Genomic DNA, 1,137,829 nt, shown 5'->3' with positions numbered 1-1,137,829 from the left:
GGGTGAGCAAGAAGTGGGCGAGACGGGCTGGTACATGTGCCGAGAAGTGCCTGCATGGTGTCGAGACCAAGCCTGACCGAAATGGAAGCCTATCTTATCCTGCGCTCTTCAAGGCACCTCCTCGCAACACGGATATATACGGTTGTTTTGGGGGACGTCAAACACGAGATATTGTCGTTATGTCACTGCGCGCCGGTCGGGTGTATCTGTTGCCCTGTCCGGTGACACGCTTCGTGGCACTGCACAGCGCGGCCGACGGACGCTATCTGCGCTGGCCATTGTCTGCGATAAGACCGACGACGCAGGCTGTTGTCGTCGGCTCAGCCGGAGGCTTTGCTTGGGACGCCGCAGGTCATCCAAACAAAATGCTTCTAGGACTCGGAAAGAACAAAAAAAAAAAGAAAAATTGCCAGAGAGACGTTCTAATTAGTGACTGCGAAGGAATAAAAAAGAAGTGCTGACCGCGACTGCTTGCACCTGAACATCGCGGTCAACTTGCTGCGGTGGCTCAACCCACTGTGCAATTTATGGACGTTCAACTCGCAAGTTAGCATCAGCCAGATGTATAGTGACCTATGAAGGAAGGTGTATAGCGAAGAAAGTGATCGAAAAGTGCGAGTGCTGCACGAGTGAAGTACCGCGTGAGCACGAGGTCACAGATTCGATCCTCGTGGCACGTTTCGATGGGCCAGAATGTAAGAACGCTCGTGCACCAAAGTTTCACTCTATACACTCAGACAAAGGTACACCCTTTGGGATGTATATCTGCCACACTTAATATGGTTGCACCCTTTGGGGTGTAAATTTGTCCCAAAACAATAATAGTCGTCTGCCTTGCTTGCGTTTCCTTTCCTGAAAACTAGACGCTCGCTACTTTCCTTTCAAGAATGCTGCGTCACACTGATAACGCGCATGCCGTTTGTGACTGGGAAGTACCGGGCTCGCCGCGTTAGAAAAAGGAAACGCGGGCAAGACGGATGACGATTATCGTTGGGGGACAAGATAAGCCCCAAAGGGTGTAAATTTTTCTAAGAGTGCACACAACAATAATTGTGATCTGCCTTTTGCGTTTCCTTTCTCGAAAACGCCGCGCCCGCTACTTTCCTGTCGGGAAGGCTATGTCATGCTGATAATGCGTATGCCGTTCGTTACTGGGAAATACAGGGCTCGCAGCGTTAAAGAAAGGAAATGCGGGCAAGACAGATGACGTTTATCGTTGTGTGGCAAGATACAACCCAAAGGGTGTGATTTTCTTTCAGAGTAAGAACAGTTTGCACCCTTTGGGGTGTATATTTGCCACACAACGATAATTGTCATCTGTCTTGCACGCATTTCCTTTCTTGAAAACGCTGCGCTCGTTACTTTCCTGTCGAGAATGTTCTGTCATGCTGATAACGCGCACGTCGTTCGTGACTTGGAAGTACCGGGCTCGCAGCGTTAAAGAAAGGAAATGCGTGCAAGACAGACGACGATTATTGTTGTGTGGCAAATATACACCCAAAGCGTGTAAACTTTTCTTAGAGTGTTCGGTGCACGTTAAAGAACCACGTGTGATCAAAATTAACCTGGAGTCATCAAAATTACGGCTTCACCCCCTAACATACTGTATTTAATTTAGCTCAGCTGAATTACGTAGACAAATGTACGACAGGGCGAACACTATAGAGACGGCGCTGCGCTGAATCACCGATATAAATATAAGAAGAGGCCCGACGCCAGCGGAATGATGCGTAGATAAGAAACGGTACGGTCACGCGCAGACAAGTCATCGTTAAGGATAGATGTTTATGTTGCTGAGCAACACATATTTCTGTTTACACGTTAAAAGAATATTTGGACATCGATGTTGTTTTACAGTATCGCAAGTTATGCTACAGAATTATGTCACTGATACCTTCAGTAAAGATGGTAGTGTGCGGCGCTAAGTTCAATGATCAACACGCGCTTTAGCAGTGAGTTCATGAACTATTAGGCGATGTTGAACCGCATACTCTTAGATCGACAGACCTATTAGGTTAGAATGAAATTCCGATATCTGCTCTAATGTCGTACATATCGGCGGTCATTGTGCGTGCATTAAATTGTACAACACCGCGAGCCTTGCTGCAATGCCCACAATAGGGTATGACGGGTGGTCAGCAGCGCCCCGAGTTGGGCGATTGCTCGAGTAAATTTCCGATTAATCGGCAATTGCTATCGTCGCGATACGTGACTGTTGTTAAAGCGAAACTTTCTTCGCCTCTTCCTTCGACTTTCCCAGTGCTGCTGCTGCTGTGGGTTGCTGCTGTCGCCCACACCGCGTCGGGGGGTGGGGAGGGGGGCTCAGAGCGTGTAAATGACAGGCGCGAGTCGGAGAGGAAAGGCGACAGGAGAAACTCTTTTTCACTCCACCGCATGGATGGATGGATGTTATGAGCGTCCCCTTTGGAACGGGGCGGTGGGTTGCGCCACCAAGCTCTCGCTATTATACTGTCTAATGCCCTACCGAGGTTAGGAAAAAAAAAGAAAAACACTATGAACTCCCACAACCAAATTTTCTGACCCCCTATTGCGAACTTTGCTTTTGTACGTTTCCGTTTTTTGTCGTTTCCCTACATTTCTTCCACCAATCTTCAAATCGACTCTTACTATTCTCTATTGCGGACATGTTTACTTTTCCACTGCTCTCGCTGAACCCAAGGGCTTCAAGGAGGCCAGTGGTGACTAAACATAACCGCGTCGAATGTCCACAATGCCCTCTGGAGCTTTCTGGCCGTCGCCACATTAGACGCTTGACATCTGTAATTATCCGTGACTCCCCTCAGAAGCATTGCAGAAACTGCAGCGCTTCCCATTATACTAACGTGCGAGGCCAGAGGGGACACAGATAAAACTGTAGAAAGGAGAAGAGAAGAAAGAGAGGGAGGAGAAGAGGCAGTTCCGATACAAGAGAGGAGGGGGGGGAGGTGACGTGAGAAGGCAAGGAAACACCACTACTATACGACGGCAGGGACTTGGAGACTGACAAAGAAGCTTGAGAACAAGACCGCGCAAAGAACGATGGAACGAAGAATGCTAGGCATAGCGTTAAGAGACAGAATGCGCTGGTTAGATAACCGTTGGACCACTAGGGTTACAGAATGGGTACCAAGAGAAGGGAAACGCAATCGAGGACGACAGAAGACTAGGTGGAGCGATGAAATTAGGAAATTCGCGGGTGCTTGTGGGAATCGGTTGGCGCAAGACAGGGCTAATTGGAGATCGCAGGGAGAGGTCTTAGTCCTGCAGTGGACATAAAAAATGCTGCTGCTGATGATGATACGACAGCGGTTGCGGGGAAACAGGATAAGCTTAAGTTCAAAGTACGGTACAGTACGTTGCTGCTATTTCTGAAAAATAAATGCCATGCAAATATGTCAAGCGGGCAACTTACGCAGGGCGTGCAGAAGCAGAGCCGCATTAACTAAAGCGCACCGCAGGGTCCAGGAGACACCACGGAAGCGATCGACCGTCAAATCAATACTTCTGTGCCCGGCGCGTTAGCTTTGTGGCTATGGCATTGCTAGAGGTCGTGGATATGATCCCAATCGCGGCAGCCACATTTCGACGGGGACGAAATAGAAAACGCACGTGCACCTAGATTTGGGACACGTTAAAGAACGTCGCGGTGTCAAAATTAATCCGGAGTCCGCCACTACAGCTTGCCTCATAATCCGAGTGTGGTTTTGGCAAGTACAGCCCCATAATCCAATTCAAGTTTAATACTTCTGCCACAATGCGATGTGCCATGTGAGGCAATGACAACGCTCAACCCTCTCGGAGGTTATAAAACATGGCGCACAACAACGCCTCAAGCAGACACCTCTCCCGGTGTGTTGTGTGTACTGCGCAAACAGCAGTGGTGCACGCAAGGTAACGTTTAACAACTCGCCACTCTCGTGTTAGCCTAAACGTTGAAGAAATTAAGCTTTAGCCGTCAGCATCACTGCTAAATATCGTCACTCGAAGCATCCAGCACGGAAAGCTTCGCTTACATCGATTCCCACAGTGCGTGGGATCTTCATAATTTTCTTTAATCAGTTGCATTTCCTGGACTAAATATGCTCCTCCATTTCTTCACGGCTCGGATACTCTACAAAAGAATTCGTGATAATGTGGCTCCGGCTAGATTCCATTTCGTTGGCGGGTTGGCGCGAGGTCACGATTTTGATTCCCGGCCTACGTGGCCGCATTTCGATCGCGGCGGAATGTAAAAACTTCATTATATTCCTTTATTATGTCGGAACGGGACGGCTAGACTAAAAATAAAGCGGATGCAGCGTGCAGTCCTCCGATTTGTATGCACGTGCACCGCTGGTGGTTCCGGTGTAACCAAGAATTCTTGCTTAAAGTCTCACTCCTGTGTTGAAAATGCAAATGTATTTAAATGACAGTTGTCTTCCGTAAGCCGCCCGTCTTCCGTAAGCCGCCCGTGAATTGTCGCTGTCCGCGAACGGCGTGTGGTCGTCGTTGTGGTCATACGTGTGGTGAAACAACTTGCACGAGATCTTTGAGTGGCGCCCTCTCACGTGTGACGTCACCGGGGAAGGGGGGGGGGGGGACTCCGCTGCCGCGCCGCGCTCGCTACGTGAACGCAACTTGAAGCTGTCGGCCGACCTGCTCTGCTCGGGTTTTTGAGATGCGAGTCTGCAGGCTTTTTCGACCAGTATGTACAGAATGTTCCAGAACACTGTTTCCTGCGAAATCGAGCGTAGTAGTAGTCGTCACCACGCTCAGTGTGGATTGCACCTGGCGTCGTCTGCCAGTAATCATACGCGCGTGTACGGCGTTGGCTTCTCGTGTTCCATTTTCATGGCCCACTCATGATGATTTGTCGTCCCTTTTTTGACAATCATTAACTCGGAATTCATCTACTGTGTCTGCGCTGCAACAGTGTTTGTCTGTTCAGCGCGTGCTGCGTTTTCGGTGGCCCACTCCGTTTGCCACAGACATTCAGATTTTGTTGCTGCCCAGCGCGTTAAGCATATCACGAAAGAAGTTTGGTGCTGTTCTCAGAAAACTAGGTGGTCACTGCGGTGCGTTAATGTGTTCACTGCATTAGCGGCATTACAGCAAAGTGAGGTCTGGAAAGTCTAATGGAATAGCGGACAAAATTAGTGAGCAAAGCAAAATTACGTAGTCTTGTGCTGCATTACTGACCTTCGCATAATTTTTAATTAAAATTGATTACTTCCACCGTGACACAGCTTGGCCCTGCATGTTAGTCGGCTCAGCGCAATCCTTTGTGTCCTTGCTCCTATCGTGGGTATCGTGCACATTCCCCGGGCTCGATTCGTCCAGCGATGAGAATTACGGCTATCGTTTAACAAAAACAGGCGACCACCTTTTCTTAGCTCACCGGCTCCAATATATTTTGTTCTGTAAGCGGGTTTAGGTTTGCTGGTGCTTGAGCGAATAAGTAGCCGGAGCGCTAAACACACAGAAAAAAGAAGTGGGGGGGGGGGGGCAGACGTGTAAAAGTAGGATGTTCACAGGCTTTCCTGCGTTTCCGGTAGTTGGAAAGCGCGTTGAACAGAAATAGTATTATACTGACCTAAAAAAAGACATTATTTCTTTCTGCATCAGAAAGTGGTAATGAGATTTATTTGCAAGAAAATAGTGCAAAGCATGCTTGACGATTGGGAACGATAGCGCGTGGTGCCCCGCTAATGTTCAAGGTAAACCGCTTGTTAGTAAAATAATGTTTTTTTTTTAATATACAACACCGATTGGCTGGAATTATGAGCCGACTGTGAAATTTGTGTGGACTCATTTACTCGCTCGGCGCGATGTTTTATGACTGAGTCACGAGATCGTGTCCCTGCCCGCGAAAGATATGGTCACACACACACACACACACACACACACACACACACACACACACACACACACACACACACACACACACACACACACACACACACACACACACACACACACACACACACACACACACACACACACACACACACACACACACACACACACACACACACACACACACACACACACACACACACACACACACACACACACACACACACACACACACACACACACACACACACACACACACACACACACACACACACACACACACACACACACACACACACACACACACACACACACACACACACACACACACACACACACACACACACACACACACACACACACACACACACACACACACACACACACACACACACACACACACACACACACACACACACACACACACACACACACACACACACACACACACACACACACACACACACACACACACACACACACACACACACACACACACACACACACACACACACACACACACACACACACACACACACACACACACACACACACACACACACACACACACACACACACACACACACACACACACACACACACACACACACACACACACACACACACACACACACACACACACACACACACACACACACACACACACACACACACACACACACACACACACACACACACACACACACACACACACACACACACACACACACACACACACACACACACACACACACACACACACACACACATCAGAGAGCAAACGGGTATAGACGATATTCTAATTGACATCAAGAGAAATAAATGGTGCTAGGCAGGTCATGTAATGCGCAGTTTAGACGACCGTTGGACCATTAGGTTTACAGAATGGGTACCAAGAGAAGGGAAACGCAATCGAGGACGACAGAAGACTAGGTGGAGCGATGAAATTAGGAAATTCGCGGGCGGTAGTTGGAATCGGTTGGCGCAGAACAGGGGTAATTGGAGATAGCAGGGAGAGGCCTTCGTCCTGCAGTGGACATAAAACAGGCTGATGGTGATGATATATTTGGGATTTTACGCGCCGAAGCCACCATATGATTCTCAGGCACGTAGTGGAGGACTACGAATTAATTTTGGCAACCTTGGGTTGTTTACTGTGCATAGTAATCTAAGTATACTCCACACGAGCGTGTTTGCATTTCGCCCTCCATTGAAATGCGGCCGCCAGGGAAGTGATCGAATCGGCGACCTCGAGCTTAGCAGCGCTACGCCATAGCCACTGGACTACCACATCGGCTGTCACATCGGGCGGTTATATGGAAGATACATTTAATATACGAGGTTTGTTGTCCCCCTAATGCTGGCGATAATAAAACTACCGCTAGGAAAAGAAAAATAAACACACACACGTATAGTAATTGGAGAGCGCCGTCATCGGTCGCGCACGAGGCTAATAGTGGCGGTGTTCTGTCGAGGGGGGACCACGGCGCGGAGTTGTTTGGTCTGGGCTTTAAGAGGAAGCTTTAGCTCGGGTGCTCCTATCTAAATACATGTAAAAGGAGAATCCGTTTTTCTCGGCAACCACTGCACCAAATTTAACAAGGTTTGTTGCATTTAAAACAAAAACTTAAAATCTAGTGGCTGTTGGTCTCGGAGTATTGATTTAGGTCGTCAATTTTTTATTAAAAATTGGCGAAATCGAAAATTTTTCGAAAACGAAACTATCAAGTTTACAACTCTGTAACTCAACTACAAAAAATGATAATACAATTATGTGAATTGCATCTAATAGTACATCTAAAGCGGACAAAACTGATATGTTACACATGAATATAAAAAAATTTAGTAATATGGAAATACAGCTTTTGCAAAACCCTTGTAACCGACGGAACAAATTCACGTAAGATGTAAAATGGAATATCGGCTTTGTCCGCTTTGAACCATCTAATGGATTCCGTTTACAAAACCGCGATATCTGTTCTTGAAGCAGAGCTATGAATTTGTAAACTTCGTGCTTCTATTTTTTTTCGAACGATCGAATATTTGAAAATCTTTTAACAAAATTCAAGCCCTAAATCGAAATTTCGCTTCCAACAGTCACTAGAATTTAACTTTATCTCAAATGCAACAAATTTCATTAAAATCGGTCCAGGGGTTATCTCACAAAAACGTTTTTGCGTTTTACATTTATTTGAATAGGCCGCGTCGGAGTTGGGCCCGAGCTAAAGCTTCCTCTTAAAAGGTGATGGGGGGCGTTGTTTACCTTAATTTTGGACCAACTACGCTGGTTTTGTTGCATTTCGCTGTGAATGATGCGGGATATTCCGCAAACTGCGGCACTGCCGCATGCCCAATTACCTGCAACTATTTTGTAGCCCAGCAACTGTGGGTCTCAAATTGTTATGAAAGCTTTTCCGCCGAAACAAGATACTATATTGAGGAATATAACCAGCAACTTTCGTCAAGCATGCGGGCTGAGTTTATCCCCGTAGTTATCTCAAATTTCATGCTCGGACCTACAGTTGGGTTTTGTATACACGCTTAACGCGTCGTTTTCTCCAGCTAACTTTATTGCTGTGTTTGCCGCGTGTAACAGAAGGCAGCACGGAAATTGTGTGCGCGTGTTTGTGTGCGATGGTTGCGCCGTTAACGATGATATAGCTGGTATAACGGTAAATGCTCTAGGGCACTAGCAACACCAGAATAAGAAGGGATGGGGGGAGAGGAAAGAAACACGATGCAAAGGTTTCAGACCGTGGCGCTGATTCGATTCAGTATTCTTCTTGGTAGTTGTAAGGTTGGGACCCGTATATCAAGCGAATGACCTGAATCTCGACCTGTATATGTAGCGCACTATATTCGCGACCGTCATAACCCGGCCGCTCATGTTTCAACTCTTTTGTTTTTTGCTTTTCTGACACCTGTTGTGAAAGCAGTTCAGTGCACCTCTGAATGTAGCACTTATTTTTACATCTATATAACGAAAAGGTGCGACATACTCATTTACGCGGAGCACTAATGTACGTCTTCGCCGAACTCTCGTCTGCAAGCTAGAGTGCTTTTCTCGCTGTGTGAGCAAAAGCGCGTTGCACTTGAGAGCGTTGCTTCCGGTCTGTCCGCGCGTTACTTTTATAGCAGCTGGCTGTATCTCTCCAGATGCGCAATAACTGCTTATCAGCCGCAAGCAAGTACGAAAGAGAGGGAGGAAGAAAAAGGCCGAGCACGTGCACGTGTTTAGGGGATTGCCCTCTCGACAATGGGCACGTAGAAACGTCTAGCTGCGCCGGAATTCATTCCGACGCGCCGATATCGCCGAGTGGCTCTCCTTCGGGCAAAGATAAAGCGCGAATAAAGAAGAGCGCGCCTCGTCTAATCAGGCGCGCGCTTCGCTCTCCTGTCCAAATAGGGCTGCGGCGACAAGCTCATGAATGGCTGGGAACGCGCTCGGCGAACGCAATCCATTATTCGGGCTACAGCTGTTAAATACGTGCCTCGCGTGGCGGCCTCGACAGTTTAGTCCAATAGCGGCAGACGACATATGTGCGGTGTTTTGCCGCAACATATGCCGCCGTGGGGGGTGAGGAGTCCATTGCGGGACCCCGCCGGTGGCTCCACCTGTCGACGCAGCGCAAGTGAAGGGCGGACGGGCGGGCGCGCACGCACGCAGGCAGGTGCACGCGACCGCACTTTTGCTGGCGCGGAGGGGGAGAGCGTCGCCGGCTGCGGCGCTGTTTCCGCTCGCCGGCGCACGCAGCGGGTCGCGTGAGGCGTTGACGTCAGCGCTGGCACGTGAGCGGCGGCGTGACGCGCCGCGTGACCGGCGCCGCAGCAGACCTCGACGGCGGCAGAGCGCAGGTTGGCTATCGTGGCACACGGCAGCGGCGCGAGTAGCGCAATGGACGCCGGCTGGGAGCAAGCGCTACGGCTCAAAATGGAACAGCGGTGAGGCCCCGTGTGCGCGCGCGCGTTTGCCGGCCGCGCTCTGAGCTGCGTCGGTGCTCGCGCAGGAGCCTCAACTTCTGCGCCCTGGAGCGGCGGCGGCCCCAGGCGGGCGACATGCTCGAGGACGCCGAGGAGCTGGGCCGCAAGAAGGCCGCCCGGGTGAGTGTGCCCAGCAGGAGGGCCTGGACGAGCCTCTGCGGGAGACGTGGTGCCCAGGATTGCAGTCCAAGCTGCGGACGCCCCCGCCCAGGAGCCCGCCGCTTGGACTGGGATCGAGGGCACCACCGCTTCGGCAGAGTGAGTGCTGCGACTACACACCGCAGCCGCGCCCTGCTGCTGGGCATTCTCTTTTATCACTTCCTCTACTTGTTTACCGCCGCCCGGTCGCGCCAAGGACGCGCCGAAGGCCGTCGCACGTGACTCGGCCGCCGTCACGTGGCGGCTGCTCGCGCGAGAGAGCCATCGGCGCTGGCCCGACCGGCTCTCCTTGGCGCTTCTTCCGGGACGGTCAGACGAATCGATCCTGCGCCGACCGCGCCAAGGTCGCGCGCTGCCGCTCACGTGGCCGAAACCCGACACCCGCGGCTCGGAATGGGCGCGCCCCGAAAATAGGGGGCCGCACCTCTATTCCGGGTCGCACGTGCATGCCGGCACCGCCCGGGGCGCCGGCGGCCCCACTTATGCTAACGTTCTGGATGCACGGCGCGCAGGACCCCATGTCTCACCGGATCATCGAAAAGCGTCGCCGAGACCGCATGAACAACTGCCTGGCCGACCTGAGCCGCCTCATTCCAGCCGTCTACCTCAAGAAGGTAGCTGCCGCACTCGCGCGCACCCACGGGCTACCACCGGCCCACATGGAGCGCCCCCTCGCGCATTGGCCGCCCGCTCAGATGCTTGTCTCGCTTGTGTGTCGTCTCGCTCGGTGAAGTCCGGCAGCTGTGTGCTCTCTCTCACAGTGCACGTGCGCCGCAGCACAGATGCGGCGAGAGAGCGGCCTTTCTTGCAGCAGGTGAACGCACTGCTCCTGTAGGCCGGCATCAAACGTAAATGTCTTGTGTCGTCACGTCACACGTTTCTTGTCCAAAAAAAAGCATCTGCCCAGCTGCCCGCCAAAGCACCGAGAGAGCGCCGCATGTGGGCCGTCCCTAGCAGCGTGCCATCCTCGGGCCTTCACCCTCCCTGGTGTCCCCATTTGCAGGGCAGAGGCCGCATTGAGAAGACAGAGATCATCGAGATGGCCATCAAACACCTGCGGCACCTGCAGGCACACTCCTGCAAGGACCCCAGTAAGTAAATGTGCAGACACTGTCGTTACCCTTCCCTTCTGCAGTGCTGGCTTTCCCCCACCACAGCCACCTGTGAAGTAGTCCAGAGGGTGGACAGCGACCACCGGCTCCAGTACCGGCTGGGCTTCCAGGAGTGCCTCTCGGAAACGGCGCGCTTTCTTGTGGACCTGGATGGTGCGGGGGACGACATGTGCCTACGGCTGGTTGCCCACCTGCAGAAGCACTTCGACAAGATCTCTGGAGCTGGTGAGCATCTCAACAGAAAGGCAGCGCTATGGGCATGCAGTGGCAAAGAAGATTTGGGGTATGCAAATTTCTCGTAGCGGAGAAGGGCAATGACCAGTTTTGCATTGTTGCAGTGCTCACCAGATTCTGCCGAAGTCAATGCCTTGATGCAACTAAAGGCCAGTCGTTGTGCATGCTTGTAGCTCTGCTATTTAGAATTGACAGAGGGTTGGTGCATGCAAAAACAAATAAACTCTGTGTTAGCAACAGAATGCTATTGACAGATATTGTAATTATTTTTCTCTATGCAGCCAGTGCTGTCCAAAGTGTCTTAATGTTTAATGGCCCCTCTTAACTGCACTGTTGACATTATGTACCAATGCATAGTGAATGTCAGATGGGCTAGTTGGTTGAATTGTCATAATTACAGTGCTGAAATTGGAAAGCAACATGAAATAGACCAAGTTGAAAGGGGTTGTTTTATTGACATGCTCATTAATCTGCAGGGCCATGCTTCCCATCAGGCCTGATGCTTTCTGATGAGGACACGCCGACAGAGCCTGAGCCCCTTCTCGAGCGGCTAAGGAACAACCCGGATCGCCAACCAAAGCAAGAACCGACAGCTCCGCACCCAGACAACTCGTGTTCATCCTCGTCGTCCTGCTCTTCCGTCAGTCAGTTGAGAGAAATGTTGCAGAATCCAGGTCTTAGTGTACAAGAGGTCATGCGGCGCTCTGACTATCTTCTCCCAAAACCGATGCCTGTGACTCCAGCCCCAACTGAGGAGACCTACAAGTTCAAAAATGACATCAAAGACCGCTTCCACAAGGATGCTCAGTGGAGTACTATTGAACGGAATTCCACCCCCACCGAGGAGCAGCGGCGTCACTCCCACACCCAGGGACCGCTGGCACCTGCCCAAAGTCCCACCAGATTAACTGTATCAGCACCTCCTCCCGAAGTTCCCCCTGAGCCAGCCGGTAGCCCTGCGCCACCTGGTGTTGCTGCATTTGCATTGCACCCACGCGGCGCATACTACATTCCCGTGACCCTAGACCCCGCCGTCGTTGGACCTGCCTTTTCGTGCATGGGCGATGACCCCAGCCCTCTGCACCCAGTCAGCATCTCTGTGCACTTTGGCCGGCAACGTGTGCTAGGCCCACCCCCGTGGTCACAGTGCCCATGGCGCCTCCGCACGGGCGAGCCCAATGGCTATGCCTGATGGACACCTCACACCTAGGTGATGCGTTGCGTACAGAGTGCTTAAGCTCAGTTTTTACTTTTGAGAAGGAGCACGACTGCCCAGAAAGATGCCCAACAAAAGGGAGGGTGCTTTTTTTGGCAGGCTAAACATGTGTTGACATTGAACCATCATGCTCCACCATTGTTTCAAACTAGCCACAGGCTTCACATCTCTGCTGCATTTGCATACAAACACACAGTCAACAGTGTTGGTTGTACAGCTTCATAAATGATTTTTTTTTTCAGTTCGGGGCACAAGTTCATCACTGCGCGAGGTAACCACTGTCCAAGAGATCTCGACAGGGCAGGAAACATCCAGTCACTTCCTGCATAAGCCATCAACTTCTCATGTTTGTCCTTTGAGGCCTTTTACCTTCGAAGGTAGTCGCAAGGCATGCGCCTCTTCTCGGCATTCCTTGTCGCCTTGATCAACACTGTGAGGCAAGCAGTCCCTGCACTCTGTACAAAATGCAGAAGCTAGTCCAGTTCATTAGCCCTGTGCCTTCCTGTTCCCACATTTTAATTTTTTGTCCCTGGACAGGCAACCAATTTAACTTATTGCTCCCTATTTATGCTGTTGTTGAGTTTGCCGAGTTTATTGTTTGCGAGTGCATGTCCACCAATAAAGGCAGCCCTGTTGGACCTCGTCTTTTTCTATTTTACTCTATTGCCCCACTGTGTGTGGCCTTGATGGGCAATAACCATTTAGTATATAACCTCAAGCTATGTTACCAGCTATTGGTAACTTGATAAAGTGGGTGGTTTTCCATATATGCTTGGTACATGGTAAATTCGCTCCAATAGTCAAACTTGTAGTTGCCTAGAGAGAAGTCCGATAAGAAAAGCTGAGAGTTCTGCCTTACGCACATTCCTCCATCTAGCTACTCTGCACTGGCGGAGGAGGGAAAGGAAGAGTAAACGTGGGTGACAATGTAGGAAGGAAAAGGCAATAATGGACGAGCCTACTAATAGCCTAGATCTGACCTGCGCTTTTTAAACACTTGAAAGGCTGGCCTGAAAACTAACTTCTCTTTGAGCATGCATTGCAAGTGCCTAGAAAGCACAATTGCCTTTTGAGGCTTCTGTACTGTACGGCCTTTCATTACGGCCTTAGCTATAAAATGTTAACATAAGGCTACTCTGTCAAGAAATAATCTCAATTTGTTTTCTGATATTCAGGCATGAGAAAGCTTTGAAACCTGCAGATACAATAAAATGATTTCATACATTTTCTACTCCCACAGTGTAGTCTAGGTGCCAGGTATATGTACCCAGCGGGTGTGGGGTGGGTGGGAAATTGAGCGCCTTTCTCATTATTTCAATGTTTCGAAATCTCAAGGTGCTCCCGCTGGAAAGGCCCCACTGATATCTTTTCAACGATTTACGTTTCACAGCCTTCCCAAATAACTTTGAGACGGTTTGGCACCTAACTTGGTAGAGCAGTAAACGAGGGATACAATAGAACTGTGATTGTTCCGAAAATGTATCTTTCTCGATAATTCTTCCAGAGCTAACTAGAAAAACGCTCCTAGAAATTTTCATCTTACACTTTCGTTTGTTTACTTGTTCTTGGCTGTGTCCTTCCTGTGTTTGTTCCCTGCGCGAGTCAATTTGATGTGGTTCCTGGTTTGCCAAGTAAAGGATATGTGTATATCACAGGCGCACTTGTGATATACACTATTTCATTTCTCTTGCGGGTTTACGCGCCTTTGTACCGAACAGTGGGAATTATTAACATTTGTATTAGTGAAAGCACCCCCCTCCCCTGAAAAAAAATCCTGGGTACGTGCTTGCCAGGTGCCCTACCCGCAATTTTGCATTCAGATGGCAGCATTGAATATACTTTGATGCAATCTGAACGTAAAGAATATGCTTCACTGGATAAACATTCAGCAATTAAGAAAATATTCAGAGGTTATATATGCCACAGATGGTAAGGAAACATTAAAACTAATGCAGGAATATTGGGAATAATGAAGTGTCCATAAGAAATTGGCCTGTTCAGCAACAACTTCCAACATTTCAACATGTGCCTATATTCAAAGGCGCATACAAATTGCTTAAATATGAACTTAAATGGCAAGTTCAGCATTTATGCGTCAGTTTTACAGACTTCATGCAAGGCTCCGTCTGTACAAGCATGGAACTGACATGGACTGGTTCTTTAAGTGCAGGGTGATTCAAGTAAACCTGAAACTACATGTTTTGTCATGCTGTCACAAATGAGCCAATTTCGTTTTCATTTATATGAATTATCGTTGGAGGGTTTTTCACTAAGGCAGAAGACTTGCATTCAATGCCTGCCGAGAAGCATCAACATTAAGAAAGGGTCATTCTATAATGGAAACATTGGCCGCGTAGAATTTCTTTTTCAGGCAAACATAGTAACACCCTCCGGCAGCCAAATATATGCTATCGCATTAAAATACCAGTTAGTGTATTTGTGTTGGTTTTAAGAGTAATGGTGACTGTTATGAAAAACATGCCCAAATTTAATATAGATGAAATTCGGAGCTTTGCAGGCATTCTCTGTACAACTTTAATGTGTACAAAGCAGGGAAGGTGTTTGAGCTCTGCTGTTCTTGCTGTTGGTGTGCAAGTCTTGACTCATTCCCTTCTTGCAAGAGCAGAAAGGCCAGGTTTTCTTTCTATCTCTCCTTGAGTACAAGCATGATCATTTTTGAGGTTGCCATTTGTGTGGTTAAGCCTGTTTGGACAGTTTTATTGGACTCCGTAGTCTACTGCTTGCAATAAATTACAATAAATTGCAGTACATTACACTGAATTTCTTAATGTATATTTGCAGTTCTAGAAATGTGGATTAGGCAACTGCATCTACCTCCAAAAAAGTTTTGCTTTTCTTCCTCCATGGAAAGCTTACGCTGAGGTGTCCCACTTTCAAGTGTAGAATAGACGGAAGTAAAAATATAGCTAGGGAATAAAGTTCCAATGTGGTTTTGATAACCCAAGTTACTGCGAGTTTGGTTTCATTCAAGCACCAGCTGCCATTTGACATGCTACAACAGCCACCACTGCAACTTCGGAGACCTGCTTAGTGCGAGACTGAACTATTTCGTAACTATCATGGTTATATTGCACTTAGTTTTACAGTGAAAATATTAAGTGAAGGACAGGACGTGGACGTACGTAGCGCAAGTGTAACCAAGTGTGTTAACTTCGTAACCCTTTCAGTGTCTTGTTTTTTGGGAGGTGACGCACCTCCGGCATCAGGGCTTTTTTTCTTTGATATTGCAAAACAAACACAATGGTTTATTTTTGGTTATGCAAAAAGAAAGAAATCATACGGATAATGACAAATGCTCTTTTGGTATGATCCTCTCATTGCTATCTGATTTCTGTGACATGGTAGGACAGAAACGTGAAAAGTACGTCAGTGACACTGAAAGGGTTAAAAAAAGAATGAGAAAGAACAATAGGTATTTGTATGCTCTTTATATGAAATTGAAGTGTGCTTTTCTCACTTAGCTATATTGGTTGTTTTTCTATTTCATGCAGTTTTTAGACTGTGTAGCTGCATGATGTTGTAATCAGTGAACCTATATGTGCTCTTCCACGTGGAATGGTCGAAGCTGTGTTGGCTGAAACTACCTGATAACATGCTCAGATCAGCAGATGCTAGGCAACTAGTTAGCTTCTTCATTCCCTCAGCTCAGTGATGTTTAGTAGCCATGGCATTTTTGGTTTAAGTACATATTTCCTAAAAAGTTAGTTTGGTGCAAACTGCTTAGGATGCCAATCCCTTTTCCTTATCTCAACTAACCAAATGCCACCATTGATCATTATGTTATATAATAGGTTCACTTTCACGCTTCTTTATTGTGTGCTGTAATTTGCAGAACTGCTTTGCTTCCTTTGCACATTCACAAATACCCTCTGGCAGTGAATCCATATTAAATATGGGTTCTTCCGTGTTCAACGATGAAGGTTGATGAGTAAACCCCACTTTTTAATACATTATTATTCTTTAATACATTATTATTATTATCGGTATTATACTAAAAGTTCCCTGTGAAATAAAATTATTTCACTGTGTAGAAAAGCAGGGCTAGACAGCTTCAGACAGGGTGAAAACAAACAGGTGAAAAGACACAACCTAATGATTTCTTTGTTCAACATTCCATCATCAGGTTTGCATGTTCAAAACAGCACCACTACGAAAATATTAGTAGTGAGGAAATGGAATGTGAAATTATGCAATTGTGTAATGTTCACCATGTTCTTTAGTGGTCCAACCAAAGTCTTTACTGTTTCAATGGTAAGATAAGGCAGTAATTATACTTCACAGATGAAAATCTTGCTCAACAACTAGCCTAAAAGTTCCGACAGTGTCTTGTCATGCATTTCATGTTAAGCGGTGCAGTCAGGTGATTTCAGCTCGTAGCACAAGACGTACTTTAAAGGAGGTGCTAAGGTTAAGCCATTGCTAGCAGTTCTGAAGACAGCATATCTTGTAGGCACATTCTAACAACTTAATTACACTCTACAATACGTTCTATTGTCATCCTCCATCAAATAAATTTAAAAAATTTCAGACATACCATTGCCAGCAGGTCTTTCGAAAGGTATGTCTATCTGCAACCAGCAGCACTCCTCAAATACTGAAGGGCTCCTTAGCGATGATACTGGGCCTTTTAAGATTGATTTTTAAGGGTAAAATATTTTAACCATAATAGTGCATGCAGATGAAAACAGACTCTTGCGGAAGCACACGGACCATCATGATAGCAACATTCTTGACGAGTCACATATTCTCTCTTACTGATGTTACAGGAACATGACTGTGTTGTCTTAACTTACGGGTATGTATGTAAGCATTCCATTTATAACATGCTAAGATACTATGCAAAGCTGCTTTACCTGCAAAAGAAAGAAGTGAGCATTTGCCTGTTCGAATGTAGTTGAACTTCACTTCTGCAAAATAATGTTACAGAAACGTTCAGTTCCCTACTAAAATTCATACAAATCTGCACATAGAAACATGTGTTAATAAAAATATCAGTTCTTGCATACTCTGCAAAGCCTCACCACTAGTACAAAATAAAATCACTGCATCCACTTTTCAGTGCTGTACGGTTCTCCATGCTGTCAGAGCAGTGAAGGTCCCTTTGAAATAATCACTCATCTTTGGCTTTACATAACGCTTTTCAAGGAATGTTTTTGTTAATCCAACCGTAACATTTAGAATTATGCCTGCAGTTGAGCTGTGTGTCGGCAACTGCAGCTGAAATTACTACACTTGGCTGTTTCTTCCCTCCTGCTTTCTTCAGTCTTTTCACTCTTTCCTGTTATTTACATTTTTGCTTCTATCTCTCTGCAATATCACAATGGTTGAGGTACCCATGCCTGAAGCCCATTTCTACTCAAAGCAGCCATGCCATCTGACATCAGCTGGCAGTTGGCTGGCATTTCGAAAAATAGCAGAGGAGCCAACTGTTAGAAAAGACGGAGAGCTATCTTAACATCCCACTTGTTAACTACACGTGCCATGTATAACCACACAACTAGGCGAATCAAGATTGAGAGGTGGTTCAAGGGCATTTTTAATACGTGTTCCATCCAGTTGCCAAGTGATAGGTGGTTCTTTGCTTGCTCACACAGTCATAAATACAAGAAATAATTTTTCTTGGTCATGTTATTCAGCTTGTGTTGCATGCAAAATCAAACTGCTTGAAGAGGCTCAAGAACGTTAGTGAACGTTATGATGCTCCAGTTAATATAAACCCTACAGCAAACGTTCCAGCCCTAGTAGGAGCTGAAGGATATAAGAAACTTTACTGGCATTTGAATGAAAATGAAAAAAATTCACCGACAATTACGATACTCCCTAATGTGAAATTCGAGCGGAGCTTGATACGTATCATACGTATGTTCATTTCACGATATATTGTCTGGCGCGGACACTTTGTCTCATGCACCACATTGCAAACGAAGCCAGGTGTGCCGAGACTGCCTTGCTAATTGGGAGATCGTGAGAGGCAGCACATGGGCGATGTGCGGGTGCAATTCACAGCAGCCATCACAGACAGACATCCACTCATGCAGAGCTTTGTTTCCATATATGGCATTGGTGGACGCACTCGCCGCATGCCATCGGTGAACAGACCACAGCGCGCTACTCTGGTGCCATCTCATATAGCTGTTGCCGCAGAGCTCGTGTTGCATGGCGCTACGCTTTTAAAGCGAAGCTTTCTTTGCCTCTTCCTTCGACTTTCCTGCTGCTGCTGCTGTTGCTACTGCTGTCGTGGTCAGGGGTGGTTCAGAGCATGTATATATATGACAGGTGCAAGTAAATGTATGAGAGGAAAGGCGACAGGAGAAACTCGTTTTCACACCACCGCGTCGAATGTGCACAATGCCCTCTGGAGCGCCCTGGCCGTCGCCACATTAGCTGCTTGACAGCTGTAATTATCCGCGACTCCCCTCAGAATCATTGTACAAACTGTAGCGCTTCCCTTTCTACTAATGTGCGAGGCCAGAGGGGATGCAGATAGAACTGTAGAGAGGAGAAACAGAGGGAGGAGAAGAAGGAAGTTCCCATACAAGAGAGTGGGGGGAGGTGACGTGAGAAGGCAAGGCAACCCCACTACTATACGACAATGGTTGCAGGGAAACACGATAAGCTTAAGTTCAATGTATAGTACAGTACATTGCTGCTATTTCTGAAAAAGAAACACCATGCAAATATGTCAAGCGAGCAACTTATGCAGGGCATGCAGAATCAGAGCTGCATTAATTAAATGCACCGCAGGGTCCAGGAGACACTACGGAAGCGGTCAACTGTCAAATCAACACTTCTGTTCCTGCCGCATTAGCTTTGCGGCTACAGCATTGCTAGAGGTCGTGGGTTTGATCTCAGTCGCAGCAGCCGCATTTTGACGGGGCCGAAATAGAAAATGCACGTGCACTTAGATATTTGGGCATGTTAAAGAATGTCACGGTGTCAAAATTGTCAAAATCCGGAGTCTGCCACTAGGGCTTGCCTTAAGATCTGAGCGTGGTTTTGGCAAGTACAGCCCCATAATCCAATTCAAGTTTAATACTTCTGCCACAATGCGATGTGCCATGTGAGGCAATGACAATGCTTAACCCTCTCAGAGGTTATATATATGGCGCCCAACAATGCCTCAAGCAAACACCTCTCCCTGTGTGTTCTGTGTACTGCACAAACAGCAGTGGTGCACGCAAGGTAGCACTGGTAACAGCAGTGCTACAGACAAGGTAACGTTTAACATCAACTCACCGCTCTCGTGTTAGCCTAAACGTTGAAGAAATTAAGCTTTAGCTGTCAATATCACCGCTAATTATCAATCAAAGCATCCAGCATCAAAAGCTTCGCTTACATAGATTCCCACAGTGCGTCGGATCGGCATAATTTTTCTTGTCACTCTTTCGCCATACCCTCCTCTTCAGCTTTACACTTCATGGTTCCGCTGCACCCTCCTCCTCTGCTTTCAAACGCTGCGCTCAGCGTTGGCTCTTTCTCCTTTTGCTGTGTTTGTTCGCTGCGTTACACCAACTTTGAACGCAGGAACTAGCACCCAACAGCAGCGCTCTAAAATGTGCAGTTGTGTTTCTTCTACCAACTGATGAGCTGTTCATATGTTTAAATGATCTCGATGCTGCTAATAATGCAATACCCTGTAACAAGGTATTGTTATAATCATTCCTGGCATTAAGTGCCCTATAATTACCATACCTTTATTAATAGTAGGAGGTATTTCCATTATTCATTGCTCTAATATATCTGAACCTTTATTTATTCCTAATGTGCCTAGATATTTTTTTTCAGCTGTGCGATGACAGTTCGAAAAAACTAGCACTCGCATTACTAGACGTACTTTAACACATATTAGAGCGCAGCTCTTGGGCACCCGTTCCTGGGATGAGCATCAGTGTCCCTCGGCCTAGCCGCACTTGTGCCACTGCTCGCGCATTCGCTGTCTTCTTCCACAGCTGGCTCCGAAGCCGCTCATCATGCCAGCATTCCCATACTGCTCCTCCCTCTGCGAAGGCACTGACGGTCGTTGCCAGTCTGTGCAGTATATCACGAAATGAAAGCACGTATTGAGCTATGCTCAAATTTTGCATCGTGGAGTACCGTAATCGTCGGAGTTTTCTTGCTTTGAGAAACACAGAAAAAGAAGATGCCCATTACAAATAATTTCAATATATGTAAATTATTCAAACCTTTAAAGAAATGTTCAATTCATATTTAATTCAGCATCATAAAATTTGTGGGATGCTCGACTTTCACGGATCCCCTAATATTGTTTTCCCTACATGGCTCGTGCCTCCTGTAATTTGGCTTAGCGCTGAGGGCAGTTGGTGTGGTTGCAAACTAGTATCAGAGATGGCGCGAGTGTTGCGCTGCTAATGCTACCCAACAGTGGGGTTTCTTGGGTAAAAGAAGGAGTACCTTGTTCCTATTTGGCTTGGGACCAGCTTGCTGCGTGGACGTATTGCGTGCTCACAGGTCATTCGCAGGACCATCCTGTGGAAGGCTTAGGAGCAGGACACCGGAATGGACGAACACAATCATTCGAATGCGCCACCGTTCTCGTTGCAGTACACAATGAGAGAACAATTACCTGTTGGTGTCCAGCATGGGAGCCAACATATTCGCTCACTATCTGGTCGTGGGCAGTCAGATTTCCTTGATTTGTCGTGCACCCATCGGCATGTTCTAATGGTAATAATTTGGCTGGCTGGATTGGCGTATGCAAGGTGCAATAAATGCACTAAATGTTGCACTACTGCACTACTGTGTTGTCGTTCCTTTGTCCCAAGAGTATGTTTGAGACCCCACAAATTTTTATCTGTATGGAATATGGTTTCAAAAATTTATTTCTACACCTGCGGTGGTGTTGCTTACTGGATAGTGCAGTAATATTTAAGAATGATTGCAGAGTATTGATGAAGACAAAAGGACATGAATACAAGGACTGCAGTTTAATTCAGTCAAATGACAGTATGAAACGCACATGAAACAGCAGACCTAAAGAAAATTCCCCAACTGGAAAAGTGACCAAACCATGCTGTAAACCAAGGACAGCTTTGGTTGTGATACACTAGGCACTTCTAATTTCCACCAAACTTATACAAAAGTATACGAGACTTGCTTGCTTTTTCCTTGCGCACTCAATGTTTAGTTTCTCATGGCAGCAAAATAGGGTCAATCCAATTCATACTATTAAGCAATTACTGCAGTGAAAGTCGCATCTCTAGAAGAAAAGAAAAAAATTGCACCAGATGGTTCTGTGTACTCAAACTGAACCTAACATTTTTCAGTACTATAGCAGCAGCGAGAGAACTGGCTTCTACAGCTTAGTTGTCCTTCCTCAGAATGGCATTTGCCAACAGCTTACTTAAAGCACAAACAGCAACTTAAGTTTAACACTAATCAGCAAAAGCAGTTTTGATAAGTTCCACATGGCTCCTGCAAAAAATCCCATTTGCGAGCTCCTGAATCTGCAATTTCACTTGTTAATTGCACAAGCCCAACACAGCAATCAGCTCCTCCAGCTTAGTTGTAAGACATGTTTACAGTGGTAAAAACTGACTACAATATGAAACAGATGTTTTTTATCTTTACCACTATAATTAGGTCACACAACTTAAGCAACCAACAAGTCCAAGCTTTATGCGTTAACCTTCAGCATAGTAATCTTTCTACGGAATTACATCTTCCAGCAGCTTTACCAGAGTCGAATGTGCACCCTCTTAAATCTTCTTTTAATAGCAGCGGCACTCTAGGATATTTTCAGGTGACTACTGCAGACTCCTGTAAACAACCAGAGTATAACAGCACCGATTGATGCAAATTCATTTGCTAAACCCAACACAAAAAAGGAGGAGAATAAAATAAAGGAAAAGGTTGGCGTGCTCCTTTGGAATGCTTCCAGAGAAGTCATACAATATCTGTAGGTGTGGTGAAAGTAGGGCCCGTATTCTGAAATGTTCGCCTTACGCGAAATTATCGCCTTGGCCACGCCTCCGCCAACGGCGCGTGCTAATTGGCGGTTTTAGCAAAACCAAACTAGTAGTTCCGGCCTACATCATTTTAACGTCAGTGTCAATGGGTGCTCTTGACATATATTGAATAAACGAACATGACTTTTGGCATTCGGTTGGTGGTGGAGTGTAGTAGAGATAAGATAGGTGGTAGTTTACAGTAGCCTTTTTGGTGGCATCTTACACGCGTTGTTTCGCGGTGATATTTGTTCATTCATTTAAAGTAAAACATTTCACACTTCCTTATTCAATTTATTTTACCTAAAGTGGCCATAACCAACCATAGTCAGTGTGCAGAACCCGTACTGCAGCCACTACACTCGAAAACAACACACCCGAGCAGCTCTGCGCTCGCACGGTGCGCTCTCTCATGCAATGTGAAGCGGTCGACAGTGCGCGTTGGTAGTGCACGCCGACGTCACGGGTAAGCAGTCGCTTGATTTATTGAATGTGACTATCGCGGAAGGTGAACGTTTCAGAATACGGCCCCAGGGGTGCTGTTTAGTCAGAGTCATTCCACTCAGTGTCTGTGGTGCTGGCTTCCTCGGACTCCACCTTGGGTGGTGGGATCATCTCGAGCACTCTGTCCAAAGGCGATGTGACTTCAGTTGTGGGCCTGCTTGCATGATCTGTCTCACCCGAGATACCTCTGCGCCGCAGCTGCAGCTTGCTCTTCAGGTCAGACATGAGATCACCACCAGGTGGTGCCACCTACAAAGGGAAATTTCAGTTAAGCTCATCTAGCTGGTTGTTGAACTTTTACGATAAACCAGTTCTGAGCTCCTAAATCAGCACGGGATCCTTAAGAAAGACAAAAGTAGTTTCTAACATAACATGTAATTGTCCATTAAAAACATGCTGTCACATTGCCATCTTTCACTTTGAAAACAAAGCTCTGCACATGCATCTGCTAATGGAGGCTGAGCTCTCCTTGAAACTTTTACAGCTGCACCTATTCACAAGTACAAATTTCAGACACTGTCTTTTCAATACCAACATTTTTTATACGCAGCAATAAGATGCGAAACAGTTTGCCTTCTATGTCAAAGGACATACCGTGAGAAAACATGCAGCATTCTCTTCACTAGTGCACTATACGCCCAGTTCAGTTTTTCATAAGAAGCTTACAAATTTCACCCTGCAGTAGTAAATGGTGGGATGCTCTAACCCCACATACAAGAGCAATTCATGTTTTTCTCTAGGTAAAAAAGAAAAGAAATTCAGGTGATAAGAGTTTGAGAATGTATAAGTTTACAACCACACAAGACCACACAGTGGAAGCCCACTTGCTTTAGAGTGTCTGCTAGCAGTCCTAACAGCGACTATTTCTGGTAGCTATGCTGATATCCCCGACACTAAGAAATCAATATTCTTAGACTGTGTGGCAAATTTTCTTAATTTCTCCAAAACTGACCTAGCTAAGTGCTTTTGTGCAAGCTTTTCTTTTTTCACTTATTGCACATAATGATTAGTATCTCTATAGCTACCTGTATTTCATTTCAATTTACAAACCAAAGGCAATGCGATCAGGTTTTACCAGTGTGACTACATATTAATAATTACAGTGCAGCATTAAACACAGATGTACTAAACATAGCACACGTTACGGACCACAGGATTTCAGAAAATGCTGAATTTCCAAGCAGTTTCTGACCATAGCCAGTAAAATTGCACACTGTTGTTCACATAAAATAGTACAGGCTGTAAACCTGAATACAAGGCTGCATGGGACAAGTAGTTTTATAAACTTTTGTGATTAACTGTACAATTCACTCCAACTTCCAATAACAGGTACATTATGGCATGGTCTAAAGGTTGTGCCAATGCGAGCCATTTTACCTCTTATATGATGCTTTCAAATGGAAAGACAGAATGTGTGCGAATACGGCTGCATTCCTATGTGGCATGCAAAATCAGTGATGATGATGAGCCACAATAAACCGTAGCACATTTTTACTGTGCAGAAGGCCCTAGCTGACTGTCATTCCTCGGCGGATAAATCACCTGGCCCTTGCATCCGCTGCACGTGATCTGAGCCACGCGCTCGATTCAATTCCTATGCAATGGCCTGTTCCTAGCCAGCCACCATTCTCCTCATCTTCCTCGAAGTCGATGTTGCTACAACTACAACTGAATAATGACCTAAAAGAAGAGGAACAGGCAAAGGTGGTGAACACACCAGGGCATATGACCGCCAACAACAAACAATTAGTCGAATAATGCTATAGCAAATACAGATAAAAGAAACTATCAGGTAGTATAACAAAGTACTAAATCTAAAATGTTTCTTGCCGATATCAGTGGGCAATGAATCTATGCTTTATAGTAAGGAATATAGGACATAATGGAGGTACATGTGTCGGGTGAGACTCTTATAATAAGGTTTGACTGTAACTGAAGTCTGTGCAATAGAATGTACAATAGACGCAAATTTAGTCCCCCGTGGTGTGTAGGCATAGGCGATTGTGTCCACAGAAAAAGAAAATCTAGCCAGTGCACAGATGCTTTATGACCTAGTATTTCATCATAGGTAGACTAACATGTGTTCATAGAGAACTGAAGTGTTCTTGCTGTTTGGAGTAAAAATCTCAAGACCACAAGCCATCAACATTGCTTCCCAGCAGTACACACGTGAAGATTACTTTCTGTGCCAATGAAAGGAAATCTACGAGTGTGCGTTACTTGTACATGTATTCAATTGCCAAAGAGTCGCAAATTGTTTCCCAATACTCCCAGCTTTGCCTAAAAGGCAAAGCAGATAGTATTTAATTTTGTGGTATGTTATATTGTAACAACCGAAATAAAGCAATAGATGGCAAGGAACAATTTAATTCGATCATTTTTTTTTATAGTTATGAAAAATGAAAATCGCAGCTTTTATTAATAACTAGTTCTAACAAGTTTACATGGCAGCACATTCCTATAGACCTTTTTCACAACTTGGGTACACCTGCTGCCTTTAAAATTGTGCAAGCTACACATGGGGGTCTTGTGCATATGCCACTTCTTGGTACAAACAGTGGCGGATGCTTGCCACAGCCCAGTCTCTGACATTGGAGCCACACACAGCCTTTTTTGAAAAGGCACAGTAAGCTTGCAGCCGCTGTAATATCACAATGCTAATTTAAAGAACACTGGCATTTTATAGCTTAAGCTTTGCGAATTAGGAGAAAGGGAAAGCCTTTTGCATCATCACAACATTATACTGTATTTACACATAGTATACAATTATGGGGCATTACTCCTACAAAAGTTATGCCCTCATTAATCCCATACTGCTGTCACAGTTCTACTACATTGTACTGCTTTGCATTCTAGACATGTGGGAAAGTAGTTGCGAAGAACCATGTGTGGGAATCTGGCTTTCTGCATTCTAATTGCTTTACGGCCAGCCACAGTAAATCAACATTGTTTTAGAATTCTTTTCAACTGCAGGGCTGCTGACCTGACTCACGTACGCAGTGATGCTCCTTGTACTGTGCGTGATGTGATGAATTTTTCTGTGCCTTTTTCTTCTCTTATTCCTTTCATTCATTACTCCTCTTCACAGTGGTGAGCATGGTGTCCTTATCAGAAGACAATCACTGACCTATTTTTCTTTCTCCTTTGTGTGGTGTTTATGTGTCTCCACGAAATAATTATATACCTAGTACCACTCTGAATATTGCACAATGCATGCTTCGTGTGAGAAACAAAAGGGGAAGGTAAAAACTCAAACAACTCGGTGCCACACTCATGAAGACCACTATAACACAAACATAGGGCATGGGAGGTTGCGCCACCTGCTTGCGTTGCTGCTGTGGACGACGCACACTCTTGAGGCCTGCCTTGCCGCCGGCCTGTCGAATAGACTCCAGCAGGCTGGCGCGGGCACTGCCATCTTCTGTCACAGGCAGCGACAACTCTGCATGTGGTTCTGCATTGCTTGACCTGCAAGGTAGAGAGCCATCAATCAGATCGGCACCATGACTCACTTCCCACATGTCATCGACCCCTCAAAAGCTTCAGGATGAAATCACTTCGATGCAAAAAACTACAAAGCCCCAAAAGTTCAAAGCTGGGCTAGTTGGTGTTCGCTTAACATGGTGAACAGCAGAGACAACTACATATGACACCTACAACCATAATTATGTTGGGCTCGTCTGGGTGCCTCAGCATACATCTTGCTGAGCTCAAGTAAAGCCGTGTCAATTTGCACTCCCTCTTTGCTTTTCTCCAAATCTGCAAATGAAAACAGCCATATATACTGGACTGAAATGTGTGGCTGCTTTTGTTTGTAGGGTATGACAGGTGGTGCAGTAAAGCTAACCGTACTTGTAGACTTCCGTTAATTTGACTCGGGCTAATTTGATTTTTTTTTTTGGGTTAATTCGATCTCGGCCGAAGGCCCCGCCCGAGGGTCCCGGCTGGTGCCCATGCATTTCTATGGGACCAAACTTTAGTTATTTCAATCCTAAAATTGGCCTTCGCCAGCTAATTCGAAATTGACCAGCCAGCACGCATGCGCCTGACCTCTATAGTGACCCATTTAGAGGCAGTGCCTGTCTTGGTGGAGCTTACGAGACAGCGAATGCATTGAACTCGTCATCTCCAGTCGAAAATACTTATTTTCAGCTGACCATAGGAAAATTTTCAAGCAATAATCGTAGTTAACAATGTGTGCTTACGGTACTTACCCGATTCTAATATGAGAGTTTTTCTGTTTTCTACGAAAATTGGGCTGAAAATTGTCTGCGCGGTGCAATTGGACACGATACCAAAAACAGCTTTTGCGGCTTTCGTATGCTTTACCGCATAACACAAATGTACTGCGGCAACGTTGACTTTAGAAAACTGGCTGCCATTATGCAAGAGATTAAGCTCTTGGGCATTTTTTTTTCTAAAAAATGAGGAGCAGGTTAGATTTCTACTTTGTTTAGGAGCGTTAGTGTCATATCTTTAGGTTAGTATTTTTTTACTTTGGACACAAAGAAAGTGGGTGCACATTTGATTCGGGTGCGTGTTAGAATCGGGGAAATACAGCCAAATGAATCAGTAGTGTGCTACGGCGTTATTTCTGGATTTTGTTTGATTAGACCCGCCGGATAATTTCATCTTTTCGTCGGTCCCGCCAAAGTCGAATTAACGGCATTCGACTGTATCTGTTAGTGTTGCTCACGCCTATCTCCAAGCTCGCATCTCTCGTTTTTTTGCCATAGCAGACTGGTGCAAGAAGCCTGTGCAGTTTTTGAATGATGCATAAGTTCAGAAGCTTCTTGTGAACTCTGACTTGCAGAATTCCTATACAGACAAAGGTATGTTTTTGAGTGACTATGATAGCAATGAAGAGGCATATGATAAATGAAATTAATTTGCCTAATGATTAATTTTTTGTGTGAATAGTCACATCAAGAAACTTTGTAAAAGGTTCAGCAACATACTGCCAATACATACCATAAGAATCTAAACCCTGCTAATGTGTTATTTAGACAGAAATCGAATTTGATACATTTGGGAAAATCTTCCAGCAGACAGCAGCTGGATATGCTCAAAACACCTGGCACTCGAAGGGTTAGAAACCTAAAAGCCTTGCATCAGCCACTGAGGTACAACAGCCCGTGCCATAGTGGCTATCCAGTAAGATAGACACTGATATTTGGTGTGACGAGAATGAATTGTTGATGGTGGGACATCAAAGTGGCTAGCAACTGTCTTTAAAGCTTTGTTGGAGTTGCGCTACGTTGAAATGCATCATCTTGACTTCAAAACAGCAGTCACTGTTTCTTAATTAGCAAGTATGCACTAACAAGGAATTCATGAGAGATGTATTTTATGATATTGCTGGATTTTTCGTGCAGGCTATGCAAGATTTCAGAGTCCACTCCACGTTTCATCACGAGAACATTATGCAGTGTCTAGCTGTACTCCAGGTGCCAAGACCATGCAAAAACATAGCTTTACTATAAAACCCACATCCTGTAAACTCTTGGCATTGATTGTGCATTTCTGTGCCCGACTAGCATCACATAAAATGTGGAAGAGCCAGCAACGTTGGTTACCTTTTTATTCATGCCCCTGCACAGGGTGTCTACCAAGTTGACATTTCCAAATTCCCCAAGTTTTCAAGCTTTTCCCCGAGTGCCATTGCAAAATTCCCCGAGTAATACAGAACTTCGCTTTTTGTCAAGATGGGCTGACATGTCACTCAATGTTGTCACTCTCTAGTAAGCATGCTAAAAAATTAAAAAAAAAAAAGACAATCCAGTTTCAATAGTAAGGAGCAGCATTTACTTTATTCAAAAAGAAATCAGAAGGGAGGGGTTAGTAAAATTCACAGCAAATAAAATATCTATGAAAAAAAATGGTAATGCTTATTGCAAATCGAATCAAACATTCTCAAATATGAATTAAATGAGATGCACAGAGAAACAGGTATTTTCAAATATACCATTCAGGCACGAATTATGATTGACTGTCGATACATACGTGAAGCATAGATGGTGTTTGAGACTTCAATGAAAGCAAATTAAGGTGGCAGAATGACTCTTTGAGCATGTTATGATGAGTTATCAGAATTAGAGTAATTAAATATTTGAATATTATAAAGTCAGCCATGCTATGTTTCTTCATAAAAAGGATTAAATCCCCCGCTCGAATTCAAGAAAGAAAAAATATATTTCAAGGTTGCTACCGGCATGCCACACGTCAAACGTCACATAAAACATGGTAGTGCCTTTACTAAAGCAGTACTCTGTAACAATACATATCACTCGGAAGTAAAATAGAAGTAAATTAGGTTAACAGAATGATCAATTTACCCTAAGCTTAATGCCTGTGCTCTATTCCTTGCTACCACTGCACAGAAATACGAAAAATAGGTCGCGTCCACAAATGTGGATGCTGTGACGCATCCACATTTGAGCTATGATATGATATGATATGAGCTATTTCTATTAACTGATAGCAAGCTCATTGGTATGAGGCCCGAACATTGTCGCAAGTGAGATTCTGTCTCAACAGCTGGTATGTCAACCTGAACTGTCCTGACATACTCGCAGCACGCGCACGATGCCTCAGTGTTGCGTTTCACTACTTTAATGAGTTTATTTTGGTTTGGATGAGGGACACCTACATCTCGGCGTCAGCCAACACTGTTTTTTGAGCTCAAGCTCCTTGGAAGAAGCAGTGGCACGGTTCCTTTCCTGTTAATTCCTCAATGCGTAGGTCCTTTCTGTTCTCGTCCTCCTTCCACCGTGCGTTCGCACCACGGGCTATTTGAAGCATCCTCATGGTCGGCTGTATAGTCAACATCCGTTTTTTCGGACTTCCTAGGTGCCACAAAAACGTCCGAAAAATGGAGCAGTTCGAAAAAATGAATGCATGTCTTTTACTGCCCTTAATGGCTCAAATCGTCGCAGGCAAAACCAAAAGGCCTACTAGTACACTTATTACACAAGTCGGTGCTCGTACTCTGACAGGATATTGTGGGTGGACGTGTGTATAATTAAGGAATACATACTGTGTCCTGTGACAATTGCCCCCTTCCCACGCTTGTTATGCTTCACCGCAATACTTTAGCGTATGCTTCACCGCGTAACATTGCAGTATACAAGCGAAGCTGACTTTTGGGAACCTGCATTATGCTATGCAACGCGTCGTGCTTTCCAAGCTTTGAAGCCAACTGCGAGGACCACAAAGTCGGAGTCGGTGCCATTGCTGACAGCGGCGAATCCTTTCAATGAAAAACACGGCGCCGAACAAAGCAGCTAGGACTAGCGTTTGCCACGGTGGTAGATCAGTAGATCCGCATGCGAAAGCGCCGAAGGGTTATCGGGCGCCGAAGGGTTATTGCGACCGAAATTTCAGACATTTTTATACATTGACTCTGTGGGGTATGTAGTGGTTCCACGAAGCCGTCCAAATTATCGGGCGTCCGGAAAGTCGGTCGTTGACTGTACACTGGCCACTCCTCCAGCCGACGACATGGCGTCAAATACGATAGATCGTTAGATCCCTCTCTGTTGCTCGAGCCAGCATTAGCGCAACTTTCGTTCCCTTTTAATAAAATTACAGCAAATTTTTCCTGATAGAAGCAAAAATTCCCTGAGTTTTTTCTGAGTATTTCCAGACTACTCAAAATCCCTGAGAATTCCCGGTTTTCCCAGTTGGTAGACACCCTGACTGCACCAGAGAGCCCTATGTGGAGTACTTGCCTAGTACTTGATTCTAGCACACTCGCGGCATCTTGACTGGGCACAGCCTCTTCAGATTGCACCTCTGGCACTTCATCTGGCTCCAGGGGAGGCGGACACTCCACCACTGGCTCAGAAGTGGTACCTAGTGGAGGTAGGTCAGTGGTATCCCCTTCAGGAAGGGGTGGTGGAACATCCACAAAGCTATCAGCCGGCACTTCAGGCAGTTCTGGAAGCCACGATGGTGCAATAGATGGCCCCAAGTCTTCTGAATAGGACAGGTCATCAGCTATGCCTGCAGAGGTGCCATCCACAAGATCTTTAGTAGGCAATGTCATTCAAATTAATCTGTGAGGTTTAATGTGACAAAGCGACACACAGGCTATGAGAGATGCCATGGTGAGAAATAATTTTGACCACCTGGGGTTTAACACACATCTCAATCTAAGCACACAAGTGTTTTTGTATTCCACCCCCACCAGGATGCATCTGTGGTGGCCATGAATTGAGCACATAACCTCGTGGTAACACCACAAGAAATGGTTATGCAGCCAGGTTTTATTCAGTAATGTAAGCATTTACACTTTGTACCTCTCGCAGAAGAAGTTTAAAGAAACATGGTTACCAGGCTAAGTTGCAGTTTGGACAAGCCCTCTTTTTGTTGAAGTTATCACTTGCTTCCATTCACACCTGCTCAGGCACAAGGTGCCGTTTTGCTAGCCACAGTGTCACAAGCACAGCTCACAAGCGTCGAATGAACAGAACTTTATCTTGGCGAGATGGTTCATCAGTGTAGTAAACAAGGACAGTGTGTATGTATAATACTGTCTCCAACCTTGCCTAATGCACTGCAAAAGCTTTTGCACTGGAACAAACAACTAAGCTTTATGAGGTGGTTAAACCTCACCACAAACAAAATGGGCATCAGCATGTATTTTGGGTGCCACACATCACATTGGCTGCTGAACCAGCACCTTGTACAGCCCCCACATCTACAACACATCTACATCTAGACCTAACGACTATATACATCACATCTGGTCATTTCATAAAGCATTTCGCGCTGATATCTGCCTTGTTACTCTGTCAAAAATAACTGGGTTAGTCTAGGCAGCTTCCTGAACAAAACATAGCAAGCAGCTGCGAGATTGCTTTGTTTCTGCTTATACGACAGGGGGCGATTTTAGACCAAGAACCTCACTTTTCCAATAGTAGGCTACACTGACATCATACATGACAATGCTTTTTTAATCTTGAACAAAATCGGTAAGTACAAACGGCAAACACATCGCCAAACAAAGCTGACAAGTGTGGTTTCTATCCTGGATTTTGAGGTAGACATGTACTGACTATGTGAAAGTATAGTTGCTAAAGTCAATACAATAAGTCACACATCATTAAAGTTGCAATTTTATTAGGGTATTAGTTCAATCACCTCATCTAAATAAATTATACATCAAATTAGTGAATATAGAGCCGATGTCACATATACTTAAGATCAACAGTGTTTTTACCAAAACAGTGCAAACTAAAGAATAAAAGCTCTTTTGTTAGTTTATTTTGTTAAGTAAGAGGTTAAAAAAAGGAAGGTATTACAGGCCGAAACCACAATCTGATTATGGGGCACATAGTGGGGGACTCCAGAATCATTTTGACCATCTGGGGTTTTTTAATGTGCATCCAACGCATGGTACATGAGCGGTTTTGCATATTTCCCTGTGTGGAATGCAGCCACTGAGGCCGGGATTTGATCCCGTGGCCTCATGCGTAGCAGCGCAATGCCATAGCCACTAAGCCACCACATCAGATATAGTTATAGTCAGTTTGATAGTTCAGATATTTTTAAAATACATTTTTTGTTCACTTACAAACAGCATGTCAGTATTACAACCCTTACACGTCCAAACCCACTGATGTACTTTATTGTGACCCATTCCTCACATTGCCTCCCTTAGTAACATTCGCTTACCATGCTGCAAGTGAAAAGGGTCAACGTTTTCTTGCTTGACAAGCACCTATTCTGACTGAAATTACTGTACCAACTTGGCAATGCCTATAAATTCTGTTCACTTGTGTGCTCAGGGAAGTGCGTAGAGAATGCATACTGCTTAATTCAACTGCTGTCTATGGTTTGTGTACACTCCTTACGATGAAAAGTGTAGGAAGTTTATGAACTTGAACTTCAGAAGTTCGCCCCAGTTTATTTCGAGTGTGTAGTAGTGGCAGCCGTTCAAATAGCATCAACACATTCACAGCATGCTCACATTTCAACCTAAACCAGTGCTCAGCTTGACATGCTAGTACCAGCCAATGTCTGATGGATTAAACTGAGACCTGCCACAATGATGATGTGTCCCAGTCTGCTTGCTTGGGCACCTGCCAAGACCTATGGGCCCCTTAATCGCATACATCTTAAGCAACAGTGCAAAAAAGACACTGACAAGAATGAAAGCTGTTACCTACTTAAGATGAGGCTACATGAAGTCGCTCAATTGTCATTTCTGGGATCCAGGCAGGCTCTTTGTCTAACAACATAGGATTACAAGGGTGTTTCGTGATGAAAATCGGAAAATTTTCAGGACGATTCACAATTTTCACATTGACAAATTTCTCTGAATATAATATTTGAGAAGTTAATTAGTACTAACTAATTATGTAATTAGGCAAAATAGAAAAACAGTCTGACTTGCCCTTGGTTAACCCAGGTTAACCTTGGTTCTGTCTGGTTACGTGGGACACATATATTAGCCACAACCATATGAAGCCAAGGAAAACATAAGCGAAATTATCTGTTTAACAGCAAAGCTGTATATGGCTAGGGTTCCATGTATTTTTGTTTGCCGTGAACAAAAACTATCACAATCAATGGCCCGTACCCCTGTAAGCATGCAAGCACTCTAATCGCTCATAGCCCCGTAAGGCAGAGGCTACAAGCACTCAGCAATAAGAAGTGAACAGTGCATACATTCTTCGGAATCACACATACAACACACAGAACAGCATTTCGAAAACTCATTAATCAGTGGCTCATACCCCCGTAAGGCAGAGGCTACAAGCACTCAGCAAAGTGCAGCGAACGGCACACACATTCTTTGTTTTGTTTTGAAAACATATATACACTTGACAGGAAAGAGGAAGCGAGGAACAGGCTGGCAACTGCCACTGGAAGGGGCACAGCGCCTGCCTACTCTTCAGAAAGGAGGGTACAGAAACAAAAAATCACGCATACAACATACAAACATCTTACGTTTACAGCTTACAGGTACACAGCTTACAAGGTAAAAAAAAAATACGAACCACATAATTGATAAGGCGCTCGTGATAGCAATGTGAAGCACATAGTGCTCTCCGCAAGCTTTTCCTAGTAAGGATTACTGTTGCACAAGCTGCACCGGCAACTCCAGCTTTCAACATGGGGTGCGATGACCCTAGCCCTTCGTATATAAGATAACCAGCTTATCAACTGTTTTGAATGTTGTTGCAGCACCGCTTTGGGCCGTGGTTTACTGTCAAAATTATGATTACTCTCATTCCCACCATTACTATGACATAGCACTACTACCACTACTCTAAAGCCATAAAGCATTGCATACCACCCTCAGCAGTTGTAGTGGTGGTTTTCAACAGCTTCACTAATCATGCACCTTCACAGAGTGGAATGGCTCATGTTTCTTTTTAAATTGAAGTGTAGAAATGATAAGGTACAGGAAAATGAAAGTGAACAAAAAGACAGCTTGCTGTACTCATAAGTGGGTTCAGCTCCTACTGTCTTCCATACACTTTCATTCCCCTTTTCATTTCTACACCTCAATTAAAAATAAAATATAATTTCCCCTATGCTTTCCTTGGCTTTATTATCTGTTGGTTTCATATGGTTGACTTTTAACTGATGATCCTAGCTGAGTTTCTAGTTTCTAGCAGAGTTAGGAAGCATGTTCGTCACTGAAATTCTCTGTGCATCTCTTATTGTTTGTTGTGCATTTATGCAAGGTCAAGCATGTCATGTCTTGTGATTCAACACATTTTAATGCTGAAGGAAACTTAATTTTGCTCTGCAAGGGTCACCATGGTGGCTGAGGGAATTCACAGCACATCTCTCATCTCACTGTGGCACCACAGTACTGTAAATAAAGAGTGCTGCACTTTGTTCGTACCATGTGTTGTGTTTCAATGGATTGTTCTCCAAATCTAAAAAAGCTTTGCGTACATGGACAGACATCAGGTATGCACTCTGTATAATTTTTTTTTAGGTGTTTTCATAGCATCATGGGTCACTGGAGTTTAGTGTTGCCGAAGGGTAACTGCAGGTCAACTGGTGATATCTAAACTGCACCAAAGAGCTTCCAGTTACACCATGCAATGGTGCAGCCGCTCCTTCGTTCTGCATGCCATGGGTTCCATGGCATGCAGAACGAAGGAGCGGCTATGTTTTATGGCGAGGCATGCCATAGTACAATGTGCCAGAAAGCAAATCACAGGTATTTCACTTTTATCTACCACTTTCAAACTTCTAACACTCTGTTGAAGTTGCCTGCAAAATTCTGATCTCGGAGGTCATGGTTCTCTCAAACTGCAGTCGTCGCTGCCTGCTGTCACAGAAGTGGAACAATTTGTTTGCAAGCTGAAATGCTTAGCAAAAGAAGAGTTAGCTCCACTGCATAAAATTTTCCAGATCGAAGTTTTTGAAATAGGAGAAACCAAAAACACACAATGGCATTTGAACACCAAGGCAACAATACCCACAAACAGGCTCTGGATAGGCCTGATGAGCTATTGGTGGCATTTATGATGTCATGCATGTACACTACTTACAGAAAAATGCACTGGTAGCTAAGCCTGTTCATTTGGAGGGTTCTTGATCTACTGCGACAGGGCACGGCAAAGTGTGGACATCCCCAACACCCTCACCTGGCAAATGAGGAAGGGCAGCTGGTGCATCCATTTGTGGTACCTGGCCCATGCCTGGGCTGTACAGGAAGCCCTCCTGTGGTACCCCACGTTGTCCTGTGCCACTCATGGAAGCTGGAGCTGCCCCAAGGAGCCCTGGCCCTGTGGGTGCCTCTTCTGTCCGAGTTGCTGTTCGCTTGGCTCCACCCAAGGGGTCTTGCTGTACATACCTTGTGTACCTGGAGACATAAGTGCGACATCCAGTGTTTTTTGGTGTGGTTGTAGAAGCACGGAAAACACATGTAAGTAATAGCACTCGATTTAGTAAGCCCATATCAAATGAAATGATAATAAAAAAATTAAATTCTGCGGTTTTACATGCCAAAACTATGATCTGATTATGAGACACCATTGCGGGGAACTTCGGATTAATTCCGACCACTTGGGGTTCTTTAATGAGCACCCAATGCACAGAACAAAGGCATTTTTGCATTTCACCCCCTATGAAATGCGGCCGCTGTAGCCAAGACTAGATCCCGCGACCTCGTGCTTAGCAGTGTAACGCCAAAGCCACTAAGCAACCACAACAGATATGTGATAATTTCTCATTTCCCAACCTCGCTTTCTTGATACTGTTATTTCCTGCCTACTTTTCAGCTAAAGGAAGTGTACAGAGTACTCTGGTGTAGACTGCTCCGATGATAAATACACTCACTGGCAGAATTAATGCAAACCTGCCTTTGTTTCTGTCGCGGAAGGTGTTGGAGACTTGTTTGGAGTGACTTAAATATGTTAGCTTAATGTGTCTTCCTTCAAAAGCTCTTGAAGTTTACTCCTTAATGCCTGTGTTTTTAAAGTTAAGCTGCTATAGATACGTCATCATTTTTCGAATTGTCTTACGGCAGGTGTACTTCAATTTATGGCAGTTGTCTTTATCTTAATGTAAACTCAATTCAATTCACCTGGGCATTCAGGAAGTGCAACATGGCAGGATCTAGACATCGCCATTCATTTTATAAAGCACAGACAGGCTTAATCCAAGATGAGTTCAAAATATTCCCTGTACTTGTGAAGGAGGTAATGCAGGGCTCATGCCAGACTGGTTCAACACAAGTTGGCTACTGCACTGCTGTAAGCTATGAAGTACAGGAAAGTCAAATGCAACTGTTTGCTCACTAACTTCATAAATTAAAAGCAGGGGAGTACACAGGCACAATCATCAGCTAAACACTGTGCATTATTTGAGGAACTGCTATGTTTCCTCCACAAGGTGGAGGAAAACTCACGTGTGGAAAAGTTGCTATTGACAAGACTAACAGAATGCTACAAAGAAACCTATCTCAATGCTCCACACCACCACTGGTCGCTTAGAAGTATCTTGCTATGATCACACCGATGGCAGTTTTTTCCTACATAGAAGTATATTAGCACGACACGAGTTTTTGCTTTTGCTTTTATGTGTGGTTGTATCGAATGGGCATGTCACACAGCAATGAATAACTCTCAGGTGAGAGTATAGAATGCTTCTTTTTACTCAATTAACATTCTTTGCAGTTTGGAAATGGGAGCATATGTGATAACAGTTTTTGCAGTAAAAATTAAAAGGCGCCAGCATAATGATAACAGCCTTGGTACTATCTTCCACTTGTAACACTGTTTACCAGATTGGGGTGAGGCCATGCATTATATACTTATGTGGCTGTAAGACAGTGTAAGATATAACAACTTTGCAAAATTGACAGATTCACTTTTAAATGTGTGCAGAAAGTCACCATGACATCAATACAAAGCCAACAGAAGGAATTCTCTGATTCTGCAAGCCAACTTGTTTGCAACACATCTGACCTATACTGTTTCTATGTTTTGCTTCTGCTGCTTCATCACTTCGTGCAAATGTTGAATGGCACATGCATTATAAAGAAGCGTAACATGCAATGCAATGCAAGCATGAAACATTCCTTCTTTCCAGTATCAAAACACTTAACTCAAGAGATGCATCTAGGACAGGGCTCTGCATCAGGACTTCAAGTACAAGAAAATTGTGAACTCTGATTGTCATAATTTGTCGTTATTGACAAATTTCAGTCAAGTAGCTTTTGCAGTCTATCAAGAGCAGTAAACGAGTACTGCCATGACATTTCTGACATATTTCTTTTTATATGTTAAATGAACATCCAATTCCTCCAAACTACAGAAAAATACTAGTTAGTACCAGAGCACTCTGAACAATTTACTACAATACCTGCTTCTGTGAAACAGTTTTGCTTTCAGTACCAAGGAAGTGAATGCATCATGACATCATAATACACTGGTTTGCTTCATTTCTGTGATTGTAGCAGCTGCCCCATGTGAGCGTAGCATTAAGAAATGTGTGCAGCAATCTTATTTTAAGAGCAACATTTTCATACCTAGCCTTACTGCTACACGATGTCAGCAAATTTAGCTCAACGCCATGATGTCACGATAATATCAATGACGTTCAGTCTGGCATTGCTAGACAACTTTAGTATAGAGTTTAAATGTGTTTCCTAACGTTTATACTTGCTAAATGTGATCGCATTACATTTGAAAAGCTTGTGGTAGTTTTCACAACTTTGAATATGTGCATAAGTAGTTCTATAAGAAAATACCAAGGCACACTGCTCATGCCATTCCTGAGCAAAGCAGCCCAAATGGCAACTACTATACTGCAGATTCCTTACGGGTTTTCCCCAGTGTTGAACAAAAGCAAGCTCCCAATGCTCTCTGTGCTTTCTGGCAACCTGCCAAGGCCTTCCTCATCCTGCCAGACAGGCTTCGTGGCAGTAGAGTTAGCCTTGGCAGGTGGACGGACGTTGAAGAACTGTAATTTCTCCTTGAGAAGTCGCTCATCGGGGGCCAAGTATTGACTTCGCACTCGACAGTAAGTCGGCTGGAGTGGCACGGCTGGCAAAGAGGCCAGCAGCTCTTGGGCAGGTTCTGGATCACTTGCAGGATACTTGTAACTGGAGAAAACCTGACAAATACAATGGGAACATGAACACTGACAGAGTAAAGCACTACAAGAAGACTGCACAATCATGCTCAAGCTTCACGTGTTAGATAAGGAGAAGGAATATCGCCACAGATGATGGCATGTGCAAACTGCACAAAGTGGAGAAATAACTGCATTAAGACATATGGCGACATATAGTTTACCACCAAACAGTATATCAACATAAGCTCACCTTAGGTTTAGTGCCAGTACAAAAGCATATCAATGTACAGTTGCATTTGCCAGCACTAGTGGTAGGACACAAATACAAAAGTACAACTTTTTTAAAAGACGAAGTTTCCTTTGCCTCTTTTGAAACGATGGGCTTGTGAAAAGCTATAATAGATAATGCTACAGAATATATTTTCAGAGCACTGCAGGAGAATCTGCTCACAGACAAACTTTAGCATTACCAGATAAGCTTATTCACTTATAATTGGTATTCTTATGAAGGCACAGCCTGGGATGCTTCGGATTTCCGAAGCAGAGTGTGATGCAGCTACTCTGACGTTGTGCGTTTGTTTAAACTCGACGAGGTGTTCGGTACCCAGTGGAAAAAGGAAGGTCCAAAACAGCCACCAATTAATGCCCCATCAATTGCTCACCTTTGTGGCTTTGCTGCTGCCACGTATGACCGAAATCTTGGCTCTTGCCAAGTCTGCACGATTCTGAATGCTCTGGAGGCGGCCCTTGTATTCATTCAACCGTTCCTGCAAACCGTCCAGAATTGTGTTGGCGACTCTGCTGAGGTGATCGAGACTGTCCGCCACTTGTAGAATACACTCATCGTGACGAAGGTCCGAGGGTATTAAACGTGCTTCGTAAGGCTGAAACTTCATGCTGTGAAACACGCCGGGACGACAGCCGAAACACTTGGGTCAGACAGCCGAAACTGCTGACGAACGAGCAACCGGAGCACCACAGTTCCAAAAACAGAAGCTGGTGCTTTAAGGCTCTGAATGTAAACTGCACACACCTACCAGCCGCCAGCTACATAACATCACCGAGCTTGTTTCAAGCACGCAAAGCCAGATAATCACATGCTCATCGTCCTCCAGAGCACGCACCTCCCAAACCTCCCCGCCCTCCCAAGTTAGGCCACGTGACTCGTTCGTAGTAAGTTTCTTACTTACCATTTTACCATTCTTCTTCTTACCATTTTACCAGCCAAGACAAACGAAAATATGCGTAATTATTCACTTAGTAAAAGCAGTAGCGCTTAACTTTTGAATACGAAACTGACGGAACAACGGATACATGTCCGATGCTGATTGCGCGAAAGTAGTTGATTCGTCGTGCGCGAGTTCATTTGCCTGTTTGACTCGTGAGCTCGGTGGAGCGGCTACACGCCACGGATTAATGTATGTGTGTGTGATGTTTGCATTATGACTCTGCCAAGAAAGTGATGGGGCCGCTCTTCGTCCTTCACTATGACCGAAGGTGTAAGCTGTCCACAACTAGACCTTGTTGAACGTCTGCGCAAGCTCCGAGAGAGCGCAGCGGAGAAAGACAAGCTCATCGAGGCCGATTGCTTGAGGATACAGGAGTTACAGAACAGAGTGCACTTACTTCAGCAGGAAAAAGCAGCGTTGTTATGCGACATAAACGACATTTGTGCGCAGCTTGGATACGCCAACCTGGAGGCGCTCGAGCATGAAAGGTGACAAAGATTTGTTGTATATCGTCTTTCAACAGACGTGCTGTTGTGAATAACGGTTGCAATCGTTCCTGAATTTTTACGAGCTCTACGCCCGCAAATGATCGTGTAGCAGACGCGAATTGGAATGCATGCCCGAAGTGGCAAAAAGACATGTGCATGGAAAGTACTGTTTACCTGACCTACACCGTAGGCCTAACAGTTTACGATCATATATTTTTCATATCTTGTAGGTTCTGTAAGGTTGAAATATGCCAGTAGAAGTTCTGTCCGATGTGCTTGCCCTCGCACTGTTTAAAACTTGCGAAGACAAAATCTGATTGGTGCCTTGCCATCATCATGCGTGGAAGGAAACCCCTCCTAATTGAATCTTGCATGGGAGACTACATAAGCTCACGAAGCAGTCTCCTAATCGCATTAAGCTTGGTTATTGCATTTCCGTGCGCCAAAGGTGAGCAAATTCCACGTCTGGAAACGATCGTGTCGAGAATTGACGTTTGTGCTGAAGGGCTGCACGGTTGGATATGCTTTGTGCATCAGTTCCAATAGACTTCAGAAAGGAATGCGATGCGCGACGGCGCAGCAGCTGCTCCGTGAGGGTGTCATCTGATATGCGCAGAGTAGGTGGAGAAGCGCATCATGTCGCACTGCTCAGCTGACGCGAGCGATTTCACGATGTCCTGCAAAGCCTTTTGGAGTCCCGGCCATTATGTGTCTGCGTGTACCTGGTGGAGGGCTTTTAAATCGTGAGCGACTGCCCGCTGGGCGTTTTTCGGGTGGCGGCGGCGTCACGCCGCCGCCAAGGAGACTGCTGTTGACGGCATGCAGCTGTCCGAGAGCAGGTGCATGTTGCGACGGCGGCGAGGAGGAGTGGCCGGCGGCACGCGACAGCTGTCTTGCGGCGGCGAGCGCGCTTCAAGGCTCGATTAGGAGAGGGCAGAGGAGAGGGGAGCGCTTTCATTTAACCGACTGACCGCGCCGTACGCGTTTTCCTCAAAGCGTTGCCGCCGCTCGGAAGAAGACGTCAAACTGAGGCGCCGCGTGATAACGGCTCCCGGAATAACGGGTATCGCGCGCGTGTGGATGGCCGCGGCGTTCGGCGGAGCCTGGCAATGGAGATCGCTACCTGCAGCATGACGCTTCGCTTATGCGTTGTTGCCTGGGTGGACGGGCGCACCCCGCGGTGGTGGTCGTCCGTAGCCGGGAGCTGCCAGGCGTAGCCGCGGGCGCACCGCCTCTCATGGCCTCTCGGGCGTCGCGGAGCGCAGAGGGCGCTGCGGACGCCAAGGACGCTAGAGAGGACTCCGAACGACGGCGGCGGCTGGTGGTGGTGGTGCAGCGACAGCGGGAGCAGCGGTGGGCAGCCGTCATGTTCGGCGTCGGCGAGCCCCCGCTCGTCTGTCAGGAGGCAGTGTTCACTCGGGACCGCGGTCCGCGGGCATTCCTGCACCCGTTCAGCCCGTACGGCCGCGCCGTGCTGCGCGTCACCCAGCACAGGTAGGCTGGCCGCCTGACCCAGATCGCGGTCGCCATTGCGCGCTGCTACTCGGGAGGAAACCATGAGGAAACGGCCGTCGGCCAGCTCGGCGTTCGTGGTTAGCTGTAGCGCGTGGCGGGTGCGCGGGCCCGTGCGCGCCATGTGGCCGCCCTCGCAATGTGGATGCCCCCCGCGAGCCGCTGCGACGAGCTGCTGTTGCTGTGGCGCTGCCTGGCCCTCCAGGCGGGCCTGGCGGGGCCCGGCTCGGCACTGCGGGTCTGCCGCGACCGCCCGTCCTTCCGCCGCTATCCCGCGGTCGACCGGTGAGCCGCCCATAGGGGGGAGCTCGGACTCTGAAGCGCTCCAGCCTGTCCAGTGGTCGGACACACATACAGCCCGCCACTGAAAAGGGAACGCGCCGCGTATTAACCGACAACCGGTCTGAGATAAAACGAAACTGCTGGTCTCTGCCAACGCGACGCTCCGTGTGCCAAGCGCTGAAGGAGCGAAATAACTGCCTTCCTTGTACACGCACAACGCTGCCGTTGCTCGAGCAATTAGTTTACCGCTTACATCGATCGTAGCTGAGTGAACAGGTCTCCCCATTGGCAGTTTTGCAACTCCAAAACTCATCGGTGCACTGCAGGCAGTGTAAAAGTGCATGCATGGCTGCTCATGTTTCTGCTCATTGATGCATTTCAAGTGCCCTCATTCGCGTGTTTTCTGTTTACGTGTTTATAATAAAACGGGGCAATTTCGCTTGGTAGCGTGCTACTAAACATGTTGGCGGACCGTGCCACAGATTTTTCATTGCTTGAGGTATTTGCTAGTTAAACGAGGTAGACGAGAACCATCAATTCATTAGCGCTTTATTACTCATTAGGTATGTCTCATTTACAGTAGTGTTCCAAGTATGACGTTATTAATAAACAGTGTATGAACTCGTGTTCGTGACAGTTGGGCTTGATCTCATGCTAGCACAGCAGTGCGCAACACCGACTTTCATTGATGCGGCATACAAAAGTAATGGTGTTAGTCAAGACTGCGCACTAAAATTGTTCATTCTTGTATGATTAGTTGTAAATAAGCGCATTTGGAACTACACAGCAAATAGATTAAGGAAGTTTTGCGTTTCCCACAAAATGTTCAATGTCCAAACTGCCTGTATTGCTGCTCCCTTGTAATTTGTATATTTTTGATGAAAAAAATGAGCATCAGAAATGAAACTTGGCGACTGGCGACCAGTATGTCACTATATCTGAAAATTCTCCCTGAACACATGCACGCCCAGTTTGCATGTTTTGTTCCAAGTCGCACTTCAAAAGCACCATTATTGCATCCAGAGAATTGCTGTTTTTGAACCCATTTGAGGCCCTCTTTAAATGCCTATTTGTTGCATTAGCAATAGTTTAGTTTATCATCTGACCACAGGATCTTGTGTTAGTGCACCAATGCTTTTTATAGGGAATATACTAAAGTGTTTGTAATAGGTTTGATCGTACCTATTTCAAACATGGCCTGTTTTCTTTTTTTCATAAGTACTCCAGTTTAATTGTACAAGGTAGCAAACAGCAGATGGCTGAAATATCTCTCAGCTTAAACTGCATTAACATCTGCATTTTACTGGGCTAGTGCCAGTTAAAACCTGTTTTAAGGGGAGATGCTCCTTAAAACTTTTTTTTTATTACTTGTACTAGAGGTTTCAAAATTCCATCAAGTGTAGAGTTTTCTATGCAGGTTTCAAATATGGCACTACTTTTTGTGTAGCTGTTATAGTTTTAGAGTTATGTTTTAGAGTTATGTGATGAGTTATGGGCACTCTTCTATGTAATAAATTTCACAAAAAGCATCGTGTTGTAGCTTGTTTAGCTCTTTGTAGATCGCAAAGTGCAGATATCTAGCCAAACAGTTTGTACAATTACTGAAACTACGCAAATAAAGTTAGAACATTTCAACTAATTCTTTTTTCTGAATTCTCTGAAATATAACCATGTACTTTTGCAACTTACTGTTTGTAGATATTGCAATTTCAAGTAGATAATAGCACTGTACTTATCTTCAAGAGTATGTATGCTGAATTTAATTATTATAAGACAATTGTAAGTGTACAAGGTTAATTTCATGTGATTGTGAAAAAAATTTGTTAGTGTCCGAATTTTTATTTTTTATAGTTTCAGCAATTGTACATGCTGCTTGAATAGATATTGGCACTTTGCAGTCTACAAAGAGCTAAATAAGCTACAGCACAATGCGTTTTGCAAAAATTTATTACACAGTAAAGTGCCTGCAAAATCACTCTATTCTGCAATTGTGTAGGAATTAACTGAAGAACTATAGCAGCTACACAGAAACGAATGGCATATTTGAAATCTGCTTAAAATGCTCTATAAGTGAGTGGGTTTTCAAATCTCTAGCACAAATGTTAAAGAAATTTTTTTTTTTTTCTTTGAGGAGCGTCTCCCCTTAAGAGTAAGGGCAAACCAAACTGAGTATACAAACATTCTTTTCTGTCAGCTGGTTTTGTTGACAACTGCTTTCTTATCCATTGCAGTGCTGTGTGTTCTTTGTTACTTATTCTCTCCAATATAGCTGAAGCCACTGCTGTTGCGATAGTACTCCAACAAATTTTGTCGTTGTCAGGGTTTGTGATAGTACGGTCTTTATTGAAATGGAATATATTAATGGATGTACACATTTATGTTCACGTGAGGTGAACAAGATCTTGCTGTCAGTAATTAGGCATGTGGTGTTGTACAGTGTTCACAATTATGCCACATAGTGACTCTCATTATTACGAAAGACTCAAACTGTGGCCAGTTTTTATTAGGACCAATATTTTTTAAGGAACTTACTCTCTTATAAAACGTATTCAAGTTATGGATAGTGCAAGAACTTGAGAAGCCTCTGTGTTTCATCCTTATTCCTAGGGCAGCAGTGGTGTTATCAGAACCTCAACTTCTATGAAAGGGGTTGTAGGAGTAAAGGTCTCAGCAGTGTCCTTTTCTTGTGCTGCGGTTTTGTTCTTTACAGCATGAAATATTCAACTCGCGCATGTCTTTCACAACATATTCCACAAAATGAATACCAAGAAGGCACTTGTCAAATCTGAGTTATACTGCATGCGTAAATGTGAAGGTAATACTGACATACTTTTTTGGGAAGTCCGTATCTTGAAGGATGACTTGCTTTCTGAACAGTCACCATCCAGTATCAGTGGTTTCATGTGAGTAAGCCTTAAACGTAAACTGATGGCTTGACCCTTTTGTCCTATTAATGGTATTGAGTGTAATATATATAAGCAGCTATTTCAAGAGGACCTGGGTCACTTTTTGACGAGATGAAGGTGGAAGCATGATTGTTGACAAGCTATCTTCTCCATGTGATCAAGTGACTTGTACATGCCATGAAACACCACCATGCGCATTCCAGTGAATGACTAGCTGTAACTGGCATGTTCGATCACATATTTTCATCACTCTTGGTTTAGTTATCCGCACCATCCATACCTTTGTCTTAGTGAAGCTCAACGGCAATGGCTCTCATTTGTATTAGTCAGTCTTCTGAACCTTATAGTACCTTTGCACTGTATGCTCACCATGTAATCCGTCTTTAGACAACGAAAACTGTCCTTAGGGGCCAAAGTTGTAGCTAATGAATCTGGTTGAAAAAGTGCACTGATGCTAGCGATTGTCACATAATGCGTGTGAATGCTGCTCACCTATGCAAAGTCAGCCCTTTCACTTTGCTGGTGCATACTTAGTTTAGCAATGTGAGAGATCAGGCTAGTTGATGTTCCATGATCGAACTTTTCTTACTAATGAAATTTAGTTGGAAGTTAGCACTTATGCTTGTCTTACCCCTTGTGTGTCTGTTGCTTTTGCAACAGACGCACAAGTTGGGCCATGATTCGTTGTATTTTGCTGGATATTGCAATCGAGTTGGACATTTCTAGTGGTTGTTTATTATATTTTAGTGGCCGTTTACTGTGTGTGTTGACACTATGTTGTTAAGCCTTTACTGTACTGCTCAAAAGCAAATTAGGGGATTTTGTGTCAACTCTCGTTCACGGCTGCTTCTTTCTCAAAAGCAAATTAGGGGATTTTGTGTCAACTCTCTTGTTCATGGCTGCTTCGTTCACTGCCTTGAGGTTCTTTGTCTTTTTACTGGTACTGTCAGTGTCTGGGGTTCTTGGAGTAACAATTTTCTCCAATTTGTGCTGTGGTGTTGTAGCCAGCCGCCTGAGCTGCGGCCAGGTCCTCCCCAGAAGCAGGCTCGGCCTGAGGATGGTGTCGATGGGGCTGACCAGGGGGGTCTCTCCACCCGTGGCAGTACACCGCCCCGCAAAGCACCCCCACTGCGGCGCCTTGACGATGAGGCTCTCAAGCGGTCACGACTGCACTCCAACCAGTGAGTATGGTTTCTTGCTTCTTTTTGGGAGGTCTCATAACATTCATTATATTTCTTTCCCGAAAAAATGAAAGAAATAAAGGAAAGAATGGGATCATAAAAGCAAGGACAGACAAAACAGCAGTACCGGATGCGTTACTACAAACTTTGTTTCAGGATGAATGCATTCAGACTTTTCCAGCTACCAGTTTTTTTTCTGCGATGTATTCTTGATCATACAGAATACCACTGCAAGTTTTCACTGATTGGCAAAATTAACGACAGTGCATGGATAAGTAGAACTTCTTGATAGGTGGGCATACTGCAAGCATTAATTTTTACACTGTGTAATTGAGTGTATCAACAAAAGTGGCAGCTGAAACATTTACTGCACCTGCCACTGCAAGTGTGCTTTGTGTTGATGGCCATGCCATGTGACATGGAAGATATCACAGGAAATAACCCTGGGAGTGTTAGCCAGTGCCACCACTCACAAACCTTGGCGGCAGATGTGGAACATCTTTTCTGCCGCAGGCGTCACGAGTCACGCGTCCCAGGGTTCTAGTAGGAAACATAAATGCCCAAGAAAGTGGATGGGGAAACATCGCCGCGGTAGCCCAATTGGTAGAGCATTGCATGCGTAATTCAAAGACATGGGATCGTTCCTCGCCTGTGGCAAGTTGTTTTTTCATCCACTTTCATTTGCATTGATTTATAATTTCATTAATTCATTTAGTAGGTACAAGTAATTTCCCCTATCTTGTCCTTGGTGTCAATGCTTGTTGGCTTCTTATGATTGTAGTTAAACACGTTGCTTTAGGTTGTCGTAAGTTTTGAGCTATACTCGAAACTTGCCTCAGGCAGATGTTTCCGAACTTTTTGAATGTAGTAGCGAAGGCTTGGGGACCCAGTGTAGATTGAGACGTCTGCTCTTTGCTCTTTCATGTGTTCTTGGTAGTGCTCTGTTTCTTGGGCCATCTGGCCATCTTCAGAGCTAGCTCAGACTATAGCACCATTGTATCAAACAGGCATGGTCACATACAAAGCCTAACCTTAGAGCAATAGCAAAGTGAAGGTTGCTCATAATTGAGTGAGGTGTACGGATTCTAGTTGGTTAAAAGCCCCATGGAAAATGCCCCATGGTTATCCGCTGGAAGTTCTTACTTGTCCTATAGAGAGTGTTCTATCAGAAGAATTTTTCAAATTGGTTCATTAATAGCAGAGATAAAAACATTTGAAGGGTCGCGAATTCCTGCATTCTCCCATACTGAAGTCGAAGGATCACGTCTCGTATACGCAACAAGCCCCGTCTTCTTCCTCCTTACCCCCCCCCTCCTCTTTTGTTTTTGCTTCACGGGGCACTTCCAGGGAGTCTCGTGTGTAAGGTGTTTCATTTGCCTGGTTTTGCGCTGTGCACAATTTTGCAAGCTGTGCATGAGATCATCTGCATCGTTGTCTGGCTGCTTCTGTACTACACTGAATTGGATCCCTCTGTGCACGCACATTTGTAGATAGTTTTGTTTTCTGCTCACACAACTACACCATGTGGGAATGAGCAGACAAAGCACAAGTACTTACTCTTGCTGCAGAAGTACAGCATGAAGTAAAATGAAGACTTGCGGACATTCGGTTTGCAGGTATTAAGGCAAAAGCCTTAAGTGGCTCGTTACAATGGCTCATACCTAAAAAAAATGCGACATCTAGTCAAGTGGTACAAAAATATCACCATCAGCAATGGCTCGTACTCTCGTAAGCAAGCAAAGATGCAATGGCTCACACCCCTTTAAGCCAGAGGCTACAAGCTCTCAGCAAAATGAAGCGAACAGTGCATACATTCACTGAAATCACCCATACAACACACAGAACAACGTACGTGTCTATAAAGAACAAGCTCAAAACAAACATCCGAACCATCAATAAAGAGTTGCAAACCCCCTCTTTAGAAGTACGCTATGGATGAGGATGCTCGCCAAGCGATAAACGAGGTGCGACGTGAGAAGCGGCAGTAGCAAGGCATTCGACTGCGAGTGCTGCTTTCTCCTGCTGAGAGGATGCAACTTAAAGTCGAAGAGAAACGGCGTGAGTCTGACCCTGCTATGCGAGTGCGTGAAGCCGCAGCTAAGCATAAAAAACGAGCCGAAAACGAGCCAGACTGCAAAAGCAGCAACGAAACAATGCGAGACGGCAACATAGAGAGGAGGCTGAAGCTCATTATGCCGTGCAAGAAGTCTGACTCCTTCGACCGTATAACTCAATGCATTACCAGGTGTGCAGCAGGCTTTTGCCTTCGTGTGTTACGCAAGTGTAATGGGCTGCCAAACTTTTTATTTCTCATTACCTTAAATTGCCTTGGATAATTCTCGAAGCAGCGTGTCACAGTGAGTGACACTTCAGCACTGTGAATTTTGTAGGCACATTTGTGCATCTGACCTCGAATCATTGACTGGGAGTGAGGCTCCCTCAAGAAGGGCGCGCACCGATTGATTCGAAATTTCAGCTGTTCTCACGGCGCGCAGTGGTGTAATAATTTGCAGACACGATCATCAGCGCGGATTGTATACCCTGTGCTTGTCTGTTTAATATAGCCAAACCTGATGAGGGGCCTTTCAATTATAATATAAGCAGCACAAAAATGGAACAAAGAAGGCAAGCAACATTAGCACTGTCTGACAACTGATAGCCTATTTTCAGTGTGATGGTATAAAGAAAATGAATGAAAGAAATGCATAAGATGCCTGAACAGCCTGTGGGCTCTCAGGTGTGCTGTTGGGACAAAGGAATGACAACACAGTAGCGCAGACAATCACAAGGGCAATTATTGCACCTTTTATACACTAGCAGCTGAATCACTACCATTGTTCAAAGGGCGCTGAAGAATCTAGGAAGTTCAGCTCACTGTGACAGGAGAGAGAGCAAATATGTTCGCTCTTGTGCTGGACACCTAATCATTTGTGTGTACAGTCATGCGAATGGTGTTGTGTTCGAAGGATTGAGTTCGTTGATCACGGTCACTGCTCCGAAGCCTTTCTTGGGACGGTCCCGCAAAGCATGTAGGTGCACGCGCGGAACATCCGCGCCGCTTGCTAACTCTAAGCCAACGAGGAACAGGCTACTCCTTTTTGCGCCTGAGTGACCCGGCATTAGGTGGCATTAGCAGCGCAACACTTGTGCCATCTCTCGTAATAGTATGCAATTACACCAATTGTCGTCAATACAAAGCCACGCCACGAAGCCGGATTATAAGATAACGAGCCTTGCATGGAAAAGATCAGTTTTTTTACTTCTTGTTTCTTTCACATCAAGTCAGTCGCCTACATCTAAAGTGGGAAGCCTTGCTTATAGTGGAGCTGACTTCTTCAGAACAGATGGCGTGCTTGCTGTGTTGTGTAAAAGGCCCCAAAGAACACTCATATGTGAATATTCCATTACCTATTCAATGATACCATTCTCCTCAAAACTGAGTCTGCTCCCATGTTACTTTCAATGCAGTGTAGGTTTACTGCTGCTAGCTGATGACTTCAGCAAGTGCATGTTCTGCCTTTGAGAGTGGATGACACAGTGGATTAGGTGGACAAGAAATGCAAGCTCACTTGTGCATAATGTGTGTATTTTCCAAAGTTGTGACCCACACACTCTTCCTTCTTTGTTGTCCTTTTCCTCTGTTTCATTCTTGGCAAATTGAAGGACCCCTGCTTCCCGCACAGAATGCAAAGGCAACGCCATTCTCTATGTGTAACCTGACTGCTTTTGCAGGTTGTGCTGTAATGTCCAAACTCAGTTCCACATGAAGGAAAATTGGAACAAATTGTTGATATTTATTTCTAGCGATGGAGAGTACATTAGTAGAAAAAACAAAAACAAATGTTTTTCAGTTAAACATTAATTACTGTGTTAATTAATTAGGAAATGGTTTGTAACGATGCCTGCAGCTAAAACTTCACCCCAGCATATTAAATACACAATTATGGGCTTTGGATTAGGTTTCCTACACTTCATTCAGCATTTTGAGGCATCAAACTCAGCGTAGCATACATGATTCATTGAGCATTAAAGGGTTAAAAGATGCACTCTACTCCCTACTTTCTCTTTTCTGTGTGCAGGTATGAGTTGTCGCAGGACCTTCTGGACAAGCAGGTTGAGATGTTGGAGCGCAAATATGGGGGCGTGCGGGCACGCACGGCGGCGCTGACCATCCAGCGAGCCTTCCGCAGCCACTGCATGCAGAAGCGCTTCCTGGACTTGGCCAGTGCATCCAAGGGCGAACGTAGACTTTCGCGGCGCATCCATGCACTGGACCTGCTCGCCCCCTCCGGTGCCAGTCCACCGTCCTCTGAGGGTGCCCTGCCATGGCCTGCCCACCATCGCACGCCCACTAAAGGGGCCTTGGCGGAAGCGGCGGCGGCGGCTGCAGCCGCCAGCAGGCGGGTGCCCCCGCAGGTGCCCCGGCGATCTTCCTCCATTCCTGGCACCACCACCACAACTGCTGCCAGCTCAAAGGAAAACTCTGGAAGCTGGAAGCATAGCAGCACGGTAAGTCTTGAAATGAAGTTTTTGGGTTAGTGTCTTCTGTTGTAGCACTGTAGACTGTACTCGGGCCTGCGAAAAGTTGATTACGCGGTTGTAACAGCAAGTATTGTTTTTCTACTGAAGGCTTCTGTTGACTTCTGTGCCATTAAACAATGGGTTTCACCAGAAACATTTGGATAATGTATTTTACAGTAGGTAGATGAGAGAACTATGGTGCCTTTTGGTTAGACTAATTAGGTGCTTCAGCCAGCATGCAGCCCTGCTCTGCTTGTTAAAGTGCAGATTGGCCATAATTTCATCATATTGAGTTCTGGTGCACAGTAATTGAAGCGAATGGTAGAAGTGTTTGCTTCCTGAACTGTAGTTGAGGTGAAAGGTCTTGTCTGATAGCTGCCAGCAGTAATTTCTGTGGGAAAAATGTTGACCTAGGTGCCCATGTGAGCTGAACTGATAGTACACACTCATTCATTATTTTCCAGCATAGAACCATGGTCAACTTAATGCTTTGCTGTGCAAAATATGCATTACACTAAATGTCATGCTAGATGAATAGCACAGCATTGTCATGCATGAATAACAGTATTAGGAGTGTGCTTGCTAAAACTTCAGTGGCATTTTGAGTATACAGCAGCTGTCAGGACAAGTGCTGCGCTTTTATCATTCTTAAAAGCAGCGGAATATTAATGGCAGTGTTTCAGAGAACATCACCCTGAATTGCCTTGACATTGTTCCTGCAAAAGCTTAATGTTTCACTTTTGTAAAAGTGGGGTGTTGTTTCACCAGTAAAGATAATGGAGCACAGCTAATAGAGCTCAATTCTTCTGTCCTGCCTGTCAGCAGCGAATATATGTTGCAGATTTAATTTCTGTTTAGAAGAGGATGGACATCTTATTTTACTGTTTATTCATGGGAGCTAACAAAACTTGGCATGTGTGGTTTATATGACTCTGTTAAAAAAGAAATAGTTCGAAGAATGCATATTATCAGGCTTTTCACTTTATGAGGATAAGTCAGCTCACAACATTAGTTGCAAGTACAGTCGCCGACCGATTTTCCGGACTCCAAAAATTCGGACATGCCCGATTATTCGGTCAGCTTCGCGGCACCGCCGTTCTCCCCATAGACCATAATGTATAACAACTGCCGAAAGTTCGGACACCTTGCAGCCTCTCGTCTGATTTTTCGGACACTCCTTGAGTCAACTCGATCGAGGGCATCATGCACCGACTCTGACCGGCGCATAGTTCGACTTGCTGAACGCCATTTTTGTTTTGAACGGAGCCTCCTTGCTGCCCCACGAAGCGGCGCTACTGGAAATCCCCGCTCATCATCATCGTTTCTGCTTGGTTCGATAGAATGGCCGTACAGCAGTTCCGGTTTCAGCTTAGTAAGCCATGTCAAGACAATCCAGCAGCTGATTTGTTTCTTTCGCGCACGACGATGCGAGCAGGCCGCGTTTTTCGTTTGTGCGACTGGTGTCGGCACGATAGTGTTTGCTTTGTGTGCTGTGTCGAGGTTTCGGTGTTCCAACGCGGCGTACGGAAACATCGCGTCAAGTGTCTAATGGCGCCGACAGTGCGGGTGCCGGGGGGCCTAAGATTTGTCGCCTTCCGATGTGCTCCCTACTGACGCGGAAAAAGTTCTGCCGAGACCTGCGCAGTGGTTGCATTGCGATTCCGGACACCGTCTCATTTGAGAGTTTCACAGGTGCTGACACTGCTGTACTGACATGCGCAGAACTCGACGACGGCGAGATCATTCGTCAGGTTTCTGCTGCACCCATTCTCTATGCTGCACCGCCGGACGATGACTCCGAGTCGGAAGATGACGCACCATGTGCTACGCTGCTTTCGCATGCGGAATGTGCACAAGCAGTGACTGTGCTTTCAGCCGCCTATAGTGACCGTTCGACCCTCTCCGAGATTCAGGTTTATCTGATTGCGCGTAAACGGAACAGCGTGCAACGGCGCACTCACGATTTCTTCAAGCCTACTGCAGAGCCCGAATAAGTGCGTGGAAATAAAGGATTTCATTTTTTTTTCTTAATCTGCTTTTTCGGACACCTGTTTATTCGGACATTTCCGCAGTCCCCGTGAGGTCCGAATAAACGGTCGGCGACTGTATCTACACATTTCCACATTTGTACGCATGTACGGCGCAGTCCACTCAGTGATTTTAAGAATGAAAAATCCGATCGTTATAACCATTTAAAGAAAAGGTGCCATCATACCTTCGTAGCTCTGAAACCAAATTTGCCATTTGCGCTGAAAATTAGATGCAAAAGTAGGCTGTGAAAACTAAAAACTTCTGTTTGTATCTCTAAACAACATGTCAAGCGTTAGCCGTACTGAAATGGTCAGGAATCTTCATTTGCTTTCACGGAAGTTTTGAGATTCACAACCACGGTGTGCATCGCTTCCAGCTGCTGTGCAAACACTGGCGGTAAATCAATGAGCGACTCGATCAACAACAGTGCACTTTGCGGGAACATTGGGGTTGGTGTCAAAGACGGGCCATTGTTAATGTTTTCCTCGCTGCTGCTGCTGTCGTCGCCTCTGTCGCACAATATCGCCATCTGTTGTTACAATAATTGCCTCTTCGGAGATCTCTTCGCAGAACAAGGCCACACTATCTGCACTTAGAAGCTCCTCCATTGAAGCACCACCTGTTTCTTCTTCAGTAGCGACATGCTCCCAGAGGTCAGAAATGTCAGTGGCTTCCACCGGGTTGATTTCACCCATGGGGGTTTCCACTCTGCTGCATAAAGTTCGCCTTTTTCATTGATCTGCATGGCCACTTTTCCCAGCCTTCATGATTGCAACGATCCCGGTTTTCAGGATCTTCAATATCATTGACTGCGCAAGCTCGTACTTTTTTGAGTCTTGCAAAATTTGCAGCTTCCGTCGCATATTTCTGCATTCGCTGAGAGAGAGAGATTGTAGCAAAGGTGGGTGTAGGTTTGCTTTTCACTTTTTTCTTTTTCTTCTGTTCTTTGGACATGCAGAGCATGATCGTTGATGTGGACGCAAAGCAGCTGGCGCCATGTTGTGGCACGCTGCGCCAACTCGTGATGCTTTCCATGGCTTTTGCAATTGGTGCCTGGGCGGGACACGCTGTGCGATAATGGCGGCACATACGAACTCACGTAGGCAAACTTTTGGCCCTGTCTCAGCATTGCTTGTGTAAGGGAAACTTAGCAATGCAGTGTCACCATTATTCTGCATAGAAAACGCCATCCAGAAGCATAGTTTTGATTGTGATATCTGATATGCAGTTAGTAATGTATTGTTATTCAGTCGAATCTCGTTAATTTGAACACGCTTAAATCGAACATCCAGTTTCTCGAACTGATGTTATGGTCCCGTCAAAGTTATGCATATTCCAATGGGCAAGAACACCCGGTAATTTTAACGCACAAGCATTTGCGACGGTTAATTTGAACATACTGCGTTCCAGCAATGCTCTCAACAGCGTGCCAAATCATGCGGCGGTGCCTCCGACCAGCATTGCTCTGACCTCATCATAGAGGAAAGGCTTAGGAGAGACCCCTCAACACCGTGTCCGAAAAAGAAAAAAAAAAAAAAGAACATGGCGGCAATTTCACCTTCTCTCAAATGGCAAGGTAACCATTTCTGTGTCTCACCGTAATGCCCCAGCCACACTAGCAGCGAAACGCGCACGGTGGGAGTCAAACCTGGGCCGATTTTTCGGGGCTTGCCGTAGTGGCAAGCGAGCTGCAAGAGTGGCCCTTACACTGATGTAAACGTGGGAAATTGGTATTATGCGGACACGAGACCGACCACATTATTCGTACTCATGTCTGGTTCAGCCGGACCGCTTGTTTCGCAATGTGATCTGCTTGCGTCAACTTTCACTCGCTGTTGTTTTGGTTGGCTTAGTTGCTCTCGTTCGCGCTTGTTTTCTTTTACAATGATGCGTTTAGACGCATCATTGTAACGTTTGATGGAAAGGCTGTTGGAGACAGTGCGCCCTATCCAATTCTGTATGAGAGACACCTTGAATACGAGGACGTCAAGGCGACACCCAGTACCTCATTCTCATTGTCTTTTAAATGTGGCGACGCCCCAACAGAAGGGCGCACACCAGTATGATTATGATCAGTGGCAACAACTTTGTCATCTTGATAAGACATGAGTCACATTAAGAATGCAAGACGAGGAACGTAAACATAGCGCCGATCTATCGGCAGACAAAGGAAAAAAACATGCGAGCATGCAGAGGGAAGCAGCAGTGGAGGCCCAGTCTGGCCTCGGCAAATCCACTGCTTCGGTGGCAGTAGGTGGCAGAGCTAAGTAGCGCCATCCAGCAAGCTGGCATGAAAGCAAATCCGCATCCCTCCCGCCCTTGCTCGCAATTACGCTCGCCTCGCCCTCCCTCTTAGCTCCCTCGTAACTTCCTCACCTTCGACAGCCTCTGTGCCAGTGCCAGCTTAGACTGCTCCTTGAAATTTTGTTTTTTCCCGGTATTGGGAAGTAAGTGTTGGCCGGCTTGGGCAGTTTCGTGGTCCTCAATCGCTGTGTGCTTGTGTGCTGCGATATTTCACGACTCGCACCATTCATGCCTCCAGCTAGGTGCACGAATACTTCAAGAGCAACTCCTTCTTTTAATTCGAACTAATTTTTGAACTCCTTCGAGTTTGAATTATCGAGATTTGTCTATATATGGTATTTTTCCTTATGGCCCTAATGCATAAGTTGCTACCCCTAAGTCGACTCATCGTTATAACCGATACGTTGTTATATGTGGTGTCGTTATAAGTTGACTGGTCTGTATTCTGCCAGAGAACACTATGAAGTTTCTTTGTTTTTTAGGGGGATCATATGCAAGAGTTCTGTGAATTGGCGCCCTCTTAACATTCACGAAAACTGAAATACAGAAACACCTAAGTTCTCACATTTATTGTCCTCTTTGTCTAAGGACCAATTTGCTAGAAAACAATGTTTTGATGTCATTTGTTTTGGAATAGTGAGGCATCGTGTAAATGGCTGCACAGAACATGATGGCTGAGAAAATGGTGCAATGCATTATTCACACAGCTCTATTCGTGCACCACAGTCTTTTATTTGGCTTGTGTTTTGTGTTTTATTATGATGCATAAGCTGCCAAGCATGATAAGAAAAAAAATAAAGCGAAAGTGAGAAGTAAAAAATTATACTGAATCCTGCTGTTTTAATTGTAATGGGATGACCCTCGCACATTATTCTCCTGCAGCCAACAGGAAAGAAGTGTATGGTATTGCACCTCTTGCACTTACCTATGCAATTTCACAATTTACCCCGGATATATCAAGCTCGGGTATATTGAATCATTGTCTTTATTAAACAGTTGTAAAATCCCCTTGAATATCATTTGCAAAGGTATACCAGTGTAATATGCAGGCATTGAACTCACGTCCACCGGCATATTCGATATATTGAACATGCTGTGCCGTACCATACCCCTGCAAGTGCTCTTCTAATACACAATCACTTTTCACGTCGGCGTAAATTTTTAATGGCGACAAATTTTAAATGGCAATGTTTTCACAGATGCTGTCAAACAAGATATTGAATCTGAAAGGCAGTACATGCCGTGGGTGAAAAATTAGCAGGGTGCTCCAATTTAGCTCGCTTCGCATATTGATGGCTCATGGAAACTGTGGCTGTTCGTTATCGGCAAGTGCAGATCGCCACTCTGCTTCAAGAATGCGAAAGGTCTGATAGCGTTCCACAAGAAAGCATGAATGATACTCCACATGTTCACTGAGTGACGCCACGAATGGGATGCTGAAATGAAGATATTGCACTGTATGGTTTGTCTTCTTGTAGACAGAAGTTTTCCACGAACAGCATTTTAGGATTCTGTGAGTACCCAAAATAATCTGACCCCAACTTCCACTTGGACTGATCTTTACATTACTTTGAATTTAGCAAGACTACTATTTGCGCTTGTATAAGACTACTATTTGCTCTTGTATAACCGAACATTTCATTGCAAAGCTGACAATAGTGTTTAGAGGGACTCTAAAGGAAAACATTAAGTTGAGTTAACTTGATGGATTATCTGTCTAAAAGTGTATCATGGTTTTCTGGGTGCCAGTGTACATCTTTGTGTTGCATAGAAAACTGCCACCAAATGTTATGCTGCTGCTCTTCAGTTTGAATTGACCCCGCCAAAACTGAGACCACAATGTAATCTTCGCGTCACCACCTCTGCCACTATCTCCGAATCAGCCACTCCTCTCTCAACTCACATTGGTGGCGTTCCTTGAACCACCTGCCTCCCACTTCTCCATCTCCCGGTTAGTGCTGCCTGGTGCCCTGACATCACATCACGCGTTAGACGAGAGAGGTACCATAGTCATCGACAGGTGGCACCACTCTGATTTTCCATTTTTCATCATTTTCACGCTTGCAAAAGTGTTGCTCTCGCTGCAAATGACGAATTTGTTATTACAAAAGTTTAATGTTTCAATCTAGCGACTTAATATTTCCATTTAGTGTCCCTTTAGGGCCACAGCATCCTCACAGATAACGGAGGGTAGCTGTAATGTAAATGCTTTTTGCTCACATTTCATTGAGGAGGAGTCCTTACTTTTAAGTAGCTGCATTGTGCCTGCCTGCTGGGCATGAGGTTTAACTGGAGATGTGCTTCCCTTCTTGATTCATGATGCCAGGCTTCAACAACCCAGGCAGCAGCGGCAACAGCCCCGGCAAATGGTAGTGGCCAGCCTACGTTGCCCTCGACTCGGCCGGAGGACAAGCGGCTTAGCAACATTTCGGAAAACAGTGAAGACAGTGTGGACTGCCCGGCCTACTCATGTTCACCACCAGCCTCTGACGTGCTTCTGCTCTACCCACATCAGGGTCCGGGTAGTCCCAAGGACTCCTTGGGCTCTAAGGTGGGCAGCACACATGCCTCTACTGTTCAGTTATTTATATAGTTCAGTGTTGTCTTGCATTGTCAAAAGAAAAAAGAAAAGAAGGAATTATGTAGATTGCATGCACTGTGGGAATCCAAGTAAGCGAAGCTTTCTGTGCAGTTTGCATTGATTGACAATAATTGGTGGTGATGTACATGGTGAATGTACAAGTTCATCAGCATTTAGGGCAATACTTGCATCCACTACTTGTTTGTCCACATAGTACAAAGAACACGGAGTGAGAAGTGTTTGCTTGAGGTGTTGTGCACCATTGTTCATAGCCTGCAAGAAGGTCAAGCATTGTTGTTGCCTCAGACGGTGCACTGCATCGTGGCGGAAGTGTTAAACTTTAATTAAATTATGGGGCTTTACGTGCCAAGTCCACAATCTGATCATGAGGCATGCAGTAGTGGGGGACTCTGTTTTAATTTTGACCATCTGGGATTTCTTAACAGCAACCTAAATCTTGCACGAGCGTTCTTGCATTTTGCCTTCAACAAAATGTAGCTGCTGCTGCGGTCGCGATAGAACCCGCAACCTCGAGTGATCTGCACGACTTGTTTTTCTTCATTCTTTTTTCTTTCTTTTTTCCAAGAATAGTAAACATGTGCCATGGCGTACCCTAACCGTTCGTGGGTCGAATTTTTTTATTGCAGATATAAAATCTTGAGACTGACCTATTTCGAAAAAAATTTACCGCATTTCTTTTTTGTGACCATAAAATATTTTTCGTAGGTTAACATGCATTGTTTATTCATGAATGCAGATGGGCTTCCATAAATACTTATAATAAGAATAAAAGATCAGATACACTGAAGTAGATGTACAGTCAATGTTTGATTTTTCGGACTCCCTAGGGGTTGCAAAAACCTCTGAAAAATTGAGCAGTCCAAAAACATGAATGCATGCCTTTTAATTGCCCTCAAGGGCGCAAATCTTCTCAGGCACATACGAAATAGCTTTGATGGCTTGCCAGTGCACTTATTAGGTGTATCGGTGCTCATACTGTGACAGGAGATGGCGGGTGCACATGTGTATAATTAAGGAATACATACGGTGTCCCGTGACAATTCCCTCTTTCCACTTTTGATATGCTTCACTGCAATACTTTGTGTATGCTTCACCACTGCCTAACACTGCTGTATTGAGGCGAAGCTGACTTTCGAAAACCGGCATTATGTAATGCGTCGTGTGCTCTGAGCTTCGAAGCCATTGGCGAGGATTACAAAGGTGCATTTGGTGCCATTGCTAACACGCACGAAATGAAAAAACTGCACCGAACAACAAGAAGCTTCGTAGTGAACGTCGAAGTAGCTAGACTTAGCTTTGCCGCGGTGGTGGCTACGGCTGCCAGCATATCTGCGTGCGAGATAATCAAAATGGCAGCGGTGGCGGCCTCGATCAATGTCGTTTCGGATCTGTAGTCCTGGCAAAAAGTCCGGAAAATCAGGCAGCGACGGGTTTTTGCATTCCAAAATTTCAGATGTTCTCATATACAGTCGAACCCGGCTATATAAAACTCTCAAAAAACGCCTATCAGTTCGATACATAGCATAATTCGATATAAGCCTGCTAAAGAATTGGATGCCATAAAAGCTCATACCATTTATAAAATCACTTTATTGATGAAACTAACTAGCTTAGTGTGCATGAAATAGTCCTGTATTTTCTTCTGCTTGGACAATTTCGTTGCCTGCGACGCACGCAATCTCCACATTGCCTAAGGAGTCGAGCAGCTGGGGCCGCCGTCTTCCACATTCTCGCAGAAGGACCAGACTAGTGTGAGTGCATCAATCACCTTGGAAGATGTGGGCAAAGGTTGCTTTCCTCATTGTGCCCACTTTCACATGTGCTCGGTACGATGTTGGCAATGTCGTTTTCGGGCTCTCCCGTGGTCGCAACACCATCACCTGCACTCACAAACTCGCCGACCATTGATTTGTCAACAGCTTCTGGAAATTCTGACAGCTTGCTCCAAACTTCAGCAACACCAGCAGCGGCTTCGTCACATTCATCAGAATTTACAGCCATCACTGAGCACGCGCAAGCCGGCATGTCTGAAGCAATTTTGGATGAGCCATTTGTACACGGCCGGGTCGCAAGTTTGGCCACTTTAGCTATAACTTCCCCCTTATTCTTCAAGATAGGGCTGCGAGTGCTCCTTGGATATCGATTTCTCACTGTGTTCGACCCGATTTACGATTTTGAGCTTCACGACGAAAGGCAAACCCTGCCGCTTCATCACGGCAACACTGCGGGAGAAGGCCCACAAGGCGGAAACACAATGAACTAGAAATGCAGCGAGACAACTCGCACTTGCACCATCTTGCACGACTAGGGCACAAGAGCCTCTCTGATTGGCTGTCTGAGTAAGCGCTGCGGGTGGGTCAGGATCATATGGTTTCATGGGTTTATGATTTCAGCATAATGAAATCTCACTGCCGCCGCAAAGGACTACAGAGACAAAAAATGGAAACTTCTGTGGACACAGATGGTCAAATGGTTGACTTACAAGCTGCTGCTTGCGAATGCACCTTTTCTTTCAAATCGCACGATGCCCAACAAAGAGAAGCGGAGTGGCATTATGTTCTGTATAAACTAAAGTGCTAGTGCGATAAAATATTATTGCTCCCAGCGTGCTTAATTCTTTTGATGTGAATGAAAGCTTGTGAAGATGAGCCAACAGGATGGTGGCAAGGAAATGGAGAATGGAGTGAGCTCATGGTAACGCGGTTAGTTGCACTAGAGCGATGGAGGGGAGGAAGGGGGGGGGGGTACAGGTTGGCACATGTCTCCTTTTCTAGCACGGCCATGGCGACACTATCAGATGCAGGGGCAGAGTGGATGCGAAAGTGTGGCTGGCTTTGATTCGTTCCACCGATGTCAACATGCATGAAATCGTATCTTTCATCATCGACTCTCATATTCAACAAAATTAATTTATCATTCAAGTTTGCTTTCTCTGTTTGCCCAATAATTTGGGAAAACCTGCCATCACCGGCAGCTGTACTTATTTTGCTAAGAGGTAAAGTTTCACTATAATGAAGGAAATTGCCAATTTTACCAACCTTATTATATTGAGGTTTAACTGTGTTTGTAATCATAATGTAGGCTTGTATCATCAGGAAGACATCAGGAACCCTGAGAAATTGTGCCATGTGAATCAGAGCTGTGCATCAACACACACCACCTGTATAACGGTTGACTTGAACATTGTTTAGGGCTTGTGCATCTCCTTGCCTGTAAGTGCCAGTTTAAGTTGCCAACCACAAAACAGCACACAGAAGAAAACAAACTATTCTCACACTGAGAAAGCATTGATAGGTGAAGTTTGACGAGTGAAACTGTGGGTCTCCTGCCCTATCTGTTTGCGGCAGATTCAATTCCCGTCTTGTGCTGCTCATTCCTAGGGGAGCGAGGCGCAGCGCAAGCGCCAGTACCGGGTGGGGCTGAACCTGTTCAATAAGCGGCCTGAGAAGGGCATCCGTTATCTGGTGGAGCGTGGCTTCCTGGACCCCTGCCCTCGAGCTGTAGCCAGATTCCTCATCTCGCGCAAGGGCCTGAGCAAGATGCGCATTGGCGAGTACCTGGGTGACCTGCAGGGTCCGTTCAATGCCCGTGTGCTCGAGTGCTTTGTCGAAGAGCTGGACTTCGCTGGAATGCAGGTGAGTGTTTTTTCCACCGTCTGGTATGTAATTCAACCATTCTAGGTATGTAGTGGAAGGTTTTAAGAAAATTTTTGTTCCAAGTGCTCATGCATTATGGGTAACTGACCACAAGTCCTACATTCTTTGTACAAACTGTATACTTGAGGATTAAACCACTTTTTCTTTTTAAGAGGTAAATAAATTTAGAGACGATTATAAAAACGAAAACGAGGGTGGCTTGCATGCCTTCCTTGTTAAAGCTCTATTATCGAAATTTCAAGCTTTGACAGATTTTGCATTGCTGCTTGTGCTGGGCGATTTAGTACCTGAGACACTCTTGAGGTCTGTCTTACAATAAAATGGACATAATATTTAATCGATTCTTTAAAATTAAATCGGAAGCAATTAAAAAAAATTAATTCATCCCAGATTTCCAGATGTCAATGGCTTAATTGATGTCACCAGTCTTCAAGAAAATCCATGCTGATTGGTACGAGTTTGTTGTACTGTCACGAATGAGGGAAAAGGCCCTTGAAGTATGTTTAGAGTTTCATGAGTTGATGTCGCAGTCCAGGATGCAGCATGGACGTAATCAACTGTCTGAGCTTCTATCTTCATCGCTGTGCTTAGGTATAAAAACCCTCGGGGGCTTTTAGCAGAAACGACCTGGTGGAGATGGTCGCTCTTTTCACGTACATGTAGATGCTAATTTGTGTACCCAAATGTGCTATTTCAGCAAATTATGGATTTTTCAGGAGTGATAACTAGCATGAAAAGCCGTTGTATCACTTGGCTTTTTGTCTTGGCAAGATACACAGTATTATATGGAAATCCAGGTTTCCTTTTTATTTTGTTCTTTAGGTTTTAAGTTTGTGTGTACGCAAGGTCAGCATTGCTTTTATGCTGTGATCTACTTATGCGTGTTTTAAGAGTTTTCTATGAGTTAAAGTAAAGGAATTGTCTGTACTGACCATTGCTACAGGTGGACCTGGCCCTCCGGCGTTTCCAGAGCCACTTCCTGTTACCAGGGGAGGCCCAGAAGATTGAACGGCTAGTCGAGGTGTTCAGCCAGCGGTACGCACGCTGCAACCCGGATGTTGTGGCCAAGCTGGCCAGTCCCGATACTCTCTTTGTCCTGGCTTTCTCAGTGGTGCTACTGAACACTGACTTGCACACGCCCTCGGTGAAAGCCGACAAGCGTATGAAGCTGGAAGACTACGTCCGTAACCTGCGAGGGGTCGACGAAGGCCGGGACCTGGACCGGGACATGCTGACGGGCATCTATGAGCGCATCAAGGTGCACCCATTTCGGCCTGGTTCCGATCATGTCAGCCAGGTGCTCAAGGTGCAGCAGTCCATTGTTGGAAAGCGACCAGTAGGTTGTTCCTTCATAGTGGTTTCCAAACTCCCCTTTGTGCTCTGGGTATGCTTGGGTACATTCTTTCTTTGGGAACTGATGTGCCACACCAGTTAGTGACAAGCTAAAGCTTGTCATCATCCATAGCCTACTAAGTTGGACTTGAAATGTTTGATCTGACAGAAAAAATGTACAGGTCCCATGCACTATGGGAATCTATGCCATCGGAAGCATTTTGCAGGTAGCTTGCTATCTAACTTTGTTTTGTTGTTCGACCAACATGATGGGTAATGCAAGCAGTTGGGTGTGATGACAGTAGCAAGGCAATGACTGTAATGGCATAGCAACTGATTTATTGTACTCCATCAAAGAAACGTTACAGCCTGTTCCTTTATAACCAAGGCTCATCTCGAAGACAACACAATGCAACAACACATTGAATCTTAGATTAACTGCCGTAAGGGATGGTCTGTAGTAAGTGGCCAATCCCAAAGGGGATGCAGTGTCACATAGTGTCTCAAAAGTGTTAGCTGCCACAAGAGAAGAATGGAGGAAATGCGTGCTCTTGCTTTCTTAACCCTTTGAAGGTTTTTGCCGTACATGTACGGCGGCGGTTTTCTGTCCCGCAAGGTCTTTGCCGTACGGGTACGGTTCCGACCCTCCATTTGAAATTTCGTGCCATGATGACAATGCTTGCTCACCGGGAGGTGCTGCCACCTCTTAGCACTTACAAGATGCGTTTGAAGTTGGTGCTACCTTCTTGGGGAGATAAACAGAGCTTACTGCTAGCTTCAGCGCGTCGCTCAGACTGCGGCAACGCCCCTTTAGCGGTTTCGGTTTCGCCGCGTGATCACAACGGAGGCGCGCGAAACGTCATTTTTTTCTTTGTCGGCACTCTCTTGCAGGGCGGTAGAAGTTGATTTCTATCGTGATTGGCGCTGCTCTTAGCTTGCTGATCAGCGCCGTTCGCGAGGTATTCTCGCTCTCAGTGGCAACGCCCTTTCAGTTTCGGTTCCGTCGCGTGATCGCAACGGAGGCGCGCAAAACGTGGTTTTTCTCTTTGTCGCCACGCTCTCGCAGGGGCGGCAGAAGTTGATTTCTATCTTGATTGGCACTGCTCTTAGCTCGTTTATCACCACCGCTCACAAGGTATTCTCGCTCTCCGCGGAAACGCGCTTACGCGAGAGGGTGCCTCAGACCTCTGCCCAAGGCAGCCGCAAGCAGAGATGTTGTGTGTGTGCCAACACAACTCCTTGCTCCAAGAGAACCGACACACATTTTAGGTGTGCAGACTGCGATAAGGCGCTGTGCATAGACCCATGTTTCAAGGAGTACCACGCTCGGAAATACTATTGAACATTTTGCATATCTGAGTGATGCCGACACCAAAATACTGTTCCTAATTATTTTTTACTATTTATTCTCGACTTTATACATTTTGTACATTCAAGATCCGCAATAAAGTAATTTGGACCACCTGGGAAAGTTTTTTTCAAAATAATTCAACCCTCAAAGGGTTAAGCAACTTGTTGCTGTGCGATGTGATGCGCGTGAAGGACAGTCGTAACATTGACGGTTATTCTCAGGTCCTATTCCTTCGTTTGTGAACTAATGGAAACTGTCACGTACACATGTGATCTTAGGCTGAGAGTGCGCTGCCTCGAGAGTGAAGGAGCATGGCTTTTGCGCAGCGAGCAGCACCGTAGTACCTACTTTGCAGACATAGTTGTCAGTGCGTCGTGTATACGCTAAGCTTGTTTATTAAAAATGGCCAAACCTGATGAGGAGCCTTTTAAAAGATGCCATTTGAAAACACTCCTTATTTGGCTTTGCCTATAGTGTGTTCGAAGATCTTATTTTATTGCTGTGCTCAAAAGTGTCACTTATGGTAGTTAAGTTTGTTGTCCATAGGTGAAAAAACAATCGGCACATACCTTGCATTATTCACCAATCAGTCTCTACATATTGAAACATGGAGCTTATTCGGAGTTTAGCTAAGTGGTATGACTGAAGGGCTTTGTTCATTTGCAGTGTAACTTTCAAGGGCGACACATTTGTCAGCTATAGCATTGTCAGTTGGAGCCAGACATGTGCTACATGGTGTTTCATGGTTTGTGGACAGAGGGCAGGCACAAATCCTGCCGTGTCCCTTTTGTTATTGGTTGGTTGGGGTTTTGTTTGTTTGTGTGGACACATGCATATGTGCGTGAAGGAGAGAGAGATTGTGTGAAGAAGTGAAAATATTTCCGAGGTTGGAAATTTTGACAAGAATTGCACTTAGGTTGTGAGCTACTGCTTCAGTTCTTTGCCTATAAATTAGTACAGTCATTGTGCCCTCAAGTGTACACTTGAAAATTCATTGTATGGCAGACATGAAAAATGAAAAATAAACTGCAGCTAGTTCATTACCTCAAGATTCTGCACCAGAATATAGATGGTATAGTCTTCAAGCGCCTTTTGCTTTAACACTTTTTTTCTCTCCCTCAAAATGAAGAAGACCAATGAACAGAAGGGGACGACAGAGTCACTGACTGCATATGTATGCATTAATGGAATTCTCGCAATGCTTTTTTTTTTTTATGTAAACTAGCGTCTGAAGCATAGCACGTTCTCTTGGAAGAGAAAAGCTCAGAACACAGCCTCTTGACGCATGTGTTCACATACAAAACACCTCTCATATATAAGCTGTCGTACTGTCTTCATGTCCAACAGTTCTAGCTGTACTTTATCTGATGCATGCTTTGTGCGCAGAACTTGGCTCTTGCCCATCGTCGTCTGGTGTGCTACTGTCGTCTCTACGAGGTCTATGATGTTCACAAGAAAGAGCGCCCCGGTGTTCATCAGCGCGAAGTGTTTCTCTTCAATGACCTCCTGCTGGTGAGTTTGGCTGGCATGCACTTTAAGATGTTCAGTGATATCCCCTGCTAAAAAAAAAAAGTTGGCAGCCATATGTAATTCGAGTTTTTCACCAATACTATTAATTCTAGAGTGTGATAGAGATGAAATGATTATTATTATTATCAATTGCTGCATATTTGTGGCTGTATAAAGAGCCTCGGTAACCACTGGTTGCCTCATTAATTAAAGTTTAATTAAAGTTGACTGATTATCTTTATTTTATCAGACATGTTGAGGTTTTGTAATTGAACCTAGTGCTCAAAGCATGTCCAGCTTGCGTAGCTGGTACAGTAAGTGGACATGCTCGGTGTAACTACTAGGTACATGCTCTTGGTATGTTTACTAGACGAACCTACTAGATGTGCCAAAGCTAGCTCTAGTTTCAAGAGCCTCTGCTGCACTGTTTTCAATAATGATTTTAGCTTAAACGTTAATCGAAGTAAAATGAGGCATCCACTCAATTGTAGCAATTGCTGCAAAGGAAACCCATGCAGCTTCCTCGGAAAAAAAGCCTCGCAGTTGAAGAAAAATTCGTCCTGGTTTGGGACTCGAACCCGGGACCACCGCCTTTCTGGTGCAGCCGCTTTACCATCTGAGCTAACAGATGGCAGGGCGAAGTAGAATTTATCAACAACTCGAAGCAAAGGCAAGAGTTTGGCGTAATAGTTCTGCGGAGACCCACAAAGTGGAGAGAAGTAATTAATCAAAGGAAAATGATTCATTTTTTTTACTCATTTTCCTTACCTTGAAAGCGATCTGCGATGGAGACAACAGCCTGCGCCTGTAGGCACACCGCGCTGTGTTCTCGTCACTTAGTTCGCGTCGAAGCAAGAGGCCACACCTAGGTCAACTTCCTTGCTCCTGCTACCACACTTCTTCACTCCAGCGTTTAAAGAGTTTCCGCGATCGTTGATTGAAACGTGTTCATGCTTGTCTGCACATGACACCATGCTTGTTAATTTAGTTAGTAATCGAATGTTTAAAAGTTTATACGGCTTAAAAAACTACTACCCTTACTTTTTGTATAGCTGTCTACTAAATTGCTATCGTAATCGATGCTTTGCATTTCATGCGAAACTGTGGCTTTTTTTATTTATTGCAACTTTAGTGCATTCGGAGTAAATCTTTGTTTTTCCAAATGAGAGAAAGTTGTATTTCTGTATGAAAGAATGAGGTGCTCGGTACTGCAAAGGACTTTTCTTTCTATAGGTCACGGCAAACAGGTGCGCGTTACAATCGAGGGTGGGGTTCTTTTTCCCTTTTTCTGGTCAGTTACAAGCGAGGGCACGTTATAATTGAGTAAATACGGTATCAACCCTTCAAGGGTCAATGACGTAAATATAACTGCGCCGCGAACAAGTCCAAAAATGGTCGATGCCGTATATTTACGGCACCTTCTGTGTGTTTAAAGAGCACGCCAATTTCCTATATTTTTCTTTGCTGTCATGTGCTGCCACTATGTGGGAATACAGGGAATTTTTTTCGCGTGCCTCCCTCTCTCAGTTTTTGTTACATGGTTTGTTTTAGAGCTAGTTTGTTCCCGTGCGTCTATATACTACTGCTCGCGCATTGGCTCGCACGTGGGCGGGCGGCGGTTTGGGTTTTGTTCCGCGGGCGGTTTCGGCTTCTTGCGCTTGCAAAACTGATGGCTATCTGGTTACTAATCACTCAAAGATCGACCGCCTGTCTCTCGTTCGTTTAGTGCCAAGAGAATGCTGCCGTTCATGCATTTCCGTTGCCTTTTTTTTTTTTTTGGACACTCGCGAAAGCTAATTGCCTCTGGTTGGTGATAATACGACGATTAGCGGATGTTTGTCACACGTTTTGCTTTTTTGATGGGCACACAACCACGCAGTTTTTTTGAGTGCGCTCAGTTACACAGTTCTATTATGCTATGGACGTACATGTTAGTGTAAGAGCAGGAACATCTGAGTCTTGCGAAATATTCTCGTGTGCGCATTTTCAAAGCCTTGAACTATGTGTATAACAATGCATCAAATAATAATTCTTATAAGTTTATTTCCTTTTTTATTGTTCTTCATGAATGAAGAGTACATATATACCAACTGAAAATATTATTTTCTCACTTTATGGTCACCCTAGAAAAATTTCAGTAAATTTTTTTCTAAGTAAGTCCCTAAGAAGAATTGGAATCTGCAGTAAAAAACAATGTCTGGACAGCTTGCTCTGGAGATTCTTACTCTTTTATCTACCACGCACGAAGTGCAGTTCTTAGCTGAGCACACATTCAAACTTGTTTCGCTTTATCCTACTACGATGCTATTTCTCAGAATGACATCTTTTCTGTGCACTTCCTGCTGTGAGCCGACCATAACAAGTTCCGAAATTTCGCACTTCTAGTGGTTATGAATGTTTGTGAACCAACCTTGTAATGTAGGAATTGGCAGAACTTTTTTATTGTCAGTATCTGTAAATAACTCCCAAGATTGCTTCAACATCATCTGACCATAGGAAATGAAAGCCTTACACATTTTCTTCAGTGTGTGATTCAGCGTTTCGTAAGTTTAGTTGTTTTCCCACTGACCATCTATGTCTATAGCTTGAGGTGTGTGTACAGCAGACAGGGTCATGTAAAAAAGCCAGGTGTGTGACGAGACTTCTCCTCTGCCCAGGTGACTAAAATATTCAGCAAGAAGAAAAACAGTGTCCAGTATGCCTTCCGACAGTCACTGCCCCTGTGCGGCATGAATGTGGCCCTTTTCGAGGCACCCTGTGAGTACAACTTTCAGCGTGACCTTGTGCAGTTGGCACCGCCCATTTCACCTGTGCACGTGTTGTGGACTTAATGAGAGCAGCATTCTGGGCAAGTTGGTAATCCATTGCTCAAGTATTATTGTGGAAAAAAAGAAAGAATGACACTGTGTGTCTTCTCTTACGTCCGTGTCATATTTTTTTTTTGCAATATTACTTGGAGTGTTGTAGACCTTCAGTGGCAAGGCACTGCTCCAAGATGCGTAGTAAGGCTTCAGTGTTTTGTTAGCTGTGCATAACCCCCTTTGCCTGCAGATTACCCGCATGGGATCAGCCTGACCCAGCGAGTGGACGACAGGGCATTGATGACCCTGAATGCTCGGAATGAGCACGACCGGTGCAAGTTTGTTGACGACCTGAGGGAGTCCATTCTTGAGGCAAGCAGGCTTGTTTTCAGCGATTTCGCAGATGTGGTCGTAGAGCTCTACATACCTCCTGATCTCAGGTTTAACGTGTAGGCCTGGTTATCAGTTGCACGTGTGTCTGTTGCTTGTTGAACGTCAGCTCTGCACACGTGCTCTCCAATGAGTGCCAAGTGTCCACAAATATCCACAGTTTGCAGGGAACATAGTTGCGACAGACATGGCCAGTCATTAGTATTGTATAGTGCTTAGTGATTGAAATGATACTCAAACAGCATGGCGGCCGCCACTTTTTGCACCACCGGTGATCAGTGGCATAGCCGGAAATTTCGTTCAGAGGGGGGCTCACATTGCAGCTCGGACTTTTCCTTATTGAATTTGTCGAGATATCAAATACGTGAATAACTGCATTGCCATTGCCAAAGATGCTGCAAACTAATTCTTGAACGCTATGCACTGTCAAGACAAGTAAAATATGTATTTTTTTTTTATAAAAGAATATACTTGTATGTTCCAAAAATTGTGCCTGAAATAACTGATATCAATGCTTCCATGTTTTTTGTCTATTTAATAACTAAAGAAAATATCACACAAACTTATGAAATATATCAGTTCGAAACCAGCAAAGCAGTGCATGCTGCTGACATGAAAAATGTAAAGGCCATGAAATGAACAAGTTGAGGACAAATATTTTAATGAAACTTAGTCATTCAAGAACTGTTTTTACATTTTTATACATATGCAATGGCCAGGGAAAAATCTCCATGACGCTGTCCTTTGTTCCAACGTATTGCGCAGGAGAAGCTATCACTGGTCGTGTATTGTGAGTAATTGCACTGAAATTATAGTCTCAACAGAGAGAATATATAAAAAGCAGAAGTTCTGCAACATATATGAGGGCAAGGCAAATGAAAGTGAGCCAATGCGAATATATGACAAACGGTGTACTTTATTTAAAAGTAGCCTCCATGAGCATTTAGACATTTGTCCCACTGAATAACGAGCCGCGTGATTCCCGTCTTATAAAACTCCTTGTGTTGCAGCTTCAAAGTCTGTAACTGATTCTTTCACGTCATTGTCCGACGCAAATCTGGTTCCCTTGAGCTGCTTCTTCTTCTCCTTTCTTCTTCTTCTTCTTCTTTTTTTTTTTCTTTTTTTGAATGCTCCAAAATGTGGAAGTCGCAAGGCGACAGGTCTGGGCTGTATGGCAGATGTTGCAGCATTTCCCATTTGAACTTCACCAGTTTTGAGTTAACCACATCAACGTTGTGGCAACGAACATTGTCGTGGAGCAACATGTCCTCATTCCTAAATTTTCCGCGTCGCTTGTTCTTGCTTGCGACACGCAGCCGAACCAGCGTTTCACCATACCGGAAACAATTGATAGTCTCTCCAGGTTTAGCAAATTCGATCAGTAATGGTCCCTGACGATCTAAAGAAAAAGTCAAGAACACCTTTCCTGCAAAAATGATGGCCTTTGCTTTGTTTGGGGGTGGTGAATTCGAATGTTTCAGGCTCATAGTAGTGGCACCATGATTCGTCCCCGGTCACAATTAGAAGTCGTCACACTACCGGATCGGAGAAGTCCAGGCAGCGCCGAACCCCTCAGTCTTCTTCAAAATGTTGGGCATTCATTCCACACACAAGAGCCATAAACCGAGATATCCATGAATTATGGTGTGACCCGCACCGTGACTGATGTTCACATGCCTTGCCAATTCATCTATGCTTATCCTCCGTTCTTGTCTAATCAGTCTTTGCTATTGTGTTGGGGGTGATGGCACGATGGCTTTGGTCCGTTCTTGGATCGTCTTTGCTACTTCACGTCCTGCTTTGAACCGTTTCCTCCATGTCACGACACCACGCTGTTCAACTTTTTGAGCGTCCATTATGTCACGTAACCATGTTCAACCCAGTGTAGGAGAGCAGTAAAGAACATTTATCCTCACACCTACGTATCACTTTTGTAAGTGAGAGATGCCTGTGTGCTACACGCATGCCTCGTAGATAATTAACCGAATTATTATTGCGTGGGATGGATTGGCTCACTTTCATTTGACTTGCCTTCGTACATTAGAAATGCGAAGATACAATGGAATATACAAATGTGAAGATAGAGCTTGATAAAGAGCAAAAGAGTGTCACTGGAAACAAAGTTCACTGCACTTATACACAAAACCTCGCAACGAAAAAATTTAATATACATATAAGCCTCCAATAGATCTAGGTATCCAATAAATAGTCACTATATATACCGCGTTAAACAAGGCAAGTAAACGTGTTGCGAAATCGCAGAATTCTAAGGCCTCCCCCTAATAAATGCGCGTGACGGAAGGCGGCTCACAGAAGACTGAGCCACCATTGTCGGCTCACCCATGCCACCCCCCCAGCTCACCCATGCCACCCCCCGGCTCACCCATGCCAACCCCTCCCCAACCCCTCCTAAGCTTTCACTCGCACATGCAGCATGCTGTATGCGTTCACGATGTTATCGCCCTTGGACTTTATACGAAACATGAGGGAGACGGTGATGGTAGGAATGCGCCTGGGGTGTCCACATAATTGCTATCGTAATAATATAATACGAGTATCCGGCAACGGAAGCGTCGCATGGCCCATTACTTTCTGCAAAAGAAGAAGCAGCAAGAAAATCTAACTTTCAGCATGCGACAATTTGCTGCACTGCAGCAATGTGCTTACTTTTTCTTTTGTGGGGCAGTGGCACTGAAATGAAAAAACGTAAAGGAAAGCATGTTGACCACAGTCGAATGCCTACTTTGGGCACCTACCATTGGTATATAGAAGAAAATGTGAGACGCTTGGTACACAGAGAACCATACGCATACTGCTCAGTATCTCACACCAGCGAGACAAGACTTTCTGGAGAGGTTGTGTAAAGCGAACACATTGCAATCGATCGAGTTCCCACACTAATTGCGGCAAGCGACGATTGTTTCTTTTACTTGTCTGCTAGCCAGAAAGCGTCTAAAATTCTGCCAGGCGAAAATCCACTCAGCCAGAGAAAAACGAATGCACATTGAAGTGCGTCGCACGGTGGTCTGGGCAATACAAGGAGAAGGCATGTGCTCTGGCTGGCTCTGGCAGCCCGCAGATAGCGAGAACAAAAGAATTGAAGAGGCTCAATGTGTCCACGAATAAAAGTCAAAGTAGAAAAATAAATAAAAACGTAGTTACCTTTGCTGGCTTTAGTGTCTTCACATTGATGCTTTGGCACAGATGAAAAAAAATGTTGATATTCTTTTTTGTGACATGACGGCACAAGTGAACCACCACAATGCTTCGTCTCATCAGACTTCGCTGTATGCTTTGTCAACTTTAGAGTAGTACACTCTATTCAACTTCTATGATAGTGTGCTGATTTGGCTTGTCTCATTGTATGGTCCGATGTACGACTTTAGAAAAGTCAGTGCACCTTTGGCATCAAGTGTTTAGAACAACATTAAACCCAGAAAGTTCTGGAATGGAAAATTTAACGCATCACTTTGAAAATGTCAATGCACCTTTCGCATCGAAAGTTTATAAGAACTTTATGCCCATAAAGTTTTGGAATTGAAATCTATGCACTCCGCAGATTTCGCGACGAGCCCGCTTGCCATTGAAACACCCTTGAAACTTTGTGCTTGGATGGGGCTCCTTGCTTGATGCGACTCCTGGTGCATAGGTGTTGCCACAAAATCCAGCCAGAGTTCGCAATGATCGCGCCGAAATGTCCTTTCGAGCGTAAAAACGACATTCTAGACAAAATTGAGAATGCTGTCATGCACCGCCAGCCAAAATAAGCTGGCATTACATGACAGCACGAAAAAATTTCGGGGGCGGGGAGGAGGGGGACGTGCTGAAGCCCCATAAGCGACCCCCCCCCCCCCCCCCGTTTATCCCCCTGCCGGTGACTGCCTTCATGTGACACAAAAATGCATCATTGCAGTGCCACCAGCGCCCCACTGCTGATGCAAGAAAGTGCTGGCCGCAGTATTGTCCGAGTATCACATTTAAATCGCTGAGCACTGTACATGTTGCAGAGAGCTCACATTCACGTGAAAAGAACAGCATGCATTTAGGCACTTGCATGAACTTTATGTTCTGCTGCTATGTGCCGTACCTAATCCAATATAGGCCAGCCTCAATTCTGAACCAACTCCGCAAATTCGGAAGGGCAGAAAATTAAAAAAGAAAAGCTTTCCTTGAATCCAAGCCGACCAAGGTAGCAGTAAACAACAACCGCGGCGAAAAGCAAACGACATTTATTACAATCTTCAGTGCCAGCGATGCACTTAAACTGATTCACAGTAGGCACCAGAGTACTGACACCACATACTTGATACCATGGTCTCGGTAAAAGTGAACTCTGAAAAAAACAACGGCTGTGCCCATGCTGCACACATTCATCGCAATCAAAAGGTTGTGTTGTTACTGTGAGCTCTAACAATGCGCTGTAGTACTGTGTGACTGTGGCAGCGATTAGTAATGGCTACAGTGCTGTCTTTTGGCATTGGCGTTAGCACAGTGCCATTTTTCCATTTCCAGTGGTTCCTAACAGAATCCTAGAACCTAAGCCAACTTACGAGTTTCGTAACTCCTGTTTTAGTTAAAAGGAGCTATCTGCCTAGATTCAAATAAACACTTCATTGAATGTGCCATACCATTTGGTCACATTGGCAGAGGCAATGTGCAGAATTGCCACAGTTAGAAATGTAAAGCAGATTCACCAGACACAAAATGACGTGGAGCGAAGAATGTTGTGGTGTCGTGCTTTTACAGTGCACTGTGATAACAAGGTGTCTGCCAACCAGGAAAACTGGGAATTCTCTGGGATATTGAATAGTCTGGAAATACTCGGGGAAAATTGAGTGAATTTGTGCTTTTATCGGGGAAAATCAGCTGTAATTTTATTTGAAGGGACCGAAAGTCTCGGTACTGCTGGCTCGAGTAACGGATAGGAATTGTAACGAATCATCTTTGACACTGTGTCGTCAGCTGGAGGAGTTGCCAGTGTACAGTCAACGACCGACTTTCCGAATGCCTGATAATTCAGACGGCTTCGCGGCACCACCATGTACCCCATAGAGCCAATGTATTAGAGCGTCTCTAATTTCGGACGCAAGAACCCTTTGCCGTCCAATTTTCCAGACTTATTGCTGTGACCGTAGATCCGAAATGGCAATAATCAAAGCCACCACTGCCGCCATTTTGATTACCTCACCGCCTTGAACCGGTGCTCTCGCATGCAGATCCGCTGGCAGCCGAAGCCACCACCGTGGCAATGCTAGGCCTAGCTGCCTCAACGTATGCTATGAAGCTTCTTGCCATTCTGTGCCGTGTTTTTCTTTGAACGAATATGCCGCTGTCAGCAATGGCATCTACTCCCCCTTTGTGGTCCTCGTGATTGGCTTCGAAGCTCGGAAAGCATGGCGCGTTGCATAATGCCGGTTCCCTAAAGTCGGCTGGTCAGCTTTGCCTCAGCACAGCATTGTTAAGCGGTGACGCATAACAAGCGTGGGGAAAAGCAATTGTCACGGGGAACAGTATCTATTCCTTCATTATACGCGCATGCACCCGCCATCTCCTGTCATGGTACAAGCGCCGATATGGCTAATGAGTGTATTGGCAAGTGTTCAGTGCTTTTTGAGATGTACCTGCGGTGAGTTTAGCCCTTAAGGGCAGTAGAAGACATGCATTCATTCCTTCGAACTGCCCAATTTTTCGCACGTTTTCGTGGTCTCTAGGGAGTCGGAAAAATTGGACGTTACTGTACAACTGAGCAAGATGCTTCAAATGGTCTGTCGGGCAAACACGCGGCGGAAGCAAGACGAGAGCTGAAAGGACAGGACCTACGCATTGAGGAATGAACGGGCGAGGAAGTGTGCTGCCACTTGTTTGAAGGAGCTTGAGCTAAAAAAAAAGAAAAGTGTCGGCTGACGCTGAAAGGAAGATGTCCCTAATACAAACCAAGGCAAACTCTTTAAAGCAGTGAAATGCAACTCTAAGGCGTTGTGCGCGGGCTGAGAATATGTCAGGACAGTTGAGGTTGCCACCTGTTAGAGAGAATATCACTTGTGACAAAGTTCGGATCTCATACCAGTGAGCTTGCTATCAGTTGATAGAAATAGCTCATCTTCGAAAATATTTGCTTCTGTAAGCATCTCCTTTTTATTCGCATCTGGGAATGTTTGACAATGGGTTTTACCATTTTTTCGAATAAATATTTTTTTGCTATGCATTTTACTAACTCGTCCCTTCTGTTTTCTTTTTGAATAAAACAGATAATACAAAATTTAGGAAGTCTTCTATTATTTTTTAACATGCCTACTGGAGTGACACCATCAGGCGACATGGTGTCAGCCCATCTTGACATAAAACAAAGTCCTGTGTCACTCAGGAAATTTCGCAAAGGCACTCGGGGGAAAACCGGGAAAACTCAGGGAATTTGGAAATGTCAACTTCGTAGACGCCCTGCCAATTGAAACTAAGTAAGGAGGAGAAGATTGAGAGAACATCTCTCGCACAGTGTTTGGTTTCGTGGCACGTTGCACACCGATTCACAGTTGCACAAGTTCACAACTCTCCATGATTCCCACTGTCTGCACCCTTTTTCATTGATGAATGTGAAGCTGCAGATTAATGTGATCTTTTTATGAAATTAGGGCATCGGGAACTGCTATTGGGTAGGTCTTGGATCTGATCATCGTATTGGTAGTTTATAAGTGTTAGATGATGTTAAAGTATAAGCAACATGACTACTAACAAGGCAATGAGACCACAAAACTGAACATTTCATACCTGTGTAAAATCCGCCGTGGTGGCATAGTGGCCACCACGGTGTTGCTAAGTCCTAAGGCGCGGGATTAAATCCCAGCTGTGGTGGCCGCACTTTGATGGGGGTGAAATGCAAGAACACCTGTGCATAGAATGCACATTAAAAAAAACCCTGTAGTTAAAATTTATCTAGAGTACCGTTACGGCGTGCCTCATAATCAAATCGCGGTTTTGGCATGTAAAACCCCAGACTTTCAATTAAAATATTTAACAACCCTATAATACATTAATTGTTCTAACCTTTGTCATCAGTGTATGCCTTCTTTATTTATCATGTATTGCCCCAACGAAACTGGATTCTGTCATATTCTAAATTTAACTTGAAAGATCTCTGAAACACTGCCTTCCTTGCTTCTTTGCTAAGGTGCCAGTCACAGGTAAAGACATTCTAGTGGATATGATACAAGGAGGCCCACTTGGCCACCATTGCTGTGCACAGATGGATGAGATGGAGAGCCTGCGCATTGAAGGGGAACTGGAGAAGCAGCAGGCATTGCGCAGCCCCTGGGACCAGCGGGACTCTGGGCTCGCCGACATGGAGGCCACGGGGGAGGGAAATGGAGGCGGCAGCACTTTACTGGCCCAGAGCCCCTGCCTCAAGCGGTCAGCCCTCTCCAACTCCCTGCTTGACTTGCACGACCAGCGTGAGTATGGCATGCGCACTTTGTCATGAATTCAAAACAGCACTCGAAGGAGGAGGCATTCTCATCAGTAGCTATATATTCACAGCATGTGGCACACACAAAAAAGAAAAGGAACTGTAAAAAAAAGTTGCTTTACCTTATTAGAGATAAGAAATAGCCAAGCCACTGTTTTTCTTCGTTCTTCCTGACCGCCTGTTGTGTTATTGGGCACAGTTGTAAGTCCTGGTTTACAACATCCTTTGTCTCATAGTGAATTTGGGTTTGGTAAATAACCACAGCAGTAATGCATCAATCTCAAAATTCCATGAGGGATTATGAACACTTTTGCAACAGCTCATGTATGAGAAATGGTCCCATGCAATTCATGTTGCGCTTCCTCCCCTGTACTTTACTGTGTCAGTCTTGCATCATGTGGCCGACAGTCACAGGGCCATGGTGAGTTTCTTATACGTGATTCTGTCAAGTTATCACTGGTGCCAGGCTCTTTGCTAGTGTCTCCAATTGGGGTTTAAACCTTGCAGAGACAGCGGCACGCCCAGTTCGTCGAGGCAGCGCGGGTTCTCTGGACAGTGGCATGGTGAGCTGGCAGCAGACAGAGCGGCTGGCAACGGGCCCCGCCTCCAGTCCGTCTCCTTCCAGTCCTCGGCGGCCAGTTCGGTGAGCCGGGAGTCGTCACCCCACACGGTCCAGCATCCGGATGGTGCAGCAGCAGCAGTAGCCACCAGCTTGGGCGACGGGACCCGGCATGGCTTCCTGGGGAACCTGTTTGGCAAGCGTGGTCGCCACGTGGCAGTTACCACCACCACCACTACACCCCAAGCGGCAGCTATGGTGACCTCAGAAGTGCCAGCAACGACAGAACCACCAGGATAGGTGGTGGGTTACACACCTGCCCGCCTTAACCCCCAGTGTATATACGCGATAGGCCATTTTATTTTGCAAATTGACTCTCAATCTGCCTCTCCTTTATGTACAGCAGAAGATTCGCATTTTAAGATATATATATATATATATATATATATATATATATATATATATATATATATATATATCTCACACCCTTCCCACTTCTCCCTTGCCCCTTTTGTATGAGAACTTTTCTGCTCTTATATCATACCTTCCCCTCCTCACCCCACCCCAACCTCACAATAAAGGCCCCACTCCTCTTGCTCAGTCTGCACAAGTGTGGTGCAGGTGGCCTGCTTTGGGTGTTGCTAGTGTGGCCCGGTGGCCACAGTCATGGCCTGTCCATCAAAGGAGAGAGCAGACAGCCGAATGGTGCCTATGTCATAGTGGCACTCATGGCCTTGTGCAGAGGAGCTTTCTTCCGCCACCACGTTTATTGTATTGGTGCCATCATGGCACCTGTGCCTGTTGAGGGGAGGATGATGTATGCTGGTGCTGTAACTGTGCATGTCAGCATGTGTACATAAAAGAAGAAAAACAAAGTGTGTACTATGCAGCAGAGTGCAAGTCTCCCTTGTGGTATAATTGAAAGCTGCACATTTTCCCTGAGCACAGAAGCAGTCGAACAAATTGTGTGGACTGTCCACAGTATTAAGACCACATTGCGTGCTTCTAGGAAGTGGCACATTTGTGAATGTTAGTGGCACAAATCTGGCACGCACGAATTTGCTTATTCTGTTATTCTATCAAGAAATCTGCTTAGAGGGCTTCACTGGTGTTCATAAAGCGCCGAGAAATTGAACTGGTGAGCTTGTATACGAGATGGTGGGTGAACATACTTCGTGCAGTTTACCACTTTCTTCTATATATCTCGAACATTCTTATTAACTCGTATGATGCTGGAAACTTGCCTTCTTGGCGTACTCCAAAATACATTTAATGTGCTGCTACATGCAAGAAGTTGTCTAGTGAGTGTTCAGAGTATTTTAAATGTGCAAGTATTGATACTTCACCCTAACGTATGCTACGAAGAGTATGTGAATACCGTGTGACAATATAGTATATGGAGTCTGCAGGATTTGCTTCCAGTCAGTGCATGCAAGCAGCCCATTTTGGGCTAAATGTTTGTAAATGTTTCACATCTTGATATGTGTGCACATAAAGAAGCTCACCAATGCATATTTTGATGTGATGATTACACCTCTGTATGACTCAACTTATGTGCGGCATGAACCACTTTTTACTGAAGTCCAAGAAATTCATTTGAAGTTAAGTTATACTACAGTTAAACCTCGATATTATGAAGTTGGTAAAATTGGCAATACGCTTTGTTATAACAAAATTTCATTCTATTGAACTTGGACCTTATGTGCAAATAAGTACAGTTGCCAATTTATTTTTCTCACACGAAAAGGGGCTGCAGAATTTTCCGAATTATTGGGCAATCGAAAAAACCAAATTTAAATGAGAAAGCAATTCATTTTGATAAATTTGGGAGTCAGCGACGAATTATACGATTTAATGCCATGCACGTCAATGATATCTTCTCGGTGGTACGAATCAAGCGAAGCCAGCCATGCTTTTGCGTGCACTCTGCCCCCATGGCTGATAATGTCACCTGCACAGTGAAGCCACCAGGAAAAGCGCTGGCTGTTGGGAAGGAATGCATCATCTGCCTCTCGCTCTAACGGGTCACTGAAACTTGAGATTACGCAACCGCCAATAATAAGTGCACGGTAAGACAGCTTACATGACCCTTTACACAAACGGCAGATTACCTCTAAAGCAGGGTGTGCGGCTGCGTATGTGCTCAGCCATGCTTAGAGCCATGTGCAGCCTCAGCCGGGAGCCGTGCTTTTGAAAGAAAGATCTTGCGCTGACCGCAAAATTTTGCTGAAAGATAGCATTTTGGAGTCTGTCATTTGCTATAACAGTTGGCACATTTAATTGCCTGGTTTTAAGAAAAAAAGTGCAAATTTGCCTGAACTTACGGGAATGTGAGCTGCTGCCGTGACAGTGCAAGCTTAAACTTGTCACTGCCTGCCGGCAACTGTGGGTAGTAGTGTTTCAGGGAGGGCTGCCACGTGTTCCCCGCTCCTGGAACACGCTGCTTTTTGCACCTACCAGCAGGCAACGACACAAGTTTAAGCTTGCGCTGTCGTTTTCTGAGGTTATGAAAGACAAGAGGTTATGAAAAGTTAAATACCTTGTTGTATAGAGAATTTCTTTATATTGAAGTTCCTTTTATCGAGGTTTAACTGTATTATTTCAGAAATATTTTGCCACAAAAAGTTCTCCCATGGGTTCAGCAGAAGCGGAGTTAGTGAATATCAAACATACGTTCGCGGTGCTTCAGCTCCTCCTTCAATCATTCGCACTGCGAAGGCTACGGTGGAGCGGAGTGTGCACAAAACGCTTCGCCTACTGAGCGTTACCATGGTGCGCAGTTCAAATTTGATTCTGGATGTTCACGTAGACGCTACTTGTATTTCCGATTATGGCGCCTACGATGCGCCAAACGCGGTTGTCCTCAGCGAACCGCAGTGCGATCGGTCAGTGGACCTGTCGCGGCGTATATATGTAGCAGATCACAGCTAAATGTAACTGCAGCGTCTGCTTTGTGCATGACAGCGCTAGGGTGCGTGTGTGTGCTCGTATGCTCCTGTCTGGCTGTACTTCGTGGTGCAGTCCGGCTTTGTACTGCACCATCTTGACCGACGGATAGTAGCCTCATCCAACTTGCTCATTTCGAAGCAGTCTGCCAAGGTGTCTAACCAAGAGTGACCAGGAATGAGTGTGTGCTGGCAAGCGTGTGTGTGGTCTGACCTTGTAAGTTTCGCGTGGTTCAAGGCTACTTGAGTGTTCAAAACTAGTTAAAATTAGTGGGACCCGATGGCTACGTCACCAATATGCAGGGTGGCCAAAGTTTAATTCTTACACGGGCAGCTGCAGCCGAGCATGAGCAGACAATAGTCTGCTTCTTCTGGAAGTACATAATTATCGGAATTAGAAAGCAGGTTTTCGTTTACTTCAGCCTGTTTATTGAACTACGTCCATAAATATACACAGTAACAGCAGGAAGAAGTGAACTGATCCAAACACTCTTTAATTGATGTCAAATATTGGCCAATAGCAGCCGTGTATGGGAATCTGCTATATTGCGAAATAAAGCATCCAGAAAAGAGTGAGGAGCAGGTTTTTGTTGAACAGAGAGCGTTTGAGAGAAAGGTTACTTCGCCCTTCGCTTGCAAGATCCGCATGCCATGCACAACTAAAATTTGGCCAAGGTGTTCACTGCAGCGTATGCTACCTGCGCAGCTTTTTTTTTTTTTTTTTTTCGCCAAGCCTGCGGAGTGGTGAAATGTGGCAAACTTAATGTATCAAATGATCGAACAGCACAAGATGTGTTCCTACGCCTTGTTCACTTGGCTGTGCAAGTCTGGCAAGTCTGGCTGGGAGCTGTGTCATGGCCCTGTGGCAGATAAAGCAGAAGAAAGTTTATCCGAATCTCACGGAGGCTTCAAAATTTACAGATCAACAAGGTACATACTAGTAAAAATAGTAGGACAGCCCCATTTTGTATTGGAATGATGGATGTCGTTCGTTTGGGAAACTGAAAATTCTGCGCGTAAAGGGTGAGCATTGGGGGAATTCAGGTATCCTTAATTTCAATTGTAGATGAAGCTTTGTACCAGCAGTGCATAAACACCAATGCCAGATTTTCTTCAAATATGGAGTTTCCAAGCTGGAGGTTGCCACCAGAAGAGCCAGTGTGACTCCCTGCCCTAGTGGAGAATTCGGAATGTTTCGTCGCCGCCATGCGCTCACGAATTTGTACCACGCATGCTCAGTTTGCCATTGTTCCATGATGGCTAAACCTGCTGCATGAGTGTGGGCTGGCCGTGGAAATCAGTACTGTTACATTGCGAATTGCCACAACATCCAAGAAAACACCCCTAATCTGGTTCCTGAGCACCTTTCAAATTGCAGCTATTTTGCAAATATTGTGATCTTTCTGTTAAAGGTAACAGGATTTTTGTTTTATAATTCTGTTTTTAGTTGAGGGCTTTGTTATTTGATGCACTGGTATTGCAGTGATAGGGTGGTAACATTTTACAACTATGAAGATGTGTACCCAAATAGTGAATAATTCAAGGTATCTTCTACTGCCAGATTAGCTTACCATGTAGTTAAGTTTTTCGGTCACTGAATGTGCAGATAAACTGTCCGAAGTGAAATACCCACGTGGATTTGTATTCTGATAACACTACCCAAGTGTACAGCGAAGAAACATTGAGGAGCTATACTTAAAAGTAATCCACAACTTATATGCCACCTTACGTCAAGTAGTCCGGCAGAGGCCTTATAGTATGTCAATAACAGACTGAAATCTAAAACCAGGAGCACTACCTGACCTCTTGCTCGAAGCTATCTACAAGTGGCAACTAACCATTGTCTTGAGTTGTATGGCAGATAAAATGGAGGAGACCATGTAGTTCTGTGCTAATGAACTTACATTGTAAAACAGGGCCTGTACTTGACATTTCACCCACAGGTCTTTATGCTACAAGCAGTAATTAATGTACAAATCGTTTCAAAGCAAAGCTTTTTTTTTGTCTACTTCTGCCTCGGTGACTAAGAATAAGTAGCAGTGTACATGGCATTCACTCTGAAGTACACTGACGGGAGGCCAGGACTGCAGGGCCATCTGCCTGTCAACCGCTGAGCAGCAATAGCTTTCTCATTTTCTCTCTCACCGAGGTTTACTGTAGGTCAGTCGGTGGGGTTCTTTCCAAGTAGGCTGTCACTGGATAAAGAAGTAAAACGTAAGTGCCATGTGATGGGATTTGAACTGAGGCCCCAGGGCACTATCCTCCCGAGTTCCGGCTATGGAGCATTTGTACAATATATTGGACATCAAATACTCCGCCACTACCCAGGTCACAGCATGTTTTAGCCTGTGAAACCAAATCGTAAAATATTTTAGACACCTACTGGCGCCACCTATGACGTTTTGTTGAAGGTGCATTAGTAGTTTGGCCACCAGGGCTGTTTGCAATGGCGGCATTCAGCAGCACGGCTTTCTACGGTGACCGCCGAAAAAGTAAGTTCTATTTCTCATACTTCATCGCTCATTCTTTTTCTGTGATGAAATTTTGATTAATGAACAGATTTTGCACTTTTTAAACCATTTTTAATATTAAAGTTGCCCTTGGCTTACTGCATACCCACTACCCTGAAAATGACCGGGTAGAGTTCCAGTGTCCAATATATTGGACATCATGCTGTGCTAAAACAGCCGATAATTGTGAAACACTAAAATTCACTTTTCATCTCTGTAATGTAAACATCAATTTCTGAAAAGCTCACGAAAATCTGTGAACTTTAATACACCTTGGAACTCTGGAGGCTATAGGATGTATGCACCAAAACTCTGCCATGACGCGGCACTGCATTGTCTAGACCGAAACTGGCGCCAGTCATATTTTTTTCAGTGTGCATGATACCTGACATATAGACCCTTTTCATGGTGATCCCTCGGGTGCCGCCATGTTTGATCACGTGGTGACTTGTCATGTGCCTGCCTCAGCTGCCTCCGTGTTTACAATCGATGTGGATGACACCCCGATGCAGCTTGGCAAACCTGTTTCGGCAGATATCATAGACAGTGGTTGGGTGAATGACACGAAGCTTTGGCCACAGCTTCAGAGGACATGTAAGCACTTTTGGTGCTCAGTACTCTAAGTGCACTGCGATTCTTGTCATTGCCACTATTTGTCGTAGCAGCTAGCGATTTGAATGCTCGGAGCCAATTTTTTGTTAGTAAAGCGATAAATACGTTAATTGCATGCTTTAGATTTTGTTTTCTCTTTGAACACCAGTACAAAATAGTGCATACAGAATGTTTACACTGTCAGCTTCGCACTAGGACAAGGTTGGCAGTATTCATTGCTTAAAATGCCGCCATATTAAGGACAAACGAATCACCAATAATATGTGGCTAAACAGTGTTCATTCGTCAGCCTAGTATGTTTTTCAATGTACATTGGCCTCGAATTTTGTACAAACTTTTCTCGATCTGTTGAAAATTAGAATCGCAGAGGTAAAGCCCATTTGTGATGGAAAAAATTAGCATAATTTGTAGATATTTTTCCAAGTAACGCAAAACACCTACTGTACCGAATGGTAAGTGCTACTCTACAGGATTATTTAATGAAATTTCAAACAAATGTCATAACAGCTGATGCCACACAGCATGAATAAAAATGTGGTATTGGTATTATCAGCCCTATTCTCTATTGGTCCATATTCCCTGCAGCTTCCAGACTTTGTACCAATCTTTCTTGCAGAACTTTTAGAGGTAGTACCGGCCCTTTGTAAATTAAGCCGATCCATAGATTATGTAGTCATTGTTTCAGTTTATTGATGCAATTGAAATGTTTTACAGAAAAAGTAACTCTAGGAGGTCCCGTAGTCAAAGACTGGGACCTCCTACAATAAATACAATAAATACATAGAAAAAGTACACTTAATACGGTTAACTACAGCAGTAGCAATCCTATGGAACTGAAAGTATTAACGAAGTCAAGTCGTAATAATAACAATAAAGTATAAACACAAAAGGCAGATCCTAGGAGTATTATTCCACATACAGAAACGTAAAAAAAAGATAAAGAACACAATCACTTTCCCAACAAGTGGTGACGAAGCTTCCTCTTAAATAAATGAATGAGACGAGATGATTTAATGGAGGGCGGTATTGAATTGCATGTTGATTTTGTCAAAAAGTTCGCAGTAAATTTGCCGTAGTTAGTCCTTAGTTTCGGTAGGAGGTAGTTATTATGGTGTAAAAATTTAGTGCCAGTGAAATGCGGGGTTTGTGGGGTTTGGTCTTTTGTTATCAACGAAATTGGTAATTCTCCTCGACAAAATTTGTATGTCGGGACATTAAGGGAACATTTATTTAAATCCACCACTGAAAAAAATATATGTGTAGAGTAATGGCAGAGCACTAGATGAAAAATGGCTGTAAGTGATTAGTATTCTCAAAGCTTGGTTTTGTGTGTGCTGCAGGGGCGCCAAGCGAGTTGCGTAGGTGTTGGCCCAAGTAGATATGCAGTAAGAGATGTGACTGTGAAGAAATGCGTAGTAGAGTGAAATTAATATATGTACAGGAAAATAGGGGCGGACTTTGATTAGTATTCTGATACCATATGCCGCTTTACGGGTTAATAAAGATATGCGAATTGTAAATTTCAAATGATTGTCCAGTTCAACTCCGAGAAATGTTGCATGGTCAACAGTCGGACCAATTTAGTGCATGGCTTCTCCTGTACACTTTTTTGCGGGGATTAAAAAATTACAAATTTCGATTTAGTAGCATTAATATCGAGCATATTATCTCCGCACCAATTAATGATATTAGCCACGTCAGCATTAAGGTAAGATATTAGCGATTCCAAGCAATAGTTAGAAGAATAAATTGTTGTGTCATCAGCATATAAAATACAACTAGAATGTGTAATGTATTCTGGAAGGTCATTGATGTACGTGAGAAATAAAATTGGTCCTAGTATTGAGCCTTGTGGAACCCCTATGTTAGTTTGGTACGGGAATGAGTATCAGAAATAGAGACATGTTTTCGATCATGTAAATAACTTCGAATTAGGGAAAGTGCTGGACCACATATGCCAACAGCATTTAGTTTAGCAAAAGGTATGTCATGATTTAATGAATCGAAAGCTTTAGAAAAATCAATAAACAAGGTACCAGCCAATTTACCTTTGTCAATGGCTGTTTTAAGATGATCAGTTAAAGTAATGAGTGCTAATTCAGTTGAGCAACCAGATCGAAAGCCAAATTGATTAGATGACAAAATACTGAACTTTGTGAAATAGCTAGTTAAACGTACTACGAATAATTTTTCAATTACCTTGCTGAAAAATGATAAAATAGATATAGGGTGGTAGTTTAATAGTGAGTTTTTGTTGCCATTTTTGAAAACAGGAATAACATTGGCGATTTTTAAGCAGCTAGGAAAGACGCCAGTTTTGAAAGTTAGATTTATGTGTGAGAGTGTCACTGATAAGATGAGCTATAAGCTTTACATGAGATGAGTTATCTAAACCAGCTCCCGTGTTTTTTAAGCTTAGAATGGTCATGCGCACTTCTTCTGGGGAAACTGAACAGAGAAAAGAACTGTGTGGCAGACGATAAGCCTTGTCAATGTGAACTGAGAGACTTGGCTAGTCGGGGCAAAATGAATCGACAAAGGCATTAGCAATGGCTGATGGATTATTAAGGGTTTGTTCACCAACTTGAATAGCAGTTATGGCGGGCTTTGGCGATGTTCTATTTAAAGACGCATTAATAATCTACCACTGTTTTTTAGAATCGTTGCCAGCACAGTCAATTTCCTTTTCCTAATACTCTTTTTTAGCGTTTTTAAGAAGCCTGCTCAAGATATTCGAGTAGCACTTGTAACAAGTCAGCGGGGTCAAATTAAATGGCTTCTCCTTTCGTTTTTTTAGAAAGATTATCTTTTCTGTGCACGCATTTTAGAAAATTGTCAGTCATCCATGGACAACGAGGAAAAGCGAACCTTTTCTTACTCGTGGTTATTGTAGTTGATTAGGAAGTAGCGTTAGAAATTATATTGCAAAACAATTCGAAGGCGATTTCTGGATTATTTTGCGACGTAACCGGGTTCCAATCAACATTGGCGATTTTCCTAACAAATGAAGTTTTGTCGAGATTTTTTCTTTTAACATGCATATCCTGAATATTCATATTGGAATTTATACGCACAAATATTGGATAATGATCAGTTAGTGAAACTTCAATGACACCAGATCCAGGAGTAATCATGAGGTTCGACAATGCGTGGTCAATTAGTGTATCCGGACCATTAATATTCCGCCAAGTAGGTACAGTTACAAGTGATTCGAGGCCATGTCCATTCAAAGTATCTGTATAAGCAGTGTATGATGAACTGTGAACATCTAAAAGGTTAATATTGATGTCACCCATAATAATGATGTTTTTACGTTCTAGCGATAGCGTGTGCAAAACATGGTTTAGTATTAAACAAAAATCATTAATGAATGACGAAGGTGATCGATAAATAGAACCAACCACTAAACTTTTGGCGTCAATATTGAGAAATGATGCATTCAGCTCAATCCACACTGATTCGCAATTTACTTGATTAATTGTTAAGTCCTGAAGCCTGGAATATTCTAACTCTGATGAAATGAAGACAGCTGCACCGCCATGACTGCTGTCACCCCGGTGACAGTATTCTGGTGTATAAGATGAAAAATAGTACAAGTTGTTATCGGCTTCGCTGAGCCAGGTTTCATTTACACATATGATCGAGAAGTGGTGTTGACACGATGATAGCAAATTATAAATGTCATCAAAATGTTTCCGTAATCTGCGTGCATTAAAATGTACGAGGGATCGGCAAGGAGGTTTAAGATAAGAATCTAGTTCGGACGGTATGAAGTATGAAGCCATAAGGTGTCTGTTGAGGACGGATTGACATTATGCATGTGATTCAGGTTAAGAGATAACAGAGAGGTTCGCTTCACAGTTAATGCAATGAACTCGGCTGTCTTCGGACTTGCATGCAGTGATACGGCAATTCTTAGTCCAGAGGAAGCGCCATCCTTTTGCTTTCTTGAGCGCTAAGGCCTGAGCAAACAGCCTCTTGTTGTCAGGTGTAAGGTGTTTGTTAATGAAGATGGGTTCTTTGTTCTTGTGTACTTCACTCACAGCACCTAATGGATCTCATGTTTTGCAAGTGTTTAAATCATTAGTACCTCAACTAATATTAATTTAGTCTGGATACCTGGGCATACAGGCCTAGTTCTAAATGAAACGGCAGATTCATTGGCGAAGGCGTCGATAGTTGGCCCTACCATTCAAATTCTCCCTGCATCAGCATTGATCGTAACTGCAAGATTTCGGAGGCAAATGATGCTGCGAGAATTCTTCGTACCATGTATAACAATTCCCTCTAATTTTAAACATTTGCGGTAACCGTGGAAAAATTTGAGAGAAAAAGAAAAATTGAAGTATCATTTCAATGAAGTATTGAAATCGAGAAAAATTGAAGTAACTGTTAATAGGCTTCGCTGGCGCATTCCTTTAAAATTATTTATACGGGACTGGTCTGGTACCCTGACTGATTTGTCGTGTGTAGGGAAGATGAGACCATAGAAAATGTTTTTAATTTCTTGTCGACGAGTTATTAGCCTAAGGGGTGACGCGGCTTTCGCATCACGAAAAATTGCCAAAAAAATCGATTTCTTTGAAAATCACTGTTTCAGTTTCTATAACCATTTTTCTATCTGATACCCAAATATCATCACTGTATACCACTTAGAGTGCTATAAAAAATTAGTTTTATCAGCCAAGGTGGCGAGAAATCTCGCGGATATCAAGAAAGAACAGTGTTTTTCAAGCCACAATATCCGGAACGGCGCGATCGAGCGCCGCCATCTTGGTCTCGTTGGAGAGCGCGTTTCTCCGTCTTCAAATTTGCCGCTTCAGCGATCTCCTCCATACAGAAACAAGCGCACAAAAAGCAAATTGAAGGTCGTGCCGGAGTCTGCGATTGGCCGCGCCTGCCACGTGACTCCAGCGCGGTTCGCCATTGGTCTGGTGCTCGCGTCGTCTGCTCGTCTTTTTGCACCTCGCGAGTCTGGACATCACTCGCCGTAATCTCGACGTCAAAACGGGCGCTACGCGGACATCGCAGTAGCGTGGCCGATGCCTGCGCTTGTGGACGTTTCAGACTCGCTGCCAAGCATTCCGAGCATCGGCGACGCGGACTACGCCACCAAGATTCACGCGCGGAACCCTTGGACATGCGGCTAAGCCTTCCCACGAAACACGCAAGCAGCTATTTGATGTCTAAAAGATGTCTTGAACGGCTAATTCAAAAGCCTAGTAGCTGTCTTGATCAAGACATTTTGTAGCCATGGACGTCTAGAAGTACTTCAGTAAGCCCTGCTAACGTTACGCTAAAAGTTGGCTAATGGACAGCTTGACAAGAACAACTGAAGACATTTATTAGACATTCCCTCAAATTTTTCCGGCAGCTGTTACAGTAACGCGACGTTTTCCCACAGTTACAATTTATTTTAAACGAGGCATGGACATCAGAAAAAAAAAAGTTTATATTGTCGGATAGAGTGATGCACAGGTAGTTTTTCCAGACGTGAACCATGGGAATAGTGTAGTAAGACCTCATTGGTCAATTAGTGCTTTTTAATTAGACCAATCAATTGAATGCCGCCTGTCAGAATTATTTTGCAAATGAAACAAGATCTGTATTGTATGATGATATCATTCCAATGTTCACCCATTGACCTAAACAAAAACATCTCTGCATGAAACACGTCATTATTGACAAAACTTCGCCCTGCTGGGTTCCACCAAATTGAAATAGCCTCTAGCAAAGAAAAATTGTCAGTGATGCTGCAGTTCAGGCAAAAATTACATCCTGGTTTCAGCTACAGGGGGCACAATAGCATTACACCAGTATACGAAACAGAACACTGTGCTGCAATGAGTTAAGAAATAAAGGATAGTACACATCTGGAAAAACACTCTGCAAACCACTCTAACTAGCAATATAAATATATTTTTTCTGATGTCCATGCTTCATTTAAAAGTAAATTGTAACTTACTTTGTGGGTGCCTCTTGTAAGTAACGCCACATGCTTGCACAGCATCACGCAGAAATAATGGCCAGTTCTCGGCATATCATCCATTAGTGAATTCCTTGTACGTTGCATGTTACCAGAACTGAAAGATAAATCATAATATGCTGTTATCTTTTTTCATAAACTGTACGATGAGCTTTTCATGCATAAAAGATGAGTGCAAGCGAAAATGCAGCAAGACATCAACTTCACACCATGTCACATACTCATACTTTATTACCTAATAAATTAGAAAAGACGCAGAAAGTGTAATCAACAAGAGTGACAAAAAGCAGCAAAGGTGATTATGGATAAATCTTGAAGATGATTGCCGCCGCTGCCAGAGTAGGCCAGCCTTCGTAGGAGAGCACTTGCTGCCCACAAAAGCTTGCTGTCACAGGCCACGCGTGATGGTTCTTGTAGACATAGGCAAGCAATACCTGCACAGAAGAGGAAAAAGAAGGCGAGGGAGGAAATGGGAATATTGAAATCGGAATTTCAATTAGTAATATGTGCTAAGTAAGAAGTTTGCTCACATTAAAAATAAATTTAAGCACTCCTTTCTCTTAAATTATGGGTATCTTAAGGTAAAAAGGTTAAGGTTAAAATGACTAGTATATTTCCTATCATAAGAAGCCAACAAACACTGACACTAAGGACAACATAGGGGAAATTACTTGTGCTTAATAAATGAAATAAAGAAACGATAAATTAATGGAAATTAAAGTGGATGAAAGAACACCTTGCAGCAGGTGGTAACCGAACCCACAACCTTCGCATTTCGCATGCTATGCTCTACCAATTGAGCTACAGCTGCGTCGTTTTCCCATCCACTTTCTTGGGTATTTATGTGTTCTAGTAGAACCCTGGGAGTGTTAGCCAGCGCCACAACTCGGAGACCTTGTTCCTGCCATATAGTCATTAAGTTGCATAGCAGAGTCAGCCTTTAAATTATTATATGGTGTTTTGTGGCTAAAAAGCCACTTATCAACCTGTGAAACAAGTCTGAGAAGCTTCCTGCAAAATATAATCAGTTTAAAACAGTAATTCACTCTGCAGGTAAATGATGTACTAACTTAATTAAAAAGTTAAATAGCATTTTATATTGTTAAACTAAAAGCAAGTTTGACATTTTGCACTGCCTAGCTGTTGCCTTCTTTTCAAACTTAAACATGACACAGTACAGAGTAAGCAGGTAGCATGCAAAGGAGGACTGGTGATAAAATAGTGTTCCAAAGCAACACTCCTAGCTGGATCAATCACTTTTGTTGATATATTTTCATGTGACCCCAATTGGTTTAGGGCAATACCTCACACAAATGATGCAACACCTTGGATGATGCGTCACACAAAATTGAAAGTATCTCATGATGTGATCAAACGATAACATTACCCACTGTCTTGGAAGTGTTAACATGCTGTTTGCGCAAGAAAGTGCAAAGTGATTCATATAGGTAGCAAATTCATCAGTGCATCTATAGCCTCAGGTAATTCTGAGAATCTATGTTGACTCGCAGTTGAGAAGCCACTGCACACAAAAAGGTGTATTCAAGTAATGGTCCATGCTGAATAATTTCCCACCTAGTGAAAAGGCAAATGTGGCAGGCTAATGGGCTAGGGCAAATAGATTGCTAAATTCTGACAACACCTCCAATGATATTATTGAAATAGGTGATAAAAAACAGCACAGGTAAAATTGCAGTTATGACAAAATTTTAAAAGCACCTCTGCAAACTGCTGGAACCCTGAGCATCATGCCTGTTCTACACGCACATATGTTGCAGCGCAATCTACATCTCAGACGCAGGCGCCTCCACACATCACTTTGTGATCTCCTGACAATAAGGTTAAAAAACAGTCTGGCACAAGCTACCTGATGCGATTCATTTTGCAAGCGCCAGCCAAGTGCTGATGGTGGTAGAGCGAAATTGAAGTTTGTCCTTGTATGGAAGCCTCGGCCCATGTTTTATCAATTCTAGCGGCAAAGCACACCTTTTACAGCACACATAAATCTTAAATTACACTGCTTGCTGATGCTGTACAGTAAATTCCTGTAAAGAAACTAAATCACACAGAAAACATTTAGAATACCAAACTATTCAAATACTGGCTTGAATACATTTGTGCACTAGGGAAGCAAGGTGTAATGTACACTGTTGTAGCAAATTTTTACTCATGTATGGTACACTTGTATGACACAGCAGAGTTAATTTTTGAGTTCTTACATAGCAATGACTACCTACAGGTACATTTTGTAAGGCTTAGGGAAACTAATTATTAGTAGAACTGTGTATGTACAGTGGCACTGAGAAATTGGTTATAATAGTGGCAGCTTATAATGGACCAGCGCAAAAAAAAATGCCCGTTTGTGAGACACCAACTAACTATTTTACCACGAAGCACTCCCTGGCCTTAACCCATATAAAAAGCACTGGGAGGACCAGAGAGGGTACAGTACATTGGCTTACACTGATCATGATGTCCGTCATCCAGCTAGCGCCAAGGTACAAGAAGGATGTCCAGCTGTCTATAGAGTGAAAGGAACAAAATAAGATAGCATCAAGTCAGTTGAAAGGCAGATTTGCAATTACAACTAAGGTGACCCAGTCACAGTCATTCAATAATAAGTGCCAAGCTGTCGTGTTTTCACTCCCAGATGAAGCACCTACTAGGTTAAAGGTTTTGCTGCTTATTTAGAACAAAACACAAGTGAAATTTGTACATCAGCAGACGATTTAATTTGGAATTGTATAGATGAAGTAAACATAGCAGTTATATTTTTTGTTTTGCTATAAAGTGGGAACGCTACAAACTGCATAGTCACTGACACACACGCGCGCACACGCAAGAACAAAAGGACAAAAAATAGGGCGAGTTCAGCCTGGTTCAGCATTACAGCCAGCGCGTCGTCTTCGAATGCACTCCTTTCGGTTGGTTCGTGCTACGTCAACCACAAAGACTAACAAGCAGGGCAAAGTTCTGACTGGTGTTGCGGAAGTCGTGGAGCGCGGTAGTGCTGAACGGCTGAACACAAGCAGAACCCTCGTATAAGGGCTCATTCACACCGGCGACTGACAGTGGTCGCGCGACCAAGTTGGTCGCAAAGCGACCAGTCGCAAATGGTCGCAAACGGTCGCCTTTCTTGAAAAGCGACCATTTTGGGCCAGTCGCTCTCTGCGCGATTTTTCAGTCGCGCGACCGTGGTCGCAAAACTGATAAACCAATCAGCGGCGCACCGGAAGTGATCTTTCGTGTGTCTACATCCGGCCTCCTCCGGCGTCGCGTTCAAATTCCGCGTAGATTCCGAGAGTTCTCGCTGAGAACGATAATCTCCGGGATTGCGACTTGCGGGTCGCGCTCAGCCGGGCTTGCCGGTGTGAGCATCAGTCGCCTTTCGGTCGCTTTTTGATTGCGAGTCGCAAATGGTCGCGCGACCTCCTCAAGTCGCCGGTGTGAATGTGCCCTAAAAGTAATGACGAAAACTCGCAGGGCAGAAGAGCCCATATATCAAGAACTGTCGCGGGTAACACCTAAAAATATTCACATTGTTGACGAAAAACGAAGTGCAATGTATTTCACTTACCGGAAAAAGTGTTATCCGAACGTGCGCCGTACAAAGACGCACCGAGACACGAAGGCGGCGAACGCAGATCCCGCCATTGTGGTAGTAAGCCGTCGGCGAAAAAACACAATACAGCCGATGTCACGAAGCACTGATGCAAAACACACGGCAAACAGCATCAGCACAGCTAAATGACTCCAATTAATATCCAGTATAAATGTACAGAACGGCTTAGAATGACGCACAACTAGCATAACGAACCCACGACCAGCCCACGACCGAGACATTGCGGGCGGCAGTGGCCGTTTTTTCAAACTTCCTGCCTCCCAGTGTTTCCAGCACAGAATGAGATGTCCGACAAATTTGGATTGTGTCGCCGAAGTGATCGCAGCGCGGTGGCTCTGTGACACCGCTGTGCAACGCCGGCGTTTCGCTCCTGCTGCTGTCAGTATACCTGCTGCGCGAGCATAGAATGGCTTCCAGGCGTCGTGCGCGCCCCGTATGGAAAACAATAACACGCCCTTGATTGTTGAAGTTTTGGTGTGAAATTATTTAATATCAAAGCCAATAACTTATGTTGCTTCCAACGAGTTCCATTTGTCTGTGGCGTCTTTTATTCGCTAACGCCGACGGCCAACGGTAACCGCACTTTTAACACGCCGTTTGGCATTTTATGCACTTTTAGACAAAAAGATCTAGAAAAGTTCTTGAGTTAGACATTCTGAATGCGTTTACCAAAACAGACTCTAATGACACCAGTAGTGGGTTTTGCCGCAGATAGAATATATACTAGCATATTCCAAGTGCTGAGGTTATGTTTAGAAGAAATTCTATTTTCAGTCTTATCATAGACCAAGACGTCTATAGCCGTTTGTAGCCGTTTCAAGAAGTTTTTAAGAGGTTCTGTGTTTCGTGGGTTTCAGCACTCGGTGTTTCGGAATTCGTGACGAAACACATCGCGCACGCAATCCTCGGGCACGCGGCCAAGCATTTGGAGCATAGGGAGTCTCCGACTCGGCGATCATGCACATCGCGCGCGGACTTCTCGGACCCTCACCTAAGCATTTTGTGCATCGGCGCCTCCGACTGCGCGATAAGCGCATCGAGTGTCGACTCCTCGAGCCCGCGACTAGGCATTTCGCGCGTCGGCAGCTCGGACTGCGCGGCTAGGTACTTCGCGCGTCGGCTCCTTGTATCTGCGGCTAGGCATTTCGCGCGTCGTCATCTCAGACCCGCAACCAAGCATATTGCGCGTTCCCCTTGCCCAGCACAGGGTAGCCAGCCGGTACTGACACTGGCTAATCTCCCTGTCTTTCCTCCCCTTTGTCTCCTCCTCCTTGCGCGTTCACTCTATTGTCACGATAGCTCGTAGCAATATCTGTCATATCACCCCTTCAAAAAGAGAACCTCATCATGAGCTCTGTTCACTAGGCCCCTTGGGCTGGCACAGACACCTGGCTGCAGAAGTGATCGAGGCATCATACAAAAGTACAATTCTGGAAAGCAGCTAGCAGCTGCATATCTATCACTGGCTCTCTGATCCTAAGTTCTACAGCCATTGTCAAGTAAAGATGACTTGGGAGGCTGCTGACACACGGAGCCTTCATTCAGTAACATGGTCAATTCTACAAAAAAAAAAAAAAAAGCCTCACCGATTGTACTGGAGATTGCTATCAATCGGGCAGCCTGCGGGTACAGGCTGCTTGAATGTACACTGGAGCTATATTCATGCCCACATCGAGTTGTGCACGTCGCTTGGTTTGAAACCTAGGCACCATGCTCTTTGTAGAGCAAAAGCAGCAAAGAATGCCCTATAAAAAAAGGGGGGGGGGGGGGAGCGCACCAGCCCTGAGGCCACATGTACAAGAAGCCCCACGTCACAAAACACCCCAAAGACTACAAATTTGGTGCCTTTTAGAGAACTGAAGAGAAGGTGAAACTTTTTCTCAAAACTGTTTTTCTGCCTGTCTTCTCAGTTTCTGGAGCTGATTTCTTTGTTACCGTATAACATATTTTACGCCGTTTTTTTTTTTTTTTTTTTTTTTGTCTTGTCACGTTCCTTGGGCTGCAGTGCAGGTCGTGACATCGTCGCTTTCTTATCTTGACCCTTTGTAAGTTTACAATAAGGCTATTCGTCTACCCTGAAAGTATGCTTGATGTGAAGGTAACATAAAATATGGCACTCCAAAAAATTTGTGTTGCGAAAAATAATGCAAGAATGTCGCAACCTTCAGCACGCATTTAGCTATGCAGTCAATACTTAACAAGCCTTCTATCACGTTTTTTTTTTAAGTTCCCCAGGCTCTCCAGAAAGTAAGAGAAAGAAAAGTTCTGCTCAATAAAATTGAGCAAAATGTTCTCAAGATATCGCTCTGAAACTTTTATGGAAGCATCAGGGAGAAATTCTATACATTTGCGCCAATTTTCATCAATATCCACGAAGAAATAAGGAAGTTTATTTTCAAAGCCACGTCCTCCCTTAAGACGATGAAGATACACTTTGCCTTTTGGATTAAATTTAAATAAAATAGCGACTGGAAGGTTAGCACTGCCATCCAGGATATTCTTTTAGGGTAATTGAAATTTAATCTGAATACAAAATTTTAAGCCCCCTTTCACCCAAATTGAATATGAATTGATTTATTTTTTACGGTTATGGTGGAATTTTCACTGTCGTAAAATCATGCAGGCTCTCCAATCTCTTTCTTTCGATTCTAACTTGCACATTATAAAACTTTGACCTCTTATTTTGCACTCTGACCTACCCGATTCTGTGCCGGTCCCCCAGAGTGAGTACGTACCAGTATATCACAAGGATGTACATTTGCATTTCGGCAGTGAACGCGCGGCTCCCCAGAATGACATTGAGATTAGCGTGACCGCTAGCAACATCGCGCCACTGAAAAATCTTTTAAAATCTCGGAAGTGACGTGATGGGACTGAAATAAGGCTCGCGTTGCATCAGCTAACCACCAGGTGGTCACGTCATATGCTAATTGCCATTCCTGAAGTTGTGCCAAGATTGTTGCACCTAGCATATGCTACTCGTTAAGGTTCAATTTATCCAGAATATTTCTTCCTTTATTTCTTTAGAGGAAGCTCTAGGGCTCCATGTTATATTCCGTCAGTCTTGGCTGATCTTTCATAATGTATGCGCCACAGTTCTCGATACCAGCCCTGCTTCTCCTGTTGCCTGAATTCATCTAGCCACCCTACGTGAATGCATGGAGGAAGGAAATGAACTGAGGAAGCATTCACTCAGCCAGCCTTCGCTAGCCAACACTCTGTGAAGCTACAGTGGAGCCACCCACTGTGCTTTCTCTCATTTAGAAAACCGGCCCAACATGTAACTAGGTTGCACTCGGTGGTCGGCCCAGTGTGCCTGCATGGTTCCCGATAGATTTCAATGGACGCACACTTGTTCGGGTACTTTGTTGCCAACAGCAGTGTGCACATTTTCTCCCAACACTGCAACGTGCGAGCGCGGCAATTGCAAGCTGCCGCACGCCACGTTTCCTGTTTGAAAGAGCGCCGCTAGACAGCGATAGAAGACAAACTTGCCGCGGCTTAATCATGTGTTGGGCCGACATTTCCCTGGTTCAATGTGTCGAGGTGTGGTTTTGCGACAAAGCAGAGGTCAGGAAATGAACAGCGCAAGCATGGCTTGCTGCCACTTATGCATAAGACCCCTTCGCGACAATCCCGTGGGCGCTGCCATGTTTAATCACGTGGTGACCGTGACTGCCGTGACTGTGATTGCAGACGGTGGCTGGGTGGACGACTTGAAACTTTGGCGACAGCTTCAGAGAACACGTAAGCTCTTTCGGAGCTCATTACGACTTGTCCAAACGGCGCAAGCAGCGTATACGGTGCTTGTACTAAAATTAAGCGTCACTAGAAATGCATTCCAATTGGCTGTGCAAACTTTCTGCTATAGATTAAATCAGGATCAGTCTTTCTGCTATTTCTTTATTTCGCAAACACTTTGAAGCTGTGACGTCTGATGTTTTTGACTGCTTCTGCTTGTTTTCTACCTAATCACTTACAAGTGTGCTTAGTTACGATAGATTTGTTCTTGCTACGCACAAGGCTTGGGACTGAGATGTTCTGTACTTTAATAGCCTGTAGCAAAAACGTATTATATCGCTAGTCACTCGCTTACTCTGGACCGTTAAGGAACGTTCAGCTTCGAAAATTTCTGTGGTGTCTGTGTAGCCGCCGTCACCTATGCCTTGGCGCATTGATTCAAGAGTGCACCCATTCACTTATTTTCTATATGTTGGCGTAAGATTGAGTGTGAGTTGAGGTAAATGTGTGTAGATAATGTGCTAGAAGCTTACTACGCCAGGAAGCTGCGCTATTTCCTAACGAGCGGTACTCGCTCTTGCTAACGTTCCGAGATTGAACTCCTTTGCTTGGAAGTTAACGATACAACGCTGGCGGTTGAGTGAATTCGTTTATCCTCGAGGAAAGCTGCGCATCACAAAGCCGGTAACACAGGCAGTTCCTATGTAGCAGCAGTCCATGAGCTTGGTCACACAGATTCATTCCATTTCTTAATATGCCACTCACTATTTCTGCAACCAGCTACTGCACACATATTTCCTCTCCCGTTCCACATTTTGCAACACAAAGGGAGCACAGTTCGTTAGCGCTCACCCAGTTTTAGATCTCTAACAGCTGATTGCACAGTATACCAGGGCAGAAGTAATGGTTTTGTATGTGTGCGCTTTCGCTGAAGCAATGTGCGGTGCACCGCCGAAGGTGCCATCTCGTTCCTCGAGTGAAAACTGCGCCGCGAAAAGAGTATGAAATCTCGTGGGCGCCGCCATACTTGATCACGTGGTGACGTGTCCATTACTTGCCTTTGTTGCCTCCATGTTTACAATGTATGTGCATGGCACCGCGGTGCGACTTGGCAAACCTCTGTTTTAGCAGATATCGTAGACTGTGTGGTTGGGTGGACGACACGAAACTTAGGCCACAGCTTCAGAGGACGTACGCATAAGCACTTTCGATGCTCTTACGCCTTGTCCAAGCAGCGCGAGCAGTATATACACTGCTTAATTAAAGTGGGGCTAGAGATCTATTACAAGCCTTCCAAACTTTCGGCTTATGAAATAAACCAGGATCAGTATGCTTTGCTTTTCGTTCTTTATTTGGCAAACACATTGAAGCAGCGGCTTGTCGTGTTTCTGACTCTGTAAAGTTCCTCGGTGGAGTCACCATCTGATTATTTTCTGCTTAATCGCTCACGGGTGTGCTCAGTATCATAGATTTGTTCTTGCTGCACACAAGGCTTGGAACGTAGATGTTCTGTACTTTGTAATAACTTGTAGCAAGGATGTATTAGCGCTAGTCACTCGCTTACTCTTTAAACCATCACAAACTTTCAGCTTCGAACATTCTAGTGTTGTCGGCGCAGTCGCCGTCACCCATGCTACGGCGCATTGATTCAAGTGTGCACCCATTCACCAATTCTTGATATATGAATGATAGTGTGGGCATAAGTTTGCGTGCAAGTTGGAGTGGATGTGTGCTGATAACGTGCAAAAGACGTACTGTGCCAGGAAGCGGCACTTCTCCCTTTGTCACTGTGTAACGAGCGGTACTCACTCTTCCCGACGTTGAGGGGTTGGTGTTCTTTGTTGGGACGTTAGCAATGTACAAAGCTGGCAGATGAGTGAATTTTTTTAGAGCGAAGCTGTTTACCTGACGGACCTGCATGAGTTAAACGTATGGGTGATCCCGTAGGGGGGGGTATCTTAAAGTTCCGTAAAGTGAACAAAAGAAAGAAAAGAAAGAACGGACACGGGATTTCATGCTTGCCGCACCTGCGGAGTGGGGGAGTGCACCCGCGCTGGCCGCCGTTGCTGCCGGCTGCGTCTGTTGTCGTGATCGTGTCACCCAAAGCCACTAACTAATCCACCCCCACCTACCCCCTCTACAGCGATTTTTCCGCACGCCTAATTTTTTGGTACCGCTGCGGCGACCATCGCTGTCCGCGGAGAGCAAAGCACCCCTCACTTCTACCTTTTTGTTAGGCGCGAAACTGGCTAACGCAACCGCTAGTAGAAGGTCGTTTAAGTGGAGCCATCATCGCCGCAGCAAGGAAGGAGCCTTCCGTTCTCCCTTGCGAGCTCCCTTGCTCCGCACTGCTACGCTGGGAGTCCGTACTGATACGAGTCACCTTTCACTGTCAATAGATTTGAAAATGTTCAGTGTCATTAAAACTCGCGCCTTTCTCTCACGGTGTGCTTTACTCATGCTCCAAGAGAGCGTAGCGCAAGTTGTCTAGCGGCTGATATAAAACGAACTGGCGGCGACGAACTCGCGCCGTAAGTTTTTGAAATTTTCGCAATATCTTTTATATGGAGTACAGCGTGTAAACTTTATGGCAATGTCCTTAGTGAATCACTTAACAAGCTTTCTAGGCGCTGAAAACGAAATATCGCATTTATCAGACGCGTTGAACGCGTGTCCACGTTTGTAGCCAGATGTTCTGAAAGTACAGCACTCGGTGCCCCATTTGTGGACATAAGTTGTCAGTGCAGAGATTTTGGTGTCTCTTTTTCCGTGTTTCGCAGCACGTTATCAAACGGATTTTTTTAAATATATACACTGCGAAAGGTATACACAGTCATTACAGCTTGTGGAGACAGCTGCGCAGTAGTCACATATTTTCACAAATCGATATTTTACTGTGTTGAAGATTTTTGATTGCGTGCTTCAAGAGAAAAAGTTCATGTCTGGAAGAGTAAATTCAAACTGCACTAAAGGCGCTGCTGTAAACGTTCCCAATGACAGTACAGTGAACCGTGGAGAATCGACCTTCCTCACGTGTGAGAACAGAAGTCTGTGCCTAGACAAATGGAAAGATAAAGGCGTACATTCCTTTTCCAGTGCTGTCGGAATAGACCGTATGCCTTCATGCAAGTGCTGGTCGAAGGATGAAAAAAAAAAGAAAACAGTACCGCACCTGGGAGGCGTATCGGAATAAAAACAATTGAGGGGAGCGGACCTCATCGACAGGTATATTTTATGTGCTAGGACGAAGGTCGGATATAGGAAATGGGCCGTTAGGATGCTCCCACATTTTCCCGATATTGCCGTCTGCAATGCGTGGGTCGAATACCGTCGTGACACCACAGCTTTGCACGCACACAACAAAGCGAGCATGCTGTCTATCTTTCAAGCATGATGTAGCCGAAACATTAACCAGATCTAACCCAAATCGAAATGGTACCAGGGAATAAACGTACGAAAGTAGACCGGCAGCTCCAGAGACCAAACCAGCCTATATAGCTAACGGAAGGCGACACCGGAAAAGGCAAGTGGCTTTGGCCACTTGCCAAAATTTTGTAAAACTGAAAATGCAATGCGATGCAGGAACAAAGATTGCAAAGCAGAGTTTGGTGCATGAAATGCAACATCTTGTACATGGAAGGGTAAAATTGTTTATTTTTGCCATGCTTACAACTAATGTTTGTGGACGCTGTACCGTCCGAAAATGAATTTTTTTTCACGAATTTTTTCTCTGCACTTCTGAAATAATTTCATATGAAATGTTGAAAGGTTTGTTTTTCTTGCCTACATTTTTTTTTGTAGTTGAGAGGTTAGGTGGGATTTGTTCCTCCCTTTTCTGCTTCCTTACAGTTTTTAGTACTATTACGAGGTTTGACCCACCGGTGTCAATTTGTTTTCAAGCTGGTCACATAGTTGTCTGCAAGATGCGGTTGATGAAAGGCACTAAGGCATGCAACTGAGAACAAATCATGACCAGTTGGTTACAGACGTGTGGTTAATTGCACAGTCCCCCCCCCCCCCCCTAACCACATTAAGGAACCGCCTTCCCCAAGGTAGGCACCTGGATCCGCCCCTGGCCTTATCCACTCCGCTCGTTGGGAGAGAAATGTGGCGAAAGTCACGTGGTACTTTTCGCTATAACGGCCATGTCGTCGGGGCACAATGCGGTTTTAACGCGGTGGCGTTAAGAGTCGCGTCGCAGAAAATTGGGTGCCGACGTCGGCGGAGTTGTCCGTGAGCGAAAATTTCCCTATATATTTAGGTATATGTATATATGTATGTGCCATGTCTTGCATATGACATGCGGTATATGCGGGTTATATTGCCACGCCATTCTATCACTAACGTTGCTCCTACTTTATCTTGCATTCTTGGCATTGTAGTACTTTGTCAAGAATGCGACTCTCTCCTCCGCGCTCGCAGAGGAGAGAGTCGAGTCCGGCCGCGCACAAAGTGCGAAACAATAACATAAATCTGAAAGTGATGTATCATTTTGGCGCGGCTGTGCACCACCTCCGGGATCGGTCCACGCAAGAGGCCGCGTTTCTACCAGAAAGCTCGCCTTCGTGCGTCGCGTCCGCCGCCAGCGTTTCCCGGTAAACATTACGGTTACACAAGCTGCAGTTGCCGGGGAGCGTGAGAAGCAGTCGGAGATATTTGAATGCTATGCGAAGCTAATCGTAATAAGTTTTTAGCTGTATCGGTTTTCACTCGACGTGGAGAACCGGCGTTTGTCAGCGTGAATTCGAAAATCTTGTCACTGTCTGATCGCTTGGCGCGGTAACTAAAGCATAAGAGTGCTCATGGACGGCCAACCCAATGCAACCCCGAAACATCGAAGCGTCAATCGTTATAAAACATTTGCGTCAGCCGCCGGCATTGTTTTCGCGCATTTCAAGTCTAGTAGAACTAAAATCACCATACAATGTCTACCTTAGCTTCCTGTATGAGGACGTGCCTTGCTCAACACAGCGATCACTGTAGTTGGTGAACCAGCATGATACATATAAGCTTTGTGCTTCGGCATTGCCTTTTTACACTGTAAGGCATAATATCCAAAGAATATCGCATTAAAAGAATCGGGCGGCTATTTGTGAGGACACTATTTCCGCACGTAAAATGGGTGAATGCGTCGTGGAGGATGGAACGAACAATACAGGAAGAAAATAAGAAAAATGTCGGTTCTCACTCTCTTGCATCTCAAAATAATAATAAAAAAAAGCTGGCTAATGTCACAATTAGGCCTCGCATGGTCATGCCGCGTGCTTGGACCATACGCTATTGTTACGACTTTGCACCGGTGCCACCACTATTTCGACTTTGAGGTGGTCCTGTAGAGCTCGTCACCCGTTTCGTGACAGAGCGTTGGTAGCGAAGACTCCGAGTCAGGCGTCGGTGAGAATAACGAAAGGGACTTTATACATTATATACAGGTCATTATACAGGACAAGATCGGATCGGCACGAGGGCAGAGAGCTCACAGCAAACGCGACTGTTCCCGCACGGCGACGTCCGGCGAAAACGCGTGACACATCTCACTCCAGTCGAGAGCGGCACTCAGCTCCCGGTGGGTCGGCGGATCCGGTTTTCCAGGCGGCGCGTCGCGGCTTATAAGCCCCGAGAAACCATTGTCACTCAAACGGCCCAATACAAAGCGAGCACTCGACGGTCGTCCGAGAGGTCCAACCAGCGACCGCGCTGGCCACCCGGTTCAAAGTTCGCGCGCGCGGTGACCTCCAGGAAAAGGAGGTGCGGCGCCGGGCTGTCTGGCACTTGGTGGCACGTTTGGACACGTTGCTCGCCGATACTTCTCCGCAGGACACCACTGCCTGACGGCTCAAGGGAGAATTAGGGAGAATTGTGAAGGGAGAATTAGGGCGCTGTGCCTTTCGGCGCAGCCCCGGGTTTGTCCAAAGGGCGCTCGCAGGATAAATTCTGCATCTTGTAGATTCGGAATCCGGGCTGGTGGTAATGGCACAACACTATATAGGGTCCTGAATATTTGGCTGCGCGCGTTCAAAAAACGATTTTGCGCTCACCGCTGCACTGTTCCTGCTCAAATTTTGCAGAACGGGCGCATTTTGGCGTCGACTTCGTTTAGTATAACACTTGGCACAGTTAATTGCCGTGTTTCTAAAAAAACAAAAAAGTGGAAATTTGCGCTTATGGGAATGCGAGCAGCTGCCGCGACGGCGCAAGCATAAACTTTTGTCGCCACCTGTCGTCATCTGTAGAAAGCAGCGTTTCAGGGAGGGCAGTCCAGTCACCTGTTCGAGGAGCGGGCAACACGCGGCTATTCTAGTACACTAACGCGGCAGACCTCTCCTCAGTTTTTTTCCTTCCTCCATGGCCGCCGACGACGAAGGATGACGCCGTCTGTCAAAGCCGACACGGCGCTATAGTGTGTACTAGAGTACTAATCTAGTACACTACAACGGCGCACACCTCTAACCTCAGGCCGATGCCGCGTCTACTGGCGTCACGTGGGCCCTCGCGCCGTATTCGTTTCATTACAGTCAAGCCAATGTTATAGTTACAGTCAGGGTGTCGAAACGAAATGTTTTTTTGTTCTGATTTTAGTTCCACTGAAAAACGTTCCGTTCCGTTCTGCTTCGGAACGAAAAAAAAAAAGACATCCGTAACGGATCATGACAGTCTTGCTTCGCATGCAAAAATTTTCGAAGCGAAAGCACGATAAAAAACATAGTATTTATTTTTCGAATTATGAATTCTGATATCATGCTCTGTGTCATGAGTCAAGGCACTGAGCATGATTTCAGAAGCAGCCATATAGAGTATAGTAACTCTGTGGAAGTAGCACAACACCGAATGTATTCGCAGGAAAGCGAGACCACTGTTCCGATAAAACGAACTTAGGGACGATAACACTTATAGGTAACAAAGCGTTGTGTCCGTAGAAAACGAAACGACAAGCCTTTCTGCGCGCAAGCCCCGGGTTTTGTTACGATGCCAATGTGCTAGTGCACATAGCGACTTATTAAGATTAGTGGAGCGCTTGACTGGCTATCGCTCGACCTATCCCTGCCTGAGATTCACGCTGTTTTGACGTTGCCTGACGTCTGTTGCGGATTGCCGACTTTTCCCCTTGAACCGAAAACCGATCAAAAATATTTCACTCCGAAACAAAATAATAAATAACGTTTCAGTTACGTTTTTGTACCGGTCAAAAGTATCGTTATTTTTCGTTTTTGTGTTCGTTCTGTTCAGACACATCAATCGCGCTCCAGTGCCATTTATGGTGATTTATGCTTGAAAAGCGTCGACCTATACTGCGGGTAGCGCATGTTCGCGCCGCTTACCTTCCGTGTGCGTTCTGTTTGTTTTGTGAACTCCTGAGAATAGCTTTATATGGCAAGTGCGACCTCGCTTCACGCCGCTTTCCATTACAATGAAGTGCTGCGCTTTCGGATGTCGAAATATATTAGGTGAAGGCAAAACGCCCTTCACGATATCGCCCAGTAAGCGCGATGGATTAAGAAGAAAGACGTGGGTTCATTGAATTGGGACGGAGAAATTCAGACCGACATCGCCCACACGACTATGCGTGGCACGCTGCGAGTCTCTCGTAGTGGAGTACGTGCCGAGGCTTGCATGACAGATGTGTCACACCTCACTGAGCATGTTGCCATTTATCTGCACGTTTTAACACAATTCTTACGCTACGTGTTTTTTGCTTATATAGGCACTACATGGTCGCGTTTTGTGCGCCTAATCGTTATCCAACAGGCTTGAATTCGCGGGCACGCGAGACTGCGTGCGAAAGCTTGATTACGAAACTTTTAGATTCAGCACAGTTTTTTTTTTTTTTTTTTTTTTTACTAAATTTGAGGCTCGAGCGTGAAAACTCTACTTAGAAAAGCAAATCTCTGCCTTTTGTAGTTACTTACTGGCATTCTTTAGAGCGAATAGCATTGCTTGCCTCTTTCGTGTTCGTCGTTGTCGGTCGGCCGGTGGATTCGGTATACAAAGGCACCGATGAAAACAGTCCGTGCTCTCCCTTCGCCGAACGACACCATCATATATCTTTGACACGTATACGTGCTAATTCGCGCGAGCTTTAAAGTGTGCACGTGAAGGTTTAGATGCGGCAGTGGAGCACTCGCAAGGAAAACGTGCGGTAACCCGCTCGTTCGCTGGCTCGTATAGTCGTCGCTTGTTTAGTCGGTTCGCTCAGTCGTAACTTCACATAAGTCATATCTCGCAAATGTTATTGGAGAGCGATCGCAACCGTCCTCAATGCATGCACCTCTAAATTACTGTTGGAGCAACTCGGTTCGCGACAAGTGCGTCACTTCGTGAACAGACGCGCTAACGCACGATGAAATGGTGTTTCTAAGTGATCAGTAACTAACCTGAAAGACTGAAGATATTTACTCAACGTAAGCTCACTATTCTCTCGTTAGAGCCCGAGTGAAACGCTGTTACCGCGTTCCCACTTCGTGAACGAATGCTAAAAAACTAATTTCATTTCTGTCGTATTACTGTATTTCTGTCGACTTTAAGGCACGAGAGAATAACATCAGTGCCCATCTCTGAGCCTTTGCGGGTGCTTAGGAGATTGACAAGCATGCACGAAGGTTAGCACGTAGGCGGCATTGTAGCTTATAATATTCTGTCGAGCCTTCAGAGCGGCTATCGTTCGTGCCTTCTGCCAGCCTTTGTCCGTCATATAGTTGATACGCGCCGCGAATTCACCTCGTAAGGAACGGCGCGGATTATGTAGGTTACTGAGGGCTTGCTGGAGGCGGGGATGCTAGCGTTCGATTGTAAATGTGTTATTCACAACCATTTGCAACAAGCGCTTGACAAATTTTGCGTACCTAATCGTAGCGTATATACGCGATACATTCGGAGTCGCCATGGGACGGCGTCAGCGCTTGTTTATGTACTTAAAAAAATACTTATCAAAACAAGAAAAAGAAAGCTGCAGTCACTGAATTTGGATAACCCTCCATATAGAAATTCTGTGCTGTACTCGGAGTTACTCGGAGCTAGAAAGCCAACGCGAACGCTCAAAGCGCACCGCTTCGCTGTGCGTGCATTCACTCTGCGAAAGGTCGTCTGCTACGCTGAAGCATTGTAGGCGGCGCCACGGTCGAGAAGGGAGCGCGAAAGAGAGGAGAAACGAGGAGGAGAGTGTTGCTACTTTACGAAGTTTGTCTAGGCACCATAGTTTCAATCCCTCAAATGACTGTCCGCACGTCCAGTTATGTCTAGTTTCATCGTAGACGCCAACGCTCATTTTTCACCTGGCGGAACGATTTCACCTCCCACGGGTGTACGTTTCCGCCGCTTCCCTTCAAGGTCGCGCCTGCGCTAAGCTCGCGCTGCGCGCGAAACGTCACCTGTTTGCGATGGCGTCTCTTCGAAAGACTGGAAATTACTATTTTGTTGTTAACTGCCACAACAGCAATGTAAACGCGAAAGGGTTGATGCCACCAGTGAAATTCAACCGATTCCCAACAAAATGGTACGTAGAAAGAAGGCATACGACAGACGTATGGATTACTACGGTGTGCCGAACACAGTAAGAGAACTGGCAAACGAAGAGATCTCGTTCATGATCGCTCGTGAGTGTATGACGATTTTTACATGCAATCCACATTAATTTCATTATTACTGGGTATATCATATTTTTCTTCAAACAAAAACTTTCGGTTGTTAGACCAGCGCTTGTCCTGTGTTCTTTCTCGTGTTTCGTTTGTGTGCGCGCTGCCCGAGAATGGAAACAACTTTTGTTGCATGCGCTAGCAGTGGTCGGAGTTCACGCGTGCCGAGAAATTGAATATGTGCACGATGCACTGACCATGAGCCAGTTCATTCCTGCAACACCACTGCATCGATTGATCGAGTTACTGGTATAACACGACAGCGTCTTGGTCGCACCGGCATTACTGAAGGAGAAATGATTACTAATGCATTTAACTTCAGTCTCATGATCACTTAAAAAATTACCAAGCTATTTACGCTGCTTGCTCTATTCTATATTGTAGTTAAATTGTAGTTCTATATTGTAGTAGTTAAAGTTGTGTACGCATGTCGTATTTGTGCTGTGCAGCGGTATACGCATATTTCCGCACAGTACCGAAGGAAGTCCATGGTCGCCAACCAACGCAACACGGATTTGTAGCAGACATTTTGTGGGAAACTGCAAAAATGACTTTAGCGAGCACGCGTCGTCTGTGCCGACGATTTTCCCGGCGGCACATACGATGTTGTTTTCGATTGACTGCTCCGCGTCACCTACATGGCTAAGCAGACGCTGCCCTTTCGCCACATTGCAGCCACGAAAATAGACGTCAACCGCACAGGTCTTAAACGCAGATAGAAGCGTGTACATCGTGCACATGCCCTTCGAATGAAACGTCCAAACACACACACAGGCACACAAAGCGTGCAACACAACCTGCGGAAACACGCGCGGTGCAGCAGGCAATCAAGGCAGTGGGGAGATTGGAGAGATGTACACCCGCCGGCTGAAATGTTACCCCGCATGCAGCGCGGCCGCGCCGCCTCGCGGTGCCGTTGTTGTCTATAGTTTCAGGGGTTCTACGCAATATGTCAGCGTCCTTGGAAGGACGTTCTATATGTGGACAGCAAAGACAATGTTGGCAGAAAAAGCGGGAGTCAGAGAACGCTCTCTCCAGGGCGGGGTGCTGGCGCATCGCCGTCACCCACAACATCTGTCACGTCGCGACGAGCGCCGCCGGACCGTGTCTAAAGACTGAACATGTCGCGGTTATAGCTTTGCTCGTATTGAAAGCACGCATTTCGGCGCAGTGGCGCGGCAGTCGAGGGCGTGCGATCAGTGGGGGAAGAATTCACAGCCATACTTGAAAAATCGAGGCTGGAAGCTATACGTGGCTATATCGTGGTAATGCAAAGCCATTCCCCACTGTCGCTATAGGATATGTGCGAATTTAATAAATCATGGTCAGTTCATTTCGTATTAGTCAACGGCACTCGCGCATTCGTTGTATAGTACGAGACCACGCGCTGTTCATGGCACGCACTAGGCGTGTGCGTCGAGCAGCGTGCACCGCTTCGGCGCCACCATGGGTTCTCCGTCGATGCAGCCGAAGTGCTTAGCGAACGGGGCCCAGTGGCGGAGCGGCCCGTTGACGCGCTCCTGCCCGCCGAGCGCCCACGGCAGCCGGCGCTGCGCCTGCGCGTCCGACCGCTGGCAATTGTCCAGTGCGTAGTACACGAAGAACAGCTGGTCCGAGGAGAGATTCTCGAACCCCTTCAGCCGTAGGTCCTTGTCCCAAATGCGCCGGGTGTCCAGCATCTCCTGCGTATCAGACCAACTCGTCTTCTGGCGGCGTCGACAGACACAATTTGACATATAGAACTGTCGCCGGTATATGCCGGAGATTTAGTTGTCGTTGGGAATATGGGCTATAGTCTGCAATACTTGCACCGACCATCGTGAGGCAGGAAGAGCACGTGTCCAGTTTGCGCACGGCATCTTACGAAAGCTACGGGAAGACGGCGTATCTAGGCTGTGGCTGGAAATGAGCGCGCTTTCCCAACGACCGTTCTGCAGGGGGAACATGTTGAAATAATGACCCGGCTAGCTGTCAAGAGTGCTGCTGCGCCGCCCAAGAGCGCAGCACTGCTGCAACAACATATGTTTCGACGTCGGCGAGCACCAATGTTTGTTTTCCACCATCGCCTTAGCCACAGCTGCGATTTGTCTGAGGTCAGCTTGCTTATATGTCGCATCAAGATTGGCTTCTTAATCGTTGTCGCGACATTTATCACATGAACTTGTTTTTCTATTGAGGGCGGTGGGGGTATGTGGTGAAGGAGGCAGTACCCCTCTTCAGAGCCGCCCGTGGCTTGTCGGGTGTTCACATCACATAGCAGAAATTGTAGCGGTTCACTCAGTGCCATGTACCAGTGGGCCAGTTTGCATTCAAGTATACCGCCAACAAATCTGGCGATTCTGGCGGCTGTATACACGTACCGCGAGGTTATCGTGCGCCAGGGCTAAGCCCACCGCCTGGTCAAAGAGGGCCCAGGGCTGGCCCTTGGCAGGCGGAAAGCCGCTCTTGAGCGCCGGCGGCATGGCATCCAAGTCGTTGCGGAGGCAGTCGGCCACGCTCCGGAGATTCGCCGCCTCAGACTCGCGCACGGGGGAATCGAACACGCCCGGAATGTCCCTGCGTGCACGCGCCGCGAGGCAGGTCGGATCGGAGCTCACGTACGCTGGAATGCCCGCTCGGACAGGGCGATATGTAATAAGTAAATATAGGACGCGACAATCGCAAGACTGCAGGCGCAACAGGACGTGCTTGCTCCTTTCGTGCGTTGATACGTGGCGCACCTGAGTCGCGCGGCCAAGGCGGTGTACAAGCGCACTGCCACCCGTGCCATTTGCAGAGTGCGCAGCGAGCTGTTGAGCGGCAAGATGGAGCCGAACAGCCCGGGTGGCAGCCGCAGGGCCCCTCCGGGTATCCACGCAGGCCGCATGTCCAGGGCCCAGCCGCCCGAGCTGCATGCGAAGACCGCCCGGCGTATACGCGGACGCCAGGTCGTCAGCGGTCCGACTGACCAAAGCCGCAGCGCGACATGTGTGCAGCACCGGAGCGGTCACGTCGACAGCGCTCCAAGTGTGCCGTTATGCGCACATGCATTGTTTCATTTGAAGTATCTATAGTTATAAGGTTTCATGGCGTGAAATCGTGCACGTGAAGCTATAACGAAGCGCCGCCAGCACACGCACCGGTCGGCGGCAGCGGCGGCCATGCGGACCTTGAGCATCGCGTTGTTCCTGTGGCCCGTGGTGTTGGCCATGGCGGCGGCCAGCGCGAGCAAGTGGGCGCTCCAGCGCTTGGAGTCCGCGAGTAGCGCCGGATAGAAGCGCGCCAGCGGAGTGTCTCGCACACTGTGCGCCACCAGGTGCGCGTCGGGGCCCGGCTGCGGGAGGAGCCGCGGCAGGCTGCGCAGGAAGCGGTCCTCCAGCTGGTCGGTCCACATGCGCGCCAGAGTCAGCGGACCCAGAGCGCCGCGCACCGCCCGCAGGTACACCAGCGGCACTGCGTGGCCCACGGCTCGGCTGCACGCACGTTTCCTGCGCCGGGAGTACACTCTCGCACTTTACCTTTATTACGGTACTTTACCTTTATTTTACCCATCGTTAACAGCACTCCCAAGTGTCAGCGTCGCATGTCCCCGTTTTATGTTTTCGCCTGAGATGCCTGCTTATGCCCACAACAATTCGACCTGTGGAGAAGCATCCTTTGAGGAAGGCACTTGAGTGAGCGGCACTGCATTCGTGTTTAAAACAAGCGCGAAAGACGCCACATTAAAGAAAAGGGCAGTCAGAACGACATAGTTATCGGAAATTGGATATAAAAATGCGCAACGACCTGCGTTGCCCTGCAGAACTAGCGGGTCAGCCTGTCCGTTATACTCTTTCATAGCTCCACTCGATTCTCCTACACCTTCTTATAATTAGTTCAGAAGGATCGTCACTTCTATATTATTATTATTATTATTATTATTATTATTATTATTATTATTATTATTATTATTATTATTATTATTATTATTATTCAGCTCCATAGGAGGGCTATTGCAGGAGTAGGTTAGTACAGTGGTGAACAAAAAATAAAGTAATATCAACAATGACTTTTACAACATTGGCAACTTTAAATATTATAACAACAGTAAAAGCACTGGAAAATTGTTTTCTTCAATTCTAAAAGCAGCGAAACAGTAAAATACATATACATAAAGCATAAACTAAGCACAATTTAGGCAGGTACACACACTGGGCTTCATAAAGAGCACTTTCGAATTAGCTTATCGGGAGTGAATGATGGCAGCACGTAAGGAATTCCATACAGCTATAGTGGGGGGAAGGATCTGTACTTGAAAATATTTGTACGGGGATAGAAAGTGATAAGATTAACCTTGTGTAAGTTACGCGTGGAAGAAGGCTTGACGAAAGATAAGCAAGCTGTGTTCGAAGTATGACAAGACATGTTAATTATGTTGCGTGGAAATTTCAATGATTCCACGTCACGACGCACGGAAAGCTAATGTTAGGCTCAGCGCAGGGAGGGCAGATGAGGGTGAAAAATAGCGGTCATATGTATCGGTGAAAATTGAAGCGGACGGCTTACTTTTGAACGGCTTCTAGTTTTATTATGTTATTTTGGTTATAGGGTAATCACACTATGTCGGCCTGATCGATAATGGTGCGAACAAGAGTTTTATACCTGTGAACAAGAGCTTAGTAGGCCATGGAGCCTTCTGCATAGTACGAAATGATCACACAAGTTGTTTTAAGGGCATAGAACATGTTTGGTCAATGTGTGCAGACCATGAGAGATTGTGAGTAAATGTTAGGCCAAGGTATTCATATTATATTTAGTATTCGTTTCACCAGTTCAAGATGGCGCCGCCTGGACGCCACCATTCGTCTCGGCCTGTACATGCTTCGTGCCGGAGGAGTAACGCTCGTCAGAGAGGCTCTGCAGGGCGATCGTGACGTATTTCTGCACCAGTAACATTGCTGACACTGAACTAAGGAGATTGTGCAGTAGTTCACCAAGGGGAGGGTGAACCAAGCGCGAAAGACGCCACATTAAAAATGTATGTGGTGTTTTCCGCGCTTGTTTTAAACTTGAACGAGAAGCCGCTTAGCTCGTGGTTGTTCGGGAAACTTCCAGGCATTTCGCATGTCGCAGGTATGCACATGTGCACAGGTACGTGTGCAACCGCGACTTAATTCCACACTCCATGCTCGTTTTGTCGCGCGCGTTAACGCAAAAGCGACGGAAAGGAGACGGACACGCGAGGAGGGACGCACTTGTCGGCGATCGGCGGCTGACGCGTTAGCATGTGCGCCGTGATGAGCTTGTGGGGCGGGGTCGACACGAACGGTGCCGCCCACAGCGCCGCTCTGAAGCCGACGTAGTGGAGCACCCGTCTCGCACCACCAGACACGAGCGCCGAGAGGGACCCCAGGTCGACTCCGGGCAACACCAGCACCGACGAAGGCGTGAAGCTCGGAGATGAGCTTGCGGTACGCACCAGCGTAGCTAGGCCGGCGCTCAGGTTGGACAGCGGCAACGTGTCTTGCACAGGCCCACGCGCCGACAGGGCTGCGTCCTGAATCTGTGCATGCGAAGGCCAAACACGGAAGAATTCACTGAGGAGCTCCTTGCGCCGAAAGATCGCACGCTTCCTTTCGCTGTAATGTTCAGTAACGTTATTTTAAACGCCTAAGTCAAGTTTAAACGTGTAATTTAAGCGTGTATAGAACACACAGAAAACAGGCACTCGTGCGCGCACGCACGCTATCGCGTGTGGTAAAGGTGGTAGTAACACAAATAAATGTGATATGGCTCGGTCGCGAAACGGATAGATTTGTCGAAGCTGGCTTCTCCGCACAATAGCTCTTACTGCGAAGAAGCCACGTGTATGACGCGCGCTTTGAGTGGGATTGTTGCTAGTACGGCCTTGTGGAAGTAAAACTTTTTGCGCAGGACAGCGCCCACCTTGGATAGGTCGGACAGCACTTTCAAGACATCGTCGGCGACCGTGCGTGCGTCCGCCGAGGGCGCCACGAATGCGACCGCGGCGCGCACCGCGTCCGAGAGTAGCTGCCGGTGCGAGGCGTCGTCCCCTGGCTTGAGCAGCAGCTCCGCGGGACCCAGGGCGACTGTGGCCGTGCGCCTGGCCACAGGCGCCGCGGACATCAGCGCCGCCACGTCCAGCTCGCGAAGCAGCCGTCCGGCGGCCTCCCACACGGCGAGGTCGCTCGACACATCGCTGGTTGGCCACGACTGCGAGGCGCAGGGATTGTAATTCATTTGCTCTGTTTCAATGCAAAACCATATCATACAAGATGGTAGCTAGCGGAGGGCAGCGAAATGATTATATCGCCGAAAACATCTGCTGAGCACGAGGTCGCGAGTTCAATTCCCGGCCGCGTCCAGGTAGCAGCAGAATGCAAAAATGCTCAGGCGTCCATCATAATCCACTGTGAAGATTTAAGAACGTTAAATAATTAACGTCTTCTTTCTTATAAGAAGCCGGGCAATTGATCTTCCTACGTGGTTTGTAAAACACGCTTGTAAAGTTGTGGGACGGTTGTAAAAGTAATTTGCCGCAGATGGCTCGTGTTTAACCTACATACAGTCCAAGCGCGCTCGTGCGTTTATTTATACATTTGTCACGCGTGCGCAATACTTCCTAAAAGTGATCGCTCGCTTGGTCAATCGCTGCCAGCATTTATCGCTATCGCGCGAGAAATGCTTGCTCTGTCGTACACTTCGTGAACGTCGTCGCCAATTCGATAACGAGGTTTACGCGCCACTAAACAGATTGCACGCGCGACGGGAATGCTGTCGTACAATCTCGAATCGACGCGAGCACCAGTGATTGCTCTGGAATGTATACACGGTGACACATGTGGACGGACTTGAGTACAGTATGATCGTCCTGGCCTAAAAGGTGGACAGTCTCGTCACATACGTCTTCCCGGTAGTGTTTCCGCGCCGTCAGTGCATCCTGTACAGTGACAAGCGCACTTGCCGGCCTCACGTAGGCGGCCACAAATTCGCTCAGGTCCTGCGCCGAGCCGGTGCCGCAGGCGGCCAGCAGTTCGCGCGCCGGCGCCACGTCGCCGTGCGCCGTGTCGCGCACGTAGGCGAGTAGCGTGTCTTCGAGCGCGTCGGCGAGTCGCGTGTCCGCCGATGAGGCGGTGCCGTGAATGGGCAGCGGCGGCGCGTCGTCCACCCGCTGGCAGGCGTAGTCGTAGAAGTTGCGACACGGCTCGCCCTCCAGCAGAGCCGCGAGTCGGCTGGCCTCGCTCAGGCACGGCGCCGAGTCGCACACCAGCCACTGGGCGCTCGCACGCGAGCGCGTCGGCGGCCCTGAAGTGCCTGGGGGAAGGCGAGAAGGGCTGAGACACTCCCTACGCCAGCTCCCGTAAAGCAGGTTAGCCCAGCCTCGCGCAGGATAGCAGTTAAGCCTCCTACGTATGCAGTTCTCGAATGCGCTACCGTGCACTCTAATTAGCTAGACCTCTCGGTACGTTGTGAGTACACTTGGCGCAGGTAAACACTTTTCTAACTGTCAGGCGAAAAACTGCTTTGGTTTACTGTTTGGTTGGATCGGGCCGTCCAACGAACGTGCTATGCGCATGCATGCGACGCTCGTGGCAGTCCAATAAGCAATCGTGCGCGCCATTCTTCGGGTTATTTTTCTTTCTTCTTTTTATGACGATATACGCGGTGTTTAATGGCGCAAGGGCCAGTTCTGCCCAAAGAGCGCCATACAAATGATTGTGACTTTTCAATAGAACAATGCAGTGCAAAGCATATACGGAACATGGCTGTACATGGGGGCCTAAAATGTAGTCGCTGTAGGGTGCGTAAAATATAAATATATTAAAATTATTATAGTAACTTGGGATCATAAAACATGAAAGTATGGTATAAAATTATGTATGTGCCAGTAGCTCTGCTGCCTCGTCAAAAACCTTGGATGCAAGGCTTTGGAGGCACGTATACCATATATACAAATGCCGTGATCGCAGCAGTAACCTCTGTTGAGAGCTCATGCTACAAATTGATAACTTGCAATGAATGAACATCATGTAGATAGGTCAAAAATGATTTTCGACTGAAAAATGAGTTCACATGAAGGAACATTGTTCTGTCGGTAAGCCGGTATAAGTCGATTCACCATGCATTTAGGTATTCGCCTGGCCACAGATGCCTTCAGAACAACTCCTGTACAGAGTTTATACGTAAAATCAGATGAGTGGTCACTCCGCCTGCAAAGAACATAGTTAAGCTTCTCATATTTCCTCAAGGTGCATTCTAATCCTGAACACCCATGCTATGAAGCCATTAACAATTTGACGTCTGCCATACTACTTCAAAACCGACCGTCAATGAAAACGCATTTCTCACTACACGTGAGGAAGCTGACCGAAGAAACGAATGTCCCACTGCATGTGCACCCACTGGTGGCTCCAACAAGCTTGTTGCCACCGTGGCTGTGTCAAATGATAGAATGCGACACGTAATTTGTCGCAGTTAAAAAGTACGTTCCCAGAGGAATGCATCCGAATGTACTTCCTAGAACTTAAATAAAGTACTTATGCCCGGAATTTTATACTGACGCATCAAAGTCACATGCTAGCGTGTCTTATGCAGCGGTTGGACCATCTTTCTCAGGATATGATGTTTTGCACCCGGAAACAAGTATTTTTTTCGCGGAGGCATACGCAGTAATGTCGGTTGTTAAACATATCAAGAAAGTCAGCATATACCAAAGGCCATCATATTCACTGACTCTTTGAGTGTAGTAAGGTTTTTGAATGTCACTCTGCAAACATAAAAGTCCCACAGTCAACGAGTTTTATTCACTTCTATGCACTGCGTACATATCTAACCAGCTTGTTGTAATCTGCCGGGTGCCCGGCCACAGATGCATCGATGGGGACATGACCAGATGGCTTGAAGCCTTTTCTGCGCAGGAAAATTAGAACACACTGGCAGTTGAATGTGGGACGCTGAGCCGTCGAATAAGCTTTATTTAATCAAGCCTCCATTAGGTACCTTGCGACCGTCAACGAAAATTAGGAGAACTGAAGTAAATGTGTCTCGACTTAAGATGGGCCGCAACTGCGGGACCCACTCTTACTTGCTATATGGTGGTGAACTCCTGCTAACTGCGAAGCATTAACCGTAGACCAAGACCACATACTTTGGAGGTGCCCATCCAAACCCCCGCCAAAGGCAATTCTTCGGCAAGCCCCTGCGCTCGAGGCCTGGGAGCGTGCCATCAAGACGGGTGACCCAAAATGCCAGTTCAGGCTGGCAGAGTGGGCTAACCGCGTCGCGGCCACATGGCATCCACACTAGCTCCTCTGCCAGGGTCTCGTATAGTAATTTACGCCTCCAATAAAGTTTACTTCTCTCTTTCTGGTGGTGAACTTCCTGTCTGCGTTAAATGTGGAGAAACGCTGACCATCCTGCATGTCCCGGTGGAGTACTGCAAATCAGAAGCAGAAAGCACACTATCCTCTTTCTTTTAATGCGAAATCATTATATTCGCGAAAATCCGTCGGCGTTGGCGTGACCGAAACATGGTACCAAAAATGGCCGATGCCGCAGAGTGAAAACAAGTAAAAAAAATGCTCGGACTGACGTCAAATTTCTCAGGGAGGTTCCTGTAAACAAAGTAAATTTGGCTTTGAAAAGAAAACTTGGTGCACTTTGGTCTGGGTGGGAATCGAACCCGGGCCTGCGAGGCGAGCAGGCTTCCCCGACACCACGGCGACTGCACGGTCCTGGCTGTCTAAAGGTGCGCCTATAGTGTGTCTGTTCATGAGCGCGTCCAAGACGTTCCGAGGTCTACAAACGGTATAATGTTTTCGCATTCCCACACTTAAGCAGTCTTAAGTGCTTCTGCCGAATTTTTGCAGTGAAGCTGTATATGGCTAGGTTCCCGTTTTTTTTCTGCGTGCGTAGATGCTCGGGTAGACCGACCAAGAAGTCGACATATGCGAATCCAATATGTGCGCCTATATATTACACACATATTGAATCAATATAGTCATCCCTATAACCAGCTTCGCTGATCATCCACCTTCGAAGAGTGGAATGGCACTGAATTTTTTTTTTCACTACTGCGCTTGGGACAGTATACCCTGCTGCTGTGATGAAAAGAGAATGCCAATATTGGGTTTCAACGTGACTTATATGGCACTGTACGTGGCCATATGTTACTTCATTACGCCGCCTATTTCTCTCTCTCTAACACACACACACACACACACGCACGCACGCGCGCGCACACGCGCACACACACACGCACGCACGCGCACGCACGCACACGCGCACACGCACGCACAGAAAGAGAGAGAGAGAGAGAGTTAAGACGGCAATTTCGACATGCTTAGATATATAGAAGACTATACCTTTATATTTTCAGGTCAGACATCGAGCAACGAAGTATGGACGGAACGCGCGGAGTGATACATTTTAGTGACTTCTTGCGTAACTTCCGTAGCTTCGTAACTGACGACTTCAAACGCGTCGGTGCGCCGGTTGCCCCCATGCATATGCTTCGGCGTCTCTGTGTTCTGGAGAAAAGCCAATTTTATACACACCCAACACGATGCATTGTCAGTTATTGCGCACCACAACCTGAGCTCGTGCACTGGGTGAAGAATTTAGCACAGAGGCGGCGGCTCTGCCTAAAGACGCTGTGAGCGTCATATCAACGCAGCTGCGCCGTCGTAAGAACTTACGTGCAGTCCTATACGTTGTAGGCCGTCCAGTCGGAGGCCATGGCAGCGTGCTGTGGGAAACAGGTGCGTACAGGTGATTTATGCATCTCGTTCTTGTTTGAATGTATACACACAAGAGCGTTATTGTGAAGCTGTGTACGGATGCGCACTAACTGTGTTCTTGGTCAATTAGTTCTGCTAAAGTCCGCAAGGTGAAAGAAAGTTCGTGAAAGGGAAAATTGTGATATACCCGATTGCAGCTCTAAGATAGAGTCGATCGGGTGGATGAGACGCATGTTAAACCCATGGCTTTCCTCTTGTTTTCGAAGCAAACAAATAACACCCTAGGGAATCCCTTTTTGTACACATTTGCGCCAGTCGGGGGATGAAAATTTTCTCTTTACCTTGCGATCTTCCGCAGAACTAATTGAGCAGGAACACTGCCAGGTCGCAGCCGTACAAATATTTATTTATTTATTTATTTATTTTCAGGTGTCTGCGTACTACACATCACAAGAACACGGCCACAGCGAGTTTTCCTGCTCTCCGTGCAGAAGTGCCCATGACCGAGTAAGGCAAATATATACACCGTGTATAAACATTGCATTTGCTCCAGAGCACCTCCATTCGCTGCTTCACGAGGGCAGCTGCAAAAGTAAACTCTTGTTTCCTTCCCAAGCATATTTGGCTTAAGCCAAGTTTTCTGCGTGCTGATCTTAAACCTGCTTTCAAGCTGTGCCCGCGGCAGCGGCATCTGTGCATCATCTATAGCACGCTTAAGCAAACAATTGCATCTGCAAGATCTTGATGGGGGCTATAGTTGGTTCGTATTTAGAACTGAGGTTGAGCAGCGCGAATAAAAGAAAGACACGAAGGAACAAATACCACAGACAAGCGCTGACTGCCTAGTGGAAATTTATTTGAAATTCTCCAGCCATTCTATATCTAGGTGTGCTTATATTCTATATATAGGTATAAGATGACTGAAGAATTTCCAGTATAGCAGTCAGCGCTTGTATGTGGTATTCGTTTCTTCGCGTCCTTCTTTTATTCGCGCTGTTCAACCTAAGTTCTACAATACATCTGTAAACTTCAAGTTGCCAAGATATACCGATTTAGTGCTTACGCCTTTCATTTCACACTGTAGAATTTCCAGTACCTTCTGCGGGCATGCTGCGAATAGCACTGAAGATTATCACTGAAGATATTGCCGCGGGGCAGAATTAGTGAAGCGTACAGGTGTATTTACAAAGTATTTACAAACTGCAGCAACGCTGAATACACAATTAAGAGGGCTGCCCGAACCAGCCGCACACTCTCCTCGACAAATCGTCTTCAATGTTCATAGTCACACCATGTCCCACTTATTGTTTCCCTGCCTAACAACCTTTCTTGACCTGATTCGTTCTCCCTTTTGTTATAAAAAATATGCTACCTGCGATATCCCTGCAGACATTTACTAAGATATTCACATATATATACCTTCCTGAAAGTTCACTTTCTCAATTTGTGTCGCACCTGTATATGCATTATTCCCATCTCTTGATGTCTTATAGCAACATTGGGTACTGGTAAGCTAATAGTTTGCAGAAGTTGCCAGGCTGAATTTAGTTTGTTTTTCTTTTTCAATGCAGTACTGCTCATTTTTCAATAATAAAAATAAGCCTCGGTCAGCCATTTGTGACGCCACAGGAAGCTATGTACTTCGAGAACTATAGTCTCGCCGCTTGCCCCACTTCTGCGCTGCCTTTTGTAATGGTGACGCCGTTTACGTTCTCGCATAGGTGATGCCTGTGCGTTGCCTTCCCATCGGTGTCTGGCGTAACAGCGGTACACAACCTTTTCTCGACGTGAAGCATCGGCGGCCCCGATGCATGGGCGCGTACCTGTGTTCGTCATCCGGCTTGCTGCGTCCCGTTCTGGCGTCGTCCGTCACCCAAACGGAGCCGTGGTGCGCGCTCCCGGCGAACACCATCACGGCCAGCCAGACCAGGCAGGCGATCAGGAAGAAGGCGGCCACGCCAGACTCGGGGAACATGTGCACCGAGCTCTCGGCGAACTTCGACATGTCGGCTTCGACGTTGTCCTCTGGGGCGCCTTCCATCTCCGTCGTGTCGTTCTGCCCCGGTTCTGGAAGTCCGACATCCAGTTCCGGAGGCCTGACGTCACCCTTCAATGGCGCCTCAAGCGCCATTAGGTTCCCCGTGCTCTCGCCCGTTGTATCGTTCCACTCGTCAGCCTTGAAACGTGCGCGCGGGAACATGGTTCAGGGGCGGAATTCACTAAGCGAACTTACGAACAAATTTTTACCAAAGAACTATTTAAAAAAATTAAATGTATTCACAGCAAAGCTAAAACCGTCCGTAAGCTAGATCAGCAAGCTTGCAATGCCCGCCGATGTAAAGACGGGCGCTGTAGTTATAGTTGTAAATATAATGAAGTTCGCGCCCATAGGCGCGAACTTCAGTATATTTGCACTAATAGCTTACGTGTAAGTCGATTCCCAATACTTAAACAGCTGTCGCTGCTGGCGACGTACGAAGCCATTTCTACGATAGGGGGTAGCCGTCTTACGAACATAGTTATGTATAGCTCCACCGCTCGAGCTAATGCGCATAAGCGTTGTAACGTGCTGTGACGGCCGATTGGCCAGACATCACAACTGATAGCCAAGGATGGCGCGTGCTTTCATTTCTGTGGTGCTTTTTGATTTGTCATCTCAAAGTGCATTGATCATTTTTAGTGCATAACTGTATTGCGCGTGCGCTGCTGTGGAAGAGAGTAACATTATTGATGTGCAGCGAACTTCTGCTTAATGTCTGATAAGCTGTTTTGTTTTTTTTTTCTATGCGCGCAAGATCCTGACTTATCATAGTCGTCATGAAACTCTGTTGGGATAGGGGTAGGCTGGAGGGGTAACTGTGGCCACCTCTGTCTGAATTGGGCCGCCTGAAACTTCAAAACGAGCCCTTGTCTTGGTGCGAGGTATCATCGTGTTATGTAAGCTGAGCAGAAGCGATAGAGGAGCGATGAACAACGACGTAAAAGTGTGATAGCTTTCTAAACTTGCACGTCAGGATTTTACGTAGCGAAGTTTTCTGTAATAAATTTGACAGTGTCGGTAGCCACGGCTTCTTCCTGCACTTTTCTTTCATGGTTGCTTTCACAGCACTCCGCGCACTCAGCGGGGATCCTATGCGAAGGGAGCGCGCGTTTCATCGTTGGCGCGCGCACTCGACGTGTTGCCGAAGGAGTATGCGCGGCATTAGAACACCTGCAACCGTGTGCAGCGCAATCACATACCATCCCGATAGACTTGCGGAGGCTGATGGCTTTGCCTTGAGGCCATATGAAATATTTATTATGCAGTTTTCATTTTCATTATTTTCCCTAATTCGTATCGACATGTAAAGCAGTTTAGTCCCCTTGTATTAGAGTGGCGGTGATAGTGGTGATCATGCTATACAGGCGGGGGTAGCCTGGCAGACTTGGCCAGCAATAGCTCCGCCTGGGCGTATCTTTCTGCGCAAAATATATGTCACCATCTGTCGATCAGTCCTGCCTCTCGCAGAAATGTGAGAAAAATGCGTGACGCTTCTATTGCCATTCTTTTGACGGCGATGCGATGAACGAGCGAGCGCGTTTGCCATTGTCGGCGCTGTAGCAGACGCCCGGGAAGGAAGCTGTCGAAAAGGAGTGTGCAGTATTTTGCCGTCAACTACAGATGTATTTTCTACAGATGCAGCAGTGGGAAAACTGCAGCGGTGGCGTAGAGGTACAGCATGCGCCTCGCGTGCAAGAAGACCGTGGTTCGAGTCCCGGTGCCGCGCAATTTTCCACCGGATTAAAAAAAAAAATTGGTGTTGATGCAATTGCATAAACAGACCTGGAGTGCGGCCTGATCACGGTGACTAGAACTGGTAACGCACTCCCTCACCAGAGCAGGATTGGCCACCCTGGTGCAGTACTTGGCCACAACCTCCTATATGAATACAACAATCAAACCCCGGCCCTCAGTCCCCAGCAGCTGCGAAGCAACTGACCGCAGTGGCGGTCAGACCTGTGCCGCAGCAGAGGGTGCTAAGAATCCCTGACTCCGGACAGGCCGCCATTGGGATCTGAACCTGGCAACGTTTAACGCTAGAACGTTATCTAGTGAGGCGAGTCTAGCAGTGCTATTGGAGGAATTAGAGGGCAGTAAATGGGTTATAATAGGGCTCAGTGAAGTTAGGAGGACAAAAGAAGCATATACAGTGCTAAAAAGCGGGCACGTCCTGTGCCACCGGGGCTTACCGGAGAGACGAGAACTAGGAGTCGGATTCCTGATTAATAAGGATATAGCTGGTAACATACAGGAATTCAAGAGCATTAACGAGAGGGTGGTAGGTCTTGTTGTGAAACTTAACAGGTACAAATTGGACGTCGTACAGGTCTACGCCCCTACATCCAGTCATGATGACCAGGAACTCGATAGCTTGTATGAAGACGTGGAATCGGCGATGGGTAAAGTCAAAACAAAATACACTATACTGATGGGCGACTTCAATGCCAGGGTAGGCAAGAAGCAGGCTGGAGACAAGTCAGTGGGGGAATATGGCATAGGCTCTAGGAAAAGCAGGGGAGAGTTATTAGTAGAGTTTGCAGAACAGCTAGAATAATATGCGGATAATGAATACCTTCTTCCGCAAGCGGGATAGACGAAAGTGGACATGGAAGAGCCCGAATGGGGAGAAGAAATAAAATAGACCTTATACGCTGCGCTAACCCTGGCATCATGCAAGATGTGGATGTGCTCAGCAAGGTGCGCTGCAGTGACCATAGGATGGTCACTGCAGCCTAGATGGTCAAAGCCTAGATTTGAGGAGGGAACGGAAGAAACTGGCACATAAGAAGCCGATCAATGAGTTAGCGGTAAGAGGGAAAATAGAGGAATTCCGGATCAAGCTACAGAACAGGTATGCGGCTCTAACTCAGGAAGTGTTTGATTCTTTCTGTAAAACTGTGCCCCCCACCCCCTGCTTTGGTCTCACTGAGACTGGCAGTAGTGCCAGTCTATCGGAAGCAGGGTAATATCATCAGCAATCTCGAAGGTATAGTAAAAGCAGCAGAAGAATTCTATACTGACCTGTGCAGTACCCAAAGCAGCCACGATATCTCCATTCGAAGTATCAATGAACAGGTTACAGAGACTCCTTCTATAACCAGCGATGAAGTTAGAAGGGCCTTGCGAGACATGGAACGGTGAAAAGCGGCAGGAGAAGATGGACTACCATTTGACTTAATCAAAGATGGAGGAGACATAATGGTTGAAAAACTAGCGGCCCTTTATACGAATTGTCCATCGACTTCAAGGGTCCCAGAGAACTGGAAGAATGCCAACATTATACTAGTCCACAAAAAGGGACACGTTAAAGAATTTTAACAAATTATAGGTCCATTACCTTACTTCCAGTATTATATAAAATATTCACCAAGATAATCTCCAATAGAATAAGGACAACACTGTCCTTTGGTCAACCAAGGGAGCAGGCAGGTTTCAGGAAGGGATACTCTATACAATGGATCACATCCGTGTCGTCAATCAGGTAATCGAAACATCCGCAGAGTACAATCAGCTTCTCTATATGGCTTACCCGCCGTGATTGCTCAGTGGCTATGGTGTTGGGCTGCTGAGCACGAGGTCGCGGGATCTAATCCCGGCCACGGCGGCCGCATTTCGATGGGGGCGAAATACGAAAACACCCGTGTACTTAGATTTAGGTGCACGTTAAAGAACTCCAGGTGGTCGAAATTTCCGGAGTCCTCCACTACAGCGTGCCTCATAATCAGAAAGTGGTTTGGCACGTAAAACCCCATAATTTAATTTTTAATATGGCTTTCATAGATTACGAAATTGCATTTGATTCAGCAGAGTTACGAGCAGACATAGAGGCATTACATAATCAAGGAGTGCAGGAGGCGTACGTGAATATCTCGGAAAATATCTACAAAGATTCCACAGCTGTCTTGATTCTACACAAGAAAAGTAGAAAGAGACCTATGAAGAAAGGGGTCAAGCAAGAAGCCACTATTTTTCCAGTGCTATTCACTGCATGCTTGGAAGAAGTATTCAGGCTATTAAAGTGGGAAGGCTTAGGAGTGAGGATCAACGGAGAATATCTCGGCAACCTTCGGTTTGTTCCTGTTCCTGTCAGTGTCCTGTTCAGCAACACTGGGCACAAATTGCAACAAATGATTGAGGACCTTAACAGAGAAAGTGTAAGAGTGGGGTTGAAGATTAATATACATAGACAAAGATAATGATCAATAGCCGGGCAAGGGAACAAGAGTTCACGGTCGTCAGTCAGCCTCTACAGTCTGTGAAGGAGTACATTTACCTATTATAGGACAATTACTCACAGGGGACCCTGATCATGAGAAGGAAATTTGCAGAAGAATGAAAATGGTTTGGAGCGCATTCGGCAGACATTGTCAGATCCTGACTGGAAGCTTACCATTATCATTAAAGAGAAAAGTGTACAATCAATGCATTCTACCGGTGCTGACATATGGGGCAGAAACTTGGAGACTGACAAAGAAGCTCGAAAACAAGTTAAGGGCAGTGCAAAGAGCGATGGCACGAAGAATGCTAGGCATAACGTTAAGAGACAGAAATAGAGAGGTGCGGATAAAAGAACAAACGGTTATAGCCGATATTCTAATTGACATTAAGAGAAAGAAATGAAGCTGGGCAGGTCATGTAATGTGTAGGTTAGATAACCGGTGGACCATTAAGATTACAGAATGGGTGCCAAGAGAAGGGAAGCGCAGTCGAGGACGGCAGACGCCTAGGTGGGGTGATTAAATTAAGAAATTCGCAGGCGCTAGCTGGAATCGGTTGGCGCAGGACAGGGGTAATTGGAGATCGCAGGGAGAGGCCTTGGTCCTGCAGTGGACATAAAATAGGCTACTGCGGCTGCTGCTGATGATTATGATAATCGCGCACAGGACTGTCGCGAATGTTTCCGTCTTGTCAGTGGCGAGGTCGGCGTTGTCTTCTGATGGCTGCCCGCGAAATGGTGCGTTCATGACGAAGGCGAAGGTTTGACGATGGAACATGGTTATCTTATTAGTTGCACAAAAAGAAAGAGGGGTGTGTGCAGAAAACAAAGCTAGAAGAGCGTATATTTCCAATAGAAAAGCATTGCCGCCTGTTACGTGCTAACCGACCTATGGTCGGAGTCTCGCAGAGTCGTGTCACCCAAAGAGTATATCTTAGACTATCTAATTGGCATATTTCTCTTACGAACAGATGCTAGCGTAAGAACTTATTTGTGAATACAGGCCCAGCTTCGTTGAGATGTCAGCGCAGCGTAGCGGGATGGACGACATATTGGGCGGTAAACATAGTTTCCAACAAAATTACTAGAAGTAGCTCTGGCGCTGGTGTCTACGGGAGTTGTAGGCATGACGCTTCAGCCAGCGTGGAAATGGTATGCATGAACTTCGACCTTTTGGCTTCGAACGGCTTTGCGACAATGCGAATGAATAATTTTGATTATTGATACAGAGCTACCGAAAAGGACAAAAAACGGCGAGCATAATTCGGTGTTCTATAAGGCTAGTAGAAAGCACATATATACAGTACACTTCATGCGAACATTTGACCCATATTGACCGAATATATACAAATATAGTTGAGCGAATAGTCAATAGACACGACTATACTTAACCGACTTTAGAACCAGTGGGCGATTTGCGCAAAGGAAAGCAAAGAAAAATAAGATGTCATTCTTCCGATCGTGTCCCGTTGCCCACTACCGCTTGTTACGTCTCAACACCACCAAGGGTGTTAACTGAACGTTTGCCACGTGTCAAATCACCGCACCTCCTATCCAGACGACAACGCAGCGTGGACACTGACTGCTGAAGGGCGCTCACCCCACCATTACCTGGAAACCCGAGAAAAGGATGAAACGGAGGGAACCACGACAACGAATTGATATGCGCAGTTAATTAGGTGAGTCAAATCACCACCCATCCCTCGGCACTTAACCAGCCGTCAAGACAGCGTGTAAACCAGCTGTTGCAGGGTTCCACAAAAGACCCCTCAGCCCGCCCTTCACCTGGAAGCCGGAGCGAACAAGAAGGGGGGGTCAACGACGAAAGGACTAGGTGTCGCCGGCTCATTTCTTTCCAAAGATTCCAAACCAGTTTCTTCGGGGCAGAGTTACAGCGGGTTATGGCGAGCATGAGCGTGGTATTGCCACGGAGTCGACGATGGTGATTTGCTGCTGGACAGTCTTCAGATTCCCTAGTCGACTCGCCTAGGCAAGACGACGGCATTAAAAGCAGATACTTTTCGAGAGTGAGGACAGAAGGTCCTGATGTGAACTGAGACGTTTAACTACCTCCTGCATGGAGTGGACTTCCGCACTAAAGCCGTGCAACTAAGCTAAATAAACCCCTTTTCCTTCATTTCCTACAACCTGACGTAGTAGTCGTTGGGCTTGACGGATTCCATGCCCTGAACGTCACCCTCTCCGTGACACGCTGAACGAAGAGCGGTGACAGTTTAGGGAAGTGGATGACCAGCTACTAGTGGCCAGCTGACGGAGCCTGTCAACGCTATGTAGTCTTCTTTGGTAGTTCTGATGGTCAGGGACGCCTTTTTGCCTACAATTTTTCCCAGCCCGGGTCACGACTGTGGTTTCAGAAGTATAACTTAAAAAAAAAAGTCGCAGCTTCGCCTGAAAGGCGAAGCATCGAATGCGATAGCAAATTAGTGGACAGCTATACGAAGTCAGGATAGTAGTTTCACCGGTCGTATAAACATGTAAATATAGGCACAGTAACTTAATAACAAGCACGGTCTCACGCGCGCCCACTTTATTCTATGCGCGCCCCAGAAGCGCTGCGTCTCACATCAGCCGCGAAAACACAGCGCGCGGCGGACCCGTCGCAGATGGCTTTCGCGCCCGCACGGACAGCGGAGCGTGGCGTGGCGCTCGAACGCTGGCTGCCGGCGCGGTGAAACAGGGGAAACAGCGGGCACTGACGCCCCATTTGGGGTACGCTGTGTGTGCAGGTGCGTCGGACAGACTTTCTCACGCGTGCCGAGGGGGGGGGGGGGGGGGGGGGGAGAAGAAAAAAACATCACTGATTTTTTTCGGGGGAGGGATGAGGCCGTACAGGGCCTGCTCTCCTGGACTTTTCAGGAGCATATTTTAGTGGTGCCCTTTGAGTTAAATAAACACGCAGTGCCTCAGCAGCCACGGTTGAATGCGATTGCCTGATGTCACGCCGTAAGGACTATTGGCTTTGCGTCTCGTCCACGTTAGGTTAGCTCAGCTCAGGTTTAGGTTAGGTTAGGTTACGTTAGGTTAGGGTGAAAGCCGTTAGGGTGCCGCAGCGTATTCTCACAGTGGTTACGCCATGCGGATTATTGTATTTGCCGCCTTAAATTATGTTAGGTTAGGTTAACGTTAGTTTAAGTTGGGTTAGGTTGACATATTACGCTACGCTGGCGTGAAAGCCGTTAGGGTGGCGCGGTGTATTCTCACAACGGTTACGTCGTGAGCATTATTGTCTTTCTGGAGATGTGCTGAAGCACCAAGGCGCCAAAGAGGAAGTACTTCAAATAGTGCATGCCCTTAACAGTTCAAAGTACACAGATAAATAAAACTACGGCCTTATGGGCTGACAGATGTTTTATTAAATATGGCAATAACGAAAAAGGTGGGTCCGTGGCGTAATGGTTTCAATGTTGGGCTTCTGTGCTAGAGGACATGTGTTCGAATCATGCCGGCGGATTATCTTAATAATGTTTATTTAATTATTTATTACACAGTGCTTTGTTGAAAAGCACGAATCTACAAAGTCTACGAGACGTTTAAAGCCAGAAGGACGAAACTTAGACACATCCATGTACTTCCCGGAATTCCCATGCTGGCTGCCGCTCCCGTCACTTACAGTCACTAGCGCCAGAGTTCCGTCTAGTAATTATTGTATAAAACTGTGGTTTCTTAGCTATTCCTTACCCCTATCTTAGGCCACGGGCCATTCTAATAAAAGTTTCAATCAATCAATCAATTTCCTCTTGCTATGCCTAGCTACGCCAGGTGTCAGCACATGCCTTACTGCTTTACTTTGCCTCCTCATAGAGGGCGCGGGAGCCTTGAGGCACGGACATTGAAAAATCCATGGCAGCTGGGTAGACATATATACAGCTCCGCTGTAAAACTGTTCGTACATGGACGTCTCCTTTGCCGGCGATCGACGCCACCAAGTCTCTGGAGATTGCCCGGAAGCCCTCTAGCGGCAACGGCATGTGCTCTTCGATGTCGCCAGGCTTGTCGGGGAGCTCGTGCTTCGGCTTCTCGGACGGCCGCCTGTGGCTTCCCCTGCGCGCGGCACTCAGCACGGTCACCGTGGCCACGGAGCTGCGCTTCTGGCTGCCCGGACAGCTCAGTGGCCACGTCACCGGACCGCTGATGCGACCGCCCAGCTCCAGCACTTCGTCAATCTGCAAGCGAGCACAAGTTCGTCACGACACTGAAACGAAATAGAACATCTACGCGAGTCCCATCAAAGCTTACTTCTACAATCCGAATTCCTTCAAGATATCATGTTTCCCACGTTTCTACGTGAGCATGAACTCATGGCGTGTTTTATTAATCTATGGACAAGTACGGCGACGAGAAGGCAGCGAAGACGCGTCTTATTTACGATCCACAGAATACTGTCGCTCTGGATTTCCACCCGAAAGCTGAATCGAGGGTGCAGTTTTGTGGCATAATTCTGCTGATTGGTGCTCTTCAATGGCGGGCTTGCAGATGGCTGTGTGGCCGTTTACTGTACTTCGTATTATGCTGCTGACAAAAATGCGATAGGAGGTCGCCATCTTCGTTAGTGAAAAGCGCGTTTGTTCGGTAATCACAAGTCGCCACATAAAGACACACAGAAGCGTAGATTTGAGAAAAAAAAAACTGTGGGCTGGCGTGCCTACTACCGGGTACAAGCAGGACCTGTCCAGTGAATGAAGAGTACAACTGTCGACGTTAACTCATGGGCACGTCGGAGCGGAAAATGAAGTCGCAATCGTTTAGATACTTATATATTAAAGCGAAGCTATTTTCGTCATACCTTCTCGGAACTGGCGTGGCTGCTTCTGCTGTTTGCCGTCTGCTTCTAGGTCGGTATGTATCTCGGCGGGCGCATTCGGGAATATATACACGCAGTTTATATGGGCACTGAACGCTAGCACCAGGACACGGATTTATATAAACCCTGTGTACTGACCGACGAAGTGTATACTCTAAGGGAAGAGAAATGAATAACCCTTATTACATATACAGAGAAACGGTGATGTGAAATAGAGCGATTTGCCTCCCTCGTTCATGGGATGAAGGCTTTCTCTCTCTCTCCGAAACAACATGACGTTACCAACATGCCGGACGTCATGCGTTTATATAGGAAACTGTGGAAGCATCACGTAACATGCACTTATCTGGTAACATTCACAAAATAGGCGCACGCGTCTGCACGTTCGATAACAACAGGTGCGCTAGTTTTGATGTCTTCAATATCCTTCGTCAGGTCTCTATTAAAAAATAATAATAATAGTAACTAGCCGACAACTTCTTGTGGCAATGAAGGGAAAGCTACGGAGGTAAAGCGCGCCAAGTGAGAGTGCTTCTGAAAAGAGTCCCCTGTTTTTATCGACGTTAGTTTAAGCTGGGGAGGAGAAAACAAACACCTTATTAGCAACAGTCAAATAAGATAAAACACACCACTGAGTGTAAAAGTTTACTTATTTCGCGGCTTTTTCCTCCCGCGCCTGGGCAAACGTGGAACAGTCGCACGTGAAGCTGTGTCGATTCAGCATCTGTTCCGAGAAACCCAAAGCACTGTCAAACGCTGGCGGACTACTTGGCGCCGTAACACGTGTGAGCAGCCACGCGCCCGTAGTTTCCCTTCATTGTCACAGAAAGTTGTCCGAATACTACTTGTTGCCTGGCTCCATGTCATAACATGTATGACACATGCAGCTAGCGTCTGGCGACAATATTATTTCGCGTCCCACTGATGTTTGTCTATATGTGAAGAATGTAACGAATACTACCAAACCGGTAGGCTGTCATAGTTAAGGTAAAAGCTCGGCTGTTACTTTTAAATGTTAGAATGCACGCCTTGTAAAGGTTACCATGAGAGTGCACTGCAGCTTGCCGGAAAATGGCCAATAAATGCGCGAACATTCGCTCGATGCGCGACCCGATGCAAACGCCGAGAACGATTCGAGGCACCGGCCAATCACGAATAGCGCTAGCCTTCGCAAATATCCTAGCAAGTTTTATTTTATTTTATTTTTTTCTTTTGCTTGCTACACGTGTTGCTGACATACAAAGACCTTACGGGTGTTGAAATTAATTTGTTCCTCCTCTGGAGCGCGTGGAGTCAGCGAGGTGCGTCTGTCAGTCGCCCGTCTCGGCAGCAGCCAGAGAACCGAGAGCTGCGAATCCCTAACCGCAAACGCGCCCTAAACGCGATCGGAGCCTGTTGACGAGGGCAGCCACTTGTCTGTCACCTCTGTCACGGCGATGACAGCGGCGACAAGCCGCAGCAGCGCAGAGTATGCACACACCGCACGCCAGGGGCGAACGTAAAAGTTGCCGCTTCATAGCACTGCGCTTTTTATACAGAGACGCTATATGTTTACGCGCGACATATTTTTCCGGACTATAGCCCGCACTTTGTGTATAATCCTGAGGGACCACTTAGGGTTCAAAATAACAAGTTTTTATTAGATAGTCTGCACACGCTTTATAGTCCGCTAGAACGAACGACGAGTGGACATAGCTTTTTGGCTTGTCTGCTATACCAGTATGCAGTATAGGTAATCGCAAATTTTATTGTCAACCAGTAAAAACATGGATTACTTATTAGACGTCATAATGGAGTTCAAGCTAAATAGGCGTATTACTCTTGTCGGGGCTTTTAGAACTAAACAAGCCAAGAGTGTTGTTCCGAAGCATGCGCCAATATTTAAAAAAATATATATATCACGTCCATTCCCAAAGATAATCCGCACCCCGCCAAATTTTAGCTTTTGGACGTGCACATTCCACGGACTGAATTCCAGGAAATACGATTTTTACAAATAAGTGGTTATTCCACCATAAACAATTCATATTTTCTCAGAGTGACTCGCTAGCCTAGGGGCTGCAGGGGACAAGCGGTCGCAAGCTCTGTCAGACGGTATCGTGAAATCGGAATACAGTTGCTTTATCTCTTACGCTAGCGCCCACAACGAAAGAAGAAACGAAGCCATCGTCTCTAGAAAAAATATGGGCTGCAACCGTTTCGATTGCTACTTGGCTTCAGAACCTCATAAGACGCCTTCAGGCGCGCCTGGCTAACCTTCGCAAGCGCTTAATTACGCAGCTGCTAATAAGGCGAAGCGTGGTGACCCCACGTATATGTTAAAATCCTCGAACCCTTAACCTGTGGTAACGAGCTCTCCTCGGATGGGGCTTCGCGCACCAGGCCCCGCCACAGGCCTCCACACATGTCGCATCCGCTGCCCTCTGACGAGGAAGACTCCGACACGGCCGCCAGGGAAGCCCGCGAGGGCATCCTCACTAAGGCGCTCTTTGACGTGGCCTTGCGCATCGCCGGCATTGCCGCGGCTCCCGAGCTGGTCGCATGGAACGAGAAGTGCATAGACTCGGAGCCGCGGCATTCCCGGGCTGGTTCCGACAGCAGTGCGCCCTGAGCACGATGCGCGCGATGAGAAGTCTTGTCGCGCTGCACTTTTTGTTCGCCAGCGGGTCCTGCCGCAGGGCGCGCCGGCATCTCAGCTGCTTTCCTGCTGACATCCGACCATAGTCTGCGCTTCCGTTCTGCCAGCGACATCGTCTCGGGAGGAAAGATGTTGTCCTCCGGTACCGCATACGGCACCGCAGAGCGCGGCTCGGGGTACATGGCCGCCAGGGCCATGGAAGCTCTGCGAACCTCGCTGCTGGCGAGAGCTGCCCTCATCATTAGCTCAGTGGCTAGGAAGTCTCGTCGGCGCCGTTCCGTCTCGGTGTCGTACTGCAGCCTCCGGAGTGCCAGCGAAGCTATCCGAAGGTCCTCGGCGACTGCGGCCGTGTACTTGATGTGCTGCGTTGTGTCCGCGGCGCAGCGGGTTTCCCACGGCTGGTAAAGCCTCGAAGCGCTCTGAGCACGCCGAGGGGACTCTGCAGATTTCTCCCTCCAAGAAGAAGAGCATCGGCTCTGAGAAGTATGTTCGTAGTCTTCTTCCTCAGGTTGCCAATGTGCATCCTCGCCTCTCGCAGCGGGCGACCTGCTTTCCGAAATGCCCCTCTGTGAAATGCGTCGCGTGTAACAAGTCTCGACCGGCTCCGTGACGCCGTGGGCCTCTTGTGGGGGTGGCAGGCTTTCGTAAATTGCTCCCGAAAGCGTCTCATGGCCGGCATGAGCATAGTACCGTGTTCGCGATGACCTCCTAGTTGACGATGACCGAGAGGCTCTCCGAGGCGGGAGTTCCACCGCGTGCTGGGGCCAGCTCCTGGACGGCCTTCCGGAAGCTGCACGAGACATCTCCCTCTGGCCTAACATGGAAAACGTTGATGGCGGACTTGGGGGCGATTCGCTCTGCCACATCTGCGCGACGGACGTTCTTTCAGACGCCAACCGCCTAGGAAGCACTAGAGAGAGCCTTTTCCCTTGCTGGGCCTGCGGGTCAGCCAATGCGACGCTCTGGTAGAAGGACTCATCTTCCTGGCTGTCTTGCAAGTATGATGTTGGTCCAAAGGGCCCGCCTGACGTACCGGTGGAACGTGTGAAAATAACGCTAGCTCTTCTGCTAGGAGTCAGCAATGATGCTTGCGAAGCGGATAATGGGATAGTCTGAGCCATTTCTCTTTGCAAAATTCGTTGTGGCTCGGCATAGATTGTCTCCTGGTCTAACGTCATCTGTGACTGTACCTCATATGGAATAGTCATTTGTTTGCTAGTTACTTTCTGACCTGGGCCTGAGATCTCCTTAGCAGGAAACGGCTGCAATGACATAGGCTGGCCTGGAAGTGCTTGTGTTGGCACGGGCTGGTCTGCAAACGATGCAGTTTGTTCCGGCGTATATTGTGACGCCATAGACTGAGTAGGCCTCGGCTCTTTTGGCATAGGTTGCGTTGAAATTAGCTGACTAGGCAATGTATGGCTAGACGCTAAGTTCCCTTGCATCAATTCAGCAGGGGTAGGCTGAATAAGCGTGAACTGTCCTGACATTGGCTGACTAGACGGTGAATGGCTAGGCGCCATATGACCTTGTATCGTTTGAGCAGGTATATATTGAGCAAGCGTAGGCTGTCCTCGCATTGTCTGATCGACTGTTATCTGCTGATCAGCAATTTTGTCATCAGGTGTCGGCTGACCGAGAATTGGCTGGCCAAGGTTCGGCTGAACAGTAATCAGGTGCGTTTGTTGATCAGAGATAACGGGTGCAGGCTCTTCACCAGCGTGCACAGGTTGACCAGCTATCAGTTGGGAAGGTCCAAGATGTGGAGGTGGTGGGGGCACTTGTGAACCCTGAGTGTCCAGGAACGGCAGGGGATGCAAATGAGAAGTGACCTGAGGTGCTGCTATGGGCCCCGCGGCGGGATACTGCGATGTGTCCGCCCGCTCGCCGTACCCAAAAAAAGCTTCCAGATGCGAGAGAATACCTGAACTGGGTGCCGATTGTGTGGCGCCCGCTGGCTGGATCGCAGGCTGCGCGCCTAAAGGAAGCGTGCCCGGCGGGTGGGCGTGGTGCGGCTGCTGGGTCGCTTCGGAATATGAGCGCGGGAGAAGTTCCGCGGGACTGCTGGGCAGCTGAGACGCGACGGGTTCTTTTTTCTTCTTCTTCTTCTTCTTCTTGGCTTTCTTGCCCTTGATGGCGTCCTTTGCTTCGCTCCCGTCCAACTTTTCCGCGCCGGCTTTGGGGTGGAGGACCTTCTTGGAAACGCTGGCCTTGCCATCGGACCTGCCTTCTTTGCTGGAGGACTTCTTAGGAGCCTTCGGCTTCTTCAGCGAGACCGTGCTGAGGTCTTTGCTGGAGGCAGCTAGCGAAGCAATCTTTCCGACGCCGTCATGCGTTGCTGCGTCGTCGATGACCTTCTTTTTTTTCTGCTTCTTCTTTGATTTCTTGCCACTCGCCGACCCGTCCTCCCTGGGAATCTTCATGGCACTCTTCTTCGGTTCGGAGCCCGCCGGCTGCTCCTCGCCTGGCTTGGCGTCACTTCCTTTCACGGCTTCCGCCATGGCAAATCGCACACTGGGGAGCTGTGAGGGACGCCGGCCGCGATCACAAAGGCAGAAGAGAGATCGAGCTGTTCGCGTGCGATCGTTCTTGTTCTCTTTCTTGTTCCCGAGCAGTAATTACCCACTACGGCGGAAGAAGCATGTTAAGTATGTTTGATAAATCAAACTAAAACTTACCTAGGAAAGGGCGGAATAATGCCTTTCTTCAACCCAATTTCCTTAATTATCCAACCCAATTAAGTTGTCTGCATTCCTTTGCGTAGGCTTACCGCGAACAGATTTGTACACGTCATTAAAAAAAAAGTTACCGATTACAATTACTTCATTGAAAAATGTAGCTGATTACAGTTACCAATCATGAAAGTTATTGACTTGTATTGACGTTGCCTTACGTTAGCATTCTTTGCGAATTTCATGCAGTGCCTTTCAGAATGATGTCCATTTGTAGCCATTTTCACGTCAACTGATGCTTCTGGGTATGCTGTGGTTGCTGGATATGTGCTCGAATAGACAGTTTGGGAATAGGCAAATTGGGCCATTGGGTATGTGCGGCTGGGCATGTGACACTGAAGGTACGTGAACGTTTGGGCAATCCTCCAGAATAGGTTTTTGCCACTGCGTAGGTGGCCCGCATAGATAAGCAGAACAAGGGGCAAGGAGAAGTCGATAGCAGAAAAAATCGACGAAGGCACTCCCCCTTCGTGTGGCAAGTCACCGTTTCAATAAAAGTTCATTCATTCATTTAGGTCAGCTACAGAGAAGTGAAAAGGTTGGCATAGAAAGCAGCCGTGTGTGGAGAAAGAAGTGAGCAGAATGGGACCACGAAGAGCGTGCACTGAACCAGGGCAGGCTGTTCCAGCGAAAGTTCCAGCTCTGTGGACTGACGCGCTGACGTGGCCTGGTTCCTGAGCTCCCGAACACTGGTTCTGGTCAAGTAGCTGGCGGTTTTCTTTTACTCTGAGCATTTTACGTATTTGTTTTTACCTTTTCTTTCAATATCTGCTAACCTTACAGAGTAATTTCCTGTTTTTTTTTTGCAATGTCACTCTCATCGCCAGGCCAGGAGGCTTCCTCCTGGCCGGCTTCTGTTCCTAACTCTGATTTGCCGGTGGAGCTTTTCTTACGCAGTGGGACAAGCAGCGTACCTGTGGCTTTGGTTCCGAGTGATGGCGGTGCGATTCGCATGAAGAATCCCAAAGCAATTCAAAGCGAACTCCGGATGGCCTCGGCCAATTTTCAACAAATCACCGAGGTTCGACAGTTCGGCCGAGGGGGGATTCTTTGCTGCTCGTCAGACCAGGCTTGTGTTCAAGATTTACTGAAGTGCGATGTTTTCGCGACACATCCGGTGAGCAGTTTCATTCCTCATCACCTTGCATGTACCAAAGGCCTAGTCCGCGGTGTCGACATAAGTCTATGTCCGGCAGAAATTTTGGAAATGTTTTCAGCAGCAGGCGTGATTTCTGTGTATCGTTGCAGCCGTGTCGTTGACAATAAGCGCATGTCCACTGAAACAGTCATTGCTACTTTCGCTGGAATGAACCGCCCATCGGAAATCAAGGCATGGCCACTGATATACCGAGTTGAGCCTCTATCACCTCGCGTTCTTCAGTGTCTAAAGTGCTGGCGGTTCGGGCACTCGATAAAAGGCTGCAGATCCAACACACGATGCCGAATTTGTGGAGAAGGCCATCACTCAAATGATTGTTCTTCCCGAAATGAGTCCTGCTGCCTTTGCAGTGGTCCCCACCCCGCAAATGAACCTAATCGCCCTGCAAGGGCAAAAGAAATGCAAATCCTCGAAATAATTGACAGACGTCGATGCTCTCGTCGTGAGGCCATTGGAGAAATTCAGAGCAGATCTCAAGGGTATGCTGGTATAACGGCCCGTCAAACATTGTCCATGGAAAACTCAATCTCTGAGGCTGTGGCAGCTTCCGTAGAAAAGGCATTGGAGAAAGCAATGGAGCGTATCATGACAAATCTCACCGACTCCCTTGTTCAGGTGCTGTCCTCCCAACTAACTCAATGGCTTCAACTAACTAATAAAGCCAATAGTGAGGATCCGGTGTCAGATCTACCGCGGAGTCCACCAATTGGAATATCGACCGCGCAGACATCCACAATAAACGAGCCATCTAAGCCATCAACTTCTAAGAAAATCGACCAGATCTGTCTTTCCGACACAGACGGGATGGAAAATCAAGATGTAGATATGGACCCCCGATCTCTTAAACGAACAAGGTCACCGACAGAGAAAAAACCTAGCTCTCCCACCAAGTCCAATTCAAAGAAGTACGATAGAGAGATTCCTACTAAGAAGGACTTCTTAAAAGAGAGCGTTTTAGACCAAGCAGTTTCTACTGCTCGGATTTATTCACCATAGGAACTTTAACAGTAATTCAGTGGAACTGTCGTTCCATACTTTCCGCTGCAACAGATTTGTTATATCTTATTTCTAAATATTCTCCAGATATTATTATTTTACAGGAAACTTGGCTTGTTGCAGGTCAGGCTTTTCATCTAAAAAATTTCCGATGTTTTCGATTGGATCGCCTATCCCGAGGCGGTGGTTCAGTTTTGTTTATCTCATCAAAAATCTGTCATAGAGCTACTATAACATACCAGATAATGTCCCCAGACTGTGAAATCTTAGCACTGGATATAATACTCCCTGGTTGCACACCTTTTTCTATAATTAACACGTACTTCCCCGCTGGAGTGCAAGATACCCGCTATCTGGATACCTGTATTGCACGTAGTCAGAAAAACATCCTACTGGTGGGAGATTTCAATTCTCATCATGTATCGTGGGGTTTCCGAACGGACACTTGTGGCAAACGCTTGTGGGATTGGGTCTTAACGAATCAATTCTCTTGTTTAAATTCGAGAGCACATACTTTCGTACGGGGTCAGTCGCGATCTGCCCTAAATCTTACGTTTGCTACCTCGAGCATGTCTGTCACCTCCTGGAAGACTGTAGACTCCGGAACTAACAGTGATAACCTCCCTATAATTTTTGAACTGCTTACCCCGTTAACTAGTTTAGATAGTAATGTGCGCACTTTTGTTAATTACGAAAAATTTAAAAATGCATTAAAATCAGCTTTACACGCTCAGGAGGGCATGGAGAGGGATATTAAAGCAATGAGCCTATGTTCCATTCTAAAACAGTCATCGAAAAAAGCTCAGTTTGTTGTGCAATCCACTAAGGGTGGATCATATTGTACCTGGTGGAATTCTGACTGCGAACGAGATTTTAGACGTAGAAAAGCAGCGTGGAAGAAACTTTTATTCAACCAAAGTCCTGTTAATTGGGCTGATTATACATATATAGCTACTACATTTAAACAAACAGTCTCAAAAGCTAAGGAGGATTATGATTCCAAGCACTACACATACCTTTCAAAGTCTTGCAATAAAAAGGCCCTGTTTAAATTTCTTAGATCTCGTAAAGTTGTACCGGCGCCCGTGAATGTCGATTCTGTCGTTTTAACTACAAAAGAAGTATCGGAATCACTTGAAAAAATTGCTCAAGGACTTGCGCAACGTTTCAAACATAAATTGCACTTAAACCTAAAGAAACCTCCCTTGGCAGACGACTTTTAGATAATAACAGCGACAGAGATTGAACGCATTATTAGTTCGCTGCCAGCGTCATCCCCCGGTCCAGATGGAATTACAACAGGAATGCTAAAAGTCTTATTTGATAATGCACCTCAGGACCTCCTAAACATAATAAATTTCTCTCTCAAGAATGCATGGGTTCCAAGAGAGTGGAGAGTAGCTAAAATTATTCCACTATTAAAGAAAAAATCAGCTGGACTTGACTTAGACAACATACGACCAATTTCTCTTACTTCCAATGTCGTCAAATTAATAGAAAAAGTTCTTCACGGCCGTATAACAAATATTATGGAAGATGACACCCTTCTCAGTCCTTGCCAAATCGGATTTCGTCCCGGCCACTCCATATGGTGCGCCCATGTAGACTTAGAGAGCCGCGTTAAACTTGCTCGCCGCAAACGAGAGTACGCAGTTTTGGTGACGCTAGATGTAGCAAAAGCATACGACTCTGGAGAACATTGTATTCTATTCGATAAACTTCAGTCTACGAATATCCCAAAATATATAACCGCTTGGATCTATGAATTTATAAGAGATAGAGAGTTTTATTGTTACCAACGCGGTATTTCGACGTCCACACACAAGCAGACAAGAGGTGTACCACAGGGTTCCGTTCTTTCCCCTATATTATTTAATATTTTGCTAAGCACAATTCCTTTGTGTCCTGAAGTACATGTTTATGTTTACGCGGACGATATCGCATTTTTTACGTCCGCAAATAATATACATTCACTACAACAGTCGTTGCAGAATTACTTAGGAATGCTGGAGACATGGCTAGAGGGGTTATGCCTGTCGTTAAATATTAGCAAAAGTGCGGTATTGGTATTCCCATTAACTGCACAGGTGCAAATTACTTTACAATACCGACAGGAAATCATTCCTCAAGTTGACGAAGTCAAGTACCTTGGTGTCATTTACGATGGCAAACTCACCTGGCGCAGTCACATTGAACATATTAAAACAAAGGCAGAACGAGCCGTAGCTATGCTCCGCCGGCTCAGCCACCGTCGCTCTGGACTATGCAGGGATACCTTATTGATGATCTATAAAATGTATGTTCGGCCCATATTAGAATTCGGCTGCGTGATACTTTCCGGTGGCCCCGCCTACAAAATTAAACCTCTCATACTTTTAGAAAGAGAAGCTCTACGGTCATGCCTCGGGCTTCCTAGATTTGTTGCCAATGCTGTTTTATATCAGGAAGCTCATATACCCACCCTAGATTGCAGATTCCGCATGCTTACGGTTCAGACATTTTTAAAAATTTATGAGTTTTCAAAAAGACGTACGCAATATGCCTTTATCACTGAACCTGCTGAGTTTTTCCAAGTATCGTGGTCGAGATTGCACAGCCCTCAGATAGTATTCGTACAAGCACAGTTACATAAACTGGATGTATCCATACGCCAAGTTTACCATTCAAATGATGCCTTTACAGACCTCAAAATTGAGTTCGAGGACATATTTCCTAATCATGCTAAACTATTACCAAGGCGATGTTTAATTAATATCTTACACGGCCACCTGCACCAGCTAACCACTGACAATGTGGTAGCTACTGACGCTTCTGTTTGCAATGAGAAGGCAGGAGTGGGGATCTTCTCTGAATCTCTTCAATGGTCCTACTCCCTTCGCCTTCCCGACTTCACACCTATATTTCAGGCAGAACTATTAGCGATTATATTAGCATTACGAAAACTCCCCCCAAAAGACCCATTAGCTGTTATCGTGACCGACTCGCTATCTGTATGCACCGCACTAACTGCATCATTAAATTCAGCAATTCAAAGAACATTTCGTTCGATGATACCTCCGTACTTACGAAAAGTATGTTTGCTTTGGGTACCGGGACATCGTGGGTTGCACTTGAATGAAATGGCAGATTCACTCGCACGAGCATCCCTTAACGGCCCTATCATATCTGTTTTGCCGACATCAGCTTATGTCACCGCGGCAAGGTACAGAAATTTCGCTATATCTCAAAATTCTGCAATATCCATGCTAACACCGTGTTCTGAATTCCACCATCTTGGCTTCCCATGGAATATTAATTGGTGTCCTTCAAGGCAATTGGAAGTATCTTTTACAAAATTGAGATGCCGTATACCTCCTCTCAATTTTTACTTACACAGGTCTGGTCTCGCGATGTCCCCTCTATGTTCTTATTGCAGTGCGCCTGAAACTATCGAACATTATTTTCTCTCATGCCGCCGCTTTCTAAGACAAAGAAGAATTTTAGAATGCTCATTTACCAAACTTGGCCTATCACTAACCTCGACAAACATTCTTTCTTTTGGGGCAACTTCACTGGGAACCAGCCACAGGGATGCTTTTCTTGCTGTTTACAATTTTATTAGAGAGACAAAAAGAGTACCTTGCTGATTTTCTACAATTATCCATAGTTTCTATTACTTAATTTTTTTACGTTAAATTATTTTATCAAAATTCTTACCAATACTTTCATTGCAAGTCTAAATTACAGTTCTATCGTCCCACGCTCCACTATTCAAATCTATAGTTTCTCTATACTTCTAACCTTACGGAAAACCGCCTGCTTCTTGGCCAATCCCCCATAGTGGGTACGCGCCACTGTCTGGGACACAAGACAAGACAAGACAAGAACTGCGCCCGGTTCTTGGCCAGTCCCCCCAGAGTGGGCGTGTGCCACTGACAACATCTGGCGCGGATATGCAAAATGTCATAAGGTAGAGGGACGTAAAAAAAATTGTTTCTTTCATGTCTTTTTGCAGAAAAATTAAAAAGAAGTGAAAAAAAAAGACGATTCCACGCAGAGCTATGAAAAACCTGACACATTTATTTTTTTAACACTAAAAAGAATATAATTGTTACATTATTGCATCACAAAAGTCCCAGCAGAACTTCAGGGCTCAAAATCTAGGCGCGATTGTCACAACCGCTGCTAGTACACGGTCCAACAATCCGAATCGAGTGTAGCCAGAGGCTTAGCTCACTCGACATGACGGTGCCGACGACAGCCTTTTAAAAAGAAACCTTTAGATCCGTCGAAAGGAGTCGCATCGTAACAGGATTCCGCGGGGAAGCTCTGTTTTCTTCTTTCTTTTCCAATTTTATTCTGATTGAAAAAAAAAAAAAAACGAGAAGAACCTGTTCATTCCCCGAAATTTTCAATGTATTTTTCAACCGCTTACATCTCTAATCTAGCGTGCGTTGAGCTTGAGAAGTGAAGGAGATGTCGGTAGCGGAAGTTTGAAGAAGTCGACCACACAGGAGTGAAGAATTGGGCGCTGCATTGGTGTGTCGCTACGTTGAATCAATGCTATAATCGCATTACCGTCGACATTTATCGTCCAAGGGGCTCGCGGGATTTCTTTCTTTCTTTCTTTCTTTTCTTCTTTCTTTCTTTCTTTCTTTCTTTCGTTCTTTCTTTATTATTATGCGCTGACTGATTCTTTAGTTTTGCTTAAACAGCGCAACAAGATTGCATTGTTTAGTCTGTGTCGTTCGACAAACTATCGGCCATTTTCGTTTGCCCGGTTTCCCATTATAGGCGGCGAAAGGAGACCTTATTACAGGTGGCGACAACATGCAGTCTTCACCTCTGCAGCAGCTCACTTTCCCGCTGTCGAAGTTACAAATGCAGCCATGCTGTTTTCTTTTTGTTTACTTTTTTTTTTACCTGGATAGCTTCCTTATGGGCATGTTTACCTGGCCAAATGGGCCCGCTCGGGAATTCCCGTTTGTGTTGCGGGCTGAGCGCGAAGCTTCACGGGCGTTTTAAAAATAGCCTACCCAAGCGGCTTTCAGTACGCAAAAACCCAAACTCCATTGTAGACTCTTCATGAGGTGATGAGAGGAGGCGTCACTCCCTGGCGCGCACCAATAGGACTATTGGTGCGTGTGCGTCACCGGTGTTACGTTTCGCCTCCGACGTGCGGTATAGCCGGCGCGGATGCAACGGACGCCGGGGCTTCGCTCACAGCGGCGGACATTTTGGCCAGTTCAGCGCTGCCCGAACACCTCCTGCTAAGCGTGTCCAGGCATGTTTCAATGCCACGTGTCTTCGCGCGTGTGTGTGTGTGTGTGTGTGTGTGTGTGTGTGTGTGTGTGTGTGTGTGTGTGTGTGTGTGTGCGTGTGTGTGTGCGTGCGTGCGTGCGTGCGTGTGTGTGTGTGTGTGTGTGTGTGTGTGTGCGTGTGTGTGTGTGTGTGTGTGTGTGTGTGTGTGTGTGTGCGTGCGTGCGCCCACGCTTTGACAAGCGTGGGCACCAACACACACACACACGAGGAGGTCTGACCGGCGCCGGCCCAGCGGATACTTGTCACTTGTCACAACGTATCCGTGCGCCGCCGTCACGTGCGCCTCTTCCGAGCCGTTCCTTCTTGCCCTCGACTCCAAGAGTATAAAAGCAGCTGCCCCCGGACGCCAAGAGAGAAGCTTCGATTTATTCAGTCGAGTAACGTGGTCTCCCGTTTCTCCACTTCGGTCGACCTGACCGGCCGCTCTTTTGCGATGCTAGAATAAACAAGTTGTTCTGTTAGCAGTCGACTCATCCTTTGCCAGGACCTTCGGATGCTTCCAGCTGTGCCCCAGGCCGCCAGGCCAACGCTACCCTTGGGGCTTGCGACCCATTTGCAACACCGGGTAGCAAGCACGCTATAGCGTTCCTTCTCGCGTCCGTTCTGCAGCGTTGTCAGTGTTCGCCTCGCATCAGTTATATAAAGAAAGGCGTTCCGAGGTTTCCGCAGTGCTACAGCTAAAGAAAAAGATAGCGCGCACACACACACACACGCGCGCGCGCGCACAAGTAGTGCGTGCAGGGCAAGTTCGTGCGCTTTATTAACATCAAAACCAAGAGTAAAGAAAAGCTTCCAGGCAAAAATAAAATTACTCTTTCATTGGGTCCCCAGGAGTCGCTGCCTTTACCCGTCCAAAAGCATTACACGATATTACATCATTCTTTATAAGCAAACACTGTTTATATCGTATACATGCGATCTTCATAGTCTTGCTGCTTCGGTGCATTTCAGTGATCCACAAAGTAGCGGGGACCGAAAGCTTGTCACTTACTTAGATAATCAGCTTCTGCTTTCTGCATATAATTCTCGTGTTTTCTACCTCAGGCACTTACGGGGGTATTCTAATCATCATCCCAGAGATTCATGGTTGCGCTCACCTCGTCTAGAAAATGTCGGTTTCGCCTGAAACACTAACACTGAAAGCAATGTATTAGGCTATTACACGAAGTAATATAACGCTTGTTTTCGCGCGCTGCTCGGAGCGAGCATCGCGCGAAAGCGAGCGTGCGCATGGAAGTATGTGTGGACAAAAAATGGGTCCATTTTCGCGCGTCGCACCGACACGTCTCCCGTACAGTTGATTCAGCGTGAAAGCGACATTGAGAAGATTATTAGCACAGACACTTGAGTGAGGCTTTTACGCCCAGGTATGCAGACATCAGCATTTTAGATGGTCATGGCTGAAAACAGCATTTCCCTAGAAGAACTTGCGCATATAAGAATCAAGAAGGCAATCTCATGGTTGAAATTTTTCCATTTAAATGCAAGGTCTGTCTTGCCAAAACGGGATGACCTACTGCCTCTCTTGGATTCCTGTGGTACTAATTTTGATGTGCTGATGTTTACCGAGACATGGTACAGCGAGGATTCTGAGCATTTTGTGCTCCCAGGTTATAGCCATTTCTATTTGAATTGGCGGGACCGACGTGGCGGTGGTGTGTCATTGCAGATAAATCTTCCAGGTTTCCAATTATTGAATTATTTTACTACGACTATTTTAGACCATGAAATTTTGGGCATTAGAAACGGTAAAAACATGTTTGGCGTTGTGTACAGGCCACGAAATGGGAGTATTCCAGCATTTCTTATTTTCCTTAGCAATTTGTTTTCACATGCAAATGAAAATGAATACACGCTAACACTAGGTGGTGATTTCAATATTGATATCTTAATTGACTCCGGACCTGCTATAGATTTACTACTGATTTTACAATGCATTGGTTTTCGGAATGAAATGGCATCTCCAACACGAATTACGACTTCATGCACATCTCTATACTAGACATGTTTATCACGAACACTCGTGCCGAAAAATCTATCTCCAAAGTCCTCAGCTCAGATTTGAGTAATCATTTGCCCATTGTATGCAGCCAATCGAGAAACGATCGAGAAGCTGCAGAAATAGAGTATATCGCGATATTTCAACATTCACATTAGAAAATTTCCTAGAGAACGTCAGGCATGTTGACTGGAGCGAAGTGCTGGTGATTACAGATGCAAATGCGTCCTATGATAAATTCCTAGATCTTTTCAAACAGTGTTATTATGCCTCTTTTCTAATGAAAGTTTTTCGTAAGAGTAAAAAATCAAGGGAACCTTGGGTTACTCGACACCTGCTGAAAATTATTAAAATCAAAGATAAAATGTTTCAGATGTTTCTTCAGTCTCGTGACCACAGTAAGTTCATAGAATTTAAGTCATTTAGAAATCAGCTTACTAAGGCAATTAGGAAGTCGAAGGAAGAATACTACAGACATATTTTCGGTAATGATTGCCTGCATAACAGTGATGTTCTTTGGAAGAAACTAAATACAATCTTAAACCGAAAGCCTATGTCTAACTGTATTGATCCTGAGCACAATGTCGCGGGATCGAATCCTGGCCACGGCGGCCGCATTTCGATGGGCGCGAAATGCGAAAACACCCGTGTACTTAGATTTAGGTGCACGTTGAAGAAACCCAGGTGATCGAAATTTCCGGAGTCCTCCACTACGGCGTGCCTCATAATCAGAAAATGGTTTTGGCACGTAAAACCACATAATTTAACTGTATTGATCACCTTGTCGCTGATAATACCATATTTAAAGGAGAGGAACTTGCGAACCGCTTTAATGAATTTTTTGCACATATAGTTAACACAGCGAACACTTCTGTATCTGCTGCGTGTATCCCTAGAACTCAGCATTCTCTTTTCCTTCAGCCTACTTCGATCGCAGAAGTTATAAGGGTTATCGAAGGCCTTAAGAATAGCCATAGTCGAGATACCGATGACTTTCACATATCACATATCTTTAATATCGCAATTTCTACTGGAATTTTTCCAAATAACATGCAGGTAGCTATCCATAAAGGTGGTGATAAAAACACTTTTTCTAACTATCGTCCAGTCTCAATATTACCTGTTTTCTCGAAAGGGCTTAAAAAGGTGATTAATGCGCGAATTGACAGTTTATGTAGCAAACATAACCTTATAACAAGTCATCAATTTGGGTTTAGGAAACATCGTTCCACACGGAGTGCTCTTTTGCTGCAAAAAGAAATTATTTTAGAGAACATGGAAAATAAATTGATGACACTCGGACTATACTTGTATTCCAGTAAAGCTTTTGACCGTGTAAATCACACCATTTTATTAGATAAAATGGAACGCTATGGATTTAGAGGAGTAGCGCTGGAATTAATTCGTTCATACCTCGCGGGTCGATCACAATATACTGAAATAGGAAGATACAAATCGCGCGTGATAAAGATGGTATCAGCGGTGCCACAGGGAAGTATGTTGGGGCCTATCCTATTCCTCTTTTATATCAATGATATAGTACAAATAAATAAAACTTGCAAATGTGTTATGTACGCAAGTGATTGCTCCGTGTTTTTTGCAGGAAAAGATTTAGTGCACGTTACTGTCGAGGCATATGCGTTTTGTTCCTAGAGCAAACGAATGGTGCAAGACAAATTGTTTGACACTGAACGAATCGAAAGCAAAGTGTGTGTTGTTTCGTGCGTTAGGAACATTGCTTAAGGTACCTGATTCCCTTATGCCTTGACTCGTTCAATGTTTCGATTGAAAAATGCGTAAAAACACTTGGCATTATATTTAATGAACATATGTCCTGGAACCTGCACATTCAGTCATTATTGCTTAAGTTAAGCAAAACAGTGGGCATAATGAATAGGTGCCGACAAGATCTCCCGGTGGCGATTAGAAGATTGTTTTATGATGCCCTGTTTAGTTCTTATTTGTGTTATTGTGTGCTAGTTTGGGGTAACACTACAGCTGAGAACCTATACAAACTTGTTTTAGTACAGAAAAGGGCAGTCCGCGCGGTATCAAGTGCTTCTTATTTAGAGTACACCACGCCTCTTCTTGAAAAACATAAAATCCTTAAAGTTCGAGATTTTGACACTTACACTCTACTGTGTTCCTATAAGAAAGCAGTTCAGGGCAGATTAGATGCTTTTCTCGATATTGCACAACTTGAGCACACCCCGACAACATATCCTTTTCGGTATCAACCACCATGGCACGTTCGTTTTTCGCGCACACAGTACGGCCGACAGAGAATTCGGCATACATTGCCAACGACATTAAATCACAATGACACACTGAATATTGACATCACAACGTTAGCGAAGAAAGACATAAGGAGTTTATTCACGCAATAAAAAAAAATTGTTTTGTTTTGTTGTGTCTAGCCATTGCACTATGTATGTACATTATGAGTACTTAGCCTTTCTATTTCATTCTTACTTCCTACATCTCCTTAGAGAGGCGTGTTTGATTGTAATGCAATCTAGGATTTATTGCGTGTCTGGTACAGTGCTTTTTATGAAGGTTTAGTAATGCTAAATGTGTTTCGTCTCCATTGCTGATGGGTGGCTGGAGCCCATTCAAGCTGCAGTGTAGCAGCTTTTTCTTCGGCCACCTTTTTCGCCTTGTAATGTTGCGAAATAGAGTTGCTTTGATTGAATACTTGTTTTATAGGCAGTATAAAATGTTGTAAGCATTCTCTAACTAACTAAACACATGTAGTGTTACGGGCCCAAAGTTACGCCTGAGAGTTTACTCACGGCCACAACGCTGGCGTGACGGGCACGGGTGCGCTTGTCTCAAAGCGAAGGTTCCGTGCTGCCGCTCTCTTCACCATTCCAACTGCGCCACGCCTCCAGTAGTCAGAACATCACATGACCTACCATCAGGGTGTCAAACCGTAACCAGAAATTAACTGTTCCAGCAAAGCTGTTAGCCTCTACTTGGTCGGCATTGTTCCCGTCCCCGTCCGTCAGCAAAAAAAATGTGGGCCGATCCCGGCGGCAGTGCAGGGCCGGGAGCAGTGGCTCGATAGTAGCCCCGTAATGCAGAGGCCTCAAGCACTCAGCAAAGTGAAGCGAACAGCGCATACATACAACATACAGAACAGCACGCGTTTCTATAAAGAACAAGCACAAAACAAGCATTCGAACCGCATAATTGATGATAAAGCGATCCTGATAACAATGCAAAGCACATAGCTCCCCCCCTCCCCCGCACGCGTTTCCCGGTATGAGACTACTGTTGCGCAACTGGCCGCGCCGACGGCAACTATAGCGACGTGTGGAGTGACGTGCGTAGCCCCTTTCTTATTTAGGTATAAACGAACCAGCCTGACAATTGATTTCCGTGTTGTTGCAGCACCGCTATGTGCGGTGGCGTGCTGTCAAAATTACCATTACTCCCATTGCTACCATATCTCTAAATACGATTACCACCATTACTCATTATTTAGCAATAAATAAGCGTTGCATATCCCCCTCAGTAGTTCTAATGGTGGCTTTCAACAGCTTCGATGGGCATCCACTTTCGCAGGGCTGAGATGGAGAGTGTTTTTTTTTTTTTTTTAAGGTTTTGTCGAACCAGAACTGTACATCCAAAACTGTGCATTCTCCTCATATGTGCGTATAACAGCTAAGGTCCAGCGTTCTCGATCTTATTTTTTGGAAAGTCTGCGTATATTTTTCCTGCAAGTTATTTGCTTTCTCTTTTTCTCATTTGTGAATACAGCCGACCCTCGATTTAAAGAAGTTGTACTTGCAGCGAAAAACTCGAAAAACTTCGTTAAGTTGCGAATTTCGATAATTCGAGGTTTGGAAGTTTCAGCGTTAAAAACAACTTCACAAATTCCCGGAGCATTCCTGGTGGATAGTATCTTGTTAGTAAGCGCTTATAAACATATTGCAAGAAGGTCGGTCCATAATAGCGTGGTTATGAGCGCCAGCGCATGCGGTGGCGCATACAGGCACTTGCGAAATCTCTCGCTCTTTCGAAAGGCTGCGTCGGCTGTCACGATTGCTGAACGTCTTCAAGTACATTTAAGCCAGTGCCTCCTTTACTAGATGCCCGCCGCTTTGCTCGCTTTCCCATTGTAACGGCGGTTCCCTTAGTTCAGCATAAATTTCGTGAGGCGACACTCGTTGCCTTTTCAACTTAGAAACCCCCAGGTGCACGTGGCGCTGCGCAGGAACGCTAGCGTTTGCGTGCGCAACGCTCAAGACAGAAGTGGCAGCTGCCAATGTTTTTAGATTTGGCCCCGGCAGAGCCGATCGAGCGGTGCGTGAGGGTGACCCATATCAATTTCGTTACACAGCGCGCCGAACAAGTTGGGACACCATGCATAGCTAGTCCAATCTCATATCCTGCGTGAGAATAACTTGGTTTCGACGCTTTTTTGCAGTTACATCACAGAACATCACATCACAGGTATATATTACATGCACTCGTCGTTTTCATATACCATTTCTAACCCTATACACGCACGTTAAAGGGACGCTAAAGTGGAAAATGATTTCTTCTGCATCAGTAAATTACCGTTCTACAACACCAAAAACACCACTCTTACAACAACAAGATGTTTGGTAAGCCAGAAAAAGCGCAAGAACGAAATACGGGTGGCGACGCCTACTTAAGTTCCCGCACCTGGGGGCTGTGACGTCTTGGATTTTGATGGCATCTTTTAGGGCCTACTAATTATATATAGCGGTACACATTGACTACATTGTGTTCTAAAGGAACCAAATATTAAACATGGCAAGTTTCGGGAGCCTTTATTCAGCCAACGCGGCCCAAATGCGAAAACATACTTTGGAATCCCTGACGTCACGCTGACGTACCGGCGCTGGGATTTCGGCACGAAATTCAGATACTGATACTTGGACCTTCATTTTCTCATCTAATAATCAAACTATTTTTTTTAAATGGCTGTCTGCAGGGTTCTCAAACAATGCTTCATTAGTCTAAACTGATTTATTGTTTCGCTTTAGTGTCCCTTTAAGGTTGAGTGGGACGAGCGGCTGGGGCTTGCTTGCTTGCTTGAAAGCTTTTATTGAAAACAAAAACAGAGGTGGAGCCCTTAAGGGGCTCCGCAATTGGTGGAATCCCTATTCCGGGACCCCATTGGTACGAGCCGCCAGCTTAGCCCTCTGGACCAAATCCTTTTGGGCCTGAAGGCCCGAGCAACCGAGCAGCGTCGCCTCCCACTCCTCTCGGGTTGGGTTAGGGTTGAGGGAAAGAGCTGAATTTAGCTGACAAGCCCATACCATGTGGTAGGTGTGGTAGGTGTCAGCCACTTCCCCACAGTATTGGCACTTGCCAGTGAAGGAACAATCGAAATGTTTCAAGATTGCCGGGCAAAATAAAGTGTTAGTGAAAAGTCGGATCAAGATTCGTTCATTGGCCTTGCGAAGCCCTTTTGCAAGAGTTGAGTATTGGCGATGCCTATCTTTGTAAAAGGTCGTTATATCTTTGAATGTAACAAGATATCTGTCTTCGGATTCCAGGTACTCATGGTCTAACTGGCACACCCGGTAGATGAGTGTTCGGGCCGCCGTGCTCGTGGCTTCATTCCCTGCTAGGCCCTGGTGGCTCGGAGTCCAGACCAGGCAATGGGGGGTAGGATCAATTCTCCCGTTGCTATAGTTCTCCAATATTCGTTCCGCTAGTGGGGTGACTCAACCAGCTTCATAATATCGACAAGACCCGCACGAGTCGGTTATGATATATTGAGACCGGGGGTCAGAGGCAGCTGGGGCAATAGCTACTTCTTCTGCATATGTTGAGCCCGAGGCTTTGAAAGTGAGCCCATCTACTTGCTTTTCCTCGTGGATGATCGCTGCCGTATACCACCCCCCGCGCCATGGACCAGCCACATCCACGTAGAAGACTCCGCGTTTGTTGCCATTGTGGCGTTGCAAGGCATCCGCCCTCGCCTGGCGACGACCACTGTGGTCTTCCCTATCCATCTTTGTGGGGAGGGGTCGAACTCTGATGGCGCGCCTCCAGAGTTCGGGCACTCGGACCTGCTCCTGAATGTGAAAGCTGTGTTTCAAGTGGAGCCGGTCCAGCAAATGCCGTTTGTCTGAGCTAGACGTGTGTATTGGCTGGTAAGGTGGGCTTCCTTGAGCTCCTGAAAGGTGTTCACTACTCCCAAAACGAGAAGTCTCGAGTTCGAAGTTGCGACAGGGAGGTCAAGAGCCCTCTTCATCACTTTGCGAAGGATGACCTCGAGTTTGGCTTCATCATGTTTCCGCAGATGGAGATAGGGGACCGAATATATGATTCGGCTGGTTACGAAAGCATGAGCTAGCCGCACAGCGTCCCTGCTTCGTAATCCCCCTCTCTTGTTCGAGACACGCCGGACCATTCGGCCCACTTGGTCCCCAACCTTGCGGAGCTTTTCTAGTGTTGTGTCTACTCTTCTTTGATTGTGGATAAAGAGGCCGAGAATTCGGAACTACTTGGCCTCATGTATGGGACCACTAGCCAAAGAGAGACGAATTTGTGTAGTTTCCATAGGTGTTGGCCTAAGGTGCACAAATTCTGATTTGTTTGGTGCACACTGGAGTCCACAGCGCTCTGCGTAGCGATCCACTACGTGGGCGGCTGCTTGCAGGTTTTCCTCCATATGCCCTATGTTTCCCTCTGTGGCCCAGATGGTGATATCGACGGCGTACAGCGCGTACCGCACGCCTTCAATGCCGTTTAGGTGGGCCGGGAGATGCACCATCGCAAGGTTAAATAGCAGCGGGGAAAGCACAGCGCCTTGTGGCGTCCCCCTAGTACCCATTCTGACGGGTGCGGCTCGATACGTCAAGAAATCCTTGATATACTTCAATGTGTTTTTGCCACAGTCGGTCTCACTGAGGTGTGCCAAGATAGTGCTGTGTTTAACGTTGTCGAAAGCTCCCTTTAGATCTAAGGCCAGGAAAACTTTGTCGTTGTGAGGGTGCTCCGTTGGCTGTAGTATGTCGTGATTGAGTTGTAATAATATGTCTTGTGCCGACTTGTGTGGGCGGAAGCCGAACATGGTGTCTGCAAAAGTGTTACGCTTTTCCAAATATTCTGAGAGCCTATCTCGCACCATCGTCTCCATTAGTTTGCCCACACACGATGTGAGCGAGATGTGTCTCAGGTTGTCCGTGTTAATTTCCTTTCCTGCTTTAGGAATGAAATTGACAAGGGATGTTTTCCAATCGAGGGGTATGGGAGTCTCCCCTTTCCATATGGCATTAATGTAGTCAAGAAGGGCTTCATACGCGCGATCCGGGAGGTTGGCCAGCAGTTTCACTGTGACCTTGTCCCGACCAGGCGCAGTGCCTCTCTTCATTTTGGCTAAGGCTGCCTTGAGGTCGTAAAGTTGGAACGACTGATCCATCTCTGGATTACCTCTGCCTGCATAGAGATATTCCTGACCTCGAGGGTCCTGTTTGGTGCAGAGATACTTGTCCCTTAAGGTCTCTGCCAGTTGTATTTTGTTGTGCCCTGGAAATTGTGTAAAGCACGTTGTAAGTGTTTCTGTGTTTCTCCTCACGATTGAGCGGGATCAATCAAGCTGCGGAAGAGCTTCCATGTATTCTTCCCTGACATCTGTCGGGCTGCCGTGTTGCAGCGATCAACCCAGTTGGAATCAGCTAATTGAAAGGCGCATACTCGGCAGCCTGCTGGGTCAGGTCTGTTATACGTCTTTTCAGTATTTTGTTATGTTTTTGTCGTTTCCATCTTTTCGTGAGACTGCGGCGAGCTTCCCCGAGATGGAGTAAATGATTATCCACCGCTGGACAGTCCTCCGCAATCTGCAGGTATGCATGTCACATGTTCCTTGAGCGTTGTCATGAGATTCTGAGCCCACGAGCTGTACCCTTCTTCGAGAAGACTGGCCTGCGGCAGGGACTTACGGAAAGCAGTCCAGTCTGGCAATTTCGCCTGAGTTCGGCGCATGCTTTGCAATCAGGCGCGCGACGACGAAAAATACTTTGGCGGCGCTGCGATCGAACTGGACTGGGCCGCATCAAGGCCGCGCCGCAGTGGAGGCGCGACACGCCGGTGACGCCGTTCTGCAGGCATTCCTGATAAGGTTGCTTCGCTCGCTCGCCGCTGGAAACAGCTGGCGATACTTCGGAAGGGTAATTCATTTTACTTCGCGCGCTGGTATGTGCGTACAGGCCGCTCAAATGGTGTTTATAATTGCACATGACATGTATTTTTGCCTTCGGAATAGATGCCTTTCTTTCTCTTTATTTCATTTTATTTTTTGTAATGCCGCTCGGTGATAGCGCGTGCGTTGCGGCCGCAGTGTCGGCTTTCATTCTACTACCTTACTGTACGGTTTCCTTTGGAGAACAAATATTTTTCGTGTCCTTCAAGCAGCATGTATCTCACGTGTATATTTTAGCGCATATAGTTTTCCATCAGTAGGTCTTGCAAAACGCAGACAGAAAAACATGTAAGCTTCCCGCTTGCCGCTTCAAACAAATAAAACATATCTTCCCCATTCGGCGCCCTGTAATCAAATTTACTGGAAGCACTCCTATAGAAAAAAAAAAGACTGCAGTGCAACATTCCATTCACGTTTCTGTCTTCCTCACGTAACAGAATGAGGAGTAATTGGTACCGGTTCTTTTATTGGGGCTGGACCTCGGGCGCCGAAAGCAGTTTTTGGCCCATACGCCTCGTGAAATTTTGTTTCCAGTCCATGCTTAACAAAAAGAAAAAGAAAGAAAAAAGGAGGTGCGGAAGCCTAATTAATGGCTACATAGTGGATATCTGGGCCATAGATATCTGGGCCAGCCCCCTCCGGAGTTTTCCGGGGGGGGGGGGGGGGCGATGTGCACGCACACACGCACACACGCACGCACGCACACACGCACACACGCACACACACACACACACACACACACACACACACACACACACACACACACACACACACACACACACACACACACACGTCGACTATCATCAGAAATGATGAAAACCTGGGACAAACCGTAGCTTCAAGAAACAGCAGCGTATGAATCCATCTCTGAGTCCTAGCCTACGTTCTAGCATTTATGGCATCGATCGAACCCTCATGCTAGCGTGCGGGACGTGGCCGCCCAGGTACCAATTTCCAAGTCATCAGTATGGAGGATTCTAAACGACGGCCTTCCACCCGTACCACCTTAACCAGCACCAATGCTTGGAAGATACCTGTAGAATCATCTAGATTTCTTGAATTGGGTCCTCGCAAAAGCCGATGAGTCACCGGACTATTTGAGTAACATCATGTGCACAGATGAAGCCAATTTTCCCAGAAACGCCCAGGTAAATTTGCATAATGCACACTATTGGAGTAACTACAATGCAGACTGGATAAAGCGCAATCGGCACCAGTTCAATGTGGGGTGCGGAATTTACGCCGGTGCTAAAAATCAGTCGCATCTTTTTCGATCACACACTGACTGGACAGCGTTACGTGGACGAAATGTCACGTCTTCCACTTCTGTGGTATCAGCAAGATGCATGGGGCTCCAGCGCACAGCAGCAGCCGAGCACGAAACTGGCTGTATGCGACTTTTCATGCGCACTAGATTGGAAGACATGGGCCTGTAAACTGGCCGGCTAGGTCACCTGACCTCTTTTCACTCGATTTCTTTCTTTGGGGTTATGTGAAAGGTCGTGCTTACATGATTGAGACGGACATCAGATTAGCTCAAGACAATGATAACGGATGTCTGCTGTAGAATTCGAGTGTCGGTCATCAAGAAAGCCACTGAAGAGGTAATGAAGCGGGCTCAGAACTGCATAGCTGCAGAAGGACACCTATTCGAACATGTCCTCTAAACAGCAGCTGGTGTTCAACGGTGCTGACGAATTCACAGATAATAAGGGCACACTGAAATTTGATGGTCTTTTTTTTTTCTGTCGTTTTTTGTGCAGCCGTCCCGATTGCCCATTCAGCTCATTTAGAAGTGGTACATTTACTTTCTTGAACACATTGGTTTTGTCTTTTCTCTACATGTGGGTCGCTTCAAGCTCTGTTTACTCACTTTTATTTTTTTTGCCACGAGCTTGTTTTTGCAGCAGGTACACACTCTCGAAAAATAAAACCGTAATTTTAATTTGACTTTGGTCCGAAGCAAGTTTCTGGCACGAAGCCATATAGCTGCGCGAGCACTCTTTCGATGCGGTGCGAGCAGAGCCAGGATTTTGAAACATTCTATCCTATTGCAATGCCTTTCGCATTCCGTCCGTGGTCAGAACGGCGCTTCGGCCGCGTTATAAAGGGGCTTTTGTTTTCAACGTGATCAGCCAGCTTGGAGAAAAGGATAAGTGTGACGTAGAAATGAGGAAGGAATAGTTGCGAAGCCGCGAAACCTGCTGTTGATGCTCCTTCCGTGCCATTATCAAGGGGATGCGCTATCTCTTGGGGTTTGCGACAGGCAATTCAGTTACGTTCAATCAGTTTATTTGAGGGCGCTGCTTTATGATGCGGGTGGGAGCGCAGTCACGTGGTATTTTTCATATTTTGCGAAGTTTGTTTGCCAGTCGGGAAAAATTGCACCTAATTAGTACGTCGCTGAAAACACAGCAGTTAGATGTCGTTTGGGGGTGTCTGGAGATGCCTACAGATGCCTCATTTACACCTTGCTAATCAAAACAGTCCTTCTCGAATTAGCTAAATAATTGCAACTGTCAAATTAAATTTCAAAAACGAAAGAATTACTGGTGGCTACTTCGCTGTACTGGAAACAATATGCACTAGGTTTTCTTCGAGTAACGCAACTGCTCTTTCTTTAAAGGGCCCCTCACCAGGTCTGGCAATCTTGAGCTGACAAGCGCAGAGCATGCATTGCGCAATAACAATCGTGTCTGCTAAGTATTACATCGGTACGCGCCGCGGAATGATGATGATGATGATGATGATGAAGCCTCAGTCAATGGCACAAACCCACTGAGGGGGATAGGCCACGAATCGGGTGGTAATATGATTCAATAAATAAATAACCCGAAAAAAGAAAAGAAAACAAATAATCCAAGATGCAAAATGAACTATGAATACATGAGATAAAGTATTGATCAATACTATAGTAAGCCTTGCGTTGATAGGAATGTTAAAAAAAAAAGGTTTTCAATTTTCGTGTCCGCAGTGTGACGTCGCTCGTGGTGACACGTGACTTCGAGAATTATTCAAGACAACATCTGTCATCTGTGCGGTCTGTTGCTTGAATTGACGAATTGAAGTTTAGAGAAATAATAAAACACACAAACGGAATGTCTGCGTGTTTTTTGTTTTACTTCGCACCGAAGCAAGAAAGATGTACTTCCGCTTCGTCTGCTTGTTCCCACGGTCGTGCGGTCATGTGCGCAGGTACCGAAACTATGTTTTTTTATGCCGTGTTCCAGTGCCGTGATGATGCTTTGCGATCCTCTTGTTCTGCCTCAGTATTCGTGTAGCACTGAATTATACCGCTAGTCATGTTTCCTTGTGCACAGGGCGCAAAATCGTGCGCTGCGCGAACGAGACAACGGCTCGCGCGCGACGCCGAAAAAAAAAGGGGGGGGGGGGGGGAGGAGCAAAAAATATGAAGGTGGGGCCTGTGATGCATGCGTCACGCGATCCTCGAGGTCCGGTGCGGGAGAACGCAGGGAAGGAATTTTGCTTGCGTAGGTTAGACGGCGCAAGTGGAGAGAGCGTCTTGCTTGGCAGTGGAGCCCGCCTGCTGAAATCAGGGGTAATATTTCTATCTCGGCTACTCATGAGCCGATATGAAAAATTTTTGCGGCAAAACGCTCCCTAGAGGACACGTAACAACTTCCAGCGTATAACCAAAATTTGCTATGGGGCCTGGTGAGGGGCCCTTTAAGTCTTGGTGCATGATAGTTGGGGCACCCTGTATGATTCACTCAGTAACCGAAACGAGGCCAAGCCGGATTCACTCGAAATCAGAATCAACAGCAGTCACGCGCAGGAGCGCTTATATTCGGGCTCACAGAAAACGAAAAAAAAAAAAAAAACGAAGAGAGAGAGGCTGCAGTTTTGCCGGTAAGGCGAAGCAGTACTAGTGATAGCGAAATATACGATAATTATACGAAGGAAGATTACGCCACCGATAGACGCCAAATGCTTGGCGCTGGGAGAGGACTCAGGCCGTGAAACTGAACTGTCTCCAACTACCAGGTCTTGTGGATTCTCTTATAAGGCCGTCACTTCAGTGAACAATTCTTCGAGGTCACACGAAGTTTCCTCAAGTGCAAGACATATATATATATATATATATATATATATATATATATATATATATATATATATATATATATATATATATATATATATATATATATGTCTTGCACTTGAGGAAACTTCGTGTCATATATCTATATTGATATATGACACGATATATATTCGTCGCATATATATATATATATATATATATGCGAAATGCGAAGGTTGTGGGTTCGGTTCCCACCTGCGGCAAGTTGTTTTTTCATCCACTTTAATTTCCATTAATTTATCGCTTCCTTATTTCATTTATTAAGCACAAGTAATTTCCCCTATGTTGTCCTTGGTGTCAGTGTTTGTTGGCTTCTTATGATATGACTAATAAAAAAAATCGGGCCCCTCGGTTAACCCCCTTTCTTCTCGTTCATTACATAACGAGGGTCTCGAATCCGGCTACATTGATGCCTTCAGGTAGCATATGTGGGTTTATTGACCAGTTAGTTGCCTTCACCCAAAAAAGATCACGTTCTCGTGACGCCTGTGGCAAAAAGGACGTTCCACGTCCGCCGCCCAGGTCTGTGAGTAGTGGCGCTGGCTAACACTCCCAGGGTTCTACTAGGACACATAAATACTGTTACGTTTCGCCTACGACGCGCGGTATAGCCGGCGCGGATGCAACGGACGCCGGGGCTTCATTCAAAGCGGCGGACATTTTGGCCCGTTCAGCGCTGCCGAAACGCCTCCCCGCCAAGCGCGTCCAGGCATGTTTCAATGCCACGTGTATTCGTGTGTGCGTGTGTGTGTGTGTGCATGTTGGTGCCCACGCTTGTCAAAGCGCGGCAGCCGGGGAGAGGAGCTCCCCAAGTGTGAAGCGAGGAGGTCTGACCGGCGCCGGCCCGGCGGATGCGTCACTACACTCGTCTCAACGTGTCTCTCAGCGTGTCCGTGCCCCGCCGTCACGTGCGCCTCTGACGAGGCGTTCCTTCTTGCCCTCGACTCCGAGAGTATAAAAGCAGCTGCCCCCGGACGCCAAGAGAGAGGCTCCGATTTCTTCTGTCGAGTAACGTGCTCTCCCGTCTCTCCACTTCGGTCGACCTGACCGGCCGCTCTTTTGCGATGCTAGAATAAACAAGTTGTTCTGTTAGCAGTCGACTCATGCTTTGCCAGGACCTAAGGACGCTTCCAGTTGTGCCCCAGGCCGCCAGGCCAACGCTACCCTTGGGGCTTGCGACCCATTTGCAACAATACCCGAAGAAAGTGGATGGGGAAACAGCGCCGCGGTAGCTCAATTGGTAGAGCATCGCACGCGAAATGCGAAGGTTGTGGGTTCGTTCCCCACCTGCGGCAAATTGTTTTTCATCCACTTTAATTTCTATTAATTTATCGCTTCTTTATTTCATTTATTAGGCGCAAGTAATTTCCCTTATGTTGTCCTTGCAATGGTGTCAGTGTTTGTTGGCTTCTTATGATATGACTAATATATATATATATATATATGGGGCTTGGAAAGCTGGTCGGGCCCCAGCCCCCCTCTCCCTCCCCTTCGCCCCTGGAAAAATAAACTTTCCGCCTATGGTCTCCCCGATTCAGTCTGGGTACATAGACAATATCTTTTCCCTAACACTGTTGTTCATATTAACGTCCAACGATTGCCTTGATTCCTTTTCTCGGAACATCGATTGGCTTACCTGGTGCTGGTGCAGCTTTTAAGAGAGACACGCTTACTCACGTCGGGAGAATTCATTTTTTTCAATCAGTGCATTTAGAATATTTGATATTTTTTTCTCTTACATATATGTCGGGGATATATATGTCTATGTACCCTTAGATATGCCTCGAAGTACATTGCTCATCTGCATCCCTTCGCGCCACGCAGTTAATAAACCTGGTTTATTTCACTATAATATTGTTTTCTTTGATCATTGTCCCTGATGAATATTCTACCAGCAAGAAACGCGCGTAAAATGACACGATATCAACAGAATTTTCTTGCGTAGCTTCATGTTGCAGAAAGGCGGCTTCTGTGGCAAAAATGACGAGTTGCTTTTAGAAAACAATGTTAAAAATAACAGTTCACCTGGCTGAAACTACAATTGGTACCAGCTGACAAAACTCGCGGGCGCACCTAAGCAACTAAAGCCACAAAGAATTTTACCGCGCAGACTTTCTTCATGCTTTCTGCGAGAAAAACTGGGCGTCCGCCAGCGTCCGCGCAACGAACGCGAACTCACTAGCAGAGTGAGAAGAGCAAGGCGCAATAGACCAGGACAGGACGGGACTTCTGTTCTTCTTCTGTCCTGGTCTACTGCGCCTTGCTCTTTCCATTCAGGCATGAACCAACTAGCCCAAGCAAGAGTTTTACTTACTCACTAGCAGACGACGCACTTGACGACAGCTAAACTGAAAGCGTCACATTGTATAACCCATGCTTCATATATGTATACGAAGCAAAAAGGTGTCAATATAAATTAGCAGTTGAAATAAAGCAGCATTATAAGAGCTTACCGGCGCAATCGGTCTCAGCGCCCTCAGCGAAATTACGTTGAATATGCCGCGAAGCTAGTCTCCGCCCCAATGAATTGATGGTTGAATGGATGGAATGGAAGGTAGGAGCGTCCCCTTTGAAACGGGGTGATGGCAGTTTCCACCATGCTCAGCTTTTTATTTTTGTTGAACTGTGTTGTAAGTTATTAAAATTCGCCATTTTCTTTAAATACTTCTCCCTACACTTTTAACGTTATGTCACCTCTCTGCTTTTGAGACACCAATTTTCCAATCGCTTTTTGCTAATTTCGATCTCATATTTATTTACATGACTATTGTTATCTCTAAACCCTAGGACCCCAGGAAGCGTGACTCTGCCTGCATCGACATCGGGATGGATACCATCACATTTTAGTGTGAGGGGTTCTATTGTTTCTACAGATTTACTACTTATGTCCAGGAAGGCTAAAAACAGAGGTCTATTTTCCGCCTTAGCTATTTCTGTGCACTGGGTAAGTACGAACAGGCTATCATCTAAGCGCCTACCACTTCTGAACCAGCTCTTAAGTTCTCAGAGTATTCTATTACTTTCTACCCATGACTGCATTTTTAATTTCACCGCCTGCATCGCCAGCGTATATATAACTGATGTTATCGTAATTGGTCGGAAGGATTTTATGTTCGTCTTATCGCCTTTCCCTTTATAAATCAAATTCATTTTACTCTGTTTCCAGCTGTGCGGAATTTGCTTATTTGTTATGACTACCTCCAATGCTTTTATCAGCGTTTCCTTGCTTCTTGGGCCAAGTTCATTAATTAACTTGATTGGAATTTCGTCTATTCCTGCGGACGTGCATTTTGGAACGTTTGCTTCTGCCTTTTTCCAGTTAAGATTGGTCAGTTCCAAGTTGTTTTCTATTGTGCTATCCTGTGTTGCTCCCTCATTTGAGGCGATTACCCTATCGTCTTTCCTAAATGACTCAGCTATAACTGAACCAATGTAGTTCACAGCGTCATCTCCCTCTAAACATTTTCTCTCGGCATCGTGAATCTGTTCGTGCTTTCTGTGATTCGCTTTACCCAGCCAGCTTATATGGTTCCAGAATTTTCTTGACCCCCCTTTAGTTGCATCGCGAACTTAGCCAGCAATCAGAGGACTGCTTTATTTTAGCCTGAACGAGGACCTGCACTTGTTTCCTTTGTCGATAAGATTCCCATTTCTGGCCTATTTCCTCTTCAGATAACTGTGCCCTCTTTGCTTCTCTGTGTTCCAGTGATGCCAACCGTCGTTGTTCGATGACCTCCCTAATTTCCTTATTCCACCAGCTTCGTGGGTTCCTCTTTCCTCTGCAGCGGTTTACTCCTTTTACTTATCTTATTTTTGTACTAATGAGTAGTTCTAACTGATTATAATCCCACTTTTCCATGGGATGTTTCTCTATTGCTTCCTCTATGAAAGCCGCTATTTGCGCTATTTGTTCGTCATTTAATTTTGCGTACTCTTTTTGACTTCCCTGCATTTCTCTTTTGAGCAGGGAAGTCAAAATCCACTTCAGTTCGATCACAGCGCCCTTGCACAATTTTTCCACACTCGGCACCTCAGCGTTGTGCATGGATGGATGGATGGAGCGGCCTCTTTGGAACGGGATGGTGGGCTGCGCCACGAAGAAAAAAAAAGGACGCTATCAACTCCCACAACCAAATTTTCTGACCCCCTATTGCGAACTTTGCTTTTGTACGTCTCCGTTTTTTGTCGTTTGCCTACTTCTCTTCCACCAGTCTTCCAATCGCCTCTTACTAATTTCTATTGCGGACATGTTTACTTTTCCCCTGATCTCGCTGAATCCAAGGGCTTCAAGGAGGCCAGTGGTGCCTAAATCGACCGCTGGGCAGACGTCTGCGCATTCTAATAAAACTTGCTCCATCGTTTCCCTAGCTTTACCGCCGCAAGAACATGCTTCTTCTTCCTTCTTATATCTCGCTTTATAGGTGCGTGTTCTAAGGCTTGTTCTCGCTTCGAAAAGCAATGAGCTTCCCTTTGAGTTATCATGAACTGTTTCTTTCCTAATTTCGTTTTTTCCTCTTAAGTAGTTACTCACGGCAGGCTTCTTTTCCATTGCCGCCGCCCATGTGGACAAATTCGATATGTCATTTTACATCTTACGTGAATTTGTTACGTGGGTTACAAGGGTTCTGCAAAGCTGTATTTCCATATTACAATTTTTTTATATATATTCATGTGTAACATATCAATTTTGTCCGCTTTAGATGTGCTATTAGATGCAATTCACAGAATTGTATTATCATTTTTCGTTGTTGAGTTACAGAGTTGTAAACTTGATAGTTTCGTTTTTTGCAAATTTTCGATTTTTGCCAATTTTTAATAAAAAGTTGACTACCTAACTAAACAATTCGAAACCGACAGTCACTAGATTTGAAGTTTTTCTTTTAAATGCAACAAACCTTGTCAAATTTGGTGCAGTGGTTGCCCAGAAAAACGAGTTCTCCTTTTACGTGTATTTATGTAGGAGCGCCCGAGCTAAAGCTTAAGTGCTGTCAGTGCGTTTCTTTTGCGTGCATCGTGCGAGCTCCTGATAGCAGACGACATAGCGCTGCGCTTTGCCAACTCATTTACGCTTGCGATACCGCCTGTCGGCTGAGAATGAAAAAGAATGACGCCACCAATCTGGCCGCTCACGTTTACGTGAGCGGCCAGATTGTGGCGCAAAGCTCAACCACACAAACACAAAGCTAATTACTATATTCTGCTTAGCTGCTGGTGCAAATTTTCGACAGCAGCGTAATCGTGTTCACAATTACACCGCTGCCACAAATTTGCACCAGCAGCGAAGCAGGGTATAGTGGGTTGCTGCAGTTTTAGCTCTGTGTTTGAGTCTCTAATAAATTACTTCTGCATTTCGTAAACGCGCGGTACACATGTTTATACTTCAGAACTTGCCGTATAATATTTAATTTATATTTTATATTTATTTAGCTAGCAGAAACCTTCCGCAGTACCTCGATTAGCTCGTCATATAAATGACGTACACTTCAGAGGTGGCACCCTCTCATCTCTTGGTCGTGTCCTTCCCTTCTTCCACCACCGGCTTGGGAGTGGCACATTTAGTGACGTAAGCGGCAACACGAACTGTTCGTATTTCGAACAGTTATACGATTCGGCCCCTGCTGAAAAGCAAGGTGACGTCATTTTGTTCTTGAAGGCGCGAAATTTGTTTTGGTGGACTGCCATTAGAGCTGTATATTCAAATGCCCCGCCATTCGACTTGACCGTTTCGAGCTTTCAGCGCGGAAAGCAATGCAGGAAAAGGCCATCCGTACGGGTGTCGAAATCGCACCAGTGCACACAGCATACTTTCTTTGGAGGCCGACGAAAGCTTTAGGTGTGGAGTGCTGGTCCTATGGGCGTCTTGCGCTTGACGATGGATGGATGGATGGATGTTATGAGCGTCCCCTTTGGAACGGGGCGGTGGCTTGCGCCACCAAGCTCTTACTACTATGCTGCCTAATATCCTACCTATGTTCACCAATGATAAAAAAAAAAAAAAAACCACTATGAACTACCACGTCCAAATTTTCTGATACCCTATTGCGAACTGTGCTTTTGTACGTCTCCGTCTTTTGTCGTTTCCCTACTTTTCTTCCACCAATCCTCCAATCGCCTCTTACTGATGTCTATTGCGGACCTGTTTGCTTTACCACTGCTCCCGCTGAACCCAAGGGCTTCAAGGAGGCCAGTGGTGCCTAAATCGACCGCTGGGTAGACGTCCTCACATTCTAATAAAATATGTTCCGTCGTTTCCCTAGCTTTACCGCAGCAAGCACATGTTTCTTCTTCATTCTTATATCTCGCTTTATAGGTGCGTGTTCTAAGGCATCCCGATCTCGCTTCGAAAAGTAATGAGCTTCCCTTTGAGTTATCATAAATGGTTTCTTTCCTAATTTCGTTTTTTCCCCTTAAGTAGTTACTCATGGCAGGTTTCTTTTCCATTGCCGCCACCCATGAGATTAATTCAGCCTCTCTGACTTTCCGCTTGACCTTCTTTGTTGCTGTGTTGCCCACCCCACAGGCCGCATACTTGCTGGTAAGCTTCCTAGTTCTTTTCCTCCACTGTGAATCAATGTTTTGCCTGTACAGATACCTGAACACTCTCCCAGCCCATTTACTTTCCTCCATATTCCTCAGCCGTTCTTCGTACTCAATTTTACTGCGGGCTTCCCTCACTTCAAAACTAGTCCAGCCCATATCCCCTTGCACAGCTTCATTTGTAGTCTTCCCGTGAGCGCCCAATGCGAGGCGACCCACTGACCTTTGGTTCCCGTCGAGTCCTGATTGTACCCCTGATTTAAAGCAAACAACCGCATTTCCAAAAGTAAGTCCTGGAACCATTACCCCTTTCCACATACCTCGGAGGACCTCGTACCTATTGTATCCCCATAGCGCTCTGTGCTTCATTATGGCTGCATTTCTCTTCCCCTTGACTGTTATGGTTTTTTCCTGTGTTTCCATATATCCGTTGCCTTCGTTTATCCATATACCAAGGTATTTATATTCTGTTACCCGAGGTATTTCTTGGCCCTGTATCTCCACTGTCTGTTCACTGTTTTCATTGAATACAATAACACCTGATTTTCTAACACTAAATTTCAAACCTAACTTGTTGCCCTCCTGTCCACAGATATTAGCCAGACGTTGCAAATCACTTTGCTTGTTTGCGAGCAACACAATGTCGTCCGCATAAAATAAACCTGGGAGTTGCTGCTCTATTACTGTACCTGCCTGTTTGTATGAGAGATTAAACCCGATATTACTCCCTTCTAGCGCCCTCTCCATCCTCACCATGTACATCATAAACAGCAGCGGGGATAAAGGGCACCCCTGCCTCAGTCCCTTGTTGATATGAACTTTCTCCGCGCTCCTCATCCCTTCCCATTCAACGCAAACAGTATTTTCTAGGTAAATCTCTCTCAAGAGCTGTATACAATCGTTACCTAAGCCTTCCCCTTCCAGAATATCCCACAAAATGCTGCGGTCTACGTTGTCGTATGCTCCTGTAATGTCCAAAAAGGCTACATACAACGGTCTGCTTTCTGCTTTTGATATTTCAATACACTGAGTAAGAACAAACAAGTTATCATCCAAACGCCTACCTATTCTAAAGCCATTCTGAAGCTCTCCCAAAATGCCATTATTTTCTGCCCATGCTTGAAGCTTTAATTTCACTGCCTGCATTGCTAGCCTGTATATTACCGATGTAATGGTCAACGGTCTATACGAGTGAATTCTGTCTTTCTCCCCCTTACCTTTATAAATTAAATTCATTCTACTTTGTCGCCAACTGTCTGGTATTCGTCTATCTTTTAAAGTTTTTTTCAACTGCTTTCACGAGAGCTTCCTTACTTTTTGGTCCCAGTTCATTTATCAGCCTAACGGGAACCTCGTCTAGCCCTGTGGCTGTGCGCTTAGGAATTTTCTCTTCCGCTTTCTTCCAGTTTAAATTTGTAAGCACTAGCTCCTTTCCCCCTTGGGTCTCTTTCATGCTCTTTTTTTCTTCAAATACAACCTTGTCCTTGCCTTGGAAAGATTCGGCTGTTACTTTTTGGATGTAATTTATTGCTGCTTCTCCTTCCAGTCTGTTTTCATCTTCGTCTAGGATATGTTGTTGTATTGTTGTTGCCTTCCTGCCTAATAATTTTATGTGATTCCAAAATATTCTAGGTGCAGCCTTCTTTTTCTCACGTATTTCTGACAACCAACGTTCACTTTCACCTTTTAATTTTGCTTGCACCAGTATTTGAACCATGGACTTTTTCTCCCGGTATATTTCCCATTTACTGGTTACTTCATCCTGTGGCAACTGCGCCTTCTTTGCCTGCCTGTGCTCTCGAGATGCTTTCTGTCGTTCGGCGATGGCTTCTCGTATCTCCTTGTTCCACCAGCTTTTCGGTTTCTTTTTTCCTTTCCAATGAACATGTTGTTTCTCTTTCCGTATTTCTGTCGTTACTACACTTAGAAGCTCACCATATTCCCACCCCTTACTTGGCAACTTGCCAATTTCTTCCTCCACTCTAGTGACTATATTTGCTATTTGTTCAGCGTTCAAATTTGGACTGGCCATTTTGCTTTCGTTGCTCTCTTTCCCAACTACATATCCCATTTTCAAAATGATGCGTTTATGGTCACTCCCTATGCTGCTAAACCCTTCCTCATCGATGACCATTTCTCTCAACTTATCATGAATTCCTTCTGTCATCAGACAGTAATCAATGGTCGATTGCCGGTTTCCCACTTCCCACGTGATCTGTCCTTCACACTTAGGCCCTGTATTCACGATCACGAGATTATGTTGCTCGCAAAGGTCTAGCATTGACTTCCCGTTATTGTCGGTATAGCCGTCTAAATCCTGTATGTGGGCATTCATGTCACCTAATAGGACTATCTCAGCACCATTCCCGAAACCCCTGATATCAGCGCTTATGCATTCCACTAACTCTTTATTCTTCTCTGTGCAATTTATTCCGGTCCACAAATACGTAACTCCAAGCCAAGTTTCTTTCCCACTCATTGTACCTGATAACCAAAGATGCTCTTGACATTGTGAATTTACTCTTTTCCATTTGGCTCCCTGATGGATGAGCATTCCGACTCCCCCTCCCTTTCTTTCCGACTTAGTTCTGTTGCACCCTTCCCATACATAATTCCCAATAACTGGCGGCTCTTCTGAGTCTCTAAGGTGCGTTTCTGTAACCGCATACACCCCTATTTGTTCTCTATGTAACTGCTCCTCAATCTCTGCCCACTTTTCCTTTCTTCTGCCGCCCTGCATGTTTATGTAGCCTATTGCATGGCGAGCTCTTGTTCTTGTTTTCCTCCTTTTCCTGTTATCGACGGCGATGCTCTTCTGATGTTCCCCTAGGGGACCTTCTTTATTACTACCTACTCTGACCTCCTGAGCGCCCGCGGGCCCCCTAAAAAAGCAACAGCGCGACCCCCAAGTCGCCAGCCCACTTCTCGTGCTAGCCTGTAATTGAAGTGGATCCCATCTCGTTTAAAACCACCACAACTTCTCACTTCCCTGTTTACCTCGACAACTTCAAATCCTTTCTCTCGGCTCATTTTCCATATTGCCTCATTGGCAGCCATTACGGCTCTTTGTACATGACTGTCACGCACAGGCACCTCCGGCACCGTGCACACCACGATCTGCACCTGAGGGGATAGCTCGCGCAAGTCGTCCACCCCCTTCGCCAAGCGCTGGGCTAGTCCTGGCCCTTTCCTGTTCAGGACGTCATTTAGCCCACCTGCTACTACGACAAGGTTGCGCACGTGGGCATTTTCCGTGAGCTTTTCTTTTACTCGCTCCATGACAGAACCCAGTGTCTGCCCTGGAAATGTCCCTACCGCCACTCTTTTGTCGCCTTTCACCCTCTCCACAATTGCTTTTGAGCACCCAGCCATGTTTGAGTCGCCAGCGATAATCACTCTTTCATTCTCTCCTACCTCTCCCTGCTTACCGGCTTCCTGTGGCTGCAGCGTCGCCTCACTCGGGGCGTGTTGCGCTGCTTCGCTATAGCTACGCCGATTCACCGGCGGCGAGCTGGCGACCGCTTGCTTTGGCTCCCTGCCTTCCACTTTGCCCTCGCTTTGGTGCCCTGACCCGACATTGTCCGCTGCCCGAGTCTCAAGAGCGTCGAGCCGCCTTTGCAGTTCGGCGCTCCGTTCTTTCGCCTCCCCAAGCTCGGCCACAGTCCTCACCAACTGCGCGGCCTGGGCCGCCTCCACCTTCACGAAATTTTCAACCTTCGCCTCCAGTGCTACCCGCTTCTCCTGCTCCTCCCTCAGGTTTGCCTTAAGCTCTTCAAACTTAGCCGCCCAATTCCCTTCCAGTTTTTGGACGGCTTCCCTGACGCCCTCGCACGACCTGCACGTGAAGCTAGACCCCACCGCGTCTGCTAAATTCTGGAATTTAGTCTCGTCGAGGAAGCACCAGCGCAGGCACTCGTCGCACTGCACTTGCTCCCCGTCCCCCGCGGCCTTCACGTTTTTCGATGTCATCGCTAGGCCTACGTCCCTAGACCCAACGAGCAAGTTCGCCAAATCACTCACGCAAACCCGACCACGACCGCTATCCCAAACAAAAACAAAGAATTATCACTCCCTACTCCATGTAAGAATCCGAAGAGCTAGCTGAAAGAAATACCCCCTAGGCCTAACGGGGGATCCGCCAGACCTAGACAAAGCCGGTACGTTTCCTACTCCTACCAAAAATTCAAAATTTCAAAATTTGCGCCCCTACTCCATGCAAAAGAAAACACTTCAAAACACTAGCTAATAAAGATAAAAGAGTACTTAGCTACGAACGAAGTCGCTGAAGCCTCGTCCACAGGAGCGTCCGCGAGCCACGACCAACCACCACGGCGACCACCACGCTGTCGCTGGTCTACTTTGAGGTATAGTAGCGGCGCCTGGTGGCAGCGCGCCGAACGTTACCAGCTTGGGTAGTATTGAGCCCTGCCCAGCGTTGCCATCTGGTGAAATTGGCCACCAGATTTCGGAAATCTGGTGAAAATGTAGAGCTCCTGGTGGCCAGTCCAACAAACTACTACACCAGACAAAATCTGGGAATATCTGGGGAAAGCCACTCTACCGAAATTACCGTCTACCCGCGCTGCTCATCCAAACATTTAACACTAGGTAGCGCCTGCGGCCGCCACGATTCTAAGGCCTATATTTGTATTTGTTTATTCCTCATGAAATCCCTGTGTTCCTGTGCTACCGCTAGAGTACAGTGAACTATAAAGCTTACTGTAGCTAAGGTTTGTGCTAGCGTGTGATGCTAGCGCTAGGTTTCAACGCACGTATCTTTATAAGTCGTTTCAATAGATGGCACCGGCTGTTCTAGTGGAGGAATGAATTTACCGTGGGAAGCGCGGGAAGAGCAACGCCGGGCCATCGGCAATGCGTCAAGTGGCCAGCCAACACACGTGCTGACGCTCCGCTCGTTTCGCTGTCACAAAAACCTGTTGCGCAGGCCGTCTTCGACGGGAAACTTCCTGAGGATTCTGCAACATTCTGGGCTAGAATTTTGAAGTTTAAAAATGCCATGGGGGAAAAGCCCTACCAGGACCTTGCATTGTATGCACTGGCATGTCTTTCTTGCCCAGTGTCGAATGCAGCGTGTCTTCAGTCAGGTCACGTGTGTTAAGACGAAGTACCTGCAGGAACAAAATGTTGCTGAAAACTTTGGATTCCATTGTACGAATTCGCACAACGTTGGCCTCCAGAGAGGGGTGTTGCGTGAAGTTCACTATCACAGACGATATGCTACGCAGGTTTCGTTCAGGCATCTACGATGCTCCAAGCGATGATTACAGGCTCCTCATCATCACAGACGATATGCTACGCTGGTTTCATTCAGACATTTACGATGCTCCAAGGGATGATTAAAGGCTTCTCATCGTGATATTATATTCATAATAAAATGAGTGCTTGACGAATGTTAATTCTTGGCCATTTTTGTGCATTTTAAGACAATTTTATTTTCTGGTGAAATCTGGGGAAACTTTAGCGAGTTTCTGGTGTCGTGCCGGCTTTCCAATCTGGCAACGCTGGCCCTGCCCGCCCTGCCTGTGGCGAAGCACATTTCTTGCCCGAGTTTTGCGTCGATTAGCGTTTTTTTTTTTTTTTTCTACCCTGTTGCGAGTGCGAAAAGGCTCGTCACTTCTCACAGACCACGCCGACTACGCTGCGAGCTCGCCGCAGCCTATAGTTTAACGAAAACGGACTCTCCGTGAGACGTAATGCTGGAAGCAGAAGGAATCGGCGACGCCGATCCGGAGAGACCTAGCTCAGCCTCGAAAAAGCGTCACCGTCGTCACTTTTGCGTCGTGGGCTGCCATGAACATGAAGGCCTGAATCCCAACATCAGATTCTACCGTTTTCCTTCAAGGCCTCACGAAGCGGAGCGTCGGGCGCGCTCATAGCTGCACTTCGTCGCGCTGTGTAAGCGAAACTTCGTGCCTTGCTGACTGCTTCGTCTGTCTTGAAGGTTGCTTGATTATCTGCGTTCTAAAATTCGGTCTTTTGCACCTACAATCCCGACGGCAGACCGACATAGCAGCAGGCATGGCTGATGATTCACGATTCGAGACCCGGCCACAACGACAATTAAACATTCGACCGGTGCGAAGTGGTACAAATGAGCACAAATGGTCGGGCTGATCGGTGACAATTCACTACCCCACTACGAGCAGCACAGGTTATAGAGTTAAATGTGCTCATCCTTGACCTAAATTAAGACAGCACGTTGAGGCAGCGTAGCAAGGTAGTATTGATTGCAGCACATGGATGTTCGAGCGCTGTCATTAAAAGCTACATCAAGCGAGCAGCGCACGATCGAGCTCGCGCTGCAGCGCGATTCGCACGTACGTTACTGCGAGCTCATATGCATTGCATCAGTTATTTATCAGTTATTTGCTAAATAGACAGATGGCCGCTACTACAGTGCAGGCATAACTACTTGTCTAGCGGCATGCAGTCAACAAAGATTGCAGGAGGCCCGCTGTTTCGCGGCATTTCGAAAGACTGCTGCCGTCGCGGCGCGTGCGATCGTACGCTCGAGCAGTTCGTACATCGCAGCATGCTGAAAGACCGCTGCCGTCGCGGCGCGTACCGTCGTGCGCTCGAGCATATCCGTACACATGATGTCTGCTTATCGCTGCTGTGAATTCATTTATAGCATGCATTTCCTCGCGTTTCTGCGACTGAATCTAGCAGCGTGCAAACCTTACCTGAAGTTCAACTTCGTACGCGACTGGCTCCACTTGCGATTGACACCGCGCTTAAACTTCGCCGCTTATTTCTTGAATGGTGTACGCGTATTCGGCGTTGCATAATTTATTGCCTTTACGCAGCGTGCCACCTCTGAAAAAATCTTCGGCGCCCGATATTCGCTGCAAGCCGTGGTACAACAAAACCGAAAGCGGCGGGTCCATATTGTAAACGTGCTTTCCGAAGCAGACGACCGAGCTTAGTACTACCCAGTTCACGACAGAGGACGCTTTTTAGCTCCAGTAAGCTGTTCGTACGGACGCTCCTGTGGTCGAGGCTTCAGCGACTTCGTTCGTAGCTAAGTACTTTATTATCTTTATTAGCTAGTGTTTTGAAGTGTTTTCTGTTGCATGGAATAGAGGCGCAAATTTTGAATTCTTGGTAAGAGTAGCAAACGTACCGGCTTTGTCTAGGTCTGGCGGCTCCCCCGTTAGGCCTAGTTGGTAGGAGGGACCTATTGATAGGCTTAGTTAATTCTTTCAGCTAGCTCCTCTGATTCTTACATGGGGTAGGGAGTGATAATTCTTTATTTTAGTTTGGGACAGCGGTCGAGGTCGGCTTTGCTTGAGTGATTTGGCGAACTTCCTCGTTGGGCCTAGGGACGTAGGCCTAGCGATGAAATCTAAGAACGTGAAGGCCGCGGGGGACGGGGAGCAAGTGCAGTGCGACGAGTGCCTGCGATGGTGCTTCCTCGACGAAACTAAGTTCCAGAATTTAGCAGACGCGGAGGGGTCTAGCTTCACGTGCAGGTCGTGCGAGGGCGTCAGGGAAGCCGTCCAAAAACTGGAAGGGAATTGGGCGGCTAAGTTCGACGAGCTTAAGGCAGACCTGAGGGAGGAACAGGAGAAGCGGGTAGCAGTGCAGGCGAAAGTTGACAATTTCGTCAAGGTGGAGGCGGCCCAGGCCGCGCAGTTAGTAAGGACCGTGGCCGAGCTTGAGGAAGAAAAAGAAAGGAGCGCCGAACTGGAAAGGCGGCTCGACGCGCTGAAGACGCGGGCAGCGGAGAAGGTCGGGTCAGGACAACAAAGTGCTGGCAAAAACTCAGAAAGTAGGGTAAAACCTACAGGCGAAGTGGGAGGCAGGGAGCCAGAGCAAGCCGTCCTCAGCTCGCCGCCGGTGAAACGGCGTAGTAATAGTGAAGCTGCACAACGCGCCCCGAGTGAGGCGACGCTGCAGCCACAGGGGCGCCAGCGGGCGCAAAGGGAGGGGCAGCGGACACAGGCTGCAGTCGAACGGTTTGCACGTAGAAGGGTCCTGGTGATAGGGGACTCCAATGTGGGGAGGGCCGAACAGGGCGTGATGGCGAGAGTGAAGGCGGACGGGCGAGTACAGGTGGAGGTGCAAGCGGGCAAGGGCATGGCGGAAGCCATGACCAAGGCGCGGGAAGTAGTTGGGGTCAGCACGGAGAGCGACAGCTTGGTCATTATGCCTTCTGGGCTCAATGACGTGCTTAAGGGGAGAAGCCAGGACCTTGAGAGGCACATTGAGACTGGGCTGAGTAAGCTTAGAGAGGCCTCCGGGAGGGTGCATGTGACCATATGCCCTATCCCAGAGGTCCAGGGCCAGGCTTACCAGGTAGAAAGGAGGGTGGTTGAGGCCAATCGGGTCATTAGGAGTCTGAGCGGACGACGCGGGTACAGCGTGATGGAGGTCAACAGGGACGTGTACGGAACCGGCTTCCGGCCTTTTGTGCAGGATGGCATTCACTACAGTGGTGCCACTGGCAAAAGGATAGGGGGCAGGATGGGTCGCCAGGCAACAGCTTTTTTAGGGGGACCCAGAGCCCTGAAAGAAGCAGTGTAGGCGTGGACGATTCGAGGCAGGAGCCACAAACACGCAAACATCGGTACTGTAGGAGAGGTGACAGGAATAAGCGCAAGAGCCAAATTAAGTCAGACATAGGGTTCATTAACATGCAGGGTGGCAGAAATAGGCTAAAATGGGAGGAAATCGAGAACAACTAAGACAGGAGAACTTAATGGTTTATGGGTTTGTAGAGACACATCTTAGGGACATGGAACAACCGCCCTGTAACCCTGATTATGCATGGGAATACTGCAACAGAGTGCAGGGTAGCAGAAAGGGTGGGGGAATTGGAGCACTCATTCATAAAAATACAAATTGGCAAAGGGTCAAACAGGAATGCAAGGAGCATTTATGGCTAAAAGGAAAAGTAGCAGGGGCGAAAACACTTCTAGGCTTTGTATACCTTTGGACAGGATCAAATGCTAAAGAGGAAAACAAAAAAATGTTGGACTGTATAGCAGCGGACATCAATGAGCTAGGAAAAGGATGTGAAGTAATTGTATTAGGAGACATGAATGCGCATGTTGAAGATATGGATGGGTACACAGACTCCACAGGTAACATGCTGCTGGATATGTGTGAGAGGCTTAACTTAGTTGTCTGTAACTCTACTGAAAAGTGTGACGGGATCATAACATGGGAGGTAGGGGGTCGACACTCGACAATAGATTATTCGTTAATGTCACATAGGATGTACGATAGATTAGGAGCCATGATTATAGATGAACAGGGCTCCAGAAGTATAGGTAGCGACCACAAACGTATCAAGTTGAGTTTTAAGAGGGAAACTAAAGCACGAACGACGCGCGAGGAAACGCCAGGTGTGATTTTTTACTCAGAAGACCAAGTGGAAATAGCGGCCAAACAAATTGAAGAGGAAATATCAGAGGGTACTGAAACTGATTGGACTTACCCAAAGTTAATGAGACTATTTGAGCGTGAGCTAGGTAAGGCGCGAGTCAGGAAAACAAGGCAAGGGATACGAAAACTCAAGAGCTGGTGGGATGAAGAGGTTAAGAAGGCCATAAAGAAACGTCAGGAAGCCTCCAGGGAACACAGGTATTCCAAAAGTAAGGGAGAACCTGAAGCATAAGTAGAGAGGAAATGGGTAAACTACGTAAAATGCAAAAGGGAAGCATCCTATTTGATCAACGAGAAAATCAAGACAAAAGGGTCCCAATGGCTGTCAAAAATAAGCAATAAAAAGATAAACAGGCAGCTAGAAAATTCTGGCAACATCTGAACTCCTTGGGTAATAGGACAAGCCTAGAGCAGAGGTATATAGTAACAGCTCAAGGTACTCGGTTAGAAGGAGAGGAGGCAATGGAGCATATAGGAACCATGATGAGGGGAAAATTTACAAAACAGAGAAATGGTACATGCAGTACGTCGGAGAGGGATAGCCCGGTCAACCCACTGCTTTCGCTTGGACAAAAAGAGTGGGAAAGGGCTGAGAAGAGGGTACCAAGTAGCACATCGGCAGGCCCCGATGGTATTCCAATTACGTTAATAAAGAAATTGGGCCCGAAATCTAAGAAAGCATTGAGGGAGGTGGTGAGCAAAATGCTAGTGGATGGTAAAGTACCTGACGAATGGAGGCTAAGTAGGATGAGAATGATATATAAGGGAAAGGGGGACAAAGCTGACATAAATAACTACCGGCCTATAACAGTGACGTCAGTGGTTTACAGGGTGGTTATGCAGATTATAAAGGACAGACTGCAGGCATGGGTAGAGAACGAGGGGGTACTTGGAGAGCTACAAAATGGGTTCCGGAAGCATAGGAGGCTAGAAGACAATCTGTTCTCGCTAACACAGTGCATTGAAATAGCTGAAAAGGAACACAGACCCCTATGGCTGGCTTTTTTGGACATCAAGAGAGCCTATGACAGTGTACTTCAAGAGGGCTTGTGGGGCATTCTGGAAGAAACTTTAGGAGTGCAAGATGGAGTAACCAATTTCTTAAAAGATATCTATAAAGGTAACCGGGTGATTATACAATGGGAAAAGCAGGTTTCGGAGCCTGTAATGATTCGGCGGGGGCTTAGGCAGGGGTGCCCATTGTCACCTCTGATGTTTATGCTGTACCTACAAGGTTTAGAGGCCAAAATACTGCAAAGCGGACTCGGCTTCAACCTATCATTTTTCAAACTAGGAAAATTGATTGAACAGTCATTACCAGGACTGATGTACGCGGAGGATATTGTATTAATGGCTGACAATGCAGAAGATCTGCAGGAATTAATGGACATATGTGGTACAGAAGGAGACAGATTAGGCTTGAAGTTTAGCAAAGAAAAATCAGAAGTCATGATTTTTAATGATAACATTTGCGGCGAGCATAAGATACAGGAGGCCACGCTGGAGATAGTCGATAAATACAAGTACCTTGGGGTGTGGAAAAATAATGGCATTGAGTATCTGACAGAGTACGAAAAATATCTAACGACTAAAGGTAACAGAAGTGCAGCGATTATGAAGAGTAGGGCACTGTGGAACTACAATAGGTACGAGGTAGTACGAGGGATATGGAAGGGGGTAATAGTACCAGGCCTGACGTTTGCCAATGCAGTTCTATGTATTAGAACAGAGACCCGGCAACAGTTGGAAATTAGGCACCGTGGTGTGGGTAGGCTCGCTCTGAGAGCACATGGCAAGACACCAAATCTTGGAGTGCAGGGGGATCTGGGATGGTCTTCTTTCGAGGGCAGAGAGGCTAGTAGCAAGATAGCATTTGAGGAGCGATTGAGAAAAATGGGGGAAATTCGGTGGGCTAGGAAGGTTTTCAGTTACTTATACACGAGGAATGTTGACACGAGGTGGAGGAAGTGAACTAGAAAATTGACAAGCAAATACTTGGGCAGTAGCGGAGGGACAAGTAAGGAATCATCTGTCAAGAAAAAGGTTAAGGAGACAGAGAGGGGTATGTGGAGTACAGAGATGCAAACCAAATCGGCATTGGAGACATACAGGACGTTTAAGCAAGAAATAGCCAAAGAAAATATTTACGATAACTCTAAGGGAAGCTCATTGATGTTTGAAGCCAGGACAGGTGTACTGCGGACTAAAACGTACCGAGCCAGATACCAGGAGATAGATTTGGTGTGCGAGGCGTGTGGAGAGGAGGAGGAAACGGCTGAACACCTGATACTTGCTTGTAAACAACTTCACCCTGCAGTTGAATCTAACGGGGAACTATTCAAAGCTTTGGGTTTTAAAGACAGTGAAAGTAGAATAGACTTTGAACAGGTAGAAATAACTAAACGGAGACTATCTGATTGGTGGATAATATCAACGCAAAAGTAAAGGAGTAAATACATAGGTATGCATGCATATAGAACCATTAAAGGCTAGGTGGCGCGCGCCGCCGCCGCCCGATTCAAAGGGTTGAGCCTCAATCATCCATCCAACCATCCATCTTCAATGCAGGATAAATTCAATGGAAAAGAAGCATAGTGTGCAACTATATCGATACTGGAAACAGCAGATCAGGAAGGAAGCGTTTTATGATAACTCAAGAGGCAGTGCCCTACTCTTTGAAGCTAAATCAGGATGTCTTAGAACGCGGAGCTATAAAAAGAAATTTAACGAAGAAGAAGACACATGTACTGTGTGTGGTAAATATGTAGAAACAATGGAACATCTCATACTAAAAATGTGATGGTATCAAGCCCGATGTCGATGCGGCCACAGTCACCCTTCCTGAGGCCGTAGGGTTCAGAGATAATAATGGTCAGGTAAATAAATATGCGGTGGAAATTAGCAAAAGGCGATTGGAGGATTGGTGGCTCAAAAGCAGAGAGGTGACATAAGGTTAAAAGGGTAGGAAGACGTATTTAAAGAAAATCGAGAAATTCAAAACACGCAACACAGATAAAAATAAAAATAAAAGGCAAAATAAAAATGTGAGCATGGCGGCAACTGTCATCGCCCCGTTTCAAAGGAGACGCTCCTACCTTTCATCCATTCATTCGCAGCGCCACCTGGGCAATGCAAGAGCCCGATGCCAACCAGTTGCACGAAAACAACTAAACAACTGTCTGGCGGTCGTAATTCACTACTTTTGTCTGAGAGGTTAAGAAACGATGAAGCTACACGCGTCACCAAATACAGACAAGCGTAGACAAGCAAACAGAACAACGTGCTAGGGGCGTATTGTAACAGATGAACTTTCCGACAGCGCCTTTCTGCACACTTCAAGAACTGCATTGCATTGCAAATGATAGCGACGTAAATCAACGTTCTTAGACATACTTCAGTTTCACAGCTCCACTTGGGAAGCGACCGAAGTGGTGGTCACGCGAACTAGTGGCGCTGCGATCGCATCTCTCGCCCCTTCTACCTTTTCTGGTTTCGCTTCTGCTTTCATTTCGGCTTTCATTTCGGTGGTGCTGCTTCGTCTGTCGCTACTGTGGTCATGTTGTTGGCGCCGTGCGATGTGCGGCGGTTTCTTCTGGTGAAAAGCTTCGCGCTGAAGCGTTCCGGCGTCTCATAACAGGAAAAAGTTTTCTATGCAGTTCCGCTTTGCCCACGGCTGCTCCAGCGGCCAGATTCAACGTGATGCTGGTGGTCACTATTTTTTTCGCACCGTGACGACGGCAGAGAGTTTTTTATATGGAAATACATGCTGTGCCGAAAGAAAGAATGTCTCACTGTTAAGTCCGACGTGTGTGAACGTCATGTTGTGGACGGCGATCTATATTTTAATTGTTGAGAACAAATATATATTAATTCAATCGCTGGAAACATGGACGCTTTTTCACGGCGCGTTTCCACGACTTAGTCATTCCCGGTCTTCGCGAACACATCTCGAAGCGAATAAATGTGATGCAAAAGCAAAAATCACCAACATAAGCAGCTCGAGTGTTGGCAGGCACTTCGGCAGAAGCTTGCAGGGATGCGCAATTCATGCAGGTAGCAAACCAATTGTACTTGAATGTTGTAGCGCTTGCCTTCGAAATATGCGCTACTGACTGTGATCAACAAGCTCACGACCGTGATTTTGCCTTCTGTACTCTGAAAGCTTTAAAGGGACACTAAAGCGAAATAATAAATCAGTTGAGACTAATAAAGCATTGTTTGAGAACCCTGCAGGCAGTCATTTGAAAATAATAGTTTGATTATTCGATAAGAAAATGAAGGTCGAAGTATCAGTATTTGAATTTCGCGCCGAAACCCCGACGCCGGTACGTCAGTGTGACGTCAGAGATTCCAAAGTATGTTTTCGCATTTGGGCCGCGTTGGCTGAGTAAAGGTTCCGGAAACTTGCCATGTTTAATATTTGGTTCCTTAAGAACATGATGTGGTCAACCTGTACCGCTACATAATTAAGTAGGCCCTAGAAGATGCCATCAAAATCCATGACGTCACAGCGACCAGGTGCTGGAACTTCAAGGAGGCGTACGTCGCCACCCGCCTTTCGTTCTTGCGCTTTTTCTGGCTTACCAAGCGTCTAATCGGGGGAATAGTGGTGTTTTGGTGTCATAGAAAGGTAACTTACTCATGCAGAAGAAATCATTTTTCTCTTTAGTGTCCCTTTAATATGTTCAAGATGACGCCATGCAGCAGCGACATGTGAATCGTTTCACATAAAGCAACACGTAGGTGGAATCTTTTGAGTTATGAAAAGTGTTGTCCGTGAAGAGTATCGCACCTAATTTACTGCATGAAAAGCTACAACAAAATCCACAAAGTGCTATTTCGAGCGGCTATACTACCTTCAAAAGCATAACTGAAATCCTCCTCAGAGGAGCAGGTGGCTTGACAGTTAAGCATGGCCAGGTGTGCATAACATCAAGCCAAAGTAAAACAACAACATACAAAATCATATGTGCACCACAAACAGTGTAGTGCAGTACTTGCAAAAGCTTGTGAACGTTATGTCTTGCTGTAGAGGCAACTTTGTTCGAGCAAGCCTCTGAACACAACCCTTAAACAGAAACATAAGTATGGGCAATACGATGAAGAAAAATGCCTGTAGCTTCAAATGTGCGTGATTCTGTACCCCCACAGGTCTCTTTATTCGCAGTGATATGAGGTTGTTCAAAACAATCCTGGCATATTCACCGTTATTGAAAGCGTGCAGAATTAAACAATAATTCATCACACTTTACTGAATCCTGCTTCTGGCAATTTATTCTGGAACACCCCAGCCAGGCTGGAGAAACAATCTGTGCCTGCATTTGGATGTGAAGACTTGTAATCGTTGACATGACCAATCAAGTTTTGTGTGATCATGCGCATTCGCTTGACAAAAAAGAAAATAAAGAGAACGATATAAAACGACCGTTTACAGAGAACGTGCACGTGACCCGCTAATACAAAAGGCAAAATTACTTTGAGAAAATGTTTCTCAAATAAATAAAAGACTTCACAATGTTAGTTGCGAATTTTATTCGTAGAAAATAATATAATGCTTTGACCTATGAATTTTCACTCATCGAATCAGTTCTTTAGACTTCCTGCCGATCACATTGAACGTACATATCTTTATATGCGTGAAGGACGTGTAAAAAGGCATGCACAAATTAGGCTTATTGGACACGGAACAGATGGCGAGCGGAGAAATTCACCGAGCACATTCAGTTTCCAGACAGAAATTTCGTTTGTTTACGGTTTTATAGCTTATACAGATACCAATCATATACATTTACACTGCTTTAACAATGAAATGTACGTCTTAAATTCGCAAATTACGCGTTTTTGTGCCGAAACAAGGCATTATAGACTTTTCGCGTGACAGATTTTGCAAGGGTACTCGCCAAAGAACGTTTATGCATTAAAATAACGAGAGCTTGCTTATCAGCAGTGGAGTATAGCATTTGATGCGCCTTACAATACAGGCGCTCGTCTTTATTACACACGGTATGAATACGCTGCCAGAAAAAAAGCACTGAGCAGAGCAGTATGGTGCTCCTGTCTAGGACAAGTTGGTTGGAAAACCCAATCGTCGCACCCGGCCGCTCATTTTCGCCGTACAGCTACAGCATTGATACGCCACCCACACGTGCATATCGAGGTCGGCACAGGCAAATATCGTTTTTGCATTTACCTTGGCATAAAAATTTGAGCGGGCAGCTAAACCACGTTCACTAACGAGCAAGCGGTACAGGTTAGGTGGGGCAAATGATGCATCGCAGCAGTCATAGTAGACCAAGCACCGTGCGTGAAGAGAAACGCGACTGCAAGACCACTCAGATACACCGACACAGTAAAGTGGCAGTTGCTTAAGGGCGGCCGGTTTGTCACATAACTCAGAGTGCGTATCTAAACTACATTTACCTACGGATAAGCAGTACAGGCCAGTTGGCGCAAACGACGCATCGCAGCAGGAGCAGACGACGCGCGGCGCGTGACGAAAGACGCGACTGCAGCGCCGGTAGTTCTAGTGACAGCCGCTGCAGCCACGTCGGCCACTGGGCTCGCATAGGAAGCTGTGAAACTGAACTACGTAACCCTAACGTAACTAGTTCATAAGTAAGTAGCGGTAAAATGAAGCAATTGCAATAAAATCGTATCGTGAGCGATAAAATAGTTAACTCACAAAAGCAGTACGTAACAGTCCGATCGCATCAAGAATTATTTTAGTATATATATATATATATATATATATATATATATATATATATATATATATATATATATATATATATATTCTTTCGCGAGAACAAATTTTGTTTTTGTAGAAACAAGAATTAATTAGAAACGTGTTCACTCGTCCTAGAGAGGCCTAGAATATATATCATCTGATTGCTCTGGAAACAGGTAAACGTTTGCATGGCCTTCGCGATTGCTGACGACGCAGATCGCGCGCGCGCTATCTCAAAGGCCATGGCTGAGACAGGCTTTCTCCGCCTCCAATCTCTAAAGGGCTCCGCATCGCTGTTATGAGGGAGTGTTGAGTGCAGTGGTCGAGTGTACCATGAGACTCATTTATTGCTACTCAGAAGAGAAAAGTAGAGAAATCCTATTGATGACTGTGAAACAGAGTTTTGTCGCAAAAAAAGAAACACTCAATTAAAATGTTGAGTAATTGGTCACGCAACAACAGCTTGAGTTCTTCGGACTCTTATATAAGCCGCATCAACACGCATTGTATATTTTATATATTACTGCGTTATTTGTCTGTTACTGACTGCATACCACTTTCGGCTACTATATTTAAGATACTAGTTTTCACGGCAAATTTAGCGCACAGAAGCCTCGCTTCCAAATAAATATTACTGATGCACTGCGCATTTTTCGCCACCACTGGCTAGCCTAAGCTGCAGTGTTATAGAATATATATTTAATGTAGTACTTAGGGCTGGTAGAGTTTCGTTATGCTTTAGTAACGAAGAAACTCGTGCGCCACACGACGTACGCGTCTACTGTAATAACACAAACCGTGCCTTTTCCTCGCCACTGTATACTTTAGTATATCTAGCTTCATCAAAGGGTCAAAAACCTGGCCGGCGTTAAACATGTGGTTTGCATATTGTACGTCGACCAAACTTCAAAGCTCACGAAACGAAAACTCGCGGGCCGTCATTGGAGCGCAGGACGGCGGCACTCGTAGCATCTTCCTGCGAACTGTTGCTCCCGTAGTAGCGAGTATGCAACGGAAGTGATGTGCGGTTGCACTTAATGCAACGAGATTTTAAAAACGGCGTGGACCGATGTGTCAATTGGGATGTAAACGATTAAATGTGATGTGGCAAATTGCAGGTATATTTTTTCAAAAGACAAAGGAGGCGGGTTATAATAACACGCCTGTGAAGCATAGTAGCAAAATGGGTAGCGTAGCGCGTCGCTAGCTACGGTAGCTTGCCGGGCTTGCCCGCTCCTCTCAAAATCGCCAATCAAAACAAGGATGGCGCCTTTTCTTGGGTAGCGCCCCTTTGCGCAACGAAAAGTAGTTCCCCTAACATCTGTGTTTTTTAACTTATACAAAACTATTATCGTGAAACTGTGATAGCAGATTTTCACAAAACACCGAGTCATATACAGGTGTTCAATTTAACCCGAAACCTGTGCTGTTTTACTTGCCAGTCGAAGAACGGCGTGGCCCTTTGCAATACTCCGGCCACCCCGTGCATGTGTCACTCACGTTGTTGCCCATTCCCATTAGGTTGGGACTGGGACAAATTTTGTCCCCTCGAATCGGGATCTAATTTTTTCTCGTTTTAAGTAATCGGCTTCCAAAGTGAGTACAAGAAAGTTTTCTACACGTTGTTTGCGTTGCTTTAATAGTCACGAGCTGCATGAAGTGCTGTTCGCGCTGTTGAGGCGCGCTCACCGACTAGAGCCGGTCAGTCCTACGCCGGCCCTTTGTTTTGCCTGCCCTTGCGCGCGTTTCACTGAGAGTGAACGACAAAGATTTACAGGAGTCCGCGCTCTCCCAGCCAAGCGGAGTTAGGAAAGTGGCGGTAGGATGCAACGGAGCCGAGTGTAGTTGCAGCAACGGTAGTACCTAGCGTGCGATGCTAGCGAGGCCTAATTTGGCAGTTCGCCTTTTTGACTAGCGCCATGGCGGGATAGACGCCGGTGCACTTGGGTAGCGTGCGTGCAGTGATTCCCGGCGACCCGGGTATGCCCAGTTGAACTATGTGCTGCGATTGGCGTCCCGCTCTCGATTTGGGGCGTCGGTGAGGCACCTGGCTTGCGCGTCATCAGTGGCGTTTCCTTTCCATTTTCGTGACGCAGAAAACGATGGCCGAGGGTAACGGGGACGCAGCGACGGTGGAGCCCATGGACGAGTCGAGCGCGACGGAACACAGTGCCGACTACGCCAAGCTTGTGGGCCACGGGCTTCAGGAGAAAGTGGCTGCTCAGCTGGATGCCATCTTCCAGACGGGCAAGCTGGCCTACGCCGACTTGGACGAGCGCGCGCTGGACGCGCTCAAAGAATTCCCCGCCGACGGCGCCTTGGCCGTTCTGAAGCAGTTTTTGGACAGCAGTCTGGAGCACGTGTCCAACAAATCTGCCTACCTTTGCGGCGTGATGAAGACGTACCGACAAAAAAGCAAGCTGCCCGGGGCGTCGGGCTCGGGCGCCAACAAGGGCCCGGACGAGGAGAAGATCCGCGCCATTCTCGACCGTACGGGCTACTCGCTGGACGTGACGACGGGTCAGCGCAAGTACGGCGGTCCACCCCCCGGCTGGACGGGACCGCAGCCGAGCAGCGGCTGCGAGGTGTTTGTCGGCAAAATCCCCAAGGACATGTTCGAAGATGAGCTCATACCCCTGTTCGAAAAGTGCGGGAAGATCTGGGATCTTCGGCTCATGATGGATCCGCTCTCGGGCCTCAACCGAGGCTACGCCTTCATCACTTTCTGCAACCGCGAGGGCGCCCACAACTCTGTACGCGAGGTGAGTACCGTGAATCAGCCTGCACGCCCAGCATGCTCATTGATTGTGCTCTTTGCTCGCCCCGCAGCTGGACAACCACGAAATCCGGAAGGGCAAATACATTGGGGTCACCATCTCAATCAACAATCATCGGCTTTTCGTGGGCAACATCCCAAAGAACAGGGGCAAGGAGGAGCTGTTTGAAGAATTCTCCAAACATGCACGTGAGTGTGCTTTTGCTTGATCTTGGGCAGAAGATTTTAAACTGGCGAACACGAGGGTTATGAGCTTTTTTATCGCCACTACGTTGAGTAATAAGGTGCAGCAGTTAACAGCAATGATATTGGTTCTCTCGTTTGACAATAATTAGGCAAATTAAGGTTTGGGGGCTTCTGTATCAGATTTGGTTAGATTGCAGTGGAGCTGATACATTTCTTTAGTTAGGTTGTATTGTCAGCCAATTTCTGTTTCTGGTGCACTGTTATTGGTGCAGCTCAGGCTCAGCAGTCGTCCCTGATGTAGCACAAATAGTGCATCAGCTTTGTTTTGAGTTTCAGTGTACATATTGTTTGTTTGAATGTGCACAGCAGGTCTTCATAACTGGTGAGATAAAAGGTCTCAATAAATGCTCTGAGGCACACTGATAGATGGACTGAGGTTTTTTGTATTTGGAATTGACAATTTAGTAAGTTCCAATGTAAATGGCCTTCCAACGATTGACATTTGAATGATCTTTCCTTCTTTTTGCTGCTGCTATTCTCAGTGGTGCAAATGTTTGCATGCTTTTATGTCAGCACCTCTGCTGCTCCAGTTGACTAACTGTTTCCGTACTGACAGGAAATCGGGAAAGACCTGCAAGCTATTCTCAAAATTTTCAATGAAGGATGGCAGTGACTGGCTTGACCTGCAAAAAGCAAAAAAATGCTATTTATTGTAACGCCTCCTAAAAAGCCATACACATTTCAGCAATCCAAGATCCACAGTGTGGCAATAACAGTTCTGGACTACACAATAAAAGAAAATGCCATGACGAGCTGCACTCATCACACATTTCAGCAAAAATTGGATAGAGGAGCTGATCACTTGTGGACAAATATGTGCTCATTCTGTAGGTATCTGCCTCAGTGGCATTGTGCTGGAGAGCACAAGGTTGTGGATTCTACCATGGCAGCTGTATTCTGACAAGAACGGAATGCAAAAAAAAAGGAATAGGGTGTTGTGTGTTGGGTGCCCAAGAACTCCAGGTGGCCTGAAGTGGCATTACTGTGCATTTTTTAAAAATTAGATGCAGTAATTTAATTCTATGGTGGCATCTGTAAGCACTTTGCTTTGCCATTCACAACTGCAACAGTGTCTGGAACAGCAGCACAAAAAGGTAGAATGCTTGAATATTATAGCAATGCATTTGGGTGATTTCTTAGAGCAAAATAACATTACTGGTACGAAGTAAGGGTTTTGGATGTGGTTATTCCTTATTAGTTACTGTACACTAGTTTGCCAGAGTACTCAGGAATGGTGTTCAGATTGGTGTTATTTTTCTTGAGTTCCTTGTTCAAAGCTTGGTTTGCTGAAACATGAGGTGAGTAAATCTGCTGTAGACCACTACCTCGTGTTGTGGCTATAAACACTTTAATCTGCAGGACATCATGGATATTGCAATTTTCGAACCTAGCAACCTTGGCGCAGAGAACAGCCAGGCAGTTTTAATGCGATTGGCATTCTTTGGGAACTTCACGCAGTTTGTGGTATGTCTTTATGTCCATTTGTCCACGGCTAACTGTTTTCCCGCCAACTTGGGTCACTGGGTAGTCCATGGTCTAATGGGTAGAGCATCGGGCAGCTGCACTGAGGAGGGAACCGGGTTCGAAACCAGCCATCGGAGCAACTTGGGTCACTGGATATGTAACACTGGGTATGTGCTGCTCTTCAATGAACCTCTTTGACACTAACTTGGCTCAGTACTGCTTGCATCCGCGAGCAGTGGGAGCTCGAGGAGGAAGGCTTTGTCTGGCTGGATGCGCCCCTCATACACGACACATTTCGGCCGTGGCCATTCAGTGGGGCTACATTGCTTCAATGCGAGTAGTACTAATGTCGACATTCATTGTGCGATGGGCTCAGCCACAATTTATTTTCTTATACAAACATCTAGTAAAACACACCTAGGGCTCGACCATGAACTGGAACGTACTTCCCAACAATTTATGGCTAATGATACCTGCTTGACATTAACTAGTATTTGGTGTTTACTATATACTTTTAAATGTTCCAATATATTCAGCATACTTTCTTTTTTCATTTTGTTTGAATTACTCTTTCTTTTGTTGTCAGGAATGCTGGATATGCTCTCCTGAAAAAACTGCTGCATCTGGTGTTCGTCCCTCCATGCTAGTGGGAAAATGTAGATTGCACTGGTGCAGAGAGATGCCTTGGCTATTTCGCAACATTGAACATACCATGGTAACATGCAAACAGCCAAGATTGGAAGGTGTGGGGGCGAACAGTGCTTGCACCAGAAACACGCTAATACAGAAATCAAAGAAAATGCACTATTGTGGCCTTGTGTCCAACCACCCTTGCAATCTGTACTGACAGCGTAGGCAGCAAGGTCTGTACTGCAGATGTGTATTGAGAGTGCTCATTTATGATGATCTCTACCACTACAGTGGTTCAGGAAGGCACATGCGAATTGCAAGGATGGGTTGAATGGGTAGATGTCATCGGCTGCCACATGTGCACATATTTTTTTAAAGGGGATTTTCTGCTGCCTCTACCTTTGTGGGCATTGTGCGCCTCTCTACCTTTGTTATTGGTCTGCACTTGGCACTTGTTGCTTTTCAGTTCTGTTTGCTGCTCCTGAATATTTGATGGTCTATACACATGGCACAACAGAAGGTTCGACGGTCAATGCACTCGCAGACATGTGACATTGCTGTTTACTTTTCATTATTGCAGTACAGTGTATGGCGGCTGGCAAGCGCAAGTAGCTTTGCACAGTAGCCTCCTGCTAAGCCAAATATTTGGATATGCAGAAGGAAGCTCACTTGGTTGGTCTTTCGTGATCATGGGCATGAAAAAAAAAAAAATCCCCCCCCCCCCCCTCATTTTTTTCAGTCAATTCAAACTTTAAGCTGACTGCAGTTCCAGGAGTGCCTTGTGATTGTGCCTTAGTCGGGGATGCTGAGCATGGAACTTTTAATGACTGTAATCTTGGGGGGGGGAAAATCTTTTTTCTTGGAAATGATTTAGTACGTCTAAAAAGCTCATCCATCCTTATAATGTGTGCAAATGTTCCTCGCAAGATAGCAAATGAAATCTGATTCACACAAACATGCAAGGAGTTTCCTGAATGTAAGAAAGAAAGGTTGTTTTGTCTCGGTCCTAAAAAGTTTTGTTTATTGAACCCACTGAAACATAGTATCACTGTCATCAGAACTGAAATAGAGAGCTCATGACTTACCAGGTTCGTCTATGGCCAGTTCGATATCCCTTCCACTTCGGGGCAGTGATGTTTGGAAAGGACATGTTTTCTTTTTGTATGAACACCACATGCTGATTTATTCGTGCTTCACACAGAGTGTAGCTGGTGCAACCAGCTCCATTCAAAGAATCTATCTTTGCTGGGCATTGTGCACCATCTGGCATTGTTTTTTACAAATGCAATGCAATGGATGAGCAAGAGCTGTCTCCAGTACTGGATTATATATAAGGCCAAGCACCTTTGAACGAGCTTGGCTTGACTTCCACATTTTCTGCGAATAAACCCTCTGAAGAGCTGAACTTGTCTTCTACTTGGAGAGGGTTAAAGAGCACAAGGAAACGGAAAAAAAAAAAATTGTTTCGGTGTCATGAGGGCTGCAACATGAGTCATAACTGCTACATAAGCAAGGGATGAGGCAATAGAAAATTAAAGTGATCATCATGCTATAATTAGACTGGTCAGGTAGGTGGGCAAAGGAGTTTGTAAATACAGATATGCGAACTTTGATTGCTGTGCGCCATGCCTGTTTCAAAAACAAAGGTTGTGCAGTTCAGATACCTTTTGTAGTGTTGTAAATATTGCCAGGTGTGCAAAGTGCATGTCCAAGTTTTTGGAAGACTTGTCACATACAGTGCAGCTGGTGTGGCTCTGACTTGACTTTTTTTTTTTTTTTTTTTCGGTGAGCATGAAGGCACAGAAGGGTTCCCAAGTAGTCCGAGGTGGTGGTTTGCATGCCGATTCAATCAGAAATGCAGTTGAATATCACAAGTTGGTCCAAGTCAGGCTTGCAGTTACCCAGTGCAAAATTGGCTGTTTCAGCATAGAGCAACTGTCATTTGTAACATGCCAGTCGAGTGCTGCCTTTCTTGCTAGTTCCCCTGCTTGTTCACACAGCCCATACAGGGGTGGCATAGACCATAGGGTTTCCTTGATAGATTGCTAGAGGGAATTGAGACACTGGTGACTGTGGGAGCTGCAAGTTTAGCGAGCAGTTCAGCAGACAGCATGGAAATAATACTTGAATTTGCCTAAACTTTATCCTTGCTTCAAATGACATTGCAAATTGATCATTTAAAATTAGTGTTGTAAATGCAACAATTAGCTATAATTATGCACATGCACAGATACTTGTTGCCTTCGTGTGTTTAGAAAACTAGAATTGCTTGGAAATTTAGAGAGCATCATAAAAAATTTACTCACCATCCCGGCCCTGCGAAAGTGGATCTCCAGCGAAGCTGTTGAAAACGCCACTAGAGCTGCTGAAGAGGGTATGCAATGCTTTATGCTTTGGAGTAATGGTAGTAATGCCAATTTTGACAGCATGCTGCCACTGGCCATATTGCCATTTCTTTTTCCCTTTGCCGCTCCTCGTATTCATGCTGCACCTCGGGAGTCCTAGCAGTGCGTTGCATACCCATAGCGGTGCTGCAACAATGACGAAATCAGTTGCTAGGCTGGTATTTTTTTTTTTTTTTTTCATATATATATATATATGAAAAGCTACTGATGGCACTCCCCGTGTTGCAAGCTGTTGTCGCCATAGCAGCTTGCGCAACAGTAATCTTTACCAGGAAATCTATAAAGGGGGCTACAGCGTGCTTTGCATTATTATCAGGAGCACCTTATCATCGCTTATGTGATTCGGATGCTTGTTTTGTGCTCTCTTTATTGAAACGAATGCTGTTCTATATGTTCTATGCGTGATTCCTAAGAATGTATGCACGTTTTGTTTCACTTTGCCAAGTGCTTCAAGCCTGCTTCAAAGCACCTTTGCGCGGGTTGGCCTGGTATTGCACTACCTCCGGGTTTGGCCCACAGTTTTGCCTATGGACAATGATATGAAGAATGCCGACCAACTAGAAGCTAACAATTAGCTTTGCTGTAATGAAGCCACAAGCACGAAGATTTGATAAATCTATGTGCTACCCGTCATTCACATGGTAGAACGGTCACAGCACCACATTTCCCTTATGTAATTTTAGCAGAAAACGCTGATGGCGTAGACTAGTAGCTGACATCCGCCATGGTATCCCAGTGGCTATGGCGTTCTGCTGCTGAGCCGGAGGTCGTGGGTTCCCGGTCACATTTCAAAGGAGGCGTAATGCAAAAGTGCTCGTGTACCGTGCATTGGGTGCACATTATGGAATCCCAGTTAGTCAGAATTGTTCCAAAGCCCCCACTACAGCCTGTGTCATAATCGGATCGTGGTTTTGGCATCCAAGACCCCAGATATCTTTTGGTAGCTATCATTGGCAAAGCTGCAGGTGGCCGAGAGAGTAATTGTAATGTCACTCCACGATGTTTAAATGCCTTAATTGTTTCAGGTATCGCATTTCGTTTGTGAAGGAGTGGGCACTGGGAAATCCCTACAGGTGTTTGAATATTCTTTTGAGCCGAACAACCCGGTATCATTTCATATGGGGCTAGTGCTTTTATGCATCTAGCCGCACCATCTCTGCCATCATCAGCACAGAAGTTCCTGACAAACAAGCCTGCTGTGGAGCAGCTGGCTGTGCGTGTAGCCATGCATCCCCTACCTTGAGAATCATGGATGCCAGTCACTTTTCTGCTTACAATTCCCAATTTGTAGGCATTTTCCTCTTGCATATGCTTGTTGATGTTGACCAGGAATATTGTAAGGGGCAAGCAACAAGCGGTAGTAATACCCGTGCTCTGCTGTTGACATCTAACAAGTAGCTTTGAAAATCGGCTGTCATTAGTTGTGATTACCGAGATTCATTCGAAGGCTGCATGCTAACTTGACGTTCAGTCTTTTTCTTCTTGAATTTGCAAGTAATTGATTGATGGGTTTTGTGTGATAGCAAGAAGCTTTGGGTTTGACGACATATAGGTGTGGCCAGAAGGGGAAGCTGTCGTGGCCACGGCTTATTCACAACGGCTAGTCATGAGAGCGGCAGGCAGATGTTACAGCTCAGGCTGAGTGCACTAGCATGTTCTATATATAAGATCTACACACAGCAGTATTTTTATATGTAGTTTTGTAGCTGAGTATTGCACTGGCTCACTGCGATTTCTTAGCATTCAGTACTTTGGGCTCCTCAACTATGATTTATTAAGAAAGCTGAGGTGCACAATGAAATTTTTACCTGCCCATGACTAACGCAGTGTCCCTTGTGTTTTTCCAGCGGGCCTGACAGAGGTGATCATCTACAGTTCACCTGACGACAAGAAAAAGAACAGAGGCTTCTGCTTCCTGGAGTACGAGTCACACAAGGCAGCCTCGCTGGCCAAGCGCCGCCTGAGCACAGGCCGCATTAAGGTGTGGAGCTGTGACATCATAGTGGACTGGGCAGACCCACAGGAGGAGCCTGATGAGGAGACAATGGCCAAAGTGAAGGTCCTGTACGTTCGCAACCTGACAGCGGATGTGACGGAAGAGAAGCTCAAAGAGCTGTTTGAGGCACATGGCCGGGTGGAGCGGGTCAAAAAGATCAAGGACTACGCATTTGTGCACTTCGAAGAGCGGGACCACGCTGTGCATGCCATGGAGCAGCTTCAGGGCAAGGACTTGTGCGGGGCCCCCATGGAGGTCTCGCTGGCCAAGCCCCCGTCAGACAAGAAGAAGAAGGAGGAGGTGCTGCGCAACCGGGAACGTCGCATGATGCAGATGATGCAGCAACGCATAGTGTGAGCACTCTATCCTCTCCCACCGCTGGAACTTGAATGGTGGCCCATCCATAGGGCCGCATAGTAAAGTGCCCTGTGCATGATGTCATAACACCGCCAACTACTGCCAAATGGATTACATTGTGCTACACCACAAAGTGTGTGTGCCAGCTAAATGGGATAAATATGCACTCCAATGGTGCACTTGCATCACGTTCCTGTTGCATGGAATTGGTGCAAGCCTTGGGTGCTTCTCATTGTTAAATGAAGCTCCAGTTTAAAAAAAAAATATTTTTTTTTGTTGCAGGGACGTGTCGGACTACCGCATGATGGGCTGCATGCCCCCGCCGCCGCCCCTTCGGGGGCCCCGGGGCGGCGGGGGCGGCCGGGGCCCCCCCGTGGGTCCCAGGAGCTACGGTGAGTGTGGGGGCACCTGGGGGCACGGGGGTGTGCGTTTTCCCGGCTGGCTCAATCCTGATCCTTGTTGGTCTCTATGCTGCTCCGTAGATTACGACTATGACTACTATGGGTATAGCGACTACCGGGGCGGCTATGCGGATCCGTACTATGAGGACTATTACGGCCGCTATGATGACTATTATGACTACGGCTACCCAGCTGCGGCACCCCCCCGTGGCCGGCCTGCTCCAGAGCGGGTGGGTGGTTCCTCTTTTCCTTCCTTCTCTTGCCGACGGTTAGCATATCCGAGCGGCCGGGAAAGCGGGCGCCCCCGCGGTGGTTGAGGTGCTCGCTCTCGGATATGGTAGCCCGGCGCGCGCCTTGCCCGTGGCCGGGAGAGCAAGCCCCTAAGTCGGTGGGCCCTGATTAGTGTGGTGTTCGTGTTGCAGGCTCGTGGTGGCCAGCGTGGGGTGACGCGTGGGGGGCGCGGCCGTGGGCGGGCCCCCCGCGCTCGCGCTGGCCGGGGGGCGGGCCCTGTCAGCCGTGGGGGCCGTGGGGGCGCCCCCCCCCGGGGAAGCCTGGCCGGTAAGCGCAAGTTCGACGGGGGCCACCAGAACCAGGGCGACTCGAAGCGCCGCTTCCACAACAGCAACCAGCAGCAGCAGGACGACGGGCAGCAGTGGTACCAGGACTCCTTCAAAGAGACCTGGGGCTGACCGCCACCGCCGCCGCTCGTGTGTGTGTCTTCCCGCCGCCAAGCACTCCTCCTTCTCGCGGGGGGGCCGGACTGTGATGGACAGGCGACGTGTAACCTGACAATGTGTGGAAAATAAAAGTGGCCGTTTTAAAAACTCCGGGCATTCTCTTCCCTGACACGGCTGTGCGCGAACAGCGCTCACAAGTGGACGGACGACGACGACGACGACGCCCACCAGGCACAGGTTTGGTATCGGCGACCGGAGACTTATGTTTCTACTTACTGTAGTGCATAATGCTTGTTGAGTGTACCGCGCAACGCGAACAGCTGTTAAAATGTCGGCTGGTCCAATAGAATGCTGTGTACAACGGCCCGGTGCGCGCCGTAGTGAAATGTAGGTGGCGTGGACGTACGACTTGTTTTGGAGAGGTGAAAGTACTTGGGACAAGTTTTTCCTCCTGTGTCCATTCAACGTGTAGCCGCCTTGCAATGGCGGTTTTAAGCAAGTTGCTGGAAACTAGCCTGCCATTTCGTTGCTATGAAATCGCGCACCCGTGGGAGCCTTCGTGCACTGCTAGCTGGGTGACACTGTTTTTCGACACCTTCAGCAACTCCATCAAGCTCTACAGTGTGCTCTACCTGGTCAGTGCGTTTACTTCCCACCACATATAAGCTGTTGTGCTTGAAGCGGAAAAAAAAAAAAAAAAAAGTCTGCGTAGGTCTAATACGCTGTGATCTCTAATACAGATGGTCGAACATGTGCATGATCGGCAAAGGTTCGCTGCATCGTTTTTCCTCTTGAGGTGCTGCGTCGTTACGCCGTATGCGCGAGTCAGCTGACCGTGCGGACGCGCGTTCTAGTACGTCCAAAGAGCCTTGCTAGGTCGCCCCGTACGTAAGCAACTCGCGCGCACGTGTGAAAGCGACGCCGTAGGCTACTGCTGAAAATTTGTGTGACGTTTTTTTTTTAGCGGATCTCCCGCAACGAAACTTTTGACCAGCCACTGTAACCCGATAGAGGATACTCGGATATCTGTGAGATTCGGTTGGAAACTGGCAGAGCCTAGGAAACGTTCACGCATGCAGTCTGTACCCTTGACCGCTTTTAGGCGCCTCGGGGTTTGAATTTAGGTTTAGAGTACGACTGGAGCGCCCGAGCGGTAATCTGAGGCGTCTCTCTTGCGAGCCACCGATGTGAGAGAGATACGACGAGTGCGCCTTCGTTCATGCACACCAAACAAGCGCCACAATTAAATGGCGTTAGGTTAATAAAATGTACATTGCGCGGTGTCTTTGGTATTGATGTTATGGGCACTGTCGAACATTCTTTGCCTCTTTTGTCTCTGCTAACGCTAGCGCCCTAGCACCGTGTGGAGCGTGCGCCAATCAATATTTCGTGCTCGGAAAAAAAAGGAAGCGGCAGTAACTGTACAGTGTTGCTTTGACTATAATACCATGAACGCAAATGTTAAAACATAAAAAGAACAAAATCCATCTATGTAAGAACTGAGCTGAGTGCGCGCCTGTAGCAGCGCCTGCGAAAGCGTTTTATCTCGCCTGCCGTTTATTGCCAACAGCAGACGTGAAAAGCACATGTTCGCACATTTGCTGTAATAAACTTAGCGTTTTGCTCTTGGTGTGCTGTGTGAATTTCACTTTGTGTAGAATTAGCTGATCAGAACTAATGCTAAAAATGCGAACAAGCACGAGATAATATTTTGCTTTTATAATGCGTGGGTTATCGATCCATTATACAGCAAAACTGCTCCACCTCATTGCACATGACTAAACCCCGTTTTCTTTTTCTTTTTTAATAGTATTTATGCCTCGACTATAGCTACCTTAAAAATTGTGCACAGCCCACATCCAGCGACACTTAGTTATCACAAAATAGAATCCCCAGTATTGTGTGTTTGTTTGTTTTGGTGTGTGTGCATGCATGCACTTGTTTGCTGGATTTTTATGCTTTATGTGAAACTAGAACGCGGTCTGGTTGATTGCAAACATCACTTCCAGTGCATACATAGACGGGGACCAAAAGAGCGACGAAGACAAGCGCTGGTTGATTGACTGGGTAATGCACCAAATATTCTGGCAGTAAAAGTAAATGAAGACTGCAGTAGAAATAAAGCAGACAGAGGGGATGCTGGACTTGCACAACTAGGATTTACTGGAGAAGTGCTGCTGTGGACGTGAAAGAATTGGCAAAATGGAAACATAATGATGCTCATGATGCTTTCTGCATGCAAAGGAGGCTTTAAACACTTCTGTTGGTATGACACATGTTTGGGCTGACACATGCTTGTTAGGTTTCATTTTGTTCTGTCTTCATTCCTGCACATAGCAGCATTGCTTCAGCAAACCCTCACAAGTTATAGGCCCACCATCCTTTCTGTCTGCCTCATTTCTTCCGGAAACTATTTTTACCCCTGGAAAACATGGGACATTACTTGACCTTTGTGTATTGTGGAAGTGAAAAGTATCTCTTCTGACAATGAAGGCAATGCAAGTAAAAGCACTATTTTATAACAATGGCTCATAATATAGTACAGTTCCTGGATGTTACTGCTTGCTTTGGTCCAGCAAAGCATTTTTTCATAACTTAGTTTAATTGATGTCTCTGAGAGGTCTCATTTCCACTTTCCTCTTATCACTTCTCCACTTCAAAGAGCAGGAGTGACATACCCCTTTCCTCATTTTTCTGTTGGGGAAGAAAAAGATACTGGCTGCACTACTTTGCCAGGCTATGTGGCAGCTGTAGAATTCATGCAGGTGGCGCAGCTTGTTAGCCGCAGGACCTCCAGACGGGCATTTGCAGAGACAGTGCTGAGTAGTATACGGTCAGCATCCTTCCTCAGCTATAATGTGATGCTCTTCATGTTCGTCATCTGTGCACTGAGGTGAGTAAGTGTGATAGCAGTGGTACACGCTCGCCTCCATCCTCAGGTGGGGCTTTGGCCGCCTTTATCTGCAGAATTCCACCTTCGTGGCTGGGCTTGCCTCAGGCTTTCTTTCCATTTTCGTCGAGCATCCGAGCAGGTAACACAAGCCTTTCTTGTCTGTCCAAGATGTGTTTTTCTGTGTCTATCACTGTTTCAAGTTTCAAGCCATCAAGCATTTCGTTCAAATGTTTGGCACATCTTCTCTTTTTTAAATTTTCAGCATCAATGCCACCTGATTAAGTTAGCTTTTAAGTATGAAACGCTTACATGTAGTGTTAGCCAGCTCTCGGAGAGAAAAAGATAAGTGAGATGCAAAAAGTGAAATCTCAGCTGTGCCCATATATCTGAGCTGTTCCATATCAGTCTTTGGATAAGAGATTAGTGCAAGGAAAAGACTATTCTGTGACAATGGTTGAAGTGGGTGTTGAAGCCCAAGTATCTTGGTTCAAAGGCTGCCAATCTACCGCCCATGCCACTAGCTGATCAATATTGGCACGCACCGTACGAAGTGACCACTTCTAGTTGCAGTGACATTTTGCTATGTATTTCTTTCCATCTCATAAACAAACTTTGTCCCTAGGACTCTGTCTATTACTGCACAAAACTCTGTGTTGCCTCTCAGAATGCAGAAAAAAGAAATCGAGAGCCACTTGATGTTTTTAATTAAAGCTGTGAGCATAAGTGTAACTTTTGGGTGAACTTTCTTGGTGCTTGCTTATTTTGCTAGGAATGAAAATCTCAACTTGCTGTTCTATAAGCAAATTTGTGCAGCTAATATTGTAAAATTGTAGAAAACTGGGTAAGTTGCTACGCTCACACCTTGAAGATAACAGGGCCATCAGTTAAAGCAGGAAGTGGAAAAGAAAATATGGGTGTTAAATGTGATGTCGCAGCTATGTGCAGAGCATATTGTGCCATTGATCTATAAGCTGTGTAACATGGACTTTCATTTACAGTTGATAGCACTATAAGTGTGAGAGAGGGAAGGAAAGAGGGTGCGTGCTGTAAGAAAGTGAGAAATGTGCTGCTGCAGTCATTTTGCAAAATGAGAGGAGAGCAACAAAAAAATTGTGAGAGTAAGACTTCCATCCGGCTGAGCACCACGAGGGTACTGGTATGTTCTGTGGACAGTTACTACCATGTCTCTCTTGTTTCTCATTGTGAATGCTACCCACCATGGTATGGCGTTGTGCTGCTAGGCTCATGATTGTGGGTTCCATCCCGCCCACAGTGGCCACATTTAATTGTGGGCGAAATGCAAAAACACCTGTGTGCTTAGATTTAGGTGCTCCTTAAACCTCCCGCCCCCCCAAGTGGTCAAAATTATTCCAGAGCCCCCCACTACAGCATGCCTCACAATCAGATCGTGGTTTCAACTTCTAAAATGCCAGAATCTAATTTCCTTATGAATGTTACGCTGGCATGTGGCAGGCTTGAGGCTTCACACTTGGAAATAGTGCAGGGTCCTCCACTAGTGGACTAAAATTCTTCACTCTGTCATGTTCCCCATGGCCCTTGAAAGGTGTCAATTCCCACCTTGGATGAATGTGATCAATAAAACAACTGACAAAGCTTGTGGTTGTTTCACTTGTTATTATACTCAATCCTGTAACAGAATACACGGTTTCCACATTCCCTTTGTCACCAGCATCATAGTTGTGACACAAAGCACTGTCAGACAGCAGGGTACACACTATGGATGCTCTGAATTATTCTGCAAACATAGGAGGAAACTATACCCACACAAGACCTGATAGGCAAAATGTCGGCATGGACAGGTGCGTTATGCTCCATCTCTCGATGAAATCGGCTATGCATTGGCTAGTAACTACGTTTCATTGCCAGGTGTGACAAATTTCAAGTTTGTTTAAAACACAGCATATGCTTACCATTATATAAGGGATATGCTTACAGACTTCATTGGCATAATTGGCATAAATTTGCTGTGTGCATATACAAGGATGACTGATTGTGATGCTGGTGACAGCACGTTGAGAGCTATGAACTGCCTAAGACAGGATGTGAGAGTAATTGCTTAGGCTGTGCAGAATTTTGGGGTAGAATTTTAAAGAATTTGTTTTCCCCTTTAGCTGCACGCACGCTGTGGGTTCTTTGAACCGACTTATACCCATGAAGTAGATGCCTTGAAACTCACCAGACACGTCGGCGATGGTGTAATTCCAGGCTCTTAGACCATTCGGCAACTGTGCCGAGAGGTTGAGAACCAGCGTCCCTGCCCTACTCGCATGGAAACTGAGGTCCTGAGCACACAGGCAGCCTGAAACAGCCAACAGACATGCAGTTGAAGTTCCCTCCAAATCGGCAACTTGAAGGCACATGAGAGCTTGACGCGTAGGAGCTGTGATAGTGCACATTGTTTTTGGTGCTTCTTGAACAACGGCCACTTCTTGATGCAGAACAGGAAGCTGGCATTCACCAGCACTGACACGCCAACACTGCCTCATCTGAAGGTTAAGTGAACTGAAAGTTTCAGTAGAATTGAATTCGATACTAATATCGAATTCAGTGCCAAGGTGTGTAAATTTTCTTCAATGTCATCTGTGTTGCTATCTATAATGGCCAGCAGCCTGCCATGTTTGCTACAACGAATTCATCTTGTATGTCTGGAGCATTACTCTGCCTAGACACTATACTGCAACATATATTGCAACATTCATATTGTGAGTTTGCCAAGCTGCAAGCGTAATTCCTGCGCTTTTTGCTACCATGTCTTGCACATTCCCCTAGTACCTCATTTAGAGTTGCTGGTTGTGGCTTTTATATTAAGTACCTCCATGAAATTTGGGGATATCCTTCTTGGTGGCTTCAGACAACAAAGTTGTTTCGTTGCTAGTGCATATCCTGATGGCAGATCTTGCTTTGCTAACAGCCGTGTCTGTTAGTGCAGAGCCTACTGGAGCACGCTATAAAAATTGAAGATGTCAACAATTTGATTAATACTCACCAATTAACTCTTGAATTTACCGCCTGGTTAGCAGTGTTGGAAAAAGCAGAAGTCGAGTCTCATGGCATTTTGGAGTCATATTACTTCCAAGATATTTACATTGCCTGCATATGTCACTGAATGCATGTGATTATTGCTGCCATATTCTTTTTGGACAACTTAGCACCAGTTGTCCAGAAGTAAGCATCTGTTGTTATGACATAACCTTTCAGTTGTCTCTTCCATTGATAAAAAAAGAAAATTATGGAGTATTATGTGGCAAAACCACGATCTGATTATGAGGAACGCCATAGTGGAAAAACTCTGAAAATTTGGACCACCTGGGGTTCTTTAACGTTGAAGTCTGGAAATCGCTGGTGTGCTGTCATTGATACTTAGTGTGTGAAAACTGCATTGCTTGATCCTTGGCTTTTAAAGGCTTCTTGCTGCCACTATTACATCACACCTATTCACATAAACTGAAAAGCTGCAACATAAAAGTTATGAGCATAGGTGGGAAAGATTATTTTTCCAGGTGGGCCAACTTTCTTGAAGAAACTACGTGTAACCTCGAAGCATTGTTCACTGATAGATAGATATATATATATATATATATATATATATAGATATATATAGCTCCCCAGGCAAGAATCGTGTTTTCCTTCTGCTCATTAGAGAAAGACATGAAAACTGGGACGAAACAAAACGCACCTTTACACCTTTGAACTGACATTGTCAATTCACTTTTGTGGTGGTAGGTATTGTGGGAAAAAAAAAACGGCTATCACAGCTTGTTTCCAACTAACACCAAATGCAACGTGTTACTTCAGCCGGGGCACAGCAGCTAAGGCTTGATAATGATGTTTTCTTTATTTCATTCTGACTAACACAGAGGAGCCTGTTTGATGGCGTTGCTTTATGATGCCAGTGGGAGTGCAATGGTGGTATTTTTCATGTCTCTGGGTTTATTTATCAGTCGGAAAAGATTAGTCTACAATTAGTACGTCGCTGAAAATATCGCAGTTAGATGTCCCTTGGCTGTCCCTACAAATGCCTCATTGACACTTTGATAATTAGGATAGTACGTCTCGAGTTAGATAATTAATTACAATTAACTTAAAGAACTCTCAGTAATGAAAAAAATTACTGGCAGCTGCTCTACTGTACTGGAAACAATATGCACTAGGCTTTCTTCGAGTAACGCAATTGCTCTTTTTAAGATCTTCGTGCATCATAGTTAATTGGGACACCATGTATATATTTATGACCTCTGCATGCAAGTGACGATGTTTCTATCCCTAATAAATGTTGTAACTTATTAAAAGAGTTCTTTTTTTTCATGAGTCATTGGCATTGCTTACTGGAAAGAGAAGCAATACTGAAACACATAACATTCACATGCATTTCACATGCCATTGATAAAAAGCCTTTGCCGAAGGGGTCACTGAAGTCTGCACGTTCTTTTCAGGGTAAAAAAGCAAGCAAAGGAATTTGGGGCGAGGTTAACATACAGCAACACATTCATTCTCTAGGCTTAGGCTATCCATACCTTTAGAAATAATTGTTAATTGGCTACCTCCTCCTCTTTCAAAAATATAGTAACCTTTGCCCTGTGTGTACATTTAAATATATTGTGCATGTGCAGGGTGTTTACAGTGAAAATTTAAAACAATGTTGAAGTGAAAAAATACAGATGAGGCAGCTGCCGCTGATGTTTCTAATGCATTTGCTATCCTATTGACAGGATTTGAAGAAATAAAGCAAAATTATGAACTAAAAGCCGTCGACGTCCATGCCAACAATGCTGCAGTAAGCGATTAGCCTTAATAAAATTTTAGGTGGAACAGCAGAGGCAAGTTAAAAGAAACCTCAAATGATTTGGGTGACAAAACTCTGGTAATGACATTTTAGGTGAGTGGTGGAGGGGGGGGGGGGGGGGGGGGGAGGGGAGGAGGTAGGCTTCGGCCCCGCTGGTAGGGCAGGTGCTCTGGGCCTGGAACCCCCCTCTAGTCGGCACCTATGGTTATGTGTTCAAAGTGTGCTGGACACAAGGATTTTTTTTCTCCTATGGAGGTTCCTTTAATGACTTAACTGGCTGAAGGAAGAAAGGCACTATGTGAAGACCTGTGTTTGATCTGTGAGTAGCCATTGCTACTGAATACATACACAGTGACTGCAACTACTTTTCTGGGTACATGCGACACCAAAAGTTGTCCAGGCCACATGCAACACATGTGATACATGCTCTAAAGGCAACCAGATTTCTTATTAAATAGCACAACTGAGGGCTGGCTAACATAGTTTTCACACTTTACATGTAGTTTTGTGTTTCCCATTTTGCAGTATCAAACTGCACCAACTAGCCTAGCTATCAATTCTGCCTGTAGAAAATGAATCTTTAGGCACTGTCTTGGAGCAGAGCAAATATTTTCTGTGTTGCGCATGGTAGTAATTCAGTATAGTTGGCCTGTCATACTGGAACACATGTGTTTTCGTACTTCATGAACAGCCTTGACCTTTCAGTGCTATTTCAGTTCCCCAGAGTTGTGCATGCTATATGTTAAGCCATGTGCTAGACTTTAAGATGAACAATAAAGAATGATAGAAGCCTGTTTGCCTTATCAGAAGTTCTGCTTAAAGGCAGTGCACAGAATCTGTGGGAAACAACAAAGCCAGCTTATCGGGGAAATTATTTCAGAGGGGAGTCCACATAGGTCACTGTACCAGCAGTGAAAGAATACACCACAAGCAGTGTCTTGGAGTAAAATCACCTTGTTTCACATTTTACATGCCATGCTTCAACCTCTGTACTGTCCTTGGCGACTGCATGAAGCGCTCAAAATTTTGTTTTCTTACCTGTCACTTTCAGGCGTCGAGTTCTCTCTGTGTACATGCTCAATCAGGTGAGCTGGAATCAGTGTGTCTAGATGGGGTGGTGGGACATCCTTGACTGAGTGCTAAGAGAGACGAATTTGGAACCACTTACTTCCCTCTAGTGCTCGGAGATCGTGTTCAACAGCCTGCGCAGCCGCAACATTGTACACGATGTTCCTCAGGGAGAGGTATGTCACCATCTTGAATTTCTTTAAGAATGACATTGCCACACAACTAAAAAAATTGTTTGCTTGTCAGTGCAACATTTCTAGAAAGCACCCACGTAAAGAAAAGTGCTCTCACTGTTAGTGGCTGTAAGCCAAGCATCCTTGATAACTTATTATTCCCCAATTCTTAATCCTTTTCTGCAGTAAAATTTTATTTGTTTATCTTTAAAGGCAAATCGCTGCTGCCAACATTTTGTTGGCACATCAGTGCTTTCACATTTATCATCCCTGGTGTTCTAAAATTCAAGGATGCGGTACTATCCACTTCTCGATAGCTGCAATTGTTAGACACAAATTCTGGCATACTTGTTCGCCCTTTACAAACCTCATGTGACAAAATCATCTGTTTCACAATGCTGCATGCAGAAGCTTTGTACGCCAGAGAAAGTGCTCAAGAATATGGTAATTTGCTGTTGCAGGGCACACAAAACAAAATTGTAATAATCACACTGCCCACTGCTCAATGGCTGCAGCATTCTGCTGCTAAGCATGAAATAGCAGGTTAGGTTCCTGACTCTGACAGCTGCATTTTACTTGAAGGCAAATGTAGTTTATGTGCATTCATGAGGCCCAAAAATAATTCTAAGCCCACAACTATGACTTCTTTCTTGCATTACTGTACATATTTGAAACAAAGAACTTCATCAGTTATATAGTCAATTCCATTTAGATTTTACTCACAAAAAATTGCTCATTAGTTCAATATGGCATGTAATTAGATATAATGCTTTATGAAATTTGATAGCTAAAAACATGTCTGAATCTAAGGTTTATTACATTTCTTAAATGCTTTTTTTTTTACAAAGAGAGATGCTGGTTAGCTGTTATGCAAAATCTCTAACAATATAAAATTGCATGCTCATTGACCGGGCCACATGAACTCGTGCATGTCACACCAAGTTGCTCACCAAGTTGTACCTGATGCCACCTGATGTTGTGGCCTGGCAACAACAGGAAGTAGTAGAAGGCAATTGAAATGGGTGGCCGACTAGAAGCCTAATGTTTTTATTTGATGTAATGCGATAGAATTAAAGGCGAACTGTTGCTTGATCACACAATGTTATCATGTCCAGATAATTGTGAGTGCATAAAAAACTGCAGGAGACAAATAGTTTCCTGAGAGCACACCTGGAGGAGTTCCTTCCCATACAAAAAATGAAAATGTATTGTTGCTCCAGGCATTTATCTTAGCAGTGGCATAAACAGTCAGAAAGAAAAATAGAAGTTTGTCATCCTGGAGGGGCAGTGACGCTTCATTCGCTGCTTTTACTTGCACTCGCCTTGTCTCCAGCTATATGGTGAACATCTTATAAGGCATGTGCACTTGCTTAAGGAAACGGCTGCCTTGTGGTTAAATATTTCATCCGCGGTCTGACTGTTTTAATGTGTCTCTTACATGCCATGACAGTTGGCCTTTAATTCTGCCACGTTTGATTAAACAAAAGCACTAGCCTTCTCACTGGCCGGCCAGTGCTTCTTCCTCTTGATGCTAGGCCACAACATCAGGTGGCATTATGCAAATTCTTTGTAATGAAGGTGTGCCATGTTGGCATGATACGCCCTCGTGCATGGCCGTAGCACTGAAAAGCTGTGCATGATGCACACCATGCCAAGAGAAAAATTTATTCTCCAATTTTTTTCTCTCCTAATAAGCCCCTCACCAGGCCCCATTGCAAATTTTGGTTATATACTGGAATTTGTAGGGTGCCATCTAGAAAGCGTTTTACTGCAGTCATTTTTTAAATTGAATAATTAATAGAGGAGACAGGAAAAATTTAGATGTTTGTCTTGCTAGCAGCCAGAATGCAAGCTTCACTGCCAGCATAGACACTTTCCCCCTTTACCTCGAGTATTGTCTGCAAGTGACATTCCTTCTCTGCCTTCTTCAATACCGGACCCAAAGGATTGTGTCATGTTTACATCACGAGCCCCGCTCCCACTTCTTTTCTTAATATTTTTTAGTCTCTTTCTTGCTGCACTGCTCACTTCCAGTGGTGGCATTGTGCGTTCTGCATTGGATGATTTACTGAAGTCATGTGTCATAAATCGATGAAGTTTCAGGCAGTGCATCTTAGCTAGTGCTTTGTGCATGTGACCTTGACTCTATGGGCGGAAGCGGGGCGCCCTCAAGAATGGTTCGCATGACACGTGTCTTGCACAATATCTAATGATAGTGAAAAAAATAAGATCAAGATGGCTTGATGACACAGCTACTGTATTGTGTGCATTGCTGTGCCATCTTCAGAGCTGTCATTGCAACGTTGAACTTGATCCAACTAACACAACTTTATACACTTTTGTCTTAAAAGTCTGCAAATTTATATTTTCAGGTGGCTATGTTTGCTGTGAGTTTGGCAGGCTTCCTATATTGCATTCGGTAAGCATTCTAACATGTGCAAAGCATGCTTGAAATTGACAAAAAATGTGCTTCACACGAAAAGTCACAGGTGTCTCTTGAACGGGTATTATAGGCAGTAGCTAAGCGTGGGAACTCATAAAGCAATCTGTTGGTTCGTTATGGCATGGAATAATTGTGAAAAATGAAATGTTCTTTGGCTTTAATGAGATTTGATCTTGTATCCTTTGTGCTTTGAAGCCAACAAACAATACTCGGTCCGCCAAACGTGTCTCGCCTTACTGGCACCACACGCCTGTCCGAACGGAACGCATTGTTGGCTTCATGAAGCGATTTGTTGCAATGGGGCAGGAAAGGCTAGAAGGTCACTACCCCCACTGGCCCATCGTAACAGCTCCTCCATGGCCCGAAAAATCTCGACAGGCCAGTGCTGATAACCGCTGGGCAGGAAGAGAATGCCTGGTGGCAAGGGGGACGACTTGGCTTGCAGTAATCAGTTGCAAAATGCTGACACTCACCCCAGAATATCTCACTATGACAGGCAGCAGTAAAGCAAACCCCACAACACGGCTCTGCGCAGAGGTGAAGTATCTTGGATCTCGCTTTAGACACGCCAGGCTTCAAAGAAAACATGAGTGCAAAAACAACAAATACTACATTTCGCTATGCATATTTTGAAGGAATTTAGTGCCGACAAAGTTAGCAATCATGGATAAAGTCCTGCTAAATGAAAGGGGATTGTCTTGGTTTAACAACAACAACAACAACAAAAAACAACCTAGTCAGGATCTCTAAGCGCAGAACGAGTTTCATATTAGCCTGCTCAAGCCATCTGTATTGCTATGCAGCTTTCCCTTTTTACTATATCTAACAGAGAAGTTGTACTGTTGGATGGTGAGGCTCTATCGGAGCAAGCAGCCATTTTTTTTGGATGTTTGACTTAGCCATGTCAAAGATGAATCTCACTCCATACAAAGAACATGATAACTTCTGGGCTCCCCATTCATTCTCTGAAGTGCTATAGGCTTCCTCTGTTACAATTAGTTTACGACTGGCATAGAGAATACAACGTTCCTCATTATCATCTCCGATCTGACTAAGTACTGCACCCATTCCCCTGTTGCTTCCTTCACACTGAACTATGACTTCCTTTGTATAGCTTGGTGCATGAAGCACAGGACGAGAAACTAATAACGTTTTCAAACCTTGGAAAGTGTTCTATTTGTTCTTATTCCAGTGCACGTTACTCAGTGCTCCCTGTCTGAGTGACTTGCTAAGGACTTGCTATTTGCGAATAATTCGGAATGTACCGTTGATAGTACACAAGTCCAAAAAATGAACAAATGTCTGTTTTTGTGCACGGCTGTGAAAAATCTACAATCATAGCTGTTTTCAGCTCGACCGGCCGTCTCATGCACTGGCTGACAACATGGCCCAGATAACTTGCAAGCAGCCAAACCTACATTTCTCCGCCTCCATCATTAAGCCTGCTTCCTTCAACCATGAGAACACCTGCTTTAGGTGCGATAGGTGCTGTTTCCACATGTCAGAAAAAATTGTGACATCATGAAGATATGGCAATGCGAACTTCTGCAAGTCTTTTAGGACAAGATCCATCAACCTAGAGAAGCTAAACAGTGCATTTTTCAGCCCGAAGCTAAGAACAAGAGGGTGAAAAGCGCCTACAGGTGAGATAAATGTGGCATAGCAGGCTGGCACTTTCTGAAAGGGGAACTTACCAGTACCCCGCCTGAGATCTAGAGTCGAAATGTATTTAGCAGTGTTGACTCTTTTGATTTGTTCCTCAATGTCGGGTATCGGGTACAACTGATCTCTGGTGATGGCATTTAACTTCCTGTAGTCAACACACGGACAAGGGTCCTTATTAGGGGTTTCCACAAGTATTAGCAGTGACATGTAGTCACTCTCAGCGCGATCAATAACTCCCAACTCTAGTATGCGCTGTATCTCTGCCTCCATAATTTCTTTCTTTCATGGAGACACCCTGAAGGCTTTGATCTTACAGGTTCGGTTGATGTGAGCTCTATTACATGCATTATTAGTTCGGTTCTACCTGGCCGATTGTTGAATCCATCAAGATATTCTCCTAGCAGCTCCTTTAGCTCATCTAGCTGCTCAGGTTTAAGAGCGTCCGTACTTACCGAGTGTTCTACAACTTCTTCCAGGCTGATTTCAGAGTTGGAGGTTGCTTTACACTCATTAAACTCAGTATTAATGTCATCTGGCTCTTTGATGGTAAAGTTAACAACTCTGCTCCGCTCCACGTGCGGCTTCATCAAATATTCTCACCTCCTTCCTGTGACCGGGCACTTTCAGAGTACAGTTAGTATCTGAAAGTTTGTGCAACACTTTAATGGGTCCGTCCCAGTGAACTTCAAGCTTGTTCTTTCTTGAAGGTCTGAGGATCATTACCTGGTCCCCAGCATTAAACGTTAGAAGCCTCGCATTCTTGTCGTAATAAAGCTTGGCGTCCTTTTGTGGCACGCCCATGTTCTTCTCGACTAATTTTTGTGTTGCACTTAGCTGTTCCAGCAGATTTAGCACATACTCTACCACTGTTTGACTATCTCCTCTTTCCTCCCACATCTCTCTCAACATTCTCAGTGGGGAACGGAGTGTTCTCTCATACACTAGTTCTGCTGGTGAAAACCATGTAGCCTCATGAGGAACTGTTCACAAAGCAGACAAAGTAGCCGAAAGACAATTATCCCAGTCCTTGTGCTCTTAACAGAGTGCTCATAAAACTCGCTTCAGCACTGGATGCCACCTCTCTGCACTATTTGCATGTGTATTAACTTTACCCCGCACTATTATAAGAATGTGGAACTCAGTGAGCTGGTGAATACTGACCCTTGATCCACCTGAATTTCTGCTGGAAACCAGACTCAGGTGAATACTGTCAAAAGTGCATCTACTACCTTGGTGGAACTGAGTTCTTTCGGGAGGATTGCCTCCAGAAACTTTGTAGCCGGACACAGCATGGTAAACAGGTACTTGTAACCCGACTTTGTCTTTGGTAGAGGCCCTACCTTGTCTATCACAATTCGTCTGAAAGATCGGATACTGAGGGCACTACCTTTAGTGGAGCTTTCCATGTTACCCCTAGTTTACCCGAGCGCTGGCAGGCGTCGCATCATCTTACAAAGTTTTCTACATCCTTGAAACGGCCAGGCCTGTAGTATTCCATAATCAATCTTTCTTTCGATTTGTTTACGCCTAGGTGGCTAGACCACCCATTTCCATGACTGAGACCCAAAAGGTCCTCCATGTACTTAGTAGGTATGACTAACTGATCCAGAATCCTGACCTTTTGGTTTTTGTAGTGCCGATATAATAAGCCTCCATTCTCGTGCATCGTCACGTTGTACCTTGCAATGCTTTCTTTAGCTGTTACATGTAATTTAGCTATGCTGACATCATTCTTTTGCTCGGCTTCCAGTGACTCTCTGTCCACACTCAAGAGCCGATCAAAGTTCTTTGAGACCAGTGACAGTAACGACCCTGTCTCGCTTGCAAGTGCGTCAACTGGCTCTCTGTGCAGGCGTGAACTTTGACACATGCCTTGTGATACACACTCGTTGAGCAAGTAAGCTGGCAGGATTTCTTCAACCACATTTTCATCCCTCAAGCCTAGCTCGGTTTCTGTTGCCGAGGCTACTTCTTTTGCTACTTCTGCTGGAGCGGCTTTGCATTTTCAGGTGAAAGCGATGCAATTTGACGAGCTTGGGATCACGTCAATGCCTGTACTATGCCCTCTCCAAGTTTCAGCTCCTTCTCATGCAGTAACTGATCTGACTGATTCGAAAAAATGTAAAGGTACTGCAGTGACAACAATTTGGAAACTGCAGCTTCGGTCAAGAGCTCCCCGAACGGCCCACTGATTTTGACTTTCGCCATCGGCAGAGACACGCTGTGTTCTTCCACAACCTGTTTAATCCATGCTACTTCTCCAGTGAAGTCATCTACCGTCACGCAAGATGGATGGACAATGTCCATGGTGGCGGCACTGTCTCGTACTACTTGGCATGGTTTTCCACTAATATGCAGGTCGTGAAGATACGGGCTTAAAAGTTCCATGTTCTTGCCTCTTTCGTCCACGTAGGAGAAAACTATGCTAGACTTCCCACAGTTCGCAGTGATATGTCCGAGTTTGTGACACTTATAGCAGCGGATCGGTCTAAAAGACTCGAATTCCTTTTTCTGCTCTTTTTCTATGGATTCACCATTTGACTTCTCTTTGCTCTTTTCTGACATCCTTTTCTCTGTGTCTACATGCTCCGGTCGTTTCGTCTGCATTCTCTTTTTAAACAGAAATTGTTTCCGCGGTCCATTTTGACCGTCCCAATTTCCATCCTCGGCACTTTGCTTTCTACGTTTTACGTACTCTTCGGCTAATTCGGCCGCCCTTTCCACAGTGTTTACATTTCCTCTGCCTTGCACCCACAGCTTCGCAGATTGTGGGATGCTTTTGTAAAACTGCTCTAGACACATGCATTCAATAATCTTGTCGCTGTTCTCGTATGCTTCCGCGCTTTTCAACCACTCGACTAGGTTTGCCTTTAAGCCATATGCAAACTCCGAATATCCCTCACTATCCATCTTGCCTGTGCTTCGAAACCTTTGTCGAAAAGCTTCAGGTAAAGGCAGTACTTTTTCAAAAGGCTAGCCTTAAACCTTCACGTAATCATATGCATCTTGTGCACCGAGTCTGGCAATTGCTTCAGCATCTTCACATGACAACGTAGACAGCAACCGATGTTGCCATGTACCCGGAGTGAAGTTCATCTTCTGGCAAGTCCTTTCAAAATTTTCTAGGGACAACCCTATGTAGTTCCCGACGTCAAATGGCTTTAACAACCTGTCCATACGGTATGATTCTGCCTCACTTGATCGTTCTAGAGCCCCTTCACTCACTCGAGACAACTCCAAACGTTTAGTTTCAAGGCCAAGTTCCATATTTCTTAACTCGTGTTCTGTTCTGTCCTGTTCTTCTCTCTCTCTCTGTCCTATTTCTCTCTTTTCCTAAAAAGTTCTAACCCAATTCCAATGTCCCCCTCACTGGCCTGTTTGGAAATCAGCTTTAATATTCCCAATTTCTTCATTTCCTTGTGTACCTCTAGGCCCAGTTCCTCACTGACAACCAACAATTCATCTGTCAGCAGTGTCCTCAAATCCATGATTGCTGCTTTACTGCCTTGGTTCTGCTCACTAAACATAACTAGGTAAACACAACCTAGCTAACCATCAATAATCCAGCTTCCTTATTGTTCTAAAGTGGACAACCACAAAATGAAGCCTAGACAGTCAAAGCAAAAACCAAGCACTCAGTGCGGACACAGCACCACATTGCAAAGTCAATCCAACTGCTGCCACCAGTTGTAAGAGTTGGGGTGAAGCATATAAAAAGGGGTAGCTGGCCCATGCCATCGTCCGATTCATTCACGCTAAGCACGTTGTTGGAGGGAGGAACTAGGAGTACTGGGTTTATTTACAAAATTACATAACTGAAGTGAAGCACCCCAAGGAGCCGAAAACATCAGCTTAAATCCCCTCTGTCTTCCCTAGATCTCTAGGCCAGGGAAATTGTCGTCCAACCTTCATCTAATCGGAGTGTCCGAAGTCGTCAAAGGACCTGTGTTGATGGGGAGGGTTCACACACTCACACCTGCACCTTTGTTCACTCACAGAAAGGAGGGGAGCCTCTCAGACAGGGTTGTCACGCCCGACTCAAGCTGGCACCTCTTGGTTACTGGGATGACCGACCAGTTAGCTGGGGCATACGTCAAACGAATGTGGCGGTTACAAGGGTCCGTGAGGAAAATTCCTTAGAACACCCTTTTCCAGGAGTTTTTTTGCTCCCATAGGTCCGTGAAGGCGACAGTGAAACAACAAACAATACTCGGTCCGTCAAATGTCTTTGCCTTACTAGCGATGAGCAAAACGAGAACACGGTGAAAACAGGAGCGAACATTTCGACAAGTGGACTTGTCTTCTTCAAGGTGTGTGGCGCCAGTAAGGCGTGTGGCACATTACTGGTGCCACATGCCTGTCCGAAGGAGACGCATTGTTGGCTTCACAAAGCAGTTCGTTGCAGCGGGGCAGTAGAGGCTAGAAGGTCACTACCCCCGCCAGCCGATTGTAACAGCACCCAAAATTGGCACTCAGCAGTGCAACATTCCTGGCAATGAATGCCGCATTGGTTCACCTGATCAGAGGGTGCCTGCAACACTAACCTGGATGATTGTGCACACAGTGAAGTGTGCACCAGTTGTTTTTGCTCTGGCGAAATGTGAATAATGACAAGAATGCAGGCCAACCAAATGCAATGTTGAGTTTTCAGCCCTATTCTTGAAAAGGCAACAGACAAATATGAAGTATAGGAAAGAAAAGGGCAAGCACTTCCAGAAGGCCCTACCGGGCACCACAACAAGCCATTGTACGTGAGGGCATACAGGAGTACCTTCCCTTCTGCTGCAAGAATGGGAGAGCAGTGCATTGTGCTTGCAGTGGAGAATACGTAAAGACAAGAAAGAAGATGACCGGACAGGGCCAGCCCTATTCCTGACATTCATTACTGTCCATTCGTTTTCTTACTTTATTTTGCATCTTTTGCATCAAAATACATATGAACCAACTAGCCCAGTGACAAGTAGTAGTAAGTGCATTGTAAAGGGTCATGGATTAATCTATTGATATTTTATTAAAGTTATTGATTGAACACGCTGCTGCCGTTTGGTCATTGCAAAAAGCCTTGCTGTTCTTTTTCTTTTGCTCTGATAATTTTTGTACAAGCACAACTCCTGGCATTCATATTGGATGTACTGTCATTTGTTGCAATGAAGCTTTCTCGTTATGGGGGGGGGGGGGTTGCATCTTTCTATTGTAGTCATCACAGCTACACATCTTTATCTCATGCAGGAACAACAACAAGCTGAAGGACCCTGTTTGCAGAGCTTTAAGGTTTGTATAAAGCACATACAAATACAACTACATCCATGTTCTATACTACATCTTTGCTGTGCATGCCACAGTGACCATACAGCACCAATAGGTGCTCTTTATTAGGCAGTCTCTTTAATCAACCAGCAGTGACTGTATATGTTGACAGTCTGTACTGTACTTATCATTCTGCAATACACCTTGTCACGTGGTGCAATGGAAGAGCAGTGAGACAAATTTGGTGGCACTCTCTTTTAAAGAGGTCTTTGGCAATAATTACGTTGCCTAGTCGCAATGCTTAAACAAAACAGCTTTCCTGCTGGATCCAACTGTGGATCCATCTGTGTTGCAGTAGGATGTCAAATGCAAAAGCACAGGCCCTTACAGTAAGGTTCTGTGATATCCTTGCATTCCAAGTATGAAATTTACCACAAGGAAGTGGAATCTTACATGGTATGCTCATGAAATAATAAGACTTATTCTTGAAAATTTGCTTAACCCCTTAACTGCCGTGTAATTAAAGTGTGGAATTTTTTTAGGCCTGCATATCTTGCGCCAATTCTTTCTAAAAAATATTATACTAGAAATGCCTATCGCATTTTTACTGGTCATGTTGAAAAAAGATAGCAAAAGTAATTGTATATTATTCCTAAAAATTACAAGAAACTGCACAAATACATATGTGCAAAAATAGCGGAAAGTTCACGACGAGTTCATCAGCAGTTAAAGGGTTAATTGAAGATGTGCTCACATACAGAAATTATTCTTCAAAATAGCATAGCATTCTTGTGCATCAATATGCAGTTACCAAAAATTCTGCCATGTGTCATAGCCTGCCTGGAAGCTTTGAACAGGGATCTCTTTCAAAGTACTCATCGAAGCAGCCGTGGAGGGGTGGGGGGGGGATTTAAGAGGGCGTGTCACACGACAACCTTAAAAGCCTAGTCATACAAAAAATAAAAAGGACGATTAATGGAAAAAGCACCCAAACACGTCACCATTCACATGATGGCAAACGATTGTTTCTAGCCAGCCTGCACAGCCTTGGTGGGTTCGTCATCTACTCATCTGCTGTGTCCCTTGGAAATTGTAATGCATGGTTAATCATGTGAGCACTCTGGAGCAACCATTGCTGTTGCAATAGCGACAATGTTTCCATATGCCAAGGGAGAGAACTAGCGGCCTTAAATGAGGCAAGCAGAAAGCGAGTGGCAAGGGCTGGAGAAAGCGGCGCCAACTCCAGCAACCAGCGGCCATGAAACTTGCCATTAACCAACACAACATTGAGATATGTCTGGAAGCTCTGGAAGTTAGGGAAGATATGTCTGGAAGTTCCTAGGATTAAATGTGCAATGCACATTGAGCAAGTGAAGGAAGAGAGAAAATCACATCATAGAAGGATGTCATGCTCCTCTCCTAAGATTTTTTTTTTCTTTAATGTAGTGCGCAGCTTGCATGTTTTCAAAAGTCCCAGAATGGTATCCTTTCAAGCGAGGTTTCAGCTGGGCAAAAGCCAGCCTGGGCAAAAGCCAGCCTGGGCAAGATCTGAGCTATAGGAAGGTTGGGGTAGTGTTACAACAGCTTGTATTGCTAGAAACTGCATTGTGTAAAGCTGATCAATGACACACTGCACTTTCATTCATGACACATTGCTCAAACAGCCTTCAGTGATAGTCTTCAGTAATGCATTGCTCTGCTATCTGTTTCATGCATTTTCCAATGGCGAATGGGAAGGTTCAGTTCAAGTGAGATAATAGAAGTTATAGAACTGATTGTACTGAAATTTGAGAACATTTTCAAGCTTCATCTCAGAATCTCAGAACACACTGCTCTACTGTCTGTAGCTGCAAAAGCACTGCTTGTGTCTGCCTCTGTTCATCCATTTGTGCTTTTCTGTTGCAATGTGGGAGAAATTCGTGCCAAGAAGTGTGCTAATCTACCCACTTTTCAATCTGCTTGGTTTTAACTGTGACAGCTGATGCACAGTGAACTTTTCCGCAGAATTATGTTGAAAGCTGGATGGGCAGCAGGTTCATTTCCATTTAAAAAAAATGACTATGGGATTCATTGCACTTATCTGGGACTGAATTTCCTCTATCACAATTTAAAGAGCCACATAGCCATATTACTCTGCACCAAGAGGAAGTAACGTGCCAGATTCAGTACCACTGGCACCAGTATCTTGCAGCCTCACATCTCTGCAGTATGGTGCACATATTTTGGTGGCAAGCTTGAAGACAGTTTTTGCAAGCAAGCATGCTTATAAATGGGGATAACCAGTCTGAACAGGCTGTTGTGTGGTAAGATGAAAAAGACTTTGCCCATCTGCTGAAACAACACGGTAAGCTACAGTGTGAGCATCACTTGATGAAAGAGCAGCGGAAGTAAGTGGCTGGGTTTTAGCAAAGGCTTATATATGATTAAGGAGATGCGTATGATTTAGTGATGTAGGCTCTACATGGTGTGAATGCATGCAATCAAACATTGAATTTCATTAGTAAGGAACTAGACAGTGCTCTTGGACCTGAATTTCATTAGTAAGGAACTAGACAGTGCTCTTGGACCTTCCTGCATTTCCCACAAAGAATAACAGTATGCATCTCTCCCTTTTCATCCTTGCTAGATCGCATTGCGTCTTTCCTTTAACATAGTAAACCAACCTATCCCAGCATCAAGCTCCATTGAATAAAAATAAACTTGTGGCTACTACTATAATTATTCATTGATGCTAGGCTTCAAAGCGATCTCTTATTTTTTTCTTTCAGTATATCAGCTTTATCTTTCCTCTACCATTTTTACACCTGTTTGTTCTTGCATGCAGCATTTCACCTATATCACGAGAGCATAAATCAAGATGCACCAGTATTGAGGCAGGCATCCGCCTGTCATTGGATGTCCCATTTAAAAAAAGAAACGAATAAGTGATAGTGTTTCTTAAAAGCTTACTTGACAAAATATGTTTTGCTTGAAGATTTTGTGCACAAGGTACATTGTTCACAATGCAGACTCCTCATGGGTGCAGAGGAATTTGCGGCCCCCACAGCCGCGACTGACACGGGACAGCCATGTTGGCACTTGGGAAGCTGTTGGCGGCATGCTGCTGAGGTTAGTGCTGGGGAGCAGAGCCACCTGCATGTCCCGCTGTCACTCTCAAACATAAAACCCTCTCATCTTATCATCATCCTCACTTTGTTAAATTTACCAACCAGCCCACCCTCCTCTTAACTACTGAGAATTTATCAGCCTTCCCTCATCCTTCACCCATTAGCCGTTCCGTGCCCTCACATTTAGGCAGATAGACATTTTCAGGATTGCTTGCTTTCTTGATGGCATCCCTATCATCAATTGTCTTCACTGCTACACTGCAAGGTGAGGATGGGTATAGCAAAATCACTGAGGGAAGACGGAAATGGTACAAGGTAAGATACCACAGGTGCACACTATTTCTCATACAATCTGGTATGAGAGATGATACAAGGCACACTCCAGGAAAAATTTGCACTCTTTGGGACTTATCTTGTTCCCAGGCAGTAATCTTCATCTATCTTGCATGCGTAATGTTATCTGCCCGGTGCTTTCAGGTCATGAATAGCACCCATGTATCAGCACAACAGAGCACTGTTGACGGGAAAGTTGCGAATGCAGAATGTCAAAGAAAGGAAATGCATGCAAAATGGTGCTTATTGTTTGTTGTCAAGATAAGCTCCAATACATTTTAATGCGAAGCATCTTTGACAACTTCAGGCACCTTGAGTGTGTCTATCTAGCCTCCTACGCTGCGGTGGTGGCATGGCCTACCAACTTGAGCCCCACATATAGGCTCGTGTTCGCAGTGCCGCCGTGGCCACCGCATCATGTCATTTGATCTCCGTCATCTGACTCTTGCCTCTTATTCTTGGGTAATACCTGTGCTCAAGCCAAGTGGTGCACATAAGAAGATCCGGGCATATTGGCTGCGGAACACCAGATGGTGGGTGCCTGCATACGAACTATAATTTAAAAGCAAGTTTGTCATGACTGTTGATTTCCGATTGCCGTACAGCAACACGCTGCCTCTTCCTTCCTCCTGACACTCGCACCAGACTTTCATGGCCCTTGTTGTATTTACCAGGCCATTTAATCAAGCCTTGAGGCCTGCTTTTTCGTGCTGCACATGTCGTTAGAGTTTAAAGACATGGCACAAAAACTAGCAAATGCTTGAATCTGCATCTGCAGTCCAATATTAGAAATCAAAAGTTGTGCAAGTCCCAAACGCTGTTCAACAGGCCTTGTCATGTTTCTGCACTTGCACATTTTGCTTCTTTCTCCTGTGCAGGGCATGCCTGCACCATTTCTGATAGGCTATGGGCTGCAAGTCCTGCTGTCGCTAGCATCACCTCATCTGCGTCGCAGACCTTGGCGGATACTTGGCCGGTGGGCTCCCCTTGCACAGGGGGCATTTCTCGCCAGCGCAGTTGGGCTGTTCCGGGTGGGTCTCTCCAACCCGCTTGCTTTTCTGTGCTTCACACATTGTCACTTCACTGTAGTAAATGAATTTGCAATGTTGTAGGGGTGTGCAAATATTCAAAACTTTCTAATAATGAATTTAATATTGTCCTATTCAATTCAGTCCGAAAATCGAATAATCACTATTTGCAAATTTTAATACTTTAATAGTTTTCATACATTTCACATAGTCAACCGTGTGCTATCAAACATAAAACTGAAACAAAAGTGCAATAACTTTCATCCCAACGGCCATAGTGGACGTATATAAGTGGAAAAAGAGATACATTATTTTGCATTTTGGGTCTTATGAGCTAATCTGCGCAGGAAGTTGGAGGTACATTATGCCAGACTGCTAGCCTTCGAACGTTCACCGCCATGTTATTTGCACGAAGTACAATGGTTACCTATTGTACAAAAAACTTGTGTACTCTAGGAATGCATCAATAGGAAACTGTACATGTCAACCAGTATGTCTAAAAATATGCACACGCTAGTGAGAGAAAGATTATTGATAACTAGAGGCGTTAGCTGAGTAAGAGGCTTGGCAAGAAAGTGCAGGTTTAATGTATGGTAAGGGAAAGGAAAACAACATGCGCATGCACTTGCACTTGCACACAAACTTATAAATATGGACAACAGTGAGCATAATAAAATGAACAAAGTGGAAAGCAAAGCTACATGGCACCAGCAAAACAAAATATTATCGATCTCTGCCCCATGGTGGCAGCAATATACATCCTGTTTGACAATATAGAAGAAAGCAGCAATTGATAAAATTGTGGAATGAGCCTAAATTCGTAAACCTTACGGATAACTTGGAAGAGTTGGCAAGTATGTAACAGTGAAAAGGCCTATTCATTATTTGAAAACCATTCAAATGTATTCCATATTTGATTTGATTAGACTCTGGCACAGTTGTATTTGTGTTTGATTTGATTTCAAGCATTACTAATTCCTGCACCCATATGGTATTGTGTTACATTCCAAGTCCGTTTACTTACTTTTTGTTCCTTTCAAAACTTTTTTTCACTGTGCACTTGTATGAGCAGATGATGCGGGACACAGTAGCATGCTATTCTTGGAATACAGTTATCAAACAATTTCACCTTAATGAGGACTTCTTATATGAGGCAAAAGACATCTGTTGTACGCTTGACACCAATGTGTAAGAGGAACTGCTCAAAAGGAAAGAAACAGAAAATGGACCCTCAGAAATATTACATGATTAGAATGGAATAAAGCACCACGTTTGCTTGAATATAATGAGACCATCTCTACAATGTTGGACAGACGTTTCTTGAGGTATGAGAAACAAAGGTGCATTATGAAATTATAATGCAACCAACTGTTGCATACGTCAAAGAGAGACATACACTTGGGAAAACAGAAGAAATGCAAACAGCTATTTATAAAAGGGTTCCTGTAGCTTTTAATGATATTGACCCTCTGCCTAATTTCTCACTGCTCTTACCCTGCTCCTGTCGTAGTGCCGTGCTGCATGCCTTAGGCACAAAGTGGTGCAGCCCATTGTGCACTCACAGAATATTGAATGATGCGTGGGTTGACTTCATTCTATTGTTCAGATGGCTTGTGGCACAGCTGTGTGTTATATGTGATGCGTGCCATACTTTATGTCAATCTTTTACCCAAGAAAAGCCTAGTGTCCAGCTCAGTCTGACCCTCTGGTGTTAATCAACTAGCTTTTAATTTTTTTTTTAGAAAGCATTAATATTACCTGCACAAACAGTCTCATTTATTTAAGCCCTCTGGACAGATCTGGTGGAAAAGAACTATGACGATGGCCGGTGCGCAGGCCACAGCACTGACAATGAGGCAAGAAAAAGCAAGCATAAAGCTTAAAGTTACAGGCACCAGTGTTAGGGAAGATGGAAAATAAGACATTAAATAAAAGCTACAATATAGGGAATAAAGAAGTTAATGGGAAAATATTTTACGATAACTGGAGAGGCACTGCACTTCTTTTTAAGGCTAAGGCAGGTCTAAGGATGTAAATTTATAAAAGGAAGTTTAACCCTTTACTGCACAATTTTTTGTTTCCTCAAAATATTTTTCATGGAGTTGTAGGGAAGGATAACAGTATCTGTACTCCCATGGAAACTAACTTTAGCGAATTTCTGTGGTTTAAATTTGCAGAAAAAGGGTATGTTGCATATTTGCAACGACATGCATATAAAGAAGTTGAAGGTGAAAGATAGACTTAGTGCGATTCGTACTCAGATGCTTATTTGCACATCACAATCATTGGTGCACCCATGACTTAGTGTGGAACAAAAAGAAGCAATTGTACTTGCTTGTGCACCACAGGTGGTTCCCACACTTCGTGCACTACGTCATGCAGATTCCCGTGCAGCCAGGAAACAATGCAGTGCTTTCGCGTTAATGTCAAAATTTAGAACATAGAAGCACAGACATAAGGCTGTGCCCATGACGACGTGACACAGCAGCGTGCGGATGCACCGCATCCTTCTGAAAAAAAGATCGACCAGAAAACATTTTGCACACATATTGAATCGAAACGAATTTACACTCGTGGTTGTCATCACTCCTGAAAAGGTCGCTGCGTTCATTATCAGGAGAAATTGCTCGGCCATCAAAGCGTTTCGGAGCCATTTCACTTTTCTGAAGAAAATAAACCATGTACAGTACACATTGTTGCATTTGCGCAACATAGCAGTGTTCCGTCGTCAGGAACAAACTATTCCGAGATAGCAATGTTTTCTTTAATCTACAGAGTCATGAGGATGTGGACCTTAGCATAAGAATGTTTTTGGGGCTTTGTCTTATGGAGAGATACATTTACAATCGGCAAATCTTATCCGTGTCACTGCTGACGGGCGCGCGCAGCCTCTGCCACGTTTCTTTTCGTAGAAGATGCGAAGGATTAGCACTGATGGCAGCACAAGGCGGCTCGCTTTTTAGACTAATGTTGCGGAAATGCAACAACATATACAGGCTGCTCTAAATGGACTTTGCTTCTGTGTTTAACGCCATTCATCGGAATGTTGCATAAATGCAACAAGGTGCAGTAAAGGGTTAAAGAAGATGGCCTGTGCATAGCGTGCAAAAATGCTGCGAAAATGAATAGCACACATATCTTGTCAGAACATCAAAATATAGATTTAAGTGTGCTTAAAAATGTGGTCACTCTCGATGAAGCCACAGGATTTTAAGACAGTAATGAAGGGGCAAATATATTCGTGTAGTAAACAGAAGCAAGAGACGTTTGGATAATTAGTGGGCATAGGTAGGGAAGGACCAGAGTGATGTTGAAGAAAAGTCGGTGCTTAGCTGCAGGATGATGTAATCAAGCACTTATTACAGACAACAAGGAATGGATAATCTAAAAAAAAATATTTAGTGACATCAACGCTGCATGTGGACTTAAATAGTATTCTGGAGTGTATTGACACATGCCAACACCCAATTTCATAGGGGAATTCATTCATAATAATCATCATCCTGGCCCCTTGCACCACTAAGAACAACCAGTCATCAGACCTACTGGTGCACCATCCAGGAGCCCCTCAACTATCTTGCTTCCAGAGAAGCTTATCCAGCATGTCTGCTATGCAGAGACAGCAGTGGAGTCAAAATGAGCTTTTTTTCTTCTTTGAGTGATAACCAAGGAATTCCTTCTTATCAGCTTTATGGAGTGACTGCTTCTCCACATGGAACATGCATCTTAGCAGCTAACTTTATTGCCCAGCAAAGCTCACAGTAATTTTAGCATTGCTTGACTCACAGGAGCTTTAACATACAACTATGGTGCAGAGTGCTAGTTTGCTAATCACATAATAAACGTGTTTTGCGCCAAAGCTACACACACAAGAAAGGAGACAACACGGGCGCTTACTTCAGCTGTTTAGTGAATGTAAAAGCATCCTACATATACAGCCCTCCCAGACCCCGAGTACATGTGCATGCGTACAAGGCATCAAGTAGATTCAAGTAAAAAACACGTTATTGAGTAAGCATGAAAAAAATTTCTGCTCAGCCTCGTACAGAAAAACAGATGTGTCACTGACGATATTTGGACAGCTTTTCTAATGTAAAAAACTTCCAAGGTTTCACGTGCTGTTTGCTGCCTGCCTCTACCCAAAATCCTCACATCTCGGAACCATGGAATACAATTGGTGCAAGCCCTGTAGTGTTCTACTGGCTGTTCACCATCATTATTTTCTATATGTTTTGCATGTTCTCTAAGTCGGTCATTCATGCAACTCATGCAATTAACGTCTGTCCAATATAGGTTCTTCCGCAGGGCAGGGGAATTTCATTAACGGCGTTTGTGGCACACTTTATGAAACGTTGGGCATGCCTTTTCTGACAGCCAACCTTCTGGCCTTCGCAAAATATGCGCCGGCTAAGCTTAAAGACTATTAACATTAAAGACTATTGTAAACTTTGTGCAGTTGCTTCCATAGTTTTGAATCCTTGTCACATGCTTTTAAATTCACTTCTCACTGCCGAGTTGAGGTGCCATATAAGTGCACCACAATGGATTGACTGTACAGGAAGAAGCCCCGGCCAAATTTAACACAAAGCTGGTGTTCAGTGTTCTAGTAGAGAGGACTGATGCCATGACTTGCTTATATTGTTAAAGTAACAGATACAAATATGGAATAAACATGCCTGTTATAAAAATGGAATGAAACAAGATGGCATTGCACGTCAGCCAGGTCAACAAAATTATGACTATATCAACCGACCACCTGTGTGTATGTGACATTTCTCACAGCACTTCATCATCCATCATCTCCAGCATCATCACCGCCAACCATCTCCACATCATCTGTGTATTGTGAATAAATTAGAGCTCAGAATCTGTGCAGAATGCTGCGTTAGTGACCTATATGGTGTGGCCTACAAAATAGCTAAAACTAAAACTAAAATTAGCATTAGCATTCTTTCAGGGTGTGTCAAGGTTGCTTTCTTCACTTGTTCCACATTACTAAGCTTTCTTTAGTCTTCTGTCTTCACAGTTACTAAACTGGGCATTTCCACAAATGACAAAATGTGCTTGCAAGTGCAAAAGGGGAGGCAATCAAGAAGGGGGAGTGAACCGGACAAGTGAGGCTACGTTTCTTGTGCACAAAATTCCTGCATCTCGTCTTTCGCTTTCATGCTTAAAGACATATCTGATCATTTTCATCATGTGCGTGTCTGTTCCGTGACATCTGTTTCAGAGCTGCCGCTGCCTCCTGCGCCACTACTGTGGCTATGAGTCCCCCTGGCAGGTGTTTGCCAGCGGCCTTGTGGCTGGGCTCAGCATGGCTGCCAGCCCCAATACGACCCTTGCACTCTACCTCACCTGGAAGCTGATCGAGGTCAGAGTGCAAAGGACGAGTGCGGCCAAGCCTGGCCACTCTAGCTGTCTCATACAGGGTGTATCACAGCTAGAAGCAACTAGAGGACCTTCTCACTATTATCACACTTGCCATTAATTGACAAACTGAGGAGGCTATGCAGTGTTCAGTTTGCTCAGAATGCACTGCTTGAAAGGAGGGGACAACCGCTTTATTTTTTTCTTTCAGGGCTAGACAACACTAACTTTTCAACACAAGAAAGGGCAGCTTCTGCTCAAGTCACATCAGGCAGCTGTACCAACTCACCCAATTTCAATTTTGCTTCAAGGCTGTGCACAGACCTTTCATTGTTGTGGATGCAGTGCAGTCTACACTTTCCCATAATTTGAATGAATTTGTTTTCTTAAAATCTAGTCTGCCTCCGAAGCTAATTTTGCTTGTTTATTGTTTTAAATTATACAAGCAGTTACGAAGTTACAGAAAGGTTGAAAATAACCCGTACCTTTAGTGAATTGCATGGTCAAAACTTGCCAAAACGAATTCAACAATATTTCAGCTGCAACAGATGTCCGCTTGCTGGCCCATGGGAGCTAGTGTAGAAAAGCCTCACAACAGCAAACAAAATTTTATTCACTGTGCCATTTCAGTTAAGTTTCTAAGTAAAACTGAATGCTTGCTTAGACCATACTGTGAAACCATGCTTGTTTGGCTAAAACTACAACCAAAACATGAACGGTACCTTTAAAGGGCCCCTCACAAGGTCTCGCCATTTTTAGCTGACAGGCGCAGTGCATACATGCGCGCACTAACGATGGTGTCAATCGCTCAAGTGCACCTACATACATGGCTGTGCTGTCTTCAAGAATTATTAAAGACACCATCATTTATATGTTTAATCTGATGCATCGATGGATGAATTAAAGTTTAGAGAAATAACAAAGCACACAAACTAAATGTCTGTGTGTTTTTGTTTTACTACGTACCGTAGCAAGAGAGATGTACTTCTGTTTCGTCCGTTTGCTCCCACATTGTGCAGTCGCACATGCAGAGAACGAAACTATTTCATTTTCTAGCATGCTCCAGTGCCACGATCATGCTCTTTCATCCTCTCACGCTTGCCTCATTGCTCATGATTGTAGTACTGATCAGCGGTCCTCGTGCAGAGCGTGTAAAATTGTGCGCTGTGCGAAATGAGAAAAACGCAATAGCTTGCATGTGAGATTGTAAGTGGACGAGTGCCATGCAGCAAAAATGCAAGGAAAAAAAAATGAGAAAAGGCGGGGCTAGTGACGTATGCAACATGTTAGCCTCCAGCTTCGGTATAAGAGAATGCAGGGAAGGAAGGCTAGACGGGGCAATTGGAGAGTGTATCTGTGTTGGTGGCGACTTTCGCCTCTGGAAATGATAGGTTTGCGGCACTGAAATATTTCTATCTCTGCTATTACTGAACCAATTTGAAAAATTCTTCCGGTAGAACGCTCCCTAGAGGTTATGTAACAACTTCTACTGTATAGCTAAAATTTGCCACGTGGCCTGGCGAGGAGCATTTTAATCACAAAGCGAGAATATCTTCCCTGTCGTTAACATGGTACTTTCAGACTACTTCTGCACCTGCAATATCCTGCTGAACCTGAAAGTCGTTTCATACTCACGCAGAAGCATGCAGTTTTGTTACAATTTCACTGCGTGCCTGATACAGTACTAAGGGGCATAGCTCAGCTTCTTAGAAATTGTTCGGACAGAAGTTAATCGCTGCGCTATTTAGTGCACCCTTTGTAAAGCTCAGCATGTAATGCATCCTTTCTAATGCACTGGCCAAGTTGCTTGCTTTGAGCTGGCATGCTAATACTTAGTGGGACTCCCTTTTGAGAGACAGCTGTCGTAATTCTGCCAAGATATGCAGTACTTGCCCAACAGACTCGTTTGCATGCATTGCAAAGCAGACTGCCATCATCTGCACAAAATTTTGTGAGTGGTGCCACAACCAATGAGCAAATTGTTTGAAAATTATATACTGTGCTCATGGAGCAGGTCACTTGTTCAGTCTGGGTGAGGTGGTAGATGTTAAACAGCACCAAACCACAAGAGAGAAAAAAAGACTCGGCAAGTGCTGACTCGCAGGATTTGTTTAGGAAAAACAGTAACTTCCTCCAGAGAAAAGCAATATTTTGAAAATGTGTGTGTGACCGAACAAGACGACGAAAGCTGAAAGGTGACGATGATGATTGCATACATGTGAAAGCAATGAAGTCCACATTTAGCACTCTCTCTATAATCCAGGATATCATGCGTACCGTGCACTGAATGCAAACATTCCTACTGGATGAAAGGACCTACCAGCACTGGAAAGATTGGCCAGCACCACTCACAGCCTGGCACTGGATGTAAAACATGCTTTAACCTGCAGGCATATGTTGCACATGATCCTAGGCACAGTCAACTAGGTGGCCAATAAACATTGGTGTCCTACCTCAAGGCACAAAGCTCCCAGAGTGAAGACCCCATGTATGCAATGAGCTGTAAAGCTTTCCGACACTCCTACTGGTGGTTCTTAGTGATGTAGCTGTTCAGTGTAGTGGTCAGAATATTCTCCTATGTGCCTTTGCTGGTCAGACATACCATGAAGAAACATATGTCATAATCTGGCTGTCCAAGTTGTATAAATGGATGACATTCATTGTAACACTTGCTGGAAGCACTACCAAGCAATATTTAAGTAAAATCACAGCCATTATGTGACATCAATTCCCATGCCTGCTTTTTCTAGGTGCTGTACGGCCAAGCAGCAAGAAAAGGCTATGCACCCACATTAGCATGGGGCTCTGAACTACTGTTTGCCCTTGGATGTGGAGTCATGATGTTCTGTGTAAGTTAAAGCCTTGGGGTTGCAAACCATTGTCTACATCACATGTACAATGGCGTCCAATATGAGCTGCAACATGGTGCCCTCAGTCGAAGGAGTCCCAAGACTGCACGGTGGCGCCAACTTTACGAAATTGGAAAACTACGCACTGTTCCAATTACTGGCATTTATTATATCAATATTTTTTTTGTCAGCACTGCCGTGCAGTCTTTGAGCCCGTTTGACCATGGCCACTGTGTTGAAGCTCATATTGAACACAACTGTACATCACAGTACAGATTATATTATGGAATCAGCTGGAAATATAGTGTGGCTTTTAAGATTACTAGTAGAGCTGGTAACTCCAAAAATAGGCACTCGAAATCTGCAGGGAAATGCATCGTTGTTCCAGTAATATGTTTCTGCACTGTGGAAAACTGTTAACTGAAACAGCAATTCATTTCAGAGTACACTTTGAGAACATATTTCACGAAACTGGTGCTAGGCACAAAGTTTGGAGCAAAAGGCTGTGCTTTGAGTACTGGCTGACATGAATTGCATTTACAATGTGCCTTCTAAAGTCAGTAACACTTTCACAGACAGTAGAAAGCATGCTTCCCACCTGCAGCAAGGCCATAGAAAGCATTATTCCCCCAAAAGAATATGTTGCCAACTTACAAGAACTTCGAGGAGGGATGGTGAGGAAGGAAGGAAGGAATCTGCTCGTGGCCTATGTTGTCGCAAAAATGGATCTACACTGTTTCAAGCAATCTTGACAATGCTGTCTACTTGGATCATTTTGTGTGCATTGCAACTTCTGAATGTGTGGAAACATTTTCGAACAATTTTATTAGCAACAAAAGAGCATAATTTATTTGGAATTTTGTGAGAGTCGGCTTTGTTGTGAATATATGCCAGCACTACAGCATAAGTCAGCAGAGAAGTGGACACAGTACATTTGCCAGAGCTGTGCTGTGCCACTTTGTACAGACCTCTGCATTTGCAGTATCAGGAAGGTGAAGAACTGTTTAAGAATGTTTTCCTTGCTTTGTGAGCCATAAGAAGTCACTGCAAATGGGTAGCCCCCCCCCCCCCTCTTTTTTTATTCAGTAATTCAAACATTTGTTTGTGCACTTGTTGGGCAGTGCAATGAATATTTCCCACCAGAGTATTTACTCAAATTTGACAAAATCTGAAATTTTGCAGCATCTGCCGTAGCTTTGACCAGCATGTATTGCGACTTCAAAGTGCTCTGTTGTAGCACCTACAATAACAGAATTAACATAATCTCTTAGTGAAACATTCTTGGGAAAAACCAAAAAGCAACCTACTGTTATCATCCGAAGCTCCTTGTACTGTAAGAGAGTATACTATGAAATGTGGTGGGGGATTTGGATTGTTTGCAGCATTGTTCATGCAGCTCAGACAGGATGATGAGCTTCAAGAAGATCCCCAAAGAAATACCATATAGACTCCTGTGAGGGCTACACCCATGTAATGTAAGGGCAGCATTTCCAGCATGGCAGCCCAAAATATTGAAAAAAAATTTCAACGGAGAAGCAATCGCGTTCTGTACCCCAATGATGTGCGCTTGCATCGGCAAATTTTCACTCACTGCGTACTTCCAAATGCCACTACTAGATGGCAAGAGCTGTGTGTTTGTGCCAGCACCATTTTGACAAAAAGGTTCAGTCCTGTGTAAGAACCGTACCTCACGAAAATTGTGGAAAAATAGTGAGACCCTTACACGAGTCTATACAGTAAGCTACCAGAGAGATGTACATTTATAGCTGTACTTGGAGCCTTTGAAAGAATGGCTGTTAAGGATTGCAAATTTTTTTGAAAATCCATGCCACCAGTTCTTGACTGCATTATTTGCAGTGCTTCTTATGGCTGTTGATGGCAAATGACCTGGACCTTAACATTGTGCAAGTTTTCTCCTTTCTTTCAGGCCGTGGTGGAGCCTCACAACATGCGTCCATCGTATGCAAAATTTCTCAACGACATGACAGGTGATCGGTGAGTCAGCTTTGCTTGTCTGTTACCCGACTTGCAAAAATTGGCAACTTTACATCAAATACACAATGAAAGCTTTGAAGTAATGACAAGTAGTAGGGCTTTATTTCCTTCAGTTCAAAGAAGAAATATATATTTTGGGCTCTTATAAGCAATAACGACTAGTTTGAAGGCCACAAGTACAAGTTAAGAACATTGCATGAGCGTACTGCAAAGCATCATTCAGTGTAAGGACCGTACAGCATGTGGCATTCCTAAACATGAAATAGATGCCAAATTAACATTTTTATATGGTAATATTATCAACAATAAATTGTACTTCAAGTCTGGCATAGAAGGCTAACTGTGCAGTGGCATGTGCAGCACAATTTTTTTCATGATTTCTGTACACGAGGGCAAATGGCTTGGGCAAAGCTCTAAGCTGCAATTTGTTAATGCAGGTTGCGTCGGGTCAATCGCCATCCGCTGGAAGTGCTTGGCTTCCACTGCTCCTCTGTGTACCCAGAATACTTTCCACAGCTTGATCAGCGATATGTCTCTCGGCATTTTGTGGAGCGTGTGCTTGTTTGGAGCTGACCCGAGGCCGCTGCAATAGATGTGCACCCGCCTTTACTTTTATGGCTGTTTCACTCTGACGTGGACACGGTACCAGGCATTGTTCAGGACACCTCGCAGGTTCCAGACACCGGCAACACCTTCAGGTTGCGAATTGTATGAAGAGTCGACGGCTTTGCACACAATCTCCAGCTTGTCTGCGCCCTTGGGCACTGGAAGATCGAGCTGTAAAGCAGAAACATTTCACTTAGCCGTCAAGTATTTCTATGCAGCGGCCAGCCACACAGATTTCTACGTAAAACAACGAGTAACATTCAGCCTAGTCAAGGTGCCGGCCTGCATAGCAAGGCTAATAAAAAGAGGCCTTGTGTCTTAATTCGTAGTTTGCAAAGACCAGTGACTATGCTGCAAATAGCTGTAACAGAATAACAGGAAACAAATAAAGCAGAAGATTATACAGAGTGCAACTAAATTTGTCCTTAGTAGTTATGCTGGTAATATAGTACAGAGAAATTCAGCGCACTTCGAAAACACACTTGGATAGACAAGTGCAACATATCAGATGACTGCTGAAACTTAACAGCAAGGTCTGAGTGGCACATTTCACAAATTCTAAACAATGGAGACTCTTTTTTCATTCTACTGCAATTGTTTGCAGTTGAAACTATGTAGTTGTGTTTGTTTCTGGCATCACTGTGTCATAACCCATGACCACAAATACACGTAGCCATGGCAAACTTGTCTGCAAGAAGTTGTACTGTCACAGCACAATGTGTCATGTTAGTCCTATCAGACTGGCTTGTAGTTTCTTTACTCCCATGTCCAGTTTAATTGACTCACTTAATCAAGTAGCTTGTGTGCAGTAAAAAAGTTAAGTGGTCCTGGAATTTGCACAGCCACTTGCATTGCATTGGTGGAGCTGCAATACCCACGTAGGACTACAGAACATATCTAAACTTACTAGCTTGTACTGATTGCTGAACTCAAAGAAAATGAGAGAGTTGAAAACATTTTAACTTCAGGTGGTTACCGATTTCTCCTTGTATTGTACACAAAGTGAAAAAAAGCAGATTACCTTACAGCTATCGACAAAATTGAGCCCTGAATGTCTGCATGTAACATGCAAATGATGCAGTTTAGGCAAATCCAGCAGAAATATAAGAACAGCTAGTGATGAAGCTAAATGGTGCAGCAATGTACACAGTATGCAGTCATTTGAGTTCAGCTGCCACTACTGATTTGCTATTTTCAACTTAATGTAAGACAAAGAAAAAAATGAAGAACGCACAATTACTGAAATTTTCATATATAGTACGACTACAGTCAACGTCCAATTTTTCGGACTCCCTAGGAGCCGCGAGAACGTCCCGAAAAATCAGGCAGTCGGGGGGGGGGGGGGGGATGCATGCCTTTTAGTGCCCCCAAGGGCTCAAACCGCCACAGGCACGTCCAAAATAGCTCTGAAGGCCTGCCAGTACACCTATTAGGCATATTGGTGCTCGTACAGTCACAGGAGACGGCAGGTGCAAGCATGTATAGGGAATACATACTGTGTCCCGCGACAATTGCCTCTGTCCACTCTTGGTATGCTTCACTGCGTAATGCAGTGACAGGTGAAGCTGACTTTTGGGAACCGGCATTATGCTATGTGTCGTGCTTTTCAAACTCCGAACCCACTGGCAAGGGTTACAAAGGCGAAGTCAGCACCATTGCTAACAGCAGTGAATTGTTTTAATGAAAAACACGGCACAGAACAGCAAGTAGCTCAGTAGCGAACGTCAAAGTAGCTAGGCCTAGCGTTGTCGAGGTGGTGGCTACGGCTGCCAGCAGATCTACGTGCGAGAACGCCTGTTCAAGCAGCAAGATAATCAAAATGGCAGCAGGGGTGGCTTTGATCAATGCTGTTTCGGACCTGCAGTCATGGCAAAAAGCCCGAAAAATCGTACAGAGAAGGTTTTTTGCGTCCGAATTTTCAGACGGTCTTATACATTGACTCTATTGTGTACTGTGGCGGTGCTGCAAAGGCGTCCGAATTATCGGGAATGTCCGGAAAATCAGTCGTTGACTGTACTGTAAAAAGCTGCCTTTATTTTATTTGTTAAATTGAATACACGATATTTTCTATACAGTAAGTATAGAAAAATGTTCTCGAGCACAGAAAAATGTGAGGTGGCCTAATGGGTAAACAAAAAACACTTGACACCACTGACGAGTGGAAGAAATAAAGATGCAATAAAGAGTGGGCAATGCGTAAGTGAACATCAAGAGAAAGGTCACTGCTATGAGACCATGACAATGTGGAAGATGCATATGGAAGGTTTGATTAATTACATACCACAAAGGAATGAAAACAACTGCTAATAATAAGTAGCAAGTAAGAAATAAAACCGAACTCAACACTGCACATAGGTGTTTCTAATGTGCTGTGCAAGTTACTCAAACTTTGGTGATAAATCTGCACACACTGCGGGAAGACAGCATCCTTATGGTGCACAAAAACACTAACTGCTCACTCTGTGACACCTCCTGTAGTAGGTACTGCATCACTCAGAAAAGAACTTGTAGGAATACATAGTTATTGCCACGTCCATTGGCTGGCTGATAGCCATCATTTACACAACAGTCTTCAGCAAACCTACCATAAAATACTTGGCAAGCATACATGCTTGAATAAAGCATGCATGTTGTCAGCAGCTTGTGCAACTATACTTTCCAGGTTGCCCATTAACAGTGGCAACAACAAAAGTGCCAACTTTTAGCGATCGCTACTCACGTCCCGTGCCCATCATTACTGCTGTTGACATTTGTGGCAGAATATGAACGGTTGCCAGGCTGAATGAACTGATGCCTGCCATCAAAAGCGTTTGCACCTGTTGAAAAAAAAATCCTTGCCCAATCTTTGCAATGAAGCTACGATTACAGTGGAACGTATCAGTCATGTCATGTGTGATCACTGTGAGCACCCCTTGGGAGATTTGTGCTGCTCATGGGTTACCTTCCAGAGTGTCCAGGCCCATGCCCTAAACAGAGAAGTGTCCTCGCTCTCCAATTGGGCAGGTATCCAGTTCTGGCCACCGTCTGCACTCACATCTACACGCACCACCTTGCGGCCTCCCCCGCTCCAAGCGTAGCCCTTGACATGTATTTTGCCATCCTTGGGGGCCAACACTTCACCCTCTAGTGGCCTGCACACCACTGACGTGATAGGCAGCTCCTGGATTGCAGGTGCACTCTTGAAGTCCACCGTGTCCCAGTCAGTTGATGGGCAGAAGCCTGCGCACAGAATGAGTTCCCACTATGTTTATGCAAAAATAGGCTAGAAAGCTTCTCTAAAACACTGAGCGAGAAGATTAGAGGAAACCAAGGGACTCGATTTTCTGTAACTCACAATCACACAATATGACAGACAATGAAGCCAGAAATGGCATAGGGGAAGTTAACTGTTGTGTTGAATTAATATGTGGCTATAATAAGGGAAATAAAAATGAAAGTGGATGAAAAGATAGCTTGCCGCAGGTGAGGACCCCGAGACTAAATGAACATACACTTTACGCGCGCTATACATAGGAGATGATCAGTTCTTGCAGGAGTGGAAGCTCAAACCTACCTGCACCATTAAGACCCCACAAACTCCAACCATCCAGGTCAACCGCGTACAATCAAGTCAGTTGGCAAGCTGGATTGCATTTGCAAGGATACTTCAACATCTGCTCATCTGGAGCATCTTTGAGCAAAACCTGGCCTCAGCTATGACGACGTATACCTGTGCTGTTGCATTGTATGCTTATGGCATCTGAAGCATTTCTAGCACTCCCAATACACCTCTGCTCCAGCACAAATGGCAGCGCTTTTGCATCAGGTCATTTCCTTAAATGTGGCAAAATGACAAAATTTTTCATGGTACATGGTCAAGTCCCAAAATGCCATGCGGCTGACCAAGTGGCTGCCCAAGGATCAAAGCAAGATTTGACTGAAAACATGCTCTGCCACCATTTTCTTGCATCGAGTACATACAACCAACTCTCACGACAGCCTACTGGGTTCTCAAGGAAATGTATGGCTGTTATGAGACATGCGAACTACTCTTCTTGTTCCATTAAGCCTTGGGGCCTTTCAATTTAACTGAGCTTGAAGCATCAGGTGAGGCTTTCTAAATTTATCCCTTCCATCTGCCACTTATCTCTAGTAAGTTTGCACACACCAACCTTTGTAGTCGTTCTGTTGCCAGTGCGATTCACTCTCTGCAGGGCTCAACTGGATGCGTGAGAGCCACTTCACATTGCGAGCACCCACAATTCCCGGCACAATAGCTCGCAGGGGAAAGCCATGGTCACGAGGCAACTCTTTGCCATTCATCTCATATGCCAGCAGTACATCCCCCTAGGGATAGGAAAAGAGGAAAACAGAGTACAACACATTAAGCTGACCATCACCATGAGAACACTTAAGGCTTGATTGGATCCTTCGAGGTCATCCCCTTTTCTGCATGTTCATACGAAGAGACGGCATGAAACGGTTGAAGAAGGAGCGTCACTATAACAACAACCACATGGCTATTAACACCTAATGCTCTTAGCAAGCCAACAAAGTCGCTAATCGATGGCACTGCAAACATCCAATGCATATTTCCCTCTAAAGTCTTTCAGAAAGCGTGAAGATGTCTTCATTTTGTGCAGAAATATTTCTATACATAACCACTAAGGCTATTATGTTTTATCCTCGATATATACAGTTAAACCTTAATATAACGAAGTCGGTAAAATATAAAATTTGCTTTGTTATATAGAAATTTAGTTACATTGAAATTCGACCTTTTATGCAAATGAGTACAGTCGCCGATGAATTTTTCTTACATGAAAGGGGCTGCAAGATTTTCTGCATTATCGGGCAATTAGAAAAGGCAAATTAGAATTTTTAAAAAAAATTGTATTGTTCAATTTGAGAGTGGGCGACGAAAGATGTGGTTTCATGCCATGTCAACGGTATCTTCACATCAGTGGTATGAATGAAGTGAAGCCAACCATGCTTTCGCGTTCACTCCACCCCTGTGGCTGATAGGGTCGGCCACAGTGGGACGACGCTATCATGAAAAGCGTCGACAGCAGAGAGCAAATGGTTTGTCTGCCTCTCGCTTCAACGTGTCTCCAAAACTCGAGATTCCACAACCTCCTGTACTAAACGTGCAGGAAGACAGTGCACATGATGCCTTGCCACCTTGACACACCCACTCCTTGCACACGTGGCAGATTACCTCTAAAACGGGGCACAAGCTGCCTATGCGGTTGTGGCTGACAGCCATGCATTTGCAGCCTTTGCATGGCTGACAGCCATGCAAAGCCACGGCCATGCCAGAAAAGGAGATGTGCACCAACCTGGCCCCCACTTCCTTCCCCCTCTTCTCCCCTCCTGCGATCCTGATCGCATTATCGCGAGCAAGCTCGCCTTTCTCGCTGTTCGCGCAATAGGCCGGCACTCATCAAGCCACCATCCTCCTAGGCTTACCCTGCGCTTGCTGTCACTTATCAAATGCGTACAGTGATGGGGGTGCAATAGTATCTTATCGTACTTGGACTTTAGACTGAACATGATGCTGCTCTGCTTTGGCTGTCACTCTTGGTCGCGTGTTGCTCGATTTGAGAGGTGTGTTCGCAAGCAGCCGCTTGTAATTCAACCACTTCACCATCTGCATCCGCGGCAGTTGCCATTTATTGTCTCGGTATTTCTTGGCAGTGGCACTGAAATTTCGTTATATTGAAATTGTGTATCACACTTTGTTATTTTGAATGTCTAAATACATGATGTTCTATGGACTATAAATTATAAAAAATTAAATAATTATACTGAGAACTTCGTTATATTGAAGTTTGTTATATCGAGATTTAACTGTATTCTGGCAACACCGTGCCATTTCACTTACAAGTACTGTTGTATTTCTGATTAGTTAATTAATCTCTCAATATAACAAAAGTGAAGCAAAGCTTGTGTACTGTGACTGTTCAGGTAATGCAAATAGCATTATTTTTTAGATGAAGCTGTTCTCTTGGGGAAACTCGGGCTGCAGCAGGGACGCGAAACTCTTTAGGACAACACATGCAACAGCCGAGGCAAAGCAAAGGCAGTTGCAAATGCTGCAACACATATCAAACCGCAGCTCAACATTCATGTTCGGCAGCCCGCTTTTGCTCAAGCCAAGCAACTTGGGTTTCTGCGTTCTTCACATTTTTCTTGGCATAGCAATGGCGGCCAGCCTTGGCAAATTGCCGCTTGTGCTCATTCTTTGAGGGTATGCACCTTCGTGGGGAGGGGCATCTTGCTGCACAGCGGAGTGCTGGGAACTTTTGGTGGGAAACAGCCTTGTAGAGTGACATGGACTCAATGCCACATGCGCTCACTAATTCCCACACACCTCGATGTGTGTGTCTAGAAATCCACAGGCGCCTAGGGCAGAGCGAGCACAATGTATTTCTCTAGAGTGTTCTTGGAGCGACGCAAACACAGCAGGACTACACTCGAGCAGACCCTCACGCTATCACAAGGCTTGCTGTTTTTTCCAATGTAAATTATTCACTATGTATGTTCTTAAGAGGAAGCTTTAGCTCGGGCCCAACTCCGACGCGGCCTATTCAAATACATGTAAAAACGCAAAAACGTTTTTCTGAGATAAGCCCTGGACCGATTTTAATGAAATTTGTTGCATTTGAGAGAGAAAGTTAAATTCTAGTGACTGTTGGAAGCGGAATTCTGATTTAGGGCTTGAATTTTGTTAAAAAGATTTTCAAAAATACAGAAGTTTGAAAAAAAATAGAAGCACGAAGTTTACAAACTAATAGCTCTGCATCAAAAACAGATATCGCGATTCTGTAAACGGCATCCATTAGGCCATTCGAAGCGGACAAATTTGATATGTCATTTTACATCTTACATGAATTTGTTACGTTATTTACGAGGGTTCTGCAAACGTTGTAATAACACATTTACACATTTTTTGAGGTTCATGTGTAACATATCAATTTTGTCCGCTTTAGATGTGCTATCAGATACAATTCACAGAATTGCGATATCATTTTTTCTTGCTCGGTTACGGAGTTGTAAACTTGATAGTTTCGTTTTCTGAAAATTTGCGATTTTTGCCAATTTTTTATAAAAGATTGACAACCTAAATCGAAAATTCGAAACCAACAGTCACTAGATTTTAAGTTTTCCTTTTAAATGCAGCAAACTCCGTCAAATTTGGTGCAGTGGTTGCCGAGAAAAACGAATTCTCCTTTTGCATGTATTTAGATAGGAGCGCCCAAGCTAAAGCTTCCTCTTAATTCAGCCCACCAGCTAACTATTCATGCGTATTATTCTTTATTCAAAACTTAAGTGCCAGTGTGCAGTCTTGCAGAACATTGGTGCTCCCGCCAGTTCTGGGTGCTTTGCGAAAATGGGTCTGACACTGCCAAGAATGCTATTTGCAGTAATATAAGTTACTTTCAAATATACTCGCTCAGTGGCCTAACATAGTGTGACAAATACCAGTAAAGTTGTTTTCAAGTACACATTTGAGGTACAGACTTTACAGAGGTAGAAACCTAACCTAAACAACTCGGACATGAATTAGATTTCTTTGTTCATCCTATCAACAGTCACAGTGCTAAAGCAGATGACTGCAGCAAATTGATAACTGTTTTGCAGAAGTAACAGCCTCTAGTGTCCATCAGTATGTTGTAAAGAGTCTATTTTCATTGGGTTAAACGGCACTAAAGAAGAATATCAAGTTAGGGTTACTCTAACCATGAGGAGAGGATTGCTCATCTACAAAGAAATGCAAAAAAAAAAAAAAAAGTGATGATGTCACTTTGCTCTTCTCATGCCAGCTTCTTGTGTCTTTGTGGGTTCTTAATCCTAAAACAGGCCCTGAAACACTTTTCTAACTAATCATAAAATGGCCTCACTATTAAAGGATGTCGTGTCACGAATCTACTGCAATTTTTTTCTCTTTAATCCTGCAAAATAAGCATAGCTGGAGTTAGTTATCACACCGATTTGAGGCTTTCTCTCTCCTTTCTTCTCCATTAGCACATTGGAAACAACACAGGAGGAATGGCAAAGAAGCAAAGTCTCGACCAAAAGGTTTTTTTTTTTTTTCCTTTACGATGCTACTTTTGGTTCAGGCGTGCACAGTACTCTTTTGGCGCAAGATGGGCACTTGAGCTGTGTCGATCATAGAGACCATCAGAGCAAGTAGTTGACGGTGCGTTTTGCTGGCGAGACACTCTGTGGCACAATATCTATGCTATGCAACGAACGCAGCCACACGGAACTGTGTTGTGTATACATTGTGGAAGGTAGGGCTGGGCATGCTACGTGGTGTGGACTGGCTTTGTCCTGCACCAGCTTACGCTTTTTGAAGCGTAAGGCACTTAGCTAGGAGTGAGTGCATGCTGCTGTTCGCAAGGTGCAGCGGGCGCAAGGCATAACTCGAACTCTGATATCTTGAAAGATCTGTCAAGTCGAATTTTTTTATGGCTGTGGTGTCAACCTATGCGTTTTTCACCTCTTATCCTAAAAAATATTTTGTGCCGAACTCCGGATAGCTTGAAATCTTCACTCCTAAAAGATTTAAAAAAAAGAAAAGCTATGGGGCAGCCTCGGCAGCACTCGTTTTCCACCTGGCGGCAGCTCACTAGCTGAGCCAGACACTGCGCCAGGCCACGCTAGTCAGTGACGTAACAATGTGGTCATCATGATCATCATCAGCCTGGCTACACCCACTGCAGGGCAAAGGCCTTTCCCATACTTCTCCAACTACCCCGCTCATGTGCTAATTGTGGCCATGTTGTCCCTGCAAGCTTCTTAATCTCATCCACCCACCTAACTTCCTGCCACCCCCTGCTACGCTTCCCTTCTCTTGGAATCCAGTCCGTAACCCTTAATGACCATCGGTTATCTTCCCTCCTCATTACATGCCCAGCCCATGCCCATTTCTTTTTCTTGATTTCAACTAAGACATCATTAACTCTCATTTGTTCCCTCACCCAATCTGCTCTCTTCTTATCCCTTAACATTACATCCATCATTCTTCTTTCCATAGCTCATTGCGTCATCCTCAATTTAAGTAGAACCCTTTTCGTAAGCCTCCAGGTTTCTGCCCCGTAGGTGAGTACTGGTATGACACAGCTGTTATACACTTTTCTCATGAGGGACACCCCAGCCCATTTTTATTCTGATTATTTCAGTCTTATGATCCGGATCCACAGTCACTACTTGCCCTAAGTAGATGTATTCCCTTACCACTTCCAGTGCCTCACTACCTATCGTAAACTGCTGTTCTCTTCAGAGACTGTTAAACATTACTTTAGTTTTCTGCAGATTAATTTTTAGACCTACCCTTCTGCTTTGCCTGTCCAGGTCAGTGAGCATGCATTGAAATTGGTCCCCATGAGTTGCTAAGCAAGGCAATATCATCAGCGAATCACAAGTTACTAAGGTATTCTCCATTAACTCTTATCCCCAATTCTTCCCAATCCAGGTCTCTGAATACCTCCTATAAATACGCTGTGAATAGCATAGGAGAGATCGTATCTCCCTGCCTGATGCCCTTCTTTATTGGGATTTTGTTGCTTTCTTTATGGAGGCTACGGTGGCTGTGGAGCCGCTATAGATATCTTCCAGTATCTTTACATATGGCTCATCTACACCCTGATTCTGTAGTGCCTTCATGACTGCTGAGGTTTCGACTGAATCAAATGCTTTTTCGTAATCAATGAAGGCTATATATAAGGGTTGGTTATATTCCGCACATTTCTCTATCACCTGATTGATAGTGTGAATATGGTCTATTGTTGAGTAGCCTTTACGGAATCCTGCCTGGTCCTTTGGTTGACAGAAATCTAAGGTATTCCTGATTCTATTTGCGATTACCTTAGTAAATACTTTGTAGGCAACGGACAGTAAGCTGATCGGTCTATAATTTTTTCAAGTCTTTGGCGTCCCCTTTCTTATGGATTAGGATTATGTTAGCGTTCCAAGATTACAGTACGCTCGAGGTCATGAGGCATTGTGCATATAGGGTGGCCAGTCTTTCTAGAACAATGTTCCCACCATCCTTCAACAAATCTGCTGTTACCTGATCCTCCCCAGCTGCCTTCCCCCTTTGCATAGCTCCCAAAGCTTTCTTTACTTCTTCCGGCGTTACCTGTGGGATTTCAAATTCCTCTAGACTATTCCCTCTTCCATTATTGTCATGGGTGCCACTGCTACTGTATAAATCTCTACAGAACTCCTCAGCCACTTGAACTATCTTATCCATATTAGTAATGATATTGCCGTATTTGTCTCTTAACGCATACATCTGATTCTTGCCTATTCCTAGTTTTTCCTTCACTGCTTTCAGGCTTCCTCCATTCCTGAGAAGATGCTCAATTCTATCCATATTATACTTTCTTATGTCAGCTATCTTACGCTTATTGATTAACTTGGAAGGTTCTGCCAATTCTATTCTAGCTGTAGGGTTAGAGGCTCTCAAACATTGGTGTTTCTTAATCAGATCTTTCGTCTCCTGTGACAGCTTACCGGTATCCTGTCTAATGAAGTTACCATCGACTTCTATTGTACACTCCTGAATGATGCCCATAAGATTGTCGTTCATTGCTTCAACACTAAGGTCCTCTTCCTGAGTTAAAGTCGAATTTATTTTATTTGCAATACTGCCAGTCTCAGTGAGACCAAAGCAGAGGGGCAGAGTTTTACAGAAAGAAACAAACAGGTCATGTTGCATGGTACAGTAAAAGAAAGAAAGAAAAAAGGAAAAAGCTTCCTTAACTACTGCAGAAATCACCAATGATACAATACTTTTGGTTGGTATAACAATATGGCTTTAACAATATAACAATGTAGTTGGTATAACAATATAACAATATTGTATTACTACAATTTATATAAAAAATAGCGAATGCGTGACCCCTGTAAGATTAGAGAACTTGTACAGCTAACAGATAACCGCGCAGAAGCGGCCAGTTTGGTGGTTGAAATGCAGAAATTCCACGCACAGAAATAAGTATTACAGTTTAAGATATGTGGCCGTGTTAAGTGGCGTCTTCTCTGTTTGATGTTTCTAGTAGGTTGATGAACGATGAAAGTGATGGAGAAGAAACTATGTCTGAGTGGAGAAGATTCCATTCTCTGATCGCACGTGGGAAAAGTGAAAACTTGAACATGTAACTGCGAACACTGTACTGGTTTAGTGTAACTGGGTGATTTTTTCGCGATAGACGTGATGTAGACAAAGTAACGTGCTTAGTTCGGTCTATCTTACAACTGTCGTGCATTAGTTGGTAGATTAATTTTAAGCAGGCTTGTCTGGCCCTAACAGATAGTGTTTTGAAACCTGCATCAGCTAAGAGGTTTGTAGGGAAGTCATAGGGCCTGTATTTGTTAAAAATGAACCTCACACCTTTTCTTTGCACCTTTTCTAGTTTTGATCTGTTAGTTGATGTGTGCGGAAACCAGATGATGTTAGCGTATTCTAAGACGGGGCAAACAAAAGTTGTATAGGCTAGTAGTCTGGTGTGTTTCGGTGCAAGGAGTAAACATCGTCTAAGGGAAAAAAGCTTGCGTAATGCGACTGAGGTAATATTATCAATATGTAAGTTCCATGAAAGGTCAGAAGAAAATGTCAAACCTAGGTATTTGTGGTTATTTACTTTATTCATGCAAGTGTCACTGAGGGTGTAAGAAAATTCCGAAAGCTTCTTTTTTGTTGTAAAGGACATGCATACAGATTTAGTGGTGCTAATTGACATTTGCCATTCTTTACACCAACTGGACACCAAATCAAGTGTTCTGTTTAATAATAAGTGGTCTGCGCAACCGACAATTTCTTTATAAATAATATAATCATCCGCGAAGTGCTTAATGTCACATTCAATGTTAGCAGCAATGTCGTTAATAAAGATAAAAAATAGCAATGGGCCCATTACTGACCCTTGGGGAACACTGGAGGTGACAGCTACAGACCTGTAAGGGGTGTCATCTACAATAACATACTGCGTTCGATGTGATAAGAAGTTTTTTATCCACGCAGTAATCTGACCACCTCCGATTGCAGACTCTAGTTTTGCAACTAATTTTACATGGCTTACACAATCAAAACTGAAGTCGAGGAGGATCATGTCTGCCTTGCTTTGGTTGTTAGGTTGAGCGCAAGGTCATGCACCACTTCGGTTAGTTGCGTGACCGTTGAGAGGCCACTTCTAAAGTCGTGTTGTTGAGGTATTAATATATGTTCTTGCTCATGCCTGTTCTGTAGCTTAATCCGGAATTCCTCTATTTCCCCTCTTACCACTAACTCATTGATTGGCTTCTTATGTACCAGTTTCTTCCGTTCCCTCTTCAAGTCTGGGCTAATTCGAGATTTTACCATCCTATCGTCACTGCAGCACACCTTGCCAAGCACGTCCACATCTTGTATGATGCCAGGGTTAGCACAGAGTATGAGGTCTATTTCATTTCTAGTCTCGCCATTCGGGCTCCTCCACGTCCACTTATGGTTATCCCGATTGCGGAAGAAGGTATTCATTATCCACAAATTATTCCGTTCTGCAAACTCTACTGATAACTCTCCCCTGCTATTCCTAGAACTTATGCCATATTCCCCCACTGACTTGTCTCCAGCCTGCTTCTTGCCTACCCTGGCATTGAAGTCGCCCATTAGTATAGTGTATTTTGTTTTGACTTTATCCATTGCCGATTCCACATCTTCATAGACGCTTTCGACTTGCTGGTCATCATGACTGGATTTAGGCACGTAGACCTGTACGACCTTCAATTTGTACCTCTAATTAAGTTTCACAACAAGACCTGCCACCCTCTCGTTGATGCTATAGAGTTCCTGTATGTTACCAGCTATGTCCTTATTAATCAGGTATCCAACTCCTAGTTCTCGTCTCTCTGCTAAGCCTCAGTAGTACAGGATGTGCCCGCTCTTTAGCATTGTATATGCTTCAGTTGTCCTTGTAACCTCACTGAGCCCTATTATATCCCATTTAATGCCCACTAATTCCTCCAATAGCACAGCTAGACTCGCCTCACTAGATAACATTCTAGTGTTAAACGTTGCCAGGTTCAGATTGCCAGGTTCAGTTGGTGCGCGTCTCCGCTGTGGCTGTAAGCGTGGCTGAGCGCATACGCAGCAATGCACCCTGCTTTAAAGCTAATCTACTGCGTGTGCAAAGAGCGGACGTGCCGAGATGGCGTGGCATCACATAAGCTGTCTTACTGCGCGTTTAGTATTGGAGGTTGCGTAATCTCGAGTTTCCGTGACACATTGGAGTGAGAGATGAAGCATTCGCTCCCCGCTCCCACGACAGCGTCGTCCCAGTGCGGGCAATGCTATCAGCCACGGAGGCGGAGTACACGCTAAAGCGTGGCTGGCTTTGCTTAATTCATACCGCTGATGTGAATATATCGTTGAAGTGGCATGATACCGTATCATTTGTCACCGACTCCCAAATTTATCAAAATGAATTGTTTTATCATTAAAATTTACTTTTGTTGTGATGGAAATTATATGGACACTCCAGGCACATTTCTGCCATCGCCGTCACCGTGATGATATGTATGAGTGAAAGCATGTGAGGGTGAGCTGGCGAACGCAGTTAAATCTCGCCTGCACGAGGAACAGGGCCCGGATGCGTGCCCTCTCCAGTGGTGTGCGAGGCAGGGGGTGAGGCGAGGGAGAAGGGGCGTTCTTCTCCGGTGGCTGCTATGGTGCCTCGATGTCCTCCTCGCCCACTGCTCCATACAGATTGGACACAACTGCAGAGTCTACTACAGCGTTGACCACATGAATCGCGGAAGCCATAGTAGACGCCTTTGGTGGACGCCGTATGGACGCGTTGCCAGCACTCGTGTCTTGAAAGCGTTCTGTGACGTGGCTAAAGCGCACGCGTGGGCCTCATCTTCAAAGCAATCTGCAATGTTTGCAGAGTGAGCGTAGTGCCGGCAGCTTCGTATGTGCTGTGCTTTCGACGTTTTGTACGTGTTGAAGTGACACATGCATGGAGGTCAATTGGCTCGCAGCTGCTGCCACGATTCCTAATTCCAGCGTTTTCACCAACGGTTTCCGCTGTCATCGAGCAATGTGTGTTCATGTTTACCATTGCGCACGTGACACCATGCTGGTAATTTAGTTAACACGTTGACGGGCTAGTTGGTTTGAATCCATGATAGAATGTGTAAGCACAACTGAACAAGGACATAGAAAGAAGTAGACACACAAAGACAGTGTTGTCTCCGTGTGTCTGTTTCTTTCTACGTCTTTGTTGAGTCACACTTACATATTCTATCATTGTTAATTTATTTAGTAAGTGAATGTTCATAACTTTATAAGGCCGATAAAACTACTATCCTTACTTCGTACAGCTATCTACTAATTTGCTATCGCGATCAGTGCTTCACCTTTACGATGGAACTAAGATTTTTTTCGGATGTTTGATGATTAGGAAAATTCTGCGGCCACTTTCCATGTATGAAAAATCGGTCGGTGACAGTACTTATTTGCATAAAAGGTCGAATTTCAATACATCGAATTTTCGATATAACAAAGCAAATTGCCAATTTTGCCTTCTTTGTTATATCGAGGTTTAACTGTAGTGCCACTCTTTAGTGTCACTTTAGAGAGCAATCTCAACTGCTGCAGTGCAATGTGGGAAGCAAGGAAGATTAGTGTTGCAGAGGAGTCCATATTTTCAGTCCATCTCCTCATGCTGCAAAAGAGAAGAATCGTACTGCCTTTGTGATTTAACTGTTGTGCTACGCTGTAGCAGCAAATATTACAAAACATTTTTCAGCCAGCTGGACTGTTAGATAGGCAGTTCATAAGTCCCTAAATTTCTAAGACCATCATTTATTCCACAAACAATGCACAAAACTTCTAAGTACCAGTGTGTTGTGTGCATTTTAACTGCAACTGGGCAAAGGACTGCAGTGGTGTGGTATTTGTAAATCAAGGTACAGAAAATGACAGAAGAAAGGACAGTATGATCAGATGATGAACGTAGAGCCATGTTTTCAGGAATTTCTTTTGCAGAATACTGCAAACATTATGTAGTTTTAATCGTAGTACTTAAGAAGAATCAATAGCAAAGTACTGTACTCCATACACTGGACAGTCAGACCATGACATTAAATAGGTCTTAAATATGTCATGCCAAAATGACATTTACTGCATTGGTAGAGCAATGTGGTTCTTCCCTGACAACACTTATATTTACCGTACTAGTTCTGCAGAAACCCGCAAGGTGGAGAGAAGTAATTAATGAAGGGAAAATCAGACATCCACCCATTGCTATAAACGGGTGGATGTCTGATTTTCCCTTTATTATTTACTTACATTTACGTTTCTGTGGAAGGTACAAACATGCGTACCAATCTTAAAATATACGCTTACCATGCTGTATTAATTATACACATTATTTCTTTTGACACCAATCTCACAGAAAAGGGAGTGCTATATTCTATACTATAATTTCCTGGAGCAACAAAATATTGTGTGGGTACACCAATATAAGAGTGCATCAATGAAAATTTGTATGCATCAATGATATTTGCATGTTCTTTGCCATGATGATAGTAACACTTCACTGAACACGTATGTGTACTTAGTTTGCAGAGGTAGCTAAAACATTCTACAAGTCTCAAGTCTTAAATTTTGAAAAACATTATGCGCTGACCTTTGGATCCAGACCCTTATTTGCTGGAAAAGAGGAACCGTAGGGTGTCCCCGTAGGGTCCGTGTCCAAGCCCTCCATGACAATGTGCTGGATGCGCTCATCGGAAAGGTCAACTCCAAGATAATGCAGTACATCCACCAGTCTTGCCCCAGACCAGGTCGCATTGCCAATGGCACAAGGACCCCAGTCAAGGCCTTTAACTTTTTTTATCTGCATGGAAAAAACACTGGCTGTGTCATCAATGGCTCCTCTGATCTGGCCTGCATTGACCACACAGACGTTGGCTCACTTATTCTGGTAAATTAGCTATGCTTAGTCATCACAGAGAGGTAAACTGCCTGCCTATTTTATACATTCATAGTTAAGTTAGGCTGAGCGCTGTTGACAGTACTCTTTAGACAGTAACAAGTGCCATGTCAACAGCATGTGATATAACCAGTACTCCAAATGCTGGATTGCAAAGATTGCTTTGGTGAATCGACTTCCCAGCCATTTTGTATGAAATCTACAATTTGCAGCAGCTTTCTCCTGGTATTTCTTGTCCGAGCAGCTGGCTTTAGTTTATTATTACTCCATGTCATAGACAAATTAAAAATGCCATTTGAACTGGTAGTGATAACGTTTATTAAATACAGTCTACACTGGAAGCTAAAAAATGATCAACACTAATTTACCCCCTCAATTGCTGTTCTACAATAATGAATGTCAAATCAATACACAGTCTTCAAACTTCCTCATGTGATTAGTTGCCCAACAAAAGTGAGCAACCTTGCATCTCTGCGATTTCATGCATTACTGTAAATGCGATAGAGAGAGCAATGTTCATCAAACCCTGGCCTGTGGGCCCCTAGGATTCTGCATAATGTTGAGCGCCATTGTGTAACAACCTGACAGTGTGACTGACACAGAGTGACTGACACATAGTCAAGTGTCACCTATTAACATTAAAGGAGTACTGGACACAATATATTTGCCCTTTTTCTTGTTTCTTTATGGCTAATCGACCCAGTAACTGCAGTATAAAAGCTCAATTTCTAGAGAGTGCAATAAGACGATAAATTGCATTAACGTTTCATTCAACCAGTTTAATGTGTGTGCTAAATGCAGCATGGCTTCATACGTCAAGCAGGAGGATGGTTACATCTCCAAAAATGGCAGTGGTGGTCCTGCAGTCCATGACTGCACCATTAAAGGCCAACTACACTGAGCACTCGAGATTAGGACGTGCGAGGAGGTGAGACAGAAGACCCCCTGAGTTGCCAGAGAAGCGACAGCGGTAGGGCACTGAGTCGAATGCGAAGTGTAGAATGAAAAAGGGTGGAAGGGCCAGTATAGCAGCATGCGACCAGCTTTCAGCCACACAGCCCAAGTGTGGTCTTCAACCACTACACTGAGATAAATGGTACATGAACGAGACATCTGACATAGAATATTCTATATGATGCAACACTGTACACATTGATTCAGGTGTAGGTGTAACAGGAAACAAAAAGCAGACACGGCTGTTCTTATACAAAATCACAAGTGGCTTCATGATTAGAATATGGTGCAGGCAGCTTTGTTCTGAAGGTGCAACACTGGCTTCCTCATTAATCACAGGGCGCAAATGTTAAAGGACTTAATATAACCATGGCAAGATAACACACTTTCAGCTGTTGTGCATCATGCACTTAGCATGATGTATGTTTTGTTTTTATGCTTTCATTCTTTCAAAAAATTAAGAATAGGTAACATTTGAGAGGTTCTGTGGATAACTTGTGAGCAGATCAAAGGACCCATGACAGCTAAAAAGTTGGAGAACTACTGATTTACACTACTAACTGCACATTAGCACTGCCAACTTGCCTTGTTCTGTTCAGAGCGTCGATTGCCAGCACACTGGATAACAGAAGTGACGGACACCTTGGAGAACTTGGTTTTGATATCATCCAGGGTCAGCTCATGGCATTTACCATCTGGGTCCTCTATCTCTAGAACATAGTCCTTTGGGTCCACGTAAGGCACAGGCATGTGGTTCCGCACGTAGAATAACTCACTGTGCTGGCAAAGGCAAACACCAACGTTACTTCCTGCTTAGCAACAAAAGACCAGTAACCCTGCTTGCTTTTACAACTTTTCCTTAACTGATCTTTGCCATCTCAACTAACCATAGATTGCTGCCAATGAACAAATCCCCATTGCAAAGCTACAAAAGCATATTTGATAGCTTTAGCTTCCATCGTAGAGCACAAGGACACAATGACCTTTCATGTGCAGTCACTGTAGAAAATTTCAGCACACCGACCTAGCATTTGTATTTATAGAAAAAAAAATAAAAAATCAGCCATAAAAAAGAAAGTCAGCATCCACCTAAAAAAGAAAAGAGCGTAACACTACAAAGTAATTCTATATGGATTCTTCATATGGGTTTCCTTTGTATCATCACAGTGACATGACATTTTGAGCGACTGCTAACATTTCCTTTTATGAAACTTTCTTTACCTTGTAAATTTAGGCAGAAATGGTTTTGTTACACCAGCCATGTTGCCTTTTTCACATGACTGAGTTAAAAGGCTTAAGTTGAACAAGACTGCTGTGGGCCACAGCCTGTGGCAACGGCACAGTTGCTATAAAACACTGTGTTCTAGAGAAACCATGATTATTCAGGTAAAATCTATGTGCAAAGCAGGTGCAGGGTTGAGTGGAGAACAAGGCCCGCCCCATGTTTTATGAAGGATGGAAATGGGAGTGTTGGCTAAGATTATACATGCAATGATCTAGATTGAGCAGTAAACAGAATGAAGAGCGAGAAAGTATACAAAGATACAGTGGGCGCATAATTTGTCAATATCCTTGGAGTGCTTTCACAGAGCCTAAAACTCAAAGCGTAACACAGCTGAATCCTCTTAACACAAACTTTGTTCAGTCAAGTTCTTTAATAAGTGAAACAGTAACATGGCATTTGCTTAGTTTCCCATAGATTCAGTGTACCTCTGTTATGCTAAACATTTAATGAAATTAAATCCCACGATGCTCCTCTTAAAGAGAGTCAACTGTATATGGTAAAGGTAAAGAAAATATCAATGGTCCACTTTCAGTTAGTGTTTCAAATGCATAGACAGAGACATGTTCAGTTGTTATCCCAGCATAAGGTCTTGGTGCAACATGTGTTTATAAACATGTGCTACCCAATTGACAATGTCGAGTGTGTATGTCTATGGCTTTGTAAAGACTAAGATAATCTCGCACTATAAGCTCCATCAGTGATGAAGCCTACCCTGGCTAAGAGAACCAAGCAAAAATGAATATATGAACAATGTGCAGCCCTGGCCCTGGCCCTGGCTGAGAGAACCAAGCAAACATGAATATGTGAAGAATGTCCTTGTAAAAGGCTGCTAAGCTGACCCCATCAAAGCACTTGGCGATTGTGGTTACCTTGATCGAGATAAGTTGGCAGAATCTGTCAAGTTCAGTCAACTAAATAAATTTATTGGGGACTGTGAAGTGTGTCTTTGAGGTACACATTCGTGGTGTGCACTGTTATTTAAGAGTTGCAAAGCTCGCAGTCCATGTGCACATGTACATAGCCTTTTTTGTTTACACTGCCATTGTTGTGAACTAGAGGACAATCTAAACTCTCCTACTTTTGTTTCGAAACTATCAATTTGTGTTGTTTATGCTGATGCTGGTGGCTGAACGTACATTTTGTTTCATGCTCCCCATTCTATGCTTGTATCTAGTATTCTTTCCATTACTGCAGCATGACCATAATTTCAGCAAAGTGGTGCTGTGACCGCAGCATTTTCACCACAAATGCAAAGCATGATCAGGCATAGCCACATGTGCTGTAAGCCACACAGTAAACAACAATATAAAGATGGTGCAAGTGTGTACATTGAGGGGTGCACTGGGTCAAAAGTATATAGGGTAGCAGTAACAGTAAATGAAATTAAGCTGTGCCTGAATTATTGATTATTCAACAAAAATTATAATCAGAAGCAAGAATAAACTTAATGCAAACAAAATTTACTTTTTCGGTTATATCTGAGTATTGCGTTGAAACAAAGTACACACTTTAGCCGTAAAGGAAGGTCACCAAACACTTTAAGAAGGTGCTTAAAACAAAGGACAAGTAATCGTGATCAGAGGGTAGGGGAAATAGCTGAGGGTTTTGATATTCAACGAGAAGATATGTACATCAGCCGTGTGTCTGCAGTGCTACTTTATAGTGAACTTAAGCTGCCAGCTATGCAAAGACTGATCTTGTTTTGGTTGTTTTGTTGCCTTGCCTTGCCTGGCATGTAAGATAGAGGGAGTGGTGGGGATGTTCGGGTGGCGCATATGAACTGTCATGGCATGGTGTTTAGGTACATTATTTTTTTTTTTTCAGTGAAAGCTCAGTTGTAGCCAGTGCATGTGTTCTGTCTCCCTTCTTCAAATTGTCCTTCAATTTACGTGTTTTCTTAGAAATGAACCTGTACCAACTCGTCCCAGTCTGCCACTATTATTGAAATCACCTAACTCACTTCATAAAAAGCACCATTAAACTCCCTTGGCTTCCACCAAGGCAAGTATGTGACAGTGAGTTCATATCCCTTGAGGTAAGAACAAGAGAGTTGAAAGGAGTTCACAGGCACCTGTGTGACAGAAGTATTAAGCTGCGCTACACAACTTGGTATGGTAGCAAGCTGGTAATTATAATGAATGCAGTAAGAACAGAGCCTTTGCGCACTTTGGTGTCCTATAGTTGTCTGCAAGAGTGCCTAGGGGAGGCTCTGCATTGAACGGTTTGGTGGAGGCCGGCTTCAGGTCACGGTGCCGCTTGGGGTCCAGCAGGTAAGGGTCCTCAATGCCCGCAGACGCAGCACCGACATCTTCTGGTGCCAGGTTGCCAATGCGAAATGTCTCCAACAAGGCGAGTATCTGCACAAAAGTAGCAATCAGTGCATGTAGAGGCTGGTGGCCCATTTTGAGGTTGCTCTAGGGCGTCAGGATAAGTCTACCATTGCTTGCAGATGATTGCATCCATTTTGTTACTGCAGTGGCTATGACATTCTGTTGTTGAGCACAAGTTTGCAGGCTTGATTTCCAGCTCAAAAGCCCATGCCGCCACACCAGTGCGACATCACAAATTTCAAAGTACTTTTTTGTATTTGAGCCAGTGAGGCTCAATAGAACTTCTTGAAACATGCTAAGTTCAGTCTATGGATTTTTTACAATGCAATGTAGTCCACCTTTACTGATAAAAATTTTGCAGGCTCGAGCAGATGTCAAAATCTATGACACCACTGCAAGCCGGTGCAGAAATTTCAAGGCGACATATCGCCACTAGTCTTTCATTTCTGGATCTTTTCTTGTTTACCAAGCCTACTCTCATGGTAAGAGGGGCCTTTCTGATATTGCAGGAGCATAGCCTACTAATACAGCATAACATATATTTTCTTTAATATCCCTTTAAAGACTCAAATCTAAAGTGATCAACACTGACCTGGAGCCCTACAGTACAACACACCTCATGTCATTTCATAGCTCATGTTTATATACTGAGCTTATATATTGGATGTTGCCTCCTCAAATAAGTTTAGCTGCAAGCTTGGTGCTCTTTCTGTCTCCTTTTTTTTTCTTGCTCAGGTTTTTCACCTGACACCACAGTACATCAGATTAGCTACGCACCAACTCGCCTAACATAATACTCTACTATCCAAGCTGGAGCCCCTCACACTGGTCTATTTAACTGCCTATTTAATGAAGCTTCATCAATTAGAGGCTGCTGTGGCTGTTGTGTACGTTTGTTTTGGCTGTAGCTAACTTTGTCAACACTGTATCTCAATGATACAGAAAAAGCCATATTTAGGTATTTGTTTATGGACGGTGCTTACTACGTCAGTAACAATGTACAAATTTGCACAACAATAAATAACAAACTGTATCAGTTCTTAAATGGAATATGAAAATTCAGGAAATGCTGCACTCAAAAGTTTTCTTATTCATTTATTCATTTCAAATACTGTTAACTCCAATGATAGGGGTTCTGGCAGGGTGGAACAAACAATACAAGAAATACATGAGGAATATATAATTTAAACTTGTCGAGCAATAAATTCTATGAATAAGGTATCATCCTCGGTAAAAACAAGAAAGGAAAGCAAGCACATAACAAAGAAAAACAAGAAAGAACATGCACACATCAAAAGCACTTCAGCATTCAAAAAGATCCTGAAATTTCTAAAATGTATTTTGTTTGACGATGTTAGTGTTAAGAGCATTCTACGCAATTATTGTTCAAGAAATGAAGGAGTACTTAAAGTTATTATTTTGGAAGGGGAGAGCTAATGTAAATTGATGTCAGTGCCGAGTAGCAAATCTGGAATAAAATTTAAGATTGTTCATTGCTTGCGTGTTCAGCAGACTCTTGCCTACCTTAAACATAAGTGGTCCACTCGATTTCTCTGTGATAGTTGCTTCAGATTAGCTTTCGTCAGCAGTTGAGCAATTGACATTCATCCCATAGCTATTAAAAATAAGTCGTACTGCCTTATTTTATATTAATCTAATTTGTTTATATTAATGTTTGTAAAAGGGTCCCAAACAATGTTTGCATAATCAAGAATTGATATTATAGAAGATTTATAAGCAAGAAGTTTAGTGCGACTTGAACTGTCACAAATAAAATGTTTAAAGAATGTGAAGTTTAGTCATTGCCTTAGAACAGATGCGAGCAATATGCCGATTCCATTTGAGATCATCACAAAAGTGGAGACCGAGGTATTTAATATCCTTAACACAAGGCAGTGCGCTACCATTCACTGTGCCATTCAAGAAAAAGTCAGAGGTTGTTTATTATGAGTTACAGACATAATTACATATTTCTGGTAATGAATGGACATCTGCCAAGCCTTACACCAATTCATCAATTTGTTTACTTCTGATTGGAGCTTTTACTGAACACTAACAGACCTTATCTATGAATGCACGACATAATCATCAGCATACAATTGGACAGGGACCATTATATTGTTAACAATGTCATTAATGTAAAGCACTCCGCTCTTTGAAGAGCCATTCGCCTTTGGAACTATCTTCCTAACGTCATCGCTTATGAGAGTGACCAAGAAAATTTCCGGCACCTTCTAACTACGCATTTTGCTAACTCTACATAACCTAATGTGTTATTTTTTTCTTGCCTTTCCCGTTATTAATGTGCTACTATCCCTTAAATACTGTTTTGTTATAACCAAAAATGTACCACTCGCTCTGTAATTCTATTGGTTACATTTTACTTTGTGAAAGTTTCTTGTTCAGTGATCTCTCGTGTTCAAAAGCATTCGGTTTGTCCATTATACAATTTTAACACCACATTACTGTATATTAGCGCATTTCTTACACTGTATTTTTTGTATATGCATTCACATATGTATTCTAATTATTGTATATTATAATCTTTGAGTGTACTCTCCCCCCTTAAACAATACTTTTAGGGGCCTGTAAGGTGTCTTTAAAGAAAAAATAAAATAAAAATAAGAATAATAACGGGCCAAGCAATGAACCCTGTGGGACTCCTGAGACTCCCTGTAACACTTTCAAGGGTGTTTATGATAAAGGACCATATTTCTGCCTCGGAGTAAGGTATGACTCGATCCAGTAACAGATCTGTGTATCATTTAAGCTATGATGTAGCTTTAAAACCAGTTTAGAATGAGAAATCTTATCGAATGCTTTGGTGAAGTCAAAGAAAACTGCATCTGTTTGTGTTCTGTTGTTAATAGCCTGAGTGAAGTCATGAGATATTTCAACGAGCTGTGCGGTGGTAGAAAAACCTCTACTAATGTCATGGTGAGATGGAGACAGGAGTGAATGCTTATCTAAAAAAAATTGATATGTTTATGAATAATGTGTTATAAAAATTGAATGAAATATTGAATATTCTTCTGTTAAAATTACAGGGGCAACAACAAGTTTATTAAAGATGCTTAGTACCCCTTCATATATGCACTGTGCTTACAAGTTTAATTGGACAGCTTGCATTTGAGCAAGGATTGGAAGGCCACAGAATTCTGTTAATAATGACACTTAAAATAACAGAAGGCAAAGAACATCAAACAAGTGCAACCAAAGTTATGCTAATTGCACACTAATATAGAGCAGAAAACACCAGTTACTATCTTGTGTGACATTCACAGAACAAAAAGCAAGCGCAAAGTGCAATATAAACAAGCCTTCCTGTCCACTAATGTCTTGTGCCACCTACCTGCACATGGGCCAAGTCAGTATCACATACAAAAAGATTAAGTATAACAGCAACATGTGAAAGAAACCTGCAAATACACACAAAGTGCCTCAAGCAACCATTCTTTTGGCAATGTTGTGTACATTCGAGGGCTTCTTTCATGCTTGGAAAAACATTTTTATGTAGCACGTAGTGAGCAACAGAAAGCTGTATCGGGAGTTTTTCATGTTGCTCTACAATTTTCCCAGTGACACTTTTCATCTAAATATAATATTTGAGAAGTTGATTAATTAATGAAAACTATTTCTTTAATTAGGCAGAATGTGAAAAATAGTCTTGGTATCTCCAAGCGACGGCAAACAATATTACCTTGGTTCTGTCTAGCTACATAGCATTTGCATATTTTTAAATCTTGGTGCATGATAGTTGGGACACCCTGTATGGGGTGCTTTCTTTCTTTTTTTTAGACTGCAAAGTTTTAAAAATCACCCGTGGCAGATAGCACAACTCTAATCCTAGAACTGGATTACTCAATGAGGCGGGCATTACTTCCACAAGAAACCAAAATGCATAAGTGACTAATTGGCAAATTTTTTGCTAATCCACTAAGGCATATCGACTAGGAATCGTGCCTCAGGTTTAGAGATATGTGCTGACAAACTTGCGGTAAAAATGCACTGCTGTCCCACTTCTTTAGGAAACCCCCTTTTATGCAATGAGGCACAAAAGTAACTAAAGCATCAACGCATTTTGTCGCACACTTTGCAAATGAATATCTTGAAACTGGTGTCATCCTGAGAATTTGTTCCAAGTGGATACATCTTGCGAACTCACCGGCTACAAATCGTAAATTGCTATATGTGCCATAATGCACCGTATAAACTAGAATATAGGTCTAGGTTTTTTTCCCAAAAAGGAACATCTAAAGCTGCCCCTCGTCTTATATAGTGGTCTTTAGCACATTGTATGTGGTTGTCTGGCCAATACAAAGTGAGGGGTCGACTATATTCGAGGCTGACCTACATTCCAGTTTATATGATAAGTAATTAAACTTAATTAGTGAGTTTCTTTAATTTTTTGTGGAAAGATGTCCACTTCTTCAGGCAATCCAGTTTAGGGATTAGAGCTGTGCTATCTGCCACAGACGATTTTTAAAAATTCTGTACAGTCTAAGAATAAAACACAGTATATAACTGCTTAGAACTACTCCTTCAAGCATGTCTAACTTTGAATCTGGCACACTCAATTGTGTGATGGCAGATTAAAGAATGTGCCAACAGTAAGAACCTTAGCCAGGCAGTACACAGCAGTCACATGCACAGACCAGCCATCCTTAAAATTTGAAAAACAAGCACCATGCATACAACCGAAGCCAAATAATGTTGAAATTTGGTGAAAAATACTAAAAGGTGCTTCCTTACTGAAGCTGATGACTATCAAAGACTCTGCGACTTTCTTCTGCAGTGATGCTATGAACAGATGCATTGCTCTTATTATCACAGCTACAATGATCTGCGCCTTGGATAAATATATATATTCATGAAGTTTGTCCATGCAATTTTCATACGACAGCCAAAATTTCCATTGCCATTATACTTTGTTTCTATGTAGCAAGTGGAGGTGTTGCAGGTAGACCTGAATAATTAATTTTTTATTCGGTATACCTACATCGCCTGTACGGCATTATCATAAGAGGTTCAAAATACAGGGGGTCACAATAGAAAAATGTTCGTCAATATCAAAAGAATAGATCAGTAAATGCAACATCAGTTAAGCACTCAAATTCGCAATAGCGGAAGACAAACTAACAAAGATAATAATCTGGCATGTCGGAAAAATCTGGCTGTGAAAAATTGATCACTGAGTGTATTTGTATTCATTTGAAAATAGTCTTGCTGGACACAAACAAAATATCAAAAAAATTTTGCTATCTTACGACAATCATAATCGAGCTCTAAAAATCTGGCATTTTTACAATAAATTAGCAAAAATAGGCAAGTATGCATGCGTGGTGTTCCCCAACCAGGCTCCAATACTTGTCACTCGATGCATATTGCCAAGTACAGTACCTCTCCAGGCTTGGAGTGGCACCTGACACCGGCATTAAATGCCGAGAGCCAGTGGGGCTATACTAGTCTACGTGCAACCAAATTAGGAAGGCCCACTAGGCTTCAACAATAGATACTCCCTCAGCAGAACAGGAATTGGCCTCCCTGGTGCAGTATTTGGCCACTACTTCCCTCATGACTCCTTCAATAAACCTATGGCCCTCAGTCCCCAGCAGCTGCACAGCACTTGACCAAGGCGGCGGTCAGACCTGCAACACAGCTGAGGGTGCTAAGAATCTCTGGACTCGGACAGGCCGCCACTGGAAACTGAACCTGGCAACGTTCAACACACGCACCCTCTCGAGTGAAGCTATCTTAGCAGGACTCTTTGAGGAACTATCATGCATTATGTGGGATCTTATTGGCCTTAGTGAGCTTAAAAGAACTGGTGAAGCTTATGCAGTGCTGAATAATGGCCACGTCCTCTGCTATAGAAGACTGCCAGATAAGAAGCAAAACGAGGTAGGATTCCTAATCCATAAGGACATAGCGGGCAACATTGACGAATTCTACAGCATTAGTCAAAGGGTAGCTGTAGTTGCTCCAACATCCACTCATGATGATGATGAAGTAGATCAGTTTTATGAAGATTGTGGATTAGCAATGAGAAAAGTGCAAACTTAGAATACTCTAGTCATGGGTGACTTCAATGCAAAAGTGGGCAAAAAGCAGGCTGGTGAACAAGCAATTGGCAACTATGGCGGCGGCTCTAGAAACACCAAAGAAGAGATGCTAATAGAATTCACGGGAAGGAATAACCTACGAATAATGAACACCTTCTTCAGAAAGCGTAGCAACCAAAAGTGGACCTGGAAAAGCCCTAATGGTCAAACAAGGAGTGAAATCGATTTCATACTTTCTGCCAATCCCAGCATAGTGCAGGATGTAGAAGTGTTAGGTAGAGTAAATTGCAGTGATCATAGGTTAATGACGTCTGTGATTCACTTGAATTTGAAGAGAGAAAGAGTAAAATTGGTCGAGAAGAAACAGGCCAACCTAGACGCAGTAAGGATAAAAGTGGACCAATTCAGGCTGGTACTTGCAAACAAATGTGCAGCCTTAGAACAGCGAAATGTAGATGACATAGAGGTAATGAATGAAACTGTAACTAGGCTGGCTTCAGAAGCAGCACTTGAAGTGGCAAGCAATGCACCAAGGCAAATGAGTAGGTAAGCTTTCCCAAGCAACGAAGGACCTAATAAAAAAACGAAAAAGAATGAAATAGTCCAACTTGAGAGATCAAATAGAATTCACGGAATTGTCAAAACTGATCAACAAGGAGAAAATAAAGGATATTCGAAATTATAACGTAAGAAAGAAGTAATAAATGGATGCAGCATGAAATCGGTGAGAACAAAACTTGGCATGGGACAAGCCAAGCTGTATGCACTGAAAGATAAGCAGGGCAATATCATCAGCAATTTCAAAGATATCGTAAAAGCAGCGGAAGAATTCTGTTCTGACCTGTACAATACCCAGAGCAGCCAGGACACCTCCTTTGAAAGTAGTTATGTACAATTTACGGAGGCTCCTTCTTTAACTTGCGATGAAGTTAGAAGGGCCTTCGAAGACATGAAATGAGGAATGAGGAAAGGTGGCAGGATGGAATAACAGTCTATATATTCAGAGATCGAGGAGACATCATGCTTGAAAAGCTTGTGGCCCTTTATCCGAAATGTCTCACGACTTCGAGTCCCAGAAAACTGGAAGAATGCCAACATTATACTAATCCACAAAAAGGGACACGTTAAAGAATTGGAAAATTATAGGCCCATTAGTTTACTTCCACTATTGTATAAAATATTCACGAAGATAATTTCCAATAGAGTAAGGACAACACTTGACTTCAGTTAACCAAGTAAACAGGCTGGCTTGAGGAAGGGAAACTGTGCAATGGATCACATCCATGTAATCAATCAGGTAATCCAGAAATCTGCAGTGTACAATCAACCTCTCTACATGGCTTCCATAGATTACAAGAAGGCATTTGATTCAGTAGAGATACCAGCAGTCATAGAGGCACTACGTAATCAAGGAGTAGAGGAGGCTTACGTAAATATCTTTGAAAATATCTACAAAGATTCCACAACTACCCTAATTCTCCACAAGTAGCAAGATACCTATAAAGAAAGGGGGCAGTCAAGGAGACACAATGGAAGAAGCTTGGAAGAAGTGTTCAAGCTACTAAACTGGGACGGCTTACGGGTAAGCATCAATGGCGAATATCTCGGCAACCTTCAGTTCGCAGATGGCGTTGTCCTGTTCAGCAACACTGGGGACAAATTGCAACAAATTATTGAGGACCTTAACAGAGAAAGTGTAAGAGTGGGGTTGAAGATTAATATGCAGAAGACAAAGAAATGCTCAATAGCCGGGCAAGGGAACAGGAGTTCAGGATCACCAGTCAGCCTCTAGAGTCTGTGAAGGAGTACGTTTACCAAGGTCAATTACTCACAGGGGACCCTGATCATGAGAAGGAAATTTACAGAAAAATAAAAATTGGTTGGTGTGCATACGGCAAACATTGCCACATCCTGACGGGAAGCTTACCACTATCATTGGTAAGAAAGGTGTACAAGCAATGCATTCTACCAGTGCTAACATATGGGGCAGAAACTTGGAGGTTGACAAAGAAGCTCGAGAACAAGTTAAGGATCATGCAAAGAGCGATGGAACAAAGAATGTTAGGCCTAACATTAAGAGACTGGAGGAGAGCAGTGTGGATAGGAAAGCAAACGGGAATAGCTGGTATTCTAATTGACATTAAGAGAAAAAAATGAAGCTGCGCAGGCCATGTAATGCAGAGGATCGATAACCGGTGGACCATAAGAGTTACAGAATGGGTGCCAAGAGAAGCAAAGCGCAGTCGAGGATGGAAGAAAATTAGGTGGGGTGATGAAATTAGGAAATTTGCAGGCGCTAGTTGGAATCTGTTGGCGCGAGACAGGGGTATTTGGAGATCACAGGGATCATTTGGAGATGCCTTCGTCCTGCAGTGGACATAAAATATACTGATGGTGATGATTATGTATATTGCCACTAGCAGGTATACAAAGTGTTTAATTCTCCAAACCAATGTTGGGAATCAACTTTTTTGTTTGTGTTTGAACTATGTGGAGAACCTCGCTTTGCAGTTGTTTTTACTGGATATATCCGTCACAGCGCAGTAAAAAATGCGAGACAAGTAGACAAGGAGAGGCACTGCAGTGCACCTATCTAGTCCCTTCGTAAAGTGTGGAAGTGGTGTTACAGACATGATGGGGTTACAATGTGGGAAGACCTATATGCAGGTCAAAAGCATAAACTTTCAATAAAAAACGGAAGTAATGACATTCTGACAAGTTAATTTTTTCACCCATTTCATGTTAAGAGGCATAGATTGTATTATCAATACATCTGTTTATATTTTCACCAATGGATTCCACTTCGACAGATTGCCGTCAAGGACACTCGAGTCAGAATCAGAATCAGTTTTATTCAAAACAAAAATGGGGATAATTACATGATAAGTATATATATAGAAGGAGGTCCCGTAGTTAGAAACTGAAATGGGACCTCCTGTGCATGATGGCTAGAATTAATAAAACAACAATGGCAACATGTGAAATTTCCGATAATAAAGGTTTCAGGAGACAAGGCATAAATGAACAGAAAAGCAGCAGATGAGTGTATTAAGCAATAACAAGGCTTTGGATTAGACAACAAAAGGTGAAACTACAAAAAATAGCTTAAGAAGAAAAAAAAAAGAAGTAAAAAAATGCAAGAGACATATATAGAAACAAAGTGAAAGTTTAAAATACAACACATATTAGTACACTCCAATGGGAAAGTCGGAGGAAGCTAAAAGAAAATACTTAAGTTCGGTACAAAACCTGTGAGCTTTGAACAATTTTAAAGGGAATGGTAATGTGTTCCACAGAGATAAAGCTGAAAAGCATAATGACTGCTTACCATAGTTGGTGCGAACGATGGGTAAAATGAAGTCCATATTTCTTGCAAATCTAGTATTATTTACATTAGTAAGGGATGTCTTTGGTACGATGGTTACTGGAATATCATTGTTTAATGCCCTAAAAATAAATATGGCCAGGTTATATTTAACAAGATCAGTCACATTCGAAATATGTGCATGAAACAGCTGATTTGCGTTAGTGCTACGAGGTGAAAATGTTATTAGTCGAACAGCTCGATTCAGAATTACTTGCAACGAAGTTAGGTGACTGTTATAAGTGTTTCCCCATGATTCAATGTTATAGTTAACATGAGAAAAAGTTAATGAAAAAATTATGAGTGCCGAACACATGGCCCTGAGACTTTAGCGTATGAATATATCTGGAGTTTGATTTCTGCGCTGATTTGTCCACGTGCATAGTCTTTCAAGCTGTAAGCAAAACTTGTCCCTCCATAACTTCGAATGGCGGTACTTTTCACTTGAGCAACGAATCCGAAAACAGAAAAAGAAATCGAATGAAGCAGCGTTCGCGTAACCTCATAGCTTACGCGACCTCGATTAAAATATTGTAAGGGGGTAATTATAAAAGACCACTCTTTGGTGCCTGTTAGCAGCTAGGCGGCGGCAACTGTTCACAGCGGCCCGGTCCCGTACCCTTGAAGCTCTTACCGCCTTCAATCTTCGGATGATGGTTGTGTTCTGAATTTGCGAGACGAAGAGCGCTAATCAAGCAGTGCAGATCAATCCCAGCTAATATGCACTGAGAGGTGTCAAGAGAGGTACATCGTCTACATTACTGTGGTTTAGGTAGGCGCTGTGACACCGAATAAGTCCACATACCTCAGGAGTCTTGTGGACTGCGTAAATATTCCAAAACGGGTCGATGCCGCCTCCGGCGCCGAGCAGTATCTTGTCTCCACCCGGGTGCTCGTCCACGAAGTCGGTGACGTCGTACACGCCGCATTTGAACGAAATCCATATCCTTGTCGCCTTTGTGTCGTGCTTGGCGACTTCATCAGCGGTGTAGACTGGCAAGCCGTCCACGGCTTCGTCTGCTTTCGTTTCTGCAAACCAAGCTTTTAAACAAACGAGCCGGCAACGCTTTCACTGCTTTTACCTTGCTTGGCGTGGACCGGAGATAACGTCCAGTATGAGAAAAGCCCCAGTGTTATGCCGCCGCCAAGGAGAGCCCATGCGCGCCCGCTGCTGCGTCGAAATTCATCATCGTCCGTTCTTCCTTGTGGACAGGCTAAAGTTAGCCGGCTGGTGACGCGGTGCAGCGTACTTTTTGGTTGCGCAGCGCTCCTCGCGAAGACGTGCATCAGACGGGAATAGCGTGTGCAAAGTGCCATCTTCACCGGCGTGTAGACGGCCAACTGCAACACGTCAGAATTTCCGTAGCCCCGGTGCCATATGTCTGTTAAAAAAACCTTTAACCTTAAACCACCAGTTCGAATAGCAGATGTAGATCCTTGATGGATTGCGCTAAAGAGATATCTTCGACCGCTTTGATTCAGTTGCCAGACTCGATTCGCAAATGTGCGGATGGGAGGTGATGTGTGGAGCAAGGCGATGATGGCGATGGATGGCGATGGTGATAACAACGTGACGGCGGGGAAGTGTGTCGAGACGTCGAGTGCTCCTTCAGCATCATGCGATGTGACCTATATCTTGCACGACAGCCACTTTGAACCACTGCTTATCATCTGAGAACTCGCGTAGACAAGTTGCAGACTACACCTTTTCCTTGTGGGGTTGAAGCGGTTGTGCGGTCAAAGCTGCTCATTCAAGCACCCACATCCGAGATTTTATTGCACCAGCCATCCCCGTCATGAGTACCAACGACCATACCGGTGTTACATACTCAACAAATATATTTTCTGCACTCGTACGGTCAACTGCTAGCGTAGAACTGGTAAGAAGTCCGCAGTACATTTACAGACCGATAGAATGATTGCTACTGCGACTGCTCTTGTACCGAGCATGCAGTGAAATGTGCATTGCGAAGAGACTAGAAAAATTTCCTTATTCCTACATTATGAAAGCAATTCGTGCAGCCGAGTAACGTGGATTTCGGTGCACATAGCCTAATTCTCTGTTTGTTTCTTGCACAAGACACAGGGAGACAATGTGAAGCAGTGTAAATGTGTTCTGTAGTCAATGGTGGCACAGAGTGTCGCCTCAGAATATCCGAATGCCAACTAAGTGATGTCACCTTGTAATGTAGTTGTAACATATGCACTGAAAACCCAGATTCAGCCACCAGCCTAACTGATTCACAACTGGTTGTTCCTACTTGCCCCATGCTGGTGCTGTGGAAGCATATAAAAATTGGATTTGTAGGTCTTACCCAAATGTTTTCATCTTTTCACACAAGGTAAAACTTTGACACACTATCTTTCCTGGTATAAGGACTTATTATTTAGATATTCATCTTCCAATTATTAGTAAGCATCCCTCACATATGACTTCAACAGAAATGCAGTGGTAATGTGCTGGAGGACCTTTATTAGAGTGAAACTCTGAGACTTAATTTTGTCTTCATATTGTGTTTAGGACAAGCTGTGAAAGCTGCAAATGACAGTACATAATGACATCTGTCATGTCTTCTATCACAGCTTACCATTTTATCATTAGAGTTCATTGATAATAAAGGGTACCATGCACATAAATGTTTGTCGTGCAATTGGGAGAGTCCAAATGCTCCAATATGGCATTCATCATGTCACATGCGAACTGCTATAGTATAAAGCAGCTTATTATACCAACCATCACAATTTGTCAGTGAAACTAGTTAGAAGCCCTAGGCTTATATAGTAGTAAACAAAAAGTTGTTTTCTGCATTCTAGGTCCCCGAAGTTAAATTTCTCAGAAAGTTGGTGCTGCATTATGCCAGACTGCTAGCCCACAGCAATGGCGTCTTGAACACTGACTGGCATGTTACGTTATTTGCACTGCATAACCCTGCATAGTCAACAGATCTGCATAATCAACAGATTGCATAGTCGACAGATCTGTTGACTACACCTCCCAGTTTGTGTGTAACTGAAAGTGTGCATATTTTTTTTATTTTCTCTCCATTGAGCTGTGCCGATACATTAAACCTACAATGGCATGCCCTGCCTTTAACTTGGCTAACCTCTCTAGTTATCATTAAAGTTTCTCTCGACAGCACGCACATATTTTCTCATACTAGTTTATCAAAGCACAGTGAAATGATGAAATTGGAAAATGGAGCTTTATGGCACCATCAATAAACAAAATGTTCTCCCCTGGCCCTTTGGCTGCAATAGTGCACACCGGTTTGTTTAACATTATCAAAAAAAAAAACAATGTACCTAATAGCTTAGAAACATAGGTATTAAATTTTTCACAGAACACAACAATATAATATTGTTCACTACTGTAATCATGTGTTAGATGCATAAAGGGTAAGTTTCTTATTCTCATGTTTGTTCCTTATTTTTCAGCATAATTCCATGCTTCATGCTGCAGCTTCAGAATCGCATGGCCCATTTGCAAGAAGCTCAGATCCAGCATTGGACATTGTTATGCACTACATCAAGCCCGTAAGGTGTGGTGGCCGTGAATCTCCCGTAGTAGTGGTCGACCTTGCGAGACGATTTAATGTCCTAGCCTTGGCACAGCAAGTTGGCGAGCCACATCTGCTGGACAGCCTATCACGTCTGCATGTGGTACACTGCCCTTGCCCAGAGTCCATATTCTGCACAGTAGAGAAACTGCTGCTCAGTGTTGTGCCTATTGCACTGCTTGCTATGTATGCAGTACCCATGCATCGCTGGCACAGCCCTCACGGAAACTTGCTGGTGGCACGCCTTCAAGAGCTGGCCACTGCTCATGGAGCCAAATTCTATGCGACACGACCCACAGTGCGTCTTTGGAGCAGACCTAATGAAGCACGTCTTGCGTGTGAATCTGGCATCTCTGAGGCGTAAATTAAACTGTTCTGGAGGAAACAAAGTACATTACTGCACTTAACAAAACTGTTGGTGCCCAGGTATGGCTAGAGATATCAGAGAATTTTAATTTGTCCATAAACTTGTATGAATGAATGAGTGAACCAGCACTTAAGCAGTACACGGGGTGATCATCTTTAAGTTCCTCAGAATTTTTAAAAATCGCTTGTTGCAGATAGCATAGCTTTTAGTCCTTGTGCTGGATTATTCAGAGAGGTGGACATTACTTGCACAAGAAATCCAAACATATTCAGCTTAATAAAACATCACTAATTAATTTCTCAATTACATTAGGTCATATATTGCAAGTTACTAATTGTAGCCGGTGAGTTTGCAAGGCTATCCACTTGGAATGAACTTCCAGAATAACACTGATTCGAAGATATGCACCATCAAACACACCGTAAAAATGCACTGTTGTTCCTCTTACTTTAAGAAAATGCTCTTTTGTGCATTGAAGCACAAAAGTAACTGGAACACCCATGTTCGTCTAACACTTTGGGAAATATATTGAAGCTGGTGTCATCCTGGAGATTCATTTCAAGTGTATATGTATTGCAAGCTCACCACCTGCAATTTGTAAATTGCAATATGTGCCAAAAAGTAGTTAATTATGAAGTTAATTCGCGAGTTTTTGTTAATTCGTTGAATATGTGTTTTGCTTTCTCGTGCCAGTAATGTCAGCCTCTTCAAATAATGCAGCTCGGGGCCAAGGATTATGCTATTTGCCGCAAGCATCTTTTAACAATTTTGGAAAACTTAAGAATCATCACCCTGTATGCAAGTCACTACAGTATGAGCTTTGTGTGTGCTCTGGTTAAATTCTGCATCATCAGATGTTGCTACCAGCATCATTGCTGTAAAGCCCCAGGGGCTTTATGTTGCTGCTGTATACCTCTCTAGTAACCAGGTATTTCGCAAATGGCAGTACATCTACAGATACACAAACTCTCTATTATAGCCTTTGTGCCCCATGAACATCTCTATGAGGCATTTTGTATGCTAGATGTGACGTGTTTTAGCTGCTCCCACTGTAGTGTCATCTTCATCACTGCTGCTACTTATTCTTACATAAACTACATCCCATATCTACATCTGGTAACTGTCCTTAACAAGTACCTTCCACTTTGCCCATCAGTCACCCACTCCTTCATTAGCATGTTGGTGTTTAGCTCCACCTATATTGTCACCAATATTGTCTCATCACCTCTTTTCAGGCTGATCTCATTTTCTTGTCACCAGAGAAGGTGATCATTGCAGATACAGGTCTAACAAACAAACAAACACACCATCTTCGTCTTCCTTGATTAACACAACGCTAAAGATCAACAAATCATTTTATAATGGAAACATATTCTCTCAAGACTGTTTCATCCATTTGGCAGAAAAAGGATGATTACTATTGCTGCACAAAATGAAGACCAAATTTGATTTTGTGCATAATTGTGCATTTTCACAATTTTTTTCCTTCAGCACTGAAACTTATGCCTGTATGCATGTCATCGCGACATCATGGATTTGAATCTGTTTTCTTCTACATGGGTTGTTTTAGACCAGAAAAACTTAAACTTGCTAGGTTGTATCTTTGGTTTCCTTGGAATGCAATGCAGCCCATCTTTATCGATAAACAATTCAACTGGACCTGATTAGACACTGAAAATCCACAACATCACGGTGAGCTGATGCGAAAACTTCGTGGTAGTGCCGTCACCAGTCTTTCATTTTTGCACCTTTTCTATATTCCCAAGCTTCCTTTCGCACTAAGAGCAGAGGTTTTGCTAAGCAGAAGTGTAGTTTATCAGTACAGTTTAATACTTCTCTTTACTGTCCCTTTGACATTTGCTACAATGCCTTGGACAATGTTTCATGAACAATGCAATCACAAACATTCTTGATGAACCATCTACTTAGTGTCTGCAGTTCAGCCACTTGAAACTTCTGTAGATTGCATTTCTTCACATCCTTGCAAAACTACAAGTTATACGACTCATAAACTTGTCATATTTACTTAGCTAGTGCCTTGTTGCACCAAACTCCTAAAACAACTTTGCCATCCTGTCTTGACTCTACAGCCACCGACATCCCATGCTACTTTCTTTATCCACCACAGCACTGAAATACATGAACAAAGTCGTTGCCTCGACTGTTGTGCCATCCAATGTTAGGTCCTTGTTTAGGAGGAAGCTGTAGTTTGATCCCAACTCCGATGTCGCCTATTCAAATACATGTAAAACACAGAAACGCTTTTCTGAGATAACCACTGGGCCAATTTTAATGGAATTTGTTGCATTTGAAAGAGAAAGTTAAATTCTAGTGACTGCTGGAAGTGGAGTTTTGATTTATGGCCTGAATGTTTTAAAAGGTACTTTCAAATATTGATAAGCTTGAAAAAAAAAAAATGGAAGCATGAAGCTTACAAATTGGTAGCTCTGCACTAAGAACAGATCTCGCAGTTTTGTAAACTGCATCCATTAGAGAATTCGAAGCAGACAAATTTGATATATCAAATTACATGTAATGTGAACTTTTTGCAGCTTTAACAAGGGTTTTGCAAAGTCCTACTCGCATACTACTAGTCTATTTGAGAGCCACCTATAGTACATCAATTTTGTCCACTTTAGATGTACTACTAGATGCAATTTACAGAATTGTGATATCGTTTTTCATTGCCGAGTTAGAGAGTTATAAACTTGATAGTTTCGTTTTCTGGAAATTAGCGATATTGAACAGTCTTTATAAAAGATTGACGGCCTAAATCAGAAATTGGCGACCAACAATCGCTAGAATAACCCTTTATTTTAACTGCAACAAACCGCAACAAATTTGGTGCAGTGGTTGCTGAGAAAAACAATTTCTCCTTCCCATGTATTCAGGTAGGAGCGCCCGAACTAAAGGTTCCTCTTACGGCCTTTCCGTATTTATTTTATTTATTTACAATCATCATCATCATCAGCCTGGTTATGCCCACTGCAGGGCAAAGGCCTCTCCCATACTTCTCCAACTACCCCGGTCATGTACTAATTGTGGCCATGTTGTCCCTGCAAACGTCTTAATCTCATCCGCCCACCTAACTTTCTGCTGCGCCCTGCTACGCTTCCCTTCCCTTGGAATCCAGTCCGTAACCCTTAATGACCATCGGCTACCTTCCCTCCTATTTACAATACTGCTACTCATTTGAGTCTTTCAGTTGGGCAATACAGTATATCTTAATGTATGTCAGTACGCAGGATTTAAGTATAAAACATGGTTAAAGCGCATCTAGGCAGAATAGTTAAATGAAAAAAAAAAATGCACGATACTTCAGGCCAGGCACTCCATTTTGCATCTGTTAAGCTCTCAAACAGCATTTTATCCAGTGCTCCAGCTTTCTTCTGATGAAGTGCAGAGGCAAACTGACAACACTTGTGAATTCATATTACAAGAAAATAAAATATGTCAACCATAGCCAATTGTTCTAACAATAGAAGGGCATTTTCATTTTTACATGAGAGCTTTGTCCACAAAGAAGGAAGTGGCACAATATACCAGGCTGAAGTTTAACTTCAGCTATGTTGAACACGCAGGCATGGAAGGATAGAGAAACAGCTCACATCCCTATTGCACGACAACCCTTGTAAGGTAATTTCTGCTATACTGTAAATATCAAACCTTTTTATTTTCACAATGTTCCATACCTATTGACAACTTCAAGGTAATGGGACACAAGTAAGGGCCTATTTCTTTATCAGCTCTGTTAACACATAGCAGCACTGCTCACACAGCAATGAATCAGGCAGACATCAGGTTTTGCTTGAAATAAAACTTTTGTTCCTTTAAATTTTTTACAATGCTTATTTTTGGCTTCCAAGTTAACCACATTTACACCATCCAAGGTTAACAAACACACTGATACTTAGCAGTCAGGTGCCTCTGGAAGTCCACTGCATATTTGCATTCTCCTCAACATTGGCTCAGTATATGACTACCTCTAGAAACTTTAAAGTAGCAACTTACACAATGCGACCTTGTGTCTAAGCACAGCTTCAACCATTCCATTGATTATGGTCATGACATGCAAGCACGGCTTGAGTATGTCCTTCACAGAAATCTTAAGAAAGCAGTATTCAGCAAATAAAAAATCCATTATGGATAGCCAGATCAGCTGGATAAGGGCGAGGTTCGCTCACATGCAAAGGATGGAGCTGGAATGCAAATTTAATGTAATGGAGTCGTAAGGCCTTTGAAAAATGTTTAAAAAATAAAACTGAAGTGATTGTCTGCTTCAGAAAACAGTTTAGCAAATAACCACAGTGTTCCTCTAAGCTGCATTTAAGCACACTGGGCTTAAGCGTGCTTGAAACTTCACAGTGCACACTCTATTAAATAAACAGTGAATGTCACATTTTTCAGCGCTAATGTACTGTTCATTCATACATTCTACATCATTTACAGACAGTGCGTTCACAAGTTCCAGGCATCCCTTGCATGAAAGCAAACACGACGATATGCAACTGCTGTATCGCCATCAATGGCGATATAATGAAAAGCAAACGGGATGCAATGTGCCAGAGTCGCACGCAACATGTGTTGATATTTAAGAAAAAGATAATGTTACAAAGAAGCAAAATTCCAGATTTCTTTTGATGTTTGAGTGACATTACCCAATTATTTTCACACACATTCCGATGTCAAATTGTACAGTGCCTCTGAGCACAAAGGCAACAGCCGCTGGATAAATGAATATCAATGCAAAATGCTATCGTAACCCAACACTGATTTGCATGTGCAAGTGGTGGCTTGAGAGGAATTTTGACCCAATAGAAGATACAGCCATGACCTCAACCTCCTAAAGCCATTGCACACAAGATGCCACCTGTAAACACTCTTGTGGCTTCATTATCACGAACTTCATATATACATTAAATAAGAATAGTGCCACAAGAGGCTGCAATGCTGACACGTATGCCTGGTACTATTATCGCACTTTCTTAGCACCCACAGCCAGTAACAGCTAGAAGTGGTGCATTGTATAGTCGAAGTCAACTGTTTGGGTGTAATAATTTTTGCAGAGACAGTGTCACTTGCTCAAAGCTTCACGATGCAAATTACATTTAGAACCAAAAGGTGGTGCTTTAATATGCTGAATGTCAGCCATGTCAATTACCCATGTCGCTGCTAAGGGTTTGTCATGTATGGGCTGCTAGGGGCAGAGCCAAGCACAACAGTCAATTGCTGGGTACGGCTGCAAGCAAAACTAAAATGTGGCACAGTGCACGTAATCCTCAAAGCCAATATTAGCATATTCTACTCTGTATCAACATAGTTTATTTTTTGCTACAATGAAGCATGGAAGGTGTGACACATCAACAACTGCATATGTAAGTACACATGCATGGGAGAATACCAGCTCTTTGCCTGAGCGCTGAATGAGAACCTTTGGCAAGATTAAAATACCATTTATCCCAAGAATTGGGGACATGAGCAAGAAGTAGCGCCGCCTTCAGAACAACGGTGAAGAAGCTTGTGACACCGTAAGTGCACCGGGCCGTATGCGGAGGTCACAAGCACACATGGACAGCTTGGCCGCCTTGAGCACATTCAGTTGCACAACGTCCGGAAGCACACAACGTACAGGCCGCAAGAAGCTGGGAAGCTCCCGCAGAGGAGTTCTGCCTAGTCGCATATGGCCATTAGTCCAAAGCGCCACCTCCGACGGTGTCAGACGGCGCAGCTTGACACGCAAGTCTCTGCACCTGTCCAACTGGTGCAGAGCCCGGCGGCTCAGACCAGTGCGGAGTTCACGCACGCGCTTCCAACGCTCTCGCTTGTTGAAACTGTACAGGTGACCTAGGTAACGGTGCTGTTTCGTGGCACGGTAGACGACGGGGTAGCACACTGGCAACGCTGGTGCGTGCAGGCGACCTCGCGAGCAGCAGTACTTGCTGTAGTTGGCGACCGCCGCTTGGGCACCGGGCCACTCACCGCCATCGCAGTCAGCTGGCAGGCGCTCGACCACGGCCCGGGGACCACATTCACCGCTGATCGGCTGCAGCTCTAAAAGTGACAAGAAGCGCTCCTTGCTCAGCTCAAGCGGCTTGTAGTTGTTGGTGCCAGGAGTGCATCGGCGAGGACAACGCAGGCGAGACTGATATGTTAAGGACAACGGGACATTGGTCTTGCTTGTACTTTTCTCTTTCACGGTGCAGACGAGCTCGTTGGTACTAATCCGGTAGACGTGCGTTACGCCCTGCTGCCCCTCGACGACCCGAAACATGATCTCATCAGCGGAAAGGCATACGTAAAGCCGGACTGCCTTACAGTAGCAGAAGATCCACCTGTTGGCCAAGTCACGGCCTACGCCATTGCTCCACTGGCTACATCCTGCTGGACTTGTCGAAGACGACGTGCAGCCTTCGAAAATGCCGCGAGCACTGACCGAAGGCGACAGCAGCTCCTCGTTTCCGCTTTCGTACTCATGAGGAGTCTCCAAGTCCACACTTTGGTACCATCAAAAAACTGAAAAGGTCAATGTACACGATGGATGTCAGGAACCGAGCTCTTTTCGGTGAACATAATGACTCCCACAGCGCATTTGGGTCACTCACGTAGTGGGCCGCGACATGTCGCAATGACACGGTGAAGCTCTGCAACACCACGCTACAAGATGCAGATATACTCGGAATGGTTTCAGGGAACCACCGTCCCATTCAACTGTCACCGTACCATAGTTCAAAACCACTAGGCCTATCCAGCATCTGCCAAAAGAAGTGCGAGTAGCTTTCCAGGCTTTCCACTGCCCTTTCGCTCGTTCTTTCGCCCTCGCTCGTCTTCATCTGTCTATCTGTTGGTTCTCGGATCGGTGGCTCGGTTCCACTTGCGGGGTGAAAAAATACCACCCACAACCAAATTTACGCAAATCAGCCCATTTACTGAAATTAAACTACCACCGTTACATGATGTTCCCCAATAGCTCTATAAGTAAAATTTAACTTGTGCTTTAATCATTTAATAAATCGTAGTGGTCTTATTGACAAATAGCACTTCGCTTATGATGCCGACGATCGCACATCATTTGCATTTTACACGATAGCGGCAGTATGCAAGGAAGAGGTTGAGACAAACAAATGATCTGGGGTGCGTTATGCTTCTGTTGCTGTCTGCGATATATATCGATACACATGTTTCGTGGCGTCCTTTAAATTTGCCTATGGTTGCATTTTGAAACGTCACTTGCGCCATCTCGCCGCTGCTAGAAAAAACTGCAAAAAGCGCGAATTTCAAATGTTCAGTACTGTGACCCACGAAAAGAACGGAGTAAAACATTCTGGAAAAACTCAACTCACAATTGACTGTCGATAGTAATGCGATTAGCATTCAAGCAATGTAGCGACACACTGTATTCCAGTCCTCATTTATTTTCTTTTACCTACATCTTCGCTTCTCTGTATCTCGACGCTTATCGCCCAAAGCTGCTCCTATGTTGTTCACTTCGTTCTCCACACTCGGCTGCTTTTCATGCCGACTATTATTGCGATGAGCTTTCTTACCCTCCTTAAGCAACTGTGTGTAGCTATATATCTAGTCTCCTTACGGCGCTCTTCCTTCTAGCACGCCACCTTATCCTATTAAGCCATGCAATGATTACCACTTTTTGCCTGATTGGGTCACATACGTGCTGGATGTTGTCTTGCCGAACAGGCAGCATGGGTAGAGTGTACTAGATAGGGAAGAAGGGGGGGAGGAGGGGGGACTCCCCGCTTTTTTTTTTAAGTGATAAGTTTATGGTGCCACCGTCGAGGCTATCGCTTAATCAGAGACGACGACGCTTCCTTTCCGTGTGGCGCCGCCAAAGATGCTGACGCACTGTGCGGCCGCTCACTTCGCCACGGTCCGCGCGCACGGTTCTTTGCACGAACCGCGATTGAGAGCTAGCGCGTGCGCGCAGTCACGCGGTTTTATTTCATATATCACGGGCTTTCTTTAAACGCCAAAAAACATCACCGCTCAGCATGTACGTTGCCAGAAAAAATTGGATCGGTCGTTTCTGAGCCCTCTCCACAACGCAACGAAAGACACTTGGCCCTAAAGTGAATATTAATTTTTTTTTGCATAATTCATATTAATTAAGTAATCAAGTGGAATATAAAAAATACACTAAAAAGGAGTGCCACATGACGTCAAACCATATGCCGTTGGTTTCATTCAGCTGCTGCTAGCCACTTTTTTTTTTAATCCTTGGCACAAGTTACGTGAAATCATGCGTGAAACCACGGAGGAAGGAAACCATAGAATAAAGAAAGGAAACTAAGGAGAGGCCCTGACGTCACTCTTTGTGAAGCTAAAGTGAAGCCGGAAGTTGGCGTTGCTCATGGCGTTGCTCCGCCTATCGGGCCAGCTCTCCTCTCTTGTTTATATTTCTCGCGAAACCATGCCGCGCTGCGCGCAACAGTGCTGCTCGGACCCGTGCGCTCCGCAGCAATACTAAGCAATAATTAGCACGTTAGCATGATTCCGCGAAAGAGGGCAACATTTCCCGCGAATATTCCTTCGTCCGTAGCCATCGCCGTGGCGCGGTACGTAGCGTACAGCGTTGCATGCGCGTTGATTTCACGAACTTTAGTTCCTCCTGTCCCATCTGGCCACAGCAACATCCGGTAGAGCACCGTGCAGATAACGCAGCGCAACAAAACACGGAGACCAACGCAAACCCGCCCGCACGGCGCCTTTGACACGGTACGAAACCTACGGAGCTACACGTGTGAGCGCACAGAACAATAACAAAGCCGCCATTGTGGCCCGAAAGGCGGGGCCACTACAGCAAAGAAATAAAAAAACAGCAAAACAAAGGAGAACCTACTACGTCATTTCCTCCACACTTTTCTCCTAGCGCGCGGAGGGGGTAGAAGCTCTCCTCAGTTTCCTTCCTCCATGCGTGAAACACACGAGAAATTCATTTGAGGGATCGCCAGCCGTCTGTGCGCAGGCGCGAGCAAGAGCAGGCGCGTAGGCACTACTATAGTAGCACTACGGAGGAGGTTTCTTGGCGCGTGTTGTGTGAGTTTGTCCCTAGGGAGTGGGGTCGAGTTTGCGCTCGGACGCTTATCGCTGTGTGGCAGAAGGGGCACTCCAAAGGGTGTAAACTTTTCTTAGAGTGAATAATCGTCCCTTGATGCGTTTCCTTTCTTGAAAACGCCGCGCCCGCTACTTTCCTGTCGGGAATGCTATGTCACGCTGATAACGCGCATGCCGTTCGGCAGATATACACCCCAAAGGGTGCAAACTTTTTTCAGAGTGTAGGTTAAACAATAATAAAAAAAAACACTATGAACTTCTACAACCAAATTTTCTGATCCACTATTGCGAACTGTGCTTTTGTACATCTCTGTTTTTTGTCGTTTCCCTACTTTTATTCAACCAATCCTCCAATCGCCTCTTACTAGTAGAGTCGGCAGCGAGCGCAATCTCTCCGCGACTACCCTGCTGATCCCTTTTGACTCAGGGCAGGCGTTTGTCAACGCCACAGGAGATCACTTACTTACTTGCTAACTACAGGAACCTCCGCTCCAATGGGAAAACTAGCGACGCGGCAGGCATCTAGTAAAGGAGGCATTGGCTGAGAGCATGGCTGAGAGATAGCGTTGCGACGTGTACACCATACGCCGGCGCTGCCATCTCTTGTTCAGTTCGCTGGTTACTCGCACCGCGTGAGGAAACTTCAAGCAGCCGCTAGGCGCCGCCTTACGTACATTCCTTGAGCACGACAACTGTCGAGGTACACAAAGGATTAAGGCAAGCTTGTCCTCTATCACCGCTGCTGTTCATGCTTTATATGATAAGTATGGAAAGAAGGCTACAAGGAAGCAATCTAGGGTATAATCTGTCGTACAGATTAGGCGGAAAGGTTGTTGAGCAACGACTACCGGGTTTAATGTATGCGGACGATATTGTACTGTTAGCAGATAGCCAGGAAGATTTGCAAACTGTGGTAAATTACTGTGGAGACGAAGGAGACAGTCTAGGTTTCAGTTTTAGTGCAACTAAGTCCGGTGGAATGTTTTCTAACGATACAACTGATCAGGAGCTTACAATACAAGGCCATGAAATACCCCAAGTAGCGGAATACAAATATCTCGGGGTATGGATAAACAAAGGGCGTAGCAAAAGGGCGAAGAGATGTCGGGATAATGAAACATAGGGCATTGTGGGGTACAACAGGTATGAAGTACTGAGAGGTATTTGGAAGGGAGTAATGGTGCCGGGGCTTACTTTCGGGAATGCGGTCGTGTGTTTAAGGGCAGAGGTTCAGTCGAGACTAGAAGTAAATCAGAGCTGTTGGAAGATTAGCACTAGGTGCCCACGGGAGAACCGCAAACGAAGCAGTACAGGGGGATATGGGCTGGGCATCGTTCGAAGCACGGGAAGCTCAGAGTAAAATCCCATACGAAAAACGCCTGAAGAAATTGGATGACAACAGGTCGGCAGCTAAGGTATTTAAATACCTATACAGAAAGAGCGTTGACTCACAATGGCGGAAAAGAACTAGGAAGCTAACCAGTAAATATGCCAGACACGAGGACGGAGAAAGAGCATTAAACGACAGGTTAAAACGCGGAAGGTATAAATTGGATAAATTCAATGGAACAAAACATATATAGTGTTGAACTACATCGAGACTGGAAACAGCAGATCAGGAAGCGTTATAACTCAAGAGGCAGTGCCCTTCTCTTTGAAGCTAGGTCAGGATGTCTTAGAACGCGGAGCTATAAAAAGAAATTTAACGAAGAAGAAGACACACGTACTGTGTGTGGTAAATATGTAGAAAGAATGGAACACCTCAGACTAAAAACGTTGCCTCAGACTAAAATGTGATGGTATCCATACCGATGTCGATGCGGGCAGTCACGCTTCCTGAGGCCCTAGGGTTCAGAGATAACAATAGTCATGTAAATAAATATGCAGTGGAAATTAGCAAAAAGCGATTGGAGGATTGGTGGCTCAAAAGCAGAGAGGTGACATAAGGTTAACTGTGTAGGAAGACGTATTTAAAGAAAATGGCGAATTTTAATAAATTCCAACACAGTTAAACAAAAATAAAAAGCTGAGCATGGTGGCAACTGCCATCACCCCGTTTCAAAGGGGACGCTCCTACCGTCCATCCATCCATCCATCCACTTCTATAAATGAAAAAGACGCCGTTGTCATAATTTGTGATTGTGCGAAGACATTAATCTTGATTACAATACAAATGCAGCAGTGAAAAGTGGACAACATTACAGAAAATTTGCTGTGTTTAACCAATATTATTTCAGAAAAACGCGTTGTTTTAAAAAATGATGGCCCAAAACACAAATGCTAACACCACCCGAGAGCGATGCAAATACTATGAGCACGCGTTATGAACAAAAGATTTTCACACCGCCAAACGACGGGGAAAACGTGACGACACGAATTCCTCTCGGCCGCCATTGCATGTGGCTGCTCATTAGCATAATTCGCGCGGCTCGCGCACCTCTATGCGTCGCACCACAATATCTAGCGGAAAATCTCTGCAATGGCGGCCCAGCGCAACGTCACGCAACGTCAAATTGACGTTTACGAAACGGTCCTTCCTGTGACGCTCGCCACGGAAAATTCATTCATCCATAGAGTTTCATTGTAAGAAACTCTATGCATTTAGCCAGTCAGCAAGCCGACATGGCGCCTATCATCGATCACCACCAATCACAATCACATATTCGTGAAATTGCAGATGCATTGCGCTGGCTTCTGTTCGCTACCGCTCACTTTCTTTTTGAAGCGCCAACGTCGCAATATAGCTGCCAAGGACAAGCAAAATGTATAAAATTTGCAGCTCCACGTTACGTTTCGTCATCTTGATGAAAACGCAAAATTGCATTTTGCAAAGCTTCCGTTTCCCGGCACAAATTTCAATACACGCGAGCTCTCGACAGCCAATCAGTGTCGTCATAGCGGATAACGGCGGCCGTGCAGCCGCTATTCGTGTCGAGAACAGAGCTTTTGTTTAAGAGTGTAGGATTTCTCGTCCCAACAATAATCGCACTGTAACTTCACCCCCCTTGGCGACTTGTCTTGATTGTCCTCCAAAAATTATCGCCATCTATCTTGCAGGCCTTTCTTTAACGCTGCATGCCCGGTACTTTGTCAAGAACTGCATGCACGTATTTACATAGCATTATTGTTAGGCGTGCGTTGGTCTTACCCTCTCCCGACTCTAATTACAGGGAGCTATCTTGCTGCGCTCCAAGGGGTTGATTATGTCGCAGTCATAAATATGACGTAGGTTTCTTTTTAGAACTCGATATCTCCACGGCACAAATAAAGGGACATAAAGGTAACATCTTCCTAGAAATGGAAAGCACCAGACTTGCTTTGTACTTTTTAAGGTAGAATCCATTACCAAATCAGGATGCGATCAGGAGCGTAGGATCAGAAACGTAGACAATTTGAAGAAGGTTCTCGCGCTTACACATCATGTCCCTTTATTTAAATCAAAAAGCCTGCAAGCTTCTTTTGACCAATGATCGAAGCTGGTACGCAGTGCAATGCCCTGCTCAAAGAAAAGAAATGCAGACGCAACCACTGATGTCGCTCATGGGATATGGCGCTAACGACCTCGCCTTTATTTGAACACCTTTCCAAAGCAGGCCATTGGGCACCATGGCAACACTGGCACCCCATGAGCCTGCTAGGGCATAGCAGCTCGCCACTGAGCTCGCCACTTTCCTGTCGGCATAGGTAGCCACCCTACCTATGCCGACAGGAAAGTGGCGAGCTCAGTTAGTGTGGCTAGCCACCCTAGCTCAGTGTGCTAAAGGAAGGAGAAGCAAGATGGATGACGATTATTGTTTGGTGACGAGATAAGTCCCAAAGGCCGTAAAGAGTAATGATGTCAAGCTACATTTATGTATACAATCCTACACAATGTCGCCTGCTACACAAAAGTAGACCAAATCTTAACGTTCGTTACGAAAACATAAGAAACATCACTTCCTCAGTTGTAACCCCTAGAGAACCGAAACAGTGAGCGAATGACGTCCACACCAAGCAGACATATGTGTTTCATCACATGTACGACGTCGTCCACGTGGAGGGGCAACAATAACACTTAATTATTTTTGATGGTCAAATTCCAAACGTACACAATGCACAATCTCTCTAATTCTTTCACTGGCGCTCTGTACGTTCCTACTTCTTTTTAATGCGACGTGCACAACTATATCAGGCCGGAACAGCGTCTTTATTTCGGTACAAAAGCCGCGAAATGGTCAGGCTACTGAGGCGCTCGTGACGTGACCACGGATCCATGCCAAGTAACTGTCCACGCGCGTGTACACGCCGAAAGTGAAGGGCCTCGCACATGCGTGCCCCCAGCTAACGACGCCCAAGAGTACGGGTCGCCCGTCCACGAATCCGACCAGGGGCCCCCCGCTGTCCCCTTCGCAGGCGTCGGCGCGGTAGGCCTCGCCAAATCCGGCGCAAAACGCCGTGGGCGCCACGTGCTCCACGGCCGCCTCGCAGCGCTCGCGGCTGGTGATGGGCAGTAATGCCTCCTGCAGCTTAAGCGCGGGGCCACCGCGGGGTCCGACGCGGCCCCAGCCGAAAAGGATGCCGTGCGAGAAGCGCTCGAGGTAGGCGTCGGTCGGTGGCAAGCAGGCCACGGTCAGCCGCTCGGCACGCCGTTCCAGCAGCAGCAGGGCGACGTCGTGCTCCCGCGACGGGGTCCCGCGCACGTAGTCCGGATGCGGCACGGCGCGCAGCACGCCGATCCGCGGGCCGCTCTGGCGCGTCGCTCCCAGCAACACGGCCAACTGGGTGTCGGCCCGTTCTGGCAGGCAGTGGGCGGCCGTGAGGGCCCACCGCTGGGCGATCAGGCTACAGCCGCACACGAAGCGTCCGGACAGCAGCAGCTGCGCCACCCAAGGTGCGTGGCGCGCGCGGACGCCGTCTGCCACGCGACGGCGGCGACTTCGGTTTTCGTGGGTGGGAGGGCCCGCGGTGCAGAGACCGCGGTCGTCCTCTTCTGTCACGAGCAGGGCCCGCTGCAAGCTGGCCGTGAGGTTCCCTTCCCGCACACACAGGTAGGCGCCGGGCTCCCAGAACCGGTCGGGCGTGGGTGGCGGCAGCCGCTGGCCGTTGCGGAGCCAGTAGAGCCGGTCGCCCGAGCCGGGCGCCGAGTCGCACGCTTCTGTGGAAACACCGGGCGCCACTCGCGACCAGGGCAGCTCGGAGTGGGCAGACGCGGCGGTTGGCCCCAGGAGGGCGGCCACGAGCACGACCAGCATGACGACCGCCTGGCGGGACTCGTCACGCGCCTTCCTGCTGGTTGACCTCGATTGCAAAAGTTGCTTCGGTCGAACAGGCGTTTTTAACGACCTCCAGCAGGGCGGCATGAGCGCGCCGGGTTTCATGCATCGCACGCTCTTGGAGTCGACGCGCGACGGTGTTCGCATCTCTGGGACCGGTGATGAAGCACAACTCGAGAGGGCCTTGTCGCGCCGTCCTCGTCGCGCCCTCCAACACTTTTTTTCTTCTTAGCGAGTTAATGGAAGGCACGAAGTGTTGATTTTTTATCCTAGCTGCTGTCTGTAGTCTTGCAGCTTTAATTCTTTGGCAAATTTGGCCGCGCCCAATTAAACGGACGCGTGCGATGCATTTGCATCTAGTGTGAATTATTCATTACAGACACATGTGTCCATATTCACGGTTGTTCTTGCAGTAATTTTACGGCAGCCTCACTGTATAATTTTTGCCCCTCTCTTTCTGGTTGGATGCAATATTCATTACCTCCAGACTGCCTTATACAATGTAATTTCATCCATTAACTGGAATAATGGCAGAACAGCATGCCTGTGACTGTTGTTTTAATTTACCCTGTGTTTTGCTGTTAAAAATATATGTATAAATAAAAAATATTAAAGAAATTTGCTCTTTGACTGGCATATACTCAGAAAATAAAAGGAGAAAGAAAGCTTAGATAAACCACTTTGTTGCTACTTCACCTACATGAGATGGGAGGCAAAAAGCTGTGGCAACTGCAGTTAAACAAGCTTCATCATCATAAACACATGCTATTCACAGAGGTCATCAGGTTGAACCCACCATGTTTACAAGCTTACAGGCACTTGCAAGAGATACAACCACAGCGCTAAGGTCCTGTACATTAACAGCTTGTTGTTTGCTGCATCAGTACACTAAAATGAAAACTGTCAGTCTCAAGGTTTAATTATCACTTGGAAGTGAATTTTAGGGCCACATTCACTAATTTCCTATGCAACCACCAGCTATAGCCAAGCGATTTTGCCTTTTGTCACTGACAGAGCAGCTGCTGGCAACAATTGTAAAGCTTCTGATTAATCAGCGCACTTCACCAATAACTGCATCACTTTTAACATGCTGTCCAAACAGCCTGCTCAATGTGGGAGGCAATAGAAAGAAGCAGCTGAATACAAGGATGAGGCACTCTGGTAGATGGGACAAAGTTTCATCGTCAATTTGAAACAGCGTGTGCTATGTCACTTGTGCAGAGTGACTTGGCCTTCAGTAGGCCGCTTTAAATGCTTGTTGTAGCTTCAGCTGATGCTCAGGTTAAAATCTGCTATGCCATTTCAGCCTTTCCTGGCACGATCTGTATATAGAACATGACCATGCTTCCAGGAAATGCTTAAGTTGACCATTCCTGATGAAAGCATGGTTCTGGCATTCTTTTGCATTTGTAAGTTCACATGCTGCCATTGTTTGCTTGGTAATATGGGGCGCGATCGGTGATCATTGTTCGGAGCACGCGGCTGACGAAGTCGGTGCAGCCTGGGCCAATTGCTCGCGGCGCTACCGAGCGTGTGCTCCGAACATTGTTCGGAGCACGCGGCTGACGAAGTCGGTGCAGCCTGGGCCAATTGCTCGCGGCGCTACCGAGCGTGTGCTCCGAACAATCATCTCCAATCGTGCCCATGGTCTCTGTAATCGTCATCATCATCAGCCTGGTTATGCCCACTGCAGGGCAAAGGCCTCTCCCATACTTCTCCAACTACCCCGGTCATGTACTAATTGTGGCCATGCCGTCCCTGCAAACTTCTTAATCTCATCCACCCACCTAACTTTCTGCCGCCCCCTGCTATGCTTCCCTTCCCTTGGAATCTAATCCGTAACCATTAATGACCATCGGTTATCTTCCCTCCTCATTACATGTCCTGCCCATGCCCATTTCTGTTTCTTGATTTCAACTAAGATGTAATTAACTTGCGTTTCTTCCTTCACCCAATCTGCTCTTTTTCTTATCTCTTAACGTTACATCCATCATTCTTCTTTCCATAGCTCGTTGCGTCGTCCTCAATTTAAATAGAACCCTTTTCGTAAGCCTCCAGGTTTCTGCCCCGTACGTGAGTAGTGGTAAGACACAGCTGTTATACACTTTTCTCTTGAGAGATAATGACAACCTGCTGTTCATGATCTGAGAATGCCTGCCAAACGCACCCCCGCCCATTCTTATTCTTCTGATTATTTCCGTCTCATGATCTGGATCCGCGGTCACTACCTGCTTTGAGTAGATGTATTCCCTTACCATTTCCGGTGCCTCGCTACCTATTGTAAATTGCTGTTCTCTTCCAAGACTGTTAAACATTACTTTAGTTTTCTGCAGATTAATTTTTAGACCCACTCTTCTGCTTTGCCTCTCCAGGTCAGTGAGCATGCATTGCAATAGGTCCCCTGAGTTACTAAGCAAGGCAATATCATCAGCGAATCGCAAGTTACTAAGGTATTCTCCATTAACTCTTATCCTAATATATATATAATATTTGTCCATTGTGATGAGAAAATGAAGAAAAGGTAGAGGGGTCAGGCTAAGGAGCCAGCCTAGAGGGATGGGGGACAGGAATAAGAAAGGAAGGTGAGCCATGGAAAACAGTACTAAAGTCTACGGTTAAGGTGACATGAACAAAATACGTTAGGAGTGCTCCTGTTACACAGCACATTCACGCTCTTTTGCCAGGCTCCCAGCATCTGCTCTGAAAGTGGGTCCTCATCTGAGCACCAAACACTTTACTAGACATTTGTTTATTGTGATGAGGTGTGTGAGAAAGGATCTCTCAAATACAGCTGCAACATTACCATGGTGACTTCTTCCGGATGTCTTTTTGCATGGGAGTCTGCGACCATGTAGCCTGGTGCACCAAGACCTTGGACACGAGCACGATGTTACGAGGAATGCTGTACACTGACCCCAGACTTGCACTAACCTGTTTATCTATCTCTTGAAACAGCTGCCTATGGGCATGAGGGCCCCTATTTTCTCTGTATTGTTTGTGGCTCTGCTCTTTGTCTTACAGACCTGGCCAGTCTAGCCACATTGAAGGCATCTGGACCATCTGACCGCAGTGCCATAAGAGAGGTCATTATCTTTATACAGCGCCAGAAGCTTGGCATGAATCCCTTTGATATTTTTTCTTTTCAAATGTGGAAAATTGACAAATTCACAACACAAGCGTAGACATTCCAGAGTGCTGGCACCACTTTGTTTCTGCCACCCCAATGGCGTTCTATGGTGCAATAGCATGCAATACTTATATGGTACCAAAACTAGAAGGTTGTGTTTGATGCCGGTTGTGTAACACTATTGCCTTTTTTAAAGGGGCTGGTAATTTGAACTCTGAGTGACCCTGGTATTTGTCAATGCATGGTCAGTGTAGCGTAAAACTATTCTGATCTTGTCTTTATTCCAAATCTGCCATTAGCTCTCCTTGATAGATCAGAATGGTTCGGGTACAGCACATGTGGCCGAGCGCCATGCCTATATAGACAGAGCCCAAGCCATCTTGACCTATCAGGGAGGGCTAATGGCCAATTTGGAATAAAAATGGACTGAAATATTTTCACGTTATACAGGCCCATGTCTACCACAAAGAAACAAAATATTTTGCAGCAAGGCTTGTCATTTGTTATGAATATGTGACTACATACAGTTATTACATTTCTTGCTTTCAACAGCACTTTTTAAGCATTAATAGTGCCATTTTCACTTGTCAAGGGCTTGCACTCATGGATTTTCCAGCAGATAACTGTTTAGAAATGGGATAGAATGCATAGATTACAATCACTGCAGGGGAGTCTCTTCAGGCTGAATACTAAATTTAGAGCTCCCACTGTGTGAAGTGAAAACAAACACAGTGACCTGGAAGTGAGGAACATTTATGACTTGCTAAATTAGTTTCAGAACAAAAACAACGAGACTGAGCAAACTGATGGAGAAATAAATTTACAGTGTTGCTACTAGTCATCCTCTTCATCATCGGAGTGCTGCCGGCGGTTTCCAGCATTAAGGCGAAGTACAGCACCGGGACTCGGGTATGGGCGCATCTGGTAAAGTGGTCCACTTGCAGTCGTGTCGGCACCCGTTTTGGCTTCATTGCTCTTCTCCAGGCCTGTGGACCACTTCCCTCTGCACATACACATGGGAAACATTCCTTCTTTGCAACATTGGCTCAAATCAGCAACTTTAGCGGGCTCCCATAATGACGAATTCAATTAAGTCATATTCAAACATGCCGAACAATATGCCAAGTGATTGGTTGGTTTCTCATAAATTCTATGCAAAAGGATTTGCTTAACACGAACTGCCAGTTCTCTCAAGCCGAACTTCTGTGGCCGCCACTGATGCTTGCTAATTGGCTCAGCAAGAGGCTTGGAGTGACCTCTCACTCCTGCTAAAGCAGGCAGTTTTTTGTGTATTTAAACACTGCCAGTATTGACAATGATATGAAAACATGCAGTGTTGACACCATGGAAACATGAAGTCGGGAGATCCTCGAGGTGCCTTTACAGGCTGATAGCAATGGTGAGCACACTGCCAAAGAGCCGTGAACAAATGGCGCTCACACATGATGTTGCTGACAATGCTCTATTTTGACACATTGCTCCAACATGAGGGCAATGGATGACTTTTTAACAAACTAGGTGAAATGTCAGCTTCAAGAGAGCACACAGGTTTTAAAAGTGTCAGCATGCAAATATTACTAACCAATAAAAGTACATAAATCAATGCTTCGAATCATGGAAGCGCAATAAATTTTTTTTTTTTTCACATTTGCTTTCTGATTTTAATATTCGTGTGCGCTTAGAATGGTGTTTGTTTTCCTCCATAATGGTAAACTTCTGATAAGATGAAAAAATTTTATTGGCTCCTTCGAGCTTGCCTTAACAGGCGTTTACACTATCAAGAGTACAAATGTGACAAAATTATGCTCACCTCAGTAATAAAGTTCTCCCAGGGCTGATGATACAATACATATGGCGAGCATAAAGTTCTAAGCAAGTGCTCCTGCTCCCACAAACACCTGGTACCCCCATTTTCAGAGGTGGTGAGTGAGTGAGTGAAACAACTTTATTTGGTCCACTATAGACGTAAGAAAACTCCACGTCACCTGGCTAGGCCCACTCAGGGAAATTTTCTCATGACGATAGAAAATTTTTAAGTGGGACCGAGCAAGAGTGCCCTTTTAAAAAAACGGTGGGGATGGGGAGTGCACGGAATATTATTGTGTATACAAAATAGACATCTGCTAGGTATGGGACATGATTATTTTTCTGTTGCGATATTAACACTTCCACCACAATTACCTGTCTTTACCATTTAACTGGTTTAAGTCAAGCGAACCATGGCTGCACTTCTGCACATGCTTGTTTGAGGTTTTTGTTTTCAAGTAATTTGTTCATATACACAGCAGGGTGTACTGTTCTATGTAAATAATTGAATTAGTCAACTACGTGAGCAATTTAGGGCTTAGTACAGTTAGACGTTTTAAACCAAATGAAGCTCTCATGTACGCAAATCTTGCTTGCATTTGAGCTCTGTGGTATGCCTCCGTGCCACATATAGAACTTTGATAACATTATTAGCTTACATAACTGCCATCTACTAGTGGTCTCAACATATTAAAGAAAAAATACATGTATTTAATATAGTATCCTAAGAAAAAAAAAGAATGGTGTGCCAAGACTGATAGCTCGTTTTGTACCGTGGAACGTCTGAGTATGCAGCAGGATCCATGGGGTCAAGGTCGTTGCTGCGTGATCGGTCACCTGGAAGCAAAAGTGTGACAGATACATGCACATGTGCAAATGCTGATCTATCTATAGCTTGTATAAGAACATACTGCTTATTTCCATCATTTGCATCAACATATCACATGAAAATTTCTTGACTCTCTTTATTTTTTGTGACTGCTTCCTCTCTTTCCCTAACCATTTTAACTAGCACCTGAACAATAATCTGCATTAGGGCTCATTGACTAAACATTTTAATGTGAATAATCAGGACTTTTTAATGATTAATTAACATAATAATCAAATTTATTGATTTATGTGCGTGAGCTAAGAAATCAAAACTGGTGATTTAAGTAGCACATAATCTTTGAAGCAAAAGTAAACCGTGGCACAAAGTGGCAGTTGCCTATAATATTATGTTAACAACACTTTGTTAGTGGAAATACCAAGCATATCGAAACTTACTATACCTCATCTAATAGCCCTTAAATAAGGGCTCTTTGGGTAAAAAATAAATACATAAATTAATCACAAGCTGTGAAGGGAAAGAAGCTTGTTAATGTTCTCTGGCAGTCCAATCATGGAATATGCGAGCCTTCCTAATGCAGCTCCAGCAGTTTGTTTAATATTCATACAATAGCACATGCTATCAGTGACAGGTCACAAATTTTAAAATATTTTTTTTTATTTGGGCAAGTTTCAGTAATGTTCTTGAAACTTGCTGAGCTCAACCTTTGGCTCCTTTAGAATGCAATGTAGTACATCTTTACTGATAAGAGACTTAAATATGCCTGGGCAGACACTGTCAAAATCCCTCACGTTACGGCGAACTGGTACAGCAACTTCAAGGCGGTGTTGCTACCTGTCTTTCCATATTTGCATCTTCTTAGTATTGTAGAAAGGTAATTTACAAGGCAGCACAACAGATTTTTTTCTTAAACGTTTCTTTAAAGAAAAAAAAGTAATAATAAATTTGTAGCTCTAGAACAGAGATATTTGCACAACTCACCACGACGGTCTGAACGGCTATGAGATGATCCTTTAGAGTTCGCAGACTCACGAGAGCGCCGGGGTGGAAGTGGAACCTCATCGTCATCTAGCATGTCTTCTTCTGAGCCCTGCCAAATAGAGAATGCGTGGTACACTTGTACGAACAACAGCTGTCCCGACACCTCAACTATCGAACACAAGAGAATGCAAAGTGTGTGGTTAGTGCAAATTCTTCCCTAGCAGCCCGTTATACCGAATGGGAGGAAAAAGCTTTCATACAGCTTTGGCCTGCTTACATCTTTCAAATTTGGAACTTTAAAAGTGAGAACATGTTTTATTATGAAGCTAAAAGCAAGGCACTTCACTTCAGATATTGTACAGCATGCATAAGATTTTGTTAATGTAGAGATTATGTTTTGCTATATTTACTTTTGAGGATACTTCACTGCAGAAATTTTAATCACAGCACTTTCTCTGCACCTTTTAAATGTTTGAACCCAAAGCCTTTCTGCTGATGTTCTTCACAGAAACGTAAGGATGCAAATTTTACTTACAGCACTGTCCAGTTCCTGGCCATCATCAGCATCAGATATGAGTTCTGAGAAAAAAAAAAAAGCATGAAAGTAAACATTTATGTAGATTTCATTGATCTTTTTACAAGGAAGAGGAAAAAAGTGTACCTCGGAGCTTCTCAGCTGGCAGCGAAATCTTTGCCCTTGGGTGCCGAGGTGGCATCCAAGTGACGTCCTCGCTCCCCTGCCTCCAGTAATAGTGCCTGCCCCTACATACACAATCAGGGGTCACAATGGAGGGATTTCAGTACCCAATGGTATCAATACTCGCAGAACTGCATAACAAACCTGTACAAATACAGTTAGGCCTCTATATAACAAAGTCGGTAAAATTATCAATTTGCTTCGTTACATCGAAATTTTGTTCTATTGAAATTCGACCTTTTATGCAAATAAGTACCGTCGCCTATGAATTTTTCTTAGATGAAAAGGGGCTGCAGAATTTTCCGCATTATCGGGCAATCGAAAGATGCAAATTTGAATGAGAAAACAATTAATTTTGATAAATTTGGGAGTCGGCGACGAATGATGCGGTTTCATGCCACGTACGTCGACGATATCTTTTTGGCAGTATGAATTAAGCGAGGTCAGTCACGCTTTCATGTGCACTCCGCCCACGCGGCTGATAGGGTCACCTGCACTGGGACGACGAGATCAGAAAAAGCGCCGACAGCGGGGAGCGAACGCTTCATCTGCTTCTCGCTCCAACGGGTCACCGAAACTCGAGATTACGCAACCTCCAATACTAAACGTGTGGAAAGACAGCTTGCACGGTGTCACGCGGTCTCGGCATGCCCACTCAGTGCATACGTGGCAGATTACATCTAAAGCAGGGTGCGCGGCTGCGTATGCGCTCAGCCGCGGTTACAGCTGAGCGCAACCACGGTCAAGACGCGCGCCAACTTAACCCCCACTCTGCCCCCTCGCATGTGCTGGAAGGCGGCACTGGTGAAGCCGGCGAAACCACCATCTTTCTTCTCTCACCCTCGCACACTTTCACTCGCACCTAAAGCACAGAGTGTGTGGGGCGCAATAGAATCTTACCGCACTTGGACTTTATACGGAATATGATGGGGCCCCACACCGGCAGTCCCTCTTGTCATGTGATTTGAGAGGTGCGTTTGCATACAGCCGCTTGTAATTCAATCATTTGATCATCTGCGTCCGTGGATGTTTCTATTTATTGTCTCGGCATTTCTTTGTGGCAGCAGTGCAATTTCGTTATATCGAAATGGCATACAAACACGAGGTTTAACTGTATAGCTTAAATCTCCAGCTATAAATTGGGAGCCTTACTTTTTTTATGTGTATATTGGCAGAACTATGTGCGCACTTCATTGTAAAGTGTATATATTCATCATCCTTTACTGTCTACTTCTTCGGTGCTGCTTCACAGTACACTGTATATATTCCTATGCTTTTATTATTTGCTAGCTGATGGTTCAGGTGCCAACCTCAATGTTAGTTACAGCGTGGCCAGCAGCCACTTCCTTTTTCTTCCATATATTCTTTTATTGCTGCAATAAATAACTACTTCTCTCTCTCTACACAGTGTGTACACAGATAGGCACTCTAGCTATGACGCTCTTATAGCACCACTTTACCGCAAATGACGTACTTTTGTTTCTATTGCCTGCCTGATATTTAAAACAACTAAACTGAATATAAAATCCATTTCTGCAGCCTATAGGCAGGCATTCTGGAATGTTGCAATAATTGATGACAAACTCAAAGCAGACAAAACTGGTTGATTTGGTAGTTTTTACATAATTTATGTACAAAAGAGAGTGATGTGGATCAGAGAGCAAATGGGGATGGCCAATATTCTAGCTGACATTAAGAGAAACAAATGCTGCTGGGCAGGCCCTGTAGTGTGTAATAATTGGTGAACCATTAGAGTTATAGCATCGGTGCCTAGGGAAGGGAAGTGCAGTCAAGTACAGCAGAAAATTAAGTAAGGTGGTGACATTAGGAAATTTGCAGGCCTGAGTTCGAAGCAGCTAACGCAAGACAGGGATAATTGGAGATTGCTGAGAGGGGCCTTTATCTTGCAGCGGACATAAAGATAGGCTGATGGTGATGATGACATGATTTATGTATATATGCGAACCGCCCTACAAGAATCAGACATAAGCATGAATGGCATGCATAAATGCTGACATTTATTGCAGCCACTATTATTTCCTAACTGCCTGAAATTAACAAGGCTTAACAGGTGTCAATCTTATTCACAAAAATTCAACTTCTTGAAGCAGAAGAGATACAAATGCAGTACTCATCTACGGCACTAACTTTTTCTTATATAAGTCTCACTTATAATTTAATATATTTGGTTATAGGAACAAGTACCTCAACCCCTTCCCCTATTTGATGATGCATCCTGTTCTTGTACTGCAGTTTCTATGCTGACACAGTTCATTATCATTAGAAGTTGTTGCTTTTCTTTGTACATACGTGCCAGGATCATACAGCTCACTCCAGCCCTCTGGCAGTGGGTACTTTCGCAGCATTCGCAAGCGCTTGCGCTCGGTGTGCGGGGACTCCTTTAATTTGCCAGCACCCCACTGCTGTTGGCAAAATGCACTGCATTCGTGGTACAAGTTCCACTTGTTGGGACATCCTGGGATGGGCCCGCCTACTCCGGTCTCGCCACCTCCCACAGGTCGACAGATGTCATCGTAGTCTTCAGCGATGACCTCTTCCTCTGGTTGATCAGCTGCGCAGGTGCAGTGAGTCAGAGTGATTTGCTTCCCAGAAAAATGCTTCTTGGGTAAACAGACTACAAACTTTTAGTGGAGGCAATAAGCAGCACAAACAGGTAGCACACACAAGGGCAGATGGGGTATGCTCTGCTCATCACCTCTCATGATGAATGAGCCCGCCCAACAAAAAGTGGTTAGCAAAGGAATGATGGGGCCTAAGAAAACATAGCGAGCCACCATGCAACCAATGCTACAAACATCATACTGATGGAAAATAAAAGAATGTATACCAGCATGAACTTTAACTGCAAGAGAAAAAGAAAGGAGAAACGTGAGAGCTACATTAGGCAATGCATTCCACGGAAGGCCATTATAAAAAATATGATACATTGCAATTGAGAATGCACTCATACATAGTGTTCAATCGCCATCACACAAGCACAGAACACTGGCTTACTCGATCGCAGTAATAAAGGATGTAGTCAATACTGTAGCAAAAATAAATGATATACTTTCACAAGAATAATTTTAATCATCAGACTAATCATCATGCGCTGTTGAGAAGCATTATACACGCTAGGAAATTTTTACGGCGAAAATGCGTGTTCCAACAGTAGCATGGATTCTGCTCTCAATATATGCACCGTCCGCTCCGCATGGTTGATCAGTTTTCTTTGTTTCTCTCATTTTTTTAAAATCAGAAAGCATGGTAGAAAGACTACTAATTTGTGCTATGCCAATTCTGCCTTGGGTTCATCTGGAGTGTGGCACTAGGTTATTTTCATAACTATTAGCATCAAAGTGAATCAGTACTAAACCAAAACTCTCACTGCAGGGACATCAATCAGGCATACAGACATGCCAGCTCCCGAAATGATTCAACATATCTCTGTCACAAAGTTGCGGCAGACAGCAGCACAACAGGTACGGGTGACATTTGTTATTGCGCTTTGGACGCGCTTACTGTTGGAACACAATTATAAGTAGCTTACGCATGAGTGGCACAAAGATCGACAAATATTATATTTTGAAGCGATTTGCGCGGTGCTCACCTGCCGACGGTTCGGCTTCACTAGCTTTTACAATTCCCCGCTTCTTCAATCTTGCAAGAAGGGCTGGTGGAAGAGGCATCAGGCCACCTATCCAAAATCAACAGCGAAGAGAACAAACAATATAAGTTTAAAGAGAAGCCACACCACACGTCATACTGCAGTAGCAGCAACAACCGCAAAATAAATTTCGAAGCACCGAAACTACAAACTACCGCTTGCTACGCACTTGTCTCGCCCATACACTTGCCGCAGTTACCGTACTCACGACCAGCGTGCACGCTCACTTTCATCGAGCCGCTCACTAATAAGTTCTATAAATATATCATATTGTCAAATTTAGACACATATTTTTCCGATTCTTAATTAGTGAGTGAACGACCAGTTACCTCTAATTAAGCGCCTGAACACATCTCTTCAAATAAGCGCTGGTAAAATTTAGTACAGCCAAAAGAAGACCAAGCTAGCCAAACCATGCCAAGCCAAGTCTCTTTTGAGCTGGAGTTCAGCTGCCGAAGATTTACGGGCCCGGTGTCGGTCTGGCAGCTCTATCACGAAGACGTCAGAAAGTGTGCCATTCGCTCACAAAAACCAAATACAGTGCCCAGCTGGCTTGTGGTGCTGTGGATATGCCGTAGCTCTCACTTGCATTCTTGCGCACAGCCTGCTCAGTCCGTTTTCAGATCCCGTGCGCACTTGCGCCCCAACACTGCCAAGTTTCGATGGGAGGTGCGGCTCTAACTTTCCTGAATGGACTGCTTGCTAACTCCTTACGTTGAATTGTACGCTGGGAAAATCGCTACAGCCAAAAGGCTTCGTGGAGGTGTCGGAGAAGTTCGGCAACACTTCTTGGCAATTGGCCTTGATGTAGCCCGTCCTGTGGAAAAAGCAGTGACCAAGCCGCCCTGGCTTGAATCAACTGCATTCTCACTTGTGCAACGCTCGGGTAAACACATCAAATATGTGCGACTTGATCGGCACTTCGAGCTTGCTCCACATTGGAGACATCGTTTCTCTCTACGCCGAGGGCACCGTCTCCGGTTTCCTGTGCACCTTAGGGTGAGTTCTCGTGCGTCGCACCGTTTCCTAAACCGACTCGTAACGTATTTCTGACTCGCAACCTGTGTCCTTTCTTCTGCAGCCTGGTCGATGACCGGTGCGTGGTGCAGCCAGAGGCTGGGGATCTGGCCACCCCGCCCAAAAAGTTTCGAGGTTAGACGGCAAACGGCCAGTGCTCAGTATTAAAGCGAAAATAACTAAACGTAGTTCCCATATTTTCGATGGTCTTAAAGGCTGCGCGTCTGTATTTCAGATTGCCTTTTCAAGATGTGCCCCATGAACCGGTATTCGGCCCAGAAGCAGTTCTGGAAAGCAGCCAAGCAGAGTGCCTCCAGCGCAACAGATGCCGTGCTGCTGAAAAAACTGCATGTGAGAACTTTCATATCTCATATAGTAGTAATATTCCACCGTCGTATAGAAAAGCGCGCAACAAACGGCAAAGAATATTAATTTTGTGGAATTTAGGTTTTCAGCGTTTCTTCCTCCGTTCAGTTTCCATAGGCTGAAGACATTCTGGATAATTTTGGCATACTTTTACATTTGTTAGAGCAAGTTGCTACAATTGAAGTCAGAGTTGCATGCATTGTACCAGTGAACCTGGATGTGGATCGTGTGTCTTCTTTGTTCTGTTTAGTTTTTAGATATCAGTTATTTAGCTTCAACTGTGTTTTAGTAGTAAGTCATGCATGCATGCATCTGTACGTGTGTGCATATAACGCTGCTTTTGCAGAAGAGCTGTAAAGTCTCAATGAGAAGGTTGTACCCACTTGCTGATTGAGTATGCACTGATAATTAAAACAAGTACAGTGACATGGGTTAAGGTCAGATGGTTATGGCACTCAAGTGAAATGTGCATTTATTGAGTTTTTACTAGGGCATGTGTTACTAATAGAAGATGATAATGTTAGTGACAGCTGTAGCTGAAGGTAGTGCATCTGAGGTGTGGTAAGCAGAAAGTGATAACTTATAGATAAATCATTGTTGTTTCCACACTCCTTTTCTAAAGCCTTCTTGAACTCATTTTGATGCGAGTTAAATATTTTTCTGCTGATGTTTTGTCCAGTTTCTTTCTCTCCAGAAAAACCTTTAAGAACCACACAACACCTGATTTGATCACTAATTAAATATAAACCTGTATTTAAAGCCTATCTTTATAATTGATTGTAGAGCTCGTTGATCACAGCACAAAAGCGAATTCCATCTACACAAATTAGTAGGGCTGCTCTGTGCTTAAGTTATTAAAAATAATGAAAAACCATATTTTAGACAAATATATACCGGACGTTTTTTTATCTGCACCAAGTTTTTGAAAATTGCCTGGCTGATAGAACAATTCTGACTATTGATCTGAATTACTTGATGAGGGAGCCATTACTTATATAAGAAATCAAAATGCTCAATCCAATAATTACCGTAATTATGCTAATTATATTTCTAATAAATTACTTTACCACACTATGAAGTGTAGCTAGTGAGTATGCAAGGCATATCAGGTTAGAACAAATTCTCAGGACTACACCAGTTTCAAGATATTAATTTTCGAAGTCTCTGACAAAATGCACTGGAATTCCAGCTACTTGTGTGCTTCAATTCTTAAAGCAGCATTGTCTTAAAGAAGTGGAACAACAGTGCATTTTTACAGCAAATTTGATGGTGCATATCTCAAAACAGGTGCCACTCTATGAATTCGCTCCAAGTGGATACACCTTGCAAACTCACTGGCTATAATTCATAGGTTGAAATATGTGCTGTAAAGTAATAATTAGTATAAGTATGTTAATTATTCAATTAAGCATATTGATTTTTCTGAGCAGTAATGGCTGCTTCATTGACTAATTCAGATCAAGAGTTAGAATTGTGCTATCTGTCACAGGCACTTTTTAAAAATTCCGTGTAGCTAAAAAAAAAAAAAACACACCCTGTATATATTTGTTCCCCCTCACATACCTGCTATACCTTAATGATGTTTGAGCTTAAATTAAAATGAATAATAAGTTCAACAGAACTTTTATTATGCTGACCAATTCCTATTTGTCATGTCATTCCCTCAAGGTGCTTGTATTCTATATATACAACTTTGTTTAAAGATACACTTATGGAAGACTTACCAATGAAAGAGGTACGTTTATTTTTACTTGTTTGCACAGAGAGCTTTGAATGCAGCTTTAATTTTAAATAACTGTGAAAGTTTGGAATGTTCTGGATAATGACATGATTGTCCAATCAACATTGCCCTTTTGGTTCGTCACTTGGTGATGTTTTTCACATTGAATGCCAGTGCTGTTATTAAAGCAGCACATGCAGTCTCCTTCAAAAATTGGTATTGAAAAATTTTTTTTTCATGTCATTTCAAAACATCAGTCTTGAATCCTGTGCGGTAGGACCCACCAGTAGGTCACTTGTCATATTGCTCTGATGCGTCGTGACCCACTGGTGAGTCACCAGGGGTTGTGCTCCATTGAAATTTCTTCATCAATGTGCAGACAGATGACACTATGATGCATCAAACCAGAAACAATGACTTATTATTTTCCTTGGTTTCTAGAAAAGGTGTCACTTGTGCACTGCCGGAAAGCCCTGCACAAGTGCACAGTAGGAATAACTGCTGTGACCCACACCGCAATGAACATATTAAAATGAATTGACAGCTCTGAGCTCATATGAGACCTGCAGTGGTAACTCAGCAGTGCCTGAATAAGGGAAGCCTCCCACTATGGTCACTCAGTGGCTATGGTGTTGTGTTGCTCATACCTACCAACTCTAGAATTTTTCATATCATTTATGAATTGGGCTTCATTCTATGATTTTATGAATGTTCTGTCAATTTTTACAATAAATAAATGCTATTCACAAAATAGCTTCATTTGTCGACCTCCAGTAATTCACTTTGAAGCCTTTTGATGGTGAAAGAACACCAGGAGGGTACTTGCTTGGAGCAAGTTTATTCAGATACGTTCCCGAAGCAGGCGAAATTAGCAACAGCATAGTCCCTCAGAATGTTGCTGTGACATAAAAACAGTGTTGCTTGTCAGTTCTTGCCGATCCAAGTTCACAACTGCGTCTGTGCTGCATCTTAACGTAAATCATAATTAATAAAGTGCAAATGTATCCCACAAAAAAGATGTATTGTGCTCAATGCAAACTTCAAGAAAAAGAAAACAATGCATGCTATTCTCTGTTTCCTTATTGATGTCATGTCCATAGGATTCTTAGAAATTTTAAATTTCACTTGTTGGCAGGTATGGTTGCTGAACATCAGCTTGTGGGTTCGATTTCTAGTCACAGCGACTGCTTCCTAGCAAGGGTAGAATGCGAAAATGTTTGTGTATGAGGCTTTAGGTGCACATTTGAGAACCCCAGATGATCAAAATTAATATGGAGCCGCCTGCTACGGTGTCTCTCATAGCTCCTGTGTTGCTTTGGGCTGTTAAACCGCATCAACAATCAAATCACTGGTGGCTGGTGTGGTTGCAGCACGCTGCCGAGTTGGAGAAGAAGCAGAATGAGAGCGAGAAGCGAAAGCTGGTGGGAGAAGTGGTGCAGTACGGAGGTGTCGTGCAGCTGCTGCATGTTAAGAGCAACAAGTACCTGACCGTCAACAAGCGGCTGCCTGCACTGCTTGAGAAGAATGCCATGCGTGTCTCCCTTGATGCCAATGGCAATGAGGGCTCTTGGTTCTATGTTGTCCCCTTCTACAAGTTGCGTTCGACTGGTGACAGTGTAAGTGCCCTTGGCAGCTGATGACAATGTAGATAGTGCAGTGCACCATGCTAACTATTGCTCTCCGATTCTTTACTCTATTAGAGGAGGCTCATGAGAGCTTGACATTTTTAGGCATCCATTTAAGTCAAGGTTTGTTTATTTATACAAATTAAGTCTGGCAAATGACCTGAAAGGCACTCTTTTCTGATGCACAATAGTTGTGCACATTTATACAACTGATTTTATGTACACTTCCTGTTTAATGATGAGTTCTAAAAGCCATTTTCCTCCATGATAACTTAAAAAAAAAATGCTACCTTGTCCCCATTCTTCTTCTGTTGCCCTGTCCGTTATAAACATTAAAAAGTAAAAAAAAATGAAGAGTTATGTCCAGAAATGTTCTTTGAAGTTATATGCTTCAATTTACATGATACAGTTCCCTCTATGAATATGACTACATTGTCAGTCTTTCTGCGTGGTGCAGCACTGTTCTGCATGCCTTGTTATGGTTTTAGGAACAGCCTTGGTTCATTTTGTGCGTGTCAGGAGACGATGACCACGTAACCTAGCACTAAATTTTATGATTACATTTGCTTTTTGCTTCATCTCATGTAAAGTCCTGAAGACCCGAAGATAGTGTTTGCTGATGCTGGACAAAACGTTTTAGTATGGAGCTGTGTCAAATATCCACGTTTTCAACATCTGCTTGCAACTGGAGATTTGAACTTTATGTCTTTGTTTGAACTCCATGCCAATTTGTTAATGCTCTACCCAAGAAAAAAAAGAAAAAAGCGTGGCAGAAGATCGGGCCAGTGTACATGGCCAGTTAAAATATAGATGGTCCGATCTTGGCCATCTGGGTCAGGCCCAGGCTTGGTTTTTGCGTATGGCCAGCCTGTTTGCCGACCACCAGCTGGTGATGGGCAGAATACATCAGGGCGATGTCATGGCTGCTGGTTTATTCATTGTGGCTGCGTTCGGCTCACGCATGGGCCAATGACTACCCCATGACGGCAACAGCGTGGCCTGTCTGCAGCCAACGTTTTTTTGCCGATAGTCATGCCCAGATGTTTTTTTGTCAGATATACCTAGTGTATTTTTTTTTATTTTGATTTTTTGAGGCACCTGTCGCACATACAAGCTTATTCCGCTGCTTCAACTGGGTTTCCTTAACTGGTAGACATTACATTCTGAATAAGTCACAAGTGCAGAAGTATTTAATGGAAATAATAATGCTAATTATGTTTTTAATTAATGGCTTGAGGGCACATGTTATAATGGCGGAATTGGAGCCCGTCAACATGCAGGGCCTATTCATGGAAACACAAAAATTTGTAACTAGCATCAGTTTCAAGATATATACCATAAGTCAAAGTCAGCAAATCGAGTTGGTGTCCTAATTCTTTCCCTTGAGCTTCGCATATATTCGCTGTGTAGCAGGAAAATAGCTAGGACACCAATGCATTTTCGCTGCACACGTTGATGTTTATCTCGAAACTGGTTCTAGGTACAAAATTGGTTCTAACTGAATAGGCCCAGCATGCTGATGGACTCATTTCTGCCATTGCCACTTATGCACTAAAGTTATTAACTAAAAGGTAATTAGCACGATCTTCTCAATTAGCAACTTCTGCTATACTACTCATGTGGAAAGTAATGTCTGCCAATGAAATGTAAAACCCAGCTGATGAAGCGGAATGCTGGTATCTATCAAAAAATGCTTCTCTTGCCTTTGCTTCGAGTTGTTGACAGATTCGACTTCACCCTGCTATCTGCTAGCTGCCTGGTTAGCTCTGAGGCGGTGGTCTCGAGTTCGAGTCCCAGACCAGGACGAATTTTTCTTCAACCGCGAAGCTTTTCTTTTGAGGAACTCGTATAGGTTTCCTTTGTAAGAGTTGCTATGATTAAGTGGATGTCTCCTTTTCCCTTAATTAATTACTTCTCTCCACCTTGCAGGTTTCCGTAGAATTATTACGTCAAACTCTTGCCTTCGCTTCGAGTTGTTGACAAATTCGACTTCGTCCTCTTAATTCGCTTGCCCAACAAGCTCTGGCATGTTAACTCTTGCCCATTAAGTGCAGCTACAAAGACCACAAGGCATTGATTTTAAGCCACGCTGTTAACATATCACTTTCAACAGATTGAAAAGTGCAGAAGAGCTCTCAAAACAATCAGAAACGCAACCTCAACAGTACTTGTGCACTTTCTTTCCAAATTAATTCTAAAGAAATGTAGGCTCGAATAGCGTAAATAGCACATGTGACTTACGTGTAAATATGGGGGCACATTTACATGTGGGAGGTAGAAATCTGCAGGCTGGAAAGTTCGCGGACCTTTCACAAACAAGAAGCACAGCGCTGAAAAAACTGTGTGAGGCTGCACCGATCGAGCAGCCTCTGAACATTTCTTTCCCACTAAAGGTCCCCCAGCCCCCCTTGTCTTCTTACCGCTCTTTCTCATTGGGTAGTGGACAGAAGAGGAGAAAAGAAGTTGAACAGAAGAGAAAAGTCACATCTAAGTGCATGCATATTGCTGGTTCCTTCCCTATTAATGCTGCCCGACCCGACTGCCATAGACGATTGAGGCGACCTGCTGCTCTCTCTTCTTTTGCTCCCCAATCCCCTTTCTCCAAAGGCACTGCACCACATGTGCCCGCTTGTAGCAGAAATCAGCACTTTTTCAACTACCACCACCACTTCTAGAATAGGAGAAATGAAGTCGACCCCAACTGGTGGATCCTACATGGTTGAGCAGCGGTGTTGGACCAGCATCAAGCCGATGTCTGTGGCCAGCCAAAACTTTCGCGCTTGGCATTAGGCTTCCCTACGCATCCATGCTGGCATTCGTGGCTGAGCCAGTGCCAGTGAGGTCGGCAACATAGATTGGCCTTTTCACGGCCCAAGCTCTTCATGCTGACATGATTGGCTTTCAACGATCTGCCGAGCACTGATATATGGTTGGCACTCGGCCAATTTTTCTTGGGTATTTAGCATTGATTTTATTCAACAAGCTACGAATTTTAGTGGAAAGAGAACATTTGATAACAATGAAACTAGCATTATATACTTATTTTTGATTAACATGCTACTTCTGCAGCTCGTTTGTTTTTCAATCACTGATTCCTGATAGGTACTTAAACATCAACAACCTAATCAATTTTGGTTGTCAGCTTTATCCTAATGACCAACGTAGAGTTTACTTGTTTCGTGCTTACTTAGTGGCTTGCATCTTTTGTACTAGGTGGTGGTAGGTGACAAAGTGGTGCTGACGCCAGTGAATGCAGGACAACCGCTGCATGCCAGCAACCAAGAGCTGCCCGACAACCCAGGCTGCAAGGAGGCAAGACATATTCTTTAGTCCCATTCTCTGTTGATGCTTGCAGGGGAAGATTGATTTTAATTCTGTATGCATTTTACTTGACAAATGTCCTTATTCTGTACACAACATAAAAAGGCTATGAGCGTAGCGTACATGGTGTGTTTGCAAAGTAAGTGTAAGGTAAGGCTTACATACTTTGTGGCATTAACGTATATTTGAGAAGACTTTAGAACTGCTTTCTGAGCTGTTGCTTCTTCCACATCAAGTACATGATTTTTGTATGAAGGGCTTATCAGAACTTGTTCATTCATGAAAATGCATGAGCTGCTAAATAAGTAATGATGCACCTATTACAAAATGAAAGTAATTTGCCAAGCAATTTGATTATGCATTGCTGCTATGTTACTTTTCAGGTAAATGCTGTCAACTCAAACACGAGTTGGAAGATATCACTGTTTATGGAACACAAGGAGAATGTGGATGATGTACTCAAAGGGGTATGTGAGCATAATTTATTTTTATTTTTTGTTCTCCACTTATATCATTCGTGCATATATAATGTTTATCATGATTCATCTGCGTGCACCATTTCTTGTGCGCATTACTAGTGCATTTGCTTCATATTAATTTTGCAAATTGATATTGCCTTTATAAGCAGAAAAAGTGCACATTATTTACAGTCGAATCTCAATATAATAGACACGGATATAACAAAATAATTAGTATAGTAAAGTAAGCATCAAAGGTCTCTCTGATACCAATGCAAGTAATATATGATTATAGTGAATATTTGATATAATGAAGGCATTTTTGTGTCAGATGTGATTTAGTTATAATAAAGAGAGTCAGTTGTAATTTTTCCAACCTTTGTCTATATTTATTTAATTGGATCTTTAGGTCTGCAATGTGTGTCATACACCAGTGCCAAGGTGAGGTCATGGTGAAGCTTTGTACAAATGTTCATAGCTATATGTGGGCAGCATGACGAAACATGGGCAAAAGAAAAGAGACTCTTCTTTTGGCCTTGTTCTGTTGTCCGTGCCTTGTATAACTATGAATTAGTTTCTCATCTTTTACTTGTTTTCCATCAACGCTGCCCACATATATATATGAATTTGTACCAACTCGCTTGCCTTTCAGTCATTGTACATTGTGCAAATGTGGTCATTGCACTTAACATGCCAGCTGACAGTTAATGAGGGAAAATTTCAATTAAGCACAGGGGATAATGATACAACCGCTGAAAAGTGGCTTGCCTACAGAAGTTGGTCCTGTTACTGAAGCATTACATGCTATGAATTTTTACATTTCTGGCTTGAATATTGTCTGAAAAGTTAACTTTGTTGTAATGGTACAACATAAAATATGTTCAGAGACCCACACAGACGGTCATGATGGTGTGATGGGGATAAATAATATGATGATGATGCTAATAGCAATTATGTATGGTCGGACGACACAAGGGGGTGAAGGACTTGGACGCAGGCCTTGGCATAACATCTGCTTGTTCCTAATGTCTTCCTGTTTCCTTTGCCTGTGCCTTCTGGCCACATTTTTTCATCGTTATGTTTTTCTTCACTGGTGCTGGTGGCAGTGAGGCTGTTGTTTGATTGCTGATTATGATAAGAAAGAGGATGACACGAAGTAATCATTTAGAACAAAATACACTTGCTTGCATGAGCTGCTCATCATGGTTAAATACCAATGATGGGTCTGACTGTGCCTCAGCTAGAAACTGCTTCATGTTTTATACATGGTACTCAAGCTTATTAAATACAGATTTGAATGTAGTGCTTCTTCATGTGGTTCCCAGAAAAATATTATTTGGCTGATACTGTGTGACACTGTAGGCTCTCATGTATATGGCTCAGCTACTATAGGTTTATATTCTTGTTTATGTTTATAATATAACATTTGATGAGGCAATCTCTGTCAACAACATTGCCTGCTCGGGCTTTTAGATCAATATGTCCTTTTGATCAATGTGTACTAAGTGAATAAATTTTTAAGTGTAGCCTTTGGGCAAAGCACATGCTGGTGTATCTAGCACAAAAATGTAAAGGAAGCTCAACTCTGTCTGTGTACTCATGCAGGGAGATGTGGTGCGACTGTTCCATGCGGAGCAGGAGAAGTTCCTGACGATGGACGAGTACCGAAAGAAGCAGTATGTGTTTCTGCGGTCCACAGGACGCACCACTGCAACAGCAGCCACCAGTTCCAAAGCCCTGTGGGAAGTGGAAGTGGTACAGCATGACCCCTGTCGTGGTGGGGCAGGGCATTGGAATAGCCTCTTTCGCCTCAAGCACCTCGCTACAGGCCAGGTTTGTTGGGTGCCTTTTATTGTGATAGCAACTATACATGCAAGGGCAAGCCAGGCTTGATGTGCATTGTCTTCCCGCGCACCTAACATAGCGCCCATTGTTGGATGGCACGTGATCTGCTGAGTTTTGAATGAATAGCGCAGTTGAATTTGTGAATAGTGTGGTAGTTTGGAATGTTTGATCAGGACAAGTGCGCACTCCCAGCTGAAGATGTTTCTAATCATGCCAGCATTGTAACCGCAAGTGTCCAGTGGTGTGCGACACCACATTTATTTATTAGTAATCTAATTTTGACTGCAATTTATAGTGCCCATGGAACTGTGTACCTTTACTTCATTTAATAGACTAATACCTTGCTATTGCTGTGAGTGCTTCGCCTTTTGAACAAAGCTGCTAAATATTTCTTGTGCTGCCTAAGCATTTTCATGGTTGCCAGTGAGGGCTATAGGGGCTAATGTGGACTGTGCATTTATGCAAGCTGGGATGAAAGCTCTTGAAAGTGATTTTCACAGATCATAGTTATTTAATAGAGCATACAGCTGCTTGATGAAACGCTCTTGATTCTGCAACCATAGTTTGGGTATGGCAGAATAGAATTATTGCATGTAATTCACATGTGGCCCTTGAATTTTCCTGTGCTAGAGTGAACAATTACAAAATAAAAAAAGTAACAGGCCTGTACGACACACACAGCACAGTCACAGCGTAAACAGGAGGAGCGGCTGCATGGGAGCTCCATTTTTGGCACCACGCACTACATGTCTCCGTGGCGAAGTATCTTCAGATAGTTTTTACGAGAACGATCTGAATTGTCCGCCCAGTGTTGATGGTGAGCTTCGGCTTGTCCTGCTCTATGCACAGCAGTCTGCTGAGCTTGATGTTGCCTGGTTGCAGCCACGCACATAGCTCTACGAATCACTTCTTCAGGTTCGTCTCTTGCGAGGAGGTGCCATAACGTATACCGATGAGTAAACACAGGTATTTAGACTGCGTGGCTCACATGTCACATCTCTTTACGCGGGGCATGGTATGTTGCTGTTGATGGTGGTGATGATAATAATGACATCCCCTTCGAAATGGATGGTGACAAATAGTCACCTAGCCTGCTACATCCAGGGTCAGTTACATGCAGCATGCAACAGCTGTATGCAGCTGCTACATGTCGGGATACCTTGTGAAATATAACAGAACTGCAATGCAAAGTTTTTACGTATCGACACTATGCGGCCCGCATGTCAAATGGCATGATGTGATGGTAATGATTATGCTTACTTAATGGCATTCCCTTTGAAACGGGACAGCCTGTTTGAATTAATCAGGCATGTTATATATGTTTTTTATTATGTCAATATTTATACATTTCCATAATCTTCTTTTCCTTCCTCAAGTCTTCTCTAACTACCTTGCACCGCTACCTATACAGCTGCTACATGGGTTGCCACCTGCTTTAATAATACGCAACTGCAATGTAAATGGAGTACGTATAGACATTACGTGGCGCGAATCTCACATTGCGAGGCAAGTTGCACAACACAGTGTTAATGATGAGGGTGATTTATCGGCATCCACTTTGAAACGCGGCGGTGGCATAGTCACCTTGGCAGCTTGATTTGATCAGGTACGCAACGTATATTTTTTCTAGCATTCTTGTACACATCTCCGTAACCTTCTCTTTCTTCCTCAAACCATCTTTAACTGCCTTGTATCACTACATGTGCATCTGCTACATGGTGTAATAATACATGGTGTAATAATAGTTGGTGTAATAATATGCAAGTGCAATGCAAAATGTGCACATATTGATGCTACGCAGCTCCCATGTCACATCGCATGTCTCCTCGCGCACTAGGACATCGTTACAGGGCATTTTTCTGCTGCATGCTAGCAAGCGCTGGCATGGCTCAGTGGTATAGAAGCTGACTCCTACGCAGCTGGCCCGGGTTCGATCCCGGCGGGAACTGGGTATTCTTTTCTCATTCCCGGCAATAGCTGCTATGGACACCGGACACTGGTGGTGGACACCATTGCCACCCAATATGGCTGTTGGAATGAGCCCATAACAACTTATGCTGTAAAAGCCTCAGAACTTGTTCCCGTGAGTAAACATAGAGATATAGGTAGAAATGCACGGAGCTTGGCTCTTTGTTCTGTTGTGTGCAATAATGATTGCAAATTACCTACCCAGTGCTCTTCTTTTATTGTCATAGAACTCGGGACAACCATCTACATAAATAAGCACTTGAAAATTTAATTTTCACCTTTTCATTGAAAGGTGAAAACACCTTGCACCATGCTGTTTATGCTGTATGCCTCTGCCTTGAATGCGAGTGACCTTCCATATCTTCTTTGCCATGTGCAGCAATTGCTTGCTAACCTCAAAAGCAGTATCATCGTCGCAGTTCGATCGCAGCGGGGCGCGTGCTGCTGTGTGCCCAGTTTGGTGCCCAGTTCGCCCACGCGTGCCCTAGCTCTTTTTACCGTGACCAGGTATAAAGCGTTCATTATAACAGTGTGGTGATCTAAAAAATTTGTTATATCTGGAAGCAATTTCAATAAGCATGCTTGGAAAAAATCACTAATGCACTGAAATGTGGTTGTTATAACCGATAGATCATTATATATGGGATCGTTATAAGGTCTGACTGTATTAATAGAGACTTTCCATCTGCATTTGCAGGATGGTTTTAGATTGTCGTCAATGCAGCTTTCTGGTAAAGATCATTGTCATCATGTTGTTATGCCAGAGGTAAAATAAAAATTCAATGCGCACTTAGTTATCTCTATGCGGATGAATGTGAAAGCATTGTGACCACCGCGCAATGCCTATGCTCTTTCACACGTTGAGATCGAGGGTTTGACTCCCAACAAAGGTTGTGGGCTTGAGTGCCTTAATTAACTGTGCCTTAATTACCTTCATTTTAATGAACATCAAAGGTACTGGGTTCGACTCCCTCCAGTGGTCGTAGGCTCGACTCCCACCAAAGGTTGTGGGTTCAAGTGCCTTAATTAAATCTACCTTAATTAACTGTGTTTTAATTATTTCCACCTTATTTAACACTAAAAGTCGTGGGTTTGACTTCCACCAAAGGTGGAGGGTTCGTAGCCTTAATTAACACCAAGGGTCGTGGGTTCAATTCCCACCAGAGGTTGAGGGTTTGTAGCCTTTTTTGTACCATTCTGTGGTCACGCCTACGTGGACAACTACTCCGGATTTCGTGCCTCGTGAACCATATAATGCTTTTGCATCAATAAAAGGATAGAAAGAAAGAAGGTGCCTTAGCCGCACACATTTTGTGAAGCGGTCCCCCCGACAGTTTTCTAACTTTGGGGCCTCCGGATTTAATTCTAATACTGTGCTGTCCCTGTAATGAGTTGCTGAATAAACTTGAACCTGGGCTTTAAACTTCTGAAAATTGATGTTCTTATGAACTGCGCCACCTGCATATTGACTAAGTTTACGCACCAAGAGCAGCTTTATATCTAGTTAAAGGGCCCCTGAAACAGTTCGGACAAATTTTGTAAACGTGTAGGATACAGCTACAGTTAATCATACGCACCAGAATTTGTTTGAAGCGTCTCATATTAAAGAGTTACGCACGATTATAAGTTACCCTCCTCCACAGCCATGCATTTTCTCAACTCATTCGCCGAGTGATCAGGGCTAAGCTCCGCCTTCACTGGCTCTGCGTCATGATGGCGCATGGTGTCGTCTACTTCCGGTTGTCTAGGAGCAAGCGCGAAGCCTCTCCAACCTCTCCGCCAGCTGCTTGGCAGTCGACCCCAAGCGAGAGCTATCGAAGCCACGAGCAGTGAAGAGTTATGAGCTTTCGATCCCAGCACAGAGTGTGTCCGGTATCCGGTAGGCACAGGCGAGATGGGCGTTTAAACCAGGGGCATAGCCAAGGGGGGGAGGGGGGTTGCTTGTGGGGCTTCAGCCTCCCTCCGAAATTTTTTTCGTTCTGTGATGCGCCGCCGACCAAAACAACCCCTGGCGCCGAAAATCATGCTCGATTTTGTCTAGAATGTCCTTTTCACGCTCAGAAAGACATTTCAGCGCGAACATTGCAAAATCGAGCTGGATTTCGCGGCAACGCCCATGCACGAGGAGTCACATATCGTAACACAAGGAGCCCCATGCAAGCACAAAATTTCAAGGGCGTTTTGATAGCGAGCAGGCTCGTTGCGGCGTCTTGTGGAGGCCGTGGCATCTACGGAGCGTATGGATTTCAATTCTGAAACTTTATGGGTATAAAGTTCTCATGAACTTTTGATGCGAAAGGTGCATTAACATTTTCAAAGTCGTGCTTTAGATTTTCAATTCCAAAACTTTGTGGGTTTAATGTTGAACATTTGATGCCAAAGGTGCATTGACTTTTCTAAAGTCGTACATTGGGCCGTACAATGACACAAGCCAAATCAACACACTATCAGACAAATTGACAAAGTACGTAGCGAGGTTCGATGGGACGAAGCGTTGTAGTGGTTCATTTGTGGCGATGCAAATGAGAGAAAGGCAGAGAGGTTAACAATGCTCCATTGAAATGTTTCTCCTCTACTTTGTCATTTCATGGCCTTTACATTTTTCAAACCAGCGCCATGCACTGCTTTGCTGGTTTCAAACTGATGTAGTTATAAAGTTCGTGTGATAGTTTCTTTACTTATTAAATAGACAGAAAACATGGAAGCATTGATATCAGCTATTTCGGGCACATTCAAGAATTCGTTTGCAGCATCTTTCGCAGTGGCAATGCAGTTATTAATAATGTATTTGATCCCTCGACAAATTATATAAGGAGGAGGCTGAACTGCAATGTGAGCCCCCCCTTGAACGAAATTTCTGGCTATGCCACTGGTTTCAACGGGTGGGTGCAGGCATAAACTCAAGCTGATGGAGTTTTAGCGTAGGCATATGTGAGCGGCCTGGTCAGTCTGCATGGTCCAGCCACTTGGTGGTGCAGAGCTTGACCAGCCAAACAAAGAGCTAATATTGCCTTAACCAAGTGTAAAACATTTCAAACATTTACAAAAACATTGTGTTCACAATTACGCTCCTGAGGAAAATTTATATCAGCAGCAAAGTAGAATACACTTCGTTACAGCTACTGTGTTTGGTTAAGCTCTTGCCACCAGGTGGCTGCACTGTGCAGACCATTCACATTTGCGCCTCTGCTCATCCCGTAAAACGGCACGGTCAAATGGCCAGGTCCAGTCTGCTTGCGTTTGTGTTTACCCTAATACCGGACATGCGAAATACTATTGTGGTAGTAATTCTCCGACGTAAAGTGACGGCTGCAAACGTGCAAATCCTGGCGCCAATTGGATAGCAACAGTTTGATGCGCTGCAGCCGCTCCGCTTGTCTGCTGCCTTGCAGAGGGCCGTGATGTTGCAGCTTGACAAATTGCCAGTAGCTACGTTTGTAGCCCACAACATAACAAGGGTGAATTATGGCGCTTGTGAAAATAAAGACTCAGATCAATACTGACCGCGGAGCTTTCGTCAACAAGCATACAAGCAGACGACACTGTGATACAAGCAGACGACACTTGCTTTTTGTCGGAAGTGCTCAAGTGTAGTCTTCGTGCATTCCCTTTCTGTTACTTTCTTTTTGTAGAAACAAATTAACATTCCAACTATTATGAACAACATTTGCTCACCGTAAAATTAGAAAAATTATCTATGACGCACCCTGGGCAGCCGTTCGAATAGCTCGCCCTATTGGTGTCATTAGGGCAACTTGCATCAAATGGTCGAGGGCGGCTGAAAATTCAGCCAAGTGACGTGCTGCGATTGGTAGTGATGTATGTTTTTAAATCTTTATATTAAACTACAGGCTTTACATGGAGCACTTAGATCCATAAATTAACAATCACAAGGACCTACCTTAACGATGCAGTATGTTTGTACAAAATCGTTTCAGGATGTTTTTAATTTCATGCGGGGGTGTGACATCATGTGTTGCAGTATCTAGCTGCTGAGGTGGATGAAGACCCGACCCCTGACCCAACACGGGCCAAGCTGCGGGGCCCACCAGGGAGCCCTGTGTACTGCCTTGTAGCTGTGCCACAGAGTAGTGACATTGCCTCCATCTTTGAGCTGGATGCGACCACACTCTCCCGTGCTGACGACCTGGTGCCCCAGTCTTCCTATGTGCGCTTGCGCCACTTGTGCACCAACACCTGGGTGCACAGCACTGCCATTCCTATTGACCGAGATGAAGAACGACCTGTTATGTGGCGCCTGGGATGTGCGCCGGCGAAAGAGGATCGGGAGGCCTTTGCAGTGGTGCCAGTGTCAGCATCTGAAGTGCGAGACCTCGACTTTGCCAATGATGCTTGCCAGGTGGGTGCTATTGTGCAAGGCTTGAAGCCCTGCAATTAAAGTTGTGCGAATGTTCGAAAATTTTGAGTACCATCCAATAGTATATATGTAATAGTTGTATTCGATTCGAAAACCAGGTATTTGAAAATTTTTGAATATTCGATTCGGATACAAATGTTTTAAACAAATTGGATATACTGTATTGCTGGCTGTGTGGGAGCAAACACGGTACCTAGCATTTTTTTCTATCTAATCTAAGAATATGTTCTGATATTGTGCTGAATTTCATGATTTCTTGCGACCTCGCAGGGGCGTCTGCATCAGCAGGCCTTTGTTGCGTTGCGACACCACGTACACCATGCACATGAGGGTTAGACCCTCCCGCATGTAGCCGTGCGCGGCTTAGCTGTCTCTGGGGAAAGGGGAATCTTGGGGGGGGGGGGTTGAGCCGATGCCGGGTGTTCGGACCTTTAAGCCTCCCCGCCAGAGGCAACACATCTCTTTGGCCTCGGCTTCACATAGATGGCACCTCCAGACTGACCCACCTGGAGGAAACTGGCAGTTGCCATTTCTTGTCGCTCTCTCCTGAAATCTTCGCCTCTCTCTCCCTCTTTTTGGCCTTTCCTGTCTTCTTCTTTCTTCCATTCAGTTCCTTTCTCCTTGGCTGCAAGAGTTAACCTTGCGTGGCGATGCAACCTTGGGTACACCATGTTTGGTTATAGTGACAGCATACAACTGGCGTCATCCAGACTTGATTGCAAGCTCTGCCGCGTCCCCCCATTGGGCTCCGTGGTCGGCGGTCGGTGCTGTTGCCGAATTTTTATGTTTATTCCTGGAAACTTCCTTTCCCCCACTACCTAATTGCCCTTTTAAATGATGGCGCACCGAAGTCTTTCAATTTTCAGGCAACCGAACACACAACTTTCCCCGCTTTCATGTCGTTCACTCTGATCAAGCTGGAAAGACGGTGAGAATGATCTAACCGTTTCTCGTATCGAAATTTCTGGCTGAAGTCTTTGGACCAGGGTACAAAGCATCGAAAATGGCAAGCGGTGACCTGCTACTGGAGCTCCGCGATCAGAAACAGCATGAAGAACTAGCTAATCTAGTGTCCCTTGTGGATGTACCAGTGACAGTTGCCCCACACCGTACCATGAATACCAACCGCAGTGTTGTTCTCTGATGCCGATTTGTTGGAGCTACTAGTATCTGAAGCTGAACTCCTGGAGGGCTGGGGTGATCAGAACGTTATCAGTGTCAAACGAATTAAGATGAGGCGGGATGGAAAAGAAATTGAGACCAAACACCTTATACTTACTTTCAGTTTTAGTGTTTTGCCCGAGACCATCGAGGCCGGGTCCCTCAAGATTCATGTTAGGCTGTATGTGCCAAATCCCCTCAGATGCTTCAAGTGTCAAAGGTTCGGCCACAGTTCACAGAACTATTGAGGCTGGCTGACTTTTGCCAAGTGTAGTGGCAATAGAGAGTTTTAGCCCAGCGGGTTTACGGCCAGCGGAGTGGAGGCGCGACTGCACAGGCGCACAACGCTTAGGCGACCAGCGGTTTTACGGAGCAGCGTTTACGCCCGCTGGAAAGCACTCCCCAGCGGAGGGTATACGGAGCGCGCAAGCATGCGTAAGCCCGCGCGGGCGTGTATGGGAAATGCAAGATGGCAGCCGTGAACATGAACACCGGCAGTTCTGCATCGACGACGGCAACTGCGACGCTGACCCGTACATTAGTACTTAGTACATTATTAACAAATAATGTACTGAGAACATGTAATATATATTTATTCAACATCTCTTGCATTATAAAAACAAGCGTAATTCAGATTCATTTCTCACTAACTTCTATTCTGACCACTAGGTGGGGCAGCAGAGCGCCCCGCTCTAGGGTGCCTCGATGCGTGCCCGCTGGCGTCCATCGAGGCACCCTACCTCGCTGTGCGGGTGAGTGATCCGCTGGGTTAAAACTCTTTTTTTTCGCGCGCCGCTCCGCTGGCGCAATGGTGGAGACCGCGAGCAGAGCGAAACGTAAACCCGCTGAGCTAAAAGTCTCTAATGAACACTCCTCTGAAACCTGCCAGAACACTCCACACTGTGTCAACTGTGATGGCAAACATGCCGTATACTCGTGGTCCTCCTTGTCTTGGACAAAAGAAAAAGAAATCATCACAATCAAAGTAAAGGAAAATATAATGTTTAAGGAGGCTTGCAGGTGGGTGTCATACCTGCCAGCAAACAGCTTTGCCAAAGTGGTGCGTCAAGGGGTGGTGCCGCAACGGCTCCCGGCGACTGTCCGGCCCATACGCAGTGATCCGGTGGTGACGCCATCTGCCCCCTTGGCAGTTGCAGCTAGCGCTGCTCCACCACCTCAGCAGAAGGGGCCATCGACCTCCAGGCTGGTGGCCTCAAAGGGCTCTTCCAAAGTTTCGAGGCCTTCAGGTCAAGCACAGAGCTCGGAAGAGCGCATGTCCAGCACCTCGCAAGAGGCAATGGACACAACCACCAGCCAAACGGCACCACCAGCGCCTAGGGAGCGGCGAGGCTCTCGCGGTCGCTCCAAAAAAGACAAAGCTCGTGTCACGATGCCTGGAAAGGGCCCATGAGCTAATCTTTGTCTCTTAAACACACATCACACAACACATTTATCATTAGGGAGACACAAATACTACACTTAAATGTTAGGGGACTCATCATAACCTTGATGATATTAGAGAACTCCTACACAAACATAATCCAAAGTTACTGTGCGTTCAAGAGATGCATCTAAAACGCACACAAACTTCCTTTGTCGGTATGCCATCTTCCAAAAGGACCGTGACGAGGCTAACGCCTCATGCGGCGGTGTAGCAATCCTTGCTGACAAGTCTGTAGCTTGTCGTCACGTAGCCTTACAGACACCACTTGAGGCAGTGTCAGTTAGAGGGGTTCCTTTCAATAAGTTGGTAACTGTTTATTCCATGTATGTACACATCCCCAAACTATCACTTCCAAAAAACAGATTTCTATAAACTCATAAATCAATTTCCGGAACCCTACATACTTGTGGGTGATCTTAACGCCCACAACACTTTATGGGGAGACGTGCGATGCAACGCAAGAGGCCGACTCATTGAAAATTTTGTTCTTACATCTGGTGCCTGCCTGTTTAATAAGAAGGAACCAACCTATTATAGCATCCAACACAACTCATATTCATTGAAACATCTAGCAATGGGCTCTGCTTCTCTTCTGCCTCATCTGGAATGGAATGTCAACAATAATCCTTTTGGAAGTGACCACTTCCCTGTAACTTTGAACTTATTAACGCAATACGACAACCCTCCCCCTGTTCCTTTTTGGAAATTGGCATCGGTAGACTGGGAGAATTTTAAAGAACCATCTTATAGACATTTTATAAATGATTTTACTACAGATGATACTGTTGCATATTTTACTGCTTTTATTATTGATGCAGCTGAAAAGTTTATCATGCAAACGAAAGGTGGTTCACTTACAAGACATGTTCCCTGGTGAAACGAAGACTGTAGAGGTGCGAAAGAGGCAGAACAAGGCATGGGGCGTATTTTGCAGATTGCCAAATGCCGAAAATCTAATTCAGTTTAACCAAATTAAATCACAATAAAGGCAGACGTGACGTCAGGCAAAGAGAGAATGCTGGGTGAGGTTCCTCTTGGGTATTAATTCATACACCCAGGACGTGAAAGTGTGGAATGGCTTAAGAAAGCTAAAAGGGCAACTAATCCATCCGTTGCCTGTGGTGAACCAGCAACCCTCGGCCACTTTTTATTCCGTCTATGTGGACAACATTCAAATAGGCTTCAAATCCTGTAACCTCGCAGTATGCAAGAGACAGGAACAGCAAGGCTTGAACAAGGTGTCCTAGTGGGCAGACAAAAATAGATTTAAAATCAACTCCCCCTCCCAAATGTTCTTTTCACAATAAAGAGAGGCCTGGTTCCAGATCCTTGTGCAGAACTGTGTGGACAACGAATACCTGTCAACAAAGAGAATAAATTTCTAGGTATTATACTTGACTCCAGGCTTACTTTCATTGCACACATTATATATCTTAAAGAAAAATGTCTAAAAACAATGAAATTACTGAAAATTCTATCCCACACAACATGGGGTAGCGACAAGGACTGTTTGATGAATCTTTGTAAAAGCCTGATTCGATCACAATTTAACTATGGTGCCATCATATATAACTCTGCCACTTCGAGTGCGCTAAAGATGCTAGATTCTGTCCATCATCTAGGTATCCGCTTAGGCACTGGCGCATTCAGGACAAGCCCTATTGAAAGCTTATATGCAGAATCAAATGAATGGCCACTCCATCTGCAGAGAACTTAGATAAGCCTCACACATTTTTTCAAAATACACTCCAATCATGAACATCCATGTTTTAATACCATTAAAGATAAGACGTGTGCTACACTTTTCTGTAATTGTCCCTCTGTAAGACAGCCTTTCTCGCTGCGCGTGAGGGAGCTTAGCGATGAAATGCATGTCCCCCTCCTCGAGCATCGATTAATGCATCCAACCAAGCTGTTACCTCCTTGGTAGTGGCAGGTGGTTGAATGTGACACATTCTTTCTAGAAGTCGCAAAGGACACACCAGAGGTCGAAATCCAAATGCATTTCCTAGAACTCCACTGCAAGCACTCCTGTACAGTTTTACGCAGACGCATCGAAGTCACATGCAGCCTATGCAGCCATCGGTCCATATTTCTTGGAATCCGATGTACTGCATCCGGAAACAAGTATCTTTACGGCTGAAGCCCATGCTCTATTGTCGTCTTTGAAGCACATTAGGAAATCAAAACTCCAAAAAGCAGTTATATATACAGACTTTCCAAGTGTCGCGAAGGCCTTGATGTCACTCTGCAAGCATAAACATCCAGTACTTAATGAACTCTACTATGTCCTGTGTAAAGCATAAATATCTAACCAGCATGTCATTATATGCTGGGTGTTTGGCCATAGGGGCATCGAGGGTTATGCTCTGGCGGATGAGATGACCACGTCAATTGCATCGCAAGCAATAAATCCTACCGCTGCTGTCCCTGCCACAGATCTGAGGCTTCCTTACGAAGGAAACTGTGAAACCATTGGTAACGCTTGTGGGATGTGGAAACAAATAATAAGCTGCACGTAATAAAGCCACAATTAAGCTTTTGGCCCTCCACAACAAAATCATGGCGAACAGATGTCCTGTTTTGTCATTTCAGAATAAGACACACATTTGGTACTCGTAATTTTCTACTTACTGGAAATGAACCTCCAACCTGTGGTAGATGTGGTGAGAGGCTGACCATCCTCAACAACCTCCTGGAGTTTGGGGAAGCCGAAGCTGAGAGAAGGAAACATTTTCCTCTTGCATGCTGTTATTGCGTCCCTCTTCACCCGGCTATGTTCCTTCGTAAAGAACCGCTCTTTAACACCTAAGCGATCCTCGATTTCTTGAATGATGTTGTCCTACATGTTCTAAGCCCATTAACTTCATAGTGCATCCTCTTTCCAGATGCTGCTGCTGCGATAGTTGTGTTGTATGGCACATGCCTTCAGGCCCTTGTGTTTCAAGGGCTCTAATGAGGCAATAGTGCTCTAGCCAATTTTAGCATCAGACATATTTTGTATATCATATCATTCTCTTGCAATGCATCTTAATGCTCATAGTGCCCGTCATTTGTCACTGCCATCATCTTATTACACATACATTTTATGCACTTCATAGCAACAATCTCTAAGGCCCCTTTACAGCCACGTCACATCAACTTCATAGAAATCATAACTCCACTGCAAACTCATGAACACTGGCATGGCGCTCTTTGGCCATACCTGGCCCTTGCACCACTAAACACAGCACATTCATTCATTCATTCATTCATTCATTCATTCATTCATTCATTCATTCATTCGTTTGGTGAAATCTTGCATGTAAAGTGCGCTCAGCCATTGGACGCCTAAGCTGTGCGGAAAAGGCAGCCTCTCAGTAGCGAAGGTCACGGGTTTGCAGACGAGGGTGCACTTGTAGCTTCGCTAAAGAGGATGGAAGTGACTGTGCAAGAGAATCCAACTGCAGTAAGATTGTTTTTTCCGGGAGTACATATAGTCCCAATAGGCAGGTCCTCAGCAGCGATGACCATTCACGCGGCCTCACTACGCAAATACATCAGCTCCCTGCTGCATGCCCATGTCGTGCTTCTGTGCAGCATATTGGATGCCTGTTGCAACATTTCATACTAGAGCGATGACCGATCTACTATCGCAATGCCTGCTTGCATTATAGTATGGTAAATGGCGCTATTCTAAGCGAATATGGACGCATTACACATGCTTACTTGGAGTTATAATCAAAACACTTTTTTTCATACAATTGAAGGTGCTCTCTCCCTTCTTCATATTGTATGACGTAGTATACCTCGCATTATAGTATTGGTTGCGTTATATTCTTGTAAATGCTCTACTCTAGCAACAGTGAGTCGATCAAGTGTCGCACACTGAAGGAAAATAACAGAAGGGGCTTGTCGCACAACCTGTGCTGCAGAAGTCTTGCTTGCTTGTGGCATAAATCATAGTGTCACATTATGGGTATGTGAGACTCTCACGTGTCCCCTGATATGTTGTTTTCCCGCATAGCTCCAGTTTCCTGTAATTCGGCTTCGCCGCGTGGCCTGATGCCCGCGGCAGATGGTCTGGTTGAAGTGCAGTACGAGAGATGGTGCGAGTGTTGCGCTGCTAACGCCACCTAATGGCGGGGTTACTTGGGTGCGGAAAGGAGAAGGCTCTTTGGCTCAAGTTCGGGAAGTGACGCGGATGTCCCGCGCGTGCGCTGAACCATGCTTCTGCGAGACCGTCTTACGAGGCCTCGTTCGGACGCGCCACGATTCGCGTGACCGTACATGCGAATGACCAGGCGTTGGTGTCCAGCATGGGGCGAACATATTCGCTCGTTATCTGGTCGCGGTGAGTGGGATTTCCGCGATTTGTCTCGCGCCCATCGGCATGTTTTGTGGATAGCAACTCGGCTAGCAGGCATTCGTCTATGAAAGGTGCAATAAATGCCCTTGTGATTGTTTGCATTACTGTGTTGTCGTTCCTTTTTCCCAAGAGCACGGGTGAGAATCCCACAACGTAGTAGGGACCGTTAATAATACAGTGGTAAAACTGGGAATGACGGAACTAAATTTTTATTGGGCGAACTTGTAACCACAAAAGCAAGTTACACTTAAAGCACAGCAATAGCGGCGAACACGGTCGGCAGTCATTGAAAATCTAGTCAGCGGATCAAGCATGTCGGCTTTTATATATCAGTCATCGAAGGTTCCAGAGTAAGTGCTGGTGCCCATGTGTCTTCCAGAAAGTTCTACACCATTTACGTCGCGCATAGTGAAACCTCGTTAAAACCGTAGTTGACCAGAGCTTGGAAAAAAGTATGTACTAAACGGTAGTACTGCTTAACTGAAATAGCATGAGATTGCCCACTTACCTGTCAAAAAACGGAACTCGGAGAGAGTGCGATGAAAGGGGGGGCAAAAAACATGGCAGTATTCCTTCACTTCGCATGACAAAAGCTTTATTTTCGTTTGATGCCGTGGCGGCCCAGCAGCGACGACAGCGGCCTGTCATCGGCTCAGTCATAATTGGCTCCTTTGCACAAGATGCGCAAGGCAGCCAATCGCAGTTGACAATTCTGATTTCTGATGTGCGTCGGGCTTGATCATGATCAAAAGTGTTCACTGGTATTACTGAAGCTGCGAGCCAGCTTTTTCCGCCAGCCCCCTCTTCTCGCCAAGCACTTGCATTGCAGATTCCTTGTTGGCATTGCATGTTCTCTGTGCACGCAGGTGGTTACGCTGCAGAAGTCGCGGGGCGCCCTTTTTCATTGCAGGGTGCTGTTCTCGTCACGGCAATTGCATTCATGAGGCTGACGTAACGCACAGCTTCTGCCACTGTCGGGCCTGAATCGTCCATGCTGTCGCTTTTCGTATCGTCCTCGTCACTGTCGCTGGTGGACACTTCGGCAACAACAGAGGCAACGATGGCGAGAAGTCGAACCTCGTAGCTGACATCTCTTCGCGGTCGCAGCAGCGCTGCTGAGCAACTTCTTCGCATTCCAAATGCCACACACCGTAGTCAACAGTAGACCTATGTCGCGTGCCAGCGCTGACTTCTTTATGGCACGTTCGATAGCACGAAAGATGTCTAATTTTTCTTCTATGCTGAGCATCCGGCATCTTCTTTATCTGAGCTTCGGCATGACGCAAATCCTTTGCATGACGCCACTATGCTCTCTAGCAGAGCTTCAAAATGATGTTGATGTGGCTTCACACGCAAATGCACAGGGTGCTTGGTAGCCGTTCTGATCTCTGAGGCTTGTTGTTCTGCCAGGCCACCCGGGCCATCCATTCGATGGAGACCACGCACCGCTGTGTTTGCACGACGAAAAGTGGAAATGCTACATGTTAACTGATATGTACGCAATAAGCTGGTACGGTTTATGCGGATACAAGACACATTATTTTCAATGGCCACTGAGTTGGCAATTTGACTTTACTACTTTTAAACCGAAACTACTGTTTAAGTGGGTATGGGTTAACAAGGTTTTACTGTATATGCAATCAGAATACACACGGTTCGGTGACAACAAACAGCGGATAGAACCATCGCCACAATAACATTGCAGAAAACTTCCGATACATGTAGGTGCGTCCTGCGCTGAGCGATAACGTTTGTTAGACGATGCAATACGGTCATTCGATAAACAAGTACACGTGTCAATAGGAAAAAGAAAAGACAACGTTCTTGCTGTTCTTTTCTAAGCAATGGTCATAGCAAACAGTACAGCACCATTATGTTTTGGTTAGGTGTGAGTGCATCTTTTGCCTTGCTCATTTGTTACTTTTGCAATGTCACCCCAGTCCTGAGCTTATTGCTTGATAATTAATGCAATTAATGATGTATGACACAAGGTCAAATGCCTATGATTTCACGGGCATTTGATGCTGTACAAGAAGGCACAGATTGGCCCCCACAGGGGCGCCTGCGTCAGCAGGCATTTGGTGTGTTGCGACACCACGTACCCGAGCACGAGGGTTGGACCCTCCCTCATGTAGCCGTGCACGGCTTAACCGTGTCTGGGGAAAGGCGGATCCTGGGGGTTGAACCGATGCTGGGTGTTTGGACATTTAAGGCCCCCCGGTGAACGCAACACACCTCTTTGGCCTCTGCTTCACATAGATGGCACCTCCAGAGTGACCCACCTGGAGGAAATTGGCAGTCACCTTTTTCTGTTCTCTTCTCAAATCTTTGTCTTCCTCTCTCGCCTTTTTATCTTTTGTCTTCTTTTCACTTCTCACTTCCGTATTCTGGGCAGGAAGGGTTAACCTAGTGTAATTATCCAACCTTGGGTATTTTATATTAAGTTATAGTGGCGATTCATGGCTGGCGTCTGCTGGTATTCTCCCAACCTTGTAGCGTCCCCTTGTTGGGCTCGGTGGTGGGTGACCACCACCGCTGCGGAATTTTCCAACTTTGTATGGCAAATGCTTTTCCCCCGCTGCCTGATCGCTTCCTAAAGAGGGGGCGCACCGATGAACCATTCAACTTTTTTATGCAACCGAAAGAATATTTTCCCAAATACCATGTTGTTCATAGTCAGCACAAAACTAAGACAGTCCGAATGATCTCACTATTTCTCGTAGCCAAATCTCTCACTGAAGCTATAGGCCCAGGTTATAAAGTAACGAAGATAGGAAGCGGCAATCTTCTTCTCAAAGTCGTGACAAGCCACAATACAACAAGCTCTCAGAACTTGTAGCGTTTGGGGACATTGCCATTTCAGTAGGCCCACACAGATTGATGGACACAGTGTGCGGTGTCATCTCGGAAGATGACCTTCTCCAACTTAAGGAAAGTGAACTACTAGAAGGATGGCAAGAACAGACCGTGTTAGACCTGTGGGATTCTCACACCTGTGCTCTTGGGATAAAGGAACGACAACACAGTAAAGCAAACAAACGCAAGGGCATTTATTGCACCTTTCATAGATCAATGCCTACTAGCCGACTTGCTATCCACAAAACATGCTGATGGGCGCGCGACAAATCGCGGAAGTCCGACTCACCGTGACCAGATAGCGAGCGAATATGTTCGCCCCATGCTGGACACCAACGCCTGGTCATTCGCACGTATGGTCACGCGAACGGTGGCGCGTTCGAAGAAACCCTCGCGAGACGGTCTCGCAGAAGCATGGATTGGCGCGCGCCAGCACGTCCACGCTGCTTGCCTACCTCGAGCCAAAGAGTGTGGGGTTCTCCTCTGTGCTCTTGGGACAATGGAATGACAGTACAGTAGTGCAAACAATCACAAGGGCATTTATTGCACCTTTCATAGATCAATTCCTGCTAGCCGAGTTGCTATCCCCAAAACATACCGATGGGCGCGCGACAAATCTAGAAGTCCGACTTACCGCGACCGGATAACGAGCGAATATGTTCGCCCCATGCTGGATCCCAACGCCTGGTCGTTCGCGCGTACGGTCACGCGAACGGTGGCGCGTTCGAAGACGGCCACGCGAGACGGTCTCGCAGAAGCATGGGTCGGCGCACGCGCGGCACGGCACGTCCGTCCTGCTTGCTGTCCCGACCCCAAAGAGGAAGCGCCTTGTCTTTCGGGGCCCAAGTAACCCCGCCTGTCGGCGGCGTTAGCAGCGCAACACTTGCGCCATCTCTCGTACTGCGCCTCAACCACTCCGACCGCCGCGGGCGCCAGGCCACGCGAGCCGTGCGGGAAAACCAACATATCAGGGGACGCGTGAGAGTCGCGCATCCCCACATCCTCCCAACCTTAAATCACTACATATTCCGGTGAGACATGACACACGCTCTAACATCAACGCGTGCTTCGCGAACAAGGTAGTACATGCAACATTGGCCGCGCCGAGTAAATGTCCACACGCTGTCCAAACATGCGAGCCGACATTATCCCCGGGTACACCGCTGGCGTCCGCCGGTCACAGCAGCAGCTTTGCAGACTCGACGGCACGATTCCAGGCCAGGACTCCGGAAACGACGACGCAGTAGTCGGTACGAGCAAGCGTCGCTCGCGACGACGCGCCCTGCTGGCAAGAGCCGCCGTAGCTGTCGGTGACCGCCGGCTCTTTTGTCCGCCGCCGAAGTCGCTGCGCCGAACTGGCCACAGCATCACCATCGCCCGGGGTGGCTCGATCGTAGTCCGGGGCAGCAGCGCAGACGATGTGCAGGTGACGGCAAACCAAGGGTGACTCCAATGACGCTGCGTACACTCAACACACTGGGCAAACACTACAGTAGTGCAAGGGAGAGGAATTCTGCATGCGCATCGCCCACGTGGTACGATGTTCAACTCGGCTAGCAAAAGATCGGGCAGCTACTCAGATGCTAAGTTCACGTGAACGAAGCTCGCTTCCTTAAGTCGAACGAGTAATTTCAATTCTTGCGAGGCCAAATAGAATGAGGGAAGCAAATTGCAACACCTCAACGCCACGGTCCACCAGGTTGTGTCCCTCCACGTGCGACAGGCAGCTTCGTAAAGCCTTAGGCCTAAAGCGTCGCTACCCTGACAACAACCGGCATCCAAAAACAAAACAAAAAAAAAAAAACACCCAAAATGGGCGCAAAACAGACAGCCGCGAGGAGACGTCAGCTCTGTGAGGTGGTCCTACTCCGCTCGGTGCACACAACATCCGAGTTCACGGCGCCCACCGTCCCAGACGGTGTCGGAGCGCCCGGTGCCAGGCCGCAATACCAGTCAGCCCGTAGTGGCACCCATGGCCCGCGGCCACCCGGCTCCCAGAGCCGCGACTTCATCCGAGTCAAAGAGATAGAAGAAGCTATATTTACATAAGAAATTCGGACCACCCACGAGGCTTCCGTACTCACTCGCTTCAGGCTTGCCAATGCTCCGCGGGCGCTGAGCCTCGCTCTCCCAGGATGCAGACCACGTGGCTCTCGTACCGACGAATGTCATTAAAAAAAAACACTTGCGAAAAGGCTTAGCATGTTGACAAGTTCAAACACACTGCAGCCACCGTCGCCTCTCTCAAGAAAGGCCTACGCTTCGGTTCAAACAAACGTCTCGAACGAAGCAAAACTGTTAAAACTATCGTCCGATGCCCCAAGAGCCCCACGTTGGGCAGCCAGATGTGGGGTTCTCCTCCGTGCTCTTGGGACAAAGGAACGACAGTACAGTAGTGCAAACAATCACAAGGGCATTTATTGCACCTTTCATAGATCAATGCCTGCTAGCTGAGTTGCTATCCCCAAAACATGCCGATGGGCGCGCGACAAATCTAGAAGTCCGACTTACCGTGACCGGATAACGAGCGAATATGTTCACCCCGTGCTGGATCCCAACGCCTGGTCATTCGCGCGTACGGTCACGCGAACGGTGGCGCGTTCGAAGACGGCCACGCGAGACGGTCTCGCAGAAGCATGGGTCGGCGCACGCGCTGCACGGCACGTCCGCACTGCTTGCTGTCCCGACCCCAAAGAGGAAGCGCCTTGTCGTTCGGGGCCCAAGTAACCCCGCCTGTCGGCGGCGTTAGCAGCGCAACACTCGCGCCATCTCTCGTACTGCGCCTCAACCACTCCGACCGCCGCGGGCGCCAGGCCACGCGAGCCGTGCGGGAAAACCAACATATCAGGGGACGCGTGAGAGTCGCGCATCCCCACAAGAGGAAGCGCCTTCTTCTTTCCACGCCCAAGTAACCCCACCTTGAGGCGGAGTTAGCAGCGCTACACTCGCGCCATCTCTCGTACTGCGCTTCAACCAGGCCGACTGCCGCGCGCATCAGGTCACGTGGCAAAGCCGGATTACAGGAGACGGGAGCTATGTGGGAAAACAACATATCAGGGGACGCGTGAGAGTCGCGCATCCCCACAGACCGTACATCCCAAATCCGCGTCGATGCTTGAAGTGTCAGCATTTTGGACATGGGTTATAAGCCTGCAGTGGGTGTGCTACTTGTGCTAAGTGTAACTCCATTGAACACTCTTCCGACGCTTGCACTTCAGCAACCCACTGTGCCAACTTTGAAGGAGACCACCCTGCTTACTCGCGATCCTGCCGCTCGTGGAAAAAGAACAAATAATAGAACTCAAGGTGAAACTAAATCTGTCTTTCCCAGAGGCATGTAAGTGTTTCTATTCAAACAATCAGTCCAGTCCTTTCTACATCGATGTGGCGCGCTGGGGGCAGCACCACATCATTCGGCGACCGCCCAAGTCACACAGAGTGACGGCAGTCGCGCCATCAGCCCCCCTTATTGAAACAGCCGGCGGTGTTCCGTCCCCCACAAAGGAAGGCCAGCAGACCCCCAGGGCTGCCAGTCCTGGAGCCACTGCCCGTGCAGATCGGCCCAAAACTCCCGTGAAAGTGCCCTCTGCGCAAGAAGTATCCACTGCCACAGACAAGGGGATGGATACGAACACAACTCCGGCGTCTCAGATGCTCAAGGAATGGCGCAGCTCCCTCGAGCGCACCGGGAAAAAAGAAAAATCCCATAGCACGGGGCCTGGAAAGGTCTCGTGAGCTAATCAAATCTCTTAGACACACAGCACAAAACACATACATTATGGATACACAGATATTACAGTGGAACGTCAGGGGGTTAGCTCCACAACCTAGACGACATAAGGAACTCTTACATAAGTACAATCCAAAGGTGCTGTGTGTTCAAGAAACACATCTTAATCCTTCACGCGCGACCTTTCTCCGGCAGTATGCTATTTACCGAAAAGACCTCAACGAGGCCCTTGCCTTGTCGGGAGGTGTGTCAATAGTAGTAGATAAGAGTGTTGCTTGCCGACAATTACAGCTTAAAACACCCATAGAGCCAGTTGTGGTCCACGTGGTACAAGTTGATAACAATTACCTCCCTACACATCCTCCCAAACTACCATCTTTCAAAAACAGAATTTGACAGCTTGATTAAGGAACTGCCCGAACCTTATATTGTCGTAGGAGATTTTAATGCACACAACACCCTTTGGGGAGGTTGTCGTTGTGATGCCAGGGGACGCTTAGTAAAACAAATTCCTCTTCACTACAGGTGCATGCTTACTAAATAATAAAAAGCCTTCATTCTATAGCATGACAAACATTCTCATCTATCGATTTAAGCATTGCATCTGCTACACTTGTACCGTATCTATAGTGGAACGTGATTAAGAGTCCATATGGGAGCGACCATTTTCCGATTGTCATAAAACTAACAAAACGTGATGAATGCTGTCCACACGTCCCCCACTGGAAAGCAGAGTCAGCCGACTGGGAACGCTACAAAGAACTCGCGTGCATGACCTGGGAAGACATTTTTACACTTCCTATTGATGATGCAGTGGCATATTTGACAGCATTTATTGTTGATACGGCGTCATTATGTATCCCTGAATCAAATGGATCGCCCTCCTAACGACATGTTCCCTGGTGGAATGCAGAGTGTAAGGAAGCTCATAGAAATAAAAATGAGGCTTGGAGTCACCTTCGCGACTCTCCAACTGCTGAGAACTTGATCAGTTTCAAGAAAATAAAGCCACAAGGTAGAAGAACACGCCACCATGCTAAACGGGAAAGTTGGGAACAATACATCAGTAGCATCAATTCATATACAGAAAAACAAAAAGCGTGGAACAGGGTGAACAAAATAAAAGGCCATGAAACTCATCCTCTACTTTTAGTAAACACACAAGGAGACACTATTGAGGACCAAGCTAACTATCTAGGGGCACATTTTCAGTACATCTTTAGTTCATCCCATTACTCAGATGCATTCCTAAGATACCAGCGACAAGTGGAGCGACAGCCTCGGGATGAAAAAGGAAATAAAAATGAACCTTACAAGTGTCTTTTTAACATGGTGGAATTTCAGGCTGCACTAAATTGTTGCAGTAAAATTGGCTCCTGGAAGCGATCGAATAGTTTACGAGATGATCGAATACTTATATGTCGAAACACACAAAACACTACTATCACTTTTTAACGCCATATTCCCTGCCAGTCATATTCCATCTGCCTGGAAGCAAGCAGTCATAATTCCTATTCTCAAAGAGGGCAAGGATCTGACTTCGGCCAGCACCTACAGGCCTACAGCCCTGACAAGCTGCTTATGCAAACTCTTTGAGAAAATGGTAAACAGACGCCTAATCCATCATCTTGAAAGCAACAAAATACTAGACCCCTTGCAGTGTGGTTTTAGGGAAGATAGATCCACAACAGATCACCTTGTCCGCATCGAGGCGAATATCTGAGATGCCTTTTGTGCACAAACAGTTTTTATTATTGGTATTTTTAGATATTGGAGAAGGCATATGACACAACTTGGTGTTTTGGAATTCTTCGTGTTCTGGCTGGTATGGGTGTCCGAGGCAACCTCTTGAACGTGATTTAAAGCTACCTCTCTAATCATACGTTCCGTGCCAGGGTTGGTAATGTGTTATCTCGTCCATTTACACAGGAAATAGGTGTACCACAAGGTGGTGTGCTGAGCTGCACCCTATTCATTGTAAAAATGAATTTTCTTTGTAGGGTCATACCATGCACAATGTTTTATTCTGTATACGTGGATGACGTGCAAATAGGATTTAAATCATGTAATATTTCTATCTGTGAACGGTGTGTACAGCTTGGCCTAAACAAATTGTATAAGTGGGCTGACGAGAATGGATTTAATTAAACCCCCCAAAAAGCATGTGCTTTCTATTCTCAAAAAGGAGAGGTATACTACCTGACCTTGCTATCTTAATGGACAAGGCTATCTGTCAGCCACAAACATAAATATTTAGGAACTACCTTAGACTCCAAACTAACATTTGTTGAGACCTTAGGTATCTGAGAGCGAGGTGTCTGAAGACAATGAATTTACTGAACCTTTTGTCATGCACATCTTAGGGAAGTGACAGGAGATGCCTTTTGAGCCTCTACAAAAGCCCTATATGGTCCCGCCTCATCTATGGAGCTATAGTATATAGCTCTGCTGCGTCTAGTGCTTTGAAGATGCTAGATCCCATTCATGACTTGGGTATACGCCTGGCTACAGGCGCTTTTAGGACAAGTCCTGTAGAAAGCCTCTATGTGGAGTCTAATGAATTGTTATTACATCTCCAAAGGACATATTGTAAGTTTTTCCCAGACGTGGAGCATTCATGTCATTCATCAATTTGTAACGTGTCTACTGCCAGGCTATTTCGTAACCGCCCAGCTATTAGGGCTCTGTTGAACCTTTGTTTGATCGCACTGGCAGAAGAAACAGGTGTTCTAGTTCCAGAGAATGTCCTAATGGCGCCCACTCACCTGCCCCCACCATGGGAATGGCTGACCATTGAATGCGACATCTCTTTTCTAGAAATATCAAAGCGTGCACCAGAAGCACATATACAATTCTATTCAGGAAAAGTACTCCTATACAGAATACTATACAGATGCTTCCAAGTCCTCTAATGGAATTCCTTATGCAGCTCTTGGACCTTCATTTTCAATATCCGGGGCACTAAATCCACACACAAGTATCTTTACAGCGGAAGCCTACACTATACTCTCGGCTATTCAAAACATAGGGCTCACAAATCTCACTAGGGCTGTTGTGTTTACAGATTCATTAAGTGTAAGCAGAGCCTTACATAGTCCAAGAAAACATAAGAACTCAGTTTTTAGTGAGCTGTACAGTCTGTTCTGCTCTGCATATATGTGCAATCAAGTGATTTTCATGTGCTGGGTATAAAAGTATAAAAGGCAATGAAGCTGTTGATGAAGGCGCTACGTCAGTAACTTTTAGCAACACAGATACAAAAATTCCTGTCCCTTCCACAGATCTCAAGTCTTTTCTGCACCATAAGCTAGGGAAACATTGGCAAGGACAGTTGAATACCCAAGTATTGAATAAGCTGCACATGATAAAACCCAAACTAGAAAACTGGATAACTGGAAAAACAGCACGATATAAGGAAGTACTTCTTTGTCAATTAAGAATAGGACACATACAGTACTCACTCTTACCTGTTGACTGGCAGCGGTTCTCGGACTTATAGTAAGTGCGGCAATAATCTCGCAGTTCTCCATGTTCTTATTCAATGCCCTGCAATAGAAGCAGAGAGGAAAAAAATATTTCCCTTCTGCATATCGCGAAAACATACCCCTACACCCGGCATTTTTTCTTAGCAATGAACCGCTTTTTATTCTGCAAATCATCTTGGAGCTATTAGCTGAAATGGAAACCCTGAAAATCATTTGGCCAGGTAATTTTAGCACATGATTAACAGCCCTTGTATGCAAGAGCTCTTTTGAAGTTCTTGTGTCACTGTTATGCTTTGCTGTATCATGTTTTAACGAAACCTTGTTGCCACAGCCTACGTCACTCACTAGACAGTGTCATTATTTTAGTACCTATATGTTTTACGCAATTTACAGCCATGTCACTTCCACCATGACGATTCATTGTCCATGCTATCCACAATACATTGTTAACATTACCATGTGTCGTGGTGCTCTTTGGCCATAACTGGCCCTTGCACCATAAAACACAACACATCAAGGCACAGATTGGCGAGAACAAATAGCGGGAATTACTCCATTTCTCAAGTAAACATGAGTCAAATACACAATCTTTTAGAATAACGGCTTACTAGCCTAATTATTTATTGTTGACAACATAATTTTGATGTTCCAACATGTTAAAATAACTAAACTTGCTAATAAATTCATGTGGACGTCATTATTCGATATTTGAGGCCAAGTATTCGTATTCTATTCATATCCGGAAATATTTATTTTCGTGCACCCTGACCTGCAATGCAATAGATAACTTTACTGACGATTGAAAGTTGCTGTTTGAATCCTCTAGTAACCAGCAGCTGGGTTAGGTGGAAGAATTGTGCTGATTCAAGCTGCCGACCATGGCTGTTAGTTAGGGTTAAGAGTACACTGATTGGGAAATCCAGAGTACTTGCTTCGCATGAACAATCCTGCAGCTTTTACACTGCGGGAAAAAATGGTTGGAATTGAATGGGGCAAACGATGAATTGTTCAGATAAAGTAATGCTCCATGAAACCTTCATTTGGAAGTTGACAACTGTACTTCCTTTTCTTCATCATTTATTTTTTCTACAAAAAAGAAAACCCAGAAGGACATCCGGGACTTCTTCCATCGGGAATAAATTTCTAAAAATGAGTTTCTGGGTCTGTAACATGCTGATGTCATTTGTTTTTTGGGGATAAGAATTTCGGATGATACGAATATTTTCCGCAACCCCTTGAGATTCCTATCACCGAGGTTTTACTGTAGACCAGTATGATTCTTGGGAAAAGATTTTGCCTCCTGTTCTTTCATTTATGTGCATGTGTTTAGGTTCCAACTCAGTTTTCTTGCCAGAAAATGTATAATTCAGAGAAATCTTGGTATCAGAAAACATAACATCCACAGTAGTGCAGCACATAGTACACCATGGTTTGCCATTATATCATGCGTTGAATATTGCTTTCTCTTGGAAGCGTGATGTGACATTGCTATCAGTGCTGTTCCTGTAGCCCTTGTTGTCATGTCATGTCTAGGTTTTGCAGACACTGGTTGGTGCTTTGGAAAGTGGCCGTGCAGGTGTCACGGAGCGTCGTTCGCTGCTGCAACTGCTTCAGGAGGTCATCTATTTCACGGCCAGTCGTGAGGGAGATCCAAACAAATCCGACCCTCTCGAACTAGTAGTGACTAAACCCAACCGGGAACGGCAAAAGCTGCTGCGTGAGCAGAATGTTCTTCGGCAGCTGTTCCACATCTTGCAGGTACTCCTTCATTGTACTTTTGCAGCCTTGAACTCTCTGTTACGAGGTTTTCCATAGAGTAATATTTCTTCTGCGACAAGTCTACATGCTGTAGCTTAAGATACAGAAGTTCTTATCAGTCAGCACAGAAGTTAAGCAATAGTTGTTATAGTGTTTAATGGCACAATAATTCTAACACCATCTTGTGTCAGGTCAAGCCATCATCATCATCATCATCATCATCAGCCTGGTTACGCCCACTGCAGGGCAAAGGCCTCTCCCATACTTCTCCAACTACCCCGGTCACGTACTAATTGTGGCCATGTTGTCCCTGTGAACTTCTTGATCTCATCCACCCACCTAACTTTCTGCTGCCCTCTGCTACGCTTCCCTTCCCTTGGAATCCATTCCGTAACTCTTAATGACTATCGGTTATCTTCCCTCCTCATTACGTGTCCTGCCCATGCCCATTTCTTTTTCTTGATTTCAACTAAGATATCATTAACTCGCATTTGTTGCCTCACCCAATCTGCTCTTTTCTTATCCCTTAACCTTACACCCATCATTCTTCTTTCCATAGCTCATTTCGTCGTCCTCAATTTTTTCCTTTTCGTAAGCCTCCAGGTTTCTGCCCCATATGTGAGTACTGGTAAGACACAGCTGTTATAAACTTTTCTCTTGAGGGATAATGGCAACTTGCTGTTCATGATCTGAGAATGCCTGCCAAACGCATCCCAGCCCATTCTTATTCTTCTGATTATTTCAGTCTCATGATCCGGATCCGCAGTCACTACCTGTCCTAAATAGAGGTATTCCCTTACAACTTCCAGTGCCTCACTACCTATTGTAAACTGCTGTTCTTTTCCGAGACTGTTAAACATTACTTTAATTTTCTGCAAATTAATTTTTAGACCCACCCTTCGGCTTTGCCTCTCCAGGTCAGTGAGCATGCATTGCAGTTGGTCCCCTGAGTTACTAAGCAAGGCAATATCATCAGCGAATCGCAAGTTACTAAGGTATTCTCCATTAACTCTTATCCCCAATTCTTCCCAATCCAGGTCTCTGAATACCTCCTGTAAGCACGCTGTGAATAGCATTGGAGAGATCGTATCTCCCTGCCTGACGCCTTTCTTTATTGGGATTTTGTTGCTTTCTTTATGGAGGACTACGGTGGCTGTGGAGCCGCTATAGATATCTTTCAGTATTTTTACATACGGCTCGTCTACACCCTGATTCTGCAATGCCTCCATGACTGCTGAGGTTTCGACTGAATCAAACGCTTTCTCGTAATCAATGAAAGCTACATATAAACGTTGGTTATATTCTGCACATTTTTCTATCACTTGATTGATAGTGTGAATATGGTCTATTGTTGAGTAGCCTTTACGGAATCCTGCCTGGTCATTTGGTTGACGGAAGTCTAAGGTGTTCCTGACTCTATTTGCAATTATCTTAGTAAATACTTTGTAGGCAACGGAGAGTAAGCTGATCGGTCTATAATTTTTCAAGTCCTTGGCGTCCCCTTTCTTATGGATTAGGATTATGTTAGCGTTTTTCCAAGATTCCGGTACGCTCGAAGCCTTGAGGCAAGGCTTGAGGTCAAGCCATGTGAGAAGTTAAACAGACAAGGTTTATTGTCACATCATTACCAGTCCGCATGCCATCAGTGTACTTGTACAGTCAACTCTTGTTACAACGAACCCTGATAATCTGACAAAAAATGTCTGTTTTATTAAAGTCCGTAATATCCGAAACGTCTCACTTCCGAAACTTTGGTCCCGATGTGTAACAATGATATTGCAATGAGTGAGTGACGTACATACAAAGTAAAAAACAAACAAGAAAGGTTGCAGTTTCACCCGAGAGGCGAAGCATCGATTGTGATAGCAAATTAGTAGACAGCTATGCGAAGTAATGATAGTAGTTTTATCGGTGGTATAAAGTTGTGAACATTCGCTTACTAACCAAATTAACAAGCATGGTGTCACGTGCTTGCAGGTAAACATGAACACATCTTGCTCGGTGAACGAAGAAATTAGCTGTCAGAACGTTGAAGTGAGGAATCGTGGCAGCAGCAGCGATTAAATTGACCTTCGTGTATCTCTCGCTTCAACGCAGACAAAGCGTTGAAAGCAAAGCAGATACGAAGCTACCGGCACTACGTGCACTCTGCAAGCATTGAAGATCGCTTCCAAGATGAGGCCCGTGCGGGTGCGCACTTTGTCCACATCGCAGATCACTTTCAAGATGTGGCCCCCGCACAGCCGCGCCGTAAGCAGCAGTCGCCGGAGTAGAATTCCCCTCTCCCTCGCCTCCCCTCATGCCTCGCATGCAAAAGACGGAGCACTTTCCACCTGACTTCCTCTCTCTCTCTCTCTTTCGCACACGCGCGCAATGTTGAGCCACGATTGTCCGCTGACCCTAGCAAGTCAGTTGCCAGCCTGTGTTTACCTGCCAAGAAGTCTGTTTTATACACCCGATTTTGACAAAAATTGCCACTTATTTCATCCTCTGTAGCCGGTAGTCCATTGTAGTGTGGTCCGTTAAAAGCAAACTTCATTGCATTAATAATATAGGTAGAGCAAACTAAGGTTGAAATATGGTCCGTTATATCCAAAAGTCTGTTGTACACGGGTCCGTTGTAATCTGCGTAGACTGTACATACTTATTGAAATTAGGGAAGTTCACAGAATAGACCCTTTTCCTCGTTCACAAGCTTGCTTCTCTGCTTTGCACATTTGCCCGACTAATGGCAGCACTGGTCATGGTGCAAATGAAGGTAACATGCTAGCTGCACATGCTGGGGCTTGTCTTTTGTATGGTCGCATTGCTAGAGACATGTCTGCATTTCTTTTTCTATTATAAGACAAGCAATCTGCGCATGTACCCACTGTGTGTAATCATGACTATGTCACCACTAGTTTGACAAACTCCCTCACAGGAAAACTATCATTAACTGTGAAAGAGGTTCATTGCTACTGTGGAGACACTGAGGTCAGTCAGACTGTCTCCAGTTTATTGAAGGGTTCTGTGGCAGTGCATGGCGTCCAAGTAGAAATAGAAGAGAAGACAGTGCCTCGGTTGCAGCCATAGCGTTCGGGAACTGGCTTTGTTCATTACACGTGCCTCGCGTCCTCCCTGTGTTGGTAGCAGTGGGGTTGTCACACCATGAAGACTATTCATACAATTGAAAACAGGTGCGAACATCTGTGAGTTTAGTGTTTGATTTATTGACTTCCTGATGTCATGGTAGTAGCCATATTTTTTCATCTGAACCATTCTCATTGTCTGAAGCTTTCTCAAGTAATGCTAATGAAAACTTGCATGTTCTTCAGGTGGCCCAGTTTCACTAATTCTGTGGGATAATGGAAACAAAGTATTATTGTTTCATTCTTTCAGATTGATTTGGATGTTGGAAAAGCTATTGTCCTTGGCAAACAGTCACATTCTCTATTTTCTGCATTACATATGGTGTAAAAGTGTTTTCAGTCAGGGATTTAGCTTTGACATATACTATTAAGCACACAGTTTAAAACCTTCTGTGCTATGCACTCTTTATTTTTTGCTCTGTCAGGTCTTATATGGGAAAGAGGAATATGCAGCACACAGCCACAGTGCACATTTGCATAAAGTGAATGATATGGAGATTTGTGAGTGGTATGTCAGTGTTCTGCAAATTGTGCAGAAAATGAATTGATTCCATTGCCTAGTAAAGCACTACAAATTTCACTTTGATTTCTGTGTACTAAGTACCCGTACAATTTTGCAGATATGTAATCTCATGTCTTGGCTTATTGATTAACAGGCGCCATTCACAGACAATGGGCAGGGCCCACTGCTGCGCATGGAGGACCTTGCAGACCCACGCTATGCACCTTACAAGCACATGTGCCGTCTCTGCTATCGTATCCTGAGACTGTCCCAGCAGGACTACCGCAAGAACCAGGAGTACATTGCCAAGTGGTTTGGGTTCATGCAGAAGCAAATTGGCTATGATGTGCTGGCTGAAGACACTATCACAGCGCTGTTGCACAGCAATCGCAAGCTTCTTGAGAAGCACATTACAGCAGCTGAAATCGAGACATTTGTCAGTTTGGTGCGGCAAAACAGAGAGAGTCGTTTTCTCGACTACCTTTCAGACCTCTGCATTTCCAACAAGCAGGCCATCCCTGTCACCCAGGAGCTCATCTGCAAGGCCGTGCTTTCACCCCACAATGCTGACATCTTGATTGAAACCAGGTAGGATCTGCAGGAGATGCATTTCTTGGTGTTATACCCTAGCATAGAAGCTGCAATTGAGGGAACAACTAACATCAGCTGGATTTCGGAGCACGATACATTAGCCTAGCGGGGACAATGCTTAATGCACAACTGATGTGCTGCTGAGCTTGAGGCTGTGTGTTTTATCCGGGCTGTGGTGGCCTCATTTCAATAAGGACGAAATGCAAAAACACTTGTGTACTTAAATTTAAGTGCATGTTAAAGTACCCCCGGAGTCCCCCAATATGTTGAGCCTGACAATGAGATTTGTGTTTCGGCATGTAAAATCCCAGAATTTAATTTTTAATTTTGGCACTTCTGCTAGGGGAAATTGGTCTCACTTTTACGAATAAAGTATTGCTATGTGACATGGCACATGTGGCCAGGTGTTTGAAAGCGCTGCTTGCACGAGAGATGAACTGGTAAGGTTGTCATTCTTTTGAGCTGTACATGTGTCTGTGACTTAGTGGGTAGTGCAATTGCTGCTGTGCTGATGGACTTGGGTTCAAAACCCACCATTGGACACATACACTTTATTGTTCTTAGTATTGAGACTAATCAGCTGGACGTATAAAAATGTACGACAGAAACCCGTGCATCTATCCTAACAATGCTTTGCATTAAAATGCGGAAACACTTCATTGCAGTTTCTGGCCAAACCACCTCCACTGCTGTACGATAGTGCGAATTGTGTGAGTGTCGTGAAGAGGGACGTTCCCTCTGTTTTCAGGGTGGTCCGCAGCCAGGTTGAGCTGGAGATGGAAGGGGGCCCACCAACCTTAGCTGTGGAGGAGCAGGTGCTGCTGCTGTGGGACAGCGGCCGGGAGGCGCGCAGCATCGTGGAGTTGGCACAGGACACCGAGTGCCTTAGTGCACGAGCCACACTCGACTACTACAGGTTAGGCTGGGCTGGCAGCTGTTAACAGCCAACGATCTTGGCCAGATAAAAATAACACTTCTACAATTTTACGAGTCAAGGCCCCATGGGGAGTGGACAATGAAAATAGCAAATGAGTGGTCACAGCAAAAAGTAAACATTCGAGGAAAAGCTTTTTTGCTGGTTCACATCTTGTGTATCTGCGAGGTGTTTTCTTCCTCCTGTTTTATGCAGACAAGAGATTTTGCATTTTATTGCTGTAACGTACAATGGGATTGTGGCAGGGGACAACTATGCATTTTTCTTTCTCTGTTACGGACGGAAGAAATCATCGGCTCATGGTGAAGTGCCACATGCCATGCATTGCGAGGTCACTGGATGTTCAGATGGCCTTCACAATACAGCATGGGGCTGATGAACTGCATGGTTCCTTGCATTGGGCATTCTTTGAGATGGGCGTGTGATGATTAGATTCTTTGAGGTGCTGTATTACATCGGTGCATTTTATAAATGACAAGGCTCCTTGCAAACATACAAAAGATGACTTTATCAATAACAGAAACTGACACTCACATTTTAAAACATCACACAAACTTGGAGTTAGGTTACGCTAACATTACATATAATATACAGAAAGATGGCTAAGGCATGTGACACATCAATAAGCTACGTAGTCAACAAAGAATTCACTAAGTTATCAAGGAATAACAAAAGCAAATAAAATCAGGAGCAAATATCAGATTCACCAGTTAGCTCTGATGATAGCCTTTGAGCAGTACAGATCAGGAGGGCATGAACCAAAATAAGCAATAGTCGGAGGTGAGTAGCCAGCTAGGGGCAGCCTACATTATGATGCATTCGACTTTCAGCTTGTGTCCGGCAAGTCGTCTTAGCAAAACATCCCAGGCTCTGCAGAAGACAAGCAGCAATCGAGTGGAAGTCGCTAGGGTACAAGTTCAGACACCTGGCAATCCGCTCTTCCGCACCTCGTTGCCCTGCTTCAGGAGAGTTGTGTCGGCTCTCCTGAAGCAGGGCAACGAGGTGCGGAAGAGCGGGTTGCCAGGTGTCTGAACTATGGTTGCTATGCAGACTGCAGCCTGCTACGAAGAAGACGCCAGGTTGTCGGAAGGTGCAGATTGGCCAGGTGGAGGCATCGCGGGCTCGGGCCCAACGCCCGTCAAGCTGACATCTCTGCACCCTAGCTGCCTTCCCTTCTTCCAGCCCTTCTCCCTTCTCCTCTCTCCTTTCTTCTTCACCTTCTGCATTTGCACCCCGTGTACTGTGCCAGTTGGTGCTTCTCTTTTTTTTTCGTTGTGACACCTGGCGCAGTCGTTTCAAACTTGTGCAGCACGTCGTCTTTGTCATCATCTATTGCTCCCAGCCATCCGATGCACTAGACTTGTGTCGTCTCATACACTTCACCTATTACATGGCATTGCTCAGCTTCTTCACATAGGCCGAGTTCATTCTGCCCTTCAATCTTGTCTGCACTGTGAGGCAGTGATGCACTGATGTCCTCCTGCGTGAGAGCATTGGGAAAAGTAAGGGTGATGCAGACGAGCTCTCCAGATGCTGTGCACCAGTATGAACATTTGATTTAGATTAAATTTATGGTTCCTGCAGGCACCACACTTTTTGCTACTGCTACCTGCAACATATTTCTCATGAGGAATTGTTAGTCTCGTGATACTTTTCCAATTTCAGCACAAGGATAAGCAAACTGATGTGTATCAAATGCAAATATAGTGTTATTTTTCATATTGGCATGCCATTATATGAAGTCACTGAGCATGTGCTGGTGGGCGAGTTGGTTATGCATGATTACAATGAAGGCGACAAATAAACGAAGGCGTCATTATATGCAAGGTGGTGTGGCAGTAACCTTACTCAGCATCATGAACTAGGAAAGGGGGTAGGGCTGTCTTGGCTGGTAATGTAAAGCTATTAGGAAGTTTTGATTAGAGGATGCAAGCAGCTTGCATACTGAAACACCCAAAGTCTGCTTAGCTCTTGCTGGGACCTAAGTGGCTTGCGTACGCAAGCGGAACTCAAGCCATTTCCATCCCAGATTCTAAAACTCTCTATTTTGCCTTTCCTATAAGCCCCTTTTGGCCTTTCACTTTTTTGTGCTTTTCTTGAGGAGGCTCTTGATTGACCTCCAACAGTCTTGTTCGGGACACCAGTCCTCTCAAGACAAGGAGCCCGTAACAAGTGTTTTAAGCAATCCCATATTTTTTGTCCTTCTGTACAGGCACCAACTCGACCTATTCTCAGGCATGTGCTTGGACAGGCAGTACTTGGCCATCAACAGCCTGTCGCCTCACCTGGATATTGAGCTGATCCACAAGTGAGAATGATTTCCCTGGCAGCAGCCTAATTTTCGGTAGCTGCATGTAACACCCTGAACTGTTTTATTAGATGATTTCTAAATTGTAGCAGAATATTGCCACTTGTTTCTAGCAGTTTCTCTTCTGTTAAAACGGAAACAAGGTCAGTGCTTTTGCTAGGATAAAATTTTGTTTAAGCTTCGAAAAAAATGTACATAATTTCTTTTGTAGATGAAACTGGGAGGCTGGTAGTGCAAAGTATCGGACATGAAAATGAAAGGCCCGAGATGAAACAGTGGATATTGCACTGGTTCTTTCTTTTTGCCTTTCTGAAATGTATTTCTCAAACACATTGTTTGTGGGATTGTTGATGTGCTTTCTATCTCATAGTTTGCCTTCTGATATGTATGCTGGTTGAGAATGCAAAATGTAGCTGCAGTGAGAAAACTATGCATGAAAAGCATGCATAGATTATATGAACACAAGATCAAAAAATTTTTTCTTGACAGTCATTGGCATTATGTGTTGCACAAGCTGCAGATGTGTGAAAATGAGAGTGGAGAGCAATGGTAAGGCTTAATGTCACTCTTTTGTTTTGTTGATAAATTGAATGTATTTATATAGAATCACCTTTGATGGATGGCCTGATTCTGTTTCTTCAGCTTGATGGCTTTCAAGAGGGGACACAAAAATGAAACTTGTGGTGTGCGATTTAACAAATTGTAGCAGATCATTTGGGGTGGTGGTGGAATGACAAGCGGTGAAGCAGATGCAAACAAAAGTACCATGCAAAACTTCAGTTTCGGTTTCAGTTGCGGGGATTACATGCAGTACATGCACATGATGTAAAAATGCTTTGACCACGTGTGTTTCATTGTCCCTGTGTATAGTGCTCTGCTCTTCTTTAGAGGAATACCAGCACACCCTAGCCTACACTATTTAACAAAGTTACGCATGTAAATCCCATAATTACTTCTGTTTGAATTTTTAAGAAATAGGCAGTATATTGTAACTGTGTCGCAGCATGCTGATTGCTTTTTTGTCTGGTTTGCACGTCATTTCTCTTGTATTAAAATTCATTGACTAACTTATAAGATGGGCAAAGCATAGTCCTCAACCCATTTTTTGATGCTTATCGATTCTAAAGCGTGGTCTTTGGGTGCTATCAATGCTTGCAGGTGCATGGCAGATGAAAACCTGCCATATGAGTTGCGGGCAGCATTTTGTCGACTCATGCTGCACATGCATGTGGATAGGGACCCTCAAGAGCTGATCACACCTGTCAAGTACGCACGCCTCTGGTCCGACATTCCTGAGCAGCTTTCCATTCAGGAGTGAGTAACCCTGTGCCAACCTTAATTTCCTTAATGCTTTCTCAATGCCTTCTTTGGTTGGCATATTTACATTGGGCATTTTTTCAAGCTGATAGCACTCAATTTTTTTTTTGCCAACTTCTATGCTGCAGGTTGCTTTCCAAAACAATGAAACAGTAGAGGAGTAACTGTGGTATGTAATTAAGATATATGTATTTCTTTAACTATCTACTTCTAGCAATGCACACACAAGAGGCAAAATGTACATGCCCCTTGCCTTAATTGTTGTCCTTGTTGCTATTTTAAAATTAAGTATATTTATAGGCAAATAGAATTGTCAGTCAGACAGCTTTGCAGTAGACCTGCTGACATGTACTCCATACATTTATTGGTTATTTCTATTGGTTATAATGCTATGAAGCATGTGGGTGCCCAGGGTCAAGGGTAGGGTCCTACAACTGCAAGGCTTCAATTCATGAATAAGGCACAGATGGAGACTGGCAAATATACCCATAAATTCCTTGAGCAGAGCCCCTCGTCAGTGTGAAGACCACCCAAGTGACAGTCTGCATGAGGAAGTTCATTGCTGCTCCAGAACCTTAAGCTAAAATTACATTTGAGCAAGTAGAAGTAGCCTTGGAAGGGAATGCCAGACCCTTAGGTGACACAGGACGGCTCACCCAGGAACAGGCTCTTGACAGCCGTCTTTCAAAACTGAAGACCGTGGTCCAAGGAACTAGGCTTACAAGTTCAGACCCTGATAACCAAGGTCGTCTTCATGATTTGGCAGAGAAAACAGAACTGGAGCCAAGCAGACTGCTGGTTCAGCAAAGAAGTAACAAGAAGGTACCATGGCTACCTGATCCCCTCTGATACCTGGCACTGGAGAAGGCACACTGCCACTCAACTGCAGGCCATGCCGGATTTTTCAAAACCATGAGACGTGTCTCAGCACAGCTTGTCTGGCTGGGCATTTGGGCTGACATATCAAAGTATGTGCAGTGCTGTGCTGACTGTCAGCGCACAAAAGCTCGAAGCCAGAAGCCTGAGGGCCTCATGAGCATTCAGTGGGCCACAGCTCCCATGGAAGAGCTTAGTGTCGATATTATCGGGCCCTTGCCATCTACACCTCGTGGCCACTAATACTTGCTGGTGATTATCGAAAAATTCGCTAAGTTTCCAGAGCTGTTCCCCCTGCAAACCGGCAACAAGTACGAAAATCTTAGAGTGTACGGTTGCAGTTTTCTGTCGCCGTGGCACACCTGTGGCCATCACAAATGACAATGGAAAGCTCTTCGTGAGCACTTCATGGTGTAATCTCCTAAAACACTGGCACATCAAAGACCGTCACACGGTGCCATACTGACCAGTGAGACAATTGGATGAGCGCCACAATGGCACCATTCAGCAGTGCCTATGAGCATACTGCTCAAACCACAAGGACTGGGACCAGCACATAGCTGACGTCGACCTTGCCATGCGTACTGCAGAGAGTGCGGTCAGTGGATATACTCCAGCCTTGCTCTGTTACGGTCATGAGCACCACACCTCATGGGAACCTGCAAGTGACAAGATAAGAGCCTCTGGCAGCAGCACACCCTGCCTTTGCATAAGAATTCCAGCAGTGCCTTGGAGAGGCCCTCAAGTTTGCTCAGAAACATCAAGCAGCTGCTTGGCAAGTGCAGAAGTCCAGTTACCTACAACTGTCATCGGCAGCCAACAGCCATTAGGATGATGGCATCATGCTTTTGGATAGTCACGCCTTGAGTGATGCTATGAAGGGTCTCCCAGCCAAGTTGACACCACAGCGATGTGGACCTTATCGCGTGGTCAAGCGGTTAGGTGACATTGACTTTGTTTTGAGTGGCCCTACTATGGGACATCGTTGAACTATTGCCCACGCAGACCAGTTGGTGCTTTACTATGAACCACAGCTTCTCTCTTCCCGTACTCCTTCACGTTCTGAGGGGGGAGAGCCATGAGGAGAGAGTGGTGGCAAAAGTGGACTGAGAGCTCCAAGTGAGGCGAGGCAAGGCGAAAGAGGAAGGAAGATGCGGGTGGTATGCAGTGTGTGTTGTGAGTGACGTGCACGGATGGTAGGAAGAGGGAAAGGAAGATGCGAGTGGCATTAAGTGTGTGTGTTGTCATGTGCGCGGATAGACAGAATGTAGACACTGTGGGTGAAAAGCCACTAAGTGCGACTCTTACACCAATAAAGTGAATGTTTGCGACAAACATGTCTGCCTGTAGTTGTTCGTAACTTACGTATACATACACAAAGAGCATGATGCCAACGCTGACACTGCAAGTGTGGCTGGAGTGTCTCTATAATTGCTATCACAATAAAACAGTCCAACTAAAAGCAGATTCTCAAGTTTGTATGCTTAACTCTAAAGCTGAACACCTTGAGTCAAGTTCACACTTGGAGTGTGGAGGTAAAACGAGCCCAAGAAAATTTGTTTCTTTCGAACCCAAATTTGTTTCCACACCTCTATTGATTATTTCAAAATACTGCAAGCCAGAGCTATAGCTAAGTGGCAAACAGATAGAACAGAGAAGAATAACAAAAAGAGTAAAAGCAGTGTAGATAATGCTGTTTAGAGAAGAGCACAACTAATAAGTTGAATCATTCATAAAGGCCACAATACGAGTACTTCTTTTAGCTAACTGTGCTCTAGGTTTCCCGAACTTGTTACACTTCCTAACTTAAAATAAGTTTTGTATTGTTATTACTATTGTGTGAAAAGCTGCAGCTGCCATCATTAAAGGGTGAAATAAACGTCTTTCCTTTATTTTCATTAAAAAGAGAGAGAGAGAATGTACAATAAAGACCACAAAGACGGCAATAAGAAAAGTGATCAGCAATTGATAATAAATGCTTTGCAATAGCTATTTGGCAAAATCATGAGACATAAATACCACCTGTTGCTGCTAAAAAGCAATACAAGCCAGTGAACACTATTTTTTTAGGTATGGAGCTGTGTACTTTATTTAATTTTCTGCCTTCCCATTTCATACTGCTTCAGTACAAAGACGTTGCTTAGCAACTTTCATTGGGCAGGGTGACGTCAATGCTGACATCAGCCGAGGCTGGTTGCAACAGTAAAATTCCAGAAGAGCTTGGGCAGTGGCATGCAACATGCTTCGTGCTCTTTGATTTGGTGTCAACAGCTGGCACTGAATTAACTCCTATTCTGAAGATTTTATGGATAAAGTGACATTTTACTAGGTGATCTCTAAAATAAAAATTTGGTTATTCTATGGAGAAAACCAAGCAATCTCTGATTACCTATTATACCTTATTTGATAATGGTTTTGAAATTAGAAGTTCCAGCTCCCAGCATTGTGATGATGCTACCTGAAATCCAGACTTCTTGTTTTTTCTTGCACTTGAATGACTGTTAACAAAAATCACCAGCATTGGACACATTTGCAGTGTTGTATCCAGTTAGCTCATGCGTGTGTTATGTGACCTCTTATGACTTTGACGCAGCTATGATGCAAATCGCCATCCTGACTTAGGGAAGGAAGTGGTGCAACGCAAGTTCAAGCCCACCATCACCTTTGTAGAGGACTACCTTTGCAATGTGGTTGGACACGTGTGGTCTTTTGCAGATAGGGAGCAGAACAAGCTCACCTTTGAGGTTTGTTTTGTCTTTGTATTTAGTAGTTTCAAAGGTGGTGTAGCAACATCTCTGTCCATGAGAAAAATTTAGAAGGGAAATATGTTCCTTCATTCTATTGAACCCTAGGTCACAACATTAATGTATTTTGAAAAGTGTGTAAAATTTTTTGCAATAATGTAATGTGTCAAGTCCTTTTTTGCACTAATAAATGGCTCTACCTTCATCTGATGGGTTGGATCGCATATTGCAATTCTAGGAGAAGGAATGTAGTGAAACAAGTGTTTTCGTTTATCACTTGCCTTTTAATTCATCTTGTCATTTTCATCATATGGCAGCTCCACTTGTGCTATAGAGGTAATGGATGGTGGTGTGTTCTTATATGACCCCTTATAGTGGTGCAGCTTGTGAAATTTTGACATTATACATATATGACCAGTACATAGTGGTATATTTAATGTATCTATAATGTAAGATAAGCAAGCCCAAGGTAATGCTCTCTAAGTGCATTTTTTAAAGCACAACATAAAGCATTGTATGGCAATTTGGATATAATAGTGTTGAATAATCTAATCTGCAAGATAAATTAAGGCCTGGGCAATTCATTGCAAAAATTCATTCTAGTGGTCACTCCTTTTTTCAGGTTGTTAAACTTGCTCGAGAGCTCATCTACTTTGGTTTCTACAGCTTCAGTGACCTACTCCGCCTCACTAAAACGCTCCTCAACATACTTGACTGCGTACCTGAAGCTGCCATTGCCAATGGTGAGTGCTCACTTAGAATCCTTCAGCTGACTTTGCTGATGTCTGATCTACTTTCTTGATAAACAAGCCCCTGAAAAGGAGTTGCAAAGTGAGTAGGATGGATATCCTGTCCATATTTGCCTTTGTCATTGCATGTGTTTGGTCGTCACTAATGTGTCATTGCTCTTGTTTGTGATCCTGAGAACTTAATTGGTAAATGTGAAGAAATTCACAGGCAGTTTTTTTTCACGACCAAGCAATGCTGTATCTGATAGCATGCTTGTCGTGTCCTGACTGGGAGTGTCGTGTCCTGACTGGGAGTGCATTGCTCTATGGCATTTTTGTCTGTCTTTTAAGTATAATTTCTTCCTTATTATGTTGAAATGCCCATCTCTATTGTGTCTGATGCTGTATCATAGTTTCACTGCAGCTGCAATAATTTGCATATGGTTGAATGAATTGTCTAAATTGCCTCTTGATTTCCCTGTCCATCTCAACCATGCAACTGTGAGTGCCATTTGATTGTGCTCTTCCTGCATGCTGTTAAAGGCAGCCAGTTGAACAGGCAGCATGAATATGGCTGTTATTGCCCTTTCTTGAATTTCACAGCTCTGTTTGACTGCATGTAAAGATATGCATTTTACTTGCAGCATCTTGCTTGAGAAGCAGCCTTCTTGTGTAGTTACTAATATGTGCTTATTTGCCTGTGGTATGCTCAATTGAGGATGTGTTAAATCCAAACAGTTCTGTGGAGACCTGTAAGGTGCTGGGAGTTTCATGAAAGAAACATTTGCTTCAATGCATTGAGCTTCCAGTGGCCCGAGTTTTCATTTCATTCAGCTGTACACTACTATCTGCTTGCCTGATGTGACTGGCAAGTAGCCTGCCGGCAACCAGTATAGCAGTTTTACAAGCTTTGATCCCTACCTAAACCAAGATGAATTTGTCCTCAGTTGCAAAGTTTACTTTTTGATGAACCACGGGGCTGCAGTTGCACCATTCTGCTACCACTCAGGCAAATGTAAATATTCCACTTTTGAATTTTGTATGCTTGCTGAATTCTGCAAAAGTTTATAAACCTTTGAACATTGTTAGCTTGTGTACCAAATGAATGCTGTTGTCATTTCTACATTGACTGCACTGACTACTTCAGTATGTGTCTATTGTCGTTCTGCGGTATGTTTTAGCATGTGTCTCATCTTATCAGTGACTCTGAAGCCTTTTGGGTACCTGTGCAGCCCAGGGCAGTGTATTGAAGTCTCTGGGAGATGTTGGCACAGTTGTCACAAACATGGTGCTTGGATCTAACACCTTGGCCAAGGCACCTACGCCGGCACCACGAAAAAGTGCTGCGGAGGACACCCTTGTTATGGACACGAAGCTCAAGATCATTGAGATTTTGCAGGCAAGCATACATTATTTTTAGTCTTGTAATCGTACTCGAAGTTTTAGCATGTGGCTTTTACCTAATATTGTATTCCTGCCCGTGTGCCAAAAATGCAGTTTGCGAGAGGAAATAGCAGTCTTTTTTCCTTTAATTGCTAAATACAATATGTGGTGTTCTGCTCAACACTTGTTTGGTGGAAGGGCAGTGCAGCTCTTATTCTTATTGCATTTATTTTAAGTATTTAATCTCATTTGTTTCCATCATCATAGCTGCTGTATTATGTTTTCTTTTAATATACATTAACATATCTTTTTCAGTCCGTCACACAATAATGAACATTAGTAGCTTGTACCTTCTACAGGATCACACCACCTATTTGGACTGTCCTAAATGGAAAATGAAGGAAGGAAATTGTTAAACCAAGCTGGATTAATATATGTTGCACTTCTAAAATAGAAAATAACATACTGAATCTGCTATGTGTGCAAGAAAATGATGCAGAAATGAAAGGCAGGAGTCAATACCACCATTGAATTCCTGCAGCAGCTTGGTGTGATTTCACTGATAGTGCCAACAACAGCCCTATGCTAATGAACTCTTTTTAGAAATAAAAGCGATGTTGCATTCAGAGAACAAATAAAAAATTGGTCTTGGATTCGTGTTTCAAGCCAAAGATAAACCCAAACTTAGGAAGGCACCAAAAAGGCTACGACATTTTGCAGTGATGCTTCCATTATAGCATTGCTCATAAAAAGAATTGTGAGGGCCAAATTCTACGTTCAGTCGAAAAGATGTCTTTTAATCAGCTGTATTTTTTTTCCGCCCAATAAATGCTGAGAGAGTTTCATAAGTGCATTTTACCAGCCTGGTCGGATTTAGTGTTTCACTTTAGTACCTTTTAAATAGATGAGGAAAGGTTCCGTGCTTATTTTTGTGGCCACTGTTTTGCACTCAGTTCATCTTGAATGTGAGGCTTGACTACCGCATCACGGGGCTGCTGACTATCTTCAAACGGGAATTCCAGCAGAGTCATGAGAAAGCTGATGAGACCATTGTTGTTGGTGACAAAGGTGTGTATGCATAGCTTGAAATTTTTGCCTAGCTTTTTGCTGCCATCACAAGAACAACACAAAATGGATAGATCATTTATGTGAAGAGCACTCCAGACAAAACACAACTCCACATATGGGCGCATGACTAAGGTCATATCTGATAAAGCTCAACAGCCAACTTAATTTACTTACTTTCTCTTGATACAGTGAAAATGTTGCTGGTTTCTCTTTTATACACATGATGTTGCTTTTATAAAGAACTCAAAGATAAGAAGTTATTGCCTGTAATTCATAATTGTGCAGTCAAACTGTATTTTACAAATCTTGGTTTAGTGGAATTTTTGGGGTGATGAACTTTGTGAATTCACCATGAGTGCTTCCATATGAGACCATATATGACCTCCTCTGATTCAGCAATGTATTTCTGGAGTGAATACCTTTGTTTAATGAAGCCTTCAAGCATTGTACCCATGCATTGTTTGGCTCTGTAAGGATTCGCATGGACATGCAATGCAAATTGCATAGCTCTGCTGTTTTCCAGCCAGGCATCTTCTTTGCACCCACACTGGGCATGTCCAATTTATGCAGATGAGGACACTCGGGTACAATAAAATGGGCAAAGGAGTAAGCCTTGGTGAGCTTATGGTGACAGCTGAACCTAGCTGTGTCTGTTTGATTTTTGATAGGCTTTTATGGCCAACTGATGGTGTCTGGGTCGTAATAATGGATCAGTAAGTGAGATGTGGCATATGTCTTCTCACATGATTTGTGTTTGTGCTGGCATATGCAGCTTAGCTAAGCTTTCCTGCAGACTTTGACGCCTAGCTTGCCTCAACATATAGCTAGAAAAGTGTCAGCTAAGTATCGACGTTAAAGAAGACAAGCTTGATGTACGTGGTTGTTCAAATGATCCGATGATTAAATGTTTAGCATATGTCTCTGTTCTGTCTCTTTTTGATGTTTATTATTCACCTAATTCGTATCCTAATCGTATCGTAACTCACGCGTAGTTACCATGATGACCATCAGGTCTCCTCCTTGTCCGTCCTGCAATGCAGAAGGCGCTCGTATTCTTCAGAAGTTTCGGTCGCCACGAATCTGTTTTGGGTGACTCTCTTCTGCTAGGGTCCCCCCATGCTGCTTGACGTCCTGTGGTTCCTGGAGATGCATATCACACATTTGGGTAACGCGAGCCTTAACGATCCTTGGCTGTCTTCTTGCTGTGGCTGGCACGTGCATCGACACTCTCATTGGCTCGTTGAACATGCACAGCCTTGGTGCGATTGTGTTTCCTCTCTTCAGTATTGACAGCTGTGTTTCAATGTGATGGCATATCGCTGTTACCAATCTCTCGGGGGCAATTTATATAGCCTGGCATTTTCAGCATCAGCGGTTGGTGAAGTCGAATATGTCACACCGGTGATGCCAGAATTACCAAAGAGTTGCCTACTGTATAGTTTGGTGCGTTGAACGTGGCCCACAGCCGAGCGGTGATCAGTTGTTGCCGCAGCGCATGCACACAGGTGCGTGGCGAGTGAGCCCTTTTTTATATTTGGTGAAGCCACGAACTCAGCACGCTCTCTTCAATGCACCCAATGTTTAGGCCTGCAGGCTGCATACCAGCCAAGCTAGAGCATGAGCGACAGCACCCACTCAAGCAGTTCTGTATTGTGTTTTTTTAAATCTTATTTTCTTCTTTTTCTCTCATCTTTCGCATTCCTTTCCTCTTTGCTCTGTACAGGGTAGCCAACTGGAGATATCCTCTGGTTAACCTCCCTGTTTTTCCTTTGCCTTTATCTCTCTCTCTCTCCCTCACTCCGGTCTAGTGGCTTTGGCTTGAGATAGGACAGATTCTATTTCTGTGCCAAAGCCCACCGAATGCTGCTGGTCACGCTAACTGTGTCAAACTCTAGACTGTATGAGCGGCCATTTTTCACCAATGTAGCAGAACTGCTGCGCCCAAGGCATGCGTCCGTGCTATGCTGGAGTATAACTTGCCCTTCACAGAGTCTGAGATACTGTGCAGCGCTAGGGTTTCAATAAGGCCGGTGAATGAAAACACATTACTAAGGCCGGCGCACCGCTTTTGCCTCCCCACGTGTTCAAGGATGACAGGGTGCATATGCACTCAGATGCACTTCTCCAACTCAGCTCTTATCCCTCCTGAACTCTAGGGTGCCTCAGTGTGCGCACCCTCTCTCCCCGATAGGGTGCGGGGCACCCTGTTGAACTCTAAAGTCAACTGAACTTTTTCAAACTTCAGCACTCCATGCCATCTGTCAGAGGGCGCGACAGTTAAATTAGGTGGCACTTGATGGTGGCACGGCAGAGAGTGACAGTGACACAGGCTCACATCCCATGCTTTTTATGGCTACTTACACTCGTATTTTATTATATCCTTAGTTGCTGACGATTGCTACATATTCTCGGCATGATGAGGTACAATTTAATATCATTGTTACATTTATTTATAAATACCTTACAGCAGTTTGTCGGGACGGAACGAAAACAAAATGAAAAACTAAAAAAGAATGTAATTTTTGATTGGAACAAAAACTACCAAAACGTTATTTATTGTTTTGTTTTGGAGGGAAACTGAAATATTTGTTATTGGTTTTCGGTTTAAGGGGAAAGTCGGCAATCCCAAACAACCGATGTAAGGCAACGTTGGAATAAGTGCGCATCTCAGCGGTCCGCATTAGCACTTGTCTCAGGCAGGGATAGCGCGAGCAATAGCCACGGTCAAGCACTCCACTAATCTAAGCCTACTGCTCGGTGTATTTGCAGATTGGTAGCGTAGCAAAACCCAGGGCTTGCGCGCTGGAGAGCTTATCGTTTCATTTTCTATGGGTACAACGTTTTGTTATGAAAGTTTTATCGTGAGTTCATGTTCGTTTAAGTTGATTTTATCGTAACAGTGGCCTTGCATTTCAGCGAGTACACTCAATGACGTACTGCTTCTGAGATCAAGATCTCAGAAATCATAATTCACTTATTCCTACTGCTCGGTGCATTTGCAGATTGGTAGCGTAGCAAAACCCAGGGCTTGCGCGCTGGAGAGCTTATCGTTTGATTTTCTATGGGTACAACGCTTTGTTATGAAAGTATTATTGTGAGTTCATGTTTGTTTAAGTTGATTTTATCGTAACAGCGGCCTTGCATTTCAGCGAGTACACTCAATGACGTGCTGCTTCTGAGATCAAGATCTCAGAAATCATAATTCACTTATTGAGAAAAATAAATACTATGTGTTTATCGTTGCTTTGCTTAGAAAATTTTAGCATGTGAATCGAAACCGTTATGAACCGTTACAGATAATTTTTTTTTTTCATTCCAGAGCAGAACTGAAACGGAACTTCTTTAAGTCGAATGCAACTAAAACCATAATGAAAAACTTTGTTCCAACACCCTGCCTTTGGAGAGCCCTCGCTCATGGGGCATTGTGTAAAGAAGGCAGTACAATAAACACATGCGTAAAGATCAAAATACATTAACACTTTAACAAAGTAAAACATTGATTAGTGCAATAGGATGCAAATGAACCCAATAATTAAAAAGGTACACTGTAAAAGCAAGAGAGTAACAGTAGCATTCAAAATTGAAAAAACAAGAATGAAAATGCTATGACGAACAAAAAAAGCAACTTTAACTCAACGGCAGCAATGATATAAGCAAAGGCAGTGGTGAAATTGGCCAATGAAAACATCAGACTTTGGAGCATAGATATTTTTTTAGATTATCGTAAAACTTTTCGTGATCTTGCTCTTATACAAGGTTATCTAGAAAGTCATTCCAGAAATGGATAGCTTGTGGAAGAGCTGATAGGTTAAGTGTGTCAGTATCACTGTAGACGCACACTAATTTAAGGTAGTAATGCAGTCTGCATGAGGTTCCATGAGTGAGATCATACTGCACATACATAGAAGCTTCAGTTGAAGGAATTTTTCAACTTCAAAATGTTTAGAAGCAAGTATGAGCATATCAAGTTGACGTTTGACTGTGCCTAGATTTTGCCACTTGCAGATTTTACATTTATAATTATATTTTTCTTTTGACCAAGTTATCTTATAGTCACATAATTTTTTGCATTGTTTATTACTTTTCTATAAGTATGCCAATGCCTTCACAGCATATGCTACTCGGAAATAAAGACTCTGTCAGTGCTAGCTTTACATGGGAATGAAGACAACAATGCCCTCGATGGTGGTAGCTGATCTATTGTTTATCACTACAGGTGTGGATATGGAGCGTATTGGCAGAGAAGCTGAGGCCATCTTTGGAGGCACGTGAGTAGCAGCTGACCGCATTGTCATTGTCTTCTACTGTGAGAAATGATGGCAAATGAACTGTCAGGGATTGTTTGTTTATTTTTGTTTCATTCAGTATGCTGCAACCCTCAAAGGCTATCGCTGGAGTGTGGAGTAGAAAATACAGGGATGACAAAGAAGGAAAAAAAGCAGAAAACAAACCAACATGCTATAAAAATCAGTGGTTAACAATATAAAAGAGGAATTAGCAGACAATGAAGATCGAACATGACCGGGTAAAGCATGTAACAGTTGTATAGTGTGGTAAAAAAAACTGTATTTGAACACATTGGTGTGGTGATGAAAAGGAGACACATTCAACTCATGGTGGTGTTTGGTGAATAGGTCTAGCAGGTGTGATGTAGCTGCTAAGTACAGGAAATTGTGGAGAGTTAGTCAAAGTGTGGAAAAACTTAGAGAATTTGACGTGACAGTGGCAAGAGAGAGTGGCAAGCTTAAGATTTTGAAAATTGGAACTAAGTGAAAAATACCTGTCGTAGCGATAAGTGAAGCTTACAGCTTTCTTGTGGGCATGCTCAATTTTATTGATATCAGATATTTTGTCTGGGTTCCATACGACCAAGCCATACTTGAGTACTGGATGAAGTAGTGCTATATAAGTGAGGAGCCTTGTGTTGATAAGGGCCGAACGTAGGGTACATTGCAGGTATCCTAGCTATCACACGCGGTTGCACATCTGTTCAGTGTGATGTGACCAAAACAGATCCTTCGAGAATATAAGACCAAGGTACTCATACTGTGGCACATTTTCTAATGGAGAACCATTAGTCTGCCTTCAATACACTGTCATTGTGCTGACAGTGACAGTGTATTGAAGGCAGTTGTTATTGCAATGCCGTTGACTATGTAGGTCAGCGGCTGTGTTACTCAATAAAAGGTTGTACTATTTACACTGTGAAAAGTCCTTGAAGGCTGTATACTCCTCGATTTTCCATATTTGATAATCTTCAAGTTCGCAAGGACAACTTGCCTGAATTTTCATGACAGGCTTGTTTACTCCTCTGTGTTGCATCATATTGCCTATTTTTTTATTTCACTTCATCACAATTGATGTCTGGTAAGGACACTCAGTAGATTACATCAAGAAATGCTATTGTTCCTAATTTGTTGTCTGTTAAACTTAAAAAATAACAGCCTGCAAATAAATCAACTTGCAGACAGTTGCTTGTTTTTTGTTATGTATCATTATTTGTTTACTGTCATGGCAGTGAAGTAACATAGTCAGGAAGTACATAGTTGCAGCTTAAATCTCTTAGAATGCGTGTTGATAAGTCATGCAGTCTGTCGCATCATGCAGTGAAGTAGCACAAGGCAATGGTACATATCCAGTGCAGCTCAAATTTTCCATTATCTTTTGGCAGAACTTGTCTCAGACTTTCTCAAGATCCTGGCTGTTTCTGGTGATATGCTGGGACATTCATATGACATTCTTTCTTCATACTTCCTTGTTTGTTGCATAAGGGATGCTCACTTCTGACATCTTTCTCTTCTCTTGACTCTGACTTCTCTTGACTCTGACTTCTCTTGATTCAACCACCTTCAACATGGCGCTTGCTATTTAAACAGGATGTTTTTCATCTAGTTAGAAGTGGAATCCGCTAAAATACTGGATGCAGTAAACTTCTGTTAGTTCAACTGTGGTTAATTCCATTTTTTGGTTGATTCGATCCTGACCTAAGTTACTTGCCGGCATCCACGCATTTCTGTGAGCCCAAACTTTTGTTATTTCGGTCCTAAAATTGGCCTTTGCCATATAATTCGAACTTGACCAGTCAGCATGCATGTGCCTGACCTCTATGGTGACCCCAATAGCGACCACTTGCAGCATCTGTCTTGGCAGAGCATACAGGACAGTGAATGCAGTGAACATACGTCTCCTCCCGTAGAAAACTCCTATTTTCAGTCTGCCCTGGGAAGATATTCAAGGAACACCGGACGCTCATAATGTCTGATTACGGTATTTACCTGTTTCTAACGTGTGCCTCTTGTTTCTTATTTTATTTTTTAAAGAAAATTGGGCCAGAAGCCGCGTTCGCGGCGTTCGTATGCTTTGCCGCATAACTGGCAGCATTGCGGCGAAGCTGACTTTGAAGCCCCAACCAGACATATGCGTTGGGACGCGTCTGCATGCGCCGCGCTCACTTGTCGTCGCGACGCACCCGGCGGAGGAAGAGGGCGCGCACCCAAATGATGCACGAGTGGCCGCGCGTTTAGTCGCGGCGGTGAAGTGTTGATAGGTTTCAAGGTAGGCCACCCTTCGCTTAATGGTCACATTAAGCAATGTGTTAAAGATGGCAATAAAACACAATAAGCTTTAACTTAAAATTTGTTTCTACATATTAAAAAAGGATCGATATTGCAGGACTCCTAGTGGTTCAGTCAGCTCAACTGCGACATAATAGCCAGTATTGCGAACCCAGTGAAACTTGCAGCAGCGTCGGCATAGCATCACTCATGTGCTCTGTGCCTTACGCGTGCTGCACGCCGTGTCATGTCCCAAACTTCGGCGATGAACATTTTGTTAATAGAGAGGTTTAGCTTGTCCGGTATTCGGGTAAACGCAAGCGGACAGGGCGTTGGCGGAGGCATAAACGGGAGCGGCCTGCATGGTACAGCCACCTGGTGGCGCAGAGCTCAGACCAAAAACAGCTAATATTGCCTTAATCAAATGTATTCTAGTTTGCTGCTAGTGTAAATATTCGGCAATGGCGTAATCGTGTTGCTGCCCAAAAATTTACATTGACAGCAAAGTAAAATACACTTGCTTACTGGAATATTAGCTGTTTCTGTCTGTTTGAGCTCTGCGTCACCAGGTGGCTGCACCGTGCAAGCCTCTCCTGTTTACACCTCCACCCCGACGCGCCGTCCACTGGCATTTACCCGAATACTGGACAAGCTAAACCTCTCTAGCAATGCACCCGTTATGGCTTAAGACTTCAGTGGCTGCCATCATAAAATACCAAAACCCGCGCGGAACTCCGATCACAACGCACGCAGCTTGCCTGGGCTTGCCTGCACGCCGCGTGAAGAATCGTTCCGGAAGTCACGTTGGTTCGCCGTCGTCACGTACACTTGCTTACTGGAATATTAGCTGTTTCTGTCTGTTTGAGCTCTGCGTCACCAGGTGGCTGCACTGTGCAAGCCTCTCCTGTTTACACCTCCGCCCTGACGTCCGTCCGCTTGCATTTACCCGAATACTGGACAATCTAAACCTCTCTAGCAATGCACCCGTTACGGCTGAAGACTTCAGCGGCTGCCATCATAAAATACCAAAACCCGCGCGGAACTCCGATCACAACGCACGCAGCTTGCCTGGGCTTGCCTGCACGCCATGTGCACGCCGCGTGAAGAATCGTTCCGGAAGTCACGTTGGTTCACCGTCGTGACGTGAGACTCGTCGGGCCGGTGACGCGAGCGGCAGCTTCCGGTGCGGGCGCAAGAAACCTAGCAGTGCAAGGTCTCCACGCCGCCGCGCGTCAACATGCGATGCAGCCTCCGTGCCTGACGCCGTGTGCTTTCAGACGCGGCGCTGCACGTGCGGCCGTGTACCAGCGCGTACGTCTGGTTGGGGCTTAAGAAACCAGCTGCCACTGTGCGACACATATTAAACCTTTGCCAGTTTTTCTTGCTAAAGGGCTGGGCGTGCGTTTGATTTCTGCTTTGATTAGGAGCTTTAATGTTATCGCTACGTTTTCTTTTTTTGGACACATAGAAAGTGGGCGCGCATTAGATTTGGGGGTGTGTTAGAATCGGGCAAATACTGTCAAATTAATCACTGGTATGTTTTGACATTTTTTCTACATCTCATTTAATTCGACCCGCCAGATAATTTGATCGATTTTTTCGGTCCCGTCAGCGTAGAACTGACAGAAGTCTACAGAATTAGATTATACACACACGCGCGCACACGCACCCACACACACATGCACACACGCACGCACGCACGCGCGCGCGCGCACACACACACACACACACACACACACACACACACACACACACACACACACACACACACACACACACACACTATAGCGGTAAAATAGGTTATAGGATACATCATTTAATAGTGAAATGCAGGGATAGGTTTTTGGCACAGTGTACTGTGCATAGTGTAATGTGCACACCAATTATTGTGTGACTCGTGCCATGACTTACAGTATTTTAATATTTGGGCATCAGTTGCATGTGCAAAGAACTGTGCTCTTTAGACTCCTACCTGGCTATCTGTGTTACAGTTGTAGTGTTCCTAAGATGCAAAACTAAGGGGAATACAAAGCTTAATAAAGACTAATGTATTCTGCAGGGAAATCCTTGCCCTGTCTTCTTCACCTGACCTCTTGTTCTCCCCTTTAATCGTTTAAACACAGCACACTTCAGCAATTATCTAACAACCCGCACCACTGTAAACCCCGCAATATGTGCTCATTATACAGCTACCACTGTAGAACACATAAATAGTGTCTCTTTAGTATGAAACACTTTCGTTGCCCTGTGCTCTTCCTTGTGTTAATGTCTGTCATCTTGTTTGCCAACATGCAGGGAAGACTTGGGTGATGTTGACTTGGATGGCGAGGGTGGGCGCACATTCCTCCGAGTGTTGCTGCACCTGACCATGCACGACTACCCTCCTCTTGTATCGGGGGCCCTCCACCTGCTCTTCAAGGCATGTTTGGCTTTATGTATGGTGCAGCATTACTGACTGCCCCATAGCAGTTGCACTGAAGGAGTCATCTAGTCATCTTAACCCTTTTTGAAATACAAACAACTCCTGGTTATTTTTGCTGCTACTGGTGCCCTATTTTTGTTAGTATAATGTGACTTCTTTTTTTGGTGCAGTTACAGCTTAAGCTCATGCTTTTCTTGTGGTAAGCTCAGCCACGAGGTGACTGAGCTTTTTGTGAATGCCAAAATCAGTGAAAACACTGACATGCATATGCAGGAGGGGGAACATGTCTTTTAGAAAATAAACTCTAGGAAAGGGAAAGAGGTGGATATGGATGATTGTGCCAATCTGTTGAACAGCCTCATTAGTGCAATCACATTTTTTTATAGCATCATCCATGTATGTACCCATGTGGACCTCTGTGCAAGTGCAGCTAGCACAGGGCATTTATATCTGGTTCCTTGATGCAGTTCATCATAACCTGTAGCATAATGCGCAATGTGGTGCCGTCATGCATGTCTACACAGGCTCAGATCTTTTTAGTGGATTGTGCATCACAGTGTGCTAAAATATTTCATTCTATGCCCATGTCAATGGTTGAACTGTGCATTAATGATTGATATCAGAATCGTAATACACTAAAACCTTGTTGTCGCAAAAGTTGAAGAGAGAGCCAGAATTACTTCGTTATAGCATCTATTACTTGTTATAATCAGTATTGCATCTACCGCAGTATGAATATCTATGGGGATTTCAAGGAGAATTTCATTTACTTTGTTATATTCATTATTGCATTATATCCTGATTCATTATAACAATGTTTGACTACCTGCCGTGGTTGCTCAGTGGCTATGGTGTTGGGCTGCTAATCATGAGGTTGCGGGATCGAATCCCGGCCACGGCGGCCGCATTTCGGTGGGGGTGAAATGCGAAAACACTCGTGTACTTAGATTTAGGTGCACGTTAAAGAACCCCAGGTGGTCCAAATTTCCGGAATCCTCCACTACAGCGTGCCTCATAATCAAAAAGTGGTTTTGGCACGTAAAACCTCACAATTAATTAACAATGACTGTATTATTATTTTGATCTCCACTGGGTATTGCGGATTCATAAATGAGGACTTTTTCTGGGTCATGGAATATTTGCGCTAATACTGTGTTAACATTGTTAATCACTTATTCATGTGCTGCTCACCAATGGAAGCAAGTAACGATCTTTACTTATTACTGGGTAATGTGGCTTATTACTGGGTAATAATTGTGGCTTTTGTCACACGCTAAGGATGCTTGCTCTGCTGTGGTATATCACGTCATTTTGTTGTGGTATATCGCGCCTTACTTTATTTTGTGACTTGCATAAAGAAGCACTATTGTTTATGCACAAACATGCATGCGTACAGCAAATGTTGTTGCACCAGTTTAAGCAACCGCGAATGGGATGTGAGGTCACGTGTATGACCAGAGAAATCACTAAGCCACCTATTTACTGGACATTTTTTTTTGTGCCGTTGTGCTGCTGAACCATTATTATGTGGTGCAGAGCTGTGTGCTGCTGTGTTTATAAAAAGCAATGCTTTGCACTTAGTCTGCAAGATTCTTTATGGAATTATGCTCTTGGCCACTGCTTAGTGCATAATTTTATTTACTTATAGCACTAGGGTGTTATTGGCCAAGTGTAGAGAGTAGCAGTTGCACTGCTGGCTGACAGCACTGCCACCATTTTTTCTTCTCCTTGACTTTCTGTTGCAGCACTTCACCCAACGTCAGGAGGTGCTGCAGGCATTTAAGCAGGTGCAACTACTGGTGTCTGCCAGTGACGTGGACAACTACAAACAGATCAAGGCCGATTTGGACAAGCTGCGTAACCTGGTAGAAAAGTCTGAACTGTGGGTGTTCAAGGCTCGTGATGAGGACCCTGACCACGACCAGGAGCTTGACAAGAGGCTTGTGCTTCAGGGTGATTCACTGCGACCTGTGAGCCTTAACCTAGCCTTGGATTTTATTTTCTTTTATTGCGGTTCATGTTCACAGTGTCTGCACTGCTGTTTGTGTTAATGTATGCTTAACTGTGATATGCACATTTCTCAAGTTGTGGAGATGGGTTTTCACAAGGCTCACCCTACGAGCGATGGTCATGAAAGGGCATGGCGCTCCTCCGCTCCGTAACGCACAAAGGTGCTACGGCAGGGTTTGTCGACTCTCCAACACAGCGCGGAGAAGGCTCCAGAGTCAGATGGCCAACAAACACGGGTTTATTCACCCAAGATACAGCACAGTGCGACAGTCACAGTGCTTACGGGCAAAGGCTGATCGAGTGTGTGTGCCCACTGCACTAGGGCTAACTGGGAAGCGGTCCACCAAGCGTGAGAATGAGAAATCGCGGGAGCAAAGGTCCCATGTAGTCAACTTGTTGTGGGCCTGTGAGCGCCTGCTGTGGCGATGAAGCGCTCAGTGGAAGAGAGCTAGGGTGGAGAGGGTGCCTGGGGGCTGCCACTCGAGAATCCAATGAGGGCACATCCCAGTGACGTATGCTTGTGTAATGACTCGACATTGGTGGATAGAAGCATGGTTTGCATGGGAAATTAACTCCGGTGTGCTAGCTGTGTCGGCCATGTTTCCATTGCAGTGGCAGTTCCAGGAGATTGAGCTAATCATAATGTGCGAGGTGGGAAATGAGGCGGGGGAAGGCACCTTAGTCCCCACGCCCTAAAGGCTACCAACAATGCTTTCTTTTGTTCGTGTACGTGTAAAGTTCGGAGAGTGCATAGAGCTGTGCTAGAAACTGACATTAAATGTTATTTCTAGGCAGCATTTCTGCCATTTCCTGCATTTTGTTGAAAATAACATTTGATCATGGAGCAGTTGTGGTTGTGGCAGCTGGCATGATGTATGCATTTTGAAGGGTACTAAAACAAAACAGCAGTTTTGATGCTCTAAGTTTATTAATGAGGCACTAAGGAGGAAAACAGTCAATGTTAGATTTTTTTTTTACTCTCGTGGGACCACCGTGGAAATGTCCAAAAAAATTGAATGGATGCCTTTTATTGCCCCCGTGGGCTCAAATCGGCACAGGCATGACCAGAATAGCTCTGAAGGTCTGCCAGTACACATATAAGGCGTATCGGTGCACACGTGTATAATTAAAGAATGCATACTGTGTCCCGTTACAATGACCCCTTTTCGCTCTTAGAATGTTTCACCGCATAGCACCGCTGTATTGCGGCCAAGCTGACTTTTGGGAACTGTCTTTATGTGACAGTTGACTCTTGCCGTGCCTTTTGCGCTTCGAAGCCATCGGCGAATATGACAAATGCGGAGTTGGCGCCATTGTTTACAGTGGCAAATCTTTTCAATGAAAAACGTGGTATCTAAAAGCAAGAAGCTTAGTAGTGAACATCGAAGCAGCTAGGCGTAGCATTGGCGCGGTGGTGGCTACAGCTGCCAGCAGATTGGTGTGCGAGAGTGCTAGTTCGAGGCTGCAAGATAATCAAAATGGTAGCAGTGGTGGCTTAGATTAATGTCGTTTCGGGCCTGCAGTCATGACAGAAAGTCCAGAAAATCGAATGGCTAAGGGTTTCATCGTCCATAATTTCAGACGTTCTTATACATTGGTTCTGCGAAATACTTGGCGGTACCGTGAAGGCGTCCAAATTATCACCCATGTCTTAAAAATCAGGCATCTGAAATATCAGTTGTTGAATGTATTACATTAAGCTCGATTGGCAAATTGCAATTCTGTAACACCAAGAAGGTCAGTTTTACTGTGAATGGAGTCCTTCTAAAGCAGAAAAGGATGCAAACGTAAAACTGGTAGTGATGCCACCTTGAAGTATCTTGTGTCATCATGTACTGTAAAAGCATCTGCTGGGTATTACTTAATAGTTCATCAATAAACTATTAAGTAAATACTATAATCAGGCAGACATTTTAAGCTATGGTTATTGCTAGAAAATCTTCCCGGGCGAGCTGAAAAATAGGTGTTTTCGATGAAAAATGATGTGTGCTCAATGCATAAACTGTCCCATAAGCTCCACTGAGACAGACACTGCAACTAAATGGGTCGTTATTGCGGTAACTATAAAGGTCAGGCACGTGTGTGCTGACTGGTCAAGTTTGAATTATCCGGCAAAGGGCAATTTTAGGATCGAGATAATGAAAGTTTGGGCCCATATAAATGCATGGGCACCGGCTGGGATTTTGGGCCGGGATCAAATCAACCAAAAATCGAATTAACTAGAGTTTAATTAACAGAAGTCTGCTGTATTCAGTTTGAATCAGAAATTTCACTATTCTAACACCCCTATAACCTTCTGGTATAGCACCCGCCGTGGTTGCTCAGTGGTTATGGTGTTAGGCTGCTGAGCACGAGATCGCGGGATCGAATCCCGGCCACGGCAGCCGCATTTCGATGGGGGTGAAATGCGAAAACACCCGTGTACTTAGATTTAGGTGCACGTTAAAGAACCCCAGGTGGTCGAAATTTCCGGAGTCCTCCACTGCGGCGTGCCTCATAATCAGAAAGTGGTTTTGGCATGTAAAACCCCATAATCTAATTTTTAATTTTTTTCTGGTATAGCTTAACTCATTTTTCTCTTTAGTGTCTCTTTAAACATGCATGTGTGATTTCATGAAATCGCGTTGTTGTGGCTTCAGGAGCTGGTTTCAGCAAAGGAGGCTGGAGAGCATGAAGGTGCGCCTGCAGCAGCGGACAACTACTCAATCATTCGTGAAGTAAGTGGAACACGTGTGTGAGGCCTTGATAATGGTGTTTCACATCAGCAGTGATGAGTTGTAATTATGACTGCCTTTCACTTATCGAATGGATGTGGATAAAATTACAATACTTACCGGAGTGTACAAATTGTTTGACATGGTGTAGAAGAACAGGCTGATGTACCCATCTGTTGAGGTTACTGTGAAGCACCCACCGCTTTGTGCTTGCTTTGTTCACTCTATGATCATGAGCCATGCGCTTTGACAATGATATTTTTTTTTGTTTCCTTTGATATTTTATCTGATTCTATATTCCAGTACTCATCAATATATTAAATAGCCTTGCTTGAGGTGAGAGTTTCAGTAGTGAGTAGGAACTATAAAGAAGGCTGTATTCTACAGTGTCAGCTGTACTTGTAAATTTGAATATTGTGTAGCTATTTGCCTCCTATTATCGTAAAATTAGTGTAACTATGCATGTTTCAAATGAGAAGCACATGTGGCTGCTAAGTGGTGGTACTGCTGTGCTGAGCAGTGGAAGGTTTGTCTGCTGATGTCTTCAAGAGTATAAGAAGCACACCACATTGTGCCTGGCACCTTTCATAAGAATAACATTATTGTGGAAGGTAGTTACTATAGATGAAATTGCTACAGTCAAGCCTGGTCATAACGAACATCTTCATTGCACAAAATGTGTTTGCTATATAAAATATTATTATAATTCGATTTACCTTCCAATCTACCGATAAAGAACAGAGTAAGGTGCGGAAGAGCTGCTTTATTCCCAAAAGTTATGTGCACTATGCTACACTAGTAGAAATTGGTATTTGTCTTAGTAATGTCGACCCAATAACAGCACTCTCCAAGATGCACATGGTCTTAGGAAAGTCCCTTGCATATACATATGCTTGAATATGGTGCTTGAACAAGGCGGTTCAGCAGTGAATGCCTGTATGATGTCACATTTGCGGCAGCACATGTGTGAGCCAGAAAGAATAAACAAATAAACTAGAAAGAAAACTGAGGTGCTGCACTGATTGGCTCTTTCATGCGGCATGCGCTGTGGAGGCACCATGCAGCCTTTCCCCAGCCCACGGCCCATCAAGACACAGTCATGCCATAGTTTATTTTGTTCTTCATTGTAACCAAACTGAGTAGGATGCCTGGTCGTTATAAGTGGACAGCTCTCCCGTAGACAGCTTGTGAAACATTTTGGGTGTACAAAAACTGTTTGTAGTAGCAGAAAGTTCACTCTAAATGGGATTGTTATATGTCTGCTCAACTATAAGGAAAGTAAAGAAGACACCTATGAAGAGCCTGTTGAGCTGGAATGAGTATGAAGGGTAGGTAGAAGTATACAACTGAAATGATCTTAGGCAAGCTTAGCGAGAAATGAAAAGAAGGCTTGGTGTGCAGCAAGTAACACAAGCAAGTAATACGCCAGGAGCGAAGTAACATCTTTGACACCATCTATGGGCTGAACAGTGGCTTCTTGCCATTTCTGCATTCCAGATCTTGGAACGCTTCACCAAGTTGTGCTACCAGATTGGAGCGGGTGGTACCAAGAAGCAGCGCAAGCATGAGCAGCGTCTGCTTCGCAACATGGGAGCACATGCTGTGGTCCTTCAGTTGCTGCAAATTCCCTACGACAAGGTATACCAGGGGTCCCGCCTACATATTGCAGAAGGCTGGGTGCCCAATTAGCTGTGGAGGAAGTAGCATAAAGATTTGGTTAAATTTTCACGGTGAAGCTGTTATTGTGGATGGGGTGAAGAATGTCTGCTGCAAAACATACACTTTAAACATATGTTCTAAAAGTTGGTAAAAATTAAACAAGAAGGTTCTTGGAGCTAGAGCAATGAAATTTGAAGGAAATGTTCAGGGTACTTCACTGCACATGCATGGCAGTGACAATAAGCTTTAGGGTCACATAGGGTACATTCCTGTAGGCTGTCATATATTTGTACATTTGCAATACTTGTGGTGCCATTTGTGTGCAATATTTAATTGTTCCATTCTGTGCAGTTTGGAATTTGTGAACTTGGTGAATGGTTTTCTTGCTGGGGCCATACGTTGACTTCAGCACCTTTTGGCAACCAGTGTAATTTGCTGTGTTACAACAATTTACTTGATATGCTAATTGAGTAAAATCAGTGTGAAATTTTGTTATGCAACGAAATGTTATGCAACGAAAGAGTTGTTGCATAAATAAATTGTCTTCTGTGTGGCTTTGTTGCAGCCATGTAAATGCTACTACAGATGGCAGCAAGGTTTACATTGCCAGTACCACTAGGTATTACAGCCTTTTGGTATACTCATAAATCTGCTGTTTATTTTTAAATGGATGACACTTTTGTTCGTAACAGTAACATTTTTATTGATATTTCAGTGTTGTTGCAAGTAAATGAAAATGTTTGAATTAACTCTCTGTAATTAGGAAAGTGTGTTGATGATAGCATATTGTGTGCTTTGCAGATGTTGAATGAAAAAATGGTAAGCATTTGGACGCACTTTGATGTCCAGGTAGCATCACAGTGCCAACAGATTCACAGGATGAGACAGAAAATTTATTATCTCTGAAAAATGTCGTGCACTGTATTTGCATTGCTCGATTCTGATGCACCTTCTTTTTCTTGGAAAAATCACTTTAATGGTGACTTGGTGATTGGCTCACACTGCATGAGGAGCAACATGTAGCAATGGCTGTGGTGCTGTTTATGTGCTAAAGAAAGGTGAAGTTTCTTTACTTAGTTCATTGCACAGTTACAAAATAACACCTTAGTCACTGCTGTAGAGTAGTTTATTTCAGTACATAGGCGATCTGATTTTATCATGCTGTTGGTTTAAATTTATCAGTGTTTCAAGTAAACCTTCACAGAACTTGAGCATCATATTGAAAGAAGTTGTCTTAATACTTGAAAAGTATTCGATTCATATTCGTGCTCAATTTGGTTTTAAAATTTGCCATTTGCATGCACTATACTCGTGGGCAACTTTCTGTGGCTTTGAAGGAAAAGCTGCAGAGGCAAAGTATGCAAAAGTGAGAGCGCTTATGAAAAGAGTCCCGCGTTTTAATCCACATTAGTTTAAGCTGGGGAAGAGCAAACATAAACACCTTATTAGCAACAGTTGAATAACACAGAATACACCACTGAGTCTAAATGTTTAATTATTTTGTGGCTTTTCTCTTCCGCGTCTGGGGAAACATGAAATCGTTGCACGTGGAAGCTGCGTCGATTCAGCGTCTGTTCCAAGCAACCAAAAGCACTGTCAAATGTTGCCAGAGTACTTGGCACGGTAACACATGTGCAGCAGCCACGTACCCATAGCTTTCCCTTCATAGCCACAAAAAGTCGTCCACGAGTATAGCATATTCGCTGAAAGATATAGTATTTAAACTAAAAAAATGCACACCATAGCCACAAAACTTGGACAGTGACATGGATAGTAACTTCAAACAACTGATTTATTGAAGCTGCAGATTTGTGATTAAATACAAAGAATCACGTACACACATCAGAGTACTCAATGCCTAATGGGACAACCAACCAATGTAAGAGACCTCTGAGCCGCGCAGCATATTTGGTGTGTGAGTTACGCAGTCACTAGCTTTCTTTTTTATGTGTTCTGTACCTCCATTAGTTCTCATGCAGTTTGATTTTGTGGCCTTGGTCAGAATCATTACCTCATATACGTATACTACAGGTTTACATATGCAATCCTTGTGGTGTCGGGGCAAGTTTGCTACTTCATTTCTCAAATTGAGCAAGTAGGCTTGCTCATTCAAGCATTCTGGCAGAGGCCTATCTGTCCAATGTTGTGCTTTAATGGCACTAATATTCCTCTATGAAATATTGTGAATCACATTAGGTCACACAGTTAACAGTGAGAAATATTTACCTGAGAGACATGCAGCGTTGGACACAGATCAATCTTTGTTGGGGCAATTTCTTGTTCTGCAGAAAGAGGATGTACGGATGGGCGAGGTGATGCGGTTGGCACATGACTTCCTGCAGCACTTTTGCCTGGGCAATCATCAGAACCAGGGACTGCTGCATAAGCACATTGACCTCTTTCTCACACCTGGGGTAAGCACAAAAGACATTTTGTGGACTCTCAGGGAGGAGGCAATATTTAAGGACTGCATGGCAGTGATGAAGACTGCAAGTGCAGGGTTTGGTCTAGCTTGAATTCTGGGATTTTTATGTGCCAAAAGCATGATTTGATTATGAGGCACACCGTAGTGGGGGACATTGGATTAATTTTGATCACCAGGGGGTCCTTAACGTGCCCCCAGTGCACGGGACACGGGCGTTTTTGCATTTTGCCTCCATCAATGGTTTGGTCTAGCTAGAGGAAAGGCTGAGAGATGGCAGTTTTTGTTCCTTGTCCCATGTTTAGTGCTGTTTGCTTCCCAAACACAGGAAGAGCCGCAAGTGCCGGCAGGGCCACGGGAACAGTGAATAATGGAGTGTGGATGTGAAAGGACACGCTGTGTACACACTTTATTTTCTTTCAATGGGGGGCTCTTCTAACATAGTGTCAGTGTTTCGGATGAAGTCATGCAGCTTCTCGTAACCGCCACACAGTCCTTACAACTCATTGCTGTAAGCAGCAGATAATTCATTAATCTACAGGGCTATGATATACAAGTCTTTGAGCTTTGTTGATAGGTTATTAAAGTATGATTGCTGTAAGGCAGTGTTGGTAGTACCCTGATATTGTTCCTGCTTTAAGAGTGATGAGCTGGTTATTACCATTGCATGACATGTGTGTCGAAGAGAGGCGAAGGGTTAAGGGACCCTACAGTGACTAAGAATAAAACCTTATACTCAGAATTAGACATAGGCAACAAACATATGTTTCCTGTTGCATTGTCCCTATGCATTTTACTTTCAAGTTTCTCCATAATCAAGCCAGCCTTATGCACCAAGATGCCAGGGCAAGATTGTGGCTTTAAGGCAAACTGTTGATTAAGATGCTTTCTCATCCTCTAAAACTTGCCGTGTGGTTTGCAAACACTATTAGCTGAATGCCGGCCCAAATATTGCAGTTTCCAGATTGTCCAAAGCAGACAAGTTCTTATCACTGAGAGCTTTTGCTACAGATGAGCTGTTTTAGCGACACAATTCACTTGACTCCAGTTGGCACTCTTACAGTGATATCAGTTCTGAGGTCGCTTCACTGCCTTCATCCGGTTCATGGCTGACAAAAGGTAGCTTTAGAAATAGTGTCCCCAAGCAGCTTTGGTACTCAAAAACCCAAGCTCTTTTGTATGCCTTTTGCCTTTTGTTCTCTGTTTGCATTGTTTTGTACACCTGACCAATGGTGTCTTCCAACTTGGGTCCCCTATTTCTAAAGCTCCCTAAAGCCTTGCACCTTGCAGATGATGCCCTCATCTGCATACATGACTAATTTCCTTTCTCTGCAAGTGCTGAAAATGTCATTCCAGCTAGCGCAGTTTTCACCTGGTAATACCGAGTGTAAACCTTGAAGATGTCTCAGGACCCAAGGGAGTCTTGATGAAGGAGGCAGCAAACGCTTGAAACACACTGTTACATAAATTAAAGCTGCAAGAAAAACAAACGAGTTCAATCGTTCAATCCACAGTGCCAAATAGTTCAATCCATAGTTGAATCCACAGCGCCAAATAGATAGCCAAACATTCTCATTGAATGTTTTGCAGAGATTGTTTAAAAGCTTCACTCCGAGTGACACAGATTTAGGGGTTCTTTCTGACGTTTCCTTTGGCATGTAAAGTTTTCTGCGCTCTGTGATGTTTATCGCATCATTGGTTTGGCCGTTTATATTACAAATCGCTTCCATGCTTTTGTGTGCAGCTGCTGGAGGCTCAGACACTGTGCAGTGTCTTCAAGGACAATGTAGGGCTGTGCACCGAGGTGACGGAACGAGTGGTGCAACATTTTGTTCACTGCATCGAGACCCACGGGCGCCATGTGGAGTACTTGCGTTTCCTCCAGACTGTTGTGAAAGCAGAAGGCCAGTATGTCCGAAAGTGCCAGGACATGGTCATGCAGGAGGTTTGTGCGCATGGATTTTGTGTTATTTTGATCTTGTTGCATCATTTGAAGACATATCTTAAGTTTAAAAAGCATGGGCTGCTTGTAAGGAGCAACCATCAAGTGTCTTGGAAGAAAAATGCATTAACTAGCACCATGCAAGGTGCCCAACCAGAAATCTCCAGCACCCTTCACAGGAGAAACTAAAAGGCACTGAGGGGGTGTTTGTGCTAAGTATGACAATGACTGTATGTGAAATACAGTGAAATTCCTGATAATCTGAAATCTCTTAACTTAAATTTAAGGAAAATTCGAACTGCTCTGTTGTTTCCAGCAAAGTCTCGTGTAATTTAATAGAGAAAAACTCCTGCAAATTCGAACTTGGAAGTACCGTGGAATGGTTATTTTGGACAAACTCTCTCACTCCCATGCACTGCTTTTCGGAAAAACCCGAGCCAAAGGTAAAGGTTTGATCCATTGCTAGCTACCGGAATGTCGTGTGTTGTAAAAATTACGAGAAAAAATGTGCAGGAAGTCGTGACTGAACCAGCAAGCAGAGCAGTGCACACTTGATCACGTTATTGCATGCCTCCCCCCCCTCCCTTCCTCTCCTTCCCAGCATGCGTTTGATCACATTACCGCGCACTCACCTACGCCCTCCACTTAGTATGCGCTAGATCATGTCATGTGTAACATTGGGCACGGGGGAGTGTGGCGCACAAGCCACCATCCTTCTCGGCTCACCCTTGTACACTTTCCTAGGCGTGATCTTATCACACTTGGACTTCATATGGAACCTGGGCTTCTTCCGGCACATGTCGCACGCTGATGGAGGAAAGACAACACCTTTTCAATGCAAGCCCAGCGATGATTTTGGTTTTGCACACTGCACCGCAGAATTTATCGGGCACTATATTTAAAGGGCTCTCCTTCGTTCGAACTCCGTTTTATTTGAATAAACTTCTAGTCCCCTTGGAGTTCGAATTAATGAGTCTACTGTAGTTACTGCGAGAGCACTCCTTCACTTCAAATAGTGGTGCGTCATGTCTACCTGCCGCAGTGACTCACTGGCCACTTCTGCTGCTGTGTTCTGCTGCTGAGCAAAAGGTCAGGGTCTTGACTCCTGGCTTTGGCAGCAACATTTCGAGGTCGGCTGAATGCAAGAATGCTCATGTACCATAATTTGCTACATGAGCAGGTGATCCCAGGTGATCACGATTAATTTCCCCCTTTGCAGTCTCTCTCATAGCTTGATTATGGTTCTGGGATGTAAAATTGCATAATTTAATTGTTTGTGATAGTGCTGTAATCATCTTGTGTCAAGCAGCTTTATGTGTATTTTGGAACTGATTTAAAAGTTATCAGACAAAAACGTTTAGTGTGAAGTTTACGTTGAGTTCAGCATGCCGGAATGCTATGCTCCTCATGTTGCATATTGCTTGTTAAGCCAGTGGTATCGTACAGTACATTGAAAAGGAACTGAGCAGCTTGGCATGGAGTAACTTGTATGCTCTTGTGTGGGGCTGCATAGTTGGTGGGCGCTGGGGAGGAGGCTCTGGTCCTCTACAACGACAAGGGTACCTCGGAGCAGCTGGTGGAGTTAATGCGCTCCGAGAGGCAGCGGCTTGACCCTGGCGGACCACTTCGTTACCACATCGATTTGGTCCGGCTCCTCGCCAGTTGCACCGAGGGCAAGAATGTGTTCACTGAGATCAAGTGCCACTCCCTGCTCTCCCTAGATGACATCTGCAGGTACGGTACTCAACTTCCTTCATCCACTTGCCATTGTACAGCTAGTGACTTACCCAAGAAGGCAGGTTTTACTGTAGTGTTCTTTTATATGTGTATAGGAATGGAGAAGTACACTGATTTCACAACTTTTGTGCCAATACTCTGATGTTTGGGTTCATTGTGGCATTAGTTTTTTCTTTTTTCCATCTTGTTAGCACTGCAAGCTCATGCTAGTAACTATATTTTGATGTTTCACACGGCAAGCACACTTTAAGTGACTGTCTCTTCTCTAGAGTTCTGGTCTCTTTCTGATTTTACTCTTCTGATAGCCTAGGAAGGTGCCAGGAATGGGCTAGGTATAGCAAAAGCTGTTTCAGACTTGGTAGTGAACATGGTCTGGATAAGCAGCTGTGATTTGCTGATTCAATGTCTATCATAGATTTAGACGTATTGTACTATTTGAAACTATGATACGTGTAGATGGTTTGTGTATATAGCACATGCTTTCATATATGTACAGTGAAACCTTGTTAAACCGTAGTTGGCCGGAGCTCGGAAAATGTATGTACTAAACGGTAGTACTGCTTAACCGAAATAGCGTGAGATCGCCCACTTACCTGTCAAAAATGGAACTCAGAGTGCGATAAAAGGGGAAAAAGACATGCAGTATTTATTCACTTTACGCGACAAAAGTGTTACTTTTGTTTGATGCCACGACGGCCTAGCAGCGATGACAGCGGCCTCAAACTTAACTGAAACTGCGAGCCAGCTTTTCAGCCAGCCCCCTCTTCTTGCAGATTCCTCGTTGGCGTTGCATGTTCTCCGTGCACACGGGCAGTAGCACTGCAGAAGTTGCAGGGCGCCTTTTTTATTGCGGGGTGCTGTTCTCGTCGCGACGATTGCATTCATGAGGCTGACGTAACGCACAGCTTCTGCCACTGTCAGGCATGAATCGCCCGTGCTGTCGCTTTCCCTGTCGTCCTCATCACTGTCGCTAGTCGATACTTTGGCAACAACAGAGGCAATGATGGCGAAAAGTCGAACTTCGTAGCCGACATCTCTTCGCGGTCAACGCTGCCGAGCAACTTCTTCGCATTCCAAATGCCACACACCGTAGTCAACAGTAAACCCATGTCGCGTGCCAGTGCCGACTTCTTCGTGGCACGTTCGGTAGCACGAATGATGTCTAATTTTTCTTCTATGCTGAGCACCCGGCGTCTTTTTTATCCAAGCTTCGGCATGATGCGAGTTCTTGTTTACACAACGCCACAACGGGCTTTGGCATGGTGCTGAAATCATGTTGATGTGGCTTCACGCGCAAATGCACAGGGCGCTTGGAGGCCGTTGTTCTAATCTCTGAGGCTTGTTGTTCTGCCGGGTTACCCAATGGAGAAGACACACCACCGTGTTTGTGCGACGAAAAGTGGAAACACTACGTGTTAACTGATACGTACGCAATAAGCTGGTACGGTTTATGTGGGTATGAAGCACATTATTTTCAATGGCTGCTGAGTCGGGGATTTGACTTTACTACTTTTAAAACGAAACTACTGTTTAAGTGGGTACGGTTTAACGAGGTTTTACTGTATATGTATAGCTTTAGTGTTATGTGTATAGATAGTGCGTGTGTCTGTGTATAGTGTACATCTTCTTGTTCATTCGTCAGGGACACTGTTAAGTATGGCATCATACAGCAGGTGGCTTAGCTTACTGTTTTAATATATCATCACTCTTCTTGCTCTTGTCTACTTTCCTATGTTCTTCCCTTAGCACCAGTGTGGAGTAGCTCCACCAGTGTGGAGTAGTAGTGGTATGCTCCATCCAGTCAACCTCCATCTTTCCATTCATTCAACCTCTCTCTTGGCACAATGATTAATTTTATATTGGCTTTGCCCTTGTTTGTTTGGTAGGAAGGAAGAAACCTGCCAACGCTTGTTAATTCACGTTTCTTGTTGTTAATTCAGTTCAGCTAAGTGTGCTGGTGTCATGTTCACAAGGGGAGTGAATATTATAGGGTAGTGTGAATAAATAGGGGAGTGTGAATATCAAATTTTCAATTTTTAATCAAATGCAAATAATAAAAACCAAGTGCGAATTGAATAGAATATTTTTGTGATACAAATACTATTGGTTATCAAAAGTGAAATTTTTTTTCGCCAACCAGAGGTATGAGAAAAAAAGAAAGAAAAAGGAAGTATAGTCTATAGCCTACAGTAGAATCTCGTTACAACAAACTTTACGGGACCGCTGAATTTAATTTGTTAATTTGAATTATTGTAGTACTGAAAAACCAATATTTTCATATCAGTAATGTAACACAACAATGGAAATTACATGCCTTCGCAGCAGATGCGCGTGCTCACACGTAAATAATAAACGAGAATGCTGTGCACAGTTTAACTACAATTTATTGCTTGAAGAAGTCTGTAATCTTCTGGTGAGTAGACAGCAAGCGCTGCAGGACGAACACCTTGACATTCTCGATCTTCCTCTGAACGTCATCGGGGACACCTTTACAGCGCTCGAGGAATGATCACGTCTTTTCTAGAAAAACTAAAACATCCGAGTTGGAAACAGTCTCTTTCTCTTCGCGTGTTGATCAAGTATCGGCATCGTCTTCGTCACTACTGCAATCTTCTTGCTCACGCACTTTATTCACGATGCCTTCGTTGGTCAGCTCTGTGGATGTAGCCGCTGTGCTGTCGCTGTCAATGTAATCACCGAAGGTCAGTGCGGTGTGGACTGGAGCTTCTCGGTAAGCCTCTCGGTAAGCTCATTCCACAGTTCTGGGTTGAACTCCCTTTTGTCCTCGCAGTCTTGTGGCATAGGTCAAGCCTTTAAAAGGCCTGCCTTTTGCCAGCAGTTGCTGATCGTGCTTGCCTTCACGTTCCACCATGACCCTGTAAGCCTTTCTGCAGCTTGACGGATGTTTACCTGTGTGGGCAGCTTCAGTCGAATATTGATCAGGCGCTGCACAAGACACTTCCAAAATTCGGCGTTCACACATCTGATGGTGCCCGGTTCCAAAGGTTGGAGCAAAGAAGTACAATTAGGGGGTATAAATTCAAGTTGCACATTGCTCAATCGCACATTCACGATATACGCCGAGCGATTGTCAACAATGAGGAGAATTTTTCTGTCTTTCTTTTTCATTGTGTCATCGAGCTGCAGCAGCCACTGAGTGAACAGTTCTCGCATTATCCACGCTTTTCTGTTGGCTCGCTAGTCGCAAGGCAAGGAGACAACGTTTTTCAAGCAGTGCGGCTTAGCAGACTTGCCAACAACTAGTGGCTTGAGTTTTTCTGTGCCCGTGGAGTTGCAGCAGAACAGAACCGATACCCGGAGACGTGATTTCTTTCCGCCCTTGCACCTGTCACCTTTGAAGTTCATCGTTTTATCAGGCAACAACTGATAAAAGAATACCGTTTCATCGTCATTGAAAACGTCGTCTGGAGAGAAAGACTCGATGATCTCTTGAAAGCGCTCGTTCCGCCAGGTAACCGCACTCTTGGCATTTGCTGCCTTTTCTTCGCCACAAGCAACCTGCCACGCAATGCCATTCCTTTGCCAGAAGCAGTAAAGCCATCCGGCACTTGCATCGAAACCGGAGATGTCCAAGGCGGCCGCGAACTGTAGCGCCTTCTCTTGAATAATCGGGCCTGACAAGGGCACATAGTTTTGTCTGGCATCCTTAAACCACGTGAGGACGGCATCGTCGACGTTCTGGTAGTTGCAAAGCCACAAGCGTTTTCTTGAGGGAACCAGCTGTGACTCTCGATGCAATTTCATGATCTTTTCCCGATCCTTGAGCATCATTGCCATTGTTGACGGGGAAATATCACACTCCCTGCACAGGTCTACTTGTTTTCTTCCAGCATTCAGCTGCGTCAAAATGCCCACTTTTTGTTTGAGCGAAAACTGGCGCTGCTTCTTTTTAGCGGGGGCCAGGAGAACTCATTGTCAGCAAAGCGAACGCACAACACAATCACAGCACCAATAACTTTGCACCTCCTGCCAATCACTATCAATGTGGTGATGCTAGGCCTATGACGTAGTAGGAGAGTCCGAACATGACCATACGCGATGCTCATGCTGATGCCAATGCTGCTGGGGTTGTACCCATTGAAACGGGTTCCCCAGTGCATGGCTGCTGCTGCTGCGGATGGTGATCATAGGTGTAAGCCTCAGGGATTCGGTACCAAAACTTCAACGGAACTTTGTAATAACAAAGCATCTTGGTGATCACAGGATTGAATTACGTATGTTATTCTGAAATATTCGGTAATCTGAAATTTGTAGTATTGAAAGTTTTTTTACATTGAAAATATACGCATTTTGGCGGGGATCTAAAAAAATTCATAAATCTGAAAAGTTTGTTAATGTGGTGTTCATAGTAACGAGATTTTACTGTAATACCTTACACCAAAGATAGGCTTTCCAGTCAACAAAATTCCCTAGTACAAAACTTTTGCTTGACAGTATCATAACTGCAGTCATGAAGGAAGGGTAGCTGCTTGACATGTTCGAGGAGCAGTGACACCCTCCTGCATGTCACAGTTCCTTCAGACACCAAAAAGAGCTGCTCACAGGACACACTAGTGTCTGGTATCGGCAAGTATCTGTTCACAAGCCAAGCCAAAAGCTTCTTTTTGTCCCAAAATGTCATCATGCACATAGCTTTCAACCTGTGCTTTTGGAAGTGAAAATTGTTGACAGAAGCAATTGAATATTGCTACTGGTTGATGAATTTATCAAAGTCTTTTTTAACAGTGCTGAAATGGCAGGAGCCTCTTCAGAAGCTCTTGTTGTTGAGGGCATGTCTGGGTTCCTTGGTGCTGAAATTTTGCTTCTTCCAAAGCCAGGTTTTTTTATCCAGATTGCCATTGAAGCATTCTGGTGGTACTTAACTACTTTAAAATGAGGGTCTAAAAACATTGCCTGGCTTGCTACTTCATCAAGTTTGCTGCTTGTAAATCGTGTTTTCAGGCACTTAGCTAGATTAGTAGCAGACACAGAGGTTTATGCGTGGCAGCTGGTGTTGTCCAGGCAGTGTGGATACTTCAGCTTATAATGTCGGCTCCGTGGCAGTTCGCCTTCTTTCTCTGATATGCTTCACTTCAGGGCAAATATGCTTCACCATAATAACTTCTGTATGCATCGCTGTTTAACACTGCTACGCTGTGGCGAAGCTGACTTAAAGAACTAACAACAATTTGGGGGGGATTCGAATATTTATAATGGCAAATGTTTATTTTGAATGAGTAATAATATATTCAAATTGATTATTTGAAGTTTTGAATATTCACACGCTACTCCAAATAAGCATAAGAAGAAATATATGGATTTGTGGGGTGATGAACCCTTTCATGCTGTAGGGACTTTGCAGGCTGACAGCACCATCTGGCTGGGTGGACTGACTTTTCGAGCTCCTTTTTTCGCAGCTGCATTTTTGTTTTAGTTCGACCAATTTCTGTGCAATTCCTGAGCTCAGACATACCATTGCTACGCTCACTTATCTGTGTAGGCCAGTAGTAAAATGTTGTTACGTCTCAACACCACCAAGGGTGTTAATTAAACGTTTGAAAGCACCGCACCTCCTAACTAGATGTCTGCACAACGTGAACGACTAAAAGTGCCCCCCCCCCCCCCTCCTATAACCTGGAAACCGAAGAAAAGGATGAATGAGAGGGAACCCGTCAACGAATAGTTAAGCGCAGTTAATTAGACAAGTCAAATCACCTGGCAGGCTAAGCAAAGAAGAAAGACAGTGTGCAATCCGGCTGCTGCAGGATTCCACAAAAGGCCCTCAGCCCGCGCCTCACCTTGCAGGCTGAGCAAAGAAGAAAGACAGCATGCAAATTGGCTGCTGCAGGATTCTACGAAAGGATCTCAGCCCGACCTTCACATTGCAGACAGGGCAAAGAACGGGGTGGGCCACGACGAACCAACCAGGTGTCACCGCATGATTTCTTTTTGCCACAAATTCCAAACCAGTTTCTTCGATGCAGAGTCATTTGACTGTCTTGCTGTGGGTTATGGATAGCGTTGGCGTGGTATCGCAATGGAGTCGACGATGATGATTTGCTGCTGGACAGTCTTGAGATTCCCTGGTTGACTCACCTAGGGAAGACGACGGAATTAAAAGCAGATACTTTTCGAGAATGTGGACAGAGGGTCTTGATGTGAACTGAGACATTAACTTGCTTCTGCATGGAATGGGCTTCCGCCCTGGAGCCATGTAACTAAGCTAAATAAACCCTTTTTCCTTCATTTTCTACAACTTGACGTTGTAGTCAATGGGCTCTTGGTGGATTCCATGCCCTGAACGCCGCGACAATATATACATGACAAAAGTCACATACTTTTATCTGATTATTGTTAGATCTAGACTGACTTTAAGAATGTTGTTCAAAAATATTTATGCATTGATATAAGGGCAACACTTTTACACCGTTGTTCTGGCAGCATGCAGCAAGAAATATCAAGGGTTCAAGTTTACTTAGTTTTACAACTATGCAGAAACTTACACCCAGTGGTGCATAGAAGATATATAAAAATGAGGCTGCAAGGAGTAAAACCTTGATCTTTGGGTTTAAATAGCTGTGAATGGGTTTAACTGCTTTAGGCATTCTGCTCTTTAGGTATGCTTAAGGTTGAATGGCGTCCCCTTGAGTAGTGAATAGTGCAGATACATCATAGGAAGTGGTAACTTGCCGTAGATGCAAACACAAATTATGGTGAATAATTGACAAACTAGCACCAGTGTGTATTAATGCTTCCACGTGTACTACTTCTACTAAAACAGATAGCATATTATGCTGACGCGCTCGAGGAATTTTTGTCCTGTTGTGTAATGCAACATTTCCTCCAAAAGCTGCGTAATTTATTTTTCTGGGCAACGCTCGGTGAATTGAGAGGCTGGCCAAAGTGGCAACATAGAGTGACAAAGGGGTGACGGCAAGCAGCGGCTGGCAGGACAACAGCTAGGAGCCATTTCAGACATTGCAGGTGGCGATGGAGAGTGGCTGGGACGCAGAGCATAAGGACGGCGCTGGAAAGTGGCCCCAGCAGAAAAGTCATCCCATTCGTATGTGTCAAATCCGCAACACTCGGCTTGCTGATGCTTGTTACAGAAACATGCAGTGTGGCCATGATATGCACAGTAATAGCACATAGGTTGAGTCAGACGCCATGGCAGATACTAAGGTTGGTTAGATGTGTGGGAAGACACCGAAACCAAGTGGGCTGGCGTAGGTTTTGGAGGCATCAAAGGAATGATGGCTGGGGTAACTGCGGTTATGTGCACGTATGTTAGTGGGGGCCTAGGAGCTAGAGGGTATATGCAGTACCAGCCATGGTCACCAACTCCTCCTTGACAACTTCATGCAAAATAGTACTGGAGGCATGGGAAGCAATGGGACCTGCCACGAAGCCAAGAGACTGCAGCTCTTCTCGTATGATTGTGCGGACCATTGCGTGCAATGAGGGATCGGCAGTGGAGTTGTTTTCAGGGGTGTCCAGCGGCACTCGTGCAGATTCGAGTTCGTCAAGGCACTGGCACGTAGCTAAATATCAACGATGGTAGCCGGGTCCTTGATGGCCAATGCATTGAAGGCGATAGGCCCGATGCCTATGAGTATGTGGCATACTCTTTCTGACTCTGTCATGGAAGCATTGATGTGGCAACAAAGAGTGAGGACATCCTCTATATATAAGGTATAGAACTCTCTGAGTTGTTGCTTGCAACTGTCAAGTGTCTTCTTCGCGAGGGCGGAATGAATCGCCAGAGTACCAAAAACTTGTCAGAGCTGCAGTCGGTGAAGTCGACCTCGTGGATGAAAAACCAAGTCTTCGCTATGCCCGTGAGATAGAAGATGTGGCATAGCTTCAGTGCAGCATCCCAACGGTTAGCAGAACTCATCCGGGCATAGTTGTCAAGCCAATCCTCCACATCTTCACCACAAAGACCAGCGAACAGGTGGGGATCGCGCCGGGGGCTACTGATGATCCAAGACGGAGAAGCTGTGGCAGGCAGAGCCGAGATTATAGATGTAGAAGTACCAGATGGCTTGTCCTGCGGCATGCTGTTAGACAGCTGGCACAAACGGCGACTTGAGTGAAGCTCCAGCAGGTAAAGCGGGTGAGCAGGGGACAGTGACCGAGGAGCAACCTCCACCACATGTGACGTAGCAGTTAGTGTGGCCTTTAAAATGTCTCAAAGACGTTGCACAGATCAATCTCAAAATGAGTCCCCACAAGTGATGAAGATGAAGAACCTGATGCGATGATGATAATGTGCAGATGATGAAGAAGTGCCTAAGAAATGCCCACAGTAGGCTTAATCCTGTTGCAGCTAGAGCTTCACAAATGCATTATGTATGGAATCCAGCTGCATTATGTATGCTGATAGATGTCCTTTGTAATGCGTAGAACTACACGTCAAATTGCGCAGCATGCTTGTAGGCCTGTCTGTAATGATTCTGACTGATATCAGGACTGCTTATTTAGTAGTTTCTCCATTGTATAGCATATGGTAAGCAGTTTTTTTTTTAATGAAAAATCTTTTGGGGGGCCAATCATTTTACTTGATGACACATTATGGGCATGATCTAGTGAAAGGATTCCTTTCATTAGATTCTAATTCTGCCATTATTCAAATCGTATTTTTCATATACGATTTCAAAATAAAGTAGATGGCGTGCCAATTGGACCAGTGAGAAAGCTGGAAAAGAAATATAATTGGAATAGAATTGTTGTATGGCTATGGGTGTATCATTATGTGCTATTTATTTCCTAAGTTAGCCAAGCTCAAGTGGCTTATCACAATACAGCAACTTTACTGTGCCTGGAAGTGGACACAAAAGTATAACTTTGCCTAAAGCAAGGATTTTTTATTTAGAGCTGCGCTTTTCTTGGTGACATTCACCAGGTTTAACTATTTCATCTGAGCTACTCATATGTTAGTGCATTCATGGCTAATAAAGCCAATCTCTTTAGTCATGTTCTACATTGAGCCTCTTGGATTGCTACCATCATTAGTAAATTGTAAGCGTCATAGCAACACAAGTTAATGTGGGCCATAATTGTTAGAATTATAGTTCCCAGAAAACCTTCCCCCCATGCATTTAAAGCTTATAATTGTTTAAACCAGGACATCTCTTTTAATTTTAATTTATTGAAAAATAATTCCTTCAATCTTTAGTATTTGTTCTCTGAAGAAATTTTGTATGTGTGTTTGTGCATGTTTCGATTAATTATTCACATTATGTGTGAAAAGAGAAATCATGCTATCTTGTTTTCAGCAGTGTGCTGAGTTGTATAACATGAGTGCAGTTCAACTGAAAGCACTAGTACATCTAAAACTAATGTCAGGTTTGCATGAGTAGTTATAACTCCCTGCTACATTGTTTTAGCTCTAACACATTGCATGCCTTGTGTGCAGGGTTGTATCCCATCCTGACTGTCTTCCCGAGGTCAAAGATGCCTACATCAACTTCCTTTCACACTGTTTCATTGACACGGAGGTGGAAATGAAGGAAATTTATGCATCTCACCACATATGGACACTTTTTGACAACTTTCTTGTCGACGTGGCCATGGCATGTATTACTTTTTGCACATGCTAACTTTCCCGACATAGGTCGCAGTGTTGGATAACAAAAACTTACTCCATTCCTATGCTTCTCCAAGGTTTATATAGTGTTCCAGTAGTCAATAAATGCACTGAACTACAAATTTTTACTTGAACAATAGACATAGTACAGTAGAACCTCATTGATATAATACCGTTACATACGATTTTCTGGTGCCAACATTCGCAATCGAGAACACAAAAATTCACCCAATTGAGTTATGCTTATTTTTTGCCGGTTCATACGTGCCTGGAGAACACGATCTTTCGGCACCAATGTTCAACACATCGGAAAACTGCGATCGTATTATACATTTTCTGGCTGCCATGCCATATAGACAAGAAAAGGCGTGAGACTTGCGCGAGGCTCACGCGATTGAGAACAGTAGCGACCCGCCGCATAAGCTTCCATGCAATACTCGCCCGCACGTCTCACGTGAAAACGCAGGCGTGCACTCGATTTCTTGTTCCGATGCCAGCAAACCTCCTCCCCGGCTGTTGCTTTCACAGCTATCGCCGCCAAATCTATTGCGATAAGCAGCTTACCTATCTGTTTCACACCATGTGGGGCCTAGTGCCGTTGGTACTGTACGCTTTTGTAGATGATAATGCAAACACGCCGCCATTCACTGCTGCAGCTGGTGCGATGTGAATGTCACATTTCGCTTCTATGGCATCCGGCGTCACCCATCAGCTCGATTTCATTTTGGTTTCCTGTTGCTGTCTTAAAACACTACGCAATAGGAAAACAAAACGTGCCTTCGGCCGCCAAAGTCCCACCAGCTCGATGCGCGTCTTGTGCAAAATGATTTGCATTATATAGATATCGACTGCAGTTGAGTCTGTCAAATGTTTTAGCCACTTCGGATTGTATGTTTCTTCGGTTAGTAAACCTTTTCTTGCATTTTCTGTTTTTTTTCTTCAGAATGTATGAATGAGGTTCTACTGTAGTTGCACTTCTAGATCTGTATGGTTTTACAGGATGAAGGATTTGGCTGTGCTTTGTGACTAAGTGAAATGCGGGAAACTAGTTATTTATGGGGCAGAATTACCACATGGACTACATCTTAATTTCCAAATGCAGTGATGGAAGCGCTGTGCCAATTGCGCCAAACTGGACCGTGAAGGAAATCCCAATACAGGCTGCGAGAAATTGTCATTTATCACATTTATTGCACCAGGCCTGTGCCGAAATGCACCTGCATGCTCCGAATTGGGAATACTTTGCACGTGCATTAAGCAACCATCCTTCATGACTTACCCTCGCACGTTTTCTACAGCATATTGGTATGGCGCACGGCCGTCATTTCGTCGCACTTGGACATACCATGGAACATGACGGCAATATTGACGTCGGCAACGACCGTGGTAATTCGCCTGGAGTGTCCATATAATTGCTATCGCAATAATAATAATGTAATGTAATCATGGTGACACACAACTATGGGGGTACAGCTTCTTGGTGCGCCTTGCTCACGGTCGCATAGTGGTATATCGACAAGTGCTTGAGGTGCATTTCGTTACGACTAGGCAACCCTGACATGGATGAAAAGTTCGAAAACGGGACAAAGGAAGTAGTCACGGACGCAAGTCACACAACACAGATGCTGTTCGACCTATACCTATGAGGACAATCAAAATAGTATCATTGTTTCTGTTCCATTTGGATTTGCGCTACTTAGCCCTGCTTCTGATCAAATGCCAGCTTGCTCAGCTACTGATTTCAATTGTAGTCATATATAGTGTTGATATACTACAGCCACCCAATTCTTTATTAACATCGCTTGAGTGCCAAACAAATAGTGCACCAGTGCCTTGTTTAGTAACAGCCTAGATGACCATACGCGGTCACTAGCATCTTTAAGCGCATAAGATTATCCTTATGCAGTATTATTAATGTGCCAGGATACAGCCATATTAATAAAGAATCGGACAGCTGTGCATATTTAACTTGTTTTAGTGGATTAAATGCCCTAAGAGATAAAACATTTACAAGATGAAATGACTAATGAAGCCAAGGACAGCATGGGGGTGGACAGGTTAACCTTTTATTGTAATGCAGAATTAACTGTGAATTAGGATTAAGTTAGTGCTTATCTTGATCTTCTTAGAAAATAACAATAAAATGGAACAGCAAGTTGAAGAAAGAATGCTTGCATCTTAGTATAATACATATCCACTGCAACGTTTCATGAAATTCTAACTTATACAGAGTTTCCTTTTTGCACCAGAACAGTAAGTTAGTGCTCCAAAGCATTCTTTTCTCACTCCAAACAGCAAATTTTTCTGCTCCAGATTGCGATTTTTTCTGCTACAAGAATTGCTGCAAAAGACCATGTGCCACTTCCATCACTGCAAATGGCAAACTCATGACCTAAGTCATAATGGGGGCTGACAGATGGAAATTCACTGTGGGATAAAAGGTGGATGAAACAGGGTAGAGTGCCTTAGACAGGCTGGCCGTTTTGATAGGTAGGCTTGTTTTTTTTTTTCAACGGGCATGCCTTGTATGAAAAAGAAAGAAAAAAACATACAAATTGCCACTTGGTTCAGCAATTTTTTGCAAAAAAGGGGGTGTTTCATATGAGTGTGCCTTGGTGGTGCACCCATACAGTTAGTATTCTAATTCTTCTCTGGTGCAATTTTTATGACAGACTGACATTTCTAAGAAATGCATACTCTAATGATGTTTTATGCACTTTAGGACTTCTCTTGTCCGCAAACAATAATTGCCATATATCTTGCATGCATTTTCTTTCTAATACTCTCCTTCCATTGCTTTCCTCTCAGGAATGTTATGCCATTTAGGACAAGAAAGTACTGAGAGTGTTTCTGTAAAGGAAGGAAATTACATGCCAGATAGGTGATTACTTGGGGACAAGATTAGCCCCATAGGGTGCCAATTTTTCTTAAAAGTGTAGAGTATAACTTTTATTATATATATTTGCTTGTTTGTTCATTTAGCACTGCTGTTATTCACCTGTTGAGTGTGCATAGAGACATGCTAAAATTTTTACTGTTCCTTCCCATAGGTTTGCAATGCCACGCATGACCGGCGTCATGCTGACCAGCAGTTAGAGAACTACGTCACAAATACTGTCATGAACATCATCACGACTTTCTTTAACTCGCCTTTTTCGGAACAAAGCGCCACTGTGCAGGTAAGATATTACAATGGTGAAATACTTGACAGCATTGCAGGAAGGAAACTGGTGGCTGCTACAGCAACGACACTTTTTTTCCACTTTCGCTAACGTTACATAAATAACATTTTGCAAAGATTATTTTGTGAGTTCTGTTAAGACTGATACATGAATAAATGATATAAATCTAAGTCCCTTTTGTTTTTCTTTTTACAGCCTGTTCTGGTAAACCACATTTTATTATACTTTTTTTTTTTTTTTTTAAATGGAAATTGTGTGTTAGATATGGCTTGTGCAACAGCAACCAGGTCAATTTGTCTTGAGTTAACACCCAGCTTCTGCCATATTTTTCTTGTTGGTTGGCTACGCTTTCCATAATTCGTGTACATGAGCAGGGCACTTGATGAGAGATTGATATGCATGGCATTGATGCCATTTGTTTGCATGGTGCAACACATTCACTTAAAATGTTGTTTTATTCTTGAGATAGCAATATCCACAATTTAGTGTAAGGTTGTGCAAGGGCTTCTGAAGCATTGGATTTATTGAAATGCAGGATAAAGGCATTATTTTTGTGCATGTTTGTGATCTGACCTACAGAATCACTAAAAAATAAAAATAAGTTAACAATGTCATGCTGGAGGCCGTTATTAAGGGCCGTGGAGCACATACTAATCATCTTAGGTAAAGCTACTACTCCTATTGGCCACAAGAGTATGTACAGTGCTTTCCCATCTATTATGCAGATTGGAAACATTCATAGAAACAAGAGTTTGTTGGTTACTCACTTCTTTGGCGTGCTGTTCCACCTAATAAAAAGTGCATGCTATATGGCATAGAAATTGAATGTTGCACAACTCCCATAAAGCTTGCATTGTGACAGCTTGGCCGTGAATGCACGCTGAAAAATTTTAGAAGTGCTACAGGCTAACTTTTTTTTCTATACTGTGTCTGTTTTCTTCTCAACATGCTGCTTTTACAACTAGGGACAAGTAAGTGATTTGATAATTGTGGCTGAGGCTTCATCCACAACCAGATCTTACAGCGAAAATCTATTTTCTTTTTTAGACTCACCAACCAGTTTTTGTTCGGCTTCTCCAAGCTGCCTTCCGATTATCCACCTGCACATGGCTTTCACTTCAACAGCGAATGAATGTTGAAGGTTGTATACGAACTCTGGCTGAAATAGGTTTGCACTGCATTTTGCTTATTTTATTTACTCTGTGTTTTATTACTTCGATTGGCTGTTAGCAGCTTGGCATGTTTAGCGTAGTGCACAACATGAAAATTAAATGCAAGTGAGTAGAGTTGAACCCACTTATAACAATATTCAAGTGCCAAGAAGATCCCATTATTAGAACCAATAATTGTTATAACCAGGTTGTGCAGAAAAATACAGAGAGTACAAACATGCAGAGAGTTTAATTAGACAGAAAGAAGTACAGTCAAATGCACTTATAACATTATCGGTTTTAACAACACTCGAATGTAACAATGAAATGCTGCCCCACTGTGAACTTTTGCGTGTTCTATGGTAAAATAAATTGTTTACTTCAATGTTTCCACGCAGGATTATTGGCTACAGCAATTAAATTTGGCTATGGGGTGTCTGCATAGAAAATAAAAGAAATGCAAAATCCTGGAAAAGTAAAAAAAGAAAAAGAAAAAGAGCTACCGCAGCAGCCTGTGTGCCTCACACACTTTTGCCACACCTGCCTTTGTGCTACGCACCCTGCACGGCACGCCTTCATCGCATTACCCTATGCATCGTGCGTCTCGCCTCTCTCCTGTCACCACTCCTCCGATATACAAGCCAACTATGTCAGACTAACCAACTATGTCGGCGGAGTGGAAGAAAGAATGGAGAGGGGGCGCTAGGTCAACAAAGACGTGGTGCCATGTCAGGTGTGCGACATAAAGGCGAGTGTGGTGAAGGTGTGGGGCATGCAGGTGAATGCTGTGGCTAATGGCTATTTTTAAATGTGAAGCATTATACGGCTACTCACACCAAGGTCCAGAGGTGGTTTTTTGGTCAGTTTCAAATAGACCGCTTTGGGGTGGCCCTGCTCTTCGGAGTTAAAAATTGTGCCAAATACCTTTATGCATTCCATTGCCCCAGATTGGTGTAGAGCATTTATTCTTGCTTGATTGGATCCCTGATTGATTGATGATCCTTGATTGATTTAGCCTCTGCTACAATCATCATAAACAGGCTGTGGAATGTTTTTCCTCATTTTCTCACAAGAGCATTTCTGGCAGTGTGACCGTTTTGGAGTGATGATATCTCTGGTTCTACTTATCCTATCACAATACCACAAAAATTATTTGTTTCTCGGAAAATTAGACAAATAAAGATTGCAGTGGGAATATAATATAGACAAATATTATGACAGAAATATTAAAAAACTAATAGTTAGTCCTGGGTGTTTAAATAGTTTGGCATGCTGTAACTTTGGTTCAATTCGGTCTAGAGAATTCAGTTTTGTACCACTGCATACTCCGATTACTCAAAATTATTTTTATATGTGGATATATATTCACCACCACCGCCGCCGCTGCCGCCAACAACAACAACAACAACAACAACAACAACAACTACCACCAGCCTGTTTTATGTCCACTGCAGGACGAAGGCCTCTTCCTGCGATCCCCCAGTTACAACTGTCCTGCGCCAACCAGTTCCAACTAGCGCCCGCAAATGTCCTAATTTCATCGCTTCACCCAGTCTTCTACCGTCCTCAACGGCGTTTCCCTTCTCTTGATACCCATTCTGTAACTCTAATGGTCCAACGGTATCTAACTGGTGCATTACATGACCTGCCCAGCTCCATTTTTTTTCTCTTGATGTCAATTAGAAAATTGTCTATACCCGCTCTCTGATCCGAACCGCTTTTCTGTCTCCTAACGTTATGCCTAGCAATCTATCGCTCTTTGTGTGATCCTTTAATTCTTCTCAAGCTTCTTTGTCAGTCGCCAAGTCTCTGTCCCATATGCCAGCACTGGTAAAATGCACTGATGGTACACCTTCCTTTTCAATGATAATGGTAAGCTTGAACCAGGAACCAGGAGCTGACAATGTCTGCCGTATGCAATCCAACCCATTTTTATTCTTCTATGAATTTCCGTCTCATGATCAGGATTCCCTGTGATTAATTGACCTAGGTAAACATACTCCTTCATAGACTCTAGAGGCTGATTGGCGATCCTGAACTCTTGTTCCTTTGCCCGGCTATTCATCATTATCTTTGTCTTCTGCATATTAATGTTCAACTCCACTCTTACACTCTCTCAGTTAAGGTCCTCAATCATTTGTTGTAACTCGTCTGCATTGATGCTGAATAGAACAATGTCATCAGCAAACCGAAGGTTGCCAAGATATTCGCCATCGATTCTTACGTTTAAGCCTTCCCAATTTAATAGCTTGAATACTTCTTCCAAGCATGCAGTGAATAGCATTGGAGAGAGTGTTTACCTGCCTGGCCCCTTTCCTTATAGGTATCTTCCTGCTTGTGTAGAATTAAGGTAGCTGTGGCATCTCTGTAGATATTTTCCAAGATATTTACGTATGCGGTCTCTACTCCTTGATTACGTAATGCCTCTATGACTGCTGGTATCTCTACTGAATCAAATGCCTTTTCGTATTCTATAAAAGCCATATAGAGAGGCTGATTGTACTCTGCGGATTTCTCGATTACCTGATTGATGACATGGATGTGATCCATTGTAGAGTATCCCTTTCTGAAACCTGCCTGTTTCCTTGGTTGACTAAAGTCCAGTGTTGCCCTTATTATATTGGAGATTATCTTGGTAAATATTTTATATAATACTGAGAGTAAGCTAATGGGCCTATAGTTTTTCAATTCTTTAACATCTACACTTTTGTGGATTAGTATAATGTTTGCATTCTTCCAGTTTTCTTGGACCCTTGCATTGGATAGACACTTCGTATGAAGAGCCGCCAGTTTTGCAAGCATTATGTCTCCTCCATATTTGATTAAATCGACTGTTATTTTATCTTCTCCTGCTGCTCTTCCTTGTTTCATGTCTTGCAAGGCCCTTCTTACCTCATCGCTAGTCATAGGAGGAGTTTCTGTATCCTGTTCATTACTGTTTCTAATGGAGGTATCCTGACTCCTCTGAGTATTGTATAGGTCTGTATAGAATTCTTCAGCTTCTTTGATTATATCTTCGAGATTGCTGATGATATTACCCTGCTTATCTTTCAGTGCACAGTGCACACATCTTGGTTTGTCCTATGCCAAGTTTCTTTCTCGCTGATCTTAGGCTGCGTCCATTTTTTACAGCTTCTTCAGTCTTTCTCACGTTATAGTTTTGAACATCTTATCTTCGTCTTGTTGATCAGTTTTGACAGTTCCGTGAATTCCATCTTATCTCGAGTTGGACACTTTCATTCTTTGTCGTTTCTTTATTAGGTCCTCTGTTACTTGGGAGAGCTTGCCTACTGGCTGCCTTGGTGCCTTGCCTCTGACTTCAATTGCTGCCTCTGAAGCCAGCCTAGTTACGGTTTCATTTATTAACTCTATGTCATCATCATCATCTCTCTGTTCTAAGGCTGCATGTTTGTTTGCAAATACCAGCCTGAATTTGTCTGCCTTTACCCTTACTGCCTCTAGGTTGACTTGTTTCTTCTTGACTAATTTTGCTCTTTCTCTCATTAAATTGAGGTGAATCCTAGCCCTCACTAACCTATGATCACTGCACTTTACCCTACCTATCACTTCTACATCCTGCACTATGCTGGGATCAGCAAAAAGTATGAAGTCAATTTCATTTCTTGTTTCATAAGGGCTTTTCCAGGTCCACTTTCTGTTGCTACGCTTCTTGAAAAAGGTGTTCATTATTCGAAGCTTATTCCTTTCTGCGAATTCTACCAGCATCTCTCCTCTAGCGTTCCTAGAATTGACACCGTAGTTGCCAACTGCTTGTTCACCAGCCTGCTTTTTCCCTACTTTTGCATTGAAGTTCCCCACAACTACCATATACTGAGTTTGCACTTTTCTCATCGCTAATTCAACATCTTCATAAAACTGATCTACTTCCTCATCATCGTGACTGGATGTTGGAGCATAGGCTTGTACTACCTTTAATCTATACCTCTTATTAAGTTTGATTACAACTACAGCTACCCTCTCATTAATGCTGTAGAATTCGTCAATGTTGTCCACTATGTTCTTATGGATTGGGAATCTTACCCCGTATTGCTTCCTATCTAGGAGGCCTCTATAGCAGAGGACATGTCCGTTATTCAGCAATGTATAAGCCTCACCCGTTCTTCTAATTTCACTAACGCCGATGATATCCCGAACAATGTCTGATAGTTCCTCAAAGAGTCCTGCTAAGCTAGCCTCACTTGAGAGGGTTCAGGTGTTAAACGTTGCAAAGGTCAGTTTCCGTTGGCATATATATTACAGCATATATATTTTTGTAAATACTCCATCTCCGAGCAAGTTATGAATTTCTTCAATTTCTAGAAAGATATTTACTATGAAGAAAAACTGAATGCATATGTTAATTTAGCAGATGGATATACTGTATACATAAACTACGCAAGTTTCATCAAAATCTACTCAGAAATTAAAAAAAAAAGTTCATTGATGCAGGGTCTCTCCTTTAGCGTGCCCAGAGTTACTGAAATGTGCCTAATATATAAATTATACTTAATGAGTAATGCAATAGGCAAGTTTCACGTTCCAATGTGCTCTCATTAATTTTCTGTAGAGCTAATTTAAACTCTCATTACTGTGGATAACATGCTTTAGTTGAGTGTGCTGCCCAGGAGCCAGATATGGCCGCATTTAGAGGCAATACAGAGTCATAGGGTCACCTAGGGGAGGCCTGTGCCCTCTTACCGTCAAAGTATTGCGGGGCAACAAGTCCTAACGCTGCAGGTGGTGGTGCCACGCATTTGCAAGTGGTATCAAGTGATAAGCACGGCGCCCTGCTGTGTTTAGGTAGTTTGTCTGGAGAGAAAAGTGGCATGACCGAGGAAAGTGAGCATTGTGTCCCAGTAACTCAGTAAAGTGGCACGTAACTAACAGCAGTATATGCTAGTGTTACTGATAAGCACAAGCTTTGCACATTTACGATAATTTCTTTTAGGGAGTGTCAGCCTTACTTTTCTTTCTAAAGGGTATTGCATCATATTTCTTTTCGGCACACACACCGAGCAGGCAGAGTTAATTGTTATAACCGATGATGGTGACGTGGGAGCATTGCACTAAGTGGTTTATTTCGCTACAGAACACATACAAATGTTGATGGTGCATCAGCTGTTCCTTGTTATATACAATTATTGTTGAAACCAGTATCATTATAAGTAAGTTTGACTGTAGCATTTAATACAGCAAAAAAATGTAAAACATTGAGCAAAGAAATATGTTAGCATGCACTTGTGTAAATGACAAGCCATTTGTGACCACAATGACGAAACAAAATAAGAGTATTTCAAAGGCACAAGTTAATTATTAAAGGAGTCAGGACAGCAGCAAGAAATGTAAGATATTTGTGAAACATTGTAACAAAGCAAAAATATGTAATATAAGTTTTAAGTATTTGTGCAATCCTTGCCAATGGCAAAACAACAAGGATTTTTCACATTAAGTCAGAACGTGGAAATTTGTAGTATCTGTAACAAAGCAGACACGCCTTGAGTTTTCGGTATAGCAGCTTGAAGATGACGACGACAACCCATGCTGTGATTGCAAGAGAGCTCGAGCTGTTCGCTGCTGCCAGGTTGTTGTTAGACTACTGTAGTTAAATCTAATTACATTTGGTGGAGGTTGTTGGAATCCCTCAAGTCACCCTGGAGCTCTGCACTCGTACGTTGCTCGCCAACACCATGACTGACGCGACAAATCCACTGACTGAACCCGCGGCTGCCCCCGTCACTTGCGCTGATGTTCTCCATCGGCACGACCCGGCCATCTTCAGCGGTACCGGATAACATGATGTTAAATACTGGCTGCCCTCCTATAAACGTGTAAGCGCTCAAAATAAGTGGGACGACCAGACAAAACTGAATAACGTCATATTTTACCATGCTGTCATCGCAAACCTGTAGTTTAAAAATCACTAAGCTGACATCTTGAGTTGGTTCGCATTCAACACACATTTCACCGAAGTGTTTGACCGCCCCACTGTCCTCAAGCTTCGCGCCAAACAGCGTCTATGCCGGCAAGCACAGCAGCTGGGTGAGACCTTTCCCAGCTATATTGAGGATGTATTGGATCTATGCAGCCGTGTTAATCCATCGATGACAGAAGATGAGAAGATCAAATGTATTTTGAAGGGTATTAAGGAAGACGCATTAGAAATGCTGCTTGCCAAGAGTCCAACCAGTGTCACCGTTCTCTTCAACCCAGGTCAGAGTTTCGATGAATTGCGCCGCCAACGTAACATCACCCGCCAAAATGTCCCCTCTGTCATATTCTGCCTCACCACTAATGCATGGGGTTCCCCGTGCTCCTGTTCCATGTCAGTCACCACAGCTTCTTCGTTGAGCCGACACGTGGCGCATGCCAGACAACAGGCCTATTTGCTTTGCTGGTCAAGAGAGAGAGAAATTTATTTACAAGTTGTGCGCTTCAGTCATGGTAACATGTCTGCTGGCCAAGGTGCCTTCGACCAGTTTTGCTATGCGCCGCAACATGCCGCCAATATTTGTTGCCGAGACCCTTTGATCTCGACCACCGTTCAGACAGTTGCCATTTTCCTTCTCTATGTCGATGGTTGCCCACACCTATGCGTGTTGGGCCACCTATGCTGCCGAGGGAAACTGATTAGCGCAGTTCTGGAGGCAAGAACTGCAAGCTCATTGAACTTTCTAAGACCTCAATTTTCACCGCAGAATGTCATTGATGTCCATGTTGAGGTAGCATCCACACAAGCACTTGTCGAGCTAGGGGCTGCCGTTTCCGTCATCCATGAAAATATTTGTTGTGAGCTGAAAAAAAAGTCACAACCTCTCTATCTAGCACGGCACTGTGCCCTGCTAGCACACAACGCATTCATCCTACAGCTGTATGCACTGCCCGTGTAGACATCCGAGAAGTTTTGTACATCCTCGAGTTTTTGATGTTGCCATCCTGTTCTCATGATCTCATTCTCGGTTTGGACGTCCTGTCATGTGATAGTGCCATCATCGAATGTACCTGCGCGCAAGTGGCCCTTTCGCCGCTACGTGACTCACCATTGGTCGTCACTGACCTCAGTGTTCAAAAGTCTTTGTTGATGCTGATACTGATCTACCTCTGGAGACATCAGGGCTTGTGACCCTGTTGTGTGCTGCTGTGCCAGACTCAACTGTGGCATTTATGCCATCTGACATGCTTGCTCACCACAATGACTTATTTATCCCTTTCGCCATCCTCACTGCTAGTTCTGAATCGACTTTGATACCCATATGTAATCCGCACCGGTATCCAGAGACCAGTAATGCAGATAACCAAAAAAAGACATAGGTGGAAGTTTCCCTATAATCTTCTTCCTCATCCTCTCATTGAAGTAAATGAATATAAATATTTGTGTGTGACAATAATTAACAACCTAAGCTGGAAATCTCACATCTCAAATGTATGTGGTGTATCATTTCGCAAACTCTGTATTCTTCGTCATAAACTAAAACAAGTGCCCCCAGAAACTAAACTTCACATATACAAATCACTCATTAGGCCGAAAATGTAATATGCAGGCACTGTCCGGGATCCACATAATAAACACAATATTAATGCACTGGAAATTATTCAGCGGAAAGCAGTTAGGTTTATTTTTTGCAAGTACCGTATAACTGACTCACCAACAACTATCATGCACGATCATGGTATACAGACATTACAACTACGGTGGGAAATTCTATGGATTACATTTCTTTTTCTACTCAAAAATAACAAACTATTGATAACTATTGATTGATAACAAACCCTAAGACAAACCAGACATCACCACTGTGAATCCTTAACTCCCTATCAAACAAGAACTGATGCCTTCAAATTTTCCTTTTTCTACGTACTATTGAACAATGAAACGCACTACCAGTATCATTCTTAAACAGCACTGACTCAATTGATCTGATTAATTTTTGATCTGTTAATTTCGCAACAGAAATGTAATCATTTTGTTTGTTTTCTTCTGAATGCATGTTGATTATTTTTTTTTGTAATTTTATCATTCCTGCGTGAGCCCGCTAGGGCCTGCAGTATTTTGTAAGTAAATAAATAAATAAATAAATACTGCAGGGTGAGACCTAGGGGTGTGTGCAAGCTGTCACGTGTATTGAAGACCTTGAGGTTTATATTGGTGCCACCTGTTTGCATCTGGGTGCCGTAACTTCTGTATCGTCAACACTGCCTTCATCTGCTTTCGATTGTGCCATTTCCACAGACCTTCGCCATCTCATCGCACCCAACTTCTTACTCTCCTTAACGAGTTCATTTCTTTGTTCGACTGCGACCAACCACCCTTGAGTCACACCACAAACGTCTCTCATACCATCGACAAAATGTCTCTCATACCATCGACACTGGTTCCCATGCCCCCTTGCGACAGCATGTGCATATCGTGTTTCTACAGAAGAGTGCTGAACACGAAACAAGTGGACAACATGCTGCAGTGTGCTGTCGTTCAGCCTTCTCAAAGCCCTTGGTTGTCACCTGTCGTTCTAGTGTGTAAAAAAGATGGCTCCATTCAATTTTGTATCAATTATTGCTGCCTAAACAGGATTACGAGAAAAGACTTTTACCCACTGCCTCGGATCGACGACACTCTTGATTGTCTGCAAGGTGCCGAATACTTCTCATCTTTAGATCTCCACTCTGGCTATTGACAGATTCCCATGGCTGAGGCTGACCGCCCAAAGGCAGCTTTCATCACTCTTGAAGGTCTGTACAAGTTTAACATTATACCGTTCGGGCTCCGCAATGTGCCTGCTACCTTCGAGCGCATTATTGATACCATCGTTCGCGAACACTAGTGGAAGACTTGTTTGTTACCTGGAGGGCATGGTTGTTTTCCCGAAGGATTTTCCGACACATCTTGTCCGTCTGCATGACATCCTAACCTGTCTCACTTCAGCTGGCCTACAGCTCAACCTGAACAAGTGCCTGAAAATTAACTGTCTTGGGTCACATATCAAAAGGTGGCATCTTTCCCGATCCCGGCAAGCTTTGCGCAGTCGTCAAGTTTCCAAAGCCCACATCTATGAAGGCCCTGCTAAGTTTCATAGGCCTGTGCTCTTATATTCGTCACTTCGTCCGGAATTTCCCCTTTATCATTGCATGCTTGATGAAGCTGCTTACCGCGATCAAAGGAATTTCTACGTGGTCATTCAGCATGCGATGAAGCCTTTGAAAAGTTACGTGGGTTGCTGACTTCTCTGCCGATTCTTCGCCATTACGACCCAATTGTGCCGACAGAGGTTCACACTGATGCCAGTGGTGTCAGCCTTGGTGCAGTCTCAGGGTGTCTACCAACTGGGAAAACTGGGAATTCTCAGGGATATTGAATAGTCTGGAAATACTCAGGGAAAACTCAGGGAATTTGTGCGTCTTTCAGGGAAAATTGACCGCAATTTTATTGAAAGGGAACGAAAGTCACTGCAATGCTGGCTCACGTAGCAGAGAGGAATCATAACGAACCTACTTTGACGACGTGTTGTCGGCTGGAGGAATTGCCGTTGTACAGTCAACGACCGACTTTCCAGAAGCCTGACAAATCGGACAGCTTGGCAGCACCACCACATACCCCATAGAGTCAATGTATAAGAACGTCGGAGATTTCGGACGCAAGAAACATTCGCCGTCTGATTTTCCGGACTTTTTGCCGTGACTGCAGGTCCGTAATGGCATTAAAGGGCCCCTGAAACAGTTCAGCCAAATTTTGTAGACGCATAGGGTACAGCTTAAGTAGAACATTCACACCACAATTTAAGTGAAGCGTTATGTATTAATGGAGCTACAAGCGATTACAAGTTACCCTCCTCCCTAGCCATGCTTTTCCTCCTCAACTCGTTCGCCGAGCGATCTGGGCTAAGCTCCGCCTTCACTGGTCCTGCGTCACGATGCGACATCACATCGTCCATTTCCGGTTGTTTTGGAGCCCGCCCCCGCCCGCGAGAAACCTCTCCGCTAGCCGTTTGGCCGTCGACCCCAAGCGAGGGCTATCGAAGCAGCGTGCGTTGCGAGCATTCTGCCGTAGCGCCAAACGTGTCTGGTATTCTGGTAATCACACACTACCTGAATATTTTGACGGAACGATGGAGGCATAAACTCAAGTTGATAAAGGAACTTTAGCGTAGACGTACGTGAGCTGCCTGATCGGTCTCCACGGTCCAGCCACCCGCTGGCGCAGAGCTTAACCAGCCAAAGAAAGAGCTAATATTGCTCTAACCAAGTGTAAAACATTTTAAACATTTACAAAAACAACGTGTTAACGATTACACTCCTGCGAAAAATTTACGCCAGCAGCCAAGAAGATTATATTTTGTTACTGCTACTGTGTGTGGTTGAGCTCTATGCCACCAGGTGGCTGCACCGTGCAGACCATTCACATTTGCGCTTCTGTTCATCCCCTGAAATCACACGCAAGGGGACACGGCTAGGCCCTGTCCCCTTGCACTTGCGTTTACCCTAATACCGGACTCGCGAAACGCTATTGCGTTAGTAATCTTCCGGTGTAAAGTGACGGCCGCAATCGCACAAATCCTGGCGCCGATCGGATAGCGGCAGTCCGATGCGCTGCAGCCAGTCCGCTCGTCTACTGGCTTGCAGAGGCACACGTTGTCGCAGCTTGACATATTGCCAGTCGCTACGTTTGCAGTCCGCAACGCAACAAAGTCGAATCATAGCGCTCGCGAAAACGCAAATCGACACTGACGGCGGAGCTCTCGTCAAAGACAGAGCACGTTGTAATACAAGCAGACGACACTTGCTGTGTGCCGGAAGTGCTTAAGTGTACTGAAAAATTGTTCTTGCGCATTCTCGTTATGTTACTTTCTTGTTATAAAAACAAATGAACTAACATTCCAACTATTACGAACTTCATTTGTTTACCATAAAGCTGGAACATTTATCGATCACGCGCCCTGGTCAGCCAATCGGATAGCTCGCCCCACTGACGTCATATGGGTGATTTCGGTCATATGGGTAGGGGCGGCTTAAAATTCCGCCGAGCAGTGTGCTGCGATCGGCAGCGATGTGCATTTTTAAAGCCTTATAATAAATTACACGCTTTACGCGGAGCACTTAGTTGTGTCAATTAATGATCAGAAGGACCTACTCTAACGACTCAGTACGTTTGTAGAAAATCGTCAAAATCGTTTCAGGGTCCTTTAGCAAAGCCACCACCGCCGCCATGTTGATTGCCTCGCCGCCTCGAACCGGCGCTCTCGCACGCAAATCCGCTGGCAGCCGTAGCCAACACCGTGGCATCGCTAAGCCTGGCTGCTTCGACGTTCGCTACTAAGCTTCTGGCTGTGCGGCGCTAAGTTTTTCATTAAAACAATTCGCCGCTCTTAGCAATGGCGCCGACTCCGTCTTTGTAATCCTCGCCAGTAGCTTCAAAGCTAGGAAAGCACGACGCGTTGCATAATGCCGATTCCCGAAAGTTATCTTCGCCTTTGTACGGTATGTTACGCGGTGAGGCATACGCATAAGTATTGCGGTGAAGCATAACAAGCATGAGAAGGGGCAATTGTCACGGGACACTGTATGTATTCCGTAATTATACACCGTTGCACCTGCCATCTCCTGTCAGACTAGGAGCACCAAGTTTGTTCGATTCAGAAAAAGGTGCACGGCACCTCAAACAAAAAGTTCAGGGGGTGCCGGGCTGCACCCACTCGCTGCAAGGTTCAAGGGTGCAGTGCACCGCGGCAGCACCTTGCCTTGCACCCCTTTCAATCGAGCACGGGAGTGCAGGGTGCACTGCTGCACCTCGGGGAATCGAGGGTCTAGGTGCAGTGCACCGTGAATAGGTGCAGAAGGTGCAGAGAAACTTGGCTGAATCGAATAGACCTACCGATATACCTACTAAGTGTACTGGCAGGCATTCGGAGCTTTTTCGGATGTGCCTGTGGCGATTTGAGCCCTTAAGGGCAGTAAAAGACATGCATTCATTTTTTCGAACTGCTTGATATTTCGGACGTTTTCGCAGCTCCTAGGGAGTCCGAAAAAAAAGAAGGACGTTGACTGTACAACTGACTAAGAGGATGCTTCAAACGGTCCGTGTGGTGAACACACAGCAGAAGGAGGATGAGAACAGAAAGGACCTACGCATTGAGAAATGAACGGGAAAGGAAGCGTGCCACCGCTTCCTTGAAGGAGGTTGAGAAAAATGTTGGCTGATGCTGAGATGCAAGTGTACTTCACCGAAACCAAAATAAACTCTTTAAAGCAGTAAAGCGCAACACTGAGGCGTTGTGCGCGGGCTGAAAGTATGTCAGGACAGTTGAGGTTGACTTAACAGCTGTTGAGAGAGAGAATCTCACTTGTGACAAAGTTCAGGCCTCATACCAATCACCTTGCTATCAATTGATATAGATAGCTCATATTCAAAAATATTTGCTTCTGTATGCATCTCCTTTTTATTCGTATTTGAGAATGTTCGACTCGATTCGATTAGACTCTGAATGTTCGACAGTGGGCTTTACCGTTTTTTTTTTCAAAGGTATTTTATTTGCTGTGCATTTCACTAACCCCTCCCTTCTGTTTTCTGTTCGAATAAAATGAACACTACTCGTTACTATTAAAACTGAATTAAGTCGTTTTTTTTTTTAAATTTTTAACATGCTTATTAGAAAGTGACAGTATCAGGCGACATGGTGTCGCCCGTCGTGACATAAAACAATGTTCTGTGTCACTCAGGGAATTTTGAAAAGCCACTCAGGGAAATCCTAGAAAACTCAGAGAATTAGGAAATGTGAACGTGGTAGACACCCTGAGTCTTCACCCAACAAAAACTGACAAATTAGAAGTATGTTGAGACTTATGCAAGCCATACCCTTAAGAAAGCTGAATTGAATTACACTGTTACAGAGAAGAAAAGCTTAGCCATCATTTGGGCATTAGGCAAATTTCGTCCATACCTCTACGGTCGTCCTTTCAGCATCATCACTGAACATCATGACCTTTGTTGGCTCTCCTCCTTGAAACACCTGTTAAGCCACCTTGGCTGTTGGGTGCTTTGCCTGCAGGAATATGACCTTCATGTTGTATAACACTCTGGTCAAAAAACATACTGACGCTGATGTGCTCTCTTGCTTGCCAATAACACCTGATGTGGCTTCTCTTTCTGTTCTTTCTACGACCTCGGACCCATCACAACTGTCTGCCATTATTATGCCCTCTGAGCAATACAAGGACCCATCGATTGCCCTGCTGTTCGACTACCTTGCCGTTCCATCGGTCGTTCCTTCAACACAGGACGCTACACCGTCAAGCAGTGAACTTTGCTGTACGAGACAACGATGGCTCACTCCCATATAGCTGATGTGGAAACCGCTGGATTATTTTTGGCGTCGAATACCTGAGGCGCTACAGTGAGACTGCAGCCCTTCCCGCTGTGACGTGATGTTCATTCTTCGTAACTTCGTCCTTCGTCACGGTGCTCATTGAGAACTACTCAGCGATAGGGGTTATGTCTTCTTGTCATAAGCAATACAACCCCCCTTCAGTGAGTGCACGATCATTCACCGGAAATCGACCGCGTATGACCCGCAAACGAATTGTCTCATAAAGCAGTTCAGCGGCACACTCGGCGACATGTTGATGATGTACGTTGTGGGGTCTCACACGTGCTCTTGGGACAAAGGAACGACAACACGGTAGTACAAACAATCACAAGGGCATTTATTGCACCTTTCATACACTAATGCCTGCTAGCCAACTCACAACACATAGAAGTTTCCGATGGGTGCGCGACAAATCGAGGAAGTCCAACTTACTTCGACTGGATAGCAAGCAAATATGTTTGCCCCCATGCTAGACACCAATGCCTATTTGTGTGTATGGTCTCATAAACGGTGGTGTGTTCGAACGATCATGTACGTCTATTCTGGTATCATGTGAAGCCGGTCAGCGCATGCGCAGAATGTCCGTGCCGCTCACCGACCCAAAACCCAAGAGGAAGAGCCTCGTCCCTGTCACACCTGACTAACGCCGCCGTCAGGTGGCATTAGCAGTGCCATACTTGCATCATCTTTCATGATATGTTGCAACCACATCGACACCTGCTGGAACTTAGCTATGGGGAGGAGTCAGATTACAGGAGACGCGAGAGCCATGTAGGGAAAATAACATCAGGGGATGCGTGAGAGTTGAGCATTCCCACAACGTCACATCCGACCACACCAATTAGGACACCATAGTCCTGTTCGTTACGTTTGCATATAACACCATGATGCAAGTGACCACTGGTCTTTCACCTTTTTTTCTCTTGTATGGATGTTAGCCTTTGTGTCCACTGGATACTATCCTGCCTTAGTGATCTGATGCCTCTCAGTGCATTACAATTTCAGAAGTTGCTTGATACGCTGAAGATTGCCGCCAGCTAGCTTGTTCAGTGACCAGCAAGGATGAGGGGTGTCAGAAGACAAGCAGTGACAGTCATCAAGCCATGCCCACCTTCCCTGCCGATTTCCTTGTTTGGCTATAGATACCACCTCAAGCCCCTGGCCTTTCTTCCAAACTACTTGCGCGGTACCATGGTTGGTACCATCGATGCCACCTCACCTGTGAACTCAGGTTAAACCTCACTGTTATACCTCAGTATAACGAAGTCGGTAAAATTGGAAATTTGCTTCGGTATATCGAAATTTTGTTCCATTGAAATTCAGCCTTTTATGCAGATAAGTACAGCCACCGATCGATTTTTCTTACTAGGAATGGGGCCGCAGAATTTTCCAAATTATCGGGCAGTTGAAGAAAGCAAGTTTGAATGAGAAAATAGTTAATTTTGATGAATTACAGAGTCGGCGACAAATGATTAGGTTTCATGCCACATACATAGACAACATCTTCTCAGCGATACGAATTAAGCAAAGCCAGCCACGCTTTCACATGCCCCCCTCCCCCCTCTCTGAGGCTGATAGTGTCGCCTGCACTGGGGCGACGCCATCAGGAAAAGTGTCGGCAGCAGGGCGCGAATGCTTTGTCTGCCTCTCACTCCAACGGGTCACCGAAACTCAAGATTACCCTACCTCCAATACTAAATATGTGGTAAGACAGCCTACATTGTGCTATTGTGCCATTGTGCCATACTCTATGCATATGCGGTAGATCACCTCTAAAGCAAGGGTGCGCGGCTACCTATGCATTCAGCTGTGCTTACAGCCACGCGCAGCCAGGGCTGAGATGCGCGCCAACTATTACAATATCAATTACATATCAATTACAACATATCAATTAGTAGTTGAGAGTTAACAGTATCATGTACAGTTATTTTGGCATGAATTTTCCTTTTGCATTTCTCACTGCACATGGTAAATATGTATGTGTAACTAAATAAGGAACAGTTTTTCTCGGTATTAAATGCTGTGCTGTATGTGATATTTCCGTCCTTTTTTAGACTGCTGGGACTGACAGAGCTTGTTTTTTAGCAGCTTCGTTATTGGTTTCATTGTTATCAAAAAGTAAAAATCATTTGATTGGGTGTGTTCAAGGGAATTTCAATACTTGGAACTGGACAGAAGTAGAGGGATGGTCACTTTCCTGTCTTTACATTTATCAAGCAAGTGGGTTTTCTTGCTATTATTTGTTGTGAGTGCATTCAAGATTTCGTGAACTTGTCGCAGACATACAGTAGTAAGTAAGAAAAAATAAATTAATAAAAGGGAAAAAAAGGAGAGAACAGAAAAATGGCTTGCAGTACAGAAAACAGTGCTTTTTGCTTACCAATTCTATGGAGTCTATGGATTATTTCTCCTGTGCATCCTAGGGCTAATGCAGCATGTGTTACAGCTCCGCACATAATTTATTTCAAGAAAAAGAAAGGGTTATGGTGTTACATTACAAATGTTGACAATTCGAAAGTATATATAATGTATGATGTATCCACATTGAATTGCACTCGCTAAAAGTCTATATTATAAGAGGTAATCTATGTGACATGGCAGCAAATTGTTAATGGCTACTTAAGTTCAATGAGCTGGTTCTATTGTAGGCTCTCATGAAAGCTATAAGGCCAGAGACACAGCAGTATTGGTGGTTAAAAATTTCATGCCTTACCAAGAATCTTGCACTTCAGTTCTTTTTAATAGGCTCCAGATTAGTTAGATTTGGAGGAAGTTACTGTTACAGAAACCTTATTTAGCACCTGGTGAAAACGGAAGGAGGGGCGGGGGGCATAACATATGCTCATGTTTATGCTTTTTGTGGTTGCAGTTCATACTTACAAGTGCAGTAACCTAACCTTGCCAACCTTTTTCTAATCTCACCTTGGTGTGTGAGCTGGTACTTGTATGGTACACAACCATGCTGCGTTGCCTGCAGCTAAAAGCCGTGGAATTGCCATCCCCGTGGACCTCGAGTCTCAGGTGTCAACCATGTTTGACAAGACTGCTTTGATCAGCAAACACACGCGTGCCTGGCTTTCCTCTGCCCGGGCACCAAAGCGGGAACCTGTGGAACAATCACCACAGAGGCCTACTGTACGTATTGGCTCGGCCAGAATTGGTACTTCAGATGGGTCTTGTACTACATGAAAATAGCATTTCTTTTTTTTTTTTTTCGATTCGGCGTTTGGCTATAGGATTTGCACCATATCAAGCATAAAAGACTTTAGTTGGGTTGTCTGGCAATAAGACCAAGAACACCAAAAATAATGCTTGACCAGGCAACATACAGTATTGGGCTAGCTATTAGTCTATAACTTGAACACTGCAGCACAGAAGTGGACAGGGCAAAAGAAAGGCTTAATGTGCTGACATGGACGAATTTCAAACAGCATTTTATCAAAAACAGCAGTGACGGTGTTCTAAACAAACAAAGGTCACAGCGACATGTTGAAAGAAACAACACGGACAACAGGACTATGGAAAGAAAACAACACAGTGCTCACGTTGTTGTCTTACCATTGTCCTGTTGTCCATGCTGTTTGTTCAGTATGTCAATGTTCAACCAACTAGCCCACATTAACGTTCCTGAAAAGTCACGAAGTCTGAAAACATTACAGAGAGCACACCTCTCTAATGCTGTGGCCGCATGCCCACTGTCTCTAGGTGCTGTAGTATTTCTAGCAGTGTTATGGCCATTTACTTGTTACATCTTGGCATAATGGCAGTAGTACTAAGATTACTGAATATGACGTTTGAAGTTTATTTTAAGCGACCAGAAAAAAATGTACAGGTGCCTAGCGTACCAGTGAAAACGCAAAAAGCCTGACATGATGCCTGCCCTCCAAAAACCCAATTCACCCTCAAAATGACACCATGCTTAGTGTTAAAATTCTATAAAAAGAATTAACAGTGCACAAGATAGCAATAGCTACAAGCACAAGAAATAGATGTGTGCAGTAGCACATTTTGACATAAAATATATGGAAAACAAATTATTATATGAAGTTACAGTAGAATATACAAGTGAACCGAATAAACAACAAATATTATGCTGATCAATGTTAGCAAAAGATTGCTTTTTGTGGCTTCCAAATAACACAAAAGGTAAAAAAACAAAGAAAACAAACAGCATACACTTTTTAGGCAACATGACGAAATGGTTAGATTTGCATCAATAATAAATACGAATGTACCTTTCTTTTAAAAACATGGCATGAGCCACTCTCCTCAATTATGGTAGCTGCAAAAGGGTGCTGATTTTTAAAAATGAGGAATCGGATAGCTTAGTTTTTAATGCCGTAAGTCTTGCGAGGTTTTTCTTTTCTATAAGGAATAGGCTGTGGCTCTGGTTTTTTGCATGAAGAAACTTCTTTATAAAACCCGTAGAGGGTCATATGATGGTAAATAACTGTGACCAATTTTTTCTCTTTGACATTTGTAATGCTTAGTACTTTGTGTTTTTTAAAAGGAGGCGCCACTTCAAACCTGTATGACACTCCTCCTATCAGCCGTAGAACTTCCTTTTGCAAGACATGATTACTGCCTCTGTTATCGTTAGTCGTATTCCCCCATACAAGAAGACTGTAATGCAGATGCGAATGAACTACTACTATGTAATATAGTTTCTTCTTTAACCATTATGGAAGCAGTTGTCATGATTTGCAAATAATACCAATAGATCTTAAAATGCTGGAGTGGGCATACTTAATGTGCATGGACCAGTCTAAGTTCTTTTGAAAAGGTACCCAAAGAAATTTATCTGCTGTGATGTGTTCTATTCTTTGCCTCTCACTCAAAAGTGATGTTAGCTTCTCTTGTGATAGTCTTATTGCATGGGCAGAATAAAACATATTTGATTTTCTTAGTGTTTAATATGCCTCCTACAGGAGCAGAGTTTCCCAATAAGTCACTCTAATGTGCTCCGGAGCATGCAGAATCCTTTAGCAAAGCTACATATTGCACTCACAGGAGTTATGTTATGGCAACAACAGGTGTTACCGCAAAATACTGTAGAAGCACCCACCTGCTTTCACTAAAGATTGCGTTAATCTAGATATGGGCACTTGTCCAGCCAAAGCAGTAAAAACCAAGATGGTGGCCAATGAAAAACTTCGAGGCAGTGCTACAGTGGCTACGAAATTGAAGAAAGCATGTTTATTTTCTAATGGTTCACAGTATTTCCTGACGCGCGGTGCTACTCGATGATTTCGATCTTCCTGGCGACGGTGTAGGAGTGCATCGTGTGGCTAGTGGATTGCACGAGAAGTGTGGGAACAGCAGCTGTGTGCACATTTTACCAAGATGTGTTTCACAAAAGCCCTGCTACTACTGTGTTTTCTTTCAAGGACTGTTCATTGTCACTCTGCATTATTGTCACGCCCATCGGTCTTTCCTTTCCACCTCAAGGAAACGAATATCACCGTCATCAGCCCTAGTGGTCTCTTAGTGACTGCAGTGGGGTGAATATTCTGGCTGATGCTGGCGCCCTGGAGGGGGTGGGCGCTTAACATATAATTTTCAGAATTTTTAAGTTTTGAAAATGTTAACACTGGGTGCTTGTGTGAAACTGGGTGCTTCCACGCTATTTTATGGTAGTTCAATATGCTTTGTTTCCAACAAGCGCACTTGTTTGTATCATAAACTGAATACTACTATCTTGTGGTATCTGCCTAGTCCATCCAAGATACTGATGCACAGCAGCTGTTTGTTAAGTATGGGCTTAAGTACGGGCCTAATGCTGGAATTCTCATTGTGTACACCATGTTAACTGCGCTAGTGCCATGCGTTGAAAGGGCGATCATACAAACTGTATCTGAAGAATGCCAAGAAAGCAACCTGTTGACAGATTTTATGTGCATAATAAAAGAATATACAGGCATTTGTTAGAGATATTAGCGTCTGCATCGGTCTACTAACAGGGGCCCAACTGGCAGTGACTGTAAGTGCTGCTGTTGCAGTGTTCATTAGCTGTACTTAAGCAGGTGCTGCTCTGTGCTACGAGATTTCTGTGGAATTGCATGACTATGATTGGTGACTAGTAGCATGAGTGGAACATGTAAAGTGAATGTGTAATCCTGCTGCTGGTGGAAGCACATATACAGAAGCAAGTCATGTTGAAATAGTAAACACATGCCTGTCAAGCTTAAAGATCAACTCTAAAGAAATTTTCGACCGAGTAAAAATGCCTAGTATCAGATACCGTAGATATAGAATGTCTGGGTAAAATGTTACATTTAAAATGCTAGTGCATCACAGAAAGCTGGCAGAAATAGATGGTTTTTGATACGGAAGCTGGAAAAAATGAAGCCATTACTACTTACCTGAAATGATGCAGAACCTAGAACGTTGAGAACCAGCGCACCTCCTTGGCATGACTTCCAAGGTTAGGCGGCACCTATGGCACACTGAATATCTCGGAGCACAAGTTCTGGGACATGCAAATAGGGGATATGTGTCGTGTGGGCTAACCACCAGGTACATGCATTGTCTGCTTAGATGCTACCATATGCTATTATTAATATTAAGGCTGGTAATAAGAAAATAGGAGAGTTATCGTGCTTGCAAGGAGAGTTATCATGCATGCAAGGAGAGTTATCATGGTTGCATCTTTTCCAAGATTTCTTCGATAGTGTATATGTACTACAATTTAGCTAGAGTGAAATTTTGTTGCATTTTGCCTTGAAGCACTCTGTTGTTGCCATCCGGCAGGAGGTGTCACGCGGCCATCCAAGTGATCGGACAGTGATTGAGGTGCTGCAAGAGCTGGTACTGGTGCTGGAAGAGCAGCTCAGGCCACTAGTACAGAGCGAGTTGTCGGTGCTGGTGGATGTTCTGCATGAGCCTCAGCGGCTGTTCCCTGCACGGCCCCAGGCACAGGCCCGCTGTGCCTCCTTTGTCTCCAAGCTGGTGCAACACACCCAGCGCCTGTTACAGGAGCGGGAGGAGGGGCTATGTGTGCGTGTTTTGCAGACACTGCGTCAAATGATGGCTGACACAGAGCATGGGGAAAAGGTGTGTGTTGGCTGTTTCCTTGCTCTTTCTATATTGACTGTGGAGAGGGTGGTGGGTTTTGTTTTCCAGTGATTACAAGAGGTATGATGAGGAAGAAATTTATAATAACCACTGCAGTAGCTCTGTGGCTATGACATTCCTGCTGTGATGGCCACATTTCGAAGGGAGTTACATGCAAAAACACTTGTGTATTGAGACCTGGGTGCATGTGAAAGAACCTGCAGTGGTCGAAATTAATCCAGAGTCTTTCACTACAGCATCCCTCTGTGCAGTTTCTGGACGTTAAACCTCATGATTCTTAATATGTACAATACATGCACACATGGCAAAGGGAGCTGAATAAATCAGATGAAGCATGAAAAGGCAATGGGGAAGCACTGCCAGACAGCCTATGCACTCTAGAGTGGGATCTCTCTTTCAGCAGCACTTCTCTTATAACAGTGCACTCCAACTGCCGCATGCAGCAATCATGAGAAATCTTATCAGCCTTTCACGCAGGACAGGTGCTGAACTTGGAGCTAACATTTGTCAATGTGATTGCTTCCCTGGAAGCCAGTAGCACCTATGAAAATAAATGTTGCATAGCAGCTGGGACAAATGCAGAGTGCCAAGAAAATCTAGCTATTTTTTATCCATATAGTAGCCATATTCCTTGTTTGTCAAGCTTTGTTTGTGCAGCACTTGTTTTGTCCACTTTCTTTTTATGCAAGTGTCTCTTCTCGTCACTGGTTGTCTCGTTTTTTTCAGGAGAGTCTGTGCTCCACTAGTGTAACTCGTCCTTTCTGTGCTTGGAGAGAGAAGCTTTATCTATGTGCACACAGACTAACCAGGCATGTTACAAAAGCAAAACAATTGCAACCAGTCAATCTTTGGATATGTCAAGGAAACATTCTGGCATTTAGGATTTGCCAGTGTCCACTGTGCTGTGACTACACTGCACAGCCAGGATGTATGTGTTAAAAAAATATTGTTCTTTCCTCGCTCTTATGGCAGGTGCTGCTTTACACTTGTGCATGAAGTAAATCTAGAACTTCCACAATCCCTGAAATTTTGAAGGAATTAAAAACAGTTTCCTGCACAAGTGATTAGGATGCCGTAGTCACATAGGCAGTGAGAATCAGTTCAGGAATGTCTATTAAATCACTAGAAAAAATACAGAAAACCTGGACAATATGGACAATTTGTAATTTTCTGGGGCACCCAATGTAAATCTTACACATTCTGGACAACAGGGTTGCTGAAATCCAGGTGCAAGCAATTTGGTAGGTGCGTGTACGTAGCTGACACTAACGTTGGGACATCTTTAAAACCAAGATGTGTCTCAGAAATCCCAACTCTAGTTAAATGAATAAATTGTGTTGGCTACTGTTGACATATTTGTGCATTATTTGTCATTGTCATTTAGTCTGTTTATGCTTTAAGGAGAGTGGTTATGTTTTCATTGACCAGACCTTGCAGCTATGCTTGTAAGTTGCCACACAGGCACCAACTTAGTATTGTCTTTTGTCACCACTAATGCAAAATCACCTTGTGTGGACACCAGTCCACAAAAAAATGTGATGTAACCTTGTTACAAGTATATAACCTCAGCACATTGCACTTAGAATGATTTAAAATGCATTGTACAGGGGGCTGGTTACTTCAAACTGTAGTTGAGTTCGTTTCTGGTTTTAGGAATTCGAAGCTGATGTATTTGAATTCTAAGTTGTAGCCTTTGATTACTATCTCTTGCAAAGCTGGATGGCCATTATATTTATTACTGCCGTATCGCAGGTCACCCATATTTTCTGATAGGAGCTGGAATTCAAGCCTTGTACTTTCCTGATTGTGGGCAAAGATTTCACCTGTACCGTGGTATTGACAGATAGTGCAAAATATCCCCAGTCTTCAGCTTCATGTTCTGCTATGCGCTTTTGAGTCTGTTCTTCATAATTGTGCTCTACAGCCTCTGCCTCTCTGCAAATCACATGCAGTTAAGCTGTTTAATTTCTGCCCTGTGCAGCTGCATTGATTCTTGCCTCAGCTTCCAAATGAGCCACTGTTGCCTCTTTGCATACCAAGTGTTGCACAGCTGTCGCGGCATGCCAAGATGAGACTTCATCTTGTAGCTTGTACTGCAGTGCAGTTTTATGCATAATGTACTTGACTGTTTCATGTAACACTACATTTGTTAATTTTATTTATATGTATACGTTTTTCTGCTACACATTTATACAAATGCAAAGGTGTGCTCTGTGAATCAAACTTGGAACTTGGCAAGCCAGTGCTTCAAACAAGGACTCTTGAAGCAGTATATACCGTGGTGTTTAATTCAGTGACTATGGCATTCTGCTGCTGACTATGAGGTCACAGGTTTGGCTCCTGGTTACAGCAACCACATCACAATGGGGGCAGAATGCAAAAATGCTTGTGTGTCATCCTCTTGGGGCGCGCTATAAAATTACAAGAGCTCCTGGCTTCATATTGTGTTTCTCATAGCTCCTCTGTTGCTTTGCGACGGTAAATCCAATGACACTCTCAGTCTTTGGACAATGTCAGACAATTTGTGCTGCACTTGGTATAAAAGCGCTGGTTCATACACTCCTCATAACCAGGAGCATTGGCATCTCTTGCGAAGCTCCTTTCTCTCATTGCTGTGCTTTTATGGTGTGGGTGGTTTCTGTTGCTTGGCCCGTTGTTGCCCCTCCCCTTGTGGTGGGTGTCCTTTGAGTGAATGGGGAGGGGGAGTCATCTCCCTTTGTTGGGAGTGAACTGTCCCCCTCCTGTGCTCACCCTGCACTAACCGCCTCAGCTCTCTGTCTTCCTGTGCTGCTGCCGCCTGTGGACTGCCATCAGGTTGATGCCAACTTGCTCACTCAGAGAGAAATCTGTGACCTCGCACGGGTGAGGCTCTTTTGTTATTTCTCGTCTTTCTGCCTTCATGTCCCTATGGATCTACTTGTGCTCTTTGTGCCATTATTGTCTGTTGGCAGTGTTGTTCCCATAGAATGTGCTGCGAATAACATGCTGCTGTTAATACTTTTGTGGTCAGCTTGCACGCGCGCACACGCGCACACACACGCACACACACACACACGCGTGCGCGCACACGCACGCACGCACGCACACGCTTTGGGTCGCTTCTAGCCTTCCTGGATCACGTGATTTTTTCTTTCCACAACGCGACCTTGAAACAGAGATCTAAAGGCTTTCGCCTTAAAACTTAAAGAAACGCAACGTGGACTAGCTAGCGCTCATATCACTTGCAATACCAAGGGTATACCTGCCAGTAATTTTTTCAGGGCCTGCATTTATTGTATGACTGACGCACACATCGACGTAAGCTGAAAATAATAGCTCCTCTACAAGCCGCTGTTTCAATTTTCAGTAAAACAGGCAACGGATCCTAACAATCGCGAAAAATGCGATCGAGAGGCTGTATCTTCGTACATAAATGTTCACAACAGAAAGCAGAATCTATAGTGCTGCATTTCCGACTGAATAACAACAGTTGGCGACATCCCAGGTGATGGAGTCCCAGCAGAATATTAAGCATAATGAGGACAACCCCATTTTTATGCAACATACAATTTGCCACAGCAAAAACACTGGTGAGCAGGCTGGAAGAATTAACAAAAATGCAGCATTAGGGGATGCTTTGGTACAAGCAATAAGAAAGACGCCTCACCTCGCAAACAACACTGTTCTTTGTCGGCACAAAGTTATTTCAGCCAATGTTCTGGAGCCACTGCTTCTTGCGCAAGCCATCAGGCTTTCCTTGCGGTATCATAAAAGCTGCATAGCTGCTTCTGGCTTCTTGCTGCAGTTATGTGCGCAACAGCACGGCATAGCATTAGCACAGAGAGCAGGAAACCCAGCGTACAACGTTCGCTACGCCGAGCTAAAGCGCCAAGCCAGCCGAGCTGAGGAGAAAAATGGCGCGCGCACACACACACAGTGGAAACCCGTTGATAGGTGTCTCACTGTTGCATTTTCCAGTGTTGGGTTCTTGCAGTTCCCACCTAAAATCCATTGACTCCTATGTATTACGTTCCCATTGGATGCGTCGCCATTCTGTAATGTTTCTACATCTTACGTTGTATTTGAATGCAGCAGTCACGTAAATTTAGCTGTGCAGAGGCGAATTTATTCTCGTACGTTGTTATGGAGACGACAAATGTATACTCGCGGTTAAGCTTGTCAAGTCCTGCACGTGGGCCCCACCCGAAACGCCGGAGATACGTGAACGTCGGTCCCGATAAGCGCGTCTCGGCACGGTTGTAGTTGTTGCTGGTTTCCTAAAGTCAGCTTCGCCGCAGAACAGCGTTGCTATGTGTTGAAGCATATTAACAGTGGAAGGGGACCATTGTCATGGAACATAGTAGGTGTAGTGCGGTAGCTAGCTGGGCGAGTCGGTACATCTGCATTATGATTACTTACAGCGCCCACTAAAAACAAATAAGAAAGACGAAACACGTGTTTCGTCGCTCTTCCTTGGCCGTGTTTTTAGTGCGCGCTGTAAGTAATCATAATGTAGTAGGTATCCCTTAATTATACATGCGCGCACACGCCGTCTCCGGTCGCAGTACGAGTGCTAAGAAGTCTAACAACACTACTGACAGCCATTCAGAGCTGTTTCTGACGTTGCTGTGGCGATTTGTGGCTGTCCTTGTTAGTTATTCCGGCTGTTGTGTTTTATTTTTTAATGATCCCTTGGAAAACATTTTAACGGGGTTCTACTGTGTGTGCGTGTGCGTGCGTGTGTGCATGTGTGAGGTAAGATGTGTCTTTGATAGGACGCACCTGACTTCTGATAGGACACATCTGATAGGAATGATAGGATGCATGAAATGAAAGCATTTTATTTTTCCTATGTTTCAACCGAGTCCGGCCTATCTTAGTTTTTTTAAAGCCTTTGATGATTTGAAATTGTGCTTGAAAGGCAGCATAATAATATATATACTTAAGCCCACCACTTTGCATGAGTTGCAAAAACGAGCTTTTTAATCAGACATCTCAAAAATCAAAGTATACAAAATAGAAAGCTCAAACTGCATTTTATTTCTATATATAACTATTAATTTGGTCTCCCGTATGAACATCTTGTGCTACAATTTCAATTTATTCTGGCCATTCTGGATTTTTAATGAATATCTGAATATACTTGCAGTACTATGGCACATTGATGTCTAACCGCAGTAGTTTAGCTGGAATTCATTAAAAAATTACAAATGTATAAATAATGCAAACACCAAGTTGAAGGAGTATGGCACGGTGCCTCACTTGCTTGAGACTACAGTACATAATTAATCCCATTGCCTTTTATTGCAACCTGTGTCATGTGTCACATGTATATGTACCGGTACATGTGTCACATGTACCGCAGTTTAGGAAATGAAGCCCGGGGCTGGATATGTCATGTAACCTCAAGGTGGTCGTCATGTGGTACTATACACCACTGACGCATGCTCTGACACCACGACTGTGTCGCAGAAAGCTGAGCTCACTTAGCACTCAATGGAGTGAGAGTGACCTCCTGCACCACATTGTCACATTGTAGTAGCGACAGTGAAGAAGCAGAAACATTGCCAGACTGTGAGTTAAGAGTCTAGCTCTTTATTGGATGAGCTTGTGCTCAGGGAGACAAGCAACGCAGAAATCACAATGATAGTGGTGAGCACAGTTGTCGGTCATTGAAGCTGAACTTGCAGGTCAAGTTTGCTCCCTGCTTTTATATCTCTCACTGTATATTCCAGAGTAACCGCTGGTGCTTGCTGACATTGAAGAATGTGCAACACTATTTGAACCATGTGTGACTCCATAAGTGACTCCTTTAGCTAAACCATGGACTTATTTCTGCTCAAGTTTCACACAAAGGCAGTATTTTGCAGTGGGTTCAGTTTAAGACCACATTTACGAGTACTATTTGCCTGTTCCGTTCACAGGAAAGCTTAAGTGTGCATTGTATGTGGCTACACCATTAAAAAAAATTTTTGATTTGGGTGCAACATAATGGTGACAAATGGTGCTACCATTGCATGATGCTAGATGGTACTGTAGCTGCAGCTCAAAACTCGCCTTTAAACTGTCAAAATTTCAGGTCTTAAATTGTGCACATATTTTACCTGAACTTCACTGTTGGTAAGTTTTGACGTAATGAATTTGAGAATCATGTAACTGCTAAATATGTGAGAAAAGGAGTACATCATATGATCAGAATGATCCTGTGTGATGCAGCAGAACAAAACAGAGCTTGCATTCAGTTTATTTCTTGATCTGGCTGGATGCATCTGTGACTTTCACAGCAGCACATGAAATCTTTAACACGGCTTTTAGGCAATTTGGTGGCTGAACCATTTACCAGCTCATACCATGATGTGCAGGGTGAAGCACTGCGGCAGAGCCTTCTTGTGCGTTATTTGGGCACACCACCCAAGCAGCCACAGCCCAAGCGTGGCTCAACGGAAGGCTCACAGCCACAGCAGCAACAGCCACAGCAGCAGCAGCAACAGCAACAGCAACAACAGCAGTCACCTCAGCCCCAAACGCCCCTTGGTCGTCCGCCTAGCCCATTGTCCGAAGTCCAGTGCCAGCTTGATCGTGAGGGGGCCTCGGATCTTGTTGTGGAGCTGATAATGATGAGCCCCAGCCTGGCCATCTTCCTTGAGAGCGTCGAGCTTGGTATCGCACTCCTGCGTGGTGGAAACCCTGTCATACAGGTGGGATTGTTGTGCCTGTTGCAGTGATACTTATTCTTACAGGCAACAAACAACACACACTGAAAGTGTGTTAAGTGGGAGCTAGCTAGGTTTATTTAGGACTTGCCTACATGTGGTTGTCCAGAGTTCAGGGTGTGCTTACTGAGTTATGGGCTGTAATTATGTGACCAAATAAAAAAGAATAAACAGTTGTGGGAGTCAAGAAGAGACATGTGTAGAGGTATAACTTCAGCCATTACCAACCTGAATTTTGCTGTGGCAGAGGATGCTAAGAGCACATATCAGAAAGATTGGATTGGTGCACTGTGGTACTGTGGTACTTTCACACGGGTGTGTGACACTATCTCCAAAAACCTTCTTTAACTATACCCTTGCTGGGATCAGAACAACCTTCCTACATAGCTTTCAGTTGATGTGCATGTCTGTCTTTCTGCTTTGTTGTGTTCTTTCAAGTTTTTCTGTCCAAGCACTAAATAAGTGTGCTTCTCTTTTTGTATTTTAATGCAGAGGTCCATGCATGCAAAGTTGACTACTGGCAACAATGCAGAGAAGTTTTTTAAGGTATTTTTTGACAAAATGAAGGCAGCGCAACAGGAGATAAAGTCTACAGTCACTGTCAGCACATCTGACATGGCTGCCCGAGCGACCTCTGAAGAGAAAGACCTGCTGCGCAAGGACAACCTGCGGGAATCTCGCAGCCGCTCTCGAGGTTTGTGGCACAGTACATTGTTGCCTGCACTCAGCTGAAACCTAAGGTGATTGTTAATGCAGGAACCTTGGTGTGAGCATGACTTTTAAGAATGGTAAAATATACTAAATTGATTTGCGTATCTTTTTTACCTTTTTTTTCAACTCTAGTTCTTAGGAATGCTCACAATTGATTTTGTTTCATGCTTTTCTGATAGCTGCCTCTTTAAATAGCTGCAGGCAAATCAGCATGACTGTACAACTCGCATTATGGTTGCCAAGGTGACTACATTCCCTGCTTTATAGTTTTCTTACCTTTTTGATTAGTTTCCATGGCAACATTATTTCTTCTTGGGGAAATAATTTCTTATGATCTTATTGAATTGGCAGGAAAAAAGTTAGTTTTAGCATTTGCTTAGGTAGTATAAAATTTTAAGACTTATTTGACATTAAATTTTCTTACAACTATCTTTGGGTCTACACTTGCATCCATCTTGCATCCTTATTGGACATCCATGTTGTGGGTAGCTGTCATTTTTCTATTACATCTTTAGTGTGAGTGTCATACATATTGTGACTGACATAACATAGAAGTCTTCGATTAATGATGTCATGTGAATGCATGTGCACAAAAGATTACCTTTAATATTGAATAGAATGCTGAACATTCTTCTTCATGAGATGGAGGGGAAGAGCATATACAGTTAAACCTCAATATAATGGAGTCGCTAAAATTGGCAAACTGTTTGTTATATTGACATTTTGTTTTATTGAAATTCAATCTTTTTGCAAATAAGTACAGTCGTCCATGGATTTTTCTTACAAGGAAGGGGCCACATAATTTTCCGAATTATCAAGCGATCGGAAAAAGCTAATCTTAATGAGAAAAATAATTATTTTGTTGAATTTGAGAGTCAGTGACGAAAGGTACAGTTTCATGCCATATTGACGATATCTTGACATTGGCGGTACGAAGCGAAGCAAGCCACACTGTCGCATCCACTCCGCCCTCGCATCTCATAGTGTTTCCCGCATTGAGATGATGCTATCATGAAAAGCGCTGGCAGTGGGGAGCAAATGCTTTGTCTACCTCTTGATTCAATGCATTTTCCAAATTCAAGTTTATATGCAACCTTCAGCAAATACGAGAAGACAGTGCATGATGCAACAGCATATCCACTTGCCCAGTCTTTGCACACGCAGCAGATTACTCCTTGAACAGGGTGCACTGGCTGAATATGCACTCAGCCATGCGCAGCCACAGCCATGCTAAAGTAGGAGATGTACGCCAGGGGAGCATCCCCGCTCGGCGGGAAATGCAGTGGCATTTCGTGCTGCTGTCTGGCAACCTTAACCATATTGCTGCTCAAGAAGATAACAGATGAATTGCTGTTGCCTTATTGCTGTGATTACTGCGCTTACAGCAGCTCAATCATATTTTTCAAGGCATGTTTCACGTGTGGACATTATGATCACAAAATTAGTTGATGATGCCACTTGCGATGAAATGTGCTGGTGCTATCATCATAAGGAAGTGATGAAGCATGGTATCAAGAGTGGAAGCCACCAAAATAGTCTGATAACACTGGCTTCCTTTCCCGATCGCCTCCCCCATGTAAGCGGGGGAGTTCAACGAGGAATTCACCACGGCGACCGATGTCAAGTTGCTCCTCTGATGTCCTTCGCAGAGATCTATACCATGGGAATACCTTTTAAACATGGCACCACCAAGTATTACTCAGAAACAGCAGAACTAATGCTTCATTACACTAATTATATTAATTCCACTGCATGTGTTATGAATTTAAACATATGGGTAGCGCCATGGAAAGAACAATAATTAATGTTACCTTGTATTCTACTTCATTTTCAACAGTTGCAACTCTATGTATAATATACTGCTACTTGCACATAAATGCTTGATGATGCAGGCGTCATCTGAAATCTGAACTATTGTGTTTTGTATTACTCTCGCAGGAGGAAAGGGGAGCCTGATGGTGTCTGATGAGCTGCGTGCCCAGTTGGAGGATGCTGCACAGGTCACAGGAAAAGCCTATGCCCATGTTCGGTCTACAGTGGGTGGTCTGAGTGGTGACACTGGTGGTGAGCATGTTGTCTGTGTAAATTGTCTATGTAATGAAGCAAATCCTTGCCCTTTCATACTTACACTTGTGCAGCTTTACCGCTAATGTGACATGGGAAATGGCGTTGCAAGGCCTCAAAAGTTTTTCAAAAATAAGCTATTACGCTTGTGCCTTAACTCGGCAATAAACAAAGCAGCCCCAGCCATGTGCTTAGCTAAATAAATGAAAGTCAGAGGTACTGGCTCAAAAGGGAGCCTGTGCACTATTAATTCATTCTGTGCTTATTTTCTCGTATAACTACATCTCGCTGCCTTTCAGTGGCACAACCAAATGGAGGTTTTTTTTTTTACCAACCTTGTCCGATGCCCCTCTTGCATAATTTTCTACCATTTTAAATCCTTGACCAGTGGAGAAGTGCACTTACTTTGAATAAAGCACACTATTGACATATCACCTCAGTTCAAGTGCTGCTTGATTGCCAAGGTTAGCCATTGAAAAAATCACATGCAGTTAAATGTCAATATAACAAAGTCTGTAAAATCGGCAATTTCCATCGTCATATTAATATTTCATTATATTGAAATTTGGCCTTTTATGTATATAAGTACAGTCACTGATGGATTTTTCTTACATTGAAGGGGGCGCAAAATTTTACGAGTTATCGGGCAATCAGAAAAAGCAAGTTTGAAAAGAAAACAATCAATTTTGTTGATTTTGACAGTCGGCAACGAAAGACAATTTCATGCTGTGCTGAGAAAATCTTCACATTGGTGACAGGAAGTGGAGCCATCCAGGCTTTCACGTCCATTCCACCGCTGCTATTGATAGTGTGGGCTGCAATGGGATGACGCTGTCATAAATAGTACTGGCAGTGGGGAACTAATGCTTCGTTGGTCTCTCGCTTTAATGCATCTTCAAAACTTAAGGTTACGCTGCTTCCAGTACCAAATGTGTGGGCCGTGCCATCTTGGCCCGCCCACCCTTTGCACTCGCAGTAGATTATCTCTAAAACAGAGCATGTAGGCTACGTACGTGCTCAGCCACGCTGGCAGCCTTGCGCAGCCATAGCCATGCCAGAAAAGGAGCAACGTGCCTCCCATTCCCTCCCTACCATCCGTGTGCATGCTTGATCGTGTTACCGTGAGCAAGGTCTCCTCGTCCCCTCCCTCCCTTTCGCCTTGCTTGCATGGGAAGACAGAACTCATCAAGCCACCATCCTTCTTGGCTCATCCTTGCATGCTTTTGCTCACACCCAAAGCATTAGAGCATGCGGGGCACGATATGATTTATCATACTTCGACTTTATACAGAACATGATGCTACTGTGCAACTCTGTTTTGAAGGTCGCTATTGGTCACGCAGTGCGTGATTTGAGAGGTGTGTTTGGAAGCAGCCGCTTGTAATTTAACCAATTGACTATCTGTGTCCGTGGAAGTTTCCATTTATTGTCTCGATATTCCTTTGCGGTGTTTGTGAAATTTCATTATATTGAAATCTTGTATATATGTATCGCTTAGACAGACTTGAAGAATGAAAAGAATGTATATTCAGGAACCGCCCAGAGTGTGTGTGTGTGTGTGTGTGTGTGTGTGTGTATATATATATATATATATATATATATACATATAGTCGTCGGCATTCACAGACACGAGATGCCGTAATGTTCGTGCTGTCAGTCAATGCAAGCTGATACATGCAACGCGTGCGTAGTCTGCACGATACATCTTCCTCTGTTTAATAGTTTCTTAAAGCCGAGATACACAATGCACTTGATTGAAATTGCGGTCGTACTGCAGCCATCATGGCTGACGAGTTATCCGCCTAGACTGTCTTGGGAGCGGTGTTGGGAGTTGAGTTGGGTTTGCGTGCACCCTAGTTAGTGATGTTTCTGGCTCGTCGTCCTCGCTTTCCAGGTCATCACTGTTGAGATCATTGCGTTGAAATTGCTCATGCGTTGGAACCGGGTGTCGTCAGTTCTGGCGAAGTACTTGGTCATCTTCAGTAACAATGCGATAGGATCTCGGCACTGCCAATCCCATGACCTGCGCTTTGCAGGTCCATGCTTTATCTCAGATCATCACCACTTCCCCCTTTTGGAGCGCTGGTAGGTCCTTCTTGTGGGCTTCGAGTTGTCTATGCTTAAACACAAAATTTTTAGGTTGCGAGCTGAAGTCTGGGAGCCTGGTGCGTAGCCACCTGCCTTGCAACAGCTTGCCCGAGAAACGACCGTCCTTCAGTGGTGTAGATCAGTAACTGAGCAAGCCCAGCCAGAAATCGTTGTGATTTTCTTGTGTGTTTTTTTCATAATCCGTTTTTCTATGTGGACACCTTTTTCCGCTAGTCCATTGAACTGTGGAAAACCAGAACTAGATGTCATGTACTTGAACACGTACGTGGACTCATAAATGGCAAATTTATGAGACACAAACTGGGGGCTGTTGTCACTGCATATCTCACCTGGGATTCCATATTGTGCAAAAATGCAACTCAATTTGGCAATGACTGTGCCCGATGTGGTGTCGCTCAGTTTTTTCACTTAGAGGAAGTTTGACTGCACAACGAACACGCACAAGTATGTGCTTCCGCATGCTGAAAAATATCAACGCCAACTCTGTACCAAGCATAATGTGGCGTTGGTCTGAGCATAAAAGGCTTGCTCGGTTGCTTGTATGCATACTTCGGCATACTGTGCAACTCTTTATCATAGTTTCAATATCAGCATTAAGACCGGGCCAAATGATCAATCGTCGGGCTCGTACTTTTCATTTGCTTATGCCCAAATGCCCTTCGTGTCTACGTTGAAGCATTTCGTCCCTCATTGACTTTGGAACAATTACTTTAGTTCCTTTTAGCACCACTCCCTCTATTAACCCGTTGAGGGTCAATTTTTTTTATTACGGATTCCAATTCTTCTTAGGGACCTATTTCGAAAGAAATTTACCGTAATTATTCTAGGGTGACCGTGAAGTGAGAAAAAAATATTTTGCGTTCATATATATGTACTCTTCATTCATAAATAACAGCAATGAAAAAGGAAACAAACTTATAAGAATAAAAAATTTGATGCATTGTTATATACATATTTCAAGGCTTTGAAAATGCACACAAGAGAATATTTCACAAGTCTCAAATGTTCCTGCTCTTACACTAATATGTACATCCATAGCGTAATCAAGCTGCGTAGGTGCGCGCACTCAAGAAAACTATGTGGTTGTGTGCCCGTCAAAAATGCAAAACGTGGGACAAACTTCCGCTAATCTTCATCTTATTGCCAACTAGAGGTAATTATTGCGAGTCTCCTCCCCACCAAGAAAAAGAAAAGAAATGGAAACACATGCAGGGCGGCATCCTTCTTATGCGCACCCCTGTGAGCACTAAACGAGTGAGAAACAAGCAATCGCCCTTTGAGCAATTAGTAACGAGATAGCCATTAGTTTTGCAAGCGAAAGAAGCCGAAACCGCCTGCGGAACAAAACACAAACCGCCGCCTGTGTGCACGCGCCAATACGCGGGCGGTAGTATATAGACACGCTGGAGCAAACTAGCTCTAAAACAAACCATGCAACGAAAACCGAGTGAGGGAGGCACGCGAAAAAAATTTCCTGTATTCCCACATAGTGGCAGCACATGACAGAAAAGAAAAAGTTAGGAAATTGCCACGCTTCTTAAACGTACAGGCCGCGCCGTAAATATACGGTGTCGACCATTTTGGACTTGTTCGCAGCGTCATTGACCCTCAAAAGGTGAATGACAGCTCAGCAGCAAAAGGTTTCATGGGAGCACCAAGATTCAGAGTTTTTCTGCTTACCAGGTCTGAGGTTGCGCCAATTACATGGACCTCTGTTTCTTCTGTCGAGCCACTCGCATCCCCTGGGTGGTTGATGGGCGTCGACCTTGAGAGCATGTTGGCCAGCAGAACATACTTCGTTATATTGAGGTTCCAAATACATGGTGTTCCATGGACAAAAAATTATAAAGAATTAAATGCACTTCGTTATATCAAGAATTTTGTTATATTGAATTTCGTTATATCGAGGTTGAACTGTATTATGTTTGTAGCATGCCTTCATACAGGGTTTGTCCGTAAAGTAATAAGACTGGGTCTGGTAAAAAGGATTTATTGATCTGATCGCATTATGACATCACCGTGCCTCACAGTATACTTACTATTACTGCTAACTGCACTCGCATGCCTGTCTGTAACTTTGGATTGGCAAAGCAAATTCTACCGCAAGGTATTTGCCTTGCCACCATTGATTGTCTCGGCGACCAATATGTGGCAGTATTATCGACCGATGGTTCTCGCGAGCTTAGCATGCCCCTCGCGCCAGCCTCGTGCGTCGATCCCAACATAAAGAAAGTGGTTGCGACGGACCTGTCCTCTATGCAGGCTGAAGACCTTTGCGAAGTATTATCGTCCTACTGCGATATTTTCGACTTCGACGATCGCCCTTTAGGCCAGATGCTCGCGGTCAAGCATCGGATTCTTACTGGCGATGCTGCGCCTCTTCACCGATGACCGTATCGAGTTTCTGCGTCGGCACACCGAGTAATTCAAGATGAAGTGAACAAAGTGTGATGGTGGAACTTGTTTACGCTGGTACCGACAGTTAGTAAGCTTCTGACAGCCATTGGCACTGAGCTGTGGGGTGATTGCTGCCAAAATGGAAAAAAGGTGAATTTTGAGCAGTGATCAAACATCTTTATTTAAAACACTGGACAGCTGCCCAAATTAAAGCTGAGTTGAGCGAAGTTCGTGGAGGCTGTGAACCATCACTGAAGACCACTTACTACTGGATAAATGAATTCAAATGTGGCCGAACTTCGACGTGAGATGAAGCATGTCCTGTGTGTCCAGTGGAGGTCACCATGCAAGAAATGGTATCGAAAATTCATGAAATTATCATGAAAGACCACCGAATGAAGGTACCTGAGATAGCTGAAATTGTAGGCATCTTGACAGAGAGAGTTCACAATATTCTTCATGAGAAATTGCAGATGAAGGAGGTCTGTGCACATTGGGTGCCGCGACTGCTGACAATCGATCAAAGGCGCATGAAGGCAGACATCTCGAAGCAGTGTTTATTGATGCTTGATTGCAATCCGCAGGACTTTTGGTGTCGATTTGGGACAGTTGATGAGACGTAAATACATACATAATTACACTCCAGAGTCTAAACAGCAGGTAAAGCAAGGGGCTAGGCCTGATGAAGGTGCTTCAAAAAAGGCAAAGACTTGTTCAGCCAGAAAGATGATGGTGACTGTCTTTAGGATTCATGAGGAATAATCTTTGTAGACTACTTACAAAATAGCAAAACAATAACAGGACCATATTATGCAACACTCCTAGATCAACTGAAAAAAGGAATTGCGCACTAAATGACCTGGGTTAGCACGTAAAAAACTCCTCTTTCACCAAGACAATGCTCTACCCCACAGATGGCTTGTTGCAATGGCCAAATAGCATGAGTTAGGCTTCAAGGTTGTGCCTCATCCACCCTATTCTCCGGATTTGGCCCCATGCAACCTTTTTCTCTTTCCAAACCTGAAGAATTGGCTGGTTGGAAAGAAATTTTCTTCAGATGAAGAGGTTATCTCGGTAGTAAATCACTATTTCAAGGGCCTCGAGCTATCCTTTCTTTCTGAGGGGATAAAAAAATTGGAGCACTGCTGGAAGAAGTGCGTGGAGCTGGAAGGGAACTATGTTGAAAAATAAAATATTGTTTTCTGCAAACATGATATCTTTAATTGCTTTGTACCACACTTATCAAACGACCCTCATACTCAGGGAAAACTCAGGCAATTTGTGCTTCTGTCAGGGAAAATGAGAAGTAAGTTTTGTTGAAAGGGAATGAAAGTCGGGGTAATGCTGGCTTGAGTAACAGAGAGGAATCGTAATGAATCTTCTTTGACTCCTTGTTGTCTGCTGGAGGAGTTGCCTGTGTACAGTCAGCGACAGACTTTCCAGACGCCCAATAATTCGGACGGCTTCGTGGCACCACCACCACTGCCGCCGCTGCCATCACCACCACCACCAACACCACCCTGATTTATGTCCACTGCGGGACGAAAGCCTCTCTCTGTGATCTCCGATTACCCTTGTCCTGCGCCAACCGATTCCAACTAGTGCCCGCGAATTTCCTAATGTCATCGCCCCACCTGATCTTCTGCCGTCCTCGACTGCGCTTCCCTTCTCTTGGTACCCATTCTGTAACTCTAATGGTCCAACGGTATCTAACCTGCGCATTACATGACCTGCCCAGCTCCATTTTTTTCTCTTAATGTCAATTAGAATATCGGCTATACCCACTTGCTCTCTAATCCAAACTGCTCTCTTTCTGTCTCTTAATGTTATGCCTAGTATTCTTTGTTCCATCGCTCTTTGTACGGTCCTTAACTTGTTTTCAAGCTTCTTTGCCAGTCTTCAAGTCTCTGCCTCATATGTCAGCACTGGTAAAATTCACTGATTGTACACCTTCCTTTTCAATGATAATGGTAAGTGTCCAGTCAAGAGCTGACAATGTCTGCCATATGCGCTCCCAACCCATTTTTATTCTTCTGTGAATTTCCTTCTCATGATCAGGGTTCCCTGTGATTAATTGACCTAGGTAAATGTACTCCTTCACACACTCTAGTGGCTGACTGGTGATCTTGAACTCTTCTTCTCTTGCCCAGCTATTGATCATTATCTTTGTCTTCTGCATATAATCTTCAAAGCCGCTCTTACACTCTTTCTGTTAAGGTCCTCAATCATTTGTTGTAACTCGTCTGCATTGTTGGTGAATAGAACAATGTCATCTGCAAACCGAAGGTTGCTGAGATATTCGCCGTCGATCCTTACTCCTAAGCTTTCCCAGTTTAATAGCTTAAATACTTCTTCCAAGCACACGGTGAATAGCATTGGAGAGATTGTGTCTCTGTGTATGACCACTTTCTTTATAGGTATCTTCCTACAGTACTTGCGTAGAATTAAGGTAGCTGTGGAATCTCTGTAGATATTTTCCAAGATATTTACGTAAGCGGTCTGTGCTCCTTGATTACGTAATGCCTCGATGACTGCTGGTATCTCTACTGAATCAAATGCCATTTCATAACCTATGAAAGCCATATAGAGATGCTGATTGTACTCTACAGAATTCTCGATTACCTGATTAATGACATGGATGTGATCCATTGTAGAGTATCCCTTCGTGAAGGCAGCCAGTTCCCTTGGTTGACTGAAGTCCAGTGTTGCCCTTATTTTATTGCAAATTATCTTGGTGAATATTTTATATAATGCTGGGAGTAAGCTATCGGGCCTATAATTTTTTTCAATTCTTTTACGTCTCCCTTTTTGTGGCTTAGTATAATGCTTGCATTCTTCCAGTTTTCTGGGACCCTTGAAGTTGATAGACACTTTGTATAGAGAGCCGTCAGTTCTTCAAGGATTATGTCTTCTCCATCTTTAATTAAATCGACTGTTATTCCATTTTATCCTGCCGCTTTTCCCTGTTTCATGTCTTGCAAGGCCCTTACGACCTCATTGCTAATTATAGGAGGAGTTTCTGCAACCTTTTCATTACTGCTTCGAAGGGAGCTATCATGGCTCCTCTGGGTACTGTACAGGTCAGTATAGAATTCTTCCGCTGCTCTTACTATACCTTCAAGATTGCTGATGATATTACCCTGCTTATCTTTCAGTGCATACATCTTGGTTTGTCCTATGTCAATTTCCTTCTCACTGATTTCAGGCTGCGTCCATTTTCTTACGGCTTCTTCATACCCCACAGAGTCAATGTAAAGAACGTCTTAAATTTCGAACGCGAGAACCCTTCGCCGTCCGAGTTTCCAGACTCATTGCTGTGACCGCAGGTCCGAAACGGCAGTAATCAAAGCCACCACCACCTCCGTCATTTTGATTACCTTGCTGCCTCGAACTGGCGCTCTGGCACGCAAATTCGCTGGCAGCCGTAGCCACCACCGCGGCAACGCTAGGCCTAGCTGCTTCGAAATTCGCTGTTAAGCTTCTTGCCATTATGCGCCGTGCTTTTCATCTAAATAATTGGCTGCTGTCAGCAATGGCACCGACTCCGCCTATGTGGCCCTCGCGATTGGCTTCGAAGCTCGGAAAGCGCGGCGCGTTGCATAATGCCGGTTTCCAAAAGTCAGCTTCGCCTCAGTACAGTAATGTTACGTGGTGAAGCATACGCAAAAGTATTGTGGCGAAGCATAACAAACGTGGGAAGGGTCACAGTATGTATTCTTCAATTATACACGCGTGCACCCGCCATCTCCTGTCACAGTACGAGCACCGATATGCCTAATAAGTGTACTGACAAGGCTTCAGAGTTTTTCGGATGTGCTTGTGGCGATTTGAGCCCTTAAGGGCAGTAAAAGACATGCATTCATTTTTTTTAACTGCCCGATTTTTCGGACGTTTTCGCGGACCCTAGGGAGTTCGAAAAATCGGACGTTGACTGTACAACTGACTAAAAGAATGCTTCAAAATGGTCCATGGGGCGAACGCGTGGCAAAAGAAGAAGGTGAACAGAAACGGCCTATGCATTGAGGAATGGATGGGAAAAGAAATGTGCCACCACTGCTTTGTGGAAGCTTGAGCTCAAGAAACAAAGCGTTGGCTGACACGGAGATGCAGATGTCTCTCATCCAAACCAAAATAAAATCTTTAAAGCAGTGAAACGCAACACTGAGGCGTTGTGCGATGGCTTAGAGTATGTCAGGACAGTTGAGGTTGACTTACCAACTGTTGAGAAAGAATCTCACGTGTGACAAAGTTCAGGCCTGGTGCCAATTAGCTTGCTATCAGTTGATAAAAATAGCTCATATTCGAAAATATTTGCTTCTCCCTTGTCTACGCCGGCTCGACACGTCCGCCACGCGCGACCGGGACGACACGAGTACGCGGGAGAAAATGGGAGCGGGTGCTCCCCACAGTATGCATCTCCTTTTTTTTCGTATTTGAGAATGTTCGACTCGATTTGCAATAGGTTTTACCATTTTTTTCAAAGATATTTTATTCGCTATGCATTTTACTAACCCTACCTTTCTGTTTTCTTTTTAAATAATATTTAAAATTTATTTAAATTATTTAAATTAAATTAAATTAATTAATTAATTAATTAATTAATTATTTAAATTATTAAATTTAAATTTATTTAATGACCATTTCATTGCAGTCGGATCATGCGATGGGAATTCAGTTGATTCACCGTGCGAGCAGTTCATTGCATCAAACGCCGCAAACACATTGTTTTTAGCACCCACTGACGAACGTGAAGTGCTAGATATTATTCTGACACTAAAAAATGGCTGTGCTCCAGGAGCAGATGAAATTAAACCGAAACCTCTAAAGGCTGTAGGTGAAATAATCAGTTGTCCGCTCTCTCACATTTGCAACATTATTTTATCTACAGGAGTTTTTCCGCAGAAAATGAAACTGGCCAAAGTGACTGTTGTGCACAAGGGTGGCCCAGCGAACGAACTAACAAATTATAGGCCTATATCAGTACTACCAGTATTTGCAAAGGTAGCCGAACAGGTTATAAACAAAAGATTCGTCCGTTTTCTCACCGCGCAAAATATTATAGCCGATGAGCAATTTGGCTTTAGGAAAGATAGATCAGCCGAAACCGCACTCCTTGGGATAAAGGAAAAAATTCTAAACAACATTGAAGAAAAGGCACACACCCTGGGAATTTTCCTCGACTTCAGAAAGGCATTCGACTGTGTTCAGCACGATGTTCTAATAAGAAAGCTTCCACTTTACGGATTCCGTGGCGTGTCGTTGACCTTAATTGAGAGCTATTTAACGTCAAGAGAGCAGTTTACTGTCATAAATGCTGCAGCCTCACACGTAAAAACAATAAAATATGGTGTGCCTCAGGGATCTATTCTCGGACCTGTACTCTTTATTTTATACCTGAATGATATTGTGAATATACCAGGCAGCGAAAACCTAGTGTTGTACGCTGATGACACTAATGTCTTTTTCTCAGGTATTGACCCCTATGCGCTCGAAAGAAAGGCTAACTATTGGTTGACCGGCTTGAGTACATGGTTAAAACTAAACAAGATGCAATTAAATACTAGTAAGACCAAATACATTCTCTTCAGAGCAAAAGGTGTAAAAGCTCCTGACAACCTAAACTTAAACTTTGAAAACACTCAGCTGAAACAGTGCTCGCAAATTCGTTTTCTAGGTGTTCTGTTTCAAGAAAATCTCTCATGGAATTCGCATGTTGATCAGCTTCGAAGTGATCTTTGTCGGGCGGTTGGCATTTTAAACAAATTGAGATATCTCCCGGCGTCCATAAAACGGCAAATATACTATTCATTAATACATTCCCGTTTAAGCTACTGTTCCCTTGTATGGTTAACGACGACAAAAACAAATCGAGATTCCCTCTTTGCAATTCAAAAGCGGGCGTTACGAGCTATTGGAAAAATACAGTTATTGCGCAGCTGCTGGCCCTTGTTTAGGTCTTATGGAATACTAGAAATAAGTAAACTGCACACATACAAATTATGTCTGGAAATATTACGCCAGTACAAACTAGACAAAATAACCTTCGAAACCACCTATCACACCAAACTTAGCACATACGAACTTAGGAAACAATGTATGGAAACACCTCGTGTACGCACTAATTACGGTTTTCAGAGGTTAGGATGGCAAATTCCTGACTTAATTAATCAATACCCTATTATTCTGGATACTGTACGCAACACTCCCTCTATACGTAAATACAAAATGTTAATTAAAGCAATGCTCATAAATGAACCTTAAAGGTGAAAACTGAACGTATACCTATCACTAGTGTGTTTTGTAAATACTGCTATGGTCGAATTGTGTTTTGAAGTATGCTGTTTGTTTTTCCGCCGAAAGCCTGTGTTTTGTAAGGATGTCTTATGTATTGTGTAAAAAAATATTGAATGTGTGTTCTATTATGTAATGCTCTTTCTTGATTTTTGTAGCCTATGGTGCCGCCTGTCATCCGGGTGGCGTGGCCTCGTCAGGCAAAGTATGCCTTTTGCCACGTCACCCTGGACAACCTTTTCGTTGTCTTAAATAAATTCTGAATGAATGAATGAAAAAACATTACTTTATACTATTTAAACTGCATTAATTTTTTGTTTAGCTTGCATACTACAGAGGGACAGCATCAGGCGACATGGTGTCAACCCTTCTTGACGTAAAACGAAGTTCTGTGTCACTCGGGGAATCTTGCAAAGGCACTTAGGGAAAAGCTGGAAAACTCGGTGAATTTAGAGAGGTCAACTTGGTAGACACCCTGTAACTTGCGCTCCAGGCTTTCCAGGCCATCGTGAGAGATTGACACATCTCATTCCCTGATGCTCTGGTGTTTCAAACAGCCGCAGTCCTGGCAGTATTAAAAGGCTTAATACTAATGTATTAAAAGAATTTAGTGAGTGCTTGAGATGTTGGGCATTGTTTGGACATTCACATGGCACGTCATTTGGGAAAGAGCTTAGGAGAGTACCTGTTCATGGTGAGAGTGAATGTGACAGAGTGTGCAAAAGTGGCCAAGAAGTGGAAGGTCAAAGCCATTCTTGCAGGATAAGATAGAATAATACAAGAAGACCCCAAATTAGACGTGTGCCTGAATTTATTCATGTTGTGTGCAAATGGTGTAATATATTTCTTCCTATATTGCATGTTAAATATCGAGTTGTTGTGAAAGCATGTTTTTTATTGTACTTTTTGATGAAGATAGATGAATTCTGCTGGACGCTGATAAAAATCAACAAGATTGTTATGTAGATGACACCATCAACATAAACGATGTCTAAGGAATGCATAAATCTTTGTATAAGCAGGTGTCTGCATGTGGTGAAAGCATGTAGTAGGTAGGTGACCAGCTTCACCTACAGTACAAGTCATCAGTTATGAGATGAACTGATTTATGTGAACAGAGGGGAAGACTGTGTGCATACTTACTGCACAACTGGATTGCTATGACATCTTCATACAAAAGCAGTTTAAGTTACTTCCCAAGAAAATGTGTGCAGAATGAAGTTACAGGTCTGTTCCATTAGCTGTGATTGTTAGACTTAAATTTTGGCTTGCCAATTTTCCCTTGTTGGCCATGTAGACCAGTTGTATTGACTCCTGAATTTCATCTAGTTGGGCCAGTAAAGAAAATATTTTGGTGATAACAGGATGGCGCAAGCAATCTGAAGATGCCTGTGAAGTGCCTGCATCAGAATCTTTTTTTCCTGAGCAAACTCAACACTTGGGCTTGACAACTTTGCAAATGCACCACTTGCACCTCGTTGATACAATCCCATTTTGTACGATTTCCTGGCACCAGTGTTCACCTTCGAGAAAAAAAGAAAAAAAAAAGAAAAGATGACTCAATACAGTCGTGCTTCTATTTAATCAGTTAACACGTCCCCGGAAAACACAATATTTCGGCACCAACACTCAGTACATCGCTAAACTGCAGTTGCATATGTTTTCCAGCTATGAAAATGCTCTAGGCACGCATGATCACGATCAAGAGAAGTAGGTGCCTGCCATGACAGCTTCTCCGCAGCACTCACCCGCCTGTGTCACATGAAAATGCCAGCATGCACTCAGTTTTCTTTTTTGGTACCAGCAAATCTCCTCGCAAGGCTTCACACATCGCATTCACAGCTGTCACTGCCAACCCTATTGCAATAAGCATTTTCACCTATCTGTTTGACAGCACATGTAGCACAGTGCCGCGTGAAGTGTGAATAGCGTGAATGATTTTAATAGGTGATAACACAAATGCACCCCGTTCCCTCCTGCAGGCAGTGTGAAGTGAACATCCTGTTTCGCTCTGGCTGTATTGTTCTAGCGTGGCTCACCAGCTGCTCGATTTCATTTTGGTTTCCCTTCACTGTTTTAAAACACTACGTAAGAGGAAAACGACGAAGTATTCCTTAGGTTGCTCGGGGCCCAACAGCTCAAGGCGCGTTGGCATCTTGTGCCACAAAGTGTCAAAACTTCCCACCAACATACTCTGCCCGAAGAAGCTGTTGAACTAGGCTGAATTTGAGGAGCGCAAACATAAACGTGTTGAAGCCGCAGAAACGACAATGCTTGCCTCGGGCTCCTCGTGCTGCAATGCTTCACATTACATAGATGTCAGCTACAGTAGGCTCTACAAAACTTTTTAGTGACATTAGATTGTACGTTTTTCAGGTTAGTATGTTTATTCTCGCATTTATTTCCAATATGTAGGGAGTAGGTTCTACTGTATATGGTAGTACTCTTGCATACAAGAAGAGTTTGTCCATCTATGAAGCGTGAATGTTTTATAAGTTAGCAGATTTCTTAGTCTCCTTCTGCATTTTAGGTTCATTCCACATATGTAGTTGATCCTGGGTGCAGTGTCTGCATGCAGTTGTACCGTGCACTTCTGTTTGAGCAGGCGGCAGCCCTTTGTCCCCAAGTGAGGAAAATGAACGGCCCCAGGAGCCACGCCTGGCACCCGAGGTGTTGGTCATGCAGCCAGTGTTGCGTTTTCTTCAGCTGCTATGTGAAAACCACAACCGAAGTCTGCAGGCATGTCTGCTTTGTTTGACTCTATTGCACAAATGGGCAGTCCTTGCTGCTAGTTGTAATATTCTGGTTGCTGAAACTTCATTAAATTTGGTTTGGTTTTGATACTTGGTTGTGAAGACACAACATTGTACCAAAGGCTACTTCTGTGAATATCTATTGTTGCTTGGTTTAATTAACAATTTATGCATTCGGTTCATGTTCTTGAACTTGAGAGGGCATTTCTGTGTGTCATTGATGTGAACATAATTGACCTAAATAAATTATGTTGACAATTGACTGAATTATTGTTTTAATAAACAAAGAATGGCTTTTTCGCTCTCTTGGCACCAGGAAGAGAAGATGCTTGTTGCATAGTTAATGTTAAAATTGGGTCGTTTTAGCACAAATGTGAGTCTTAATTATTCAGCCACGATACCAGCATTGTTCCGTTCTCTGAATGTTGGATTGTTGTATGCAGTATATCATAAGTTGATGACAGTGTCTCAAGCTTTTTGATTAATGTTGCCCTTTTTGCCAAGAAAAAAAAAGAAAGGCAAGTGGGGAGGGAGTGAAGGGCTTGTTATTCTGAAAAGTACTGTAAGAAATAGATACAAAATGAAAACTGAGTGAAAATACGCTGAGTACAAACTTTGCATGATTTAAATTTACTGAAATGTTTTATATAATATTTGGCATGCTTATATTGTCTTTAAAAAGACCAGCAATTACAGCCAAGATACTGCTGAGCATCATTTCCATAGCCCAGGGTTGTGTGAGGACATTAGAACAAACAGTAACCATTCATTTTGCTTATGTGGCCCATACTGGTCATGCCAGCTGATGCTGTAAGTGCCAACAGTTGGTGGTTGCCAAGAAGACATACCGGAGAGAAACAGAGGATGCACTTTGTGGGGTCTCGCACATGCTCTTGGGACAAAAGAACAACAACAAAGTAGTGAAAACAACCACAAGGGCATTTATTGCACCTTTCATACACTAATGCCTGCTAGCCTAATTTCTATCCACAGAACATGCCGATGGGCACGCGACAAATCTAGGAAGTTCGACTCACTGTGACTGGATATCAAGCGATTATGTTCACCCCATGCTGGACACCAATGCCTGGTCATTCACGTGTATGGTCATGCGAATGGTGGCATGTTCGAACAATCATGTTTGTACATTCTGGTGTCCTGCCCCTAAGCCTCATGAGGCGTTCTTGCAGAAGCATAGAACGTCGCATGCGTGGAATGTCCGTGCCGTTTGCTGACCCCTAGCCAAAGAGGATGAGCCTACTCCCTGTTGCGCTCGACTAACCCCACCGTTAGGCGGCGTTAGCAGCGTAACACTCGCGACATCTCTCGTAATATGTTGCAACCACGCCTACCGCCGCCAGTACTTAGCTACGAGTAGAAGCCAGATTACAGGAGACGCAAGAGCCATCTGGGGAAAACATCAGGGAATGTGTGATAATCAAGCATCACCACAACTTAAACTCCTAGGAGAAAGCTCAAAAAGAAAGAAATGATAAAGAACATTAACATAACATTTAGTTCAGTCAGGTAACCACGGCGAACATGCCAACGAAAAGTTTAGCTAAAGTTAAATTAAATTCTGGGGCTTTACATGCCAAAACCACAATCTGATAATGAGGCATGCCATAGTGGAGGACTCCGGCTTAATTTTTGCCACCTGAGGTTCCCCTTTACACCTGCTGGGGTTCACAAAATGTGGGCTACTCGCAGCATCCACACAAGTTTTCATAAAGTCAAGCTGACTGAGCTTGTGCCGATAAAGTAGCAATAGAAGTTGCAGAGAAATACACGCCGCACTAGATACTATTTACCTGAGCAAAGAGCACCTGCAGCTTTTTTGAGAACAAAGGTTGTTTGTGCATTCAAGCTTGTCACGAAATATTTACAATGTGTGTGTTGCAGATATGTTGGAATCATGTGTTTAAATCATGGGAAGTTACTCAGAATTTCAGTGTAGTGATAGCAATAACAAGGCAGTTTGCTGCAGTGAAACAAAAGTTTCAAGAAATATGTGGAGCGCATACACTGTGTCATCTTTTTTTTGCTGTGAAGCTTTCCCCATTTTCATTTCTTAATTTGATTAGTTTGTAGATGGTGTTAATTTTTCTTTCTTTTTTTATTACATGAACTTATTGCTTTTTGTCCTGCAACATTGACTGCCTTGCTTATGTGCAGGATTTCTTGCGCAACCAATGCAACAAGAACAACTATAACCTGGTATCAGAGACATTGTTGTTTCTGGACTGCATTTGTGGCAGCACCACGGGTGGCTTGGGCCTGCTTGGTCTCTACATCAACGAACACAATGTGGATCTTGTAAATCAGACTCTTGAGACTCTGACAGAATATTGCCAGGGTCCCTGCCATGAAAACCAGGTGATTTGTCAAAAATTGAACTCTCAGTGCCAAGAACTCTTAAAAGCTAGACGTTGCTTTTAATATATCAAACTCTGCATTTTGCTCACGTTAATGTTACATTCGCCTATGTGTGGAAACATTCTTGAGCAGAGTAAATTGCAGAAATATCAGATGCATTTGCCTTTTGTGAGGTACTTCAACAGCTGCACAGTGTACTGAGGTGCATGTATTTGAGTGGCTGCCTCTCACTAATCTCTGGCCTGGTTGAATTATGTATGCATGCAGTCATCACTGTTGCTCATAGAATTTACTTTCCTTTCTTTTGTTATTTTAGAACTGCATTGCCATGCATGAAAGCAATGGAATTGACATCATCATCGCCCTGGTTCTAAATGACATCAACCCACTTGGAAAAAAGCGCATGGATCTTGTCCTTGAACTGAAGGTAGTACATCTCCTGCCTGTATGTTCTGTAGTCCTTCAGAACTCCTAGTTATAGTGTTATAGCTCCAGAGTGCTTTTCCTACTTATCTTATAGTGCACTAATTTCTTGCATCAGAAATTTGAGTGAAAGCAACATTTCACATCTTGAAGGGGCAGTGCAAAAAAAACGACGACAGAAGGCAGGAACACACAGGACAGCGCTGTCCTGTGTGTTCCTGCCTTCTTTCGTCGTTTTTTTTGCGCTGCCCCTTCAAGATGTTCAACCAGTACCAACTCGCCCAAATGTCGATCCTTCTGCAACATTTCACTACTTAAGTGGGAGGTTGGTCTTATAAAAAAAAATAATTCTTAGAGATATGGTGCTGAAAACTTGTACATATATGTAATCTTATGTGCTTATGTTGAACATGCAGTACATTTTTGTTTATCTCTTCTGGTTCTAATTTTTTGCGAGCTTCTTTTAAATAATTTTTAGTTATGATTTGAAAAATATCAGTTCCTGAAATCTTGCTAAACAGAGTCCAAATGGCTTCTGTATGATTCATAAATACAGCAAGACCAACCTTATTGCTCTGCCTTACCTAGACCTAGAACAAGAGTTGCGAGACTTCAAAGTTGCAATTACCTTGCAACTCGTGTTCTAGGGAAGGTAGAGCAATAAAGTTATTCTTATTGCATTTCTTGAATCGTGCAGGAGCCATTGATACCCTATTTAGTGAAATCTAAAGAACAGATGTTTTTGCAAAGCTTTGCAGAAGATAATTAAAGAAATCATGCATAATGAAATTCAAACCAAAGGAGATAAAGGAGATACACGAAAATGGACCTTATATTCTAAATAAACATATAACATTACATTTATGCTGAAGTTTTCAGCACTATAACTTGAAAAAAAAAAAAAATAGGCTTAAGAATTTTTGGTCTATGTCCCACATTCTCCCTTAAAATGTTTATCAATTTCTTCGTGTGCTTATGAACTTATTAAAAAGCCCAGCCAAACTCTAAGGAAAATATGAGCAATGACGATTGAAGTAGGACAGTAGTTTGTGTGCTGCTCTAAAGAACAGACACAAGAGAAGAAAGACTACTTGAATGTCACTAAAAATGAGAAGTCTGTCTGGATGGTCATTGTGAACTGCGATGCCAAGGAGGAAGATGTGAAACTTTAAAAGGGTTAAAAAGTCATCAATCAACACACCGGCAGAGTTCTGAAAAGAAATAGGATCATTCCTTTCAATGCACTCCCTAACTGCAAAGAACAGAGCATCATGGGGAACAGTATAAAATAAATCAACAATATCCACACAAAAAGCAAAGCCTGCACTACCTTCAGTTCTCAGGAATTTACTTCATCTGATATTTTCGTTAAAAACGGATCTTGCACATCTAGTTTACCCAAATTCTTTATCAAGTAAGACCTGAGTTGCTTCTGCCATGACCCTTTTTCCTATTCCAGTAAAATCGACAGAAGTCAAAGCCACCGCTGTGGCAATGTGTGAGCATCTGGGGCTGGCCAGCCTTGCTGAAATTAACAAAAGCAAAAGTAACGCGCTGAAGGTGTTCTTCTCAGTAAAAACGCACAAGCAAGACCTGCCTTGGCAGATGCAACTCAGCTCGTACTTGTTAAAGCATTTGCGTAAACTAGAGGTGCAAGATACGTTTTTAACGAAAAGATTGGATGAAGTAAATTCCTGAGAACTGAAGGTAGTGCAGGCTTTGCTTTTTCTGTGGATATTGTTGATTTATTTTATAGTGTTCCCCATGATGCTCTGTTCTTTGCAGTTAGGGAGTGCATTGAAAGGAATGATCCTATTTCTTTTCAGGACTCTTCCGGTGTGTCGATTGATGACTTTTTAACCCTTTTAAAGTTTTACCTGGAGTCTACTTTTATAGTGTTTGACCAGCGGTTTTTTCTGCAGAAAGCTAGTATATGCATTGGATCCTGTGTCGCCCTGTGTTATGTGGCATTTTTCTTTCACAAATGGACCAAGTATTGCACCAGGTTTTACCAGCTAACAAGGTTTTTAAAGTTTTTAGTTATGTAGATAATTTTTAAATTATTTTGACTAAGGACGGGAGTCTAAACTCCACAGAAGTTGTGGCTAATATTTTATCTGTTTTTAGCCAACATGGAAAAGGCTTGGATTTTAATTGTGAACTGCTGCAAGGAAATGTTTTACAGTTTTTAGATCTTAGCATTGAGTTTGGTAAGGATCATGTCTGTTCGTGCTATGCTTCACGTGCAAAGAAAGGGCTTCTGCGATTTGACTCAGCGCATTCGAAATTAGTGAAGAGAGGAATTGCGTCACTCTGCCTTGAGTCTGTGCTCAGGAAGTCATGTGTTCACAAGATGGCATTGAGTTTTGACAATAAATTGGTAGGTTGGCTTCAGCTGGGTTCCCTGGCTCGCTCGTAACAGGAGTAGCCGAAAGCCTCTTACAAAAAATGAAGAGAAAGGCGATGAGAGCTGGAGCAGAGGTCCCTCGGCAAGAGGTGAGACTGGTGGTCGTGCCGTATGTGCACAAGGTGGCCCACAACCTGAAAAAGGTAGCGAGCAGACATGGCGTCCCGCTTGTGTTTTCAGCCCCAAGGAACCTCGGAAGCCTTTGCTCTCAAATCGCAAAAAGAAAAGAAAAAAGAACTCAAAAAGGCTGTGAAACCAAACATGGGCGACCTTTCATGAAGTGTGCCGAAGGGGTTGTGTACGAGATTCCCCTCTCGTGCGGTCGTTCCTATATAGGTCAGACCAGGTGCTGTGTTAATGAGCGTGTCAGGGAGCATGAAAGAAATGTTGAGCAAATGAAGGAGGGCCCAAATTTGCCTAAGCACATAGGGACCTGTCCCTCACGCTCTTGTGAACCACATTTTTCAGATGTGTGCATTGTTGCCCGAAGTACTGACACTAGAGCAAGAAAACTGTTTGAAGCCTATCACATAGACAAGAAAGGCAGCTTGTGCATTAGCAAAACTTTGGTATCATTTCATAGGGTCGAGAAGAAGTTTCTTGACCGTTATGTATCCTGAGTTTTTGATTAGATGCGTGAATGAAAGTTTGCTCTGTGCGCATGTGTTGACCGACGGTATATATATGCCTGCATTCTGTGAATAATGCAGTTCCGAATGGTGCCCTGTCCCGTTTTCTTTTCTTGTGTGTGTCCATTTATTTGGCGTCCTTATTATTATTTTTTTTTTATAAGTTTGCAACTCTTGTGATGAGGTGGAAATGATAGTGTGCGAAGTGTAAAGGTGTCTTTTTGTTTGTCTGAACTGGATTTCTCACCTTTGGAATTAAGAATTAAAATCTTGGAACATGTTATTTTTGCTGTGTGGTTCTAGTAAAATTCAGTGGCTGTAGATTTCACCCGTAAACGGAGCCCCTTGGTTGCTCTTGATGTGCTGTGACCACATTGCAGCTTGATTGTTCTGTCAGTATAGTTTGAGGATTGCGAGGTGTTGAAATCGGTGGTGCCAACAATCTCTCTAAAGTTATTTTGTTCTAGTTAGTGCACAAACTATTAAATGTTTCACATTGCCATAAAAAGTTTTCAGTTTCGCCCAAAAGGCGAAGCATTCATTGTGATAGCAAATTATTAGACAGCTATACGAAGTAAAGCTAGTAGCTTTATCTGCCGTATAAACTTGTGAACAATTGCTTAATAACTAAATTAACAACTAAATAACATGTGCACAGGCAAGCATGAACATATCTCACTTGATGACTGTGGACATTCACTGTCAAAACACTGGTATGTGGAAGAGCAGCAGCAGCAGAATGCGAACTAAGCAGAGAGAAAATGGTGCACACGATGCCATCAGCCCTCGGTGTGCCTAGAATCTGCACCCACCACAGACTGCTTTCAAGATAGGGTCCATGCAGCCGTGCTCAGTTGTGCCATATGCAGCCGCCACCAGAGTAGAATGCAACCCCCCCTCCCCTGCTGCTGCTTTGCACACAATGGAAGAGGGCTCACTTCCTCCCCACCTTCCTCCCTTACATGCGCGAGATCAAGCCGCCAACTTTGTTGACTCACGCTGACACGTTTTGTTGGGGTCTGACATCTCACAGTAGTGCCGATCACCACGGGTTCGGGCTTAGCGAGCCACAGGGTTGCGTTGGCCATCGCCTTGCGCAATCTAGCGCACCTGCTCAGGCTGCAAAAGGGGGTGGAGGAGGCACTGAGCACTGCGCACACAAGAAAACACAGTATTGCCCTAAGTTAGCGGAAACAGTTTATTTGTCTCTGGCGACACCCAACACTGCACAAACGCCCGGCCTCGGGCTGGCACAGAAATCAAAGGGGCTCCCGCCCCTAGAGCGATAAATACAGACAGAGGCGCCGCTAGCACATCACTGCAGTAGGATGGCTCCCCATGACATACTGCTAGGAAAGGTCCCCACGGCAATGCTGCTTATTCTTGCAATAATCAGTTGGCTCACTCACGAGAACTTGGGCAATATCCATCAGCTTGGGCTTCCATTAAGTGCGGCTCAGCGTATTATGACCACGCATGAGCACTAGGCATCACTCTTCGGCTTAGCGTTCAGAAAAGGACCAACGCAAGGTAAGGGGAGGCACTGCAGACCAGCTCAAGTCCAATGCCCAAACAAAGGGGCCAGCGGACGAGATCGAAAATGTCTATGTACTGAATAATGTCCCGTTAGCCCTTGCTCACGCTCGCTCCGATCACTGTGCTGGTCGCGCTGCGGCTGCTGTGGCCAGCAGTGTGAATCGTCATGTCTGCAAATTGGTTCGTGGCAAAAGCGAGTCCTGACAACCATCGTGAGTGGAAAAAGAGAGGCGTAGAGACAACAGAACAGGGGAATGCCTGCTCAAGGGTGCCAGGGTGAACCTCCATTACCAGAGCTTTCACTCAACGCACAGCATACGGTGCGTGACCGCAATGTTATTGCACTTGGACTTTATACAGAACATCACGGCAACGGCGACAGTGACGCTGGTGGCAGAAGTGCACCTGGAGTGTCCATATAATTGCTATTGCAATAAAACTTTGCTTAGTGGCAAGTTGCAGCCACAGCCCTTAACAGAGTGGTGCAGGTATATTACACGCTCTCCTTGTGCTGGTTTCAGAACAATGCAAGCAAGCTGCTGCTGGCTATCATGGAAAGCCGAGGGGACAGTGAGAATGCTGAGCGCATCCTCTTCAACATGAGCCCCCGGCAGCTAGTGGAGGTGGCATGCAATGCATATCACCAAGACGAGGATGAAGATGAAGATGATGACGATGATGATGATGCTGTTGGGGACAACCGGGGTACTGGTGGAGGAGACGGAGTAGGTGTGTCTCCAAAGGAAGTAGGCCACAACATCTACATCTTATGCCACCAGCTAGCCCAGCACAACCGAGACCTGGCTGGGCTGCTGAAGCCACATGAGAGCTCTGATTGCAAGACAGCCCAGGCTCTGCAGTACTATGCCTCCCACACAGCACAGATTGAGGTGCAGTATATGAGCATTGATTGATTAAATTTTGTGACTGTGAAGAATGCCATAGTCATGATGTCCATATATGTAGTACATTTTCAATCACCTGGCAAAACTGTCTAAAATTTCAGTAGGTGAGCATTTTTGGCATTCCACTTTGTCCACAGTGTGGCTCCCATGTATGTGCACTACATGCATGATACTGAACCACTATGGTGGACTATATTAGAGGATGCTTGATGCTTTTGAGCCTTGCCCCACTTGTAAAACTGTGTGGTGTGTGTGGTACTAGTAGAGGAGGATGATTAAAGGCAGAAAAAGCTGATGCCAGCTGTTCTAACAAACAATGCCGGAACCCACAGTTCCAGCTCATGGGTTTTTTGTTTAGCTGAGTGCCATATTGTTTCTAAAGAGTCATTTTTCTTTTTTTTCTTTTTTTTTGCATTTTGACAGATGAATTGACATTGTATTTACTGTAGTACAGTCTAACCCACTTATAACAATACTGGTTTTAACAATATATCACTATTGGGGGCGAGCTCCACCACTGGAAAAGCTGGCGCCACCGTTGGCGTGACATAGCATGCGGGATCACGTGGACACAGCGGCCGCGTTGGCTGCTTTGAAAGTGCCGAAGCGAGCTGAAAACGAAAGTGTATAGAGTCCCACCTGCGCTGCGGTTCTGATTAAGTGGTAAGGCTTTCCCGCCTTGGGTGTCTGCTTGACAACATTTGAAAGCACTATAATAGGTAGTGGCCGCCTTTGGAGGTGTGCAGCATGGCAGGCTACTGCTCGGTGCCGCAGTGCCGGAAGTACGCAACGGAGCCCAGTGTCAGCCTTATCCACACGTTGCTGCAGGACGAGAAGCTGCGTTAAGCTTGGCTCGCGAAACTTAGAACTGGCAAACAGCCATCGGCTGCAACGTGAGTGTGCAGCAAGCACAAACGTGAGGAACATTTCTAATACGGCGTCAGGGCTGCGATGTTCGGTGAGTAGCAGAAAGCGTGTACTGAGATGGTCACCTGCGCGTGCTGCCCAGCTTGTGTCATGAAGTTTTGGCCTATGAACTTGTTGATGCTAGATACTGGCAAGTTCGCAGCAATGGAAAGGGAACGATAAAAAGCACATAAAAAGAGGCATGACATATGCTCACGCTTGTGTAGCACCAAACAATGAAATGTACTGGATTAAATAAACGAAGCAGCGGGTAATTGCTTGCTGAGAAGACCGATAAATATACAGTGCGAGGCAAATTGAGAAATAATGGTATTTGAACCTCCAAGGCCTTAGAAAAAAAAAAAGAATTCAATCATCGTAATGGGACATCCCAAGTCGCCCTGGTAGGTGTCGAAGTCTGTAGTTATAACGAAATTATTTTTGAACAGCTCTGATAGTTTCCACACAACACTGGTTGCTTATGTGCTGTGAAATGCTCATATGCTGCTGCCCAAATCTGAGGACACGATGCGAAAATGCGCTCGCTACGAAAGGGAAACGTGTGCATACATGGAAGCAGGCGCGCAGTCGGTCACTGCGAACCTGTGTGATCTCTGCATTGAGGCCTCATTATGTTATACTCCATTTAGTTATACAGACAGCCCAATATAAGAACATATTTCACATAGTTTACTCACAGCGTTTGCGTACCTTTCACGGAAGAAGCCGGTTCGGGAGACTCCATCACGGCGACCGCGCGCTGTGTCATTCACTGTACGTATTCGGTAAAGAGACAGTGTCTGTAAACCATACTGTGCTTTCAGTTTACCCAAGATTATTATTTTGACAGTAAACAATTTCCCTTGATTTAAGAGTACTTACAGGAATGTCCAGGAGGGCTGCCGCGTGGTGTTTTTATTAAGCGAACCTGTGAGGAGCGCGCCGCTTGATCTCTCATACGTACGCAAGGGAGGCGCTTCAGAAAGATGCCAACTCTGTAACTCCTCGCCCCCAATACAGGCACCGTCAGTATGACAGAAGGCATGTCATGCAGGGTGCATGGCATAAAGGCAGCTGTGGCGAAGTGGCTCGCATATCTTTTTAGGATTTTGCATTGTTTTTTCTTTCAGTGCACACACCCAGTAGCCAGATTTAATTGTTATAACCGGAAATGCGGCAAGGAAGCATTGTAGTAAGTGGTTTATTTTACCACAGAAGTTCACAGTGTTGCTCATTGTTACATTCAAGTATTGTTAAAAATCAGTAATGCTATAAGTCGGGTTCCACTCTACTTCTGTCTACTTAGACTGTTTAAATTATGTCCCCTGTGCTTTTTTCATGTGGCTAAGTCATAAAAGTTAGATTTTCTTGGCACTTGAATGTTGTTATAAGTGGGCTAGACTGTAGTACTCTTAAGGTGTCTGCACATTAGAGAGTTGCTTCTTTAGTGACCATCGATTCTTTGTCGAAATTTCATCACACCTTTATGTCCCTGTTCCCCCTCCCCTATGTGCAAAGTAGCAGGCTAGAGTCTAACTCAAGCCAACCTTTTCTTTTTTTTTTTGTAGTAACAGCGACAATGGAGTCATGTTGATATGTTTTAGTGATTTATTGTGATAAAATGAATGTGACATGCTAAAAGACACAAATAAGCTTACATGATGTAACAGTATGTACTACTACACAGTGTTTCCATAATTTTGTTTGGGCTCTGGTAGGGCATAGGACTAATGTCTATCTTTTGTACTAAACTGTGACACTGGTTATTATCTCTTGCATGCAGATCGTGAGGCATGACCGCACAATGGAGCAGATTGTGTTCCCTGTGCCACAGGTCTGTGAATTTTTAACACGGGAAACCAAGGTAAAAGTGTACAACACAACAGAGCGAGATGAACAAGCTAGTAAGGTGAGTGCTGCACATTGATTGTTCTGGGCTTGTGTGTTCAGTAGAGTGCCTATTTCAGGTGTCAGACTTCTTTGAGCGAACAGAAGACCTTTTTAATGAAATGAAATGGCAGAAGAAACTGCGAGGTAAGTGTTCATTTCTCACACTGATACTTGTGTGTAGGCATTGCAACATTTTGAGTGTATTCTTGTTTCTTGGCAATGGTGTAGTCATTAAAAAAAATCATGTTTTCAGGTCAACCAGTGCTATACTGGGTGAGCCGCCACATGTCAACATGGAGTACTGTGGCATTCAACTTAGCCGTTCTGGTCAATGTCATTGTGGCAACCTTCTACCCATTTGAAGGAGCCAAAGGTATAGGCATTCGCTTCTTTCAACTGTTTACTTTTGATTTGATAAATTGCGCTTCTTTTAAAGGTAAGAAACAAACTTGACAAATCAGTAGATTGGAGTGCTAGGGTTGTCATATACTATTTCAATTAAAATGCTTGCAAGGACGTTTCAGTGTCTACATTATCCTGGGTAATGCATTTTTGTGGGCATGTGCACATGTACAGGTGGAGCTTTCACAATGTGCATCCCTTAAGCTGGCATTCTCACTTATCGTCCTCACCTTTTGTTTGAAGCTCACATATACTATATGGGAAGTCATTTTACAGAAATGCCACTACTTCAGTTTTTAGTGCACTCTTACTGCTTCTCCAGCCAGTGCAGTAGTGTTGCTGAGGAATGAGCAGCACTGTGAATAATTTTAACTTGGCTGGTGGTTATATTTAGAAAAAGGGCCCTCTGTGTATTGTAATTTAAATGCAGCTTTTATTTCGTCCCTTGGTCTTAGTTCCCAATTCCTTCTATTTCCATAGCTGCTCTTCAGCTGTAAGAATGTACTGCTTGTGGAATTGTCCAGACAGCCAAGCACTCTGAAGAGATACAATTTTTGGCCTTGGAGAATAACTGTGTTTATAAGTAGAAACTGAGCTCACTGTGTAGTATATGCTTACATGGTTTCTGGTGGAAGCGCCAATCCTTTTAACTGTTGCATATGATGTGTGCAGAACTGGACCCACGGCTGAGTGGCCTAAGTTGGGCACTGATGCTGGTATCTCTGGCAGCGGTGGTTGTGGCACCGCGACCATCATCTATACGAGCACTGTCTTGTGCCTGCATTCTGCGTCTCATGTCCTGGCTTGGCTTACAGCCTACACTGTGGTTACTGGGCACAGTAAATGTGGCCATCAGGTCAGTACTCATTTTCTCTATGCAGTAGATAGTGAATCTGTTTGCATTTAGAGACTATGCCTGGTGACTGTCCTTACTTGGGTACTCCAGCAATTATTGTGTTTACCTTTAAGTTCAAATTTTTGTAGGACATAAATTTTATTAAATGAGTGCATGCCACAGCTATTACATTGTCCTCTGTTATGCTTTCTAACATGTAGCAAGTCTTGTTCTGGAGACTATCTGGAGATTTTCTAGCCATGAAGCATATCGTGATTTTAGCTGTGATGTGTCCTTGTTGTCATCTGTGCTGAAATATACATGATATGTCAGCAGGTTACTCTGTGAGAATCAAGCTTCTGTGACCAGCTTATAAGAAAGTTATTTTCTCTTAACACTTCGAAATTACGATCATAAAGTTATAATTTATGGATACTGGATTACTGGAGCTGCAATGCTGGTTGCATCTTATCACACTTTGTCTGGCTGTAAAGTGTTCGAAATGTTTTTGTGTTCTGTAAGTGTTCTCCTTAAAGGGTAATCATAAAAAGACTGCATATGAGCGATTATGTTGCTATGTTAGTTAAGTAGAATATGGTGCATCACTGCAGTATTAGTTTGTGCAGTCTCTGGTTAAACTGTTCTTAACGAGATGACGCTACCAGCATTGCTGCTGTCGTTACCATTCTGTAAATGTTACCATTCTGCAAATGGTAACATGTTTACAGACAAGCTAAGATTCTTTATTGCTTATTTCCCTGTAGTTATAAACGACCTATGGTTCAGATTGCAGGTACCGGTGCTCATACAAGTGTTTAGGACATGGAACAAAAAAAGCTAAACATCTTTCTAGCACACTAATATAGCAAACATTGAGGGGTGCAATTTGCAATCTGTGTGTGATGTACAGAACAGACCTCTCAAGCACTGACTGTAGGCCTTGGTAATGAGATCAAATGTTTCTGAGGTTTCATGTTTGAGAAACTTCTGTGAGCAATGGTGCATTTCTGTAATGTGAAGATTCTCAGTGCCTTTGTCTTCTTTTCAGCACGGTGCACCTCGTGAGCATAGTGGGAAATCATGGGACATTTGCACGTAGCCTTGGCCACATGCTGTCCGATATGGAGCTCCTGTACCATGTCTGCTATTTGGTTTTTTGTGCACTGGGCTTAGTAGGACACCCACTGTTCTACAGTGTGCTTCTGTTAGATGTGGTCTACCAGGAGGAAACACTCCTTAATGTCATCAAGTCGGTAACACGTAATGGTCGCTCAATCATTCTCACAGCAGTGCTTGCGCTAATCCTGGTATACTTGTTCTCCATTGTTGCATTCCTGTTCTTCCGGGATGACTTTCTTATTGAAGTCGACAGCCGTGCTGTTCAGAGTGTGCCGCGAGGTAAGTGAGCTCCAATTCTATGTTTCGTGCTGTCATGGTTGTATTGCTTCTTGGTGCCACAACTGGAATAACCAAAATAAAAGAGAATTTGATGCAGACGTGTAAAGTGACAAGCTCTATGACAGTGAACACGAGAGTGCGTGCCGTCAGTTACCCGCAGAGCACTCTTGACTAAAATGACGAACTCTGACAAGCAGCTAACATACTCTTGTGGTTTGTAAGTTCAGCGAACACACACCCTGGTAGCACGCCTGCATCATGTGCTACTGCCACCACCAGATCCTGTGCTCTGTAAACTTTTGTGGTTGACTGTACTTCTCCATGTCATCTTCACTTTTACTTTTTTCATTCCACTTGCACTACAACTTTTCAGAATCATCATGCACTCACTAGCCCAGCAGACAAATGTACATAATTTTGCTGGTATGAATTCACGGTAGTGTTAATTTCATATTGGTTTAGGCGTATTGCAATATGTAGGTAATTGTATGTCATAAAATTGGTTGGCACTAGCATACGTGCAGCTATTCGAGGCTGCTAATCATGTCGCTGTTGTGACATTGTGCTCGCCTGAATCCCGTCATGGCTGGCTAATATATGTCAAATGCATCGGCTACTAAAGCATGTAAATAGGTTTTGAATACAGACACCTCTAAGCCCGAACAATGCATATAGAGCCTTGTTTCCTCATAGTTGGTAATATGTATCATCTCTTGGCTTATATGAACTGTCGCGTGTTGGAATCTTGTCCTGTATGTTACAACAGTGCTGCCTGATGGTGATGATGGCACTATTGATGCTCTCTCTGTTACAACAGGGACTGGCCCTATGTCTCATTTGCACTAGTTGCACAGTTAACAGCTATGTTTTGTTAATTTCCAAGAGTGAGGTAAATTTATTTTACTGACTGCCTGTTATAGTGCCTTCTTGAGTGAATAAAGAAAACAAAAAAAAAAGACAATATTAAACTTTATAATCAGATATCTTTGTACAGTCAACTTTCGTTAAATCAAACCTGACGGGACCAACGAAATCGATAGAGTTATTGTGTTATGCGGCAAATTGTGCAAATTTTGCGAAGGCAGTTTTGGTTTTGTATCCGATTGCACTGCGTAGGCAATTTTCAGCCGAATTTTATTTTTAAAAAAAAGCACGCATTATAATCAGGTAAATGCGATAATCAAACATTGTGAGTTACGGTTACTACTTGAAAATCTTACTGAGCAGGCCGAAAATGGGCGTTTTCGATCTCCACTGTGGCAGACGCTCGCAGTGCAGGGGTCGCTAGTGGCATCACCATAGGGGTCAGGAGCGTGCATCCTGACTGGCAAAGTTCGAATTATTTGACGAAGGCCAATTTTAGGATCGAAATAATTAAAGCTTGGGCCCACAGAAATATGAGGCACCAGTCGGGAGCTCTGGCTGCGATCGAATTAACGAAAGTCTACTGTATTTGGAAGGACTTTATGTATCTTTTCAAGTGGTGCAGTAACCAGTAGTACCTATCTTTACAACCAGCAATCATTGTAAATGGTATTGTTATAAGTGGACTGCACCACAGTATCTTGGAACTTTATGTTCAACCAATTAAGTGCAATTGATATGGTATGATCTTAGTGCACCTATTGCCTCTCTCACTTGTCAGTTTCAGGGCCAGAAAGTGATCCACCATGCCTTGAAGGTTTTTGTGATGCGTCTGAGCGGCCCAATCTTGGCAACAAAGATGCCAGTGATTCAGATGATGATGACACAACAACCGAACGAGCTTGTGACTCACTCGTAATGTGCATAATCACCACGATGAATCATGGCTTGCGTAATGGTGGAGGTATTGGAGACATTCTACGACCACCTAGTGCTAAGGTGTGTACATCACCCATGGTATTTTTGTGCTTATTACCAACATGATCTGATGTTTGTGTTTACAGACCATGATTAGCACTGAATGCACATTGGTGATATTTACCGTTTGTAGGTGCAGTACGTACTGAAATCCTATTGCGTGCACTGCAGCTGCATTTGTAAACACAGGTCAATGGCAGAAACAAACATGTGCGTGTTTGTGCAGGAACCACTATACTTTGCTCGAGTCGTGTATGACCTGCTGTTCTTCTTTGTGGTCATCATTATTGTGCTGAACCTCATCTTTGGCGTCATCATCGACACCTTTGCTGATCTGAGAAGCGAGAAGCAGCAGAAGGAAGAGACCCTGCGAAACACATGCTTCATCTGTGGTTAGTGAACAGCTGACCCACTTTTGAATGTTTTTGCATGCCACTGTCAATGCAGCTGCAAGGTTAGTTCTAGTAGTAACGCATAAATACCAAGAAACTGGATGGGCAAACCACGCTGCGGTAGCTCAATTGGTTAGAGCATTGCACGTGCAATGCGAAGACATGGGATCGTCCCCCAACTGCGCCCAATTGTTTCTTCATCCACTTTCATTGCCATTAATTTATCATTTCTTTAATTCAATTAGTAGGTACAAGTAATTTCCCCTATGTTTTCCTTGGTGTATTTGTTGACTTCTCATGATATGATTAATAAAAATCGGGCCCCTCGGTTAAACCCCTTTCTTCTCGTTTTTACATAATGAGAGTCTCGAATCTGGCTACATTGATGCCTTCAGGTAACATGTGCGGGTTTATTGACCAGTTGCCTTCGCCCAGAAAAATCACATACTCGTGACACTTGCGCCAGAAAGGATGTTCCACATCCTCCGTCAAGGTTTGTGAGTGGTGGCACTGGCTAACACTCCCAAGGTTCTACTAGTAACACACAAATACCAAGAAAGTGGATGGAAAAACCACGCCATGGTAGTTCCATTGGTTAGAGCATCGCATGCGTAATACCAAGATGTGGGATTATTCCCCACTTGCGGTAAGCTGTTTTTTCATCCACTTTCATTGCCATTAATTTATAATTTCTTTAATACAATTAGTAAGTACAAGTAATTTCCTGTATGTTTCCCTTGGTGTCCGTGTTGGCTTCTCATGATATGATTGTCACTGTCCGACACTTGATAGGATTATTTGGCATATTCATATTTTTACGGGGAGGATAGGGTGTGCCGGCTGATCAGTAGTCGAGTCTGTTGACTGGGCAAAGTGACTGGAGTCCTACGTTGGCAAATTCTTGCCATACAGGGGTCTGGATGAGGGATATTACGGTTTGGGAATCGTCTGGGGAGCGAACTTGGGTAGGAACTGGGGAGGAAGCTTCAGTCTCCTGGCAAACGATGTGCACAATACTGTTGGATGCAGCCAGCATGGGTGGGAGACGGAGGTCCTCTCAGGTAGATATTGCAGCCGTGTTAGGAAGCATGAAAAGTGGTGAACAATGCGACAGCTTTTGACTTCTTCGAAGCAGCGGCATTCAGCAATGTTGTCCTGTACTGTAGAAGAGTTCTTGAATACGAGGAGAGTAAACATATCGTCGGCGATTCCTTTGAGGATGTGCACAACATTTTCTGCTTCCGGTACTTTCTTGTCAAATTTGCGACAATGCGCAAGCATGTCTTGACTATATACCACATAGGACTCTGTGCAAGTCTGAACTCGGCACGCAAGGTCTTTCTTCATGGCACGCTGGCAGCAAATAGGCTTGCCAAACAAGTCGGTGAGCTTTTGCTTGCGCAAGTCCCAGCTGGTGAGTTCCTCTTCGTGGGTGTTAAACCAGGTGCATGCCGTTCCCGCGAGGTAAAGTATCAGGTTAGCGAGCATCATGGTTTGGTCCCAGTGGTTGCTTGCACTCACACGGTGGGTGCGGGTGGCGACGTGCCCGAAGCATTCTCGCCTTAAAGTGGCATGGCAGATGTAGCCAAGGAGTGCTTACTGTGTAAATCCATCGTGCGTTGAAAAGCCCACAACCTTCACCAAAAATGTTACGGGAAGAATCTATATACAAAGGATATGCATGTATTTACAAGGTGAGGCGCAGAATGCTGCAGCAGTGGTAGGACTAGTGCGTGCACCCCAGATAGCTGCACTGTCATTGTCATCCAAGCATCGACCACAGGATCGCCACCTGTGACATTATATTTACAGGGTATTTATAGCATCTTCACTGCCATTCAAGATGGAAGACAGTCTGCGCGACATCGGCGAGCATCATCAGTGCTGGTAACAGTGCTGGCAGTGCTTGGTTACAGTATTTAACATTACCATAATGAGCATTTAAAAGAATTGTGATCACATAGTTTGGGCTTCCTTATTAAAACACCGAGAGTATGCATCCAAGACATATCTGGAGGTGGAGAGAAAAGTCAAAGGATTGATGATTCAGCATGTATGAGCTCTGTTGTGTGATGAGTATTGGGAACATAAAAGAACACTTGTACTTAAGATGTCCTCTTTGTGTATTTCCTTTTAAGAGGAAATGTTTTGTGCAGTTTGACTGCTTATTTCCTTGTCTGCAAGATATTTTTCTTTTTTTCCTTGTGACCAGGTCTGGACAGATCAGCTTTTGACAACAAGAGTGTGTCATTTGAAGAACACATTCGATGTGAACACAACCTCTGGCACTACCTCTACTTTATTGTGCTGGTGCGAGTCAAGGACCCAACTGAATTTACGGGGCCTGAAAGTTATGTGGACTCCATGATCAAGGTTAGCTGGACGTCTGCTGCATGTTACTTCACTTCTTTTGCATTATGAGCAGTTTCTGAAGAGAATCCTGAACCCAACATAGGCCAGTATGAATCCAAGGGTAATGAGGTCCAGTACAAACCAATATAAATTACTGTTTTTATTTGATTATAGGGCAGCTAGAATTGTAAGGCAAGGGCGGAACGGGAGACCCAAGAAAAAGATCAAACTTGAGTACGCACACTATTATAAGGCCATCTGGAGGAGCCGTCAAATTATTAGACTCGGCAGGAATTGCCTGAAATAATGAATTACTAACACGGCCAAAACGCAAAATGGCGACCATGAAATAGGGGGAGGAAAGCTTCAACATATGAAGTGCAGGTTATATGTGAATTTTACCTTTAGGTGTGGCTTCACAGGGGTGTAAATTTCGCTTTATAGTGTGGCTTCATGGCATCGCGGTGTGCACTGCCGTAAGGCCACACTGTAAGGCGAAATTCTCACTGCTGTAAAGCCACACTATAAGGTAAAATTTATGCTGCCATGCAAGCACACCTAAAGGCAAAATTCACATATTAGGCGGGGGACGATTTCAAAGCTAAGGAGTCCGGGGAAAACCCTTGCCTTATATTTGAATACATGAGGTATGTGCATTTTGTGCGAGCAGTACTTTTCGAGGGCATTTACTGTACATAGGTTTACTACTGAGCATCTCATTGGATTTGAATGAGCTGAGCATAATTAAAGGACCGGTTTATTGCCTGGCAGATGGTATGTCCAGCAAGTATGACCTGTCTGAAGTGTCTGAAATGCTAGGGCGACAGGTAGAATACCTGGATACCAGTGGCTGCCGTAAGCACATTGTAGTGCTTAGGGTAGCCACTAGTTTTGAGACAAAAAGCCATCTGCTAGCTGCTTGGTTAGCCCAGATGGCAGAACGGCTGCCCTGGAAAGGTGGTGGTCCCGGGTTCGAGTCCCGGACCAGGACGAGTTTTTGTTCAGCTGTGAGGCTTTTCTTTCGAAGAACCCATATGGGTTTTCTTTGTAACACTTAGCTATGTTTGGGTGGATGTCTAATTTTCCCTTTATTAATTACTCATCTCCACCTTGCGGGTTTCCACAGAACTATTATGTTATTACATTTAAGTCTCCAATGCTATTCATTGCGTGCTTAGAAGAAGTATTCAAGCTATTAAACTGGGAAGGCTTAGGAGTACAGATCAACGGCGAATATCTCAACAACCTTCGGCTTGCCGATGACATTGTTCTATTCAGCAACAATACAGACGAGCTACAACAAATGATTGAGGACCTTAACAGAATGCGTGTAAGAGTGGGATTGAACGTTAATATGCAGAAGACAAAGATAATGATAAATAGCCGGGCAAAGGAACAGGTTCAGGATCGCCAGACAGCCTCTTGAGTCTGTGAAGGAGTACATTTACCTAGGTCAAATAATCGCAGGGAACCCTGATCATCAGAAGGAAATTCACAGAAGAATAAAAATGGGTTGGATCGCATACGGCAGACATTGCCAGTTCCTGACTGGAAGCTTACCATTATTATTGAAAAGTAAGGTGTACAATCAGTGCATTTTATTAGTGCTGACATATGGGGCAGAGACTTGGAGACTGACAAAGAACCTTGAGGACAAGTTAAGGACTGCGCAAAGAGCGATGGAATGAAGATGGCTAGGCATAACGCTAAGAGACAGAAAGAGAGCAGTTTGGATTAGAGAGCAAGTGGGTATAGCCGATATTCTAATTGACATCACGAGAAAAAAAATGGAGCCGGGCAGGTCATGTAATGTGCCGGTTAGATAACCGTTGGACCATTCAGGTTACAGAATGGGTATCAAGAGACGGAAAACGCTATTGAGGATGAGAGAAAACTAGGTGGAGCAATGAAATTAGGAAATTCGTGGGTGCTAGTTGGAATCGGTTGGCGCAGGACAGGGGTAATTGGAGACCGCAGGGAGAGGCCTTCGTTCTGCAGTGGACATAAAACAGGCTGATGATGATGGTGATGATTTAAGTTTGTAATATCGAGGTTAAACTGTAAATGAAATCATTGAAGTAGAAAACATTGTGCATTTGTGCAATATTTGTGTGACCACTCCATCAAAGCTTTATCAACAAAAGAGTTAAGTTTCCTCAATAAACATTATGGGTAAAAGTGACATGCCATGATGAAGCTTTTGCTTTCCGTTTGGGTCTACACATGCTGCTTGATGAATCGTTGCATGGTGCACCAGCATGACTGTGACATGCTGGTGAGATTGAGTGTATACATATTGCACACCATCTTTAAAAAATAAAATAAATAAATTTGTTGAAAGTCAGTGCTGTGTGCATCTATTCCTGACTGACCTGTCTTCACCGTGCTGTATGTATAGTCATAAACCACCAACAAGCCCAACTTTCCACCCTACTGCAATTTTATTACCGATTATGAAGACTGCCATTTTAATTACTTTTTTTAATGGTTGTGTGAGATATGTTCACGAGTTAATAGCTGAAAAAGACTTTAAAATGAGATGCATCTTAAGCTCTTTTGGCAAGGGGTGTTGTACAGCCAATTTAATGAAAGGACTTGTCGTAAGGAATATGTAACAAAGCATAGTACTTTGACTGCTGGGAAAGCCTTAGATTTCACAAAGTGCTCTTTAACAATGAGGATGCTTTCTACTACTGCAAGCAAACACGAAATATTGCAGCTGTGCAGTAACTTAAACAGGCATCACATGAACAATTTTCATTGGAAGTGTGATAGAAAATGTGGATTGATGGTATTGTCTTCCAAGACTGAATGCTAACTTGTTTAGCCGTAGCTCTTTATTATGTGCCAAGATATTAGTACCTGGACCCGACATTGACCTTGTTTAAATGTAGCCACTTCACCTTGAAATCGAAGCATGGCAGCTGGTGGTAAAACAAACTAACCGCTGTTCTGTTGGCTGAGGTTCCAAAATATAACCAGAATGTGTGGCGAAGCCGTAGCTGCATATTTAAGGACCCCGTGACATTGTTTGTACTTTGTGGTGCTGCAGGAAAAGAATCTGGAATGGTTCCCACGCATGCGTGCCATGTCACTCGCAGCAGATGAGGCAGATGGGGAGCAGAATGAGATGCGCACACTGCAGAATCAGTTGGAGGATACGCAACGCTTGGTGACTACCTTGTCTAGGCAACTGTCCGAACTCCGAGACCAGGTAACATTCTTGCTCATTTTGCAGACCAATGGCAGCCATTATCTCTCATGTGCCATCTGCCCCCTTAGGAAACGTGCAGAAAACAGAATTTTTTTGGAATATGTGCTTGTGAGTTTATGTACTGAACTTGTCACAAAATTTTGTGTGTTCAAGTCATGTAGTTGTGAGGTTTGCCTATGGACACATGGCAAAGCACTTTCAAGAGAAGAAATTTAAGTGCTTCAAAGGAGTGCCCAGAATTTAAGATTTAGGAAAAGGAAATAAACGCTGCTCGGTAGAACAGGAATAAGATGAGCATAAATGAGCAGGAGTTATTTTGAATACTTAAGGGAACGCACACACACACAGTAGACTACTGTTAATTCTGCTTTTCAGTTAATTCAATCCTGAGCGCAGGACCTGGCCGGCACCCATGCATTTCTATGGGCCAAAATGTTTATTTAGATCCTAAGATTGGCGTTCGTCGGATAATTCGAACTTGACCAATCCGCACTCACCCGCGTGACTCACATGGGGACCCCAATAAGACTGGTCTAGTGGCAGCGTCTGTCATGGTGGAGCTTAGGGGACAGTGAAGGCATCATCTCCCGTCAACGCCTATTTTCGGCCCGCCAAGGAAGATTTTTAAGCAGTGACAGTAGCTCAGCATGTCTGATTATGGTATTTACTCTATTCTAATTGGCGCCTCTTGTTTTTCGAGGAAGTAGGGCCGAAATTTGCCTGTGCAGTGCTTGAAATGTTTATTTCGATCCTAAGATTGGTGTTCGTCGGATAACTTGAACTTGACCAATCCGCACGGACAGGCCTGACCCACATGGTGACCCCAATAACGACCGGTCTAGTGGCAGCGTCTGTCATGGCGGAGCTTAGGGGACAGTGAAGGCGTAACCCCCATCAACACCTATTTTCGGCCTGCCAAGAAAGATTTTTAAGCAATGACGGTAGCTCAGCATGTCTGATTATGGTATTTACTCAATTATAACGGGCACCTCTGGCTTTTCGAGGAAGTAGGGCCGAAAATTGCCTGCACGGTGCAGTCGGATACAAAACCAAAACCCCCTTTGCGGCATGTACTATTTACTGCATAACATGGCTGTATTGCGGCGGAGCTGACTTTAGAAAAGTGGCCACCATTTAAAAAAATTAGGTGCGCACAATATTTCTACTTTGGCTAGAAGCTCTAAGTTGTTAAGTTATTATTTAAGTTGATTATTAAGGCATTAGTTATCTTCTTCGGACACACAGAAATTTAGCGCGTTTCAGTGGAGGCGTGGTAAACTCGAGTAAATAATGCCAAATGAATCAGTGGTGTATTGTGGTGGTTATATTTTTGATGTTTAATTCGATCAATTTTGTCGACTGCGTCAGCGTCGTATTAACGGAAGTTGACTGTACATATTTGAAAATTTTACATACCAGAACACACTTTCCCTTAGTCTTGATGTCTGTTTCCATGTCAGCCTTGGCAGAGGCATTCTACCATTTCATTGTATGTGTGATGCAGATGACAGAGCAGCGGAAGCACAAGCAGCGCCTGGGACTTCTAGCTCATCCCAACTCGGTGCCATTGGCTGCCACTGCCAGTCTGAGTATGCATTGACTCTCGTGCTGCCAACACACAAACAAACAAGTGGCTCTCCTCACAAAGAAGGTCACCATGCACAGTGAGCCTGGCTGGGCCACCAGCATGAAGTGTGCTTGCTATGTCACTGCCCCGGTGGTGATCACGAGATTGGGCCAAGTAAAACGGACTATGTGTCTTCCATCAACACGGCAAGCTGTGTATGCAAGGGCCACAAGAACCACTCAGCTCTCTCATTGCACTTGGAACATCTGCGAAGGAAAGGGGCCACATTTTCCTCCCTCTTGCCAAAGTGCACAAAAAATATTCTGGATGAGTCTTTCAGCAGTCACTACAGCACCTTTTTGCAACTCTTCTTTTGGCTTTTTTCAGTATTGTGTCAAGCGCAACTACACTTAAGAGATAAGAAGCAAGAGTGGCACAAATTCCCACCAGTGCTGCACGCATATACAATTGTGCAAATAGGACATTGTGATCACTTCTCACATTGACAGTGGTGCCTGCCGTGAAGCAGAACAAGGCAGTCGCCACTTTTTTTGATGTGGGTTTTTTCTCACCTCTTTTAATGAAACAAAAACATTATTATTATTTTTTTTGCCGTTGTCATGCGAGCATTGCATTCTTTATTAGTCTGCGGATATGCTCTTCTTAACCCATGTACCGTGATCGAAACAAAGCTTCTTGCCGCAGTTACCACATAACGCAATATTTTTGCTGTTTTTGTGACTTGTGACAAACTGTATTAAGTGTAATTGTGGGAGGCGGTGTTTGTATATTGAACAGATTTTTGCTTTGCACACTTTTCACAATGATGGCTCAGGCCATCATTGTGAAGGGTGAAATGATGGCTCAGGCCATCATTTCACCCTTGGGGTGAAATTTACTGGAAATCTAACATGTAACTTTCACACGGCAAAATGCACCAGCAACAAAACATTGCGTCACATGCTCCTCGATTCAAAACAGAGGAAGAGGGAGAGTCAATTTGTCTACCTTGCCAGAGTCCTGCTGCTGCCGGTTGGAGGTTTTTCGCATGCTTCCGTGACTCCAGTTGGCCCTACAGTGTTTACTTGTCTGTGGTTTTCTTGTTTTAGCTATTTAATGTGTAGTTGTGTTCTTTCTTACACTTGTTTTTTCCAGTGCACATTTACACACTTATATATGATGGTTTTATACTGGTATGCCGCTTTATATATTTAGATTGTTGGTGCATCTCTACATTACTTGTTGCATCTTTATTTTAAAGGTAGTTTGGATGCACTAATGCATAGAAATTTTAACAAATGTGTGAACAAATACTTATCATCTGGGATGGCTTTAACATTTGATACCACTTTTAGTAGTATGGTGCAATTTACAAGCATCAGTAATGGCAGTGTTGTGTGAAAGGTGCTACTCAGGCATTAACAGCAGAACTGCTATTGCAGTTCACTCACAGCTACTTCTCCTGTTGTTTTTCTTACCAAGTGCGTGGTTAAATGTGTTGCAATAGGTGCTTTCACTGCTACCACTGACTTGTACACATTTGTTTGTTTAGTCAGGGCCTGGTGTGGCAAGTGAAAAAAAAAAAAAAAAAAGAGAAGAGTGATGGCCTCGCATTGTTGGTGTCAAACGATTAATGGACGTAGAACTTGTGAAAAAGCTTATTGCCATGAAGCCTGAACATGTGTAGTAAAGTTCAGAGTTGCAGCGTTCAACAGAATGTGCGCCCGAAGCACATTGGCCTACTTTTTGTATGGCCATGTTTTGTGGTAGTTTGTTTTTTTCACAGAAGTCGCAGCCCATAAATTTTTTGTTAAAAGTGCATTGTGTTTCCCATTACAGGCTTTGTTCTTGAAGTTTTTCAGCCCTGAACGTTGCAAGTTTGTGGCACCTATGTTTGCAGCCTAAATTGCCTCCCACAAGCACTTCATAATTTGCAGCCATAACTTTTGCTCAGTTCTTATGTTTTAAGTACATTAGAAGTGCATTTCTGATTGCAGAATGTGTGTCCGTAGTTTCCGCAGTTGCTGCAAAAATTCTTATGCGAGCAACCTAAATTACCATGCATGCATACAAAATTAAAGCTACACTTTGTAACATATTCTTTCCCCCACTAGTCAGTGAACAAAAGAGATTGGTATTTATTACAGCACACTGATCAAGAAAATACCTTTTATTGTCTTTTATCAAGTGTACAAAACATCAATATATACATGTATGTATGTCTGTGCTCAAGCGTGTTACTATATCTTACTAAGCATCTGATAGCTTTCACTGGTCCATAATCAAATTTCAACTGTGATTTCAAGTGATTTACAGAAACCGTAGCTGCCATGCTGAAAGATACGGTACACCTCTTTCTCTGCGCATAATTATAAATACCATGTTTTGCAAGAAATAGAGAAGGTGCTCAAGTAGCACAAGCTCCTTATCCTCGTTACTGGTTGAAATTAAACCTAGGCTGAACTAGGAGGAATGCAGCACCCAATCTCATGATCTTCATGTAAAGATCATGATCACTTCTTTCATTCCCTAAGAGCACTTCATGGCAACACAAATACGATCTAAAGCCTCAACCATGCATGCTGAGAATTTCCTGGCATCTCGATGGGGGCTGTAAGCACTGACCAGGGCTGCTAACTTGTCATCCACCATGCCATAGCCGATGCCATAGCCATCTGGTACTACAGGTGCAAAGCCACCACCACTGAACGCCATACCATGTAAAGTGGATGTTGAAAGGACAATATGATTTGCCTTTTCGAAGCATCTGTCTGTATAAATAGCGGGCAAGGCCTGGCCCTTCTCTTCAGCCAACACCCTCAGGGCAAACAAGTGACGGTCAAACCCTTGACCTGCATGTAAAGTCAGAGACACACCTCAGACATTGTGTGAAAGGAACGATGTTGGAAATATGCAAAAGGTAAGCAAGCACAGCCAGTCAAAGTACTGGGCGAGAAAAATGGTCAAGCACATTTTCTCTTGTTCCTTCCAGAAGGTTGCTCGATTCCAAGCCATATCCACCTATTTTGCATTAAAGATGTAACACGAGCTAAACATAATTCAACTGTGGCAAACGTTATACAGTTAAACCACAATATAACGAAGTTGGTAAAATTGGCAATTTGCTTCATTATATCAAAGTTTTCTTATATATAGAATTTCAACCTTTTATGCAAATAAGTAGTCACTGATGGATTTTTCTTACATGGAAGGGGTTGCAAGATCTTCATAATTAGCAGGCAATCAGGAAAGACAAATTCGAATGAGAAAAAATTAATTTTGTGACGAGAAATACAGTTTCATGCCGCGTCGGCGATGTGTTTGCATCGGTGGTAGGAAGCGAAGTCAGTCGCACATTGGCATTCACTCTGCCACTGTGGCTGATAGTGTCGCCGGCAGTGGGGAGAGAATACTTCGTCTGCCTCTCGCTTCAACGCATCTCCAAAACTTGAGATTATGCAACCTCCAGTAATAAATGCGCATAAGCACATGATGCCATGCCATCTCGGCATACCCACTTTTGCACACGTGGTAAATCCTCTCTAAAACTGGGTGCGCAGCCTGCGTATGCCCTTGGCAGTGCCAACAGCCATGTACAGCCATGGCCGCACCGCTTGAGAAGGCGAAACACACCAACCTGCCTCCCTTTTCCTTCCCTAGCATGCGCTTGATTGCATTACTGCTAGCTCACTCTCTTCCTCCCTTGCTCACACAGGAAGATGGCAGTCACCAAGCCACCATCCTTCTCGGCTCACCCTTGCATACTTCAAAGCGTGGGGCGCGATAGGATCTTATCGCACTTGGATTTTATACAAAACATGATGCTGCTCTGCTTCGGAAGTCGCTCTTGGTCGCGCGGAGCATGATTTGAGAGGTGCGCTCACCAGCAACCACTTGTAATTCAACCATTTGACCATCTGCACAAGTGGAAGTTTTCATTTATTATCTCAGTATTTTTTGCAGTTACAGTGAAATTTTGTTATATTAATATTGTGTATAAGCACACTTTGTTATACTGAGGTTTTAAATACAGGATGTCCTATGGACAAGAAATTATAAATAGTTCAATACTTTGTTACACCGTTTAACTGTAGTATAGCAAGACTCACGGCCACAGGCACACATTGCACTAACGTGTCGCCATTGCTCTGATAAACCAGATGAGCACGCATAGGAGTCACTGCTTTGCACACATGGGACCGCACAGGCATGCATCATGATAGTGGACTGGGCCCTTCAGGCGCTTTGCATTTTCGTCTCCTTTAATCTTCGTTGTGCTCTCGCTTCTTGGCATTCCCACAAATTATCAAAGGGTTGGCTTTTCTGCTCATCATAATCGCCTGATGGATGAGCCTGACGGATGATATGTGAAATGCTTTCTCATGCCGATACGTTACTGAAAGCCGCATAACATTTGTGCAAATACTATAATTTATGTGATATGCTACAGCAGTATACCCATGGCAGCCTCCTTCGTGAGCTGGTTGTGGACTCTGGAACATTCCTCCAGAAGTGGCCGAGTAAGGTTCAGCTTTTTGTCCGAGCTGAGTGCCTCCACGCAACGTTTTGTGGCCATTGTTGCTGGTCGCACTGTTTCAGTTCGTCCATGCTTGAAAGCAGATGTGCTGCACGATTCATAAGTCGCCGCCGTGCCTCCATGTGCCAGGAAATAGGACAGCTGCACAAAGTGTGAGGAGAGCCGGCACTTTGTCGGTGCGTGCACAGGCGTGCCTTCTTGTTCTGACTCAAATTACAAAGACTTGTCCTCAAGTATGTATATTAATATGCAAAGTTATCTTAAATGAACCATTTGTATAATTCTTTAAGTTGGCTGCCTCGAAAGGATGTTTACCAACCAAAAAACACTTGCCCAGAAACGAAGTGTGAAAACAAACGCTTTTTGAGATTTATTCTGAAAATTAAATGTTGTAATTCCCCCATGTCTTATCGCCACTGAGAGGGAAGGTATGGTTCCGATTGAATAGTTTTTACCACTGCCTGCTGTGTAAAGAGGTGTGCAGGGGTTCGGAAGGTGGTGGGAAGGGAAGGTGGTAGTAGGTGGTTGAAGGGGGTAGTACTGTATTCTGCTATAGTCTGGTCAAGAGCTTTTGGGTGGAAAACAGCCTTTCTCGCACATGCACTGCATCATTTCTGCAAATGGTCCGTTATTTGAGCTCTTAAGAGACTCCAGTCCCTCTGTGGCCCATGGCCATGTTTAGTGATAGCAGAGAAGCAAATTACAGCCATCTTGGTTGTGCTAGTATACCTGGAAAGAGAGCTGCATGACTGAATCGGGACTGAGCTTGCTCTGCTTGATGAGGTCCCTGCTGAGGCCAGAGTGCACCATAGCAGCTAGTTGGAGGTTGCCAGTCTGCTCCTCGTAATTTTGCTGGGCTTTCTGCACAGCTGCCTTCACAGCATCATTGACAATGAAGTCTGCACATGATGAGCAAAAGATGCTACGTTGCATTTTGTTGCAGTTTGGATGAAAAAAAAGGTGAATTCCATAACTAACTTTCGAAGGCAAGGAAGCAGGTTGCAATTATAACTAGGAGAACACAATGTCAGCCACCAGTTGAATATTTTATAGTTACATATGCAAAGATATTTCAAAACTGATTGGTGTGCCTCGTAATGTGACACATTGTCAGTTTGTTTTTTGGTCCTTGTTCACTAGTACACAATATTGAACACACTTATAAGTCTGGATGTTCTGCAATGTTACCCAGTTTAAATATCCCTTGAAGGTCATGAGACGGGCACAAAAACATAATGCAGTCATAATGAAATGCACGCTATATCACTGCTCTATACGAGGCCCACTTACCAAGCCGCTGTACGTAGGGCTCAGGATTGATGTTTGCAGACTGGCCAGGATGAACGTAAGGTTGCTCAGTGCTGTCAGTGTAGATGTCATTAAAATAGCGCAGTACAGCCACTCCGTCACCCCACGAGTGCTCAAAGTTAATAGCTGCGTGCCCTTCTGCTGTGAGAAGCAGTGAAAAAGACTTGTCGAACCACCTGAAAGAATGTAAAGCCCAAAGCACTGAGTATACTTACAATGTGGCTGCTGCTAGCGTTTACAGTAACTTCCGTTAATTTGATCCTGACTGAAGGTACCGGCCGGCAGCTGTGGCCTAAACTTTCGTTCATCATCATCATCAGCCTATTCATGTCCACTTCAGGACGAAAGCATCCTGCAATCTCCAATTACCCCTGTCCTGCGCCAACCGATTCCAACTAGCTCAGCCATAACTTTCGCTATGTCAATCATAAAATTGGCTTTTGCTGGATAATTTGCATTTGGCAAGTCAGCCCTAGAAAGATATTCAAGCAACAACTGTAACTCACAATATCTGATTAGGGTATTTATCCAATTGCAACGCGCACTTTTTTTTTTTTTTTTTGCCAGGAATACTGGGCTGGAAATCGCCTGCATGGTGCTGTCTGATACGAAATGAAAACCACAATGTGTCGTTCGCTGCTTGACCGTATAACAGTAATATATTGTGGCGAAGCTGACTTTAAGCAACCGGCCACCTTTGGGCAACACATATTAGACACTTGCCCATTTTTCTTGCTAAAAAATCGAGTGCACGTTAGATTTCTTATTTGTTTAGGAGCTTTAATGTAATTTCTATGCTTTTTACTTTGGACACATAGAAAGTGCACGCACATTTGATTTGGGGAAGTGTTAGATTTGGGCAACTACTACCTAACGAATTAGCAGTGTATTTTGGCTTTTTCTTTTGTTTTTTTTACTCTTGTTTAATCTGACCTGCTGGATAAATAGACCAGTTTCATCAGTACTGTCAGGGTCGAATTAATGGAATTCAACTGTATTTCGAAGATGACATGTGAGTCGTATCATTAGGGCATTTCCAGGCAAATTCTACACTTCGTTTGCAGCTTTGTCACAGCAAAATTTGTTTTGACAGATTTTAGCATGAAGTGTCAAAGCAGCTTTTCACACAGGCAATTCACGTGCTATAATAAAATATTATAATGCTCCATTTGTATTTGCCCTGGGGAAAAGGAGTCTGGGAAAACATGGCACATGCCTGCTTTGTGATGTGCACTCGCAGTTACCGGTGAATGGTACATCTGCTAAAGCTTTTGTTGGCAAAGTTCCAGTGTACCCACCTGTTATGGATAGGACCATGAAGAAAATGGTGGGCTATCTTCTCCTGTTCTGTGCCCTGGAATGCCTCACTGTCTAGCACCAGCACAAAGAGGGCACTGTCTATTTGCCGCAGTGTGCTCTCATTCTGGGCAGCCAGGAGGTCCTTACGTGCCCTAGCCCAGTCATCCCGAGGCGCTGCTGTCAGCGCTGACACAGGAACAGCGGGCGCAGGCCGATTGTCAGCCATGATGCGACTCAGGCATGCTTGGTAATGCTCAGGTCCAAAGAGGTTGCCTGCAACAAAATGTCCATTAATCTTCGATAACGGGGAACATGAATAAAGGATTTATTTTCCTTGTCCATGCAAGGCAGTAGATCCTAGACGAGGAGAGGACTTATTATAATAAATGCAGAGAGGTCAGTTCGAGATACGCATTATCGTGCTACTACATAAAGAGGAAGAAAAGTGGATAAAAAAGAGAAATAATGGAAAGGCTACCAACCTGACGGTATGTGTGGGCAATATTGTAATGAATACAAATTACTACAGTAATGCTCTGGTAATAACCACTGTTTCTTACTACTGTGACACCTATTTGTTCTTGAAATACATGACCATAATTTCTATGAAGGCTCTGCATTAGGAGTACCGTATTTACTCAATTCTAAGCACCCCTTTTTTTCATGATTGCGATGCCCAAAGTGAGGGGGGGTGCTTAGATTCGACAAATCCAGAATGACCCCCCTCCCTCTTTTCGCTGGGACATAACGACGAGACGAGTGCGAGAAATAACAGTTTATTTTGCAAACATCCAAAAGAAAAATCGGTGCAGACAGTGAACCCACTGCTTGTGTCGGATGCTCAGTCACTATCACTGCCACTCACGAGTCCGCGCAACTCTGCAGTCCGGCTGTGCGGCAAGATCGCGCCGCGGACGCCGTTCCACCTCGGGACTCCGACGGCTCCGGCTCGATGATAGAGCGAGCAAGCGCGTTTGGCGGTCTTGGCTATGCGCTCTTCCTAACAAATAGGGGGGTGCTTAGATTCGCATGCAAACTTTTTTTTCCCAATTCATTCGCAAAAATAGAGGAGGGTGCTTAGAATTGGGGGGTGCTTAGAATCACCAAAATACGGTATGTTGGGAGTCTACATAAACATAGTACAGTAATTAAAGTATTTGCAAACACAGCATCAAGCTGTGATGGAAAATGACATTCAAGTGCTACATGTCCACAATGCTACGGAAGAAAAACCTGATAGTTATAACTGTTTCCTCGTCATAATATGCACTTGTGCTAGGTACACACATTTTTATGACCTCAGCAAAATGTAGCCTTAGGCATATTTTGAAACAGCTCATGTCTACTTGTGTACAGATTACACACCAACATTAAAGGCATTACATAAAAGAAATGCTGTCAAAACTAGAATACCTTCATTACAGTGCTTGGGCAACTATGAAATGAAACAGTGCACTGGGCATTAAGCACACCAATATGTTCGAAACCTGTCTCTTTCTCTGGAGGATGGTGAATGACTGATGAGGTGCATCAAACCTATATAGCCTGTTTCATTGTAACTCAGCAAGCTGAAAGTGCTATGAAACAAAGCAAACCAATGAGAATGCGGCAACCTGAATGCCACACCAGCAGAATGTGCATGGTCAAGCTGACTAGGTGCCTTTCTCACTTCAAAGTTCTAGATGCAGCAACCTTTCTACGCAATTCAAAATTGAGTGATGTCCTAAGGCATTATAAAGAGAATCTGTTATAAGCTAAGCTGTCTGAAAACTAGTTTTTTGTTACCAGCAACTTGCTAAAATGCCTCTGCACCAAATGTGCTTTAAGGAAACAAGTTTGTTCTAATAAATTTAAACAAAAATTCTCTTTTTCTTATGGTAGTAGTGTCCTCATCTCTCCCCATTTGCCATGTTGCAGTAATATGGACTTAGCTGCTCTGTTTACACTGAAGATAGTAGGTGGGATTGCGGGACGTATGTCTGCAGTTCGAATGACAGCAACATCTTGCAAGTTGGAGTTGAACCTGTAGCCACTGTTTGCACACTAAGATTTAGCTCTCTCATTTCATGGGTGCCTGTCTTAGATAATGTTGCCACTAAAAAAACAAAACAAGACACAAATATACAGTAATGGGGCATTTGGTTGGCGCATTCCAAATGCAATAAGTAAACTAGTCGCTATATACTTTCTAAAATTTAATTAGCACTTCTTTTTTTTTTTCATTGAAACAGCAAACATTTTAATGATGCTAAGAAAGCTTGGTGTTAGCAGTGCATTGTTATGCGTGACATTGTGTAAGTGGGCCACACTGTTGCCAGTTCCACAGAATGTGTTTTTTACTGGCCCATGCAAAACTCTAATGCACTCACCTTTGTCATCTAAAACCTGAAGGGCATAAAAGTGGCCATTGCGAATAACTAGAATGTGCTTGGAGTCTGAAAACGCCTCAATCTTGTCACGTCCAATCAGTGGTATCCGTGTGCTTGCAAAGAGGTTGCGAAACTGGCTCATGTCGAGAGGGTAAGCCTTCCACAGCAAAGCACTTGCGTACCATGCCATGGCTTCTGGCAGCATCCTGCAAGCACATCAGTGATGAATAAATGAACTGTGAGCTCTTTAAAATCCTTTTTTATAACAATGATTCTGTAAGCACACTTCTCAAGAATCAAGTGTGACAAGCATTGCCAAGTATCAGTTATCAGTAACTGCTCTGCTCATAGCGACAGCTTAAGTGTTGACTGTAAACTAGCTTTCCTGTTTTCTCTTATATATATCCCTTTGCTCCCACTAGTGACATCTCTGAAAAATTCGCAGGATTAATAACATAGGTGGGACACATCATTATTGCGTTTAATAAGACACTAAAGAAAATACGACACTTTAAGCTAGGATGGTGCATTAAAATTTCACAATGGCAAATAGATTTATCAAAAGTAGAGGCTTGAAGATGACAAAGGTGAAAGACTGGTGGTGACACAACCTCAAAATTTGTGTGGGCTCCCCATGACACCACAGATGAGATGGTGAGAAATGTCTGGCTGAGGCCATGTGCGTCTGTTAATGATTTTTAAAAATCCCCACGGTTCCAATGAAATGCAAAAGGATAGACAGTTGGGTGGGTTGGTAAGGTAACATGGTCTTGGCTTGTAGCGCGAAGTCAACACGAACACAGAAGACAGAGCAGACAGGACACAGTGCTCATCCTGTCTGCTCCTTTCTGTGTCCGTGTTCACTTCGCGCTACAAGCCAAGACCATGTTCCAATAAAATTCTTACATATGTGTGCAACCTTTCAGGAAAGACATCAAATACTGTGTGAGAAGTTAATGTTTGCCTCACAAACACTTAGTGCTCACAAGGTGTTACTTATTGTGGTGTAAATCTTGCACATTACTTGCAATTGGCAAGGATTCTGCATCAGGGGTGCGATCAGAGATCGCTGTTCAAAATGTGCATTCAGTTTGTGTTCAGTTTCGTCTCACGCCTAAGCCGCACCGAGTCGTCAGCCACCAGTCAGCCGCCTGGCTGCTTACAGGTAGCTGACGACTTGGCGCAGCCAATCGCGTGAAGTGAAACTGAACACAAAGGTGTTCACACCTTGAATAACAATCTCCAATCGCGCCCCAGTTATCCAATCCTCACTTTTGCGCTGCCCTGGGCTGCACACGTCCTTTCAGCATTTATTTACTTATTTTCATATTCTCAGGGCACTAAGGCATTACAGAGAGAAGTGGAGTTACAAAATATCAGCAACAGCATTTTCAAGGTGGTGGTATCAGTGTTGGTAGCAATAGAAGAAGGAAGGTAGTTCCATTCATTGCTGGTCCAAGGGTTGGCATACTCAGTGTGGTGAGCATCTGAAGCTATCATACAGTACACCACCACTGCATGCCACGTGTGCTATGCTCTTTTTTCTGAGCTGCTGATGTCCTACATTATCCCACTACATTGTGCTGTCACTCAAGCAACTGTGTGCCATTCTATTATGAGTGATGTCACATTCTCCCCGCATGCTGTGTCCATTCCAAGGCCTACCAGCAGGTACCATGCTGCAATTTTTGATTCCTGTACTTAATTATTTATTTCTTTCCGATCGTATGAGGAACTTTACGAGATGGTGCAGTGGCTCAACTGGATGCATGCAAAGTTTCAGTCTGATATCTTTATTCTTCCGTTTGGAGTGATTATTTACAAATCGCAAACACACCTGGGCTTCTTCGCTAGGCAATTTGTTAAAGTTAGTAATTATTTGCATTCGTTTTGGTCATCCCAGTGCATTTGAGAAAGCACATTCAATATATCCACACTGGGCACTACAAATTTGCAATGTTTCAGCTGCTACTACAATGCCTGTCTGCAGCAACTCTTTGGAAACTTTTTAACAAGTTGTGCAGGCTCTGGTCACATGCACGGCATGGATGGAAGGACAAAAAATGCAGTTTGGGACTAGCATTAACTGCTGAAGCAGTAAAAACACTCGCCATGCACTCTGTGATAAATGATTTTCTAGGGCAATAATTGACTGTATTTTGCAAAATTAATGAAGACAGACGTTTGGAAAATACTTTAGTAGCATAAACTGATTTCGTGTTGCTCTTTAGCGTTTCTTTAAAGATAACACTTTAGTAGAACACAAGAAATAAGTGCCATTGCTACGCTCTAAACTTCAACTACTGACTTTGTAGAAAACGTATTATGCTATTAGGGCACATCCAGAAGTAGAAACTGAAAAGATGCTAATAGCTCCAAGATAGCAAAAGGACATCAGCAGCTGATCAGACTCTCTAAATTGTTTGTTTCATAACATAAAACTGTGCACTCAACCACAAGCACCATGCAATGCAAAAGTTCTAAAAATTATGCACCTTTGAAAGTGTAATTCTGCCACACAACAATAACTTTCATCAATCGTGTACATCTATCTCCTTCTTTTAACATTGTGTACCCGGTACTTTCCTGTTGGTTTCCTGTTGGGAATGCTACCAGGCTCTGGATGCGCATGGTGTTCATGAAAGAAAAGTGCCGGATGTGCATTCATATAAAAAGTAAATACAGAAAAGGAGAAAAAACTGGGCACGTTGGTACGGTTTCATGGTTAAGACTAACAGTACAGCGAAGACAAGGAGGAAGACAAACAACACAGCAGAAGTGCCGACTATCATCTAGAAATTTATTGTGTTGCACGGGTGCCCAGCACTGTAGAAAAGATTTTATTGTTGTGTGGCTAAATTACAACCTAAAGTATTGCTGTTTTTAAGGGCGTACTAATATCCTAGATGAAGAAAGCATTACTTGATGGTACGCCTGTATGTCTGCGTGTCGCTCTTTTTGGCATTGAGATGATACACCATGGGCTCCAGCTGATTGTTTTGTAGGGACCGCAAGAAGCGCAGAGAAGAGATCACCATGTTGCACGCACGAACAGTCTGCAAGGTATCATGCAGTAAATTCATCTATTACATGAGCACATCCATTCGTATGAAGTTATGAGTCCATCCAACCTCAAATTTTCCTGTTTAAGTTGCACTGCACAGATAAAAATAGTATAATCCCTATGCCAGGAGTGGCAAAACAGTGGCCGAGGAACCACATACTTTAAGTGTGGCTTCCACTTAGCTACAGAATCAGTAAATCCCCCTCCCTCTCCCCCCCTTCCCTTGCGGTCTTTACCCTTCTGAATATGCCTCCCAAACGAAGCATGTAGTAGCTGCATGAAAGAATAGATATTAAAATGTGGAGTTGAGCCAGCAATACCATGAAATGTGACATGTGATTAGTAACAAAATGGCTGTTTTTCTAGCTTCAAGATTGAAGGTACAGAATTTACTTCCTAGACACTATTCTCTGCATAGCAGTCAAAATGCTGATGTACTGCAAGACACCACAAAAAGCTATTTATGGTACAAATTATATTAAAACGAAACCTATATATGTAGCACTGCTGTATGTAGGGCATATTGGTATTCAAACTTGGATAACATTTTAGCGCTGGCAAACAAGGCGAGCACAGAGGGGAGGCAGTTAGCACGAGGTTTATGTTAAGCAAAATGTTTTCAATTCACAATACACATTATTCCACGCTTGAAGTACTATGACTTTACTGGGTGGCTGTAAAATTACACAGAAGTAAGATTATTAAGACATGAGCAACTTCAATATTTCTAGAGATAAGAGGAAAAGAAAAAGTCCAGACAGGAAACAGTGTGGCAAAGTGGAACTAAGGACAAGCTTTGTTATACACAGTGTAATTTTCTAGCTGTGCTGTCTGAAACATAAGCAGTAAGTCATATTGCTTGTGCAAATGAAATGTGGAGACATCTCAGTTATTCATTTTTGCTGGTGCTCAGACGTATTAACTTTTAGAAATAAATTAAAGTGGCTATGCTGGTGTTAGACAAAAAACAAAGAAAAAAAGAGAAGAACAGCTCAAAAAAGGGCTGAGAATTTTGACAACAGGAAGTGCACTTCACCTGATCCATATATGCAGGCCGCATATCATCTTTCCATGCCAAAAATGGATTGAAGTTGAGTGGAAGAGGTTTTCGAGAAGTCAGGTACATGTCAAACCAAGGACCTGAGAAGGAAACAGTGGCGACATTGTAGACTAGAAATCAAGATTTCATAAAAATTGGGTTGTTCTGCTAATACAGACTAATACAGGTTATATCCTCTTCTATCATAATTTATGACTGACTGGTTTCAATTGATGGTTTCAATTGATTGAAGTTGCATCATTTGGTACCCAGACCCCGCAGACTCCACTGAAAGAAGGTCAAAGTGGTAATGGTAGGATGATCCGTTGTGCACTATCCAGTGAGTTTTTTAAATACAGAATAATTAATCAGTATAATGTACCATTTGTCTTGTAACAAATTTTACAGAAAGAGTTGAATCCCCTTTTCAAAGCACATGTACAAGTTAGTTATTGGCTGCAGACATAATGCAGGAGAATAAAACTATTCCTTATAACCAGTGTTGACAGAATGTGACAAGGTGAACATACTGTCAAACATGTTAGTGTCTTCAGTAGAGTGTTTGTGTGTGTGTGTGTGACAATAATCTGCACACAGAAGTGAAATGGAGTGACGTTAGGTAACCAGAGTGTTCAATTGACTTGTAGCTATATCTCCGTGGTTTTCTCACTGTCACTAATGTGCAGAATTGGCAAAAACAAGTTGCATAGACAAATGAGTACACTGCGACTTATGGCGATACCAAACCATGTGCAAGAGGCATGGGCTGTGCCAGAGAGCGAAGTGAAGCATGCAAGAAAGCCATTTTCAACAGAAGTAACAAAACCTCAGCACGAAGACTACATGCACTCCAAGGCTGGCCTATTCAAGAATAAAAACAGCACGCTATTTTCATTGCGCTGTTTTCGTTCTTGACACTATGTACCAACTAGCCCAAAAGAAAACTCTCCTGAACTATTGCTTGACCATGCTTACTATGGCTTTTTGATATGCTGTGTACTGTAATTAATGCTACCACCATAAGGTGTTTACATACCTGAAATGTAGCTGGTGTGCTTGTTGGCCTTGTCCTTCTTTCTCAGCAGGAGGTCCAGTTCTAATAAAAGCAATCACAAGTGCTTATTTATGAGGCTTGTGTATTGCCAAGAAATCAGTTTTAAACTTCTGACCAGTAACAGCCAGCAACAAGAGGAAGTTTACACCACAAAATGAACACAGGTACAGAAAAGTCCAGAGACAATAACCAGTGTTACAGGGTTGAAAAATTCCTGCAAGGAAATTTCACATGTAACTGTATTAACAAATGTTTGCAGTTGCAGCGGAAGTGTAATGTAGGAATTGTTAATGCAACTTATATGGAAGAGCTGGTATTAAAATAGTTAAAGTAATTAATGGCCTGAGCACATAAAGCAGGTTATATGGCAATGAAAGTCCCCTTCAACACTATTCTGTAAAATTTTTTTCTTGCATTGTTTGCAACAAGGCATAATGAGAGAAATAAATAAAGCTTACAGGCACGCCTTATGCAGATACTGCAGGTATGACTTATACCCGCCACATGAGCACTGTTGGGGTGTGCTTGGTTGATGCAAGTGTAACTTTCAAGTTTACTTAGCTTCAATACTGTTATACCACATGGACACTTTCAAGAACCATTTATTTCGTGGGTCCCAGCGGCTCCCTACTGTGTGCTCGAACAAAGGAATCAATTAGACACAGGGATTTCAATGGCCTTTGGTTTCAATGGTCACTGAAAACGAGTGTGACTGCACTATTATGCTCACGTGTGCTTCATGCTTTGATCATGCTTGAAGTTACTGTGTAGATTGAGCACAGTGAGTGTCTGTGTGACACTGGTGTCATAAAATCTGTCGTCCAGAAGCTGTTTCACTCCTAACTGATGAAGCTTGTGTTCAGTAAAAATTGTGTGTTCGAAATTCGTTAGCTTGCAATGTATTCTAATTAATTTTAACATAAGAAAGACCATGCAAATGAGAGCATAGATTATGCCAATCTTACCTGCACCTTCATTATCCTTGAAGGCATAAACAAGAGCTCGTGTCTTTTCCAGTTCTTCTGAAGTAACCAGAGGCTCCAACGCATGCAGGTAACGCTCACAAGTTTTTTCCAATTTTGGAATAGGCAGTCGTGGAAGGCTCTTCTGAAAATGCATGGTGGGCAAGACACTCCGCTCCAGGAACTGGTACTCTGCCGAAGTGGTGTCTACTGACCTGAAACCACAACGAGCACTGAATCATTGAGCAAAACTGTAATCTATTAGTGAAGGAACATAAACACAATCATATAGCTTAGTTTATTCCTTACTTAGAAAGCAAACCTGCAGCAGGCAAATAAACATATGCACACTATATTTATGTCATATATAAGATGGCTTGTGTATATAAAGTTTAACTTAAAAGTCATATCGCGTGCCCACAAATTGTCTAGCTGTCTTCGATAGAAATGGCCTCGGCTAGCTTGAGTAAAGAATTATTTGGCGAAAAAATTATATATATATATATATATATATATATATATATATATATATATATATATATATATATATATATATATATATTCTTTTGTCGGCCTTTTATCGTACCTGCATTGAAAACAGCAAATTTGATTGCTGTGAACTTTCAATATAATTAATGTACTTAAAGGAAAGATTGATTGACCTACCCAGGCGTACTGCTAGAAGACAAGCGTTGCTGCGACGTGGACAACAGTCGCATCTTTACTTGTAAGCACGAACAGGCTGGCAGCACGGATTTCTTGGGAAATGATAAGTACCGTGCTTCGCACATGCGACTGCAAGCGTCGGAAGCTCTTCGGTACTGACATGCTCGTTGCATTGCTGCCATGGTTCACCTGCAGGTTTACCCAGTTTTATAGTGCAAGCTGCAAAGACGTTTGCCTGTTCAGGCAAACGCTACAATCCACCAGGCAGACTATTGCGCGGAAACTTCCTCACCCCGCAACGCGGACTCGATTAGCTCTGAGCTAGGAGCCTACACGTCTGCACCCTCTATACTGTCAAGACACGGTTGCTTGCACTTTGCCTGTTTGTTAAACACCGGCACCGCCGCGCCTTGTTGATTTCGCCATTTCGCCCGGGCGTCTTGGTTTCGTCAGTTCTGCGTCAGTTTCGCTAGGTCACTCTAGTTTCGTTTTTAGCGGATCTGGATCAGCCTGCTGGGGATTCGAAAACACGACACAATATGACAATACTGGTGAAGCCACGCCGAGCCAAGCCAAACACGCTCAACCATGCGCTCAAAACGATGCGCAAAACGCATGCTCGTAAAGGCGCAAACCGAAGAACACGTGTGTGATGAAACTTCGAAAGCAAAATGCGCACATTGTGAATGAACGGAGTGGTGTACGTGACTGAGCAAGTGATATGGCCAACAGATTTAAGGACACGAGTGGCTGCGTCCTTTCTAATTATGACTTGACGTGTGCAATCTCTATTCTATGTGAGCGCATCGGCAAACCGTGCCGGGGGCTCAATCAATGGCTTTGTAAAGAGGTGAGTGCTCTTGCTGCCTTGGATTGCTCATGACTCTGTGAAAGGAAAGCAAAAACAAAACAGTCTGACAGCTGGAAATGTTACCCGTACCTTGGTATTGCACGCGTGTTTACCCCCTTTTTACGTGTTGGAAATTCATGTCAGAACAGATCAACTGTTTTGAAATTCCACTCAAGTAAAAAAAAAAAAAAAGATATCCGACAGAATTCATCTTGCGATGACTGTCGACGTAATGTGATTAGCCTTCAAGCAATGTAGCGACACATCGTTTTGCTGAAGGCACCTTTATTTACAATCTGTATGGTGATTCTGAGATTTCCGTTGCTGCAATTATATGCGACATAACACTGCCTGCGGTATCGTCACTTTGCCATGACACGTACTCGTTCCTGGGACTTGCTTACCAAGGTGGCCCATGACCCTGATGACGATGGCTTGACGACGACGGTATGACGAAGCTGGATTGACGACGATAGCATGACAGCACACGCTTGACGACAGCATGCATATTACGACGGAACTCTGAAAGCGGTATGGCGACAATGGAATTATGACGGCGATAGCATGACAACGGCGGCTTCATGATGATTGAATGACGACAGCATGATTCCAATGAAATGACAGTAAAACAGTGAAATGACAAGGAAGGAATTATGTGGATGGAAAGATGAAGGCAGTATGACAACAATAGAATGTCGTTTCTGAAATGATGAAGATAGTGCGAAAACAGCGTGAAAACGACTGTATGATGATGATGATGGCATGGCAACGATGGCGTGACAAGAATTGCATGATGACTATGAAACGACGACAACGGAATCATGACAATAGTAAGGCAACGAATGCATGATGATGACGTCAATGGCACAACAATGGCAACATGATCATGATTGAATGACTACAGCACGATGACGGGACGGTCCAAGTTAGTTGAAAACTTCCGTCATTACATTAGCATAAGAGGCTAGAAAGATACGCAAAGTGACTGAATAAGACAAAGAATGCTAATCACATTAAAGGAAACCAAGGTCCTTGCGACAGTGCTGAATTGATTTGGCCAAGCAAATTGGCATTTGCTCTGCGGTTGAAAGCAAGTGCACGTGTTGCTTATATGCTGGAATGCATTCGTGTTCATCATCAGTTTTACTTGCTCTTGTGAAAAGAAAGTATTGATCGCTTGCTACAACAGAGCGGGGATATCATGCCGGAAGCTGCTGTGGCCTGGAAACTTCTTCCCTTGTGAAATTATAGGTTATTAGGGATCTTGTATGAGTTATGAGTTGGAGCTAAGTGTAAGTACGTGCAGGGAAACCTTATCACGAAGCTCGAGCAGCTGTTGTTACCATTTGTTGCCTATAATGCGATGTTTCTCCTGATAAAGGTTGGTGCATTACACGAACTGGACTGTCTTATCCCACTTCGAACCTGCAAATGGTTTTGGCACGTGAAACCCCATAATTTTTAAATGCTGTGCAAATTTCCACACCTAGTAGAAAAGTCAGAATTGTTTGATTTAGGGCAATAATATGATAAAAAATCTGGCAGAACCCATCTCAAGATGAATACCAACATCAATGTGACTGGCATTGAATTAATGTACTGACACACTGTATTGCTACTGCCGAAACACTTCGTGTATGAGGCGTGTATGCAGCTAGGCTCCTCTCTAGTGCCTCTCTCTGGACATGCTGCGCCACCGCAGGGAGGTCCCCGCATGGCGCATGTGTGAATATATATTCAGACAAGATCGTCTGAATATTTCTGCGCTCAGCACCGTAGAAATTTAAATATATTTTTTTTTGTCATTGAAAAGCAGCACATAACTAGTTGCACATACCCAGTGACCCAAGTTGGCATGAAACAGGTTTATTGAAGAGAGCGGCACATACCCAATTGTACGTGCACAGTGGCCCGAATTGAGGTCAAGGAAATTCATTGAAGTGTAGTACATAAATAGTTTCACGTACTTAGTGACCCAAGTTGGAACGAAGAAGGTTCATTGATGAGTAGTGGCACATTGGCAGTAACACAAGTTGGCATAAATAGGTTAACTGTTGACTGGCATGCACCTAATGTTGCATACCCAGTGACCCAATTTGGCTCTACTATTGGTTTCGGACTGGGTTCCCTCAGCACGTCAGCCCAATGCTCTAACCATTAGACCATGTGGATTACCAGAGACCCATTTTAGTGGGAAAACGGTTAGAGAGACAGAAAATTGTGGCAGAACTCACCTTACGATGAAACTTGCTGTTAATATGATTAGCAATGCAGCGATACACCATATTGCCACTGCAGAGACACATCATGTATGAGGCTTGTAGTGGGCTTTCTCGCGCTTCCCTCACACTGCGTCATTCTGCAGTGATGCCACTAAGTCTGCACGCCGCGCTTGTATGAATATACATTCAGGCAAGTTTGTCTGATTATATATGATGAAGGGTTCGATTCCGCCTTACACTGGAGAAATTTTAAATTAACTTTTTTTTCACCATTGAAGAGCAGCACGTACTAGGTGGCACATAGTTATCCATGTTCGTGTCAGAGGTTCATTGAAGAGCAGCACAAACTCAGTGGTGCACACCCATGACCCAAATTGGCATCAAAGTGGGTCATTGAAGAGCAGCACATAACAAGGGGCACACACCCAATCGCCCAAATTAATCTCGAAGGTGTTCATTGAATAGTGGCGCATACCCATTGGTACACACCCAGGGACACAGGTTGAAGTCAAGGAGGTTCACTGAAGAGTGGCACATACCTAGTGGCTCATGCCCAGTGGCCCAAGTTGGCATCGAAGGGGTTCACTGAACAGTGTTATTTACCCAGTGAACCAAGCTGGTGTGAAGATTGGTTTTGCACTCAGTTCCATCAACACTGCAGCCCAATATACTACCCATTAGACCATCGACCACCCACTCCCAGGGAACCAAGTTGCTGGCAAAACATTAGAGACATAGATAGATAGTCCCTGGATAGTGTGTGAAGTACAATAAGAAATATAAATGCATTAAAAATATGTTCTTTAACGAAAACACTAATGTGAAGGTGTATTAAACATTTGTGAGGCCCTGCAGAATATTAAGGGCACCTCAAGCTACTACACGCTACTTGAAAAATATTCTGGCGGAACCTATCTCTCAGTGAATGTTGATGTTAATGTGATTAACATTGAAGCACTGTAACGACACATTGAATTGCCAATGCTGAAACATATATGCAGCTAGGCTCCTCACTCGAACTTCCTACTGCATGTGCTGCACCATCTAGCAGCACTCCTGTGAAGTTCACACATGTTGCGGGTTCAATGCAGCTGAGCACCTGAAGAAATTTTAAAGGATCTTTTCTTTTGTTGTCAATAAAGAGTGGCACATATGCAGTAATACATGCCCATTTACCCAAGTTCGTGTCGAAGAGGTTTATTGAAGAGCGGCAAATACCTATATGCACATACCCAGTGACCCAAGTTGGCGTGAAATCCATTGAAGAGTGACACAGACCAAGTGGTAAATACCCAGTGCTCCAAGTTGACATCAGAAGGTTAATTGAACAGTGTGAAATGCATTGTGAACAGTGTGAATGCACATTCACAGTGTGAAGTACCCAAACACACAAATTGGTCTGACAATTGGTTTCGAAACCAGTTCCCTCAGTACAGCAGCCCGATGCATTACCCATTAGACCATGGACTTCCAGTGACCCAAGTTGGTGGGAAAACAGTTACAGACAGACAGACACACACAGTTAGCCCATGGAAAGTGTGTCAAGTACCCTAAGAGTGCTAATCACATTAAAAATGCCATTTTTCAACAAAGTTTGTTCTTAAGCAGCATACTGTTCCGCTAACTTATGGATTTCTGTTTCATGACAGGACTGGAGCCTGTCATCCCGGACAGCACTCCTCGATCGTCTGGCATCACTGCTGCACCAGCGCAGCTGCACAGACTTGGTTGCTCAATTGTGTCTGCCTTTGTTAACTGAGCTTCTGGCACGTTCCATTCTGCGTTCACACAATAAGGAGCAGTTTTGTGTTGCCCTCGGGCGCCTCGTTTCGAGGTACCCAACTGCTGCAGTCTTTGTAGACGCCTACCTTGAACAAGAATGTGACCTGCCAACACTTTTGCGGGAGAGCCAGCTCGGGGGTGAGGGCAGTGCTCCACCTGCCAAGAAGCCTCGGACTGCTTCTGTGCCACTGAATGTGGTGCGTTGTTGCTGGCAGTTGCTAAGCAAGCAGCCCGGCTACCTGGCTCGACGCTGGGACTGGACACCTGTGCTGCCCTTCCTCAAGCATTCATCAACTTCTGTTCGCTGGTAGGTGCACTGATTGCTTACATCTGCCTAACTAATTTCTGTGGCAGATTCTTTGAACACTCTTTTGTGTGGTCCTCTAAGCCCAGCGGTGACGAAATTTGACTTTCATGATGCAGGGCTGGTAATCATCTAATTTTCTTACTTGTGCACCTAGTGCTTAGTGTATAGTACAACAGAAATCCCAGACCGTGGCCTCCAAAGTACTCAGCTGCGGAGGCCATGCTGTCTAATTTCTCAGAGGCAATGCTGAGGAGCTGTACGGGTGCTCAATGTACTAGGTCCTGTATCATTTCAGGTAAGCGGTAATGGTTGAATTTCTTTTTAGCTTCAGTATCAAAAACATCTGTTATTGCCAGCTTTTTGCAATTGCATCCAGTCATACTTTAAACGTAAGACTTTGCATGGATGCTGTTCTATATCTACACTATCTTAAACTAGGTTTTTTACATGGTCCAAAATTGCATTACAGTTCCTAAAAACAAAGACACAAAGTGAATATTGTATTAAAACAGGCATATTGTATCAAGATAGATGGGGAGTTTTGCATCAGCACTTTGTCTGTAGTCTTGTAAAAGAAAAAAAATTTATCTAGACCAATTTAGGCCGCATTTACATGTTCAAAAGATGTGAACCTATTTGACCAGTGAACTAACGGTGCATTGTTACATACTATGCAGTGATGCACTGCATCATTGCATAGGTAGTCTTCACATGACGTCACATACACAACTTGTCACCATGCTAGTACCAAAACATGGCAGCCACGATGATGTTGGTGCACTATATTTGAAACATACATTAGGTTCGTTAAATTTGCCTGCACTGCCTGAATCGGTTCTCTTGGTGATGCGCCCTGCCATTCGTTTCAGCAGTGCAGCAATGGAACCCTGTGAATCGCGCTGTTCATTTCTAGAGGTGTAGGAAAAGTGCAGAGCTGGTTCACAAGTTTCCACACCTTCCTTACTGATGGTACCAATTTGGAACAAGCAGGTGTGAAGCAGCAGATGATACAGCACACAGGTGCAAGCATTGTTGAAGCACTACTTATGGTATTTCAAAGGGTACGAGCTCAGGCTAGTTGGTTATGATTCATAGCTAAAAGCAGTGCGAAATAAAACTAGGTCTGAGCGCTGGTCCTGTGTTGTCTTTCTTGTCCTAGCACTGATTTTTAACTGTTCATGTGCATCTGCTGTGTCCATGAAACACTGGGTGTGTTAATTATGTGCGATGTGTGCACTAGCATGTTGTGTATGCTTGCAGTAGCTCGCAATTCAGCTGTTCACGCTGATCTAACCAATGCTACTTTGATTCAAGCAATGTGTCTCTGTCAATATGTCAGCACTAGTAGTTTTCTTCTATTCTTTATTGCCCTGTGAAACTGAGGGAAAAAATAGAAAACAGAAAAAAAATCTCCTGCCTTTTCACCAGTGAAGGTACGACGAGTTCAATTCAAGATGTATTCTGACAGCGCGCAATGTTCTTAAATATATGCCGTTGAATCATCTGTAGTGTAGGAACGGTTGCTTTCTGCTGTTTTCAAGACCAAACACCTCAGAAGCGAACCTTATGTGCAATTTAGGACCCATCACTGTGCTTTACCTTTCCTCTCAAACTCGTTTGGATGGTGCTCATTAGGTGGAAAAACATAACACCTGATGCACCACTGAACTCAAGCTGCACGATTTTTGAGCTTCTGATGCACAGTGGCATAAGGGAAACAAACAAACCTATTGTTTTGCTTTGTGACGGTGACTGGCTCCTACCTGATTATCCTTGTTATTGATTTTTCACTACTACCGTATTTACTCGAATCTAGGCCGACCCCCTAAAGTCTGAAGCCAAAAAAAAAAAATAAAAAAAAAAAATAAAATATATATATATATATATATATATATATATATATATATATATATATATATATATATATATATATATATATATATTACCTCGAATGTAGGCCGAACAAAAAAAGCGAGGACAGCGTTCACAAAATGCAAACAGCATTTATTGAGTCTGAACGTGCAGAGCTCATTCAACGTCATCGTCGCTGCTAGACACGTCGCTGTGTTCCTTGTCACTGTCACCTTCAAACAGTGCACTATCTTCGGTACCGTCAAGCGCATTAGATATGCTGCACTTTTTAAAGGCGCACACGATCAAAGTACCTGGGATGTCGTCCCACGCTGCAGCTGCCCAGCCCGCCAGCTGCGATAGCGATGCACGTTTGATGCGGCCCGTTGCCGTTGGCATGTGGTCTTCGTCAGTCAACCATTGCGTATAATATTTCCGCAGACGATCCTTGAAAGGTTTGTTGATGCAGACATCAAGTGGCTGCAACTGGCCCATCATGCCGCCCGGTATGACAGCGAGGTCCGTGTTTGCTTGGGCAAGTGCATCCTTCACGTTGTCGGTCAAGTGCCCACGGTAAGAGTTGACGACAAGGAGCAAGTTCTTTGTCAAAATGGCTCCTGGACGTCGTCGCCACACAATCTTAACCCACTCTTCCACCATCGCACCCGTCATCCACCCGTTCTCATTTGCCCACACAATGACATTTTTTAGAAAAGTTTCTCGAGTGTCTTTCTTTTAAATATCATATAAGGAGGGAGTTTATGTCCATCAGCTGTGCAGCACAGCATCACAGTTGCGCGCTGCTTCTTGTAGCCCGCAGAGCGCACCTTCACCTCCTTGGCACCCTTTTCATTCACGGTGTACGTCACTGGCATATCAAAATACGCAGCCGTCTGGTTGGCGTTGCCAATTTTCCCAAGGTTGTAGCCTGCTGCTCTCTTTCACAGCACGTAGTGCTGAAAAGCTATCAGCTTTTCTTCGAAATCGCTTGGCAGCTTCTGGGTGATTGAAGTGCGACGTCGGAGGCTGAAGCCGAAGCGCTTCATGAACTTATGAAGCCAGCCCCGCATGGATTTGAAATCCTTTGATGTTAGGCCTCGCTCCCTCGAAAGTTCCCTAGCTTTCGCTTGGAGCACTTCTGTTGTCACTGGAAGGGCAGCTGCTCTCTGCGTCCGAACAAAGTTGGCCAAAACTGTCTCCACTTCGTGGTGACGGCCTTTCTTTGGTTTGCTAAATGCCATCCTCGTTGCGACGCATGCAAAAAGCTGCTGTTTTTGTCCCCTCCAACGACAGACGTTTTTCTCGTCGACGCCGAAGTCCCGCCTTGCTTGATGGTTCGACGATGCCTCTGCGGCTATCACAACTTTTTGCTTGAAAGTGGCACTGTAGTGGAATTTCCTGCTTGGTGCCATTCTGATAACACCACGCTGCACACCGATACGGCCGACACGACACCGGTCAAAATGGCGACCTCGTTTGTGCACGGTTGGCTGCTGGCACGGCTAGTAGCGGCTTCGATACTGACTTTTCTAGATGGCGCTAGCTATGCACCATATTTAGCAGTTTCAATGAAAAACTGGCGCTTTGTTTAAAATCCTTGAATCTAAGCCGACCCTAGAGATTGGAATATGATTATTTGAAAAAAACTATTGGCCTAGATTCGAATAAATACGGTACTAAAATAAATTACAATTTTGCTTAGCAGTTTTATTACTTTATTATGTTGACTAAGCTACTAGTATGAAAAATTGAAGTAATGCCATTATTGTTATGATCATTTTCTTTCAGATGTACTTCGAGAACATAATTTTACTGCAGAGTATGAGTTATGAGGTCTAGTCATAGCCACACGTAACATTGAAAACATTAGGGTTATAAATGATGCAGCGTTAGTAATTGCTGGCTATGTTTTTTTTAAGACTTACAGGATCTTGAAAATGTTTGGCTCTTTTCTTTTTCTCTCTTCGCTGCATCCACAGTGCTGTGTAATGGAAAAAGGCGGCAAAATATGCCACTGTTAGTTTTCTTCCTTCACAAGAATAAGACAAGTTGAAGTTTTCTTGACCCATCGCGGTAGCTCTGTAGCTATGGCATGCTACTGAGCATGAGGTCATGCGTTTGATCTCGGTCATGGCAGTTATGTTCTGATGGGGGTGGAATACAAGAACACTGATGTACCGTGCATTAGGTGCACGTTAAAGAAATCCTGTCGGTTAAAATAAACCGGAGTCCCCCGCCATGACATGTTTTATAACACCTGTGGTTTTGTTATTTATAACCCCATAATTTAATATTAATTCTGAAGTCTTGTTGCATCTTACTAAGTTTTTTTAAATTCCTCTCTTCACAGTTCGTTGAGAGAACATGAGAAGCTGACTATCTGGGTTGTTTGACATTCTTAGCAATGTCTTGCATGATGAAGTTGCATGGCTTGCCCTTCTTTGACTTGTCAGGAACAATATTTTGTGAATATCACTACCATAAAATCTCGAGAGATGGCCCACCTAAAATCGAGAGCAAATTGAGTGAAAATATGAGGTGGGGTAACTTTCGGGTGGTTAACCTTCAATTTTTTAGCCGGGAGCTTAGTCAGGGGTGGTTTGTCTTTTGGGGTTTGTTGCATTCTCCAGGGTAGCGTACCTCACTGCTGCCAACCAGTTGTTGCAACACCTGTTTTTTGAAGCTCGACCGACGTTACTATTTGGTAGCGTGGTGTTGTCGGTGGACTGCAGGCATCGGGTAGACCATGGCAATCAGGCAGGAACGAGACGATTTCTGTGCGAAACTTTCACGGTTTATTCAATGGTTGGTGAAAGATGAGAAGAAGAGAATGAAGTGAAAAAGTACATTGTGGGGCCTTATAAATAGACCCACTAAAGTCGTAGGCGGGATCTTGCTCATGTCAACATCACGTGACGTGCACAGAGTCCCACGGTGCTTGGTGGCGGCACCCAGTCACCTGGCGGGCATTCACGAGCCTGCCTCCGCCGGGGCAACCCATGGAGTCTTCATCAGGGATAGGCGGCGGATCCCTTTTCTTTCGCGCGTCATTGGTTCGTGGAAAGGGCGTCTGGTTGTGGATAGGCGGCTGGTTCATTGCCCCAGTTGACGTCTTCACGAGGGCGCCTCCGCTGGCGGAAGTCCACGGGTCCTGGGAATTGTAGACAGCTGATCACTTTTCTTTTGCGCGTTGCTGGTTCGCGGAAAGGGTGTCTGGTTATGGATAGGTGGCTGATACATTGTCCCAGCTGACGTAAGTCCTCGTCGTGGCTTGATCCTTTCTTCTAGGCGACGTTGGTTCGCGGAAGTTCTCCTGGAGAGCTTGGCAGATCGAGGAAAGGGCCCCTCTAAAGTCGCACACACACACACAAAGGGGCCTGTAAGCATTGCAGGGTGCCAGCCATACCGGCAACTCCTCGAGACAACCACAACAAATTGTGAATTCACCCTTTGTTTCGATGAGGCATGGCGGTAGAGCATCCTTTTTGCATGGGGTGCTACACGCCAACTGTAACATGGTGGGGGCATCTTTCAAGCGGGGGGCATCTCTCAAGAGTTTATGGTATTACGATTATTTTTTTCAGGTATGCAGTGCAGTGCATGGTTCAACTATTATGCCTGGGTGAGTCAGAACAGCAGGCGCTACTTCAGAAGCTGTTGCCAGGTGATGAAGTGCTGCAGACAGACCTAAGGTAAGTGGAGCATATTGCCATCATTCTACATGACTATGTAACAAAAGGAGAAACAGTTGAATATCGTTAATTCTAACACGCTTAATTCGAACTTCCGGTTCATTCGAACTGACGCTGTGGTCCCATAAAAGTTATGTGTCTTCCAATGGCCGAAAATGGCCGGTAATGTGAATGCGCAAGCATTTGTGACGGTTCATTCAAACATATTGCGCTCCGACAATGCCCTCAGCAGCACGCCAAATCACGTGGCAGCAGCTCCGACCAGCATTGCTCTCACCCTGCCATGAAGGAAAAGCTTAGGAGAGACCCATCAATGCCACGCGCAATGGGGGAAAAGAAAAAAAGAAAAAGTGGCGTAAATTTTATTCTCTCTCAAATGACAAGGTCGCCGTTTCTGCATTGCACCGTAATGCCCCAGCCACACTAGTGGCAAAACAGACGCTGCGGGGGGGGATCGGTCCTGGACCGATTCTTTGCAACTCGCCAATGACCAATGAGAGTGGGCCCTACAGTGATGTATGTGTGGTAAACTGGTGTTGAGCGGACCCGCCCGGCTGCTGTATTCGTACTCGCATCTGGTTCAGCTGGACCGCTTGTTTAGCACTATCGTCTGCTCGCGTCACCTCTCGCTTGCGCTTGTTTTGGTTGGCTTGGTTTGGCCTCGTTCGTGCTTGTTTTTTTTATAATGACGAGTCTAAACCAACACGTCCTGATGGAAATGTTGCTGGAGACAGTGCGCCGTATCTGATTCTGTATGACAAAATAGACCCTGAATACAAGGACGTGAAGGTGACACCGAGTACCTCATTCTTGTCTTTTAAACCCAGCGATGCCGCGACAGAAGGGAGCAGACCAACGGATTATGATCAGTGGCAACAACTTCGCCATCTTGTTAAGACATAACTTTCGTTAAGAACGCAGGATGAAGAACATAAACACAGCGCAGCAGGCAAAGAAAAATGCACGCGAGCACACAGAGAGAAGCAGCGGCAGAGGCGCAGTCCGGCTTCGGCAACTCTGCTGCTTTGGTGGCAGTCTTAGGTGGCAGTAAAGTCCCTTGATGTACCCTCAAAAATACTGCAACTCTTCGAACTCTGCCGCTGCCGTGCGACCTTCTCGCCCTTTGCGTGCTCCCTCCACGGGAACTAGTCTTGCGCCCATTTTCCTGCATGATGATTGGTCTCCTTGCTGTTGCCCTTGGAAACGCGTGCATCTTGCGTTTTGCTTGTGTTCTTTTTCCGGCTAGTGTCATTTTTATTCTTAGTTCTGCTGGCTCGGTGCAGCGAATCTTGCATCCTGTGTTTCCTTCAGTGTCGTGCTAGCACTTTGTCATGCTGTAGCACATATAACTGCAACTAGAAGCCTGAAGATGGTTATACATATGATACCACAAGGAAAGCTTGATGGCTTGCACAAGGAGTAGTGGCTGCACAACATTGGGCGAAAGAACTTTGTTCCGACAAAGAACACTGTTGTTTGCGAGGTAAGGTGCCTTTCTTATTGGTCGTACCAAAGCATCCCCTAATGCTTCATTTTTCAAAAATTCATCTGGCCTGCTCATCAGCGTTGTTGCTGTGCCAATTTGTAAGTTGCATAAAAATGGGGGTGTCCTGTGTATGCTGAATAATCTGCTGAAGCTCGTCACCTCGCACAACGTCATCTGTTATTCAGTCGGAAATGCAGCACTATAGGTTCTACTTTCCGCCGTGAACAATTATGTGCAAAGACACAGCGTCTTGATCGCACTTTTCGTGATTATTAAGAGTCGTTGCCCATTTTACTGAAAATCGATTTAGCGACTTGTAGAGGAGTGTTCTTTCCAGCTTACTTCGATGTGTGCATCAATAACATAGATAATATGAATGTAGACCCTGAACTAATAATGGCAAGTGTACCGTGGCATACTAGCTAGTACCCGTGGCACTAGCTAGTATACAATGCATTCTTAATGTGTAAGCATTCTTTGGCGAGTACGCTAGCCCTGTCACAGGAAATGTGGGAGGCATTGTATCTGCACAAAAACGCGTAATTTGCAAACTTTAGATATTTAACCCTTTCAGGGTCGATTATTTTCGTCGTATGCGACTGCCCAGGATAGATTTTTTTTTATTGCAGGTTTAAATTCTTCAGAGGGACCTGCTTCGAAAAACATTTAAAGTAATTCTTCTAGGGTGACTAGAGTGAGAAAAAAATATTTTAGGTTGGTATATATGTACTGCTTATTCATTAATAACAACAATAAAAAAAGAAAATAAGCTTATAAAAATTAGAAATATGATGGATTACTATATGCATAGTTCATCATAATTATCATATCATAATCAGCCTGGTTATGCCCACTGCAGGGCAAAGGCCTCTCCCATTCTTCTCCAACTACCCTGGTCGCATAGTTGCATAGTTCAAGGCTTAGAAAATGCACACACGAGAATATTTCGCAAGTCCCAAATGTTCCTGCTCTTACACTAATATTTATGTCCATAGCGTAATCGAACTGTGTAGGTGAACACACTCAAGAAAACTCTCTGGTTGTGTGCCCGTTAAAAAAGTAAAACGTGTGACAAACTTCTGCTAATCTTCATTTTATCGCCAATCAGAGGCAATTAGTTCTCGCAAGTCTCAAAAGAAAGGGGGGGGGGGGGGGGGCAAGAAAGCAAAAGGAAACGCAAGCACGGCGGCATCCTTCGTATGCGCACCCCTGTGAGCAATAAACAAGTGAGTAACAAGCGGTCACCCTTTGAGCAATTAGTAACGAGATAGCCATCAGTTTTGCGAGTGCAAGAAGCTGAAATCGCCTGCGGAACAAATCTCAAACTACCGCCGCCCACCAGCGCACTTGCCAATGCGTGAGTGGTAGTATATAGACACGCCAGAGCAAACATACTAGCTCTAAAACAAACCATGCAACGAAAACTGAGAAAGGGAGGCGCGAGAAAAAAATTCCCTGTATTCCTGCATAGTGGCAGCACATGCCAGGAAAGAAAAAAAATTGGGAAACTGGCGCGCTTTTTAAACGTATGGATGGCGCTGTAAATATACGGCATCAACCATTTTGGACTTGTTCGCGGTGCCGTATATTTACATAATTGACCTTGAAAGGGTTAATTGCTATAATATTGCAAATGTAGATGACTGGTAGTGAAAAGGGTGTTTAACTGAGCTAGTTGATTCATTCTTCGACGATTGCAGCAGCATAACTTAAGGAACACGGGCGCAGAAAGAATGAATAGACGTGGATGCAACTGCACTGTCAACCGATTTCTTTATTGGAATTCCTGCGTTTTTTATTTCGTCGCCACATCTTGTTTTTTTTATACCTACCTGAGGCTTCCGGACAGGCCGCCATTGGAATATGAACCTGGCAACATTTAACGCTAGAATGTTATCTAGTGAGGCGAGTCTAGCAGTGCTATTGGAGGAATTAGAGGGCAGTAAATGGGATATAATAGGGCTCAGTGAAGTTAGGAGGCCAAAAGAAGCATATACAGTGCTAAAAAGCGGGCACGTCCTGTGCTACCGGGGCTTAGCAGGGAGAAGAGAACTAGGAGTCGGATTCCTGATTAATAAGAACATAGCTGGTAACATACAGGAATTCTATAGCATTAACGAGAGGGTGGCATGTCTTGTTGTGAAACTTAATAAGAGGTACAAAATGAAGGTTGTACAGGTCTACGCCCCTACATCTAGTCATGATGACCAGGAAGTCGAAAGCTTCTATGAAGACGTGGAATCGGCGATGGGTAAAGTCAAAACAAAATACAGTATACTGATGGGCGATTTCAATGCCAAGGTAGGCAAGAAGCAGGCCGGAGACAAGTCAGTGGGGGAATATGGCATAGGCTCTAGGAATAGCAGAGGAGAGTTATTAGTAGAGTTTGCAGAACAGAATAATATGCGGATAATGAATACCCTTTTCCCCAAGCGGGTTAGCCGAAAGTGGACGCGGAGGAGCCCGAATGGGGAGACTAGAAATGAAATCGACTTCATACTCTGCGCGAACCCTGGCATCATACAAGATGTAGACGTGCTCGGCAAGGTGCGCTGCAGTGACCACAGGATGGTAAGAACTCAAATTAGCCTTGACTTGAGGAGGGAACGGAAGAAACTGGTACATAAGAAGCCAATCAATGAGTTAGTGGTAAGAGGGAAACTAGAGGAATTCCAGATCGAGCTACAGAACAGGTATTCGGCTTTAACCCAGGAAGAGGACCATAGTGTTGAAGCAATGAACGAGAATCTTATGGGCATCATTAAGGAGTGCGCAATAGAAGTCGGTGGTAACGCCGTTAAACAGGAAACCAGTAAGCTATCGCAGGAGACGAAAGATCTGATCAAGAAACGCCAATGTATGAAAGCCTCTAACCCTACAGCTAGAATAGAACTGGCAGAACTTTCTAAGTTAATCAACAAGCGTAAGACAGCGGACATAAGGAACTATAATATGGATAGAATTGAACAGGCTCTCAGGAACGGAGGAAGCCTAAAAGCAGTGAAGAAGAAACTAGGAATAGGCAAGAATCAGATGTGTGCGTTAAGAGACAAAGCCGGCAATATCGTTACTAATATGGATGAGATAGTTCAAGTGGCTGAAGAGTTTTATAGAGATTTATACAGTACCAGTAACACCCACAACGATAAGGTGAGAGAGAATAGTCTAGAGGAACTTGAAATCCCACAAGTAACACCGGAAGAACTAAAGAAAGCCTTGGGAGCTATGCAAAGGGGGAAGGCAGCTGGGGAGGATCAGGTAACAGCAGATTTGTTGAAGGATGGTGGGAACACTGTCCTAGAAAGATTGGCCGCCCTATATACACAATGCCTCATGACCTCGAACGTACCGGAATCTTGGAAGAACGCTAACATAATCCTAATCCATAAGAAAGGGGACGCCAAAGACTTGAAAAATTATAGACCGATCAGCTTACTGTCCGTTGCCTACAAAATATTTACTAAGGTAATCGCAAATAGAATCAGGAATACCTTAGACTTCTGTCAACCAAAAGACCAGGCAGGATTCTGTAAAGGCTAATCAACAATAGACCATATTCACACTATCAATCAGGTGATAGAGAAATGTGCGGAATATAACCAACCCTTATATATAGCCTTCATTGATTACGAAAAAGCATTTGATTCAGTCGAAACCTCAGCAGTCATGAAGGGACTACGGAATCAAGGTGTAGATGAGCCATATGTAAAGATACTGGAAGATATCTATAGCGGTTCCACAGCCACCGTAATCCTCCACAAAGAAAGCAACAAAATTCCAATAAAGAAAGGCGTCAGACAGGGAGATACGATATCTCCAATGCTATTCACAGCATGTTTACAGGAGGTATTCAGAGACCTGGAGTGGGAAGAATTGGGGATAAAAGTTGATGGAGAATACCTTAGCAACTTGCGATTCGCTGATGATATTGCCTTGCTAAGTAACTCAGGAGACCAATTGCAATGCATGCTCACTGACCTGGAGAGGCAAAGCAGAAGAGTGGGTCTGAAAATTAATCTACAGAAAACTAAAGTAATGTTTAACAGTCTCGGAAGAGAACAGCAGTTTACGATAGGTAGCGAGGCACTGGAAGTGGTAAGGGAATACATCTACTTAGGGCAGGTAGTGACCACGGATCCGGATCATGAGACTTAAATAACCAAAAGAATAAGAATGGGCTGGGGTGCGTTTGGCAGGCATTCTCAAATTATGAACAGCAGGTTGCCACTATCCCTCAAGAGGAAAGTGTATAACAGCTGTGTCTTACCAGTACTCACCTACGGGGCAGAAACCTGGAGGCTTACGAAAAGGGTTCTGCTGAAATTGAGGACGACGCAACGAGCTATGGAAAGAAGAATGATAGGTGTAACGTTAAGGGATAAGAAAAGAGCAGATTGGGTGAGGGAACAAACGCGGGTAAATGACATCTTAGTTGAAATCAAGAAAAAGAAATGGGCATGGGCCGGACATGTAATGAGGAGGGAAGATAACCGATGGTCATTAAGGGTTACGGACTGGATTCCAAGGGAAGGGAAGCGTAGTAGGGCACGGCAGAAAGTTAGGTGGGCTGATGACATTAAGACGTTTGCAGGGACAACATGGCCACAATTAGTACATGACCGGGGTAGTTGGAGAAGTATGAGAGAGGCCTTTGCCCGGCAGTGGGCGTAACTAGGCTGATGATGATGATGATGAGGCTTCTCTCAAAAAGGTGACTTCTTTTCTTGACGAGGTCGCTGAATATGTGCTTACACATTGCATTCCTGTTTGACTTATCTCAAATGCCTCAAGAATCTCTGGAGTTAGCCTATCGTTGTTCCTTTTCAGGACTTGCACATCATGAAATTTGGGGGGTGCACGTGTGTACTTGGCTATCTTTTTCCTTTCTGTTCATTTTGCAACGTTTGCAATGCAAGGCTAGATTGCTGCCAGGGGTCCCTGAAAGGGATGATGCATTCTCTCGTGTTCGATCATTTAAGGCATCTTCCTGTCTGCCCTATGTATTGTTTTCCACAGGACAGAGGAATGGTGTACACTACTCCTTTGACGCAATCGCAGTACATGATGATGATGATGTGTGTGGTTTAGTGGCGCAAGGGCCAGATATGGCCAAAGAGCGCCAAGACAGCGTTAGTGATTTCGTGGTGGAATGATGGGTCCTGTGAAGAAGATGTGACGTGGCTGTAAAGTGGCCTAAAAATAGTGTGTAAAATCTACGTGCTATAAAATTATGGCGATGACTAATGACGAATACTATGAACATTAAAATCCATCGTAAAAGAATGACGCAGAATAGAAAATATATGAGATGGTAAAAATACCTGGAGCACTGTTGCCTCGCCGGAGCCCTTGAAACACAAGGGCCTAGAGGCACGTGCTATACGAAAGAACTATCACAGCGGCATCCTCTGAAGAGAGGAGACGCTACGAACATGTGGGGGCTAACAACATGCAGCATAACATCTTTCAGATAACAATCGCAGTACAGTCAAACCAAAATATATCGAACAGCGCGATGATCGCAAAATAGTTTGATATAGCCAGAATTCTGTATATAAGATAGCATAAAAAATGCGTCAATAACTTCTGCAGATCAATGAATGAACCAAGGGCGTGATCGGGGATCGTTCGGAGCATGCGTTCGGCTGCGCCGCACGCAAATGGCCTAGGTTGCGCCGACTTGATGAGATTGTGGGTTAGTGCTTGCACATACAAAATTTTTGCTCAATTATTTTTATTTTTTGCAACTTCAGGTCCAATTTCGCTTTCTTGTTTTTTTTTAATCTTCTCTACGAGGCCTTCAGCTATGCTGCATAGCATCGACACGGGGTACCCTGAATTTTCCAGCCTACTTAACTGCCGCGGAAAATTTTGTTCATTTTGACGCAGGCATGATTTATTCAGTGCTTTACTAAATGCTGCACTCGCTATTGCCTGTTTTACAGTCTTGGAATGGCTTGACGTGAAGGGAAGCACTTGTTTCTTTGCTCTGGGCGCATACCTCCAGCATAGATGTCCCGGTTTGAATTCTACGAAAATGTTGAGGAACTGCAGAGAACTGTGGTTTGGAAACTCATAAATGAAGTTCAGCTCCAGGCACATTGATCGAAAGGGCTCCAGTACGATGTCCTTAAGTTGTTTGTAATTGGTTGCATTCTCCGTTTGGCACAGTATCAAGAAGCCGTCCACGTATCGACAGATCCGTGTGGTATGCCTTTCCTTGATGAATCCTTGAATTTTCTTGTGGCATGCTGCCAAGTACAAAGCACTCAGGATTGGTGCTTTTTTTGATCCAATGCAGACCCCTCAGTCTTTTTTGGACAAACTTTTCCCATTATGCACATAGATTGTTCTTTCTGTGTCCGTGCTCCTTAAGTTTTGCTGCTACAATCCTTGATGATTGGTAGCTTTATAAGTGATAAGGAACTATTTAAACCCCCCCCCAAAAATAAATAAAAGGAGAATAACCATAAAGATGCATAGGACTCCTTAGAAAATGCATGGGGCAGCTTACAGTAGGGGTAGGCCGACTGAAATTTGGGGGAGGGCCAACTTGAAGTCTGGAGGTGGAACAACAGAAGTTTGGGAGTGGGCCAAGTTGAAATCTGGGGGTGGAGCAACTTAAGTTTGGAGATAACAAAAGTTGAGATCTGTGGGTGGGCCAACTGAAATTTGGGGGTGGGCCAAATATAATTTGGGGGTATGCTTACGCATACCTAGACAACTATAGTGGAGTGCCTACATTACATTTCACTTCTTCAGTTTGCTTTGAATTGGGCTGCCACGCATGCATGAGTGGGTTACAATATTTATTTGGCTTTGTCGCGAGTACAGGCAATATGTCGGGGGTGTTCACATGATCACACATGCTTGCTCACACTGAAATTGCACAACTGTCCTATTAAGTTTTCAGACAACAGTGAAAAAGCTACTTTCACATTGAATAGACCAACACATGGACGGACAATGCACTCGTGACGAATTCATTATAAGAAGGCATGCTGAATATAATACCTGCAGTGGACATGCGTGCACAGGCAAGAAAAAAAGAAGTCAGACACAGAGCGATGTGCCACAAGGAATACTAGATCAGATGCACAAAGTAAAGCATCTTATCATGTGGCAGAAAAAATGTCTCGAGTATGGAACTTGCCTCAAAGCTCCTTTTACATCAATCAGTATGCTCCATTCATAGTGCTTTAAGAAGAAACCGACCTGCTTATAAACGTTACCTTCAGCATTATATATGCTGTTATCACCATTTTTAAAAATTTTCTACACCACTGGAGCGTGCAACTTGCCCAAAGTCATGCTCCTCTATTGAATATTGCGGCCCGTCTGTGGAAGCCAAGGAGCAGGAGCGTACTGTGCGCAGCGCACGTGGCTGGCGTCCGAGGAGAATCGAGGAGGTAAGCGCTGCAGTGAGGAGAGTGTTGCTACTTTGAAATGATCAAGGGGCTTCAGGTGGAAGAGGCAATTAGCGCCATTCGTAAAGCTGGCGGGAAAGCAAATCTGCTTACCCCATGCGCAACTACACTCCCCTCACCCTCCCTCTCAACTCCCTCACCTTTGAAGGTCTCCGGGCATGCCCACCTCCAGGCCTGTGCCACTAGCCTTGCTGGCGCGGCGCCAGCTTAGCCTGCTCCTTGTAGTTCCGTTTTCTGCTGTTATTGGGAAGCGAGCGTTTGCCGGCGTGGGTAGTTTCGTGGCCCTCGCTCACCATGTGCTTGCGCACCACATTATTTCATGACTTGCACCATTCCTACGTTGTGTTATGGCGGACGAATAGTTCAAGAACAAGTCCTTCTTTTAATTTGAACAACTTTTCCGGCCCCTTCAAGTTCGAATTATCAAGATTCGACTGCATAACTGGAAAGTCCCGAAGATAGTCCACACTTTTTTTTTTGCACGATTTTTTTATTTCTGCGAAAAGATCCACATCCATAAATTTCAGGCTGCAGAATCAGCCCATTTGATTTTGGCCAAAATATGGCCTTAAAAGCAAACCATGTAAAACTCGCATATTTCAATAAAAGGACTGGGAATGGAATATGTCCTGACAAGTTACCATGAACCATTACCAACTAGTTACTGTTTGCAACGGTAGTTTATGGTAAACGTACACCGTATGTTCCCTACATAACTTACCTATCTTGAGTTTCTTATCACCATACACTGTTATCCAATAGCCACTAGGCGATCCAATCAATTAAGTAGGCTTAGTTTGTTGTCCTGATCTATTGACTGAGAATCAAGTTGGTAAAAGAAATTCCACCTTTCTGAGACCATTTCTGGATTTGATAAGACATTCTTCTTAAATTATTTTTGGCAGTGCGCCATATGGTAGACTAAGCCTTAAGCAAGTCAACTTGCAATGCACATTGGGTGGGATATTCTTTGAACTTTTATGGCACTGCTGCATTGCATTTGTGTAACGGTTACACTAGTCACTGAGGTAATGCAGCAGTTCTTGTGAATTGCTCGTTGCAGTACTAGTTAAAGGGGAATCGCCTACGACTTGGGCAACTTGTGGAGTGCAGTGAAGGCATAAAAGAGCTTTGCTAGCAGTAAACGAGTTCTGGGGGGGAGGTGATTAGGGGGGTGGAACACCTCGGCTATCGGCTTACCACCTCTTGAATACTGAATTGAATAAAAGATGAAAATTTGTAGAATTCTTTTGACTAGCTTCAGAATAGCTTTAAAAAAGTAAGCTTATTTGCAGTGGACTTTCAAGCAAAATGTCACTGACCATTTATTTTATTTATATTTATTTTTCATGTACTGCAGGCACAAGATGGTCCTTGTGATATGTGCATACACAAGTGCATGCAAACATTATCAAGAAGAACAATTCTAAGCAGCTTGTCACTGTATTTTATGTAGTGAAAAATTGTGTTTCATTTACCATTTGGGTTGCAATAATTGTAAAATGCTATCACGCTATAAAGCAAGAATCTCATGCAATCACTGAGATGCACAACCTACGTGTGGCATAACTGGTGGTTACAGGTATCCTGAAACTTCCTGTATTGGATAACACTCATTGTTCTTTCAGTGTTCTTTGATAGCATCAAGATAATGTACCACTTCCTAGTGGTCAAGTGTACATGTGAAAGACAAGAAATTGCTTGAATGATTGGCTGAAATAGCACGCCAATGCCCTAAGTATGCCACTTGAAGCAACCTAAAGGCAGCAACAACATTCAGGGGAATTAAAAAGAAGGCTATGAGAGCAGAGTTTCTGCACATGTGCCAGACTACTGCTAAGCAGTCCAGATCAGTTTCATGCTGCTGTAGGTTCTGACAGCTGCTGTGCCACTAAAACAAAAACAAAAATGTTTTAACAAGACTAATAATGGCTTTGCCGCTATCTTATTGTAACAAATAAATTGAAGAGAAGAATGGCAAAAACGAAGCTATTGAACAATAAAACAGCTATGTTTTTGAACGTCCTGCTTTTTCTAACATGCCGAAGAGATATTGGTGAGCTAGTAGGTTAACCATTATTGTAGAGGCAGCACACCTTTAGACACATGTATTAAAACTGAAAGAGAAATGCTGATCAGCACTTGGTATTTCCCTCTTTCAGTGCTCATACGTCTGTCTAAATGTGTGCTGTCTTTTGACAGGCTTCTGGGGTGACACATCCCTGCTAGGCTTACAGATGATGAAAACTACAACACAGATTTAAGAATGGAGGCTTTGCAAAAAGTTTTCACAGTCGAGGTATGATTAGCGAAAGTGAAAGCCTCCTGCAGTGTTCTTTTCTGCTTAATGTAATTGACTATGTATGAACCACGGTGAAATTGTATTGAAGTGAGAGGAATCGGTGCTGCCATGCTCTTTGTGATGTCAATTTGGTGTGCGTACATTCTTGCTCTACAAGTTTAGATTTATCCGCGATGCAAACATAAAAACTAATGTTTATGCTTTCTGGAAATATTCTAGGTTGATAAAAAAAAGGGCCCAGAACCATATAACACTATATAACTATAAAAAGGGGTGATAATTGACACAGGTTTAACTCGTATGTTTTAACTTTATAGCTTTGCCTGCAGTACCACAAATAGTTGTCACCAACTTTAATGCTGCACTGCAAGTAGTGTTGCTGTCTACCAGGGTTTCAAGAAACATCACTCCTCAAGCATCATTGTTGTGCGCTGACAGGAATTTGCTGAGACACATATGATGCATGCAATAGGCAACAAGCATGTGCATTCACCATCAGCAGTGGCATTATAAAAGACATTTGTGTTAATTGAATGGCCGTGCATTACATCCTTTATGCATTCTTTCATGCGAAATAATGTGCAGTTTATAGTCTGGCCTTGTGCGAGTTCTTGATTGTGTTTCCCATTATAGGGGGGGAGGGGGGATTCGGGCTAGTTGATTATTCATGATCATTTATAACACCGCTGACATCCAACTCGGTTGAAACTCAATTAGAAGTTGTCAGCATTGTGTATGTCTCTTGCATGTTTGTCTATCCTTTTGTGCATTGTTATTAGAGGGTTTTTTTTCCTGCTGTTTCCCAATTAGGCATCAAGATGGTCCACAAGGGTTGCGATTGAACTCTGCTTACCACAGAGTGGGGACCATAGATGCCTTGTAATGCTGCTGAAAAACCAGGACTGTCATCCAATATATATATATATATATATATATATATATATATATATGAATAATATAAAAGTAGCATTTTAGAAATTTAAAGACTACTTGCACATTTCAAATATTGAATATTGGTTCTTTATTTGAAAAAGCCAAGTATTTGTAGGTGTTGACATACTACTACAGATGACACAAGTACAGCAAGGAACAAGCACGGAGGCACCACCATATTTTTGTGCGTCTTCCTTTTTGGTCCTGTCTCACCTGTAGCACTTCTTTCTGTGAATAAGCTTGAATTATTCCAATCATGAGCTACGTGTTTGAGGCCCTTAAGATAAAACAAATCAGTCTTGCTTATAAGAAGGCTTTCTTAAAAACTAGGGGTGGGCAAATATTCAAAGTTTCAAATACTAATCAAATACTATGCCCTAATTATTCATATTTCAAAAATAAATATTCGGTAATTTCAAATATTGGAAACTAACCAAATATTTTGTAACAACCAAATTTTAAAGTATTGTTACTATTCTTAGTCTGCTAGACAGTATTGCAAATCATCAGAATTGAGACAAATCTTTTCAAAGCCATGCAGAAAGAAAATTGGTAATGCAAGTATTGTTTTTGATTTTGAGGTGGAAGCCTGCATAACAAAATGTGAATTTTGATTGTAGTCTGTCGTTTAGTATTTGTGGTAGTCTAGTCATGTAGTAGTTTTGTCTTTTACGCTACAACTTGTGATGTATTGCTTGCTGCGAGCCCTTCTACATGTGTCTGTGGCAAACAAGTACTTCAGCAGCTTTTTCCCCCACATCATCTGACCTTTTTTCAGCAAACATCTATTAAGCTTTCTTCAAAAGCTAGTCATACAGCAGCAACTTCCTTAGAAAGATTGATTGCAGCTACACTCTTAAGTTGTTAAGAGGAGCTATTTGTGTAGTTTTTTTTAAGACAACTAGGGATTTTGTGTTTAAAACTGATTCTTTATCCTGTATAGCTAGCTGTTTGTTTTTCACCAGTAAGTGCAAGCGTGGTACCTAATTATGTGGAAATAAATATTCGTGCTGTAAATACATGCTTGGGCATTTGACTATTTGATAATTGATTCTATATTTGATACTTAATATTCATATTTGATTCATATTAAAAAAAATTTGATATTTGCCCACCTCTATTAAGAACTGTTTCGAATGAATAGCACAGTGTTGGCCTCTATTTATCATGCTTGTATTGCTCCATGCAGGCTGTCCACAGAGGTTGCTCTTGATGCCCTTCGCCCACCATCATGGCCCCCAACATCTGAAAAGCCAGGATGGCAATTGACCAGTTCAGACCTCAGTCCAGGTGTGATCTGTGTCTCTGGTCTCTTCCTGCAGCAAAGGACAACTCCAGAGAAGGCTGCTGCTCAAGTTTTCCATCATGTGAGTCTGACTGCCTCCCAGCAACCTTTAGGTACCCTAATTCACAGCAGACATGTTGCTTGCTCCTCAAATAATTCCGCTATCCTCCCAGAAACAGTTTATTCTTTATGATGTGCTTAATGACTCTAACCAGGGTGTCTACCAACCGGGAAAACCGGGAATTCTCAGGGAATTTGAACATTCTGGAAAAACTCAGGGAAAACTCAGGGAATTTGTGCTTCTATCAGGGAAAATTAGCTGTAACTTTATTGAAAGGGAACGACAGTTGTGGTAATGCTGGCTCCAGTAACAGAGGAATCGCAACGAATCGTCATTGACGCCGTGTCATCGGCAGGATGTATTGCCAGAGTAGTTAATGACCGATTTTGTAGACGTCCGATTTTTCGGACATGCCCGATAATTTGCACGGCTTTGCAGCACCACCACGTACTTCATATAGTCAATGTATATTGCCCTGACTGCAGGTCAGAAATGGCATTAATCAAAGCCGCCACCGCCGCTATTTTGATTATCTCGTCGCCTCGAACCGGCACTCTCGCACGCAGATCCGCTGGCAGCCGTAACCACCACCGCGGCAACGTTAGGCCTAGCTGCTTCTATGTTCGCTATTAAGCTTCTTGCCGTGCGGTGCTGTGCTTTTCATTGAAAGAATTCGCCGCTATTACCAATGGCACTGACTCCGCCTTTGTAATCCTCGCGATTGGCTTTGAAGCTCGCAGAGCACAGCGCGTTGCGTAATGCCAGTCTCCGAAAGTTAGCTTCGCCTCAGTACAGTAGTGTTAGGCGGTGAAGCATAACAAGCGTGGGAAGGGGCAATTGTCACGGGACACAGTATGTAGTCCTTAATTAAACACACGTGCACCCCCATCTCCTTTCACAGTACGAGCACCGGTATACCTAGTAAGTGTACTGGCAGGCCTTAAGAGCTTTTTCGGGTGTGCCTGTGTCAATTTCAGCCCTTAAGGGTAGTTAAAGACAGGCATTCATTATTTTTGGACTGCCCGATTTTCGGATGTTTTTGCGGCCCCTAGGGAATCAGAAAAATCGGACGTTGACTGTACAACTGACCAAGAGGATGCTTCAAATGATCCATGTGGTGAAAGCGTGGTAGAAGGAGGATGAGAACAGAAAGGACCGACGCACTGAGGAATTAACGGGAACAGAAGCGTGCCGCCGCCTTTTTGAAGGAGCTTGCGCTAAAAAAACTAAGTGTTGGCAGACGCCGAGATGCAGATGTCCCTCATCCAAACCAAAATAAACTGTTTTAAGCAGTGAAACCCAACACTGAGATGTTGTGTACGGGCTGAGAGTATGTCAGGACAGTTGAGGTTGACTTCCCAGCTGCTGAGAGAGAACCTTAGTTGTGACAACGTTCAGGCCTCATACAGATGAGCTTGCTATCAGTTGATAGAAATAGCTCATATTAAAAAAATATTTACTTATGTATGCATCTCCTTTTCATTAAAATGTTCGACTCAATTTGGAATGGGTTTTACCATTTCTTTCGCTGTGCATTTTACTAACACCTTCCTTCTGTTTTCTTTTTAAATAAAATAGATATTACTCGTTACTATTAAAACTGGATTAAGTAATTTTTTTTGTTTCAGCATGCTTACTAGAGAGTGACAGCATCATACAACGTGGTGTCTGCCTGTCTTGACATAAAACAAAGTTCTGGCTCATTCAGGGAATTTCGCAAAGGTGCTCAGGGAAAACCTGGAAAACTCAGGGAATTTGGAAATGTCAACTTGGTAGACACCCTGTCTAACTGAATGTTGCTAAGCAAAGATTGTTTTCAAGTCCATGTACAAAATTGCCAATGGATTATCTCAAAAATTATGGCTTAGCATTCATGAACTGAAAGAAGTGTGCCATATTACCTATCTAGGCATAGAACTAGATAGTGAATTTAGCTGGAAATATTATATATATGCCTTATGCAGTCAAATGTCCAATTTTTCGGAATTCCTAAGAGCTGCGTGAACACCCGAAAAATCGGGCAGTACGAAAAAATGAATACATACTTTTTGCTGCCCTCAAGGGCCCAAATCACCACAGGCACATCCAGACTAGCTCTACAGGTCAGCCAGTACACTTATCAGGCTTACGGTGCTCGTACTGTGAAAGGAGATTGTGGGTGTACACATGTATTCTAATAAAGAAATACACACTATGTCCCGTGACAGTGGCCTCTTCTTTACTTTCGTATGCTTTACCACAATATACTGCTTATGCTTGAGTGCGTAACACTGCTGTCTTGAGGCTAAGGAGAATACGGCAATTGGCATTATGCAACGCTTCATACTTGCTGTGCTTCCCACTCTTTGAAGCCATTTGCGAAGATGATAAAGGTGAAGTCAGCGTCATTGCTGACAGCGCTGAGTTCTTTCATTGAAAAACATGGCACCAAAAGAAGGAAGCTTGGTAGCTAACGTTGAAGCAGCTGGGCCTAGCGTTGCTATGGTGGCTATGGCTGCCATCGATCATGTGCTGCCAGATCATTAAAATGGCGGTGGCGGTGTCTTCGATTAATGCCATTTTGGACTTGCAGTCACAGCAAAAAGCCCTGAAAATCAGACGGCGAAGGGTTTCGTCATCCGAAATTTCAGACGTCCTTATACATTGGCTCTATGATGTATGCGGCAGTGCTGCTAAGGCGTCAGAATTGTCGGGCATGTCTGAAAAATTTTGTGTCCAGGAAATTGGTCATTGACTGTATAAGAAACTATGACATTCCTGTTTTGTCCTGAGGAAAGCACATCAGTATATTACCTCAGATATACTTAACTGATGCTGTACTTATGTTAGCTTTAACAGTTGCACTTAGCATACGTTATTGAATCCTGTGCATTCACTTATTGATATTACATTAGGCATATCGTGATATTTTTTTTTACTTTTATGTATTTTTTCTATTTTAAGAATACTGTAAGCCTTGACAGGCTCTTACTGTAGTGGGAATATAAATAACAAAAAGTACGGAATGCTAACAATACATCATAAAAAAAATCCAAATATAAAAAAATAAAGAAATAAAGAAACAGTGCAGAATAATAGGAAAGGGTACACATTAGACATATTGAGTTTGAAATAAGAACTGCGAGGGGTGTACACATGAAAAACATACACTAAAAAGAACTGCAAGCGGCATACACATAAAAAACGTACACACCATGAGTAGCATATTTGGGCCATTGGTCATAAATGAAGTTTTTCTTTTTTTTCTACAACGGCGCAACTTGTTGACCAAAAAAAATTTTCAGTCTTGGCAGCAAATGTGTTGACCGATTCCGAGGACACAATGTCGTGTGGCAGTCTATTCCATAATTCTATAACTGATGGAAAGAAGGAATGCTTGAGTGTGTTACAGTGGGAGATAAATGGCCTGATACTCTTCTCGTGGTTTGTTCTAGCTGAACGCTGGTATGGTGGTTTTATTTACTCGTGCTTCTTTATATGAATGCTGTCATTATAAAGAAGATAAAGAAACTTTCAGGCAGCAATGCATTGCAAGATCGCCGAAGTTTGAATGTTTGAATGTTTGCCCTCTTGTGTAGTGTGGTTATGCTGATGTCACATGAATACTGCGAATACACAAACCGGAGAGCTTTATTTGGAATTCCCTTCAGTTGATTAAGTAGGTAGGTTTGGTGCGGACTCAGGATAATACTGTCGTATTCAAGGATTGGCCACACAAGGGCCTTAGTATAACTAGCTAGCCTAACTTTGTTTCGTTCTCGTGTGCAACGAACAGACTGGACAGCTGGGTTGTCAAGAAGCAAAATCACCCACGCCTTTATTCTGCATCGTTATTTATAGTCGAAGGTGGAAAGGGTTAGTAACAGTGAGGGGCGGGTACATGCACGTGGCAATCGTGCATGTAGATAGCACATGCGCTTTCATCAGATACGATACATCCTCTTTCCAAACAGTAATTACATGACGGAATTAATACCGCTGGCTCGTCTGCTGGAACTGCTGGTCATAACCCAGACGCTCTGGCTGCCGCGTCTGTCGTTGACTGCGTCGCAATGGCTGAGACGACGGCTGTTGAGCTACCACGGGCGAGGCTGCAGTAGTAGTTGACGCCACACCTTGAAATGGGGTCTGGTTGTCGGTCATATCTTCGTCGTCTGATGAGCCAACCTCATACGATTCCTTCGTCGCCAGAAGATGCCGACGGTTGCGTCTCAGCACAGTATTGTTCTCTGTGTGCACATAGAAGGATCGTGGGCCAGCCGATCCGACCACCTTGGCTTTCCTGGCCCATGATGTTCCATTCAAGCGTACCGCGTCATTGTTGCTGAGGCCTGGTAAGGTGCGCCTAAGACGACTTCTCTGCCGGTGTTTCTTGACGACAGTCGCGGACATTGGATTGAAGTCCGGCAATGGTGTGCGCAGCCGCCTTCCTTGCAGCAGTTCCCCAGGAGACCGGCCATCTTCAACAGGACTCGCCCTGTAATTTAACAAGCCCAGCCAAAAACACTCTCCTGCAGCTTTTGTTTTCTTTAGGATACGTTTCACCACCTGTACACCCTTCACAGCGAGCCCGTTTGATTGAGGATACTGCGGGCTTGATGTCACATGTTTGAAATCGTAACGCTTTGCAAAAATAATAAACTCTTGGCTGCTAAACTGTGGGCCGTTGTCTGTACAAACCTGGACTGGGATGCCGTACCTTGAAAATATTTCACTCAGCCTATCGATAACGGCACTGGCTGTTGTCTCTGGCAGTAGCGCTACCTCAGGGAAATTGGACATCGAGTCGTATGCACACAAATAATCCCTTCCCGAGTACTGAAAAAGATCGACGCCGATACGGTACCATGGCTGCGTAGGCGTAGGTTGCATGATTAAAGGCTCCGATGGCTGCTTAGAAGCAAATGTCTTTCAGGTTGAACATCTTTCAATCAGGGACTGAATGTCAGAGTTTATGTTCGGCCAATAGACCATTTACCTTGCTCTAGCTTTGCACTTAACCTGGCCCAGATGGCCTGCGTGGATCCGTTTCAATATGTCGCCGCGCATGCTTGTCGGTATGACTACTTTCGTCCCTTTCAATAATATGCCGTTTACTACGGACAGCTCTGCGGCCACTGGTTTCAGGGGGCCGTCGACAGGTTCTCCCTTCGCAAGCTTTCTTAACACAGTGCCAAGATGTGGATCGAGAGCCGTTTCCTGTGCAAGTTTTCTAGCTGTCGTTTCACTTACGAGTGCTGATACGACCGTGACGGCATGGATCTCGATGTCACTCGTGTCTGAAGCTGCCTTGAGTCCTGGAACAGGTGATCGGGACAGCATATCAGCAAGGGCCATTTGTTTGCCAGGAATAAATGTTAGTGTGTAGTCATATTTCATCAATCTCAAGAAAAATCGTTGCACTCTGGGTGGCATATCACTTATGCCTTTCTTTGATATGTTTATCAGTGGACTGTGGTCACTCTCGAGGATGAGGGGGCGGCCATAAACGAAATGATTGAACTTTTCGCAACCGAAAGCTAAAGCCAACGCCTCTTTTTCAATCTGCTGAGAAGAGGTTGATTGGCGGCTCCTAAGGCAAAAGCGCAGTGACCGGGAATGGCGAGACAGCCCGAAGCACTGTCCAAAAAAGGCGACAGTAATCAGCAGCGCGAGCGGAGCCGAGCCGCGCGTTGGCGATGTGTCTGTGCCGCGAGGCGCGTCTTCTTCTTCACAATCTCCCCCCGGACAAAAAGAGCCATCCTGGCGCCTTAAGAATCAGGAGGCAGAGGGTCGTGGTAGGGCTTGAGACGCGAGACGTGGACAATGTCACGTCCACGCCGGCGCAAGTCTTCAGGTGGTGACAGTGGCTCAATTAGAAAATTCACCGGAGATGTTTGCTCCAAGACTCGGTAAGGCCCTTCGAATTTTGGGACGAGTTTCGAGGAAAGCCCCGGAGTCTGGAAAGGCACAGACAACCACACAAGAACGCCTGGAGCGTAGGTGGTGTTCGGAAGCGTGTCGGTGCGGTTTTCTTTCTGGCGCTGCTGTTGCTCGGCCGTAAAGGAGCGCGCTAGCTGGCGGCATTCTTCGGCCTGTCGGGCGACGTCGGACACAGGTAGACACTCGGAGGCGTCAGAACGGTACGGAAGGAGCGTGTCGATGGTATGCGTAGGCTGGCGGCCATACAGGAGGAAGAAAGGTGAAAATCCCGTAGTGGCCTGGATCGCGGTGTTGTACGCGAACGTGATGAATGGAAGGATGCGGTCCCAGTTACCATGATCAGATGCCACGTACATCGACAGCATGTCACCAAGCGTGCGGTTAAATCGCTCTGTGAGTCCGTTAGTCTGGGGATGGTATGCCGTGCTTGTCCGATGAATAATACGGCATTCCGAGAGCAAACTTTTGACGACTTCGGAGAGGAAGGCGCGACCTCGATCGCTGAGGAGTTCTCGAGGTGCGCCGTGTCGAAGCACGAAGCGATGTAGAACGAAAAAGGCTACATCCCGTGCCGTAGCACTTGGTAAAGCAGCAGTTTCGGCGTAGCGTGTCAAGTGGTCGACAGCAACTACGATCCACCGATTGCCGTCTGGCGTCATAGGAAGCGGGCCGTATAGGTCGATGCCGACGCGATCGAAGGGTGTGGCAGGGCACGGGAGCGGCTGCAAGGCACCAGACGGGCGTAAAGGCGGCGATTTGCGGCGTTGACAGTCAAGACAGCACCGAACAAACTTTTGTACAAAATTGTACATGCCGCGCCAGTAGTAGCGGTGGCGAATTCGTTCGTACGTCTTGAAGACTCCGGCGTGGCCACACTGTGGATCGTTGTGGAAAGCGGCGCATATTTGTGACCTTAAGCTGCGGGGAATCACCAGAAGCCACCGACGGCCTTCAGGAGAGTAATTGCGTCGGTGGAGCAGCTGGTCACGAATGGCAAAATGAACTGCTTGGCGTCGGAGGGTTCGGGTTACAGGGATGGTCGATGATCCAGAAAGGTAGTCGAAAAGAGAAGCGATCCACGGGTCACGACGTTGTGCGGTGGCAAAGGAGTCCATGTCGAGAGATGAGATGGAGTGTGCGGAAGTTGTTCCGCAGGCCGAGTCTGGAGGTAAAGGTGAACGAGACAGGGCGTCGGCGTCAGTGTGTGTTCGCCCACTGCGGTATACGACGCGAATATCGTACTCCTGGATGCGTAATGCCCAACGGGCTAGGCGGCCAGTGGGATCTTTCAAGTTGGCAAGCCAACAAAGCGCGTGGTGATCTGTGACCAAGTCGAATGGGCGCCCGTACAGGTATGGTCGGAACTTGCCAAGTGCCCATACTAAGGCCAAGCACTCTTTTTCGGTCACGCTGTAATTGGCCTCAGGCTTCGTCAGCGTGCGACTCGCATAGGCGACTACGTATTCGGGGTAGCCTGGCTTTCGTTGGGCGAGGACGGCGCCGAGACCGACCCCGCTGGCATCTGTGTGTACCTCAGTTGCAGCCGACGGGTCGAAATGGCGAAGAATAGGTGGGGAGGTGAGAAGACGACGCAGCGTAGCGAAGGCGGAGTCACATGCAGGGGACCAGGAGGAGAGGGTGGTGTCACCGCGCAGAAGCTGAGTCAATGGCGCCATGATCGATGCGAAATTCCGAACAAAGCGCCGGAAATATGAGCATAGGCCCACAAAGCTCCGAAGTTGTTTGATGGTCTGAGGCTTCGGAAACTCAGCGACTGCTCGAAGTTTTGCAGGATCGGGTAGAACGCCGTGCTTGGACACAACGTGGCCTAAAATGGTGAGCTCTCGCGCGGCGAAGCGGCACTTCTTGAGGTTGAGTTGGAGGCCAGCGTTCGTTAGACAGGTCAAAACAAGTCTGAGGCGGAGCAGGTGAGTCGGAAAATCAGGCGAGAAAACCACGACATCGTCTAGGTAACACAGACATATGGACCACTTGAGGCCACGCAGTGTGTTGTCCATGAGTCGTTCAAAGGTGGCGGGGGCGTTACAAAGCCCGAACGGCATTACGTTAAATTCATATAAGCCGTCAGGCGTAATGAATGCGGTTTTCTGGCGATCGGCTGCAGCCATCGGCACCTGCCAGTACCCCGAACGCAAGTCAAGGGACGAGAAGAATTCTGCTCCCTGAAGACTGTCGAGGGCGTCGTCGATGCGCGGCAAAGGATAGACGTCTTTGCGCGTCACCTTATTTAGCCGACGGTAGTCGACGCAAAAGCGAATAGACCCGTCCTTCTTGCGAACGAGAACGACAGGCGATGCCCAGGGACTGTGCGAAGGTTGAATAACGTCACGGCGCAGCATATCTTCGACTTGGGTGGTAATGACACGACGCTCTTCGGCCGAGACGCGGTAGGGTCGTTGACGTAACGGCTGATGTGGACCGGTGTCAATGTGGTGCTGCACTTCCGACGTGCGGCCCAAGCGAGGTTGTGAAACGTCGAATGAACTTCTAAAGTGGTGCAGGAGATCAAGAAGGTCGGCGCGTTCGGCAGGTGTGAGGGTATCGGCGATGGCACTCGAGAATGCATCCTTGGACGTCTCTTCAAGCGCAGAAATCGAAGACGACTGGCCGGAGTCGACATCAAAAGAGTCTCCGGGGACGTCAACCAAAGACGAAGAGTCGAGGAGTTCCACGATGCCAAGGCATTCACCAACGAGCAATGTAATAGGCGCACAGAGTGGATTGCAAAAGTATATATTGCTACAGCCGCCAGCCATGTCAAGTGTTGCGAAGGGTAGTCGGAGAGATTTACGGCTCATGAAGACGTCGGAAGGTGTGAAGAGGACCGTTGCATCAGTGATGGCATCGCAAGAGACGGGTACGAGAGCGAAGGAGCTAGGTGGAATATCTGTGTCCTCGCGCACGGTAAGTTTAGAAGGGCGGTCACAATCTTCGTGCAAGGGTGCGTCACAAGGGGAAAATTCAACTTCGGCGCGTGCGCAGTCAATCACGGCTTTATGACGGGATAAGAAGTCCCATCCGAGGATGACGTCATGCGAGCAGGTGGGAAGAACAATGCACTCGACTATGTAAACAATGCCGTGAATAAGCACACGTACAGTACAGGCTGCGTGCGGAGTGACGTGCTGAGCGCTTGCCGTACGAAGCGACAGTCCAGAAAGCGGCGTGGTCACCTTGCGCAGCGAACGGCACAGTTTGGCGGCTATCACAGAAACGGCTGCGCCGGTATCCACAAGAGCGAATGCAGGAACACCTTCTACACTAATTTCGACCACGTTAGCAGGACAGGCGCGAGGACTTAGGCAGTTCGAATGGGGCGCAGTTCTTGCCTCGTGAACTGCGACGTTCAGTTTTCCTGGTCAGGTGGTGCGGGTCGCCGACGCATTGGGGAGAGCGAGCGTCGGCGAGGGGATGGCGAGCGACGCGAAGGAAATTCTGGAAGGTCAGCACGAGCATACGGTTGGGGCGAAGGAGTGGCGTATTGGCGAAAGGGCTGGCTGCCGTACTGGAAGGGCCGAGAGGCGTCGCCGAACGCTTGAGGCCGACGTCGGCAATATCGGGCGACGTGTCCGGGAGTGCAGCAAGAATAGCAGATGGGACGATTATCAGGCGTCCTCCAAGGATTAGCTCTCGGTGCGGTCCAAGATGCAGCATGGGCTTCCGGTGGCACCGGTTGGGAATGGGTCGCGAAAGACGCAGGCGGAGGCCTGCGTACTGCCTGCGCGTACGTAAGAGGCGCGGCCACAGGCAGGACTGGCTGCGCATAGGTGGGAGGAGTCGCGACAGGCTGCACTGCCAGAGCAGAGTTGAGATTCGTGGCTGCAGGCGGCTGATGGTGTGCGGAAGGGACAACTTGAGCGACCTCTTCGGAGATGAGAGTGCGGAGCGTGTTTGGAAGACGGGAGGTGGGCTCCTGAGTGAAGGGGACTAAAGAAAGTTGGCGGGCAACTTCCTCACGCACGAAGTCCTTGACCCGTTGAAGTAATGAGCATGGGTCGTACATGCTGTCAAGGCTTGCCACCAAGTCGTCGCTGCCCAGAGCACGCCGAGTCGAAGCGCGTTGCTTCCGTAACTCATCATAACTTTGGCATAGGCTGACGACTTCGGACACAGTGCGCGGATTCCTGGCTAGAAGCATCTGGAAAGCGCCGTCATCGATGCCCTTCAGTATATGGTGAATTCGCTCAGCTTCGGGCATTGCCGCGTTGACTCGTTTACACAGGTCCACGACGTCTTCAATGTAGCTCGTGAATGTTTCTGCCGTCTGCTGTGCTCGGGCGCGCAAGCGTTGTTCAGCGCGCAGTTTGCGAACAGCGGGTCGGCCGAACACTTCTGTAAAGGTCGTCTTGAAGATTGACCATGTGGGTAAGTCACTTTCATGGTTGTGAAACCAGAGTTGGGCAACACCAGCCAGATAAAAGATGACGTGGGTTAACTTGGCTGGATCATCCCACTTGTTGTGCGCGCTCACCCGTTCATATGACGCCAGCCAGTCTTCTACGTCTTCGTCGTCTGCACCGCTGAAGATCTTGGGGTCGCGTTGTCGTGCAACGCCGGTGCAAGTGACGGACTGTGGCGTCGGCGCCGTTTGGGATGAGCTGTCGGTCATGGCGGGCGATAGCGTTCTTGATCGCAGCTCCAGGGTTACAAGCGACGGGGTTTGAGTCCCAGCACCTCCACCAATTGAGAAGAGGTTGATTGGCGGCTCCTAAGGCAAAAGCGCAGTGACCGGGAACGGCGAGACAGCCCGAAGCACTGTCCAAAAAAGGCGACAGTAATCAGCAGCGCGAGCGGAGCCGAGCCGCGCGTTGGCGATGTGTCTGTGCCGCGAGGCGCGTCTTCTTCTTCACACTGCGAATATCTTTGCTCCGATTCTGTCAAAGCTCTTGACGCGTAGGCGACCGGCTGCCAGCAGTCCCCATGACGTTGCAGAAGCGCCGCACCAACACCACTCTGAGAGGCATCTGCAGTTACTTTTGTCTCCAGACTTGGATCAAATATAGCAAGCAATGGTGCATTACTTAAGTCCCGACATATAGCCTGCCATTCCTTTTCGTGGGTTGGTGTCCAATCAAAGATGACACCTTGTTTGACGAGGGATCGTAAAGTAGACGTGCGCTGCGAGAGTGACGGTAGGTACTTGCTGAAGTAGTTAACGACTCCCAGCAGTCTTTGTACCGCCAATTTGTCCTGAGGTTTTGGCATTTTTAAAAGACCGTCAACGAGATCTGGATTTGGCCTAATGCCCTTGTCGCTAATGATGTCACCCAGGAAGAGTACTTCTTGCAGGCCAAAGCGACACTTGGATGCATTGAAGGTAAGGCCTGCCTTTTCAGCTGCTTCTAATACTCTGTGCAGCCTCTCATCGTGTTCAGCCCTGGTCCCTCCCCAGAATAGCACATCGTCTACGTACACGCGTACACCTGGCAGGCCATCAAAAACCTCGTTAAGGGCTTTTTGAAACACTTCGCTAGCCGAAGCTATACCGAACGGTAGCCGAAGAAAGCGATAGCGGCTGAAGGGCGTCGCGAATGTGCATATCTTCGATGACTGTTCGTCTAATGCGATTTGATGAAATCCCGCATTTGCGTCGAGACGCGAAAAAAACTTCGCGCCTGCTAAGTCTGCCTCAATATCCTCTCTGCGCGGCATTTGGTAGTGCTCCCTCTTGATGTTTTCGTTGATGCGTCTTGGGTCCATGCAGACTCGCAATTTGCCGTCTTTCTTTAGTACAATGACAAGGGGGCTTACCCAATCTGTGGGGCTGCTGACCTTCTGGATGATGCCTTCCTTTTCCATTCTGCCTAGTTCAGTACGGAGAGGCTCTTGCAGGGACAGGGGCACTCTTCTAGCTGGCTGGACGACTGGCACGGCATCCTTGTGCAGCGCAATCTTGTATTCACGCGGAGCGCGCCCTGTTCCATGGAAAAGACGTGGGAACTCCTTCACAATTGCTTCGGTGTTGCTCGTCGTCACGCAGTCAACAGCGCGCTGTACGATTCCTAGCTTCTCGCTGGTTTCTAAGCCTAAGATAGCGCTGTGGTCCTTCTTTACCACAAAAAAACTTGCGCACGCCTTGCGGTCGCCAATCTTGATTGGCGCTGAAAACTTCCTAACATGCTTGATCATGTTGCCCCCATAGGATCTCAGAACGGCGCAACTGGGCATCAGACTGGCCATCTTGAACTTGCGAAATATTGAAAGTGGCAACACGTTTGCTTGCGATCCTGTGTCCACCTTAAAGGAGACGTACTTGCCGTCAATGCATGCGTTCACATGCCAGTCTCGTTCTCTGCTTGCGCTGCTGCTGGCGACATTCAGTACCTCGAAGTCGTCGTTTTGATGCTGTACTTCGTATACGCGCTCTTTCTCACTGCAGCAACATGCGAAGTGATTTCGCGCATTACACGAGTAACAGACTTTGCCGTAAGCTGGACAGCGTCTAACGGCATGCCTTCGGTTGCAGCGGCTGCATTTTAGGTCGTGCCTGGACCCTCTAGGAGTGCTCTTGCTGGCTGTGACAGCGTTCATATCGAGTTCTTCCTTTGTTTTCTGCCAGAATTCGTTTTGGCGTGTTGATGTTTCAGCCGCCTTGCATAGGATGACAACCTTTTCCAAGGTCAGGTTTTTGTCCCTGAGCATCTTTTCTCGAAGCCTTGGCGAGTTTGTTCCAAAGACAATTTGGTCTCGTACCATGTCGTCTGTCATGGTCCCAAAGTTGCAGTACTGCGCTTGTTTTTTCAACTCGCGTAGAAACTGCTCAAAAGGCTCCGCCTCACCTTGACTACGAGAGCGGAAAACGTATCGCTCGTGGATTTCATTCTGTTGCTCCGTGCAGTATTCTTCGAACTTGGCAATCACGGTATTATAGTCTTCCTTGTTCTCTTCTCCGCTGAACACAAAATTGTTGAAAACGTCCAAGGCTTCCTCCCCCGCCACGCTGAGGAGCAGGGCCATCTTCGCCGCTTCCGACCTTGGATTGGCTTTGCATACCGTCGCTTGCAGAAAAAACTCGAACTGCTGACGAAACCGCTTCCAGTTCCTTCCGCCATCCGCTGTCAGGCGTAGCGGTTCAGGTTGCCTCAGGTGCTCCATGTCGTTGCTTCTCACGTTCGCCTATCCCAGGTACCATTCGCTTGAGCTGGTAGCCTTGCATCCCACTTCTGACACCATGTTTCGTTCTCGTGTGCAACGAACAGACTGGACAGCTGGGTTGTCAAGAAGCAAAATCACCCACGCCTTTATTCTGCATCGTTATTTATAGTCGAAGGTGGAAAGGGTTAGTAACAGTGAGGGGCGGGTACATGCACGTGGCAATCGTGCATGTAGATAGCACATGCGCTTTCATCAGATACGATACAGCAGGTGTAAGTGCAAGTTTCCTACAAAGATATCTCAGCTGTATATATGCTTTTGTGCACGTCCGGTTAATGTGAACATCCCATTTTAATGTGTTTGTAATGGTATCACCCAAGTATATAACTGTGTTGGCTTCTGTTACTTGTAATCGCATTAGATTAATTAAAGTGAAAATGAGACATCCACCCAATCGTAGCAATTGCTACAAAGGAAACCCATACGGTTTCCTCGAAAGAATAGCCACCAGTTAAATGGAATTTATCCTGGTCTGGGACGAATTTTTTTCTTTTAACTGCGAGGCTTTTCTTTCGAGGAACGCGTATCGGTTTCCCTTGTAGCAATTGCTACGATTGGGCGGATGTCTCATTTTCCCTTAATTAATTTCTATCCGCCTTACAGGTTTCTGCAGAGCTATGCATCAATCCCATTAGATGATACACAAATTTCTGCGGAAGAAAATATTGCGCAAAGTATGCAAATATTGTGGAAGAGAGCTTTTAAGGATAATAAATTTTGTATTCTTGAGTAGCCCATAGGGTCTCTGATCATGAAAAGTAATATAATGCCCTTTTTAGAACTCGGAAACTACTGCATTTCTTTACTTTCAATTAATGTAACTTCTAAAGTGTTATTTTCAGCTAATACAGCCAAACCTTAATATAACAAAGTTGTCCTTGCAGTGGTGAATTTCGTTAATACGAGCTTAAAATTTCAGCAGTAAAAACAAGTGCACATTTTCCCTGAGATTTCTGGTGGATAGTATCTGGGCAGGTCATGTAATGCGCAAGTTAGATAACCATTGGACAATTAGGGTTACAGAATGAGTACCAAGAGAACGGAAACGCGATCGAGGACAACAGAAGACTAGGTGGAGCGATGAAATTAGGAAATTTGCGGGCGCTAGTTGTAATTGGTTGGCGCGGGACAGGGGTAATTGGAGATCGCAGGGAGAGGCATTCGTCCTGCAGTGGACATAAAACAGGCTGATGAGGATGATGATCTTGTCAGTAAACAATTACAACCAAATTACAAGAAGTTTGAGCCACAATAGTGAGGTTATGAGTGCCAGCATGTGCAGTGCAGATTGTTCTGAGAACAATGCATCGACATGGCTCACGGTGTTTGAGATTTGCAAGGGTTGTGTGGCGCGGTGCCGTAAATCTTCGATGCCATGGCTGACCGCACTTAGTTCCCACAGCCAGCACCCACAAATCAAGAACAAGAGTGTAAAGAGATTCAAATATTCATCCTGAGCTAAAAAAAAAAAATAAGTGAATAAAATAAAAGAAGTCACAGCTCCACAAGAAAGGCGGAGCGAAGAGACAACTACACAAAGTAAGGTTTGTAGCTTTATCATTGTCACATGCTCAGGAAAACATGAACAGACCTCAATAGATGACCACGAACTCACTGTCACAATGCAAGCGAACGTTTTGGACCATGTTTGGACGTTTGACCATGAAAGTTTTAATGGCCAACACTAGGTGCGTGCAGGAACCCAGTGCACATCAAGGCACCAACCGTCTCGACTCAGCCGTTTCACTTGCCGTGGAGAGATTACCTCCAAGATACGGTGCGTGGAATGTGTATGCATGCATGCGAGGAAGAAAGGGGAGATAGGTGTGCATTCCTGACGCCTCCGCAAGTTCATGCTTGATCAATTCACCACGTGTTCGTTTCCTCCCCATCTCCTTTGAGCAGATTGGATTGTCAGCTCTTGTATTTCCTCGAGCGCTGCGAGCTGCCGCTCACTACGTGGCCTCCGCCAGTTGTTTACCAACGCGACAAATGGTGTAGTGTAGCAGTGTTTCCTGCTTTCTGTGCCCCATTCTGCACGCTTTGACAGTGTTTTCACCGCTCAAGCTTTTCATGCAGAAGGATGCTTGAGATAACTTTAGCCTTGGACAACATTTTTATAGTTTTTTGCCAGATTTACTAGCCATTCAGGCTGCAAGTACATGCTTGAAATGTCTGAAAACATTGTTAAATTAAAACTGTGTCATAAAATTACTTTGCTAAATTGCAAAAGAAAAGAAAATACGTGGTTTTCAATGGAACTAAGATTGGGAAATGAAAATAGCTTGCTACATTGCGAATTTCGTTATATTGAGGTTGGAGTGATGTTTCCTTTAGTCGCATGTGCTCACAACATGCATTTCGGAGTAATGTTTAAGAATGGCTATGGTCAATGAAGTCCAGGACTGTAAACACTCATTATTTGAGATTTCATGGCACCAAAACAAAATGTCCCTGTTAAATGAATATGGATTTATCAAAGGTATCAAGAAAACACTTGACACATGCTTACTACATCAACACACTATTTGCTGCTACTGCTGTGAACGAAACCATGGTTGCTGTCGGTATGATTGGGGATGGAGCATGTATAAAGGCACTTGGCCGACGCGCACACACATTCAAAACGAATCTACTGTTCGCTGCAACACCTGCAGAAACAACTGTGGCCGCTATAGTTGCAACCATGGGTGGCGACTACGCAGTTCATGGGTTTCTGACCCGTGCTCTTGGGACAAAGGAACGACAGCACAGTAGTGCAAACAATCACAAGGGCATTTATTGCACCTTTCATCGCCTGCTAGCTGAGTTGCTATCCGCAAAACATGCCGATAAGCGCACAACAAATCGCGTAAGTCCGACTCACCGCGACTGGATAACGAGCGAATATGTTCGCCCCATGCTGGACACCGACGCCTGGTCGTTTGTGCGTACGATCACGCGAACAGTGACAAGTTTGAACGATTGTGTTCATCCATTCCGTGGAAGGCCTCGCGAGACAGTCTCGTAGAAGCATGAATCGGCGCGCGCGTCGAACGTCCGCGCCGCTTGTCGATCCCGAGCCAAAGAGGAAGAGCCTTCTCCTTATTGCGCCCAAGTAACCCCGCCGTTAGGTGGCGTTAGCAGAGCAACACTCGCGCCATCTCTCATACTGTGCTTCAACCAGACCAACTGCCGCTGGCACCAAGCCACGGGGCAAAGCCGGTTTACAGGAGAAGGGAGCTATACAGAAAAACAACATATCAGGGGACGCATGAGTCGCGCATCCCCACATCCCCCCAACCTTAAATCACTAGATATACCGGCAAAACATGTCACATGGTCTAACATCAACACGTGCTTTGCGACCAAGGTAGTACATGCAACAGTGGCTGCGCTGAGGAAATGTCCACACGCTGTCCATAGCATGCGAGCTGACATTGTCCTTGGGTACACCGCTAGCTTCCGCTGGTCACAGCAGCAGCTCTGCAGACTCGACGGCACGATTCCAGGCTAGGACTCCAGAAACGGCGACGCAGTAGTCGGTACGAGCCAGCATCGCTCGCGCCGACGGGCCCTGCTGGCGAGAGCAGCAGTAGCTGTTGCAGCAAACGAGGTTGTTGTATCTCCTTTCCATCTCTATCTGTCACCTTGATTTCACAGCACACCATTTCTCTGCATTGTGCGGGTCGTTGAAAGACATCCCTCCGTGGGCACGGTTACTTTCGGATAGCTTACCGTGCGAGGCCTTCAACTGTGGACTGGAGCAATGACTCTTCCGATTGCAAATACAAGCCGAGTTTGGATTTGGATTCTGAGAGCTTCTCATCCGAGGAAAGGGTGAGTTCCGCAGCGTCAGATTCTGATGTTGAAACGGTGGGGTCTTCATCCCGGGAGCGTGCACGGTTCCTGAAAGTGAAAGGGAGCCGCACCCAACAGAGGTGTCACGTGTGTGCGAATTCTGTTCGAGGGAAAAAGAAAAAGACACCCGTGTTATGTGCGCTGACTGCAACAAAGGCTTGTGCCTGGACCCATGCTTCAGTATCTACCACACTGTGGGAAGTACTGAGAACAGTGTGTTTTTTTTGTGTGTGTGTTCCTCATTTATCTCCATTTTGTTTATTAGCAACACCTGCAGAACACTAAAATATGCATATTTTGTTGGCTGTGTTATTTGTGTCGTAATCATAATCAAATAAATAACTATGCTCATTCCCTGATATTCCCGAAACCAAGCCGACACTGGGGGTGCGTCACGGCCAGAAACACCCAAGAGAGAAAGGGTTAAATGTGCTGAGCAGTGGTACCCACAAGAACCTTGCTGAACGTGCTACCATGTTTGACTGATGTATGTTTGATGTGGTGCATTCTGTCACAGCGGTGAAAATTTTTTTATTTTGCTTTCTTGCAATGCTTACAGTGAACAATTAACCTGTGCATATGCTCCCAGTCATTTATGCGATTCCTTCTATGAGAAGACACTGTATACTTAACTGTATAACACACTGGAACCTCGTTATAATGAAGTTAAGGGGCAGCTGAAATTATTTTGTTATATCCATTACTTTGTTATATTGACTATTGCCCTTCACTGCAGTATGTAGCCAGTAAGTAGTTAATACTGCACCTGGGAGGCAAATTCCTGTTCTGGTGAGGGAGTGTCATTGTTAAAGCTTGGTGGGCCTTCTTAATTTGGTTGCAGCTGGACTAGTATAGCTCTGCTGGCTGTCGGCAGTTTCTTTTATTTTTTCTTGCTGTTGTTAGGTGCCGCTCCAAGCCTTAAAATGTAGTGGAAGGGAGGAGGATTTGAACTTGTGATGTTCAGATTAAAAGGCTGGTGTTGCACTTCTGTTTCAAGCCAACACTGGACCAGAGAAAAGACGTGGATAGCTGATATTGTAGTTGACATTAAGTGAAGAAAATGGAGCTGGGCAGGCCTTGTAACGTGTAGGGTAGATAACCGGTGGACCATTAGAGTTGCAGAATAGATGCCAAGGGAAAGGAAGTGCAGTTGAGGTCAACAGAGGTGGGGTGATGAAATTAGGAAATTTGCATGCGCAAGTTGGAATCAACTAGCGCAAGACAGGGGTAATTGGAGATCTTTGTCCTGCATTGTACATAAAAATAGGGTGGTGATGACGATACCCAGTGGTTTGCACAACATTAAACATGCAAAGAAGACTACGGCTCCGCAGCCTGCCAAACCGCTACGCAGCTGTGTATGCAAAGAGAAGACTCTTTCGCATGCGCAACATGCAAATTTTTAGCATCTGGCAAGACAGCCTTTACTATAGTACTCTTATGTTCCAATGTGATGGTCTTTCGCTTCCTCTTTCCACTTGGCTGAAACCGGCTAAACAGCGATGTGGTCGATGGGAACAGCTAGCATGATGCCATGTGCACAAAGTCCGTCGTGTTTGAGCAGCACATGACACAGAACACGGTGCGCAGACTACACAACTGGGGCGGTATTCTCGGGCGACCTCCATAACTTTTGGAGATAGTTTCACTTTTGCGTGATGTCACGAACCTGTTGAAGTGTGCGACCAACAGAGCTTGGTACAGCGGTAATATCACAAATGCGTTTGGCCCATAAAAGAAACTATCTGATTCGCCGCTTTCTCTTGGCTCCACGGCTCCGTAGTCCAGTCAGGTTTAACTCTATGTCTGCTCTGTGCGTACATTGGCTTGGCTTGGCTGGCTCTTGCTGGTTTCACACAATCTTGGAGTTCATGCTTAGCTGTGGCAGCCAGTGTGGCGTGCTGCTATGAAAGAAAGAGAAGGGGAAGCACTGGTTTCTTGGGATGCCGCGTGCGTGCTGCATGCATCATCATGGATATGTGGCTCAGCGCAGCTAGATGCGGCCTCCCGAGATTGCGATACCAGAGGGTGCACCCAGCTGCCTAACTTTGCCAGTTATGTGCCGCAGCAAGCGAGAGGTGTGATAATATAAAAAAGGAGTGGTGCTTGTATGCAGCCGCCATGTTAGTGGCGGTGAGAAAGAAGTCTTGCTCTACGGCATATTTGACGTGGGAATTTTGAACTGCTGCAAACGAATTAGGTAGTGTGGAACTTGGTGGAAAGCAATGTGCTCAGTGCACAACAGCTGGTACTTTTCGTTTCATAGACGAATCCAGTTCGTTAAATCAATTGGCAGAACAATTTTACTTCATTAAAACCAGGTTTTAAATACATGGCTCTCTATGGGTATTTCAAGGGAAAATATATTTACTTTGTTATGTCCATTATTTCGTCATAGCCCATCTCGTTATAACGACGTTCAAGTGTAAATTGAGACTTAGTTACTCAGTCATTACGAGCACTCACTAGATTAGGTGGATGTCTAATTTTTCCTTAATTAATTACTTCTCTCCACCTTGTGAGTTGCCGCAGAACTATTATGTCAAAACCTTGCCTTTGCTTTGAGTTGTCGACAGATTCGACTTCACTCTGCTCTCTGCTAGCCGCCTGGTTAGCTCTGATGGTAGAGCGGCTGCCCCGGCAAGGCGGTGGTCCCGGGTTCAAGTCCCGGACTAGGACGAATTTTTCTTCAACTGTGACCCTTAATTGACCCAATAAAGTTTTCTCTCTCTCTCTATCTCTCTCTCTCTCTTTCGAGGAACCCGTATGGGTTTCCTTTGTAGCAATTGCTACGATTAGGTGGATGTCTCAGTTTTCCTTGATTAATTACTCACTAGAAGATGTACAAAGCATGATCTCTGTCACCTTGACTCTTTCTCAATGGTGTCTGCAGCACCTTGGAATAAAATCTTGTAAATTTGGTACATTTATTGGTAGTTCGTTATAATTTTTGACTGAAGGGGTTATTTACACTGTCTGCAGGACTGGCTGGCACCATCGGCTGAGCAGGCTCTTCGCTGCCTAGCCGAATGTGTGGCTCGGGGACAACCCTGCCTGGTGCGGGGTTCCATAGGTGCAGGCAAGACAAGCCTGGTGCGCTCCCTGGCTTCCAAGCTTAACCAGCCCCTGGTGAGCGTGCAGCTGGGCGACCAAGCAGATGTACACACCTTGGTAGGCAGCTACGTCTGCTCTGATGTGGCTGGCCAGTTTGCTTGGAGGGAGGGGCCTCTGGCCCGAGCTATGCGCCAGGTAGGTTGGGATGGCCATTCTTAAGCGCTCAAACCATATCAGAAATGTTGTGTAAGGAAAAATGAAGGCCGCTTTATGAGAATGAGCATGTTTTAGTGTGACATGGGCTTTGTTATCATCACTCTAGCCCACTTCAGCTTGAAGTACAGCTCTGTTTTTGTCCTACACGACCTGTGTATGGCTGTCAATGTGGTATAATGGCAAGTTGAAGATGCTGTAAGGGTTGATAGCTGGTGTTGGCCTAATTAGCTTGTTGGCATGGTATGATCAGTGAAATGCCATGCTGAACTAAAAATGGTTTATATCCATTTCTAGAAAACTTGCTAGTTAACATTAGGTTTTAAATCAATGTATTTAGTGAGAATCTCAAGGGGAATTATAATTGCTTTGTTATATTATTTTGTTGTACCCTCTTGCATATAATGAGATTTTACTGCATCTCTCACACTGTAGGGCAGCTGGCTGCTATTGGAGGACCTGGAGAGAGCATCCCCTGATGTGTCAAGCCTGTTGCTGGCAGTGCTTCAGTCGGGGACAATGCCAGGTTTGCCACCCAGGGCAGCTGGCTTCCAGTTGGTGGCCACACATCGGGAATCAGTCCATCCAGTCATGTTGGCCACTGAAGCCCTGTGGTCCAATGTTCACCTGAAGCATCCCTCCCGTCAGGAACTGCTTGAGGCAAACATTCGCATTTCTCCTTTCCTTGTCGCCTTTCATATTCCTTGGTGACTCATAGCTTGCAGACTTCTACTACTGAGTTTGAAGCCATGATTTCTATTCCTGCTGTGGCAGTCTCATCAGGCCAGTGACTGAGATTTCTGGTCCTTCCAGCCATGTGCAGTGACGATTAGTCAGGCCTGCTTAACTCTTTGAGAGTCAAACACATAAATATACAGTGCCATGAACAAGTCCCAAATAAACTGCATAAGGGATTGATGTTTGGCTAGTTGGTGTTGCATTTGGATGAGGAAACAGTGCCTAAGACGAGGATAATGAAAAATCAACAACACATGTGCTGAGAAGGATTGCATGTGTCTTTCATTGCCCTCGTTTTAGGCGCTAATTCCCTATCCGAAAGTCCCAAATGGTCGATGCCGTATATTTAGCTGCTGTCTGTATGTTTGGAAAACGCCAATTTCTTAACTCTTGCTTGTCCAGCAAGTGCTGCCACCCTGTGTGAATACAGTCAACTCTCGTTACAATGGACCCTGACAATCCGACAAAAAATGTCCGTCTTATCCAAAGTCCATAACATCCGAAACGCCTCACTTCCGAAACTTCGGTCGCGAAGTGTAACAACGTTATTGCAAAGAGTGAATGATGAATGTCCAAAGTAAAAAAACAAACTAAAGAAGTCGCTATTTCACCCAAGAGGCAAAGCATCGATTGCGTAGCAAATTAGTAGGCAGCTATGAAAAGTAAGGATAGTAGCTTTATCGGCAGTATAAAGTTGTAAACATTTCCTTACTAACTAAATTAACAAGCACGGTGTCACGTGCGCCCAGGTAAACATGAACACGTCTCGCTCGATGAACGTGGAAAGTCGCTGTCAAAATGTTGGAGTGAGGAATCGCGGCAGCAGCAGCGATTGAATTAACCTTCGTGCCATCTCTTGCATCAACACAAACAAAACGTCGAAAGCAAAGCTCATACGATGCTACCGGCACTACGCACACTCGCAAACATTGCAGATCGCTTTCAAGATGAGCCCAGTGCGGGTCCGCACTTGGTCCACATCGCAGATCGCTTTCAATATGCGGTGCCCGTGCGGCCATGCCGTAAGCAGTATTGAGCCACGATTGTCTGCTGACCCTCACAAGTCAGTTGCCAGCCCGTGTCGACGCTGCAAAAGTCCGTTTTATACACCTGATTTCAAGAAAAAGTGCTGCAAGTTTTGTTCGCTGTAGCCGATAGAGCGCGGTCCGTTAAAAGCGAATTTCATTGCAATAATAATATAGGTGGAGCAAACTAAGGTTGAAATATTTTCTGTTATATCCGAAAGTCTGTTGCACGCAGGTTCATTGTAATGAGCGTAGACTGTACAAGGAATTTCTTAAAAACTGATATCTATATGGTTTCTAACATCTCAAAAGGGTCAAACGCTAGATGCTCGCTCGTTTATTGCTCACAGGGGTGCGATTACATTGGTTCACAGGCAGGCACTGGTATATACAAATGATGCTGCAGTATATAAACGATCCTGCCATGCCTGCATATCTTTTCTTGAGACTTGTAAAAATTGTTAGCCCCTCGTTGGCGATTGGACGAAGGATTACTGCAAGTTCCTGACCCGTTTGGTTTTTCTGGCGGGCGCATAACGATAGAGTTTTCTTGTGTGTGCTTATATGCAGTGATCGATTACCCTGTGAGCGTGCGGGCTGGTTGCTCTGCTGAGAGTCAAGTGGCGATTCCTAAGATGCCGACTACTGACCAAGTGCTGAATCAGAATATATATTATTTCAATGTACAGTCGCCGACTGATTTTTCGGACTCCAGAAATTCGGACATGCTCGATTATTCGGTCTGCTTCGCGGCACTACCATTCTCCCCATAGACCATAATGTATAACAACTGCCGAAAGTTCGGACACCTTGCAACCTCTCGTCGAATTTTTCGGACACATGATTGAGAGCACCATGCACCTACTCTGACCGGTGCACGGTTCGACTTGCTGAACGCCATTTTTGTTTTGAACGGAGCCTCCTTGCTGTCCCACGAAGTGGTGCTACTGCAAATCCCCGCTCATCATCAACGTTTCTGCCTGGTTCATGGCTACAGCAGTTCAGGTCTCAGCTTAGTAAGCCATGTCAAGACAATCCAGCAGCTGATTTGTTTCTTTCTTCGTGCACGACGCTGCGAGTAGGCCACATTTTTTGTTTGTGCGACTGGTATCGGCCTGACGGCATGGTGATGTTTGCTTTGTGTGCTGTGTCGAGGTTGCGGTGATGCAATGCAGCATACGGAAACATCGCATCAAGTGTCAAATAGCGCCGACAGTGCCCGCGCTGACTGCGCTGGGGAATGCCGGCAAGCGGGTGCCGGGAGACCTAGGATTTGTCGCCTTCCGATGTGCATCCTACTGACACTGAAAATGTTCTGCCGAGACCTGCGCAGTGGTTCCGGACACCGTCTCATTTGACACTTTCACAGGTGTTGACACTGCTGTACTGACATGTGTAGAACTCGACGACGGCGAGATCATTTGTTAGGTTTCTGCTGCACCGCCGGACGATGACTCCGAGTCGGAAGATGACACACCATGTGCTACGGTGCCGTCGCATGCGGAGCGTGTACAAGCAGTGACTGTGCTTTTAGCCGCCTATAGTGACCGTAGAACACTCTCCGGGATTCAGGCTTATCTGATTGCACGTAAACAGAACAGCGTGCAACGGCACATTCATGATTTCTTCAAGCCTACTGCTGAGCCCGAATAAGTGCGTGGAAGTAAAGGATCTCTTTTTTTTTTTCTTAATCTGCTCTTTCGGACACCTGTTTATTCGGACATTTCCGCAGTCCCCGTGAGGTCCGAATAAACGGTTGGCAACTGTATCTACATATTTATTCTTGTTATAAATATTTATGCTAGCCCATCTGCATTCATGAATAAACAAGACATGAAAATATTTTTTTGTCGCATTCATCATCATCATCAGCCTGGTTATGCCCACTGCAGGGCAAAGGCCTCTCCCATACTTCTTCAACAACCCCGGTCGTGTACTAATTGTGGCCATGTTGTCCCTGCAAAGTTCTTAATCTCATCCGCCCACCTAACTTTCTGCCGCCCTCTGCTACGCTTTCCTTCCCTTGGAATCCATTCCGTAACTCTTAATGACCATCGGTTATCTTCCCTCCTCATTACGTGTCCTGCCCATGCCCATTTCTTTTTCTTGATTTCAACTAAGATATCATTAACTCGCGTTTGTTCCCTCACCCAATCTGCTCTTTTCTTATCCCTTAACGTTACACCTATCATTCTTCTTTCCATAGCTCGTTGCGTCGTCCTCAATTTAAGTAGAACTCTTTTCGTAAGCCTCCAGGTTTCTGCCCCGTACGTGAGTACTGGTAAAACACAGCTGTTATAAACTTTTCTCTTGAGGGATAATGGCAACCTGCTGTTCATGATCTGAGAATGCCTGCCAAACGCACCCCAGCCCATTCTTATTCTTCTGATTATTTCAGTCTCATGATCCGGATCCGCAGTCACTACCTGTCCTTCCACTTACCACTTCCAGTGCCTCACTACCTATTGTAAACTGCTGTTCCCTTCCGAGACTGTTAAACATTACTTTAGTTTTCTGCAGATTATTTTAGACCCACCCTTCGGCTTTGCCTCTCCAGGTCAGTGAGCATGCATTGCAGTTGGTCCCCTGAGTTACTAAGCAAGGCAATATCATCAGCGAATCGCAAGTTACTAAGGTATTCTCCATTAACTCTTATCCCCAATTCTTCCCAATCCAGGTTTCTGAATACCTCCTGTAAACACGCTGTGAATAGCATCGGAGAGATCGTATCTCCCTGCCTGACGCCTTTCTTTATTGGGATTTTGTTGCTTTCTTTATGGAGGACTACGGTGGCTGTGGAGCCGCTATAGATATCTTTCAGTATTTTTGCATACGGCTCGTCTACACCCTGATTCCGCAATGCCTCCATGACTGCTGAGGTTTCAACTGAATCAAACGCTTTCTCGTAATCAATGAAAGCTGTATATAAAGGTTGGTTATATTCCGCACATTTTTCTATCACCTGATTGATAGTGTGAATATGGTCTTTTGTTGAGTAGCCTTTACGGAATCCTGCCTGGTCCTTTGGTTGACGGAAGTCTAAGGTGTTCGTGATTCTATTTGCAATTACCTTAGTAAATACTTTGTAGGCAACGGACAGTAAACTGATCGGTCTATAATTTTTCAAGTCTTTGGCGTCCCCTTTCTTATGGATTAGGATTATGTTAGCGTTTTTCCAAGATTCCGGTACGCTCGAAGTCCTGAGGCATTGCGTATACAGAGTGGCCAGTTTCTCTAGAACAATCTGCCCACCATCCTTCAACAAATCTGCTTTTATCTGATCCTCCCCAGCTGCCTTCCCCCTTTGCATAGCTCCCAAGGCTTTCTTTATTTCTTCCGGTGTTACCTGTGGGATTTCGAATTCCTCTAGACTATTCTCTCTTCCATTATCGTCGTGGGTGCCACTGGTACTGTATAAATCTCTATAGAACTCCTCAGCCACTTGAACTATCTCATTCATATTAGTAATGATATTGCCGGCTTTGTCTCTTAACGCATACGTCTGATTCTTGCCAATTCCTAGTTTCTGCTTCACTGCTTTTAGGCTTCCTCCGTTCCTGAGAGCATGTTCAATTCTATCCATATTATACTTCCTTATGTCAGCTGTCTTACGCTTGTTGATTAACTTCGAAAGTTCTGCCAGTTCTATTCTAGCTGTAGGGTTAGAGGCTTTCATACATTGGCGTTTCTTAATCAGATCTTTCGTCTCCTGCGATAGCTTACTGGTATCCTGTCTAACGGAGTTACCACCGACTTCTATTGCACACTCCTTAATGATGCCCACAAGATTGTCGTTCATTGCTTCAACACTAAGGTCCTCTTCGTGAGTTAAAGCCGAATACCTGTTCTGTAGCTTGATCTGGAATTCCTCTATTTTCCCTCTTACCGCTAACTCATTGATCGGCTTCTTATGCACCAGTTTCTTCTGTTCCCTCCTCAGGTCTAGGCTAATTCGAGTTCTTACCATCCTATGGTCACTGCAGCGCACCTTGCTGAGCACGTCCACATCTTGTATGATGCCAGGGTTAGCGCAGAGTATGAAGTCTATTTCATTTCTAGTCTCGCAGTTCGGGCTCCTCCACGTCCACTTTCGGCTGTCCCGCTTGCGGAAGAAGGTATTCATTATCCGCATATTATTCTGTTCTGTAAACTCTACTAATAAGTCTCCCTTGCTATTCCTAGTGCCTATGCCATATTCCCCCACTGCCTTGTCTCCAGCCTGCTTCTTGCCTACATTGGCATTGAAGTCGCCCATCAGTATACTGTATTTTGTTTTGACTTTACCTATCGCCGATTCCACATCTTCATTGAAGCTTCATTCCACGTCTTCATTATGGTCACTCTAAAATAATTGTGGTAAATTTTTTTCGAAATTGGTTGGTTTAAAGATTTTAAATCTGCAATGAAATAATTTGACTTTGGGGAGTCGAATTTGGTGAAAAAAGTTGACCCTCAGAGAGTTAAATTTAACTGCTTTACCCACTCTCACTCTTATTCACTTAACCCTTACTCCTTACTTCACTTGCCACTGGGACTCTCCCGTCGTGAAAAAATTTTTTGTGAAGCACGAGGTCGTGGGATCAAATCCCAGCCATGGCGGCCGCATTTTGACGGGGGCAAAATGCAAAAACACCCATGTGCTTAGGTGCATGTGAAAGATCCTCAGGTCGTTTAAATGTCTTGTGTCCCCAACTACATCGTGCCTCATAATCAGATTGTGGTTTTGGCACGTAAAACTCCATAATTTAATTATTTTAACTTTATGTGTCGCATATGGTTAGATTCCGCATTCATGAACGTTTACAGTCAAAGACCGATTTTCGGATGCCCAATCTTTTTCTTTCAGAGTCCAAAAAATCGGATGTTCACTGTATTCATTCCTTATTGGAATGCACGAAATGGTTACCGTTAGGCCGCCAACTAGGCTAAGTTCAAGTACTTTATTGGAATGGCTAGCAGCACTGCACACAGTTCTTGTTGGTGTGAAAAAGTATAGAGCAAACTTTTGTGCCACTGTTATTCCTTCAACTCAAAAGTTCCTCATATTGTCCATGTGCTGGGTTCAAATATTTTAGTTTAGACAACAGCGACATGAGAGATTTTGCAGTAAGATACAGTTTTACAGTAAAATTTTACGGTAAAATAGGTTAAATTTCGCCTCAAGGTGTGATTTCACAGCAACGTGAGCCATGCCGCCATGAAGCCACTTTTATGGCAAAGTTCTCCACCATCAGCGTTGCCAAATAGGTTGGGAACAAAGCAGCTGGTTGAAAATATGACATGGATGATTAGTGCATCCATGAATGGAGACAGTTTTTACAAATATTCGGGCATTGTATACAGTTGTTTCCATGAGTTTAGCGCACACCTTTTTTTTAACGGGGTGTTGCAAATGGGGGTGTGGCTTGTATGCGGAAAAATATGATATTCATTTGTTTCGAATGCTTTGAAAACTTTGAATACTGAAATTCTACCTGAAACGAATATTTAATAGCATACTGTTCAGTGGAATATTTGAAATATTGAATATTCACCTAAGCCTAGTAACTGTGTCTGTGAATGTTATTTCGCAGGTGTTTCCATTCTTTCTTTAAAATTTCCTGTTTCCATTTTCCTGAGTGTAGGGTTCGCAGAAATGTATGACCCCAGTTAACCAACCTCCTTGCATTTCATTCTTTATCTCTCGTAATAAAATAAAATTTAATACAGTCAACTTCTGTTAATTTGACCCTGACGAGACTGATGAAATCGATGGTCGAATTAAACAAAATGCAGAAAGAATGCCAAAACACACTGCTGATTCATTTGGTAGTATTTTCCTATTCTAACCAACCCCCGAATCAAACACGTGCTCACTTTCTATGTGTCCAAACTAGAAAAGTAGTGACAAATGACATTAAATCTCCTAAACAAAGTAGTAACCTAATGCACACCTGTTCTTTTTTTTTTTTTTTTTTTGGAAAGACAAATGGGCAAGGGTCTAATATGCGTTGCACAACCGTAGCCAGTTTCCTAAAGTCAGCTTTGTTGCTTGGTTATAAAGTCACCTTTGTCGCTATACAAACATGTTATGCAGTAAAGCCTACAAACATCATGGTGGTGGTTTTGGTATCGTGTCAGACTGCATTATGCAGGCAATAATTGGCCCAATTCTCATGAAAAAAAAAAAAGAGGCCCATGTTAGAATTGGGTAAATACTGTAATCAGACATCGTGAGCTACGGTTATTGCTTGACACTGTTGCTGGGGTAGGCTGAATATATGTGTTTTATGAGTTCCTCCGAGACAGACACTACCACTAAAGGGGTCGCTGTTGGGGTCCCCGTAGGGGTAAGGTGTGTGTGTGTGCTGACTGGTCAAGTCCAAATTATCTCGTGAACTCAAATTATAGGATTGAAATAATGAAAGTTTAGGCCCATAGAAATACAAGGGCATCAAGCGGGACCTTTGGTGGGGATCAAATTAACTGAAAAGTCTAATGAGCCAGAGTCAAAATAACGGAAGTCTACTGTAAAATCATACCACTCGTACCTATGTTCTATTCATCGGCATTAAAGACAACCAGGCATTACAACTGCGATTCATCTATTGTTGCTTTTTACCTGCGTATATTAAGTGTTGCTGTTGGCGCTGCTGTGCAGATGATTGTCCATTACTGGCCTCAGCTGGAGCCAATGGCGGGGCGTCTGCTTGATCTTTTTTACTGCCTTCGCGAACCTGGCTCACCTGTGCGGCGTACAATCTCCCAAAGGTAGGTCCCATCATGAGAAGTGATCGTGGAGAATCTGACCTGCCGGTCCAGTGCATCGGCTTTTATACATGACTCGTTGAAGGTTCCAGCATAATCTCTGGTGCCCACTTGCTTTCCAGAAAGTACTACACTATTTGTGTCACACATAGAATCTGATTACACAAGCTTCAGTGATAACATTTGTGAAACTTCAGACACAAAAAGGTGTGCCCTACACTGAGCGATAGCTTTAAACATTTGTTAGCTAGTGGAACACAGTCATTAATAGAAGATCAAGAAATAGGTGTATCAGTATGTTCGTACCTGTGGACAGTTACATAGAGATTGGGCATGCGATCACGTGCTTGGGCTGAACTGATGGCAGTGACTATAAAAAGTATTTTGGTTTTGTGGTTTTGTGGCAACTACTGTGAATGCGTATAACAAATTCGTATGTGTCGGTAGGAATGGCGGAAGCTGGCATGTGGACATTGGATTGGATTGGAGCCAACTTTATTTATGCCTGCAGTTGGGCGCTCGCGTGCCCCGACGAGGGCCTACGTCATCTCTGAAGTCGCCGTTACTCGGCGCATGTGGACAGGACGAATGATTTGAACTGAATTTGTGGAACATAGCCTAAACTGACAGCATTGCGGAGTCAAGGTCGTGCGTACAAGATTGCCCTTCGCGACGGTGCGCACCCGTAGCCTTAACCACCATGAAATATTTTTTACCCCATTCGCGTCCTGGAAAAAAAAAAAGAGAGAGAGAGATATCGGCGACTTTTTACTTTTCGCACCCAGACTGAAGAGCGAAACAAAGAGCGACATTGCGCACACGTTTGTTGTGGAGCTTGTGCTGCTGACAAGCGGCTGAAGCAAAGGTTCCTCCATCACTTGGGCAACCCTCATGCATCCACAGAGTGCGCACATATGGCAGGTTGCTGCTGCATTTTTATTTCTCAGTTTCCTGTTTGTTTGTTCTGTATCACTTTCTCCTCCGAATCGCCCATGTCACTCTCTTCTCGTCTGGTGCACCTTGCCACATTATAACCGGTATTTAATCTCATGTGGCTGGAGGGTAAACGAGAGTTCGAAAAAAAAAAAAAGAACGCTTTATATACACTTCTACACCATAAGTGCTTATGTTAGAATTGGTCTGTACTGTAGTATGTCTATATACTGACCTCTGTTCAGCTGCCTTAAGGTTTCCATCCATCGCTGGTGTGTTCATGGAAGATCCTGATGGGCTGGGTGGTTGAACTGGTATGCAGGGATCTGCTGAAGCTGTGTCAGCGCCTTGTGCTGCGTGGCTTCTCTCTGGAGGGGACGCAGGCTGCTGAGCACACATTCCAGGACACAATGGACTGCCTCTGCCAGAGCATCCGGGATCTGGCCAAGAGGCAGGCTCTGGCTCAGCAGTGTGGAGCACTCCTTGGACTCACCAAGTCGCAGGTCTGCACTTGCACAACTAATGTGGAAAGGGCAGATTTTAGCTTATAGATGGGCAGTAGCATGCTTTGTTACAGATACAGTCACTGACTTGTTTTCTCAGACATAGATGGGCTGCTAAAACGTTTGAATAATCTGGCAGCTTGAAAATGCTAATTTCAATGGCAATAATAATTTCATTGTTTCTTTACCATCCCAGTCGGGCAGAAAATTTGTGAGCACCTTGCTTTACGTTGTGCTTCATTCACGCAGCCCGACTAGTGACATGTGTCAACATGAAGCAAATAAGGCTTGTGTGACTGTTGCAGCCTTGACTCTTGGAAGACGGCTTTCTTGTCATTGTGTGTACCATTCAGTTACACATGTTTGATGTGGCCTGGGTTTGATCCTCACTGCTACCTACAGGTCAAAGTTGTTGTTTTCTCTGTCGTTTGGTGAACAGATGAGTTAAGTTGGCTGCAATGCAAATTCTCAATGATTTTAATCACTTTATGCCTTCTACACTCTCACACCAAGAAAAAAGAAATAAAGAAGTTGTTCATATAGCTGTAGCTGTGATAAAAATCTGTTATTGTTCATAACCCAGTTACACTCAAAGTTCAAACTTTTTGGGCATATCTTGTTCTCAAGTAATAATTATGATCTATCTCGAGTGCCTTTTCTTTCCTTTAGTGCTGTGTGCCAGGTCATGAATGCATTGCGCATTATCAGCAGGACTTAGCATTCCTGACAGAAAAGTTTCAAGTGCAGAGTTTTCTAGAAAAAAAACGCAAGCAGGACAGATAACGATTATTGTTTGGGGATCCCTTAAGGGTATAAATATTTTTATAGTGTATCACCTCAGCACTTTTTTGTTTGTCATACTGCATTTTGCTGGCCTGATGAATGCTTTGGGTTTGTATTCTTTTGATGCAGCTCACATTGCTCAATTGAATCTTTGCAGGCACTCTTTCTTTGCACAATGAACAAACCAGAGGTCAAGGTGACTGCATCATTAGTGACTGTGGGTCGTGTTGTGTTGCCTCGGCGAAGAGCTCAAGCAAAAGACCCATTGTCAACAGCTACAAAACTAAGCACCTTTGCTGGGACACGGCATGCCTTGGTGTTGACTGAGCAGTTGGCAGCTGCAGTAGCCAGTGAGGAACCAGTGTTGCTTGTCGGTGAGACAGGCGTTGGAAAAACTGCGGCTGTTCAGCATCTGGCTGAGCTCACAGGTAGGCACAGGAAGTATAGACTTGTATGTTGGTTATGTAATTGGCCTATCAAACACATAACGAAACACAACTTATGAATTATGTAAAATGTACTGAAGTAGAATGCAAAGGTGAACTAGTTGTTTAGTTATCACCATGTAAACAAACAGCATGAAAAACAAAACAGGCGAGAGGACAGTCCTGAATCCTTGTCCCCTCACTTGTCCTGTTTTTCACACTGCTTTTTAATGTAAGATGTGTCAAACGTACACTCTATGACGTATGAATCAAAAAAAATTTATTTAAAGTTTACTTCTTGTTAATAATGTTGTACCGTTTGCTACAGCATAGCTAGTAGGTCAATAATGCAAGATTGCTAAGGCAATAACGTCTTTTTTTATTGGATGACCTCTTTGCTTTTCTTGACATTTCTCATTGATCACCTCTCACATTGCATTGTGCTCCATTGCAGGATATTGTCATGAATTCAATATAGACCTTTTGCATGATGTCGACAACCCTGTGCACACGTTGGGTTCTAGTCACCATTGGAAAGATAGACAGGCGGGCAAGTGCTTGGCATGTGCAAATATTTGTGGGCCACATGCACTCTGCTACAGTTCTCATTGCATTTGCTGTAATGTACTGACATGCACATAGTGTGTTTGCCACATAACATGGCCCTACAAACGCAAGTTGTGGTTCTCTGCAACTGGATAGGCACAATATTTCAGCATGTTCTCACGTTTGCTTCATGAAGCCATTGTTGACTGCTGTAGAGCAGTAATGGGCAATGGGGAGAGACTTGGACTGGAGGTGATAGGTGAACCCTGATTATATGACTTTCTCAGGACTGAAAAAAGAAAAAAAAAAAAGGAGTATAATCCTAGCGTCACATAATCCAAACAAGAAAAATTAAATATAAAATACATGATGAATGTGCGACAGAGTTGCGAGGAGCTTCAATTTAAGCTATAGTCAAAACCACTTGTATAATGATCCCAGATATAACCATCTATCGGTTATAACGACAACATTTCAATGCATTTGCGATTTTCCTATCCTCCCTATGAAAATGAACGTTTTTTAAATTGCCGTAGTGCTGCAATAAATGCTTCAAACCCAGACATGGTAAAAATAGGGCACACGCAATGTGCCAAAGCATGGAAACGTGACCAAACTGGACATGGGGGCACACGGCAGTGCGCGCCCTGCTCCAGTTGAACCGCAACAATGATGCGGCCTTTGAGATGAGCGAGCGACTGTCTTGCACGGATTTCGGAAACTGCAAAATAGGTCACGCATGGTCACCCATTTTCACGGCATGCCTACAAAGCAGAGGTGTGGCGCCTACAGCATAAAAAGCATGGTGCGAGGCAGGCGCCGGTCCGATATCAGATTATGCGATGGCATCACTCTCGTTTTTTGCACAATTGTCCGTGCGGCATCATAGTCATTATGCCTGTTTCAACTACTGTATTTGGAATGACCATCAGTGTTTTTCCACCGTGGGAACAATGGCCGCTAAAGTGTTCCTGTCGACACGTCCCTGCGTGGCCCGAGTTGGCGAGAACGCTGCACCACGTGCTGCCGCTGTGCAATGTAGCAAAGGAGTGTTGATTACTAGCCGTTATCAAGAGATCACGGTTTGGTAGCACTTTATGCACTGCCAATTGCTGATAACTGTTCGTAGTGACATTTTACCTTTCGAACATTGCATTTTTTTTCCTCTGAAGCAACATAGATAACATAATTTTACAGCTCTGGTGTGGCTGATGTGCAGTCCTAATGCTGTCCGAGATCTTTGCAGCATGGCAGCATGCCACAGTAGTTTTCTAAGTTTACGCTTCCGATCAAATAGAAGGCTTCACTCGTGTGAAGAATACAGTCATGCATACTGGTAGTAAAATATATCATAAGCTCTCGAATAAAAATGGTGGCTGTGCTTGAAGTTTTGAAATGACAGATGATCGGAACCGGGCACCGTTTTGAAAGAGTGACACGATGCCATATTTCGTTCTTTAGATAAACGTTTCTGATGGAAGTTTGCAGCTAGGTGCGGGAATGCACCTGGAACAAAAATGACGCTGAAAGTCTGGTTTTCTGGCCAAACTACTGCTGAATTGTAACTGCTGAAACCAGCTTCAGTGTGGTTAATTTTTGAGCATCTTTAAGGGCGAGTCCATATTGGCGGTGAGGGCTTACAGGGTCGCCATCTGTTGGAAGTGCATTGCTTGCATAGTACAGTGCAGTCCACTTATAACGATACCACATATAACGATATATTGGTTATAACGATGAGTCGACATGAGAGTGTCATTTTATGCATTAGGTCTATGGGGAAAAAAACCATTTATAACGATAGGTTATTCACCGCATGACGGATATAACGATCAAAATTTTGCAGTCTGGACGGCGTTTTCCGTGCCAAATAATCGTAATGTTTGCGTTGCTTAGTTCCCTGAAACGAACGATGTCGAGACGAGGCGATGTTTACCTCCGTAAGTTCGTATCTGCCGCCATTACCGCGCAGCGCGTCTCGCCCCGCCCGCGCACGAGTAGGCGCAGCCAACGTTGGCGCAGCGCGCCACAAGATGGCGCTAGCTGCTTCATGCGCATCGGCCACGGTCGCTCCGATAGAGAGAGAAAGAAAAAAAGAAGCGACAAGCAAAGCGGCGCGGTGGCGCCCGTCCTGCGTCTCTCTCGGGATAGCAGGCTGTTGCCACCGAAGCAGCGTGCAACAAACGGTTCAACCCAGTTCGAAGATGGCGCCGACAAAGCGCAAAGCTGTGTCGCTTGACACGAAGATTGATATTTTGCAGGACTCTCGATGCGGCTTCAAGGTGAGCGCCCTCGTGAAGAAGTATGAGCTCGTTCAGTTAACGATATCAACCATCTTGAAAGCCGGGAGCACCGCGATTGTGAAGGCAGGAGCTATCAGCGGCCATTCCGATCAGCGGAAAAGGGGTTAGAGACCCTTTGTACGCCGATGTTGAAGAGGCGCTTTACCAGTGGTTCATCACCAATTGCTTCAAGAAGGCGGGCTTTGTGCGTAAGGACGAACTTTCCCAACTCGCTGAGACCGACCCGGTGGAATTCGCTGACATAACCGAGCTCTGGGAGCTCGTTCCTACTGGTGACACAGGTGGTGTGTCGAAGGAGGAGTTTTTGACTGCAGACAGTGCTGCCTCGTTCTGCGATGAGGTCACCGACGAGGCGATCGCCGAAGATGTGCTGTCTCGACAGACGCAAAGTTATGCGACGGTGGCGACGGCATCAGCGACAGTGACAACGAGATCGACAGTGGCTCCTTGACCCCGACCACGATGTCCACGCAAAGTGCACTGTCGTCGATCGACTCCTTAATTGATTTTATGCATGCTAAAGGATTGCCGCCAGTGTTCGCGCAGCAGCTGGAATCGATGCACACCGCGGTTGTGAAGCTGAAGCTGCGGCAAAAGCAAGTGCAGATTTCGGACTATTTCGGCGCGCCTAATCCTTGACACGGTCATTGGCGCTAGAAATAAAGTTTGTTTTTCACGGCTTACTGTACACATCATCTATTCTTTAGAGCAAGTAGCGAATTCGAGTTCAGAGCTGCAAAGGTAAAGAGCGCAAACGCGTTTAAATTTTTTTTTTTTGTTAACTGCAGTCCAGATATAGCGATCATCGGTTATAACGATCATATTTTTCGTCTTTCTCGATATCGTTATAAGTGGACTGCACTGTACAAGGAATAATGTGGTGCGCTCAATAAAAGCACTATGAGGGAGCCTTCCTGGGCATTTTTGTAAGTACTCTCGAAACGACAGAAGCTCTTTACTGTCAAAATAATAAGCTTGGGCAAACGGAGAGTACAGAGTAGTTTACAGACGCTATCTCTTTACCGACTACGTACAGTAAATGCCCACTGCGCGCAATTGTCACGGTGGAGTTCCCTGAACTAGTTTCTTGTGTGAAAGGTAGACAATCACTGAGAGCAAACTATGTGAAATATGTTCTTTTAGTGGGCTGTCTGTATAACGAAATGGAGCATAACAGAATGAAGCCTCAATGCAGTGATAGCAAGGGTTCACCATGACCGACTGTGTTTCTGCGTGCATGTCCGTGCACATTCTTTTCGCTTTTGCTGTGAGCACGTTTTCACAACGTGCCATGAGCTTTAGGCCGCAACATATGAGAATTTGACAGTACACAAGCGACCGTTGTTGTGTGGACCCTATCAGAGCTGTTAAAAATAATTTTGTTATAACTAGGGACTTCAATGCCTACGGTGACTTGTGATGTGCCGTCGCAATGATTCAATTTGTTTTTTTTCGTTTCTTTTAAATTCTTGGACGTTTCAGTGTAATTATTTCTCAAGTTGCATTGCACTGTATATTTATCGGTCTTCTCATCAAGCAATTTCCCACTGCTTCTTTCTCTTAATCCAGGACATTCATTGTTTGGTGCTAACGCAAACATAAGCATAGGCCATGCCTTTCTTTAATTTTTAATATGCTTCTTACCGTTACCTTTCCACTCCAGTGAATTTGCCAGTATCTAGCATCAGCAAGTTCGTAGATCAAAGCTTCATGACATTAGATGGGCAGCACGCACGGGCGACCGTCTCAGTGCTTGCTTTCTGCTACTCACTGAAAATTGCAGCCCCGATGCCGTAGCAGAAATCTTCCTCGCGGAAGTGCTTGCTGCACACCCAAGTTGTAGCTGATGGCTCTTGCTGGTTCTAAGTTTCGCTATCCTAGCTTCACGCAGCTTCTTGTCCCGTGTGTACATGTGAAGGCTGACACTAAGCTCCATTACGTATGTCCGGCACTGCGGCACCGAGCAGTAGCCTACCATGTTGGATGCCTTCAAAGGCAGCCACTACCTATTATAGTGCTTTCAAGTGTAGTCAAGCAGACACCCAAAGCGGGGAAAAACTCCCCCCTTAATCAGAACTGCAGCATAGGTTGGACTTTAAACTTTCGTTTCCAGTTTGCTTCTGTGCTTCCGAAGCCGCTGACGTGGCCGCTGTGTCCATGCGATCTCTCATACCACGTCATGCTGACGGCAGTGCCAGCTTTTCCAGTGGTGGAGCTCGCCCCCGTGTAACGAACTACTGATATAACCACTACTTTTCGTGGTACTATTGAGTTCATTTAAATGGGTTCAACGGTATAGGCTAATACTTTGTAGGACTAAGAAACCAAAAATGCCAAGAAAGTACAATGCAGTCCACTTATAACAATATCAAGAATGAAAAGCCCCATCATTATAACCGATCATTGCTATATCTGGACTGAAAAAAGACCTACCGAACATAGCTTTAAAGCCCTGAAACCAAATTTGCCACTTGTGCTAAAAATAGACATTGCAAAAAGTAGGCATTGAAAAATAAAAAGTTTTATACAGTTAAACCTCCATATAATGAAATTCTTGATATAACGAAGTATTAAACTTTTCATAACCTCTTGCCTACAGAACACCATGTATTTAGAACCTTAATATAATGAATTGTGTTTGTATGCAATTTCAATATAACAAAATTTGACTTCCGCTGCAAAGAAATGCCGAGACAATAAATGGAAACTTCTGCGGACACAGGTCGTCAAACGTTTGAATTACAAGCGGCTGCTTTCAAATGCACCTTTCAAAACGCACACCGCGCGATAACGCCGAAGTCAGGGTGCCTACCAACCGGGAAAACCGGGAATTCTCAGGGATTTTAAGTAGTCTGGAAAAACTAAGGGAAAACTCTGGCAATTTGTGCCTCTATCAGGGAAAATTTGCTGTAATTTTATTGAAAGGGTTGAAAGTTGCGGTAATGTTGGCTTGAGTAACAGATAGGAATCGTAATGAATTGTCTTTGACGCCCTGTCGTCGGCTGGAGGAGTTGCCAGTGTACAGTCAACGACTGACTTTCCGGATTCGCGATAATTTGGACGGCTTCGCCGCACCACCACGAAGCGTACAGCAATACGCTAGATAAGAAAACTACCCTGTTCCTCGTCGTCTCTCAGGCCACCATCATAGTCCTCTTCTTCACACATTACCGACTGTGACATCACCCCCGTCGGAAAAAGCACCTTATTGGTGCGGCTCATCTGTCCGAGAAAGGTACGTGCCCCATGGAGTCAATTTATCAGAACGTCTGAAATTTCGGACGTAAGAACACTTCGCCGTTTGATTTTCCGGACTGTTTGCCTTGACCGTAGATCCGAAAAGATATTAAACAAAGCGAGCACCGCCGCCATTTTTATTACCTCGCCGCCTTGAACCGGCGCTCTCGCACGTAGATCCGCTGGCAGCCGTAGCCACCACTGCGGCAACACTACGCCTAGCTGCTTCGACGTTCGCTATGAAGGTTCTTGTCATTGGGTGCCATGTTTTTTATTGAAATAATTCTCTGCTGTCAGGAATGGCACGAACTCCGCCTTTGTGGTTCTTGTGATTGGCTTGGAAGCTTGGAAAGCACGGTGCATTGCATAATGCCAGTTCCCGAAAGTTAGCTTCGCCTTTGTACAGAAATGTTAGTTGGTGAAGCATACGTAAAAGTATTGCAGTGAAACATAACAAGCGTGGGACGGGACTATTGCCATGGGACACAGTATGTATTTCTTAATTATACACGCGTGTACTTGGTATTTTCTGTTACAGTACGAGCACCGATATGCCTAATATGTGTACTGACAGGCCTTCAGAGCGTTTTCGAATGTGCCTGTGGCGGTTTGAGCCCCCTAAAGGCAGTAATGACATGCATTTATTTTTTCCAACTGGCTTATTTATCGGAAGTTTTCGCGGCCCTTAGAGAGTCCAAAAAATCTGACATGGACTGTGCAACTGACCAAGAAGATGCTTCAAATGGTCCGTGGGGCGAACGAGTGGCGGAAAGAGGACAAGAACAGAAAGAACCTACGCATGCTACTGGGCTTGCTATCAGTTGATAGAAATGGCTCACATTCGAAAATATTTGCTTCAGGATGCATCTCCTTTTTATTCGTATTTGAGAATGTCCGACTCCATTTGCAATTTTTTCAAAGACATTTTATTTGCTTTGCATTTTACTAACCCCTCCCTTCTATTCTCTTTTTGAATAACATAAACACTACTCCTTAGTATTCAAATTGGATTGAGTCGTGTGTTCTTTTTTTTTTTTTCATATGCTTACTAGAGAGTGACAGCATCAGGCGATATGGTTTCAACCCGTCTTGACATAAAACATAGTTCTGCATCATTCAGGGAATCTTGCAAAGACACTCAGGGAAAACCTGGAGAACTCAGGGAATTTGGAAATGTCAACTTGGTAGACACCCTGGAAGTGGAGCTGCATCATGTTTCATATAAAGTCCAAGTGCAATAAGATCCTACGGCACCCCCACGCACCCCCATGCACTTAGTACTTTAGGTGCAAGTGAAAATGTGCGAGGGTAAGACAAGAAAGATGGTGGCTTCACGAGTGTCGCCTTCCCATGCAAGCAAAGAGAAAGAGGGGGAAGGGAGCGAGCTTGTGGTAATGTGATGAAGGCGTGCACGTAGGGGCGGGGGGATGAAGTGGCGGGTAAGTTGGAGCACGCCTCGGCCGTGGCTGCGCATGGCTGTAAGCGCGGCTGAGCACATACGCAGCTATGCACCTTGCTTTAGAGGTAATCTGCCGCATGTGCAAAGAGTGGGCGTGCCGAGACAGTGTAGCACCATGTAAGCTGTCTTTCTGTGCATTAGTATTGGAGGTTGCTTAGTGTCGAGTTTCGGTGACTCGTTGGAGCGAGAGACAGATAAAGAATTCCCGCTGCTGGCGCTTTTCTTGATAGCGTAGTCCCAGTGCAGGTGGCGCTGTCAGCCGCAGGGACAGTGTGCACACGAAAGCGTGGCTGGCTTTACTTAGTTACGTCGTGACTTGGCAGTTGCGACGGAACTGTGAATGTTGTGTTAAATTATGTGCTTCTGTATATGCTCACATGTGTTTTTTTCAACGGTGATACCCAAGCTTAGGTGGCGTGGAACAAGCTGCGCCTGCGTGCTGTTGTGCACGTGCGCGCTTCTACTGCGTCCTACCACGTGACAAGATGCAGTCTACAAGAGGAGCATCACCGGCTGATTCACTTGGCAGTAGTGACGGAAGTGTAAATGTTGTGTTAAGTTATCTGCTTCTGTACAGGTCAATGTATACGCACATTGCATTTCTTACTAGCGAATTTTTCTGTCAAGTGTTCTGCCGCTGCTGCCAAATTGTCGGTTCTATTTCTGTTTTGCTGCATCTGTCTCTCATTTCCATACCTCGGTTAAAAAATCAGTAACTGATTTGTTATGGCAGAAATCAGAGAGGAAGTAAAGACTGAATGCCTGAAACTTAACAAAGAAATACAGCAGGAACTTAATACGTTTCGTGAGTCTGTACAAAGAGATTGCAGAAATGAAATGCGAGAATTGAAAACCAAGAAAAGGAACATGACCAAAAGTGTTGACTATACTCATGACACAATGGAGGACTTAAAGAAAAAAACTGGATGAAGCTGTTGCAAAAAACGTCCAGCTCGAAACTGTAAAGGCTACTCTGCGCCAAGAAAACGCAACCCTAAAAAGCTCTTTGAATGATCTAGAGCATCGAATAACTAGCAGTGAGCAATAACCTAGGATTGTGAATTTGGAGCTACAGTGTGTCATTAACAAAGAAAATGAATCTTTCGATGACCTGCTCTGCAAACTTGTTGCAGCCATTGGTGAGCCGATTGCTAAAGGTCAGGGGTGTAGCCACGGAGGGGGGGAGGGGGCTAATGGGGCTCCAGCTCCCCTCACCCCCCCCCGAAATTTTTTCGTGCTGTCATGCACCACCGACTAAAACAACCCCCGGCGTCAGAAGTCATTCTGGATTTTGTCTAGAATGTCTTTTTCAGGCTCGAAAAGACATTTCAACGTAAACATTGTGAATTAGGGCTGGATTTCGCGGCAACGTCCATGGACCAGGAGTGACATAACGCAAGGAGTGCGGAGTTCTCACCCGTGCTCTTGGGACAAAGGAATGACAACACAGTAGTGCAAACAATCACAAGGGCATTTACTCGGTGCCGCCTTTTGCGTGCCTGGCATGCCCAATGTCACATAAACCAAGACTGTATTGGCTCTCTCCTGCAGTTTGCGCAAAGAGCCAAGTGTGACGGAGAAATTCGATCCCGATCTGGCTCCGTCGCGATTGAAAAGGCGCTACTTGGCACTCGTATTAGATGTCTGCAGAGTTATGCTATTTCAGCTCTATCTTTTTTAGCTTTTATGAAGTAATTGTTCTTATCGAATTACTGCTAATGTCGGATTTTTTCGTCATCCGTTTCAATTCTTTATAATGAGGGTGTACTGCATCTCCCAACGTGATTGCCGAAGAATATTGCCCCTGCTTTTGTCGCTGTTCCTTCTTTCTGTGTAGCATATAGGAATTGGTTCACTCAGTCATTGTGGTATCCTTCTTTCACGGATATTCTGGAATCTTGGGTGATGCTGGCCTTTGTGGCTCCATGTCATTTCTTCGCATCTTAGATAATTTTCAGCTTGTCCCCGAGCGACAGTGCATTTTGTTTCCACGACATTGTGCATTGCAGTTGCTAACACACCACTGAGGATGTGCACGGACACGATTCAGTTCCTTGGCTCTCTGAGTGCTGTTCACTCTGATCACAACTGATGAAGAGAAAACATTGAGGACCCTTGTGATAGGAGCAGGTACTGCTGAGAGAAAATGTCAAGAGTGCAAAATTGCAACAAAGACAGGTGGCGGTTGAGCAATGTGTATAGGGGCAAGGGATAGAGACAACGAGACAGAGCCACAGGGCTATATTGTAACGGGGCAGTGGACATGGAGGAAGGGAAATAGGAACAATACTAGAAAGGAGCATTCCGTAACAAATTTGAAGCCAAATAATGTGGCCCAATGCTTTAACATCATGTCATGGTATGATTTAGCGTTTACCACCGCCATGCTACTGTGAGGAACCCATGCTCAGCACACGTTTGTCCGAAAAAAACAGTAAGAGAAGGACGGCGACGTGCAGCTGTTGTACTTGCGCATTACAACAAAGGCAAGGCTATAAATGTGCACATTGCAATAAACACAGAAGTTGCACAAGCATGTAGAGAGGAAATGTGCAGAGAGTGGTTGGCGAAGCTAGCAAAACACCCAAACATCTGCATGTCAAATAAAACCTATCAGAAAGCAAGCACACTGGGCCTAGTCTGCAGAGCATGTTGCTGAGCAGAGGATCGCGTGTCGGGCAGACTTCATGAGAGAGAAGAGACGATGGTATAGTGTACTTTAGCAAAAGGAATGGCTTGACAGATTTTGCTTGTGAAGGCTTGCTGCGTGACACTATTCTCCCTCCAAGATTATTCTTCTTTCTACAACTAGTCGTCAAGCTAGGCGTATGATGGTCTCCTAGTCTTCTTTTCTTTCTTTCCTCCATGGCAACCAAGAATGTTGCGCTGGTACTAGCTGGATCCAGTCAAATCTCTCTGCATGCAAAAGTGCGCTCTCCCCCTCCTGAGGGAGGGTATGGCGCAAGGTTCGTCGTTGAGTTCCTGGCTTCACACTGGTCGTCATATGAGACGGGACATGCATAATCTTGGCTCATACAAATGAGGCTTCTAATGCATTGTCTCTATGGAGAGTTTGCTGGGACTGCACTAATCTGTCGTAAAGCCCGGGATGTTGCATAATTGGGGGGCACATTACTGGGGTTCTGCTCTACAACTTTGTCAAGTCTAATGTCATTCAGGATTTCATCAGAGCAAACTACACGCAAAATATGGAAGCAAATAGAGAAGTTTGACTTGCTGCAATATCTTGTGTACTGGTGTGGCAATTTCACGTGATGATATTCTCGCACAGCTGAAGTGGTCTCACAAACGCTAGAATTTTTGGTCGCGTTGTTGTGGCGACTGTTAACTGCATATCATTCTTAGTTCAAGAGAGATGACTGTTGTTGCCTCCACTGATTTAGGCAAGTGGTGCATCTCATTACGACAGCGTGCTGTAGCTCGTTAGTGTGAAAAATGCTGTACCCATTCCTTTAAATATACTGTGTGACTGTTGAATCAAACATGCTGCACTTAACTGTTACAATTAGTGCGAAATACAGCTGAATGTTTGGCACGTCCATGAAGTGGCTGAGTTCACAGGTGAAATTGGTGCATTGAATGCCATACTGAATCTTGCGCACTTATGTATATCTTACGGCTGGAACTATACATGTAGACAAATTGCTTGTATAGCAGCACACAGCTGTAAGCCGGCATGTCGAGTTTCAGTGAAAGAACTCTGTAGAAACAGCATGAAACATACATGTATGCAGTGGGGCAGGTAACCTGCTTCTGGAGCCTGCTTGTGTCTATTCCTCACAATGGCGGCTGAAAACTAGCATCATCTGTCTACAGCACGGGGTTGTCAGCATTGTGCAAATTCCAAATAAAATGTTCTTGACTGGGAAGGCTGGTTTTTATATGCAACGGGTGGTCATGTTTGGTTTATGCAGGTCACACTTTAGTGGTGCTCAACATGAGTCAGCAAAGCGACAGCAGTGACCTACTTGGTGGCTTCAAGCCTGTCGACATCAAGCTTCTGTTGTCCCCAGTTCGGGAGGCATTTGAAGAACTCTTTAATGCCACATTCTCACAGACTCAGAATGCGAAGTTCCTCAGCCACATCACTGTGAGTGGTGTCTCCTAGCCATTCTGTCTTTTTTCTAATTTGCTCATTCCTGTTGCAACCTTAACTTTGTTGTTGTATGTTTAGTGTATGAAATTCAATACTACTTTCTTTATCCATCTTGCAGCAACATTACAGTAGCATCTCCTTAATGTGAACTCTGGACCAGAAATTTACTTTAATAAAATGGAGTTTAAACGAAGGAGAGCCCCTTTGAATCTAGCGCCCTATCAGTTGTGCGGGGCTGACATTGAAAAAGGTCATAGTCACTTAAGTATCCTTGCATGATTTGAAGGTGAAGGCATGAGGAATTGTCTAAGTTATCACCTTAAATTAAAACTCTACCTTAATCCGCCTTGCTCTAAATTGTACCAATCTTAATTCACTTCAGCCCATATTGATCCAATTTTGGGAGTGGGTAAGATCTGATGCCGTGGCTGTTCATCGTGGCATTTCGCAGTGTGAGCCGCAGCAGGTGCAGTGCCGGCAACGTGACGTCACTTGGTCATGTTGGTTTTGGTACCATCGTATGGTAATGCCAGATGGCATATTTCTCGCTTCATGGGGCAAATAAGGCTTTCGCCTTAGAAGTCTTATCTTTTCTCTGCTAGTGCATTACGGCATGTGCAGAAAGAAGCTTAGTTTCTACGTAAAGTCCAAGTGCGAAGGAAAACATAAGAGAGTGAGCTGAGAAGGATGGTGGCTTAATGTGCACCATCCTCCCACGTGGCCAATGTTGGAAGTCACTTAATCAAATGTTTGCTAGCCTAGAAAGAGGTGCTGGGGTAGGTATGTGCGCGGTTATGTGACAAAGTGTGCTCTGGGGCAGAGGGGAATATGCGCTGGTCACGCGCCGTCTCTTGAATTTGATCCCTGCAGTGGGTGCAAAGTTTCGGCGAGCCGAGATGGCTGGTTGCTTCACATTCACCTAATATTGTAGGTTGTGTAATCCCAAGTGTCAGACATGCATTGGAGAGAGAGGCAGGCTGAAGCGTTTGCTTTCCAAGGCCGGCGCTTTTCATCACACTAGCATTGTGGCGAATATATGTTTCCCTATGTGCTCTTGACAGTGTGCTTGTTAATTTAATATGTAAGCGAATATTTACTGCAATTTATACAGCCAATAAAACTATGAACCTAATTTCATGCAGTTATCCTACTGTTTTTCTGTCGCTATCAATGCTTCATCTTTCAGGTGAAAGTGCACCTTTTTTTTCTTCCTGCTCCTTTTAAGCCGAATGGGAAAGAAGGGCACACGCTGCATTGGTTGCTCCAATTCGGTCTTAGCTCCCTGCGTGTCTTTCCTTGTCATATTTATGGCATGCGACATTATGATAGCTAGCAAAGCATCAAACCTTTGCCTTTGGCTTGGTTTTGTTGAAGATAACCATTGCACAGTTCTGGGAGTCTGAATTTGTGGGAGTTTTTTCCTATTCAGATACATATGACTTTGTTGGGACCTATGGAGCAACAAAGTCATATAAGTTATCTGTCAATTCGAATTAAGAGATTTCAAATTATTGAGATATCACTGCATTCATTATTTATTTATTTGTGATTTACCCACAGCACCAAAAAGGCATTACAGTGGTGGCAAGGGGGAAGGTTTCAATTTGTAAAGCAATAGTAATATCAGCAGAACTTCTTTCAAATACATAGAAACAAAGTTCAACAACATGAAATAAACATGGGCTACAAAAATAATAAGTAAAAGAATAATAATAATAATATTAGAAGAACTTCCATTAAAATACATAAAAATAAAGTCCAAAAGTAGGAATCAATTAGCATGGGCTGCAAAAACAATACAAGAACAATTATAGACAGAACACTCACGACATCAGAAGGCAGCCTATTCCAATCATGAATAGCTTTTGGAAATAGGACATCTTCAGCAAATCTGACTTGCAGGCAGGTTCACGAACTTTTAGCGAGTGGTCAACATAATGTCACTGGTAATGGGGTTGCATTATATATATCTCTCCCTTTGTATACCGACTGTGCCATGATAGATACTGTGGAAAAGATTCAAACAGAATCTTTTTTGTTGACTCTGTAGGGTCTCCCACTTTAGTTCTTTCTTAACAATTGTCATACTGAAATTTGCACCTTATTTTCTTGAAACATACTTAGCAGCTAAGCTGAATTCTGTAGTCTCTCAAGCTTCTCTGTGCCACATGCTGTCGGAGGGTCCCATACCACACATTCTGTGTAGTTCACGTTTACAGCCCTCGGATCTTTCAAGCTATAGTAAGCATGAAACTTGATGAATACTCCTCAGCTTATTAAGCATCAGTATTGCAGTAACAATGACACTATGTACGCAAACCTGAGTGTCATGCAAAAGCTGTTTGAAAGCTCCACTCTGGGTCAGTTTTCTCTTTGGTCGACTCTGGTAGACATGCTTTATTAAACTGAGCCCTAGTACCCCCGCCACCTGTGTTATGTGTAAACACATTTCTGGATAATTTGTAGATTTATTCTATCAATTCATTTGAGCATACAAATTATGAGCACTGTAATGTTATATTTTGGTGGGGACACAGATATTTATGCTTTATGTTCCTTCATTACAGACTTGTTTTGCTGGGCGTCGGTGGCGTGACTTGTTTGATCTGATGTCTCACACCCAAAAGTCTGCTGTGTCAAAGCTTTCAAGTAAGATAACCTCATTTCAATAGGAATTGGATTGAACTGCCTTTGCTAGCTTAAAGGGGCCCTGAACCACCCCTCGGGCTTGGTGAAAAGACAGTCCACGGATAGAACACACTGCTGTGAACATCTCAGCCAAATTTTGCAGTCGTGTGCGGCATGTGGAGCTTGCAAGTGGAGTGCGAAGTCACCTTTCTCTCAAACTTTTTCTTTTCAACAGAAGCCTGCTTATCACTCTTCTCTAGCTGCTTTCTATCATAATAAAATGGATTTTCATATGCAGCTGCTATTGGCCAACAGCTGATGTCAATCCAGACGGGTGTTTGGATCAGTGCGCTTCTTCGTACTGTTACTGCGTATATTTATTGACGAAGTTTAATAAACAGGCTAAAGTAAGTGAAAATCTTCTTTCGAATTTCGATAATGATTAGATAGTACCGGAAGAAGCCAACTATCGTCTGCTCATCATTGCCGCGACCACGGGTGTAAGCCCTACTTGGAAAAAAGCAAAGTGCTGGCTAAACATAGTTCACAGCTGACACGTGAAATCATTGAGGCAGATTTCATTAGGAAGTTTGATAAATCATGCGTCAGTTCTCCTTCAATTGCACTTTCGTCTCGGGGAAATGGCATATCTTGACAGGGTTTGAATGGCGAGCATTCTGTGTGCTCTGTAGGTACATGGCAATCATTACCAGCATTGCGAATGATGTTCCAGGTTTTTTGCCAATCATTCACATATTGCGCATAGTAGCACCCTATATATTTATCCCTTCATGGCTTTATGACCAAACTGTTGTAAGTCAGCACTGTGTGCGTGTCGCTTTCGCATGTCCTTGTCTTTTTTGCTCTAGATCCTTTTTTTTCCAATGAATCGCCAACAAGCCCAAGCTTCCACGCTAAATGGAGCTTATGAGCTCGAGAATGCACTCAAGCCCTGTCTTGCACAAAGTAAATGCAGTGCATACACACTACAATTGCATGTAGCTGTGGTCTGCTACGTAGCATTGATACCGTGGCCACCACGGGGTGCCACGCGAGTCTACTGGCTAAGCGCACTGCGGCTCACCGAGGACAACTTTGTTCGGCTTACGTTTGGCGCGTCATAGGTGGCAAAATTGGAAGTAGTGGTGTCTGCGCTAACATCCAAAATTAAATGTTTGAAATGTGTGTCACAGGGACGTTCAGTAGGCGGAGCATTGTGGGCACACACCGTTTTACCATATCTTTTGCAGTTCAGGGCATTGAAGAATGAGCTGAAGCATCGTGAAGTGTGTGTTTGATTGCCAATAACTCCTCTTATGCAGAACGCATTTAAGTACTTTTTGCGGCAAAGCATTTCTGAAATAACCTATTTTACCTTCAAATGTATTTCTCCACTTCCATAAAAAGTGGTCCAGGGCCCCTTTAAGGCATTGTTGTAACTAGAGTTTGTGGTGTTCTGCTATAGATTACATTTTTCTTTAGAGCTTCTGGAGCTATTAAAATGTTTATGAAGAACTCTAATTAAAAAGAATAAAAAAATTCTAGGGTTTTACCTGCCGAAACCACAATATGATTATCAGGCACTTGGAGAGTGTTGGAGTAAGAAATTCTCTTGAACAACCTGCTTTGGCTAATTGAAATGTTTGATTGCAGTGGAAGTTCTTTCATGGAACTAGTTTTAACTTGATATTGATTCTGTGAAGTGCTGCACTAGCTGATTGCCATTCATTAGGACTACCAGCATACTTGTTTGTCTGCCAAGTGTGGTTTACTTGCTTCATTTCATGCACCACAGAGCCGGGCTGCAACAAGGGTCAGTTGGAACGCTGGCGTGCCTTTGGGGAGCAGTTGCGGAAAGCTGAGGCTCAAGCACGCCAGGCTGAGAACAAGTTGACATTTGCTTTTGTTGAGGTGAGGTGCATTCTGAAGCTTGAATGTGTAAGCAGTAAACAAGGGCAGATGGGGTAGATGTAGTCCTTTGTGCACCTTCTTCATGCATTAACTCTTTGTTGGGATGCATGGATGTTGGATGTGGATGACTGAACAGAATGATCACCAAGAAGCATTTTGTTCCCACATGCTCTCCTGTTATGGCACTTTGTTGAGTTGGTTAAAAGAGCTCTCAATGCTAGAAGCATATTGGAAATCAGCAGTTCGCTTTTCCCAGTGGTACCACCCATTGGTTTATTGACACATGATGAGTGCATCCTGAAGGTGTTTGACTTGCACAGTTCATTGCCTGAAAGACCTTCTATGGAGAATTTGAGGTTGCCAATGAATCTGACCACTTTAGCTTGAGTTGTCATGCAGGTCATTGGTTTCTTATGTGCAGGGAGCCCTTGTAAGAGCTCTGAAGGAGGGTTCCTGGGTTCTCTTGGATGAAATCAACTTGGCCGAAGGAGAAGCTCTGGAGAGCTTGGCTCCTGTGCTGGATGGTAGCTCACTGGTGCTATTCGAGCGAGGGTACAGTGCAATTATGTTTTAGTTAAAGTCCTTCTGTTATTATGATCTTTGGTTTTATGATTGTTGCATGTAAAGAATGTGTGAAAAGTTAACTCGCGCAATACAGTTGAACCTTGTTGATACATTCTCGTTACATATGTTTTCCTGGCGCCAATGTTCGCAATCGAGAACACAAAAAATGACCCAATAGAGTTATGCTAATTTTTTACCGGCTCATACGTTCCCGGAAAACACTATGTTTCGGCACCAATGTTCAGTGCATCGCCAAACTGCAGTCATATTTCTATCGAACCTGGGCTGTCTGACCATGAACTTATCGTTCTAGTTGAATGTTACCCGTGCGCATGGCACGCCTGCGCCTACGATTGTGAAAATTTTTTCGCAGGCTGATGATGTGCGAATAACAAATTATCTTGATTCTTGCCTTTATGAATTTGGCCAGAATGACGTTCTGCAGCCTTGGGAAAAGTTTGAAGCAATGTGTTTATTCTGCATTGATCAATTTATACCTAACAAACTTAAAAAGCCAGCTAAACATACACTATGGATAAATAGACGCACTATTCAATTAAAACATAAAGCCAAACACCTAAGAAAGAAAGGCCCACCTACTGACAAATTAACCAATGTTCGTGTTGCCCTTTTAGAGGCCATTGCAGAAGCAAAAAATTTTTATTTCAGTAACACTTTATCAAATTTTATTTAGGAAGATCCCCAGAAGTGCTGGAACTTTATTAAGGAATAGAATAAATTCATAACGAACATTATCCACAATAACATTCCAATAACTGATCCCAAGGCAGTTGCTAACCTTTTAAATGACCACTCCCACAGTGTCTTCTCCCCGTCTACTGAACCTTCTTTCCAAACTTCACCGTCCTACTCTTCTGACGTTAACATTTCTCATCAAGGTGTACTTAACATGCTGCTTTGGTTACAAGTAAAATCATCTGTTGGTCCAGACTGCATTCCCAACACCTTCCTTTGGCGTTATGCGAAACATTTAAGTAAATTCCTTGTAGTAATCTTTCAGGCCTCTCTACATTCCGCGGTACTTCCGCTCAATTGGAAAGTAGCACATGTTGTCCCTATAGTAAAAAAAGGTGACCCAAGCTCAGTCTTGAATTACCGACCGATTTCCATATTATCCTCTTGTAAATTAATTGAACACATTGTCGCTGACTACATTAATGATTTCTTAAACGAGCGTAGCATTTTATCTCCTTTCCAACATGGCTTCAGGAAGGGGCTCTCGACAGTCACCCAATTAAGCACAGTCATTCACTCGTTTGCTTCTGTCCTTGACAAGGCTGGCAAGTAGATGTGATATTTTAGGATTTTCAAAAAGCGTTTGATGTAGTTCCTCATGAGAAATTAATTTGTAAATTAGAATTCCTTGGTCTTCCTGGCTTTATTTTGTCCTGGGTTTCTGCTTACTTAACGCGTCGGAAACAGTACGTAGTGATTGATTGAAAGTCCGATTCTCTTTCAGTAACCTCTGGCGCGCCTCAAGGCAGCGTGCTTGGCCCACTTCTATTTCTTATTTATTGTAATGACATAGTTGATGTAATAGAGGCCCCTGTCAATATTCGTCTGTTCGCAGACGACTGTATCATTTTTAGCGATATTAATACAGTTAATGATCAACTATCTGTTCATTTAGCCTTAAACAACATTGAGTAGAGCAACAAGTGGAGAATGAAACTTAACTCAGATAAATCTGTGCTTCTATGTATAACAAACAAAAAACTACCCCTGAAGTTTTCTTATTCTATCGGCCAAAACCCCTTGGCCGAAGTGAATGAGTACAAGTATCTTGGAATTACAATTACTAACAACCTAAATTGGAATAGCCACATTGCTGCTACCGCCTCTTCCGCTTTCAGAAAGCTACGTCTACTTCACTATAAGCTTAAACGTGCATCCCATGAAGTAAAATCATTAGCCCATACTATTTTTATTCGACCCAAATTAGAATACTCGTGCGTTATTTGGGATCCGTTTACCAAAATCAACATTAACGCCCTTGAGAGGATACATAGGAGAGCCATATGTTTTCTTTTTTCCAAATATGGCCGAGAAGAGCCTATAACTGAATTACTGCGGACAAATGGTTTTCACACCGTTCAAACGAGGCCAAAGATAATACGCCTGAAGTTCCTTTACTCCTTTATAAACTGTAAATTTCCTTCAGATCCTAGTCCATACAAAGTTCTTTCTGCATCCAGGAAAACCCATAATTCCCACCCCCTCGCTCTCTCCCCTTACATTGCCAGGACAAACCTCTTTAAATTTTCTTTCTTTTCTCGAACTATAGAAGAATGGAACCTCATCCTTTTCCATCATCTGAACTCCCCTGAATCAATTCAGACTCATATGATTAGTATTTCCTAAGTGACATTACTGTTTTGTGCTATATTGTTTCATTTCCTAAGTTTTATATTTTTCAATTCTGCCTTTTGTATGTGTATTCTTTACTTGTTACCTTGCCCCTCCTGCTTGGGCCACACGGCCTGCAGTATGATGTAAATAAAAAATTTTTAAAATCATACGTTTTCTGGCCGCTAGATCCCATGTAAACAAGAAAATGTGCAAGGCGCACGCGATCGAGAACAGTATATAGCTGCCCATCGTGGCAGTTTCACTGCAATACTCACCCGCCTGTCTCTCGTGAAAATGCTGCCTTGCACTCAATTACTCATTTTGGTACCAGCAAATCTTCTCCAGGGTATTTGCACGGGGCATTCACAGCTATCACCGCCAATCCTATTGCAATATAAGCATCTTCGCCTATCTGTTTCACAGCGTTTAGTGCCATTGGAAGCGTAGCGCATGGTTTAAGTAGGCGATAACCGAAACGCGCTGCTCTTACCTGTTGCAGACTGCGACCGTATACGTTTTCGAGACGCTAGATCCCATGTGAAAAAAAAAAAAAAAAAAAAGGCATGAGGCCCGTGCAATCAAGAAAATGTGAAAACAACGTGAAACAACGTGAAAACAACGTCTCACGTGAAAACAACGGCAGACACATTTTCTAATTCCGGTACAAGCAAAGTTCTTCCCGGGTCATCGCACGCCGCATTCATGGCTATCGCTGCCAAACCTGTTATGATGAGCATCTTCACCTATCTGTTTTACAGCATATGGCACGTAGTGCCATTGGCAGTGTACTACATGCTATTAGTAAGCGATAATCCAAACATGCAGCCTTTCCTTGCTGCAGGCGGAGTGATGTATGTGGGCATCACGTTTCACTCCTTCCGTTCTTCGTGTGTGCCTTCTTCTGCAAAATGCTGCCATATTCTCTTTTTCTTGTACTCATCATTCATGAATAACAACAATAAAAAAGGAAATAAACTTATAAGAATTAAACATTTGATGCATTTTTATACACATAGTTCAAGGCCTTGGAAATGTGCACACGAGAATATTTCGCAAGACTCAAATGTTCCTGTTCTTACACTAATATCCAATATGTACGTCCATAGTGTAATCGAACTGCGTAGGTGCGCGCACTCAAGAAAACTGCGTGGTTGTGTGCCCGTCAAAAAAGCAAAATGTGTGACAAACTTCCGCTAATCTTCATCTTATCGCCAACCAGAGGCAATTAGTTTTCGTGAGTGTCATAAAAAAAAAAAAAGCAGCGGAAACGCATGCACGGCGGCATCCTTCCTATGCACACCCCTGTGAGCACTGAACGAGCGAGAAAGAGGCGTTCGCCTTTTGAGTGATTAGTAACGAGATAATCATCAGTTTTGCAAGCGCAAGAAGCCGAAACCGCTCGCGAAAACAAAACCCAAACAGCCACCCATCTGCGTGCGCGCCAATGCGTAGGTGGTACTATATAGACACGCGAGAGCGAACTAGCGCTAAAACAAACCATGCAACGAAAACCGAGAGAGGGAGGTGCACGAAAAAAAATTCCCTGTATTCCCACATAGTGGCAGCACATGACAGAAAAGAAAAAGTTATGAAATGGGAACGTTTTTTAAGCGTACAGACGGCGCCGTAAATATACGGCATCGACCATTTTCGGACTTGTTCGCGGTGCCGTATATTTACGTCATTGACCCTCAAAGGGTTAAATAGAGTATGAGGCAGTTATATTGGAGACATCAATAAATAGTACTACTATTTTAATGTGAGATAATGTGGCAAATCAACATAGTAGGAGGGTGTGAATACTGAATAGTAGACTTTGAACCGAATACCAAATTGAATCACGATAAAGAAAAGCTGAACATTGCATCGAATATCAAATGTCAGAAAATTGTTTACAAAATTTACTGCTTACAAATTTCAGGCAAGAAAATGCTGCACATGCTCGGGAGCCTATTAGCATTGCTTAACCAGAATGTGTTAACACGCTATCACTAACTTGTGGACACAGAAATCAAGATGCAGTGAAATCTTAGTGATGCGATCATGGCTGGTACAAATTTCGGGGTGATACGAATTTGTACGATTCCCCGGCCGAAGTGTGCTGTACACTATGATCCATATTTCGGATGTCCCAAATGCTCCTCTGTGGCAGTTGGCGATTTGAATGAGAGAGCTGCGATAGCCACATCCGCGGGCACCAAAGTGGTGAGGAAGCTGCGCCGAGCACACTGAGCCGGGTCAACAGGCGGACTGTTGTTTCTATGTTTGCAGCATGGGGGGAGGCTGGCAGAAAGCAGCCGATAACACAGCGGCAGCTGCGCGCACATTACGGAGTGAAAACGGTGCAGCAAACAAGCGAGCCAGCATCGACGGCCGCAATTGCCGGCAGCAAAGTGGTGAGGAGGCTGCCGCGAGCACGCTGAGGCGGGTCAGCAAGCGGACCATTTTCATGTTAGCAGTGCAAGGGGAGGCTGGTAGAAGGCAGTCGATAACACAGAGGCAACTGCGCGCACAGTACGGAGTGGAAACGGTCTAGCGAATGAGCGAGCCGTGACGGCTGCGACTGCTGGCAGCAAAGTGTCAAGGAGGTAGCAACGAGCATGCCGAGGTGTGTTGGCAGGTGGACTGTTTCCATGTTCGCAGCGCGGGGAGAGGCCGCCAGAAAGCAGTCGATAACACAGCGGCAATTGCGCGCAGTGTATGGAGTGGAAATGGTGCGGCACTGGCAGTCTTTCCCACATTTTGCCGCTTGTGAGGCTTGTGCTCTGTGCTGTATTCAACGTTCTCACAAAGCCGGTTTTGTGAAGTTTGTGTAAAACTTCCAGAATTAGCTGCTAGTCTACCTGTCGAAGAAGAAAACCCTAAAGGACATCTGGAACTTATTCCATCATAAATAAATTTCTATAAATGAGTTTCTAGCTCTTTAACATGCTGATTTCATTTGTTTTTTTGGTGATACGAATTTTGGGTGATGAAAATATTTTGCATGACCCCTTGAGATTCCTATCACTGAGGTTTTACTGATACAATAAGGTTTACTCTTATTGAAGGGAACAGCAAATTAGTTTGCCAGCACTGATTACAACTCAGTTCTAGTATAGGAAGCTCTGGAATATATGTTTAATCAATGGAACTTCTGTTGAATAGAATCCTGTGCTTTTGAATTGTGAAGTGAATTAGTGATGGTCTGTTGTACTGAACACCAATGAGTTTCTCAGTTTAATAGTAGACCTGTGTTTTTGGCAATCTTTTATTTGTTGCATAGAAAGTATTGCTTTCCTGTTTTTCTCCAACATACAGAAGGGTTATGCTAACTCTAAAGCAGGTGGGTTAAGGTAAGGCTAATCTGCGCAACAGGCAAAAGGACCATGCGTCATGTGACTCAATCACCACTTTGCACGTAGCCAGCACCGATGGTTAATAACAGGCGCCATCCGTGCAGTTTCATTGTCAGGTTTGATGTTATTTGCCACTGGTCAAAAATTGTGAAATCTGGAGGGTCGCTGCAAGCTCGCGTGATGCTCGATCTCCCCTTGACCCCCTCATTCAGCTGCCGTCTATGTAAATGTATGCAACCGGCCATGACACTTTCACACCCACTGTGTAAATCCAAAGCTAGTCTTGTCACGGGTCGCTCGAGGCTACAAAAAGAGACCGATGTGCGTCTATGAGCGGTGTCGGGAACAAGAAGCCGCCATACAGTGTGTTGCAAAGATAGTGGCCATGAACAATATTGTTGCCATTCCGTGCATTCATTTTCGTTTACAAGACGGTTTGTTGACTTTCCGAGTATTGCGTGGCTGCTGCGACCCAAACTGTAACTTTAGTCACCAACACCCGATGAAGCAGTGCTATAATTAGGCCTAATAGTCTAGGCAGTATGGTGTGACAAAAATTAGCTGCTGGCCGATGTGGTAACGGGTTGTGAGTCCTTGCAGAATATTTTCTGCTAATAAGTTCGTGTGGGTGGCTGATCAGTGATCGGTCCCAAGATCAGGTATGCTGGTTAGATTGATGTCTATTGAAGGGGCGTGAAGTTCGCCACTTATCCAACACAATCTGCATACCTATTGAAAAGAAAGGGAAAGAAAATTGCAGTTACTGCAGTCAGCAGCATTCTTCTTTCTCTTTCTTTTCGTTTATTTATCTATCTAATTATGAAATAAACAACCAATTACAACTACTACTGCCAATTGGCCTGATCGCACATGCTTTTGCACTTTATGAAATAGGCGCTGCTTTTGTTGCCGTTCCTTCTGTCTACATCGTGTTGTTATTTCGATCTGTCCTGTCAAGCCGGACAAACCTTGTACTGACAGATGTGGACCCGGCCGATGTTGCGCCAAACATAGATTTGCAGTGTTTGGGCACTGGGTGTCTGATCCTTGCGTCAGGCCGACATCAGGGAGCACTAAAAGTGACGAAGTTTGCTACCGTATCAGCTGTGGCGTGCTTGCCGCTCCTTTCGCACAGAAAACGGAAGTGAAACATGCGCTTGGGTGGCATCGAGCACGAGGGCCTTTGTAGTGCACATTGCATGTGGCACTGCGTGGGTTTACACTGAATATATAAAATATTAAAAAATGGAATAGTAGATATTTGATTAGTGAATCAAATTATGCGGACGTTCGCTATTTATTCGAATCAGTGATATTCAAGTATTCAAACGTCCCTACAATGTAGGCATGGTGGGTGCTGTCTAGCATAAGAGTAATGGTGAATGTGTGATGGGAAGGTGACTTTTGATAGCAGGTGGTTATATACCACAATTCATGTAATGTTAAATAGTAGGCCACCACATAAGTTTTGGCACAGGATCATTACAAATGCTTCTCTGGCTCTACATTTGATTTTAATGTATGTGCAGCTGTAATTTGATTGCTCCCCAACACATGATGTCCCATTTTGTGAACACAGTAGTTGTAGTACATGAGACTTCTGTGAACGTCTGTTAATTGTACTTGTAGTTTTGGCAGAAATGCTTACTTCCAGCTTATTTGAGGAAAACTCTTATTTCACGGCTTTCAGCGACCAATGCAAAAATGCTGTATGATTAGGTGTTGGATAATGTGGAAAGGTCATTAGAGTTATGACATCTGCCTCTGTGTAGTGAAATATGGGGAATGTCCAGATAACTGCTTCATCAGTGACCTAGATTTTGAAGAAGCAAGCACCATTAAATAACTAAAAAACCACACTTCACAAATTGTGAGCACTACTTCCCATTCCAACTTTCGAAGTTAAAAAAATAAATAAAGATCAATGGTTTTTTTTAACCTTCCCTCTCCTCCCCTTCTTTCTAATTAGTAGGTTTTATAAGGTTACCAACATTTTTGTCAAAGGCTGCTAAATTCAGAGGAAGGTCACCAATAAGATGTCCACACTTAAAATACTTCATATTGTCAATGTCGTGGAAACCTTTCACACGGTCAGGAATACAGAGGTTGCACCTAGAGGACTGCAATCATTGCTAGAGCTGTCCGCGACATACTTGTTGTTTAGTCTAAAGTGCTTTTGGGAAGAAAGGAAAAGACAACACAGTAGTACAAACACAAAGAGGCCACCTTTTATACAATAATCTAGCTAGCTGAAATATGACCACGACTGTGCACTCCACAATTGAGGGTGCACTCTTCTTCAAGGTTGTCTAATGACCTCACATGAAACCACAGTGTTGAAATGAGTTTGTGACATTATCCTTTGAGGTCACATCCTATGAACTTACAATACCACACACCACATCAAACGCAGAACGATTCTCAGCTTCCTCACTTTCTATGCGAGTATACCGTCCTTTCCTCAGAGACTTCTGATACCTTTGTTTGATATATTTGGGGTTTCTGCATTAAGTGGTTGTAGGTGACTTGTACAGCTGGACAAAAGAAACAGTACCTTGGTGTTTCTCAAGTTTGAGTTGTCTGTAGGCTGGCAAGGTGGTACTCATTACACTTGACTAATTACTGTGAACAGCTTTAATTCTCAAGTGGCTTATTATGTTAGGTTGTATGCTGTCTGTAGGCTGGCAAGGTGGTACTCATTACACTTGACTAAATACTGTGAACAGCTTTAATTCTTAAGTGGCTTATTATGTTAGGTTGTATGCTCACATTTACATTTTTCTATTCTTCTCAGCGACCAAGAGCCCTTGAAGAGGCACCCCGAATTTAGGTTGTTTGCATGCATGAACCCTGCCACAGATGTGGGCAAAAAGGACCTGCCTGCAGGCATTCGGAGCCGGTAAGTGAAAGGCCCTGGATTTTCACTTGCTTGTTAAGTGGTTAATAAAAATGAGTATTAGTACCTTGTAATTTTTGTGGCTTTGATTATACACTGGCATTCCTTAGCTCTTGTATAAGTTTTGTAGGCTATGAAATGTTGAACATTCATGAACCTCCCTTGGTGATAGCCTCTATTCCATCTGCCTTGGGCCTTCCTAAATGAGCGGCCAATTGGCTGAGGTGCACAGCTGTAGAATTGTACAGCTAGATGCGTTTGTGTTGTGTTTGAATCATCTTTTTCAGGGCAGCACTTCAAACAATGCAACAAGCCAAGCTTAAACTGGACCTGAGTGCTCTATGAAATTGTCCAGAAAAGAAAAACACTTCAAAACAACTAACTTATGTGTGAAATGCAGCCTTGTTGCATTTTATTTTACCACCAGCTGGAAAGCTCATTAATGCACATATTGTTTGATCCTGTACTTCAAATATCTAGTAACTGAGTATTGTTATGTGCTTTGTGTTTGGCAAATGCATAATCCTACTTGTGCTGTGCCAATCTGGCAACTTTTCAAAGTTCATGAGTGGTCTGAGTGCAAATCACCAACAGACAATGAATTGCAAGCTTTTGCCATTCTTTCTTGATTGCTCATTTAGACTTCACTGCTATGCACTGGCTGCTGACGAGTGCAACACTTCTTATAAGCCAGCACAGGCTGAAAGTGCACATGATCTGTGTTGATCACTTGCTAACAAAACATTGAAAAATGTGAGATGATGACAGGCAGTGTGATCAGCATTTGTATTACTTCTGGCTCACATACAACTTCTAGTTTTTCCTTTTTTTCATGACCTTTGTTAATGGAAGTGGCTTCTAAAACAATGATCAAAACTTGTGCTTGTGGTTGTGTGTTAGGATCATTTTGCTGTTAGGCATAGCAGCTTAACAGCACTCTGAGACAGAAGAAATTGCCTTACTATAAAAAATATGGAATCAGTGGAAAGAGATAATTTGAGAAGTAGCTGCAGCTTAGGATTGTTAAGACATATTGCAGCCTTGTGCAGAAACAGCAATAGTATTTCATTTACTGTTCACATTTTCAATGAGATATATATAGTTGAATTTAAAATGGCTGCTGAGTGACAAGGGCCATGGAGGTACAGATGCATCAAATTACCGTTTCCCAAATGAAAACACGAGCTAGTCCAAACACTATAAAACTGAAGCAAAGTGACCTGAGAAAGAGAAACGTCATATAGAAAGGCTGGGAGGCTTACCAGAGATATAGTTTTGATCGGCTACTCTGCACAAGTGGGAGGGGGTAAGGGAATAGAAAGAGAGGCGAGGAGCACAAACGACGTATAGCCATTATGTCATTATGTCAATTTCCCCATTATGTGATGGGGAAATACAGTCTACGCTTGTTACAACAGACCCGCGTACAACAGACCCACTTACAACAGACCCGCGTACAACAGACTCACTTACAACCGACTGTCGGATATAATGGACCATATTTCAACCTTAGTTTGCTCTACCTATTTTAATAATGCAACGAAGTTTGTTTTTAATGGACCGAGCTACAACGGACTACCAGCTATAGTGGACGAAATTAGCGGCAATTTTGTCAAAATCGGGCATATAGAACGGACTTTGGCCATACCGATACAGGCTGGCAACTGACTTGCGAGGGTCAGCCGACGATCGCGGCTCAATATTGTGCACACGATGGGGGGAGGGAGGGAGGCGGGGCGAAAGTGCGCTTTCGGTTGCGCGCGAGGCATCGGGGGGGGGGGGGGGGGGGGGGCGAGAGTTTCGAATTGTCATCGAGTGCTGAAGACGACGGAAGGTGTGGAATACAGAGATAAGGCTACTTATGGGAGTGAATGCCACCGGTCTTCTTCTTGTTCTTTTTTCTTTTGTGCTTTTTTTGTCATTCTGTTTTGTTTTGAGGAGGAGGGGGCTGAGGGTATGCATGCCAGTAGAGTCATGGCAGAGTGACATAGGTCACCTTGGCTACAGAAATGCGACTGGCACATCGGCATGCCTGCTTTGTTGGCCTGACAACAGCCGGTGCCTGGCGCCACCAGTGCACTGGGAATTGTGTGGTGTCTGAATTGTTCGTATCAAGCACCTTGGGATTCTCAACATTTGGAACTTAGCACGTTGTAATGTAATGACTTTTCGAAAATTCATATGCTGAAATTTGTACCAGGCGTGATCGTATCACCGAGATTCTTCTGTATTAAGATAGTTTCATCTTTTAGTAGAAAGAGAGAAGAATCATGCATCTAACTAGGGCTAAAAAGTAGGAATACGCTTATGGGTGAGTAGGGTCACTATATTGTAGCAATGCCTTTTCCAGTGTTAATGCATTTTCGTGCTTTTTCAGTGGCCAGAACGACACTCTGCCCGCATTATCAATGGCATCAGCCAGCCATGAGCAATGGTTGATAAAACTGGCATAGAATAGAGTAAAAGGGATCGCTCGAAATTGCAGCCCAGGACTGGCCTCTGTAGAAAATGTGAGAAAAGAAAGTGTGAAAAGGAAGGTTGTTAGGAAGTGTTTTTGTTTGACAGCTTCACGGAGGTGTACCTGGAGGAGCCCTTGGAGGAGGGTGATCTGGAGCTGGTGGCAGCTGCCTATCTGGGTAGCAGTGGGTCACCACCAGTACGTGCTTGTGTGTCCCTCTACCTGAATTTGAGGAAAGCTGCTCAGGAGAGCCTGACTGACGGCACAGGCAGCCGCCCCCACTACAGCCTGCGAACACTGTGCCGTGCCCTGCGCCATGCCGCCCCTGACCCCTGCAGTAGTTGGCCGCACTCACTCTACCAGGTCTGTACTGCAGGAGAGCTGCTTGCATCCTCTAGCTGCACTTTTCAGAGTGGTTTTTACCCCGCTGTGCCACGCTGTGTGTTGCATTAATAGGATCACCAAGTGCACATGACTTTTTCAGCTAAGCAGCTGGCTGATTTCAGCTCAGATTTTTCACTTTCTGCAGTGGGTTCAGTTTATTACCACATTTGGAAGCATTACTTGTGTCATTAACAATAACGCCAAAGTACGTGCATAATTTGTGGTGACACCACTACAATATTCATGCAGAAATCATTGAAGATGGTTATCTAAGTTGCTAATAATTTGGCCTTCATTCACCCGCCGTGGTTGCTTAGTGGCTATGGTGTTCGGCTGCCAAGCATGAGGTCGCAGAATCGAATCCCGGCCACGGCGACCGCATTTTGATGGGGGTGAAATGCGAAAATACCCGTCTACTTTTAGATTTAGGTGCATGTTAATGAACCCCAGGTGGTCAAAATTTCTGGAGTCCCCCACTATGGCATGCCTCATAATCCGATCGTGGTTTTGGCACGTAAAAACACTTAATTTAATCTTTTGGGAGGGGGTGCCTGCATTTAATGGACTATGTTCTCTTTGTTCTCGTTGTTCTGCGAAGTTAAATGATGGCATGCTTTCTCAATGCGTAAATGACAGTGCTTTTTAATTTCTCATGGGTGAGGCAATTGTTACATCAAACTACTCATCCACACAATCTGTCTGGTCTTTTGGTGGGCCTCCCATTGATGTCAGTTCATCATACTGACCACCGAGAGCTGTAGCTGTATTGCTGGTGCATGTTGCAGTGCACAAAGTGGTACAGGAAAGCAAAAAGTTCTGAGTGTCTTTGTATTTATTGAGAGTTTCTCAGTTAGACCCAATGGCTTCGATATTAAAAATAACATGCTGAACCATATGCATAGGTGGTCTAAGCTTGTGTTGGTGCTACTTTGGTGATTCTTGTCTCACTTGCATGACATTTAGTCTGGACATTTTGTTTACATTACTATCGCCTTTATTTGGGGAAATGCTTTTTAAATATGCTAATACACAACACAGAGGCCATTCTTGTGTACTGTAGAACCTCACTCATACGTTTTGTAGAACAACACAAGAAAAAGCTTGCTAACTGGCAAAATGTATGAGTGGAAGCCACTAAAAAAAAAATGATAGGCTCAACTGTAGTTGTCACCTACGTAATGCAAAGTGTTGCGTAAATCATTGTGGCGCCAGATGCACGTTGTCATTTTTATGACTTTGGCAAGCTTACATTTGTGCTCCTCAAAATCGGCCTAGGTCAGCAGCTTATTCGAGCGGAGCATCTTTGCAAAAACATGCTCCATTCTTTACATTCTTTACATCTTTACATTCACACATCGTTTGACAAATGTGGGACAAACGTGGGACAAACGAAACGATGTGTGAATGTTCGACTTCGGGAGCATGAGCTATCTCTTCAAGGGGTTGCGCCACTTCATCTCCCGGAGCATTGCAAGTCATGCAGTTGTCGCCCTGAATTAAAAAAAACTAGTGTCATTTTTAAACACGCGAGCCAATTGACAAGGGAAATCGCCGAAGCTCACAATATAAAGCGTGTATCAGTGAACCTTCTATCGCTCTTTATGACAAGGAACTGCATTACCTATGTCAATTTTGATTATGTGTCAGTTTGTCACAGTTGCCTCGTCGCATATCGGTATCTTGTGCATGTCATGGTTATTATCAAATGGCTCCTATATATATATATATATATATATATATATATATGTTAGACATATCTTCAATAAAAATCAGTTGAGAGTCAGCGCTGTGCCGTCGTTTTATTCTTTCTGTTGTCCCTGTCTTGTGTGCGCTGGTACAACCCATACCATGGATTCATTACAACATTCATCATGAGGCCATCGATAAGCACGTTCATGGGAATAAAGATTGTCAGGGAGGCGGGACTGTCTTCATCCTTGGGACAGGTAAATTGCTGCTAGCAAGATGAACTAACTGCCCCATATTGAGATGACAGGACACAAGGAATTGCTGCCGTATGTGGCATGCTTATTTCTTTCTAGTGTGATAATATCTCTGCAACATCCACTTCAACATAGATAGTAATAGTTACTTTGTAATAGTCACTAAATTTCAGTAGCTAAAAATGTAGGCACGCCTTTTATAACAAAAATACGCCTTCATTTATGCTACTCTCCAGGGTATCTTCAGTCACTGATGCTGTGCCCTTTTGAAACTTGTAAAAGATGTAGCTGTTGTGTGTCTCTTTCCTTGCGATACATATTTACTTAGCAGCCAGAATACAGTTGAAACAAGCTTTTCTTTTGGTTCTCAATTGCTCCACAGGGCTTCTGTCTGAGCTTTCTGACATCCCTGGACCGCAGCTCTCATGCTGCAGTGGAGTGTATGATCCGCAAGACTCTGCTTAACTCCAATGTGCCTCGGTCTCCACAAGCACCCTCTGGTGTGAAGGCAGTGCAGCTTGAGGGCTACTGGGTGCCCACTGGTCCACTGGAGCCCCACGATCCCCCTGGCTATGTGCTGACGTCCACCGTGCGAAACAACCTGCGTGACCTGGCCAGGGCAGCATCCTGTGGTCGTCACCCTGTGCTCTTGCAGGGTGAGACGTCTGCAGGAAAAACCAGTCTTGTGCGCTGGCTTGCAGCTCGCACGGGACACGTCTGCGTTCGTGTCAACAACCATGAACATACTGACCTTGAGGTGAGCTAGCATAAAGATTGAATATTGAAGTTGCAAAAAAAAAAAAGGATTAGTTATATATATCATCTAATTCATATAGAACTTTTGAATAATAGGATTACCGTACATAAAAGCTTGTACCAACTGTGACAGCACTGTAGTGACGAAATGCACTTATTTTTGGCTTACTGTGGTATGAAACAATCCCTGATCTGCTTCGACATCTTCACTGCCTGGGAGAGCACGCAATTATCCTTGTTGCTCAAGGACTCAGAGCAGCTGAGGCAGCGCCCTCTCACATTCATGCAGAAGTGCTGGACAAGGGCAACAGTACACATGACGATGGAGCAGGTGGGCGCAGAATCTGAGTTGTCTTCTCTGTTTCCTTCACTCATGACCTGACTCACAATGTTGGTGATGAAGTCCTCATTCTCAGGCTCTATTGTGACAGTGACAACTTCCTCCATGGATACAAACTCATGGATCATTGACCTGTCAACTGTTTCTGAAAATGTGGACAACTCGCTCCAAACTTTGTCAAAATTGGTGACAGCTTGGTTGCACTCATCAGGTTAACTTTCACTGCATTAACTGGAATGCAAGAACTGGTATGACGGGAGCAGTTTTGGATCGTTTTCTTTGGCCCAGCTACTCAGCATAGAAAGTGCACCAAGCAAGTCAAACAAGGAATTTTTTATGCTGCGGCGATGTCATAGTTCTCTTCGTGCTCGACTCGATTGGTAATTTTCATCCTTACGGTGAATGGCAGATTCTGCTGTCATTCACACTGGCCATCACGCAGTAACAAAGCAACGTGTGGAAAAACAGCAGAACAGAATGATGGTGCGAACATCTACAAGCGATATACATCCAAAAAAAAGAAGCAAGAACAACTAGAAATTCTGATTGGCAGTGTGAGCGAGCGCTGTGAGGCAGGTGACATTCATTGTATAGGGGTGCTGGCAGCTTGTCAGGTCATGCCTGGTAGAGCAACACCTGGGTGGAGTCACGCTCGCGTGGCCGGGTTGAACCACTATTTTTAAAGGGGGTATTGGCAGCCCAGCCAGCAGCAGTACAGGAACGCCAACTTCTGGGGCAGTTTTGCACTGCTTGAAGTTCAATATATTACAAGGGGCTGCTACTCTTGTTCTGTGCAACTGTACTTTTTGCTATATATTCTCACTGTAATCTTACAGTGTTCAGAAATCGTTCAGTATAAGAGATGATTCAATCTAAATGGGTTCTATATACAGTAAAATCTTGATAAATGGAAATCGCTTAAACGGAACACCATCCTTATGGTTGGTTGGTTTTGTATTCATGCAATTGTATTCAGCATTGTCTCTCGTAAATGGAAGTCCTGATAAACAGAACCAATTTCCCTGGTCTCTTGAGGTTTCGTTTAAAGGGTGTCCACTGTAAACGTTCTCTACTGTACATTGGTGACGCAAAACTATTGATAGTAGTCCACAGTCGGACAAAAACTGGTCAAACGAGTATGATGCTTGGTCGCTATGAAACTTGTGGGGATGTGCGACTCTCGCGCGTCCCCTGATGTTTCTCCCGCATAGCGCATCCCCTGATATGCTCTTTTCCCGCACGGCTCGCGTGGCCTGGCGGTCGGAGTGGTACAAGCGCGGTGCGAGAGATGGCGCGACTGTCGCGCTGCTGCGGGGTTACTTGGGCGCCGAAAGGGAAGGCGCTTGGTCTCTTTGGGTTCGGGAAGCGAGCGGGAGCGGACGTGCCGCCCGCGCGTGCGGCGACCATGCTTCTGTGAGACTGTCTCGCGTGGCCGCCTTCGAACGTGCCACCATTCGCGTGACTGTACACGCAAACGACCAGGCGTTGGGATCCAGCATGGGGCGAACATATTCGCTCCCAATGCGGTCGCGGTAAGTCGGACTTCTAGATTTGTCGCGCGCCCCTCGGCATGTTTTGGGGATAGCAACTCGGCTAGCAGGCATTGATCTATGAAAGGTGCAATAAATGCCCTTGTGATTGTTTGCACTACTGTACTGTCGTTCCTTTGTCCCAAGAGTACGGAGGAGAACCCCCGTATCTCCCACAAACTATATCAATACAGTGGAACCCTGATTATACAGCTATCTCAGAACTGGGAAAAAGTATAGTAAAATGCGGCTGTCGTAAAATCCGAACAACAAAAATTAGGCCTATAAAACACTGTTTTGCGCAGCAGATTTATGAGAAACTTCGATGTAACCTACAAACTAATACTCTGCAGAGCTTTTAAACCAAAATCACCAATGGAGTAAATACGAAGAGAATACTGCAGTAAAGGTGCCAATCATGCTTTATTAAAACTAGCCTTGCTTCACGCACGTTATGATGACAGCATCCAGCGGCTGCTGCCGGCTTGTACAGTTTGGCAGAAAAAACACAACCTTTATATTTCTCAGGCTTGACGTATCTGGTGGGTGGCATGGTGCATTGTCCATGGAAAGCAGTATCTTCCTCACCTTAGCACCCTTTTTGCTGTTGAGCTGCTCCGAAAAAATTGGTGAAGAGGCGAATTTTTGACATCGCCGTTGCTGTGATGTTCCGTATGAAGTCCAACGGCGGTAACTTCGTTGCCGCACATTGTATGCTGTATGTGCGAGTGAAAGCAAGTAAGGGAAGCTGATGATCATGGCTCGATCTGGTGCGTGTGAAGAAGAAAGCGGAGAGCAAACGTGCCGTCTTCTGCGCGAAAGGCCGTGGGGGGATGGCAGGGAGATAGGTGGGAGGCGGCATTGTGCTGTGGCAGCAACTGCGCATTTCACGACCAGGTGCAAAGGGAACTGACGGTCGCGGCTCAATCTTGCATACCATATGGGGAGGAAAGCAGGGAGGCAGTGCCGGAGGGAGGGGGGAGGGGGAAGCTTAGACTCCACCAACAAGTGTGTACTTTGCACAGCCGCACATGGCGTATCTTGTAAGGGATCTGTAGTTGGCTCATACCTTTGTGGGTGCTGTTTTCTGGCCGCTCTTGCCTCTTGCGTTGAAGTGAAGTGACGAAGGTCACTTTGCTCGCTGCTGCTGCCGCACTCGCTCAAACCAGCATTTTGACAGCAAGTGTCCTTGCTCATCGAATATGATGTGTTCATGTTGGCTTGTGCATATTGACACCATTCTTGTTCAGTTAGTAAGAGAATGTTTCCAAGTTTATACGGCCAATAAAACTACTATCCTTACTTCGTATTGCTGTGTACAGTCGAACCTCGATATATCGAGCAGCATGGCGATCACAAAATAATTCGATATAGCGAGAATTTGACCTATAAAATCGCTTAAAAACATGTCAAAAACTTACACAAATCAATCAATGAACCAATCGTGGTGCAGTAAATACTCACTTGAAGCGTTGCACAAAGTATTTATTTCTTTGGCTAAAAGTGCTCCAGCAGTGTAGCCTGCTTCTTCTTGGAAGCCGCTTAACCATGGCACATTAACCCTTTGAGGGTCGATTTTTTTTGCCAGATGCGACTGCCCAGGGTAGATTTTTTTTTATTGCAGATTCCAATTCTTTTTAGGGAGTTATATTGAAAAAAATTTACTGTAATTTTTATAGGGTGACCATAAAGTGAGAAAAGAATATTTTGTGTTGGCATATATGTACTCTTCATTCATGAATAACAACAATGAAAAAGGAAATAAACTTGTAAGAATTGAAAATCTTATGCATTTTTATAGTTCAAGGCTTTGAATATTTGCACATGAGAATATTTTGCAAGACTCAAATGTTCCTGCTCTTACACTAACGTGTACATCCATAGTGTAATCGAACTGTGTAGGTGCACGCATTCAAGAAAACTGCGTGGTTGTGTGCCCGTCAAAAAAAGCAAAATGTGTGACAAACTTCTGCTAATCTTCATCTTATCGCCAACCAGAGGCAATTAGTTTTCGTGAGTATCATAAAAAAAAAACAAAGCAGCGGAAATGCATGCACGGCGGCATCCTTCCTATGCGCACCCCTCTGAGCACTAAATGAGTGAGAAACAAGCGGTCGTCCTTTGAGCGATTAGTAACGAGATAGCCATCAGTTTTGCAAGCACAAGACGCCGAAACCGCTCGCGGAACAAAACCCAAGCCACTGCTCGCCAACGTGCGAGCGGTGCTATATAGATGCGCGGGAGCGAACTAGTGCTAAAACAAACCACGCAACAAAAACCGAGTGAGGGAGGTGCGCGAAAAAAATTCCCTGTATTCCCACATAGTGGCAGCACATGATAGAAAAGAAAAAGTTAGGAAATTGGCGCGCTTTTTAAATATACAGACGGCGCCGTATATATATGGAATCGACCATTTTGGAGTTTGTTCGCGGCCCCGTATATTTACGTCATTGACCCTCAAAGGGTTAACATAGTCTAAATGATCCACAAATGATAGGCCGGTGCCTTCTGTTGCGTCGCAGTAGCGGCGTAGAGCGTCAGTTGGAGCAGCTACAGCCTCAGTTGAAGCAGCTACAGCCTCATTTGAAGTCGGGCATGGGGCAACATCAGCACTTGCAGGATCAATCTCAGCAGTGTCTTCGTTTGGCCGCTACTTCAGCTGCGATCTCCACATCCATCAAACGAAGCATTTTGAAACACTTTCAGTAACAAAGTATGAAGTGGTGTCTGCCAAGGCATCTATTAGTGAGTGCAGTGAACACACGCTGTTGCGCGTCTTTGTGGATGCAAACCGCCATTCCTTGCGAGGTGCGGTAGTCGCAGTGTGCGGCACCGAGGAGGAGTTGTTATATAAGGCATCGTCGCTGCCTACTGCAGTGCCATTAGAAGGTGCATGCTTGGAGCTGCCTAAAAAGAAGAAAAAGAGGATGGAATAAACGGGCAGGGACTGAGTAATGTCTCCATTGATATCGTACTGAGTACTATGCACAATATAACATAATTGGCGATGAGGGTTTAGCAACCCATGTGCTACCGGCCTGCCCTTCATCTGTGCCATCGATTGCTGCATATCGTAATACTCTATGATGAGTATTTCGGGGCTATAACCACCACCCCCATTCCTGTCGTCACCTGGGCACTCGGTCATCCCTGGGAGCAATGTTTTCAAGCACTCAAGAACTACATGGTGGCATCGAGCACCTCTGACCTACCTGCCATGTGTCGGTAGGTGATTCTGCTCAACTGCTTCGGCTTGGAAAGACAACGTATATTCCAGACTCTCACGTCGGCAAACACCCGCGCTTTCTGGCTTTGAGCGCCACCCGGAGGGACGTTGACGAGATGAGTTCGACCATGCTATTGCAACGCGTGAAGGTCACTATGAGTGCTCTGTCAACGTCACAGCCGTGTGCGTCACCGCAGCGCGGTGTGCACAAGCCCCAGGTGAGACTGCGGTCGATTGCGTCACCGCACTACAAGGTCTCGTAGGAGCGTGCAATTTTGGTGACTTGGCGGACGACGTGATACATGACCAGCTCATAGAAAAAACTACTAGCGAATACTTGCGTGAACGGCTTCTACTGGAAGAGTCTCTTGGGCTTTCTCAGGCCCTTACCATTGCGAGACAGCATGATCAAATGACTAGAGAAGCAAGAGAACTTGCACAACGTGAAGCACAAGGGATCATGTTAAAGACACAAATACTTCAAATATGAGAGAAAAGCACTGTGGCACATGCACATGCTGTAAGACGCCAACTGAAGGTCGTTGGGCTTTGAAAGAGCAAGAATGTTATTGTTGTAGTTCTTTGGAACATCTGGCAAATAGCCCTCACTGCAAAGCTAAGACACATAAGTGTCGCAGATGTGAAAAGACTGGCCATTTGAAAAAGGTGTGCAAGTCTCTCCGAAAGTCTGAAAAAAAAAATTCAGCATGTCGCGAAAAGCGACACAGATACAGCTGACACGGAGTATCACATAAGTGTTTGTCACATCTGGAGCCATAAGAAGCTAATTTATGCAGTGTTGGAAATTGAAGGAATTTCCGTGTCGTTCCTGATTGACACTGGGTCATTGGTTTCATTCCTAGCCTAAGAACTTTACCAACGTCATTTTGCTACTGTATTTCCTCTGACATCAACATCCGTCCAGCTCCTCGATTATTCTAAGTCAGCAATTCATATAAAAGGATGTTTCATTGCTACAGTTTCATTTCATGGTCGATGTACTTCTTTTCTTCTGCACATTGTGTCTGGAGTAACAGCCATTATTGGTTTAGATGGTATCGCGGCTCTGGATATGAAGATTCAAGGGTCGCTGCTCAGGTGTCTGCTGATGACACAAGAAACTCCTGTGCTGCCTCCTGAATTACGTTCCGAGTTCGAACACTTGTTTGAAAAGCAGCTAGGAACTGTCAAAGGTTTCACTCACAAGGTCAGAGTTCGTGCGTCCGTTCAACCAGTGGCCAGCAAACTGAGACAACTACCACTCGTCATTCGTGAGCAAGTCTTAGCAGAAGTACAAAACTTAGAAGCTCAGGACATCATTTAGTGCATCGATTGTTCACAGTGGGTCTCGCCAATTGTCATAACCAGAAAAAAGGATGGCTCGATTCGCATGTGCGTAGACCTACAAGAGCCATACAAAGCTATAGTAGTGGACAGCAGCAGAACTGATAGTTGGGTGAGTTGTACGAATTCATAGTAAAATATTTAGCGCACACAATTGACAAGGACACAGTGAAGAGGAGATTAAGGATTGCGCGCTAGTCATCACGGTTGCTGTGCAACAACTACACCATGGAATACAGGAAGGGTAGTGAAAATGTTGTGCCTGATGCACTCTCCCGGCTGCCCGTACAGAGTTTCATCCGCGATGCACCTGAAGAAGAATTTATGTGTGTCTTCTCCCCAGTAGTTACCATGCAAGAGCTTCAAGAAGCAAGTGCCGCTGATCAGGCTATCACTAAAGTTAAAGGGCAACTCCGGCGATTTTTCAATGTTCACTGATCTTAATAAAATTTTGAATATATTTTCTCTTTTGCACTTTGATTATCTGTATCAAAATATACGGCTGCAAGTCATTTAGTTTTCTTGAAAATGAATTTTAAAGATTGGTTGTGTTCCCGACTCATGGCTTTCTGCTGTCCACCCTGTGCTTGTGACGTCGGAGACTACAGTGCATGAGCACGCAGCACATGAGCAGATTAAAGACATCGTCAGCAATGCCCTTTAGCACGTGCCCGACCTTCTCAGCTTCTGTCATGTCGTGATCAGCTTTATGACAAAGTGCCAGCACATCCTGGATGTACGAGACATAGGACTCCGTGGGGGATTGGGCACGGGAGGCCAGTTCCTGCTTTGCGGCAATTTTACGGCTGGCTGGTTTGCCAAACAACTCTGTCAATTTCGCTTTGCATTGGTCCCAGCTGGTTAGCTCCTCTTCGTGGTTTTCGTACCACACCTTTGCCGTGCCTCTTAGGTAGAACAACAGGTTAGCTAGCATAAGCGTAGGGTCCCATCTGTTGATTCCACTCATGCGTTCGTACATGGCCACCCACTCTTCAACATCGGCGCCATCGGTTCTGCAGAAAGTTCCAGGATCCTTGGGTTGCACAACGACAACCGAAGGTGACAGCGACGTAGCATGCGACGGTGACGTAGGAGGCGGCAACGACGTTGATCCCGAGTGCTCACCGTCGTTCATGGTGCGGACAATGATGCGACGTCCACTGCGGAGCTCCTTTTCCAGCCGTGGTACTCCGCACCTCCATCAATATGTTACGGGGATGTTGGGAGTATAGAAGATTGTACCGTATTTATTCGAATCTAGGCCGATAGTATTTTTCAAATAATCATATTCCAAACTCTAGGGTTGGCTTAGATTCTAGGATATTAAAAAACGTGCCAGTTTTTCATTCGAGCTGCTAAATATGATGCATAGCTAGCACCATCTAGAAAAGTCAGTATCGCAGCCGCTACTAGCCGTGCCAATAGCCAACTGTACACAAGCGAGGTTGCCATTTTGACCTGTGTCGTGCCGGCCATATCGATGTGCGGCTTGGTGTTATCGCAATGGCACCAAGCAGGAAGTGCCACTACAGTGCCGCTTTCAAGCGAAAAGTTGTGATAGCCACAGAGGCATCGTCGAACCTTCAAGCCTGGTGGGACTTCGGCGTCGACGAGAAAAATGTCCGTCGTTGGAGGGGACAAAGACAGCAGCTTTTTGCATTCGCCGCAACGAGGATGGCATTTAGCAGACCAAATAAAGGCCGTCACCACGAAGTGGAGACAGTTTTGGCCGAATTTGTTCAGATGCAGAGAGCAGCTGCCCTTCCAGTGACAACAGAAGTGCTCCAAGTGAAAGCTAGGGAACTTTTGAGGGAGCGAGGCCTAAGGCCAAAGGATTTCAAAGCCATGCGGGGCTGGCTTCATAAATTCATGAAGCGCTTTGGCTTCAGCCTCCGACATTGCACTTTAATCACCCAGAAGCTGCCAAGCGAGTTCGAAGAAAAGCTGATAGCTTTCCAGCGCTACATGCTGCGAAAGAGAGAAGCGGCAGGCTGCAATCATGGGCAAATTGGCAACGCCAACCAGACGGCTGTGTATTTTGATATGCCAGTGGCGTACACCTTGAATGAAAAGGGCGCCAAGGAGGTGAAGGTGCGCTCTGTGGGCTACGAGAATCAGCGCGCAACTGTGATGCTGTGCTGCACAGCTGATGGACATAAACTCCCTCCTTATATGATATTTAAAAGGAAGACACTGCCTGCTCGAGAAACTTTTCTAAAAAATGTCATTGTGTGGGCAAATGAGAACGGGTGGATGACGGGTGCGATGGTGGAAGAGTGGGTTAAGATTGTGTGGCGACGGCATCCAGGAGCCCTTTTGACAAAGAACTCACTCCTTGTCATCGACTCTTACCGTGGGCACTTGACTGACAACGGGACGGCTGCGCTCGCCCAAGCGAATCCGGACCTCACTGTCATACCGGGCGGCATGGCGGGCCAGTTGCAGCCACGTGATGTCTGCATCAACAAACCTGTCAAGGATCGTCTGCAGAAATATTACACGGACTGGTTCACTGACAAAGACCACATGCTAACGCCAACGGGCCACATCAAACGTGCATCGCTATCGCAGCTGGCGGGCTGGGTAGCTGCAGCGTGGGACGACATCCCAGGTACTTTGATCGTGCACGCCTTTAAAAAGTGCAGCATATCTAATGCGCTTGACGGTACCGAAGATAGTGCACTGTTTGAAGCTGACAGTGACAAGGAACACAGCGACAAGTGTAGCAGCGACGACGGCATTGAATCAGCTCTGCACGTTCAGATTCAATAAATGCTGTTTGCATTTTGTGAACGCTGTCCTCGCTTTTTTTGTTCGGCCTACATTCGAGGTAATATATATATATTTTTTGTTAGCTTCGGATTTTAGGGGGTCGGCTTAGAATCGGGGTCGGCCTAGATTCGAGTAAATACGGTATTTACGATATATATACAAAATGAGTCAGATTAGATAATATGGCTGACCACCAACAGCAAGCAGCAGCCAGTGTCTCCGATCTTCTTCAGCAGCCAGTGTCTCCAGTCTTCTTCCTTTGTCTTCTTTCATTCTTCCGTAACAATATCGCTGTACACCTCATGCAACTACTGGTGTTGCACCCGCTGTGCTTCTTCATGCATGCCAACCTCTAACCAGACTTGACATTGTTGGATTGCCTGAACACTTTCTATATCACCTGGAAAATCGCATGCATTCCTAATTTTTTATTTTGAACGGGGTCAGACGTAAATTGGTTATATCAAACTCCACCACGCTGAGACCGCATGCACTCTGTTAACAAACGGTGAGCTTTCCCACAACACCCTCGAAGATGGAGGTGGCGGGATGGGTGTTCCAGACTACTGTGCACTACATCTGTACACATCGATCGCGCCGAGGGCGCCATTGGAGCGTAGTGGCGTACACATGTGTTGTGGCTTGGCTAGTTCAACAATGTCAACGACGCACTGCATTTACGGCATTGACTCCTTGTCAGTGCCACGCTCTGTGCCTGCTGCACCTCGCGACAACTGGCGGTTTGCATTAGTACACTCTAGTTTGCATCCACAAAGTAACGCAACAACGCGCGCTCGCTGGGCTCACTCATACATGCCTTGGCAAACGCCACTTAATACTTTGTTATTGACAGTGTTTCAAGTAGCTTCGATTGACGGACGTGGAGATCGCAGCAGAAGTAGCAACCAAATGAAGACGCTGCCGAGGTTGATCTCGCAAGCGCTGATGTTGGCCCGCTCCCGACTTCAACTGGGGCTATAGTTGCTTCAGCCCTTCTAGGCTGCTACTGCGGCGCAATAGAAGGCACTGGCCTATCGCTTGTGGATTGTTTAGACTATATTGAGGACTCTGCATTTAAGCACGCTGCTGCCAATAAGAAGCAGGCTACACTGCTGCAGTAGTTTCAGCCAATTAAATAAATACTTTGTGTGAAGCTCCAAGTGAGTACTTACTGCGCCAAGATTAGGGTGTGATCGGGGATCGTTGTTTGGAGCGCGCATTTGGTTGCGCCGCGCGCAATTGCCATAGGTCGCACTGACTTCTTGTGGCGGATGAAGTCGACGCGACCTAGGCTAATTCGGCGTGGCCTAGGCTAATTGCACGCCGCATAATCGACCGTGCGCTCCGAACAATGATCCCCATCGTGCCCTTGGTTCATTGATTGATTTGCAGAAGTTTTTGACGCGTCTTTTACGGGATTTTATATATCAAATTCTGGCTATATCGACCTATTTTGTGATCACCGTGCTGTTCGATATATCGAGGTTCGACTGTACTATGGATAGTGCACTAGCGATAACGCAAAATCAGAATTGCGTGCTGCATGTAAACATTGCAGCATAAACTTTGTGAAGTTTCCTTATTCTCTATTGCAAGAACTTAATGTTACCAATGGTCAGCTATTATAACACTTCTGGTAATATCACACTGTCAATAGCAAACTATTGCAATGCTATCAATAGTACCACTATCAGTACACAGCGATGCATGAATACTATCGATAGTCAATTTACCAATAGTTTTGCACCATTACTGTATGTACAACCCATATTCATGGTTGTGAGACATGCTGTAATGTGGAAAGGCAAGTGATATGCAGTTTGTGATATATTGGGCAGTTGTCCTTAATTGGAACAGCAGGCCAGCACCCCCAAGGGAACTTTGTGCTGAAGGGCATGCCTATGCTGCTCCATTTCCTAAGGTCTACTGGCCTACTAGATAAACTTTACTGTACTTTACTGTAACCTAACCATAAACTTTACTGTACTGTACTGTACTGGCCTACAAGATAAAGCTCAATTTTGTTTCACTTTAAAACACTACGCTACAGTTTAAGACACTAAAGCACTACGCAATAGGAAAACAACAAAATGTGCCTCGGGCCCCCAAAGCCTCACAAGCTTGATGCATGTCTCATGCCTTGTGTGCAACGATTCGTACAGTGCTTCGCATTACATTAAACTACAGTAAGTCTGTCAAATTTTTTAATCACTTTGGATTGTACGTTCTTTTGGATAGTACGTTTTTCTCATGCTTTTTTTCAGAGAATGTATGAACGATGTTCTGCTGTAGTTCATAAGCATAATGAGTGTTATTTAAAACTTAATGAGGGAATAATGAGCTTCACGGATCAGGAACGTCCAAGTACAAATAAATAAATTCTGCAGTGCCTGTGTGTATAGCATTGTTGTTCTGACGATGGAGGAGAATATTAAAGGGTTCTGAATGTATATTTGATTTTACAAATGTGCGGAAATTTGAGATCTTCAAACAGTAGTAGAAGGTTGGATGAGAAGTCATTATATTGGCCTTTGCTTATTTCTTAATCATATCCTTTTTTGAGTGCCACATGCCACACCTACTATTGCATGCACTGAGCTTATCTCTCAAAATCACGAATGTCCACCAAACTGATGACCTTTAAAATATATTTGCTGTATTCTAAGATAGGTACTACATCAATGGTTCTTTAATAGGGGTCGGCAAAAGCATGCTTGCAGTAGCGTCTAGTGCGATGTATGGCTGTAACAATTAAATCTGGCTAGGGGGCGTCTGAGCCAAAAGGAAAAAGAACACAAAATTTGTACTGTGGGCGTTGCACACAGGCGGGTGTGCCACAGGTGGGTGTGCCACAGGCACGCGGCACCACACTGCGGAGGCTAATTTTTTTTTTTCGAGGATAATGGATTGCTTTGGTGCAGACACCCAGTAGCCAGATTTAATTGTTATAGCGAATGGTGCAGCATGTGATCATTGCAGTAGTAAGCAGTTTATTTTATCATAGAACACACACAAAAATTCACATTGCAGCGGCTATTCATTGATTTAAATTCAGTATTGTTATAAGTGAATTTGACTGTACTCGCTTTTTTTGCTGCAGTATCATACATGATGTGCTGCTTGTGCAATCAATAAACATTGTCAATTTCACATCGTTAATACAATAAATTTCCATTAATTGGACCCGGATGGGGCCAATGAAATGTATCAAATTATTTGGTGGGTCGAATTAAACAAGCAGGAAAAATGGCAAATCACACTGCTTATTCATTTGGCAATATTTTTCGGATTCCAACGTGCCTCCGAATCAAAAGCGCACCAAACTTATGTGTGTCCGAAGCAGAAAACTAGCGTAGAAATGCTAATAAAGCACCTAGACAAAGTAGAAATCTAATGCTCATCCAATTTTCTAGCAAAAAGAAAGGGGGGGGGGGGAGTTTCAGCGGTCTAATAAGTGTTGCACAGTTGCAGTTGGTTCCCTAAAGTAAGCTTCGCCATACGGTTTTCAAAGTGAGCTTTGCCGCAGTACTGCCTTGTGATGCGGCAAAGCATGCTAATGTGGCTTGTGACTGAAATTTTTTTAATATTAAAAAAAAAAAAGCGTGTGTTACAGTCGGGTAAACACCATAATCGGACATTGTGAGCAACCGTTATTGCTTGAAAATCTTCCCTATGGCAGGCTAGAAATAGGCGTTTTCGACGGCACGTTTTTTTTTACTTGTGTTGAACGCATTCACTGTCCCTTAAGCTCTGCCGAGACAGATGCTGCCAGTAAAAGGTCCCTTAGTGGGGTCACCATATGGGTCAGGCATGTGCATGCTGGCTGGTCAAGTTCGAATGACTCGGCAAAGGTCAATTTTAGGATTAAAATAACAAAGGATTGGACCCATAGAAACGCATGGACTCCGGCTGGGACCTTCAGAATTCACCGAAATATTGAAATAACTGCAGTCAAATTAACGGTACTCTGCTGTACTTCCCTTCTTTGTCACTGCATCCTACTCGAACTGCCACTCTTGCATGTTGACAAGCATAAGTATTGTGGTCATTGCAGTAAACTGTTGTCATCATTAGTAGCAGCCTATTTTATGTCCACTGCAGGTCGAAGACCTCTCCCTGCAATCTCCAATCACCCCTGTCCTGCGCCAACCGATTCCAACTTGTGCCTGCGAATTTCTTAATTTCATCACTCCAGCTAGTTTTCTGCCATCCTCGACTGCGCTTTCCTTCTCTTGGCACCCTTTCTATAACTGTCATTTGGCAGAAAACGCTGTTTTTTTACTATGTCTAGTCATGAACTAGCTTGCATGTGCACCCTGCTACAACAGTACTCCTAGTTACATTCTTAACAAACTGGGCAAGCGTTAAAGTGCCCCTCACCAAGCTTCATTGTAAATTTTGGTTTATATTGGAAGATGCAAAGCTTCATCTGAGGAGCACTTTACCTGAAGAATATTGTCATGCTGCCAGGAGGCAAGCTTCACTGCCAACATGGGCACTCTCCCTCTTAGCCTCAACTAGCAGCTGCAAGCGACAATCCTCTCCTGCTTTTTCCCATACCGAAGCTGAGGGATGAAGTCACATTTGTGTCACCACCCCTGCCTTCTTTGTTTTTTCTTCTCTTCCTTTTTTGTTGCATGGCATAGTTGCTGTGGCGGTATTGTGTGCTCTGCATTGGATAATTTACTGAAGTCACGTATCATGGTTGGTGACATCTCAGGCTGTGTCTGAAGTAGAGGTGTTGAGGGGTGTGAGCTTGATTCTCTGGCTGTCAGTGGGACTGCCTTGAGAGGAAGGGTGCATAGGCTTTTATTTCATATTTCAGCTGTTTCCATGCCATACAGCAGTTTCATACTTCTCTGACACGGTTGTCAGTGTGCGATCTACACACCGTACTTGTCTAAAGCCCAAATCTAGTGAGGGCCCCTTTAAGTGTCACTAGAGAAATATCTTTGAAAATCATGTAGAGTAGGATGAAGGAAACACAGATACTAAAAATTTTGTAATGTGCAAATAATTTAAATGTTACATGAATTTTAAACTGATGTTTCTGATATAAATGGGGTAAATGTTTGTAACTGTAGACTGGGTACCTTTCTTTGGGGTTGGGATTGAGCATTCACACTGCACTAGTCTCATGGAATAAAACACGTCAATTTAAGCTTAACTAATATTCTACTTTTATTCCCACAGTTCGTATTACGTTGGTGCAGTTTTGACTCTTATGTTTAGATCATAGTTTATGCTACTGTTTAGCGACCAGATGCATAGTTGCATGACATTGAGTAATTGTGCTTATGGGCTGTTCTACTTCAAAATTTCCCATTTGCATTTCATTCCGTTAGTATAGTACATTACATGCAACTCTCTTGGAAAAATTTATGTTCTTGGCTGTTGTATGTTGGGACATGTTGAGGTGGAGAAGCTGCTTCCGTTAAGGGTAGAAAACTTGTGCCACAATTTGAAGATTGCTTATCTTGCTTTCTTTTTGCAGGAGTATCTTGGCAGCTATGGAGCTGAAGCTGGCACAGGTCGGCTGATCTACAGGGATGGCATACTTGTAGAGGCCATGCGCCAGGGCCATTGGATCATCCTGGATGAGCTGAACCTTGCATGCTCAGAAATTCTCGAGGCTCTGAACAGGGTTAGTGCATGGTGGGAATCTTTCCCCCTAGCCCCTAGAAGGCCTCTGACATCGCATAATTGTTTGCTTATGCAGAATGTTTGTTTACCATGTTGAGAGATGAACTGGCTTGCATGTGCACCCTGCAGTATTCAACACTCGTGCTTACATTGTTAACGAACTTGGTAAGTGTTGAAGTGCCCCTCACCGAGCTGCATTGTAAATTGTGGTTATACATTCGAAGTTGCAAAATGCCATCTATGGAGCACTTTTGATTTGAGCACTTTGTAATTGATTAAACTGGAGATTTTGCAACTTAAAGGGACTGACAACTGGCCAGAATATGTTGTGAAACATTTATGGAAATGAAAGGACCATGATTCATAGTGATAGAATCCAGCATGCTGTTTATGATTTAAGTAGGAATTATAATTTTAAATTGGCAAAGAAAGTCTCAAAAACCAGTAAGTGGCGAGGCCTGGCGGTGGAATCTTTGTACTTCGGATATATTCTATGGTATTACTGTAGGTAAGTCGACTGTTATTAAGTACAGCATAATTATTGCCTAATATTGCAGTTTGTGTTTATTAGACACTCGTGCTTTGCTCTATGCTTTGGAAATCAAAAGCACATGCATCGCTACGGCAACACGCTGAATTGCATATCACATGTAAAAGCGTCATTTCGTTTTCGATCCTATTGGTTTTCATTTTGGCTCATTAAATACCAAAGCAGTTGGACAGGAAACCATGAAGACACGTAGCTATTGCCGCAGAAGTATTTTAACACTTTGGAAAGCATGAATCACGGGACTATCAACTTGATAAGCAAAATAATACTTTCTTACAGCTATGGCCACGCTTGTCATCTGGCTCTCACTAATGCCGGCATATAATTGCTATAATGCTCACCTATCACTGTTTTCAGCATGCTTCCAGTGAACGACTGTCTCCTCACGGCAGATAGAAAAATTCGGATAAAAAAATTTTTCATGGCGTTTTCTGCATTACCACTTCATGATTAGACCCTCTGACCAGTAAGCTTCCCATTGCACTTAAAAAAAAAATTAGGCACATTGTTAATTGGTTGTCAGTCCCTTTAATGGAAAAGCCTGTCAAGTAAATCAGTGTGAATGTTGATATTATAAAGAAATTGTATGTGTCATGCAAGAGACAAAAATGTAAAATGTTGACCAGTCAGTGTGCATGCGCCTGACACCTATGGTAACCCCGATAGCGACCCCGTTAGTGGCAGCGTCTGTCTTGGCGAAACTTAGGGGACTGTGAATGCTTTGAGCACATGTCATCTCTCGTCGTAAACACCTGTTTTTAGCCTGTCCAAGGAAAATTTTTGAGCAATAAACGTAGATCACAATTTTTGATTAGGGTATTTACTCGATTGTGTGCCTGTTTTAAACTAATATTGGGCTAAAAACTGTCTGTGCGGTGCACACGGACAAGAAACCTTAAATAAAAGTGCTTTTGCACCGTTCGTGTGTTTTTCCTCATAACACGGATGTATTGCGGCAAAGCTAGCTTAAAACCGTGTGGCGAAGCTAACTCTAGAAAACCAGCCACTATTGTCCAATTATCCTTTTTGCTAAATATTCAAGTGCACGTTGCCTATTTACTTTGTTTAAAAGCTTTAATGTAATTTTTACGTTAGTTTACGACTTAGAACACATAAAAATTGCATGTGCATTTGATTTGGGGGTGTGTTAGAATTGGGTAAGTGCTGCCATATATATCAGCAGTGTGTTTGACATTTTCCTGCATCTTGGACTGTACCCACATAATACTTAGTCTCCAATCACAGTGCGAAGTCTGAGCCGTCTTAATTAGTGTCACTGAGATGTCTAATCAGGATAAAAGCATTGGTACGGCACTATGTTCTGTTTAAGCTTCCTCATGTCATTGCAGTAGTCTAGCTTTTTAATTTCTGCATTCTGTTACTTATGTATTCTTCTCGTTAACCTCCTACATGCTTTCACTTAGGCAGTTGCTTCATGGTTTGCTGCTCATTAACCTCCTTGTATCTTTAACATCTAGTTAACTAGTTCAATTGCATTAAATTTTGGTCTCATTTTTCCAAGAAACAATTACAGTTAGACCTCGATACAGCGAACTTCAATATAACAAAATTATCTATATAACAAAGTATCTAACTTTTCATAACCTCCTGTGCATAGAACACCATGTAATTAGAACCTCAATATAACAAAGTGTGTCTGTGTGCGATTTCAACATAACGAAATTTCGCTCCCACAGCAAAAGAATGCCAAGACATTAAATGGCAATTTCTGAGGACGCAGATGGTCGAATGATTAAATTACAAGCGGCTGCATGTAAACACACCTTTCAAATCGTGTCTGGTGCGACAAGAGCGACCGCGGAAGTAAAGCTGCATCACGTTCCATATAAAGTCCAAGTGCGATAAGATCCTATAGCGCCTTGCCCTTGCACACTTTGTGCTTTAGGCGTGAGTGAAAGTATGCGATTGTTGGAAAAAAGATGGTGGCTTCACGTACGAGTGCCGCCTCCCCGTGCGAGTAAAGGGAAAGAGGGGGAGGGGACAAAGTACACGGTAACGCGATCAAGTGCGCAAGTGACGGGGGAGTTGTAAGCTGGCACGTGTCTCGGCCATGGCTGCTCATGGCTGTAAGCGCAGCTGAGCGCATACATAGCCCCGCACCTTGCTTTAGAGGTAATCTGCCGTGTGTACAAAGAGTGGGCGTACCGAGAAGGCATGGCATCATGTAAGTTGTCTTCCCGCACAATTAATATTGAAGGTTGCCTAATCTCGAGTTTCGGTGACCCTTTGGAGCGAGAGGCAGACAAAGCATTCTCTCCCCCCTGCCGGCACTTTTCCTGATAGCGTCGTCCCAGTGCAGGAGACGCTACCAGCTGCCAGGGCGGAGTGCACACAGAAGTGGGGCTGGCTTCACTTAATTCGTACCACCTATGTGAAGTTATCGTTGACGTGGCATGAAAACGTATCATTCTTCGCCGACTATCAAATTTATCAAAATGAATTGTTTTCTCATTCAACATTGCTTTGTTCAATTGCCCGATACAGTTGAACCCACTTATAACGATACCGGTTTTAACAATCTATCGGTTATAACAATGAGAAGCTGCTGCACCGTCGACTTTTGTATGTTTTCCATAGTGAGATAACCCGCTTACTACAATGCCCCGATGCTGCATTATCAGTTATAACGATGAAGTCTGGCTACTGGGTGTTTGAGCCGAAAGGTAGTGAAATGCCAAATCCTTGAAACGAAAAAAAGATAATGAGAAATTTGAGCCGCTGCACGATGGGCCGCTCCTCTATCAGCTGCTGCGCGGCTCTCTCCCGTCGCCCTTCCACCCCTCCGAACACGAATGGGCTGCGCCCATAGCTTTACGCCGCCCCTCCCTCCGAAACACAAATGGACTCCGCCAACTGCGCCGCAAAAAGATTAGGCAGATTGCTCGCATGTTGCTCGCTGGCTCCTCATTCAGTGCAGTTCTGCGAATAGCTTAATCGCTCGCATTCGTTTTTGTTGGTTGTGTCGAAGTCGTTCCTGGCCACGTGGTTTCTCAGGCTCGTTTGACTCGCTGCCGAAACGGAAGATGGCTGATCCGCCCTCTGATCATCGCCAATGGACGACGTTGCCGGTGAAAAGAAAGTGCACGGCTATAGATTTTAAAACTAAGTGCTTCTAACTGATGAGACGATTGTCGCGAATGTGCTTGCATTGGATCGCGGCAGCGATGATGTGGTAGGGCAGGCTGCCTCAACGTTGCCCTCACAGGAGGCTCATATTTCAGCCCCTCCGGGGCTTCGTTTTTGCAAGGAACCTTCCACTGCACTAAGTGGAGTGCTTGGATGCCTTGGAGAAGGATGTCGGCAAACTTCGTGTAAAGTATGCATGGCTGACGGACACAGGAGTTTCTCGTGCAAGCCAGTGAGAAGCACGTCACGCGATGCTTGTGGCGATCTCTCCTCAGCATTTCTTCTGGTTTTTTCAAGCTGACAGGCTGCCACGGCAGCCTTCTCGCAATTTTTTAAAGGCTCCTTTTGGCGCCACCAAAGTGATGCTTCGGCGGTGCTTGCATATCGCTTGCCACCCGTGACACCTCTTTGCAGTTGTTATAGCAGTGCCATTCTTTAACGCCGGCAGCCACAGCTTGTTACACTCAATCGGAGCACCCAGGAAGCAGTTAAATGAGTGAACACAATGAGCAGCCGGATGTAGGAAGGTGGTGGGGAGGGGCACATGCCTCCCGTCCATTTTCTCACATCAGCTCTGCCATCCCCCTATTTTGATTTTTTGATGCAACCCAGTTATAACAATTATCGGTTATAAAAATGGAATTTTCGTGGCACTTGAATACTGTTGTTAGTGAGTTCAACTGAAATTCAGAAATTTTTGCGGCCCCTTTCCGTGCAAGAAAAATCGATCGGCGACTCTACTTATTTGCATAAAAGGTTGAATTTATTTTTGATACAACAAAATTTCGATAGAACGAAGCAAATTGCCCATTTTTACCTCCCGTATTTACTCGCATAATGATTGCACTCGCGTAATGATCGCACCCCTGAATTTTGTCGTCAAAATTCGATTTTTTTTATTTCCCGTGTAATGATCGCACCCTGAACTTGCCGCAGCGATATGTCGTGTGCCAAGTCTAGCTAATAATGATCGCGCTTACCATCTGTCGAATGCTACGCGAACGACTCATCTGCACGCACGAAACATTCTTAAGTAGATGCCTCATTTCATTACTTTCATCACTTTCCGCACTTCCATGGCAAAAAGACGTACAACCAAACTTGCCTTTATTATGGGTAGGCTTTATAATGGTTGTGGTCAACAAAAACAAAAAAGGCGCCTTTCGATTCTTTTCATCTGCACTCGTGAGCACGCAACAAATCGCGCGCGGCAATGACAGTAGCCACGTTTACACTGATACGTTAAAAGTGTACCCTATTCATACGCCGACGCTTTTAACACAGCTAAGATATTCGCCTACCCTTAGCGGAAACGTGCCGTGTTAGGATAGTAATGAAGACAGATGCCGCAGTTTCCGCAGCACGCCGGCCATGTGTTTCTATGTCACTGGCAGCTAAGCATGCCCATCTCTGTTTCTGTCCCCTCAAAGTGGACATGGCTACGTTATTGCCGCAAACTTGCTGATATTAACGATATTATTCATCACTGATACGGAAGAAACTGTTTCAATGCACGTAATGTACTCACGAGAAGAAAAAAAAAAGATCGCGTTCGGCGCGTTTGGCTTGCTCCGGCGGCCGCCATTTTTGTTTTGGTGTCCCGCACCCGCATCCCGCAGCAAACGCGGGACGAAAAAAAAAAATGTTTTTTCTCGCGGGAAATTTAACCCGCGTAATGATCGGACCCCTGAATTTGCGTCAATTTTTCTGACAAAAAAGTGCGATCATTATGCGAGTAAATACGGTACTTTGTTATATCGAGGTTTAACTGTAATTCCAACATACAGTAGTTCTTTACATACGAGTTTGCAGCTGCTTCTCTGCACGACAGCAATTCGAAAATCGATTCGAATTTGCCTCAAACTCAAAATCTGCTATTTGCACATTTTTTAGGTGTGTTTCAGACCACATGAAAACATTTTTAAATGTTTGTGGTACAAGTTCACCTGGTCAGAAATCTTTAGCTGCTCACACATTCAACAAATATATTTTTAAATTTATTTTCAGGCACGAATGTCACTTGCCAAACGAGAGAATCCTCTGCCCTGAGCCATTATTTCGACAATGGCATAAGACATTTACTCCATGCTAAGGATTCTCTTGTTCAACTGCTGTTGAACATTTCAAATATCAATTTTCTTGGGAAGCCTTTGCCTTAGTTAAATAATTATTCAAATTCCCAGGCTAGATTTAGGACCTAGATATAATAGTTATTGTAAACATTTATGTGAACACACATCTTTGGAAGCTGTTTTGTCCTTGTTAAAGCATTGGGCCTCTTCGATTTTCGGAGTTCTGGTAGCTCACTGGCAGCCAGATGGCAGCCAGCTAGTTCCGGTCCTGATAGGAAGTCATGTGGGCTGGGATCCCAAGACAACCCGAACCTGCCCAAAGTTTGCAAAATCGAACGCCGGGACAACTGGCCAAATGTGAACATGCTACCAGCATGGCAGCGCCCGGCAAGGCCGATGCGCGCTCGGCTTAGTCGGCCCATTTATGCGTTGCCAGCTTGAAAATATATAGTTGCATTCAGGGATACGATCACTCGCGCACTGGGCCAACCTCACCTTTCGCAGCGCAACAGATGGCGTCCGATGACAAGACGCGAAATCGCGTGTAAGTGATTGTATACTCAAAAGCGATAGCTCGAGGATCCCTGCTCGCAGCGATCATGTCGCCCACCGGCGACATTGACGAGTTGGCGTTGTGTCATCACAAGATATGAAAAAGCAGGTAATCGGGTACGTCTCATACGCATAACATTTCGTGCCGGCCTGCTTAATTGGGCTTCGATTTCAGAAAGTTTGTTGTGGCTGTTTGTGCTTCTCATTTTGACCCTAAGGAGCTGGAGACGTGGCTGGCGCATGAAAATGCACGCCGCCTGTGACCAGCGAAACGTTTCACACGAAAAACAATGTTGGTCATGATCATGAGAGCAATAAGCCAATGTACGTGTCTCTAATGTACGTGTGCCTATTACTCAATCAATGCATTCTTAGATCAACGGCCTGCAGTTCGAATACATATCGGTTTCGAGCTGCTGCCCAAGCATACGACAGAGAGACGGAGCGAACACGGGCTAGCTGCAAAGCCTTTGCTAACTGCAGAAAAAGGAGATACCTTCGCATACATACGCAAGATATGTGAAGAGGAACGCTGCCAGAGAAAGACGAAACCAAAATGCATCGCAATATATGAATGAGCGTCTACAACTTGCGTGGAACACGATGCAGATAACATGCACGCATGAGAGCATGGCGCGCTGATCACCGCCGCGAAGAAGCATTCAGGGGACAGACACACATACACACACAAAAGCTTCAAACGGTTTACCACTGCTCGTATCACACCGCTTCACAATGCGGAAGGGAGCGTTAGCACCTAAAAAGATAATGCTAGAAGTAAGGAAATCCGAAGGTGACCGTAGACAGTTGGCTGAGCGAGATAAATTTAAGTCCTCAAGCGCCCGCGTTGCAGTCCGTGAAGTCCCTGCAAAGATGGCAGCGAGCGCCCATCGGCTCTTTTAGTCGTCTGCTAGCCAGAGAACTTCCAGAGAGCAGCCAGACTAAAATCGTACTGGCAGGTTCTGCCAGCCCGCGGGTAGCCAGAACCGTCCAGCCCGAGCAAAACGAACGCTCGGTGCGTGGCACGGTGGGCGGAACAACCCGAGAAAAATGAAGGCGCTCTGGCTGGCTCTGGCAACCCGCTGGTAGCCAGAAGTGGAAAATCAAAGAAACCCACTGCTTGAACATCTGAGATGCTTGAATATGCTAATACAAGCACAGAATAGGCATGTTCAATCTACAGATGCTTATTGTAACATTGCTTGTGTAATGCTCAAGATTTCAATTGTTCATGTAACCATTTTTTTAAGAGTCTGTTTCTGTGAAGTGTTGTTCATGGTGTTGGCACACCTTGATCTGTTCGCAGGTGCTGGATGACAACAGAGAGTTGTTTGTGCCTGAAACACAAGAAGTAGTCCGGGCCCACCCACATTTTATGCTCTTTGCAACCCAGAATCCACCTGGCCGCTATGGTGGCCGGAAGGCGAGTACATAAAAGATGTCATTCACCATGTTCTTGGTAGATTTCTTAAGCATGGGCAGTTGATGCTTATTCCTGAAAGTTGAAATCTTGCCCAAATATTGCATCTTGAACCTTTTTCTTGACATTATGCAGCACTTTTCCGACTCCAAAGTAATGCGTTCTGTTTCTTGTACATGTTGTAGTGCAATAACAATTCAATTCTTAACTCCTCTATCCCTTCATAGTATAGATAGAGACAATCGACTGTGAGTGACTGTATATTGTTGTTACTTTTACAGCATTTATATCAGCTCTGGTTTTAGATTTCCTGACCCATATATAGCTACTGCCAGTTGCATTGATGCATAATTAGTAAGCTTGGCATTTGCCTTAGCAAGGGAGCTCATAATTTTTAATGAGACCCGTCATGGGAGCCAAGTAATCATACTCCTTTTCAGTAGTTCCGTGCAGCAGAGCAAAGGCTACACGATTCACAAGCGCAGATTCTTGTGCAGCGAGATATAGTACTACCACAGAGATGCAGTGCTCGTTAAACTAAATGGGCTCGGCAAGCGGTCTTGTCAAGAGCCGTTTACTTGGAAGCTTCTCTGCAGATTGCATAGCATTTTATTGCTCGAGTTTGTTTCATTCTTCAGTAAAATATTTATTGAACCTCTATGATACTGCAAATAAAGTTATCGATTTGTTTGAACTGAAATTTGCAGCCAAAAAAATACACTGCTGTCTACACGTATTCACACTTGTAGACAGCACAGCCACAACACCACAGAAGACTCCCTCCTGGGTAGTGCTTTGTCCTTTGCAACAATGCTGTCCGCAGACTTGCTTGTGTGGTATCATTAAAAGATGCTTATTGGTTCCAAGGTTCCAATAAGTTGGCATTAAACGTGCATGGAACAGTGCGGAAGGAGTGCAGTAAACGTGCACGAATCTTAATTAAGAAAACGGCTGCACTTCCGAATGTCAGCAAGTGCACCGTTTAGAAGTGAATGCTACAAGAGTGATCAAGAGATGGCGTCACCATCCTGTGTGACACGCTGGCCAAGTGCTCCTTCTGAACCCTCTGCTTCCGCTATCTGCAATCTTTCTCTATATTTCGAAATATATCTTTAAGACATGCACTATTTCGTTGTCAATGCAAATACGGAACGAGTTGTCTACCTCTGCTATCACAACAGCTGATCTCGCTGTGCAGTTCCAATCTTAGTAGCTGATGCCGCCGCTTGTGTTGCAGCGCTGACTTCTAGCAGATGACAGGGCACAGAAGGGCATCTTTAAGATGTGTTTGCTCCCCAGATTGGTCGAAGATGCCTGTAGGTTCCACAGTGCTGCACTGGACTACTGAAAAAGAGTATAGCGTGTTCTGCTGCTGAACATGAGGTTGCAGGTTTGATTCCTATTTGTGGGAGCCGTGTTCTGATCGGGACAGAATGCAAAATTGCTTGTGTACCATGCTTTGGGCACACATTAAAAACACTAGATTGTCAAAATTAATCTTAAACCTTCCACTACACCATCCCTCATAGTATATTGTGCGGTTCCAGGACATTAAACCGTATAATATTAATTTTTCTTAGGACATTTTTAGTAAGCTGCCATGACAGGTTTAACGGGACATAAAATTTATAAATCTCTCTGACCATGTTGTTCTGTAGGTGCTGTCACGTGCTTTCCGCAATCGGTTTCTTGAGCTGCACTTTGAGGAGTTGCCAGCAGAGGAGCTGGAAGTCATCCTAGAGAAGAGCTGCTCTTTGCCGCGCTCACTCAGTGTCAAGATGGTGTCTGTGATGACAGAGCTTCAGCTGCGCCGTCGTGAAACAGGTGTCTTTGCCGGTCGCCATGGTTACATGACTCTCCGTGACCTCTTCCGTTGGGCTGAACGCTACCGCCGAACTCCTGACCCGGGTGGCTTTTATGACTGGGACCAATTCTTGGCTAATGAAGGTACTAACCTTAACTTATGTCAGTTGTTGCTCTTTGTTTAAAAAGTGTTGAACTAGGTGTGCAAATTGAAAGAAAGTGCATGAGACAAAAAATTTCAAGATGATGTCACTACTTCTAGTAAGATTAAAATGTCATTCTTATGCAGCGAGTGCACAGAAGTGTTAATGTACTGGGAATTACGGCATACTGTAGGTGTTAGGCATTCTTGCAGAACCTTTTGCTGTCTATTGCTAGTGTCTTCATCTATTTTATCTTTAAAGAAGGTTTCACCAGATCCTTATAAACAATCAGCAAAGAATTTACCTTAGACAGTGAATAGCCACTTCTCACATTTGTTCCATCATGCCTTGACTTGTTCTTAATACTGTAATATTAAGTAAGCCATCCCTGAAATTGCAGCTGTGAAAACAGGCTGCGCTTGTGCTGTAGGTACCTTTATGCTTGGCTGTAGAACATGTAGCATCACATTAACGTCTAGTGAGTGTGACGCGACTTGCGATCAGCATTTGTTTCTTTGTTTATTGATACTGTAAGCACTAAGAGGGTGATTACAGGAGTGAAGTAAGTGAAGAAATAACAGGACAACTATACAGTGGCAAGAAATCTCAACGAAAATTTATGTAGTAACAGGTGCAGACATGCAAAGCACAAGCACAATGCAAGAATTCCAGGAAATACAGTTGCACTAATTTACCTTATACTGTTTACATGGGGCACTCAGTCAGTGCTACATCACAGCAATTAACATAATTTGTTTGATATTTGTATTGCACTGCTAGCTATGGCAATTTTTGCAATGCTTTAACCCTTTGAGGGTCAAATTATTTTGAAAAAAACTTTCCCAGGTGGTCAAATTACTTTATTGCGGATCTTGAATCTACAAAATGTATTAAGTCGGGAATAGATAGTAAAAAATAATTAGGAACAGTATTTTGGTGTCGGCATCACTCAGAACTGCAAAATGTTCAATAGTATTTCCGAGCGTGGTACTCCTTGAGACACGGGTCTACGCACAGCGCCTTATCGCAGTCTGCACACCTAAAATGCGTGTCTGTTCTCTTGAAGCGAGGAGTTGTGTTGGCGCACACATGACATCTCTGCGTGCGGCTGCCTTGGGCAGAGGTCTGAGGCACCCTCTCGCGTAAGCGCGTTGCCACGGAGAGCGAGACCTCGCGAACGGCGCTGATAAGCAAGTGGTGATAAACAAGCTAAGAGCAGTGCCAATCAAGATAGAAATCAACTTCTGCCGCCCGTGCGAGAGCGTGCCGACAAAAAGAAAAATCACGTTTCGCGCGCCTCCGTTGCGATCACGCGGCGGAACCGAAACCGCGACAGCGCGTTGCCATCGAGAGTGCGAGTACCTCGCGAACGGCGCTGATAAGCAAGCTAAGAGCAGCGCCAATCAAGATAGAAATCAACTTCCACCGCCCTGCAAGAGAGTGCCGACAAAGAAAAAAATGACGTTTCGCGCGCCTCCGTTGCGATCAGCGGCGAAACCGAAACCGCCAAAGGGGCGTTGCCGCAGTCTGAGCGACGCGCTGAAGCTAGCAATCAGCTCTGTTTATCTCACCAAGAAGGTAGCACCAATTTCAAACGCATCTTGTAAGTGCTAAGAGGTGGCAGCACCTCCCGATGAGCGCTCATCGTCATTATGGCGCGAAATTTCAAACGGAGGGTCGGAACCGTACCCGTACGGCAAAGACCTTGCGGGACAGAAAACGGACGCCGTACATGTACGGCGAAAACCTTCAAAGGGTTAAAGGGGCCCTGAACCACTCCTCGGGATTGGTGAAATAACATAGTCCACGAGTAGCATACGCTGCTGAGAACATCTCAGTCAAGTTTTGCTGGATCGCGAAGTCACCTATCTCTCAAACGCTCTGTTTTCAACAGAAGGCCCTGGCCTCACTCTCTTCTAGACCACTATTTCGTCATCGGACACACTATTTCGTCATTACCTTGGATGGCTGCTATTGGCCGGTAGCTGACATCAAGCTGCGGTCAGCTAGATGACCTAGATACCGCGGCCGCTGCGGGGTGCCGCCATGAGTCCACTGGCTAAGTGTACTGCTGCTTGCAGAGGGCAGCTTTTTTTGGCTTATGTTTAGTGCATCATAGGCACCAAAGGCGGAAGTCGTGGCATCTATGTTAACATCCAAAATTAAATTTTAACTGTGCGCCACGGTGACATTTAGAAGGCTGAGCGTTATGGGCATGTCCCACTGCGTCGTAGCCTTCGCAGTGCAAGGCATTGAAGAAGGAACGGGAGCATAGCAGAGGCAATGTTTGATTGCCAGTAACTCCGCTTCTGCTGAATGCATTGAAGTACTTTTTGTGGCAAAGTATTTATGAAATAGCCTATTTTCGTTTGAAATGCTTTTCTTCACTTCGATAAAAAGTGGTTCAGGGCCACTCTAAGAGTTCTGGGATTGGCTTCACAGAAGAATTCTCATCTCTCACCTAACAGACCTAGATTTGATTCCTAGCTCAAGTGAGATTTTTTACTATGGTGCTTACATTGGTGTGCATAGTTGTTTCCTTATGTTCCAGAACATTGGGTAATGTTGCATAAATAGCCATTACCTGTAATTAACCCTTTGAGGGTAAAAGATGTAAATATACTGGGCCGCAAACAAGTCCCAAATGGTCGATTCTGTATATTTATGATGCCGTCTGTTTGTTTGAGCCAATTTTTTGGTTCTCTGTTGCCCAGCAAGTGCATGCGTGGTCATGTGGCTGTTAGTTTTGGTTTCACCTCGTGGGCTATTTCATTTTGTCACGCTCGCAAAAACTGATGTCTACTATCTGGCTTCTAATCTCTCGAAGGTGCTCGCTAGATTGTTAGATGCTCGCTTGTCTGTTGCTCACAGGGGTGCGTCACACCTGTTCGTAGGCGAGCACTGGTATATTAGCAGCGATACCGCCATATACTAACAATTCTGCCATACGAGCGTTTCTTTTTTCAAGCCCTCGGCTTTCAAAAACTGATTGCCCTTCATTGGTGACGGAGTGAAAAATTACTGTGAGTTTCTGACACATTTTGTTTTTTCTGGCAGGCACTTAACCATAGAGTTTTCTTGCGTGTATGTACTTGCATAGACAGTTTGATTACCTAGACAGTTCCATTACCCTATGGACGTGCGCACTGGATGGTCTCCTGCAAGTGAGTCAAGTGGCGATTGCTTCAATGCATCTTGCCCAAGTGCCAAATCAGAATGTATCTATTTCAGTTGTGACGAACGACAACAAACCCACACGTTTGTTGCAAACATTCCCTTTATTACCACACTCTGCGACTCTTTCCCCATGCTGTCCTCCTGCTGTCCACCTGCACACATCACACGCTGCATGCCACCCGTGTCTTCCTTCCTCTCTTGCTGCTGCACTTGCACCACCTGGACCTTTCCCTGGCAACTGCAGCCAACCGCACGCACGGCCTCCAAGCCTCACCTTACCTAGAGCTCTCGATCCACCACTCTCTCATCACAACTCTCCTCCTCTCAAAATGTGAAGCAGTATAGGAAGAGAGAGCTGTGGTTCATGGTAGAGCACCAACTGGTCTGTGTAGGCAATAGTCCGATGATTTTTCGTAGTGGGGTCACTCAAGACAAAGTCATAGTTGCCTAACTACTTGACCACGCAATAAGGTCAAGGTTGCCGTGGTGGCAACTTGGCTGACACACTCTTGGCAGCATCTTTCAAGGTGTGGCTGTCTAAGAGCACGAGGTCACCATGTTTTATGGTTGTTCGCTGCCGATGACAGTTGTAATTGGACTGTGCTTGCCAGGCAGCTGCTTGACGTTTCTGAGCATACTTGAGGGCCTCTTCAAAGCACTGCTGGAGTTCTGCAGCAAAGGCAGGGTGTGCCACTGCTAGAGGCTTCGTATCTTCCTTGTCACCTGCGGGTTCTCATGGGGTACAGAGCTCATGGCCATAATGTGGCAAGGCTTGAGTATATTCATTATTACAAATGGGCACAATGTGATGTGGAGAGTGCTGCTGTTTCCCCTTTGCAGTGGCTCACAAATTCTGATGGGGCCAGGCAGAAGACATGGCGGCGACGTAGCGATGAACAAAGATGTTAAGTTACATTGTTACGTAACGGTCCGCTCTACGGGCTCCATGATGGAGAGCGACACATAATCTAGCCTGTACTGGACGTGGCTGAAAGGTGAAGTCCTTTGGCGAAGGACGTCTTTTATAGAGTCTGGAAAGCCCTCACTCAGTAGAAAGAGAGGGCAAACGCTCTCCACACTTGCATCTATAGGTACTAGAGTAGGGGTAGTGGGCCGAGGGAGAGGCACGGGCAATGTGCGCGCGGGAAGCAGGAAATCCGGGAAATCTTAGCAACCGCGAGGCGGCGCCATGGAGCCTTTCATCTGGGACCCGCTGTGCCACCGCTGCGCTCGCGTATTGGCCTGTCACCTGCACTCGTCCACATATGTGTGTTGTTCTGTGTTTTGTGCGCGCATTTGTTATTTTGTGTGCAGTTTTTTTTCTGACCGATGAGGTGACATGACGAAACCTCATGGGAAGAACTATTGGTTCGCTCCCAGTTTCACAAGTGTGTATAGCGGCGTGCAGAATGCGCCAAATTTGTTTGGTGTCCCCGACGATGACGAAAGGCGCTGTGTTTGGAATCGGAAAATTCACTGTGCTGATAAGCCCCTGGAGCTGACTTACACTGTGTGCGAGCTACACTTAGAAAAAAAAATACTTGCTTCGAGACTATGTTCACGTCATTGGTGGAAAGGCAGTGCGGATACCACGTGGATAGCTCTCACTTTCACCGGACGCAGTACCGACCGTTCTGCTGAATGTTCCCAAGTACCTGTCGAAGGTGCCAGCACGCGAAAGACCTGCAAGAAAAAAGGTGTGCGCAGAACCTGCAGTGTTTGGTTCGTCTAAGAAACCTTGCTTGCAAGTTGATGAGCTTCAAACAAATGTGTCGGCAATCGACGTGCAGTACATGCCGTTTGGCCTATGAAATGTGTCTCAAGTGACAGAGCAGTGGGCCGCTCATAAATTTCCCAACTATGCTGGTGCTCCTTATGTTCTTCCTTATGACTGACTGACCTCTTAAAAGTCAGTCTTACGCTGTCATGATCTAAAAGACTGTCTTCATGAATTCCGGAAGTACACAAGGTGACGTTGTCTGCCGGACGTATGTTTGCCGTTCATTGATATCAGAACCACTCTTGCACACCATGGAAGAAGCTAAACAGGTGCTGCATGACTCATTTCGTCCTGTTTTATAGCAAACCTATGCCTGGGATTCCGGGATTTCTTCGTGGCTTAACATAGACAGAAAACTATTATCATCTATGGCTCGTACCTCCGTAAGGCAGAGGCTACAAGCACTTACCAAAGTGAAGCGAACAGTGCATATATTCTCTGGAATCACGTATACAACATACAGAGCAACATAGGTTTCAGTAAAGTACAAACTTAAAACAAACAGCCAAACCATGTGCATAATTGATAATAAGACACTCCTATGCCTACATGCAATGCGAAGCATGTAGCACTCCCCGCATACGTTTCCCAGTAAAGATTAGCGTTGCGCAAACTGCCGCGGCAACGTCAGCTTGACTGTTGCATATGAAGCAGGTAGTGACGTAACTACACTTATCTATTATTATTTTTTTGTTGAATACTGCAGACATGTGGTTCAAGCAGGGAGGGCGACATATGGTACATACAAAGAAAATCAGATTGACAAAACAAACAGAACAATGAAAAACAAGATCAGGAAGTGGATTTAATTTATACAATTCCATTCGGTTACAGTTCGAGGAAAAAAAGAAAACTTATATGTGTTTGTTCTTGCAAAGTAAGGAGTTAATGCATCATGTCTGCGGTGGTGTGTTGTTCTAGTCGATAGCTGCGATAAATGTTCAGATGGGTCAAGGGATAAATTGTTAGTGTGAAGTAGTTTAAGGAATTCAAGTCTCTGTTTTTTTCTTCTAAGTTTGAGTGGTTCAAGGTTGTTAATTTCCATAAGTTCAGTGGGGGAATCACATCTGGAAAATTTGTTAAATATAAATCTGACCGCTTTTCTCTGAATTCTCTCAAGACTATTGATATTAGTTTTTGTGTATAGATCCCAAACTATGCAAGCATATTCCAGCATAGGTCTAATTAGGGAGATGTGGCATTGCGCATATGCAGGAAGAACCCGCCTAGGTACTGATTTGTATCGTAATATGCACATATAATGAGGACTACTGAAGAGCAGCATGCATACGAGGCACGGCGAATTTTTCTTCTCTCAGGCTCACTCTTTGTAGGTGCACGAAGTAGCGGCAAAAGCCAAGTCGCAGGCCGTCGAAACATAATAATTAGGTAAAGTGCATGTGAATGTCACCACGTGAATAATTTCAACCTACATTGCAAAGGGTAATCGTTCTAGTTGTCGTTCACAGCTTCGCTGTCCAACCACCTTTACAGCATGGATTCGGGCACATTTTTTATGTGTAAATAAAGCGCTCTGAAGAACTAAACCAGTGTGTACCCTGAATGTTTTCTAGTGAGTGCAGGTTCCGATAAGGCAGTCGCGCCACCAGCACATGCTTGGACTCGCATATGCCAATGAAACCTTTTGAGCTTGTGTCCTCGCAAGAAAAGAAAACAAAGCAACTCGGTTTCTTTCCCCTCTTTATCTCTCTTCCGTATATTAGAGAATGCGGTGGAGCGAATTGAAACGCGTTTTTCCAGCCGGGCGAGGAGGCATCCGACGCGTATGCATGCATGAAGGGCCCAGGTGAAAGGTGCAGCAGCGCTACCTGCGTGTTTCTGGGAAAACTGCTTCACTGCGGAGCCTTCCTACGGCCCACAACCCCTTTTCTAGTACACGATACTTGTAGCTGCCGCTCGGTGCATGGAAGCCAGCTCAATGGATTTTCTAACTGCCACTGGCCCAGCAGAGAGAAAGACACCACAGGCGTCTCCCTCATTGAGGAGGAGAAGAAAGAGGGAATGCACATGCGAAGCTTAATTGTCTCGCTCACTGAAAGGAGACAGCACTGGCAAGCCTACACAGACATCAGGGCATCACGCGCGCCATGGGGAAGGAGGCGAGAATGTGTGCACAAAGGGCTAACATATTTTTTATTTTTTGCCGTTGCAGCCTCCTGGGCGCTTTTTCAACGGTTGCGGATGACACAGCATATTTTAAATGTCTAGGCTTTCGCCGTGTCTTTGGCGGCATGACACAAATTGTTTATCATCCAGGCCAGTCGTGACAGACAGCTCTGCCAGGTGAGGGAAGTGCCGATGGGCAGGGGCCTGATTGTACTGGTGGTTGTAGCCCCAGGTAGTTGTCCCATGCTTATGTCCTGTAGACATTTGCCGAATTTCTTCCGACAGGTGCTTTGTTCTGCATCCAGAACACCGCTGAATGCCTTGTAAGGTTGAGCTGCAGTCTCTGGTTCACAGCAGGCATCAGTTTGAACTACACCGAAAACACAACTACTCAGCCGCCAAGCACGAGACGCATTCTCACTTAGCTTCGCAAGGCTTATTTTCCCATTTAAATGTCTCGCTAATCTACGAAACTAAAGCAGCAGCACTTAAATCTCACTCATGAATTATTCCTCCTGCGAAACACTTTCTTACAGAAAAGCGCAACGTAAAACCTTTAGTTCAAAAACTTGAGTCAGGAGGAAAAACAACACAAAGTTGATACTCATTGAGGTTTATTTGTGCATTAAGGGCTTTGATTGAGCTATTGGCTTTACCTTTGAGTCACCCCCTTTTTTATGCACCTCGAAATATTTTTTGGCAACGCAAAGTTCCAGTGCAGGAGAAGACTGTTTTTTTGGAAAACGCAGTTGGCTGCTGTTGGAGAACATTGAGGGCAGTGACCCATCTCAATAATGGAACCGGAACATGCAAGGAACTTGCAATCACAGAGTCAACAGTTAGCCCTACTTTGATACTGTTTCTAGGAACATTCACTCTTTGCACTGCTGAGTTTATTTTCCGTAGTACATGTTATACTAGATGTAATTTCTTTGTTAAGAATGGGCATTGTTATAATTAAGACTATATGAGGTGAGTTGCACTGTTAGCATAAATTGGTAGCCAAATGTGCAAAAATAAATGAGGTAACCTAATGGGCATAATTTTTTGAAAGTTTGAAGTGACACAACAGCTTATGTACTATCAGTGTCAAATGAAACGTGAGCAGCAGAGTTCTTGGCCCAAGCATAAGTGAAGGTATAGTGCGCGCCGCCCAACCCGCCGTGGTTGCTCAGTGGCTATGGTGTTGGGCTGCTGAGCACGAGGTCGCGGGATCGAATCCCGGTCACGGCAGCCGCATTTCGATGGGGGCGAAATGCGAAAACACCCGTGTACTTAGATTTAGGTGCACGTTAAAGAACCCCAGGTGGTCGAAATTTCCGGAGTCCTCCACTACGGCGTGCCTCATAATCAGAAAGTGGTTTTGGCACGTAAAACCCCATAATTTTAAGTGCGCGCCGCCCGGTCATCACCATTGACATACACGCGCATATCTGGTTTGGCCGCACTACGCTATCCCCCTATAGAGAGATATTTTCGCTTCTGTTCTGGTTCTTATGTTTGAAAGGGATCAAAATAAAAATAAAAACTGAAGCTAGATATTGAAGTTTACGGTTATTATTGTCGCACAGTTCGCCGAAACCATAAGTGCTATCGGCGTCACATAAAACTCAAACAGTGGTGTGCGTGGTGCAGTTGGCACCGTCATCATCAGAGATAGAGTCGCTCATGCGGTTTGCCGCTTGTGTGCCACATTCATTCTTTGAATCGGCAAATATGTGCAGCGTGGTATTGCTGGCAACCGTGACATGACAGTGGTTGGTGTGGGTATGCCGAGCGTGTTTGGCCATTTGACCGGTTTGACTCCCAAACGAGCGCAGTGTGGCCAAACTGAATGTGCGCGCCTGTCAATGGTTGTGACTGAACGGTGCACAATATACCTCACTCGTGCTTGGGCCACGTGCTCTGCTGTTCACGTTTCATTTGACGCTGATAGTACTCAATCACAGCATATGCTGTTACGAACAATGACAGGCAGACACGTTTGTCGCAAACATTGCCTTTATTACCATGCTTCGCAACTCTTTCTTCATGCTGTCCACTTGCTGCCCATCCATGCACACCACATGCAGCACACACAATGCGCCACCCGCATCTTCCTTCCTCTCTCGTTGCTGCACTCGTGCCTCCTGGTCCTTCCCCTGGCAACTACAGTCAGCCACTCGTGTGCAGCCTCTGAGAACTGCACTTTTCTTGCCTTGCCTCACTTGGATCTCTCGGTATGCTCACGCTTCCACTTTCTCCTCACAACTCTCCTCTCTTCAAAATGCATGCTCATCTTACAGAGCATGCTCATCTCACACATGCCTAATCTTGCTGCGAATATTTGCTCCGGCATGTTTCTGTCCTTAGGCATCCAGCTTGAGCCTCAAATAACAAGGTACTGCCCTTTGTGTTATACAAATTTTCTCTTCCGACTTCTTTCTTCCCATTCTTGTAATTCTCCATGGTCCTTTTTGTTTCCATTCTTTGCATCCAATTTGCTATCTCTATTTATCTCACTTTCTTACTGATAACACCTGGTTGTCCATCTGCACTTTCAATTACACTGTACTTGGTTGCCAACTTTCTTGACCTCTTCCTCCATTCTGCGTCCATGCTTTTCAGTTACAGATACTTGTGCACTTTAGCCGCCCATTTATTTTCACCCATGTTCCTGAGTCTTTCCTCAATATCAATTTTCGGATTGTCTTGGTGGGTGCTTGAGTAAGATTTTCCTTTGTTTATGTATATGCCGAGCTATTTATATTACTTGACTGTGGATGTGACTTGCTGTTGAATTGACAGCACATAAGTACTCATCTTTTTATTAAAGATAATAATTTCCGATTTCTCTGTACTAAACTTAAAGGCTAGATTTGTCGCTGCATTACCATAGATATTCACAAGTGTCTGTAAATCTCCTGTCCACTAGTAGCACCGTGTTGTCCATGGACCTTCTGTTGCACCATTTGTCCATTATGCAAGTAGGATAAACCAAACCCTAATTCGCTGTTTTCCAGTCTTTCTATGCCTTAACATCAGGTGTGAACAACATTGAAGAAAGAGGACATACTTGCTTGAATCCTTGGTGTATTTCCGCCACTTCATTACATTTTTGGCCTTGCCATACAACTTGTACTTGGTTGTCTCTATACGAGGGGCTTTCATAATGTCTGTATTATCACTGCCATAAATTTATAAAAGGTGTGCACCATAGGCATCAGAATGAATGTGCATCTGTCTACTTTTAGTGCAATGTAAAACTTGTGCTCTATATAGTACCGCGCAAAACCGCTAGGGCACCAAAACAAAAACGGCAGTGCCGATCGGGAAAGTTGAAACACATGCAGTGATCTGCTTTCTGTATTTGAAGGAACAAGATCCCAGAAGATTCATGCTAAGCTGATTGTGGTGTACGGTCACAATGCCCAAACTTACGACGCTCTTGTCAAATGGTGCAGACGATTTCAGTGCATCAAACATGCCTGGATGACGAAGAATGAAGTGGCTTCGTCTCGCTCGATGGTGAACCACAAATTGCTGTGCAAGTGGAGGCTCTAGTGCTCGCTGACCGGTGGATAACTGTTGCAGAATTAGTAGACCAGGTTATCATGCGTTCAGGTTTTGTGCGCAACATGCTTCACAACAACCTGCACATAACGAAAGTTGCCGCATGCTGAGTTCCGCATGTTTTGATGCCACTGCAAAAAAGATTTGCAGGAGGAAGCAGCTGCAAAAATGTTGAAGCTTTGCAGCAGTGACTCCAGCGACTTTTTTGACTGCCTGATAACCATGGATGAGTGTTGGGTGTACAGTTATGACCCGGAAACTAAACTGCAAATCAAACAATGGAAGCACAGAAACTCACCCGCGCCAAAAAAGGCAAAGGCTGTGCCATCATCAGGCAAGGTCATGCTGAGCATTTTCTGGGACTGTCATGGTGTTCTCACAGATTGTGCCCACAAAGGCAATACTATTACAGGAACGTAATATTGCGAGTCTCTCACCAAGTTTGGTGAGAAGTGCTATCAAGGCAAAGCGCAGTAGAAAGCTCACGAAAGTCATCTGTCTGCTCCATGACAATGCACCGGCTCACTCAGCACAGTTTACAGTGACGCATGCAGCCTCCTTCGGCTGCGAAATTCTGCTCCACCCACCATATTCACCCGACCTCGCACCAAGTGACTTCTTCCTCTTCCCTCGCATGAAGAGCACACTGCACGGGAAACAGTTTCGGTATGACAGAGAAGTGATCACTCAAGTCGAGCACTTCCTGAACTCTCAAAATAAGGAGTTCTACTGCGATGGCCTGCGGCGGCTCGTCCATCATTGGCAGAAGTGCATGACCTTGGGTGGTGATTATGTAGGGAAAAAATAAACTTCCACTCACATTTCATTTCTTGGTCTCTGTTCCTTCATGCCAATAATACGAACTTTATCATAAACGCCCCCCATATATCTGCCTCAGCAGCTTGATGAAATTGTCATTATGTTTTCGTACTTGAGAATATCCCATAACAATTCCCTGTCTACATTGTCGTAGGCTCCCTTAGTATCTAGAAATGCTGTCCATAAAGGTCTACTCTGAGCTACTGAAATCGCAATGCGTGAGTTAGTACCAACATATTATCCTATAAGTGTCTGCCTGGTCTGAACCCATTCTGTAGTTCCCCCAGTACATCATTTTTCTCCACCTACTTTGGCAGTTCTAATTCTATGGCTTACATTGCCATTCTATAAATCGCCAATGTTACTGCAATTATCACTTTTGCCTTTGTATATGATGTTGATCTTGCTTTCATGCTGTCCAACTGGCATTTTGTTTGTTAATCACTTGCTTCATGACATTAATCTCAGCAGTGCCTTGCTCTTTGGACCGAGGTTTTTGATTAGCTGTATTGGGATTTCATCGGGTCCTGCTGATGTGTTATTAGGGACATTTTCTGCACAATTCCCTGTGTATCCTACATAGTTTACTTTCAGTTTGCTTGCACTGAGTGTGGACGCTTTCTGTGCTGGCACTTTCTTGCGAGTGTATTTCTTTTGCTCTGCAGTTTCGCTGTGAAATATCAGTTTCGCTGTTGCCTTCTGTTAGGATATGCCCTGTTGGCTGGACGAGTTCGCCGAGCCCAAGAGGCACAGCTTGTGGCAGAGGTGCTGAGCAAAAAATTAAAGCGGCAAGTGGATCCGGAGAAGCTGTTCTCTAGGGTGCCATGCACAGTTGCTCCTGAGGGATTCAAGCATCTTGTGTGGACAGCTGATGCTCGACGCATGGCATACTTGCTGCAGAGGGCACTTCAGTTTGATGAACCTGTCCTGTTGGTAGGAGACACAGGGTGAGCAGCTAGCTGTTTCCTATTCTTGAGCGTCTCATTTTATGCCATTTGTTGCACGGTCTTTTCCAGGTATTATGCCTGTTTATCCATGCTAGAAGAAACGAGAAAAACAAAGTGCAATAAAAGAATAGTCAATCATCTTAGTAATTGCTATGCATTTGTTAAATTGAGGAAGTATGGATTCTGTTTATGTTGCTCTGCTAATGTTGTGGACCTTCATTGTTGATGTGCTCACGGTGTTAGTTTTCATGTCAGGGCATTCTTCTTACTAGTTTTCAGTGATAAATGTTTAGGGACATATTGGTGCACTGGTGAAAGTGAAGGTGAGGCGCAGTTGAAAAGGGTGTAGAATTTAATAAAATAGTAAAGGAATAGTCACTGATGTATTTTATTGAAAATTTAAATTGAATATTCTTGTATGACTCAATTTGAATGGTCAGTTCTGCTGTGGTGCTCGGTCAACTGCTCCTCAAACACATTAGGCTGTGGAGAAGGCACATATTCGCTCATATCAAAGTAAGCCAAAGAGTAGGATGAATTCAGCTGCAAATGAGATGCTTTCTGTAAGACTTGTTGTTGGGCGAGTTGGTTCATACTGTGAGGAAATCTACGAAGTTCATACTGCGAGACAATGTGATTACATGTTTCGCATATGTTTGACTAAAGACATATATTGACGAGCGACGAAGAATAAAGTTATAGCTGAAAGTTAGCGCCTGTCCGTGTGCCTTACTGCGTCCTTGTCTTTAATTCTGCGCAGTCCATTTATTTCCTCGTGAGATCCTTTCTTTTGAGGAAATTAATGCAGAGTTTCATTCATTGCTTTGTGCTTCATTTTGTGGACTTCCACTGAATTCCTTTGTCTGAACAAACAGCTCAAACAATGGAAAAAAGCATTGGAATTACGAAGACAAACACCGGTGGAGTTCACACTTTCATGAACATGTGTGAGAGATCATTTAGCCTTGTTAGTGGCTGTAGAGAGTACGGGACAGTCTCGAGGTTCTTGCATGGAGTAGTGGCCATTGAGAACACTGGAGGTGCTTTGAACCATCATGTGCAAACTGCTGCTGTTCATATGTCCCATCTGTTCTTGCAAGCCTTTTGTCTCAGCTGCTCCTTTTATTTTTTTTTTGTCAGGTGTGGTAAGACTACAATCTGCCAGTTGCTGGCCCTGCTAGGAGGACAGCAGCTTCGTACTGTAAGCTGTCACCTACACTCAGAGGCGGGCGACTTGCTGGGAAGCCTGCGACCAGGCAGGGAGCCAGAGGGCCCCCTTTTCCAGTGGGTGGACGGCCCCTTGGTGGAGGCAATGCTTGGTGGTGAACCCTTTCTGATTGATGAGATCTCCCTCGCTGAAGATGCTGTGTTGGAGCGTCTGAACAGCCTGCTGGAGCCCGAGCGCACCCTGCTGCTACCAGACTGTGGGCGCGAGCTGGTGGCCAGCCCAGGGTTTCGCCTCTTGGCGACCATGAATCCAGGAGGCGACTTTGGCAAACGAGAGGTGAGAACTCTTTAGGCTAAAATGTGGAACACTGCTGTTGCAGATTCCAGGTTGACATGAACAGGTCTCGCACTAGACAAGGTGTACTAGCTAACACAGAGTAAGTATATATAAAAAAAAAAAGAAAGAAAGAAAAATTGATGCCTTCTGTGTAGATGAAATCAACTGTATGGTGTTACAGCATCATCATCATCAGCCTGGTTATGCCCACTGCAGGGCAGAGGCCTCTCCCATACTTCTCCAACTACCCCGGTCATGTACTAATTGTGGCCATGTTGTCCCTGCAAACTTCTTAATCTCATCCGCCCACCTAACTTTCTGCCGCCCTCTGCTATCCTTTCCTTCCCTTGGAATCCATTCCATAACTCTTAATGACCAGCGGTTATCTTCCCTCCTCATTACGTGTCCTGCCCATGCCCATTTCTTTATCTTGATTTCAACTAAGATATCATTAACTTGCGTTTGTTCCCTCACCCAATCTGCTGTTTTCTTATCTCTTAACATTACACCTATCATTCTTCTTTCCATAGCTCGTTGCGTCGTCCTCAATTTAAGTAGAACCCTTTTCGTAAGCCTCCAGGTTTCTGCCCCGTACGTGAGTACTGGTAAGACACTGCTATTATATACTTTTCTCTTGAGGGATAATGGCAACCTGCTGTTCATGATCTGAGAATGCCTGCCAAATGCACCCCAGCCGATTCTTATTCTTCTGATTATTTGTCTCATGATCCAGATCTGCGGTCACTAGCTGCCCTAAGTAGGTGTATTCCCTTACCACTTCCAGTGCCTCACTACCTATCGTAAACTGCTATTCTCTTCCAAGACTGTTAAACATTACTTTAGTTTTCTGCAGATTAATTTTTAGACCCACCCTTTGGCTTTGCCTCTCCAGGTCAGTGAGCATGCATTGCAGTTGGTCCCCTGAGTTACTAAGCAAGGCAATATCATCAGCGAATCGCAAGTTACTAAGGTATTCTCCATTAACTCTTATCCCCAATTTTTCCCAATCCAGGTCTCTGAATACCTCCTGTAAACACGCTGTGAATAGCATCGGAGAGATCGTATCTCCCTGCCATGCTATGTTACAGCATAGACCACTTGTAACATAAGTTGCCAGAGTCACAAATTTCCGCACCATAAGCAGGGCCGCATTATAACCAAAAGACCATTTTTCAAAGGCTATGCACATGCAAAGCATGTAGGCCAAGCAGCCCTTTGTGTCCAGGGATCGAAACATATGACTGGGATGTGCCCTCATCTTCATTGGTGATGTGGCTTCCCTGCTTTCCAAGTAGCGTACAGCCACTGTGAAACATTTCGTTGACTCCACCTCAAATTACAACTTTATCTGCCGCCGAGACGGCGCTGGTTAGGCTTATCTGTCTGGCGGGAGTTTCAGGCTGCATGCCGTCACAGGTAGCCTGTTGCAGATAACATAATTATAGTCCTTGAGCTGGGTTATTCAGAGAAGCGAACATTACTTGCATGAGAAATCGAAACATATATTCAACTAAGAAACAAAAATAGACTAATTATTGTTAGTATTAATTACATTATGGCACATATTGCAATTAAAAAATTATAGCCGGTGAGTTTGCAAGGTGAATGAATGAATATTTGATGTTTAATGGCGCAAGGGCCAGATGTGGCCAAAGAGCGCCATGCTTATGATTAGTTTGCAAGGTGTGTCCACTTGCAGTTAATTTCCATAATGATGTCAGTTTGGAGATGTGCACCATAAAACTTGCCAAAAAAATGCACTGTTGTTCTAGTTACTTCTTTAACAAAATGCTCGTTTATGCATTGAAGCACAAAAGTAACTGAAATGCCTATGTACAGGGAACTCTCGTTAAGGCGAACTTGGTTAAGCCAAATTCTTGCATCTAACAAACAACATGAAAACGTTTGTTTGGTTTTGCATAGACTCAATGTAAAAAAAAATCAGCTTAAGACAAACTGCCTCAGGCGTGCTCTTTGGTTAAGATGAACATGCTACCGCTACTGATCCTGGAGGCTAGGGTGCCTCGATGCGCCGCGCCCAGGGGTGCGCACATCGAAGCACCCTGCTCGATGGCTGCACGTCACCCATGGACAGAGGCGAAAACATGAGGAAACGAAAGGAGACAGTGACATTTCACGTCATGAACACGGGTGACGTGCAAGCACATGGCTGCTGTAGCGCATACAAAGCTATCGGCCCTCGGTGCGCCTAGGCTGTCCGCATCGCAGGTCGTATTCAAGGCAAGGCTCACGAGGCCGGGCCATACGCAGCAGCCGCCGGAGTTGAACGCCTCCTTGTAAACATTCGCCTGCTACTAAATTAACAAGCACAATGTAAGTGTGCACAGACAAACATGAACACATCACACTTGATGACCGTGGACGCTCACTGTCAAAACGCTGGTGTGAGGAATCGCAGCAGCAGCAGCAGCGAGTGAAGTGACCTTCACGCCATCTATTGCTTCAACACAAACTGAGCGGCAAGAACACAGCGCACGCAAAGCTACGAGCCATTGGCCCACCTGGACTGTGCCCCAAAGCAGGTCGTGTTCAAGGTAAAGCCGAAGTGGCCAAAGTACAACACCTCCCTTCTTTCCCCTCCTTGATGCTATGGTGCTACGAAAGACGCCCCCCCCCCCCCCCCCCCCTGTTTCCTTCTTTGCGCATGTGAGCGTGAGCCGCCATCGTCGGCTCACTGTCACACGGTTTCACTCGCACACACAGCGTACGGCATGCGTGGACGATGTTATCACGAGACGAACCTGGTACGTCCGTATTGTAAACAAAAGTTATAGCAACTGCCAGAGCAACTGTGTGCCTCCACCTACCTTCCTCCTCCGTAATGCTTTGCCTCGTTTCTCCTTCCCCACTTCGGTTGATGCCACCTAGACTTTCCTCTAGGTTGCATTGCTTTGCCGCGCACTCAGCGCACTCCTTCGTACTTTCACTAGCTCAAAGCCTGCACCAATAACCTTTGAGGTGCCAGGTGCCTGCTTTAACTCCCGAGTGAACTTCTTCAAGCAGCACGAAGGCACAGAAAAATTTATAATGTCATTAGGTGAGATGTGTGGGAGATATGGGGTTCTCCTCCGTACTCTTGGGACAAAGGAACGACAACACAGTAGTGCAAACAATCACAAGGGCATTTATTGCACCTTTCATAGATCAATGCCTGCTAGCCGAGTTGCTATCCGCAATACATGCCGATGGGCGCGCGACAAATATAGAAGTCCGACTCACCGCGACCGGAAAACGAGCGAATATGTTCGCCCCATGCTGGATCCCAACGCCTGGTCGTTTGCGTGTACGGTCACGGGAATGGTGGCACGTTCCAAGGCGGCCACGCGAGACGGTCTCGCAGAAGCATCGGTCGGCGCGCACGCGGGACGTCCACGCTGTCCCCCGACCCGCCGGGAAAGCACCAGAGCCTTTCTTTCCCGCGCCTAAGTAACCCCGCCGCAGCGCAACACTAGCGCCATCTCTCGCACTGCGCTTCAACCACTCCGACCGCCGCGGGCGCCAGGCCACGCGGCGGGCGAAGCCGCCCTGCAGGAGACGAGCTATGCGGGAAAACTAGATCTCAGGGGAGGCGTGAGAGTCACGCATCCCCACAGATGACATTGTTCGTAGCTGCTCGCTGATTTGCACAGAAGCGCCAAACATCCATCACGGACTCGATGAAACCAAGCAAGAGTACCACTTGAAAACGGTTTTCTATTAAGTTCAGCTAAATAAATGCTTTTTCGCATTTTTCCCCTTTCTAAGTCTCCTTCATTTACCATTTTGAAGTAAGGTATTTGGATGCACCTGGCCATATTGCAAAGAATATCTCGAAACGGGTGTCTTCCTGGAAATTCATTTCAAGTGGATATGTCTTGCAAGCTCACTGGTTTCCAATTCGTTAATTGGAATATGTATAATAAAGTGATTAAGTTAATTGATTAATTTACTTTAATTAGCTGAACGTGTTCTGATTTCTTGTGTTAATAGTGTCCGCCTCTTCAAATAATCCATCTCAAGGACAAGAATTATGGTGTCTGCCAGAGGAGGTTTTTAAAAATTTCATAAAACTTAAAAATGATCACCCTGTATGTTCATACCTATAGGTTAATACACGTTGATCTGGCCCGAGATCATGTGCGCAGACTGCACTGATGGCAGCATGCGTGAAGCGGGGCTCATGGGCAAACGATCAGCTGCCAACTACCAAAATATGGCAACTGCAAATGCATATAGCAAAACATTGTATTAATTCCTCAAATGCCCCTGTAAGGGTATTACATGAGGGGTGTGCTGGCTAATAAAAAAAGATGCCTTCGATAGTGGCCTTGGAGTGCGCTGTTCAGCAGTGGTGCATGGCTTCTTCCAGCAGATCATTCCAGTCCCTTGCATTCTGGACAAAAAAGGACTGGGAGATGTGATGAAGTACGTGCAGGTGGAGGATATAGAGCTTTCCGGTGTTTGACGCGTGAAGAGTGGTGATGAATAGACAAGATTTTAGGTTGACTAGTAGTAGCTTAGTAATAGAATTTATTAAACATGTGCAGCCTTGCAATTTGCATCGTAATTTTAAGTCGTGCAGATTATCTCGAAGTTTTATGTCAGACACACTGCTGTAGTAGGAGTATTCATTATTAATAAATCTGGTTGCATGGTTTTGAATACATTAGAGGGAGGTAGAAAAGTTACATAGATGAGGATTCCAACTGCAGATGCATATACTGTACTTGAGAACAAAATTCCAAACTGGATAATTTAGGAACACAGTTTAGACAACATTGTGGAGTCAAGGTTACATATGTGATAACTGAATTTTGTGACGATGCACATTGGATGGGCGTGGCCTCGATTGATCACAACTCAATGGTGCTGGAGTTGTAAAAAACAACAAATTAATTTCGCCATGAAAATTTGTTTTTCTGGCCTGTTCAATAATCCAGACATTTTATTACTTTATCTGTGTTCGAAAAAATGCAGTCGGTGACCATATTTACTTTTCACACACAAACAGAAGAGCCAAAAAGCAGCAATCCACGCACATTCAATGTGTGCTACGCGCCGCTGACAAGCGACCGGAGCTAAAGGCATCTTTGTTGCCTTGTCCACATGCCCGCTAAGCCATCATGCTGCCATCATTTTTTTTTCATCCGTTCCTTCTTTGCTCGCTCGATCAGCACCACCTCCTCCTCCTCCACATTGCCCTCGTCGCTGTCCCCTCAGTTGGCGCACTTTGTTGAGAAGCATGCTCACTGCTTTGCTTGTCTTCGAGATTTCCCGGCAACCGGAATATAACCAGTATTTCGCCTCGCATGGCTGCACTATAAGCAGTATGTATATACATTGATTTCTATGGGAAGATAAACGCGAGTCAGGAATGACTGCGCTCTACAGTAGAATCTCATTAATTCGAACTCCAGTGAGGACTGGAAATTTATTCAAATAAGATGAGTTCGAAATAAGGAGATCCCCTTTAAATATAGTGCCTGATCACTTGTGGAGTACAGCGCACAAAACCAAAAGTATCACTGGTCTAGCATTGAAAAAGTCAGATCTTTTATCTGTGAGCACCCGACAATATGTGCTGAAAGTAGGCGGGCTGGGGCGAGCACTGTTCCCGTCTGCGCCTATGCGCGAGCTGTCATGTTTGCACTCTTGATCGTGATTTAATGCTTCTGTCAGCCTTCAGCAATGTCTTCAAACAACTTTGCCTAGTTGGGTGCTTTAATACGTACAAAAAATTGCCAGGCACCCACTTAATTACTGGTGCTGCTTCACTAGCAAGAGTGATGGCGGCGGTGTATCGCGGCTGTTCGACGGAGAAGATAAGCAATCACGCTTTGTTTACTGCAATTTAGAGTGATTACTATGTTTTTTTTTTTTGTGTGTGTGATGTCGTTGCGCCTTTAGTAAACACTTCTACGTTTAACCCTTTGAGGGTCGATTTTTTTCGCCATATGCGACCGCCCAGGGTCGTTTGTTTTTTTTAAGCAGATTCCAGTTCTTTTTAGGGACTTATTTCGAAAAAAATTTACAGTTTCTAGGGTGACCGTAAAGTGAGAAAAAAAATATTTTGCGTTGGTAGATATGTACTCTTCATTCATGAATAACAACAATAAAAAAGGAAATAACCTTATAAGAATTAAAAATTTGATGCACTGTTATGCACATGTTTCAAGGGTTTGAAAATGCGCACACGAGAATATTTTGCAAGACTCAAATGTTCTTGCTCTTACACTAATATGTACATCCATAGCGTAATCGAACTGTGTAAGTGCGCGTACTCAAGAAAACTGTGTATTTGTGTGTCCATCAAAAAAGCAAAACGTGTGACAAACTCCCGCTAATCTTCACCTTATTGCCAACCAGAGGCAACTAGTATTCGTGTGTGTCAAAAAAAAAAAAGCATTAGAAACGCATGCACAGCAGCATCCTTCCTATGTGCAGCCCTGTGAGCACTAAACGAGCGAGAAACAAGCGGTCGCCCTTTCAGCAATTAGTAATGAGATAGCCATCAGTTTTGCGAGCGAAAGAAGCCGAAACCGCCCGCGGAACAAAACCCAAACCGCCGCCCACCCGCACGCGCGCCAATGCGTGAGCGGTAGTATATAGACGCACAGGAGCAAACTAGCTCTAAAACAAACCATGCAACGAAAACCGAGAGAGGGAGGTGCGTGAGAAAAATTCCCTGTATTCCCACATAGTGGCAGCACATGACAGATAAGAAAAAGTTAGGAAATTGGCGCGCTTTTTAAACGTACGGACGGCGCCGTAAATATACGACATCAACCATTTTTGGACTTGTTCGTGGCGCCATATATTTACGTCATTGACCCTCAAAAGGTTAAACTTACATTAGGTTATTTGATTATGGAGTTTTATGCACGAAAACCACGATCTAATTATGAGGCACGCAGTAGTGGGGGCTCCGAAAATTTGGACCACTTCGGGTGTTTAAGGTGCACCTAAATCTAAGTACACGGGTGTTTTAGCATTTCGCCCACAGCGAAATGCCTGCACCGGGGCCAGGATTTCATCCTGCGACCTCGTGCGTAGCGGCCCAACACCGTAGCCACTAAGCAACCACAGCGGGTCGTTTAAACTTTGTCTTCTCGTCTACAGTCCAGAAGATACAATAAACATTAGGTTGTTGTAACTTATGAGACTGGATGCCCTCCTTAAAAAAAGAAGAAACGATGTGAAAAGCTAGGTCAGAGAATGTGAAGCGAAGTTGTGGAGAGAGAGAGAGAAAGGAAAGGCAGGGAGGTTAACCAGAGGAGAGTTTCTGGTTCTCTACCCTGAACATGGGTGAGGCATATAGGGTTTGTAAAAAGGACAAAAAGATAGAGGAGAAAAAGAGAAAGTAAAAAAAAAAAAGGAAGGAAAAAGAAAGCAGGTAACGGAAAAAGGCGTTCCAATCACAGGCGTTCACACAGGCCGGTCGATCTCAAGAAGCGCAGTAGCGCTTGCACGGCCTTCTGATGCGATGTTAAGTCGCGTAGATATTGTAAAATTCTTTCTTTCAACAGAGGCTAGTCCTCCAACTGGTTCAGCACGACAGAAAACGATTGTTTCTGCACACTGTACTGCGGGCACTGGCATAGAACATGGCGAAGCTTTGAAGCGTTCATTGTGTTTAGACGCTTTGAACAAAGGGCTCCGTATTAAAAATCACGTGATAGCGCCTTTAAAAAAGTGTCATGCAATCTCCCATCGGTTGCACGGAATCGGCTGTTGCTTGACATATTGATGGCGCTGAAATGCGACCTGCATTCAGTGTACGCTCTCCTTAGCTATCTGCATGTTGACTGTACAACCTGGCACCTGTGGGCATTAAAGGCGTTTGATAAGGCATTCAACCTCGTTTTGAATGCCTCTTAATATTACTTTGCGGTAACGGGAAATTCCTTAACTTCAAAGCCCTGATGTATACAACTAATGCAGATTCACTTTACCCCAGCTGTGTCATGCATTGTGGTCAATTCTGAAGCCTTCATGTTTCTTTGCTTTCTTTTCTTGCTAGTGGTGCTAGCGAGTACTTGTTCTCTTTTTCTTCTTTTGCATAAAATGGGTCAATATATGTTCATGCTGCTTCACTATCGTGTCTCTGCTTTAAAAATGATTCCAATGTGTCATGTGGTTTGCAATAATTATTTAATGCCATGTTTTGTATTTGCTTTCAAACTGTTAATATTGTGTCAACGTACTCTTATAACTAATTAAAAAGCACTGCATTGGCTATTCAGACTCGGGGCACTACAACAGGCAATACAACATGCGGTTTAATTCTGTATTTGGGTGTGAGGGTGGTACTAGTAAAAATGGTGGTGACACTAAAAAATAACATAAAATATAAAAGCAGTATGCTCTTGACTGACCAGGCAGGCAAATTTTCAGCTATGGTATCTTGTGATATCTCATTTACATGCTCCCGTGAAATCATTAAAACGCTGTGCTTGTTTATTGATGGAACATGTGAAATCCATGCTGTGCAGACAGTGGTTAAACGAAAGCATAAAAACCATCAACCCTTATTTATTGCCGGAGTTCTATATGTGCTATTTTGCTCAAGCTAATCGGGCTGGTTTGCAAGCTTTGCCGTCGCTGGCTTCTCACGTGGCCACACCTGTATGAATCATACATTCGCAGGCGCGACAGCGCTCTCTCAACCCACTGCAAAAGTACACGGCATGTAAACGAAGCAAGTGTGTGCATAAAAAAACGTTGGTTCACGGGCCAACAAATGAAGCCATTACCGGCCGGGGCGTTGTAATGAAAGTGGCATATTGGCGATGAGCTTCATATCGTAGGCAAGCTTGTTTGATGCTCATCTGCTGCAAATGCTTGGTGCATGAGGAGATAATGTCATCCCAGACAGCAGTGAAGTCAAACACATGTTCACTATTGTACAGTGTGATTTCCTTGCACACACTGACACCGCAGAAGTAACTATCTGAGACGCGCACGAGGGGCAAATCGCATGCACACACTTCAGTCATGCCTGCGTTGGAAGCAGGAGTCTCCGGTGTGAGGCCTGCCTGCGGTTACAACGACTGCCGCTATGCAGCTTTCAATGGCGCCCCTATAGGTGCCGTGTATGGCGTATAAAGTCAAAGTTTGATAACATTGCGCCTTGCACGTCATTTGCTGTGGGTGCGAGGGAAAACCTGTGAAGGTGGGCCGAGAGGAATGGTGGCTTGACGCGCACCATCCTCCCACGCGCCCCATATTAAAGATGACGGGATCGAGCATGTGCTAGGAAAAAGGGGGTGAGGAAGGGAGAGGCATAGGTGAGCACGGGGTAATGTGATCAAGCATGCGCTGTGGGCACCTTCCTGCTCCTTTTAAGCAGGATGGAAAAAAAAAGGGTGCGCACTACTCTGCTTGCTCCAGTTCGGTCTCAGCTTGTTTTACCTCTTTCCTCATAATTTTTACTAATAGCTAGCGACCCATCGAACCTTCACCTTTGGCTCAGGTTTGTCTGAAAAGTGGTGATTTTGTGACAAATTTTGTTTGAATTATTGGTTGTGCGGGTTTTAAAGTACGAACTCACTTGAGTGTTCTTCTATTAAAGTACATTGGACTTTGCCAGGACCAACAGAGCAGTGCGAATTATCCGTCAGTTCAAAATAAGAAATTTTTAATTAATGGGATTTCCCTCTATATGATCCTGCATTGTAAGTGGTTATGTTATAAGTACTCTGAGCTGCAGCAGTCTCCAGTATTTTTTTTTGCTCTAATAGCATAATTAGCAGTGATTAATTAAAATTTTTTGTCAACTTTAGGGCCATACTGGGAATATACAAGGTTTGTAGAGCAAGCACATTATAAAACGGCACTTTCAGTGGTTTGCAGTGTGTTACTTGTGGTTTGCATAGCTCTCTTTGCTATGCTTGAAAGAAAGCCTGCGAAACTACTAAAAAGTTTTCGCAGTTCGCCACTTGTACACTAGACAGCGGCTTTCTTTTTAAGAGTGGAAAAAACAGCGACTCGTACAGTAGCATATACAAACAATTGAAAGTGATGTTTTCAAATGTCTTTACAAACCTTGCATAGATGTTGCGGCTATAAATTTAATAATTAAGAACTTGGATAACAAATCACAGCTTATTATTTCATAAGGCACAAAAAATACTGGTGGCTTCTTCAGGAGCTTGCTAACAATATGTGGTCGGTTTAATCTGCATTGCCATTTGTTGGGCGTGTTGGTAAACTGACTTGGAAAGCATATTAAGCGCCACCGAACAAGGACAGAAGGGAGGCGACACCACCATGAACAACTTCAACAATTGATTTTCAGGAAACACCCACCTATTTAACCCATGCACAGTGGCGCCACCTCATCCAAATTTTAACCATCCAAAAAGCCGTCTCCTTATCTAACAAGTCAATCGAAGGAGCACTAACACGCGTATCACTATTCCGACAAATAGCCTGAGCCTCAATAATTTCTCGCACATCTTTATCTTTGTGCTTTGCAAGAACCCGGCAGGGCCCATACACCAGCACACAGCCACATTCCTGACAGTGAGTTGACAGATGACCGTATTGCTTGTTTCTCATGTCACACCTTCTGGTCTGTTTAATGTATTTTTTCCTACAGGACAGCGGAAGCTCATAAACAACAGCTTCTACGCAACCCACTGGTGCTTTACGATGATTCGTAGAGCATCTGACAGCTGGCTTACGGTACGGGTCCGTTAACCGACATATTTTGGCGACTTTTTCTGGCGCTGAAAAGACCACTTTTGTGACCGCCCGGCTAGCCATTTTCTTAAGACTATGTGCCATTCTATGCAGATAGGGCACTACCGCTGCCTGCCCTCTGCATTCTGTCCTCTGCGTAGTGCTGTCTGATCCGCATCTTTTTAGCAGCCCTTCTACGACCAAAACCCGAACTGACTCCGGAAATCCTGCTGCTGATAACCTTCCAACTCGGGACGCGGCAAATCAACGGACCATACAACTGATTGAAATGTGGCACACACATCAACAGTTGACTTACGTTGAATGAATTTGGTAACATTATCCAGCTGATTTAATCAACCCTTTATCTCCCGTAGACGAGCTGAAATCTTCCTGCCATTGCCACATGACCATAGACGAGCTTAGCTTGTCCATAGCACAATAGCATGGACTACTTGATTTGTATCGAATGAGTATTGATTCATATTCAAAATTTTAAATATTGCACACCCTTATTAATAAAATATCTCTGCTTTTATTGAACAACATGTAGGTGTGGCATTCCTCATACTGGCTTTTGCATATAGTATTAGTTGTGCTCAGCATGATTGCTGCGCACAACTGAGCATAATTGAGTTAATCATGTAGCAGCTAATGATATTGTACCATTGCCTGCAGTTGTCACCAGCATTGCGGAACCGCTTCACAGAAATCTGGTGTCCTGGTATGGCATCATCAGCCGACTTAGCAGCCATTGCAGACCATAACCTGGGCGCCACCATACATCTTGGTTCTTGTACTCTGGGGGCCGCTATAGCAGCATTCCTGGACTGGCTGCGCTCTGATGACCTGGGGCGGCGTTGCGTAGCCACAGCACGCGACATATTGGCTTGGACAGAGCTCATCAAGCGCACCATGGGCTACCTAAGCCCAGCAGCAGCCTATGTCCACGGAGCTATGATGACTTTTCTGGATGGCCTGGGAACAGGTAAGCTCTATTCTGCTGGTTGCAGGGCGGGAATTGTGGAGAGCTTGGTCCAGAGATTTAGTGTCGGAATTAGTTGTACTACTGCTGCAATCAGGATGCTTAACACCACGGTATTGGCAACAAAACTGAATTTACTTGTTAATATTTCACAGAGTTTCGAAATATATACAGTCGATCCTCATAACAGTGGACTGTTATAACCCATTGAAATATGTCTGTTATATTCGAAGTCTTTTCAATACAAAATTAGGGCAGCACTATGTTGTTTAATGGCAGAAGTTTGCATGTACTGCTGTCTTACCAGCAGGCGATTGCAAAAACGATAAAAACTCTGAAATTAAAATATAATGAAATAAAAATAAATGAGCTTACATTAATCGTGCAACCACGTGGTGAGCCGTCTTTTTCGTTGTTTTCTGGACGTTGGTTGCTGACAAATGGCAGTTTCCCTGCACTAGAACAATGGCAGCACTAACGGCCGACACAACAGCGGAGAGCCTGTCTGTCAACACTGCCATACCAACCACCCAGCCCGAGAGTGTTACTACCACTGATGACACAAACATCGGTTGCAGTTTGTTTTTCACAAGACAGTGGACAGTAAACTCAAGTTTCAGTTTTATGTTTCGCGACAAGTGACGACCACTGTCAAATATGTAGCATGAATGAAAGCTGCCGTATGAGGCAAGTTCAACTCGGAGCCCACGTCTGGCCGCTGGTGCACAGAATGTGAGGCAGCTCGACCACATCAGGCGCGTTGCAGTCTAGATATTGCGAAGCTTCAGCTTATCTTCATTTTTGTGCGAATTGATGTAATTATGAATAAAGTGTTCACAAAGCGACACATCTTGCGATCGCCAGCACTTGTTTTTGAAGCGCCGTATGCTACGGCTTTGCTTCGGAGCTGATTAGGCCTAGCGACATCATTGACACTTGCTAGGCACTGAGTTGGCAGTGGTGGGCGGTAGTGAGCCGCTTGCGTGGTCGACACAAAAACTCTCTGCTGGTAGGACGCTGTGCAGCACACTGTAGCGGGGGAAGTTTGCCACTAGTGGAATCATTCCCTAAGAAAAATGCACTTTTACAATATCAGCAAGTGGTCGCGGAGCACAATTTTAAACTTTTCCCAGATTATTGCCATGAAGGTAATTGAAATTTGCTGCAGATATCGTTGATGTTGATGGTAGGTGAAGTCCAAAAGAAGTACTCAAGTTTGGGCATGTTAGTAAACTAGCATCACTTTAAAAATCTCTTTTAAAAAAAGGCCATCTTGGATTCTCTTAAAAATTTCCACAAGAAACTGAATTGACGTGTGCTAACACAATCTGGGGACTTATTCTTGGACAATCACTTTTGAAGATATCACCTCAGTGCACGCTGATTAGTTGGTTGAGCAAAACCAATTGAGCTAATTGGCTGGTTGAGCAAAACCGCTCGAATCATACAGTGTGCTGTGTACTACGTCACGTGAAAAGGATAGTATCGCCGAATGTGATTGTCCGAGGATTTGTCCCCTGGAAAAACACATTGCATTATTCTTTTGGCCTTCCATCTCTAGTGGAAACTAGGAATGAATACCTAGTCTATGCACTGTTTTTTATGCAACCCAGATTTGATCCTCCCAGTGCCTGTTTTGTAGAGTCTGCAATTCTCCCCATCAGCAGTTCGTCTCTTCGTGATATTAAGCGTATTCATTACCGAAATGCCAAGACTCTATTCCGGGCACAGGGCAGACCGCCTCCTTATGCATTGAAGCAGGAAAATTACTGGAACGCCAATGTATGTTATTGTTGGAATGAATATCTCAAAACTGGTGTCGTACAGCGAATTTGTTCTAAGTGTATATGCCTTGCAAACTCAGCAGCTGTGATTTGTTTGTTGCAATACAGTTAAGCCCAACTATATAGAACAATTTCTGAACACCCTAAAGTTACAATAAAAATACTGTTCCAACAAAGTAGGGCCACATTGAACAAGTTTAGCAGCCACTAACAATATATCAAACCTCAAACAGTGAAAACTGACCCAGAAGTTGGCTTTCCTGTGTGGTGGCCAGGTGAGTTGCCAACAACACTTCAGAAAAAGTGATTTAGCCCGACTGCGCCTACATGGCTATACCGCTCCGCATCTGGGTGCCCCCCCTACAAAAGATTATCCTGGCCTGCCCTGCAGCACTTGCTTATACAGCCAATCAGAGTTTGTCGTTGTAGGTTCTTTTGCTGCACATTTGTGGCTTGTGGAGGTTTGTGCTTTCGTATTGTTGTGTTCTTTTCCCACGTGTTACCTTTGTTTTTATGGGATGGCTAGCGCGAAGCAGAATCTTTCGTTCACTGTAAAGTTGAAAATTATTGAGTCGAGCATGGACAGAAAATAAATCTGACATTGCTACAGCCTTCTGGGCTGACATTAAGAAGGAAACAGTCCATAGCTGCTTCTGTTGTGCTGGCTTTCACATTCCCGATGAAGACAATGAAAGGTGTTCTGATGAGTGCAACGGAGTTGTCACCGTCTTTTACGAAGTTTGGAGCAGTCAAGATTTGAGTTATTGTCCTTATTGTTCCCTTCACTCGCATTCAGATTCACAACCACAGATTCATGGTCAACAAGTTTGTGTCCGCAGGTGAAGGTACTGCAATCACAGGAGAGCTTCAGAAGAAGGACTGCATTGTCGAAGGTGTGAATCTGGACACTAGTGAAGGGAACAGTAAGGACAACAATGTGGATCCTGCACCCCCTGCTTCAACGTGATGCGTGCAATCTCCCCATTCCGGTGCTTCTGCACAAATGTGGAAGGCTGCGACGTCAGCAGTTCTGAGTGCTTGGACAATGTGGAAAAATGCGTGCCCTTATGGGCAACGAAGATATTAACGGAGAATTTTTGGGACTAATAAGTGCCTCAGTAAACCGAAAGTAGGCCCATTTTGTCATTAAAGTGCACTTAGAAATGGCATGTGCTTTTATGTTGTTCAATTGTTTAGAATGCTTATATAAAATTATGCTCCGCATTGAACTGGCAGGTGTTTTCTTGCTAGTTTGATATAACTGGGTTCATCTGTATCTGCATGCATTTTGATTTCTCCTGCAAGTAATGTCCACCTCTTAAGTTATCTAGCTCAAGGACTCGAATTGTGTTGCCTTCCACAAGCAAATATTTAGAAATTTTGTTTGTTGTCAAAACTCGTTATAAGAAACAGAATATAACGAAGTGAAATTTTAAAATCCTGTTTTAATGAAGTAAAATCGTCCTGCGAATGGATATAATGAGCTAGATTTGCCGGCAAAAAAACCCAATCCTTGCACACCTCTGTCTTTCTGCTTTCTGTGGGATTCTTCACAGATACAGTGGAGTTAAAAACTACAGTGTCCTCTCGTTGAATACGCCGTTGAGCAATACTGGTCTTTCCCAACATCGTACGTAGCTGCGTGACATGCCATATTGAGACAGAGAAGTGTGATGGAAATGGTGAGCCGCTACTTGCGTGTGGCGGTGTAAAAGACCAGTGCATCCACTTCTCTCTCTCACTGTGGCGTGCCACGCCGGCTGCGGTTAGGCTTAGAATCTGAGATCGCATCAGCCCCACTGCGATCTCGGCTGATCAAGCTGGCCTGGCCAAGCTGGCATGGCAAGGTTCATTGGCCTCATAATGCACACAGTGGAGCCACAGGAGTGCCGCGGATCGGCCTGGATCAGCTGCATAGTCTGCATGTTGTGTTGTGGGCCGCATGCAGCTCGACCATGACAAGCTTCGTTTACGTCACAGGTTGCAATTTGTTTTCTTCGACCACGTCACTGTTTTGCCGGTTTCATGGCACTATAGACAAGCCAAGTGAAAAGTGGAAACTGGAGACCATCACATTGTAACAGAAGGCATCTATTGTAAAGGCAGTCACTTCAGCTGCTAAGAAGTTGCATGTCGCCATTGACAGCTATTGCTGCTAACCTATTGCGATAAGCATCTTCACCTATTTGTATTGCAGTGCGTATGGCCTAGGAAGCGTACTGCACAATTTTTTTTAATAGGCGATAACCCAAACACGTCGCCGTTCCCTGCTGCAGGAGGCAGGAAGTGAGCATCATGTTTTACTCTGGTGGCATCGTATTCCGGTGTTGCCCACCAGCTCAATTTCATTTTGGTTTGCCATCACCATCTTGAAACAACAATGCGCATCTTGGATTGCTTGGAACCTGCGAGAGCACGTCAGCATTTTGTGCCACAACAATTCTCGCTAAGTGGGCACATCAAAACTTGCCTTAATGCATGCTCAGAGAAACTGCTGGCCCAGACTGAACTCAAGGAGTGGGAACGTAAGCTTGACGGAGCTGCAAGAACGACAATGTGCGTCTCGGACCGGTCAGGCATCACCAGGTTGGCACACATCGGCGTCTCGTGCTGCAACGCTTCGCATTATGTAGATGTCAATTACAGTTGACTCTGCTGAATTTTCCGGTGACTTCTGATCGTACGTTTTCCCCATTAGTATGTACTTTCTTGCATCTTTTTCCAAAATGTATGAACGAGGTTCTACTATATCTTGTTTCTTTTTCATCTAATCAGTTAACCGCAGTTTCTTTTCTCTGTGTTTTGACGTTGCTTCTGCTTACTCATGTTTATTTTCAGGCACTACAAGCAGTCAGGAAACCAGTGCAGTGGCTGCCTTGCGAAGGCGAGCTCTAGACATGCTGGGCAGTCAGCTGAGGCAGCAGTTGGCTGAAATTCCAGATGATGCTCAGGAAGCTCTCCAAGAGATTGACGTGACTGTGTCTCAAGATGCCACCAGCTTACATGTGGGCCCTTTTCATCTTACTTCAGGCAAGTGAGCAAGCTGCAATGTTAACTGCAATGAAACGTAAGTGTAAAGTACGGACTTCAGTACAAATGTTGGATAACAGAAGCTGTTGGTTGTATGGCCAGTATGCAGTGCCCTATCATCACCTGTTAACTACAAGCTAGCTTCCGACATGTCTAGATCTTACTCCTGATATGACTTGATGTGAGTGAATGAGAGAACATGAATGAAACAGCAATAAAAGCACTCTAACTTTATTGATGTCCTTAAAATGCTGTATATTTAAATGTGAAGCATTTTTAGGTTCTTCAGGTGTCTTTTCATTAGGTATGTTTCTGTCTATCTTTCATAGTTCATCTCACTGCATTAGTAGGTGGCAGAGGAGGTGAACAGCGCAATACATGCCATCATACTCACATGGTCATTGTTGTGTCATTGCCGTCGCAGTAATTTTCATGCAATCATAGTTGTCGTCATGCTGCTGTCAACATCCCTTCATCATGTTGTTGTCACACACACACATGCCTGCATCACATGCACTACAGGTCATCTTTCATGGACACGTTGTGCCATTGCGATCCTAGATAGCCAGCTACCTACAAAATGCTTGACATAATATTGATTCTCACAGTGTGTGGGATCTACAGAATTATTCTAAAGTGTTTGTCTATTGGAAGGCTCTCGTCTTTGTAAGAGGATAAGCAACGAAGGTCAGCAAGAGAGTGGTCTGTGTCAACTGGGTGATCATGTGTGCAGGACCTATGGGACCATGCCCTCTGGCACATGCTCACTACAGCCTGCAGGCATGCACACCACGTGCCAATGCACTGCGACTCGTGCGAGCTCTCCAACTGGAGAAGCCCATTCTGCTCGAGGGCCCACCTGGAGTGGGCAAGACCAGCCTGGTAACCGCTCTAGCAAGAGCCTCGGGTAACCAGCTTACCCGCATCAACCTCTCTGAACAAACGGTATGTGCCGTTCCCTCATTTTTTGACGTACTCTGCTGCTGCTTACATTGGGCCCAAACAAAAGTAAATAACCTCCATGCGTTCACCTGCAGAGAAACGCCCCTACTTGTGTTGTGTACATCAGAAAAATTTATCTGAAGAGCTTGCCCCCTTTCATGTTTATTGTGCATGTATAATTGCGCATAAGTAAAACAGTGTAACGGAGCAATCTAACTATTGTTTTTGAGAACCGTGTGTAGGGAATTTACCTATTTGACATATTGAGGATGGCCTCCGTAACTCGTCAAATTTGCTTAAACAGAGAAACGGTTAAGGTCTGTCACTGGCATAATTTTACACATGGTCTTGCATGGTGTGAATTTTTAAACTGTTTTGCACAAGGGACATGTGATTAAGGTGGTTTGAGCGAACTTTGAGACGTAATGGACTGACCGGGCTCTGATCTTATGAAGATATCCTACTACCATTGTTGGTGGTGGTCAGATGAGCTGACTGGCAGTAAGGGTTCTCACAGCCTAAGTGCACCACCATGAAGGATAACATATGGCCATTTGAGTGTCACACTGCAATGAAATTTTACATTGCTGTTTAAATATCTTCATGAAATCTCTTCACATGTTTGGTACTTGTGTCCACAGTAACAGTACCAATTGTGGTTACATAAATTGGTGACACAATGGATGCTTCTTGTATGAAGCAAAAATGGGCTACTAATAATTTAGGAACAAGTTTATTAGTTGGAAACATTGCACGCTGGGATAGAAACACACATTGTATGTGAAATATATTACATAGTACAAACATTTTGGTGAACATTTGTTATGAGGAACAATATAAACTCACTTTCCTTTGGCACACAACGTTCTTGCTTCACACTGCAAGGTAAACACATAATTGTCCTTCATGAAATGTCTGAAAGCACTAAAACAACACTGTTAGTAGACAGAGGCATTTACATGTTAAAAAAAAATTATGTACCGTAAAATTTCGAGAGATGCCCCATCCACGAAAGATAACCCACCCCTGACTAAGCGCCCGACTCAAAAACTGAAAGTTACCCACCTGGAAGTTACCTACCACACTGAAAGTTAGCCCACCTCATATTCTCACTTGATCTTCCTTCGATTTTAACTGGGCTATCTCTTGGTATTTTACGGTACCATCTTATCCAGCAGAACAAAACATCTCAAGCATTCTCTATACCTTTCCTATATTCCACTGCACAGAAATACAACAACAAAAAGTTCAACATTTCTTGCTTTGCACAACACTATACCATACAACAATCATATTGGGTGGGATTCTGAACTTGCCTTGATGTGGATTCCACCAGTTACCCTTTTCACATAATATTTTGTGCCCTGTCATACCGGCAACACATTGGTCAACACTCACTGCTCACATTGTATTGTTGGTAGCTTTTTCTCACCACAGCATCTGTTAGGATGCATGGTGGGAACATGCATCCTTATGACAAAGCCAACAACAGCACTTTTTTTTTTTTTTTTTTTGTAAACATTGTTGGCTAACTTGTTGCCCAGCATGGCAATGTCCTTGAAGTTTTGAAGTTTTATGCTGTGTGTAGAATTGTTGGTGTTTGCTGGTTAAAACTTGTGTAGCAGTGACATGCTCTTATTCACTCGTTCCTAGTTAATCTGATAGTGGCACTGCATTCACATCTCTTTGCATTTTGGTGCACATGAAACTGCCTCATCAGACTTTGGCAATGCTTGCACTTTTATATTGTGGATGTTTGGGCAACCTAGGCAGGTGTGATTTTAATGTGCTCCGAAATGCAGGACATTTCCGACTTATTTGGGGCTGACCTCCCCATGGAAAACCAAACAGCGGGGCAATTTGCCTGGAGGGACGGACCACTGCTGCGAGCCCTTCAAGAGGGTCACTGGATCCTACTGGACGAAGTGAGTTGCGTAGTTTTCAAATCACCATATGTCCCATTTTCATGCTTTAAATAAGATACTATAGGAAATTTTTTTTAGAACAGCTTGCTTGCTGTAACAGTCGTGCATTCAGCAGGTCTTTTCATATGGTGGGCAGATGTGCCTCATTCTTGTGGAGGGAGTAAAGAAGAGAGCAATGAGCCTTTTTTTATGAGGTTGACCAGATTTGGTGGTGAGGCAAAGGCATGGCCAATCCACATCACCCGCTTGAACTGTGGAGGATCTTTTGGAGTAGTTGTAGATTACATCCTTTCTTGCTTGTATTTTTTTGTTGGTGTGCAAGCACACTGGCTTAGAAAGCAACATAATGACACTTGTTTCATGAGCATCACACAAGCCATTGTTCTCAAGTTCTCGTTTCTATTCATTGTGGGTCGGGTTATTTCAAATCACCATTTGTTCGCCGAGATTTCTCGAGAATTGATGTATGCAGCACATGGCAGTGCTGCATACATCATGCAGGGCAGTGGCAACAGTAAGTTACAATTGGCACTGCTAGTGTTGCAGTGGTAGTGCCAATTGTAGTCCAAAATTATGTGCTATTAGCAACAAGTCTGGCAACAATGTGCAGACTGACTTCGTCTCAAGCAAAACCAACCATGTGCTTGGTACATGAATATAACCACCTTGTAGATGAATTTTGAAAACCAAAGCACGCATTTCGATCATTGCAGTTTTTTTCTACCTGACCTTTCATGCATGCGCTTGTGATCTCTCTTTTTGTATGTTGATTTGTTACAATTGCTGATGAGGAAAATTAGTGCAACAGAAAGACTGCACACACAGGAAGGGAAGACCCAGAAGACTTATTGCACTAGTTTTCCTTATCAGCAATGCAAAACCAACCAGACGAACAATCATTTGCTACAAGCCTGTTTGAAACTGCATGTGGCCAGTCTAAATGCAGTTGAAGTAACTGAAACTTCTTGAGGGCATTCTGTAGTCAACTTCATATGTTACCCTAATCACTGCATATAAAAAGAAAAAAAATATTAAGTTAAGCTTTCGCAGTCTATTGCTGCTCATCACAGTATTGGCTGTTATGGAGCATGTGTTCAAAATGAGGGCATCAGAGACTCAAGCACGGCTGTGCTTCTAGCAATGCTAAGTTGCCACCATTAGGCAGCACTTGCTCTCTCACCCACTGACAGTCATGTTTGCTTGTTTCAGTTGAACCTGGCCTCTCAGAGTGTCCTTGAAGGACTAAACGCATGCCTCGACCACCGGGGTGAAGTGTTTGTGCCCGAGTTGAACCGCAGCTTCAGAGTGGGCCGTTCACGGTTCTTTGGCTGCCAAAACCCATATCGCCAGGGTGGAGCAAGACGTGGCTTGCCTCGCTCATTCCTCAATCGCTTTGTTCAGCTGAGCCTGGAGCTCCTAAGCAGAGATGATCTGCAAACCCTTGCGCGGTACTTGCACCCCATGCTGCCTGAGGACACCGTGAACAACATGGTTCTTTTCAATGAGAAGGTAAGTACCAGCTGTGTGCTTCCAAAGAGTGGGCTTAAAAAGCATTGTGTGCACTGACAGAGTAGTGCCACCAACTTAAGAACATCTGTGGCATAAAAAAAACCTTGTATGAGCATATCCAAATCTTCAATGTGGATGCATAGTTCGTAGGAGCTGCACAGAAAGCATTGCTGGTATTGTAGATGCCTGATTGGCTGCTGTTGCAGTGTCCACTCTCTCATTTCAATGTCACGTGAATGATTTATGCTATTTCTGGTTCAAATTAGTTATGCTTATAAGAAACATTATATGCTAGTTTTGTGGAATAAATCTTTATAAGTAATGTGGTCATATCAGGTGAGATATATCATGTGTAAAGCCTTGAGCAATTTATAAAACTTAATTGCCTTTTTCTGACCCTTGTTGAATGCTGAAGCGACAATCATCTTAATGCCTAGTAACTAAGCTCTCCTGCTTCGTCGGTGCTGCTGTGTGCAGAATTTCCAAAAAGTCAGTGTAAATAAAATCATGCAGCAAAAGCACATGTTTGGTTCTGCAATAATTGCTTTCCTCTGTGTAGTCATGATGCCTTTGCTGCATAGAAAAGTGTTTATCATGGGATACTAAGTACTGCATTCCTTACTCCTCTAGTTGGTTGATCAGGTGCAAAGCCAAAAGCTCTGGGCTGCCTCTGGAAGCCCATGGGAGTTCAACCTGCGTGACATCTCTCGGTGGGCTTGCCTCATAGAACGAGGTCCGCCAGAGCCAGGCGCTCACGTAGGACTCGTCTATGCTGCACGGATGCGCACCCCTGAGGATCGAAGCAGGGTCAGTGCAGGCACTGTCAACATTCACAAGCTTTTATGTATAGCTTAGTGGAGTACATTTTAGTGCTAGAATTGTTCAGCCACCATGGAAATCATTAACAATTGATGGATGTTTCTCCTTCGAGTGACATGTGCATTGCCAACTGTGTTTTATTGTTCCCTTTGTTATCCTTTGCTTTCTGCTTGCCTTACAATGTTGCTTTACTATGTTTCAGAAGCTAGCTAGAAGGTAGCTTCACACTTTTTCTACGGGTTTGTGCACCTCCTTGAAAATCCTTAAAATTGGAAAAAAATAATAATAATTCAACGGCCCTCAAAGCTTGTTGAAAATAAGTGTGCTCCTCTTGATTTTCTTAAAATCTAGACTTGGGGCAATTTCTTAACATTCAAAGTAACAAACTCTGCATTGGCGCTATGCCGTGGACACTATATCGAGAAATGATTCGATGTATTCACGTTTGAGTGTTTTGCTAAGCGATTGCAGTTTGGGATGTCCCCATAGACTGTGACTGCTCAGGTATAAGTAATTCAGCTAAGGAAATTTTAATATTTTTTAGTGTATGTGTTATGACTGAAGTTTATTTCAACCTCCTTGAGTGTTGGCCTTCAGCAACCTGGAAATCTTTGAATTGTCCTTGAATTTCACGTTGGTTCTGTACAAACCCTGGTTTCATAAAAGGTTCATTCCATTATATTTTAATTATTCTTTTGTATTAGACATTGTTTTACAGCGAAGCTGTAAAACAGCTCTTTTAAATCTTTATTTGGTCGGCGAAGTGCCCCGGGTTTTTGTTTACCTTTTAACCATGTTTCATCCTGACCAGACGGGCTTCCGTCAAACACTGAACTTCACAGCGAAGCTGTTTATGGCTAGGTTCTGGCAGATCTCCTCTCCGTGGAGATAGACCAACAATTTTTCATACTTGTGCTGTTCCCGAAAGTAGTGCAATGCCGGGCTGACTCACGGCGATGGTGAAGCAGGCGTTTAGCACTCCCCATGTGTAGGCCAATCCCGAAGATAGTGCAATGCCAGGTCGAACCGCGGAGGAGGTGAAGCAGGTGTTAAGCACTTCTCATGCTTTGGCCGATCCTGAAGATAGTGCAATGCCAGGCTGACCCGCGGCGGAGGTGAAGCTGGCGTTAAGCACACCCCATAGGTGGGCTAATCCCGAAGATAGTGCAGTACCGGGCCGACCTGCGGCAGATGTACAGTTCACAATCAAGGAGCCCTCATTCACAGCTTTGCTGGTCATCCATCTTCACAGAGTGGAAGGGCACTTACTATTTTTTTTTTTGTAGATTAACCAAAGAGAAGTATGCTGCATTTGTGTTAATAAAACACACAGGGTGACTTTTGACAGCTCAGAAAAAAAAAAAATATTTGCTGTTAAACCTCAATATAACAGTCAGTAAAATTGACAGTTTACTTCATACATCAAAATTTCGTTATTGAAATTTGACTTTTTATGCAAATAAGTACAGTCACATTACACGGAAGGAGCCGCAATATTTTTCCTAATTATCACGCTATCAGAAAATGTAAATTTGAAAAAGTCACAAATTTGTTTTGTGTAATTTGAGAGTCGATGACGAAAGGTAAGGTTGCATGCCGTGCCGACAATATAATCACATCGGCAGTACAAAGCAAAGCCAGCCACACTTTTGCGTCCACTTCGCTTCCAAGGCAGATATCATCATCTGCAGTGGGACCAAATCCGCTGACAGCGGGGAGCGAATGCTGCATCTGCCTCTTGCTTAATATGTCTTCAAAACTCGAGATTATGCAACGTCCAGTACTAAACACGCGAGAAACAGTGCACATGATGCCACGCCATCTCGGCACGCCCATTCTTTGCACACGTGGCAGATTGCCTCTAAAACAGGGCATGTGCGTGCTGTGTATGCACTCATCCGCAATGACAGCCATGCGAAGCCATGGCTGCGGCTATAAAGGAGAAGCACGAGAGACGCACAGCAACCTGCCCCTCCTCCACTCCCTCGTGTTACCGCAAGCTTGCTCTTCCCCTTTCTCCTTCCTTATGCAGGAAGGCTGCACTCATCAAGCCACCATCCTTCTCGGCTCACACTCGCACGCTTTCACTCACACCCAAAGCATACAGTGCATGGGGCCTGATAAGATGTTTTTGCACTTGGACTTCGTACGGAACATGATGCTGCTCTGCCTCAACGCTCGTTCTAGGGTGCAGCACACGATTTGAGTGGTGCTTACAGAGCAGCCTCTTGTAATTCAACCATTTGGCCATCTGCATCTGTAGAAGTTTCCATTTATTGTTTTGGTATTCCTTCGCAGCGGCAGTAAAATTTAATCATATTGAAATTGTGTATCAACATACTTCCCTAATTGAAGTTCTAAATACATGGTGTTCTATGGACAAGTTACAAAAGAAATTGAATACTTTGTTATATCGAAAATTTCTTTATATTGAAGTTCCGTCATATCGAGGTTTAATTGGGTTATCATTACCTGTGATCTGAACTAATGAATTGCAGTGCATCTGTATTCGTGGGCTTGAAAAGTCTTTGAATAGCATGATGCATGTTTGGATGATGTATCACACTCGTTAATGAGTTGCCCTCAACGGCTGAACACATGCATTCTTAATTATCTAATTAGCTAAGTCAGTTGAGTTCGCTGCATTTTTAAGTACACAATATGTAGTATTTGTTTGCCAGTGGCACAATTGTTGCTATTATTGTACCTGTGTTGTTACTAAGTTGCAGGTTTTACAGGCTTAGTGCTAGTGGATATATACTTCAACAGCAACACATGGGACACGTCTGTCTGACACACCTACTTCTGTCTTTATTCACATATTTAAAAGAAAACAAGATGTAAACATTTGTGTTTTCATCTACACCATGGGGAAACAGGATCTTTAAATTTTGCACCCTTGAAAAGTTGTTTTTCTGTTGTCTCCAACATGAGACATGTCTCATGACTCCACTGTACAAGCATCCAAGTGATTTCATTGTTGGGCCTGCTTTGCTACAAGCATCCACACAGCTTGAAACAGCGCTATGCATATTCAAAACAACATTATCTATGCTTGCTTTGGCATCCACATGCTTAAACAAACAAAGAGCAGAAACATTTGGACAAGCTAATACAAAAACCATAGCACCCTTGGTTGGTTTTCTCAAGGTCTATTTAATTCCTACCATTTTTTTAGTTTTAATATGATGACAACACCATATTTCTCTTTAGTATGTTTTTCCAGCTACTGTAATTTTGATGTCATTAGCCCAATTGTTACTTTCTTCACGTACCACCTGATTCACATGAAAATCACATTTAGAATGGGCTGATGACAACTGTTGATTCAGATTATGCTCTATTAGCTGCTTTTTGAAAACGCTACCATTAGGGGGTTTTACATGCCAAAACCACGATCTGATTATGATGCACGTCGTAGTGGGGGACTCAAGAAATTTCGTCCACCTGGGTTCTTTAACGTGCACCTAAATCTAAGTACACAGGTGTTTTCACATCTCGCCCTCGTCGAAATGTGGCTGCCGTGGCCGGCTTAGCAGCCTCATGCTTAGAAGCCCAACACCACAGCCACTAAGCAATGCCAGCAGGTACCATTTTGATGCACAGAATGCACTCTTTTTGCTGAACTAGTGTATCAGTCAAGCACACCTTTTAAATGGCTCATTGAACTATGTCTATTAACCATTATTGAAGCCTTCAAGCAGACAGCACATCAGATTCGTGAAATATGTGTGGACCGAGGTCATTGCTCTGCTTTGTAGAACCCATCTGCAGCACTCCTGTGGCTTAGCATGAGGTAGCTACAATAAGCCTAGATTCTCTTCTTCATCCCTCAACCTACCCTGTTTCTGCCTATACAGGTATTGGACATTTACAAACAAGTGTTTGGCGAGGCAGCCCTAGAACGGCCACCCGAGATGCACGTCACTCCTCACTGGCTGAGCATTGGCGGCGCCATTTTGCCTCGTAGAACTCCTGTGCAGGAACCCTCGTTAAGATGCAAAGCGCTCGAAGATCTGCGGCTCCTCCACACTCAGGCGCCTGCCATGGAGGTGAGTCACCCTGAGATTGCGCACTTTTGTCCATTAAGTGTGATTTGTTTCTGTGTAACTCAGGGCCTGGCGAAGTGCCTGGAAAATGGCCTGGCGACATTGCTTGTCGGTCCATCTGGAAGTGGGAAGACGACACTGGTGCGAAGCCTGGCCAGGCTGGCTGGTCATCCTCTGGCTGTCCTGGCAATCGCCACATCAACTGATGCTCTTGAACTCCTCGGTAGCTTCGAGCAGGTAAGTTTCTGCAAGCTGCAAACACTGTCTTTTTCTCTGGAAGATTGTCATGTAGCAGTTTGGCAGGTATGCCTATAGGCCATCACAGTGTGGTCTCCCTGAAAAAGGAGAGAGGGAGAAAAAAAAGTTAATTTTTACATCTATGACAACAAACAAGCATATTAAAGCCACATAAGTAATTACCCAGCAGCCTAACTAGGATTCTAAAATTGCTATTTCAGCCAAAATATACAAAAAGCACTTGTTGCCTGCACAGAGAACACAAATAGATCAAATTCATCTCTGAAGAGCGCATAAATGAACACTTGCTGGTCTATGCTGCTCAATACTCCTCGGAGGTCACATACATGACAGTATTCCCCATACGAGTACAATAGTTGCATGCTAATTGAACAGGAAGATGCATCAATGTTCACTTAGGGAAAATGAACTGTTCTTATCAATGCTATGTTATCTCGTCTTTAGTGACACTGAAAATGGTACTAAATAAACAGGTCAGTGTACATGATACGTAGCATTGGTGTCCTAAATAAACGAGATTAGGCTTGTTTTATGCTCTCATTCTAACAAGAGGAATAATTTGCTTCCATTCATAAGCAAATTTGGGCCTTTTTAATGGGTGACTTTGCTGTGGCTCTTTTTAATCTGATAATCAGCACTTGTCATATCTTCACTCAAATTGTTATCTTAAAATTAAATTAACACCCAAAACATCTGTTTACCTTTCTTTGTTTAATAATGCTCCAAACTTATATGCATGTAGCTGCTTGTTAAAGCAAGAAGAGTGCATGCATTTAGTTGTTTGCAGTCTCTATTTGTGTTGTCAAGCATGTGCTGCTATTACATTGTGCTGATACAGTAAAACCTCGTTAAATTGTATGCACTTAGACAGTAGTTTTGTTTTAAAAGTAGTAAAGTGAAATTCCTGACTCAGCGGTCATTGAACATAATGCATTTGTATCCGTATAAACTGTACCAGCTTATTACGTACATATCGGTTAACGCGTAGTGTTTCCACTTTTTGTTGTGCAATTGTCATCCATCAATCGTCATCAATCGTCAGCAGTGCGCCATCCCCATCGGGCGGCCCATCAGAACAACGGCCTCGAAGCGCCCTGTGCATTTGTGTGTGAAGCCACATCAACATCATTTCAGTGTCGTGGAAGCAAGGACTTGTGTCATGTTGAGAGAGAAAGAGGGAAAGACAAACGAAAGACAGGGAGGTCTCTCAAAAGAGGAATGGCAACGCAGTTGACGCCATCATGGGCAGATCGGGCAGTTGCATCTGCTCGATCATTGCTATGTATGCCACAGGTCTAGGTAACCACTGATATGTTATGTCGCGTCCTTCATCAACTATGTGATGGTGGACTTCTCTGATCTCTGCGACGAGCTGGTCATGTGAACGTGTCATGCCGAAGCTCAGGAAAAAAGCCCCGGGTGCTCAGCACAGAAGAAAAATTGGACATCGTTTGTGCTATCGAACATGGCACGAAGAAGTCGGCGCTGGCACACAACAGGCGTTTACTGTTAACTACAATATGTGGCACTTGGAATGCAAAGAAGTTGCTTGGCAGCGCTGCTGCGACCGTGAAGAGATGTCGGCTACGAGGTTCAACTTCCATCATTGCTTCTGTTGTTGCCGAAGTGTCGACTAGCAACAGTGATGAGGGCGACACGGAAAGCGGCAGCATGGGCAATTCAGGCCCAACAGTGGCAGAAGGTGCGCGTTACATCAGCCTCATTAATGCAATCGTCGCGACGAGAACAGCACCCCGCAATGAAAAAGGCGCTCTGCGACTTCTGCAGCGCTGCCGCCCCCGCGCACAGAGAACATGCAATGCCAACGAGGAATCTGCGACAAGAGGGGGCTGGCTGAAAAGCTGGCTCGCAGCTTCAGCAAGTTTAAAGCCACTGTCGTCGCTGCTAGGCCACCATGGCATCAAACGAAAATGAAAATAGCACACTTTTGTTGCGCGAAGTGAATAAATACTGCATGTTTTTGTCCTTTTATCGCACCCTCCCTGAGTTCCATTTTGGACAGGTAAGTGGGCAATCTCATGCTATTTCATTTAAGCAGTACACCGTTTAGTACTACCGTTTAGTACATACTTTTTCCAAGCTCCGACGAACTATGGTTTAACAAGGTTTCACTGTAGCAGATTTAAAAGTTCAGTACACTCGTTTTGGAACCTGATAAAAGAAATGCTTGGTAAACGAGTTGCCTGAACCCAGACTGTCAGCGGATTCATTCTTGTGAGGCTTTGGTTGCCAACTCCCGGTGAAATGGCGCTGGTTAGGCCTAGTGTCATAAGCAGTGTGGCCGGCAGAGTGGCTGATTAGGTGTCGCGGGAAGCTCGCCATCAATATGTTCGATAGGGTGATGAATATGATCACCTCATCGGTGATTGAACAAGAAATCAGACACACATACAGGCCGGACTGACAATTGTAGCTGCAGAGTGCATCCACGGGCGGTTCCCACCATGTCCAACTATGAGGTCTCCCCCATGCTCGTGGGACAAAGGAACGACAACACAGTAGTGCAAACAGTCACAAGGGAATTTATTGCACCTTTCATACACTAATGCCTGCTAGCCGAATTGCTATCTGCAGAACATACCGATGGGTGCGCAACAAATTTAGGAAATCCGACTCACCGCGACTGAGTATCCAGCGAATATGTTTGTCCCATGTTGGACACCAACGCCTGGTCATTCGCGTGTACGGGCAAGCGAATGGAGGTGCATTCGAACGATCATGTTCGTCCATTCCAGTGTCCTGCTCCTAGGCCTCATGAGACAGTCTTGCAGAAGTATGGTCTATGCCGCTTGCTGACCCCGGGCCAAACAGGAAGAGCCTACTCCCTGTCGTGGCCAACTAACCCCACTGTTAGGTGGCATTAGCAGTGCAACACTCGCACCATCTCGTAATATGCTTTAACCACATGGACCGCCTTCGGCGTTTAGCTGTGGGGAGAAGCCGGATTACAGGTGGTTCAAGAGCCATGCGGGGAAAACATCATCAGGGGACGCGTGATGGTCGAGCAACCCAACACAATTTAAAATGACATGTACTGGATCCAAGCGTCCTTTTTGCAAGTGGCTTGGCTGGTTAGATTGCAGTCAGCAAGCCAATCTGCCAATCCAGTGTGAAAACACTGATCACGTAATTTTGGATTCATAGCAACGAAGAGCACGAGCATGTACTGTATTTTTTCGCCTGTAACCCACACCAAGAATTAGTAAAATTTGACAGTAATGTCAGGGTGCAGATTATATGCAAATTTTGCCTTGAGGTGTAGCTTCATGGCAGTGCGCATGGCGCTGACATCAAGCTACACCTCAAGGCAAAGTTCTCCGCCATCTAAAGTTTTGTTATCTCCTAGAAACTTCCACCCATGCACGTTGAAGCTACCTCTCCATTTCATGGTCGCCGATTTGCCTCCTGTTCTCGGATCACAATTTTCTGTTTTAGCTGTATTAGCAATTGGCGAATAGTGCATGCGGTGCCAGTGAACCAGAACTCGAATCGTAAGAGCTGCGCGTGATGGCAGTCTTTTACGTAGCAGAAGATTGTTAGCATTGCCGAAGAGGTGAGGAACAGAGCCGCTGGCCAAAGATATGGGGTGGAAAAGTCGTGCATCCCCGAGACTTATTTCTGTAGGTTCCATGCACATATATTTTATTTCTTTCTGGGGTGTTCTAACTCGGGGTCCAGGTTATACTTGGAAAAACACTATAATTATTGTTGCTCTCATGTCTTCTATTGGCACTTGCGTTTCTTTTCCATAGACTTGACTGCGATTTTTTTCCCACCGATATCTGTGTGTTTGCTTATAACAAATATCAGATACAGTCAAACTTATGATATAACGAAACTTGACTTAACGAAATTTGCAATGTAACAAACTATCTTTATTTCATGGTCTTAGTTCCATTGCAAACAGTGTATTTCTTTCTGCTGTTTAATGAAGTAATTTCACACAGCTTCGATTTAACAAAGTTTTCAGCAATTTAAAGCATGTACCTGGAGCCTGTATGGCTAGTGAGTGTGGCAAGAGAAACTATAGAAGTATCAACCTACGCAGAAGTTATTTGCAAGGCTCTTTCGGCATAAAAAGTATGAGTGGCGAAAACCCCGTCGAAGCTTGCGTGCCAGGACATGGCATGTAGGAAACACTGCTGCTGCATATGTCGTATTAGTAAACAACTTGTGGAGGTTGCGGGGTGCGTGGCAGCTCAGAGAAACACGAGCTGACGATTCCTTCAGTGCAAGAGGGGTGGGGAGGGATAGAATGTGCCTTAGCGTGAGCAAGCACGTACTAGAGGCAGGGGGGTACAATGGTGCTCCTTCTGCCCTCTACCCCTAGCACGTGTCTCCTTCTCTACCCTTGCCATGGCTGCACATGGCTATCTATGCACGGGACACACGCCGTATCTTAGAGGTAACCTGTGGCAAGTGCAAAGGCGGAGCTGATGGTTGGTGCCTTGATGTGCTCTGTTCACGTTATCTCAAGTTTCGGAGACATGGTGCAAAGCGTTTGCACACGTTGGTTTGTGGTCGAGTGAAATCTGTTCATGTTTGCCTGAGTGCACGTGACACTGATAAAACTACGAACCTCAATTTGTGTAGTTGTCTCTTTGTTATTGCCATCAATGCTCTGCTTTTCTTGCGAAATTGTGATATTTCTTTTTCTTCTTCAGGATGAATACCCGTAACTTTTTATACTCTTGTTTTTTATTTGTTGGGTCGCATCTGATGATCGCTGTGGGGACTACCGGACAGATATAATCGCCCATCTCACGTGAAAACGACGGCGCAGTTTCTTATTTCGGTGCCAACAAATCTCCGCCTCAGTCATCGCAAGCTGCATTCACAGTTATTGTCGCCAAACCTATTGCGATAAGCATCTTTGCTTTTCTGTCTTACAGCATGAGGTGCGTAGTGCTGTTGGTACTGTACTATACGCTTTTATTAGGCGATAACCCAAATGCGCTGCCGTTCCCTACTGCATGAGGCGCGATGTGGGCATCATGTTTCGCTTCGGTGGCATCCGGCGTCGCCCATCAGCTCGATTTCGTTTCAGTTTAAAGGGACCGAGAACCAATTTTCATAGTAGCTATATTTTTTAGTGCAATGGAAAGCTTGCGAGTCAGGGTGCTTAATCGTGAAGGGCTAATGCAGAAAACGCTGTGGAACAGTTTTTATCAGAATTTTCCGATCTGCAGTGAGTACCATATTTACTCGATTCTAACGCGCACCCATTTTCCATGACCAAAAAAAGGGGGGGCGGGGGGCACAATACCGCACACCTCGTGCTTTCACATAGAAATACTATTTTGTCGCATTTGGAAAACACATTTATTCCCAGTACACTAAAGTTGCAATTAATAAAAACACACATGGAAGCGGCGTACCTCTCCGCCAAGATTTTCACTGCGCCGGTACGAGTCATGCGGGGCAATTGGTATCACTCATCGTCACTATCAGACAACTCCTTATCGCTATCAACAGACCCAAGCATTCCATCCTCGGTGCCATCCATGGCATTCGAAATCCCGTGCTTTTTAAAGGCCTTGTTGACCATGGCAGACGAGATCATGCACCATGCATCTTTCACTGATCCAGCAAAGCCTTGCAGCGAGGCATGCTTCATTTTATTGGTTGGCGTGAATTCGTGGCAGCCACTGACAAGCCATTCGGTGGAATGGCTTGTCAGTGCACCTGAATACATACATTGAGCGGCTGGAGCTGCAATGTCATGCCGCCAGGTATCAGGACATGGTCGGTGTTACATGCAGCCAGCTTATCCTTGATGCGCTGGTCAAGGTGGCACCTGAACACGTCGAGCACAAGCATCCCGCGCAGACCCAAACTGCTGCCGGGTCTCTTCCGCCAAACATTATCAATCCAGTCAGCAACCAAATCCATGGTCATCCAACCTTTTTCATTTGCACGCACAATCAGGCCACTCGGAAACACGATTCTTTTCGGGAGCGTCTTCCATCTGAAGATAAGATACGGAAGCAGCTTGTGCCCATCCGCAGTGCAACAAAGCATTGCGGTGACTCTAGTTTTTTCGTGGCCAAAAGACAAAATGCGCACTTGCTTCGCCCCCTTGTTTTCAACGGTTGTGGTGGCAGGCATGTCAAAGTAGAGCGGCGTCTGATCGGCATTTCCAATCTATCTGAAGTGGTAGCCGTTTCTATGGCACAACTTCAAAACGTACCGCTGAAAACTGTGCAATTTCTCTTCATATTCTTCGAGCAATTTTTGGCATATCCCTGTCTGCCTTCGAAGAGAAAAATCCTTTTCTTTTAATAAAATTTGATAGCCAGCACCTGCTCGCTTTGAAGTCACTCCGCATTAGCCCTTTCTGTAGGGCTAACTGCATCGCCCGTACTTTGAGCAGATCGGTCATCACAGGCCGCTCGCTGCTTTTCCGCGTATTCCGCGAGCAGCTCTTCTATCTCGGCAAAGCGGCCCTGTTTTGGTCCACTGAAACCCTTCCTTGTTGCTTTGCTGGCGAAAATGTTCTCCTTCTCTTTGCGCCAGTCTCGTACGCAAGTTTCGGGAACTCCAAATGCCCGTGATGCGGCCCGATTTCCGTCCGTCTCCGCGCACATGATAACTTTCCTTTTAAATGCGGCATCATGGTGGACTCGGCGTGTCTTCGCAGTCGGCACTTCCATGCTGATTGAGAAAACGCAGAAAACGGGAAGACAGGCGGTAGACTAGGTTATACCTGCACCTGGTTATATGTACAACATGGAGGTATGCACATGGAGGAAGCTACGGCAGCGAGGCTAGAAGTCCATACAAGGCGCCCATTTTTCGAATGCTGGTGGCGATATGGTAATGCCGATTTAAGGTCGTACTCGATTCTAACACGCATGAAATTTTTGAACCCGTTTTAAAAAAGGTGCGCATTAGATTCAAGTAAATATGGTAAGTGCGATCAGCCATGGCGTGTAAAATTTATGACAATGCATGGTGCAATGCATACAAATCTCAAACTCTCATGAACCACACTGACCTATTGATCAAAAGTGAAAAATAGGCGAGTTGGTCCAGTATTTTCTTGTGCCTTAGCTTGTGTCCCAGCAGTTCGCGCTCCGAATTTAGTCATGATCTATTTATCTCTATGCGATATGCAGCGCGAAACATCCCAGACCCAAAAAGCAACAATCGTCGATTCTCTTGGAAAAAATTGGGTTAGTTGGTGATTGTATGAATGAAGTTTCACCAAAGTATTTTTCACCAAAAAATGTTTTTGCTGGTGTAAGCTCTCTTTAGAGTTTCGGGAAAGAAGCAAAAGTTGGTTGAAGGCAATTTTTTTTTAATCAAGTGTGAAACTAGATACAATGACAAGTATTATTTTAGAATATTGTACTGCCGTGGTTCTTTTAGGTAACGTCATAGGTGAACACATGTGAGAATTTAGCCCGTTGTGCGCTAACACACAAAAAGCACATGCAAAGTAGACAATGATGAAAACGCGACTTGAAGTTCTGGTCTGAGTGTGCCTGGCATCAAGCCATGTGTTTTCTCTGAGATTGCTCTCACCTGCTCTTAAGGAACGTGCTGACAGAGCAGAGTTCCGCTCCCCGTCAGGCAGCAAAGAATTATGAAGAAGCAAAGTAAACTTAATTAAAGAAGGGCTTTGGGGGTGACGGAAAGGAAGCGACAAATCACGTGGCGCTGCGGCGTTCTGCCAGAGTTCTTTTTACCATTGTGGTAAATGAGGAGACAAAACGGCATTTTCTCAAAGTGCCATTTTTGGATTTTTGAAATCATTAATGTGCCTTTTCAGGATAACTGCATACCAGATTATAGTAGAACATTTACAGCTTATAGTGGAGCTAACAGTCTGAACCTAATACAGTAGAATCTCGTTAGACGAAACCTCAAGGGAATAAAGAAATATGTTGCAATTACCAGGAGTTCAGTTTACTGAGAGAGAGGTGCAGGACTACATGTCATACATTTACAAATTACAAATTATGGGGTTTTACGTGCCAAAACCACTTTCTGATTATGAGGCACGCCGTAGTGGAGGACTCCGGAAATTTCGACCACCTGGGGTTCTTTAACGTGCACCTAAATCTAAGTACACGGGTGTTTTCGCATTTCGCCCCCACCGAAATGCGGCCGCCGAGGCCGGGATTCGATCCCGCGACCTCGTGCTCAGCAGCCTAACACCATAGCCACTGAGCAACCACGGCGGGTTCCATGTCATACATTGTCATGACACTCTTAGATATGTCAAGCATAAACAAGTCAATGCAGAAGCTAGTTTTTCGCATGGCTTGGGTGCAGTTGATGGCTACTGGATTGACTGGATGCTTTGCTAGTTTAAGTTTCTGAAGGCGCTGGCAACGTATCAAAACAAGAATGTGGGTCTTACTGCTTCAGTCGGTGGCGAAATAACATGCAGTCATGCGGGGAGAGTCAAAATCATGAAACAACGTGTTGTAAAGCCTTCCATATATCAACTGTCCTTCTTTCGGTCATCTATCGGGCACACCGCTTTTTAACGATGGCTTTCTGGCTAGAAGACGTGTGTTGCAAAAAAAGATATACTTCAGGTCCCTTCGCCTTCTGAAAAAAATCTTTTAGAGCTTGCTCTTGTGGTTCTGTTTGCAGAAAGTTGCAAAATCTTTTGTTGCGAATAATGAAAGTCTGTTTGTGTTACCAAAATACAAAACTAACCTATTTATTGGCCGTTCTGTTTATTGAAATTCTAATGTATATTAAGACATTCTTAATGTAATATTGGTGAAAAAAAATTAAAATCCTGAAGCTCTCCTCTTATAAGATAAGACAGGTGTGAATATTTTTTTCTTGAGCACTGCTAGTATAGACCAAATCCTTTAGGTTCTGTTTGAAGGCAGTAATATATGGAATACCCCTGCCAATTTACCTAAATAGTCATCCTGTCCAGAGTTTGTGAGAAAAAGTATGTAGAAATCTGAAACTTATTTAAAATTTCATACATAATTAGAAAAGCTGTTGGAAATGGTGCATTGGAAAAACCATTGAAAGTTAAATAGTGAAACCAAGCTGACCCATTTACCTTACTGTGCCCGCTTATCTGTTTGCTTACTTGAGGAACAGCAATGAGACAGAAGCTTCTTTCTCTTATATTCTCTTTTATTGCGTGTGTGCGTTTAGTTAGAGGAAGATAAACCCCACACGACACACAAAGTAGGATGACACATCAGCATTGGGATGCCTCCTTTTCCCAAGAAGGAAGTTCATGAGTGGGTTCAAAAATGTTGGACGTCTATCTGTGACACCATTACTGGCAGCTATGGAGTAGCCAGCACTAATGAAAAAGTGAATTGTAGTGGCATAATTTTCTGTAAGACTACCGTGTGCACATTAACCATCTTGCCTGGGAATTTATTATTATCGTTGTGTCTGTGAATTTAGTCGTAACTCATTAGCTGTTTTGAATGTGTGCATGTGTCTAAAATGCCGACTGTGACTCGCTACTTGACTCCTATTCACATGTCCACAGCATTTTTAGCATACCCTGATGAAAAAACAAATTTGTCTGAAATTATAAATTCTGCAGCACTCCCTGTACAATCCTTATTTAGCCTTGTCTAAATAACACATTTTTTAACTGCTGAAAGGCACTTTGGGGAATACTTGAGATTGATGGCAATGTTGAAGTGCCGCAAACTTAACCTGGAGGAGAATCACTATTTTATTTTTTGGGAATATGGAGGCTGGCGCACTGGTACAACTGATCTAAAAAATAAAAGCTGGTGATTTGTGTGCAAAATGCAGTAGATGTGCCTCTTCTCAGGTGGTATATCTTAGTAGATAAAATTTGGCATCAGTTTTTGAAGGGCTTTTGCACTTATTAAAGATCATTCATCATTCACATAAACTTTCTTGTGTTTATGCTTATCATTTGGCTTTCACTTGTGGATATGTTGACAGTTTCATTTGATCATTACAAGGGAATAAAGGCAAGGCTTATAGTATTTAACATGTTTGGAAGTTGCATTGCTCCAGATGTGGGTTTATATCAACAGCACATAGGCACATTTTAATGGCGGTCGATTTAGTGACTGTCAAGGTTAATGCTATTGAACTCAAAGGAGTTGTGTTGCTACTACTCTGCAAACCCAGCGGCCAGAGATATTTTTCAGTAATTTGACGCCAAGCATTTGTGTTACTGCCATCCCCACTGGAAGCTCTGTATCTCTGAAAGGAACCAGGCAAGTAGATAATTTAAAGTAAAGTAAAGGTTATTTTTGTTGCTGCACAGTGTCTTTTTTTTAAATGTTCAATGAAACGGCCTTAGATCTTTAGTCACAATCATTTGCCGCAGTTTTCATGGGCTGGGCATCCATGTTGTATAAGTGCTCTGGCAACATTGAGACTGCTGGCTGGGGTGTTTTCATCATGGCATGATTATGGAGAATCACTTTTATGAAATCCCGCAAGGAGGAAGAAGTGTTACGAAAGGGAAAAATTGTCATCCAGTCGAATGTAGCATTAAGCTACAAAGAAAACCCATATGGGTTTCTCAGAAAGAACGCTTTGCAGTTGAGGAAAGATTCGTTCTGGTCATCATGGACCAGCACAAATTTTTTCCTCAACTGCAAAGCATTCTTTCTGAGAAGCTCGTGTGGGTTTCCTTTGTAGCTTCATGCTACATTCAGGTGCACGACAATTTTTTCCCTTTCATGGAATAGATTGTGAGCTCTTCCTTCATTCATGTAAGGGAAATAGTTTCTTATTATTACTTTTGTCAAACTTTTTTTGTCATGGCACTATAGTGCAAACAGGCTGCCGATGAAAGTGTGCATCATCACTGTTCAAAGGCCTTCGAGATTGTGATAGACAAGTGTCACTGTATTGACTCTACAGACTGTTGCTTCTATATTCATTGAAGCTTCCTACGTAGCAGTAGCCACTCAGCCGTTCAGCCAAGAGACTATAGATTTGAGGGCCTTTGAAATGCCCATGTGACACTAGTATTAGATTCTTAGTCAACATATGTGCCCTAACAAAATGGATATTGTAGGCCATTGTAACGATATGGCTGTGATTTGCTTTGGTATACCATTGTTCCTGAAATAGGTGAGAGATGATGAAGTGAAGTGGCGGCTACAGTGTTTACTTGGCCAATGACCATAGTGGTGCCTTCCAAAGTTCTTTTCTAACCCTGCCCACGCTTAATAGGACCTCTAACCAGACCCCATTGGTAATTCTGGCTATATGCTGGAAGTTGTGAAGTGCCATTCAAATAGTATTCAACAAGCCAAGATGGAAGGAACTGAAATAATGGAAGGCTATTATGCAATGAGGCAGTAAACCCTCCCCGTAGCAGAGCTGTCTCTGTTGCCTTCACTGGCAGCTGCAAACGATATTGCTTACCTGCTGTCTCCCACATAGGAGTTGAGGACATGCCTCATTTTTTTGTTGTGACCCTTGCTTCTGGGACTGTCTCCCTTGTCTTTCTGCTGCTTAGCACATTTCCTGAGGCAATTATACACGCTCTGCATTTCATATGACTCACAAAGTTTGTTCTTGTGCTGGCTATTTGTGTGCTGAAGGCAAAACGCCTGTCACATGAAAGCTTCATGTGTGCAATTCCATCTAGTGGGTGGGCCGAGGCTCTTCAGCAAGAAGGGTGCACATGCTGTTGTTTGGATTTTCAACTGTTTTAGTGGCATATGTCAATGTTGTACTTTGCAGACATGATTGTCATCGCATGGTCTACCCATTGCACTATGTCTGTTTGAAATGCCCATTCTTTGCAAGAAGCCTCTCACAGGGTGACGATTATGGCATAGTGGCAACTCCACAATTCGTTACTTGTGCTGGCAACACTGTCCAAGGTAACAAAGATGGCTACGACATCCAGGTTCACAGCGACTTTCGCTTGGTGCTGTGCTCACGTTTATCGTTTGTGGTGTTGAATTGAGGTGTTTCATCGAAGCCAAACGGGTCCTTGCTGCTGATCACCTTATTTAGATTCGACTCGAGGATTTCAGCGATGAAACCACGGAAATACATGTAGTTGCACTGTGCATATAGACGTCCGGCCTGCCCAGCGAGCCGCATCAGATTTTTTAGGCAAAGAGCCTTTCAAGCAAGCTGGAGGTTAAAAATAAGAGAAGTGTGTCTGCATAGCAAGTCTCTGAAAGGTGCAAGCATTTGTTTGTGGTGTTGCTCCCCTGGTACATGTACTGTACTTCTCTGTTTTCAACCTTCATAAGCAGCTCTACACTGCGACTCATGTTGTAGTGTACCGCATGTAGCATCGCACACTAAATAGGCAGTAACATCTGCCATGATTTCAGAAGCTAAATAAGCATATTCTGCGCTGATAGAATGACACTAAAAAGTAATGTTACCTGGCCAGTGTGTCTTGGGTTAAAAACAAATTGGAGTTCCATTTGTGAGTCGGGGTGCATTTTTCTTTCAACACCCAGTATGCAGTGTTCGAGGTAGGGCCCGGGCTCGTAAGCACAGCAGACACTTGCCACCCGTAGGAATTCTTAAACCCTGATGAAATGTGAGAAGTGGTTAACAACCAGTCGGACCAAGTTTGGTTTCTTCCAACAGGTTTCCCGAAATTAGTGAGGGGTTTCTTTGGGCAAAGTCACTTGTATTAATGTAAATGCATGGCACGGAAATGAATTCAACCAGTTGTAACGGAATTTAGCTGTATGCAAATTGTCGAAAAGCAAACTAGTGGCACTGTGTGCAGGTTAAACGCTCCAAAGCTGGAACGAGCGCTGTTTGCATTTGCTTCTAAATTTCTTGCAAGCAACTAAATGGAAAACTCATTGTATTGAATGAGAAAACAGCATCTTCTGCTTGCAATGATAAACAAAAGCATGCTATGAAAATGAATATGTCACCTTGTGGTGTCATGATCAACTTCCGGTCTTCCAAGGTAGTTATCATTCCTGCTACCGTGCTTCCTGCTACTGAAATTTTTTTACATTCATCTTTTTTTTTTTTTTTTTTTTCGGGCTTGTGCATGGCGTCATCACGAATATTTGAAAACTACGAGGCATTCAGGGCGTGCTGTGATAGGAGCCCCTCTTTCGTTTCAATCTTGAACCTGGATCACATTTCTCGGCGTGGCTGCTAGGCATCAAGCATTTGTGTGGAGCCGTGCATATTAACGGTGATTTCTACAGAAAATAATGTATAAGTTGATATGAAAGCTGTCACCATTAATCTTGTTTTGTCTGTCCATGACAGATTTAAATATGAGGTGATTTACGTTTACTCTGGGCTACTCGTATGTGTATTGCCATTGTAAATGCAATGTTATAATTTGCTTGACTTCACACATGTTTAAATGAAACAAATATCTTTGATGTATGTGAAAATTGGCAGTAAAAGTCAGGTTGATTTCTGAAGTGACCATTTCTGAGGTATGGCAAGGAGTTTGAGTACCAGAATAGCACTGGTAAGGAGTCGTGTATACTTCTTCAAGCCAAGAAATAAGAAAAAGTAAGAATGCCGCAGTTCTTATGGATAAAAGGAATATGCAGTGTGCAAGCCTGAATATGTATAGTTTTGTTCGGACTTCTCTATTATTTTGTGGCACATACATGTTGATGCAATTCAAGTGCTACAGCAGTGCCCTGTGCCATCAACAATGTATTGTCTTCATACTCAAGACAGCTTCATTTCACGGTGAAGCTTTAGCACTTTATTAGTCTGAAATATGGCTACAAATGGGCCATTAGGGCATCTAAGATACTGCTACACACTTGGCTTATGAAATCAAACCTAACCAATCATATGTGAAGAAGGCACAGTGAGGCGTGGGCATACTTACAAAGGCACCATCTGGTCAACGGGCAGCTGCAGGGGCGTCGCACCAGGGGAGCCCCGTGGGTCTGTGTCTAGCACGAGAAGCAGTGCAGGGTTGACTGTGGCGTGCACAAAAGCCACATGCATGGCAACCTGGTGCGGTAGGGGTGCCTTGGGCTGAACGAGCGTCACCACAAACAGTGGCCCCCAGAAGAGCATGTAGGCAGCCAGCAGCAGACCGAAGGCGCGCAGCCGCCGCAGCCCCCACCGCTCCTGGCGCTCCACGTAGTCCTTTAAGAAAAGCACTTGCCTTTAACCTCAGGGCAAACAGGCAAGCCTCGTTTAAAGAGAGAGATTATGCATACGCATTTGTTGGGTTGAGCTCCTCTCTAAATGTGGATTCATGCAGTGGCTCGAGCCGCCGATTTAGAGTCCACGGACGTAGTGGGCGACTCTGCCCATCGTTAATGCGCTTCTATGCTGTCTCTATGCTGACTTCCCCTCACTCTTGTGTGTGACTGCTCGGTTGGCTGAGATTTCTATGTATTTTAATCCCTGTGTCATGTCGAGCTTTTTGCCTCACTAGTTGGAAGTGTTGTTTGCCACCCATGCTTTTCTGCATGCGGGAGAGAGCTTCTCGAGAAGGGCGACTGCCCATCCGTGTAGCGTGGGAGGAGGCGGTGCGATGTCGTCGAGCAACGTGTATATTACCGTGAGTGTGCCGCCATCGCGTGCCTGACGGAAGCGCAGCCAGCGATGGCGAGACGTTGCACGCACCTGCATGGTCCGGTCACCTGGCGAGGAAACCATCATCGCAGTGACGAGCGAGGCGACGCGCGCGGCCTCCACCTTGGAGCGGCACAGATCCCGGTGCAGCCGCCGCAGGTGCATGGCGGTAAGAAGCACGCAGAGCGCGTTGACGCTCACCCAGAGCAGGCCGAGCACGTAGTGCGGTCCCGGCTGCACGGGGCAGAGGTGCGCGGCGCGGGCGCCCGCCAGGAACGTCGGTCCCAGCTGGACGGTGACCGACGCGAACCACACGAGGAAGAGCGCGAGCGCGAGGCACTGCGGCGAGTCCGGGCCGCCGTCGCTGAGCACCCACGTGAGCAGGTTCACTGTGGAGACGGTGACGAGCAGCAGGAAGGCCGACTCAAGCACTGGGCACCGCGGCGGCGCCCGTTGGCACAGGAGCAGGGCGAGGCCTAGCGGTAGTAGTAGACCGGCGCGCGTGCAGTCGACGAGGCCCTGATGGAAGAGCAGGCCCTGCGCCCAGCCGCGGCGGCGGGCGGCCACCTGGCCCATGAGCAGGCAGTTGGTGCCCATGCCGAGGGCGGCGAGCGCTAGCAGCAACGCCGCTTCGGCCGCTGCGCCGCCCGCCCAGGGCCCGGCCCACGGGCCCGAGCACGCCGAGCTCCCGTTGCCCGACGCCACGCTGGTCACGCCGCTCCTCTCCTCGCGGCAGCCATGCGCGTCGCTCTCCCTGCGCGGGTCGCTGGGGGAGGGCGGGATGGAGTCCCCTGGCGGCAGTTGCGGCAAGTGTTATCGAGGAACGTGACGTACAGGGGAAGTGATGGCTTCATCCCGCAGCTCTCCTCTTTCTCGAGCCTTCTCGTGCGCTTTCGACTCTTCTATTTGTTTTTTTTTTTTCTTTTAGTCTGCGCGTCTCGCCGGCGCTCCGGTCGGGGCTCGCTGCGCGTAATGAACGCTCCACACGGATGCCGGGGCTAGATATTAAACGCAGGAAAGCACTGAGACGAGTATCATTGCTAAAGTCGCACTTCGGCCGCCATCTGCGTGTGTTTTGCACAAGCGGCCCGCGCGTCAACTGCGCCAGTATTTCCTTTGAGTCTATAAAAGTATTCGCTAGTAAGGTTAAGCGAGCATCGTCAACTGAAAACGCTGTGCTGCTTTGCTCCTGTAAAGCTTGTTTTTCTGTTCGTCACGGGTGTTCACTAGTAAGCCTGTTTGAAGGGGGAGGTTATATGAGCGGAATGCTAATCGCCCACCGCTCCTTTCCGTCCCGAATTTTTTTCTTTCTCCTTAAGTAAGCCTTTATGCTGATCCTCTATAAATCCTACCGCATTTTACCATCTGCTATTTATGCAAAGTTGGCCGCACTCTTTGTGTCAAAGAAACAGATGTTCACATGCATTCTTTAGCTTGAAACTTGTTTTGAATGATGATTAGATGCCAGTGCGTAATACAAGAGTTATTCGCTCTGTATTTTAATTGCGTTTATGTGCCACCTGGCAGTGCCATCTTTCTTGGTTTCTTGTGCAACTTTAGTTTAGCTGCATCCCAGTAAAGAACAACTGCACTAGTTCAGGATAAAATGGTAGAAATGAAATTGCATCTTTTTTTACTTCTCATGTGGCCCTACAGCGCAATTGGCTGCCATATAATTAGTCATGTGGGCACTACTAGGTATTGTGTATTTTAGTTTCAATGACTTAGCACTTTTTTTTTTCCTGAATTTATGGGCTCGAAAGCTGCCTCCTGGGGCCGAATCTTATGACGGTTTGGAAAGCGAACTATTCACTTGGCCTTATGTGATTGGTCAGGATTGTGCTTGCGTCACCGGCTGGCAGGGTCTGCGAGGCGGCACCACAAATTATGAAAACATCACGCATCTGTCAATCATTTTCAAAGTGAATTCATCGTTGGCTAAGTGCAGAACTGGCAAAGAAGTAGTTCGCTTTGGATTCGGTTGCCGTGGCTAGGCTGTTAGCTTGTGACCCTGGCCGTGTGACCCTGGAGACACGCAGGCATCAAGCCCGTGCGTTGGTTGCTTTGGGGGATATCACTTGCCCGTGTCATCTGCTTGGCATTGCTCTTTCGGTGCCGACGACAACGGGAAGTGCTTTACATGTTCAAAAAGAGGAAAGAAAATTATTTGCACCGCCCCTGTCGGCTTTCTAAGCAGACCTTTTGCAGGCTACGCTACGAACTAGAGGAGGCCCGGGTACAAGTGTACCAGTGGCCATTCCACGGAGAGGAAGGAATTGCACAGTACAGTTCATCGCCACCGGCCTGGAGTGTCAGAAGCAAAGCATTATTGCAATGGCCTCAATCTCTGCTGCTGACACTGTCCACGAAGGAGCTCTTGCAATTACTGTGTCGGCCAGTAGAAGGGCTGGGTCAGCTTTCCTGTGACCCCGCTGTCAAAGCCATTGCCAAGCAGATATTAGCATGGCAAGATCTAATTCCCCATGCTATCGCCAGCATCCATAGCTTGCAGAACCCCATTCAGCAGTCAAAAGGATTCAACCTAGGCAGCTCCAGTGTTTCCTTTGTTCAACAGGTCAGAGTCAGAGTCAGGACAGGAAGATTGCGGAGATCTCTTATTTGGCTGTGCTTCTTGCTCTAGTTCGGGAGTGCCGCACTTTTGTCTTCAATTTCACAGTATAGCACGCGCCGTCAACACCATGCTCTTTGATTTTACTTCGTGCAGGCAATGCAAGGCCCGTATGTCGATAATGTTTAATTTCATGTTCCATTGCTTCTATCACGAGATGCTCCGTGAGACAGATAGCGGCACTGTGGCGGCATACGAGTCATGTCCGAGCCGATGACGAAGGGCGAAAAAAAGAAGGAAAAGTGATATAGACTGTTTGTAAAGGCGGCCCTAAGAACCAGTTCACGGTTCTGTTGCACTCGCTACCTAAAGGCCTGGCAGTGCATTCCTGGCGCGTGCATCGTGCAAGCTTCTGGTAGCAGACGACATAGCGCTGTGTTCTGCCAACTCATTTACGCTTGCAATACCACCTGGCGACTGACAAAGAAAAAGAATGACATTAATAAATTACTTTAAGCACTGTGTAAACGCCCAGCACAACACATTTATACTTTAAAGCTTGCTAGATAACATTATATCTTATATTTAGTAAGCAAGTAGAAAAATTGCGCAGTTCTTCGACTAGCTGCAATATGACGACGCGCAGATCAGAGGTGGTACCGTCTTATCTATTGACTGCATCCTCCCCTTTTTCCAACTCCAACTTGGAAGCGGCCCATTTAGTCACGTAAGCAGCAAAGTGAACCATTTGCTTTCCAAACCGTTATAAGATTCTGCCCTAGAGTGTGAAGTTTTATTTTGGAATGCAGTCCCTGGGCAGTCAAGTGCAGCTGCTGTATACGAATGAAGGGGTACTAAAGAGGAATAGTAAGTTAAGCAGTATTTATAAATTATGCTCCTGTAATAGTAAAATGCCCATCTTCACCATGAGGAAAAAGCCAAAAGGAAAGAAGGGTGGCAGTGTTGTCTTCAGTTTCCACACCAGCTCACTGTGATGTCTTGGATTTTTACAGCATCTATTTGGTCTGATGGACTGTTTGTCAGCTGTGGAGGGCTGTATTGCATTCTAGAAGAACCAGAGGCTTCACCCAAGAAGTTTCAACTTTTTTTACTCTAAAACCAAGTATAAAAACATACTTTAAAACCTTTGACATCTCACTGACTTACCGTCACAGAGGTTTGGGTATGAAATTTGTTGATGGAAAGCTTGGCTTTTGGTTTCTTTATTAATAATGAAAATTTTTCTGGCAGTAAAATAAAAATGGTTATTAAATAAATACTTCACCAGTCTAAACTGACATAGTGTTGCTCATTACTACCTCTTTGTCACGTTTGAAACTTCATGGCATCAAGCATGATGTACTCAAATGGAAAGCTTGGTCTTGTGTCCGTGTTTTGCATGCTTGCTTTCTTTAAGCGTGAAACTTCTGCTTAAATGATGTTGCAGCACTGGCTGGACATTGACATCAATGTCCAGACTTCACTTGGAGGCACTTAATCATTACTCACACAGCTCACTGCCAATCTTGGTGCTGCTTGTGGTTCTTTAGTGTGCAGTCATTGCTCATCATGGGGCTGCAAACTTCCACTTTAGCATTTTACCATGAAATGCTGATAAAATAATTAATGGAAGCATTGCCAAGACGAGGGTCAAAAATAATATTCTTCAGCACCAGATAACATTTCGCATCTGCGCCATCTAAATGAACTCTGTCTGGCACTTTTCCACATTTGCTTCCCTGCTTGCTATGATCATGTCCAGCTTTGTCCTTCTGCTCAGAGGAAAACACAAATGCATAACTCAATGTTAATTATAAATTGCTGCCAGTCATTTGCCTTTTCTCTTTTTTTATGTTGTTGTCGTCTTCGTTATCCTGCACAAGGAAGGTTTCTTCAGAGTAAGAGTTATCCATTCATAGCAGCCTCGTTAAGCAGGTTGTCGAGAGTATCTGGAGTTTAAAGGGGATATTTTTCTATATAATGGAGTGAAACACATGCGGCAATAGGAGCTGTGCCTGCAGTGTGACAGCTTTTCGATTTTGCTGAAATTTTGAGTCATGTGAGTTTGAATTAATGAGGGTGTATTGTTATTGAAGGCCACATAGAAAATAGTATTATTACCGTTACAGGATTGCAGGTGAAAGCCTCTATATTTGTGATTCTGAAGCAGCCAAAGTTATTTCACTGTCATTGTAAACAATTAAGTTTATCCTTCTTTTTCTTCAAAGTGTACAAATTCTGTTCATCTGCATTTGCTAGGTACAAGAATGAAGAGGTTCTTGTTTTGAAGTCTTCAGTCATCCAAGCATAATTGTTCCAATTCCTAAAGTTCATTAAGAATGTAGGCTCACTTCTAAATATTCGTCCGAGTTTAGTTCTAAATTTTGACTCAAGAAACATTTTTATCAGGCAACTCATCTTTTCATTCCCTCTGTTTTCATAAAAGACTGCATGTTATTTTTGCTCTGCTTATCAAATTCATTCCACCGTCTCATTTTGATTGAAATGAGCTTCCGCTCATCATACATAGTCTTATGCAGCTTCCTTGACGAACCAAGTGGTAGCAATGAGCGCAATGTATTGCTGAGTGGTTTGCCTGTCTGGCATCCTTGGCACTCGCACTGGGTGCACTTAATTTCTGCCTGTGAAGATGTTGCGTGAAGCACAGCAACACTCAGTGAAGGTATGCAAAATGTGTGTGTGCATCTCAATTGACTGAATTGACCTAAGACAGCCAAATATGGTGGTATCTTTGTGATTCACTTCTGTGGGGATTGAATGGCAGTTGGTGCATACTAATGAAGGCGCAGTGAATGAAACATGAGTAAGCTTTTTACATAATTTTCAGTCTTGCATAGGCACACCAAAGTTTCCATGTCGGCTATTCTTTTTATTGCATTCTAGTGTGTTTCTTTGAGCTTAAAATGTGTGTGACCCCTTGAAATTGACTGACTAGTCAGTACCCCAAGAGTGCTAATTAAAGATGGCTCACTTCCCATGCAGGTGGACCTGGTAAAGAGGTTCAAACAATTGCTCTCATCTGTGGACAGTCAATTGTACAAGCTCCTCAAACAGGCATCTGAAAGGCTGATGGATTGTGACATGGAAGAACTGCTGAAGCTGCGGCACCAGCTACATCAGATTATGCCAACAGACATGGCACAGCTCGAGGATGTGCTGAAGGGCCTAAAGCAACTCCGTCATGTACTTGGCAACATCCTCGAGTCCAGAGGCGAGTGGAATTTTCTGCCTTGCGGTGCTGCGCTAGGATGTCTTTAGAAACATGTTATCTTTCTGTACGTGTGCATGTGTGAAGGAGGGGCTGATAAAATTTGCATTACTTATAAATTAAAGAGTGCAGATAACTCTTTAAGGCCAATTGCAATGAAATTTCACTTTGGATAAATTAGTTATATAAATGAGTAATATATACCACTGAAGCAATCTTGGCAAAGCTGCAGTTCTGGTAATTGTATGGTTTTCGTGTTAAAAGCCTTTAAACGGCACCTATGCAGAAAAGTGCTTTCACCTGGTGGTTGTTGTTATGACGTATGAGCTGAGGGACGGAATAATCCAGAAGTAGGATGAAATCGTCGTACGCTAAATAGAGGTAATTAGAAAGAGATAGAGAAACTTTTATTTTTGACAACCCCTACCTCTTGTCATTTATTGTCGAGCATGGAGCATCATGGAAGGGTCAGGTAGTGGGCCCTGAAGATTGCTTTGAGAGGCCTTCATCCTGCAGAGCACATTTGTTCTTTGGCGTTGCAGCAGGAACTTTAGGAGACAATGAATGGTTTGAAATAACACACCAGTTGGCTTACCAGAGGGATTGAGATTGCAGTTGGAGCATGCCATTCGAGTAGTTAAATTCATTATTCATTGGAAGTTCTGATTACGAGTGCTTACTCTTATAGAAGCACTGGCCACTGTTGAGAGTTGCACAGGCATTTCACTGGTTATTTCTAATGTGCATTGCTCTTCTCTTTGGTTTTGAAAGGAAGGGCAAGGTATGCTGCTTCAACATGGAGCTTCTTCATTCTATTGCAGGCTGGAAATCTACATTGAAGGAGCTTGAGCAACTTGAAAAGGCTGCCAACCGGCCTGGGACTGTCAGTGGGTGCTTTGAGTGGCAAGACAGCGTGTTGGTGACAAGCCTGCAGCAAGGCCACTGGCTCATGCTGAAAAATGTCAACCTATGCACGTGAGTGTCTCAGCCTTGGTAGGTTCACTTTTAAGCATGTGTGCTGGTGAGAGTCAGTGCACATCTTGCGATGAGCAGTTGTGTTGCTATTAGTTGAAAACTGCAGGGCACATTATCTCTTCTTCCAAAAAATCCTTCCCATCTGTGCATTTTTATCTGTGTATCCACCAATACATGTGTGGGATAGCCTATGTGATTTGATTGTCACTTTATCCCCTGAAGGAGCACTGACACATATCTTCTAAGTTGTGGAAAGTCTAACACACTCTCCTCACATCTAGAACCTGTTGCTCGTAAAGGAATGAACAAGTGCTGTGTGTGTTTCTCTTGGTTGTGCTCACATGTAGCAGCCACAGTGATCACAGGAATGGAATGAGCTAATGTTTCATAATCTCATGGCTAATCTACATCCTCGGGGCCGAAACCTAAACCAGTTCATAGAAATGAGCCTTAGTAGTAAATTGTTTAGGGTGCACTGGCACTTGGAATTATTTTCTCCAAGGTTTACAGGGCTCAGACTTCCGCATAGCGGGGGGGGATGTCACGTTGGTACTTCTTTAAAGGGCCCCTCATCAGGTCTGGCCAGTTTGAGCTGATGAGCACACAGCATACAATGCGCTCTAATGATTGTGTTTGCAAAGTATTACATTGCTACGCGCCGCGGAAAGATCTAAAATTTGAATCAGAACTCCGCTTTCCTTTTCCCTTGCGGCGACCGTGCTCCAAGCCGGACGGTGACGTATATGTGTCCCTGCGCCTGCGTACTCATGTTCGCAGTGTGACATCAATCATCGAGACACATGACTTCGAGAATTATTCAAGGCAACATCTGTTATTTGTGTGATCTGTTGCTTTAATTAACGAATTGAAGTTTAAAGAAATAATAGAACACAAACGGAATGTCTGTGTGTTTCTTGTTTTACTTCGCACCCAAGCAGAAGAGATGTACTTCCGCTTCGTCTGATTGTTCCCACGGTCGTGCAGTCACGTGCGCAGGTGCCCAAACTATGCCATTTTCTACTGTGTTCCAGTGCGTGATCACGCTCTGCGATCCGCTTGTGCCTGCCTCAGTATTCGTGTAGCACTGAATTTACCGCTAGTCATGTGTCCTTGTGCACAGCGTGCAAAATCGTGCACTGTGCGAAACGGGACAATCACAACAGCTCGTGCGCGATGCCGTCAGTGGAACTTCGCAGCGCCGAAAAAAGAAAGAGAGAGAGAGAAAAAGAAATTGAAGGCGGGGCCCGTGACGCATGCGTCACGCGATCCTCGAGGTCCGGTGTGGGAGAACGCAGGGAAGGAATTTCGCTTGCGGAGGCTATACGGGGCGAGTAGAGACAGTGTCTTGACAGTGTCTGGCTTGGCAGTGGAGCTTGCCTGCTGAAATCATAGGTTCGCGGCACTGGAATATTTCTGTCTCGGCTATTAATGAGCCCTTCTGAAAACATTTTTGCGGCCAGAACGCTCACTAAAAGACACGTAACAACTTCCAGCATATAACCAAAATTTGCTATGGGGCCTGGTGAGGGGCCCTTAGAAGGTGTCAGTGAAATTACCCCTGTTAACTTTCCATGTTATCATATATATATCATAAGAAGCCAACAAAGAAAACATAGGGAAATTACTTGTGCTTCCAGCAGTGGCCTGGTGGTAGAGCGTCTGTCTCGTATGCGGGAGGTACCGAGCTCAAATCCCGGTGCCGCTGCAAACCAACTGGTTTTTTCTAATGGGTAGAGATGTTTCCTGCCCTGGTGCTTGGCCCTCTTGGGGGTTCACATCTCGAATAGGGGGCCCCAGTAGAGATTTATGGGTTATCTCTGGGTGCCTGGTTGTCCAACCACAGACAGCCTTCTTGAAGAGCATTCACCGCGGCTGTGGGAGGCAAGTGCCACTGCAGGTACCTACCGGTAAAATAGGTGCAAGTGCGCTCCTGGCCTGGTACTCGATCATTATGGGACCCCAGTGCTTGGGAAGGGGTGTCTGTCCTCAAACTGAAGGCGCCCACACATAATTTGAGGCGCCACATGGGAAATGGCCGTCATGGGAGTGGCCCAAACATCGCTTCTTTTAGGCTCACAATGGTTTCAATGGGAATTTAGGGTGCATGCTCCTTTCCCAAGCGTAGCACCCCTGAAGAAAGCTGCACGCCAGGCCGGTGTATACTTGTGCCCATTTGAACCAGTGGGTGCCCGGCGGTGGTGGAAATCGAATCCACAGCCTCCCTCGGCTAAAAGAGCATCGTACGTATACAGAGAAACCTCGTTAAACCGTAGTTGGCCGGAGCTCGGAAAAAGTATGTATTAAACGGTAGTACTGCTTAACCGAAATACCATGAGATCGCCCACTTAACTGTCAAAAACAGAACATGGAGAGAGTGCGATGAAAGGGGAAAAAACATGCGGTATTTATTTACTTCGCGCGACAAACATGTTATTTTCGTTTGATGCCGCAGCGACCTAGCAGCGACGACAGCGGCCTCAAACTTGCTGAAGCTGTGAGCCAGCTTTTCAGCCCGCCCTCTCTTCTCAGCAAACACTCGCATGGCAGATTCCTCATTGGCATTGCATATTCTCCGTGCACAGGCGCGGTAGCGCTGCAGAAGTGGCGGGGCACCTTTTCATTGCGGGGTGCTGTTCTCGTCGCAACGTTTGCATTCATGAGGCTGACATACAGCTTCCGCCATTGTCGGGCCTGAATCGCCCATGCTGTCACTTTCTGTGTGTCCTCATCACGGTCGCTAGGTGACACGTCGACAACAACAGAGGTAATGATGGTGAAAAGTCGAACCTCATAGCCGACATCTCTTTGCGGTCACAGCAGCGCTGCTGAGCAACTTTGCATTTCAAATGCCAAACACCGTAGTCAACAGTAGACCCATGTCGCATGCCAGTGCCGACTTTTCGTGTCACGTTCAATAGCACGAACAATGTCGAATTTTGCTTCTATGCTGAGCACCCGGCGTCTTTTTTTTCCGAGCTTTGGCATGACGAAGCCACAACTCTCTCTGGCATGGCGCCAAATGATGTTGATGTTGATGAGGCTTCACGCGCAAACGCACAGGGCGCTTGGAGGCCGTTGTTACGATTTCTGAGGCTTGTTGGTCTGCCGGGCCGCCCGATGGAGACGATGCACCGCCGTGTTTGCGCGATGAAAAGTGGAAACACTACGTGCTAACCGGTATGTATGAAATAAACTGGTACGGTTTATGTGGATACAAAACACATTATGTTTAATGGCCGCTGAGTCGGGAATTTGACTTTACTACTTTAAAACCAAGTTACTGTTTAAGCGGGTACGGTTTAACAAGGCTTTACTGTAATGCGAAGACTTGGGTTCATATCCCACCTCCGCCCAGTTGTTTTTCATCCACTTTCATTTCCGTTAATTTCTGTAATTCAATTAGTAAGTACAAGTAATTTCTCCTATGTTGTCCTTGGTGTCTTTGTTTGCAGGCTTCTTATGATATGATTAATAAAAACCGAACCCTTTAGTTCTGTTTCGTCTTGTTCTTATATCACATTTACTTATAGCTTTATGCAAACAGTTTGACTTTATTGTGCAAAGCACCACTTGTGGAGCCCAGACTCTACTAATTGTTTTTTTTACTGCACCTTTTTTTCTGTTTGAACTGATGATAATTGCTTTATAGCATTTTATATTCTCATTTTAATTTGTGATAGTGGCATTTAACCTGTTCATTTTTGTTCTGAAACATTTGCAACTCTGATTGAAATGTAGGGCTTCTGTGCTTGACCGACTGAATGGCCTGCTGGAACCTGGTGGAGTGCTTCCTCTGACAGAGCAGGGTGTTGTTGGTGAAGCCCTTCGTATCATCAGGCCACACCCAAACTTCAGGTAAGCTTTGCAACACTGCTTACCTTTATCTTTGCATGATAGTGCTGCTGCAGAATCGGAGAATAGTATATTTCGTGCTTGCAGTAACATTCTTGAGGAGTGAAAACGAGGTTGTATTGAAAGCTCGTCTAGTCAGTAAGAATCATGAAATTAAGTGATGAAGAACACTGACTACAAAATAAAATGGAAGGAAAGATGTTTCGGATTCTCTTACGGGGAACTTATTATAATGAAAGCAAGGATACCAAGCTGTGTCCTCAATTTTACTATGAACAAGGCTCCCGTCAGGGGAGCCAAACATCTTTCTTCGGTTAGCACCCTTTGTTACTTATTTTCACTCATAGGGTGCATGCACGAGGTGGAAAGGATAAGAAGATGGGCAGATGCCCTGCTTTTGGTGAATACAGTCATAAGGAGGCCATTCCTTTTTTTTATCCCCTACTTTATGTCCACCAACTTTCAACAGCTTGCTCTCAATAACTTGTGTTACCGTATTTACTCGATTGTAACACACCCTCGATTGTAACGCACGCCCGTTTTCCGTTACCAAAAAAAAAGTATTCTTCATTATTGCGCACCTCATGCTTTCATACAAAAATATAACTTTCTCTCGGTTGGTATAACAAAGATTCACTCCCAATGTACCAAAGTTGCGATGAATAAAAGAAGTCTCAGTTTCGCCCGAAAGGCGAAGCATAGATTTTTTATTTATTTTATGTATTTCATTGCCTTTAATGCCTGAAGGCGTTACAGAAGGGAGTGGAGAAAAAAAAAGAAGACATGATTGTTGTGATTGTTAGCAACTAGTGCATACAATAATAGTCATCCACAGTGGATTTAAATGCAGCACTTAAAATGATGATGACAGAGGTGGCAGGTGGTTCCATTCCTTTGATGTCTTTGGCAAGAATGAATCAGAAAATATGTTAGTATGGCCAAAAGAGACTTCAACTTTACGATGGTGATTCGTGCGACAAGACAGATAAGATGACTCATTAAGAAGTTCATTTTTCAGATGTGGATTATGAAACATCTTATGAAATAAGGTTAAACGAAACACTTTTCTTCACAGAGAAAAGTGATAAAGTTTCACAGTGTGTTCCATCGATGATACACTTGAAAAGTGGGAATAATTTGACAGAATGAAATGCGCACTGCGGCTTTGTACTGATTCTAAATGGTTAGTAAGAAATTCTTTACTGGAATCCCACAAAGCATATGCATATTCAAGCTTAGCATAACTTTAATTTAAGAGAGGATGGTGCCCTTGAAAAGTTGCGGCAAAAGTAACCTAACATGTGATTAGCATTGTTAACGAGCATTGTTAACGACGTAGTTAACATGGGATTCTGATAGCAACTTAGTAGACAGCTATACGAAGTAAGGATAGTAGTTTTATCGGCCGTATGAACTTGTAAACATTTGCTTACTAACTAAATTAACAAAATGGTGTCGGACATGGTGACACCATGGTGTCAAGCATGGTGTCACTCAATAACCGCGGAATCTTGCTATCAAAACATTGGGAGTAAGGAAGTGCGGTAGCAGGAGCGACTGAAATGACCTTCGTGCTACCTCTCAAATAAAGGCACCGCAGTGGTGGCCGCAACGGTGGCCTAGCGGTAGAGCATCTGTCTCGTATGCGGGAAGTACTGAGCTCAAATCCTGGTGCCACTGGAAACCCACTGGTTTTTTTCTGATGGGTATAAATGTTACCTGGCCTGGTGCTTGGCTTCTTGTGGGGGTTCACATCTCGAAAGAGGGCCCAGTAGAGATTTACGAGTTGTCTCTGGGTGCCTGATTGGCACCCAGAGACAAGTGGGTCGTCCCACAGATGGCCCTCTTGAAGAGCATTCGCCACGGCTGTGGGAGGCAAGTGCTGCCGCTGGTACCTACCGGTGAAATAGGTGCAAGCGCGGTGCTGGCCTGGTGCTCGGCCATTATGGGACTTCAGTGCTTGGAAAGGCTGTCTGTCCTCAACCCGAAGGCATCCCTACCTCATTTGAGGCACCACATGGGAAACGGCCATCATGGGAGCGGCCCAAACATTACGCTTTCTTTTAGGCTCACAAAGGTTCCAATGGATATTTAAGGTGCAGGCTCTTTTCCCAAGCGTATCACCCGTGAAGAAAGTCGAATGCCAGGCCGAGGTGCATTTGTTCCCATTTGAACCAGTGGGTGCCCGACGGCAGTGAGAATTGAACCCACAACCTCTTTCAGTTGAGGCAGGTGCTCTACAACTAGGTGACATTGCTTAGTTTGCTTCAATGTGAACTAAGCGCAATGCGAATTGAGCTATGAGAACATGGCGCACACGAACCTATCGGCCCTCGGTGCACCTAGATGCGTAGACTCTGTCCCCATCGCAGATCGCTTTAACCCTTTGAGGGTCGAATTATTTTGAGAAAAACTTTCTCAGGTGGTCAAATTACTTTATTGCGGATCTTGAATGTAAAAATGTATAAAGTCGGAAATAAATAGTAGAAAAAAAATTAGGAACAGTATTTTGGTGTCGGCATCACGCAGAACTGCAAAATGTTCAATAGTATTTCAGAGTGTGGTTCTCCTTGAAACACGGTTCTACACACAGTGCCTTATCGCAGTCTGCGTACCTAAAATGCGTGTCTGTTCTCCTCTTGGAGTGACGAGTTGTGTTGGCGCACACATGACATCTTCTCTGCGTGAGGCTGCCTTGGGCAGAGGTCTGAGGCACCCTCTCGTGTAAGCGCGTTGCCGCAGAGAGCGAGAATACCTCGTGAGCGGTGGAGATAAACAAGCTAAGAGCAGCACCAATCGAGATAGAAATCAATTTCTGCCACCCCTGCAAGAGAGTGCCGACAAAGAGAAAAATCATGTTTCGCGCGCCTCCGTTGTGATCACGCGGCAGAACCGAAAACGCGAAAACGCGTTGCCGCTGAGAGCGAGACCTCGAGACCGCTGTACCTCGCAGGCGTCGATGATAAACAAGCTATGAGCAACGCCAATCAAGATAGAAATAAACTTCCACCGCCCCTGCAAGAGAGTGCTGACAAAGAGGAAAATGATGTTTCGCATGCCTCCGTTGCGATCACGCAGCGAAACTGAAACCGCAAAAGGGGTGTTGCCATAATCTGCGCGACGCGCTGAAGCTAGAATTCTGTTTCTCTCCCCTAGAAGGTCGGGCAAATTTTAAACGCTTCTTATAAGTCCTAAGAGGTGGCAGCACCTCCCAGTGAGCCGGCATCGTCATTATGGCGCAAAATTTCAAACGGAGGGTCAAAACCGTACCTGTACGGCAAAGACCTTGTGGGACAGAAAACCACCGCCGTACATGTATGGCAAAAACCTTCAAAGGGTTAATGATAGGGCCCTTGTGGCCACACGATATGCAGCCGGTGCCGGAGTAGAATACCTCTAATTCTGTTTACGCCAGTGACGCATGCAAGTTTCGGAAACTCCGAACGGTCGTGATGCGGCCCGATTTCCATTTGTCTCTGCATGCATGATCACTTTCCTTTTAATTGTGGAATCATGATGAACTCCACATCTCTTCATAGCCGGCACTTCCATGCTGATAGAGAAAATGAAGAAAACGGGCAGACAGACGGTAGAATGACCTAAGCACTCATACTACAGCACATGGAGGAAGTTACAGCAGCTAGGCTCGAAACGCGTACAAGGCGGTCATTTTGAAATACTGATGGCGATATGGTAACGTGGATTTAAGGTGGTGCTCAATTCTTAACAAGCACACAATTTTTGGACCTGTCTTATCAGAAAAAAAGTGTGCGTTAGATTTGAGTAAACACAGTAATTTCTTCCCTGCTACATGCCAGTTGAAAGCAGTTTGTCAGGCTGTGACATTGCAATGTCAACCGTCTGCCGGCTGTTAATGTGAGAGCATTGCTTAGGTCATTGTGTGACCCCGCTGTCATCAGAAAGGCGTGGCAGAAAAACAGCACATCAGTTACGTCATCTTCATCTAACTAAAAAGAAGTGAGCACGGTGAGGATTTGATCTTCAGCCCCACCGCCACTGCTACTGCTCAGTAGCCGAGCGCGCTAATCACTGCCCCACTGTTGCATTATACCACCAATGCAATAGGCAACAGTAATGAATATGTTCGAGCCTGTGCATGTGGTTTGGCTCTGCCTGGCGAGCGATTCACTAGTTGGCAGAGCGAGCAGCTGTACAGCGAGCACAGCGAGGTGCAGCCACTCGTTCTGCCTTTCACGTTGTCAGGGGCCCACAGACGACATTGCTGGAGCCCACGGATGACGACGACAACGAATGAGATGCAACACGCCTCAGGTGCTCGTCAGACGACGATTACTACATCCACCCAGAGTACAAAGAAGTGGAGTTCACCTACAATCCCGATGAAGAAATGTAGTGTCAATGCCATGGTGCTGCTTGGAAAAGGGCTGTCATTACTCGGCAAAGTGGTGGTGTCATCCTTTGGAAAAGTGGTGTCATAAGGAAACAACACTCAACGCAATGTGCATGAAACACTAATGAGAACTCCGGAAATAACAATCAGCTGACAGATCGCAATATGGCTGGTCTGTCGTCTTGCGTTGTTGTGACTTAATAAGCAACAGCATTACGCTCAAAAACATAACATAGCAGCACTAAACCTAACCACATTTCCCTGCAATGCTAAACTCAGCGGCATAACTGAGTAAGCCACTCAGCAACAAGTAATGTTCTCACAGTTGCATCATAAGAATTGCTTCGAGTAATGCTCTCACACTTATATCATAAAAATTGCTTAGATGCCCCCATAGTTTTTATTTCCTGTGCGTGCAGTTATTCTGAAAACAGGTGGCAGAGGTGCCTAGCCATTCTTCTGAATTCGGATCCTGTTCTTGTGTTTGCCATTGCAGGCTTATTATGACCATGGATCCAAAGAATGGAGAGATTTCAAGGGCAATGAGGAACCGAGTTGTGGAGATATTCGTGCCTGGAGAGGTAAAGTAGCTTCCAAGTGTGCCGTTTCAGTTTATGATCATTTACATGTGCTTCTTTTATCTTCTTAGCCTTTTAAGCAGTAGTCGAAAGGGAAAGAAATAGTATTCAGCAAATGTTAGTCTTACGTGACCTCTGTGAATAAAACATCTTATACATAACTAAATACTTTGTAAGATACAGGTGCTGAACAAGCATCTTTAGATTGAGGTCCAAATTAATGGAAAGCTTTAATCTAGATAAAACATCTAAATTGTCTTTTTATAAGCAATGCTTTAAATACAAACCAGGGCCACATGAATAATGTAATCTCTGTGAAGGTCCCCTGTGTTTGCATTTATCCTAAGGAGCCTACAAACAAAGGCACCAAGGAAAACGTAGGGGAAATTACTAGTACTTAATACGCGTGTGATTCTCTAAGAGCATCGCACGCGTAATGCGAAGACGTGGGATCTTTTCCTGCCTGCAGCAAGTTGTTTTTTCATGCACTTTCATTGCCATTAATTTATCGTTTCTTTAATTCAATTAGTAAGTTACTAGTAATTTCTCTTATGCTTTCCTTGGTGTCTTTGTTTGTTGGCTTCTCATGATATGATTAATGAAAATCTGGCCCCTTGGTTAACCCCCTTTCTTCTCGTTCTGTGTTTGCACTGTGTTTTTGAGTAGGAAGGAATGTGTCTAGGGCTCATGATTATTTTTTATGGAATGTTTAGGCCATCTTATTCACACTAGAGGAATACCTTTGTCTGCACAGGTGTCCTTCTGCCTAGTTCTCTGATTCACTCACCTACTTCTTAGCACACTGTATGTAGCATGCTCTTCTCAAGTGGCATGTCAAAGGTGATAAGAAAGATCACGTGAATGTGCAGTGAGCAGTGTTGGGTTTTCTTGAGATCTTGTTAGCGTCAAATTTGTTGTTTTGGGAAGCTTGTGCCAAAGTGCTTCATTGTAAACCCCTTTTACTTTTCAGTGTAATGTGAATATTTCTTCCTTTTTTTTTGCATGTGTTCAGGATGACAATGGCTATGTTGACCTGTGGGACAGCCACAGTCTTCTGGCTTCAGCGGGGCTAGCACTTCCTCAAGCCAGTGGGCCATTTCTTGAATCTCATGCAGCACTGGCAAAGACATCTTGTAAGGGTGAAAGCATTTTTAAGTTTGGAATTGTAAAAAAGCCTACACTTCTAAGTGGAAGAGTGCAGATATGTTTCATTTTATTGTGCATTTATTTTCTTTACTTCATTGCAGTTCTGCTATTTCCCTTCTTTTTCGCAATGCAAATAGCAATAGTCGTTGTCCTGTAACGTGATCGGTAGTTAGAATAAGTTCTGCATGTAGGAGCTTTATGTTGGCCATGCATTTTGTGTAGGAACGATATATTGCACCCTTCATGGTGACCATTGTGAGCCAGATGTAACCTTTTCTTTCTTCCACTTTCTTTTCTTTTTAACATATGACATTTCTTGCAGTGCACAGTAACAAAGTCTCTTTGGCAACCCTGCGGAAAGCAGCAGCTCTGTGTGTCCAGCGGCTGGAGACTGGCTTGCTTCCGAAAGATGCTGTGCTATCCAGTTTGGCACAGACCTACCAGGCCACTTGGGACACGGAAGAGGCTCAGGTGCTTTCTTCAAAAAGTTGTGATGTTGACTAGGAAGTGCTTGTGGTCAAGGTAGTGTGATTGAGCATGCTTGATTGATTGATGAAATGTTGGCAACTAGCACATTATGTCGTGGGCTTCTCTACAATGTTAAATTGTTAAATGAATGAAGGATGGTGATTGGTGAAGCGAAATATTTCAGCTGTTTACCAGTTCACAGCAAACACCAGGCAGTCACTAGATAGGGCAAACACAGGGCACTCGCTCTTTGCTTCAGGCTTGGGAAAGTGTGTGGAAATGATGGAACTTTATGGGTCCTTCAGGCTAGCTTAGTCTACCACTGGTGTCCAAATTGTGACTATGATGGCATGCTTTAACAATGGCAAGCTTGGTGGCAAGTGCTGTGAGCACATACATGCCTGCTTTACGTGTTGGTAACCATTAAAGCCCAATAAAAAGATTACCAGCTAGATATGATTGATTTTTGGTATCCACTAGTCTTTTCACAATGTAACTGCATTGTGGAAGTTTTACGAATACTTATTTCGAACACTACGATGGGTTACATTATAAAGTATGCTGGGCCTTTGTGGAAGCAAAACTCGGTGCAGGTCCAAAAAGGCATGATATAGTTTGGAACTTAAAACAAAAATACTTGTATTGAATGGTGAAATGAAACGAAACTTTATACTGGCCGACTTAGCTTCCTGAGAGCAAAGTTAATATATTAGTGGCAATTATTTCTTGTTTGGAAGGTGTTTGTGCTATTAACTTCTGTAACATATGACTTCGGCATATAACCAGGAAGGGCTTTGCTGTTGCTTTCATAGGTGCCTAATACTATATCAATTCATACAGTGCAGTCCACTTTAACGATATTGTCACGTGCTTGTGACGGCAAAGAACACAGTAGCAATACTGTGAAAGGCAAAACTAGCTTTTATTGGGCGAACCTGTGCCCACAAAACAGGCTACACTTAAAGCACAACGAGAGCGGCGAACACAGTCGGCGATCGTCGAAAATCTGATCAGCGGGTCAAGCGCGTCGGCTTTTATAGAGCAGTCGTCGAATGTTCCAGACTAATCGTTCGGACCCGCGTGCCTTCCACAATGTTCTACACCATTCGCGTTACGCGATGAAATCAGATAACACAAGGTTCGGCGACAACAGACAGCCGGGTAGAAGTATCGATAACTTTCCAGAAACGTCGGATACATGCAGGCGCGTCCCTCGCTGTGCGATTACAGTTGTTAAGCGGCGAAACGTGGTCGCCCGATAAAGATAAGTACACGTGTCAATACCCCCCTCTTAAAAAGCATCGACCCGATGCTGCAAACAAACGAAGGTAATAAACAAAAGCACTCGTAGCAAAGAAAAGAACAAAAATGATGAAGTTCGTCAGCGTCCGTAAAAGGGTTTAAGGCGCACCACATGGACCACTTCAGATCGTGTGCGGCGCCGCTGTGAATGCGAAATGCCGTCTGGCACGACCTCATAGTCTAGAGCGCCAATACGTCGGATGACCTTGTAGGGTCCGAAATAGCGTCGGAGTAGTTTCTCACAGAGTCCTCGTCGGCGTATCGGGGTCCAGACCCAAACACGGTCGCCAGGCTGGTACTCGACGAAGCGTCGTCGGAGGTTGTAGTGTCGGCTGTCGGTCCTCTGCTGGCTCTTGATTCGCAGGCGGGCGAGCTGTCGCGCTTCTTCGGCGCGCTGGAGATAGCTGGCGACGTCAAGATTCTCCTCGTCAGTTACGTGCGGCAGCATGGCGTCAAGCGTCGTCGTCGGGTTCCTGCTGTAAACCAGCTTAAACGGCGTGATCTGTGTTGTTTCTTGCACCGCCGTGTTGTACGCAAAGGTTACGTACGGCAGGACCGCGTCCCATGTCTTGTGTTCGACGTCGACGTACATTGCTAGGATGTCGGCGAGGGTCTTGTTCAGGCGCTCCGTGAGACCATTCGTCTGCGGATGGTAGGCAGTTGTCCTCCTGTGACTTGTCTGGCTGTATTGCAGAATGGCTTGCGTGAGCTCTGCTGTAAAAGCCGTTCCTCTGTCGGTGATGAGGACTTCTGGAGCACCATGTCGCAGCAGGATGTTCTCGACGAAAAATTTCGCCACTTCGGCGGCGCTGCCTTTCGGTAGAGCTTTAGTTTCAGCGAAGCGGGTGAGATAGTCCGTCGCTACGACGATCCACTTATTTCCGGAAGTTGATGTCGGAAACGGTCCCAACAAGTCCATCCCGATCTGCTGAAAAGGTCGGTGAGGAGGCTTGATCGGCTGTAGTAATCCCGCTGGCCTTGTCGGTGGTGTCTTGCGTCGCTGACAGTCTCGGCATGTCTTGACGTAACGGGCGACATCGGCGGTTAGTGTCAGACACGCATCGTAGGGCGGTGATAAAGGGAACACCCGTTTATTCCGATGATGTGCAATATATACAGAAGCACTAGTCACATGACTTTTGTGATAAGTGCGGGATGACAGCCAAAGAAGTGTGCTCGTGTTTTATCTGCAGGCTGACGTCACATCTTTCCCTTTTTGCAAGCTAAGTACATTCACAATAACTCAACAACACAGTTCATAGTTAATCATTAACTCCAAGTCGTTTCGGCGTCTTGATTATGCGACCGCAGCGGGTGGTTCTACGATGTCCGGTGGTTTCGCTGGCGTGACCATCCGACGGCTGCTGCACACCGGCATACTTCACTGGCGTTGTAGCCGGCGATTTGGCGGGCAGTTCGGGAACTTGTGGCTTCGGTGTTACGTCGATCTCTTCTTGATGGTGATCCCGTTGAACCGCCGATGGAACACTGTCATCGTCTCCCGTCTCTGGCAGTAGGAGGAGATGGCGTCTGTTCCGGCGAACGGCGCCTTTGTCGGTCCCCACCCAGTAGGACCGTGGTGTTTGGGACGGCCGCAGGATAGTTCCGGGAGCCCCCTTGTCTTTCAGCCACACTCGATTTCCTGCAGAAAGTCTGGGCAAAGACCTGGCAGCATGACGCTTGTCAAAGTATCTTTTCTGCCTGTTTCTGTATTCCTCATCCATTTTCTGCCACGAAGAGCTAACGACACAGGGTTTTAGCAGAGATTGAACGCAAGGTATTCTTGAGCGCAATCGACGGCTCATCAAAAGTTGTGCTGGACTGTAACCTGTGGGACCCGGCGAGTTCCGGTAGTTCAGCAAAGAAATGTAGGGGTCCTCTGCTTTCTTCAAAAGTAGCTTAATCGTTCTTACCATGCGCTCAGCTTCGCCGTTGGCTTGCGGGAAGAGCGGGCTAGTTGTGACGTGCTTGAACCCGTACACGCTTGAAAAATGCTTGAAAGCAAACGAGACAAATTGTGGTCCGTTGTCGGATACCACGGTGTTTGGGATGCCGTGCCTGGCGAAGATGCTCTTCAGATGGTTGATAACCGCTTCTGATGACGTATCGCCTTTCAGCAAGGCCAGCTCTGGATATCTGGAATGATAATCCACAACAACAAGATACACGGCGCGTTTTATTTCAAATAAGTCCACGCCGACTTTTTGCCATGGTAGCTCTGTCGTTTCCGAGGGAATCATTGGTTCCGCGAACTGAACGCGTTCACTCGCGCACACATGGCAATCAGCTACAGCTTTTGCTATCTCTTTGCTGAGCCCCGGCCACCAAACAGATTCCTTTGCTTTTGCTCTGCAGCGAACGATACCTTGGTGCCCTTCGTGTAGTCGTTCGATCATTTCCTTCCGCAGACTTCGCGGAACAATAATGCGAGCATCTTTCAGCAACAGGTTCTTGCAAACTGAAATGTTAGCACGGACGGGCCAAAATTGCCTCAAAACGTCTGGGAGCCTTTCTTTTCTTGGCCACCCGTGGTGGCAGGCTTTCATCAATGACAAGCATTCCTGGTCTTTTTGTTGCTCAGCTCGTATGAGATTAAGCATGCTTTCTGTAGCCGGTAGGCCCTGAACTATTCCATCGACGAAAGCAGATACGTCTGAGTCTGTCAAGGCGCCTAGAGTTTGGTTAGTAGCGTTCGCTCGTACTCTTGATAAGGTGTCGGCTGTCGCAATGCTTTTGCCGGGAACGTGCGTTAGTGTGAAGCAGTACCTCATCAAACGCATTCTGAATCTTTGGATGCGAGGCGGCATAGCGTCCAGAGGATCACGACCGAGCAACGGAAGTAGAGGCTTGTGATCTGTTTCGAACAAAAATTTCATACCTCTTAAAAATTCGTCGAAACGTTCAGCTGCCCACGTCAGAGCTAACGCCTCCTTCTCTATTTGAGAATATTTTTGTTCCGTCTTTGTCAGCGATCTCGAGGCATAAGCAACCGGTCGTCGTTCCCCGGATGGTTGGATCTGAAATAATACAGCACCAAGACCATACGATGAAGCATCAGCCGAGACTATTGTCTCGTAGAGAGGGTGGTACATGGCGAGGCACCTGTCCGAGCTGATGGTTTCCTTGATTTTGCAAAACGCTTGTTCCTGTAGCGGTCCCCACGACCACTCATTGTCCTTGCACAGAAGGCTGCGTAGAGGCGCGCTCATAGACGCTGCATCTGGAAGAAACCTAGCAAGATGGTTCATCATTCCCAGAAGAGAGCGAACTTCCGTTACGTTCTGCGGCCTCGGAAATTCTGTGATGGCCCGCACTTTTTCAGGATGCGGCCGCACGCCACCAGCGCCAAAGATCATGCCAAGGAAGGATACTTCTTGCACTGAAAAACAGCATTTTTCTTTGTTCAGCGTCACTCCTTCCCGCTGTAGTCTTCCGAGCACCTTGTGTAAGCGAGAGTCGTGCTCCGACTTATTTGCGCCGAACACAAGAATATCGTCCATGTAGTTCAAAACACCGTCTAATCCTTCCAAGACTTGCGTGAACTTCCTCTGAAAAACTTCTGGTGCCGAGGTTATACCAAACGGTAGTCTGCGATAGCAGTACCTGCCGTATGGTGTTATGAAAGTGGTGAGTGTTTGGCAGGACTCCGCAAGTTGGATTTGGTAAAATCCTGAGCTTGCGTCTAGTTTCGAGAACACAGAGGCTTCCTGAAAGCTTCCCATGATCTGCTCTACGGTTGGCAATTGGAGGCGCTCTCTTCTTACGAAGTTATTTAGTTGAGTGAGGTCGACGCAAATCCTGACTGAGCCGGATGGCTTCAAAACCGGCACAATTGGCGCACACCATTCCGTCGGATCCTCGACCTTCCTAATCATGCCTTCCCGCTCAAGCCTGTCAAGTTCCTCCTTAACCGCTTGCTTCATCGGGATAGGAATCCTGCGCGGGGTTGACACTGCGTAGGGGATTGCATTTTCTGTCAACCGTATCGTGTGCTCTCCTGCTATAGATCCGATTCCTTGAAATAGCCCTGGGTACTGTCTCGCGACCTCGTCGGACGTTTCTAGTTCGTCTAAAAATCGAACTACCCCAAGGGCATTTATTGCAGGTAGCCCTAGTAAAGGCATGTGCAAGTTTTTTACGACATACACTGTCTGCTCGCAGCGATTGTCCTTCCATGCGATTTCGGCTTGAAACTTTCCGCACGTGTCAATGCTTGCGTCACTTGGTCCCCTTAGATTTCCTGCTTTCTCAAGATAGCTTGGCATTCCTGGGAAATTTTCCCCCACGACCGTGACTTCTGCTCCAGTATCGACTTTCATTTTTACTTCATGGCCGTTTATCTGCACCGTCACGAAGTGCGCAGACAACTTGCTTTGTCGCGGTGTAACTGTGCCGAGGAATTGGCGCTCGTTATCTGGGCAGCCGTTATCTGGGCAGCCCGGTGTAGTTACCCCGTCAAGTTTTCTTTCTCTGTTTTTAATTCGACAAGCCTTTTCGAAATGCCCTAGCTTCTGGCAGTAAAAGCATTTTTGCTGCTTCGCTGGGCAACTAGTTCGCGGGTGCATCGAACCTGCGCAATAAGTGCAGCTTTTTACAGAAGCGGTCTTCTTGCGACGCGCAAGTGTAGCATTCCATTCTCTCTTCTGTTCTGTTTTCTTGTTCTTTACCGCTGCAACATATGTTTCGGCGCTCGTACCTTCCCGCTGTTTCAAGTCTGCTTGCTGCTGCTTTATCGTTTCGCTTGTTCGGGCTCTTGCTAGTGCGGTGGCCAATGTTAGCTTAGGGTCCATTTGAAGCTCTTCCGACAGCGCTTCGTCTAGAAGGCCAACTACAAAGCGATCCCTTATTAAACGGTCCTTCATGTTATCGAAGTCGCATCGCTCTGCTAACTTGTGGAGGTCGGTTGCAAATTCGTCTACAGTTTCCCCTGGCTGTTGACGACGTCTGTTAAAACGGGCGCTCTCATACACTGTGTTCTTCGTGTGAACGAAATAGGCTTCAAACTTTGCCTTTACGACCTTGAAAGTCTTCAGGTCTTCGTCTTTTACCGCTAACGAGCGAAGAATCTCTCTTGCCTTCCGGCCCATTGTGTAAAGAAGGGTTCTTACTTGAATTTCTTCCTTTTTCTCGCTGAGACCGGATGCGAAGCTGTAGTCTTCGAATTCCTCAATCCAAGAGGGCCAGTCTGCTGCGTTGTGGAAATCAAATGGCTGCGGAGGCTTTATCCCAGCCATTGTTGCTCGTTGCTGGACGCTCGTTGCTGCCGTGCCTTCCGTGAGGACTTGCATCACTTGCAAGCTACTGCTCCGCTCTGTCGGACTGCATACGCCCCTGACGGTCTATTTCGGGAGCGGCCGACCCCACTTCTGACACCATGTCAGACACGCATCGTAGGGCGGTGATAAAGGGAACACCCGTTTATTCCGATGATGTGCAATATATACAGAAGCACTAGTCACATGACTTTTGTGATAAGTGCGGGATGACAGCCAAAGAAGTGTGCTCGTGTTTTATCTGCAGGCTGACGTCACAGTTAGGTGCGGCCAGTAATACTTTTCTTGTATCCTCGATAGCGTTCGGGAGAAACCGAGGTGCCCAGCGGTCGGATCGTCATATAGGGCGTGCAGTACTTCTGGACGCAGCGCCGACGGAACAACAAGAAGGTAGTTTGCGCGGACTGGTGAGAAGTTCTTCTTCACGAGTAGGTTGTTTTGAAGCGTGAACGAAGATAATCCACGCCTAAATGCCCTAGGGACGTCGGTGTGCCCTTCCAAATACTCGACTAGGGCTTTTAGCTCCGGGTCCCCTCGTTGTTGTTCGGCGAAATCTTCCGCGCTTATTATGCCAAGGAAGGCGTCGTCATCCTCCTCATCTTGCGGCGGCGGGTCAGTGGGGGCGCGTGATAGGCAATCGGCATCTGAGTGTTTTCGTCCGGACTTGTAGGTTACAGTGATGTCATATTCTTGTAGTCTGAGGCTCCACCGTGCCAGCCGTCCTGAAGGGTCCTTTAAGTTAGCTAGCCAACACAACGCGTGATGGTCGCTGACCACATTGAATGGCCTGCCATAAAGGTAAGGGCGAAATTTCGCTGTAGCCCAAACGATGGCGAGGCATTCCTTTTCGGTTGTAGAATAATTGCCTTCCGCTTTTGACAACGACCGGCTAGCGTAAGCTATCACGTGTTCATGTCCATCTTTTCTCTGGACTAGGACGGCACCGAGGCCTAGGCTACTGGCGTCAGTGTGAATTTCGGTATCGGCGTGCTCGTCGAAGTGCGCAAGTACGGGCGGCGACTGCATGCGTCGTTTGAGTTCTTGAAATGCGTCGGCCTGCGGCGTTTCCCACTTGAACTCGACATCACATTTGGTTAGATGGGTTAGCGGCTCCGCAATGCGTGAAAAGTCCTTGACAAAGCGCCTGTAGTAGGCACACATGCCAAGGAATCTACGCACTGCCTTCTTGTCGATGGGCTGTGGGAACTTTGCGATGGCAGCTGTCTTCTGCGGGTCGGGGCGGACTCCAGATTTGCTGATGACGTGGCCTAAAAATAGAAGCTCCTGGTAAGCGAAGTGGCACTTTTCCGGCTTCAGAGTAAGTCCTGATGACATGATGGCCTCTAGTACTGTTGCAAGCCGCCTAAGGTGATCGTCGAAATTGCCGGCGAAGACAACGACGTCATCCAAGTAAACGAGACAGGTCTGCCACTTCAATCCTGCTAAAACCGTGTCCATCACCCGTTGGAACGTTGCGGGCGCCGAGCACAGTCCAAATGGCATAACCTTGAACTCGTAGAGGCCGTCCGGGGTGATGAAGGCGGTCTTTTCGCGATCTCTTTCGTCGACTTCTATTTGCCAATAGCCAGACTTGAGGTCCATCGACGAAAAGTATTTAGCGTTGCAGAGCCGATCCAATGCGTCGTCTATCCGTGGGAGGGGGTATACGTCCTTCTTCGTGATCTTGTTCAGACGACGATAATCGACGCAGAAACGTAGGGTTCCGTCCTTTTTCTTCACCAGGACAACAGGGGACGCCCACGGGCTTTTCGACGGCTGGATGATGTCGTCGCGCAGCATTTCGTCGACTTGTTCTCTTATAGCTTCACATTCTCGCGGCGAAACTCTGTAAGGGCTCTGGCGGAGTGGTCGAGTGCACTCCTCGGTGATTATGCAATGCTTGGCGACTGGTGTTTGTCGAATCCTCGATGATGTCGAAAAGCAGGCTTTGTATCGTCGGAGCAGACTTCTGAGCTGTTGCTGCTTGCCCATGGGGAGACTTGGATTAATGTCGTAGTTTGGTTCGGGAACCATGGTCGTCGGGGCAGATGAGGCGGAATCCGAGAGGACAAACGCATTACTGGTTTCCAGAATTTCCTCAATGTACCCGATCGTCGTGCCATTGTTGATGTGCTTGAACTCCTGGCTGAAGTTTGTCAGCAACACTTCAGTTTTCCCTCCATGCAGTCGAGCGATCCCTCTTGCGACGCAAATTTCACGGTCTAGCAGTAGACATTGGTCGCCTTCGATGACGCCTTCTACGTCAGCGGGTGTTTCTGTGCCGACCGAAATAACAATGCTGGAGCGAGGCGGGATGCTCACTTGATCTTCGCACACACTCAAGGCGTGGCGACTACGAGGGCTCTCTGGCGGTGTCGCTTTATCTTCCGACAGCGTTATAGACTTCGACTGCAGGTCGATGATTGCACCGTGTTGGTTCAGGAAGTCCATACCGAGAATGACGTCTCGTGAACACTGTTGGAGGATAATGAAGGTGGCAGGGTAAGTCCGGTTATGAATGGTTATTCTTGCCGTGCATATTCCAGTCGGCGTGATGAGGTGTCCTCCAGCGGTCCGAATTTGAGGGCCTTCCCATGCGGTCTTAACCTTCTTCAACTGGGCGGCGATGTGTCCACTCATTACGGAGTAATCGGCCCCTGTGTCCACTAAGACGGTAACTGCGTGGCCGTCGAGAAGCACGTCGAGGTCGGTGGTTCTTTGTCTGGCGTTGCAGTTAGGTCTTGGCGTCGGATCACGGCTGCGTCGCGTTAAACTGAAGCTGGAACGTCGCGTCGTCACGTAGTCTTTTGTCGGTGTAGTCTTGGCTTTCTGACTTCGTCGGGACGGCGGCGTGTCATTATTATGTCGTGGAGATGGTCTCTTCGGCGTCTCCGTCGGCGTCGGAGGATCTTCGTCAGTTCGACGAACAGCAACCGCACCTCCATCGGTTGCTGCTTTTAGTTTTCCGGATATGGGCTCGCAGACCGGCCCCGGGCTGGGCCAGTGTATGGTCGGCGCTGCGGCGACAGGTAGCGGCCTGGTGACGGCGAACGGGACGGTCGTCGAGGGCTCCACTGAGTGGCGGCGAGGTAGTCCGCGATATCGCGAGGTCGTTCGCCAATCTGTGGTTGCGGCGCGTTCATGGCGAACCCTCGGAGTCCCATCTCCCGGTATGGGCATCGGCGGTAGATGTACCCGGCTTCTCCGCAGTGATAGCAAAGCGGGCGATGGTCAGGGGCGCGCCAAACGTCAGTCCTCCTTGGAATGCCGCATGGGGTGACGGGTTGGCGTGCTGGCGGCGGGGTTGGTGGTGGACGACGGAACTGTGTCGTCACTGGGCCCTGCCGTGGGCGCGGAGGGGGAACGTGACGGCGGGCTACAGTGGCGTATGTGATCGCTTGCGGCTGAGGCTGTGGCGATTCAGGGGCTACTCCGAGTTGCTGTTGGAGCTCCTCACGTACGGCGTCGGCAATCGAAGCCACTTGAGGCTGCGATGACGGCAACAGCTTTTGTAGTTCCTCCCGCACGACCGCTCGGATAGTCTCGCGCAGGTCGTCGGTGGCCAGTGACTGAATTCCTGTGTAGTTGGTAGAGTTCGTGCGGCGGTTGAATTGCCGGTTCCGCATTTCGAGTGTCTTCTCGATGCTGGTGGCCTCGTGAAGAAACTCTTCTACGGTCTTCGGTGGACTTCGTATCATTGCGCCGAAAAGTTCTTCCTTCACGCCACGCATGAGAAGGCAGACTTTCTTCTCTTCGGGCATATCCGGGTCGGCGTGGCGGAACAGGCGGTTCATTTCTTCCGTGAATATGGCGACGTTATCGTTAGGTAGCTGCACTCGGGCGTCCAGCATGGCTTCGGCCCTTTCCTTGCGCACGACGCTCGTAAAGGTGCGCAGGAAGCTGCTACGGAACAGGTCCCATGTGGTCACGGTCGACTCCCGGTTCTCAAACCACGTTCTGGCGGCGTCTTCTAAGGCGAAGTACACATGCCGCAGCTTGTCGTCGGAGTCCCAGTTGTTGAAAGTCGCGATTCGTTCGTAGGTCTCCACCCAGGATTCCGGGTCTTCAGTAGCTGCTCCGTGGAAGGTCGGTGGGTCCCGAGGTTGTTGCAGGACAACGGGGGTCGCTGGGGCAGCCATTGGGGTTGTCTTGGCCACGATCTTCTTGGTCTTCTCAGGTAGAAGTCCGTCTTCCGGGGGCAGCTGTTGTAGACGACGGCTTACTCGATGGTCCGTGACTACGTTGGTGCTCTCTTTACGGTCCGGGCTTGGATCACGGCTTGTCGGGGGCATCCGGTACATGGACCAAAAGCACCTCCACCAGATGTCACGTGCTCGTGACGGCAAAGAACACAGTAGCAATACTGTGAAAGGCAAAACTAGCTTTTATTGGGCGAACCTGTGCCCACAAAACAGGCTACACTTAAAGCACAACGAGAGCGGCGAACACAGTCGGCGATCGTCGAAAATCTGATCAGCGGGTCAAGCGCGTCGGCTTTTATAGAGCAGTCGTCGAATGTTCCAGACTAATCGTTCGGACCCGCGTGCCTTCCACAAAGTTCTACACCATTTGCGTTACGCGATGAAATCAGATAACACAAGGTTCGGCGACAACAGACAGCCGGGTAGAAGTATCGATAACTTTCCAGAAACGTCGGATACATGCAGGCGCGTCCCTCGCTGTGCGATTACAGTTGTTAAGCGGCGAAATGTGGTCGCCCGATAAAGATAAGTACACGTGTCAATATCAAGAAGAACGAAAAATCCGATTATTATAACCGATCATCACTATATCTGGGCTGCCGTAAATAAAGCTCCCGAACATGATGCTCTTCGTGGCTTTTCCACTCGGCGTGCGGGGAGGAAGCGCTGCGCGGTTAATGGCAGCAGATACGAATTCGCATAGGCAAACATATTGCCCTGTCTTGGCATCGTTCATTTAAGGTGTGGAGATGGGTTTTCCCAAGGCTTACCCTAGGAGTGACGATCAGGAAAGGGCTCGACGCTCCTCCATTCTGCAATGCACAAAGGCGCTACAGCAGGGTTCTTCGACTCTCCGACACAGCGCAGAGAAGGCTCCAGAGTCAGATCACCAACAAGCACATATTTATTCACCCAAGATACAGCACAGTGCGACAGTCATGGTGCTTACGGGCACAGGCTCACCGCAAGACCGATCGAGTATGCGCACCGGTTGTGCTAGGGCTAACGGGGAAGCAGTCTTCCAAGTGTGAAAATGAGAAGTCGCGGAAGCAAAGGTCCCACGTTACCACCTCGTTGCATGCCTGTGAGCATCTGCCGCGGCCTGTGTCAATGAAGAGCTCAGTGGAAGAGAGCTCAGGTGGAGTGGGTGCCTGGGGGCTGCCATTCGGGAGGCCAATCACGGCGCATCTCAGTGACACTCTCTCGCGCTGTGATTTGACCCCGGGAGGGAGAAGCATGGTTTGCTCGGAAAATTAGCTTCAGCGTGCTAGCCTTGTTTGCCATGTTGCTATTAAAGCAGCGGTTCCCAGAGATTGAGCTAAGCACAATGCACGAGCTGGGGGCGAGGCATGGGAAGTCACCTCGATTCCCACAGAGGGGAACTTAAACAAGGCAATATCTTGATCGTTATATTTAATATGCAGTGAATAACATATTGTTATATATGGGGCTTTTTTCTCATAGCCCTAATGTATTAGCCGATACCCTTAAGGACGCTCATCATTATAACCAATATATTGTTATACTATATAATGTCCACAATATATAAGTAGACTGAACATAATGATTAAGATGCGAGATCTTATGATGGAGGTAGGTGTACAAGCCTAAAGCATTCAGCATTCCATTCAATGATGGTTGAAACACTCAACATAATTGGGACGTGTCTTGTGGTGACGGTCAATTTCTTGCATTAAGACCCTTGTGCATTATTTGCTCGGTCACATTCTTATTAGGAGTTTCTGAATCATGAGATGGGGGTCTACCTCTGGTTCCCGAATGTGAGTTGTCCTATTTTTATTTCATAGCTCATCTCGTTTACAAGAGAGAGAAAGAGAAAACATTTATTTGGACCATCAAGGTTGTTGCTCTTGAGGTCGAGTGGGTGGTGTCCTCATTCCAGGACTCCACTGGCCATGGCTGCTTGACGTACTTGCTGGACGAGAGCTTCTTGTCTCGCCAGGGTGTCGCCAGTCAGCTGTACCTCCCACCACTCAAATGACGTGCTAGGCGTCTTTAAGTGTTGAGGTTTGCCTCCGCACCCCCACGAGATGTGAAAGAGTGTGGGGCGTGTATCGCCGCACCAGGTGCGGCAGATGCCGTAATATGTTTGTGGGTACATTTTGCTGTATCTGTGTAGGTTTGGGAATGTGTTAGTCTGAATAAGCCTGAGAGTTACTGCCTCTTCAGTGCTGAGCTTTCTTTGAGGGTGAGGATAAATCCTGCGGTCGAGTCGCTGGATCTCGAGTCGGTTGCAGTAATTGGATGGCAATGGCACGAAGGTAAAGGGTGGGGATTGATGAGACGATTGATTTTGCCCCGCTCGGTTGATTAGCGCTCGAGCGAAGGCGTGCACCCTTTCGTTCCCCTCCAGTCCCGCGTGGCCCAGCGTCCACATGATTTGAAGGGATTCTTGCAGCCTTGGGCCTAGAATCTGAGCCGCCTGCAGCGGTGTTCGTCCGCTGGTAAAGTTACGGCAGGCCTGTTGCGAGTCGGTAACGACATAGACTTCCCTGCCTGCCCTGTCTTGTTGCTTTATTACTAGCACTGTGGCTATGGTCTCAGCTGCAGCTGGGGTCTCTGCCCTGATGGAGGCTGTGAGGGTCAAGGAGTTGTCTCTCCCATTCACGGCGGCGACCGCGGAGAGGCCCCCTACAGGGTACGCCGCCACGTCCACGTACGTTACGTACGGGTCACCTTTGAATTGTCAGTGCTGTCTGTCGACGCGAGCCTTGCGTCATCCTTCATGGAGTTCATGACTCATGTGCTTTGGTTTGGGGTTCGCCTTGATTTTGCCTCTGACCTCAGGCAGGAGTGTTCGTTGCCCATCGAGGGCACGGAGCTCCGTTGCCATTTCGGTTCAATGGAGGATGGCTCTGCCCATTGCCGCGTTCTGTAGTCTGGCTTTTTGTGAAGCCATAACCGGGTCCAACAGCTCAGCAAAGGTGTTGTGCATCCTGAGGGCCGCTAACTTCTCGTTTGAGGTGGTGACAGGGAGACCCAGAGCTGTTTTGTACGCGCCTCTGATGATGGCATTGACTTGATCTTGGTCACATTTGTTTAGCGAGTGCTAGTCATACGGCATGCTATACGTTACTCTGCTTATCACCCGAGCCTGGATGAGGCGAAGTGTGTCCTCTTCTCTCATGCCCTTGTGGCTTCTTGTTATTCGTTTGATAATCTGTGAGATCTGGTTGGCGGTGGACCTTAGGGTTTGGATAGTGTGGGAGGCTTTCAGGTTGCTCTAGATCCAAAAACCCGGTATCCTAGTCTTATTGCTTTCCATGATCTTCTGGCCCTCTAGATAGAGGTCGACAGGGCTGGTGGACTTCTAGGTTCCTCCTTCGTGCACACGGATCACCTCGGACTTCTCGGGCACGCAACGCATCCTGCTCGCTGCCGCAAATCTCTCCACGGCCGTCCCCGCCTCCTGAAGGGTCGCCTCTTTTTGCACAAGGGAGCCCTTGGTGGCCCAGAGCGTGATGTCGTCTGTGTACAGGGCGTAACCTAGGTCCGGGATCTTCCGCAGCTTTTTGGTCAGCGCTAGCATCGCAACATTGGAGAGAATTGGGGAGACTATCACCCCTTGCAGCGTTCCTTTGTTCGGCACATCGATCATATCTGATTGAGTCTGGTGTCGGGAATGGTTTGATGTAATTAAAGATGCGCAGCTGATGTCATTCAGTCGCTTGAGAATGGCCTCATGAGAGATGTTATCGAAGGCCCCTTTCAGGTCTAGTGCAAGCAGGAGGTGTTCTCCTCCCTTCGGCATGCCCTTAAGAACTTCTTCCCTTAGGATTAGGAAAGCATCTTGCGCAGAAAGTCCTGGCCTGAAGCCAAGCATGGTGTGCGGGAAGAGGTCACCATCCTCTATGTAGTGTTGGAGGTGGGTTTCAATGACCCTGTCGTTTGCAAAAAAGGGCTATACATAATCCTTGCTGTTTTCTGTTGTTTCCCACTTTCTTTGCTAATTGTAACAAAATTCTGCATAAATGACCTCTCTTTATAAAAAAATCTATAAAATATCAGAATGATTATTTATTTATGTAAATTTGTTGTAACATTGCTGGCGTTTTAGTGAATGTGAAGACAAGAACATTGTTCTTTTTGTTCGTGGCATGAAAGGAACTGTGAGAAAAAATACCTATGTTGATGTGAGTGCTATTCTCTATTCATACTTACAACTGTTTCTGAAGTTTTGTAGCCAAAAAAGAAAGTTTGTTGAAATACAGGCCAAAAAGAACATCATATGTGCTTCTAGAATAAGCCAACTCTTCTTGCATACACATAGTCCCAGCTCATAGGTACACTTTCATTCATATTCTTGCAACGCCATAAGGAAGCACTGTATATGCAATGCCATGCATTCATCATTTATGGAATTTTTTTGTTAAACTTAACACTAAAATCAGCTTTGAGAAGCAAACACTAAGCTTGATAAAATATAATCAACCCCTTTGAGCACCACTTAATTCTGCCCATGGAAAATTTAGTTTCACCAGCTTTCTTCCATCAATAGAATCATGAAAAGCATACAGCTGCAAAAAGAATTAAGCACATTCATTTCTTCAGTGAGTTTCCTCACGTTTACATAATGTGGACTCCATACGAGAGCTCGCTACAGTAATGTCAGGTATGAAAACATCAACGATTTCATGTCTAGTACAGTAGAACCTCGTTGAAACGATCCTGCTATGTCTAATTTCCCAATGCCTTCAAAACACTATACAGTAGTGCTTATTCTCTACTGGTTCATACGTTCACGGGGAACATGATCTTTTAGCACCCAACATTCAGTATATTGCCAAACTGCAATCCTATGTATGTTTTCTGGCTGCTTGATCTCTGTAAACAAGGAAACGCACGAGGTGCGCGAGATTGAGGACAATAGCCACCTGCCACAGCAGCTTCCCCGCAATACTTGCCTGCCTGTCTCGCATCATAAAACACTGGTGGGCATTAAGTTTCTTATTCCGGTACCAGCAAATCTTCTCCTGGGTCGTAGCATATTGCAGTCACAGCTATCACCGCTAACCTTATTGCAATAAGCATTTTCCCTTATCTGTTTCACAGCGCATGGACCGTAGTGCCATTGAAAATGTACTGCTTGCTTTTAATAGGTGATAACCTATGCACCACCGTTCCCTGCTGCAGGTAGCCCAAAGGAAGTATCATGTATCGATCTGGCAGCATCGTAGGCATCATATTTCGGTGTTGCTCACCAGCACAATTCCGTTTATATTTCCTGTTGCAGTTTTTAAAGACTATGCAATAGGAAAACGACAATGTGCATACTACTGCAGCCAAGTACTGCTGGTCATTGCGCTGTACGAGCAAACGAATTTTCGTAACGATAAAGAAAACCTACAGAATGACTTTATGCTCCTCTTTACAGCAAAACAAATCAACTTAAGTTACCATATAGACTCATATAAGGGCTGCACTTTTTTTCACAATTCTGACGAGGTGCAGCCCTTACACGGGACCGAACCTTTTGGTCAAAATGGTGCCACCGCTGCCGGCAACTTGTGCACACACTGGTTCCCCGGATGTACCATTGCATCAGAGGTCAACGCACAGCTCTAGCCATCTAGCAGTTGTACGCGAAAGTATGCAGCGTGCGGCATCGGGGCATAGAACATGATTTTTTCTCCACTGGAAAATTTATTTTCCGAATGTTGGGCGCCCAAGTTGGGGGTGTGGCCCTTGCACGGGTGTGGCCCTTAAATGAGTCTATTGGGGACGAGGAGTTACGGAGTCGCCATCTGTTGGAAGTGCCTCCTTTGCGTAGCATGAGGGATCACGCGGTGCCTCATAGGGTTCGCTTACGGCGCTCAATAAAAACACCACGCGGCAGCCCTCCTGGACATTTATGAAGGCACACCCAAAACGAGGGAAGTTTTTGACTGTCAATATAGTAATCTTAGGCAAACTGAAAGCACAGAATCGTTTACAGCCGCTATTTCTTTACCGAATACGTACAGTGAACACCACTACGTGCGGTCTCTGCGATGGAGTCTCCCGAACCGGCTTCTTGTGTGAAAGGTAGGCAAATGATGAAAGTAAACTATGTGAAATATGTTCTTATAGTGGGTTGTCTGTGTAAACAAATGGGGCATAACAGAATGAAGCCTCATTGCAGTGACCGGCTGCGCGTCCGCATGCATGTCCGCGCACAATGTTTTGCCTTCGCTGTGAGCGCGTTTTCGCACTGTGTCGTGAGCTTTAGGCCGCACTGTACCTCGTAATCACTGCTCCCCATGCTCCCCCATCACGATCGAGCTGGACGGACGCCCAGTGCCGGAGGTTGAAACCCTCCGCATACTGGGACTCCATATCCAGAGTGATGGTAAAAACACCACCACCCTGAAGAAACTCAAGCAGATTGCAGGTGCGATTTCACACCTCATTCGCCGAGTTTCAGCCCACCACAGAAGCATGAAAGAGCATGACCTATGTCGCCTCGTCCATGCCTTCATCCTCAGCCGTGTGCTTTACACAACCCCATATTTACACTTATCCCGACATGATACTAATGCCCTAGATGCCTTAATATGCAAGGCGTACAAAGTAACACTAAAGCTACCCATTAACACACCCACAGACCGACTACTCGGCCTGGGCCTCCACAACACTATTGGGGAACTTGTAGAAGCCCACCGACAGGCGCAATACATTCGCCTGACACAGACATTCACTGGGCAGCACATCCTGGACATCCTCGGGATCCGGATACCGGCCAACGACCCTACACTACTCGCCACCCCACGCCACTTTCACCGGGAGCTGCTTATTAAGCCGCTCCCGAGGAACATGCACCCACAACACCACGAGGAGCGCCGCCGAGCTCGAGCTAAGGCGCTCCAATGCTATTACGGCCCTGAACCGGACGCCGTATGGGTGGACGCTCCATGCTTGGGAGAGCAAGCGGTTGCCACCATGGTGGACTCCTCCCTCTCCCCACTCATCACACTACCCCTCCCCACCACACAGTTTTCCAGAAGCTGCAGAGGAAGCTGCGATTGCCATTGCCATCACCCATACGGAAGCCCGGTACATAATAATAGATTCAAAAACAGCTGTACTAAATTTTGCACAAGGCCGAGTCCATGTTCCTGCTTTTTGCATACTGGACTCGCCTGTTGCACCTCCACCCCGCCATGTGGAGCTGATATGGGTGCCTGCGCACTCCGGGAATCCCGGAAACGAGGCTGCCAGCCTTTTAGCCTGAGGTTCTATTAACTGGGCTCAGGTGGCCTCCGATCCGGGATTCACGAAGGAGCGCATGCACTCTTTCAGCGATCTGACGCAGGCTTATAGAGCCGCACGTCAGATCTACCCCCCACCTCACCCATCCCTAGACAACAGACATGCGACACTTTGGAGGTGACTTCAGACCCACACACTCCCCTCCCCTGTCACCCTATCCCATTACCATCCCTCTTTCCTCACCCCCGCCTGAGCCCTCTGTCCCAAACTGTTCGCATCCGCCATCCACATCCTCTTGCTTTGCCCGGCGGACCCTCCGCCACGGGGCCTTGAGCACCTGACATCGTGGGAGGACTGGGAGACCGTGCTCCGCTCTGAGGACTCAGCAATGCAGACCATCGCGACCAGCCGGGCTGCCAGTGTTATGGACCTACGGAACATAAACACTTGAGTGGAGTACGGTCGTGCGGGGGCCCAGGGGCTGCGTGTACCGAACACCTTTGTTTGAATAAAATTTTTAACAACACAACTGCACTGTTGCAACATTTGACAGTACACTAGCAACCATTGTTGCGAGGACACTGTCAGAACTGTTCAAAAATAATTTCTTAATAGAGATTTCGATGCCTACAGCGACTGTGATGTGCCGTCGTGATGATTCAATCTTTTTTTGTCTTCTAAATTCTTGGACATTTCAGTATTATTTCTCAAGTTGCATCGCACTGTATGTTTATCGGTCTTCTCAGCATGCGATTTCCCTCTGCTTCTTTTTCGTAATCCAGTACATTAATTCATAATACAAACATGATCATATGCCGTGCCTTTCTTTAATGTGCGTCTTACCGCTCCCTTCCCGTTCCAGTGAACTTGCCAGTATCTAGCATCAACAAGTTCATAGGTCTCAGTGCGCGTTTTCTGCTACTCACCAAACATTGCACAGTCCCAGCGCCGTAGCAGAAATTGTCCTCGCGTCTGTGCTTGTTTGCATACCCGAGTTGTAGCCGATGGCTGTCTGCCGGTTCTAAGTTTCGCTAACCAAGCTTCATGCAGCTCTTTGCCCTGCAGCTACGTGTGAATAAGGCTGACGTACGTCCAGCACTGTGGCACCGAGCAGTAGCCTACCAAGCTGCATGCCTCCAAAGGCAGCCACTACCTATTATAGTAGTTTCAGGTGTTGCCAAGTTGACACCCAAGGCGGTAAAGCCTTATTACTTAATCAGAACCGCGGCGCAGGTGCGACTTTAAGCTTTCATTTTCAGCTCGCTTCGGCGTTCTGAAGCAGCTGACGCAACAGCTGTGTCCACGGGATCCCTCATGCCACATCACACTGACAGTGGCGCCAGCTTTTCCAGTGGTGGACCTCGCCCCCGATACAGTATTAAAGCTTGCGTCACACCAGTTTCAGCATGTGCTTGCTGCCCTCATACCGGCAGCTCTTGGGAGAGATAGCTCAAAGTCGTCGCGCGCATGGGATTTGAATAGTAGACAATTAGTGGATGCAACAGCCATTTACATCCGGTCCCTCGTGTTGGTCACGTGAAGTATCGCTTACATGACATTTATACTTAAGGAACGCGTACTAGGCTCTATTAGCGGTCCCGTATATGAGACACGCATTAGTGGGTGAAACGAGGGCTCAAATCACCACAGAAGCATCAGAAACAGCTCTGAATAGCTGCCAGTATGCTTATTTAGCATCTAGCTGCTCATACTGTGACTGGAGATGGCACATGCATGTGTGTATTATTAAGGAATGCGTACAATGTGTTGCAACACTGGCTCCTTTCCATTCTTTGTATGATTCACCGCTTAACACTGCTGTATTGCGGTGAAGCTGACCAGTCAAATTTCTATTATATAGCAAAGGCGAATTTGGAGACTGAAATAATGTGCATCTGTGCCCATAGAAACATATGGGCACCTGCCTAGACCTTAGGTCAGGATCAAATTAGCCGAAAAATTGAATTAGCTGGAGTCGAAAGAATAGAAGTCTACTGTATTTGGAAAGCAAATGAAATAATGTTTTGCCTGAGAACATCTTGAAGGATTAGGTTGTCCACGATGTAAGAAAGAGACACCACATAAGAAGACACATAGAAACAGTGTAAGTGCAGACTACCAACTGGTCTTGTTGAAGTCAAAAATGACCTTATATACTTGTGGTGCAAGAAACAGAGTGCATCTCCTTGCAGCAAATGGCAACTGTACAGAATTTAAATGGAACACACAATATTTTGTCTTGCTATTGTATTGCCCTGGTCGCGTAATGCCTTGAAACTCCTTATGTGCCTGTGTTTGTCATGCCTGGCATGAGCACAACGTGCACTAGCATGAGATTTTTCCAGCCACATAACAGCGAGCTTGTAAGAGTGTTCTCAAGCAGCTTCTTGAGCCTCTACTGAATTTGTGGCAAACTCCTTTAAGCTAAGGAAGCACATTTGAGAAACAATGCTTCAGGCCACTCTGGCTCATGCCTAAATGTTCTTAGTGTCTGACTATGAAATATTCTTGTACTGCATAACTGATAGGCATTCAGGAAGATTTAGTTTAATGTTCCAGGATTCCATGGTGCTCTTTGGCCATATTTTGCCCTTGCGCCAATAAAATTCATAAATCGTCAGGATGTTCCAGGCAAAGAGCAGAATACTAAGACAAGCATGTTATTAAGCATAGCTATTTGGTGTAAGCATATCATTTCACATTTTCTGCTTTTACCCATCCTTGCTTTCTCTGCAGGTGGCCTGCAAGTCTCTCCTGAGCATACCCTGGGACAGCCACGGGTTTCCTGCAGACCAGCAGCTGCTTCTCTCCCTGGTGGCATCACAGCCCCTTTGGTGCCTCGAACAGCACAGCACTGTCACTGAAATTTGGAGAGACAGTTTGCCATTGTGTGCAGTTCTGGCATCTGCCTCCGACCCTCCTAGGTACTGCAGTTAAACAAGTTTCCACTATAGTGCACGATATGGCTTTGGGGTGATTTCCCTTCTTATGTATAATCCATTTCATTCAATGTCGACCTGAAGTCTTTTAAAGGAATACTAAAGAGAATATTAAGCAAAGCAGTATTACAGTAAAATCTCAAATTCAGAAAGTCTGGTAATTCGGGCTCATCCTCCGGTCCCGGCAGGCGTATGCATGTTTTAGTGCAATCAAACTTTTGTTAATTCAGACATATTTTTCTGCACATCGATTAATTTGAACAACTCTCGGAGCTCAGTGAGCGTAGAGCACTGCAAATGTGCGACGCAATAGAGCAAAAATGGCATTACATCCTACCGAAACGAAGTGGCAGACTCTGCATCGTTATATACTCATCATAGAAAATGGTATGTGAGTGACAGCAATGACGGAACGCTTCGTACTTTTTTGTGCCTTTTAAGCCTTTAATCTTTCGTTTACCACCGTGCATAATGCCACATTGGCCACTTGTCTTCCTAGCTGCATAGTCACCATCCATGATCGCATTGATAGCCACCACGGTTTCGTCCACAGTGGTTGCGGCAAACAGTAGTTACATTTTGAATTGGTGAGCATGTCGGCTGCATGCCTTCAGAACTGCACAATCACTGTCTGTGATAGTGTTGATAGCGACCGCGGTTTCATCCGCAGCGGTTGTGGCAAACAGTAGTTTTGTTTTGACTTGCTATGTGTGTCGGCCACTTGCCTTCATAAATGTGTAGTTGCCATCCATGATCGCGTCGACAGCAACTGTGGTTTCTTTCATAGTGGTTGTGGCAAAGAGTAGTTTCGTTTTGACTTGGCGCAAAGGCGTCAAGGATGAAGGGCACCGGCCACATTGCAATGGACGGATGATCTGCTGGCGACCAGCTCACTGATGAAAAAGCAATTGGTATATGTGCACGGTAGTGAAAAGTGTGTCTCAGATTAAGGCACGCGCCGCGGCTAAGCTGTGAAGTAAATCATGAGGCCTTCGGCGCTTCGAGCACCACTTAGTCATGAGAGAACGAGAATTGCAGCTTCCGCACTGCTTTTGTGCAAAATAGAAACAGGGTTTGCTCACTCATTCAGTAAATAAAAGCGTGTTGATCTAGTAAGCATTTGTTCATTGTTCATTGTTCACTATGATATTGTGGATTTTGACAGCGCCTGCTCAGGCTTAGTTAATTTATTTATTGGTAAATATGAACTACATTTTATTCTAAAGGAGCCAAAGACTGAATATTGCATCTAAACAGCCCAAACACGAAAAAATATGCTAGAATCTGTGACGTTAAACTGATATACCAGCACTGTGGTTTCTGCGCAACGCTATAGAAATTAAGCTTTAGCCCTCATTTTCTCTTCCGATAATGCACCTCTTGAACGAATTCTTTGTCAGTCCAAATGGAGTTGGTGTTTATCTTTAGTGGCCCTTTAGGGGGAACATGGCAATTGAAGTAGTCAAAGTCTCAAAATTTTCAATTTTCTGATTTATTTACTTTTTGCGATCCATGGACCTTTTACCTCGTGGTGAAATATTATAACAAAACATGCGGTACAAATTGAGAAAACAACACTTTTCTAGAGTGCTGTCATCAAAAATTCTGGAAAAATTGGGCTTAAGAAGGCGCCGTCACACCGAAGATCGTTCAGCCATCCGCTGACGCAGCACTGCCATCTTGGTATCATCGTAAAAAGGAGAGATTGGAGCTCAAGATAGCCCTAGTTATGTGTTTCTTCACCGAAAAATAAACCAACAAATGCAAGCGAAAATAAGGCAAAAGCGGCACTGCGATTCGGTGCAGTAGTCGCGTGGTGCACACGGCGCACTCCTATTACTTGTTGTAGATTTGAATTGCAGATGAACCTCTATCGGGCGCATTTGCATTCTGATCAGTGTGATTGATGATCATGGCAGCTTAACGCATGTGTTCTGTGATGAACCCCAAAGGAAGCAAGTTTCGAATGGCTCACGCGTACAGAAGACCACGAAAGCTACTCATAGAAGCGGATGCCGCCAACCGTGTTGACGAGGCACAACCGGCCCACGTGGGTGACCAAGAAAGCGTGTCCGTGTGCAGTGCTGATGACGCATCCATGGGTCATGGTGACGGTGCGTTCGCGTGTGGTCGTGATGGCAACATGACATCGGCGAGAGCAGAAATTTTCACATCAATTATTTAGCTGTGGATTTCAGCTCCAACTCTCAATAATGAAGAGGTTGTGCAACCAGAGGAGACAAGAGCGGTCTTTTTGAATGCGCTGTCATCCACCTCTGCACAACGCATGGATGCATGACGCATTGAAAAGGCGACTAAGGTGCATCAAACTGCTGCAAAGAAACGAAAAACTACCTACATCAAAATGTAAAGAAAATGTGTCCTCACAGGCTAACGACTACATCCCAGGCGGGTTTTAGGTGCTCAAAGTAAAGATTTAAATGTTTACAACGAATGAAACCTTGACCTCCGTTTTCTCAGCTTTCATTTTTTGTGCAGTTGCCTTTTGTGCAGTTGTCAGTCAGCCCAGTGCCATTTCACATTGAATGAACACAGAATTATTCTGTATTTTTCACTTAGGCCCTGAAACATTGATGAGTGCTTTAAATCTGTTCGTTTTTATAAAAGAATTTATGCTCATTTCGGCATTTAAAAAATAAACCAGTAGCTTTATTGCACAGAATGGACTTTTGTGAACATGCTGATGTGAAAATCTTGGTGAACCTAAGTGTAATTATTTGATTAATTAATTTGAGGATGACCATTAGAGGCTGTCAAGTGTTGTAACTCGAAAACTATAATAGATAGCACTAAACTGATTTCAATTGTGATATCAGCATAACAAATCACATCTACATGCCAGATTTCGTCAATTTATTCCCATTAATAAAAAAACGTTTTCATTGCCACGTTCCCTCTTTAGTCTGCCACACTAGCATTGCTGTTTTTGCTGGTTTACCCCTTAATGTGACAATCTTTCTGTTCATCTGTATGAATATGTCGACGTATATAAAGTGTGCGTGACATAATAAAAACTTCTGAATTACAAACATTGTCACAAGGGAATGAATTTGACTCATGTTCCTTGCAGGGGAGCACTGCCATTGCCGCTGCAGCTGCAGATGGAACCTGAGAAAGTGGTGGACACAGCATGCCTGCTACTGCTAGAGCGGGCTAGTCACGGTGACTGGTGCCAGCGTTTGCAGTGGTTGCGACAGCTGGGCGACGCCCTTGGGTCCCAGCAGCAACTCAGCATAATTGAGCAGCATGTGGAGCCCATGCTGCACTCTTTGGCTGCCCTTCAAGGACCATCCGGCCTTCCCACATCTCTCACCACAGGTCACAAATTTACCCTCATTACAGATGAATGTAATTACCAAAAAGGAAAACCTTCTTTTAAATACGTAACTTTGGCTCCATGAATGTCCTGTACTATCTGTACATATGAAAAGCATAACAAGTTAAGGATAAATATTTAGTACGTTATTTCATTTCTGCCTTTGCGTGATGTCAGCATGTTTTCATATTGTTACGGAGATGTTGGGAGTATAGACAGACTATATTTACAATGTATATACAAACAGAGTCAATGGGGTTAAGATGGCTGACTAGCAATAACACGCAGCAGCCAGTGTCTCCCAATCTTCTTCCTCTCTCTTCTTTTACCATTCCGTAACAGGACCCCCAGTTGCTGAAGCACCATCTCGGCACATGGTAGGCGACGAACTGCGAGCGAAGTATGGCTTCAGCTGTGAAACGTACACAATGTCAATAGGCGACGGACTTGAGGATGGATGAAACTGTAACGGTGCGATCTCGTAATTGACGTCGTTAACTTGACGTAGGACTTCATAAGACCCTGTGTAGCTAGAGAGAAGCAGAGGCCGACCAGACGACATGGTGACCAAAGGAGCACCCAAGCACCTGGGGCGAACTGAACATCACGATGGCACCGGTCGTAACGCTCTTTTTGCATATGCTGCGAGACTAATAAACGAGATCGGGCGACTTGACACGCCATGTGAGCGCGATCGATGACTTCACAAGTGTCTCGGTGGCAACGCATGGTACAGAAGGTAGGATAGTGTCTAACGGCAATGTGGGGTCGCAACCATACAAAAGATAAAGGGGTGAATATCCTGCGGTGTCATGTCGGGACGAGTTGTGCGTGAATGTCACGTAGGCCAGAATGGCGTCCCAGTCGTGGTGATCTTTGTAAACGTACATCGACAGCATCTCTGCGAATGTTCAGTTGAGACTTTCGTAAAACCGTTCATTTGTGGGTGGTAGGCGGTGGAGGTCGTCCACAACCCTAGACAAGAACGATCGGCCGTGGTCTCTAAGTAATTGTCGAGGTGCACCCTACTGGAGAATGATGTTGGGAAGGAGAAAACCGGAGACGTCAGTTGCGCAACTAATCGGCAACGCCTTTCTTATCGCGTAGCGTGTCGCGTAATCAGTAGCAACGGCTATCCACGTATTCCCTCTAGTCGTCGTCGGAAAAGGGCTAAGCAGGTCAAAGCCTACGCGAAAGAAAGGTTCATAGGGAACTTCAATTGCATAGAGTCGTACAACAAGTGGCAGGGAAGGTTTCTTCCGGCACTGACACAATTCGCAAGTTGCGACATAACGACGCGCATAGCAGTATAGACCCGGCCAGAAGAACTGGCGTTGCACAAGGTCATATGTTCGCAAAACTCCAAGGTGTCCCACTGTCGTTGGATTGTGAAGTTATTCGAGAGCGATGGATCGCAGATGACGAGGAAGGACACGGAGCAACTCGGGGCCATCAGGATTGATATTGCGGCGGTAGAGGATGCCGTCATGCAGCACGAACATGCGGCACGTGCCGTCAGTGCTGCCAGATTGCACTCTGGCGATGATGGACTGTAAGCATGTGTGGCGTTGTTGTTCAGCGCGCATGTCAGTCATGTCAGTCAAAGCCATCACGCAGGTCACCGGATCATGTGCAACAGGATCAGGGGGATCCACGGGGTGACGGGAGAGGCAGTCAGCATATTTGTGGAGGTGTCCACTCTTGTGATTGAGGACGGTGATGCGACGTGCACTGCGAAGCTCGATTTCCAACCGTGGTACCCCGCACCTCCTACCAATATGTTACGGGCATGTTGGGAGTATAGACAGACTGTATATATAATGTATATAGAAACAGAGTCAATGGGGTTAAGATGGCTGACTAGCAACAACACGCAGCAGTGAGCGTCTTGCGATCTTCTTCCTCTCTCTTCTTTTATCCTTCCGTAACAATATTCTACACTTTGTTTCAGGCCTACGTCATTTTTAACAACTGGATAAGTAGTTGCTTGAAATCCCATTTTTGAAAGTTGCCAATTTTCTGTGGTATCCTTTTATGTGTCATTTGTCCATAATAGTAAATTGTTGCGGTAGTATAAGGAACCAAAAGTGCACAGATTCCATGCACTAGGAATCGATCTTATGCAAAGCATTTTGCAGGTAGCTGGTTATCAAGCATTGTCTGGGCTTTTGCAAAGCATTACCAGGTGGACAAATGTGCTTGCGTAAGACAAGCAATAGTGAGTGTACATGAGCATGTGTGTGACGACAGCAGCAAGGCAACAACGAAAGTAACAGCAGTAGTATGATGGCAATGGCAAGACAACTGATTTGATGTACTCTCGCAAAGAAACACTATGGTGTTAGGCTGCACAGGGCACAACAGTGTAGAAATCTCATGAGTGCTCCTGTGCACAGAAGCCCCCTATTAGTGTCCTTCCTGCAGTGAGTTTCACATACTGCATGCTTCCTAAGCTTGGAGGGCTATGTAAAACGATTCTGTGCATTTCTCTTACAGTTGTTGCCTATATTGCCTATATTTCTACAGAAAGCTTACTTAAAGATGTTTCTTGGCACTGTGCCAGTAGGGCTGTTTATTAAATGAACATAGCATTACACTCGAACCACGTTAATACAAAATTAAAGGGAAAGCCAAAATTACTTTGTTATATCCGTTACTTCGTTATATACATTATTGTCATTTACTGCCACATATACCCAATGGGGGGCACAGTTGTAAACATAGAAATAGGAAGACGACTCTGCAGCCTGCAAAACCGCTACATGGCCAAAAATGTGATTTAATTTTAATTTCCACAACATGCTAATTAGCACCTGATGTGACAACCTTTAGATAGCTGCCTTCAGTTCCGTTGTGATGCTCTTTCATGTCCGCTTTCCACTTGGCTTGTCACGGTCGAGCAGCTTGAGGCACCCAACAAAACGCCATGCTGTGTGATCGAGGAGGCAAGTGAACTTCGCCACGCCGGATTGGCTAAACCAGCTCATGGCCTCCAAGATTGCACTGATGTCAATGCGATCTTGGAGGTCACCAGCGTAGCTGCTGCTTGTGTGCAGGTGTGCAGCTACACGTGGCGGTGAGACAGACCAGTGTTGCTCGACAGCGTATTCGAAGTGAGGGCTCGGGAGTTTTAAACTGCCATAGTGAATGAGTGCTGAAGCCCACGGAAAGTGATGTACTCGGCACGCAATGGTCAGGTATTTTTTGGTTTTGGAAATGAACCTAGTTTGTTATATCCATTGGCCGTACAATTTCACTTCATTAAAATGAGGTTTTGAATACATGGATCTCTATGGGGATTTCAAGGAGAATTTCATCTACTTTGTTGTGTCCATTATTTAGTTATATTGCGTTTCGTTATAATGAGGTTTGAGTGTAATCGCATGGCTAAATCTTAGCTCCTGGGACCCTATTCTTGGTTGATCACTTTAGGGAATACTTTCAATTTTGCATAATCTGGTGTCTGGGTCTATACCTCACTTGTGAGAAGGATGTCAATCAGTGTGCACTGAAAGTGATTGGTCCGGAATACAGCCCTTGTATTTAATCCATTTGCTTTTCCAGCCTGTGCTCAGCCAGTCAGCCCAGAAGAGGCCAAAGTGCAGTTGGCCGACGCTGCCCGGGCCACTTTTAGAGCAGCTGTTTTGACAAGTTTTTCATAAATGGAAGCACACTGCAGATTATCTTCTAGTTGTTTTGGGTTTTGCGCACTAGATGGATATACTTGTCCACACTTTCAGTACTAGTTGATAGCAAAACAATGGAAAGCTTCGCCCTTGCCAGACTTCGCCCTGTTGTTGAAGCCGTTGCAACCAGAGTACCAGACTCAAAAAGAGCATACAGGCTTCCGAATAGGCTCTTTCTTTACCACAAGTAGCACCAAAGATTGTGTAAGAGACCACGGAACATTGTGTAACAGAACTTTTCGAGGTTGTGCATAGTTTCTAAGACCAAGTCCAGAAGTCCAAGAGGCGTTCCGAGTTCAAAAAACGCAAAGCTGTACTTTGTGTTCCTGCACGTTTTAAACTTCTTATACTCACTTTGCAATTTCTTTACGGCATCTGATGTGCAAGCCTTTTGTAAAAAAATATATGAAACATTTTTTAAATTTGATGTCTGTAACAGATTTTAGAGCGAGTTTCTTACTGCACGGAGCGCGCTAAGCGAAGCAGGAAAACACGCCTCGGAACACCAGGCACATCTGGGCACCGAATGGGCGAAAGTTAAGGGGTTATTTAAACTTTCTCTTCAACAATGTTTTTGTCCTCAGTCTCAAATTCATTTAATTGAGGAGTAACCATATCCCTTGCATTTCTTCCCACTTAGATGCACCACTACTCCAGGAGGATCTGCCTTTGGACATTTGCCACTTTCCTGATCTGTTATCAAGGCTGGCACTTCAGCCAGTGCAGTCCTCACAGGCTGAAGCCATAGGCATGAGGTCAGTATCTTAGGGAGCCTTTGTTATTCTATTTAACGTGCCCTTCTACCTAATGCCTGCCCTGTTTCTTTTTTCTTTCCCCCCCCCCTTTTTTTTGCATTTCAGAGTCCAGCTTGTCCTGCGACATGGGTGCCTGGAGGCAAGGCTTCCCTGTCTTACGGAGAGTGAACAGCTAAAGGCCCTGCGTGTCGGCTCATTGCTGGAGCAAGTGCTTTCTTCTGTGAGGGCTTACCTGCTTCACTCATCCTGCACAAGTAGCGATTTCTACTGCAAGGTGAGTAATGCACATTGAGCATTCATGCCATGTCCCAAGATGCATCTGATATATGTGGGCTGTGATAGAGGGGGAGGCTGCTACTGTATGTTGACTGGTTTCTGTGTCTGCATCATAATGAAGTGCTGGTGAGTGGTGAAAGAAATGTTTAATTGAATTTGCACTGTGCACGCCAGGAAGGCACAAGTGATTGGGCAGTGTCTCATATTGAGCTCACAATGACGAACCTTTTCACTGCTATCCTTGAGAATGGCCCAAACAAACGAAGAGCTACAGTGTGGTCGAGGATCTTAAGGTGCACTTATGAAACAAATTAATGGTTGGCTGTGAGTATGGCTGTGACTGTGACTGTGTAAGTATTAAGTATGGCTGTAACTGTTCCTCCTGCATCTTTTAACATGTAAGACAAGACTGTTAGGCATAAAACAGACAGGGGCAGTTACAAGCATGAAGCTTGAAGTGTAAATGCAGCTGAAAGGAAGATGTGACTAGGTTAAAGGGACACTAACGGCAAATACGTGGACTGTTTAAATATCATTCCAGAAACCTAAAAACGCTTGTTTAGTGCCAAGAAGAGACTTAATTTACGAGAAAATTGTATCTGAAGGGTCCGAATACCTTTATTGAAATTGAAGTCTCCCACTGCACAGCCGGGGGAGTGACTGAGCATGTGCTGGTGGGCTAGTTGGTTAAGCATGATTACAAAGACGGCGCCAAATAAAACAACACACGAAAAAAGGAGACACGAGACAAGCACGTAGGCGCACTAACAACTGAGTGTTTTATTTTTTGACATAGTAATATATAGCTGCTGTCAAGGATCAAAACAACAAGAATAAACAGGGCAGTCATCTGCATCGCACAAGGAAGCCAAGATATAGAATAACTTCTAAGTGTCACTCTCAAGATACGCTAGTTCGTTTGTCGAAAGAGAAACTGAGGCTTCACTGATACAATCAACACCACGCTTCTTGATCTCAAGCGCTTCCAATATCTCCCTTGTCAGTTGATCATCAGCTCTGTTCAAAGTGGTGACGTTGCATATGCCATTACCGCCCTTTGCTGCCGCCGGTGAGTAAAACGGTGCCCAACAGACAGCTGCACCGATCCAAGACACAGCAGCTGATTCGCCACTGTAGCTGCTTTTTGGTCAAGTGGCGTAAACCGTTCGGGCATCCCGCGACATCACATGGAAGTTGAATTCTCTGCTGCTTGCAGTTTATGCGAGTTTCGCAAGCCAGCAAAACCAGCACAGCACTACGCGATCAGGAAAGTGCTGAAATGCGAAAGCGTGAGCAGCGGCGAGTCGAGTGAAGATGAAACCTTTCGACCGCCCCCATCGTTGTCAATGGTAATTTCAATGAGTACTTTTTTCTGAGCATGAAATGGAACTGGACAAGTAACATTTTATTCCCGACGCCACGCTGGTCATGCCGCTCCTCTTCTCACGGCAGTCACACCGTGGTTGCTCAGTGGCTATGGTGTTGGGCTGCTGAGCGCAAGGTCACGGGATCGAATCCCGGCCACGGCGGCCTCATTACGATGGGGGCGAAGTGCGAAAACACCCGTGTATTTAGATTAGGTGCACGTTAAAGAGCCCCAGGTGGTCAAAATTGCCAGAGTCCTTTGGCACGTTAAACCCCATAGTTAATTTTTTTTTACATTTTATTTCATCTTATAATACAATATGAGGATGTTTTTTGCAATGAGTAGTTGAGTACTAGTGACAGAATTTAACTGAGAAGTGCTTTCATCATCGGGCAAGAGCTTGAATGTCCCCGGGGAGTCCCTAATCATGTCCTGCATTTACCTCGATTTCTCAATTATTAAAGCTCTGTTCGCTATAATATCGACTCCTTAGAGATTCTCGAGCACTAATCCATCACTTTAGCTTGACTTTGTATTTGCCTTTAGGGTCCCTTTAATGACATGTTTGATGCCCCAGTGCAAAGTGAGTACAAGAAACACATGCAAGATGTTATTCTTCTTTCTCAGGCACGTCTGGTGCAGCAACACCTTGAGCATTTTTGGCTATCAAGCACAAACACAGATGTTTCTGCTGGTACCCGCACCTCGCGAGCTGCAAGGATTGCGCAACACTGGAGCTGGCTCTGCAAGCATCTGATGCGCTTGCTCTCTTCAGGAGAGGGATCTGTGAGTCTGCTTAGCGGGGACCATACCGGAGAAACTACAGTGCACTGCTACCAGGAGTTATTCTCCCTTGTTGCCAGCATGAACGATGCACTCAGAACTGAGCTTTCGCCATTACACAAGGTCAGGAAACACATGGTGAAGTGCCTTGGCCAGCCCTGCACCATGAGCAGCGAAGAGGGTGCCAGTGCACTGGAAAAGGCTTCTGGGTAAGCACTGGACAGTGTACCCCCATCTTTATGTTTTACACCAAACAGCAGCTAAGAGCTAGAAAACAGGCCAGTTTTGTTAATTTCTGTGCAGTTTTATTCATAATACTTTGCTTTATTCATGTCACAATGTGGAGCACCACCCACGCATCTTCAAGCGGAGCATTCAAACTAGAGGTATGCGAATATTTGGATATTCGATTTCGAATCAAATAGTAAATGTCAAATGACTCAATTTGCAAATTAAATATCTAGTGTTCGATTTCTTGAATATTCTGTATTTTTCGTGAATGACTCGTCCGTAGTCGGTGCCTTTACACAAGCAGTATTCCCACGGTGTGCGATTTCTATTGGTACATGGTTCAACCAGGTCAACCGAACCTATCGAAATGATTAATTCTATGCAGACGGAGGGAACAAAAACAGTACATATGGACAGCACAGAACCATGTGCAAACATCGGGCTGTTTAGCTACTGGAAGACACGCTGATTGTATTGGATGTGCATGTTCAGTGTTTATGTGTGCCGATTCGCACATTTCAGAGCTGTCTGCCCACATCTGAGCACATAGCACCTGGCACACATGCTCGCTGTAGTTGCCAGCCTGCAGACTCAAAAATGCCACTTCAACAGCCATCAATCTAACCTTTATGCATGATCTCATGACCGATCACTGATAAGTCACCCGTAAGAACATATTAGCAACAAGCTTCCTCTGGTGGTACGCAGCATGTTTTCCCATTGGCCAGTGGCGAATTTTCGTCACAGCCACACTATTGGCCACAGCTAGCCCATTAGACCTAATCGGAGCTGCGTCGTCGGGTGTTGGTGACTGAAGTTACTGTTTCATGCCGAATCAATGCAGATCTATTGACAAGGGTTGCATGAACCTCAGAAAGCCAACAAACCGTCTTGCCAATGAAAGCGAGGGTACAGGATGACTGTTGTTCATGGCTGCCATCTTTGTAAAACACTGTACGGTGGCCCTGAACTCGTACCAAACATAGTTCGTAGGCGCACATAGGTCTCTTATCTTCGAGCAACCCGTCACAAGACTTAACTTTGGATTTAGATGGTGGGCTCTAATATATGCTGTGTGACTGTAGCACAATTACCCCCTGGCTGCAGGTGCATTTATAGGGATGGCAAATGAACATGGACTGAAAAACAAAAGGGGGGGGGGAGAAGGGGGAGGAGAGAGGGAGACATTGCTGGAACATGCTGTGGGCGTCCCAATTTGACAACTCTACCAGGCGCACTAGCCCCAGTCGACCCATTTGGCATCGATGATCCTGCGGAGCTGTGTCAATCATCACGTGATACGTATTTCCCACTTTTGTTCGTCGTGCAGATTGGCCTTAACGAGCTGACAATAACTTACAAAAACTACCTGCCATAAATAAGAAAGAACTCTCCTGCGTCCTGGAATAAAACTGGAAAGCAAAACTTTTTAACCAATAAAACATTGCCATTTGGCACAGTATGGCCAACTATTAAACTGAAAACCTCGTTGGTATTTAGGACAACTTCGCTATTTGTTCAGCTTCAGAGGGAAAAAAGCATTTGATTCGATTTGACAGACAGTCTATCGATAAAAAGATATTTTCCGGAGCTTCTTATACAAACTGAGTTGTTATCTGCGCTGCAATACTAATTTCATCTTCCATTTATAAGAGCAGAGCACATTGTACATTTTGATTCCTAGGTAACTAAGTTACTCATAGCTAGCTATATTCTTGCTACATAATGTGAGTAACCTCCCAAACAAGCGCAGTACTGCATTTTCTTGCTGAAAATTTGTAAGCGTTAACTTTGGGATAAACTTTCTGATATTTGATTTGATATTCAGCTTTGCTTTTTTTTTTCTTGATTTGAATTGATATTTGATTCACAATCCTACTATTCAGTATTCGCATACCCTTAGTTCTATCAACTACACCACAGTCACCTTGGGCAAGTGAACAGACTATATTTGCATTGAGTGCCAGCAACAGTTTTATGTCAGGATCACTTCGTGCATCATACCACAGCACCTGGCCATGTCCAGCATTGTCGCAGTGTATGTCACGGTAGTGCACGTGCACTTCAGCCCATGCTTCCTTCACACCACTTGTGTTTACATCATGCTGCATGTACTTTCTGTAAGATCATTGGATTTGGGAAGTAGATGTGCAAGAAAGCGCACAAGAGTAACAGCACACTTGGCAAAAGCCATTTGAGGAGGCTTTGCTAACTGGGCATGTCTTGCATGTCCTGCTTGCCTATAGATGGCACTGAGGACAGCATACATCTGTCGCTACACGCAAGCTGCATGCTTTTGACTGTGGTCCAGGTGCTGCTGGGAGTTCTTGAAGCAGTGCTGGAATTGCCTCAGAGATTTCCATGGGTACCAAAGGATCCTTCTAAACTTTATGTTGGATTCTCTAAATGTATTAAGTCAGGCACTCATGATTGATATTTTTTGTTTAGTTGAGTTAAAGGAATCAAAAGAGCTACTGAGTTTGGGGCTTTATCACCAGGAGAGTTTTATCTTTTCACTAACTGCTGTTCACCCACTTTTTCTGTCTTGTTTAATATGAGTAACATTTTACACGGGTTGGCACTCGCAGCGCTGTTTGGATTTAAACTGTGACATTGCTCCAGTGATGCCTTACATGGCATTGTGTTATTGTTTTTCATTTCAGACTATCTAGATGTGCATGGGATGCATTGTGTGGACGAGAGGCTATTGGAAAGCTTCCTTTACCCCTTGACCAAGCTTTGCACATTCTGGCCCCGTTGGAGACTTCCATGCTAAATCTTTTGCAAGGACACATTGAACAAGGTCTGTTCGTCTCTGAGTAACCCAGAAACATTTCTGTCTTGTGTAATAGACAGTGTAATGAACAGAAGAAAACGGTTACTTGCATACTTTCACTGATTTCAGCATTTGGTATTTTACATTACCTGTCGTGGTTGCTTTGTGGCTTTGGTGTTGCATTGCTAAGCACGAGGTTGCGGGATCAAATCCTGGCCACGGCGGCCGCATTACGATGAGGGCGAAAGGCGAAAACACCTGTGTACTTATATTTAGTTGCACGTGAAAGAACTCCAGGTGGTCAAAATTAATCTGGAGTCCCCCACATGCCTCATAATTAGATTGTGGTGTTGGCATGTAAAACCCCTTAATTTAATATTGATACGTTACATTAACATTTTTACTTTCTGCAGTTCGATCTTGCTATTGAAAGAAAAATATTTGGGAAAATCAAGTGGCTTAAAGAAGGAGCTTAGCTCTGATCAGTTCTTGGAGTAATTGTACTGGAAAATGCATATCACGATTACCATTAGGTGGCATTATTTATATAGATCCATAGGTCAACAAGTTGACTTCTGAGAAATAGAACATGTTAGAGGAGACTGTTTTAATATAATTGTACTGGACTCTGTTGTGTTCCAGTCCTTGATTTTGTCTGGCAATCATTATCTATACAAATTTGTATTTATGAAAACAAGACAGGGTGAGAGATGACGGGTGTGGTGGAGTGACATTTATTACACTTACTCTCGTTAACCAAAACAGGGTCATCCGATTGAAAGCGTTGTTATGAATTTCTTGAAGGGGTTTAATAAGCTCCAAAGGGCTTATAATAAAGTTCACTGGCTGGCTGAGATAAAAGTTATGGTTGCAAATAAATATCATGGTGGTTTTAGCGACTTCTGTTAGAGCGATTTCTCTGTGGCCTTAGGGCCCTTCAGGCTTCTATAATATTTCTCGCAAGTTCCTAGGTGGCATTACCTGTGCTTTGAACACAAGAGTGTTGTTGCTCTGCCCCTTCTTTAGTCACTCTTTTAAACACCATTACTGACTACCATACTACGTATTCCCATAATAGTTGTACTTTTTCTTTTCCCCGTTAAGTATTTGAGTAAAGTTGGTTGGTTCAGTTGCTGACTGATAATTCAGACTTGACAGGGACCACGAAAAAGTCAGAATAATTGGGAGTCCGAAATACCAGATTCACCAGAATATAAGTGACTATTCCACAAGTGCCAAAAAAGGTGGGTCGTATTCTGAGATGGTCTCTTTTGGAGTTACCTTTAATTGCACATGACTATCTCAAGACGCATCGGTGTCAAGGAGCCGCAGCATTTTTTACATAGTGCGAAGCACGCTGTCAGTGCTAAGTACAGTGAAATCTCGATATAACGAACTTCAGGGGACGGCAATAAATTGTTCGTTATTCTGAAAGATCATTATAGTGGAAGTCCCAGAATTAACCATTCCACCCATCAACGCATCAGTTCATAAGTTGTCACCACATGAGCTACCGATGAAAACGTTGCTGTTGGTGCTCGGCACGCGCTGTTGACCACCAAAGCACCAAATAATAGGAGTCTCGAGCCTAAACCAGACGCTGATGCTGAGAAAACTACTGACAAAAAGGTAGCTCCATGTAGCCTCCAAAGTGCAATGTTTCTTGCTTTTTATTTGTTTTTCACATTTCTTACTAAGGGCACCGCAACTGTCTCGCTCGAGGTGGACACCTGAACTATGTCAAAGTACAAGTGCACATAAACGACACCGTTTGGAAAGTGCAAAGTGTGACCTTGTGGCATTCCCGCGAGCACGGAGGTTACATTTCACCGCGCGCTTAGCTAGAACGGCTGCAGAAAGAAGGAAAAGACATGCCTCCGTTGCTAGGCGACACTTTTCTGGGCAGAGCATGTGCTCGCAAAACCTGATGCGTCATCACCTTTGCTCGCCCACACTCCTTTTTGTTGGGCGCCGTCTCATGTTTTTCAAACCCTTGTGCTGCGACGTCTGCTGGCCTACTGTTTCGGCTGTCATGAAGGATACACAGAAATCTAAGAATCCCCAGATTTTCTAATATTAGTTTGTAGTACTGAGACGTTAACCTCACAGGGAAACTGAATAACGATCATTATTCTGAAAAGCTCAGTATTCTGAAGTTTGTAGTAGTGAAATATTTTTACATCGAACCTATAAGAAATCAGCAGGGGATTTCTGAAAAGTTCGTTAACGGAAATTTTGTAGTAACGAGGTTTCACTGTATAGTAAAAGTATCGTCAAAAACTTGGAGGACACTTAATCTGCCTTTAAGAGCGAAGCACAGTAGCATTATCGGGCCCCATTGGCGCTGACACCAACACCGGATATTCTGCGACACGGGGTGCCATAGAAAACAATGGTGGGCTGATCCCGGCAGCAGTGCAGGGCAGAGCAGTGGCTCGTACCCCTGTAGGGCAGAGGCTACGAGCAGTGACTCATCAATGGCTTGTACCTCCGTAAGCAAGGAAAAAGGGGTTTGTGCTTGAGTTCCTGGGTAACAAAATGATGTTTTCTCATTTATTCAAATCATTTTCTCGTATATTCAAATTACAATCCAACGCCATCATGTTTGTAGGTGGTATGGAAGTTGTACTTTGCAAATTTTCTGATGCATTTGAGAAATTAAATTAGTTCAGCAACGCCTATGCGCAACGTGGAGGGCCTGTGCAGTTGTGGTTCGGGATTATCTTTTCTGATGGACAACAACTCGGACTACAACGGGTCATTCAATTGTGCACAGTGTGGTGGACATGTGAACTTGGGACACATGTTGTGGGGATGTGCGATGCAGGCCTCCTATTTGGAGGACAAGAACAAGTGGCACGATGCTCTTAGGAGCAGTGAGCTACAAGACCAACTTTGGGCTGTCCAGAAGGCCCACGAAGTGGGCCTTCTGGACAGCCCAACGTGGGAGGTGCCCTCTACACCTTGACGAACAGTCGGGTGTCCTTCAGGACCCTTTTCAAAAATAAAGTTTCACCACCACCACCAACGCCACCAACACTGGATTTTCTGTGACACGGGGCCCTTAACACTATAGGGTTAAAAGTAATAGTCCGAAAATATGGCCTATGTTTGGCATTGTGTTGCTACAACCACGTACGCTTGCCTTTAGCCTAGGCAGTTCGTGGCCATGATTTTCTAGTATTGCACCCACATTAGCAACGAATTCCGCCGGCCATTAATAGTGGATGTGAAAGTAGAACAGAACTCGCACGACAAATCGCGCAAGTTGCAAATAGTACACAGCTTTTACAACTTAGTGGCTTGGCTTGTCATGCAGTTTGGGTGCGGTCTGTGACCACCAGGTCAACTAGGCTTTGATAGTTTCTGGTGCCAAAAAGGCATTGGTGAAATAGCCGACAACCATGCTGGCAACGTATCAGAATGAAATTATCTCCAGCTCTGCTCCAGTCGTTGGCCAAATTAGCACATGGCCGTGCAGTCGGAGTCCGAATTATCGCACAATGCGCTGTAAGGAGTCCCAAATTTGAGTCACCCCTATACATAAAGTCTATGGGGCCAGTGATGGTGCCACGGAGCTGTCCAAGTTACCAGTGTCTGAATTATAGGTTGGCAACCGTATACAGTCAAACCCTGATATAATAAAGTTGTACTTACAGTGACAAACTTCGTTAAATCGCGGATTTCATTAAATTGAGGTTTTAAAGTCTCAGCAGTAAATATAATGTCACATAAAATCCCAGAACATTCCTAGGGGAGAGTATCTTGTCAATAAGCACTTATAAACAAATTGCAAAAAGGTTGGGCCATAGTAGCGTGGTTACGAGTGCCAGCGCGTGAGGTGCAGATTGCACTGAGAGCAATGAATCAGTGTGGCTCACAGTGTGCATTATGTGCATGTGTTGCTTTGCACAACATGATCTTAGTAGTGCAAAAACTCAAAAACAAAAGATTACAGTGAGAGGAACAAGAGGAAAGGAAAGACAAGTGCTACTACAACTTGCCCAAAAAGAGGTTATTCTGAAGTACTTTGCGTTGCACAGTGTTCTAAATTTTGAATGTCATGGCTGATTGTACTTAGTGCCCGCAGCTGCCATCAGATGGCATCCACAAATTAAAAAGGAGAGGGTAAGAAGCTACACATATTTTACTGCCAGAAAGGCAGAGCATTGATGATGATAGTAAGGAGGCAACCACACAAAGTAAGATTCTTAGTTTTATCAGTGTTGTGTGTGCTCAGGCTAATTTGAACTGATCTCACTTGCTATAACAACACGAGGGCACGCTTTGGACCATGTCTTGGAAACTTTAGATTACACTACCGCCAACAATAGACGCGCAGGAATGCAATGCGCATCAGTGCATCAACCATCTTGGCTTGTCCTTTGCACTTGCTGCCGATCACCTCTAAGACATGGTGTGTGGCCCGCATATGGACAGCTATGAGCAGCCACGGCAATGGTAGAGGAGACATGTGCTAGGGGGAGAACGCAGATAGGTGCACATCTCTTGCCCCCACTTCGCCCCCTTCTCCCCTCCCAAGTCTGTGCTTGATCAGGTTAACACGTGTTGAACCCCTTCCCCCTTGCGCTGAAGGAATGGTCAGCTGTCGTGTTTCTCCATGTGTTCCGAGCCACTTATCAAATTGCATAAAGGCAGGTTTGCTTGAACAATCTTTTGTCATGGTACGATAGGACATAAAACAATGTGAAGTAAGAAAAGAACAGGAGAGAGCATCTCTAAATCTTTCGTTTTAGAGATGTGCTGAGGATGTGTTGTGCTCAGGTGCTCTGGTTTATTTGCAGGACAAGTTGCTCTAGCCAACTTGGAATCTGCATGTGCCCCAAAACAAGAGGATGACTCTGAAGAAGATGCTGCAGCAGTGCAACCAGACAACACATTGTCCCCTGTGTCTGCACTCAGATGTCTGCTACAGTCAGTCGACGAGAGTGAAGTACTTGGAGCTTGCCTGAGTGGCCATAACGCTGCCCTCCCGTCACTGGAATTTCAACACCCATTACATGCCGTGGCTGTAAAAATGGCTCTAAAGGATCGTTCACAGGTACATACTTTGAAGACATGGCACTATGTGTTGCCAGATAGCTTCTCTAAAAAAACTGTTGATAGAGGATGTAAAACTGTAGTGCTGCAACAATATAACAAGTACAAGCTCTCATGCTCTTATGTTGATCATAGCATATATTAAAATACTGTCAACACATGTGATCGCTTCAACTTTAATTCATTCCGTGTTGTACGTAAAACTGCATTTTTAGTGAAGCATATGAATGAAAATGAAAGGACTAATTTGATCACTGCATCTACTTATTTCATTCCTAAAGAATCAAGACACAGGGTTGAGGAGAGGAGGTAAAATGTTACTCAACTTTGTCAATATTTCTCAAGCGTGTGATTGAATTTGTGTAGTTTTCGGTTGAGATTAGCTGGAAGTTGCAGCTCCACGTATGTGCTCTTTTATCTCTCCTTAACTTATGGTAGTGATATTGCATTTTTTATGTGCAAGTGTAGCTCCGTCTGTCAAATCGGCGAGATTACGTTTGTCCCTGCAAGAGAAGCGAGCGCCAGAGGAGGAAGGTGCCTGCAGGTGGAGAAGAGAATCGCCACGTTCGCACCCTTCCCATTTGTGCTTTAACACCATGGTGCTTGCTGTGCATGTTCGCGGCATCTCTTCTTTGCATGTGCAGCAATATGTGCTTTCCCTGTGGCCCACCGGGCGTAGCACCACAGAGATCACTGTAGGATCCGTGACTGCGTCCACGCCCTTTTCGTTTGTGCTTCGATGCTGCACTGCTCGCTGTGCATGTTCGCGCATCTCTTCTTTGCATATGTATCAACATGCGCTTTCCCTGTGACACGCCAGGTGTCACACCATTGAGATTAATGTAGCATCCGTGACCACATTTGCGCCCTTTCCGTTTCTGCTTCAATGTCACGGCGCTTGCTGTGCATGTTCATGGCATCCATATGCTTTCGCATAACCCATGTTCACGAAGTGAAACGTCACTGTAACTTTTTGTAAGGAAACAGTACCTTGCAAAACTAAATGCTCTCAAATTCTGTATCTCCTCTCTTTTCAACTAGGCAAGAAAAGGTGGGCAAAGGTGACATGACGGTACATAATGTAGGGAGCCTGCACACCTACAGGAAATGGAAAATGTGCAGAAATTATTTAATGTCGTTATTAGTTGATTTGGAGTACACAGTTCTTTTAGTTGGTCAGCTGGTGTTGTGTTAAAGAGGTAGCTTGGGTTTGTTGGTTGGATACCCAACTATTACAAACTGTGGCACCAAAGCAAGAGGACAAATTTCCCATTGTACATCTCCTCTACTTCTCACACTGCATGTGCTTATTGGCAATGTGGTATTCTGCATTCTGCATGTAAAACATATACATGCATTAGGAGAACATTAAATGTTTCCTGAAAGGGAACCTGTTTTCCCTTTATGAATCTTTCTCCAACATAGGAAAATGGGGCATTCTTAGGGATCTCAAAGCTGGGAAGTTCAAGGAATAAGCAAGTTACGATGTAAAAAGATAAAGGTAACTAAAAATAGTGTGAAAAATGGGGCACAACTGTTCGGAGAGAAAAAATCAGGAGCATGAGAAATGTAAAAAAAAAAAAAATGCGACTAACTGTGTGACAGCTTGATCATGTAAGATGCCTGATTTCTCAGAACAGAGTCTCTGAGAAATTTCTCATGTTTTCTGCAGGGTGAAATGACAGCCTGGTGGGTGGAGCACCTGTGTGGCCTGTGGGATGCACCACGAGTACTTGAGGTGGCACTGGCACACAGTTTGCCAGACACCAATAGAGCGTGCCTACAAGTAGGTGCACTAAGTATTTTCAGGTTGTAATACATAGTGGAATGAAGGTGCAGATCCAGTATCAAAGATATAAGATTATTATTATTTTTTTTTTCATGTGTCAAACAAAGCACTTCACAAGTGCATTACTTTATGAATAGATACTTCAAACATGGTGTCCCATGTTGGAGTGTTGAGCATTGACCCATAACTGACTCAAAGTTGCTCTAATGCTTTTTGATGCAGGGTCACGAGGTGTACTTGACACCCATTGTGACAACTTTCTGTTGCCTGATAGCTGAGACAGCCATGGCATCCCAGCTTGCTGTGGGTGCTCGGAAGGACAAATGCTCTGAGCTGCAGCTGCTCAGGACTCTGCTGAGCAATTTGAATGGCCCTAGGTCATTGTGGTATGTCTAATTTGCATGTGAAGATAAAGCTTAAGACTTTACACCAAAGCAATCTTGACAACACAGCTGGTGCTGCTGCCTAATTTTTATAGCGCAGGAACCTATGCCCAACAGTCCTTTCTTGGGAGGGCACAAGCAGATAAAACATGAAAAAAATAAAAGAGGGAGATCATTAATGGAAGGCAGAGAGGTTAGCTTGAGGAATTGCAAAGGAAAGAAAAGGGAAAGTGTTGTTATTTCCTGAGCTCATTTCAGAATGGCTGCCAGTTTTGCCTGCCAAGCTTTTATTGTGATAGTAATTATATGGGCACTCCAGGTGAATTTCCACGATTGTCATTGTGAGATTCAAATGAAGTCCAAACGTGATAAGATCGTAGCCGCATGCTATATGCTGTAGGTGCGAGGGAGCACATGTAAGAGTGAGCCAAGCAGGATGGTGGCTTGCTGCGGTGGCTTCTTCTTGCACATGCAAGAGAGGAAGGTAGGGAAGGTGCGTGCATTAGGAGGGGGGGAATGTGGGGGGGCAGGTTACCTCCTCTTCTGCTCCGGCTGCGGCTGCACATGTTGCAGCTGAGCAGGCCCTGCACACCTTTTTTTAGAGGCAATCTGCGGTGGGTTCGAAGGCTAGGCGACTCGATATAGCTGATGGCTTTGTGTGCGCTGTGTTCTCGTGTGCTTAGTTTGCATTGAAGCAAGAGGCAGCATGAAGGGGAATTTGCTGCTGCTGCCTCTCATCATCGCGCCAGCATTCTGTCAGTGAGTGTCCACAGTCATTGAGTGAGATGTGTTCTGTTTGCCTGTGCATGCTTGACAACATGCGTGTTAATTCAGTTAGTAAGTGAATGTTTACAGTAGTTTATACAGCTGATAAAACTACTAAGTGTACTACATATAGCTGTTCACTAACATGCTATCGCAATAATGCTTTGCCTTTTGGGCGAAACTGCTACTTTTTTCAGCTATTGCCTGATCTTTTTCACATGCTGAGAGGCAAGTCTGAGTGACACCCTCTCCTTCTGTATTATTTCTTTTTCTTTCTTTCTTCTTTCTTTCTTTCTTGCTTGCTTTTTTGTCGGTGTCTTATGGTCCAAGTCTCTCGTACAAGGCCAGTAGACATGTTTAGGTTACTTGTGAAATTTCTACCCCCAATCTGCAACACTCATAAACTGTTCCCTTGCAGCTGAGTTTGCTGGAGGCATATTCACGAGCTTGTTGGTCAATCATTTCTTTTATGGCACATAGTCGTAGACAACTGCAAGGCAGGCAAGAAAGTTACACACACTAGTGCAGGACATTTTCATGACAGTAAAATGTTAAGTAGGGACAACTGAAGAAAAGAAACAATTATTATGCCTTTTCTTTCTCCCCCCCCTCTTTTATTTTGACATTGACATCCCAGTTTTGGCCAACTGAATTAACTGCCAACATTCAGCTGTTTATGATTTTGGAGCCGAGTAGTCGCATACCACCTTTAGCATAGCTTTGCGGAATCCTAGAAGCAATAGTGAAGCGTATTTGAAGATATCCTGAATGAAAATAGAAAGTTGAGCTGGAATGGCAGTTCTCACTTGTGGAACACCACGGGGCAATTTTTACTGAGAATGGAAGCCTCTTAATTCTTATACATTCTATTAATCCAACGTCAGTTAATTCTATTTTTCGGATAAATGTCGACCGAAGGTCGTGGCTGACGCCCGTAGCATTTCTATCGGCCCAAACCCGTTATTTCGATCTCAAAATTTGCCTTTGCCAAATGATTCGAATTTGACTGGTAAGCTTCTCCGCAATACTGCCGTGTTATGCGAAGCATACCAAAAAGGGAAAGAGACAATGTCACTACATGTTTCTTAATTATACAAGCGTGCACGCGCTGTCTCTGATCACAGTACAAGCTCATAGACACCGAATAAGCATAGTGGCAACCATCCACGGCTGCTTCTGATGTTGCTGTGGCGATTTGAGCCCTCATTTCACCCACCATACATGTATTGTGTATAATACCCGTGTCACACGGGCGTTTGGAAGGCCTTCCAACCGATAGTCAGTTGACTCAAAGTTCAAGTTTGTGCTGCTACACGAGCGGTTCAATAGCCGAGTCAATAGTCTATTGAGTCGACGGAGTACCCTACAATTCTATCGAACTTTCGATGGCCTTTGAGCAACGGAAGCAGAAACAGCGTGAACATGCCCTCCCATTCACTGTGTGCTCGTACTCACGGTTAGAAAGAACAAATCAAACCAACATGCTCTAAACATACTATATATGAGTGTTATTAATTATTCAATAAAGTATTTTTGCCACTTGATATGTGCGAAGTGCACATACTCTCGACAACAGCGACGTGCTTGTGTTCATTCCTTCCTCCATGTTGTCTAGTACACTCTCCCTCTACTCCATGTGCTGCCAGCTGCCATCATATCACCGCCATTTTGCTCTCTGCATTCTTCCTTTTCTTTTTTGCCTGTGTACTTTCTTGCTTTTTCTTTTTCATTTCTGCGTGTTTAGTTGTGCAGTTTTTTTTAATCATTAATGTAATAAGTTGTGTAGCACTTCTTTTTCCCTCACCTCACAGTGAATAAGTGTTTTCTCGGGCGGGTGAGTTTTTTTGTGTGTGTGTGTTAAATGGAACACGCCCAGCTGCAGAAGAAAAAAAAAGGCGCCCCATCGTAGGCACGGCAGCTGTGAGGAGAGCACGAAACGGAGCTCCTCATAGATTTGTGGGAGGACAAGTTTAGGACCTACGCTGTCAGAAGCAAAATAGCGGCGTCTATGACGACATCGCCGCGGCCCTGCGACAGGCGGGCTTTGAGTGCAGTCACAGCGCACTTTGAAGTTTGAAACATGTAAACACACACCAAAACGGCAGCCACATCGAGCGCCACAAACGTTGCCACAGTTTCGCTACTCAACAACTTGAAAACTAAACATATATGTATGGCAATGTATAAAAAATTTTTTTAAATATGTATAAACAAACATAAAAGAAATTGTAGTGCTCTTAAGTGGTTTTAATGTTCTTTAACTTTTCATGACATGAAAACGAGAAGAAAGATCTGCAGCACCACACAATTTTGCGAGAAATGCCTGAACCGCTCAACGGCCTTTCAAAAGTGCCGCGTAGCAGCGCGACAACTCCTTTGAGTCGATAGAGTTGTGGCGTTTGAAGGCCATCGACTGGAAGGCCTTCCAAATGTGCCCATGTGACACAGGTATAAAACCGTTAATGGGTCCTAGCACGCGTTCCTTAATTCTACATGCGAGCACGTGCCGTGCGCCGGGAAGCGAAGGAAAAGCATCTGTGTTTTGGGAAAGCTTGCAAAAAGAAAATCGGTAAGATGAAAGAACTTTAAGTTGAGGGGACGCCAAGAAAAACAAACAAAAGAGCTGTGGTCTATCTAAACTCTAAAGTCCTGTCAGTAAACTTATTAGGCATCTCGGTTCTCTTACTGTGACCAGAGACGGCGCATGTACTTGTGTAAATTAAGCAACACATGCCATGTCCCTTAGCAGTGGCACTTTTTTCTCTTTGGTATGCTTAACCGCATAACACGTCTGTATTGTGGCGATGCGAACTTTAAGGGCAAATACTGTCAAGTGAATTAACGGCGTGTTTTGGCATCCTTTTCTAAATGCGCGAGCATTTCATGCTTACACAACAAGCAAAACAGTCCGTCCGTCCGTCTCGTAAGACGATCGTTTTCAAGATAACATTGCAGCAGCGAGCAAATTCACCTTCATGCTGCGTCTTGCTTTAGCATGAGCTAAGTGGCGAGAACACAGAGTACATGAAGCTGTCAGCACTCACTGCATTTAGCCACCATCGCACATTGCTTTCAGGATTGGGGCTCGCGCGTCTCTCTTCAACACAAACTCAGCGGTGAGAAGACATAGCACATGAGGCTGTGAGCAGTTGGCACTCTGTGTCGCCATCGCAGATTGTCTTTAAGATGTGGCCCTCGCAGCCAGCTACCACCGAAGTGCAGTTGATCACAGTTGATAATGGCTCGATGTGGATGGATAAGGTGCTAAAGAGCAATAACGGCTTATAGTGATTGGAACGTCACCAGTGCATCTGGCGCCGCCACCTGCAGTAGTTTGCTTGGTCATCAATGTACCTTGCATCACCGTCGGCAGCAGTTCCTGTTGTTGAAGTGCTGACGTTTGTACTGGCCAGATCAAGTTTCATAACTTTAATAATGACACCGGGCTGCGTGGAGATCAACAAGTGGCACAATGCTTATGCATGCTTAGACAACTCCCTGAGGAGTTTCTGCATAAATTTTTTTCTTTTATCTAGTTCGACCCACTAGATAATTTGACCAGTTTAGTCAGTCCCGCCAGGATCAAATTAATGGAAGTCGAATATATTACAGGATTTTTGTAATGTAGTAAGTTGTGGTAAGGTCTTGCAGAATGTATTTGATTCTTTATTATTAAGAAGTGCGGGATCTCACTTGAGACTAACCATATTTACTTGAAAATATGTCAAACACGAATATAGGTCAACCCATATCTTTCTAGAAAAAAAAAGATTGGAGGACGCTTAAGCTTTGCCTTTAAGAGTGGAACACGATAGCATTAAAAAAAACCTTGACTGCGTTTCATGCTTACCGGCAACTGCAGCTTACGTAACCGTAACGTTTACCAGGAAACGCTGGCGGTGAACGCTATGCACGAAGGCAAGCTTTCTCGTCGAAACGTGGCCTCTTGCGTGGGTCGATCTCCTTTTATTGTTTCACACATTCTGAGAAGAGTTTACATAATAGATATGTGCTGCCGGTGTTTTTTTTTTCTCCATTACATTTGCTTGTGGGCTGCAGTCTCAAAATTCCAAGGAATAACTTTGTAAAGAATGAAAGATAAGGTGTGAGCAACTTTAGTAGTAGGAGAGTGGTTGGGTATGCGTGGTATGGAATTTGGTTCGAAATTCTTTTTGCCGAAGCAGCGTACGATGTTGGATGCCAGACGTGGGGCCCTTAAAGCTATCGCATTAATAAAAAGTGCTTTGGACATGACGCACTTTTATTTACTGTAAGCTAGGCTACTAAATCTCGCTTGTCAATGCCACAAACTGGATCCTTGCCATGACTGCTAGAGAAGTCGTCCTCATTGGATGTTTCGCAGGCATCCTTGGCAGCTAAAATGACTTCGCCCTTGGTGCGGTTGAGTGTGTTGGATATGCGGCATTTTTTAAAGCCGCTCTTGAATATCTCCACCAACAGGTCCTACCGTGCACCCCTAACCCACATCGCAACTTTGCTGGTCTTCGAACAATGGCCTCTAAACATTTTTTATTAGTTTTTCTTAATGCAATTTTCTTTTTTGGCATGTCTATTTCTATTTACAGTTAAACCTCGATACTATAATGAATTTTAATATTATGAAATTCTCAGTGTAACGAAATTTCACTGCCGTCGCGAAGGAATACTGAAACAGTAAATGAAAACTTCCACATACACAGATGGTCAATTGGTTAAGTTACAAGTGGCTTCTTGTGAACGCACATCTCGAATCGTGCACCCCTCGATCTAGAGTGACTGCCAAGTGGAGCAGCGTCATGTTCTTTGTAAAATCCAAGTGGGATAAGATACTATCACGCTCCACATGCTGTATGCTTTGGATGCAAGTGAAAGCGTGCGAGGGCAAGCCAAGACGTATGGTGGCTTGGTGAGTGACATCTTCCCCTGCGAGCTAGGGGAGGGGGGAGTGAGCTTGCAATAACACAACCAAGTGTGCACGAGGGAGGTAGTGAAATGTTGGCATGTGTCTCCTTTTCTAGCGTGGCAGTGGCTAAGCATGGCTGTCAGCGCAGCTAAGCACATACTCAGCCATTGTACCCTGTTTGAGAGATAATCTGCCACATGTGCAAAGAGTGGGCGTGGGATCATGTGCGCTGTCTTCCCGTGCATTTAGTACTGGAGATTGTGTAATCTCTAGCTTCGGCGACTTGTTTAAGAGAGAAGCAGACGAAGCATTTGCTTCCCGCTGCTGGCCTTTTTCATGATAGCATCATACCACTGCGGGCGACATATCAGCCGCGAGGGTGGAGTCAACGTGAAAGTGTGGCTGGCTTTGCTTTGTACCTCTGATGTGAAGATATTGTCGACACGGCACGTATCTTTCATCACCGACTCTCAAATCCGACAAAATTAATTTCTTTTCTTATTCAAATTTGCTTTTTCTGATTGCCCAATAAATTGGAAAATTTTGGGCTCTTTCCATGTTGAAAAATCCATTGATGACGGTACTTATTGCCTAAAAGGTTCAATTTTAATATAAAGGAATTTTGATATAACAAAGCAAATTGCCCATTTTACTGACTTTGTTATATTGATGTTTAACTGTTCCACAAATATACCTATATAACAAAACCTCGTTATAACGAAGTTGAAGAGGGAGCCAGAACTACTTTGTTATACACATTACTTTGTTATATCCAGTATTGCATTATATCCCATTTTGTTAAAATAAGGTTTGAGTGTACAATATGCCAGTGCAGCCGGCACCGGAACTGCTTCAAATACAGCGGGTGCGATAGAAGAACTATGTTACGTTTGTACTATTTAAACAAGGAAAAAAACTTTTTAGTGTGCAATTCATACGGATTAAGAAGGCGGCAGGACAGAGCACACAGGTTTTGTTTAACCAATGTTTCAGCAACCCGCCCAAGCAGCCACTCTTTTACCTTTGTACTCTTGCTAGCTTTGTTGACAAATATAGGTGGGGATTGTTTCATCATGTATATACGTCAATAGCTCATTTTGGGTAACACTTTCGGAAAAAAATAAAGGTCGACTTATAGTTGAATAAATTCGCAGTAAGTAAATACTCAAACCGGCATTTTTAAAAAAAAATTTCTGCTTAGAGAGCACTCTGGTATGAAAAAATGCCGTGAAATTCAGGACCGCAAATGGATGTTAATGAATGCCGTGATTTGAGTGACTCATCAAATTAAGCTTGGGGTCTTCTTGTGCTTAACAGGTGTATAGCTTAGAGAACATGCTACGAGTGTAACCTGATCTAGTGCATTTATTTTGTGTTTCCTTAACTTCTTATACTGTCAGAATATGACAGCAAGTTCTTGCGTGTAGTTCTGCAAAAGGACTTTCACATCCAGGCACATACAGGAAATGTCGATAACTAGTGGTTCCTCCCTCTGCAGGCTTAATCACTCTGGTGCCCTGGCCAAGTGGTTCTCCATGCTGGCCACTGCGCTGCCCAACTTCACAGCAACCAGTGATGACAAGAACTGGTGGGATGTCTTTGAACTTCCTGAGTGCTTAAAGTCACTTGTTGAGAGCACGGCCTCGCAGCTACAAGAGTTAAATGCGAATGATGGTGAGTGTATGTATGTGCATAGGAGAGCTCTGCCTTCTGTATGGTTAGTAACCAAAAAAAAAATTATTTGTACCTAGTCTCTTAGTGCATCAGTTGGGCTGCAAAGCCACAATACGTAAACCGACCCTTTAATTGTGACTAATGTTCATCGTTTGTTTGATCACTGCTTTTGTTCACTGATTGTGTGTGAAGAAACTGCAAACATGATTTAATTAAGGGCATGCAAATACAGTCGAGCCCGCTTATAACGAACCTGAGCTTCACGCGGTGTCTGTTCGTTTTATCCCAAAGTTTGTAGTAAGTGGACCACTGCATAAAGAAAGTGCCTAGTCAAAACACAAAATTTATTTCTTTGCAAAGAAGTTCGTGGTGCTCGTCTGTTTCTGCAGTGCATATCGATGAGGGTGGTCTCCAGTTTATTTAAAGCAGAAGCATGCTCTCCGCTGAGGCCCTTGGCATAGACAAGTTGAATGAGGTTCTGTATGTAGCCCATTGCTACAGGTGCGCTTATAGGTGCTGGCTCCGAAGTTTGATCGTGATCCAATTCCTCTGTATCACTCTCTGCCCGCACTTCACAAACGATGGCCTCGTCCATGCACGGTTCCACAGTATCAGCGTCTTCATCAGCAGAAATAAAGTCGTCCCAACCAATGTCATGGCCCCCCACATCGGAGCCAGCGACGCACTGCCACAAATTGCCGCCGGACTGATCATCTTTGGAAGTATCAGGCTCGGCATCAGGCACTGCATCGACGAAGCCGGCCTTGTGGAAACAGTTCCACACAAAAGCGGCCGTCACCTCTGCCCAGGCCATCTTCACCATCTCAACGGCTGAATACAGTGAAACTCGAAGCGGCAAGTTGGCAACCGGGCGGTCAACAGTAATGAGCAAGTGCTCCACAATGCAGTGCCTATACAATGCCTTAAATGCACATATTATGCCCAAAACAAATGGCTGCCCTTTCGAAGTAGTATTGGACAGCAGCAAGAGTAGAGTAACTGCCGTCAGAGAAGTTCGCACGTCCACTGAGCAGTTGTCGAGCGCGAGCAGCACGCGCCCGCCTTGCCTCTGCATGTCGCAGTCAAACTCACCTAGCCACTCTGTGAATAAATTGTGCGTCATCCACGCCGTAGTATTGTGCCTGTAGTGCACAGGTACATAGCTGCAAAAACAACACGGCTTCTTCGATTTTCCGGTTACAAAAGGCGCGCGCCAGTCGCTGCCTTCTTTATTAGCACTCAGAAGTACTGTAACACACATTCAACTATGCTTGCCGTCAGCGCATGAGTCACCATTCATGGTGTGTGTCTTGTCCGGCAGCATCTGATAAAATAACACAGTTTTGCTTGTGTTATACACGTCCTGCTCTGCATAGCTTGCAATAATGACTTGGTTTCTTACAAGCCAACTGGCAATGTCTTGGTCACTTACCAAAGCCGCCCCGCTGACAATTGATTTAAAAACAATCCTCTGCCGCACTTTGAATCGATGTAGCCAGCCATTACCTGGGTAGGAGTCAGGTAAATCTAGCAGGAACGCAAAGTTTTTGGCTTTGCTTAGCATAATTGGTCCACTTATCGGCATGTTGCAAGCCCGTGGGTCGACGAACCACTTAGGCAGCACGTCCTCTATGTCCGCATAGGTAACCTTCCGGAGGCGCGCTTTCTGTTTGTCGAGTCAGCGTAAGAGCTAGCGATCTTTTCCTTGCTCTTTGAAATCGCCGAGATGGTTGATTTCAACACGTTGTACTTCTTCACCGACTCTCAGTTTTTAGCACCTTGAGACAGTTCTGTCAAAATTGCTCGCTTCTTTGCCACTGTTCGTTTCATGACCACTGCAGGCATGGCATTCCCGTCCGCCATCCTGAATACAACTTTGGCCCAACTAGAATGACACGCGGAAAAGCGAGGAAGTATGCACACTAGTGTGGAGAGGCTTGCTTCGCATTAAAGCGAGAAAATGAAACTTCTGAACTTTAGCCAGCAATCGTAGCGCGGCCGTTGAGACAGCGACGGAGTTGCAAATAAGAGTAGAGAGAGGGGAGTGGAGTTGCGAGGGTGGGCGATAGGGCAACCTTGGAAGGCATACGCCAACACTCGTAGGCTGCGCGTGACAGTGGGGAGAGGGTAGTCGGACACGAAACGGATAGTTCACCTGCAAGAAGGCTTGAGAAAATAGACCGCACAGGTAAAGGGGTCAGAGGTTGTCGTTATCTCACATTGCGGATAGTTCACCTGCGAGAAGGCTTGAGAAAATAGACCGCACAGGTAAAGGGGTCGGAGGTTGTCGTTATCTCGCATTGCGACATCGGGTTTACGCTGTCCATTTGCTGTAACCGACTGGAAGGGCTCGAATATGTTCGTTATACGTGCGATTTTATGTCATTGAAACAATGCATATTTTAGTGGTCGCATGGGGCTCATTCATGTTAAACGAAAGTTCGTCTTAAGTGGGGTTGTTATATGTGGGCTCGACTGTATCAAATTAAAATTTTTGTAGCTAATTCAAAGGAAAACTAAGTGCAAATTGAATGAAATATTTTTTTATAATGAATATTATTGTTGTTACGAAAATGAAATTTTTTTCAGCAACCAGAGGTACGAAAAAAAAAAAACAGATTTATTCCACAGCAAACCACATACAGGAAAATTATGTTTTGTAGTGACCAAAACTCTCTAGTACAACAGCTTTGCGTGACAGTATTTAATGTTTTCATGAAGGAACGTTATCTGCTTGACATGTTTTGTGCACAGCGAAATGATTCTGCATCTCACAATTTCTTCAGGCAGCGAAAAGGTATGCTTACAGGACATACTAGTGTCTAGAATCGACAGGTATCCCTTTGCAAGCCGCGTCAACAGTTGGCACTATGCTTACAGCACCACTCACATGGATCTTCTTTTTGGCTCAAACTTTCATCACGCACATATCTTTCAACCTGTGCTTGTGACAGTCAAAATTACTGCCACAATCAAGTGAAAACTGCTGCTGGTTGATGAGCCTATCAAAGTCTTTACACAGTGCTGATCGGGAAGGAGCCTCTTCAGAAGCTTTCGTTGTGGAAGACATATCTAGATTCCTTAGTGTTGAAATTTTCCTTGCTTCTTCTAAAGCAAGGTGTTTAATCCGGTTTGCCTTTGAAGCATCCTGGGGACACTCAACTTCTTTTCTTCTAAAAACATTGCCAAGCTTGCTACTTGGTCAAATCTGTTGTTTGGAAGCCGTGTTTTTAGGCACTTAACTACATTTTAGGCACTTAGCTACGCATTAAGGAATGAACAGGAAAGGAAGCGTGCCATCGCTTCTTTCAAGGAGCTTAAGCACAAAAAACAAAGTGGTGGCTGACGCCGAGATGCAGGTCACCATCATCCAAACCAAATAAACACTTAAAAGCAGTGGAACACAACACTGAGGCGTTGTGCATGGGCTGGCAGAATGTCAGGACAGTTGAGGTTGACTTTTCAGCTGCTGAGAGAGAATCTCACTTGTTACAAAGTTCGGGCCTCATACCAATGAGCTTGCTATCAGTTGATAGAAATAGCCCATATTTGAATATATTTGCTTCTTTATGCATCTCATTTTTATTCGTATTTGGGAATGCTCGACTCAATTTGCAATGGGTTTTACCATTTTTTTTTAAGATATTTTGTTCGCTGTCCATTTTACCAACACCTGCCTTCTGTTTTCTTTTGGCGCAAAGTAAACGCTGCTGCTTACTATTCAAACTGGATTAAGTAGTTTTCTTTTTTTAACATGCTTGCTAGAGAGTTACAGCATTGGGTGACATGATGTCAGCCCATCTTTACATAAAACAAATTTCTGGGTCACTCAGGCAATTTTGCAAAAGCATTCGGGGAAAACCTGGAAAACTTGGCGAATTTGGAAATGTCAACTTTGTAGACACCCTGTATGTGACCGACGCGTCCGCAGCGATGGCAGGTGAATTTTCCATGGCCAAGTGGTTGGTACCTTTCCAGCTGTGATGGCGCTGAGAGATGTGGCGTCCTTGTGGCAAATGCGGCCAATCCATGCAATTGGTCTTGGTGATAGGAGGGCTGTATCATGGCGGGGTGCAACGGCCAGGGGGATGCCGCTGGCGGATACTGGAACGGCGCGGCAGCCGCTGTGATCAAACCTCCGGGTTGTGTTCCCAGCAGGCCGGCCACATTTATAGCCGACTGGAAGGCCAGGTCCCGTGTGACTTGGCCAGTCGGAGGCGGTGCTGGCTTGTACTGCATGCGCCTCCAGAAACTCTCCATGAGGCCGTCAGCGGCGTTTGCCAACTCCGTGAGACTGCTGAACTGCGTTCCCTCCACCATATCCTGGAGTTGCAGGTGCATCTGCCGCAGCACGCGGTCAACCTTTTCCAACTTGGGTACTTCGCCGCCAATCCGGTCGTAGTAGGCCGCGATTGTATATATGAATTTTTAAAATTTTCTTGGGGATGTTGTGTTCGGAGCACCAGCTCTTGTTTCAAGCGGCACTTCGCGTCAATGGAGGAGAACTCCACAATAAACGCCACAGTGAACTCCTCCCAAGACGCAAATGAGTTCACAAATCGCCACCACAACTTCACGCTTCCTTCCAGCGCAGCGGGCACAATGTGCGTAAGCCTCTTATCAGCAGCGACACCGCTGACCAAACAAAAGGTTTCAAGCCGGTCCAAAAATTGCTTGGGGGACTGAGGGTCGTTGAACCCCTTATACCTTGCAGGCTGACCTGGCTGACCTCCTGTTGAGCGCAGAGCACAATCGCTCGCCGATTGAACCGCCGCCGCCGTTGACATAGAACCCGTAGGCCACTATCAGTCTTTGTCTGACCGCTGCTGTGATTTGCTCGCGTTCTGTGGTGGATCCGTTCGTCTGCCCCAGCAGATGCTGCACTAATTCTTTGGGAACATTCACTGTCTCCATATCCGCATAAATCCCGGACGAGCCCCCACTTGTCACGCTCAACGACAGGCCACACGTTCGTCCCGAACTTGTCCTTTATTTCCGCACACCAACCATGCAAACCTACAACCACACTCCGAGTCCCTTTGTTCCCCCTCTCCTCCCGCACACTCACTCACTCCTGCCGCTGTGTTCCCTGCACTCACGCCACCTCTTCTCCGCTCAGTCAACTACTGTTGATCCCGTGCTTGGCCTCCGAGAACGAGGGCTCCTCATTGCAAGTCTTGGGCTCGTTTGCCCCGGCCCTTGCGCATCACAAATGTACTACTAGATAGCTATGATACATGAAAATAACACTTGTGGGAAATTCATTGGCCTGCAGACCTCTTTGCCCACATCTGCTCTTACTGGTATAGGCAGTTGGCATTCATACTGAAAGTGAATAGTGGAGAATATGAACCTTGAATATTCAAGGAGCTAGATATTCCTTGTATATCTGGGCTATGGGCAGCCGAGACTGCCCATCACTCACTACTGTAGTTTTGCCAACCCTTTGGTAAGTGTTGGATTCTAAATTGTGTAGCTGTCTAAAAGTGTTTATCTGTCATGGCATGAATGTTCATGGAGTAAACACATTATGCTTTACTTGAATTGATGATATAGTCTTATTGAACAACTGCGGTTAGTACACTTGAAGCTTATATTTTTTTAGCATATCCTGATTTAACACAGAGACATGCAGGAAAGCTTATGCGGTAATTTATACTGCTGACAGGTAGTGTCCAATTGTGGTTCTGCTGCCTGAGATTGAAGCCTTGAAAACCCTATTTTTTTACTGTTTGCAATTCTTGGGATTCCTCAGGTTCCTGCAGCAGGGACTGGCTGTGGTCCTTCGGACTGACATGGGCTCGAGTGGGCCTCTGTGCACTGCAAATGTTCGTTCCATGGGACCCAGTTGATCCACTGTACAAGGCGGTACTAAAGTTGGCGCATGCGCAACAAGAGGTCAGTTTAAGGCTGAACTAGTTTGTATTGGGGTTGTTTTGGATGGATGCAAACTGAGAGGTGCTTAGGTGCTTGTTTCTCTCAGTGGTTTTTAAAGGGACCCTGAACCACCCCTTGTGCTTGGTGAGAAAACACAGTTTGCAGATAGCATATGCTGCTGTGAACATCTCAGCAAAATTTTGCAGTCATGCGTGGCGTATGGAGTTCACAAGCAGAGTGTGAGGGCACCTTTCTCTCAAACGTTCTCTTTTCAACAGAAGCATGCTCCTCACTCTTTTCTGGACACTCTATTTTCTAAGATAGCAGATTCCCATATGCGGCTGCTATTGGCCAATAGCTTACATCAATCAAGAACAGTGTTTGGATTAGTGTTTTTCTTCCTACTCTTATTGAGTATAGTAATTATTGGCACAGTATAATAAACAGGCTGAAGTAAGCAAAAATCTGCTTTCGAATTTTGATAATATTGTCACATAGTGACGGTAAAGAACACAGTAGCAATACTGTGTATGAAGTAACTAACTTTTATTGGGCGAACCTTTGCCCACAAAAACAGGCTACACTTAAGCACAATGATAGTGGCAAAGACAGTCGACGATCTGCGAAATCTGATCAGCAGGTCAAGTGTAAGTCATCGAACATTCCAGAGTAATCACTGGTGCCCACGTGTCTTCCAGAAGTTCTACATCATTCGCTTCGCACATACATGCAATCAGATCACAACGTCATTTCAGAGTAATTGCTGGTGCCCGCATGTCTTCCAGAAAGTTCTACACCATTCGCATGGCGCATACATGCAATCAGATTACACAAGGTTCGGTGACAACAAGCAGGGGATAAAACCATAACATTCCAGAAACTTCCAATATATGCAGGTGTGTCCTGCACTGAGCAATAACATTTGTTAGACGATGAAACACGGTCCCACGATTAACAAGTGCACAGGTCAGTACAATTACGTACTTCCGGAAGAAGCCGACCGTTGTCTGATCACACTCTGGCGCAGCCACCCAGATAGGAATTAAACTTTGGCCACCCTGCTTATCGGTGTCGTAGCCATCGGGTCTCACTAATTTCGACTATTTTTAACCACTGAACTAGCCTCGAACCACGCGAAATGTAAGGCCAGACTGCATGCGTGTTTGCCAGCGCACACTCACTCCTTGCCACTCCTTGTTAGAGGCCTTGGCAGGCTTCACTTCGTAATGAGCTTCAAAATGTGCAATTTGGATGTGGCTATTGTTCATTGGTCAAGGTGGTACAGGACAAAGCCAGTTGGCACCACATAGCACAGCCAGACGAGCATATGAGTGTAAGTGCACACTCTAGGCCTGTCTGCTGCGTAGTGTAGATACCATGGCCACTGCAGGGTGCCACAACAAGTTCACTGGCTGAGTGCACTGCAGCTCGCTAAGGACAACCGCATTTGGCATGTCTTAGGTGCCAAAATTGAAAATACTGGCGTCTGTGTGAACATCTAAAACCAAACTTGAACTGCGCGCCATGGTGACGTTCAGTACACGGAGCGTTGTGGACGTGAGCCCCGCTATGTTGTAGCCTTCTCAGTGCGAATCATTTTAGAAGGAGTGAAAGCACCGCGAACAGCATGTTTGATTGCGAGTAACTCCACTTCTGTTGAATGCGTTTAATAACTTCTGAAATAGTCTAATTTAACTTTAATATGCATTTCTTGACTTTGATAAAAAGTGGTTCAGGGCCCCTTTAAGGAAAAAAGAAAAACTTGTGCGAGCCAGTGTTGCACAAAACTTTTATCGGTGCACCCCCCTCTAAAGGCAGGAAAGCCATTTTGAAGAGCTGTCCTATGGGGCAAGCTGCATACCTTGTTAGATGTCTCGTTCACATATGGTGGTCATCAATAATGTGACCTCTTGGAAGCTGTCTAGAGAGTTGAGTAGGGTATATGTGTCGAACCTGCTGATATTTCAGCCTTTACTGTGCAGCTGAAACGAAGCTAAAGGACTTATTGCCAGTGTCAGCAACAAAATTTTTAGGGGTGAGATTTGGCCTTTGCTCAGCAGTCACATGGTCTACTCTGACACTTAGAACAACTGAAAATTGTACAAGTTGGTAGGGATTCCTTCCAGTAACTCGACGCCACTTCTGCTACTTTATTTGACCTCATAAGAATTACTGCTTTATTGTATTTGCATAGCTTTATTTGGCTTCTTCAAAATTTCCTGGCAAGCATATTGATGTAGACATCATAATTTAATTGCACAGTCGACTCTCGTTCCAACAAACCTGATAATCCGACAAAATATGTCTGTTTTATGCGAAGTCCCTAATATCCGAAATGCCTCACTTCCGAAAGTTTGGTTGCGATATGTAACAATGTTATTGCAAAGAGGGAGTGACGAACGTCTAAAATAAAAAACAAATAAACAAGAAAGTAGCAGTTTCGTCCAACAGGCAAAGCATCAATTGCGATAGCAAATTATAGACAGCTATGCGAAGTAAGGATAGTAGTTTTATCGACCGTACAAAGTTGTAAACATTAGCTTGCTAACTAAATTAACCAGCACCGTGTCATGTGTGCACAAGTAAACATGAACACATCTAGCTCGATGACCGTGGAAAGTCGTCGTCAAAACCTTAAAGTGAGGAAGCACGGCAACAGCGGCGAACGAATTGACCTTCGTGCTGTCTCTTGCTTCAACGTGAACTAAACGTCGAAAGCACAGCGCATACGAAGCTACCGGCACTGGACGCACTTTGTCCACATCTCACATCGCTTTCAAGATACGGCACCTGTGCCGTTAACAGCAGCCACCGAAGTTGAACCCCCTCTCCCTCACCTGCCACCCATGCCTCGCATGCGAAAGATGGCACTCTTCCACCCTGCTTTCTTTCCTCCCTCGTGCGTACGATATTGAGCCGCGACCGTCGGCTGACCCTCTCAAGTCAGTTGCCAGCCCGTGTCGACATGGCAAAAGTCTGTTTTACATGCCTGATTTTGATAAAAACTGCCGCTAATTTTGTCTGCTGCAGCCAATAGTTCATTGTAGCGCGGTCCATTAAAAGCTAACTTTGTCGTGTTAATAAAATAGGTAGAGCAAACTAAGGTTGAAATATGGTCCATTATCTTTGAAATTTTGTTGTACACAGGTCCATTGTAACGAGCGTAGACTGTAATGTAAAAGTTAGTTTTTATGGATTAATAATTATGAAAATCAAATGATTTTGGCTTGAATATTCCTGGTAATATTGTGTGGCACCAAATACTTGCTAAATTGGATGCATTTCAATTGATTTGAAAAAGTGAGAAAGCACAGCAAGTGTGTTGCTGATGATGATGGTGAATCTACAGAGCGGTCCACTGTTAAAGGGAACACTTGTGTGCAGAGCATGCCTGAATTTTCCTCTCTTGCAAGAGTACAATCACCTAGATTTGCAGCAGATAACTTGTGGTTGGTAGTGTGGACTCCTTTCGACATTCCTAGACAGTGCACTGACATTGCTTTCACAGCCACTTGCAGCTAGTGCGCGACCAATGCAAGAGACACACACGTCTAAGAGTTCCTTTTAAGAGTGGACCGCAAAAGGGGGTGTTAGCATCATACTGGAATTGAAACCAGTGCCAGCTGAAATGAACCCCAAGATAGCTGAGTATGCATCATTGTAAAGGTCATTTAGAAAGGGACATTGAACACAGTGGGAACTCATACATTCCATTTTCTTTCACTTTTTTTTATTTACTCCCATTGCTATGTGCTTCGAACTCGCACAGTGATGAGCAGTTACTTCGTTTTCATTCAGATTGAGGCATGCAACAACAGTAACTGGTGGGGAAGGGAAATATACTTTGAGTGCATCTGCATACTGCCATTCAGTACACCAACCAAGCTGCTATGGATCACATCACTGACAAATCTGAAACAATGTAGATACACTCCTCTTCACGGTGCATGCTCAAGCAGAGCCTGTTTTGCATTTATTGTGGTTAAAATGATGAAGGCAATGTGGATATGCAATGACGACGCACCATCTATGTGCAAGGCACCATAGCAAGAATGCCAAACTGGGTTGTAGAGGTTCTGTGTAACTTGCATTGAGTGATAATGGAGGAGCTTTCTTTATTCTTTCTGTTTCATTATCAAAAATGTGCACTTTTGCCAGCGTCCTGTGACGCATTTACTCACATTCAAACGTACAATTTTGCACCAAGCCTCCTTCATACCTACATCATAGAAACAAGGCACCACTAAGCAGAATTTCTTTGCCTCTTATCTTGAAGCTTACTGCTGCAGCCGGTGTTATTTGTCAAAGAATGCTTCCTTTACACAATCTTTACTTATTGTTTATGGGTTTTACTTATTGTTTATGGGTGAAGCAGTGTTACCTCCTTGTGACATTAACTGCATTATGTCTTTGATGACCCACACTACCTTTTTGACAGCTGTCGTACCTAGAAGCAGAGCAACAACTGAGGGACTGGACCATCGTGGCACATTTGGGAAAGCATGAGAATCGGAGAATACATCCTGCACTGAAGCTGGAGCAGTGTCGCCAGCAGCAGCTTAAGGTGCAAATGGAGCAGCTGACCTCCAGGAAGGCCTACAGGGCACCTAACTCACAGGCAAGTGCTGGACTCGCTATTTAATGCTTTACCATTTCAAAATCAATTTAGAGCTTTGGGGTCTTGGCATTGCATTGAAGTCATTGACTAAGTCAATGGTTGCAGTGTGCTGCTTTTATGTAGTGTACTTGCTGTTGATGTCCAGTGATCTTGACATGTGTAGTGTAAAATTTATTGCCTTAGATCACCATGTATTTAGAACCTGAATATAACGATGTGTGTTTGTATACAATTTCAATATAACGAAATTTTACTGCCACCACAAACAAATGCTGACACAGTAAATGGAAACTTCCACAGCTGCAGATGGTCAAATGATTCAATTACAAGTGGCTGTTTGCAAACGCACCTCTTAAATCGCGTGGCACAACAAGAGCGAGCTCCAAAGTGGAGCCGCATCATGTTCCATGTAAAGTCCAAGTGCGATAAGATCTATTACACCCTGTGCACTGTGTGCTTTAGGTGCGAGTGAAAGTGTGTGAGGGTGAGAAAAGAAAGATGATGGCTTCATGAGTGCCACCTTCCCATGCGAGCAAAGGGAAAAAGAGGAAGAAGAGCGAACTCATGGTAACATGATCAAGCATGCGCGAGGCGGCACGGGGTAGAAAGTTGGCGCACGTCTCAGCCGTGGCTGCACGTGGCCGTAAACGCAGCTGAACGCATGCGCAGCCGCGAGATAATCTGCCGCGCATGCAAAAAGTGGGCGTGCTGAGACATTGTGGCACCATGTAAGCTGTCTTACCACGCATTTAGTATTGGAGGTTCCATAATCTCGAGTTTCGGGGACCAATTGGAGCAAGAGGCAGACGAAGCATTTGCTCCCCGCTGCTGGCGGTTTTCCTGATAGCGTCGTCCCAGTGCGAGTGACGCTACCAGCCGTGGGGTGGAGTACATGTGAAAGCATGACTGGCTTCGCTAAATTGGTACCGCCGAGAAGATATCGTCGACAATCGTTGCATGAAACCGTATCATTCGTCGCCGGCACCCACATTTATCAAAATGAATTGTTTTCTCATTCAAACTTACTTTTTTTGATTGCCCGATAGTTCTGAAAATTCTGTGTCCCCTGTCCGTGTATGAAAAAAATCTATCGGCGACTGTATGAAAGGTCAAATTCTAATAGAATGAAATTTCGATATAACGAACCAAATTGCCGATTTTACCGATTTCGTTATGTCAAGGTTTAACTGTAATCGCTATCGCAATAAAAGTGCCAGAGAAACGCTGAAACATGCCATCGACTCACTTGGCAGTATTTGCCCTTACAATAAGCTTCACCACAATGCAGTAGTGTTTTGTTGTGAAGCATACCAAGCGTGAGAAGGCGCCATTGTTAGGTGCATAGCATGTGTTCCTTAATTTACGCATGCACATGCACCTTCTCCAGTCACAGTACGAGCGCCATGATGCCTAATAAGTTTACTAGCATACCTTCAGAGCTTTAGATAGACACCCACTCCTTTGTTGGCTTTAAACATCCCCTCGCCTTTTTGTGTTTTTTCATCTTCTTTTTAGATGGCTTTCCCAAAACACAGATGGTTTTTCTCCTCTTCTCATTGCACGCGGATATAATTGAGGAACGCGTACTAGGCCATGTTAAAGGTGTCATATATGTGACACGCATGGCAGTCAAAACGAGGGCTCAAATCAGCACAGCAACGTCAGAAACAGCTCTGAATGGCTTCCAGTATGCATATTAAGTGTCTAGGTGCTCATACTGTGACCAGAGATGGTGCCATGTGCACTCGTATATATAAGAAATGCGTACTATGTCCCATGAAGTGGCCCCTTTCTATTCTTAGTATGCTTCACCACAGTAATTGCGTATGCTTCACTGCATGACACAGCTTTATCGCGGTGAAGCAGACCAGTCAAATTCAAATTATTTGGCGAAGGCCAATTTTGAGACTGAAATAACAGAAGTTTAGGCCCATAGAAATGTATGGGCACTGGCTGAGACCTTTGGTCAAGATCGAATTGACCGAAAAATCGAATTAACCGGAGTTGAATTATCGTAAGTTCACTGTACAGTGGAATCTCGGTGATATAAGCATGCTTGATACGAATTTTGGAATAATATGAATTTTCCAAAAGTTCTGTTTCAAGTTATATTATCTTACAACGTGCTAAATTAAAAATGTTACAAACAGATTGTCGCGCAATTCTTGGCAGAGCGGCCGAGTAGGCTCTGATGTACCAGTAGCACCAGACACTAGCTGTTGTGAGGCTGGCAGAGCAGCTGTGCCGGTGTGTCAGTTGCATTCCTGTTGCAAGGGTGACCTACAGCTCTCCAATTTAACTCCACCAACGCACGTCCTCTACGCCGCCTCCCTCCCCCTCTAAAAGAACTCTTTTGCTTTGTGCAGTATCATTCAGCTTGTCAGCCATATTAAGCGCCTTGCAACTTTATCAAGAGCCGACAATCACACACGACCCAGTATTGTCACATCAGCAAGTATGGCAGCATTCGCTTCCATGGGTAGTTTCATTTCTGTATTCCACGCCTTCCATCATCTTCAGTGCCCCATGACAATTTGAAACTTTTCTGCCTTGCATCTGTCAGATCACACAATATGAAGTAGCTTCGCCGCCATCAAGAAAACAGATTCCTTTGCGCAAATCGTGTCTTTATCTTAATCAGGCAGCTGCTAGGATGATGCACTGAAAGAAACTTGTGAAAAAATGTTGACCTCAAATATGCGATGTGTGCAGCTCGCTGCTGCCAAAATGTGCACAAGACAAGTGCACCAGTGATTCAAATTCGCATTAGTGAATACAAGTGCTCCCTGCATGCAACGTGACAGCCATAACAAATCGCGACGCTAGTTTTCCTTTTTTGCGCTTGCTTTTGTTACTTTTATTCCCGCATAGAGGAATACAGCACCATGGCTATCTGGATCTCTAATCTCTTCTGTTTACAGCGATACTGAGATAGTGGCGCTGTGTCAACAGAAAGCCATGCTCGCACAATTAGCGGTGCGATAGCACCTCCTAAAGCTAAAAACACTAAAAAAAAGTGCAATTTTCTCAAATTTTACAGCGTATATCTTTCAAATATTTCGCTGAGATAAAGGAAGGCCTTATGATTGCGGGAAAAAAACTAATAATCAGAAATTTTGACCAAGTCTGTCATTTCATTGCAGTGACCCCGCTTAATTTTCAGATCTTTTTGGCGATACGAATTTTCATGGCCTCCGAAGAGATTCATAGCATTGAGATTATACTGTATCCTGCAGTACAGAGAGGTGTGCTTGTTTTTCTGCCATCTCCGAACGAGATGGCAACGTGTTATTGAACTGGCTGGCCCCATTGTGCTGGGTCCTCTACAGTATCTGGTTGACTCTCGAAGTAAGAATACTCGGGCACATTAAAGTACCCCAGTGGGTCAAAATTGGTCCAGAGTTTCCTACTATGGCTTGCTTCGTCATCAGATTGTGGTATTGGCACATAAAACTCCAGAATTTATTAATCAATTTAAAATTATTTGAATATTGTACATGCTGTTGAATTACTGTGTATTTAGATTCCAACACTGTGTAGGATCTGCAGATTTTTTAGTTCATCTGCTGTCTCCACCTTATTCATTCATTCATTCACTCACTCATTTTTTATACCCTCAGGGCCAAAGGCATTACAGAGGGGAGTGATTATGAACAATAAACAAGAAACAATGAGGTGTGCAGTAGGTTAAAGTATGTGCACAAAGATGTAGCTGTTAAAACAATTTTAGCTAATGAATAATAACTGAAAACATAAACATAACATGGTAGGCTACATTCAAAAGGCGATCTTTTTTTTTTTTCACAACATAGATTTCTTGTTTTTTCACATTTTATGTATGCCTAAACATTCAGCAACATGTTCCAAATAAATCATCTTCCTATCGTTATTAGTTTGGGAGTTACAGTGAGTTTTCCAACCGATACCCTTGTATTGTGAAACTGAAAATCAGCACTATTTCTTTTATATTAATTTTATTCAAAATACTTTTTCATTTTATGTTAGCCTCACAAACAAAAGGGGACTGTAGTATATCATCTCAGGGGGCCTCCGGCTATGAAGCTGGCACATTTTAGGCCTCAGTGTAGTTTTGTCATCTTTCTCATGGATTGACGATTTGCTTACGTTTTTGTCAAACAAGATTTTGCTCCACCTAATGTTACGCAAACTTTGGTAACTTTTTTTTTAATGAACATATTGATATAAAATTTTGCTCACTCATTCCTCACATAGAGATATGTGCAAGGAACTAGAACTAAAGAAATTGATGCAATATTTTTTTGCATTTACAGCTCATTTTGGAAACAAATGTAGTCAATGTTGGCAATTTGTTTCACTTTGCGCAGTTTTTTCAGCACTACTTTCTTACTATTTATCTCATTGTATGGACTCGCAGGTCTCCCACTTAGCTACATAAATGCCAAACCTTTACTCAATTCAGGAATTCATTACTTACTTATCGCTGCTGGTGCGACTAGCATTTTTACCACACTTTGAGAAAAATTACATGCCAAAAATTAAAATGAGCCATTTTCTGCACTTTAAATAGCTGAATAAGCTAAATAAGACATGCTTATTCAGGAAAAAAAAATTATTTGAATCCTGGCTCCTGATTTAAAGAAACATTTTTCTGTGTGTGGCCTACCACCTTAAAGCAAATTACAAAGAAAATGCTAAGTAATAAGCAGCGTGGAGTACAAATAACAGCAGCTATTTATACAATGTTAGCTAATGCTTTGTATTAACCCTTTGAGGTCTAAAACTTTTACCCCCTTTCCGGTTGTTCCAGTCTGAAACTATTTTGCTAGTTTTGGGCACCGTGAAAGAAAACAACTGCGAAAAGAAAACCTTACAGGATGCCTATTTTTGCAGTTGCTTTTTGTCGCCAAGTCTTCCAATGACACTTGAGCAGCATATGGAAATGCTCAAAGCATTCTCCTGTGTGTAGTCCTGGATTATTGCTGCCAGTTTTTCAGAACAACACCAGAGCCGCCGTCTGCAGTGTCGTTGTTGTTTTCAACGCTGGCTTCTGTAGAATCACCATCTTCATAATCTGGTGGAGGCACATACAGTCGAACCTACTTATAACAATATTCAAGTGCCACGAAAATTTCATTGTTATAACCAATAATTGTTATGACCGGGTTGTATGAAAAAAATCAAAGTAGGGTGGTGCAGACCTGATATGAGAAAACTATATAGGCAGGGAGGCCAGTGCCCCTCCCCACCACCTTCCTCCACCCGGCTGCCAATTGTGTTCACTCGTTTAACTACTTCCTGGGTGCTCTGATCGCGTTAACAAGCCACGGCTGTCGGCATTAAAGAATGGCACTGCTATAACAACTGCAAAGAGGTGTCACGGGTTACAAGCAATATGTGAGAACCGCCGAGGCATCACTTTGGTGGCCCCAAAAGGGGCCTTTTAAAAATTGCGAGAAGGTTGCCATGGCAGCCTGTCAGTTTAAGAAATCCGGAAGAAACACTGAGGAGAGATTGCCACAAGCATCTCACCACGTACTTCTCACTGGCTTGCATGAGAAAAGCCTATGTTCGTCAGCCATACATGCTTTATGCGAAGCTTTCCGAAATCCTTCTTCAAGGCATCCAAGTGTTCCAAGTAGTGCAGCGGAAGGTTCCTTGCGAAAACGAAGCCTCAGAGAGACTGAACCATGCCGCGCCTCCTGTGAGGACAACATTGAGGCAGCCTGCCTTACCGTGTCATCGCTGCCGTGATCGCCATTGCTATCCGATGCAAGCACGTTCGCGACGATCGTCTCATTAGTTAGAAGCACTTAGTTTCCAAATCAATAGCCGTGTGCTTTCTTTTCACCGGCAAAAGCGTGCATTGCCGATGATCAGTGGGCGGATCAGCCATCTTCCGTTTCAGCGACAAGTCAGGCGAAGTTCAGAAACCGCATGGCCAGGAACGGATTTGACACAACCAACAAAACGAACGCGAGCAATTAAGCTGTTTACAGAACTGCACTGAATGTGGAGCCAGCGAACAACATGTAAGCAATCTGCTTGCGGCACAGTTGGCGCAGTCCATTTGTGTTTCGGAGGGTGTGGCAGAGTAGAGCTATGGGCACAGCCCATTCGTGTTCGGAGGGGTGGAAGGGCGACGGAAGAGAGCCGTGCGGAGATGGCTGGAACATGAGCGTGCGGCGGCTGTTGGAGCAGCGGCCCATCGTGCAGCGGTTCGAATTTCTCGTTTTCTTTTTTTCTTTTCAAGGATTTCGCATTTCACTACCTTTCGGCTCGGACACACAGCAGCGAGACTTTATCGTTATAACTGATAACGTGCAGCAGCTTCTCATTGTTATAACCGATATATTGTTAAAACCGGTATTGCTATAAGTGGGTTTGACTGTAGTTCTCTTCCTCACTAAAATCGTCTTCACTTTCACTAACAGCTTCAAAATTATCACCGTAGAAGGCACTCGGCGAGAAGGCGGCCATGTTGCGCTGTAGGCAGCGCCAAAACAGAGCTAAGTCTATGTAGTGCTCGAATGATTAATTGTGCAAGCACTGCTATTTAGTGTAAAAAAAGCAAAGCTCAAATAAAGAAGTTTACTTACTCCTTAATGGATGGTACTTCATGCATAATGAGAAAATGCACGCGCAATTCAACCACGAAAAAGCTTGTCGGGCAGTGGACAGTGTCAGTGTGGACAGTGTCAGTGTCAGTGGACAGTGTGGCAGTGTCGGCAGTGGACAGTGGACCGCTACGCCTGTGTTGTGTTGTCGGGAGGGGCCCGACAACTCACTGCAAAGAGTTAAATGCTGTGAATCAGTTGGCAGCAAACATCTCTCTCGTGTGTTTATTTTTCCACCAATGCAGTATGAAGAACTTGCCCAGCAAATGCGCCACTGCGCCTCCACACTGGCAAGTGCTGGGCGGGTGGAGTCAGTGCTGGAGGGCCTCTGTACTGCCTGGCAGGATGCGCGGGCTCCAGCTGCTGACATCTGGCCATGGTTGACATCCCTTGAGGCACTCTGCAGCGAGCTTCGTCACGAGCACTCATCCTTTCGTGACCTTTGCTACCCTTTCTTGACTGGATTGGCACAGGTCAGCTGGCGGATAAGATTTGGCGTTGATTGATTGATTGTTTGATTGATTGATTTATTTATTTATTTATTTATATGAATTGATTGATTTATTTGTTCTCATCATATGTACACATAACTTGCACCTATCGGACTAACAGCCCTAGGCTGGTTTGGGTCTAACTATATAAATAATATGTAGGCAAATACTATAAATGGTTTCATACAGTGTAAAGAAGTCATGAGCATAAGGAAATCAAGCGACAATTTATCATGCACGAAAAGCAAAGAAATCACAAGGCAGGTATATGCTGCTATTCAGCAAACAAACTGTCTGGACAACAATAGACAATTTTAGTTTAGCATATGCTATATCATTGCGTATGTTGTCAAATAGCGGGTCATTACTGCGCGTGCAAAGGATGCTAAATGACCCATGACGTATAGCGTACGCACGCTATTTCTCAGATTTAGCTTTACTATCTTTGTGTCGTTTACATAAGACATGGCAGCGGTCCCGGCTGCCTGCTTCGAATTGGAGTCTCAGGCTACTTTGACGACAGAGTATTATGGATAACCTTGTGGAGTTTTCAAGATCGCTTCTTGTTTCGAACGAGTCAAAGCCTAACAAGAGAAACATTTGAGATGTCACTGCCACATATCGTTGAAATCGGGAGATAACCGTGACAACGGAATGTGGCCTCTGAAGTCGGAACATCTTGCATGCCAACTAAAGCTGTAATAAACATGTGCTGCTTAGTGTACGCTGTACTATAGTGTATATGTACGCTATAGTTGCATGCGCTATACAATAACTGTCTAATAATGTGTGCTAAGTATGCAATCAGTATGTTGGAGAGGGCAGTTCAGTTCAGCTACTTGAGTACTGGTAATATAGAAACACTGTGATAAGATACAGGGAAATTGAGGACTGGCAAAGATAGCTTATTGTACGTAACCAGAACTGTAGGCAGCGTAGTAGCACTCAACTAACTGTTTTAAAGTGACAGAGGGCTGATGTTATGAATATTTACAACTTATAATACAGCTTAGACCACTTATAATGTAACTGCTTATAGTGCAGAACCAGCTATAACACTGCCTTTTCCGACTCCCATTTACCCTCCCATAGAACTCCATATATGCACATACTGCTTATTGACCCTTTTTGTGGAGCAGTTTATTCTAAAGAAATGAGATGGCGCTTTCGGTGGCGCGCCTCGTATCGCTTCAGCGGAAGTGCATGAGTGCGAAACCATTACCGCTTCCACCTTGCTTCTTCAAGAGCTGATCGCGATCAGCTGTTGGATATTCAACTGAGTTTTCGCTAACTCACTGTGCTCCAATCATGCTGGATTAAAACATCTGGATTGAAGATCTGTGTAGCAGTCGGCTGCAAAAATATTGACTGGCATATTAAGGAATGGAATTAATCTGTGTGGCCAAGTTCGTGGACCGCTGCTGTGACTGCCTGTATGTGTTACTGGCTCTTTGAGGTGTACGGCTTTCCTCGAGGATGCAGAAATTTGCTCATCCGCCAGCGTTGTATCGCTAACCATCAAAAAAGTGCTTTAATCCCGGAACGTCGGCAAGAGTGAGTACCGCTCATTAAACAATGACAAAGGGAGTAGCGCCACTTTCTGTCATAGTAAGTTTCACGCACATTATCTACACGCATCTACCCCAACTGGCACAGAAACTTCTGCCCATTCTGTTGCCAACGTGTCAATCAGTGGATGGGTGCACACTTGTATGGGTGCGCACCATATACGCAGAATAAATGATGCACTACACCGATAGCACCCAAATGGTCGAAGCTGAATGTTTTGTGATGGTCCACAAGAGTAAGTGAGTTACCAGCGATAATTCATCTTTGCTACAAGGTATTACAATGTACAATATAGCTACATTTCAAGTCTTGCACGTAGCAAGAGCAAATCTATCAGAACTAAGCACACCTGCGAGCGATTAGGCAGAAAATAATCAGATAGTGACCGCACCAAGGAAATTTATTGAGTCAGGAATGTGACAAGCCACTGCTTCAAAATTTTGCCAGATAAAGGATGAAAATTAAAACAAACTAATCCTGATTCAATTCAGAAGCGGAAAGTGGATAGCTTGAAATATGTATTTAGCCCTGCTTTTAGTTTTTTATATACCATATACCGTACGCTGCTTGCACCATTCAGACATAGCTTAATCAGCTCCGAAAGTGCTTTTGCGTGCTCTCCGACGCTGTGGCCAGAGTGTTCTATTGTTCACCCATTCATTGTCTACAATATCTCCCAGCCACACCGGTGCCTTACACACCCACTGTAAGCACGGAGTCAACGGAGGCAGTTGGGGCAAGTAATGGACACGTTGCCACGTGATCAAACATGGCAGCGCCGATGGGAATGCCATAAAAAGGGTCAATAGTGCAGTCGTGCAATGGCAAATAATGCTTATGACGTGGCCTTCATGGGAAAATCTTGCACGCAAGCACGGTAGTGAGTGTGCTTCTTAATGAGGTACACATGCCGATGGGAAGGGAGAGCAATGAGGGCAATGCAGATGAGGAGGAGGAGATGCAAACAGAGTGTCTACCAACTGGGAAGACTGGGCAAACTGGGAATTCTGAGGGAGCTTGAATGGTCTGGAAAAACTGGGGGAAACTAGGGGAATTTGTGCCTCTATCAGGGAAAATTCGCTGTAATTTTATTGAAAGGGTCAAAAGTTGCGGTAATGCTGGTTCGAGTAACAGACGGGAATCATAATGAATGGTCTTTGACGCCCTGTCGTCGGCTGGAGGAGTTGCCAGTGACTGGCTTTCCGGATGCCCAACAATTTGGACGGCTTCACGTCTGAAATTTCGGACATAAGAACCCTTCGCCGTCCGATTTTCTAGACTTTTTGCCGTAACCGCAGGTTCAAAACGGCATTAGACAAAGCCACCACCGCTGGCATTTTGATTATATCGCCACCTCGAACCCGCGCTGTAGCACGCAGATCTGCTTGCAGCCGTAGCCCCCACCATGGCAACGCCAGGCCTAGCTGCTTCTACGTTCGCTGTTAAGCTTCTTGCCATGCAGTGCCGTGTTTTTCATTGAAAGAACTTGCCGCTGTCAACAACAGCACCAACTCTGCCATTGGAATCCTTCAGATTGGCTTCGGAACTCGAAAAACACAATGCGTTGCATAATGCCGGTTTTCAAAAGACAGCTTCGCCTCAGTGTAGTAATGTTACGCAGTGAAGCATATGCAAATTATTGCGGTGAAGCTTTAGCGTGAGAAGGAGCAGTTGTCACGAGACACAGTATGTATTCCTTAATTATACATGCGTGCATCCTCATCTCCAGTCACACTACAAGCACCGATATGCCTAATAAGTTTACTGGCAGGTTTCCAGAGCTTTTTTGGACGTGCCTGTGGCAATTTGAGCCCTTAAGGGCAGTTAGACATGCATTCATTTTTTCGAACTGCCCTATCTTTTGGACGTTTTTGCGGCCCTTAGGGAGCCCAAAAAGTTGAACGTTGACTGTACAACCGACCAAGAGGATGCTTCAAATGATCCGTGGGGTGAAGGTGTGGTGGAAGGAGGATGAGTACAGAAAGGATCTGTTGATTGAGGAATGAACGGGAAAGGAAGCGTGCTGCCTCCTCTTTGGAAAAGCTTGAACTCAAGAAACAAAGTGTTGTCTGATGCCGAGATGCAGGTGTCCCTCATCCTAACCAAAATAAACGTTAAAGCAGGGCAACCCAACACTAAGGTGTTGTGTACGGGCTGAGAGTATGTCAGGACAGTTGAGGTTGACTTTCCAGCTGCTGAGAGAGAATCTTAGTTGTGACAAAGTTCAGGCCTCATACCTATGAGCTTGCTATCCATTGATAGAAATAGCTCATATTCGAAAATATTTGTTTCTGTATGCATCTCCTTTTCATTGGTATTTGAAATTGTTTGACTCGATTTGGAAGGGGGTTTGCCATCTTTTTCAAATATATTTTATTCATTGTGCATTTTACTAGCTGTCATATGTAAGAGAAAAAAAAGAGGCAGAAAGAAATAACAGGACGATGTGGACGAATCGGTCCAAACGGCACAAGCCCTTGAGGCCCGAGCCCGAGCTGTGATCGAGGGAGAAGCGGCGCCAAGGTGGAATTATCAACGTGGTTCTGGGCCAAGAAGGTTGTAGTGTAGGTTGTAGAAGGTTGTAGCGTTTGGTCAAGTCCGTAACGCTGGCGGTCCAGGGTGTGGCCGTAAACCTCAGCGACCTCAACTCGTCCGTCTCTGATGTTGGTGTCCTGAACTCCATCGGTGACATAGCACCCCAGCCTCAATGGTTCGGCCTCACTCCGAGTTCCGTCGCTACTTCTTCGAGTGCCGACGAGACACCCCAGGGACTATTGTACGTGCTGGCCTGCCTCTGAAGGGGGATCCTTGCTGGAGTGCCCAGCACTGCCATGAGAGGCTGCAACAAGTCCAAGGAGTCTCGCTTGAACGTCGCCGAGGTCGATGGCCACACCCTGCACCACCAGCATCACGGACTTGACCGAACCTCCATGGCTCCTGTAGCCAGTGCGATGCTGACACTACAAGCTTGTTGGCCCGGAGCCATGTCGATAATCCCAGCTCTGCGCTGCTTCTCCCTCGATCACAGCTCTGGTCATGCGCCTCGAGGGCTCGTGCCGTTCGGACCGATACATCCACATCGTCCCCTTCTTCCTTTCTGCGCCACATGCATCTTACATATGACATGGGTCCCCTTTTTAGGAGTTTTCTTTTTTCAAAAAACTGCCTTCTGTCGGTCTTCTTGGTGGCAAATTTGACTCTCCTTTGGGTGATTTTTCTTAAGTCGTGGCTCACAGCACGTCACCACACTGTCACGCACATTTCACCACATGCACTGTTCAGAACGTTTGCGAGTTCATTGTTCCCACCACTTTACATGTGTACACTTGCTCCGTCCGCGTTATCCATTTGATACTTCATCACTGCATCGCCCTGCTCATGAAACCCGCCCCCAGATTCTGTTGTCCTTTAATGTACTCTATATGGAAGCAGTATTCTTGCAAGGTGAGGCTCCATCTTATTATTCTGCCATTTCGTATCTTAGTTTTGCTCAAAAACTCTAGGAGCTGGTGGTGTGCTTGCACCTAAATTGTTTGCCAAATAAATAGATGTGGAATTTCTTTATTGCCCGTACAAGGGCGAGACGTTCCTTCTCTACGGTTGAGTAGTTCCTTTCTGCATTGTTAAGTCGCCTGCCAGCAAAAAGTACCGGATGGAGTCTCTTGTCTTTCTCTTGCAGGAGTACTGCTCCTAATGCCTTATGGAGGCATCAGTGCGTTGCACGAACTCCTCCCATATGTCTGGTGCTAACAGCACTGGCAGATGTGCTAAGCTTTTCTTTAGCATTTCAAAGGCTCTTTGTTGATGTTCACCCCACTCCACTACGTTGTTTGCCCCCCTTTTTCATCAACTCTATCAATGGTCCAGCTACTTCAGCATACTGTGGGATAAATTCTCTATAAAATCCTGTAAGTCCCAAAAACGATTGTGCTTGTTTCTTTGTCTAAGGCCTGCCCACTGCTTGTATCTTGTCTAGGGTATCCTCCTTGGGCTCAACTTGTCCCATTCCCAGGTTGTGTCCCAAAAATTTCACGGCATTGTACCCTAACTCACATTTGGTTGGCTTTATCGTCAACGCCGCGTCCTTTACTCTCGTTAGTAGCTTTTCCAGGCCCTGAAGATGTTCATCCCACGTATCAGTGGCAACCAGTATGTCAATATAGTTTTCAACGTGCAGCACACCATGTAGGACCCCTCTCATCAGTCTTGTGAACACTGCTGCCGCTGTCTTTAGACCGAACGGCATATACTTAAATTGAAATAGTCCCTTTGAGCACGAGAAAGCTGTCTTTTCTTTGGACACTTCTTCCATAGAAATCGGCCAGTATCTTTTAGACAAATCCAGTTTTGAAAAAAAGTATCTCTTATTTGCCACTCTTGCTACTACCACGTCTATCCTGGGGATTGGTTCTGCGTCTGTTTTCAATACGTTGTTCAGACATCTGAAGTCAACACGTACTCTATTAGAACCGTTGGTTTTCTTAACGACCACTAATGGCGCGTTAGGAGAATTAGCCCATTCTATGATTCCTTGCCTAAACATCTCATCTATCTCACTTTCAATCACTTTTTGCATTGCAAGGAGTAGTGGATATTGCTTTACATGCACTGGTTCCTCTGTTGAACACTGTAGCTCGCACAACACTACTTCTGTCCATTTGGGGAGATCTGAAAACACTTCCTCGAACTTGTCAATCAACCCTCCCAACTTCTCTTCTTGTGTTGCCACTAGGGATTGGTTCAACCTAACATTCTCTACCCTCATGGTCTTCTTATTGATATGAGTGTGCACCTCCTCGTGGTCCTTCTCTTCGGAAATCACCATGCAAACTCTAATCCGCTTCTCATTCTTCCCCTTTTCTATCTCCTTTCTCTCTTCATACTTTTTCAACATGTTGATGTGGAACACTTTCCTGTGGTCCCGAACTGAGATCTCATAGTCCAACTCATTTTTCTTTTGGGTAACCGTAAAAGGTCCCTTCCATTGTGTAAGTATCTTATTATTATCTGTGGGCAGTAGTACCAACACCTTGTCTCCCGGTTCTAAGTTTCGGTGCGTTGCTTTGCGGTCATAATATTTCTTGTGTATCTGTTTCGCTTGCGCCAACTTCTCGGGGGCCAATTTGCACGTTGCCTTCAATAGGTTTTGGAGTTCTAGTACATACATTTATGTGGTCTTCCCCTCATTGTCCAATTCCTCTCTGGACCACAGCTCTTTCAGAGTGGTTATTGGTCCTCTAACTGCTCTCCCGTATAGCATCTCAAATTGCGAAAACCCTAAACTAGCTTGTGACACTTCTCAGTAAGCGAACAAGAGTGCTGGCAGATACCTATCCCAGTCTTTTGGTCTTTCCTGACACATTCTCCTTATCATTGCTTTCAACATCCGTTAAAACTTTCTACCAAACCATTCGCCATCAGGTGGTATGGAGTGGTTAGCTTTGGTTCTGTGGACAACAGTCTGTTTACCTCCTTCATAACCTCCGATGTGAAATTCGAGCGTCTGTCACTCAAAACTTCCCTGGGCACGCCATACTGGGCGAGTATCTCCAACAATGCTTCGGCCACCTGAATGGTATCTACCGTTTTCAGTTCTACAGCACCAGGGTACCTGGTGGCTACGTCCACTAGCATGAACAGAGCACATACCTATTTCCTTTACCAGACACGGGACTAATAGGCCCTACAGTATCAATCGCCACTCTGTGAAATGGCAGCTCAACAATGCTCAACTTTCCTAGAGGCGCCTCTCCTACACGTCCTTTAGCCATCGTTCTTTGGCATACATCCCATGATTTCACATACCGTTTCACGTCACTCTGCACCCCGATCCAAAAGAACTCTTCCGTGATTCTTTCTAACCTGTTATTTATTCCTTGGTGACCTGCCATTATGCTATCATGCCCTATCTTCACTACAGTCAACGACCGATTTTTCGGACCCTCTAGGGAACGTAAAAACGTCCGAAAATTCAGGCAGTCCGAAAAAATGAATGCATGCAAAAAAACGCACCCTTTTTATTTTTTTCTCAGATCTAGAGGTAAAGGGCGAAGTAACAGGCTTCCGAAACCCTGCCACAGCATCAGTGAAGTGGCTATAAAAAGAGGCGTTCAAAAACTCTGTATGCAGCCGACTGCCGGTTTATTATGTACATGTGCATCGTCGGGCAGGCGGTGCTATTGCTGCAGTGGCTTGAAGAACTTGTTCATTGTTGTTTTGACGGCGTTCCGGTTGCATGCGATCATATTCGCCTCGATCTGAGCAAGGGTCATGTCAGCACTGTACACCGATGAAAGAGTCAACAGTGCTCGCGTCAACTCGGCGCCTGTAGGTGGCGCAGGCATTGGCTCCTCATTTTCAACATCGGAGTCTTCTGAATCCCCCACAACCCGACGGACTATTTCCTCGTCAGTCAGTTCTGCGCGGAAGTCGAGCTCGTTGTCAGCGTCAACAATCTGTTCAAAAGTTATTTCCGTGGGTATGGAAACCCCAGCAGAGCGGAGGTCGTTGATCACATCGTCCGACGGTACTGCTTTCCGCGCTTCGATGCCATCGGCGAGGACGACGAAGACGGAGTGGGCGCCATCGAAGGCAAGCGAAATCCTCAAGTTGCGAACAGTGGAGTTCGCTCACGAGCGTCGAAGCACCTAGGCCTAGCGTCGCAGAGCACACTTGACACAACAGACAACCACACACCACGCTAGCCAAAACGTGACCTGCGCAAACAAACAAACAAAATGGCGCCGCTCCGGAAACTCCGCCGGAGGCGGAAGTGCGGCGATGAACATAGCCAGCGTGGCCAGACCAAATCGGTGTGTGACGACTAGATTCGGCTAGTTGTGCTTCAAAGCGGTGATATGCTTCGGCTGCAAGTGGATTTCCTTCTCAAGGGCGCTGCGCGAGGAGCCAAAAATTCCTTCCGTCCGTCAAAAAGTCCGGAAAATTGGACGGCGGGGGGTTCGAGCGTCCGAAACTTCAGATATCCTTATACATTGATTCTATGGGGCTCGTGGCGGTGCCGCGAAGACGTCCGAAATATCAGGCATGTCCGAAAATTTGGGCGTCCGAAAATTCAGTCGTTGACTGTACTGTATCCCTCAGCTCCTTCGGAACCATCAACTGCAGTGCTTCCCTACATGAACTAAACACACACTTCCGGTACAATAGGTTATTCTTCTTTATAAACTCCACTACTGTCCTACTCATTTTCCTTTGCACCAGTTCCCTTATCTCTAGTTCACACTTCCGTATTGACTCATCCTCTTTCTGTATTTCTTTAAATTCTCCTGTGGTTATATTTTATCCATTAATGGCTGTAACCTGCAATGCTGTCAGAGGTTTGGCACTACTGCTTGCTCGTGTTTGTACTGCAGCCGCTACGTCTGTCTCTTGCATCCCCTCTTTTGGCACTTCCGAGTGTTCTTTCTCTTCCACGTCCTTCCCTGTCCTCTTTCAACTTGGGTCTGGGTCATCTGCCTTCCTCACCCCAGGTACATTTCCCACAATTAAATCATAAAAGGGGTCCTCCACACATCTAGCTGTGACCAGCCCTGTAAAAAACGGTGTCAATATTTGAATCTGTGCCTCTGGCAGATAGTTAATGGACTTATCCACCAAGACTACTGGTTTAAAGTACCCGGTCATGCTTTCTGGTGGCACTAGACTCCTCCTCAATAAAATGGTATTGGTTCCCGTGTCTCTCAAGACTAGCTTTGCATCTTTGTCCCTCGCCTTCCACTTCAGGCCCGTACTGCTCTCTCTGTCCATCCTCTCTTGACCTCATTATACATGCCGTCTTATCCATGGATCTAGTCCTGCATTCGTCTGCCCTGTGACCTTTCTTTTGGCACAACTGGCACACTTCCAGTGCTTCGTGACGATTACCTCTCACTCAGCAGTTCACCGCTAAATTACCTAACCGGATACATCTCAATCCTTGTGCCTCTATGAACTGGTCTGTTTGTTCTGCCATTTGCTCCACAGTTTACAGTTTTCTCTGTTTAAGGAATATTGCAAACTGCTGCTTCAGCTGGCAAGAAATTGTTCACCCATGACTTTGTTGCGAACCCCTTCATACGTTTTGTCTGTCTCGGACAGCTCTATCCACCTCTCAAAATAATTTGTTAGATGACACGCAAACTGCTTGCCTGTTTCTGAATCTTCAGGCTTACATGACCTAAACTTCTCCCAGAACCCTTCTGCAGTCAACCTGAGTCTCTGCAATAATGTTTTTTTCGCCTTGTCATAGTCTAATGACTCTTCTGCTGGCATACGTCCGAAGAGACTCGCAGCCTCGCCCACTAAACACAGGCTTAAAGCGTTAGCCCACTCGCTCCTCTCCCAGCCTTGCCCAGCTGCTGTCCTTTCAAACCGATGCAAATACACATCCAGGTCCTCCTCTGCTCAGCGAAAGGTGCCATCAATTTCCTAGGGAAAATCTGTCTTGTCCTGGAAGAAGGTGAGTTGGTTGATGCTGATCCGGATCAGGGTGTCTACCAACCGGGAAAACCGGGAATTCTCAGGGATTTTGAGTAATCTGGAAAAACTCAGGGAACACTCGGGGCATTTGTGCCTCTATCAGGGAAAATTAGCTGTAATTTTATTGAAAGGGTCAAAAGTTGCAAAAGTTCAGCCTGTGTGCGTGATCGCATGCCCAATCTTGTACGGGTACAAACGTATCAAGGGTGAGCTTCCCGCAATGGCATGCCACTCTGCACTGCCACTGGCTACAGCCCGCATCTTTGGGAAGAGCCAACCAAAGTTGCAACCAAAGTTTCGAGAATGAAAGTGAGGGCACAGATGGCACAGGCAACACTCGAACGGCGGCAACTTAGTTTGTGGTCGCCGTGTTTTTGATACCACAGATCACAGCACGAGGATCTGTTAAAAAAATTGAACAAGACACTGTACAGCATCCCAAATTTCAGTCACTGCTATATATTAGTTCTGTGGAGTTGGTGGCAGAACTGCGGAAAATTTCAATTAAATGAGTGGGTCTGAAAATTTAGTCAGCAACTTACTTTCCTCTGTGTGGTACTTTTTTCTTTTCTTTTTTTTTCTGTTTTGCTTTATCTGTTTCAAGCGAGGACTGCAGCTTCTGGATATTGACCTTCCAGCGTTCATAAATTAAAATGGATGCAAACATCTCGATTACATGTTTTGATTCACAGATAAGTGCGGCTGCTTGGTCTACATGTTTTGCACGTGTGCAGCATTGAAAAATGTTTTGGTTATAGTGCAGTGCCGCTTATAGTGTGGATGTTTGCAACTTCAGCGACTTACACTATAAGTTGTCTATGCTATACAAGCCTTCAGCGCAGTCACTATGCATGGCTGTGCCTTGTCACTTTCACTATAGCTTGGCATCCATGACAATATTTTAATAGCATGAGCATTTGCAGTTATTAAGTGCTGCTGTCTTGCTCTCGTTGTTAACCAGCTAGGTTTGTTCCCAAATGGAAAGCCCTCTCTTTAATTTCATTTTGTAAGATGCAAACATCTTTATTTTGTGTTATGTGATTATGGTAGAGCTCTGGGATCACTCCCATGGTATTTCTAACCTTTTTGTTATGTCTTCTTTTTTTTCTTTCTCACAGCTGGCGCATGGCATTCGAATGCTTGCTGTGTTGGCAACGTCCAAGTGCAGCGTTTCGAGTGTGGGTATCAGGGCTGCACAAGCTCTTTCATGCCTTTGCTGTGGCATTTCAGTGGTTTGTCTAGCAGCAGCATACATGATGTTTATGGTGTGCTGTGCAGGAGGGCTTGCACCTGCTGGAGCAGTCATTGACCTTTCCATCTGCCCTGCTGCCGCACCACCTGTCTGCGCTGCTCTCAAGTCCACAGCTGATGACTCTTATAACTAACAGGCGCCACCAGTTCCTCTTGCTTCGATCTGCACTGCAGGAGCTTGTCTCTGGCCAGAAGCAGGACCATAGTAGGGCAATCGATTGGCTAAAGGTAGGTTGTGCTTTTGGACATGGTGAGATGAGGCAGGGTAGACATGATGAATTCATTATGAGCCAGTCTTTTATTAACATGATTCGTAGCAACTCTTGATACCCTTAAACATCAGAACTCCACTCTCAAGACTTTGGGAACCCTTAAATATTTGTCTGGTGCATAAAAACATTTGAGTTTTGTCTTATGCTAAGCTAAGCAGGTTTTCTTTGGACCTCCATATGCAAAGTCTGTGCAGTCCAAAAGTCAAGCCATTCCAGTTATGTTGGTAGCTTTGTGGTGGCTGGCGGTGGTTTGGGTTTATTTAAGCCTTTTTTCCTTTATTTAGTAGTAGTGTGCAAAAACCAAATAAGTTTGCTCCTTGCTGAAGACAGCGTTTAACTCCCAAGCTGTCAAACAATGTTTCTTTGGGGCTTGAAGCTGCTTTGTAATACACTTGAAAGGCTTAAAATCCCTTAAAATTTCTCCGCAAAATCTGCTCCAGACAGTGACCAAGCACTGCATATGATAGGCAGGCTTAATACCCATTAGACAGGCATGTATAGTGCCGATTCAAGCAATGTTCGCTTTATATTCAGTGTGCAGTCAGATAGCAATACTTCTTACAGAGCATACTCACCAACTAGCATCTTAGTTGCTTCTTCACATGAGAGCTCACTTCACTTGATTCTAGTGCATAGTCATGCTTGATGATGGCTTTGTTCTTGTACGACATTTAGGTACAGTTGAACCCACTTATGACAATACTCAAGTGCCACGAAAGTTCCATTGTTATAACCGAGTTGCATGAAAAAATCAAAATAGGGAGATGGCACAGCTGCTGTGAGAAAACTCTAATGGCGGACAGGCCAGTGCCCCTCCCCACTACCTTCCTCCATCCGGCTGCTGATTGTGTTCCCTCGTTTAACTGCTTCCTGGGCGCTCCGATCACGTGTAACAAGCCGCGGCTGTCAGCATTAAAGAATGGCACTGCTATAGCAACTGCAAAGAGGGGTCACCGGTGGCAAGCGATATGCGAGCACCTGCGAGGCATCGCTTTGGTGGTCCCGAAAGGGGCCTTAAAGAATTGCAAGAAGGCTGCCGTGGCAGCCTATCAGCTTGATGAATCCAGAAGAAACGCTGAGGCGGGATCACCACAAGCATCTCGCCACATACTTGTTGCTTGTTACTTGTTGCTTGCACGAGAAAACCCTATGTCCGTCAGCCTTGCATGCTTTACACGAAGCTTGCCGACATCCGTCTTCAAGGCATCCAGGTACACCAAGTAGTGCAGCAGAAGGTTCTTCACGAAAACGAAGCCCCGGAGGGAGAGAACTGATCTGCCAGCCCTCCTGTGAGACAACGTTGAGGCAGCCTGCCCTATCACATCATCGCTGCCGTCGTCGTCATCGCTATCTGATGCAAGCACGTTTGCGACGATCACCATCGGTTAGAAGGACTTAGTTTCCAAATCTGTAGCCATGCGCTTTCTTTTCACTGACAATGTCGTGCATTGCCGATGATCAGCGGGCGGCTCAGTCATCTTCCGTTTCGGTGGAAAGTCAAACGAGGCTGAGAAACCGCGTGGCCAGGAACGATTTCAATGCAACCAACAAAGATGAACGCGAGCGATTAAATTGTTTGCAGAACTGCCCTGAATGAGGAGCCAGCGAGCAACATGCTAGCAATCTGCCTAATCTGCTTGTGATGCAGTTGGCGTGGTCCATTTGTGTTTCAGAGGGAAGGGCGGCATAGAGCTATGGGCGCAGCCCATTCATGTTCAGAGGGGTGGAAGGGCGACGGGAGAGAGGCACGCGGAGATGGCTATAAAATAAGCGCGCGGCAGCTGTTGTAGTAGCGGCCCATCGTGCAACGGCTCAAATTTCTCGTTTTCTTTTTTTCTTTCCTTTCAAAGATTTCACATTTCACTACCTTTCGGTTTGAACACCCAGCAGCCAGACTTCATCGTTATAACCGATAATGCGGCGTCGGGGCATTGTTGTAAGCGGGTTATTTCACCACAAGAAAACATACAAAAGTAGACGGTGCAGCAGCTTCTAATTGTTATAACCAACATATTGTTAAAACCATGTGGTTATATGTGGGTCCTACTGTATGTATTCATTTTAGGCTAATAAGTACGGTCGACTTCCGTTAATTTGACTTTGACGGGACTGGTGAAATTGATCAGATTATCTGTCAGACAGAAAAAACACCAAAACATAGTGCTACTTCGTTTGGCAAGATTTCCCCGATTCTAACATGCCCCTGAATTCAACATATGCACACTCTATTTGTGTCCAAAGTAGAAAAACAATGTAGAAATGCCAGTAAAGCTCCTAAACAAAGTAGATGTATAATGTGCACTTTATTTTCTGGCAAGAAAAATGGTCTAAATAAATGTTGCTCAACGGCAGCAGGTTTCTAAAGTCAGCTTCGATGCAATACATTTGTGTAATGCTTAAAACATACGAATGTTGCAAAGGCAGTTTTGGTATTGTGCAAGCAATATCCGGCCCAAATTTCCTGAAAAGAAAAAGCCACCTGTGAGAATTGGGCAAATACTGTAATCAGACATTGTGAGCTACAGTTATTACTTCCTAGGGAAAGACGTAAACGGATGTTTTTGACGGGAGATGACGTGTGTTCAACACATTCTTTGGCCCCGGAGCTCTGCCGAGACAGATGCTGCCACCAAAGGGGTCGCTATAATGTCACCATGAGGGTCAGGCATGTGCATGCTCACAGATCAAGTTCAAATTATCTGGCAAAGGCCAATTTTAGGATCGAAATAACGAGAGCTTTGGTCCATTGAAGTGCTTGGGCGGCAGCAGGGACCTTCTCTAAGGATCGAATTAATGGAAGGTGACAGTATTACTGCCTGGGCATTCATCCTCTGACTGAAAGTCCATTCGTTTCTTTGTGATAACAATGGAACCAGTGCAAATGCAGTTACCGTTCTTTTTTCTGCATATAACCCACCACCACATGTACCTCGCACCCCCAATTACAACAGCCCTGAAAGAAAACAAATATCAGCACATATAATCCGCAAAAGTAACTGCATAAAACAACACCTAAATCTTTACAAAAACCATGTCAATTTGCGGATGCACGACTCATCCACATCGTATCTTTGGCCGGCAACTCTGTTCGCCCGTTCTTCGGCGATGCTGATAAAGCTGGATTTGCACGCTGGACAATATCATGGAAGAATCAGTAATGTGGTATGTAATGTGAATCGGATCACTTCGCAGCTAGCATTCACACAACAGAGGATGACAGTGTGGACGAAGCAGCTATTGCATGAGCAAAGGTGATGGAGTAAACGTGAACGAGCCAAAATTCCCAATTATTATTTGGCTCATCACCGTATTGCGAAGCACTGCAACGTGTGGACTGAGGAAACGCCACGGGAATGGGTGACAAACAAGTTTGCTGGCGGCACGTGCACGATTCGCTAACTGTAAATGCAAAATGGCACCCAGTAAAGAGTATAGAATAGGCGACCATGAAAGTGGGGAGAAAATATCTTCAACATGCAGGAGTGGAGAGAGGGTAGGGTTCCCTAAGAGATGGATGGATGAATGGAAAAAATTTATTGAGGTCTATCGGAACGTACACTAGGACGTAGCGGGCTGCTCCCACATCGGGACAGACAGGCCTAGCCTCTCTGCCCCGTCGCGGGCCCGTTGGACTGCCCATAGTTAATGAAACTTCAAATGGCCAAAAATCTTGCCTTGAACTGTGGCATCACGACAGTGTGGCACGTAATGCCGTGAAGCCACAGTTCAAGGCAAAATTTGCATATAACTCGCACCCCAACTTTACTGTTTAATGTTTTGAATTATCGATACAGGTTATACGTACAAGAATACTATCACTTTTTTTCTTGATTGTAGATTCCTTGAAGATCAATCTGTTTGATTCTGATTTAAACAACATGTGTTATCAAAAAGTGGGCCATACTGAGGTCTTCAGTAGTGATCAGCTGGATATCCTGGCCCTGCTGTTGCTTCTATATGCGTGCAGTGTTCTCTCAATCTATAATTTTGGCTCCTTCCAGTCTGGCATCAAATACTACCAGTCTTGTCTGCATATTCTTCTTGCATCCTGTTTAATACCACGTTGGTACCATGAATCGGTACTCCTGTAAACAACTAACCCGTCTAACAGCATTACCAGTGTCCTGAAGCAGGTGAGGTGGCCATGGTTTGTCTTGTAGGCAGCACGTCCTGTGCTCGGCCAGCTGATGTCATCCTGGCTGCTCAATGAAGAAGAGGAGCGGGAGAAGAAGGAGCGGGAACATAGCCTCTTCCAGTATCGTACTCATGCTGGTGAGGAGAGCCAGGAAGTATTGGATGAGCAGCAGCGCCAGGCTCTCTTCCCTAGCTATACACAGGTGAGCTATACACAATGAGGCTAATCATTGTAGCTGCATGAATATAAGGTCAGATTTTAATGTGAAATTAGCAGAATGACAAAGCCCATCACTTATTCGGAACCATGCTGCAAATTGAAGGTGAGATTTCTTTCTTCTTTCTCCATTTTCATGCTTCATTACATGTGGAGCTCAACCACTCAGCTTCAGAATTCTGCAGAAAAGCCATGCTATTGATGTCTTCAGAGGTTTATACATCAGTTTGCAAAGGTTCGATTGCTGGCACCACGTTCGCATCTGGGTTATTAGGGGCATCTGCTTTCTAACACACCTGAAAATAGAGTGTAGGTACAAAGGGCACCTACATATGCTTTCAACAACTCAGAAAGGGATGTTCTTCATCTTCATTCCTGTGTTCTGTGTTATCAAAAGAAAAGTCTACAGCTATGAAAAAGGAGAGAGCTTGAGTTGGCAGTGCAGCAAGAGCATAATAAAAGTAGCGAACGCACATGCTGTTGCCTCTCCGCAATCGACCTCATTCCACCATGCAGTCCAATACACCCAATATGATCTGTCCCAGTAAATGTGCACGCGTCCCTTTTAGAGCAGCATAGAGCCATGGGCCATCCATGAAACTATATTTATTTATTTATTTATTTATTTATGCAAATACCTACGCCACCCAAATTCGGCATTGTAGGGGAAAAGAGTATAAATAAGGTACAAAGCTAAGTCTAATCAAGAGAGGCACATGAATAATATTGTTTGACACAGCACAGGTGATCAGCTTTCATATAGAAACACATTTCCTTGCACCAGTGCCATTGCACTCAGTTTTACACCGAACTTGTTTGTTTGTTTGAACTTATTTTGAGTGGGAGCTGTGGCCCACTGAATGCTCATGAGACCCTCAGGCTTCTGGCTTCTAGCTTTTGTGCGCTGACAGTCAGCACAGCACTGCACATACTTTGATATGTCAGCCCGAATGCTCAGCCAGACGAGCCGTGCTGAGACACGTCTCATGGTTTTGAAAAATTCGGCATGGCCTGCAGTTGAGTGGTAGTGTGCCTTCTGCAGTGCCAGGTGTCAGAGGGGATCAGGCAGTCATGGTACCTTCTTGTTACTTCTTTGCTGAACCAGCAGTCTGCTTGGCTCCAGTTCTGTTTTCTCTGCCAAATCATGAAGAAGACTTTGGTAATCAGGGTCCGAGCCTGGAAGCCTAGTTCCTTGGGCCACGGTCTTCAGTTTTGAGAGATGGCTGTCAAGAGCCTTTCTTGGATGAGCCGTCCTGTGTCACCTAAGAGTCTGGCACTCTCTTCCAAGGCTACCGCTACTTCCTCAAATGTAATTTTCAGTTCAGGTTCTGGCGCAGCCATGGCAAATTCTCTCATGCGGACTATCACTTGGGTGGTCTTCACACTGAAGAGGGGCGTTGCTCAAGGAATTTATGGGTATATTTGCCAAGCTCCATCTTTGCTTGATTCAGCAGTTGAAGCCCTGCAGTCATAGCACCCTACGCCTGACCCTGGGCAAAGCTTGGTCAGTGCTCAAAGGACCAGTGGTCACGGCGAATCTCAAACTTGGTAAATTCAAGGTAGGCCCTGAACTTTTCCACTGCCCATATTACTGCAAGGCACTCCCACTCCAGGACAGTATAATAGCTTTTGGCCTCTGTAAGACATCTGCTAATGAAAGAAACAGGCTGCAGTCCATCAGGGCCAGCCTGCAGTAGCACAGCTGCAATGCTGACACTGCTTGCATCAATTTCAACCACAAAAGGTCGATTTAGATCTGGAAGGCCCACAATTGCATCCTGAGCTAAGGATTGCGTGAGTGCAGCGAAAGCCTGCTCTTGGCTCTCTGCCCACTGCCATGGCTCATTCTTCTTCAGAAAGTCCGTGAGCACAGGTGCTGTCAGTGAGATGTGTCGGATCAAGTTCCTGTAATAGTCAACAAGCCCCAGGAAGGCCTGAAACTGCTTAATTGTGCTGGGCATTGGGTAATCTAGCACTGCACGCACCTTTTCCTCATCTCGTCTGCACTGCCCAGGTGAGTTGATGTGGCCCAAGAACTTAAGGGACTGATGGCACACCTATATTTTGTCCGGTCTTAAGGTCAACACCTTCAGTACATTGCAGCACTTTACTCGCCTCCTCAACTTGACTCTCAAACGTCTCTGAGTAAACTGGAACATCATCTAAAAATGCCATAGTGAAGTGGTGATTGGTTCCCTATAGCACATCGTCCATCAAGGTTTGAAAAGGTTCCAGGCCACCTGCCACCCTGAGGGACATCCTGACAAATTCAAATGTACCCTGATAACAGATGAAGGCCGTTTTTATAATGTCGGCATCGCAAACAGGAATCTTAAAAAGCCCTTGGGAAAGATCAGAGCTTGAGAACCACTGAGCTTGGCCAAGTTATGCTAGAGCCAGTCCGTTCGAGGCACTAGGTAGGCAGGTACCTTGGTTCGTGCATTCAATGGTCGGTTGTGTATAGTAAGCCAGTAGCGTCAAGACTTCTTCGCGACGAGCACTGGGTGCTAGTACAAGGACTGCTGCTTTGCCTTATAACACCCTGCTCTAGGAGGTTATGGACGCAGCCTTCAATGATTTTCTGCTTCTCAGCATTCACTGACAGAGCTTCCATCTCACAGGCACATTATCCCCTGTGCCTATGCAGTGCTGAGTGAGGGCGGTACACCCAGGAATTGTAGTAAACCAGAGGCTGAAGTCGTCAAGCTTCATGCTTGATTGTAGTTTTGTTGCTACAGCATAATGCTTGCCTTCTTCAGTTGGAATGCTAGTCCCTTTGTCAGGACCTGGAAGAACTTCTTGGAAGAAGGTGTGGAAGTGGTAAGACTTTTCATCTTCCTCTATTGCAAGCACTGTGGCTGGACCCTTGTCGTGCTTAGTGAATGGCACAATGCAATGTGAGTCAGTGCCAATAGTCCATCCACCTAGTGCTACATGTATAGAGATGCTTGTTAAACTCAAAAAGTCCCTGCCGAGAACAATGTCCCGAAATAAGTGTACCCGCGGTGGTTGCTCAGTGGCTATGGTGTTAGGCTGCTGAGCACGAGGTCGCGGGGTCGAATCCCGGCCACGGCGGCCGCATTTCGATGGGGAGAAATGCGAAAACACCCGAAACACCCGTGTACTTAGATTTAGGTGCACGTTAAAGAACCCCAGGTGGTCGAGATTTCTGAAATAAGTCTGGCACACACAGGAAGCGCTGTTTGCGGCTGCCCGTAGTCCACTCGATATTGCACTTTAGGGATGTAGCAGACTGGGATCAACCTGTTGCCAGGTGGAATGCATTCACTTGCGTCGCCTGAAAGTTGAACCACTACTGCTGCTGTCACAGAACTTGCCAGAACTGCCTTAGCCACCATCAGCTTTTGTCTAACTGCTGCCGCAATTTGCTCACATTGCATGGTGGAGCCATTAGTTTGCATCAGCAGATGCTGCAGCAACTCTTCTGGCACGTCCACTGCCTCCATGTTGATCCCAGACAAGTCCCCACTTGTTACAAATGACAACACGCGGACATGTTCGTCGCAAACACTCCCTTTATTGCTGCACTCCGTGACTCTTCCCCCATGCTGTCCACATGCTGTCCATCCGTACACACCACATGTAACACACTGTGCACCACCCACATCTTCCTTCCTCTCTCGCAACCGTACTCATGCCACCTTGTCCTTCCCCTGCCAACTACAGTCAACCACATGCGCACCGCATTCGAGAACTGCACCTTGCCTTGCCTCACTTGGAGCTCTCAGTCCACTTACGCTACCACTCTCTCCTCACAGTGGTGTGAGCACAAAGCTGCACACCGGGAATAAAATGCACCCATGTCACAATTGCACTAGCAAATGAGGAAGCTTTGAAGCTTTGAGGAAGTGTGTTACAGCTAGTTTTGGCTTCCTTTAGCTTTTATTCACATGGCGAACCGGTGTTGCGTCTTACTGATGTGGCTTTAGTATTGTGGTATGTAGGATTGGTTGCATTCAAGGCTTGCGATCTTGCCTGCTACAGGAGTTTGAAGACAATGAAGATGAACCTGCACAGACTGAGAAAATATTGCCAGTGGCACAAGCAATTGCCTTCAGTGGCAGTGAAGCACTGGAAGTGTGGCAAGCTTACTGCCTGCTTGCTGACCCCAACACAACAGAAAAGAAAGCCGACTGCCTGGGTGCTTTGATGCTGCGCCACGAGGCACTGCGCAGCACTTTGCAGCAGCATGGTGCTCACCTGGGTAAGGTGATAATTTTTGTATGGAGCTTTCTGTTTTGTTTCATTGGGAGTCTTGGATGCACGCTTGTAGTAATTTATTTTCTTGAAAGGGAACATTTTGGTCATCCACCTGGGATCAGCTGTGTGAAAAATAATTATCAATTTCTTGAAACTTCCTCCCCCTTGCAGATTTCTGCAGAATTGATTTGCCAATTCTTGTGAAATTTGTGTTGTGGGGATAGGGGAAGGGTTCAAAAGGCAGTAGAAACCCTTCCACCTCTCCAATTTTCTCTGTAAATGAACTAGCCCAGCAAAATACCACGTTAGTGTTTCCTTGGTTTATTGAGAGTGCTCAGAGGCACCCATACAGTGTGTAACTAAGAATCTGACAGAGTTCCGGTCATGTTACTGTTATGTTGGGTGCCTTGTGTGTCAGCCATGTTTGTTTGCAGTTCGAGCAGTTCTGATGTGTTTCTGCTTTTAACTTTAGCGGCGGAGCATTCGGCTAGGGCACACTTTCTCTGGCTCTGATTTACAGTAGGCTCGCTTCCATGTGACTTGAGTTCTTGCATTGTGGAAACCAATGAACTATACCATTACTGTCATTTCTCTGCTCTGAGATTACATTGGTCCTTTCCAACTAGCATGCCATATTGCACATTTTCTCTGATTCTGAGGCCTTTTGTACATGCAGATGCAATGCTAGATGTGGCCTTGCAAGGCTGCCATCTGGTCTCTTGTTGGTCGTTCGAGTTGGGCCTAGACACAGCTCCCCTGGAGCAGGAAGTTCTGGTGGAAGGTAAACAAGTGAAAAAAGGTCATTATTCAGGCCACCAACTTGACCTCTACCATGATGCTGATCTGCAAGAGACATCTCTGTGCGAGGGTCCCTTGCGCCGCTTGGTGACAAGGATTCAGGACCTTCTGGTGGAGTTCCCTGGGCATCCAGGCTTGACTAAGGTGTGCTCCTCTTCAATGTGGTGTGTGTGTTGCAAATGGAGAGAGGTAACTGTGCAGCAGAAATACTCAGCTTATAAGCAAGTGCAACTTCCTGAGCTTGTGCATTGAGGGAAGGATGTGCAGACACATAACTCTGGAAATTACAGTATTGTCACAGTAACACCGCCTCACATTAAGCAAATGAGTAACAGGAATTGGGAAGCAAAGGGTTTCACAGTATTGCAGACTTCTGTTAATTAGACCCTGGTTTATTAGATTTTTCGGATAATTCGATCCTGGCTGAAGGTCCCAGCTGGCGCCCTAACATTTCTAATGGCCCAGACTTTTGTTATATTGATCCTAAAATTGGCTTTTGCCGAATCAATCAAACTTGACACATGTGCTTCACCCCTATGGGGACCCCAATTGCGACCCTCTTAGTGGCAGCGTCTGTCTCAGTGGAGCTTAGGGCACTGTGAATACATTGAATGTATGTCATGTCCTCTTGAAAACACCTATTTTCGGCCTGCCGTAAGAGGATTAACAATAGTAATACACAGCAAATAATAACCATAGCTGATGATGTCTGATGATGGAATCTGCATAAGTATAATAAGTGCCCCCCCCTCCCTTTTTTTTTCTTTTTCTCCAGGAAAATTGGGCGGTAAATTGTCTCTGTGATGCAATTGAACATGAAACCAAAACCGCATTTACAGTGTTTGTATGCTTTACCGCATAACATGGATGTATATACTGTGCAATGAAGCTGACTTTAGGAAACCACCCACCGATAAACCACCCATATTAGACCTTTGCCCATATTTATTGCTAAAAGATAGGGTGAACTTTAGATTATACTTTGTTCAGGAGCTTTAATATAATTTCTATGTTATTTTTCTTCTTCAAACACCTATAAAGTGGGTGCTGTTTTGATTCGGGTGCATGTTAGAATGTGGCAAATACTGCCAAATGAATCAGTAGTGTGTCCTGTTGTTTTTTCTGCATCTTGCTTAATTCACCCCACTAGGTAATTCAGTCAATTTTGTCGGTCCTGCCAGGATCGAATTGAAGTCGACTGTATTTATTTATCGTTAGTTAGGAGTATTTGCCATAGTGCGCAGTGAGAAAAGTATTGCACATAAAAAGATACGAGAGTTGATCCAGAAATAAGGTTCCTGAAAAGCTCTAGCCACACGGAAAGGTGAGAGGTGAAATCGGGCAACACTGCTGCCATGCGGCCGTTCCTCCACGTTCGGTTCCCCCCGGCCACGCTTCGCTGCACCACTCATTCTTGGCTCAGCAGCCGTCCTAAATGGAGGTTCCCATTGTTGATCCCGCTAAGTGTGAGATTCGTTCTGTAATTCGCTTTTTGCACCCCAAAGGGACTCCACCTGTGGATATTCAACGTCAGTTGACAAAGGTATATGGCGACTAATGTGTGTCCGCTCAACACTTGCGAAAGTGGTGCAGGGAGTTTAGTGCTGGTCGGAAGGAAGTCCACGATGAAGAATGGAGTGGAAGACCGTCAGTTTTGGAGGCGGTTATTGAGATGGTCCAGTGCGAAGTGCTTCAAAACAGGAGGATCACCATCTGTGAACTTGTTGCTCAGATGTCTCATAGTTCTTACAGTACAGTGGAAAGAGCTTTGACTGAAAAATTGGTGTATCACAAGTTTTGTGCTCAATGGGTACCGCAGCTATTGACATCAGACCACAAGGAGAAACGCCTTGACTGTGCTCGCCAATTTCTTCAAAAGTGTCAAGAAGATAAGGAAAGATTGTTGGACTCCATTGTTATGGGAGGCGAAATGTGGGTGTTTCATTTCACTCCCGAATTGAAACAAAAATCCAAACAGGGGCGTCACCCATAGTCACCAGTCACAAAGAAGTTCAAACAAACTCCTTCTGCTGGCAAAGTCATGGCCAGTGTTTTCTGGGATCGTAAGGGGATACTGCTGATCGATTTCATGGAATGTGAGACAACAATCAACTCAGACAGTTATTGTGCATCACTAAGAAAACTCAGGTGAGCTATCCAGAGCTGCCAGCGAGGACGACTGGCAGCTGGTGTAACGCTGCTTCACAACACAGCCCGACCTTACGTCTCCTGTCAAACCCAGGAACTTTTGACAAACTTTGGGTGGGCTGTCATGCTCCACCCACCATACAGTGCAGACCTTGTGCCTAGTTATTATCACTTGTTCCCCAAGTTAAAGGAACATTTGAGTGGCTAACGCTGCTGGAGCAATGATGAAGTCAAAGAGGTGAAACGCTTCCTCAATGGTTTGGCGGGGGAGTTCTACAACATTGGGATACAGAAATGGGAGTACCATCTACAAAAATGCGTAGAAAAAGATGGCGATTATGTAGAAAAATCTAGCAAAGTTTCATCTTTCCAATGATGTAAATTTCTGTGAGAACAAACAATGTCATCTATTTCTAAAATTGATGGGAACCTTATTTCTGGATCAACCCTCGTGTAAAAGTGTGAAGCTATGGAATGCGCCGGAATTGCAGAAATTAATGTTTTTACCATCCAAGTCCCTAAAACCTGAGTGAAAGAAAGGGTGCCTGTACAAATCCCTCCGGAAACTAACTTCATACTTAAAAAATTTTGTCCTTGTCCAGAGATTGAACCCAACTGGAGCACTTTGCCATTTAAGGCTAGAAAATAATGATTCACCATCTGCTTTTGTAAGTGCCCCTATTGCTCTCTATCCATGGCTATTAATCCAGTGAAATGTGATTTTCTTTTCTACACCGAAGTTATGAGGTCTCATAGTGCGCATCTTTTCTTTCTTCTTCTTTGTTCTTCAGTTGAGACACGTGTGCAACCGTGTGCTGGGCCTGCCCGTGTCATCACCAGTAATGAAAGTGCTTCAAGGACTGGAAATACTGCTTGCATTGGGACAGGTAAAGATAAGATATGTAATGATAATAATCTTAATTTTCTGCAACATGAGTTTTGTGTAGGGGCGTGCAAATATCAAAATTTTCAAATATGAATTGAATACAAATACTTAGCATTGAATATCAAATAATAGTATGCACATGCATTTATTAGCAAGTTGTTTTATTTTAACATGTTGGAACATTGCAATTACATTGTCATTGGTAAAGAAATGAAAATTAGAAAGCCATTATACTAAAAGATTGTGTATTTGGCTCATGTTAGCTTTGGAAATTTGAATAATTTCTTCTAGTTGTCTGTTCTCGCCAACCTGTGCCGCATCAATTTCCTGTAAACTCAGAGGCATTTGACCCTGTACCATTTGTCACTCATTGCATTTGCTGTCGAGCAATGAGCTCAGGATTGAGGGTCAAACCTGCAAAAGGGTGCACCTTCGCTGTTCGCTTGTTTTACAGGCAAAATCTCTCCAGCAGCATGAAATTATCGCAAGGTTGAGCAGAATATCAGACACATTTTCTGAGTTTAGATAGAAATAAACCCTAAGAACCATGTGTGCTCCCGCACAGCTAGCAATATATACGATTTGTTTCGAATATTCGTATCCAATCGAATATCCAATTTGAATACCTAGTTTTCGAATCATACACGAATATTAAATACATATATAATATTTGATAATACTCGAAATTCTCAAATATTTGCACACCCCCTAGTTTTAGAGCCTTTTACCTTATAAGGGCCAATTTCGTTCACCAAATGCGACTCCCCAGGGTTGATTTTCTGTATTGCAGATTAAAAATTTTCAGTGACCTATTTTGGAAAAAAAATTATCACAGTTTTTTTAGATTGACCATAAAGTGGCAAAAAAACAAACATTTTCCGTAGGTAAACATTCATTGTTTATTTATGAATAAAATAGCATTGCATGAATACTTAGCGTAGTAATTAAAAAGTAGATACACTGGAATAGTGTATATAACGAAGCAAGCAAAATTCCTCTTCAAGTTCTTGTAGAGATACATACTGCAGTACATGCAAAATGACTATACTAAAGTAATTGTAACTCCGCCTTCAACTTCGTTATAACGAGGTTCTACTGCATTTTGATTTGGCACTTGAGCAGTAGTCTGCTTCGAAGGAATTTCCGCTCAACTCACATAGAAGAACAACTAGGGTGCACGTCCATAGCATAACCGAACCATGTATGTGAGTACACGCAAGACAACTTGATGGTATTGTACATGTCAAAACAAACCAGACAAGTCAGAAACTTGCAGTAATCCTTTGTCACATCGTCATCAAGGTGCAATCGGTTTTTGTGATGCCCAAGAAAAGAAATGCAGGCATAGCAGCATCATTCGTATACAGTGGCATAGTTTGTATATACCAGCTCCCGCCTATGAACATATGTAGTTGCACCCCTGTGAGCAATAAACAAGCAAGCATCTAGCGATGACCCTTTGAGAGAATATAAACCAGATAGATATGAGTTTTTGTGAGTGTGACAAATGAACGAAAACTAACTGCCAATCTGGCATGGATGCACAAGCGGTTGCCGACATGCTGGCGTAAACAAACCGTGAAATTAAAGCCAAAAAACTATGGAGCAAAAGAAGAAAAATTTCTTGTATTCACACAGGGTGGCACACCTGCTGGACAACAGAGAGTTGAAAAATTGGTGCGTTCTTCAAATAGACAGACAGCGTTGCAAATTGACCATTTGGGGCTTGTTCGCGGCACTGTATTTACGTCTTTGACCCTTGAAGGGTTAACAGTATTGTAGTGAAGAAGAAGAACACTATAGTGGGTCAAGCTCTCCTGCGCTGTTCTCGGTGAACACCGCTTGTGCGGAGAGTCCGTGCCCTCCGCTGATGTTCAGCCCAACCACTGGTGGCTAATAAACGCCCTTACAAGTAGTGGAGGTTGCTTTGGCCTACAACTTCAACCCTGGAACTTCGATCCCGTACGTTGCGCTCAACCATGCCTGAAGACGCATCCCAGCAAATGCCTCCTACTCCATCCAAGCAAGCGCCTCCTCAGTTGGTCCTGTGCTTTGGTGTGCCTCGCCACGGGGACCCTGCCATTTTCAGTGGTGTGGACAACACCGATGTTAAGGACTGGCTTACGACATATGAAAGGGTAAGCGCCCACAACAAATGGGACAATCTCGCCAAACTGAGCAACGTGCTCTTCTATCTCATGGGGGTTGCCAGTCTCTAGTACGACAATCAGGAGACCGCCTTTCTGACGTGGTCTTCGTTCAAGACTCTCTAGGGGCTGTGTTTGGTTGCCTTGCTGTGCACAAGCTGCGAGCGGAATCACGTTAGCGAGAAAATGTGCGCAGCAGTCGGGTGAATCATTTACCAGCTACATTGAAGATGTACTGGACTTGTGTAAGAAAGTCAATGCGACGATGTCGGACTCCAACAAAATCAGAAATGTCTTAAAAGGGTAGAGGACGATGCTTTCAACATGCTGCTTGCCAAGAATGCTGAGTCCGTGCCAGATATCATCACTCTATGCCAAAGCTACGAGGAGCTACACAGGCAGTGCTCGTTGACACGTGGCCCTTCCTCGGGCAACGACCTCATTGCTAGTTTGGCTACCATCTCCGACCAGTCAGCGTTGCTTGCTGAAATGAAAGCGTTTGTTCTGGAGGAAGTTGCACACCAGGTCTCCTTGATATCCTTTGCTCAGCCACTGCACCTCCAACAGCCTGCATTGAATTTTATGCCTCTGCTCCGTCACGTGATCGAGCAGGAAATCGCCAAGGTCTTGCCAGACCAGAGCCAACATCTTCTTGCGGCTGCACCACTAAGCTACGCTGATGTCATTGCGCCACCTCAACAGGTCCCGCTGGCTGCACCACTCAGCTATGCTGAAGTCGTCGCGAGGACCCAGCCACTTTTCAAGTATGCGTCTCTGTTCTGCCGACTTCATGCCTAAGCCTCGACTGACATCCGTCGTGCAGTCATGTCAGCAGCCGCCCCATACAACGCATCCTGTGACATGGATGGATCTTGCCCCAGCGAGCCAGTGGCGTACTGGCGACAACCGGCCAATATGCTTTGCATACAGCTACGCCAGTCACGTCGCACGTTTTTGTAATAGTATGCATCTGCTTAGGGCCGCACCGCCCATGACAGTCCAGTCCAACCGTTTATATTACAGTCCCCATTGGCTATGTCGCCGACATTGTACCCGACGACAACTACCTGCCGTTCACCATCTCCATGCCGTCGCTCACTGCTGCCGATGCGACCTTGCCATGTAACTCAGGACGACGAAAACTTATCGTCGCAGTCCAAGAGACAAGGGCGGCGACAACATTAAAATGTGGAAGCCCTCACTGCAGTCCTTCAAACATAATCGAAGTGCTTGTTGATGGTGTTCGTGCATCTGCACTCGTGAACACAAGAGCCATCGTACGTATTATGAGCGCTAAGCTTTGCCGCTTAGTTCTAAAAGTCACCACGCCCCTTTCTGGACTGTCCTTCCACACAGCCAGCGCTCAGCATTTTTCACCCCTTGGCAGCTTGCACTGCTCGTGTTGTCATTGCCGATGTTCCATATGCCATAGAATTCATCATCATTTCCTCATGCTTTCGTGACGTTATCCTTGTCTGGTATTTTCTCTCGCGCCACAATGCCGTTAGTCATTGCACATGGGGTGAAAATAACTTTCGCCGATGTTAGATTTCCGCTCACCGATGGCTCTTCGCTTTCGAGGAAACTAATTGTCCAAGCCGACACGCACATTCCTCTGAACGCTTAAATGGTCATGCCCATGTCCTGCAGCAGAGTCTCAGACGCTGTTGCACTGCTGTCTCCATCTGACCGCTTTTTCACTCGGAAAGGTCTGCTGCTGCCTTTTGCGACAGTGGACATCACACAGGGCTACTGCACCATTTGCATTCGCAACCCATTTCCATACCTTGTGTTGCTGCTCCAAGGGGAATGTCTTGGCAATGTAGAAGCAAACAAATACATGCAAGTTATGGATGTGCCCAGTGACAATTACTGTGCTAGTTCCAATGTTCTCAGTGCTGTTTCTACGTGTGACCCATTGCCCAGTCATGTGTTCAGTTGTTCTATGGCCAATGCTTTTACTCTGGTCCAGCGGTCTCAGCTTTTGTGCCTTCTAGAAGAATTTCCTTCTTCTTTCAATGTAGGGCAATCTTCCCTGGGTCGGGTGCCAACTGTTGCACATCGCGTCGACACTGGCCTGCAACCGCCATTGCGGTAACTTCCGTATCGTGTATCTCCTGCAGAACATTGTGTAATCAACGAACAAGTTGATGACATGCTTCGCCGCGAGCTGATAGTACGACCTTCCAACAGTCCATGGGCATCCCTTGTTGTCCTAGTTATGAAACAAGATGGTTCTGTGCGGTTTTGTGTGGAATACCGCCGCCTTAACAAGATCATTTGCAAGGACCTCTACCCTCTCCCATGCACAGACGATGCGATTGACAATCTAAAAGGCATAGAATTCTTTTAATCCCTAGATTTGCACTCGGGGTATTGACAAGTACCCATGGTAGACGTCGATCAGCCAAAGACAGCTTTTGTCACACCCAACAGCTTATATGAATTTAACGTAATGCCTTTTGGACTTTGTAATGTGCCCACAATGTTTGAGCACATGATGGACACAGTTCTGCGTGGCTTGAAGTGGCACACGTGCTTGTGCTATCTTGACAACGTCGTTGTTTTTGCTCTTGACTTCACCACACACCTTCAATGGCTTTGGTCTGTTTTGACGTGTTTAACAAGCAGAGGACTACAACTAAACCTCCAGAAGTGCCGATTTGCTGCTCGGCAGCTGACAATTCTAGGTTACGTCATATCCAAGAATGGAATTCTCCCTGATCTGGCCAAACTGCAGGCCATCGCTGAATTCCCTAAGCCAACATCTGTCAAAGAATTGCACAGTTTCGTTAGTCTGTGTTTTTACTTCAGACGCTTCATTCACAATTTTGCTGCTGTCACATCACCCCCGACGAAGCTACTTAGAAGCAACAGCCCCTCACTTCATGATCATCCAAATGTGACGAGGCCTTCGCGAAGCTCTGTCGTTTGCTAATATCTCCGCCAATTTTGCACCATTATGACCCGACAGCCCCTGCGGAAGTGCACACAGATGCCAGCGATGTTGGCCTCGGCGCTGTTCTTGCCCAGCGCAAACGGGTTTCCTGAATATGTTGTGGCTTATGCAAGTCGTATGCTTATGAAAGCTGTGACAAGTTACACTGTAACAGAAAACGAGTGCCTGGCCATCGTTTGGGCTCTCACCAAGTTTAGGCCTTATTTGTATGACCGGCCATTTGATGTAGTCACGGACTACTACCATGCACTACCATATTTACCTGCATAATTTGCGCCCTCGCATAATTTGCGCACTCCTAATATTTAGCCAGCTTTACAAAAAAACAAAAATTTTACTCATATTTTGCGCTCCCCGTCCCACCCAAGCCAGCTCGCATGTGCACAGAGAGATTTTGGACGGCCGCACCCCTCGCAACGCAGGCGAGCGCAGTCATACACACGACAGGCTACGAGTGCGACGTCCCTTCTTCCAAGGACTTCGTTCTTTTCTCCGAAAGCCCCTGAACTACGGTATTCTAGGGACCTTACCTGAACATGCGAACCTGTTCACGGGTTGTCGGAACTGCTCAAGCGTTTGCCTCCCTCTATCTCCCCTTCTCTCCCGCCATGAGAATAACCTAACCTAACCTAATGCAATAGTGAGCGAGAAAGGCGTCTCGTCCGTTCCTATTAAGACAACCGGCTGTGAAAAGCAACACTTCACGGTTATGCTTGCCGTGACAGCTGATGGCCGAAAACTACCGTCATTCGTGATCTTCAAGGGGAAGACATTGTCCAAAATAAAGGTTGAAAGCCGTATACACATGCGTGCCCAAGAATAAAGGCTGGATGAATGAAGAACTGATGAACGACTGGCTCGACACTGTCTGGGGTAAGCGACCAGGGGCCTTACTGCGACTGCCATGACTGCTGGTGCGCTCGACAGTTTTAAAGGCCATTTTGTGGACAGCGTAAAGGAGAAGTTGCGGGACGTGAGGACCAACCTGGCTGTTATTCCGGGTGGAGTAACATCTGTTCTGCAGCTCTTGGATGTGTCCGTAAATAAACCCTTCAAGGACTATGCGCGCAAGATGCACGTGAAAGGGATGGCCAGCGGAGAGCATGGGCTCACTCCCACTGGCAGAATAAAGAGACCGCCACTAGAGACGGTCTGCGAATGGATACTCGCAGCGTGGGACCTGGTTTCTCCCAGTATTGTAAAGAAGAGCTTCAAGAAGGCGGGGCTGTTGAACACGCTCGACGGAAGCGAGGACGATGCACTTTGGGAGGGCGGTGACAGCAGCCGTGACGATGATTCCCAGTCGGACCTGTCGACCAGGGATTCTGACTAGAGCATAACCACTTGCATGCTGCATAGTCAAGTTCACCATTTTGCCATTCGCAACAACCTGCTTCACTGATGAAATTATAACCCCGATGGGCGCCAGTGGTTATTAGTAGTACCTTGCAGTGTCCGTTCCAACATATGCGCAGCTTTTCATGCCGGTCCACACAGTGCACACTTGGGAGTTTTCAAAACTTACCAGCGCCTTCGACAGCAATACTACTGGCGACGGATGTACAGCTATGTTCAAAAGTTTGTTCGTTCTTGCCCCGATTATCAGCACCATAAATTTTCACCCCACCACCCCTCCACCACCAGCTGATCTGAAATGTTTATCTTGCCTTACCCGGCCGTTTGGACGTGTCCGCATCTATATATACGGGCCTCTTTCCCTGAGATCGGCTGAAAATCGCTGGGCCATTGTGGCAGTGGACCACCTCATGCGATACACCGAAACTGCCGCTCTCCCGGCAACTACAGCGCGTGATGTTGCCTCCTTCCTGCTTCATTGATTCATCCTGCGTCATGGACCACCTGAGGAACTGTTCAGTGATCGCAGACGTGTCTTCTAATGCCATGTTGTTCATTGCACAATTACGGCATACCATCAAACCAATGGCCTTACAGAATGCTTAAACCGCACACTCGGCAACATGCTTGCAATGTGCGTTGCCTCCAACCACTCAAATTGGGATGTCATTCTGCCCATTCTACCCCTTTTTCTTACTGTACGGTAGGCAGTCGTCGCACACCATCGACACAATTCTACCATACCGGCCGGATGCACCTGAATGTGCACCCATTTCTGCCACAGCAAGATGTGCTGAAGAGTGCCGAGATCTCGCACAGGCCTTTACCTCCAACGACCAAGAGCGCCAGAAGAGCACTCGCAGTGTCACCACCTCTGTACCCACCTTCCTTCCTGGAGCGCTTGTGTGGCTTTCTATTCCTTCCGCTGCACTTGGGCTCTCTTGAAAACTACTGCCCAAGTATGAAGGGCCATACTGTATCGTTCGAGCGAGCATCCCCCGTTAACTACGTGATCTAACCCATCGAACCGTCTTCGGACATGCGCCGTCGTGGACAAGACATTGTTGACGTCGAACACCTCAAGCCGTACTATGATCCACTCATATTGAGGAGCTGTTAGGTCACCGGACGGCGCCCTTTTTGTTGCTGGGGGTAATTGTAGCAAAGAAGAGGAACACTATAGTGGGCCATCCTCTCCAGCACTTTCTAGTGCGTTGAGCACTCCGTCACTGTTTTCGGCGAGTGCCACTCTTGCTGAGAGTCTGTGCCCTGTGCCGACGGTTGGCCCAACCGCTGGTGGCTAATAAACACCTTGACAATATAATTATCTTTTGCAAATGTGCAAAGGTGATCTTTCAGAAAACTTGACGTTACTCATTATTTGTAAACATCTGTGGAAAAGTTATAAAAATCCCCTTGCATGGTTGACTTTTCACTCCTGGCAAGCTACGGTTTTCTATACTCATTGAGCCATGGCAAACTGACATGTCAAACTTGACAGCATGCTTGCAGAATGTGTAGAGTGTTAGGCTTCTAGTGCCACCTCGTGCAATATTTTTTGCATGTACATTTTCATGCTCCTGCTAGGTTTGAGCTTTCTGTTTACAGGCATTTAGTTCACATCTGTTTCTGCACCATTGATGTTGATTGCTGATGGTAACTTTGCTTCTTGTGCAGGACTGGGAAAAAGGGGCCCACAGAAAAATTTCCATTGCCCCTGAGCTGAATGCACTTACGCACTTGGTGGTGCGGTGGCGCAAAATGGAGTTGCAGTAAGTGCTGCTAGCTGAATACCGCTATTTCAGGTCCCACCTGGGTGCATTGGAAAAAAAAAAAAAAAATGAGAGAAAGGGCTAAAAGGCGCACTCCAGTAGCTGCTGGGGAGCTACATTTACAATCAGCTATTATTGTAATAGGACATGAAACAATAAAAAGTACAAACAGGACAACAACGATGCTCTTTCCTGTCCTGTTCTTACTTCATAATGTTTCACGTCTTATTACACCAATAACAGGTATGCACCAACCTGCCTAGAAACACATAGTGATACCTTTGACAATTAGCTTGAGTCTTTTCTTTGACTCGCCTAACTTAGTTCTGGACAGTACTCATTCTCCATGTATGTGTACGCTTTGTTACTGTTATTTCTCTTGCATACATGGCGTCCTGCACTTCGGCTGAGAACTCCAGTTTTATTGCATTGGCGTCATGTTCCAGCCAACTTGAGCCTGCTTCAGGCGGTGAAAGAGAATACAGAACTTGTGATGTTCCTCTTGCACCACACACATCGTTCCTTTGTCGAGCATGATGCACTTTCCTAGAGTACCGGCATGTGAAATCAGCATTAAAGAAAAGCACTTTGCATCATAAGCAATGCTTCACGAGACACTGACCTTGGCGTATTTGATGGTATAACCATACACGCAGGCAAAATGAACGCAATAAAAGTTTGTTTATTCAGATTTCACGAGACCGAAAGAAATGTCTGAATTATCTGAATGTCGAATTGCCGAGGGTATAAAAAAAGAAACAAATGCTTACTGAATAGCACGCATTTACTTACTGAATCAGGTTGCGCACAGGTCCTTTACACCCTTGAAATTGAAAAGCATGTTTTCAATGCCTTTGAAAGTCCTGTAATTGTTTTTTTCTCCATTGAAAACCCAGTTTCAGTCTAAGTCTGCTTTCTATGGTAGATCAGTGTGGACCCAGCAAATTACCCATTTTAGAAATAATGATATAAAAATTTAAAGCCAGCGTGAGTGCACACTGGCGGTGTACGCTCGTTCCCCTCCCGTGTTTGCGCTGTTTTCTTCGCACCTCGCTAGGAACTTAAAGTGATCAAGGCTCCACATTTCCAATATCATTTTTGTATCCCTTGTGCACAAAAGCTATCTGTAGTGCTTTGGAAATGTTGTTATAGTAAAATATTCATATATCAGATGCTGCTCTGCACCCTTGAAAAAGCTTTGACAGGGCCTTGAAGGTCCTTTAATACCCTTGAATTTTTGTCTCTGAAACATTTACGAACTCTGTGAATGAATCAACAAAACTTGTTTCTGTTTAGCACAAAAGCAGTGCGGAAGCTGCAATTTTCGTCATATTGTGATGTATTAGCGAACGCAGCTCTGAACGACTCATGCTTCTTTCGCAATGTGGTCATGGCACAAGATCCAACTCTTAATTTGAGACAGGCTTTTCAATACTGTGTGCACATCCTGATTATTTTTTTGCCAGTAAGCTCGTCAGGAACAGAGTGTCCGCCCATTGTGATGTAGCCGGCAGGTTTCATGCCAGCGTGCGGGCCCACGGTAAAATCACTGTTCATCCTCGATGACTTCCTCTATGTTTGTGACATTGCGCACACATTGCACTGAGTGAAAATGAAACTACTGTTTGCCGTAACTGCTGCAGACGAAACCGTGGCCGCTATTAATGCATTCATGGATGGCGGCCACGCATTTTTGAAGACATGTGGCAAACTCTCACACTGGGTCCAAATGAAACTACTGTTTGCCACAACCACTGTGACCGAAACTGTGGTAACTATCGACGCGATCATGATAGATCTAAAGGCACGCGGACAATATGGTGTCATGCGCAGCAGTAAACTCAAGAATAAACGCACAAAAATGCACGAAGCGTTCTGGCGCTCCTGTCGTTCTTGTACAATGGCGATGTGAACTCCACTGCTTCGTTAGAGTTGGATGCAAGTGCCACTTTTGCACATTTGCATTATACATTTACTGTGCTCTGCTCTCACCATGCTCTGAGAGTGGTTCGAAGTAACTGGTGTTGAGGCTAAATACATCTGCATTAATTAGAGTTTGATGCCTGTTGTGGGAGATACGGGGTGGTTCTCCTCCGTACTCTTGGGACAAAGGAACGACAACACAGTAGTGCAAACAATCACAAGGGCATTTATTGCACCTTTCATAGATCAATGCCAGCTAGCCGAGTGGCTATCCACAAAACATGCCGAGGGGCGCGCGACAAATCTAGAAGTCCGACTCACCGTGTACAGTCACGCCAACGGTGTCCAAGGCGGCCACGCGAGACGGTCTCGCAGAAGCATGGTCGGCGCGCGCGCGCGGTACGTCCGGCGCTGTTCGCCGACCCGCCGGGAAAGAGGGTCGCTCCACCCGCGGCACGGCACGTCCGTGCTGCTTGCTGTCTCCAACCCAAGAGACCAAGCGCCTTCCCTTTCGGCGCCCAAGTAACCCCGCAGCAGCGCGACAGTCGCGCCATCTCTCGCACCGCGCCTGTACCACTCGACCGCCGCGGGCATCACGCAGGCCACGCGGCGAAGCCGCACTACAGGAGGCGCGCTATGCGGGAAAAACATCAGGGGAGGCGCGAGGGTCGCGCATCCCCACATCCCCCCAACCTTAAATCACTTCTTATTCCGGCGAAACATGTGACACGGTCTAACATCAACACGTGCTTCGCGAACGAGGTGGTACATGCAACAGTGGCCGCGCCGGGGAAATGTCCACACGCTGTCCATAACATGCGAGCCGACTGTCCTTGGGTACAGCGCTGGCGTCCGCCGGTCACAGCAGCAGCTTTGCGACTCGACGGCACGATCCCAGGCCAGGACTCCAGAGACGACGACGCAGCAGTCGGTACGAGCAAGCGTCGCTCGCGCCGACGCGCCCTGCTGGCAAGAGCCGCCGTAGCTGTCGGTGACCGCTGGCTCCTTTGTCCGCCGCCGAGGGTTGTGAGCTGGATGCAGGAGGCCGCCGAAGTCGCTGCGCCGAACTGGCCACAGCATCACCATCGCCCGGGGTGACTCCAATGACGCTGCGTAGACTCAACACACTCGGCAAACACTACAGTAGTGCAAGGGAGAGGAATTCTGCATGCGCATCGCCCACGTGGTACGATGTTCAACTCGGCTAGTAAAAGATCGGGCAGCTACTCAGATGCTAAGTTCACGTGAACGAAGCTCGCTTTCTTGAGTCGAACGAGTAATTTCAATTCGTGCGAGGCTGAATAGAATGAGGGGAGCAAATTGCAACGCCTCAACGCCACGGTCCACCAGGTTGTGTCCCTCCACGTGCGACAGGCAGCTTCGTAAAGCCTTAGGCCTAAAGCGTCGCTACTCTGACAACAACCGGCATCCAAAAACAACACCCAAAATGGGCGCAAAACAGGCAGCCGCGAGGAGACGTCAGCTCTATTAGGTGGTCCTACTCCGCTCGGTGCACACAGCATCCGAGTTGACGGCGCCCACCGTCCCAGACGGTGTCGGAGCGCCCGGTGCCAGGCCGCAATACCAGTCAGCCCGTCGTGGCACCCGTGGCCCGCGGCCACCCGGCTCCCAGAGCCGCGACTTCATCCGAGTCAAAGAGATAGAAGAAGCTATTTACATAAGAAATTCGGACCACCCACGAGGCTTCCGTACTCACTCGCTTCAGGCTTGCCACTGCTCTGCGGGCGCTCAGCCTCGCTCTCCCAGGATGCAGACCACGTGGCTCTCGTACTGACGAATGTCATTAAAAAAAAACACTTGCTTAAAGGCTTAGCATGTTGACATGTTCAAACACACTACGGCCACCGCCGCCTCGCTCAAGAAAGCACGCCGCCGACGCTAGCGATCAAAATCCACGCTAGGCCTACGCTTCGGTTCGAACAAAGGTCTCGAACGAAGCAACACTTAAAATTATCGTCCGATGCCCCAAGAGGTCCACGTTGGGCAGCCAGATTGTGGGAGATACGGGGTGGTTCTCCTCCGTACTCTTGGGACAAAGGAACGACAACACAGTAGTGCAAACAATCACAAGGGCATTTATTGCACCTTTCATAGATCAATGCCAGCTAGCCGAGTGGCTATCCACAAAACATGCCGAGGGGCGCGCGACAAATCTAGAAGTCCGACTCACCACGACCGCAAAGCGAGCGAATATGTTCGCCCCATGCTGGATCCCAACGCCTGGTCGTTCGCGTGTACAGTCACGCCAACGGTGTCCAATGCGGCCACGCGAGACGGTCTCGCAGAAGCATGGTCGGCGCGCGCGCGCGGTACGTCCGGCGCTGTTCGCCGACCCGCCGGGAAAGAGGGTCGCTCCACCCGCGGCACGGCACGTCCGTGCTGCTTGCTGTCTCCAACCCAAGAGACCAAGCGCCTTCCCTTTCGGCGCCCAAGTAACCCCGCAGCAGCGCGACAGTCGTGCCATCTCTCGCACCGCGCCTGTACCACTCGACCGCCGCGGGCATCACGCAGGCCACGCGGCGAAGCCGCACTACAGGAGGCGCGCTATGCGGGAAAAACATCAGGGGAGGCGCGAGGGTCGCGCATCCCCACACTGTATACGCCTGTTGGGACCAGAGGACAAGTCGAAATTATCTCATTTTGTTGTGATAGCAATCATATGACCACTCCAAGCAAATTTTTGCCATCACCTGCAGCATTGCCGTGGGGCACCGCATATATTTAGGTATATGTATGCTATAGTCGCGATGGCGGAGTCCACGTAAGAGTGTGGCTGGCTTCGCTTAATTTGTACCACCTATCTGAAGATATCGTCAACGTAGCTTGAAATCGTATCATTCGTTGCGGACTCCCAGATTCATCAAAATGAATTGTTTTCTCATTCGAATTTTCTTTTTTCAATTGCCCGAAAACTTGGAAAATTCTTCGGCCCCTTTCCATGTAAGAAAATTGACCAGTGACTGCACTTATTTGCATAAAAGGTCGAATTTCAGTACAATGAAATTTCGCTATATAACAAAGCAAATTGCTGATTTTACCTACTTCTTCATATCAAATTTAACTGTACCAGGTCTTATGTTCTTGACTAAATTATTTCTCAGAATTTTGGGAATGGCAGCCCACAAACAAATGTCATGAAACATAACATTCCCAGTGCATGCCTTTTATCTTAAATCTTCTCAGACTATAGATATTAAAGTCCAAGACAATATCAGTACTCAGACCTGAAAATTATGTCATTTTACTACCGCGGCTCTTTACGGGCAGCCTAGTGGCACCTTTGCGATGTCATTTCAGCTTTAATACACCCTACGTGGTGTATTAAAGCTGCTAGGGGTGCTATAAATTTTGACAAACCCACGTATGTCAGAACTCTAGTCGCAGTCAGTGCTTCGCCCTTCTGGCAAAACTGCCTACTTTTCCAAATGAATGAGGCTCAAATTAACAAGGTTTTACTGTACATCAGCATGTCTCCTGTCTCCTTTTATCATGAGGCTGCAGACTACTTGCGGGGTGTACACTGACACGTCCATATGTCACAGCACCCACATGCCTTGTAGCATGAACCAATAGAGCTAACCAATAAGTGTCCCAGCAGCATACCTCAGCAGGTCTATCAGCAAGCCGTCCCTTGACTTTGACAATTACCTTCCAATGATGCCTGCTCTTTTTTTTTTTTTTTGTTAACTTTCAGCAACTGGTCCCAATGTCTGGATGGAGTGCTCAAGAAGCTCCAAGAGACAAGTGCTCGATGGTGGTTCTTCCTGTACCAGCTTTTGGCACCTGTTGTGCAGGTACAGTTCTAACATTCTGTGCTAGCCCTTTTCACAAGATTTGTTGTTTTTCACTAATGTGCAATACAAGGTGGTTTTCTCAAAGAACTAAACAGGCATAAAAAGTAGGGGTGCTAATCTAATCGAATACGAGTATTCGAGAAGAAGGACCTCCAAATATTAAATTAGGTATTGAATGTTTTCTCATTTCTAAACTAAGGGAAATATGAAAGTGCCACAGAGTCTTTTTGGCAACAAAAGGCTTATTCAGGTTATCTTATATGTCTAATACCCTTATCAACTGGGTTTCAGCTGAACTGAAAAGTTTGTAAATGAGAATCAAAGGAAGAGTAACTGTTATCTAGTGCACTATAACAATGACAGTAATTAAACGAAGAAACAGCATGTAGGCAGGTGCATGTCGTAGTGTACCGTAATGCTCACTGAAAGAGCTAAGTGCATTGCCATAGAGCACCGCGCATCATTTTAAAAGAGTCCAAACGTGGCGAGATTAGACAAATAGTAAATTGCATTACCTACTGTGGCAGACTTGTGTAAGGGCCGCATATTTTGTTTTCTCACAATTTTGATGAAGTGCGGCCCTTTCACAGGACCAAACCTTCTGGTCTAAATGGCGCTGGCACATCCTTGAATTGTGCGCACCCCGGATCCGCTTATGCACCATTGTTTCAGAAGTCAACGCACAGCTCTCGTCATCTGGTAGCAGCACGTGGAATTATGCAGCGCCCAAAAATTTTACGATGTGAATACGGCATTAGGGCACCAAATGTGGTTTCTTCTCCATTAATTAACTTTCTTTTTTTTTTTTTTAATTTTGGGCTGCCAAGTTTGGCGTGCAGCCCTTACACAGGTGCGGCCCTTAGACAACTGTGGTACAGTGAAACCTCGTTAAACCGTAGTTGGCCGGAGCTCGGGAAAGGTACGTACTAAACGGTAGTACTGTTTAACTGAATACCATGAGATCGCCCACTTACCTGTTGAAAACGGAACTCAGAGACAGTGCGATGAAAGGGGAAAAAACATGCAGTATTTATTCACTTCGCGCGACAAATGCGTCATTTTCTTTTGATGCCGCGGCGGCCTAGCACGAGGACGACAGCGGCCTCAAACTTACTGAAGCTGCGTGCCAGCTTTTCAGCCAGCCTCCTCTTCTCGGCAAACACTCGCATGGCAGATTCCTCATTGGCGTTACGTATTCACCGTGCACTTGCGCAGTAGTGCTGCAGAAGTCCCGGGGGCGCCTTTTTCATTGCCGGGTGCCGGAGTTTGGAATAATTTTCATTTGGAATAGAGTTACGTTATCGCACCCCTATTGTCGTCGCGACGATTGCATTCATGAGGCTGACGTAACGAGCAGCTTATGCCACTGTCGGGCCTGAATCACCCGTGCTATCGCTTTCCGTGTCGTCCTCGTCACTGTCGCTAGTCGACACTTCGGCAACAACACAGGCAACGATGGCGAAAAGTCGAAACTCGTAGCCGACATTATCTTCGCGGTCGCAGCAGCGCTGCCGAGCAACTTCGCATTCCAAATGCCACACACTGTAGTCAGCAGCAGATTCCCTTTGCGTGTCAGCGCCGACTTCTTTGTGTCACGTTCGATAGCACGGACGATGTCTAATTTTTCTTTTATGCTGAACACCTGGCGTCTTTTTTATCCAAGTTTCGGAACGACGCGAGTCCTCGCTTGCACAACGCCATAACGCTCTCTGGCACTGCGTCGAAATGATGTTGATGTGGCTTCATGCGCAAACGCACAGGGCGCTTCGAGGCCGTTCTTCCGATCTCTGAGGCGTGTTGTTCTGCTGGGCCGCCCGATGGAGACGGTACAGCGCCGCGTTTGGGCGACGAAAAGTTGAAACGTTACGTTTTAACCGATGCGTACGCAATAAGCTGGTACGGTTTATGCGGATACGAAACACATTATGTTCAATGGCCGTTGAGTCAGGGATTTGACTTCACTACATTTAAAACGAAACTACTGTTTAACCGGGCACAGTTTAACGAGGTTTTACTGTATACTTAAACAAGCCTATACGGAAAATCTTGTCAGCAAATTCGTAGGCAGCCTAAAGCAAGACATGCTTGTTTAATAACTGGTAGCTATTGTGCATCTCCGTGAGTTCACTTAGGAACTCGTGTGTCTGCACAATGACCGCGGTTCTCCTGCCGCAGAATTCTGAAGTCACCTGAGTGACCGTTTGCAAAAACTGTTGCTGCCCCATTAGTGCCCGAATGGAATGAATATTTCACAAATTCGAATAGAAAATTCTCGAATCAAATACAGTCAAAGCCAACTATATCGAACCCATTTACATCAAATTATTCTATATATCGAACAATTTCTGAACGCTGTATAGTTACAACGAGTATATATAGCAAAAATTACACTTACATCGAACAAAAATAGCAGCGACTCCCGATATATCGAACTTCAAGCGGCGGAAAAGAGCCTCCAGAAGTTGGTTTTCCCTCGTGTTGCGAGGAAACCCGGCGGCGCGGCTCCATCCAACTGCTCTCCCTACTGTGACCATGCTGCATCGGGCAAGCCGTCAACACCCCCCTGCAAAAAATTGTCCTGGCCCTCCCACAGCGCTTGCTGAGACACGTAATCAGAGGCTCTTGTGCCCTCGCCGTGCAAGATGGCGCAAGTGCGAGTCGTCTCGCTGCTTTTCTAGTTCATTGTGTTTGTGCCTTGTGGGCCTTCTCCCGCAGTGTTGTTGTGATGAAGCGGCAGAATTCGCCTTTCGTCGTGAAGCTCGAAATCATGAATCAGATCGAACACGATTCCGAGGAGCACTCAGCACAATCTTGAAGAATAAGGGGGAGATTAGGGCTAAAGTGGCCAAACTCGCGACCCGGTGCCCATGGCACCAGATGCGTATGCACGGCCGTGTACAAGAGGTTCATCCGAAATTGCTTCAGACGTGCCGTCTTCCGCATGCTCGGGGATGACTGTAAATTCTGATGAATGCGATGAACCCGTTGCCGGTGTTGCCGAAGTTTGGAGCGAGCTGTCAGAATTTCCGGAAGCTGTTGACGAATCAGTGGTCGACGAGTTTGCGAGTACAGATGATGGTGTCACGACCACGGGAGGGCCTGAAAAGGAAGACTACATTGCCGACATCATACCAAGCACAAGTGAAAGTGGGCACAATGAGGAAAGCAATGACGGTCCTTTGCCCACATCCTCCGAGGTGATTGGTGCACTTGCACTAGTCCGGTGCGTCTGCGCGAATGTGGAAGGTTGCGGCCTCACCTCTGCGACTGCGCAAAGAGCCGATGGAACAAAGATTGCTAGGCATAACATTAAGAGACAGAAAGAGAGCGGTTTGGATCAGAGAGCAAACGGGTATAGACGATATTCTAATTGACATTAAGAGAAAAAAATGGAGCTGGGCTGGTCACGTAATGCTCCGCTTAGATAACCGTTCGACCATTAGGGTTACACAATGGGTACCAAGAGAACTTGGACATGTAATGAGGAGGGAAGATAACCGATGGTCATTAAGGGTTACGAACTGGATTCCAAGGGAAGGGAAGCGTGGCAGGGGACGGCAGAAAGTGAGGTGGGCGGTTGAGATTAAGAAGTTTGCAGGGACATGGCCACAATTAGTACGCGACCGGGGTAGTTGGAGAAGTATGGGAGAGGCCTTTGCCCTGCAGTGGGCATAACCAGGCTGATGATGATGATGATGACCAAGAGAAGGGAAACGCAATCGACGACGGCAGAAGACTAGGTGGAGTAATGAAATTAGGAAATTCGGGGGGCAGTACAGGGGTAATTGGAGATCGCAGGAAGAGGCCTTCGTCCTGCAGTGGACATAAAACATGATGATGATGATGAATAAAAGATGAAGGAAAATGTCACACAATTTGTTTCATTCACCTTGACTTCACTGCTGAAATAATATCGCTACTGAAGCCAGTACACTGTGAGGCGTCATGGCTGTTGAACTGCTCGAAGTTGAGCAGTTTAATAAACAAATGAAGACATCATCTGATCTGTCACTACTTTATCTAAGCATTGACAGCCTGCAGAAGCACTACAACGAACTGCTTCATTTGAAGACGTCCTGTAAAGCATGCATTCCATGTGATTTCACCATCTGAAACTTGACTCTGTAACTTCTCCGACATTCCTTATCTTATACCAGGCTTAACTTATCTTAACTTGAAACGACAAACAGATCGAACTTGGTGTCAGATCAGGCGTGCTTCGCCATTGCATGGAGATATAGCACTTTATATTAATGCATCAATATCTTATCCTGTCAGACACAACATCGCCATTACGTCAGACTTATGTGAAACTTTCTTTATTGAAATTCAACCTGATCGTACCATGGAAGGCTTGCTACCATAGTAGACTAAGAAAAGGACTGATAGGTGTCATATTGTTACGTAAGGAAGGGCAATGTCCCAGTCATGGTGGTCTTTGGAAACGTACTTGGACAGTATATCGGTAAGAGTACGGTTTAACCGCTCTGTCAGGCCATTGGTTTAAAGATGGTATGAGGTAGTCAGTATGTGTTGAATGGAGCAGCAACACACAATGTTACCGATAACTTTTGAGAGGAAGTTTCGACCATGGTCAGTAAGCAGCTGTTGCGGGGCGCCATGAAGCAAGATAATGTCACGCAAGAGAAAGTCCGCGACGTCAGTGGCGCAACTGGTAGGGAGAGCTCGAGTGATAGCGTATCGGGTGGCGTAATCAGTCGCGACGGCTACCCATTTGTTCCCAGAGGATGACGTGGGAAAGGGACCGAGCAAGTCTAATCCAACACGAAAGAACGGTTCTACAGGGACGGTGATCGGCTGGAGATGACCGGCAGGTAGCACCTGAGGTGTTTTCCGACGCTGGCAGGGATCACAGGCAGCAACATAGCGTCGAACGGAGCGAGCGAGACCAGGCCAATAGAAGCGGCGGCGGACGCGGTCGTACGTGCGGGTTACCCCAAGATGTCCTGCAGTGGGTGCGTCATGCATCTCAAAGAGCACAGTCTGTCGTAGCTGTTTTGGCACCACAAGAAGATCAGAGCCGTCAGGGAGGAAGATCCTTCTATACAGAATGCCGCCCTGGAGGGCATATCGGCGAACGGATGCGTCGGTAGGTGTTGAGCGCAGACGCTCGATAAGTGCTCGCAGCGATAGGTCTCGGTACTGCTCATCGGCGATGTTAGCGAAGGCAGACACAGAGAAAATGCCGTTGGCGCTACTACTGTCGGCGTCGTCAGGCTCGTCGACCGGGTAGCGAGACAGGCAGTCAGCGTCCTTGTGTAGACGGCCAGATTTATAGGTGACAGTATACGAATATTCTTGGAGGCGTAAGGCCCAGCGACCAAGTCTTCCTGTAGGATCTTTCAGTGAGCATAACCAGCAAAGCGCGTGATGGTCTGTTACAACGGAAAAGGGTCGGCCATATAAGTATGGGCGGAATTTCGCAACCGCCCAAACTAGGGCCAGACACTCACGCTCAGTGATGGAATAGTTGCGCTCGGAGGGTGAGAGGAGCCTGCTGGCGTAAGCGATAACACGGTCGTTGCCGCGCTGGCGTTGTGCCAGTACTGCGCCAATTCCGTGACCGCTGTCATCAGTACGGACTTCGGTAGGCGCAGAAGGATCGAAATGGGCCAGAACGGGAGGCATTGTGAGAATGTCGATTAGATGTGAGAATGCAGAGGCCTCGTTATCGCCCCACTGGAAAGGGGCGTCTTTTTTTCAAAAGCTCAGTTAGTGGTCGTGCTATGGCGGCGAAATTTCTCACGAAACGGCGGAAGTACGAACAAAGGCTGATGAAGCTGCACACATCCTTGACACACTTTGGAACAGGGAAGTGTGCAACAGCATGGATCTTGCCTGGGTCCGGTTGCACTCCGTTCGCGTCAACGAGATGCCCACGGACGGTAATCTGGCGACGGCCGAATTGACACTTCAATGCGTTGAGTTGCAGACCGGCTCGACGAAAAACATCCAGGACTGCCGAGAGGCGCTCGAGGTGCGTAGCGAACGTTGGGGAGAATATGATAATGTCATCCAAGTAGCACAGGCACGTGGACCATTTCAAACCGTCAAGAAGGGACTCCATCATGCGTTCAAAAGTGGCAGGGGCGTTACATAGACCGAACGGCATCACTTTGAATTGATAAAGACTGTCGGGTGTTACAAAAGCAGTCTTTTCGCGGTCGAGATCGTCCACGGCAATCTGCCAGTAGCCGGAGCGAAGGTCAATAGAGGAGAAATAGCGAGCACCGTGGAGGCAGTCAAGGGCGTCATCAATCCGAGGTAGGGGATACACGTCCTTTTTGGTAACCCTGTTAAGGTGTCGATAGTCCACGCAAAAGCGCCATGAGCCATCCTTCTTTTTGACCAGTACAACAGGTGACGCCTATGGACTATATGATGGTTCAATAATGTTCTTGGCAAGCATTTTGCGAACTTCTGCGTGAATAACTTGACGCTCAGCTGGTGACACTCGATACGGGCGGCGATGAATAGGAGGGGCATCGCCGGTATTAATGCGATATTTGACAGCTGTAGTTTGGGCCAAAGGACGATCGTTAAAGTAAAAAATATCGTGGTAAAAAAACAGGACACGGTAGAGTTCACGAGCGTGCTCGGACGGCAAGTCGGGCGCAATCATTTTCTGTATGGTACAATTTGCCGACCGCGATGGTAGAGGAGCATCGGATGAAGTGTCGTCTACTGCAATGGATGCTACTGAGTGATCTGCAAATGAGCAAAGCTGGGCCAGAGACATCCCGCGTGGCAGCACTTGTGTCATCAAGCCAAAGTTGACCCCTGGCAGGCAGACGCAATTCACCGTAATAGATAAAACTGTATGAGGTACTGTGATCCCGTGTGTAAGGAGGACGTCTTGCATAGGAGCCGCGATGTAGTGACCGTCGGGGACTGGTGGGGAAGACACTAGGTCAACGTAGGTCAGTGCCGAAGGTGGCAAGCGAACGAAGTCGACGGAACTGAGGCGACTGGGGTGTGGTTCAGCAGGATCCAGAACAGGCAGGTCAAGGCCTTTCTTATGAAGCTGTTCGACTTTGCCGCATGCCCCCCCTTATGTAATGCCTTCGGGTCCTTAAGGTTGAATAAATGAGTGAAGGCGGAGAGTACTGGCGGAACAATCGATGAGAGCAGAATGTGCGGAGAGGAAGTCTAAGCCGAGGATGATGTCATGGGGACAGTGGGCGATGACTGTGAATAGCACGATTGTTGAGCGATCGGCGAAGGAGACGTGGGCGGTACACATACCAATTACGGGGGCTGTTCCGCCATCGGCGACACGGACAACAGGCATCGTGGTGGCCGTGGTAATTTTCTTGAGCCGGTTACGAAGGTCAGCGCTCATTACGGACAAATGCGCCCCAGTGTCTATGAGTGCGGACACAGAAACACCGTCGACTTGCACGTCAGGAAGGTTCAGATGAGTGGGCAACGTCAGTAGAGGATTTGGCGGCGTAGGGAGCAATGCAGCGTCACCTCGAGGAGCTGCATCGTCTAGTTTTCCGGCTGGGAGCGGCGGCCGAAGGGAGCCGGCGAATAGGAGCGACGGGGCTGGGGAGAGCGAGATTGTCATTGTTGGGGCGAAGGCGAAATAGAATAGGAGCGGTTCGGTGCAGGAGAATCAGGGGCGGCGTTATCGGAGCGTGCGGCATAGGGACGAGAAGGGCCACCTGGGGTCGACAGTAGGCGGTATAAGTAGACCGGGTCGGAGAACTCCAGCGACTGCGACAGTGCCGAGAAATGTGCCCGATTCGATGGCAGTGGAAACAGATGGGCTTGTCGTCAGCAGTGCACCATTCAGATGGGTTGCGGAAACGTGGTGGGTAAGAAGGTGCGGGACGGGGCGGAATTGAAGAAGCCGGGCGGGTATCAGGACGATGGGCCGAACAGATGGTGTGAAGACCCATGTTTTCGAACTCTTGGCAGACAACTGCCTGGATCAGTGAGACCGTGACTGCAGATGTGTTTGTGGGACTGGAGTCGAAGGCAGCCGGATAGGCGGCCTCGATCTCACGCCGGACGATCCTGGTAACATCGGCAGTGTTGTTGGGACGAGGAGTGTCGGCACAGGAAGATGTCGCTGGGGTGTTGGGCAGACGGGCAAACTGCTGGTCAATACGTCCGCTTTTAGGTAGTTTCAGGCAGCGGCACTCTTTTATAACAGCATCCACCGTCGCTACGTTGTTGCAAACGAGCAAGTTGAAGGCGTCATCAGCAATGCCTTTGAGGATGTGGGCAACCTTGTATGACTCAGTCATGTGGGTGTCAACTTTGCGGCACAGAGCCAAGACGTCCTGAATGTACGTGACATAGGGCTTTGTTGACGTCTGCACACGGCCAGAAAGCGCCTTCTGCGCGGCAAGTTGGTGACCGTAGGGGTTGCCGAACAAGTCCCGAAGCTGTGTCTTAAGTGAATCCCAATTGGTGAGCTCATCTTCGTGCGTGCGATACCAAACTCTAGGTGTGCCACCGAGGTAAAAGACTAAGTTGGCGAGCATAATAGTAGGGTCCTACCGGTTATTGCGGCTGACGTGTTCATACAGGCTGATCCAGTCATCGACGTCTTCCCCATCTTTGCCCGAGAATAAAACAGGATCACGGGAAGCGGGGAGAGTGATGTAGGTCGTCGAAGTGGCAGCAGGTGTCGAAGCCGGAAGAGTCCGGTTGTCGTCGCCGGGAGCCATAAAGGAACGCTCGACGTACCGTCCACTGCGAAGCTCCGTGACGAGGTACAGGGAACGTCCACCTCCACCAGATATGTTACGTAGGAAGACGCAGACGAAAAGCTATGTACAAGTATATTTACAAGAAAATACGCTGCGCTTGGCCAAGAGGCAACAGCCCGCGCTAGCTTCTCATCGTCGTCGTCGTCTTCGCACTGCTCGCCTTTTCGTGATCGCACATATTGTTCCGTAGCAATATATAGGTCATTTCTTAACTAAACAGAACATTTTTCGCAAGAACTCGGAAAACTACTCGAGACCTACATTAAACCTAACACTCATGTCATATTGCTGGGCAATAGCAATATTGATGTTGCTCAAGTTTACTAATTATTTGTATACTAATTTACTTGCTCGCGAAGGCCTGTTGCAACTAATAACATCCGCCACTCGTATAACAAGCTCTCGACAAAGTATACTTGACCACATTATAACTACTCATCCATCACCAATGTTTTTAACAGGCACCATCTCATGTTACATTAGTGATCACTTTCCAGTTTTTTTCACTATCGAATCCGACTAATAAAACAACAAAATCTAAAAAGTCAAACGCACAATTTACAAGATTTCCCACTCCTTAGCGCATGAGCACTGGCAAGAAATGTATTCTGCAAGATCAACTGAGGATAAATATAATGCATTTATAAACATTTTGCGACGTCACATGATGGCTGGAGAGACCACGAAACAGTTACCAGAACTAATTACAAATGCAAACCATGGATAGCTACTGGCCTTTTGCGCTCCATTGATCATAATAACATGTATAAAAAGTTAGTGACAACTGCATAATGTTAGCCTCGAAGCTAGGTATAAGCATTACAACAACCACCTTACTAAACTTGTGGAAATTTCATAATGTAACTACAGGTGACTCTCTTTAAATGGAACCTCAAGGGACGAGGGAAATTGGTTGCTTTTATCAGGAGCTCCATTTACTGAGAGACATTGCAAAAAGCATTGCATGAATACAAAACCAACCAACCATGAGGATAGTGTTTGGTTAGGTGACAGTTCCGTTTAAGCGATTTCCGTTTATTGAGATTCTGCTGTACGTCAGTTCAAAATTAACACAAGCAAATAATGACAGTAAGGCAATGTGGAAAGTTTCTAATGAAGCCCTCATCAAACAAAAGATGGCTAACAATGTGCCAGGAATTCTTGATGATGTTACCTTTACAACTAATAATCCTACTATAAGCAATGCTTTTAATAATCACTTTGCTAACGTCAGTACTACCAACAACACAATTTTTTGCAACAACACGTGTACTTGTCTTGCTGGCACGAAAAATCTGAATTCATTTTTCCTATACCCTGCAACTGACGATGAAATTCAAAAAATTATTCTTGGACTAGATAACACAAAGTCAATAGGTGATGACGGCATGTCAATTCAACTTAAAAAAACTTATCTATACTTTTAACTCAACCCTTAACACATGTTATCAATGATACTTTTAAAACTGGTTGATTTACTTTGAAATCAAAGGTCGGCTAAATAATTCCAGTCTTTAAAAAAAGTAGCTAGATGAAACTCGTGTATTACCGACCAATCGCTCTTCTGTCAGCATTCGACAAAGTTGCCAAAACGGCATTGGAATATAGGCGCAATAAATTTTTTGTGAAACATAGTTTATACACACCTGAGCAGTATGGCTATAGGATGGGAAAATCAGCAGAACATGCCCTACTTAACATTGTTGAAAAAGAAAAATTAAGTTTAAAAGAAATATAAATGGCTTACAATAGGTATTTTCGTTGACCTCATGGAAGCGTTCAATATGCATAACCATGACATACTGCTAACCAAATTGAAACACTACAGAATATGTGGGAGTGTACTTAAGATCTTGTCTAACTACATAACTGAAATAGAGCAACATATGCATGTAAATGGTGTGTCATCATCACAACATGCTGCCTCATGAGTTACTAACAGTAGACAGTGTAAATACATTTGAAGCCACACTAACAAAATGTTTTACCTCGGGGTCGTTATTCACCTCGTTGCTGATGAGGCACATGTGTCCGAGTGTTTATGTGAGTGACCTGTGTTGTGTGTGCCGAAAGGAAAGAGCCACTGCAGCTCGCATCCTTTGGGACTGTGCCAAGAATCCGCACAAAGCTACAACGATGACAATGATCCCGCTGCGGCTCGAGGTCACAACGAGGTGCAACGAGGTGCTACCGAGTGAAAGCAGAGGGAGGCTGCCACCCTTTTGCAAAAGAGGGGCAGGCGCAGTCGACCAAAGGGAGTAGTGTGGCCACAGCCGGAGTAAAGGTGCCACACGCTGGGAAGACATCAGGGCCACGTCACGGTGACGCCTCCCTTACAGGGGAAGGCTAATCGTTCCGCAGGCATTCCTAATAAAGTTGCTTCGCTCGCTCACTCACCTCGGCTAGAAGTACATAGCTATAATTACTTTGTTTAGTGCAAAACAACGTAATTATGGATTCGTAACCAACTAGCCCGCGAACGCATCGTGCTGAAGTGCATAGCTACTACTTTAATAATGGTAATTTGTATAACTTATGTTCCTGGTTGTAATACGCGATTAATCCAGCAGCTGTGGTACATTTAATACCACCCTATTGTAATTTGTCTTTTGCTTCTTGCTTTGCATTGTGCCTTTTCCTGTGTATATGCCTTATTTGGTCTGTTCTAGACTGCAGCAGCACTGCTATCTTGTTTCGTCTGTCTTGCAACCACCCTGTAATGGCGTTCGGCCAACAGTATTGATAAATAAATAAAATAAATAAATGTAGAGTGAATAGTGGTGTTCCATCAGCATCAATTCTAGAGCCATTTCTGTTTTTAACATACATTCATGATCTACCATCCTTTATATCTGAAGAATGTAACCTTTACACAGACGATACTAACATATTTATAACAGCGAGAAACGAAAATTAGCTATACAACAAAACTACAACAGCCTTAAAAGAATAAATAAATTTAGAGTGAATAGTGGTGTTGTGCCAGGATCAATTCTAGAGCCATTCTTGTTCTTAACTTACATTCATGGTCTACCATCCGTTATATATGAAGAATGTATCCTTTACGCAGATTATACTAACATATTTATAACAGCGAGAAGCGAAAATGAGCTATACGACAAAGCTACAACAGCCTTAAAGGAATTATCATTCTAGCTTCATGCAAATTAACTTCTCGCTAACACCGCTAAAAGTAACTATGTTATGTTTGACTCTAAAAAGATTCATTTTACATCTAATAACACACCATTAGAAAGAGTCAGTAATATAAAATTTCTCGGTGTACAATTGGACGCACAGCTTTCATGGCACACACATGTTCAGAAACAACACTTAAAATTTACGGGATGGGAAAATACCTCTTACAGGTTGTTACATTTTCTCATTAAAGACATTGTTAACATTATATCATTCTTTCATACATTCACACGTTACATATGCTGTAGCAATTATGGATTAACCCACCAGACAACACTCAAACCCCTTAATGCAGCACAGAACACAGCACTACGTACTCTTCTTTCACTCAGTTTCATAGCTTATGGATTACTAAACTTACAACCCATAACAGTTTGTATCAATTATCATGTTTTACTTACAAACTTTTACGTAACGCTGTTCTATGCCCATCAATAATGTTAACATATCAAAAACCCACATATTCACTACTTTCTACCTCAGCTGTACCATTATTACCCTACATAAGGACTAACTATGGTTTATAATCATTTTCTTATATTGCCGTGAAATTGTGGAACACTTTACCATATAGCATCACACCATTCACATCATTTTACTTATACAAGCAACTTGTTTGCGTTCATCTACTTACAATAGTAACCATGATAACCCTTCACCTCCCACTGACAAGTAGAGTGGTCATTATATTTTGTGCCAATATAACCAATGATGACTATAGTCGTCATAAATAAAAATTTGTCACACAGTGAACCTATGATGATTATACTCGTCCTATTGCATCAAGTTGCGATTCCTGACACTAGATGGTGACACCTGTCCATGCTGTGCCATTTGTGTCTCGCCTTTTATTATATTGCCGCCTCTGTTGCCCCCACATAAAGCATTTGCCTCCTCGAAGCGAGGCAATGAATGCGTGCTTAAAAGGAAGTATTTTGATGACACTTCCTTAGACCACAGCTCTGTAGAGTTTTGCTCGGAAACGGAAAGTGACGTGTTCTCATCTGATGAGACTCATGACGGCTATTGTATGGATGGCCCGGAGAACCTTGCGGCTGCCCATGAGTTTACCATGTGAAGACGGTCTACTAACTGGTTTAGGAGCTGCATAAAAGTAGCCACTATTCATGTGCATGGTTCTCCAACGTTTAGGTTATTTTTTCTTCGTATTCTGTTTTTTCATAGTGCATCGAGCCCTGCAAAACGCCTTTTGGCAAGGCACCAGGGCCAGGCAGTGAAGCCTTCTTCAACCTATCCTTTTATGCGATTTGTGAAATAAAAAAAAGCTAATTGAATTGAAATAATGATGCTGTTTTATTTATTAAAAAGAACTCTACAAACAGAGTGAAAAAAAAATCCAGTAAATTTGGTGCAATATTCTTCTTTTTTCACGGTAGAGAAAGAGCTAATGAAAAAAAAATTTGCACGCATTTGCAACAAAGTTATTGCTTATGTTAAAAATGGACCCCTGTCACAACCCTTGAAAGGGTTCTTGGGTCCTGCCTGTATCAAAATAACATGTCGTTATATGTATCTGAAACAATAAATATTGATTGGTTGGTTGATTGATTGATTTATTGTTTTAGTTTGGCATCTACTTTTCTAAAGTTTAGTCATCCCTGTTATTGTGTGGCTCTAAAGATGTACAAAGCCAGGTAGTTTGAACATGTAAACTCCCATAGCAAGACATTTTCAGTAAGCGTTTGATGCATACTTCAGGTACATTTTTGATTTTGGTTAATTCAAAACAGCTCTTCCATTGGAACTGAGGTTGAATTACTAAAAAGTTTACTGGGAAGTTGTCTTTACTTGCATGAATATTGCGAGGTTTTCTGTTGCGGCCCTTAAAAAGTGCACGAACAGCAACCAGTAGTTTTCTTTATGTCTCCTCTCTGCAGAAGGTCAATAAGATAAGTTGTGGTTTCACTCAAGCACATAAAAGAGAAGGGCATACATTACAATGCAGGAAAAGTGCCAGCTGGATGCAGATACTTCGCACCAGGTGAGGGACGAGTTGGTGCGTTTCCTGGACAGGAGCCGACTTGGGGAGTTTGAGTTTCGTCTGCAACTGCTGCGGCCCTTCATGTTGGAAGCACAGCACTCGGGCTCTCTGCTGACAGGCCTGCTCTACAACCTGTGGCACTTCTACAGCCAGTACCTGCCATACACTCGTGCTCGCATTAAAACAGACAGGGCGCCCATCGAGAAGAAGCTCAAGGTTGGTTTTGGCTGAGTCTTGGGTGGGCCAATAGTTGGCTATTTCAGGTGCAGCTTAATGAAGGCAGCATGAACTCAGAAACTAAACACATGCTACAGAAATAATATATGAAATAAAGAGTGACACGCCATAACTTATTTTATGTGGGTCCTTGAGTGGTGCACTTTATTCCATGCTCATGCTGCCACCATCGAGCAAAACTAGAAAGCTATTGAATTTGGCACCAAATTCTGGCATTTGTATCATGGATAAATGTGTCGCCAAGGATCAGTTCTGGGAAGTAGCAAAGATATTGTATTGGCAAACCTAATGACCTCCTTTATTTCTACTTGTACTTAAGGGTAATAGTCAGTAAATATACTAATAATTTTGTTGTCATGTGAAAGTGAAACAATCTCGAAAGTGATTTCTTCAAGCTTAATAATACATGTACAGCCGTTTCGTAATGCTTTCATGTAACCATGCGAGTTCAAAAAAAGACTGTTGCTGGGCCACATGGGATGTCCTCGATAGCACTGTTGTCACCCTAAAGCAAAATAATGAAAACCTTTGCTCTCTAGCTGTGGAGCACTAAACACACCAGAACTTAGTTGTGGAACAGAGCTTTGTGTTGGCTCATTTTGGTTTTGACATTTGGCAGAGATTAAAATTGTACGCACATACTGTCCATTTCTTTTTAATTTTTTGCTGTAAGATTTTTTAACCTAAATTAGAATGTGTGAATAGCTCTTAAAGGGCCCCTCACCAGGCTCCATGGCAAACTTTGGTTACATGCTGGAAGTTGTTACGTGTCCTCTAGGGAGCGTTCTGCTGCACAAATTTTCCAGGTCTGCTCATTAATAGCTGAGATAGAAATATTTCTGTGCCGCTAACCCATGATTTCAGCAGGCAAGCTCCACTGCCAAGCAAGACGATCTCGCCACTCGCCCCGTCTAGCCTACGCAAACGAAATTCCTTCCCTGCTTTCTCCCATACCGGACCTCGAGGATCGTGAGACGCATACGTCACAAGCCCCGCGTTCTGTCTTTTTTTTTTTTTTCGCCGCTACGCACTTTTGCCGAGAGCATTGCGTGCGAACTGTTGTCTCATTCATGCAGCGCACGATTTTGCGTGCTGCGCACAAGGAAACATGACTAGCGGTATTATTCAGTGCTACACAAATACTGAAGCAGGACAAGCGGGATCGCAGAACATGATCACACCACTTGAACACGGTAGAAAATGGCATAGTTTCGGTACCTACGCACGTAACCGCATGACCGTGGGAACAAGCAGACGAAGCGAAAGTACATCTCTCTTGCTTTGGTGCAAAGTAAAACAAAAAACATGCAGACATTTCGTTTGTGTGTTTTATTATTTTTCTGAACTTCAATTCGTTAATTCAAGCAATAGATCGCACAGATAACAGGTGTTGTCTTTAATTCTCGAAGTCACGTGTCACCACGAGCGACATCACAGTGCAGACACGACTATGTAGGTGCAGGGGCACGACTGCCTCACCGTCCGGCTTGGAGCGCGGCAGCCGCAAGGAGAAGGAAAAACGGTGTTCGGTTTGAAATTTCATATCTTTCTGCGGCGTGTAGGAATGTAATACTTTGCAGACACGATCGTTATCGTGCAAGGTATGCTCTGCATGTGTCAGCTCAAAATGGCCAGACCTGGTGAGGGGCCCTTTGAAGTTTTTTTTTTTGTGTGTGTGTGTGAGGTTAGAATATGCAAAATTACTTTCACATCATGTAATACCCCCTAGTGGGATTTGTGGGCTTATAGAATACAGTCGAACCTCATTATAACAGCGTCACGCTTGGTGCAAATATGCCGTCATTGTATTCAATGTTTGTTATAAGCACATATACATTACACATTAATATCAGAGGGAAACATTTAGGATATCTTTTTGTTTTATCTTATAGTTCGTTATATTCATGTTCAATATATCGAGGTCAGACTGTAGTGAGTTTCTAGTGTCAATGAATGCCTTTATGTCCACATTTTTTCTGACTTTATGTCATTTCACCTGCAAGGCAAACAATCTTGTAACTTATGTTAGCCTGTATGTAGTGACGACTTCAATTTGTGCATCCGAATGGATGTAGACGTTCGAGTTTCTTGGTTGTTCAGCCTCATCAGAAAATGCATTTGCAGAGCAATGGCTTTCTAAACAAAAGGATATAATCAAGAGTTCGACAGAATACCATCTGGTCAGGTAAAAGCATTGTTAGAAAATGAAGCAGTTCACTGACCAAGGTCAAAATAAATATAATATGATGTTTCGGGATCCGTACGGAACCCTTGTTCACAATGGAATGTCGGCTAAGTACAAGGTCCTTAAATAACGTTCAGCACATAACGCAAAGTTCAGGAGTACACGTGGTTTAGAGTGTCAGATGATCTATTGATTGTGTTATTTGTTGTATGAATTATTAGCGTTTCGAGATTGAGCCTCGTTGTCAAGTTTTTCTCTCTGGTCATGATACACGCATTGTCCCAGTTTATCTCGTGACCCGTCTTCTTGGCATGCTCTGCAAAGGCATTTGTCACTGTGTGGCTTTTGGCGACATCATTCTTGTGCTCTTTGAGAGGCCTGCAGAAAATTTCTGCTTTCGCCAATATACACTGATTCGCAATCGGCGCATGGAACCTTGTATACCATGCCGGGAAAACGTGCCCTAGGGAGACGATCCTTCACATTCATCAAGTCATTTGTAAGCTTGCTTGCTGGCACATGCGCGATTTGTACACCACATTTCGTAAAAACATGAGCTAGGGCTTCGCTAACACCTTGAATATACAGGACAGCAGCACCCTTCTGACTCGATGCTGAAGCGCCCATGGCTTGTCTGTCAGTCTGCTGATTACTCATCAGGAACTTCGTTGTCCTCTGAATAAAATGCTTGAGGTACCCATTCTTCATTAGGTCCTCTTCAATGATCCAAAGCTCCTCTTGCAGGCTGCTTGCATCAGAATAGGTGCGGATGGCCCATTCAACTAATGAACGAACCAATGAGCGTTTGTGGGCTGCCGGATGAACTGACTCAAAACCAACCCAAGTGCGTTAGCTTCCGATACACACTGAATATGAGGCCGTTGGGAGCATGCTTGACCAGAGCGTCCAAGAAAGGGAGGCAACCGTCTTTTTCTTCTTGCACAGTGAACTTGATGGAAGGCTCGACGCCATTTTGGCAGTCGAGGAAACGTTGCACATTCTTCTTGTCTATGACACAGAAGCAATCGTCTACGTACCTCAAGAATACCTTGGGTCTAGGCTGAAATGACTACAAGGCCTTGGCTTCAAGTGCTTCCATCATCACGTTTGCAGTCGTGACTGAAACAGATGCTGCCATTGCCATACCGCAGAGATGATGGCATGCCCACTTGTTATTATTAGGCAGCTACATGACATCAAAATTAATCCTTGCCCCTGCTTGAACACTTTATTCCAATTTAGCTCAGAACTGGTGTGTTGGGAAGTAGCGACAGTGGTCTAGCAGAGAGGTTAGAAACTGCGTGCCATTTGGAATGACTGCTCCCAATGACCAAATTTAGTTTGTTTATTAAAGTGAAGTTTTCCAAAGCAACGGTGTAGTTTAAACACCACAACTCCCTCACCAGGCTTGTTGTTAAGGTATGATTCTTGCTTGCTTTCACTGCCTTCCACACAAATTTGCTGTGCCTTTGTTCCTGTTCCTGATTCACATTGCAGCCCATCCACAAAATATGTGGCAATTCTCCTGGGACTTGCAACACAGTTTGGGTAACATTGTGTCAAATTGTTCTCAATTGCAACTGCATGCTTCCATCTGTTGAGCTCCCTTGCAGGACTCCCTTGCAGGGCTGTTTCTACATTTGGTGATGAATGCTTGAACATTTGGTGTTTTGTTATAATATGCACTATAGTACATGCAAAACAGCTGATTAGATTGCAGTCATCCTTACACACAAATCAAACATTTAGAAGCTATTTTGCTAAAATTGAGAAAACTACAAAAATTAATAAATTGTCGTTTACCTATAGCCTAGCATCCAAACCTCTTACGGAGGTGAATGAATATAAGTACCTCGGTGTTACAGTAGCCAGTAACCTTAGTTAGAACTCGCACATCTCTCATCTTTGCGACTGAGCTTTTAAAAAGCTTTGCTACCTCAGGCATAAATTAAAACACACTCCTTCTGAAACTTGTCTTATTGCCTTATCTGTCCTAAACTCGAGTACGCAGCTATTGTACAGGATCCCTATGCTAAAACTAACGTCGATGCACTGGAAATGATACAACGTAAAGCAGTAAGGTTCATCTTCTCTAAATATCACTCAAATGATTCCCCAAGTGAGTTAATGGCTGAACACAATATTAAGTCTTTGCAACTAAGAAAAATTCACAGGCTTAAATGTCTCTTCGTACTGAGTAACAATAAACTATCTTTTTCTCCCGAGCCTTATATAACACCCCTTACTGCCCGCCGAACAAGACATCGCCACGCTGCCTCATTAACGCCTTATGATGGTAGAACGAATGTCTTTATGTATTCTTTTTTTCCTCGAATAGTAACGGAATGGAACTGCTTACCTTATAGCAAACTTGTCAGCACTGACTCAATAGCGTTTATTATTATCTAAAATTAGTGCCTGTCATTACAAAATATTGTTTCAATTTGTATCGTTGTGCAATATTTATTGATTTTTGCGTTGTAATAATTTTCAATTATGCACTCCTCTTTTTCTCTATTGCATTTCCAGTGCTTTGAAATTGTGTTTATGAAACAGTGTTTCAATTTGTATTTACCACTTTCTATGCATTATCTAGGTGCTTTACTCATCATGCATTCCTACTTTCTATTACATTTTTCCTGAGCTTTTTCTACTTCTTTGTCAAGCTATTGTGTTTTCTTTTTTGTATGTACCTTTCCCCTCCTGCCTGGGCCTTCTAAGGACTGCAGTATTCCTAAATAATAAATAAATTATAATGCTGCTACACTTACTTGTGTAGGAAGGAGCAGGCAACAGTTGTATAGGCTGAGCTTATTTTTCTCTGCTTTTTATGCTTGGAACTGGTTTTTGTGTGCTGCAAGGGGCCGATCAGGACTAGTCAGGATGTGTATGCTTGATCTTCTTTGCACTTAGAGAAGTCATGTGGACATATAGAGTAGATGCTGGAATGCTTTCTTCTTCTTCACTCTGCAGGAATTTGTAAAGATTATTCGCTGGAAGGACATCAGCTTCTGGGCCATCAAGCAAGCTGTAGAGAAGTCCCACAGGGTGCTGGTCTCGCACGTGCGAGATTTTCAGGTGATGTACCAAATGTGCTTCTATGGTCTTTGTTTTTTGTCAGCACACAATTCTTCCATAGTGTAGATGTTCAAAATGTGAGTTCACTCAAACATGCAGCAATTTGTTACTACAGTCATTCCTGGATATATCAAACTTGAATATATGGTATTATTGTCATATCAAACAGCAGTAAAATTCCCGCAAAAATCCCATGCAAAAGTATAGCGATGTACTATGCATATATCGAACTTTGATTCACTGCCACATTCGATATATCGAATGCTGCGCCATGTCGTGAGTGGGAATGGACTCGGATGTTCTGCAAGCTGAAAGTCACTTTTGAAACTAATAGTCTAGGTGTATCATCAATCACTGACGTAGGGGTCAGACAAGGAAGGCCAAGAACGAAGGGACGTACCAGTCATGAGGCGTCGGCAGAGTGCTGAGTGGCATGCAAGAAATGACGCACTCATTTTTTAGGGCGGATGAAAAGAGAAGGCGACTGCTTCTAACAGAATGTCAGTTCTGAAACACAGCACAGTCTGCTTGACTCGTTGCCCACATATGACAATGAGGTGCATTTAAATGCCGTATTGTTGGTATTGTAACAGACACACAGCTGGGCACGTTCATGCAATTCACAGTACAAGTGGGCTCATGGCAGCAGCGCATGTATTCATGCAGGCTAGTTTTCCTCATCGGTATGTCCATTTCTGCTTTATCTTGAATAAAAATGTGCAGCAAGCGCTTCAACACGTCCAAGCCACACTATGGTCTCTCGTCTGGGTAACACATGTTAAGGATTAGCATTGCGATCAGTATAACAAGCACCATTCCGCAGCACGAGTGACTTGCAACATTCGTGAGCAAGAAATAAGGAAACTTTTGTGCATTTCACACTGCCTTAGAGGAGCAAATCGGTAAGTTCTTGTTTTTCGTGATCTCTAAAAACTGCCCAAGACGTGCGAACATTTCAGACGAGCTTCAGATAGACGTATATTATATTTCTAATTATTGACATATCGAACTATTTCATGATTCTTTTGGAGTTGGATATATCCCAGATCGACTATACATAAGAACATAAGTGCCCAGGCACATTTTTTTTCTGCATAAAAGCAGTTCATTGTAAGATTATGCTGGTAGTTTTATCGCATAAAGTGAGTGAGTGGTCAGCATAAATTTAAGTTGTAAGTGAAGTCATTTCTGCTTAACAAAAATCATAAGAGTAGCACCAATTTCGAGATATGTGATCTTAAAATGTGCTATGAAATACATTGGCGTTCCAGTTGAAAGTTTCCCAAAAGCAGGCCTCCAGCAGTGTGCGACGATCTTAATTGAAATGTTAAGTCAAGAGTCTGATAAAAGTTTCTCTGGTCAGTATTAATCGTAGTCAAAGGTTAAAAAGAAAAAGGATGCTAATCATAACAAAAATACAAACGTTTCAGGCTCCGATACAGGAGCCTTCTTCAGAATGAAGTAAAATAAACAACTCTTATATCACCTTGTTGAATAGACATTTGTTTTCTTTCTTTTTTGGCTGCAGCGAGTGCTTGACCAAGATGCCAGCTGTGCATTTGGCAGTTTGACTAAGGAGGCAGAGCCTGAAGAGCCAAGTTCCCTTTGCCTGAGCTTCAGACCTGGCCAGTTTCTGGGTTCTGTGCCAGAACGTGGGGTTAGGCCTATATTGATCTTCACTTGTGTTGCTGCTTACTTATTTCAGTGTATTTCTTCCTCTCTTGTTTTTCCTTCCTTCTCGAACGTTTTCAGTATTTCAAAGCAAGAGTAAATGGATTAGTAGACTCCTTCTCGTCTCTTGCTGACAGCTTTTTTTCTCAGTAGTGTTGCTGACAACTTGTCCCTGTGAAGTGAGAAGTACATTTGTGTTGCCTAGCTGCCTGTCCTATAAAAAAAAATACTGGATTATTAAAGGGAAATGAGACATCCACCCAATTTCTATGAACAGGTGGATGTCTCATTTTCCCTTTAATAATCACTTCTCTCCACCTTGCGGGTTTCCGCAGAACTATTACGTCAAACTCTTGCTTTTGCTTCGAGTTGTTCACAGATTCGACCTCGCCCTGGCGTCTGCTAGCCGCCTGGTTAGCTCAGATGGTAGAGCGGCTGCCCCGGAAAGGCGGTGGTCCCGGGTTCGAGTCCTGGACCAGGACGAATTTTTCTTCAACTACGAAGCTTTTTCTTTCGAGGAACCAGTGTGGGTTTCCGGGTTTCCTTTGTAGCAATTGCTACGAACGGGTGGATGTCTCATTTTCCCTTTAATAATGCAAAATGCTGCATGATAAGATGGAAGAAAAAGATCACAGTAAATGGCACTCAGAAATGAAACGAAAACACCACTGCAATGTACGCATTGCAACACTGTATTCAGGTCTCCACACCTCCCCTCCTTTGTAAATAATGTCAGGTTTATATCGGGGTTTAATTGCAGGTCTGTGCTTGCCTTCAGCAGGGGCAAGTTTTTTCTTTACACTGTATATTTTTTTAATGTGATGTAAGGAATAATTGCATTGAACTTATTTTTAGGTTTCTCATTTGTTGGCATTTCTGTTCATATCTTTCCCTCACAAGCAACTTTCTCTTAAACTGTTTTCTTGCTAGGTTGGGCAGCATCGTTATGCATTCAGGATGCGGCAGCTTCTGAACCATGTGATGCGCAACATGGAGCCGGTTGAGCTGACACAAGAACTGGATGACCTGGCCGCTGAAGTAGCTGCCACTGTGCAAGCCTTTGAACAAGAGGATGCTGTCTTGGTGTGTCGGCATTTCCCGTTGCTCTTTTTGCACTGACTTAGTCTAGCCATACCTGTAATTATTGCAGTCTTGTAACTAAATTTCAGATTTAGTTAACAAAAATTAGCTCTCCTGGACGCAGCCATAGAAATTTCTACGGTTATTATCTCATCTCAGCAGTGCAAAATTTCTGTAGCATTAGATTCAACTAACCATGTTTCTCATAAGCCAAGCAATATCGAGCTTTGCTATGCTTTGTATCAATTACAGTTGACTTCCGTTATTTACATTCTGACGGGACTGAAGTAACTGGACAAATTATCTTGCAGATCAAATTAAACAAAAGGCAGAAAAACATGCCGAACATGCCGAACACTTCATAATTTTACTCGGGAGTGTTCGCTTTTACCATTAGCTTCACCACAATACAATTATGCGGAGAAGCATGCCAAGTGGGGAAAGGTGCCACTGTTACAGGGCATAGCACGTGTTCCTTAATTTACACATGCACATGCGCCATCTCCAGTCACAGTATGAGCACCAAGACGCCTAATAATTCTACCGGCAGGCTGACCACTATCTCAGGAAAAGTCTATAGGTGGTGTACGCATCACATGTTAGTTGACAGTTCCTTCAATATTACAAAAATTAATCGGAGATGCATCATAAAATGGAAGGAAAGAGAAATGCAAGGACAGCTCTGCATTGGTGCCATGGCATGGTCGCAGTGTTGAACTGGTCAGGAAGTGATATGCATGCATTATATATTCATTGAGTACTGTCCAACTTGTAACTGTGTTACAAAGTTCTACATTTTGAAAGCCATTCTTTTGGCACACTGGAGTGTTGCTGCTACTGCTCAGACAAGCATAATTCATGCTTGTCTGTAATGCCCACCTGCTATGATCCCCTTGTGATTGGCGGTATATTCAAATAACAACACAAGTCAGCAGTTAAAAAAAAATAACACTGTACCAAAACTGAAATGCATGGAATAAGCAAAGTTTGTTCTACTGATTTTCATTCTCTGGGCCTGAGGCATGGATAGACAAGAATAGACTCCAAAGCACCCATTGGTATCAGTTTCTCTCAGCATTGAAATGAAACAGCAGGTGCCAGAAACAATGGGAAATTAAATATCAAGCATTGTTTGGCAACCACCTAATTCAAAGGCTCCATATCATGTGTACCCCTCCAGCAGTGCATTAAAACTGCTCTGCCTCCTGTGTGTTTTAGCTTATGTTTTGTGTTTGTTTTGAGGTAGTGTTACGACTCGGGTTTCAAGCAGCTAAATTTGTTCTAACATTGTGTAAATGCTTAGACAAATGCGTGGGTTTGTTTGTGAATGCAGGCGAAGATGGGCAGTGGCCAGTCTGAAGCAGAATCTGAGCGCGAGAAGTGCAAGAAGCAGGTGCACCTGATCCAGCAACGCAAACGCAAGGCCCTGGCTGATCTGCTTAAAACGTTGGCTAACATGGGTGAGTGCAAGAAGACAAACAACAGGGTCTGCAGCTGCTCTCTGTAGAACTGAAACTTGTGTGAGTTGATATAGATTCAGTGTATGAAGCACCATTGTCTCTCCTCTTCTCTTGTGTTTTGCTTGGCAACTAAAACACAACAATGCATTCTGTACTTTGCTAACTCTCTCTTTATCACAGGTATGCTCCAATATTTGTAACTTTGAAATAACAGATGAAGTCCTCAAACAACAGGTCCTCAAGTGAAATACGTTAGACTCCACTTAAACGTAACTTGAAGGGGCGGAAGTAGTTCCGTTTATGCGAAGGACGCAAAAATAAAAAAAAAAATGTTATTTCAAAAGCTTCAAGGGATCTAATTTCTGAGTAAGGCATGCTGCTGGGCTAGTCAGTTCACAGATTCAGCAGAATTTTAAACTGCGCTTTATGTGTGTGTCTATGTTTCTGTTCATGTCCTGTCCTCTTCGCACAGTTTGAAATTTTGCTGGATTTAATTTCACTGTGGTGAAAAAGAAATACTGTGCTGTAGTCTGCTTGGAATAGCACAGCTTCTATTGCGCAAGGGATTTGTTCATGCGGTCACACATTTTGACTGTCACAATCATGGTGCACCAAGGGACATGAAAAATAAGCGAAGTAAATACCGCAGAGGAGCCGCTAATGCGAAAGCAGTGCAACTGGCTAATAGATTGGATATGCTTGACTAGTTGACATCGCCATTTAACATGTTTGTTGACCTACTCCTGTTTCATATGAGGTTTGACAGCCAATGAGATAAGTACCCTTTCTATTCCAGTTCCCAAAGAAGCATTTCCTTTAAATGAAGTTTGTTAACGTTGTTCCTTTGAGTGGCGAACCAATGTTGGTATGCTCGTCCTGCTTATCTATCATTTCTGTTTGCACGAGTTTCGTTTATCTTGAGTTCATTGTAGCTGCTATTTGATGCTCCCGATGTTTCTTCAAATGGTTTTCAGCAATTCGTGTCAGTGACACACATTCGAAAACCAGAAATTAAACTTCTGGGTTAATTTATCTGTCATAAGGCTCATGCAGGCACTCTAGTATGCTGCCCCGCATATGATGATTCTTGCGCTCTTGCTATACAGTATGATGCAATATGTAGTACATTCTTGCTTAAGCAAGCCAAAAAGCTCCATTTAGCTGCTGTAATTTTACTGAAGTGTCAAATTAAAACTATTTCTGTAATGGACATCGATACTTATCAAGCTCCTCATGCAATTAGTGTTATCAGCAGTGGTCATACAGGCTAAATTTTTCTAGGGTTGTGGAGTGGTCCCACACCATCGATCTTGGTTTCTGTATTTACATTGGTCATTTTGAAGAAAAGCTAAGCTTCCTTTGCACTCATTGCTATACAGTCGAACCTGTTTATAACAAGTCATTATCATTGTGAAAAATTGTTGTTTTATTAAAAGTTCGTTATATGTGAACTCACCCTTCAAAACGTGCAAAAATGAAAAACGCTGAAGCTGTCATCAGCAGTTATGGTTCAATACATCTTTGGCCCGAAAATCGGATTTTCAATCATTTTACATGTAGCTGATGCACAAGGCTATTTACAATATATTTACATGTAAGCCAACGGTGACCAAGGTGTCGACCATATACAGTCGACTCTCGTTACAACGGACCCTGATAATCCAACAGAATATGCTTGTTTTATCCGAAGTTCGTAATATCCGGAACACCTTATTTCCGAAACTTTTGTCGCGATGTCAAACAACTTTATTGCAAAGAGTGAGTGATGAACGTCCAATGTAACAAACAAACAAAAAAGTCGCAGTTGGCTGGAAGTGGAAACTACTGCGGCATGCTGGCGCTTTGCAAAGATCTTGCCATTATGGCTGCAGCATCAGTTCCATGTGCACCAAGAGCTGTGAAGTTATGTTTTATACGTCTCTTCTGGTAAAAAAGTCAAAAGTTAGAAAGGTAAATGTCATTGCGAACTGTTATCAGTAATGACGTAAATGAAGCATCAATGCACTGTGATCTCCCAATAATTGTATAGTAACCGCCAACTCTTTGTGCCATTGCGCGTGGCAGCGGTGCATCAAAGTGCTTGAGAGGGCGCATGAGAGTGCCACCGCCATGGCCTCCGAGATAGCACTGGCGCACGCGCCAATCTTGGAGGTGAACTGCTGCCATACGCTGTACCACCTTGCCTTGAAGCACACTGGAGCCTTGGAAGCATAGTTACCCTAGCATAGCTGAAAGCAAGGGCCTTTCCTCATGACTTCTGAAAACAGCACACAGCACTGGCTTATCTCAGCAGTCGAATCTTCGTTGCGGTTGGACTGGAGCAACGTTTATAGGGGACTGGAGCGATGGGGGGGGGGGGGGTGGGGGGAGGCTGCTGCTGCTGCTGCCGTGTGCCCAGTTCACTTGCGCTTTCGTGTTTTGGAACTTCGCGTGTGCCCTCCTTTTACCGCAACCATGTTTGAAGTGTTCTTTGTAGCAGTGTGGTTCTTTTGAAAATGGTTGGCGTATCTGGACACAACTTCAATAGGCAGGGCCAGAAAATTGAAACTCTCATGGCTATCATAATAAATGAAAGAGGAAAATGAAGAAGAAGTGAAGTAAATGTAGATGTGATATTATTAATTGCAAAGAAACCGCATATGTCAACCTCTTTCAGTCTCTTGCATCTTGAATGTACATTTTACCACAGCCTTTAACCTCTGCACACTGCCACATGTGCAGGCCTGTCGTACCGCAAGGGCCAGCTTTTTGGTCCAACAGCTCATAGCATGCTTGAGGCACCAGCACTTGAGCTGCCAGCCGCAGTTAAACGGCGCTTGTCTTCAGCTGTGGATGACTTCATAAGCCAGAACTGGGCCGGGTGTCATCGCTACTACTATCGCTGCATTGCAAGTGTTGCTGCCTTGGCTGGCAGCTGCCCTAGCAAGGTATCTGTGCTTTTGCTGTTTGTTATTCATTTGTCTGTCGGAACTCGTTCTTGACTGTAAATGGCAGTTACGAGAGGAGACAATACTGAAACTTGTGCTGTTTCATGCGTTATAAATGCAATAGATAATGTGTTCCAGCATGCTCTGCAACATAACCCATAATTTTGATCATTACAGCATTTACCATTGAGAAAGCAGGTGCTTTAGTATCCAATGTCTCCATATTATTGCAGCTAATAAGCAGCAAAAATATTTGCTCCAGAAGAGTGCCTTAGCTCCAAGATTGCACTAGGGCTGATCGCCAATGGCTGAATCAATTGAAAATGTGTTTATTTTACAATACACTAGACTTTCATTAATACAACTCTGGGTAATTCAATTTTTCAGTTAATTCGATCCCAACCGGAGGATCCCACTGGCTTTCACTATTTAGATCCTGAAATTCACCTCCGCTGAGTAATTCAAACTTGACTGGTTGCCACACACGCGCCTGACCCCTATGGTGACCCTATGGTGACCCTAATAGTGATCCCTTTAGTGGCAGCGTGTGTCTCGGCAGAGTGAATGCGTTGAACACACGCCATCTCCCACTGAAAACGCCTTTTCGGCCCACCCTTAAAATATCCTCAACAATAACAGTAGCTGACAGTGTCTGATTACAATATTTACCCGATTTTAACACATGCCTTTTTTTTTTTTTCAAAAGAAAAAGTCTGTTTGCCTGGCGCAGTCCGATACAAAACCAAAACCACCTTGGCGGTGTTGGTATGGTTTGCCGCATAACATGTATGTATTGCGGCGAAGCTCACTTTGAAATTGGGAACATGCATTTGATTTAGGGGCATGTAAAAATACATCAAATACTGCCAAATGAATTGGCGGTGTGTGCAGGCATTTTTTCTGCATCATATTTAATTCGACCCGCCGTATAATTTTGTCGGTACCGTCAGGGTCAGAGTAACGAAGGCCATCTGTACATGAATAGATTATTGTCATGGTGCTTGGTCATTACAGTTTGTAATTGAGGCATCTTGACTCCTCTGGGTACTGTACAGGTCAGTATAGAATTCTTCCGCTGCTTTTACTATATCTTCGAGATTGCTGATGATATTACCCTGCTTATCTTTCAGTGCATACGTCTTGGTTTTTCCTATGCCAAGCTTTTTTCTCACCGATTTGAGGCTGCGTCCATTTTTTATGGCTTCTTCAGTCTTTTTCACATTATAGTTTCGAGTATCACTTATTTTCACCTTGTTGATCAGTTTTGACAGTTGTGCGAATTCCATCTTATCTCTTGAGTTGAACACTTTCATTTTTTGTCGTTTCTTTATTAGGTCCTTTGTTACTTGGGAGAGCTTGCCTATTGCTTGCCTTGGTGCCTTGCCTCCGACTTCAATTGCTGCCTCTGCAGCCAGCCTAGTTACGGTTTCATTTATTAGCTCTATGTCATCATCATCATCATCTCTCTGTTGTAAGGCTGCATGTTTGTTTGCAATTACCAGCCTGAATTTGTCTGCCTTTACCCTTACTGCCTCTAGGTTGACCTGTTTCTTCTTGACCAATCTTGCTCTTTCTCTCTTCAAATTGAGGCAAGTCCTAGCCCTAACTAACCTATGATAACTGCACTTTACCCTACCTATCACTTCTACATCCTGCACTATGCTGGGACCAGCAGAAAGTATGGAGTCAATTTCATTTCTTGTTTCACCATTAGGGCTTTTCCAGGTCCACTTTCTGTTGCTACGCTTCCTGAAAAAGGTGTTCATTATTCAACGTTTATTGCTTTCTGCAAATTCTACCAGCATCTCTCCTCTAGCATTCCTAGAATCGACGCCGTAGTTGCCACTTGCTTTTTCACCAGCCTGCTTTTCCCCCACTTTTGCATTGAAGTCGCCCATTACTACAGTATACTTAGTTTGCACTTTCCTCATCACTAATTCAACATCATAAAACTGATCTACTTCCTCATCGTGGTGACTGGATGTTGGAGCGTAGGCTTGTACTACCTTTAATCTATACCTCTTATTAAGTTTGATTACGACTACAGCTACCCTCTCATTAATGCTGTAGAATTCGTCGATGCTGCCCGCTATGCTTATGGATTAGGAAACCTACCTCGTACTGCTTCTTATCTAGGAGAACTCTATAGCAGAGGACATGTCCATTATTCAGCAATGTATAAGCCTCACCAGTTCTTCTAATCTCACTAAGGCCGATGATATCCCAAACAATGTCTGATAGTTCCTCAAAGAGTCCTGCTAAGCTAGCCTCACTCGGGAGGGTTCGGGTGTTAAACGTTAGAAAGGTCAGGTTCCAGTGGCGGCCTGTCCGGACCCAGAGATTCTTAGCACGCTCTGCTGCGTTACATGTCTGACCGCTGCCTTGGTCATGTGCTCCACAGCTGCTGGGAGCTGAGGGCCATTTGGTAATTGAGTGAGCCATTTTGGGAGGAGGTGGCCGAATACTGCACAGGGAGGCCAATTCCTGTTCTGGTGAGGGAATGTCTTGTGTAAGCTTAGTGGGCTTCCTAATTTGGTTGTACCTGGATTAGTATAGCCCCACTCGCTCTCGGCATCTTTTGCCAGTGACAGGCATCACTCCAAGCCTGCAGATGTTGTGCACTGGAGGAGGTGAATTTCAAGCTCACCATCGAGAGGGGAGAGCTCTTATAGCGGGATTCGAACTTGCGACTATCGTAACCGAGCATTCGACATAGCTCAGTCAGCTAATCCCACAGGCGGCGAGGCTACCTTATCGCCAACAAGTACAGCCCTGAGGGCCCTACATGCCTAAAAACTTCTTTGATTTATCAGCGATAGAAGTGTTTTCCTGATCACGATGGGTAACTCAATATAGAACAATTTCTAAACGGTTCTGGCCTCATAGTTCCGGAATCACATGTGCGTGGATGGCCATGAACTCGACTAGGTAAACCCTACAGGCATACCGATGACCACACATACGCAGGCGGTCATGAATTCGACTAGGCAAAAAATATACAGCCGACTCAAAAGTAATAATATTGTTACGCCCACAAAAGGCGTTACTTTGAAGCCGGGTAGAGTTAGAAGCGATGGCCTTGGTCAACTGAGCGCCTGTCGAGATTCAGCCAGCCAGCCACACGTCGTCGTCCTCGTTCACTACCCTCCGGTGCCCCCGCATACTCTTTTTTGAGGCGTGAACCCACTATGCACCTAAGCGCGTCACATTCGTGAACCCACTATGCACCTAAGAGCGTCACATTTCCCTCCGCGCAGACGAAGCCCGCCGGGCAAGTCAAACAGGCTGTCGAGAAATAAAGGGCTTTAAACGGGCGACATGCGAAAGTTCAGTCTTTGCTGACCGTCGGCCATTTGATGTGAGACGTGCTATGCGGTAGGTTAATTCGCTGATGCGCTCCGTAATAACATAGGGTCCAACATAGTGGGCCAGCAGTTTTTCACATAGTCCACGCTTCCTGGTTGGTTTCCAGAGCAACACTAAATCACCGGGGTCATATATCACGTGTCGGCGTCGGCGGTCGCAGCGTGCCTTCGAGCGGTCTTGTGAAACAAGAGTGCGTAACGAAGCAAGTCGTCGGGCTTCTTCAGCAAGACAGACTGTCTCTGATATACAAAGATTATCGTGGCTGGAAAACGGGAAGATAGTGTCTAGTGTATAACGAGGCGGACGAGCGTAGAGAAGAAAGAAGGGACTGTAGCCCGTAACTTCATGCTTTGAGGTGTTAAATGCGTACGTAATGAAAGGTAGCACGCTGTCCCAGTTCTTATGATCTGACTCGACATACATGGACAGCATGTTAGTAAGAGTTCTGTTCGTGCGTTCCGTAAGGCCATTTGTTTGGGGATGATACGGGGTGGAATGTCGAAACCTTGAAGCACATAGACGAAGCATCTCTTCGACCACGTCTGCAGTGAACTGCCGCCCACGATCGCTGATGATGACTCTGGGAGGTCCATGTCGGAGAATGACAAAACGCAGCAGAAAAATACATACTTCGGTTGCAGTAGCCGATGGTATTGCAGCTGTCTCACAGTAGCGTGTCAAGTGATCGGCACACACGATAATCCAGCGATTCCCATCGGATGAACGCGGGAAAGGACCGAGGAGGTCGATGCCAACTTGCTCAAAGGGAGAGCTGGGGGGTGGCACTGGATGGAGTTGACCAGGAGGAGCACTCGTCGGACGCTTATAACGTTGACACTCGCTGCAGCTGGACACATACTGGGCGGTCGTCTGGCGCATTTTAGGCCAGTAGAACCTTTCTTGGAGGCGGTAGAGAGTTCGCGCAGAACCCAAATGTCCAGATGTTGGATCGTCATGCATAGCGCGCAAGACGGAGACACGGAGACTCTCCGGGACCACCAGAAGATATCGTGGGCCTGTAGTAGAATAGTTCTTTTTGTAAAGAACCCCATCACGAACACAGAAACGAGTGGATGGTGCTGATTGCCTTGCAGTAATGAGCAGTGGTTCTAAAGTTCTGTCTTTTTGTTGCTCGACCTTGAAGGTATTTATATCAGGAAATCCCGGCTCCAGTGATGCGATATAGCAGTCGAAGTTGTCCGCGTCGCAGTCCGTCGTTGGAAGCGGCATGCGCGAGAGGCAGTCAGCGTCGGCGTGTCGGCGGCCGCTTTTATAAGAAACCGTAAAGTTATATTCTTGTAAACGGAGTGTCCAACGCGCAAGCCGGCCCGACGGATCACGGAGATTAACCAGCCAGCAGAGAGAATGATGGTCTGTCACCACAGTGAAGGGGCGCCCGTACAGGTACGACCGGAAGCGCTGTACTGCGAAAATAACTGCAAGACATTCTTGCTCTGTAACGGTGTAGTTACGCTCGGACTTACTTAAAGAACGACTCGCATAGGCGACGACATGTTCTTTGGTGTCGACGCGTTGAATAAGGACGGCGCCGATGCCAATACCGCTAGCGTCCGTATGAACTTCTGTGGGAGCCGCATGGTCGAAGTGTCGGAGAATGGGATGAGACGTCAGACGAGACTTTAGCTCACGAAAACTAGCTTCACATTCAGGAGTCCATTCAAAGGGAACGCCCTTCTGGAGGAGGCATGTCAGCGGATACGCGATGTTGGCAAATCCACGAATAAACCGGCGGAAGTACGAGCAAAGCCCTAGGAAACTGCGTAGCTCTTTTACATGGCGAGGTTGCTTGAAGGCTTCCACCGTAGCAGTCTTCGCTGGATCAGGTCGTATACCGTCCTTATCCACTAGGTGTCCCAGAACGAGTGTTTGGCGCTCTCCAAAATGACACTTCTTCGAGTTGAGCACCAAACCCGCTTTGTCCAAGCAGTCTAGCACAAGATCGAGACGTGCGTTGTGCTCACTGAACGTGCGCCCGAAAATCACTACATCATCTAGATAGCACATGCATACTTCCCACTTCAAACCACGCAGGATGTTGTCCATGAAGCGCTCGAAAGTTGCAGGCGCATTACAGAGCCCGAACGGCATCACATTAAATTCAAAAAGTCCATCTGGTGTTACAAATGCCGTTTTCTCCCTGTCTGCCTCGTGCATAGGAATCTGCCAGTACCCCGACCTCAAGTCAACAGACGAAAAGTAAGACGCTGATGAGAGGCAGTCGATAGCATCATCAATACGCGGAAGAGGATATACGTCCTTTTTAGTGATGGTGTTGAGGCGGCGGTAGTCAACACAAAATCGCCATGTACCATCTTTCTTTCTAACCAGGATCACTGGCGCTGCCCACGGACTACAGGATTCTTGGATTACATTCTTATTTAGCATTTCGTGGACTTGGTCATTGATCACCTTGCGTTCCGATGGTGAGACTCTGTATGGTTTCTGCCGCAGCGGTTGGGCAGATCCCGTATCGATGCGATGGTGTATACGAGAAGGAGGAAACAATGGTGGTCCCTCTTGCTGGGAGAAGTCAAACAGTCGGGCATGTTTAAGCAGAATATTCGCCACTTCGTGACGCTGCTTAGTGCTGAGCGACTTGTTTACCATAGTCAGAAATGAGGAGTGCGCCGCAGGGCAGACATTAGCGAAATGGCGCTCATCCGCAGAATCAAGGGCCTCTGTAAGGATGGCGAGCGATAGCACGTGATCTTCATGGTAGGCGGCAAGTTTCAGACCCTGTGGTAGTATTGCAGGTTCACTCGAACAGTTTACGGCCCATAATTTGGTGCATCCCTGAACAACTGACAGCGTGCAATACGGTATCAGTACATTCCTCTTGATGCAACTCAGGTGAACGGGCTCCACGGTAGCGTCAAACGTTCCGTCGGTGGTGGGGAAACAGGCGACTGAAACACACGTTGCGGATAACGGAGGCACAACTGTATCCCGGGATACACAAAGCACACTTTCACGATACGGTGGGGCTTCCATAAAGGCCGCAGCAAAGCTCGTACCTACACTGATTTCACCCGTTTTGCAGTCGACGGTGGCACCACACAGTTTCAAAAAATCAAGACCCAGGATTACGTCATGCGTAGAATGAGGTAGAACAGCGAACTCCGCGTTAAATATTTGACCACCCAAGGTAACGTCTACATTACACACGCCCACAGGATACAACAACTCCCCACTCACTCCGCGAAACGTATCGGCACGGTCCCAGCGAAACATCACCTTTCGTCCTAGGAGGCTTTTAAACGCAAGACTCATCACTGAAACGGTTGCTCCCGTGTCCACTAAGGCCATGGATGAAACCCCGTCAATTAATACAAACACCTTATTCTTAAACATACAAATGGTTGGAGGTATCTCTGTCGATATCGAAGATTGTCCAGCGACCTCACCTCCAACGGCCGCGCTGGCTAGTTTTCCGGAGGTGGCGACGGGTATCGACGCCGCGGAGAGGGCGACCGGCTTACACGAGGAGCGGGTGGTGGTGTCAAGCTGCGATCGGATACTGGAGAACGGTTCCGTAGCGTCTCCGGGTGCTGGTGAGGCAAGTTCCCTAAATATGTGTGCGAGGGCGAATATGTTTCGCCCAGAGGAGCGCGGTACCGCCTAGACATCGTCGATCGGTCGAACCTCGGTGGTTGGCGGCGATTGCAGTACCTGGCAATGTGACCCAAGTCGCCACAGCTATAGCACACAGGTAAACGACGATCGATGAACTGCCCTTCGAAGCGCTCAGCCGTGGGGGGTCGTGTAGCAGAGCGGAGCGGCTGAGCCTGCTGCACAGGAGGAACGGTCGGTCTGCGTGCAAACCTGCTGGGGCGAGGGTGTTCTGCTGGTCGGTGTTCGGGCGTAAATGTGTCCTCACGTGGCCATGGAGCACCTCTGTGGTTGACGTCTGTGACACATACCGCCGGTTGCCAGGAAGCGCAGGGTGCGGCAGGCGCCATGTGTTGCGGGTAATAAGCGTCAGGTTGTCGTATGACGTCGCGCGCAAGTTCCTGGTGCCGCAGCAGTTCTTCACGCACGATCTGCCGTATAGTAGACGAAAGATCGGCAGACGGGCTCTCATCGACGCTGGCAATGGTTGTCACATTCGCCAGGCGTCCAAACTTTGGCACAATGCGACGTGTTTTCAACGTCTCAAACGTACGGCAATGACGCACGACATCTGATACGGAATCAACGTGTTCCCGACTTATGAGGAAATTGTATACATCTTCTGCAATTCCTTTGAGGAGATGTCCGACTCTGTCTTCCTCGGACATCTGCGGATTTACGATTTTGCACAGCTTGAGGATTTCCTCTATGTAAATAGTGCATGTTTCTCCAGGAGCTTGAGCTCTTTGGGCAAGTGTCCTCTTGGCGCGTTTCTGTTTGGCGTGGGTGTCGCCAAAACACTTCTTAATTTCCTCGACAAAGTGCTCCCACGTTGTTAGGGAGTCTTCGTGGTTTTCATACCACATCAGCGCTGTCTCACTCAGAAAGAGTGCAACATATTCAAGCTGAGTGACAGAATCCCAACGGTTGTAGCGGCTCACCCTTGCGTAGTGCATCAGCCACTCGTCGACGTCTTCGCCCACTTTTCCCGCGAACGAGCGTGGTTCCATGTAGTGCCGCAAAGGTCCAACTGGCGCTGACCTTTGAGAAGGTGAAACTACTGCTGGCATTTGTCCACCTCCGTCCTGAGCCATAGGGAAGGTCGTTGGCAAGAGACCGGCAAGATGACGGCTCCGGCGAAGTTCTAGGTGTTGCGACTCCGTGGTACGTTCTGTCGTACCCAGCACCTCCACCACTCTGTTACGCCCACAAAAGGCGTTACTTTGAAGCCGGGTAGAGTTAGAAGCGATGGCCTTGGTCAACTGAGCGCCTGTCGAGATTCAGCCAGCCAGCCACACGTCGTCGTCCTCGTTCACTACCCTCCGGTGCCCCCGCATACTCTTTTTTGAGGCGTGAACCCACTATGCACCTAAGCGCGTCACATTCGTGAACCCACTATGCACCTAAGAGCGTCACAATATTGTGCATGATGCGCTCACTTCGAGTCACTCAAAGTCAATTTCGTATATCTCAAATGCATTAAATTTCTCGCGCAATAGGGGCTTTGCTGATCGCAGCAGGTGACACTGCATAGTATTCCTCAATGGTTCTAACATTGTGGTTTCGGAGCCACCTGTACCTATGCAGTCATGAATGCGGCTAGCTATATGATACATTTTCGGCGAACTTAACACTACTTAAATGTAGTGTGTAAAAAAAAAAGGAATAAAATGAGAAAAATAACTTTCAGCGCTTACCAGGAATTTACTAGTCGCGTGTTGACGGCGGTACATCAAACAACTCATGGTCTCGGCTGCCTGTCTCACGCATCGGAAAAGTAATTCCTAACGAGGTGGAACTGATACTGAATAGCTGCCCAAGACTGAGGCGCCAAATGAGAGAAGGGATGCCTAGGCAGAGACCTTCACTCAAAGGGCAAATCCTCAGAGTTCGGAGACGGGCCGCTGACATTGGTGCTGAGCCGCGCATATGAAAGGTGTCCTTGGAAGGCGGCGTTGCTCTATGCTTGGAAAGCGTCTGTACATCACCTCCTTTAAGCTACAGCGCATGCGTATGCAATCGGTTAGACATTGTTTGTACAGTTCGCGCGCGGAATCTATTGAGGCACCTTTTACCGCCGCACTTGCAATACAGTAAAAGCTCATTAATTCGGATCTCACACGACCGGGAAAAATGTCCGAATTATCTGAATGCCGAATTAACAAATGAACAGGAAAAATAACATTAAAATCAAGTTGGAGAAGCATACCTTTATTTACTGAAGTATATTGCAATAGTCGTCTGCTTTTTTGCTCAGATTCCGGCTGACATCACAATTTTTCTTAACTCTTCCAAGTGGCCAACAGCCCACAAACTGTCCGAAGTGCTCCGGCAAACGTCCTCCAATATCAAAAGCACCTCCGTGACTTCTCGTGAGGTGCGATGAGGTCGTGGCTACACCTGCTCTCATGACTCTTCGTCTGAATCATGGTCTTCCCGGGCACCCGTGGCATCATTAATAATTTCTTCATTGGTCAGGAGACCAGTCGTGGCGACACATTCATCAATCGCGATGTAGGCCTGAAGGGTCACATCTTTGGGAAGGACAGCATCGAAGGTTGGGGAGTCGTGATCGGTGGACTCGACTGACACCTCGTCGGCTACTGCCGCATGCTCGGGCCTCACAAAACCGCTGACAAGTGATGACAACAATCAATCCGATGACAAGTGGCAAGCGCTCCGTGCCAGTCATATTGGTGGCAAGAAACACAGTTATCTTTTGCGTGCACTTTTTGCCACCAATGCACGGGTCCCCTTTGAAAGTTAACGCCTTGTCGGGCAGAGCTCTGAAAAATAGAGCAGTTTCGTCTGCATTGAACATGTCACTTGGTTCATATGCAGCGATGTGCTCAAGCAGCTTCACATTTTTCCACTGGGTGGTCACGCTTTCATCAACGCTGCCCTTTTCACCGCACACTCTTCTGAAGCTCTGAATGAGTCAATGTTCATCATTGCAGCGTACTTTTCACCTTGTGCCATGATGAGAAGTCCGCACATTGGCAGTTGCGCATTGCGACAGTCAGTAACCCACTAGAGCAAAGCTTCTTCGAGCTGGGGATGAGCTGCGGTTCGCAACCACTTTCTTGATGCATGAAACTCCTCTGAAGAATTTGTTCATTTTTATGTATGTTCCAAACGTGCTCTGCTTTACATTGTACTTGGTCATAACATGCTGTCGCAATTCGCCGTTCTTCAAAGCCTGCAAAATTTCCACCTTAGTCGCCAAGTTCTTGGCTTAGTACTTCTGCCGCTTTGCCTGTGTTGCCATCACTGTCGCGCACGATGGTGGTGGCATGCAAAACACAGTCACTACGAAAAAAGAAAACTCTGCAAAAAGAGATGATACCGACTCAACAACACAAGGGAAAATGGCATCGAAGGCGCAGTGGAGCGAAGAAAGAAGACACCGGTGTTCGGTGATGCAGCGATCGCCCCCACTAATTGATGACGATGGCGATGCCTCTCAGGTTTCGGTTTCACTCCTGTGGTACCAGCTCTGCTTTACCACACTTTCGTGTAGCGGCAGCCGGCAGCATTTGTTCGAATTAAGCGGTGCGGGGCCGAATTCTGACAAATTAACGAAGGTTTGGTCCCATAGACTAACATGCACTTTGGCCGGGACCAATAGAGCCGTCCAAATTATTCAAATTTCCAAATTAACGAGAGTCGCATTAACAAGCTTTTACCGTACTTGTAATTTAGCAGTTGCGAACGCGCACTCATGAACTAGGCGTCCCAAAAATGAATTACTCAAAGGTTGAAAGAGCACAGGCATCGCGCAGTGGTCGCAGTGCTTTTGCATTCGTCTACGTGGGCACAACAAAGTGCCCCTTGAATATTTTGTTCCCGGTAGTTAGCCAGATAATTGCATGACTTACTGGTGGGTGAGTCATGCACATTTTAAAAGTGAGACACTGGAACTGGGACCTCGAAACATATAGCCACAGAAAATATAGTTGCAGCTTTACAATGAATGCATGTCAGCATACTTGGCAGCGTTGCATGAGATCTCTTGTGCAATTTTGTCGCCAGGAGTTTGACCCACAAGTGATGGAAAGGTGCTGTGGATTTGTGGGCCACTTGGCCACCCTTGCTGTGGAAGACCGCAATCGTTCCTGTGATGCAATTCACAAACTGGAGAAGCTGCAGTAAGTAGATTGGATAGGAGTGATTGCCACATTTTCCTTACTGTGCTTTTCCTATTTCTGTAGGAATCTAGCAGCTTCGCTTGAAGAATCTTCAAAAGGATCACTTCTACAACAGACCTTCCTTGACCGATGGAAGGTGAGTGCTCGAGCAAGCTTGTCAGGCAGCCCTGTGTTTTCCTGTAAGACGTCTGTACAAGCACATGCTCTCAGCCTTGTTTACCGCAGCAAAGTATAGCTGTGACAGCCATTGACAAGTGTAGCAAGCTGCGCTGTCAAGGTGTGAAAACTATCTCATTGCAAACTACTATTCTTACACAGAATAGATCAAGCCACTTGCTTGTCATATGAATCACAGACAAGGGCATTTGCATGTGTATGATAGCTCAGTCCAACATTTAGTCCAACCTGTTTCAGTGAACAATTAAACATACATAGATGTCAAAATTAAGGGGGCCTTCTGTGTGTGTCTAGTCTGGAAGTTCAGCTTGCTTTCCAGGTTAGCAAACAGTCATTACGTACGCAACATTATGCAAACCCCCTTCTGCAATGCCGAAAGGGGCACCCATGGCAGGCTTGGCTAGACAAGGCAAACACAACATATAAGACAATGTGTGTTTATTACAACACAAGAACCACAAGCAAAGGTGTAAATGCAAAGGAACTTTCTTCCTGCAATGATATTTTGAAGTCAAGTCTTGCCTCAATTGCATTTTGTCTAGGAAAAGAGGTCACACAGGACAGGAGAGCAGAAATATATGTGCTGTATATAACTAGGTCTAATTCTGAAGAGCAAATGACTTTATTAACCTGGCAGACCCTACGTATGCATCCCCTGTTAGCTAACATGAGTTGGCACTGGCAGTCCCCCTTACTGACGGAACTTGCACATGTTCTTTTCCCCTGCGTAAATGCCAAGGGCATTGTGTGCGTAAATGCCACATGTATAAATGCCATGTGCTTTTCGAAAGGAAAGCCACGTAGTTGAAGAAAAATACGACAAATTTTTCTTCAACTTTTCGAGGAACCCGTATGGGTTTCATTTGTAGCAATTGCTACAATTGGATGGATATCTCATTTTCTCTTAATTACTTTTCTCCACCTTGCGGATTTCCACAGAACCATTACATCAAGCGCTTGCCTTTGCTTCGAGTTGTTGACAAATTCGACTTCGCCCTGCCGTCTGCTAGCTGCCTGGTTAGCTCAGTAGGTAGAGCAGCTGTCCTGGAGGAAAGGCGGTGGTCCCATGTTCGAGTCCCGGACCAAGATGAACTTTTCTTCAACTGCGATGCGAGGCTTTACTTTTGAGGAACCCGTATGGGTTTCCATTGCAGCAATTGATACGAATGGGTGGATGTCTCATTTTCCCTTAATTAAATAATTCTCTCCACCTTGCGGGTTTCCTACAGAACCATTATGTCAAGCTCTTGCCTTTGCTTTAAGTTGTTGACAAATTCGACTTCGCCCTGCCATCTGCTAGCCACCTAGTTAGCTAAGAAGGTAGAGTGGCTGCCCCAGATAGGCGGTGGTCTCGGGTTTGAATCACGGAGCAGGACGAATTTTTCTTAAACTGCGAGGCTTTTCATTCGAGGAACCCGTATGGGTTTCCTTTGTAGCAATTGCTACGATTGGGTGGATGTATAATTTTTCCTTAATTACTGCTCTCCATCTTGTGGGTTTCTGCAGAACTATTACGTCAAACTTTTGCCTTTGCTTTGAGTTGTTGACAAATTAAACTTTGCCCTGCCGTCTGCTAGCCGCCTGCTTAGCTCAGATGGTAGAGCGGCTGTCCTGGTAAGGCGGTGGTCCCGGGTTCGAATCCCAGACGAGGACGAATTTTTCCTGAACTGTGAAGCTTTTCTTTCGAGGAACCTGTATGGGTTTCCTTTGTAGCAATTCCTACAATTGGGTTGATGTCTCATTTTCCCTTAATTAAGATTGTCTCTTTGAGCAGAAGCTTATCACTTACGTTGCGGGCAATGGGCAGACACATGTGCAAAATCATTCTTGTCCAAGGACATTTCACGCTCCCTAATTCTTACATTGATGCACTCTCCGGTTTGCCTTATGTACACTCACCCATACTTGAGCGGGCGAGTAAGCATACTGATGTATACGCCATATTAGTCTTGATAGCAGCTCACATTGTGTGAAAGGGCACATGTTGCATTACCCAGCCTTCGATTGTGCTTTCTCATCAGGAATTTATTTACCTAGATAGCGCGATACGTAAGAGATGCCCTGTATCCACATGGCCTGTTGTGCGTTCCTCGATTGACCATGTGATCGCCTGTTTCACTTATATTCCTTGATGTTGTGGGATTCTCGCCCGTGCTCTTGGGACAAAGGAACGACAACACAGTAGGGCAAACAATCACAAGGGCATTTATTGCACCTTTCATAGACTAATGCCTGCTAGCCGAGTCGCTATCCACAAACATGTCGATGGGCGCGCGACAAATCGCGGAAGTCCGACTCACCGCAACCGGATAACTAGCGAATATGTTCGCCCCATGCTTGACACCAACGCCTGATCGTTCGCGCGTACGGTCATGCGAATGGTGGCGCGTTCGAACGAGGTCTCGCGAGACAGTCTCGCAGAAGCATGGATCAGGGCACGCGCGGAACGTCCGCGCCGCTTGCCAAACCTGAGCCAAAGAGGAAGGGCCTTCTCCTTTTCGCACCCAAGTAACCCCACTGTTAGGTAGCGTTAGCAGAGCCACACTCGCGCCATCTCTCGCAATGCGCTTCAACCACACTGACTGCTGTGGGCACCAAGCCACGCGGCGAAGCCGGATCACAGGACACGGGAGCTATGCAGGAAAACAGCATATCAGGGGACGTGTGAGAGTCGTGCATCCCCACAATGTGTGTTTCAGTAAACTTAGTTGTGAGTCAGCGCTCGTCCTGTGTTCTTTCACTCTGTTGTTTTGTTTGCACTGTTACCATTATGAATAATGTAATAATAATAACTTTATTCAGATCAATATACAAGACTGGCATGCGACATCTGGATCCTTAGCCATAGGCTAATTATGTATCCATGCAGTTATACAAAGAAAAATAAACGATTCAGACGCAGGCACAATCATCTTTTTTTGTTTGTTTGGGATCTAACAAACAAAAAGAAAAGAAAAAAATGCAACCAAACAAAAGCCAATAAACTATGGTGCAGACCACCGCAGGAGCGGGAAAGCCACGGCCGCTCCTGGCTCGGCCGCGTGCCTTTCCCCACATGCCGTCGACACAGCCATCAGCACCCAAGAGCGGAAAGGCTTAGTTGCTGTCCAAACTGCTAAGTGTCACCCACAACAGGAGCCCCCCACCGCCAGTGAGGCAGCACATATATGAGACAAGACCCATGGCCTCTCTCCAACGGCAGCCCGCACACATACATGCTAGCGATAAGAATACATGAAATGGTTACACAAAAAAAAAATGTATACCAACTCGCCTAACTTTCCACCTTAATACGTTGATTACATTCTAGCATTGTTGTTAGGTTGCTTGTGTACCCTACATGCAGCAAGCATTTTGCATTAACTTAAACCAAGTTTGTAGGAGTACATTTATCTAGGCCATGTAGTTACAAAGGACCCAGATCACGTGAATGAGGTCTTCAAATGGGTTAGAGTGCATGTAGAAGGAGAAGGCATTCTCAAGTCATGAATGGCAGCTTATTCATATTCTTAAAAAGAAGTATACCACCTGTTTCCTACTTTGGACAGCATTAAGTTAGCAGCCAAAAATGATCGTTTGGTACCTCAATGGGTAAGACCTCTTCACAGTCAAGTTTAGCAGCCAAACCATATTTGGCAGAGTGGAATAGCAATTCGGCAATTGAAGCAGTGGTGCAAGCAACAACCTTGATAATGGCAACTTTGTTCACAGTGGTCTTAGGCAACATTTCGGACATCTTGCTCGCTAATAATCTGATAAATCAAGCAGGACACCATCCAGCATGTGAAATTTTGCACATTGGTTCTGTGGGGTGCGTGACCGTGCAATGGAAAATCAAGCAGGCTTGAAGTGTGGGTTGGCACACTTCTCCCCACATCTGGGGTGCTAAGTGGTGCTTCATTGTGTCAGGTTAATGAAGGACCTGCATTGCTACTCATGAGTGATAAGGAACAGGTCAATGGAGTGAGTTAGCAGCTTACAGGACCTCTATTTTACAAGCAATTGCACATGTTACTCTGGCTCAGAAATATTAAATTTGGTTTCAGTGTATGGTGCCAAGTTGCATGTTAACCATAAAAACAATTTGGTTTCTTTCTGGTTTATTACTATTTCTTTACTTTGCTTTATTTATATATGTATTTATGTATTTAGAACTGGTTGGGGGGGGGGGGAATCTATAAAATCAGCCATGATGGTCATGTTGGTGGCCATGTTATAATCATGCAAATGAAGTATGGCATATACCTAGTCAGGTTATTTACAGGTGGGCTTTACAAGTGTGCTTTACAGTCTAAGTTCTTGAGTGCCAATCATATTAAAAATGTTCAACTCATTTTGTGTTAATGTCTCTTTTCGTTTGCTTCGATGTCCTTATTATTGGAAGATGACACAATTTTTGGCGTCCTTGTTTTTTTTATGAACAAATGTGCACGTTGGCTGGCAGGACAAGCTGGCCTTGGCAATCTTGCAAAGCACCTGGCAGCTGGAACAGACAGTGGTACTGCTCAAAGCCTGGCCAAAGCCTGCTGAACCGGTTGAAGACCCTATTGACGAAGCCGTAACCAAGCTTCAACCACAGCTAGCATTGCTGCAAGAGTGTGGGCAGCGGCTGTCACATCCTGCCTTCAGAGGTAAGACAGGATATGATGACTCTCTTTGAAACCTCTTGCTGAGAGACTGCTCACCTTATCAAGACAGCTGCAGGTCACCAATGCATCTTATGGCAACTACAAGTGGTTGTTCTTATGTGGAAACTGGCACACGAAGTGACGGTGGAAGATAGTGGGTAAAGATTTTTGTACTACAGTGCAGTCCACTTATAGCAATATCACATATAACGAAATATCAGTTATAACGATGAGTCAACTTATGTTTTAGGGCTATGAGAAAAAAGAAATCTATATAGTATAACGATTTGTTATGACCACATGTCAGATACAGTGACCAAAATTTTGCTTCTGGATGTTGTTTTCCATGCAAACTGAGCTTGACTTTTGTGTTGCTAAGTTCCCTTTAAACGAACAATGCCAAGATGGTGCGAAAATTTTACCTACGCCAGTTCGTATCTGTCGCCATTCCCACGCAGCCTGTCCTGCTTGCGCAAGCCACAGAGAGCATCGTGAGTTGGTGCAGCGCGTCAGAAGATGGGGCCAAATACTTTGCATCCAACAGATGGGTAACATTTTCATTGGAATTCTCGCCACCAGAGGACATAGCACTAGAATGTCTCCAAAGCAAGGTCACCTTCATCCATAAGAGAGCCGTAGACCCTGAGGTTATAGGCCTGTCACAGTTACATGTGCCTTGTACAGGGTTTACGCCAAGGTCCTGAAAGTATGTATGGGAGCTTGGACAGAGGTGAACAGCCACCTCACAAAGCTCTAAAATGGATTCCACCAGGACGGAGGGCTGGAGGATAACCTGTCTGTCCTGTGCCAGTGCATAGAAATCGCAAGAGAGGAATCACATTCTTTGTTATGCTGCTTTCTAAACGTGGCGAGGGCCTACGATAACATCCCACATCAAGAGCTACTTCAATACCTGCAAGATATTAATACGCCACATACATGGACAGTTGTTCTTCACCGCCTATACAGGGGCAACAAGGTCGCTACAACCATGTGCAGCATCAAATCGCATGAGGTAGGCATGGACATAGGGTTAAAGTAAGGATGCCCATTGTCCCCTCTGCTATATATGCACTACAGGTGGAGTGCGAGCTTCCGAAGTAAGAGCTGGGCTTCACCCTCAAATTCGTCGGGATAGGTTGTAGGCAACAGTGGAATTTGCCCGGGTTAGTTTTTACAGATGACATCGCACTACGGGCCAACAGTGTTATGCAACTGCAGATACAGATTGACAGCTGCACAAACAAAATGGCGGTGCTTGGACTTGTATTCTAACACCAAAAAGTCTGTGGTGATGTGCTTGCATGGTGGCTCGGAAGGCACGGGAGCACTGATGTTTCCATGGGGCCAGGTCGTATAGTAGGCGACAGAATCAAGGTGCTTTCTGTGAATCTCTGTACTCAGCCTGAATACACACTCTCACATGAGGAGCATTTAGGCAAATCGTCAAGCCGTGCCGAAAATGTCCTTCACAAGCAAGGGCTCTGGGGCTCTGACCGCTTGCTTATGGTCGGTTAATTATGAAAAGCGGTGCACGCCCTGCACTTAGCTTTGCGAATGCTGTGATATGTCTGGCAGCTCAAATCTGGGAATGGCTGGAGCGAGATCAGCAAGCCGTGAAATGCTTAGGAGTGGGCTGTTATGGCAGGGTCACCAATGAAGCTGTACAGGGATACATCGGCTGGTCAAGCTCGGAGGTCAGGGAAGCGCGCAACAAGATTGCATATGACAGTAGACTGCGGCTGATGGCAAGACGACACCTGGCACTTAACGTGTTCAACAACATAAGTACGAACTGCGTCTGCACAAGCTGGATGAAGTGCCTTCAACGTCTGCACTGGAAATTTATCTTTTTCGGTGACCTTGTGCATGATGATAATGCGCAAAAATGGGCCAGAGTGATCGACAACACTGGGTACACCAACAGGAGGCAGAGGCAAGGACGTTTGCCCGGAGCGTATATATAACAACAGCATTGGTAGTGGACTGTTGCTCGAGGCACGAGCATGGGCCATAAGAACTCTAACCTACTGCAGACGCTTCGAAACCACTGTCAAATGCACACTGTTTAGAATATGCGGTGAAGAATACAAAGATGTAGAGCGCATCACGAAGTGATGTGCGAGTCTCCAAACACCACTGCTAGAGGACACAATGCTGCCAACTGCGCCAGCTTTTTGTTTGAATGGAGAGGGTACCAAGGGCCCAGCATCATCAGTGACAGTGACTAAGCACCGTCTCGCAGAGTGATGGATGCTTGTCGTACTGGTTGTACTGCTGAGCAAAGTGCATAAGTGACATGACAGTGCAGGATGGATTTGTATGTTTTTTTATTTATCTGTTTATTTGTTCAGACCTGGGTGACAGTATACCCGCCAGTTACAAAGGGACGGGTCGCAAGTCATTATCAGCAGCAGCACCACCACGTTGCCCACTATCGTGCTCCATACACCTCCAGAGAGAGAGAGAGAAAAAAAAAGGCGAAAAATACGAAGTGAAGCGGCATAATGCTGCCTGCTCTTTTCTACAATCTCTCTCTCTCTCTCTCTCTCTCTTTCCCACTCTTGCTCACTCACTCACGCACTCACTCAACAAGCGCAGAAACGACCCCGAAGCAATGGGCAGGCCAGTTTTTAGATGGGGCCAACAGAGCTCAAAGCTGTGTTGCTTGAGACAATGCTGCAAATTTTGCAAGACTCAAGTATAAGCTTGTAGTCAACAATATCGACGATTCTCAAAAACCAGGATCATGAAAGCTGGAACCAGTGGCCATGCTGATCAACGGAAAAAGGCTAAAGGCCAAACTACACTTACGCATGCCGGCCCGTGAAAGCTCGCGAGTAATGGTGGTCTGAGTCCAAATGCACACCAGTGCGTGTCCAGTTGGCCCCTCGAGATGCGCTCATCCGCGTCATGTCGTCTGCTCAGCTTGCTTGCCATCCTGTCAGTACATGCTCCATGGTTGGTGGATTGACGACAAAATGTTTTCACACCATAACCATAAGCTCTGTTTACATGCATGCAACAGCAGTGCTTTGCTTCACCTGTACACTTTCCCTGCATTTCCCTGCCTCCTTAGCTAGTAGCAAGGTTGAACATCCTCATTAATGTTCACCTGCAGCACAGTGTCTGCTTGGCCTCTACTTGGCGTTTGCTCGCTACCATCATCACATACCATGCTAGAATGGGGTAGTAAACTAATTATGCTGTGAGCAATTAGGCCTTTTTAGTGTTCCGCATCATCAACGCATCACCAGTGCTAATGCTGTGGCACCATCCGCTAACTAGAAATCAAACCTGTTTTAAGGCTCAGTGCCGTGTCTCTGTAGTCCTATCAGTATGAAAACAAACAGCCTATCTCAACAATTACGGTAAAACATACCTAATGCTTTGACCTCAGCTTGAGACAAGACTTAGCGATGACAGATTTTGTCACTTGTTTCTTGCTGACAGGGCAAAGAGCCAGTAACAAGCGCAAATTCAGATCAAAGCGGGTGGTCGCTGCTGTACGGAGGCTGCCATATTGCTATAGGTGGTCGTGATTAGGGTGACTGTTACGGTTACCGGCAGTAACTGCCACAATAATTCCCAGTATATGACGTGCATGCGCAAAGGCCATAACAAGTCTTGTATCGCTCTACCGTATTGTGTAGTGAGCAAAAATAAAACTCTCTAGTGCAGCCAATAATCTGCAAGTTACGCCCGAAACTATTTACCACTGCGCAAGGATATTGCCTGTGTACGCCTCGTACCTTCAGCAGGGCTGTAAGGTACTTGTGGGATGGAGTATATATTTGTGTGGGAAGGATATCTGAGCTCGCACTGCACTTCTGTCCTGTCCTGTACCATCAGCACATTCGTAAGGTGCGTGGGCGCGAGCTTTCGCACGCCGGCAAGCATACATGTAGTTTGGCCTTAAGGCCCCTTTTTCACCCTAAACATGTTCAGAAAGGTGGGCTTTGTGTGCCCGGGCAAAATCCCCTTTGATAGTGAAACCAACACGGTGGAAGGGGCTGACATTACTGAGCTCTAGGAGCACATCGCAACTGATGACGAAACATGTGGTGCTTTAGTGGAGGAGTTTCTGAGTGCAGATAGTGCCGCCTCGTTCTGCGAAGAGATCTCTAACAAGGCGATTGCTGTCGCGACAGATGATGGCATTATGCGACGTAAGCGACAACAGCAGCAACATGGACAATGGCCAGCTTTTGACCCCCAACCCCAATGTTCACACAAAGTCTGCTGGCGTCGATTGAGTCGCTCATTGATTTTGTGCGCTCTAAAGGATTACCACCAGTGTTTGCACAGCAGCTGGACGCAATGCACATTGTGGTTGTAAACCTGAAACTGCAGCAAAAGCAAGTGCAAATTTCTTACAATTTCGGCACACCTAACGCTAGACATGCTGTTTAGAGGTATAAGTAAACATTTTATTTTTCACAGCCTACTTTCTATGTTTGTTTTTTAGCCCAAGTGGCAAATTTGAGCTCAGAGCTACAAAGTTATATTCGGCAGCTTTTTTTTACGGCAGTCCAGATATAGCAATTATTGGCTACAACGATCAGATTTTAGTTCGTTTTGATATTATTATAAGTGGACTGCACTGTATACACTTGCTTCCCCTAACTGGACAATCTTTTACATTGTACAACGAATTCCTGCTACACTCAACTTTCAACTAATGAAGAGTATGCAAATTTGGTTTGAATGATTAGAAGTTAAGATTAAGAAATTTTATTTATTTATTTATTTATTTATTTATTACATGCTGCCAATCCCAATAGGAACTATTGCAGGAGGGCAAAACAAAAACAAGAAAAACAATTACAAATAAAGAAAGTGTCAATATGCACTTACATATTTTATACAATGTTATTTGGGGTTGAGGGAGCAAAAGTCATATGATAAATACATTACGAACAGACATACAGCACATAATGATCACATTCAAGAATTGCACTAGTACATAAGACAAGTACACAAGATTTTAACTGTGGGTGGTATGCAAGTGATCTTCAAGTAATGTAAAAAATTTATTCAAATTGTTGCAACTAGTTGTGCATTCAGGTAATCTATTCCGTTTTCTATTTGCCTGTGGGAAAAAAGAATATTTGAAACAGTTTGTGTTGAAACGGTATTCTTGTAAGTTTATTGGGTGTCTGTGGCATGATTGTCTAGTTCACACTTAGATAAAAACCTTGAACTGTCGATCCTAAACTGCTTATGATGGAATTGGAACAGCATTTCTTGGCGAGCGAATTTAGTGCAATTATTTAATGTTCAGAGTCCAGATCCTTCAATTAATTCTGAGAGTGAATCAAATAAACCATATTTGTTGTAGACAAACCTAACGGCTTTTCTTTGCACACCTTCCTTAATCCATAATTCCTTAATCTATGCAAGTACATTGGGGTCTATGTTAAGTTTATTAAGCTTGAAGATAAGTAGATTGTCTGAGATGGAGTCAGATGCTTTAGCAAAATTTAAATATATGCAATCAGTATCAAATTCATGATCCATGTTAATAAACAAGTCGTTGGTAAAACATATCAACTGCGTTACGCACGGAACTGCTCTACGGAATTCATGCTGATAAATACTGAAGAAGGAATTGCACTCAAAGAATTCAATGAGGTGCGAGTATATTATATGTTGTAGGATTTTTTGCTGAAATGGATGTTAATGGGATGGAACGGTAATTATTGGGGGAATGTACATCACCAGATTTATGCACAGGGACCACCTTCCCTATCTTCCAATCAGAGGGTAGTGTAGACATCTGTAATGACTGTTTAAAAAGCTTTGACAATATTGTTACGTAAGAAGATGCAGATGAAAAACTATATACAAGTATATTTACAACGTAATACGCCGCACTTGGCCAAGAGGCAACAGCCCGCGCTAGCCTTCAATTGTCGTTGTCGTCTTCTTACTGCTCGCCTCTTCGTCATTGGTAATACTATTCCGTAGCACTACCCCCGGCTGCAAAAGCGCAGTCCCGGAGCGACTAAAGGCCGGACTCGGAAGCAGTGTAGTAGGCCTTGAGCCTACTGACGTGCACGACATCACTAGATGCCAGAGTAGCGACGAAGTTGAGCTCACAGGAGCAATTTCGTACGTCACAGGCGTCACCTGGCGCAGCACGCGGTAGGGCCCTGTGTATCGCGAAAGGAGCTTCTCTAAAAGTCCGACGTGACGAGAGGGCGACCACAGGAGCATGAGTGCACCAGGCGAAAACTGTACGTCACGGTGGCGGGCGTTGTACTGACGCTGCTGCGTGGTTTGCGAGTCCGTCAGTCGAGCACGGGCAAGCTGGCGTGCATGGTCAGCGAGGGTGATGGTGCCGCGTGCATACTCGCTTGTTGAGATCGCAGCAGGAGGAAGTGCCGTGTCAAGGGGCAAGGTCGGTTCGCGACCGTAGAGTAGATGAAAGGGAGAAAATCCGGCGGTGTCGTGCCGGGAAGAATTATAAGCAAATGTGACGTAAGGAAGGGCAATGTCCCAGTCGTGGTGGTCCTTGGAAACGTACTTGGACAGCATATCGGTAAGAGTACGGTTTAACCGCTCTGTCAGGCCATTGGTTTGAGGATGGTATGAGGTAGTCAGCTTGTGTTGAGTGGAGCAGGAACGTACAATGTCGGCGATAACTTTCGAGAGGAAGTTACGACCACGGTCAGTCAGCAGCTGTTGCGGGGCGCCATGAAGTAAGATAATGTCACGCAAGAGAAAGTCCGCGACGTCAGTGGCGCAACTGGTAGGGAGAGCCCGCGTGATAGCGTATCGGGTGGCGTAATCAGTTGCGACGGCTACCCATTTGTTCCCAGAGGATGACGTGGGAAAGGGACGGAGGAGGTCTAATCCAACACGAAAGAACGGTTCCACAGGGACGGTGATCGGCTGGAGATGACCGGCAGGCAGCACCTGAGGTGTTTTCCGACACTGGCAGGTATCACAGGCAGCAACATAGCGTCGGACGGAGCGAGCAAGACCAGACCAATAGAAGCGGCGGCGGACGCGGTCGTACGTGCGGGTTACGCCAAGATGCCCTGCAGTAGGTGCGTCATGCATCTCAAAGAACACAGTCTGTCGTAGCTGTTTTGGCACGACAAGAAGATCAGAGCCGTCAGGGAGGAAGTTCCTTCGGTACAGAATGCCACCCTGGAGGACATATCGGCGAACGGACGCATCGGTAGGTGTAGAGCGCAGACGCTCGATGAGTGCTCGCAGCGGTAGGTCTTGGTACTGCTGCTCATCGGCGATGTTAGCGAAGGCAGACACAGAGAAAATGCCGTTGGCGGTACTACTGTCGGCGGCGTCAGGCTCGTCTACCGGGTAACGGGACAGGCAGTCAGCGTCCTTGTGTAGTCGGCCAGATTTGTAGGTGACAGTGTATGAATATTCTTGGAGGCGTAAGGCCCAGCGACCAAGTCTTTCTGTAGGATCTTTCAGTGAGCATAACCAGCAAAGCGCGTGATGGTCTGTGACAATGGAAAAGGGTCGGCCATATAAGTATGGGCGGAACTTCGCAACCGCCCAAACTAGGGCCAGACACTCACGCTCAGTGATGGAATAGTTGCGCTCGGAGGGTGAGAGGAGCCTGCTGGCGTAAGCGATAACACGGTCGTTGCCGCGCTGGCGTTGTGCCAGTACTGCGCCAATTCCGTGACCGCTGTCATCAGTACGGACTTCGGTAGGCGCAGAAGGATCGAAATGGGCCAGAACGGGAGGCATTGTGAGAATGTCGATTAGATGTGAGAATGCAGAGGCCTCGTTATCGCCCCACTGGAAAGGGGCGTCTTTTTTTCAAAAGCTCAGTTAGTGGTCGTGCTATGGCGGCGAAATTTCTCACGAAACGGCGGAAGTACGAACAAAGGCCGATGAAGCTGCACACATCCTTGACACACTTTGGAACAGGGAAGTGTGCAACAGCATGGATCTTGCCTGGGTCCGGTTGCACTCCGTTCGCGTCAATGAGATGCCCACGGACGGTAATCTGGCGACGGCCGAATTGACACTTCAATGCGTTGAGTTGCAGACCGGCTCGACGAAAAACATCCAGGACTGCCGAGAGGCGCTCGAGGTGCGTAGCGAACGTTGGGGAGAATATGATAATGTCATCCAAGTAGCACAGGCACGTGGACCATTTGAAACCGTCAAGAAGGGACTCCATCATGCGTTCAAAAGTGGCAGGGGCGTTACATAGACCGAACGGCATCACTTTGAATTGATAAAGACTGTCGGGTGTTACAAAAGCAGTCTTTTCGCGGTCGAGATCGTCCACGGCAATCTGCCAGTAGCCGGAGCGAAGGTCAATAGAGGAGAAATAGCGAGCACCGTGGAGGCAGTCAAGGGCGTCATCAATCCGAGGTAGGGGATACACGTCCTTTTTGGTAACCCTGTTAAGGTGTCGATAGTCCACGCAAAAGCGCCATGAGCCATCCTTCTTTTTGACCAGTACAACAGGTGACGCCTATGGACTATATGATGGTTCAATAATGTTCTTGGCAAGCATTTTGCGAACTTCTGCGTGAATAACTTGACGCTCAGCTGGTGACACTCGATACGGGCGGCGATGAATAGGAGGGGCATCGCCGGTATTAATGCGATATTTGACAGCTGTAGTTTGGGCCAAAGGACGATCGTTAAAGTAAAAAATATCGTGGTAAAAAAACAGGACACGGTAGAGTTCACGAGCGTGCTCGGACGGCAAGTCGGGCGCAATCATTTTCTGTATGGTACAATTTGCCGACCGCGATGGTAGAGGAGCATCGGATGAAGTGTCGTCTACCTCAATAGATGCTATTGAGTGATCCTCGAGTGAGCAAAGCTGGGCCAGAGACATCCCGCGTGGCAGCACTTGTGTCGTCATGCCAAAATTGACCACTGGCAGGTAGACGCAATTCGCTGTAGTAGATAAAACGGTATGAGGTACTGTGATCCCGTGCGTGAGGAGGACGTCTTGCATAGGAGCCGCGATATAGTGACCGTCGGGCACTGGTGGGGATGACACTAGGTCAACGTAAGTCAGTGCCGAAGGTGGCAAGCGAACGAAGTCGACGGAACTGAGGTGACTGGGTGTGGTTCAGCGGGATCCAGAACAGGCAGGTCAAGGCGGAGAGTACTGGCGGAACAATCGATGAGAGCAGAATGTGCGGAGAGGAAGTCTAAGCCGAGGATGATGTCGTGGGGACAGTGGGCGATGACTGTGAATAGCACGATTGTTGAGCGATCGGCGAAGGAGACACGGGCGGCACACATACCAATTACGGGGGCTGTTCCGCCATCGGCGACACGGACAACATGCGTCGTGGCGGGCGTGATTATTTTTTTCAGGCGGGTACGTAGGTCAGCACTCATTACCGACAAATGCGCCCCAGTGTCTGTAAGAGCAGATACAGGAACACCGTCGACTTGCACGTCAAGAAGGTTCAGAAGAGTGGGCAACGTCAGTAGAGGATTTGGCGGTGTAGGGAGCAATGCAGCGTGACCTCGAGGCGCTGCATCATCTAGTTTTCCGACTGGGAGCGGCGTCTGAAGGGAGTCGGCGAAAAGGAGTGACGGGGCTGGGGAGAGCGAGATTGTCGTCGTTGGGGCGAAGGTGAACAAGAATAGGGGCGGTGTGGCGCTGGAGAGTCAGCGGCGGCATTATCGGAGCGTGCGGCATAGGGACGAGAAGGGCCACCTGAGGGGCGAGAGTAGGCAGTATAAGCAGACCGGGTCGGCGAAGTCCAGCGACTTCGACAGTGCCGAGAAATGTGCCCGATGCAACGGCAGTGAAAACAAATGGGCTTGTCGTCAGCAGTGCGCCATTCAGATGGGTTGCGGAAACGTGGTGGGTAAGAAGATGCGGGACGGGGCGGGATCGAAGAAGCCGGATGGGTATCAGGGCGATGGGCCGAGCAGATGGTGTGAAGGCCCATGTTTTTGAACTCCTGGCGGACAACTGCCTGGATCAGGGAAACCGTGACTGCAGGTGCGTTGGTGGGGCTGGAGTCGAAGGCAGCCGGATAGGCGGCCTCAATCTCACGCTGGACGATCTTGGTTATATCACCAGTGTTGTTGGGACGAGGAGCGTCGGCACAGGAAGATGTCGCTGGGGTGTTGGGCAAACGGGCAAACTGCTGGTCGATATGTCGGCTTTTAGCGAGTTCCAGGCGGCGGTACTCTTTTATAACAGCATCCACCGTCGCGACGCTGTTGAATACGAGCAAGTTGAAGGCGTCATCGGCAATGCCTTTGAGGATGTGGGATACCTTGTCTGACTCAGTCATGTGTGCATCAACTTTGCGGCACAGAGCCAAGACGTCCTGAATGTACGTGACATAGGGCTCTGTTGACGTCTGCACACGGCCGGAAAGCGCTTTCTGCGCGGCAAGTTTGTGACCGTAGGGGTTGCCGAATAAGTCTCGGAGCTTTTGCTTGAGCGAATCCCAACTGGTGAGCTCATCTTCGTGCGTTCGAAACCAAACTCGAGGTGTGCCACCGAGGTAAAAGACTACGTTGGCGAGCATGATAGTAGGGTCCCACCTGTTATTGCAGCTGATGTGTTCGTACAGGCTGATCCAGTCCTCGACGTCTTCCCCATCTTTGCCCGAGAATACGCCAGGATCACGAGGAGCAGGGAGAGTGATGTAGGTCGTCGAAGTGGCAGCAGGTGTCGGAGGTGGCTGAGTCGAGTTGTCATCGCCGGGAGCCATGAAGCTAGGCTCGACGTACCGTCCACTGCGAAGCTCCGTGACGAGGTACAGGGAACGTCCACCTCCACCAGATATGTTACATAAGAAGACGCAGATGAAAAACTATATACAAGTATATTTACAACGTAATACGCCGCACTTGGCCAAGAGGCAACAGCCCGCACTAACCTTCAATCGTCGTCGTCGTCTTCTTACTGCTCGCCTCTTCGTCATTGGTAATACTATTCCGTAGCAATATCAGTGAAGAATAAACTTGTGTACACTTCAGCATTTTTGATGAGATACAATCTGGACCGGCCAATGAAGACACTTTTAAGTTGACAATCAGCCTTTTGACACCAACTGCATCAATAGTGATGGAATTCATTGATAAGAAGTTGGTTTTTTAGTATATGCGGAAATACTGTGGAGGTACTCTTATGAAAATCAGTAACAAACACATCGTTTAGAACATTGTAGCATTCGCTTTGAACTACTGGAACATTAGATGGTATTAATTCAATGTGTGTCCTTTTAGTACCGTTAATAATGCTCCAAGATTTGCGGGAGTTAGAACGCAGTAGCAAAGGAAGAGTTTTTATCAAAGAATTCGTTCTTGGCTTTTGAAAGTGCAGTACATAATTCTGTTAAATTTTTGACAGCAAGTCCAGTGGTCTGTTCTGGCTGTTAATTTTGCCTGTCGAAATATCCACTTCTTTTTGTTGTGCATGCGCTTTAACGTGTTATTAAACCATGGAGAGCGAGTACTTGATGCAACTTTTCTTTTAGGTACAACACGATCAATAAGAGACAAGAGTTTGTTTTTTATAAAGCAACCAGTTTTCCTCAACCGATTGTTGCTCAAAAACCGGCAAAGAACCACTCAACAAAGACCTGCAATTCCCTATTCATTCCAGTAATGTCTGCTTTATCGTAGCCTTGGATGACCCTAGGTCTCTTTTTTTTGTTGTTCTTGTTGGAAACCTCTGCCCATAGAGTGAAGTGAATTATAGAGTGGTCGCTACTTCCCAGTGAGCGAGTTAAGCTGGAAACTAGGTCTGGTGTAATGGTAAGTATTAAGTCTAGAATATTAGCGTAAGTGGGAGTTATGCGAGTGGGAAGGTGAACGAGCTGAGTTAATTGAAAGTTCTGACAAAAAGTTGAAAATTCTTTGCTTTCAGCTGACTTGTGTTTTAAGGAAACCAAGTCTCTGCCCACCTGATGTCGGGAAAATTGCAGTCGCCAAGTATGAAGAGGGGAGATTTTTGGGTCTCTGACGAACAGCCGATTGACAACATCGTGCAGTTCATTACAAAAGGACAGCGATGCTGTTGGTGACCGACACAAGACACAAGAAATTATTTCACGAGAATCAATGAGCACACCCACACACACAAGCTTAAGTGAGGATACAATTGGAATGACATGAGAAGCAAGGCTATTGGCAACCGTCAGCAGAACATCAGCAGAACAGGTAATCACGATTACATCAGTAAGATTTGTAGCACTTCTCACAGTCCAGAATTTCTTAATTTCTGGTGGTGGGTTCTGTCAACTGTCAGCAGAACACCACCACCAGACCGATAATCACGATCACATCAGTAAAATTTGTAGAACTTCTCACAGTCCAGAATTTCTTAATTGTTTAACTTTTGCAGAAAGCCAAGTCTCCGTTAGACCAACAATATCAGCAGAACAGGAATCAGTAGCAGAAGACAATTCAACATGTTTATTCAGGATACCCCACACATTGGAAAGAAAAACAGAGGCGTTTTTTTGTGCAGGATCTGGGCAGATGTAGCTATGATGCACTGGAAGTGCCAGCACGTGCAGATACAGTACCCGTGCTATCATGCATATCTGCCGATCGTGGTAAAGCGATTTCGTGTACGCTGTCAGTTACTGCGCAGTAAACAAACATTCTTTTTTATTCATGATCAGTTTATTCATGCGAAGTGAGTACGGCTTGCCATCTGCCTTTGCAAATTCTGTTAGTTTCCTCCTTGAGTTTCGCGTTGCTCTGCAAGAATCTTCGCTAGCTGATACACCAGTTTCCTTGAGCTTATATTTCTGTGCCCAGATTGCATCCCTGACTTTAGACGACGAAAATTTGATGATAATTAGTCAAGTCTTTTTATCAATGTAGGATCCTAACCTGTGCGCTCAAGAATCTTCCGAGTTGGAAATTGTATTTTAAGGTGACGAGACAAAACACCTTGAACAAGGCCTTCTGACTGAGCCCATGTCTCCGTCAGACAGTCCAGTATTCCAAAGAACATTAGGTTATCTCGTTTGGATCTTTCTTCAAGATCGTCCAGTTGAGAACTGAGTGCCTGGCCTTCCATTCTGACAGCTTTTGTGATTAGACGTGGTGCATCATTGAGAACTGCAGAACCATCGAATGATTCGACGAAGGATTCAACTACGGATAATCTTACTGTTAAGTTAGTGACGGTTTGTACTAAGGCCTTCTCTTTTGTCTTTAGGTCATGAATACCTTCTATGACTTCAACGTGACGGTGGTCTACTTTTTCAGACAGTTTAGTGACAGCATCAAGTATTTCTTTGTTAGTAGGACGAAGGTTTACTTCAATGTCACTGCAACATTTAAGAGCTTTGTAACAAATACACATTCGCACAAGCACTCAAAAGAGCATACAAAGGGCACGGTAGGAGCAGCAGGCAGACGTTGCTAGTCTGCTTATGATAGAGAGAGGGGTGTTTACTAACCTGCACAAAACACAAGATCAGGTTCTTGTGTGACTGCATGGCTGCCGCTCCACCGTGCCCACTGAAGGGGCGTAGGATTTCCAATGCCCTTATATCATCCTGCGTCACTGCAGTCGCCAGCAGTGTTGTCGACCTGTTGACCATGGAAGGGATGCCACCGTTAAAGCAGGGCTGATGACATGAAGACACATTATTGAAAATTGGGGGGGCCCCAATTTTCAATAATGCATCTCCACCGTGCCCACAGAGTGGGCATGGTGGAGCGGAGCGTTATTAGGTCAAGCACGGTGGAGGTGTTAGTAGTGCAAGGTTCTTTAAGGTTAGCTGGCAAATGTTAGAATGTTGCAGTCCCTCTAATAAATTTTCCTTTGAGTGTGCCTTAATAAACTGAGCTTGCAAAATGAATATAACGGTCAGGTGTCCATTTGAGATATGGAAGCCACAAGTTTTAAAGGGATGCCAGAGGCCAACATTGAATCAATCTAGAATGTTACCCTTCTGGAAACTCCACATAGCTATTTTATTATCGTGAGATGGCTTGCTTGCTGTGAAAATTGGGAATTCTGCTATCTAAACCATCCTTGATGAATGGGGTTCTTTGTGTAAGGAGGCTGGCAGTCTCAGAAGTGAGACTTTATTGGATGCCACTGCCTGTTTTGAGCATTGGTCATACTCCCCCCTCAGATAGCACTGACAGAGCAGCTTGAAGAGGTAGCATCAGTCACATATGTTGGAAAATGTAGTAAACTTAGCCAAACCACAGTTCCTTTCTTGTCAACTTTTTTTAAATCAGTAGTTAGCATATTATTTCATTCATTATAAATAGGACATGTTACATCACTAGAACTGTTCCCACACTTTTCACAGTAGTTGTGGGTGCCAGTTTTTTCCTGTGCTAACAATGTTTTCTTGCTCACAAAAGCTATGTTCTTGGTAAAGGTTCGCTTTACAGATCTTGAAGCCCAAATTTGTCTCATTAGTTTTACTTCATATTTGCAACAAGGTATAAGAATGGGCGATAGTTGGTGAGTGAGTGAGTGGGTGCCATTGAATACCATTTGCATTCTGTGCCCTCAAAACGGTTATGCACAGCCTCTTTAAGCATTGTTTCAGCCATGAAGGAGAGGGAAAATTCTCTACTATTGTGTGTTTTTGCACAGGTGTGCTTGGCCACCCCAGCATAGAGTTGCTTGCAGACACGGTGAGTCACCTAGCGGCTCTTGGCCAGGATGCTGAACAGATTGGCCAGACTCTCCATCCATCACTAGCCAGGAACTTGCATGTCCTTGCTGAGCCTTTAGGAGTGCTCTCCGGGGAGTGGCAACAAGTGAAACTCCCAGAACCTAAGCCACACAACAACTCTGCCGTGGACAAACTTGTTAACACGCTGCTTCTAGCAGTGCAGGCTTTGCACACAGTGCTTGGTGAACCCGGAAAGTCCAAGCCGGAGCAGTCACTGCAGTACTTGAGAGAAATCCTGCATCAGGCATTTGACAAGCTCAACTTGGAGAGGGTAGAGTGGTGTGCCAATCACCTGGTGCAATGGCTTGCACAGCACGGCACCAGTGTGGAAGCCACCACCCAGGCAAGGCAAGTAGAATGCTGGCATATATTGGAGGCCTCCTCCTCTTTAGCATAATTATGCAGTTATGGTGCAGCCCTGTCAGATGCAGCAGCACAGCTGTGGAAGCCATGCTTTTTTTTTTTAATTCTCTGTGTATGTCATTGTTTCAATTTAATTTCATTGCAGTGCCATTTTGATGGTTTTTGGACAGCTTATGTCGCACTGCGCTGCAAAAATGCTTATGTGGTGCTAATATTTGCAGTGTATTGTATGTCCTCTGTTGTTGCTGTCGCTGTGAGGTGTTGGCCATGTACATATACATACTCATTGATATGTTGACAGTGAAAACCGTTCTGGGAAATTTTGGGGCATATAGAAACTAGGAGGGTATAGTAACAAAGGGTACTTGTCATGAGAGTCTAAACAAGAAGAGGTCACAGGAAGGTGGAGATGAATTGTCTACAGTGGGTGAGCATGTGAAGCCTTAGTTCATGGCCACTGTTTCAACAAGAGGACCTGTCTTGGTCAGCTATCCCTGACGAAGGCATTTGCCCTTGTTGAAGCATTGGCTCCAGGGTTCCCTTGTTCAATCACTGTCTAACATTCTCCCTGACATTGTTTTTTATTTTCTTTCTTAAGCATAGCCATCCATCACAGTAGCTTAGTGGTCTGTAGTGTTGAGCAGCTGTGCAAAAGTTCGCGGGTTGAATTGTGCCTGTGGCAGCCACATTTCAGCGGCGGTGTAATGAGAAAACACTCGTGTGCCATGCATTGGGTACATGTTAAAGAACCAGAGGTAGTCAAAATTAATCCAGAGTCCCCTACTACGGCGTGCTTCATTATCAGATTGTGGTTTTAGCATGTAAAATCCTAGAATTCTTTTAAAGCATAGCCAAGTGTTTTGACCACAGGATCTTTCCTTGCTCTCATTTTATTACCGCTGCTGAAGGTGGAAATAGATGAAGATTGCCTTTAAACGCATGTCTGTTAAATAGCTTTGTTTCCAACAAATTCTGTTTATTTGTGCTCAAGCCACTTGCGTTTCTTGGAGTGCAGAACACCATACTGGGAACATGGTCGCATATGAACTGATAGTGTGGCTCAAGGGGTGTGACACACCTATTACATGTAGAATTTCAGTGTCCATTGAAGCAAGATAGGATTGAACACTCATGGAGGGGCCATTCATGTGTGTTAGTGCTGCACAGCACATCTCAGTAGTCATTAAGAAGTTTAAACGCATTCATAGGGCAGTATTGGCTGCACTTAACTTGAGAACGTATACGTTGACAGGACCTTTTGAAATGAAGCAGCTAGCATATGTGAGGCACATTTAATGATAGATGTGAGACAACTGCTTACATGTCGCCACCTAAAGTGCTCACAGCCGGATGAACATGTTGCCAAAGGATTCTTGTGTGACACAGTGTGTCACATGATTTTACAAATGTGATTCATGTGCATGATGCTGCTGACAGGACAAACGTGGTAGCTGCGAACACTGTTGCCGCTGGTTAGGCCTAGTGGCCTAGGCGGTCCGGCTGCAACAAAAATTTGCCAACAGTATTCAACAAGCCATTGCACAAAGCTCTCCATCAGCATGTTTGAGCATGAAGTGACACCCATGAGCTGGACTAACAGCCGTAGTAGTGGAGAACTGGTCCCCTTCATGTCTGAAAAATCATTCGGTAGCTGTACTTAGCAAACAAAACTTGAAATGCTTCGGAGGAAAGAAAAGAACAAAAAGTGTGCAAATTCTATGCACTGTGGGAATTTATATTATGTGAAGCATTTTGCAGGTACCTGACTATCCAGCATTGTTTGGGTTCTGCAAAATGATATGATGTGAGCCAATGTGTTCCTGTAGATTGCATGTAAAAGCAGCATGACAACAACCACGTTATAGACAATTGTATGACGGCAATGGCGCGATTTCTACGCTGCCCATTCGATGCGAGCGTCTGACATGACGGTTGTTGGGTTCTACATAGGTAGTGGACAAGTTTAAGTGAGAGAAACACAGATTGTGATGTCATCAGTAGCTGCGTGTTCTACAATCGTACATACATATGGCCATTTCATCTGATGTATGTTAATATGATGATAGCATTTGTGCTTCGTCAAAGAAATGCTAAGACTTCATTAAGTTGGGTGATCATAAAGCCTGTACAACGTCACACAGTTTCTACTTACCATAAACCACTACGAGGAAAGCACTGGGAAAAATGAGCCAGTTCAGAAGATAGTGCAGTCTAACACAGCGTCAAAGCATGAGCATCACAAGGAAAGATAACGACAAAGTGGCACGCAGTCCACGCGCCAAGTGTTTCAAAGAGTTGGCTGGCTTTGGAACGAGAGAAACATGCATGTGATCATGGCCTAATGGTTAGAGCACCGAGCTGCTTTTCTCGACAGTAGAAGTTCGATTCCCGCATCAGTTACACATTATTTTATTTTTCTTGAAGTGAGGCGAGACAGGAACCTACCTACTGCAAAGTACCAAGAATGAGGCAAAGAATGCTTCGCATTAAAATTTATTTCCTCTATGTTGAAATGCCAAATTCTGAATGGGCATGCACATTTTGGCATGTGGATTGGCTTGCTTGGATCACAGCTGACATGCCAATATGGCAGTCTTGTGTGATCGCACCTATCACACTGGTCGGACAGTTGTGGTGCAAAACATGTGTATGTAATTAATGGTTGTTTTCAAGCCACATATTTTTATTGACAAGCTGCCAAGAGGGGACGAAAATTTGCAGGAGATACTTTGCTGGCCGGTTGGAGGCATTGCACTTACGTTTCTTTGGCATAGGTGTAATTGCAGTTTATTTTTTATTTTTAAAATTTTTTTATAGCAACGTATAACTATTACCAAAATGGAGATTTCTTGACATATGATGGAACAGTCTGTGGAGTAGACCCTTCCACACATAGGCAGCAAACATTCAGTCAGACAGTTTTGAATGCTCTGAAGAGAAAGAAAAAAACAAAGAAGAATAAGGTTCAAAGCATGTTCTATTGCTAAATTTAACAATATTTTACCCTTTTGAGATTTCAGTGGCTATTCACCAGCCTTTATCAACTTAATCATCATCAAAGTCATCGAATGTGACCTTGAGGCATCAGCTTATGGCCATTGATTTCACTTGTGATTAACTCTGTGGTTATTGAATAAGCATGTGGGACAAGAGTGCTTTAAATCATCACAGCATCTTACGGCTTCTTATGTTTCCATTGTGAACTTAGTTCCAGAGTGGTCCCCCTGCTGCGGCAGTATTTGGGAGTGGCCCAGTACCTGGTGACCCTGCAGCTTGCATACCACCGAACCGAACTCAAGCTGCTGTATGTGCTCACGTCCGTCTTCACTAGTCTGGCCCAGAAGGTGAGTGTTATTTACTTGCTTCTTCCCTATTTCTATGCAGTTCCTGTAAGACGAAAAAAAGTGTAATGACCCAACACAGTAGCCCAGTAAGCTATGGCGTTGCGCTGCTGAGTTGGCAGTCACCGGTTTAATCCTGGCCATGGCGGGCGCATTTCGATAAGAGCGAAGTGCAAAAATGATCGTGTACCACGTATTTGGTACACGTTAAAGAACTCCAGGGGGTCAAAATTCATCCGGCCTCCCTCACTACGGTGCCTCATATTCAGATTGTAGTTGCAGCACATAAAGCCCCAGAATTTAATATTTTTTAATTATAAGAGGAATATGTTATGCATTCAAATAGTGTAAGCTGCCACTCAGTTTTTAAATTGCTTTGTTTACATTGAATGCATAGTACTGCTTAGTTTCCATTGAGGTTCAAAGCGTGTCAGAATTAGGCATGTTGCACCGACGAATGAAACTGGTCTCTGATATGGCTATGTTTCTCGCTAGCTATGTAATCTTTCCCAAAGATCTCTGTAATGCAAGAACTTTAAGAACGTAAAACTGTAATTTATGCAGGAAAGATATCCTCAGGAAGCATAGCAGAAAGCAGAAACCACGTTTCGCCACCCAACAAATGTTATCGCACAGTGCGAGACGCGCCTGCATGTATCGGAAGTTTTTGAAATGTTATCGATGCTTCTATCCACTGTCTGTTGTCGCTGAACCTTGTGTTACCTGATTTCATCGTGTGACACGAATGGTGTAGAACTTTGTGGAAGACACGCGGGTCCCAGCGATTAGTCTGGAACATTCGACGACTGCTGTATAAAAGCTGACGCGCTTGACCCGCTGATTAGATTTTCGCCGATCGCCGAGTGTGTTTGCCGCTATTGTCACGTGGTGGTGACGTTGAATAACACAGTAGCAATACTGTGAACGACAATACTAACTTTTATTGGGCGAACCTGTGCCCACAAAACAGGCTACACTTATAGCACAACGATAGCGGCGAACACGCTCGGCGATCGGCGAAAATCTGATCAGCGGGTCAAGCGCGTCGGTTTTTATACAGCAGTCGTCGAATGTTCCAGACTAATCGTTCGGACCCGCGTGCCTTCCACAAAGTTCTACACCATTCGCGTCACGCGATGAAATCAGATAACACAAGGTTCGGCGACAACAGGCACCTGGGTAGAAGCATCGATAACATTCCAGAAACTTCCGATACATGCAGGAGCGTCCCGCGCTGTGCGATAACATTTGTTAGGTGGCGAAACGTGGTTGCCCGATAAAGATAGGCAAGTGCACGTGTCAATACCCCCCCCCTCTTAAAAAAAAGCATCGACTCGATGCTACAAACAAATGAAAGTAAAAAAGACCACCCGTAGCAAGAAAACAACAAAACAAGGAAGTTCGTCAGCGTGCGTAAAAGGGTTTAAGACGCACCACGTGCACAACTTCAGGTCGTGTGCGGCGTCTCTGTGAATGCGAAATGCCGTCTGGCACGACCTCATAGTCCAGTGCGCCAATGCGTCGAATGACCTTGTAGGGTTCGAAATAGCGTCGCAGTAGTTTTTCACTTAGTTCTCGTCGGCATATCGGGGTCCATACCCAAACACGGTCGCCGGGCTGGTACTCGACGAAGCGTCGTCGGAGGTTGTAGTGTCAGCTGTCGGTACGCTGCTGGTTTTTTATCCGTAGGCGGGCGAGCTGTCGGGCTTCTTCGGCGCGCTGGAGATAGGTAGCGACATCAAGATTCTCTTCGTCAGTTACGTGCGGCAGCATGGCGTCGAGCGTCGTCGTCGGGTTCCTGCCGTAAACCAACTTGAACGACGTGATTTGTTTTGTTTCTTGCACCGCCGTATTGTAAGCAAATGTTACGTACGGCAGGACGGCATCCCAGGTCTTGTGTTTGACATCGACGTACATTGCTAGCATGTCGGCGAGGGTCTTATTCAGCCGCTCCGTAAGACCTTTCGTCTGTGGGTGGTAGGCAGTTGTCCTCCTGTGCCTTGTCTGACTGTATTGCAGAATGGCCTGGGTGAGCTCCGCTGTAAAGGCCGTTCCTCTGTCGGTGATGAGGACTTCTGGGGCGCCATGTCGCAGCAGGATGTTTTCGACAAAGAATTTCGCTACTTCGGCGGCGCTACCTTTCGGCAGTGCTTTAGTTTCAGCGAAGCGGGTGAGGTAGTCCGTCGCCACGACGATCCACTTATTTCCGGTTGTTGACGTCGGAAAGGGTCCCAACAAGTCCATCCCGATCTGCTGGAATGGTCGGCAAGGAGGCTCGATTGGCTGTAGTAATCCGGCCGGTCTTGTCGGTGGTGTCTTGCGTCGCTGACAGTCTCGGCATGTTCTGACATAACGGGCAACGTTGGCGGTCAGGCGCGGCCAATAATACCTTTCCTGTACCCTCGACAGCGTCCGGGAGAATCCAAGGTGCCCAGCGGTTGGATCGCCGTGTGGGGCGTGCAATACTTCTGGACGGAGTCCTGACGGGACAACAAGAAGGTAGTTGGCACGCACTGGTGAGAAGTTCTTCTTTACGAGTAGGTTGTTTTGAAGCGAGAACGAAGATAATCCTCACTTAAATGCCCTAGGGACAACGTCGGTGTGCCCTTCCAAATACTCGATGAGGTTTTTCAACTCCGGGTCTGCTCGCTGCTGTTCAGCGAAGTCTTCTGCACTTAAAATGCCGAGGAAGGCGTCGTCATTTTCGTCATCTTGCGGCGGCGAGTCAGTGGGGGCGCGTGATAGGCAATCGGCATCAGAGTGTTTTCGTCCGGACTTATAGGTTACAGTGATATCATATTCTTGCAGTCTTAGGCTCCACCGCGCCAGCCGTCTTGAAGGATCCTTTAAATTCGCTAGCCAACACAAAGCGTGATGGTCGCTGACGACTTTGAATGGTCTGCCATATAGGTACGGGCGAAATTTCGCTGTAGCCCGAACGATGGCGAGGCATTCCTTTTCGGTTGTAGAATAATTGCCTTCCGCTTTTGACAACGACCGGCTAGCGTAAGCTATCACGTGTTCATGACCATCTTTTCTCTGGACTAGCACGGCACCGAGGCCTAGGCTACTGGCGTCAGTGTGGATTTCGGTATCGGCGTGCTCGTCGAAGTGCGCAAGTACGGGCGGCGACTGCATGCGTCGTTTGAGTTCTTGAAATGCGTCGGCCTGCGGCGTTTCCCACTTGAACTCGACGTCACATTTAGTTAGCTGTGTCAGCGGCTCAGCAATACGTGAAAAGTCCTTGACAAATCGCCTGTAGTAGGCACACATGCCAAGAAATCTACGCACTGCCTTCTTGTCGATGGGCTGCGGGAACTTTGCAATGGCAGCTGTCTTCTGCGGGTCGGGGCTGACTCCAGACTTGCTGATGACGTGGCCTAGGAACAGAAGCTCATCGTAAGCGAAGCGGCACTTTTCTGGCTTCGGAGTGAGCCCTGATGACTTGATGGCCTCTAGTACTGTCGCAAGCCGCCTTAGGTGATTGTCGAAATTTTCGGCGAAGACGACGACGTCATCCAAGTAAACAAGACAGGTCTGCCACTTCAATCCTGCTAACACCGTGTCCATGATGCGCTGGAATTTTGCAGGCGCCGAGCAGAGTCCGAATGGCATGACCTTGAACTCGTAGAGGCCGTCTGGCCTCGTGAAGGCGGTCTTTTCGCGATCTCTCTCGTCGACTTCTATTTGCCAGTAGCCAGACTTGAGATCCATCGACGAGAAGTATTTTGCGTTGCAGAGCCGATCTAATGCATCGTCTGTCCGTGGTAGGGGGTATACATCCTTCTTTGTGATTTTGTTCAGTCGATGATAATCGATGCAGAAACGTAAGGTGCCGTCCTTTTTCTTCACCAAGACAACAGGGGATGCCCACGGGCTTTTCGACGGCTGGATGATGTCGTCCCGCAGCATTTCGTCGACTTGGTGTCTTATAGCTTCACGTTCTCGCGGCGAAACTCGGTAAGGGCTCTGGCGGAGTGGTCGAGCGCTCTCCTCGGTTATTATGCGATGCTTGGCGACTGGTGTTTGTCGAATCCTCGATGACGTCGAAAAGCAGCTTTTGTATCGTTGGAGCAGACTTCTGAGCTGCTGTTGCTTAATCACGGGGAGACATGGATTAATGTCGTAGTCTGGTTATGGAACCATGGTCGTCGGGGTAGGTGTGGCGGAATCCGAGAGGACAAACGCATTACTGGTTTCCAGAATTTCCTCGATGTACGCGATCGTCGTGCCCTTGTTGATGTGCTTGAACTCCTGGCTGAAGTTTGTCAGCAACATTTCAGTTTTCCCTCCATGCAGTCGAGCGATCCCTCTTGCGACGCAAATTTCACGGTGTAGCAGTAGATGTTGGTCACCCTCGATGACGCCTTCTACGTCGGCAGGCGTTTTGGTGCCTACGGATATGACAATGCTGGAGCTAGGCGAGATGCTGACTTGACTTTCGAGCACACTTAAGGCATGGTGACTACTAGAGCTCTCCAGCGGCATCGCTCGATCTTCCGACAGCGTTATGGACTTCGACTTCAGGTCAATGATTGCGCCGTGTTGGTTCAGGAAGTCCATGCCGAGAATGACGTCACGCGAACACTGTTGGAGGATAACGAAGGTGGCAGGGTAAGTCCGGTCATGAACGGTTATTCTTGCCGTGCAGATTCCAGTCGGCGTAATGATGTGTCCTCCAGCGGTCCGAATTTGGGGACCCTCCCATGCAGTCTTAACCTTCTTGAACTGGGCGGCGATGTGTCCACTCATTACGGAGTAATCGGCCCCTGTGTCGACTAAGGCAGTGACTGCGTGGCCGTCGAGAAGCACGTCGAGGTCGGTGGTTCTTTGTCTGGCGTTGCAGTTGCGTCTTGGCGTCAGATCACGGCTGCATCGTGTTGAACTGAAGCTGGAACGTCAAGTCATCTTTCGTCGGTGTAGTATTGGCTTCCCGACTTCTTCGGGACGGCGGCGTGTCGTCATTAGGTCGTCGAGATGGTTTCTTCGTCGTCTTCGGCGGCGGCGGAGGATCTTCGTCAGTTCGACAAACAGCAACCGCACCTCCATCGGTTGCTGCTTTTAGTTTTCCGGATATGGGCTCGCAGAGCGGCCCCGGGCTGGGTCGGTGTATTGTCGGCGCTGCGGCGACAGGTAGCGGCCTGGTGACGGTGAACGGGACGGTCGTCGAGGGCTCCATTGAGTAGCGGCGAGGTAGTCGGCGATGTCACGTGGGCGCTCTCCAAGCTGTGGACGCGGCGCGTTGACGGCGAACCCTCTCAGTCCCAAGTCGCGGTATGGGCATCGGCGATACACATGGCCGGCTTCTCCGCAGTGATAGCAGAGCGGGCGGTGGTCGGGGGCTCGCCAAATGTCTGTCTTCCTCGGGTAGCTGCGCTGGGCGACGGGTGGGCGTGCTGGCGGCGGCGGCGGTGGTCGACGGAATTGCGGCGTTGCAGGGCCCTGGCGCGGTCGTGGAGGGGAACCTTGACGGCGGGCGACGGCGGCGTAGGTCATCACTTCTGGCTGGGGCTGCGATGATGGTGGTTGTAACTCGGGAACTCCGAGCGATCGCTGAATTTCTTCTTTGATAATTTCGGTGACTGTGGCCACTTGAGGTTGCGATGGAGGGAAGATCCTTTGAAGCTCCTCTCGTACGACTGCCCTGATGGTCTCGCGCAGGTTGTCGGTGGCCAGTGACTGAAGTCCGGCATAGTTTGTCGAGCTCGTGCGGCGGTTGATTTGCCGGTTCTGCATTTCGAGTGTCTTCTCAATGCTGGTGGCCTCGCGAAAGAACTCTTCTACGGTCGTCGGTGGGCTTCGTATCATTGCGCCGAAAAGTTCCTCCTTTACACCACGCATCAGCAGGCGGACTTTCTTCTCCTCGGACATTTCCGGGTCGGCGTGGCGGAACAGACGGTTCATTTCTTCAGTGAAGATCGCGATCGTCTCATTCGGCAGCTGTGCTCTGGTCTCCAGTAGAGCTTGGGCCCGCTCTTTTCACACGACGCTTGTAAATGTTTGCAGAAAGCCGCTTCGGAACAGGTCCCACGTCGTCAAGGTGGCTTCTCGATTCTCGAACCACGTCCTGGCGGCATCCTCCAATGCGAAATAAACATGTCGCAGCTTGTCGTCGCTTGCCCAGCTGTTAAACGTAGCGACCCTCTCATACGTTTCCAGCCAGCTTTCCGGGTCCTCAAATGTGGAACCGCGGAACGTCGGTGGTTCCCTGGGCTGCTGCAGCACGATGGGGGACGCTGGGGCTGCCATTGGAGTTGCCTTGGACACAATCTTCTTGGTCTCAGGTAGAAGTCCGTGCTCCGGGGGCAGCTGTTGAAGACGGCGGCTTGCTCGATGTTCCGGGACGGCGCTGGTGTTGTCTTTGCGGTCCGGGCTTGAATTACGGCTTGTCGGGGGCGTCTGGTACATGAACGTAAAGCACCTCCACCAGATGTCACGTGGTGGTGACGTTGAATAACACAGTAGCAATACTGTGAACGACAAAACTAACTTTTATTGGGCGAACCTGTGCCCACAAAACAGGCTACACTTATAGCACAACGATAGCGGCGAACACGCTCGGCGATCGGCGAAAATCTGATCAGCGGGTCAAGCGCGTCGGTTTTTATACAGCAGTCGTCGAATGTTCCAGACTAATCGTTCGGACCCGCGTGCCTTCCACAAAGTTCTACACCATTCGCGTCACGCGATGAAATCAGATAACACAAGGTTCGGCGACAACAGACACCCTGGTAGAAGCATCGATAACTTTCCAGAAACTTCGGATATATGCAGGCACGTCCCGCGCTGTGCGATTACATTTGTTAGGCGGCGAAATGCGGTCGCCCGATAAAGATAAGTACACGTGTCACTATCGTTGTTCTTTTGAGTGTAGCGTGCTTTTAACAGCCTTCACAAATTCTGAAATGATCATCTGTAGTTTGCTACATTGTCAACACAAGCTTAAAATCCGTACAAGCCACATTTTCATTATCTACTCCTTAATGTAGGTCTATCTTTAGCCATCTTGGAGTTGAATTATTTTGTTTCTTGCTTTCGGTAGCAAAGCGTCTGAATTAGCCTCCAGAAGCCTTGTTTAATGCATTAAGGTTTATGAAAAACATATTGGGCTGGTCATTATTTTGTGGTTAACTGAAATTGAACAAAATATCAACGTATGAGTCATTGCAAGTCAATTACACTTTTGCAATGGCAACACCACAGCAGGCCTTGGCCACCCTTGAAGCTCATTCTTCTGTATACCTTCTTCTCTGTACATGGTGTCACCAGGGCCTGTGCATTCCCGAGGAATGGCGTGAGGAGATTGGCCGAGAAGGAGCACCAGAGTTCCAGGAGATTGAGGATGGCGGGCTGGGAGAGGGTGAAGGTGCCAAAGATGTCAGCGACCGAATTCAGTCGGAAGACCAGTTGGAAGGCCTGCGCAATGAGCAGGACAAAGAGGATACTGAGAAGCAGCCAAAGGTGGAGTCTTCTTTGCAAGTCCACTCGATCAGCCCGCTCTGTCACATTCTTTTGCCATTTTTATTTTTTATTTTCTACTTGTACTCACATTTCAATTGTGCAGCCAAATTAATGAAAGTACAAATTTTGCATTGTTTGATTTGGGAAGTACGCTAATTTTGGCCTGCCGTCTAAGCTTCAAAAATAAAAGTGCAGCCTCGAATTCATGCAGCATTGTTTCACCTTAACAGTTTGACTGTTCTCAAAGAAATGTGCACACCAATTAAATTCAGTAAACTTAAATGAAATTGGAAGTGAGAAATGTAGCCAGACAAGGAAGTGGCTATATTTTTTACTTTTCCTCACTTGGTGCTTTTGTGACTGTCTTTCATAACTATGATTTCATAGCTGACCCCACAATCAGTCAGCATGTAAGGCATGTTTTGAACAGAGGCGGCCCCTATATTTTCTATCATTCTCCATTTTCTGTTTTGGTCTCCTTGTATTTTGCAGTTTGGTGTACTATTTTGTATTTGTCCTGCTTGAACAGTATTAATTTATGCACAAGTTGTGTTCAGTGCATCAGCAAAGTTTGCAACATGGCTAACCCTTCCAGGCATAGCAATGAAGTGACGAGGAGTATCCAGAACCTGACCCTAGCATAAACTGTTCGCCTGCACTGTGGGCATGGTGTTATGCGTCTATGGCGTTACTCTTTTCCTGTAACCTTAAGTCATACCTTGATACTCTTGAAAGGGCAAATCATTGAATATTCAAGAACTGCTCCATTTATGAAGTAGTTGGTCCATAATATCTTTTCATTTGATTTGCAGGCTGTGTCCGCTTCTGCTTGTTCTTTACGACCTTTTTAACACTGATAGTGTTGTTTCTGTGCTACTTGTTTGTATAGCAAAGCCCTGTGTGGACTATTTTGAACACAGGAAGAAGAAAACGGGGTGGAAATGTCTGAGGACTTCGACGCCACCGCTCAGGACCCAGAACAACAAGAGGATGACAACAAAGGGAGTGATGATGATAAGGATGATGAAGAGGAGCTTGAGGACCAGATGGGGGACGTTCAAGCTGACCAGAAGCTTGACCAAGAGGTATTAAAGCAAAGCTTTCTTTGCCTCTTCTTTTGACTTTCCCACTGCTGCTGCTGCGGCTGCTTCTGTCCAGGACACTGCGCCGGGGGTGGTTCAGTGGTTCAGAGCGTGTGTATACATGACAGGAGCACGGAAAAGAGGAAAGGCGACGCAAGGAACTCGTCTAGACCCCCCCCTCCCGCGTCGAATGCGCACAATACCCTCTAGAACTCCTTGGTGTTGCCACATTAACCTCTTGATAGCTGTAATTATTCGAGACTACCCTCAAACGTATTGTAGAAACTGCAGCCTTTCTTTTTCTAATAATGTGCGAGTCTAGAGGGGAGGTAGATAGAACTGTAGAGAGAAGGGAGGAGAGGAGGCAGTTCCCATACAAGGGGTGTAGTAAGGTGAAGTGAGAAGGCACGGAAACCCTGGCACTATACGACAGCATTTGCAGGAAAACTGGATAAGCTTAAGTTCAAGGTACAGTACAGTACGTTCCTACTACTTCTGAAAAATGAACACCATGCAAATATGTCAAGCGGACAAATTAAACAGGGCTGCAGAAGCAGAGTCGCATTAATTAAAACGCACCGCAGGGTCCAGGCGACACTACGGAAGCGGTCGACCGTCAAATCAACACTTTTGTGCTGGCTGCGGTACTCTGCGACTACGGCATTGCTCGAGGTCATGGTTTTGATACCGACCACGGCAGCCACATTTCGATGGGAGTGAAATATAAAACGCACGTGCACTTAAATTTTGGGATGCGTTAAAGAGCATCACGGTGTAAATTAATCCGGAGCCTGCCCCTACGGCATGCCTCATAATCCAATTGTGGTTTTGGCACATACAGCCCCATAATCCAATTCAAGTTTAATACTTCTGTCACGATGCGATGTGCCATGTGAGGCAATGACAATGCTCAACCGTCTCAGAGGTTATGAAATATGGCTCCCAACACTGCCTCAAGCAAACACCTCTCCCTGTGTGTTCTGTGTACTACATGGACAAAACAGCAGTGGTGCACGCAAGGTAACATTTAACATCAACTCACCACTCTCGTATTAGACTAGACGTTGAAGAAATTAAGCTTTCGCTGTCAACATCACTAATTATCACAGCACAGAATGCTTCACTTACATTGATTCCCACAGTGTGGGATCTGCATATTCTTTGTACACATTTTTCTCATAATATGTTGTGCTGTCAAAGTGTGACATGTACTGCCTAGTGAACAAGTAATCACTGTGCCAGAAAAGACTGATTGAAACCTGGAAAATTATGTTGAAAAGACAATTTTGGCACCACCTAATGGGGACTTGAGAAATGAGTAGGAAGGCTAGCAATATGCTTAAAATGCAAACATAGGAAAGCAGAGCTGGACGAAAAAAGGGAACAGTCATATTTATTCATGGGCCAATTGCACTGTTCTGCTTTCAGCATTTGTCTCTTTCCTGTCCCATCACTTTAGAATGTGAGGCGCTAATGCGACACCCATAAGGCATAAAAAATTACGCATAACAGTGAAGGAACGCGTCACTTCTTTATTGCTGGTTAATGTTTGGCTCCATTATTGGTAACGAAAAATGAAAAATCAAGTCGCACTTCATAAGCAAAGCTATTTTGGTACTCAACTCCCATTATTTATTAAAACTTCACCATAGAAATTTTGGAGGGTGATTACTCCAATCTCTAGTTCAACTGACATGTTTTTGTTGATGGCACTTGTGTACGAGATAATAATACAGCATGTGTTACTTTCAATAACCTTTTCAAAACCGCTTTCACTGCTGACAATGGTCATCCATAACCGTTTAGTTTATCTTTACCTCCTATCCCTGATGTTATCATATCTGACAATGGAGTGTTTAATCTACTGCGAAAACTTCATGGGAAGAAATCACCCGGTCCAGATGACATTCCAAATGCCTTTCCAAGCAGTATGCTGAATGGTGCTCCAAATATATATGTGTGATATTTAGAAGGTAGCTTGAGGAAGGTACTTTACCAGATGACTGGAGAGTTGAAAGAAAAACCTCTACATAAAAGTGGTGACAAAAAAATGTATACAAAATTATAGGCTAATCTCACTTACTTCTACTGCGTGCAAGCTACTTGAGCATATTATTCATAAACATTTAACCCTTTCGCTGTCACGGACGTACCGGTACGTCATCGCGCTTCCCCCCCACAGTGTCACTGACGTACCGGTACATTCTCTATCGTGCGTTCAAAATTTCACGCCTTAGCGCAAAGCTGGCGCTCCTGGATTGGCCACGCCATCTGTTGACTCTTTCTACAAGTTCGTATATTCGCCCCGACCTGTGTAACCCATGTATTGAAGAGTACGGTGCGACTACCACTCCCCACTTTCTCTTTGCTGAGTGCCGCGGTGGCTCCGCGTTCGCTGGATCATGCGTCGCGCGCGTGTGGTTATGGGTTCAAGGGTTGTTCTGCCATCTCCGCTGGTTTGAAGGTTTTTATTTTTCTTCTGTTGGTGTGTCTGCTACGGCGCGTCAAGTTCAGGCGCACGTGCCGTTGTCTCTCCGAAAAGAGTGACTCGATTGCTGCTTTCGCTCTCTCGCCGCACCCTCACTTCCAACTTGCAGTGGTAAACGTAAAGCCCTTCGAACTTTGTTTAGCCTTTTTCCATCTCCCTCTGTCTTCTTGATCACGCAACGTCCCATTTCTCTTCGTTGTGCGGGCGACTGAAAGCGCATCCTCCCTGCGCGCGGTTACTTTCGGATGGCTGAGCGCACGGGACCTTCGTCTGCTCATTGGAGCGGTGGCTCAATTCCGATTTAGAATACGAGCCGAGCTCGGATTCGGACTCGGACAGAGTCGCATGCGAGGAAGAGGGTTCCGCATCGTCAGATTCGGATGTTGAACGGATTTTATAGTCAGGCTGATGATGATGATGATGTTTACTAACAGCAGCTGCAGAACACTGAAATGTGCATATTGCATTGACTATGTTATTTGTATACCAATCATAATCAAAAATAAATTGCTATGTTCATTCCCTGTTATGCTCGTTCCCTGAAACCAAGCTGACACTGGGGGTGCGTCATGGCCAGAAAGGTCTGACAGCGAAAGGGTTAACTGACTTTCTAGAAGACCATAACGTAATATCAAAAGTCCAACATGGCTTCAGAAGGGGATATACTCGACATGTACACAGCTGGTAGAGACTATTCATGATTTTTCAGAAGCAATTAATGAAGGCAAACAAACTAATGCAATATTTATGAACTTTCGCAAGGCTTTTGACACAGTTTCGCACAGAAAGCTTAATCATAAGTTAAGTTTCATAATAAATGACAGGCTAATAGCCTGGATCGAGGCTTACTTGTCAAATCAGCATCAATTTGTTTATTTTAATAATGCCCACTCCCACAATATCCCGGTCGAGTTCAGAGTCCCCCAGGGGTCTGTTCTTGGACCATTGTTGTTTCTTATTTTTATAAGTGATATTTCTACACGCGTGTGGTATTTGATTGTTTGAACGAGGCACGTGGGCGCCATCACTCGAGAAAAGAGGAGGAAGAACGAACTGGGCTCGCGCTGTGAATCTAACCGGTCAGTGCTGCAACCGCTGTTGTAAATATAACCTGTAAATAGTTGCTTGTCTTACTGACTCGTCCTTCACATAACATTGGGATGGAGGTGGAATGTTCCCCGTCCTCTCCACGAAGCTCCGAAGCGGCCGCACCGTCGTCTTCTCAGCCATGGCTTCCGATGGAACCACCCTGTCGCCACCTACACCTGCGGCGCCAACCACAACGTACGTTACGATTCCTAGTCTCCGTGATCCTGGGACATTCTCCGCCCAAAATGACGTTGACGTCGACGACTGGCTCAGCATGTATGAGCGTGTTAGCCAAAGCCACCACTGGGACCCTACCATCATGCTTGCCAACGTGATCTTTTATCTGGACGGGACACCGCGTGTCTGGTTTCGCAACCATGAGATCGAGCTCTCCTGCTAGGACATTTTCAAAGAGCGGCTTCGCGACCTATTTGGCAACCCATCAGGTCGCCAACAGGCTGCGCGAAAAGAGCTTGCCACTCATGTCCAGTCGTCGACCGAATCGTATGTCTCCTACATAGAGGAAATGCTCGCGCTTTGCCGGAAAGTCGACGAGCACATGACCGAGGCTGACAAGGTGGGCCATATCCTAAAAGGCATCGCGGAGGACACCTTCAATTTGCTCGTCTATAACGACGCTTCTACCGTCGACACCAACGTCAAAGAATGCCGCCGCTTCGAGGTAGCCAAAAGCCGCAGCATCGTCCCACAATTTTCCCGGCTCCCAAACACCCTTGCCACATTCTCTTGCTTCGTTCTTACTGCCACACGACCATTTCAAGAGAACGCCACACGTATTGTTCGCCATGAGATTGAAGCAACGAGTCCGGCCCCCCTTCATCCATGACCCCCTGACGGTACCTTTGACCAAGCAGCCCCCACTATTTCCGTTATTCAAGCAGTTGTGCAGCAAGAAATTGCAAACCTTGGCATCCTTACCGCTTGCTCTGTCCCCCGACCTGATTCGGCACCCATTCCCATGTCCACAACCTGTAATGACCAGTATCTTGCTCCCAGACCACGCAATCCTGCTGAATGGCGAACTCCAGACGACAAAATTGATCTGCTTTCGCTGCCACCTCGTTGGTCATGCATCCCGCCACTGCCGCACCACCTGGATACCGTCGTACTGGAGCTCATTCCCTGCTCCTCGCCCATACGCAGACGCTCACCATTATTCACCTTGCCGTCTGTACCCTACTTCTGATGCCCCTGACAGCCGCTCCTCCGTGCAATCGCCATTGCCTCAACGCCGTCGATCCCCGTCACCCCAACCTCGCCGCTTTTCCTCGCCAAACTGACGGGCCAAAAACTAGGCCATGCAGCTCTTGGAGGTAGTGCTGCATCACGTTCGTCCTGTCCAAATACTCCATTGGCGCTTCTCACCAACATGAACCTAATTGAAGTAGACGTAGATGGTGTTCCGTTGACGGCATTAATTGAAACTGGAGCCCAAGTGTCCATAATGTGCGCTAACCTATGTCGTCGCCTCAAAAAAGTTCTTACGCCTGCCATCACTGGAGCCGTACGCATTGCGAATGATGCCACTGTTGCCATCAAGGGTATGTGCACTGCTCACATAGGAATTGCTGTCCACCAAGTTCCAGTCCTGTTCACCATGCTGACTAGTTGCGCTCGTGACCTAATCTTCAGGCTCGACTTTCTGATGACGCATTCTGCCCTCGTCGAGTGTTTGGCCGGTACGCTGTGCCTCGAGCTTCCTCTTCTTTCAGACGTTCACCCCAAACAACCGAACACCCTCTGCACTACAGCGTTTGTTCGCTTACCTCCGAAAGCCCTAACATTCATCGAATTTTCCTCAATGGCAACCGTGCCTGATGCTGACTATGTCGTCGCACTGATTCGTGATGTCCTCCTGGCGCGCGACATCTCTGTGCCACACTCCGTCGTAACCCTTGCCGCTAATGGGATGTGTCTCCCCGTTATCAATTTTGGCTTGACGAAGCAAGTGTTACCTGAAGGCATAGCAGTGGCCACGCTCCGGTCAGTGACAGATGACCACGTCACTGATTTTGCAGCCAACGTGTCTCCAGATCCTCCTGATTACCCGCAGGATGCCTTGAACCTCGATGGCCCATTACTTCCCATGGTCGCTCTGGACCTCGCACCGGACCAAGCAGTCGCCCTATATCGCCTTTTGCTTTCCTACCGCAACACATTTGGCACTGACAATCGACCACTTGGTCAGACGTCCCTTGTTAAGCATCGGATAAACACTGGTGATGCTGTTCCCATTTACCGCCGACTGTATCGCGTGTCCACGGCAGAGTGGCAAGTTATTCAGCAGGAAGTAAACAAGGTGCTTGCCAGAGGCATTGTTGAGCCCTCGTCGAGTCCTTGTGCGTCGCCGGTCGTGCTCGTCAAAAAAAGAGATGGGCCGTGGCATTTCTGCGTTGATTACCGCCACCTAAACCGAATTACTAAAAAGGACGTTTACCCTTTACCACGAATCGACGACACTCTTGATTGTCTTCACGGTGCCACATACTTTTTGTCCATCGACCTTCGATCTGGTTATTGGCAGATATCCGTCGATGAGCAAGACCAAGAAAAGACCACTTTCGTCACTCCAAATATCCTCTACCAATTCAAGGTTATGCCGTTCGGTTTATGCAATGCTCCCGCCATGTTCGAACGGATGATTGACTCTCTGCTTCAAGATTTCAAATTGTCAACTTGCCTTTATTACCTCGACGACGTCCTTGTGTTTTCTCCTAGATTTGAGACGCACCTTGAGCGCGAAGCAGCTATCCTTGACGTCTTCCGCAAGGCTGGGCTCCAATTAAACTCATCGAAATGCCACTTTGGGCCCCGACAAATTACACTGCTAGGCCATCTCGTCGATGCTTCCGGAGTACAACCCAACCCGGAGAAGATTCGAGCAGTAACGGCTTTTCCTGTACCTCAGTCTGTCAAAGACGTCTGGAGTTTTGTGGGGCTCTGTTCTTATTTCCGACGGTTCATGAAAGATTTCAAAGAAATCGCTCAACCACTCACTGAACTTCTGAAGAAAGATGTGCCTTTTACGTGAGGTTACCCCCAGGCCGCCGCATTTTCACGCCCTATCACGATTCTCACCAATCCGCCGGTCTTGGCCCACTTTGACCCGTCCGCGCCTACAGAGGTTCAAACCAGTGGTTATGGGATCGGCGCCTTCTTATTGCAATGCCAACACGGACACAACCGCGTTATAGTCTACGCTAGCCGGCTCCTGACAACTGCAGAGCAACTAATCGATTACCGAGCGCGAATTTCTGGCTCTCATCTGGGCTGTTTCAAAGTTCCGCCCATATTTATATGGCAAGCCCTTCTCAGTAGTCACAGACCATCATGTGCACTGTTGGCTTTCGTCGCTCAAGGATCCTATACTGGCCGGCTCGGTCGTTGGGCCCTCCGACTACAATAATATCTCTACACAGTGACTTACCAGTCGGGACGCCAACACCAGGATGCAGATTGCCTCTCTCGCTACCCAGTCGAAGACGCGACCTCTACGTCTGATACTGACACCGATGCTTGTGTTCTCTTTGTTTTTCCACTGCTCCATGTCGCCGACGAGCAGCACCGTGACCTGTCTTTGTGTATCATCATTGACCGCCTAGAATCGTCACTTGCCGACAGTTCCCTTCACTTATTCACACTTCAAGATGGCGTACTCTACCGTCACAACGTTCACCCCGACGGCCCTGCATTACTCCTTGTGATCCCTAAGCACCTTCGCTCGGCTGTCCTCCATGAACTTCACGACCTCCCCACTGCTGGTCACCTGGGTGTGTCACGTACCTATGACCGGATCCGCCAATGCTTCTTTTGGCCAGGGCTTGCTCGCTCTGTTCGAAGATACGTAGCTGCATGTGAGAAATGCCAGCGATGCAAGGCACCATCGACGCTCCCTGCTGGGTACCTTCAGCCACTCGACATTCCCGCGGAACCATTCTTTCAGGTTGGTTTGGACTTACTTGGCCCTTTTCCTCTTTCTACCTCTGGGAACAGGTGGATCACTGTAGCCACGGATTACGCCACGCGCTACGCCATCACCCGAGCGCTTCCTACAACCTGCGCCACAGATGTCGCCAGTTTTCTTCTACACGACGTGATTTTTTTACATGGAGCTCTGCGACAACTTCTTACAGACCGTGGCCGGACATTCCTATCAAAAGTTATCACGGACATCCTGCAATCCTGTGCCACGAGGAACAAGCTATCCATGTCATACCATCCACAAACAAATGGCCTCACGGCCATTTGTTTGTTCTCGCACTTTCACAGACATGCTTGCGAAATATGTCTTTTCAGACCACACTGACTGGGACCTCGCTCTACAGTTTGTCACATTTGCTTATAATTCCTCACGCTACAACACAGCCGGTTATTCCCCATTTTTCCTCTGTTCGGCGGAGAACCAGCACTGCCCCTCGACACAACCTTCCCTGTTCATGCGGCACCGACCAGTGAATATGCACTTGACGCCATCGCCTGCTGTGGCCACGCAAGGGAAATTGCCCGTGACCGCCTTCTGAAATCCCAAGAGAGTCAAAGGCATTTGTACGACTGGTGACACCGAGACGTGCACTTCCCGCCTGGTTCTTTGGTGCTTCTATGGTCTCCGTCACGTCAGGTCAGCCTGTCAGAAAAACTGCTGTCTCGTTACACAGGCCCATACTAGTGCTTCGTGCCGTGACTCCTGTCTCCTACGAGATCGCCCCTGACCCGAGATCTGCTTCCCAGTCCAGTGATATTGTGCACATTACACGACTGAAGCAGTATCACCCTCCCAGTGACGACATTTAGACGCTCCGGCACGTCGCTTCTGTCGCTGGGAGATTATGCTACACGGGTGTGGTATTTGATTGTTTGAACAAGGCGCGTGGGCGCCATCATTTGAGAAAAGAGGAGGAAGAACGAACTGGGCTCGCACTGTGAATCTAATCGGTCAGCGCTGCAACCGCTGTTGTAAATATAACCTGTAAATAGTTGCTCGTCTTACTGACTCGTCCTTTGCGGAAAAATAATGTCCGTGATCTTTTCGTCCATGTCAAGTTATACGCTGATGACTGTGCCCTTTATGAAAAAATAAATTCCATTGAGGATCAAATTAGGCTACCTCCAAAAGGTAAAACGTTGGTGTGACATATGGCAAATTGTAATAAGTCTTGATAAAACAGCATATATGAGAATAAAACTTAAAAGGAACCCTCTCCATTGCCAGTATGGTATTACTGATCAGGCACTTTCCAAAGTCGCATGCTGCAAGTATCTGGGCCTTTGGATTTCAAATAACCCTTCTTGGAGTAAACATATTCATACCGTCTCCACTAATGCTCCTCGTAAACTGTTCTTTTTAAGGCAGGCATTACGGTTAGCTGCCCCTGAAACTTGCTTGCTTGCTTATAAAGCTATTGTACGACCAGTCTTAGAATATGCTGTTATATAATCTGGGATCCCTTCACTAAAGCTAACATTTACAAATTGGAAAAGGTTAAAAAAAGAAAAGAGCAGTAAGATTTATCTATAATTCCTATAAATGTACATTCATCACAGACCTTCTTAGAAAAAGTGATTTGCCATCTGTTACTGATAGGAATCGTATTTCTTGCTTGAAATTCTTTTTTCGGTCGGTAAATGGGCACTTCAATTTTGACACTTTGCAGATAGTCATTCCAGTGGCTGTGCTACACGCATGCAACATTCTCTCTCACTAAAACCATTATTAGCAAGAACTGTTACAAATATTCCTATTTTCCTAGAACCATAACTGACTGGAATAACCTTGCTGATAGTGTAGTAACGCAAAATTCATTGTCATTGTTTGAAGTGCATGTTCAATAATTAGTGATTTGTGTGTTGTGTATGCTTGGTGAGCCATATTCGGTGCTTGTAAATTCTGCATTGAAATTAATATGTATTCTGTTACGGTTTTGTATGTGATAACATTGGTGAACAATTTTCTGCTATGTATAAGTGTTGGTAAAGCCTTTGCCTGAGTGTATTTAATTTCTGTCTCAATATGTTACTGTACAAATATGTATTCCCACCTGCAATGGTCTTGTGTTCAAGACCACAGTGTTTATAAGTAAATAAAAATAAATAAATAAATAAACTCTGAAAAGGTGTGCGTGATACAATTTCAAAAAACAAAAAAAAACTTGATTGCCTGGTGATGACAGCAATATGGTAGTAAAAAGCTATATTTTAATCTTTGGATGATCTGGGGAAAGAGTGAAACAGAAAGGACTTTAGTGCATGTGCGAGAAATTTTGAGTTCATGGCTGGTGCTGTGAGAGACACACAAGTTGCAAGGATTATGTGAAGCATGCAATGAAGTTCTGAATGGGAGAGATAACGAATAAAGGCACTAGTTGCTACACACTCACCAAGAGGGAGGCTTTGCTTTCACAAATGAAACATTGATTTCATACAAATATAAAGGATGAGTGATTTGGCAGTGCATTTTCTAATATATTCATATTCATTTCTATGAACCACTTCAAGCAAATTCCAGACAATGTATATTCTAAAATTAGTCTGACTGGCGATTTTGAATCCCTTCCATGTCATGGATGGGCTGGGTTCGTCCGTGCATTTGTTAAAAATGCTGAGAACAAGCTTATCTCATTAATAATCTTTTAATTTTCTTGCAATTTTTATTTTCTTTTATTTTCTTGTAAATGCCGTTAGGCTTCACTTTTGCAATAAATTGTTAAGATTGCATATAATGGAACATTTAAAATATTTTCTACATTGTTTTTCAGAAGGGATTGTGCTGTAAAAACATTTGGTCAGGATTCAGAACACTCTGTATGGCACGAAAGCATTAAGCAAGTAGTTTTTCATCATGTTATGGTGTTTGATGCAAGTATTTTATCAGAAGGTCCAACGTTTTGTCAACTTATGAGCTGGCTTTAGACATGAGCACATTCCATTACAGCATTTTAGATAAGGTTAGCTCAAGATATCCCAAAGTGCATTGTGGGTGCCACCTGGCCAGTCATCACGTAATTCACGTATGCAGTCAGAATCTTGCTAGAGGGTCATTTGGTGTGACTTGTTAATAACCATTCTGCCATAGTACAGTCATCTGTAAACATGTTTATATTAGAAGATTTGTGCAGCTTTGTTTTGCAAACCATCACGGGTGCTTCATGCATGTGACTGCAGTTCTCTTACACTGTTGTAAAACAAAGTTAGGCAGGACAGGTTCAGCGCACTGCTTTTCTCACGAGGCATTTTATTACCCTTTGAAAGACAAATTTTTTCCAGAAATAAATCCCCCCAGAGTCACACTTTAATTGCAAATTTAAGCACTTCGGAGCGGCTTATCTTGAGCAAAAACAAGCAGATAATTTCCACCGTTTCCAGGCTATATTTAAGGGCATGCTTCAAATATGATGGGAAATCTATTATTTGGTGCACCTCATTCAGCTGCCAAAATTCAAGCCATGGAAGCAATGCAGCCTGAGCACTTACCCCATATATTGTGGGTGGGTTTTCCCACCTACCTGGTTTGCAGAATGGTACAACACAGTGTGGCAGCCTTAAAAGCACGGTGAGGGCCCCCTTTTCCATCAGCCCAAGGCACTTGTCAGCATTGAAGAAGCAAATTTGGCATCGAGTGAACATCTTAAAGGAACCGATTTCACAAGCACTTGTGTGTGCTGCTGTTTGAAACCCTGCGCAATATGCGACATTGTTGTCCTATTATGGAAATGTTTTTTATTTTCAAGACCTCAAAAGTGAGCCTGTCACATTATGTTTATGTTTGCATTATGTAGGCAATTATGCAGCTTCATTATTTGTGGATTTAACCCAAAGCGTTCGAGAAAATAAATCATCACATCTTACTTCATAAGCTTGAATCATTAGGAATTAACGGCCCAGCACTTTTGTTACTACAAAATTGCTTAACAGACAGAATGCAGGTAGTAACTATTCCAGGTGTTCATTCTATAACCTTGTTCACTAATACTGGCGGACCCCAGGGTTCCATATTGGGTCCACTTTTATTTTTATTATATGTCAATGATCTGCCTAACTGTCTCTGTTCTTCGAAATGTATACTTTATGCAGATGATACTACTGTCATTAACTCTGATAAATGTCTTAAAGCTTTAGTATCTAACCTTAATGGCGATTTACACAGCCTGCTGGAGTGGTGTCATACTAACCAGCTACAGATAAACCTGTCGAAAACAAAATTTGTTATATTCACTTCCCACCAACGAACACTTCACTCCATTCCTGCTATTTTTCTTGGCCCCAGTCCTATCCCTGCAAGTTTTTCCTGTAATTATCTTGCTGTAGAAGTATACAGAAATCTTAAATTTATTGTACAAATAACCAATGCAAAACAGAAGATTACCTCTGGGATCTGGGTACTTCTAAAGGCACGAAATATATTTAATCATCAAATATTACTATCCTTATACATTTCATTTATTCATTTCCACATTAACTACTGTGTTGCTTGTTGGGGAAACACTTACATAACGCATTTAAGCTCATTGCAGATCCTACAGAATCGGGCTATTAAAATAATTACATTTAGCCCATACAACCACAATGCCTCGTATCTTTTATGAACTAATCCCATTCTTTCAGTTACATAACTCGTTAAATATAAGCTCAGTACCTTTTTGTTCTGTCAAATCAGTTACACACGATGCGATAGCTTGATACCACAATCTTCTCTAATGAATACTAATATTACCAGGTTTGCAATAAATAGGAGCTTCATTTCACCCAAAGTACATACTAATTGTGCCAAGCAGAGCGTCCATTTTTCATCTATCACATTCTGGAACACACTACCATCAGATATAAAAACACTTAAAATTCACGAATTCAAGAAACAACTAAAAGAATATATTCTGTCGAATACTGATGCCTAGTTCATACTCACAGTCATTCTTTCAGGGTGCCTTCATTTCATTTTCATTGTCATACCATTAGGTTTCTGTTTGATCTCCTTGCCATGCATATATATTCGAGTTCGTAAATTATGCTGTGTACGTCATGTCATTTACGCTGTTAATTTATCAGTGTTCAACGAGGTTATGCTACAGTGCTTTTTATATGACTCTTACTTGTGCACATTTATTTCTTTAGTTATGCTATTCATACTAAAAGCTGTAATTCTTCCTTGTTAATGATTTGTTGAAACTGCTGTAATCTGTGTTTTATTACGTTTAGTTTGTAAAAGAGGTTCCATTGCAGTCTCTGACTTCAGGACCTCCTTCTGTATATTAACATCCTGTAATCTTCCTAATCATCACAATAAAACCGATTCCGATTCTGGTTCTGATTATAATCCTGTTAACATGGCACATTCTCTTGTTTCTCCCAACAGCTGTGGGACAAAGAGGAGGAAGATGAGCCCGAGGAGGCAGGTGATGAGAAGAAAGAAGAAGGTGCTACGGGTGAGGCCTGCAAGCAGCCACCTGAACTGGGTGCCAGGGATGAGTCTGCTGCACCACAGACTGAGCAGCCACCAGCCGCTGCTTTGGAGGATGACGGTCTCGGTGAAAACACTGAAGAACCACCACCAGACCCAAGCTCTGCACACCCAGAGGCATGCATCTTATTAATTGCTTTGTTTGCACAAATATAAAACATTTTCTTTTCAAGAATACTTTCTGCAAAATTGCAAGTACACCTTGCATTTTTATTTAGAACCATGCTGCAAATTTAGTGCCTAGTTTTTTTTTCATTTTGATGCATTAGGCTTGACGACTGCATAACTGAGCTATACAGCTATACAAGAAAGCCACTGCAGGCTTTAATGCAGCAACTGTATGGAATATCCAGTTTCTTCTTAAATATAATTGAAGTAGTAACTTAGAATGATAAAAATCACAGAGACAAGAAAGGTAGACAAAGACAAGCGCTACACTCACCACTGTTTAATTGAAGGATCGAATGGTACATATATATCCTCTTGTCACGCGTGCGCATACCAAGCATAAAGAACAGGCACATGAACATCAAAGGCGGTGGCGCAAGAAGTCAAATTTGGCATCAAGTAATGAGATGGAAGGCTCACTTATACACCTATCTCTGTTCTTCTTGATAAAGAAGGCCTCATGTGTGAGCCTTGAAGAGGTGTTGCCGCTCCTGCACAGAATGGTTGTCTCAGGCCTTCTTTATCAAGAAGAATAGAGATAGGTGTAAGTGAGCCTTCCATCTAATTACTTGATGACGAATTTGACTTCTTGCGCAACCGCCTTTGATGCGCATGTGCCTGTTCTTTTTGCTTGGTATGCGCACGCGTGACAAGAGGATACATACGTACGATTCTATCCTTCCATTAAGCAGTTGTGAGTTGTGGGAGATACGGGGTTCTCCTCCGTACTCTTGGGACAAAGGAACGACAACACAGTAGTGCAAACAGTCACAAGGGCATTTATTGCACCTTTCATAGATCCATGCCTGCTAGCCGAGTGGCTATCCACAAAACATGCCGATGGGCGCGCGACAAATCTAGAAGTCCGACTCACCGCGAGCGAGCGAATATGTTCGCCCCATGCTGGATCCCAACGCCTGGTCGTTCGCGTGTTCGGTCACGCCAACGGAGGCGCGCTCGAAGGCCGCCACGCGAGGCGGTCTCGCAGAAGCATGGGTCGCCGCGCGCGCGTGGGACGTCCACGCCGTGCGCCCGACCCGCCGGGAAAGAGGGTCGCTCCACGCGCGGCACGGCACGTCCGTGCTGCTTGCTGTCTCGAACCCAAGAGAGCGCGCCTTGTCTCTCCCACCGAGGGTAACCCCGCAGCCGCGCAACACTAGCGCCATCTCTCGGACTGCGCCTGTACCACTCGGACCGCCGCGTGTGCGGCGAAGCCGCACTACAGGAGACGCGCTATGCGGGAAAAACATCAGGGGAGGCGCGAGGGTCGCGCAACCCCACAGAGTGTAGTGCTTGTCTTTGTCCACCTTTCTTGTCTCTGTGATTTTTATCGCGCTAACTACTTAAATTATGAAAAACCAACTAGCCCAACAATCAACTCTTCTTCTTATATATGACCAGCATTTTTCTTTTGCCTCCACCTTACCAGTTTTGCTGCTGTCATATTCTTTTTTTATCTTTCTACATTTATAGTCTATACTATGCTTCTTCTTGTATCACATTGAGCTCCCGTCTTTCTTCACACGCCTACTTGCGACTTTTATTTTAAATAAATATTAAATATTTCCGACACATTTTCAGCATGTTGCTATCTTGCATTGGCATTGTCCATTTTAAACTGTTTGAAACCAGTGCAACACAATGCAACAGTGGCAGCAAGACTAGGTAGGCGAGGGCTTCACTTATTTTCTAGGTTTTCCTGCTAACAAGCTATTGAGAAGAGCTAAGCAGAGACAGTAGATGAACAGGTTACGCGCGTCTGTAAGCTCTTAGCTTTTGTTGCTGTGTGTAGTGTCAGTTTGCGTCATAAATCTATTAATTTTCAATTTTTCATTATTTTTTAAGTGTCAAAATGTCATTCTGTCACAATTATATTGTTTTTCAGTAAATTTCTGTTAATTAGACTCCAGGTAGTTTCATTTTTCAGTTAATTTGATTATTAGGTAATTCAATCCTGACAAAGGTCCCGGTAGGTGCCCATGCATTTCTATGAGCCCAAACTTTCGTTATTTCAAGACTAAAATTGGCCTTTGCCGGATAAGTCGAACTTGACCAGTCAGCACACATGCGTCTGAGCCCTACAGAGACCCTGATAGCAATCCCTTTAGTGGCAACGACAGTCTTGACGGAGCTTAGGGGACAACAAATTTGTTGAGCACGTGTCATTTGTCGTCGTAAACGCCCATTTATGGAAGAAAGAATTTCAAGCAATAATCATGGCTCACAATGTCTGATTATGGTATTTACCTGACTTTAATGCATGCTTTTCGTTTTTTGTGTTGTCTTTTCTTATATATTTTTTTTTCACCAGGAAATTCCGTAGAAAATCATCTGCGCAGTGCAATCGTACACAAAAGCAAAACAGTGTTCGCATCAGTCATATGCTTTACCGCCCAACATGGATATATGGCAGCGGAGCTGGCTTTTAAGGAACCATGTGGCAAAGCTGGCTTTAGAAATTCAGCGGTCATTGTGCAATGATTTTTCTTGCTAGAAAATCAATCATCAGTACGTGTTAGATTTGAACTCTGCTTAGGAGTACGAATGTCATTCCGACGTTAGTCTTCTACTTTGGACACAGAAAGTGGGGGCGGGGCGTATCTAATTTGGGAACATGTTGGAATAGGGCAAATACTGCAAGATGAATGAGCGGTGTGTTTTGGCACTGTTTCTGCACCTTGTTTAATTCGAGGCACTGGATAATTCGATCACTTTCGTCGGTCTCGTTGTGGTCGAGTCAACGGAAGTTGACTGTGCATGTATTTTGTTAAAATAAAATGTGGGCATGCTCATAAGAACTGAAAAATGTAGGTTAGTGGAAGAATTATCAGTCAGTACTGTGGTTACTTGCTGAAAAAGCACAGCATAGCTTTGGTTTTGTAAAGACTGTTGATTGTTGGTGTCCTCAAAAGCAGACTTTGAACATTGGTGCATGACCTGCTTGAAAGATCTGTTGGTCCTGAATTTGTCCAGGAATCTGACCCAATGGACATTCCTGAAGACATTGAGATTCCTGAAAACATGGACCTGGGTTCTGACGCAGAAGACGGCGCTAATGATAATGATGAAGTCCCTTTGTCAGAGTGTCCCAATGAAGAGGAAGACACTGCTTCAGACGCTGAGGAGGCTACTACTGAGGCATCCCAAGAGGAGGAGCCTGGTGATCCAGAAGGACCCTCTGAAGAGCAAGCCGCTCCTCCCCTTGACATGAAGGATGATAGTGCAGCAGGTCAGTTCTCTTGTTGCTTTCGTGCTGGCTTTGTCTGTCTCCTAGTATGATGCAGTGTTGTCATTGCAATTTCAGAAATTTTTTAGCTGGTGCCACCTGCCGTGATGTGTCAGGCACAGTAAAAGTCAGTCCTAGCTGTTGGAGTTGTTTATGGACCACAAATTATACCTGCCAACTTTCCTGAATTTTTCATAAAATTAACAAATTTGGGACTATAGTACGACATCACGAACATTGCACCAATACAGTAGAACCTCGTTCATACGTTTTGGAAGAAACCGCAAGAAAAAACATACTAACTGAGAAATTGTACGACCCGAAGTAAAAAAAAAACATTGACAGACTGAACTATTGTTGCTATCTACGTAGTAGTGCGAAGTATCGCGCGGATCGTTGCGGCACAAGACACCGACGGCGTCAAGCCGGGGTTGCTCCACCGGCCTGAGACGAATTTTGTTGTTTTCCTATTGCGTTGTGTTTTAAGAGGGCAACGGGAAACCGAAACGAAATCGAGCTGGTGGGCGACGCCAGATGCCGCCGAATTGAAATGTGATGATCACGTACATCACGCCGCCTGCAGCAGGGAAAGGTGGTGTGTTTGGATTATTGTCTACTAAATGTGTGCAGTATGCTACCAATGGCACTACGCACCATGCTCTGCAAAACAGATAAGTGAAGATGCTCATCACATACAGGTTTGGCGGCGGTGAATGCGGCGTACGACGACCGGGGCGGAGATTTGCTGGTACCAGAATTTGAAACTGTGTGCTCCGTTGTTCTCACGTGAGACATGCAATTGTATGCTGTTCTCTATAACGTGCACCTTGTGGCTTTTCTCGTTCACATGGGATCTAGCAGCTGGAAAACACACACGATCGCAGTCTGCAGCAGGGAGCGGTGGCGCGTTTCGGTTATTGCTTATTAACCCTTTGAGGGTCGAAATATGTTGAAAAAAGCTTTCCCAGGTGGTCAAATTACTTTATTGCGGATCTTGAATGTACAAAATGTATAAAGCCGGGAATAAATAGTAAAAAATAATTAGGAACAGTATTTTGGTGTCGGCATCACTCAGAACTGTAAAATGTTCAATAGAATTTCCAAGCGTGGTACTCGTTGAAACACGGGTCTACGCACAGCGCCTTATCGCAATCTGCACACCTAAAATGCGTGTCTGTTGGAGCGAGGAGTTGTGTTGGCGCACACGACATCTCTGCGTGCGGCTGCCTTGGGCAGAAGTCTGAGGCACACTCTCGCGTAAGCGCGTTGCCGCAGAGAGCGAGAATACCTCGCGAACGGCGCTGATAAACAAGCTAAAAGCAGTGACAATCAAGATAGAAATAGACTTTCACCGCCCTGCAAGAGAGTGCCGACAAAGAAAAAATTGACGTTTCACGCGCCTCCGTTGCGATCACGCGGCGGAACCGAAACCGCGAAAGCGCGTTGCCACTGAGAGCGAGAATACCTCGCGAACGGCGCTGATAAACAAGCTAAGAGCAGTGACAATCAAGATAGAAATCGACTTCCACCGCCCTGCAAGAGAGTGCCGACAAAGAAAAAATTGACGTTTCGCGCGCCTCCGTTGCGATCACGCGGCGGAACCGAAACCGCCAAAGGGGCATTGCCTCAGTCTGAGCGACGTGCTGAAGCTAGCAATCAGTTCTGTTTATCTCCCCAAGAAGGTAGCACCAATTTCAAACGCATCTTGTAAGTGCTAAGAGGTGGCAGCACCTCCCAATGAGCAAGCATCGTCATTATGGCGCGAAATTTCAAACGGAGGGTTGGAACCGTACCCGTACGGCAAAGACCTTGGGGGACAGAAAACCGCCGCCGTACATGTACAGCAAAAACCCTCAAAGGGTTAAAAGCGTACACTGCGGTTCCAACGGCACCACGCGCTGTGAAGCAGATAGGCGAAGGTGCTTATCACAATAGGATTGGTGGTGTTAGCTCTGAATGCCCCGTGCAAATACCCCGGAGAAGATTTGCTGGTACCAAAATGAGAAACTGAGTGCATGCCGGCATTTTCACGAGAGACGTGCGGGCGAGTATTGCGGTGAAGCTGCCGCTGCAGGCAGCTATATACTGTTCTTCATAGCGTGCACCTTGTGCATTTTCTTGTTTACATGGTATCTAGCAGCCGGAAAACGTATCATATGATCGCAGTTTGGCGATGCACTGAACGTTGGTGCTGAAAAATAGTGTTTTCCGGGAACATACGAAGTGGTAAAAGATTAGTATAACTCTATTGGGTCATTTTTGGCTATCTCGATCGTGAACCTTGGTGCCGGGAAAACATGCGTAACGGGAACGTATCAACGATGTTCTACTGTATTTACAAACAGTAAGATGCTCATGAGAAAGTTTCACTGTTCAGTCTTCAAACCTTCCATTAGATATCTTCTGATGGTGAAATGATGCCAGAGTACTTGCTTTAAGATTATTTATGCACAAACGACACTGAAACAGGTGAAATCGGCAGCCGCAATGTCGACAAAAAGGCCACTGTGATCTAAAAAGAATGTGTTGCTTGTCAGTCTCTGCTTTTCCAAGTTTGTTGCTGCTTATGTACAGTCAGAATGTAAATCGTTACTAAAAAGCATACGTATCCCTTAAAAGTCTAGGCAAGGTTTAAAAAAAATATGCTTACATTAAAAAAATGCATGGCATATGAATAAAAACATCACATATGAATTATATCCCAGAAATAAAAATTAAAACAATGCATATATTACAAACTAGCTATTACAAGCGCTGCAGCAATTGAACAACATATGTAAATGGGGGATAGGAGGACCATTCTTGCTTAGCTTATAAGACTACCTGCAAAGGCAGAGCTCTCATAATATTTAACAAGTGTATTTAACAACTCCTAGGCTCCGTCTTTGTTGAGCCAGCACTGTGTGATAGTGTGTACATGTGGTCAGAGAACTTGAATAAGGATTTGACTGGGACTGCACTGTAAAATGTGTGACATGTTGTAAAAGTGTTAATAAAAAAGCACATAGTATAACTACATGTCCTCTCTATTCAGCTTTAAGAGGCAAATACAAGCACGTGATTTTCAAGTGTCCGGACAGGAGGGCTTTGTCATGCTTTCATGTTGCAGTGTGGTGCAACCATATAGACGTGACATTGCAAAAATAAGTAGCAACAATTTTCATTGTTTCCCAATCAAGTACAAGCATACGCTTGTAAAAAAATTGCAATTGTACCACAAAGCAAACATTTTAACCATAGTGTGCTATAGCTAGTTTGAATATGCCGTCATTGTCAGAGAAAACGCTCCACATATTGCACATTAGATGCTGTGTCACCATCTGGTAAGTACATATAAAAAAACTAGGGCAGCTTTCGCTGGTGTCTTAGGCCTGCAGCATCAAAACAAACATCTGATGTACAAAAAGAATGACTAAGCATTGGAAATTCTTTGTACTAAGCATGACATGAGACTAAACGAAGGCTAATTTTACCATTTATTTCTTGCTATCACATTGGAGAGGAAGTAGCTTGAGTGAACTTTGCTCTTTCCGTACCGCGTCCATTGCACATCGTTAGTTGGCTAACAATGGTCTGAAACACCACTTTCAAGACCTTCCGCACGGACACACTGCATTCTCGAATGTGGAGAACTATATATTTATTTTCTAAGCAGTTTGATTTTTTAACCACCTGGCGGTGATTTTTAAACACGCTTTGAAGTTTTGCTATCTTCAAAGTAGAAGGCAAAAATGGCCACCCGCTATCTAATGTTGGAAACACCACTCTCGAGACCTTCCGCACTGCTCATGGACATGCTTCGCCATTGGACGTGAAGGAGAACTATACTTTTGTTTTCTAAGCAGTTAGATTTTTTTCCAAAGAGGCAGTAATTTTTTAATGCACTCCAAAGTTTCATGATCATCAAAGTAGGAAGCGAAAATGGCTGCCTCCGGAAGCGGCGCGCGCATTTCGAAAGATTGCAGGTCTCGTGATTTTGCTGCATCTGCGGCTCATTTTATCGATGGATCGAGCAGCAGCTAGTCTGAGGATGCTCCATTTTCATTGTACTTAGACTCCGAGAGCTACGATGACGCAAGCCAGCCCAGAACATCGGCGGTCGCAGCCTGCCACGCCCAACCGTAGTGCTTGCAGTTAAATTTTTGCAGTGGAATATCTGCTCAATGAAAAATGTTGATTTTTTTTTTGGAGATAATGCCTATTAGACAGCAACACATTTCGTATACCTCATAATTTTTGTTACATATTTTTCTTAATAGACACAAGCATGTCTTCATAAGCTTTGCTCCATGTTATTCCACAATTGATGCTGGCAATTTGTCTTTTTTCTGACATATAGCTCATGAATAAAACTTTTATGCGTGAAAAGTGCATTCATTCTGCTTTTTGTTTATGTATTACATAAAATATCCAGTGCAGTAGTTCCTTCAGAAATAAAATCTGCCATAACGTACAAAAAACACCTATTTTCCTTATGGTAGGGAAAGAGTTAAAAACCAGGCAACAAGCAAAATTTTCTGGCTGGCCAGAAACCGACGATGCAACAAGTGATGGCAGCAACCTGACAGCCAAACTTGTCACTTGTTGCCATCACTTGAAAATTGTGCCCACATGGTAGTAGTTATTGCTTGTTTTAGAGCGCAGCTCTATGCACATTTCCTGTGTTGAGTATCAGCGTGCCTCGGCATCTCTTGTATTTGAGTGAACGAGCACATTGAAGGATTAAAAAGCGAACGCGGAACACAGTAGGAGGTGAAAGACAGCAATAACGGAGAGAGCACAAGGAGGAAAGCGAATGAGGAGAGTATAACAAAAGGGTGAGGAGGAAAGCACAGTGCCGCACGAGACTGAGATGGCACCATATTATTAGAGCAAAGCTCTTAGGCGCCCATTCCTGGGTTGGGCATCACCGTTTCTTGGCATAACCGCATGAACGCGCTCGTGCCACTGCTCGCGCGTTCGTTGTCGTCTTCTTCCACAGCTGGCTCATGCCGCACATTTGATTCAGGGGCGTGTTAGTATTGGGCAAATTTTGCCAAATGAATCAGCAGTGTGTTTTGGTGGTGTGTTGGTGGATAGCAGAGGATAGAGCAAAGGAGAACTATTTACATATGTGCATGCGCTTTAGTTCTTTGCTATCTTTAGGAATTGTTGTGCACTGTCAGGTGCCACATACTGCTACATCTGCCCAGCTGTGTGACAATGTTTCACTCCTCCCATGCTAGGTGACGCATCAACTGACGCTGAAAATGTTGGCAGTGGGGCAAGTGCAGGCAAAGCAGAGCAGGGATCATCACATGAAGATGCCGAGGAGCAGGAGGGCACATTAGACATTGGTGAGCCAAGTAACTTGCTTTTCAGGTCTGCTGCACTAGAAGCACCACTTACTCCTGCACATATTGCTGAGTCTTCTTGGCTATCAGTAGTGTGCTGCTGTTATATTTTTGTCCAAGCACTTGGTGTAGGTTCAACTGTGCCATTTGCACCATTTTGCTCCAATTCTACTTGTTTGTGTCATGCTGCGGCCCACTCAAGTGCCATGTTTGTCAACTGCACCAAAGTGTGCTATTTTTGCCTGCTTGCACTGTCATGGAACCTCTTCATTAGGGGTGTGCGTGTGCATTAGGGGTGTGCATTAGGGATGTACGAATACGAGTAAAATATTGAATGGTAATTCAATTCGTGGATCATTTGTCTGTACTTTTCAATTTTTCTAATATTCTGTGATACACATGCCTGACGTTGGTGCCTTGCACTCAGCCTTTCCACAACCCTTTGTCTGTGTCGGTACAGTGTTTGTCCGGGTCGACAACACAGATTGAAACAATTCCCATATGCGATGTCAGCAGAGGCAACAGCAATGAAAGCAGAGCACTACGGAAAATGCATTATCGTGTGTGAAGATAGGACAGATTAGCCATCAGAATAAGGCACACAGATTCACACATTTAGGCATGTAGTTCAGAACTTTCTGTCAACAATAGTGTGCACAGAAACAAACGTCTACAAGCTCTCGCAGTAGTTGTAGTCACCCACAGACCAGAATAGCGCTTCAATGGCCATCAAAAGCTCTACGCATGGTCTTGAAACAAATTGCTAATTAGCCATTTGTACGAGCATTTAGCAGTAAGCTTTCTGCAATAACTGTTAAACGTAATCGGCACCACTGCTTCATCTGGTTGGTTGAGTGTCATTGGCTAAAGTTATGCAAAGACTCGTATCTATTTGCAAAGGCCACACGACACCTAGAAAACTGACAAACCACGTCGCAGTGGAAGTGATTCTATGGCATGGTACCAATGTTTGCAGCAGCAGTCACCATTTTTGCAACACACTGTATGGCAGCATCTAATCCCCAACACCATTTGTATATGCCTGTCTGCCTCTTGTCATAGCTTTGAGCATCATTATTGAATGCACTACCCATTTTGTGTACAGTATTTCCCTAAATAACACAAAAGCGCATCCATCATTTGGAATGCACATAAAACATTTGCCATCACTTCTTGTGTTATGCTTGATGGCATGAATTGTTATAGCACTGTTGTAATATTTTGTCTGTCTTAAGGCTGGCCACATAGCCTTGCTCTCGCTAGCCTACAAAATTTTATGTAATTGTCTACAAAAGTGTCTCACCTCCCCAAATAAGTCTCTTTTGCAACATACTGTTCATGGCATGCCATACATGGGAAGACACATTTAACTAGCTGCTGCTCACTGTTGGCCTTGTCTCCCTTTACTATGGAGCAGCATTTATTGATTATCAGTAGTAACAAGCTGCACCAAATCGCTACACCAAACTCATTACTCGTGTACAGCTCCAAGTGTTACAAGAAGGCCACCTTTTCTGCTCAAACTGCTCCATGATTTCTTTTTTTCTGCTCCGAAAATTGCTCCGAAACCTAAACTATCTGGACCACTACTGAGTACTGCATAAATACTACATCAAAGCATGTATTGAGTCAAGTTTAGCAAAAATGTAACTGAGTGTTATTTTCTCCCAGGAAGTCATAGGGAAACTCATTCCAACAGAGGCATGAGACACCTGTGTCACACAGACAAGCTTGATGGTATTGACTGCTAATGCTTGCACTATGAATGCCATTTGCATACTGGCAGATTTATTGGCAAAAAAATTTTGATGCCATTAGCAGTGTGCTGAACTCTCGACAACTCAAAGCACTATTCAATGTGTGCTCTCATTTCTGATAAAAATTGATGAGCAGCAAAAAAACTAATACTATGTAGCAATATTATTACCATGACCATTTGTTGAAAAGAAGTTGTCAGCAGAGTTAGTTTCCATTTTTGATGCAAAAGCATTATATGCACTCTTATGTGAAAATCCGGCAGCAGCGGCATGACTGAGCGATTGTACCAAAAATGGCCGATGGCACAAAGAATTAAAAACACATAAAAAATTGCTCACACCGATGTCAGGTTTCTCAGGGAGGTTTCTGAAAACAAAGTAAGTTAACGGCTTTGAAAAGAAAATTTGGTACATTTTGGTCTGGGTGGGAATCGAACTCGCACCTCCAGGGTCACGCTTCTCTGACGCCACGGCGGCTCCACAGTTCTGACTGACTAAAGGTGTACCTGGTGCGTGCATCATTGCACATGTCACATCGCAGCCATCTGGCTGACTAAAGACGTGGCCTAGTGCACATGTCATTGAGCACGTGACGGCACAGCCAAATGACGAGGAGGTAGCGCCACGTCACGAATGTATAAAATAAAAACATCTCACCAAAGGAGCCATAATGCTTTCGCATTCCCACTCGTAAGCAGTCTTAAGTGTCTCTCGCAAATTCTTTAAACACTATAAGTGCATTTTGCTTGAACCAATCCAGCTTTATAATTCAACATCAAATGATAGTTGTGCTTCTGGACACGAAAGAAAACTTCTGAGAAAGCAAACTCCATTTGGAAAATGCCTATTAGCATACTTTAAAGGGCCCCTCACCAGGTCTGGCCATGTTGAGTTGACAAGCGCAACACATACATTGAGCGATAACGATCGTCTTTGCAAAGTATTGCATCACTACGCACCGTGGAAAGATCTGAAATTTCAAACCGAAGGCCGTTTTTCCTTCTCCTTGCGGCCGCCGCGCTGCAAGCTGGAGGATGACGTACTCGTGTACCTGCGCCTACGTACTGTGTCCGCAGTGTGACGTCGCTCATGGTGACATGTGTCCGAGAATTATTCAAGACAATATCTGTTATCTGTGCGATCTGTTGCTTGAATTGAGGAATTGAAGTTTAAAGAAATAATAAAACGCAAACGGAATGTCTGCGTGTTTTTGTTTCACTTCGCACTGAAGCAAGAGAGGTGTACTTCCGCTTCGTCTGCTTGTTCCCACGGTTGTGCGGTCACGTGCGTAGGTACCGAAACTATGCCATTTTCTACCATGCTCCAATGCGTGATCATGCTCTGCGATCCACTTGTTCTGCCTCAGTATTCGTGTAGCGCTGAATTATACCGCTAGTCATGTTTCCATGTGCACAGCGTGCAAAATTGTCCGCTGCGCGAATGCGCACGACACCGTCAGCGAAAATGCGTAGCACCGAAAAAAAAAAATGCAAGGAGAAAAGATAAATGAAGCCGGGGCCTCTGACGTATGTGTCACGCGACCCTCAAGGTCTGGTATGGGAAAATGCAGTGAAGGAATTTCGCTTGCGAAGGCTAGACGGGGCGAGTGGAGAGAGCGTCTTGCTTGGCAGTGGAGCCCGCCTGCTAAAATCATGGGTTCGTGGCACTGAAATATTTCTATCTCGGCTACTAATGAGCCGACTTGAAAAAATTTTGCACCAGAACGCTCCCTAGAGGACATGTGACAACTTCCAGCGTATAACCAAAATTTGCTATGAGACCTGGTGAGGGGCCCTTTAAAGACATTGTTTGCACTTTCAAGCTGCAAGCAGCTTTTGTTTTTGGATATTTCAACTGTAAAGTAACCTGCTGCACTGACATGTATTGTCACTGTAGCATTGAATGACACTAAATATGCCTGTGTAGCACCAGATATTAGCCTTAGCCACAAAAATCACTAACCTTACTTGTGTGATGTGCATACTATACCACATAATGTAGCTTTTTCTTATGTTCAATGTTGAGCACAGGCAACAGAAATGTGACATTGTTCTATGTTAATTTAATACCAGGGTTTATATAAGCCAAATATACATTAATGTTACAAGAGCACATTTCTGCATTGTGTTGGTCGTATTTAAATCATGCACTTAAAACATATTTGCTTCTAGTTGTGGGCTGTAGTATTCAGTTTTAACCAATTGTTCTTGTTCAAATGGGGCAATTGTATGCTTTCTCGTATACATTGACTTTTAATATACTGTGTTTGTGATTTGTGGGGTTCTCAGCCGTGCTCTTTGGACAAAGGAATGACAACACAGTGGTGCAAACAATCACAAAGGCATTTATTGCACCTTTCATAGACTAATGCCTGCTAGCCGAGTTGCTATGCACAAAGAATGCCGATGGGCACGCGACAAATCGCGGAAGTCCGACTCAGCACGACCGGAAAAAGAGTGAATATGTTCACCCCATGCTGGACCCCAACGCCTGGTCGTTCGTGCGTACGGTCACGCGAACGGTGGCGAGCTTGGACTATCGTGTTCATCCATTCCGGGGTAGGCTTTGCGAGACCGTCTCGCAGAAGCATGGATCGGCGCATGCGCAGAACGTCCGCATCGCACGCCGACTCCGAGCCAGAGAGGAAAAGCCTTCTCCTTTTTGCGCCCAAGTAACTCCGCTGTCAGGTGGCCTTAGCAGAGCCACACTCGCGCCATCTCTCGCAATGCGCTTCAAGACCGCTGGCACCAAGCCACGCGGCGAAGCCGGATTACAGGAGATTGGAGCTATGCGGGAAAACAACATATCAGGGGACGTGTGAGAGTCGCGCATCCTCACAAATTACACAGCCTGCTAAATTGTTGCAGTTTTTCTTAGATTTTAAGTTGTTTCTCAAGGAATGTAACACTTGTTAAAACATCCAGTACTGCAAACTTCCACCATTTAGCATTGCTTGGTGCACTAGAATTGTAAACTGGTGTGCCTCTTCCGAAAGTTTGTGCATTGTTATATGTCACATCACTCATGTTGCATTGCAGCAGCAAGTATTACGATATATTCTATGTTATGTTTTCGTGCATTTGTCTTGAAACTTGAAAGCCATAGTCTCCATTGACAGGAATCTATGGGCATTACCTTGCCCACCATACTTTGTACGCTCTTGGTCTATACCTATAGAGCTGGGCTACTGTCTTGTGTAACATACAGGGACAAGACAATTTTCTTTAACTTCCGCTTTCACACTGTTTGCACACAGGTGGCCAGACCAGAGGTCTCTCTGGGTCTGGCCCAAGCCACGAGAGCCAGGCTGATGATGAGTCAGTGCCTTTCAAAATATCGGAGATGCGCACCACTGCGGACCCAGAAGGGACGAAGCCCCGCAAGCTGCACACCACCGAGCATCAGTGCACGCAGCCGAAGGACAAGGAAAGGGCTGAGCTCTTCCAGCATGTCACCAGTGAGGAGGCGCACGATGAAGTCGCACTTGATACAGCTACACCAGAGCAAGCACAGGCCGCAATAGAGAATGCAGAGGAGGAAAGAATGCCAGACCAACTAACGGAACAAGACCAAGAAGAAGCTATGGAGGAAGACCAAGATCATTCAGAAAAGCCTCCAGCCACACATAGAAAAGCAGCTACTACAGAGGAGGCAGAAACAAAGGAGAAGCCAGGCACTGTTGTGGAGACTGCATTTGTGGAACGTGGCCCTGAACCAAGCTTTCACACGAATATGAATCTTGTGGCAGAAGTAGAAATGGATGAGGAAGTACGCGGGCTGGCCGAGTGGGAAGTGGCCACCATCCAGCCAGGGTCAGAGACATGGGCAGCCTGGGAGAAGGCAGAGCGTGATGTTGCTCCACTGGTGCAGGAACTTTGCGAACAGCTCCGGCTTGTGCTAGAGCCAACCAAGGCATCCCGGCTTCGAGGCGACTTCAGGTCTGGCAAGCGGCTCAGCATGCGACGCGTAATTGCATACTTGGCAAGCCAGCTGCGCAAAGATAAGATTTGGCTGCGGAGGGTGCAGCCTTCACAGAGACAGTACCGCGTGATGCTTGCCATCGATGACTCGCTCAGCATGGGCCCTAGTGGGCCTCTTGCTCTGCAGTCGTTGGCACTCCTGGCCCAGGCACTAAGTTTTCTGGAGGCAGGGGAGCTGGGTGTGGTGAGCTTCGGTGAGCAAGTGCGAATACTGCACTCGTTGGGCCAGCCATGGACACGGCAGTCGGGTGCCACAGTGGCTGGGCTGTTGAACTTCCAGCAGACGCGTACACGTGTAGCTCCTCTTCTGAGGGCGGCAACAGAGCTCTTGCCCCCCGGCCCAGACACGGCTCGATTACTGCTCATCATTTCGGATGGCCGAGGCATCTGCAGTGAAGGGGACGTAGCAACTGCAGTGTGCAAGGCACATTCACAGGGACTTCTTATGGTGTTTGTTGTGTTGGACAGCTTGGGTGGCAAGGCAAGTGTATATTCTTTCTCATGTTCCAAAGTGCCTTCATTTTTGCTTTGTTTGGTTCACTCCTTCAAATCTCACTTTGTGAGCTGCATTTGTTACTCAAGCGTGTTGGCAGCTGCAAGAACAAACCCAGTGCCTCAACCTGTTGCTAATTCTGCCGAGCATAGCATCTGAACCACAGTTCAGTTCACAAGGAACACCCGATTAGTATTCCACCATTACAGCTAAATATGGCATGAAGGCCTACGGGTTATTTTTTCATGTGTATATGTTCACTTATTGCATCATATGAGCCGCTCGTTTCTTATAAACATTAAGAAATGTTACAGCTACATTGCCTACCTCATTACGTGTTCGCTTTAAGTGTGAACCATGCTGCACAATTATATGAAGTAAACAGATAATGAAGGCAAGGAAAGCATAGGGCAAATTAACATACTTTTAATTGAAATGTGGAAATAATAAGGAAAAAGAGAAGTGAAAGTGGACAAAAGGACAACTTGCCACAGGTGTGAGCTGAATCCACATCTTCAGCACTATGTGTACTTTACCGTTAAGCTACCACGACGGATGTCCTTGCCTGCACTTTAAGTATTCATCTATGTTAAAAGATTAGCCCTAGAAGTGTTAGCCAGCACCATCGGTTATCGTTATTCCTCTTGACCATACCACGTAAATATTTTAACTTTGCATGCAGCAACTGGTTACTGGTAGTACACTTGAAGTTCAACATTAATGGTATAAATTTGATGGCTTGATAACAGCGGGAAGAAATTATAGAAAAAGAAGTCTTTTTTTCTCTCAATGGCAAGAACATGTGGCACAATAAAGTTAAAATGAGGGCAACTTATGTCACACATGTGGTGTTTACGAGGACTTGGCCCTTATAGTTACTGTGCGCAGTAAGTGTTTCACAACTGCAAGAAATTATTTAAGGAGCTTGTTATGCCTTCGTAAGAATGCTCACCCTAAACTGCAAGATGTTTTTAGACCTTGGGTAAGTTCTGCATCTGCTTTGCACACGACAAAGGCACTTTTGTCCTGTAGAATTTGCTCAGCCTGCATATATATTTTTATTATTGTGTGGTAAAAAATTTTTATTATTATTTAATCTTTTACCCTAGTCATCTTTATTAGCATGCGAGGTTAACATCTGCAGCTGTCGCTAAGATCTCTCCCTCAGCTCTAGCAATACTGAAAATATTGTCTCTTTTAGCCATTTCTGGTTCGAATATTAATTTTTAGCTATAAAGTCTACATTCTCTACATTTGAATGAGCAAAAGGAACGAAAAAAAAATTTTATTGCAATCTTTCACATTAATTTGAATGCTTGTCATGAGTTCAGCAGATCACAAGTAGCAGTCTTCTAAATTTACAATCACGAGTGTGCAAAATGGCCACAAATTATCTGAAGGCTGCTACATGGCATAGGTGCCTGGCTTCAAAGGTATGGCAAAAAGGCCCGATCTAGGCTTGCTGCAGCCTGTGGACTGTCGCAAAATTGTTGGAAGAAATTATCAGTGGCCCAAGTCTATGTAATTTGTGCAATTACTGTGGTTGGCAGTCTGATTTCTTCTATTATTTTGGCTTTTGTTATTCTACAAATCAGATATTCCTTCTGAGGCATTACAATATTCCTGCAGAAATCATTGGACCATAAATGTATAAAATTTTGTCTTCTCGGTGCAGTATGTGCGAGAGGGAGACTGAACAGGGCGACTAAACTGATTCAGCAGTAGGCAAATGGGCGTTAATTCGTGTAGTTCACTTTTAATCTTTAGTATCATTCATGGAATACAGAATCACTAAGCAAACATCAAGTGAGCATCGCAAGGGCTTGCGTATCATGAATGATGTCTTTGGAGATGCTGCTAGCACTCTTGCATGGCTTTCTCCTTGAATCAACACCTTAGTTTTTATACACCAATGGTTACTTTAGCTAGCCTAAAAAGTTGGTTTGTTTTGATATAGCAAATTTACTTTTATCATATATGTATAAATATAAGACAGTAAAGGTTAACTTTACTCATTGTGACAATGCAGAGCATTATCTTCAAAAGAGCTTTTGTATATGAGTGATGTCACTGCTGTTACCCATAGATTGAGCAAATATTTTTCCATTGGACATATGCTTACTGGCAGCCCTATTAATACATCAGGAGACAGATAAAAATAATTGTTTCAGTGTTTTGCCTTCTTGCTAAAGTCATTTTTGGTGTTGAATTTGACTCTCTAGGACTCCATCCTTGAAATTCGGCAACCAGAGTTCGGGCCCTCAGGGCAAGTCAAGCTTCGCAGTTACATGGAGCGCTTCCCGTTCCCCTTCTACCTGCTTCTCCGGGACCTTGCCTCAATGCCAGCTGTCCTGGGCGAGGCACTGCGCCAGTGGCTTGAACTGGTCTTGCAAGCCTAGCCGGATTATGTGTGAATAAATTTGCTTTGTGCGATTCCACAGTCGCAGTGTTCACTGCCCAAGAGGCCCATTGCGCTTGTGTGGCTCCCAGAAGGGCAAGCCCAACCAGTCAAACACATCACGTTCACTAGTTATAGGCAGAGGCTCCCCTGGAATGCCTGTGCAACCAATTGGACGTAACGCGTATTCACTGAGCTTCATATTCTGCTGAACGGCGTGCGCACGCATGCTCTGGTTAAACAAGTCACTGCCTGTGAAGTACAGCAGACCGCAGAAGAACTGATCTTGAGGAAGTATGCGGATGTCAATGCGTCGGTGAGGCCGCGAAGAATCGAGCTGGCACACACCCGCAAACTTTGTTTCTCCCAAAGACATTATGTCAGTGATAAAGCCCACTTGACGAAGGTATTCCACGAGACGTGCCAGCAGTTTGGGCGGCCTCCTGTCTGTAGATCGATAGTTTTTGTGGCACACCAACAAGTCGATGTCGCCGCTCGTAGGCAGGCCTCTTCGATAGCTGCCGCACGCTACTGCCTCGTAGGCTTCATCAAACTGGTGCAGTGCGTCAACAACCCTGGCCTCCAAAAGACCAACTTCTTCTCGAGGTATGCGCTTCTCGAAGTCTTCCAAGTAACGCAGCCCTATCTTCTGGTGTTCCGTCAGACAGTCCTGGTTCTGACGCAGGTCCTCAATGCTGTGAATGCCGCGGTCATAAAGGGACTTTGCGTGCGCTGGTCCTATTCCCGATACCCGCGTTAACTCTTGAATAGCATTTGTACTTTCATCGCTACGAACTTTCTCTAGTTTCGCAACTTTTCCCGTTCGTAGGAACTCTTCTATCTTTTGTGAAATTTTCGCGCCGATACCGGGAAGGGCTTTTGCTTCTTGTGCATTTTCCACTCTTTTGTCGAGCTTCTCAAGCGCCACGGCTGCTTTGCGGTACGCGTTGCTCTTGTAAACGTTACGCGTGACGTTCTTTTCGTAGTCCGCCAGTTCGTTCAAGAACTCGCAAATATCACTGTTCGGATTACCCGTCTCGCTCCACTTCTTCTTTCCCATGTCAAAATAACAGCTCCACAAGAACACTCGCGTGCTTACACCAGACAAACAGCCCCAATTTCACCTACAAGGTGCGCTGTTGCTTTAGTATAGCTCTAGGTCCGTCGCCAATCGTACCATAGAATAAAGAACTAGCCAATCTTAGAGAAGGGAAACTGTACCTTCCGCCGTGGTTCGAAAATAAGCAGCTGCAGCGCATGGAACTTACTTAGGCGGACGCCAGATGACGTTGCTCAATCCGGAAGCGGAAGTGCAAATTTTTTTTTTTTTAGAGCAAACCTCAATATGGCCGTTTTTTGGCGGTCGCGTACGCCGCGCGCCGTGCTTGCCCTGCAGGCTATGCGGCATGCTTCAATGCCTTCGCTACCGCGTAGCTGGTGCGTTCTAATTGCCAAGAGCCTCTACTGACGCCCATACAAACAAGCCACAAGTGAGTGAACAGAACGCGCGACTTTATTGCCAGAAGACAAGCAGTGTACATTCTCGTGCAATAGCAGAAATAAAATTTGCATGTCGAGATACGCTGGAATCATTGACGCGAGCTCGTAAACGGCTCACCGTCGTCGTCGAACGTGGTGGTCAGGTTAACGAGCAACAACCAGCAGCGGAAACATATTGGACAGAGTATGCCACTTGTTTGCAGCGACAGTCGCCGTTAAAAATGCCCAAATTGCATTGCGAAGCAATCGGGAGACGCAGGCATCTGCTGCCGCAGCCTACACAGCGACATGGGCTACCCCAGATTTTAGCCGTTCACTCCTTTCCAACCTGCACGTTTCTTTTCTTTCGGGGGCCGCTAATGTGTGGCTCACACTTGGTGTCTCACATTGTCTCACTATGGACAAGTCGCTTTCGTGGGCATCGCCTCCATCAGCTACTTTTGCGGGCCTTTCCACCCAACTTCATACACGTCCGGCCATGTAAGCACTTATGCTGGTCTCCGTTCATGCCTAATCGCGGCCGAGAAAGGCCAGAGGCACAATTTGCCCATGGCTGCAGCAGGAAAGGGTGAACGGGGAGCACGAATCACGGTGTGCGTAAATTGGGAGTCTATGTCGCTGTGCAGACTGCAGGATCAAATGCTTACTACGAGAGGCTGCTTCCCTGTGCAACCGACCAGGCCGCAATATTCGAAAAACATAAAATGCGACCGTAACCAAGTAACATAACAGCAAAATTAAACAGCAATCAGTCACCGCATGAGGTTCAGACAATACATTATACATTGGCTACGAACCATCTTACAGGCATAATGCTTGCCTTTGTCGCATGTGGTGGTCTGGTAACGAGCGACAACCTGCGTACAAACAGATTAGACAGAGCCTCGCACCTGTTTGAACCAACAGTTGCCGTTGAAGATGAGCAACTTCCATTGCAAAGCAATCAGGTGACGCAGGCATCTGCTGCCACAACCAACACAGCGACATGGACTACCCGGCATTTTAGCGTTAACTCCTTTCCAACCTGCACATTTATTTTCTTTCGGGGGCCGCTATGTGTGGCTCACACTTTGTGTCCCACTTTGTCGCAATGTGGACAAGTCGCTTTTGTGGGCATCACCTTCAGCAGCCATTCTTGCGGGCCTTTCCACCCATACGGCTATCAACTTCATACACTTCGAACCATGTAAGCACATATGCCGGTCTCCGTTTTGAGCAAATCATGGCCGAGGTAGGCCACAAGCACAATTTGCCCATGGCTGCAGCAGGCCAGAACAAACGGGGCGCACCAGTTACGGTGTGTGTATACTGGGAGTCTATGTCGCTTTGCGGACTGCAGTAGCAAATGCTTACCTCGAGGGACTGCTCACCAATGCAACTGACCAGGCCCCCACATCTGAGAAACGTAACACAGTTACCACAACCAAGTGTGACAGCAAAACCAGATTCTGCAATCAATCACTTCAGTGTAGCTTGCACAAAGACCCAGGCTATCAAGGAAGAGGAGCAATCATCAACGAGACTAGGAATATGGAAAATGAGAAAGCTTGCATTCAAGAGAGAAGCCACTCTGCTCTGCAAGCATTGAAGGCTAAAAACATCAAGAAAAGTAAAATGGTGCATAGCACATGTGCATAGGTTAATGCAAGACGCATGCCGATGCTACATCAGCTATTTCAGGAGAGGAATTGCGCATGACAACATACACTAGAAGATACTGCTACAGATATGTTAGGCTGCTAGACAGTGACTGGTATTAAGTATCAGCGAAGAATTGGTTGACCTTTATATTTGGATGAGGATGAATGATCTCTAACAAAAATGGGCAATGAGAAAGCTTGCATTTATAGAAGAAAAATTACACTTGGCACAGACGGAATTAACATGGCTAGGAAGCTGATTAAAGGCAAACTGATGGAACTCGATCTTTTGGCCAGCGTCGTCCGTGCTTGGTCAGATGTTGCAGGTGCATCTGAAGACGAAGAATTTCTAGAAAGTCCTTTTTGAGTTACCTGGATGACTCAGCCAAATGTCCGTGCTGGTGGAATGGTGGCTGAAGCTCTTTTCAGTCTTGACACAGTCCTCTGCAGACTTGATATCTCATTCATATTCTTCTGCTTGTGCTTCTTTGTTCTTGGTGTAAAAGCCTTGCAAATTCGGCTCCAGCCCCTTCCTGTTGGCGCAGATAGGAGCTCCTGTGATGACCAAGATGTGCTTGGCATAGACTCTGTTGGGGCAAAACGGTGACACATGAGATACAGCACAGATTAGCCAAATTTATGTGTGTTTTATATGTTCGAACCAATTATACTGAACCATAAATATGAACAAACATTCATATCTGCTGCAAACAGCAAGCCAATACAGCATATATCAAACATATGTATTTCTGAACCATGTGTTGTTTACCTTGTAGTAGTAGCCATTGTCCACACAATGACCTTGTTGTAGCAGGCAGCAGCTTCTGTTTAGTGCGTGGAGTGTGTTGCTTTATACTGGTGCCGTCCTCATTACTGCATGTCTGGAACAGAAATTTTGACTGAATCAGAAATTGAAAAAGCAAAGTTTTGCAATATGAAATGCAAAAAGGTGTGACATATATGTTGTAATGATTTGCGACTACAGAACACATGCAAATGTACACTGTCTGTTCTAGGGTGCTTAAGCAGCATGTTAAATATTGCTATTGTCCATAGAATTGATGTCTGCCTAACTACAATGCATGTCAACAGCGCAAGTACTATTAAGATCACAAATGAGAACATTTGTGGGTTCATTTATACACTAGAAGTGATCACACTGCTAGTTCCACAAGCAAATGCATGAAAGTCATGAAGCTATTAGAACTGATGCATCATTTTTCTGCACGAACGTGATGCACCGCTTCACTACTGCAAAAATAAATGCCCTACGGTAAACCAATCTGAACAGCAAGAACATTTGGAACCAACAAGTACGAAACATGGGTGAATTATCATGCTTGCAACTGTTTAATACATTAAATTCTGTACTTTCACTTCATTTTACCAAAGGATCATTCGGTTTTGTGGACGAAAGACGTTGCCGGCGGACTCGAAAAAAAAGCTTAATATGTATATTGATAAGGCTACTCAGTCACCAACAACCACGGCTACAATAACATAAAAAATGAGACGCGCGTTCCGATATCGCTTTTTCTTTTCTAATTGTGTGTGTAAACCAAACGACAGCCTCGTAAGTAAAGGTTTATTGAGGAAACAGCAACTGAGATCCTGAGATCCTCACTGCCCATATGTAATGCAGGATCTAGTTCGTTAACTTGTGCCCGCCTGGAAGGTAATGAGACGGATATTATATAACGATTCAAGCAGCGGTGTTAAACGACTCACCGTTATTGCCGTTGTCAGCCGCAGCAAAATCCAGCTCCCGTTTCGATGCAGACCTGTTCCGAATGGCTCACGACCGAAACCCAACTGCCGGGCTTACATGTCCGCTTGCAAACACGTAACTTCACCCCAAGTTAAATAACGCGAGACATCAAAGCGCAAGAAACTAGTTTTAGAAACAAAGAACCAACCAGTCTTGAGTGTACGAACGAATGAATCCGTGCCGCCGTGCACTCGGAAATACCGGTAAAAATTTTAAATCCAGGCCAGAGGTCACGTGAAAGATCGATGATGCTGAACGCTATTTGCGTTTATAATGGCGAAGAAACAATAAACTTACTAACAAAGAGTACAATATCTAATTAGCAATGATAATTTTGCCCTGTTTTTATGTAAAAGAAAATGTTTCGGTAATTGTAAGAAAAAGATTGTCAGATAAAATTGCGCTTACTACGACGCCTCTACCGGGAAATGTTGGAACTAACAAAAGCATCCCGAAGTGATTCTACTACGCTGGTTTTGTTAGCAGCGGCGCGCGGTCGATTTTTTCGCCCTCTGTGGCCATTTGTTGAACTTGAGAGTGTGCTACCCCTTGTAAACTGTGTAACCTACGATGTAAACTACGATGCCAGGACCACGACATACAATAAAGAAACAGATCCGCACAGATCTCCCTGCTTCAGCACGCCTGTTCTAGTTCGCCCCTTTTACCGTTAGGGACAGAACGTACGAGCAAAGTGGCGCTAGTTATAGCCTGTTCGTTGTCGTCTGCTTCTGCGATCTGTTCAGCGCTCGTGCTGCCATTACAGCACACACAAAGCGCTTGTATTGATGGTAAATGAATAAATTCACAAATATAAAAAGAAAACAAGAATTTGCGAATGCTTTGCGTTTGAACGGAAATTAGAGGAGGAGGAGCGTTGCAAGGAAGGTAAACAATGAGCATAGGTGGCAGCTGCAATGCTAGACGGCATAAATTTCCTTTTTCTAGTAAGAGACTGGAAAAATCGTTTTAAGGGATGCATAGGATAATCTAGCTTTTTTGGGTTGATCATAGATAGCCTAATGTCGTAGATGACATAAGGAATGACTGCTATGTGCTGTAGTGAAATACAGAGTATCTGGTAAAAGTATTCACAAGCAAGTCCTGCGCTGGACATGTCGAGTCTATTTCAAGGAAAGGTGAGCATAACTTGTTTTTAATGTTGTTTGAAATCTAGAGCAGTAGAATGCTTGCAAAAGCGATCTCAGTGCTTTAAAACGTGCTGCAAGCAGGCCTTGTGTCACGGAACTCTTTTCAAACTGCAAAGCTAGCTTTCCTGCGTGGTACGGCGGCAGTAAACGTACGGTGGCGCGAAAGATACGTACGCAGTGAAGCTGTATGCGTAATTCTCTTTTTGAGCTCACGACGCATTCACGGAGACCTTTTAAGAGTTAAAATGAGTGGTAATTGTTCTGTCGTCGAACGTTGCGGTGGTTTCCAGTTTCTAAAGAGCGCAGAGGCGAACTTTACAACGTGTACATTGAAACTGTTTACGAACTCTATAAACAATGTGACTTAGTGTGCAATCTCCGTGCGGTTTGCTACTGCCTGAAAGATACAATAGGAGTGGCTATTTAACGCTATTTTAGAGAGGAGCGCGCTGCACGCACCGACATTTTTCAGGTTCTGGTAGTCAACTTTTGGAGCCAAGTGACCGATCAAAGCCTTGTGACATCACTGTCACATAAAGTTTCATACAATAATAATTACACGATGGCACGCTTTCTGTAGAAAAAATCATCAACTAGGCAAGCAGTTCGCCACAATACAACAGCCGCCGTACTAATTACAACTCCGCACCAGTCAACTGCAGATGACCGCAGAGTAGCAGACGAACAGGTTATAAAGGCGACGCCAACGTTTGAACGAGAGTGGGCGCAAGTGGCTCCCATAGAAGCCGGATATCCGTGAAGGTCTGGAGTTCCAGTAGGTCATGATGTAAACAAGCAAAGCAGCTGCCACTACTAGCTGCCACGATCATAGAGTTTATAATAATTACTACGAAACTCTATGGCCACGATGGCACTCGAAACTCTATGTTGCACGCTTTCTGTAGCAACCGAGTGACCGAGCCGCAAGGACGTATTCGCTCAAAAGCCCAGGCCCAGGCTAGATTTAAAGCCGAATGTGAGTCATTCCATAGCCATAATCTATCCGGCTGGCGAAATTTGCTGCAAGTGGGGCGGGGAAGTGTGACGCCACACCTAGAAACAGGGTGCATTCAGCGACGCGTCTCTGTCTGCGATCAGAAAACCGACGGCTGTTGTGCTTCCTATGTGTGGAAGGTAGGAAGCGCTCCCGGAGACTTCAGAGACACCCTTTTTCTGCTGCCAGGCGACCGTGACACCAGCGCAGACATGTTTTCCTCGGGTCCCAACTACGCCAAGTTGAAGACCAACTTGAGACTAACGATAAACCGCCTGAAGTTGCTTGAACGTAAGAAAACAGAGCTAGCGCAGAAGGCTCGTAAGGAGATCGCAGAGCACCTGGCAAATGGGAAAACTGAAAGGGCAAGGATCCGCGTGGAGCACATAATTCGTGAGGATTACCTCGTCGAAGCTATGGAACTCGTTGAAGTTTACTGTGATCTTTTGTTGGCACGTTTTGGTCTCCTTCAACAAATGAAAACGCTGGATGAAGGTCTCTCGGAAGCTGTCTCCAGCCTCATCTGGGTGGCACCGCGGCTACAGGCTGACGTCGCCGAGCTGAAGGCGGTCGCCGATCAGCTGGCGATCAAGTACGGTAAACCTTACGCACAGGCGGCCCGCGATAACGGGTTGTCAACGGTGAGTCCAAAGCTGATGCAGAAGTTGAGCGTCCAAGCACCACCGCGACTTCTAGTAGAGCAGTACCTGGTAGAGATAGCGAAGAGCCACGACGTGCCCTACGAGCCGGACAAATCTGTCATGGAAGAACCAAGCGACGAAACATCGCAGCCTCCATTGATCGATCTTGGCGCTGCGGCTCGACCACCCGGTTTTATCACCGATCCCTACCCCCAGTTTGTGCCTGGCAGTGTACCGCAGGGCGTAGACTACACGCCACCGCCGACAGCGGGACCGGACTACAACGCGCCACCATTCAAACCTCCGGCAGGATGCGACTTTCAGGCTCCACCGTTTGCGCCCCAGCCTATGAACTTCCCTGGGCCTCCGCCAGTTCCCAAAGCACCACCTGTCGCTGCTCCGTTCCCAGCTATAAACCCGCACACTGTCGGCTTCGGCGAAGGGGGCCTGCCACCATATAGTGCAGTGAGCGGACTGCCTGACTTGCCGTCAGTACCTTCTGGCAGCTTGCCGAAGCCGCCTTCCAAGGAAGACGACCTCGACTTTGACGACTTGACGCGCCGATTCGAGGAACTCAAAAAAAGGAAGTAAAGCCCGGCGCGTTTACATATTTCTGCTGGTCGTTTATTTCTGCTGTGCGTAGAATAAAGGAATGCTTATGCACTTCGTTTTTTACTGTTGAATTTATTGGTCGGGCAGTTTCAGGAAGCAAGCATGCCGAGCGACTTGCGCACCAGACGGTCGGCAATGCGATTGAACTGCTGTCTGTCCTCGCGCCACATCTTGGCCGCGTCTACATTGGCACCACTCTCGTCGTTGGGCTCGGCCAGCATGGAGACCACGGAGAGCAGAATCTTCTCCACGCTTTGCACGGGGCTCCAACGCTCAGCGCTGGACTCGTAGCCCATGGGGTCTTCGCCTGGCGCATGCAGGATTGATATGCATACGCGGCCGTCCGCGTAGATGTTGGGATGGTACATCTCGCAAGTAAACTGCATCTTCGGTGGACTGAGCGGGTAATCTGGGGGAAATGTGAGCTTGGCCGGAAAAACGCCGCCTTCGAAACAGGTGCCCTCAGGTCCAGTGATGAGCGCTTCCCATTCGAAGAAGTTCTCCTCGCTCACCGGTCCCGCTATGATGCCTTCGGGTGGGTTCAGCGTAAGCTGCTTGTACTCGGCCATCAATCTGCGCAACGCCGACCCGGCCATCACTCTTTACGCTGACTGTCCTCACGAAGCCACGGCGATGTTGCGGAAAGGAGCAGGAGCTCGGCCCTATCAGGTGGTGCTTCCACTGAGCGGCGGAAGCCCTCGCTCCGAGTGAACTGCGAGGCCGCACGATTTCGCTGGTCGTCGCTGGTGCCCCTAGTTCGGTAGAGGATAATTTGCCGACAGTCTTTCACGTATCTTCACCTGATTTAGGCCGAGGCTTCGCCTGGCCTGGCCGACCTCCTCCGCGACGACGCCAACAACGCACGCTCGAGAAGCTTGCGCGGCCGCTTCTGTCAAAGTCAAAAGTGTCGCAAGAGGGCAGCATGCGCTAGCTGAAATTTTATATAGGTTGCTAGTTGAATCCACGGCCGGGTCGTGGTTGAATCGCTAATGTTAATGATGGACAAATAAAGCTTTAAAATGGTATTTGCTACTGTTTTAAGTGCCATAAGTAAAGTATTTGTGCTCGGGGACATTCAATCGATTGAAGGGTTCGACTGCTCCTGCTCCATCATGTATGGGAAGTCGCGCTATGTCATTTCTCTATGGGTATGTTTTGACGCTAGTCATAGAGTGCTCTATGACGCTAGTCGCTTGTGCAAAGTGCGAACGTAAATTGAATCTTTGTTCTTCGAGTGGACTGCGTCGGTCGCAGAAATGGTGCAAGTAAATGTAAAGTATGTCGGCACAAAGGTGAGCCGCGTTCGTTTTAAACCAGAAAGTCAAGGTCTACTCAACACGCACGAGTACTGCTTGGTTTCTGGCAGCTGGGACGACAAGGTAAAAAGGAACGTGCTCAAGCCCAAGATGGCAATTTATGTCTGCATGATTGTTTCTTTTCTGGCAACTGCATTATTGAAATTTCGGGAATTGTGCTTCTACAGCCGAACACTTTGTCCCTGTGGGCATGCTCTGCCAAACCGAGCGAAGATTCCCCCGACGCCGGCATGCATCGCCTTCACACGGTTGAACTGGTGTCGGACACGGGTGACCTCTGTGTGAGTGCCAATCCTGCTGAAGCATGTTCATGACATTTTAAGTCGCGATCGGATTCCTTGAGTGGCTGAATTTCACGATTGCTGCTTTTGCCTACACGAATGACTCATTGGCAACCTACCGAGGGGGTAAACATGAGAGGATGACGAGGCAGTGGAATATGTGGGACCAAGCAGGGTGAGAAGCATGTTGCAGCTGGCAAGCATTGAACGACAGGGGCATCATGTCATCCAGATCTCATCAACCTCGCCTGGGGGACGGTTTCGGTAACACTACCATGTAGATGATACCATGTATCAGTGGCACGCGGACACTATGACACACCATAGTGCAGGAATTGTGCAAATGAAGGCTGAAGTAGCCACAGTGGCAAATTAAACAAAGAGGCGGCATCAGGGTCAGGTTGTCACATGGTCAAGAGTTGCCACATAAGCCAGACAGTACTCAGTATCAAAAGGTGGTTACGTATGGAGGGAGTAATCGAGAGTGTTACGGAATCAGGCTGGTCAGGTTAGAACGGAAAATGAAAGCCGAAGACAAACATCATCATCATCATCAGTCTGGTTACGCCCACTGCAGTGCAAGGGGCTCTCCCATACTTCTCCAACTGCCCCGGCCATTTACTAATTGTGGCCATGTTGTCCCTGCAAACTTCTTTATCTCATCCGCCCACCTAACTTTCTGCCGCCCTCTGCTACGCTTCCCTTCCATCTGTAACCCTTAATTCAGTCCGTAACCCTTAATGACAATCGGTTATCTTCCCTCCTCATTACATGTCCTGCCCATGCCCATTTCTTTTTCTTGATTTCAACTAAGATATTATTAACTCGTGTTTGTTCCCTCACCCAATCTGCTCTTTTCTTATCCCTTAACGTTACACCTATCATTCTTCTTTCCATAGCTCGTTGCGTCGTTCTCAAATTCAGTAGAACCCTTCTCGTAAGCCTCCAGCTTTCTGCCCCGTACGTGAGTACTGGTAAGACACAGCTGTTATATACTTTTCTCTTGAGGGATAATGGCAACCTGCTGTTCACGATCTGAGAATGCCTGCCAAACGCACCCCAGCCCATTCTTATTCTTCTGATTATTTCAGTCTCATGATCCGGATCCGCAGTCACTACCTGTCCCAAGTAGATGTACTTCCTTACCACTTCCAGTGCCTCGCTACCTATCGTAAACAGCTGTTCTCTTCCGAGACTGTTAAACATTACTTTAGTTTTCTGCAGATTACTTTTTAGGCCCACCCTTCGGCTTTGCCTCTCCAGGTCAGTGAGCATGCATTGCAGTTGGTCCCCTGAGTTACTAAGCAAGGCAATATCATCAGCAAATTGCAAGTTAGTAAGGTATTCTCCATTAACTCTTATCCCCAATTCTTCCCTATCCAGGTCTCTGAATACCTCCTGTAAACACGCTGTGAATAGCAGTTGAGAGATCGTACCTCCCTGCCTGATGCCTTTCTTTATTGGGATTTTGTTGCTTTCTTTATGGAGGGCTACGGTGGCTGTGGAGCCGCTATAGATATCTTTCAGTATTTTTACATAGGGCTCGTCTACACCCTGATTCCGTAATGCCTCCGTGACTGCTGAGGTTTCGACTGAATCAAACGCTTTCTCGTAATCAATGAAAGCTATATATAAGGATTGGTTATATTCCGTGCATTTCTCTATCACCTGATTGATAGTGTGAATATGGTCTATTGTTGAGTAGCCTTTACGGAATCCTGCCTGGTCCTTTGGTTGATAGAAATCTAAGGTGTTCTTGATCCTGTTTGCGATTACCTTCGTAAATACTTTGTAGGCAACGGACAGTAAGCTGATCGGTCTATAATTCTTCAAGTCCTTGGCGTCCCCTTTCTTATGGATTAAGATTATGTTAGCGTTCTTCCAAGATTCAGGTACGCTAGAGGTCACGAGGCATTGCGTATACAGGGTGGCCAGTTTTTATAGAAGAATCTGCCCACCATTCTTCAACAAATATATGGTTACCTGATCCTCCCCAGCTGCCTTCCCCCTTTGCATAACTCACAAGGCTTTCTTTACTTCTTCCGGCGTTACTTGTGGGATCAGTGGCGTAGCAACAGGGGGGGCCGGGGGGCCGTGGGCCCCGGGTGCAAGGGGCCAGTGGGGGGGGGGGGGGGGGGGGTGTCATATACGTCTAAAGACACCCTTTCCGCTGGCTACACCCTGGGGGGGGGGGGGGGGTGAAAGAAGACCTATGGGCCCCAGGTGCCAGACGACCTAGCTACGCCACTGTGTGGGATTTCAAATTCCTTTAGATTATTCTCTCTTCCATTATCGTCGTGGGTGCCACTGGTACTGTATAAATCTCTATAAAACTCCTCAGCCATTTGAACGATCTCATCCATATTAGTAATGATATTGCCGGCTTTGTCGCTTAACGCATACATCTGATTCTTGCCTATTCCTAGTTTATTTTTCACTGCTTTTAGGCTTCCTCCATTCCTGAGAGCATGTTAATTCTATCCATATTATACTTCCTTATGTCAGCTGTCTTACGCTTGTTGCTTAACTTCGAAAGTTCTGCCAGTTCTATTCTAGCTGGAGGGTTAGAGGCTTTCATACATTGGCGTTTCTTGATCAGATCTTTCGTCTCCTGCGATAGCTTACTGGTATCCTGTCTAACGGAGTTGCCACCGACTTTTATTGCAGACTCCTTAATGATGCCCATAAGATTGCCGTTCATTACTTCAACACTAAGGTCCTCTTCCTGTGTTAAAGCCGAATACCTGTTCTGTAGCTTGATCCGGAATTCCTCTATTTTCCCTCTTACCGCTAACTCATCGATCGGCTTCTTATGTACCAGTTTCTTCCGTTCCCTCCTCAAGTCTAGGCTAATTCGAGTTTTTACCATCCTATGGTCACTGCAGCGCACCTTGCCGAGCACGTCCACATCTTGTATGATGCCAGGGTTAACGCAGAGTATAAAGTCTATTTAATTTCTAGTCTCACCATTCGGGCTCCTCCACGTCCACTTTCGGCTATCCCGCTTGCGGAAGAAGGTATTCATTATCCGCATATTATTCTGTTCTGCAAAGTCTACTAATAACTCTCCCCTGCTATTCCTAGTGCCTATGCCATATTTTCCCACTGCCTTGTCTCCAGCCTGCTTCTTGCCTTCCTTGGCATTGAAGTCGCCCATCAGTACAGTGTATTTTGTTTTGACCTTACCCATCGCCGATTCCACGTCTTCATAGAAGCTTTCGACTTCCTGGTCATCATGACTGGATGTAGGGGCGTACACCTGTACGACCTTCAATTTGTACCTCTTATTAAGGTTCACAACAAGACCTGCCACCCTCTCGTTAATGCTATAGAATTCCTGTGGGTTACCAGCTATATTGTTATTCATCAGGAATCCGACTCCTAGTTCTCAGACAAACAACTGACCACAAAAGATTTGGTAATGTTAACATTACCAGTTCTTTTGTGTGTCACTGTTTGTGATTGCTTGTAGGATTTCTAGAGTGCTCTGGTGCACATGGATACACCATTCTGTAGTTTGCAGGTGCAGACATCTTGGCAGCTGCTCTGTCTTCTGGAGAAGTACGGCTCTACCGCTGCTGCAGCAATGAGGTCTGTGCACAACTTCACAACTTCTAAAGCAAGCACACTCTCACATTCATTTCAATCACTATGAAATTTGTTATTCAGGGACAGGTTTTTTTTTATATGAACAAGAAAAGCCTACATAGACAGCAGCAAAATGCACCCCAACACAAATGGTGTTACTTATATTTCACAATGGAAAGTGCAGACTTGCAAAGCCGTTGACGCAGTTGGAAGGGCAGAATATGGGCATTGCTCAACAGCTCAATATAATCACAAAGATTATTGCAACATACTTTTGGTGTTCTGGCGAACAGAGCAGAAATGGGGATGTCAGCCATCATTTGCCTAGGCTCTGGGATTACCATACACAGTGACTGCAGGGATGTAGAGAGGCTTTTGCTTTTTGGAAAGTATTCCAGCCTTGATAGAAGGCTGGAATGGAGAGAAGTGTATGTTTTCAGTGTGATGTGTATTCTTTTTTTTTTTTTTAGTTATGTAGGCTATCCTTTGTAGAGTGAGGCAGTATCATCTCATCCATTGCACATTTGCTCTTGGTAAAGAAAGCACTGAAGCAGCTTTGCTTCTGAACGTGTGCTGCCTAGTGTCACTGTGATAATGGCCACATTCATTGATGATGGCATGAACATCGCTAAGTCACTTAGTCACTTTAGTTTGGCTGCCTGGCAATTGTTAAGGCTCCATAGAGGGTGATGTAGAGATCAGTGGTGATGTAGATCAGTGGCAACTATGAATAACTGTTAAGGCAACGACGATCCAAATACACTCTTAGAATCAACAGAAGTGCTCGGTCTCAAGCCAAAGGTTCCTCCGGTAAATGGTATAAGCATGTGCCAGTGCATATTACTGTCGTGTTCTACACCCTTGGTGGAAAAGTTGGACTACAGGAAATACTAACCACAGCAGAATTGACAGATTTGGACTCTTGATACTTGTAAGGTGCCTTGTCTACACAGGAAAACAAATGTATCAATACTTTTGGTAGTGTTACTCCACTGCTCTCTAAATGTGTAATTGTGCAGTAGACTTCTGTAGAGGATCAAGGGTGGGATTATCCACGATAATGTTTTAAGCAGGCCTCCTTTCTATTCTCTGTAGGCTGTGAGATCACATGCTGCTGCTGAGCAGATGCACTAGCAAAGTTTTGGTACTCATGCCTCCCCAGTCATGAGGGTCGTTTCCTGGCTTTCAGGCACAGACCTCCCATCTCCATAGGGCTGTACTACCTGTCGAAAGCGTGACATCATTGTCATGGGGCGCTCTCCCCTTGCATTGGGGAAGCGAATTTCTCGAGTCTGATGTGACAGTGCTTGAAGGGTTGAGTACTTGCATAAAGGTAGCAATATTCTGGCTGTATGATGAGAACCTTTTTCAAATAAATGCTGATGCTAGCAAAGACTTAAGTATGAAGGAGAGGCAGTTGTGAACAAGACGGCCATAAGTTGTTATGCATGTGGCTAAAATGAAACTAAAGGATGCCAGAAATCATTTTTTTTTAAACCGAGGAGAATCCTTTAGACCCAGAGAACTTCTCTCAAGCAATGCTATCCCACAAAAATTTTATCACAGCGTGCTCTATTGAACGAGCATAGTGTGCATGATTCAAAGCCACACTCCTTTCCGTCCTCTTCCTTGACCCTCGGCTCATATTCTGCATGGCTATGCTCCCCCCTCCCCCCCCCCCCCCCTGCTTATGCACCTGTCTGCACTTGCATGCACTTATGCAATGTCTGGTGATGTTGCTGCTGTGCAGCTGCAGGAACAGCAGCAATGGAGCCACTTGCATCCTGGCTATCCATGCACTGCCATTGCAGCCCGTGGCCCAGCTAAACTCGCCACTGTCGGTGAAGATGGCAGACTGTGCCAGCTCACTCCTGGTCGTCCTGAGGCATCAAGAATTATTGGTAAGTGTGCGATTCATCTTTCTTTATTGTAGAGACTTGTAGCAAACCATGACAAATACTTTGTATGAACTTAACTCTCATACCACACAATTAACTCCCTCAGCCGACTCTTCCAAAGCACTTAGAAGCAGGTATTAAGTCAAACTAGAATAGAAAGGTTTGTGCTAAACTGTTTCCCAAGCATCATGTTCATCAGTGGCAAGGCTTGCCTAAGTGAGAAAATTATGTAAAGGAAGGACGGAATTGGTGCTGCCACTGTGAAAATATGGCATAGCTTTCTTGATGTAACACTCTTTATAACTAGAAAGCTGTTGTCAACCGCTCATGATACAGAAGGTTATATTTGAGAAGAAAAATAACCAAGGGGCCCGATTTTTGTTAATCATATCATTAGAAGCCAACAAACAGACACCAAAGACAACATAGGAGAAATTACTTCCACTTACTAATTGAATTAAAGCAATGATAAACATTGGAAATGAGTATGGATGAAAAAAACAACTGGCCACAGGTGGGGAACGATCCCACGTCGTTACATTACGCGTGCGATGCGTTCAGGTAGCACGTGTGGGTTTATTGACCAGTTGCCTTCACACAAAAAAGATTGCATACTCATGACGCCTGTGGCAGAAACGATGTTCCACATCTGCCACCAATGTTTGTGAGTGGTGGTGCTGGCTGACATTCCCAGGGTTAGTTCTACTAGTAAAACATAAAAGAACTCGTGAGGCTTATACAGTGCTGACTAATGGCCATGCCCTCTGCTATAGAGGTCTCTCAGATAAGAAGCAATGCGGGGTATGACTCCTAATCCATAAGGACATAGCGGGCAACATTGACAAATTCTACAGCATTAATGAGAGGGCAGCAGTAGTCGTAATCAAACTTAATAAGAGGTATAGATTAAATGTAGTTCAATCCTATTCTCCAACATCCAGTCATGATGATGATGAAGTAGATTAGTTTTATGAAGATGTTGAATTAGCAATGAGAAAAGTGAAAACTCGGTATACTGTAGTAATGGAAGACTTCAATGCAAAAGTGGGGAAAAAGCAGGCTGGTGAACAAGCAATTGGCAACTACAGCATGGATCCTAGGAACGGTAGAGGAGAAATGCTGATAGAATTTGCAGAAAGGAATAAGCTGCGAAAAATGAACACCTTCTTCAGGAAGCGTAGCAACAAAAAGTAGACCTGGAAATGGAAAAGCCCTAATGGTGAAACAAGAAATGAATTTGATTTCATACTTTCTGCCGATCCCAGCATAGTGCAGGATGCAGAAGTGTTAGGTAGGGTAAAGTGCAGTGATCATTGGTTAATGAGGGCTAGAATTCACCTCAATTTGAAGAGAGAAAGAGTAAAATTGGTCAAGAAGAAACAGGCCAACCTACAGGCAGTAAGGGTAAAAGCAGACAAATTTAGGGACAAATATACAGCCTTAGAAGAAAGAGATGAAGATGACATAGAGGGACATAGAGGTAATGAATGAAACTGTAACTAGGCTGGCTTCAGAGGCAGCAATTGAAGTGGGAGGTAAGGCACCAAGGCAACCAGGAGGCAAGCTCTCCCCAGTAACAAAGGACCTAATAAAGAAACGACAAATAATGAAAATTTCCAACTCAAGAGATAAGATAGAATTTGCAGAACCGTCAAAACTGATCAACAAGGAGAAAATAAGGGATATTTGAAATTATAACTTGAGAAAGACTGAGGAAGCAGTAAAAAATGGACGCAGCATCACATCAGTGAGAAGGAAACTTGGCATAGGACAAACCAAGATGTATGCACTGAAAGATAAACAGGGTAATGTCATCATCAATCTCGAAGGTATAGTAAAAGCAGTGGAAGAATTCTATACTGACCTGTACAGTACCCAGAGGAGCCACAATACTGTACCTCCACTCGGAGCAGTAATGAACAGGTTGCAGAGACTCCTATAACTAGTGATGAGGCTACAAGGGCCTTGCAAGTTATGAAACGGAAAAAAAGCAGCAGGAGAAGATGGAATAACAGTCAATTTAACTAAAGATGGAGGAGATATAATGCTTGAAAAACTGGTGGCTCTTATAGGAAGTGTCTTATCGACTTCAAGGGGCCCAGAAAACTGAAAGAATGCAAACATTCACTAATCCACCAACAAAGGGGGACGTTAAAGAATTGAAAAATTGTAGGCTTGTTAGCTTACTCTCAGTATTATATAAAATATTCACCAAGATAATTTACAATAGAATAAGGGCAACACTGCACTTTAGTCAACCAAGCGAACAGGCTGGCTTCAGGAAAGGCTTACTCTACAATGGATTACATCCATGTCATTAATCAGGTAATCGAGAAATCCGCACAGTAAAATCAGCCTCCCTATATGGATTTCATAGATTACGAAAAGGCATTTGATTCAGTACAGATAGCAGCAGTCATAGAGGCATTATGTAATCAAGGAATACAGGTCACTTACTTAAATATCTTGGAAAATATCTACAGAGATTCCACAGCTACCTTAATTATACACAAGAAAAGTAGGAAGATACCTATAAAGAAAGGGGTCAGACAAGGAGATACAATTTCTCCAATGCCATTCACTGTGTGCTTGGAAGAAGTCTTCAAGCTATTAAACTGGGAAGGCTTAGGAACAAGGATCAAAGGTGAATATCTCGGCAACCTTCAGTTTGCAGATGACATTGTCCTGTTCAGCAACACTGGAGACGAGTTACAACAAATGATTGAGGACCTTAACAGAGAGATTGTAAGAGTGAGGTTGAAGATTAATATGTAGAAGACAAAGATAATGAAACAACCGGGCAAGGGAACAAGAGTTCAGGGTCACCAGTCTGCCTCTAGAGTCTGTGAAGGAGTATGTTTACCTAGGTCAATTACTCAGAGAGGACTTGATCATGAGAAGGAAATTTACAGAAGAATAAAAATGGGTTGGAGTGCATACGGCAGACATTGTCAAGTCATGGCTGGTAGCTTACCATTACCACTGAAAAGAAAGGTGTACAATCAGTGCATTTTGCCGGTGCTGACATATGGAGCAGAAACTTAGAGACTGACAAAGAAGATCGAGAACAAGTTAAGGACCACGCAGAAAAGAGTGATGGACTGATGAATGTTGGGCGTAACGTTAAAGGAAGAGGGCAGTGTGGATCAGAAAAGAAACGGGGATAGCCGATCTTCTAATTGACATTAAGAGAAAAAAATGGAGCTAGGCAGGTCATGTAATGCGCAGGTTAGATAACTGGTGGACCATTAGGGTTACAGAATGGGTGCCAAGAAAAGGGAAGCGCAGTCGAGGACGGCACATTTCCGCTAAGGGTGGGTGAATATCTTAGCCGTGTTACAAGCGTCGACGTATACCCTTACACTTTTAACGTATCAGTGTAAACGTGGCTACTATCGTTGCAGCTCGCGATTTGTTGCGTGCCCACGAGTGCAGATGAGAAGAATCGAAAGGCGCCTTTTTTGTTGTTGACCACAACCATTATAAAGCCTACACATAATAAAGGCAAGTTTGGTAGTACCTCTTTTTGTCATGGAAGTGCGGAAAGTGATGAAAGTAATGAAATAGGGCATCTACTTAAAGGGACACTAAAGAGAAAAATGATTTCTTCTGTATCAGTAAATTACTTTTCTACAATGCCAAAAACATCACTCTTACTATGATAAGACTCTTGGTAAGCCAGAAAAAGCGCAAGAACGAAAGACGGGTAGCGGCGCCTCCTTGAAGTTCCCGCACATGGTGGCTGTGACGTCATGGATTTTGATGGCATGTTCTAGGGCCTACTTAATTATATAGCGGTACAGATTGACTGCATTGTGTTCTAAAGGCACCAAATATTAAACATGGCACGTTTCGGGAAGCTTTGCTTAGCCAACGCGGCCCAAATGCGAAAACCTACTTTGGAATCTCTGACGTCACAGTGACGTACCGGTGTCGGAGTTTCGGCGCGAGATTCAAATACTAATATTTTGACCTTTATTTTCTCATCTAATAATCAAACTATTATTTTGAAATGACTGCCTGCAGGGATCTCAAACAATGCTTTATTAGTCTAAACTGATTTATTGTTTCACTTTAGTGTCCCTTTAAGAATGTTTGGTGCGTGCAGGCTGCTTGGTTTATCTTGAAGAGTCGTTCGCGTAGCATCCGATAGATGGTAAGCGCGATCATTAATATCTAGACTTGGCACACGACATATCGGTGCGGCATGTTCAGGGTGCGATCGTTGCACGGGAAATTAAAGAAATAGTATTTTGACGACAAAATTCAGGGGTGCGATCATTACGCGAGTAAATACGGTATGTACATTCATTGCGTAATAGAACTGCGTAGGTGTGCGTACTCAAGAAAACTGTGAGGTTGTGTGCCCTTCAAAAAAGCAAAATGTGGGACAAACTTCCGTTAATCTTCATCTTATCACCAACCAGAGGCAATTAGTTTTTGCGAGTGTCTCCCCCCACAAAAAAGCAACGGAAAGGCATGCACGACGGCGTCCTTCCTGTGCGCACCCCTGTGAGCACTAAACAAGCGAGACACAGGCGATCGCCCTTTGAGCAATTAGTACCAAGATAGCCATCAGTTCTGCAAGCGCAAGCTGAAAGTGCGACCAGAACAAAACCCAAACCGCTGCCCTCGCGCACTCCAATGTGCAAGCGGTAGTATATAGACGCGTGGGAGCAAACTAGCTCTAAAACAAACCATGCAACGAAAACTGAGAGAGCGAGGTGCGCGAAAAAGATTCCCAGTATTACCACATAGTGGCAGCACATGACAGAAAAGAAAAAGTTAGGAAATTGGCGCGCTTTTTAAACGTACAGATGGCGCCGTAATTATATGGCATTGACCATTTTTGGACTTGTTCGCGGCACCGTATATTTACGTCTTTGACCCTTAAAGGGTTAATTAAACATCTGCGTATTTGCAGCATATTTCTGTACTGCATGATGTGTTGCAGCTAATGTGGAGCAAGCTTTTTAAGAATGTGAACCTCCTAGAGCCATCTCTTGGAGAATCCTCTGGTATCATTAATGTTCTTATTGCTAGAGTAATTAGCTCTGAGCAATGTAGACCGACTTATTAATTATATTAACTTTATTACCACAATGGCAACACAAGGTTGCAAAACACATTTAAAAAATCACATGCAGTTGTTTGCAACCTGTTACCATTTCTGCAGCTTTTACCGTTGTTAAGAATGCCCACAATACCTTAAAGAGCTGTTACATCCCATTACTTCTGCACTATAACCAACCATTATATATAGCTTTCATTGATTACGAGAAAGCGTTTGATTCAGTCGAAACCTCAGCAGTCATGGAGGCATTGCGGAATCAGGGTGTAGACGAGCCGTATGTAAAAATACTGAAAGATATCTATAGCGGCTCCACAGCCACTGTAGTCCTCCATAAAAAAAGCAACAAAATCCCAATAAAGAAAGGCGTCAGGCAGGGAGATGCGATCTCTCCAATGCTATTCACCGCGTGTTTACAGGAGGTATTCAGAGACCTGGATTGGGAAGAATTGGGGATAAGAGTTAATGGAGAATACCTTAGTAACTTGCGCTTCGCTGATGATATTGCCTTGCTTAGTAACTCAGGGGACCAACTGCAATGCATGCTCACTGACCTGGAGAGGCAGAGCAGAAGGGTGGGAATAAAAATTAATCTGCAGAAAACTAAAGTAATGTTTAACAGTCTCGGAAGGGAACAGCAGTTTACGATAGGTAGCGAGGCACTGGAAGTGGTAAGGGTATACATCTACTTAGGACAGGTAGTGACTGCTGATCCGGATCATGAGAGTGAAATAATCAGAAGAATAAGAATGGGTTGGGGTGCGTTTGGCCGGCATTCGCAGATCATGAACAGCAGGTTGCCATTATCCCTCAAGAGAAAAGTGTATAACAGCTGTGTCTTACCAGTACTCACGTACGGGGCAGAAACCTGGAGGCTTACGAAAAGGGTTTTACTTTAACTGAGGACGACGCAACGGGCTATGGAAAGAAGAATGATAGGTGTAACGTTTAGGGATAAGAAAAGAGCTGATTGGGTGAGGGAACAAACGCGCGTTAATGACATCTTAGTTGAAATCAAGAAAAAGAAATGGGCATGGGCAGGACATGTAATGAGGAGGGAAGATAACCGATGGTCATTAAGGGTTACGGACTGGATTCCGAGGGAAGGGAAGCGTAGCAGGGGGCGACAGAAAGTTAGGTGGGCAGATGAGATTAGGAAGTTTGGAGGGTCAACATGGCCAGAATTAGTACATGACCGGGGTAGTTGGAGAAGTATGGGGGAGGCCTTTTCCCTGCAGTGGGCGTAACTAGGCTGATGATGATGATGATGACTTCTGCACTTTGGCAGGTTTCTTTTAAATGTGTAAAAAAGAGCCTAATGTATAAAAAGGTAGCATGTCACAAGTACTCTTTTAAATGCATGTTCACACATTTGACTAACAATAATTGCATTACTCCTGTGGGACACGTGAACAGGTTTGAATAAAGAAATGTGGCATGCATGAGTGCCTTTTGAACATTCGAATAGGGACAAGTTAAATGGTGGTGCAAATTGAGAGAAGTTAAATGTATTTAACTGGCTCAATCGATTGAAGATGTATATAGTACATACATACACACATACATATGCACACACATACATATACCTTCTTCAGGCACTGTGTGCACCAAAATAGTGCATCAATAGCAAGAGCACTGATGAAAATATAATGATATTTAAAATGTGTTGCATAGATCTTGGGACACTTCTGAGTGGACCTGTTCCGCAAGTTCTGGCAATGTATGTAAAGTATTTTAGCAAAATGAGTTGGAAGGTAGACAGCTGGGCGTTTGCACTCAGTTTCAGTATTTCATCATGTAGTCGGTTCACTTGCATTGTTTTTCACAATGCTATACATGAGGTATATTTCCTCAAGTGGTTGGATAGATGCTTTCCAAGTATGCTAGACATGAAATAGTTGATGTTTTCACATTTACATCTGACATTCCTGTAGAGTGTTCTGTGGGGTCTGAGGTGCTCTTGGAACCAAGTAACAGCACACACAAGTACAATGTTACGATCGGCCAGCAGGGGTAGTGACTGTCTAACCTCTCCTAGTCCGCTGCAACGAATCGCTTCGTGAAGCCAACAATGCGCACCCCTCAGACAGACTTGCAGTGCCACTAAGGTGAGAGACTTTTGGCGAACTGAGTGTTGTTAGCTGGTTCGCTGTCGCCTTCACGGACCAATGGGAGCAAGAAAACTAATGGAAAAGCATGTTCTAAGGCATTTTCTCACAGACCCTGGTAATTGCCACGATCGTTTGACAGACACTGCAGCTAACTCCAGTGTCATATCAGGAACCAAGATGCGCCAGCTTGAGTCAGGCGTGAGAACCCCTGTCTACGCAGCCCCCCTCCTTTCTGTGTGTTCAGTGAAACAAACGTGCTGGGGTGAGTGTGTGAACCCTCGCCCTCAAAGCGGGTCCTTGGACAACTTTAGACGCTCTGATTGGACGAAGGTTGGACGGCAGTTTCCCTGGCCTAGGGATCTAGGGAGGACAGAGGAGTGGTTTTTAAGCAGCCGTTTTCAGCTCCTCAGTGTGCGTTTTGTTTTCAGTCATGCTAAACTGATGAAATGTAACATTCTCGACTCATGTAGATATTGTAAATAAACATTAAATTTACTAATCTTTCCTTGCACAGTTCCACTAATTATAAATGCAGTTTGGAAAGATATCGGCACATTGCAGTCTACAAAGAGCTAAATCAGCTACAGCACGATGCTTTTCATGAAAATTTAATACACAAGGAAGTGCCTCCAAAAATCACTTTATCCTGCAGTTGTGTAGTACATAATTAAAAATGTAGCAGCTACACAAAAACTAATGATATATCTGAGATGTACATAAAGTACTGTTTGAATGGTAGTATCTTCAAATCTCTAGTACAAATAATAAAAAACAATGTTTTTCAAGTAGTATGTCCCCTTAAGCTCAAGCCGAGCTACAGTTTGCTGAATACTGTGAATGAAGTGGGGCAACATCTACAGCTACAAAGGTACAAAAGCTTTATTACCATGCCAGTAAAGTTTCTTTTCCCATGGTGTTGAGGGACAAGGTCCCTTTGAGGTAGCTCGGCAGCGTGAAGTAGCAGACAGGAAACGTAGAACAAGTATAATTAGCTGTATTCTACAGACGAACTATTTACACTTACAGAGTGTGTGAAGTGCTTTAGCAGGCTCTCAGTCTTCTACACTTAGCTGGGTGTTAGAGCCCAGGATGCTGCTGGGATGTACGTAACCTCACCGTTGCATGGTTACAGTTGGGACTTCCCGTGAGTGCTACATACTGCAGTTTTCAAGGCAGTTAAAAAATAAAAGGAGAAGAGAAAGCAGTACAGCCCGGCACGGATGGAGTTGTGCATTCTCTCGCTGCTAGCGCTGGTTGCCTAACTGGCCTTCCCCCATCTCTGCTCGTGGCTCTTGCATTTCGACGCATGCCTGTCGATTCTTACATGCACCGACCTCTGTTTCACCCACTATAGTCGCCAGTAAGGGCCAAGGCCGTCGGACACTACAGCGCTGTTATTTGGGAGGGGAATCAGTTTTGCGATTCGTTCTCCTTCTCATATGACAAGGGAAGAAAGGGTTTAGTGCCCGGCTGAACAAATTTGGTGCTTGGTTGACCTGTGGAGAGTAAGAGCTGGGTCATTCATTTGAGTTAGCCCGCCCTTTCTGAGGGAGCGCAGTTTGTCACTGCTGTTATTCTTGACTTTACAATGACGGATGTTCAGCCTTACAATACTTTCATCATGCTAGCAGAGGCTTCTTGCGGTTGGATGTATCTTTTCATTCAGTAGCAGACAGATTGTGTCATCCAAACATGTGTGGTGGGGCTGTACGTAGTACATACCTCCTTGCGTATAAATACTTATGCACCAGTATATTTTCTGAACACCACTCATACCTTTTATTTCTCGTAAATATCAATCCCATCATAATAAAGCAATTTATTTGCACCAAGTTTGTATGATTATAGCATTGTGATATCGCTTGGCCTGTGTGGCTGCACCAGCCTTCAAAGGTAAATGCACAAGTTACTTCTGAGTGCGTAATAAAAAAAGAAAAATGTGAATTATTGGAACGAGAGAAAATTTAGGAGATGCTTGGCTAGAGTGAGCGGGCTGCCATCATGACAATATCAGAAGCAGACTTCATATTGGCCGCAATGTTGATGCTTTGCGGGTGTCCTTGTGCTTTCGATACACGTCGTGGGGGTCTAGTATGTCACAGGAGTGTCGACCACTGTGGGTATGAGCTTAGCGAGCCACAGGACCACATCTGCTGTCGTCTTGCGTACTCTAGCGCGCGCTCTCAGGCTGCTAAAGAGGGCACTGAGCGCTGCATATGCAAGAGAACACAGTATATTGCCCCGAGTTAGCGGAAACCATTTATTGTCTCCAGCTGCACCCAACACTGCACAAACGCCTGGTCCCAGGCTGGCGCAGGAATCAAAGCACTCGCGCGCCAAGGGCAAAAGTACTGATAGGGCCGCCGCTAGGAAAAGTCTTCTTGGCTAGGAAAAGTCTTTTCGGCTATGCTGCTTCCTCTCACAATGACCACTGGACCCACTCATGAGAATTCGGGCTATCTTCTTTGGCTTGGACCTCCGATAAATCCAACAGTACGACTGCGCATGGAAAGGGTCAATACAAGGTAGGCAGAGTGGTGTAGCTAGGCCGTCTGGCACCCGGGGCCCGTAGGTCTTCTGTGCGTTCTTTGTTCATATGCCTCATTCAGTAGTGACAGTGTGAACTGATGTAGAGCCGTTGTTGAATGATGGGTCTTCGTAATTCCCAGAGTCGTGAAGCATGCTTGTGGCTGTCATAGGCACCAGAGGGGTAACAGTGCTCTTGGTGCTGGTGTAAAGCCCGATGAAAGGTAGCCTTGATGTGTCGCAACAAGTTTGGAAAATGTGGCTTCAGGTCTTTGTGGTGGCAAAGCAGCGATTTAGTGACTTGGTATGCGACACAGATGTCGAATGTGTGCTTCTAAAGTTGTCAATCGTTAGATATGTTGGAACCAAGTAGTCTCTATCAATCATGATTGTTGTGTGAGTCGAGGCGCATCGTGGTAGCTCAAGACATGATCGTAGAGCCTGGCCTTGCATACTTTCAAGGGTACGAATGTTTGTTTTACATGTGTTCGCCGAACCGGCAAGCTGTATCGTAAAAATCCCAGAAACAGTGCTCTGCACAGCTGCAGCATGAACCGTACCGGCGTGCCCCAGGTTTTTCCGCACAGGAACCTCAGTATATGTACTACAATTGAAATTAGTCTCCGCTTCGTGTAGATGCAGTGGGGGCTCCACAAAATGTCCCTGTCAATAATCACACCTAAGAAGTGGTGAGACTCCTGGTATTTGATACCTTGGCCATTGAGAGAAACACGGTACAGTGCCATCGGTTTGCACGTAAACACTATTAACATGAATTTTTCGGTGGACACACTAACGCCTTGTTTGTGGAGATATGAACAAGTTCTGGTGGCTGTTACGTTTCGCCTACGACGCGCGGTATAGCCGGCGCGGATGCAACGGACGCCGGGGCTTCGTTCAAAGCGGCGGACATTTTGGCCCGTCCGGAGCTGCCGCAAAGCCTCCCCGCCAAGCGCGTCCAGGCGTGTTTCAGTGCCATGTGTCTTCGTGTGTGCGTGTGTGTGCCCACGCTTGTCAAAGCGCGGCAGCCGGGGAGAGGAGCTTACCAAGTGTGAAGCGAGGAGGTCTGTCCGGCGCCGGCTTGGCGGATGCGTCACTACACTCGTCTCAACGTGTCTCTCAGCCTGTCCGTGCCCCGCCGTCACGTGGTCTCGTCACGAGGCCTTCCTCTTGCCCTCAACTCCGAGAGTATAAGAGCAGCGGCCCCCGGACGCCAAGAGGGAGGCTCCGATTTCTTCTGTTGAGTTACGTGCTCTCCCGTCTCTCCACTTCGGTCGACCTGACCGCCCGCTCTTTTGCGATGTTAGAATAAACAAGTTGTTCTGTTACCAGTCGACTCATGCTTTGCCGGGACCTTCGGATGCTTCCAGTTGTGCCCCAGGCCGCCAGGCCAACGCTACCCTTGGGGCTTGCGACCCATTTGCAACAACGGGCATCAGCGCTGAGATTCCAACAACAACTGTCTGCCAGCGGTGAGATCGCGACAACGGAGGCCAGCAGCGAAGATATGCAGTTGACTGTATGCTGAGCAGCACAACGACCATCCGGGAGCAGTGCAACGAGCCCTGTGTGATGACTGGTTGCCTGCAGCGGAACGACTGCGCTGAATTCTTGGCTGCGAGGTTTGGTGAGTGCGGGACTTTCTTCTTCTGAGTTTTGCCAGGCTTTTGTTAGTGTCAGAAACAGAGCTGGTAATTGTGGTTGTCGTTGCTGCTGGGTTAGTTTGCGGCAAGACAATAGTAGGCAGTAGAGAAAGCAGCATTCAGAGCAGCCATGGATTTGAAGTCGTTGCGCAAACCGAAATTGCTGGAGCTTGCAAGAGAGTTGGGTCTGGATGTCTCAGACAAACTCAGAAAACCAGAACTGCTAAGGGCTATTCTTGAGTTAGAAGCTGAGGATGACGAGCTGTCGGAATGCCTTGAGACCATTGAGGAGAGGGAGACGGCAAAAAGACAGGAACTTAAAGAACAGAAAGAGCGAGAGCAACAAGAAAAAGAGCGCGACCGTCAACACGCTTTGGAAATGAAGCGTCTCGAGATAGAGATGGAACGCGCTCGTAATGGAAGTCAGGCACACGGTGCAGGAGAACGAGTATTGTTCAAAATGACTGACCTGATGCGGCCGTTTAAGCTTGGAGAGGACATTGGTTTGTTCCTGGTTAACTTTGAGCGAACGTGCGAGAGGCAGGGGTTCTCTCGGGAAACGTGGCCACAGCGCTTGCTCACTTTGTTACCCGGCGAGGCGGCCGACGTAGTCGCTCGCTTGAAGAGAGAGGAGGCAGAGGATTTCGACCAAGTGAAATCGAGTCTGCTAAAAAAGTACAGGCTGTCAGCGGAGGCGTTCCGTCGGAAGTTTCGGGAAAATGAGAAAGGCAGAAGTGAGTCATATACAGAGTTTGCCTACAAGCTAATGTCAAACATGCAGGAGTGGCTCAAAGAAGAGAAAGCGTTTGGTGACCACGAGAAAGTTCTGCAGTGTTTCGGGCTGGAACAGTTTTATAGTCGGTTACCTGAGAACGTGCGGTACTGGGTCTTGGATAGGCCAGACGTTAGTACGGTGGCTAAAGCCGCTGAGCTAGCCGAGGAGTTTGTGACGCGTCGGGCTCGCGGAGCTAAGGACGATCAAAAGGGTGAATTTGGCTCGAAGTTTGAGAGGCCGAAGTTCACGCCCATGAGAAAGCGGTTCGAGACGAGGCAAGCGCGCGTGTGTTATACGTGCCAGAAGCCGGGTCACTTTTCGGCGCAGTGTCCGACCGAACGTGAGGAGACGGCGGCAGCCGAAGCCGAATGCAGAAAGCGGTTCGAGATGAGGCAAGCGCGCGTGTGTTACGCTTGCCAGAAGCCGGGTCACTTTTCGGCGCAGTGTCCGGAAACAAAAACAAAAGTCGTGTTTTTGTCGTTATGCAGCACTGATGAGAACATGAAGCTTCTCGAGCCTTACATGCGAGACCTCCTCGTGAACGGGAAAGAGTGCCGAGTGCTTCGCGATTCCGCAGCTACAATGGATGTAGTTCACCCCTCCTACGTAGAACCCGATATGTTCACGGGCGAGTGCGCATGGATCAAGCAAGCCGTGGAAGCTCATAGCGTGTGTCTGCCCGTAGCAAAAGTGCTTATTGAAGGACCTTTCGGAGCACTTGAGACGGAGGCCGCAGTGTCATCTATGCTGCCCCCCCAGTACCCGTACCTATTTTCGAACAGGTCCGATCACCTCCTGCGCGAAAAGGGGCTTTTGTTTGGTGAGGCTAGCGTTCAGGCCTTAACCAGATCAAAGGTTCGGGAGCTCGCTGCAAAGGCGGTAGTTGCGGGATCGACGTTGTCGAACAATGAGAAAGGGTCAGAGGCGCAGCAAGCTGATATTCAGAGCACGTCCGAACTGAATAAAATTGAGCCTGTAGCGTTGAAGGCACCAGATACTGGAGAGGAAATGCCCGACACGAAAAAGTTAGAAGAGCTATCTGCAGATTTGCTCATCGCGCCTACGTCAGACGGACTGAATAGGTTGCTAAAAGTCAGCCGGTCGGCTTTGATAGCCGAGCAAAAAAAGGATGGCAGCCTGGAAAACATCCGCTACAATGTCAAGGAAGGTATCGCCAAGAAAAATGCTCGTTTTGTGGAAAGAGGTGGGGTCCTGTACCGGAAGTATCTTGACCGCAGGGGAGTAGAGTTCGATCAGCTGATCGTGCCTCAGTGCTACCGTCAGGATCTGTTGCGCTTGTCGCATGGCGGTTCGTGGTCCGGACACCTAGGAGTTAAGAAAACTAAGAACCGTCTCTTGCAAGAGTACTATTGGCCAGGGTGTTTTCGGGACGCAGACCACTTTGTGAAGACATGCGACACCTGTCAGCGGGTGGGCAAACCAGGGGACAAATCGAGGGCGCCGTTGAAGTTGGTACCTATCATTACGGAGCCTTTTAGACGGCTCGTTATTGATAGAGTGGGACCTCTGCCGGTAACAGCCACGGGGTACAGACACATTTTGACTGTGATCTGCCCAGCGACAAAGTTCCCTGAAGCAGTGCCGCTTAAAGAACTCAGCTCAGTTGAGATAGTCAATGCACTACTGTCCATATTTGCGCGAGTTGGTTTTCCTGCGGAAATCCAGACAGATCAGGACACAGTGTTTGCTAGCCCTTTGACGACAGCCTTTCTCGAAAGGTGTGGGGTAAAGCTGTTAGACAGCTCAGTGTACCACCCACAGTCAAATTCCGTTGAGAAGCTCCACTCTGTCATGAAGCGCGTGTTGAGAGCATTGTGGTTTGAACAACAAACTGACTGGGAGCTGTGTCTGCCTGGGGTGACGTTGGCATTAAAGACCGCGCCGCATGCGGCTACGGGGTTTTCGCCAGCTGAGCTAGTGCACGGTCGCTCGCTGCGTTCTCCGCTTCGCATGCTTCGAGACGGATCACTGCCCTCTCCAATGGCTGCAGACCATCTCTCCCAAAAATGGCCGCCTCCTGCGCTGGAGCCTCGCTTTGCAACAATATTCCTTTGAGGTGCGTTACAAAAAGGGGAGTCTCAACGGTAACGCCGATGGCTTAAGTCGAAGCCCCTAACGTGGGAATCAGCCTCAAAATTGTTTGTTACTGATGTTTTTCTTCCTGAGGCAGGATTTTTAACATATTGCTTTTGTGTAGTGTGTCAAAGTGATGATGTGCTTTCTAGTGCAATTTTCCGATTTGTGGACGCGTTCTGAGTGCTGCTAAACTACTGTAAGGAACTAGGCAGTAGTATAAAAGGGGAAAGAGCCTGGCAGGGCTTAGTGAGGGTTGTGCCGTGCTTGCTGACTGAGCGGTTGAGTTTCGGCGTAGTTCTAACGCTTGCCGGGAACGAGAACAAAAATATCAACTCTCCCGAAGTCACTTTGCAGTGTCCTGTGTGAACCTGAACGAGAGAACGAGGCCTTCTCTGTGCGCTGCGCTCAAGAAACGCCGAAGGACGACCAACTTCGGTTATGAGCATCATCAAGCAACATCCCTCCGGACAGCGGATGCAGTCCCCTGACCATCGGGATCTCCTTCCCCCGGCGGGGCGGTCTGTTACGTTTCGCCTACGACGCGCGGTATAGCCGGCACGGATGCAACGGACCCTGGGGCTTCGTTCAAAGCGGCGGACATTTTGGCCCGTTCGGAGCTGCCGCAAAGCGTCCCCGCCAAGCGCGTCCAGGCGTGTTTCAGTGCCACGTGTCTTCGTGTGTGCGTGTGTGTGTGTGTGCCCACGCTTGTCAAAGCGCGGCAGCCGGGGAGAGGAGCTTCCCAAGTGTGAAGCGAGGAGGTCTGTCCGGCGCCGGCTTGGCGGATGCGTCACTACACTCGTCTCAACGTGTCTCTCAGCCTGTCCGTGCCCCGCCGTCACGTGGTCTCGTCACGAGGCCTTCCTCTTGCCCTCAGCTCTGAGAGTATAAGAGCAGCTGCCCCCGGACGCCAAGAGGGAGGCTCCGATTTCTTCTGTTGAGTTAGGTGCTCTCCCGTCTCTCCACTTCGGTCGACCTTACCGCCCGCTCTTTTGCGATGTTAGAATAAACAAGTTGTTCTGTTACCAGTCGACTCATGCTTTGCCGGGACCTTCGGATGCTTCCAGTTGTGCCCCAGGCCGCCAGGCCAACGCTACCCTTGGGGCTTGCGACCCATTTGCAACAACGGGCGTCAGCGCTGAGATTCCAACATGGCTGCCTGCTGAATTCTTGTGCGCACTTGAACACGAGTCACCACGGAAGACCAGAGACAAATATCATCAGCATACATTGATAGGTGAATTGTCTTGGGCAATATCTCAGCAGGGCCAACCACAATTAGGCTAAAGAGAATAGGGCTCATTACCCCGCCCTGTGGGACGCCATGACAAGAACAACAAAATGACACAAAGACGGTTAGCTATGACTCGCTATGGCAGTGCTTTTATTCAATACCGTAAAACTGATACAAAACTAATACAAATGATACAAAACTGATTAATGGAACACTGTATACATACTGACAACGCACAAACCATGGTGGGACATGAGCGCACCGCATGTGGAGCGTTCCGCTAAAGCGAGTATAGTTTAGCGACCACTTGGCGAATTAAATTTTTTAGCATGCACATTCGTGCAATTGTTACGTAGGATGTTGATAAAGCTGCAGCCGACAATTCTTTGGCACTATACATCTGGTACATGAGCTCGGGCTGTTTTTTACCGGAGCATTCTTTACCATTTCTGCTCAATCAAGCTGGTGGAAAGAGGGGGGTCTCCAGACATATTTGACTCCCCCCCACCCGACCTGGCACCCAGGACACTCCCCCACCCCCCCTTTACTACGTCACTGGGTACTTGCTCGCTGTACCTGCAAAGGCATCGTAGGCGAGCTCAAGTCTGACACACAGAGGGGCCAGCGGACGAGAGGAAAGTGAGTACACACATAGTACTGTCACGGAGAGAGATCTCCCACGCTCGCTCAGCAGACAGCAGTGAGCTGCCGCCAACAATGCGAGTGCCCCCGCTAGAAACCGCTGCGAGTGGAGCGTCACTGCCAACAACCTTCGCCTGTGGAAAGAAGTGTAGGGACGACAGAATAGGTGAATGCCCGCACAAAGGCACTGGGGCATACCTCAATCCCCACAATGTTTAACTGTCTAAGCAACCATAAATTATTCAGATGTCGCCTGTCATTTTTAAATTATGAGTGAATAATAATTACGACTTTATCTATTATTAATAGGCAAACATTTTTCTGTTACCAGTGCAACTACTGTTAGAAACCAGGCGCCGCTAGTGTCGCCTGCAATGATCAGGCTCATTGGCTGGATGGGAATGTCACAGGTTCACAGCCAAAGAGGAGGAATAAAGTATGTCTTGTGCACGAGTATCCATGACGTTAGGTGGCAATAGGATCGCAACACTCACGCCATCACAACATTCTGTTTGCAAAACTCGTGCCATCGGCTTTTCCACAATGCACAATCTCCTTTTGCTAAATATAAATACTGAGTGTGGTAAACCCGCCGTGGTTGCTCAGTGGCTATGGTGTTGAGCTGCTGAGCACGAGGTCGCGGGATCGAATCCCAGCCACGGCGGCCGCATTTCGATGGGGACGAAATGCGAAAACACGCGTGTACTTAGATTTAGGTGCACGTTAAAGAACCCCAGGTGGTTGAAATTTCCGGAGTCCCCCACTACAGCGTGCCTCATAATCAGAAAGTGGTTTTGGCACGTAAAATCCCATAATTTAATTATTATTTCTTTTTGAGTGTGGTAAACAAACTAGTTTCTTATGGCTTTTTGGAATTCCTTAGAAAGAAATGTTAAAGACACAATGTCTAACAAACTGTTTAAGATTAAATTGAAATCAATTTTATTTGTTGTATGGCTTCTTCTCTTTTCTGATCTGTTATGTCTAGTTAATATCTTATGTTATTCTCATTTGTATTTTCACACTTGCAAACATTTTATTGCTAATGTGCTTTGTTCTTATTTTCCTTTTTCACTCTGACAGAAGGTCCTACCTGCAGTTCTTAAACTATGGGACCTCCTACTGTTAACTTTGCAATATTTCATGCAATCTTCTGAAATAAATATGAATCTGAATCGACTCTCGTACTAGTATGCGGCTACACCGACTTTCTCCAGCGCATGTGCTATGCGAGGAAGCCAAATTCCAGGAGATGCCAGAGCCATGCATGGAAAACATTAGAGGACTCACCAGTGCCGACCGTCCCCACAGTTTTAATACGGAGTCCACATTTTGTAAACTTTGCAAAACTTATTGAAGAAATTAAAATTCTTAGTTCGTTCTGCAGCTTTATACTTTTCATAATTCTGGAGATGCAAGAAATGTGGTGAAACTAAGTTTTCAGTAGACAGAACTGGCCTTCATTATTTCCATACTTGCACATTAGCTCATTCATGGCTTGTGCTTTACTGGCCTGACTGCACTTTCAGAAGGAGCCAACAGTGGGTGTCCTACGTGCCTCTCTTATGTGCGCCAGGAGCATGTGATCGTGGGAAACTTGGCTGGGCACTTGCAACTCTGGGACTTGGCCTCACCTGACCGACGACCAGCACAGGACCTTGCATGGTGAGCCACTGGCTCTCGTAATCGCACTGATCATGCTGCCACCCTTTTTCTACACCACCTTGTTCGTCCAGCTTAAATTTATTCTAAAGTAAATAAAATCTACAGTACATACCTGCCAACTCTTTCGAATAATTTTTAATAAAGTACAAACTTGGGCTCATTCTATAATTTTATAAAAGTTTCAGTAAGCTTTACGAAAAATATGTTCTGTCCACAAGAATGTATTGCTTGCCGGTCTCTGACCATACCCTCGTAAGTTTTCCGATTGTGAAAAAATAGCAGACAGGTACCTTTTTCAGGCAATGCTTATACAGTCAAGTTCCTGAAGCATGAATATCGGCAACAACAAGGTCAATGGAAAAGTCATTGTGATCTAAAAACAGTGCATGGCTTGTTAGTCTTTGCTGTTGCAAGTTTGCTGCTGCTTGTGTGCTGAATCTAGAAGTAAATCCCACAAATAATGTATGCCTAGAGCAGATTTTGAAAACTTAGTGCCCTTCCACTCTGTGAAGAAGGATGACCAGTGTAGCTGTGTATCTGAGCCCCTTAATGGTGAACTGCTCCTCCGACATGGCTCGGCCCGGAATTGCGCTATCTTTGGTATCGGCACACGTATGGGGTGTACTTAATGCCTGCTACACCTCTGCTGCGGGTCAGCGCAGCATTCCACTGTCTTCGGGGTCGGCCCACATGTGGAGTTTTGTGTCTACACATGGACACGATCCTGGGGGAATGAGCCCTTAACAGCTTCACTGTAATTTGCTGTAAAATTGGTTATGTCTTTGTATTTCTTAATTAATTAATGACGACGACAAATGCGGGAGCAGTGGCACGAGCGTGTTCGCGCGGTAGTGTCGAGGAGCTCCAACGAGCCGACGCTGGAGCCAATCCTGATGATGATAGCTTTGTGTTAACACATGGAAACGATTCTGGGGGAACTAGCCCTTAAAGGGCCTCTCACCAGGCCACATAGCAAATTTTAGTTATACACTGGAAGTTGCGTGTCCTCTGGAAGCGTTCTGCCGCAAAAATTTTTCAAGTCATTTCATTAATAGCCGAGGTAGAAATATTTCAGTGCCGTGAACCCATAATTTCAGGACGCAAGCACCATTGCCAAGAGAGAGACTCTTTCCACTTGCCCCGTCTAGCCTCCGCAAGCGAAATTCCTTCCCTGCGTTCTCGCATACTGGAACTCGAGGATCGCGTGAAACATATGTCACGGGCCCCGACTTCATTTTTTTCTCGTCGCTTATTTGCAGCACGGCGCACTTCCGCTGACGGCATCGTGTGCAAGTTTTGCGATTGTCTTGTTTCACACAGCACGCTGTGCGTGAGGACACCTGACTAGTAGTATAAGTCGGTGCTACACGAATACCGAAGCAGAGGCAAGCGGCTCACAGAGCATGATCATGCACTGGAACATGGTAGAAAATGGCATAGTTTCAGTGTCTGTGTGCGTGACTGCACGACATGGGAACAAGGAGACGAAACGGAACTACACCTCTCTTGCTGCAGTGCCAAGTAAAACAAAAACACGTAGACATTCGGTTTGTGTCTTTTATTATTTCTCTAAACTTTAATTCGTCTATTCAAGCAACAGATTACACAAATAACAGATGTTGCCTTGAATGATTCTCGAGGTCATGTGTCACTACGAGCGACGTCACAGCACAAATACATGTACATAGGTGCACTAGCACGTGTACTCTGGCTTGGAGCACGGCGGCCGCAACGAGTAGGGCAAACAGCGTTCGGTTTGAAATTTCAAATCTTTCCGTGGTGCGTAGCAATCTAATACTTAGCAGACACAATCGTTAGCGTGCAGTGTATGCTCTGCGCCTGTCAGCCCAAAATGGCTAGACCTTGTGAGGGGCCCTTTGAAATTTCTTTTTGTGTGAGGTTGAATATGCAAAATTCTTAGAATATGCAAGCTTCGCTGTGAAAAAAATGCCTTCCCCCCTCCCCCCTCCTTCTTATCGGCATTGTGTCAGCTACATGATTACGAATTTTGAAGTCCATAGGTTGGCAGGTATCATGTTAAGGTGCATGCCTTTGTGCTATAGTGTTCTCTAAATGCAGTTAGAATAAATGTGTGAGTAATATGCATTGTGGTAAGTGCACACTGCAGGCTCACTGGTCGAACCCACATTTCAGGTTCTTCTCCTTTTCACTCCATCTTCTCTTCCCATGTGTGCTTTACAAAAGAGCTTGCTGCTATTGCTTGACTTTGGCAGTCCCATTACGTCCTACCTTTGACTTTTAGCACACTGATTAACTTTCAGCAGCTGATCTTCATTCCTACACATGCGTCTTCACTCTTGTACCGAGACTTTGAGGGTGCCGTATCTGTATGTTATGTGTCGGCTTTCTGTACGTGTATACCTTGCTTTTTCCCGTCGTGCACTGCAAGTTATTCATCATGAACCATCTAGCCCAACAGTCTATTCTTGTGTGTAGCCACCAAACTGAAAAATAAAATAAAAATTGCACACAAGCATTCTTTGCACTGTGCATCACTGCTTACCCTCATATTCTAAAACATCTGTCCGCCCAATGCTACCCCTTGACTCATGTCTTAAGGTGATGGCAGCACTGCCGACACCTTTGAGAGCAGTCAGTCAGGTTCACAACGGTGTTGGCTAATACAGTTTCTACATTTGGTTTGGACCACCTCCTATGCTATTGTCATTGTTCACAATCCATGCATCTGGGTGCCTTCCTTGACTGTCTCTTGGTCGAAAAAGCCTCCAAGACCATCCTTTGTAAGGGCAGTGGTGATGAGCTTGAACTCATGTGCGTTTACTGTTACTCTGGCCCAGAGATTTCTCTTGACCGCTGCAAATTTATGACTGCATCCAGGACTGGCCAGCAGGTGACATGTCTGGCGCAGCACCAGAGCCAGGGCCACCTGGTTGCCTGTGGTGCTGTGAGCGGCCAGCTCTCCCTGTGGGACCTACGCCAGACACGCCTAGCCACGGTCACACTGGCAGCGCCCACCCAGGGTGCCCTCTCAGACATGGCGTTCCATCCAGACGGCAGCCTGCTGTTCTGTGCACATGATGGCTCACTATTGTGCTGGGCTGCACCTGGCGCTGGTTTGTGTCACTTCACTATGGCCTTGCAGTTGCTACACTGAAGATGAATATAAAGTTAAGCATTTGGCTGTATTAAGAAATCACACTTCCTCAATCGCAGAGTTCCTGCTCTTACTGATAGGTGAGGCTTGGTAAGAAAGAAAAAAAATGCAAAAATCAAAGGAGGGTGGCACCACCACCTAGAACTTCTGGCACCAGTTTGCCATGAGTTTTCACAGCATCTTCTCAGGTCTATTTAACCGTTTGTCAGTAAAGAAAAACTACATTGCATTACAAGGAAACAAAAGGCCTAGCCTGTGAAACTCTTCCTGTGACAAAACAGCTCAAACTTGTAAACGTAATTTGAAAGCCATGACATCACATTGATGTGCAGACTATGAGAATTAAGCAGGAAATTCAAGAAAGAAAACATTGGCTGCTGTTTTCTCCAGTAATAATCAACATTTTCTTGCCTAATGAATGTGAAGAGAGTAATAAACATTCTAACCAATAACCAACCACCCAATCTAGTGAATTCTTCTTTCTTTAATGCGAAAGCACTATATGCCCTATGAAGCAGTTAATCTGGTATTAACATCCGCTGGTACCAAAACCCGCATGACCACGTGATAACATCACGTTCCCAGCGCTGGACCTGCTGCGACTCATGCTGCAAAATTCCATGGTGAACAGCCACAGCGTCAGACAGACGCTATGGTCCACACTCGAAAAATTGACTTTGCCCAATTCGAAAATTGAGTTGACCCACATCTAAACTGACCTAGCCCACCCCCAAAATTGGCTTTGCCCAATTTGATGAGTTGACCCACATTCAAGATTGACCTCGCCCATTCCCAAAATTGGCTTGGGTCACCCCCAAAATTTACGTGGCCCTCCCTCAAAATTGACTTCGCCCAATTCGAGCCCATGACAAAGTGAAAAGTATCATGTGGAAGACTGAATGCTTTCACATTCAATACACGTAAGGAGACTTAAGTGCCTCTGTAACTATTTTTCTCTCAGTGCTTGATTTGCATTCATTATTTGGTGGAAAAATATAGATTTCAGTTTATTAGCAGAGAAAGTGAAGGGCAGAGTTTTCATTTTTGAATTTCGTGCCCAAATAGTAGCACTGGTACACTAGTGTGAGGTAACATATTTCACACTGTTTGGGCTGTTCTTGTTCAGAAAATTCTTATAAAACCCACTGGGCTGAATCTTAGGTTCCTTTACAGTGCATTCTAATCCTTGTTTCAATAAGCTATTAACTAGTCTCAATTATAACCTGACTAAATTTCATGTAACTAGCACAGGAACCTAAAGCCCTACTAGGACATCCAGAACGTTGTCGCGTAACTAATATTTTGCATAGTATTTTTGCCCTCATACTCGCAGTCTGCAGTACTGACCCTTCGACTTTCTCAAAACCTGAGGGTAGGCACAAAATTCTATGCCAATAATACGACACCCTTAGCGTTCGAACTCATTGGAAGAGGAATAATGTGCTTGTCTCAATCTTTTGTTTCCTCGGCTAGAATGTGAGTGCAGACCGTACATGTGAACGAGAGCCATGACAGAACTGTCATGCGCAGTGGCGGAAACCATAAATGTTCAGACTGAGGTGGACCACATGAGGCACCTTAAAAGGAATTGCTGACTGAAAATTTAAACCTGTCTCACAATGTATGCATTCACCTCCAAGATCATGTAGGACATAGGGGGGGGGGGGGGGGGACGACTCTGCATCTGCTTTAAAGGGACACTAAAGCGAAACAATAAATCAGTTGAGACTAATAAAGCATTGTTTGAGAACTCTGCAGGCAGTCATTTCAATATAATAGTTTGATTATTAGATGAGAAAATGAAGGTCGAAGTATCAGTACTTGAATTTCGTGCCGAAACCCCAACGCCGACACGTCAGTGTGACGTCAGGGATGCCAAAGTATGTTTTCGCATTTGGGCCGCGTTGACTGAGTAAACGTTTCTGAAACGTGCTGTTTAATATTTGGTTCCTTTAGAACACAATGTGGTCAACCTGTACCGCTACATAATTAAGTAGGCCCTAGAAGATGCCATCAAAATCCATGACGTCGCAGCGACTAGGTGCGGGAACTTCAAGGAGGCGTCGCCACCCATCTTTAGTTCTTGCGCTTTTCTGGCTTACCAAGCGTCTTGGTAAGAGTGGTGTATTTCGCATTGTAGAAAGGTGATTTACTGATGCAGAAGAAATTTTTCTCTTTAGTGTCCCTTTAAATGCGAGAGGCACTTTTTTTTTTTATGTGGCACAGGCCTTTTCTATTTTCGGTAGGATTTACTTCGTTAACATTTCATTGCGAAATGTATCTCTTATTAAATGAATGACCGTCTTTGCTGTATTTTGTTTATTACTTCTCATGTTTTTATATTTCTTATTTCATCTTTCACTTTAATCTTGATTAGCATGCCAAGCATTTGGTTAAGCTAAGAGCTACAACACCTATTAGTGTTTCTTTCTTTTCAAGGTGGAAATTTTTATTGGAATGGCCAAAATTAATAAGCACAGAATAAAGGCTGATCTACGCTCACACCCCTGCTGCCTGCCACATGCGTGTGAAAAACTGCACATCGCACAAATTTCAGTTCAGTTCAGTTTCAATTCAGTTCAGTTCAATTTCAGTTCAGGACGCAGTGTAAACGGAAATTTGTGCAGCAGTCTGCGACATGTGCAATTTTTCACACAACCGCACGCATGCAGCAGGTGGGTGGTGCATCATGCGGCTCGAGTGTAAATCGGCCATAAGGCAGCAGCTTTGGTGCAATGTCAAAAGAGCCGTTTTTATCACTGGTGTCTTTCTGTACTTTTCATTTAGAGCCCCGAACATTTCATAGTGCCAATGCAGCATGAACAGATTTGATAAAGTCTCAGGATTCCCTTCGCAATGCATCTCATTTAACAACTAACAGGTGACTTGGCGAGTCTTGGCACTGACTACCTTTACAGCCGCAGACTCGCAGCTAGAAACTAGAAAAACTAGAAACCTAGAGCAACTAGAAAAATCGCAGTGCAATGAGATTTAAGCTGCACGCGTCATCATAATAAGGCTTTGCATGGACTTCACAGTGAACACCCAGTAGCAGGTGCTTGCTGGACACAAGGCACGCTTGGGAATGTTTTCATCTTCAAACCATGAGGTTATTACGACATCCCGATGGGAGAAAAAAAAAAAAAATCTGCTTATCTGACATCTTCATCACATAATGGTAAGAAAGTTATGCTAAGTGAGCCTTGTGTATGGAGCCACTAGTGTAAAGGTGTGGGGGGATCTATCATTCTTTTTGAAATGAGAGCCGCCAAAGTCGAGCATTTGCATGAATGAAATTTGGGCCTTGTAAATTGTGAATTTGTCAATTATATAAGCCATTGTGGATGCTCAATAGTGAATAGGGCTAATGGAACAGTTTGTGCGATGCTTCTACACACTTGCCATATTGCCAGTGCTTAGCTTGCAGTGCCTGCACTCTGTTTTTCTGAAATTTAACAAGCATGACAATCAGTGTGCTCACTCTTGCATGTATGATCTTGCACAGGAATGCCGCAGGGTGAAGTAGACATGGATGCCCTGGTTCGTCCTCAAGGGAGACCGCTGAACAGCCTTGATCTCCAGGGTCCCTTGGTAGCGGCTGGTTCAGACAGTGAAACCCTCCTACTTCTCTCTCACTGACAGTGAACAAGCTACAGTATGTGGAAATAAAATGAGTGCCCTTTATTGGTTCAATCGCTGGCGAGATCCATGTCCCCCGACGGGGGAGAACTGGCTGGGCTCATTTCGCGTGCCGGCTCATAGCCTTTTTCTTCTTCGTCGTAGTCCCTCGCAACGGGGGCCTTTGTATCCTCTTTCGAAGATTTGCGACTCTTAGATCGCTTTGGGCTGCGCGACTTGTGCCGCTTCTTGCCGCTACGGCGTGGTGGCGTCAGCGGCGACGAGCCCCGCCTGGATTTGCGAGGCGTGTGCGACCGCTTGCGGCGGCGCCTCTCCCGGGGGGAATCGCCGCGACGCCTGTCTGGATCCTTGAGTCTAAGCTTTCTGCTGCTTGGAGACCGGGACCTCGAATGGCGCCTGGAGCGGGACGAACGCCGGCTGCTTGAGGAACGCCGCCTGCGTCTAGGCGAGCGATGCCTGCTTCTCGACCGCCTGTGAGATCGCCGGTGTCGACTGGTACTGGTCGAGCGTCTACGACTGCTGGACCGACTCCTGCGTCGACTGCTGTGACTCCTGGAGCGGGTGCTGCGGCGTCTCGAACGGCTCTTCGAACGGCTCCTGCGTTTGGTACTGGTCGCCACCGCACCAAGTTGTAATGGAGAGCCAGCCGTCGGCTGCTTCACCATTTCTGGCTCAATGGCAGCCGTAATAAGCGACTGCGCTTCGCGCACGCGTCGCATAGCCTCTTCAATCTCTTTGTGCGCCGCCTCGGAGCTTTTCGCCTGTGGTTTGACGATCGCGTTGTTTGAGTGGTTTATCTTAAGTGAACGACCACAAAACTCGATGCCGTTGAACTGCAGCGCGCGGCCCACGCTGCTTTGTTCGGTGAACTCGACGAAGGCGAACCGCGTCGGCTGGCTCTCACCGCCAGCCATGCGCACGTATTTCACTTCACCCATCTGACTGAAGAACTTGAGCAGTTGTTCAGTAGTGGCTGATGAGTCCAAGTTGCCGACGTAGACGGTGCGCCGGATCTCTTCCACTTTAGCGGGGTCCATCGTAGCCGGTAGCGGTGGATACGGCGGCAAGCCCAAGGCGGCCAGCGTGGGATCTTGAGTTGTGATCACTTGAATACCACCAGCTCCCATAGCAAGCTGATTGACCAAACCGGTGACGACAGGCGCGGGCTCCTCGACGGGCGGCGTCGCCGACGCTGTGAGGGCCAACGCCTTGCTCTCGTCTGGAAGTTTACCATCCGCCACCGGCACAACAATTAGAGCACGGTCGACAAACACCGTGTTCGTGAGGTGCTGCGCTACGCCGACGCTCCAGGATTCTTCGAAGCGAATGTAGCATACCTTGGCCACAGGGTGCACCAAGAATTCGTCCGCTGGATACATCTTCAACTCCAGGATTTTGCCCAAAAAGCCGAACAGTGTGGACATTTGCTCCACGGTGGCTGTAGGGGCAACATTTGTTACTTGGATCACGCAGGTATCCATTGCTTCTATCTCGTCGTTAAGTTCATCAGTCGAAGAATGGAAAGGACAGACAAACGTTGCTGGGCAGCAGCGCCGGCTGTGTAGGTATGGATTGGCTATTCTCTGCGTCCGTATACGCTTTATGCAGTTGAAGGGGGAAAAAAAGAAGGCATAAAAACAAAAATATTTATGCTGAAAGATTTAAAGCACCCGAATAACTTAGATTTATTTAAACATGCGCAGTTTTAATCTGTGTTTAAAACATGGCGATCATGACGTCACTTTAAGTAAATGTGGGTATTATGATGATAATGATGAGTATCACGACACCACCTATGACATATAGACCTATGACCATCCACTTCATAGAGTTTCTATGATCCACTTGAATCGCGGTTGGTTCCACTTTCATCGTTTGCGTTTCGGTATGACCGTGCGACCGTGCCGTTAGCAGCCGAGTAGCTGATAGTAGTGAGTGATTCGAGGGGTGTCAACACGGTAGCTACTGGCTGGTCGAGGCTGGGTACTGAGGGCTGTGTTGCTCTATCGGGTTCTAGGGTGCTCTTCGCGATAACTGCTTGTTCCTTCCGTGGCGTTTGCATGAACAAAAATGTACGATCGCCCGGTCTTGCCTGCTGCGTCAGTTAGCTGTGCGAAGAAGCGGCAGTCCTGAGGTCACGTGCGTGAATACGCTCAGCTGGGTTTGTGCTGTTGTGTGCAGAAGCGCTGCCGGCCACTCGCTGTCTCCGGTCTGCATTGCAGAACGCCCCCTTTCATGAGCTTGTTGTGTTTGCACGACCCTCAGAAATAGCGGCATTACCTTGTACTCGCCTCAGCCGGCCTAGCAATGGACCCGTTGGGCTCACCGTTGGACATTGTAGACGTTGCGGTCCTGAAACGATGGCACCAAATAGCCCCCCGGGAGCCTGTCCTTGAAGAAAAGGACAGGCCGGATGCCCAAGAGAAGTGCTGCCGCGAGTACACACCGTTTCCTATCAACGAAGAGCTTAACCGAAAAATTGCCCTTTGGTAAGCTTCTTCACATATCAGTTGTCGTTAATGCAAAGCCTGTTCCTCTGTTCTTGTTTGCGGCATCAAGTGCACGCAGATTTGACAGCTGTGTCGCACGTTTCTCCACGCATTCAGGGTTGGCGACATGACCTGCCTGAATGCGCACGCCATTGTCAACTCCACAAACGAAAATCTGACGGACAGAAGTCCTCTAAGTCAAAGGCTCGTAGCGAGGGCTGGACCACAATTGAAGCAAGACTTGCTCAACGAAATTCAGTGTGAGCATGAAAGCTTACTTGTTTCACAGGAGCATTTTGGATATACGTGGCAAAAGCGAGTCCCCATGTATGTAGCTTGTGTCGCTAGATCTAAATGGAAAAGTAGGTAGAATTTTTGCATTTTTTGTTGTTCAGCTGCGAGTGTGACAGTTATAAGAGCCACAGGATGTTTATATGATACATCACACATAGCTGTGCCATGTTTGTGGGCTGGCAGTATGCCTGCAATTTGATTTAATTCAGAATGTGAGCTGCCCATTTGCTAACCTTTGTGGGGCATAGACAACTTGTTTTCATTGTCAAACTTGCATAAGTGTTTTTGTAATATAATGCTTATCCCCACTGCAGCATGCCGCACTGGAGAAGCCAAGTTGAGCAAGGGGTACAACCTTCCAGCACGTTTTGTGATCCACACTGTAGGGCCCAAGTACAATGTCAAGTTTCACACAGCCGCAGAGACAGCACTTCATTCGAGCTATTGGCGGGTGCTGCAAATGATACCTGAGCACGGGCTTCGCACCCTTGGGCTCTGCCCAATCCATTCCATGCGCAGGTCCTACCCCGCTACAGAAGGAGCCCACATAGCTCTTAGTAAGTTCAGCTGAGTTTTTCGCTATGTGAGTTGGTACATGCTCGTGAACATGGATGAAAGAAACAGAGAAAAAAAAAAACTTAGATGGGAGCATTACGTGGCAATCTTGAAGCCTAGTCATAAAAAATAGAAAGGGCTTGTGGGAAAAGCACCCAAGCACGGGTGACAAGTGATCATTTCTAGTCGCCACCTGTCATGGTGGCCCAGTGGCTATGGCATTGTGCTGCTGAGCACAACATCACAGGATAAAATCGCCACCACGGTGGCTACATTTCAATAAGGGCAAAATGCAAGAATGCCTTTGCACTGTGCATTGGGTGTTTGTTAAAGAACCCCAGGTGGTCAAAATAATCTGGAGTCCCTCACTACAGCGGGCCTCATAATCAAATTGACCCGCTGTGATGGCTTAGCCATCGTGGTGTTCCACTGATAAGCACAAGGTCGCAGGATCGAATCCCGGTCGCGGCGGCCGCATTTCGTTGAGGGCGAAATAAAAAAACACCTGTGTCATGTGCACTAGAAGCATGTTAAGGATCGCCTGGTGGTCAAAATTAATCCGGAGTCCCCCACTACAGTGTCCCTCATAATCAGAACGCATTTTGTCACGTATAACCCAGAATTTAATTTTTATTTTCTAGTCGCCCTGTGTAGCTGTGCTGGGTTTGTCTGCTTGATTGCTGTGCCACTTAAAAGTTGTAATGTCCAACTAATCATGTGGATGCTCCAGAGCAAGTGTTGCTCTGGCAATGGTGACAATGTTTCCAGGCATCGAGGCCAAAAGCATAAAAGACCCCAAATGTGGCAAGCAGAAAGCAAGCAGCACAGACTTGAGAATGTGGCAACAGCTTCAGTGGTACTCAAACCTAGCATGAACCTAGCAACATAAGGGGTGTGGCTCTCTGGTTTCAACATGCAATGTGCCCATTTGGCGGGGGAACTAGGACCAAAATAGTGTTAAAGGAGGATGAATTGAGAAGGCTGACTGCCTGATGTTGTGCTTCTATATATTTTCTTTCCTCCATGCTTATGCACAAACAGGAAAACCAGTGAGTAGATGTGTATGCAAGAGATGGGAAAAAGTGAATGAAACGCACATCTTGTTTCTCACCTCCTGTTTCGTACCTGTTCATTTGTCTGCTTTTGCCGAGTACCTCAGCATGGCTATGATTTAGTTGGGAGCTGTGTTAGACTGGCATGTTTTGATGAGCAAGCAAATACTTTGTAGCGGGCCAGTTACGCAGTTTGTCTGTTTATGCTGATTGATAGCACATCACACCATGCTAATATTTTGAAGATTTTCTTGCAAAGGCTATGCATGAAGTGCTGTGCACAGGTGCTTCAATGTCAGAATGTCCCCTTCTCTGTTTTTAGCATTGGAATGTACCTGATAGGTTCAATTCTGGAGGTGTATTATTTTGAAAAAGAGTATACTGAACATTGCATAAATAAGAGTGCCAAATGCACAGAATTCATCTGGCTAAACTGCTGGCTTGTTTGCATTCGAATTCCACTTAATGGTTGCATTTTGCAGCAGTGGTACTCCAGTGATATGAGCCACACACTGGGTGTTGCCCTAAGACTGATGGCACCTTTAGTTTGTTACGGCAAATTCAATTGTTCTCTGCCATCGCAGCAGACAATGCATTTTCCTTATTTATTGTTGACAAAAAAGGGCATCCTACATGGTATTAAACTGCATCCACTGTGGAATTCCAGAAATTTAACCGTGGAGATGACAACAATTTAGCCAGAAGTCATGCCCATGTATTGCTATTATGGCCGCATTCCGATAGTCACCGTAGAGGCTAAATAGACAGCAAAGCTGACAATGACCATCTTAAGCCTCATTCCAATTCTGATGAAGCAGAGAGAGAAGGCAGTGTCGTGAAGACATTTAAGTCAAGGACAATACAGGCTACTTTGCTGTCCAAACAAGATTGCAGCTGAACAGCCTGCCTTGTGCCTGCAGGGAAGCTCACCTGCACACCAGAAGCGTTGTCAGACTTTCCTTTGCACTAAACTAACCCATATATTGTTTTTCTTGTGTTGGCATGTGCTAAGAAACTACAATGTTTTTTGTCAATGTGTGGCGTCGCATTAGAGACCCCTTTCAAATGCATTGCAATACTCAGCCTCAAAGCCGCCATCTTAGCCATCAAAGTAGACAGGCTTCAATGCTAGGCAGAATTTGTACACACCCTTTCTGTGCAACATTTGTAGATGCTATTTTTTCCAAGTTTTAGTTGCAGCACTTCCAATTCCTCCAATATTGTACCCTGGCTGAACAATGCAGGAACACTTCGTCGCTTTCTTGAAAGGCATGGGGACACAGTGGACCTCATTGTCGTCACTGTAGAAGGTGGTGAGGTGGGCACTTATGAGCAGTTGCTACCACTGTACTTCCCTCGCACCAGCGTGGAGGAAGAGCATGCACGGCAGCGGCTTCCCAAGGATATCGGTGGGCCTCGTGGAGAGCCTCTACTGCCCGAGAGGGGTATCCGCATTGTTGACAAGCCCTTTGGAGGTAAGCCTAACAACCGATTGGTTGGTTTGAAGCTAATTTGGAATGCAAATTTGTTAATTTATTGTGGGGTTGCACATTTTTTGTTTGAGTTTAAAGCACATATTGCACAATGTAAAGGTATAGTCAAGCGCACAAATCTGGCAAATCTCTTCTAGCACAGCCTTGTAGCGTGGAGTTGTCTAAGTGCATTGTGTTCATTCAAGATGTGCATGTAGGCCATACCACTTGATCTATGTGCCTACACTGCGAATGTGCCTACACTGCGAAAAAAAAATTGGCAGATTGGTAGTCTCCAGACTATTGCTCACTGGAGTAGCCACAGTGGAATGAAACACGAGCACAGGAAAGTTAAGCGGATGGCACATTTACCTTTCCACGTTCACCACTGTGTATGACAACTGGCTGATTCATTCATTGCAATCTTGTTGCAGGAATATACATTCTTGCAACAAAATTAATGGAATTACCTTTCTTTTAATTACCTTTCACTGTAACAAAATCCACAAAGAAAAAAAATCCATGGATAACACGCGATGCTATTCACCTCAAGCGTAAAATCAAGACTGACAAAATCAAACAAAATACGCCCGGTTCCAAACTACTTTACTCGCCTTCACTCTCTAACTAGCCTATTAAAAAGTACAATTAGGACTGCTAAACTGACTTATTGTAATAGCACACTTAATGGTTTCGTTAAATCAGCACCCAGCAAATTCTGGAGATGCCTAAGTTCCCAACACACAAACAGCGAGACAAAATCCACCGAAGAAATTGACGCTGACACCTTTAACACTCACTCTCAGTCAGTGTTCACACATGACTGCTCTTACCTTGCCCTCGAATTCGAATGCAAGACCATGCTGACAGGTACTCTACTAATATCCGAGGCGGGAGTGCTTATGATGTTGTTAAACATGGATGATAAGAAATGTGATGGACTAGATGGAATCCCGAACAAATTTCTCAAGCGGTACGCCGAGCCTATAAGTAAATACCTCTGCCTGATATATCAAAAATCAATCGATGAGTGTAGCCTTCCTGCAGAGTGGAAAGTAGCGAAAATAATTCAGGTGCATAAATCTGGCAATGTTTTATCGGCAGCTAATTATCGACCAATGTCACTGACATGTACATGCTGCAAATTACTAGAACACATCATTTTGAAATTTGACAAATTTTGTCGTAGTCAATAACATACTCCACAGAAGCCAACATGGATATCGTCGTGGCTTGTCAACCGCTACCCAACTAGTAGAAATTATGCATGATTTTGCACAAAGCCTCGAGAATCAGTCGCAAATCAATGCCCTTTTCTTGGATCTATCGAAGGCTTTTGACTGAGTCTCTCATACTAAACTCCACTTTAAAATTAAAACAATATTTGGCGATGGACCACTGGTATGATGGATTTATAATTACCTCTCTGATCGTTATCAATTTGTGCAATACGACCATCATGCCTCCAAGTTAGTACCTGTTCTTTCAGGAGTACCTCAAGGTACAGTTTTAGCCCCGCTGTTCTTTCTACTTTTTATTAACGACATGTCAAATGAAACTGATGTAAGAATGCGACTTTTCGCGGATGACTGCGTGCTATACCAAGAAATAAAAGACTCTAATGACCAGGAAAAACTTAACAACGCTCTAGGAAAAATTGAAGAATGGTGTAATAAATGGCAGATGCTAATTAATTTCGAAGAAACTGTCTCTATGTCCATTACAAGGAAAAAGTGTAAATTAGATTACGTATACTCTTGCAATAACGTGAATATCAATAGTGTGACTGAATATCGGTACTTGGGTGTAGTCATCACTTCTGACTTAAACTGGACTACGCATGTTCAAAGCATAGCTAGCAAAGCAATGAACAAGTTATTTTTTCTTAAAAGGGCCCTTCGTCATTCTACATCTGAAACAAAACTTCTAGCTTACGTCACCTTTATCCGTCCGATCTTAGAATACGCTAACATAGCTTGGTTCCCCCACACTAAAAACAATGTTAAAACACTCGAAATGGTTCAAAGGAAAGCCGTGCGCTTCATCTTCAACGGCTATGGACGCATGCATTCACCCACAGATCTTTTACGCATGGCTGGGCTTCACACGTTGTCCAGCCGTGCTAAATTACACCGTCTAAAGTTTTTGTATTTACTGCTCAACAATGCATTAAAGATGTCTCCCACAGATTTTGTTCGTATAAACACAAGACTAACACGTCACAAGCATGCACTCACCCTTGAAGAATATTTCTGTCACAGTAATACTTTCAGATATTCTTTTTTTCCACAAGCTGTCCGAGATTGGAATCGCTTGCATCCATCAGTCACGGCCCAGCGCACCATAGACAAATTTATTATCCTCACTGAGAACTCTGTGCTTACATTCCTCTCAGCATAACCTTGTTCATAATGTTATATTACAGTGTTCCTCTCAGTGTAATTATTGTATTCAAGTGCCATCATCAGTTTTACTTATTATTGTCATATGTACTGCATGTTTGCCTTTATTTTTGACTCTTAAAAAATATATATATTAGCACTGAACCTGTATTTGTATGTTCTGCCCTCTCCTGTAAAGATCCCAAAAAGGGATTGACAGTATTCCGAAATAAATAAATAAATAAAATAAATATAGTTGGGTCAACATGTTCTCTGTCACAGCTACTGATCACAATGCAAAGCAATGTCAGTGCTGCATTGTGCTTTCTAGTGCATTACCGCCGTTTACATGTACGTGATGTGAAGGAAGTGCGATGCAATGTGCCATTGTTGTATTCTGTTAAACACAGCTAGTAATAAAGCAACAAGCTTTTGTTCACGGAACGTCAGTAGGCGCTGAATGTATTGCATTTTTGTATATGCTGGTTATTGCTCAAGTGTTAAGCGAAAACGAGGCATACACCATATTTACATATTATTATGATACATCTTAACCACTTGCTCACAAAAGATGGGGAGCAGTCATTAGCTTTGTAACGGCTGCATTTGTTATTATTTAAGGAAGGGCAAACTTTGGGGAGAAATCGGGTTTAATCTTATTTTATCAATTTTATTAGGAGTACAAAATTGCGCATTATCAGGTTTTACCCTAAAATGAAGGATCTTATGTATACAGTCGAACCCACTTGTAATATTCAAGCGCCACGAAAATTCTATTGTTGTGACTGAGAATTGTTATAAACAGGTTGCATGAAAAAGTGAAATGGGGGATGGCAGAGCTGTTCTGAGTATAATGGCGGAGAGGCCAGTGCCCCTCCCCACCACCTTCCTCCATCCGGCTGCTGATTGTGTTCACTCGTTTAACTGCTTTCTGAGCGCTCCAATCGCATGTGAAATGCCACGACTGTCAGCGTTATAGAATGGCACTGGTATAACAACTGCAAAGAGAGGTTACGGGTGGCAAGCGATATGCGAGCTCCGCCGAGGCATCGCTTTGGTGGCCCCTAAAGGGGCCATTTAAAATATGAGGGAAGGTTGCCACGGCAGCCTGTCAGCTTGAGAAATTCAGAAGAAACACTGAGGTGAGATCGCCACAAGCATCTCACCACATACTTCTCACTGGCTTGCACGAGAAAACCCCATGTCCGTCAGCCTTGCATGCTTTCAGCGAAGCTTGTCAACACCATTCTCCAAGGCATCCAGGTGCTCCACGTAGTGTAGCGGAAGGTTCCTCGTGAAAACAAAGCACCGGAGGGAGGACTGAATCATCTGCTGGGCCTCATGGGAGGACAACGTTGAGGCAGCCTGCCCTCCTGCATCATCACTGCTGTCGTCGCCGTCACTATCCGATGCAAGCATGTTTGCGACAATCGCCTTATCGGTTAGAAGCACTTTCTTTCCAAATGTGTAGCCATGTGCTTTTTGTTGACCGGCAACCTCGTCCATTGCCGATGATCAGTGGGCGGATCAGCCATCTTCCGTTTCGACAGCGAGTCAAACGAGGCTGACAAACCATGTGGCCAGGAATGATTTCGACGCAACCAACAAAGACGAATGCGAGCGATTAAGCTGTTTGCAGAACTGCGCTGAATGAGGAGCCAGTGAGCAATCTGGGAGGAGCACTAGTTGACGCAGTCCATTCATGTTTCAGAGGGTGGCACAGTGTAAAGCTATGGGCACAGCCCATTTGTGTTCGGAGGGGTGCAAGGGCGACGGGAGAGAGGCATGCAGAGAAGGCTGGAAAATGAGTGCGCGATGGCTGTGGGCAACAGGCCATTGTTTAGCGGCTCGAATTTCTTTTTTTCTTTTCAAGGATTTCACATTTCACTACCTTTCGGCATGGACACCCAGCAGCCAGACTTCATCGTTATAACCAATAATGCAGCTTCAGGGCATTGTAGTAAACAGGTTTTTACCACGAAAAATACACAAAAGTTGACAGTGCAGTAGCTTCACATTGTTATAACCGGCATATTGTTAAAACCAGTATTGTTATAAGTGGGTTCGACTGTATAAGACTATGACAAAGCAGCACGCAACTATGCCATCATTTTATTGTTTATTCTGGATGTGACATCACACTATGTTTTGTTCTACGAGATACGTTTCATAGATGATGAAACTGGCCGTGAACTACCATGTTACGAGCATATGGGCTTCTATGGAAGCTTCGCTATGCTATACCACATGTACTTACCTACCTTATGCTATCTGCAAGCACTCGCAAGTTCCCTGGAGCATGCGTACATTAAAGCATGACACATTATTTAGCAACAGTTGTATTAGAAATGATGAGACTGCAGAAATTCCTCCAATTTTACAGGATACTGAATAACCACTACACAATGTTTTACTGCTTTCTTTTGGCTATTGCTGTCACTGCCTCACACTTTGAGCAGACTGATTCTTTGTGGGACCTTTTCACATTCCTTGAGCTAGGTGACTTTAATGTTCTTGCTGCTGCCACCATGCCTGTGAAGTCCCTGACCTAGCAGCTAAGGTGGTAGATACTCCTGTTGCAGAGGAAGCAAGTGAAGAGAAGGAGCTGGATCCAGGACCTCTAATGGAGGGATCGGTGTGTGTTGGCCGCACAGCCTTCGCACGCATGCAGGGAGATGTTGACAGACAGGGTGGCCGTGCACTCTCAGACCCTATGACACGGGAAATCCAACGTTCCCATAGGTCAGTGAAGAGATGTTCTTTTGAACCTGCTTGTGCAGGACTGGTTACATCCTGTGGGAAAAAATCCCACCAGGCTGCTGCTCTGCACAAGGATGTTAAAGTGAATTCTAGCTGCTACTACATTATGTCTTCCTAAGATACCCTTTATTACATATTGGACATCTGTTCTAATTATTTTCAATATTAACCCTTTCAGGGTCGATTTTTCTTCCGCATATGCGACCGCCTGGAGTCGGTTTTTTTTATTGCAGATTCCAATTCTTCCGAGGGACCTATTTTGAAAAAAAAAAAAATTTCTAGGGTTACCGTAAAGTGAAAAAAAAATATTTTGCCTTGGTATAAATGTACTGTTTATTCATGAATAACAACAATAAAAAAACTTATAAGAATTAAAAATTTGATACATTGTTATACACATAGTTCAAGGCTGAGAAAATGCACAGACGACAATATTTTGCAAGTCTTAAATGTTCCTGCTCTTACACTAATATTTACGTCCATAGCCTAATCGAGTTGCATAGGTGAGCGTGTGGTTGTGTGCCCGTCAAAAAAGCAAAACGTGTGACAAACTTCCGCTAATTGTCATCTTATCGCCAACCAGAGGCAGTTATCGAGAGTCTCAAAAAAAAAAAAAGAACGAAAAGAAAAAAAGGAAACACATGCAACCCGCCGTGATTGCTCAGTGGCTATGGTGTTGGGCTGCTGAGCAAGAGGTCGCGGGATCGAATCCCGGCCACGGCGGCTGCAGTTCGATGGGGGCGAAATGCGAAAACACCCGTGTACTTAGATTTAGGTGCACGTTAAAGAACCCCAGTGGTCGAAACTAGCAACAAACAGGCGGTTGCCCTTTGAGCGATTAGTAACGAGATAGCGATAAGTTTTGCGAGTGCAAGAATTTGAAACTGCCCACGGAACAAAACCCAAACGGCTGGCCGCCCGCGCGTGCACCAATGCGCGAGCGGCAGTATATAGACGGGCTGGAGCAAACTAGCTCTAAAACAAACCGTGCTATGAAAACCGAGAAAGGGAGGTGCGAGAAAAGTTCCCTGTATTCCCACATAGCGGCAGCACATGCCAGAAAAGAAAAAGTTAGGAAATTGGCCTGCGTTTTAAACGTAGAGATGGCGCCGTAAATATACCGCATCGACCATTTTGAACTTGTTCGCGGTGCCGTATATTTACGTCATTGACCCTCAAAGGGTTAAATCGGAAGTTAAAATTTTAAGATTACCCCATATTTGAAGCCACATTATTTCAATTTCTTAGAGACACTAAAGGAAAAGAGCTAGATTGAAAGATTAGGCTTCTGTAAAAACACATTTATCAGTCGCAGTGAGAAGGCTATTGCAAGCGAGAAAATAGAAAATTCGAGTGGTGCCACCTATTCTGCACTATGTGAGCTTATCCAATTGGCTACCCGAGTTGTGTCGTTGATCATTTGTCCAACTTTTTGGTGAACAAATGTTGTCTGTAATAGTTGGAATGTTGGTTCATTTGTTTCCATAAAGAAAGCAACAAAGAAAATACACAACAACAATTTGTCAATGCAATCAAGCACTTCTGGCACACAGCAGGCATTGTCTGCTTGGGTTAAAACGTTCTCAGTGTTGATGCCTGCTGCACAGTCAGTGTTGATCTCGAGCCACCAATATTGCGCTATGGCATCCCTCATGTGACAACAGCACTGGCTGAATTGCAGAGCAGCAGAGAATGAGGTCACATGGGGATTACGTCAACTCATCCATTTTGGCATGGGCAATTCAAATCAAGGAGTAGTAGCGAAACCTTTTGTGGCGATTTTCTACACAGGACATATATTGGCACACAGAAAATTATAAGACTTCTAGATTGATGAATAATCTATTGGTTTAACTTGATATTTTCCTTAAAGCATAATATCTTCCTTTAGTGTCTCTTTAAAGTTATATATCCTTCTGCTTCCTGTTTCTTGTTTGTGCCTTGCTCACTGAGTAGAAACTGCCTTTGTTGCATGCAGGTACACCAGACTGCTACGAAAGGCCCGTCAGGAGGATCTGCGCATGGTGCGAGAAGCACGTTTTTTTTATGAAGCTGGACGGGATCGAAGCGGGCGCCCCATATTTGTCTTTGTGGGGCGGAGGTTTCGAGGCTTGAACCCAGAACATGTGAGTAATTACATTTGGTAGAGGTGCTCAGAATGTAGTGTAATTGAATGCAACATTCTGATAACAGTGCCGCAGACAGGACATATTAAGGTGGGTGGCACAGATTCTGACTGTCACGAATTCTGGCACCCAAGAGAAGGACAAGGGACACAGTGAGAGGAATTAAATTCCAAGTAAGACTGAAAATTGCTGCCGCAAAGCTCTTCTAATATTTCCCATCCAGCCAGACAGATCTGTCAAAGATGTTTACTTTTAAGTTACTACATGACCGAGCTAAATAAAAATGTTCTCATCATCTCTCGACAGGTCAACGCAAACTGACTGCTACAGTACAAGATAGGGTCGATGTAGTGCTGCATAATAGGGCCCTTTTCTCTACCATACCACTCTACAAAGCTGGTGAAAGCCAAAGCATGCAAGAGCCATTGCTGACAAGACACAGCTGGTGGGGAACTGTCATGGATGATGCATTGGCCTTCCTGGCACTCAGGCAACATTGCAAGAGACCATGATGTCCTGCTAAGACACTGTCGTCACAGATCAGGAGGGGAAGATCACATCAAACTGCTACAGGCAGGATCCCTCTTCGGCACTGAATTACACAGCTGTCGACTGACATTCCCAGAACATAGCTGGAGAACTGGAATACACTTCAACACTGCTCGCTACACTGCCTGCTCCTTTCTTTTTTTATTCTTTTTCAGTCACTGCTTTCCTCATTGTGCACAAATCTTTTTTTTGTCTACTGCCTTGCAATTTCTTTTGTTCTGTTTCCTCTCCTGCTTCTTCTTGCATTGTTACAATGAATTGGCATTTATTATAAAGAGGCATTACAGCAAACCACCGGCCCCACAGCGCCTGCCGCGGTGGCTCAGTGGCTGTGACGTTATGCTGCTGAGCACAAGGTTGCAGGTTCAGTCCCAGCCAGGGTGGCTGCATTTCAATGGGGGCAGAATGCAAAAGCTCTCGTGTACTGTGCTTTGCTTGCACGGTAAACCCAGGCAGTGAAAATTCATCCAAAGCCCTCCACTACGACCACCCTCCTAACCTACTGTGCAGTTTCAGGTTGTTAAACTCCATAATTTAGTTGGACACAATAGCATAATCGGTGTCAAATGCCCTATTACAATGTTAAACTCAAATGAACTAGTCTAACTTCATACACTTGTGAAGTTAATGTGCTTTTGATGCAACATTTTTTGAGTATGACGTAGCTTTTCTCCCTCTTCGATTCCAGCATTGCTTGCCTGACACTATTGGCACGTAGGGGCTGCTGCTTTCGACTTCAGCTCTGCAGGGATGGGAGATCGGAAGGCTGACACAAGTACTCGTAGTGAAACCATTCTGCCCGAATTCTGAGAACTATTTGTCCGCTCATGTTGGGAATTTTATTCTGTGATGTGACATTACCACCATCATATTTGAGTGTGCATTTTTAAAGTGCTTTGCACATGTTCATTCTTCGGTGTGCACATAGCATTGTCTGTGCAGTATGGGATACAGTCGCACAGAGGACAGGTTAATGTGGAATGTACAGTCGAGAGCAAAAGTCCAGAGACCACGGCATCAGCAAGAAAATTTGATTTTTTTCTTGCACAGCCGTGCAGCGTGCAATTGTCTTAACGCATGACAAACAGGCGCATGTAGGCAGTACCACTTGAGTTCAGCCTTTATGCCTAGGCTACGAAAAGGAGGAATAAACTTTATTTTAGGACAGCAGATTTGAGACCTAGGCCTCTCTACCTAGATGATGGCCTCGAGCCCTGGCGGCATCTTCGGCCTGCTGGATTGCCTTAAGTTGGTCTTCAAGTGCACAGCTGAGCAACATGGTCTCCCACTGCTCTCTGGTCTTGTGTATATTATTCTGTGTGGGTGTCCAAGGACAAGCCCAAACCATATGTTGTAGGTCCGCCCTTTCTTGACAGAATCTGCATCTACCCTTGTAAAGGTCTGGGTAGTAGCGGTGGTAGGCCACCGGTTCAGATATGTATCTGTTTGTAAGAGGCGCCATGCCGTCTATTTAGCGAGGAGTGTGCCGGGGGGAAATGCACCCTTCCCAATTTATATGTTTGGTGATCTTGTTAAAGCTGGTCATTCGGTCACTCTCCTTTCCCAGTACATTTGCATGTCACCTGCTCGGCCCGTCAGTTCATGAGCCAGGTTGTGCGCTATTTTGTTCCCGGGCAGAGAGGGGCGTGCGGGTGCCCATATAATGTAAACGTCTCGATCTTCACAAAGGTTGGTTAAAATTCTCAGCGCTTCCGGTGAGATTCTTCCTTTGGTAGAAACGAAATTTTTTACCAGCATCTCGGGTCCCCATACTTTTGCTCTCAACTGTACAGTGCTCAGCGATTGAAATGCGATACTCGGACAGCATAGCGGCCTGCGCTTTTTGCGCCACCGGTGATTGCTGGGCGATCAGTGAAGAGGCCGAATGCAGTTACAATGCATCAAAAGGATTCTCGCTTTTACGTGACACAAAAATGCATCATCTCGGTGTCACCAGCACCCACCGGTGGCACAAGAAGGTACTGGCTGGCAGGTTGTCCGAGTATGGCATTTCAAGCGCTGAGCACTGTACATGACATTTTAGACATTCGCGACACTGTTATTTAAAAACAAGTAAAAGTAATGATGCCCTCAAATCGCTGCCTAGGTAAATGATAATTCTCCTACTTACCTAACACACGACTGAGAAACATGGAAAATGGACAAATGCAACACAACCTATGTGTACTTGTCAACTCCCCTGAATTTTTGCAATGCTTACGAATTTGAACTCTTCTTGCAATTTTATTAATGTTGCTTCAGGATTTAAAAAAAAAAAAAAAAGCTGTTCACAAAAACATTTCAGTCCTTGGTCCCCAAAACTTTTGTTGGAAATCTTCTGTTGATACAAGGGTACTAGCGTCAAGCAAGTTTATATAGAGGAGTTCCTGGGGGCAAAACACCAAAGTCGCTAATGGAGTCATTCTGACCTGAAAATAATGTGATGCTTGCGAGTATTTGCTTGACCGCTCCCCCATCCTTTTTTGGTGACAATGTGCGGGATTTTAAGAATTTTAATATTCACAGGTTGGTAGGTGTGACTATGGTAACCAAATGCTAAGGTTTACTTAACCGACATAGCTAAATGAATTGATGAAAGATGGTACAGAGTTGGAATAGATCTTGAAAGAAAGACCCGTTGCAGTGGCTTAACAGCCATTGTGTTGCGCTGCTAAGTACAAGGTCGCGGGAAATCCCAGCCGCTGCAGCTGCATTTCGATAGGGGGCAAAATGCAAGAACATCCGTGTCCCGTGCATTGCGGGCACGTAAAAGATCGCCTGGTGGTCAAAATTAATCTCGAGTCCTCTACTATGACGTACCTCATGATGAAATTGTGGTTTCATCATGTAAAACCCCAGAATTCTATTCAATCTTCGTGAAAGAAGCTGCGAAGTTTATTTGCATGACTTTATTATTATTTCTTTTTGTTGTATGCCTCCATTCTCTTTCTCTTGGTCCTGTGACATTATTGCTGCATTTTTTCAGATATTCTTTGTTTTTCTTTAATGCATATATGCCTCTGTACCTTTACTCTGTCTTTTAGTTCCCATAGTTCTTGTTTCCTGCATAACTTTCTGAAAATTTACTTTTCTTGAATGTATATATATGGAATTGATACCACTCTATGCCATGCTCTGGGGCAATGACCCAGTCAAGCTTTCTTAGACCTTTTATCCAGCTCTAACTATATTATGTTATTTAAAGCTGAATTGAATTAAAGTTGAAACTGATATTCAAATAAGAGCATTCGTGCTAAATGAGGGCTATCCTTTACTGAAGAGGCACGTATTTGCTCTGTGAATGAGTGTAACTGCTCATAAGCTGGGTGAAAAGCAAAGCACTTGTGCTTTGGGGATTTGTGGTCGCACCTGTTTTGTTCCAAGCTACTGCCGTCTTCTCTGCACAGGTGCTGCTGCAAATCCTGTTCACCTTGGACACAGTCGCACAGGCATTTGTGGTTGTGTACCTTCACACAGTGGCGCAAGAACCGCCCGAGTTGGAAGCGCTCCTGAAAGATGCACTCGAGCTGTTGGGCCCCAAGCACAGGCAGAACCTGCACTGCCTGTACCTCGTGCATCCAGGCTGGTGGACACGGGTGAGCTCTTTCCTGCACAAGAAGCTTGTCTTCAAGTTGGCTCCAGGAGCCAACTTCCCTCTAAATTAGACGAAGCTTCCTAGATTTTTCTGTTTTTGTAAGCGCTGTGTGGTTGTTCATTATGTCACTATACTTTACGCAAAGATGAACTTATGGCAATTTTAATGCTGGAAAAAAAAAATTGTAGGTTCAAATTTTATTTTTCTACGCACATTTTAATACACTTCACTTTTTTGATCGTTGTGCTTGAACTTTCAACAGCATTTAGAAGCACAAAATTCAACCTATGGAGAAGGATGAAATGGAAGCTAGTTCGTACGGAAGTGCCTCTATTGCTTTTCGGAAGGTGCACACAGTTCTCTTACAAAAATTTTCTCAGTGTTGATCAGCAATACCGAGATGAAATATGGCTCAAAATATATCCACGTAGACAACAGCAGAGGTAATGCCAGATATTGTCCTTAATTTGTAGTTGGTATTTGAGGCTAAGGAAGCCTCGTAAATGTCAAAACTTCTCTGAATTTTGGAAAACTTCCCTTTTTCTTTGGAACAGTGCCTGTTATGTCTAGACTCAAAGTAATTTCCTTGGTATTGGCAGAACTGGTATGGAGATATCTTCATGTGCAGCATATGCAGTCTGCATATAAAAAGGGCTAATACAATCATAAAGTGCATTCACAGACAGGTTGAAAGGTTACACTATTGTGGTGCCTTGGCAGTGCTACCGTGGGACATTTTGTGAGCGTTCTCGATGTGGCAGTCTTGCAGCTGAGTGAGTACATTAAAAATGTGCTAACAGGATGTAACTTGGGCAGCAAGTTGTGCAGTAGCAAGTGGTAGAACCAAGATTGAAAAAAATATTGGCTTTTGCTTGGCTTTGACTTCAAGAACTGTTGATTTTGCAGTTCACAACAGACAAATGCTTTCTTCTCTAATTTATGACATTTTAATGATAAACGTTTATGTACTTCTTCTATGCCATAAAACATTCTAAATTACAAAAATGTCAAATAACATTCTAAATAACAAAATTTAGAGCATGTTTGCTGACATGTTGCCTACATTTTTGCATGCAATACTGCATGAGGAAACAAAATTTTCAAAAAAGTGAGGCATCGAGTGCTAGGTACAACCTGGTCTTTCTCAGCACAATATGTGCAAAACAAACTTGTGCACTGGGACACAGCCAAGCTGGTGTCTTCAGTTTGTACTGAACTGATCTTTATTTAGCTGATTGTCTTGTGTGCTCATAGCTTTTAACTGTATAAAGTATTGTGCACAGTTTTCATTATAAAAGTGAAAAGCTCTAAGATTTCATTATTAACCTTATAGGGGTATTACTCAAGTTCACGCATGCGCATCTGACCTTTCTCTGGATCACACCGTGACGGTGGAGCGGCAGTTGCTCGCTAGCACTTTCGCAGCAGCCCTGAACAGAGCAACGAGCAACCCACAGAGCAACGAGCAACCCAGAGAGCAACAACCAACCCACAGAGCAACGACAGCAACCACAAATGCAAAACCACAGCGACGGAGCGTTCCGCACGTCTGAGGTGAAAAACCGCACAACGTGGAAACCACGAAGAGGCTGATAAGGGTTCAGCTCACCCAGAGTGGATCTGCGCTCAGGCCCTGGGGTGGTCAGTCGCTCACGAAGGCAGAGTGCTGCAGGGGTGCGATGCGTGGCAGTCTCAGTGGCTGAATTGAGATGTGGCCAGTTGCAGGCTCCTCAGCCGAAAGACAAAAACGCATCGGGGGCACAGCACTTCTCCCCAAGCGGCAGAGAGGGCATTTCCCCAGTTCCAAGAAAGGGAAAGGAGGGAACAGGGTGTCCCGCTGTGGCGTCGTGGCCAGGCGCAAAAAGCAGCGGGAGCGGCGAAACGTGTCCTCTCCTTGCTACCCTTCATGAGCGAGCACGTGGTCATCGCGTGATAACCGCGCGGCTGCTTCGGAGATATCGGGATGCGCGTCCAATCCCGCAACCGCTGTACAACTATATATAAATATAATTCTGCACCATTCAAGTTTTGCATGCTTGAAAATGTAGGCCACAAAGGTTAGCCTTGATTATTGTGCTTATAAATAAGATGTCAGGGAAATTGGGAAATTAGAATTGAGAAGCTAAGAAATTTTAAAAGGCAGTGATTCACTGCTCACTGAATCAAGTCGTTGGGGCAGGAATTGGATCAGAAATGTGGCTTTCCACTTACATTAATATTTCACACTTCTGAAGTATTCCTTTTTTCTTTTCTCATTTTGCTTGCACAATTATTCTAGACTTCTCTTTGGTGTTAGCATGGTAGACCTTTAAACATGTCTGAACAAAAGTTAAGCAATGGCTTCAGTGTTGAAGTACACAAAAATCACAGCACCAACCTGTGCATTACAGCAGGCTGAAACCTCTCAACAGCTCACTCTTGAGATGAATTCTTTAAGTGGACAGTTTTGGGACTTTGATAAGTTTCCTATAAAGTCAGTGCACTTCCATAATACTGAACTTCTGGCCACCTTTGTGTTACATAAGGTTAGATTAGGCTAGGCCATGGTGATATGAAAAACAGAAGCCAAGAACTTTGGTGTTTCTGTGTATTTGGGTTATGATAATACAAATGCTCTTTAAACAGAAACATGAAAAGTTCTCAGTTCTAATCAAATCCACTGTCTTCTTTCAGCCTCCTTTCAAATTGTGTATGTGTGCTTTAAGAACACTTCTGCAACCACCGTACATTTTTGTGTGTGGATAGTTTTACTTTTGGCTTCATCATTTTTGTTTACAGTGTGCGAGGGACCACTTCATCACTCTAAGTTGAGGAAAAAGTTGTTTAACCCGCCGTGGTTGCTCAGTGGCTATGGTGTTAGGCTGCTGAGCACGAGGTCGCAGGATCGAATCCCGGCCGCGGCGGCCGCATTTCGATGGGGGCGAAATGCGAAAACACCCGTGTACTTAGATTTAGGTGCACGTTAAAGAACCCCAGGTGGTCAAAATTTCCGGAGTCCTCCACTACGGCGTGCCTCATAATCAGAAAGTGGTTTTGGCACGTAAAACCCCATAATTAATTAAAAAGTTGTTTATAGCACTTCCTTGTTCCCATTGCATCATATGTTTGTCTATGCATGTTAGGCACAGCATTCTTTGAAAACATGTACATTTCATGAAAGGACTTGATTATTAGTTTAAGACATTCAATGTGCAAACAGCAGGAAAATCTGTTTGCAAGATAAAAGGATCTTGTACCCAATATATGCAAAATGTAAAGAACCGATCGCCTTTTTAAAAAATTGTTCGTAAAAGTTTGGCACAGAAAAAAGTTGAATGAAATTTTGAATTCTTGGCTGCATCCAGAATGCTTTTATTTTCTTTCGATAATCCTGGCACCTACTTTAATGAGCTACATGTCTCGTAATGAAATTACTTTGTGTGGCGTCTGTGTGGACTTGTGTGGTATGTGCTGGCATGTGTTTGTTTGTTTGCTTATTTATTTAGTCATTCTATGTTTGTTTGTTTGTATGTTTGTTTGTCTGTTTGCAGATATGCCTAGTGTTCTTTGAAGTACACTTATATTTGGAGTGCACTTCTTGTTTCCTTGTGCTACCAGGTGACAGCGTGGTGGTTCTGCACATTCCGTGCCCCTGATCTGAGGCATCGGTTGTGCCTGGTGTCCAAGTTGGATGAGCTTTACCAGGACATTGCACCTGACCAGCTGGATTTGCCACGATTTGTGCTTGAGCACGACTTTATGGTGTGTGTGCACAGGCACGTCCTTGTTTAAGTAGAAAAAAAAAAGCTGTAGCTTCCTAGGCAGCAGTCTCAGTGATATTGATCTCAAACTGTCCTGTAGGACATAGCTTCTGCAATGGAAAGTACTGTTCAATTGGAGAAAAAGGTATGAAGATCTTGGTAGGGCAATTACTAGACAATGTTATGCAGAAGTTAATTTTAGTAGTGGGAAGAGCTTTTCACTTGGAACTAAAGTAGAACAAGCATGTTTTTGACCCTGACATGAACTACCTGCACCAACAACTGGACAGACGTGTATGAGAGAGAAAAATATCCAAATATGCAAATGTCACTTCACACAGTAGTCCCGTGATTCTTTTGTTGACCTTAGTTATACGTTCTCATACCTAGTCCTTTTTCCTATTATATCTGGCTAGTGTAACTACAAACATTCTTTTATCCGAGAAGATGGCAAAATTATATGTTATAGTGGTATTTATTAGCAAGTGTATACACTGCACAGTGCAGTTAGACCTCCTCGCTTTATGTACTTAAAAGGGCACAAAGTAGTGGAACATTTTTTAATTCTTTTCCAAAATTGTTGGCACATGGACTCCAAAAAACAATTACATTCAAACCTACATATAGGGAATTATCGATTATAACAAAGTAAACGTAACTTATTTCTTGCTGGTGTCGGCATGGGACAAATAAATAACAAATATTGAATATAACCCTTCAGGTACTATGTGCACAATTGTGCATGCAAAGTTAGTGCATCAGAATCAAAAACTCTGATTAAAATTGTAATATTTAAAATTTGTCACCAACATCTTGAGGCGTTCCTGATTGGACCTGTGCTGCAAGTTTGAATAATAAATGTAAAGTTTTTAGTAAAATGAGTTGGAAGTTGAACGGCTGGATGTTTGCCCTCACAGTGTCAGTTTGTCTTCATGTAGATGGTTCACATCTTTTATTGTTTTCCCAACATATTACATCAAGTATATATTTGAAGTGTCTAGATAGGTGCTTTTAAAGTATACTAGACATGAAATAGTTGAGATTACCATCCCTGAAGTTCCTATAATGAGCTCTTGCATGAAATTTGTATTCTATAAACTTGAAAAAACTCGCTGAAGAATTGAAAATTCCTAATATGTTCATCTGTACAAATTTCATAATCCTGAAGATATGAGAAATGTGATGAAACTAAATGTTTGATGGACAGAATTGATGTCTTAAGGGGATAACAGAGGTGCTTTTTTTGGCAAAGGCAACTTTATTATGAGTTTCTGTACTTGCATGTTTGCATTGGATGCCAGCATTTTAAAAGTCTGAACTGAAGTTGCTCACCACCCACTGTGCTTGCTCAGTGGCTATTGCGGTTGGCTGCAGAGCAGAAGTGAATTCAAAGAGTGGGATACTGGGTTCATGTGGATTCAAAACACCATCAGTCAATCAAGTTTCTCACTGTAAAATGCATAGAGCCAAACCTCTTTATAACATAGTCACATCAACACAAAAATACCTTCATTATATCTAATATTCATTATATAATCATATATTAATTATACACTGATATCTGAGAAACATATTAAGTTTACTTTGTTATATCCAATAGTTTGTTATATCACTGTTTGTTACATTGAGGTTTCACTGTGAACGTGCTGTTCACATTCAAATTTTCCTTATTTTTGTGAATAGCCAGTTTGTGAAAAATTCATCCTACAAGCAATTTCTAAGATGCATTTTTCAGTTGTGCACTCGTGCAGCAGCATAGGACCAGTGCAACATTTATGACCATGGATTCAAAGATATATGCATGAAATCAAATTGCAGAACATAAAGCCTGCATAAATATATATATATATATATATATATATATAGTGGAATATGCAGCTGTGTGTCTCCTGTCACTGTTCACATATGTACAGAAGTGAGACTTTGCTCTCCTTGTTTTTTCTGCCATAATGTGCCACCTGATAGCACTGTTGCTCTTCTTTGTTGCTTATAGTTCAGTCCTGTTCTTGAACAACTTTCTTAGAGAAACGGAGATGACAATGTGGATTTTTTGCAGTTAACAATGAAATGGAGTGTGAAATGAAAATAGAGTCTGGATCGCCACGTCACAACAGAGTGGGTCACGGCACTTAGTCACCTTGCATAGCTGTTAAAATGCTGGTATGTTCCTGTAGTGTGAGACTGATACCTCTATACAAGATCAAAACAGGTGAAAACAAAAATTTTTCCCTTCCAACAGCAGCTGCAATGGCACTGTCTAGCTTGATCTTGGGAAAGATGCAGAAGTTTATGGTCCACTGATGGATCATGACACACAGGAATCGAAATCCCCAGAAAGGGCTGCTGCTGCAGGGAACATTTAATGTTTGCAATTGTGCATACAATATATCACAAAGGGATGGCTCATATAGGCAAACCTTGACATAATGAACATCCTTATAGCTAAGTAAAGCATTTCATTTTATTGCCGATGTTAGCATGTATGTATATGCTTATAACAAAGATAGGATTCAATGAAGGCATTTTCATGCTGAATGCAACTTTGTTATTAGATTTCATTGTATTAGTTTCTAGCTCTTACGGATGAATGCAAATTTTTTAATGCAAAGACATTATATGGCTCGTGAGACGGAAAATTCGGCGTCAGCGTGAGCACACGATAGTACAAAAAGGCTATGAGCCCTCGACCTTTGGTTAGAGTCAAACCCATGAACTTTGTTGTTAATTAAGATATAGTTAATTAAGGTAGTCGAACCTACAACATTTTATGTTAATTAACATGATGTTAATTAAGGTGTAGTTAATTAGGAGTTAATCATGACACTCAAACCCACAACCTTTGGTGTTAATTAAGGTGACTTTAATGAAGCTGCAGTAAATTAATGCACTTGAACATTGCATTGCACAGTAGTCGCAATGGTTTCGAATTCATCCACGTAGGGATAAATAAGTGCCCTTTGAATTTTTATTCCAACTTACTTTCTTTATGCCACCAGGGGCAGTTCTATCAGTGATCCATAAGCTTGTTATTCCCTGTGCATTAAAGGACTGCTGGCTCATAATTTCAAAGGTGTAGAAACTCTACTGCACAGTTATAGAATGCAAAATGGCCACACTTAGTAGGTTTAATAGTTGCAAAACTCATATAAAATATACTTGATGCTAAAGTTGTCTTGAAATGCCAGAGCTGGCACCATTGACATTATTGGGACATCATGACACAGAGCAGTTTGCTCATGTTGTATAACGATAAGGCTGGGTATGATGGTGCTGCTTATAGAAAATAAACAGAAGTGCTATGTACATTTCTTTTGGCTGCACTCACATGTGGCAGCCACCCCGATCACAAGAGTGGAGTGAGCCAGTGTACGAGTCTTCATAACACATTCAGCTTCTGTTTAAAAACTGCTTTGCAGAAACAAGTATCATAGTAAATTATTTAGGCACTCGGACAGTTACCAGCAGCATCATTTCTATGGTTTGGAGTGTTTAAACCTTCATTTAACACAAAAAAAAAGTGACAAGTCAGTAATGCTTTGTCAATATACCTTTAAATAAACTCCAGCCATGGCAACTCCAATGTTCTTTTCCCCAGAAAACCATATGAATTACCTTTGTAGCTTCATGCCATAGTAAAGTAGATACCAATTTTTCCTTCCATTAGCTTGTCATTTTTTTCTTCTGAATAGTCGCATTTGTCAAAAAATTGTGGCACTCCTCAGGTTGTGTTGTTCCACACACAGAAAAATGTTTATCACTGCTTGCCACAAATGCCTACGAACTCTGAAATTCGCACAGCTTGTAGTTTAGGTTAGGCTGAAGTAATAAGTACATTTTTCTGTGAGCTTCAATAAAAAGCTCAGCTTTCTAAGCCTTTAATCACTGTCCCTCTAAAATCATGTTTAACATTGTTAGTGCTTTGTTAGTCAAACTTTGTTTGACTTAATTTGCTGACCTTAAGAAATTTAAAAATGGGCCTATAAAATATAGATGTGATGATGCCCTAAAATATTTTATACCTCTGTTATTATCATCATAAACCTATTTCCTGTCCACTGCGGGACGAAGGGTAACACACCTAATGATCTCCCATTAGCTCTATCTTGTGTCCCTCTACCAAATCTAAGTTTTCTAGCTTGACCCTTAATTTCCTAACCTCATCACACAACCTAATTCTCTGTTACCCTCAACTGAATTTTCCTTTATTTATTATTTGGCACCTATTCTGTTAGTCTAATAGACAACTGTTTATCTGCTTTAAGCATCACTTACCCTACCCAACTCCACTTTTTACTCTGTATGCATCAATTTCACAATCCATACTGTTGTTTTCCTGCATCTTAATATTGTGTCTATCATTTTTTTTTCATCACTCCTGTGTCCTTTAGTTACCCAGGTCGCTCCAATCCTAGTTGAAGTCTGTATGCATTAGATCTGTTGAGAACTACTGGAGTGAGGCTTATTTCGTTGACTTGGCTTGCTGAGAGGGCCTGTGTGAGAATGAAAATGCATTTGGAGTGCCTCTTAAAGGTATTGGTTATTGATCTGTGATGCCATTTTCAATATAGCAAAGGCATAATACCGTTTTTTTGCTGATACTGATCAAGCTGACTGGACGGCCTGGTTTGAAAGACTATATATTAGTGAACTGGCATTGAATTAGCTGTACTTATGTAGTGAGCTAGGTGAAAGCACTTAAAGGGATACTAAAGCCCAACATTATATCAGTTCAGACTGATGAAATATTCATTCAAAACCCTATTTTCTTTCATTTGGTGAGAAAACGTTGATTACTAAAAAAAAAGATGGCCAAAATAATTTTTACTTAACAACATCAGCAATAGTTTGTCAGTGCAGTCTTAGATTTAGAAGTATTTTTCTTTTATCTTTTGGTACAAGGAAAATTGTCAAGGCTTGCCTAGTTGACTTTTTGTTTCACTAGTAAGCAATGTAGTCCTTTTAAAGTAATTTCTGGCTCACCAGTCCTCCTTTTACAGTAAAACACAACAGTGGCTGTTTTGCTGTTGCAGAACAATAATTTACTGGAACAGCTCAACTTAATATTTTTCTGTAGCGACCATTTATGAGGTTCTCTCTTGGCAGAATTCTGATCATTTTATTTTATTCAGTCTTATGAACCTGTAAACCAAAATGACAGTAACAAAATGATGTATGTGTTTGTGGTTTCACAGTGCTAGTGTTTTGTTACTTTGTGTGAGGACTGCAATTTTTATTTAACAATTTTGGCACATTCAGCATGTGACTTTCTGACATACAGTAAGCACAGCATGTAGATATGAAGCAGATGGTTAGCTCATTTTCTGAAAGTATAAAGGATGTGCAAAGCAGAAAACAATTGCAAGCAATGTTTTGATTGCCTGATGAAAATGTCACACACACACACACACTAACCCAGCAGCAAGTGGTTCTAGGCTGCTATATGTCTGACCTTACAACTTTTATTTACAGCTGTAACTTATGATAATTATGAAGTGTTACCACACTGTCCAGGTGCTCTGCGTATGGGAAGTTTCTCTCCTCTCAGCTCACCCTTATGCCCTTTTCTAGTGAGAACTAACTACTAAACGGACATAGTTATGTTAACAAGTGAATGGGGAATACTTTACCAATTCGTGATCCACTTACATTTTCTTGTCATAACAACCTAGCCTTTAGCATAGGTGATGTTCATGACATAGGCTCATGACAGATGCTAGAAAAATTAGCATTTAATTCTACTGGGAAAGTAGCTTACAGAACCAGACATGAAATATGCCTGTGGGATGTTTTAGTCCAGGAAAAGCACATTAGCATCATACTTTGCTGAAGATTGACAAACTTGCTGAAAATGGAAACATTTAAAGTGATGCAGCTAGTTGACAACTAATTCAGCCATAAAAACAATAGCATAGTTCTATAAACCACATTTGTTAGGACAACTAAATCAGACAAAATTGATGTTATTCACTACCAGATTATACTATAGCAATAATTTGTCAATAGAATTTTAGCAATGATGCAATCATCTCACATGAGCCATAAACTAAAATTATATTTGTTCTCTTTTAATGTTTACAAATTTTCGGCTGTTTATGTACAGCATTCGAGGCACTAAATTAACATTTTTCTTTCAACCAGCAGTAGGATTTAGCTTGCTTTCTAAATCCAAAATTTTGGGGAATATCTAACAAATTTCATTCAATTAACTCAATCGTTGCCTATAATGAGAGCATTTCTAGAGTTTTACATGTTTAAATGAGGATATTGAAGTTGCCCCTGAGCTAAAGGTTCCTCATAAAAGGAGAAAAGATGCATAAGTGGGGCACCCTGTTGTTGCTTAGCTGTTTGGTAAACACTTGCAAGTCTTGTAAAGCATATTGAAAAAAAGAAAAGCCTTGAGCTAGCAACAAAGAAAAATTGGAAGTCATTGCACTATAGCATAACTTGAATCACATATTAAATTCATTCGAAGGACATCCTAGGCTGACAGGAATTAAAATTTTGAAGTGGGTTTGGCCACAATTCCTGCTGCACATGATAGACAGGGGCATGAACAGTCTGAATGCCATGGGAACAGAAAAGCAGAGAGGCTTGAGATAACATTTAGTTGCAAAGAATAGATGACGCACAATAAAAGCATGGCTGGACAATGTTCAGAGGTGCCTTTTTCTGCATTGGGCATGATAGGACTGTTAGCGATAACTTTTTCTTCTCTCCAACTTGTACAGCATATTGTTTTTGTGATCACATGCTCCTGTAGCTGTGTGCAGTCTGAGTGAACACTTTTGTTTGCAAGAGGAAGCTTCAGCTCAGGGCCAACTCTTATTTCTCTATCTAGAAAATAAATGTGAAATGCAGACATGCTCTCATTGAGTAGCCACTGAGCTGATGGAAATGACATCTGTTGCATTTAAGAAAGCTAAATTCTGCCGACTTCCTGAAGCAAAATATTGATTTAGGGAAATCTTTGAAAAATGTTTCCACAAATAACTTAATTAAATAACAGTAATAAAGGGTGACATTCACAACTACATAACTCTGCACCAAGAACATTGCAATTCTGTTAGCCGTGTCTGTCAGAGCATCTAAAGCAGATAAATATGATGTATTTACAATTTGCGTGAAATCGTTATTATGCAAGTTGCAATACTAGTCATGTTCTCAATTTACCAGTATAATTCAGAATAGTGTATAATTCACAAATTGTGTCCACTTTATATGTCAATAATTGTGATGTCATTACTGACTTAGTGTTATAAACTTCATCAATATTCATCAGTATTTTCCATTTCTCACTTTATTTTTGTGTGTGCAAAAAAACTGATGGCCTAATTCAAAATCCTCTGGTAATAGTAGGTAGATTTTAACTTTATTGAAATGCCACAATCCTCATGAAAAGTGGTTCAGCAGATGAACAATTTCTGTTCCAATGTACTTAGGTAGCAAAGCTGCCTCTTAATATTTAGCTGAGCTTCTAGTAGGCACTGCAGAAGTTATTGCTAGCCTATGCTGATGTATACTTTTGTTTCTTTCCTTTTTCTATTTCCACAGATAAATGGGCCACGGCGACAAGAAATTGCACCAGATGTGGAATAGTCTTTTTGCCTCGATTTACTATGTGGTGCCATGCCACTTTGTTGATGCTTTTATCTTTCATTTTTGTACAGTGCTGAACCGAAAGCTCTTGCCAAAGTGGGAAGTTGCCCTACTGTGCTGCGTTACAGTCAAGATTGTGTGTGCCATTTCTTTATTTCTCTAGGGCTGTGGTGCGCTTAAGTTAGGTGCAATTTTTAGGTGTCATCCTTTCTTGCTAGTCTTAATTAGTGGCTCATTGAATATTATTGTGTTCGGAGCCGATAGGTTGCAGCCTTGGCAGCTGTATAAGACTGTATCATGCTTTTCTATTTTATTACCTGTTTAGATTACTCATACAAGCTGATGCACCGGATGTTTCACCAGCTGAGCAGGACCTTTTTAAAAATTGTGTGTATATATATATTTTATGTCAAGTTATTCTGTTCACACAAGTCTGTTATATGCAGTGGACAGATATGGGATGTGAATATATTTTTTCCTACAAGACTTGCAGGGTTGAATCTGTAAACATTTTTTGTATGTATAAAGATTTTGTATGACAGTTCGACCATTGTGTTCTGCATGCTTTCTTTATAATGTTTTAGCCTCACCATGCATTGTTGCTGATCAAAAAGTACAATTTTAAACAGCGTGACACAGGACAAAGAACAGGGGCACATGGCGTTGCACTGTTAATTATTCTGCTGTTTGGCAAGAGGTACCAACCAGCCCAAACGAACACGCTGTTGTTATTCAGGTGACCATAACATCAGCACTGACGCCGCCATAATGTTCTAAGCATTTACGTAAGCACTCGCAGTGCAGGTAATGTAGCGGTCTTCGGCAGTTCACGTAATTGCTTATATCTTAGAAGTGACACGCATTAAAGATGCGCTATCAAAACACTTTTGTCCTTCTATTCACGCCTTCAGCCCTAGAATTCCGCGATACGTCGGTAACTGTACTGCGCGTCGGTTGCGCAGTAAGGTTGACCGAATCTTTGCGACCCAAACGGCGTGACGTCAGCGGCACAACGATCCCGATTCCCTAAATATAGCCGCAGGTTCCTCAATGGATGCGCTGGGTGCTGCCGCCCACGTCAACCGAGTTGTAACCGACGTCACAGCCCCGTCTACGCTGAACGCACATCGATCGGATCCCAGCTGCGGCGTAAACACGGCGCCCACGCAGCCCTCGGAACTGCGCACTAGCTCGCGCTCCGCGCGACAGCTGGAAAACTACCCGTTCCGGATAGTTTGGCGGTCATTTTCAGGCGCTGTTGTCGCAGGCTTTCTCCGTGCTCGTGACGGGCGGGCGCCGCACGTCGGTCGGGCGACCACAAGACGCGCTCAAGGCGCCCCGAAGGAACGGCGGCGACGGCGGCGCAAAAGCAACAAAACAACGGCGCCTACAACAGCAGCGCCTTTGACGCAGTTTTCGCGTCTGTTCCGGAGCACGCTCGCTGTTACGTGCATGCGCGCGCGCGCACTGTCGCGTGTGCGGCGCACTTGCGTCACACGGGGAGGTCGGCGCATGCGCAGCGCGTTTCCCCGGCAACGAAGCGACCCGCCGCCTAGCGGTTGGCCGCAGTGGCCACACGAGCAGCCGTCGAGGAGCCGTTTTGCCGCTACGCCGTCGGACCGCTCGCCGCTGAAACCTCCTGCCCGCAGTCGCCGTGCGCTCCTGGGAAGTGGTCGTCCTCGGCCGGCCAGCTGCAGCGAGTAATACTTGAGAACCCTGAGTCGACCGACGTTTGGAATCATGAGGCAAGCACTGTTTCGCTCGCGACATATGGCGCGCGCCGGCTGTCAGCCGACGTCTCTTGACACGTCTTGCCCTTTTGGCGCAGTGTCGAGGAGGCCCGGTTCTCGGTGCTGGGCTACGACCAGGTGGTGCGGCTGCAGGAGCTCCTGGAGGAGCCCGTGTCCGTCCAGGGTCGCGGCAACTTCCCGGCGCTCGAGACCCGGCTGCGGGACCTGGTGCAGCGCGTGCGGTCGCAGCTGGGCCGCCAGGGCGTGCCCGTGCGGGACGTGCGGCTGAACGGCGGTGCCGCGTCCTACGTGTTGGAGCCGGACACGTCGGCCGAGTACAACGACTTGGACGTCATCTTTGGCTGCGAACTTGGCAGCAGCGGCGCCGGCGGCTTCGAGCGCGTCAAGACAGCCGTACTTGACGCGCTGGCCGAGCTGCTGCCGGCCGGCGTCAAGCGCATCAATGCGTGCGCCCTCAAGGAGGCCTATCTGCACAAGCTCGTGAAGGTGGCCACTGACGAAGACCGCTGGTCGCTCGTTTCGCTTTCCAACAGCCTGGGTCGTAACGTCGAGCTGAAGTTCGTGCATCGAATGCGGCGACAGTTCGAGTTCAGCGTCGACTCGTTCCAGATCGTGGTGGACCCGCTGTTGCTGCTACACCAGTGCGGCGGTGGTTCGGCGGAGGCGTTATTGCCGCGCTGTACGCAGGACTTCTTCCCCAGCGTGCTTGCCGAGTCAGTGTACGGCAACTTCGGCCAGGCGCTGGAGCACCTGCGGCGGCGGCTCATCGCCACGCGCAACCCCGAGGAGATCCGCGGCGGCGGCCTGCTCAAGTACTGCCACTTGCTGGCGCGCGGCTTCCACACAACCGACTCGACGCGGGCCCTGGAGCGTTACATGTGCTCTCGCTTCTTTATCGACTTCCCCGAGATACAGGCGCAGCGCGCAAAGTTGCACAGCTTCCTGGCCAACCACCTCTCGCACGAGCGGCTGCGCTATTCGTTCCTGGCGACCCTGTACCGCGTCGTGGACGGCTCTACAGTGTGCCTGATGGGCCACGAGCGGCGTCAAACGCTGCAGCTGATCCAGGAGCTGGCTTGCCGCGCGCTGCTTGTGCAGCAGCAGCCGCCCCGGCTGTGCGGATTCGCCCAGCCCTGCTGGCTGCTCGGACTGGGCCCCACGTTGGGCCCTGCGGGCTTGAGCCCCGGCCTGGCCGCTGGACCCCTCTGAGCGCAGGCGTGCGTCGTGGTGTGCGTGTGTGTGCGCGACGGTATGCAGCGCCGGAAGCCGACAGGGCGGCCTTGGCCGCCCGCGGGGAGGACGCACGCGCGGACCGACCCGGGTCTTCCACGGCCCCCCTTCCCCCCCTGCAAGTCACGTGAACTGCGGTCAGTCGGACTCCTTGCGCGCGCCGGAATGCAACAGCTGAGCGGGACCCAAGGCCGCCCTGTTTTTTTGCCATGTCCAACTGGGCCGCTCTGTTTCCCTGGGCAAGGCCGCCCGGCAGCCCTAGATAAGGGCAAGGCCGGCCGCTCCGAACCGCGAGGCCGACGGCCGCTCTGTAAGCTGCCGCAACCGGCAGCTCCCTTCTCCTCGCAAGTCCTTTTCTGTAACAAAGCATAAAACCAATGCGATGTGTTCGGCTCCAAAACTGTGTGTGTGTGTGTGCGCGCGCGTTATTCACTGCCCGCCGTCCCGTGTGCGCCGAGAGGGCTGCGGCCACCCAGTCGCACTCTCCGCGCCCGGCGACGGGCCCTTACACAACGGATTTCACCGCCGATAAGGCGGCCCTTATCGGGAAGCCACCGGTGCGCGCCGCTTGCATTTTATCAGGGCGTCTGCTGGCGGCGGCGCTTTTCCTTCCGTCGGAGGGGCTGTTGTCGCTTTCGTTCGCCGCCGCAGGCGCTTTTCCCGACGTGGCGCACCTGTGCCCCGACCGGAATTCGGGCCTTCCGTGCGTGCGGATTGTTCGCTAATGCGTTTAACCGTGCTGCGACCTTGCTTGGCCTGACAGTTAGGTCGCATATGATCGAGGACACGCGCTGTAATACGTCGGAGGCTCTCCCTGCGTGGAAATATGTTACGTCGCACTTGCAGCTGTATTCATTTATTTGTCGTCGTTTCTTCGCCATACGATTACAGAGGACGTCCGAGCGTAAAATGTAGTTTCGTGTCTCATGGGTGCGACGTAGCATGAGGGACTTAGCGCCTTCTTTTCTGTGCGTCGTATCCATTCTACAAAAGCAGCCTGCTTGACTAGTTTACAGCTGTGTTCGAAGTGCAACGTTAACAAATCTTTCACAATTTCGAAACAATGCACAAAGGAGCATGTATCACGAACTGGTCACGACGCACGCGAGGGAATTCCTAACCATGCGCGTATCGCATTCCTTTTGTTTCTCGAAATGTGCGGGTTTGCAGAGGCTATGAATACTGCTGCAAACGTGCACAAGGCCAGAACATTCAAAATCGCTTGCAAATCTTGCTTTCGCCCAGCTATAAGCGCTGGTAACTCGCATGTACAGTCGGCGTCAAAAGTTGACGAGCCGCGGCATGAGAAAATGCTGTAGCCTTGTATTCGGATTTCCAGCCTGTACTAGTATATGTAACATATTGCTCTACAGTTTTACTAGCTGCGATCGCAAGCTGCTCTAAAACTCCTATTTCAGAGTTGAAAAAGTAAACAAATCAGGCAATTTATATGCTTACCTTTTGTCAGTTTCCATAGACCAAGTTGGTTCAAGGTATACCTATTTATACCGCTTTGTAGAAGTGTTGCTTGGATAGAAGTGACAGGCAGATAGATCACTAAACTGAAATAATGAAAAGCATAGTAACTAATGTTCTTGCATTGAGGCTGGTGGCACCACATAGATGAATTAAGATAGAGAAAATAGAATTCTGAGCGTGAGTGGCATTAATACTGGGGTGGAAGTCTTCCAATCAACGTTCCCAAGCATTTGTGCATACATGTGAAAGTAATTCTTGAGTTATGTGCAGCAATGCACCCAGCCACAACATGCACACCATTTTAGCTTTCTAGCAAATGAAAGGGAGGTTCATTGACAATCTGAACCCATCGTTTCAGACATGTAGCATCCTGACGTATGTATTGGTCATTATAGTCAGCATAAACATTGCAATATACTTACCTGCTTAAGGCACAATACTGTAACTGTAATAATTATCTTCACATTCGTACTTGTCGACCTTTCAGCATTTCAACACTAACACATGCAGCTACAACCCATACCAGTGCCTCTTTATTTTTTCGGAACCTGTATTTGCGAACACAGCTGTTTCAATGTCTGTAATCGTTGACTTCAGATTTACAATGCTGGGGAGCTTGCAGAATAGAAATTCTAGTAGTTCATCATTTTCTTGATGGCATCGAAGCATCGCCACTTGTCTGGCAGGTAGAATGGTTCGAAGATATGTGGAAATGGAGTGTCAAATCCAGTTACCCTCTGCACTGGAGCTTCGAGGCTCAGGAAACACTCCTCCTGCATGAGCCATCAGTTTCAATTCAGTAGGTCGCCTCATGATTATGCACAAGGTTCAAGTACAGTCACACCTCAGCATAATGAATTAAATGAAATGTTTCTTACGGATGGTGTATAATGAACAAAGGGTATAATGAAGGTATTTTTGTGCTGGCTATGACTTCATTATAATGAGGTCTGACTGTATTACAGAAAAATTATACATAAATGTACATTAATTCATGTTGAGTAATGATTCTGCAGGGCCCAGCTAGTGGCTTAGGCAGCACTTCTTATTCACACCCTTATTGAAATGCAATTCTAAACCGTTCAATGCAGAATAAGTTTGCCCTGTTACACTGTGACCAGTAACACGCAGCACACTGTAGTAAAGATAAAAAATAAGTTATTACAGCAACATGAAAATATCTCTTCATGCATATGTATACAACATAGCCCGAAATATTCTGAATCATTCATACACACACAAACAGCTGCAGAAGAATCTGACAATTGCATTATCGCTTTCTAAGCTATCACCTCTGTAAATGTTTACAGAGGTGATAGCATTCGTTTATAGCACATCTGTGTAAAAACAAGTGCCATCTTGACTAATGCGTGGACTTTTCACACAATAGATTTCAGCTATATTAACGAAACTCTGGGCACAGCAACAGGCGAAGCGAGTTCACTACCTGTTGCGTAGCGCTTTGGCAGGTGTCGGTATCTGGCACCACTGCTAGATAACCCGCAATGGAAAGTCCATATTCTCTTCCGCACACGAGCATGGCAGTTCGCTGCATTTTGTTACGCTTCCGAAGAGTCTAGCTCATACGATAGTGCTCACAAACCTGAATTGCGGCAGCGATCTCCGCTCCGAGCCCCGCAGTAAGAGGTGCTTCGTGGGCAACTAGAAGCCTCCCGGTCTTCCGCACAGACTGCAAATTCAGGGAAGAAACAACTCTCGTTCACCTTCGGCTGCGAAGAAAGTCACTTTGAATGTGCGCACTGAATCGCCACGTTACAGATTGGGAATTGGGCGCCAGGTACGTACTCCACACAGCAAAAGTTTAGGGACCGCGGAAAAGCCACAAACTAACGGCCCACAAATAATCGTCTAATCGAATGCATCAGTGCAATGGGGTGCAGTTATTATTAGTATTATTTCTTTTTCTTTTTTTACCCCAGTTCTATGCTCTGAAAGCTTTTGCGTCCGCCGATTCCAAGCGCGCGCGCAACGGTGAATGCGGATTCACAGGGCGACATCGGAGTTATTGTCTGAACCATGCCTCAACATTGACGAGAGCCTGAAGCTTTTATCAGTGCCCTCATGCACGTCAAGAGAACGCGAGGCGCTTTATCTGATACGGCTGCGACCGCGCTACGAAGCGCTGCTCAACTGAGCATAGCGTCGGACATTAAATTATGGGGTTTTACGTGCCAAAACCACGATTTGATAATGAGGCACGCCGTAGTGGATGACTCCGGAATAATTTGGACCACCAGGGGTTCTTTAACGTACATCTAAAATCTAAGTACATGTGTGTTTTCGCATTTCGCCCCCATCGAAATGCGGCCGCCGTGGCCGGGATTCGATCTCGCGAACTCGTGCTTAGCAGCCCAACACCACAGCCACTGAGCAACCACGGCGGGTCAGCGGCGGACTATTAACCAGAAAACTGTTCTAGCGGTAAGTGGCACGTCACTGTTCTGAACATGAGTGTGCACACCTGCGGTCGGACATACGGGATTTGTTTGTTCGTATACCAGCAATTTACATGCACTTGCCGGGGAAACGAACGGCTCAGTTCCGCGTTTGTATTGCCCCGTTCGCGTTTCATTTGTCCACGAAGGGGCCGTAATGGGGTGCCACGGAGAAGAAATCTAATCAGAGGAGCAGGTCTTGCGTGTAATCACAGTTGAAAAAAAAAATAAAATAGTACTGCAACGCGATTACGCTTCGCGACCGGTCGCGCAAAAGTTCCCCAAGACTACATTCCGGAAATGAATGACGCCAGTGCAGCACGCACTGACAATCGTAGAAACGACAACACGTGTCAGTCTGCTCCTGCGCTGGCGGGAGCATAACGCGTGGTCGAAACGTGCAGCGCTCATTCACGCGCCGAGAGCATGATGTTTCGAGCATGTTCCAACACGCTTGCTCGCAGGTACGTTCTCGAGTGACTGCATGCACGGTTGTCGCGCACTGTACTAGATACAGCCGAGCTGTGCGAATCTCGCGGGCTGCTGTTCACCGATAAGCGACTCTCCTGCCCGAGGTGCCGTCGCTGCGTATGCGATGCCGCGGCTGATCCGGGCAGACAGCTTTAATCATGAAACGTTTGAGCGCAGCCGCGTTTCCGCTCTACTGCTACCGCTATGCTGCTACGGCACCAGCTGTGCGCTTGGTTGTTTTGCCGCGCCGACTCGGATAGGGCGGTGACGCCACGCTAATTGAACATTTCTGCCCCCCCCCCCCCCCCCCCCCAATCTGGCACTTAAAATGGTCATTCAATTCGCAGGCTAGTTATAATCGTAAGTCGGCCTTGTATAGCCGAAGCAACACACAATGGTGTGCCTTCCATTGGCAAGATTATTCTCATTCTGAAAGCACACTCAAACAGCTTCGTCTTCCACTAGCACTAGTACTGCATAACAATAACTGGCCTTTACTGTAACCTTTCTTCACACAAAAATTTACAAAAATGCAGAAGCCCAGTTCACCATATAAAGTCAGCTCAAGACTACAAAATATTACACAGAAGGTAGAATGGGTGGTGAGTCAACTTTAACCTGCCAAGTTTCCTTAAAACTTTTTATTGTATAACACAGAAACTTTCACCTTTTGGCTGTAACAAAGTGCTATTATAAATATGTATGAAATAGAATTTTTTGCCATTACTTTGGACATGCTATTCTGTAATAAATGATAGCATGATGAATGCACTAAACAAGTTGATCAAGAACCCACGTTGGCCACAGTCTCCTTGTCCCATGGCATCAGTGTGCAGAGGTCGACGAGCTCACACGATGCATTCAGCTTGTCTTGCACCATTTGAGCCACCTCCCGCAAAACGTGCACCTGTCGTTACAAAAAGACATTGCTGACGTCCCAACTAAATGACAGTCGTTGCACTCAAGCCAAGAAATCTTCCAACTAAAGACACTGCCACACGTATATGTCAGACAAAAGGTCACCTCTGGATAAACACAGCTGTTTGAAAACCTGTGCTATGCTGCGCCACGGAGGAAAAGCACAGCAAATAGATGATTTTTTGTGACAATTGTTAGCCACTGCAGTTTCCAGTGAAATATGAACCAACAAATTATTTTTCTATTTTCCACTAATGTGCAGATAGAGTTAACTGGTAGCATACCAGATTTTCTTTCCCATAATAAATACAGAATCCTAGCCCACTTGGACTGTATTGCTACATTTTGGGGCCACTAAAGCTACTATTCATGCTAATGTACAGCCTATGCAAAGGAAAGGAATTAAAAACAATACACAAACAACTCGCCTTTTCTTTTCTTTCAGCTTGCAATTATATAATTGTTTGCACTTTGAACAATGCTATATTGCCAAATTTTGGCCAAGGTAAGTAGACATGCAAGAACACATGAATAAATGTCAACTAAAAGTTATACTAGAGTAAAAGTGCACAAGACATCTGTGGTTTGCCCTAGATAAGCCTGCCTAAATATTTGCTACAGTTAGCAATGCTACATAAATGCAGATGCAGCCTCAACGAAAAAAAAAAAGAAGATATTTTACTCCACTTGCAACAGTGCAGTAAAGAGAAAAAAAATTTCAGCACTGTTTTCAGCACTTTTTTTTCATTATCCTAGAGCTGGGTCAGCCCTGTGATGTTGGCAGAGCACGGTCAGTGCAATGCAATGGCTCTTTTCAGTCAATTCTAATCCATTTTTTTATCATCTTCTGCACTAAGCAACAAGTTTTGATACCGGCAAAATACTGCTCCAGCTAATGATGACGGGTAACAGAAAATAATGGTAACAGAATCGGGAACAATGTGTGTTACCAGAGCCAAGGCATTCGGCTTTAGGATTTTTGCCTAAGTTGTAGGAATACAATAAATTAAAATTCAGGAGCTGCCTGACTCAAACAATATTTCTTGCAAGGCCATATGGCAGCAAGCAAAAAAATTCAAGGGGCACTTAGTTACCATTAAGTGGACGAATGCGAAAGCATTGCGACCGCCGCGCGGTGCTTGGACATTATGCCACAACACAAGGTTGCGAGTTTGACTCCCACTGAAGGTTGTGGATCTGACTTCTAACAAAGGTTGTGGGCTCAAGTGCCTTAATTAACACCAAAGGTCATTGGTTTGACTCCTTCCAAAGGTACTGGGTTTGAGTGCCTTAACTAACTTCGCCTGAATTAACACCAAAGGTCATTGGTTTGACTCCTTCCAAAGGTACTGGGTTTGAGTGCCTTAACTAACTTCGCCTGAATTAACACCAAAGGTCGAGGGTTCAATGCCTATCCAAGGTTGTGAGTTCAAGTGCCTTCATTAACCCTATCTTAATTAGCCATGTGCCGAGTAGCTGGCTAGAGGAATATACCTCAGGCCGACCTCTCGGCATTTTGTATCATTAAACTTCTCTCTAATTAGCCATGCCCTAATTAACTTTGCCTTCATTAACACCACAGTTTGTGGGTTCAACTCTCACCAAAGTATGTGGGTCAGAGTGCCTTAATTAACTCTATCTTACTTAACTGTGCCTTCATTAACTTCACCTTAATTAGCACCAAAGGTTGTGGGTTCAACTCCCACCAAAGGTTGAGGGTTCGTAGCCTTTTTGTACCATCGTGTGGTCACACTGACAATGCCAGACTGTCCACCTCATGAGCCATTTAATGCCTTCTCATTAAAAAGAAATAATAATAATAAGTAAAGCAAGCAAGATGCAGTTGCTGATCCACCTGTGTGCCCCAACCAAGGAGAGTGATGTCATCGCCTTCTTGTAGGACCTGCGCCTTGCCAAGTGGCAGGGTGTAGTCCTTCAGGGGAACCTGCTCCACAGCCAAACGATACAAGATCTTGGGCTCGAAAAAGATGCATGGGTCCGGGTCCTGGACACATGCCCGCAGAAGACCTTTGGCCTGTGCAGAGATTAGACCATCAAATATGGGATCCATCAGTCCTTCAATGCTTACTTATGCCAGTTATAAGCCAGGAAAAGGGACACTGAGGACTCCAGACAGCCTCTCTATGTGGAACGCTTTTCAGAACAGCACTCCATTCCAAGAAACATTAGCATTATGTGATTCCTTCAAGCTCTAAGGCAGTGTCATAGTTGTGAAACACGAAAAGAAGGATATACAGGGTGTCCCAACTAACTTTAGCCAGAGTTTAAAAATTTGCCAATGCACTCTAAGGCAACGCGACCAGATGCATGTTGCCGATTATTGTATGGAGTAAGTCACACTAATTTTGTATTCTACTTATTTGCATAATTATTCAAGATTAATTAACCAACTTCTGAAGCAACAAAGTTAGGCAAAAAATTCTGCGTAGAAAGTTATAGAGTGCTTTGCAAAACGCCCGATTAAACAGTTTCCTACTTTCTGTCTATTAGGCATTACTGTTTTTCCACTTACTGCACATCGTGATTGCAGCACTCCAAAACATTCCTCATACAAACGAACATAGCATCTAGCAGGGTGTGCCACCGCTTAAAAGGCGACAGGGCAGTGATGCAGGTGTTGGCTGTAAGATTTACGCCACCAATGTGCTTTCCTTGCGGCAGCACACCCGGCTAAATGCTATGTTTGTTTGTATGCAGAACCTTTGGGAGTGCTGAAATCACGGCATGCAAGTGGGCATGTCACATGGTATTTTTGTGTATATCGTGGACATCTGAAGTAAGCGGAAGAACACTAATGCCTATAGACAGAAAATTGGAAACTGTCTAATCGGACGTTTTGCAAAGCGCTCTACAACTTTCTAACTAGAATTTCTCGCCCAACTCCGTTGCTTCCGAAGTTGGTCAAATAATCTTGACTAAATATGTAATTAAGCAGTTATGCAATGAAGCAGCATACAAAAGATAGTGCGACTTACTCCATACAGTAGTCAGTGACACGCATTTGGTCACATCGCCTTAGAGCGCATCGGCATATATTTAAACTCTGGCTAAAGTCAGCTGGGACACCCTGTATAATTGCCAGTCATTTTCACTATAACTGCCAGATCTGTCAGCTGTCATTTGACGATTTTAAACACACCAGCCCTGAAAATGAGACACCATACTTTAAGAAACTGCAACGAGTGAGCACAGCCACCACTTTGTATGCTCTTATTTTCTTTTGCAAGAGAACTGATTTCACTTCAAAAGAGTTGAATGCTGGGCTAGTTGGCTTTTTTTTTTTTTTCTGTTGTGTCGTCCCGTTGCGCTATATTTCAAGATGGTTCTCATGTTAATTTCACTTTGTATGCAGGTACCTTCTACATGCAGAATATCCCAACAATAATTGTGACGTTTCCTTTTGCATTACCACATATCAAACTCAACTCTCCACTATTCTAGAGAAGCGTGGCTCTAACTGCATGCTCTTCATGCCTGAGGCACAAATTTAATGAAGTGAACTTTCATTTTGCAATATCTTTGTTGGACTGCCTGTTACTTCCCTTTCCTACAGGGCTTTTTCACCTTTTGCTGACGTTCACTAAAGTTAAAATGCATTTTGTTCAAGCAGGTAACGGAGATAATGAACGTCAGTATGTACGTCAGCCATGTGAATCATAAAGAAGATTGTCAGCTGCATACAGCTGCCAGCTGCCGCAAGGCCTAGATGATATCCTGTTTTTAAACCACAATTATAAATGAATGTTTTGAACGTCGACACACTTCAGTTAAGTACACACTGCGATGCACTCTGTACTACTATGCACATATTATTAAAAAAAAAAATTAAGTTATGGGGTTTTACGTGCCAAAACCACTTTCTGATTATGAGGCACGCCGTAGTGGAGGGCTCCGGAAATTTAGACCACCTGGGGTTCTTTAGCGTGCACCTAAATCTAAGCACACGGGTGTTTTCGCATTTCGCCCCCATCGAAATGCGGCCGCCGTGGCCGGGATTCGATCCCGCGACCTCGTGCTCAGCAGCCCAACACCATAGCCACTGAGCAACCACGGCGGGTTGCACATATTATCAATCTTGTAAATGAACATAAACATTACAAACGGATGCTTCAAACTTTTAGGTCAACACATATCTGTCATACACTTTATACTGCTATGCACCTGTGTAGAGTGCACATACAAGCAAACAACTTGAAAATGGAAACAAACACTGCAAAATGTAAACTTAGGATAACATGTTCTCATCTTAAAGATGACAAGACAAATGTTCTGAATGGCCAGCTTTACGCTTTAAAGGCTAAAGAAGAAGAATGTTTCAAGAGGAGATGAAAGTACAAAAGACCTGTGAATGTAAGCCTTGTCTTCATCAGATTAAATGTAAAAAACACTGAACATGTATATCCCATTTGACATTTGCATGTTTGAAAGTACTCCACAAGACAGATGGAAAAGAACATAAACAGAAAGAAAAGCCCACAAGACAAATTAGACATGCAATGGGTTTCACACTTCTACTACTCTGCCACCATTTCCACTCATGCATTTTACCAGAGTATACTGCCTTCAGTCATCAGTGCCACACTTATTTGTACTTGGTCCTAACCCACAGCAGTATTATACATAATCTGTTACATTCGTGTTTGGAAAAAAACAGCTGAGGGTTCACAGACATTATATAAATTAAATGTTTAGCACTGTGGAGCAGTTCTTGAAAAGTTTAGATTTCCCAGCGAAACAAACAAAAAAACAAAAAACAAATGCAAGCAATAGCTGCAAGATCAAACTCATAGTGACTCTTCAGGATACTTCAACACTATGATGCCCTTTTGCAGAGAGCACCATAATGACATTAAAAGTAGTGGCTTTCTTTGAGTCTGTGCCTGTGATGCCATAAGTGCCAATAGTTTGTGACAGTAAAGGTGTGATCTTGTACGCGTTCCAAAATCGAACGGAGGTGTTCCGTTGCATTCGTCCGATAGCAGACGACACGGAATGATTGACAGCAGATGTCACGTCACAATTGACGTCATGGCGTTCGTCACGGTTCAAATTGTCCAATTGTGTGCTGCTCGGTGGAACGGACCACCTCCGTTCTATTTTGGAATGCGTACAAGATCGCACCCCGAAGCTCTGTCACCTCATACAAGTGCAATCATATGTGCCTAATATTTAAAGCCCTTTGTTTTTCAACTAAACTGAGAAATATCCAGCAATGTAACCAAATAAGCATTTGAGGCAAGCCTGCATGTAGCATTTGGAAGCAAGATGCTAATGCTTTCTCTCCTTTATAAGTGCAAAGGTATCAAATACTTGGCATATTGTTCAGACAAACAGAAAAGACAGATGACTTCACAGCAAGCAAATGTCAGCACTGTGCTTCTATCCATCTGAACAGAGCATTCAAGAAACAAACAGAGCAGCGAGATGGAAAATGCAGCTGGCATAGACAGCATTTAAAGAAATTCCACATAATAAAGCCATCTGAAATTTCATGCTGCTGCTCTCAGCAGGGCTACTGCTCCTATCCTGTTTTGATCTGCCTAATTTCAGTAACCAAGCTTTTTATCAGTGGTGTATTTGCATAATGTATAATTTGCATAAAGCACAACTTCAGTATTAACCTTTGCCAATTATTAATTGCTTAGTATTTACTACCCTGTCTTGTATGCTGGTAGTACAGATAATAGTTTAATGTCACTTACATTTCACTTTGTTCTGCGCTTGTCCCAATGTGTCTTTGTTGCTTAGTTTGCACTGACTTGGCTTACACAATGTGTACCTTACTCAATAGCCTGAACAGGGTTCATAAGGTGTCTTTATATACAAATAAATAGATAAAATAGTCTAAAATAAATAACAAATAAATAAAACCCTTTCAGCACAAGAACTGTGTCAAATGGCTAATCCACAAGCGAGTAGCATTTTCTTTTCCTGTGTTTTGCATTATTTAAAATCGTGGATAAGTACATTTGACGGTATATTCCAATGGCAAGCATCACCTTTACAAGATGCACCGAGTTCCAATACATACAAAGGGAAAATAAAAGCAAGTAATTACTGCAGGCCTTTATTTACGTGTATTCTGCCATAAAATCAGTAACAGTGAATGACATCTTTAAAGCAAATTAATTTTCAGCCTTTACTACCTCAATTATGGAAAACCAACTATCCCAACAATCAACTCTTCTTCAACAATGCAAATGTTACATCAGTCAGAACTTGCTTGTTTTTCCGCTAAAAAGACTGCAATAAACATAAGCTCAGAAGCCCTGCCAGACTTAGAACATTCAACAACTAATTTTTAACATTTCCCGCAGGATTTTGTGTCTGCTGTGAAAAACACAGCCATGGGAGTCCTAACATTTTGAATGATACAAGGTTCACATTAGCTTCCTATGGTGCAAAAATACCGTGGAACGGCCTCATCCCTTGAAGTAGTTGCATTTAAACAGTCAAGGTAGCATGTACAGGGAAGTGTAACTTACTGGTGCAGCACAAGCAAAAATAAATCAGCAACAAAAATAATCTGGTTTAGCCATTCCTTCCACAGCCTTAACTAGCCTCAGTTTTAAAACAGCAGGACAATGTCTGCAGTAAAAAATAAGGAATAAACAAACAAACAAAAAGAGAGGGGTGGCAGCTGTGTAGGTAGACAGGCGTCCTTGCTCCAAGTTGTGCTTGAACCCAATGAGAAGGGGCTGGGCGTCCCACTTCTGACACCTTGCCTCACATTGGTGCGAGATCAGTCATTGCTCGGTGCGGTCGGCTGCTGATAACAGCTCTGGCATCCATACCATCAAATGCAAAAGTGGAAGCCAAGCACACTCACTGGCAGCAGATAAACACAGCACCAGGATAAGAAAGCATGAAAGTCCATGTTTTGTAAATTAATGGCTAAAAGCTAGTTGAATGATTAGCAAAAAACACCAAAAATCGACATCAAGAGAAATTGTAAAGCTCAAATGCTTCGTGTTACTAGTAATATGCTTGCTATGAACTAGTCAACATTTGACCACTGTTTTACACCTACTTCGGATGATGTGCAGCAGCCCTTGTGCGTCCTTTCTTTTATAGTGATGAGAGTGCCATGTACCTTGTTTTCTTCTTTGTTTTTACAATATTTTTTTCATATGGCAGTGTGAAAGTGTGCTGCCGTGACTGAAGTTAGAAAAATTTGAAGTTTGAGGTTTACATGATGCTCAAATGTACCTGACCCATCTGCGATGCTACATATTTATTTATGGCAAGCATCAATATACAGTATAATGGTTTAGTTAGGTATAATGGTTAGTCCTGTGTGACTCATTCTTTAGTATATCTGAGTGATTCACTTATGAAGATTTTTACGCTTATTTATTGTGTATGTGTGAGGTGTGAGAGAAAGATCTTTGTCTCTGCTCATTTTACACATGCACTTTCAAGAAAAAGTAAAAGGCCACGGCCCTACCTGTACTGAATCGTGACAACACGTTTTTTGATACTGTTCATATGGATTTGGTCAGTGAGAAGGAACAGCAGCAGTTTTGTCATCACAGCAGTCCTGCCAAGTCTGCAAATCTGTATGGACACCTACAGCTTTATTTTCCCTGTTTTTTTGTACAAATGTGTCATACTTGTATGAATGAAAGAAACCATCAGCCCACTTTTTCTGGGGACCGAAATCCCTTTGATTTACGGCTAAAGAACAAGCACTCAAACTCGCAAGGTATTGGCACTAGTGGCCAGGATATGACAGCCATGAGGGATTATGCTTGTTTGACTTAGGGCTTCTCTCTGAGGCATTAGCACTTGACTTTTTTACAGGAATTGCAATTCTCAACAATTGTAAGCGTATTATGAAAAGAGGCTTGTACTTGTTTTTAAGGCCTCCCTGTGTAAGCAAACAAAAGTGTTTGCACTAATTTTTTCCACAGTTTGTCCTGCTGCAGTGATTTTGTGGCTATGGCATTTACGCTGCCGAGCATGAGGTCATGGGTTTGAATCCGGACTACAGCAGCTGCATTTCGACGGGAGTAAAATGCAAGGGTGTTCTAATGATAAGATTTCAGTCTACATTAAAAAGTTTTTTTTTGTAGTAATTTCTTGCCAAAGGAGGTATTTACTATGCATTGTTAATATTTATATCGTAAGGATATTTATGAACATACACATGCCATAAATATATATCTGTAGGTGGGACTGAACCAAATGTTCTTGAACTTTGTATTTGTTACCATGGCTATAGACAATACACAAGTTTTGACGCAGATAGGCTCTGCATTGCACACAGTAACCTTAGCAAGTACAGAGGAATGAGGGGACATGTGCAAAAAACATGTGTCTACAGCTACTGTCCACATAAAAAAAAATCGAAAATGAGGTGTTTTGACAACAGACTTTTCAATGTCAAAGCTGTGTCAATGCTATCCACCCACTGACATCTGTCAAGCAAGTCCGTTGTGCCAGTACAATGTTTTGGAATATCACAATGTCATTGCATTTGAGATTACTTTATGTTCATATACCCAATATATGACATGATCTGATTACCTGGAAAGCTTGCATATGTTGCAAGTTCCCAAAGACGATAGAATATTTTATTTCACTTTACTCCTGTGAAAAACTCAACTTGTACTTTGACAAGCATGGCATGAAGCAGGCCAAGACAATGGTAAATTACTATCGAAAAAACATTCTTAAAGCTTTGCAGCTGGCATAGCCTGTATGAGAAGTATTTTTCATGTGATTAGGCCTGGGCCTATGTTACATCATTAAATGCAAGTGTACGTTTCATCTGGTCTGCCAGGACTAATCATGGCTGACTAATGGCTGGAAAAAAAGGATGCCCGTGACAAACCAAAGCAGTGACTTAGTAGTTTATGTGGTTTGGGAGGCTGCAGGGCAGAAAGTTAGAAAACAGTTCTGTGTTATTTTGATGAAGTTTACAGGAGATCAGTGGAATGGTGCCAGCACTACTATGTACCACTGTTTTCTTGCAGCATTATCAAAAAGAAAAGTTGTTAAAAGGCCAAATGCAACGAAATGTAACTTTGGCTAAATTCATAATAAGTGAGTAGAATGCACTATTGAAGGTGAGCGTGGTCCAGGGCTGGTAATTGTATTATTTTCTTATTAAAAGAGTTTAAATAGCACCTAAGCAGACAATGCATGCACCTGGCAGTTAGCAAATACAATGCAAATCCCAGCACATTGCTTCAGAGATTCCCAGCGCACTGCAGGAACCGCCTAATCTTGGATATCATGCCAAGGAGCCATGCTGGTTCTCAATATTCTGGGTTCTGCATCATTTCTGGCAAGTGGCAATGGCAACAATTTTTTTTATTTTTTCAGTTTGTTATCAGAAGTGCCCAGTTTTATTAGCTTTTAGTGATGCATCCAATTGTAATCCAAACAAAAAAAGTTTGTGCTGAGGCTTATCTGTACCCTCGTATCTAAAGCTAGGCTGTTTACACAGTCCATAATTTAGCTGCAGGTGGCCTTTTGGTGATGCCCATCATTATTTCCTCAAGCCAGAACATCTGGAAAGTACATTCCTTACACAGCCACAGGTACAATGACACACAAGTTGTAAGGGCACTACCCTTTCGCATTCCTTCCATTTCACACAACTAGCAACACCTATCCACCATCACTGATGACTCATTCACTGCCTGCGTCATCATAAAGTGCACGAGGTGTGCCTTCCTTGCTGCTGCTTGAATACAGATGAGGGCTGATAAGGAAATCCTGAGCTGCAACAACTGTGATGAGGAAAACAGCTGGAATCTGAAAAGGCAGAGGCAAATGGTGTCGCTGTTGTGCTTCTGATGTTCAGAGTTGTGCCCAAACAAAAGTTAGGCAGAGCAGAGAACAATCCGATAGAGTCTAGCATGAACATGTGACCTTCAGCATGGCTGGTGCCTCAATATCCTGAAACTGGTAGATGAAAGAAAATTTTGGCTTTGAATTTCTTAGCTTAACATGACAGAAATGTCACTGTCTCCCATTGAACAGAATACAGTCTCTCTCTGAAAGCACTGTGAATTATACTTTCATGCCTCTGCAACTGAAAGGTCTTGTTGTCCTTGAGTGATGTCATAACTGCAGAGCAGCATGTGTACTGAAATACTGGCCTGTCTGCAGTGCATTAAGGTTTAACAAATAAAGGCATTTCTGCTTGCTTCCCATTGCTCTCCCATATGAAAAGCATGCATTTATTGCTCTCTGTGTGCTTTGTAGTAGCAAATTAGTGTCTGTCATAGTGTTTCCACCCTTAACTTCATATCTCATGCTGCTGCCAAATACATTAGGTTTTGCAATTTCCAAGACCAAAACCATGCTGGGCTGGGCCACTGCCAGCCATGCATGCTGCATGGTCAGCTGGTAATGCTCTCGATCTATAGGCCTTCACAGTGATCGGCCAAAGACACAGTTAAAATTGCCCAAGGACATTTTTTTGCACTAGCCCACAAGTGTTAAACTGGCACTACGACTTCGATGCAATGCGGTTCTTTCTTTCGTGGAACTCTCACGTCCCCACAGTTCTGCCAAGCTGCACAGGGGCTTTTTTTTTTTTTTTTTTTTTGCTGAAACGTCCCATTTATTTTGCCATGCTTGTAAACCATTTCCACCTCTTGCTACCCTCCGCAAGCTTCCTCGTGAGCTCAGTCGGCACGGTGACGGCAGCATGAACGCACCTGAATTGGACCACGCGGCATGACGATCCTCAGTCCCGGAACATGAGCGAAGAATGCTTCCGGACTCTGCGAGTGGTACAGGGCGCCGTGGCCAACAGCACCACACGGTGCTCGCACCGTCAGGCCACCACAGTTGAAAAGTCCTCCGGACCGATAGCGGTATTTAGCCGCCTCGTTGACGAGCTGGTCGAAAGCGGGGTAGATATAGTCCGCGAACTGCATCTCAGCGACAGCCGTAGCGCCGGCCACGGCCATCCCAATACCGAAACCTGCGATGCCTTGTTCACACAGCGGCGTGTTGAACACGCGGTGTTTGCCTGCACATGAGATATAAGCGCGACCATAAATTGGATTGCAGAAAGTGTTGCCGTCTATGCATTCCCCGTGGTATGGATCGTTGAGCGAGCACAGTAAGCGCACTGTGGCTCCACGACACAAAACACAGTAGGGGTGCTTCTCGACACCGACAAGACACTGCCTACGAGTGAATTGAACGCTACGTCTTCAAGTGATGCGAGGGAACTAGCTGCAGGTTTTGTATACGCTGGTGACCGAATGTGCCACATGATCCATCTATTAACGCACGCCACTGAAACTGATTGCCAACGGTCCGAACTTAGGAATGGCAGAACACGTACAGTTGCGAGGAGTGAAACCAACCATGTGCTATCCACAAAACCTTTCTTGCACTAATACTATACGAGAGTCACATGCATACGCACCGTACTTTTCTTGCAGGCCAACCGTGCACCGAAATACGCCACCGAAAGCCACGTCTTCGCCAAAGATCACGGCAGTCGGATCGTTGGACAACGTTATGTCCAAGGCGTTAGTAATGGCTTGATAGAGGTTCAACCGTGCCGTTTCTCCTTCAGAAAGAGATAAAGGAAAATTATATTTTTGTGTATTTGTTCAGAACTAGCGTAACTATATAACACCCCTAAGTTCCAAGTACTTAAATCTACATGGTCACACACCATCTGACGACGACGGTGTGTCTGGAACAAATGTGAAGTGACCCGCTGACCGCTTCTGCACCTCGCAGCTGGATGCCACTTGTTCCCATCGCAGTCTTCGTGGCGAAACTTTCTTTCGCAGAAGAGCCCGCACAGTAAAGCTGAAAGATGTCAGACTCATGGTGAACTCCGGCAGCGTATGGTCATAGAATAAAGAACCAACGTATGGTTAGACTTCCTAGCCAACCACGATTACACCACAGGCGCGACCATACCACAGAACACCTTGACCATACTTGCTGCAACCGCAGTCACCGTCAAGCCGCACTAATAGGCGACGTTTCGCAGTCGCACGCTCGCAACTGCTCGCAACATAGTCATCCATATAGCTTTACGTTAGAAAAATGATAAATTGAACGGTTTATAATTATATGTCCTGTGCGATTTGTTCATTAGTTTTATTAACAACCGCTATAAAACGAAGCTACGAAGCTAAATATCAACACTAGCACTCCGCAGGCTTGATTTGCACGAGATTTGCGTCCCCCTCTCTTTATATTTTCGTGTGTTGTGTTTCAGGGGATCTGCCGAAGCAAGCTCATTTTCTCTAAAACACTGCGGCACTTATTTATGGAGATATTATTATAAAAGTGCATACGCCCTGCACGCCCATCTTGCTGTGCGAGGGTGCAACCGATGTGCGATTTCAGCGCGCGATCGTGGAGTTCCTCTGCCGCGGCATGTAGTTCACGGCTCTCTGGGTAACGGACGTCGACTGCACCTAAAAGATTGACAAACCTAAGCTGCCACCAGCGACCCGCATCGGCCGGCGTTTGGTTCGCTAGCTTTGCAGTTGAAAATTACATTAATGTCACTGTAATGGAGAGCGAGCGGTCGAGACCAGGGCATGCGAGGAAGAAGGTTTCGCCTGTCTGCAGCGTCGTCGTCTAATTCGCCCGTGTCACAAGGCAGGTGGCTTCAGCTAATTCTTTTTAGCAACAAAGGAGAAAAAAATTAAAAAAGAGAGGGCCCGTGCGTAACGACGCATGACAATCGTTCCACAGTCGTTGCCTGATCGCCGCCGCAAGGGAAAACAGCCATGAGTGCGCAGTGTCCGGCAGCCGTGAAAGATATTCTTGCTCCAGGAGACTCCTGCGTGGCCGTATCCTTTTTTTGGTAAGTTCGATTCCCCTCGCAAGGTCATTTCTGTTGCGGCAGTGTGATCGCTTGACGACCAGCAATCTACCAGTGGCTGGAGGCGGGGCTTGTTCAAGAATGGGTGAAGACCGGTCGATTCTTGCTGCTCGTGCAGCATTCGGACACGGCGTATGGGTGAGTGCGCACCCGAAACTGCTGAGGACGTGTTCGGGTCTGACACGCTTCCCAGCCTCATCTAACGCTCGTGAAGAGACTGTCTGCGTGATCTCTTTCGGTTCTGTTTTCAGATTGCTGGTGTGTCCACGTTTAGGCGTGGGATCGACAGGGCGTGCACCCGATGTGACTTACATGGCTGAGCATGCCTTCCCCATTGACCAAGATTTCAAGTGTGAAATTGGTGGGTCCATCGCAAGGTGTCGCTTGTTTAAGCGCGTACCGGAAACAACTAAAGAAAAGAGACAAATAAATGTCGGGTTTCGCGTTTCTTTAGATGTACTGAAATTTATTCGCAAGAAAGAAAGCAAGAAAAAATTATTTCTTATATATACTTGCCTTTAATGACCAGCCTTGAGACACAGACCACACAAAACTAAGCAATAGTGGAGCTGTCCCATGTGATGCCATTTATGTCCTCTTAGCCATAACAGTGCTGCATCTTTGAGTTAATTGCACACTTGTATGTACGGTGTCAGGCAGTCTCTCATGTCACTTGCCTGTTTCATGAAACCAACAAAGAATTGTTTTAAGGCCATTTTCACTTCGCAAAACTTCAGATGTAGTTGAAATAGAACTTCTGCATTTACTCGTCGCATGATATATAGAAATGATACCTAATTTCAGAAGTGGTTTAGCGGAGAGTCAAGAAACATAATGTTTCATGAAAATAGTATGCAGCCGTGACAACAGCTCTGTGTACCAACATCGCAAAGTGAGAATGTCTAGAGTCATCTTGAAGAAGCGGATGAGATAGACATGCGCGGGATTGCAGAGTGGTGCAAGTTTCAGTTTATTACGAGTGATCAACTACAAGCAAGTTTCTCCGTTGCACAAACCATTATAGGGCAAAAGTTGTCTCTGTTTCTAGGGATGGTAACAATCAATGCTCCATTTTCTCAGTTGCATTATGCACTGTGACAATGCTTGCTTGCTTAATATTTAATATCACCCTGTTCTTGCCGTGCAAAACAGAAAAAGAGCCATTGTACTGTAAATGTGCTATTCAAATCCTTTTCACACTTTGTAAGTGGTCTGAGCAGTGCTCTGCCCATATTATCACTGGGATTCACTGGCCAGGTACAAAGAATGATAAAGAAGAAATTGAATCAACCAAAAGAAATCGTTACATTATTTTCCTTATCTCATTAACATTTAGCGGCACATCAGTGCCATTCCTCTTTCATCTACTTGGCGTTAAGGAAAAAGTATATGTATAACCTGTTCCTTAGCCACACACACACACAAGTGTTGGGAAAAACAGAGATAATTTTTGTCAAAAGAATACAGGATGTGAGATTACACCAAGTCATGCAAGTGGGCTCCCAGCTGTATTCTTGCATAAGCACTTTGGTAAATAAAGTGACCTTGTGAGCATGAAGCACCACAGGAACTTGACACCACTCAGCAACAGCTCTGCATTACGCAGTGGCCTGTGTACTTTTTACTAAGGGTGCACAAGTGCAATGCAAAGTGTTGCTTGTGCCACCATGCCAAATTGAAGTTTTAACATTCTTTGAAATGACATGTACTGCATGAATAAATGTGCTGTTTAACAAGACTGCATATCCACCATTTGCAGCCGTGTTCACAGAAATGTTTAGGAGAGGGGAAGATGTAGTGCTTTCTAGTGGGCTGTTCTTGATGAAAAATAAAATTTTTGTCTGCAGAAAAGACTTCAATTTAGATTTCTTACTGCCTACTTGGCTTCTTTTATTTCAGACACCTCTTGTTCACATGGAAAAGGTAAGTATGGCTGCCTTGATATCTCCTTAGCACAGGTGGTTTTTGTTGTTAGATGAATACATGCAGTGCACAAACAGTTATGTTGACTGAAAATGATATGTACTACAATAGACCAACACTAATGAGAGCTCTATGTGTAAAGTTTTAAAATGGATGAAATGTAAAAAATATTATTAGCTGTTTCTGTGCCTACTCTGCAGGTGAGGTTTCAGGCATTGATAATTACCGGTCTCAATATCAATATTAAACATCAATATTTAAATATCTATACTTAGTGCTACCTCACGACTTTCATAGAGAAGATAAAAAGGCTATTAGTTAGGTGAATAAATAAAAAAGAAACTAGTAGCATTACTTTTTTAAACATCTAAATAGTGCTAACGAAATTAGTCTTTTGCACCTCCTTTGCTAGTGCTTGTGTCCTTGTGGTTCTTTCTGTGTTGTGTCATAACCACTGTTCCTCTCATCCTTGTTAAAGGTATACTGAGTTCATTTATCTTGTGTGTTTTATGGCATAAATATAGATCATAGATGCGGTTTGTTTTTGTTAGGGCTGGCTTGCTGAGAGTGTGATTTCATGTGCAGCCGGAGCTGACATGTACGTGAAAGTGGCCCACAAGCGTCGAAAATTGTTGCTTGAGCTTCCAGCCACGGACGGAGCCCGATCATTCCTGGCCCAGGTGGGCAGGGCTGTGGAACGTAAGTGTGCAACACATCACATGCTTTATTTAACCCAGGCTGACCAATTCGCTTGTAAGTGGACTTGAGCTTGTTGCTTTTGGTGGGTTATTTATAAACTTCTTCCATTGTTTGTCGATTTTGGGGGCAGTTTGTTGGCTTTTGAGCTATCTTAACTTAAAACAAAAACTGCAATGTGATGTCTACATTTGCTTTCCTGAGCCAATTCGTTCATACTGAGTGTTGCAGAAATAGGAGTACCAGATATGCACAACTCTTACAGCTAGACCACTGCTGATTTTTGCAGAAGTTTTGTGCAGAGGTAGCATTTTGTGGTGGGTTCATCTTGTTGCAAATTCAGCCTTGCTGCTACCCGCCCTCCATTCACACTGGACAGCAGTCAAAGTTGCACGAACAAAGAGGAACTGTTTATTATGTGGAGACATTCCTAAAAAAAAAAAAAAAAACATTAAAAAAATATTTGTGCTAGAGATTTGAAATTCCACCCACTTACTTATAAAGCATTACAAGCAGATTTGAAGTATTTCATTAGTTTTTCTATAGCCTCTATAGTTCTTGAGTTATGTCCTACACAATGGCAAAATAGAGTGATTTTGTGGGCACTTTATTGTGTAATAAATTTTTGCAAAAAGCTTTGTGCTGTAGCTTATTTAGCTCTTTGTAAACTACTGAGTGCCTGTATCTATTCAAACAGCATATACAATTACTGAAAAAAAAAAATTAGGACACTTCAACCAATTTCTTTCACAATCACATGAAAGTAACCTTGTACATTTATAATTGTCTTATACTAATGAAATTTGGCCTACATACTCTTCAATATATGTACAGTGCTGACACCTACTTGAAATTGCAATATCTCCCAGCAGAAGTTGTGAAAATACGAGGTTATATTTCAGGGAATCAAGAAAAAAGATTAGTTGAAATGCTCTAATCCTTTTGCATAGTTCCAGTAATTGTACACACTGTTTGGCTAGATATTGGGACTTTGTGATCTACAAAGCGCTAAACAAGCTACAGCATGCTGCTTTTTGTGAAAATTTAGCACATAAAAAAGTGCCCATGAAGATGACATTATTTTGACATTGTGCATCACATAACTCAAAAACTATAACAGCTGCACCATAAGTAATGATATATTTGAAATCTGCATATAAAACGCTATATTTGGCTGAATTTTGAAACCTCTAGTACAAGTAATAACAAAAAAGTTGTTTCGAGGAGTGCCTATCCTTAAAACTTGCACAATGAAGCAAATAATCAGCGCATTAACTTCGTTCACAAACAACAGCTAGCCATCATCTCAGGCCATTGGCGCTAATCTGCCGTGGCCCTGAGGCGCACAAGCCATTAATATGTTGGCTCTGTGGATCAGTGTGCATCGCAGTGCGCAGCTCATGGCAGTGGTGCAGCATGTCTTAAGACAAGGATGGTGCGGCATTCCTTGCAATTTGAATGACATATTTCGGAGCATTTGCATTTTTCGTTCACAATAAAGCCAAAAAGTGATGCCATTAAAAAATTATGCCAATTTTGCTGCAACAGAAGGATAGCACCATCTGTCACAGCTGTGATGAAATGCACCTTTCATTGTAGTGTTGACAGATGGCGCCACTGTTTCATTGCAGCAAAATTCACATCTTCTCAGTGCACCACTGAAAACAATGTGCTCTTCAGCCTTACTGGGAATGAAATAAGTGGTCCATTCTTGTAAACATGGTAGTAAAGTGAACCCATTGCAAAATTTAAGTGGAAATTAGTCAGCAGTTTAGCCTGAAGAGTTTGGCTGCACCTCTTTATGCTGCACTCATTACAGTGCAGTGCTAACAGCAATGTCCAATCCATAACCATGACAACATAGTGCTTCATACCAAGTTACTAGAGGATAATCTTCTGCCAGTGTCTGTGTGCACCATGAGTATTGCTGTTTGGCCAGCACAGGAATGATGGGCAGTACACAGATTTGCCAAAACTTTGCATTTCAAACAGTCTTTTAAATTCTTACAGTGACTTTCTTAAAGCTAATCTTTCGTTGGAGATTCACTTTATTGCAACAATCCATCTGATTTAGCCTCTGATTTCTACCATTTGATTGATTTCAGAAAATTATGTAAACATAATTGCTTAGAAAATAAAAAATGACACATGATGAGTGTTAATTGCCGAACCTTATTTCAATTTTAGTAATGTGAACACTTGAAAGTGTTGTGATTAATACGGGTGTCACATGGTGCATATCCAATCGCAATCAAGCCCGACCGGGATAGAATTTGCACCGTGTGACGCCCATATAATTTATGCACTAAAAATTGCATAATGAAATGAAGTAATTGCAAATTTAGAATGTTTCACTGCTTTAACTCTTTCAATGCTGTGCCCAAGTATACTCATCTTCGTGCCGATGCACATCCCTGGCCTTGCCTGAGATAATTTGTGAACCTGAAACATCTGTAGACCTGTTGCGCAATTTATTCAGAAGTTGGTGAAACTAAAATTTTACAGTAGGTTTTGTTTTTATATGACAGATGGCGTGACAAAGTGTATAAACTGTTGCTGTTGCCTATGTCCCTTTGTCCAATGTCTTGCGCATTTCTTGAACAATGCATAAAATGAAGAACTTTCTTATGATCTCTGATTAAGAGAACTTTGATTTTGATTACAAGGTGTCTTCAACAGGCAATGGCAAAGAGGCTGGGCTGCTTTTGGAACATTAATTATTGTAATTAAATATATTAATTTATATAAGTGTTAAATTTTATTTGAACTTTCAAATTAAAAAAAGATTTAATGTTCAGCAACATATTGCCAATAAAAAGCACTTTAATTTAGAATTTTCTAATCTGTTACTTAGACCGACATTGCACATGTGGCTTGTCAGAAAAGTACCTGGAATCCAAAAGGTTAAAGGGACACTAAAGGCAAATACTAAGTCCAGCTAAATTAATAGATTAGTGCTCGAGAATCTCTAAGGCATTACTATTATCGCAAACAGAGCCTTAATAGTTGGGAATTTAGTTAAATGCAGGACATGATTGAAGACTCCCCTGGCACATTCAAGCACTTGCTTGATGACGAAAGCACTCCTCAGTTAAATTCTGCCACTAGTGTTCAACTACTCATTGCACAAAACATCCTTGTGTTGTATTATAATATGAAATAAAATGTTACTTGTCCAGTTCTATTTCATTTTTAGAAAAAAAGAACTCATTGAAATTGCTGATGATGATGATGCTGGCAGTCAAAAGGTTTTATTTGCACTCGACTCTGCGCCGCCCACTCTTTCGTGTTTCAGTACTTTCCTGATCGCATAGTGCTGTGCTGGTTTTGCTGGCTTGCGAAGCTCACACAAACTGCAAATAGCAGAGAATTCAACTTCTGTGTGATGTCGTGGGATGCCCGGACGATCCATGCCACCTGACCAAAAAGCAGCTGCAGCGGCAAATCCACTGCTCTGTGTTGACTCGGTACCGCCATTTGTCGGGTGCCGTTTTGCTCACCAGCGGCAGGCAGCAAAGGCGTATGCAACGTCACCACTCCTCTGATTGGGTGGCGGGAGATTTGAATTTCGAAAAAGGCGTTTGGACCCTTCAGATGCAATTTTCTTGTAAATTAAGTCTTTTCTTGGCACGAAACAAGCGTTGAAAGGTTTCTGGGATGGTATATAAACAGTCCACGTCGACTTAGTATTTGCCTTTAGTGTCCCTTTAAAGAAGTGGTGAGGTTAGCGCACAATACATTAGAAAAAACTAAACATAATAAGAAGAATAACAGATATGGCTTCCTAATGCATCCAATCAGAAACGTGGAAAAAGCCAAGCACTGCATACAATTGAACTGCCAAGTTCTCCTGTAAGAAACTCTAGGGCGCAGGCATAAGTTTTGGTTGTAAGGAACCATTCAGTCAATCAGTCAGTTGCCCTGTGCTTTTCCTTCCTTCAGGGCATGCCCTGCTACGTGGTGGAGTGAGTGACTTCTCTTGGCTAGGCCACTACGGTGGAACCCAGGATCTGAGTAATGACAGCCTGCTCAACAGCCCTGGTGAGCCACCACGGCAAACCATTGCCGAAGGGGCCACGCCGCTTGCCGCCCGAGAAAGTGTGGTGCGCCTTCAGTTGGCCATGCGTGAAGACGACTACACTCAACTTGAAGAGATCAGGTACTTGTCACAGGGTGCATCTTTGCAATGTCAGCAATCTACATTAGTCTGGTTATGCTGCTTGATAAGAAGTTAACGTAGACTTTCTTCATAAGAACCTGTTGTTGGGCAAGTTGTTTGATCATAATCATAGGCAGTTTGTTTTGTTGTTGTTATTGTCGTCATCATGTTTTTAGTGCTTAATTTTGATAAGCCGCCATCAGTTTGCCGGAAGCAGAATAAATTGTAATGCTCCAAGTGAGGCATAATTTTTCTGCATTACTTTGAACTACTTTGACGTGCAGGGATTAAACCTTTGGGACCTCTTCAATTTGAGTTTTGTTTGATTGTCAGCAGGGTTAGTATTCACAAAAGGTCTAATAGATCGGGAAAAAAAAAAGAATGTTATTATACAAGTAAGTAAATCTGAACAATCTTTGTGGTTACTATTCCTGTAAAGGGATCATTTGATGCCTGGACGAAAAGAAAAGCGATGCACATTACATGTTCAACCTCTTGTATTGTAGACAGTGAAATCTTTACAAGGAATACATATCACGGGCACTATTGTACGGTCTTGCTGAGCAGTCTCCATATCATCACTTTGCTGTACAATTGTCGTACATTGTACAATTGTCGGAATGGATTGCTTGCATAATAGCATGGCAAATATCTCATTCATGTTGTAGCGGCAGCTTCTGTTATTGATTATATAGTATACCTAAAAATTGTGGCTCACCAGGTGTGAAGTGGACCAATGTTGACACTGACATATTTCATTGCATATGATATGTAATTGACTGTATGCATTTGTAGCTTATGTTGGCACCTAGAGAAGAGAATGTATATATATATATATATATATATATATATATATATATATATATATATATATATGTATGGACAGCATATCTCCTGTCCATTGCTTTCCTAAGCTGACTCCTCCAAGACAAACTATTATATAAAAAATTTTCCCAAATTACACGCTTTAATTTTGGGATCTTATTGGAGATGTGTTAATTGTAAGTCTTTTTCTATAACTTAGTACAACTTGGTTTTAAATTAAATTCTATGATATTTGCTTTAAAGGGACACTAAAGGCAAATAATAAGGTCATGTGGGCTGTTTAAATACCATTCCAGAAACCTTGCAACGCTTGTTTCGTGCCAAGAAAGGATTTAGTTCACAAGAAAATTGCATCTGAAGGGTCTGAATACCTTTTTCGAAATTCAAATTACCCGCCACCCAACCAAGGGAGTGGTGACATTGCATATGCCATCACCACCCTTTGCTGCCGTTGGCGAGTAAAATGGTGCCCGACAGACGGCGGCACTGAGCCAAGACAGAGCGGTGGATGCGCCATTGCAGCTCATTTTTGGTCAAGTGGCGTAGGCCATTCAGGCATCCCGTGACATAACATGGAAGTTTAATTCTCTGCTACTTGCAGCTTGTACGAGTTCTGCGAGCCAGCAAAACCAGCGCAGCACACCGCGATAATGACACTACTCAAACACGAAAGCGTGGGCGGCGTTGAGTCGAGCAAAAACTAAACCTTTCGATCACCCACGTCATTGTCAAGGGTAATTTCAATTAGTTCTTTTTTCTAAAAGGGAAATAGAACAGGAGAAGTAGCATTTTATTTTGTCTTATAATACAATACAATGATGTTCTTTTGCAACGAGGGGTTGAGTACTAGTGACAAAATTTAATGAGGAGTGCTTTCGTCATCAGGGAATACTTGAATGTCCCGGGGGAGTCTCTAATCATGTCCTGCATTTACCTCAGTTTCTCGATTATTAAGGCTCTGTTCACGATATTATTGACGCCTTAGAGATTCTCAAGCACTAATCTATTGCTTTAGCTTGACTTAATATTTGCCTTTACTGTCTCTTTAAGTGACCAAGAAATGATTTTTATGGTACCTGTTTTTTTAGTGCAACGGAAAGCGTACTGGCCAGTGTGTCCAATCCTGCAGTGGTAATGTGGAAAACACTGTGGAACATTTTTTGACAATATGCAGTCATAAAGACTGTATAAAGGCTGTAATATAAAGACTGTACTTTTAGAAGACAGGTATGGTGTACCTAATAACAGCTGATTCACATACAGTAATCTGATTTAATCCATCTCTAGTGCCAAGGTTTCATGACCAGTTCATGCCACGTACATTTCTTTCTGTACAAACTTTCAGTACCGACTTTCTGTACCGACTTTCTGTACCGACTTTCTGTACCGACTTTCTGTAGCAACTTAAATTATTATTACTACACAAATTGTGAAAAGTATGTTTAATTATATTAATATAAATCATGGTCTTTTCATTTCCACCAACATCTCGCGACACATTCTGGACGGTTGTCGGCAGTGTTGTACACGTTCCTCTAAACAGGAATGAAAGCTTGTTCTTCGTTCCTTCACAATCTTGAAATGAGTTCCCCTTACAGTTCCTTTAATGCAAAAGGAATGTGTTTCAGTTACACTTCGAACATTGGAATGTGTCATTACATTAACGTTACATTTGATATTTTAAAATATAGTGTTGGATAATACTGAGGTGAAAGAAAGTGAGCAATTTAAAACTCACATTGAACTACGTATATTATATAAATTTGAATATCGCCGGCAGCAGATTATCTGGAGATGAAAAGAATACAAAGAAACGCTCCTAGACGAATTTTTTTAGGGAGCACCAGGTATACTCCTGATATGTCCAAGTGCAACTTTGGTGCTTGTCTATTACAAGTGCAACACATATAGCACTTTCCACTTTGGTCTTCAAATGCGCAGTCAGGATACTGCGTTTCAGATGTGCAAATACAGTCAAATCTCGATAATTTGAACTCGAAGGGGCCTGAAAATTTGTTCGACTTAAAGGAAGCTAATTGAATGGAGGACTTACATGCAGTGGCACTTGTGCACTGAGGTAACACATGAGTGGGAAGTTCTGCAAGATTTATTCACACTTATTTACAAGTTACAGACATTTATTAGGCGAGAAGAAAGGGGGTTAACCGAGGGGCCCGATTTTTATTAGTCATATCATGAGAAACCAACAAACACTGACACCGAGGACAACACAGGGGGAAATTACTTGTGCTTAATAAAGGAAGTAAAGAAACGATACATTGATGAAAATTAAAGTGGATGAAAAAACAACTTGCTGCAAGTGGGAACCGAACCCACAACCTTCGCATTTCAATTGGTAGAGCATCGCATGCGAAATGCGAAGGTTGTGGGTTCGGTTCCCACCTGCGGCAAGTTGTTTTTTCACCCGGTTTAATTTCCATTAATGTATCATTTCCTTACTTCATTTATTAAGCACAAGTAATTTTCCGCTGTGTTGTCCTCGGTGTCAGTGTTTGTTGGCTTCTCATGATATGACTAATAAATATCGGGCCCCTCGGTTCACCCCCTTTCTTCTCGTTTATTACATGACGAGGGTCTCGAATCCGGCAACATTGATTCATTCAGGTAGCATGCATGGGTTTATTGACCAGTTGCCTTCACCCAAAAAGATCACGTTCTCGTGACGCCTGCGGCAAAAAGGGCGTTCCACGTCCGCCACCAACGTCTGTGAGTGGTAGTGCTGGCTAACACTCCCAGGGTTCTAATAGGACACATAAATACCCAAGAAAAGTGGATGGGGAAACAGCGCCGCGGTAGCTCAATTGGTAGAGTATCGCACGCGAAATGCGAAGGTTGTGGGTTCGGTTCCCACCTGCGGCAAGTTGTTTTTTCATCCACTTTAATTTCCATAAATGTATCGTTTCTTTACTTCATTTATTAAGCACAAGTAATTTTCCCCTGTGTTATCCTCGGTGTCAGTGTTTGTTGGCTTCTCATGATAAGACAGTTATTAGGCGTGTCAGTGCTCATAGGAAACATATGTCCCGTGACAATTGCCCCTTCGAACTTTTGGTATGCTTCACCGCCTGAAGTTGCTTTATTGTGGCGAAGTTGACTTTCGGGAACCGGTATTATGCAACGCGCCGTGTCTTCCGCGCTCCGAAGACTTGGCAACGATTACTAAGGCGGAGTCGACGCCATTGCTAACAGCGGCGAAGTGCTCCAATGAAAAACACGGCACTGAACAGCAAGAAGCTTGGTAGCGAAAGTAGCTAGGCCTAGCGTTGCCATGGTGTGGCTACGGCTGCCAGTGGATCTGCATTCGAGAGCACCGGCTCGAGGCGGCGTGATAATAAAAATGGCGCTGGTGGTAGCTTCGATTAATGCTGTTTCGGACCTGCGGTCATGGCAAAAAGCCTGGAAAGTTGGACGACGAAGGCTTTTCGCGTCCGAATTCTCAGATGTTCTAGAAGAACGTCTCAAATACATTGACTCTATGGGGTACATGGCGGTGCCGCGACACGAACAGAAGTCACTAACCCGTCATGAACAGAGGTAATCAGTGATGCGTGCCTGCACATGCCTGCGCACAAATTTCGGCCACATTTCTTTTTTTTTTTTTTTTTGTCCTTGCGTGCGACGTTGAGAAGTCTCTCCTAAGCTTTTCCTCTATGGCTGAGTCAGAGGAATGGTAGTCGGAGGCGCCGCCCCGTGATTTTGCGCGCTGCCGACAGCATTGTTGGAGTGCAGTATGTTCGAATTAACCATCGCGAATGTTTGCACGTTCGAATTACTAGGCATTTTCGCCCATTGGAATACACATAGCTTTGACAGAACAGCGTCAGTTCGAATAAACCGAGAGTTCGAATTAAGTGTGTTCGAATTAACGAGATTCGGCTGTAGAAAGTTACTCACATGCACCAACATAATTAAATTTCTTGCACAAAAAACTGCATAGAAAGGAACAATACATAGGTGTTTAAGGCTAGTAGCGCCGCTCAGGACGAGCAAAAAAGGACAGAGGTAGGGGTAATCAAGGGAGCGGAAAACAGGGTGCCATACCAACTCGCCCAAACTGCCACGCTTTTGAAATACATAGGTGTTTAATGAATGCTGTGCAGTATGAATGGAAAAAAAATGTCCAGGATATATATTTGCAACTTAACAAAGTCCCTTGTTTGAACCCAGCAAGAGTTGCATTTCGATGTTGGTGTCAGACAGACAAACCCGTTTTTTTGTCAGCATTTCGTTGGCAATGGCGAAGAGCCATTCCACCGAAATGCTTGAGGGTACTGCTGTGTTGTACTTGGGGAAATGTTGGTCCAGTCGCTCGATGCTCTTCATCTGTGACAGAGGGTAGTCAACTGATACCAGCAGCTACTGCGACAGCTCATCCTGTTCCTCGGCTGGAAGGGTTTGAGGCTCGAACGAGAAGCCTTCAGGTGGCCACATCTGTGCTGGCTGGTTTGGTCACTGCAGCCAGCTTTGTATTGATGGTTGCTTGGTCTCTCGTAGAACTGTCCGGGATGCATGACAGCTTAAACCTTTGGATTGAGCAACTGGCGACAGTGAACTCGTGCTTTCCTTTGAGTTGTTGAAACCTGTAATCCCGAACAATCTTGGTGAGACTGCGTTTGCCAGAGGGCCACAATATGTCGGTCCCTTCAGTGCCACGGAATGTTTACAGAAGGAATGCCATTCCCTCTGCCGTTCCTTCGTAAACCTAATGAGTTATCGTTACAGTTCCACCTACCCTTATTGAAATGGTGGTATTCCTCCAATATTCCCAAAAGGAACTAGCTCCAGGAACGCTGTTCCTTGGAACACCATTCTGTGCAACATTGGTTGTTGGTCCCTCTAAGTTTAACGTGATCAGTTCATTATACCGTATAGGCTCATGTAAGGGCCACACCTGTGTAAGGGCCGCACCCGTGTAAGGGCCGCACCCGTGTAAGGGCCGCACCCGTGTAAGGGCCGCACCCCTAACTTGGCTGCCCAAAATGTGGTAAAAATTTTTCATTGAATAAGCAATGGTGTTCGGGGTCCCGATGCCGGGCACAAGCATCGGCAAATTTTGGTGCGGTGCCTACTTCCACATGATGCTACTGGATGGCGAGATGCGGGGTGTGCACAAGTCACCAGCAGGGCCAGCACCATTTTGACCAAATGGTTTGGTCATGTGTAAGGGCCGCTTCCGTCAAAATTGTAAAAAAAAAAAAGTGCGGGCCTTGCACGAGTTTGTACAGTAATTACTTTTGTAATCGTTTCTCTAGCTCCAAGCCTGGCAAATTGCAATTTTCTTGCCTGCAATGCATCCAAGTTTTCAAACCATACTGTGTTTGTTATGTTGAACACTTATGTTTAAAAAGACCTTGGAATTATGTCACGACAGTTGCATTATATGCCTAGGCAGATACCATTTGCAAGAAAAATCAAAGGAATCCATTCACTTTTCAAACGAATTACATTAATTAACTTCTTAGTTATAAACTTCATGGTGCATGTTTATATTGGAAAGTTGAAGACAGTTGCCATTATAGTGTAGTTCCCTGTTTCTACTAATTGATGCATTTACAGCGCTTTGGAAGAAACAGAAAAAATCATTAAGTAAAAGAGAACAAGTCAGAGAGGGTGCTGGATAATTTTTTCTGTTGCTTCCAAAGTGTTGGAAATGCATCAGTTATGAGAGATCCAATGAGCACAGCTTTCTGCCATAAGCCCTGTTTCTAAATTTCAATATGGCCATGTAGGCCAAAATTACTGCCATCATATTATTTGTTAAAGGGGCTGACAACCGATTTTTAAGGACCCAGTTTCTTATGGTGCAACGAAAAGCTCATCCTCGGAAGTGTTTGTACCTGCAGCGGTTATTTCCAAAAGCATGTTGAACTTTTGTAAGCAGAAACTTTCGATCTGAGCAGTCTATAAAATATAGGAGTCCCAACGCCAGCAACACTGAAAAGTGAGAGCGATGCCGATAGCCTGCTTCGCAAATTGGGAGAGAAGAACAATGAGCAGCTTTTGCATGAGCGGCTTTTGAGTGCAACTTTCGTTAACCATCTGCATTTTGACCTTTTCAGCCACTGCTGAAAATAAAAAGCTGCTGCAATAAGTTGGTGCATCTGTGACTGTTGCAAATCCTATTGCTAGCAAAAGTGCTAGTGGTAATGTGGTGCCATCTTTTGTCCATGGGTGTAAGTTGGCACCATGACCTCAGTAATTGGGCTGCAGCGCTATGGCGCCACTTTTCGACTCGTATAACAATAGAACATTTAGCTGTGCATTATAAGTTACAGAAAAACTATAATAGAAAAAATGTATCGCAATTTAATATTTAAAAAATGTCAAGGAGTCGCGTACACTAATAGAAGGTCACGTAGTAGGCCATTTGTTGTCATGCTTTTGCCCCATGGGGGTGCCAAAAGCAATTTTTGTGTCTTGTTGTGAATAATTAAAAATATAAACCCGTGTTTCATGAGGAAAACAGTGCTCATTTCAGTCAATACGAGACACAATCTTTCCATCAGCAGGGCTATCTCGATTCATGTTATTCTTGATATAACGCTTGCTTTGAATGTTGAACAAATTGTATGTGATTTTACTAGACAACAAGCACTTCTGGACCTTTTTTTTTGTCAGTGAATCTTTTCCTAAATGTACTATTGCTGTGGAGCCAGCTATTTCAGACCATAAATTGTTGTTTTTCACCTGGTCGTGTCCCAGGGATGCCAGATACAGTCAGTCTAGTGCGACAAATCATAGAGATTTTGAACGAAGTGATGATACCTCAATTATTGATTATTTAGAGAAAACACTAGTTATTGATGCTCATTCTGGGAATGTTCATGACCTATGGTGTCATCTTAAACAAGTAGTGTCATTCTGTACTAAAAACTTTGTACCTATGAGGAGGGCTACTAAAAATCGCTAGAATCCGTGGGTTAGTCATGTAATCATCCACATTAAACATAAACTGAAACGATTGAGAAAGAAACAAAATATGTATAAGAAGACCCTCGTGGAACTGAGGAATAAATTGACAATTAAGGTGCAACAAGCAAAGCATAATTACTTCACTTTTTCACTTCCAGAATTTCTTAGAACTGATCCATAAAAATTTTGGCATTACCTCGGAAAGACAAGTGAGTCTAATAAAAATATTTAAGTAAATGATCACCTTGTCGAGAACATAGCTGATATAGCTCACGCATTTAATGTATATTTTCGTAGTGTTTTTTCCCCTGATGACAACTACAACATACACAAGGAACTTTCGAAGACAGATGTACCAGTAATAACAAGCGAAGGGGTTCTATCTATGCTACGTAAATTGAACGAGAAAAAAAGGCGCGGGTAAGGATGGCATCCCTACTGCGTTCTTGAAACGCTTTGCAGCGCAGATTGCAGACTACTTGGCAAATATTTTTCAGCTTTCTTTAACCACTAGTGAGCTTCCTGATGACTGGAAGATGGCACGCAATGTGCCGATTTTTAAGAAAGGCAACAAGCTTAACATAACAAATTATAGGCATGTGTCGATTATATCTACTTGTTCGAAACTTATGGAACACGTCAAAGCTGGATATATAAGGTCTTTCTTGTCTAATAATAAAGTTTATTCTCCTTATCAACACGGATTTACCAAGGGAAGATCTACTACGACTCAGTTACTCACCACTGCACATGACTTTATAATGACATTGGACCACTCGGGGCAAATAGATATATTCTTTATAGACTTTATTGACAAGGTGTCGCATAAGAAACTAATACATAAGCTGAAATTAACTGGCCTTCCCTGCTACTTAGTGAAATGGGTTGAAGCATACTTGCATAGCAGAAAACAATTTGTTTTAGTGGATGAGTGTGCGTCTAATATGCTCCCTGTTTCTTCTGGTATGCCTCAGGGCAGTGTACTTGGACCCTTGCTTTTCTTAGTTTATGTGAATGATCTCATTGGATTTTTGTCTGATACAGTGTGTATAAAACTTTTTGCTGATGACTGTACTATATTACAAGGAGATATTGTGGGAGAGTGATCACGTTGTATTGCAGGACCAATTGTTCTAGATTGAGCAGTGGTGTCAGTTTCAGTTTATTCGTCATTCAAAAAACAATAAGTAAACAACAAATAGTATGCAGACGAGGGTCCCAAAGTCAATGACTGCAACGGGACCCTCGGTTCCAAAAAGAGAAAAAAAAGATGTGTACAAAACGTGGGTTAAAGCAGCAAATATAAAAAAGTACAAGGAAAACAAATGAATGTGCATAATGCAATACATTAGTAAGAGAAAACAAACAAAAAAGTACATATATCAACAGGCATAATTATACAGAGAATGTGTTATACATGAAACTATTTACAATAAGAAATAAAGCATCTTAACTCATGTTTGAATACATTCAAAGATGACGTTAGTTTAAGTGAATGGGGTAGGTCATTCCATATTTTTAAAGCTCAAAACGAGGATGCCATTTTCCCATAGTTTGTGTTACATTTAGGTAATAAAAAGTTGTAATTATGCGCAAACCTAGTGTGGTTGGTATTAGGGAGTAATTTGTAGTCCACAAATTCGTAAGGAAGCTGTTTGTTAAGTAATTTAAAAAAGAAAACACTTAGATGATACTTAAACAAGCCAGATACAGGTAGTATAAAGTTTGCCTGGAGTAGCGGGAGAGCATTTGAGTACAAGGAACTGTTGGTGATTATGCGAATAGCCTGGTTCTGTATGTGTTGAATAGACGAGAGGTGGCAGTTATACGTATTTCCCCAGGGAGCAATACCATAGGTGATATGACTGTGAATGAACGCAAAGTATAAAGATAATAATCCGTGTTCTGAAAAGAATGCACGTGATTTTATGAGAGCTCTTATGCCGAAAGCTGTTTTCTGTTTAACAAATGCAATATGATTAGTAAATTTCAAGTGAGAATCTAATTTTATGCCAAGGAACAAAACACAGTCCGCTGCAGGAATAAGGTGACTGTCGAGAGTTACTCGGGGGAAAAACGGCATGATCTTCTGCTTTGTTTTAAATAACATGAACTGAGTTTTGAGAGGGTTTAAAATTAAATGATTTAAATGACATCATTCAACAACTTTTGCTAGTTCATTGTTCAGTTTAAGGAGTAAGGTTGCTAAAGAATTATCAGACATGGAAATAGTGGTATCATCAGCATATAAAATGGCATTAGAAAGGTCAAGAACATCGGGTAAGTTGTTAATATAAATGCAAAACTACAAGGGTCCCAGTATTGAGCCTTGTGGTACCCCTTAATTAACAACTTTCGACTCGGAATAAGCGTCCCCTACGCAGATTGTTTGCTCACGGTCATGTAAGTAATCTTTAAGAAAAGTTAAAGCTGTACCTGTTATACCTAAAGATTCTAGTTTGGCAAATAAAATGGTATGATTCACAGTGTCAAAAGCTTTAGTAAAATCTAAAAATACTGAGCCAACAAATTTACCACTGTCAATAGAACACCTTATGTAATCGGTTAAGGTAATAAGAGCTAAGTTCGTCGAACTGCCAGGACGGAAACCGAATTGGCAAGATTTCAACAACTTAAACTTTGTTAGGTAACTGTTTACACGTTTCAGAAATAATTTCTCGATAAGTTTACTAATGGAGGACAAAATAGAGATTGGGCAATAATTAGACACAAGAGATTTTTCACCTTTTTTAAATACAGGGATTACTTTTGCCTTCTTAAGCGAACTTGGAAAGGTACCGCATTTAAAAATTACATTAATTATGCTGCTTAGTGTTTCCGCAATGCAAGGGGCAACAAGTTTTAAGTGATAGGCAGAGACATTATTTAGACCTGGGCAAGTGTTTTTTAGATTTAATATAGCAGAACAGACCTCATCGGCTGTGACGGGAAAACGAAAGAATGTATGATTGCAACGGTTACATGGATAGGAAGAGGCTATCGGGCTATTGCTGTACACTTCATGGAAGTAATCACTGAATGAGTTAGCTATGCGAGACGATGCAGTGCAAGTGTTATGTTTTAAGTTATTTTATCAATGGTTCTACTAGCCTAGGGTGCATACAATAAGTCGTTGAAAAGTTGCCATTGTTTCTTAGGATTATTTTTAGCTTCGCAGAATTCTTTCTCGTAATAAAGCCGCTTTGATTTTTTCAGTAGGTTGTTCAACATGGCACTGTATTTTTTATAGCGATGTGCTAGATTCACATTGAACGGCTGTTTTTTAGTCTTCCTGTAAAGATTATCTTTTTTACGCATGCTCGTTAACAAGCCTTTTGTTATCCAGGGATTACGTGGAAATGTAAACTTTTTTTTGCACTTGACAGTTGTAGTGCTAGCGCACGCAGCTTTCAAAAATAATGAGCAGAATTTTTCGAGTGTCTCTTCAGGATCACATAGATTACCAATTGATGACCAGTTGGTACTATTTATTGTATTAACAAACTTATCCCGGTCGAAGCTGGATGTAAAGTAACTAGTGTCATAGTAAGGTTTTTCTGTAACAAAGGTAACGAAAATGGGAAGATGATCTGTGATAGACATGTCAATGACACCGGCACTTGGAGATGGTGTGATATTGCTTAAGGCGTGATCAAGAAGAGTATTAGTTCCAGAAGCGGAAAATCTAGTAGGAGAAGTAATTAAAGACTCAAGCCCGAATCCAACAAAACAATTGCTATATGATATTACTGAGCTATTATCAGTATCCAGTAAATTGATGTTAATGTCACCAACTATTAAAATCTGTTTTTTTTTCAGCTGAAACTTTATGAAGAATTGTGGAAAGGTTGTACAAGAAATCAGGAATAGATGAAGATGGGGAGCGATAAATGCAACCAATGATTAGACCATTGCGATTTCTAGAAGGCGACAGGTTAGTTTCGATCCACACCGATTCACATTTAGATACATTTAAACATAGGTCAAGCCTACGTTCGTACTTGATTTTCGATGATATGAAGATAGCCGAACCGCCATGCCGATCCGAACTGCGGTGACAGTATTCGGAATGGAACGACCGAAAACCATATAAATTACCATCAGGAGAGTCAAGCCAAGTTTCGGAAATGCACAAAAATGAAAAGGAATTACCAAGTGAATCAATAAAGGCAGTAATGCTATCTTGGTTTTTGCATAAACTTCGTGCATTGATGTGTAGTAATGAGTAGTTAGAACCAGCGAGCAACGATTTTGTTTCTGCTGTTGAGAGCAATGCCATAGAGGAAATGTTGTCAAGAACAGATTATGAAAATGACAAATGTTGCGAGTTGATATCTACGTGAAGATGCGCAGATCTGACTCGGCACTTATTCTGAAGACCCTGCTGTCATCAGTCTTGCGTGCCTTGATATGGCAATTCTCGGTCCAAAGGTAATGCCATTTCATTTCTTTTTTGAGGGCCAGCGCTTTGCTGAATAGTCGTTTGTTGTCAATGGTCAGGTGTTCATTGACGTAAATAGCGCTATCCTTGCTTCCTTTCAGGCCTATCAGAGACGTACGCAAACATGCTTTTCGAGCTTTCCGAAGGAATTCGTTTTTCTTGTCACGCGAACAAAAACGGGCGATGATGCTTTTTTCTTGGGATATGGAAATTAACGTGCAAGAAATAGTCTTATTAACAGTTACACGTAAATTACAGCCTAGTTCTTATTCCTATACTTTTTGTAACCAAGAAATAGCAAAGGTTACAAGCTATAAATATTTAGACGTTACACTTACTTCTAAATTATCCTGGTCAGGTCACATTTACGATATATATGCATCAGCATTCAAGAAGTTCTGTTTCCTAAGAAGGAAATTAAACAAAGCTGCAGCAAAGTTAAAGTTACTAGCGTACAATACTTACATAAGGTCGAAATTAGAATATGCTTCCATAATTTGGGATCCTGAAACTAAGCAGGATATATATAAACTTGAGATGTTGCAAAGAAATGCAATCAGATTCATTTTTGGTAAATATAGAAGGTGCGACACCCCTCCTAAACTTATGCAAAAACACGGGATTACAACATTACAGGTGCATTGAAAATATGCTCGGATAGTGTTCTTGCATGACGTGTTGAAAGGTAAATTTGACATGTCCATACCTGTCATATGTAAAACCCTTAGACACCAGAAAGACTCGACACAATCATGACCATGCACTGAAACCGATATTTGCTAAAATCAATGCATTTAAACACAGTTTCTTTCCCCAGACAATTTCTGACTGGAACGCTCTTCCTAAAACCATTTTTGAGAAGGCTGATTTTCAAACGGCACTGAAAAAATTGTTGTTTTAGTTTTCTTTTTTGCTTGTTACCAAGTACGTATTATATGTGTAGTGATGTAATCCTGTTTGATTGCTAATGGCGTTATTCATTTGTAATACCGACTTATACTAATTATGTTTTGATTTCCCATTCCTGCTTGGGCCTGTCATGGCCTGCAGTATTGTGAAATAAATAAATAAATAAATAAATACATAAAATGTTCTGAACGGTATTATGTCCCTTTAAGGAGAGACATGGCTTCCAGGAAAAATATTTTTGGTATTGACTCTCGACACATGAAATTTTCAGCAAATATTCAACCTTGTGTGCCGATTACAAACATGCAATTGGCTTTTATTCTGAATCAATCCAAATAATAAAGGTAAATATTTTTGTGTGTTATAAATTTTTGAGGTGAGTTTTTGAAGATGTGTGGCAGCAAGAAAACTAGAATCAAGCATGTATGTTTATGAATGTTCAAAAAGTGCAGATTTGCATTTTAATGTTTGTGTCTGTATATTCAACAATGTTATGAAATTCTAAAGTTGGACCAGTGCAGTTGTGAATATTTGTTGGTGATTTCTAAGATTTCAAGATGTGGCTGTATCCTAAAACTCTATATCATAGTGATTCTGCACTCTCTGACTCTAGCCATTCATGCAAAAATAAATAAATAAATAAAGGGACTAGAGAGAGTAGTGAAGAGACAGTGCTGCTCTCAAAATTTGCGACTTCCAGAAATTATTTGTTAAAAATGCAGATAACATTCTTAAAGAAGTGCAAGACCGTACATTTCACACTACCAAACCTGGTAGCTTTCTTCTGAAGAAACATTGAAGGCTCATTTTATGGCAGGAAAGCAAGCTGGAAAGAGTTGCTTTCAAACGAGACCATGATAGCTTGGATCTGGTGAGCGTTCTTCGAATGGCCAACAGCACAAAATGGATCACTTTCATTGCTTTAATGGGCAAAACTTAGCATTTCATAAATTTAATGCAGTACTTTTTTGTCAACGACACATTTTTGAGTTAGTTTTTTGCCTGCAGGTGCGCCATGATATGTAGATTATAAAGATAATAGAAATTACCTATGTGCTCCTTAAGTTGATCTCATAACATACACGACCAGTAAATACCTGTGTGTAGCATGTTAGTGACACATAAATGCATTGTCTTGCACAATGGAGATTCTTCCTGGGCACATGGAATGTCAACGGCCAGGCATGTGGCAGCGTGACTCTGCGTGATTGGCTGTCAGCAGCCGATTCCGAGCCTCCGCAGCTCTATGCCGTGGGCTTCCAGGAGCTTGACCTTAGCAAAGAAGCTCTGCTGTTTACCGACAGCCCCCGTGAAGAAGAGTGGCTCAGGGCTGTTGCCCTTGGTCTCCACTCAGGTAAGCTTGTTTCCTCAAAGCTCTATCATTGGAAAGCCCAGCCAGTTTTCGTAAGTGCTTAGTTGGCTTAAGGCTACAGTCTCATGATGGGAATACTTGGGCCCTGTGTTGAAAGCTTAACAGATTAAGTTAAACACGGACACATCTCTGCCTTTGAGGAAAGCCTCCATGTTCCTTCTGAATTCAAATTTAAATGAGATCATTGATTGACAGGTTTCACGTCTGTAATGCTCCCATGGTAGTTGAGCTGTTTCATTACGATGTCATGGCTGCATGTGATACATGAAAATGCAACCATTTGTGTCTATAGCCGTAGTTGTGGCTATGATACTTTGCCGTGAAGCAAATTTATGATAGTGGCAGCCATACTTCAATGGGCAGTGGCATGCAGAAGCATACTTATGCAAAGTCAATGAACCCAAGTGGTCACAACTCATCAAGAACATAATGCAAAGAAGGGGTAAGGCATGCAGACATGGACACAAGAGAAGTTGACAACACATGGCGTTTGTGTTGTCCATTTCTCTTCGCTTATGTCCGTGTCTGCAAGCCTTACCCCTTCTTTGCATTATGAATCCTTACCAACTAGCTCAGCTTTCTCTTGTTCTAATCACCAAGAACACTCCACAGTGCTACTCCTCATAGTCAAGTCTTGCTTAGCAGCAGAACCATAGTAACCACATTGTTATTATCATTAGTCATGGCACATGCACTGAGCCTGTCTGGGAACTGGTTGGTATATCTGTAATAAATGTAGTTAAGGTCTGATAGCTGCATTCCACCCTGTCCAAAGTGCCTCAGTAACTTCACAATCAATACTGAAAACAGCAAAAAAATACATAGAGAGCAAGAAGATTCATATTTTGGCTGTTTTCCGTGTGGATTCTAACCAACTAGCCTAGGGGGGTACTCTGAAGAGTCCACCTAGTGGTCTGTCCATTTCAACCGCCGCTGATTGACTGGGGCCGCTCGTCTCCTCCTCGCTCGCACAACTCCATCCAGTCAGCAGCAGCCGAAATGGACAGTCCACTAGGGGGACTCTTGCAGTATACCCCTCCAGGTCAACGCCTTAATACCTTTTAAGAATATTGAAATGACATTTTCGAGTTGTGATTTGCTTGCAGCAAGTGAAGGTCCAAATCCTATAAACCGCACAAATAATACTGGTAGGTTTGAGGGCATGCTTAATAATTTAGTATAAAATTGCTCCTGCTGGTCTAGGTAGTTCATATCTATCGAAAATTTTAATGAGCACGAAGTGAAGACAAAGGCCGAGGTATAAACACAAAGAAAAGGCATGCCTAGCCTACATGATGCCTATTGCTACACGACGTCAGTACATGTTGCTGTGTCATCATGCCACAAGGTTGATAAGGCCAGGTCTAGCATTCTTTTATCAAACTAAAATGCCTTAAATAAGGGTTTTCTAACTTTTATACTTGCCAAGTGTAGTTCCTTTGCATGTGAGAAGCATGTAGTAAAATTTCTACATCTTCACAAACTAGTTAGTACTTGTTTAAATATTGTTGCGATACAGCAGACACTTAAGAGATCTGCTGAGCAAGAGACCGGTGCAAGGGAAGACGAAGATGGGCACCTGAGCTTGGCAGGAGCAGGTTTCCATCTTTGTACCTGGTAGCGCTGCTCTTGTAAATAAATCATAATTAGTTGCTTTTGTCTGTGTCTCTCCACATGTAACACTATGTTAAAATTAATCACCCAGTCAGTTGCCACACTTGATTATGATGATGCTGGGTGAGACTGGGTGCCTTTCTATACCCCTTGATGCAGGGTGTCGGTACCGGCTGGTGAAGTTGGTGCGTCTGGTGGGCATGATGCTGGTGCTGTTTGTGGAGGAGCGGCTGGCATCCCATGTGCAGGAGGTGGAGGCCCATTGGGTCGGCACAGGCATCCTTGGCAAGATGGGCAACAAGGGCGCTGTGGCCGTCCGCCTGCGGCTGCATGCCTCAACCCTGTGCTTCGTCTGTTGCCACCTGGCTGCCCACCAGGACGAGTGCCAGCGTCGCAACCAGGACTACCAGGATGTCTGCGCACGCCTCTCCTTTGGCCCCACTGACAGGGTGCTCTCGGACCACGAGTGAGTCATATCGTGTGAATACATTTTGAAAAAGCCCCAAAAAGCTGAAATAGGCTACAGTAGGACTGAAAGCAGTTCTATAGTTTGTAATGGTTCATTACCGTGACCGTTCTGCCAAAAGCCGAAGATATGGACTGGGAATGCACCACAGTTTGTTTCTTCTGCCTTTGGTTTGTCTTTCAACGTGCTGATTATAATCAATGTTGAAGATTTTGAACGATATACCATATAGACTCGTACAAGGGCCACACTTTTCTTTCACAATTTTGACGAGGTGCAGCCCTTACACAGTAATTAACCTTTTGCTCAATATAGTGCCAGCTGCGCCGGCGACTTGTGCACACTCCGAATCCCTGGATGTACCACAGCATCAGAGGTCAACGCGCAGCTCTAGCCATCGAGTTGTGACCCGCGCGAGTATGCAGCGCGTGCATGCACGGCATCGGAGCATTAAACGCAATTGCTTCTCCGTTGGAAATCTCTTTTTCCAAATTTTGGACTGTCATGTTGGGGGTGCGGTCTTTATACGAGTCTATACGGTACTTGCCTTAACTTGCCTATGAAGACGCTATGCACCATCAGCAGGTCTTTTATAACTTTCCTTTTTCTAAGTATCTAAGACCTAAGTATTGTTTATTTGCAGTAAGTAGTTTTAGCAAGAAAGTCTTACTATTAATCTTTTACCTACCAGTGCAATTACCGAAAAAGAAGTCCGGAATACCTCAAGCGTCTGTTATGGGCCTTCTTTTGGTTTTGCTCTTCATAAATGACATTGCTGATAACATCCCTGTTAAAATTTGACATTTCACAGACGACTGCATACTATATCAGAAAATTTCTTGCAAATGAGATCAGACCTTATTAAATGATGCATTGATCAAAATAGAGGAGTGGTGCGCCACATGTCAGATGTCTCTGCATATTCGAAAGACTGTAGCGATGACAGTAAACCAGGGAAGGCGGAGGGACACCGCTAAGGTTGACATACAGTCTAGCCAGCCAATCTTTGAGTGTTGTACTTAAGTATAAGCATTTAGGAGTAATGATGTCAGGCCTCCAGTGGAATGTACATGTAATGTATGTAGAAAAAAAAAAAGCATTCTGAGAATTTGACTACCTAAGACAATCATTGGATCATTCGATGTATGAGATGAAACTTTTGGTGCATATAGTTTTTATTTGACCAGTATTAGAATATACAGCATCTGTACAGGACCATCAGACAGATACTAACATAGCGAAATTACAGAGCATACAAAGGAAGTCGGTATGATTTATTTTCAACTCATACAGTTGACAGATATCACCATCTGCACTTTTGCGAACTGCCCAGCTCGATATATAAAAATGCGGCAGTATCATGAGAGGCTAAAGCTTCTCTACCTGTTATATCATAATGTGTTACAAATTGGACATTCTAACTACTCGTTACACTTGACATTCTTACCATCCTGAAAAAGTCGCCGAGTACGCATGTAAAACAAATATACCTTGAAAAGTTCATTCTTTGCTTGTACAATTTCCAATTGGAATGTTTTAACTGCAGATGTAGTCACATGTCCAACATTAGATTCATTCTCAGGAGCAATTACAAAGATTGAACTGTGATTTTCCATTCTGCTATCATTTTTGAATATTGCACCCTGTAAATTTTAGTAGTATTGCGTAGGTCAAGGTGCTTCCCGATGTTCTTGCGTTACTTTTTTTGATCATTCCTGTGTATTACATAACCTTGTGTTGTTCATTTCTATACTTTTAATTTAGTTACCTAATTGAATGTATTTTTTACACTGGTTAGCATACTTCCAAATGTATTTGCATTACTTGTGTTGTTTATTTCTATATTCACCATGTGCATTCTTCATCGTGTGCTTTGACTCTCTTTTATTGGATATGTTTTTGTTGGGTTTGCACACACATGGAGCAGTATCAGTATAACGTAAAGCTATTCTAATCTTTCTTTATTCCAAATCGGCCATTAGCCCTCCGTGATAAGTCAAAATGGGCCGGGCTCCGCCTATATGGGTGTGACGCCCATCCATGTGGGCTGGACTCGAACCTTCGGACCTATCAGGGAGGGCTAATGACAGGGTAATAGCATCAGCAATCTTGAAGATACAGTAAAAGCAGCGGAAGAATTCTATACTGACCTGTACAGTACCCAGAGGAGTCAAGATACCCCAATTAGAAACAGTAATGAACAGCATACAGAAACTCCTCCTATAACTAGCGATGAGGTCAGAAGAGCCTTGCAAGACATGAAATGAGGAAGAGCAGCAGAAGATGGAATAATAGTCGATTTAATCAAATATGAAGGAGACATAATGCTTGAAAAACTGGCGGCTCTTTATACGAAGTGTCTATCGACTGCAAAGGTCCCAGAAAACTGGAAGAATGCAAACATTATACAGTGGAACCGAATATATCGAGCTCGAAGGGTATTGCGAAATAGTTCAATATATCAATAATTCGATATATAAAATTAAAAATTTGATACGAAATTCTTCAGGGGGATTTTACAGCTGTTTGTTATACACAATAATTTGTTATATCAAGGTTCGACACACCTGGGTTCGACTGTACTAATCCACATAAAGGGAGACATTAAAGAATTGAATTGAAAACAGAAGAATTGAGAAATCTGCAGAGTATAATAAGCCTCTCTATATGGCTTTCATAGATTACGAAAAGGCATTTGGTTCAGTAGAGATACTCACAGTCATAGCGGCATTATGTAATCAAAGAGTAGAGAACGCTTACGTAAATACCTTGGAAAATATCTACAGAGGTTCTACAGCTACCTTAATTCTACACAAGAAAAGCTGGAACATACCTATAAAGAAAGGGGTCAGACAGGGAGACACAATCTCTCCAATACTGTTCACTGCATGCTTGGAAGAAGTATTCAAGCTATTACACTGGGAAGGCTTAGGAGTAAAGATCAACGGCGACTATCTCAGCTACCTTCGGTTTGCCAATGACATTGTTCTATTCAGCAACAATGCAGACAAGTTACAACAAATTATTGAGGACTTTAACCAAGAGAGTGTAAGAGTGGGGTTGAAGGTTAATATGCAGAAGGCAAAGATAATGATAAATAGCCGGGCAAAGGAACAAGACTTCAGGATCGCCAGTCGGCCTCTAGAGTCTGTGAAGGAGTACGTTTACCTTGGTCAAATCATCACGATCCTGAGGAGGAAATTCACAGAAGAATAAAAATGGGTTGGATAGCATACGGCAGACATTGCCAGCTCCTCACTTGAAGCTTACCATTATCATTGAAAAGGAAGGTGTACAATCAGTGCATTTTACCAGTGCTGACATATGGGGCAGACTTGGAGACCAAGACTTGGAGACTGACAAAGAAGCTTGAGAACAAGTTAAGGACCGTGCAAAGAGCGATGGAACAAAGATTGTTAAGCATAACATTAACAGACCGAAAGAAAGCGGTTTGGATCAGAGAGCAAACGGGTATAGACAATATTCTAATTGACATCAAGAGAGAAAAATGGAGCTGGGCAGGTCATTTATTGTGCCAGTTAGATAACCGTTGGACCATTAGGGTTACAGAATGGGTACCAAGAGAAGAGAAACGTAGTCGAGGAAGGCAGAATAGGTGGAACCATGAAATTAGGAAATTCGTGGGTGCTAGTTTGAATTGGTTGGCGCAGGACAGGGGTAATTGGAGATCACAGGGAGCGGCCTTCGTCCTGCAGTGGACATAAAACAGGTTGCTGCTGATGATCATGAATGGCCAATTTGAAATAAAAACAGAGTGGAATAGTGTTACATTATAAGGCTTATGTTCTTCGTTACGTAAATCCTTCTTTCTTTTGTTGCATAGTGTATGTTACATTGATGAAGAATTTTGTACTGAATACCCACACCAGGCTAAGGCCTGAAATATAGGCTGGCAGTACTTAATAAATAAACATACAAGAACACTCTATTTTTTTTCCTAATAATATTTTTGTAATGTATTCAGGTATATAATTAGCACTAAAGTATTTTATAGTGAAGGAAACTTTTTTTTTTAAGGGGGCAGTTGTGTGCCTTCACTGAAAGGTTTTTCTTCCAGATGTAAAGCCCCTTCGATAAGTTACATTGAAAATAGGTTCTCCTCCAACCAAAAACACAGCAGTGAAGTAAAATGATAGAATTTGAAACGTGAATTCTGTATTTTTCTTTTTTACAAGTGCACCAACATCAGTTTTCAAATATTAAAATGTGGCTATGTGATGGCTCACTGCTTCTTCTGAATAAGAACGACTGAGAAGCATCTTGTGTTCAGTGGCCATTATTTTGCTCACACTTGCCATTCTTTTGCTTGCACTTGCCATAACACTGCCCACTGCCAAGTGACAGCAATGTCATTTTTACTGTGCTGGGTCCATATTTGCATGTGTTGGTTGGACATGCCAGCATGAACTCTGTTGCTCCAGTAAAGCATCGTGCTGGATGTTAAGGCATGCACATATTAATGTAGTCTGCAAAGCGATCAGTCACGAATGCTGCCTCTGGTTACCAAGTGTCTGTGTGCTAGCATTCATGGTATAAATTACCGGCCATGTGCCCATTTTTGCACAGATAACTCACCTGATGCAACAAAATTAACGCAGCTTGTATTTTTTCGAATGAAAAATATTTCTTTAAATTCACAAGCTGTGCTTGTCCATATTTAAGGAACACATGAGAGAACTGAAGTCCCAAACTATGAAGCCACACAAATTTTGTTATATAGTGATTGGGCTTGGAGTAAAATTTAAGAAAGCAGCTGAAAAGACACAGTGTGCCACTAGTTGGGGTTTATCTCATAGCCTTCACATGTTGTGTGGAGTGCTGCAATAATTGAGCTATGGAGATGGCTTTCCCTCCTGCTCTCTGCTTATTCAAGTATGTACAGTCAAACCTCGTCATAACGAAATGGGGTATTATGAAATAACTGGTGTAACAAAGTAATGTATATAACAAATTAATTCTGGTTCCCCCATCAACTTCATTGTAACACAGTTTTACCGTATGTGTATGAATATCCATGTATCCTGGCCTTGGCAATGGACATTTGAAATAGCAAGATAAATAGTTAGGCTGTTTTAGTACATTGTTTCAGTCATTTGCGTAAACAAAAGGAAAACAGCTATGGAAGCACTATGTGCATGTCCTCAGGGAGAGCTTTTTTAGTGAAGATTTCTGCATCACTGATGTGCAGCCAGCAGCAAAGTCTCCGATACCATTCTAATTGCCAAAAATTAAGTCTTTTGTTACCACTAAAAATGTACTGATTTTTGGTGCTTTTATATTGTAGCATTTTATGTCAGGACATAAGTAGTCACAATGTATACTGCAATAGATAAAATTATAGCCTGAGCACTGGCGTTTTGAATGGATGTATCGTAGTAATAATTGCTCAGCCAGTTTTCGAGAATTTTTAAGTGAAATTTCAAAGAAGCACTTCGAGGAACACAAGTGAAAGTAATAATTCACTATTTTTAGTACAGGTCCTGAGAGCAAAAAAAAAATCTGGAATATACAAAATATGTACCTTGTTCCTAGCTCCCAGCTTTTGTAAGTCAATTCATGCAAAAAATTATTATGGAGAGTTGTTGGCATCATTATTAGAGCCATAGTGATGCCCATGCTATGTGGGAAAGCAGTAGCTTTGTAAAACTTAAAATGGTTAAGTTCCTATTACACAGGGAGCATTTGTATTTACTCATTGCAGCAGGCATCTGGTTTGCTTTTTACTGCATTCTTTAGGTTTGCAAAGCTATGGTTGTCAGGTCAAGGAGCACGCAGGAGCCTCCTCATACTTGATTATTGCATTTGGTGAGCTTTTCTATGCAAGCAAAGTGGTCTAGTGTGCATTCAACTGGCACTGGAGCCTCCACATGCTTTGTTCACTTCCTGTACAGTACTGTACAGTAATGTGGAGTGTAGCACAAAGTCGTACTTTAATGAATAAGGGCTCTTACACTTTTGGTGTTCAAAATTTAAGAGATGAGTTAGCTAGTCAAGCTTCGATCGAAGGTTGGTCTGAAATCGACTGTGTACGCTTGTGTGAGTGAAAACCCCGCATTACGGCAAGGATTGCTTGTAATAATTTGTTCATGCGCTGTCGATGCACTGATGGATAAAAGCAACCCATGGTGGGGAAAATAAACTTGCATTTGGTATTAGTCTAACAGAGTTATCAAAATAACACACACTCGTGAGCATCTGCCATTGTTTGAGACATTGTTAAAGCAGCCGATACTTCAAACTGTAAAATAGACAACCCTGGTGAAGATTATATGCCTTCACTGCTGCTGTCATTTAAAAATGATGTTGCCAAGTCGACCAAAGCACAAATTTTGCGTCTTTTTATTGAATATGTACAAGGAGCAGTAGAGGCTAGTTTCGACGATACCTCGACTCGAAGTTTTATTTTTCCAGACTCCCCAGTCTGCCAGAAACTGCGAAATCTGACAAATAGACGAAGTTCATTAGTAATTTCAGACTGTGCATCATGTTGCTAGGTGAAGAATTCCAACAGAAATATTTACCAATGCGTAGAAAAACTGTTGATCAAGTTTATCTATATTTATAGGCACACTAACGAAAGAGTTAAAGCACTTTTGAAGCATTGACAGATTTTTCACTATGCCTACAGAATCAAAATAAGTAACTGATTTACAAAGCAGTGACGAAACGTTAGAGAGTTCTAGCTTCTCTGTAAACATATAACCATTTACAGAATACTACTGGGTTACTGGAGCCATGGACAGCAGTAGCAGCGCTGGTAGGGACATCTTGTGCTGCTTTGTCAACTACAACGCATTAGAATTTTTTTTTTTTACATGAGTATGCTATCGAAAAGAAATAAAAGGAAAACCTAGCTTTATGCTAACCATTATGTTGCTGCCCACCTTTTACGCCAGCAGCATGGTTGGCAATAATAGCTGTGTACTCTCTCTAGTATTTATTAGAGGTGGGTCAATATTCGAAGTTTTGAATACGAATCAAATATCAGACACTAACTATTCATATTTGTATATCAAAATGAACTATCAGGTATTTTTGCATATCAAAATTGATCAAGTATTTCACAACTGACTGTTAAAGTCCGGTAACTCTTCTCCATCTGTTAAACAAAGTATCGTCTGCTAAACAAAGTCTGTAATTTAGTGTAATTTAGTTTGTCATGTAGCATGCAGTTTTATCTATTATGCTACAAGCAGTGATGTTTTCCTCAGGATATGCCTTTTTACATATTGCTATGACTTCAGCAGCTTTTTATTTTCTTTTTTCACAACCTCCGAATATTTTTTTCTTCAGCAACCATTTATCTAGCCTTTTTGAGAAGCTGGTCATGCAGTAGCCATTCATTATTGGAAAGCTAATTAAATATTGAGAGGCTATTTGTGCCGTTCTTTTATTGACAACTAGTTATCGTGTGTTTAAAACTAACCCTAATTGTTGGGGATAGTTGTCTGTCCTTTTTCACTAGTCAGCACGTGTGTGGTACCTAATTATACCAAAATAAATATTACATCTATATATGCGTGTGTTGTGTTTGGACTTGACTATTCAATATTCAGCACTTACTACTCATATTTGATGTATATTCGAAAAATTTTGTATTTGCCAGCCTCCAGTTTTTATTTATGTATTCAATCAGATATACTATTAACCCCCACAATAAAGGTTGTGACAGAGTGGTACAATGTAACAAACAGAACTACATGAGAATGAGAAAATATCTAAGTCACACTTATGGCAGAAAACATAACAATGTAAGGGTACATAATGTTCAGCAAGAAAAAAAATACGCTTGACATAAAAAATATGCATTGCAAGTACCTCATAGCTCTAGGGGACCTTGGAATTTCTCCAACTAATTTTGTTACATTATATCAACGTCAAGTTCATGCCACCTGGTAACTGTTAGAGGAAGAAAAAGAGTATTTAAAAGTATTTTAGTAATCAAGCTAATGTAAATGGGCATCAACGCTAAGTAGCATATACATGAGAAAATTTAGCATAATTAATTGTTTGACCGTTCAGTAGACCTTCACTACCTTGAACATTAAATTCGAATGACACACTTCATTTTTTCTGAAAGCTGCTTCAAGTTAGCTTTCACCAGTACAAAAGAACAGGCTGTTGGGCTAATTGGTATGGCATCATGTACACCAGCACAAACCTCACATTATTGTTGTAACACATTTGTTAGTTAGCGCTGTGTCCCATCTTTTCTGTCTATGTCCATGTGTAGTTTGCCCTAAGTGTACATTTTGCCACTAGTTGAGAAATCGAGGCTTTTCCACAGCTATTGAAAATGAGCCTTATTGCCTTATTTTCTACTTTAATTTGTTTGCATTAATCCTAAACAATGTTGCTTAATAAAGAATTGGTAAAATAAATATTTTATGTACAAGAAGTTTGTTATGACTTGACACATCACATAAAGAATGTTTCAGGAAATAACATTTAAATATTGCTTTATTGAACATGTGACAATATGCTAATCCCATCTGAGATCATGACAAATACGGATTATGAGGTGGTACTTAAAATCACTAACACATATTCACTTGTTCAGGAAATGATAAAGGTTCTTTCTTATCAGTAAATTAATTGATCACTTAATCTGATTAAGTATGTTGCTGATCATTGACAGAATGTTTTTGATGCAATTTTCAGCATACGATCTGCCAAGACTTCTATATTGTCAACGATATTATCAATATAAAGCAGGAACAATAACGGTTAAACACTACGTCATTAAATTTTGCTACCAATGCAGCTGCTCATGGGAACATCCCAATTAACCAGTATCCTGTAAACTGCAATACACTACGGGCAGGCCAAAATTCTCTCTTGCTAATTTGTTCTCCACAAAGTGAGATGAGACCAATCTATATTCCAGTAATACGAGTCACTTTACATTGCAATCCACCTTTTGTGACACATTGTGGCACCATCATCTTGTGGCCACGAGAAACGATTTGGCAGGCGCCGCTGCGCGCCGCAGCAGCCCCCCCACACGACACTAGCGACCAAACAAGCAGTGTGTGAAACAAGACCGAAACAATGTGTACGCACCGTCATATTTTGTCATCGTTAATTAGCCATTGAGCCTGCTGGCAAATGCTTTGTACCCAGACGCATGTACAAAAATGCTTGACTCGAATAGGGCATGAGGTGTAGTTCTTAGGGCGAATATAACGTTTCACCACTGCATGTCTTGCTTTGTGGTGTGCCATAGTGCTAGGCATACATACATACACAGGCAGTGGGGAGGCCGACAGAATGCCAAGTTGCATACGTTATTTACCCACATAAAGTGTGTGCTCATCTACAAAAATGCAAAAAAAAAAAAAGGTCAAAATGACCAAAATCGGTGAAATCGGTGTTTGTGGGGCACCTGTCTTCCTCTTGGAACGCGCCGTGGTGCGGACATAGCGGTCGACTGCGTCCTTCATTTTTTTTTTATCTGGTATGTGTACTCAAACAGCGTCGGTATTGTCACATAGCAGTGACGGCACAGAACACAGTAGCGATACTGTCAATGACGAAGCTAACTTTTGTTGGCCGAACCTGTGCCCACAAAAACAGGCTACACTTAAAGCACAACAATAGCGGCTAACACTATCGGCGATCGTCGAAATCTGATCAGCGGATCAAGCGCGTCAGCTTTTATACATGAGCCATCGAACGTTCGAGAGTAATCGTTGGTGCCCATGCGTTTTCTAGAAAGTTCTACACCATTCACATTGCGTATACATGCAAAGATTACACAAGGTTCGGCGACAACAGACAGCAGATAGAACGATCCATAACATTCGAGAAACTTCCGACACATGCGAGCGCGTCCTGCACTGAGCGATAACATTTGTTTGACGGTGAAAAGCGGTCACCCAAAAAAGATAAACAAGTACACGTTTCAGTATGAAGTCCTGATGTCTGGGCAACAGCGAAGGCGCCCCTGAAATGTTTCAGTTACACAAGACGTGCCACTCGACCCCAGAAGATACCACACAGGAAACTGAGCCTTAGTGCATACCGTACTACATCCTGATTTGCTAAACAAACATAAAAGCCTTCTGCAAGTGAATATTACTTTACTTGGTGCCGACAAGAATGACGAAACGACAACTAGCACAGATTGCTAACTAGCACTATCAACTACTTCCACAGTGCATGCTGTTTTCCACGTCAGCCCGGCAGTGCAGGTGAGCTTGGCTCCAACAGATAACTACGCCGACATCACGAACATTCGCTGAGCGTTTACAAAGCTGCAAGTGTGCATGGTGTGAAGTTGCGAAATGATGGCGTTCTAGCGACGGACGCACAAAGACGATAGAAAAAAAAACACCTTTGTTTCACTCAACCAGGTCGCGTGAGCTCGGAGATCGTTTGTTTCGCTAGCTCAACCATACATTTGCATCCTCATCGAGAATATTCGTACGAGTCAGTCATGACAAAAACAGAGAGGTAAACTGCATATACCGATACATACCTGTCACAAAGTGCAGCCATAATCCAGGCTTCACGGCGCTGTCGATCACGTTTTACCGACAGAAATCGGAAAATTCGCATTGCCCTGCTGTGATGGTCATGAAAAGTGCAGCCGTAAATGAGACACGACATTGGCATCGCGCAAAATTTTGATGGCAGTAATGTTAGAAAGGCATTCCGTGTGCGCGGCAGCGAGAATGGCAAGGCTGACAAGTGAGTGAAAGAACTTCATTGGAGTTATGGCGAGGACGTGAACTCGTCACGCATCTGGCTAGTCCCACTTCGGGACTGGCAGGTCTAGCTCACCGGCCCGGTAACAGGCACACCAGACAGCCAGAATTTGCTTGTCTAGAGCGGGGCCATGCAGACGCGAGTCCCACTCCTCCTTGCTGAACTTGGGGTACCTTGACCCGCACTCCCGGAGCATGTGTGCTAGAGTGGAGGTCTGCCCGCTGGACGAGCAGGCGTCGTCGCGATATACGTCGGGGTAAACAGTGTAGAACGGTAAGACGCGGATATGTGCTGGTCTGTAAGAGTCGAAGAGAAACGGCTGGCACTCATTCCACTGACAAGTGCAGTGCCTGCCGCGGCCGTACTCCACTCACTCGGAGGAGAGAGTCGAGTCCAGTCGTGTGCCTGCCAAATTGCTTCTGTGCTCAGCCGCTAGGGCACTGCGCATGCGCAGTTCGGCATTGCAAAAGGCGGATTGAGCTCGATTAGGATAAAAATTTTTCGCCACAATTGGCGCTCTTCCATTGCTTTTGCAAAGGAGCCAATTGCCATCAAACAATTCAAGCCCAATTGGGCTTCATTGGGATCAAAAGTGCCCCGTGTGACTGCGGTATAAAAGCTGTTATTACCATTTAGATTTTGTGATTGCAGGTAGCAAAGGTGAGTTTAGATCAAAACAGTTGCCTTTGGCGCCCAGTGTATTAATGCTAGTTACATGAGCCATGCAAATTCTAAAGAAAGGTTACACACTTTGCATCGACTATTTGATAGTGAACTCTGGGGGCTTTTGCAACTGTAATATTAGAACTCTATGAGAGGGCAGCAACCTCTTGACTTGTTATTGTTTGCTCATAGTGAACATCATGGTATGCACAGGCAGATCTTCTGGCTCGGGGACCTTAACTACCGGTTAGCAGACCTTGAGCATGACCGAGTGAAGACCATGGTAGAGCAAGGCCTTCTGGAGAAACTTTTGGAACACGACCAGGTGCGCAAGCATCATTATTTGTTTGTAGAGATTTCTATGTGTGTAAAGTGCTGTTAAGAAATGTAAGAAAATGGGCATATGTAAAAAACAGACTGCTATACAATGGCAATTTCCCGAAAATTTCTTAGCATTACCTACTTGTAGTCCAGTAATCTTGGTATACAGCTTGTCTAAAGAGTGCTGCCTTTGCTATCTATTTTGCAGACATTTAACTCAATGTAACTTCATGTCGTTTGAATTTGGCCACTTGGAAAGTGGCAGGAGCCAGTGGCTGGAAGTAAATTGGTTTGCAATGTTTTGCAGTTGGGGGTCATTGCATTATTATTGGCTGGTCATTTGTAACCTCTCCTGTATGCGATGTCGTGGACTGTGCAAGGCAACCATCTTAGGCATTTATTGTGTTCACGGAACAGTATCATGTTTTGAGATTGTTGCGAGTGTAATTGACTTATTGTGAGAAAGCCAGCTGCAAATCCTTCAAGAAATCACAGGTTATCATCTTGGCTGTGCATTATACATCATTGCATTCAGGTTGATACTCTGTGGTACTGCATATGGCACAAACAAGTCACTGAGTATAATCAATCATTGAGTGCCAATAATGTTACCAACCGAGCACCATTATTAATGTCTCCTGGTTGCTACAGTGCGCTGCTGCATAGAGAACCAGTGAGTCATTAAATTATCTTGCCATTGAGTCACATTACCAACCAGCGAGTATCATTCTTGTTGAATTCTGATTTGCACCCTACACTACTGCATAGAGCAACGCCGAATGTAGTGAGCATAGACAACCATTCAGTGTCAATAATAGCACCATCCAATGAGTACCAACACAATGCAGTAGTGTTTAGAGGTGCTTAATGCTCTTCCATTGATTACTACTCGTGTAAGAAGGCTTGAATTAGAAAGTTCAGACAACTTTGTAGCTTTCTAGTGGTTTGCACAGTACAAATTGAATTAGCTTTTGTTTGTGTCATTTCACTTCCCCAGTTGCGACAACAGCAGCAGCAGGGCAAGGCCTTTGGAGGCTACACAGAGGGACCAATCACATTTCGGCCAACGTACAAGTACGCCCCTGGCACCCAGCTCTGGGACACTAGTGAGAAGCAACGTGCACCAGCGTGGTGTGATCGCATTCTCTGGAAGGTGGGCCACGCATGCTGCAACTGGCTCCACTGCTGTACAGTCTAACCTTGTTATAGCAAAGTCACATCCGACCCGAAAGTACCTTTTTTATAAGCACATATCCATTACATAATGATATGAAACTTTTGTGAACATGATTTTTTTATTTCAAAGTGACTAGTTTGAGTAGTTGTGGTACTATTTGCATAAAATCTTGACGCAAGTGCCGGATGTTAACAAATCTTTAAAAAGTTGGTTTACTTGTCAAAAGAGAAACAGGACCATCTCTGAAGTTAGTTTATTTTCAAAGTGCCATTATTCAGATATTTCCAGCCAAAAATCCAAGTTCAACATTGCTTAAAATTCCAGCAGCGCAGCAGATTTGTTTACAGGCTCTTGCTCACTGTTGTGTTTCAGTCGACTAAAAATTTTGTGGTGTTTGAGGCTGCAGTAGTGTTTTGTGTTCGCCCGTCATGTGTCACCACGATGCTGTGAAGCACAACCTTGACTACATGGTGCTCGCTGTTTACATTGTGCTGTACAAATTCAGCTTGAGGCCTTCTGTCGACACGCGAGCTTAACCCATTCCATTCAGCAAGCACACATGAACTTGGTAGGAGTGCTCGCTGTTTTGCAATCCTCAATCTTGCAGTCCTCCTAGGGCCCTATGACTGGTGGGTGAAAAACTTCAGTAATTGTCTGCCACCGTGCCTGCCTACGCTGTTAGGCCTAACCAGTGCTGGTTCACCAGGTGTCAACCACCAATGTTACTGTTTAATAATGCATTGATAATAGAAAAATATAACAGTAAAATGGGGTTCAGAGAACAGACTGGTGGGGTAGTTGGTACTGCATAACTTGAGGCAAAGCGAAAAAAATAAATAAATCAGAGGACAAGAGAAGGAAACGAAGACACTGTGCTTGTCCTCGTGCTTTCCTTTTTGCGTAAGTAAAATGGGGGTGCAGGTTATATGCAAAATTCTCTTTAACAACCTCTAAAATTTTTTACACATTTAAAACAAATGCGTGTATTGTGTAGAGAATGCTGTGACCGCAATTCTTGGCGAATGTGGCAGTACTACGCACTGTGGGAACACCACAAATTCAAAAAACAATCCCATGCTCCTCTCCTGGCTTTTCTGGTGCTTCCTTGGCGTGTTGTGATGTCAACAGGGTGCTCCAGGTAAAGGGTGCTCCAGGGTAAACACTGTCTATTCGTCGTCGATGTAGGAACAACACCGCCAACATTACGAAAGCCGACTGTGTTCAAAGAACGGAGGGGAGCTTGCCCATTGTGTGCCACCAAATCTTTTATGAAACTTCTATTAGTCATATTCACGTAGAGGGCAATTTGTGGCAGACAATGGTGGAGACCAGTAGCTTTCGCTGCATTGTGTAGAGTTGGTGAGTGTAGGTGAAAAAGAGTGAGAGCTTGTGGGGGGAGGGTAGTGAAAGAGAGCAAGAAACAGCAGGGGCAGGGTTTTCATTCATCAAATGCCTTTAACTTTGCTTTGCTTTTTTAACTTTGCTTTTTTCTTGTTTTCTGCACGATTTAAAAAAATTCTTGCAGCTATATATTCATAATAGAATAGTACACATCAGCCACTATATGACTAATTTTCGAACTCTGGGTTGTTCAGGGGCCCTTTAAGATATGGTTTCACAGCAGTGCAGCATCCATGAAAGGCCATGCAGCATACTAACTTTTAGGCAAAGTTCTCCACCGTCAGTGTCGGCGGAGGAAGTAGCTAATAGAGCTGCTGGACAAAGATACAACGGGGACGATTTGTGCATCCGTGGATGGAGATAGAATAGGATAGGGATAACTTTAGTAAAGTGCCGGCAAACGACGGTTCAACGCATCGTGACGCTGGCCAACTGTCTTTACAAAGATTTTGGTGTTGTAGGCAGGTGTTTCTGTTGGTTATAAGTGCAGTCTCCCCCCCCACCCCCGCTGGGTGTTGTAGTTGGGGATGTGGCTTATATGCAAAAAAGTGTGTATATTAATTAATTTCGGATATTTCGAAAACTTAGAATGCTACTGAAATTCAAGCCACACCAAATATTGAAGGGAATAATATTTGAGCAAATGTTCAAAAATATTTAATATTTGCACTAGCTTAACTGATATTGACAAGAAAATTTGAGGTATACATGTTACAATTTATTATATCCATATTTACATGTTACAATTTATTATATCCATATTTAATATATTGAGGTTTGACTGTAATAATCAGATGCCATGAAGGCAACAGCTTCAGTATGACCGTGTGCTGCCAACACCATGCTACTGAAGCTATTGTTGTTTCCAGCACGAAATGGTGAAAATCATGACCTAAAGTTTCCAATTGAATTAAGTTGTCAGCTAAGCTTATGATGCGGCGACTTTAAGGCTCTACTAGGTGTATTTAACATGCAGCTTAAGCGCACGTCAGAGACAAATTAATTTTTGTCTGTAAATTATCATCACTTGCACCATCACTGCCAATCTCATTTAAAAAACTCTGCTGAAAGAAAGCAACTCTTTGCTGTTCTCTTTTTTTAGGATAACTGTTCACATTCACAAGCTGGTTTTCGGTAGTATAGATTCACATCTCTCAAAAATGTGCAATGTTGTAATTTCTGTGGCCAAAGACAGTCACAGCACTGAATATCGCTTATGTGTTGAATGTAGAGTAGCCATAGGAAAATAGGCAGAATCTTCAAGTGCTGTGCAAATGCATTGAATGAAAGATTAATGGCGCTCATAAACCATATGTGAGCAATATGTTGGCCACCGTGCTATAGGCAATAAAGCATCATGTAAGCAGCAATAAAGCATCATGTAAGCATGAAAGAGAGTCAGAGCTGTAGTGTTTGGATAACTTGAATATACAATGACTGCTTTCTCTGTATATTTCTGCATCTATTATTTGCCTTTTGAGTGAATGGCTTGGTCTATGTGCCACCTGCATTTTTGTGTACTTTTTGCATGTTTATTTGTATGCCATATTGCATCGGGGCATACTATTGAGTACTGTGCTTCTTTGTGTATGCAAGCTACCGTACTTGCACGATTCTACTGCGCCATCGATTGTAGCGTGCAGTTATATTACCGCCAAAATATACAAAAAAATTACTTGGTGCCGATTATACCACGCACATCAAGTAACAAAACCTGAGTCGACACGTACCGTGTTGAAATAATATTATAGAACATAGAAAGGCACACAGACATGTACACAGCTGAATCTTAGTGACTTTCTGTGATCTACCGACCACAGAAAGTCATTTTTCGTTCCATTTAATGCATTAGAAATGCCACACTTCTCGAGGCCTGCGCAACCATCATCTGTGGTAGGGCATTCCACGCACCATGGACACACCTTGCAATGTCTCTGAGCGCCACTTTCTTTAGACGACTCGTTTGATGGCAGTGTGGCTGGGTACCTTACACTGTTTTTTTTTTCTTTAGTAACATCTGTTTCATTTTTGATTTTGAGTAGAATTAGTTACAATTGTAACATGCATGTGAATATGAAAGCACCTTTTATAAAAAAAAAAAGAACGCACATTAGAATTGTGCAAATACAATATACAGTAGAACCTCGTTGAAGTATGTTTTCCTGGCACCAATGTTCACAATCGAGAACACAAAAAGTGACCCAATAGCGTTACACTAATTTTTTATGGGTTCACGCGTTCCAGGAAAGCGCGGTTTTTCGACACCAACATTCAGTACATCACCAAACTGCGTTTGTATGATACATTTTCCGGCCGCTAGATCTCATGTAAACAAGAAAATGTGCAAGGCATGTGCGATCGAAAACAGTATATAGCTGCCTGCCGCAGCAGCTTCACCGCAATACTCGCCCACCCGGTCACATGAAAACGGTAACGCGCACTCACTTTCTCATTTTGGTACCAGCAAATCTTCTCTGTGGTCATTGCACGCGGCATTCACAGCTTTCACCGCTAATCCTTTTGCGACAAGCATCTTCACCTATCTGTTTCACAGTGCGTGGTGCCATCGGAAGCGTAGTACACGCTTTTGGCAGGCAATAACCGAAACGTGTCGCCGCCGTGTTCTGCTGCAGACTGTGGTTGTATACGTATTCCGGCTGCTAGATTCCATATGGACAAGAAAAACCACGAGACGCGACGCGCGCGATCGAGAACATCTCATGTGAAAACGACGGCGCACAGTTTCTTGTTGCGGTACCAGCAAATCTCCACCCGGGTCGTCACACACCGCATTCACAGCTATCGCCGCCAAGCCTATTGCGATGAGCATCTTCACCTATCTGTTTTAGAGTGCATGGTGCGTGGTGTCATTGGTAGTGTACTAGTATACGCTTTTAGTAGGCGACAATCCAAACACGCCACCATTCTCAACTGCAGGCGGCGCGATGTGCGCATCACGTTTCGCTTCGGCGGCATCCAGTGTCACCCACTAGCTCAATTTCATTTTGGTTTCCCGTTGCCCTCTTAAAGCAACATGCAATAGGAAACCGACAAAACGCATTTCTGGCCACTGGAGCACCAACCGCTCAACATGCGTCGGCAACTAGTGGAGCAGCAATCTGCACGAGGCTTCTCATTACGTAGATGTCATTGAGCCTGTCTAATATTTTTAGTTACTTCGGATTGTACGTTTTCTCGGTCAGTACGTTTTTTCTCACGATCTCTTTTTTTTTTTTTTTCAGGAATTTATAAACGAGGTTCTACTGTATTATGCTATGTTAGGTCTCCGTGATGTTATACTGCTATGTAAACAGGTACCCTGGACCTTTGTCAAGTCGTGAAGAGCAGCTCTTAGCCCAGGAAACCTTCCAGACTTGGAAAAAAATATAGAATTACGTTAAAATAGTTGTAATGTGTTTGGCAGCTTTATTGGGGGCTTCTGGGTGATGTTCAAGAATGTTGCAGGGTCCCCACGTGAAGCAGATGCGCTACAGTTCCCATGAATCATTTACGCTGAGCGACCACAAGCCGGTCAGTGCCTACTTCAAGGTGGGCGTAAAGGTCATCGACACTGCGCGCTACCGTACCATCTATGAAGAGATCATGAAGAAGCTCGACAAGTTGGAAAATGAATTCCTGCCCCAAGTGGCTGTGGACCGGCTTGAGGTGTGTGGCTCTGAATTGACCTTTGTTATTGAGATGTGGCTGATTGACTGTTGAGAATTCATGATCCTGTCAGTTACCGTGTGCTTAAATTATTATTTCTGTAAAATGTGCTACATTGTTGCACTCAGCTAGCATCTTTTGGTCTTGTCCAGTAGTATCAAGATTTAAATGCAATGAAAAGTTGATTTAGTATGTGTATTTTTCAATGCTGATCTAATTCTAGCATTTACTCAAAATAAGGATAGCCACAGGCCTGAATAGTTTAAACCTATGACTGCTTTGTATAAGTTATTTTCTGTTGTTTGCTGCTTGCCGTGATGTTTATCAAACTAGCATAATATAATGTTGGTCGTCTTGTGGATGAGGCATAGTATCATCAGTTCTCCCCTGCCACTTTTCAATTAATTGAGTTCTGAAACTGAGCCCATTGGATTCTGCAGGTCCAATTTGAAAAGCTGCACTTCATGGAAAGCCAAGTGCAAACCCTCACTGTTGCGAACACTGGTCAGGTAAGTAAGCTCACTGATTCTGCACAACACCAGTAAATTTGGTTGGCAAGCATGTCCCTGTATTCCATGCAGGTTCCAGTAGAGTTCTGCTTCCGCCCAAAGTTGGACAATGGTCGCTACTGCAAGGAGTGGCTGCGGGCCATTCCAGCATCGGGAGCCATCAAGCCAGGCATGGCTTCTGCTTGCTCTCTGCATAATATTTCTTGACCTACATGTTTTGCTCTAGAGAAATATTCTCTAAAAGACTGCCTTTGTGAACTTGCTACCTGCACAGGACCACCTGATTTCCTTTTTCTGATGTTATCATCAGTGTGCAGGTGCTCGCTGAAGCTCTTGGCACCAAGAATCTGCAAGACACACATGTGCATGTGCCCACACACACACAAAATACATGTTCTTAGTCTGGGAGGAAATTCAGGTCCTGTTTTTGTGGCTACCACACCTGGAAACATAGCTCCTGTATACACGAAATGTATACTGTACAGGATGTCACAGCTAACATTGCCCAAGCTATTAAAAATGAAATATGCTACTTCGTTTTATAAGGTAGTGTTGCACTCACCTTCCACAACTCAAAGCACTTTTTATGTTCAAATAATTAGTCAATTAAATGAAGCTTAATTAGCAGAACTTATAACCATTGATTCTTTGGCCTAGCTTTTGTCATAAAGTTGTAGATTTTCCTTGCAAGATTCAGATTTGACTGATAATACCATGTGTCCTTTTGCACAGCATTTTATATTTGGAATATGAAGCAAAAGAAAGTGAGTATGCATGCCGTGTATGCCAGTTTGTCATAGCTTTACTCTCATTGGTCACTTATTGTAATCATAAAACAGTGCACGCAGTTTTGACTTCAACTGTCTCGCCAAAGAAGCAAGTGATCGACATCAGTCACAGCAGGCCAGTGCACTTCAAGCCATGATATGTAGGAAGGTCTAGAACTTAAGTATCTTAATTGAAGATACAGATGATAATTAGCGTGATTGTACAGGCTTGAAAGTAAGGTTTCCTATAGAAGCATCAACATTCCTAGTGACACTACAATCAGAGCACCTAGGCATCCTGCTGATCTAGGAAGTGTTGGGATTCAGCAGACACCAGCATAATCAGGTGCCTGGTGCTCTGAATGGACTGCCACATACGCAGAGAATTGGATTTGTTTGTTTGCAGCAAATTTGAAGGTATGAAATATACTTTAATGCTTAACATATATTACAGCAACACGGTAAGGTTCACAGAATTGCTTACTGTTTCTTTTAGCATCATGTTAGGCAGGCAGTTCTTTTGTGCTAGGTGGCATTGTAGCATAATTGTCTTGTCAATCAGCATAACAGAATAAGTGGAGGGTACAGAAGAGTGAAAAGAGTGCTGTACTTTTCAGTCCCCTTCACCTATTTTGTTGTGCTGATCTTTGGGACAATTAAGCTATAGTTTACCAATGAGCCCAACGCTGTATGCTTTTGGGCACTTTGTGGTTGTCCAATATTTCAAGGTCATGTTGTTCAGTGGGGCACAATTTCTTTTCCCTTTTTCTTTATTTCAACAGGAGAAACATGCCAGGTGTCCCTAGAATTGTGTGTAGACAAGCGGACTGCATGGCAATTGAACAGTGCCTCAGACAGTCTAGAAGACATCCTAGTGCTTCATTTGGAGCGCGGAAAGGACATTTTTATATCCTTTCACATACTTACCTGTTGTCAACATGCTGTTTTCTTTAAGGTGAACTGGCCTTTTTGTATTACAAATAAAAATTATGGCTGTAAATTAGGTTGTTTCAATAAATTTCAATTAGGTTGTTTCAAACATGCACTCAACACAACTGTGTGGCACTAGGCTGTATTGGGTGCAGCTATTCTCAACTGCAGTTGGTGTTTCCTTGAGTTGCTATTTGCTGTTGCAGTTGTTATATACTGAGCTTTCTCACCCAAGTTGTTGTCACCCTTTATGTTGGTCTGAGATTTCCATAGTCCTTTTTTAACGACCTTGTGCTTGAACGTTTAGTGCATTAAGCACAGAGAATTTTAATTTCTGTGAGAGCTTTAGTGACACGCGTTCTGGTGCAGCTTTGTCACTTTGTGCCTCAGCCAGCCTGCCTGTACTACTCCCAGTGTTTGCATGAAAGCCACATCGCGCAGAAGCTAGTGATTTTTCTCCTTGACTGCCATACTCACGTGACTGTGTCTGGAGAGTATGAGCCAAGCTGCTATGGGTGCTCCTTGGAAGCCTTGGCTCGTATACCTTGCCCTGTGCGAGAACTGGGCAGAGGGCAGCTCCTCAAAGTGGTGAGTGAGTGCTTGTTTACAGACAGTTTACCTGCTTCCCTGCTTCTGTTAATTCACACTTGCCATGAATTTTTGTCTGACTTTAATTCTGTATGCAACTGGCAAGTACTTGTACACCGAAATGTGGTACAAAAATAATACATTATGAAATGCTACGTCTAAGTTATCCATCAAAATTAGCATGTGCTTTATATTTGCAAGTCATCCACTCTGGTGGATACAGTATCCCAGATTATCCATAAGGCTTAACTTTATGCTTTGATGTCTTTGCAGGAGCAGAGCCCCTGTGAAGAGGGCCTCCTGGCAGTCCCTTTTGAGGTGCCCAAGGAGCTATGGCTCTTAGTTGACCACCTGCACAAGTACGGGCTCACTCAGGTGAGCTTAGGCAAGAAGCTGTGCAAGTTTTCGACTTCAGCTGCAAAGCTTTTCAACATTATTAACATAAACATTAATGGAATGTAGTGACATCTACATTTTGATTACATTTTCTTTGTAAGCATGTTGCATCTGCAACCACTGACCACAAATTGAGTGTAGAACCTGCAAACATGTGGTAACTAATGCAATAATGCAATGATTTGTAACCATCATCCAACTTATGAAGGCATCAATCTTAGTGGGATAAACACTAGGACGAAGTCAGAAAATATTAACTTTAATTCTGTGAAGCTCAGAAAATTGGCACACATGACACACACTGAACAAGCAAGCATGCAGAGTAGCTGAAAGTAGTGGCGAAACCTTGACAAACCCTTGATGATATGTCTCCATCATTTTGGGCCACACAGCATTAAATCGGCCACCACTTTTGTTCACATGTTGTTCGGGTACGGTGACATTGAAGTCAGCACCTGGGTTCCACAGAGTGAGACAACAAAACTCTTCACCGAAAAAAAAAAAATGTTGTTCAGGAGTTCACTCGACACATGTTCCGCCTCTTTGAGGAGTGAAGTGCAACTGACGGTGGTCCAGAGCAGACCACCATCAGTGGCACTTCACTCCTTGAAGAGGCGGGACGTGTCAAGTGAACTCCTGAACAACATTTTTTTTTTCGGTGAAATGTTTTACTGTCTCACTCTGTGGAACCTGGATGCTGGCTGGAGCAGACCACTGTCAATTGTACTATATATTATATATACATTGGCCATAGCATTGTCATCATTCAAAAAAAAAAAGGCTCGAAAATTGGTGCCAGTATTCCTTCAATCCAACACTGTCTATGCAAACCTGCAGGGTGGAGGGCCACCCATCCACCTTGCAGACCTCTGCACAAATCTCTGAGTTAATACATTCTTTCATCTTTCAAACACTTGAGGTGGTAAATTAATTCAGCCTCATGCTACTTGCTCCTACCCTCTTTGCTAACTTGGCATATAATGACTAACCAAGGCTGGCAGTGGTCCTGGGTCTGATTATAGAGAAGGAGCAGATTTTTCTTATCTATAAAATTTGCTTCTTTAGGAACGAACTTGGTTGGCTTCCTTTGCTTCTTCCTGGTATCGTTAGGTGAAGGACAGATTTCCCTTTTTGTGTAAACATGAAATAAAAGCGTGTAGATCACTGCTCAGTTATACTTTTGAACTGTAGCTATGGTAGTGGACACTGGTAATGACCATGGTTTCAATAGAGCACTACACTCTTAGTAACAAATTCTGATTGGTTTGTGTCTTGTGTTAGGCATCAGACACAGATGTCGTGAACCTCCAAAGAACATACTTATTTTTTTTCACTGTCTCACATTCAAACTTTTGATGAGAAACTGAAATTCGGGTATTTGATAACATACGAATTCTTGAAGTACACAAAGAAAAATTACAGCTGAAATTTCTTTCAGTTCCTTCGTAATCAGCTAGTACTAGACTTCTCATCCTGTTCATCCTAAAGTGACAAGACACAGCTGGCATTAACTTTAAAATGTGCTACAAATGAAGTCAAACTGTTTAAAATATGAAAAACTGCATTTTAATATATTCTTTAGCAGTGCAAATGAATAGGACAGAGACAGGAAGATGCCTAGAAAAGTAATGGCTGTTAACTACTCTAAATAATGTGCTGTTAACATGAATAAACACAAATTATCCTAAGATTAATGTGATCAGCAACCTATTTTGCCCATGAACTGCTGCATAATAGTTATCATGCAATAATTAGAAGCACTGAATTAGGCTTTAACTCTTTCCTTACCGGGCACAAAAATATTGATTAATTTCATGGACAGTTTTTCAACGCATTGTTAAACATTGCCATTGTAATTTTTCCACAAGCCATGCATCGTATGAAACGATGACTGCACTTTAACTGTTGGCCAGATTTGGCAATTTTTATCACATTTGGAAGTATGGAAAAATAAAATGAACAGGAAGTATCGTTGAAAATAATGTCCAGTGCTCCTAACACTACCTCCATCAATCACGTTGAAACTAACCTCCAGTGCTCCTAGCACTTCCTCAATCAATCAACACAAAATTTGCACTTTGGTCAACTCGGTAACGTAATTTTTAAATGAAAGCAGCAGTGAAGATACAGAAGGTTCTGTTGGGTTGTCTCATTTTTTTGTATGACGTCTGTGCTGTTTTACCAATGTCTGAAGGAACGGCACATTTTCAGGAGTATATGTTGTACTGATGATTGTGTTGGTCTAATATCAAGTTCAGCTTGATTTTTTCCCACTGTTTGTTGCTTTTATCCATCAGCATTTCGACAGCCTATGTACAACATATTAGGAGTAGGGCTGTGCTAATACTGAATAGTAGATTTCGAATCGTATTGACACGTGTACTTATCTTTATCGGGCGACCACATTTAATCACGTTGAAACTAACCTCCAGTGCTCCTAGCACTTCCTCAATCAATCAACACAAAATTTGCACTTTGGTCAACTCGGTAACGTAATTTTTAAATGAAAGCAGCAGTGAAGATACAGAAGGTTCTGTTGGGTTGTCTCATTTTTTTGTATGACGTCTGTGCTGTTTTACCAATGTCTGAAGGAACGGCACATTTTCAGGAGTATATGTTGTACTGATGATTGTGTTGGTCTAATATCAAGCTCAGCTCGATTTTTTCCCACTGTTTGTTGCTTTTATCCATCAGCATTTCGACAGCCTATGTACAACATATTAGGAGTAGGGCTGTGCTAATACTGAATAGTAGATTTCGAATCGTATTGACACGTGTACTTATCTTTATCGGGCGACCACGTTTCGCCACCTAACAAATGTAATCGCACAGCGCGGGACGCGCCTGCATGTATCCGAAGTTTCTGGAAAGTTATCGATGCTTCTATCCGGCTGTCTGTTGTCGCCGAACGTTGTGTTATCGAATTTCATCGCGTGACGCGAATGGTGTAGAACTTTGTGGAAGGCACGCGGGTCCGAGCGATTAGTCTGGAACATTCGACGACTGCTGTATAAAAGCGGACGCGCTTGACCCGCTGATCAGATTTCCGACGATCGCCGACCGTGTTCGCCGCTATCGTTCTGCTATAAGTGTAGCCTGTTTTTGTGGGCACAGGTTCGCCCAATAAAAGCTAGTTTTGTATTCCACCGTATTGCTGCTTTCTTCACCGTCACTACCACGTGACATCTGGTGGAGGTGCTTGTGCGTTCATGTACCGAACGCCCCCGCAAAGCCGCGATCCAAGCCCGAAGCCCGAGGACAGAACCAACATCGCCCAAGACCAGCGTGCTAGCCGCAGACTGCGAGGACTGCCCCCAGAGCACGGACTTCTACCTGAGACGACAAAGAAGATCGTGGTCAAGACAACCCCAATGGCTGCCCCAGCGTCCCCCGTTATCCTACAACAACCTCGGGACCCACCAACCTTCCATGGAGCAGCGACTGAAGACCCGGAATCATGGCTGGAGACCTACGAACGAATCGCAACATTCAACAACTGGGACTCCGACGAGAAGCTGCGGCATGTCTACTTCGCCTTAGAAGACACCGCCAGAACTTGGTTTGAGAACAGGGAATCGACCTTGACAACGTGGGACCTGTTCCGTAGCGGCTTCCTACGCACCTTTACAAGCGTCGTGCGCAAGGAAAGGGCTGAAGCTATGCTGGACGCCCGAGTGCAGCTACCAAACGAGAACGTTGCCATCTTTACGGAAGAAATGAGCCGTTTGTTCCGCCACGCCGACCCGGATATGACCGAGGAGAAGAAAGTCCGCCTACTAATGCGTGGTGTAAAGGAGGAACTTTTCGCCGGGATGGTAAGAAGCCCACCGAAGACCGTCGAAGAGTTTCTTCGTGAGGCGACGAACATTGAGAAGACACTCGAGATCCGAAACCGGCAATTCGATCGCCGCATGAACTCTACAAACTACGCCGGGGTTCAATCACTGGCTACCGACGATCTACGCGAGACTATCAGAGCGGTCGTACGGGAGGAGCTGCAGAAGTTCTACCCAAGGACGCAGTCCCAAGTGGATCCAATCGCTGAAATCGTCAAAGAAGAAGTTCAGCGATCGCTTGGAGTCCCTGAGGTGCAACCACGATCACCGCAACCTCAGCCGGAAGCGATGACCTACGCCGCCGTCGCCCGCCGTCAAGGCCCCCTCCGCGACAACGCCAGGGCCCTGTAACGCCGCAGTTTCGTCGTCCGCCGCCGCTGCCAGCACGCCCACCCGTCGCCCAGCGCACCTACGCGAGGAAGACGGACATTTGGCGAGCCCCCGACCACCGCCCGCTCTGCTATCACTGCAGAGAAGCTTGCCATGTGTATCGTCGATGCCCATACCGCGACTTGGGACTGAAAGGGTTCGCCGTCAACGTGCCGCGTCCACAGCTTGGAGAGCGCCCACGTGACATCGCCGACTACCTCGCCGCTACTCAATGGAGCTCTCGACGACCGTCGCGTTCGCCATCACCAGGCCGCTACCTGTCGCCGCAGCACCGACCACACACCGGCTCAGCGCGGGGCCGCTCTGCGAGCCCATATCCGGAAAACTAAAAGCAGCAACCGGTGGAGGTGCGGTTGCTGTTCGTCGAACTGACGAAGATCCTCCGCCGCCGACGAAGACGCCGAAGACGCCGACGAAACTACCTCGACGACATACCGACACGCCGCCGTCCCGACGAAGTCTAAAAGGAAAGAATACGACGACGAAAGACGACCTGACGACGTCCCATACCAGCCACAGGTCAACGCGACACAGCCGTGATCCGACGCCGAGACCTAACTGCAACGCAAGACAAAGAACCACCGACCTCGACGTGCTTCTCGACGGCCACGCAGTCACCGCCTTAGTAGACACAGGAGCCGATTACTCCGTCATGAGTGGACCCATCGCCGCCCAGTTGAGGAAAGTTATGACTGCATGGGAAGGCCCTCAAATTCGGACCGCTGGAGGACACCTGATTACGCCGACTGGGATCTGCACGGCAAGAATTACTGTTCATGACCGGACTTACCCTGCCACCTTCGTTGTCCTCCAACAGTGTTCACGAGACGTCATTCTCGGCATGGACTTCCTGAATCAACATGGCGCAGTCATCGACCTGAAGTCGAAATCGATAACACTGTCACAAGATCAAGCGATACCGCCGGAGAGCTGTCGTAGTCACCACGCCTTGAGTGTGCTCGAAGATCAAGTGAGCATCCCGCCGCGCGCCAGCATTATTTCCGTCGGCACTGAAACACCCGCTGACGTAGAAGGCGTCATCGAGGGCAACGAACATCTACTGCTCGACCGTGAAATTTGCGTCGCAAGAGGGATCGCTCGACTCCACGGAGGGCAAGTGGAAGTTATGCTAACCAACTTCAGCCAAGAGTTCAAGCACATCAACAAGGGCACGACAATTGCATACATCGAGGAAATTGTGGAAAGCAGCAATGCCTTTGTCCTCTCGGATTCAGCCGCATCTACCCCGATGAGCATTGTCCCCGAACCAGACTTCGACGTGAATCCAAGTCTTCCTATGAGTAAGCAGCAACAGATCAGAAGTCTTCTCCGACGATACAAAGACTGCTTTTCGACGTCATCGAGGATTCGACAAACACCAGTTGCAAAGCATCGCATAATAACCGAAGAGAGCGCTCGACCACTCCGCCAGAGCCCTTACCGAGTTTCGACGCGAGAACGTGAAGCTATTAGGCAACAAGTCGACGAAATGCTGCGCGACGACATCATCCAGCCATCGAAAAGCCCGTGGGCCTCTCCTGTAGTCCTGGTAAAGAAAAAGGACGGAACCCTACGCTTCTGCGTCGATTATCGTCGACTGAACAAGATCACGAAGAAGGATGTGTACCCCCTTCCATGGATAGACGACGCATTGGATCGGCTCTGCAACGCTAAATACTTCTCGTCGATGGACCTCAAGTCTGGCTACTGGCAAATAGAAGTCGACGAGAGAGATCGCGAAAAGACTGCCTTCATTACGCCAGACGGCCTCTACGAGTTCAAGGTCATGCCATTCGGACTGTGCTCGGCGCCTGCAACGTTTCAGCGCGTCATGGACACGGTGTTAGCCGGACTGAAGTGGCAGACGTGCCTTGTTTACCTGGATGACGTCGTTGTCTTCGCCGGAAATTTCGACGATCACCTTAGGCGGCTTGCGACAGTGTTAGAAGCCATCAAGTCATCAGGGCTCACTCTGAAGCCGGAAAAGTGCCACTTCGCTTACGAGGAGCTTTTGTTCCTAGGCCACGTTATCAGCAAATCAGGAGTACGCCCCGACCCACAGAAGACAGCTGCCATCGCAAAGTTCCCGCAGCCAACCGACAAGAAGGCAGTGCGCAGATTCCTTGGCATGTGTGCCTACTATAGGCGCTTTGTCAAGGACTTCTCACGCATCGCGGAGCCGCTAACACATCTAACCAAATGTGATGTCGCGTTCAAGTGGGAAACGCCGCAGGCCAAGGCATTTCAAGAACTCAAACGACGCATGCAGTCGCCGCCGGTACTTGCACAATTCGACGAGGACGCCGATACCGAAATCCACACTGACGCCAGTAGCCTAGGCCTCGGTGCCGTCCTAGTCCAGAGGAAAGAAAGACTTGAAAGGGTGATATCGTATGCTAGCCGGTCGCTGTCAAAAGCGGAAAGCAACTATTCTACGACTGAAAAGGAATGCCTTGCCATCATTTGGGCTATAGCTAAATTCCGCCCTTACCTCTATGGCAGGCCATTCAAAGTCGTCAGTGACCATCACGCATTGTGTTGGCTAGCTAACTTAAAGGACCCTTCAGGACGGCTGGCGCGGTGGAGCCTCAGACTACAAGAATATGACGTCACGGTAATATACAAGTCCGGAAGAAAACACTCCGACGCCGACTTATCGCGCGCCCCCATCGATCCCCCGCCGCAAGACGACGAGGACGACGACGCCTTCCTTGGGATAATAAGCGCGGAAGACTTCACTAAACAGCAACGAGCAGACCCGGAGCTAAAAGGCCTCCTCGAGTATTTGGAAGGGAACACCGACGTTGTCCCTAGGGCATCTAAGCGCGGGTTGTCGTCGTTCACGCTACAAAACAACCTGCTCGTGAAGAAGAACTTCTCACCAGTCCGCGCCAGCTACCTTCTTGTTGTACCGTCAGCGCTGCGTCCAGAAATACTGCAAGCCCTACACGACGACCCAACCGCTGGGCACCTCGGATTCTCCCGGACGCTGTCGAGAATACAGGAAAGGTATTACCGTATTTACTCGCGTAATGAACCCACCCCCCACTTTTGTCGTCGAAAATTGAATTTTTTTTTTTTTTTTACGTCGCGTAAATAACGCGCACCCGCCCGCAGGGTCGGTGTTCAGCATGTTCGCGTTATCTCGGCTCAATTGGCCGGCGCTGTCGACTGTCGACGATCATAAAATTGTCTGATCGCGCAGTGATAAAATAAACATCATTTGAAGCCAACGATGCTGAACACTGGCGACGCGAACGCGGGTGACGCGGGCGTCGACTGCACGCTTTCGTTGATCGTTCATTGACCTTGCATGATTCGTTGGTGGATGCGCAAAGGGCTTTACTGGGGCGTCCTCTTTGAAATGGGGTGACGGCAGTTTCCACCACGCTCGGCTATTTTCTTTGTATTTCTCGAACCAATTTGTCAAACTTCTCTAGATTCTTTTTTTTTACAATGATGATGATGATGATGCAGGTTGCCGAGTGCCATCTATTAAATACACGGCCGGTTTTAAGCTCAAAGTCGTGGAGCATGCTTTGGAGCATGGCAATCGCGCGGCTGGACGGCATTTTAGTGTAGACCCCGTGCGTGTGCGCTACTGGAGGAATCAACAAGAGGAACTCAGAGCGACGAAGAAAGATCGCCGGGCCTTTCGCGGGCCGAAGCAGGGCAAGTTTCCTCGCGTCGAGGAAGAAGTTCTGAGCTATGTGAAGAGGCTCCGCAACGAAGGATGTGCCGTATCCCACGAGCTGATACAAAATCACGCGCGGGCCACTGCAAGAAGTCACGGCATTGCCGCGAGTGAATTTAAGGCGAGCAGTGGTTGGACGACTCGTTTCATGCGCCGGAACGTGTTGTGCCTCAGAAGGCGTACTACGTTATGCCAGCGGCTGCCGGCAGACTGTGGGGACAAAGTGCGTGATTTCCACCGCTTTGTCATTCGGATCCGTGAGGACAAAAAGTTCCTGCTGTCGCAAATCGGGAACGCGGACCAGACGCCTATAAACTTTGACATGCCAAGAAACAGCACTGTCGATATGAAAGGTGCGAAAAGTGTGCAGGTTAAGACGACGGGCGCCGAGAAGCAGCGGTGCACCGTGATGTTAGCTGTAACAGCGGACGGCAGGAAGCTGCCGCCGTTCGTCGTCTTCAAAAGAAAGACTCTGCCAAAGGGAACTCTTCCTGCCGGTATCCACATTCGCGCCCAGGAGAAAGGGTGGATGTCGGCCGAGCTGGTGTCCGACTGGCTGAAAACAGTCTGGGGACGGCGGCCCGGGGCTCTTCTCCTGCCATCGCTGCTTGTTATGGACAGCTTCCGCGGCCATCTGGAAAAAAATGTCCGCTGCCGAATGAGCGAGTTACGCACGGACCTCGCTATCATCCCAGGTGGCTTGACATCAGTGCTGCAGCCCCTTGATGTTTCCATTAATAAGCCCTTTAAGGACAACGTGCGCCGGCTCTATACAGAGTGGATGGCCGCGGGAAACCACGACCTGACTCCCGCAGGTAAGATTAGAAGGCCCACCATCGACATGCTCTGTCGATGGATTCTAGAAGCATGGAGTGTGATTCCCAGCGAGATGGTCGTCCGCAGCTTCAAAAAGACTGGCATCTCCAACAGCCTCGACGGCAGTGAAGACGACGCGCTGTGGGAAGACGACGACGCCGACGAAGTCGCAAGCGATATGAGTGGAAGCGTGGATTCAGATAGCGAGCCCGAGTGAGACAGACCATAAGCAGCCAGCAGCATGAAAATAAAAATGAATTTTTAATTCACATTCATCGCGTACGTGTTTTTACTATAAAGGTAAGGTTGGGATTGCGATTTTCCTATCTTCATTGTGACATGAAATTTCGACCTAAAAAATATCTAAATTTTTTTTCCCCGCGTAATGAACCCTCCCCCCAAATTTATGTCAACTTATCTGGAAAAAAGGTGGGTTCATTACGCGAGTAAATACGGTACTGGCCGTGTCTGACCGCCGAAGTCGCCCGTTACGTCAAGACATGCCGAGACTGTCAACGACGCAAGACAACACCGACAAGGCCAGCAGGATTACTACAGCCGATCGAACCTCCTCGCCAACCATTCCAGCAGATTGGGATGGATTTGTTGGGGCCGTTTCCGATATCAACATCCGGGAATAAGTGGATCGTCGTGGCGACGGACTATCTCACCCGTTTTGCTGAAGCTAAAGCTCTACCAAAAGGCAGCGCAGCCGAAGTGGCGAAATTTTTCGTCGAGAACATCCTGCTGCGACATGGTGCCCCAGAAGTCCTCATCACCGACAGAGGAACGGCTTTTACAGCAGAGCTCACCCAAGCCATTCTGCAGTACAGCCAGACAAGCCACAGGAGGACAACTGCCAGGAGGACATCCGCAGACGAATGGTCTCACGGAGCGGCTGAACAAGACCCTCGCCGACATGCTAGCAATGTACGTCGACGTCGAACACAAGACGTGGGACGCGGTCCTGCCGTACGTAACCTTTGCGTACAACACGGCGGTGCAAGAAACAACACAGATCACGCCGTTTAAGCTGGTTTACGGCAGGAACCCGACGACGACGCTTGACGCCATGCTGCCGCACGTAACTGACGAAGAGAATGTTGACGTCGCTAGCTACCTCCAGCGCGCCGAAGAAGCCCGACATCTCGCCCGCCTGCGAATCAAGAGCCAGCAGAGGACCGACAGCCGACACTACAACCTCCGACGACGCTTCATCGAGTACCAGCCCGGTGACCGTGTTTGGGTTTGGACCCCTATACGCCGACGAGGACTGAGCGAGAAGCTTTTGCGTCGCTATTTCGGACCGTACAAGATCATCCGACGTATTGGCGCACTGGTCTATGAGGTCGTGCCAGACGGAATTTCGCATTCACAGCGGCGCCGCACACGATCTGAAGTGGTCCACGTGGTGCGTCTGAAACCCTTTTACGGACGCTGACGAACTTCCTTATTTTTGTTTTCTTTGCTACGGGTGTCTTTCTTTATTGCTTTCATTTGTATGCAGCATCGGGTCGATGCTTTTTTTAAGAGGGGGGTATTGACACGTGCACTTATCTTTATCGGGCGACCACGTTTCGCCACCTAACAAATGTAATCGCACAGCACGGGACGCGCCTGCATGTATCCGAAGTTTCTGGAAAGTTATCGATGCTTCTATCCGGCTGTCTGTTGTCGCCGAACGTTGTGTTATCGAATTTCATCGCGTGACGCGAATGGTGTAGAACTTTGTGAAAGGCACGCGGGTCCGAGCGATTAGTCTGGAACATTCGACGACTGCTGTATAAAAGAAGGCGCGCTTGACCCGCTGATCAGATTTCCGACGATCGCCGACCGTGTTCGCCGCTATCGTTCTGCTATAAGTGTAGCCTGTTTTTGTGGGCACAGGTTCGCCCAATAAAAGCTAGTTTTGTATTCCACCGTATTGCTGCTTTCTTCACCGTCACTACCACGTGACAGTATATTGAATCGTATCAAGAAAAAAATCTGAAGTGTCAAATATCAGAAAATTTTGCACAACATTTAATGCTTACAAACTGTGGGCACGAGAATATGTTGCTGCATATGCTTGGGAGTCCTAGCATTGTATAACAAAAATGCAGCAAGCTATCAGTAGTTTATGTACATATAAATCAAGATATACAGTAAGGTCTACTCTTATGAAAGGGTACTCCAAATTAGTATGCCAGCACTGATAACAGCTCAGTTCTAGTATACGAAGCCCTGGAAAATATTATTTTTGTCAATAGAATGTTTGTTCAATCGTAACTATTACCGTTTTCCCCTCTGAAGCTATCGAATTATTGATGTTCTGTTGCACTGAATACTAATGATGTTCTCAATTTAATAGTAAACCTGTGTTTCGTGGCAATGTTTTATTTATTGCATAGAAAGTTTTGCTTTCCAGTATTTTCTCCAAAATACAGAAGGGCTATCCCAACTTTACGGCAGTGCGTTATCGTAAGACCAGTCTACACAACAGACAAAAGGACCGCGCATCACATGACTCGCTCACCGCCAATTCTGAAATCTGGAGGGTCATGGCAAGTTCGTGTGATGCTCGCTTCCATGACCTAGTTGCATGCAAATGCATGCAACTAGGTCATGACACTTTCGCGCCAACCGTGTAATTCTGGAGCTAGTCTTAAGAAGTTGTGACAAGTTGCTTGAAGCTACAAAAAGAGGCTGATGTGCGTCTACGAACAGCGTTGGAAATGAGCTCAAACATACTGGCCGTGAATACTTTTGCTGCCATCCTGTGCACTTGCTTTTGTTTGCGAGACGTTTTGTTGCCTTTCTGAGTGTCGCACGGCTGCTGCGAATATATCTGTATCGATTCAGCACCAAACCATAACTTTAGTCGCCAACGCCCGACGAAGCAGCGCCGATTAGGCCTAATGGCCTAGGCAGTGTCGCCATGACGAAAATTCGCCATTGGCCAATGTGGTAAAGGGTGCAGGTTGTTGCGGATTGCTTGCCGCTATATGTTCATACGGATAGCTCATCAGTGATTGGTCCTGAGATCATGACTACAAATTAGATTGATGACTGTTGAAGCAGAATGAAGTTCATCACCGTGTATTCAACACGATCTGTGTGCCTGTCGATGGTATAATCGACCAGATCCTCACAGATGCTGTCACACTTAACGAAATACCCAAAATGTTGCTTTCCCCTCTGTGTTTGCATTGCGTTATCCTTACAATCGATCCTGTTGACCCGGACGAGCCTCGTACCAATGAAGGTGATGAAGCACTCGCAGTCACGAAGTCCACTGCTGCATCAGCAGAAGTGGCCCTTCTGCGGCGCTCCTTTTACACTGAAAAGGAAGTTAAACGCTTGCATTGAGCACGAGAAGCACTGCAGCACACGTGACATGTGGCATTGCGTAGGCTGCTACATTGAATATATCCAATGTTCAAAAAATCGAATAGCAGGTATTAGATTTGCGAAATGAATTATTCGAACGTATGGCATTGAATTTGATTCGGCAATATTCGAGTATTTGCACACTCCTAATTACGAGCAATCCTTCCCGTCATGTGGAGTTTTCACTCTCACAAGAGAACACAGTCAATTTTAGACCGAACTTCAGCAGAAGTTTGGCTAGCCGTCTAATCTGTTGCTTTTGAACATTGCCTGTGCAAATGTCCTCATTCATTACTGTACAATACTGAGCAACACTGTACATTACTGTACATGTATTGTACAAAGCACATGAAGGCACCAGCACCAATTCAAGTTGCATGACTACACCAGCTTGCTTGCACATACAAATTGATCAAACTCAATAATCAGATATGAGCTAGGAGGCTTATGCATGCTCCGCAACATGACAACCATTGCTTTGAGAGCAAGTAACACACTAAAAAAGGAACCAGGTGCTTGCTGGAACAAGTAAAAACAGATGCTCCCTGCACCACAGGCCCTTACCCGTTCTCACGTTGGTGAAGCCATGGTTTTTCCCCACATAGCATGGGCTCACCACAATATTTGCCCCATGAAATGGTGGTTATACTTTTTGTGTGTGGTCTAACTCACAGAAGCTGGGAACTAGGAGCAGGGCACATATTTTGTATATTTCCGATTTTTTTTTTTACTGCCAGAACTTGTACTAAAAGTAACAAATAATTATTTTCATTCATGCTTGTTTTGGTGTATCTTTGAAGTTTCATGTAAAAATTATGAAAAATGTTCTGAGCAATTATTTCTGCTTTACTTCCATACAAAATACCAATGACTAGGACACAATTTAATGTATCACGGTATGTGCTGGGACTAATATCTTATGATATGTTAAAACATAAAAGCACCAAAATGAGCACATTTCTAGCAGTAAGGAAAGAGTCGAGGAGGTTAAGGATGAGGTACTGTGGCAGTAATTGTGACAATGTAGTGTGTGTTTTACTTTTGCATGCAGTAGTTGAGAAAGAAAGAAGGAGAGACATCTTAGTAATTATATTCAGAAGTTGGTGTTGTAATCCAGGACCAGTTGCTGATGTTGCGTAAACAGCTGCTGTTTATGCATGTTCATTTTGTATTCTCTCTTAGGATGACCTTTTCCAGCAATCTGGTCTCAGCTGGGAACTGCACCTAATAAGAGATGCCCTTGACGCACGTCTTGATGGCCACCTACGTATCCTTATGTGTATAATAACTAGTAGGATTTTTCCAAAAGTGAATTAGGCAAGAAAAGGAGAAGAAATGATTAAAGGAACACTGTGGGTGAACATTGGAGTCAATCTACCGAGTGCTAGCTGTGTAAATAAGAGCACCAACTTCGTACACATTACTTTTCTAGGTAAACTACTGGCTTGTTTGCATTTTATGCAGCGGTGGCATCTTGTAATGCATGTAGTTTAATACCACATCTCGGTGCATTACGCGCCTATTTCATCTAGAATAAATCAAAATTGTGCGTCCTCTGTGGTTATATCAGACAAGAATAATTGTAGAATTTGCCACTATGGTGTTAGTGGCACGCCACTCTCTCTAACAGAGAAACAAGGTATGTGCTATGCTTCACCCAAACAATGACAGATGGTGCCACCATTTTATTGGTTGTACTTATTTGCTTTCGGTGCCCCTAAAGGGCAGCACATTTCAACAAATAGTGCTGACAGAGTGGTGTGCAGAGGTTGCAACTGTGAATTATTTTGTAGAAAAATTCAGCAGATATAGAAATTTAGGCATCTTTAAGCTCTAATATGTCACTGTAGCTAGGCTCAACATTGGCATTTAGAGTCCCTGTGAAGCAGTGTTTATAAGCCATTGCTTTTTCGTGGCACATCATTCAATGAAACAACCAAGCTTCCCCAATTCGTTCACTTTTGTGCTTAATCTTATCGCTATTATGGGACTTAGCAAAGCATCCATAATACAGTAATCATTATTATGCAGCCACATGGCTTATCAAAGTTTGTGTGCTGGAGTCTGCATTGCACTGTATTTATTTGATATGTTCTACAAATATGCACAAGTATGTATATAGGTGACATTCGGAGAAATGTTTTGAAAGGACTTGCCTCTTAATGTGCCTCAGTAAATCTTTATTTTAAAGAGTTAGCTTTGATATCATGGATTTTTTCATGCCAAATTTGCTTTTCACATCTGGGTACAAAATAATTTCAGTATGATGAACATCACTATCCTTTCTGTGTAAATATCTTTTGCCAGAAGAATGGCTGTCATTATTGCCATATTTAGGTACCTTGCATAGCAGAAAATGGGTGCCATTTTCCAATGACTATATACCATGGTCAGTCTTGCCAACAATCGAAGCTAAGTGGTGCAATGAATAGTTACTTGTTGATAGAGTTATCATACAAAATTATATCAGAGGAGAGCAGAACCATCAGTCAACAAGCACAGAATGCGGTGAAAATAAGCATTGATGTATCAGCTACTTGGTTGATCATATTATACATGAATAAATTTGTTTTCTTTATCAGGTATCAACATTACGTCTCACGTTATATCCATAAATTTCCACGTAATGTGCAGCTGTTGATGGCAGTTCTCCATGCAATGTGTGTCTTAACATGCCCCAGTTTTGGTGTGGATAAACATTCCTTAGCATCGTGCACATCCCAGCCGGCAGCGTACATTCCATGGCAGAGGCACTTCTGCTGTTTCTGGACTCCCTGCCCGAGCCCGTGGTTCCATATGCCTGCTACCAGCGTTGCCTTGATTGCTCAAACAATTTCATTCTTTCTAAACAAGTAGGTCACATTCAACAGTTCTTCTTCTTGAGCTTGGACGCAAGCTCAGTGTGTAAAATAGCCTGCAATAAGGGTGCATAAATATTTATTGCTAATCGCTACCAAACATTATGTGCTGCAGTGGATCACTGGATATAGCATTATGCTGCTAGAAACGAGATCATGGGTTCGATTCCTGGCGATGGAAGCTGCTTTCCAATGAATACAATATGCAAAAATGCTTGTGCACTTTGGCCTAGGTGCACATTAAGAGGAAGCTTTAGCTCGTGGCCTATATAAACATGTAGTAATGGAGAAAACATATTTCTTGGCAACCACTGCAGTGATATTGATCAAGCTTGCTCCATTTTAAAGAAGAAGTTAAAATCTAGTGACAGTAAAAAGCAGAGTTTTTATTTAGGTCATGAATTCTTTAACAAAAATTTTTGAAAGTTGAAAAAAAAAAACGACATAAGTTTATCAAGTTTAGAACACTATAACTCGGCAATGAAAAACATTGTCACAGTTCTGTAGACAACACCTAATAATACATCTAAAGTGGACAAATTTGGTATAATATACACTGTTGTGAAAGATATAACTAATATGTGAGTAGGACTTGCAAAACCTTTGTAAACATTGTACTAACAAATTCATGTAATCTTTACATTCACATGTCGAATTTGTCCACTTTAGATGCACTAATAGGTGCAGATTACAGAATTGTAAAATCTGTTTTTGGTGCAGTTACCAACTTGTAAGCTTCTTACTTCTATATTTTTTTAACTTACCAGTCTTCAGCTGTGTTTGAAAAAACTTTCAGCACCTAAATCAATATTCTGCTTCCTAAAATCGCTAGAATTTAACTTTCTTTCTCTAATTCAATAAATTGCATTCAGATTGGACCAGTAGTTGCCTCATAACGTCTATGTTCAATGTGAGATGAGCTCAGCCAGATTTTTAAAAAAATTATTATTACAGATTATAAAGAAGAAACAGGACGTGCATACTGGTGGCAGCGTATATAAAAGTATTTCTGCATTTCACAGTAAAACCTCATTACTTCAGATTTCACAGGACCTCTTTAGAAAAAAATGACAATTAACCGAATGTTGAATTATCAAGGGTGCCTAGAAAATGGTTAGCTAATACTTACTACGTCAACATGCTCTTATAAAGTGAATGAATAGGCAAATCCTGTTTCTATATCGTGCAAAAGCAGTGCGGAAGCTGCAATTCTCGTTATCTCATGACTCATTGGCTCAAGCAGCGGCGATCGAGGCCTCTCAAATTTCTTTGCAGCATGGCCGCGGCGCACACCTTCACTTGCGACACGCTTTGCACTACTGCGCGAACATCCCGAAATTTTTTCTTTTTTGTTTTGCTAGTGAGCTGATTGCCAACAAATCGTCCATCCATCGCGATATAGCCGGTACTCTTCATCCTCGACAGCTTTGCACTGAGTCAAAACAAAAAAAACTGTTGGCCGCAACTGCTCCGGTGGAAACTTGCGGCCGCTGTTGACGCAATTATGAACGGTGACTTTGCGGTGCTCAACGCATGTTGCCGATGCACACACCGAGTCAGAGTGAAACTACTGTTCGTTGCAACAACTGCAAACAGAACCACGGTCGCTACCAAGTCCCGATGCAATCATGGATGGCGATTACGCAGTTTCTTAAAGCAAAGCTTTCTTTCCGTCTTCCTTCGACTTTCCCACTGCTGCTGCTGCTGTCCGGCACGCCGTTAACGCTGGCCACTTCAGGACGTAGTTGAGACACACGTCACTAATGCCAGACGCGTCGGAACATGGTCGAGACATGGCCATGTCACAAAAACATAAAAGGCATACGCTGCCGGTGTTTTTTTTTTTTTTTTTTTATCACATTTGTTTTTGAGCTGTCATTCTCAAAATTCCAAGGAATAACTTTGTAAAGAATGTAAGACAAGGTATGTGCCACGTGGAGGGCCTGCGCGGTGGTGTTTCAGAATGATTATTCACCAAGCAACACTCATGGCATTGACACTAAATTTTCTATGACACGGGGCCTTTAACGCTATCATGTTAGTACATGACAGGAGTGTGGCACAAAGGAAAGATGACCAGAGAGGCTCTTGTCAAAATTTACGCCACGCTGCATCTGCACAATGCCCTCTGGACACCTAACTAGGCGTGACCCCTCACAAATGCTGTGCAGAAGCTGCCGCGCTTGTCTCCGTGTTTGCCCGCAACAGCAACGACAGTAGAGGGAGGAGGTGGGGAGAGTGTTAGCGAGGGAATAGAGAAAGAGAGGAAGCAGTTTTGCGAGCAACAATGCTACAACCCAGAATGGCGCCGAAGCGCGCACTTATTGTCGAGGAGACCAAGGCTCGCATAAAGCATCGAGCGGAGCAAGAACAACAAACACGAGTGGTGCAGTCAAGGTAACATTTCACATCACGTCATGGCTGACGTATGCCCTCAACATCACCAACAAACAACATCAATAAACGCAAACAGCAGACAAAGCTTTGCTTACATAGATTCCCACAGTGCGTGGGAGCTGAAACAAGTATCGTCTATGAATTAGCGCTCGCCAGCATTCTCAGCACAAAATATTGCTGATCATACACGGCAGTGTTATCCTGATCACACCAAATGCTAAGGCTACACTAAGCAGTCTTCAAATCTGCACAGTTGAGACAAATATCTTTTAAATGTTGTGCGGCTGACCTGGCCATGACTGCTGGCGTTGCACAAGCTGCAAAACGCACATGTGTAGCACAATTTACAAAACAAACCCGTCTCATAAATATGATGACAGAATCATGGCTAAATTCAGAGAACAAACTACTGGGACACTAAGGCACAGGAAAAGACAGGACACGGTGCTCCAACTCCATATTTTTCACTTATGATGACAGAAGCTGACTTACTTAACTTCCCTCACAGCTGCAATCCATTTCTTTCGCCATCCTAGTTCGTAAGGCCTGCCAGGAAACATGTACCAATTTATCCCAGGCTGGCCTTCGTTCCTGTGAGTCTTACGCAGGAGTATCGCCGGTTCCACTTGTTCTTTTTCGCATCTCCGTAATTTTGGCGCTTGTTCATGAAGCGCATGCCATTGCACTGTCGCAAGACATATACGGAAAAAAAGGGGAGGGGTAATTGACAAAGCAAAACAGCCCCAATCGTGGCCAACACGAAGTGCATTGCATGTGAGGTAATGTGTGTCAAGCCGGCCGAGCCGTAGAGCCACCTTCCCAGTACTGCTGCATCGCTGGGCAGATAGTGCCAGAGTAGCCGCAAATTCCACTGGACAGTGTAGGGTAGCCAACCAGACTCTTGACTGGTTAACATCCCTGCCTTCCTTATATCCCTCTATCTCTTTCTCTCTCCACTGTACGGAGCCTATCAACACAATCGTGGATGGTGACTATGCAATTATGAATGCACGCACCCAACGCGGTATTATGCAAGGTTTTAAAGGCACAAATAGGCACGAAGCGTTCCAGCATTCATTTACGTACAACTTCCGCTGATGACTACAGCGATGCGGACTCCGCCGCTTCGTTTTGGTTGGACCATAGAGTTTCTAAATAAATATCCTAGAGGGAAATGTGGTGCGGTATCTACGGGTGCTTTTCTGAGCGTTGCCTCAACCTACATGGGAATGATGGGAAGTACATGCTTCGGATTGACCCTCAGTCTTTAGACTACTGGTATTTGCTCGTGGCGCAGTAAACGAAGCTTTATTAAAATATTTTTGCACAAAATATACTTTTATTCCTGCACTATTTTATATAATGCACAATACATTGCAGAAAGTTTGTATGACTTTGAGATTGAGGCACGGTTTACCATAGAGTTTCATACAATGATTAATAGAAGGAACTCTGGTGCTAGTGTGTACGGGAGCTGCAATGGAAGCAGTTGTACCAGCATGGAAATTATGGGAAGTGCATTGATTTGCCTAGACTTCGTCCTTCTGGCTTCAGATGGATTTGTGACTTTGTAAACTCTTCATTTTCAACAATGTACTGTGTAATAAATAATTAAATAAACATTATCAAAATTGTCCAATGGCAGGATTCGAACACAAGGCCTCTAGCACAGAAGCCTGATATTGAAACCATTAAGCCACGGACGCATGTATTGACAAGCAATGTAAAATGCCTTTATGAATTTATTGCAGGCATGCCACTGCCTTGATACTTTTGGCGCGTTTTGATTTGGCCACCTCGACAAGCTCAATTGTTGCAATTAGTAGCGATTGCACATGTTTGTGGTGTCTTCTGCACGGCAAAGAGTAGAGATTGCTCTGAAATTTACAACAATAAGATTTATATAGCATAATATACAAAGACACAAGAACGTCTGAATCCACAAGCATGAAGATCAGACAAATCTATGTACTTCCCATCATTCCCATGGAAGGATGACGGATACAGCACCAGAGTTCCCTCTAGTATATTGTAGGAAGCTCTATGCGGTTTACCTCCAGGGCACACCAGGGTATGCATTGTTCTTCAATTCTGCGCCCGATTTAGCGCCAGTGAATAATAATTTATTTATTTTTACAGCAGCAATAACAATTGTGCAGGTGCTTATATAAAAATACTCATCATATACTTATGGAAACAAAAGTTTTGTATTGTGAGAAAATGTTGTGACTTTGAGAAAAATGCTACAAGTGTCGTCTGCTACGACACTTGCTCACTGCGAACACAAGACTTTTGTTGCAGACGATAGGCACTTGTGAACTCTCTCGCTCTTTCGAAAGGCTGCATTGGCTGTCACGATTGCGAATGTCTTCAAGTACTTTTAAGCACATCTGCTGCAGTGCTAGCTGGGACACTTGTGACCTCATATGAGTATGCTTAATTATATTTTATGTTGATGGACCAGTTCTTCTGAGGCATGCACCAGCAGCTGTTATGGCGTGGCTTTGCACTTACCTGTGTTACAACAGTAGACTACAGCCAGGAAGCAGCAACTTTTTCTAACACAATTAAGTTGTGTTCTCAAATGTCCCGAGACACACATTTCAATGAGCACATAAATGAGCAATGAGTAATGAAACCCTCAATCTGATTGTCAAGCCACTAGAAGTGAGACTGTCTACGTAGTAAACAAAATTCGTTATGCAAGCAGTTGGCTGTCTTTCCATAGCACTAGTAGAAGAAGTTTCTGGCAGGTTAATAAAATCATAGCACATGTGTGCAGCTAAGCTTAACAGCTTCAAAACTCGCACTACAAATATAAGCATGTACAAGAAGCCAAACAGCTGTAGCAAAGCACTAAGACCGCGCTAAGAGCGACCGAACGAAAAATGTTGCATGCAACGGTAGGAGACGGGAAGAGAGCAGTGTGGATTAGAGAGCAAATGGGGAAGCTAATTCTATTTGACATTTAGAGAAAATAATCAAGCTGGGCAAGCCATGTAATGCGTTGGGCATATAACCAGCGTACTGGTAAATGCCGGCCCGATCAGTCATCCCAAAAGAAAGCATCAGTAGATTCAGAATTGCGACGTATTTTAACGAAAGCCGCACTTAAGCTTATTAGTAGACACGCCATGTTTTCTACGTGCTTTAAAGGTTCTAAGCTTATAACATGTACGTAGTAGTGTGCTTGTATCAGTAGTAGGTTCTTTTTGCTCTTCTGGAGTTTGATAAAGCAGGCGCCAACCTACCACACTTATCAAACCAAGGTCAAAACAATCAAAACACTTTCTCTCAACGTTTACAATGCCGTCACTTTCTTGTCAAGGCTTTGTCACCACACCGTGACACAAACATCAGCCCAGCGTGCTATCACCACTTCGAGCAACAGAGCAAAGTCAAAGAGATTTGCGCCACACTTCCCAACTGCGAGTTATAGCAACTGCGAGTTGTAGCAACTGCGCTTGGAGCGAACCCAAAACTGCCAAAAAAATACCTGTAGACTAGTTTGCCAATCAACAGAATACCAATCTGTAGCCTGTATTTCCCGTCATTCCCATGATAGCTAAATGATCGCAGCGCCAAATTTCCCTCTATTTATAGTAGTATGAAACTCTATGGGTTGGATGCTAGCATTTTTGCTTTCTTGTGTCGCAAAGTTACGGTGCTCCTCGCTTGCCGAGCTTCAAAAGTTATCTGAACTAACTGATGTGTGGCCAAATACGTCCGAATTAACGAGAGTTTCATTGCATTGAATAATGCATACGCCTGCCGGGACCAGAGGATGAGCCCAAATTATCAAATTTTCCGAATTAACGAGGGTTGAATAACAAGATTTTACTGTATTTGAATTGGTGGCGTCGGAGTTAACCCTAAACTAAAGCTTCCTCTCAATTAATGTCCCCGAAGTGGTTGAAACTAATCTGGAACCCTGCACAATGTTTTACGTAGCCTGTGAGCTGGTTTGGGAGGTTTAACACTGCAATTTAATTTTACCAACCATGGAACCTGCACACAGTCCTTAAAATTGTTGTGATGATTATTAGCTGGTTATTCATTTAAGATTGAACTTTCCAGCCAGTGAATATTTCTCTGAGTACTGCAATGAACGGGGCTAGTTAGTGAACGTCCATCATTGTATTGCGCTTAGTGTTACACTGATGAACAAAGGACCGACATCCGCGTCTTGTCCGTTGTGTTCGTCAGTACTAAGCGCAATACAATCATGAATCTCTTGAGTACTGTTCTTAAAGGGACTGACAACCGATATTTAAGGACCTAGTTTTTTTTTACGCAACGCAGAGCTCTTCCTCGGTAGTGTTTACAGCTGCAGCGGTTACTTCCACAAGCGGGTGGATATTTAGTTAGCAGAATGTTTCGATCTGAGCATCCTCTAAAAAAGTAAGAGTCCCTCCTCCAGCAACGCTGTAAAGTGAGAGCGGTGTTGAAAGCTCGCCTCGCAAATTGTGAAAGCTGCCCATCATTCTGCTTTCACAGGAGTGAGTGTAACTGCATTTTGACTTTTTTAACCACTTTCGGAAATAAAAAGCTGGTGCAATAAGTTCGCGTTATTGTACAGACATTTCTTATATTTGTACCGCGTTTTTTTCCCCACGTACACGCCTATGTCATGGCTGGCTGGCCCCCATCATCGTTGTTTGTCGATTGACAAGCCAAGCCAACTCGTCAAAAATGCAGGCAAAGGCTGCGCCACTTTTCTGCTCACTACAAACGAAAGCTTATCTGCACATTGTAAGTCAGGAAAGACTTATAATAATAGAAAGTATACTGCATTTCAATACTAATAAAAATATAAGGAACAGTGTACACTAGTAGAAGGTTACATGGTGGACCTTTTATGCAGCTTCATGTTTTTGCTGCGTGGAGCGCCACAGGTAATTTTTTGCCATTCTTAGTGATGAATTAAAAATATAAATCCACGTTTAATGAGAAAAACAACTACTTTTAGCCACTCACTTAAGGAATCATTCCATCAGTGAGGTTATCTCGATTGATGTTCTGAGTGGTTGGTTTTTCCTTTAAATTAATATTTTCTACACACAGCAAGTACAAATTGTTTGTTGTTATATGAGTCGCTGAGCAATTTTAGCATGTAAACAATGGTGGCCACATATCATTCTAATACAATTCTGGTAAATATATTGAGGGTTTGGAAATTATGCAGAGAATGCAACTGTTTCACATTTCGTTTTTCTGAATAGTATTTGTTGGGCTCAATTCATACTGCTCTGCTGTGTTAGCAGCCGAATAAAGAACAATTTATCCTGCTTTACATTTTTAACATGTGACAGCACATGCTGCTGCAATCTCTAAAGTCATGTACTGTCATTTCAATGCTTTTCTGTGCTGTAAGGCTATGAGAAGGCTGCAAAGGAGCTTGGCAAGTACTGTGCACTGTGCAAGATGATACGTACTCAGCATTGGCTCACTGTGCCACGAGCCACTTTTTGGACACATGTGCTATGACAAACAAAAATAACAACTGTTAAGTGCCATAATCACAAATACAGAGAGTTAAAGATGAAACAAAAATAGCCACATTGTTCAGTCACATTTTGAAAAGGATTTCAAGTTTGCCACTTTATTCATCTTTAATACATCTTGCAGTCAAATCCTGTTATGAAGGAAGAAAACAAACCAGTGGCTGTCGGTGTATTGCCTGTACTTTTCATCGTTACTACTTTCAGTTTCACCAGAGTGTGTGTTAAAGCCCCCCCCCCCACTCCCTATATCTATGCAGGTTGTTTCCCAGATGGTGCCAGAAGTGCACAGGCATACGTTTCTCTACCTGGTCTGCTTTCTGAAAGAGCTGCTCGCACACTCCGCCGAGAACAAGCTGGATGCAAAGCTTCTGGGTAGGTCTTCAGGAGCAGCAGTGGTTGGTTGAGCTGAAAGTGGCTCTCAAACTGGTCTGATTGATGCCAGTGGACAAATGGAAGCACTTGGAACAGCTCTAATGGATTCTCACAAAGGCTCACTCAGGCCTAGATGGTACCAAGGCTAGTGCAAGCCCTCACAAGAATGCTTGTAAAGCAGATTCAATTGTTTACATTCTGTTACTAGTAGAAGGTGCCATTAGTCACGAGAAACGATTTCATAGGCAGCAGTGAACAAGCGAGCCATCTTAAAAAAAGGAAAACAAAACAATATTGGCACTGTTGCACGATTCATTTGCATTGAGCAGCTTCTGAAGCTTTTACAGCAATGCCGTATATGGCTAGCCTGTCACCTGTAAGCCGAAAACTCCTCCAACGCAACCGCATGCATGTGTAGCGAAGTGACGCAGCCGTTAGATACTTGACGCATCAGCTCACCAGGGAGACGAAGATGAATGGGGATGAGCTCTGGCAGGGGTCAGTCCAAATCCGCAGGTACGACGACGAGAGTAGCATTTCAATAACTAAGTTTATTCACTTGAGATTTACTTTAAGTTAACACTGTATAAAAATATTTACAAACAGAACGATGTCATACCCGTCGTCGTCGGCCTGCCTGACCGGCCTGGTCTCCCCTGGTGAAGTTGCGCCGTGTCTGCTGCTGTCTACTTGCTCACTCAAAAACTACTCGAACTACTCCTTAAATAAGTTTACACAGCATCCAAGAGACACTTTTCTCCGCCAATGGGCTACTACGTTACCCCGACCAATCAGGCAAGCCGACATCATCCAATGAGCGGCAGAGTTCAAGGGGTCAAGAAATAGTCGCGTCAACACTCCTTACACAAAGCACTCTGACCCTAACTAATCGGCTTTTGACAGCCGAGCGTGGGACGAAGATGCGTCAGGTGCACATGTGACGTCAGGCGCGGCGGCCGGGCGGTCAGTACCTGCCCGCGGCGCCGTCGCGGTTATTTGGGGTACAAAGGTTGCCCCCCGCGTCGAGGAGCCCACAAAATTCCCCGAAAGTAAGTAAAGAGGCCCGCGCTATACACTTTTCGCGACACCTCCCCCCTACGAAAAAGAGTGTCCCACTCGTTAAAAGCATTACTACAAAACCAAATTAACAATTTAAACACGTACATTTAGGGATTGATATAAAAACTGAAGTATCGGTAAGGCAGATTTAACATCACATAAAACAAAACAACTTTTAACACAATGGAAACAAAATGCACAAGACAAGAAACATAAAAGTTCATTCGCGCGCGCTACACAATAAAATTAACAATGAAGATTATTCGCTCGCGCTGTGATACACATCAGTGTCCGTGTCGTAAGCAGTGATAGTTCTCGGATCGGCCTCGTTGTGGAATGTCTTCCAGTTAAATGTACTCCAATTGGAGTAAAGTTCAATCCCGTCCGGGTTCTTGTCTTGTCGTCCACGATCACTAGTCCACGTCTCACACACACGATCACACGCGGCATGCCTCCGATCACCACGCGAACTACATTGATGCACCACGCGAGGGACACAACACATTTTCTTTTTCTTTGGACGTTCGTTATCAGATTCGCTGTCTGCGTCGTCATCATCCGAGCACTGTCTGACGTTGCACGGTTCTAACCGCGCAGCATTAAAAGCGTTGCGTTTGTTGCCGGTTTGGTTCACCAACATCTGAGGAGGCTCCATTCGGTGGGCCACTTTCTTGGCGTTCTGGGTTCCGCGTTGAGTTCCTTGGCCTACCTGAAGTAGAGGCTCATTTTTGGAGCTTACGAAGGGGGCGATACTGGCTGGCTTTTTGGGGGCGAGCGGCTGTTTCTGACAGTCAGGGCAGGATAGGACGTACTTGTTGACGTGGCCAAACATCTTGGGCCAGAAGTAACGGCGGTGAACTTTCCCCCAGGTGCGCCTGACGTCGAGGTGGCCCGCCGAGCTATCGACATGACAGTGCCGTAACACCTCCGACCTCAAACACCCTGGGACAACAAGTGCCGTGCGACCGTCTTGAAAGCCTTTCGCTCTTCTATACAACACACCGCCGATCAAGCGAAAGCTCCGTGCCGTTCTTTTCGTTTTTCTGGCAACGGGCGTACTCGGCTGCTCTAGGTGCTGTATTACTTCTCGCATCCATGAATCCTCTCTCTGCTTTTCGCCGATGTCCACATGATCCAGCACGAGCAACGGTAATGGATTTTCTTCGCTTGCTGGTGCGGAATCATGGGGAAGTCGGGAAAGCAAGCCGGAGTTGCTCTGCTCAAAGTTAGAGCGCTGACGTAGCTCTGCGTCGGTCCCATTCTCTCGGAAAGGCGATGCGAGGGGCTGACTTTTCGCCAAACTGCCAAATGGTCGGCCGGGCGGGTCCTCTACGCTTGGTCGTCCAGGCTGCACATCCCGACCGCCGCGCTGCTCGTTCCATTGGGGTCCGTTTTCGTGGAACCGTTGCCGGCACTGGGGTGCGATGTGGCCGATGCGGTCGCATAGCTGGCAGCGTGGTCGCTCGTCGTCGTCACAGGAACTTCTCGCTGGGCAGGGCATTGCAGGGTGACGTACATCTTCTTCAATAGCCTTCAGGCGGTCGAATAATGAGGCCATAGAGGCCGCGATCGCCCTCAAGTCCCTGTCGCGGTCGGTGGCCTCTCGCGTGCAGTGACGCTCTGCCGCAGCGCAGGTGGCGAGACATGTCGGAGGCGGCTGCATTGTTGCTCCAGCGGGTGTCACTCCGGCGGCAGGTGCCGAGGTGTATGGGTAGCACGACTGCTGGCCGGCAGAGAAATGTGTGCCAATCGCTTCTGGTTGCGACGCACGCACCATCAAAAAAGCTGCCCGATCGATTCGCTGTAAAATTTCGAGGAAAGCAGAGCAGCTGTCCGGGTTTGCAATAAGGATTTTTTCCAGCACGTCCGGACGCAAGCCGCGCATGAGGTGCCGCAACCGCTCCTCGTCCGTCATAGACGGATTAGCTCTGGCGCACAGCTGCAGAACATCATAATAATAATCTTCGGGAGACTCTGACGGTAGCTGGGTCCGGTTTTGGAGCCGCAAATATGCGATCTCACTTGAGTGGCGACTTGTGAAAGACGTTTTTAAGAGCGTCGTCCACTCTTTCCATGTATTAGAGGCACCCGTTAAAATTTGCGTGGTGTGCCACTTTTTTGCATTGCCCTCTAATGCCAAATATAAAAATTTTACTTTCGTCCCTTCATCCCAGTTGTTGAGGGAGGCTACGTATTCGTAGCAAAGCAGCCACTCGGATATTGACTCTTCTGGTGTGCCTTTAAATACTGGCGGTCCGATGAAAGGTTCCGCTTGAGGGGTGGACATGGTAGCGAGGACAGTAGGGGGTTCGGTCATAGTCGAGCTGTTAGAGCTAGGTTCTTCGGGTTTGTTGCCACGGCCCATGATATTACTGCGTGGCCTTCCGTACCCCGCACACTCCACCACTTTGTAGCGAAGTGACGCAGCCGTTAGATACTTGACGCATCAGCTCACCAGGGAGACGAAGATGAATGGGGATGAGCTCTGGCAGGGGTCAGTCCAAATCCGCAGGTACGACGACGAGAGTAGCATTTCAATAACTAAGTTTATTCACTTGAGATTTACTTTAAGTTAACACTGTATAAAAATATTTACAAACAGAACGATGTCATACCCGTCGTCGTCGGCCTGCCTGACCGGCCTGGTCTCCCCTGGTGAAGTTGCGCCGTGTCTGCTGCTGTCTACTTGCTCACTCAAAAACTACTCGAACTACTCCTTAAATAAGTTTACACAGCATCCAAGAGACACTTTTCTCCGCCAATGGGCTACTACGTTACCCCGACCAATCAGGCAAGCCGACATCATCCAATGAGCGGCAGAGTTCAAGGGGTCAAGAAATAGTCGCGTCAACACTCCTTACACAAAGCACTCTGACCCTAACTAATCGGCTTTTGACAGCCGAGCGTGGGACGAAGACGCGTCAGGTGCACATGTGACGTCAGGCGCGGCGGCCGGGCGGTCAGTACCTGCCCGCGGCGCCGTCACGGTTATTTGGGGTACAAAGGTTGCCCCCCGCGTCGAGGAGCCCACAAAATTCCCCGAAAGTAAGTAAAGAGGCCCGCGCTATACACTTTTCGCGACACATGTGTGAAAAAAAAAAAATAAGAAAAAGAATTCTAGCGAGGCGCACGATTGGCTGCGCCAGTAGTGATGTCGTTGCTCTCCGTCGCAGCTGAGTGCACGCGCAGCAGTTTCTCTCCGGCTCCGAAATGGGTAGGCCACGCATCATATACTCCTGGAAGCAGGCAGCTTTCGATCAGCAACACAGCAAGTAGAAATGGGAATGATCTCATCTACACCGTGCCAATGCTGCAGCCCAGGCACAAGAAGAGGCTCGTGCAGCCGAGTACAAGCAGCAACTGTGTGCTGAGGATCTGGCAGCCTACCAAGCCGTCGTTGAATGAACCGTCGGGATTAACCTAGTGATAAACACCGGGGCCACATGTTTCAGCTTCACTGGTTAACCATCTGCACGGAGTGCTTGGGCGGTGATTTTCTTTCTTCTACATTAAAAAAGTTTATTTCGTATGTAATAAAATTACCATAACTGCATTGAGCATAATACTTCTGATGGAGGTCCATCGTGAGAACTGTCAGGGTCACCTCCTGTTGTTCGTGTACAAAATGACGCTTTAAAAGAGGAAAGCAAAGCATTGAAAAGAGAAACGCAAGTTACAAATATTTTAATTAGTCAAACCTCAATATAACAAACATCAATACTATAACAAATTATTAGATTTAATGAAGTAAATATAACTTTTCGTTGCCCATGTCTTATTTCAGTGAGTATTCTTCTGCTATTAATGTTGGTAGTAGGGCGGCCATTTTTACACTGTTCTTGTGCCAGGATTTCTGCACTTGTGCGGTGCTGCCACCTAGTGAACATCTAGTGCACTGTTAGGAACACGTCTGCCAATGTACGTGCTACTGGTGTCATCTTTTGCATTTTTGTTACACATTTGCAGTTTTCATTTGACTGACCCTCATAATATTCGTTGCTTGCAACTCAAAGTATGCATTTTGGTAGCAAAAATGTCAAATACTCAGCAGAAAACCAACATGCTGGTTCCTTGTAAATACCGGTTACATGATTGCAGATTAGTGAAGATGCATGGCATGTTTGTAATTTAGTGTTTCACCTGCCATGAGACCCTTTCTTGGATTGTCAGAGGCTTAAAAACATCCATGTTTCTTTTACATAAGCCAGTTACGCTACGCAAGAGTGCCCGAGTTCGGGGAAGGTTGTGATCTTCGTGAGCTCTGGCAATACTCTGTGATGAATGTATGAAGGCATGAAAAATAACCCCGGGACATGTCTCATCAATTTGACATCAAATCAACATCAATTCGACATCACATCAATGGCAGTTGGTGAAGACAGGCTCACATGGTGAAAGCGTGGGGCACCTTCTCTCATTTGTTTATCATTCCGCCGAGTGTGTATGCCACTCAAGAAGCATTAAAAAGAAATATCTTGTGTAATTTCTATTACAAGCTTTGTGAAAGTTTTTTGAACATATTTTAAATTGCTTGAAATATAGTATGAATGTTTTTACAATAAGTTGCATTTAATGAAAATGATGTTTGTGCCATTATGGAACGCAACGGTCGCAATGACTCGGTATGCACACCTGCACAATGCAGTGTGCGGTGCCCTGCGTGCCTACTTCTTGCCTTCAGGAGTGCAAATTTCCTTTCTCAAGGTGGAATGATAGAATTCACTCGAAAGAGCAGATCCACCCACGAAAGTCCAGGCATTAGGTGCTTTGTGCAGTCTGCAGATAGTAAAGCATTCACGTATACATGCCGCATTGCTGGCTGCGCTGACTCAGTCGAACTTTTGAATGTGCCATGCCTCTGCTGAAAGTATGGCCGGTATGGCAAACCTTTAGCTTGGAAGCTCCCATTTTTCTTTTTTTTTTTTGGTAACCACAGCACCAATTTCAATGAGGTTCGTTGCATTTCAAAGTAAAGTTCATATCTAGTAAGTGTAGCAACTATATTTCTCATTTATGTTGCCAGTATTTGTATACTAATAATTTTTCTAATTTTCAACATACAAGAAAGAGTCTAGTGTCAAGTTTACTACTCTGTAACTCAGCATTCAAAAATGATATCACAAATCTTTAAACTACACCTAATAATATGTCTAAAGTGTACAAATGTGATGTATGACAGTACGCCTCTCTGAACTGAACCACTATTCTGTACTAAGACTTTCGCAGAATGCTTGTAAACATTGTAACAGTTTTATATATACTATAGTTTAATGTATCGAATTTGTCCACTTCAAATTCTCTAACAGATGCAGTTTACAGAATTACGCTGTCTCTTTTTGGTTTACAAACTTAGTGCATGTATGTTTTTTAACTGACCTGTTCTTGGCAATTTTTTTTGAAAATGTAAAGTCATAAATTGAAAGTGTGCTTCCCGATTTAGATAACACATAACTTTATCTCTTAAATACAACTAATTTTGTTCAAATCGGTACCGTGGTTGTCTGATGACAGTATTTCAATAGGGAAATCGCAATGAGCCCCAGCTACAGGTTTAATTGAAAATTAAATTATGGGGTTTTACGTGCCAGAACCACTTTCTGATTATGAGGCACACGTAGTGGAGGACTCCGGAAATTTCAACGACCTGGGGTTCTTTAACCTGCACCTAAATCTAAGTCCATAGGTGTTTTCACATTTTACACCCATCGGAATGTGGCCGCTGTGGCTGGGATTCGATCCCGCGACCTCGTGCTCAGCAGCCCAACACAATAGCCACTGAGCAACCACGGCGGATCTGCCTTCATAATGCATTTGTGGCACCACAAGCGCATTCCTGTAACCTTTTTTTTATGAACTGCGGCTTTCACATGCTCCACACTATCTTATTCGCTGACTGTCATTTTGCAATCTTGCTAGAACTCGCAAGTGGTCCGAACTCAAGCCTTCTAGCATAGAGCCCCAGATCGCAATTTTTTTTTTTTTTCGCTATTGTCAGTGTGTCAGCATTAGCTAATAACAAAATATCAGAAATAGCTATAGTTCTGCATTGTCAACAAAATATATGAAATAGCTATAGTTCTGCATTGTCAGAGTTTTTGTTTTGGGACAAGATTAGTGTTTTCTACGAGTTCATTTTTTCCATAAAAATGGGAGTTGATCAGAGTTTTTTTTTGCAGCGTAATAAAATGCAGAAATTTCCAGCCTTTTTAGCATTGTTCACCTTTCAGCATCTCACATACCACCATAGCATCCTTGATTTAAAAATAAAAAGAAGAGAAAGAAAGCAGTATAGCTTGAGAAACATTTTCATCTAAAGTCAAAATTTACAATAGCAGCAAGGTTTATTGTTGTTACAAGTTTTTTCAATGTATGAAAACTGTACTACATATTTGCCAACGTTCAAATCTATCATTGCCGCACATTATTTTGTATTTACAAAATGAAATGTCTAGAACACCCTTTCAATGTTGACACTAGATGCAGATAAAGCCATTAGTCCAAACACAGCACATGAAAGGACAGGTCATTCTCAGGCATGCATCCTGTGGAAAGCTTGAGGGCTCAGCGCTTTCTTCAACAGCACATGCTTGATATTCTGAAAGCTCCCGTGCCAGCAAGGAACTACTGGTCATACGTGTCAACAACTGCCGACAATTCCGCCTTCATGTTTGGGTTCACACCCCGAGTGCAGTACCAGAATGACAAACTGTTATACTCTAAGTCATAAGGAATGTTCTGTTGCATTGTATGGCTACACTTTATCTACAACAGTGTAGTACTTTCGGAAGCAGTCATAACTTCTCAGGACTTTCCTTATCTGCAATGTCAACCATGCAGTCGGAGTCTATAATGAAAATTGTCGCTGATGCACCATTCTGTTGACTTAGCAATGCCTGCAGGTGCACAGCGTTGCAGATGGCACAAGTCATGCAAAAGAGTAGGCCCAACTTCTAGTTCTTGTTGTTGAATGCAGTCCTAATTTATCATTTCAGCATTTCCATTTGTTGGGCGTTTTGGTAAACTGACATTGAAAGCATATTTGGTGCTAGCGAACAAAGACAAAAGGGAGACGACACCACAATGCAGTAACTTCAACAACTTTATTTTCAGGAAACGACCACCTTTTTAACCCATGCACAGTGGCGCCGCATCATCCAAGTTTTTAACCATTCAAAAAAGCCGTCTCCTTATCTAACAAGTCGACCGAAGGGGCGCTAACACACGTATCACTAGTATTCCGACAGATAGCCTGAGCCTCAATAATCTCTCGGACATCTTTGTGCTTCGCAAGAACACGGCAGGACCCATACGCCAGTGCACAGCCGCATTCCTGACAGTGAGTTGACAGATGACTGTATTGCGTATTTCTCACGTTTAGATTATGTTCTCGTAACCGGTCATTAAGACACCTTCCTGTCTGTCTGATGTATTTTTTCCCACAGGACAACGCAAGTTCGTAAACAACAGCTTCTACGAAACCCACTAGTGCTTTACGATGATTTGTAAATTAATGGACGGAATGCAGAGGGAAGGTAGCAGTAGTGCCCTATCTGCATAGAATGGCACATAGGCTTAAGAATATGGCTAGCTGTGTGAACACAAAAGTGGTCTTTCCAGCGCCAGAAAAACTTGCGAAAATATGTCGGTTAACCGACCCGTACCGTAAGCCAGCTGTCGGATGCTCTACGAATCATCATAAAGCACCAGTGGGTTGCATAGCAGCTGTTGTTTACGAGCTTCCACTGTCCTTTGAGAAAAAATACATCAGACAGACAGGAACGTGTCTTAATGACTGGTTACGAGAACATAGACTAAACGTGAGAAATAAGCAATACGGTCATCTGTCAACTCACTGTCAGGAATGCGGCTGTGAACCGGTGTATGGGTCCTGCCGTGCTCTTGCGAAGCACAAAGATAAAGATGTGCAAGAGATTATTGAGGCTCAGTCTATCTGCCGGAATAGTGATATGTGTGTTGGCGCCCCTTCAGTCGACTTGTTAGATAAGGAGGTGGCTTTTTTGAATGATTAAAAATTTGTATGATGTGGCGCCACTGTGCATGGGTTAAATAGGTGGTCGTTTCCTGAAAATAAAATTGTTGAAGTTAGCGCATTACGGTGTCATCTCCCTTCTGTCCTTGTTCATTGGTGCTAAATATACTTTCACCATCATTTCAACTTCAGCTTGATGGGCAGCTTGTGCCAGGAGCTCATTGTCATGACAAATGTCTTCAGCGTCTCACTCTTCTTTATTAATGTTGTTACGGTACGATTACGTGTCCCAACTGAAGGCCCCCAAAATTGAGGTTTTCTGATACATTCAAATCTTTTTTTTTTAATTTTAACTGGGGAGTGTTCTTTGAACTTTATTGGATTAATTATAGAATACAGAACCCATAGTTATAGCGAAAGCATTGTTATGTCAGATGTCACTTTGTTACAACGAGATCTAAGTGTATATAAGAAAGTAATATACGTAATATATGTCACATACCATCTCCTACTTTTTCCAACTGTGAAAGCACGGCTTGAGAAACATACACAGCTGGGCTGCTGTGTACCACATACTTCTTTAAAGTAAGGTATCCCTTTGTCACGTTGGTGCCTTGAAATTTGGAGCACATTTAAATAATGCTATATTTGACGATTCAATTCAGTGCTCATTATAGAGGCTGGCCTTCAACATTCGGTGGTACTGCTACAACAGGTCATACTTGACACAAGCACTTTCAACAGTGTAAAAAACAAATTGTGTTGATTCAACACACATATTAGAACCTATGTGAAGCAAAGCTTTCGTGAAGTGGTTAATGAAATGCTGTAAATTTGCCCATTTAATTCCTGAATCTGCAGCGTAAAGGAAACTGGCACGCATGCATGTGCTCTTGTGCACTCATGCTATGCAATGTGACAACTCTTATATTGCAGTGTAGTTAATTTTATGTTAAATCAACAAAACATGCTGATCATCGGTGTTAATTGGCATGATAGAAGTACATGTGCAGCTGTGGCCTTATGGTTAGGAAAGTAGGCCTAGAAAGTTTTGCTTTATTAAAGGAATTGTGCTCTTGATGACAGGTACTGTTTTATCACCGAGTAGTTCTGTAGAAAATAAGGCTAGCAGCCTGGACACCAGGCTGGCAGTGCTGTCCTGCGTGCAAGTTATATGGCAAAACAGCAGCAGCCGCCCCTACCCAGCCAGTAGCCATGACCAGGAAAGTCCGGGAGGGTTTGCAAAGAAACAGTCACCTCAAAAAGATTTCTTAGCAAAAGGTGAGCTCATTTATTTTGCGAAATTGGCTGCTGCTTAGTTGTAGAGTGGCAAAAGTGAATTTTCAGGCGAGATAGGGATCTTGACCACTCTTCTTGAGCACCGACAGCCTTTGATTATCAGTGATCATGATCTTCGATGCTGTCAGGAGCAATGAGCATGTGAGCAAATGTTCATGTGATGGAGGCCCTTGTACATTTGTAGCTATGAACTGTTGTGAATCATGTGGACAGTATTTGTAAGGCTGACAAATGAAGATTTACTTGACCATAACATCTCCTACCTTCTTTTTTTGCAGCAAATGTATTTGGCCCTGTTCTATTGAGGCCCAAAGGCCAGCCCTCAACAGAACTTGGCACATCCTCATGGGACACACGGAGAGACACTGATGAACGCAAGAGTGCAGCATTTATCTACCATTTTCTCATGAATGACTACACAGATTAAACACAAGAATGCACCTTTATTTGTTGTCTTTGTTATGCACAGCACCTTTAGCAGGCCTTTGTTTACGTTTATTGATCCTGACCTTAGCAGATCTGCGCTGTACGTTCGCTCGTGGCCCGCAACCTGGGAATGCCACAAGTGGATCAATGCGCTTGCCCGCCACACGGACAGGATCAAGGCTGGCCAGCATCGGTGGAATGCGATTGACTGAGGCAACGGCCTTGGCAATGGCAGCCGTTGAGGGGTCATAATGCTTTCGCAGCATGTGCAGCTCCCAAAGTGGAGCACAGCCAGCATGGTCAGGGTCTCCGAGCAAAGGGCGAAAGATGGTTTGTGAGTCTGCTACCTCAAGCAGTCCCTGCAGCCGCGGTTCGCTCCTGAGCAATGTGCCAAGTGATAGGGTTAGGCCAAGTGAGTGAGCATGATTAAGACATACTGTGGTAAACCGTTTGCACAATGCTTTAAGGCGGTACACTGACAGACTTCTGCAGCGGTTCACCACCATCAGCCGCCAGCACAGTAGCAATGTACGAGCACTGGCAGGAGGGCTTTCCAGCAAACACCTGAACAATGCTACATAGAATCGCTGAGGGTCGACAGTGAGGGCTTGACCTTGCCCTGACAGAAGTGCAAATGCCGCCTGCAAGCAGCAGGGAGCATCCCGGGATCCTAGCAAGTTGAGCAGAGTGCCTAGTGCATCTAGAATGTCCTCCAGGAAGTCGAGATTGACCAGGTGCGCATACTGGGAGAGACCTTTGAACACTGGACGAAGCAGGGGCTTTAGCTCTGGCCTCTGAGGCACCTGTTTGAGAACATGGGCATACGTCCATAGCAGCTGCTGCAGTATCTGTCCTTGAAGGCGATCCTTACGGATGTCGCTTTCCTCTGCCTCTGTCTCACGGAGCTGGGCCTCAAGACGCCGCATGCGCTTGTGTTGGCGGTGCTCCTTCCGTGACATTTTTCGCAGCCCCTCGCGCACTTTCTTCAGATCAATGTTGTGACCCTGGTCTGCGGCCTTGGGCTGCCGTAGACGCAGGGACAGGAATGGCTCCAAGACACGGGGGTGCACCTGCAACACAAATCGCATTTCAGAGTGCTGTACAGCTTCACAGACACTAAAGATTGGAAAACTTTAGGCCAGAATGTTCTCAGTCACAACTTGCGAACAGTTTCAAAGATGGGGGTATAAGTTTCCAAGTGCAAACACTAGCGGAATAACCATGATGGAGCTCAAAGTGATGACTGATTGGAAAAAGACTGTATAGTACCATTTGCATGAAGAAACTGTTTAACTAAGCTAACCACTCGTCTAATGGTGTCGAGTCTAATGTTATCACTACATCAGCTTGAAATGAGTTTGGAATGTTAGTAGGTAAGGTACGAAGATTTTCTGACCATACCCTTATGCTATTTACAGCACTAGCTGTTGGGGTGGGGGGAAGTGGGGAGTTTCTTGTCTACTGGTTATCTTAGGAGAAGTTCAGAAGTTACAACAATATTGAGTGCACTGGAGTGTTTCAGCAGCTTTGCGTACATTAGGCGGTCTGTATTTATGTCTTTGTGGCCACCAAGTTTGGGTACTAGTACAGCAAGAAGGATGACGGCGCGAAAGGATGTGGGGGTCCTGGCACGGATGCCAGGGACATTCTGGCCATATATCTATCACAATGAAGGCAGGTTATCCACAGCAGTAAATAAAGTGCACTGATGGAATCACGCACACCATGTTCAGGTACTATTGCTTTGTTTATGGCTACCGTTTAAAATGAATCAGCATCATGCCATCTGCAAGCCAGTTCTCACTCTTTCAGTGACTGTCTGCAATGTTCCTGCCTCCAAGCACAATGACTAAAATGACATTCTATGTGAAGCTTGAGGCACATCATGTATGCTACACATGTTGTTACAGGGTAATATGAGCTGTATTTATGCTCTCATCAAGACAAATTTGAATCGCAAGGCCATTTCAGTACTGTAAAGAGCCAGCTATAGTGCTAGGTTTCAGCAACAGACAAGTGTGCCCAACACCCATTACATTTTCTCACCGAAGTTTTTTGATTTGGTTATAAACTGACAGACACCTGTCAGCGCAGCGCTTGCTCTGACTTCCCAATTGCCTGTGGAAACGAGAAAAGCATTCCTCAATAAAAGTAGCGAATAACCATTCAAGCTTTCTTTTTAGCATGCAGTTAAGCACACATGCATTAATTCCATTTAGTGCCACTAGACCGCTCATTAAGCGCCATGCTTAAAGCTAGTTTACAGACTATATGGTCCACTCTTAGAGGGAACACGTGAGTGCGTGGCGAGCGGTCTGCAGAAGGCTAACTGCTGGTGAGATTTGCAAATGTGGAGCATGCGCATAGACTTATAAGGGTGGTGTTTGCCCCGTATCGTCTGTTACTTCTCCGCCCCAGTGCATGGCGTGCGATAGCAAGCGCTGGCCCTTATGGCTTTTTTTTTTTCTTGCAGTGTGAAGCAACCGATACCAACCCTGCCTCCCACTTGTTGAATAGGTGGGCATTTTATGGTTGGAAGGGCAAGCTTGGTATGCTCGCTGCATCGGGCTTCAATTCCAGTCTCTGTTATGAAAAGCAGCCAGTTGCTGCAAGCAGTATGTGAAAAACGTGACTAGGTTATCAGTGAGCACTGACACAAGGTTGTGTAAGTGACATGCTTTGTTATCACATTTGCAGAATTCCACAGTTAGGGTTTGCTTCACAACCATTATTTGCATAAATTTCCTTAGCTGAGAGTCCTATTTTCATTGCACAGGTTTGCATTATTTCTTCTTGCGTTTTATAGAGCATGGATGTGCGTCAACAGACCAGCTTTGCATCCTTCTAAAGTTGTGTGGCTAATTCTGACCCCATATACCCTTCTATAGTTTAATTTCATGTGTTGTTCTATGCACATGTTGGTGCAACAGAATAATTTTCATAAAACCGCATATCCAATTCATATCGCAAATATCCAAACTATGGAGCTTCTGTAGACGTTGCTTCAATGAGCAAGAACCTAGTCGAGTTGAAACTTGCAAGAGTGCAGCAACAAATAATTTTTTTTTTCTGCTTGCTCGTTACTCGACAAGCAGCAGGCAGAGTGGCAGTTAGATAAATCGCACGGCAGAAAAACGAATGCGCTCTCCAACGCTTGCCGAGTGCAGGGGTGGAGAAGTAGAAGGCGAAGCGGGGCCCTGCGTCGCCCTTGCAACTCTATGCGTGTGCGCCGTGTTTACAAATCTCGCCGTCAGCGCCGCGCGGGCCGCTGGCCACGCGCTCGCTTGTTCACTGTAAAGAGTGGACCGTACTGTGCTTCCTTCCCGAAGAGTAGGCAGGCGTTGTGCCCCTTCTGGTGGCAGTTGACAGCCTACTTCTCGCTTTCCCTTTGTTCTCTTTGAAGTGTATATATGTTGTCACACCAAATAACAAATACTATACATGGTAAAACCACGAAACACAAGCGACGTTTCACGTTTAGCATCCACTCCATGCCAAAGTGATGCCAGCGGCAGCTCGCGACACTTGCCTGAAGACCTCTAGCCTTCAGGAGGGCCCTGGTACGTTTGACAGCATCCAGCGTGCTCTCTCCCAGCCGGTCCTGGCGGTACAACAGGCGGAGTGCCTGAGACGCTGTCAACGACATCTTGTCGTCGGCACTACCCAGGCAATGGACGGCCAGTTCAATCAGCTGTCCGCGCAGGTTGAAGTGGGGGTGCGCCACAAGCATACCGCATACACAGCGAGCAGCAACCTGGGCCAGCGTTGTTGACAGACGCAGACGCATAGCGCTTTGGGGAGACTTGAGCCTCTTCATATGTCGCGCCAATATTTTCCGCAAGCAACTTACATACTGCCCGTAGTACCGCAGCAACGCCTCCTCGTAACTAATCAAGGCTCGCGTCTCTTTCTTTAGCTTTTGTTTAGGCCCGGTACTATGCGCGGTTGGCGCCGTGATGGCGTAGCCCGGCACGACGTCTTTGAATACTTCGAGCAGCGTAAGCGCTGCCAGCCTCTGCACAATGTGCGAAATGCCCGGCGCTCCGTCGCGAACGAAGGCGACGAGCTCCTTGAAATGACCTACTTTATCCTGAGGATCTTCTACAATGGCACTCGCAAGAGAGCCAATCTTCTGCTTGACTTGCTGAAGCTGCCGATACTTCTCGGACAGCGACTTGACTGCTGTGCTAAGAGTTTTCTGCTCGGGGGACTCTTCTGCGACTGGCGGCGTCTCCGGCTGATCTTCCACGTCGTCCTCCGAAGCAGACACCCCGTGGGCTTCGTCAGATTCCAAAGGCCAGTCGTCCTTTCTGGCGAGCACCTGGGTCTTCTGCACAACACCGTGCTTCGTTTTAACTGGAAGGAGCACACGCACGCTCGGGGTGTCGTTAGCCATGCTTCGACGGGGGACCTTCTCAAAAGCCTGCTCATCGCTGTCATCCACAGTACGCCGACGCTTGGCTAGTCGACCTTTACGCCACTGCTTTCTGCGCTGTGCATCCATAATAAAATGATGTTCGGCTTTTTAAAGAAAGAATCACATCACAGAACACATGTCGTGTTTAGTCATACGCATTTCCACGTGCACGGATGCGTTGCCGGTAAAGCGTGCTTTGGTAAAGTTGCCGGGAAAGGAAAAGGAAAGTGTAATGATGATGGCTATGAAGCCGCTGCCCTTTGAAATGGGCGATCGCGTGAGTGGGTTCAACGTTTAATGAATCGGGTAAAAAAAAACAGAAAAAGAGAGATATCATAAAAAAATTATCCACACTTTCGCACTATCGCATCTTCTGAATCTGACTCCGCCTGAACTGACCTGAACGACTTCAACAACACCAATCTCAAAGGCCATGCTTTCTTGTACTCCTGTGACTGCGTGGACATGGCGTGGACCAACGCCTCCTCTAGAAAGATGCCTGCGGCGTCGCTCGCTTACCCATTGTAGCTGTTGCGCCTTGAGTTGCGGTCAATCGTCAAGAGATGGCGCCACTTACGTCCCTATCTACCATAGAGTTTCTCACTACATTACCTAGAGGGAAATCTGGCGCTGCTGCGCTGTGGTATGCATGGGAATGCCGGTATGTTGTGACTTCGGATTGGCATCGTTCTCGTAGAGACAGGACACCTTAAAGACGCGCTTGGCAAGTACCGTTCCGTCTGTCACATTGATTCATACACTGATTCATTTTCTACTAGAACAGCACGTGAAAAGCTGTTTCAGCTTTATTATTACGCGAAAACATGTTTTGTTTAACTATAAGAACTTGTTATTGTGTGTACGACTACATGTTACGTAAAAAGTATCAGCGGGCCGCTAAAGTTGGAGGACAGACGACAAGGTTCGAGCTCGCTTTGAAACAGTTGGTCGTCTGTTCTTGCTTTTCTTCGCTTGGTCATGCATTGTGGGTGAGTAAAGATGTAATATGCGTGAATGGAAACATTTTATGAAGATTTTACTTTGAAAACGCGTTATTTGCGTAGCCATATCCACGTTTTAGACGAAGCTCCTTACAACACCAGCCAACACGAGCCTCGCAGACACATATACTACAGTGCACTAGAAAATATTGGGTAGTGGAAGAAGCGGCGGCCCGAGCGCGAGGCATGTTGTGTAGAAGCTCACCAGATGGCGCGCGCGCTCACATCCCGAGCACCGGCTGAGGGAGTATGCGGCAGAAAGCAGCAAGCGAGTGCGGCGGCACAGAGTTTCAGAATGCTGCGTTCATTTTTCCTCAAGCCAAATATGTAAATATGGTTTTATGTAAGCAACCACGAGATCTGTAGCATGGGATGGTAGGGCACGGCACGTACCTGCAATGCCTGTTATCGCGATACACGCATTTCGTGCCCCCCCCCCTCCCCCTGCAGCGGCAGAGTGCACTTCTAGCATTAAAATTTAACTTCTTTTTTTTTTACCCAGCTGCAGCAGTAACAAGTCCCGTTCGTAACATAGAAAATCTATTTGTGCTGAATGCATGCATACTGCTGCATTCTATCATGATGATTTAAGCAAGCGATGAACATGCGCATTTCAGAAGCATGAGCCTCCTGAAGACGGTTTATTTCAGTCGCAGTATCGGTGGGTAGGGGGAGGCATTTTCAAGAAACATACTGCAACAGAAGAGTTCCACGGTAGGGAGTACACAATACCATTTCACATACTTATGTATAGCGGCTCAACTTCAGATATCTTGAGGTCTCCCGACTCTTACCTTTGGAACGGTTTAAGGACTTCACAAAAAAGTGCAGCCGTGTGGTAACATACAAAGCTACAACCTTCACCGTCAATGATTCTGCATGGCTGGCGCACCCTATCCGGTCTTGGCGGTTTCTCTTAACAATTAAGAGCAATAACATTCATAACACTCTCGTGATGCAGCTCCTGTGTGCTGAATGTGGCTGTGAAAAGATTTTCTGATCTTCGAATAAACCTGAAAAGCCATCCGGTTGGGCACAGTAGGCCACCACTGTCTCGCAGCCTGGTGTACTGAGCGGCAGCAAGACGATGAACATCCTGCTTTGTGAGAAGCAATTTGTGGCATTCATCACACTCGAATTTCAACAGAAACTTCCTGGCAACATAACCACAAATGTAAAAATGAGCCGGTCGTCACCTTTTGCTTGAGCACATGAGACATGGTCTGGTACTGGACTCTAGCTGCTTTTGATGCTCTGCAGTGGGAATGTCATCATCATCAAGAAGGCTTTGGATTAGGTCCCTTTTGCCAGGTTTTGGGCCTTCCATCATGTCTGGCTCAAGTAGGGCTGTAAGAACACCAGGCTCAGCATTCCCATTAGCAACAGATCTGGCAAGCCCATAAAAACTTAGGCAAGACACAGTAATGAGAAACTGTTGGGATGTTGGATGGGTATTGCAACCGCTTGACTGTCGTGCTATACCGAAGAGATTTTCAACTGGGTCCTGACTCAGCTTTGAGGTCATTAAGTATTTGTAGCTAAAATTCTTTGTCAGGTAGGTCAGCAACAACAGAACACTTGCAACTGTCACTCTCAGGCCAACAGCAGTAGATGCGGACAGGAATCCACCTCGACCACCTGCATGCAGCTCCCATTCGGTTAGGTACGTCAAAAACGAAAGAAGCTTTTCCACAGAAGCAGATTCTGGCCGCACGGCTTGGCTTGAAAATTACCGCACGGCTTGGCGGTAACTGTGTTTGCGCAGTCAGTCGTAAACATCAGCACTCTTTTGTGAAAAAGAGCAAATGGATTTTTTCTCACACTTGTCGTGGCAAACAGGACTCCATCGAAGTCTACCGCATCAAGTCGTGTCCACCTCTTCGGTACGGTCACACTGTTTACGAGCGTTTGAAGATCATGCTGAGGCACTGTCACATCCAGGCTGTCGTTGCCATCCGCACCATGATCGAGGGATGATGAATCATGAACGTCGCAATGAGACAAACGCACCTTCTTCGTACGTGCAGCTCGGCACACAGCAACGCGTTTTCTCTCTGGTCTTCTCTGACACATTTTCTTTGAGAGGTAGGATGGCAAATCGGGCAGGAGCGTGGGCACCGCGTCGTCGGTCAGCGCCGGTTTACCTCGAGGAATCTTTACTTCCTCACCGTTGATGAAATGAGCATAGTCGCGCAAAATAAAATGCGCTTCAAAGTGCCTCTCACACACACTTGAAGTCTCGGAGAGTGGCTTATCTTTGCGGTGAAGATTCCTCGCCCATTGTCTTTAGGCACTCCAGAAAGAGAGAACGTGCGCCCATTTACTTTCCGAAAACCAGGATACCCGGCCGCTCTTGCATCCGGGCGCATAACAATGCGTATCGCTTTTTTCTTCTTCTCTTCCATTATCCAAAAAGCAACAACAGGGCTGCATCGAACTGAGCAACAGTCACGCTCGGCACTCTCAGTAGCTTCACTAGCAAAAATGCGAAAAGCACGCTGGCTCGTATCACTAAGAATGACGCGGTAAAGCGCACGTGGGCAACGCGAGCTCCAACCGTACAGTGCACTAGAAACTTCTAGTTCACTGTATCCAACCGGCACGGTCTCCTCGGGAAGTAAAGCCCCTCAATCTCCCAAAGTAGCGCCATTCACTTCCCTCCTCCTCCGCTCGGCGCGGCCTCGACGGTGGCGCCGCTGGTGGTGGGCCTGCCGTAGCAGACGACGGCTAACACGCTACGGGAGGAAATCCGCAGAAAAGTTCGTTCGAGCCCTGCGGAGCAGTTTTTTCAATTGAGATCTTTCTTCGTCTGTCTGTAACTGGCCTTTAGATTTTCGTGTTGTAATTGCGGAAGAAATAGAGAAAAGGACCATCATTCAAGGCGTATTTAAGGCGTAAAGCGCGCGACGTTGAGAGTTCGTGTTGCTGAAACACGACGCAAGCACGCGGTGTACTCAAACACGCGCGTAGTTACCTAAGCTTAAGGTGTTGACAGCGTGAAAGTATGTGTACGTGGTTTCGTAGGTTCATTTACGTACCTGCAGTATACAAATACTGCTCCAGGAGGGCACATGTAATGGCTAACGGAGGCCTCTGAAGAGCACGTGACATTACAATAATGCAGGCGTCGCAGGGAGTGTTCGCATACAAAATTGGCTGTCTGCGATCTTATACCCCCTTGGCATGCACAGGCTTCGGCGAGCCTCATCCAGCCCTGGTTCTAGCTTTGGTGTTCCCGTTGCCGCTTTGGTGCCCTGGAGGCGCCGTCAACAATACGAAATAATAACAAGGTGTTACAACTAGTAAAAAAAATTATTCAAGAAATACAATCGCGCCGAGGCGCCAACTTCTAAAGCAGCGCTAGCGCGCCCGCACGAGTATTATGAAACGCCAACGAGGAATTTACCGCCCACGTACGACTCTACGATCAATGTGCACGTTAAACATCCCCAGACGGGCTAGATAAAGTTATCCGGAGCCATCCACTACGACCTGCATCCTAGCTTTAGTCGCTTCGGAACGCTAAAAACGTTAATCACCACAACCCAAATCAATACATGCGGGCGCACATTCGAAGCTAAAAGACTGCATCGTAAGTCATATTGAGCCTTGAAAAAGCGTCGAGAGTGTGTTAACTTCTGGTGGAGCTCAAAACACACCCTGAATAAAGTCGCTTTTATGTCACAGGCCAACTGCAGATGCGTGCATTTCACCGCAAGACGAAACTACATGAAACAAAGAGACCACATTCGAAAAAAAAAAAGTCAGACAAAGCGCTAAAAACCACGCAGAGCATGAACACACACTTTTTCGATGCGGAAGGCGTGAACTAGGCTCATAATAAGAGGTTGTTCATAATAAGAGCCGTGGCCCTTACTTCACTAAGCCGTGCGTTCTTTGCCACTTCCTCGAAGTCAGCCCGCCCGATCCTGCGAATCCACACTTATTTTAGCGTTGCGCCCGCCGGACGGCAAAGCAAAAAGCTTTTTGCCCTCGCTGTGTCTGTTGCGGCAACCGAAGGCGCAGCAGCATGGCATCGCAATTAAGTTCTCAGCCCTACACATTCTATTACGCTAACGCACTCCGTCAGTCCGCCTGCCGTACTTTCGTCGCGCAGGCCCAACAATGGAGGTCGGCGCGCGCTGGAAAGAAAAAAATATACAAAAGCGCGGCGCCTGCTCTGCGCTGGAAAGAAAAAAATATACAAAAGCGCGGCGCCTGCTACCACGTGACACAGATTGGCCAATGGGGGAGCGGAGGAGGCTGGGGCGACAGAAGCGGCGGAGGAGGACGCGCCAGGGTGAGTGGGGTGGCGGAAAGATCTAAGAATGGCGCTACTTTTGAAAAATTGAGGGGTTTTATCGGGAAGAGCACACCAGCGCCACTAGCGGGAGTCTTCGCTCTTGGCTTCACGCTGCCTGTGCGCCAAGCCCTCCGCTCTTTCCACTACCAAATACTTCTAGTTCACTGTACATATACCGTCATTCCCATGACGGCACGGTGCCCCCTTAAGAAACTCCCATAGACGGTGGCCCCAGATTACCCTCTAGGTGTTATAGTGAGAAACTCTATGCTATCTACGTTAAGGGGACTGGGGCGGTGTGGTGTCGCGGCGGCCGCGCCGGCCGCGCTGCCATGCGGTGATGTCCGCATGCGCGCATGTGTTGCGAGCGACCACCGCAACGATCGCTAGCTACCGCCTCGAGAGGAAAAGGGGAAAGGTAAGGGCAGCAGGTTTTCGGCGCACGCGGCAGGCATCTTTTTAAAGGAGGCGTTGCGTGGACCATATAATAACTCTGGCGTGGGCCCACCACCCATAGAGTTTCCCACTATAACACCTAGAGGGAAACCTGGCGCCACCGTCTATGGGAGTTTCTTCGTGCGTCTATTTGTCGTACAAAAATCCCTCACGTGACCTGATCCTAGGTGCCTAGGGACAGCATCGTTTAAGGATTTTTGAGAAGGCGCGATGCTGGCGCCGAGCGACGCCGTGGCGTGATCGTTCTCTGGACCGCGCGTTGTTCAACATTGCTCATGTAATCGTGCGTGCGTTGCTTGTGTGTTGGTTGTAGGTTCTGTGTTACTTGGCGGAAAGCTGTGAGTAGTGGCGGTGCGGCAGTGCGGCTTTGGCCTCGGCGAGCTCTGGCACTACAGAATCTGCGTTGTGGGACCCGTGCTTTCTTGAGAACCCGGCGGTGGTGACAATTGAAATATCGAAGTGGCCTAGCGCCTCGGCAGCGAAGTTCTGCGAACCGCGATGTGGCGTCCCCGTGTCCGACTTTGCTTAACGGACATCGAGGGATGTGCTGCTCGCTGCAAGTCATGTAAATGCAACTGCGTCGACCGCCCACTGTTCAGCGCTGAATGTGTGTTTGGTGTGCTGTGCTTGAAACGAGTGGTGCAGCCGTGCAGCGGGGGTGGCGGAGGAGCAGAGTGGCTTAGGGTTTGCGCGTTCACAGACATGTGCTCCCGTCTTGGTCTCATTAGCGGCTGTCGCGGGATTGTGGTGTGCTAGCTCCTTGCCTAGTATGAAGTTTACGACGCTAACACACAGCATTTTCACGTTTTTCCGCGCTATATGTCATTTGCATGACGGCCGAGTTGAAAACGAGACGTATAGTGTTCTTTGCGTTTGTGTGTTGTAAATTACTTTCTATTGTGGAAGTTCTGGGAATCTTATTACGCAAGGGTGCGAACGTAAACATAAACACATATGTGTGTCTGAAAATTTGAATTACCCATAATACCCTTTACGACTGATAAGTGGGCTACACGGCCTGTGTGAATCAGCTACCGTATGTTGCGACGCTCTTTCGTGTGGTAGAATGATGCATGGTGCGCGTTTATTTCTGTACTGTTGTAAAAACCATTTGTTTATTCACTCAATACAAATGTACGGCTTCTTCGCCGCAGTACAGCTTAGTTACGCGGTGAAGCATACTAAAAGTGGGAGGGGGCCGCTATCAGCCAGCATAGTATGTCCACTTAGGCGACCTGAGAGGTGGCGGGTGCGCGAGTGTATAATTAAAGAACTCTTATTATGTCCAGTGACAGTGCAGATCATTAACTGTAGCACCAAAGTAGTGGACCACTACCAGAACAAAGGCATGTAGTATGCCCATCTCAATTCTTGTGCTTATGCCAGTCTTCTTTTTTACAGCAATAGCTGCTATGGGCTAACTCCCCTGGTTGTTCTGATGTCTACTGGTGAGTCACTGGAATTCCCGAATTTCTTGCTAGAATATTGCAAATAAAGTTCTCATTGTGCTGCGAGATTCAAACATACGATCAAAAGAGTGGCAGTCCACAATTCTACATTTCAGCCACTCTGAAGGTACAGTCGGGGTGAATACTGATCCCGGAGAGCGTGATCTAGCCAACAGGTGCCTAGATTGGCTAACACCTGCTCAATGTCTGCGTACTGTATATAGAGCTGGCATCCACACCTTCAAGTTCTTACACATCACCTTCCTACTTGTGAAGGCAGTCCTATGTTAAGTTTTCTTCTTGCATGTGATGACAATGATTGGGTGCATCTGCTTCATTAATCTTCTTCTAGTGCTTGGCTTCTCAGATTTACTGGATGGAGCTGTTGGTGTCTTGTTTTCATCAAGCAAAGCGCGAGACCTAGCAATGGGTAGCCCAAATATAGATTTGAGAAAAGCAAAACGAATTCAGCAGTAAGAAGCTAAAGGGTTGTTTTGGTGTAGATCAGTGGCTAAGTGGCTAAGTCTGGATATGAAAGAGGAGGAAGAAAAGCAGAGTCTTTCCACTTCAACACTGAGGCACAACTCCCACAAATAAACATGACTCTTACTCATTTTACTTTTTTAAGGAGATTACCGACTTGCATTGGCAAGTGTTCACTTCAACAAACACTGCATGAAGTAAGCTTCCTGTGCATATTTCACCAGCTACTGCATCATTGTTTCACATTATGAGTGAAACTGCAATTTTCTTTATGCCACAACTTGCCCAATCTTGTGTTTTGCAGTAGGATGTTCGCAGTGCTATTAAGGCACATAAATACTCATGAATAGTAGTACAGAGGAAAAAAAAAGTAAGAAAGCAGTGGCTTTTTGTGCATAGACTATGCATACACCTGGTGCTCTTACGGTCATTTTTTCCCCTATCCGCTAAAACCATTCTAAACAAGAAAAGTTTATACACAATTAGTTTATACACAGACCACAACTAAACCACAGGTATCGTTGGTAAGCAAAGTATATTTATTCGGTGACATTTTCTGCAGCCCTGCTATTGGGCTTTCCTTCCTTCCTTTTCAGCTGTGCAGGTTCATTAAGAAGTGATACAGTTTGACAATTTTAATTGTTGAAAGACTTAGCGAAACCTTTTTCGGGTTGTCTTTTCTTGGTTTCAGACTCTGCACATTGCATTTTAAGGCGTGTTTTCTGTGTTTGTTGCTTTTTCTTTATGGGTAGGGCACGTCAACATTTTTTACACCATTTCAAGTATGTGGTGCCATAGACTGTTCTTAGATGGAGTCTTGCCCTTTCATTCTGTACGATATGATGTAGGTTTTTTGTGTCCAAGGCCGTTTTACTTCGTGATTGTAGCATTTTGCTAAGTTTTGCCTCTGTCGCCCAAGTTTGAAAGATTGCTACCCACTGCTGGTGGCATGACACATGTCACGTTTCTTTTTCAATAAAAGGAAGTCTTGTCACTTATCCTGTGCACTGGTTGTCTTTTGTCTCTTTGAATTGCAATTTGTTGCCTATATTTGCTCTTTTGTTGCATTTCAGATTAGGAATGGCTATCATAATTGACATTTAACCATATTGCACACAATGTGGATGATATGTAATTGCAATATATGGCTACCATAAATATAATAGAAGTTAATTCAAGAATAGTGCCTTTGCATGGTGGTGCAGCCATGAATTGTGGCTATAAGGTACCCGCGCTGCAGACAGCACTGTTGTGCAGAATATAGTTCAACTCTACTACTTTCAAAGATCATTGTTTTTATCTGCATTTGTATAGCTCCAGTTTCTGTGAACAACACATCTGGTGGAAGAGTGGTTTGCACCTGCAGTTGGGTCCAATGAATAGCCAAATTTCTGCCCGTTTTCATGTTATTAGCATATTAGTAAAGGCAGTCGTTTTTATAGTAGCCTGTTTGCCCAGTGTAGAAGCCGCTGCAGGGTGTCAGGATCTCATACACATCTTCAGCTTTGCAGGGGACACAGCATCTGGCACATAGTTTGTCACAGGCCATGTATTCGGGGCAAGTTGAGTTCACTCACTAGCAAAGGGAGAACCAAGCTTGTCGGATATGAAGCAAACCGCCTGTATACTCAGTGGCCTTCATTTCGTGTGACATATGTGGTTATAGCGACTCTTGTTTTAAGCACTTCTTGTCCAGCAGCGGTCATTTGCTTTTGAAACACTCAGGATAGCTTTCAGCAAGCTGGACAGGAATAACACTGAAAAACCAGCAGATGTTAATTGTCGCACTTCTCATGCGAAGGTTCGTACAGTATGATGAGGGTGTTGCTCAAGGCCTTGTAGCACATGTCACGAGTTTGGACCAACATGATGTATAGCACTTTTTTGATCGCATGCTATAGGTTTAGCAGGTGTGGCCATGGTTGAAGTGCAGTGCAAGGTAAAGAAAAAGATATCTATGAGCAGCACCCTTGTAAAGGAGACTCTGGGAAAACTAGTCGGAAGCCTGTTGAACATCTGGTTGACCCACTTGCTGGCTCCATCAGGGAAAGTATGATGAAGAGAAGGAAGTCATCAACACATCAGAAGGTTTTTACATATAAACACTGTGCTACGGTCATAACATGCCAACAAGTCTTAGTGCGCAGGCTATGCACGACCAACTACATATGCCTTCTGTTCGGACATTGCTCATTGTAACTAACAAGGATGGAGTGGACAAAAAAAGAACACCAGCTCCATTAATTTGGTTTCACTGGTATCAACAGTGTTTTGTAAGTGTACATTGCCATTATCCCCAATGCCTTCTTGGGTGACATCAGCAAGGACCAGCTTGAGGCAAGGGGTAATAGACGTCTTTACAAGCTAAAAATGCATGCATGCCTGGAGAGCACATTGTGTCCAAAAAGTAGGCACTTCACTGGGTAACTGGAGAAGGAACAGGTTATTAACAGTGGGCAAAGACAAGCTACTAAACACCCAACACTGTTCCCATGTAACAACCTCTGAAACAATCCCTCTTAAAGAGGAAATCATCTTTGTGTATCCATAAACAGGGCAGATGGGCAAAGCCCCTTCAATAATGCTGCCAGCTTCAAAAGCCCATTTTGCACATCCTGAACGCTTCCTTCTTACGACATTGCTGGGTGCAAGCATTCTACTGTCCAAAAGCTGTCATTGAGAGCACTATTGGTTTGGTGGCAATAAAGTTCAGAAGCAATTGCAACAAACCTCCCTTCCTAGTTGGCCTGGATGCTCACGGTGCTTATGAAGCAGCACCATGAGGCAACCAAGGTGAACGGATGCCTCCAAGCCCTTGTTCGTTTATCACACTGTTCTGTTAGTAACAACCATGAAACTTGAAGCCAAGAAGCTCAAGCTCGGCACTCGCATGGTTACTGCGGAGGATCCATAAAAAGCACAAAAACAGAAAACTCAAGGGAAAGGATAAAGCACCATTCAACACTTAGTATTGCTACAGCCCACCCCCTTCTTTTATTTTGTCTGGTCGTGCTACATCTTTTTACTATATATAGGCATGAACTTAGGTGATGTTCCTAATCAGTGTCCAATGTTTATATACACTATGTGCTGGTTCAAAGAGGTTCGAAACACTGCAATGGAAGCTTCAAGTAGAAAAGGTGCCTGGAAGAAAAAAAAAAGCTGTGCTGCAACAATCTCGGCAACATCTTGTCCCTTCAATAAAAATTGTGCTTCCATATTAACTTGAGCCCTCCAGTTTAGAGTAAAGTACCAGTGCACTTATGAACAATGAATGAATTCTCAAAGAGCATGTGCAGTCCAGCCAAAAGCAGGGGCAAGAATCCACATTGTGCTCCTGCATTGAAGGTGAATAACACGTACCGTAATGGCGAATGTGCTTTAGTAAGCTTCCCTGCAATATGAATTTGTAATGTACAAAGAATCGTCAATGAAGCTTACCACGAGCACAGATGCACTTGCAAATTATGTCACAATTGAAAATAATGAGCACAGTGTAAACCTATGTGCCCTTTCCACACTTAGTATGCTTTACTGCACGATGCTTATTTACATCCCTGTATTGCGGTGTAGCAAGCTACAAAAGAAACTTTGTATAATTAGGCTTTTTAGGATTATCTTTCTCGCAATACACTAATATTTCGCGGTGAAGCCTAAGCAATGTACTGCGGTGAAGCATACTAAAAGTGAAAAGGGGCCACTGTCACTGGACATAATAAGAGTTCTTTAATCATACACTCGCGAACCCGCCGCCTCTCAGGTCGCCTAAGTGGACATACTATGCTCGCCGATAGTGGCCCCCTCCCACTTTTAGTATGCTTCACCGCGTAACTAAAGTGTACTGCGGCGAAGAAGCCGTACATTTGTGTTGAGTGAATAAACAAATGGTTTTTACAACAGTACAGAAATAAACGCACACCATGCATCATTCTACCACACGAAAGAGCGTCGCAACATACGGTAGCTGATTCACACAGGCCGTGTAGCCCACTTATCAGTCGTAAAGGGTATTATGGGTAATTCAAATTTTCAGACACACATATGTGTTTATGTTTACGTTCGCACCCTTGCGTAATAAGATTCCCAGAACTTCCACAATAGAAAGTAATTTACAACACACAAACGCAAAGAACACTATATGTCTCGTTTTCAACTCGGCCGTCATGCAAATGACATATAGCGCGGAAAAACGTGAAAATGCTGTGTGTTAGCGTCGTAAACTTCATACTAGGCAAGGAGCTAGCACACCACAGTCCCGCTACAGCCGCTAATGAGACCAAGACGGGAGCATATGTCTGTGAACGCGCAAACCCTAAGCCACTCTGCTCCTCCGCCTCCCCCGCTGCACGGCTGCCCCACTTGTTTGAAGCACAGCACACCAAACACACATTCAGCGCTGAACAGTGGGCCAGGCACGTACGCAGGATTTTTTTTCGGGGGGGGCCCAACCCAAGGTAACTTTCCTGTGCAAATGACGGGGGGGGGGGGGGGGGCTTTACTAGTACAAATATGAATAGTGCCCAGCATTCGCAGAAGCGCAGGAATAACACTGCGAAGAACAAGTACAGAAGCGAACGTGTAACATAAATACTCCTTTAGTAGAATAGAACTTTAACAAACAGCAGCTGACAACAAAGGCACACGGACTGCGCGGAGTTGTGTTACTCCGCCAGCCAATCACAGAAGCAAGCAAAATCGTCGTCATGCGGCCTTTTCAAAATGGCGTCGTACTTGATACCTCCGGAGCGTCTGCTATTCTTCAAGAGTCTTTTCATCGGCGGAAGCAATGAGGTGTGCAACAGACATGTACAAAATGTATGGAATCTGAACATTTCACTCTTCAAAATCTGCTGTGCAGTTCATTTCACTGCTGAACCCGTTTTACTCATGAAACTTCACTGCCAACTGAAGTGAAACTTCACAGCGAATAGTTGTAGCGAAGCGAGCATGTTATTGCAGTTCAATAATGAATTAGGCATTCGCCATTCCACTATAATAGGCGAGGGGAAACGTATAAAATTACGCGCTAATAATTTTATTTTTATAGTTACCGCCTTATTTGGTTAACAGAAAAAGTTTGAAGTACGAATTATTTGCAGCCTCGCGGAGGTGCAGTGGCTGGCGGCTATGAGGGCGTGGGCGGGGCTTCATTGCAGACTTAAGTGGAAGCTTTAGCTCGGGTGCTCCTATCTAAATATATGTAATGTAAAATGAGAATTCGTTTTTCTCAGCAACCACTGCACCAAATTTGACAAGCTTTGTTGCACTTAAAATAAAAACTTAAACTCCAGTGACCGTAGGCTTCGAATTTTTCCTTTAGATTGTCAATGTTTTATTAAAAATTGGCAAAAATCGAAAATTGTCAGAAAACGAGACTATCAAGTTTGCGACTCTGTCTTTCGGCAACGAGAAATGATATCACAACTCTGTAAATTGCACCTAATAGTAGATCTAAAGCGTACAAAATTGATATTTTACACATGAATGTAAAAAAAATTTAGTAATATGGAAATACAGCTTTTGCAGAACCCTTGTAAATACTGTAACAAATTCACATAAAATATATGACAAAATTTTCCCGCTTTGAATGGTCTAATGGATGCCGTTTACGGAACTGCGATATCTGTTCTTGATGCAGAGCTATGGATTTGTACACTTCTTGCTTCTATTTTTTTCAGACTGTCGAGTATTTGAAAATCTTTTTAACAAAATTCAGGCCCTAAATCGAAATTCCGCTTTCAACAGTCACTATAGTTCAGCTGTCTTTCTCAAATCCAACAAACTTTATTAAAATCGGTCCAGGGGCTATCTCAGAAAAACGTTTTTGCGTTTTACATGTATTTGAATAGGCCGCGTCGGAGTTGGGCCTGAGCTAAAGCTTCCGACTATAGTAGCGCTTTTTGAATTAGCTCTGGAAGAAATATACAGAAATATATATTTGCGGAACAATCACAGTTGTTTTGGTTCCCTTGTTTACTGCTCTAACAAGTGCCACAACCGACTCGTATTGTTTTGCCCACGAGCCGCGTACAACCGCGTATGGCGCAGGAAGCTGCGATTCTACACGGACTGCGCCCACCGCGGAAGGTTAGAAAAACATCTACATAAGCACAGCAGAGAAATGGCAACGTTAAGCGGCTCGAATGATAACTGCAGAAGCGTCATTCAGAACACACGGAATTGTCCTCCACTTCCGGCGGCGTTTTCTCTACTTTCTTTTTAAATAAAAAGATCTTGATCCATAAATATTTTCATAAAGAACGGTTACAATTGTTAATTTTTGCTTTTCCCTCCTGTTTGGCTGTTGCCTTGGCTCTCTCCCTTAGGAGATCGCTTAATTTCTCAAATCCTTGCGACTATTGTTTCCAGTTGGCAATTTTGCCCGAAAAGAGATGTAGAATTAGGGAAAAACCAGACGAATTAACGGGTGACTGTCATATTGCCTATGAGTTTAAGAGTTATTGCAGGGATTGATGATGGATGCTGTCTCGCATCATTTTATTTTCCACCTTATCTAATCCATATCACGGTTATGTTGTTCCGAGGATCTGTCAGCGTCGCGGCGAGCCGTCACTCGAGGAAATAATGGCACAAAAAGAAAAGTTAAAGGCAATTGGTATTTTCTCTGGCCGCAACTCGCTCCACGTGCACACAGACCAGCTGAACACGAACTGAATCCCTTTCCTGGCCTCTGCGTCAGTCTAAACGAGGAAGGTTGAATATACGAAGAACAACGATGGGCGTGACATTTGAATAGACGGTGTGGCAACTAAATACATCTCGACTTAATCGCGCGGGCACCGAATTGATGAGGAAGCTGGCCATAACATCCCAGGAGACGCCGATAACTGCCGCCATCCAAAAGGAGTGAGAAAGGCAGCAAAATGTTGACCGCCGAATAGCTGTCAAGCCTCAACATTAATTTGGCGGCGCTTTAAGAATGTGTGTGAGAAATGGTGGCGTGGGCAGGGAGGGGGGGTTGCGTCTTAATTTCGGGGGGGGCCCGGGCCCCCCCGGGCCCCCCCTTGGGTACGTGCCTGCAGTGGGCGGTCGACGCAGTTGCATTTACATGACTTGCAGCGAGCAGCACATCCCTCGATGTCCGTTAAGCAAAGTCGGACACGGCGACGCCACATCGCGGTTCGCAGAACTTCGCTGCCGAGGCGCTAGGCCACTTCGATATTTCAATTGTCAGCACCGCCGGGTTCTCAATAAAGCAAGGGTCACGCAACGCAGATTCTGTAGTGCCAGAGCTCACCGAGGCCAAAGCCGCACTGCCGCACCGCCACTACTCACGGCTTTCCGCCAAGTAACACAGAACCTACAACCAACACACAAGCAACGCACGCATGATTACATGAGCAATGTTGAACAACGCGCGGTCCAGAGAACGATCACGCCGAGGACGAACACGCCACGGCGTCGGTCGGCGCCAGCATCGCGCCTTCTAAAAAATCCCTAAATGATGCTGTCCCTAGGCACCTAGGATCAGGTCACGTGACGGATTTTTGTACGACCATATGCTATGGTACGACAAATAGACGCACGCGTTTCTTAAAGGGGCACCGTGCCACGGAGGAAGGAAACTAAGGAGAGGCCCTGACGTCACTCTTTGTGAAGCAAAAGTGAAGCCGGAATTCGGCGTTGCTCATGGCGATGCTCCGCCTTTTGGGCCACCCTCCTCTCTTGTTTACATCTTTCGCGAAACCACGCCGCGCTGCGCGTGGTGTCGCGCGCGGAGCGCGCGCGCTCGCGCAACATCTGGCAGAGCACGGTGCAGGTAACACAGCGCAACAAGACACGGTGACTAACGCAAACCCGCCCACTCAGCGCCTTTGCCACGGCCCGAAACCTACCAGAGCAACACGTGTGAGCGCTCAAAACCATAACAACGCCGCCATTGTGGCCCAAAAGGCGTGGCCATACAACAAAAAAAAAAATAAAAAAGCAGCAAAAAAAAATAAGAACCTACTACGTCATTTTCGCCACACTTTTCTCCTAGCGCGCGGAGGGGGTAGGGCCTCTCCTTAGTTTCCTTCCTCCGTGCACCGTGCCGTCTGCGAGGCTCGTGTTGTAAGAGGTTTCGTTTAAAACGTGGATATGGCTACACAAATAACACGTTCTCAAAGTAAAATCTTCATAAAATGTTTCCATTCACGCATATTACATCTTAACTCACCTACAATGCATGACCAAGCGAAGAAAAGCAAGAACAGACGACCAACTGTTTCAAAGCGACCGCGAACCTTGTCGTCTGTCCTCCAACTTTAGCGGCCCGCTGATACTTTTTGCGTAACATATAGTCGTACACGCAATAACAAATTCTCACAGTTAAAGAAAACATGTTTTCGCGTAATAATAAAGCTAAAACAGCTTTTTACGTTCTGTTTTAGTAGAAAATGAATCATTGTGACAGACTGAACGGTACTTGCCAAGCACGTCTTCAAGGTGTCCTGTCTCTCCGAGAACGATGCCAATCCGGTCACAATATACCGGCATTCCCATGCATACCACAGCGCAGCAGCGCCAGATTTCCCTCTAGGTAATGTAGTGAGAAACTCTATGCCACCACCGATCCTCGCATCTCGTGGCACTGTCAGATAACCAAAGCAAAATGCCTCCTTTACTTACAGATGCCCGCAGCGTTGCTCGCTTTCCCATTCTAGCGGCGATTCCCTTAGTTCAGCATAAATTCCGCAAGGCGACGCACGTTGCCTTTTCAACTTTTGGCGTATATGGCAGCTGCGGCTGAATGCATCCGCCGGCGCGTTATATGCGCGGGCGTCCGTTAGCAAGCGTTATCGCAGGCCTCCGAGATGGTGACAGAGGCCGCAGCATGTGACCTAAGTTGCAGGCGTTCGCCATGAGAGGCACTCGTTGCCTTTTCGCGGAGAAGAGAAAAGGGAGATGGCCCGGAACCAAGATTACCGGACAACGCGGCAGGCATCTAGTAAAGAAGGCATTGACCAAAGAAACCGGCCGTCGGCTCTAGTACGGCTTCTCGCCGCCATGCGCCGCCGCCGGAGTAGGGTCATCGTCCTATAAAGCGAGATATAAGAAGGAAGAATAAGCATGTGCTTGCTGCGGTAAAGCTAGGGAAACGACAGAGCATATTTTATTAGAATGTGAAGACGTCTATCCAGCGGTCGATTTAGGCACCACTGGCCTCCTTGAAGCCCTTGGGTTCAGCGGGAGCAGTGGTAAAGCAAACAGGTCCGCAATAGACATTAGTAAGAGGCGATTGGAGGATTGGTGGAAGAAAAGTAGGGGAACGACAAAAGAGGGAGACGTACAAAAGCACAGTTCACTATAGGGGATCAGAAAGTTTGGACGTGGTAGTTCATAGTGTTTTTTTTTTTTTTTTTTCATTGGTTAACCTAGGTAGGATATTAGGCAGCATAGTAGCAAGGGCTTGGTGGCGCAACCCACCGCCCCGTTCCAAAGGGGCCGCTCATAACATCCATCCATCTATCCATCGTCGCTCATGGAAACGCAGGACGCGACTGTATTCGCAGCTGTTAAATGGTTGAGCTTTCGACTGTATTCGCACTGTTTCAAGTACAATCAAGACTTTTGTAAACTCGAACCCTGAAGCACTTCTCGCTCTGGGCAACCAGCCCATTTTAGAGGCATGCGCTGTTCGCGGCTATTGCTGTTCGATGCGCGCGCGCGTCGTCTGCTGCGCCTATACGAGAGCGCGCGCCAGTTGAAATCCAATGCGTGGAAAAATGTACTGTCACCGTTATGTTCGCTTATATGAAAGTCGATATTTGAAAGCAGTGCTTGCCACCATATAATGGGAAAGCTTGGGTGCTGAAAGAGCCCCGGTGTGTCCTAACGTCTACTCATGTAGCAGACTGCACGCAAGCCGGGAGTTCATGCGCTAAATGGCACGTAATGTCGTGAGACTGCTCTGCAGGAAAAGGTGATGCCGCGTTCTCTTCTAAAAGTTTTTGATAATTACATTTGTTGCCACCGCAAGGAAGCCACAGCTGGCGTCAGAAAATGAGGAGCTGTGCCGTGTCATTTAGGAACTCAAAGCAGTTGAATCGTGACGGTGTAAAAACAAACAAAAACAGCGCGTTCTGCCGCCCGCTTCCTGCAACACATGAAGCACTGCAGAACCTGCAAGCAGACATTACTCCGCAAATAAAGAGGTTCATGTTTTCAATTGCAATGAGTTGCGAGTCATGGCTTACATTGATTTTACCATTTCAATGGTGGAAATAAAAGCATTTATTGCGGAGGGAAACTATCAGATGTCATGGAAGCGTATGCCCCCTCATAGTTTCGCGTACTTTCGCGAAAGGGGCTTTGTTACAAAATGTTTAACTGCGTCGTGCCTATCAGTAACATTGAAGGCGTAGTTGCAGAGAAGCGGCCTCAGGAAACGAACCGATATGAGGTTCATGAGCTTAAGCCTGTGCTCGTTGCTGTCATTGCTCTTGCACTTTAGCAACTTTGAAGCACAAAGAAGTGGGAGGGCGTACTCCACTAACGTAGTCAGTGGCTTCTGCAAGGTCTAATGCTCCTGCAGGGCACGGTCAGCAAAATCTCTTAAATAGTCCAGGACAAAGAGAAGTTGGTCCGACGGGTAGAGCAGCCCACCTCGATCTTGGCTCCGAGTGAGCTTAAAGAGCGGCTGGTTACTCACCGACTTCGTACACAAAGTAACACAGTTCTCGCAGTCAATATGCTCGCCTACAACCCTTGCAATGTAGCCTCCCACATAGGCGGTAGCCGAAATCTGTAGCGATGACAGCTGCTGTGGCAAAATTGTGGTATTAAGTCTCTGCAACGCCAATCTTGCTCTCGAGAGCTGGGGCACTGCTTGCACAGTCGACGTCAGGGGAGGCATTGGAGCTGAAGCAGAAGCTGGTTGTGCAGAGAAAGTGTATCATACAGTCAGTGGCGTAGCCAGAAATATTGTTCGGGGAGGGGGGGGGGGGGGGGGGCTTCCATCAATGCTTCCATATTTTATGTCTATTTAATAAGTAAAGATAATATCACACGGGCTTCAGAACTATATCAGTTCGAAACCAGCAAAGCAGTGCATGCCGCTGATACGAAAAATGTAAAGGCTATGAAATGAACAAGTTGAGGATAAATATTCTAATGAAACTTTGTCCTTCAAGAACTTTTACATTTTTGTACATATGGCACGGCCAGGGAATAATCTCAATGACGCTGTCCTTTGTTCCAATGTATTGCGCAGGAGCAGCTAGCTATCACCGGTCGTGTATTGTGAGTAATTGTAGCGCAATTAAGAGAGCGCAACAGGAGTTCTGCGAGATATACGAGGGCGAGTCAAATGAAAGCGAGCCAATGCGAATGTATGATAAACGGCCAGTGCTGTATTAAAAAGTAGTCTCCATGGGCATTTAGACATTTGTCCCACTGACTAACGAGTCGCGTGATTCCCGTGTCATAAAACTCCGTGGGTTGCTGCTTCAAAAATTCTGTAACTGACTCTTTCACGTCATCGTCCGACACGAATCTGGTTCCCTTGAGGTATTTTTTTCAAATGCCCCAAAAAAGTGAAAGTCCAAAGGCGACAGGTCTGGGCTGTATGGCGGATGTTGCAGGGTTTCACTCTTGAACTTTGGCCGTTTATGTTGACCACATCAGCGACGTGGGGACGGGCATTGTCGTGGAGCAAGATGACCCCATTCCTGAATTTTCCACGTCGTTTGTTCTTGATTGCGACACGCAGCCCATCCGGCGTTTCTAAATATCGGAAATGATTGATAGTCTCTCCAGGTTTAGCAAATGCGATCAGTAATGGCTCCGGACGATCGAAAAAAAAAAAAAAGGTCAACACCTTTCCGGCGGGAATGACGGCCTCAAGGCCGTCATTTCTGAAGAATGCAAATTCGCTTTCTTTGAGGGCGGTGAATTGGAATGTTTCCACTGCAAGCTTTGCCGCCGTGTTTCAGGTTCGTAGTAGTGGCATCATAATTCGTTCCCGGTCACGATGGCAGACAAGAAGTCGTCACCCTCATTGTGGCACCAGATCAGATGAGTCAAAGCATCGCCGAACTTCTCTGTCTTCTGGCGATGGTTCAAAATGTTGGGCATCCATTGCGTGCACAAGAGCCGATAACCGAGGTGTTAATGAATTATGGTGTGAACCGAACCGTGACTGATGTTCACACGCTCTGCCGGTTCATCGATGCTTATCGTGCGCTATTGTCTAATCAGCTCATCAACCTTGGCAACTGTGTTGGGGGCGATCGCACGGTGGCTTTGGCCCAGTCTTCGATCGTTCTTGCAATTTCCACGTCCTTCTTTGAAACGTTTGCTCCAACGCTTAACAGTGGCCAATGAAATGCAATGTTCAACGTACACGGCAGCCATACGGCGACTAATTTCTTTTTGGGAAACATCAGTTGTCAAAAGCCTCACGACACCACGGTGTTCAACTTTTGGAGTGTCCATTATGTAACCCAACCATGTTCAACCCATTGAATGAGAGCATTAAAAACCTTTATCCTCACACCTGCGTGTCACTTTTGTAAATGAGAGATGCCCCTGCGCTACGCGCATGCCTCGCACATAAAGAACCCAACCATTATTGCGTGGGGTGGGTTAGCTCATTTTCATTTGACTCGTCCTCGTACATTAGAAATTAGAAGATACAATGGAATATACAAATGTGAAGATACAGCTTGATAAAGGGCAAAAGAGTGTCACTGGAAACCGAGTTCACGTATACAGAAAACCTCGCAACAAGATATCTAAATATACGTATAAGTCTCCAATTAATCTATGTATCTAAGAAAAAGTCACTGTATATAATGCGTCAAACAAGGCAAGTAGACATGTTGCGAAATCACCCAGTTGAAAAACACAACAGGAAATTTTCACAGTCTGTCGTATTTTGGGACGTTGTTTCTGTAGTTCTGTTGCCTGTAGTTCTGTTGCCTGTAGTTCTGTTGCCTGTAGTTTTGTTGTCTGTAGTTCTGTTGTTTGTAGTGTGATGTCCTGTAGTAGAAAGTTCTGTAGTTCTTGATAAATATTTAATTAAATATTGACAGAGACCTCCTTAAGGCTATGTAAATTTGTTAGTACAAAAAAAAAGAATATAAAAGTAAAAAAAAAATGAAAAAAAAAAAAACCGTCTCCGCCTAGGATTTGAACTTGCGACCTCACGATTCCGAGCCCGGCATCTTACCACTGCACCACTCCTGACATGCTTTCCGAGTGTACATTTTGGCCATGTCAATAGTACGACGTGCTGATGCGCTGATGTTTACATTTGCATTTTAAGAGCCAAGATCCGCTATCCACCGCGTCAAGTGCCGCATCTCTAGAAGAGCAAGAGTGTTCGTACCATCTACAGGTACATCGTGGAGTGCTAGAACATCGATTTGATGTACGATATCCATATTAAATAAGAAATTCAGAAATAGACAACGTTGACTTTTAGGGTTATTACTGCTAGTTCCGACAGTTGTCTCTTGTTCTTTACACTTTTGAGCGCGCATATAATTCGTGTGTTCAATGCAAAATAGCTACATAAACATTCGTGGATGAAAGTTCTTTCTGACAGCATACTGGCTTCTGACGGCAGCACTGTACCAGATTAATGAGACCCGAGCGAGACAGCTTTTCACGCAACTTTGTGGAACAACCCAAATCTTCTTTTCCGCTTCGCATAAGCTTGTGAAATATTCCTGGGAAATTAACTAATGTGTCAGTGTAACAGCACATGTAAGTCCACAGGCCTGTGTGCCACATCTTACCAAAAAAAATGAAACGGATACGCAGCCATTCCCGCAGATGGTATGATTTTGATCAGCGGCCGATCTTGAGGAGGCCGGTAAGGCGTTGGTGGTGCCGCGTCGTCACGGCACAATTATAACTATTCGCCACGTCGACTTTAATACCGGTGTTGGTGCCATCAGCACTGCCGGCTTCAGAGAAGCGCGATTGAATACCGCGCAAGAGAAAAGTACAGTGTACACCACCGATGCGAAACTAACATACAATTTTAAAGGGCCGCGACGGAAAGCGCTTCTGTTGCGACTTCGGAACTCTTGGCCGTCGCGACCGAATGTTTCTGCTGCGACGTCAGAATTGGTGTCGTAACGTCGGAGTCGCTGTCAGGATATAAAGCTGTTGTTCCGACTTCAGAACTCTTGTTGTCGCGACAGAACGTCAGAAATGTCACTCAATTAAGAAATGTCAAGAACTTCTGTCGTACAACAGAATTTCTGTAGTTGCGACAAGAATTCCTCTTGTCATTTTCAACTGGGCACTACAGAAGCTTGTCGCATCGCACAATTTCAGTGCACTTCTGTTGTCATCATTGGGTACATGTTGCGACGATAGGTTTCCGTTGTGGAACAGTTCTCTGTAGTACAACAGAAGTTTGTCCATTACTTCAGGAACACTTCTGTTATGACAACTGGGGGCCTGTTGCAATGATAGGTTTCTGTCGTACAACATTTTTCTGTAGTACAACAGAAGTTGGTCGCATTACTTCAGCAACACTTCTGTTGTGACAATTGGGGGCCTGTTGCCACAATAGGTTTCTGTAGTATTACAACAGCTCTCTGTAGCACTACAGAAGTTTTTCGGGTTACTTCAGGAACATTTCTGTTGGGACAACAGGGTGCCTGTAGTGATGACAATTTTTTCTGTAGTACTACAAAAATCTGTTGTAGAGCTTCAGCTTTCTGTTGTAACAACAGACATACGACAGACTGTACTTCTGTAGTCACAACAAGAAATGTCTGTTGTACATCAGAAAAGTCTGTCGCTCCATCAGGAATCTGTAGTTACTACAGAAAAATCCTGTTGTACAACAGAAATTTCTGTAGTACTGAACACAACCTCTGTTGTCATTTTCAACTGGGCAGAGATACAAAGATTACAGCCCCCCCTCCCTCCACTCCCCTTGATGTATCGCATGCGACAGGAGGCGGCGCGCTTCCTCCTCGCTTTTTTGCCTTGCGCACACAAGAACCATCGTCAGCTCACACTATGCCACCCCCCTCCCTTAGCTTTCACTTGCACATACAGCATGCGGCGCGCGGTCACGATGTTATCACCCTTGGAGCATGAGGGCGACGGCGATGGCAGGAATGCGCCTGGAGTGTCCATATAATTGCTACCGCAATAATATAGTAAGAGTATCCGGCAACTCAAGCGTCCCGTGGCCCATTACTTTCCGCGAAAGAAGAAGTAACAAAATCGAACTTTCACCATGCGACGATTTGCGGCACCGCAACAATGTTTATATATGGTCTATATACCAAAATGATACATGCTTGTAATTTCCTTTTTTTTTTTTCAGCTGATGACGTCCAGTGGAGATTCGAACGGCAACTACTGCTGCTTACCTGGAGTCACAACTTTGGATGAATGCACAAAAAGCCTGGAACGAGCATTTATACAGAGGAAAATAAGCATTTCATCATTTCAGAAGACATCTTGCGCTTACTTTATGAAATTGCACGTGGCACAGGTTCGACAGAGGCTTGTAAAGATCGTTCGCAATCATTTTTACGAAATAATAAAACAATACCGCGCCAAGGCTGCGTGTGATTCAGCAGTACAAGCTAAAAAAAAAAGAAAAGAAGGAAGAAAAAAATGCCGCGCCGATCAGCGGAGCCGCCTTGGCGTGTACCAGCAGCTGGCGTTCAAAACGGGCGCGCCCGCAACCGAAAGCGGAAGGTGTTAATCCCATCCGCTTGGTGCGCTACAGTCAATTCGGCCGCTGTGCTCTATGAGAGTATCCGCTCTTGTTGAATTTCTTTCTCCATGCCTGTGTCTCCAACGGGTCTTGGGTCTTGTCTGAACCATAGAGTTTCCTACAAAAATTACTAGAAGGAACTCTGGCGCTGCAGTCGTTGTCCTACCATGGGAATGATGGGAAGTACATAGATTTGTCTGATCTTCGTGCTTGTGGATTCAAACGTCCTTGTGGCTTTGTATATTACGCTATATAAATCTTATTGTCGTATATTTCTGCGCAATCTATATTCTTCGAAGTGCAGAACAGGCCGGGAACGCGTACAATTGCTATTAATTGCAACGATTGAGCTTGTCCAGGTGGCCAAATCGAAACGCGCCAAGCGTCTCTAGGCACTGGCATGCCTGCGATAGATTCATAAGGGCGTTTCATTCGCTTGTCGATACGTGCTTCCGTGGCTTAATGGTTTCAATATCAGGCTTCTGTGCTAGAGTCCCTGTGTTCGAATCTTGCTGTCGGTCAATTTTAATGAAGTTTATTTACTTACTTATTGCGCAATACACTGTTGAAAATGACGAGTTTACAAAGTCACAAAGCCGTTTGAAGCTAAAAGGACGAAGTTTAGGCAAATCCATGTACTTCCCATAATTCCCATGCTGGGACAACCGCTCCTATTGCAGCTCCCGTAGACACTAGCGCCAGAGTTCCCTCTAGTAATTTTTGTAGGAAACTCTATGGTCTGAACCGCCGTTGGACGAGGCCACGCCGGAACGCGCTCTGCTGTCTCACGTACGTCTCCGCGACGCCAGTCGCGTCCCCGCCCTCTCTGTGCGCAGTGTTTCCACCGCACCCTTCGAGCTGCCAACTGGTGGAACACAGTCGACCACACGTGGACTGTTGCTTTTGACCGACGCTAGCGCATAGCGCTGCCCCTTCGGCCACAGCGCTGGAGCCGGACACGTCCTCCCCCACGGTATCAACTGCGGAAGGAACACGGCGGTCAGGTACGCGTTCATCGCAGCACAAGCGCTCGGAGAGCGTTGCGTACCCGCGGTCTCTTCGGCACATGATTGCCCAGTGCGAGGAGACCCTTCAACGCCAGGAGCAGGCACGGCGGCTTTGCGCGGCCGCTGTAGGAGTTGAGGACGGACTTTGCGATGACAAACACTTGGGAGGATTTATTTTACATTATTTACAGTGAGACGTCAATGAACAGTCGTACAGTCATTACGGTCCGGCAGCAACTCGGATGCTGCGGCCCGCGGCAAGAAGTTCGAGAGAGGTGAATCAGGGAATGCTCTGGAATACTTCTTTTAAACCCTTCGAGGACTGGAAGTCGCGTCATGTTCGGCCAATGGGAGAGTCCGCTCAGATGACGCCATTTTCGGCCAATGGTTGGCGCCCGTGTCGCGGTGTCACACCCGGCGGCTCTCTGCGGTCTTGCCTTGTAGACTTGCAATGCGCTCTTCAAAGGCAGAGAAGGGGGACGCTTGGGCTCCGTTGTCCGAGGGCCCACCTACTCCCGGCGGTACGGCCCCGCTGTGGTGGCAAATGCATTCTTCAAAGGCGAAGAAGGGGGACGCTTGGGCTCCATTGTCCGAGGGCCCACCTACTCCCAACAGTGTCGGGCTATCCCCTCGCCTTCTGGAAGAGTCAAGCAGTGAATAGCTACCGGCGGCGTACGAACTTGTTTGCACGTGAACTTGTGGCCTTCAACTTGTTTGCTCGAGCGCTCCTCTGGAATGTGCTTTCCGTGTTTCTGCGCTTCTCAATTAGTTGTGCTGCGATTCGATGTGGTCTGGGGGAACTCGAAGTAGGCGCAGGAAACAGCTCCATATCTAACACCGCCAACTGGCCCAAGCGCTCACGCGGATCACCCGCTGCCGACGCGATTACCTGCGCGATGCCGTAGTCTGCTCGGGCGGCGTCGGTGGTCTTACGACACCGAGGCACGAGGGACGCCAGCCGCGACCGAGTGTCTAGCTTCACCGCTGGACGTCCCCTCCCCCTTCTCGTCGTATCCAACTCCTCTGGGTTCCGGGTCACGCGGGGCACCCTGGCAACGAGGCGGCGAATTCCATCACTTGCGAGATGACAGACCGAGCTGGCCCCCTCCACTCCGGGATGGACACGCGTGACTCCCTCCTCACCTTCCATGACATCACCCTTCATTACCGCAACTCTCACCTATCCCTCCCTCCCCCTCACAAATCCCTGCCTAAGCTCCAATTGGGCACGTGGCGCCATTTAAAGGCCCGCACTTTCCTTTCTCCTGTCTAACTTGACCTTATTCACCCCGGTGCCTTCTCATCCGAATGCACGCTCTGCAGACACCCACGAGCAGACTGCTCATATTTTCTTTTCATGCCCGAAGCACTCTCCACCTGTCTCTTGGCATGTATCTAGTACGCAGCTGTGAGAGGCTGAATCGGTGCAAAGAAAGGGACACCTCCCGATATCTCTATCACCACCGAGACCGGGTCCGTCATTCCGGTAGTACACAGAATCAGAATCCTGCAGTAATACGGCAGTAATGACTACACCTTAGAGCGCATCGCAACCAAAGCCGATTCCATGACAAAGTTAATCACGAGGGTGGCCAACAAAAAAGGGGGGCTATCGGAGGATAATCTTAGGCGACTCTTCCACGCCTTCCTAATCAGCCACATTAACTATATAGCCCTGGCCCACAAATGGAGCAGAAGGGACGCGGCTAGAGTAGAAACAGTCATTCGCAAGAGCATAAAAAAGGCACTGGGTCTCCCACAGAGCAAAAGTACCGAAAGGCTGTTGGAGCTAGGTGTCCACAACATCTTTGAACAGATAGTCGAGGCGCAACAGATGGCACAAGTAGCAAGACTGGCTTCCACGGAAGCCGGCAGACAGCTACTAGCGCATATCGGTCAAGGTCCGTGCATCACCAAACAGAGGGAGTGCGCGCTCCCCGTCAAAGTCAGAGAAATGTATTCAGTATCCCAGATACCTAGAAATATGCACCCTCAGCACAATTACGGCAGACGTAAAGCGAGGGCCAGGGCCCTTCTTAGCCTGGCGGCTAAGATTGAGGACAACGTCGCCTTCGTCGACGCTGCGCAATACGCTGCTTCCAATCATTTTGTTTCGGTGGCTACATCGCTGCGGGGGGAGCTGCTGACGTCGCTTACGCATCAAAATGTGAACGCCGACAAAGCCGAACAGGTGGCTGTAGCCATCGCCATGGCCACCACGAACCGTTCCACTATCTTCACAGACTCGCGAGCTGCCGTTAGAGCATTCATGAAAGGCTCGGTATGCAAGGAAGCCGCTCGCGTTCTCTCTGCAGCATCTTGGACAGGCAAAAAGCACTTAATCTGGTTCCCCAGTCACATGGGCAGCGATGCTCATGAAGCCGTCCCCAACGCCAACGAACTTGCTCACTCCCAGGCGCGAGATCTCACCCGCCGCGCCGGAAGTGGGCAATCGGAGGCTGGGGGATGGCAATGGCACAGGGACCCTCTCCTTACTTTTAACGAGGTCTGCAAGCACTATCAACTAGGGTGTCGGAAGTTTCCACTTCCACGCCCACACCTAAACAGACCACAGGCAATCACCCTGCGAATGCTGCAGACGGAGACGTATCCGTCTCCGTTTATTTGCTCAAAGTTCCTAGGCGGCATCAACCCGGGCTGTCCGCGCTGTGGACATCCCAGATGCACTCTTAAGCACATGCTCTGGCAGTGCCTCGACTTGTGCGGGGGCTCAGGGTCTCCCTCTTCGGAGGAAGACTGGCTCCGGCTCGTCACCAGCTCCGCCAAGGAAGAGCAACTCAGGGCTGTCCAGAGAGCCCGCGATATCGCAGAGAGTCTCAACCTCCCGGCTCCGTCGTGGGTGCGGCCCGCAGACGCTGCCCCCTAACGGGGACACTCATCGTCTTCTCAGGACCAAAATAAAAGTTCTTTGTCTGTCTGTCTGTCTGTCTTTGGTCAGCTCGGAGCCGGATGTCCAGCTACGGCTAACGATCTGGACAGCGGAAGTCGCCGCCAGGCATGATCTGGTGGCCACGACCGGCAGCCTGAAGGCCACCCACGGAACGGCGGAATCTTAAGTTTGTTCTTTTTTTTTTTTTGCCTTCACTAAATAAAGTTTGTACCACCTACCACCACCCAACTCTCACAACGCGGCCGCTGTCACCGGTGCAGACGCTGCCTCGCTGATCCCGCCTGCTGCTGCGTCGGTTCTCGCACCACGTGAGATGCCGAACACCCCAGTTCTTCTGCCGAATTCCGTAGCTTCCGCTGCCATCGTGAGTGCTACCGTTAGCGCTTACCCAGCTGCGGAAGCCAGCGAGCTATCGAGGGCTCCACTGCCGTATTCGGACGACGACAACGACGCGGTGGACGCCTCGTCCTCGCGCCCGAGCGAGTCCTGCAGCGACGACGAAACCCCACGAAAGCTAGCAGCGACATGTTCTGACGAATCATTGCCCCCTCCAGTGACGCCCGTCTACGAAAACGCCGTGATGCAGGCGGCTGACTCTGTAGAACATTCCGACGACGGCACGGCCAATACAACGCAGAGCCAGAGCAGCCCACATGCCACGGAGCTCCACGATGAAGAGATCTTCACAAATGTGATCTCACGCAAGCAAAAACACCGCTTGCTTACATCAACACGAGAAGGGATCGCCGCTGGTGTGGCCCCTGCCGCACACCCCTCGGGACCCCTTGCAGCACCAATGCCTGCTGCCGACGCTGGTTCCCGCCTAACGGCTGTTCCCGCTGTTGCTGTCGGGACCACAAGGGCTGGCGCGCCTGCACGCAGGGTCGCTGGCACGGTCCTCTTTAAGCCCGCATCCGCGGCAGCTTCGTTCCACCGAACATCTCGCCTCGCCATCGCGTAAGCGCTCTCCACGCTGCCTGGAGTCGAGGAGGTACGCGTGAATACGAAAAAACACCCGTGCGACTACAGTTCCTGCTGGCTACGACCGAGCTGGCCGGGATCGCTGTCACTGCTCCTGTCCCTGCAGACAGTTCCTAGAGCACGGGCACGGTACATGGCGTCGACGGTGACTTCTCCGACGAGGCCCTGTTGGCGGCAGTTACCTCGGTCGTGCCGGGGACGGCGGTCAAGCGGAGAGGTTGCACCCTGACCCTGCGCTTCGCCGCCCCTAGCCCCCCGGCCCGCATGCTCCTTTTCCGGTTGAGTTTTGATGTACGACCATCACGGCCCTGGCCCTTGCAGTGCCGGCGTGCAAATGGCCGGTGCCTGCGCTGTGGCGGTCAGCATGCGAGGGATCAACAGTGCACAGCCAAGCCGAAGTGATTCCACTGTGGAGGCGCACACGCTGCCGACGCCCCTACATGTAAGCTGTGGGAGGCGGAGAGGCGCATAGCCACGATAAAGGCTACAGCGCCGACCCACATGCCTCATCGAGAAGCTCGAGCAGCTATGTGTGCCTCCACCAAGACACGAGCCTCTCCCATCGCTTCGGGGAACCATGCACTGGAGACGGCGGCGCGCCCCAGCTATGCAGCTGTGGCCACTGGCTCTGCCAAAATGACCTCATCGAAAGGAACCCGGCGTGGCCAAGAGAAGCTGGGGTGCAAAGCGGCCCCCGCAAAAGCGGGCAGGACGTACAGGGGTGCTGCTGTTTGCAAAGTTAACGGCTCTAGCCACCGCCGGAATCCCAACATCCTTTCACTGGCAGCCCTCAAAGTCGGGGCAGCCGGTAACGAGGAGGCGGATGCCTACGCCAAATCTGCCCATCGTGATGTAGTCCCGGTTACCAGGGCGGTAGCGGCTCAGGACTACACGAGATATTGGCTACGGTGCCTGCTCACCTCCATTCACACGGACCCCCGAGGGGCTAGTGGCAGGGCCCCCAAGCCGCTTAATTCCAGAGAACGGCCTCTCCAGAAGAGACCATTCCACACTCCTGCGCTTGCAGACTGGCTGCACCTGGACTGCGGCCCGGCTGTACGCCAAGGGCCGCGCCACGTCACCTGCCTGCAAGAGGTGCGGGGACCCCAAGACTCTGGAGCACCTTCTCTGTGCCTGCCCATCCTTGGCGCAGGAACGCTCCATAGTGATCAACACTTACAGACGCTACGGCCTTCCAGCGGTCACAGAGACGGACTTGCTGTTCCCGGTGTCTCCAGCTCCCTGCACTGCGAAGCCTGCTGGAGTTTATAATTTCCACTGGGAATAGACACCCTGTAAGCGCCCGCTACAACGCTGGCAACTTTACTGAGGACTGCCACCTGTCGCGCATAGTGGAGTCTATTAGGCCACATCCTCCCTCTTGCTCTATCATCTTTCACTTCCCACTCCCTCTCCCCCCTGACGACGCTTCGCCGTGCTCCCTCACGCGTTGCAGAATCAAGCGCCTTTCCTTTCTTTAGGTCACTATCAGTATCTGTGTCTCCAACGCCCACCACTGGCGCAAGTTCCGACCGGCACGCGCCCTCAGAATCGCGTTTCAGTCACGGAGTGCTGTAAACGATTTTTTTTTTTTTGCACACAAAAGTACAGATCGAACAGACGCAAATACCCACCACCGCATGTCAAACTAAAGCAACAGACGATTGCCTGGAGGCAATTGCAGACACACACGTATTCGAACCCGGCGACCTTTCGCCTCTGCTACCCCGACCTGTATTCATCCGATGAGTGTAAAGCATGCGGAGACAGAGCGACGCTGCAGCACATGCTGTGGGAATGCACCGGTAGCGAGCAGCAGGAGTCCTCGTCGAATGGGGTAGACATGAGAGTCTCGAACCACGGGACGCGATGGGAGGCGGCCCTGCTCAGCCACGACTTCGCCTATCAACTGCGGGCCGGCCGGCACACCTAGGAAGCCGCCCGTATCCAAGCGCTCGAGGCAGTCACCTAGGCAGGGGTGCTTATGGCCCCACCGCTCCCAAATCGCCGGGCATTTTGAGTAAAGTTTTCGCTCACTCACTTCACGAGTACAAGGAGCTATGCTTGGAAGCATTCTGAAAGGAATGCAATTTTGTTATAACAGTGCAGCGACCATAGCAAGAAGTGTGATTTCCGAGAGCTCTCCGCGTAGGCGTCGCGGGCGTACTGATATTGGTGCCTTCGTGAATAGGGGTCAGGCGTACAAGTTTGCAGTTCATGTGTTTTTTTTTTTTTTTTTTTTTTTTGAGAAGGAGACTGTAGTTTAGTGCTATGAAATGGGCGAGTAAGATAGCTCCCGATGAGCGTGATAGATCGCGTTTCATAGTGACGACCATGCTGGCTTGAATGTTTCGTTGCCATATTTCCAAGTACCGTACTTTCTGACCTAGAACTCTCACATATTTGACAAGACTTACGACGAAAAGAAAAATGCAATGGTCTTTTAGACGCAACCATTATAGCTCGGAGGCGTGTCTAGCATACCGAAAGATAAGTTACATGGAAATTTCACGACGAGACACTCAAACCAGCTTAAACGCTGACTGCGATGTTTCCAATGATTACGAACCAGTAGTCCTGCGATTAGAAATAATCTCAGCAGCACCACATGGCTGGCAATGTCGTACGTTCTTTGGAACTATAAGTGGTCTGTGTGCAATTAGCGGATACGATCTCGCACCATGCCCTCCAAGGCTGTCAGCTTGCTACAAGTACGCTGAAGATCGCTGGAGGCATATCAAATGCAAAAGAAAGACACTGCATTATGTACACTCTGGAACTAAGTCCAAAATTTTATTTCAGTTGGCAACAAACAAAAAGTCAAATCTTGTATAAGTGTACAATATTACGCAGGGGAAAATAGGGCTATGTAAAAACAAAAAGCCTTTGCCATTTTATTGAGTTGCAGTGAACATGGTTCAGCAAATACATGTTATAGTGATGGACAACAATGCAAGTAGGTAAATTTACACAGGGCAGCGAACATTCAAGGACAAAAGGTGATGAAGCAGTTTGATGAAGTCTTAACACCGCAGGCATCTGTGGTGGTGGTATGTGATCAATGTTCAATGTTGCTGAAGGGAGATTCAGGAGCTGCTTTGCTTTGCTGTGGAGTTGTACGCAGCTTTACCGCTCACGTGATTAATGAAAGCGGACAAGTTTGAAAAATGAGCTTGGTACCATGCCAGTACCAGATAAAGGATAAGCTCACATAATTGTGATCCTCACAATCGAACGTAGATGCTCTATTGCCTTTAATTCACACCATGCGCTTTTTGTAATGGTACGCTGATGTATCGCATTAGCCATGATGAACTGATCAATTGAGAAAGAAGTGGATAAGGAAAATGTACCAACAGACCCCGTCGAGTAGAAAACAATATGACAAGGCCATGGACAAATCTACGAGTGGACGACTGGACATCAAGTAAGGGGAATGCCCAGTGCCGAAGTTGGATGGGTTTCCGAGAAGATTGGCCACCATCACTACGAAATCATCAATGACCTTTATGAAGGAATTCACCGATTGAACGAAACAAGCCACCAAAAATTGCATGGAAGTGAGGACACACCCGAGCTAAAATAATGACAACCACCAGATAAAATAAGCGAAGTAGCACGCGCGTACAATAGAGAACATACATGCAGCAACACACTCGCATGCTCATACGAACACATGCGCGTGCTACTTCGCAACGCAAACCAGCATCAGCGTACCATTACGAGAGCACAGAATGTTAACGTGCACGAGCAAGAATCCCGCAGACAAACCGAATGCTAGACCCTGAGCAGTGTACCACAGATGAGCCAGCGCGATATCTATAATTGTTTGATCAGGTCATCAAACAGCCACGTGCTCTCAATATGAGTCTTCAATGAGCGGCCATGATGCAGCTATAGTATAGTATACAGGGCGGGAAGCTGTTTTGCAAGGATGTCGAGGTCGGTGTTCGCATCATCACTCCGTAGTTGTGCACCGTCCTCGAGGCAGCACGGAGCACGCAGAGAGGTATTATTCCTGCAGCTCAACATCGTTGGGTGTAGCAGGGTGTTGAACAGTCGCAAGAGCAAGGCCTGCCGTACTGCGGCCAGCATTAGGCGTCATCGCCTACTAGGCAGGGGAGACAGATCTTGACTGGCAGCGGATGTCAAGAGGAGGGTTGCAGACTGAAACGACAAAAGAAAGCGTGTTAATTAGTCAGCACACTGCCACAATATGGGTCGGAAAATCTAGATTTACTTACGCGCAGTCGACATACTGCAGGGCCGGTAGTACAGGTTTCTTAATTTGGCAGGAAGCCACTGGCGTAGCTGTGAAGCTGGAGCTGAGTGCACAGGCGGCGAATCGCGGAACGACATGCGCTGAACGACATTCGCCTGGGACACGGCAGGGCAGAGGAGACTGTTGTGGGAAACTGAAACGACAAGGTGGCGTCGTGTTAAGCACCCGTCAGTAGAATGCCACAATACGGGTCGGGAAAACTATATTTACTTACTCGAAGTCGACGTACTGCAGGGCGGGCAGTGCAGGTTTCTGCGGCAGCCAGAAGCCAGTGGCTGCGAGGCTGGAGCTGAGTGCACAGGTGGTGAGCCCCGGAACGACATGCGCTGAACGACATTCGCCTGGGACACGGCAGAGGAAACTCCGTTGTGGGAAACTGAAACGACAAGGAGGCGTGTTAAGCACCCGTCAGTACAATGCCACAATACGGGTCGGGAAAACTAGATTTACTTACTCGCAGTCGACTTACTGCAGGGCGGGCAGTGCAGGTTTCTGCTGCAGCTAGAAGCCAGTGGCTGCGAGGCTGGAGCTGAGTGCACAGGTGGTGAGCCGCGGAACGACATGCGCTGAACGACATCCGCCTGGGACACGGCAGGGCAGAGGAAACTTCGTTGTGGGAAACAAACGACAAGGAGGCGTGTTAAGCACCCGTCAGTACAATGCCACAATACGGGTCGGGAAAACTAGATTTACTTACTCGCAGTCGACGTACTGCAGGGCGGGCAGTGCAGGTTTCTGCTGCAGCTAGAAGCCAGTGGCTGCGAGGCTGGAGCTGAGGCACAGGTGGTGAGCCCCGGAACGACATGCGCTGAACGTCATCCGCCTGGGACACGGCAGGGCACAGGGGACGTTGCTGGAGTGCGCCAGACGCGAAGGCCTGGGCTGCGTACCCGGAACTAAAAAGGGGCAACTTTTCAAGGAAGGAATATAACCAGAAAGTAGGTGCTCACCATTACAAGCGTCGTCGCGCGACCCGTGGTCGATGAACTCGACAAAAATGTTCCGTGTGTCGAGCGACGAAAACAGCGTGGCACAAATAGAAAAAGTGACACCTACTTTAGCCGCAACGCGCCGCGCTGCGGACCGAAGGCAACGTCCGTTCTTCAGTGCCGCTCTGGAAGAAAAACGCCACTGGATTAACCTGACACTAATTCCGGATGCCATTTACTTCCGCGATTCCACATTTCGCACCCGTTCGCGCACGTGGACGCGAAATGGTGGCCGGGAAGCAATAGCACTCGGAACGGGCCGACGTCCATGTCGCAAACGAGAGAGGACCCCTGCCAGCTGTGGCCTGCGCAGCGTCAGCTACCTGCCTAGTGTTAGCTAAGCCTGAAGCTACAATCTCTCCACCTCGTCCTCTCCGCTTCCGTCACGGCGACGACCCGATGTGGCTGCGGCCGTCCAAGGAAGCTCGTGCCTATTATGAAGCACTACCGTTAATTGCACATGTTTTGCTAATGTTGTCAATCAGTTTTTGATGGAGATGTTAATAACCGCGCCGCCCTCGCAAGCTATACACACTCCCACCTCGTGAGTTAGCTGCCGAAGCTACGTAGCGACGACAGTTGCTGCGTTGTCCTTCAAAGTAGTGCCACGGTCACTTCGTTGCACGAGCTTCACCTACGGTTGGGGCAATAAAAAAAGTCATGGTAAGCACGCGCGTTTTGAAACTTACCGTATCGCACGAGAATGCGACCACGAATACAAAGCGCGAAAGCGAGGGCGTGTGACTTGCGGTCCCAGAAAACGTAACGCACATACATACGTAACATACACACATACGTAAGATACATATCAGGCACGTACCCACGATTTCTTTCAGTGGGAGGGGGCAACCCAAGGTTACTTTTCTATGCAAATGGCGGGGTACCTTTACTAGTACAAATATTAACGCCCGCCATTCGCCATAAAGACGCGTAAACCCGCAAAATAGAAATGAAATAAGATTTATCCCACAGGTACGCCTGTGAGATGCATCTATCCTTTACTAGGCAAACAAGGAACCACATCAAATGGACTCGCGCAGGAAGAACACTGCCAAGAACAATTAAAAAAGCGGAAGTGTAAGATAAAGATTTTTATGGTAGCATACAACTTAAGAAAAAAAAACAGCAGTTGATAACAAAGGCACACGGCCCACGCGTGGTTGTGTTTCTCCGCCAGCCAATCACAGAAGCAAATAAAATCGTCGCCATGCGGTCTTTTCAAAACGGCGGCGTACTTTATACCTCCGGAGCGTCTGCTGATCTTGAAGAGCATTTTCATCGACGGAAAGAATGAGGTGTGCAACAGGCATGGCCGAAGTGTATGGACTCTGAGCATTTCACTCTTCAAAAGTCTAACTGCCATGGTTGCTTAATGGCAATGATGTTGGGCTGCGAAGCATGAGGTCGCGGGATCGAATCCCGGCCACAGCAGCCGCATTTTCGATTGGGGCGAAATGCGGAAACGCCTATGTACTTAGATTTAGGTGCACGTTAAAGAACCCCAGGTTCGTCCGAATTTCCGAAGTCCCCCACTACGGTATGACTCATGGTTTCGGCACGTAAAACTAATTAATTAAATCTTCAAAAATCTGCGGTATAGTTCATTTCACTGCTGAGCCCGTCTCATACTGCACAGTTATGCTGCACAGTTGCAGCGAAGTAAACATTATTGTGAAAGAAAACGTAGGAATTTAGGAGAGAGAAAACGTAGGAATTTAGGCACTAATAATTTTATTTTTACGGTTACCGCCTGGTTTGGGTAAAAGGAAAAGTTTGAAGTACGAATTATGTGCCGCCCCACGGAGGGACGGTGGCTGGCGGTTATAAGGGCGTACGTGTGCGGGGCTTCACTGTAGACTTGAGTTGTATCCGACTATAGCAGCGTTTTTTGAATTACCTCTGGAAGAATTGGAGGAATATACATTTGCGGAACAATCAGTTTTGGATCCCTCGTTTACTGCTCCACCAAATGCCAAGACTGACTCGTATTGTTATTCGGGAAGTTGTGCAACGGTGCATGGCTGCCAGCCCCGTACAACCGCGCAGAGCGCAGGACGCTGTGGTTCTAGAGGTACTGCGCCCACCGCGGAAGGTTAGAAAAACCCCTATAGATAAGCACAGCAGATAGTTGGCTACGTTAGACGTCTCGACTGATAATTGTAGAAGAGTCATTCAAAACACACGGAATTGTTCTCCACTTCCCGCGGCGTTTTATCTACTTCATTTTTAAGTAAAGAGATGTTGATCCAAAGATTTTCATAAACAACGGTTAAATTCGTTAATATTCGCCGTTTCTTCCCGTTTGGCTGTTGCCTTGGCTCCCTCCCTTAGTAGATCACTTAATTTCTCAACTCCTTGCTACTCTTGTTTCCAGTTTACAATTTTGCACGAAAAGTGCTGTACAATTAGGGAAAAACCAAACGAGGTAAGGGTGACAGTGCTCGTATCTAAACACATGTAAAAGGAGAATTCGTCTTCGTCGGCAACCACGGCACCAAATTTGAAGAGGTTTGTTGCATTTAAAAGAGAAACTTAATATCTAGTGACAGTTTGTTTAGAATCTTTTATTTAAATATTGGAAAAAATAAAAAATTTAGAAAACGAAACTACCAAGTTTACAATTTTCTAACTCAGCAAGGAAAAATATCAGAATTCTGTAAGTTGGATGTGATGTTACAGGTAAAGGGGACGACATACAAACACACATCATGTGCATGTGCGTGCGCGTGTTACGAATATAACGCCAACTCATGTCGAAAAATACATAAAAGCGCATGCTCGCAGTGCTTTAGTAATCGTTACCGTGGAATTCCGTCTCAAAACGAAGTAAGAGGACGGGCTCGGACGCCTCACTGCCGACGAAGGTGGCGTCATCCGTTACCCCACTAAAGCTATTGGACAAACAAACGCCTCAAATATGCCAGCAGCACAACAGCACGCGACAACGCCTTCCGCGGACTGCGCGGCAATTCACCGCGAGACTTCGAAGACCGCCTTGCGCAAAGGTGTGCGAAGTTACATCGCGAGCACATTGATGTGGTACTAAGGTAGCGTTGTAAATCAGAATACGGCGCAAAATACTCAGTGGCACGGGAGTACAGTGGCGAGCAGCCTTGTCTAAGCGCACCGCCCGGGCTCTGCTGTGCAAGACAGCGCTCATAGTGCAGCGCCATCTAACGTTAGCCGCTGGGTTCGAGTGCAAGACAGTGAAGGCCTATACGGTGTTCAGTTGCCAGAATCCAGACGATAGAAACCCACAGGTTTTACAATCATATCTTACACGGTGAATTCTTGAGCTTTCTTTTTTCTTTGAACAGCTTCGATAACGTTAGCTGCGACACACACACACACAGGCACACACAGGCACACACACACACAGGCACACACACAGGCACAGGCACACACACACACACAGGCACACACACACACACAGGCACACACACACACACAGGCACACACACACACAGGCACACACACACACACAGGCACACACACACACAGGCACACACACACACAGGCACACACACACACAGGCACACACACACACAGGCACACACACACACAGGCACACACACACACAGGCACACACACACACAGGCACACACACACAGGCACACACACACAGGCACACACACACAGGCACACAGTGGCTCACCTTGTAAGGTAGTTGAGACACGTGGCGACGACAGTTTCTTCGTTGTCCCTCGGTTAAATGGCACGGTCAGTTCGCGGAAACGCGCACAAAAGAAAAGACCGCGGCAGGCGCGACTTGAAACTTATCGGCAGCAACGGCTCGAGACGTCGTTAGCGTCAGACGAGACAGCTCGTGCGTGAGAACGGATGGAATGGCCGCCGCGCGTCGCATACGTATTCCGGGAGCTCCAATGGGCCGTGCGAGAATTCCGGAGCAAAAGAGTCCCGCAACAACACTTGCAGAAGTCCAGGCCATAAGTAGAGCAGCCGCGACTTAAAAGCTTCGAAGCACACCTTACATCAGGAGCCAGCGGCGGAACCCATGGCTGTCGGAATCTATATGGTTCCGTGGTTGGTGAAGTGGTAGACACCGCGCCTAACGTCGCTGCCAGAGCATGTATTGCAGGATGCGGAGGCACAGCCGACACGGGCGGCGGCGGCGTGAAACGTAGAATGACGGGCGGGATTCTCGGCGGTCGCTTCTTAAAGCCAAATTTAAGCACGATTCTCAGCTGCTGGCGCATGCGCGGCTGTGCCGAGGCGTCTTTGTGCGTCGTACGTCATCGCTCGTAGCCACTGAACTGCAACAGCCGTTATCGCCAAGATCAACAACTCGGCGCAACCGCTGGTCTGCAAGAATTAAAAAAGAAAGAAGAGAGGAAAGAAAAGAGAGGGAAAAACAAAGAACAACGCGGAACCCGAAGGAAAATGATCGCACTGAGGATTACGATCCCGCCCTCAGCCGCATCGCCTATAGATGGGGCACGTGGACGAAAGTGCCGCCCCGGCCACACCCTGCCGCCGTCGTGTTTGCGACGCGCTATCGCAAACTGCGTTACTTGCAATCCACGGGCGCCTACTACGTAACGTGTCGGAATCCCTTTAGAGTTTCAATATCGATTTTTTATACGCGCCATGTCGTTACGGACTGCTATACCGACCAGCAGGGTTCGCCGTTCGTTATGTGACTCCGCATTACAGTTTTTTTCGATTTCACATTGCGCGCGCCATAGCAGCGCGCTAAATGGCGGTTAAAGGTTAAAAAAAAAAAAAATTAGGCTATAGGGCCGTTCCTTGCAGCGTTTGCTCGAATGAGGTCGACCGTCGAGGTAAAACGCGTGTCTCGACGACGATTGCTTTTGCAAGAAACATTTAGCGACGACGACACGGCTGTTTCACAACGGCTGCTTCTACGCCCGCTTTTCAGAGCGTGCTTTGCGGGGCGGTCAGCTCACTGCGCCGCTTTTAGCTAGCCGCTTGTACCCCCAGTATCCTCGAGCTGCCCGCCGCAGCTCTGACTGTGGTATATTCTGCTGCCCAACACGAGGTTGCCGGTTCGGTACAGCCGGCCGTGGCAGCCGCGCCCCATTCTAATGGAGTAAGAAAAATGCTCGTGTACTTAGGTGTAACGTGCAGTGCTCGCGGAATGAAACGCGTCAATTTAGGGCGTCTTTTAATCCCGTCGTCTTCCCTAGGCGAGTCGACTAGGGAATCTGAAGACTGTCCAGCAGCAAATCACCATCGTCGACTTCGTTGCGATACCACCCATACATAACCCGCAGTGACTCCGCCTCGAAGAAACTGGTTTGAAATTTGTGGCAAAAAGAAATCATCCGGCGACACCTCGTTGATTCGTAATGGTCCGCCCCGTTCCTTACACAGTCTGCAAGCTGAAGGTCGGGCTGAGGGCCTTTCGTGGAATCCTGCAGCCGCCGGTTGGCACGCTTTCTTCTTCGCTCAGCCTGCCAAGTGATTTGACTCGTCTAATTAACTGCACTTATCGGTTACTACGATGTGAACAGACCATGCTGCACCGTCTGTGGCTAGGCGTTGCATTTACGAACTCATATGCTTTCCTTATTGGAATGGCCAACAGCCCCACGTGCGCCACATGCAACATCGATGAGACGTTCGCACATATGATCTGTCTGCCCGCGATATAGTGCCCAGAGACAAGTGCTGTGCAGAGTACTGGATCAGTTAGACAATCGTCCACTATCAGAACTCAAAGCTTTAGGTCAGTACTCCCAGATAACATCCGCGCTGAAGGCCTTACTCACGTTAAGGTTCCTGCGGTCTGCGGGGCTTCACGAAAGACTTTAAGAACGCCGCCCCCTACCTCTCTGTAGTGTACGCGGTTTGTTCGTGCTCGTCTCTATTTCTCTCTATCTCCCCCTTCCGCTCTCTTTCACTCTTTATCCCCCTTCACCCTTCCCCCCGTGCAGGGTAGCCAACCGGAACTGCCTCTGGTTAACCTCCCTGCCTTTCTGTGCATCCCTCTCTCTCTCTCTCTCGGCACTTATCCACTCGTTGACCGGTTCCCTCTCGTTCATCCTTTTCTCCGGTTTCCAGGTAATGGGGGAGGAAGGGAAGGGTGAGCGCTTTTAGTCGTTGTCCACGCCGCGCTGTCATATGGTTAGGAGGTGCGGTGGTTTGACACGTGGCAAACGTTCAATTAACTCCCTTGATGGTATTGAGACGTAACCAACACCTCTGCCGCCAAAAGATCCGACCCGAGGGTGACCAGATGTCAGGTGGCTCGAAGCGTCAATGTTTGGTCGCGGCCTCGGGGATCGTTCTAGTTGTGATGGCTAATGTCACACGGCAGCCCGAGGGCCCAGCCCTCGCTTCATTGTGTCCGTGCACCTCCCTGGAGATGCACAGGCACACGCACAGACACACTCGTCGGTGTGGCCGAGCGACACGCCTACCGGACACTATATGATCCTCGTATTGCTTTACAATCTTTTACCCCTCTCTCTGTCTTCCTCCTTTCTAGTCGTGGTCAGCTCTCTACTAAACAGAAATAGGTTCCAAACTTAATAACATTACCAGCGATGCATACAAGACACGTCTCTTAAAAAAAAAAGAAAAACTCTGGGCTCATGGCTCCGGCCCAGCTCGTCTGCATTCTTATTCCGGCCAAATGCGACCATGTCATTCGTCTCCCGTTTCTTTCCGACCTTTGCTTCAGCCATGCAAGAGGGCCATGGTCGATCTCGACCGAGAATTTAGCGCCCTGAATATCCTATCCTAGCTTTTGAATTGTTCATTCCATGCAAAATCGTTATTTCTCCGAGGTGCTAAACGCATCTTCTGGCGGTGTCAGTTTTTGACTGAGGTGGCACACAGGGTGCGCAGTTGCAATACAAGGGGGAGGGGGAGGAAGGAGAAGGTGACGTGAGAAGGCAAGGAAACGTTTCTATTATAGTGGTTGTGGGCTAACTGCGCAACTTAAAAAAAAAAAAAAAAGGTGCGTTTACTTCTCCAAGGCGCATGCACACGAGCCTGAACCAATGAACCCGCACTTTAGACTGACGTCACGAGCCGGACGGCCGGTGACCCACAAGCAGGGTGTCTACCAACCGGGAAAACCGGGAATTCTCAGGGATATTGAATTGTCAGGAAAAACTCGGGGAATTCGTGCTTCTATCAAGGAAAATTAGCTGTCATATTATTGAAAGGGGACGAAAGTCACCCTAATGCTGGCTCGAGTGAAAGAGAGCAATTGTAACGAATTGTCTTTGACGCCGCGCGGCTGGAGGAGTTGCCAGTATACAGTCAACGACCGATTTTCCGGACGCCCGATTTTTGGGACATGCCCGATAATGCGGACGGCTTCGCGGCACCATCAAGCACCCCATCGAGTCAATGTATAAGAACGTCTGAAATTTCTGACACAAGAGCCCTTCGCTGTACGATTTTCCGGAGTTTTTTCCGCGACCGCAGGTCCGAAACGGCAATAATCAAAGCCAACACCACCGTTTTGATTAACTCGCCGTCTCGAACCGCGCTCTCGCACGCAGATCCGCTGGCAGCCGTAGCCACTACCGCGGCTGCGCGAGGCCTAGCTGCTTCGATATTCCTTATTAAGGTTCTTGCCGCTAGGTGCCGTGTTTTTCATTGAAAGAATTCGCCGCTGTCATCAATGGCACCGACTCCGCCTCTGCAGTCCTCGCTATTGGCTTCGAAGCTAATTGAAAGCATGACGCATTGCATAATGCCGGTTTTCAAAAGGCAGCTTCGCCTCAGCACAGAAATGTTGCGCAGTGAAGCATACGTAAAGTATTGCAGTGAAGCTTAACAAGTGTGGGAAGGGGCAATTGTCACGGGGCACAGTATGTATCCGCTAATCATACACGCGTGCACCCGCCGTCTCCTGTCACAGTACGAGAACCAATATGCCTAATAAATGTATTGGCAGGTCGTCAGAGCCTTTTTGGACGTGCCTGTGGCGATTTGAGCCCTTGGAGGCAGTAAAAGGCACGCATTCATTTTTTTCAGACATTTTCGCGGCCCCTAGGGAGTCTAAAAATCGGACGTTCACTGTACAACTGACCAAGAGGGTGCTTCAAATGGTCTGTGGGGCGAACACATGGCGGAACGAGGACGAGAACAGAAATGATCGTCGCATTGAGGAATGATCGAGATATGAACTGTGCCGCTTCTTTTTTGAAGGAGCTTGAGCTCTAAAAGGAAAGCGTCGGCTGACGCCGAGATGCAAGTGACCCTCATCCAAACCAAAATAAACTCTGTAAAGCAGTGAAACGCAACACTGAGGCGTTGTGTGCGGGCAGAGAGTATGTCAGGACAGTTGAGGTTGACTTACGAGCTGTTGAGAGAGAATCTCACTTGTGACAAAGTTTGGGCCTAATACCAATGAGCTTGCTATCAGTTGATGGAAATAACTCATTTTCTAAAATTTTTGCTTCTGTACGCATTCCTTTTAATTCGTATTTGAATATGTTCGACTCAATTTGCAGTGGGCTTTACCATATTCCTTTTCGAAGATATTTTATTGGTTGTGCATTTTACTAACCCCTCCCTTGAGTGGTTTTGTATAAAATAAAAATTACTCCTTACTATTCAAAGTGGATTACGTCGTTTTTTTTTTATTTTTTTAGTTTGCTTACTAGGGAGTGACTGCATCGGACAACATGGCGTCAACCTAGTGTTGACAGAAAACAAAGTTCTGTGTCACTCGGGAAATTTTGCAAAGGCACTCAGGGAAAATCTGGAACATTCAGGGAATTTGGAAATGCCAACTTGGTAGACACCCTGCACGAGACATTTATTTTAGTGATCACCAGCCGTTTGTGCACAGGCGCAAGTAAAGAGCGGGCGCGAGAGAGAAAATCTGGGGGCTTTTGCTCCTTGAATGTATGACTCTGCCTAGGCACTACGGAGGCGCGTGTTGTAGGCGTTTGTCCCTAGTCGTGCCGGCATTGCGGAGTGGGGTCGAGTTTGTTTACGCTCAGACGCTGACTGCCGGCGCGGTAAAATATGTCAAGCAGCGGGCACTGACACCCGATTTGGCGACCGCTGTGTCGGACAGACTGTCTCGCACCTGCGGCGCTCGTGCTAAGTCAGTCGTGGCGGATCATAGCTTTCTCGCGCCTTACGGCAATGTACCTTCGTAAATAACATCACAGATGTTTCTGTGGGAGCAGTAGCGATCGTAGTAGAGCCCCGGCTGCATATATTGAAAATCTGGAAGGCAGAGCGCATTAGCAACCATGGTTGAACGCAAGTGGCTGAAAGGCCACCGGTGACGATGACTGACTCGGCACCAGCGCCGCAGGCGCGAGAAAGCCTGTCCGACGTACCTTCTGAGGCAAAGTTCTGACTGGTGCTGCAGAAGTAGCGGGGCGTGGTAGTTCTGATCTTAGCGGTACAAGTTGGTGGCTGGACGCAATTATATTTTTTCAGTGGTATTTCTTTAGTAATTGTAACAACGTGTCATTATTTCGCATTATTGCTGGCGCCTCCAGGGCACCAAAGCGGCAACGGGGACACCAAAGCTAGAACCAGGACTAGTCCGTGGGTTGGGGCTCGCCGAGGCCTGCGCGAGCCAGGGGTGTATAAGATCGGCTGTCCACGATAGCGGACAGCCTATTTTTTATGCGAACACTCCCTGGCACGCTTCGGCCTCCGCGGCCCCAACCCACGGGCTCTCCTGCTTCCAGCTTTGATCCCCCCGCTACTCCTTGGGTACCCTGGAGATCTTGCGCCGCCTGCTTTATTATAACCTCAGGTGCTCTCCTGAGGCCTCCCTTTGCCGGTTACATGTGCCCTCCTGGAGCAGTGCTTGTAAAAAATCGAATCTATCATGGTGGCAAAAAAAGCGACCCGCGACTTATACAACACCACTCAGAACCTTTCCCCTTCAAACACAGTGATCACCAAATGGGGCGCCCGTGCCCACTGGCTCACCGCGCGGGTAGCCAGCGGCGGAGCGTAAACAAACTCGACCGCACTCCGCAATGCCGGCATGTCTAGGGGACAAACGGATACAACACGCGCTAAGAAACGTTCTCCGTAGTGCTTAGTATTCAAGAAGCAAAAGCCCCCAGATTTTCTCTCTCACGCTCGCTCTTACTCGCGCCTGCGCACAAACGGCTGGCGATCCCTCAAACTGGGCCGAATCTCGTCAGTCGCGAGCGTCTGCCCCTAGTCAGAGTGAATTCCCCAACTGTTTGTGGTGGTCTATCGTGCCGGAAATATAACTGCGAGCCTACGATGTACCATTTGTGCCGCGTGCGTTCTGAGCCGTGATCCAGCGACGAACGGTTGCAGCGAGCATCGCTTACGCTACGCTACGCGAACTGGCGAGACTGTAGGCTTGCAAAAAAAGAAAGAAAGAAAGAAGGAAAGATCGTGAAAACGAAGGGAAAAAACTCTATCACATTCCTGAAAATAAGTTTGTGAAAACACAGGACCAAAACAAAATTTTATTCTATTTAAAACCAAGAGCATTTATTTAAAAGGATGAATGAAGCATTTTTGTACTTTCCTGCCTCGATCGTCTCCTCGCCCCAGGTTTGGAATGGTTTCGATAAATACATTGTGTTTTTTATAAATTACTTGTTCAATAGCAACTGATTCATTCTAAGCTCGGAAAACTAGTAGTAAATGTGCCGTGTAGATGTAGATCAGCGCAAAAGCCATACTGAGCTGCTCTTTCTACTTTTGTCCCTTGCAATGAAGCTAAAAAGCAGACGACGCTCAGCGTTGGAGATGGCATGGGGTTATTTTTCACTCGCGATCCGGCATGTGCTGTAGCATTCCAATCACGAGAGCTGTACCGAACCAGTCATTAAAATACAAAAGTGTTCATTTAAATCGAGAATTACGTGTCTTAGAAGCACGGTTTTTAGCGGGACTACTTTAATCGCGTAGGCAATCGGCTGTCGCGCTTCGGTCATCAGGGCGGGCATCCCCTTTTTCTAGTTGTACGACATGACAACCCCCTCCTCCCCCTTCGGACCATCCCTTTCATCCATGTCGCTCTTTCGGAGCCCACCTCTTGAAACTTTGTGTTCCGTGGGAGAGGGGAGGGGGTTTGACCCCCCCCCCCCTCCCGGTTACGCCAATGGAAGCACGCATACCCAACCATACTTTTATCACCTAAGTTGCTCATAGCTTGTCTTTAATTCTTTACAGAGTTATTCCTCAGAATTTTGAGAATGACAGCCATAAACAAATGTCACGTAAAAAAACAATAATAATACACCGACAGCACATACCGTTTATATTAGGCTCTTCTCAGACTGAAATATTAAAAGTGCGAAACAGTAAGAGATCAGCCCACGCAAGAGGCCGCGTTTATACCAGAAAACTCGCCTTCGTGCGTATACGTTCGCCGCTGCAGCGTTTCCCGGTAAACATTGCGGGTACATAAGCTGCAGTTGTCCGGATGCGTGAAAAGCAGTGAGGGATCTTTGAATTTCCACTCTAAACGGCGAAGCTTAAGCGTCCTTCAAAATGTTATTTTCTTTCTTTTAGCTTGGGGACACTTTCTGCAGTTTGTCATTTTCTGCGCAAGCTAGAGAAGAGTGGCAGCCAGCGCCTCTTACGAACGTTCTATTACAGGAAAAGACACCTCCTAAACCGCATCTAATTATTGAAGAATCAAACTGACCAACTCAAAATACATGCGGCAGTATCATACAGCCTGTACATCTCCGTCTCGCTCGCATGTTTCGTTTCTACGACGTTCCGACGTCCTCGCCGATGCGTGTCACATGACCCCGAGTCGGCCGCAGCTGTTGCAGCCTGGAGGGAGCGCGCGCGCCACCGCGTCCCTGCCGCTTCGACGTACAGTACGTCCGCAGCGTCGGGTCGGGCAAACGCACCCGCGTCGTGGCAAAGCGCCGCAGCAGCGCGCTACGAGCGGCAGCATTCCGACGCAAGGAGCAAAAGCGCGTCGACCGACGGCGATCAGCACCGCAGCAGTCTCCTCCCGCCGAACCATGGTGGCCAGTGCAAGGTGAGAGGGCAACTATTCTGCTGCGGTGAAGTGCTGCGTGCCCACTCCGCTTTGTTCCCCAAGAATAAGTTTCGTTAGTGTTCCTGCTATCGTCAAAATCTGCCGGTTACTGAAGTTTTCGCCGACTATTGAACGAAACTCCCCCATCTCTTCCATTGTCACGTAAAATATTCTTAATTTCTCATTTCGGCGATTGTTCTCCGAAAAGTGCATCTCCCGTGGTGCGTACACGCGTGTAAATGCGCAATTTGGTCAGTTCGGGTAAAAAGTAAGAAGATTTCGCTTCTTTCTGGTTAGCGTCAGAAAAGTTTTGTAATTGACAAAGACTTTCAGGATGCCAAGAGAATGCCCATTTCAAGGATGCCAAGAGAATCACGCAGGTGTCACACGTAAATAGCGATTCTGTAGCTGTGTGTATGGGGTCACAAAACTGCTCCCACGATTGGTACAAAAGCTGATAGCCGCGACTGTAGTAAAGCGCGCATGCACATATAACAGGTTTAATGTGCGCAGTATCAAAAAAAAAAAAGGATGAAAGCTTAAGCGCACAAAGTTCAGTCGGGAGCGATACTATCGAATAGTGGTCACTTAGAATTTAAATCATTTTCTTTTTTTTTCCTACCATTCATCATTACTGCAAAGAACAGCTTTTTATTTTAAGGTTGTAATACGCGCTCATGTATATATGCAAAGGTTTCTGCTTTAAAACATGACATTTATATACTGTGTATTGTATACCCCCGTCTGTTGGCCACACTTCAAGATGGCTTTGGGAAGTGTAAGGTCGCCATCGCACCATTTTGACAAAGGTGATACGCAGCTGTTCGCGTAGCCTGTATTTTCTTTCTTCTTTTATGTGGAAAGGTTAAAAAGAAAACCAATCATCATCCCCGTACAAGGAGTCTATCTATCCGGTGCAGTTTCACTCGGAGCTAAATTTGCTTTCCCTCATTTATATAGATGAACAGCTACATTCATAGCATTGAATTTAGCATCAGGAAATGAATACGAGTACATTTAAAAAAAGAATTACGGGGTTTTATGTGCCAAAACCACGATCTGATTACGAGGCACGCGGTATTGGAGGACTGCAGAATAATTTGATCTACCTGGGGTTCTTTAGCGTGCACGTAAGTCTAAGTACACAGGTGTTTTGGCATTTCGCCCTCTCCCCTCCCGATATGCGGCCGCCGTGGCCGGGATTCACTCCCGCGACCTCGCGCTTAGCAGCGCAACGCCAAAGTCACTAAGCGGACATGGCGGGTCATGAATACGAGTAAAACGATGCCTGAACAGATTACTGAAGCGATCTGAAGCTCGATCTTTTGAGCCTTTTAGCCCAGTGAACAAGGCTTAATTCCGTGTGGAAAACGACACGTCAACCTCTTCGACAATACCAACTTGGTCGGTGTTAGATATGAGTTGTTGTTGTTATTATTATTATTATTATTATTATTATTATTATGAAAACGCACATGTACAATGGACTGAGAGGGAAATGGGCAGGGAGCAAGCTGACAACTGTCACCTGTGAGAGGTGCACAACATCTGCCTACTTTTTAGGAAAGAGGAGATAGAAAAAGAAGCTGAAGATAGGAAGGGGAGAAGTAAAGAGAAAAGAAACAGCAAATATGACAGGCAACAAGGACTAGAGTAAAGCAACGACAAAGAATAGAGAACGCAATATATGCAGAACACACACGCAGGAACACAAAGAAAAAAAAAACGCAGATCTCACTACTTACAAAATAATGTAAGAAATACACAAGCAAAATTAGCAATAAGGTTTTGTCCCTCGCAATGTCTCCCACAAACGAGCCAGTTTCTTGAAGGAAAGTAAGCTGGACGCGATGGGCTTGGTCACGTCGAGAAGCGCAACCTCTCGAGTAGCCCACTTAAGCCTTTCATGTTATTGTACGTTTTAGCTTGAAACATTTTGTGTAAAGTGTAAGGACCAACTGGAAAGTGAAGTGCAGTGTTTCACTCTGGGACACGAGTGCACTATGTACGGTGACACTTTGGAGATGGTGCCGCACAGGGATCACAACGCGAAGACAGTTTCGTCGATTTATGGCTATGTACATTTGTCGTAGACACCCCTGCTGTAATTGTCGACAACGCAAGGCTGCAGTGTGTGAGTACTAAGGGCCCGTGCACATACCTCACGGGAGTTTTCAAAACACAGCGCGGACAAAAATCAGATCACATTTTCACACGTTCTTGCTGCACAGTACGAAATTCAGGGAGGTGGCAGACATATATATATGTACTTATATTGGGGCCTTATCTTAGGGCTCTGCGAATGGCCTCCATTTCACCACGTGTTCGCGTGTTTTTCGTGAGCGTGTGTTCTCTTTAATCATTCGTTCCTCTCTCGCTTTATTTTTCGTTCCTTTCTTTCCTTCTTCTCTTTCACTTTCTCTGTCTATTTTCCAAGCGGGTGGGATACAATTGCTAGCTCGCTTTTCTTTCTCCTTATTGTGTTTGTATATGTTACATGATCAATCAATCAATCAATCAATCAATCAATCAATCAATCAATCAATCAATCAATCAATCAATCAATCAATCAATCAATCAATCAATCAATCAATCAATCAAATGTGTTTATTAAAGTGCCCAGGAACAACCTAGAGGGCCTTGGTGCTGGCGCACTCGGTAAAACAATGCACAGGAAGAGCAATGCAAGCTCACACGCACACACACACGCGCGCACATAAAAAAAAGAACAATAATTTCGCAAATACAGATTTTAACAGAGCATAAAATGTGTACACGAAGAGAATACAAAGCAAAATTGTAGAAAAAGAAAAAAAAAAGGATTGCAGAATGACGGAACACACAACAGACGTGAGAGTCCTTGTTCAATCATTGAAATTCCTCTGCAACTCCTTTCAGGAAAATATTCAAATTAGGGATGAAGATATCCAGGCACTCTGAATGGGCGTTATACGTCACCTGCACTCTAGATAGAAGGCCACAAAAATCTGAAGGCTGGAAGGCGCGCTGTTTCTTTGTGATTTTCTACGGGACGTAAAAGCGCACATAAGAAAGCAAGAGCGAGCAACAAATTTTTCCATGTATTTGTGAAGAAAAAGAACATCCGATTTGTCGCGTCTACAGGTGAGGGTAGGTAACGTGAGTGTCTGCGTTAGCTCTATGGAGATGGGAGGCTTTTGACAGAATCGATGTTTAAATATAGATGTGAACTTTTTTTGCGCATTTTCGAGAAGTTCACATTTTGATCTACAAGTGCCACCCCAAACCACGGAGGCGTACTCAAGAACTCGAAGTCATACGCTCTTATATAAAGTTACAAATGGCCCGTGTTGTTTGAAGTGTCTCGTCACCCGACATACTGTGCCGAGCGTTCGGAACGTACGCTGCCTCGTCTGTTGAGCGTGCGGCGAGAAACTCGGAGAGCTATCGAAGTACACTCGAAGGTCCTTCGTTCCCTGAACTCTTGGCGGGAGAACGTCTTCAAATAAAGTCCTGTTAGTCCTTCGCGCGAAGCTTACAACGTTCGTTTTTGATGCATTTATGACCAACTTGTTTTCAGCGCACCATGACGAAAAATTTGCAACCTCCTTCTGAAGAGCAGCGCAATCATTAACATCTTCTACCGCTTTGAAAAGTTTCGCGTCATATAACAAAATTGAAGAGTTTTGAATGACTGCCGAAACGGCGTTAATAAACAGCGAGAAAAGAATAGGGCCCAGGACAGAACCTTGAGGAACTTTACTTGCAACCGCATAACGGTCTGACGATTGACCATTTACCCTAACGTAGCAGTACCGGTCGCGTAAGTAGCTTCTTATCAACGCTGTGACATAGTGGTGCAGATCAAGTTTTGTCAACTTTTGAAGGAGTATTTTGTGGCATACGATATCAAACGCCTTACTGAGGTCAATATAAATGACATCCAGCTGTCCTTATACACTGCTTGAGAGGCATGCATCATGAAGCTAACGAGGTTGGTAATTGTGGAGCATCTGATATGAATCCATGCTGCTGAGGAATGATAGTATTTTTAATAGAAGTTGAAATTATTGAGTGCAGAGTTGACTCGAATAATTTAGATGCTGCGCACAGGAGAGAAATAGGCCAGTAGTTACTCGCAGCAGTTTTTACCCCTGACTAAAACACAGGAACGACGCGCGCTGTTTTCAAAGCCTTTGGAAATGCGTTCGTCATTAAAGCGGAATTAAAAATACAAGTATAAGCACTGGAACAAGCAAGGGCTCGTACGTCTTAATCAAAGCAGGCGGAATGTCATCAGGACCGCACGAAAAAGACGGTTTTAAGCGTTTCATGCTCTTAAAGACAATTTCCTCTGAGACCAATAAACTTGAATCCAGGGAAGGGTGATTGGAAAGCTCACTAACTCCGTCACTGTACCCTTCACCGTACACAGACGCGAAGTGTAGGGTGAAAGCGCCTGCGACATCTGGAATAGGTTGGCTGTCACCACTAAGTAGAGAGATATCTTGTTTCGTATTGTTGGATGACTGTTCACGAACGTGTCTCCAAAAGGACTTTAAATTTTTAGAAGTACCAACTTCCACGTGTGCTATATGGATGGAATGATCACGCTTGTAAAGACGTCTAGAGAGTGCCCTGTACATTTTAAAATCTATAGGCCAGTGTTCCTGATTTGTACGCTGTGCCTTCCTATGAGCACGGTCTTTTAGCTTCAAAGTTGTTTTCATTTCAACAGAAAACCAGTGGGGAAATTTAGAGCGTCTAGTACATTTTAGTGGTATAAAGTTTCTAATTCAATTGTGAACAATATTCGTGAAGGCTGTGACTTGGTCGTTAACATCTCTTAGTTCTACTGCTCAATACCAGTCCGCATTATTAAGATAGTGTAAAGACCCACGTAATCTCCGCTTGATAAATTAAAAGACCGAGGTGTTGCTGTATTCTTTAATCTTCTGCTACTAGGTAACGCGAGTTATAATGGAATATGAGGCGGGGGATGACATTTATCTGGCTTAACAAGGGAAAAGTCGCCACAGGGCACATTCACAGCTTCTGCGATACTAAGGCATAGGTGTAGTACAATGCCATACGAGTCCAGAATATTCTTGAATTGGAGCAGAGATGTACAATATAGAAGATGAAGTAACGAGTTGCACTTGGCAGATAAGTAAAAAGAATGGGTCGAAATTTCACCAGTTTAACAACGACAACAACAACAACAACATCGAACGTCGTCCCCGCTTGTGATACGTCTCGCCAGGCTTCGAAAGCGGTGTATGTATGTATGTATGTATGTATGTATGTATGTATGTATGTATGTATGTATGTATGTATGTATGTATGTATGTATGTATGTATGTATGTATGTATGTATGATGTATGTATGTATGTATGTATGTATGTATGTATGTATGTATGTATGTATGTATGTATGTATGTATGTATGTATGTATGTATGTATGTATGTATGGCGTTATCGGAAGTCAAGCAAGAATCTTTGACTGTTCTGAGTACTGCGAACTAATATGAAACGAGCGGCTCTTATACATGATTGTATCAAGGAAGAACTCATAAGCTACGCTCGCTGTAAGCAGTTTACTGTCATTCTTCGTACTCTACTGATTTACACATGCGGAAAACAACAAGATAAGGAAAGAACGGTAAAAAAAGAAAACCAAATAGAAAAGGAGAAAGTAAAGCCGATGGATAATGACGACGACGATGCCCTTTTCTATCATGCTTTCTGTCTTTGGTCACACTGGTACTGTTTTCATCACGAACATCCACCAACGCGCCCAATGGTCAAATTTCCTGTAACATGCGTTGAATTGGCTAAGAGAAGCACGCAATCTATTTTTCTTGCGGACAAGTGCATGGCATGCTGGCTTATTTTATGTATCGGATCTTGTAGGGATCTTGTTAGTATATAACGGCAAGCCAGACATTTCCAAATCCAAGCTGGAAACTGAATGAAAGTGATCACTGCAGCAGTCTGCATGCCCTTATCGTGGTTCAGTCGCATGCCTGCGCTTTTTGTCACTTCCGTTATGACCTGTTTCGTAGTTCCTTGAGATAACTAGTACAAGTTAGCACAGTTCTATCATCCTCTGCACGCCTACTTGCCCATCAAGTTCTTTCCTTCTCTCTTTCTCTGTCGTCTTTATGTCCGACATATATTCTCCCGCCGTTCAGGGTAGTAAACCGGACGTACAACGATTAACCTCCTAGCCGCCCTTCCGTAACGTGAGTAGTCTGGAAGACAAAAATGCGACAGCAGACGACATCTTTGCGTTGTTAACATACATAGAAAGTCTGCAGAAAGTTGATAAGCTGAAGAGGCACCAATATAGCGCGCGTTAAGTATTAGCGAAGCTCTCTGCACATATGTGAAACACATCAGTCAGATGCACTCGGCGCTCTCACAGTGCAACAACGGATGTGAAAAGAAAAAAAATAGAAATGGAAAATCCCGCAGCTGGCACTCCTACTGAGCCGTTCAGATTTTATTGCATAGGATACGGGCACAAAAATGGCCATAGCGAATGTAAAGGCGTCACGCTTCCTGTCGTTGTTTCGTCACGTCCTCCACTAAAAAGCTCGCGACTTGAACGGAGAACATTCGCTAAGGGCCGTGCTCGGCATTCCACGAAGAATGTGTCTGTTATGCCTATGTGTGTACCTTCGATTCCCCACAGAAGAGATTGAAAAAGAACAGTTATCCCTATAGCTTGCCTGAGGCATAATAGAAACCGCTTTTTTAAGGCCAATTACACTGGCATTGCGTGGCAGGTAGGCTAAATTACATTCTATATACACGTTCTTCCGTGGAGAGACCGAACTCTGTGTGTGTTCGCGTACAGTTCACCAAAATATTTCTACTGAAAATGACACAAAAAGTCGCACGTGTAATCCGAGATACTGCTATACGCAGTATTTTGTCAATGACACTCTCCAACGATGTCGTACAACGTGCTTGAACTCAAGCCTAACGCGACATCTATACATTATATATTACACTAATTTTAAAACGGTGCAACAGTAAGTGGACGACGTTACAGGCACATGCAAATGACAGATACATGTGCTTCCTACGTCGTCCCGTTGCACGGTTTTTGGTTTTGTGTGAACTATAAACCAACTGTAAGCTCACAGATGCTAGTCGGCCACACCAGATATCAGATAAACGCCAATCTTGTTTCGAATTCTTTAGCTTCATGTTCAAGCATATACCAACAGAAATTTTCTCTGCGCCATATTAAGACTCGACATCGCTAATCAAGTTTCGTGGATTTTATTTATGTCTCTGACATTTCCTCTTATATTGTCACATTGTAGTGACTCTAAGTATACATACCTCTCTTTATTCCCGCCCTTACCTACCTTTTTCACCTGGGGTAGCAGACAATGCAAATAGCAGGCTGAGATTCGCGCTTTCCGTTACAGTTTCATTTGCCTACACGATCTATAAAATTGTTATATTAGGGGCGTTTCCTTACGTATATCTGAGGCAGTTGGCGTCATCTACGTTCTTTAAGTAATTAATGTCCACAATTAACTGGCTCGATCACGCGATTCTATGAAACGTCTCTCGCAAAATGAAACCCAGAAACGGATAAGCTTGCAAAGCTTGTCTATAGTACTGTTCACAACGCTGGGGACTCGCCGCGGTGGCTTAGCGGGTGAAATGCAAAAACGCCCGTGTCCCAGTACATAGGGGGCACGTTAAAGATCCCCTGGTGGTGAAAATTAATCCGGAGTGTCCCATTACGGCGTGCCTCATTATCAAATAATGGTTTTGGCACGTAAAACCCAGAATTCATTCATTCATTCATTCATCATGATGAATGAATGAATGAATGAATGAATGAATGAATGAATGAATGAATGAATGAATGCAGGTAGAGAGAAGATATCGCTTTGAACTTCTGTGGAGACAACGGGACAAAAGAGAAGTTTGCAAACCGCCAGACGAAAATAGTGCAGTTTGTAGGGTAGTAATAATGCGGGGGAAAAAGCAGAAGATTTTAGAACCACAAGAAAGGCGCCGCTGTAGGTCCAGGATGCAGTTTTTCTTTCTGAATGCGGCGGTACGCGGGCAGCTTTGTATGTTTCCTAATAGGTATGTGTGTGCGTGTGCGTGCGTGCGCGCATGCATGCGTGCGCACTTATGCTTCATGCTTTTCGGTCACGCCGATTCAGATGACACTCGAGGAATTTGCGTATCAAATACAGGCGTGCGCGCCCGGCCTTTTGCATGCAGCAACGCAGAAACACAATCACCACGTGACGCCTTACACCCACTACCACACTAAAAGAGAAAAGGAAAAGAGAGACAGACAAAGAAAGAAAAAAAAGACAAAAGGCTTCCATCTCTGCTGAAGACGCAGCTGGCTGGTACTGACGGGGCCCGAACTATGCAGGGGCGAATGCTCTTCTTTAGCCATTCCGCATCTGTTGCCCTCCTCGAGATAAAGGATATATAGCTGCCGGCTTCTTTCGCGTGATCCCAAGAGACATGTTCTTTTGCTACCGCTAATTCCTGTCTGTGTAGAGGCTCTAGAAGCCATGCTACTGACGTAGCCTTATAAAATAATGCGGGTTGTTATATTCGGCACAGACCAAGAAACTCCACATACGTATAGTCCTTATCAAATGTCGCTGAGACATGTGCTGGTCCCGAACAACATCACACCGCTGCATAACCACAGCAGAAAGAACTCTCAAGCGCACTGTGGATGCACTACTGGCCACACCAATGCAGTCAAGGGCTCACGCAATGCCACTTAGTCACGTGCTCGTTTTCTAGTTGCCAAAGCAATGAGATATCGAGCGCAAAGCTTCCGGAACAAGCGCAGCTGTGGCTTTCCGCAAAGGAAGTTCGCTGCAGTGCTAGTTCAAACGATGCTAGGCTAGTGAATGTGCTGTCATTCATATAAGGTCAACCAACTTCGACCTCACATTTTCCCAGATTATACTTTTCGCAAGGCTTTTCACGTGTTTTGCTGGCTTTCCACGCTGTCTCTGCATTGATCTTTTTTACATGAAACAAGCCAGTCAAAAATAAATAAATGTTAGTACTGAGCTCCCTAAAATTTCCTACTTGCTTTATCTATTCGGTAAGCCAATTTGTTATCATCATCATCATCATCATCATCATCATCATCATCACCACCATGGTCTGACTGGAGCGCACGTCAGTGGTTTGTGACACCGCTAGACCGCCAGGTCCGGTGTCCGTGATTCATCATGCTTCACGTCTGAAGCTACGCGCTGCACTTGCCGCGAGTTTTCAACGTGTCGCACTAGTAATTTAATTTTTACAGCGAAGCTGTATATGGCTAGCCGATTCGTCCATCCGTCCGTCCGTCTGTCGCCTGTACGCCGAAAACTCCTCCGGCGCAACCCCATGCGCATGCGCGAAAAAAAGAGAAAGAGAGGTAGTGACGTCGTTGCTCTCCGTCGCAGCCGAGCGTGCGCGCAGCAGTTTCTCTCCTGCTCCGAAATGGGGAGGTCACGCATCATGCGTACTGAGGGGCAGGCAGCTTTCGAACAGCAACGCCGCGAGCTCGTCTACGATGTGCCGATGTTGCAGCCCGGGCACAAGAACAGGCTCGTGTAGCCGAGCGCAAGCAGCAACTGCGTACCGAGGATCTGGCAGCCTACGGAGCCGTCGTTTAATGAACCGTCGGGATTAACCCAGTGATAAACACCGGGGCCGCACGTTTCAGCTTCGCTGGTCAACCACTGTATGGAGTGCTTGGGCGGTGATGTTGATTTATTGCAGTCTCGAGGAACGGAAGCTTCACACCGCGTGACTGGGTCAACAGCAATTCATTTAACAAAGGGCGGAAGCATTTCGACATTGCTCATTTATATAGGTTTTGCGTTTAGTCATTAAAAAGAAGAGAACTAAAACAATAGTACTCCTTTATAGTTCTTGCGAAATCATTGAAACACGAACGCTTACTGAAAAATAAGGACACTCTCTGACATATTCAGGCAAATCCAAATTCTACTGCATTAACGTTTCTCCCCCGAAAAGACGCAGGTGTTCAGAGAAAATCCGCTGCTTCCCCGCACTGACGTGCACTTGGTGGGGCAATCAGCTGCCCTAATTTCCTGCAACTTCCTGCCGCTTTTCGACGTCTCACTGCTTCTTATATTCATCCATGCGGCTTCGTTTGTATATTAACTCTCTTTTGATACATTCCCACTAACGTTTTATAACCTGAAACACGTTTTAAGAATTCTTGTGATTTTATGTCCATTCTAATTGGTAAGCGCTGTTTGGTCGATGAGTCAAGATGTGCCTTCTATACAAGGCGCGAACGGGAATGCAGTTGTTGGAAAGCGCCGACCATGGCTCCGAGTCTTCTGTCAAGGAAGCCAGCACATTGCAGCGAGAGGGGAGTCAAGAGGAACGATAACAAACTGAGCTACAACAATTAAGATTCTGCTTGAACTACTGCAATTGCGAAAGTTCTCCCAATTTACGTGAAAGTTAGCTGTGATTAAAGTCTGACATAACAAAGCGCACACTGTATTTTGTTGTCTGTGCACAAGCTTCTTCGGATGGAGCACATTCCTCTGGCACGTCACTGGCAAACACATATAGAAGAAGGAATTTAGCAAAACTTGAGGCCATTTGGGAAGTTGCAGCTCACGCCTTGTCTATAGGATGTGCGCATAGTGCGCATGTGTTGTTAACAGACATACGGACCTGAGTCTCGCCAGATCTCCCAATTTGGAAGAAATGTTGCCTTGACAAGATCAAGCCGGGATTCGTTTCTCTCCCTCCGTCACTCTCTATCGCTTTTAACAGCGGAGCTGTTTAAAGAGCCCCTCACCAGGTCTGGCCATTTTGAGCTGAGAAGCGTAGAGCATACATTGAGCGATAACGATCGTGTGTGCAAATTATTACATCGCTACGCGCCGCGGAAAGATATGAAATTTCAAACCTAACGCCGTTTTTCCTTCTCCTCGCGGCCGCCGCGCTCCAAGCCGGAGGAGGACGTACTCGTGTTCCTGCGCCTACGTATTGGTGTCGGCAAATGTGACGTCGCTCGTGGTGACACGTGACTTCGAGAATTATTCAAGACGGCATCTGTTACCTGTGCGATCTGTTGCTTGAATTGACGAATTGAAGTTTAAAGAAATCATAAAACACATGCACAAACGGAATGTCTGCGTGTTTTTTGTTTTACTTCGCACCGAAGCAAGAGAGATGGTACTTCCGTTTCGTCTGCTTGTTACCACTGTCGTGCAGTCACGTGCTCAAGTACCAAAGCTGTGCCATTTTCTACCGTGTTCCAGCGTGTGATCATGCTCTGCGATCCGCTTCTTCTGCCTCAGTATTCGTGTAGCACTGAATTATACCGCTAGTCATGTTTCCTTGTGCACAGCGCGCAATATCGTGCGCTGCGCAAACGAGACAACAGCTCGCGAGCGGCGCCGTCAGCTGAAGTGCGTAACGCCGAAAAAGAAAAAAAAAGCAAAGAGAAAGAAAAATGAAGGCGGGGCCTGTGACGTATGTGTCACGCGATCATCGAGGTCTGGTATGGGAGAACACATGGAAGGAATTTCCCTTGAAAGAGCGTAGGTTAGGGCGTGTTGGTATTCCATAACTGAGGTTTTTTAGCGCACGAAAAGGGACGCGAGACAGTGGCAAGACGCGGACAACTCTCGCCTCTTCTACTCCGTGCGTACGTGCTGCTGCCATGGGAAGACCGATGACAGTCCGGACGCCCCAAGAAGAAGCGGCTCACCTGGAAGAGCGCCGTACTGCCAAGCGAGAAGCGATGCGTCGCCGCCGAGCGGGTCCGGAACACCGCGCCGAAGCTGCGGCTGGGAAGAGGCGACGCCGAGTCGAGGATCCCGAGTTTCAGTTCAGGGAACGCAAGAGTCGGCGCCTGAACGCTCGACTTCGCCGAGGAAGCGATCCCGGCCTGCGACTGCTCTAAAACTTCCAGCGTCAAGCCTGCCGAGACAGGGAGGGCTGCGAACGGCCGATTACAGCGCGAAATTCTGGGCATGAAGTTTGGACACGACTGTCGCGTCTGCGACCTACAAGGAAGCTCGGCGCACGGCTCAGCGGGACTACGATCGACGAAGGAGAGCCGATGCTGCCCATCGCGTTGAGACAGCCGCCGACAAACGCCGTCGCCGAGGCGAGGATCCCGAGTTTCGGGCCAGAGACAACGAACGCTGCCGACTGAATGCTCGAAGCCGTCGGGAATCGGTTCCGGGCCTGTGCGTCACCGAGAACTTCCAACGCCCAGCCCGTAAATCCATGGGACGTGCGAACGGCCGCTTCCAGCGCAAATTCCTCGGCATAGAGGTCGGGCACAGCTCTGTGACCGGCTCTGGTTCGACGTGAATCTCTCCACGGTGAGCTCGGTGAGGAACTTTGAACAGAAGAGCTCTGCCTTGCAAGTGCTTCGCGAAGCCTTCCCCGATGCCACCGACCACGACGACGGTCGAACGTCGAGGACCGGACCGACGTTGATGACGACTGGTACTGAAACACTGTACATAATAAAGTGTGATGCACGTGTTGTGTCTTGTATGCGTGTGACTTGCTAGGGCTTGTGTGGCTTACCGGCCTGGCCGTGATGACCTCGCTAAAACTTTGCGAAACTTAGCAAATCTTGGCGATACTTAATATGAGCACAGTTAAGCCATGCATAACCTCGCAAGACTTAGCCAAACCTATAGCAACACTCAGTATGAGCCTAGTCAAGCCATGTATAACCTCGCAAAACATATATAGCAATACTTAACAAAAGCCGGAACTATCTCCAATGTGACCCAGCCTTGCACCACTTGTGCAAACTGCCTACATTTTTTTTTCGATTTGCTTTTTTAACGATGATTCGGGAGTGTTCTGCAAAAATCTGGATGCTCGGTACGGCGCCCGCACTAGAATCGCGTCACATAATGTCGAAGGAGACGTAGCGCGGCGAAGGTTTCATATGACGTACGAAGTTTTCCGCGAAGGCATGCATGCCGGAGAACACGTGCTCTCGCCGGGAATGTGTACCAGCTGCGTTCTGTAGCTATCTCGCGCCGCACAACAGCAGCGTCACGCCGAAAGAGTGCAATCGTTATTGGAGTGGCGGCTAAAAGAAACAAAATCGTGGTTTGGATCGCGGTAATTAACCTTCCGTTTCTATCACTTCTGCATAAAGCACGCGGCCCCCACTGTGTGGTATGCCTTGCTTGTTGTCAGAACCTGAGTCATTTGCCCGTCTATACCGCCTACGCAGACCTAAATAAATTACTGCCACTTGCACTCAGTCTTCTCTGCTCTCTTTGCAAACATTTTTTCACAACATACCTCAAGCGAAACAGAGAGAGAGAGAGAGAGAGAGAAGGAAACAACGACAGCAGTGAGGAATCTTCATATATACGCATGTGCAAGGGTATGACCTAATGTCATCATTGCAAACCTCAAAGGCAACAAGCGATTTGTGAGCTAAGCTTCGAGCTGCTGCAGTCGCGAAATCTATTCGAAACGACGCCGAGATTATGCACAGAAAAATGCGAATGCATTAAAGGGGCTAAAAACTGGATGTTAACGGCCCTGCCTGTTGCACAGCAATGAAAGCATTGTAAGGGCAGCACATGTGGTGTACGTAGACAAGAACAGAGCCACACAGTGCGCGTAATTTCGCGCTACCCACGCTTTCATTGTTTCTCCTACTAAGCCGACGTTCAAATCTACCGCTAAAAAATTATAGGGTTTTACGTGACAAAACCACCATCTGATAATGAGGCACGCCGTATAGTGGGGGACTCCGGAATAATTTCGACAACCTGGGGTTCTTTAGCGTACACCTGAATCTGAGTACACGGGTGTTTTCGCACTTCGCCCCCTTCGAAATGCGGTCGCCGGCATTCGATTTCGCGACCGCGTGCTCAGCAGTCCAACACTATAATCACTAAGCAACCACGGCGGGGTAAAATTCTACTGTTTGGGAAGCTCATTCCCAAAGCCACGTCAATGTGTTGCTGAAGGCACAACAAAAGCATCTAAAGAGTTCTTTTCGTTCTAGAGGTCCTACTATTTACCTTATATAGTGGGACGGTATAGAAACACTGACATTTGAGATCGATATAAATTATGAGCAGCTAAAGAGTTGCAGCCGACGGATTGGTTCGCGTACTTACCACGCTGCGGAACGTTTGTTCCACGCCACACCGACCTTGAAGGACACGCAACTGTCACTAGCTGTCGCGTAACGGCACTATACATCAATGTATCATTATCGTACATGATCAGAAACTAAATTCGGGGGCTGTGGGATCGGCTACCACCGGCGGGAAGTTGTTTTATTTCGTCCACTTTTATTTCCCATCACCTTATCATTCCTACACTTCAAATAAAACCAACCAATAATTGTCCATGTGCCTCCCTTGGCTTCATTAACTGTTGAATTCATGTGGTAGCGAAAAACAAAAGTCGGACTCATCCGTTCCCCTCCTCCTTTAATGAATGCAATGAAATTTCAGATGGACATCGTTGACAGAAATTTAATTCTTTCGACCACAGACTATATGCACAGTATACGGTGTCTACAACGACTTATCACTTCGGCTATTTCGCGTTTGTTTGGCCCTTAATTTGAATTGACAAGATCACGATATTCGAAATTATAACCACCGATCTCTTGTTGGAGTCTTCCTGCTTCCACCATTATCTTTTGGGCTGTTTAGAAATGGCGCTCGATCCCATAGCTTTATGTGTTGTGCCACAGAAACTAGCATTTCAAGAACAAACGCACGTATAATAATAATAATAATAATAATAATAATAATAATAATAATAATAATAATAATAATAATAATAATAATAATAATAATAATAATAATAACAATTGCCACTTTGTAGGGGATACGGAGAGGTTCAGGCCCGTCAAAGCCAACAGGAGGCTTGAAGGACTGGGCCCGGCAGAGGTAACAAAATGGCAACAACAAACAGAACATTGGCTGAAAGGAACAATAGAATCAGCTGAAGAAATAAAAAAAACAAAGCAATCACAAATCCAGTACCAAGGACATCAGTGCTAACTCCAAGGAAACAAAACTCAAAACATATAATCTCATACTTCTAAGCACAACCGTAAAAGAATAGAACAATCGACACAATGTTCTCAAATGCTTCTTTAGGTTCCGCATAGAGGTTACAGCAAAAAGTTCTTTTGGTAAGCCATTAAAAATGTCAGGCACATAAGCACACCGTCTTGCCTTTCCATACTTTAAGCTCCGCGGTACATAATATCGAATGGGTTTTCGCAATTTCCGGTTAGCATCATATCTAATTAAAAAGTCTGAATTCCAAAAGTGGCGACGAACAACTGTTTGTACGTAGAGAGAATGGAATGAAGGAAGACGTAAGAACCGGAAAATGGCCGCCCTGGATGGGATATGACAATTATATGCAATGCTCTTTAACATGTTTTTTTAAGATGCTATCAATTCGGTAATGCCAACGGGAAGAACATGACGTAAATAATGTGATTCCATATCTAAGAACACTATACGCAAGTGCATAAATTATGCTTTTCTTCACATACATTGGAGCCAAAGATCTGATAATAAAGAGTAGCCATGAAACCTTCCGTAGCCTGGCACAAACGTAAGCCAAGTGGTCATGACATGATAAACTGCTATCGAAAACCACCCCGAGATATTTGTACGAATTTACATATTCAACGGGTTCGCAACGATAAGAAAGAGAATCATGATCATGTAAAAATACTCGTGCGTCTATAAGGGCTGTCTTTAGCGCACTTCTAAAACATATTATTGTGGTATTCTGTGTGTTCACTGAAATTCCGTTCTCAGCGAACCATTTCATTACACGATTTACGTTTTCCTGCAACACTTTAACTGCTGTCTCGTAGTTTATATGACTTGTGAGCAAAACAGTATCGTCCGCGTACTGAAATATTAAACACTTAGAAGTTATTAAGCTCAAGTCATTTGTAAATATATTAAAGAGTAGTGGAGATAGAATGGATCCCTGTGGTATACACCAGCCTTCACAGGCAGCTTGCTAATATATTGTGATTGGTTGTCTAACAATTTGAGAACGACCGCTCAAAAATTTCTTGAGAACGGCAAAAAAGGGACCTCGAAAGCCTAGTAAGTATAGTTTTCCGAAAGGAATACTATGGTTAACCCTATCAAAAGCTTTCTTAACGTCAAAAAAGAGCGCAGCTAAACGAGTTTTCCTCAAATGCTGCGCACAACTGATCTGCAAATTCCTCCAAAAGATGTATGGTGCCCCTTCCTGGAATAAAGTCATATTGACGGTTTGAAAAGACAGTAAATTTGTTTAAGGAGGACATCATGCATTCAAATAGAAATTTCTCTAGTATTTGGGAAAAGAATGAGAAAACAGATCGGTCGATAGTTCTCAACTGCGTTCTTCTGACCTCCCTTGAACAGTGGTATTACAATAGCGGTCTTCAAATTTTCTGGCAAGACGGCATGTTCTAAGAAATCGTTAATCAAAAAGAGCATAATGTCCGAAAGAGCGTCAAAATTTCGTTGCAACAATGCCGCCGATATGCTATCTGTTCCAGCGGCCTTACTCCGCTTGAAGCTAAAAATTCTAATCTGGCAAGATCTTCCTTTGATAACTTTGGAAGATATGCGGAAGCTGACAAAGATTCTTTTAAAGTGCATTTTTACGCCTTGTCGAGCTGCTGCCACTTCCGCCGCGAGCGTGAAATGCTTATTGAAACTATCAGCTTTTGAAACAGGCTCTTCTAGTAAAACATCAAAACTGGGCACATTCCTGTCTTGTCCACGAATATGGTTAATCAGTGACCATATCTTTGCAGTATTTGTAAACGCTTGTTTGAACTGCTGCTGAAAGTACAGCTGTCGAGCTGATCTAATAAGTGCCACAACTTCGTTTCTGGCGGCTCTGTAAGCTGAGCGAAGGTCTGCGTATTTAGGAACATGCTTGGAACGTCTCCAAAGCCAGTCTCTGTTCGAGATTGCCCGTAAAATTTCAGGGCTAAGCCAATCATGATTCCACTTTTTTTTTATGCATAATTTTTCGTGTACAAGTTTTTTAGAGCTCGTCAAGTTTATGGAACATCTTTGAGTAAACGACCTCTGCTGGATCGTCCGCAATGAAACTTGCCCAGTGAAAAGATGCCACTAATGCATCCAACTTTCTTTCATCTGTTATTGTCACGTGTATCTTATTAACATCACTGAAATTTGAAGTAGTTCCAGACGGTTTGGTCGACTGAGGAGAAAAACGACAGGCGGTTAAATAATGATCTGCTAGACGCTGAGAAATGATACACGAGGTCAAAGTGCGATTCGGTGCACGAACAGCGATGTGGTCAAGACATGACTTGTCGACCGTTCAAGAAATCATCACGCGTGGCGGCAGTGATCGCGTTTTCAATTCCATATGCTGATAGTGAGGATAGGTAATCTGAAATATAAATTCTGCTTGTGCTTAGGATATCAATGTTCAGATCCCCTGTTAAGCAGAACAACTCAGCTTCTTTGTACTTGAGAAGTATTTCCTCGAGTTCAATTACAAATCTTGTCATGCTACCAGACGGTGGTCGGTATTTTATTTATTTATTTTATTTATACATACTGCAGCGCAATTTGTGCTATAGCAGGAGTGGGTTGAGAAAAGGTACAGAAAATGCATTGGAGTATACAGCGGTAAACACAAGTGAACACTTTTACAGAAGAGCACTGATGAAGGAAAATACACAAGACGTTACACAAATGCTGCCGGGCATGGATGAGCACGGTTATGCATCTAGGATGGCGGTTGCAATAATTCGGGATGAGCATGAGCGAATGGACTCAGGTAATGAATTCCAGTCTTCGATTGAGCGGGGGGAAAAGCTGAATTTGAACATGTTAGTACGTGCGTAGTAGGGTATCAAGTTTAGGTCATGATGGCTTCTCGTTGATGATCCTGGCGCGAAGTTAATGTAATTATCATTCGAGAGTCTAACCAAAGAATTGACAATGCAATGCAAGAATTTTAATGATTCGACACGACGACGAGAAGAGAGCGTGTTTAGGTTCAAGGAAGAAAGTGTTGAAGAGGGCGAAAAGTCGCGATCGTAACGATGACATAAATCGCACGGCTTTTTTTCTGTATTGCTTCTAGCTTATTAATCTCTAACTGCTTATGCGGGCTCCAAACTACAGATGCATAATCAAGAACAGGACGGATTAGAGATTTATACATTAGTAACTTTGTGTCTTTAGGAGATCGGATACCGCGAGTAATAAATTCACGTTTAAGGCCAAACATTCCGCATGCATAAACGTAATGTCAACAGCTGAAACATCGTATTTTTCACTCACAAAGATAGCGATCCCTCCTCCACGGCGTTAAAACTTCATGACAAACTGGCACGATAACCGTTCACTGTGAACATATCTAAACAGGACTGTGGTGCATTTATCTCAGTGAGAACAAATATATCAACGAAACCTATAGATTCTTCTGCTAAAATCTTGAATTGTTCCCAATATTTGCGGAGACTACGAACATTCAAATTTATCAACGTGAATTCTTGATCCTCGTTTCGGCCAAAGTTTGCCTTAAACGTGGCCAAGGCTGGAAATTCTAGTGGGCTGGGTAATGATCGGTTAGTCATTTTATCTTATCGATGTCCGAGTCGCAATTAGAATAAATGTTGCGGCTTCGTCTTCCTTTGCGAAGATCTTGCCGCCTCTTACCCATATGAATTTGTAGCCTGCTTTGTTTCCTGCGGTCCTTGCTAACCAAAATAACCTCCTGTTGAACTGTGACAAATTTTCGTTGAAATACAGGTGGCCCAATGATTCCGATTCAAAGAGGCTCTGGAGCTTGGCTCGTGCTGCGTACCAGCGTTCCCAAACAGCAATCGAAGCGAATTGTACCAAGATCGGCGGAGATGGCTTCTTGCTTGAAGACGGTGGATAGCCACCACTTCCCCGTCACGAGGCTCCTCTAGCTCGAGTTTCTCGGCTAGCTCCGCAAGGAACTCAGGTTTTCATCTGTTCTCGATTTCAAGACGAGAATTTCCATGTTGGCGTTCCTGCTATGTTCGGAATCATTTAGGCCTTGTGGAAGCTGATTAATCAATGATTCTTGGGCGAGCACCTTTTCTTGTAGTTGCTGCACTTCTTTCCTGCAAGTCGAGACTTCCTCTTTATCAGCTTCAAGTTGTTCAACCGCATCATCGTATTGTGCCGATAGGAACTTCATGGATTCCTCTACGTCATTAACCACTGTACAAAGCCTAGTGAATTATGCCTTTAACAGAAGCAGGGAATCCACCTTCGTGCGGAGCTCTGGCAGCGATTCCACATTTCGTTTGATGTCCTTTATCTCCGCTAAAAGGGCTGCTAGCGTGTCAGAGCTGTCCGTAGGTTGTGGCACCTGTTGCGATCTGGAGCCAGTACGTTTTTTGTTAGTACGGCAGGTTTTGCACACCCAGACTTCTCGTTTTTGTGGTACCACCGTATTGAATGTGTTTGTAGCAATGCCAGATCAGTTCTGCCCCGAATGATACGGCTCTTTGCAATCCATACATCTAATATAACGGCCATCGTCAGGCAACGCTTTCTGACACACAATACATTCATCACCGTCACCCATAATAGCGCAACAATGCACACTAAGACTCGGCAGTCAGCAGTCGGCGGCAAAAAAAAAAAAAATAATATTCTAGAAAACTAAAAACAAGGTACAGAAAAGCACTCTACCTGTGCAGAAAGTAAACGTAAGGCTGTGGCAAAAATCTGCCGCCGACTGCAGAAAGCCGGGAATCAGTCCAGGCCTTTAAAGGCAGCACTGTGATGAACAGGAGCCCTCTGGTGCTCTGGCTGGTCGATGGGGAGGCGATCTTGCTTGTACCGGCTTGAAAACCGCCGCGTGAAAGTCTTGCGGTTATCTCTCTTGTTTGCTGAAGCCGATCGCTAGATGAGCCGGGCTGGACGACGCATGCTCCTTGTCTGCATTCCCTTGAAGTGCCTGTGCAGAAAATAAACGTCAGGCTGTGGCAAAAATCTGCAAAATAATAATAATAAAGAGGTAGGGAAAGCTAATCCAGTGCGTTTCTCACAGCCCTTGAAACATCTTGGGAGGTTAAATCTCGCAATATAATAACCCTAAAAACACATAGCTCGAAAGTTGAAGCCTCAACAACTAACGTTCGAAACGTCGGAATGGACGCAATTCTTTCTTTTAGGTTGCAACAATTTTTTTCAATCATCCATGCGCGAAGCTTCGTTGCATGCTTGTCAAACCAAAAGGGACCTTTTTTGTGCTTGGCAATGATTCTAGTTAATAATCATAATAATAAAACTACTCGCCCCCTCACGTATCGATGTACTGGCTGATATGGCGATCATACACCTGGATAGACTTGTTTGAATGGCTTTTGAAGCCAACTATGGCAAGGCGACTGAACTCTATCCTAATATTTCCGTCCTAATCTCCAGAAAAAAAACGCGAGAAGATTGTTATGCAGCAGCTCTTCCGAAACCTATTGACAAACGCACACAGTAAACATAAAGTCGTTGTTTGCAGCAGAGCACGGCATCTGTTGTTCGTCATGCAGGAAAGCTAACCCATGCTCAGGCTGTAAAATGGGGGCAGAAGGTGGTACTGACGAACGTATGAGCAAGCTGTAACGGTGCGAAATGGCGTTCGCTAATGTATAGTTGCAGGCAATGCAACATGGAAGACAGATCTGGCGCTATCAGCGAGAACGACAACCCTTAAACAGCGCGAAACGGGGCACGGAGAGGCTGCGCAAATTGAGAATAGACATTGTATAATGATGGGATGAAATCGCTAGCTGGTGATAATACAATTCTGAACTCATTGCTTCCGTTTCAGAGGATTGCAACAGTTTCGTGCACAAGCGGTCTGAATTCCTGTCACACACTCGCGACTCATCTGACTGCACTGGCGGCGCACGCTTGCATTGGTGACGAAGGTGCAAAATAAAAGAAACATGCTTACGGTTGCGCTGGTGCCTCTTTCGACTAACAAAACCCTGCCACTTGTTCGCTGCTTGATTTCTGCTTTATATATTACTTAGATACCCACATTTTGAGCAAGAACTATTTTGTTATGATATATGACAACGCGTTAGGAGGAGGAGGAGGAAATAACTTTATTGCGTGTCCTGCGAGTTGGTGGGGAGGGCAAAAGGCCCCACCAAGGTGACGGCCAGGAGTTCGTGGGTCCAGGCGGCATCCTCGGCCCGCTGGACGGCCCGCAGTTGATTCTCGAGGGCGGGGCTGAGCAGCGCGGCTTCCGAGCGCGTTCGAAGGCTGTTGCTAGAGGCCGCGTTCTCGTTATTTTTATGTATCCGATCGGCATTCCCATAATATATGCTCCAGAGTGGCTCTGGATTCACATGAGTTGCATTTGTCCGTTTGACATATATCCGGATATACGATGTGCAAGAGCGCAGGATTCGGATACGTCCTGGTTTGTAACTGCCGCCATGCGACAGACTGCTTTTTTGTCAATTTTGGGTGAGGTAGTGGGAATATGCCCCGCTGTAACCTATAGTGTTTCGTGATTTCATTATATGTAGTCATTCTGGCCTCCCACTCCCACTCATTTACCGCACCGTCACGTCCGGAAGGTGTCGGGGCGTTATTTGCGACTGCGGCTCGGTCCGTAAGCCCTCGAGCCGCATGGTGTATACCGCCTCGTTGTTGCCGTCCTCCGCGAGGGTGTGAGCGGGTATCCATGTGATGTACACCTTTCTTTTGCAATTTTGACCGCCTGCACGCAAGAAGAATGCGTAGTGCCTCCGGGGAGATTCGGCCGTTGGCAGAGTTTCTTATTGCCGTCTGAGAGTAGCTGACTATCACGGTTGCGTTAGTCTGAGCTACTGCGAGCGCTATGGCTACTTCTTCCGCTGTCTCGTTACTTGTGGTGCGTATCGTCGCGCACGTCTTGCACTGTTTCTCGCTATCGATTACGGCTGCCGTAAACCCTCGTCTGCGACTGTATCGAGCCGCGTCTACGAAGACTGCGTCCTTGTCGCTGCCGAATTTCTTTTGTATCTGCTTCGCCGCTCTGTTCTCTCGTCTGTCCTTATTGTGTTCTGGGTGCATGCTCTTTGGTATTCGGGGTATTACCATTGTTTCCTTCGTCTCTCTCGGGATGTCCACCTTGACACCGTGCTGTGCGTGGTAACCTATGTCTAGTCTCTCTAGGATGTGCGTGTCTGCCTGCTCTAGTCTGAGAGAGGCGTTCATATTGTGCCATACATTGCGCTTCAATGAGCTCGTCTATCGTGTTGTGGAGGCCTAATTGTAGCAACTTGACCGTGCTGGTACTGATCGGTTAGCTATACTAAATTGAAAAAAAGAAAGCGAAATAAGTTGAGTAAAAGGGGGGAAAACATGAATTCTCTTTCTTTCTTCAACCACTCAGTTTCTTAGTCCGCGCTGCTTTATAATTTTATTTATTTATTTATTTATTTATTTATTTATTTATTTATTTATTTATTTATTTATTCCTGAAATGCCCCTGGAGAGGGGTTTTACATGAGGGGCGGCAGCTTCAAAGGAGAAGGTGTTCGATGGCAGTTAAGATAATGTTAAGCAATTCGCCTTGTTTACATCAAACCTCCTATCAATTAACTGTAACGGATATGGTGTCGCCAGTTTACACATACGCACCTGAAGCAAAGTGCTCTTTTACGTGTGACGCTCGAACTCAGTGGCGAAGCCCTGGGAATTACTAGTAATCAGCCAGAGCTATGGATGTTTCGTGCGCATTGATTCCGAAACGAAGCATCTGCCAACGAGCGCTGCACGTTTCCCCGACGCGCAGGAGAGAGGAGCCACACGCCGCCTAACTGCATCTGCGGGCGATCGCGGGTTCGGCCGAGAACGTCATGCGACAAGAGAGCTCCGGCGGCGGCGGTCGCGCCGTCAACGGCGGCTCTCGCCTCCGCGACGCCGACCTGCCGACTCCACCGGGCTGCGATCCTTCTTCGGAGGAGCCTCACCATCCGCACGGTCCGCTGTGGTCCGGACACCGCACTTTCCTGAGCATCTACCGCGATGACGACGGAAAGTTGTTCACGCACCGCGAGTCCTCGTTCAAGTGTAACACTGGCGACGACGACAGCATCGCTTGGCTCTGGATGGTGGTGTGGTGCAATTGCTTCATCATCATGGGTCTGTCGCTGCAGGGATTCAGCCTTCAGTCGCTGGTGAGTAACAACCGAGAGCAAAAGAAAGCATGCGCGGTTGTTTTGATGTCACGTCTCGCAACCTTGCGGTCGCCTTCACCCTAAAAAATGATTACACGCGTTGGGGCTCATCTTGACCCAAACGATAATTCTTTCTGTGTAACCCTGTGATGGCCAGACCCAAGTTCACATTAAGGAAAACAGAACTTGTGCCCTTTATTTCTGGCACTTTATTCTGGCATGCATTTCGTGACCTGAAAATACCAGGAGCACAGTATTAACGAAAGTGCACGACAGATAGATGTTTGGGAAAAAAGACCCAATGTTGACAATTCTATTAGGCGTTCTTCCGCAGCCTCCGCCCTTCTTTGACATCCCTTCGACTGCCTTCTGTCCTCCGAAGGTCCGTCACATTTTATGGGCTGGCTTCCACTGCCTCCTTTCAATATCATATTGAATACTGTCTATTTGCTTCTATTACATTCATCTGCCCTTGGCTTGCTTTGCATTTATTTTAACTGCGTAATCAGAGAAAAATTGGGATGCCATCAGGTAATTTTGCATAACTGATTGTCCCACATTTAGTTCAATTAGAAATTACATACCGTGGTTTTACTGCGATATCCCGATATGATTATAAGACATGCCGTAACGGGGAGCTCCGGATTAACTTTGACTACCGGGGTTCTTTACCGTGCACCCAGTTCACTGTATACACAAGCCTTTTTTTGCATTCCGAGCCCTTCAGAATGCGGCCGCCGCTGCCAGGATTGAACCCACAACCTCGAGCTCAGCAGCGCAATGTCATAGACAATGGGCTACCGCGGCGGGTAGCTCAATTTTCGTTAAACTTTCCGCACCACGACGGATGACGTCGACTCGTATGCGTAGGCGTACACGACGGAGAAAGCGTTCACCTTGCACGCCTCCAAGCAGAGCTGTAACAAGCTGCATCGCAGAACAGTATAGAACTTTCGCGTTCCAATTGAGCTTCGCTAACAAGAACAACAACACTTAATGAATACACTTTCAACTCAAATTGCTTCAAATATTCATATTTCTCTGAAATAATAAGAGAAAGGAACCAATTTAGTCCTTGTGTTACTAACACTTCATCTTTAAATATCTTCTTAACTATGGTGGAAATGGATGTACAGGGCGAGCAGTTTCTGTTGACTTTCTTTTATAACCGGTATCTGGACTTTGTATTTCAATAACCTGATTGCATCATTTCGCACCCTTCCATTGCAATTGCCGTAATTTGTAATCTTGTCGTGATTTGTCGCATTGCTACTTGTCGCACTGCTACTACTGATGTTCATGTACTGATTACTTCAGCGTTTTGCATTATATAAATGACTTGATTGTACTTGTTTTAAATTTATGTGTATGCCCTCCTTGCTGTGATCTCTTGTGAGATCGGCAGTAGTGCTATAAACAAAAACAAAACAAAACAAAACGCGGCCCTACTCAAACACACATTGTCTGCCATTCGAGATGTTGAACCGTATTTGGGTACCGACAAGACCCTCTTGAACGACCACGTGAGGTTTACGAAGCATGACAGAAAACTCTCTGACGTCTAGTCGTTCCTGAAGGTTGATTAAGCGGTTTAGTCGCTCGCGCTTCGTTTTTTCCGAGCTAATTGGTGCACAAGATACGTACGAGTACGCACGAATAACCACGAAACGCTCGTCTGAGTGCTTTCATCTTATTAGAGCCGCGTTCTTGTGAACGCAAGGTATGATGAGCTCAATATGCACTGCATGTGAACTTACAGAATGTTAATGGGCCGTAGTTACAGCTAGACCACATGAGCAGCGCAGCAGGTGTTCTTAAAAGAGCACTCAGGCACCCTAAACCTTTTTGAGTGACATGGCGCGCAGTCAGTCGAGACGAAAACGAATGTATATACACGCGGCTGTGACGTCACGCAGATGAAATTACTGTTTTTGTACGAACTATGTGAGCTCTTCAAATTTTTTTCTTCGTTTACTACCATAGGCTGTAGCGCAGAAAAGCGGAGGGCTGAGAGTACACGTCATCTTACAACGGGACATTACACTCTGCTTGGATGCCTTCCGAGCGCGTCGCATCGTACTTTCCACTTCTGCACTGAGTGCTGACTTCTAACACACTTTTTTAAAAGTTATTCTGGTAAACATGCGTAAAGCTCGTATAATGCTGTATGATATTAGAATGCCTGTTGTACTACTTAGACGTATAATGCTTATTGTATTATTACAACTGCTTATGTGACTCCATCTTTATTCATGCATACATGTATATTTGTTTCTGACGCTTACAGACATTTATTATGCTACTACGTTTGATGATTTGTAGTCAATGGAGCCTTAGGGTAAATGGGTATGGAGCCTTAGGGTAAATGAATAAATAAATTTAATTTAATCTTAAGATAGCTTTCTATGCGCATGAAGGAGCGTGTCCAATGGGCAACAAGAAAAGTGTGTTGTGTGTGAGAGAGAAAGCTCTTTAATTAATTAAACACAGACAATTCTGCCAGCGTGGGTACAGTCGCCTTCATGCTACTTTACATGGAGAATGTGATGAGATATTGAAAAGCCTTATGTAAGAAAGAGAAAGAGCACAAGGAAGAAATAAAAAAGAGGGGGTAAAAGACGTGGAAATAAGTGGACTTGGTGTTTATACGTAAAACTAAGTTCTATGCGTTACATGCAAAATGGACGGGATGTAAAAATTTAGTTCAGTCATTCTAATGCATATAAGGGAACTTCCTAAAGCTTGCCAAGCAATCCAATGTCCCGAAGATAAGCAAACAAGTTTAGTATGACGATGCCTATAAGGACAAGTCACTGGACCTAATGCGCTTCTCAGCGTTTGTGGTCCTTGACTAATATTATCCCTCAGGCTTTCGCAAGATGTTCTCTCATCTATGTAGGCTGTACATCTTGGTGGTGCTAGATACAAGGAACGCTCTGTTGTCACGTGGTTATATCGGCGCGAAAAGCTTGATTTACTTCAATGGAACTGTGTAGCTATCGCATACTGAACAAGGCAAGCTCGACGTGGCTTTGTCATCGACGCAGAACTCAAGCGAAGGCACGCAGGCATCCGCCATTGCTATCCGGTTTCAATGTCCACAATACTTGTGTAAACGCTGGGTGAAAAGAGTCGTGACTTTAGGCAAACCAGTAAACGTATGCGAACTATATATTATACTTTCATTCCCGAAAGAAAGATATTCCCGCTTCCTCGCTGCGTTCGTGCGCCCAGCTCTGAGCATATTTTATATTAATTGCATATATATACATACACACATATATATATATATATATATATATATATATATATATATATATATATATATATATATATATATATATATATATATAGTCGGTCTCAAAAAACTGAGGTTTTGGCCGCAGGCGACGTCTGTGGATAACGCGAGCAGCTTTCTACAGGTTCGTCGCGAGGTCCGTTCTATTGCTGGGTTATCAAAAACTAAAGCTTTACAAGATTAGTGGGAACTGAGTCACGCAGTAATGTTATCAGCCATAAGGTGACGTATACGTTTGTCGCTCGTCTGACAATTAAAACAGTCTACACTGACGGAATGTAAACTCGTGTATGCGCGATGCGCTAAATCGAAAGGGAAAAGGAAGTGTGAAAGAAGCACACTAGTCATTGCCCATTTCATGCTACAACGATTTATCCTTCATTTTTTGTCCTGTCCAGGTATGTGTACAATTTGTTCTTCATCACAGCTGTAGGTACCAGGAACGCATCGCAGTAAAACGTCTACTTATATAATAAAGATTACAATAGAACAATGACGTTTTAGCGGCTTGGTTGCCTTACAGGCAGCTAAATACGCACTTTTACGTAAATATCTACTTTCGATGGAACAGTCATATAATTGCAGCTGCAAGTGAATGCAGTACAAGACATGGCGTGAGCCTCCAAGCCAGTGCCATTGGCCAAGCCCGCTTAACTTGCGCCCGTCGTCGGTTTCAAGCCATTCGCCGTGCTAACATTTGTAAGGTTTGTCGGACGCTTCCACCTCTGGCATACAGTTGTAGGAGTTGTCGGACGATCTCACCACTGCCACCATTTGTAAGGGTTGAAGTTCGTAGAGAGGAAGTAGGGAGGAACTAGGTGAACAGGGTTTATTTACAGTATTTACAGTTTAAGCAAGATATATATTCGACAGTCTAAGCGTGGCTCCCAAATGGAGCACGCAAGACGAGCATACAGCACACAGCTTACGAGCACACAGCTCACGAGTACATTGACGAGCACCGAGCACGACGACGAGCACACACTGTAGCAGCGACAAACAGCTGCTTATAAACACTCCGTTCGACGCCATCGTAGACGACCCGCCTTTTTGGAGGATGAGGGCTCACACACACACGTACGCACTTTCACTGCCCCCCTCCGAGGGCAGACGACCTTCGCAGCACTCGGAGCTGACCTTCGCAATGCGGCCGTCGTGGTGTCCATTGTCTTGCGTCCCCGTAGCCAGGTGGTCACGCCCGACCCCAGCCGGTGCCTCTGAATTCCAGAGCTGCCGTAGTCCGCAGTTCTCTGAAGTAAGTTCATGGTTGGTTAGCGCTGTCCTCGCTGTTTCTCTGTAGGGCGCCCCCACCGCGGGTCGATCGAAGCACGTGGAGCGGGCTGAAATAGCTTTGCAGAGCAGTACCCCTGCAGGCCGATCCTAACCCATTGTGACAATGCGTGGGGCACGACAGCATGACATCGCTTCTGAGCGTGAGCCTGCGCCGTTGAAAGCAGCGAGCACGGAAGCGGAATGAAGGTCCGCGTGATGCTCGAAGTACAATGAAATGACATTGGGACGAAGCGCCCAGGACTTGCGAAATTCTTCGTCATACAGGCCACTTCGCTGTAAAGGTCGCGCACCGTACCGCTCATATCAGAAGAGGCTATGGATTTTTAGCAAAAATCAAACCTTTATTTAACATGAATACAATATATATTTCGTGAAAGAAGTCGCTAATTTTCTTTTTCGCATATTGCCCTAGGGAACGTGTGTCTGCAGCCGAACTATAGAATCGTATACGAGTATACGATTCTATAGAATCGTGATCAACAGCATACTTGGCGGCGAAACACGGGAGCGACGGAAGGCAGAACTGCATAGCGTGGAATGCGCTGTCCGTCCCCTTGTTGTCATAATTGCTGACAGCGAGTCGTAGTAGAGCGTGAATATCATTGTGGGGCTACTGTCGCGCTTTCTTTGTCTTTTATTTTTTGCCAGCAGGTCATTCTAATGCGGGTCGTCAATGTCCGCCTGTTCGACTTCTTTTTCTTTTTTTTAATTGAGGGTACTATCGTGCATATCTACTGCAGAGTCTGCACCGAGACTCTCCCGCGCGGCCTTCGATGTAGTGTCCACTGACGCCCCCCATGTATAAGTGGCGGCTGCCCAACGCCGTGGTCGTGCCGCCATGTCAGTTCGTTCTAAAGCAACAAATGAGGCATCGGAGACTCCTTCGTTATGCAAGCAAATTCACCGTACGCATTTTCACCACAGAGGTGTCCACAGAACTTATGAAATCTATGTATGAATTCGGCGGGGACACATGGAACCCTTTGTTCTAGAGGTCATTTCCTTCTAGAGGCTTTCGTTGTAGAGGTGTTTGGCTGTATATGAAGCAGAAAGATGATACGCAGATATTTATCATGCAACAAGCAATTCGCCAAAGGTGCTCCTATCTCAAAAATGATACACTTGCTTTTTTGTTCATTTTTCCTGTTCCAGGCGTCACGACACGGACTTACCTACTTCGACACTGGCTCACTCTTCAGTGCAACTAAAGCCACAGCCATAGTTGGGTCCTTGCTATCCCACAGCCTGGTATGCAGTCTATATTTGTTGAAAGATCAAACAATAACGTAAATTCTGTCTTCCCGTGACATTAATCTCAAAGCTGTGCGCACCACTGTGTTGCAGTGGACACGTCTTGCCTTCTTAGCTACAGTGTCTATATACTTATTCAATCATTCCGCGCTGCATTGGCTTTTTTTCCCCTCCCTCCCTCCCTCCCTCCCTCCCTCCCTCTCTCTTTCTTTTTTTTTTTCAGATGTCTGTCATCTACCCGAGCCACCTGTTGGTGTTAGGAGTAGTACTGAAAGCACTGGCTGTCGTTGCACTCGGGTAATTTCAGATTTACATTTCACACAGACACACACACATACACACAAAAAAAGGGGGAAAAAGCTCTACCGGTACCTACCCCAGTCACATGGGCACTTTCAAAGACCTTTGAACCAAAGATTCTTTACTTCAATGAAGGACGCGCGCTGTCACACGGCCGCATTAAAGGAGGTCTAGTCGAAGGAAGCTTTTAGTCAAGGGAGTCCACGTTGTCCTTTGATATCTCAAGGGAATACTCTTGAGCCTAAAGGGCGTCCGACAGAAGAAAACAAAATACTGAATAAATACGGAAGTTCAATTTTTACCGGTTAAAAGCAAGCATCACTGTATTATAGAAGTTTCTAAGCACTAAACACTTTGTGACACCCGTAATCTCAACCATGAACGCGGCGGTATACAGCAGCGCCGGCAGGGCCTGTCGCCAGCAGCAACATCGACGCAACATGGGTACTATGTGCGATCTGGTTATCGGTTACTAGGCATTAAAGTGTCCTCGTTTTTTTTTTTTTGTCTGCGCGTCGTTAACTTCTTTCGTTTCTCGACGCTGTTACATTTTAGGGTAGGTTGCGGTTTCTATTAAAAGCTGCAAGGAAAACCATCTTGAGACCGTGTAACACTGACACATATACCTTGAACTAATGTTCCTTTGAAAGCTCTATTCTACTTAACTTCAAAGGACCTTTGGTATGCCCGTGTGACTGGGGTATTAAGCTCAGCTTGTGGTACATTGGCGAAAGCGTGATTTTCGTCTTGTTTCAGAAACTGTGAGAACTGATTTTCTCGGTCCCGCGCAAGTAGTTATAGTCAATACCGTCTATTTTTACACTGATCGATTTCTGTAGCATTCAAAACTCGCGGGATCGTGCGCGTAAACAAGTTACGCTTCCGGCAGTCGGTTGCAGTTTTACTTTCTACCGGCAAAATTGGCATTATTTCTTAAAACAAATGTGTCTATTTCCTGCAGCTGAATTTGCCTCAACCTAGGCGAAGTTAACCAGTGCGGCGCTCAAGAGCAGTGTCTCACGTCTCACATTCGGTTATGTACACGAGAATATCACACTGTTTGATAATGCTCACGTCCAAGGACACCGAAGCATATGCCCAAAGAATCTTTCTCACTGCGATCATGACGCACATCCTTACGCGACAGCGGGTGCGTTGAGCTCATGCACGAGTGCTCGCCTTCTTCCACAGAGCCCTGCACTGGCTTCCCGTCAACGAGACGGCGTTCATGGCACTGGGCGCGACGATCAAGTCCGTCGGCGGCGTGGGGCTCGCCCTGTACTTCACGGCCATGTACAGCGTGCTCTTTTACAAGCATCAGAGCTCTTACGTCGTGCCGCTGGTGGGTAAATAAGGCTCACCTCTGAACTGAAGCGGGTGTATATAGTTCGGAACGTTGAATATGTGGATGCAAATAGACAATTGTGCACCGTCTTTGTGAGTGTTCTAGCTTCAGTGCGCTAAGACCGGCGCCGCGCGTGTCATGCTCCGGACAACCTTCCCCTCAACGAAAACGAAATTCTTAGACACTGTTTTCAACCGACTTTGGCCCAAGTAGTTTTACAGCGAAGCTGTCTATGGCTAGGTTCTGGCGGATCTCGTCTCCGTGGACATGGGCCAACAATTTCTCATAGGTGGGCCGATCCAGAAGTTAGTGAAATGCCGGGCCGACCCGCGGCGGAAGTGCAGCAGGCGTTAAGCACTCCCCATATGTGGGCCGATACCGAACATATAGTGCAATACCGGGCCGCGTATTTAGAATTGCTCGTAGGTACAACGGGGCGTGCCACTTTTGACGGAGCTCGACGTTTCTGCGCAGGCGCGAGTAAGAGCGGGCGCGAGAGAGAAGATCTGGGGGCTTTTGCTCCTTGAATATATGACAGCCTAGGCACTACGGAGGAGGTTTCTTAGAGCGCGTTGTATTCGTTTGTCCCCTAGACATGCCGGCATTGCGGAGTTCGGTCGAGTTGGTTTATACGCTCCGCCGCTGGCTGCCCGCGCGGTAAGGCAGTGGGCGCGGACGCCGCTTGGTGATCGCTGTGTCTGAAGGGACAATGTTCTGACTGGTGTTTTATAAGTCGCGGGTCGCTTTTTTCGTCGTGACGATAGATCGGATTTTTTACAAGCACTGCTCCAGGAGGGCACATGTAACCGGCAAACGGAGGCCTCAGGAGAGCACCTGAGGTTATATTAAAGCAGGCGGCGCAGGATCTCCGGGGCACCCAAGCGGTAGCGGGGGGATCAAAGCTGGAAGCTGGGCGGCCCGTGGGTTGGGGCCGCAGAGGCCGAAGCGTGCCTGGGGGTGTTCGCATAAAACATTGGCTGTCCGCGATAGCGGACAGCCGATCTTATACTCCCCTGGCATGCGCAGGCCTCTGCGAGCCCCAACCCACGGACCAGTCCGGCTTCTAGCTTTGATATCCCCGTTGCCGCTTTGGTGTCCTGGAGGCGCCGCCAATAATGCGAAATAATGACACGTTGTTTTCATTAGTAAAAACATGATCGATTAAATATGATTGCGTCGAGTGCCAACTTGCGATGCTTTGTTCAGCACAACCGCGCCCCGCGACTTCTGCCGGCACGCCTAGGGACAAGCGCATACACCGCGCGCCAAGAAACTCCTCCGTAGTACCTAGGCAGAGTCGTATTTTCAAGGAGCAAAACTCCCCACATTTCCTCTCTCGCACCCGCTCTCATTCGCGCATGCGCGCAAACGTCCGTCGTCTCCGCAAGTTCCACGCCCCGTTGTACCTACGAGCAGTTGGAAATACGCTACCGGGCCGACCCACGGCGGAGGTGCAGTTCGCCATTAAGGGGCCTACATTCACAGTCTCGCTGGTCATCCTTCTTCACAGAGTGGAAGGGCACTTAATTTTTAAAATCACTTCTCTTTATGGAGGGCATCCGTACTGTTGGACAGACTGTACTCTTTCTATTTATTAAAGAGAAGAGCTTTTTTTCCTGGCAGTGGAATGGGGGAGGGGGATGACTCGTCTCGCCCGCTTTTATAATGGTTGGTGGTCGGTTTTAGAAGCATTCGGCTATTCGCTTACATTGACAATCATCGTCGTTGGTTTGTGCGCAATCTTCCTTTTTTTTTAAGTGCGGGTGGGAACGAAATGGATTGCCTTGACTGTCTTGGGAAGAAGACGGAAGTGTCTTTCAGGCAAAACGCTAGGCAACAAGAACAATTGCGCTTTTATAACCGGAGCTCTAGATTTAAACGACCTTTACTTTAAAATTGTAATGATTCACTCCTACTTTCCGCAGATGATTTTCGACATCTAAATTTCCGATGTAACACGAGCAAATGCCTTTCACGACAATGGAAGGTGACCTTTAAAAGCTTCCGTGGTAGATTTTCTCGCCTACCTTCATATTTTTACCTTCATAGATCTGGTTTATCCATAACTAACTCCTCTTTTTTCAACGAACCAGAAACTGTGGACCATTTATTTGTTTCTTGCCGCCTCTTCTCCTCCCTCAGCAGAATGTTCCTCTTATTTCCAACTAGTAAACTGGGTTTAGCGCTTGTTACACCAAACATCTTGTCCTTTGGCTCTTGTCAATTAGGCACAAGCCATGGGTCAATGATTGCTGCTGTACACAAGTTCATTGAAGCGTCAGGAAGGATTCGCTGCTAGCGTTCCAACTGTGGGACGCTTTACTTCATTTTCATTTATCCTAAATTTATGTATAGACCTTCATGAAATTTCTATTAGCATTTAGTTGCCTAATTCTTTCTTTTGAATGTATGGCTTTACCCTTGTTTGGTATGTTATTAGATGCATTTTTCAACCTCCCTAGTGTGGTCAGTCCCGCCTGTGGGTACGAGCCATGTTTTGAAACAACAACAACAACAACAACAACAACAACAACAACAACAACAACAACAACAACAACAACAACAACAACAACAGTCTTCCAGCTCTACTCCTTTGTGAATTTCTTAGACTTTACCAGTGAATTGTTGTTTCCTGCTTAAATGCGATGGAGATAGAGTCTCACGCATGTCCGCCGGACTCGGCAGTGCCCGCGGCGGCTGCCCCCAGGAACCGCAACGGCACCGAGAGCGACACTGACAGCGACGACACCATGCAGTTCTATGTCAGCAGTGGAGAATCACGTTAAGACACCTTCGAGCTGGTGCGGAGCCGTGAAGCAAAAAGAAGGTTTCTCAGCACATAATCGCATAATCGAATTCTAGTGCACACATCGTGAGATATTCGCGGAATACCGAGGTGCTCGCCATCCTTTTCACGCCAGTTCTCGCCACTGACAACCTGAGACGCCTGCAGAGGCAAGCCCTGTCTTCACATCTAGAGGCGCTGGTCCCGAATGAAATCAAAGAAATTAGAGTAAACAACCGTAAGAACGTCCTAGCCATTGACGCAGAGCACGCGGCTGCGTTGGATTCTTTGCGCGAAGCCATGGAACTTGACGGGATGAAAGTCCGCCTTCATATTCCGCTAGGCAAAGAAGTCAGCACTAGTGTAATTTAGGATGTTGACGAGACCATTGCCGACTCCGATCCGTCGGTCTTAATCAAGCAGTCTTAATGTCGGTCTTAGTCAAGCCAGCTACAGAAAACATTGTCATCACAAAACGTGTTTCGTCTCGGCACGTCACGGTGTGTAAAGATCGTATTTAAAGGCGAATCCCTCCGATCACATGTAAAGGTGGGCCACTTCCGACACGCAGTTCGCCCCTTTATACCAAAATCGCTGCAGTGCTGGAAGTGCATGAAGTTAGACCATGTAAGTAGCGTGTGCAAAAAACACTACCACGTGTTCTCGATGCACTGGGCCCCACACCACTAACACGTGCGAGAACAATGTGCTGAAGTGCACAAACTGCAGCGGCCCCCACGATACCTCCTCGAAGGAATGCCCTTTGATACGAAAGGAAACGGCAATATTGAAGAAAATGGTCAGAGACCACTCGTCTCACTGAGAAGCAGTAACATCTATTAAGCGACGCCGATAACGTCGCCGACGCCGATCAAGAACCTCCGTATCCTCTGTACAACGCGAGCCACACACATCACCACACTCTCTCCCGCCCAATCAATGCGCAGTCAGCTCTATATATAAGGACAAATGAGCATCGAACAGCAAGGCAACTGAAGCTTGGCCTGAACTCACGAGGCTACATGCACCTACTGAGCGAGATCAGACGTTACAGCAAGGTAGACTTCGTCTGTTCCTGATAAATTGACGGACCAAGATCACCAAATTGTTGTCATGATCTGCTCTCTGGTGAGTGCTATTCGTGTTCTTCTGGACAAGTTACACACACCAAAAGCTCGAAGAGCATTACAAGTGCTGGATGCCATCAATCCGGTTCTTGCAAGCCTTAAGAAGTCCAGCGCTTGAGAACTTATGCAGCGGAACCATGGCTCATTGACAACACCAGCGATCGATCCGGGATAACGTCAGAAGCGCCACCATATTCCAATGGAATGCGAGAGGTCTGAGGTCACGTATTTCAAATTTCCGGCAGTTCGTGTTTGAAAACCGCTTTTCTGTACTGTTCATCTGTGAACCGAAGTTATCAGCCACCATAAGACTATTATGAATTTTTCGTTTCAACTACGTGTGCCGAAAGTAGCAAGGTTCTAGTTTACATTCGGAAGAACCTTACATATTTTGGCCATCCCGTACGGCCACATGACGGTAACCAATACGTCTGTGTTACTGGGAAAAAGAAGAGGCTGTCTTTTACACTTATTGGCGTTTGCCTTTCCCCAAAAAGTCAGTTTAATTGCAAAAGACAAAAAGATATGGCTGCGACTCCCGGTCCTTGGATAATAACAGAGGACTTCTACGCTCACCCCCAGATATGGAGAAACTGCAGGATAAATTCAAGGGGCAGGTCACTCACATCTTTTGCATCAGGCCACAACCTGTCTTCTAAATGACGGAAGCCCGACATTTCTGAGAAGAACAACGTACAGCAGCTGCCTTGACTTGACACTGGTGTCATGTTGCCTGACTTCGAGCGTGCAGTGGTTCACTGATATTGAAACCCATGAAAGTGATCACATTCCGACCTATGTTAGAATATATGGACTAGATGCCTTATTACCGGTTGGATCTCGTATCTCGCCAAATTTACTGCCAGTCTTTGAATATCTTGTAGAAAACACATGCAAGAAACATCGCACGCAGGTTAGGAGACCTAATTGCAGACGCACTGCAAGATTTAACGCATTGCTCTACACATTCATCCAAGCGTACAGAGTAGGACGTTGAATTGGAAAGGCTTCGTGCACTACGTCGCCGAGCTGAAAGGCGGTACAGGCGCACGAAGTCAATTTTTGACCTCAGAGTAGCTCGGTGCATGCAAAAGAAGGTACAGCGCCGAATGGATAAGCTAGCGAATCAAAAATGGAAATGCTTTTGAGAATCAGTGGACCAACGCAACCCACTGTCCCGTGTGTAGCCTACCCTACGAGGTCTTTGCTCTTGTCCCCAGCAACGACACCCTTTTAATGTCATTGCTGTCTATCAAAACCGCCGTGAGATAGACGTTACATAGGAATTTTGTGCGACATTCGCCGGCGGGGCAGTTTTAGTCCCTGGCATGGCTTTAGGCGACATTTCCGGTCTACGAGATACAAGTATGGACGCTCCATTCTCTATGGAAGAGTTAGAGGCTGCTATGGCGCTCTGTAGGTGTTCGTCTTCACCAGGGCCCAATGGAATAACATATGCTGCGTTGCGCCACCTAAGTCGAGAAGTGTGACGAGAACGTTTCAACCTTTTTGATTCGTCATGGCAAGATGGTGTCGTTCCACAGGAGTGGAAACGCAGCCGCCTGGTACTGCCGCTAAAATCAGGAAAGTCACCGTCGGAACTGGCATCATATCGGCCTATATCACTCGCCTGCTGTGTCGGGAAGCTAATGGAACGTATGGTCCTCATGCATCTCGAATGGTGCCTTGAACACCACAAAATTTACCCTGACTATATATGGCGGGGTTTAGACGAGGCCGTTCATCGATTGACAGCGTGATCGGTTTAGTACCACCTGTAGAGCAGCAAAAATCTAGGAAGCGATTTCTTGGCGTGAAAGGTGCGCACAACGTTTCCCATCAAGCCATCGTAAACGCACTTTTGACAATTGAACTAGGAGGGTGAGTACTTCGGTGGAGGCGAAACTACTTGACACAAAGGTCCTTGTTTGTACATACTGGAAATGGTCCGACTACCGACCACTGGACATGCCGAGGCGTTCTCCAAGACGGTGCTCTAAGCCCTATTCTTTTCAACCTCGCGCTTCTTGCGCTGACCGAGTCCCCACCGGAAACAGTGAGTGTCTAAAATAAGCCGACGATATCTGCATCTGGGCATCAGAGGTCACTCGCCTGCAGGTTTGTGCAAGGCTACAGAAACCAGAACGCAAGCATCTGGCTATCTTTGCACACAAGGCCTAACCATCTCGACATAAAAACGTGCGTTAGTCGCTTTTACACGAAAAGCGATGTCTGGTTATTCAGTACGCATCAATGGCCAGCCAATCTCCTACAAAAGAAATAATCGGTTTTTGGGTGTCACTGTTAAACGGGACCTCTCTTGGAGCCCTAAGGTTGCCCATTTAAAGAAGAACCTCCCATCTGTTCACGTCTTCAAATTCACCGCCGGCAAAACACGGGGATCGTCAGCAGACTCCATGCTACAGTTGTACCGAGCACTTTTTATCTGATTCCTAGGCTATAGCTCTCCCATGCTTGCTAAAACATGCAAGTCAAATCTTCGAGAACTTCAAGGCGTTCAGACACACACACTACGCGTTTGCCTCGGCCTCTCGCGGAGACCTCAACAGCAGGAACAGTTATAATGGCTCAAGACCATCCGATTACGACTTACATTACCCCCGACACGCTTAGGGACCATATTCGTCGCGTTTCACGGATGCAGTCAAGCTATCTTTCCTGCCTGCCAGGACGACGACCACAGACGTCATTCTCCAATGTGGTCAGCACTCATCGTGCCTCCCAATCATCGGGCTTCGCACCCTCAGCACGTTCACCCTCAGTTTTGTGGTGTTTAAACCACTTCAAGTACATCTTTCCGTTCCAGGGATAAGAAAGAAAACTGACCTGCCTACCTTGGCCTTGAAGAAAGCAGCCCTGGATTGTTTGCATACTTGCTACTGTTAACGAGTCCACATATGTATACGTATGGCTCTTCCACTCAGACCAGCTACACCGGCGCAGTGGTTACACCACCTCGATCAATAATCATCAGATATAACATTTTTCAAGTCACAACACTGACCGGTCCGGAGCTTGTTGCCCTCCGAGGTGCCGATGAATAATATATTAACAACCAACCGGCTAATCAGTGGGCAATATTCTGCGACTCGAAGGCGGCCCTACAATGTCCTCTGTCAGCTCTTCGTCGCGGGTCCTGTGAACAGCTCGTGTCGGAGATACAAGAAACGCACTATCATATGATCGCGAAAGGACACGACGTCGTAATTCAGTGGCTACCGGGTCATTGTGGTATCTACGGCAACGACCTCGCCGACGAAGCTGCTAGAAAAGCACACGAAGGAGCAAACCTTGTTTCTGTGCCTTTACCGAGGACTGACGCAGTCCAACACTTAAGCAAGCTTGCGCACCGTATGACATTAGAGCAGTGGCACTCACCTGAATTCACCGAGCATCGATTACATACCCTCGACCCATCTATGCAACTGCGGCAGTCACCTGGGTTTCCGCGAAATGCGGAAACAATGCTGTGCCGCTTACGCTTGGGCGTGGAATTCACCAATGCATATATGCGTGTTTGGTTGTAATGGCTGATAGCACCGAGCGAAATGCCTGCGATGTCGAAGAGACTATAGAACACCTCCTGTGCTCCTGTCCATCTTTTGAAACTGAAAGACATGACCTCTGCAAAGCTCTAAATCAGTTGGATAGAAATCCGTTCACTTTGGGCAAGATCATAGGACAATGGACTCGCATATCGCAGCTACAAAAGGCCGCAAAGGCGCTGCTGCGATTTTTGAATGCTACCAGATTATGATCAGGATCACAATCCGGACTGTGATCAGGACTGAGTGACCGTCAGTGGATATAGAGCAGAAAACTGCTACCACGGCGATATCCATGGTGTAGTTCCTTTTCTTCTCCTAATCTTTCCCTCCCCTTTTTTCTTTCCCCAGTGTAGGGTATCCAACCGGACTCAGTCCTGCTTAACTTCCCTGCCTTTCATTTATCATTTTTCTCTCTCTGTTTCTCTCTGGACAGTCCTGCTCCCATAGATTGACTAACGAGTTCTTGTACTGATTCATCTAAACAGTAGCCCCGTATTCGCAAACGATCCTCACTCAAAGCTCTTCCTCCACTCCACCAAGTTGAGCACAACGCCGACTTTCGGTTGATGAAGCAACCACGCTTCTCAAGAATTGTCGAACGTGATCATGAAGCGCAGTGGCCAGTTATCATCAGGGGTGGCGCTGATATCTATACATACTTTCTTAAGTCGAAGTGGAGTGTTCAGTAATGGAACGTTCTAGAATACGACGGTAAGATATTGAAATCTACAGAGCTAATGCGCTATTAAAATTGAAAGCTCAAATCATGCACCAAATATTTGATGTAGAAAAAAATATAGGTTGCACTAGCAAATCGACTCTAGTTAATGTTTATGTACCAATATTTAATAGTTGAGCCTCAGCTACGTAAAGCTGCCATAACCCACACCTCCGTCCCAAACTTCATTGATGGCGTTATCCAAAAATAACACCAACATACGAAACGAACGCAATTCAATAAACTTACCTCTGGTATCAAGTTAATCGTCCTGTATTTCCATAGTCTTGTTACGATAATTTCCAAAGAGGAGATTTGGACATGCGCAACTGTCTTTTCCAGTTCTCTTGTGCATGAACAATGTTGATTTGTGATAACTACAATTTAATTAAATGCCACGAAAGTTACTTCTCTTGTTTTTGATATGCAGATCATATCGGAGGTTGCAGTCGGCATTGGCGGTTTGCTGGGACCAATACTGGGTTTCGAACTTATTGAGGTAAGAATGAATAACCATACTGACCTCAATGATTACAACACTGTGTTAGCGCCAAGTGCTAAAGCCCGATACACCCAACTGGAATAAAGAACAAAGATAACTTTGTAAGAGTTAACTGCTGGGCTATAGCTGGTGATCTTGAGTACTAAAAAATTTTTACGCCAGAAACAACACACACAAGAAAGACGACGACACCACGGGCTGACCTCCCGTGTCGTCGTAACTTTGTAGTTCTGGAAAGTAAAGACTTCCGGAACTGGAAGATAAATGTAGGTGAATATCGGACACACATTACTGACTAAACATTGCGAGACTTATCGCGGGACGTGTTGGACGAAAACAAATTTATATTGATATTGAATATTGAATGCCAGTGTATTGCTTCTTGCATCGAAACAACGCCGACGTATAAGTATATATGGCAGGCGAGACAGCAAGTGACACTTCATTATTTTGGCATGCACACAAGTGGCCACGGTGCTCAGCTGAACACAAGGTGGCAACGTCGGCTTCTGGCCGCGGCGGCCTCAGTTCGACTAGAGGAAGGAATGCAGAAAGGCTAGAGTCTTTTTCCATTAGTGCGAAACTTTCTTATTTGCGAACTCTCCGGGACTTTCCTGGTCGTGGCAGATGTGTGCTTTCTTGCCGAAACGCTCACGCTTAAGAAAACTCAGTGCCCTTCCACTTCGTGAAGAAAGATGACCAGCAAATCTATGTGGGCCCCTTAATGGCGAAATGCACCTTCCCCGCAGGTCAGCCCGGTATTGCCCTATCTTCGGTATCGGCCCACGTATGGTAAATGCCTAAAGCCTGCTTCACCTCCGCCGCGGGTCAGCCCGGCATTGCACTACCTTTGGGAACGGCCCACGTACGGGGAGTGCTTAACGCCTGCTTCACTTCCGCCGCGGGTCGGCCCGGCATTGTACTACCTTCGGGATCGGCCCACGCATGCGCAGTGCTTAACGCCTGCTTCAGCTCCGCCGCGGGTCTGCGTGGCATTGCACTATCTTCGGTATCGGCCCACGTATGGAAAGTGCTCAACAACTGCTTCACTTCCGCCGCGGGTCGGCCCGGCATTGTACTACCTACGGGATCGGCCCACGCATGCGCAGTGCTTAACGCCTGCTTCAGCTCCGCCGCGGGTCCGCCCGGCATTGCCTATATCCTCGGGATCGGCCCACGTATGGGGAATGCTCAACAACTGCTTCACTTCCGCCGCGGGTTGGCCCGCCTTTGTACTACCTTCGGTTCGGCCCACGCATGCGCAGTGCTTAACGCCTGCTTCAGCTCCGCTGCGGGTCGGCCCGGCATTGCCTATATCCTCGGGATCGGCCCACGTATGGGGAATGCTCAACAACTGCTTCACTTCCGCCGCGGGTCGGCCCGGCATTGTACTACCTACGGGATCGGCCCACGCATGCGCAGTGCTTAACGCCTGCTTCAGCTCCGCCGCGGGTCCGCCCGGCATTGCCTATATCCTCGGGATCGGCCCACGTATGGGGAATGCTCAACAACTGCTTCACTTCCGCCGCGGGTCGGCCCGGCATTGTACTACCTACGGGATCGGCCCACGCATGCGCAGTGCTTAACGCCTGCTTCAGCTCCGCCGCGGGTCCGCCCGGCATTGCCTATATCCTCGGGATCGGCCCACGTATGGGGAATGCTCAACAACTGCTTCACTTCCGCCGCGGGTCGGCCCGGCATTGTACTACCTACGGGATCGGCCCACGCATGCGCAGTGCTTAACGCCTGCTTCAGCTCCGCCGCGGGTCCGCCCGGCATTGCCTATATCCTCGGGATCGGCCCACGTATGGGGAATGCTCAACAACTGCTTCACTTCCGCCGCGGGTTGGCCCGGCTTTGTACTACCTTCGGTTCGGCCCACGCATGCGCAGTGCTTAACGCCTGCTTCAGCTCCGCTGCGGGTCGGCCCGGCATTGCACTATACTCGGGATCGACTCACGTATGACAAATTGTTTGGCTACGCACGGACGCGATCGCCAGATCCTAGCCATACATAGCTTCGCTGTAAAATAAAAGTAAATGGTAGATTTCAATGGAGGGATAGAACAGCACATCAGCCCGGCCGATGCTCCAACCATTAGGGCGCAAACGCACTTTCCTTTTCTTTATTACTTGCCAGCTACCGCATATGCACAAATGAAGAAAATGATACACATTACAGAGAAAATACACTGGCTAATATTTGCAACCAAACTTTACTTTTGAAGGGAGCCTTTTAAAAACGCTCCAGTGCGACAAGATAATTCAGAACAGATATCCTGTGTTATGTACACCCCTGATGTAAGTCCTACTTTCATTTCATTTATCATATCCTCAAAGCCTGTGAAGGCTTTACAGAGGGGAGTGGGTTACAAGTAAATTCAAACAGTAAGTCTACAAGAGAAAAATATGCAACATAAAAATACAATTTGACAAATAATTCAGTAGGAATACACTGAGCAATTACAAAAGTTATTCTCGGCGTGGGCTTACATTAACGCCTGCGTGCCGCGCAACCATGGGCGTCTTCCAAATGGCAAGCACTCTTAACAGTGTAAACATATCATATCGTACGCCACTTTCACCGCGAACCTGCAAAAAATGAAAAAAAAAGGTCAATTTCGTATGGTGTTTAAGGACGGTCTTTGAGGTGTGCTGTAAGATAATCTAGCGAGCTATAGCGCCACAACAGCACAAAAATATTTCCGGTTTTCGGCATAATATAGAATAAATCGACCACGGAACGAATAGGCCTTTTTCCTGTAGCCATGGTCTCACGGAAACTGCACCGGTGTGTAGCTGAAAGAAAAAATACCTTGACGGATGGGCGAACAACCAATCTACTGACTCTATAAGAAAATCTTTTCCGGGACTAATTTCGCACATCGTGCGATAAGGTGCAAGCAACATTACGTCGATACTACCTTTACATACCCGTTTTTTTTTTTTTTGCCACCGCAACAACTTAGTGCAAAGAGATACACACTTTTAGTACGTTGAAAGCTTACGCTACTTTATGCAAATAACCACGAATATATGCACAACACGGAGACACAACAAATTGGGGTAGGATAACATAATCTGACTTGCAAAATAGTACGCAATAGCGGATCACTCTGATTTTACAGAAACACAAACCTTGAAACAATATATCTGAGAAAAAAAAGGGCTAAACCCTGCCCGCCACCTTTCACTGGCCAGAAAAGGTTTCTACGATTCGTACGTTCCCACTTAGAGACACAAACTAAGATGGCGAGAACTTTACTTATCTTTGGACGTTTAATCGGTTCATGCATAGCACCTGGAGCACGTATCAAACTTTCGCAGTTTATAGCATATTGCACACAGCTGACGGCACGAATATCGAAAAGCTTTCCCTTGCCCACTGGAATAAGTGTGCATTTTTTTGGCAAGACAGCTGGGAGGCAATGACAAACGTTTTCGAAAATGTAAAGTGGAGTGGCGTGCCGACTAAATATATCAGTGTGACGCTGTATTTGTATAAAGATGCTAATGATTATTAGGAGGAAGAAAGAGATATTCAGAAAGAAAGATGCTACAATCGCACGTATACTGCTATCGTGCCAGCGCAAACTTGCTCTTTGAAATGATCGCCCAGTGTGGCTGAATTGGCCAAGAAGCGGCCCGGTACATTTAAATTAAACAAGGTACTCAATATATTGTAGCCATGGGCGACTTCAATGCAAAAGTGGGGGAAAAGCAGACTGGTGAACAAGTAAGCAACTACGGCATCGCAGGCATCGTAGGCAAGAGGCAACTACGGCATCGATTCTAGAGAACACCAGAGAAGATATATTGGTAGAATTCGCGGAAAGGAATAATCTGCGAATAATGAACGCCGCCTTCAGGAAGTGTAACAACAGCAAGTAGATCTCGAAAAGCCCTAATGGTGAAACAAGAATTGAAATAGATTTTATACTTTCTGCCGATGCCAGCATAGTGCAGGATGTAGGAGCGTTAGGCAGGGTAAAATGCAGTGATCAGAAGTTAGTCAAGTCTAGGATTCGCCTCAATATGAAGAGGGAAAGTGTAAATGTGGTCAAGAAGAAACAGGCCAACCTAGACGCTGTAAGGGTAAAAGCAGACCAATTTAAGCTGGTGCTTGCAAGCAAATATTCAGCCTTAGAATAGAGGGATGAAGATGACATACGATGGAGGCGAAATGCGAAAACGCCCGTGTACTTAGATTTAGGTGCACGTTAAAGAACCCCAGGTGGTCAAAATTTCCGGAGTCCTCCACTACGGCGTGCCTCATAATCAGAAAGTGGTTTTGGCACGTAAAGCCCCATAATTTAAGATGACATAGACGTAATGAACGAAACCCTAACTAAACTGACTTCAGAAGCAGTAAGTGAAGTAGGAGGTAACGCATCAAGGCAACCAGTAGGAGAGCTCTCCCCAGTAACGAAAGACCTGATAAAAAAACGACAAAGGTTGAAAGTGTCCGACTCAAGAGACCAGATAGAATTACTGGAGCTGTCAAAACTGATCAACAAGGATAAAGTAAGGGATATTCAACATTATAACTTGAGAAAGACTGAGGAAGCAGTAAAAAATCAGTGAGAAGAAAACTTGGCATAGGACAAGCCAATATGTATGCACTGAAAAATAAGCAGGGCAATATCATCAGGAATTTCGAAGATATAGTAAAAGCAGCGGAAGAACTCTATACTGACATGTACAGTACCCATAGCAGCCACGATACATCCAATCGAAGTAGTAATGAACAGGTTACAGAGGCTCCCTCTATAACTAACGATGAACTTAGAAGGACCTTGCAAGACATGAAACGGGGAAAAGTGGCAGGAGCAGATGGACTACCAGTCGATTTAATCAAAGATAGAGGAGACAAAATGCTTGAAAAACTAGCGGCCCTTTATACGAACTGCCTATCAACTACAAGGCTCCCAGAGAACTGGAAGAATGCCAACATTGCACTGATCCACCAAAAGGGAAATTTTAAAGAATTGAAAAATTATAGACCCATTAACTTACTTCCAGTATTGTATAAAATATTCACCAAGATAATTTCCAACAGAATAAGGGCAGTACTTCACTTCTGTCAATCAAGAGAACAGGCTGGCTTCAGGAAGGGGTACTCTATAATGGATTACGTCATATATGTCATCAATCAGGTAATCGAGAAATCTGCAGAGTGCAATCAGCCTCGCTATATAGGTTTCATAGATTACGAGAAGACATTTGATTCTGTAGAGATACCAGTAGTCATAGAGGCATTACGTAATCAAGGAATACAGGAGGTTTACGTAAACATCTTGGAAAATATCTACAGATATTCCGCAGCTACCTTGATTCTCCACAAGAAAGTACAAAAGCCCCTATAAAGAAAGGGGTCAGACAAGGAGACCAATCTCTCCAATGCTATTCACTGTATGCTTGGAAGAAGTATTCAAGCTATTAAACTGGGAAAGCGTAGGAGTGAGAATCAACGGCGAACACCTCAGCAACCTTCGGTTTGCAGATGATATTGTCCTGTTCAGCAACACTGTGGACGAGTTAGAACAAATTATTGAGGACCTTAACAGAATGAACGTAACAGTAAGGTTGAAAATTAAGATGCAGAAGGCAAAGATAATGATCAATATCCTGGCAAGGGAACAAGAGTTCAAGATCGCCAGTCAGACTCTAGAGTCTGTGAAGGAGTACGTTTACCTATCAAGTACTCACAGGGGACCCTGATCATGAGAAGGAAATTTACACAATAATAAAAGTGTGTTGGAGTGCATACAGCAGACATTGTCAGACCCTGACTGGAAGCTTACCATTATCATTGAAAAGGAAGGTGTACTATCACTGTATTCTATCGGTGCTAACATATGGGACAGGAACTTGGAGAGTGAAAAAGAAGCTTGAGAACAAGTTAAGGACCGCGCAAAGAGCGATGGAACGAATAATGATTGGCGTAACGATAAGAGGCAGTAAGAGAGCGGTGTGGATCAGAGAGCAAACAGTTATAGCCGATATTCTAATTGACATTAAAAGTAAAAAATGGAGCTGGGCAGGCTATGTAATGCGTAGGTTAGATAACCGGTGGACCATTAGGGTTACAGAATGGGTGCCAAGAGAAGGGAAGCGCTGTCGAGGACGACTGAAGACTAGGTGGGGTGATGAAACTAGGAAGTTCCCAGACGCAAGTTTGAATATGTTAATGAAGGACAGAGGTAATTGGAGATGGCAGGGAGAGGCCTTCGTCCAGCAGTGGACTTAAGATAGGCTGATGAAGGAGAAGAAGAAACACAAGCCAATAATATAAAGGTTGCCACATGCGTAACACGAGCGCGCGAGAGCACATGCGGGCGCGCCAGCTTCCTTTACGCCAGAGACACAGGGATGAAATGGGCACACCTATACATTTCATTAAGCGCTACACAAAAAAAGCTCCGCTTCGAATATATATTCCAAAATGTGCTTTGAATCTGTATATTCTTCTTTTTTTTTCAACTTTGGCCTGCTCGGTCAACGTTTTGATCGAGCGGCCATGCTTGGTACAGAGATTAAGGATATAAAACTTGACGAATTTTTAGGGAGTTTTACATTAGGGAACGCAAGCTGCCTGAGCATGCAACAACCCAAACTATTTCGATATTGTTGGAATCCGATGGAAGCCGTTTGCGTCCGCTAAGAAGTGGTCTCATTGCCACCAATATCTCATTCCATTTAAAATGTCTTCCTGTTTTCAAACTCTGTTAGGGCATGCAGGAGGGTCAGGCACATAACTATGCGTTGAGTCAGTCCAGCGTTAGCGCAAACACTTCCTTTGTACCTATGACCTATCTCGCAGCAGCAGCGAGCGTAAATTGACGTGTCCTCTGGGATACATGTACTCGTTTAAAGAAAATAACACAAAGAAAAAAAAAAAAAGGTGTCACTGCTTTCGGCGAACCAGTGAATGCCAGGCCGCGCGAAAGCAGCGCACGAAGGTCGCTGCTGGCGCACATGTGCGTTGCAGAGTGGGCGACATCACATCCATGCACGTGTGTGTCTATGCGCAGGTGTGGATCTACCCACTTCCCTACTTCGCCGTCGGCGGCTGCATGCTGCTCGGAATCCTGATCGCGGTCGCCCTGCCCCTGGACTCATGTGAGATCACGTGACCGCATGCGGCGCCTGCTGTCAATTCCAGTGCACGCGCGCTCTCGCCTCTCGACGAGATAGCCGTGACCTTCATTTCCTGACCGGGCCTTCTGCCTCTGATCGGAGCGGGCTCCTGAGTTGTGCCCGCGCTCAGTGTCCGCAGAAACGCGTTCGCAGTTTTCCACATGGGCTCTGTGGTTCGCAGAAACCAACGAGATAACTTGACGATTGAACAAGGGCGGAACGGTTATGATATGTCACACGTGTCATTCGCTGTTTACGTCAAGGCTTATGCCCCGAATGTGCGTGCACATGAATATCAGTCCAGTTCGGGGAGAAAGCTCACCACGCGCTCACGCCTGCAAGCGCTGTGCGCTTCCTGCACACACGACGGTTGCGGGCTTTGAACGGCGGAAGCGGATTGATTGTCCGCGTGCATGGCGCTCGGCTGTGTCGCGGAAGGTGAACGAGGTATTCGTTCCTGCGTCGAGCGGATCGGACGAAATTTCTCACGTTGTGCGCACGTGTGGTCGCTGCTGTAGCACGCCTGCACACACGCTGTATCTGCTTTCCCGACTCACGTGATACGGCGCTGTTCTGAACAAATTTCGCGTGTCCCGTGCGCGGACATGCGTTGTCGTTTCCGCGTTTAACGCTTGTCACTGATTTGCATCCTGTAGTTTGTCCGAGGAGAATAAGGGGTTCTGAGGCGTTCGATTGTTCGTTATAGTTACAACCGTGTGAAGCAAGAAGACAATGAAAACCAGACAGGGGTACGGGAAATTACCTGTCGTGTTTAATTGAAATGCACATATAAGGAAAGGTGACGTGAAAGTGGACGAAAAGACAACTTGCCGCAAGTGGGTGCTGAATCCACGTCTTCCGCCTAACGCGAACGGTGCTTCACCATGTCACATAATATTATTATTGTTGTTTACAGCAACAATCATAATATTATTTTATATATTATAATTATAATATAACAACTGATTAAAACTGATTATAATTATAATATTACAACCTGACTTCTTGAAGAAGCTATTTAAAGGTTGCAGCGGCCCTTTCCAATACACCTACAACATTGAAACATATTCAGCGTTTTTATGCTAATAACTGTTTTCTTTCTACAAAGTTTAATCGCGATACACCGAGTAGTTTGGAAACGCCATGAGTTCTGGTCCCTGGGAAACTATTGAAAATAACTGCAATTGGCACAAATTGAACAATTCTTTAATGAAGCTCTCAAAGCACCTACAAATTCAAAATTTCGACAACGCGTCACCTCTAAGACACATTTCATTTCTATACCAATATTGATATTGATGTACCCGATAGTTCTGACACGATGCTCTCTTGAATAATATATATATATATATATATATATATATATATATATATATATATATATATATGAAGAGCTCCAAAGCATAATTACCATAATTCTGGTGATCTGCCACAACACGGCTAATTACACACGTAGCGCTAGAGCGGAGAGCTTCTCCATGCTTCACTGCGCCAGCTCTAACGGTTTTATCCCTAAACTTTCGTCGACCTTTGAAACAGATGTCTGGTGCGGATTCTCCACAGCATGTAGTCGCAATATAAAAGCATTGATGAAAAAAAAGAAAAGTGATTACGAAGTGTCACGGAAGTTCATCTCATTTAGCAGTGCGAAATATCAAGTGACAAGCGTCGCAAACTGTTAGAGAAAAGAAAGAAAAGAATGCATTATTGGTGGTCGCCTCGTTCACGCCCGTAAAAAAAAAAAAAGAAAAAAAAGAAGAGAAAAAGGGGCTTGGCGGTGGGCTTCAACCTAACAATGGCCTCCTTGAACAGCTCATTCCTACAGACACTTCTCGCGGAGCAGTTTGCTCTAGAGAAACGAGATGGCGCTTTCGGCGGCACGCCGTACGTTGCCTCGGCGAAAGCGCACGAATACGAAACCTTTACCGCTTCCGCCCAACTATTGTGCGATCAGCTGTCGGAAAAGCAGCTGGGTGTTCGACAACGCACTGCGCTCCAATCATGTTGCAAAACGTGAAACGGAAGAGGGAAGGCGTGTGCCGTAGTTGACTGCAAAAATACTGACTGGCATAGTAAGAGATGGAATGAACCTGTGTAACCAAGTCCACAGACTGCTGCTACGTAAGGACTGCCTGTGTTGCCAGCCACCCTTCGCAATGCACGGCTTTCCTCGACGATAAAAACATTCACTCCTACACCATCATTGTATTGCTAACCTCCAAAGAAAGGATTTCAACCCCGGGTCGTTGGCAAGAATGAGTACCGCTCGTCACAAAGTGAGAGTAGCACGGCTTCCTGGCATAGTAAGTTTCTCGCAACGTTATCTACACTCATCTACACCAACGCACACGCAAACTTACGCCCACTATGTCGCCCACGTGTTGAGAATAAGCGAATGGCCTCACTGTAAAACAATGCGCCGAAACATGGGTGATCGACGGCAACTACACCGACTACGCACGAATATTCGAAACTGAACGGTTCGTGGTAGTCTACAGGGACTAAGCTAGTGATGCGATAATACGTCTAAGTTACAAGTTATTGCTAAACACATATAATCTGCGTTCCAAGCCTTGAGCGCAGCAAGAACAAATATATCGCAACTGAGCGCACCCGTAAGCGATTAGGCAGAAAATAAATACCAGATATTGACCGCACCGAGGAACTTTACGAGGTCGGAAACATGACAAGTCGCAGCTTCAAAGTGATTGGTGATTGCCAAATAAAGAACGAAGAGCAAAACACACTGATTCTGATTGAATTAGTAAGTGGAAAGATTGGACAACTTGAAATACATTTCTAGCACCGCTTATAGTTTTTTTTATAGTCAGCCTTCAGCCTATTGTAGTAAGTGTGGGGGCTTGCTCGATTTAGAACACATGCTTTGGCGCTGCTTGGCGTGGGCCGGTGATGGTTCTCGAGGTGAAAAGTGGTGGCAGTGGATGCTGCACTGTGAAGTGCTGGCGGACCAACTCAGGGCTGTCCAGAGGGCCAGTGTGACGGCAGAGGGGCTTGGCCTGTCTGTACCGACGTGGGAGCGGCCCGCATCAGTCCCAGACTGATCCCTCAGGACCTAAATAACGTTCTTCATACCATACCGCTTATAGTACAAGCACCCCTTATAGTACAAGCACCACTTATAGTACAAGCACCGTATAGGTTGCTCGCGCTGTTTGGACAAAGTGTAATGAGCACCGAAAGTACTTACATGTCCTCTGACGCTCTGACCAAAGCTTCGTGTCGTCTACCCTATCGGCGTCTACGATATCCACCAAAACAGGTTTGCTGAGCCACACTAGGCATCATACAAATCGATTGTAAACACGGAGGCAATGTAGGCAAGCAATGGACGCGTATCACGAGATCAAACATGGCGCCGCCCATGATATTTTCACAAAGAGGGTCAATAGACGCATATAATTTTCTTCTAACCTCTAAGAAGCAAGCTTATAAAGCAATAACAACAAAATGGAGCTTTATTAAGGACGTTAACTTACAGATACGCTATAATCTGACACCAGACATTTTTTTGCCATTTTTTATGCATTCATAACATACGAGAAAGAAAAAGTTATTTTACAATGTCCAGTTTCTATACAGTCTCACATTAAGGAGATTTAGAAATGGAGGACTCAAATTTAGGGGACGCTATTGGCTGAGCGTGAAAAAGAACTCAATAAGTAGACAAGAGGACGCGAACGGGGAGTGAGGTTTTGGGTACGCAAGGTCGCGTGGGAACGCTATTTCTAATATTTATTGTTATCATGTCAGGTGACACAGCATGGTAAAACATTTCAGCAAACTCTTACTACACTGCGGAACACAACGCTTCCATGTGTATGACAGCAGCCACTCGTGTTTTGCCCACCCGTACCCTCTATAGCGATATGCAAAAGCAGATATACCTGCATTGTGCGCGAACAACTTCGATCACGTTCTAAGGAATGACTCATTGCGTGTCTTCTTTAACTGGAAACACAGGAAACATGCTTGTGTCAGCAGGATCACTTGCGCACGTTTGGCTACTATTTTCAAGCAAGTACAAGATATCCGTGGGTGTACTTCAACGCCAGAACTAGCCAGGCGCGTTAAAGGGACACTGAAGAGAAAAGCAATTTTAGCCGTTTTGGTAAACTACCTCTCTACAATACAAAAAAGTAACGGTTACTGCGAGAGGAGGACTGGTAAGCGGGGAAAAATAAACATAAGTAAATACGAAGGACAGGTGGCTACTCCGACTCGAAGTTCCCACACCAGTTCCACGTAACGTCATGAATTTTTAAAGCATCTGCTCGAGCTTAGTTAATTTTTTATCAGTAAAGATGAACAACGTTGTTTTTTAAAAGAGCTATAGAATGAACGTAGTGAGTGCTGAGAACATGTACTGCGCCACTAACAAGAATGCGGCAGAACCCATCTAACGATGACTGGCGACGGTGATGCATCTGGGGCGCGGCCACATTTCGATGTGGCCCAGATGCAAAAAACGCCCGTGTCCTGTGCATTGGGGAAAAGTTAAAGATCCCCTGGTGGTGAAAATTAATCAAGCAGTCCTCCACTACGGGGTGCCTCATAATAAAATCGTCGTTTTGGCATGCAAAACCTCAGAATTCAATCCAACCGTCGAAACGAGGTTTGCGTGAGGCATGTACTCCAGCGGGACTCCCATTTCGCGCTCCCCTAAGAACACTCGGCCTCATTTATAGCGCCGCCGCCACGGAGCCTGCGCATGGTCTCCGAAACTGAGGAACGCGTCATGCGGCAACCAGGCTCCTCTCTCTCGCGCTTCTCTATGCACACGCTGCGCCATCTAGTGACGCTGCCGAGAAGTCTGTGCTTGGCCTCCGAGACGAGCAGCGTGCCGCGCCGGTGCCGGCGAATGCTGAAAATTGTTTCCTCGCTTGCCGCACACTGCGCGGCACATTCTCAGTAACCTAAGTTGGCGAGAGGTTCGTCGAAGAGTGGCACGTACCCAGTGCATTTGTGGCGCAGTCTGCTAATGCGTTGAGTTGCTGTCCTTGAGTAACCCTTGTGACGTGGGTTCGATTCAGCTCAGCATCGCAGAAATTTAAGGGATATCTTTTTCGTCATTGTAGAGCGGCACATTCCGAGCGACACATACCTAGTCACCCAAGTAGGCGTCAAAGACGTTAATTGAAGAGCGGTATTCACACCTGCTGGCGCATACACAGCGACTCAAGTTGGCATCAAAGAGGTTCATTGAAGACCAGCACAGACCGAGTGGCACATCAAGTCGGCGTCAAAGAGCTTCGAACAGCGATACCTGCTCAGTCCCGCGTCCACAGTGACCAATGTCGGCGTAAAAGAGGTTCGTTGAAGAGCAGCACGTGTGTGCGCATTGCCACGTACTCGGTGACCCGAGTTGGTCCGGTGGTTAGCCTCGAACCCCGTCATGTCAGCACAGCAGCGCGATGCGCTACTCGTTCCACCAGTGGCTATACGATGATCCAGGTAGGCGGGAGAACGATTAGCTAAATAGATAGATAGCCCCCGTAAAGTCCGCGTAGCACCCTAAGAATGCCAACGCATTAAAATACGAGGAAATGGCTTAAATTTCGTGACGTCGTACTGATGAATCGATTTAGTGCTCTCTAATGTAATATATGAAAAAAAGATGTGTGCTCAGTACTGCAGATACCGCAAGAGAGAGAGAGAAAGAGAGAGAGAGAGCACCACCACCCATTGCGGGCTGGGGAAAGGAGCCGCTTGAAAGTAGATATCGTAAGACGTCGCGCACAAAAGGGGGAGGTGACGGGCAATGCTTCAGGGTATCGTGGCGTGCTCAGCAGAAACCAATAATCCGTGCGCTTTGCAGGCGTTCCCATGGAGAAGACGCTCAGGTTGAGCTCTTGCAGCGCCATCGCCTTCCTGGCCGATGCCCGAGTGCTGGTCGACCTTGTCACGCTGGCCCTGGGAGGCATCACCATGGCTCACTTCGACACGACGCTCATCGCACACCTCACCTCCGTGAGTGCGGCTGTGTGTAGCGGAACACTGTAGAAATACCAGGTGTCCCCCTTTTTTTTTTACCCATACAAAAAAAATTATGTGTCAGATAGCGCAATTATACTCCTCGAACGAGATCGCTCTAAGAGGCGTACATTACTTGCAGAATACACACACATGCATAATTGACTCATCAACAAACATTAACTCATTTTGGTTTATCTAATTACTTTACGGCACGTATTGCATTTTACGAATTGTAGCCGGTGTGTTGACAAGGGACGCTGTTGGAACGAACTTTAAAGATGGCACAGGTTGCGCGATATGTGCCGCGAAACTTCCGTTACAAGTGCACTGTTGTTCCACTTACCTTCTTAACAAAACGTCATTATATGCATTGAAGCACAACATTATCTGGACTGCCAATTTATTTAGTCGCAAATTTCGAGAATTAATATCTCGAAACTAGCGCCATCATGAGAATTCGTCCGAAGTGGTTCCGCCTCGCGAAGTTGCCGGCTAAAGCGATCCACGTAAGTTGCAAATATGTCGTACAGGAATGAGTTAGAACTTAACTAGTGAAATTTAGTTAATTATTCCATTATACATTCTGCCTTCTCGTGCAAGTAATGTCCGCCTCTTCGAGTAATCCGGCTCAAGGACTAGAATTGTGTTATACGTGACAGGTGATTTATAAACATTCTGTATAGTTAAAAAAAAAGGAAGCAAGTGGTACGTAGTATGACCACTCATTACCAGTAGAGTCAGCCACGTGACAGTTACCCCAGACACTGCAACTCCAAAAGGTAGCTAGGGTACTTTAGTACAGGAAACAACGGCGAGTGATGCCAAGAGAATAAGGGATTGACTTTTGTGTACGCTAATAAAGTGAATAGAATCAGACTCGCTATAACAAAAAGCAGTTGCTGCAGGGAGATCTGACATAAGAATAATCTAATAATAATGTTTATTTTGCAACCGAAATGTTGCGCGCGAATAAATACGCACAGCTTGAGGGACCCTCGCCTCATTGTATACACATGAGGCAACAACGGCGGTAGTTTAAAGACAAGACAAATGCAAGCAAGAGAAGTGTGAAAAATTTGAAAATAGGCAGTAAACACAGGTGGACCCGATGCTGCAAAATTTAACCAGCGTCAGCAAACACATGTATGCACGGGGACTATATATGTCAGGCTGTTTCTCTTTTTCTTTAGCTGCACCAAATTTTTAAAGATTTTCTGTGGCAGATAGCACAATTCTAATCCTTGACCTAAATTACTCGATCAAGTGGCCATTACTTCTACGAGAAATCAAAATACTTAACTAAACAATTTATATAATTACGATAATTACCTTTCTATTTATTAACATCACGGCCACTATTTCAATCTACGAATTATAACCGCTGAGTTCGCACAACGTATTCACTTGCAACGAATTCTCAGGACTGCACCAATTTCGAGATATTAATTTCCATAGTGTCCGACGAAATTCACTGGCGTTCCTGTTCGTGCTCCAAAAAATAAAACAGCGTTTTCTTAAAAGTAACTAGAACACCAATGCATTTCGTCGTACTCTTATCTTATTATTATCTCGAAGCTGGTGCAGTCCTGAGAATTAGTTGCAAGTGGATACGCCGTGCGAACTCAGCGGCTATAATTCGTAGATTAAAATAGTGGCCGTGATGTTAATAAATAGAAAGGTAATCATCGTAATTACGTGAATTATTTAAGTCTTCTGACTTCTCGTAGAAGTAACGGCCGCCTGATTGAGTAATTTCGATCAAGGATTAGAATTGTGCTACCTGCCGCAGGCAATTTCTAAAAAATTGGTGCAGATAAAAAAAAAAAAACCCTGTTTATACGTATACCGGATGTTTCAGCGAACACTCAAAATTATTATTTTTAGAATTCCCTGTGCCAGATAGCACAATTCTAGTTCGTGAGCTGATCTATCTAAAAGGAGGGCATGTTACTTCCACAAAGATTGAAATGCATAACCGACTAATTAAGAAAATGTACTAATTATGTTTTTAGCTAATTACGTTATGGCACATATTGCAATTTACAAATTCTATCCCGGGAGTTCGCAAGGCGGATCCACTTGGAACGAATTCTCAGGATGACAGCAGTTTCGAGATATTCCTTGCCGAACTTTGCGGAGAGATGCAATGGCGTTCCAGTTACTTCGTGCTTCAATGCATAAAACGGACATTTTGTTCAGAAGTGAAACGACAGCGCATTTTTACTGCATGCGTGACGGCGCATATCTCGTAAATGGTGTGATCCACACAATTATTTTCAAGCGGATAGGCCTCGCAGTCTCACCCGCTAGAATTTGTAAATTGCAATACGTGCCATAGGGAAATTATCTAAAAATATAATTAGTCACTTTTTTGCTGATTAGACGATTACGTGTTTCCATTTTTTTGTGCAAGTAATGTCCACCTCTTCAAGAAGACCATCTCATGGACTAAAATTGTGCTATCTGCCACAGGGTCTTTAATTTTGAAAGTGTTCGCTGAAGCATGTGTGTGTATATATATATATATATATATATATATATATATATATATATATATATATATATATATATATATATATATATATATATACATACATGGTAAGCGTAAGACTACAGACATTAGTAGTGATTTGTGCGTAATGTCATTTGTTTAGTATTGAAGGCAATGTATGATTCAGCAACCGATCCTCATAGTTTGTCCGTGATTTTTTTTTTTTTTATTGTAACAACGGCTCAGGATGTCGAGTACTGCACACTGGGCAGTTTTCTATTACTATTCCTAGCCTGATAATGAGTTGACCTTTTTAATTAGTCTGAGTTTAAAAGAACGGCAGAATTTGTAATCATCCATGAAGATTGTAACGGCCGTGGGATGGGTTTATCTACAAAATGATGGATGGTTAGCGCAGCGCAAGGGACAGGACGGTCATCCAAGGCCTAGAGGTAGCGGCCAGCTCCTCTCGCACACTTTTTCTTCCTTCAGCTGCGCCGTGCAGCGTGAGAATAGCTTCTCAAAAATATTGTGATTTTTGAATAATTCACCTCTATAGACCTCTCCACCGGCAAGTGGTGCTGTTTCCTTCCAGAATGAGGCCGGCATGTCTTGCAGACGGTTTTTACAACTTTCACAGCTTTATCTTAATTTCACTTTCATCACTTGGGATAACCAATGTTTTTCGCAGAAAAGCGGAGTTTGTATTGGCTCCTGCATTGCTCCCATTCTTAGTGACTTGTTTTTATCTTGTTTAGACCGTGACATTTCACTACAAGTGGAAGGTACTGCAGTTTTTAAGATATTGCGCTGCGGTTTTTTAGATTGACTGCTCTTCTGATGCCTTCATTCTGGAAACAAAGAAAGCGTTAGAAACGATTCAGAAGTGCTTAGTTCCCGTTCAAACTACTCATACGTTGCCGGTAGAGAGGTGTATTCGCTTTCTTGATCTTCGCCTGAGCTTTCAGGACAGCCATACATGTTGGTCATATGAGCCGCGAGCCGACAAGCCACTTCAGCCATATACGTCCGCACATTCTAAGCTTGTTAAGCGGGCCATTAATAGTTTGTGCTTCAAGAATGCCCTTAGTAAGTCTTGCTGCCATGTAGTGGACGTAAGTCTTGAAAAGCAAACTCGACGTTTGTCCTAGGGTGGATATCCTAAGGTGGTGCAAGTGTCTGTCGTGGAACGCATTTTAAGAAAAGCGCGATCCATCACGCAGAAGTCAGTTGCCGATGCCCCTCCCGGCAAACGCCCTAAAGTAAGTGTTATACCTTACATGCACGGGATGTCCCATAACTTGAAAAAGATGACCCAAAGGGCGAAGGTAAGAGTTGTTTTTTCTGCTCCCAACAAGCTCGGCAAGCTTTGCAAGTTGACGGATCCAAATGCCGTCCCGTCCGATAAGTGCACAAAGCATCACCGCAAAAAGTTCGTCGAGTGTGTTCACCGGGTGGTTTACAACCTCCCGCTTTCATGTGGGAAATGATATACGGGGAAAACTGGGCATTGCCTCAATGATCGGCTCCGCGAACACCGCAACAACGTAAAAAAAATGGCACCGGTGGGCTTTGGCCATTCATTGTCGCGATCATGGCTGCAAACCTATGGAGGACGAATGCACGATTGTGTCCCGTGGAAGGACGCAGCTCAACCGTGAAATAACTGAAGGGCAGATGATTGCAAAATTGCATGATAAGTGTGTTAGTTTTCCTTCACTGGCTCTCACAGAAAAAGAACTAAGTTTCTTGGAGGCGGCGTCACATGACTCATAACTATGCTACACGAATGTGCAGTTCGTTTTCATGTAAGCGCATGCGCAGTCTATACTGCTTCACATGTATAAACCGATTCAGTGGTACAATAAATTTAGTTGAAAGTTTGCGCTTGGTGTGTCTTCTTCTCTTACGTGCGTGTCTTTCTTGTTGCGCAATAATATTTGAGTAACGGATTACCAACTTGGCCCGGAATGCTGCTCTCATTAAGCAGATATTTATAACAACGCCATTTTTTCGCATAAGCGAGGCTTTAATATGTACGAAATTAGTATTACGGCGTTATACAAAGTTCGGCATAGTTTGCCGTGACTATAGCACCTACAGCGTGGAGTTAGCCGACTTAACAATCTTAGCAGAAAACAGGAACTAACGTTACGTAAGAGGGAAATTATGATACATAATTGGGTAAGAAAGATCACATTGCAGCAGACAATAAAGCTTGTTGACGTCTTGTAGAGTCACTTCACATGTATCCCTATTTTATATTTATTTTTTGCGGTAAAAATTCGATTCAGCGACGTCTCCGCGTTGTTCGCAGATGAACGAGAGCGACCCTAGAACCGACTACTCCTTCGCCGTCGTGTTCGGGGGTTACGCCATCGGAGCCATACTCTTCGGCATCGTCACGGCGAAATTCGTAAGTATGCCTCTCGACAGTAGCGATTTCTTACCTCCGTAACAAATGGTACCAAGCGTTCGCTTTTTCCTTTCCTTTTTTTTGCTCTACTGTAACAACGTGGGTGTTGGTCGACGAAGCGGTTCCATAATTTTTGATTCAAAGCTAGGAGGGAGCTACAACTTTTCAAGTTTAAAGCAGATTTGCTGTAATGCTGAAATCAATCCTGGAGTAGCACGCGAGTCTAAGGCCTTAGAAGCCCCCGAGACGGGGTTCATTATAGTTTAGCGAGTCATAATTTTTACAATTAAAACCATCTTTACCAGCTAAACGGAGTACATAATTGAGACTATATATAACAATAAAGCGTGCTCATTTTTTCCCGGACATTATCGGAGTGTCCGAGAGAGAAATGCAACCAATTTGCTGTTCACTGGCCGACACAGAATTAAAATAAAGCAAACCAAACGACCCATTTTCTTTCTGCATAAACGCCAATAATTAAAGCTGTTGATGCACTTACCGTAATGTCACGCTCTTAAGATGACGTGTGCCCGCGCATACATTTGTTCGTGTGAGCTGTCGGCCCCCTAATAGTTTGACGTAACATATTCTAGAACCCATGTCTTGCGTTGCAAAGTGATGCATCCACGCTGTACTACCACTAGTATGTGTTGAATTGAACGCAGCCGCAGATATAGCAGCCGCTTATAAGAGCAACTTGCCGTGTCAGGGGAGCTCAGCGAGATACTCGTTTAACTGCTCCAGTTTGTAAGTTTGCGCATTGCAAGCTCGAACGCATGTTTCTTTCGGCTGGAAACTGAGGTTACGTGTTCAGTAACGACTTTCAAGAAGTACACAGTCCCGATAGTGTTCACGTGTCGTGTCATACGTAGGTGTTATTTTCTCTTCTTTATTTCGATTGTGCATTTTTTTATCAAAACACGCAACCCGCTCTCGCAAAACACCTCTATTCCAGTCATATATACTGTTTTCTTCGTGAGCGTTTCCTAGGTGACACGGGCCTGGACTCACGCCTGTGATACCAGTTGTGTAATATGTCCTTCACCTCGTTCCTCCCATTATCATCCCCCATTGTGACCCTTTTTCTTCCCCTCTTCCCCTTCCCTTACGTAGAGTAGCAGGCCAGATGCTCCATTATCCGGCCGACCTCTCTACATTTTCCAATCATTAAAATACTTCTTCGTGAGCGTTGAATTGCAAAAAAAAAAAATTACAATGCGCACTTTTCGATGGAGACGCTCCGTATAATGTATAAGCGGGAAACGCTTCGTACAATGGAAAATTAGTTTCCATGAGATGCTACATGTCACGCACCGGGAAAGTACAGCAATGCTATACGTTTCCGGTGCTGGTAGCTTCTACCTGTGCTTCTTCTTTCCGGTGTGGGTAGCTTCTGGTAGTTTCCGGTATACTGGTATAGTGAACTAGAACACCATAATACGGGTACGAACCTGTGCTGGCATCTTTGTGGAAAATTCCTGCAATGGGAGCATCACGTCGCGCCCGTATCGGCATGCTATCTATTCTGTATAGCGGCGCTATATGGAAGCAGGCGTTGCCCTGCAGTGCCAGAACACAGCAAACAGAAACAAAACTAGTGTTTCGGCACCAACGTCATTGAAGGGGCAGCGACAACCCGCTCACTGTCGCAGCCAGGGTCAGCGTGGAGGGCGCCGTTAATCGTGTTTGTTTTGCTGCTGACTATGACCGAGTCACAAAGGAGGCGCCGATAAAAAGGCGACCCCGTCCTTTTGCAGGAAGCCGACGCCCTTGTTATTTTCGTTGCCCAACTGGTTTCCTGCGCGGCATTCCTCTTCGTGGGTCCTGTGCAGTTCATCCCGATTCCTGCGTGAGTATGAAAGCAGCCGGGCACAGATTCGTCCAGGAAGTGCATGCTTAGCACGCGCTTAGCGCTGGACGGAATTGCAAAATGGAGTGGCCCGAGGCTCCCGGCTACTTTCCCTCCTCTATTTAAAAAGGATAAGTTTTCTTTGCTTAATTACCTCCCTGATGTTTGCCATATGTCGTGTGTCTCTAGCCGAGTAAACTTTGCCTATCCTGGAGACTTCGTGATCAAAGTGTGCATATCCTGACACCAGTCTGCGATGTGTCCTCGCAGGGATTTCAACGTGTCTTGTAACGCGTTCCGATCTTGGAGGCAGTGTATAACCAAAGGCGCGGATGGACCGATCCTGATGGTTGAATGTAGACTTATCCTCTTTTCCTCTTCATGTTGTGGGGTTGTAAAATATATCAAGATAAAATGGCAGTCTCCCCAGAAAATCTACGGGCGCGGTGGTCGGCCGCGCTGCTCAGCTCAGAACTCCAAGACCAACTTTGGGCCGTCCAGCGAGCCATGGAGGCCGTACGGGAGCAACAGCTCCCAGTGGCCACCTAGGCGGCCGCAGGCCCGGGCCTCCCGATCGCCGGATTCCAAATAAAGTTATCTCACTCACTCTTGTCATTATCTTTAAAATACTGTCGCTGCATAGAAGTATGCTAGCGACTGTCATAAGCTTTTCTAATCTCAAACACCACAAACGGATATACGTTCACTTCGCATACGGTGCGCCATCATGAAAAGGAACACCAGACCTGCGTTCAAAGCTGGTATCCTGTCCTTGCGCTGAAAGAAAGAGAAAGAGAAAGAACAGAGTTCGACGAGGGCGCTCTAACACGAGAACTAAATAGGAAATAGTAGTGAGGGGGCGTTCTGGCTTACGCGTTTGTAAAATCACCGCCTGTGTGTTCCCTTTTATTTGGAACAGACTATATCCATTTGTGCCAATTCCGAAATGATTTTGAAACAAATGAAGCCGCTTTCCCCGTTCTCATACGTAAGGCTCCGGCCCACTACGACCTTAGCGCTTGGCTTTCGATGTTCGATCATTGTTGCGTTCGTATACGGGACTGAACGGTGACTTGTTGAGTGACTCGCTGCCTTGTCGCGATGTTTTCATATGTTTTTTTCTTAATTGCAGAAAACTTTGGCTTACACGCCTTGGCATAGGCTTCGCCGGTTTCGCTGCTGCGGGTCAGTTTCTGCCCGTGATCGCCAGAGTTGTTCACGGTGCGACGTAAGTTGTTTACAGTTACCCATAATCTCGAAACCCTATAGTTGGCGGACGTAGATTTCATAGTTGAAAACAGCGCAAACGACACGGACAAGAGAGAAGCCGACAAGGCCAAAAATCAGCTTTTCTGTCTCTTTTAATGCGATTCGCATTCTTAGCCTATTTCCCCCACTCTACGATTTGTACCGTGTTTCTAGTTGTTTATGTCGGCGATCTGTCTAAGAGGAGAAAAGAAAGACTTGACAAACTTCGGTACTGATTGGTAATCGAGCCCAGGTCCGCGAGCATAGCAGCCCACTACTGCACCCGCTCGGCCGCGTTCACGGGCGCTGGGCGACGAGCGATTAATTCTCAGCCGCACCGGTGGTGAGCCGGTGCGGCTCACCACCGGTGCAATCCCGGATAACACGCACAAGGAGAAGGGCTTCGCGCGCGCACCGCTAGACGGCGCAGCGTGTCCAGAGAGAATAGGGTGCCTCGATGCGCGCGCTCCCCTCCGCGCGCGCGGAGGGGAGCGGAGAGGGCGCGCGCATCGAGGCACCCTATTGGGTGCCTCGATGCTCATACATGACGCGTTTCGACGGTGGACCTTTCAATTTTGTCCACTGACTTTTTGACCGGATCGCGCCACTACAAAATTACATGTGCACCACCACTTGAATGCTAATCGCATTAACGACGATAAACATCCCAAAAGGATGGGTTCGATCTGCCTGAATTGTCATTGCCTTAAATAGAGTATAACGAAACACATTAGCGAAATTGAACATAAAGCGGCTGAGGCCATTATCCGTATCTTGTATCCATGAACAATATTATAGCGATTAAAAAAAATCTGTAAAAGCACAATCCTGCGCAAAATACCCGGTGGTTTATTCATGTTAGTATCTTAGCAAATCTAGCGTTCTGCATAGCGTCGTTATGCGATTATTCTGCCATTCATTTTATTGCAGATTATTGCGTTGACTATATATACATGTTTTTTTTTAATTGAAACGTCTATGTTTAAGTTGCCTCGTTCCTCTGTAAGTATGGCCAGTGTAAGCCAGTGAATGGTATACCTTGCTCGTGTTTAACATTCTGTTGTACGCTTATGCTGTTGTCACGGTCTTAGTTGAATTGTTCATTCTGATCTGTCACTTTATATTTTATGACTGCGGTGTAACCTAACTACCAATTTTTCACTAATGAATGGCGTGTTTCAGTGCGCAGAATCAAGTAGAGTTTCAAGCATATAGTATCGCTGCACCGAAACTTTTTTGTTGTTGCTGTTAAGCTTTGGTTTCAAAGCAGAAATGGTTTGTGAACCATTTCTGCATAGTGATCAACAAATATTGAAGCGCGCGCTACATTTCTTTTTGTCCAGATCGTATGTATATTAACGTCTATTGTACGACGATTTTATTTCGAATCGCTTTCACGTCAAGAGCAGCACGCTTTTGTCATTTTACGGGGCTTACTACTAAATGATTTAGTGTGAATGATTTTCAACACCGTGAACTTCATTCGAAAGGTGCGACAGAAGCTCATGTGTATACCGACAGAACACACAAACTTGGCGTACCCAAGAAAGGAGCACAAATAGCATCACTGCGGAAGATAATAATTTCCAGCTTGTCCTTGTGTTCATCTTATTTTTTTGACAGGTGGCGTAATCAATCCAGCGATTTATGGACTATCACGGCAGCAGTCGCCGTTTCATACGCTGCATGCCAACTGGGGTACGTTCACTCTTACAACAAACTTTATTTTATAATTATGCAGTGACATTTGGATGATTCGCTATGAGCAAAACAATGAAAGTCGCTGCGTTCTGGCTCACGTGACACGGTATACATCATTTAAAAAATGGGAGTTTTGCAGCGTTTCTGCACAACAGCATTGCTTATGCAGTCACCGCATTAGCACATCGTGTCTAGTGTAGTTTATAGTAAGGTGGAAAACTTGGAGAGTTGGAATTGATGCATTCTTTGAATAAGCGCGGGAAATCACGGCAACACAAAAAATAAGGACGCAGGATGAGCGTGTTTCTACTTTGACAATGTAGACAACAAAGCGTGTTAATTAATTCTGAAGCTTTACGTGCCGAAGCCACGATCTGATTATGAGGCAGAATGGGCAATGGGCGGCGCCGGGATAATTTCGACCACCTGAGGTTCTTTAACGTGCACCCAATGTATTTCACACGGGTGTTGTTGCATTTTGCCCCCAGCAAAGCGTGTTCTGTGCTTTATTCCGCGGCGTATGTGACCGATGGGCGAAGCTTGTGTAAATGAACAAGACCTGTATCGGTGCATTTTCCATCAAGCGCGTTTGCTCGTTTGCTGTATTTTACACGGAATGGCAGTGAACATAGTTATAGTCGTTTCAGCGTTGACATCAAGTTTCACGTCCAACAGCCGTAGAGGACGGGTCCAGACAAGTTCTGACTACGCGAAAATTTCTTAAGCCATGCCACTGTATCAGTGGAACGGGCACACGTTCCCGTCGTGCGGCCGCCGTCAAAGTGTGATTAAAAAGTCCCAGACGACACAAGCGTTGCGTGGTTTCAATTGAACACTTCGCTATCCTCTACAAAGGAAGGACTGCAACTTTTTGGAGACAGCCGCTACGAGCATGGCCTTTACAGTGGAATCTCGTTTATACGTTTCTTCATAAATTTTTTCGAGATAATGCGTTGCCCCCCTTTTCCCGGCCAACTTCCCGTAGGGGCAACGTATTTTCACACGGCTATCGCGTTTCCATATGGAATTGGATATTACGACTGCACAAGTGCACTTTTACTGATATTTCCTAAGCTTGTAGCTTTATATTCCCGTATAATAGCTTAAATAACATTCCAACGACCCAACAACATCGTGTTTAGCCCCAACAACGCTGCAGGAAAAACGCACGTGGCGCGCCGCCAGCGGTCAAACGCTGTTGCTGCAGAGCGGCCACACCGACTGGCGATGCGCCGCTGCCAAGAAACGGCGGCTAGATCTTTCGTTTTTTTTTTAACTTGCAGAAGACCTTTTATTTCCGTACATTGAAATGAGCAAAGTTCAGCAGGAACTGACGAGATATTTCAACGTTGCTGAATAAAAGTGCGTCAGATGCGGCTCGTGTGGCGTTCGCTGCTCCGCATAATGTGTTATGCGGAGCAGTATCACTCGACGCCACACGAACCCTTGCTGTTGAGTTGGTCACCGAGTGAGCCTATTTTCATACTTTTTGAAGCTTGCTTTAGATAATACATATTTCGGGTGATCCGTTTTAATTTCTGGTTCCCGTGAAGGTCCTACCAACAAGATTTCGCGGTATTTGATATGTTGTATTCTTAGCTGTTGTTGTTGTTGGTGGTGGTGGTGATGATAACGTTAATTGCCTGTTGCTAGTAGCAAGCGTGCAAATGCAGACAACAGGCACTTCGCCTGTCCCCTTGTCTGGATTTTTGATAGAGAAGCAGAAGAGGAGGACTATGGTTATCTGATATCCGATTGATTCGTCTTTGAGCTGTTGCGTTGCACCAGTGCACTTACATTTACTTATGTCGAGTATAACTACATCTTCTCAAATCTTGAAGCGTATATGCAATCTCTTTTCTCCCCGTCAGAGGTCTCGCAGCGTCGTTGTTTTCTGCTTACGTGGCTGATGTCAGTGGCCCTGCAGCTGCCTGCACCGTTCTGTTTATCATACAGGCGTCATGGGTAAGAGCTTTTCTAAACGTCGTAATATACGTACGGGCCTTAACGAAAGCCTGTCAATGGTGCTTGCGCGTATCCGAGCATGCGTGTGTGTGTGTATGAGAGAGAGAGAAAGAGAGATCACAATGTATGCCACAACTATCACCCAGCACCTGTAGTAGCGTGCCAGGTGATCAGCCGGATTCAAATGTAGAGCTTGTCAATAAACTCAGCGTCTCGATTTTCTCTTTCTTTATCGTCCGACGAAACATGATGTAGATCTCTGAAACACCACGAGTAGTGAGTACTGAATACTTTCCTGTCAATGTTACACACAAGTTGCAAATAAACCGCCCGAAGCTTCCGATTTAAGTGTATACGAGCCTAAAGCAACTCCATCCACGCGCACCATGAGAATGCATAGACCACCACACGAGGAATATACAGAATTTTAAAAAACCACCGGTGGCAGATAGCACATTTTAGTCCTTGGGTTGGATTACTCGAATAGCCTCACATTACTAGAGCAAGCATTCGACGTGCATGATATATTAATTAACAAATTATCACCAATTGCCTTTTTACATAGCTACTTTACGGCAGATATAGCAATTGCAATTTACGAACTGTAGCCTGTGAGTTCGCAGGGCGTGTCCACCTCGAATGAATTCTGATGACGACTCGAGTTTCGAGATATTCATTCCGAAAGTGTACGAAAAGTATGTTGGCGTTACAGTTACGTTCGTGCTTGAATGCATGAAATTGCGTTTTCTTTAAAAAGTAAGCGGAACAACAGAGAATTTTTTACCACAAGTATGTCGGCGCATATCTTGAAACCGGTGCCATTCTGAGAATTCGTTCTAGCCTTGCAGACTCACCGGCTATAGTTAGTAAATTGCAATATGCGCGGTAAACAATTAACTAAAGATTTGTCATTTTTGTTAATTAGTAAAGTATGCATTCTGATCTACTGTGTACGCAATATCCGCCTCTTCAAGCAATCCATTTCAAGGAAAAGAACTGTGATATCTGATATAGGTAGCTTTTTTTTTTAATTATGTAGAGGCTAAAGAAAAAAGTACAGTTGCGCACTCACAAGCAAAATGGAACACGGAACATCTGTGCGATCCCTGAAATCGTGTAGCTTCAGCAAGCGAACAAAAAAGAATTTTAAAAAATGCTACGCGATTGAGGTACCTGTCACAGCAAGTAACCCTGGCGTGTCGTGCTGTCTCTTTTCAGGCCGTGGCCCGGTTCCTGGTCTGGATAACGGAATGTGCGATGCACGCTCACGCAAGTCGCATGTCCTGAAGCACACCTGCTATTGCACGCCACGAGGTCTATACATCTGCCTGCCATCTCAACGCTTCATCCACAGACTATCCCCATCAGAGTGTCAAATCAGTAGCGTTATCGACGTTTCCTCGTCCTTTATCGTGCTCGCAACAACCTTCCGCGCACTTGTCAATAAAACATGAGAATTATCTGCGATGTGTTAGTACTTCGACTAATTAATTAATTAATATTTGGCGCAGTGTAGCGTATCTAGTGCATCGTCGATCCGTGGCAGGGGGTAAACATCTTTGCGCGTGATTTTCTTCCGCGCACGGTAATCGACGCAGAAACGCACTGAACCGTCTTTCTTCTGTACTAGAACAACTGGAGGATCAGGGACTAGAGGAAGGACGTATGATATTTTGTCGAAGCATGTCTGATACGTTTTCCTCGATGATTTTGCGCTCTGCAAGAGACACGGGATAGGGCCGCTGGTGAACAGTGCGGGAGCCATTAGTCTGTACGCGGTGAGTAGCGGCGGTATACACATACTGAGGACGGGCGAATTGGCGCCGAGCAAGAGACGGTGTTTGTTCAATAGGGCGAGGAGATCTTGACTGTGGGCAGGGTGCAGGTGAGGGCTTATGGTTGCCGACAATGGTGCGGAAGAGGCGTTGCTTGGCGGCGATCTGGTCATTGGTGTGACTGTCGAAAGGACGACAATTGCAACGGGATGAGTGTCAAAAGCGCAAGTGACAGTTCATCCACGGGGCAACAGCTGGGCTTCGGAAGTTTTATTTAAGGCGGTAAGCAACGCAGATCCATCTGAGAAGCGAATAAGCCCACGGGTATAGTCAGAATCCCTGGAGATCGGGTATGTCCGTAGGATAGAATGAGTACATCGCAATCCATGATGCTGTTGGAGTTGACACTTACAATCTCTTCTTTAGATGGCCAAAGAACGTAATCGGAGGAGGTGACAGGCGAATGCGTTCTTCATGGTTAGGCAGAGAATCCAGCTGTATGAGGCACTCACGACGAGAGATGGAAGCGGACGCAGAAGTCCCACTCGAAAATGAGTTCGTCAGTGCACTCACGAAAGACCGCAAAAAACAATGTGGTGACGAATTCCGTCCGTGGAGACACTAACAGTACGCTACGCGATTGGGCGAAGAATAGCGTTGATTGCTCTACGGATAGAAGGGCCGTACGTCTTTGTTTGTTGGCTTATATGACTACATATATATATATATACAGGGAAAACACGGGGAATGCGGGAGATGGAAATTCAAGACGTTTCACGTTTTGCTCATTGTCCTATATATATACAGGGTGTTTAAGCGAACACTTTCAATATCTTTAAAAGTTGGCTGTGGCAGATATCAAAATTATAATTCATGAGCTGGTCTACTCGAAGCGGCGGACAATACTTCCACAAGAAATGAGATAATAAAATTAATAAAAATTAATAAAAATTCGCTCATTATGATTTTAACTAATTACATTGTGGCCCATATTGCATTTAAAAAATTATAGCTGTGGTAATCGCAAGGCGGATCCACTTGGAACGAATTTTCAAGATGACACCAGTTTCGAGATATAAATTCCCGAACATTGCGGAGAAATGCATTGGCGTTCCGGTTAATTTGTTAACAAAACTCGTTTCCTGCACTGAAGCACACAAGTAACTGGAACACCAAAGCATTTCTCCGCGAAGTTCGGGAATTCATATCTCGAAGCTGGTGTGGTCCTGAGAATTCGTTCCACGTGAATTCGCCTTGCGAAGTCCACTGCTAGAATTTGTAAATTGCAATATGGGTCATAGGATAATTCGCTAAAAGTTAATTAGTGAATTCTTGTTAATTAGTAGATATTGAATGTCAATTTTTTGTGCAAGTAGTGTCCGCCGCTTCGAGTAGAGCGGCTCATAAACTAGAAATGAGCTATCTGCCACAGGCCACCTTTAAACAAATCTGAAAGTGTTCGCTGAAACACTCTGTATATGTGTGTGTGTGTGTGTGTGTGTGTGTGTGTGTGTGTGTGTGTGTGTGTGTGTGTGTGTGTGTGTGTGTGTGTGCGTGTGCGTGTGCGTGTGCGTGTGTGTGTGTGTGTGTGTGTGTGTGTGTGTGTGTGTGTGTGTGTGTGTGTGTGTGTGTGTGTGTGTGTGTGTGTGTGTGTGAGAAGATCGCGGCATCTACGCTGCAGAACGCAAGGGGTGGTGATTGCCTAACAGCAATTGAAAAGCGAGTTTACCACGAGCGTTGATTTCTGGCCACCGAACAGCAATGCGCCGCGTCCTCGTTCCTCCCGAGGCTCTTACCGGACTTTCGCGGCCCTTCTCGTCGTTACCAGGCCACTTAATCAAAGATCGAGGCCTGCGTGATCTTTCATGGTGCACATAGTGCCCGAGCACGACAAATCTGCATCGAATTTCACTATCGCAGCGTCAGCACTGCTCGGCCAAGGCGAGCAGCTGCACCACGCCACTCATCCAATTGGCCATAAGAGCCCACGAGCTTAGGCTATGCTGTAGTATCGCCGTCAGAGTCGCCCGTTTGTGCCCTCCGAGTGATACCGCGTGCTGCCGTCAGTGAGCATTTTAGTTTCTGCGTTCCTTACCTATCTCGCATTCTTTATGCCGCTCCTTCACATCCTATTCTATCGTTCGTAGAAATCATGCAATCCAATCGTCGTTACCGTCGTCGTCGTCTTGCTGCTGTCGTTACACACGCGCACTCTCGATTTAATTCTAGTTCACTGTACTCGCATCACACACACACACCATTACTGGATTCACACAAACACATTGGTAAATGCGGTAACGCTTTGCGGAACTTCAAATAATGGTAGATAACCAGCTGCCTGCAAGATGCTTTGCATAACGTCGGCCCCCACATTACGCGAGATCTACGCTTTTTTTTTTCGCTCGGTATAGCCAGTCCTTGCATATCCGTTTGCTCAACGCATGAATTGGCGTCGGCACATGGAGAGTGATGTATACGCCGAGTCAGCGCAAGCTGGGCCGACATTGTAACGGCCTATAAAGTTTTTCTTTTTTTCCGGGATAGCCAATTTTCCCATATCCGTTTAATCATCATTTAAATAATTGTCAGTACGAGCATTAGCATGAGGAATGTCCGCCGAACCAGCGCAACCAGAGAAGTGACTGGACCTGGCTGTGCTGACATTGTAACGGTGTATATATGCTTACCTTTTTTTTTTGTTTACAGCGAAGCTGTACATGGCTAGCCGATTCGCCCGTCTGTTGGTCGCCTGTACGCCGAAAACTCCTCCGGCCCAACCTCATGCGCGCGCGCGAGAGAGAGAGAGAGAGAGAGAATGGCGCGTGATTAGCCAACACCACCTAGATAGCACAAGACCTGTTTATTCCGATCCATAACGTCACGCTACGCGGCCCGAAATTTCCATTCACAAGGCTGGCGTGAGGAAAGTGGTGACGTCAAAATCTCTGTCGCCTACTCAGGAACATCCTCATTAGATTCAATGGCAGTCGGGCCAGATAACATGACGTCATGGATCGGAGTGAAAAGGCCTTGTGCTATCTAGGTGGTGCTGGATTAGCTGCGCCAGTAGTGACGTCGTTGCTCTCCGTCGCAGCCAAGCATGCACGCAGCAGTTTCTCTCCGGCTTCGAAATGGGTAGGTCACGCGTCATACGTACTGCTTAGGAGCAGGCAGCTTTCGATCAGCAACGCCGCGAGCAGAACCGGGAACGAGTTCGTCTACGCTGTGCCGATGCTGCAGCCCGGGCGCAAGAACAGGCTCGTGCAGCCGAGCGCAAGCAGCAACCGCGTACCGAGGATCCGGCAACCCTACCAAGCCGTTGTTTAATGAACCGTCAGGATTAAACCAGTGATAAACACCGGGGCCGCATGTTTCAGCTTCGCTGGTTAACCATCTGTACGGAGTGCTTAGGCGGTGATTATTTTTTCCACGAAAGCCAATCTGGGCATGTCCGTTATTCATAGCGTACATTTCGGCGTCAGCACGTGCAATAAATTGCATGTGGAGTGATACATGCGCCGTACCAGTGCTTTCCAGATAACTTAGTGGGCCTGACATGCGCTGATATTGTAACAGTTCATAGGCTTATCTTTTTTTCCCCGTGAAACCCAATCTGCGCATGTCCATTATTCATCGCTTGTATTGACGTCAGCACGTAAGTGTATTAGTATGGGGAACAATGTATGCGCCGAGCCAGCGTTTTCCAGAGAATTGGGTGCACCTGCACGGCTGCGTCCACATTTTAAAATGCTGTAGTTTACCTTTCTTAAAGCGAAGCTTTCAAATTTGCCTCTTCGTTCGATTTTTCTGCTACTATTATACACTACTAAACTACTACTATGTATACTGTTACAACTACTAGTACTACTGCTGCTGCTACTGCTGCTGCTGATTGCAGGCTGCTCTCTCGCTTTCCGGGTCGGCAGGTTGTTCGGCGCTCCCATACATGGAGAGGGCGGGAGAGGAAAAAAGGCGACGAAAGAAGGCAAGGGCGATTACGTATACAAAGTGGATAAATTTAAGCGCAAGGTACCGTACAGTATGTTTCTATTATTTGTGGAAAATAAACGCCGTGCAAATTTGTCAAGCGGGCAACTGACGCAGGGCGTGCAGAGGCAATGTCATATTAAAGCACTGTAGCGTCTATAGGCGACACTGTATACGGAAGTGGCCGCACGAAAAACGAACACTTCTGTGCCCGCCGCGGTAGCTTTGCGGTTATGGCGTTGCTCGAAGTCGCGGGATCGATCCCAACTGCAGCAGTCGCACTTCGACCGGGCAGGAATACAAGAACGCTCGTGTACTTAGATTTAGGTGCACCATAGAGAACTCCACGGGGTCAAAGTTAATCCAGAGTCCGCCACATACGGCGCGCCTCATAATCCGATTGTGGTTTTGGCACATGTAGCCCCATAATTCAATAAAAGTATAACACTTCTGGTACCATGCGAGGCAATGACAATGCTAACCTTCTCGGAGGAACAGTGGCGCGCAACAAAGCCTCAAGCAAACACGTCTCGCTGTGCGTTGGTCTGTGTTACCCAGATAAGCAGCAGAGGTGCACGCAAGGTATGACGTTTATAACATCAACTCACCACCCTCGTATTGCATTAAACGCTGAAGAAAATAAACATTCGCCATGAACGTCACCGCTAATTATGGTGACAAAAGCATATGTCGCCTTGAAAAAGACAGGTCCACTTGACAAAACATTGGCTCCCGCTTTTACCTTGTTCTCGTTTTGCTCACTGCTAATTATTGTCAATCAGAACAAACAACACAGAAAGCTTCGCTTACATCAATTCCTACAGCGCGTGCACGGGATGAGCATGATTTTTTTTTCGTAAAAGCGAATCTCCACGATTCGTTTATTCATCGCGTGAATAGGAGGAAACGCTTGCATTAGCATGTAGATGTGATGTATGCGCTGAACCAGCGTTTTCTAGGGAAGCGAGTGGACCTGGATGTGCCAACATTTTAATAGGAATTGGCTTACCTTGTGTTGCGCGATCACCAAACTGCGCATTCCCGTTTACACATCGCATGAATCGGCGCCAGCCCGTGCATCATATATATGGAGAGCGATGTATGTGCCGAACCTGCAACGCTTTCAAGAGAAGTGGGTGGACCTTGCTTCGCCGACATTTTAATGGCTATAGGCTTACCCTTCTTTCCGCGATCACCATACTGCGAAATTCGTTTATTCATCGCGTGAATGGGCAGCTACGCTTGCATTAGTATGGACAGTGATGTATGCGCCGAGCCCGCGCGTTATAGAAATAAGTGCCTTGGCTGTATGTGCGTCGACGCTTTGAGATCACCCTTTTTTTTCCGCAATAGCCAATCAACACATCTGCGTACATTCATCGTGTGAATTGACATCAGCACCTGTATTAGCATGCGGAGTGATGTATGTGCGAACCACATACATCACTCCCCCATGTGCAGATGGCTATATCGCGACAAAGAACGGTTAGCCTATACGACCCGCTACAATCTCGGCCCAGCCAGGTTCGTTTACCTGTATTGAAAGCGATGGGTCGACGCATACATCGTCACCCATGCTAATGGTTGTGTTCACACCATTTTACGCGATGAATAAACGCACGCGCGCAAATTGGCATTCGCGAAAAAAAAAAAAAAGATAAGCCTACAGCCGTTATACTATGTCAGCGCAGCAGTGTCCACTCACTACTCTGGAAAGCGCTAGTGTGGCGCATACATCATTCACCATAGATGCTATAATGCCCGTGCTGACGCCGATTCACGCGATGAATAAACGCTTATGCGCAGCTTGGCTCTGCCGAAAAAAGAAAAAAAGAAGACAGGCTTACAGCCCGTTGCAATGTCACTATACCACCAGGTCCAGTCACTTCTCTGGAAACCGCTGGTTCAGCGCACACATCAATCCCCTCGCTACAATGCACGGGCTGATTCCGATTTACGCGATTAACAAACTGATTTGCGCAGATGAGTTCTCGTGCGCAGCCATGTCGCGCACTGCGACAAGGCTATACAACGCCGCCTCAGCCATATCCACTCACTTCTCTAGAAAGCGATCGACTGCTCGATGTATATACATCACTACCCACGCTAATCCACTATCTGACGCCGATACACGCGATGAATAAATGAATATATGCAGAATGATTTCTTCTGAAACAAAGGTAAGCCTATAGCCCATTACATAGTTGGGGCAGCCGTGGGTCCACTCACTTCTCTGGAAAGCGATGACTCGACGGATACATCACTACTTATGCTAAAGGTGATGCGACTGTGACATTGTAACGAGCGTTTACCATTTCTTTGCGCGAAAGCCTATCTGCGCATATCCGTTTATTCGCCGTCAGCACGTGCATTAGCAAGTGTAGTAGCACATGGGCCGAACCAACGGTTCAGGGGCTTCGGTAGCGGTAGGGAAGGAGGGGCTTAAGTGCAACCGGTTTTCGGAAACGGGAGGGCTCAGCTCCCACAACATTTAGCTTCCTTTATGCTTACGCAGGGCAGACCCAATATCCACGCCAACTGTGTGATCGACTTCATACTTTGAGTTGCGCATGAAACAAACGGACGAAGGACAGGACTAGACGACACGAGTGCAAAATGTCCTCTATTTTGCGCTGATGTCGTATAATCCTTTCTTTCGTTCCTGTGTTTCATGCGCAACCCAAAGTATGAATATGATCTGTTACCAACTTGCTCAGCTTTCAGATCTAATTAAACTGTGATCGCGGCACAAAGGAATATCGCCCTTTAAATACGAGCACGCGAATCCGCGCAGTGATCCTATTAATTGCCTCTTTTCATATAGACGCCTTCTCAGCGTCAGCCATGAAACGCACGGAACCATGACACGTTACGCAAAAGCGGCTTCATTGCTTCCCTGCGAGTCTGCGTAAAACAGACGGTGCCTCCGCGTCCCGGACCTTGAAAAAAAGGGGGGGGGGGGCAGCCCCTCCCCCTCGTATTTTAGCCTCCGCAAATGTTTTGGGCCGTCCCACTTGAAGTACACTTCCAGAACCGCCGATAATAATGTAACAAAAAACAAAAGGCAAAAGAAATATATATTGGCTTACGCGGCGCGCACGAGTTCACAAGCACTCTTCGAAGCTTTCGTACGAAATGTACCTCTGCAACTTCCGCGGCAGGGGTAATCGCTCCACTGCCGCCGGCATCGCTCGGAGGCTAGAGAGCCAAGCCCGCAGTCGCAGCCTACACAGGTGCTGCAGGCTGCCTTTAACTCGAAGCAAGGTCTCGTACTCGTCCGCCGGTGTCACGAGGCGAGCGAAACTTAGACAAGTCTCACTGAGGACAACCAAATCAGCTGGCATCACAAGCATCGCAAGCTGGTGGCACTTCACAAAGTCTGCCGGGTGAGAATCGTCCTTGGCCAGCAGAGCAGGATGCCAGCGAGTGGTGCTAAGTGACTCGTACACCCTGATCAACGGGTGCATCATGTACCGGTCGCCACAGCGGCAGGCATCCCGAGGTTTCACTTCGGCGCCGTAGCGTAGAAGAAGCTTGAGTAGTTCCAGGTTGCTGTAGTAGATGGCCGTGTACAGGGGTCGCAGGATGCAGCCGCACAGGCCGAGATTCACGCACGGGAAGTCCACCAGGCCGCAGGTGCCGCCGTAAAAGCACGGCAAATAGGCCTTGGTGGCTCGCTTCAGCACGGCTTCGAACGTGATCGTGTACGGAACGTGCAGCGGCGCCGACGGCGGCGTGTAGAAGCTGAAAAGGACGAGCCTGAACAGAGCTTCGCTCTTGGCCGCAGTCAGGGTGCATAGCTCACTCATGCAGGCGGGGCAGGTGAGCAGGAGGTCAAGGCTTCGCTCCGTGATCACGGCATCGTGGCTGGCCAGGGTGCAAGCGAGGTAGGTTTCTATGGCCGTGGCGCGATGCCTGCGAAGCGTGTTGTTGGTGTGGTCGGACTTGACGGCGAGGAAAGAGTCCATATTGGTGTGGCATGTGTGGGTGCGAAACACAAGGACAATGGGGTCTTTGTGGCGCCGCGTTCGTCGGCGAGACGGAAGCCAGCCGGCGAGAGCTGACCGCGTCGTAGAAGCTGTGCTGCCCATCTGAGCCTTAACTGAATAAGGGCGTGACTGCTCTGTCCGTTGCTTCCCAAGAAATGCCGAAGAAGCCGCCTCTGCTTGTCACCGGGGTCTTGCTGCGGCGGCAGGCTAATCCCGGTGCCAGAAGCAGTGGGAAAAACTGGAGGATCGGATTTGCCGTGAAGCCTCAAAAGGCCGCGCGCTCCGCCGCTGCTTATACCGCTGCGGCTGCTCTCTGCACACTGGTGGGCACGAGCGTACAACTGCGTGGCTTTCTGATCTTTGAAGATGTTTCGCTGAGCGGAGATCTCTCCCGGAAGCAAGTTTCACGCCGGGACCCAAGTCGATCTGTTCGCAGTCAGCAACAGAAAAATGAAGGGAGTTGCACTAGAAGGTTTCGGTTTGGGGTCAGTGAGAGTCAAGGGAAGCCCGGTGCGCCATCTATATGTCGAGTTCTGGGAGTCACTATTCGTAGCGCACATGTTCCTGGCGTGCCCATACGATGCCCGTGTGAGGACTCATTCTACAGCGGAGGAGACATAGACGTGTACGACCTGCTGGCCAGCGTGCCCGACCTTGCCTATCTCCAAGGACCACAACATGTCGCCCCCGGAGTTATTCCCATGCTACGCAAAAACAGCAACGATCCATGCGGTGTATACAAGGAAGGTGTGGACTGTATGCGTCAGCGCACTTTCTCTGCCACTCACGCAAACGCGACTTGCACACCTGTGTTAATAGAAGGCTGACATAGCAGGCATCGTGAAGTCTTCACCATGGTGAACGCTTTCATGAAATGCACAATAATTTGAATGAAGGCGTACCGTGCAGTTATTTACCTGCACAATTATATGGAGACCATATGTTGTAAATAGTAATCCAACTACAGAACTATAGCAAGTATGCGACCCGTATAGTAAGCAACATGGAAACAAAGAAGGCTAAACGCAACATCAGAGAGGCTCCGGGGTGGCAGCAATGGAAAAGGAACCTCAAGAGGTAAAAACTCAAGAATACTCAAGAGGTAAAAACGAAATCAGGAAAAAAAAAGATGATAACTCAAAGGGAAGCTATTTACGTTTCGAAAAGCGAGATCAGGGTGCCTTAGAACGCGTACTTATAAAACGAGGTACAACAAGGAAGAAGAAGCATGTGCTTGCTGCGGTAATGCTAGGGAAACGATGGAGCATGTACGTTCATTAGGATGTGAAGATATCTACCCAGCTGTCGGTTTAGGTTCCGCTGGCCTCCTTGCAAGCCCTTGCGTTCAGAGATACCAGAAGGAAAGTAAGTAAAAGGCGATTGTAAAGATTAGTAAAAGTATGGAGACCACAAACAACGGGTACGTACAAAAACAATGTTCCCAATAATGGTTCAGAATGTTTGTTGCAGGGATTTTTTTTCTCTCTGTTAAAAAAGAAAAAGAATGTATAGGGGGGACATTGGGCAAATTAAGAAAAAGAGCTTGGAGGGGTAACCCACCGCCTATTCCAAAAGGGACGCTCATGGCATGCATGCAAGCATGCATCCATCTATCCGTTCGTCCGTCCGTCCGCCCGTCCGCTTGTCCATCCCATCCCATCTCATCCCATCCCATCCCATCCCATCCATCCATCCATCCATCCATCCATCCATCCATCCATCCATCCATCCATCCATCCATCCATCCATCCGTCCGTCCGTCCGTCCGTCCATCCATCCATCCATCCATCCATCCATCCATCCATCCATCCATCCATCCGTCCGTCCGTTCGTCCGTCCGTCCGTCCGTCCGTCCGTACGTCCGTCCGTCCGTCCATCCATCCATCCATCCATCCATCCATCCATCCATCCATCCATCCATCCATCCATCCATCCCATAGAGTTTCTCATTGTTATAGTGAGAAACTCTATGGTCCTTCCAACTGTCCGTCCGTCAGATGGCTGCCTCAGTCTAGGCGGTGTTGGCTCTCCGCTCGGGGAAGCGGCGGGCGTTTGCTACGCGCCAGATATTCGCCCGCTATTAGCCATTAATGAGATAAAGCAGGTCCCGTTAAAGTTCACGTGACTGTAAAATAATTCTGCAGTGACTCGCCGCAGGAAGCACGCGCGTGTGTGTTGCCAGCACCGGGAATATTCTTTTTTTCCACGACTGCATCTTTTCCGCCACAATGGTCCGCACTTACGCGTCTATTGCAGGCATTTATTGCTTGTGTAGTTCTTCGTGAGCAAAGTATTATAAATGAGTAAGCTGTGGTATGAGAAGCGTAAAACATGACATATTGTATGATGGAAAACGACGCGGACAACAAGCGTAACGTAGCAGACATGCGTAAAGCAAACGTCTAGCTCACGCTATCTCTTTCTTGTCTATTTCTTTTTTTAAATTTATTATTATCAACAAGGGGGCCGACAGATGTAGCAGCACACTGTGACATAAAAGTTACAAAAGAAAAGGATAAGTGCCCCTGAAAGGCTGGCCTAGTTTTGAAAAGGTGGGTCTAAATTTGTCAAAAGCTATTGAGACGTTTTTTGGGCTTTACAAGATCGTCTTCCACGCTTTCGTATTTCCTTCCTAACATGGAAGTAAATAACGTTCAATTTATTAATGTTTGCTCGCCGGTTTCGTACGAAGCACATAGATCTGCTGGTAAATTATAGTGATAAGAGACCATTTATTGAAAGGACATTAAATTTTCATGTTTTATCGCCGTTGACAGTAACAGCGGTAAAATCGGCTTTTCCAAAATAGCCCATTGCAGTCTAAACTTGCAGTCCACGATAGTCCCTAGAATTTGCCTTTTATTTTCACGTGCTGGCGTTGCGAGTGAAATTAGTGCAGCGTTCACGTAAACGTAGCGCACTTGCTCTTTCCGTATTCTTACGCAGCCAAATCGGTTTTGTATGCTCGATAAGTTATTGCGAGCTTCCAGTATACTCGGAAAAAGTCCTGACTTCTGCTAAAGAGAGGCCTGAGCAATAATAATATTGACAATAATAATAATTATTGTCATGATTATTATGGACGTTACTTTATTTACTGATTCATTTATTGATTGATTATAAGTTGGCTGTGACCTTTCCTTGGTCGAGACTCTCTTTCTCTCTCTTTTGGCTGTGGCAATTGATATGAATTCACTTGTAATGATGTCGAGCTTTCCTTCCCCTTGTGTTCATTTATATTGCGTGCGCAACACTCAACCAATCTCAGTTGACGGTCAGCGCTTCGTTTGCATCCCATCGTTCGCGCGGTTTCGACTCCAATGCTGGGTGTTATTCCAGGGTAGAATGGCGAGGAGAGGTGCATGGCAGAAAGAAGCAGGATGTGAAAGTATGTGGTTGCGTGCCTGCGTCTTTGGAGTCATGAAAGCTGGCACGCGCACGTGGTACGTGATGCGATGCACGGGCCAATGGTCTCAAAGAGTTTGCTGTTCTTGGCACAAGATGATTGCCTGATGCTTGAGCATCGGGCGGTTGCGCTGGCATAGGAGGCTGAGACAAAACCCGCTATAGCTACCGATGCTTAACTCGGTCGGGTCTTGTCTATTTCTTCTTTTTTTTTTCATCAGCGCGAGACAGCACGGTGTCCTTTCGGGTTGGCCTACGACAACACCGAGCAACGGCAGCCCCGTCAGCGCAACCTTCTGCTCAAGGCGTCACTTGCGCGCCAGGACGGCGACTGGTTCTCCGTGCCCCTGGTGAACGCCATGTTCCTGCCCTACTGCCACACTGTGCTCATATCCACGCCGTGATGCTGCCGCCCTTCCTGGTTTGCGGGTCGCAGCCGAAGTCATGGATCCGATTATGACAACAATTATGATGAATATGCTGATTCTGCAAATACCAGCAAAAGCAAGAATACTGCGTAATGAGGTGGCAGGCAAACAAACTGTCAAACGCGTTAAAAATGAGAGAGAAAAGGGTGCTGCAACTAAAAATTGAGATGAACTGAGCAGTGATTGGAGAATAAAAATAAAGGCACGGACAACGAAACTGATACGGCACGATATTCCTGCAGCCAAACTCACAAGAGATAGTAGAGCTTCATTCGAGGCCGTAGCTTCATTTGAGATCGGGCACCCATTCGAACTGGCATTTGGAACGTGAAGCTGCTAATAGAATTTCCCGGAAAGCGGAGACCACTGAAGTATGCGAAGTTATTTCAGATCAAAACCGGGCTTCGAATATTTGTGTGCTCGTGCATTAGCGGTGCTACAAGGTCAACAGAACAAGTATTTAATTTCAACAGTTTCGATCGGTGGACCGATCTTCATCAGGGTTTACAAAAAAATACTTGTTTTGTTTACCTTGCAGCGCCGCTCAAGTTCTTTACGTTTGAAAGGCAGCCTGAAGAATTCCTTTTTATCTACTATATATATATATATATATATATATATGCGCAGGAAAAAGACGACGAACTTTTTGGAAGACTTCTTTTACTTAACGTTTTCGGCTGGTGGACCAGCCTTCGTCAGAGTACAGAAAACGTTAAGTAAAAGAAGTCTTCCAAAAAGTTCGTCGTCTCTTTCCTGCGTACGTTACGTCGGGTCCTGAACTTTGAAGAAAACCCCTATATATATATATATATATATATATATATATATATATATATATATATATATATATATATATATATATATATATATATATATATATATAAAGCATGCCGCAATAGAAGAAGGCGGAGAACATCGGGGGGGGGGGGGGGGTCTTGGGATAAAGGAGAGTAAAGAAGTTAGAAATGGCGACATGACGTTTGTTTTATCTATTTGATATTTTCCCGCTTAATTACATTTTATGGCACAGCCAACAAGTGACCAAAGATGTGGGTGACTTTGTTCGTGGAGAGGTACAACAACCGAGTGGTATTCAAAGGCGAACAAGTGCACGGTGATTCTCTGGTCGACCTCCCTGTGGGCACAACGAATGAGCTCCTAGATCTTGTTCTGGGTCGAACTTCTGTGTCACCGGAAGAGATTGTTAAACGAGGTTCGGCGAAGGCGAAGATTCATCCCAGTGACACTGCTTAACCAGATGTTACTCGGACGACCATTTGGTCGTGCAGCGTCTTATTGTTACGGAAGGATGAAGGGAGGAAGAAGATCGCGGGACGCTGGCTGCTGCGTGTTGTTGGTGGTCAGCCATCTTAACTACACTGACTCATATTGTATATATATTGTAAATACAATTTTCTATGCTCCCAACATCCCCGTAACAATATGACGAGAGATCAACAGTTCTTCAGGCCATAGCGATACAACAACAATTTTCGCAAAAGAATGCCATGGCGGAAGCTTTCCTTACTGCTTTACGCCACAAGAGAAACCATCCAGTTGAAATTTTACGGCCAAATACTTTTGACGGGTCTTCTGACAAACCATAAAGATGGATTACTTTTTATGAGGCCGCAGAGAATTACAACGGGTTGCTGTCTGACCAAGACCGGGTCTTAAACATGCGACAATTTCTCAGTGGTGTGGCGAGAAAGTGGCTTGAGTTGCGCTTCTTAGAGCATGTTTGCGAACTTGGTACATGTGGGAAGAGAGCTTTTTCGTCAACATTCCGAAGAAGTAACGTACAGCGATGGGACGAGGCGCTGCTTTAACATTTTAGGTCTGTTTCCCCGCTTGGCTACTTTCTTGAGAAGCAGCGACTGCTCCGACTTGCTGAATCAGATTTGCCATCAAGATCAATCTTAGCGCTTGTAATTCATGGTCTCCCAAGATATTTGCAATGGCATGCACAAATAAAAAGGCCGGAAACTCTCGAGGCACTACTAGAGGCGCTGCGAGTATTCCCTGATTACAGATCTGAGCGTAGCTGCAAGATGCGGCCAGATCTTCACGGACAGTCAGATTCTGAGTCCAGCAACTTGGATGTAAAGTCGCCACAGCTTAAAGATAGTGTAAATATTAGACTTCGTGCGACCGACTCAGGAACCGGTGACGCCTTGCAGTCATTGACACTTTTCAAACAGAAACAAATGACACCAAAGCCTCAATGTGTTCAACCGAAACGAAACGAGACCGTCTTACTGATTTCTTCACTTTTACTTCACATACAACTTGAAGTGAACGGACAGAACGTGCCAGCTCTTGTCGACAGCGGAGCTTCAATATCAATACTCAAGAGAAGCAAAGCAAATGTCCGAGACATATTCACAGGCAGATCAGTCCTTGTACGAGGTTATGACGGTCGGAAAAAGGAGCACTGCGAATGGATAAGCTTAAAGCTAAAATATCAGTCGCAGCTCGCGGAAGTTCTTGCCTTGGTGACAGAAGGTGTCGAATACGACTTTCTTCTCTCTCGCCCGGACGTGAAATCGTTGAGGCTAAACATTCATTGGGAGGACATTGTGTCTGTAAGCGCCGATGAAGATAATTCCAAACCTATGACAGGGGCAAACCGGATTCGCAGGCCGAAAACTGGAGACAGTATTCAAAAACTCTACCCGGAGTTATTCTGCTTGGAAGGCTATCCTCCAGCTACTACCAAGTATGAAGTACTTTTTAAATTATATGACACTACTATAGTGCGGAAAAAGCCATACACCTATCGAGATAAAAGAAGGCATGGCTAAAAGAGGAGCTTCAAAAGACGTTAGATGCTGATATCATCCATCCATCTGTACCGCCGTTTGCATCGCTAATCACCATCGCCCCAAAAGAAGACGGTAGCCTCAGGCTGTGCACGGACTGCACAGCGATCAACAAGCAAACGTATCGGATCCCATTTAAAAATGCCTCGAATAGACAGCATCATTGACGAAACAGGCGGAGAATCTGGTTTTCCAGGATAGATGCGTGGCAAAGGCTTCTGGCAAATGCCGCTTCAAGAATAGATCAAGCAATACACTGCCTTTGTGACTCCATTTGACATTTATGGGCATAACCGTCTTCCGGTTGGTTAGAAAAACTCACCCAGCTAGTTTCAGAAGATGATGAATACATTTCTCAACCCTTTTATTGGTCGCTTCTGCAATGTATATGTAGACGACATCATTGTATACTTTAAGAGCGAGCAGCCACATGAACACCTTGCGCATGTTTTCATTGCCTTGTCCGAAGTCATGCTAAATGCAAACATCAAGAAAAGCGAGTTCTTCAAAAACAAAGTCACTTTTTGGGGTCTAGTAATGGATAGTACCACTAAGAATACCAAAGAAGAGTCCGTGACGCGCATCGCTAAGCTTGTGAAGCCATCTGACGTCCATTCGCTTCGCGTGTTTTTGGGACCAGCCGGCCATTTCAGAGCATTTATTCGAGACTATGCTAAGAAGACACGGTGCTTAACAAGGTTGACGCGAAAAGATGTACCGTTTCGACAAACAGAAGAACGCGATTGCGCGTACGAGGAGCTCGTACAGATAATTTCGACTTTGCCTTCCTGACTTTTCCCTTCCATTTGAACAAAATACAGATGTGTCGAATTATGGAACGGGAGCGGTTCTTTATCAATGAGACTCCACCCGGGCAACAAATCAACAGCTTCGCGTGGCGGGTTACTACAGTTACACTTTCACCAAGACGGAAGTAAACTACACAACAACTGAGAATTAAAGAAGATCTCGCTGTCCTAGAGGCCATACGGTACTTCCGCTCCTACTTCGAAGGAATAAAATTCAAGCTCTATACTGATCATGAAGAACTGACACTTTTTGAAGCTGGCGGAACTTAAAGGAAAAATCGCACGCTGTGTGAACGAGCTCCAGCAGTTTGTCTTTGAAGTCAGTCATCACCCGGAAGCTTCGATCAATGAAAGATGCTGATGCTATGTCGAGGTTGGCGGTCCCGCCTGTTTCATTCACCAAGAAGCAATAAACCCCGCGAAACTTTAGGAAGAAACTGAAGCCCTCCACAGCGATAGGGAAAGTTTCAGTGCCTCCCACTCTTGAGTCGAAAATATTTGATCTTTATCACCCTAATTCAGGTGGACATGATGGGTTTGAGAACCTACATGGAGCTTACGAAGCGATTTACATTACCTCACATAAAACGAGACGCGAAGATGTATGCAATCATGTAACGAATGTCAACTGAATATGGTGAAATTCCAACAACCATCCTAACAAATGACATTGCCGAGACATTCAGCGACGGCATTCGAAGTTGTCCACTTAGTCTTCGCCGCTAGCTCCGTAAGAAGTCAAAAGGTGTGAAAAAAAAAAAAACGCAAGCGTTCCTTGTGTGCATGGAAGAGAGCATAAGGATGGTAGCAGCAAAGCCAGGAAGAGAGGATACCAAAAGTGTGGCCTCGTTGCTCAACTGCAGAATATTCGACAACGTGAAAGTTTTGGTATCCGATAATGGTCCAGCCTTTTGAAGTCGTAAATTGCACGAATGGGCAGAACGAGGTGGGATAACACTGAGACTCATTGCCCCGTACCACTCAGCAGCTAATGGGCAGGCAGAACGAAATATTCGGGATCTGAAGCTATAACATCAGCATGTACCCATGTTTCCCGGGATGATGGAAGTGCCGCCTTCAAGCAGCGGTATCTCATCGTAACCGATCCCACATAACTGGTCTAGGATGTGCACCACTTTTTGTTGCAACTGAAAAACCAACTTGTCTTCCCGCTAATGTATCTTTGAGTTTA

The 1,137,829-nt window shown here is 45.1% G+C and overlaps 27 protein-coding genes, 3 long non-coding RNA genes and 1 other non-coding gene across 51 annotated transcripts; 15 read left to right on the top strand and 16 right to left on the bottom strand.

The window, feature by feature from the left end:
• The first annotated feature begins 9,297 nt into the window (after positions 1 to 9,297).
• On the top strand, positions 9,298 to 13,175 carry LOC126521284 (uncharacterized). 3 transcript variants are annotated; one of them, XM_050169938.3, is made up of 6 exons: positions 9,300 to 9,777; positions 9,843 to 10,074; positions 10,488 to 10,589; positions 10,979 to 11,066; positions 11,133 to 11,312; positions 11,798 to 13,175. In XM_050169938.3, the coding sequence occupies exons 1-6, from the start codon at positions 9,731 to 9,733 to the stop codon at positions 12,511 to 12,513; spliced, it is 1,365 nt and encodes a 454-aa protein (XP_050025895.1). In that variant the 5' UTR covers positions 9,300 to 9,730; the 3' UTR covers positions 12,514 to 13,175. The 3 variants fall into 3 exon arrangements, with proteins under 3 accessions (XP_050025896.1, XP_050025895.1, XP_050025897.1); XM_050169940.3 differs by having other exon boundaries at positions 9,308 to 9,777; positions 9,843 to 9,936; XM_050169939.3 differs by lacking the exon at positions 10,488 to 10,589 and having other exon boundaries at positions 9,298 to 9,777.
• An 8,313-nt stretch (positions 13,176 to 21,488) lies between these two features.
• Positions 21,489 to 39,733, bottom strand: LOC126521283 (WASH complex subunit 1-like). The gene is made up of 6 exons (XM_050169937.3): positions 39,242 to 39,733; positions 38,326 to 38,618; positions 35,645 to 35,862; positions 30,758 to 31,031; positions 26,348 to 26,495; positions 21,489 to 23,276 (listed from the first exon to the last, which is right to left on the bottom strand). Exons 1-6 carry the CDS (start codon positions 39,473 to 39,475, stop codon positions 23,067 to 23,069), a joined length of 1,377 nt encoding a protein of 458 aa, XP_050025894.1. The 5' UTR covers positions 39,476 to 39,733; the 3' UTR covers positions 21,489 to 23,066.
• Positions 39,734 to 39,910: 177 nt separating this feature from the next.
• siz (Brefeldin-resistant Arf-GEF family protein schizo) lies at positions 39,911 to 78,204 on the top strand. 4 transcript variants are annotated; one of them, XM_050169936.3, is made up of 12 exons: positions 39,911 to 40,296; positions 46,001 to 46,177; positions 50,257 to 50,686; positions 57,360 to 57,584; positions 61,016 to 61,270; positions 62,235 to 62,627; positions 65,361 to 65,486; positions 68,141 to 68,240; positions 68,535 to 68,656; positions 75,915 to 76,119; positions 76,641 to 76,696; positions 76,744 to 78,204. In XM_050169936.3, the coding sequence occupies exons 1-12, from the start codon at positions 40,067 to 40,069 to the stop codon at positions 76,990 to 76,992; spliced, it is 2,568 nt and encodes an 855-aa protein (XP_050025893.1). In that variant the 5' UTR covers positions 39,911 to 40,066; the 3' UTR covers positions 76,993 to 78,204. The 4 variants fall into 4 exon arrangements, with proteins under 4 accessions (XP_050025893.1, XP_050025892.1, XP_050025891.1 ...); XM_050169935.3 differs by lacking the exon at positions 39,911 to 40,296 and adding an exon at positions 41,288 to 41,790 and having other exon boundaries at positions 57,375 to 57,584; XM_050169934.3 differs by lacking the exon at positions 39,911 to 40,296 and adding an exon at positions 41,289 to 41,790.
• A 10,754-nt stretch (positions 78,205 to 88,958) lies between these two features.
• Positions 88,959 to 92,778, bottom strand: LOC129382195 (uncharacterized). Its single transcript, XR_008610278.1, has 3 exons — positions 92,323 to 92,778; positions 91,208 to 91,266; positions 88,959 to 89,179 (listed from the first exon to the last, which is right to left on the bottom strand). It is a non-coding gene; the product is annotated as an uncharacterized lncRNA (long non-coding RNA).
• A 15,993-nt stretch (positions 92,779 to 108,771) lies between these two features.
• LOC129382292 (uncharacterized) lies at positions 108,772 to 112,537 on the bottom strand. The gene is made up of 3 exons (XM_055066065.1): positions 111,642 to 112,537; positions 110,951 to 111,258; positions 108,772 to 109,204 (listed from the first exon to the last, which is right to left on the bottom strand). The coding sequence occupies exons 1-3, from the start codon at positions 111,984 to 111,986 to the stop codon at positions 108,772 to 108,774; spliced, it is 1,086 nt and encodes a 361-aa protein (XP_054922040.1). The 5' UTR covers positions 111,987 to 112,537.
• A 39,666-nt stretch (positions 112,538 to 152,203) lies between these two features.
• LOC126526595 (uncharacterized) lies at positions 152,204 to 169,796 on the top strand. The gene is made up of 2 exons (XM_072288610.1): positions 152,204 to 152,234; positions 168,994 to 169,796. The coding sequence occupies exons 1-2, from the start codon at positions 152,204 to 152,206 to the stop codon at positions 169,728 to 169,730; spliced, it is 768 nt and encodes a 255-aa protein (XP_072144711.1). The 3' UTR covers positions 169,731 to 169,796.
• On the top strand, positions 155,869 to 155,941 carry TRNAS-CGA (transfer RNA serine (anticodon CGA)). The gene has a single exon. It is a non-coding gene; the product is annotated as a tRNA-Ser (tRNA).
• Positions 169,797 to 178,779: 8,983 nt separating the features above from the next.
• Positions 178,780 to 188,420, top strand: Syp (synaptotagmin binding cytoplasmic RNA interacting protein). Of its 3 annotated transcripts, none has more exons than XM_050169927.3 (7): positions 178,781 to 178,917; positions 179,418 to 180,083; positions 180,151 to 180,286; positions 186,690 to 187,191; positions 187,478 to 187,587; positions 187,678 to 187,826; positions 188,019 to 188,420. In XM_050169927.3, the coding sequence occupies exons 2-7, from the start codon at positions 179,424 to 179,426 to the stop codon at positions 188,283 to 188,285; spliced, it is 1,824 nt and encodes a 607-aa protein (XP_050025884.1). In that variant the 5' UTR covers positions 178,781 to 178,917; positions 179,418 to 179,423; the 3' UTR covers positions 188,286 to 188,420. The 3 variants fall into 3 exon arrangements, with proteins under 3 accessions (XP_050025886.1, XP_050025884.1, XP_050025885.1); XM_050169928.3 differs by lacking the exon at positions 178,781 to 178,917 and adding an exon at positions 179,194 to 179,301; XM_050169929.3 differs by lacking the exon at positions 187,678 to 187,826 and having other exon boundaries at positions 178,780 to 178,917; positions 188,019 to 188,248.
• Positions 188,421 to 188,525: 105 nt separating this feature from the next.
• LOC126521278 (transmembrane protein 135-like) lies at positions 188,526 to 221,854 on the top strand. Of its 2 annotated transcripts, XM_050169931.2 has the most exons (13): positions 188,526 to 188,908; positions 191,039 to 191,166; positions 191,213 to 191,305; positions 197,022 to 197,055; positions 197,149 to 197,214; positions 199,584 to 199,630; positions 206,549 to 206,590; positions 209,575 to 209,674; positions 210,885 to 211,037; positions 216,265 to 216,405; positions 219,152 to 219,250; positions 221,178 to 221,245; positions 221,683 to 221,854. In XM_050169931.2, the coding sequence occupies exons 1-13, from the start codon at positions 188,756 to 188,758 to the stop codon at positions 221,816 to 221,818; spliced, it is 1,260 nt and encodes a 419-aa protein (XP_050025888.1). In that variant the 5' UTR covers positions 188,526 to 188,755; the 3' UTR covers positions 221,819 to 221,854. The 2 variants fall into 2 exon arrangements, with proteins under 2 accessions (XP_050025888.1, XP_072144742.1); XM_072288641.1 differs by lacking the exon at positions 216,265 to 216,405.
• A 3-nt stretch (positions 221,855 to 221,857) lies between these two features.
• shop (sulfite oxidase) lies at positions 221,858 to 253,131 on the bottom strand. Its single transcript, XM_050169930.3, has 8 exons — positions 252,897 to 253,131; positions 252,620 to 252,843; positions 242,225 to 242,415; positions 239,359 to 239,548; positions 237,514 to 237,723; positions 226,003 to 226,177; positions 224,793 to 225,070; positions 221,858 to 222,022 (listed from the first exon to the last, which is right to left on the bottom strand). Exons 1-8 carry the CDS (start codon positions 253,129 to 253,131, stop codon positions 221,858 to 221,860), a joined length of 1,668 nt encoding a protein of 555 aa, XP_050025887.1.
• Positions 253,132 to 253,603: 472 nt separating this feature from the next.
• LOC126521280 (uncharacterized) lies at positions 253,604 to 255,763 on the top strand. The gene is made up of 2 exons (XR_008610346.2): positions 253,604 to 253,694; positions 255,250 to 255,763. It is a non-coding gene; the product is annotated as an uncharacterized lncRNA (long non-coding RNA).
• Positions 255,764 to 259,387: 3,624 nt separating this feature from the next.
• Positions 259,388 to 262,994, bottom strand: LOC126521275 (uncharacterized). Its single transcript, XM_055065889.2, has 2 exons — positions 262,341 to 262,994; positions 259,388 to 262,251 (listed from the first exon to the last, which is right to left on the bottom strand). Exon 2 carries the CDS (start codon positions 262,007 to 262,009, stop codon positions 261,236 to 261,238), a length of 774 nt encoding a protein of 257 aa, XP_054921864.1. The 5' UTR covers positions 262,010 to 262,251; positions 262,341 to 262,994; the 3' UTR covers positions 259,388 to 261,235.
• A 5,980-nt stretch (positions 262,995 to 268,974) lies between these two features.
• On the bottom strand, positions 268,975 to 271,941 carry LOC126521274 (complement factor D-like). The gene has a single exon (XM_050169925.3). The coding sequence runs from the start codon at positions 270,204 to 270,206 to the stop codon at positions 269,022 to 269,024; it is 1,185 nt and encodes a 394-aa protein (XP_050025882.1). The 5' UTR covers positions 270,207 to 271,941; the 3' UTR covers positions 268,975 to 269,021.
• Positions 271,942 to 273,923: 1,982 nt separating this feature from the next.
• On the bottom strand, positions 273,924 to 281,338 carry PQBP1 (poly-glutamine tract binding protein 1). The gene is made up of 7 exons (XM_050169923.3): positions 281,110 to 281,338; positions 279,810 to 280,071; positions 277,464 to 277,564; positions 277,338 to 277,381; positions 276,803 to 276,911; positions 275,766 to 275,829; positions 273,924 to 274,189 (listed from the first exon to the last, which is right to left on the bottom strand). The coding sequence occupies exons 1-7, from the start codon at positions 281,186 to 281,188 to the stop codon at positions 274,021 to 274,023; spliced, it is 828 nt and encodes a 275-aa protein (XP_050025880.1). The 5' UTR covers positions 281,189 to 281,338; the 3' UTR covers positions 273,924 to 274,020.
• Positions 281,339 to 281,610: 272 nt separating this feature from the next.
• Positions 281,611 to 436,343, top strand: Itpr (Inositol 1,4,5,-trisphosphate receptor). Of its 3 annotated transcripts, XM_055065882.1 has the most exons (49): positions 281,611 to 282,165; positions 282,248 to 282,318; positions 282,419 to 282,534; positions 285,640 to 285,885; positions 289,108 to 289,206; positions 289,599 to 289,682; positions 291,279 to 291,506; positions 297,469 to 297,846; positions 316,422 to 316,646; positions 320,431 to 320,864; positions 321,616 to 321,783; positions 324,014 to 324,109; positions 325,268 to 325,423; positions 328,896 to 329,046; positions 329,669 to 329,789; positions 329,857 to 329,877; positions 331,007 to 331,173; positions 332,111 to 332,225; positions 336,442 to 336,493; positions 341,075 to 341,198; positions 342,947 to 343,171; positions 345,851 to 345,928; positions 347,423 to 347,563; positions 349,873 to 349,998; positions 351,751 to 351,951; positions 353,462 to 353,682; positions 363,104 to 363,260; positions 366,325 to 366,453; positions 367,504 to 367,624; positions 383,937 to 384,094; positions 387,710 to 388,012; positions 390,848 to 390,895; positions 394,375 to 394,710; positions 395,218 to 395,419; positions 397,375 to 397,500; positions 410,903 to 411,036; positions 413,226 to 413,426; positions 413,743 to 413,853; positions 418,943 to 419,311; positions 422,016 to 422,141; positions 422,200 to 422,266; positions 422,376 to 422,495; positions 423,197 to 423,380; positions 424,408 to 424,757; positions 426,403 to 426,620; positions 426,826 to 426,991; positions 429,204 to 429,364; positions 432,396 to 432,557; positions 434,062 to 436,343. In XM_055065882.1, the coding sequence occupies exons 1-49, from the start codon at positions 282,068 to 282,070 to the stop codon at positions 434,155 to 434,157; spliced, it is 8,187 nt and encodes a 2,728-aa protein (XP_054921857.1). In that variant the 5' UTR covers positions 281,611 to 282,067; the 3' UTR covers positions 434,158 to 436,343. The 3 variants fall into 3 exon arrangements, with proteins under 3 accessions (XP_054921857.1, XP_050025879.1, XP_054921858.1); XM_050169922.2 differs by lacking the exon at positions 329,857 to 329,877; XM_055065883.1 differs by lacking the exons at positions 329,857 to 329,877; positions 390,848 to 390,895.
• Positions 436,277 to 452,299, bottom strand: CPT2 (Carnitine palmitoyltransferase 2). 3 transcript variants are annotated; one of them, XM_055065884.2, is made up of 12 exons: positions 451,677 to 452,299; positions 450,423 to 450,611; positions 449,760 to 449,971; positions 448,777 to 448,836; positions 447,738 to 447,841; positions 446,560 to 446,693; positions 443,638 to 443,843; positions 441,268 to 441,541; positions 439,952 to 440,145; positions 439,391 to 439,560; positions 438,583 to 438,802; positions 436,277 to 436,976 (listed from the first exon to the last, which is right to left on the bottom strand). In XM_055065884.2, exons 2-12 carry the CDS (start codon positions 450,602 to 450,604, stop codon positions 436,654 to 436,656), a joined length of 2,079 nt encoding a protein of 692 aa, XP_054921859.1. In that variant the 5' UTR covers positions 450,605 to 450,611; positions 451,677 to 452,299; the 3' UTR covers positions 436,277 to 436,653. The 3 variants fall into 3 exon arrangements, with proteins under 3 accessions (XP_054921859.1, XP_050025863.1, XP_054921860.1); XM_050169906.3 differs by lacking the exon at positions 451,677 to 452,299 and adding an exon at positions 450,715 to 450,907; XM_055065885.2 differs by lacking the exons at positions 438,583 to 438,802; positions 439,391 to 439,560; positions 451,677 to 452,299 and having other exon boundaries at positions 450,423 to 450,909.
• Positions 451,012 to 837,125, top strand: LOC126521268 (midasin). Its single transcript, XM_050169921.3, has 74 exons — positions 451,012 to 451,272; positions 455,144 to 455,583; positions 461,019 to 461,126; positions 474,464 to 474,641; positions 494,541 to 494,807; positions 495,261 to 495,485; positions 503,229 to 503,338; positions 504,591 to 504,771; positions 505,712 to 505,982; positions 517,457 to 517,632; positions 520,206 to 520,287; positions 522,062 to 522,177; positions 522,599 to 522,729; positions 531,244 to 531,348; positions 533,911 to 534,166; positions 536,513 to 536,887; positions 551,592 to 551,741; positions 559,368 to 559,484; positions 561,140 to 561,428; positions 573,589 to 573,829; positions 574,970 to 575,333; positions 586,695 to 587,004; positions 591,624 to 591,815; positions 592,549 to 592,760; positions 594,560 to 594,682; positions 595,892 to 596,191; positions 596,822 to 596,998; positions 600,871 to 601,062; positions 601,126 to 601,296; positions 621,401 to 621,629; positions 622,448 to 622,601; positions 626,340 to 626,456; positions 631,322 to 631,406; positions 632,416 to 632,536; positions 632,872 to 633,020; positions 653,740 to 653,927; positions 657,034 to 657,281; positions 661,606 to 661,720; positions 661,826 to 661,994; positions 663,990 to 664,354; positions 667,040 to 667,179; positions 671,958 to 672,214; positions 673,886 to 673,999; positions 674,225 to 674,388; positions 681,552 to 681,727; positions 687,483 to 687,625; positions 692,043 to 692,222; positions 699,064 to 699,291; positions 710,475 to 710,534; positions 710,635 to 710,835; positions 715,040 to 715,216; positions 719,236 to 719,455; positions 720,128 to 720,393; positions 723,189 to 723,284; positions 731,423 to 731,517; positions 737,156 to 737,255; positions 751,164 to 751,415; positions 756,595 to 756,699; positions 758,228 to 758,356; positions 759,301 to 759,453; positions 760,784 to 760,910; positions 763,632 to 763,837; positions 774,866 to 774,981; positions 775,045 to 775,117; positions 779,603 to 779,789; positions 794,353 to 794,782; positions 798,006 to 798,141; positions 805,408 to 805,599; positions 806,520 to 806,684; positions 819,626 to 819,847; positions 822,872 to 823,127; positions 828,350 to 828,460; positions 833,471 to 834,675; positions 836,910 to 837,125. Exons 1-74 carry the CDS (start codon positions 451,144 to 451,146, stop codon positions 837,084 to 837,086), a joined length of 14,787 nt encoding a protein of 4,928 aa, XP_050025878.1. The 5' UTR covers positions 451,012 to 451,143; the 3' UTR covers positions 837,087 to 837,125.
• On the bottom strand, positions 601,294 to 618,660 carry LOC140218874 (uncharacterized). Its single transcript, XM_072288575.1, has 4 exons — positions 618,654 to 618,660; positions 615,880 to 616,619; positions 615,128 to 615,393; positions 601,294 to 601,394 (listed from the first exon to the last, which is right to left on the bottom strand). Exons 1-4 carry the CDS (start codon positions 618,658 to 618,660, stop codon positions 601,379 to 601,381), a joined length of 1,029 nt encoding a protein of 342 aa, XP_072144676.1. The 3' UTR covers positions 601,294 to 601,378.
• Positions 837,126 to 837,137: 12 nt separating the features above from the next.
• On the bottom strand, positions 837,138 to 838,574 carry LOC126521264 (DNA polymerase beta-like). Its single transcript, XM_050169918.2, has one exon. The coding sequence runs from the start codon at positions 838,143 to 838,145 to the stop codon at positions 837,138 to 837,140; it is 1,008 nt and encodes a 335-aa protein (XP_050025875.1). The 5' UTR covers positions 838,146 to 838,574.
• Positions 838,575 to 838,580: 6 nt separating this feature from the next.
• On the bottom strand, positions 838,581 to 842,780 carry LOC126521271 (uncharacterized). Its single transcript, XR_008610345.2, has 2 exons — positions 841,954 to 842,780; positions 838,581 to 841,106 (listed from the first exon to the last, which is right to left on the bottom strand). It is a non-coding gene; the product is annotated as an uncharacterized lncRNA (long non-coding RNA).
• A 104-nt stretch (positions 842,781 to 842,884) lies between these two features.
• On the top strand, positions 842,885 to 877,064 carry Nup43 (nucleoporin 43). Of its 2 annotated transcripts, none has more exons than XM_055065888.2 (7): positions 842,885 to 843,132; positions 846,875 to 846,988; positions 850,505 to 850,579; positions 852,327 to 852,477; positions 870,100 to 870,235; positions 873,095 to 873,330; positions 876,877 to 877,064. In XM_055065888.2, the coding sequence occupies exons 1-7, from the start codon at positions 843,109 to 843,111 to the stop codon at positions 877,008 to 877,010; spliced, it is 870 nt and encodes a 289-aa protein (XP_054921863.1). In that variant the 5' UTR covers positions 842,885 to 843,108; the 3' UTR covers positions 877,011 to 877,064. The 2 variants fall into 2 exon arrangements, with proteins under 2 accessions (XP_054921863.1, XP_050025876.1); XM_050169919.3 differs by lacking the exon at positions 842,885 to 843,132 and adding an exon at positions 846,376 to 846,770.
• On the top strand, positions 844,126 to 845,442 carry Ist1 (increased sodium tolerance 1-like protein). Its single transcript, XM_050169917.3, has one exon. It carries the CDS (start codon positions 844,351 to 844,353, stop codon positions 845,368 to 845,370), a length of 1,020 nt encoding a protein of 339 aa, XP_050025874.1. The 5' UTR covers positions 844,126 to 844,350; the 3' UTR covers positions 845,371 to 845,442.
• On the bottom strand, positions 845,444 to 846,257 carry Ubc7 (ubiquitin conjugating enzyme 7). Its single transcript, XM_050169920.3, has one exon. It carries the CDS (start codon positions 845,985 to 845,987, stop codon positions 845,481 to 845,483), a length of 507 nt encoding a protein of 168 aa, XP_050025877.1. The 5' UTR covers positions 845,988 to 846,257; the 3' UTR covers positions 845,444 to 845,480.
• Positions 877,032 to 878,603, bottom strand: LOC126521260 (probable splicing factor, arginine/serine-rich 7). Its single transcript, XM_050169914.3, has one exon. The coding sequence runs from the start codon at positions 878,489 to 878,491 to the stop codon at positions 877,061 to 877,063; it is 1,431 nt and encodes a 476-aa protein (XP_050025871.1). The 5' UTR covers positions 878,492 to 878,603; the 3' UTR covers positions 877,032 to 877,060.
• Gdap2 (ganglioside induced differentiation associated protein 2) lies at positions 878,594 to 906,166 on the top strand. 3 transcript variants are annotated; one of them, XM_055065886.2, is made up of 9 exons: positions 878,835 to 879,499; positions 879,617 to 879,759; positions 880,108 to 880,350; positions 882,645 to 882,875; positions 887,794 to 887,995; positions 889,992 to 890,139; positions 894,096 to 894,284; positions 897,881 to 898,024; positions 905,575 to 906,166. In XM_055065886.2, exons 1-9 carry the CDS (start codon positions 879,318 to 879,320, stop codon positions 905,617 to 905,619), a joined length of 1,527 nt encoding a protein of 508 aa, XP_054921861.1. In that variant the 5' UTR covers positions 878,835 to 879,317; the 3' UTR covers positions 905,620 to 906,166. The 3 variants fall into 3 exon arrangements, with proteins under 3 accessions (XP_054921862.1, XP_054921861.1, XP_050025868.1); XM_050169911.3 differs by having other exon boundaries at positions 878,836 to 879,499; positions 887,836 to 887,995; XM_055065887.2 differs by lacking the exons at positions 894,096 to 894,284; positions 897,881 to 898,024; positions 905,575 to 906,166 and adding exons at positions 890,207 to 890,312; positions 890,446 to 893,100 and having other exon boundaries at positions 878,594 to 879,499.
• A 1,001-nt stretch (positions 906,167 to 907,167) lies between these two features.
• On the top strand, positions 907,168 to 909,000 carry LOC126521262 (terminal nucleotidyltransferase 5B). The gene is made up of 2 exons (XM_050169916.3): positions 907,168 to 907,364; positions 907,448 to 909,000. Exons 1-2 carry the CDS (start codon positions 907,360 to 907,362, stop codon positions 908,577 to 908,579), a joined length of 1,137 nt encoding a protein of 378 aa, XP_050025873.1. The 5' UTR covers positions 907,168 to 907,359; the 3' UTR covers positions 908,580 to 909,000.
• A 1,590-nt stretch (positions 909,001 to 910,590) lies between these two features.
• On the bottom strand, positions 910,591 to 925,872 carry BckdhB (Branched chain keto acid dehydrogenase E1 subunit beta). Its single transcript, XM_050169915.3, has 7 exons — positions 925,599 to 925,872; positions 925,344 to 925,490; positions 924,622 to 924,938; positions 915,780 to 915,959; positions 913,803 to 913,913; positions 911,683 to 911,769; positions 910,591 to 910,852 (listed from the first exon to the last, which is right to left on the bottom strand). Exons 1-7 carry the CDS (start codon positions 925,756 to 925,758, stop codon positions 910,712 to 910,714), a joined length of 1,143 nt encoding a protein of 380 aa, XP_050025872.1. The 5' UTR covers positions 925,759 to 925,872; the 3' UTR covers positions 910,591 to 910,711.
• Positions 925,873 to 926,139: 267 nt separating this feature from the next.
• On the top strand, positions 926,140 to 1,005,288 carry Ocrl (Oculocerebrorenal syndrome of Lowe). The gene is made up of 21 exons (XM_050169905.3): positions 926,140 to 926,545; positions 926,642 to 926,739; positions 926,827 to 926,909; positions 927,023 to 927,132; positions 928,671 to 928,694; positions 929,280 to 929,393; positions 933,333 to 933,549; positions 947,806 to 948,011; positions 949,803 to 950,109; positions 961,717 to 961,828; positions 962,822 to 962,977; positions 967,868 to 968,068; positions 968,509 to 968,577; positions 968,650 to 968,746; positions 970,127 to 970,251; positions 970,752 to 970,862; positions 971,136 to 971,237; positions 984,546 to 984,630; positions 986,088 to 986,215; positions 994,380 to 994,494; positions 1,005,121 to 1,005,288. Exons 2-21 carry the CDS (start codon positions 926,677 to 926,679, stop codon positions 1,005,267 to 1,005,269), a joined length of 2,574 nt encoding a protein of 857 aa, XP_050025862.1. The 5' UTR covers positions 926,140 to 926,545; positions 926,642 to 926,676; the 3' UTR covers positions 1,005,270 to 1,005,288.
• Positions 1,005,266 to 1,010,129, bottom strand: Noc3 (Nucleolar complex protein 3). The gene is made up of 2 exons (XM_050169909.2): positions 1,008,798 to 1,010,129; positions 1,005,266 to 1,006,338 (listed from the first exon to the last, which is right to left on the bottom strand). The coding sequence occupies exons 1-2, from the start codon at positions 1,009,770 to 1,009,772 to the stop codon at positions 1,005,286 to 1,005,288; spliced, it is 2,028 nt and encodes a 675-aa protein (XP_050025866.1). The 5' UTR covers positions 1,009,773 to 1,010,129; the 3' UTR covers positions 1,005,266 to 1,005,285.
• Positions 1,010,130 to 1,040,841: 30,712 nt separating this feature from the next.
• LOC126521270 (uncharacterized) lies at positions 1,040,842 to 1,047,436 on the bottom strand. Of its 6 annotated transcripts, none has more exons than XM_072288638.1 (7): positions 1,046,902 to 1,047,435; positions 1,043,208 to 1,043,880; positions 1,042,955 to 1,043,153; positions 1,042,712 to 1,042,838; positions 1,042,472 to 1,042,633; positions 1,042,220 to 1,042,390; positions 1,040,842 to 1,042,142 (listed from the first exon to the last, which is right to left on the bottom strand). In XM_072288638.1, exons 3-7 carry the CDS (start codon positions 1,043,060 to 1,043,062, stop codon positions 1,042,087 to 1,042,089), a joined length of 624 nt encoding a protein of 207 aa, XP_072144739.1. In that variant the 5' UTR covers positions 1,043,063 to 1,043,153; positions 1,043,208 to 1,043,880; positions 1,046,902 to 1,047,435; the 3' UTR covers positions 1,040,842 to 1,042,086. The 6 variants fall into 6 exon arrangements, 5 of the variants coding, with proteins under 5 accessions (XP_072144739.1, XP_054921854.1, XP_054921853.1 ...); XM_055065879.2 differs by having other exon boundaries at positions 1,042,955 to 1,043,371; positions 1,043,788 to 1,043,880; positions 1,046,902 to 1,047,433; XM_055065878.2 differs by having other exon boundaries at positions 1,043,788 to 1,043,880; positions 1,046,902 to 1,047,430.
• A 7,603-nt stretch (positions 1,047,437 to 1,055,039) lies between these two features.
• On the top strand, positions 1,055,040 to 1,120,889 carry LOC126521258 (uncharacterized). Its single transcript, XM_050169912.3, has 14 exons — positions 1,055,040 to 1,055,208; positions 1,078,043 to 1,078,427; positions 1,084,171 to 1,084,266; positions 1,084,493 to 1,084,566; positions 1,085,761 to 1,085,911; positions 1,094,544 to 1,094,612; positions 1,101,650 to 1,101,737; positions 1,107,592 to 1,107,743; positions 1,112,558 to 1,112,656; positions 1,114,417 to 1,114,508; positions 1,115,641 to 1,115,736; positions 1,117,380 to 1,117,454; positions 1,119,329 to 1,119,422; positions 1,120,641 to 1,120,889. Exons 2-14 carry the CDS (start codon positions 1,078,107 to 1,078,109, stop codon positions 1,120,707 to 1,120,709), a joined length of 1,476 nt encoding a protein of 491 aa, XP_050025869.1. The 5' UTR covers positions 1,055,040 to 1,055,208; positions 1,078,043 to 1,078,106; the 3' UTR covers positions 1,120,710 to 1,120,889.
• Positions 1,120,890 to 1,137,829: the final 16,940 nt, after the last annotated feature.

Source organism: Dermacentor andersoni, chromosome 6, assembly GCF_023375885.2.
Source record: "Dermacentor andersoni chromosome 6, qqDerAnde1_hic_scaffold, whole genome shotgun sequence".
Taxonomy (NCBI): Eukaryota; Metazoa; Arthropoda; class Arachnida; order Ixodida; family Ixodidae; genus Dermacentor; species Dermacentor andersoni.
The sequence above is the reverse complement of the archived record's forward strand: the minus strand, read 5'-3'. Positions and strand labels throughout refer to the sequence as shown.

Coding starts and splice junctions, on each gene's coding strand:
- LOC129382292 (XM_055066065.1), bottom strand. CDS start 111,986: ATGATATGGTTTTGCATTGAAACAGAGCAAATGAATTACAATCCCTGC. Junction 111,259..111,641: donor TGCTGTCCGACCTATCCAAG/GTGGGCGCTGTC, acceptor TCGCATGCACAG/ATTCAGGACGCAGCCCTGTC. Junction 109,205..110,950: donor CAGCCGCCGATCGCCGACAA/GTGCGTCCCTCC, acceptor CTCCCGGCGCAG/GAAACGTGCGTGCAGCCGAG.
- PQBP1 (XM_050169923.3), bottom strand. CDS start 281,188: ATGCCTCTTCCACCAGCCCTTCTTGCAAGATTGAAGAAGCGGGGAATT. Junction 277,382..277,463: donor GCCAGCTGAGAAGCTCCGAG/GTACACTTTTTT, acceptor TTTTTTTCTCAG/AACTCATATCTGATGCTGAT. Junction 274,190..275,765: donor GCATACTCAGACGTTCCACG/GTACAAAACGAG, acceptor GTGTATGTGCAG/AGGGAAGTGGTCCACAGGCC.
- Itpr (XM_055065882.1), top strand. CDS start 282,068: ATGTGCGACTTGATCGGCACTTCGAGCTTGCTCCACATTGGAGACATC. Junction 366,454..367,503: donor AACAAAGCGCCACTGTGCAG/GTAAGATATTAC, acceptor TTTCTTTTTTAG/ACTCACCAACCAGTTTTTGT. Junction 384,095..387,709: donor AATCACCACAGAGGCCTACT/GTACGTATTGGC, acceptor GCCATCCGGCAG/GAGGTGTCACGCGGCCATCC.
- CPT2 (XM_055065884.2), bottom strand. CDS start 450,604: ATGGCAGCAATGCAACGAGCATGTCAGTACCGAAGAGCTTCCGACGCT. Junction 439,561..439,951: donor GCCCTACGTACAGCGGCTTG/GTAAGTGGGCCT, acceptor CATCATGTGCAG/ACTTCATTGTCAATGATGCT. Junction 438,803..439,390: donor TCATGCAGCTCTCTTTCCAG/GTATACTAGCAC, acceptor CACTTTGTGCAG/CTGTCCTATTTCCTGGCACA.
- LOC126526595 (XM_072288610.1), top strand. CDS start 152,204: ATGTCCTCTAAACAGCAGCTGGTGTTCAACG. Junction 152,235..168,993: donor ACAGCAGCTGGTGTTCAACG/GTGCTGACGAAT, acceptor TAAAACCTACAG/GCGAAGTGGGAGGCAGGGAG.
- LOC126521283 (XM_050169937.3), bottom strand. CDS start 39,475: ATGAAGTTTCAGCCTTACGAAGCACGTTTAATACCCTCGGACCTTCGT. Junction 38,619..39,241: donor GCAGCAGCAAAGCCACAAAG/GTGAGCAATTGA, acceptor TGTATTTGTCAG/GTTTTCTCCAGTTACAAGTA. Junction 23,277..26,347: donor CACAGCAGCAACGCAAGCAG/GTGGCGCAACCT, acceptor TTCCCTTTGTAG/GTGGCACCACCTGGTGGTGA.
- Ubc7 (XM_050169920.3), bottom strand. CDS start 845,987: ATGGCCGGGTCGGCGTTGCGCAGATTGATGGCCGAGTACAAGCAGCTT.
- shop (XM_050169930.3), bottom strand. CDS start 253,131: ATGGCACTTTGCACACGCTATTCCCGTCTGATGCACGTCTTCGCGAGG. Junction 242,416..252,619: donor CAGTCCACAAGACTCCTGAG/GTATGTGGACTT, acceptor ACTTTTGTGCAG/ATACTCGCCTTGTTGGAGAC. Junction 237,724..239,358: donor GACGCTCTGAACAGAACAAG/GCAAGTTGGCAG, acceptor TTTTCCATGCAG/ATAAAAAAAGTTAAAGGCCT.
- LOC126521278 (XM_050169931.2), top strand. CDS start 188,756: ATGGCGGTTTTAAGCAAGTTGCTGGAAACTAGCCTGCCATTTCGTTGC. Junction 211,038..216,264: donor GCGCAGTTGGGCTGTTCCGG/GTGGGTCTCTCC, acceptor CATCTGTTTCAG/AGCTGCCGCTGCCTCCTGCG. Junction 216,406..219,151: donor TCACCTGGAAGCTGATCGAG/GTCAGAGTGCAA, acceptor TGCTTTTTCTAG/GTGCTGTACGGCCAAGCAGC.
- Noc3 (XM_050169909.2), bottom strand. CDS start 1,009,772: ATGGATGCACAGCGCAGAAAGCAGTGGCGTAAAGGTCGACTAGCCAAG. Junction 1,006,339..1,008,797: donor TGAAGGCTAGAGGTCTTCAG/GCAAGTGTCGCG, acceptor TTTGTGTTGCAG/GTGCACCCCCGTGTCTTGGA.
- LOC126521258 (XM_050169912.3), top strand. CDS start 1,078,107: ATGCGACAAGAGAGCTCCGGCGGCGGCGGTCGCGCCGTCAACGGCGGC. Junction 1,078,428..1,084,170: donor GATTCAGCCTTCAGTCGCTG/GTGAGTAACAAC, acceptor TTCCTGTTCCAG/GCGTCACGACACGGACTTAC. Junction 1,112,657..1,114,416: donor GCATCGTCACGGCGAAATTC/GTAAGTATGCCT, acceptor GTCCTTTTGCAG/GAAGCCGACGCCCTTGTTAT.
- siz (XM_050169934.3), top strand. CDS start 41,441: ATGCGTTGTTGCCTGGGTGGACGGGCGCACCCCGCGGTGGTGGTCGTC. Junction 57,585..61,015: donor AGGACTCCTTGGGCTCTAAG/GTGGGCAGCACA, acceptor GCTCATTCCTAG/GGGAGCGAGGCGCAGCGCAA. Junction 68,241..68,534: donor GGCCCTTTTCGAGGCACCCT/GTGAGTACAACT, acceptor CTTTGCCTGCAG/ATTACCCGCATGGGATCAGC.
- Ist1 (XM_050169917.3), top strand. CDS start 844,351: ATGTTTTCCTCGGGTCCCAACTACGCCAAGTTGAAGACCAACTTGAGA.
- LOC126521275 (XM_055065889.2), bottom strand. CDS start 262,009: ATGTTTCGGGTCGTCGAGGGGCAGCAGGGCGTAACGCACGTCTACCGG.
- Gdap2 (XM_055065886.2), top strand. CDS start 879,318: ATGGACCCGTTGGGCTCACCGTTGGACATTGTAGACGTTGCGGTCCTG. Junction 880,351..882,644: donor AGGAGCCCACATAGCTCTTA/GTAAGTTCAGCT, acceptor TGAACAATGCAG/GAACACTTCGTCGCTTTCTT. Junction 882,876..887,793: donor TGTTGACAAGCCCTTTGGAG/GTAAGCCTAACA, acceptor ATGCCTGTGAAG/TCCCTGACCTAGCAGCTAAG.
- LOC126521274 (XM_050169925.3), bottom strand. CDS start 270,206: ATGCGAACACCGTCGCGCGTCGACTCCAAGAGCGTGCGATGCATGAAA.
- LOC126521284 (XM_050169938.3), top strand. CDS start 9,731: ATGGACGCCGGCTGGGAGCAAGCGCTACGGCTCAAAATGGAACAGCG. Junction 10,590..10,978: donor CAGCCGTCTACCTCAAGAAG/GTAGCTGCCGCA, acceptor CCCCATTTGCAG/GGCAGAGGCCGCATTGAGAA. Junction 11,313..11,797: donor CGACAAGATCTCTGGAGCTG/GTGAGCATCTCA, acceptor ATTAATCTGCAG/GGCCATGCTTCCCATCAGGC.
- LOC126521260 (XM_050169914.3), bottom strand. CDS start 878,491: ATGGATACCTGCGTGATCCAAGTAACAAATGTTGCCCCTACAGCCACC.
- Syp (XM_050169927.3), top strand. CDS start 179,424: ATGGCCGAGGGTAACGGGGACGCAGCGACGGTGGAGCCCATGGACGAG. Junction 187,192..187,477: donor ATGATGCAGCAACGCATAGT/GTGAGCACTCTA, acceptor TTTTTGTTGCAG/GGACGTGTCGGACTACCGCA. Junction 187,827..188,018: donor GCCGGCCTGCTCCAGAGCGG/GTGGGTGGTTCC, acceptor TTCGTGTTGCAG/GCTCGTGGTGGCCAGCGTGG.
- Ocrl (XM_050169905.3), top strand. CDS start 926,677: ATGAGTGCGCAGTGTCCGGCAGCCGTGAAAGATATTCTTGCTCCAGGA. Junction 950,110..961,716: donor AGGGTGCTCTCGGACCACGA/GTGAGTCATATC, acceptor TGGTATGCACAG/GCAGATCTTCTGGCTCGGGG. Junction 962,978..967,867: donor GTGATCGCATTCTCTGGAAG/GTGGGCCACGCA, acceptor AGAATGTTGCAG/GGTCCCCACGTGAAGCAGAT.
- LOC126521264 (XM_050169918.2), bottom strand. CDS start 838,145: ATGGGAAAGAAGAAGTGGAGCGAGACGGGTAATCCGAACAGTGATATT.
- LOC140218874 (XM_072288575.1), bottom strand. Junction 615,394..615,879: donor CAGGTGACCGGACCATGCAG/GTGCGTGCAACG, acceptor CTTTTCTTAAAG/GACTACGTGGAGCGCCAGGA.
- LOC126521270 (XM_072288638.1), bottom strand. CDS start 1,043,062: ATGTCGTTCCGGGGCTCACCACCTGTGCCTCAGCTCCAGCCTCGCAGC. Junction 1,042,634..1,042,711: donor CTGCAGTAAGTCGACTGCGA/GTAAGTAAATCT, acceptor TTGTCGTTTCAG/TTTCCCACAACGGAGTTTCC. Junction 1,042,143..1,042,219: donor CTGCAGTATGTCGACTGCGC/GTAAGTAAATCT, acceptor TTGTCGTTTCAG/TCTGCAACCCTCCTCTTGAC.
- LOC126521268 (XM_050169921.3), top strand. CDS start 451,144: ATGGCCAACAGATTTAAGGACACGAGTGGCTGCGTCCTTTCTAATTAT. Junction 559,485..561,139: donor GCCGCTATGGTGGCCGGAAG/GCGAGTACATAA, acceptor GTTGTTCTGTAG/GTGCTGTCACGTGCTTTCCG. Junction 731,518..737,155: donor TGGCGCAAAATGGAGTTGCA/GTAAGTGCTGCT, acceptor GTTAACTTTCAG/CAACTGGTCCCAATGTCTGG.
- Nup43 (XM_050169919.3), top strand. CDS start 846,648: ATGGTGCAAGTAAATGTAAAGTATGTCGGCACAAAGGTGAGCCGCGTT. Junction 850,580..852,326: donor ACCGCTGCTGCAGCAATGAG/GTCTGTGCACAA, acceptor GCTGCTGTGCAG/CTGCAGGAACAGCAGCAATG. Junction 852,478..870,099: donor TGAGGCATCAAGAATTATTG/GTAAGTGTGCGA, acceptor CTGCACTTTCAG/AAGGAGCCAACAGTGGGTGT.
- BckdhB (XM_050169915.3), bottom strand. CDS start 925,758: ATGAGTCTGACATCTTTCAGCTTTACTGTGCGGGCTCTTCTGCGAAAG. Junction 924,939..925,343: donor TGGCCTGCAAGAAAAGTACG/GTGCGTATGCAT, acceptor TCTCATGTGCAG/GCAAACACCGCGTGTTCAAC. Junction 913,914..915,779: donor TCCTTGGTTGGGGCACACAG/GTGGATCAGCAA, acceptor TTGTAACGACAG/GTGCACGTTTTGCGGGAGGT.